The sequence below is a fragment of the Lissotriton helveticus genome, chromosome 1_2 (assembly GCF_964261635.1).
Source record: "Lissotriton helveticus chromosome 1_2, aLisHel1.1, whole genome shotgun sequence".
Taxonomy (NCBI): Eukaryota; Metazoa; Chordata; class Amphibia; order Caudata; family Salamandridae; genus Lissotriton; species Lissotriton helveticus.
In genome coordinates, this window is record NC_136058.1 from 447,045,828 (window position 1) to 448,044,976 (window position 999,149).

The 999,149-nt window shown below is 46.9% G+C and overlaps 3 protein-coding genes and 1 long non-coding RNA gene across 5 annotated transcripts; 1 reads left to right on the plus strand and 3 right to left on the minus strand.

Moving 5' to 3' along the window:
- Window positions 1–102,408: 102,408 nt before the first annotated feature.
- On the minus strand, window positions 102,409–132,896 carry LOC144807697 (uncharacterized). 2 transcript variants are annotated; one of them, XM_078673342.1, is made up of 2 exons: window positions 132,696–132,896; window positions 102,409–105,694 (listed from the first exon to the last, which is right to left on the minus strand). In XM_078673342.1, the coding sequence occupies exon 2, from the start codon at window positions 104,764–104,766 to the stop codon at window positions 104,068–104,070; it is 699 nt and encodes a 232-aa protein (XP_078529468.1). In that variant the 5' UTR covers window positions 104,767–105,694; window positions 132,696–132,896; the 3' UTR covers window positions 102,409–104,067. The 2 variants fall into 2 exon arrangements, with proteins under 2 accessions (XP_078529468.1, XP_078529467.1); XM_078673341.1 differs by having other exon boundaries at window positions 132,678–132,896.
- Window positions 132,897–133,092: 196 nt separating this feature from the next.
- Window positions 133,093–231,576, plus strand: LOC144807698 (uncharacterized). The gene is made up of 2 exons (XM_078673343.1): window positions 133,093–133,152; window positions 229,164–231,576. The coding sequence occupies exon 2, from the start codon at window positions 229,867–229,869 to the stop codon at window positions 230,614–230,616; it is 750 nt and encodes a 249-aa protein (XP_078529469.1). The 5' UTR covers window positions 133,093–133,152; window positions 229,164–229,866; the 3' UTR covers window positions 230,617–231,576.
- Window positions 231,577–491,365: 259,789 nt separating this feature from the next.
- Window positions 491,366–974,822, minus strand: LOC144805579 (uncharacterized). Its single transcript, XM_078672106.1, is given in 7 exon segments — window positions 491,366–493,531; window positions 597,595–598,400; window positions 789,430–790,675; window positions 805,913–806,103; window positions 838,191–838,820; window positions 966,665–967,630; window positions 973,202–974,822. Coding segments are annotated over 7 exon segments (6,318 nt in total). The 3' UTR covers window positions 491,366–492,673.
- Window positions 624,047–677,340, minus strand: LOC144807700 (uncharacterized). Its single transcript, XR_013606387.1, has 4 exons — window positions 677,228–677,340; window positions 675,763–675,832; window positions 658,903–659,081; window positions 624,047–624,639 (listed from the first exon to the last, which is right to left on the minus strand). It is a non-coding gene; the product is annotated as an uncharacterized LOC144807700 (long non-coding RNA).
- Window positions 974,823–999,149: the final 24,327 nt, after the last annotated feature.

The following is a 999,149-nucleotide window of genomic DNA, read 5'->3' on the forward strand; positions in this document are numbered from 1 at the left end:
GACGGTTGGAACCTAGGACCTCCTAGCTATCTCACTAGAGTTAAAATTGGTAACACGCACAAAAATACATTGATTCCTCCATTTGGTTCATTTGCACCGTTTGTTGATTGGGATTAAATCCCAGACCCATAGCTCTAAAGTTGGTTCAAGTATTGGTACCACTAAACAGCACATTACACCTATAACTCTTGAAGACTCACATTTAAGCATGGGCGTAAAATCCGTTCCGCTCGCGGATTTTGCGGATTTTCGGTAAATTCGCAATCCTCGAACTCTCGCGAACTTGCCGAAAATTCGTAAAATCCGTGCGAAGCGGATTTTTTGCTTGGTCGCACTTGCCAACTAGAATACTATACAATTTTGCGGGAGTAAATACTTGCGAACACATAGATGCGGCGGGCAGCGACAATCTCGCAATTGCGAGATTGCAAAATTTGCAATTTCGCACAAGAAATCCACCAGCAGGCAGCATAAACCTTGAAAATTATGATTTTTATCAGAATAACTCCTCAGGTTGACATTTGCCTGCACTTTATCTTTGCAAGGAGTCCATTTTGGGGGGTGGGGGTGGGAGGAAGGAAGTGCCCCACAGTCTCCAACTTCCTGTTCCTGTCCACCAGGCTCCTCCCAGTGCTTTCTTCATGTGCTGGTCACTTTGATTTGGATCTTGACCTGGAAGGATTACTTTTGTGGATGCTGCTGGATATTTGGATTTTTGCAAAACTGAAAGCACTCAGCAGGTGCAAAAGTTCAATCTTATCATTAGTAACCATTCCCTGTAGTGCTTCCTGAGGGGCCCCTTCAGAGTTCATTTGCCTACTTGCAACTATTCTATGACCCTGCTCTGACCCTCAGAGCAGGCTCAGAGAATAGCTACAAGTATACAACAAAGGTCCTGTTAAAAAAATTACACTGCAACAGAAAACAATTACAGACAAAACTGAAAGCACTCAGCAGGTGCAAAAGTTAAATCTTATCATTAGTAACCATTCCCTGTAGTGCTTCCTGAGGGGCCCCTTCAGAGTTCAGCAAATTACAGATAAGGAAGCAGGTGCCAGCTAGACTGGAAGTTTAAATTCAGTGACACATTAATCAACCCCAAATTAATTCATGTCAGTTGAAGCAGGGCAGGTGTGCTTGCTTTTTTTCACCCCCATAATCTACAGTGATAAACCAACCAGAGGGTGGCAGTGATGTACCAGAGGGTGGCATGGGTGTACCAGAGGGTGGCAGTGGTGAAACAGAGGGTGCTGTGAACCTGTGATGATGAACCAGATGTAGAAACAACATAGTCGCGGCCGTTGCGAGCCGACAAGTAAATTCGCAATTGCGAACTGGTACAGAACCCTCGCGAACTGGCAGAAATCCTTGCGAACACAAAAAAAAATTACAAATCCGCAAATTCGCGAGAGTTCACGGATTTTGCGGATTGCGAATCCGTAAATACGCAAGTTCGCGGATTGCCAATTCGCAAAATCCGCCCATGCTTACTCACATTCAAGTCATACTTAACTCTCATTTTTAGCTCACAACATACAATTCAACTTTTGCCAATTTCCACATAATGTTCGTTACATTTATTTTCCTGCCCTTCTTTAAGAACTCTCATTCCCTCCCCTACAAACGTATTTCGTTCATATTTTGATCAATATCTATTAATTACTTTACTCCACGCTTCATGTTTTTTTTCTCTGTGACTCTATTTCTCTTCGCTGGCCTCTTCTAGCATTTTCTTCTTGTTCATCTTGTTCTCCCCTTCCTGCTGAAGTGACAAGCAGAGCAGAATGGAATCCTTCACATAGACTCCTATATCACAGTACAATCCTCATCAACTCACCGTTGATGAGAGTACAGTAACCCTTTGCAGCATTATCATACAAGTAGCCTTGGGTGCTTGGGTCACTCATACAGTTGGAGGTTGTGCTGAAGTCTCACTCAAACCTGCCTAATTCTACCAAACTATGGGGAAGAACTAGAACGTCACATGTGACTTTGCGGAGACGTCTGCAGTGTGACAAGTAGTACCTGACTATTCTACACAGAGCAGAACCTCTTACATCCAGTGATCCTAAAGATTTCTGTACAGAGAGGAGAGGCCAATAAGAGTGACTGACAGTAGCCAACATCTGCTAAGACAGACACACTTAAAAAAGACACATTGTAGACGTCTCATTGAGGAAAATTGAATTTTGCCTTGTCATATGTGCCTACGTGTTCCCCATCCTATGTTATATGTGCATGATCGATATGCATATATCCCCCTATGATCGATTAAAGACGCAATTATAGTTGTGTCCAACTCTAGTATGCCAGTTTCCAGTTCTCGTGAAAGCAACGAGTATTAGGCCTATGTTGCCAACGTTTTACATTGTGCACGTTAATTCATTGAATTGTCCCCGTTTCTAGGCCTCAAAGGGCCTGAACACCAGATTCAAGCTCCAGTCTCCTGAACCCACTCCGAGGAGCGATGCAGCCCCCACCTGCATCCCTGACCCTTCACTTACTTCCTGCCGCGCAGCGCGGTGCCCGGCCTGGCTCTGCCTGCCTGTCTGCCAAGAATATGTTATGCCTCTAGTTATCAGTTCAGCTCTCCGTCTTCACATTCCTAAGCTAGCGAACCGCATAAACAGCTTCAGCTATAGTCTAGTCTTTCTGTCTCCATGCAAGAGAATTACTGTATTAATATTCATGGAAGATTCATAGCACACGCAATACATGTAGAATATATGCATGCACCAGCCTTAGTGTCAAGTAGCCTTTGCCCTGATAACTTTTAGATTCTATCAACATGTACTCCAAACACCAGATACCAGATATGCTATAGGTACATGTCGTCCTGACACCGCAGACTTTAGTCTCCTCTTCTAGTGCAGAATTCATAGCCCCAGCTCTCCCAGTTACACGTCATGGCCCGTTTGCGCGCACCACTAGGTTAAAGGTTCCAGCTACCGAGGTAGCCTCCTCTATGTATCCACCCATTTATGACACTTCTGTGACGTTCTCATCACATGTCTACGTGCACGCCCTGTGCACGCCTTCTTTTCATGCCCATGTGTTCTTATCTTACGCTTGTCACTTGTTACGCCTACTGTATGTAATGTAATAGTGATGTTTTACTATATATACCTTGTACTGTTAATGAGACGTTGCAGCTGCCTTCTATGCCATTCTATTTCAGGCTGTTCCGATCCTGTCCCTTCCCTTGTGCCTGATTAAAGCCTGTTAGACTCAGATTCCCCGGATCCTGCCTCTTATTTATTGAGCTATCTGTTATTATTAATGTATTCAAAAATAGTACCGGTAATTAATTATTTATTTACTACATAAATGGCGCCCGAATAGGGACGAGCCCCTTCCCCACGCGCCGGCGATGTAACGCAGGCCCCCTGACCCTTCTACAGCCGTGACGGAACCTCTACTGCGCACCGGCAGATATTTCTGCTCAAGTCTCCCTCAGGCCCACGGAGGAGACGGAGACTGCGGTCCGGCATTCAGACGAGGCGGTGAGGAATGCGGTTCGTCCCGACCAGAGCCCAAGCCGAGAGAGCAAGGTCCGAGGTATCCGGAGGCCCACCTGTTTCTGAAGTCCGAAGTTCGTAGTCCGACGTCGTAGCAGTCCAGTCCAGTCCGAGGCCTTCAAGTTTTGCTTCCCGGTGAGTACCGTTGCTGGGGGAGTATCTAGACGGGGTCATTAGTTTGTCTCCGGTCCGATGGGTTTGGGTACGCAGATCCAGTCCGACGTGTCCATCTAGGTGGGTACGGTATGACGTGTCTCTTTAGGAGACCGGTATGTTCTGTACTGTTTTAGCAGTGCATCCAGTAATTCTAGTAAGTCCGTTCTCGAGAAATTCAAGTGTTATGTTTTCAGCGTATCAGGTAGTATTCTGTTCGAACTGTTATTAATGTATTTCTATGTCGTGGTATGAGTGATTTGTTTGCCATTTCATTACTGTGATTATTGTGTATTGAGTCTAGTTCAAGTACAACTCAGACATGCCTCTGTTTTCGAAGTTACGTCAGATAAAAACCAGAAAAGGGTTACTCGAAGAAGCAGTTCCTGTCCCTCCTAGGGACAGTCCTGCACATTTCATGTATCACAAGCATGGCTTAGATGCCATATTATATCTAGACTTATGGGCGGATTACACGAAGGATCTTGAAGAGAAATATAGATGGCCTGTATCAGGTACATGGGATGCCGAGTGCATCATGCGAGTAGAAGAAGCATTATGGAAAAAGAAAGCCAGACAGTCCCAGAAAGATGCCATCGAGTTATGGCGCAAAGAATCTCATAGAAGAACCGAAAAAGAATTCAGAAAAACAGAATTAAGTAGGGAATCCTCAGAAAAAGCCCAAGAAAGGGAATTAATCGAAGAAGGTGAACGAGTTAGAACAGAACAGTCAGACAGACAGAGAAATGCCCTTATTAAAGGTATGTATCCTCTTCTTGCCGAGGGCTTGCCGAAGGCAACCCCGGAAGCACCCTGTAATTTACCGCCACCATTGGTCCCGATTAAGCTACGTCATAAACCGACCGCAGCTGAAATTTTTCTTTCGTCCTACTTGGACGACACAGTCCCAGCATATGCAAATCGTATTCCGCCCGCTCACCCTCAGCATCCTGTAAATAATGTAATTCCTGTTCCTCCAGCCACTGGTCCCGGGGACCAAGTTAATGTGCCAGTACCCCCGGACCAGCCCACATTAAATGTACCCGTTTTGCCAGTCACTTTACCAGCACGTACAGTATTAACGGACGATTCTAGTTCAGGAGCAGCGGGGGGAGGTGCTCCTATCACCCCGCCTCAAGTAAGACGACTGACGCCGCGAGAAGCAGCGTTACAGCGCACGCCAAAAGTGGCTACATACACAGACCTCAAGCGACTTCTTACTGACTGTATATATGATCCAGTTCCAGGCGAAGATCACATGGTATTATATTCAGTACGTTTAAGACGGGTTGCCAACTTTTTGGCCACCCTGCCCGACATGAAGGAACATCTAGACAGAATATATCATTTTGTCCGTACAGGGGAGAATCCAGGAAGTATTCACGAAGCTATGGCACACAGGAAAGCCGAGATTCAAAATATGATTTTACAGTTCTTGATTAACTGTTTAATAAGAGAACAAGATTATCCTGATAAAGACAAAGACGAGATGAAAGGCCTGACCAGGTGGAGTGACAATATAGCCGAGGGAAAACACAAGACACAAGGTTGTATAGACAGTATGTACAGGAAAATTCGTAAGGAAATTATAAGTATACACCAGAAGGAGGAAGCAAAAAGAGCAACCGAGAAAGAGAATGACTCTTCTAGTGAAGAGGTAGACAGCGAGAATCCCTCCAGAATAGCGTACGTAGGTAGAACTAGATTTTCCGACAGACATTCACGCCTAAATTACAAGAAAGTTTTTCCTCCTCCAGTACCAGAACAGTGTTCTCTTGAACAAGTATTCCAGGCCACCGATCAAATTCTAAAATCACGAATAGGTTATAGTGAACTTAGTACCATGCATGAACAAGAACTAGTCCGATCAGCAGTCCGATGGACTAGTGATTCTACCACGTTTCCAGATGAAATAGTGGCCCAAACGTTTCTGAAACTGCCCCCAGCCGAGCAGCGTCTGGTGGGTATGTATATGATCCAGCACCTCATTACACTGTATGAGGATCAGCATTCTGATCCAGGTCCTTCACATGATGTATTAAACGAGTTACTCCTAAACAGATGGAAAGGTCTAGGTACCAATTTAATTAGTGTCATATTAGAACAGCGCCACAAATACAGAACATTCCTGAATCCACATTTTGTTCCTGTTCCACCCCCAGAAAGAAAATCATTCTACATAGACAGACAGAATCCGTTGCGAGAAGTACATCCAGTTAAGGGAGAGGGGGGTGATCTAGAACGAGTATTTGTTTACACCCCTATCACGAAAATAGAACTTCTAGAAATGAAAAAGTTAATACCCTGTCACGATAAAGATCCAGCAGGGTTCCATCGTGCATTAAAGGACATGCTCCGTATGGGAGAATACACGTATCCTGATATCATTAAAATTTTAAAGGTCCTGTTGCCTGCGGGCACATATGAAAAACTCAAAGAAAAAGAATGGGAGGTGGGAGAGAATAAGATAGATTGGACCGCATTAGAGACTGAAGATAACACACGAGTTCCAGGTACCGGTCTTGGGGATAAAGCTAAAGCATTGCCCGAGTTATTAATCCAAGTTTTGCCAAGATTACTAGCTACGAAAAAGGAAGACTGGGATGCCATCTCAGCCTGTAAACAGAAACAAGACGAAGACACTAGTGATTTCTATTCTAGATTTGAGAAATGTTTCATTATTAATAGTGGTCTGAAAACAAGTAGTGAATCGTATCCACATCTTTTTGTTACCAAACTAGTTGAGAATTCTTTACCACAAGTTAAAAATCGAGTATTGAAAGTCGAAAGTACCTGGCAAGCTAATACTCCGTCACAAATGCTCCAGATGCTACAGTACCACCAGAACAGAATTAGGGAGGAGCAGGAACACGAAAGGAGACGTATGAAAGACACGAAAATGAAAGTACTAGTTGCACAGTCTGTTCCGCAAGACAGTCAGAAGAGGGGTCCGAATCAAACTAGTCATCCTGCAGCTCCCGTTAAAGGGACATGCAATTACTGTAAACAGCCAGGTCATTATATAAACGAATGTGCAGTTCTGAAACACAACATAGCTACTGGTAAAACGAAAGAGAGACCACTTCCGCCTAGACAAGAACAAGTTTCACAGACTTCCCAGCCACCGCAGAACGCACAACAGACAGTTACAGTACCGCAGCCTATAGCTGCAACAAAACACGTTACACAGCAGATGTACCAGTACGCACAGTCAGAGTATCCAGATTATCAGCCGTATTCATGAAACAGCCTAGAGAGGGAGGTTGGCTTGCCCCTCATCGAGATTCCTGTAGATCAAGAGGGTCCCTATGTACACAGTCAAGTATTAGGGAAAGACAGAAAATTTCTGATTGATACAGGGGCAAGTAGGACTACCATCAGTCATGACGAGGTTCCAGGGGCTCCACTCTCAGGCTCTAGAAATGTTTTCCTTGGATTTTCAGGAAAGCCTATTGTTAATGAAATATCGAAACCAGTTACCCTAGAAGTTGGTCCATTATCCCGAACTACAGACTTGTTACTCACGAAATCATGTCCAGAAAATTTACTAGGCATTAAGACCCTGAAAGAATTAGGAGCAGTTATATACTGTTCCCCAGAAGGGGTGCGGTTGTTTTTGCGAGATTTTAAAGGTCATTATGTATTACGTGATTTTGATCCAAGATTATTGAATGTACCACAGCATTTATGGGCGCAAGGTCCAACAGATGTAGGTTGTATGCACATTACACCCCATCGTGTCACTCTGAAGAAAGGTGTTGTATTACCACGAATCCGACAGTACAAATTGCCACCTGAGGCTGTAGCAGCCTTATCCAAAATTATTGACGAGCTCATTGCTCAAGGAGTAGTTGTAGAAACTGACTCCAATGTATGTAATTCTCCTATCATTCCGATTCTGAAACGTACTGACCCAAATGCACCTCCAGTTTATCGATTAGTGATTGACCTTCGAGAACTTAATAAATGTATCATACCCCAGTACCCAGTGGTTCCAGATATTTCTTCCCTATTGACTGCCATTGATTCTGAAGCTACGTTCTTTACTGTTATTGATGTCAAGAACGCATTCTTTAGTGTCCCCATTCATCCAGACAGCCAGTTTCTTTTCGGATTCTGTTTAAATGGAAGGAGCTATAAATTCACACGAGCTCCTCAAGGTTTCACAGAAAGCCCTAGCATTTACTGTCAAGCACTTAAAAGACAACTAGACAATATTCACATGCCAACTGACACTGCTCTGCTCCAGTATGTCGATGATCTATTGATCACAGCCCGTTCTGAACGTGACTGCGAATGTGCGTCACTTACAGTCTTGTATTTCCTGGCCGAGATGGGGCACAAGGTGTCCCCTTCTAAATTGCAATTCTGTGTCCAGCAAGTGGTCTACCTTGGACACTTACTGTCCAAGAGGGGTAGGCAGTTGACACCTGACCGTATCCAGTTAATAGCACATCTTCCACAGCCCAAGACTCAGAAGGAGGTACGAGCTTTTATCGGCCTCACTTCTTACTGCAGACAATGGATTCCTCAGTACGCATATCTAGCCAAGCCACTGATACAGTTAACGACACAGGAGGCAGCCGTATCGACTGTCCTCCCTTGGACCCAGGAACATACACTTGTTTTCAACGAGTTAAAGAAAGCTTTATGCCAAGCACCTGTTCTAGCAACTCCAAACTACAGTAAGCCTTTTACACTTTTTGTCACTGAACGTGATGGTACTGCATTATCTGTTCTCACACAAGATCAAGCAGGACAATACAAGCCCTGTGCTTATTTCTCTAGCACATTAGATCCAGTGGCCCAGGCTCTGCCTGCGTGCCTCAAGTCAGTTGCAGCCACAGCTCTAGCTATCAGACAAAGTGATTCCATAGTGTTAGGACACTCCCTGACAGTACAAGTTCCACACTCCGTGGAAGTTCTTTTAAACCGAACACAGACTCAGCACTTGACGGTTGCACGTTTAACAGGTTATGAACTGACACTGTTTCAGCCACACATAGAAATCAGACGCTGCAACATTTTAAATCCCGCTACACTGTTACCCTCAGTTACCTCAAATCCTGCCACACATGACTGTGTGGAAGTTGTTAACACCATGACAAAGCCAAGACAGGACTTGACAGACATTGCATTACCTGATCCCGACCTGACACTTTATGTGGATGGTTCATGTATGAGGACAAGTACAGGAGAACTAGTAGCCACGTATGCAGTAACTACTGACACTGAAGTTATAGAAACACATCGTATTGACACCCTGTCTGCTCAAGCAGCAGAGCTCGTCGCTCTGACTCAAGCCTGCATACGAGCTAAGAACCTGAAAGTAAATATATACACAGATTCACGTTATGCATTCGGAGTCGTACACGACTTTGGAGTGCTCTGGCAAGAAAGAGGTTTTATGACTTCTCATGGAACCAAGATTCAGCATGGCCCCCTCATTCAAGCTCTGTTAGATGCAATACATTTACCGACAGCTATCGCTATCATGAAGTGCAAGGCACATACGAAAGTCACTGACATCATTTCCCAGGGTAACGATCTAGCAGATCGAACAGCCAAGCTTACAGCTCAGACTCCAGACATTCCAGTTAACACGACACAGACAGACATTCCAGATCAGACGACTTGTATGACAGTTAAGGACCCTACACAAGACGTACTAGATATACAGTCACATGCTACTCCCGATGAAATCAAGAAATGGTCCGAATAAGGAGGGGTCCAGACAGATCAAGGATGGTTGACGAAGGGAAAAGCCACATGGTTTCTCCCCGACTCTATGGTTCAAGTCATTATTAACACCGCACATAGTCCAGCACACTTAGGAGAAAAAGCCATGTTAGACAGTATTCAGAACCTCTGGTTTAACAAGCATTTACGAGCAGCAGCCAAGCAGAAAGTGCGTACCTGCATGATCTGTTGTCAGTTCAATCCAGGTAAAGGTGTCCCGGTGGAACAAGGTGGATTCCATCCTCCTGACCACCCTTTTGAAGTCCTCCAGATGGATTATATTCAGATGGATCGATGTCGAGGTTTCAAGTATGTCCTCGTAGTTGTATGTGCTTTGTCCAGGTGGACAGAAGCATATCCAGTTCCAGATTACACTGCTGCGACCACTGCCAGGCAGTTGGTTCGTGAGTTTTTCCCCCGCTATGGATTACCTAGGGTCGTGTATTCAGATAACGGCCAGCCATTCTCATCCGAACTCATGAAACAAGTATCCCTTCTGTTGGGGTACCAGGGGAAGTTCCACTGTGTACGACATCCCGAAGCAGCCGGTCTCGTAGAGAGACATAATCAGACTCTGAAAATCCGCATTGCCAAAGTATGCGCAGAGAAAGGCGTAGATTAGATGGTAGCACTGCCAGTCGCCCTTTTTTATATGAGAATGGTCGCTCACTCCCGTTCAGGTCTGTCTCCTTATGAGGTAGTGTTCGGTCGTCCCCCAAACATGTGGGGTACGCCTAGACCACGTACAATTACTGATGTTGACAGTAATATGCTGACAGATTACCTGGCTTCCTTGATGTCTGCACTACTCTCCTGTCGTTCACAGGTTGCCGCTGCTTTTCCAGACAACACTCAAGTGAAACCGCATGAGGTCATACCAGGCGACCTCGTTTTGATTCGTAATTTTGATCGTTCAAGTCCGCTGGAGCCCCGCTGGAAAGAACCAAGACTCGTATTGATGACAACAAGGACGGCGATCAAGGTCGAGGGTCGCAAGGGGTGGTTGCACTCCAGTCATGTGAAGCGATTCCATGGACTTCGGCCAAAAACTTTTTTCAAGGACTGCCCCGTTCTCAAGGACTGCCCAGACACTGAATCTAAACTTCCCCTGTTAGAGAAAACTCCGCAGCAGGAGTATAAAGAAAAACTGAGGTCTAGTAAGTCAGCCAGTTTAATTGTCTAAGTCCCTCTCGGGTGAAACGGTTAGACAGGTTCCTGACATGTATGAGATAGACCCACACAGTGAGAGAGTTAGTCAAAACTCTAAGAGAATACGTTATTGTAAGAATCTTCGAAGTCGATGCATTATTACTCTATTATTTATGATATTTCTGAGTCTTATGGTTACCTGCATAAGTTATGCCTTACATTTATGTTTTCCTATTAATTCACATGTACATTTTTCTTCTAATGTTACAGTAGAGCACACCTTTAGTGACCTGCCTCCTCACAAGTTATCCTATCGTCTTGCCATGCGCAATAATACGTTTATTCGAATGTTACACTATTCACATCAGACCAGCAATGCCACTAATTGTTGGGTGTGTGGTCGACTCCCCCCTTTCCAGACACCGATGGGAGTTCTGCCACTCTTTCCCTATCCGTTTTCACACAATGGTTCGTGTGGAGCATGGTCCATGTTAATGTCATCCTCAAATGATATGTCCCTTCTGAATAGAACATGTTTCCCAGACAAGGAAGGTCTTTCCCATAGAACAGGGTTAGATCTAGAAAATGAAGTATATGATCTAGGTAATTATTCCTCGAATTTCATGGTTTTGAATGTTCAGTCCGAGACTACTCCAGATTTGCCTGCTATTTCAGTTCTACCCGTGAAAGGCGAATTATGTGTCAGAAAGAATGGTTCCGCACATGTAGGTCATAGTGATTGTACTACTGTGGTCGAGTATAGTGACAGTGGGAAATCTATTTTCAAAGCCTCACGTCATTCTTATTTTGTGTGTGGTCAGACCGCATATGTTCGTCTGCCCCTCGATTGGGATGGAACATGTTACATTGCCTTCCTACTGCCACCAGTTTTCCTAGCCCCATCCGATTATCACAGAAACACACATCTAGTACACGTTAGACATAGAAGGGAGACTGAGTCCCCAATTGTCGATCAGACTGAAACTGCCTTAGAACAGTATCAGGACTTCAATAAAGGTTTCTTTTTCTTCATAGGTCCTGTCCAGAATAGTAAGTTAATACGTAGGCTAACCAGAACCCTTGAAGCAGTAGTGAATGAGACTACTTCCGCTCTAGGTAACTTGACTGAAGAACAATCTGCTATGAGATTTGTTGTGCTCCAAAATCGTCTCGTCCTTGACGTCATACTGGCCGATAGGGGAGGAGCTTGTAGAGTCATCGGATCTAGTTGCTGCATTTTCATTCCTAATAACGCACCGTCTGTTTATTCAGCTATAACCAGACTTCATAAAATTGCCCATCAGTTACACCAGAATCCAGGCACCTGGACATGGTCCGGTTGGCTCTGGAGTATAATATCTGCCTGGGGATGGAAAGTATTGTCATTCCTGGGTATAGCAGTAATGATTATATTCAGTTGCTGTCTCTGTTTACAATGTGGCCCTGCGATTTGCGGCTTGTGTGCTACCTCTTGTATTCCAAGTCCTAAGTCCCGTTCCAAGAAAATTCGAGACGAGCAAATGATGCTATATGAACAGATAGATGGTATCATGAATATTGATGTTTCCTGATGGAAACGTAGGGCACAAGGAGGGAATGAGGAAAATTGAATTTTGCCTTGTCATATGTGCCTACGTGTTCCCCATCCTATGTTATATGTGCATGATCGATATGCATATATCCCCCTATGATCGATTAAAGACGCAATTATAGTTGTGTCCAACTCTAGTACGCCAGTTTCCAGTTCTCGTGAAAGCAACGAGTATTAGGCCTATGTTGCCAACGTTTTACATTGTGCATGTTAATTCATTGAATTGTCCCCGTTTCTAGGCCTCAAAGGGCCTGAACACCAGATTCAAGCTCCAGTCTCCTGAACCCACTCCGAGGAGCGATGCAGCCCCCACCTGCATCCCTGACCCTTCACTTACTTCCTGCCGCGCAGCGCGGTGCCCGGCCTGGCTCTGCCTGCCTGTCTGCCAAGAATATGTTATGCCTCTAGTTATCAGTTCAGCTCTCCGTCTTCACATTCCTAAGCTAGCGAACCGCATAAACAGCTTCAGCTATAGTCTAGTCTTTCTGTCTCCATGCAAGAGAATTACTGTATTAATATTCATGGAAGATTCATAGCACACGCAATACATGTAGAATATATGCATGCACCAGCCTTAGTGTCAAGTAGCCTTTGCCCTGATAACTTTTAGATTCTATCAACATGTACTCCAAACACCAGATACCAGAGATGCTATAGGTACATGTCGTCCTGACACCGCAGACTTTAGTCTCCTCTTCTAGTGCAGAAGTCATAGCCCCAGCTCTCCCAGTTACACGTCATGGCCCGTTTGCGCGCACCACTAGGTTAAAGGTTCCAGCTACCCAGGTAGCCTCCTCTATGTATCCACCCATTTATGACACTTCTGTGACGTTCTCATCACATGTCTACGTGCACGCCCTGTGCACGCCTTCTTTTCATGCCCATGTGTTCTTATCTTACGCTTGTCACTTGTTACGCCTACTGTATGTAATGTAATAGTGATGTTTTACTATATATACCTTGTACTGTTAATGAGACGTTGCAGCTGCCTTCTATGCCATTCTATTTCAGGCTGTTCCGATCCTGTCCCTTCCCTTGTGCCTGATTAAAGCCTGTTAGACTCAGATTCCCCGGATCCTGCCTCTTATTTATTGAGCTATCTGTTATTATTAATGTATTCAAAAATAGTACCGGTAATTAATTATTTATTTACCCTGTTCACATGAACACACATCCAACCTGCAGAGATAAATCAAAAACACAGACACGTACATTCCACTGCTTGGAAGGTCTCCTACCTGGGAGACCCAAGGTCAATGCACGCACACACACACAATCCCTGCAGCAGATAATGCTATAAGCAAAACTATTGCAATGACTGAGGTTTTACCTAGAGTGAGATATGAAAACAGGGGCAAAGGGGCAGCAGGGAAGGCTTGACGTTCAACTGCCAGGTGGACATGCTTCTGACACAGGGGTACAGGTGAACAAGTCAACAAACTAACAGCGAGAGCCGAGCAAAGAGTGTGGACAGATTTCTCATAGAGCGCTAAGATGCAGTGCAATGAGAACAGATATTTCACAGTGCAGTAAGATGCAGTGCAGTGGCACAAATTCCTCATAGTGCAGTAAAGTGCAGTGTGCATAGATCTGTCACAGTGCATTAAGATGCAGTAAAGCGTGCACAGATTCCTCACAGTGCAGTAAGATACAGTGCACAGATTCCTCAGAGTGCAGTAAGATGCAGTGCAGTGTGCACAGAGTTTTCACAGTGCAGTATAGGGCAGTGCATAGATTCCTCAGAGTGCAGTAAGGTGCACTGCAGCGTGTAGAGATTCCTCAAAATATAGTAAGACAAAGTGCAGTGACACAGATTTGTCATAGTGCAATAGGATGCAGTGCACAATGTGTAGATTTCTTATAGTGCAGTAAAATACAGTGCAGCAAGCACAGATTTCTCAGTAAAATGCAAAGCACCGTGCACAGATTTTAAAACAAATGATGACCACAAACACCCCCAGGGCTGACGGAAAGCCCCCCCAGAGGTCCCTGGATAGAAGAGCCCGGCTCCTGACAGAGATTTCCCCAGGATTATTCAGTCTATTTCTACAAACACAGCAGAAGGTGCTGACAATCTCCTACCTGAGCAGAGACCTGTGCAGACATTTCCAGGCTCTCTCCTCATCCTATGGCTGGGGTGGGGCAGGTGCAGATTTGGGGTCTGGGAGAGGTGGTGGGGGGGCTGTGAGGGTCTGAAGATGAAGATAACTGCACAGACAGACGGGGCGTCCTTCCTCCTATGCAGCAGACTGGACACAGAGGAAGAGGCAGGAAGTGATGTCAGCATCCGCTGCTGGTGCTGTCTCTGCCACCGCTGACCTGGAAGAGGAAACTCTTCCCTTTCATACAATGTGCTCAGTGGTTTCATCAGCAGGCGAGGAGCGCCCTCTGCTGGCCACTAACAGAACTTCCATTTTCAGTCTCCAGGAGTGAACACATTTCACAGGAACAAACATTTTGTGTCAGGAAAGGCCTGGGCTTTTAGATCTTACAGATATGGATGTTTTAAGACACACACAGTCCACATACAGGGTCTCACTCTCAGTTGCTGCTGTAGAAAAGTATTTACAGCTTCACTGTATATGAGCATCTTCAAACCACTGATGCAGAGGACTAAAGAGTATTTACAGGAAGCTGTCAACTGGAAGCGAGACTTTGTATTTTATTAAATATATGAGAATATGTGTTAGAGCTGCAATTAAACTGGACAACTTATTTCTTTTTTCATTTCATTTTTTTAAACACTATCGGGATTTTCAAATGCACAGCAGGGTATACAGCAACGTCAATAGAGAGAAATATCATGAAGTTTTATTCACCAGATCAAATTCAGTTTGGCATAAGGCATGCTTTAATGCGGAAATTAAAAGAACAGCCTGTTGGATTCATTACGGCAGTGCCAACACGTAAGTGTATTGTTTTGGTTGTGTTTGCTGGCTCTGCCTACAGCTCCGGACACACTTTTCATTGATGACTACACATGTGGCAGACGCTGGGCTCTGCAGGTGCACAAGGCCAGTGTTTTTCAGGCCAGCTAGAGTCACTCTTCTTTCATTTCACCACTGCACCTCCTTATCTCACTATCTAGACCTATGGCAGCAGGAGACAGCTCAGCGCCAGCCTCTGGTGCCTCTCCACCCCCATCCTGCAGGCTTGAGCAGAGCCCACTATGACTCTGCTGGGCTTTTCATGCTGTCACCTCAGGTAGGGTTGATCCCTTTCCACAAGATAAATACCAACCAGTAGTTGTTGTTTTAAGAGTCTGAAAGGCCTGGGTAGAACACCAAATAGAACTTTAAACAAAATCAAATATATAAATTCGCAACATCACTTTTCAGCCTTAGTTTTCTCTTAATTATTATTCAGGGTATCGTACTCCGTACTCCAGGTGCATCAGGGCACTCAATATGTCCTTGTGCTGTAAGGACACCGGTCTTAAGTCATTTTTCCCTCTCCTTACACACTTCACAATCCACACACAAGCCATGATCTTATCATCCATACATTGTCACCAAAAATCAGGCCATACCCGTTGTCATAGTTTGCCCGAAGTGCCCATCACAATAATATTTTTGCACCTCAAACCCTCAGGTGGGACAAACTTGTCATTTCTCCTTAGAACTTTTGTGTCAGAGTTAGTTCGTCCAGAATCTTAACAAATGGTCTCACAGAAGGAACAACCATGCTCTCGCTACGCTCGCCATGCACTACTATTTGATTAACACTCTTCAAGACTACGTCCCGATCCATGCACATAGCCCAAGGCATTAAGCGGGCCAGGTCCTGCTGGTGCTCACTAGGAGTTCTAAAAAGCAGGTACTGAGATGGGCTCCCCATTTTTGACCTTACCCCCAGGGTGAAAACAATATCTTAACTCTGCAGCAGTGCCACCCTGCACTGCCTTAGATGTAACTTCAAAGAGCCTCGTTTTAGTTCTTTCACAGTCTCATTTCAGAATGGAAGTATTTTCAATATTATATACAACAAAGCCATAGTTGTTGCTTATTTATCTTATACAAATAAGAACCAATGACAAAGCCAATAGCCCTAGTTTATGCTTAGCATCGGTTTTTAGCTCAGATGTTTTTAAGCCACGCCCTTAATTACATCGACCACACCCCTTTGAGAGACCCCCCAGTTTTCATCCCACTTAAGTCCCTGCGAACCCAATTCATCAGCACAGACCCAGCCACTGCTACATTCTTCCACATCGCACAATGAAACCAAAGCCCGCTCCTGATCCCAGGCAGACCACTGTGACTGTTTCCCCAGGACACCCCAAAGACATACAAGAAGGCAGTCAATATTGATATATGGGTAACGTTGTAACAATACTCCTGAAGTCTGGAAGCCAGTCTAGCTAGCCTAACTGAGCCATTACCAGTACCACCAGGACTCAAAACTTTCACCAAGGGTTTGTGATCAATGCGTATGCAAAAATGTAAACCTCATAAATAGTTTCTAAAATGCTCGACAGACCAGGCAGCTGCTAGGGCCTCGAACTCTATAACTGAATAGTTGCTTTCACGTTCCCACAATGAGGCAGAAGCCACAGTTTTTTTGCGTACCTGCCGGCACCTGGCATAATACTGCCCCAAACCATGAGCACTGTCATCCACCATTAGAAATGTTTTAAGATTAGTGTCAAATGGTGCAAGAATTCCCAGGTCACAAATATCTCTCCTTACAGGATCAAAAGCCCTTTGCTGAGCACTGCCCTAAACCAATGAACACCCCTTCCGCAATAACGTTCTAGATTCTTCAGTCTTGTTTGCAGAATTAGAAAAATAAATTGTATAGTATTTGATCAAGCCCATAAATGAACGAAACTGGTCTTTATCATGTCGAATTGGTGCAGACTTGATAGCTTTCAACAAGTAAATTTGAGGTTGGATGCCCTGCCCCGAAATCGTACGGCCAAGGTTTTCAATTTCCTCTACAAAGAACTTGCATTTCTCCTTCCTTAGTGTAAGACCAGTCCCCTGAGCCTACCTAAAATAGACCTTAAGATGTTGTTGTGTTCCTGAGGGACGCTCAAAAAACCAGAATGTTATCTTGGAAAAACTTTAGGTTTTTCAGACCCCTGAAAACCTCCACCATAATCCTTTGAAGCAAAAGACACAATTGATGGATGGAATGCAGGACAAATCAGAACATTCACCCCCAGTCAAGAGATCTCGGTTAAATCCATCATTCCTTTGCTCACCATGCCACCCCAGTTTAGGAATGGCCATATGCAAATCAGTTTTGACCCTGTGCCTGATGGTAACAGTCCAGCCCAAACTGCCAAGCCAGGTCCTCCCTGAACCGGAAACAAGCATCCTGGTACCGGTTTCTGGGTTTCACCCCTCATCAGCTAGGCTAGCTCTAATACAGTGGCACAGTGAGCCCAGGACCCACGTCTGGGCATACCCTGCACACTTAGGGCGAGACCGCAAAAGACACACAATTCCGCCGCTGCAGGTAGGAGCGGTGGGGCGGTGGTGCCAGCTGGGAGGATTTCGAGAGACGACCACCAGGGAAAATTAAATGAATAATTAATTTTCCCACGTGGTTGTCTCTCAAAATCCCCCCCAGTCGGCCCAACTGCCACACCGCTCCTACCTGCAGCGGCCGCGAGTGACATAATTGATCGACGGAATGGCGAACAAATCAGAACATTCACCCCCAGTCAAGAGATCTGGGTTAAATTCATCATTCCTTTGCTCACTCATCTACAGACCCCCCGGATCCCGGGCTCAGTTCAGCGACTCCATCGCCGACCTCGCCAGAACCCACGCACTCGCTTCCACGGACTACATCCTCCTCGGGGATCTGAACTTCCACCTCGAGAACAACAACGACGCCAACTCCGCCACCCTGATCGACAACCTCGCCAACCTCAGCCTCAAATAACTCGTCACCGTACCCACCCATGCCGTCGGCCACACACTGGACCCCGTCTTCTCCACAGGCACCCACATCACCTTCAACCACACCACCAAACTCCACTGGGCGGACCACCGCTGCATTCATTTCACCTTCAAGAAACCAACCACGCACCACCGCACCCAAAAGCTGCCTCGCCGGTGCTGGAGCAAAGTCATCGAAGACCGGCTGATCACCATCCTCGCCCAGAACCCACCCACTGACCCCACCAACCCAGACGCCGCAGCCCGCAACCTCAGACAGTAGATCGACGACTGTGCCAACACCCTCGCCCCACTCAAGAAACCCTCCAACAACCACGCCAGCAAGAGAGCCACCTGATTCACCGACGAGCTCCAGACTTTCAAACGCGCATGCCGGAAACTGGAGAAAATATGGCTCCACGAACGCACACCGGACAACCACACAGCCCAAAAGGTCGCCACCCGCAGACATCACCACCTCAACAGATTAGCCAAGAGATCCTCCTTCAAAGACCGCTTGAACAACAACGCACACAACAGCAAAGAGCTCTTCAGCATCGTAAAGGAACTCTCCAACCCCAGCGCCAACGCCAACAACATCCCGCCCTCACAAGAACTGTGCGACTCACTAGCCATCTTCTTCCACCGCAAGATCGCTGACATCCATGACAGCCTCAGCACCACAACCGCCCCGACTACGCCAGACTCCACCTCCCCTGCGAACACCACCAGCGCCATAAGCCTGACCTCCTGGTCCAACGTCAACGACGACGAGACACACAAGGTCATGAACTCCATCCACTCAGGATCTCCGTCAGACCCGTGCCCACACCACGTATTCAACAAAAGAGACACAGCCATCGCACCCCAACTACGGAAGGTCATCTACATCTCCTTTGAAACAGCGACATTCCCGGAAAGCTGGAAGCACGCCGAAATCAACGCCCTCCTCAAGAAGCCCAAGGCGGACCCCAAGGACCTCAAGAACTTCAGGCCCATCTCCCTGCTCCCGTTCCCGGCAAAGGTCACCGAGAAAATCGTCACCAGGCAATTGGCCCGCAACCTGGAAGACAACAACATCTTGGACCCGTCCCAGTCTGGAATCAGACGAAACCACAGCACTGCGACAGCCCTCATCGCCGCCACAGACAACATAAGGTGCCAACTAGACAACGGCGAATCATCAGCCCTCATCCTCCAGGACCTGTCAGCTGCCTTCGACACGGTCTGCCATCGCACTCTAAAGACACGCCTCCTAGAAGCCGGAATCCAAGAGAAGGCCCTTGACTAGACCACCTCCTTCCTCCCCAGCAGAACCCAGAGCGTCCGCCTCCAACCCTTCCGATCCGAAGCCACCGACATCATCCGCGGTGTCCCCCAGGGCCCATCCCTCAGCCCGACGCTGTTTAACATCTACATGGCCCCCCTCGCAGTAGTGGCCCGCCAGCACGACCTCAACACCATCTCCTACGCCGACGACACCCAGCTCATCCTCTCCCTCACCAAGGACCCACACACCGCCAAAACCAACCTCCACGAGGGAATAAAGGCCGTTGCCGACTGGATGAGGAGCAACTGTCTGAAGCTGAACTTCGACAAGATGAAGGTACTCATCCTCGGACCCACCTCCTCAGCCTGGGACGACTCCTGGTGGCCAACCACACTGGGAAAAGCACCAACACCCACCGACCATGCATGCAACCTAGGATTCATCCTCGACTCCTCCCTCTCCATGGCCAAGCAGGTCAGCGCTATCTCCTCCTCAGGCTACAACACCCTCCGCATGCTCCGCAGGATCTACAAGTGAATCCCGACCAAAACAAGAAGAACGGTGACACAGGCCCTCGTCAGCAGCAGACTGGACTACGGCAACGCACTCTACGCAGGAATCCCATTCAAACAACTACGATGACTACAACGCATCCAAAACACCTCCGCACGACTGATCGTCAACGTCCCCCACCACAGCCACATCACCCCCCACCTGAGAGACCTGCACTGGCTCCCTGTCGACAAAAGGATCACCTTGAAGCTCCTCACCCACGCACACAAAGCACTCCACAACGTTGGACCAGCTTACCTTAACAGCAGACTGTGCTTCCACACCCCCACCCGCCAGCTCTGCTCTGCTAGCCTCGCCCTCGCTGCTGTCCCCCGCATCCAACAAACTACCTCCGGCGGCAGATATTTCTCCTACCTCGCCGCCAAGACCTGGAACACCCTCCCTACCCACATACGGCAGACCCAAGACCTACTCGCCTTCAGAAGAATACTCAAGACCTGGCTCTTCGAACAGTAGCAGCACTCCCTCCCCTCAGCGCCTTGAAACCCTCACAGGTAAGTAGCACGCTCTACAAGTACTCTGATTGATTGATTGATTGACCATGCCACCCCAGTTTAGACCTGGCCATATGTAAATCAGTCTTGACCCTGTGCCTAATGGGAACAGTCCAGCCTGAACTGGCTAGTTAATTCCTCCCTGGACTGGAAACAAGTATCCTGGGACCAGTTTCGGGGTTTCCCCCTCATCAGCCAGGCTAACTTGAATCCAGTGACACAGTGAGCCCGGGTCCCACTTCTGGGGGCATACCCGGCACACTTAGGGCGAGAAAGCAAAATACCAAGCAAAACCCCTTGTGCTAGGGTTAAAAACAGCAAGGAGAAAAAGATGTATGACAGGAACCATTAGATCAAGTCGTCCTCAACTTAGATCGACATGTTTCAGCTTATGACCTTGAAAGTGTCATGGCTTTCTTCAGGATGGTGAGTGAGCTACTGCTGTAATAGTGAAATGAAATAGCAACAATGGTAAGTGTTTCGGTAAACTGTATTTGATACAAGACCAGTGATCCAGGGGTAGCAAGATGGTGGATTCACTGGCGGTACCTGTAGGGGAACAAAAAACAACATACTGAGCAATGTATGAGTAAGTACAACTCATAGTGAGTTGTATAATTACTCATACACTGCCTGGTATGTTCTCCTTACTGTTTTTAACCCTAGTATAAGGCAGCCAGAATAAAGGTATGTGGTAAATCTTGCAGCTATCTTCAATTCACCCTCATTAGCACTGGACCACTCACAACACTCTGCCAGCTCACATCAGGTCCTAATGAGAACCCCTCTGAAAACAAAACATCCCTGAGCTCCTCCCTCGCAGCGAGAGGGTTGTAGCCCGCACCATGACTAGGCTTCATTGTGTGAGGGGGATTCCCTATGATGAAGCCTCTGCTGGGTGAGGGAAACAGTCCTTTAAAGGGACGCCTTCTTCTTAGCCAGCCTCTCTTACCTTTTTCGATCAATAACAATATGCCGGTCAAACTGATGGACCAACCCTAAAATCGTTGGCCCACCTTCAGCCACATAAGCTTTTCCCACGACCTGTCGTGATTTGAACTCAATGGGAGATGAAAAGGCCTCTCCTTTCTCCAGGTACGATCTTCAATAAAGAGCTGGAGTCGATCCATCAGCTCCACCCATCTGTCCAGAATCTTGAATGATGCCTTTGCAGGGGCGGCTCCTCCACTAGGACGGAGGATGGTCGCCCCACTGCTTTCTTGCAGTGTGAGAAAGACAAAACATAAAATGATAATAACTTTTGGTTATTACCATTTTATGTTTCTTTCCACACTGCGAGGGGGGGCTGGTGAGTAGAGCTGCCCAGGCACGGCAGGAGTGGTTTGCCCACTCCTGAGTATGCATGACTGGTTTGTCATACGTAATCTGGGTTGCAGCCTACATGGAGAATATGCAATCCCCTACTGCCTCTGGTTGGGCGGCGTACCGGCCAATCACAACGCTCCACTGAAGCGTTGTGATTGGCTTAGGGGAGGGGAGGGAGGCTGCCTGCTTCCTGTTCCAGCCGGAGGCAGGAAAGTAGGAGCAGACCCAGCAGTGAAGATGCAAAACCCAGGCCGGCAGAAAGATAGGTTTTATTTTTCTTAAATTATTGAACCCCCCTCCCAACGCGACCCCCCTTCCCTTGTGACCCCTCGCCCGGCCGCCCATCCATGAGCCATCCTGGCCACAACTGTGCCTTTGGTTGAATCCTTCTGACATATTCTCCCAAGGCAGGGAGAACCATCAACACACAATCCCCATTCTCGTCTTCCCAACTGAAGTCATCGGTAACTGCAGCACAGGATTTGGCCGACTCTTTACAAATCCGGGCGTATTGACCTCTATGCCCACATCTTCTGCACTCTTTGTTTGAAGCTAAGCACCCCTTTGAGTCACTTGCATGATACGCACTGCAGCACCTGGAGCAACCCTTCGCTTTTGCCTCTCTCTGTGCTTGATTATTGTATTTGCTTGGTCTTTCCAACTGCAGCAACTTCTCCTTCTAAAGCCTCTTTCCTACTCATCTCTTTCACACAATCCCTCCAATTCTTCAACAACCTTGGCAATGGAGATGGCATCCTTCAAGGAAGGATTGTTTGCTGCCCACAGATGCTCTTGTGTTTTTTTACTCGGCCACTGGACAATAAGTTGGTCCCTGATCGTCGGTCATTTGGCCAAAATTAGATTTTATAGAATGTTTACATAAGTCTGATACACAGTCATCCAGCGATTTGCCTGCTTTTTGAGGGCTGCTATAAAACTCGTAACATTACATTACAATATTTTTCTTCTGGCAAGCCTTTTTTCAAGACATAGTTTTGCCTCCGTGAACACATCCTCGACAGGCTGATTGTCACTACCCAGCACCTAAGTTAAATATTTAAAAATATGATGAGCCTCCTTGCTAATGGTGTCTAATAACAATGCTTTATTCCATTCAGGAGTGAATTCCAGCCCATCCAGTTCAATAATGTAATTATTAAACAGGTCTATCCACTCCTCCCCTTGAATTGAAGGTTGACCTTGTTGTGCCACAAATGGGGGTGGAATCACAATTGAGGAACGTGCCATAATTAAATGCCAGGGGAGCTCTGAAAGGGTTAATGTCTTGCTGGGTCTTGCTTGCCGAGGTACTTTCTTCTACTGAAAACCACCCAGTCTACTCAGAAAGAGGATACAGTCTTTCCTCTAATGTGTCACATGAGCCATGACTCTCCGTCTTCAGAAACGCCCCAGCCACAGATCAGAACTGATGAATCCTCCTCCACAGTGTACACTGACCCAAAACGGTAGGGGACTGGATCCAACAGGCGCGTCGAGTAGAGAGTGTGCAGTCTTTACCAACACAAGACCAGTTGTGTAGTGTGTGTGCCCAGCCAGGCAGCTTAGCAGAGGCCTTGTGAGGCAACGTTACTCAGCAGCTACAGTGGGCAGACACCACAGGCGAGACAGTTTGATGCGGAGTAGTGTGGCTCACAGGTTAGAGGCGGAAGGCCTGAGAGCAGAAGTCAGCCCGGGACCAGGGTTCAATTCCCGACGCGGCAGGGTCGTGGACCTTGGTCAGCGGACTTGATAATTCTCGCTTCGGTGCTTACTCTAATCAGGGATTCCACTCAGCAACTCTGGGCATTAGCTTGCCTAATCTCCACAACGGCCCCACCAATTCCGGGGATGCCTGGCTCCACCCTGGGGACTCCCAGCAAGGGACCATCCCACAGGGAAAGCCAGGACGGGTTCCCCAGAGTTATACAGCGCCGGGACGCCCCGTTGCTGGGGCGGCTGTGCGCTTTACAAGTATACTACATTTACATTTACATGCGCCCATTACTCACAGCGCTCTCCGGTCACACTTCGGCCCCCAACCGCACATCTTGACAGATGCAGTCTTCACACATTGTAAGTCCAGCATTGTAGAGCGGTTGACATGGGAGTACAGCAGAGGCCTCGGTGCATGAGGCAATGTTACACTGCAAATACAGCAGGCAGACACAGGATGCGAAAAGTAAACATGCCCATTACTCACTTCGGCCACCTGACATTAATCTTGACTGGAAGCACTGACTTGAAACTCTTTTTCCAGTGATACCCATGCCTCAAAATTCCTTTAGGTGTGACACACACCCAGCGACTGCTGCTGGTCCCAGCACCGATTCCACTCACACCACAGTCTGGTGTCATTCACAACACATGGCTGGCGATTGTTGCCAAAATGTTGAAGTGACTGCACCACACTAGTTGTTAAGGTAGAACACCTTTAGTAACAGACACCAATAATGTAGGGTGATTTTTCCCTCCCCAGCCACAGAGCAACTTATTCGGGTGGAATCCCGCACCAAAAACATTTCGACATGACATTGCATCATGACATCATCAGGACCATGAACCGCGAATACTACACAACGCATGCGACACAGCCTGATAGTGGGCCTATCACCGAGTGTCCAAACAGTTCAGTGTGGAAAACTAGAATTCCAAATAAAAGCTGCGCCTTTCACCATGAGACCAGCTGCCTCAGGCTACAACGTAAAAAAAAGTTGTGCCTGTCACAAGTTGAAGTAATGTCTCAGCACTATACAAGCATTTCACATAGGTGTAGCTGTCACCGTCTATGCTGTTATGAAATATCACAGGTAACAATAAATAAGCGTATTTCCTTTTAGCCTCTTTACGATAGCTCCCTGCACTGTAAACAGACACCTGCATCTTGAGGTTTCTGTGCTAATTAGGCAAGCCTCTACCCCCAGAGTGTTATGGTTTGTATTGTATATTTCCACCCTGGAACTGTGATGCTGTTACCCCGCAACATGGATGATTCCACTTCTGGAATCTGGTGTGTGTGGAATCTGAGAAGCTCTGAAGCAGACAGTTGCCATCGGCCAGAGATCAGGGAGGTGCCAGGGGCCATTGCAACCTGCTGAATAAAGCTCTAATTAATGTTATCCTCTGAGTCCTGTCTTGCAAAACTGGCAACGAGGATAGGATCCTGTTGAAGAGGACACAGTGCAGAGGGAGAAGATATGTATTGTGATAATGTTTTTACTTGAAAGCTCAATATCGATGTTATAGGGTTTTCAGTCTAAAAGGGAGAACAACACAGGGTACACTACCCTTTAACGCACACCTAAGGTTAAACAACAGCAAAGGATACCTGACCCTTCAATGCACAACTCAGGTTAAACAACAGCACAGGGTACCTGACCCTTCAATGCACAACTCAGGTTAAACAACAGCACAGGGTACCTGACCATTCACCAGACACATCAGGTTAAACAACATTACAGAGTACACAACCCATCAATGCACATCTCAGGATAAACAACAGCACAGGATACACAAACCTTAAATGCACACCTCAGGTTAACCCCTTCACCACTGTAGTAATTCTCCCGCTGCGCTGGGGGGAGGAGGGGTGCACACAGTGCCCCAGTGCTCGTGACGAGCTCAGCTCGTCACGCAGCACGGTGGCGCTGTGCTCCTGACGAGCTGAGTTCATCACTGCCACGCCCGTTTCCTCAGAACGCTCAGCACAGCGGGGGAATTATCCCCCGCGTGTGAGCGCCGCGGCCGTTACGACAAGCTCAGCTCGCATGAGGTTAAACAACAGCACAGGATACACAACCCTTCCATGCACACCTCAGGTTAAAGAACAACAAAGTCAGAACCTATAAAAAATATGGGCACAGTAAGCAATCAGGTACATATGTGAAATCACAGCCAAGCCAACACATGCAGACTATTACCATGACGAGAATGTTTTCAAATATATGTAGGAACAGATCAAGAATGGAAAAAACTGTTACAAGCAAGCTGCTAAACTAGCACACCACATACTTAAATGCACGTTCAAAATTTGTATTGGCAAAATAGGAAAGGTTAAATATTGCACTGCTCACTCTTAAATTATTGCTATGCACAAATGCAGAAAGAAAGAGTTTGTGCAAATAACAAGGCATGCTAAGAAGATTGGAGAGAAATGATGAGGCATGCTAAGAAAATTTGGAGAGAAATGACACAGGTACACAAACCTAGTACCCGAGTGTTAGACCTGGGGTTACCAGTCCACATGGGGTAGCCTGGCTCAAGTGGTAAGGCCTAACTCCAAAGCTGCCTGTTGTACTTGCGTCACACTCACACCGTGACACCGCACCTTGTCTTAGATGCAAAAGTAGAAAAGCTTTTATATTCTCTTTTAAGGTTAGTTTCTAGTTGCATTCATTTACATGTCTCATTATTTTCCAATACTGTACTTGACTCTGTGATTCAACAATTTAGCACCACACTTGTAGTACTATTGAGACCTCTCAGCTTTAGTATACATTCCACACAAGAATTGTTAAATTACATTCCTTCCAATTTTGGCCTAATTCTGTACATCTGGTGAAGCGAATTGTTACTGTCCATTAGTATAACACCATAGCCAAATCCAATAGGTGGTAACCGTTGACTTACATTTGCGTAAGGACTCAACATCATTTCATTTTAATTACAGTCTTCCTCTTTTTCGGTTCACCTCCCTCTTATTTCCACAATTAAACAGGTGTTACCACTCTAGCAATGACTCGGTTATCCCCCCCCCCCCTTTTCAGGAATAGTAATGCTCTGAGATAGTTCACTTTCTCTCCTGACACCGTATAAGGCAATTTCCCAAGTTCTCCGTAGTCCATCATCCCACAAGGAGTGAGGAAGGGCTTTCCAGAGAGACGTCAGTAACCTCCTTCACCCCCACCCACCACCACGCTTACTTCTTGAGAGTTGATCCAGCTGTTGTGAGATGGTTACGGGGGTCACGGTTGTCACTCAGGGGAAATTATGGTTCAGTACGGGAAGAGCAAGGGGGGGAAAAAGAAGCCGGCTCTGCACCTCCGGCGAGACGCTCTGAACCCGAGCGTTTCCTTCCTCAAGCAATGTTCCGTTAATAACGGAGGACGGGGGATAAGACTTTCACTCAGGGAGAATTCCGTTCAGGGCGGCACAGTTCACAGAAGGCAGCTACAGCTTCGCTGCCGAACACCCGGCAATCGAGCACCTCCGCTCCTGCGTAGTTCACATACCACACGCCTCCCGCGGTCTGAACTCCTCCCCTCCTGGTCACGCCTGCTCCCGCCTCTTTCCTTCCGGGCTCCGCTCTCTCTCACTTTGGCCTGCCCCTTCCACAAGACCTCCGGACACCTGCTTGGTGACGGCCCGCTCCACTGAAACTAAGCCTGCCAGGGGCCCGTCACACTCCGCTTCTGTCGCTCCCTCACCAGGCTCAATTCAGGAGGCACTGCCGGACTCGTCACCTCAGCGCAGCGCTCCTTCAGTTCGAGCCCACTCAGACCCGCCGCCGCAGACCACACAGATGCAGGGCTACACTAAGGCAGCAAAGTCACGATAAGGGGACAGGTGTGGGAAGGGCAACTCCAAGCAATGTTTTCAATGCCCACGGCCAACTGGGGGTTGTGTCAGCCTCCCGGTTCCACTGCTTAGGAACTAATCAGGGAGAGGCTCCTTGTTCCTTTACTGGAGGCTGACCTAGCCGCCCTCACCTGGCAGTTTCACCTTAGTTCACGGCCAGCAGTCCTTACAGAGTTTGGACCCACTCCTCTGGTTTTCTGGTTCTGTCGTGTTGGTCAAGTTCCGCCGGGTCAGATCTACAGATGAGGAGGGGTGTCAAACAGCGGAGAGAGCATCCCCAGGGGACTGTCAAACCCCCCACAGTGCGCCCTCCTCCTCACACCACAGCCTGGACTCCAGCTGACTTCCTCTCACACCAAGATCCCTCTCCCCAGCTCTCTACCCAAAATGGCTGCACAACATTCCACTATATATAGCCTATCACCAGAGGGTCTAGAGTGGACCAGAAAGTTCTGGAACCTCTCATCTTACCCAAGGGCCCAAAGCCATGAGGTGAAAATTTGGCAGTTGGTAACCACCATTTTGTAAGGGATCTCTACACTACCATCTCCATTTTAAGAGAGCACCTGTGCCCCTTCACAGTGTAAAAATCGTGAGGCACCCAGAGCTCTAAGGACAGCACCAACAAAAATGTCTGGTGGACAAAAAGGGAAAAATAAAATGTAGGAGGCAGAAAGGGGAGAAAAAAAACCAAAAGATAGGAGGGACCCCCCCCAAAGGGCTGACAGGTCTAACACTGAGTATCCACCTGCTGGGAAGGAGAAGGCTATCAAACTACATAATAAATGCACAATCCTGGAGTACAAATTAATATATTCCAAGATCTCACAATGGAGCTGGGATTTTTGCTGTTCTCTGAACCGCACATTTTTGCGTTTTAAAATCAGCTGTGTCGGAACACCAGGATAAAGTAACTATCTGCACCTCTTCGAGCAACAATTCACTAGCCTGAGGGTATATTCAACAGCTTTTCCCAGTGAGTTAATGGAGGGTAAGTTATATAATTGGTGCAGATGACGTGCCCTACAAACCCAGACCAGACGATGCAGCAGCAGTAAACATTTTCATGAGTGCTTTTCCACCATTATGCATTATTGGTTAACTTTGTGGGCTGTGGCTGGGCACGTGCCACGGGCTTGGCTGTGCTCGTGACCCAGCTCGCACAAAACGCACATTCTGCATAACAGTTTTGAACCTCTTCTCAGGTCCTGTGATAGGATGTCTGTCTACCTCCCCAGACAAAGCAATGTTTTATTCCTTTACCCGACTCACGGGCAAAGTGTGTCTCTTAATGGTTCAATACAAGGCGCCCACATCTGGTGGGTGCCGTAGGAGGCCGTCTCCTGCATCCTGGGCCTAGAACCACATGCCCAGGAACGTGCTGCAGTACCCCAGAAGCCCTGGCAGGATGCCCTTCGCGCAGCCCTGCAACTGTTGACATGAGCTGCACTTGTTCACACGAGTGAGGAGTCGAGGCACTGAATGCACAGTACAGCTTTACCGACACATTTATCTTCAGCGATGCCAATAGGGCGGAATGACCATGCCGTGCAGTGAAGTTGCCACAAACTGGCGGTTCAAAGCCTTTAATTCGGCTGATCATTGAACTGAAGTATTGCGGGAAGGCAGGGGCCCATCTGTTTTCACTCAGCTGCGTGTTTATATTTGCATCGCGCTTTCACTTTAAGTGAAAGCGCCATGCAACACTAAACACGGGCTGAGTGAAAACAGATGGCCCCCGTAAAGATAAGAAATTGCTTTGCGACAGCAGCAAAGCAGACGACCCTGTCCGGATTGGCCGGACGAAAAGGTGAAAGGGCGTCAACAAAAATAACTAATTTCCAATGGCAGGCCACCATTTAGCACAAGCATTAAAAATGCAATAGGTCTTGCCTTTGATTAAGTTAAAGCTATTTGCTTTGCTAATGGTATTGTATAGCAAATCAAATGGCTTTAACTTAATACAAGGTGAGACCTATTGCATTTTAATACTGGTTTAAGAGGTGGTTTCATGTAGATTATAAAGAAGCATATAGGACTCTTCTTGAACTGGGTGATGAAGAGTTAATTATCTGTATGGGGCTTTTTTGAAGACTACTGTCCGAGCTCGTAACTCGATGAATACTGTATGATTGTATTTGAATAGTCCTGTAAAGTACTGTGTATTTTATTGAACTTTCTTTTTTAAATTCTCATATGTTTTGATGTATAATATTTTATCTTTTATGGATGTTTTTATTCGAATAAAGCTATGAAAAAGGAAATGACCAATTTAGGCAAGGAAAACAATGCTTTAGCCATGTGAAAGGGAATCGGGGCAGATTTTGCAAATGCTGAGTACATGGTTTCTCATATTGGGGTGAGCAGTTCAGCAAAGATTCTGCCTGAATTTCCAGAGCAAGAGTATTCCTGTGAAACAGCATAGGAAATGGGAAATGCTTGTAATCTGACCTTGTATGGTAAGAAATATATTTGGTCGTGGATTACAGCATAACAGAATGGATTTACATTCTGTGTCGAATAGCTATGAGACAGTCAGAAGCTTTGGATTGCAGATGCAATGCAATGTAACAACAGAAAAGCAGAGGCCTAGAACCAAGCCCAGAGGATTCCTAACTGACAGGTAGGAAACCTTGAGTGGAAAACACCACGAGTCTGAGATACATTAATCAGAGCGATAACAGAAAAATCAACTTGATGCTTAGAGAGTTGACTACAGTATTGAGTACTGAAATTATGGTACTATGCTCCACGGTATGCAAAGTGAGCGCGAGGTCAATACATTCATACACTAAAACACATCTCATAAAATGTTGAAGATTATGCCCTCGAAATTCCAATTAGCTAAACAACCTTAATGGATAATTTCATAGGTCTGCCGTTAGCACGTTTTGAATTTACTAAAATTATAAAAGACGGGCTAAAAACCACTACATATCTGTATGCTGTGCTGGGTGAAATTAATGTGTAAATGGCATGGCTGCAGACCTGCGGATGAAGAGGACTGGCTAAAGGATATAGCCAGTCCCCTTCATCCACAAGTTCGCTGTCATGCCATGCACATATTACTTCCTCCTAGCACAGAACAGGGCAGTGGGTCAGCCCACTTCACCCATTGGCTAACTTCCCTGAGTGAGGGCATCCTGCTCTTTCATAAAGTACATATCTGTCCACAAAGAAGTTCCCTTCATAACCAGGAGCTACTGTGACAATAACATACTTTTGGTTTTATCCAATCCTTTTTGACTCATTGGTAGGGGATCCCATAGCTCCCCCAACAATAACGTTTTACAAAAGCCATGGCAAAAAAAAAAAACATTGGGTAAGATAAAACGCCAAGAGCCAAAGTATGACCAATTGGTTTTGCTAAGGCTCGTTTAAAAATGTTCTCTACATTAAACCCATTCATTTAAAAATATGTTCGTCAATAAACAGGCAAGTCAAAAAATATGTACAACTGCTCAAAATGTCTTTGAATCAATGCTTCAAAAATGCAGGTTGTATTTTTCTATTGAATTTAAACAGGAGCCTTTATACTCCAAGTCTATTGAAAAATATTGTCTCAAAATTATGCATTTGTAACTGCAAAGGTGGCCACTTATGTTATTGAAAGTACTTTTATTAGCTGTCCACATCAAGCCTATAAAATTCAAATTAACCAGAACGTTTTCACAATATAAAAACGAAAAGGTACACCTAAAAGCGAATCACTAACGGGTCAAAATGTATGAGTCAACATAGACGAATTGAATTCAGAAACATCGCAGATCAAAACGAGGGCTGCTGTTTCTTGAAAAATATAGAGGAAAAGTAAAAACAAGTTAATTAACCCGGTTGGAAGCTTGAGGAGCTAAGATGCCAGCTTCAGAGTTTTTGTATTCAGCAGAAATGCACACACTAATGTACACAAGATCGGAATAGATGACAAATGTTCCCTTCACAGTTATCATATGACCGGATATCACGCGCGACATCATCCGCCGGTCTTGGCTTTTTAACCAAATACCACGTTGCTACATATGGTCCTTGTAGTTTCACTTTTAACATTGGGGACTATGGGCTCCAGAATGCATAGTGCTGAAACAAAAAATAAAACCAGCAAACGCAGCAGAAGAGAAGTAGCTGGTCCCATGAGAGCGGTTACAAGCTCCTGGTCAGGGCAGCATGGCTTTAACTGAAGAGACTGAAATAGCAGTGGGAGCAAGAGAGGGGGCATGCAGGAGGGAGGGAATTACAAGGAACACAATCTCGGTGTTTGAATGCACAACATCCCCGCCTTGTGTTGCTGCACGGCGCTCTTCGCTGCTGGCAAGCACACGGAAAAGCATCAGGGCTTGATATTTCCCTACATTATACAAAGAAAGCAAAACCTTATTAAGACAAGGTACATGGCTGACATTCAAAAAGGGGCTGATACTGAGGGTGCAGAGAGACACAGGAAGAGTGGCGGGAAGGGGGAACACGAAGATAGACAGGCATGGCGTATATCTGACGTTCAACCGGAGCAAGAATTGAGCGAGGCAGGAAGTGGTACTTTATTTTTATAAATAAAATAAGTGAACAGAGACACAGCAAAATGTAGGGAACAACTTGAGGTGGACGGAGTGCCAACACTTATTTTAGAGAGGGGGCCCTTAGCTTGAGTCAGAAAGAGGTTTAAATATGTCATCCCTAAAGGAAAATAAGACTTCAAGTCCTAGCATGCAGTTCATGAGATAATTGAATAGAGCTTTGGCAGCTGCTGGTAATCGCAGCACAGCTTGCAGCTGCTCGCACAGCGGCCGTTAATGGTGAGATATGTCCCGCAACTGGACCGGACCCCACTGGCGGCTAACTTTATCCTGCTCCGAGTCGTGCTGGCAATGGCAACACAGCTGCTCACACCACAGTAAATGAACCTAGGACCGGACTAACTCCACTAGCTGCTGAGTGAAATTATGAAAATGTCACAGCTGGCAATCTGAAACCTTGACAGCTATGTACTCAGGACAGTGCTGGCAATGGCGGTAAATGATCCCGCGGCGAGACCAGACTCCACTAGCGCTGGGAGCTGAGTGAAATTTAGAAAATGTCACAGCTGGCAATTTGAAACCTTGGCAGCTATGTAGTAAGAAGGCATCCGATGGCAGGGGAGCTGTGAGTTTTAGGTGAAAGGTTCGCTGGGTCGCGGCTCCCACGATGTCGGAACTGAGAGTATGGCAGACCGAGAAACTGTGATCCTGGCAAGGCTCTGAGGCAGCAGCGGCTGCCCTGGAGTAGAGAGGGGAGCTACGACCCCATGTGCCTAGACAGGGAAGTTGTGGAGCTATGAGACAGCGGCAGCTGCCCTAGAGTAGAGCTGTGAGCTCCGGCCTCTGGTGCATTTTGAGGACAAAGGAGGAAGAAGGCGTGGTGGCGTTTTGGGAAAAAGCGGATAAAAATGTTGAAAGGCGGGCGAGTCCCTTATTAGGCGAAGATACAATATTTATTCCGAGGCTCCTGGGATGCTGCGTTTCCGTCCATTGTCCTCCCCGTTCTCCGTGCTGATGCCTAATTTTCAAAACTTCGGTATTGCCAAGACCCCTACGACATGTTACTTCCGAGGAGTGAGCAAAGTCTTAGGAGACTAAGACGCGTTAGAGCTGTAAAAAGTTCCGTAAGGGTCGTTGAAAGAGGGGGCGCCCGAGCAGGAAGACAGAAGACCCCAATTAACGCAAATAAACTCTGAGAGCAGTAGCGCTCTCCCCCGTAAAACAATAAAAAGTGCCTTTATTGGTCCGGAAGTGTCTGGCCTGAGCCCGCTTCACCTTGCGGACGCATCCACGAGAAGAGCTGGGTGGGCGACGGGCTCTGCTCAGAGGTCTCGCCCTCATTGGCCAGCTTGCAGTCGGGTATTGCAGCAGCTCGGGGTCCTGGCTGCTGCCGAACAGGGCCCCCTGGTGCTGCAAGGGGTCGCAGCCGTAGAAGTTGCCGGGGTTCCCGTGGCAGGTGACGGCACCGGGCTTTGCTGGTGGGGGAGACAGAGAGCGACGATACCCCGTGGTAGAAGTCCTGGTTCTGACCGGGGTGCTGGAAGGAGCCCCCGGTGCCCGGCCTGTACACCACCGTGGGCCTACCCCGCAGCTCCTGCACGAAGCCACAGTCATTTATTTATTTATTTGTTTATATAGCGCTACAATCGACCCCCGAAGGGGTATCCCTGCGCTTAAGCGGACTAGAAGGAATGAGGTGGTGGTACTTAGCAGTTTAACAGATACCGAACAGAAAGGTTTTAAGCAATTTCCTGAATCTCAGATGCTCGGAGAACTGTCTGAGAGGAAGAGGGAGCTCGTTCTAGAGATGAGGGCCAAGGTAGGAGAGAGCTTTCCCTCCTAATCAAGCCCTTCTAATACCAGGCACTTCCAGGAGATGTTTGCCACTGGAGCGAAGAGATCACAAAGAAACATAGGGCAAAAACATCTCCGAAAGATAAGTAGGAGCAAGGTTCTGAAGTGCTTTGTGTATAATGGAACATGTTTTGAACTTGATCTGTTGTTGAATGGGGAGCCAATGGAGCTTGACAAGAAGAGGCTGGGAAGGGGCCCTGTAGGGAGCATTCAGTACCAGCCGTGCTGCTGTGTTTTGAACTACCTGTAGTCTGCTGAGTGAGCTTTCATTAGCAGAGATCAGCACACCATTACAGTAATCCAAACGGCTCAATACCAGAGCCTGGACTAGAGGTCTGTGGGTAGCATCAGGAAGCAGTGGGAAAACATGTTGAAGTAATCCAATTACATGAAAGCATGCACCAGCAGTGTGAATAACATGCTCCTTTAGGCTAAGGGCCTGATCCAGACGAATGCCCAGATTTTTACTATAAGCTTAGGAGCCGGATGGGAACCCAATTTGGATGGCCACCAGTCCTGAGTCCATAGTAGCGGAGCTTCCCCAAAGAGCATAACCTCCTTCTTTCCTACATTGCATTGTAGGAAGTTGTTTACCATCCATTGGGATACGGCCCTCATCCCATTTGAAAAGGCCAGCTGAACTGCAGCCATTAGTTTGTTAAATGGAAATAGGAGCTGCGTATCATCGGCATAAGATATGGGAATAAACCCATATGTCCGTAGGAGAGTGGCCAGAGGAGCAACATATATGTTAAATAATGTAGGGCTCAAACAAGAGCCCTAGGGTAATGACTTTAGCAGGGATGTGGTCAGTGGGTGATCCTGACTTTATCTGGTGGATCAGAGTTTCAACCTCAGCCACAGAAATAACTGGGATGTTGTTAAGAAAAGTAAGATTATCCGGTACGATGCTATCTAAGGCACAAGATTTTTGCTGCTCGTTACCTGCTGCCATGATTTTGCCATATATGAGCTCAATCTTCTGCGAAAAGTAACACGCAATGTCATCGCACAGCTGTTGAGATGGAGCCTCAAGACTTTCACACGCCTTTGAATTAATAAAAGACTGGAGGATTTTATACAACATCTTTGAGGAGTTCCCAGCCTGTGTTAGCTGCAATGCTATATACAATTTGCGAGCGCTTTTTATGTTTTTGTGATAGCTGGTCAGGATGGAATAATACTGGTTTTTATCCACCTCATTATGTGAGGTACGTCAGACCCTTTCCAGCTTCCTACATTTTTGTTTTTGAACTCGCAGATCCTCAGTGAACCAGGCTGCCTGTAGGCGATTGGGGTGGCTAATACAAGATTTCACAGGTGCGATGCGGTCGATTGCCTTTACAATTGCCGCAGTGTGTTTAAGTAGTGCCTCCTCAATATTGTCGGATTCTGTAAATAAAGGTTTCGTGAAAACAGTCTGGAAATTCTCAGCAGAGACTTTGTACCATTGTCTACGTAAATAGGCTGTGGCCGAGTGAGAACTTTTAGGGTCTGTGAGGTCCTACATATAAAATTCAACAACTGCGTGATCAGACAAATTGATTTGTTTGGGAGGTTCACATTTGATCTTAGGAGAGTTGGAGAAAATTATGTCCAGAGTATGGCCGGCTACATGAGTTAGCCCTTCGTTAAGCTGGGTTAGGCCAAGTAGGGATAAATCAGCCAGAAGTGTCTGACCATCTAAGTTGGTGTTACTTTCACTGTGGACATTAAAATCTCCTAACAATAAAGAGTTATTACTTGTGTTCATTTCCACCACTTGTAAAGAAAAATTAGCTATGGGTCCCGGAGGATGGTAGATTAATGCCCCTTTCCAGCTGGTATGTAAGGGAGCATCTATCCTAAAAATGAATACTTCCATAATGGCGTCACTGCGTTGGTCTAAGACAGAGATGTTAATACTGTCTTTATAGACAATAGCGATGCCACCCCCAGATTTGATAGGTCTATCCAGTCTGGTCATTTTGTATCCTTCTGGGATACCTAACGTAATGGCCAGCACCGAATGAGGTTTCAGCCAGGTTTCTGTAAAAAACCCTATCTCTGGCTGAGCTGAGGACACGAGGTACCATACCTCCATGGAGTGTTTAGGCAAAGAGCGAACGTTACATAGCAGGTTTTTCCATTCTCCCTGTAGGGTATTCTCAAGAGACTGTCATCTTTCCATTGGACATCACATTGGGTCTGTCAATGAAAAACTTCTTCCGAAGGAGAAAGGGCTCTCGGAGAAAACCCATCAGGCATTATTAGAGAAACAAGCGCTGTATAAGAACCTTAAAATAAAAATGTAAGTCAATTTTGTATTTGACAAATGCATATTTAAATCCCTCGTATGGGAGAATGCTTTCAAGTACTCAGCATTCTGTAGCATTTTTATAGATTTTTAACAAGAGGAGTGCCACGATGCACGCATATTTTTCGTTTTCCAAAATAAATCCGGTATTTATTGGGTAAAAACAACTGACTTAAGTTCCCAACACAGGAGTGAAGCCCAGATCTCAGTATTACTGGTAGCTGTTAGAAAGGCGAACCCGGGGGCAGCAGAAGGTGTCTGACTGACCACCCCTAGGTCTACCCCTCCTTCAGAGAAGGGACCGAGCGATGTTGAGGGGCCTTCGACGGGAGGGCCCTCTCTTAGAATCGTACAGCAGAGTAACCCCACCACTACAAAAGTACACCACACGTAGGTAGAGTTTTCAAGCTTTATCTGGCAATAAGTATGGTTTCAATATATACAGCAGCTCTTAAGATCTGGAAAGTCTCGTGACAAAGGGGTAAGGTAGCGGGACAGTCTTATAGCTGGTCGCTGGCAAGGAGACCCTGCGCACAGCTCTCAATCCTCGAGCTGGGGGGTTCCGGAAGGTTGGGCCGCGGCAGCGCCAGCAGGCTCCAAAGATGGTTCAGCGAGTGTGGACCGCGGCAGCGCCGGCAGGTTCCAAGATGGTTCAGCGAGTGTGGACCGCGGCAGCGCCAGCAGGTTCCAAGATGGTTCAGCGAGTGTGGACCGCGGCAGCGCCAGCAGGTTCCAAGATGGTTCAGCGAGTGTGGACCGCGGCAGCGCCAGCAGGTTCCAAGATGGTTCAGCGAGTGTGGACCGCGGCAGTGCCAGCAGGTTCCAGGTAGAACAGCAGGATGAGTTCGTCTCAGGGTCAGCCGCGACAGCGTCAGCCGGGCTTCTCGACTCCGGGATAAAACTCCCGTCCTACTCCGGGGCTGGCCCAGATATAGGTCTGGAGTCCTTTGATGTCCGGACCCTCTCGCCTGGAGGTCAGAGGGGCCGGGATGATGGTGTCCAGACACCCAGCAGGGGGGTGGAGCCGGCGCCCAGGGAGGCCGGAGGGCGATCGATACCAGGTGTCCGGGGACGGTTGGGGAGCCCTCGAAACCCCTCTCCTCTTGTCTCTGGTTGAGTGGCCACTCTACCACCCGGTGGTTCTTGGTGCCTTGATGGCGGGCTCGCTGGGGCTGTGGCCGCGGCTGGGCCGGGACCACGTGTCTGTGACGTGATTGCCCAAGATGGCGTCGGGCCTGGAATGTGGGTCCGTGGTGGGCACCGGACCGGTAATGCTGGGGCGGCCCGAGGGTGCCGTGTCAGTGGTTGTGGGCCGCCGGGTGGCGGATCTGGTGGTTTGTAGGTCGTGCAGAGGGGTGCCCAGGGCCGACCCGGGCTGGATGGAGGGCCGATGTCGTCCGGGGCCTGCCATACGGGAGGGGTAGGGCCACGCCACGAGGCCGGGTCCAACACACGTCCCCTCCAGCTGAAGGCAGGGGAGAGTCACCCATCTTCTTGGGGATTCTCCTCGCCGAGGCGGAAGAATCTGGAGAGGCCGTCAGCGTTGGCGTGGTCGTTGCCAGGGCGATGCTCCACGGTGAAGTTCATCCCCTGGAGAGAGATGGACCAACGTAGCAATTTCGGGTTCTCGTCCCGCATCTGCATCAACCACCGCAGGGGCCGATGGTCGGTCTGTACCCGGAAGTGGGTGCCGAAGAGGTAGGGCCGGAGTTTCTTGAGGGCCCACACGACGGCGAAGGCTTCCCTCTCGATGGTGCTCCATCGTTGTTCTCTGGCCAGCAGGCGCCGGCTGATGAAGGCCACCAGAAGGTCGATTCCGTCAGAGTTCACTTGGGAGAGGACGGCCCCAATGCCGTGTTCCGAGGCGTCAGTTTGGACGATGAACTCTCGGCTGTAGTCGGGGGCCTGGAGCACCGGGGCGGTGCACATGGCAGTCTTTAGTGTCTCAAAGGCTACTTGGCACTCGGGGGTCCAGTGCACCTTCGGGGGTAGTCTCTTGGAGGTTAGTTCTGTGAGGGGCCCCACAATGCTCCCATAGTCCTTTATGAACCGCCGATAGTATCCAGTGAGCCCCAGGAAGGCTCGGACGGCGGTCTGGGTGACGGGGGGCTCCCATGCCTGGATGGCGTTGATCTTGGGTTGTAGGGGAGCCACTTGGCCGCTCCCCACTTGGTGTCCCAGATAGGTCACGGACCCTTGACCGATCTGGCACTTGCTGGCTTTTATTGTTAGTCCCGCCTGTTGGAGGGCCGTCAGGACCTTCCAGAGGTGGGACAGGTGCTCATCCCACTGAAGGCTGTACATGGCAATGTCGTCCAGGTAGGCGGCACTGAACTCCTTCAGCCCCGCCAGCACCCTATTCACAAGTCTCTGAAAGGTGGCCGGGGCGTTTTTCATGCCGAAGGGCATCACTTTGAAATGGTAGTGGCCATCCGGGGTCGAGAAAGCGGATCGTTCTTGTGCTCCTGGCGTGAGGCCGATTTGCCAGTACCCGGCCGTGAGGTCGAAGGTGCTGAGGTACCTGGCGGCTCCCAGGCGGTCGATCAGTTAATCCGCTCGGGGAATGGGATGGGCGTCGGTCCTGGTGACGGCATTCAGTCCCCGGTAGTCGACACAGAACCGCAGCTCCGGGGGCACCCCGGGGGCGGCGGCCTTAGGGACCAGGACGACGGGACTGGCCCATGGACTGTCTGAGGGTTCGACTACCCCTAGGGCTAGCATTTTGGAAACTTCGGCTTGGCTGCAGGCCCGGACTCGGTCGGGGACTCTGTAGGCTCGAATTCAATGGACGAGGCGTTTTCATCATACCAGGGCTTCATCTCCTCTTGACTGGCTTTTAAGTTGGTTTCGGCCAGTTCCCGGAACTTCCGAGTCTGGTTGCGGAGAGTCAAGAGGTATCGGAAAACATCGGGCGGAGCATCGGAGGCGGCCAGCTCCCAGCCTTCTTTGACCAGGCTGAGGGGGCCTCGCAAAGGGTGTCCATATAATAGTTCAAAGGGGCTGAACCCCAGGGCTTTCTGGGGTACTTCCCGGTAGGTGAACAGGAGGCATGGCAGCAGAACGTCCCATTTGCGCCGGAGGGGTTCTTCTAGGCCCTTGATCATTCCTTTCAGGGTCCTATTAAATCGTTCCACTAGTCCATTCCCTTGGGGGTGATACGGGGTGGTGAACTTATATGCGACCCCGCACTGTTGCCATAGGGACCGCATATATTTTGATATAAAGTTTGTGCCCCGATCACTTACGACCTCTCGGGGGAAGCCGACTCTAGAGAAGATCCCCATGAGCGCTCGGCCCACTACGGGGGCTGTGATAGTCCGGAGGGGGATAGCTTCTGGGTAGCGGGTGGCATGGTCCACCAGGACGAGGATGAAGCGGTGCCCTTGAGATGTTGGAGGATCCAGGGGCCCCACGATGTCGATCCCTACTCGCTCGAAGGGAGTGGTCACCACGGGAAACGGTTGGAGTGGGGCTTTGATTTTCCCCCCACTCTTTCCACTGGCTTGGCAGGTCGGACAGGTTCGGCAGTGGTTGTACACATCGCTGCGCATCTTCGGCCAATAAAAGTGGGTCACCAGGCGGCTGTAGGTTTTGTCCTGCCCCAGGTGCCCAGCGAGGGGCACATCATGTGCCAGATTTAAGAGGAAGTCTCTGAAGTGGAGGGGGACAACTAGCACTCGGCCGGCCCCCAGCTCGGTGATTTTCTGTTCACTGTACAGGAGGTCCTGGTCCCAATAGATCCAGTGGGACCCCGAGGGGGCTCCTGTGGCTTGTGTGGCGGCTTGCTGTCGGAGTCCCTCAAGGGAAGGACAGGTCCTTTGTTCTCGACGGAACTGCTCGGGGGTGGGGCCCCCTTCTTGGCGCCACTGGGCTAGTTCGGGAAGGGGCCCGAGCTCGGGAAGTTCTTCATGGCTGGGGCCCTGCGGCCCCCGTTCGGGTTCGGCTGTGGCAGTGGCGGGTGGCGGAGGTGCCGGCCATTCAGGTTCTTCGGGCAGATTGTCTTCGGTTGGGACTGCGTCCCGGGTGGACATGGATCGGGTCGTTACGCAAACCCACTCAGGAAGGCCTAGCATCCCCAGATGCTCTCTTCGTTCGATCTGTGCCCAGGGGGAACTTTCCAGGTCGTTCCCTAGAAGGCAGTCTACTGGGGCATCGTCTCGGACGGTGACTTTCAGCATGCCGGACACTCCTCCCCACTCGAAGGGGATGCGGGCCATCTGGCACAGGCTCTCGGAATTGTCTGCTGACCGGACAGGGCACAGGACGTGTGGCAAGATTTGTTCTCGGGTCACCAGATGGCAGCGGACGGCGGTTATGCTGGCCCCCGTGTCACGGAGAGCCTCGGCCCGGCGTCCGTTGATGGTGACCCACTGGCGGTACTTCTGGGTGTTGATCGGAATCTGGTCTCGGGGGATCATGTCTTTGTCGCCCAGGGAGGCGAGGCACATGGCCGCGGACTCCCATTCTTCGGGTTCCATAGGGATCTCTTCTCCTTCATCTTGTTCTTCGCTCAGGGCGGCTGCAGTGATTTGTCGACCGGGGGGCCCGGTGGGGCCGGGCCGTTGGTTCATGGGGCAGAGAGGATCATTGGCATAGTGACCCAGCCGCTTGCATCTGTGGCACGTAACGTTGGGGCGGGGCCCGGGTCGGGCTGGAGGGGCCCCCCTTGGGCTGGAGGCTGGTGTAGAGGAGGCAGGCGAAGACCCCAGCGGAAGGTCTCGGCCTCGGCTGATGCCCGACCCGCCGCCTCGCGGCCGGTGGTTCCCCGGGGACCCTCGTCCATATTCTCCTGTGGGGTTCCGGTGGACACGGTTGCTCGCCCACCGATCGGCTTCGACCGCTAGCTTTCGCGGCTCGGTCAACTTGCTGTCGAGGAGGTGCTGTCGTAGTTCACTGAAGCAGTTGTCGGAGAGGTGCTCCCATAATATAAGGTCGACCAACTGCTGGTAGTTAGTGACCTGGCTGCCTTTGACCCACCCCTCGAAGGCTCTGCTAAAAAAGTTCACATATTCCACCCAAGTTGTACCGGGGATTTTTTTTACAGTCTCGGAACCTCTGCCGGTACATTTCGGGGGTGAGTCCGTAGCGGGTGAGTAGGGCCGTTTTCATGTGTTCATAGGAAGTCATTTCAGTGTCAGGGAGTTCTAGCAGGGCGTCTCTCCCTTCGTTGATGAACTTTCCCCACAGGCCGGCGCCCCAGTCCTTCAGGGGCACCCGATGGGCGGTCATGGCCACCTCGTAGGCTTTGAACCATTGCTGGATGTCGTCGTTCTTGTAGTATTCTTTGACTACATCTCTCGGTAGGTGAACCTTGGTGTCCACGGGAGGGGCCGAGGTCTTGGCCCCGGCTGCGCTGTCTTCGTTGAGCTTGGCTTTGATTTCGAGTTCTTTCAGGCCTCGTTCGTGTTCATAGGCTAATCGTTTTTCTTCGAGGTCACGTTGTCTCCGTTTTTCTTCTAGGTCCCCCTCCAGCCGTAGTTGCTCGAGGGCTATCTTTTTCTCCGCTAGCTGGAGTTCTCCGTCTAACCGGAGTCGTGCAAGCTCCAGTTCGTGTAGCCGGTTGCGCTCTCGTTCTCGAGCGTCTTCATATATGAGGTTCGCATTTAGGGTTGCGGTTCTTTCCCCCGTCGGAGGTGTGCTCGTTTCCGGTTGTCCATTCGGGCTATTCTCCTCTTGGGGTGGCCTGTCTCGGGTTTCCACCCAGGCTTGTAGGGCCGATTTGAAGTCCTCTTTTGTGTTCAGGCCAGTGGTAGCGATACCCATATCTTTACAGAATTGTTTTAGTTCTTTGTGGCTATATTCTTCCATCTTTTCTTTCTGGAATTCGGTAGGTGGATTTGTTCCTTGGGTCGTCATGGTCTCCGTGGGCTGTAGCGGGTAGATCCCTCTCTGTACGATTTTGCGTGGGCTCGGATCGCAGCGCCTGCCACCAATGTTAGAAAGGCGAACCCGGGGGCAGCAGAAGGTGTCTGACTGACCACCCCTAGGTCTATCCCTCCTTCAGAGAAGGGACCGAGCGATGTTGAGGGGCCTTCGACGGGAGGGCCCGCTCTTAGAATCGTACAGCAGAGTAACCCCACCACTACAAAAGTACACCACACGTAGGTAGAGTTTTCAAGCTTTATCTGGCAATAAGTATGGTTTCACTATATACAGCAGCTCTTAAGATCTGGAAAGTCTCGTGACAAAGGGGTAAGGTAGCGGGACAGTCTTATAGCTGGTCGCTGGCAAGGAGACCCTGCACACAGCTCTCAATCCTCGAGCTGGGGGGTTCCGGAAGGTTGGGCCGCGGCAGCGCCAGCAGGCTCCAAAGATGGTTCAGCGAGTGTGGACCGCGGCAGCGCCGGCAGGTTCCAAGATGGTTCAGCGAGTGTGGACCGCGGCAGCGCCAGCAGGTTCCAAGATGGTTCAGCGAGTGTGGACCGCGGCAGCGCCAGCAGGTTCCAAGATGGTTCAGCGAGTGTGGACCGCGGCAGCGCCAGCAGGTTCCAAGATGGTTCAGCGAGTGTGGACCGCGGCAGCGCCAGCAGGTTCCAAGATGGTTCAGCGAGTGTGGACCGCGGCAGCGCCAGCAGGTTCAAGGTAGAACAGCAGGATGAGTTCGTCTCAGGGTCAGCCACGACAGCGTCAGCCGGGCTTCTCGACTCCGGGATACAACTCCCGTCCTACTCCGGGGCTGGCCCAGATATAGGTCTGGAGTCCTTTGATGTCCGGACCCTCTCGCCTGGAGGTCAGAGGGGCCGGGATGATGGTGTCCAGACACCCAGCAGGGGGGTGGAGCCAGCGCCCAGGGAGGCCGGAGGGGGATCGATACCAGGCGTCCGGGGACGGTTGGGGAGCCCTCGAAACCCCTCTCCTCTTGTCTCTGGTTGAGTGGCCACTCTACCACCCGGAGGTTCTTGGTGCCTCGATGGCGGGCTCGCTGGGGCTGTGGCCGCGGCTGGGCCGGGACCACGTGTCTGTGACGTGATGGCCCAAGATGGCGTCGGGCCTGGAATGTGGGTCTGTGGTGGGCACCGGACCGGTAATGCTGGGGCGGCCCGAGGGTGCCGTGTCAGTGGTTGTGGGCCGCCGGGTGGCGGATCTGGTGGTTTGTAGGTCGTGCAGAGGGGTGCCCAGGGCCGACCCGGGCTGGATGGAGGGCCGATGTCGTCCGGGGCCTGCCATGCGGGAGGGGTAGGGCCACGCCACGAGGCCGGGTCCAACAGTAGCACTTCTCTCTTCATTCACACAGAAAGAGATGTAGTACCATCTCAAGCAAAGAACCGCCTCTCACTCTGAGAGAAGGCACACTGGAGAGAATATTCCTCTCTGATACCACCTGCGCTAGACTCCCTGCTGAAAGCAGTCATGCTATAGAGATTTGACCCCTCTATTGCCAAATAAACTATGCTCCTTGGTGACATCACAAATTATATTTATAGTTTAGGGAAGAAATCACATTTAACATCTCTTTCCATACAATCAGCAGTCACATACCATGAATTCAAATACATTTCTTGTTTTTATTACAGATCAAAAAACATAAATTTGTAAGTAATATGTAAAATCTAGTCATCATTGTGTACATTTCATTGCATCATGAATGTTCTTGCAGTATCATAATTTAGTTCATGTTAACATTAAAGTAAATGGAGTTTGATCCTGGTCACACGTCTGTAGTGTGGTTTTTGAAGGCTCTTGGATGTCCATACATGGGTGGTGTTTGGATGTTTGGTTATGTATTATTAATACAGAATTATAAAGTATTGGGTTTCAAATGTATTATGCTACCAATGGCCATGCAAACCACTTGTTCAGTTTACAACTTGTTGCTGTTAACATGAAGGTAAAGTGAGTTTGATCCTGGGGCAAACCCCTGTAGTGTGTTATGTATAGGATGGGTGTGCTGAAGAGCAGTCTTCTTGCTGTTCCTCACTGGCTGGGTGGTGGCGGTGATGATGATGATGATGGAAGGCAGCAGGATGAACTTCCCAGACTCAGCACTGTTAAAATGACCTTGTGGAAAGCATTCGTTTCTACTATCTTTGGCTACTGAAGCTGTATTCTTTCTTCTGATGTGCATATTATATCGGTGAACTCATTCCTCTAAGCAAGGCTGGACTATGAGAACACTGTGTATTTGGCGCTACAGCAACACAAAAGCACCTTACAGATGATTCAGAATGCTACGATCTATCTTATTTGTGGTCTGAGGACGTCCCAACTGCATCACAAAGTTTCACTGCTTGCTCACGAGGCAGCACATACATTTTATGTTTATTCATTCCCTGGCAGTTTATAAAACAAGAGTTTCTTTTTACTTGTAAAAACAAACCTGAATATCATTTGTGTCAAAATTCGGTATCTTTTGTGTTCCTTTACTTCTGAATCCAGATTTATTTCCCAGTGCCAAGGTTCAAGAAATGTAAAGTAGGGAGTCAATAGTTCTGGACTCTAAGAGCTGGAATTCTTTACTGCTCAAGATTCAATATTTACCTAACCATCAAGCTTTCAGAAACCTATTTAGAAGTAAACTTTTCAATAGCTCTTTCTCCGATCAATAATTCTGCCATCATGCACGGATTCTGTCCTTTCACCAGTTAGGAGTTGGTTGGGTGATTCTTTGTAAATAAGAAACGTCTAAAATATATTCATATACAATTAATCTGGCCGTGAATCATTTACATTGTCAGTGGTGAGCCAGCAAATTTCCCAAGGGTCCAGCTTGATATTGGACACCTCTGGGGAAGTGCCACTACGGTGGGTGCATTTACAGATGCATGTGAAGAGTGCAATGAGCATCATTTTTTCCCATGTCAGGGCTTCGGAGGTAAATGTTGTGCGCTGCAAGCATTAACTCTCAGTTACAGGTCACATTTTCCTACTTTGACACCAAAACCAGCTACAAATATTCTCCAGTCTGTGCTTGTTAAACTTATTCAAGTGTGTTGTGTTTATAGGTGTTATCACTAATCCCTGTATTTAACTGACAATCCTTTCCACAACTACTTCCAAATCCACTACAATGTTATGGTTTCTCCCCTGTATGCGTTTGCTGATGTCTTCGTAGAATTGATAATCGACTAAAGCTCTTCGCACATTCAGTGCACTTGAATGGCTTTTCCCCCGAGTGTGTTCGCTGATGATTTCTTAATGTGGAAGGGTGACTAAAACTACTTCCACATTCACTACAATGGAATGGTTTCTCCCCTGTGTGCGATTGCTGATGTATTTTGAGGTCTGATAACTGACTTAAGCTCTTGACACATTCATTGCAATGGTACGGGTTTTCTCCTGTGTGTGTTCGCTGATGAATCCTGAGAATTGAGGATTGACTAAAACTACTTCCACATTCAGTGCAATGGTACAGTTTTTCCCCCATGTGTGTTCGCTGGTGATCTTTTAGGAGTGCTAACTGACTAAAGCTCGTTGTTTTTCCGGTGTGTGTTTGCTGATGGCTCTTTAGTAGTGATGACAAAGCTCTTGCTGCTTGTGTATGATTTTTTTTCTTGGTTAGTGTCTCTGGGTTGGGTTTATATTTGTCTGCATCCCGTGACTGTGTTTCCTGAGGAGATAACATGGTTGATAAAGCCCTTGTGTTATTCTCACATTCCCTGTATGTGAGTGGTATTTTGGATGGTTGATTTCAGATTTCACAATGAAATACAAGACTCACCAACTACATATATTATAATTGTGGCAAGTAAAGCTTCTTTGTCAGTGGTTATGTCTTTAGATTGCAGAATGGTTTTGCATGTTTATGAGTGAAGATCAGTCTTCCTTCTGGTCGAAGCAAATTGGGACAGTCTGTTGTAGATCAGAGAGCCTCTCTTTCCTTTACCTTGTGCTTTTCTCTTTTTCCTGTGGTTTTGCCAGAAAGAGTTTACAATACACCTAGCGTGCTGTAATGGTGGTCTGCCATCATTACAGGAAGCAGAGCAATGCTGTATCTACCGAACACCGAACACATTATCAAAGCTCGTGGTGGAGGCCTGTTAATACAGGAAGTGGTTTGTCAGTGTTGTTGCCTTAATTTTCTAGAGGTCATTTCTTAGTCCTGTTGCGTGGAGGTGCACAGCTCAGACTCTTACATCCACTGAATTGCTCTGGACTGCCTCTTCCAGGATCTATCAGTTTATGTTCAGGTTCCTCAGTCTCTATGCAGATCTTTTCCTAAATATTGGAGCTCTTTTTTTCTAACCACTTTTTTTCAGATTTGCACGATTACTGTCATTATTCACAATCATTTGTGCATTCATGGCTGGTTTCCAATTGGATGTAAAGAGATTTAAAATCACTAAATGGAAATGTAAGAGAATGTGAATACACAATACTTTACTAGTTGTAAAAGACATCTCGTCATGACCATTTATGAAAGTTACCAAGACATATTTCACCATACACAGATTTTTAACTAAATGCTCTATTGAACATTTCACATTTTACTTAATTCATAAAAGGAGGTGATTTTGCGGTGTTCACACAGTAACTTAGAACAGAAAGAGCACACATGGAGTGCCCACTTGCTAAAGGTACAGCTTTACGAAGACGCACATGGCTAAGATTTCATTTAAACAAGAAGGGATTGTGTAACAAGAGATGGATCAGAATGTGCTGCTGTCACTTCAGTTTCAGGAATTGTATAACAGCAGTAACCCTTTCAAGACTACATGACAAAGAAAACTCTTCAGGAAGTATATAATAAATGTAATGCTTCAGGAAGTATATAATAAAGGTAATGCTCCAGGAGGTATATTATAACGGTAACGCTCTAGGAAGTAAATAATAAAGGTAACGCTCCTGGAAGTATATAATAAATTTAAGACTCCAGGAAGTATATAATAATGGTAACGCTCCATGAAGTATATAATAAAGGTAATGCTCTAGGACGTATATAATAAAGGTAAGGCTCCAGGATGTATATAATAAAGGTAACACTCCAGGAAGTATATAATAAATGTAACGCTCTAGGAAGTATATAATAAAAGTAATGTTTGTTATGCTTTAAACATTTATATCGCGCACGGAAACTCAAGAGTGTCCCGCCGCGGAGGTGAACCATACCAACGAGCAGCATATTTAGATGGGTTGGTTAAAAAGGAAGGTCTTCAGCTGTTTCTTAAATAGCATAGTGTCTTGGATGTTGCGCAACTCCAGAGGAAGGGAATTCCAGGCCACTGCAGCCTTAACGGAGAGGGAGCTACCCCCTAACCAAACCCTGCGAAAGCGGGGAACAGTGGTCAGGCGCAGTGGTAGAGCGAAGGTTTCTAGAAGGCGTGTAGAAGGAAAAGCGCCTCTGGAGGTAAACCAGGCCAAGATCATGCAAGGCTCTATGAGCCAGCGTAAGGGCCTTGAACTGAATACGGTGGACAACAGGCAGCCAATGCAAGTTGCGTAAATGCTGCTTCATGCTTGTGCGCCCAGGGATTTGCAACAGAACCCTGGCCGCCGCATTCTGAATTACTTGCAATTTCTTTGACTGGTATCCCGAGAGTCCAACGTATAAGCCATTGGCGTAGTCAATGCGGGACAAGATCAATGCCTGAGTGACCATTTCCTTGGCAGATCGAGGTAGCAAAGGGAAGAACTTCTTAAGAGATTTTAGGATACCAAAGCATACCCCTGCCAGTCACTTTATTTGAGTAGAAAAACGGAGATCTTCCTCAAACCAGATCCCCAGATTTTTAGCAGGATTGCCAGAAGACAACGGCTGGGGCTACTCAGGGGGCCACAAAGTCTCTTTAAAGAACGAAGGAAAAGGGCCGTAGAGGAGAACCTCCGATTTACCCTCATTATACTTCAGCTGTGCCCGGGCCAGCCAACCAAAGACCGCTGCGAGGCAGCGCTGGGCAGCTGAAGGAGATGTTTCACCTTCCTTCCAGGTAAAGAGGAGCGGAGTGTCATCCGCATATGCGATGACTTTTGCACCCAGCTCCTCTGCGAGGAAGATCAGGGGGGTAACGTAAACGTTAAAAAGCAGGGGGCTCAGAGTCGAGCCCTGAGGGACTCCGGTGGGCACTGTACGGGGGTGGAAGAGAAAGGGGGCATCCAGACCTGCTGTGTGCGATCTACTATGAAAGATTCAAGCCACTTCCAGGCCTGCCCAGACACGCAAATGTGGGAGAGCCTAGAGAGGAGTAGTTGGTGAGGGACCGCATCGAAGGCGGCAGAGAGGTCCAATAAAATCAGCGCCGCTCTGCCGCCCCCGTCCAAACACTCCCTTATGGCTTTTGATATTTCCACAGAGCAGTCTCGGTGCTATAGGAGGCTCTAAATCCGGATTGAACAGGATGAAGGGCACCTGATGACTCAACAAAAGTGGATAGCTGCCTCCTAGGAAGTATATAATAATGGTAACGCTCCAGGAAGTATATAATAAAGATAATGCTTCAGGAAGTATATAAGAAAGGTAACGCTTCAGGAAGTATATAACAAATGTAGCTCCATTCACACTCTTCTTGACAGTACTTTCCAGTTCACACTGGAGCAGCTTAAGTTCCAAATCCTGTCTTTACTTTTCTGTTTGTTAGGTTATCTTTGCCAGATTCCTAGGGATGGTTCAAGCATTTGTTGGAAGATTGCAGCATTTATTATAGAGATTCCATCACAACCAGTAATATACCTGTGATGTCTCTGCTGCCAATACGTGTCTGCTTTTTGTCTTTTTCTACCTTACTATGGTATCTGACTTAATGTCTTCCGTTTGATGCCAGTATGCTTCTCAGTCGGTGGATGGAGCGTTGGCAGAGTGGGACAAGATGTCCATTGCTTTCAGGTGAGTGCAGCATTTACACCATTGGGAATTTCTTAAAATCAGCTTTACCTTACTGTAGGAGAGTAGGGTCTGCTATCCTATGGTCACCCCAAATTTTTGCTTTTTGCTTCACTGGTTTTCGACTACTGAGGCTGTGGGCCTGCTGATCAGACCCCCAGCCTGCTGTTCTCTCACTAAATTAATGACACATGTGCTATAGGCACATACCAATTGGAAATGGACTCCTTGTCAGCCCCTGTAGAATGCACTATAGGTGCACAGGGCAAAGGGGCCACTAAGGCCTACCAGGGGCTGCAGCATATCTTTTGCCACCCCTGGCTGGTTCTTAAATTGACACAACTGGCTGATCACTCAGCTGGGGTAAGGTGGTGTACACACCCCTTGCTTAGATATAGTATACCTATGTCTAAACCTATATCTGGACACATGTAAACCTGTGAGCCACTCCTATAGTCAGGCCTCACCAATCCTGGAGGCTGGGTGCATGGTTTTATGTGAGATGGAGCTCTAGCATGAGCTGAGCCTGTCTGCAGACGTCGGGAACAAATCCCTAAGCTGTTTCAGGATAATGCCATACCATATACTATTAAGTGCCTTATAATCCTCGCGGTTATTTAGCAACTTTGGTTTGGCTTTATCAAAACATGTCGTGTAAGGTGTCATACGCTTTGGAATACCATCCCCTCGCCAGTTCTGGCGACGGGGATGGCATTCCACCCCTCTAGAGGGGTAAGACATGTTCCTTTACTAAATGCGGTTAATTTCTCCAAAGACCTTAAGATCCACAAAATGGATGCCTCTGCCACAGACAAATGTCTGGACCCCTGCAGTTGACCGAAACTCGACCAAATGGGTCCTGGACAAAGGGTTTCCTGTCACAGGAGGGTGTCACCGCCCTCCAGACAGGAGATAGTGTATTGTAGCAGGGAGGTTTGAAAGAAACCAGACACTGCTTGGGGCGCACAAGGCTGCCCCTTGCATAATCCGGCCAAACCGGTTCTGGGGCACTCCAGCCCTCGTGCCAGGGCGGCCTGGATCAAAGGAAGGGGGTGTATCCACCCACTTCCTGGGTCCCACCCATAGGAGGGGACCTAGCAGGTAATCACGCCCCCCAGATTCGAATAAGAGTGGGAGCAGTGCCAATGCACATCAGATTTCCTGGAAGAAACATTTGAAATGAAACTCTGGACCCTTGGACCTCCATCTCAACGTGGAAGCCCGAAGAATCTCCCTTGTGGTCAAGGAGTGACCACCCTGCAGCAGCAGGCACCATCCAGCCCTCGACGTCTACTTAGTTGCAGTTCCTGCCGTAACTCGAGCGACTGAGATCGACGAGATCAAGCTTGCCTGCCTTCCAACAGCCCGATCCACAGTCCCTGCAGAGCTGAGACCCGTGGAGGCGACCGGAAGCGTGGGGCACGCTATCTTGAATTGACCACGAGACGCTGACGGTGCAGCCCACGAGTGACCCTCGAAGCTGTGCACCGGGGTTTGAGAAGCCCCCACCCTGAGCTACTCCTGAGCCGAAGTTCAGCCCTCCACACTCGACAAGTGCTGCGTGGGGCCCTTTGGCACTATTTGGCTCAACGCGTTGGCCCGGTCACTTGCCAGCTGGCTAGTGATCCCTGTGCCGACGAACTACCTAAGAAGACTCGTGAATCTGGTTGCTCCAGATCCACACCAGCTCCCCTGAAAAGGAGCCCCGACTCTGACCTTCCTGGTCCGAGTGAGAAGCAATCTTCCGATCCTGCGTGGATTGCTCTTACCAAGGCTTGTTTGCTCCAAACTTGAAGCCGACTGCACCAACGGTGAGAGCCTGCGTGGGACAGATCGTGACCTGCTCCTGGACGTCGCAGATGCCCCAGAGCCCACGTGACAGCGGAGAGAAGCTCCTCGACGACCACCTGATTGCGCCCGACATTGCCTGGTTCCGTCCTGGTTCCACCCTGGTCACTGCTGAGTGACCCAGACTCTGTCCCCTCTGCTTTCAGGTACTCTACAACTTGAGTCCACCCTTGGACTCCACCGGACACTTCATCTTTAACCCGCCTGCAGCCCTTTCAGCTCCAAGCACCAAGAGCCTGCGTGTCAAAACCCGACGCCACTTCGACCCTGTGCACCCACTTCCTGTGGGTGAGGTAACTTTGCTCCGCCGGTGTTCCCACACTGGTGCACACCTCTAGGGTCTGTGTGTTAAGTTTTGTTCCTCTAGGTTCAGCGGAAGTGTCCTTAAACTTTAACTCTTTGACTTTTACGCACCATTGGTTAACATTGGTGCATGCGTGCGCTTTCCGCACATCTCCCGAATCCCGAGGGCCATTCCCGACTTCAGCATTGCTTGTCCTGACTGCTCCCAGCGATTCCCTAGGCCCTAGGCCTAACCACTGTTCGAGTGGCCTCTCTTATACCACTTGTTTAGTATATGGTTTGAGTGGCCACCCGCCCTCATCCATAATTGTGCAACTTGTATGTTTAAACAGTGCTTTTGATTTAACGCTTGTGCCCCTTTATTCATAAAGAATACTGGGGATTGTTTTTAGTAATAAACACATATATTTTTATAATATATACTTGTGTGGTGTCCTTTCATTTGGTATTACAGGATTGTATGTGGTAAAACAGCTCGCTTAACACGACCTCTTAAGTTAAGCCTTTAGGCTGCTTAGTCCATGCTACCCCTAGGATAGCTTGTCTAATAAGGTTGACTTACAACCAGACACCATAAGGGATTGTTTGGTCAGGTAGTAGGTGGTTCCAGAATTGGAAACATCCCCTACCAGGCCAACTTCCCACATTGGTGAGCAGCGGTGCGGATTTGAGCTTGCTGTTGTTTTACCATTGCAATCTTTATATCAAATTGAAAGATCACATCAAGTACCTCTAGGTACATATACAATCAAAAGCTTAGCATATTAAGTTCTACTGAACTTAGTAGTTGTAGGTTGAAGGGATTAGCACACCCTGACTACAACTAACTAGCAAGGTACAGTAGGAAAACACTTAGTGTAGGTAAGTGCACCACTTACACCTCACTAGTAACCATGTCTGACACAGGAAAAGCCTCAGGGTCTGCTCCTGTGACAGTTGACCCTACCCAGGCAACTTTTGGATATGACAAACTAACCCGCAGAGACTTGATTACCTTGTGCAAAGCAAGAGGGTTAAAAAGGGGCAGAAGCCCCACCTGCCTAATCCTGGTGGAAATCCTAGAACAGGATGACTTAGAGAAAGCAAAAGCAGCTTCCCTAGACACAGGAAATGGAGAGAACCCCCCTGTAGTTGATCCCCCTGAAGAGGAGGATGATGATGACTTGGATGAGGACTCAGATGTTGAGGACTTAGAAGTACAGGATCAGGGTAGCCAGGTTCCAGTTGGTAGGCTTAGCCAGGCCAACTTGGACCTACTGGGGAATGGAGAGGGCCAGCACCTCCCCAGAACCCAACATGTTATTCTCCCAGGCAACAGAAGAGTGAGATCTCCCTCAGGGGACTCTCATATTTCTAGTGCCTCCAGAGAATCACAGAGAGGCATGAATGCTTCTCAAAAGCTAGAACATAGGGCCAGAATGAGGGCTGTCAAACTCCAGATAGAGAGGGAGGAGGTAGCCTTGGCTCAAGCTAGACTTGCCTTGGCAAGAGAGCAGAAATTAAGTGGCTTAGATGTCACTGGTGGCAGCAATTTTCCAAGAGAAAAAGACAGGGCCTATGATAATAGAAACCTGACCAAAATTGTGCCCCCCTTTAAAGAAGGGGATGACATCCACAAATGGATGACTGCTCTTGAGAGAGCCTGCATGGTACAGCAGGTTCCTGAGAATCAGTGGGCTGCAATTTTGTGGTACTCCTTTTCAGAGAAAGGGAGAGACAGGCTCCTCACAGTTAGACCTGAGGATGCCAAAAACTACTCTGTTTTGAAGAGTGCTCTCATTGAAGGGTATGGCCTAACCACTGAGCAATACAGGTTGTTGTTCAGAGACACCCAGAAAGCACAGACTCAAGACTGGACTGATTTTGTGGAGTGTGCCACTAAGGCTTTGGAGGGTTGGTTGCAGGGAAGTAAAGTTTCAGACTATACAGGATTGTACAATCTTATGATGAGAGAACAGATCCTTAATAACTGCACAAACCAGCTGTTGCATCAATACCTTATTGACTCTGATCTGACCTCTCCCCAAGAATTGGGAAAGAAGGCAGACAAATGGGTCAGAACAAGGATTAAGCAGAAACCCCAGAACCAAGGTGGTGACCAGAAGAAAACAGACCAGAAGGGAGGTAATCAGAATCAGAAAGATAAAGAAAAAGACCAGAAGTCTTCAGGCCCCCAAACTAATAGTAAGGAGGGTGGTTCCCAAAATGGTAACATGAAGAAGAAGAACAAAGGTCCAAAGACACCTTGGTGTAATACCTGCAAATCAGTTTCACACTGGGGCAGTGAGTGCACTAAGGCAAATCCAGTTCCCACCACTACAGCTCCTAAAGCAACTGCAACCCCAAGTACAGTAAGCAGTGGTGGAACACAGTCCAAGGGTGTAGCTGGGTTGACCCTGGGTATTGAAGTAGGATCTGGCCTAGTCAGAGTCCCTACACAGGCAGTTCTCCTGTATGATGTGGACATTGAGTTGCCCACTGCAGTAAGCCCCACTAACCTGGGCAAATACAGGCAGACTCCCTTAATTAATGAGAAACTGGCTCAAGCATACAGGGACACATGTGCCAGTGTCACCATGGTGACACCTGACTTTGTGGGCCCTGGACAGATTGTACTAGGAGAGAGCTACCTAGTAACCAACGCCAGCAACTCCACTACCTCCCATAGTGTGGCAGTTGTGAACTTCTCCTGGGGAGGGGTTGATGGCCTAAAGAAAGTTGTGGTGAGTGCAGACCTACCAGTAGACTGTCTGTTAGGCAATGACCTTGAAAGCTCAGCATGGTCAGAAGTGGAGTACAGGACTCATGCAGAAATGCTAGGGATTTCAGAGCATGTCCTTGCCATGACAAGGGCTCAGGCTAAGAAGTGCCTTCCTGAACCAGTGGTGGATCTTGAGACAATAGACCAGCCACAACCCAAGAGAAGGAGCAAGAGAGGAAAGGCCCAGCCTTCCACCTTGCCCCAGGTTGAGGATCAAGTTTCAGAGGAAACTGATTCTGCAGTCCAAGAGGAGACTGTCTCTGAGGAGCTTGAACCTGACCAGGTTGAGTTTCTGGGGACAGGGGGACCCTCAAGGGCAGACCTGAGGCAGGCTCAATTAGATTGCCCTTCCCTTGAACCCCTCAGACAGCAGGCTGCTGCTGAGGCTGCTGGGGATGCCAAAGGTACCCAAACTGTGTATTGGGATGAGGGACTCCTTTACTCAGAGGCTAGAGACCCCAAGCCTGGCATGACCAGGAGGTTGGTCATACCTCTGCAGTTTAGGGGGTTCCTTCTTACCTTGGCCCATGATATTCCCCTTGCAGGACACTTAGGCCAGAACAAGACGTGGGACAGGCTTGTTCCACACTTTCACTGGCCTCACATGTCAGAGGATGTCAAGGAGTTTTGTCGCTCCTGTGTCACTTGCCAAGCCAGTGGTAAGTCAGGTGGCACAACAAAGGCCCCCCTAATACCACTACCGGTGGTGGGGGTCCCCTTTGAGAGAGTTGGAATTGATATTGTGGGTCCAATGGACCCCCAAACAGCATCTGGGAACAGATTCATACTGGTGGTAGTGGATCATGCCACCAGGTATCCAGAGGCTATTCCCCTAAGGACCACCACAGCACCTGTGGTGGCAAAAGCCCTCATTGCAGTTTTCTCAAGAGTGGGCTTTCCTAAGGAGGTACTATCAGATAGAGGGACGAATTTTATGTCCAGCTATCTGAAAGCAATGTGGAAGGAATGTGGAGTAAACTATAAGTTTACCACCCCATATCATCCACAATGCAATGGGCTTGTGGAGAGATTTAACAAGACCCTTAAAGGCATGATAAAAGGATTACCAGAGAAGCTCAGGCGGAAATGGGACATTCTTTTACCCTGCCTGCTCTTTGCTTACAGAGAGGTCCCACAGAAGGGGGTTGGCTACAGCCCTTTTGAACTTTTGTTTGGCCACCCTGTGAGAGGTCCATTGTGTTTGGTGAAGGAAGGATGGGAGTTACCTCTCAAAAAGCCCAAACTAGACATAGTGGACTATGTACTTGGTCTCCGCTCCAGGATGGCTGAGTACATGGAAAGAGCATCTAAAAACCTGGAGGCCAGCCAAGAATTACAGAAAGCTTGGCATGACCAAAAGGCTGTGCTGGTAGAGTTCCAACCAGGACAGAAGGTATGGGTACTGGAGCCAGTGGCTCCAGCAGCACTCCAAGACAAATGGAGTGGACCCTATCCTATTATTGAGAAGAAGGGGGAAGTCACCTACTTGGTAGACTTTGGAACACCCAGGAGCCCTCACAGGGTAATCCATGTGAATCGCTTGAAAGCATTTGTGGACAGGGAGGACATGAGCTTGCTCATGGCCACAGATGGGGAACAGGAGGAAGAGAGTGACCCTCTCCCAGACCTGCTTTCTCAGAACCCTGATGATGGTTCAGTTGATGGAGTAGCCTTGGCAGGCAGCCTCACTGACCAACAACAGAGGGACTGCAGACAAGTTTTGCAGGCTCACAGGCAAATGTTTTCACTCACACCCAGCCAGACTGACTGGTGTACCCATGTTGTGGACACTGGTGACAGTCTGCCTGTCAAGAATAAGATCTACAGGCAACCTGATCATGTCAGGGATTGCATCAAGGCTGAGGTGCAAAAGATGTTGGAGCTTGGAGTGATTGAGCCATCAGAGAGCCCATGGGCCAGCCCAGTAGTCCTGGTGCCAAAACCTCATACCCAAGATGGAAAGAGAGAAATGAGGTTTTGCGTGGATTACAGGGGTCTCAATGCTGTCACTAGGACAGATGCTCACCCCATTCCAAGAGCAGATGAGCTCATTGACAGATTGGCTTCTGCCAAGTTTCTGAGCACATTTGATCTGACAGCTGGCTACTGGCAAATCAGACTAGCTGAGGAGTCAAAAGCCAAAACAGCATTCTCTACCCCTAGTGGACATTATCAGTTTGTGGTAATGCCCTTTGGTTTGAAGAATGCACCTGCCACTTTCCAAAGGTTGGTGAACCAAGTCCTTACTGGGTTGGATGACTTTTGTGCAGCTTATCTAGATGATATTGCTGTCTTTAGCTCCACCTGGGAGGATCACCTGATCCACCTGAAGAAAGTTTTGGAGGCCCTGCAAAAGGCAGGCCTAACTATCAAGGCCACTAAGTGCCAGATAGGGCAGAGTAAGGTTGTATACCTGGGCCACCTAGTAGGTGGAGGCCAGGTTCAGCCACTGGAAAGCAAAATCCAGGCCATACAGGACTGGGCTCCTCCAGTTACCCAGACACAAGTCAGAGCCTTCTTGGGCCTGACTGGGTATTACAGAAAGTTTGTGAAAAACTATGGGTCTATAGTGACACCATTAAATGACTTGACATCCAAGAAGATGCCAAAAAAGGTTCAGTGGACAGTTAGCTGTCAGAAGGCATTTGAAGACCTGAAGAAGGCCATGTGCTCTGCACCTATCCTAAAGAGTCCTGACTACTCCAAACAGTTCATTGTTCAGACAGATGCTTCTGAGTTGGGGGTGGGAGCTGTGCTCTCACAACTTAATCAAGATGGTCAAGACCAGCCTATTGCTTTCATTAGCAGGAGGCTGACTCCCAGAGAGAAACGTTGGTCAGCCATTGAGAGGGAGGCCTTTGCTGTGGTTTGGGCATTAAAGAAGTTGAGGTCCTACTTGTTTGGAACTCACTTCCTGGTGCAGACAGACCATACGCCCCTCTTATGGCTTAATCAGATGAAGGGTGAAAATCCCAAACTGCTCAGGTGGTCCATTTCCCTACAGGGGATGGACTTTACAGTGGAGCACCGCCCAGGGACTGACCATGGTAATGCAGATGGTCTCTCCAGGTACTTCCACTTAGAACATGAAGACTTATCTGGTCAAGGTTAGTTTAATGTCCCTGCGTTTGGGGGGGGGTTGTGTAGGAGAGTAGGGTCTGCTATCCTATGGTCACCCCAAATTTTTGCTTTTTGCTTCACTGGTTTTCGACTACTGAGGCTGTGGGCCTGCTGATCAGACCCCCAGCCTGCTGTTCTCTCACTAAATTAATGACACATGTGCTATAGGCACATACCAATTGGAAATGGACTCCTTGTCAGCCCCTGTAGAATGCACTATAGGTGCACAGGGCAAAGGGGCCACTAAGGCCTACCAGGGGCTGCAGCATATCTTTTGCCACCCCTGGCTGGTTCTTAAATTGACACAACTGGCTGATCACTCAGCTGGGGTAAGGTGGTGTACACACCCCTTGCTTAGATATAGTATACCTATGTCTAAACCTATATCTGGACACATGTAAACCTGTGAGCCACTCCTATAGTCAGGCCTCACCAATCCTGGAGGCTGGGTGCATGGTTTTATGTGAGATGGAGCTCTAGCATGAGCTGAGCCTGTCTGCAGCCGTCGGGAACAAATCCCTAAGCTGTTTCAGGATAATGCCATACCATATACTATTAAGTGCCTTATAATCCTCGCGGTTATTTAGCAACTTTGGTTTGGCTTTATCAAAACATGTCGTGTAAGGTGTCATACGCTTTGGAATACCATCCCCTCGCCAGTTCTGGCGACGGGGATGGCATTCCACCCCTCTAGAGGGGTAAGACATGTTCCTTTACTAAATGCGGTTAATTTCTCCAAAGACCTTAAGATCCACAAAATGGATGCCTCTGCCACAGACAAATGTCTGGACCCCTGCAGTTGACCGAAACTCGACCAAATGGGTCCTGGACAAAGGGTTTCCTGTCACAGGAGGGTGTCACCGCCCTCCAGACAGGAGATAGTGTATTGTAGCAGGGAGGTTTGAAAGAAACCAGACACTGCTTGGGGCGCACAAGGCTGCCCCTTGCATAATCCGGCCAAACCGGTTCTGGGGCACTCCAGCCCTCGTGCCAGGGCGGCCTGGATCAAAGGAAGGGGGTGTATCCACCCACTTCCTGGGTCCCACCCATAGGAGGGGACCTAGCAGGTAATCACGCCCCCCAGATTCGAATAAGAGTGGGAGCAGTGCCAATGCACATCAGATTTCCTGGAAGAAACATTTGAAACGAAACTCTGGACCCTTGGACCTCCATCTCAACGTGGAAGCCCGAAGAATCTCCCTTGTGGTCAAGGAGTGACCACCCTGCAGCAGCAGGCACCATCCAGCCCTCGACGTCTACTTAGTTGCAGTTCCCGCCGGAACTCGAGCGACTGAGATCGACGAGATCAAGCTTGCCTGCCTTCCAACAGCCCGATCCACAGTCCCTGCAGAGCTGAGACCCGTGGAGGCGACCGGAAGCGTGGGGCACGCCATCTTGAATTGACCACGAGACGCTGACCGTGCAGCCCACGAGTGACCCTCGAAGCTGTGCACCGAGGTTTGAGAAGCCCCCACCCTGAGCTACTCCTGAGCCGAAGTTCAGCCCTCCACACTCGACGAGTGCTGCGTGGGGCCCTTTGGCACTATTTGGCTCAACGCGTTGGCCCGGTCACTTGCCAGCTGGCTAGTGATCCCTGTGCCGACGAACTACCTAAGAAGACTCGTGAATCTGGTTGCTCCAGATCCACACCAGCTCCCCTGAAAAGGAGCCCCGACTCTGACCTTCCTGGTCCGAGTGAGAAGCAATCTTCCGATCCTGCGTGGATTGCTCTTACCAAGGCTTGTTTGCTCCAAACTTGAAGCCGACTGCACCGACGGTGAGAGCCTGCGTGGGACAGATCGTGACCTGCTCCTGGACGTCGCAGATGCCCCAGAGCCCACGTGACAGCGGAGAGAAGCTCCTCGACGACCACCTGATTGCGCCCGACATTGCCTGGTTCCGTCCTGGTTCCACCCTGGTCACTGCTGAGTGACCCAGACTCTGTCCCCTCTGCTTTCAGGTACTCTACAACTTGAGTCCACCCTTGGACTCCACCGGACACTTCATCTTTAACCCGCCTGCAGCCCTTTCAGCTCCAAGCACCAAGAGCCTGCGTGTCAAAACCCGACGCCACTTCGACCCTGTGCACCCACTTCCTGTGGGTGAGGTAACTTTGCTCCGCCGGTGTTCCCACACTGGTGCACACCTCTAGGGTCTGTGTGTTAAGTTTTGTTCCTCTAGGTTCAGCGGAAGTGTCCTTAAACTTTAACTCTTTGACTTTTACGCACCATTGGTTAACATTGGTGCATGCGTGCGCTTTCCGCACATCTCCCGAATCCCGAGGGCCATTCCCGACTTCAGCATTGCTTGTCCTGACTGCTCCCAGCGATTCCCTAGGCCCTAGGCCTAACCACTGTTCGAGTGGCCTCTCTTATACCACTTGTTTAGTATATGGTTTGAGTGGCCACCCGCCCTCATCCATAATTGTGCAACTTGTATGTTTAAACAGTGCTTTTGATTTAACGCTTGTGCCCCTTTATTCATAAAGAATACTGGGGATTGTTTTTAGTAATAAACACATATATTTTTATAATATATACTTGTGTGGTGTCCTTTCATTTGGTATTACAGGATTGTATGTGGTAAAACAGCTCGCTTAACACGACCTCTTAAGTTAAGCCTTTAGGCTGCTTAGTCCATGCTACCCCTAGGATAGCTTGTCTAATAAGGTTGACTTACAACCAGACACCATAAGGGATTGTTTGGTCAGGTAGTAGGTGGTTCCAGAATTGGAAACATCCCCTACCAGGCCAACTTCTCACACTTACTCCCTGTTCATCACCTTCCATACTCCCTTATGTCTGTGTGATCGCTCAGCAGGGTTCATTGACCGCTAAAGCAGCGGAGTGACTCGATGAACTCAGCAGACATCAGGTAATGATCTGGTAGACAAACACCATGGTTAGCAGTAGAAGGATCAAAAGATTCTTTAGAGAAGCTCGCCCGGGACATAAACACGGAGGAAGTGCACAGGTAGATTCTTATGAGGTACAAACAGAGGAGGCGAACATGTAGGTACCTGCTCCATTTTGGGTCTGGGCTTGGAATTGGTGTGCACTGTATCTTAATCCTGCGGCTGATAAAGGCACTTGCTGCAAGGGTGTTACCACTTTGACCCTTTACAAGAGGGAAGCACATCCTTGGGAAGCATAACACCTGAAGGCTGCCTGCCCTGAGGGGAAGGGGAGGGTCCAGGTGTCCGTCAATATCATCAAGGGACATAAAAGGATCCCTCAAAACACAGCGGCAGAGAGCCAAAATCGTCAGCCCACATGGAGAAGAGCTGGGTCCTCCACTGTTTCCGGAACAGTATGTGATATAATAATAATAAAGGAATTTATAAAGCGTATGGTTACGCCATCTCGGCGTGTCCCCGCGCTGCAGTGAGAAAGGAGGAGGCAGCCTATCCTGCGTTACACGGCGGCTGAGGGATTAACTTGAGAACAGCTAGGTTTTAAGCGCCTTTCTGAACTTGACTTCAGAGGTCTCCATCCGGAGTTTTAACGGGAGTTTGTTCTAGTTCTGAGCTGCCAGGAATCGGAAGGATCTGCCTCCCATTCTGGCTTTCTTCACCTTCGTTACTTTTAACAAGCCAGTCCCACTTGATCTCAGGGACCTAACCGGCACATAGCTGGTGACAAGATACCTCAGATAAGAGGGACCAAATCCCTTGGTGATGTGATGGCAGGTACAGAGTGCCCTAAACAGTACTCTTTTCCTTACAGCCCTCATAGGCTGCATGAGAACTAGTCGTGCCGTGGTATTCTGCCCAACCTGCAGTCTGCCAAGACACTTATCAGTGGCACCGAGATAGAGTATGTTGCCATAGTCTAGGCGAGATGTTATAAGGGAGTGGAGAAGTGTGGCTCAATGGTTAGAGCGGCAGACCCTGATGCAGAGGTGTAGCCCGGGACCAGTGTTCAATTCCCCGCCTCGGCGGGTCTTGGGCTCAAAAATTCCACGGACCTGATAATTCTCGCCTCAGTGCCTATTCCAATCATGGAGTCCCACTCTGCAACTCAGGGCAATAGCTTGCTTAATCTCCACAACGGCCCCCACAACGCTAAGGATGCCTGGCCTCCACCTTGGGGGTGCCCAGGAGTGGACACCTCACAGGGAAAGCCAGGATGGGTTCCACAGCGGTATTCGTACAAGCGCCTTGGGACCCTTGCGGGTGAGTAGTGCGCTATACCAGTATCAATTTACATTTTTTAATTTACATTTACCAGCGTCTTTCTTGCCTCTGTCGGAAGGAGATCCATTTTTTTGCGTAGACTTTTTAGGACTCCAAAACATTTCCCCACTACGCGCCTATAGTGCACTTTATAGGAAAGAGTGGGGTCCAACCATACCCCGAGGTTTTTCGCCTGGGTACATGGTATAGGTGTCGGGCCCAAACTTGGAGGCCACTATGTCGAAGTCCAACCTGCCAGATCACCCCCTACCACAAGCACCTCAGCCTTATTGCCATTAAGTTTCAAGCAGTTCTTAGCCATCCAGGAGGCAAGCTCCTGCATGCATGCCCTGAAATTAGAGTCTGCCACATCCGGTGCCCGAGACAGGGAGATCGCCAGCTGGGTGTCGTCTGCATAAGAGACGATCCCCACACCAAAGCCCTGCGCTATTTCCGCCAACTGAGTTACGTACAGGTTAAACAGGTTAGGGCTCAGGGCAGAGCCCTGGGGCACGCCCTGCTCCAGTTTGAAATCCCTGGAGTAGTGCGCTCCCTGTCTAAACTGAAAACTACGTTCAACCAGGAAGGACTTCAGCCATTTCAGAGCCGGGCCTGAGACACCGCCCTTATTCAGGCACTGTAGTAAGGTGTAATAGGCTACAGTGTCGAAGGCGGCACTCAGGTCTAGCATAATCAGGGCCATAGTGTGTCCTGCATTGACCCCCTTCCTGATGGACTCTGTGGCAAGCAGAAATGCGGTCTCCGTGGATTGACATGCACGGAAGCCCGATTGAGACGGGTGTAGGAGACTAGAGTCTTCAATATGAGTCATAAACTGTCGGTTTACCACCTTCTCTGCTACCTCCACTAAATATGGCAAAAGCGAGATAGGTCTTAGATTTTCCAATGTGTCCTGGCTGATGTTTGGCTTCTTCTGGAGTGGTAGAACAATAGCTCTTTTCCAACTCCCTGGCATCGTGTGCGATTTAAACGAGACCTCCAAAACCTGCCTAATGTAAGGTTCAAGAGTCTCCATACTCTCGCCCAGCAATTTGGGAGAGGCGGGATCTCTCGGAGAGCCAGACTTAATGCTGAGACAGATTTTACTGAGTAGCTCCGGAGGAGGAATAGTAAAATTGCTCAGTATTTGATCTGCCTCAGCTTCACCCGCTATGGTGGCGAGTGGGCAGAGGCAGTGCCCTTGAACGGCTACGTACGGCGCCTCATTTTAACTGCACTGAGGAATCTAAAAGGATCGCTTAGCGCGTTTGGTGCAATTTGTGTGTGTCAGCTGCATTTTAATATTTTTAGCATTTGAAGCTTACTTGATTGGGTGGCTATCCACTCTGTCCTGAAGCCTATGCTCTATTTCCTCCTTCCCGCCCTGGTCCGACGCGGTGACTAGCACCGCTGCGCGGAGGGCGAGGAAGGGTAGAGACAGGCACTTCCGGTTGGCTGGGGGGCCGGTTAGCGGTCTAGTGCTCTTTACCTGCAGAGGCTTTCAGGGATAAAAGGCACTTTGAATTTGGTTTTCAGGGATAAAAGGCGGATGCTTAAACGGCCGCGCCAGCGGCACGCCAAAGGCAAGCCTGTCTGCGCCCATCGCGGGCAGACGGGGACCGAGGCCAGATCCCCTGGTCGGTTAGCAAGAGCAAGAATAAAATATAATGCGGTAGAACTGCGTGGACTGTGCCCGCCTGTAGCCAGGGTCTGCAGGCACAGTATGATGGTTACTAAAGACGGCGCCTGCAGACACTGTGCGTTCAGGTGGAACAGGGACCACATAAGGCAGTTAGAGAGTGTGGAATTCAGTGGTGGGCTACTGAACTGTAGATCCCTAAGCAAATACAGAATTGAAATCTTTGACCTGCTCTTGGATAGAAAGCTTGATCTCCTGTTTCTTAAGGAGACCTGGCTAGATGCTGACTCTGAGCCCAACATTCTTGAGGCACTTCCCCCAGGCTATACGGTAGCCAGAATTGATAGGGCGACAGGCAGAGGAGGGGGGATAGCGGTTATTTTTAAAACCTCCCTTGAATGCTCTCTTGCACCTATTATGATATGTGAGAGTGAGGCAGCCCTTTTTATGATAAAAATCAACCCCAACCTTACGGTGAAAGGGTTACTAGTCTACAGACCCCTGGTCCCCCTACATGTTTTCTGCCCAGCTTGGTTGAGGGTATTGCCCATCAATCTTTAAGATATGACAAGCTTTTAGTATTAGGCAACCTTAATCTTCATTTGGAGGATCCTATGAAAAAAGAGGCCTCTGAGCTATGCCAGGATCTTATGGCGCTTCACCTGAGTCTTAAATCAAATGCCCCTACACATCAGCATGGGCACTTACTTGATCCCGGGTTCGCCAGCTGGGAGAATGTAGAAGTTACCACTCCTATCCCTGTTCCATGGTCGGATCATTCTCTGGTTCCTTTTGTAGTGAGGGTACCAAAGACGGAAGTGCAGGAAAAAGTTACCTGCAAACATCTACGCAGGAAATGGAAACAGTTCGTGTGGGATGACTTTAAAAGGGCATTGATTCAAGGGGGGCCCCCTGGGGGCTCAGATAGTGAAACCGCCTGCCTAAATCAGGAAAGACGGATAGTTAGTGCTCTTAATAAGGTGTCCCCACTGCTCCCCAATAAACCGATGGGGAGGGCACATAAATCTGCACCCTGGTTTACCACAGCTTTGCATGTTGCAAGAGCCGAATGTAAACGCTTGGAGAGGCAGTGGAGAAAGGGATTCCCATGCCAAGATAAATCAAAGTATAAGGTGGAGCAGAAAACATACTACGGTCTTATTAGGCGGGCAAAAGCCACCTATTATCAGGCAAGAATTGGGACAGCAGAGAACTCCACTAAAGAGCTCTTTCAAGTCTATAAGGAGATTTCCTCCATTTCAGGCAGGGCTATGCCAATAGATGGCTCGGTGGAGTCTTGCAACCGGGTTACGAATTATTTCTCGGAAAAGGTGGAGAAAATCTACTCATCCTTTCCTGGGGCGGTAAGGAGAGGCTTGGAATTTTTGAATCTTTCTAAGGTTAAGAGGTATAGAATTCCATTGAGTCGGAGCTAAGACATGGAAGGAGAAACCTCCCGTCTGGCTCTGCTGTGACGAGGGATGTGGGACAGGTTTAGATTGGTGGAGCGTAGTGTTCTGGAAGGCATGGAGAATTGCATCCAGGCAGCTAGGCTGGGTACTCCTTGGATCTCTGTTTTTTAGGTTAAGTTTTAAACAGTTGTTGTGCATCCATTTGGTCAACACTGATAGACAGTTTTTAGGTTTTCAAAAGCCAGTCGACTCTGCCGACAGAGAATTAATTATCTGAGTGTCATCAGCATACAACACTATTGAGATATTCCAAAATATTTCACTACCTCCGTCAGAGGTCTGATGTGAATATTAAAAAGGGTAGGACTGAGCTCCGAACCCTCGAGGGATGCCAGAAGCCAGTCCTCTTTGTAATGAGGCGAAAGGGGAGGGTATAACTTTAAAAGACCACTCCTTTAAAAAGAAGGTAAACCAGGCCAGACCTTTGCCCTGTACCCCCAGGTCAGTGAGGCGAGTTCAATCAATCAATCAATCAGGACACTTGTAAAGCGCACTACATACTCTGAGGGTCTCAAGGCGCTGGGGGGGCGGGGGGTGAAGGCGCTGATACTGATCAAAGAGCCAGGTCTTGAGTAGGCTTCTGAAGGCCAGTAGGTCTTGGGTCTGCCGTAAGTTGGTGGGGAGGGTGTTGCAGGTCTTGGCAGTGAGGTGGGAGAAGGATCTGCCTCCGGCTGTTGTTCTTCGGAAGCGGGGGACAGCGGCGAGGGCGAGGTCAGCAGAGCTGAGCCTGCGGGTGGAGCTGTAGAAGCTGAGCCGTCTGTTGAGGTATGCTGGGCCGGTGTTGTGGAGGGCTTTGTGTGCATGGATGATGAGCATGAAGGTTATTCTCTTGTTGACGGGAAGCCAGTATAGGTCTCTCAGGTGGGGGTGATGTGGCTGCGGCGGGGGATGTCGAGGATCAGACGTGCCGAGGCGTTTTGGATGCGTTGCAGCCGTCTTAGGAGTTTGGCTGATGCTCCTGCATAGAGGGCGTTACCGTAGTCCAGCCTGCTGGTGACGAAGGCCTGGGTGACTGTTCTTCTTGTTTCAGTGGGGATCCATTTGAAGATCCTGCGTAGCATTTGGAGGGTGTTGAAGCAGGAGGAGGAGATGACCTGCTTAGTCATGGTGAGGGTGGAGTCGAGGACGACCCCCAGGTTGCGTGCGTGGTCTGTGGGAGTCGGCGCGGTTCCCAGTGCGGTCGGCCACCAGGAGTCGTCGCAGGCCGAAGTGTGGACCCAAGGGTGAGGACTTCCGTCTTGTCCGAGTTCAGCTTCAGTCGACTGATCCTCATCCAGTCGGCGACAGCCTTCATTCCTTCGTGGAGGTTGGTTTTGGCCATGTGAGGGTCTTTGGTGAGGGAGATGATCAGCTGGCTGTCGTCGGTGTAGGAGATGATGTTGAGGTCGTGTTGACGGGCGACGTGGGCGAGGGGTGCCATATAGATGTTGAACAGCGTCCGGCTGAGGGACGAGCCCTGGGGAACGCCGCAGATGATCTCGGTGGAATTGGAGTGGAAGGGGGGGAGGCGGACTCTCTGGGTTCTGCCGGTGAGGAAGGATGTGGTCCTGTCCAGGGCCTTCCTTTGGATTTCGGCATTGTGTAGGCGTGTGCATAGGGTGCGGTGGCAGACTGTGTCGAAGGCGGCTGATAGGTCCAGGAGGATGAGGGCTGCTGTTTCTTTGTTGTCTAGCAGGGTCCTGATGTCATCCGTGGCAGCAATGAGGGCGGTTTCGGTGCTGTGGTTGCTGCGGAAACCGGACTGGAATGGGTCCAGGATGTTGTTGTCTTCGAGGTAGCAGGTCAGCTGTTTGTTGACTATTTTCTCGGTGACCTTGGCCGGAAATGGGATCAGGGAGATGGGCCGGAAGTTCTTGAGGTCCTTGGGGTCTGTCTTTGGTTTCTTGAGTGATGCGTTGATCTCGCCGTGTTTCCAGCTTTCCGGAAAGGTAGCTGTCTCAAAGGAGATGTTGATGACCTTGCTGAGATGGGGTGCGATAGATGCGCTGGCTTTGTTGAAGATGTGGTGGGGGCATGGGTCTAGCGGTGAGCCGGAGTGGATGGTCTTTATGATATCGATGGTGTCCTTGTCGTTGACGCTTGTCCAGGAGAGTAGATGGTTGGTGCCTGTGGTAGTGGTGGGGGCTGTGGTCGTCGGGGCGGTCGTGGTGTTGAAGCCATCGTGGATGTCGGTGATCTTGCGGTGGAAGAAGGTAGCCAGAGAGTCTCATAGGTCTTGTGACGGCGGGATCTCCTTGGCGTTGGAGCTGGGGCTGGAGAGTTCCTTCACGATGTTGAAGAGCTACTTGCTATTGTGTGCGTTGTTGTCAAGACAGTCCTTGAATGAGGACCTCTTGGCGGCTCTAATGAGTTGGTGATGTTTCCTGATGGCGTTCTTGTGGGCGGTGTAGCTGTCTGGTGATCGTTCGCGGAGACAGTTCTTCTCCAGTTTTCGGCATGTTCTTTTGGAGGCATGGAGGTCTTTGGTGAACCAGGTGGCTTTCTTGCTGGTGTGGTTGTTGGACGGTGTCTTGCGGGGTGAGGGTGTTGGCACAGTCGTCGATCCATTGTCTGAGGTTGCGGGTGGCGGTGTCGGGGTCGGTGGTGTCGGCGGGTGGGTTCTGGGCGAGAGCGGTGGTTAGCTGGTCATCGGTGACTTTGCTCCAGCATCGTTGAGGCAGTAGTTGGGTACGGTGGTGGTTGGTGGGCTTCTTGAAGGTGAAGTGGATGCATTAGTGGTCGGTCCAGTGGGGTTCGGTGTTGCGGTTGAAGGAGACGTGGGGGCTTGCGGAGAAGATGGGGTCGAGCGTGTGGCCGGCGATGTGGGTGGGTGTTGTCATGAGCTGTCTGAGTCCGAGGTTGGCGAGGTTGTCGAGCAGGGTGGTGGAGTTGGTGTTGTTGTTGTTCTCGAGATGAAAGTTCATGTCTCCTAGGAGGATGTAGTCCATGGAGAAAAGGGCGTGCGTGCTGATGAAGTCTGTGATGGAGTCGCTGAACTGTGGTCGGAGTCCGAGGGTTCTATAGATGAGGGTTCCTCTGAGGGTGGTGTTGGGATCGGTGTGGATCTGGAAGTGCATGTGTTCGGCTGTGCTGAGGGTGTCGTCGGCGTTGGTCGATACTTTGAGGGAGTTCCTGTGGACGATGGCGAGTTAATATTATTGCATGTGAGACAGTGTCGAAGGCCACACTTAAATCTAGGAGCCTGGGATTTGCCAGTAAGCATGGGCGGATTTTGCGGATTGGCAATCCGCGAATTTGCGTATTTACGGATTCGCAATCCGCGAAGATCCGCGAACTCTAGCGGATTTGCGGATTTTTCCGTTTTTTGTGTTGGCGCGTGTTCGCGCCGATTTTGGGACAAGTTCGCAATTGCGAACTTACTTTTCGGCTTGCAACGGCCGCGACTATGTTGTTTCTACGTCTGGTTTATCATCACAGGTTCACAGCACCCTCTGTTTCACCACTGCCACCCTCTGGGACACCCATGCCACCCTCTAGTACATCCTCACTGGCACCTATTAGGTTTATTTATCACTGTAGATTATGGTGGTTGAAAAAAGCAAGCACACCTGCCCTTCTTCAACTGCCATCAATTAATTTGTGTTTCATTAATGTGTCAGTAATTTTGAAAGTTCCAGTCTGGCTGGCACCTGCTTCCTTCCTTATCTGTAATTTGCTTTTTGTTGCAGTGAAATTTTTTTTTCACAGGACCTTTATGGTGCTATTCTATGAGCCTGCTGTTTGGGTCATAGCAGGGTCATAGAATAGTTGCAAACTCTGGAGGGGCCCATCAGGAAGCACTACCTTGAATGTTACTAATGTTAAGTTTGAACTTTTGCACCTGCTCATTGCTTTCAGTTTAGCTAAAATCGTTTTTTCTGCAATTTCGCGCGTTTTTTGGGGCGCGAATCCGTGCGAGATCGATTTCGGAAGCCGCGAATATGTGCGAATACAAAATTGTTTTTGTTGCGACGTGTATGTTCGCGTGATCTTGCGCGTGTTCGCGAGGCGCTTCTAGCTATACGTTTGCCAAGTTACCCTATCGGTCGTACACGGGCGCGGCCATCTTGTTGGCGTGACGTAATTCCGTTTCCGCCCGCTATGTGTAATCTCGCAAAGTGTGCTGCTCGCTAGTACAATTTCGCGCGTACTCGAAAGGAAAATCTCGCGCGAACTTACCCACGCGGTCGTGAACGGGCGCGGCCATCTTGTTTCTCATTCATTGCTATGGTTCTGGGCATGCTTTCTCTATCCTCTCTCAATCTCTGCCATCCTTTGCTTGTTTGAAGTTTTTTTGATCTAATTTTACTTATTATCTAACCCTCTATTTTTCTAGCTCTATATTTTTGTGTTTTCTGCAGCTTTTAGTTACTTTTAAACTACTTTTTTAAACTCTTTTCTTTTCTTCTTCACTATTCTATTTCTTCTTTATCATTTAAGTTTATTTCTGCCCAGACCATGGTAAAGGGAGCCGGGAAGCACCCTGAGAAGGGGAAGGGTCCCGCACCCCGTGCCCGGCTCCCGTGCGGGCGTTTAAGGGGGGAGCAAGTGGTCCCGAGGGAGATCTTCAGCGCGGAGGAAGTGGCGGCACTGATCTTCCACGTCCAGCGCCGCCTCCCCAAGACGATCCTGGGAGGCGGCAAGATCGCGACCGGCTATGGCATCCGGGAGCGTCGCAAGCGGTGGGAGAAGGTGTGCCGGGCCATGTACAAGATCTCTGGGGTCCGGCGCACATATAACCAGGCCACCCACCGCTGGACCGATGTCATGGACCGGGAGCGGGACTTGCTGGACGCGCTCGGCGTAGAGGTCCCCGGGCTTGGTGAGTAGTAGTAGTAGTACATTTACTACTCTGTTTTATCCTGCTCTGTTATTTGCAAATCTTTGTTCTTTACCAAGAGCAATAATGCTGCCGATTAGATTGAGGTAAATTATATTTCAAAATCTTCTATGCATTTCAGGTGCACTGCTCTCCTTCTCAGTAGCCTTGCTTGCTACTATGCTTCTTTGTTTTGTATGTTGTGTTCAGAAGCATTTCATTGGCCTGAGAAATTATGTATGAGTGTACTGTAAAGAAAAGAACTGCGTAATGCTAGACAGTAAGGGTCATATTTTCAATTACCGGCGCATCCCTGCAAAGTAGCAGGGATGCGGCAGTAATTGTGTGCCATGCCACCACCACCCATTGGCCCAAAACGTCACAGAAGCCTTACGCATCTGTGCCGTAAAGGCAGCGCATTGCTGGAGTTGCGTGCCAACGATGGCGCAGCTCCAGCAATGCTCTGGGGTACCCTATCTCCCCAATGCTGCATCAAGCCGTACGTCGGCTTCAAGCGCGCAGGGTTTGAGTCATGCATCATTGTCCTAAAAGTGACTGATTGACATCTTGTAGATTTCCCTCAGCCACTTTTAGGATTCGTTCCTGCGCAGGTACGCCCTCCCTTGCGCCGGAACGCCCCCTGATGGCGCAGGGCTTTACAACGTGATGCATCGCCCATATGCCCATATGTGTTTTTTTTTTTAATATATACGCCGCACCAACACGATGGCGAGTCTTTTGTTCTGCCGCTGCGTCAGAAAAGGCACGCAACAATGGAGGAAAATCAGCCGCAACTTCCGCAAGGGACTTATAAATCAGCCCCAACAGACTGAAGTCCAGTCCTTCCTTTAGACAGTCACATGGCTATCAGAAGAAATAGTGGCGGTGGTGGCGGGTGGATTGATAGTTTGAGTATTCACTGATCTGCAAGCAGGATGGACTTTGTCTGTCACGTGTTGCGCACTGCTGCCTGCAGTGCCAGGCCTAGGCAAACCTCTTTAGTAGTCTGTTTATTGAGTTACATAGGAACTTTCTAAGTCAACGTTCCGCAAATCAGGCAATACGAATAACGTAGTATACCACATGAGATAGATCCCGTGGAATAGTTGTCTATCTATTTGCTATTTTTCCAAAATATGTTGTTATTGTTCTTTTGAAATGTTTGATTTGGTTGAAAAATCTCATCCATGTTTTCTGGTTTTTCTTTCTTTCATGTTGTACATCAGCTCCCCCCAAGGGCAAGAGGACACAGGAGGAGGGTGCTGAGGATGCAGGCCAGGATCGGGCAGGCGAGGGCTCCTTTGCTGGCCCCAGTAAGTTTACATTTTAATAAACAGTACCTATTTTTTCCTAGCGTTCCTCATTCGATTTTTTCTAAATCGTCTTTGATCTTCTTGTAGACTGGATATAAATTCTTATCCTGCCTCGAATATGACTCCCTGTGGTATTACTAGACTATTCTTATTAGTCTGTCTGTGTAGCTAACTAAGATTGGACATTTGGCAATTCCATTGGACTCCCATTATATTCAGCAATACCTCTATGCACTGTCTCCTTACTGACTAGATAGTGTGGCAGAGTCATTCAGCTCCCGAAGTCACCGATTATAGATCCCCAATGATCTCTAGATTATCGTACGCAGGACAAGAGAGTAGTACGGAGTCACAGCACAGTCAAGAAGTGTCAGAGGCACTCATGCTTGCAAAAATTCCAAAACCTTTAGCTCATCCACTCTAGTCTAGAGGAACAAAAACCACAGAGTCTATTTAAGTGTAAAAGCTTTATTAAAAGTAAACACATTTATTAAAATCTACTTTGTCATAAAACTATTTAACTGTAAACGGAAAAGTGGTTAGTGCTGACGATTAATTGGACACATTTCTTGTGGTCGAGCCGAACTCTCACCTAGTTTGAACTTGATCCTGGTCGTGTTCTTAGGACTCAGGAGTCAAGCTTCTGTCTGTTAGGAGAAAAAGTGGTGCGTGTTAAAAATCAAAAGCAAGCATTCATCAGTTGTTCATAAAAGTGCAGCAAGACAACAGCCTTCCCTGGAAAATGGGACATTTTTACTATGGAGTAGACAGTCACAAATTATTACATTGTATTCTGTTTTTTTAACATTTCTCCTAGACCAAATATTATATAGTAGTGAGTGGTGTATTCTAACATTCTTAAATGTACTTTGTAGGTGTAACATCTGGTGACGGGGCCAGCGCGGAGGTGGCTGTGTTGGACTTGGACTCGGAGGCCTCTGGGGAGGAGGCGGCGGTAGAAGAGCTGGTGGCCGTTCCTGTGGGGGATCAAACGGTGGTGGCGGAAACAGGTAAGCTATATATTCCTTACTTATTGAGATTGAAGACTGCATAGTGTGCTTTCTGCACGGGTGTATTACAATTACAAATCAACCAGGTAGTAGCCTCCTCGAAATGTACTTCGACTTAGCTGTGAAGTTTTTGGTGAGAAGAATCCCAATAAGTTCTTAGACGAACGTGATGGATGGGATGAACGAAAAGCGAAAGAAGGGTGTAAGTAAGTGGGACGCGAACTTGTATGATGGCTGGCAAAGAAGAACGATATGTGTTTGCTTGGACCCAGAGGTGGCTGGGAAGGAAAGAATATGGTATGGTGCATGGCTGGGTCAATGATGAAGCAAGGATGGGTGAAACAGAAACTGTATGTGTGCGTATACTTTGACTGAATGGATGCCTGGAGCATGGTATTCTCTGACTCTTACATAGCACATGTGTATCTAGAGAGAGTAGATGGTCGCCAGGTGAAGTAAGTGTTACCTTGAAGAGCATGTACCACTGCACCCGCACGTCCGTCCCAGTGCAGGGAAGGCAAGGAAAAGAAATTGTAAATGTGTCCAATACTACCATGAATAGTAGCAGTACTTTGTATTGCGTTTGCATTCACAGCATATATCTGGTTATTACGGTGGACACTCCGTACCTCTCTTAATAACTTTAGTTTACTTGTAGTACGTCATTCATGTGTGGGTGTATCACTGTTCACTCAATATTAAGCAAAGCACCTAAAGTCATCTCATCTGTCATTAAATACGTCCCATTTGAAGTGATAGATAATCAAATTAGTTAGCTTCTTCAGTTTCCTTTTCTAGTACTCATTTGCACTGTAGGGTGAAAGGTAAATTAATTAAGCAGTAGCCCTTGTAACAGAGTATTCTCAGTGCCACCCGTAATAGAAAAGTAATAGCTTCACCACCTGCATGTACTGGACCGGTACAGTAACGCAAGTCTGTCTCCATCATCATGGTGTGCAACTTTTTTTCTCGGGTGCAACTTCACTGTGCTGTGTCCATGTCATTCTGCCGGCTTGCATAAGATAACGTACCCATTTCCCTAAACAAGAGAGAAGAAGAAGAATAAGACTGGTGTACTGTCATAGTCGACTGTAATGGAAGTCCATAGTGGTCGTAGAATTAGTTCATTAAACTACCACTACTGTTAGAGCAAGGATGCAGAAGTGGGAGGTTACATAGATACTGTCCTCAATAGTTATGTACTGTGCTTTCAATTTGCTACTTGTACTCTGTGACCCAACTTTCGGCTCAATCACTTTGTGTTATTAATAAGGAGCATTGGTTACAGACTATGTCTTTCTTTCTTCATATAGTTGCTCCTTCCAAATCAACAACAAGGAGGGAGCAGGCTAGATTGGCCCGGCAACGGAGGCTGGAGGCCACAGTCGCCGAGTATCGGCGGCTGGTGGCCCTGGAGGAGGAGGAGGACACGCAGTCGAGCGGGGCAACATCTTCGACTGTGACCACTGCATCCTCCTCCGTGACTAAGCCAGCGGGACCGAGCCGGGCTAAGAAAGCCGACCGCCACCGCCAAGCAACCGAAATACCAGCTGCCCCCCACAGGAGCTGCAAGGAACGCCAACGCCGCCTACGAGTCCGCATGTCCAACCTGGAGCAGGAGGTCCTGAGGTATAAGAACTTGGTTAAGGGCCTCCGCTCCGAGCTTGCCACCCTCCGCAAGGAGTATGATGCCCATGCCGCATCATGCACCAGCACCAGCACCCTCCAGTAGTGGAGTGTCCCTTGCCCTTTTTTTATAGACTTTTGGGGGGTGGGATTTGGGAGTTGGGATCGTTTTGGGACCTTTCAGAGACAATCGTTGGGGTTAGGGTGGGTGAGGGAGATTATTTTGTTAGGGCTAAATAAATATATTTTTCAACTTTATCTGACCATACCTGTTTTTTACTGCTTTTCAGTCTGGTGGGTGGGGGGCGGGGGTGTAACAGTAACTTTGTTTTCCTGAACAGTCGTAGGACTTTAGTAGTACAACCGTCAATCTCTTGTCTACTCCGAAATAATACTCCATTATACTACCTCCCACCAAACGCTTATCTTACCTGTAATTTGTGTTAGAAATTAGGGCTAGGCCCAGGGCTGGCTCCAGGTGAAATGGGGATTAACGTTGTCAATCCTGGGCGGGTGACATTTCCTCATTGCGGTGGTACTAGTGGTGTGACACAGTGGCAGTTGCATGCCTATGGAAAAAAAGAAAACGAAACCTTGTTTGTCCTCCTTACTGTAGCATTACAACGGTTACGGTACGATCGAGAAAATAGCAGGTGACAGTACACTAGAACAGTGCCATAATGTAGCCTAACAAATGGTAAAGTATTTGCTTGCAAGTATAACTAGTACTTGCGTTGAATTTATTTGACATTGGCTACTACTACTAGAAGATATAGTACTGAAGCTGAGTAAGTCTAGAAGATATCCTCGTATTCCTTCACCAGCCTGTTGCTGCTATCACCTTATCCTCCCCAGCAAGTGTGTGGAATTATTGATGTCATTTTAGTCAGACATCAAGCAAAACAACACAGCCCGGGGGAAGAGGGTTAGGGTTTGTAAAATGGATGGGAATGGGGGTTTCTTTTTGGGTAGGTTTTGTTGAGAGAAGAAAAAAAAAGCAGAGCATGGACAAACAATAATTGAAGATACAGAGTTTACAGACAATCTTTGGTTACAAACTAAAGGTAAGCACATGCAGTCACACTCATAGAATAAAAGACAACAATTGATACTGTATCTGTATTGCGTATGTTGTTGGAGTTGTCCTGTTGAAATTGGTAAGTAAGTTGCATGCAGCAAACAATTCCTCTTATTGGCGGCACTCCTCCATTCCAGCTGACGCTTCGTCCATCAATGTGGTGGTGACCACTGACAGAAGAGACACCCTGTCCACTGCCTGCCTGGCGGATGTTGACTGAAACCCGGCCTGTAATTATTGAACGGAAAACAGGAAGTGCTATTACAATACCACTGATAAATAAATAAAAGGTATGTACGCTGTGTGGTTCAAAAAGTGACACTTTGATTTCCCTAATAGACAGTACAATATTTTTGAAATTGCGTGCTCTGTCTGAGTCACCTTTTTAAGGATCAATAAGTATGGCCAAAATATTATAGCGGATCTTTCCCCTCAAGGTGGGTGTACTACTGTGTTTTAGAACAAAATTTGACCTTCCCAGCAATGCTCCCACCAAGACCCTTACTAAAGCCAGTCGCAAAAATGTAGAAGAACCCAATCATATCTCCAAAAACGATGCCTAGCAGAAAAATGGTTACAAAACGTACTTTGAAAGTAACAGTAGGCCCAAATACAGACCGTGGATTGTATTCAAACCACTTGCCTGCAAGCAAAAGTATCCATAGCCAGCATCGCTCCAACAGTGCTCTACAACAACAGAACCGCGTTGCAATAGAACCCCCCTAAACACATGCAATCCTGCTGCTAGGGCTAACCCTAACGAACCCTAACTTACAAAAAGTGCCAAAACTGGTGTTTCCTTATGGATTTTGTCCAACAAACTTCTAGCCGGTATTAGACCTTCCCAGGAATGCCCCAGGCAAGACCCGCCAACCCACCCGCAAAAAAACACCCGACACAACACCACCAAACAGCGAAAAAGCTAAATCTCATACTTACAATGTCTCTCGGCCTTCGGTCCAAACGCGGCGCTGTGCAGCTAGGTCGTCATCATCATCAATCATCATAACTCCTGTTTTCCACCACGGATTTCCTGAAAAGCAAATGCAATCAAGATTAGACTGTCGCAGCAGTGCTTCGACAGAGACCCCGGCCGCAACCCACCCACGAACAGCAGGAAGCCCCCCAAAACGCTACATTGAGCAAGATGTCTGAAGAAATGGCAAAAAAAAGGCTTTTCCTTAAGGATTTTGTCCAAAACACTTCTATCCGGCATTAGACCTTCCCAGGAATGCCCCAGCCAAGACCCGCCAACCCACCCGCAAAAAAACACGCGACAACACCCCCAAACAGCGAAAAAGCTAAATCTCATACTTACAATATCTCTCGGCCTTCGGTCCAAAGTAACGCGCTGTGCAGCTAGGTCATCATCAATCATCATAACTCCTGTTTTCCACCACGGATTTCCTGAAAAGCAAATGCAATCAAGATTAGACTGTCGCAGCAGTGCTTCGACAGAGACCCCGGCCGCAACCCACCCACGAACAGCAGGAAGCCCCCCAAAACGCTACATTGAGCAAGATGTCTGAAGAAATGGCAAAAAAAAGGCTGTTCCTTATGGATTTTGTCCAAAACACTTCTATCCGGTATTAGACCTTCCCAGGAATGCCCCAGGCAAGACCCGCCGGCGCCAACCCACCCGCAAAAAAACACCCGACAACACCCCCAAACAGCGAAAAAGCTAAATCTCATACTTACAATATCTCTCGGCCTTCGTTCCAAATGCGGCGCTGTTCAGCTAGGTCATCATCATCAATCATCATAACTCCTGTTTTCCACCACGGATTTCCTGAAAAGCAAATGCAATCAAGATTAGACTGTCGCAGCAGTGCTTCGACAGACACCAAAAATTACACACAAACCCCCGGAACCCCGCCAAAGAGCACCTCAAAGGCAAGCAAGTCAGCAAAAACGGCAAGAAATTTCCACCTCATATTTGGTCCAAAACACTTTTGTCCATTATTAGAGCTTCACAGCAATGGGCCCAAAACCGTCAACTCACCCGCAAAGAAGTACAACACCCCCACAAGTGCTGAGTCTTTCTTCATTGTGCGTAATCCAGCACTCTGCTTGGAGGGAAATCGCAGTCTGGAGGAGGAGGATAGAGGAGCATGTTCTTCAGAACTTGTGAACCTGAGGAATGTAGACTGCGGCACCTTCAAATCAATAAGCAAACAAGTGAAGACAGTTCTGATGATGGTCTTGTTTTTGGGATTAGGTGATTAAAGTTTGAATTAAATTAACTGTGCAAAACAAAGAAAGAGAGACACAAAGCACACAGGAATAAAAGTGAATAAGGACGAAAAAGAAAGTTCTTGATTGATTGTCTCATTTTCAGGGCTCGGTGTCAGGGAATAAGAACAAGATTTCGTCATCATACTCTGCGAATTCAGGCTGGATGAGGTCAGTGGCACCGAACAGAGAAAAAATCCCCTCATCTACGTTGCTGTCCTCCTCGTCTTCATGCGGCGTGCTTTCTCGTACTTTGTAATCTGGTGGTATGAGGTGCTGATTCATCTTGATCATTGTCAGCCGCTCCACATTTTTGGGCGAGAGGCGGCTCCGTTTGGGAGTTACAATGCCACCAGCAGCACTGAAAACACGTTCAGAAGACACACTTGCGAGTGGGCAAGACAAATAGTTTATAGCCAGGTTGAAGAGCTGTGGCCACAATTGTTTTTTGCCATGCCAATACTGCAATGGCTCATCATTAAGGAAGACCTCTGTTGAGTCATTCAGATAGTCCTGCACCATCGACTCAAGGTCATCAACTGTTCCTCCACTTTGCTTACTTTTTGCTGTGCCTGTGACATTTTTTCGAGAACCATACCCCATCAAACTTAGCCAATCCTCCTCCCCAGCCACTGTTAGTGTTGTCATTGTGTGTGGTGCAGATGATCCAGTTGCCGGTGTCTTTAACGGCTGAGAGGTCACTTGTGCCCCAGCCACAGGTGCAGAAGTGGATTCTTGTGACTGCGGATGGCCTGCTGATGCTGATGCTGATGTACTGGCTTCTCCTTCAATAACCTGCCGTTCTTTTTCAAACCTCTTGGCTGACCAGGCTAACCAATGTTTGTACTTTTGAACATCTGCATCAGCGAAAGGAAAGAATGCGTTGTCTGCCAGCGCCTTTTTGTAGCGTGGATCCAGAATAGTAGCACAAATGTAATGCTGATCTGAGTTGATGTTTTGAAGACGATCATCACCACGTAGGCGATGTAATAATTTCTCAGACAAAATGAAATGTTTTTTTTTTTTTCATCTTTTTCAAACTCAGAAGAAACCGCCATCAGTTGGTGCTCCAGTATGCACAACAATGGGATAGCTTTTCCCAAATTACAGTCCTCCTGGCTGACTGCACGCGTGAAGAACTCAAAAGGACGAAGCATGTCTGTCAGGCTTTTAACTATGTCCCATTGCGCCTTACTCATCCGCAGGTCCTCCTTCTGAGATGTAGCCTCTGTCAAGAAATAGTGATCGAGTACCGTATACTGCTCATACAGACGCTCAAGCATGTAGAAGGTTGAGTTCCAACGTGTTGCCACCTCCTGGATGAGTGCTTTCACTGGCATTCCACGTTGAAGTAGCAGTCTCCGCAGATGCTTCCGGGCCTTAAAAGAATGGCTGAAATGGTTGCACATTTTGCGGCAGGTGGCCATTACCTCGAACGCTGGACTCTCTTTATCACTCAAGAATTTTTGAACTACCAGGTTGATACAGTGCGCCAAACACGGCACTCTAACATGGTCACCAAGGAACATGGCCTTAACTACATTGGCGCCATTATCCGTGGAAACATAACCAATCTTGCGTTTTAGGGGGGATAGCATTGTCAAGACCTTTTTGTCAAACTCTTCCAAAAGGTTTTCTGCTGTGTGACTTTTCTCCAAGCCAAACATGGCTAGTGTTGCATGTTTCCGAGCAGCTTTGAAAACTTGGTCCGGGTCAACACCTGCGTTTAGCTTTGCTATAACACCTGAAAAAGAGACCCAGTGTGCAGTGATGCACATGTAATCATCGCCTGGGCCACTGGTCCACATGTCTGTTGTCAGATGTATTGTGTGAACAGCACTCTTCTGCAAAGCTGCCCCAATCGCCTGCAGCACATCTTCATGTAGTGCTGGAACCGCAACTCTGGCAAAATAGAACCGGCTCGGAACCTTCCATTTAGGGCAGAGCGTTGCAACTAATTCAAGAAAACCTACCGCTTCTACAAAAGAAAAAGGTAGAAGGTCCACAGCTAGCATTTTAGCCAGCTTAGTGTTATACAGACGCGTCAGTGGGTGGTTGCGTTCATATGGCACGTCTGAAGTAAGCATTGTTCTAATGTTGCCCTGGACCAAGCATTTACGGGCTGATAATGACTTCGTTGACCCAATTTTGCTCGCTGGTGAACTTTTGTGCGTTGGTGTCTCACTCGCTCCAACACTCTTAGTGTGCCTCACATTGGGTGTGCTGCTGACAGGGGTACTGGGTGTAAGGGAAGTGTTTGACACGTCTTCTTCCTGCTCGTCAACATCAGATGAAACATCAACGTTTCCTTGATTTTGGCCTTTCTTGATCGCAGCTAGGTGCGCAAACCATTTGACAGCGTGCTTTCTCTCAAGATGACCACTCTGGCCGCCGGTACCATAGTTGGTACCTGACTTACCACGACTAACTGCAAGCTTACAAAGGGTACAAATGGCAAACTTTGGATTTTTGGGACAAACAGTAAAGAAGTCCCAAACTGGGGACTTGAAGTGTCTGTGGGACCTGGAGGAGGCGGCGATACTGGTGGTGGTGGTCATGAAGCTAATGCCAGATGAAGTGGAGGATCTGGATTGCCCAACTTTTGTACGTTTTCCACTTTCACCGCCACTAATTAAGGTCGAGGTTGACGCAGGTCTCTTCTTGCCAGAAAGAAATATGGAAGCGGGACGAGTTGGTGTACTACTTAACTCCAATGATTGTGGTGTTTCCACTGCCTCCTCATCGACAACATCATCATCATCATCATCACGCGCAGCAGCTCTTCGGGCTAGGGTCAAAATGTCTGTTTGCTGCATGCCCGCTGGGGCTGCAGTGACCTTTATGATGACTGGGTCGTCGTTGGCAGAGTCTTCATCAGCAGCAGTATCCGCCACTTCTTGTTGAGCCTCATCACACTCCATAAGTCTGAGACTTTGGACGAGCTTCCTTTTACGCTTAAGTACCTTTGTTGGATCATGGTGTGCCTCACTCTCAGACGGCTGTGGTGCTGGTTCCCAAGTTTGATCCGTATCATCAGAAGGAGGTGTGCTTGAAGAGGATGTAGACACCACCCTTGATCTCTTCCTTGCTAGGGTTGTGAAAGACAATGAAGGATCAGCAGGAGGAGTGGCTTCCTCAAATGATACCTCGCCTTGATTGTCGATTTCCTGATGTGCCCCTACTTCGGGAGGAACAACTATTGTGGGCACTTGTGACCCTCCATGCACCTCTGCTTGCGCATCTCCTTGCGCTGCCTCTCCTTCCACATGTACTTGGGCTTGTACTTGCACATGTGATTGTTGTTGCGGCTGTGGTTGTTCAACACTCGTCAGATGAGCTACAACAACCTGTGTTGATTGAGGGACATTGCTGCTGCTTTCTTGCGATGAGCCAACATCACTGGTCGATGGTGATTGAAGAACTATACTGGCTGCCTCTGCAGCACTCAAGGGCTTGGACTTAAGTTGGCGTGGTGGTGGTGGTGGCACTGAGCCCAATGGAGCGGGGGGGGTGCTGCCAGCTTGGTCCCCAGCAGATCCCGCTGCTGCTGCTGCAGGCATACTTTTTTTTTTACTCCCAAAAAAAGGGGCGGGCGGCACACCAGTCTCCTTGGTAACTTGCTTCTTCTGCTCCTTACTGGCACCTTTCTTGCTAGAGGAGCTACGGGTTACTTTTTTTGGGGCCATCCTCTTCAGAGCAGGTCAGCAGGCAGCAGTTGCACGAGTTGCAGAGGGTTCTGTGTCCAGACGTGACGTCGCGTGACGTTATGCTGCACACACCGCTGCAGGACTTCTTCCTGGCACTGGTGGTTCTCTTGAGTCTTCTTGTGCACCTAAAAGCAATGGAAGACAGAGGAACATCAGTTCAGTTATACACCCCAAAAATTCGACAAAACACAGAAAAATGAGCACAATCCCATGCCATCCTTGATGTTTACATTGAAGACACCCCACAGAAAGACTACGGACATGCAAGTATGCAACACTCACTACCCCTGGGCATAATGGATGAAAAGTAGGCAAAATAAGTGCAGGCCTCAGACACTGCCTCTCCTCAAAATGGCCCCTTACACCCCAGGCACATGTTGCCTGTACCAGCCAGCACTCAAGATGGCCACCACCACCACCCACATGGCCAGTCCACATCAACAGTACACCCCCAAAAAAAAGAAAAACAGCCAGAAATCACCACAATCCAACGCCATCCATGATGTTTACATTAAAGAGAGTGAGACCACACCACAGGCACACTCAGTCCATGCACCACCCACCACCCCTGGGCAAAAGGCCACACCAGCAGCCCCCCAAAAATGACAAAAAACAATAAAATAAGCCCAATCCCAGCCCATCCATGGCCTCAATTATGTTTAAATTCAAGAAGACACCCCACAGAAAGACTAGGCCCATGCAACACTCACCACCCCTGGGCAAAGGGCCCCACCAGCAGGCCCAAAAAAACGACAAAAAACAATAAAATCAGCACAATCCCAGCCCATCCATGGCCTCAATGGTGTTTAAATTCAAGAAGACACCCCTCAGAAACACTAGGCCCATGCAACACTCACTACCCCTGGGCATAATGGATGAAAAGTAGGCAAAATAAGTGCAGGCCTCAGACACTGCCTCTCCTCAAAATGGCCCCTTACACCCCAGGCACATGTTGCCTGTACCAGCCAGCACTCAAGATGGCCACCACCACCACCCACATGACCAGTCCACATCAACAGTACACTCCCAAAAAACAGAAAAACAGCCAGAAATCACCACAATCCAATGCCATCCATGATGTTTACATTAAAGAGAGTGAGACCACACCACAGGCACACTCAGTCCATGCACCACCACCCCTGGGCAAAAGGCCACACCAGCAGCCCCCCAAAAACGACAAAAAACAATAAAATAAGCACAATCCCAGCCCATCCATGGCCTCTATTATGTTTAAATTCAAGAAGACACCCCACAGAAAGACTAGGCCCATGCAACACTCACCACCCCTGGGCAAAGGGCCCCACCAGCAGGCCCAAAAAAAACGACAAAAAACAATAAAATCAGCACAATCCCAGCCCATCCATGGCCTCAATGGTGTTTAAATTCAAGAAGACACCCCTCAGAAACACTAGGCCCATGCAACACTCACTACCCCTGGGCATAATGGATGAAAAGTAGGCAAAATAAGTGCAGGCCTCAGACACTGCCTCTCCTCAAAATGGCCCCTTACACCCCAGGCACATGTTGCCTGTACCAGCCAGCACTCAAGATGGCCACCACCACCACCCACATGACCAGTCCACATCAACAGTACACCCCCAAAAAACAGAAAAACAGCCAGAAATCACCACAATCCAATGCCATCCATGATGTTTACATTAAAGAGAGTGAGACCACACCACAGGCACACTCAGTCCATGCACCACCACCCCTGGGCAAAAGGCCACACCAGCAGCCCCCCAAAAACGACAAAAAACAATAAAATAAGCACAATCCCAGCCCATCCATGGCCTCTATTATGTTTAAATTCAAGAAGACATCCCACAGAAAGACTAGGCCCATGCAACACTCACCACCCCTGGGCAAAGGGCCCCACCAGCAGGCCCAAAAAAACGACAAAAAACAATAAAATCAGCACAATCCCAGCCCATCCATGGCCTCAATGGTTTTTAAATTCAAGAAGACACCCCTCAGAAACACTAGGCCCATGCAACACTCACTACCCCTGGGCATAATGGATGAAAAGTAGGCAAAATAAGTGCAGGCCTCAGACACTGCCTCTCCTCAAAATGGCCCCTTACACCCCAGGCACATGTTGCCTGTACCAGCCAGCACTCAAGATGGCCACCACCACCACCCACATGACCAGTCCACATCAACAGTACACCCCCAAAAAACAGAAAAACAGCCAGAAATCACCACAATCCAATGCCATCCATGATGTTTACATTAAAGAGAGTGAGACCACACCACAGGCACACTCAGTCCATGCACCACCACCCCTGGGCAAAAGGCCACACCAGCAGCCCCCCAAAAACGACAAAAAACAATAAAATAAGCACAATCCCAGCCCATCCATGGCCTCTATTATGTTTAAATTCAAGAAGACACCCCACAGAAAGACTAGGCCCATGCAACACTCACCACCCCTGGGCAAAGGGCCCCACCAGCAGGCCCAAAAAAACGACAAAAAACAATAAAATCAGCACAATCCCAGCCCATCCATGGCCTCAATGGTGTTTAAATTCAAGAAGACACCCCTCAAAAACACACTAGGCCCATGCAACACTCACTACCCCTGGGCATAATGGATGAAAAGTAGGCAAAATAAGTGCAGGCCTCAGACACTGCCTCTCCTCAAAATGGCCCCTTACACCCCAAGCACATGTTGCCTGTAGCAGCCAGCACTCAAGATGGCCACCACCACCACCCACATGGCCAGTCCACATCAACAGTACACCCCCAAAAAACAGAAAAACAGCCAGAAATCACCACAATCCAATGCCATCCATGATGTTTACATTAAAGAGAGTGAGACCACACCACAGGCACACTCAGTCCATGCACCACCCACCACCCCTGGGCAAAAGGCCACACCAGCAGCCCCCCAAATACGACAAAAAACAATAAAATAAGCACAATCCCAGCCCATCCATGGCCTCAATTATGTTTAAATTTAAGAAGACACCCCACAGAAAGACTAGGCCCATGCAACACTCACCACCCCTGGGCAAAGGGCCCCACCAGCAGTCCCAAAAAAAAGACAAAAATCAGCACAATCCCAGCCCATCCATGGCCTAAATGGTGTTTAAATTCAACAAAACAGTTGTATCATGCACCCCTAACCACCCTGGTCCTACTGGATACTGTGGCTACCCACAATATAATTTATTTAATGTTCTGAAAAAGTTCCAAAATTTTACTTGCAGCAACTGTAATGCCCCAAACAAACTTACTTGTGAAAGTTGATTTCTAATCCAAAAGTGATCCAAAGACAGTCAAAAAGGCCTCAAATCCAAATATCCAGCAGCACCCACAAAAAGTAATCCTTCCAGCTCCAGATCCAAATGAAAGTGACCAGGAGATGGACAAAGCACTGGGAGGAGCCTGCTGGACAGGAACAGGAAGTTGGAGACTGTGGGGCACTTCCTTCCTCCCCCCCCCCAAAATGGACTCCTTGCAACAAAAAAAAAGGCCATGCAAATGTCAACCTGAGGAGTGATTCTGATAAAAATCATAATTTTCTGAAGGTTTATCCTGTTTGCTGGTGATTTTCTTGTGCGAAATTGCAAAATCTCTATTTCGCAAGTGCGAGATTGTTCCTTTCCGCCGCAACTACGTGTTCGCAATTGCGAACTCTCGCGAGGTGTGCTGTGCAAGGTGGCAAGCCACGAGTACGTATTCGCGGGCGACAAACTCCCGCGGGAACACGCAGCAAGATCTAAAATGGCGCGTCACTCGCAAAGAAAAACAACTCGGCAAACGCTAAAATGACGGAAAGTGAACGCCGTGCACCACGCCGCGCGCCGCAACCAAGCAAAAAATCCGCCGCGAGCGGATTCACGGATTTTCGACAAATTCGCGAGCGTTCGCGGATTGCGGATTTGCCGAAAATCCGAAAAATCCGCGAGCGGAGCGGATTTTACGCCCATGCTTATTTGCCAGCATCTGCAGTACTGCAAAGGGATTCTGTAACTGTTAAATGAGCAATTTCGTTGCTGTATGATCTAAATCCATTTTGAGAACAATCTAATATTTTATATTGTTCTAATATTTTGGTTAGGAGATTGTTTACATGTTTCTCCTCATCCTTGGACAGAAACGACAGAAGAGAAATGGGTTTATACCTTGGCGTGTCCCCATGATATTGATACTTCTTCAGTGCTCAGCAAGTTTGGCTAACTCTAGAAATATGAGTGTGACGCTCTCTTGAAAATTTTAAATATAATCAGGATTAAATGGGTCATCCGCAGATCCAGATTTCCGGATCCAGTCGGACGCCTGGGGATATTTTAAGGTAAGGAATCTAATATCAACCTTTTTCTTTCAGATGTTCCAGCTTACTACTCTTTAAGACATGTAGCTGCACAGAGATTTGGTTGCTCAGAAAAGGCAGGATAAACCACTGGTGTTAAAAAACATTTTTTACAGCTGGAAATTGAGAACATAATTCCAGGAGAACACTGCCTAGCCAAAACATCCAAAGGATTGCTGTCTGAAACACAAACTCATGGTCAGTTTTGCTGGCAGACCCATCGGCGAGAGATAAGGATTCTCAAGCCAGGGATTTAACTCAAGAAAGACTATGTTACCACATCATAACATTTGATATTTTGGTAAAGGAGGTCTACTTAACCTTATTCATTTTGTAATAGTCAAATTACTGTATGCTTCCCCACAGGTTTCTCATCAATAAAGGGGGTGTATACAATGGTGGATCTATGTGTGTTCACCATTCTGTAAGACTTACATGGAGGCGCTAGGTATATAAGATATTTGCCACAATAGTGACAGGGCCACAGCGTTTAATTGAGTGTGTCAGTTTGACTGAATTGTAACTTCCCATTGTGATCTGTAACATTTTAGTAACAATACATTATTAGTGAATCCTTATGCCCTTCTTTCTGCAGCTCCTGCGTCTCATAATGATTGCGACAAACAGATAGAATCCCAGGTAGAAGGTGGAAACTATGATGCCGCAAGTGTTTTACATAAGTCTTTATGCAGCGGAAGAAGGCTACACATAATCTGATTCAACAGCACAGCCTCAGAGGGTGGTACACTGCTTTTATACAACATTTGATGCAACAGCACAGCCTTGGAGAACGGCACACTGGTTTTACACAACACCTCATACAAATTACTGGGTGTAGTATGCCACTCAGAGAGGGGTTTCCCTTTTATGAATGGTGCCCCTGCATGATGAAGCATGACACCTCTGGTGTATGAGGGGAACCGTCCTGTTAGACCTGGCACCATTGGCGTGGGTCTCCTTCCATTTTTGCTGTTGCCTCATGCGTTTTTGCTGGTGTTAGATGCTTTGGGCACTGTGCCACTGCTCTCCACTGGCACAGTGCAAGTGCTCCCAATTGTAAATTGATCTACTAACCAGTGGTTCTATGTTTGGCTATTTGGTTTACTTGTCTAGTGCACTGAGTGTGCCCAGGCAGTAAATCCAAATGCTGCTGGTGGGTGTGCAGCACTGGTTGTGCCACCCACAGAAGCAGCCTTGAAAAATGTGTCTAAGATCTGCCATTGCAGAGCCTGCGTGCAGTCTGGTATTGTCATGCCGACTGGGCAAGTGCACCCACTTGCTAGTCCCTAAACCTACCCTTTTTTCATATCAGTCACCCCTATGGTAGGCCCAAGGGTGGGGTGCATTGTAAGTATAAGGTAGGACAAGCCCTGGTGTGTGTGGCATGTCCTAATAGTGAATTACAGCCATTTTCGTTTTCACTATTGCAAGGCTACCTGTTCTCCATAGGCCAGAATGGCCTGTTAGAATTGTTACATCTTATAATCCTAACAGGCTCAGAGAACATGGTAGAAATTCGAGTTTAGTATGTCTGAACTCAGAATAATAAAATACATCTTTTATTAAAGTTTAGTTTAATATTCTGTGTTTGCAAATACCACTTTTAGAAAGTAGGTATTTGCTTGTCTAACCATTCAAACCTGCCTCTGCTAGATTGTGTATTCCTTTGTCTGGTTTTTTGAGTGACAGGGCTGGGGGATTCCAAGAGACAGGCTAAGTCACCCAGTGGTGAATAGAGAGATCTGCATCTAGATGGGAGGGAGGAGTAGCTCCTGAAGCTTGAATAGGGCTGTGCTTGCCTTCCACAGTGCTGGCTCCACCCCCTGGGGAGCGTCTGATGTGCCTGACCTGCACTGTGAAAGGAAAGTAAAAGTCTGGTAAACAGAGTGCTTCAGTACTGGTTTGCACTGGGCAAAGGTCCCTCTCCCCTCAGAGAACAAAGGATTCTGGGGAATAAATATTGGGACCCTGATCCCATGAAATTAGATCACTTTGGACTACAAGAAGAAACCTTTACGGAGGAGAGGAACCTGAAGAAACTGAAGAGAGACTATTCCCGAGCTGAAGTGCTGCTTAGGGGATTGGCCTGCAGTGGTTGCCTTACTGCCAAAGGAAGGAGAAAGGAACTTTGTTTACTTTCCTTTCAACTTGTGAAGGATCTCCAAGGGCTTGGAAAAGAGCTTGCCTCCTGCTGAAGTCTCAGGGACAACAGACTTCAAACCCAGCTCCCCAGAGTTCTTTTGGAAGTGCCTGCTGCTGTTTTGGGCCTTCTGAGGAACTGCGTGTGCAAGGAGCTGGAAGCGTGACTCAATGAGAAGAACCGTGTCGCCATCACTGTGCCTGGCGTTGCAACTCCGAAGGAGGGTGTCGCCGCTGGAACTGTTGCACTGCACCGCATCGGAGAGAAGTGTGCCGCAACGAAGAGGAAGTGTGTCGCCGTCGCTGCTGCATCCGTCGCAACTCCGAAGGAGGGTGTCGCCGCTGTAGTTGTCGCACTGCACTGCATCAGGAGAAGAATCTCGCAACAAGGTCGGAGCGTGTCGCCAGCACTGTGCCTGCCGTCACAGTGCCTGCCGTCACAACTCCGAAGGAGGGTGTCGCTGCTGGAACTGTCGCACTGCACCGATCAAGAGCACCTCGCATCCCCAAGAAGCGCGCCGCCGTCGGAGCTGCTGTCGTCGCATCTTGGATGTCGCCGCTGTAGTTGTCGCATCGTGCGGAATCTTCACGCATCGTGGGAGAAGAGTGTTGCGCTGGAGCTGCTGCCATCGCATCACGGAACAAGGATGTTGCCACTGCAGTCCACGGATCGAACCGAGAACTTCTTGCATACCCGACAAGCGTGGAAGATCTTCACATCTTTATTTTTTTGTATCTGAACTTTGCCGCATTTCCCATAGCTGCGACATTGCTTTTCGTGGAAGCGCAATGCAACCTAAGGTACATTTATGAAAGTGTTGCATTTAAGAACTGAACTGAACTAAGCTTAAATCTCCCTTAAAGTAATCATAGTGTGTATTTTTGTCGTTTATGGTCTTGTGGTAACTCCATATAAAGTCTACTTATTTTTAATATAAACCCTGTGTGGTGTCCATTTGTAGAGTTGTCACTGGGTTACTGTATGTGGTCACAACTGCTTAACTTACAACGACTCTGAAATAAGCCTTGACTGCTCGCACCACGTTACCTAGAGGGAGAGAAGGTGTTATTTTAGGAGTGTATTCCCCTTACCCTGACTAGAGGAGAGGGTCCCTATTTGTCACAAGAACCTACCTGTGCCAACTAGAGATCCCCAAATCTAACACGTTCTTAAAAGGGAAATCCACCTCTTAGTGGCATAGTACACCCAGTAATTTGTATGACCTCCTGTTGATTTCGGACCCGTGGCCTTTTTTGTAATATGAATAATTAGTAGGGAGTTGCCCTCGCAGGTCCTGAAATCTCCTCTTGCCCCTTTGTGTGATTGCGTGTTTACACAACACCTGACACAATGTTGCAAACTTCCAACCAAGGTCTCTAAGGAAGAATCTCCACTTTCAACAGTTTTACAAATTAGGAGAAACTGTTCGAATAAGGCTCTTTAAAAAAACAACTGGAATCCTTGAAGGATAAATTGGTGGAAGAGGTTATCCCAGAAGGACTAAAGCAGACGAAGAAGAGACCAAGAATCATACAGTCAGCCTCCTGATCGCCAATGCATGAGTAAGAGAAGAACGCATGGCCGTGGTTCTCATGTGTAATCCCGTAGCAACTTGTATTAAACGGATTATAAAAATAAATTGGAGAATGTTTGAAGTTGTTAAGAAGAATCTATAGCAGTTCCCCTTTGTTTGAACTGAGGTCAGAACCTCAGGAACCTTCACAACAATGACCAACATACCTGGGGCCGTTGGTGAACGTACATCAGACCGTCTGCCCTACTTATGGTAGGCATTCTGACCTACTGGTTTCTCTTACAGGAACACTATGAAAAGACTGGCTGTCTCAAACAGAAAAATACTAGGAACAAATGACCCAGACTCCTTTGTAGAAATCTCTCAGTGTATCAAGTACATTATTTATTGGTTTTACTAAAAGCAAACTCTCACTTTAGGAGTAAAACAAAAAAGTCTTCTGGGCACCCATGTGAAACATGGCAGCCACTCAGCAAACTTTAGGTGCTTTTAGAGGAGCTTCTGTTGCTCCTCAGAAGTCACAGGGATAGCCAGGTTGGTGGAGGTCGCTAAATACGGTGGACGGTAGTCCAACAGGGTAGTGGAAGTTGTTACGCCTGCTCCTCCGGCAGACCGTGGACCACCTGTCAAATTATAAAGGTAAGGGACAGTCTTCAAATGTAACCCAAAATAGAAAAATCACTAAAGAAAAAACAGCCAAACCAACGGTCTACCCACCAGCCCTGTTTAGAGTTGGAGAGACTGTCATCTTTCCATTGGAGATCACATTGGGTCTGTCAATGAAAAACTTCTTCCGAAGCAGAAAGGGCTCTCAGAGAAAACTCATCAGGCATTATTAGATAAAGAACCTTAAAATAAAAATGTAAGTCAATTTTATACTTGACTAATGCTTATTTAAGTCCCTCGTATGGCAGAACGCTTTCAAGTACTCAGCATTCTGTGGGTGACACTAGTGGCCAAAGCCAAAACAGAATACCAAGCTGCCTGTGCTGATCTCCGCCGGTACAATTTTAGGACGTATGCAAACCGGATGCATAAAGAAAGGGATAAAACGGGCACACTACTGGCATGGTTAGCCAAACAGGACACAGAGGTGAAACCCATAACGGAAGTAATTGACCCCCCACGGTAAGCTAGTACGATCCTAGGACGAGATCCTCCTAGCGTTCCACCGCTACAATGCAGAGGTTTTAGTAGCACAGCTCCGACCAAACAGGCCATAATCGATCGTTTCCTTGACCCCTTGACGATCCCCAAAGTTACGAAGGCAGATAGGAAGGCACTAGATACTGAGATATAATCCACCAACATCACCCAAGCCCTGCATGCCCTAGCTCGCAACAAGGCACCAGGACTAGATGGGCTCCCCCTGGAGTATTACACAAGCAACTTCCCTCTAAGGGTCCCTCGACTAGTAGCAATGTTTGCGACCGCACTAGAACAGGGAGAGTTGCCGAGATCCCTCCGGGAATCTATAATCATGACCTTCCTAAAGCAAAATCGCGACCCAAAACAGATGGCCTCCTATCGCCCCATCACGCTCCTCTCCACCGACTGTAAACTCCTTGGGAAGATATTAGCGGACAGATACACACAAATTATACGACCCCTGGTCCACTCAGATCAATGTGGTTTCGTCCCGGGTAGAAACACGTCCCAGAATATACGCCAAATATTCCACGTCCAAGACCAGGTGAGAGACACACATCCCCGGTCAGCCTGTCTTATCCTAGACCTCGAGAAGGCCTTTGATACCCTCATTTGGCAGTACTTCTTCTCGGTCCTGCAACGAGCAGGACTCGGTCCCATCCTCTTAGCGTACACACAACTCTTATATACCAAACTCACCTCGCGTGTCCGCATAGGGCGGTAGATCTCGCTGGAGTTTGCAGTACAGAGAGGCACGAGGCAAGGCTGCTCACTATCGCCTCTACTCATTGCCCTCGCGGTCGGACCCCTAGCTATACGGTTGCGACAAGAAGGAAAACACTGGGGCATTCCCATAACATACACCATACATAGCGTCTCCATATATGCCGATGACCTTTTACTATTCATACAAGACATCACCGAAGATCTAACACCCATTTGGGTAACACTAACAGAATTCGCAGAAGCCTCCTGGCTAAAGATGAATTGGAACAAATCCACAGTGTACCCACTACATCCTAAACTACCCCCTCCCCCGGGACGTATGGTTAGGCAACCAGTAGGTCGCTTGTTCACGATGCTTTTTTACTGTTCGCAATCGCTGTTTGCGTGCTCGGGGAGAAATATCTCACGATCACGCATTTGAGAACGCCAACAAGCAAAAAGTTTCGCGAAGTCACAGAAAGCACAATTTTGGGCAATTTCGCGTTCTCCGCGAAACGCGAAATTACCCAAATTCCGCGAACGGAGCGGAGTTTACCGCCCAGGCCTAGTTCAGACCACTCCAACGCCTTATGGACGACTACGGTCTTCCCCCTGGCCAGTTCCTACTTTACCGCCAACTCCTCAAGAGTTTCCGACTGTAGCATGACCTCTCGACAGGAGAACCAAACACACACCCGGTCATCCACACAGTCTTACATATGGGAGTAGGCCGACACTTAACCACATTGCTCTATAAAGCCATACGAGAACTCACAAACAAACCCTTAGTGACCTTGCGAACCACTTGGGAGGAAGAAAGTGGACGCCCACTACATGAGAAAGAATGGGAGAGGGCTCTGGAATACCCCAAGAAGGTGTCTAGAACACACGCTTTAAAAATATACAATTCTACATCCTCCATAGAGGGTATCTGACGCCGGCACGCCTTCAAATATATTATCCAGACACACAGTTCCTTTGCCCTAGATGCCAATCACAGGATGCAGATTTTCCTCATATGTTCTGCAGTTGCCCCACAATTCGATCCTATTGGCAAAACATTCATGACTCCCTTAGAGACCTCACAGGACTTACATACTTGAACACCTGGGAAGCCAGCGCGCTAGGTATTTTCCAGAAACTGAAACAATACAAAGTGTATCTTCGATTTATTTCACTAGCCGTTTTACTAGCTAAGCAGAGTGTAACCATTCATTGGCGATCCCCCACAGGTCCCCCGCTCGCGGCATGGGTGTGAGCAATACACAAATGGGCTGCAGTGGGCCCTATTACTATACCGCTTCAAGCAATCATCACTCGGTGAGGATCCGGGTGGCCGCACACACACACACACCGACGGACCCACAATCACAAGTTCAGACCACAAATGCACACACCGGATCTCCCCCGATAGCACAATCATAATGCTGACTGTCAATAGCAACACACACCACGTCACACTGGACGGCCAGATGTTGGAACCAGACCGACTTCAATCTCCCCCACATCTCCAACAGCACACAGATGCATCGATTAGTGAGACACATAATGCCCTGACACCACATGTAGGAGAGTAGGGTCTGCAATCCTATGATCACCCAGATTTTTGCTTTTTGCTGCACTGGTTTACGACTTTCCCTGGCTGTGGGCCTGCTAATCAGACCCACAGCCTAGCTGTTCTCTCTATCCAAATTGTACTCAGGTACTGAATTGGCCCTGGGCCCTCTCCAAGTCCCTGTACCCAGGGCGGCTGAGGTGCACCCAGAAGTCTCCCAGGGGCTGAAGCATGTATTGTGCCACCCCTGGATTGACTAACTAAAACTGACACAACTGGCTGCACGACAGCTGGGGCAAGGTGGTGTACTCACCCTTTGCTTTAGATATAGTATACCTATATCTAACCCTAAAATGGACACACAGATCTCCTATCAGTCACTCCTATGGCAGGCCTTAACAATCCTGAAGGCAGAGTGCTTGGAATCGTGTGAGATGGTGCTCTGGCATGAGCTGAGCCTGTCTGCGGCTTTCGGTATCCATCCCTTAGCCGTTTCCATGATATCGCATACCATATACTCTTAAGGGCATTATAATCCTCGCGGTTATGTGCCAACTCTGGTATCGCTTTATCAAAACATGTCGAGTAAGGTGTCATACGAATTGGAATACTAACCCCTCGCCAATTCTGGCGACGGGGTTAGCATTCCACCCTTCTAGAGGGACACGACATGCATGTAACCTATAACCCGGTTAAAAGTCAGACAGAGCCTTAGCATCCACAAAATGGATGCTGCCACCGAGACACAAGTCTGCCCTCCTGCTGCTGGGAGTCCTCCCAGAGCAGGAGATAAGGACAAAGGGTTTCCTGCCAGGGGCGGTGCCAGCACCGTCCCAGACAGGGTTTTGTGTATTGTAGGTAGGCAGGGCTTTAGAGGAAGGTGACTGCACGTGGCACCCCGGTGCTCACTGTGCATAGGCTGGCTGGAACCAGACCCTGTGCTGGGGAAAAGCCCGCCAAGGAAGTGGGTGTAACCACCCCCCTCCTAGTCCCACCCATAGGGCAGGACTTAGTCGCGTGCCAGCCCCTTTTTACAGGATAAAGGTAGAGACTGGCCCCCTTCCAAATCAGATCATCTTGAAACTACTTTCCACGAAAGGAACTCAAGACTTCTTCCTAAGATTTCTCCCTTGTGACTAAGGAGTAGTCACCCTGCACCCGCAGGCACCATCTAAGAACACTGCGGTCTGCTGCAAGTCCTTCCTCCGGAATCCGACTGCCCAGCTCGACGAGAACCGGCTTCCCTGGCACCTCTGACCTCTACCTGCATCATCAGTCACGCTGAGATTCGTGGGTGTGACGAGACCTCGAGGGACCGGCCATCTTCAAGACTGCACGACTTCTTTCCAGCAAGCCCGCCGAGTGAATTCCTGGTGAGTGCTTTGGGGTCCGAGAAGCCCCCACCCTGAGCAGCTCCAGCACCGAAGAGCAGCCCCCCAGCATCTCCGCGATCTGCGTGGGGCCCTTCTGCTTTTTGCTGCTCACCGCGTTGTTTGGCTACTAGCCCGCTGGCTTGTGGCCTTCCTGACGACGCCCGACGACATTTCTGCTGCTGGTCTGGTTGCTCCAGACTGGCCCTTGCTCCCTTCCAGAAGAGGAGCCCCCCGGACCCTCCTGGTCCACTCAAGACGCCATTTTGAGTCCACCGCGTGGGCTTGAATTAGCCAAGGCTTGTTGCCCACTCCTGGGTAACTTCGACGCCGACGACTTCATCCTTCGTGGGACAGCTCGCACCTCCATCCTGGTCGCCGACAACGCCTCCTGGTCCGAGAGACTGCAGAGCCCAGCAGCGCCCACTCACCTGACTGCGGTGACTTCGCCCGGTGCCATCCTGGTGCCCACTTAATCACTGGCTAGTGATTCAAGAACTTGGTCCCCTCTGCTTTCAGGTTTTCTTCTTCCTTGATCCAGGCTTGGATCCATCGAACTTTTCTTCACTGGTCGCCTGCCAGCAACTTCTTCCTTCCAGGCTCCTGGTCCGGCAACGAGATCCCCGACGTCTTTTCAGACCTATGCAGCTGCAGCCCCTGGGCTAGGTAACTTCGGCACTCCGGTGTCCCAGCATAGCCTCACTATCCAAGGGTCAGGATCCACTGTCGTTTTCTCCCTACCAGGTCGGGTTCGCCCGTGAACACTAACTTTGTGAATTCTAGCTTCCATAGACTTTGTCCCGCATCCCGCGTGAGAGTGCACACTCTGCACCCGAGTCCCCTGGGCCTCCTAGTAGTAATCTAACGATTCCCTAGTCCAGTCCTAGCGATTCCAAAGCCTATTAGAACTGTTACTTACCTGCTAGTAATTCGCATTCCACTTTTAGCGTATATGGTTTTTCGTGCCCCTCGGGCATTTGTGTAACGTGCTAACTTAAAAGTATTTTCGTAAGAGTTTTGTTGTGTACTTAGCTCCCTGTCTCATAAAGAGCCAGGGTAGTCTTGTTATAAATAAATACACTGTTTATTTTCATAACAACTTGTGTGGTGTCCTTTCACTGGGTGTTCAAGGGGTAATGTGATGGTAAAACAGCTGGCTTAACACGCCCTCTAGAGTCTTAGCCTTAGACTGCTCGTATCCATGCTACTAGGATAGCTGGTCTATAAGGTTGACTTACAACCAATCATCAATAAGGGTTGTTTGGACTGATATATAGTGATCACTAGAATAGTGAGCACTGCACATCAGGCCAACTTCTCACATTGGTGAGCAGCGGTTGGGATTTGAGCTTGCTGTTGTTTTACCACACATATCCTAAGAATATCTTGTGAAAGATCACATAAGTACTAAAGGTACATATAACTTAGCTTAGAATACTCTTGAGTTCTACTGAACCAGCTGTTGTAGCTCCTAGGGCCTAGCACACCCTAAACTACAACTCTAGCAAGGGATCAGTAGGCAAACATATAGTGTAGGTAAGTGCACCACTTACACCTCACTAGAAAAGCATGTCGACTCAGGGGGACTCTACTGAGACTCCCCTGGTCAGTGTTGACCCTCCACAGGTCACTTCAAGATATGCAGCTCTCAGTTTCCATGAGATGAGACAGATCTGTGTCTCCAGAAAACTGAAGCAGGGGTCTAACCCCACCACTTCCTTTCTGATAGGTCTCTTAGAGACATATGATGCCAGAAAGCTTTCTCAGTTACATGAGAACATGCCAGCCTTAGAGGGAACCTCTGGGGATCCAGATCTCCACAACACTGATTCAGCAGTTGAGGAGGAGGATCAGGAGGTACTCTCTGGGGATGAGGTAGACAAGGGTCTTGAGGTAGTCAGAAGGCTAACTAGGACCAACTTAGACTTACTTGGGCTAGGATCTGGGGGCCCCCCAGTACTGACCCGAAGTGGGCCTACCCTTGGAGTTAGGAGAGATAGATCTCTTTCTAGGGACTCCAATAGATCTCTGCACTCTAATGCCTCTTCTCAGGGGAGAAGGAATCCTCCACAGAGGAGATTTACTTCCCCTCAGAGAAAGGAGCATGAAGCTAGGATGAGACAAGCTGAACTGAGGATTGAAAGGGAAGAAATTGCCCTGGCCAAAGAGAAGCTTGCCCTGGCAAGAGAGCAGCAGATGAGTGGGCTAGCTCCCACTGGTGGCAGCAATCTCCCAAGAGATAGAGAGAAGGGTTTAGATACTAAACACCTGACTAAAATAGTGCCCCCCTTTAAGCAAGGGGATGACATCCAGAAATGGATGGCTGCTCTGGAGAGGGCCTGCACTGTGCAGGGCATTCCCCAGAGTCAGTGGGCAGCTATACTGTGGCTCTCCTTTGATGGTAAAGGTAGAGATAAGCTCCTCACTACAAGAGTGGAGGATGCTAACAATTACCAGGTCCTGAAGAATACACTGGTTGATGGGTTTGGTTTAACCACTGAGCAGTACAGGTTGCACCCAGAAAACTCAGTCTCAGGACTGGTCTGATTTTGTGGATTGTGCCACTAAGGCTTTGGAGGGCTGGTTGCTGGGTAGCAAGGTTACAGATTACACAGGATTGTATAATCTAATGATGAGAGAACAAATTTTGAACAATTGTCAGAACCAGTTGCTGCACCAGCACCTTGTTGATTCAGATCTGACCTCTCCCCAAGAATTGGGAAAGAAGGCAGACAAATGGGTCAGGACAAGGATCAAGCAGAACCAGAACCAGAACCAGGGTGGTCAGAAGAAAGCAGACCAGAAGGGTAATGTTAAGAATGAGCAAAATGACCAGAAGTCTTCACCAGGTCCCCAACAAACCAAAGAGGGTGGGGGTCAGGCTTCCCAGAAGAAGAAGACTCAAGAAGGCCAGTCAAAAAGGTGGTGCCAGTACTGCAAAAGTAAATCTCACTGGTTTAGTGAGTGCACCAAAAGAGTAGGACAAACTCCTGCCACTACAGCTCCTAAAGCAACTGCACCCCCTAGTACAGTCAGTAGTGGTAGTGTCGCTCCCAAGGCATTAGTTGGGTTAACCTTGGGTACTGAGGGGTCTGACAACTTAGTTGGCACACTCACTCAGGCTGTCCTTGTCTGTACAGGGGATATGGATATGTCCCCTGAAATAAGTCCCAATACTTTGGGCAAATACAGGCAGACACCTTTGATTAATGGCAAAATGGCTCAGGCCTATAGGGACACTTGTGCCAGTGTCACCATGGTGACACCTAACTTTGTGGACCCTGGACAGATCATGCCAGGTACTGATTTCCTGGTGACCAATGCCAGCAATGTCACTACTAGTCATAGTGTGGCAATTGTAGCTTTCTCCTGGGGTGGAGTGAAGGGACAAAAGAAAGTTGTAGTCAGTTCAGACCTCCCAGTTGATTGTTTGTTGGGCAATGATTTGGAGTCATCACAATGGTCAGAAGTGGAGCAGAGGACTCACATGGAGATGTTAGGCTTGCCAGCACATGTGCTTGCTGTGACTAGGTCACAGGCCAGAAGATGCCCCACTGAACAGGTGCTGGATCCTGAAACTATGGACCAGACACCTCCCAAGAAGAAGAGCAGTAAGGGTAAGGCTTTGCCTTCCCCCTTGCCCCAGGTTGAGGATCAAGTCTCTGAGGAGGCTGATCTAGAAGAGCTGAGGGAAACTGAGCCTAAAGAGCTTGAACTTGATCAAGTTGAGTTTCTGGGCTCAGGGGGACCCTCCAGAGCAGACCTGGGGAAGGAACAGTTGAGCTGCCCTTCCCTTGAACCCCTCAGACAGCAGGCTGCTGCTGAGGCTGCAGGGAATGCCACAGGTGCCCACAGGGTATACTGGGAAGATGGACTCCTGTACTCTGAGTCAAGAGACCCCAAGCCTGGTGCAACCAGGAGGCTGGTCATCCCCTTGTCTCTGAGAGGTTTCCTTCTCACCTTGGCCCATGAGATTCCCCTTGCAGGTCATTTAGGTCAGACAAAGACTTGGGACAGGCTTGTCTCACACTTTCACTGGCCCCATATGAATGAGAATACCAAGGAGTTTTGTCGCTCATGTGTCACTTGCCAAGCCAGTGGTAAGTCAGGTGGCACAACAAAGGCCCCCCTCATACCACTACCTGTGGTGGGGGTTCCCTTTGAAAGAGTGGGGATTGACATTGTTGGTCCAATGGAACCCCAGACAGCATCAGGACACAAGTTTATACTGGTGGTGGTGGACCATGCCACCAGGTATCCTGAGGCTATTCCCCTTAGGACCACTACAGCCCCTGTAGTGGCAAGAGCCCTAGTTGGAGTGTTCTCCAGAGTGGGTTTCCCTAAGGAGGTCGTTTCTGACAGAGGTACAAACTTCATGTCAGGATATCTGACTGCCATGTGGAAAGAGTGTGGTGTGAACTACAAGTTCACCACACCCTATCATCCACAATGCAATGGGCTTGTTGAGAGATTCAACAGGACCCTGAAAGGGATGATTCATGGACTACCTGAACCTCTTAGGAGAAGATGGGATGTCCTGATCCCCTGCCTCTTGTTTGCTTACAGAGAGGTCCCACAGAAGGGGGTTGGCTACAGCCCTTTTGAGCTTCTGTATGGGCATCCTGTAAGAGGACCCCTGTGTTTGGTGAAGGAAGGATGGGAGAGACCTCTCAAAAAGCCTGCAACCAACATAGTGGACTATGTACTTGGTCTCCGCTCCAGGATGGCTGAGTATATGGAAAAGGCATCTAAAAACCTTGAGGCCAGCCAGGAACTTCAAAAAGCTTGGCATGACCAAAAGGCTGTACTGACTGTATACCAGCCAGGACAGAAGGTGTGGGTGCTGGAGCCAGTGGCCCCAGCAGCTCTGAAAGACAAATGGTCTGGGCCCCACACCATCATTGAGCAAAAGGGAGAGGTTACCTACTTGGTGGACCTTGGAACTCCCAGGAGCCCTCTCAGAGTGCTCCATGTTAACAGGCTCAAGGCATATGTTGACAGGAAGGACATGAGCTTGCTCATGGCCACAGATGAGGGACAGGAGGAAGAGAGTGACCCTCTCCCAGACCTGCTCACTCAGAATCCTGATGATGGGTCAGTTGATGGTGTTGTCTTTTGTGGCAGCCTCACTGAACATCAGCAACAGGATTGCAGGCAAGTTCTGCAATCCTTTCGACATATGTTCTCTCTGACACCCAGCTAAACTGATTGGTGTACCCATGATGTTGACACTGGAGACAGTCTGCCTGTTAAGAGTAAAATCTACAGGCAGCCTGATCATGTTAGAGACTGCATCAAAACTGAAGTGCAGAAAATGTTGGAGCTGGGAGTCATTGAGCCCTCAGATAGCCCTTGGGCTAGCCCAGTAGTTCTAGTGCCAAAGCCTCACACCCAGGGTGGTAAGAGAGAGATGAGGTTTTGCGTAGACTACAGAGGCCTCAATGCAGTCACTAAGACTGATGCCCACCCAATACCAAGAGCAGATGAGCTTATAGATAGATTGGCTTCTGCCAACTTCTTAAGCACATTTGATTTGACAGCTGGGTATTGGCAAATCAGGTTAGCTGAGGAAGCCAAACCCAAGACAGCATTTTCTACCCCTGGAGGGCATTATCAATTTGTGGTAATGCCCTTTGGACTGAAAAATGCACCTGCCACCTTCCAAAGGTTGGTGAATCAAGTCCTCACTGGGCTGGATGACTTCTGTGCAGCTTATCTTGACGATATTGCTGTCTTTAGCTCCACCTGGGAGGATCACCTGGTCCACCTGAGGAAAGTGTTAGAGGCCCTGCAAAAGGCAGGCCTCACTATCAAGGCCACAAAGTGCCAGATAGGGCAGTCACAGGTTGTATACCTGGGCCACCTTGTAGGTGGAGGCCAGGTTCAGCCACTGGAGAGTAAGATACAGGCCATCAAGGACTGGACTCCTCCAATCACCCAGACTCAGGTTCGAGCTTTCTTGGGCCTGACTGGGTACTATAGGAAGTTTGTCAGAAATTATGGGTCCATAGTGACCCCCCTTAATGACCTGACAAGCAAGAAGATGCCAAAGAAAGTTCAGTGGACAGCAAGCTGTCAGAAAGCATTCAATGACCTAAAGCAGGCCATGTGCACAGCACCTATCCTCAAGAGTCCAGATTACTCCAAGCCATTCATTGTCCAAACAGATGCTTCTGAGTTGGGTGTGGGAGCTGTTCTGTCTCAACTGAATTTTGATGGTAATGATCAGCCTATTGCTTTCATTAGTAGAAGGTTGACACCCAGAGAGAAAAATTGGTCAGCTATTGAGAGGGAGGCCTTTGCTGTGGTCTGGGCCCTAAAGAAGCTGAGGGCCTACTTGTTTGGCACTCACTTCACCATTCAGACAGACCATAAGCCCCTCTTGTGGCTAAATCAGATGAAGGGTGAAAACCCCAAACTGCTTAGGTGGTCCATTTCCCTACAGGGGATGGATTTTACAGTGGAGCATAGACCTGGGACTGATCACAGCAATGCTGATGGGCTCTCCAGGTATTTCCACTTAGAGCAAGAAGACTCACCTGGTCAAGGTTAGCTTATTGTCCCAAAGTTTGGGGGGGGGGGTCATGTAGGAGAGTAGGGTCTGCAATCCTATGATCACCCAGATTTTTGCTTTTTGCTGCACTGGTTTACGACTTTCCCTGGCTGTGGGCCTGCTAATCAGACCCACAGCCTAGCTGTTCTCTCTATCCAAATTGTACTCAGGTACTGAATTGGCCCTGGGCCCTCTCCAAGTCCCTGTACCCAGGGCGGCTGAGGTGCACCCAGAAGTCTCCCAGGGGCTGAAGCATGTATTGTGCCACCCCTGGATTGACTAACTAAAACTGACACAACTGGCTGCACGACAGCTGGGGCAAGGTGGTGTACTCACCCTTTGCTTTAGATATAGTATACCTATATCTAACCCTAAAATGGACACACAGATCTCCTATCAGTCACTCCTATGGCAGGCCTTAACAATCCTGAAGGCAGAGTGCTTGGAATCGTGTGAGATGGTGCTCTGGCATGAGCTGAGCCTGTCTGCGGCTTTCGGTATCCATCCCTTAGCCGTTTCCATGATATCGCATACCATATACTCTTAAGGGCATTATAATCCTCGCGGTTATGTGCCAACTCTGGTATCGCTTTATCAAAACATGTCGAGTAAGGTGTCATACGAATTGGAATACTAACCCCTCGCCAATTCTGGCGACGGGGTTAGCATTCCACCCTTCTAGAGGGACACGACATGCATGTAACCTATAACCCGGTTAAAAGTCAGACAGAGCCTTAGCATCCACAAAATGGATGCTGCCACCGAGACACAAGTCTGCCCTCCTGCTGCTGGGAGTCCTCCCAGAGCAGGAGATAAGGACAAAGGGTTTTCTGCCAGGGGCGGTGCCAGCACCGTCCCAGACAGGGTTTTGTGTATTGTAGGTAGGCAGGGCTTTAGAGGAAGGTGACTGCACGTGGCACCCCGGTGCTCACTGTGCATAGGCTGGCTGGAACCAGTTCCAGGGTCACTCCAGACCCTGTGCTGGGGAAAAGCCCGCCAAGGAAGTGGGTGTAACCACCCCCCTCCTAGTCCCACCCATAGGGCAGGACTTAGTCGCGTGCCAGCCCCTTTTTACAGGATAAAGGTAGAGACTGGCCCCCTTCCAAATCAGATCATCTTTGAATCCTGAAACTACTTTCCACGAAAGGAACTCAAGACTTCTTCCTAAGATTTCTCCCTTGTGACTAAGGAGTAGTCACCCTGCACCCGCAGGCACCATCTAAGAACACTGCGGTCTGCTGCAAGTCCTTCCTCCGGAATCCGACTGCCCAGCTCGACGAGAACCGGCTTCCTTGGCACCTCTGACCTCTACCTGCATCATCAGTCACGCTGAGATTCGTGGGTGTGACGAGACCTCGAGGGACCGGCCATCTTCACGACTGCACGACTTCTTTCCAGCAAGCCCGCCGAGTGAATTCCTGGTGAGTGCTTTGGGGTCCGAGAAGCCCCCACCCTGAGCAGCTCCAGCACCGAAGAGCAGCCCCCCAGCATCTCCGCGATCTGCGTGGGGCCCTTCTGCTTTTTGCTGCTCACCGCGTTGTTTGGCTACTAGCCCGCTGGCTTGTGGCCTTCCTGACGACGCCCGACGACATTTCTGCTGCTGGTCTGGTTGCTCCAGACTGGCCCTTGCTCCCTTCCAGAAGAGGAGCCCCCCGGACCCTCCTGGTCCACTCAAGACGCCATTTTGAGTCCACCGCGTGGGCTTGAATTAGCCAAGGCTTGTTGCCCACTCCTGGGTAACTTCGACGCCGACGACTTCATCCTTCGTGGGACAGCTCGCACCTCCATCCTGGTCGCCGACAACGCCTCCTGGTCCGAGAGACTGCAGAGCCCAGCAGCGCCCACTCACCTGACTGCGGTGACTTCGCCCGGTGCCATCCTGGTGCCCACTTAATCACTGGCTAGTGATTCAAGAACTTGGTCCCCTCTGCTTTCAGGTTTTCTTCTTCCTTGATCCAGGCTTGGATCCATCGAACTTTTCTTCACTGGTCGCCTGCCAGCAACTTCTTCCTTCCAGGCTCCTGGTCCGGCAACGAGATCCCCGACGTCTTTTCAGACCTATGCAGCTGCAGCCCCTGGGCTAGGTAACTTCGGCACTCCGGTGTCCCAGCATAGCCTCACTATCCAAGGGTCAGGATCCACTGTCGTTTTCTCCCTACCAGGTCGGGTTCGCCCGTGAACACTAACTTTGTGAATTCTAGCTTCCATAGACTTTGCCCCGCATCCCGCGTGAGAGTGCACACTCTGCACCCGAGTCCCCTGGGCCTCCTAGTAGTAATCTAACGATTCCCTAGTCCAGTCCTAGCGATTCCAAAGCCTATTAGAACTGTTACTTACCTGCTAGTAATTCGCATTCCACTTTTAGCGTATATGGTTTTTCGTGCCCCTCGGGCATTTGTGTAACGTGCTAACTTAAAAGTATTTTCGTAAGAGTTTTGTTGTGTGCTTAGCTCCCTGTCTCATAAAGAGCCAGGGTAGTCTTGTTATAAATAAATACACTGTTTATTTTCATAACAACTTGTGTGGTGTCCTTTCACTGGGTGTTCAAGGGGTAATGTGATGGTAAAACAGCTGGCTTAACACGCCCTCTAGAGTCTTAGCCTTAGACTGCTCGTATCCATGCTACTAGGATAGCTGGTCTATAAGGTTGACTTACAACCAATCATCAATAAGGGTTGTTTGGACTGATATATAGTGATCACTAGAATAGTGAGCACTGCACATCAGGCCAACTTCTCACATTACCACACCTGATGTCTGTACCCAGAAATTCCATGAATCATTCCCCAGTTTCTATATCCGTTTTCTACATGGCAACCACTTAGCCCAGATCCCAATGTTCACAAAATGTCTATCGAAAAAACTCATTTATAGATAGCGCTATACTATGATATAAGAGACGAAACATGCAGTCCAACTGAATGTATCCTTTCACTATTTGTCACTGTAAACTATAAATGCCAATAAAAATATGTTTTAAAAAAAAGTACTCAGCATTCTGTAGCATTTTTTTGGATTATTAACAACACACATATTTTTCGTTTTCCAAAATAAATCTGGTATTTATTGGGTAAAAACGACTGACTTATATTCCCAACACAGGAGTGAAGGCCAGATCTCAGTATTACAGGTAGCACTTCTCTCTTCATTAACGCAGATGTGGTACCATCGCAAGCAAAGAACCGCCTCCCACTCTGAGAGAAGGCACACTGGGGAGAATAGTCCCCTCTGATACCACCTGCGACAGACTCCCTGCTGAAAGCAGTCATGCTATCGAGATTTGACCCCTCTATTGCCAAATGAACTAGGCTCCTTGCAAATAATTTTTTTTATTACATATCAAAAAACATACATTTGTTAGTAATATGCCAAATCTAGTCATCATTGTGTACATTTCATAGCAACATGTCCTTGCTGTATCATAATTTAGTTCATGTTAACGTTAAAGTAAATTAAATTTGATCCTGGTACACACCTCTGTAGTGTGGTTTTTAAAGGCTCTTGGATGTCCATACATAGGTGGTGTTTGGATGTTTGGTTATGTATCATTAATACAGATTTATAAAGTATTGGGTTCCAAATGGATTATGCCACAAATGGCTGTACAAACCACTTCTTCCTAAATATAATTTGTTCAGGTTAGAACTTGTTGCTGTTAACGTGAAAGTAAAGTGAGTTTGACCCTGGAGCAAATCCCTGTAGTGTGTTATATATAAGGATGGGTGTGCTGAAGAGCAGTCTCGTTGCTGTTCCTCACTGGCTGTGTGGTGGTGGCGATGATGGTTGGCAGCAGGAAGAACTTCCCGGACTCAGCACTTTGTTAAAATGACCTTGGTGGAAGGCAGTATTATCTTTTGTGTTCCTTTATTTCTGAATCCAGATTTATTTTCCAGTGCCATGGTACAAGAAATGTAAAGCAGGGAGTCGATAGTTCTGGACTCTCGAGTACTGCTCAAGATTCAATTTTCACCTAACCCTCAAGCTTTCAGAGACCTCTTCAGAACTAAACTTTTCAACAGCTCTCTCTGATCAATAATTTTGCCATCATGCACGCATTCTGTCCTTTCACCAATTAGGAGCTGGTTGGGTGATTCTCTGTAAATAAGAAACATCTAAAATATATTCATATACAATTAATCTCACCGTGAATCATTTACATAGTCAGTGGTGAGCCAGCAAATTTCCCATGGGTCCAGCTTGATATTGGACACCTCAGGGGATGTGCCACTATAGTGGGTGCTTTTACATATGTATGTGATGATCGAAATGAGCATCATTTTTTCCCGTGCCAGGACATTGGAGATAAATGTTCTACACTGCAAGCATTAACTCTCAGAGTTACAGGTCACATTTTCCTACTTTGTCTTCTTGTGCCTTTGGACATTGTTCTCTAGCAGCTGTCATTAAAGCGGTTGTTGTACATAATGGCCGGACACCAAAACCAGCTACAAATATTCTCCAGGCTGTGCTTGTTAAACTTATTCAAGCGTGTTGTGTTTATAGGTTTAATCACTAATCCCTGTAGTTAGCTGAAAATCCTTTCCACAACTACTTCCAAATTCACTGCAATGGTATGGTTTCTCCCCTGTATGTTTTTGCTGATGTCCTCGTAGAATTGATAATCGACTAAAGCTCTTTGCACATTCAGTGCACTTGAATGACTTTTCCCCTAAACGTGTTTGCTGATGATTTCTTAATGTTGAGGGGTCACTAAAACTACTTCCACATTTAGTGCAGTGGTAGGGTTTTTCACCTGTGTGTGTTCGTTGATGTCTTTGTAGGTCTGATAATTGACTAAAGCACTTCACACACTCACTGTACTTGAATGGCTTTTATCCAGTGTGTATTCGCTGATGATTCCTTAATTTTGAAGATTCTTTAAAACTACTTCCACATTCGCTGCAATGGAATGGTTTCTCTCCTGTGTGCGATCGCTGATGTATTTTGAGATGTGATAAAAGACTGAAGTTCTTCACACATTAACTGGTTTCTCCACTGTGTGTGTTCGCTGATGTCTTTGTAGGTGTGATAACTGACTGAAGCTCTTCACACATTCAGTGCAATGGTATGGTTTTTCCCCAGTATGTGTTCGCTGATGTCTTTGTAGGTGTGATAAATCACTGAAGCTCTTGTCACATTCAGTGCAATGGTATGGTTTTTCCCCAGTATGTGTTCGCTGATGTAGTTGGAGGTATGATAACCGACAGAAGCTCTTCACACATTCAGTGCAATGGTTTGGTTTGTCCCCTGTGTGTGTTCGCTGATGTTTTTGGAGACACGATAACTGACTGAATCTCATCACACATTCACTGCATTGGAATGGCTTTTCTCCTGTGTGTGTTCGGTGATGAATCCTGAGAGATGAGGAATCACTAAAACTACTTCCACATTCATTGCATTGGTATGGTTTTTCCCCAGTGTGTGTTCGCAAATGTTTTTGTAGATTTGATAAGAGACTGAATTTCTTCAAACATTCACTGCAATTGTATGGTTTTTCCCCAGTGTGTGTTCGCAAATGTGTTTGTAGATTTGATAACTGACTGAATTTCTTCACACATTCATTGCAATGGTATGGTTTTTCCCCTGTGTGTGTTCGCTGATGAACTTGGAGTTGTGATAAATGACTGAAACTCTTTACACATTCAGTGCAATGGTATGGTTTTTCCCCCATGTGTGTCCGCTGATGGTCTTTTAGGAGTGCTAATTGACTAAAGTTCTTCACACATTCATTGCAATTGCATGTTGCTTCTCCTGTGTGTGTTTGCTGATGGCTCTTAGTAGTGATGACAAACTAAAGCTCCTACTGCTTGTGTATGATTTTTCTTTCTTGGTTAGTGTCTCTGGGTCGGGTTTATATTTGTCTGCATTCCATGACTTTGTTTCCTGAAGAGCTAACATGGTTGATAAATAACTGGTGTTATTCTCACATTCCCTGTATGTGTGTGGTATTTTGGATGCTTGATTTCAGATTTCACAACGAAATACGAGACTCACCAACTACATATATTATAATTGTGGCAAGTAAAGCTTCTTTGTATGTGGTCATGTCTTTAGATTGCGGGATGGTTTTGCATATTTACAAGTGAATATAGTCTTCCCTCAGGTCGATGCAAATTGTGACAGTCTTGTAGATCAGAGACCCTCTTTTTCCTTTACCCTTCAGTTGTCTGGCTCCACTCCATTGTCCTTTCTATTGTTCCTGTGGTTTAGCCAGAAATAGTTTACAATATACCTAGCGCACTGAACGGTGGTCTGCCATCATTACAGGAAACAGAGCAATGCTGTATCCTTTTCACATCGATTGAATGATCATAGCTTGGAGACTTGTTTATACAGGCAGTGGTTAGTTATTGTTGTTGCGTTCATTTTCTAGAGGTCATTTCTTAGTCCTGTTGCGTGCACAGCCCAGACTCTTAAATCCACTGAATTGCTCTGGACTGCTTCTTCCAGGATCTATCAGGTTATGTTCCGGTTTCTCAGTCTCTGAATGTGCAGCTCTTTACCCGAATATTGGAGCTCATTTTTTCCTGATGTTTTCTTTGCAGATTTACACGATTATTGTCATTATTCATAATCATTTGTGCATTCAAGGCTGGATCCTGTTGGATGTAAAGAGATTTATCACTAAATAGAAATGTAAGAGAAAGTAAATACACAATATTTAACTATTTGTAAAAGACATCTCTTCTTTACCATTTTTTAAAGTAACCAAGAGATATTTCACCATACACAGATATGTAACTAAATGTTCTATTGAACATGCCACATCTTAATTCAGAAAAGGAGGTGATAACTTAGTTAAGAAAGGGCACTCACGGAGCACCCATTCGCTAGAGGTATAGCTTTAGGAAGACGCACATAGTCAAGATTTCATTTAAACAAGAAGACATTGTGGAAAAAGAGATTGATCAGGATATGCTACAGTCACTTCAGTTTTACGAAGTGTATAAAAACGGTAACTCTTCAGGAAGTATATAACAAAGGAAACTCTTCAAGATGTATGTAATAAAGGTAACACTTCAGGAAGTATATAACAAATGCAACTCCATTCACCCTCTTCTTGACAATACTTTCCTGTTCACACTGGATCAACTGAAGTTCTAACTCCTGTCTTTACTTTGCTGTTTGTTAAGTTATCTTTGCCGCATTCCTAGGGATGGTTCAAGCATCTGTTGGAAGATTGCAGCATTTATAATAGAGATTTCATCACAGCCAATGATATACCTTGATATCCCTGCTGCCATGAAGTGTGTGCTTTTTGTCTTTTTCTACCTTACCATGGTATCTGACTTAATGTCTTACGTTTGCCTTAACTCATTTAAGAAGCTGTCAGACGGACGCGCGCTGCTCCCGGAAGACATACGACTATTTTCTCATCACTGAATATTTAGTGAAGGCTCCCTACACGTGACGCCAACCGGCTGGTGGCTATCAATCGAGCCCATAGATGAGACTTGTTAGAAATGGGATTTCTGGTTGGCTAGGACTTGAGCCTTATCTAGGAAGAAACTACCACTCTAGTCAGGGCAAGGGAGTTACACGTCAAAGATAATGCCTGTTCACCCCCTTGGTAGCTTGGAAAGAGCAGTCAGGCTTATCCCGGAGGCCATGTGTAAAGCATTTGCGCAACCCACACAGCAACAACATACTACGTACATCACAAAAGGATCTCCACACAAGGTTATATTAAAAATAACACGTTCTTCCTCCAGGAAAGAATTAAAAAATATAGCACTCACGGAGAGCAGGGAGCCATAGCTCCAAAAGCAAAAGTCCTCAGCAATCAAGGAGGCAATGCAGGGCCCAGGGAGGCAAGCCCTCATGGCAGTTCCTCCTGGGCAGCAGCAATATATTTTTCTTTTTAACACACTTTATTATCGACTGTAACAGGAGCAGGCGAAACATACAGATCAATGATAAACGTCGCCAGTCATTTTCACTTTTCCTCCCCAATCTCAGATCGGTCAATTGCAGCAAATTACAATCATTGTACCTGTACAGAACAACTCAACCATGGTCTGCATATACTGCATATCTTAGCTGCCCCCCACCAAATAAGTGCATTACTATTCAGTATATAATCCGATTGTCAGTACAATAACGTTGTAGTGTAGTTCCTATATTCCCAATAGGCTCTGTGCATTGGAATAACATAAACGATAGTTTAGACGTAGGACTGAGGTCGACTAGGTCTCTACTGAACATGTTAGACTTAATTATGAATGTCAGCTAGCTCAGAGGTCACTAGAAACTTTCTCGAATGAACAGGAAGGAGTTAACTTTCCTGATTAGACAAAAAGGATTCGTTTCTGACAACCGCATAAACATGACAACTTTGCTCCCCCCAGAATAGGAGTATGTCTCCAGAGTCGTGTGAAAACAATAGACAGCTATTTCACTCAGTCAATCGTGCATACTTAGTTTCACCAGGATTTCAGAGAAATAGAGAGAAGGGCGTTTTCAATAAAAGGTGTTATTTATTGAGCAGTCCTCTTTCTCAAGCAAGAGAAGTGAATTGCCACAATTGCAATACTTATCATGAAGTAAAGTGGGTACAGTAAAAGGAGTATTATGAAATAATACTGTAAAAGCATTTATATGGTTTCTGAGCCATATGATACTTAAAACTGATAAAATATATACATACATAAAATCATTGACTAAACGTACTCAACTGGTGCTTCTAAGATACGCCTACCCCAGTGTACCTAACCTAAGCCTAGTACGTGGGAAGGAGTAAGTGAGCTGCAGTTTAAGTTAAGTTAGTTTTTGCCAAGAATCTGAATCAAGAATTCTCTAAAGATCTAATCAGCTCCGTACCTTGGTTTATAGAATGAAGGAGGTCTTGTATCTCTTTCTCAGGACTCGATCTCCCAGCAACCCGCATGGGTGACTGGAAACACTGGAGCTGGAATTTATCGGCAGGAGAAAAGATAGCGTCTCTCTCAGTGCGTCAAGGGGAGGGTTGGCTTCCTTCGTCACTCACATCAGCTGGGCGTCGGGCAAGTAGATAGCCGCTCTGCTCCAAACCACCGTGTGTTTGCTTAAGGCAAACGTTGGTATATTTATACCTGAAAAGTGCCGAGTTTGACGTAAGGTTGGACATAAGACGTCATTAAGAACTTACAGTTCTTTCTGGACTCCAGGAGTTCTTGTTCAAATTAAAACAAAAGCAGGGGGAATTCCCGGGCTGCTGGAGGCTTGGTTTGTTTAAAGAACGCGTTGTACTTTCTAGGAGTCTATGGGAGAAGCCTTGCCGTATTTGGACTGCATTGGCTATTACTAAATATGGATGTGATTCTTATGCCTTTATAAGGATATGCTTTGTTATAACCACATAAGGGCATGAATCGGGAATATTTAAATAGGGTCCTAGATACATTCACAACACCCACTCCACGTATAATGTCCATCATTACTAAATACTAAGCAATACTAAACATATAACGATACATGTGTTTTCCAACCCACCCCAAAATACATAAATTGCATTTGAAATGGTATATACACGAAAATGAGTATTTATACTGTACGTTTTTCAAGCAGTGGTATCATTCAGATAATGCATACATAAATATTGGCTGAATGAATTGCGAAAATTACATTTATGAAATGGCTCTTAAAACAGAAAAGAAGGTCGAGACCATTTCATCACATATTTATACAATACTGTACATGTGCTAGAGGCTAAGTCAAAATATTGTCTCTAGAGTCTCTAAAAATAGAAGTTCTGTTCTCTAAGAATAGTTCTACTTTAAGCAGAGTACCATGTGCCAGAAAAAAGGTAAATATTTTGGAAATTTCGCTTTCAGGGGAAAAAATAGTTCCAATTATTTTCAGTAGTGTTGTTTATCAAAACCAGAAGGTAGAATTCAGAGTTCAGGGAACGCTGTGTGCTCTTTGTTTTAAAAGTTATTCTAGTTGTTAGGAGAGAACATCAAATCAGACAGGCTTGCGAAAAATTGGTCTACAACAGTAGGTAAAAGTTCGACCAAGTTCGAAAAAGCTGAAATAGTGCAAATGTGCGAAGCATTGCTATCATCAACGTCTGGATCAGCAATGTTCACGGAAGGTTGTACCTGTGTGGTGCTGCTTTAATCTCGTACTTCACCGCCACCTAATCGTAATGGTGAAGTCTCAACGAATGCAGTCATCAGAATAGGTAGCCGATGGGGACAACACGTTGCATGAGCCGCTACTGAACCAAGCAAATTATCGATATCCATGGGTACTGCTGATGGTAGTGTAAGACAGACGTCCAACACGCATTCTTTTCCGCATAGCAGACATCGAAGCACAGGTAAGATGTAATCTTGCCAGATTGGTCTGAATGAAAGAAACCAGGTAGTACTCAGATCTCTTAGCCGGGCAAAGCCGAGGACATTAGTGATCCGTTCTCGGTATCGTATAGCTAGGATCATTTCTTCCATTGTTGCTTGAGTTTTCTCTGTGGCTTGACTTGCCATATCGGAGCAGAAGGAACAAAAATAAAATTCCTGCTATGAGACCCAAAAGTAGAGGCAGTCCACCGAACACTGAATTCACAAATTCGGGAAAATGCCAAGAACTGTTTCAAAGGGTGCTAACAGTCCCGAAAAAATTGTCTTAAACACATGTGCGATGCCACTGGTATCAGACATGTTTAATATTTGGCTTAACCTTTCTACGAAATGCACGGGGCAATTTGTCGATAATAGGGAATGTATCTCTGCCGCTGTCCTTGCAACTTGCAGGTCATACGTCTCTTTGGACGTGGTTAAAGGCACAGTTGTTTGTAAAAGAATAGACTTCATTCTGCTTAAAGTATCAATTCGAATAGAAGAGATATTCAAAGAAGGGCATATTGCCGCCTCCATGTCTGGATTGCTGTTCGGATACAGTACTTGCATACAACAAGTGACCATGGAAGTAACGCTCACGAGATAGGCTTTTCCTGGCACCATGCCACAACAGCTGCAGTCACTTATTATAATGTAGCTGCTGTTAGAAAGTTGTCTGAAAAAAGGCTCTATCTGTGTTGCAGGAGTGCCGTGCAGGTGACATGAAAGGTTATTTGATGAACCTTCGCAGGCTCCATGCAAGTTAATACCTTGACACAGAAGTGTACCGCTTAGTGATTTTTTACAATTGTTACCACTAAGAAATACCTCTTTTTCCCTTCACTGTAACATTTATGTGTATAAGGTAAATTCCATGTTGACTTGATGTATCCTTTACCCAACCTTTCATACAGGCCTGTTGGTATATATTCTTGGCAATACTGAAACTGAAAAGTTGTTATCGGAATTGTAATTGTACCATGTATTATCCATTCAATGACAGGTCTCTGACATTGTCAATGGTAATCTCTCAAGTTGTTCAATGCTCAGAATCGTATAGTCTGCTCCTTTTTGTGCCAAACTGATTTGTTTATCAGTAAGGTTAAAGATAGAAAATAATAATGTTATGTTGATTAGACGCCATGGCACGTAGCCTGAACGCAGATTTTGTAACGTCCAGCCTAACTGTACAATAGAACTCAATTGGGACTGGCCATGTTGTAACATTAGCAAGTCATGCTCTATTATATCAATAGCAGAGGATACAATGCTGTCCAGTGAATAAATTCTGGAGGACAGAGTCGTTAACCCATTGTCCACTACAATAAGTGATTTTTCCAAATTTCTTGTATTTTTTCTGCAGTTTCAATTTGCGTCACTTTCCAAGCTTCTTTGTAAGCAGCGTATATACCGGCGTATATGAAACATTTTTGACGCTGTTTGCGAGGTCCCAGTATGAAATCTCGCAAGTCAGCACCTTCTTTAAGTAAAGTCAAGTGTTGCTTAATTTCTGCCAGTGTGGATTTCTGTAGCCATTCAAGACATAGCTTTCCTACACTGTATGTTGTAACTATCCCTGGATGTTGTCTCAGGGAGTATCTTGGGTCTGGCCTGGTCTGTTTGAACCCCTGTGTTCTGTTCAGGAATCTATCTTGACAGTTATTTGTGTCTGTGGGCCAGATCAACCATTTTTTCCAATAAGGATTTGTTCTGTTTTGTTGTAAAATATGGGATACGTCTATCTCCACATCTGTAGTGCTAGTACTATCTGGTATGGGCTTTGGAATAGACGGTTTGTTAAAGTCTTTTATCTTGGCTAGGCCGAGACAGTTTGTTTGTTGAATGGTGTCATTCAGGAATATTATCTGTTCTGGGATCATGCAGGCTCTGAATAGTGATTCTAAACCCTGTACCTGACAGTCTTTTGTACCCCAGATGTTTTTTGTTTCAATGTTGTTTTTCCAAAATTCAAAACCAAATGTAGACATTTTTTCATAACATTTTTCAGAATAAATCAATTTAGTATTTGTCAACATGTTTTTCAATCCTGTCTTATTTAACATTTTGAAATAAAACGTTTCTGGATCAGTTGTGTTAAACCCGGAGAAGTATGGGAATTTCTCATAAAATGTTTTTGAGCTGCCTTTTGGCGGTGTTGTACAATGTTCCCATTGATTATAAGTAAAAATATTTCTAGGATTAGCAGATTTATGCAAATAGTGATGACCATAATGATTATAGCAATACATTTCTTCATAGTTTGATGAACCCTGTAAATAATCATGTGTGTTCAATTTTGCTGACATTTCTAAATCTGACATCAGATTATTAATATTTTCAAAGTCCCAATCATCAGAGAAAGTACTTGGTTTTACAAAGTCACTGGATTATCATTCTAGTACCGAACAATAGTTCATATGGAGTGATACCTTTTAGAGAATTTCTTGGCAGATTGTTAAGACTACATTGAACACTTGTTAGATGTTTGACCCACCCATCACCCGAACCTAATACCCTCGCCGTTATAGATTGCTTTATGTCCCTTTTTTTCTCTCCACTACCGCATTTCCCTCGGGATGGAATGGACTAGAGTACTGCAATGCAATGCCCATGCTGGCCATGGCCTCCTTGTAAGCCCGAGAGCTAAACGCAGGACCCTGGTCAAGAGTGTAGCATGCCAATTGCGTATGTGCCGATAAAGACTCGCAAATCTCTTATAACAGTTCTGGCGTCAGCCGAGCGCTGGGGTATACATCTAAGTTAATCTTGTCTTAATATTTATGGGATCGCATTTCTCCGGCTGGATTTCTGCGTATAGATAGCCTGATGCTATCTAATAGAGGTGTCCTGGCAATTGCCTGGTCCGGTTCACAACTGCGATTTCTATTGCAGTTCTGACAATTCATTGCAAAGTTATAAATTTGCACGCTCATTCCCGGCCACCAGTATTGTGATTGTAATTCTATTAGATATTTCAAGATCTCTTGGTGCCTCAGACCCATTCCCATGGGTGCTTCTTGAATCAAGTAAGCCCTCCGGTTCGTGTTTGGAATTATTCTATCCCCCACTCCAGGGATTTGAGCAAAAGGAACAGAGTTCGCATCAATTATGTATTTATTTCCGAGTGGATAATTTAGAGGTAACGCCGCATAGTTGCCTTTCATTGAGGCTTTTACTGCTAGTAGCGTTTCACCGTCTATTTGTTTTCTAGTACGCTTCTTTGTGACTACGGAAGCCGGTTGAACCGCTGCCGCTGTGGCTCTGTGAGCCAATGAATTCCCTGCAACGTGAACGCCATCACGTTGATGACTCAGTGAATGTATCACGTGAGTCTTTTGTAGTTCTTTCTGTAAAAGAACTAATTGTTCCTAAAGCTTTTTATGCTTTATTGTGGCACCAGTCTCATCTTTGTAACCATGTTTGATCCATGTCTGCATGTCATTATTGTAAGATTGGACGCAGTAATGCGAATCACACACTATTAGTGTGGGGAATTCACGTTCGGCATTTTCAAGCGCCATCTTTAAAGATCTTATTTCAGCTCGCTGAGCTGTACAGTTTCTGAATGATTCAGTTTTGGTGATCATCGGTCTGAATTTACCAAAGCGCCAGCGACCTTTAACAATCGCGCATGCTGCATTGTAGGAAGCTTTTTATGCTTTATTGGGGCACCAGTCTCATCTTTGTAACCGTTTTTGATCCATGTCTGCATGTCATTATTGTAAGACTTGACACAATAATGCGAATCGCACACTATTAGTGTGGGGTACTTGCGATCCGCATTTTCAAGCGCCATCTTTAAAGATCTAATTTCAGCTCGCTGAGCTGTACATTTTCTCAGTGATTCAGTTTTGGTTATAATCGGTCTGAATTTACCTAAGCGCCAGCGACCTTTAACAATCGCACACGCTGCATTGTAACATTTTTTATCCACAACGTAGTGTCGTGCAAATCTGTCCGTGTAGATTACACAGGTGTACTGTTCTAGAGGCAGAATTTCGATTGGCAGAGGATATTCATATTCATATTCGTATTCCAGATTTTCTAGTTTTTTCATTTTCGGATCAAATGCATGTTTCTTCTGCAGCAATAGAATTTTCCATTGTATCCATTATGGATCTAATGCCACAGCATTCGGAATGCGTGGTCTTGTTACTGCCTCAAGAGCTGATACTGCTAATAATACAGATATGCTCTTGCCTTGGGCTAGGGCTCTTTCTTTTGCTACAGCAGTTTGAACCGCAGTTAGAATTTTTTCAGTAGAACTGAATTTCATTTCAGCTTGTGTGTACAAGTGCGATTTATAAGCTATTGTACCGTTTCTCCCTCATTAGAGGTCAGGTACGTGTATCCGCATCTTCCTGGGATGACTCGGATTACAAGGTTGCGTTCGTTTGCGCATGTTTGCAGTTTTGTTTTAGTGAGCATGTCTGTTTGTAATGATCTTAAAATTTCTGTGTGTTTCTGAGTCCAATTGATTTGTTTGAAATCAGGTTTTATTAATTCGTAGAGGGGTTTAACCCTCTCTGCATAATTTAGAATGTATGTTCTTCCGAAATTCAGGAAACCTAGTATTGATTGTAAGTTCTTCAGCGTTTTTGGTGCCTGGAGTACAGCACACTTCTCTAAGAAGTTGTCTGCTAGGCTTTTGCCTTCACTTGATAATTCATATCCTAAAAACAGGACAGTTAGGTGAGCAATTCGTGACTTTTTAAAGTTGAATTTATACCCTTCAGCTGCGAACCCAAGTATTATGGTGTTCACTCTTTTCAAGTGTGTCTCCAGGTCATCATCCGTGAGATAGATGTCATCGACATAAGATAATGCCTCATCATCATATATTTGTAGTAACTCTGTTACCCTTGCTGAGAATAATCCTGGGCTATTCTTGAATCCCTGTGGGAGTCGACAGAATTGTTTTTGTGACCCCATTGTTGAGAAAGCGGTCAAATACCTGCTTTCAGGTGCAATGTTTTGACAAAAGAATCCATTTGAGATATCTAATGTCGTTTTATATTTTTTGCGCACAATGTTATTTATTAGTGCTGCACTGTGTGAGTTTTGTACTGCAAATGTTTTGCAACAGGAGTTTAAGTGTCTGTAGTCCAAAACTAGACGATATGAATCGTCTGGCTTGGAGACATGAAACAAAGGATTGTTCATTTGTGAGGTGCATGTTTCAATCACCCCCTGATATTCAAGTTGATCTAAGATCTCCCTGACTTGCTTTTTAGCTTCTTGTTTAACTGGGTACTGCCTTTGTGCAGTAGGTTGACTTTTTAACTGGATTTTGTGGGGAGGAGAATCCTCATCCCATCCTACATGATTTTTATATAATGCAGGAGCTTGGGCCACTGCCCATTTTCTTGCAAATGTGTATTTTTTATGAATTGGAATATGATTTGAGAAGGCAGGCATAATCATTTCTTCGCCATGAGGGCACTCCCTGACAAACTCTGGTGGCCAGTCTTTTTCAGCTAACAGGATATCATAGCCTTTAGATAAGCGATCCCAAAAGAGACCCCTTATTTTCCTAGTTTTGTCCCCCTCTATACGTAATGTTATTTCATATAATTTATGGGGTTTGCTAACTCTGGTGTCTGCAGTTTCCACCTGAATGTATTCATTCGTGTCCACTGTCTCCAGAAGATTCATCAGGATCTTGCGAACTATGGTTACTTCTGCTGCATTGTCTGGGCCCACTCTCCGTTTTTAGGTCGAGCGACCTATCTCAATGCGCATGCGCATTGAGCGGGAGCGAGATATATAGGGGCTTAAATAAGCTTTACCTAGACTGGCGATTGACTGGCGATTTGATGCTGTGCCCGTGCGCTTTTAGGACAATGCGCAAGCGCATTGACCTAAAATGCGCGTGTACATCATCAAATCGCCAGTCAATCACCAGCAGCACTCCTCCCACACCTTTGAAGTGAAGCTTAGCTTCACTTCAAAGGCCCCGGCTGCTTCACACCCTCATGCCGCTCTCCCCGCTCCGCCCCCTCACCTGCCCGCCGTGTCGCATTTCTCCTCCCCCCTCCCCACAGCAATGCCCTCCGCCGGCCGTACTTTCACTTTGACGGCCGCAGGCCGTCTCTCGTGTTTCTCCTTGTCTTGTTATGGCAGCTGCTGTGTGGACTCGCAGCTGGCATGCCAAAACCAAACCGGTGTCTACCTATTTGCACCTCTTCCGTGCCCTGTGCCTGAACCTCTGGTCCACCAACACCATCTAGCTAACCCACACTGCAAACATTAGAACCCTCCTATCAACATCTCTCTCTCCTAGCCGTTGCTTCCTACGCAACACATGCTCCCTCTCTATTTCTGCCATACAAGTCTTGGAGCTCCATCATGACCTCCCACCAGAGCCCCTGTTCCTCACAGAAACCTGTTTAACCCCACTTCTGCTCCTGATATTACCACGGCCACCCAGCTCAGATACAAAATCGTTAGGCAAGACAGGCATGATTAAATTTACATGTGTATATGTACCATTGCAAATAGTATTACTGCCAGTGGAGCACGACATGATTAGTCAACGATCAACATTTCCGATTTTTAATAACCCCTCCTTACAAGTCTGGATTTCTGTGGCGATAGTAATTATTAAATCACTCGCACCAACATTTCCTCTGCTTTTCCTACCTTTCGTCGCCTCTCACAACTGCCCCTCCCCCGCCACAGAGCGTTTCACGGCCGTCACATTCACACGGCCGTGTCTCTTTCACGGCCGTCCTGCATTTTTGTTTTGGTAAATGCCACTTCTCCTAAAAGTAGCCACACTTCTTTTAAAGCTCCCCTTGCCCTGCTGAACGCCCCCACACTCCAGCAGCGCTCCGGTCCTGACCGGTTCCGTGAAGGCAGCAGGGCTTGAACCCGCACGACACTCGGGTCATGCAAACACGCAGCCCTTGTGGGCAGCAGCGCTATTGCGAGACAGACTAATCTACAGAGGCAAACCAACCAAGAAGGGAACTGTAGTGAGAAAACCAAGTTTCCAAATGCGTTTTAAGGGAGTCTGCTTCAGAATTGTGAGTGGGCTCTGCCTTTCATGCTTCTGAAGTAGATAAAGCAAGCAGCATGCATTAGACCCACACCTCCCTCATTTACTGATCTGATTGGTCCCTAACCAGGTTTCTTTCGCTTTCTAGCCACCCACTTCCAAAAGGGCGCTCAGGAATCGACAAAACGTATAGTGCTTCGTTGCTCTCCCAGAGTACGAAGCGCTATGCACGTGCACCAGTACCATGATTAACTATTGTCTTCAGTGGCACAATGTGAACAAAAAGATGTTAATATTTCACTTCTCTTCTTGAAATTTCGGCACAATAAAAAACACTGAACATAATCTTCACAAAAGTTATTTACAAAAGTTTAAGCTATTGCCATTACAAATTAAATAAATTAAGTATTAATTATTTTAAAAAATCAAAAACCATTGTTATTTGTAATATCAATACATCTAAGTCACGTAAATACAAAACATGTTGCATTACAAATGCTATAGGTGTCACATTTGCAAAAGTTATAACTATTGGCATTGTAAATGACAAAGCTATTAATTTAGGTATTTTAAAAAACAACGCATAAATAAAAAAATGTCATTTATAAGACCAATAGCTCAAACTTTCCTAATGCGAGACCTATTGCATTTCCAATGCTTGTTCAGTTGTGTCCTCAGAACCCTCAGCATGTTTTATTTTAATACTAGCTACCTTCTTCTTTGGAAATTGTAATTTTTTACTTTGATGAGCAGGTTCCTTGTCTTTGGACTTGACGTGCTCTTCCTTGTGTTCTCTACATGGACAGATTTGCACAACACAACGATGTGGATAAAAAATCCTACAATGCAGCGTGCGCGATTGTTAAAGGTTGCTGGCGCTTTGGTAAATTCAGACCGATGATCACCAAAACTGAATCACTCCGAAACTGTACAGCTCAGCGAGCTGAAGTAAGATCTTTAAAGGTGGCGCTTGAAAATGCCGAACGCGAATTCCCCACACTAATAGTGTGTGATTCGCATTACTGCGTCCAATCTTACAATAATGACATGCAGACATGGATCAAACACGGTTACAAAGATGAGACTGGTGCCACAATAAAGCATAAAAAGCTTTGGGAACAAGTAGTTCTTTTACAGAAAGAACTACAAAAGACTCACGTGATACATTCACTGAGTCATCAACGTGATGGCGTTCACATTGCAGGGAATTCATTGGCTCACAGAGCCACAGCGGCAGCGGTTCAACTGGCTTCCGTAGTCACAAAAAAGCGTACTAGAAAACAAATAGACGGTGAAACGCTACTAGCAGTAAAAGCCTCAATGAAAGGCAACTATGTGGCGTTACCTCTAAATTATCCACTCGGAAATAAATACATAATTGATGCAAACTCCGTTCCTTTTGCTCAAATCCCTGGAGTGGGGGATAGAGTAATTCCAAACGAACCAGAGGGCTTACTTGATTCCAGAAGCACACATGGGACAGCGTCTGAGGCACCAAGAGATCTTGACATCTGTAATAGAATTACAATCACAATACTGGTGGCCGGGGATGTGCGTGCAAATTTACAACTTTGCTACTAATTGTCAGAACTGCAATAGAGATTGCAGTGGGGAACCAGATGAGACACCAGCCCAGATACCCTTATTAGAAAGCATCAGGCTATCTATACGCAAAAATCCAGAAGGAAACAGGCGGTCCCATAATTATTAAGACGAGATTCACTTAAAATGTAGGACCCAGCGCTCGGCTGACGCCAATACTGTTATAAAAGATTTGCGAGTCTTTATCGGCACATACGCAGTTGGCGTGCTACATTCTGACCAGGGTCCTGCGTTTAGCTCTCGAGCTTACAAAGAGGCCATGACCAGCATGGGCATTGCATTGCGGTACTCTTCTTCCTTCCATCCTGAGGGAAATGCAGTAGTGGAAAGAAAAAACCGTGACATAAAGCAATCTATAACGGCGAGGGTATTAGGTTCGGGTGATGGGTGGGTCAAACATTTAACAAGTGTCCAACGTAGTCTTAACAATCTGCCAAGAAATTCTCTAAAAGGTATCACTCCATACGAACTATTGTTCGGCACTAGAATGAAAATCCAGGACTTACATTGTCAGACTTCAGTGGTGAAAGAAAAAGCCTTTGATATCAAAGATCGTTTGGCTGTTTTACAGGACTTAAATGAAACAAGCAGAAGTCTAAGTAACATAAAGTGAAAGTCAACAGCCACTGAAGAAAAACCACCTGTCCCAGCAAGACCTGTCTGGATTCCAAAGATTGGGGATCTAGTCAGAGAGAAGATCGCGGTGAAGAAGGAATTTGGCCTTCTTACAGAAAAGCAGTACCTGTCTTAGCTGCCAGCGGAACAAGATCAGTAGTACTACCGCCCCTTGCTGGTAAAAAGGAGAACAGAGTTGTATCAATCGACCTGTTAAAACCACAATCATGTGGCCAATAATAAGTAGTAGGCCCAGTGGACTCCCAAGAAGTAGCAGAAGACCAAACCTTGCTACAATCTAAGAGGTTCAAACTGAGAGACTAATCACTTTTGATAAACCTGCAGTAAATAAAAAAGGACTATGCAACAAAGCCATGGAACTTGTGCCTCTTGAAACCCAAATTGCAACAGTGTCACGGTTCGCGGCGATTGCCGCTTCCGGCCATCCCCGCAGATGCACACACAGAAATGCCGGAATACTCACTTCCGGGCGGAAGTTGAGTCCCGGTCTAGTCCTGGGCAGCGGACCTAGGAGCACAGAAGCACTTCCGGGGGAAGCGCTTAAACATCGCGTTTCCCGCCGGCTCAGTGCTTCGAATCCTTCCTGGACGCTCCTGTGACGCGGACTTGTTTGCCGGGGCTGAGACTCGTCTGTTACCTGCAGAGTCACACCGCTCTGGAGCGCTGTCTGTTTGTTTGTGCAAACCGCACTGGAGCGCTGTTTTGCTGTCACGTCTACGCTGCACAGGAGCGCTTTCTTGTTTTTCCTCCTGGGTTATCCAGGGCTGTACTTGTTTTGTTTTCATTAACCCTTGCCGCGTAGGAGCGCCTTGAAGGGGGTTAAAAGACCTATGCACAGGAGTGCTTGTTTTGGGTTTGTTTCATTAAGACTTCGGTTTCCCCACCGCGCAGGAGTGCTACATGGGGAAATAGCTCTGCTAACAGGAGTATTGTAAATAGCTTGTGTTACTTACCAGAGATGCCACATGTTGAATGACCACGTTCTATTCCCTGCTACACGCGCAGGAGCGCTTTGCTTTCCAGTTTTGACTTGGTTCATTTGCACCTGCGCAGGAGCGCTTTCTTTTGGTTTGAGCTTGGGTGTAACGCGCAGGAGCGCTTTCTTTTGGTTTGAGCTTGGGTACAACGCGCAGGAGCGCCTCACCTTGGCCATCCTTATCCAGAGCTGAACTTATCTGGGTACCACGATTCCGGATGCATTGGTGAGTTGCTAGAGGGATATTAGTTCTGTGTGTGCCTTTGTGGGGTGGTTCTTTTCTGATCTGGCTCCTTATCTGATCTGGTTCTTTTCTGGTTTCCAGCTGACACCGGGATACCCAGCCAGCTCCACGCTATCGTTTAGCCTCTACTCCCTGGCTCCCTCCCCTGCGTCCATCTCATCCCTGCTGGGTCTTACCTTCCACGAGGGTCAGGTGGGTACAGGGACGGGTGCTCTTGTCGTCTCTGCGGAATTGCGTCACAAGCAGAGGTGACGGCACCTGACAAACAGTTCGTCAAGAAACACCTGTCTACAATGATGTAGCTTCAGACTATACTAATGTGACAAAAGAAAATCCGGAAGCAATTCCAACAATTGACAGAACTGCATCTGGCTACTTCATCAATTTCGATGACCTTTCTGATGATCCAAGTGAACATGAAGAAACGCCAGCAACAAAAAGTTTTAAACAAAAAATGACTGAACTCTTTTTTATCAACTCAAAGAAACATATCTGATTTCACCATGGATTGAATTTTGGATTGTGCTAGGTGTACTTTTCCTTCTGCTTTGGCTCATCATGGTTTTATGTTTGGGTAGATTTATGGAAAATATAGTACAATGGACACAGCAAGTCAGAACATCAACTTGGTCCTAAAGCCTCACAAATACTCACACATCGAGAAAAGAGAACTGTCATCAGTGAATATCACAGCCAATCCAATACCCGGGGGCGGGGGGAAGGGGTAGCATGGGACAAAACGGATTATGAAATCTATGGCCAGATTGAGCTCCTGAAATATCCACATCAGTTCAAGGTTTAATTAAGTGACTTTGGAAAACCAAGTACTTTCTCTGATGATTGGGACTTTGAAAATATTAATAATATGATGTCAGATTTAGTAATATCAGCAAAATTCACAGAACAAGATTATTTGCAGGGTTCAGCAAAATATGAAGAAATGTACTGTTATAATCATTATGGTCATCACTATTTGCATAAATCTGGTAGTCCTAGAAATGTTTTTAATTATAACCAATGGGAACATTGTGCAACTCCGCCAAAAGGCAGCTCGAAAACATTTTATGAGAAATTCCCATACTTCTCAGGGTTTAACACAACTGATCCAGAAACGTTTTATTTTAAAATGTTAAATAAGACAGGAATGAAAACAATGTTGACAAATACTAAATTGATTTATTCTGAAACATTTTATGAAAAAATGGTTACATTTGGTTTTGAATTTTGGAAAAACAACATTGAAACAAAAACCATCTGGGGTACAAAAGAATGGCAGGTACAAGGTCTAGAAGCATTATTTAGAGCCTGCATGATCCCGGAACAAATAATATTCCTGAATGACACCATTCAGCAAACAACCTGTCTTGGTTTAGCCAAGATAAAAGACTTAAATAAACCGTCTATTCCAAAGCCCATACCTGATAGTAATAGCACTACAGATGAGGAGATAGACGTATCCCATATTTTACACCAAAACAGAACAAATCCTGTTTGGAAAAAATGGTTGATCTGGCCCACAGACACAAATAACTGTCAAGATAGATTCCTGAACAAAATACAGGGGTTCAAACAGACCAGGTCAGACCCAAGATATTCCCAGAGACAACATCCAGGGATAGTTACAACATACAGTGTAGGAAAACTATGCCTCGAGTGGCTAAAAAAATCCACACTGGCTGAAATTAAGCAACACTTGACTTTACTTGAAGGCAGTGCTGCCTTGAGAGATTTCATAATGGGACCTCGCAAACAGCGTCAAAAACGTTTAATATACGCCGGTATATACGCTGCTTACAACGAAGCTTGGAAAGTAACGCAAATTGAAACTGGAGAAAAAATACGAGAAATTGATCGTATTAATTTGGAAAAATCACTTTTTATAGTGGACAATGGGTTAACGACTCTGTCCTCCAGAATATATTCACTGGACAACATTGTATCCTCTGCTATTGATATAATAGAGCAGGACTTACTAATGTTACAACATGGTCAGTCCCAATTGCGTTCTACGTTACAAAATCTGCGTTCAGGCTACGTGCCATGGCGTTTAATCAACACAACGTCATTATTCTCTATCTTTAACCTTACTGATAAACAAATCTGATTAAAAAATGGCTGAAATCCAAGCTGGAACAAGACATTCCATAGAAAGGCATGGGACCTTTTGGCTTGTGGGAGCACACTATACATAACAATTGGCCTCTGTTTATTGTTGTATACCCTTGAATAACATGGAAAATCATTGGGTCTGCCCTTGTTTGGTCCCCAGTTCTCCCTTGAAGCTCATTTAGAAATCCTCTGCTTCAAATCCTGGGGAGATTTTGCAAAGGACTTTGCTCAGTGCACATCTGGACGTTGCATTCACGCCTCCACTGCAATCTGAAACCACTGAAAATACTGTACCATTAAATAGGCACACAGTAGAAGTGATTTTGGGGAGATGGTTATTAAACACCAGCAAGAAGAGTAAATCTTGTTTAAACCTTGAGTGGTCTCCTTCCTTTAATGAACAAGAATGGTTTCTTCTGCAATATGTACAGTTACGGTTTGCCTCCATTTTAGACCGGGAGATGGGGCATCTTTACTTACACTGCTTAATTAAAATGTTTAAACTTTATTAATCTATAGTTAAACTGGAATGACAGCTTACAGTACACAATGTGAACGTTCTGAAAATGTTTGACAGACATACTTTCCAGTCAATACCCATCTTTTTTTTCTCAGCGAGAAAAAGTAATGTTCAACACATTTTACGTACACTTGTAAGAACGCAGCAGTTAGAGCTTTTTCTCCAATTGTACAGAAGCTGTTAGTACAAATGATCATTGGTTAAGAGAGCTGGCAAGAACTGGGACGCCATATTGAACAAGCATTTGCAATGCAATCGGTCTTGCATTTACTGCGAGTTTAAGCTATTGGCATTGTTAATGACAATGCATTTTTTTTACCAAAACATAAATAAAACACATTGTTATTTACAATGCCGATAGCTTAAACCCGCGTAAGCGTAAATGCGACACCTATTGTATTGCAAATGCTTGTTCAATGCCAATAGCTTAAACTCGCGCAAGCGTAAATGCGAGACCTATTGCATTGCATATGCTTATTCAATATGGCGTCCCAGTTCTGGCCGGCTCTCTTAACCGATGCTCATTTGCACTAACAGCTTCCATACAATTGGAGAAAAAGCTCAAACCGCTGCGTTCTTATAAGTGTTCGTAAAATGTGCTGAACATTCTTTTTCCCTGAGAAAAAAAAAGATGGTTATTGACTGCAAAGTATGTCAGTCAAAAATATTCAGAACGTTCACATTGTGTACTGTAAGCTGTCATTCCAATTTAACTAGAGATTAATAAAGTTTAAACATTTTAATTAAACAGTGTAAGTAAAGATGCCCCATCTCCCGGTCTAAGATGGAGGCAAACGGTGACTGTACATATTACAGAAGAAACCATTCTCGTTCATTAAATGAAGGCGACCACTCAAGGTTTAAACAAGATCTACTCTTCTTGCTGGTGTTTAATAACCATCTCCCCAAAATCACTTCTACTGTGTGCCTATTTAATGATACAGTATTTTCAGTGGTTTCAGGTTGCAGGGGAGGCGTGAATGCAACGTTCAGATGTGCACTGAGCAAAGTCCTTTGCCAAATCTCCCCAGGATTTGAAGCAGAGGATTTCTGAACGAGCTTCCAAGGGAGAATTGAGGACAAAACAAAGGTGGACCCAATGATTTTCCATGTTATTCAAGGGTATAAAACAATAAACAGAGGCCAATTGTTTTGTATGGTGTGCTCCCACAAGCCAAAAGGTCCCATGCCCTTCTGTGGAATGTCTTCTTCCAGCTTAGATTTAAGCCATTTTTGAATCATACAGAGGCTACTTTTCGCCATTTGCACAAAAAGAGGCTTTTAGACGTTACATAGCCTCATTTGCACCTACCTCTTAACACCACACTGCCTCGATCTCATCCTTAGACACTAAGCCCCCACAACAACCAAAGCCTCTGTCTCTCTTATAACCACAGGCGATACCCACGCAAAATATCTCAAGGCCTACTAACACGTATCGCACAATTGAACACCGGCTCATCAGGATATGTAATTCACAAGGACCTTTTCAATCACAAGGAAATTCTTTATGACAAGGTTACCAAACAGAGAGAGATCCGCGTATGGAGGCACCGCACATGGACCTATGCTCTTGGAACATCAATGGGCTCCACAACAAAGCAGCAGATACTGATTTCCTACAATATGTCAAATCATTTGACATTATCCTCCTACAGGAAACATGGCTGGAAGAGCCTATTCATTTAGAGGGTTATACTTGTCACCATTCCCCAGCCGCAAGGTAAAGCAAGTTTGGTCGTCTGTCAGGAGGCCTAGTAACCTATCTCAAAATATCAACGATTGGTTATGCTCGGGCTCTCAGCACAACTTCCTTGGCCATAAACACAGTGGAGGTACTACTTAACTTCGGGGGCAAGAAAAAAGTGGTACAGCTGACTAACACCTACATCAACCCAAAAAACAAGGGAAAGGAGGGGAAAATCCTAACAGACCACTTATACAACGTCATGAACATCCGAACAGCCCCAAATTTAATTTTGTCTGGAGACTTCAATCAGTGCATTCTGGGGACTTCAGCAAATAACGATATTCAGGCACAGTCTTATCATTGGGATATCCCGAACCAATTATTTAGCAGTCAGTGCAAGGCTTCAAAGGCAGCAAAGGCACTACTGGAAGACCTAGAACACATGGGCCTGAGGGTCTTAAACGGAAGATTCATAAAGGATTCACCATCTGTGGCCTCATTCATCTCAGGCACTACTACCTCTCTTATTGATTACACGTTAGTCTCCCTCACGCTATTTCATCACGTTTTGGGCTATAACTTAGGAGACAAGGGTGAAAGCGACCATCGCCCTCAAGAGGTCAGTTTAGGAGCCTTCCCAGACGATATTCTTCTAAACGCTACTGGGCCGCAGGACAGTTACACCATCAACCTTAAACGTATTAAAACGTCAGTAGCAAATACTGCGGAGGTACTTCTAGCGGCAAAAACCCAACTGACCGCCGCCAACTATCCTTCCGGCAATATAGTAGCAGGCTGGGAACAATTTATGATGGAGTTTGGGAACAATTATTCGACAACTGTACGGCATTTTCCACAACCAGCACAGGGTGCTACAAGGAAGATCTCGGGCACCCATAAACTGGCTATGAAATCCCACAAAAAAGCGATTAATAAAGCTTTAAGATTGCTAAAGAAAAGTCCGGGGATGTAATGCTGCTAGCAGGGATTCGCAAGCACCGAGCGGATATCAAAAAACTGAAATGGGCAATCAAAAGGGCTAACGACGTCGACTTCTGGGCCAAACTCCATCATGCATCCATGGGCAACAACAGCGCCCAGTTCTGGGCGATTATAAACAAACTGCTAAATCCAAAAATCAGCGGCATAACATCACACATATCGAAATCTTCTTGGGAATTATTTCTTGATGAACATTTTAATTGCCAGGACAGGAAAACAAGGGGGCCTCTCAATTTTCTGGGTGACAGACAACCGCAAATTCGCTCACCAAGTGAAGACTTCATTCTATTATCCTCTGCGGCTCAAATCAGGAAACTAATCTCCAAAGGTAGAAAAGACGGCGCAGCCGGACCAAATGGTATTCCCCCGGCCCTCTTCAAACTTGAACCTGATTACTGGGCCGACAAATTGATCCCCCTCTATTCATTTGTCACCAACTCTGGGTGCCTTCCCGTTTCATGGAGGGGCTCGATCATCTCACCGATCTATAAGGCTGGGGACAGACTTCTTCCAAAAAACTACCGATTGATTGCACTCCTTGACGTTGAGGCCAAATACTTTGCAGGACTCCTATTGATCCATCTGCGAGAATGGGCTGCAAACCAAAGCTTAATACCATCCAGCCAAACGGGGTTCTGCAAAGATATGGGGACAACATCCAACTTGATTGCCATCTCGTTGCTCATTGACAAGGCAAGAGCGACCAAGCAGGCTCTCCACCTCTGCTTTGTGGACTTTAAAGCGGCCTTTGACAATGTCAACCGAGAAATCCTATGGCAAAAACTGGCCTCCTGGGGGATTCCCTTGCCTCTTCTAAACCTTTTGATTGAGTTGCATACAAACACATGGGTCCAGGTAAAGCTTGGGAACGGCTCGCACCTCTCTAGGCGCATTCCGACCACAAAGGGCCTAAAACAGGGGTGCGTGTTAGCTCCAACTCTTTTCAATCTTTTTACAGCCGACCTGCCACCCGCCTTAGATGCCTGCAATTCGCATGCTCCGCGGTTAGGAGGCAAAGGGCTGTCCAGCATCTCCTACGCTGACGACGTGGTTCTGGTCAGTCACACGAAAGTTGGCCTTCAAAACCTTATCAACACGCTTCATGGTTATGCCGTCGAAAACCAACTAGAAGTGAACATTAGTAAAACAAAAGTTCTTTCTATAACCAGAAGCAAAAAGTCGTATACTTGGACGCTTGGTTCAGATGCAATCTCAAACTGCTCTGAATATAAATATCTTGGGATCCAAGTCGATAAAGGTGGCCGCTACCAAAACCAATTAGAGGCCATCAAGAGGAAAGGCATGCTAATAGCCGTGACATTGAGATTGATTACAAATTTAGTCGCGCAAGCGGGTGTACTGCAGACGCATTTGCTGCTAGTTGTGTTATCTTGTGAAACTTTTAACCTGTGACATTTTAAAACTGTACAAATTGTTATTACCTGTTCTGGCGCGCTACTCCCCGGTCCACCGCAGCAATTTCATGCTGATTGCGTGGAGGGAGGTACAGCGCTCGTACTTCCGGTTTGTTCCGAGTTGGGCAGCCATGTTACCGATCATGACGGTCTAGTCTCCCCCCACCTCCCTGACTACAAAAGGGTTGGACACTCAGGCGCTCGACAGATTGATTACAAATTTAGTCGCGCAAGCGGGTGTACTGCAGACGCATTTGCTGCTAGTTGTGTTATCTTGTGAAACTTTTAACCTGTGACATTTTAAAACTGTACAAATTGTTATTACCTGTTCTGGCGCGCTACTCCCCGGTCCACCGCAGCAATTTCATGCTGATTGCGTGGAGGGAGGTACAGCGCTCGCACTTCCGGTTTGTTCCGAGTTGGGCAGCCATGTTACCGATCATGACGGTCTAGTCTCACCCCACCTCCTAATCTATTTAGGTTGTAGTTTTTACGCGCAGCGGTGACGCGCAGCGGTAGCGCCTTGAACGCGCCGAAGAGGCGCCAAAGAGAAGCCAGTCTGCGCCAGTCCGCGTCCAGACGCTTCTAGCTTCTGGCTCGGCATAATGGTAGGACATCATATTTGTTACAGCGCTTCCTTTTTGCATTCATTACGACCCATAGTTGACCCACTCTGTCTACATTCGGTCCTTCCTTACACTATAAACGCCGCCTGTAAATCATGTCACTGGTGTCCATCTTCTTTGACTCCAGCCATACATTGTTCCACACACAACAAGAATATGTTTCTCCTCAACTGCCGGTCCCTGCCCAAACACCATACGGAACTGGCGTTATTGATTGAGGAGCTTAACCCCGAGGCCCTCTTTCTAACCGAGACATGGCTCCAGTTACAAAATGACCCAGCATCAGTATGGGCCATTCCGTAGGGTTATACCATCAAACGACTGGATCGCCAGTCTGGTAGAGGTGGAGGACTGGCCATCATATATAGAGATATCTATACATGTCGTGTCACCTCCTCTACCACATTAGCCTGTGAGAGCCTATGCTTTGCCCTTGAACTTTCCCATACCTTCACTTACTCTGGTATTTTAGTTTATCGACCACCTGGTCCCCTTGGCGATTTCATCACTGACATGACGGATATAGCTGCTAACTTGGTGCTCACCGGAGCAAATCTTACCTTGCTGGGTGACCTAAATTTGCACCTAGACGATCCGTTGGATGGCGCCGCCAATAGCCTCCGCTCAAATCTTCAGGCGATTGGCTTGTCTCAAAAGGGGTTCCTTGCAACACATAATAAAGGACATCTTCTAGATCATGTTTATAGTAATCTAGACACCCTTTCTGCCGAAGTACCGATTCCACTACCCTGGACCGATCACTTTTTAATTCCCCTTACCTGGCCCATAGGTACTCCCCCTGCACCACAAACCCAGGACAAATACTGGGGTAGGAAATGGAGCTCTTTAGCGCCCCTTAAATGGGAACAAGTCCTCTCTGAACATCCACCCCAGAAAACGAGTAACTCCAATAGGGCAGCCCTTAACTTCGATAATTGGATTTCTGATACTCTCGACCAAGTCCTTCCGAAAGGCTCTCTGCAAGCAATAAAAAGATCCAAAGTTGCTCCTTGGTATTCCCCTGCTCTTAGAACTTTGAAACAAGGATGCCGCAAAGCGGAGAGAGCTTGGAGGAAGGATCGCTCTCAGTTGAAGGACTCAGAGTACAGAACTGCAATTAGGCACTATAAAAATGAAATAAAACTTGCCCAAGTAGAGTTCTATGGAACCAAAATCACTCGGGCAGCGAACGCTCATAGAGAAATTTTTTAAATCGCAAAATCTCTCATCTCTCCTCCCCCTGAGCTTCTGGCACCAGATGGTGCACAGGCCCGATGTGATAATCTCGCCACTTTTTTCTTTCAAAAGATTCAGACCATATACTCCCTATTCCCAACAGGTGGAACCGACACGGGTCTTACTCCCACGTCAGATCCTGATCTGCCCTTGTCCTGTTCTCTGGTTACCTTTCCTCTCTTGGATTTCGGTATACTGGATAAATTGGTCCATAAAGTCACTTCTGGATCTCCTAATGACCCGGCTCCTCCGCAGGCCTTAGTTAAAGTGATTGATACTATCCGTCCGTACATCTTAGATGTCCTTAACACCTCCATCACTTCTAACTCCGTTCCAGCCCCATGGAAGTGTGCGATGGTGAGGGCACTGTTGAAGAAACCGAACTTGGATCAGAACAACCTGTCCAACTTTCGTCCCATCTCGCTGCTCCCATGGATGAGTAAACTGGTGGAAAGACATGTCAATAAGGTCTTAGTGGATTATTTGGAGTCTAATAATCTACTACGTGTCTCCCAGACGGGGTTCCGCCCTCAGCATGGTACTGAAACTGCCCTTCTGGCAGTAACGGAGGCAGCTAGAGCCATAATGGACCAGGGAGGAAAAACAGCCATTATACTGCTCGATCTAAGTGCCGCGTTCGACACAGTTAACCATGCCACATTATTACATCGTTTGAAGAGCATGGGTGTGTCGGGCGCGGCCCTTGCTTGGCTGACCTCCTTCCTGGACGAGCGATTCTTTCGGGTGTTTGAGGGTGAGGTGGTATCATCTAAGCATCCGCTTAGCTGTGGTGTTCCTCAGGGTTCCTCCCTGAGCCCCACCCTTTTTAACATTTACATGCAGCCTCTGGAGGAGATAGTCCACCCGTTTGGCGTGCGGATTATCACATACGCAGATGATACCCAACTGGTGGTCTCCCTGGACCACTCGGAGGGTTCATCTAACATCTTGGGCCCCTGTCTAGAGGCTGTTGCTAAGTGGATGCAATCTTCCCACCTCAAACTCAATGGGGAGAAGACCGAGATCATGTTATTGGGCAATCCTTCTTTGACCAACTTAATTTCCATCTGGCCCTCGTGTCTCGGTGCCCCCCCTCCCCCTAAACCCCTGATAAAGAGCCTGGGAATCTGGCTCGACAAAGCACTGGATTTTTCAGCTCAAGCCAGTAAAACTGCCTCCACTTGCGTCGGGTTGATGAAAATGCTCCGCAAAGTGCTCCCTCTGCTCCCAATCCAGGCGAGGAGGGTCATGGTGCAGGCCCTTATACTTTCTCGCCTGGACTATGGAAATGTGTTATATCTGGGAGCCCCTGCAGCAGTGGTCAACAGGCTCCAAGTCACCCAAAACTGTGCCGCCCGACTGCTGTTCAACATCCCTCGCTGGCAATCAGCCAGGAAGGCTCTAAAAGAACTCCACTGGCTCCCTGTGGCTGCTCGAACGCAGTTTAAGGCCATGTGCATCTTGCACAAATCTTTCCATCGAACAGGCCCTGCTATTCTGCATTCTCTAGTGTTACCTTACACCCCCTCCAGAGCTCTCCGCTCTGGTTCACTGCATCTGGCAACCTCGTCCAAAATTAAAAAGGCCAGATGGGGCGGGAGTTCCTTTACCCACACAGCGGCAAGGCTTTGGAACTCTCTGCCTCTTACCTTGAGAGAAAACAGCAACCTACTGTCCTTCAGGAAGGCCTTGAAGACTCACTTGTTTACAAAAGCGTATTAAGTACCCGTTGGCCCGACACAGTAATCAGTCTAAAGCGCTGCGAGGCCTCCGGGTAGTTATGCGCTATAGAAGTGTAATTTTTCCTTTCATTGAAACAGCTAAAGACCAATCTGACTGGTGAGACTCTACTTCCACTATTACGAGTAGCCAAAACTAAAATAGAGTCATCAATCACGTATGGCAGCGAGGCTCTAAGAGGAATTGATGCTAAACTTCTGGACACAACCATTTCAAAGGCCTACAGACTTCTTTTTAATCTACCATCCTATACTTCGCAGGCCCAGATTCGGCTGGAATTCGGGCTGACGTGCCAAACGCTTGCTCGAAGAGCCTCATACATCAAGTGCTGGCACAAATTAAAGAATTCTCACGAAAACACCCTGAACCGACAGCTCTGGCAAGACATGCTTACAACACCACGAATGCCGGCGAAAAAATACCTAGAGGAGTCCTTGTCCATCACAGGACTGAAAGACCTTTGGGAGACCCCTGTATCACATGCGCAATTCAAGCGCATAGTGAACAGGAGTCTAAAGAGACAATCGCATGTGGAGGACAAAGCTTTGCTCTCTCATAGGCGTCATGCCTGGATGACCTTGTGCACATACAGATCACCGGGGCTCCAAGCATATTTTGGTCTGGGGTATGGCTGGAAAACAAAAGAGGCCTTTTTCAAACACAGGCTGGGGATTCTACCCGCCATTCCTCATCTACCACCATGGTTGAGGCAGAAACACGGGACCAAATGCCGGCTCTGCGGAACAGGAACTGAAGATTTGGAACATTTATTGTGCATTTGCCCGAGGCTGAATGAGGAAAGAGTAGCTCTGCTGAAAACAGCTTTCAACGAACTAGGAGTCCGCTCATGCAGACAAGCTGTCCTCGCTTGTTTTGATCCTGGCCTCCCGCCACTAAACGGGAAGCTAGTTAAATTTCTGAAACTAGCGGAACGGAAACAAATAACCCAGGCACTTGCCTAAGTGGAAACCCGGGACAGGACCAAGTGCCCTGAACATTTTTCCCTCCGGGGCATTACTGTTTTTTATCTTTACTATTCGATTAATTATGAATTTCTGTTTTAAGGTCTTTTAAACTTCTTATGAGATTGTTTTATTGCTCTTTTTGTAACGGTTTTTATTAACCTAAAACAATAAAGAATTACTTACTTACTGTCTCTCTTATAAGAATAGAGACCCCTGAAAATTACACTTCAGTCTCACGTACACCCAATATCCAGGTGCCTACGCCCTACCGGCTAGTACCGGTCCCCTTACAAATTCCAGAGTCTCAAAGTATCAGTCAGAACTGGGATACCTGGATATTCTGCAGCCTCAATCTCATGTACATGAATCAAAATTCCTGGACATTCCACTACATAGTTGGTGGACTCAGGACATTCCACTGGCTTATTCTCAACTGCTAGCAATCGAGCCCCCCCCTTCCATGGACGTTCCAGGCCCTAAATCCAACCTGTAAGAATTTGGGTAAATCCTGTGATGTTTACCTGTGGATAATCCCCTCTTAACACTTTAAAAAGGCCAATTCTTAGGCTTTTGGACGTCGAGGCTGGTTTGATAAGCACACAAGTTACAGGAATATTCGCTCCTGATGGCCTTACGCATGAAAGGGAAGACCAGTCGTCTGGGGCTTTGTTCTCCTTGGTGTTACATAATCAGAGCGTGCCATGTCGAATCCTGATGATGACACAACTAAGGAGACTTGGATGAGGTATTATTCCCTGGCTGTGGATAATGAAAAATAGTTTTGATCTGTACAGTAGTGCAGCTGCCATGCCAGTGCGTCCCCCAAGCCTGCAAAGCTAAGGTCTGATTCAGATATTGGTGATTGTATATGGTCCTCCGAAAAAAATGCCTTAACCATTTCGTTTTGGAGGATTACATTTTACTACAATTATCTCTACCAAAGCCCAGTACTGTAGCAAAACCGTTACCTAATTTTCTGGGTGCAAGCCTGTAACAAAATGTTGAGAGAGAAAGTGATCTCATCTCAGAGGAAATGCCCTTGCAACTCGAATCAGACTCGGCCTTCAGTATCAAAGCCTCACTCCCACCCCCCCACCTTCCCTTCGATGACAGAATAGAAAGAAATGTGACCCCTTTAAAAAGTGCTGGTATATACGTCTCATTCACATGACAATTAGACCATTTCTCATTTACATATTTCTTGAATTCATACTCATTGAACTATGATTTCTGACATTTTTGCCTGAACCGGTTTCCCAAAGTAACTTCCCAGGCTTGGATTTTGAGAGTACTGGCAATGCCTGGAGACTTGCTGAACACCTATGTAAAGCAAAAATCAAAATCCACAGGAGGATTTGGGAACGATTTTCAAAAGTATAGTTTTTTTTTTGCATAAATAAAAAATATTGAAAAGAAAACCGTATTGGCTCCACCTGCTTCTCTGGAGGCATCCTCCTGGGAGGGCAATCCCACAGCCATAACTATGCAAACACTTCACATACCTAGGAAATAGCACATACACAGGCTGCGTTAGAGGCCAACACCAGAGTCCCTGAAACCCGAGCAGACCAGGCCCTCCAGGGATGGCGACGGTGAACCACCGAAGCAAGTGCAGGTCCAAATCCGGGTTGTAAAGTATTCAAATTGGCAACTGGCGCTGGAATTCCTTTGTTCGCCTGGATTATTGTCAATTAAGTTCACTAACCCTAAACATGGCGCACACTCCACTGAGAACAGCAGTCGGCAGCGAGGCCTGGCACGCAAATATAACCCGAAACAGAGGCCTGGCACGCAAAACTAACCCTCAAACGTGCCACACACGCGCCCTAGAACAGCAATGCACAGCGAGAGCGAGGCCAGGCACGCAAAACGGATTTCCGGGCGGGAGAAAGGAGAGGCGTGACACGCACGAACTGCCTGGAAGGGACAGAGAAGCAAACAACAGAGCGGGCTGCGGACAGAGAGCTGGAGCCGGAGGTGAGAGGGATGGAGGGAGATACAGGGAGAGCTTGAGCCGGAGGTGAGAGGGATGGAGGGGGATACAGGGAGAGCTTGAGCCGGCTGTGAGAGGGACGGCGGGATAGGAATAGATCATGTAAAGAAGAGAAAGGTCAAGATTAGCCGAGCTGTGGGCGGCTGGTGAGACAAGGGAGGGAGCTGCTGGGAGGGGTGGTTGAAGTGCATGCATGCCAATGGACGCCTCAAATTGCATTTTCTACAATGGAAGCCCAGGTCAAACAGGATTACTTTAGAAGCCATCCCAGAGTTGTTGAATGATCATTCAACTACTCTAGAAGTCATTTTCATGTTGTCAGACGTCATCAAGCTCTTAAAGTCATCAGCAGAGTTTAGAAACTTGAGCCTGATGATTTGAAGATGACTTGAAAATGAGTATCTGATGACTTCACAAGATGTGATTAACCCTGATGATTTCAAGATCACTTGAAAATGATTATCCAATGACTTCACAAGATGTGACTGTTACTGATAATTTGAGGATGACTTGAAACTGAGTGATGGATTACTTCACAAGATGCATTGCTACTGGTGGTTTTAAGATTGTTTGAAAATGACTGTTGGATTACTTGACTAGCACCACAGTCTTCTAATTAAAAAGACTGGTTCTTAATAATTCTAGGATGATTTGTTTATTGCTTCAGGGACACGTCCAACATTTTAGTTTATTTCTTTCTTTTTAGATACATTCAACCCTTTGGAAGATTTCAGAATCTCCTTTTTACTACATAATGAACACCATTTACATACTACTGCATTTTAATTCTGCAATTACACCGATAGTGCATGCATAAGCGGAGACTTCAATGCTAGAAGGACTGGGTGCTATGCCAATAACTCTAACACAAACAAATGCGAGACCGATTGCATTTTCAGTATAGCGCTTCTCATCTCAATGCAGAGTGTTAGAGCACTTAACATAACTTACACATTATCCATGCAAAAGAAATCAAGTAATTGTACAAATCAACGTAATATACATATCAGAGCACTATTGCATAATTAAGTGGTACATTAATGCTCACAATATTGTATAAAATGCACACCATGTGTGTTATGATATCATGAATAGCAAACCTTAAGAAGGTAGCAACAAAATAGAGGTTCAACAATCCCACCCCCGAGAACAGTGGGTGAGTTAAAAAAAATGTATTAGTTGAGGATTCGGGGTTGGGGTTGTGCCAAAAAAGTGGCGGCAGAATTAAATGTACTCATGATACACCTGATAAATATATGTGTGTGATCTTAGTATCTGATATCACTTCCAGTGAGGTCACTTACTGTGATGCCATGTGGAATGTCACGCATTGTGGTGTCATGTGGCACTCGTCATTATGTCACTTGCATACTATACTGCCTAACTTGGTCAGTCCCCCCACTTCTTTTTATAGGACTTGTGCCCTTCATACACCATCGCTAGTGCACAGCGTTCACGTTTAACAGGTCCACATATGAGGTACTCATCTAGTTCTGGTCTTAGCTTTACATTTTGGACTCGTAGGCCCGATTTTATAGAGGCACAAACAGAGCTACAGATCTTGTGATGAAAACTGCTGGTCTCTGTGAGTTTCTCGCGAAATTTGAGAGCTCTGGAACTGGCTTTTCTACCTCTTTTATCAGAGAAGCCTTTAGAGGAGAGGCCAAACTCTGTAAGGGGAGGAAGTCATAGGGCTCCTTTAAGCAGTTCAGTCAAGTGTCATTTACATCACTGCATTTGGTCCGTTTTTAGCACTATATAATGTTTAGACGGCTCACTGTTTGTTTATGGCCATTGCATATGTTTCCTTATCCAAAGTTACATTTGTTTCATTTTTGTACAAATTGCAAACCTAAAAGCTTCTTTCATTAAAAAAAGCACGATAACGCTGTTGGTTCCTTTGACACTATATCGCTGTGAAATACAGATATAAATCACGAAAGGAAAGGCACATTTATTGTTGAAACGGAGACATTAGTGATTTGCTCAGAATGACTGGATGTTGAGGGAGACTCTAACTCGGTTTCCAAGCTGCGGAGCAGTTGCTGTAGCTGTTAGGCTACATCCTCTCTCTGTTGCTTAAAAAAATATAAAGTAGCTGTTGTCCGTTTGTAAATAAATGAAGTTAGAGTAAGTATAGGTGCAGTAACACGGTTAAACGAATAAAAATGCAGCACACGCTGCCATGCAACCAGATATTAAAGAAATACCTGTAAAATGTTGACACCGGTCTGCCGTTATAACCAAACATGAATTAATCTAAATGCAAGTAGTAATAAAACATAAAAAAGCTGACACATGGTGACAGAAAACAATAAAGATTTCTCATCCGATTACACTTTTGAAACACAGTCCGACCGGAGTTGGCAAGGTGAAAAGGGGCGGGGTGGGTTGGTGAAGAGCCACTTGCGTTGTTTCAAGCCTTTGGGCGTCCTCGCACCTTACATGACTTTAAAGCGCTCACAGATTTGCTGCAGGGATCTGTTAAGGAGATGCAGTTTGGAGCTTTACAGACAGAATTATAGGATGTTGTGCCTCCTGTGGAGACTCAGACACTGTCCCCCAGCTTCAAAGTCGCCGCTGTCTCCATCGTCTTTCTTTCCTTGCTTGCATTAATTACCCCAGCCCCTCCAGCCTCGGAGCAGCACTACAGGCTGCTTTGGGCTCTTTTTGGTAGGATCCAGGCCTACCATGCCGCAGCCGTCCCCGGCTGGACCGGAAGCGGAAGCAGAGCTGCACTAATCTGAGATGAGTGAGGAGTTTAAACGTGGTGCTGCACCGGAGTGTGGGCACAATGATCGGGCTGAGAAGGAAACAAGAAAAGTGCTTCATTTCTTTGGTATTTTTTTTCGGTGGGCTGAGGGTGCAGGTGAGACGTGGAAGTGAGGTGGGTGTGATTTCCCGCCTCTCCTCCACTTTGGAGTACTCTGCTGCGCCTTTGTTTAAAAGGCGGGAGCCCGCCATTCTTTAAGATGCGGCGCTGTAAGGTCTCGGGCAAAATAAATGTGCAAAATCCGTATGGCTGGGACGAAGGAATCTGTGTTTTTGACAGAAAAACCTTGCTGCATACTTAGATTATAGTTATATCCATAGTGGGTTCACTCGGCCGGCAGTTTCCCTTTAGCTTTTTAGCTGTACCAATGTAATGATGACCCGTGATTCCGTTCACGGTGATTGCCGCGGGAGGAGGGAGGGAGAGGGTGGACTGCGGGCCAGTCGAAGCCTGTCTGGCACCCGGCTGCTGGGAGTCCCAGACACCAGTCACGCTGCCTCACGTGCGTTCCTTTAGGTTCACTCGAGTACAGTAGCCTTGTACAGCATGCCCTTCAACTGTTAACAAGTCATAAGGAACCTGAATTAAGATTTAGGACCACGGTGCTGTGGACAATGTATGACTTTGTATGATTGCCAAAATTAGAATTGGAATTCTGCTTCAAATCGATAATCTGCGCATAGCATTTGCCTCCAGCTTGAGAGGGGTGTAGGATACTTTCGTAGCGCCAAGAGCGTACTCCGGTGACATACGCTATACATTGAGCGTTGGCATAATGTGTCCAACTGAGCACGAAATATGCAGCTCCGTAAAATATACAGCTAAAGCTGTGACCTGTTTCAAAAGGAGACAAATTCATTCAAGAATCCTTTTTTCCTTGAGTAAAGTTAACATACAATAGTGGAATTAGTCTCGACCCCGGTAAGTTAGCTCAGTAAGTTGTGTATTTACGGTGACTATTGGTGGTTATCTGGCAGGTCACTTATGTGAATCCGGGCAATATGGACTCCAATTTTCACCTTTCTTATGTTGATAACCAATATATCAGCAAACTGAACAACAGTAACACCGTCATTTAGCCGGGAAATCGTGTTTGATGTGAAGTACATCAGGTCTTCTCTTTGTGCAGCATTAACCAGGTCCAAAACTCAACGTGTGGTGCTGAGCTCTGATTTGCAGAACCCTCGTGGGGGTGAAGGTGCAGGTGGACTCTGTGATGGCTCCATTCATCATTTATACTTTTATTTCTGTAATTCCCCATAGTGCGAATTCAAAGTATACATTTTAATTCCTCCTGTTTAAGAGGGACGCCCTTTTTTCACCAAAAAGTTAATATTTTCCAGCTTTTTAAGGAAAGCTTTCTCCATCCTAAAATATCTTTCAATGAAAGGCAAACCAGTAAATAAGTAGAATTAGAAGCGACCGCAGGAGCCGATATCTACAGGTAAAGAATAACTAAAGAACTACAGCCCAAAAGTTCCCACAATCTGAGTGAGAAGGAAAAGTGGTAACCAGTTATGGTGAGGATGAATGTATGCACCAAACGCAATGACACCAAACCACCACTTAAAATCCCAAAACCGTTACGACTTCCTAAGACTATGAAAGTGCTACGGGGCCAGAAAAATGGTATAAGTACCCTATCTATTAGATGCTCACCACTTGATTCAATGCCTATTAGACGTCCCATTTGACTCATCTTTAGATTATTTGGTATTGGTTATTATTCCTGTATATGATTTTCACTTACTCCCCTTATATCACTGCTCCATCATATAGCCCACTCCGGTTTTATAAATGAGCTGTTATGTGGGCACTATTTGATTCAATGCCTATTATATTCTCCATGTTAGACTCATGTTTTAATTTGTTACCTTTCCCTCTAATTGTAAATCGCCTCCTAGGTGAGATTTATTCGTTTTGTAATTTGTAAGTATGGGGTCGGAATCCGTCTACTCGCTGCCCTTTTAACACAACACGCCTTCTTTCTTTCCGATTCAAATATTTTTTCTTTTGTTGCAAAGCAATATTTTCCAGCGTGTTAGATTTCTATCCATTTTCAACACCTACAAACACCCTATTCTTCCTCGTGCGTTTGACCTTGTAGATCCACTCTCCATTTCTGCTCTCTGTACTGCATTTACCCTGCGTCCACCTGTCCAAATCGGCACTCTATACATCCACTGTCTGCATCCTTCAACAGCCGCATACACTCGCTACAGCTACTCTCAGCCCTCCATGTACACCACTTGTTTTCTATACCTTGGATAGATGCTTTTCTTTGTAAAATTTGCTGTGCAAACTATACATCTGCTGTCCACCATGTTAACCATACCCCCACCCTCTACTCACATATATTCTTAATCTCTCCACTTGCGCTTTATTCTCTGAACATTCCGTTCACCACTGTATAAATATACTTTACATACTGCACATCTGCTCTCAATCCTCCATATTCTCTCAACATCAACTCTCCAAAATCCACATTCTCGTTCTACTGCTCTCTAACGTGCACATCTCTCCACCCCGGACATCTTGTCTATGCTCCCCATTTTCTCTAAATCCTCTATACAATCGCCACCCTATTCATCCTTTCTTTGCACATTTTCTCTCCTCCCTGCTCTGCTGCTTTCCACCCTCACCATCCTCTACAACTCTATCCACTCTGCATATTACCCCCACATGTGCTTCCACCAACCCCGCCCACATGCGCTCCCCTCACCCCCACATGCGCTCCCCTCACCCCCACACGCGCTCCCCTCACCCCCCACACGCGCTCCCCTCACCCCCCACACGCGCTCCCCTCAGCCCCCACACGCGCCCCCCTCAGCCCCCACACGCGCCCCCCTCAACCCCAACACGCACCCTCCTCACCCCCAACACGCACCCCCCTCACCCCCCACATGCACCCCCCTTCTTGCACCCCCCACATGCGCCCCCACTTGCACCCCCTCACCCCCCACATGTGCCCCCCTCACCCCTCCACATGCGCCCCCCACTTGCACCCCCTCAGACCCCACATGCGCCCCCCACATGCACCCCCTCACCCCCCACATGTGCCCCCCTCACCCGCCAATCCTCTCAACAACTCATCACTTGCCTGGCTCACTCTCACTGACTCGCTCTTTCTCTCACTGACTCGCTCTTTCTCTCACTGACTCGCTCTTTCACTCACTGACTCGCTCTTTCACTCACTGACTCGCTCTTTCACTCACTGACTCGCTCTTTCACTCACTGACTCGCTCTTTCACTCACTGACTCGCTCTTTCACTCACTGACTCGCTCTCTATCTGACTCGCTCTCTATCTGACTCGCTCTCTATCTGACTCGCTCTCTATCTGACTCGCTCTCTATCTGACTCGCTCTCTATCTGACTCGCTCTCTATCTGACTCGCTCTCTATCTGACTCGCTCTCTATCTGACTCGCTCTCTATCTGACTCGCTCTCTATCTGACTCGCTCTCTCTCCGACTCGCTCTCTCTCTCCGACTCTCGCTCTCTCTCTGACTCGCGCTCTCTCTCTGACTCGCGCTCTCTCTCTGACTCGCGCTCTCTCTCTGACTCGCGCTCTCTCTCTGACTCGCGCTCTCTCTCTGACTCGCGCTCTCTCTCTGACTCGCGCTCTCTCTGACTCTCTCTCTCTCTGACTCTCTCTCTCTCTGACTCGCGCTCTCTCTCTCTCTGACTCGCGCTCTCTCTCTCTCTGACTCGCGCTCTCTCTCTCTCTGACTCGCGCTCTCTCTCTCTCTGACTCGCGCTCTCTCTCTCTCTGACTCGCGCTCTCTCTCTCTCTGACTCGCGCTCTCTCTCTCTCTGACTCGCGCTCTCTCTCTCTGACTCGCGCTCTCTCTCTCTGACTCGCGCTCTCTCTCTGACTCGCGCTCTCTCTCTGACTCGCGCTCTCTCTCTGACTCGCGCTCTCTCTCTGACTCGCGCTCTCTCTCTGACTCGCGCTCTCTCTCTGACTCGCGCTCTCTCTCTGACTCGCGCTCTCTCTCTGACTGGCGCTCTCTCTCTGACTGGCGCTCTCTCTCTGACTGGCGCTCTCTCTCTGACTGGCGCTCTCTCTGACTGGCGCTCTCTCTCTCTCTGACTGGCGCTCTCTCTCTCTCTGACTGGCGCTCTCTCTCTCTCTGACTGGCGCTCTCTCTCTCTCTGACTGGCGCTCTCTCTCTCTCTGACTGGCGCTCTCTCTCTCTCTGACTGGCGCTCTCTCTCTCTCTGACTGGCGCTCTCTCTCTCTCTGACTGGCGCTCTCTCTCTCTCTGACTGGCGCTCTCTCTCTCTCTGACTGGCGCTCTCTCTCTCTCTGACTGGCGCTCTCTCTCTCTCTGACTGGCGCTCTCTCTCCTGCGCTCTCTCTCTCTGACTGGCGCTCTCTCTCTCTGACTGGCGCTCTCTCTCTCTCTGACGGGCGCTCTCTCTCTCTCTGACGGGCGCTCTCTCTCTCTCTGACGGGCGCTCTCTCTCTCTCTGACGGGCGCTCTCTCTCTCTCTGACGGGCGCTCTCTCTCTCTCTGACGGGCGCTCTCTCTCTCTCTGACGGGCGCTCTCTCTCTCTCTGACGGGCGCTCTCTCTCTCTCTGACTCTGACTCGCGCGCTCTATCTCTCTCTGACTCGCGCGCTCTATCTCTCTCTGACTCGCGCGCTCTATCTCTCTCTGACTCGCGCGCTCTATCTCTCTCTGACTCGCGCGCTCTATCTCTCTCTGACTCGCGCGCTCTATCTCTCTCTGACTCGCGCGCTCTATCTCTCTCTGACTCGCGCGCTCTATCTCTCTCTGACTCTGACTCGCGCGCTCTATCTCTCTCTGACTCTGACTCGCGCGCTCTATCTCTCTCTGACTCGCGCGCTCTATCTCTCTCTGACTCGCGCGCTCTATCTCTCTGACTCGCGCTCTCTCTGACTCGCGCTCTCTCTGACTCGCGCTCTCTCTGACTCGCGCTCTCTCTGACTCGCGCTCTCTCTGACTCGCGCTCTCTCTGACTCGCGCTCTCTCTGACTCGCGCTCTCTCTCTCTCTCTGACTCGCGCTCTCTCTCTCTCACACTCACTCACTGACTTACCTTCACTCTCCTGTTATTTATGCCCCCTCCATAAAGAAAAAACCCCACAACAAGCAACCATTGGGACAGGCAGATACAAGTTGCCAGTATTGAAAGGACAAAAAAAACTCCAGACGTTATTTTTGATACTTTTTTAATACGGTCGTTCAGTTGTACATAATGGTATTTTGGTCATATCTAAGGTAACAAAATGCTTCTGCCACTTCTTTATTATAACTTTTTAGCATGCAGCATAATCTGTACAGCACAGTTTGAAGACATTGGTAAAGTCAATATACTTGCGAAACACTTAAAAGTTTCCAAAGGCGAGACCTATTGGCTATGCCAATGCTTGATATTATTTAGTTGTGTAAACCAGATGCTTCATCCTTAGAACGTTTGTGGCATTTCCTATTCATGCCCCCAGTGCTTTTCTTTGCACTTTGTAGGCATTATGTGATTGATTTTTTTTTCTACTTAACCTATTTGATCATTATGATCATATTCTAAATAATGTAATAAACACTGGATGTTAAAAATAAAGTTAATACATAAGAACTATGCTATATTTTACTACTAAAAAAACAGCCACAATTGCAGTTAAAGGGACTTTATTTGAATGGTGCAGCAGGTGCAGTGGCACCGGTGCCAAAAGCTCCAGGGACTCTACTAAATTCAGAGTATCTCTAACATTTAAAACTAAATAGGCAGTCACAATTGCAGTTACCTTGCATGTGAAAGGGGTTTGATTTAAATAGTGCAGCAGGTGGAGTGGCACCGGAGCCAAAAGTTGTCATAACTCAACTAAACACCAAATATTGCTATATTTTATTACTAAACAGGCAGTCACACGTGCAGTTATCTAGCAAGCACTAGGGCCACGATTTCAATAGTGCAGCAGGTGCAATGTCATCAGGACCAAAAGCTCCAGGCACCCTACTAAACACCAAGTATTGCTATATGTTATTCCTAAACAGGCAGCCACAAGTGCAGTTAGCTTGCAGGCAACAGGGTAATCATTTCAATGGTGCAGCAGGTGCAGTGACACCGGGTTCCAAAGCTCTAGGAACCCCTCCAAACACCAAATATTGCAATATTTTACTACTAAACGGGCAGTTACAAGTGCAGCTACCTTACCGGCAATAGGGTCATGATTTAAATGGTGCAGCAGGTCCAGTGGCACCGGGCCTAAAAGTTGTCAGAACTCCTTTAACATCAAATATTGCTATGTTTAACTACTAAATAAGCAGTCACAAGTGATGTTACCTTTCAGGCATTAGGGGAATGATTTGAATGGTGCAGCAGGTTTAGTTGCACCGGGCCAAAAGTTGTCAGAACTTTATTAAACACATAGTATTGCTATTACATCAATTAATGCTGTTATTTCCCTCTTTCAAAAGTTTGCTATTGCTTACCAGCACTAAACCACTAGTAACAGCACAGTATTTTGCCTTTTTGTACATAAATGAGTCATAACACTTTAACAGTTTCTGTAACTTATATTGTACAACTACTCAGCAACCTACAACTCACAACAAAATACTAGCCTATTATTGATCACATAGGTGAAAAAAAACTACTGATTTCCTAACTTCTTGTGTATGGCAAAGGTTTACACATTACTCTTCCAGATATATTAACAATACGGTTCTGCAACACTTTACTCCACTCTCCTACACGACTCCACTTAATGCCACTCCACAGCAATCTAGTCTATGCAACACTTAACGCCACTCTGTTCTACACCACTCCATGACACACTGTCGCTAGAATCTATGCTACTTCATCACATTGCACTTTTCAACATGCAACTCTTCTTTACCCCACTAACTTTTAGCCGTACTGAACAGCCACGCTCGTGTACAATATGGCTAAAACATATTGGCAAAGACAATAGCTCTTGCAAAGGCCAGCCCATTTGGCTTTGCCAATGCTTTTTCATTTTAACCGATACTACAGACCATCGACAAAAGACATTGGCAAGTCACATGGTGAAAAAGGCAAAACCTATTGGCTTTGCCAATGCTTGTTTTTGTAACTTATTTACTCTGCTAACAAAGTAATAAAACCGTATTTCTTAACATCTTGTGAATGGAAACAAGTATTACTACTGGAGGTCATCCTAAAATAATACTTCTGCATATTGACACCGCCATGCAGTAATACAGCCAGAACCCATCCTACAGTAATACATACCCATTATTAATTAATCAACTAGTACGGCTCCAGTCGCGTTCTAAAGTTATCCTTGGATCATCCATGAGTAATGCAGCCTCATTCTGAAGTCATCACAAAATGATTCTGTAATAATACAGCCCCATCCTGAAATACTCAAAGGATCATCCTGGAGTAATCCAGCCTAATCTGAAATCATCATGGGATCATTCTGGAGTAGTACAAGGTCATCACATGTTTTCCACTGAAGTAATCTGGGACCCATCCTGGAGTAATCCACCCTAATCCTGTAATCAGCATGGGATCATCTGGCAGTAGTTCAAGCTCATCACATCTTTTCCACTGAAGTAATCAGCCCCTAATCCTGGAGTAGTTTCTCTGATGACTCTAGATAAAGTCATCCCATTTAAATTTTCAGCCCTGTGGGCAGACTTCAGGATGGCTTCGGATGACATCCCCAGTTAATTGCAGGAATCGCCTGGCTGAAGTCATCGAATGACTTCAGAATCACTCCAGGATGATCTTCCTTTTTGACTTGGGAGTCAATGGGGAATTTTTATTCTCTCGATTTTTATTTTAAATCTCCCACGTCCCTGTCCTAAAATGTTGGCATGTATGGAAGTGTGTGACGAGAGAAGTAGGGATGGAGGAGAGAATGGAGCCTGAAGGGGTTTGAGACACAGGCATTAAAATGCACAGTGAGAGAGGTGGTGCTTATCAGCACAAAGTGTCCGATAAAGACACGCACGTGCGCGCCCCTGCTCGTGCCCGAGCCAATACTCCACAAAGTATTTATTTTATGCGTTTTTATATAGCACGGACTTTACCCGAAGGTGTCAGAGCGCTTCACAAAAGGAACAGAACTGATACATGAGGAGAAGATTACAAGTCAGCATGTTACAAAAGCAAACGGTACGTTACATGAGGCAATAGGGACAATTGTGCAGGTATCAAGAGCAAACAAAATACAAGAGGTAGCAAATGGTACGTTACAAGAGGAAAAAAGTGACGTGTATGTTTCAAAAGCATACAAAGTACTAGTAGAGGTATAATACTGCAATAAATGGCCGATACTCAAAACCCAAGAACAAACGCTACGTTACATGAGGCAATGGTGGCACTTGTGCATGTATCAAAAGCAATCAAAATAAAATACAAGAGGTAGAAAACGATACATTGCACGAGGAAAAGTGACATGTGCATGTTACAAAAGAGAAGACAATACAGGTAGAAGTATAATACTGCAATAAATGGCAGGCACACAAACCACAAGAACACACTGAGAAGACACTTCTATAGTCATGTAGAACAGAATTTCCTATAATGGAAGGTCTTCCTTCAGATAATAGAGAGGGCGTGAATTACATTTGGAAGTGTCTTTGAAGGAGGACAGCTTTGGAGGTCAGATTTGAAGGCCTGGGAAGAGGTGGTAGTCCGGAGCTGAGGCGGAAGTGAGTTCCAGATTCTCACCGCGTTGCCAGAAAAGGATTGGGCCATCGACCTTTCCTTCTTGAAAGTGGGAGGTTCAAGCAATAGATTTTTCGCATTACGTGATGGTCTAGAGCCTCCAGAGAGTTTGTTTATTCACCAGGTAGTGAGGAGAGGAGGAATGCAAGGCTTTGTGGGTGATACAGGCAGTCTTGTAGATAGATCTTGCCTCAATGGAAAGCCAACAGAGGGTGGATAAAATGGGTGTGATGTGGTCGCTTCTTTTGGCCCCATATATGAAACCACCTGCTGAATGGAGAACAGATTTACGGGGGGACAGGTGGGATTTGAGGAGGCCAGTAAGAAGAGAGTTGCAGTAGTCCAGTCATGAGAGGACCAGCGATTGGACTAGGGTTTTAAGATCATGCTCCGGGAAGAAGCGACATATCCCCCAAAGAAGGCATAGTTGGTATCAAGCAGACTTTGCAATGGAATTTATGTGGGAGAGTATATCGAGTTTTGTGTCAAGTATAACACCAAGGGATTTTGCGCTGTCAACAATGATGAGTTTATTGTTAAGTAGATTCATCTGACCCATCCATGATTGAACCGGGGGAGGAGAAAGTGAGGAGGGGAGGAGGTGGAATTCAGTTTTAGAGGGATTCAGAATCAGTTGATGAGTTAACATCCAGTTTTGAATGGAGTCGAGAGTAGAGCTTAGGATGTAGAGGTCGTGAATGGAGGCAGCCTTGAGGTAGATTTGAGTGTCTTCCGCATAGAGATGATAGTGGATCCCGGATTTGCTTAGGAGATTTCCCAATGGTTCTAAATAGAGATTGAGCAATGTGGGTGCAAGTATAGAGCCTTGAGGAATACCTTGACCTACCGCCAAAGGAGATGAAAGACTATTCGCTATTTTGATCATTTGGGATCTATCAGAGAGGAAGGAAGCAAACCATTTAAGCACAGTGCCCTCCATGCCCATTCTCTGTTGAAGAGCGTTAAGGAAAGTGTTGTGATTGACAGTGTCAAAGGCTGCAGAAAGGTCAAAGAGAATAGGAAGACAAGACTCCCCAGAATCGAGTATCCTAAGCACGTCATCAATCACTTGCAGCAGGGCTGTTTCAGCGCTGCAGTTTTGAATGAAGCTGGACTGGAACATGTCAAGAATATCATTGTCCTTGATATGATGAGAGAGTTGTTTCGCTACACATCTTTATGTGATTTTTGCTAGAAAAGGTAGGTTAGTGATGGGGCGGAAGTTGAGGTCGTTCGCATTAGCAGTGGGTTTGTTAAGCAGAGGGGTGACCTACCCAGTTTTGAAGGAAACAGGAAGGGACCCTTGACAGAGGGAGAGGTTAACCAAAGTGGTCCAATAGGACAGAGAATGGGTATAGAAGTCAATGGCACTAGGGACGGGGTCAAGAGAATGGTTAGAGGGCCTTGTTTCGAGGATGCATTTGAGGAGGGCATCTTCGGAGATGGGGTCAAAGTTCTGCCAAATGGCAAGGATTTGCGCTCCTCTGGAGGGGTAGGATGACTGACCTGATCCACAAGTGATTTCACTTTTTCGTCAAAGAATATAGCGAATTCCGCTGCTTTCTTTGTAGAATCCAACTTGGAGGTTGGGGGTGAGCAGTTTGGATTCTTGATGAGATCGAATAGTTTTTTGGGTCTATTTTTGGGTGAGTCGAGGAGGGTTCTGAAGTGCGTCCCTTTTCCAAGGAAGATGTGCTTGTGGTACTCGGATCTTGCTGAACGAAGCGTGGCCAAATTATAGGTGGAGGGCGCTTGTCTCCATTGTTTCTCCAGGAATCTTAGGTACTTCCTTTCTTCATAGAGGGATTTGTTGAACCAAGGTGCTGAGGGAGTGGGCCTTTTCTTTTTGCTTTGGAGGGGAGCGACGTTATTGATTTCGACTGCAAGGACTGTGAGGCATTGAGTGGTGAGTTTGTTAACATCTAGGTTCGGGTCTAGCCTTGGAAGTGATAGCAAAGCTGATTCACAGAGGGTAGCAAGGTCAATATTTTTAGTGTCACGGAACCAGGAGGTAGCCCTTTTAGGTTGGCCGAGAGTTATAGAGTGTGATAGGTGAAGGGAGAATGGGATGAGGAGGTGGTCAGACGAGTCTACATGAATAGGGGTAGGGGTAGTAAGCATGCCTGTTTTTGAAATTACCCTAGTCCAGGATTGAGCCCTTAGAGAGTGTTGTTTCTGTGCAGTGTTGGATAAGATCGTTTGCAGAAAGGAAAGTGGCCAGCAAATTCGCAGAAGAGTCTTGAGACGAGCCCCAGTGGAGATTGAAGTCACCCACGAAGATCTGATTGTCACTTTGCGAGTATTGGTCGCTAATGAAGTCCGTGAGTTCCTCCATAAACGAGGGGCTGCTACAAGACGGGCGGTAAATGGCATGGAATCTGAGGGGTGAGCGGTGGTGCAATTGAAGTTCAAGGGATAGGCATTCAAAAGTGAGGAAGGAGCTGTTAGGAAAAGCCTTAAGTTGAAGGGATTTTCTGAAGATGACTGCAATACCTCCCCCAACGTTGTCAATTCTGTCATTTCTAAATAAAGAATAGCGTGTGGGTACTAGGAGATCAAACAAACTCCATCAACTGAGTGAGTTAGCCGTGGACCACAAACATTTCACTGTCTTGGGAGATTTTAATTTTCATCTCGAATCCCAAACTGACAAAGACACCGACCAGCTTATTAATGATCTGCTCTCTGTAGATCTTGAACAACTGATAACCGCTCCTACTCATAAGGCAGGACATACGCTTGATGGTATTTTTACCAACAATCCTTATATCATCAAGAACAACATTTTTCCTCTAACATGGTCAGATCACTTTGCCATTCTATTTGACATAAAAATTAAAACGATAGCTTCTAAAAATACCTCTCAGAACTCCTACCGAACCACTAGAGACTGGAAAAATTTAGATTACAACCAACTCATTCAGATTCTCACTGATGCCTTCATGGATATAGATAATGAAATCGACCCCAATAATGCAGCCACTAGATACACCTCCATTCTGGAAGGGGCATTTTCCATACTTGCTCCTTCCAGAACTTCCAAACATAACAGGAAGACCCCTTCAGCCCCATGGTTTACTGAAAATCTTAGACTTCTACGACAACATTGTCGCAACCTTGAGCGCCACTGGCGCAAACACTACAATTCCTCAGACAAAACAACATACAAAGCTGCACTTCATAACTACAAGCAGAGCATAGCAACAGAAAAAAACATCTATTACACCACCCAAATAGATCAAGCTAAATGCAGCATGAAGAAATTGTTTGAAGTCGTAAACCACCTTGCCGAACCACCCAACCCTCCTTTCGAAACATCCCAAACACTTTGTAACAATTTGGCTGACTTCTTTTCTGATAAGGTCACATCTATATTTAAGGATTTCACCCCAAATTCCAACAATACGGATTCTCCAAATACTCAGACAAACTCGGTCTCTACTGCTCTCACGGAATTCACTAGGATACATTCACAATACACCCACAAATTAATTCTGTCAATCAAATCTGGTTCCCCACTGGACCCCTGTCACCCCTCCATACTCAACACTATTCCAGAAATCATCACTCTACCTCTGACACACATCTGTAACATTATGTTTTCAACAGGTTCTTACCCCACTATTTGGAAAAATACGGTAATCAGACCACTTCTCAAAAAAACGTCTCTTGATCCTTCATTACCTTCCAGCTATCGTCCTATTGCATCCCTACCGCTCCCAGCTAAGATCTTTGAATCTGTCATGAATAAACAACTGTCTGACTACATTCAAAACAATGACCTCTTAAATGATACTCAGTTCGGTTTCCGACAAGGTCACGGGACAGAAACTGCCTTGATCAAGGCGGCAGATGAAATAAGGACCACGATGGATAATGACGGACAGGCTGTCCTGATTCTGTTGGACTTGTCGGAGGCTTTCGACACGGTCGATCATTCTACTCTGATCGGCCGTGTCGAGGCCATCGGTATTAAACACAAGGCCAGAGACCTTATTTCATCTTTTCTGGCCGACCGCAAACAGGCAGTTAAGTTAGGCACTTTCACTTCTCCTACTTTCAGCCTTCCTTGTGGAGTCCCTCAGGGTTCCTCGCTAAGTCCGACCCTTTTTAATATCTATGTTTCGGACTTAGCGAGGGTAATTAAAGCTTACAACATCAACCTAACAACATATGCCGACGATACCCAGTTGCTACTATCCATACATAGAAATGGACTCGAGGTTGCAGCAAACTTCAAGGACGGCATGAGGGCTATCAGCAGTTGGATGGCTTCCAACTGCTTAAAACTTAATTCATCTAAGACGGAGGTCATGCTTTTTGGAAGTATTCAGCCTCTGTGGTCCCCCTTATGGTGGCCGGAGGAAATGGGAACTCCACCTCAACGTGTCAGTAAAGTCAGAAACCTGGGAGTAATATTTGATGATAAACTCCTTTTTCATCATCACGTGAACGCGGTAGTATCATCATCATTTAACATCTTAAGGAAAATAAAGAAACTGCTCCCATATCTTCCCATGACTGCAGGAAAAACACTTATATCTACACTGGTGTTTTCACGCACTGACTATTGCAACGCCCTTTTCCTCAATGCACAAAAAAAGGTCATCTCCAAATTACAAATGGTACAAAATGCCTCTGCCAGAGTTCTACTGGGCATTCCAAAATCTAGCTCTGTCTCGTGTTACCTGGACCAATTGCACTGGCTTCCAGTCAGAAGTCGCACGAAGTTTAAAGCCCTCTGTATTGTCTATAAGGCAATAAATAACATGGGACCTAAATTCCTTAGAAGTTCCCTTAAGCCTCTGGCTACCCCCAGAACGCTTCGCTCCAACACGGCTCATCTGCTTCAGATACCCAGAACAGGGAAGGTTAACTGGGGAGATAGATGTTTCACCATAGCAGCTGCAAAGCTATGGAACTCTCTTCCTTTGAATATAAAATCCAGCCCATCCCGGATCATTTTCAGAAAACAGCTAAAGACATGGCTGTTCTCTCAACGTTACGATTAATCACCAATCTTCTAACTGTTATTTAGAGATCAACTACTGGTGGCAGCTCTTAGCCTTCAGCGCCGAGACACCCAAGGGTAATTGCAGCGCTTTAAAAAATGCATAAATAAATAAATAAATAAACATAGAGTAAGCGGTATCGTTGAACCAGGTCTCTGTGAGCAAGAGCATGTCAATATTGTGAAGTATGATGGTGTCGGAAATTTCAAGTTTGTGTTTTATTGCAGATCTGTAGTTGTGGAGTTGACAGCGCAGCTCTGTTGAGACTGTTTTGGTGACGGGGCACTTGGGCTATGAGGGGTGATATGGATATTGTACTTATACGAGGGTGCTCGGGAGGGCTTAGGTGGATGAGTGGTTCTGACAGAGGTGATGGTCGGAATAATGTAGATAGTAGGACTACTTGGAGACGAAAGTGGAAGAAGGGTGGCGTTTGAGGGCTCTTGTGAGTTAGCAGTGTTTGCAGGCGACAGGTTATGCTTGGCTAATATGGGGGCAAGGTGCATCTTGTGGGAAGGAGAGTGTTTTCCAAAGGAATTGAGGTGTACGGAAAAGTGGAAATCTTGGAGCTTAGAAGTGAAATGGTAGCTTCAAGTTGGGAGATGGAGGTGATGAGAGAGCCTAGCTTTTTTTCCAGAGAGAGTAGGGCAGAACACGGCATGTTGGGTGGCTCGATGGAAACAGGAGGGGGTGCAATTGGCAGTGGAAGGCAGTGGGAAGTCAGGGGACTGGAGGGGAGTTGGGGTATAGGGTTCAGAGGTGGGGAAAGGTGGTGGTTGAGAGCGGGCGTTGGTGCATCAGAGGTGAAAGGAGAGTTGCCTTTGTTGGTGTTGCAAGAAGGATAGGAATTAAGGACATCATTAGGTGAGGAGCGAGGCGGTGGGGTGGAGAGAGAGGGGAGGAATGTAGCGCCATGAAACCGCCGGTGACCGTGCGCTCAATAAATAACCACCGGTGACCGTGCGCTCAATAAATAATTTTAAATTCAAATTCAGAAATGTGTGGAGACATAGGATTGAAGGAGGTTTGGGAGGAAGCGAGCGGAGGGGGTTGGAGAGGTCCTGTATGCTAGGGGAGGTGGCTGTGAGGGAACGGGCATCTGGAGGAGTGAGGGGGGTTGGGAGATGGGGAAGTTGAAGAAAGTAAGTGGTTCTGCTAGGTCCGAGGGAGGGAAAGGGAAAGGATTACCAAGGGGGGAAAGGGAGTAGCACAGTATGGGGGAAAGAGAGAGATTCAATGGGTTTGTCGAGAGATCGGGGTACATAGCGAAGGCAGGAAGGGGAAGAGAAGAGGAGGGAATAGGGGAGACGTAAGGAAAGTTAACTAGTGGGGAAGGTTGGAGGTGAGGTGGACTAAAAGGGGGGTGGCAGGTAGGGAAAGGGGGGAGGAGATAAGGTTGGATGGTGCAGATTGGCCGAGGAGTGGATTAGCTAGAGGTCCGGCTGAGGTGATGAAAGGGCGGGGGTGAGGGGGCATGCTGTGAGAGGGGAAGAATGGGAGAGGAGGGCACAGGGGAGGGGGAGGGAAGAGGGTCGACCTGTGCCTCCTAAGGGTGCAGCCTATTGGAGTGTAGGGGGGTCAGGGGCGGAGAGAGGGAGTAATGGGTGGAGCTAGATGAAGAGTTAAGGGACAACTCGGTCACAGGGGAGGGGAGTAGGGAAGAGGTGGTCAAAGAAAGAGAGACGGGTGTCTTTGGCTTGGATCATGACTGTACTGTTGTTACAGAGTGAGATAGTGAGGGAGCTGTTGAAAGACGCAGAGGGGGAGATTTTCAGCTGTTTCCCTTGAGGGATAGAGGAGGGGGAGGTGATGTTAAGGGAGTTATGTAAGCTGGTGGACCAAGAGGGGATGTCATGAGTGAAGAAAATGAAATAGTTTTTGAGCCTCCCATAACGACCATTGTAAAATTGATTGACAAAAAGGGAATCAGGGAAACATTCCATGGTGTTATGCTTGAATCGTTTTGCTGCAGCTTTAGTCAGGTAAGGAGTATAAATGATTTTAAAGCAATTAATTCCAGACTTGAGTGGTGGCCATGTTGGGAAAATGAGGAGGAGGAGGGTGGTGGGGATAAGAGAGGGGTGTTATCAGGAAGGCGGTGGTGAGAAGTATAAGGACAGAAAGGGGGCACATATTCCAGACGTCGGGTGAAGATATCTGAACTAATGTGCAGTCTGGGAAGTGAGGCGATTAGGGACAGGTTGTTATTTCCTAGCAGGAGAAGATGGGGGAACAGATTCCAATAGTTGAGAAAGCTTTACTGCTTGGGAGTCTCTATGGTTCCGTTAGTATTATGATGGGCCCTTTACCTAGGTAATCACATAATATACATGGTGCCACCTGGCACTAGATCATATTTTCAAGGGAATTGTTTACACATGGCAGGGCCAACTGGACCACTGTCAAAACCATCACAGAGCGAACTTAGTAAGAGTAAAACAGATCATAAACGTACAGCCAGTAACCACTGGTAATCATTGTACCTAGCATCAGCCTGTAAAACAAGCATTAGAAATGCAATCGGGCTCGGATTTATTTGAGTTTGAGCTAATGGCATTGTAAATGCCAATGTATTGTTGCTATGTGTTATGGAGTGTGTTCATGTGGTGTGTACTGCCAGTGATCTCCTTGTGAGTGTGAGAATATTGCACCGTTACTGCCTGTGATGTCCTTCTTGTGAGTGTGAGAAGCTTGCACCTCTGCTGCCTGTGGTCTCCTTGTGAGTGTAAGAAGCTTGCACTGCTGCTGCCTGTGATGTCGTTCTTGTGAGTGTGGGAAGCTTGCACCGCTGCTGCTTGTGATGTCCTTCTTGTGAGAGGGAGAAGCTTGCACCTCAGCTGCCTGTGGTCTCCTTGTGAGTGTAAGAAGCTTGCACAGCTGCTGCCTGTGATGTCCTTCTTGTGAGTGTAAGAAGCTTGCACCGCTGCTGCCTGTGAGTATGAGAAGATTGCATTGTGCATCTCTGTGCTGTTCCTGTTCTTTGTAAGGGACTATTGCTCTTTTGCTGCTGCTGCCTTGGCACAGTACCTGCTGTGAGTGTGTAAGGGAAGCTTGCACCACTGCTGCTTGTGATGTCCTTCTTGCGAGTGTGAGAAGCTTGTACCTCTGCTGCCTGTGGTCTCCTTGTGAGTGTAAGAAGCTTGCACTGCTGCTGCCTGTGATGTCGTTCTTGTGAGTGTGAGAAGCTTGCACCGCTGCTGCTTGTGATGTCCTTGTGAGTGGGAGAAGCTTGCACCTCAGCTGCCTGTGGTCTCCTTGTGAGTGTAAGAAGCTTGCACAGCTGCTGCCTGTGATGTCCTTCTTGTGAGTGTGAGAAGCTTGCACCGCTGCTGCTTGTGATGTCCTTCTTGTGAGTGGGAAAAGCTTGCACCTCAGCTGCCTGTGGTCTCCTTGTGAGTGTAAGAAGCTTGCACAGCTGCTGCCTGTGATGTCCTACTCACTACTCTACTCTACTCACTACTCTACTCACTTCTCTACTCACTACTCACTACTCTACTCACCACTCTACTCACTACTCTACTCACTACTCTACTCACTACTCTACTCACTACTCTACTCACTACTCTACTCACTACTCTGCACTCACTACTCACTACTCTACTCACTACTCTACTCACTACTCTACTCACTACTCTACTCACTACTCTATTCACTACTCTACTCACTACTCTACTCCCTACTCTACTCACTCCTCTACTCACTACTCACTACTCTGCACTCACTACTCACTACTCTGCTCACTTCTCACTACTCTACTCACTACTCTACTCACTACTCTCCACTCACTACTCTACTCACTACTCACTACTCTACTCACTACTTTCTACTCACTACTCTACTCACTACTCACCTCACTACTCTACTCACTACTCTGCACTCACTACTTTACTCACTACTCTACTCTACTCACCTCACTACTCTACTCACTACTCACTACTCTACTCACTACTCTACTCACTACTCTACTCACTACTCTACTCACTACTCTACTCACTACTCACTACTCTGAACTCACTACTCACTACTCACCTCACTACTCTACTCACTACTCACTACTCTACTCACTACTCTGCACGCACTACTCTACTCACTACTCTACTCACTACTCACTACTCTACTCACTACTCTGCACTCACTACTCACTACTCTACTCACTACTCACTACTCTGCACTCACTACTCACTACTCTACTCACTACTCTACTCACTACTCTACTCACTACTCACTACTCTACTCACTACTCTACTCACTACTCACTACTCTGCACTCACTACTCACCACTCTACTCACTACTCTACTCACCACTCTACTCACCACTCTACTCACTACTCTACTCACTACTCTACTCACTACTCTACTCACTACTCTACTCACTACTCTGCACTCACTACTCACTACTCTACTCACTACTCTACTCACTACTCTACTCACTACTCTACTCACTACTCTACTCACTACTCTGCACTCACTACTCTACTCACTACTAACTACTCTACTCACTACTCTACTCACTACTAACTACTCTACTCACTACTCTACTCACTACTCACTACTCTCTACTCTCCACTCACTACTCTACTCACTACTTACTACTCTACTCACTACTCACTACTCTACTCACTACTCACTACTCTACTCACTACTCTGCACTCACTACTTTACTCACTACTCACTACTCTACTCACTACTCTACTCACTACTCACTACTCTACTAACTACTCTACTCACTACTCACTACTCTACTCACTACTCACTACTCTACTCACTACTCTACTCACTACTCTACTCACTACTCTACTCACTACTCTGCACCCACTACTCTACTCTACTCACTACTCTACTCACTACTCTACTCACTACTCTACTCACTACTCTACTCACTACTCTACTAACTACTCTACTCACTACTCACTACTCTACTCACTACTCACTACTCACTACTCTACTCACTACTCTACTCACTACTCTACTCACTACTCTGCACCCACTACTCTACTCTACTCACTACTCTACTCACTACTCTACTCACTACTATGCACCCACTACTCTACTCTACTCACTACTCTACTCACTACTCTACTCACTACTCTACTCACTACTCTACTCACTACTCTACTCACTACTCACTACTCTACTCACCACTCTGCACGCACTACTCTACTCACTACTCTACTCACTACTCTACTCACTACTCTACTCACTACTCTGCACTCACTACTCACTACTCTACTCACTACTCACTACTCTGCACTCACTACTCACTACTATACTCACTACTCTACTCACTACTCTACTCACTACTCACTACTCTACTCACTACTCTACTCACTACTCACTACTCTGCACTCACTACTCACCACTCTACTCACTACTCTACTCACTACTCTACTCACCACTCTACTCACTACTCTACTCACTACTCTACTCACTACTCTACTCACTACTCTACTCACTACTCTACTCACTACTCTACTCACTACTCTACTCACTACTCACTACTCTACTCACTACTCTGCACTCACTACTCTACTCACTACTAACTACTCTACTCACTACTCTACTCACTACTCACTACTCTACTCACTACTCTACTCACTACTCTACTCACTACTCTACTCACTACTCTACTCACTACTCTACTCACTACTCTACTCACTACTCTACTCACTACTCTACTCACTACTCTACTCACTACTCTACTCACTACTCTACTCACTACTCACCTCACTACTCTACTCACTACTCACTACTCTACTCACTACTCTACTCACTACTCTGCACGCACTACTCTACTCACTACTCTACTCACTACTCACTACTCTACTCACTACTCTGCACTCACTACTCACTACTCTACTCACTACTCACTACTCTGCACTCACTACTCACTACTCTACTCACTACTCTACTCACTACTCTACTCACTACTCACTACTCTACTCACTACTCTGCACTCACTACTCTACTCACTACTAACTACTCTACTCACTACTCTACTCACTACTAACTACTCTACTCACTACTCTACTCACTACTCACTACTCTCTACTCTCCACTCACTACTCTACTCACTACTTACTACTCTACTCACTACTCACTACTCTACTCACTACTCTACTCACTACTCTACTCACTACTCTACTCACTACTCACTACTCTACTAACTACTCTACTCACTACTCACTACTCTACTCACTACTCACTACTCTACTCACTACTCTACTCACTACTCACTACTCTACTCACTACTCTGCACCCACTACTCACTACTCTACTCACTACTCTACTCACTACTCTACTCACTACTCTACTCACTACTCACTACTCTACTCACTACTCTACTCACTACTCTGACTCACTACTCACTACTCACTACTCACTACTCACTACTCTACTCACTACTCTACTCACTACTCTACTCACTACTCTACTCACTACTCTACTCACTACTCTACTCACTACTCACTACTCACTACTCACTACTCACTACTCACTACTCTGCACTCACTACTCACTACTCTACTCACTACTCTACTCACTACTCTACTCACTACTCTACTCACTACTCTACTCACTACTCACTACTCTACTCTCTACTCACTACTCTACTCACTACTCTACACTCACTACTCTGCACTCACTACTCTACTGACTACTCTACTCACTACTCTACTCACTACTCACTACTCTACTCACTACTCCACTCACTACTCACCACTCTGCACTCACTACTCTACTCACTACTAACTACTCACTACTCTACTCACTACTCACTACTCTACTCACTACTCACTACTCTACTCACTACTCTGCACTCACTACTCATTACTCTACTCGCTACTCTACTCACTACTCACTACTCTACTCACTACTCTACACTCACTACTCACTACTCTACTCACTACTCTGCACTCACTACTCTGCACTCACTACTGTGCACTACTCTACTCACTACTCACTACTCTACTCACTACTCTACTCACTACTCACTACTCTGCTCACTACTCACTACTCTACTCACTACTCTACTCACTACTCTGCACTCACTACTCACTACTCTACTCACTACTCACTACTACTCACTACTCACTACTCTACTCACTTCTCTACTCACTACTCACTACTCTACTCACTACTCACTACTCTACTCACTACTCACTACTCTGCACTCACTACTCTACTCACTACTCACTACTCTACTCACTACTCTACACTCACTACTCTACACTCACTACTCTACACTCACTACTCTACTCACTACTCTGCACTCACTACTCTACTCACTACTCTACTCACTACACGCAGTACTGGTAGTACTGGTGGTGGTGGTGGTACTGGTAGTGGTAGTACTGTTGGTGGTGGTGGTACTGGTAGTACTGGTGTTGGTAGTACTGGTGTTGGTAGTACTGGTGGTGGTGGTACTGGTGGTGGTGGTAGTGGTACTGGTAGTACTGGTAGTGGTAGTACTGGTAGTGGTAGTACTGGTGGTGGTGGTACTGGTAGTACTAGTGGTGGTGGTGGTGGTGGTGGTAGTGACATGTTTGGCAAAGTACATAGTGGAATAATATTAATAGTACTATCATGTTTCAGTGTGTGGTAATTTGCAATGCAGTATATGCATCGGAGTCTGTTTATCAGAGCGTACCAACCCATGCCATTCACATAGACACTATAAGGTTTTCAAGCTGGTTCAGAAGAGGAGACGACTGGCCTTGTATCGTGTTGTTGCATGAGTGGATCATTCCAGATACGTTCTCCTTTATTTCCTTTTTATTAATAACATATTACGCGGCTGAGACATGAAAATCCACACACTGCCTGGTTTGACTTTGAAACCGTAGACGAAAAAGGCTGCCCTTTTTCAAAGGCCTTTCGTGTGCTGCGCCGGAAATCCTGCATTGATGCACAAACCCAAGTTTATACAGAGAACCAGAAACCACAGACAAAAATAGTGCAGCGCAAAAGGAAGGAAATGCCGGCCTTTGGAAATGAGAGTATTCAGGAAACACAAGAACTACAGTGTGGACGAGCACGTATGAGTCATCTTCTGTGAGCCTCGCCTCTCGTCATTTTACATTGAACGCGCTCACCGCTCAGACCATCTGGATTGCATTACATAGGCACTCTGACAGCTCCTAATTAAAATTAATGGTCTGCCGTGCGCGTAACCGCACAGAAAATGCCAAAAAAAGCCGCCTAACATTACATATACCCTATGGCATCAAGACTACTAAAAAAACAGCACCGCGACGACCAATCACTATTAAGATAATAAAATAGCGCACTGAAAATGCAGGAGCAAAGAAAAATGTATCCAGCATGAACGAAAAAGCCGCTACAATACGGCTCGCAGCTCCTCCCCACTTCTGACGAAGTGGTGACGTCGCCGAGCCCGTAAAAAAACCACATTAGGCGCCAAATGCATTGTATGCCCATAATCTTAGCAGTCTAATATTAGACCCTAATTTCCTAGGTATCACTAACATTAGGGGCATAAAGCACAGGGTGGAACATAATCTCACTAGCATAAACCATAATATGCAAGATAATCTCATAATCATAAAAAACACATTTAGAGGTAACTAGGACTGGGTGCATAGATCATACTACATGAAATACATTTCCTGGCACCACATAATCACTTTAGGGCCTGGCGCCCATCAAACCTCCCAGTCCCCTTGCCCAACTGGCCATCTCATATGGGCTCCGTGGATGGTCACTGTCAGTTGAACTTCGCTGGGGGGGAGGGGGATGCAAAGGAGACCGTAGGAGAGTAGTTACTCAGACACCGCGATGCGCTGGCTCCCCAGTGAGCCATTCCAACGGGGGAAACCTTCGGCAGGCCCACCAAGTTCTGTCCTCCAGGCCTCGTCATTAGGGTTCTGCGCACAGTTCCTCCTGCGCAGCTGTGTGAGTCCACGTGGGGGATGTGATGGGAAGATGGCCCCTTCTCTCTATCCAGGGCCCCCCTTTCTAATCCTAGGGGTCCCTCTCACCTCAGTCTGTCCTCTACTGGTGTCTATGCTGTCTGCAGGCCTCTGTGCACCCGCAACGCCCTCTGAAGAGGCTCCAGCGTTTTCAGAGGTCTTAGACGGTGCAGGTTTACTCGGGAGGGGGGCCAAGCAACCGCTCCCAGACCCCGACCGTGGCACTCAGTTCTCCGTGCCTGCTGCCAGGCACCAATGCAGCCAGGCCCCCACCAGCGGCTGCCGGTCCCGGCGCCGGGCGCCTGCCCCTCGGTCGGCGGAGCTCCGCTTCTTGGCACCCAGAGCCACTCGCAGGCCTCAGCACCCATGCAGCGCTTTCCTCAGGATCTTCGCAACTCCCAGGGTTTCAATGGTGGCGCTCTACTTAGGGGAGCCAAAAATTCAAGAGCAGAAAAGTGGTTACAAATGTATCTATACGATTTTGTTTAAAGCCCTATTTAGTATCATACCCGGGCCTTTCAGACTCTTAAAACAACAACTACTGGTCGGTATTTTTCTTGTGGGAAAGGGTCATCCCTACCTGAGGTGAGAGCATGAAAAGCACAGCGGAGCAGGGCTCGAGTCGGGGTACCACGAGGGTGGACGGCTTCCCCCCCACTTATTTTACCAGGAGCTCGATTACTGGAGCAAATGGAGCCACACATTCCCTCTTTGGCCTCTCTGGGGCGAGATCGGAGCTCATTCAGAACGCTGCTCACTCGCTGGCTTCTCTGATGCAATCGCATCTAAGGGGTGAGAGATGGGAGGCAATGAATCTGATGGTGTAAGCGACCTTTCGTGACGTCACTTCCTGTCGTGACGTCAGCATCCCCCCCCCCCCCGACTTCTTTTTTTAGGACTTGTCCCCTGAAGCAGAGTCATAGTGGGCTATGCTCAAGCCTGCAGGATGGGGGTGGAGAGGCACCAGAGGCTAGCGCTGAGCTGTCTCCTGCTGCCATAGGCCTGAAAAGTGAGATAAGGAGGCACAGTGGTGAAATGAAAGAAGAGTGACTTGAGCTGGCTTGAAAAACCCTGGCCTTGTGCACCTGCAGAGACCAACGTCTGCCACATGTCTAGTCATCAATGAAAAGTGTGGACGGGGATGTAGGCGGCCAGGCTCGGCTTGATTCAAGCAATATAAAGACAGGCACCTTTGTTTAACACGGCACGCTCTGCCCAGCACAGCACCTTTTTAATCGATCAAAGGGCAGTTTCGTGGAGCACGCCTCCTGGTGGTCCCAGGGCACTAGAAGTGCATGACTAATCCATTTTACTGCAGTGATGCACTCACCAGCACTAAAATGTGGTAGACTTACTTCCGATAGTGGGACTTGGAAGGGCTGTAACAAAACAACAAACACAGTCTTTGGTATCAAGGCTTGGCAGAGGCCGCTATTTCAATATTTTAAAAGGCACTTGTGATCTTAAACCAGAAGCTCAACACCAGCATATTTGGGCCTAAATTTATTTATTTAAAATTTTATATAGCGCACAGTTACCCTCGGGCATCCCGGCACTTGTCCAGACGGCAACAGTTAACCAACGGCCGGTTCAATGCCATCAAGCAGGAAACAAATGAGTTTTAAGGCGTTTACGAAACCGCAGAGTACAGGTCTCAGAGCGCAACTTCAAAGGGAGCGCGTTCCACAAAATGGCTGTGTTGACCGAAAATCTTCTCCCACCAGTACGGGCCCTTTTTACTCTGGGAATTTGGAGAAGGTGTTTCTGATCAGAGCGCAACGCTCTATTAGCTTTATAAGGTACCGCTAAGTTCCTCAGGATGGGAGGGCCCTTCTCCTGAAGAATTTTGTGAGCTGTGCAGAGAGCCTTAAATTTTACCCTTTCCCGCACCGGGAGCCAGTGCAGTGCCTTTAAGGCCGGTTTAGCTGACTGCATCCTAGGCACGCCCAAAAGCAGCCTTGCAGCAGCATTTTGGACCTGCTGGAGTTTATTAAACGTTGCTTATGGGGCACCCAGAAAAATAGCATTGCTATCATCTAGTCTAGATGTAATAAGCCCCTGAATAAGCAACTTCCTTGATGTTAAAGGAAGAAGAGGCAGGACTTTGCGAGCTGAACGGAGAAGGCCAAAACAGACTCCTGCCGTTTTTTTCGCCTGGGTCCTAAACGAAAGGTCTTGCTCTAACCAGACCCCTAAACTCTTAATCTCCTCTTTCGGACTCGGGAGCTCTCCCATACAGCTAGGCCAGCTAGTCAAAGGGAGTGAGGGGGTCTTGTTCCCTAACAACAAATTCAATGTTGTTAGAGGATTTAACCCCTTGCATGCTGGTGATGAACCCCAGCCGTCACGCTCCGCGGTGCTCGTGTGCGGATGACGGCTGGGGTTCGTCACGGCCCCGCCCTGTTCGTTTGTTTACCGCACAGCGGCGGAAACGGGCCAGCATCGAAGGGGTTATAACTGTATTAAATATAAGGAACAACCCAAAAACACAGGAAGATTAGGAAAAAAAGCTGTTCTTTTAATTTCCGCTTTGATATGTGACTTATGCCATACTTTATTTGGTCTGGTGAATAAAATTGCATGGGATCTTTACATTGCTATGTACCATGATGTGCATTTGAAAAACACGATAAAGGAAGAGTTTGAAAAAATAAAATTAAAAAACAAATAAGCCGTCCAGTTTAATTACACACCTAATACATATTTTCATATATTTAATGAAATATAAACCGTCACTTCCAGTTGAGCACCTTCTGTAAGTGCTCTATAGCCCTCAGTATCAGTGTTTTAGAGATGCTCATGTGAAGTTGCAAATACTTTTTTGCAGCAGCCATCAAGGGTGAGACCCTGTACGCGGCCTGTGTGTGTCTTAAAACATCTATATCTGTGACATCTAAAAATCCAGGCATTTCCCACCACAAAATGCTTGTTTGCATGTATTCACTCCTTGAGACTGGATGTGAAGGTTCTTCAAGTGGCCAGCAGAGTGCGCACCTCGTATGCTGAGTTTTTTTTTTTTTTATTTATTTATTTTTGACATTTCTAAAGCGCAACAAATACCCGTAGGCGTCTCGGCGCTAAAAATGCACTTACTTGTGAAGAGGAGAGCTAAAACAAATGATGGGGAGTCATTGGTCAAACAGCCAAGTTTTTAGAAGTTTACGGAAATGAAGAAGGGAAGGACTTTGCCTGATATTTTGGGGAAGAGTATTCCACAGTTTCGGGGCAGCTACTAAAAAGCGGCGATCGCCCCAGGACACTGTTTTAATCCATTGAGCACATTTATGAATGGATAAGGGTTTCCTGTTCCAGGTCAGCGGTGGCAGAGACTGCACCAGCAACGTATGCTGACATTACTTCCTGCTTCTCCATCTGTGTCCAGTCTGCTACAGAGGAGGAAGAAAGCCATGTCTGTCTGTGCAGTTATCTTCATCTTCAGACCCTCGTAGAGCCCCCCCTCCCTTCCCCCAGACTCCAAATCTGCACCTGCCCCATCCCAGCCCTAGGAGGATGAGAGAGCCTGGAAATGTCTGCACAGGCTTCTGACTGTTGGTAGATATAGATTGAATAATCCCGCCAGGAGCAGGGCTCTTCTATCCAGAGAACTGTGGAGGGATTTCCGTCCAGTCCTGGGGGTGTTTGTGGTGAACATTTGTGTTAAAGAAGGGATCTGTGCACGATGCACTGCATCTTAACGAACTGTGAGAAAGTGCACTCTGCACTGCATCTTACTGCACTGTGAGAAATCTGTGCGCTGCATCTTACTCCACTATTAGGAATCTGTGAACTCTGAACTGCATCTTAATGCACTGTGAGAAATCTGTGCACACTGCACTTCACTGCACTATGATGAATCTGAATCAATGCAATGCATCTATCTTTACTGAGGAATCCGTGCCACTGCACTGCATCTTACTGCACTGTAAAAAACCTGTTCACATTGCACTCCATCATAGTGCTGTATGAGAAATCTGTGAGCACTCTTTGCTCGGCTCTCGCTGTTAATTTGTTGACTTACCCACCTGTACCCCTGTGTCAAAGGCATGTCCCCCAGGCAGTTGAACGTCAAGGCTTCCCTGCTGCCCGTGCCCCTTTCCCCCTTTTTTCATATCTTAGTCTAGTTAAAACCTCAGTCATTGCAATAGTTTCCTGGGGCATAGGTTGGCTTATACCTTTTGTATCACACATACCAATCTTTATAAATTCTGTTGGAGATGGCCATTTCTAGGGTGCTTCCCTTCAACTTTCTTTTGCTTGTGTCCCTCCGGGTTTTCTGTTGATCTATGTACTAGCCTAAGGACTTTGATAGTTTTTAGGACTCGCCTGAGCCAGCATGCATGCGCTGCTCTGCGAGGCTTCTAGTAAGGACTTTAAACTCTGACCACACGCTCCTGCATGTTGTCGGAGTTTAAAGTCACATACTATTGGCCTTTGCGTGCGTCTTTCTAAAAAAGACGAAAGAACAAAAAATGTTCCCAAAACCTCATGTATAAATTGTATAGCTGTTTGACAGTAAGACCAATTAGAAATTAATTAAATCTGGTCGGGTACTTTTAATTATACCTTTCACTCCTGTTTTTTACTTTTTAAGAAACTTGTTTTTGAAGGCAAAAGAAGATACATTTGTACCAAAACATAACATAACATTAAAAAACTACAAAATCTTCATGACAAGACATAAATCAAGAGTACATCCACATAACACAACACATTATACATTAAAAAATTCAGTGCATCATTAATTTCAAATCAATTCACTTTTCAAGATAAACAAAGCAAAATACAATCACAAGAGGACAACAATATTTTAGTATGTCAACCAATGATATAATTCACTCTTGTGGGTGTGCCAATGTTATGTTTTGGTACAAATGTATCTTCTTTTGCCTTCAAAAACAAGTTTCTTAAAAAGTAAAAAAACAGGAGTGAAAGGTATAAATAAAAGTACCCGACCAGATTTAATTAATTTCTAATTGGTCTTACTGTCAAACAGCTATACAATTTATACATGAGGTTTTGGGGCAATTTTTTGTTCTTTCACTTGTATAACGGTCCAGCCCAACTTCAGTCCCGATTGGACCTTGTATGTCATTTCTAAGAAAGACAGCAAGCAACTGGCCAAAGGCGGGTGCATGCTCCGCCTTCTCTCTCCGCTGGCCTAGGGAACTCGGGAGTGAGCAGCAGCGCAGCCAGGTTCCAGCTGCATACCTCGCATTCCTTTCGCGTCCGTGCTTGTTTTTTTGTGTCTCCCATTTCCTACTGGAGTCCCAATTGCAAGGCACAGGAGTGTGGACTGATGGAAAAAAAATCGTCTCTGGAAGGAAGTGAAGTGCTGAAGTCATGCTCCGGTTTCAGAAATTCCAATCAAGCATGAGTAAAACTATTTTTTTTAAAACACGGAATAGCGCAGTGGCAACAGCTCCACAACATTAACCAGTTTCATTTTATTCGCTGTTTAGAGGCATTTATCTGTATAATATTCCTACTGGTGGAATGTAATTTTCCTCAAAGTTTACTCTGACAATGAATAGGTTGTTTGCGCAGCAATTCTGGCCAGCTAAGTGCGAGAAAGGCACATTATCAATTGAGATCCTAGCCCGAAAGAGTGTTTATCTAGAAGGATGGGTCTGCACATGCGATTCAATACAAAGCTATGCAGCACAGCATTGCAAGAGGCTGTAATTGGAGATCGTAAAACCTTTTGTATGGATTTTCTTTAAAGCAACTGCCTTCTTTACTCAAAAGATCTCTGTGTAGCTTGTCAGAAATAATAATATAGGCCGGATCATATTTACCACAGAAAACTTTAGCATACTGGGTGCAGAGAATGTACTGTATACATGCCCTTCATAGCTGGTAATCTAAGGCAGCAAATGTTTCTCTTCCTACTCCAGCAGGAGGACAAATGTGGGGTAGAGAGGACTTCCTCTTTACTGCCCCTTGGGCTCTTTGTGGTTTAGCAGCGAGAGAACAAAGACGGAACAGCAATCGCGCCATCTGGCGACCAACACAAAGTCAGACGCGAATGGACAAGCACCTTAGTCCCACAATCTGGAAAAAGCCAAATTTACAGGCATGGACAAGACCCGCATTTGAGAATTTGGATTTCAAAACGAGTATAGTCCTAGTTATGGTTCAACTTGGCTAGTCTTGGTTTACTCCACTACTGTGCAGGAATAAGATTTATCAACATCAACCGGGATAGTGTAACGGCCTGTGCACGGGCCCCATCTTGGTCTTCAGTCAATATAACATTTAGTGACAGCCGGGCGTTGCCTCCCACTAAAATAGGAACCCTTGGTAGCATCTTTCGTAATTCTGGGGGCTGAGAGGGGGTGACTCCCTGTGACTGCCAAGACCACTGTATTCTTTCAAAGTAGCGTGGCATATGTAATTAGGTCACTTAAAATTGAAACGTTAAAATCTGTGTTTAGAAGAGTGGCCACATACACTCCCTCTTTCTGTTATTGCATCCAGATTTACAGCACAACCACTGGCATTACACCTACAGAAAGCCGGAACTCTTGGTGGTCCACGACTGGTTCACTGGGGGCTGGTCTGACCCGGCCTATCCACTCGAGCTGAGTGAGCTGGGACTACCTAAAATTCAAGCTATGAAGTACGGGGCCCATTCAATCCCAACTACCTGATGTGACACGTTCTGTATTACTGGCCTGCGGGCCTCGCTGCGTCACACTGGCTGGACGCGTAGGTCGACCTTATGTACACCCCTCTGGCATGGGGCTAGGCTCTGGGAGGTTAGTGGGCTGCAAGGGTTTCAATCTTGGAACCTCATTGGCATTTCACAGCTAGGGGACGTTTGGGCTAAAGGCCATATGCTTTCCTTCCAGAAGCTTCAAACCCGCTATTCCTTATATACATCCCAATTTTATAAGTACCTGCAGCTGCGTCACCCCTACAAACGCACATCACGGATGACACAAGGCTCCCAGAGTATAGCCCTACCGAGGCACAGACAATGCTGGGGGACCTAGGCAAGGGGGCATCTCCCGTATATACCATTCCTCAGTCAACAATGCCCCCACCTCCCTGGATAAATTGAGGGACCAATGGGTAGAATGGGTAGGCCCCCTCGATGAGGTGGACTGGCGCGACGCCCTCATGGCGCCCGGAACTGCCATCGACTCGGCCAAACTTAAGCTGATCCAGCTTTATTACTTAAATGCTACTTACCTCACTCCCCTGCCCCTTCACCGAGCGGGCTTGTACCCGGACAAGTCATGTACGAGATGTAATCATGCCCTGGCTGATTTTTTCCATATGGTTTGGTCCTGTCCCAGCCTGGAGCGATTTTGGGGGGCCATTGAAGAGGAGCTCACATAGGTCTTGGGATGGGGGGGTCCCCCATGATTCGCGTCATTCACTACTGGGGATCACGGACGGGCTGGACGGGTCCAGAAATGATGAGATATTTTGTAATACAACTATGATTGTGGCCAAGAGTGACATAGCGGTGGCATGAAAAAGTCCTGACCCGCCTGACCTTGGGAGGTGGCGAAGGGGGGTGGTTTGGTGCGTACGTGGCGAGAGGGTGTTTGGATTGACTTGCCTCCTTACTTTTGCCTGTGTATGTCTTATGGGGTTTGAAATCGTGGGATGCTATCTTTTCAAGAATGTAATTGATCTATGGTCTTCTGTGCTTTTTCTGATTTGTTTTTTGTGTTGTAAAATAATACATCTGGTTATAAAAAAAACAAGCATTTGCAATGCAATAGGTCTCGCATTAGGAAAGTTTGAGCTATTGGTATTTTAAAGGACACATTTTTTATTTATGTGTTGGTTTTGACTTGTATTTGCACTTGACTCACAGTGATTGGTGTGCACTACAACCATATTGCAGACCATTACGTACCACATACTGCTTCTTTTTGGCGTATTTTTGATCTTACCGGTTTGAACTTGCTACTTCAACATGCCGGAATCAAGAGCATCATCTGTTGCATCCCAGGAAATTGCCTTTGAGGAGGATAGATTGGAATTGTAATCAATTTGCAAAAACCCAAAAGTCCAAATCAGAAGCCTCACTAGGAAGGACAAGCTACAAAAGGCGCTGAGGGCCTGGGTAGAAGCCAAACATTCCAGCAAGCAGTCTGGTGATCTCAGTGGAGAGGCGAAGGAGCCTATTCCTAGGGTGGATGTAATTTTGGGAGGGGGGAACCCTCCAGGCCAGGCAGCTGTGTCCTGTCCCCAGAAGAGATGGAGGACAGGCGGGAAGCAAGGAGAGTTGCAGTAGAACTGAAGAAGCTTAAGTTAGGCATGGAAGAGAAAAGGAGAGGTGTGGCTCACTGGTTAGAGGCAGCAGACCTGTAAGCAGAGAACGGCCCGGGACCAGGGTTCAATTCCCGACGCAGCAGGGTCGTAGACCAGGGTCAGCGGACTCGATAATTCTCGCCTCAATGCCTACTCTAACCAGGGAACACACTCGGTAACTCTGGGCATTAAGCTTGCCTCATCTCTACAACGGCCCCCAACAGACGCCGGGGATGCCTGGTTTCACCCTGGAGATACCCAGAAAAGGGACCATCTCACAGGGAAAACCAGGACGGGTTCCCCAGCGGTCTACAGCGCCAGGACACTCGGGTAGAGTAACAGTGCGCTTTACAAGAATCCCACATTTACATTTACAGGATTATGTTAGATCACGTGATCAGGATAAAGGCGCTGGATCAGTGGAGTAGAGCCAACTCAGATGGTAGCAGCAACCCGTCAAGACAGGCAGACAGAATTCTGCACATCCCTAAGAATGTAGACAAGTAAGTCAAGAAGGGGGATAACATACAAAGGTGGTTTCAGGGATCTGAGGCAGCAATCCACATGAATGGGGCCCCCTGAGGAGAATTGGGGAGCAGGATTGTGGCCTCTCTTCCCAGAAGAAGCAAGGGATACTTTAATAGCTTTGGGTAAGGGGTATTACCTCACCTATCCAGACATGAAGGACGCCCTTCTCACTAAGTATGGGCTTACTCCTGAAAAGTACAGGGATCAGATCAGGTCCAGTAAGAAGTCTGATTCCAACACTTGGTTGTAATGTGTGGATGTGTTTTGCTGGTCACTGGATGGCTGGGTGAAGGGCAGTAATGTGACAGATTTTTAGTGGATCTACAATTTGATTGGATGGGAGCACTAGTCTAGTCTGTGTTTTGTGCTAGCTCCTAGTTGATAGTAAGCTGACGGACCCCAGGAACCTTGCTATGGAGGCGGACCTCTGGGTGAGTACCAGGGTCCACAATAAAGCGTTTGGGGGAGACTCAGCCAAAGTTGGGCAGGGTCCCAAGCAGAAAAGTGGGGGGCACAAGGATAAATCACAGGAGTTCTCTAAAGGGTCCTAAACTAGCACCCAGGGTAAAAAGTCCCATCCCCCCTGGAGATAAGAAGCAAGGGGTCTCATCAGGAAAGCCTGCTGAGACAGGTCCACACAAGTGTTTCGCATGTGACCAGGTGGGCCACATGAAGGGGGACCCCAAGTGTTCAAATGGGGCTCAGCCATCCACTGGTGGACAGTCCAAGGTGTTGGCTAGTGTAGCGCTTGGGGAGAGGTACCCACAGGAGGGTGGGGACCCTGCAGAAATTACCCTTGTCTCACTAGGGGACAGTGAGATGGTCTCAGGACACCAGGTGCCCCCTAACACAAAGAAATACAGCACCTGGGTGACCATCAATGGGAAAAGGGTACAGGCTTTCGGAGATACAGGAGCCAGTGTGACATCAGTCCGGTGTCACCTCGTCTCTGAGAAGCAGGTGGTCCTAGGGGCATTCCACCAAGTAATTGCGGTGGACAATTCAGAGTGCCAGTGTCTGGTGGCGCAGGTTCCCTTCGAGTGTGGAGGGTTGTCAGGTGCCTTAAGGGTGGTTGTGAGCCCTTCCATGCCTGTAGATTGTTGGCTAGGTAACAACGAGGAGCAGTCCTTGTAGAAGGATGTTGAGCTCAGGTCTCACTTGGAGATGCTTGGGTTGCCAGAGTGGGCATGCATGTCCACTCGGTCAATGGCTGCCAGAGAGGGTGGTCAAGAGGACTTGGAGCCTGAAACAGCGGCCCAAGTCCCTGCCAAGAGGAAGGGCAAGGGGCGCGGGAAACGGACCCTGAAGTTCCCATGGACCGGGAGGAGGCGGACCTTGAAGGGGACGCCCCGGTGTCTACAGGGGAGCAAGTAGCTGAACTGGGAGACATCTCTGAGCTGACCCGCAGGCAGCAAGAAGGGGGTCCCACCAGGGAGGAATTCTGCCAGGAGCAGAAAGAGTACCCTTCTCTAGATGTTCTGCAGAGGCAGGCTGCAGACCAGGCAGCTGGTGATCAGTCCGGATCACATTGGATCTACTGGGAGAATGATCTCCTGTATAGTGAGCTTAAGGTTGCTGAGCCTGGGTTAGCATGTGTGCTGGTGGTACCCCAGCATTTTAGGACCTTCCTACTGGGTCTGGCTCATGAATTGTCTTTGGACGGACATTTGGGGCAGGACACGATCTTTGGTAGGCTTGTCACCCACTTATTTTGGCCCCAAATGTGTTGGCAGTCAGATGGACAATGAAGGTCTTGCCAAACTTGCCAGGCAAGCGGTATGAGTTGGAGGAAGGTCAAAGCTCCTCCCCAACCTTTTCCAGTTGTTGGGACACCCTTTGAGAGGGTAGGAATGGACATTGTGGGGCCACTGGATCCCAAGACAGCCATTGGCAACAGGTACATCCTGGTCTTGGTGGACCATGCCACCCGGTGACAATCCCTCTCAGGACAAGGACGGCGCCATTGGTGGGCCAGGCGTTAATGGGGATCTTTTCCCAAGTGGGGTTCCCCTGAGATGTGGTTTCTGACAAAGGGACCAACTTCAAATCCAAGTATATGACATCCCTGTGGAAGGAGTGTGGTGTAACCTACATGTTCACTACCCCTTACCACCCACAAGGTAACGGTCTGGTGGAGAGATTCAACCAGACCTTGAAGGGCATGATTAAGGGTCTAGCAGAACCCATGAGGCGTAAGTGGGACGTCTTCTTGCCGTGCCTTCTCTTTGCATACAGGGAGGTACCACAGAAGTCTCTTGGGTTCAGCCCTTTTGAGCTTCTGTATGGTCACACTGTGAGAGGACATCTGAGTTTGGTGAAGAAAGGCTGGGAGGCAGAAACCAAACTGCCTGCTTCTGAAAACTCACTCACTCAGGTGAACCTAGAAGCAAGCCAGGAAGAAATGTAGAAGTGTTATGACCAGAATGCCACTCTTATTGAATTTCATCCTGGACAAAAAGTGTGGCTCAGGGCCCCAGTGGAACCTTGTGCCTTACAAGACAAGTGAACTGGGCTGTTTGAGGTGGTGGAGCGCAAAAGTGATATCACCTACCTGGTGGATTTGTGGGCTCCAAGGAACCCTTTGAGGGTCCTCCACGTAAACCGCCTCAAGCCCTACTTCGAGAGGTCTGAAGTGAGCATGCTCTTGGCGACAGATGATTGGTGGAAGAGGAGTGCGAGCCTCTCCCTGACCTCCTATCTACCAAGGAAGGCGATGTGTCAGTGGAAGGTGTGATCCTATCCCCTACACTGACCATAGAGCAGCAAAGCAACTGTCACTAGTTGTTAGGACAGTTTGCCCCACTGTTCTTCCTGACCCCAGGTGTTAGTCACTGGTGTAAACATGACAAGATTTACATGTTGACTGAACAGTAGTGAGGAAGGGGTCTAGAGGGGAAACATGGCGGCCGGAAGCTGAACGGCAGCGGACGAGCTCCTCAGACGCGCATGTACTACTGGACTCCTCTATGGAATGCAGCAAGCGTCTTAGAGCATTGACCGCGAACTTCACCCTTTCATCTTTTGAGCGCCTCGCGGAGGCTAACAACAGGAACACTTACGTTTTGCTACTTTCATTTTTTTTTTTTTTCTCCTCTCCCTCTGTGTGGCATCCTTGTCCTTGAAGGCAGCCTTTTGGTGTGAATGGTGTTTGAGGCCTAGGGCCGCCGGACCTCTCACCGTTGCGGATTGCCGGTGCTGCGTGGGAGTGGAGGCGGCGCCGGATCCTCTGCCTACAGTTCCGGGCTCATAGTGGCAGAGTCAGCACAGGCGAGCACGCTAGGGCCGCAGGCAGTGGGCTGACTGGATGGAGCACATCTAGGACCCGAGGTGAGCCAGGAGACCGTTTTCTCTCAGACTTGGCCCCAAATAGAGGCAAGACTTTGGTGGCAATTCAGAGGGGGAGCTTGTCGGGCCTCTCAGTGCCTGTCCTGGAGTCGTGTGGCGAGGCCTGCGGGATCCGCGCTGCTCAAGAGAGTGCAGAAAAGGTTGCCCGGACTACTCAGCAGGCGGGTCTTCGAAGTTGTATGGAGAATATGAAGAACAGTCTCCTGCGTAGTGCCCCCTGCAGTGCCAGAGTTCAACAGAGCTCAAAACCAAGTGTGTGCGGGTATACTTTGCGTAATAGGACCGCGAAATTTGAAACTGGTATCAATTCCATCATTCATACTCATGCCTCACCTCCAGTTGCAGAGGTAAGGGCCACTGTTAGGCTGGGCAATAGGGAAGCTACCACGGAGAATATCTCTCCCGGTGGCGGAAGAGGGAAGGGCAGGGCTAAGAAAGTCCTATCGTCTAAAGTCAGAGTAAACCCCTCTGAAGACGTTTTACAAAGTTCTATCTACTCCTTCAGATAAGGGTCTAAATAAAATAGTCAGTATGTTATCTCTGAAAACACAGACTGTCCACCTGCAGAACCCTCCCCCGCCTCAAGAAACCATTTTGTCCTCTACTATGCTGTTGTTTCCTTCTGGGGTAATGGATGAAACGTGTTCATTGACTGAACAACAGGTGGCTATCCATCCCTCCTGATATCTCTAACAGATATTCGGCCCTAGTAAATCAAGGAAACCAAGATAATGGACCGGGTCCTTCTCAAGCTATGGCGATGGTCGACGTGGCGGCGACGCTACCATTTTCAGACTCTGATTTACCTGGTCCTCCAGACATATCAGACCTACATAAAAAGGAATCCTCTAACATTGTGGGGGCTGCATCATTAGCGGACATTTTGATGGCTGTGGTAAATAAATAAATAATACCCTATTTTTGACTAGACTTATAGCATAACAGATAGCTCAATAAATAAGAGTCAAGATTCGAGGTAGTAGGAGTTTCTGCAGGTTTATTACAGCATAAGGACAGGATCAGGACAACCTGCATAGGAATAGGACAATAAGGCCCAGCAGGACAACTGGGGCCCAGCAGGGGAAAAGAGGCCCGGCAGGGGAAAAGAGGCCCGGCAGCTGCCGGGGCTGGGTCTGGGATGAGCGCGCTAAAATTCAATAATAAAACACAGGCATATATACATAGCGCAAACACATAGCATTACATTGCAGTAGGCGTAACAGTGGGTGGAGTAGAAGGCGTGACGTGTAACAGTCGCGAGAGATAAGAGTAAAAAGAGGTGTAACTGGGAGTTTACTTAGACATGTGATGCGAACGTAACAGAATATGTCACGAATGGGCGGAAACATAGGAGGGGGCTACCTAAGGAGCCGGGACCTCTAACCTAATGGTGCGCGAAAACTGGCAATGACGTGTTACTAGGAGAAGCTGGGGGCTACGAACTCTGTGCTAGGAGCAGAGACTAGAGTCTGGAGGGTCGGAGCGACATGTACCTAAACCCTATTTGGTATCTGATGTTTAGGGAACATGTTGATATGAACTAGAAGTCATGAGGGGAAAGGCTAACTTGACTCTAAGACTGGACCATGCATTATTCTACATGTAGTGCGTGAAGAATATTAAATGACCATTAAATACAGTATTTCTCTAACGTGGAGCCGAGAAGGCTAGACAATGACGGAAACTATTGATGCAGTTCAGTAGCTTAGGAATGCAGAGGAGGAGGACTGAACTGATAGCAGGAACTATAACATACTTTTGGCAGACTCAGAGGCAGAGCCGGGCTGCACCGGGCACTGCGAGGCAGGAAGTAAGTGAAAGGTCGAGGATACAGGTGGGGGCTGTATCGCTCCTCAGCGAGGCTTTCAGGAGACAGGAGCTGAATCTGTGGTCCGGGCCCTTTTGAGGCCTAGAAACGGGGACTTTATAATGGAATAACGTGCACACTGAGAAACGTGGCAACATTACTTTACATGGGCCTGATATTCGTAGTATTCACGAGGACTGGAAAATAGCACACTAGAGGTGGACACAACTGTAATTGCGTCTTCAATCAGAAATGGGGAATAACATACGCATATTGGTCATGCATACATAACATATGATGGAAGGGGCGTAGGGACACAGAACATGGCAAAATTTACTTTTCCACATTCCCTCCTTGTCACTACGTTTCCATCAGGAAACATCAATATTCATGATACCGTCTATCATTTCATACAGTACCATTTGCTCGTCTCGAATTGTCTTGGAACGGGATTTAGAACGGGGCTTGGGACTAGGAATACAAGAGGTAGCACACATGCTGCAAATCGCAGGGCCACATTGTATACAGAGGCAGCAGCTAAATATGATCGCTACTGAAATACCTAGAAAGGATAGAACTTTCCATCCCCATGCGGAAATTACATTCCAGAACCAACCGGACCATGTCCAGGTGCCTGGATCTTGATGTAACAGGTGGGCAATTTTATGGAGTCTGGTTATAGCTGAATAAACAGACGGCGCGTTATTTGGAATGAAAATGCAACAACTGGATCCGAGAATTCTACAGGCCCCGCCCCTATCGGCCAGTATGACGTCAAGGACGAGACGATTCTGTAAAACGACAATTCTCATAAAGGATTGCTCTTCAGTTAAGTTACCTAGAGCAGAGGCAGTCTCATCTACTACTGCTTCAAGGGTTCTTGTTAACCTACGAATAAGCTTACTATTTACAACTGTACCTAAATAAGGGAAAACACCTTTATCTATATCAATGAATTGCTCTGCGGCGGTTTCAGTATAATCGACAATCGGGAGATTTCTCTTGTGTCTAGTGTGTACTAAGAAAGAATTCCTATGATAGTCAGGTGGGGCTAGAAAAACAGGTGGCAGTAGGAAGGCAATGTAACAGGTTCCCTCCCAATCGAGGGGCAGACGGACATATGCAGTTTGACCACAAACAAAATAAGAATGACGTGAAGCTATAAAAATAGATTTCCTACTGTCACTATACTGGATAACAGTAGTACATTCACTATGACCTATATGTACAGAACCATAACTACGGACACATAATTCGCCTTTGACTGGTAGTACTGAAATAGCGGGTGAGTCTGGAGTAGTGTCAGACTGAACATTCAGAACCATGAAATTCGACGAATAATTTCCTATATTATATACTTCATTTTCTAGATCTAAACCTGTTCTATGGGGGAAACCTTGCTTGTCTGGGAAACATGTACTGTTAAGAAAAGACATATCTGTTGAGGATGACGTTAACGTGGACCATGCTCCACACGAACCATTGTGTGAAAATGGATAAGGAAACAGTGGCAGAACTCCCTTCGGTGTCTGGAAAGGGGGGAGTCGACCACACACCCAACAATTAGTGGCATTGCTGGTCTGGTGTGAATAATGTAACATACGGATGAATGTGTTATTACGCATGGCGAGGCGGTATGAATATTCGTGAGGAGGCAGATCACTAAACGTGTGCTCTACTGTAGCATGAGCAGACATATTTACATGAGGAACTGGAAAACACAGATAGAAAGCATAACTGGTGCAGGAAATCATTATGCTGATGAATAATATGAAACTCAGAAAAACGATACATTGTAGTGAACTTCGACTGACTCTCTCACTATGGGGGTCTATTTTATACATGTCAGAAACAGTCTAACCGTTTCACCTAGGGGAGGACTTATACAATCAAACTGGCTGACTTATTAGACCTGAGCTTTAACTTATACTCCTGTTGCGGAGTTTTCTCTAACAAGGGAGGGGTTGTAACAAAGTCTGGTGCGGGACAGTCCTTTAAAACAATGTTCTGGCAATCCTTCGAATCCTGGGAAATGTTCTTGGCAATGTCTTTGAAGTCTGGCTTTGGTCCTTTGAAAAGTTTTACATGAGAAAGATGGACCCACCCCTTCCTGCCTTCTAACTTGACGGCAGTTCGGGTGGTCAAGAGGACCTGACGTGGCTCCTTCCAACGTGGTTCCAGCGGACTTGATCTGTCAAAATTTCTGATCATCACCAAGGATCCTGGAACGATTTCGTGCGGTGCCACCTCGGTATTGTCTGGAAATGCGGCGGCAACCTGTGAACGACATGAGTTGAGGGCAGACATCAAGGAAGCTAGGTAATCTGTCAGCATATTACATGAAACATCGGTAATACTTCGGGGTCTAGGAGTACCCCACATGTTAGGGGGGCGGCCGAAAACGACCTCATACGGGGACAGACCTGATCTGGAATGTGCGACCATACGCATGTAAAACAGAGCGACTGGCAAAGCTACTAACCAGTCCACACCCTTGTCTTTACAGATTTTTGCTATACGGATTTTCAGAGTCTGATTATGTCTTTCGACTAGTCCAGCTGCTTCTGGATGGCGTACACAATGGAACTTCCACTGGTACCCTAACAACAGGGAAACGTGTCTCATGAGTTCGGATGAGAATGGCTGACCGTTATCAGAATATACGACTCTAGGGAGTCCGTATCTAGGGAAGAATTCACGAACCAACTGCTTGGCAGTGGTCGCGGCTGTGTAATCTGGGACTGGATATGCTTCTGTCCACCTGGACAAAGCGCATACTACTACAAGGACATACTTGAAACCTCGACATCGCTCCATCTGAATATAATCCATCTGGAGGACCTCAAAAGGGTGGTCAGGGGGCTGGAAACCACCTTGTTCCACCGGGACACTTTTACCTGGATTAAACTGACAACATATCATACAGGTACGGACTTTCTGCTTGGCTGCAGCTCGTAAATGCTTGTTGAACCAAAGGTTCTGGATACTGTCTAACATAGCTTTTTCTCCTAAATGTGCTGGACTATGTGCGGTATTGATGATGACTTGAACCATAGAATCGGGGAGAAACCATGTGGCTCTACCCTTCGTTAACCATCCTTGATCTGTCTGGACCCCTCCTTGTACAGACCATTTCTTGATTTCCTCGGGAGTAGCATGTGACTGAATATCTATGACATCTTGTGTAGGGTCCTTAACTGTCATGCATGTAATCAGATCTGGAGTATGTGTCTGTGTCTGATTAACTGGAATGTCTGGTGTCTGTGCTGTAAGCTTGGCTGTGCGGTCTGCTAGATCATTACCTTGGGAAATAATGTCAGTAACTTTCGTATGTGCTTTGCACTTCATGATAGCAATAGATGTCGGTAAATGTATGGCATCTAACAGGGCTTGAATAAGGAGACCATGCTGAATCTTGGTTCCATGAGAAGTCATGAAACCTCTCTCCTGCCAGAGCACTCCGAAGTCGTGTACAACTCCGAATGCGTAACGTGAATCTGTGTAAACATTAACTTTCAGGTTCTTGGCGTGTATGCAGGCTTGTGTCAGAGCAACTAGCTCTGCTGCTTGAGCGGACAGGGTATCAATACGGTGTGTTTCAATAACTTCAGTGTCAGTAGTCACTGCATACGCGGCGACTAGTTCTCCTGTACTAGTTCTCATACATGAACCGTCCACATAAAGTGTCAGGTCAGGATCTGGTAACGGAATGTCTGTCAGATCTTGTCTTGGCTTTGTCGTAATGTTAACTACTTCCACACAATCATGTGTGTCTGGATTTGAACTAACTGATGGTAACAGTGTAGCAGGATTCAGGACGTTGCAGCGTCTAATTTCTATGTGTGGCTGGAACAGTGTCAATTCATAACCTGTTAAACGTGCAATTGTCAAGTGCTGAGTTTGTGTTCGGTTTAAAAGAACTTCTACTGAATGTGGAACTTGTACTGTCAGGGAATGTCCTAAAACTATGGAATCACTTTGTCTGATAGCTAGTGCTGTGGCTGCAACTGACTTGAGGCATGCAGGTAACGCCTGGGCGACTGGATCTAATGTGCTCGAAAAATAAGCACAGGGCTTGTATTGACCTGCTTGATCTTGTGTGAGAACAGATAATGCTGTACCTTCGCGTTCTGTAACGAAAAGTGTAAAAGGCTTACTGTAGTTCGGTGTAGCTAGAACTGGAGCTTGACATAGGGCTTTCTTTAACTCGTTGAAACTAAGTGTATGGTCAGATGTCCAAGGGAGGACAGTCGATACGGCTGCCTCCTGTGTCGTTAACTGTATCAGTGGCTTGGCTAGGAATGCATACTGGGGAATCCATTGTCTACAATAAGAAGTAAGGCCGATAAAAGCACGTACCTCCTTCTGGGTTCTGGGCTGGGGAAGACTCGCTATTAACTGGATACGGTCGGGTGTCAACTGCCTACCCCTCTTGGACAGCAAGTGTCCTAAGTATACCACTTGCTGGACACAGAATTGAAGCTTTGAAGGTGACACCTTGTGCCCCATCTCGGCTAGAAAATACAGAACTGTAAGTGATGCTCGCTCGCAAGCACGTTCAGAACGGGCTGTGATCAGTAGATCATCGACATACTGGAGCAGGGCAGTGTCAGTTGGCATGTGAATATTGTCTAGTTGTCTCTTGAGTGCTTGACTGTAAATACTAGGGCTTTCTGTGAAACCTTGAGGAGCGCGTGTAAACATATAGCTCCTTCCATTTAAACAAAATCCGAAAAGAAACTGGCTGTCTGGATGAATTGGAACACTAAAAAATGCATTCTTGAGGTCAATAACAGTGAAAAACATGGCTTCGGAATCAATGGCTGTTAACAGAGAAGAAATATCTGGAACAACTGGGTACTGAGGAATAATACATTTATTAAGCTCTCGTAAATCAATCACTAATCGATATACTGGGGGTGCATTCGGATCAGTACGTTTCATGACTGGAATGATCGGAGAATTGCATACATTGGAGTCAGTTTCTACAACTACTCCCTGAGCCATGAGCTCGTCAATAATTTTGGATAAGGCTGCTACAGCCTCAGGTGGCAATCTGTACTGCCTGATTCGGGGTAACACTACACCTGGCTTGAGAGTCACACGATAGGGTGTGATTTGCATGTAACCTACATCAGTTGGACCTTGCGCCCATAAATGCTGCGGAACATTAGACAATCTTGAATCAAAATCTCGTAATACATAGTGACCCTTAAAGTCACGTAGGAACAGACGTATTCCCTCTGGGGAACAGCAAATAACTGCACCTAATTCTTTCAGTGTCTTAATACCTAACAGATTTTCTGGACATGACTTAGTAAGTAACAGATCAGTAGTACGGGACAATGGACCTACTTCTAGAGTAACTGGCTTAGATATTTCATTAACTATGGGTTTTCCTGAAAATCCAAGGGAAACATTTCTTGAGCCTGAGAGCGGAGCCCCTGGAACTTCGGCATGACTAATTGTGGTCCTACTTGCCCCTGTATCGATCAAAAACTTTCTGTCTTTCCCTAATACTTGACTGTGAACATAGGGGCCTTCTTGGTCTACAGGTATCTCGATGAGAGGCAAGCCTACCTCCCTCTCTAGGCTGTTTCATGAATATGACTGGTACTCTGGATACTCGGACTGTGCATACTGGTACATCTGCGATGTAACGTGCTGTGTTGCAGCAATAGGCTGCGGTACTGTAACTGTCTGTTGTGCATTCTGTGGCTGAGGAATCTGTGAAACTTGTTCTTGTCTAAGCGGACGTGGTCTTTCTTTAGTCTTACCAGTAGCTATGTTGTGTTTCAGGACTGCACACTCGTTTATAAAATGACCTGGCTGTTTACAATAATTGCAGTTCCCTTTAACGGGAGCTGCAGGATGACTGGCTTGAATCGGACCCCTCTTCTGACTGTCTTGAGGAATAGATTGTGCAACTAGTACTTTCATTTTCGTGTCTTTCATACGTTTTCTTTCGTGTTCTTGCTCTTCTCTGATTCTATTCTGGTGATACTGGAGCATCTGGAGCATCTGGGACGGAGTATTTGCTTGCCAGGTGCTTTCGACTTTCAAAACTCGGTTTTTAATTTGTGGACTTGAATTCTCGACTAATTTGGTAACGAAAAGATGAGGGTATGACTCACTACTTGTCTTGAGACCACTATTAATACTGAAACATTTCTCGAATCTAGAATAAAAATCACTAATGTCTTCATCTTGTTTCTGTTTACAGGCTGAGATTGCATCCCAGTCTTCTTTTCTCGTGGTCAATAATCTGGGTAAAACTTGAATCAATAATTCTGGTAATTCTTTACATTTATCTCCAAGACCGGTACCTGGTACTCGTGCCTTGTCTTCAGCTTCTAGAGCTGTCCAATCGATCTTTTTCTCTCCCACCTCCCATTCTTTTTCTTTTAACTTTTCATACACCCCTGCGGGTAGCAGAACCTTTAACATTTTAATGATATCTGGGTAAGTGTATTCTCCCATACGGAGCATGTCTTTTAATTCTCTATGGAACCCTGCTGGATCTTTGTCATGACAGGGAATTAATTTCTTCATTTCTAGGAGTTCCATCTTTGAAATCGGAGTGTATACAAACACTCGTTGCATATCGCCACCCGCCCCTTGGACTGGGTGGACTTCTCGTAACGGATTCTGTCTGTCTATGTAAAACGGTTTACTTTCTGGGGGTGAGACATGAACAAAATGCGGGTTCAAAAACGTTCTATATTTGTGACGCTGTTCTAGAATGACAATAATTAAATCGGTACCTAGACCTCTCCATTTGTACTGGAGTAACTCGTTCAGGATATCGTGTAACGGGCCTGGATCAGAGTGTTGACCCTCATACAGAGTAATGAGGTGCTGGATCATATACATACCCACCAGTCGTTGCTCGGCTGGGGGCAGTTTCAGAAACATTTGTGCCACTATTTCGTCTGGAAAAGTGGTAGAATCAGTAATCCATCGGACTGCTGATCGGGCTAGTTCTTGTTCGTGCATGGTACTTAACTCGCTATAACCGACTCGTGATTTCAGAATGTGATCGGTAGCTTGAAATACTTGTTCTAGAGAACAAGGCTCTCGTTCTGGTGCTGGATGATGAAAAATAGACTTGGGTTCTAGGCGTAAATGGCGATCTGGAAATCTGGATTTTCCTACATACGCTATTCTGGCGGGATTCTCGTCTTCCTCTTCAGGATCAGAGATACTTTCTTTCTCGCTTACTTGTGCTGCTTTACGCTGTTCGTGTAACTTTAACGCTTGTGTGGCGGTGGGGTTTGAGGAGGACCTCCTCCTGCGGCCCCTAGACTAGAGTCGTCGACTGACATTCTTCGTGCTTGTAGGGTCGGTAATTGTAACGTGGGCTGAACTTGTATGACAGGCTGACCCGGGGGTACCGCAACAGGTACTCCGGTGTCTGGAGGAACGGGAAGTGCCTGATTTACAGGGACGGGCGGAGCGCGAACAGGATTTGCATATTCTGGAACTGTGTCGTCCAAATAGGACGAAATAAAAATATCAGCTGCGGTCGGTTTGTGACGTAGCTTGGTCGGAACTAATGATGGCGGGAAATTACTGGATGCCTCTGGGGTCGCTTTTTGCACACCTTCGGCAAGAAGAGGATACATACCCTTAATAAGGGCATGCCTCTGTCTGTCTAACTGTTCGGTTTTGACTTGTTCACCTATCTCGATTAATTCTCTTTCTTGGGCTCGTTCTTGGGATTCTCTACTTAACTCTGACTTTCTGACTTCCTTTTCCGTTCTTCTATGCGCTTCCTTACGCCATAACTCGATGGCATCTTTCTGTGACTGTCTGGCTTTCTTTTTCCATAATGCTTCTTCTACTCGCATGATACATTCGGCATCCCATGTACCCGATACGGGCCATCTATACTTTTCTTCTAACTGTTTGGTATACTCTACCCATAAATCTAGATACAAAATGGCGCTTATGCCATGTTTCTGATACATAAAGTGACCTGGACTGTCCCTAGGCGGAACAGGAACTGCTGCTTCCAGCAGACCCTTTCTAGTTCTTAACTGACGTAACTTGGAAAAGAGCGGCATTCTAAACTTGAATCGGAACACAATACAATACACGAAAAACAATAACAATTGGGAAAACAATTCAGGCATACCACGACATTGAAAATACATTAAACAATATCATAACATAACAGTTCGAACAGAATACTACCTGAAAATACTGAAAACAGAAACAGAACAGAATTCTCGAGAACGGAACAGACTAGAGTTACTGGATGCACTGCTATAACAGTACGGAACATACCGGTCCCATAAAGGAACACATCAAGACCCGTATCCACCTAGGTGAACACTTCGTTTGTGAGCTTGGGTACCACCAACCCACGGACCAGGAGTCAATTTAGACTGACCCTGTCTAGACACTACCCCAGCAATGGTACTCACCGGGCAGCACGGAACGGAAGGCCTCGGACGGGACTGGACTACGACGACGAACTTCGGACTTCGGACTTCAATTACGGGTGGACCTCCGGATACCTCGGACCTTGGACTCTCGGCTTGGGCTCTGGTCGGGACTCGCCGCGTTCCTCCACCGTCTCGTTCGGATGCTGGACCGCCTCCTCCGTCTCCTCCGTGGGCCTGAGGGATACTTGAGCAGAAATATCTGCCACTGCGCAGAAGAGTTCCGTCACGACTGCAGAGGGTCAGGGGGTCGGCGTGGCTTCACCGACGCGTGGGGAAAGGGCAAGTCCCTATTCGAGCGCCATTATGTGGTAAATAAATAAATAATACCCTATTTTTGACTAGACTTATAGCATAACAGATAGCTCAATAAATAAGAGTCAAGATTCGAGGTAGTAGGAGTTTCTGCAGGTTTATTACAGCATAAGGACAGGATCAGGACAACCTGCATAGGAATAGGACAATAAGGCCCAGCAGGACAACTGGGGCCCAGCAGGGGAAAAGAGGCCCGGCAGGGGAAAAGAGGCCCGGCAGCTGCCGGGGCTGGGTCTGGGATGAGCGCGCTAAAATTCAATAATAAAACACAGGCATATATACATAGCGCAAACACATAGCATTACATTGCAGTAGGCGTAACAGTGGGTGGAGTAGAAGGCGTGACGTGTAACAGTCGCGAGAGATAACAGTAAAAAGAGGTGTAACTGGGAGTTTACTTAGACATGTGATGCGAACGTAACAGAATATGTCACGAATGGGCGGAAACATAGGAGGGGGCTACCTAAGGAGCCGGGACCTCTAACCTAATGGTGCGCGAAAACTGGCAATGACGTGTTACTAGGAGAAGCTGGGGGCTACGAACTCTGTGCTAGGAGCAGAGACTAGAGTCTGGAGGGTCGGAGCGACATGTACCTAAACCCTATCTGGTATCTGATGTTTAGGGAACATGTTGATATGAACTAGAAGTCATGAGGGGAAAGGCTAACTTGACTCTAAGACTGGACCATGCATTATTCTACATGTAGTGCGTGAAGAATATTAAATGACCATTAAATACAGTATTTCTCTAACGTGGAGCCGAGAAGGCTAGACAATGACGGAAACTATTGATGCAGTTCAGTAGCTTAGGAATGCAGAGGAGGAGGACTGAACTGATAGCAGGAACTATAACATACTTTTGGCAGACTCAGAGGCAGAGCCGGGCTGCACCGGGCACTGCGAGGCAGGAAGTAAGTGAAAGGTCGAGGATACAGGTGGGGGCTGTATCGCTCCTCAGCGAGGCTTTCAGGAGACAGGAGCTGAATCTGTGGTCCGGGCCCTTTTGAGGCCTAGAAACGGGGACTTTATAATGGAATAACGTGCACACTGAGAAACGTGGCAACATTACTTTACATGGGCCTGATATTCGTAGTATTCACGAGGACTGGAAAATAGCACACTAGAGGTGGACACAACTGTAATTGCGTCTTCAATCAGAAATGGGGAATAACATACGCATATTGGTCATGCATACATAACATATGATGGAAGGGGCGTAGGGACACAGAACATGGCAAAATTTACTTTTCCACATGGCACTAAGGGAGGATATAGGGCATGGGTACTCACAAACTTTCTGTCGGGGGGCAAAATGACAGTGTAGTTTGTGGCCGTGGGCTGCACTGGTAAGGGTGGGGTCAGTGGGGGGCGGGGTCAGTGAGGGGGCAGGACTAGAATAAAAAAAACCCTGTTTAAAAAAATTAGACAATGCGATCTTAACAGGCATTGCATAGCTTCATACATACATTACCCCAATTCCACCACAGGGTTACTTTTGGCCGCTCCTTAACCCTGCAATGTCTTGCAAACGCAATGGCGGTGAGGCAAGGACCAAAAACTGCAGAAAGTCAAGAGGACTCCCAAGGGTTTACTTTTTATTCCAGAAGCAAATTCCATGACTGCTTAGGCCAGTCCCTCTCTCTCTGTCTCTCCCAGTCAGTCAGTCAGTCTCTCTCGCTCTCTCTCTGTCAGTCTCTCTCTCTCTCCTCTCTTCTCTCTTGCCCTCTCTCCCCCCTCCAATCTGTCGGAGCCTTCCTCTCCCTGCCAGTCTCTCGCTCTCTCTCTGCCAGTCTCTCTCTCTCTCTCTCTGCCAGTCTCTCTCTCTGTCAGTCAGTAAGTCTCACTCTTAGTCAATCAGTCTCTCTGTCAGTCATTCTCTCTCAGTCAGTCTCTCTCTCTCTGTTAGTCAGTCTCGCTAAGTCAGTCAGCTAGTCTCTGTCAGTTTCTCTCTATCAGTCAGTCTCTCTGTCAGTCTCTCTCTCTCTCTCTCTCTGTCAGTCTCTCTCTCTGTCAGTCTCTTCTAGTCAGTCAGTCACTCTCTCTGTCAGTCTCACGCTTAGTCAGTCAGTTTCTCAGTCCGTCAGTCTCTCTCTCTTTTAGTCTCTCTCTCTCTCTCTGCCAGTCTCTCTCCCTCAGTCATTCAGTCTCTTTGTCAGACAATCAGTCTCTCTGTCAGTCAGTCTCTCTCTGTCAGTCTCTCTAAGTCAGTCAGCTAGTCTGTTTGTCAGTCTCTCTCTCTGTCAGTTTCTCTCTGTCAGTTACTCTCTATCAGTCACTCTCTATGTCAGTCTCTCTCTGAGTCTTTCTCAGTCAGTCTCTCTCAATCAGTATCTCTCTCTGTCAGTCATTCTCTGTCAGTAAGTCTCTCTCTCCTAGTCCGTCAGTCTCTCTCTCTCTGTCAGTCTCTCTCTCTCTGTCAGTCTCTCTCCCTCTGTCAGTCTCTCTCCCTCTCTGTCAGTCAGTCTCCCTCTCCCTCTCTGTCAGTCAGTCTCCCTCTCTGTCAGTAAGTCTCCCTCTCTGTCAGTCAGTCTCTCTCTCTGTGTCAGTCAGTCTCTCTCTGTCAGTATCTCTCTCTCAGCCAGTCTCTCTCTGTCAGTCTCTCTCTCTGTCAGTCAGTCTCTCTGTCAGTCAGTCTCTCTCTCTCTGTCTGTCAGTCTCTCAGTCAGTCAGTCTCTCAGTCAGTCAGTCTCTCTCTGTCAGTCTCCCTCTCAGTCAGTCAGTCTCCCTCTCAGTCAGTCAGTCTCTCTGTCTCAGTCAGTCTCTCTATCAGTCAGTCTCTCTCTCTTAGTCAGTCGGTCTCTCTTAGTCTCTCATAGTCAGTCAGTCTTTCTTAGTCAGTCTCTCTCTCTGTCAGTCAGTCCCTCTCAGTCAGTCAGTCTCCCTCTCAGTCAGTCAGTCTCCCTCTCAGTCAGTCAGTCTCTCTGTCTATCAGTCAGTCTCTCTGTCTATCAGTCAGTCTCTCTATCAGTCAGTCTCTCTGTCTACCAGTCAGTCTCTCTGTCTATCAGTCAGTCTCTCTCTCTTAGTCAGTCAGTCTCTCTTAGTCAATCTCTCATAGTCAGTCTTTCTCAGTCAGTCTCTCTCTCTGTCAGTCTCTCTCTCTGTCAGTCTCTCTCTCTGTCAGTCTCTCTCTCTGTCAGTCTCTCTCTCTGTCAGTCTCTCTCTCTGTCAGTCAGTCTCTCTGTCAGTCAGTCTCTCTGTCAGTCAGTCTCAATGTCAGTCTCTCGCTCTGTCAGTCAGTCTCTCGCTCTGTCAGTCAGTCTCTCTCTGTCAGTCAGTCTCTCTCTGTCAGTCAGTCTCTCTCTGTCAGTCAGTCAGTCTCTCTGTCAGTCAGTCAGTCTCTCTGTCAGTCAGTCAGTCTCTCTGTCAGTCACTCTCTCTCTCTGTCAGCCACTCTCTCTCTCTGTCAGCCTCTCTCTCTCTCTCTCTGTCTGTCAGTCACTCTCTCTCTCTGTCAGTTACTCTCTATCAGTCACTCTCTATGTCAGTCTCTCTCTGAGTCTTTCTCAGTCAGTCTCCCTCAATCAGTATCTCTCTCTGTCAGTCATTCTCTGTCAGTAAGTCTCTCTCTCTCCTAGTCCGTCAGTCTCTCTCTCTCTCTCTGTCAGTCTGTCTCCCTCTCTGTCAGTCTCTCTCCCTCTCTGTCAGTCTCTCTTCCTCTGTGTCAGTCAGTCTCTCTCTGTCAGTCAGTCTCTCTCTGTCAGTCAGTCTCTCTCTGTCAGTATCTCTCTCAGTCAGTCTCTCTCTGTCAGCCTCTCTCTCTCTGTCAGCCACTCTCTCTCTCTCTGTCAGCCACTCTCTCTCTCTCTCTGTCAGCCACTCTCTCTCTCTTTCTGTCACTCTCTCTCTCTCTGTCACTCTCTCTCTGTCAGTCAGTCTCTCTCTGTCAGTCAGTCTCTCTCTGTCAGTCAGTCTCTCTCTGTCAGTATCTCTCTCAGTCAGTCTCTCTCTGTCAGCCTCTCTCTCTCTGTCAGTCAGTCTCTCTCTGTCAGTCAGTCTCTCAGTCAGTCTCTCTGTCTCAGTCAGTCTCTCTGTCTATCAGTCAGTCTCTCTCTCTTAGTCAGTCAGTCTTTCTTAGTCAGTCTCTCTCTCAGTCAGTCTCTCTCTCTCTGTCAGTCAGTCTCTCTGTCAGTCAGTCTCTCTGTCAGTCTCCCTCTCAGTCAGTCAGTCTCTCTGTCTATCAGTCAGTCTCTCTGTCTATCATTCAGTCTCTCTATCAGTCAGTCTCTCTGTCTATCAGTCAGTCTCTCTCTCTTAGTCAGTCAGTCTCTCTTAGTCAGTTTCTCATAGTCACTCTTTCTCAGTCAGTCTCTCTATCAGTCAGTCTCTCTCTCTGTCAGTCAGTCTCTCTGTCAGTCAGTCAGTCTCCCTCCGTCAGTCAGTCTCTCTCAGTCAGCCACTCTCTCTCTCTGTCAGCCACTCTCTCTGTCAGCCACTCTCTCTCTCTCTGTCAGCCACTCTCTCTCTCTCTGTCAGCCACTCTCTCTCTCTCTGTCAGCCACTCTCTCTCTCTCTGTCAGCCACTCTCTCTCTCTCTCTGTCAGCCACTCTCTCTCTCTTTCTGTCACTCTCTCTCTCTCTGTCACTCTCTCTCTGTCAGTCACTCTCTCTGTCAGTTAGTTTCTCTGTCAGTCTCTCTCTGCCAGTCAGTCTCTCAGTCAGTCAGTCTCTCTCAGTCAGTCAGTCTCTCTCAGTCAGTCATTATCTCTCCCTTTGTCAGTCTTTCTCCACTCTCTCTCTCTCTCTCCACTCCCTCTCTCTCCAACCTCTCTCTCTACTCTCTCTACTCTCGCTCTCTCCTTTTTCTCTCTCCACACTCTCCCTCCACTCTTCCTTCTCTCCAGTCTCTCCACTCTTTCTCTCTTCAGCTCTCTCTCTCTCCTCTCCTCTCTCTCTCTCCCTCCACTCTCTCTCTGTCCTCTCTCTCCACTCTGTCTCTCCACTCTGTCTCTCCACTCTGTCTCTCCACTCTGTCTCTCCACTCTGTCTCTCCACTCTGTCTCTCCACTCTGTCTCTCCACTCTGTCTCTCCACTCTCTCCCCACTGTATCTCTTTTTCCACTCTCTCTCTCTTCATCTCTCTCTCTCCTCTCCACTCTCTCTCTCCACTCTCTCTCTCCACTCTCTCTCCACTCTCTCCCCACTGTATCTCTTTTTCCACTCTCTCTCCACTCTCTCCCCACTGTATCTCTTTTTCCACTCTCTCTCTCTTCATCTTTCTCTCTCTCCTCCCCACGCTCTCTCCTCTCTCTCTCTCTTGCCACTCTCTCTCTCCACTCTCTCCCCACTGTATCTCTTTTGCACTCTCTCTCTTCATCTCTCTCTCTCCTCCCCACTCTCTCTCTCCACTCTCTCTCTCTCTCCACTCTCTCTCCCCTCTCTCTCCCCTCCTCTCTCTCGCCACTCTCTTCTCTCTGCTCTCTTCTCTCTCTCTATCACTCTGTTTCTCTCTCTTTCGCTCTCTCCTCTCTCTCTCTCTCTCTCTCTCTCTCTCTCTCTCCCTCTACTCTCTCTCTGTCCTCTCTCTCTCCATTCACTCTCTCTACTCTGTCTCTCTACTCTGTCTCTCCACTCTGTCTCTCCACTCTCTCCCCACTATATCTCTTTTTCCACTCTCTCTCTCTTCATCCCTCTCTCTCTCCTCCACACGCTCTCTCCACTCTCTCTCTCCACTCTCTCCCCACTGTATCTCTTTTTCCACTCTCTCTCTCTTCATCTCTCTCTCCTCCCCACGCTCTCCACTCCCTCCACTCTCTCTCTCCACTCTCTTCTCTCTGCTCTCTCTTCTCTCTCTCTCTATCACTCTGTTTCTCTCTTTCACTCTCTCTCTCTCTCTCTCTCTCTCTCTCTCTCTCCCTCTCTCCACTCTCTCTCCAATCTCTCTCCACTGTCACTCTCTCTCCACTCTCTCTCTCTCTCTCTCTCTCTCTCTCGCTAACTCTCTCCACTGTCTCTCCACGTGTTATCTCAAAAAATGGAAGAAGTGTCACAAAGAACCGATGCTTTGGAACTCGGAATTCCCAAAATAAAGGAAGCGTTGCATAGTTCTTCAGTGGAAATGGACAAACTAGCTCTCCAAACCATGCTAGGAAAAATTACTTAAAAATATAACATTTTCCTTAAGACCTGGAGGGAGGAGATATTAAAAATGTTGTGATTTCTCTTCTAAAAGACATAATTCTTAAAGACTCCCCGGAATTAGATCTGACTCAGGACATTCAGCGTGTCCATCGAGATCCATATAAGAGGAATCCTGCAAATTCAGAGCCAAGGAAAATCTTAGTGACCTTTTTAACATACTCCCTAAGGGAGAAAATCCTATCCCTCGCATTGAGAGCAGGCTTGGTCAAATGTAATTCCTTTTCCAGCCAATTCTCTTTCTCGATCAGGTCTGATGTATCCCACATTACCGCAACAAAACAGTGGGAGCTGGGTAAAAGAATGACAATCTTGAATTCATTGGTTGCTAAGGTACAATTAAGGTTCCCGGCATCGCTTCGGATTATGTGGAATAACCGCATGTATAACATGCGACAGATTGAGGAGGTAGTTACCCTCATTGACAAAATTAAGTGCGGCGGTGGGGTATAGGTTGGGTGGGTGGGTGAGTCCTAAGGTAGCAATCATCATAGAATCACCTGGCTGGCTTGTTTAGAGGGGTCTGGCTTATCATATGTATAATTGTCTTTTTTTTAAAGCTTCTAGGAAACATTGCCCACAGGGCATTCGCCCAGAGTAGTAGGGGGGTTTCCCAGGGTAGCAAGGGGGGGGTTCACAGGATATGGGATGGGTGGCAGGAGGGAGGGGGAGCACGGCTGGGGCTGCATCATGAGAAAATCAATAAAAATATCCTCAATCTCAAACCTGTTTTAGAATCGAAGCCATTCTTAAAATGTTTGAATGTTGCACTGTTATTCGGCAGAAATAGGCCGCCTCAATGAGTAGTAAAATTAAATGTATCTCTTGGAATATTAACGGGCTCAGACGTCCACGTAGGCAAGGGCTGGTTATGAAGTATCTTGAACAGTCCTCTGCTCAGGTTTGCCTCCTTCAAGAGATGCACCTGAGTCATTCGGAGTGTAGGACCATCTTTGGTAAATATTGTTGGATCGAGTCTTTTTGTTCCTCTGAGCAGGTCACACATAATAAGGGGGTTGCGATCATAATGAGATACGGGGCAAATGGCACTATTAAATCAGTCACCTCGGACCAATCTGGGAGATGGATTATAGCACAGACTGAAATAAGGGGGACCGAGTTAACTATAGTTTCATTCTATTCAACATAATTCACGATCCCGGGCTAGCAGACCTTTGGAGGGCTAAGATGGGAGCTAAAACTGGTTTTACTTTTTGTAGTAAAAAATATGGTCATTCTTCACGGATTGACTACATCTTAACTGATAGGTTGGGCTTAGAGAATGTCGGTGATATTTCTATTTTACCTTGTATTCTTTCTGACCATGCTCCTATTTCTTTTTCCTATGAAGGGGGTAGGCGAAGCCTTAGATCTAGATGGACGCTGAAAAGGGCAATTGCTTTCTAATGTCGAAATAATCAGGGCACTTAAAGCTGCTACAATAGATTATTTCACCCTTAATATTGGCTCAACATCCCCAGACTTTGTCTGGGACGCCTATAAAGCAAATCTACGCGGTCAGATTCATAGTCCGATCTGCTAAAAAAATCAGGAAGAGTCACTGGAATTTCAAAACCTAGAAAAAGAGATAGAAAAGTTGGAAAATGAGAGGCTCTATAGTCCCTAGATATCTATTAGTAGGTTGGTACAAGTCAATAAAGACCTTGACCGCCTCCGTCAAGAATATAGAGGCAAATTGGATCTAAAAGTAAAAGCCGAGTGGCTTTCGCTCAACATGCAACACTATGAATATGGCAAAAGGGCGGGGGCTCTTTTAGCCTGTAAGGCGCGGATAGGTCGAGCCAAGAACAATATAAGTGAATTAATTATCAATGAGAGCGGGGCGACCTCATGTAAACAGGTGGATATGCAAAGGTGTCTACTCTCTCTGTTTTATGACCTTTATAGGGAAGAGACGACCCCCTGTCCAGAGAGCATCCAAAAGTGGCTGAGGCTTAAAGAGCTTCCAGTTTTAACCAAGGGTAGCCGAGCTTCTTTGGATGCTCCCATTACAGAGAGTGAAATAAAAACACATATAAAAAAGATCAAGAACAACAAGGCTGCGGGGACTGGGGCTCTCCCAGGGGAGGTTTACAAAATCCTCCAGGATGAATTGGCTCCAAGGCTGTGTGATTTATTCAATTATGTATATAGCCCAGAAGGTAGAGTCCCGAACTCCTGGAAGGAGGCTACGATCATCCTTATCTTAAAGCCAGGAAAGGATCCTCTCAAAGCTGATTCCTATAGACCAATCTACCTGCTCAATGCTGATTTCAAGATCTTTATGAGTATTTTGACAGGGAGATTGTTCAAGTTAGTCCCACAGTTGATAAACACGGACCAAAAGGGTTTCATCCTGGGTAGGTTTATTCCTGAACAGACCCTACAGTTAATTGGGAGTATCGATTTGGCCGTTGCTAGATCAGAGCCCCTGGCCGTGGCGGCATTCGACGCGGCTAAGGCGTTCGACCATGTCAGCTGGGCTTTCTGGTGGGAAACCCTAAAGATAATGGGATTTGGCTCAATTTTTATACAGACGCTGATTAATTGCTACCAGGGAGCCTCATCTATGATTTTGTTAAATGGCATGTTAACATCAAGTTTCAATATAACGAGAGGAAAGAGGCAGGGCTGTCCCATCTCGCCCTTTCTTTTCGATCTATATATAGAGCCCCTTGCCCAAGCTATAAGACTCGATGAATCAATTGCCCCTTTCACTGTTCACCAATATAGCAGCAAGTTAGCCCTCTATGCGGACGACATGCTGTTGTATACTGATAATCCAGCCGAGGTTCTCCCTAGAGTGGAAGCCGTATTGGAGGAATTCGGTTCATATTCTGGATATCTTGCCAATTCCTCCAAGACCGAGATAATGTGTTGGCACGTCGATAATTGGTGTGGTAAAGTAAGCAAAGAATTCAGGTATCTTGGGAAAATTATAGTTAACAACATAGAGGATATCCCCAAATGAATTTAAAGAAGGTATCTAAAAAGATCGACCGTCTCTTTCTAAGATGGAAAAACCTGCCCCATACAATATACGCTAGGGTTAATTTGATAAAAATGGTAATCTTACCAAAACTGACCTACCTTTTCAGTGCTATTCCTCTTGACTTTCCATGTAGAAATGTAAGTATAATCCAAGGTAAAATAGGCAGTTTTATCTGGTCTAATAAAACCTCAAGGCTCACATGGAAGAAAGTAAGGCGTAAGCTTCTGAAAGGAGGTCTTGCACTCCCTGATATACTTCGGTATTGTTTTGCTTTACAGTTTAAAAACATTCGGGCACGACGGGGGGATCTAATTGGGTGAAGCTGTTAAACGAGATGGTTATCTTTGAGGGCGCAGGAGTGGGCTTCCTATATAAGTTCGGCAACTCGAAGTTCTTCAAAAAGGTTCACCTAAAAACTTTAAAATCAGCATTAAATGTAAGGTACAGGGTCAGGAAACAATGGGTGATTGGTTACTATTCTGATTTCGCCCCCATTTGGGATTTCCCTGGGCTACCCGCCTGTCTGGAAGATAGCCTCGCATTGCCTATCAAAAACGAAGGTATTCTGATCTGGTCCGATCTTTTATCTACAGATGGAATACTCCCCTGGGAGGTTTTAAGATCAAAAATAGGGAACTCTTTCTCAAGATTTAAATATTTACAATTGGCCTCCTGGTTTATAACAGAGAAAGATTCAATTGTCGGAAACTGGGAAATTGAGTTTCGATGTCAGAACACAAATCTCATAAAAAGGAGGTTGGGTTTTGGTATAGGAAGCTTCTGGATGCCGAGGATATAGACCTTCCCCTACAGCATGCAGCCTGGAACACGTCAGCCTTGGATGCTGCTGCTGTAGACATTTATGAATCCTCTCTCCAGACTCTATATAAGTCGGTCAAACTTGCCTCGTTAAAAAATAACTATTTTTTTGTTAACAGATTATACTACACCCCCAAGAAAATAGCTAAATTTGCCCCTCTCTCCTCTTCAAAATGCCCAAGATGCGATTTTTCCACGGCCGATGATATAAATATATTTTATGAATGTGTCATGTTAAAGGAGTTTTTTCAGAATGTGGAATGCACTCTTGGTGCTATTTTGAAACTTAAGATTAATTTGAATTTGTCAATAGTAATATTTGGCATTGATAACAACCTGATGAACTCATTGTCGGCAACACAAAGAGGCTTGCTTATGTATCTGATTCTTATTGCTAGGAGGGAGATTTGCAAGCTATGGAAGGATCCACGGCCCCCGCTGTACGAGAATGGGCTGAGGGCCTCCTTGGACTTGGGACATGTGAAAGATAATGGTTGTAATATCTGGTCACAGCTTTTAGTATGGGGCAGAGAAATGAGACTGATTCAATGCCCCTAAGTCCTAAGATTACACCAAGCTTCACACGAAGAAGCTGGCCTGGCTAGGCCTACAGCCAATGCAATTGCAGAAGCCATGGGCGCCCCGGTCAGAAAGATGGTTTCTAGCTTATATTTGCAGTCGCTATATGGTGAGATGAGGGCAAAAAAAAGATTTACAGGTTGACTGACCAGGTCAAGGCCAGCATTCTATTTCTATTTAAATCATTTATAGAGCGCGACAGCTGCCCCAGCCAAGAGGCGTCCCGGGGCTAACAGTAAAATAGGCAGCATCAGCACACGAAGCAGTCTACACAGTGGGAAAGAGAAAGGTTTTATCAACTTTCCTAAATTCAGACAATTTGTCAAGACCTCGAATATAGGGTGGCAAAGAGTTCCAAAGAATTGCTGCTCTGTTACGGAAGGAGCGGCCTTTGGCCCAGGTTCTCCTAACCCGAGTGACCACCAGCAGGTGTTGGCCCATGGACCGAAGCTGACGGGGAGGAACATAAAAAGAGAGCAAATCTGTCAGGATATTAGGGGAGGCCAGTTTCAAGACCTTGCAGGCTTTACAAACAGCCTTGAACTCAATTTGTTGAGCCACAGGCAGCCAATGCTGCGGCATTCTGTACTCTCTGTAACCTATGGATTTCAGCCTTGTTAGCCCCTAGGTACAGAGAGTTTGCACAATCAAGTCTGGATATAATCGAGGCTTGAATAATGATCTGTCTGGTCGGGGCATCAAAGAAACCTAAGATACGTTTCAGCCCGCGTAATAAACCAAAACAGGTGCCCGCCACCTTCTGAATCTGGAAACTAAGAGAGGAGCCCATCCAAACCCCTAAATTCTTTACCACCTGTTTAGGAGGAGGGGGGTGCCTAGATTCATAGGCCACCAGTATTCATTCCATAACCCATGATCCCTTCCCACCAGCAACACCTTCGACTTGCTGACATTCTGTTGGAGGCAGTTAGCTGTCATCCATTCAGCAACTACCGCAAGATCACCTTGAAACATAGCGGCATCGTACCTGGTGTTGCTCAAAAGGGCTACCACCAGCTGAGTGTCGTCGGCGTAGGAGACCACCGTCAGTCCTCTGCTCCTGGCAATTGCAGCCAGAGGTTGTACGTACAAATTAAAGAGCAGAGGGCTCAGAGATTAACCCTGTGGTACTCCGTGCTTGATGGGAAAGGTAGATGAGGAGAACGGGGGGGCAATCACCTGATAGGTTCTATCAGAGAGGATTGACGCTAGCCACTTCAATGCAAGGCCACCGATACCAGCCTCTTCCAGACGGTGCAGCAGGACGGCATGGGACACAGTATCGAACGCGGCACTGAGATCCAAAAGGATCAGTGCCGATGTCTGTCCTGCGTCCAAAGGTTTCCAAAGGTCTTCTGTCACCGCCAGAAGCGCGGACTCAGTGCCATTGCTGGGGCGAAAGCCGTTTTGCGAGGGACCTAGCATGTTGTTAATGGTCAGGTGCTCTGAAAGGATGGAGTTAATATATGCCTCCGCGATCTTAGCCGGCTAAGGGAGCAATGGAATTGGACTAAAGTTCTCAGGTTTTTTGGCATCCAAAGATGGTTTTTTGAGCAATGGTAACACACTGGCTTGTTTCCATGCTATGGGCAAAACAGCTGAACTGAACGATTTATTGATCACCTGACCAAGAAGAGGAGAGGTAGTTGGTAGAATTTTCCTGAATTGGGTCAGGTTCCAGTGAGTCAGTCGGTGAGCCTGACTTGATTTTAACACAGAGGGCAAGTAAGCGGTACTGTTGGATCTGAGGAAAAATCTCTAAGGTGGCCATCGTACCATTATTGATTGGCTCAAGGAAGTCTGTTTTGGCCGTAGGAAAGCTTTTGTAAATGTCTTCCACCTTTTTGAAAAGAACAAGGCAAGCTCCTCGCATTGCTAACTTGAAGTAATCAATGGACCAGCAACCCCCTTCTGATTTTTGAGTCCTGAGGCAATGGGGAAGATACTCTTCACGGGATTAGTGCTGTTACTAAATTCCTTGATGTAAAAAGCAGCGCTTTCAGTATGAATAGCTTTGTGGTAGATCCTTACTGCCTCCCGATAGCGATCTCTAAGCAAAGGATCAAAGTCTCTTCTTGCATTTTTTCCAAATTTTTCTTAGCAGCGCTAATTTTTCGTTGTACCATGGATTTGATATAGACATACTAGTGGGGGACCACTTAGCTGGGATCAGTTTATCTAACGGCAGATTAATCCAATCTGAAAAGGCAGGATTGGCCTCATCCGGGTCCGACAGAACGGAGGCCGAAAGATGGGCTAGGAATTTATCTCCGTTTAGCTTATGCCATGGGCGTTTAGAAGAGTGGATTTGTTCAATTTACTCAACGGTGCAATGCCCTGAATAGAGAAAAGGACCAAAAAGTGGTCAGACCAAGCCATCGGGACTAGCGGTTGGACTGTGAGAGACAAAATGTTAGTAAAAACAGGGTCCAACAAGTGACCAACCAAGTGTGTGGGGCCAGAGACACGCTGATCAAGCTGACAAGCCGCCAAATTGCGAGCCGGACTGAAGACGGCTGAAATGCCAGAAACCGGTCCTCGTAAGCTTGTTTCAGGTCCAGGGAAGGCATGGCTTGGCAGTTCGGGCTGGACTGTTCCCATGAGGCACAGGGTCAGACTGATTTGCATATGGCCATGTCTGAACTGGGGTGGCAGAGTGGGCTAAAGAACGGTGATGGATTAAACCCAGATCTGTTGACTGGGTGTGAGTGTTTGATTGGTTCAGATGCTCCGTCCATCACCACCCCCTTTTGTACCACCAAGCCGCCAAATCTGCCATAAAATTGGCCACATCTAGGTGGTTATCAAAATATAGATTAAGATCTCCCAGAACCGTAAAGTTAGAAGTATTAACCGCCAAAGTACAGACGGTTTCAACAAAGCTTTGGTTGGGCCTGGTGGCCGGTATACCAGTCATAGTGTAGTTAGAATTAAAAGTAGTTTTAAAACAAGCACATTCACAGCCCACAATGGGCTGTTTAGTGAAGGTGCAGGAGTAGCCGGTTTTGACAATAGCCACAATACCCCCACCTCTCGTGTCCCTATTCAGGGTATAAATAACATAACCCTCCGGCAGTGCCAGCCCTGGAATCGCCACCGAGTCTTCAGAGAGCAAAGTCTCAGTTAAAAATAAAATATCGGGAGATTCGGTTTCAAGAAGGTCATAGACATCAGAGCAATGTTTGACCAAAGAATGACAATTCAGATGGAAAATGTACAAACTTTTGCCTGGGGAAGGAGGACAATCTTGAGAGACTACAGGAGTGACAGATGAAAAACCACAGCATTTGCAGCTAAAGGAGCCCTCTAGACCCCCCAACCTGTGGACTAAGTACCTCCGGGACATCATCCTGATTGCTAGCATCTCATTCTGGGTATAAGTGTGATATGATTTCCCAAAATTGGCAGCATGTCTGGCGTCTGGCGACGGCCTGGCACAGACGGGCTTGCCTTTGGGGTGCCGCCGGCGCACGCGCTGCACGGTCGATGAAGCATGCTGATTAAATATGCCCCGGTAGCAGAAATGGGGAGACGGGGGCGGAGTCACGTCCCTCCACAGAAACAGTACACACTGCGGTGGACTGGGGACTGGCTAATTTGGTGCAAGGAGCAACACACAAGGTGCAGGTATTAAAAAAACAAGTGACACAGATATCACACTATTTAAGTTATGTAAAATATGATGAGCACAATACTGGCGCAGACTGGCAAGCGTACTGTTACCCAATTAAAGAGGAGGTCTCTAAGATGTTGGCGTTAGGGTTGATCGAGCCTTCCAACAGTCCTTGGGCCAGCCCAGTGGTCTTGGTCCCAAAGGCTGCTGCACCGGTGCCACTCTAGAACTGCGGTTTTGTGTGGACTGCTGTGGGCTCAGTGCTGTCACCAGGACTGACGCACACCTCATCCCCAGAGCTGATGAGCTCATTGATTGGTTGAGAGCTGTCCAGTTCCTCCGCACATTTGATTTAACGTCTGGGTACTGGCAAATTGCCTTAACCAGTGGGGCCAAGGAGAGGTCAGCATTTTCAACCCCAGAAGGACATTACCAGTTCCGGGTGATGCCCTTTGGTTTGAAGAATGCCCCTGCCACCTTTCAGAGGTTGGTGAACCAGGTGTTGGCTGGGCTGAAGGATTTCAGTGCCGCCTACCTGGAAGACATTGCAGTGTTCAGTTCCAGCCAGGAAGAACACTTGCAACACCTTGGTCAAGTGTTGAAGGCGCTACAGAGGACCGTAAGTGTCAGATCGGGCAGGGTTCGGTGGTGTACTTGGGACACCAGGTAGGAAGCGGCCAGGTGGCGCCCCTACAACCCAAGATTGACACCATTCTGGCTTGGGAGCCCCCAAGACCCAGACAGAGGTGAGGGCGTTCTTAGGACTCTCTGGGTACTACAGGAGGTTTGTTAAGAGGTATGGCACCATTGTTGCCCCCTTAACGGAGCTGACTTCCAGGAAGAGTCCAAGAAAGTGATCTGGACTGAGTCCTCCTAGAAGGCTTTTGATGCCCTGAAGGCCGCCATGTGCACGGCACCCGTGCTCAAGCCATCCGACTTCTCCAAGGAATTTGTTGTGCAGACTGACGCTCCAGAGGATGAAGTGGGAGCGGTCCTCTCACAACTGAATGAAGAGGGCCTAGACCAGCCTGTAGTCTTCCTTAGCCAGAAACTACTCCATAGAGAACAGAGGTGGAGTGCCATAGAAAGGGAAGCTTTCGCTGTGGTCTGGGCGCTGAAGACGCTGAGGCCATACCTTTTTGGGACTCACTTCCAGGTTCAGAGAGACCACTGGCCCCTCAGATGGTTGATGTAAATGAGGGGTGAGCTTCTGAGGTGGTCCATCTCCCTACAAGGAATATTCTTTTTGGTGGAACACCCTCCTGGCACAGGACACACCAATGCAGATGTTCTGTCCAGGTTCTTCCGCCTCAGTGAAGAGAAGTCCCAGGAGGGTGGGTAGTTCTTCCTAGTTCTCCCTACTTTCAGCTGGAGGGGACATGTGTTAGACTTGGCATCTTTTGGCGTGTTTCCCCTGAGTTTTTGCTTTCTGACCTCCAAGTTTTGACTCTGTTTTTGCTGGCTTAGCGTTTTTGCGCACTTTTTGCACTGCTGATCAGTGGTAAAGTGCAAGTGCTCCTGTGGTGAAGTGTGTTATGGATTGGATAGTTGATTTACTTGTCAGTCCTTAGTAAAGTGCACTGAGTGTGCCAGGGCCTGTGAAACAAATGCACTCATGGGCCTGCAGCACTGACTGTGCCACCCATGTGAGTAGCCCTGAAAAGGTACCATTGACCTGCCATTGCAGAGTCTGCGCGCAGTTTGTAACTGCCATGTCGATTTGGCCAGTGCACACACTGGCCGGTCCCTAAACTTCCCTTTTCTTACATGTCAGGCACCCCTAAGGTAGGCCCAAGGTACCCCTGTGAGCAGGGTACAGAGTATGTGAAAGGTAGGACATGCCCTGGTGTGTGTGGCGTGGCCTGTTAGTGAAATCCAGCCAATTTCATGTTTCACATTTGCAAGGCTACCTGTCCCCCCCCCCCCCCCCCCCCCAAATAGGACAGATGGGAAGTTTGTTTATAACTGACTGACTGACTGAAGATATTTGTAGAGCGCACTATTGCTGAGGCGTCTTGGCGCTGGATAATGTGGAACCAAGACAGCCTAACAAGATTAGATTTGTGTGAAGAGCCAAGTTTTTATACTTTTCCTAAAAAGCGTGCGGCAAGACTGGAGTCTCATTTTTACGGGGAGGGAGTTACTTAATTTAGCTGCTTGGAATGAAAAACGTTTTCCTCCCCATCTTACTCTTTTTATCCTCGGAAGAAGTACTAGTGCAGTGTCAGTGGATCTCAGGCAACGCAGTGGGACGTAACGGGGAAATAAAGATTGTAGGTCTGTCGCCCCTCCTCCGTACAGGGCTTTATGCACAAGGCAAACGGCTTTAAACTCCACCCGCCATCTTTATAAGATAACATCTTATAAACATAACTGGCCCAGGGAATTCGGTAGGAAAATAAAGTTTAGTATGCCTGAACTCAGAATATAAAGTGTATCTTTTACTGAAGGTGATTTTTACATTCTTGGTTTGAAAATACCACTTTTAGAAAGTGGGTATTTTCTTGCTCAGTCTTCCTGTGTGCCTATGCTGGAATGTGGATTGCCTGTCTGGGTATTAGATGACAGAAGACTGGGGTAGCAGGATTGGTTCCAGATAGTCTAGATGGGTCAGGAAAGGGCTGAATAGACCTGGGCTGCAATGAGGGAAGAGGGATGAGATTTCCTTGCACCTCCAAGGGCCTGGTCTGCCTCTGACAATATCTTCTAAACCTCCTGCCAGGAAATCACACCAGAAAATGCAGAACTGGTTCTGCCTGGGCACACTCTCTGCCTAAGAAATCAAAGGATTTTGGGATATAAATATTGGGGCCTAGAACCCTGAACTTTAGAACTCTTTTGGATCAAAAAGACTGCCAAGAAGAAGAGCCAGAGAAGCTGTGAAGATGAACTACCACTTTGTTGTGTGCTTTGCTGTGTTGGCCTGCAGTGGCTGCTTCTGTCTTGGGCGTGAAAGGACTGGACTGAACTTTCTGCAATCTACTTTGTGAGTCTCTCCAAGGGCTGGAGGTAGAGCCTCAGCCCTCTGCTCTGGGGACTGTGTGTTTTGTGCTGCAACTGAAGAAAAACAACTTGACGACGTCTAGGATGCCGCTGCCGACTCCGTGTCCTGAAGGCACTGCAGGGGGCAACACAGCAACGCCGCACTGCGACCCTGGTCTCACCGACGACACCTGCTCAGGCCGCCACCGAGCCGCTGCTCGCACCGCGACCTGTGGGCACAGCGCTCCGCTCCGCCTCGCTTCAACACCTTGGTATCCTGGACGACACCGCTCCACGCCAAAATTGATGCCACTGCTTGCACCGTGGTTCAAGGGCACCATTCGTAAAGTTACATGATGCACTGCAGCCTTGGCTTACCGATGCCGGCGCCATCGACTCCAGTTCGTCAGTAGACTACAGCGCTTCAACAATGACGACTCACCTGCTTGCACCATGACCTGCCAGCACCATGACGAGCACTGCCTTCATTGCGCACCTCGACACCGGTCTCACCAACGACCCCATCTGACTCTGCCACCGAGCCGCTGCTCGCCCCGCGACCTGAGGGCACCGCGCGCTGCACCGCGTACTGCAGCACATGATGCCTGCCTACGCCAGCGCTCCTGACTCCAACAGAGAGGAGATCTACCTGCAATGTGTGTGACCTCAAGGGCCCCGACAAATCCTAAACCGACCTCCGGAACCGGCGCCTGCAGACGCCGTTTTTTCGAAAGGTCAACGAGAGGTCAACGATGCCCAGCATTTCTAAAAGTTACTGTTTGCAGGTGTTCCTGACACTGTAGCTGTCCCGCGACGACGCGGTCAGCCAGAACTGTTTGGATTTGTATGCTCACACCGCCGTGAAAGCCCCGGATGAAGCTATTGGCATCAAGGAACTATTTTTAAAGCGTATTTTGATAACTGTAGATTTTTACTGTATTGTGTATTTTTATCGTTTTTGGTCTTGTCTTAAATATATAAAAGTACTAGCTTGCCCGTCGCGCGTTGCTGCGATCTCAGAAGAAAGGAAATTCAAGGAAACTCGTTATGATAACATTCACTTTACATTGTGTCATTTTTATTGAAACCTAGCTTACCCGTCGCACGTTGCTCCAATCTCAGAAGAAAGGAAATTCAAGGAAACTCGTTATGATAACATTCACTTTACATTGTGTCATTTTTATTGAAACCTAGCTTACCCGTCGCACGTTGCTGCAATCTCAGAAGAAAGGAAATTCAAGGAAACTCGTTATGATAACATTCAATTTACATTGTGTCATTTTTATTGAAACATATTCATTTTAATATGGAAAACGTTTCAAAGTGTCGTTTTAATTCTATTTATTCGAGTGCTTGAGGATATACGTTTTTTTGTTTTTTCGTCTGGTGCGTACATCAGTATTCGAAAGATTATGAGGGCCCTGGGGGGCCGATATTTTAAAAAAATTTACGCCAGAAACCTTAGCGGGAGTGTACTCAACTACTTCTCAAAGTTTCCTGGCGATCGGATGAATGGTGTTTTAATTCTATTTATTTATTTATTCGAGTGCTTGTGGATACGCGATATTTTGTTTTTCTTTCCGGTGCGTACATCAGTATTTGAAAGATTATGAAGTCCCTGGGGGACGATATTTAAACAATTTTTATGCTACTGTATTACTGTTGGTTATGAGCAAATACGTTACACACTGCCTCTAAGATAAGCCTGACTGCTTGTGTCAAGCTACCAAGGGGTTTTATTTTAGGAGTGTAACTCACTTATCCTGACTAGGAAGAAGGGTCCCTATTTGGAAAAGGTGCAATCCCTTACCAACTAGATACCCCTATTTCTAACAGTGTGCAGCTGACTTGTTTCTTCAGTTATTATTTGCTGAGGCAACATGTAATATTTCCTGTTGCAATCTTCCCGGTGTGTTTGAGGCTTGTTCCATGTCTGATGTTTCCATCACGGTAAGTGCTAGGGATGAACAGAGGACAACTGTGTTATGTTGATCTGATAAAGGGTCACTCTGGAACCGTAACAAGTGTTTTATGGTGATTTAGGTAGTGCAGGCAACAGTTGTTCTCTGGTGTGCTGGACTCCTAGGAGCTGGCCCTTTCTATAAATTAATCCAAATCTAACAATCCCCCTCCCTAATTGAGTTATCTACTACCCTGGCTGTTTGTGGCTGTGCCTTGAGCATGGATGGTGCCTGTTTCTGGCTTGTGGTGTGAGTGTTTCCCTTGGCATTGTGTGTCCTAATCGGGTGTATTCTCCCTATTTTCAGGGTAGCCTTCTTCATGCAGCCCCATATTAGTTGCAGGGTGCTGCACAGCAAGAGCAAGAGCAAGATTGTAACCACTGGTAAAGAGGCCTTGCTTAGACCTGCGATCCACTTTTGTAGCCAGGTATACAAACCTGTAAACCATTCCATGTTTGGGGCACCTTTTTTTTTTTTTTTACTCCTTATCCACTGTAGGTTGTATAGTGTTTTGGAAGGCGATTGACAGTGTGTCCTTGTCCAGGTCTTTCATGTGAATGAAGGTACAGTACACTGTACATATCTTGACGCATATGCCCCCTTCCATTGTGGTATTGAATCCTAGACATACCGGTGCCACATCACAATGAGGCAGATGGTACACATTTCTTCTTTGCATTTAGGCCAGTTTCAGTGGTGTTCATCATTTTGAGCAGTTCTCACCCGATGATCTGCAGCCACCAACCTGCCACTTTTCTAATATCCACGATCTGGTCCTGGATCACAAGCTCAGCGTCTTATTCCTCACCGAAACATGGCTCACTCCATCTACATATGGTGACCCTGTTTGGACTCCCCCTCTTTGATATCTCATTCAAAGATGCGATAGACCCTGTGGCAGAGAGTTTGGTTTCACAATCCTACACAGAACCTATATTAAGGGCATTCTGTTCCCTGGCCTTATTTAGGACTGTGAAAGCATGCCATTTGAATTGCATTTTAGCAAAACTATTACATTTGCATGCTTTCTGATTTATAGACCACCAGCCACCTCTAAACAGTACAGGGAATCTCTAATAGAGTGCCCTACCTTGCACTCAATTAATCAAATAAGTTTTATTAGCATTTGGCGAGAGCATAAAAGTACAAAGAAATATCACAATGCAAATTGATTGAAAAGCATTTAAAATCAGTAGTTATTTTCAAAATAAAAATATTTACAAGCATCCTCGCCACTAAAACTAACAACAATTCATTATGGATGTATAAACCTAATAAGAACACATTTTTATGACAAGCAATTCATTATCAGTAATTAAGCAATTAACGACAGGCTAATGAAAATGATCAAATATAACAACCCCCCTCTCTAATGAACTTTTCCTAGTCCGAATGACTGAGTATAACACATTTGCAGTCATAAAACAGATGAAAGGGGTTTCCAGGGAATTAAGGAAGGCCTGAAGCGTAAGAAAATAGACTCAGCGCTGTTAACATTGGGAGAATTCTTTTTTTCTTTCCATTTTATAAAAACAACATAAGAATAAAATATGAGACATCGTTTGAGTAGACACGCCATCACAAGGACATAGCAATAGATTATTTAGTGAATGTTCTGCGGAAGGAGTCCAACCTGATGGCATTTCGTAAACTCCTGAAAACTTATCTTTTTAACATACCTTTCTAACATCTGCTCCTTGCCCGCTTGATCTGTCCATAGCGCTGGGATGCCTCAGGGTAGCCATGCGCTATATAAGACTCATTTCATTTTATTAAAGCTGGATATCCTACCATCAGGGAAAAATTCAATCTCATCCTCGTTAAAAGACATCGATGCATGTCGTTAGAGACAAGGGAGAGCTATGAATCATATCCTCTGGGCACTCTAGGCAGTGTCTGGCCGAATATAACTGTGACTTTACTTTGATTACATTGCCATCTTTGTAACTCACATTTATTAACTAAAGCCTCTCTTAACTCAATTTTGGGGAAAGATACGCATTTAGAGGGTGTTGTGTACAGAAAAGCCAGGCCCAAATATGTGAAAGACTTCTTGACATATGCTAGCCAAGGAATACTAATGGCTCGTTGCAGGTTGATTATATCTTTATTACAGCTTGATTCAACATATCAAGTTTCCAGCCATAAGAGGCGCGGGCCATTTTGATCAAGTCAGTAATAAAAGGGAGGTCAAGTCCTTTGTGGGCAATCAGATTCGAGCAAGTCAGAGTAACTGAAAGCAACTTGTTAACATACTTATCCTCCACTTTCTGCAGAGCACCCACTTCAGCTGTGCCCCATATTTCTGCTCTGTAAGGCTCTATGGCTAAGGAGTTTGCCAAATAAACTTATACCATTTCCCTAATTTATTTTTTACCCAGTTTAGAGGCAAATTTCCACAGAGCAGCTATGCTTCTTTGCAATAAATAATTCTGTTTTCTACCATAGCAGACAAGTCAAGTTTTGAATCGAAGAAAAGGACTAGAACACAAGCATTTACAATGCAATAGGTTTTGCATTCATGCAAGTTTAAGGTATTGGCACTGTAAATGACAACGCCTTTTATTTGTTTTGAGTTATAAAACCTAAATAAAAGGCATTGTCATTTACAATACTAATAGCTTAAGCTCTAGCAAGACCTTTTGCATTGTAATAAAGGGCCTTTTCAACCGCTTGTTAGATTGTAAATATCGGAGGATGCGACCGGCCTGCGATGTCTTCAAAGTAGTGATAAATAGTGCAGTGAAGAAGATTTGTAAATGTTGTAAATTACACACACAAAGAGTGAAGTGAGAGTTACATATGGTCTGAGCTATAAACACTAACAAAGCGCTCCAACGCCTTTCGCTCTATGATTACACTGTCATGCCTCAGGGGGTGGGCTATTTCCTGACCTTTCCGTGATTTGAGTGTGCAGTGTGGTATTGCGTAATGTCATTGCTATCTTTGGCCTAATAAAAAACACTCCAGCTGGGCCCTGGCTTCACCTCCTGGTGCAGGGAAGGCTGTGCTTTATGGCAGGCATGGAGGGAGGGAGGGAAGGAATCTGCTACAGCTCCGCCCTCGTACAGAGCCCCTGCTATTACTAGTGAGCGAGAGGCACTGAAGTGGTGGTATTGGTACTGGTGGTGGTGTTGGTATTGGTGTTGGTGTTGTAGTAAATAAAACCGGCTTTTGAAAACAAACGGTCATGTGGCTTTAATACAGATGACGTGTAACACAAATTTGCTATTTTCAGCTTCCTGCACTGAATATGGAGGGTGGGGCATTTTTTTCAAGGTTAAGAAGCAGAACAAGTATATTGTTAGATTAATGGAACTTACTGGGAAAGGCACTGCCGACTCCATATTATTTGTGGTCAATAGCACATTCCTATCCAGAAGTTGAACCAAATGCAGAAGATTAGTAGTCTATGCTTATATATGGGCTCAGTGCATGTCCAGGCCCAGTGTTCAGTTTACATACAAACCAATCACGTTGAAAGTTACCAGATTTCCCAACTGAATACGAATTTAAATAAATAAAACAACATTTATTGCGCACGCTGCAAAGCCAAATGCAAAGTAGCGTGCTCAAAATAATTTGTGTTTATTTATATGTTTACTTACCTGTAATTGGCCGTAATCCGCGGTTTACTACCCCTCACCCTGTCCCTCCCCCGGCACATGTCAGCGCCCGGCAGCACTCCCACCACCAGCCGCTACTGATCAACAGGAAAGTATAACAGCATATTCCACAAGGCAAGCCATGGGTGTTTGCTAAGCATTTTTGTTTTTTTTTAAACAATTTTTATTATTTTCAGAGTAACAAACATACACGTTGACATTTAATACGACCACTGTAGTATGTATACTGAAATCCACAGGTACACGTTTACAAAATGTCAAGGTATGGTAGCAAGCATGATATACCACTATTCATTTTATGCAGGTCATTAGCCCCCCAAGACGTATCTTATTCTAGATCTTCTTCCTCGTCGGAGCTTGTAACGTCCTCCTCCGGCAACGGGTCACATATTTCTCCTCTATATACATTCCACGAAGTCCACACTTTGTTCCATTTGCGAGGACACGCCCTAGTGATATACACCGCCCGTTCTGTCAACAATAGTAAATCCATGTTTCTGCTCCACTGCGCCAAGGTGGGTAGTTCTGCTCCGCCCCACTTTTGCGCTATATCTCTCTTTGCTACCATTATAGCCAATGTACCCCATATTGGCCACATCTAGATAAATCATTCGGATCACAAATATTCAAAATACATTTGCGTGGCTCTCGTGTCAGGGAGACCTTAAGTGTTTGTGAAATAGTGCGCATCACCTGTCGCCAGTATTCAGTTATGAATGGGCAGTCCCATAGGGTATGAATTAGTGTACCCTTTGCTAAGCATTTTGATACACACTGTTATTCTTAAACAAGTATGAACATTTTGAGGAAACAGAAAACAAAAATCCAGCAGAAATGCAAGGTGCAGGAAGACTAACAAACTCTCACAAAATTAAATTAACAAAAAACACTATTTGTGAATTCCTTTAGTCTTCCGGAGTGGGTATGGTGCCAGAAAACTGTGGTTGTAATATTGTCGGATGTAAATATTGTGCCCTGTTGATCCAAATCCATTGCTACACTGGAGTAATAACATGAAATCTACCCCAATTGGACAATATTTTTGTAAACTATATTTAGGACAAAATGTTTGTCAGACATTATTTTTCATTACGATATTCAGACATAGAGCCCAGAGTGTGGTGTACGAACTTATAATGATATTATTTGCAGTTTTATATAAAATACCGCCAAGATTGAAAAGGATTAAGAGTGTTTGCTTCTTAAATACTCATTTTTCAAGAAGAAAGTTGTTTTTGAAAGTCTGTAGCCCACGTAAAATATCCAATTTCTAGAACAGATAGTTGCGGGTTCTCAAAAATATGCCTGATTACTTTTTTGGGGGAGTTTTAATATAGCTCGAACTAGACCTGAAGGTATCAGAGCCCTTTACATGAGCACCAGTTGCTTACAGACAGACACCTTAATTTTTGTTGTTTTTGTTATTCATGGGGAGATCAAGTGATTTACCCAGAATCACAGGATGTTGAGCATCCCTGCTGAGACTCGAAACCAGCTTTGAGCCTTCACTCTAAATGTATTTAAAGATGCCATCCAGTGTAGAGATAAAAAAAGGTTCACTTTGCCCAATTCTGCATCTTCATCAATAGGCCTTCCAGAATGTTCCTTTGTTCGAAGAAATCAGTTTGGGTGTGGATATCCAGTGTAACATAATTCACCGAATGGCCCATTTAATGCTTAACCACACCTTATAGATTTTTGTGTTTACAAGCACTTCATCAGCAGAGATCTGACAGAAACTAGAGTGCTGCAAGGCGGCACCGGGATACAGCATAACACTTCCTGCAAAAACCAAGTAACCGATATTACAAATTAGCAAAAGAATATTCACCAGGAGAAAACAGAATATAATACTGATTTATTGACTCGCGCACATTAGACTGAGCTTGGTTGGGACAGATTTTTAATCACAGCTGCTAGTACAGAATCACAAAACAATAATCACTTCAGATGAAGGAGCCATTTAATTAGACGTGGTGGAAACTGGAAGACAAATTATGCCACAATAGCATTATATGTAAAACAAAAAAAGTTTGTGAAAGGATAAAGCAACCACCCAATTTATATAGCATTGCTAGTCAGTCAGTCAGAAATACTTTATTTCGACTCTAAAAGAGCCATAAAAGTTTGTACACACAATTTCATTTTATAATAAAACAATATTTCAACACGATCAATAATTACAGTTTTAAAAACAATTAGTATTTGCTTCGAATTTTAAAAGCAATAAAAAGATAATTTAAAATACAGTGCATTAGCTCAACTGTACCTAGGCAAAATAAAAACTCTATTGCCATATTATGATTCGCAATCCCTGCAGCAAGTAATAATGGAAAAATTAACTGCTTCCTCTGAGGGAAATAAAATCTACAGAAAGGAATAAAGTGCATATTGCTTTGAAATGAGAAGTTATCACACGGACAAACTGGGAGTGAGGGAAACCACGAGCCTTGAATAGGGAAGGCAACTAAGAAGTGTATTATTTTTAGCCCCAGCCTTGTCAACAAAAATTTCCTTTTATTTAGATCGATTCGAAGGTACATGGCAGGTTCTCTTCGTGGTTGTGCATGACACTCTAACTGATTGGTCTCTCTACTTGTGAGACCAGCCTGGGTGTAGCTTTTGAGAAAGAGTGACTTTATAGTAGCAGAGGATACATTTTGTAATGTTTCGGGGTTTGTATAATGTTCTGGAACACCCATTTTGGAAAAACACTTATGACATACTTAAGCCAAGGTATGTCTAAACTATTGTCCAAATTCATGCAGTCTGTCAATATTGTTCTACAAAGGGCAGCCTCAGAGTTTTTCCTAATTTTTTGTCAGAGCAACAGTGGTTGTATCGCAAAATAGTCTTTCAGATAATTCAGACTTACTTCCTCGTGACCGAATAAAATAGAAACTTATTCTCTACTATTTGCAATGATTTACAATTTACATATCCCCAGCCCTAAAAGTTGCCACAGAAAGGCTTTTGCTCTTGTAGATACATAAATCTCCTTAGTTGGTTAGCCTCCTAGCCTTTTAGCAAATCTAAAGATTGCATCAATCGACTTTTGAAATTGCATAATCTAATATCTAAGGCATGTTTCCAATTAAAGTTAACATAGAATGGTATCCCTAAGTAGGTAAAGCAAGTAACTTTCTCAATTACTTCTCCCTCAATAAAAAAGTTCTGGTTTTAGCGTTTTTAGGTGCACATTTCATGACAAATGATTTAGTGCGATTCACTTTTAACCCCAGGTTGTTCATAAAAAACATTAAAGGAATCTAGCAGTATTTCTAGTGCATTTGCTTTCCTGGCTATCGGGACAGCATCGTCCGCATATAAGAGCATGGGAATTGGACCCTTATTACATCTTGGGATATCCTTTCCCACCTTACCCAGTTGATCTCCCAGCCCTTTAATATATAATAAAAAGAGAAATGGGGCCAAGACACACCCCTGCCTTATACCCATTTCAGAGGGATAGCCTTCCGTCAGATCTCCCTCACAGCTGTAACGGACTGTGGCTGTGGCGTGTTCATGAAGTCTAGTAAGCAACATAATAATTGGTTTGTCAATCCCCATTTCTGACATTATTGACCACAATTGACTACGATTAACTGTGTCAAAAGCACAGGTTAGGTCCATAAAAGCTAGGTGAACACAGCCCTTCTGTGCCTTAGTATACTTTTGAAAAATTAATAATGAATTAAGAGATTGTTCCACAGTTCCAAGCCCAGGTCGGAATCCAAACTGGTAAATTGAGAGTGCCCGACATTTCGATGCCCAGAGTTCCAATATCGCCAGAATTACCCTGCCAAATATTTTTACTGAGCTATCAAGAAGGGAGATTGGGCGATAGGAGCAGGGTTGCGTTTTATCACCTTTTTAAAAAAACCAGCACTATAATTCCCTCCTGCAAGGTCTTGAATAATGGGCCTACTATTACAGCTTTTAAGACATTTGTAATCAGTGGTGCCCAGAAATCTGGTAAGTGCTTGTATAGATCCACGGAGATTCTCTCTGGACCAGGAGCTTTCTCTGGGTGGCTTTGTTCTATGGCTAAAAGTACCTCACTCACCTCTATGGAGTTACTTAAGCCCTGGGCTAAACCCATATCAAAAGGAGTTTCCATTACGAAGGGTAAATTTACTGTCCTAGGCTGCGGGGAGAGCATTTTTGAGAAATGGGTAACCCACGCTTCAGCCGGAACTTTAGTATCAATTTTGTGCACCTTGGCGCCGGAAGTAGAAACTGAATTAACCACCTCCCAGAAATCACGAGAGTCTTTCCGAGCTGACGCAGCTTTTAAATCTTCCCAGGCCTTTTCCTTCAGGGACCGTTTCATATTCTCGATTACCTTCTTATAGTCTTTCCTTACTCTAGTTATTTCATCCTTGTTCCTCGGCTTCCTTTAAGTGCCACCCATAGCTCCTTATGGGCTTCAGAACTACTCTTATTGAACCATCTCGGGTTTACGGACATTTCCTATGGCATTTCGTTAATTTGTCTGCCATAAGGCCATTTATATTTGAGAAGGCAGATATAATGTCCACTGGGGGGGGGGGGCAGTATCTGAGAGAACTGTGACTATCTCCAGCTTATTGTTTGTCATAAGATCTTCCAGGAATGTAGACTTATCGATCTTTACCCATTTGATATTAATACCCTTGTTCCTATTATACACAACTTCACTCTTTGGTTTTCTTTATCCCGTATTTTTGCCAAAGGCAAATGTAGAGGTATGCAATTAATCAACTGGGAGGGATGAGGAATTATCGTGTCCGTTTCTTTCCCCAAAATATTCGATTAGTAATCAGCAAAATTGGACACTTGTTACACTGCTCGACTTTCGGTTCAGTGCAAATAAGGAAACCCTCAGAGAGGTCAATGTATACTTGCGAGTAGCGGTATATTAGCTTCATCCGCCCCACATTGACACTCATGCAGTTATCATCGGGTTTTTCCTCTTGGTGTGTACTGCTAGCCTCATCCAGAGGCACCTCAAGTCTCGAGTGCAGTGTCCAGAGACAAAAGGACTTTCCCAAAAGGATTGGATAAAAATGAAAAAGAGTGCCCAGAATTTTTTTTTATATTGGGCAAACTTACATTATTAAAAATTATGAATACTCATTGGTAGACCAAGTTACGGGACTATATGGTATTACTAAAATGATTTTGTCGACATGTTTCAGCTCTATTGGGCCAGGCGGTCTGTATAGCTTTCGTCAGGACTAACAAAGGGGTGGTACAAACAAACATATAAAAACTACTCTCACGAGTTGTGCGGTAATCCCAAAACTCAATGCATTGATTTGAGTATTGTATTCTTCTCAATCTAGGAAAGAATGTACACATAGAGCTATGTTTAACTGAGTGCGGTGAATCCTAGAGGGGGGGTAAGTGCAGTAACATGAATAGTGATAATGTTAACACTCGTGAAAGAATCATGAGAATTTTTTCATGAAAGTGAGCGTTTGTATTTCAGGAAATAAATTACTTAACACTGGAAAACGCTCGTGAACAATTGTAAGGATAAGTGGCTTGGGCTATAGATGCTTTTAAATTTTAGTGCAGGCGCTGGTAGATTTAGTGGCTTGATAGAGTATAACAATGGTTGTCACGAGTGCTCTCTCAGCCACGTATCGTATGTCATATTACATGATCATTCATACATAACAAGGTTGCCCTTTCGTTCGTTTTGTATATTTGCTATGAAAACCAATAGGTAATATTATGGCTTTCGTCAAGGTGGCGCCTTGTCTCATATTAATATTATTGTATCAAGAGGGTCGCTCTACGTCTAGGTATAATAGACGGCAAATGACGGGGTTAAGAAAACACAGAGCGGCTATTGCAGCATTGCAAAGTTCTTACCTGTCGTTATTACGACTTCTACTTCCTGCGGGGGTCCTTCAAACGCTACAGAGCTGGAGCGGAGACAGGGACCACGATCAGGACCGGATAGATTAGAAAGGCTTACCTAGAGAGGAGAAGTCGGGAAAATTGGAAACTCCGCCATTACCCGCATGGAGTCCTTCCTCCTGCCTTGTGCTGACTCTGCCCCCGGAGTACTGGGAGCCGGGTTGTAGTTTCTTTTTTAAAGGAAATAGGCACTTCACAGTAAATGTATTCCGAACGCGTCATGATGACTCAGCCAATGGTACGCTACTGAAGGGATTGTAATTGCCGTTTTTAAAGGCGGTTGCGCCTCTGGTTGTTTTAAAAGTCCAAATAATGGAATACAAATCCCCATAAGTAGAGGCATAGTCGATACCTGTTAGTGTAATTACCACATTGGATAGTAGAGTTCATTTATCCTAAAAAACAACATTATTGCTGGAATTTTTAGGTGACAAAGAGGGGGGTGTGGGATCTTGTTTCACTGGTAGAAATATTGGTTATTTTTACTTAGCAAAGTGATGCCAAGCCACATTGTCATTTAACCCAGTGTCAAAGGTGCGTAAACGGTCCACCCATCTTTGCTCCTTCTCATAAAGGATCTTTTCAGCATTACCGGATCTGTTGGTCAGCATTTCTATAACTGTCCATTGCATTTCTTCATGTGTGTGATTCCTTTCAGTGAAATGAGCGCACAGCTTAGTAGTATTCCTTTTCAATCTAATGTTGCTCCTGTGCTCTCCTATCCGGAGTTTAACTTTGCGACAGGTCATCCCGATGTATTTCTTTTGACACGGGCACTGGATCATGTAAATAACATGAGATGAATTACAGTTTGTAAACTGTTTCTGGGTCCATACAAAATCCTCTCCCAATTGCAGGCTTTTTGTAGCTGTTGTTGTTTTGCAGGCTACGCACGTTCCACACGGGAAGTGTCCTGAGAGCGGGGTCATGTTAACACTGTTGGTTATAGGTGTTGTAGCTACAGACCTGGGGCGTGTGTGTACCAGGGTGTCTTTTAGGTTCTTAGTCCTTCTGTTTGCGAATCTTGGTCTGGGCCAGTCGAACTTTCCAGTGTTAACTATATGCCAGTTCTTCTTAATTAGTTTTTGGACAGCATATGTAGCTGGGTTATAAGTGGTCACACACGTAGTTAGATCTTTCACTGGTTCTTTTGGGAATGTTTGCAAAAGGCACTCTCGTGGTTGGTTATCAGCCCTCTTCTTGCATTTTTTGATGACTTTCTCAGTGTAGTCTCTCAATTGCAATTTCTTACTCAATTCCGCTGCTTGTGTTTGATAATCACAATTTTTGCTGCAATTCCTCTTCAGTCGCAGGAATTGACTGAAAGGCAGATTGTCTCGTAGAGGTTTGGGGTGATGACTCTTGTGAGACAACAAACTGTTTTTCGCTGTTGGCTTCGTAAAGGTTTTGGTTTGTAGAGTGCTGTTGTCATTGAAAATTGTTAGGTCCAAAAAATCCAGGTGGCTATTGCTGGAAGTATATGTGAATTTCAGCCATGGGTCCAAGGAATTGAGCCATGTCATGAAACCTGGGAGGTCTTGTTGGGTGTTCCATATTAGGAAAATATCGTCAATGTATCTCTTCCAGTATATTATACTGGAAGAGAACGTGTTGTTTTCATTGAAAACCAACTCTGTTTCGAACTGGCTGACGTATAGTCCTGCCACCGAAGGCGCGAAGGCGCTGCCCATGGAGGTACCATGGCGTTGAAGGTACAGTTGGTCGTTGTACCTGAAGAAATTTTCTTTTAGTGCCAATTTGCAGCACTCCAGTACGAAGTGTCTGGGTGTATTGTACTGCCATGTTGCTGAGTATAGGACATCCTCTAGCATCTGTAGAGTGGAATCTTGGGGCAGGCTGGTAAAAAGGGATTCAACATCCAGGCCTACTAGAAGCATTGTGGCGGAGTTGAAGGGCATATTTTCAATTTGTATCAAGAGGTCCTTTGTGTCTTTCAGGTAGGAGCTTGTCTTCTGCACCAGGGGTTTTAAAAATTCGTCTGCGAATTTTGACAAAGGTTCTAACACAGATCCGATTCCGGACACTATCGGGCGTCCCGGAGGTGGTATTCTGTTCTTGTGGGTTTTTGAGAGTGAATAGAAGTAAGGAGTGACTGGCTCCCTAGCCATTAGAAATTCTGCCTCTTTTTTAGAGACCCATCCTTTGGTTTCAGCCTCATACACCATGATCGCTATGGTGTTCTGCAGTCTTTCGGTGGGGTCCAATAGGATTCTCTGATAGAATCTTGTGTCGGAGAGGAGAGCTAGGCATTGTTGGTGGTATCCTGCTTTTGAGAGGATTACTGTGCCTCCCCCCTTATCCGCAGGTTTTATCACAAGATCTTCATTTTTGCTGAGAGCTTCCATTGCTAGGCGTTCTGTCTTAGTTAGATTTTGGAAATCTTTAATACCTGTTGCATCCAGGTTATCTATACCTTTGAGAAGTGCCTGCTCGAAAGCTTGGAGTTCCGGCGGTATGCAGGAAGCAGGGGGATTGAAAGTAGATTTCTTGCGGAGAGTGGTGTCTCCCTCGGGTTGTTTCATGGTGGAGTTGGAGAAAAAAGCTTTGAGTTTCAAAGTTCTACAAAATTCAGCCAGTTCACTTTTGATTTTGAAAGTGTCTATTTTCGGAGTGGGAACAAACCCCAGTCCCTTGTTCAGGACTGATATCTGGTCATTTGTAAGTTCTACCTCCGATAGGTTCACAATTAGTGAGTGTTCTTGCTGGTTGATGGTTGCGCTGCTGCCATGCTCCGGGTTTGTACGTTCCTTTGCTGGTCTTGCCAGGTCAGAGACTTTCTTTTTCCTCGGGGCTGGGGGCGGCCTCTGGATAAAAAAGGCTGTTGTTCTTGTGGTGGTTGATTATGCTGTCCCGCCATTTGTTGGTCCATTAATTGGGGCATTTGTTGCATCCCTTGCATTCCTTGATGAAAAGGATCTACCCACCCTCCATAGTGTGGAACATACGGTTGGTAATACGGTATATTATAGGTTGGGTGGTAAGGACGTTGCCACCTATTGCCTCTTCTCGGCCGTTGGTGGCGGAAGTTGTTTCGACCTCTGGTCGGGTTATAATCATCTGAACTGTTGAAAGAGTTATTTGATGAGTTTTTCCCAGTGGATTCATTATCCGAGTTTGTTTCTGTAAAGACAAAATCCTCTTTTATATAGGGGTGCATCTTTTCCTGACTAAATTTCTTGATGTCTTTTGCCAGTTTCTGTAACTTGTTCTGCATCAGGAACTCTTGTGTTTCCTCCATTTCCTTGGTTATTTCGTCAAGTCTTTTTTTGTATACTTGTGGGTTAATACCCTTTTTCAGCTCATTTTCACAAGCTTCTATTTCTAGAAGTAAAGCTTCCGATAGGCGCCTTGCAGTTTTGATGATTAAAACTAAGTAGTCCAGGGTGCATTTCCATGAAATGGAAGACCAGTCCTTACGAAAGGCCAGGTCGTGGAGGAAAATGCGGGGTGCATTCCCGACCCATAGGCCTCTGGGCGCTATTTTGGACCTTAAGTACTCGGTCATAATGATGCCGTGGATCGCAGTTCTAATTTGGTTCCTCTTTTTTTCGGATAAGGTATCCCAATCATCCGTCTGGCTCAGGGCTTCGGTTAGGTCTGTGTTATTAATCAGTGGTTGCGCCGCTAGTAGTTCATCTATTTCACTTGCATCATAGCTCAGTCCCACGATTCCTTCCATGGTTGACATCTAGTGAAAAAAGCTTTTTAGGAGAGCTTTATTAAATCCCGCAGCTGTCCGCTGCTTATATAAGCAATTAATCAACTGGGAGGGATGAGGAATTATCGTGTCCGTTTCTTTCCCCAAAATATTCGATTAGTAATCAGCAAAATTGGACACTTGTTACACTGCTCGACTTTCGGAATCGGATCTGTGTTAGAACCTTTGTCAAAATTCGCAGACGAATTTTTAAAACCCCTGGTGCAGAAGACAAGCTCCTACCTGAAAGACACAAAGGACCTCTTGATACAAATTGAAAATATGCCCTTCAACTCCGCCACAATGCTTCTAGTAGGCCTGGATGTTGAATCCCTTTTTACCAGCCTGCCCCAAGATTCCACTCTACAGATGCTAGAGGATGTCCTATACTCAGCAACATGGCAGTACAATACACCCAGACACTTCGTACTGGAGTGCTGCAAATTGGCACTAAAAGAAAATTTCTTCAGGTACAACGACCAACTGTACCTTCAACGCCATGGTACCTCCATGGGCAGCGCCTTCGCGCCTTCGGTGGCAGGACTATACGTCAGCCAGTTCGAAACAGAGTTGGTTTTCAATGAAAACAACACGTTCTCTTCCAGTATAATATACTGGAAGAGATACATTGACGATATTTTCCTAATATGGAACACCCAACAAGACCTCCCAGGTTTCATGACATGGCTCAATTCCTTGGACCCATGGCTGAAATTCACATATACTTCCAGCAATAGCCACCTGGATTTTTTGGACCTAACAATTTTCAATGACAACAGCACTCTACAAACCAAAACCTTTACGAAGCCAACAGCGAAAAACAGTTTGTTGTCTCACAAGAGTCATCACCCCAAACCTCTACGAGACAATCTGCCTTTCAGTCAATTCCTGCGACTGAAGAGGAATTGCAGCAAAAATTGTGATTATCAAACACAAGCAGCGGAATTGAGTAAGAAATTGCAATTGAGAGACTACACTGAGAAAGTCATCAAAAAATGCAAGAAGAGGGCTGATAACCAACCACGAGAGTGCCTTTTGCAAACATTCCCAAAAGAACCAGTGAAAGATCTAACTACGTGTGTGACCACTTATAACCCAGCTACATATGCTGTCCAAAAACTAATTAAGAAGAACTGGCATATAGTTAACACTGGAAAGTTCGACTGGCCCAGACCAAGATTCGCAAACAGAAGGACTAAGAACCTAAAAGACACCCTGGTACACACACGCCCCAGGTCTGTAGCTACAACACCTATAACCAACAGTGTTAACATGACCCCGCTCTCAGGACACTTCCCGTGTGGAACGTGCGTAGCCTGCAAAACAACAACAGCTACAAAAAGCCTGCAATTGGGAGAGGATTTTGTATGGACCCAGAAACAGTTTACAAACTGTAATTCATCTCATGTTATTTACATGATCCAGTGCCCGTGTCAAAAGAGATACATCGGGATGACCTGTCGCAAAGTTAAACTCCGGATAGGAGAGCACAGGAGCAACATTAGATTGAAAAGGAATACTACTAAGCTGTGCGCTCATTTCACTGAAAGGAATCACACACATGAAGAAATGCAATGGACAGTTATAGAAATGCTGACCAACAGATCCGGTAATGCTGAAAAGATCCTTTATGAGAAGGAGCAAAGATGGGTGGACCGTTTACGCACCTTTGACACTGGGTTAAATGACAATGTGGCTTGGCATCACTTTGCTAAGTAAAAATAACCAATATTTCTACCAGTGAAACAAGATCCCACACCCCCCTCTTTGTCACCTAAAAATTCCAGCAATAATGTTGTTTTTTAGGATAAATGAACTCTACTATCCAATGTGGTAATTACACTAACAGGTATCGACTATGCCTCTACTTATGGGGATTTGTATTCCATTATTTGGACTTTTAAAACAACCAGAGGCGCAACCGCCTTTAAAAACGGCAATTACAATCCCTTCAGTAGCGTACCATTGGCTGAGTCATCATGACGCGTTCGGAATTCATTTACTGTGAAGTGCCTATTTCCTTTAAAAAAGAAACTACAACCCGGCTCCCAGTACTCCGGGGGCAGAGTCAGCACAAGGCAGGAGGAAGGACTCCATGCGGGTAATGGCGGAGTTTCCAATTTTCCCGACTTCTCCTCTCTAGGTAAGCCTTTCTAATCTATCCGGTCCTGATCGTGGTCCCTGTCTCCGCTCCAGCTCTGTAGCGTTTGAAGGACCCCCGCAGGAAGTAGAAGTCGTAATAACGACAGGTAAGAACTTTGCAATGCTGCAATAGCCGCTCTGTGTTTTCTTAACCCCGTCATTTGCCGTCTATTATACCTAGACGTAGAGCGACCCTCTTGATACAATAATATTAATATGAGACAAGGCGCCACCTTGACGAAAGCCATAATATTACCTATTGGTTTTCATAGCAAATATACAAAACGAACGAAAGGGCAACCTTGTTATGTATGAATGATCATGTAATATGACATACGATACGTGGCTGAGAGAGCACTCGTGACAACCATTGTTATACTCTATCAAGCCACTAAATCTACCAGCGCCTGCACTCAAATTTAAAAGCATCTATAGCCCAAGCCACTTATCCTTACAATTGTTCACGAGCGTTTTCCAGTGTTAAGTAATTTATTTCCTGAAATACAAACGCTCACTTTCATGAAAAAATTCTCATGATTCTTTCACGAGTGTTAACATTATCACTATTCATGTTACTGCACTTACCCCCCCTCTAGGATTCACTGCACTCAGTTAAACATAGCTCTATGTGTACATTCTTTCCTAGATTGAGAAGAATACAATACTCAAATCAATGCATTGAGTTTTGGGATTACCGCACAACTCGTGTGAGTAGTTTTTATATGTTTGTTTGTACCACCCCTTTGTTAGTCCTGACGAAAGCTCTACAGACCGCCTGGCCCAATAGAGCTGAAACATGTCGACAAAATCATTTTAGTAATACCATATAGTCCCGTAACTTGGTCTACCAATGAGTATTCATAATTTTTAATAATGTAAGTTTGCCCAATATTAAAAAAAATTCTGGGCACTCTTTTTCATTTTTATCCAATCCTTTTGGGAAAGTCCTTTTGTCTCTGGACACTGCACTCGAGACTTGAGGTGCCTCTGGATGAGGCTAGCAGTACACACCAAGAGGAAAAACCCGATGATAACTGCATGAGTGTCAATGTGGGGCGGATGAAGCTAATATACCGCTACTCGCAAGTATACATTGACCTCTCTGAGGGTTTCCTTATTTGCACTGAACCGAAAGTCGAGCAGTGTAACAAGTGTCCAAATGTAGAGGTATGACAATAGGATTGTGGTCACTCATGCAACTTGCCCTCACTACATAGCTCTTACAGAATTGCTCTAGATCTTTACAAAGTAAAATATGATCTAGAATTGAGGACCCACATATGTTGGAATCTAGGAAGAAGTAACCGCATTTACGTCTTGGGCATATTTCATATCTTTAGCTATAATAACTCTATTCAGTGAATCCCCATACGGCGTGTGTTTAAAATGGTTCACGGACTGCTCTCTCTCATCACATGGGCAGTCATATGGTGACTACTTTGTTTACAACAGATGGTGACTATAGTAATTAATTCATAGTATGGATCGATTTTACCTCACAAAGCAAAAGATTTTTTAGACAGCCCTCGGATTTGTGTATTGATCGTGTGTGTGTGTGTGTGTGTGTGCACAGAAGAGCAACTATATTGTGAAATGTTTTGAGAAGGGCATGTTTTTTCTGTGGTTTTACAGAAAACATTTACGCGCCCCCTGGCTGCTGACCTAGGACCCAGGTGTGGCTGGTTGATCTGCATAGGTCTGGGCAGGGGTGGGATGTGTGCACTGCGGACAGGAATGTGCAGCAGGGGCAGACAGACACCGTCTCATGCACATGATTTTCAGCCCAAGCCTAAGTCATATCTGCATGGCTTGCCCTCACGCCCCTGTCCACAGACTCACTGCCCCTCCTTCAGACTTATCTGGCTGTTCAGATCAAGGCATTACTTGTCTTTCATGACTGCTTTGAAATCCTCAGCAGGTACAGATGTCCTGAAAGACCTGCTGCTGGTGGTGCTGCTGTTGTTTTTGCAGCTATCTATCATGTTGACAGCCCTTCGGAACAGCACGGGAGAGAGGGAGGCCAGATTGCAAAGCGACCAGTTCTCCGGAATCCGCGAGCCCCGGGGTCCAGAGCTGTTGCAGTTATGGGTTGGAGCAATAGGAGGCAGCCATTACATTCAAGTTCCCAGCATGACCTGCACATGTGGAACGAGCAACACAATTGCTGGTTGCAGGACAACAATCTCCTTGCTGATTGGCAAAATAGCTTCAGAGGTGGGCGGAGATTAACAAGGTTGGTTGCAAGAGAGCTCTTGCCCATTGTTTTCCACAACCTTTATTGAAAACGGAAGCTTTATAATTAGGTTTTTATGTCTAACTTGGAAGCGTTTTAGTTAGGATGCATTTCGGAGAACTAACGTGTACACGCAGTGTAGATGGCATAAGTGTACCATTTGCAAATCTATGCTAGGAAGTAAGCTTATATTTTACATTTAACAAAATCAGTACTGGCGTGCATCGCGTTCCTTGAAGCCACATGGGCTGCTGGTCAGCTGTTGCATGGGAGTACGGGAGGCGGGACTTTCTGAGCCCAGCTCAGTGGCTGATCACTATGACCGGAACAGGCTTTTGCCGCTGATGATGACGTGGGTGGGGCTGGAGGAGGAGCAGATGCAGCTTTGAAGCTGCAAATAAATTTAATTGCAGCGCTTGGAAAATTGGCTACGCCATTGTCCCGGCTGGGTACGTCATCGTGCCTGCTGTAGGAAAAACTCATTACAGAAAATAGAGCACGCACCATGTAACAACTAAGAAAAGGTGGGGGAAGCCACGGCAGAATACAAATGGGGATATGCCCTTTCTAAGGAGGGACTAATAAGCCTCATAAAGAATCAGACACCAGCATTTAGGAAGGACAAAGACACAAGCCAATCAAAAATTAGATCAGGGGAGTGAGCAAAGCTTCTCTCTGTACCGTACTGAACTACCACAGATCTCCACTGAGCAGTGCCCTCATGCTGGCTCAGGCTCGACCTAATAACGGACTGTGCCCGTTCCAGAGAAAACCTATCTAGATGGAATGAAGTAGACTTTTTCCTTCCCAGTCCCGCTATCATGACGAAGGTTGTTGATTTGTTAACAAGCAGACCCAGTTCAGCCTTGAAAGTTGAATGAGACCCAATCAAGCGGTGTAGGGCCATGGGTGTCCTGGCCATCAAAACTGCATCATCTGCATAGAAGGGAGCAGGCAGCGATTGTCGCAGGGATTCTGCTACTACACAGAACTGTGCATAGAGACTTGGCACCTCGGTGAATTAGGCTGTGCCAAAACTCACCTTAGTACCCAAAATCCCCTACTAGACTAGCAATCAGTGTCTCATTGGTTCTTACAAACTCCCAATGTTTAGACAACCCAGAACATGGACTTGGAACACCTCAGGTAACGTGGAACACATGAACACTCTTTCGTTATACAATCATATCAATCCAGAACGAGGAGTAAATGAGGACGCGTGCACATTTGAAATGTTTATTTTCTAATGCAGTGTTCTCAAGCGCAGTATCTTAGCTAATACACGTAAACATATTATGAGAAACAAAGTAATCAGCATAGTTACTAGTCCATAGAATACAAAGGGTGAAAGCATGTTAAAATGCTAGATGGAAGAAGGCTAAAAGACACCTAATTCTCACCCTCCCTTGCTAGTATATTATATTATATCTAAGAAGGTCTCTTTGGGTTTTAGCAGGGCGGCCCCATACCTCTGATCCTAGTGGTAAGGGATCACATCATCTTCCACCAGTTCTCTGCATGCAAAGCATCATCAAGTGTGTGTTTAATGCTCTGTGTAGTGCAATATTAAACGCGCCTAAAGCCAGAATTTGGCCGCAGCTGCATATAGGTTATGTCTAGAACATGCGAAGATCAAACCTCACAACAACCACTGTGTTGAACTAACCTTGAAGGCCTCGGCACTCACTGTACAGACATAGCTTACCAAGCAAAGCTGGTACTAATAGCAAAACATATTATTCTCGTGTGAAGCAAAATATCCTACTAGGCTAAAAGCTCTAATAACAATATGTGCCGTGTGCAGAAGCAGCAGAAAGGTAAAATGGCGTTTAAACTCATAATAAGCTCATGCTAACTTAACACAGTGCGAAGGCAAAGCATATCAATATAACACCCTCCATTTGATCCGAGCATGGATAACACAAGAAAAAATAAGATGAGGGGCAAACTTTTTGAGTCCAAGAACGACAGTCAGCTCAAATTTGCGCATGTAAAAAAAGTAAAAACTTTCACTCACAAAAATCTCATAAGCAAGAAAGTGCATCCATTTTGATTGAAACAAAACAGCAAAAGAACGCGGCAGCCAGCGCCAGTAAAATGGGAAATCTACCAAACAGGCTGGAAAAGATCGAATGAAAGAAAGCAGGAAAGACCCCAAATATACTTTGAAACGATGTCACAAGGCCGCTGCTAACTACTTTGAAAAAGTGCGCCAGCCCAGTTGTGGAGGATGCATTAAAGATTGTGTGAATTAATTCACCAAAATGTAATGGCAAGTCCATATTTAACAAAGCATGCACCTCTGTGCGGGTGTTAGCTACGTGAAGGACAAATGTTTCACGAGCAGATGTGAGGGCAACTTCTTTTTGGGACAATAGAGCTCTTATGCGACTCATCTTATTGAACTCTGCTTTCAAGGTCGGAATCCTCGGCCAGATGGAAACATCCAGTTTCCCCATGCGTGGGTGGATACATCACATTTTTACAGCAAACCACACGCTCACTGACGGTAACGACATAAGCAATGCCTTTTATTAACCCACAGCAATCCTCATTGTTTAATAGTAAATAATTCTCATTTGCCAGTAATGTGAATGTGGGAACGATAGCGGGCACGGGGGTACCTTTCAAAACACAGGCTAAATTAGGCTCGTCTTGATTACAGGCGCCCTGTAATTGGATATGTCTACACATTAATGAGTGATCCGGTGTTTCAGTGCATTCTTCACCATTCAGATAAACCTCCTTGCCCTCCCTAAGGCATCTATATGTAAATGGAAGCGACCATGCTTCATGGAGATAAGAACTACCAAGAGGCTCGTATCTACCAATGGCAAAATACCTCATACAATTTTTAAAATCGAACAGAGGAAACGGTAGAGTTATTAATCCGTGGATAAGCCACGTTGCAGTAGTGGCCTCTGCCACAGAAAATGGTAAGGACTCTAATCGTTCAATGTGTAGCATGGAAAAAGAAGCATCCTTCATTGAAAGTAAATGTTGCTTATCAGTCAAATTAAACTGGGCAAATAGGGAAGAGGTATTCATGTAATGCCATGGCACTTTTTCCGGCCTTGAGCGTCTGCAGGGTCCAAGCAAATTGCATAAGAGAATGCAATTGATTTTGACCATGGTACAATACAGACACTTCATCTTGCACAATATCAACAACAGATGACACAATATTATCCAATGTGTAAATGCGGGAAGAAACCGTGTTAATGCTATTATCTACCACTGCTAACGCCTTTTCTAAATTAGCCTGATCTATAGCCCTACGGCGGGTAGCCGCCTCAATCTGGGATGTTTTCCAGAATTCGTTATAAACAGCATATATCCATCTTTTAGATCTACCTTTAGCCGGGCCTTTTATGAAATCATTCAGATCAACATCGTCAGTCAGTTTAGATAAATGCTGTTTAACTGACATCAAGGTGGAATGTTTGAGCCAATTCTGACACAATTTGCCTACAGAATAGGTAGTTACAGAATGGTCACTTTCAAAACAGGGATCCACCCTGACATGTGTAAAGCCATGGGCCAAACCCAGAAAACAATGTTGGTACGAGTCAGCACTTCTGTGCCAGAGCAACCAGCCATTGCGATCCAAACTGAATATGTTAAAAGAAGAATTTAGCAACAGAGTTTGCAACTCTCTGATCGAAAATTTTGTAGTATTACCCCAACCTGAATATTCTTCTAAATCAGGGAAAGAAGGAGCATTTTATTTTTTAGTGGTAGCCAATCCAAGGCATGTTGTCTGTGAAATTGTAGAATTCAAAAACAACATATGATTCGGGATGAGACATGCACGGTGCAAAGCCTCAGTGCCTTGCACTTGCCAACTTTTAGAACCCCAAACAGATTTAAGGTCAACTGTTTCCTTCCACAACTCGTACCCACCAACAGCTAGCTGGTCTAGAAAGGACTTCGAGTACAATAATTTAGTATCGGTAAGTCTAACTAAGTCTAACCTTGGATATGGACTTTTCGGTCATTTTAAAATAAAATGCTTTGGGATTGGACGGATTAAAACCAGTAAAATAAGTGTGCTTTTTCAAAAAGGCACTAGAACTGCCTTGTATAGGAGCTGGACAATGTTCCCATTGTGTGTAATTCACATTGCTCTTCCTGGTATTAGTTTTATGCAGGTAGTGATTGCCAAAATGTTGGTAAGAAAATAAATCATGGTAATTGGCAGATTCTAAATACAAATCTTCAGCATCAAAAGCAGCATAATATTTCAAATCAGAAAACAATGCTTCTACGGCCTGAACATCCCAATCATCAGAACGTATATTTTTTTTTAACTACATCCCCCATGTTAACTCTAAGCACATTAGGGACATTCATAACCTCAGTGGGGCCATGGATTTGAAATTTAACAACATTCCATACAATCCCATCCAGGACAGGCCAAGCTGTGATGTTAACAAAAGCCAAGTCTCTCTTCAATCTGTGTGCAGTATGCGAGGAGGAATGGGGTGTTCTCTCTTCGACATAGTGTCCATTGACGATACAAAAAAAAGAAAACACAAAACCAATTGACATGAAAAGGTGAATCGAAAAAAGCACTAGCCAAATATATGTCCAAGGGGGAATCAAAAAATGTTTTTTAAATAATCTTGCATAAACAGTAATCCGTGAAGGCTTTCTTGATGTGTGTGAAACAGTGTCAAATGAAAATCTGGATTCTGTGGCCAAGCGAGTTTGTAATTCAGGCATTGATAAGTCAGTTTGGTAAGTGTAGTCAGTTTCATCAAGTTGAGTACCAGGCAATGTACTCAATAAAAGACTAGAAATTGCAGGCATCTCGAGAGCAACATCAGGCACTGGATTAGAAGCCATGGCCAACACAGAATTTCTCACAATCGAAGGACATGAGACTGCCGGTGTCATACTAAGAAGAATCGGCCACTCTGTGTATCTTGACATTGTCAATGGAGATATACCTATTTTCCTTACGACCTGGAAGTGGTGGTAAAATGACTGTTCTTGTGCCCTTCACACCAAGCACTGGAACTGGAGCTCGATAAGAGGGACCAAATTATTTCTTGTTTTCGATCTTCTCCCGAACCAATTCTCTAACTTGGGGTAGCCAACCAACTACCGGGATCTGCAACGTATCATCCGAGGTGGAGGGCAAGTGTTCCTTTGCAGGACTGTCTCTCGTCTCTTGTAGAGTCTGTAAAACATTGCAATGTTCATCTACGTCAAAGGAGGCAGCAACAGCCGGCAAGTCTAGACCGTCAAGGTCCGGTACATACATCTTGATACCAAAGAGCATTTCGTATGGGGTCCCCTACCCAGAGACCTTCTAGGGAGGTTATTAAGTGCACGCTGCACGCCATTGAGGTGGGCCAGCCAGTTCATGACAGTGCCTATAACTCGTGCTGTCAAAGATTGCTTTAAGTCACTGTTCATTCGTTCCATAACACTATTACCCTCAGGTCTGTATGGAGACGAAAACTTGACTTGGACCCCCAACGAAGCCATGGCATCCTTATATGCCTTAGAGGCGAAAGCAGGACCCTGATCCGAATGGAAGGTATCACAGGCAAAAATTCCTACAAAGACACGCAAATCTCTTATGACAGTCCGTGAATCAGCACTGTGGTGAGGCCATACCCACACAAAGCGTGTGCATGAATCAACTACTACTAAGATAAACATATACGCAGTATCAGAAGAAAAAAGGACCGGAGTGATATAAATAAACACAACCAAGTGGTTTATTAGAAATGAACAATTGTCTGGGGCTGACGCGCAGCAGTTGAAGGCTTAATCTGCTGGCAAATGTCACATTGAAGGACATAATCACGCGTCTGTTTGTACAGTCCCCGCCACCAGAAACGCTGTTGTAACTGAGCCACAGTGGCTGAAAGGCCCGCATGCTCAGACGCAACCCCTTCGTGGGCCGCTGTGAGCAATGTGTGCCTGCGATCCGCGTTGGGAATCAATCTCTCTCCAACATCAGGTATTTTCACGTAAGGAGCCTTCTCGGGACTTAAGTGGTATGAATACTTCGAAGGGAACCCCTTAGGATATTTACCTCCCCTCTCAGTCGCAGCAACAGCTGCCAAGATATCATCATCAATCTTACTTTTGGAACGTGTAACTGCTGCAACCAAATATGTCGATACTGCTGATTTTGCTGCCTCATCGGCAAGCGAATTGCCCAAAGCGTGGACTCCCACGCGCTGATGACCAAGAGTATGAATTACAAACACGAGTGGCAACTGCTCCTTAAGCTCAGCCACTCTGACCCAGATCATTTTAGGTTTTATTGTGCTACCCTTGGAATCACGAAAATCATTCTGAATCCAAAAGAACAGGTTTTCATTGTAAGACTGGACACAGTAATACGAATCACTTACAGTAAGAGTCGACACACTAGGATCAGCGTACTCCAAAGCAAGCATCAGAGCACGAAACTCTGCCAATTGTGCGGTGCAGTCCCGTAGAGTCTGCGCGTGCACAACTCTGGACTTGAACTCATCATTCACTATGGCACCTACCACAATGGCGCAAGCGGAAACGTATGCGTGCTTAGACCCTTGCGCAACCTGCGCTGAACCGTCAGTGTATATGATGCAATGGAAATCCTCCAGAGGCCGCATAGCCAAATTTGCAGGATGAACGAATTCATATTGCAAAAACTCGTGCGACTGTAAGGAGGCATCAAAAATAAAGGTGACATCCGGAGATGTCAATGATGCTGCCCATTGTATCCACCGAGGGTGCAAAGCTTTAGAATTTGGTACACTAGCTTTCGTAACTGCCTCTAACGCAGGAAACGGGGTAACAACCAACATGCGTTATCCCTATGACAGAGCATGTTCTTTAAGAATCACCATGTGCACTGCTGTCAAAACTTTCTCCACAGTGGAAAATTGCATTTCAGCCGAAGTGTACAAGTGTGACTTGTAAGCAATAGGTACTGTGTCCCCTTCGTTAAAAGTCAGGTATGTGAAACCCACCGCCACAGGGATGATTTTTATCACCAGGTTGGTGTGGTTATCACGAGTCAGTAAGAATTTAGATTCCAGCAGATCAGCCTGCAAAGATTGCAGAATAGCTGAGTGTTCTGGCATCCAGCACGATTTGGTAAAAGTACGTTGTATCAAAGCATACAAAGGCTTGATACGCTGGGCACATTAAGGAATGTATGTTCGCCGGAAGTTCAAAAATCCCAGCAAAGACTGTACTTTTTTCAGAGTTGTTGGAGCGCGCAGTTGTGCGCATTCCTCCAAGAAGTGAGGAGCCAATCCTCGTCCTTCATTGTTGAGCTCGTAGCCCAGGAACAACACTGTGTACTCTGCAATGTGAGACTTTGCAAAGTTGAATTTGTAGCCGAAGTCTGCAAAGCTACAAATTATGCGGTCAACGCGACACAGATGCGCCCAAAGTTCGTCGTCTGTGAGATAAATGTCATCCACATACGAACACGCATCTGGGTCTACTCTCTCCAAGAGAGAGACTATGCGGGCAGCAAATACGCCTGGACTATTCTTATAGCCCATTGGTAAACGTTTGAACTGTTTTTATTCGCCGCCGCATGTAAAACTGGTCCATTGGGAACTTAGACCATCCAAATAGTGGGCATAAAAACCGTTGGATATGTCAAGCGTGGTTTTAAACCGCTTACGCACAAGACTATCCACTAAGGCAGAGCCGTGTGTATTCTGTACTGCACAGGTACGGCAATGCTAGTTTAAATGCCGGTAATCCAATACCAAACAATACGATCCGTCGGGCTTCGTCACAGTAAAAAGAGAGTTATTCATCGGTGACACACATGTTTCAATCACTCCCTGATATTCCAATTGTTCAAGGATTTCCGCAACGGAAACCTTCGCTTCGCGTCCAATGGGATATTGAGGTTGAGGCTGTGGCATAGTCCGTAAAGGAATCTCGTGGTGTGGGGAAAATGTATCCCAACCACAGTGTGTACTGTACAGAGCCGGCGCAAGGGCTTTAGCCCACTCTTCTGCAAAATTCAGCGCATGCTCCTTCGAGACAGTGTGCACGAAACTAGGAAGGGAGATGGTAGAGAAATAGACTGGTGCAGACAAACAGACAAAGTCAGACTCCTTTGCCACCCGCCAGAATCTTCACTTTCAATAACCTGAAAATCTGCCGGAAACTCCTGCATGCTCCAACCTCATCCCCCTCACCTATTCTTAGCAGAAGCAGCAGATTCTGAGCTGTGCCCTGCTGTTGCAGAGGAGCACGGCAGAGTCTGTAGAAGCGCAGGGATCCCTAGTCTCTCAGGGCGGGCACCTAAGCCTTCCGGGTGCCTTCACACTCAGGATAAATGAATACATTTTGTTCTGTGCTTTAGTCGCCCCTCTGTGAGCAATATCCGGTAGATGGAGCTCTGTGTTAATAAACACAGTCAGAGAGGTGGTTGTGTACAAACAAACAGCCACAATACCGTACATTTTGAACATTTTGAACTTGTCATTAAATACCTGCTTATAGAGTACCTCATTGGCTGATCATTCCATGGCACTACCAAAATTACATTTGGAAACATTTGCTCAACTCTAAAACACTCCCTACTATGGGTCATTTAACAACTTGGGGCTTTGGGGTTAGGTAACCTACTTAGGATGCTATGTAAAAGATTAAATACAAAAATTAATGCAATCAAACTAATCAACCAGCAGTGTGAAAACTAACACGCATTCTGGCATTTTGTATACATAATGTCGATTTTCTCATAGATGCGAGTAAAGTAATCTTAATGATATCTGCACACTTTTAACTAATAGCACCGGGCTAACTTTGACAACTAGGCAATGAATACATTTTCATGTACCCCCAAAACCCCCCTGCCCCAATCCCCTTGACAAACCTCATTGCCTCCAAGTGTTTGGGGGATAACCAAGACGCAGAAGAGTGAGTCAAATAGTCTAGAAAATGAAAGAGAAGCCGGGAAACGGATTCACATGCTCCGATCGCGTTGGTTAGTCTGTAAGCACTACTTTTATTAATGAGTTTCTCATTAGTAAAGCACCACGATGTACATGTGTGGCGACACTTCACCCATGAGGTACTTGCCAAGCATTTGTTGACACAATCCAATTGTGTCTTTTTCAATATATTTATTACGAAGTGCAGGACCTTTCGAAGGGATTTTGCACACTACATACATTCACTCTAAAAATAAAACGTGTAGGTAAAAAATAATTGGCATTCACAACGTCAATAGCTCTAACTCACAAATGCGAGACCTATTTGCATTGCAAATGCTTGTTAATATTTACATCAGACCTCTGGCAGAGGTAGTGAAATATTTTGGAATATCTCACTAGTGTTGTATGCTGATGACACTCAGCTAATTATTTCCCTGTCGGCAGAGTCGACTGGCTTTTGTGTCAAATCTAAAAACTGTATCAGCGTTGGCCAAATGTATGCATGACAACTATTTAAAACTTAATTAAACAAACAGAGCTCTAAGGAGCAACCAGCCTAGCTGCCTGGATGCAACTTTACATGCCCTCCAGAACGCTACGTTCCATCCAATCTAAACCTGGCCCGCATCCCTCGTCACATCCCTCGTCACAGGAGAGACAGAACGAAAGGTTTATCCTTCCATGTCTTAGCTCCAACCCAAATGAAATTCTATACCTCCTAACCTTAGAAAGATTCAATATCACTTACTGTTCCGGAAACAGTGGAGGACCCAGCTCTTCTCCATCTAGGCTGACGATTTCGCCTCTCTGGGGCTGTGTTTATTAGGATTCTTTCATGTCCCTTGCTGATATTTTCTGACACCCGGACCCTCACCTTCCCCCTCAGGGCAGGCAGCCTTCAGGTGTTGTGCTTTCTAAGGCTCGGCTCCCCTCTTGTAAAGGGTCAAAGTGGTAACACCCTTGCAGCAAGTGCCTTTATCAGCCACAGGATTAAGATACAGTGCACCCCAATTCCCAGCTCAGTAAAAGCCTGAAACAGACCCAAAATGGAGCATGTACCTACATGTTCGCCTCCCCTGTTTGTACCTCATAAGTAGCTACCTGTGCACTTCCTCCGTTTTTATGTCCCCGGCGAGCTTCTCTAAAGATGCTCTTGATCCTTCTACGCTATCATGGCGTTTGTCTATTTCTTCATTACCTGATGTCTGCTGTGTTCATTGTGTCACTCCCCTGCTTTAGCGGTCAATGAACCCTGCTGAGCGAGTATGCAGCCATAAGGGAGCTGAATGTAAGAAATATCCAGAGGTGTAAGTGCTGCACTCACCCTCAAGCAATGGACATCTTGTCTTATTCTTCCACTGGGTGTGAGTGTTTGATTGATGCAGATGCTCGATCCATCACCACCCCCTTTTTTACCACCCCCTTTTGTACCGCTTATTCTTCCAATGCTCCATCCACTGACCGAGAAGCATGCTGGCACCAAACGCAAGACATTTAGTTAGATACCCCGGTAAAGGCAGAAAAAGATAAGCAGACACGTACTGGCAGCAGAGATATCGCAGGTATACTATTAGTTGTGATGGAATCACTGTAATAAATGGTGCAATCTTCCAACAAGTGCTTTAACCATTCCTAGGAATGTGGCAAAAATAACTTAACAAACAGAAGTAAAGACAGGAGTTAGAACTTCAGCTCCTCCAGTGTAAACTGTGAAGTACTGTCAAGAAGAGTGTGAATGGAGCTACATTTGTTATATACTTCCTGAAGCATTACGTTTATTATAAAATTCCTGGAGCATTAGCTTTATTATATACTTCCTGAAGTGTTACATTTATTATAAACTTTATGTAGAGTTTTCTTTGTCATTTAGTCTTGAAAGGGTTACTGTTGTCATACACTTCCTGAAACTGAAGTGACAGCAGCACATCCTGATCCATCTCTTTTTACACAATACCTTCTTGTTTAAATGAAATCTTAGCCATGTGTGTCTTCGTAAAGCTGTACTTGCAAGTGGGCGCTCCATGTGTGCTCTTTCTGTACTAAGTTACTCTGTGAACACTGTAAAATCACCTCCTTTTCTGAATTAAGTAAGATTTACATGTTCAATAGAACATTTAGTTAAATATCTGTGTATGGGGAAATATCTCTTGGTAACTTTCATAAATGGTCTTTTACAACTAGTTAAATATTGTGTATTCACATACTCTTACATTTTCATTTAGTGATTTTAAATCTCTTTACCTCCAATAGGAAACCAGCCTTGAATGCACAAATGATCGTGAATAATGACAGTAATCGTGCAAATCTGAAAAAAGTGGTACAAAAAAATTAGCTCCATTATTCAGGAAAACATCTGCACAGTCCGAGACTGAGAAACCTGAACATAAACTGATAGATCCTCGAAGAGGCAGTCAAGAGCAATTCAGTGGATGTAAGAGTCTGAGCTGTGCACCTCCATGCAACAGGACTAAGAAATGACATCTAGAAAATTAAGGCAACAACACTGACAAACCACTTCCTGTATTAACAGGTCTCCACCACCAGCTTTGATAATGTGTTCGGTATGAGGTGGATACAGCATTGCTCTGCTTCCTGTGATGATGACAGACCACCATTGAGCACGCTAGGTGTATTGTATGCTCTTTCTGGCCAAACCACAGGAGCAAGAGAAAAGCCCAAGGGAGTAGAGCCAGACAACTAAGGGCAAAGGAAAGAGGGTCTCTGAGACTGTCCAAATTTGCTTCGACCAGAAGGAAGACTAATCTTCACTCATAAACATGCAAAACCATTCCTCAATCTAAAGACATAACCACCTATAAAGAAGCTTTACTTGCCACAGTTATAATATGTGTAGTTGGTGAGTCTTGTATTTCATTGTGAAATCTGAAATCAACCATCCAAAATACCACACACATACAAGGAATGTGAGAATAACACAAGTGCTTTATCAACCATGTTAGCTCCTCAGGAAACCCAGTCATGGGATGCAGATAATTATAAACCTGACCCAGAGACACTAACCAAGAAAGAGAAATCATACACAAGCAGCAAGAGCTTTAGTTTATCATCACTACTAAAGAGCCATCAGCACACACACACAGGAGAAGCAACATGCAATTGCAATGAATGTGTGAAGAACTTTAGTCAGTTAGCACTCCTAAAAGATCATCAGCGAACACACATGGGGGGAAAACCATACCATTGCACTGAATGTGTGAAGAGCTTCAGTCGCTTATTACTACTCCAAATACATCAGCGAACACACACAGGGGAAAAACCATACCATTGCACTGACTGTGTGAAGAGCTTCAGTCAGTTACCAAACCTCAAAAGACATCAGCGAACACACACAGGGGAAAAACCGTACCATTGCACTGAATGTGTGAAGAGCTTCAGTCTGTTAGCACACCTCCAAATACATCAGCGAACACACACTGGGGAAAAACCATACCATTGCAATGAATGTGGAAGTATTTTTTGTGATTCCTCAACTCTCAGGACTCATCTGCGAACACACACAGGAGAAAAACCATACCATTGCAGTGAATGTGTGAAGAGCTTCAGTCGGTTATCAACCCTCAAAATACATCTGCGAACACACACAGGGGAAAAACCATATCATTGCACTGAATGTGTGAAGAGCTTCAGTCAGTTTTCAAACTTCACAATACATCAGCTAACACACACAGAAGAAAAACCATAGCATTGCAGAGAATGTGTGAAGCGCTTTAGTGGGTCATCAGACATACAAAAACATATTCGAACACACACTGGGGAAAAACCATACCATTGCAATGAATGTGGAAGCAGTTTTAGTGATTCCTCAAATCTCAGAAATCATCAGCGAACACACATAGGGGAAACGCCATTACAGTGCCAGGAATATATGAAGAGCTTTAGTATGTTATCAATTCTGCGGAGACATCAGTGAACACACACTAGATCGTAGCATTCTGAATGACCTGTAAGGTGCTTTTATGTTGCTGGAGCTGCCAAATACACAGTGTTCTCATAGACCAGCCTTGCCCAGAGGAAGGAGTTCTTCGATATAATATGTACATCAGAAGAAAGGCTACATCTTCAGTAGCCAAAGATAGTAGAAACTAATGCTTTCCACCGAGTTCATTTTAACAAAGTGGAGTCCGGGAAGTTCTTCCTGCTGCCGACCATCATCATCATCATCACCACGACCACCACCCAACCACACTGCCAGTCAGGAACAGGAACGAGACTGCTCTTCAGCACACCCATCCTTATACACAACACACTACAGGGATTTGCTTCAGGGTCAAACTCACTTTCCTTACACGTTATCAGCCACAAGTTCAAAACTGAACAAATTATATTTAGGAACAAGTGGTTTGTATGGCCATCAGTGGCATAATACATTTGAAACCCAATACTTTATAAATTTGTATGAATGATACATAACCAAACATCCAAACACCACCCATGTATGGACATCCAAGAGCCTTTAAAAACCACACTACAGACGTGTGTACCAGGATCAAACTCAATTTACTTTAACATTAACATAAACTAAATTATGATACAGCAGAAACAATCATGAGGCTATGAAATGTACACAATGATGACTAGATTTTACATATTAATATGAAATGTATGTTTTTAGATATGTAATAAAACAACAAATGTATTTGAATTCATGGTATTTGACTGCTGATTGTATAGGAGATCTTAAATGTGATTTATTCCCTAAATTTTAAAGATAATTTGTGATGTCAGCAAGGAGCCTAGTTTATTTGGCAATAGAGCGGTCAAGTCTCAATAGTGTGACTGCTTTCAGCTGGGATTCTGGTGCAGGTGGAATCAGAGTGGACTTTTCTCGCCAGTGGGCCTTCTCTCAGAGTGAGAGGCGGTTCTTTGCTTGAGATGGTACTACCTCTCCTTCTGTGTTAATGAAGAGAGAAGTGCTACCTGTAATACTGAGATCTGGGCTTCACTCCTGTTTTGGTAACATAATTCAGTTCTACCCAATCCATACCTGATTTGTTTAGGAAAGCTAAAAACATGTCTGTATCCTGGCACTACTCTGGTTAATAATCCATGAAAATACCACAGAAGGTTGAGCACTTGAAAGCTGTGTGCAACACCAGGGATTGAAACATGAATTTGTCAAATACAAAAAGTACTTTTTTTTAAAGTTCTTATATAGCTCTGCTATATCTAATACTGTCTGATGGGTTTTCTTCGAGAGCCCTTTCTCCTTCGAAGAAGTTTTCCATCAACAGACCCCGTGGGAATTCCTATGAAAGGCTGACAATCTCTCCAACTATAAAGAGGACCGGTGGGAGGACCGTTGGTGTGGCTGGTATAATGTTTTGTTGCATTTTTGTTAGAGTGCCCTGTCCACCATATCCTGAATCCAGCCCGTCTTTCTTTAGTGATTTTTCTATTTTGGGTTACATTTGAAGACTGTTCCTTTCCTTTATAGTTTGACAGATGGTCCACGGTCTGCCAGAGGAGCAGGGGTAACAGCTTCCACTACCCCGTTGGACGACCGTGCACCATATTTAGCGATCTCCACCAATCTGGCTATCTCTGTGTCAGAGGAGCAACAGGAGCTCCTCCAAAAGCACCTAAAGTGTGCTAAGTGCCATATTTCACACTGGTGACCAACAGACATTTTTGTTTTACTCCTAAAGTGAGAGTTTGATTTTGCTTTTTGTAAAATCAATAATAATGTACTTGATACACTGAGAACTTTCTACAAGGAAGTCTGGGTCATTTTTTCCTAGTTTTTTTCTGTTTCAGACAGTTAGTCTTTACATAATGTTCCTGAAGAAAAGCAAGTAGGTCAGAATGCCTACCATAAGTAGGACGAATGGGCTGATGTACGTACACCTACTGCCCCAGCATTGTTATGAGGGTTCCTGAGGTTCTGACCTCAGTTCAAACAGAGGGGAATAGTGACAGATTCTTCTCACCAACTTCCAAAATTCTCCAATTTTTTTTAATAATCCATTCTTCCTTAGAAACCTTGGTTGGAAGTTTGCAACTTTGTGTCTGATGTTGTGTAAAACCAGTGTGCCTTTCTCCAAGTCTGTACAGTGCATCAAATGTTGTATAAAAGCAGTGTGCCACCCTCGGTGGCTGTGCTGTTGAATCAGATTATGCGTAGAAGTAGTGTGCAGCCTCCTTCTGCTGCATAAAGACGTATGTAAAACCATTGTGTCTCTATAAGCTTGCTGCCGACTGCGGTGTCATAGTGTCCACCTTCTATCTGGGATTCTATCTGTTTGCTGTTGACTGCAAGCGTCATAGTGTCCACCTTCTACCATGGATTCTCTCTGTTTGTCGCCATCATTATGAGACGCAGGAGCTGCATACAGAGGTGCTGGAGCATTCTCTAATAATGTGTTATTAAAATGTTACAGGTCACAATGACAAGTTAAATTAAATGCTATGGCTCTGTCGCTATTGTGGCAATTATCTTAAGCTACCTAGCGTCTTCATGTACATCTTGCAGAATAGTGAACACACGTAGATTGACCATTCTATGCACCTCACTTTGTTCATGGGAAACCTGTGGGGGAGCATCCCTTAATTTGACTATTAAAAAAGGAATAAGGATAAGTAAACCTCCTTTGTCGAATTATCAAATGTTATAATATAGTAACATAGTCTTTATTGGGTTAAAAGCCTGTCCTGAGAATCCCGATCTCTCTCTGATATGTCTATTAGCAAAAATGACCATGATTTTGTGTTTCAGACCGCAATCTTATGTATGTTTCAGCTAGGCAGTGTTCTCCTAGAATTCTGTTCTCAATCTCCAGCTGTACAAAACATTTTTAACAGCAGTGGATTATCCTGCCTTACCTGAGTGGCCAAGTCTCTGTGTAGCTAGATGTCTTAAAGAATAGGAAGCTTGAACATCTGTCTCAGAACGCTTAATCCTCAAATCCTTATTTACTATAGGAAACTTCATTGTCCTGTATCCTCTGCTCCTGTTTCCAGATGGGTTACGTGGTCCATGAAACAATCTAGAATTGATAGAACCTGTTTCATGGGGTCATTCCTCTAGGTCTGCCATGGCTTCCTAAGCGTTTGCAATAACAGAACATTCTGAGAGCTGCTAATTGCTTTCAGTTTCCACTTTCAAAACTTTCCATTGCAAACCAATTGTTCATGCTTCTTCTGTTAATAACCAGCTTTAAAATAGCACAATGATAGTCTCCAGTCTTGCAAAATCCAGGTGTTCCCAGTATCAATGATGGAAAGTCCTAATTTCATTAAATACACTTAGGGCCCGATGTAGGTAAATGTAATTTACCGACTCTAAAATACCGGATTTTACCAATTCGATATTTTAGAATCGGTAAATGCTATGTAGATAAAAAATCAGTATTTTTTACCGATTCGGTAAAATTCGGTATCTGTCAATCGGAATTTACCGAATCGATAAATACCGAATCAGAAAGCAAGTAAAACTGAAACTGAATCAGGCAGCCAATCAGGTGCTACCACCCTCCCCCTCCCTACCAGGAAGTGGCTACACAGGCAGCTGCAAGTAATTAGAAGGTTCTGGAGAGGCAGTTGGAGCTGAGCTGAGTGCAGGAGCCACAGAAAGAGTTTTGCACTTTTAAATTGTGAAAATTGCAAGCAGCAGTGAAAAGGAGCAGCCAGAGAGGAAGAGGAAACTAAAATTAAGCTCCATGGAGCTACAGATCCTTGTGGAGGAGGTGGTGAAGGAACACCAGATTTTATTTGGCAAGCTGTCCCTGACTGTGCCTGAATCTGCCAAGAGAAAGATTTGGCTGCACATTCAAACAAAGGTTAATGCTGTTGGAGTGACTCCAGGAGACATAGAGGACCTGAAGAAGAGGTGGTATGACCTCAGGAGCCTGACCAAGAAAAAAACTTTCTGAAATCCACAAACAGGCAAACAAAACTGGAGGAGGGAAGAACCGTGCACCCCCCCTGACTGACCTGGAGGAGCTGGTGGGGGTCCACCATTGAACCTGAGAGCGTCTGTGGACTGGGACATGGCAGCTAGGCGCAAGGAGAGGCAGCGTGCGCAGCAGCAAAATAAAGCTATTAACCGCCTGGCCACAGCCACTTCCCTGCTATGCAGAAGATGCATTAACATGCAGGATGGACTCACACACAACAGCAATGAGGTGTCTAGGGGCATTGATAGTTTGACAAGTGCTGTAGAGGTGCTGATTATTTCTCAGACAGCACAAACTGCTGCTCTGGATGCACAAGAAAGTGAGGAAAGCACCAGTAGAAGCAGCATGGCAAGCCCCCATGTCGTAGAGACACGGTGGAGCAGCAGGCGCCATGGTGAGCCATCAGCCCAAACGCACAGTGAAGAGAGCCAGCCACTTACGTCCGGCACTGGTAGGCGTGGGCGTAAATGACTTGTTCAGTTAATGGGGAAATGACCCAGGACTACCACTATTGCCTGGATGACGTTTGTGTTGCACATTTGTGCTTTTGACCACCTGCGTAGTGACAAACATTAAACTACTTTGGGTGCATACTCCACCTGTCTGTGTTTCTTTACTTACTTAAAAGTAGTTGCGTGTGATCTCCCGTCTGTGTCTGCCATCTGTTGGTGTTGCAACTCCAGCTGTGTTGGGTTCAGGTAGTGCTTGTTCGTCATCATGGTCCTCATAATCAGATAATTCCACCTCGGTGCCCTTCTTCATGACAAGGTTGTGCAACATTGCACAGGTTGCAATCATCTTGCAGCAGATGACTGTTGTATATTGGCGTGCCCCTCCATCTGCTTTTCCACAGCCCAAAGGTGCGCTCCACAATGTTCCTGGTAGATTTGTGTGCCCTGTTGTATCTCCTCTGGCTGGGGGTTGAAGGGTTGAGGTAGGGAGTAAGGATGAAAGACCGGACCCCATATGCACTATCCCCTATTTGTAAAAGGAAAAAACTTTACTCACATGCACACTTACACATACATCTGCAATATGTATCAAGGGAGTGTCACACAGTGTTTTACCTAGCAGGTATCCTTCGCCAAATTCCCCCGCTATCAGGCGTGTGTAAATCCCACTGTTTTGAAAGATGTATGAGTCATGGGTACTTCCAGGAAACTTGGCAACTATGTCCGTGATGATGTACTTTGCATCACAGATTACCTGTACATTTATGGTGTGGGTAGACTTTCTGTTCCTATAAATGTACTCTGTGGCAGCAGGTGGACATATTGGTATGTGGGTGCCATCAATACAGCCAATGACGTTGGGGAAATGTGCCATTTGATAAAACTCTGTCTTAGTCCTCAGCAGTTCTGCGTGCGTTACAGGGAAGTTGATGTAATAATGCATTATCTGCATCATAGTCTCTAAAGATTTCCCCAAAAAGCTCTGGGACAACCCACCTACCGCAGCAACCACACTCTGGTAACTCCCAGAGGCAAGCAGGTGTAGGCTACACAGCACCTGCATATGGGGTGGGATGGCGTGCGCCCTTGGGGTTGGGTGCTCCAAAATTGGGTGGAGGTCCCTGATCAGCTCCAAGATGGTGTCGGGGTATAAATACCGAATTTCAGGCAAATTCGGTATTTTAGAGTTTACGTACATCTCAATAGTCATTTTTACCATTTCTGATTTTCCGAATCGGTAAAATTACCGATTCGGTAAAATTACCGATTCGGTAAATTTATCGATTCGGTAATTTTTCCGATTCGGAAACATTTCCGATTCGGTAACTTTACCGATTCGGTAAATTTACCGATTCGGACGATTTTGGGGCCCCTACATCTCAATCACCAAATAACAGTCGGTAACGGACGAAATTCTGTATTTTCGGCCATTACCGACCGGTATTTGGTTACGTACATCTGGCCCTTAATTCTGACATCAACTCACCATGCCATTGATAGGAAATTGGTAAGGACTTAGGTTACAACTATAAAACAGCCTGAAGCGCTGCACCATTGTACAGTATAACACGAGCATAACTTAAAATACAAATATTGATGCTGCTAGTATAATATGCGAGAAAGTACAATTGAAGAACAATTTCACATATGCTAATGATGCAGCACAGTGGACTTAGGTCCACTTTGGGAAGCAGATCATATGTTCACAAGCACAAAGAATCGGCCCCAGTGTCTTCCACCCGCATCCATACAAGGTGCACGCAGCCAGTTCGGCATTATCCCTCAGCTGTAAATAATGTCTGAAAAGGGAAACAAAAAAGACAGACTGAAAGTCTAGTATAATGTGAAATGTTAATTTGTTTTCGCCAGTTGTGAAAGGAAACCAGGACAAGCTAGTTAAGTGCTTGAAGCCTTGCAGTAAAGATTGTAATCTCTTCGTTCCCAGCATCTGTGAGATGCAAATGAACAAACAGCGTGATGCTAAGGGCCTTAAAAACAAGGATATTGTGCTGCATAACTAAACACTTATAAGGTCCCAAAGGCGAGACCTATTGGCTATGCCAATGCTTGTTTTGTCTGTAGGCGAGACCTAAACATTTAGGATATTTGTGCATCCTGCCTCCTGCATATTCAGGCGGGGGCTCTTCAGTACCAAAGTAACCTATGCATCAGCCCCATCACAGAGCCTGTGGTCAGTTGTGTAGCGCATACGTCCCCATATTGCTCTATGTGTATGAATGTTGTACTGCTGTTTCTGAATTATGCTTTTGACGTCATTGTTCTTTCTTTCTGAGGCACTAAAACTAGTTCTACAAAACACTGTCAACCTTGTATTTTATAAACGGTTGTGGTGCAATTGTGACGTTGTTTTCAATGTTACCGCTGAACATACAATGCAGTATCGATACAACTGCGATCAGCTGCATCCCATGGTCAATTGGTTCATATGTGACCTGTGACGATTACATCAGTGTCTGATCCGAGGTGCCCGGAATTTCCACCTTTGTACCGCAGGTTCTATTAGATTGGAAATAGTTTAGACGTAGTACTTTATATGACTTATGCACAATACATACTATACTGTGTTCTTACCTCACGCTCTTCCTTCAACACCTGTGATTAGAAGTCTGCATGGAAGGCTGCAGCTGTCTTTAAGAGACTAGTTATTAAAAAGTCCTGTCATAATCTCCTCTGACTCTGTTTATCAACATGGGCCTTTAACTTCGAGGCGTGGACAATGTTTGAATAGTGTTTGTATAACTTGAAAATGTGCATTTGTGTTTTAAGAAGTTGTCATAAAAATACAAAGAAAGTAAACAGAGGCCTGTGCACGTAGAGTTTGAAGGGCAGCCTGTTCCATATCATTTCCGATTGTTTGCGGGATTCACTTAAAGAAACAGGATGTATGAGTGTATGAAATGTGTAGATTATGGTGATTGCTTCAATTGTCCCAGACTTTCTTCCGTGGATTGTCTGTCGTACAGACTGTGAAGCAAACGTGAATTAGACCGTTTAATGTTTTTTATCTCCACCTTCTTTTTCACACCCAATGTGCACACTTACATCAGCCATTTTTGGCATGAAGTGTAGGTGCTTAAATTGTGGAGGAAAAATCATGGAAAATATGTGAGAATAGCCACAAACTTTACTGAGTGCTTGCTATTGTCCAATGGCAATCGCATCCCACTCCATAAGGAAAATGCTTAAATGTAATGATGCAGAACATTTGGTCAATTTCATGGTTATGATACCTCATTGCCTGTAACTTTACTCAATAAGTACGTTTAGGAGTTGGGTAACGTGACACGAGCAGGAAGACTTATCCCGGAGGCAATGTAAGTTAAGTATTTGCGCACGCACCCACCAGCAACAACATCCCAGGCCCCCCACAAAAGGAACTCCACACAAGGTTAGATGTAAAAATAGCCTTTGTATTATACAAAACACATTAGATAAGAAACACACACTTTACACTGTGCCATAGGCACGTGCAGAATTTACAGGGGATTATGTACATGGGACAGGGCCACGTGGGCCACTGTCAGGAATAAGCACTTTTAGCACTAGCACTTGGTAGAATTAGCACTTTGTAGGAATAATGCTTAGCACATATAATAACTGTAGCACCAAAAGACAAATGTAGCACACAACCAGTAACCACTGGCAAAAGGTTAAGTACAACCTACGCAATCCTAAACACTTTAGGCAAATATCACGCAGGGAACCATGAACTCCCTAGTAGAAACTATACTAGGTAAAACAACCTCCTGAGCATAAACATATGTCTAGAGGTATCAGAACAGGGTGCGCAAAACATTCTACAAACTGTGCATTTCCTAGCACCCTAAGAAGCACATAAATCACATTTAGCACAGAAATCACATTAAAGTCCAGGTTGCGCCACTGCGCCAAAACCTAAACGTAGCAGCTGCCCACTACTTGCTGGGCAGCTGAGGACAAGAACAGGGCCTAAACGCTGCAGCTGGCACTAAGTGCTGCACAGCTGGTGAAGGCCAAAGTGAGGGTGAAGGAGTGCCACTCACTCCTGAGTCCAAAGTACATGTCCGTAGGAAGGAAAACCTAAACGGTGCAGCTGCCCACTACTTGCTCGGCAGCTGGGATCTCACAACTGCGACAGGGGCCCTCCCTAGCCCTTCAGAATAAAACTGCGCCAACTGTTGGAGCCCTCTGGCTCTAGAAATACATGTTGCGCATATGGTGGAGCCCTCTAGGCTCTGAAATCAGCTATGCCCCTTGGAGCACTCTGGCTCCTAAACTAATTATGCGCAATCCAGAAAAAGAACTGGCCCCCAACGGTGGAGCCCTCTGGCTCTATGACAACGGGGGCCCTCAGGGGCAAGAACACGGGCCCCTCTGGCTCTCGGGACCCACACTGGGGCTTTTGGGATCATTGGGGCCATCGTTGGAGCCACGCATGGCTCTGGGGGATGGGCCCCGGGGACCCCAAGGGGCCCTTGAAACTACCAAAGAGCCATTTGTGGAGCGGCCCTCTGCCATCTGGGGCTGCTCTGAAGAAAGGCACCACTCTGGCGCCTGGGGAGCACATGTGGCCTTCCACCCCCAGGGAGGGGGGAAGCGGAAGTGAGTCAATCCAGGCCCCGCCAACAGTCAGGCGGGCGCGGGCCTGACTTCCGGTTTTGCCGCGGCGGCAGCTTCTCGTGTCGGGGGCTATAATGAGGGGTAGGCTCCCTCGGTAGAAAAAATAAATAGCGGGGTGGGCACCCACGGTGATAACCACAAAAATAAGCGGGTGGCACCCGTGCTTAGTTAATTCTAAATACGGGCAAAACGCAGGGTGGGCAACAGCGAGGTACACAAGGGCAGGAGCACTTCCCCTAGAGGGAATACAATAGCGCTCTGCCTACAAATGCAGAATAAAGCGCTCGCCAGGCAATGGGGGGCACAGAGACCACCAGGCCCCCAAGGAATGACCCCCAGGAAAGAAAAGGGCCCAGCAACAGGCAGGACATCACAGGACAAGGCTTCCAGGGCCAGGAAGAAGGGTCCACAAGAAGTCCATCAGCAATCCAGGGGCTGGGCAGGGCCCAGGGAGGCAAGCCTTCCCCTGGGACCCAGCAGCAGCACACCCCTGGTAGATTCTAGTCAGGAAAACAATAACATTGAACATGAGGAAACAGCCTCGTTTTGTACACAAAATCCCTTTGTCTCTAGGGTGCAGGGTGGGGGAAAACCAGACGCAGCTGGTTCTGGAGCACTTTGTTTTGCTCAGCCCCTCTTCCCATTCACAGGACAGGCTAGGGTCATCAGTCACACCACAGGAGGCGGAGCCAGCATTGTGGAGGGCAACCCCAGCCCTATTCAGGTCCCAGGTGCAGCCCCTCCCTGCCATCAACATGCAGATCTCCCAATTCACCACCGGGGCAGACCCATCCTGACTCCTGGAGCCAGGCTCACCAGCCAGCTCCAGCCAATCACAAGCCAGAAAGTCAATTCACATTTACTGCATAGGCAGGCCAACTTCTAGAAGTGGCACTTCCACACTAGAACCATTAAAGCCGCACACATCATCGCGCAGCATTTAATCATACGAGTCCGCACATACCAAACTCAACCTTGCACTCCCCACGCATCAGGAATTACCATGGACACACATATCCCCCATGCATTCCTATGGGAGGGCAGGCCAATCTCACACACGCACTCAGAGAGCGCACGCACTTTACACTGCGCCCCAGTGCTAAAGTGCGCAAAGACCAGAAATCACTATAATGATGTGACATTAAAAGGCAAAAATTTCAGGGGTGAACCTTCCAGAAAGGCCAAATCCAACATGTTATGCTATGTTATGTAAAAGAATTTATAAAGCGCGCTTACACCCAACGGTTTCTTGGCGCTAGTCGGCAAAGAAGAGACAGAAACGATAAATGGATAAATGGGCAGAGGGGAGAAGGCCAAAGAGAAGCCTAATTGTGACCCTTGAGAAACAAGTGAGTCTTCAGGAGGGACCAGAACTGAGTATAGGACGAAGTAAGCCTAAATTCCAGCGGGAGCAAGTTCCAAAAGGAAGGAGCAAGGAACGAGAACCGAAGCCCACCATGTTTCTTGCGTTTGAAGGTGGGAGTTTTAAGCAGAGCAAGATGGGATGATCGGAGGTTACGGTAAGGGACATAGTGACAGAGGGAGGAAGAGATGAAGGCTGGGCCGAGGCCAGCCAGATCCTGTTTGACCAAGAAGAACCTCTGATCGACGAGAAGGACCAAAGAGCTGTGAGGAGGAGTACTGTCCCTGACCTGGGGGACTGGCCTGCAGTGGGTGCCTTGCTGAGAAAGGAGAGAAAAAGGACTGAAAGAGACTTTTGCTACTTGTGCTTCAAACAATCTCCAAGGACTTGTGGGTGATGTTGCCCCCTGAACGGAGTCCCAGGATTATTGGACTCCTCCTGCCTTCGCTGACAAATCTGCTGAACTTTGCCCTTCCGTATCACTGAAGCGCGATCCCCAATGTGCCTCGTCCCCTCCTTTGCCATGACGCTTATGCCTGGCCGCCCCGCACCATGTGAGCCCACTCTGCTTTGAGCCGTTCCTTGCACCATACCTCTGGGCAGTCCGCACTCTGCCTCACTCTTCCCCCCTTTTCGAGCCTCACTGCTCGCCTCGCCGCCCCCACCGCTGGAAGCTGAACGGAGTGCCTCATGAAGCCAATGAGGGCCCGTACGCACGAAGCGTACCAGCTGCCTCGCATCGCACTCGTGATTAAGGGTGGGCGTAGTTCGCGAAGTAGCGCTACGCGAAGCTTCGTGAAGTGCACTTCGCACTATGCGAACTTCACGTAGCACTACGCGAACTGTGTAGTAGCATGTTCCCACTGTGCAAGATGCATTTTCAATGATTGCACAGTGTAAACAAGCATCCGGCACTGTGCAATCATTGAAAACTGCATCTTGCACAGTGCGAGCTGTAGTTTTCTGCCGCTCGAGTAGATTTTTACTCGAGCGGCAGTTTTCTCAACGTCAACTGGTAGTTTCTCATCAAGAGCGGTCACGAGCATGCATGACCACTCGCAATGAGAAACCTGACCTTCCCGCATTGAGAGTCTCGCCGGGATGTCATTTTGCTTGCTCGCGGTCGTGAACAGGATGTTGAGGACCGCGAACAAGCAAAAAATGACCGCAGCACTACGCTACGCTGCGCTACGCATGTTCGCATTGTGCTACGTGCAGCTCGCGTAGTGCGAAGTTGCACAAACTTCGCGAACTACGCGAGCGTAGCGTAGTGCTTCGCCCAGGGTTACTTGTTATCACCGGGGCCGCGCCGCACTAAGAGAGCCTGGCCGTACACCTCGTACTGGCTGACTCGTGCTGCGCCTGCCCACATTGAATCAGCAGCTACGAACCGAAGGTACAGCTCGAACGCCGTGAACACCGGAGGCAACCCGCATCAACCGCCCCGCTCCTCAAGGCCCCCCTGCTCTACGCCTCGCACCGAGACGCCTACCAGAGCCAGAGCCAGGGTCCGCCACGCAGAGGAGCCACCAGTATCTTTGTGTTGCCTGCGTGGCCCGGACGCCGCATTCGAACTGGACTCCTCATCGCAGAAAAGGTACTGTCACTCAATGCGTACCACAGGGTGTATGCCACGGAGTCCGCAACGCTGGTTTAATACCTTTTTGACATTGTTTTTCAACGGTAAGAGTCGGACAAGAGTGCGCAACGCGCACAGGAGCCAAGAATTACGCATTTTTAACAGAATCCTCATTTTATTGCTAAATAGTATTGTGGCCTCATTTTACAAACGTTATTTGAGTCTTGTGCTAAGCCTTATATAAAGATACTTATTTTTTTATAGAAAACTAGACTGGTGTCCATTTGTGGTGTGTCATTGAATTACTGTATGTGGTCATAAATGCTTAACCCAAAACGCTCTGAAGTTTAGCCTTGTCTGCTCGCGCCACGCAACCTTGAGGGCGAGCATGGGTTATTTTAAAGAGTAAGTCCCTTGCCCAGACTAGAGGAGAGGGTCCCTGCTTATCACAAGTACTCACCTATGCCAACCAGAGACCTCCAAATCTAACATGCAGAATGTCAGGTGTGCACGTCACCTTGGGGTAAACGTACATAAAGATATTTAAGTTGTGCGTATCACCGTGGAGGACACGCCGACATGAGACCTTGGCCACCAAGAGGATATGGAGTGCTAGATAGACTGCCAAATGTCAAAAGAAACGTGGAAAAACTTGATGCGGCAGAGTAAGTGAGTGCCTCAACCGGAGGGAACATAGGCAAAAGAACAAGATGGCTGGAACAGTCTGGTGAGAAGAGAAAAAGTGGAGGCTTGGAACTATAGGCAAACTGCAGAAAAGTCAGAGGCAGCCGTGAAAAAGACAAAACCCTTGAAACACCAAGCGAGGAAAGCTTACTTGTTACAACAAAGGTTGCTGGTACCAATGCTTGTTCAACTCACCACAGCTTTCAAGAGGTGCCTCCTGGAGACGACAGACTGAGGCAAAGCAAACATGCAGGTGACCACCACAGCCCTAGAGAAAGGAACGGTGCTGAAAAGGCTAGTGCGCCGGCAGCCATCATGCTGTGACGCAGCTATGCTGAAAACTGGTGCGTCATTGGTGTGGAGAACGCCACAGGGCTCTTGACAGAAATACGATTTTGAGAGGCTGGTGTGCCGGCAGCCGTCCTGCTGTGACGCAGCTGAGCTGGAAAAGCTGGTGCGTCGCTGGAATGGAGAACCCCACAGCGCTCTTCACAGTAGTACGGTTCTGAGGGGCTGGTGTCCTACCAGACACTTCGACGGATGTTGATTCGCACGCTAGGATGTCCTGGAAAACAGCAGAAGTAGTACACTCCTGAGGAAACACTCTCCGGTCGGCCAACCAAATCGGACATTGGGATAGGAGGAACAGCGAAAACAGGGTCCTCAACAAAGGCTATCCGCGTGGAATGGTGACAGCGCCTCAGAGAAAACGGACACGCTTGAGGTACCCGCTAACGCCAACACAGCAGGGCTAGGAACGATCAGCAGAGCAGCTTCCTTCAGGCAACCCCACGGCCTTGAGGCAACAGTAGGCGCAGGCAACCCGGATGCTCAGTAAGGTATCACAGATAGGAGAATATCGGAGAATCCACCGGGATGAGAAAAAATCTCAAAGGGAGACGCTGAGACTTCTTCACAGCTTGAGAGAACCTTCTCTGAATTCAACCAAATAGAACTGAGGAATCAGCAAGTCTCTGGTATACCTTCAGTGAGACCTCCGCTCCATCAGAAAGGGAGAAAATTCTTCATAGCTTAAGAGAACGCTTCTCTGGAATCAATACATCAGAACTGAAGAATCATTGATGAATTATCAAGTTGAATCAGCAGGAAGGAGAGAGTAAAGAAAGGGGAGACGACAGGAATGGCCTCCTTCGCCAATTCGTCGGCGGTGTTGAAATTAAAGATGAGACTGAAGCAAGGTAAGTTCAAGCACCTTTATTCTGTCATCCACTCTCCGTAACTGACCACATGTCCAACATTCCAAAGAGAACTCTAGGGGAACGTTCCAAAAGGTAGGAGGAGGTGGGGAGAGGGGGAAGATACCAAAAGGGGCAGGGAGGAAAGAAACAACAGCGAGGAAGGAGCCAGGGATAAAAGGAGAGAGATTACAACAATTACATCATGCCTTCATTGTGACACCACAAACACCTTCGTTACAAGTTTGTACATTCGATTTTGTGCGGAAACTGGAGTTTCTGATCTAAGGGATGTTGCAAAAAAAGTAACATTACTTCACTCACTGGGCTTCTCATGGACACCTTTGGTCAGGTAAAACCTTGTGGAACTTGTCCATGGAAAACAGCTCTGTACTTGGGAAAAGCCTGACAAAATCAGGGCAGAAAGGTGGATATCAGCTATAATTCTCCAGTGTTTAGAGGAAAATGCCTCGCAGTGCAATATTCCACATCATAGAATGTTCAAAGCCTACAGTATCGTGGATTGAAGTTATGGAATTTCTGATGCGGTGTCAGCACAGATCATCATGGGATCAGCATCAAGGTGCAAGAGCACGGCTGTCACATGTCCATGCACATTATAGCATTAGCCAGTCAGCGAACCATCACACATTCACAAGGTTCTCCCAGTCAACTGCTCCACCCAAGAAGAGGATAGACAGGTCCGGACCGTTCAACTGATCACATGAAGGGGAAGGTAGAATGGGATGGTGCCTGGGGGATGGAATGATATATGGACTGTGTGTTACTGCTACATGGAACACACAAAGCCACCTCGTTAATATTAATGAGCTCTTTTCAGCTCCAGTATGTAAGTATATACCGAGAAAAGACCAGTGTATTCATATTTAATTACACATGTGTTCCCTTGATTATAATTGTTATAAAGTAGACCACACAGGTTGCTGATCAAACTTCTTCTTTATTCACGGCCTCCCAGCACCACCAGAATAACAGGACGTTTCAGTTCATTTTCTCCTCAAGATCAGTCTCATCCCTGTCAACATTCTAAAGCAGCCTCCAGGGTAGGGAACGTTCCAATGGGAAGGAAAGGGAGGGGTGTAGGAAGATACCAATTACTCTGTAACCTTAGGTATAGAATCATTCCTTAACATGTGTAGGGCTAGCTAATAGCCCCACCTTAGTAATAGTATTTTGGGAATCTACAATAAGCATATAAAAACATTGTGGATATAACACATGTAACAACCTGAAACATGTACATAAATACTTATGGATTATAACACATCTTCCTTCCTAATGAAACGCAATGTGATATTATAGTCTACAACATACATTAATACATTCTATAGTCCTTTGGCCAGTTAGGAACCTTGGTAACTCTCTTGGTGTGCACCACTTGGTCAGTGGTTTTCCGAAGGCTCCCCTGTGCAGGGGTTCCTGGGTCTTTACACCTTGCCAATCGGTCCATGCTCCAGTTCTGTCCATTCTCCAATGTTACTGTGTTGTTTTTAACTTCAACAATCTTTTTGGGCTTTAAGTATTTGGATTCAAAATTTCCAGGCATGTTCGGTCTCCTTACTATTACCCACTCTCCTACCGCCCAATTTTGTGCTTTGCATCCATGTCTATTATCGTACTGCTCTTTATATTTGGCTTGATGAGATTCTATTTTTCCTCTTGATTCTTCAACCGAATGAGAAGAACATTCTCCTCCTCCTATCCATGAAGGGAAGAATTTGGTACTTGGCTTCCTTCTTCTGAGGGAACAGAAAGGAGATATTCCAGTGACTGTGTTTGGAGTTGTGTGAAATGCCCATAATAGCTCTCTGATTGACTTTTCTACCGGAACATTATTGGCACATTATATTCACTCTCTCGATCATGCCATTTGCCCGCGGGCAGTATTGTGCTGTTTTAAGATGTTTAATCCTGAGCTTTTCTAAGAATTGTGACATTGCTGATGACGTGAGCTGTACTCAATTATCCGTGACCAGTTCGGAAGGAATAACTTCATTGGAGAATGTTTCGCTCAAGAACTCTATTAAGGATTCGGTAGTGATGTCGTTGACCATTTTAGTCACCACCCAGTGTGAATGGAAGTCAGTCAAAGTGAAAATGAAGCGTTTACTCATTCCTGGTCTGTTGATCGGGCCTATGATATCCATCGCCAGTTTGTCCCATGGTTTACTCGGGATCATCACCGGTGATAATGGGACCTTCTGAATATGTTTGGATTTGTCACTGTTGGCTTAAGCGCAGCAGTTCTTCACCTTGCTCTTCACCCTTGAATCCATGCCAGGAAACCAGAAATGTTCCCTGAGTCTGTTCTTCGTAAGGCTTCTCCCCAAATGTCCTTCATGGACTTGATCGATGAGTTTGTCTATTAAGATCTTTGGGGGTATTATTTTGTCCTTCCTCCAGAGCAATTCATTGTTAAGACTAATTTCATGTTTTACCTCCCAGAATTTGCTCAGTTCATCATCGACTTCTTTGCGACTCTCAGCCCATTCCTCCTTACTAATGGTGTCTGAATGTACTTGTATAATGGGGAATTCCTGAACCTCAAACTGCTCCACTTTATCCAAGGGTGCTCTAGATAGGAAGTCTGCTGCCTTATTATGGTCTCCAGCAACAAACTCCACCTTGAAGATGAAACTTTCTAACCCTAGTACCCATTTGGCTATCCTAGGTGTACAGCTGGGAGCCCCCTTAGAACTGAAAATGTACACCAAGGGTTTGTGATCCGTTCGAACAGTGAATTTGATGCCCCATAGGTAAAACTTGAAGTGTCTCACAGCCCAGAAACAGGCTAGTGGCTCCTTTTCTATTACGGAATAGTTTTTCTCTGCACTGGTCATGGTGCGAGTGGCGAAAGCCACTATTCTTTCTCTGCCTGCGATGACTTGAGGCAGGGTAGTACCTAACCCTTTGTTACTGGCGTATATAACCCAAATGGCATACGGAGGAACAAGAAGGAGCCTAAGGGAGTGGTGAAGGTAGTAAGTTCCCTTGACTCAGCGTGAAGTTCCACCTGGTGGTATGCGCTTGATAAGTCTAGAACACTAAAGCAACTTGCCTCCCCCATGGTGCTCAATGCTTCGTGAATGCGGGGAAGAGGGAATCTTTCCACTATGATGTTGTCATTTAGGTGTCTGAGGTCTATGCATAACCTTATACCGTTATTATCAGCCTTTTTAGCAATAACTACTGGAGAAACCCATGCACTGCAATCTACAGGCCTGATAACCCCCAGTTTTTCTAGTCTGTTCAGTTCCTCCCTTAAAGGTTTACCCATTAGGTGTGGTATGGGCCTAGTTTTATGGGTGATGGGTTTAGCATTAGGCTAGAGTATAACCTTGTGTTGGAAGTTTTTAAGGAGCCCCTATTCGGATGAAAATACTTCCGGGAAATCCTTAACCCACTTGTCACTGGAACTGGGTGAGTCCATGGAAAGCACCTGCTCAAGGCTGTTAGGATTCAGTATTATGCCCAGTTCTTTTTAGTGTTGCCACCCCAGAAGGTTGGAGCCTTCCTCAACAATGTAAACCTTACCTAGAATAGAACGTCTTTAAAGGTGATGTGGGAGTTCAACATACCCTTGACAGGAATAAGTCCTTTGGTGTAGCTACGTGGATTGATATCCGCCCCCAACAAATCCCTTTCATCACATATATTAATACTCTTAAAGTCTGATAAATTCATCAGTGTGAATGGTGAACAAGAGTCTGTGTACAATTTAACTAACTTTCCTTCAATTCTGATCTCACATTGGGGATACTCTATCTGATTGACCTCTTCATACTCTTTTATTTGGAAAACAATTTTGTTAATGGACTGTACTTTTTTCTCCTGTGGACTTGAAGGGGAAAAATACCTTGGATTAGGACTATGGAAAAGCCTAGATAAATGGCCCCTTTTAATAATAATAATAATAATAACACCTTTTGTATAGTGCCTGGTTACACTAGGCAACAGTGTGTCCCCACGCTTTTATTACATTTCTTGCACATAGCTGAAACAGCAGGACATGTAGGGTTATTGGCCAGATGATTATTGCTGCCACACCGGAAGCACTTGAGTTTATTAGCACCAGTAAACTTGGATTTGTCCGCCTTGGAGTGTTTCTCCCCTTTGATCTTCAATACTCCTTCCTCCTCTGGGGGTTCCTCAATCTCTGACACTAAATTGCTTTCCTCCCCGGGATGTTCCCCCTGATTGGGCTTGGGTCTTATTTCTTTCATGCATTTAACTGTGTGCTCTATAGACTTGGCTATTTCTATAGCTTCATTGAGGTCTGGTTGCTTTTGTAGTAACTTCTCTTGGATTCTTCTATTGCTAGTGCACCTGACTATCTGAACCCTTATGAGGGAATCATTAAGTTCCCCGAATTGGCAATGAATGCTTAGACCTCTCAACACTGCTACATAGCTAGCAATACTTTCATCTTTTCCCTGGACTCTGCAAAAATAAATTGTGGCGTTCAAGTACAATGTTAACCTTGTCCCCAAAATGTATCTCCAATTTAATTAATGATACCTCGTAAATATTAGTTGCCTCTTCCAATTCCAGTTCAGGTAATGTGTTGAATATCTTCCTGCCCGGGTTGCCTAGATTGTGGAGGACATGTTGTCTTCTAAAGGCACTGAATTTCTCCCCCCCTATAGCAATAAGATATGACTCAAACACTCTCACCCACTCTTTCCATGGCATGTTGGGTTCCCTGCACTCATTTAAAAAAAGGTGTGGGTTGTGACATATTAGATGCAGCCATAATGGTGATAACCAATGTTGCACAAAGTGTACCACAAAACACTTGCAAGATATTACTAGTACTGTAGCCTATTCACTTAACAAGAAGCAAAAAGACACCCCCTGTCAGGAAAGATGAATAACAAGGAGATAATACACCGTGCAGGAACAGTAGATGCCTAAGTATGGCCTTATAATATCATTACATTCTAGCTAAAGTACTATAAACAGCTTTACCCAAAGTGAATAACGTTAATTCACAGTAGTAATCCTCAAATCCTTGCAAGTTGGTAGTCTTATATAACAGTGCCCATAGAACCCACAAGCTGTGCCTGTCAGCGTGAAGAATAAAAATAGCTCAAATTAATTTACTCAGACAGGCTTAATTTTAAATGATCAGCTGTGCCTGTCAGCGTGATGGCGTTATGCAGCCCAAAATATGTACTAAGACAGGCTTATAACAGGCTTATGAACAGCTGTGCCTGTCAGCGAGTAGGACTTGATATCCCATAAAACCTTGTGCAGGTAGCTAAAATGGAAAGACTGGAAAAGCTGACGAAGCAATATGTGACCAAGCTACATATAAGCGTGTGTCCTCCACTGACTGCACCAGAGGTTACCGCCAGGCAGGCTATTTCAATAAAAATGCTGAGCCTGTCAGCGAGAAGGAGGAGATAGCAGGCAGGCTTATTTTCAATAAAAGGCTGAGCCTTTCAGCGAGAAGAGCGAGATAGCAAAACTCTTGAACACCCTCTGGCAGGCGATCGTATGGATGGGTGATCCTCGATGACCGTAGCGGTTAAAACTTAGAGCGCTAGCTGCCTGATGATATTAACAGAGCATGACTGTCAGAGCGCAGAGGGCTGGATAAAGGCGCACTGCCCTCTAGTGCCCAGGTCGCACTATCGCGCACGCTTCAACTGAGGAAAAGCAGCTGACGGAAACGCTCGAGTCTGACAGAGCGTAGGAATGTCCTAAATCATCGGTGCTCTACCCGGCATTCAACTAGAATGTGCCCAGCAGGCGCTCACCACACGAGTGTCCCTACACGCTCAGCTTGCACAAACACAAAAAGTTCAGACAGTGTTTATTTTGATGGATACACGAAGACTTCAGTCACGGCGTTTTTAATTGACTAACACAGCTGGCAAGCCTCCCTTCACGCTCCCTTCTCGCTCGGCTGCGTTTTCGATTTATTAATACCATACAGCAGGCTATTTCGTATGGACGTGTGAATACTTCAGTCGCTCTTGATTCCGAGTTAACCCCTTCGATGCTCATGACGGAACGGTTCCGTCATGAGCGTCGGTTGAGCTGTGCTCATGACGGAACCGTTCCGTCATGAGCCCATAGGCTCAATAGAACGCTCAGCACAGCGCGAAAATTCACGCAGCGCTGAAGCGGTTAATAATTGAAACATCAGCCTGCACTTACAGCTCGAGCTTCCCTTCACGCTCGGCTACCCACAAGGTTGATTTATTGATTATCACACAACCCGCGCTCTAAACCCGAGCCTACTTTACGCTCGGCTACACCTGGTGAATTAAAAACCTTTCATTGTCCAGGGCATAACTGCAAGGATGATTTTCACTGTCTAGAATAAACGCAAGACAGACTATTCCAAAGTGTAGTTTTACTTAGATAACTTTCACAAACGAGCGCTGCATAGCTGCTGGTGATGCTAAATATATTCTTGAAGGAGATGATAAGTCCGGGGTCTTGGATCATAAAAGTATCTTAACCTTGTGGGCCCCAAGGTTTAGCTGGTGGATAACAGAAGAGGGAAGGATGACCGCTCTGCTCCCTCATGCAGACCAGACGTCGCCATTATTATAAAGTAGACCACACAGGTTGCTGATCAAACTTCTTCTTTATTCACGGCCTCCCAGCGCCACCAGAATAACAGGACGTTTCAGTTCATTCTCTCCTCAAGATCAGTCTCATCCCCGTCAACATTCTAAAGCAGCCTCCAGGGTAGGGAACGTTCCAATGGGAAGGAAAGGGAGGGGTGTAGGAAGATACCAATTACTCTGTAACCTTAGGTATAGAATCATTCCTTAACCTGTGTAGGGCTAGCTAATAGCCCCACCTTAATAATAGTATTTTGGGAATCTACAATAAGCATATAAAAACATTGTGGATATAACACATGTAACAACCTGAAACATGTACATAAATACTAACAATAATAATCACATTTTAATTTAATTCATGAATCGCTTTTGTTACAAAGAGGCTATGAATACGGCTCATAGGAAATATAATATTCATTTATATCATATAGGTGAACTTATGCAGCAGAAGAGTATGGAGGGTATTAGGAGAGACCAAATGCTCAGGGGGATGACTGTGGACACATTTGACAGTAATAAAAGAAAACTAAGGTAGAAAAAGGGTAATGAGCCCCCTGAAAGATTGGCAAGGGGCGATTTAGGACCAAAAGCAACATTTAAAAAAAGAAAATGATGGAAAAGAAGTACTTTTATGAATGGAAAGATAAGTGAGGATTAGCCATCAAGAACGGGAGGTGTCGGAGAAAGAACGCTGAGTTCATAAAAAATGTAGCTTTAAGTTGTTCTAATATGTAGAAGGAACACATTCAAGATTTTTGAACAGATATTTTAGAGCAGTGGTCCTTAACCTTTTGGCTTCTGTGATTCACTGTGGGTCCGAAGCTGTAACACTATAGGCAGTGATCTGTAACTGTTCTCAGTGTGCCCCAAACTTTATGTATCAATGGGCAGCGTGTCGTGACAGGCTGCAGTGGGCCCAAGTTGTAAAATGTATAAATGGGCAGTGAGCTGTAACAGGTCTCAGTGGGTTCCAAGAGGTAACATAACATAACATGAGTATTTGTAAAGCGCACGTTCACCCAGAGGTATCTTGGCACTGAATAACAGATGTTTATAGTTACCCAACTCAATGGTACTCATTTTATCAACCTCAGATGGATGAAAGGCTGAGGGCCCCGCCAGGATTTGAACCTGTGATCATGAGGTCGAACACAGGACCCTGAAGTGGACGCATTAGTCCACTGAGCCACCAGACTCAGCATTCTGGTAACATGAATCAATGAGAAGCAGGCTGTAACAGGTCACAGGGGGTCCTGAGCTGTAACATGTATCAATGGGCAGCGAGCTGCAGCAGGCCGAAGTGGGTCCCAACATTTAATATGTGTCTGAGGGCAACGATCTGTAACGGGCCGGAGTGGGTCCCAAGATGTAACATGTATCTATCAATGGGCAGTGAGTTGTGGCAGGCCTCAGTGGGTCCGAAGCTTTAATATGAATCTAATGGGCAGCGAGCTGTAACAGGTTGCAGTAGGTCCCACGCTGTAATTGCCGTTATTAGGCCCCGAGCCCGTGACACGCTCAAAGGCCTTATTGGCCTCAAGCAGCTCTGGGCATCAATCAGCCCCAAGTAGTAACAGACATTAATGTGATTCCAGCTGTAATCAGCATCAATGGGCCTCAAGGTGTAACAGGTAACAACTGCCTTCATTCTACAATATGCATCAATGGTCCACAGGCTCTAACAGCCATTAATGGACCCCAAGCTCTAACAGGCATTAATGGATCCCAAGCTCTAACAGGCATTAATGGACCCCAAGCTAGAATAGGCATCAGTGGATCTCAAGATGAGCGTCACAGTAGACCATGTGCCTGGGTACCAGTTGCTTGGTAAAATTACTGATTCCAGCTGGTTATGGCACCCCTGCAACATGCAATGACGAGCTTGTGTTTCCAGAATGGAGAAAGATGACGTAGACACGAAATTACCAGGCACTTTACTGCAAATGGATATCTATAGTTCCAGAGAAATTTTTTCTCCCATTTATCACCTTAATTGACTACGTGGGTAATTTGATCCGTGGGGGAGGCATTGGGGTTGTGGGTGGGGGTGCAGCTCCACGGTTTACTGCCCAGGCCTCTTTTTACGTTTAAGGTACTTGCAGTGCCGAGAAGCTCCTCCCAGAGATTGTCATCTCTATGGACAGGTGCGGGGCTTTCAGCATTTTTTTGATCTTATGAAAGCGGAACCTTTCTTTCCGTGTCTTTCTGCCTCTCCCCTTTTGAGCACAGGATCTTTCCTAGCTACTTTTGCCCAGTTTCTTTTTCCTGTTTCCTGAACTCAGAGACACATGAAATGTGTTGCCAGGGTAATAATGCACCTTGACAGCTGGAGAAGGCACTACACGTGCCCTTCCAGCAGCCGCGTGTATCCTGCAGGCCTCCAGGCCTTCACTCCAGGGGCAACAGTCACTGAAAGTACCAGGAAAGAGGGAACGTTTCTCACACCAAAATCACCCACAATGCACCATTAAACTGTATATCATCATGGACGTCATTTAAGGGTCGAAGCTGCGAACCATGGCTTGTCCTTTGCTACCCCTAGCACTGCCTTTGTGACCCCTGGCCTCAGAGGTGGTAAATTCAGTGCCAGGAACACAGGGGCAGCTTGGGCTCAACTCTTTATTTTCTGTCAATTCTTTATCACACTAATGTGAAAGTATGAGTGTGTGAATGAAAGTGGGTATCAAAGGGTGTGTAATGTCACTTCCGCTACCCCAGGCATTTTGGTGAGTTGACGTCCATGTATATCCGTTGTTACTTCGTAGAAGTTTGTATTACGCCATTAAGTTATTTTATGTGTCTAGCTTAAGGTGTGCTTCTGTGGTGAATGACGTGTAGAGGGAAAGCCCTCCAGTTGTAGAAAAATACAAAAATGCCCGAGCAGCAAAGTTTTAGTAAACACCAATGCTGTAAGTATTTCAAACGTTACCCCTTTAGATATGCTTGATTCCGGTATCAACTAAATATAGTGCCTAGTTTATGTTAAAGCTCCTGCAACAGACGGTTTCTCATCAAACACTGGGTTGCTTCCTCACTTAACTATACATCAGCCTCACCAGCAGCGATATCAATGTATCACCTATTTCTGTTAAAAGTTTTAACCATTTGGGAGTCTTTAGAAATACACTGTAAACCTTATTGTGGACAGGTAATTTGTACTACCCACTCCCTCATGCAACAACCATGAGTTCTGGATTCGTGGTAGGTCTGAGATATGCGAGGATTGTCTGAAATGTGTGTTTCTTTCAAATAAATGTTTATATAGCACAACTATTGAACTGATGAGACACGCTGAAAGACTTCTAGGCACTCGAATATCAAAGTAGCGGCTGCTCCCATTGCAAAGTGGTGATGCGGGGGAGGGGGAATACAAACCAAAAACATAACGAAAGGCAGAATTAAAAATATATAAAATTGCAATTACCTGCTCCGACGGCTGCCCACGTGCTCCCGATCCTCTTCTTCCTGACGTCAGAAACGGCTGCCCACTGTGCAGGATCCCAGATGCCAATCCCAGGGCTTCTCTCATGCTGGGAATACTATTTCCTGGTTCTGCCCCCAGACAGGAACTGGGAGTCTGTGTTGGTTCTCCACCTGGCTGTACAGCACAGCTAAGGGTTGGAGAAAGGCTACCTGCGCATGCTGGTCTGGCCCACCCCTTCCCCCATCCTCCTGGGTTTGCAGCGTCACTATGGATGGCCCTATGCCCTATCATATCATCCGTGTGCATTTTGTAAAAACTAAAATCGAGAGCAAATAAAACAACTTGGGAATTGCACCAACAAACAAAATCAAGTAAGAAATAAAAGAATGGCAGAGTAATATGAGAAACAAAACAGCAGCGAATAAAGTGAGGAAAAGAAAAGACATGAGAAATCGATGTCGGAAAGAAATGACATAAGGAGCAGGGAAAATAACACGATGAAAGTAAAAATGCATGATAAAGAAATTAAAAAATGAAATAAAGACATTGTAAGGAATGGCGAAGAAACAAAAGAGAAAGTATGGACGAAGGAATGAGAAAAGATATTCTGGACAAGAGAAAGTCGGAGAATCAACTTTAGAAAGAAGAAAAGCAATGAGGAGCCTGGGAAGGCAACGAGATAAAAGAACAAAATTAAGACTAATAAAATAAGAAACACAAAGCCCACAGGAGAATTAAACATGGAAGGAATGAAAGAAAGTGTAAGGAGAATTAAGTGAGATGTAGATTTTAAAACTGAGAAAAGAAAAAAGCAGGAAGAAAGCAGCTAGGAACAAGACACAGAACAGGATAAAGACAGTGCACGCCCCTTTCATCCAAGACAGGTCAAATTAGCACAGGTTCATGGGTAAACTTGTGAGCAGTAGCACCACGCCAAGGTTTTGACCTTTGCTACTGAACATTCACACCAGTCACACCTTCATTCATACTACAGTGCTTCCCATCAGACCCACAGACATTCCGCACCCTGCTCCAGATAGGGGCGGTCCCAGAGTTCCTTGAGCTCAAGGCAAAATTCAATTTGCCTGAAGGAGAAATCCAGAAATTGCTATTAAAATGGCAGAGGCCTCAAGAAGCAGAAGTGCCGCGGCCATCCTGTGAGTCTGATGTTAGCTCAGTGGCCCCGGGTCCCCCATTCACACCTCTTTCCCACCATTCATAGCCCCGTCCACAGACTGCACTTACCCTGCAGCCATCCCAGACCATGCCTCTATACACAGCTGAGAGGTGAATGATGTCATAAAGCCCGCCAGGACCAAGGGTGTGATGTAGTAGATGACATCACAAGGGATTGTTGGGAAATGCTGATAACACTCAAGGAAGCAGGAGAGAAAAGACAGGAAGAAAGCATCCAGTAACAAGGCACAGAACAGGAAGAAAACAGTGCACACCCCTTTCATCCAAAACAGGTCAAATTAGCACAAGTTCATGGGTAAACTTGTGAGCAGTAGCACCACGCCAAGGTTTTGACCTTTGCTACTGGGCATTCACACCATTCACACCTTCATTCACACTACCTTGCTTCACATTAGACCCACAGACATTCCGCACCCAGCTCCAGATAGGGGCGGTGCCAGAGTTCCTGGAGCTCAAGGCAAAATTCAATTCACCTGCAAAGAGAACCCCAGGAATTGCTATTAAAAGCTGTTTACTGCAACGACAAGGAACCTCATAAGGCCTTACCACACCTTATGGAAGGCTCCGCCCCCACCTCAAAGTGCATCTCTCTGGCGGTCTGCGATGTGCTGTCTGTTTTCTCCCACTGAACGACCAAACAACACATGGCAGAGGCCTCGAGAAGCAGAACTGCCACGGCCATCCTGTGAGTCTGATGTTAGCTTGGTGACCCCAAGTCCCCCATTCACACCTTCATTCATACTACCGTGCTCCCCATTAGACTCACAGACATTCCGCACCCCGCTCCAGATAGGGGCGGTGCCAGAGTTCCTGGAGCGAAAGGCAAAATTCAATTAGCCTGCAAAGAGAACCCCAGGAATTGCTATTAAAAGTTGTTTACTGCAACTACACGGAACCTCATAAGGCCTTCCCACACCTTATGGAAAGCTCCGTCCCCCCCACCTCAAAGTGCATCTCTCTGGCGGTCTGCGAGGTGCTGCCGGTTTTCTCCCACTGAACAACCAAACAACACATGGCAGAGGCCTTGAGAAGCAGAACTGCCACGGCCATCCTGTGAGTCTGATGTTAGCTCGGTGCCCTCAAGTCCCCCATTCACACCTTCATTCATACTACCGTGCTTCCCATTAGACCCACAGACATTCCGCACCCAGATCCAGATAGGGGCGGTGCAAGAGTTCCTGGAGCTCAAGGCAAAATTCAATTCGCCTGCAAAGAGAACCCCAGGAATTGCTATTAAAAGCTGTTTACTGCAACGACAAGGAACCTCATAAGGCCTTACCACACCTTATGGAAGGCTCCGCCCCCACCTCAAAGTGCATCTCTCTGGCGGTCTGCGAGGTGCTGCCTGTTTTCTCCCACTGAACGACCAAACAACACATGGCAGAGGCCTCGAGAAACAGAACTGCCACGGCCATCCTGTGAGTCTGATGTTAGCTCGGTGCCCCCAAGTCCCCCATTCACACCTTCATTCATACTACCGTGCTTCCCATTAGACTCACAGACATTCCGCACCCCGCTCCAGATAGGGGCGGTGCCAGAGTTCCTGGAGCGAAAGGCAAAATTCAATTAGCCTGCAAAGAGAACCCCAGGAATTGCTATTAAAAGTTGTTTACTGCAACTACACGGAACCTCATAAGGCCTTCCCACACCTTATGGAAAGCTCCGTCCCCCCCACCTCAAAGTGCATCTCTCTGGCGGTCTGCGAGGTACTGCCGGTTTTCTCCCACTGAACAACCAAACAACACATGGCAGAGGCCTTGAGAAGCAGAACTGCCACGGCCATCCTGTGAGTCTGATGTTAGCTCGGTGCCCCCAAGTCCCCCATTCACACCTTCATTCATACTACCGTGCTTCCCATTAGACCCACAGACATTCCGCACCCAGATCCAGATAGGGGCGGTGCAAGAGTTCCTGGAGCTCAAGGCAAAATTCAATTCGCCTGCAAAGAGAACCCCAGGAATTGCTATTAAAAGCTGTTTACTGCAACGACAAGGAACCTCATAAGGCCTTACCACACCTTATGGAAGGCTCCGCCCCCACCTCAAAGTGCATCTCTCTGGCGGTCTGCGAGGTGCTGCCTGTTTTCTCCCACTGAACGACCAAACAACACATGGCAGAGGCCTCGAGAAGCAGAACTGCCACGGCCATCCTGTGAGTCTGATGTTAGCTCGGTGCCCCCAAGTCCCCCATTCACACCTTCATTCATACTACCGTGCTTCCCATTAGACTCACAGACATTCCGCACCCCGCTCCAGATAGGGGCGGTGCCAGAGTTCCTGGAGCGAAAGACAAAATTCAATTCGCCTGCAAAGAGAACCCCAGGAATTGCAATTAAAAGTTGTTTACTGCAACTACACGGAACCTCATAAGGCCTTCCCACACCTTATGGAAAGCTCCGTCCCTCCCACCTCAAAGTGCATCTCTCTGGTTGTCTGCGAGGTGCTGCCTGTTTTCTCCCACTGAACAACCAAACAACACATGGCAGAGGCCTCGAGAAGCAGAACTGCCACGGCCATCCTGTGAGTCTGATGTTAGCTCGGTGCCCCCAAGTCCCCCATTCACACCTCTTTCACACCATTCATAGCCCAGTCCGCAGACTGCACACACACTGCAGGCATCCCCGACTATGCCTCTATATATAGCAAAGAGGTGAATGATGTCATAAAGCCTGCCAGACCCAGGGGTGTGATGTAGTACATGATGTCACAAACCTGTCAGGGGTGTGGTGTAGGAGATGACATCACAACCGATTGATGTGAAAATCTGATAACACTCAAGGCTGCCTTTGGGGACCAGTGATACATTATGTTGGTAGATATAGGTCCATCTGTCACATAACATCACAGAAGCAGAAGATTGAGCGAAGGAAGTCAGTTACAATAATCTTATTATTAAGGTTTCCTGTTTTCTCTTTATTGCATACATGTTAACAGAATCTGTATAGACGCTGGTGAGATGGGCCTAGTGTACTGCACAGGAATGCACACTTGTCATTCTGTTTCTTCCTATATGCTCTGCCCATTTCACAGGTGTGATTCAGGTATTCAAATGGCAGGGTGGGATCTAAGGGTTAGAAGACACCTTACATCAGTCTTCTGCACTGACTAGCAGAGCCTGGCAGCGGTCTTATGGCTGGGCTCTGAGTCTTCGTCTGTGTTAGCCTGTCTGCTGGCCTGGCCTCCCATAGACTCCTTCTTGTGTAACTATACACGGCTTCAAGAGCATCGCACACACACGTGCATTCAATAGAAGGTAGTTCTGGATACCCTGGAGGGTCAAGGTGCACAAGGAATATGTAGTCTTGGGATGTACTGTTTTCTACTCCCAAAATCAAGATACCACACAAAGCTGCTGGCTGCTTCAACCTTAAAAAAAAATTATGTTTTGTGCAAGAGGCATTCCAAATGTAGAATTTGCATTCCATACATAGTTCCAACGTTCCAAATTAGAAGCGCTGTTCCAATCTACATTCTAAAGGAATTCTTTCAATTCCAAATTAGAACTCTCATTCCAAACTTAGAACATCCTTTACAAAATAGAACTGTCAATCTTAGAACTCAAATGTTATTTGAGCAGAAAGCCTTGACATTACATCATGCCTTCATTGTGACACCAAAAACACCTTCATTACAAGTTTGTAAATTCGATTTTGCGCAGAAACTGGAGTTTCTGATCTAAGGGGTGTTGCAAAAAGAGTAACAGTACTGCACTTTGTGGGTTTCTCATGGACACATTTGGTCAGGTAAAACTTTATGGAACTTGTCCATGGAAAACAGCTCTGTGCTTGGGAAAAACCCAACAAAATCTGGGCAGAAGGGTGGACATCAGCTATAATTCTCCCGTGCTGAGAGGAAAGTGCCTAGCATTGCAATATTCTGCATCGTAGAATGTTTAAACACTACAGTATCGTCGAACAACAAAGCACCATGACGACCAGCCATCTTCCTCTTTTATTCGCTGCCCACGGACAGTTAAGTACAACTTCTTCTGGTCTCTCATGACTTTCTGTTTTTTAAGATATTTAGGCTGATTTACTGCCTCTTTGGCATTGTTTTAATCTCTTTCAGCATGTGTGTAAGTAATGAATGAAATGTTTTTCCTATAGTCCCCATTTTCTTGTAAGTTACCAATTTATTCGTGAACCCTTACTTTGTAAAGCGTCTTGTCATTAATATATATATGCTAGGAAGGTGAGTATATCTCCTACCTCTCTCAAATACCCTTCCAATTTCGGTTGGGTCCCCCCTTTTCTTTCCTTTTTCCCAAACTTCTGTAATAACCGTTACTGAGGCTCCGCTCGCTCTCTGCCCCCAAACAGGCTCGATATCGGCGTTTCCGCCACCAAACACGCTCATTACCGCCCCTCACTGAGCCGATGTGCCTTCGACGGCACATCGGCTGATTCAGACCCGCTGCGCTATGCGGCCTGCTTCCGGGTCCCTCCCGTTACTCGGAGGTGACCCGCTCGGCCAAAATGGTTCACTTTGGCTCTTGCTGTGACCCGCAAAGCAAAAAATGTGATTGCAAGCACAGCGCGAGACCCGTCCTCGCGCTCTCCTTCAGCGCTTCAACTGCCTGTTTTCTCTGTCTCCGTTTGCCGACCCGACTGCCTTCCCTCGCTCCCCTGACCTTTGGGCCTTAAATCCCTAGTCTAGGTAGCGCTTTCAGCAGATCTAACGCCTTTACTTGATACTAGCTTGATATTAGCATAAAAAAAAAAAAAGGGGGAACACTTTATAACAGGTAGCGCTTATTTATTGTTTACTCTTCTGACATCCCTTGTTGCATTATGTCACAGGGAGACTCCTCTGTTAATGACCCCCCCATTACTCAAGCCTCCCTTATAGGTCTCTTTGAGAGCCATTTAAAATCTTCCCTTAATGAAGCTATCGAAGCTGCTCTTAAGAGGAAAAGGGACATTCCTACTGAACCAACGCTCTTTTCATCGGATGATGATGAGGTGGACCCGCTCCCCTCTAAGGGCGGTAAGGCTGTTAAGAAATCTAAACACATTGAACCTCAGAATCTTCCAGGGGGAACATCTGATAAAGTTTTATCTGTGGGTAGCCTTTGCGCTACAAGTGATGTGGGTGTCCCGAGCGGCACAAAAAGATCGAGCGGCCTTAATGGCGCAAAGAGCACAGGTGTCCCTTGCGGCACGCAGAGATTGGGTGTCCATCGCGGCACAATTGACCTCGTCAATGATGATGACGATTATTTATCCCCATTGGATTTGGAAGAGGAGGCTGATGAGTACGTATTTGATCCTCTAGAAAAGCTTGAGGACGACCTCCTTGACGAGGACCTGACTCTAACCTCTACTAATCTCAACACCATTAAAGACCCATCGGGGAATGAAATGTTTAATCCTTCCAAGATCACCCATCCTAGAGGTTCAGATTGGTGGCCTTTGGACCACGTCTCCCAATTTATTAAAACCTGGATTGGCAAACCTCTTGAAAAGGATTCGCGTAACCTTATGAAGTCTGAGTGTCCCAAACCCTTTTTGGATAACAAAGCAGGGTCAACCCCTAATCTTGATCCCGAACTTTTAACCTTTTTATTTAAAACTGGGAGAGATCCCCGCAAAGGCCTGGAACGCTGCCTTAAGCAGTGCCAGGATAAACTTTTGGATACCCTCGGCCCTTTGGCTAGGATCCTTGACATGGCTGAAGAGGCCTCCTTGAATGGCACTCCAGTTGACACTGAACTCCTTAGAGGCTGGAGCCAGCGTGCCATATGTCTTTTGGGTAACGCTAACGCTAACCTTACCTCGGAGAGAAGGATAGCGATCCTAATGCATATGAATCCCAAGTTAGGGGATTTGGCCAACAAAGATGTGCAAAGGGATCCCAATGGTCTTCTATTCGGAGAGTCCTTTATTAAGTCCCTTGGCAAATATGTATCCACCTTTGCAGCTTTTAACAAAGCACAGACAAATATGAGACGAATGTTTGGCGGACGATTTTTTGGAAGGGTCGGCAGGGGAGGATCGGCTGTCGGCCGTGGTTACAACAGATCCTACTACCAACAGAATCAGCGTGGCTACTCAAGGAACTACCGGGGATACGGTAACTTCTTTCCCCAAAGAGGCCGGAACTATCGTAACAGAGGTGGTACCGGTCGTGGAAGATTCCAGTCCCAAGGACAGGGACAAGGTAAGACTCCCTCTTCTTGGTTCTTCCCTTCCAAGGGTAGGGGGAAGACTCTCCCTTTTCAGTCACGTTTGGCCTTCCATAACAAACGATGCTTGGATTTTGGAGACGGTAAGGGGATTCAAGATAGATTTCATATCAATTCCCTTTCAGGCCAAACAACCCAGGGAGCTTTTCTCTAGACCAAGAACAGTCAGTTTTGGTAGATGCAGAAGTGAATCAAATGCTAGAGAAAGGTGCGATACGCATCGTCCAAAATTCTGGTCAGGGTTTTGTGAGTACAATCTTCTTGGTGAAGAAAAAAGAAAAGGGTTGTTGGCGTCCTGTAATAAACCTGAAGGAACTGAATTCTTTTCTGGTCTACCGCCATTTCAAAATGGAGGGTATTCACCTCCTGAGAGATCTCCTTCAAAGAGGAGATTGGCTCATAAAATTGGATCTCAAGGACGCTTACTTTACAATCCCTATGGATCCTTTCTCTCAGAAGTTCCTGAGGTTCGTTTGGAGGAATGTAACTTACCAGTTCCAATGTCTCCCCTTCGGCCTATCTTCCGCCCCTTGGTGCTTCACCAAGGTGCTCAGGCCTGTAGTCGCCTCTTTAAGAAGAAGAGGGGTTCGCCTTATTATCTATCTAGACGACATCTTACTGATGTCCCAGAGCAAAGAAGAACTCCTATCCCATATGGATTGGACAGTAAGTCTCTTGGAGAGTCTTGGCTTTATTATCAATATAGAAAAGTCTATTATGACGCCTTCTCAAAATCTGGAATTTTTAGGTTTTCAGGTGGACACAACCTTAACCCAGTTACAACTCCCCAAAAAGAAGCTAGCAAAAATAAAGAAGGAAGTTTCTTATGTCTTATCCAAGGACCAAGTGAGTTTGAGAGAATTAGCGAGAATAGTGGGTCTCTTATCTTCTTCCATCCAGGCTATTTCTCCAGGTCCCCTTCACTACAGGGCCTTACAGAGACTCAAAGCTTCAGGTCTGAGGAGGGGTCTTTGGTACTCAGACATAGTTCCCCTCTCCCAAGATGCTCGGGAGGATCTTATATGGTGGCGAAACAACTTAGACAGTTGGAATGGAAAGGCAATTTTCGGAAATTCACCGAGTTTTGTCTTGGAATCCGACGCGAGCAATCTTGGTTGGGGTGCCAGACTTGGAGAGGTGGAAACTGGGGGGAAATGGTCGAGAGAAGAACTAACCCTTCACATAAACTCTCTAGAGATGTTGGCGTGCTTGAATGCCCTGATGAGCTTCAAGTCTATCCTCCAAAACAATGTGGTCCTGGTCAAGCTAGACAATTTCTCAGCCGTTACTTATATCAACCGGCTAGGGGGAGCAAAGTCGAAATCCCTAGCGGATCTTGCGGAAAAGATCTGGTATTTCTGCTGGGATCACAAGATTTCTCTGAGAGCCGAGTTTATTCCGGGTCTCCTAAACACAAGGGCGGACTGGAATTCGAGATTCCTAAAGGACTCCAGCGACTGGAAACTGAACCCTTCAGTGTTCCAGAAAATCTCAATGCTGTGGGGTCCTTTCGAAGTAGACCTTTTTGCAAGCAGACTTACCTTTCAGGTAGATCGCTTCTTCAGTTGGAGGCCAGACCCCTTGGCCTTAGCAGTGGACGGCCTTCTCCAACCCTGGAAGTCCCTGCTGTCCTATGCCTTCCCTCCCTTTGCCCTAATCCAAAGAGTTCTTTTGAAAGTTCGAAGAGAGCTTTGCCAAACTGTTCTAATTACTCCCTTTTGGAGTTCTCAGATTTGGTTCCCGGGGGTGATGGAGTTAACAATAGACTTCCCTCGCCTTATCCCCGGGAGTTTAGATCTTCTTCGGGGTCCCGACGGAGAATTTCATCCTCTTCTCTTAGAAGACAAAATGGACCTTCTTGTCTGGAAGATTTCAGGGGTTCGGGAAGATACTCGGGCCTTTCAGGAGAGGCTAAAGATCTTCTGGATGAATCATGGGCTCCGGGAACGAGGAGAAGATATATTGGTTCCTGGAAAAAGTGGTGTAGTTGGTGCTTGGAACGGGATTTGGATCCCGTGGCTGCCCCTCCTGTAGAAGTGGCAAATTTCCTTGCAGATCTTTTTAGGTCTGGACTTTCTTACAGAACAGTTAACTGCTACAGATCTGCAATTTCTGCAGGTCACTCTCTATCAAATGATTTCTCTATTGGTACTGACCCTCTAGTTCGTAGAGTTATGAAAGGTATAAGACTCAAACGTCCTCCTAAGGCTAAGTATAATTCTTTATGGAATGTTAATCTTGTTTTTGATCTTTTTACCTCATGGCCTGATAACCTTTCTCTTTCCAGGAAACAGCTGTCTACTAAGTTAGCTACTCTCCTTTGTCTAATTTCTTTTAGACGTGTTTCTGATGTTAAGGCTTTAGAAATCTGTAATAAAATGTATTCTCCTGATGGTGTACTGTTTGAAATTTGGAAAAGAACTAAAACTATGTCTGAAAATATTTTTTATCCTTACTTTTTGGATTGTCCCAAACTCTGTGTTGTTAATTGTATCAAAGCTTATGAGCAAAAGATGAGTGTTCTAAGACCTTTAAATGAGAATCAGTTACTGATTTCATATGTTAAACCCTTTCGGGCAGTCTCTTCTGCTACAATTTCGAGATGGGTGAGAACTGTTATGCTTGAAGCTGGCATAGATCTATCCAAATTTGGTGCTCATTCTTCTCGAGGTGCTATGGCCAGCAAGGTTTTTTGGAGTGGTGGCTCTATTTCAGATATCCTCAAAGCAGCAGATTGGTCTAATGCCTCCACTTTTGTTAATTTTTATCTTAAACCTGTCGAACATGTGAGTAACGTTGCTTTACAGAGCTTTAAACGTGCATAATGTAGCCTCCGGTCTTGTAATGAAATGTCGATTCTCCAATTATCATGCTGAGAGAATCTTGATTTCATTAAAGACAACGGAGGCTGACATTATCCCCCCCACCACTCCCTGGTGGTTGATTTGTTTATTCTGTGTTTTTTAACATTTGCAGGATGTCACATCTTTAATCCTTGCCTGCTTTTTATGCCTCTATTTTTTGTGCGTTTTTTACCATTAATTTCTTTCTTCCTTTTCAGAATCTTCATAATTATAAAAGAATCTATGGAGCATGTTTTTTTTTTTTTTTGGAAGAAGTTGTTTTATTCCTTTGCAGCTCTAAGAGGAAGATGGCTGGTCGTCATGGTGCTTTGTTGTTGCTATGGAATGTTTCTTTATGATGTTTGTTACACTTTAAAGGGCTGCATGTCCTGGGAGCAATAAAAGGTTATTGCATAATGTCAGCCTCCGTTGTCTTTAATGAAATCAAGATTCTCTCAGCATGATAATTGGAGAATCGACATTCTCCCGTGCTGAGAGGAAAGTGCCTAGCATTGCAATATTCTGCATCGTAGAATGTTTAAACACTACAGTATCGTCGATTGAAGTTATGAAATTTCTGATGCGGTATCGGCACAGCACTGGTCATTATGAGATCAGCGACATGGTGCGAGAGCACCGCTGTCACATGAGTGTTCGTGCACATTATAGCATTAGCCAGTCAATGAACCAGCACACAATCACAATGTTCTCCCAGTCAACTGCTCCACCCAAGAAGAGGATGGACAGATCCAGGGCCATTAACTGATCCATAGGAGGGGCAAGGGAGAATGGGATGCTACCTGGGGGACAGAATGATATAGGGACTGTGGGTACCATCTCAAATATTAGCCCTCTTTTTCAAATTTCTTCACATGTATATACCATTTAAAGAAAACGATTTTACATGTTTCTTTTTTATGTTAATGCACTTTATTAATCTGGTATTTTAATTTAATTTTCAAAATAGTCACAATTCCCATGAGTAGGGGTTGTAGACAACAGGTTAAGAACTGTTGTTTCAGACTGAAGTATTTGAGAAAAGAACGTAAAGGAAATGAACGTTTGCTAATTATCAGAGTAGAAATTAGAGTTGTAGAAGGCTGGACCAGAAAACCAACACATGATGGAGGCGCAAGTTAGAGTAATCTTCGGGCAGACCCAATTCTCTTATTCATCACAGCAACCATCGCAGAGCGCTCTTCACTTGAGAAAAATTGCAACATTTCCCACAATTATCAGATTTTTTCCAAAGTGCAAGTAAGTTGGTTCAGGCTTTAGGTTTGGAGAATTGGCATTTATCAAAATGGAAATGTCATTTCTAGAGAAGGGGTATAACTGGCAAAGTAATGTGAACGTGGAGAAGTGTGGCTCAGGTGTTAGAGGCGGCAGACCCGGAAGCTGAGATCGGTCCTGGACCAGGGTTCAATTCCACGCCTCGGCGGGTCTTGGGCTAAAAATTCCACGGACTCGACAATTCTCGCCCCGGTGCCTCCTCGACTCACGGGTTCACACTCTGCGACTCTGGGCAACAGCTTGCTTAATCTCCACAACGGCCCCTCGCGGCGGGATGCCTGACTTTCACCTTGTGGATACCCTGCTATCTCACAGGGGAATATCAGGAAGGGTTCCCTAAGCAAGCGCCGGGAAACCCACTGCGGGTAGCTGTGCGCTATATAAGCTCAACTACATTTACATTTACAATGATAAAAGAGAAATCTGTCTCTGTAGAATGACTAGTCCTTTCCTAGCATTTTTTATTCATCCAGTGGTCTTGTTTTAGATAGTGCTTTATGATGCTGCACGCCTTTGTGCGGAGCGAAATATGGTATTACAGAAGGAGCCAGAGACACTTGTGTAGCCCCTTTAATATGAATTGTGCTGGTGCGTGTCTTCTGCTGGTGCAGTCACTAGCAGGTATCCCCTCATTTGAACTGCATGTGACCCATGAAATTGAAGGAACCTATTGCATGTACTCCAAGGGATATTACAAAGGTGGGAGCAAGGACAGATAAGCCATTGGTAGGTGCAGTGATAGGACAACACACATTAGGTGAGGTACAATCAGTTTGCCCCCCTGAGGCACAACTTTGGAAAGAGGTACAGAGTCGTCAAACACCCCAATTACCCTGTGCAGTAGGGTGTAATCTGAATCCCTGCTCCTCTATTTGTTGAAACCCTAAGGATTGTTAGACGAAAATCCATATGCCCATGATAGGTTCTCACAGAGGGCAATAATCCTGCTAATAAGAAGATTTGCAGGAGTATAGAATGGAAACTTACATGAAGGAACTCTGAGAAAAACTGTAGAAATCAACAAAAAATGGGGATCTTCCTGGGGGCGAAGACAAAAGCACAAAGACTGAAAAGATGCATAGGGGCAGGCAGGAGCAAAACCAGAGAGAACATGTTGAAAAAGGGCAACAATAAAGAAGAACAATCAATACAGTTACCAAATATTTTGAATAGAAACCAAACAATCAATGCAAAGAGAATAGGCCTGGCTTTCAAGTGGTTAATATTTTGATGATTGTAATCGTGGTTGGTAACGGTGATGTTGGTGGAGATGGTAACAGGAGAAGTAATGGTTGTGGGTGTAGTACAAATGATAGCGGCATTGGTGGTGGTAACAATTCACACCCGAGTCCTGAGACAACCACTAAAAGAAGCCTCCCAGGGGCCGTGGCGAAGACGGAAATGGAGTGTGACATGTTTTGTCTCTGCTCTGGATCCCCGTGGGCCTTTCATGCAGTATTGAAGCACCGGGACCTGCTTGTTTGTGCAGTTCCCCATGGGCATCTTCCTGGACACCTCCATAGGCGGGGCAGCTCTGTGGGCCAGACGAGAGGGGATCCCCCGTGGGTGATCGCGGATCCTGGAAGCTGGTGGGTTTATCAAGGTCTGCCATCTTGCGGGAGCGACTGGGCTGTGCGAGACACCTCAGGCCCTGCTGGGAGTGATTGCCTGATCATCAGGGCTCATCCGACATGGCTACGCCATGTGGGGGCTGGGCGGATACAGACCTGCATGGAATTGGGTGCCCCTGGTCTCTGTTTGATCCCGGGGGCGTGCCTGTGGGTGGCTTGGACCTGCAGCATAAAACCCAGTGGAAAGTGTGAGGCATCAATTGCTGACCACCCCAACAGTGAGTAGCTGTGCCGACACAGAGGGTGCTGGTAAATGCCAAAATCAAGGCCCTGACATAGGGTTACGCCTGCAAGCCCTGAGAGGAGAGAAGCAGTTGCTGCCCACCTGCATGTTGCAACAACATCGCCTTCTGGCCCGTGAAACTGTGACTGGCCTGTGGGCAACCCTGGGACCTGTAAACTTCTGAGGCCCCCCTCTTAATTCTTGTGGTCTGTGTCACGTTTTGCATTGGCCCCCTGTAGCAACTGGAAAGCATCTCACCTAGTACCAAGAATCAGCATCACCAGCCCCACCTGCACGGGACCACCCACGTTAGGGCCCCTGGAGGTCGCCTCTTCCAGCCTTGAACTGGTCCTCACCTGCCTCCGATGCTGGGAGGACTGCTGGTAACAAGACTCCTTCAGTGTGTGTAGAGTCGCACCTTGAGGTTGAGGAACCGCCACAATACCTGGACTGTTGCTTGAACTGCAATTCCCTCCGTCCTTCCACCCAAACCACCTTCAACACCCGCGTGCACCTGGGAGACACCTGGCGTCTGCTCTTGTGACCATTGAGAAACACTCTTGAAGGAGCAGGTTGTAGAAAATCACCTGAGTTTGCCCTTATAATAAGACATCCCTGACACCTCTAGTGGGATCTGTGCGCTTACACGCCGATCTTTGCTGGAGATGTTGGGGCCTGTTGGACCTCTGTTATTTGTTTTCTGTGTTTGTTTCCTGCTTTCTTTGGTTAAGTGCCCACTGCTGAGCCTATGTTCAGTTCTCTAATGGTCTGAATTATACACAACCACACTTCGGCACGTGATTCACTCCTTGATTCCCTGTCCCGCTCCCTCCGCCCACAGACACAATGCTCACGAGACCAGCATCTTGGTTATTTGACCCCTGGGATATGGCATTCCCTTGCCTGTGCCACCTTGCCCTACCCCTGTCAAGCCATAACAGGGGCCCACCTTCTGTTCTAGTGGCTGTTGGCACTAACCCCTGCCATGGGGACAGTCCCACACAATAAACTGCTCTCCCGAAACATTTGCGCCTTAAAGTCGCCTAACAAATGTAAGCAGGTTTGGCGATACCTCCAGAGACATGATCTGGACATCATCCTTCTCCAAGAGACACATCTCCTGAGGGAGGGCAATCACCAAATGTCACACCCAAAATATCTCCTTTGTTACTGGGCACATGCCCCTACTGAAACGCTGGGAGTGGTGAGTGGACACACTGTGCAAGGGGTGATTCAGCTCCACAACATTCAAGGGTGTCAAGGATAAGGAAGGACGCCTTTTAACCCCTTCCACGCTCATGACGAGCTGGGCTCGTCATGCAGTAGCCTCCTGCTACGCTGATGACGAGCCCAGCTCGTCATGAATAATGGTGTTTGTAAAGTTCCAGCACAGGAGAAAAATCCCCATAGCGTTCAAGGTGTTAAAGTTGAGTATCTTAAGGGGCACACGTCCTCTCACCCTGCCTAACATTTACTCCCCCAATCAAATGTTCGACATTTACAATTGGAGCATCCTTTGGGATCAACAAGCAGATGTGGTGGGTGATGGTATAGTGGAAGGAGACGTATCTTGGTCTGTAGCTTGGTCTGTAGCATGGCTTCATATCATGCCACCGTCACAAAGTCTGCTAAGCTGGAGCGTGACATAGCAGATCATGTGTTAGTAGACGCTTGGTGTTATATATATCCTGTCTTGCAAGATTACTCATTTTACTCCCATGTACAAGCCCCCTACTCCCCTATTGAGTCTTTCATACATACTCCTTACTCCGGGATCTCGATACCGCAACCATCTCATACATCTCAATCTCAGATTATGGTCAAGTGGAGCTGGTATGGACTAGTGGCTCGAGCTCCCATAGGTGACCGTCATAATGGAGCTTCCCCCGCATCTACTTACTGACCCGGTAGACACAGAAAAGATCCCAAAAGGGATTATAAAGTCCTTTGATCTCAATGCCCTCCTGGACACACTGCATCAGATGCTTTGGAGCACGTACAAGGCTCACATTAGGAGGGTTATTTTTTCTATTACCAAAGCCAGAGTGAGGGAGGCCGGACTGGTAGAAATGGACATATCAGTAGACGTTAAGGCCCTTGAGATGCTTGACCAAATCACCCTCACCAGACACATCAAAGGACAACTTGCAATCCTGTGGGGACAGTTGAGAGTGCATAGGACCAACAAAGCTGAACGCTCTCCACTGGCCTTAAAACAGAAGTATTATTAGGGGAAGAGCAAGGTTTGCTCATTTCTAGCCCGCAAACTATACCATCAACAAGCCAAGACCCATATTTCTAAAATCCAGACAGGGGATTCTCCCTGGGAAACCACTGAGAGGGCTAAGCAACAAGCATTTTATGACGATTCTACTACCAAGCCCTATGTAGACGAGATTACACCCCAGGGCACGATGAACGCTTACTTACATGACTGTGTCTGGGACCAATTAACCTTCTTCACGCTGACCTCCTGCACTCTCCAATTATACTCACGGAGCTTGACTGGGCCCTCCAGGAGATACCCAGGTGGGAAAGCGCCAGGCCTTGATGGGCTCCCCATTAACTTCTACAGAATATTCCTCCCTAACTTACCGGATTGGCTATTGACACTGTTCAACTCCTGTACCCATGACACACATCTTATGCCTACTAAGGCTGCTGTTGAAAACACCTTCATACTCAAGCCAGGGAAGGACCCCCAGCTGTATTCCACTTACCACCTAATGGACCTCCTGAACATAGATGCCAAGATCTTTACAAAGATCCTCGCCAATAGACTAGGGCAATACTTCCCTGCCCTCATCGATCCTAATCAGGTTGGTTTTTGTAGTAATCGGCAGGGAGTGGATATCATTCGACAGGTTGTGAAATCCTAGTGTCACAATAGCCTAGCCTGCCTTCTCTCGTCTGAAGGGGAGAAGGCCTTTGCAGGATGAGCTGGGCTTTCCTGCGTGCAGTCTGGGCAAGACTGGTCTGGAGCCAGGCATGAGCACCAACATCATGGCATCATATTTAACCCTGACAGCCTCCATCCTCATTAATGGACACAATACGAACTCCATTCATCTTTTGCAGGGCACCCACCCGGGGTGTCCACTATCATCCATACTCTTCGCTCTGGTAGTCGAGCCCTTAGCTATCACTATCTGGAAGTCGGAGCAGTGGGGGAGATACCCATTGGAGGGTAATCCTACAACATAAGTCTCTTCCAGGACGATCTTTTGCTGAAACTCACACAACCTGTACGTTCCTTGCCTGAGGTGGTCAGCTGCCTCTCTGCCTTTGAAGGTGTGTCGAGCTTTAAGGTCAACATGACCAACTCATACATCCTTAATCTCACTGTAACTCAGCAGGGCCTCCATGCGCTTCACATGCTCGCATTCACACAAAGAGGGACAGGGCTTGGTAGGTCCAGCATACAAGCCCCTAAGCACAGAAGTGGAGCAAGAGGTATGCAGTTCCTATGGAGAGTAGACTGGGAGGCCAGTAGTGGGACGGAGTGGGGCCGATGGGCGTGCCAGAAGGCTCCAGGTAGGGTAAGAAAGGAGGGAATTGGATACCTACTATGAGGAGCAAGGGCCCTCACACACCCCTAGAGGTGTCATGCTTCATCATAGCCAAGCACATCATTTGGCCGGCACTGCCATGCCCAATGGGCCCCGCAGGGGGACTCTTTGTTGGAGGTCTTCTTTGTTGTTAGCCCTGTGTCCCTAGAAGATGGGGGGGGCGGAGTGAATGGGCGATGAGTAGAATGGGAGTGAGAGTTTGTCTTAAAATAGCTATGTGTCCAAAAAATATTTTATTCGCTGGATACTGATGCAATGGTTAAAAACAACCCACTGTAGGAGTCGTGGCTGGTGAAGAGGATTAAACCTGCTACAGCTCGAGGTGATTACTGAATGGTGGAAGTGGTCAAATGGTCGACATATTTTGTGCCTGGGTTCTCCAGTAGGATGAGTGGAATTTCATCAGGACATCCTATCGCTCAAGGTGGCCGGAGAGCTTCAGTCACCTGTGGGCAATTACAATCTCATAGGCCTTGTTAAGGCTGGGCAGGAGGTTGTCCAACATATGAGTTCTCAATGTGGCAGTGCGCATAATCACTCTGGGTCTCTTGTACTAGCCAACAGGTTGTTGATCACTGCACGTGCTGCCAGATCAAGTTCAGGTAGATTCAATTCAGTCAGGAATTAGGAAACATCTACCTTGTGTTCAGACTATGGGGGAATGTAAAGGACATACCAATATACCGTGAAGGATTCATGGATGGCTGTCTGACTGTTGTGGATCTGTAGAAGGTGATACATAATCATCGACATCGGCTAGGTTGTTAAGCAACGGACGAGGCAGGACAGGAGTTACTCTGACTTATCTCTCTCTCTGTTCATTCCAGCTTGTCCTGTTGCAAAGTAAAAGCAACGCAGTTGCTCAGTTAGATGGATGTGGTGTGATTGGGCATCTGTCAGTGTGGGTAACATCCCAGCCTGCACCAGGACCGCAGTCTATTGCTGACCTAGTGGTGCCTCTGTCAGGAAAGCCCTGTGAATATTTGACCTAGCCACCACCCAAGCCCCAAGCACCTGCCACTCAGTACTGCTTTCAGTGCTTCTCACTCCAACAACCTAGAAGTGGTTGTGTCCCAGTTGTCAGTGAAATATATGGAGACTGAATCTCTCAGCAATGAGTAAATTCATGGGCCGACAGCAACGTAGGATGCAGTCACCATGTGTGGACTGGGGGGTGTTGCACCCTACCCCCAATGTGTATGTGTATTGGCTTATGTTCTGAGAATGTTGTTCACAGATATTCAGCATCTGGCTCCTCAGGTTGTAGTGTGAGCTGCTAGCAAATAATTCCATTTCGAATGTGCATATTGTGTACTGCGCAGTAGTAGGAGTACACATGGGCCAAAGGACGTAGGATCCTCCAGCAGTGTGGGAGGGACCAGTGCGCAGCCCATTGTTTAAGGCATGCTGCAAGCACTGGCGAGGATGCCCGAGTGGAGTTCATCTGTGGCTCTTGGACACAATTGACATTGCCGTCCGCAAGCCAGAGGATATGGATACACCTTGTGAGGATGAGGGATAGGTGCAGAATGAAGTCTGGTTTGTCCACATTCGTCACTGAAACACTGCCCCCTAACCTTGTAAAACATCAAGGAGACCCTCTACAAGGAAATATTGCCTTCAGGCTCCATGGCAGTGTCTAATGGGCTAAATGGGACTCCCGTATGGACCCACACAAGGGCTACCATTGCCAAACCAGAGTAGAGGATGCAAACATATTGGCAATGCAAACACTTTTGGAACTGGGTCTAATATTCCGGTGTCAGATGTGTCTCTTGTAACAGTGCAACGTTTTTTCCCTTCGCATTCAGAGAAAGCATCACTATGCATGTATCTCCCTTGGTGACCCCATACCTCTGGTATTAAAAGTCAAAATGCCTTGAGTACCCATGTGTATGTAGTGTACTGGGAAGTGTGGGGAGGCATTTCTGGAGTAGCCTGCCCCCAGGTGGACCACCAACACACATCTTGGAGATTTAACCTGGGGGGCTGTAGCCCTCTAATCAGTGGTACAAAAGGGGGTGGTGATGGACGGAGCATCTGAATCAATCAAACACTCACACCCAGTCAAAAGATCAGGGTTTAATCCATCACCGTTCTTTAGCCCACTCTGCCACCCCAGTTCAGATATGGCTATATGCAAATCAGTCTGACCCTGTGCCTCATGGGAACAGTCCAGCCCGAACTGCCAAGCCATGTCTTCCCTGGACCCGAAACAAGCTTCCGAGGACCGGTTTCTGGCATTCCAGCCGTCTTCAGCCCGGCTTGCTTGAATCCAGTGGCAAAGTGAGCAAGGGACTCACGTCTGAGCATACCGTGCCACACTTATGGCGGCCAAAAGCGGTACAAAAGGGGGTGGTGATGGACGGAGCATCTGAATAAATCAAACACTCACACCCAGTCAAAAGATCAGGCTTTAATCCATCACCGTTCTTTAGCCCACTCTGCCACCCCAGTTCAGACATGGCTATATGCAAATCAGTCTGACCCTGTGCCTCATGGGAACAGTCCAGACTAAACTGCCAAGCCATGCCTTCCCTGGACCGGAAACAAGCTTCCAAGGACCGGTTTTCTGGCATTCCAGCCGTCTTCAGCCCATCCTAGAGCGACGGAAGTGGGGGGTGGTCTGGCCGCCGCGTTCTGGATTAATTGCAGTTTATTGACCAGAAATCCAGGGTTGCCAAGAAAGAGCGCATTGGCATAATCCAGGCGGGATATGATAAGCGCCCGAGCCACCATTTCCTTGGCCGGCTGAGGGAGCAGAGGGAAAAATCTGCTTAAGGATTTAAGAGTTCCGAAGCAGACACCCGTTAGTCTCCTAATGTGTTCCGAAAACCTGAGATCCTCCCTAAACCAGATTCCCAGGTTCTTACCCAGGCCACCCTCGAAGAGTGGACGGGGGAAATCAGAGGACCACAAGGCTTCTGTAAAGAAAGGGGGAAATTTGCTGTATAATAAGATTTCTGATTTCCCCTCGTTACATTTTAGTTTTGCCTGTCCAAGTCATGTAAACACGGCAGCTAGGCATCTTTGTGCAATCTCCGTACATAGAACAGGGCCATTCCAGGTAAACAGAAGCTGGGTGTCGTCAGCGTAGGCCATAATTTTGGCGCCCAGCTCTTCGGCCAGGGAGATCAGTGGAGTCAAATAGATGCTAAAAAGCAGCAGGCTCAGGGTCGAACCCTGAGGGACTCCAGTCAAGACCTCCCTGGCCGAGGATGAGAAGGGAGGCATCTAGACCTGCTGGGAGCGGGTGTTCAGAAAAGATTCCAGTCAGGTCCACACTGCACCAGAGAGGCAGATGGCAGAAAGGCGGGAGAGAAGGAGCTGGTGAGGTACTGTGTCGAAGGCGGCAGAGAGGTCCAATAGAATCAGAGCCGCTCTACCGCCCCCATCCAGGCATTCCCTAATTGCCTCCGTCATCTCTGAAGCCTGACTGTGCCGGGTGCAGAGCCCCGGAGGTTTCCACAAAGGCATCCAGTTGGCGAAAAGCCACCTTCTCACAGACTTTGGCCAATGCTGGAAGTAGGGAAATGGGGCGGTAATTGGCAGGTGTCAAAGGGTCCGCTGTCGGTTTTCTTAAAAGCGGAAGAAGCTTAGCTTGTTTCCATTGTATTGGCACCCTCGCCGACTGAAGTGACCAGTTAACAATGGGCGTAACCTCTGTACATACAGCATCGGCCACCCCGGCCAGAACTCTGGCCGGGCATGGATCCGAGGGAGAGCCCGATTTAAGCGATTTGAGAATAGCGAGAATGTCTGACTTCTCCACCAAGGCAAACTAAGAACATAGTAGTTTGGGAGGGGTACAAATAGTGGGTGTTAGGAGAGGCTTCTGAGGAGTCACTGACGGGGCGAAGCGTTCTTGGATTAATTGGATTTTTATTAATGAAGAATGCTGACAGCTCCTCGCACCACCCCAGGGAAGCAGGGATGGACTTATGCTCTGCTCGGGGCGACATAAAGCTTTGAACAATAGTAAAAATCTCTTTACTGTTGTTATTAGCTTTCATTATTTTTCTAGCCGCATAGTACTCACTTTTGGCTTTTCTGACAGCTGAATAATAAATTCTCTGTGTGGAGCACAATTCGGATTTAGCCAATGGGCAGTAGGCAACCCTCCATTGGCGTTCCAACTTCTTACAGCCCAGTTTCAATACCTTCAACGCAAGGGAATACCAGGGCTGAGAGGGCAGCGATCTATGGACCGTGCTAGGCAAAGGTTTGCATGTGGATTCAACTGCCCGGCTAACCCAGGTGTTAAACTGGTCAATCGCGCCCTCCAGATCAACAGCAGGAGCTACCTGCGAGTGGTTAAGGGCCTCTATTAGACCAGGAATATTAATCTTGCTGGCTGCAGGACCCGGCGACAAAGATGGCCGCCGGGAAGAGTTTTCTAAGTCCCAAGAAAAAATTATCAAAGCATGATCAGACCAAGTCACCGGCAGACAATCTTTGACATGTAATTCAAAATTAGAACACACCAAATCAATCAGGCTTAGAGACCCACTGAGTCAACTGAGTCAGGCCCAGAAGATCCAGTAGAGCCGTTGAGTTGGGGCCTCCGGGGTATCTAAATGAATATTAAAATCACCTAGAAGGAGGAATTTGGGAAAGAGCAAAACCCGCACGGCCATGGACTCGCCCAGGGACTTTAGGAAGGCCCCAAGCTGACCGGGGGGGCGATAAAGCGTTAAATGAGGCGATAAGGTGAAGGAAAAATCAAGAGCCTCACCCTCTAGCACATCTGCAGAGGTTTCACATACAAAGGCCCAGGATTCCCTGAACACTACAGCAGTGCCACCCGCTCTCCCAGTCTTGCGATCCACCCGTGCTAAGCGGTAACCTCGTGGGACAGCGAGCTCAACAACCGGCTCGCATGACTCCCTGAGCCAAGTTTCCGTAATGAACAGAACATCAAGATTGTTGTCCACAATTAACTCAAAAATATTTACAGCGTGTTTGACCATCGACCGTGCATTAATGAGGGCTGCCAGCACAGCAGACTCCTTCTCAACTGTAGTGAACACCCTGGCATGGTTAATGTCAAAGTGAAAGCTACACCCAGGGCACCACCGGGCAGGGTCAAAGATGGTATCACAGCGTTTCTGACCTGCATGGGTGCCCGGATCCAAAGATAGTAGTACTGAAAGATTGTAGGTCCGTCGTCCCTCAACACCCAGATCGGAACGGGCACGGTCGAGGCGCGGACGGGCGCAGACGGGCTTGCCTTAGGCGCACCCGCTGCGCGCGTCCTGTCCAGCGTGGCTCTAAATAGGCACACCTGGCCACTAGAACGCTGACCTGGGCGGAAGAAGGCGCCCGGAAGTGAAGTTGAATGAGGTCTTCCCTCCACAACGATCGGCAAAGCCGTGGCGGACCGGGGAAGCCTCAGAACTAAGCAAGGTAGATGTGCAAAATGGCAAAAGTTAGCAGCAAATAGGAAATAATAGTAAAATATTATTTTAAAAACCCAACATCGTTTTTAAAAGAGCGTCAAAGCAGCAAATACATTCAGTGAAAGTTTCATGTGCACAGTTTGAGCAAAAGATTATAAAACAGCTGTAGGCATGATTCGGTAGTCTAGCCAGCAGTAAGAGACCGTTGAAATGAGTATCACAGCCTTTGACAAATACAAACTGTATGCCATCTTAGGTACAATGTTAGGTGTGTCATATCCCATTTCAGAATCATCATATACCTGAGACGACAACATTTAAAACTAGTGCCCAAATGTGAAATGCACTAGCAAGTTTTTTTTTTTTATTTTTTTTTTTTTTTATTGTGTAAGATGTTTATTGCACTTTTCACACATATAGGAAACATAATACATTTTCCACGCCTTCAACCAGAAGAGGCCGGTTAGATACATTCATGTCGTAGATATCATGTCACGCGTTGTACACAGCCCATCAGCCGACATCATTAAGACCGGCGGCGTTGCATGTAGAAGCATGTGTATTACATATCAGTGCCATTATCGCTTTTAAACACGTTGAGATTCTTACATTTTGTACTTATATCAACCAACAACTAAACCAAATACGAAACCCTCATATAACTCAGGTCACTGTGGCACAGCATTCTTCCCCCCCATTATAAATCGTTTATCCGTACACATCACCATTTGTTACTCCGTGATCTGTCTCGTTACTGTGACTCATTTTGCGCCGCTGCATGTGTTAGTAGATATTGCCTGAGATACACCCAATAGTCCCTAGGGCGTGAGCCAGCTGGCAATTCCTCCTCATAAGTGTTAAGTGTGTCACAGCAATACGTTAAATCTTCCAGCCAGTTTTTCATATGTGGTCTCAGTTTACTATTCCAATGTAGTGACACTCTCCGCTTTGCCATTAAGAGCGCTATCATACAAAATTTACGTCTCTGCGCTCTTAGGTGGGGTACAATACCCAACAAACAGACCTTGGCTTTACATTCAATTGATGCCCCCAGCATGTCATTCAAGGCTTGAGTCACTTGTTCCCAGAATCTCGCCACTGGGCGACAGTGCCACGCTAGATGCATGAAGTCTGCGTTCTCTTGCCTGCAGCGGACACAGTTAGAGTCATCCCTCAGTCCGTATCTGTGCAGCCTCATAGGCGTATAGTACATTTGATGGAGATATTTGTAGTGGATGATTCTCAGGTTTCCATTAGATGTTAGCATGCCGGTGAGCAGGCAAGTGGATTCCCATTCCTCCTCTGACAGCGTATCATCTAGCACTTCGCCCCATTTATCTCTCGCCTTAGCGGCGTTCCCTCCAATGTCTGCTTGCGCGCTTGTGTACAACTTAGATACCAAGTGTGAGGCCGTGTGTGTCGTGAGTATCAGCGTTAGTGGCGCCAGTGTACGTGGTTCCTCCGGGAACTCAGGAAAATGCTCTTTCACCGCCCTCTGCAGTCGATAGTAGGTAAACCTAAACAGCAGTGTGGGATTACTGATATAGTCTAGATCGCCTAATGTTTGAAAGCTCCCCTCTTTGTATAGGTCACCCAGCTTGTCAATACCCGCGTTTCTCAATATGTCCATTCCAACCTGTTCCTGCGTCACTGAAAGTGCAGGATGATGAGCTAGTGGGAGTGCAGGTGCATATAGTGGTAGACTGTTCGTTAACTTGCCCAGTAATCTCCACGCTTCCGTGGTGGTGTTAACCGGGTTAATGTCCCGGTCATGTAATTTTACCCGTTTATATGGTAGTATGCTTGTCAATGGAATCGGGTCTGTGTCTCCCGCTTCCACCGCCACATGTGTCAGAAAAGGTACTTCGTGGAACCAGTGATGTGCAAATTGTGCCTGAGCGCATAAGTAATATAGATATAGATCTGGGACCTTGAAACCTCCTTTAGCATACGGGAGTTGCAGTGTTTTTAGCTCCAACCTGGCTTGCTTTCCTGCCCATAACAAATTCAGCATTAATTTATTTATATTACGGAATACCTCCGCAGGAGGCTTGATCGGTATATTATTGAACAGGTAGAGAAACTTGGGTAAAAGCACCATCTTTACGATGGCAGCCCTGTCCGCCAGTGATAACGGCAGTTTATTCCATCTCTTGACCTTCTCTTCCAGAGTCGATATCACTCTACCGTAATTAGTGCGGATGACTAATTCTGGATCCCTGTGGAACCACACTCCCAGCTACCGCGTTGGTTCATTCTGACATTCTAGGGGATAGTCCAGTGTCGTCGGGCTTGTGCTATCCGTCAGTGCCAGAACAAGGGACTTGGCCCAGTTGATCTGCAGTCCAGAATGTTGGCCAAATTTTAAATATTCGCGCAGTAGTGGGTTAAGGTGTTGTTCAGGGTTTTTTACGTAAAGGACCATATCATCCGCATAGAGCGATATATGTATGGGGCGTGACGGCATCTGTATGGCCGAGTAGTGGTGATGTTGTCTAATTTTGCACGCTAAGGGTTCCAGAATGAGGGCAAAAAGCATCGGGGAGAGTGGACAACCCTGTCTGGTGCCCCGACATATTTTAATCGGGTCTGAAACATGTTTGTTTATCCGAATGCGTGCAGTTAGATTTGTGTAGAGCATCGTGATCCACCCAATGAAAATCGGCGGAAACCCCATGCGTGTTAGTACTGCGTGAAGGAAGGGCCAATCTATAACGAAAACACATTGACCTGAAGCCTAAGTGTATTCTGAGTCATAAAAAGTTTATTAGATGACAAAATATTGTACGGGCACTTTTTTGCACAAAAAGTCACTTTTTGGCACTTTTTTGAGAGAAATAAAATAGTTCGCAGATTTTTTTTAAATCGACGAATAAAGAAAAAAATGCTCTTGTTGGATGGCTTTGGACATAAGGCCGCATAAACAAAAGGAATTTTTCAAATATCTGTTTTTCTCACTTTTTTATTGCTGTTTGAAATTTCTGACTTGACTTTTTGCATCATTGGTGATGCATGTGTTTAACATTGAGCTTGGGAAAATTGAAAAAAAATAGACTTTGGGGATTGTTTACTAGGGCAAGTGATACATCAAATTAAGACTCATATTAAACTGAACCTCAAGCTGAAAAAAAAAAAATAGCATTTACGATCACTTTTTATAAGCGACTTTAACAATTGTTTTTTTAGCTATATTAAAAAACAAGGTAACGCCGTAAATTTTAGAAAAGGGATTTTTTCAAAGTAAAACATAGGTGTGACCTGCCTTCACATTAGGCTTCATAAACAAAAGAAAAAACATCTCTATGTGTTATATTCACTTTTTAATAACACATTTTCGTTTTAGGCACAAGCAAAAAGCAGCATTGGTGATGCATGTGTTTTTCAATGGGGTTTTTTAAAGTCTACCAAAATACGGTTTACCAATACATTTTCATTATTTTCTCTTTGGTATCTCATTATGCACATGTTAATAAACAGGTTCATGCATTATTAGCTAAATAGCATAAAAACACACTGAATTATTAACAATAATCTTTGAGATTTGGGTGACCAGATGGCCGGAAATCGAAAATCGCCTCGTATGGATTCAACTTCCATTTCGTGCACTTTCTATGTGGGCCACATGCATAAGAATTGGTACAATAATGCATACGAATCTTAGCTAGAATCTGCAATTGAAATTAAGTCTTTAACTTATATGCTTCAAGAATTATAGGGCACATTCTGCTATGTATAATATCCTATCCATTTCAATGGGACGACCAGATGGCCGCAAATTGAAAATCGCGTCGTATGGATTCATATTGCGTTGTATGTACCTTACGTGTAAGCCACATGCATTTAAAATGACACAATGTAGTAGGGTATGCTATAGAATGTGTTGCAGTTGGAAATCAAGCTCTATCTAGTATGGATCATGACTGATGACACAATATACGTGACTCATTTTGCAAAAAATGGAGGCAAATTTTATAAAACATGCGTTTAATCACTGAATGATTCTCACCACTTCTAAGCATGGCACAGGCATGACAATGACCACAGGGCAGTGGCATGATGGTAACTGTATGCTGCACTCAGAATTATGGATCCAGATTGTATGGAATTTTGGGCCACAACGTAAGGCATATTTTTTCACACATGTGACGTTATTGAAAAACATCATACATTCAACTTCACATTTTGTAGCCAAAAGCATAAAGTGTTCTTCAACACACATGAAAGTGAAAAATAAAAACTTTTCCTGAAGATTACACTTGATTTGTACCTTGTCCCTATAAGCCACACATATGAGAGTTACCACTATAAAGTGTAGATGTCTTAGCTACATACTGTGATTGAAATTAGGTCAGTACCTCATATGGTTCAAGATTTATAGTGCACCACATACTATGTAATATATCCTATCCATTTCAATGGGTGACCAGATGGCCGCAAATTAAAAATCGCCTCGTATGGATTCAAATTGCTTTGTATGCACCTTGTGTGTGAGCCACATGCATATAAAATGGCACACTGTAGTAGGCTATGTTATAGAATGTGTTGCAGTTGGAAATCAAGCTCTATCTAATATGGATCTTGACTGATGACATAACATACGTGACACATTTTGCAAAAGCTGGAGGATTTTTTTTAAAAATATGTGTTTAATCGCTGAAAGATTCACACCACTTTGAAGCTTTCCACATGCATGAAAATGAACACAGGACAGTGGCATCATGTTAGCTTAATGCTGCACTTCCAATTATGGATCCAGATTGTATGGTTTTTAGAAGTATGGGACAAAATGTAAGGCATACTTTTTCGTACATGCGACGGTATTGAAAAACGTCATACATTCAACCTCAAATTTTGACAAATTTACAATACGCCACACACATAATAATTCACATGGGTAAGATGCACATCACTAGGAACAAAGTGCTGTTTAAATTATGTCTCTATAATGTACAGACTATGAATTATAGCCAAAATTATAAAGTGTTCTACAACACACATGAAAGTGAAAAATAAAAACTTACCTGAAGGTTACACTTGATTTGTACCTTGTCCCTATAAGCCACAACCATGAGAGTTACCACTATGAATTGTAAATGTCTTAGCTACATACTGCAATTGAAATTAAGTCAGTACATCATATGCTTCAAGAAATAGAGTGCACTACATCCTCTGTAGTATATCCTATCCATTTCAAAGGGTGACCAGATGGCCGCAAATTAAAAATTGCCTCGTATGGATTCAAATTGCTTTGTATGACTGTTTTCAGGTCCCTGTAGCCACCAGGACCCCATAATATATCTCAGATGATATAACAAGAGTGGCTAGGGCTCATTTCCAGCCTCCAGGTACATGTCTGACTCCTATTTGTGACATTTCGAGGTGTTTGGGATCAAACTCATTTTTCCCAATATAGGCCATAGAGCTCAGAGTCACATCACATTGAGCTCAGAGTCACATCAAATTTCTAGTTCTGGACCTAAGGACCCCTTAGTATACCTCAGATGACATACCAGGAGTGTCTAAGACCCATTTCTGGCCTCCAGGGATGACTTTTTGAAGTTTTGGGGTTTAAGGGGGCATAGTCACTTCTTCCATCCAGGCTACGTTGCTCAAAATCGGGTACGATGTCAGGTTCTTCCCTTGGCTGGAAGCTGAAAAAAAAACTTCAGATAATAGCAAAGGTAGATAGATCAAATGAAAGCATCAGATCTGAGCTTTCTAACAAGTATATTTAGGTCATGGGTACTCACAAAGTGACTGTGATATCCATTCTGCGCTATTTTGAAAATTAGCAAATCTTGTCAAAAAAACTTTTTTTGACGATTTTTGCTAATTTTCGGTATCAACCCTCATGACTGTTTTCGGGTCCCTGTAGCCACCAGGACCCCATAATATATCTCAGATGATATAACAAGAGTGGCTAGGGCTCATTTCCAGCCTCCAGGTACATGTCTGACTCCTATTTGTGACATTTCGAGGTGTTTGGGGTCAAACTCATTTTTTCCATTATAGGCCATATAGCTCAGAGTCACATCACATTGAGCTCAGAGTCACATCAAATTTCTAGTTCTGGACCTAAGGACCCCTTAGTATACCTCAGATGACATACCAGGAGTGTCTAAGACCCATTTCTGGCCTCCAGGGATGACTTTTTGAAGTTTTGGGGTTTAAGGGGGCAAAGTCACTTCTTCCATTCAGCCGCAGGTGCTCAAAATCGGGTACAATGTCATGTTTTTCCCATGGCTGGAAGCTGAAAAAAAAACTTCAGATAATAGCAAAGGTAGATAGATCAAATGAAAGCATCAGATCTGAGCTTTCTAACAAGTATATTTAGGTCCTGGGTACTCACAAAGTGACTGTGATTTCCATTCTGAGCTATTTGGAAAATGAGCAAATCTTGTCAAAAAAACTTTTTTTGCCGATTTTTGCTAATTTTCGGTATCAACCCTCATGACTGTTTTCAAGTCCCTGTAGCCACCAGGACCCCATAATATATCTCATATTATATAACAAGAGTGGCTAGGGCTCATTTCCAGCCTCCAGGTACATGTCTGACTCCTGTTTGTGACATTTTGAGGTGTTTGGTGTCAAATTCATTTTTTTCCATTATAGCTCCTAGATATCAGAGTCACATCAGATTTCTAGTTCTGGACCCAAGAAGACCATAGTATACCTCAGATGACATACCAAGAGTGTCTAAGACCCATTTCTGGCCTCCAAGGGTGACTTTTTGAAGTTTTTGGGTTTAAGGGGGCAAAGTGACTTTTTCCACCCAGCCCAATGTTCTCAAAATCGGGCACATGAAAGCATCAGAGCTGACCTTTCTAACAAGTGTATTCATATCTTGTGCACTCAAACAGTGTCTCTGATATCCATTCTGAGCTATTTGGAAAATTAGCAAATCTTGTCAAAAAAAATTTTTGGACGATTTTTGCTAATTTTCAGTATCAACCCACCTGACTGTTTTTGGGTCCCTGTGGCCACCAGGACCCTATATTATTTCTCAGGTGATATAGCAAGAGTGTCTGGGGCTCATTTCCAGCCTCCAGGTACATGTCTGAGTACTATTTCAGACATTTTGAGGTGTTTGGTGTCAAATTCATTTTTTCCATTATAGGCCCTAGATATCAGAGTCACATCACATTTCTAGTTCTGGACCCAAGAACACCATAGTATACCTCAGATGACATACCAAGAGTGTCTAAGACCCATTTCTGGCCTCCAGGGGTGACTTTTTGAAGTTTTTGGGTTTAAGGGGGCAAAGTCACTTTTTCCACCCGAGGTCGTGGAACTCGGAATGGGGTAAAAGTTTGGCTTGAGTGCCCTCCCCATGGAGGTCAAAAATGTTATTGCATCAAAATCATTTAAAAACTGTATAGGTGTAATTGTAGTGCCCTGAATGCTATATGGCTGCATTTGCACAGTTCTAGGTATTTACAAAATGAATTTCTAACACTTTTGAAGTCTCCATGAAGTGAAAAATGACTAAGTCCAAAAACTTCACTGGTGCATCAAAGTGGTCAAAAAAGGTCAACATTGGGTTAAAATTAACAAAACATAGTGCTGCAGTGGTCCAATAGCAGGCTAAAGACATAATGAATGACACAGAATGAACAGTTTTACTAAACACTTTGAAAATTCGATTTTCAATTTCAGGGGGACAAGGTCATGGAAGTCATGGAACTCCGAGCTGGGTAAAAGTTCAGCTTAAGGGCCCTCCCCATGGAGGTCAAAAATTGTATTACATCAAAATCTTTTAAAAACTATATAGGTGTAATTGCAGTGTCCTGAATGCTATGTAACTGCATTTGCACTGTTCTGTGTGCCTCCAAAATGAATTTCTAACACTTTTGAAGTCTCCATGAAGTGAAAAATGACGAAGTACAAAGACATCATTGGTGCATGAAAGTGTTTAAAAACGGTCACAAATGCATAAAAATGAAAAAAACTAAGTGCTACACTGGCCCAATAGCAAGCTAAACACACAATGAATGACCCAGAATGAATATATTTACAAATTACTTGGAAAATGCTATTTTAAATTTCAGGGGGACGAGGTCACAGAAGTCATGGAACTCCGAGCGGGGTAAAAGTTCAAACTTTCCACCCCTCATCGAGGTCAACATTTTTAATTCATCAAAATCATTTAAAAACGATATAGGTGTGATTGGAGTGTCCTGGTTGCTATATAGGTGCATTTGCACTGTCCTGTGTGCCTCCAAAGTGACTTTCTAACACTTTTGAAGTCTCCATGAAGCAAAAAGTGACTAAGTCCAAAGACCATTTGGAGCATCAAAGTGTTCAAAAACGGTCAAAAATGCATAAAAACGAAAAAAAACAAGTGCTACAGTGGCTCAATAGCATGCTAAACACACAATGAATGACACAGAATGAATAGTTGTACACATTACTTTGAAAATGCAATTTTAAATTTCAGGGGGACAAGGTCACGAAAGTCATGGAACTCCGAGCGGGGTAAAAGTTCAACCTTTCCCCCCTTATGGAGGTCAAAATTTTAATACATCAAAATCATTTAAAAACTATATAGGTGTGATGGCAGTGTCTTGGATACATCCCACATGAATTTTAAACACATTAGGAGCATCTCTGATCAAAATAACCATAAAAATCCCAAAGCTGCATCAGTGCTTCAAAGTGCTCCAAAACGGTCAAAAATGGACGAAAATGAAAAATATTCTCCATATCTGAGTTTTTATAAAATTCCTTAGATAATGTATATCTTGAATTAGTTTTAAATCCTTTTATTAAAAAGTTTCTTTTCTATGCTGCACTGGTGCAACGCCTCAAGTCTGAGAAGCTGCACCAGTGCAGCCGAAGCAGCACTGGTGCAGCCGAAGCAGCACTGGTGCAACAAGAGTCAAGCCTCCCTGACCTGACCTTTGACCAATCCGAGAAAAAAAAAGGTGTTTTTTTCCCTGGGCCCCTCCCCCAAACGAAAACACATTGACCTGAAGCCTAAGTGTATTCTGAGTCATAAAAAGTTTATTAGATGAAAAAATATTGTACGGGCACTTTTTTGCACAAAAAGTCACTTTTTGGCACTTTTTTGAGAGAAATAAAATAGTTCGCAGATTTTTTTTAAATCGACCGAATAAAGAAAAAAATGCTCTTGTTGGATGGCTTTGGACATAAGGCCGCATAAACAAAAGGAATTTTTCAAATATCTGTTTTTCTCACTTTTTTATTGCTGTTTGAAATTTCTGACTTGACTTTTTGCATCATTGGTGATGCATGTGTTTAACATTGAGCTTGGGAAAATTGAAAAAAAATAGACTTTGGGGATTGTTTACTAGGGCAAGTGATACATCAAATTAAGACTCATATTAAACTGAACCTCAAGCTGAAAAAAAAACCAAAATAGCATTTACGATCACTTTTTATAAGCGACTTTAACAATTGTTTTTTTAGCTATATTAAAAAACAAGGTAACGCCGTAAATTTTAGAAAAGAGATTTTTTTAAAGTAAAACATAGGTGTGACCTGCCTTCACATTAGGCTTCATAAACAAAAGAAAAAACATCTCTATGTGTTATATTCACTTTTTAATAACACATTTTCGTTTTAGGCACAAGCAAAAAGCAGCATTGGTGATGCATGTGTTTTTCAATGGGGTTTTTTAAAGTCTACCAAAATACGGTTTACCAATACATTTTCATTATTTTCTCTTTGGTATCTCATTATGCACATGTTAATAAACAGGTTCATGCATTATTAGCTAAATAGCATAAAAACACACTGAATTATTAACAATAATCTTTGAGATTTGGGTGACCAGATGGCCGGAAATCGAAAATCGCCTCGTATGGATTCAACTTCCATTTCGTGCACTTTCTATGTGGGCCACATGCATAAGAATTGGTACAATAATGCATACGAATCTTAGCTAGCATCTGCAATTGAAATTAAGTCTTTAACTTATATGCTTCAAGAATTATAGGGCACATTCTGCTATGTATAATATCCTATCCATTTCAATGGGACGACCAGATGGCCGCAAATTGAAAATCGCGTCGTATGGATTCATATTGCGTTGTATGTACCTTACGTGTAAGCTACTTGCATTTAAAATGACACAATGTAGTAGGGTATGCTATAGAATGTGTTGCAGTTGGAAATCAAGCTCTATCTAGTATGGATCATGACTGATGACACAATATACGTGACTCATTTTGCAAAAAATGGAGGCAAATTTTATAAAACATGCGTTTAATCACTGAATGATTCTCACCACTTCTAAGCATGGCACAGGCATGACAATGACCACAGGGCAGTGGCATGATGGTAACTGTATGCTGCACTCAGAATTATGGATCCAGATTGTATGGTTTTAGAATTTTGGGCCACAACGTAAGGCATATTTTTTCACACATGTGACGTTATTGAAAAACATCATACATTCAACTTCACATTTTGTAGCCAAAAGCATAAAGTGTTCTTCAACACACATGAAAGTGAAAAATAAAAACTTTTCCTGAAGATTACACTTGATTTGTACCTTGTCCCTATAAGCCACACATATGAGAGTTACCACTATAAAGTGTAGATGTCTTAGCTACATACTGTGATTGAAATTAGGTCAGTACCTCATATGGTTCAAGATTTATAGTGCACCACATACTATGTAATATATCCTATCCATTTCAATGGGTGACCAGATGGCCGCAAATTAAAAATCGCCTCGTATGGATTCAAATTGCTTTGTATGCACCTTGTGTGTGAGCCACATGCATATAAAATGGCACACTGTAGTAGGCTATGTTATAGAATGTGTTGCAGTTGGAAATCAAGCTCTATCTAATATGGATCTTGACTGATGACATAACATACGTGACACATTTTGCAAAAGCTGGAGGATTTTTTTTAAAAATATGTGTTTAATCGCTGAAAGATTCACACCACTTTGAAGCTTTCCACATGCATGAAAATGAACACAGGACAGTGGCACCATGTTAGCTTAATGCTGCACTTCCAATTATGGATCCAGATTGTATGGTTTTTAGAAGTATGGGACAAAATGTAAGGCATACTTTTTCGTACATGCGACGGTATTGAAAAACGTCATACATTCAACCTCAAATTTTGACAACTTTACAATACGCCACACACATAATAATTCACATGGGTAAGATGCACATCACTAGGAACAAAGTGCTGTTTAAATTATGTCTCTATAATGTTTAGACTATGAATTATAGCCAAAATTATAAAGTGTTCTACAACACACATGAAAGTGAAAAATAAAAACTTACCTGAAGGTTACACTTGATTTGTACCTTGTCCCTATAAGCCACAACCATGAGAGTTACCACTATGAATTGTAAATGTCTTAGCTACATACTGCAATTGAAAATAAGTCAGTACATCATATGCTTCAAGAAATAGAGTGCACTACATCCTCTGTAGTATATCCTATCCATTTCAAAGGGTGACCAGATGGCCGCAAATTAAAAATTGCCTCGTATGGATTCAAATTGCTTTGTATGACTGTTTTCAGGTCCCTGTAGCCACCAGGACCCCATAATATATCTCAGATGATATAACAAGAGTGGCTAGGGCTCATTTCCAGCCTCCAGGTACATGTCTGACTCCTATTTGTGACATTTCGAGGTGTTTGGGATCAAACTCATTTTTCCCAATATAGGCCATAGAGCTCAGAGTCACATCACATTGAGCTCAGAGTCACATCAAATTTCTAGTTCTGGACCTAAGGACCCCTTAGTATACCTCAGATGACATACCAGGAGTGTCTAAGACCCATTTCTGGCCTCCAGGGATGACTTTTTGAAGTTTTGGGGTTTAAGGGGGCATAGTCACTTCTTCCATCCAGGCTACGTTGCTCAAAATCGGGTACGATGTAAGGTTCTTCCCTTGGCTGGAAGCTGAAAAAAAAACTTCAGATAATAGCAAAGGTAGATAGATCAAATGAAAGCATCAGATCTGAGCTTTCTAACAAGTATATTTAGGTCATGGGTACTCACAAAGTGACTGTGATATCCATTCTGAGCTATTTGGAAAATTAGCAAATCTTGTCAAAAAAACTTTTTTTGACGATTTTTGCTAATTTTCGGTATCAACCCTCATGACTGTTTTCGGGTCCCTGTAGCCACCAGGACCCCATAATATATCTCAGATGATATAACAAGAGTGGCTAGGGCTCATTTCCAGCCTCCAGGTACATGTCTGACTCCTATTTGTGACATTTCGAGGTGTTTGGGGTCAAACTAATTTTTTCCATTATAGGCCATATAGCTCAGAGTCACATCACATTGAGCTCAGAGTCACATCAAATGTCTAGTTCTGGACCTAAGGACCCCTTAGTATACCTCAGATGACATACCAGGAGTGTCTAAGACCCATTTCTGGCCTCCAGGGATGACTTTTTGAAGTTTTGGGGTTTAAGGGTGCAAAGTCACTTCTTCCATCCAGCCGCAGGTGCTCAAAATCGGGTACAATGTCAGGTTTTTCCCATGGCTGGAAGCTGAAAAAAAAACTTCTGATAATAGCAAAGGTAGATAGATCAAATGAAAGCATCAGATCTGAGCTTTCTAACAAGTATATTTAGGTCCTGGGTACTCACAAAGTGACTGTGATTTCCATTCTGAGCTATTTGGAAAATGAGCAAATCTTGTCAAAAAAACTTTTTTTGACGATTTTTGCTAATTTTCGGTATCAACCCTCATGACTGTTTTCAAGTCCCTGTAGCCACCAGGACCCCATAATATATCTCATATTATATAACAAGAGTGGCTAGGGCTCATTTCCAGCCTCCAGGTACATGTCTGACTCCTGTTTGTGACATTTTGAGGTGTTTGGTGTCAAATTCATTTTTTTCCATTATAGCTCCTAGATATCAGAGTCACATCAGATTTCTAGTTCTGGACCCAAGAAGACCATAGTATACCTCAGATGACATACCAAGAGTGTCTAAGACCCATTTCTGGCCTCCAGGGGTGACTTTTTGAAGTTTTTGGGTTTAAGGGGGCAAAGTGACTTTTTCCACCCAGCCCAATGTTCTCAAAATCGGGTACGATATCAGTTGTTTCCCTTGGCTGGTAGCGGAAGAAAAACTTTATATAATATCAAAGTTATATATATCACATGAAAGCATCAGAGCTGACCTTTCTAACAAGTGTATTCATATCTTGCGCACTCAAACAGTGTCTCTGATATCCATTCTGAGCTATTTGGAAAATTAGCAAATCTTGTCAAAAAAAATTTTTGGACGATTTTTGCTAATTTTCAGTATCAACCCACCTGACTGTTTTTGGGTCCCTGTGGCCACCAGGACCCTATATTATTTCTCAGGTGATATAGCAAGAGTGTCTAGGGCTCATTTCCAGCCTCCAGGTACATGTCTGAGTACTATTTCAGACATTTTGAGGTGTTTGGTGTCAAATTCATTTTTTCCATTATAGGCCCTAGATATCAGAGTCACATCACATTTCTAGTTCTGGACCCAAGAACACCATAGTATACCTCAGATGACATACCAAGAGTGTCTAAGACCCATTTCTGGCCTCCAGGGGTGACTTTTTGAAGTTTTTGGGTTTAAGGGGGCAAAGTCACTTTTTCCACCCGAGGTCGTGGAACTCGGAATGGGGTAAAAGTTTGGCTTGAGTGCCCTCCCCATGGAGGTCAAAAATGTTATTGCATCAAAATCATTTAAAAACTATATAGGTGTAATTGTAGTGCCCTGAATGCTATATGGCTGCATTTGCACCGTTCTAGGTATTTACAAAATGAATTTCTAACACTTTTGAAGTCTCCATGAAGTGAAAAATGACTAAGTCCAAAAACTTCACTGGTGCATCAAAGTGGTCAAAAAAGGTCAACATTGGGTTAAAATTAACAAAACATAGTGCTGCAGTGGTCCAATAGCAGGCTAAAGACATAATGAATGACACAGAATGAACAGTTTTACTAAACACTTTGAAAATTCGATTTTCAATTTCAGGGGGACAAGGTCATGGAAGTCATGGAACTCCGAGCTGGGTAAAAGTTCAGCTTAAGGGCCCTCCCCATGGAGGTCAAAAATTGTATTACATCAAAATCTTTTAAAAACTATATAGGTGTAATTGCAGTGTCCTGAATGCTATGTAACTGCATTTGCACTGTTCTGTGTGCCTCCAAAATGAATTTCTAACACTTTTGAAGTCTCCATGAAGTGAAAAATGACGAAGTACAAAGACATCATTGGTGCATGAAAGTGTTTAAAAACGGTCACAAATGCATAAAAATGAAAAAAACTAAGTGCTACACTGGCCCAATAGCAAGCTAAACACACAATGAATGACCCAGAATGAATATATTTACAAATTACTTGGAAAATGCTATTTTAAATTTCAGGGGGACGAGGTCACAGAAGTCATGGAACTCCGAGCGGGGTAAAAGTTCAAACTTTCCAGCCCTCATCGAGGTCAAAATTTTTAATTCATCAAAATCATTTAAAAACTATATAGGTGTGATTGGAGTGTCCTGGTTGCTATATAGGTGCATTTGCACTGTCCTGTGTGCCTCCAAAGTGACTTTCTAACACTTTTGAAGTCTCCATGAAGCAAAAAGTGACTAAGTCCAAAGACCATTTGGAGCATCAAAGTGTTCAAAAACGGTCAAAAATGCATAAAAACGAAAAAAACAAGTGCTACAGTGGCTCAATAGCATGCTAAACACACAATGAATGACACAGAATGAATAGTTGTACACATTACTTTGAAAATGCAATTTTAAATTTCAGGGGGACAAGGTCACGAAAGTCATGGAACTCCGAGCGGGGTAAAAGTTCAACCTTTCCCCCCTTATGGAGGTCAAAATTTTAATACATCAAAATCATTTAAAAACTATATAGGTGTGATGGCAGTGTCTTGGATACATCCCACATGAATTTTAAACACATTAGGAGCATCTCTGATCAAAATAACCATAAAAATCCCAAAGCTGCATCAGTGCTTCAAAGTGCTCCAAAACGGTCAAAAATGGACGAAAATGAAAAATATTCTCCATATCTGAGTTTTTATAACATTCCTTAGATAATGTATATCTTGAATTAGTTTTAAATCCTTTTATTAAAAAGTTTCTTTTCTATGCTGCACTGGTGCAACGCCTCAAGTCTGAGAAGCTGCACCAGTGCAGCCGAAGCAGCACTGGTGCAGCCGAAGCAGCACTGGTGCAACAAGAGTCAAGCCTCCCTGACCTGACCTTTGACCAATCCGAGAAAAAAAAAGGTGTTTTTTTCCCTGGGCCCCTCCCCCAAACGAAAACACATTGACCTGAAGCCTAAGTGTATTCTGAGTCATAAAAAGTTTATTAGATGAAAAAATATTGTACGGGCACTTTTTTGCACAAAAAGTCACTTTTTGGCACTTTTTTGAGAGAAATAAAATAGTTCGCAGATTTTTTTTAAATCGACCGAATTAAAAAAAAAATGCTCTTGTTGGATGGCTTTGGACATAAGGCCGCATAAACAAAAGGAATTTTTCAAATATCTGTTTTTCTCACTTTTTTATTGCTGTTTGAAAATTCTGACTTGACTTTTTGCATCATTGGTGATGCATGTGTTTAACATTGAGCTTGGGAAAATTGAAAAAAAATAGACTTTGGGGATTGTTTACTAGGGCAAGTGATACATCAAATTAAGACTCATATTAAACTGAACCTCAAGCTGAAAAAAAAACCAAAATAGCATTTACGATCACTTTTTATAAGCGACTTTAACAATTGTTTTTTTAGCTATATTAAAAAACAAGGTAACGCCGTAAATTTTAGAAAAGAGATTTTTTCAAAGTAAAACATAGGTGTGACCTGCCTTCACATTAGGCTTCATAAACAAAAGAAAAAACATCTCTATGTGTTATATTCACTTTTTAATAACACATTTTCGTTTTAGGCACAAGCAAAAAGCAGCATTGGTGATGCATGTGTTTTTCAATGGGGTTTTTTAAAGTCTACCAAAATACGGTTTACCAATACATTTTCATTATTTTCTCTTTGGTATCTCATTATGCACATGTTAATAAACAGGTTCATGCATTATTAGCTAAATAGCATAAAAACACACTGAATTATTAACAATAATCTTTGAGATTTGGGTGACCAGATGGCCGGAAATCGAAAATCGCCTCGTATGGATTCAACTTCCATTTCGTGCACTTTCTATGTGGGCCACATGCATAAGAATTGGTACAATAATGCATACGAATCTTAGCTAGAATCTGCAATTGAAATTAAGTCTTTAACTTATATGCTTCAAGAATTATAGGGCACATTCTGCTATGTATAATATCCTATCCATTTCAATGGGACGACCAGATGGCCGCAAATTGAAAATCGCGTCGTATGGATTCATATTGCGTTGTATGTACCTTACATGTAAGCCACATGCATTTAAAATGACACAATGTAGTAGGGTATGCTATAGAATGTGTTGCAGTTGGAAATCAAGCTCTATCTAGTATGGATCATGACTGATGACACAATATACGTGACTCATTTTGCAAAAAATGGAGGCAAATTTTATAAAACATGCGTTTAATCACTGAATGATTCTCACCACTTCTAAGCATGGCACAGGCATGACAATGACCACAGGGCAGTGGCATGATGGTAACTGTATGCTGCACTCAGAATTATGGATCCAGATTGTATGGTTTTAGAATTATGGGCCACAACGTAAGGCATATTTTTTCACACATGTGACGTTATTGAAAAACATCATACATTCAAATTCACATTTTGTAGCCAAAAGCATAAAGTGTTCTTCAACACACATGAAAGTGAAAAATAAAAACTTTTCCTGAAGATTACACTTGATTTGTACCTTGTCCCTATAAGCCACAAATATGAGAGTTACCACTATAAAGTGTAGATGTCTTAGCTACATACTGTGATTGAAATTAGGTCAGTACCTCATATGGTTCAAGATTTATAGTGCACCACATACTATGTAATATATCCTATCCATTTCAATGGGTGACCAGATGGCCGCAAATTAAAAATCGCCTCGTATGGATTCAAATTGCTTTGTATGCACCTTGTGTGTGAGCCACATGCATATAAAATGGCACACTGTAGTAGGCTATGTTATAGAATGTGTTGCAGTTGGAAATCAAGCTCTATCTAATATGGATCTTGACTGATGACATAACATACGTGACACATTTTGCAAAAGCTGGAGGTATTTTTTTTTAAATATGTGTTTAATCGCTGAAAGATTCACACCACTTTAAAGCTTTCCACATGCATGAAAATGAACACAGGACAGTGGCATCATGTTAGCTTAATGCTGCACTTCCAATTATGGATCCAGATTGTATGTTTTAGAAGTATGGGACAAAATGTAAGGCATACTTTTTCGTACATGCGACGGTATTGAAAAACGTCATACATTCAACCTCAAATTTTGACAACTTTACAATACGCCACACACATAATAATTCACATGGGTAAGATGCACATCACTAGGAACAAAGTGCTGTTTAAATTATGTCTCTATAATGTACAGACTATGAATTATAGCCAAAATTATAAAGTGTTCTACAACACACATGAAAGTGAAAAATAAAAACTTACCTGAAGGTTACACTTGATTTGTACCTTGTCCCTATAAGCCACAACCATGAGAGTTACCACTATGAATTGTAAATGTCTTAGCTACATACTGCAATTGAAATTAAGTCAGTACATCATATGCTTCAAGAAATAGAGTGCACTACATCCTCTGTAGTATATCCTATCCATTTCAAAGGGTGACCAGATGGCCGCAAATTAAAAATTGCCTCGTATGGATTCAAATTGCTTTGTATGACTGTTTTCAGGTCCCTGTAGCCACCAGGACCCCATAATATATCTCAGATGATATAACAAGAGTGGCTAGGGCTCATTTCCAGCCTCCAGGTACATGTCTGACTCCTATTTGTGACATTTTGAGGTGTTTGGGATCAAACTCATTTTTCCCAATATAGGCCATAGAGCTCAGAGTCACATCACATTGAGCTCAGAGTCACATCAAATGTCTAGTTCTGGACCTAAGGACCCCTTAGTATACCTCAGATGACATACCAGGAGTGTCTAAGACCCATTTCTGGCCTCCAGGGATGACTTTTTGAAGTTTTGGGGTTTAAGGGGGCATAGTCACTTCTTCCATCCAGGCTACGTTGCTCAAAATCGGGTACGATGTCAGGTTCTTCCCTTGGCTGGAAGCTGAAAAAAAACTTCAGATAATAGCAAAGGTAGATAGATCAAATGAAAGCATCAGATCTGAGATTTCTAACAAGTATATTTAGGTCATGGGTACTCACAAAGTGACTGTGATATCCATTCTGAGCTATTTGGAAAATTAGCAAATCTTGTCAAAAAAACTTTTTTTGACGATTTTTGCTAATTTTCGGTATCAACCCTCATGACTGTTTTCGGGTCCCTGTAGCCACCAGGACCCCATAATATATCTCAGATGATATAACAAGAGTGGCTAGGGCTCATTTCCAGCCTCCAGGTACATGTCTGACTCCTATTTGTGACATTTCGAGGTGTTTGGGGTCAAACTCATTTTTTCCATTATAGGCCATATAGCTCAGAGTCACATCACATTGAGCTCAGAGTCACATCAAATTTCTAATTCTGGACCTAAGGACCCCTTAGTATACCTCAGATGACATACCAGGAGTGTCTAAGACCCATTTCTGGCCTCCAGGGATGACTTTTTGAAGTTTTGGGGTTTAAGGGGGCAAAGTCACTTCTTCCATCCAGCCGCAGGTGCTCAAAATCGGGTACAATGTCAGGTTTTTCCCATGGCTGGAAGCTGAAAAAAAAACTTCAGATAATAGCAAAGGTAGATAGATCAAATGAAAGCATCATATCTGAGCTTTCTAACAAGTATATTTAGGTCTTGGGTACTCACAAAGTGACTGTGATATCCATTCTGAGCTATTTGGAAAATTAGCAAATCTTGTCAAAAAAACTTTTTTTGACGATTTTTGCTAATTTCCGGTATCAACCCTCATGACTGTTTTCAGGTCCCTGTAGCCACCAGGACCCCATAATATATCTCAGATTATATAACAAGAGTGGCTAGGGCTCATTTCCAGCCTCCAGGTACATGTCTGACTCCTATTTGTGACATTTTGAGGTGTTTGGTGTCAAATTCATTTTTTTCCATTATAGCTCCTAGATATCAGAGTCACATCAGATTCTAGTTCTGGACCCAAGAAGACCATAGTATACCTCAGATGACATACCAAGAGTGTCTAAGACCCATTTCTGGCCTCCAGGGGTGACTTTTTGAAGTTTTTGGGTTTAAGGGGGCAAAGTGACTTTTTCCACCCAGCCCAATGTTCTCAAAATCGGGTACGATATCAGGTGTTTCCCTTGGCTGGTAGCGGAAAAAAAACTTTATATAATATCAAAGTTATATATATCACATGAAAGCATCAGAGCTGACCTTTCTAACAAGTGTATTCATATCTTGCGCACTCAAACAGTGTCTCTGATATCCATTCTGAGCTATTTGGAAAATTAGCAAATCTTGTTAAAAAAAATTTTGGGACGATTTTTGCTAATTTTCAGTATCAACCCACCTGACTGTTTTTGGGTCCCTGTGGCCACCAGGACCCTATATTATTTCTCAGGTGATATAGCAAGAGTGTCTAGGGCTCATTTCCAGCCTCCAGGTACATGTCTGAGTACTATTTCAGACATTTTGAGGTGTTTGGTGTCAAATTCATTGTTTCCATTGTAGGCCCTAGATATCAGAGTCACATCACATTTCTAGTTCTGGACCCAAGAACACCATAGTATACCTCAGATGACATACCAAGAGTGTCTAAGACCCATTTCTGGCCTCCAGGGGTGACTTTTTGAAGTTTTTGGGTTTAAGGGGGCAAAGTCACTTTTTCCACCCGAGGTCGTGGAACTCGGAATGGGGTAAAAGTTTGGCTTGAGTGCCCTCCCCATGGAGGTCAAAAATGTTATTGCATCAAAATCATTTAAAAACTATATAGGTGTAATTGTAGTGCCCTGAATGCTATATGGCTGCATTTGCACCGTTCTAGGTATTTACAAAATGAATTTCTAACACTTTTGAAGTCTCCATGAAGTGAAAAATGACTAAGTCCAAAAACTTCACTGGTGCATCAAAGTGGTCAAAAAAGGTCAACATTGGGTTAAAATTAACAAAACATAGTGCTGCAGTGGTCCAATAGCAGGCTAAAGACATAATGAATGACACAGAATGAACAGTTTTACTAAACACTTTGAAAATTCGATTTTCAATTTCAGGGGGACAAGGTCATGGAAGTCATGGAACTCCGAGCTGGGTAAAAGTTCAGCTTAAGGGCCCTCCCCATGGAGGTCAAAAATTGTATTACATCAAAATCTTTTAAAAACTATATAGGTGTAATTGCAGTGTCCTGAATGCTATGTAACTGCATTTGCACTGTTCTGTGTGCCTCCAAAATGAATTTCTAACACTTTTGAAGTCTCCATGAAGTGAAAAATGACGAAGTACAAAGACATCATTGGTGCATGAAAGTGTTTAAAAACGGTCACAAATGCATAAAAATGAAAAAAACTAAGTGCTACACTGGCCCAATAGCAAGCTAAACACACAATGAATGACCCAGAATGAATATATTTACAAATTACTTGGAAAATGCTATTTTAAATTTCAGGGGGACGAGGTCACAGAAGTCATGGAACTCCGAGCGGGGTAAAAGTTCAAACTTTCCACCCCTCATCGAGGTCAAAATTTTTAATTCATCAAAATCATTTAAAAACTATATAGGTGTGATTGGAGTGTCCTGGTTGCTATATAGGTGCATTTGCACTGTCCTGTGTGCCTCCAAAGTGACTTTCTAACACTTTTGAAGTCTCCATGAAGCAAAAAGTGACTAAGTCCAAAGACCATTTGGAGCATCAAAGTGTTCAAAAACGGTCAAAAATGCATAAAAACGAAAAAAAACAAGTGCTACAGTGGCCCAATAGCATGCTAAACACACAATGAATGACACAGAATGAATAGTTGTACACATTACTTTGAAAATGCAATTTTAAATTTCAGGGGGACAAGGTCACGAAAGTCATGGAACTCCGAGCGGGGTAAAAGTTCAACCTTTCCCCCCTTATGGAGGTCAAAATTTTAATACATCAAAATCATTTAAAAACTATATAGGTGTGATGGCAGTGTCTTGGATACATCCCACATGAATTTTAAACACATTAGGAGCATCTCTGATCAAAATAACCATAAAAATCCCAAAGCTGCATCAGTGCTTCAAAGTGCTCCAAAACGGTCAAAAATGGACGAAAATGAAAAATATTCTCCATATCTGAGTTTTTATAACATTCCTTAGATAATGTATATCTTGAATTAGTTTTAAATCCTTTTATTAAAAAGTTTCTTTTCTATGCTGCACTGGTGCAACGCCTCAAGTCTGAGAAGCTGCACCAGTGCAGCCGAAGCAGCACTGGTGCAGCCGAAGCAGCACTGGTGCAACAAGAGTCAAGTCTAGGTAGCCTGACCTTTGACCAATCCGAGAAAAAAAAGGTGTTTTTTTCCCTGGGCCCCTCCCCCAAACGAAAACACATTGACCTGAAGCCTAAGTGTATTCTGAGTCATAAAAAGTTTATTAGATGAAAAAATATTGTACGGGCACTTTTTTGCACAAAAAGTCACTTTTTGGCACTTTTTTGAGAGAAATAAAATAGTTCGCAGATTTTTTTTAAATCGACCGAATAAAAAAAAAATGCTCTTGTTGGATGGCTTTGGACATAAGGCCGCATAAACAAAAGGAATTTTTCAAATATCTGTTTTTCTCACTTTTTTATTGCTGTTTGAAATTTCTGACTTGACTTTTTGCATCATTGGTGATGCATGTGTTTAACATTGAGCTTGGGAAAATTGAAAAAAAATAGACTTTGGGGATTGTTTACTAGGGCAAGTGATACATCAAATTAAGACTCATATTAAACTGAACCTCAAGCTGAAAATTGACACAACTGGCTGATCACTCAGCTGGGGTAAGGTGGTGTAACCACCCCTTACTTAGATATAGTATACCTATATCTAAACCTATATCTGGACACATATCAACCTGTGAGCCACTCCTATGGAAGGCCTCATCAATCCTGGAGGCAGAGTGCGTGGTTTTATGTGAGATGGAGCTCTAGCATGAGCTGAGCCTGTCTGCAGCTGTCGGGAACAACTCCCTAAGCTGTTTCAGGATAACGCCATACCATATACTCTTAAGTGCCTTATAATCCTCGCGGTTATATAGCAACTTTGGTTTGGCTTTATCAAAACATGTCGTGTAAGGTGTCATACGATTTGGAATACTATCCCCTCGCCAGTTCTGGCGATGGGGATAGCATTCCATCCCTCTAGAGGGGTAAGACATGTTACTTTACTTAAATGCGGTTAATTTCTAAAAGGACCTTAGATCCACAAAATGGATGCCTCTGCCACAGACAAGAGTCTGACCCCCTGCAGCTGACAGAAACTCAGCCAAATGGGGCCTGGACAAAGGGTTTCCTGTCGCAGGGAGGTGTTACACCCCCTCAGACAGGAGATAGTGGATTGTAGCAGGGAGGTTTGAAAGAAACCAGACACTGCTTTGGGCGCACAAGGCTGCCCCTTGCATAATCCGGCCAAACCGGTTCTGGGGCACTCCAGCCCTCGTGCCAGGGCGGCCTGGATCAAAGGAAAGGGGTGTATCAACCCCCTTCCTGGGTCCCACCCATAGGAGGGGACCTAGCAGGTAATCCAGCCCCCCAGTTTCGAATAAGAGTGGGAGCAGTGCCAAGACACTACAGATTATCCTGATGAAACATAAGAAACGAAACTCTGGACCCTTCGACATCCTACTCGACGTAGAAGCCCGAAGAATCTCCCTTCTGGTCAAGGAGTGACCACCCTGTGCAAACAGGCACCATCCAGCCATCGACGTCTGCTTTGTCGCAGTTCCCGCCAGAACTCGAGCGACAGAGATCGACGAGATCAAGCTTGCCTGCCCTCCAACAGCCCGATCCACAGTCCCTGCAGAGCTGAGAACCGTGGAGGCGACCGGAAGCGTGGGGCACGCCATCTTGGAAAGACCACGAGACGCTGACCGTGCAGCCCACGAGTGACCCTCGAAGCTGTGCACCGGGGTTTGAGAAGCCCCAACCCTGAGCCACACTTGCTCCGAAGTTCAGCCCTCCACACTCGACGAGTGCTGCGTGGGGCCCTTCTGCTTCTTTTGGCTCAACGCGTTGGCCCGGTCACTTGCCATCCGGCTAGTGGCCCCTGTGCCGACGAACTTTGAAATTCGACCTGCGAATCTGGTTGCTCCAGATCTGCACCAGTTCCCCTGAAAAGGAGCCCCCACTCTGACCCTCCTGGTTCGAGTGAGAAGCAATCTCCCGGTTCCGCGTGGATTGCTCTTGCCAAGTGTTGTTTGCTCCAAACTTGAAGCTGACAGCGCCGACGGTGAGAGCCCTCGTGGGACAGATAGTGACCCGCTCCTGGACGTCGCAGATGCCCCAGAGCCCACGTGACAGCAGAGAGAAGCTCCTCGACGACCACCTGATTGCGCCCGACATTGCCTGGTTCCGTCCTGGTTCCACCCTGGTCACTGCTGAGTGACCCAGACTCTGTCCCCTCTGCTTTCAGGTACTTTTCGACTTGAGTCCACCCTTGGACTCCACCGGACACTTCTCTTTCACCCCGCCTGCAGCCCTTTCAGCTTCAAGCACCAAGAGCCTGCGTGACGAAACCCGACTCAACTTCGACCCTGTGCACCCGCTTCCTGTGGGTGAGGTAACTTTGCTCCGCCGGTGTTCCCACACTGGTACACATCTCTAGGGTCTGTGTCTTAAGTTTTGTTCCTCTAGGTTCAGCGGAAGTGTCCTTAAACTTTAACTTTACAACTTTTACGCACCATTGGTTAACATTGGTGCATGCGTGCGCTTTCTGCACTGCACCCGAATCCCGCGGGCTTTTCCCGACTTCAGCACTGCTTGTCCTGACTGCTCCCAGCGATTCCCTAGGCCCTAGGCCTAACCACTGTTCGATTGGTATCTCTTATACCACTTGTTTAGTATATGGTCTGAGTGGCCCCTCGCCCTCATCCATATTTGTGCAACTTTGTATGTTTAAACGGTGCTTTTGATTTAACGCTTGTGCCCCTTTATTCATAAAGAATACTGGGGATTGTTTTTAGTAATAAACACATATATTTTTATAATATATACTTGTGTGGTGTCCTTTCATTTGATATTACAGGATTGTATGTGGTAAAACAGCTCGCTTAACACGACCTCTTAAGTTAAGCCTTTAGGCTGCTTAGTCCATGCTACCCCTAGGATAGCTTGTCTAATAAGGTTGACTTACAACCAAACACCATAAGGGATTGTTTGGTCTGATAACAGGTGGTTCCAGAATTGGAAACATCACATATCAGGCCAACTTCTCACATTGGTGAGCAGCGGTGCAGATTTGAGCTTGCTGTTGTTTTACCATTGCAATCTTTTATCAAATTGAAAGATCACATCAAGTACCTCTAGGTACATATAAATCAAAAGCTTAGCATATTAAGTTCTACTGAACGTAGTAGTTGTAGATTAAAGGGATTAGCACACCCTGACTACAACTCACTAGCAAGGTACAGTAGGAAAACACTTAGTGTAGGTAAGTGCACCACTTACACCACACTAGAGTCATGTCTGACACAGGAAAAGCCTCAGGGTCTGCTCCTGTGACAGTTGACCTTACCAAGGCAACTTCCAGCTATGACAAGTTAACCCGAAAGGACTTGATTGCCTTGTGCATCTCAAGAGGGTTAAAAAGGGGCAGAAGTCCCACCTGTCCTATCCTGATAGCCATTCTAGAACAGGATGACTTAGAGAAGGCGAATGAAGTTCCCTTAGAGTCAGGAGATGGAGTGAACCCCCCTGTAACTGATACCCCTCCAGAAGAAGAAGAAGAAGAGGAGGAAGAGGAGGAGGATGGTTCAGAAATAGATGGACCTGAAGATCAGGAGCTAGGGGTTAACCAAGGTAAAGTTGCCAGGCTTAGCCAGGCCAACTTCGACCTACTGGGAAATGGAGAGGGCCAGCACCTCCCCAGATCCTACCATGTCATTCTCCCAGGCAACAGAAGAGTGAGATCTCCCTCAGGGGACTCTCATCTTTCTAGTGCCTCAAGAGAATCTCAGAGAGGCATGACTGCCTCTCAAAAGCTAGAGCATAGGGCCAGAATGAGGGCTGTCAAACTCCAAATAGAGAGGGAGGAGGTAGCCTTGGCTCAAGCTAGACTTGCCTTGGCAAGAGAGCAAAAATTGTGTGGCTTAGATGCCACTGGTGGCAGCAATATTCCTAAAGAGAAACCCAGGTCCTATGATAGTAGAAACCTGACAAAGATTGTGCCCCCCTTCAAGGAAGGGGATGACATCCACAAGTGGATAACTGCTCTTGAGAGAGCCTGCATGGTACAGCAGGTTCCTGAGGAACAGTGGGCAGCAATAGTATGGTACTCCTTTTCAGAGAAAGGGAGAGATAAGCTGTAGGAAGGTGGCTACCTGACTATGGTTACCCCAGATTTTTTGCCTGTGTTTAGCTGGTTTTTTGACTTAGTTGACCTGGTTCCCTGCTAATCAGGGCCCCAGGCCATCTGCTCTCTCTGTAAAATGGATTCCATGTACCCTAGGTACATACCACAATTGGAAATGGACTCCTTGTCAGCCCCTGTATAATGCACTATAGGTGCCCAGGGCATAGGGGCCACCAAGGCCTACCAGGGGCTGCAGCATATCTTTTGCCACCCCTGGATGGTTCTTAAATTGACACAACTGGCTGATCACTCAGCTGGGGTAAGGTGGTGTAATCACCCCTTGCTTAGATATAGTATACCTATATCTAAACCTATATCTGGACACATATTAGCCTGTGAGCCACTCCTATGGAAGGCCTCATCAATCCTGGAGGCAGAGTGCGTGGTTTCATGTGAGATGGAGCTCTAGCATGAGCTGAGCCTGTCTGCAGCTGTCGGGAACAACTCCCTAAGCTGTTTCAGGATAACGCCATACCATATACTCTTAAGTGCCTTATAATCCTCGCGGTTATATAGCAACTCTGGTTTGGCTTTATCAAAACATGTCGTGTAAGGTGTCATACGATTTGGAATACTATCCCCTCGCCAGGTCTGGCGACGGGGATAGCATTCCACCCCTCTAGAGGGGTAAGACATGTTACTTTGCTTAAATGCGGTTAATTTCTAAAAGGACCTTAGATCCACAAAATGGATGCCTCTGCCACAGACAAGAGTCTGACCCCCTGAAGCTGACCGAAACTCAGCCAAATGGGGCCTGGACAAAGGGTTTCCTGTTGCAGGGAGGTGTTACACCCCCTCAGACAGGAGATAGTGGATTGTAGCAGGGAGGTTTGAAAGAAACCAGACACTGCATGGGGAGCACAAGGCTGCCCCTTGCATAATCCGGCCAAACCGGTTCTGGGGCACTCCAGCCCTTGTGCCAGGGCGGCCTGGATCAAAGGAAGGGGGTGTATCCACCCACTTCCTGGGTCCCACCCATAGGGGGGGACCTAGCAGGTAATCCAGCCCCCAAAATTAGTATAAGACTGGGAGCAGTGCCAATGCACTTTAGATCATCCTGAAATCACCTTTAAACTAAGAAGACGACTGGACTTCGACATTCTGATGAACAGAAGACTGAAGAGAATCTCCCTTGTGGCCTAGGAGGGGCCACCCTGTGAACACAGGCACCACCCAGCACCTCGACGTCTGCTTTGCCGCCGCCTCCCGCCGGAGCCCGAGGGCAGAGCCTGACAAGACGCAACTTCCCAGACTTCTCCCAGCCCGATCCACAGTCCCTGCAAAGAAGGGACCCGTGGACGCACCGAGAGACATGGGAGCGGACATCTTGAAAGACCCCCGAGACGCTGACTGCGCAGCACCCGAGGCACCCTCGACTCTGTGCTTTGATGTTTGAGAAGCCCCACAATCGAGCAGCATTTGCACCAAAGATCAGCCCTCCAGCATCTCCACGATCTGCGTGGGGCCCTTTTGCTTTGTGCCACTCAACTCGCCATCCCGGCCGCTTGTCACGTGATCAGCGGCCATCTTGGCGACGAAACCTACAATTTACACTGTGGGTCTGGTTGCTCCAGACCTGCCCTCGCTCCTGTAGAAAGGAGTACCCGCTCTGACCTTGCTGGTCCGAGTAATAAGCCTTTTTCACTTTCCCCGTGGCTTGCATTAGCCAAGGCTTGTTTGCTTCAATCGAGTTGCCGACACCGCCATCAGCTAGAGCCTTCGAGGGACAGTTCGTGATCGACTCCTGGACGTCCTTGACCTCTTCGTGTCCACGTGGCTGCAGAGAGAAGCAACACCTCATCACCTGTTTGCACCCAACTTTGCCTGGTTCCAATCTGGTTCCACGGTGGTCACTGGTCAGTGACTTTGAACACTGTCCCCTCTGCTTTCAGGTCTTCACCACTTCAGATCCACCCTTGGATCCACCGGACACTTCTCCTTCACATCGCCTGCAGCATCTTCAGCTTCAAGCGCCAAGAACCTGCGTGTCAAAACCCGACGCCACTTTGACCCTGTGCACCCGCTTCCTGTGGGTGAGGTAACTTTGCTCTGCCGGTGTTCCCACACTGGTACACATCTCTAGGGTCTGTGTCTTAAGTTTTGTTCCTCTAGGTTCAGCGGAAGTGTCCTTAAACTTTAACTTTACACTTATTACGCACCATTGGTTAACATTGGTGCATGCGTGCGCTTTCCGCACTGCTCCCGAATCCCGAGGGCCGTTCCCGACTTCAGCATTGCTTGTCCCGACTGCTCCCAGCGATTCCCTAGGTCCTAGGCCTAACCACTGCTCGAGTGGCATCTCTTATACCACTTGTTTAGTATATGGTTTGAGTGGCCCCCTGCCCTCATCCATAATTGTGCAACTTTGTATGTTTAAACAGTGCTTTTGATTTAACGCTTGTGCCCCTTTATTCATAAAGAATACTGGGGATTGTTTTTAGTAATAAATACATATATTTTTATAATATATACTTGTGTGGTGTCCTTTCATTTGATATTACAGGATTGTATGTGGTAAAACAGCTCGCTTAACACGACCTCTTAAGTTAAGCCTTTAGGCTGCTTAGTCCATGCTACCCCTACGATAGCTTGTCTAACAAGGTTGACTTACAACCTGACACCATAAGGGATTGTTTGGTCAGGTAGTAGGTGGTTCCAGAATTGGAAACATCCCCTACCAGGCCAACTTCTCACAAATACATTTTCATTATTTTCTCTTTGGTATCTCATTATGCACATGTTAATAAACAGGTTCATGCATTATTAGCTAAATAGCATAAAAACACACTGAATTATTAACAATAATCTTTGAGATTTGGGTGACCAGATGGCCGGAAATCGAAAATCGCCTCGTATGGATTCAACTTCCATTTCGTGCACTTTCTATGTGGGCCACATGCATAAGAATTGGTACAATAATGCATACAAATCTTAGCTAGAATCTGCAATTGAAATTAAGTCTTTAACTTATATGCTTCAAGAATTATAGGGCACATTCTGCTATGTATAATATCCTATCCATTTCAATGGGACGACCAGATGGCCGCAAAATGAAAATCGCGTTGTATGGATTCATATTGCGTTGTATGTACCTTACGTGTAAGCCACATGCATTTAAAATGACACAATGTAGTAGGGTATGCTATAGAATGTGTTGCAGTTGGAAATCAAGCTCTATCTAGTATGGATCATGACTGATGACACAATATACGTGACTCATTTTGCAAAAAATGGAGGCAAATTTTATAAAACATGCGTTTAATCACTGAATGATTCTCACCACTTCTAAGCATGGCACAGGCATGACAATGACCACAGGGCAGTGGCATGATGGTAACTGTATGCTGCACTCAGAATTATGGATCCAGATTGTATGGTTTTAGAATTTTGGGCCACAACGTAAGGCATATTTTTTCACACATGTGACGTTATTGAAAAACATCATACATTCAACTTCACATTTTGTAGCCAAAAGCATAAAGTGTTCTTCAACACACATGAAAGTGAAAAATAAAAACTTTTCCTGAAGATTACACTTGATTTGTACCTTGTCCCTATAAGCCACAAATATGAGAGTTACCACTATAAAGTGTAGATGTCTTAGCTACATACTGTGATTGAAATTAGGTCAGTACCTCATATGGTTCAAGATTTATAGTGCACCACATACTATGTAATATATCCTATCCATTTCAATGGGTGACCAGATGGCCGCAAATAAAAAATCGCCTCGTATGGATTCAAATTGCTTTGTATGCACCTTGTGTGTGAGCCACATGCATATAAAATGGCACACTGTAGTAGGCTATGTTATAGAATGTGTTGCAGTTGGAAATCAAGCTCTATCTAATATGGATCTTGACTGATGACATAACATACGTGACACATTTTGCAAAAGCTGGAGGATTTTTTTTAAAAATATGTGTTTAATCGCTGAAAGATTCACACCACTTTGAAGCTTTCCACATGCATGAAAATGAACACAGGACAGTGGCATCATGTTAGCTTAATGCTGCACTTCCAATTATGGATCCAGATTGTATGGTTTTAGAAGTATGGGACAAAATGTAAGGCATACTTTTTCGTACATGCGACGGTATTGAAAAACGTCATACATTCAACCTCAAATTTTGACAACTTTACAATACGCCACACACATAATAATTCACATGGGTAAGATGCACATCACTAGGAACAAAGTGCTGTTTAAATTATGTCTCTATAATGTACAGACTATGAATTATAGCCAAAATTATAAAGTGTTCTACAACACACATGAAAGTGAAAAATAAAAACTTACCTGAAGGTTACACTTGATTTGTACCTTGTCCCTATAAGCCACAACCATGAGAGTTACCACTATGAATTGTAAATGTCTTAGCTACATACTGCAATTGAAATTAAGTCAGTACATCATATGCTTCAAGAAATAGAGTGCACTACATCCTCTGTAGTATATCCTATCCATTTCAAAGGGTGACCAGATGGCCGCAAATTAAAAATTGCCTTGTATGGATTTAAATTGCTTTGTATGACTGTTTTCAGGTCCCTGTAGCCACCAGGACCCCATAATATATCTCAGATGATATAACAAGAGTGGCTAGGGCTCATTTCCAGCCTCCAGGTACATGTCTGACTCCTATTTGTGACATTTCGAGGTGTTTGGGATCAAACTCATTTTTCCCAATATAGGCCATAGAGCTCAGAGTCACATCACATTGAGCTCAGAGTCACATCAAATTTCTAGTTCTGGACCTAAGGACCCCTTAGTATACCTCAGATGACATACCAGGAGTGTCTAAGACCCATTTCTGGCCTCCAGGGATGACTTTTTGATGTTTTGGGGTTTAAGGGGGCATAGTCACTTCTTCCATCCAGGCTACGTTGCTCAAAATCGGGTACGATGTCAGGTTCTTCCCTTGGCTGGAAGCTGAAAAAAAAACTTCAGATAATAGCAAAGGTAGATAGATCAAATGAAAGCATCAGATCTGAGCTTTCTAACAAGTATATTTAGGTCATGGGTACTCACAAAGTGACTGTGATATCCATTCTGAGCTATTTGGAAAATTAGCAAATCTTGTCAAAAAAACTTTTTTTGACGATTTTTGCTAATTTTCGGAATCAACCCTCATGACTGTTTTCGGGTCCCTGTAGCCACCAGGACCCCATAATATATCTCAGATGATATAACAAGAGTGGCTAGGGCTCATTTCCAGCCTCCAGGTACATGTCTGACTCCTATTTGTGACATTTCGAGGTGTTTGGGGTCAAACTCATTTTTTCCATTATAGGCCATATAGCTCAGAGTCACATCACATTGAGCTCAGAGTCACATCAAATTTCTAGTTCTGGACCTAAGGACCCCTTAGTATACCTCAGATGACATACCAGGAGTGTCTAAGACCCATTTCTGGCCTCCAGGGATGACTTTTTGAAGTTTTGGGGTTTAAGGGGGCAAAGTCACTTCTTCCATCCAGCCGCAGGTGCTCAAAATCGGGTACAATGTCAGGTTTTTCCCATGGCTGGAAGCTGAAAAAAAACTTCAGATAATAGCAAAGGTAGATAGATCAAATGAAAGCATCAGATCTGAGCTTTCTAACAAGTATATTTAGGTCCTGGGTACTCACAAAGTGACTGTGATATCCATTCTGAGCTATTTGGAAAATTAGCAAATCTTGTCAAAAAAACTTTTTTTGACGATTTTTGCTATTTTTCGGTATCAACCCTCATGACTGTTTTCAGGTCCCTGTAGCCACCAGGACCCCATAATATATCTCAGATTATAAAACAAGAGTGGCTAGGGCTCATTTCCAGCCTCCAGGTACATGTCTGACTCCTATTTGTGACATTTTGAGGTGTTTGGTGTCAAATTCATTTTTTTCCATTATAGCTCCTAGATATCAGAGTCACATCAGATTTCTAGTTCTGGACCCAAGAAGACCATAGTATACCTCAGATGACATACCAAGAGTGTCTAAGACCCATTTCTGGCCTCCAGGGGTGACTTTTTGAAGTTTTTGGGTTTAAGGGGGCAAAGTGACTTTTTCCACCCAGCCCAATGTTCTCAAAATCGGGTACGATATCAGGTGTTTCCCTTGGCTGGTAGCGGAAAAAAAACTTTATATAATATCAAAGTTATATATATCACATGAAAACATCAGAGCTGACCTTTCTAACAAGTGTATTCATATCTTGCGCACTCAAACAGTGTCTCTGATATCCATTCTGAGCTATTTGGAAAATTAGCAAATCTTGTCAAAAAAAAATTTGGGACGATTTTTGCTAATTTTCAGTATCAACCCACCTGACTGTTTTTGGGTCCCTGTGGCCACCAGGACCCTATATTATTTCTTAGGTGATATAGCAAGAGTGTCTAGGGCTCATTTCCAGCCTCCAGGTACATGTCTGAGTACTATTTCAGACATTTTGAGGTGTTTGGTGTCAAATTCATTGTTTCCATTATAGGCCCTAGATATCAGAGTCACATCACATTTCTAGTTCTGGACCCAAGAACACCATAGTATACCTCAGATGACATACCAAGAGTGTCTAAGACCCATTTCTGGCCTCCAGGGGTGACTTTTTAAAGTTTTTGGGTTTAAGGGGGCAAAGTCACTTTTTCCACCTGAGGTCGTGGAACTCGGAATGGGGTAAAAGTTTGGCTTGAGTGCCCTCCCCATGGAGGTCAAAAATGTTATTGCATCAAAATCATTTAAAAACTATATAGGTGTAATTGTAGTGCCCTGAATGCTATATGGCTGCATTTGCACCGTTCTAGGTATTTACAAAATGAATTTCTAACACTTTTGAAGTCTCCATGAAGTGAAAAATGACTAAGTCCAAAAACTTCACTGGTGCATCAAAGTGGTCAAAAAAGGTCAACATTGGGTTAAAATTAACAAAACATAGTGCTGCAGTGGTCCAATAGCAGGCTAAAGACATAATGAATGACACAGAATGAACAGTTTTACTAAACACTTTGAAAATTCGATTTTCAATTTCAGGGGGACAAGGTCATGGAAGTCATGGAACTCCGAACTGGGTAAAAGTTCAGCTTAAGGGCCCTCCCCATGGAGGTCAAAAATGTTATTACATCAAAATCTTTTAAAAACTATATAGGTGTAATTGCAGTGTCCTGAATGCTATGTAACTGCATTTGCACTGTTCTGTGTGCCTCCAAAATGAATTTCTAACACTTTTGAAGTCTCCATGAAGTGAAAAATGACGAAGTACAAAGACATCATTGGTGCATGAAAGTGTTTAAAAACGGTCAAAAATGCATAAAATTGAAAAAAACAAAGTGCTACACTGGCCCAATAGCAAGCTAAACACACAGTGAATGACCCAGAATGAATATATTTACAAATTACTTGGAAAATGCTATTTTAAATTTCAGGGGGACGAGGTCACAGAAGTCATGGAACTCCGAGCGGGGTAAAAGTTCAAACTTTCCATCCCTCATGGAGGTCAAAATTTTTAATTCATCAAAATCATTTAAAAACTATATAGGTGTGATTGGAGTGTCCTGATTGCTATATAGGTGCATTTGCACTGTCCTGTGTGCCTCCAAAGTGACTTTCTAACACTTTTTAAGTCTCCATGAAGCAAAAAGTGACTAAGTCCAAAGACCATTTGGAGCATCAAAGTGTTAAAAAACGGTCAAAAATGCATAAAAACGAAAAAAAACAAGTGCTACAGTGGCCCAATAGCATGCTGAACACACAATGAATGACACAGAATGAATAGTTGTACACATTACTTTGAAAATGCAATTTTAAATTTCAGGGGGACAAGGTCACGAAAGTCATGGAACTCCGAGCGGGGTAAAAGTTCAACCTTTCCCCCCTTATGGAGGTCAAAATTTTAATACATCAAAATCATTTAAAAACTATATAGGTGTGATGGCAGTGTCTTGGATACATCCCACATGAATTTTAAACACATTAGGAGCATCTCTGATCAACATAACCATAAAAATCCCAAAGCTGCATCAGTGCTTCAAAGTGCTCCAAAACGGTCAAAAATGGACGAAAATGAAAAATATTCTCCATATCTGAGTTTTTATAACATTCCTTAGATAATGTATATCTTGAATTAGTTTTAAATCCTTTTATTAAAAAGTTTCTTTTCTATGCTGCACTGGTGCAACGCCTCAAGTCTGAGAAGCTGCACCAGTGCAGCCGAAGCAGCACTGGTGCAGCCGAAGCAGCACTGGTGCAACAAGAGTCAAGCTGTTGCCTGACCTTTGACCAATCCGAGAAAAAAAAAGGTGTTTTTTTCCCTGGGCCCCTCCCCCAAACGAAAACACATTGACCTGAAGCCTAAGTGTATTCTGAGTCATAAAAAGTTTATTAGATGAAAAAATATTGTACGGGCACTTTTTTGCACAAAAAGTCACTTTTTGGCACTTTTTTGAGAGAAATAAAATAGTTCGCAGATTTTTTTTAAATCGACCGAATTAAAAAAAAAATGCTCTTGTTGGATGGCTTTGGAATAAGGCGAATGGGAGGGAGGGGAGAGAGGGGGTACAGAAGAGAAGTGGGGGGGGCCGCAGGGGATCAGTGGCGGGGAGAGTGGGGGTAAAGAGCGGGAAAAATGGAGGCGAGGGGGCGAAGAAACCAAGAGAATAACGGGCATCAATACAGGCACAGAGAAAACACACAATACTCAGCTGCAGGGGCAGCGACGAGACACGTGGCAGCAGCGGTGAAGCCTGGCACACTCACGGGGAATCACGCAGTGCGTAGTGCGACCGGCCCTGAAGTCAGGCTCAGTCGAAGTCCAGCAAAGTCCAGGGTGTCCAGACGGTCGAAGTTCAGTGGTTTCTGGTTCAGAATCTTGTCCACTTCAAATATAGGGTCCTGCAGCCAGGTAAGCCCTTTGTTACCCACGTGAGAGGGTTGGACAGATTCAGAGGACCCTCCCAGGAGAGGGTCTGGACAGTGGGGAGGATACGCCCATGTCCTTGTCCAGTTTTGTGCCAGAGCCTGAGCCAACGACTCACAGAACTGGTTTGAACTGGACTAGGTACAGGGACACTAAATGTGCTTCTCGTGCAGACTTTCTGGCACTGAGGCAGTGCACCCACCCAGCCCCAATACAGTATCTATTGCAAATCAAAGTTGCCCAGGAGATACACGAACAACTGGGCCCAGAAATCTTTAGGGCGTGAAGACTCAGGCAGTTCCTCTGCATATATTTCAAGTTGTATTTTACAGTAGAGTAAGTCCCAGATCCACTTTTTCCGAGTAGCAGTAGTTTTAGACCCCCCAGCATTGTGCCACCACCCGTTTAGCAAGCAAGGTCGAGACAGCGACTAAACTATGGTTGCAGGGTTTGAGGTTCTTTACCCATCCCAGCAGGCAGACATCAGGAGTACACATCACGGATTCAGAGACAACATTAGTAAGCAGAGTTGTGACCTTGGTCCAGAATTGATAGATTCCTGTACAATGCCATGCAAGATGCAGAAACTCTGCATCCCCCTGCCCACACCGAACAAAGCAGGCATTCTCCCGCAGACCAAAGCGCTTCAATTGCAGCGCTGTATAGTATAACTGGTGCAAGTATTTAAAATAGATGATGCGGAGGTTGCAATTTGCAGTTAAGCGGCCTGTTCGGGCACAGCAGAACTTCCACATATCTGGTGAGAATGAAGTTCCTAGTATCGCCACCCATTTATTATTTGAAGGGGCCCTGCTCATGCAGAGGCGCCCTCTAATGTAGAACCCAGCACCCTGCCTTCAGGATTGATAAGGCCTGCAATAGGGGTGACTTATAGATATAGTAAACCTATATCTTTCATAAGTGGTGAAGCACCAGCTTACATAGGCTCCAATGTCAGACCTGGAGTTGCATTTTGCATGGACTCTCATGGGTGGCATAATACATGCTGCAGCCCGTGGGAGGCCTCTGGGGTACCTATGCACTGGGTACATGTGTACCATATACAAGGGACTGATAAGGGTACCCCAGTATCCAATCTGGAGTGTACCTAGTACGTGTTTTACAGTTTAGGAGGAAAAAGCAGATAGGCTGGGGTCCTGATTGGCAGGATCCCAGCCAGACTAGTCAAAAACAATGGATGCAATCAGCAAAAAGTGGGGGTAACCATAAGAAGCAGTTCCTACTTTCCTACAGTTAGTGATGAGTGGATTGGTTAGTTGTGTAGGATAGAGTTATGTACTCTTCACAGGTGATGGTAGAAATGTGTGGTAGCTGGGATAGAAGGGTATAAAGGTGTGCTTTAGTAGTGTGTGCTGAGAAATTGGATTGTGCATAGGGTTAGTTTGTAGTCCATGAGTGGAGTACATTTGGTGTGTGCATGTTACTCTGGTCGTGGATGGGGTTGGGTGTGTGCTGATGAATGGGGAAATGGGCAGCATTTCTGACCCTAGCCCCGACCAGCTTCAAACAGGCACTCACCCTTGGCCTCTCCGCCCTTAGCCCCGATGCACAGGTGAGACACCCTAAGCTTTTTTTTTTATATAGCCCAAACTAGACCCAAAGATATCAGGTATCAGAGTGCTTTACAGGAGCACCAGTTTCGTTGCACAAGGACACATTCCTTTTGTTAGGCAAGGGGAGATTAAGTGATTTTCCCAGAATCACAGGATGTTGTGCGTTGTTGTCGAGACTCAAACCTGGTTCTCCAGCTTCGAGGTCAACCGCACTAGCCGTAAGGCTACATCCTCTCCCGTAGCCTTTGCCTTGGCCTTTTATATCCCTAGTAGTCAGTTGACCCCTTCAGCCAATGGGAACCCTAGCCCTATCCAATCGCAATACTAATCCTGAACCTTAGGGCCAATAGGAGGCCAAGACCTTACAACCAATCATAGCCCTAGTCCAAGCACTCAATCAGGCTTAAAACCCTACGTCCAATAGAAAGCCTAACCCCAAACCCAGTCCCAACAACCCTGTTCCCTGTCAATCATACAGGAAACCCTAAACCCTATCTCCAATAGAAAACCTAACCCGAGACCTAGTCCCTACCCTACATTAAGCAACCAATCACACAGGAAACCCTGAGCCCTATTTCCAATAGAATGCCTAACATTAGCCCTAGTCGTAACCCTAGACTACACAACAATCGCACAGAACACTCTAAGCCCTACGTCCAATAAAAAGCCTAGCCCTAGGAACCAATCCAAAACCCTAAACCTATCCACCAATCAGATCACTAACCCTAAGCCCTAAACAAATGGAATCACTGATCCAGGAACCAATCAGAACCCTCAAATAACCAACCAATGAGAACACTAACCCTAAACCAATAGAAACACCAGATGCAACCACCAATCAATGCACCCAATAGTAGTCTATATAGGAATTCACCAAACACCCCAGCAAAACCACGGGCATCACCTCCTTCCACGACCTCTGCGACAAGCTTGAATCCTACTTCCATCTGAAAATCATGGGCCTCTACGACCACTTCAATGACCAGACACCTGACGCCGGAACCACCCCCTCCCCAGCAATGCCAGACTGCCTACCGTCTCCTCATGGACCCCAGTGACCACCGAAGACACCACTTCGACCATGAAGGGCATCCACTCAGGAGCCCCCACGAACCCCTGCCTGCCACACATCTACCACAGAGCCGCCATCGCCCCAGAACTACGACGCACCATCAACACCGCCTATAAGACCGGCACCTTCCCCAACAACTGGAAACAGTAGAAGTCAGACCCCTGCTCAAGAAGCCCTCTGTGGACCCCACTGACCTCAAGAACTACCGACCCATCTCCCTCCTCCCCTTTGCGGCCAAAGTCACTTAGAAGATCGTCAATGCCCAGCTAACAAAATTCATTGAAGGAAACTCCATCCTCGCCCCCTCCCAATCCATATTCTGCAGCAACCACAGCACCGAGCCCATTCTACTCGCCACCACAGATAACATCAGCATCCTCCTCGACCTACTTGATCTCTCTGCTGCATTTCACACCGTCTCCCACCGCACAATAACCACCAGACCCCACAAAACCGGCATACAGGGAACCGCCCTTGACTGGATCCGCTCCTTCCTCACTGCAGAACCGAAAGAATCAGACTGACACCCTTCCTCTCCAAACCTACGGAAATTAACTGTGGAATACCTCAAGGATTGTTGCTCAGCCCCACGCTCTTCAACATCTTCATGGCCCCCCTCACTGCTATCGTCAAACAGCATGGACTCAGCATAGTATCCTATGCCGACGACACCCAGCTCATCCTCTCCCTCACCGAGGACCCCTGCACCACCAGACTCCGTTTCCGGGAAGGAATGATGGACGTTGCATCCTCGATTAGCAGCAGCTGGCTGAAGCTCAACTGGGAGAAGACAGAGGTCCTCGTCCTTGGACCCTCCCCCTCCGCATGGGACAGTACCTGGTGGCCCGCCGCCCGCAGCAGCCCTCCAACCCACATGGACCACGCCCGAAACCTTGCCATTGTCCTCGACTCCTCCCTATCCATGACCCGACAGGTCAACGCCATCACCTCTAGCTGCTTCAACACCCCCTGCATCCTCCAAAAGACCTTCAAATGGATCCCTCCTGAAAAAAGGAAGATGGTCCCCCACACACTCATAACCAGCAGACTGGACAACGGAAACACCCTGTACGCCGGGATCAACAGGTCTCTGCTCCACAAACTCCAGACCATACAGAACACCGCAGCCAGACTCTTCCTCTGCATCCCTCGACACGAACACATCACCAAACACCTGCGTAACCGCCACCAGCTTACCGTTGAGAAGATAGTTACTTTCAAGAAACTCACCCATGCCTACAAATGCCTCCACAACACTGGCCCCCAATACCTCAACGAAAAGATCTCCTTCTATGTACCTAATAGAAACCTCCGATCTGCCGACCTCGCCGAAACCCCACGCAGAAGAAAAGCCAGAACAGGTGGAAGAGCCTTCTCATCGCGGCCAAGACCTGGAACAAGCTTCCAATCGACATCAGACGTTCCCCCTCCGTGAACATCTTCAGGAAGACACTCAAGACCTGGCTCTTTGACGGAAAAGAGCTGCTTCCCCCCTCAGCGCCTTGAGACCCTCATGGGTGAATAGCGCGCTTACAAGTCCCCTGATTGATTGATTAGATCTAAAAGACACCTACTTTCATATTCCAATTCATCCCGCTCATCGCAAATATCTCAGGTTTATGATAGCAGGCGAACATTACCATTACAAGGTACTTTCATTCGGTGTCACCGCGGCCTCCAGAGTGTTCACCAAATGTCTCGCAGTAGCAGCTGCTCATCTCAGAACACAATGTTTATATGTCTTCCCTTACCTGGACGACTGGCTTATCGAAGCGAGAACTTACCAAAACTGTATACTACTCACTCAGACAACAGTACACCTACTTCACCAGTTGGGTTTTACAATAAATGCACAAAAATCTCACCTGTGTCTGGCACAAGTACAATCTTATCTGGGAGCTTCCATCAACACTCTCAAAGCTCTAGCCACTCTAAATATAGCCAGGATTCACAATATCCAGGTCACACTATTACAATTTCAACCCAACCAATCATTACCAGCCAGAGTCTTCATGCTGCTGCTGGGAATGATGGCATCCTGTGTTGCAATCGTACCTCATGCAAGGCTTCACATGTGTCCTCTGCAGCAATGTCCAGCGAGTAAGTGCAATCAATCACAGGGTCTGTTAACCGATGTAGTGTTGGTAGACAGTCGCACCCATCGCTCTCTGCAGTGGTTGAACCCCCAAAACTTAGCAAAAGGGCAGCCTTCCATAGACCTGATTCCACAGACTATACTCACAACAGACGCATCATTAACAGGTTGGGGTGCCCATTTCAATATTACACAGTACAGGGCTGTGGTCGGACAAACACAAACGTCTTCACATAAACTACCTGGAACTTCTAGCAGTGTTCCTAGCACTCAAAGCTTTTCTCACCCAACTTGTAGGCAAGACTGTCTGAGTACGCACAGAGAACATCACAGCAATGTACTACCTACAGAAGCAGGGAGGGACTCCCTCTCTCCAGCTGTCATGCTGTCCACAAAGCATTTGGAATTGGGAGATTCACCAAAAAATCTATCTCCTAGCAGAACACCTCCCAGGGGTAGGCCATCAGATTGCAGCCCTGCTTAGCAGATACAGTCTGAGAAGCTAAGAAGTTCTTCTTCCCTACTTTCAAAAATGGGATTTTCCACAGATAGATCTGTTTGCAACAGTACACAACGCAAAATACCCAAACTTTACATCCAGGTTCCCACAACTAGCATCCAAAGGCAATGCCCTTTGGGTGATTTGGTCAGGTATATCTGCTTACGCTTTTCCGCCTCTCCTGCTAATTCCATTACTTGTTCGGAAACTCAGACAAACGTCCCTCACACTGATCTTAATAGCCCCCACATGGGCTCGGAACCTTGGTACACCACCCTGTTAGAACTCTCAGTGGTTCCACATCAAAAGCTACATCTCACACCTTGACTCCTCACTCAGATCCATGGGGAAGTCGGACATCCAATTCCCAGAGAACTCAACTTAGCGATTTAGCTCCTGAAGTCATAGAGTTTGGTTATTTACAACTACCACCAGACTATATGAATATTCTCAAGGTAGCTAGAAAGCCTACTACTAGAGCATGTTATGCAGCAAATGGAAACGTTTTGTTTCCTATTGTAACAACAACAATATCAATCATCTTGATGCGTTTGTGCAGAACATCATTTGTTATCTGTTGCATTTACAGCAATGAGGATTAACTTACACATCCATTTGTTTACACCTGGGAGTCATAGCTGCATACTTGCAAAATAGACAACCACTATCTCTGTTCAGAGCACCAGTGATTAAAGCCTTCATGGAAGGATTAAAAAGGGTTATACCGCCAAGTATTCCCCCTGCTCCAGAGTGGAACTTAAACATAGTCCTTCCATGGCTAATGGGCCCGCCTTTTGAACCAATGCACAAATTTCCGTTACAATTCCTGTCATGGAAAGTTGCTTTCCTCATAACGATAAACTCACTAAGGAGAGTTGATGAACTTCAAGCATTAACTATACAAGAGCCTTTCTTTCAACTTCACAAAGATTGAGTGGTTCTACGTACCAATCCTAAATTTCTCCTTAAAGTAGTTTCTGCTTAAGGGTAATTCATGTACGAATTCAAATTAAAATAATATAACATTAGCATTTTCATTATTAATTAAACTATCCTAATTCTTGTATAGAATTTATGTGCTGCAATGATAATAGAGCAAAAGACACACACTTGAATCCTCAGAAACTGGATTTATACATTAAGGTCAGGGAGGTCTCACGCCCGGCACAGTGCCAAAAAGAAATCTTCAGCACTGTGGTTCACCTTGGCCCTAAAGGAAGAACAGAGGAAAGTTAGGGCACTTGAACGGAAATGGCGTATGAACTATGAACAAATAGATCGACACAACTATAAAGCTGCACGCCGCCGATATCATGGACTGATAAAAAATGCAAATAAGCAATACTATACCGAGGCCATAGTCAATAGCAATAACCAACAGAAAGACATTTTTAAAATAGTTAATGCTTTTACCAATCCTAAATCCATGAATAAAGAGATTCCCCCCTCCCAGGACCTATGTACTAAAATAGCGGACTTCTTTGAAGGAAAAATCAAAGAACTCACAAAGGACTTTCTCCATCCATCGAGTTATAAAGACTCGGCATACATAGGTCCTACAACCACTACTGGCCAATTGTCTACTTTTTCCCTGGCCACTTTGGCTGACTCTCTGGCAGAAATTTTAAAGATCAAATCAGGTTCCCCATTTGATCCCTGCCCTCCATATGTTCTACACACCATGATAGATATTGTGAATCCCATTATAAATACCATCATTAACTCCTCACTTAACCTTGGCCTAGTGCCTGAGGAATGGAAGCTTGCAGCAGTGAAGCCCCTGCAGGAAAAACAACTTGCAGACCCAACCACCCTGACCAATCTACGTCCCATTTCTCTGCTCCCAACTCTCTGCAAACTAACTGAAAAATTTGTGAATAGGCAGCTTACCACATTTCTGGAAGCCAATAACATATGGCACCCTAATCAAGCAGGCTTCAGGTCCCAGCATTCAACTGAATCAGCCCTGATATTCACCTCAGAAACCTTAAGGGCTGCAATGGACCGGGGAAAAAAGGCGGTATTGATGCTCCTAGACCTGTCCGCGGCATTTGATACGGTCTCACATACCATCTTGATAGACCGATTAGCCGCGGCAGGGATAACCGGCAGAGCACTAGGTTGGCTAAAAAGCTTCCTCTCCGGAAGACGGCAAGTAGTCACCTTAGGCCGTTTTAAATCCGAAGAAAAACAGCTCACCTCGGGAGTGCCTCAGGGCTCGTGTCTGAGCCCGACACTCTTTAATGTCTATTTGGCTCCCCTGGTTGCACTTATATCATCTTATGACATTTCCACCATTTCATACGCTGATGATACGCAGCTCATCCTGGTGATGGAAGATGACACTGGAGAAGCTGAAAGGAAGCTTAAGACCTGCCTCAAAGCCACATTCCAATGGATGAGCGCTAACCATCTCAAATGCAACACAGGGAAGACAGAGATTCTGCCCTTTGGAAAGGAGAATCTAGTCAATCCCTCCCTATGGTGGCCAGAGGAGGTGGATGGTCCCCCTAACACCGTTACGTCTGCCCAGAATTTAGGGATCAAATTCGACTCGTCACTGACCTTTAAACATCAGGCAGTAGCGGTGGCCGGAACATGTTTCGGCCTCATCAAAACACTGAGGACATTTTTTGATTTCTTACCCTTTCAGGCACGGAAAATGGCTGCAGTAGCAATGGTAACATCTCGCCTTGACTACTGCAATAGTCTATATGCAGGGACAAATAAAACAATCTGTCAAAAATTACTTATGGTCCAACACGCCGCGGCAAGACTGGTGCTGGGCTGGAACAGAAGAACCTCAGCAACAGCAGCAATGGATATATTACATTGGCTGCCAATCCAGAAAAGGATCCTTTTTAAAGTTCTTCTAATAACCTTTAGGGCCTTTCATGGGAAAGGTCCAGGCTACATCCAAAAGATGTTTAAACGCTACTCCCTTCTGCGCAACCTCAGATCTCAAAAAGCTAACCTCCTGACAATTCCTGACTTCAGACTAAAAACTAGAGGAGGCAAAGCCCTGGCAGTACTAGGATCTAAGGCCTGGAACTCTCTTCCACCACCCCTTCGACAAATAGAAAAAGAAACAGACCTCAGAAAGGCCCTTAAAACCTGGATTTTCAATTTATCAAATACTATCTGTAAATCCCTGATCTGATACAGCACTCCCCTTTCCTAAACAGCGACCCACTGGACCGCCTTCTTTCTCAAGCGCTTAGATGCTCCTTGGAGTGCAAATTGCGCTTTACAAAAACCCTTTACATTTACATTTACATTTACTTGATGGACGGAATGCAGAACTTTTCAAAACATTCACCCCCAGTCAAGAGATCTGGGTAAATCCATCATTATTTTTCTCACCATGCCACCCCAGTTTAGACCTGGCCATATGCAAATCAGTCTTGACCCTGTGCCTCATGGGAACAGTCCAGCCCGAACTGCAATGATAATAGAAGCAGATAAAAGTAATCAGCAAAATAAGCACATTGCACAGAATAAATAGTTCCACCATCTTTCTAAAACAATGTACATATGCAAGAATATAAAAACTGTATATAGCATTTTCCTACAATGCTTTCTCGTGTGTGTGTCTGTGTGTCTGTCTCCCATTCCCTGTAGGGAAAGTATGTAGCTCCCCGTTCTAGAAGAGTCGGTCAAGAAGGAGCACACTGCATTGAATAATTTCTTGGTATGCACTTTTTATTAGTATTACAGGAAGTCACAATGATTGATTGTCTCTTTTGTATTCTTCTTTCCCACAGGGTCTTCCACTTCAGTCCCTTAGGTGAGCCTCGGCCACCGTCGTCCCTCGGACAGAAGGAAAAGACTCAGGTAAGTGTTTTTGCTTTATGGTTTAGTCAAGGGGGGATTGGAGGGATAAATAATAGCTATGCATAAATGTGAAGGGTGGGGGTAGAGGTTGGAGCAACCAAAAGAAAAAGAGTAGCCGATGATTTCTGCTCTTGTCTTTCTTTTCCATCTTATTTCCTTTTCCCTGGGTCCCTTTCACCCTTCAGCCTCCACTCCCGTCCCTCTCTGACTCAGCCCCTTTCCAAAAGCCCCATAGACCCCCACGCACCTGGAAGAGCCACGTCACTCCGGGCCGTGGTGTGGTGACTCCACGTCCTTCAGTGAGGTCTGGTAGTAGATCATGCCTCCAGGTATTCTGAGGCTATTCCTCTCAGGACTACCACTGCCCCTGCAGTGGCGAGGGCCCTCGTTTGCATCTTTACCAGAGTGGGCTTCCCTAAGGAGGTGGTGTCATACAGAGGTACCAACTTCATGTCTGGCTACTTGAAACACATGTCGAAGGAGTGTGGCGTGAATTACCGGTTCACTACCCTCTACCACCCACAATGTAATGGCTTTGTTTTGTTTTGTTTTTTTAGAACTTTATTTTAATTTTGTCAACATACAACCTGGCAGTCAGAGTATACAGAGACATATCATACCACTATGTTCTACGTAAGTAGGTTAATCAAGAAGCTGTCAATAATTACACATGCACTAATCTGCTTTCCGATTCTCCAGGTGATCAATAAGTGTCCCATTCCCCTAATTGGGAATGTACCATACAATTATCATGTGGAGACACCTCCCTGTTCATCCCCAGTGTCGTAGTGTTCTGCCTTATCAGTTTCAGAGCCAGAGTCTGTGTCTGTTGTCTCTCTGGAAGCAGGAGATAGGAGTTATCTGTATGAGCACGGCAAGTGTTGATTGTATCCTCAAATATGTCATCCTTTCTGCTAAGGCGCATATGTGTCTCCTCAGCTAGGGCCCAGTCGAGCGCATCTCTATGCCAGAGCGCAATCATTGGGGCATGCTGGGGCAGCCATATGATTACATTTTTACGTCATGCCAGTACCATAGGCGACTGACCAAATTTATAGGTTATCTTGCGCCCTTCTGGCATCTAAAGAGGCCTAATAAATAGCATTTGGGTGTCAGCTCAATACTTAGTTGTGTGGCATGCACCATTTCTTCGACAGCTTGTTGCAAGAAGGTGTGTATTGCATCGCAGGGCCATGGTTAATGTAAGAAATCAGCCCCCACAGTGTTGCAACGCAGGCATATATCTGGGCAAGACAAGACCATTCGATAAAGGTCTTGTGGCGTTAAGTAGGTTCTTCACAGAAAATTATAATGTATCATTTGAAAATGGGCATTACTAGAAACCATGCGTGTCAGTACACAGGCCCGCTGCCAGTCTTGATCTTCCTTTGGAATGTCAAAGTCTAAATTCCAGGCCTCTCGGGCCCGTGTGTAGTGTGTAGTGTCTACTGTACAGTTTAAAATGCAGCCCTTTGGGGGTGCGAGGGGTCGTGCCTCCTCCTCTTCCTTTCGGAGATGTTACAACCAATATCAGCAGTACCATCCCTATCCGGGCCAACCGCGTTACTCCTCCTCCCTGCAACAGCAGTCGTTTCGACAGCCGCAGGCTGCCTCTTACAAAGCGATACAAAAGGGGATGATGGACGGAGCGTTTGAGCAAATCAAACACTCACCCCCAGTCAACTGATCTGGGTTTAATCCATCACCATTCTTTAGCTCACTCAGCCACCCCAGTTCAGACATGGCCATATGCAAATCAGTCTGACCCTGGCCTCCTGGGAACAGTCCAGCCCGAACTGCCAAGCCATGTCTCCCCTGGACCGGAAACAAGCATCCTGGGACCGGTTTCGGATTCATAATCCTCATCAGCCAGGCATTCTTGAATCCAGTGGCCAAGTGAGCAAGGAACTCATGTCTGAGCATACCCTGCCACACTTAGGGCGAACAAAGCGATACAAAAGGGGATGATGGACGGAGCGTTTGAGCAAATCAAAAACTCACCCCCAGTCAACTGATCTGGGTTTAATCCATCACCATTCTTTAGCTCACTCAGCCACCCCAGTTCAGACATGGCCATATGCAAATCAGTCTGACCCTGTGCCTCCTGGGAACAGTCCAGCCCGAACTGCCAAGCCATGTCTTCCCTGGACCGGAAACAAGCATCCTGGGACCGGTTTCGGATTCATAATCCTCATCAGCCAGGCTATCTTGAATCCAGTGGCCAAGTGAGCAAGGGACTCACGTCTGAGCATACCCTGCCACACTTAGGGCGAACAAAGCGATACAAAAGGGGATGATGGAGGGAGCGTTTGAGCAAATCAAACACTCACCACCAGTCAACTGATCTGGGTTTAATCCATCACCATTCTTTAGCTCACTCAGCCACGCCAGTTCAGACATGGCCATATGCAAATCAGTCTGACCCTGTGTCTCCTGGGAACAGTCCAGCCCAAACTGCCAAGCCATGTCTTCCCTGGACCGGAAACAAGCATCCTGGGACCTGTTTCGGATTCATAATCCTTATCAGCCACGCTATCTTGAATCCAGTGGCCAAGTGAGCAAGGAACTCACGTCTGAGCATACCCTGCCACACTTAGGGCGAACAAAGCGATACAAAAGGGGATGATGGACGGAGCGTTTGAGCAAATCAAACACTCACCCCCAGTCAACTGATCTGGGTTTAATCCATCACCATTCTTTAGCTCACTCAGCCACCCCAGTTCAGACATGGCCATATGCAAATCAGTCTGACCCTGTGCCTCCTGGGAACAGTTCAGCCCGAACTGCCAAGCCATGTCTTCCCTGGACCGGAAACAAGCATCCTGGGACCGGTTTCGGATTCATAATCCTCATCAGCCAGGCTATCTTGAATCCAGTGGCCAAGTGAGCAAGGGACTCACGTCTGAGCATACCCTGCCACACTTAGGGCGAACAAAGCGATACAAAAGGGGATGATGGACGGAGCGTTTGAGCAAATCAAACACTCACCACCAGTCAACTGATCTGGGTTTAATCCATCACCATTCTTTAGCTCACTCAGCCACGCCAGTTCAGACATGGCCATATGCAAATCAGTCTGACCCTGTGTCTCCTGGGAACAGTCCAGCCCGAACTGCCAAGCCATGTCTTCCCTGGACCGGAAACAAGCATCTTGGGACCGGTTTCGGATTCATAATCCTCATCAGCCAGGCTATCTTGAATCCAGTGGCCAAGTGAGTAAGGGACTCACATCTGAGCATACCCTGCCACACTTAGGGCGAACAAAGCGATACAAAAGGGGATGATGGACGTAGCGTTTGAGCAAATCAAACACTCACCCCCAGTCAACTGATCTGGGTTTAATCCATCACCATTCTTTAGCTCACTCAGCCACCCCAGTTCAGACATGGCCATATGCAAATCAGTCTGACCCTGTGCCTCCTGGGAACAGTCCAGCCCGAACTGCCAAGCCATGTCTTCTTTTGTTCCCTCAAAAAGATTCTCAAGAAGCAAACTTTCCGGATGTTGTCTCTCCTAGAAGTGCTTCAATTACTGCCTCAAGGGGATTACAAGCCAACACTGGACCTTCAAGATGCCTATTTTTATGTCCCTATCCTACCCAGACACAGAAACTTCCTGCGCTTCAGAGAGGCTGACAGATTTCCAATTACAAGTCCTTCCATCTGACCTTCGCTCTGCACCCGAATGTTCACTAAAGGCATGGCACCGGTGGCAGCATATCTTGGTCAAGCTGATGTCCAAATATTTCGCTACCTCGATGACTGCCTTATAAAGGCACAGTTGTTCGCAGTCGCAAGCAGACACACTCAATCATGCCTGTCTCTGTGTCTTTCCATCACTCTGGAGAAGTCTCAGTCCACCCCCTCTCAAGTGAGGACCTTCTTGGGGGCCATCATAGACACACAGAAAACAAGGGCTTTTGTCACCGATGAAAGACAACAGCAGATTTCCAAACTGGTAACTCCTGTGCACATAAAAGTATGTTTCTGTTCGACAGTTCAAATCGCTTCTGGGGATGCTGTCTTCCGGTATTCCCCTAATTCCCAACTGTCGCCTCAAAATAGGACCCCGACTGGAGAACTCGACAACCAATTGCAACAAGTCTCAGGGTCCTTCGACGATGTCATCAACATCACATCTCAGATATGAAGAGCATTGGTATGGTGGACTCGCATACCAAACATTTCTGCAGTTTGTTTGTAGTGGATACTCCAAGTTTCATCCTCACGACAGATGCCTCCCTCGAATCCTGGGAAGGTCATCTTCAAGCCCTCACAGTCAAGGGGAAATGGGACACCCACCTATGAACTTGGCACATAAACCTTTTGGAGTTACTGGCGATATTCCCGGCTCTGAAGTCCTTTTGCACCCTGATTCAAGGAGCTTCAGTGTTGATCCGAATGGACAACACAACAACCTGACCCCAGGTTACCCCCCCACGCCGCACGGCTCCTCCGCTGTGACCGCGTCTCTGCCCCCGGCTCCGCAGGTTTGTCCCTGACCTTGGTGTCCCCCTGCTGCTACCTTCTCCTTCTTTCTGCTGCTTCCCTCACTTGTGACTTGTGAATTGTGCTTTTATTTCTGGACTTCTGCATTTTTCTGTATTTTTCGTAGTTGCTGTTGTATCCCTGTCCACTGTGTGTGCCCTCCCGCTCCCCGCTGCTGCTCCCTGGCGGCCCGCCCCTTTTCTTTTGTACCCCCTGCCCATTGCCCGCTCCCGCCTCCCAGCTGCTCCTCCTTCCCACGAGTGTGACCTGTGAAGAACCGGGCTTTATGGGCCTGGCGGCGCAGGGCACGCTTTAATCTCCGAGGTCACCTGTCTTGTTGCACAGAGACACGGAACACTCTGTTGTCGAAGGAAACCCAATTTATTAGCTGCAGCTAGGCACAGTTGTCCTAGAAGTACACCAAGTATGTTCTCAGGAGACTGCCACTTTACTCCGTGGCTCACAAGCTTTTATAGTAAAAATGCAGTTGTACAAACATATACGAAGTTACAGCCAGTCAGAAGAGTTTGAAAACAAAGTCTTGTGCAACCGGAATGTTCTCTGCTTACATGTTTGTGTGTTATTCGGCCCCTCAAGTTAATCAGTCTATAATAAAAAGGCATGTCTTGCATGCTTCAAAGGAAAGGTTGTAAAATAGGAAAACAAGAGGAGAGAATAGCGAAAGGCCGATAGATAAGATACGGCAAGAGAAGAATGCTAAAGGCTTAACAGATAGTTGGTACAAGGATTAGTTAGGCCGGGCGTTATCTGGGTTTGGTTTCGGACAAGGACGGAGGGGGTCTTGCGATACGTTGCAGTCAAAAGGGCAGAGACAATTCGTTCGTCGAGCGGCCTGTGTAAAGGCAACACAAAATGGCGGATGAATGTAAGATGGAGTCGAATTTAGAGAACCTCAGACCCTCCTTTTGCCATTACACAGGCAATACACAACGATTCACGTTAGTCTGAGTCGATGTCGATGATCATGAGGTCGTCAAGCTGTTGTTGCAACATCATCTTCATGTTCTCTGTCCTCTGTGACATAGGTTTGGGAACACACATAGTGGCACAAAGAACACAAATTGCGGTACCACATTGCAAACAAAGGCAGCATGTAAATGTAAATGTAAATGTACAGGAATTTATATAGCGCAAATCACCAAGCGGTTTCTAAGCGCTTGCTTAGGGAACCCGTCCTGGTATTCCCCTGTGAGATAACCCCGGCAGGGTATCCGCAAGGTGAAAGCCAGGCATCCCACCGCGAGGGGCCGTTGTGGAGATTAAGCAAGCTATTGCCCAGAGTCGCAGAGTGTGAACCCGTGAATCGAGTAGGCACCGGAGCGAGAATTGTCAAGTCCATGGACATTTTAGGACTCAAGACCCCGCCGAGCCGGGAATTGAACCCTGGTCCCGGGCTGACCTCTGCTTCCAGGTCTGCCTCCTCTAACCAGTGAGCCACACTTCTCCACTCAGCATGAAAAGATGATAGCCAAAACTATTCCAATGAAAGTCAATACCTTCCATTCCCATGGACAGGAGTCTCATAACTATCCCGTTAATGACCAGACCACTTCGTCCTGGTGAATGGATTTAGAGATTAGGTGTAATCTGGAGATAGCCTGGTATACTGTAGGGGCGTTGTCTGGTATGTAAATACAACAGCTAGACCCAATAAATTAGCATATTCTGCCTCTATCTGCAAGAATAACATCCAACACCATTCTGTTCTGTAAAGTTACGAGACGGTCCGCCTGAAGCTCAGCGGTGAGGTTACTCAATGCCCCCACCGTATTGTTTACTGTAGCCTCGACAACGCGAATAAGGTGTCTGATGTCTCTGCTATTGGCCATAGGGCCCCAAAATGGGAGGAGTCCTTTGATAAAGTCCCCTCCCTCTTGTCCTGCCGTGTCTCCTGAAGCGATAACCCCTCTCCCGTACCTAGTCTTATGATGTCCCGAAGGGGCTGTATATGTTGGAGGAAGGAGGAAAGCCACATAACACGATCCCGAAAAATTGGTTGGCAACCATGTGTAGGCTCTATCATGACAGACAAAATATGTACCTTGAGCTGGTATTAACAGAGGAGACGTCTGAGATGAAAAAGTATAAGTATGGGTACAAGTGCTCTTTCCTAATTGGGCTTTGGCATTCTGACCATTCCCTTGCAAACAGTAATGGCCTCGACGGGGTAGAGTCCAAACGGGCGGAGATCTTTTTCATCCAGCCCTATCTGTAAGGCTGTTTTTGTATCGGGTCAAGTTCCAACCATCATATGCTTGCTTCTCGTCAGGTGGGATCTTCCCACCTTCACCAGTATTCCTTGTCATGGCTACTATTCCCTTCATCAAGGGATCGTGAACAACATCAGTATTAACAGGGTATCGAGGTTGGTGCTCATGTGCGTTGGAAAACATGGCCAGAAACGCCCAGGAGGATCCTTCATAAGAAAACGGCAAGACTAAAAATGGCATCCCCTTATCCGTGCTGTGAGGCATGAGCCCACGAGCCCACAGACCCAACAATCGGTGGTGTTAGTGACCAGTTGATGCTGATGCAACAACTGTATGAATGAATTGTTAAAGTATTCCGTTCTCCTGGTCTGTTCATGTTCAGAGAGGGTATGTAGCTGGTGCGGGGAGACAGTAGTGTGAAAAGATATAGGGTGAGAGGTGGGTGTAGGTACAGGTATTGGCTGCAAAGTGTGAGTAACCCAACCCACACAAGCTAATAAAACACATAGAAAAATCTAAACACATAATACTATGCCACATCTACTAAACAATAATTTACAATATTTCTTTTTCATTTCTGCTCTTTTATCATTTTCCGAATCACCAGAATTCATCCTCTAAAGTGTTGCTCGTGGCAATCTTCCTATCTCACTTAGTTGTGGTTATTAGCCGTCCTATGACACTGAAGGTCCTGCAGGCCTATTGCCACTACTCAGATCATAAACCAAGTCTCCTACCACGACCCTGCAACTTAAATTGGATGATTCCAGTATCACACAGGAAAGGAGAGAAAAAAATATATATGCAATTCAAAATTTGAAATGTAAGTTCAGAAAATGAAAAGTTTTCAAATGTCTCTTGTCTTTCTAGGCCTTAGATTGTATTTGTTTTTGTTCGGCACAGTCTGGTCCTGAAAAAGTGTCTCTGGATCAGTTGTATCTATTCTGAGATGCGATGGTACAGCTTCTTGCAAAACATCATCGTCTTCCTTCTCAGTACGAGTCCATTCTAGGTGTGCATCGCCAAAAGGTACAAACCGGGGGACCCTTTCTCCTTCAAAATCACCTATACCTTCGCGGACCCACTTGTCAAAAGGCAAAGGCAAGGGTACCTTTTTGCAGTGCACACCATGAATCCAGTTCTTTTTCCCAACAACCTTCACAGCTGTATGTGTCGTCAGCAGGACCTGTCTTGATTCTTGTCTCGGTTCTGAGGTTATTCTCTGTTCTGACCAGTTGCGCCGTGCCGTGCCTAACCACGCCCCTCCAGACCAAGCGCAGAGAGCACAGAGGTTACGGATCGCCGACCGCCGAATCACCGGAGCACTGTGTGGTGGTGCGAGCAAGGAGCGCGGGGAATCGGCGCTGGAGACACAGTTTAGCCCGTGCTTAACGGACCCCGGACCCCGGCCACAGGCGGACAATCGGGATAACCGGCAACAGACCTCCTCCCCAGCCGCGGTTTGCTGTGAGGCCGGCGGGGAGGAGCTGAGTGTGACGAGGGGAGCGGGAGCAGGAGCCGTGCGGGAGCCGCTGCGAGCAGGGAGACTCGCCGAGTGCGTGGTGCCATTAAGAAGGCAACCTCTGTAAGAGATCCCAGCGGACCGAGAGCATCCAAGCAGCCCCTCCCGGGTAAATCGCGGACAACAAGCTGAATCAGCCGTATCCAAAAGGCAGTCCAAAAAGTCAGCCCATTGCGAAGCCTAGGAGCCGGAAGCAGGCAATAAAGGGAGTGGAATTTATGCTCCGGCCATCAAAAGAAACTATAAACAACATCAGAAAATATCCTTAGAGAATTATTCTCGGCAGAAATATAAGCGGGGCAAGGCAACAAGGCAGCAGGCGGAAGGCAACCGAGGCAGAACAGAGGTAAGTGAATAATTTCATTTTTTACTAAAAGTAAAAATTAAAATAATATTTAAGCATACCACCTTAGTATATCAGTTGCTGCTTAGAAATGGCACCCAAAAGAGGCCAAAAATTACCGGATAACCATGGAAGGAGTAAATCATTGGAAGGCTCAAAATCCCTCAATGAAAGCCTGGAAAGCCTTGCTTCTTCTAGGGAAAATAATAAAGGGGCACGAAAGAAAAAGAAAGTCAAAAGAGCGACGAAGACGGCCCAGAAGGGAAAAAAAGGTGGTAATCAAACAACCATCAAACAGAAAGAGAACACAGCAGCGCTAAAATCTATAAAGGATTTCGTAGGTAAACACTATAGAACTTTAAACCCAGCAATAGCGTCTGTCATAGATGAAGAAATAGCGGAAATTGGCGGAGAAATCGGGGAAAAATTAGGCTTGCCAGATGAAAACCAGAGTTGGTCAAACCAAGGAGATCCCCAGGAAGAAGCCAACCCTGATAACGAGGAAGGCGGTGTGATCCATAGATCCTTAAACCTGACACTACAGAGTCAAAATCACCAAATCTCGGCCCCTCGCCTATCATCTTCACCGAAAATGTTCTCTTTGATGTCAGTAGGGACTGACGGCCACAGGGGAAAAGATGACCAGAACCAGAGTATCATCTGGGGAGGAGCTCCGGACCAACTTCTACAACAGCAACTACGACAAAAATCCCCAATACGACAAGAGTGCTTAAGGACAAGTTATCCAGCAAACCCAAGCAGAAATATCACACAGGACTCGGTGCTCTCGGAAACCCCAACATCCTCCCTGATGGAGTTAATCTTGTTAATGCAGAGAGCGCTCCAAGGAATCTTGGAAGTAACCCTATCAAACAACGGAGTAATGAAGGCACAGAAACAACACTTAAAGAAAATAGAAGAAGAACTCGGAGAAATAAAGTGCCAATTGCCAAGTAGGGTAATGCCAACAGACACAGTCCTAACAAACAAGGAATGTGACAGGACAGTATCGGAAGAAGAAAGCTTGGTTTTACTCGAAAGGTTGCCCAAATCTGCAGATCAAGCAGCAAAGGAGGTAGTAGAACCCGTGAACAACGTGTACATATCAAGAAGACCCATGCTGATAAAAAGGCGAGGAGGGTATGTTACACTCGGGACTAGGAACAGGAAGGAAAAAAACAGGAAAACGAACCATGCCGGAACAAGAAAAGAGAAGGAATCAAGGAAAGGGAGGGTGGCTCCAGGATTAAATGCCTTAGCCCCAATAGTTATAACACAAAGACCGGTACAGGTGGCGGCAAAAACTCCAATGCCCCCTAAATCTGTGAGAGTACCAAAGAAAAAACAATCGCATAGGGAGGCAACAGAGATTCTCCCCTCCACCTGTATGACGAGTCAAAGCGTAAGGCTATTGGATGATCCGGCCACAGAACAAAGGTGTATAAGACCACAGATACATGAAGAACCCAATATAAGAATCAAAAGCCGGAGAGAAGGAAGAACACTCACCAGCCATCAGCAGAACGAATTAAACATGAACTCATACGAGAGAGATGACAACAAATGGGTATTCCTGGACCTGTTACTAGCAGGGAGGAAAGGAAAGTCTGGAAGAAACATTAACCCCCCGAATAGGGCACAGGTTCTGTCGGCATTTTCAAAATGCGCTAGTCTGAGGGGGATCGGCACTAAAGACCTGCAGCAGGTTGGTTTTGTAGAAAACAAGCAAGGAAAGGAAATAACAAAAATCACATTATACTCAGTCTTGGTAAAAAGGGCAATCCTGAATGCCACAAAGGAGATAACGCATCAAGGATTAAAGATTATCCCAGAGAGAGATATAAAAACTGTGAAAGATAATAACTTCTTAAAACAACATGCCGGGCTCCAGAAGAGACAAGTATTTCTATTTAAAGAAACAAAAAGTGATCGAAACTCTCTGAACATTATAATTGAAAACACAGGTAATGATTCCTCATGGGGGAACTGGTCGTCTAATAGTACCCACGCGGAGGAAAGTATCGAAAGGAATACAGTGGCTACAGATGAGGAAGGAGAGCTGAGTGACGTCGAATAGGATAAAGGGGGTCCGCATGACCTAGGTCTCTTGTCTTGGAACGTAAATGGGCTAGGAAATGAACAAAAATGGGAATACATAAAGGAATCCATAAACAAAGTAGACATTGCCTGCTTGCAGGAGACCTGGTTATGCGACGACACCCCAACCTTTGACGGTTATGCCCAGATACATCAGCCGGCCATAAAGAAAAACCGTGGGAGGCCCTCTGGGGGCCTCATGACCTTGGTATCAACAAGAGTAATGAGGGAAATAAATCTGCTGAACACAAAATGTAAATGGGTACAATCAAGCAGAATTGAACTCTTGACGGTGGATCTAAAATACAAAATGATGATTTTATTGAATGTATATATGCAGTGGGAAAATAGGGAGGAGTATGAAAGGGAAAGGAGGTTTTTTAAGGAGGATGTTGATAGTATTTTAGAAAAATACTCCGCAGATACAATAATGATATTGGGGGATTTCAACCATAAACTAAACCCAAGAAAAGCAGACCTTTATAATATGGAACAGCTAGAGGCATACGGTATAAACCCGGCAAGGTTCCCAGTAGGGGAAACCTCGAAACAAGACCAGGAATTAATACATATCTTAGGAGGCAGGGGTTTTCACTGTGTTAACGGAAGAATAGAATCAGATACACCAGCAGGAAAAACGTTTATTCAAGGGCAGCAGAACTGCCCAATTGACTAAATATTCCTGCAGGCCTGGAATTTTTACCAGATAAGATCCTTCAAGTTAATTCAAAAAGTGATGAGCGATCACAAACTCCTCCATATAGTAATAACGGGGGGTAGGAAACTACAGAGAGAAACAGTGATAAACCAGGCGGTCGAGTACCCCAAACGATTGACGACACGTCTAACTGAGGAATATCTGGAAAAAGTGAAGGCAACGCAAATAAAAATGGCACCTGCCAATTTTGAAAATAAAAAACTGGAATGGTTCATCTTAAAACTAGAAGAACTGGTTCAATGCCTCAAGATATACTTAAAAAGAGAAGATCCCAATAGGGTAAAACAAAGAAATTATGGTAAAGGCTTCTCAGTAGTATGTCAAAACAAGAAAAGGGAGATAAGAGCAACACAGAGGAAACAAAAAAAGACCTTTACACAAGAGAGACAGGATCACCTGGTAAAACTGAAAAAAGAATTCAAGCAAATGGTACTCTCTACTAAAAGGTTACATAAAGAAAAATGCTGGTTAGAACTTTTGGAAGCCATAGAGAATAAAAATCTAAGGAAATTCTGGCAACTAGTAAAGACAGCATCTGGCACCTCAGAGGGCGAATTAAACTGTGTGGTGAGTGAGGCAGCATGGGATACATACATAAGGGAATTGTACGGGGCAAGGACTCCCAGTCAGGAGATGGAGACTAAATCATGGCAAGTTATTTCTGAAGATCTTCTTGCCAAATTTAACGATGAACAAGTAGAGCTCACAATAAAAGAACTCAAGCTAACCCGGGCAGCAGGCCCAGACAATCTGCCTGCAATAATTCTGAAGACCGAGGTTACATGGTGGGCAAGTTTCCTGGCCAATATGTTTCAGGTAGTGCTAAAAGATGGCGCAATGCCTCCAACCTGGAAGGGGGCCATAATTAGGCCGATACATAAGAAAGGGAGCAAAGAGGAGCCAAGAAACTATCGGCTGATTAACCTCCTAGATATTGGAGAGAAAGTGTTCTCTAAAATTGTTTTAAAACAACTGAATACATGGGTAGAAGAGTGCCAAATAATCCCCACAGAACAGGGTGGATTCAGAGCAGGCCACTCGACAATAGACCACGGGTTTGCACTATGGGCGTTGGCGAGGAAGTCAACGGAACAGAACGGCAAACTATGCTGCTGTTTCGTTGACTTCAAAGCAGCCTTTGACTATGTAGATCGGGCCTGCCTATGGGAGACACTAAAGAGACTAAATATCCTGACAGATCTCTTGACCATAATAAAAGAACTACACAGGGAAAACTGGGGGCAAGTAATTAAAGATACGAGGGGCTCCCTAACTCCCAAAATACCCATAGCTAATGGGTTAAGACAGGGCTGCGTGCTGGCCCCCCAGCTTTTTTCTATCTACTTGTCAGATCTCCCGGCCTATTTAGAGGTGGAGGGCAGTGCCAGTCCAAAAATGGATGGAAACAAAATCCCATGCCTATTATATGCGGATGATCTGGTGATAGTAGATCAGACCGAGAGAGGCCTCCAAAGGAAGCTTAATGCTTTTAATACCTACTGTGCTGAAAAATTTTTGACCATCAACTTGGATAAAACAAAAACCCTATGTTTCGGGAAAAAGCTAAGCAGATTTAGCTGGTACTTAGGTGACCTTAAATTAGAGACAGTAAATGAGTACCGTTACTTGGGTATTTGGTTCGATAGGACACTAAATTGGAGCACCCATTTAGAAACGCAAAAAGCAAAGGCTCTCTCCTCCATTTGCGGACTTAAAAGGTTCAATAGGGAATATGGTGAGATGTCACACCGGCCAATGCTCAGAGCTTTTGAGGCAATGATCCCCCCCCAAGTTCTCTATGGCGCAGAGATCCTTTATTTGAGCGGTAAGGGATCCTGGGACGTCATAGAGGGAAACTGCATAAAAAGGCTCCTATCACTTCCCAAATCCGCTATGATTCAAGCCATCAGAACAGAAATAGGTACAAAGTCCTGGGCGATATTAACCCAGATGGCTGTGATCAGATTCTGGAAGAGATTAGAAGACCCTGAAACAAAAAAAGTGGCATACTGGTGTCGCAAAGAAATCCAGAAAAGCGAGCTAAAATGGGCGAAGTCCAGTAGGGATAAAGTGAAGGGAATCTGTAACACTCTTGAGCTCGATTGGGACCTGAGCTCATTGCAAATCACTAGTACCAAAGGTGAATTGAAGCAAAGAGGGAAAGAAGTCTCGAAAATGCTTGATAGAGGCTATTTAAGAAAGAAAAAATCAGTGGTACATATGCTAAATGCGTGGTCCCTTGAGAATTGGTTCCCCTACCTCGACAGATTACCCAATCGCGGATACAGGCAAGAGATCCTCAGAATTAGAATTGGGATCAACCCATGGTTGATAAACAGAGACCTGAATGCAAAAATGTTAGATAAGGAAGGTCACTGCAAGTGTTACTTGAGGACAAAGGGAGACCCGCTGCATATCTTGTTAGACTGTTTTACACTCCTAGACCTTAGGAAACTTCTGTTGCGTCCTGTCTTCATAAAATATGATGTAAAAACAAGATCACAGGCAGCCAGTCTCTTAACAGAAATCCCCTACATTGATATCGCAATTGCCCTCGGGAAATTTTTAAAGGTGTCTCTGACGGCACTGAGAGATACAGAATAACATGTAGTACTGTATGAGTTTTTAGCAGATTGTAATTGTACGGAGTAATAAGAATAGGAATAGGTTTTATTAGACAAATTAAGTTTTAAGATAACTGTAAATTTTACTGATTTTTTGTATTTTTGATAATGGTGTGTACGAACCTTGCATATGGACAAGTTTTAAAAATAATAAGTCATACTCCTTTCTGTGCTATTCTAATTGCATTGTTTAAAGACTACGGTCATAATAAACATATATCTTTGACTTTGAGTACATACACATAGAGATATATAGTGATTTATGAAAGTATAACAGGGGGGGTGATTTCATGTGTGCATTGTGTCTCCACTTACAGGGCATACGGGGTGGATGGCAAAGGAGAGAGAGAGAGAGGTCCTCACCTTCCGAAGACATCCCTATATATATGACCTGTCTTGGCGGTCCCCAGCGGGGCTCCAGATTCTTTTTTCTTTGGAAATTCTTCAGACACACCCAGTCCCCAGGTTGGATGGTGTGCCTGGGATCCGAAGAGGCCTGAGGCAAAAGCGTCTTGTACCTGCTGATGGGGAACACGCAATTTAGTGGTGTGGTCATGCAAATAATCAACCAACATTGGATACTCTATATCCGAGTACTTTTTGTGCCTAGGGACACCCCAGACATTAGCCGGGCGTCCGAACACAATTTCATATGGGCTAAGTCCCACACGAGAATGAACAGCTGTTCGGGTGGACAAGAGAGCCAAAGGTAAAGCATCGGCCCAGGCAAGACCCGTGCTGGCCTGTATCTTTGCAAGTTTAAGCTTGAGAGTGCCATTATAGCACTCTACCAAACCCGCTGACTGAGGGTGATTTGCCGCATGGAATTTCTGCTTAATACCAAGACCTGTACATACTTTCTGCATGATTTGGCCCACGAATTCACTTCCATTTTCACTCCAGACAATTCGAGGTAAACCAAACCTCGGGAAGTATTCATTCAGAAGGACCTTGGCTGTAGACAAAGCAGTATTATCCTTTAGGGGGTAGGCCTCTATCCATCTAGAAAAGGCACACACCACCACAAAGACATACTTTAGGTTATTGCATCTCTCCATATGAATGTAGTCTATCTGCAACACCTCAAAAGGATACGTTCGGGGAGCAAAATGGCCTGCTGGAGTTGGTGTCCCTCTTCCTGGGTTATGCATTAATCAAACAATGCAATGCTTAACTAGATTGTCTGCACATTTAGGGATTCCCGCATTCTGCCATACCGGAGCCAAAAGCTTGCATATTCCTTTCGCACTGATGTGGGCTGGACCATGCGCCATAGTTACTACTGGAAGTACATAGGCATCTGGTAGCAGCCAACGCTGATGTTCTGACAATTCTATCTAACACCCCGTCACATCTAACATTCCCGTACCATCTTTCCACTTACTTAATTCTTTCTCTGTAGCCTCTTCCTGAATCATTTTCACACTTTCTATTGTGTTCTCACACATTCCTCCTTGACTGACCCATCTGGCAGGTCCAGCAACATACATACGACTTGTCACATCTCTAGCTGTCTCTTTTGCTATCTGATCCGCGAAAGCATTTCCTTCACCTACGTCATCAGTGATCCTCTTATGTGCACTACATTTCACAATCGCGATCTGAGTGGGCAAGGCAAGTGATTCTAAGAGGTCATTTACTAGCTGGCCATGCTGTATTTTAGTACCGTGTGAGTTAAAGAATCCTCTTTCCTTCCAGAGGCGGCCAAAACTATGGGCCACTCCGAATGCGTATTGGCTACCGGTGAACACATTCACTCTTTTTCCTTTAGCCAATACACAAGCTCTAGTCAGAGCTATCAATTCAGCTGCTTGGGCTGAATTCTTCCTAATGCGTGCTGTATCTACAATTGTATGCAAGGTGGTAACAGCATAGGCTGCAGTCGTTTCACCATTGGTAAGCTTAAAACAAGAACCATCCACCCATAGGATCCCATCCGGGTCCAGCAGTGGCGTATCCTTCAAATCGATTCTACCTTTTGTCTCTTCCTCCGTACGAAGAAAACAATCATGTTGTTCTCAAATGCCTTTCTCTACTGGAATCGGCAACAGTGTAGCCGGATTCAGGGTGTTACATCGTTTGATGTGTACATGACTAGCCAGGAGCGTCAGCTCATACCCAGATAGGCGTGCGCTCGTAAGGTGCTGAGTTTTTGTCCTATTTAGGAGAGTATCCACTGCATGTGGTACCATGACAATAAGTGTAAGCACCAATCCAGCAGATTGGCGAATGGAAACTGATGCTGCTGCTGTAGCTCTCAGACAACTAGGTAATGCTTTAGCCACGGGATCTAACGAAGCCGAAAAATAAGCACATGGACGTTGCTTGTCCCCAAATTGTTGTGTCAAGACTGACAACGCGCAACCTTCTCTCTCATGTACATAAAGTGTGAAAGGTTTACTGTAATCCGGAGTACCCAACACAGGAGCAGAACATAAGGAAGTGCGCAAATCAGAAAAACTTTTCTGGCATTCCTCAGTCCAAGGGAGAGGTTGGGGTGTATCTTTAAGGGTAAGTGCTAACAAAGGTTTCGCTAATAAAGAAAAATTAGGAATCCACTGTCTGCAATAAGAGGTAATGCCCAAAAAGGCACGCACCTCTCTCTGTGTACATGGTACGGACATTTGCGCAATTGCTTGGATTTGTTCGGGGTCAATCGCCGTCCCTCCTTCGACAAGAGATGACCTAAATAGGTAACCTCTTGGCGACAATATTGTAATTTAGAGGGCGAAACCTTGTGATGAAAGTCAGACAAGTGACGTAACAGAGAAATAGTAACTTGTTTACAAATTTCTTCAGAATCAGCAGCAACCAATAGATCATCTACGTATTGAATAAGGGTGGCACCTGGAGGCAAAGTAAAAGCGTCAAGCTGAGTTTTCAAAGCCTGACTATAAATGGATGGACTTTCACAATAGCCTTAAGGTGCACGCTTGAATCGAAAGCTTCGGCCTCCTAAAGAGAAATCAAAAATATCCCTACTTTCCTCAGCAATGGGAATGCTAAAGAAAGCGTTCTTAAGGTCAATGACCGAAAACCAGGCAGCCGAAGCAGGTATCATCGTCAATAAAGCAGTGATATCTGGGACGACAGGAAACTGTGGTACAACAATCTTATTGACCTCCCGAAGATCGATCACAAAACGATAAACAGGTGGCTGGGAAGAGTCAGTACGTTTAAGAACAGGCAAGACAGGACTATTGCATACATTTCCCATAGTCTCTTCAACCACATCTTTCCCCACTAGATCATAAATAATAGCCAACAGTGCTCTCTCACCATCACTCGAAATCTTATACTGGGGAATGCGAGGTAGCTTAACATTAGACTTGAGGGTGACAGTGTAGGGTGGGATCTGCAAGAGACCAACATCATTGGAACCTGTAGCCCAAAGATCAGCGGGCAAGGAACATAATTCAGAAGGGAGTTGGTCTCTAGACAAATATGTCGGGGAGATCAATCTCTTACCTAAAGTAAGATGCACGCCAAAAGGGTAACAATGCAGTGTCACATACAGTCTTTTCAACAAGTCCAAACCCAACAGATTCTCACCACAACCAGTCGTCAAAATAAGTGTAGCCTCTAAGTCATAAGGACCTATCGAAATGGGCAAAGGACAAGAAACTGGGTTGTGAACTGGGGCGCCAGAAAATCCTACAGAAACATTTGTTAAGCCAGACAAAGGTGCCCCAGGGAATTTGGAGTGGATGATAGAACTCTTCGTTGCACCAGTGTCCAATAGAAATGGCTCTGACACACCAAGCGCAACGACTTCAACATAAGGCCCATTTTGGTCCACTGGAACTGAAATGACTCCCTCACTTTGTCTATGGCTGTCCTAGCTAGAATTAAAATACTGAGTCTCATCCTCCATACAATAATCGTCATTATAATAGTGTGCAGACTGAGTATTTTGCTGATCAAAACAATTCATGGAATTTTGGGGCGGAAAGGAACGTTGCTCCTGGGACATTGTACCTCGCCCCCTCCCCCTAGGGGTCGACTGAAAACCACCTCGGCCTCGTGGCCCAGGTGTACCACCAGCACGCTGCAATAAAACTGGGCAATTATTCTTAAAGTGACCTTCTTCTTTACAATTGGCACATTGATTAGGGCCCAGTGGAGGTCGTGGAACAAAGGGCTCAGGTTTCTGAAACACCTTCTGAAACTGGGGAGTTGGCTGAAACTGACGCTGAGCGGGGCGAGGGGGATAAGCCTGTTGCAAGAGTACTTTCATTTTTAAATCTTTAGCCTTTTTATCCAATTTATCCTTTTCCTCCTTATCCCTATTCTCGTAATATTGAGCAGTAGCCAATATCTGAGCTGAAGAAGAAACGGCCCACAAACTTTCAGAATCCTTTAATTTATTAGAGAGTTCGGGAAGTAAATTAAATACAAATTTATCCACAAATAGTCGCTGCCAAACTTCTGTGCTCATATCTTGACCACTGTGATCAAGAAACGTTTCCTCAAACCGAGTAAAGAAGTCGGAGACACTTTCTTCTGTTTACAGGCATCTATTAACACGCAGAGCGGGCATCATAGTTTGCATTAAGGTGATTATCCTACCAGGAAGTTCTGTAATTAGATTATCAGGTTTGGAACCACCCACTTGAAGTCTATCGGCGGCAACTATAGCAGGCCAATCTCCTCCTAATTACTGGATATGGTCCTCTTTCCGAATTCTAGCCCACAATGGTTGCGGAACAACATTTCCCTTCAGCATATCTATGTCGGCCAAATTCATAACACACGCATCAACAGTCTGAGACAGATCTTTGTAATAACCAGCAGGGTACTTACGGGGGTCAGGTAAGGACTGTTTAAGGGCCAGCCCCTCAGATCCCTTCCAAGGTACATGTACCCATACACGTTGAAAATGAGCGGGAATAGCAGGATTTCTTCCCGCAGGTGCAACCTCATCCCTAAAACTGGGGGAACCTCTCTCATAGGATAGTGTTTCAGTTTCCGTCTAACGGAAAGATCGGGTTCAGGTAAAGACAGAGAAGTGAGCATGGGCCTAAGGGCGACAAGTGTCTTTACAGCATTCTCAACTTCAGGACCCACAATTATTCCTTTATCGAAGTCAGCCTGAATATCTAGCAGATCCTGGGGAGCTAATCCCAATCCCGTATCCTCCCACTTTTGGCTAAGAATGACGCACATGGCATCAAAAACATGTCTTTGTGTAGGTGCATTCCACTGTGAAAAAGTGTCCATGATATCTTGTACACTATACTCGGGATCATTCATGATCCACTTACGAGCAAGAACATCTAACACATTTTGTTCGTCAGGACCCAGGAGTTGTCTACGGGCCTGCTTCCGAGGAGGAACAGGAGTCGTGCTCAATAACCCAATGAAAGGGGACAAGAAACCAGAAACGGTATCTACCATTCGTTTATAAAATGAGGGGGAGTTGGACATAACGACAGGGGACAAGGTATTAGGCGGAGCACAAGAGGGGGCAGAATAAGGGGTAACACGTATAAAGGGGGTCGAAGGCAAAGGAGCCAGTGGCAAAGGAGGTGGCAGGATAGGCATAACTTGAAGGGGCTGTGGTGGAGGTGCAGGGACTGGTTGAGGAACAACAGGTGGCTGAGCAACAGGTGGCGGAGCGGGTGGTATTAACAAGAGTGGATTAGCACCTTGTGCATAGGGCGGGGGAAATCTAAACAAATGGGACATTACAGGATCCTTTTCGGGGTCAATATCTTTGTCCGGAGGGGAAGTTGGCAACACCGGATAACACTTATCCACAGCCATACGATGTCGTCTATCTAAAACCTCAATCACATGATCAGTCTCATTGTCAGTAAACTGCTGGGCAGCCTGTATGACAGTCATGCCCTTTTCCTTTCTATCTCTCTTTGCCTGTTTAATTTCTTTTTGTTTGGCTTCCTTGCGCCAGAGGCAAAAAGAGTCAAACATAGACGGCCGGGCTTTTCTTTTAAACAATGTAGCTTCAAATTATCTAGGATGTCAGGTTCAAAACTACCATTTTGGGGCTACTGCAGAACACCATCGTTCCTAGTATAGCGGACCCACACTTCATTAAAGGTGATAGAGCCCACACCATGTTTAGAATAGAGCTCATAGGTGGGAGTTCTGGCCGGAGGAATGGGACAAGAGTCCTCCAGTTGGGAATTCCTATGACAATCACAACAGCACCAACGTCTGAACTTACTGAAACCAGGCATCGTTATTTCACTGGCCTCTTTTCAAAACATCAAGGGGTTAATCAAGCAACACAGCACAAACGTACTCACCCCTTGGCTTTGGTTATTGCAATAGTCGAATCAAAACCCAAAAACAAAAGAAGTGGGAGCTACCCACTAGTATTTAACCAAATGTCTCCTTACGCCAACAGAGGTCCGTTCTAACATCTCGAGATACCAGTTGTCACCAAGGGACCAAGACAGGGGGGCAGTCAGGGCAGCAGTTGCCAGCAGCCGTTGGAACGGAGAAGCTGCGCTTCAAAAGACCATCGGTCCACTTTCGACATACAGGGGTCGCTGATGTGGGGCGCCTCCTCCGGAATTTTCCTGCGGGGCTCCTCTCGATCCTCGGGCTCAACCACTACCTCTGAAGCCGCCCTAGTTGGGCGCCAATTGAAGAACCGGGCCTTATGGACCTGGCGGCGCAGGGCACGCCTTAATCTCCGAGTTTACCTGTCTTGTTGCACAGAGACACAGAACAATCTGTTGTCGTAGGAAACCGAATTTATTAGCTGCAGCTAGGCACAGTTGTCCTAGAAGTACACCAAGTATGTTCTCAGGAGACTGCCACTTTACTCCGTGGCTCACAAGATTTTATAGTAAAGATGCAGTTGTACAAACATATACCCAATGCAAAAAGTTACAGCCAGTCAGAAGAGTTAGAAAACAAAGTGTTGTGCAACCTCAATGTTCTCTGCTTACGTGTTTGTGGGTTATTCGGCCCCTCAAGTTAATCAGTCTGGAATGAAAAGACATGTCTTGTATGCTTCAAAGGAAAGGCTGTAAAATAGGAAAACAAGAGGAGAGAATAGCAAAAGGCCGATAGATAAGATACGGCAAGAGAAGAATGCTAAAGGCTTAACAGATAGTTGGTACAAGGATTAGTTTGGCCGGGCGTTGTGTGGGCTTGGTTTCCGACAAGGACGGAGGGGGTCTTGCGACACGTTGCAGTCAAAATGGCAGAGACAATTTGCTCGTCGAGCGGCCTGTGTAAAGGCAACACAAAATGGCGGATGAATGTAAGATGGAGTCGAATTTAGAGAACCTCACCTGACCCCAGGCCACCCCCCACACCGCACGGCTCCTCCGCTGTGACCGCGTCTCTGCCCCCGGCGCCGCAGGTTCGCCCTTGACCTCGGTGTCCCCCTGCTGCTACATTCTCCTTATTTATGCTGCTGCCCACACTTGTGACTTGTGCTTTTTTTTCTGGACTTCTGCATTTTTCGGTATTTTTCGTAGTTGCTGTTGTATCCCTGTCCTCTGTGTGTGCCCCCCCCGCTCCCCGCTTCCCGCCGCTGCTCCCTTGCGGCCTGCCCCTTTTTCTTTTTTACCCCCTTTTACCCCACTTCGTCTCATATGGAGGCCGCACGGCGGCCACGCAGCGGGCGCACCAAAGGCAAGCCCGTCTGCGCCCGTCCGCGCCTGGACCGCGCCCAGCACCAGGACCCCTGGCCCTCGACGATGCCTGCCCACCCGAGAGACTTACGGCACCGCAACCATCCACGCACTCAACGCCGGCCGGAACCCCGCCTGCTACCGAACCATCCCGAAACTCACCCACGAACCCTTCACCTGCCAAGCTTGCAAATTCACCTGCCTCCAAACCTGCACCGCACCCACCAAGTCAGCTACCAGCAACAATCACCTCGAGTGCATCCTTCTCAACACCCGCTCCGTCCACAGGCACGCCGGCGAACAATGGAACCTCCTGGACACAATATCACCAGACGTCGCCTTCCTCACAGAAAACTGGATGAACGCCTCCTCTGCCCCCGACATCGCCATAGCCATCCCGGATGGCTACAAGATCACCCGGAGGGACCGCGTCAATCAAACCGGAGGAGGCATCACCATCGTCCACAGAAACACCATCCAAATCACGACCAACTCTGACGACACCCTCACCGCCGCCGAGCACCTTCACTTCCAGATATACACCGACCCCAAGACCCACCTCAGGGGCACTCTCATCTACAGACCCCCGGGACCACGCACACAATTCAGCGAAGCCATCGCAGACTTTGTCAGCCCGCACGCCCTAACCTCCTCAGACTACATCTTCCTAGGGGACCTCAACTTCCACCTGGAGAACAACAATGACAGCAACACCGCCGCCCTACTGGACAACCTCGCCAACCTCGGACTCAAGCAACTGGTGAACAACCCCACCCACTACGCTGGCCACACGCTTGACCCCATCTTCTCCTCCAGCAAGCACATCTCCATCAGCCACTCCACCGGACTACACTGGACAGATTACAGCTGCGTCCACTTCAACTTCAGGAGAACCACGACCCACCACCACCCGCAACAGGTTCCCCGCAGGAGCTGGCGCAAGATCACCACCGACCAGCTCACCACCTCCCTCGGCCAGAACCCTCCCACCAACACGACGGACCCTAACGAAGCAGTCCGCAACCTCACACAGTGGCTCACCAACTGCGCCGATGACCTCGCACCACTGAAGAACCCTCCCAGCAGACCCGGCAGCAAGAAAGCCTCGTGGTTTACCAACGACCTTAAAAACTCCAAGAAAACCTGCCGCGCCCTCGAGAAAGCCTGGCGCCACGACCAGACAACAGAAAACATGACAGCCCTCAAGAACGCCACCGGCAATCATCACCAGCTGATCCGCACCACCAAAAGGACAACATTCAAAGAATGACTGGACAACAACACCCACAACAGCAAGGAACTCTTCAGCATCGTTAAAGAGCTCTCCAACCCCAGCACCTGCAACAACGACATCAAACCATCGCAAGACCTCTGCGACTCACTCGCCTCGTTCTTTCACCGTAAGATCGCCGACATACACAACAGCTTCAGCGCACAGACCACGCACCCTACCACCGAACCATTGACCCCCACCACCACCCTATGCACCTGGACCTCTGTCAGCACCGAAGACACCACCCGAACGATGAACACCATCCACTCCAGCTACCCAACCGACCCCTGGCCACACAACATCTTCAACACAGCCGACTCCATAATCTTACCCCAACTCCGGGACATCATCAACAGCTCCTCCGCATCCGCCACCTTACTGGAGAGCCGGAAACATGCCGAGCTCAGCGCCCTCCTGAAGAAACCCACCGCGGACCCCACGGACCTCAAGAACTTCCGCCCCATCTCGCTCCTCCCGTTTCCGGCCAAAGTCATCGAGAAGACAGTCAACAAACAACTCTCCGCCTTCCTCGAGACAAACGGATCCCTCGACCCCTCACAGTCCGGTTTCCCAGCAAACCACAGCACCGAGACCGCCCTCATCGCAGCTACCGACGACATCAGGTCCTTGCTCGACAACGGGGAAACAGCTGCCCTCATCCTCCTGGACCTCTCAGCATCCTTCGACACCGTGTGCCACCGCACCCTAATACAGCGCCTCAGCAACACCGGAATCCAAGGAAAGGCCTTGGAGTGGATCATCTCGTTACTCGCCGGAAGAACCCAGAGAGTCCGGCTCCCCCGTTCCGATCCGCGGCCACCAAAGTCATCTGCGGCGTACCGCAAGAATCCTCGCTCAGCCCCACCCTCTTCAACGTCTACATGAGCCCCCTCGCAGCCATTGCACGCCAACACAACCCAAACATCATCTCCAACGCTGACGACACCCTGCTGATCCTCTCCCTCACCAACGACCCCGCCACCGCCAGAGCCAGCCTCCAGGAAGGAATGAAAGACGTCGCGGAATGGATGAAGCTCAGCCATCTGAAACTGAACTCAGACAAGACGGAAGTCCTCATCCTGGGACCATCCCCCTCTGCCTGGGACGATTCCTGGTGGCCCCCTGCCCTGGGCACCGCCCCCAAGCCAACGGACCATGCTCGCAACCTAGGCTTCTTCTTGGACTCCTCCCTCACGATGACCAAGCAAGTCAACGCCGTCTCGTCATCCTGTTTCAACACCATGCGCATGCTTCGAAAAATCTTCCGGTGGATCCCCATCGAAACCAGGAAGACGGTCACCCAGGCCCTCGTCACCAGCCGACTGGACTACGGGAACACCCTCTACGCTGGAACCACAGCCAAACTCCAGAAAAGACTCCAGCGCATACAGAACGCCTCTGCACGACTCATCCTGGACATCCCCCGTCACAGCCACATCTCTCCCCATCTGAAAGACCTGCACTGGCTCCCCGTCAGCAAGAGGATCACGCTCAGACTCCTCACCCACGCACACAAGGCTCTCCACGACTTGGGCCCCAAATACCTCAAGAGCCGCCTCACATTCTACACACCCACCCGCCAGCTCCGATCCGCCAGCCTCGCCCTCGCCACCGTCCCACGCATTCGCAAAGCCACCGCCGGAGGAAGATCCTTCCCTTACCTGGCGGCCAAGACCTGGAACACCCTCCCCACCCACCTACGGCTGACCCAGGATCATCTCTCCTTCAGGAAACAACTCAAGACCTGGCTCTTCGACCAGTAGCGACCCCCCCCCTCCTCCCAGCGCCTTGAGACCCTTACGGGTGAGTAGCGCGCTTTACAAATCTGTTGATTGATTGATTGAACAAGCATGCATTATGTGACCAAACAAGGGGGCACGAGATACACTTTGCTATCCCTACAAGCTCAGCAAATTTGGGATTGGGCGATTCAACATCAGATCACAGCAGTCCATGTTCCGGGGGTGTCCAACCTTCTAGCGGACTCCCTGAGCAGGTCGGTCTCGTCAAACCACTAGTGGGAACTTCATCTGCCGCCGCTGGACCGCATCTTTCAGCTTTGGGGACACCCCAATCTGGATTTATTGGTGACCAACATGAACCGCAAATGCCCATTCTATGCAAGTTGGCTTCCCCACTCAGAATCGTGCAGAAATGCGTTTTTAATGAACTGGTCAAAAATATATGCTCATGCTTTTCCACTGATTCCTCTAGTCGCAAGGGTACTTTGGAAAATGCAGAAAGAACCCTGCGGCATTCTTCTCATAGCCCCCAGATGGCCTCGCCAGTTCTGGTTTACGGAGCTCCTCCTTCTGTCGGAGTGCAATCCAATTTGGCTGCGCCCAATTTCGAATCTTCTTACTATGAACCATGGCCTGATCTGCCATCCGAATCCAACTGGTGCCTGAGCACTATGAGTTTGCTAATTTGATTATTCCTCCGGACTGCAGGGAGGTCCTCACTAATGCTAGAGCACCCTCCACTATCAAAACCTACAAACTCAAGTGGAAACGGTTCTATCTTTGGTGTGAAGCTTCAAATTCTTCAGTTTAACTCTGAGAAGACAAAGATTCTACACTGTGCAGTAGAGAGAATCCCTCCTAAACTTCCGCTTGAGTTTTGGCCAACATCTCCTGCTACTCCATTGGCTCCCAGTAGCGTGGTACATAATCTGGGAGTCATGGTTGACAACAAATTGACATTAGAAAACTGACAACAAAACAGCTGGAAGTGGTTTTACTCTGATCAGAGCATTTCGGAAAATCCTTCCGATGTTCTCTTACAGAACAGAGCGATGATAGTTGGAGCACCCTCCTCAGTAAGCTGAACTATTGTAATGCCGTTACTAGAATCCCCGCAAAATCTGATTGAGAGATTGCAGAGAGTACAGACCACGGTGGCCAAACTGGTACTAGTGCAACCACGCCACTCCTCCACCTCCCGGGCACTCTCAGATTTACACTGGCTGCCAGTCTCGCAGAGGATACGATTTAAGGCACTAGGTATAGTATTTAAGGCTCTACATGGTCACTGTCCCAGATCTCTGCAGGAGAAACTGACATGGTATGTCCCTCCACGAGCGCTGCGCTCCTCATCGGCTAATCTGGTGAGGGTGCCCAGAGTTAGGAAAGTCAAATCAGGAGGTAGGGCCTTCGGTGCGGCAGCGACCTGCCTTTGGAATACTCTTCCATTCGATAAAAAGACAAATAGAAAACATCCTGCAGTTTAGAAAAAGGTTAAAAACCTGGCTCTACCCTCGAGTATGCTCCTTGGCATCCTGCTAACTCCTTCCCTGCAGGGGACACAGTCTCTCGGCCCTAAGCTAGTCGCCTGTATCACAGCGCCAGGTTACCCGTAGGGTGTCAGATGCGCTTTACAACTAATGATAAAATAAATAAATAAATAAATGTTCACCCTGTTCACTCTACGCCAGAGCAGCTTCTGCCTTTTTTCCTACAATTAGCAAAATCCGGCCTCTCTCACTCTACCCTGAAGGTTTTTCTGGCTGCAATTTCCAGATTCTGGCAGGATGGCGCCAATTCTCTTTATTCTTCAAGAATTATTCAACAATTTTTCAAAGGCTTACTTCAGATGTTCCCTCCAATTCGGCGCCCGCCTCCACCTTGGCATCTGAACATTGTGTTGGCACAACTCATGAAGTCCCCATTTGAGCCCATTCAAAGGGCTGATCTTAAATTCATCTCCTGGCAGACATCACTGCTTTTAGCTCTTACTTCGAGTCAGCGAGATACAAGCTTTTACTATCAAACCACCTTTTCTTCAATTCACCAAAGACGCTGTGGTGCTCCGCACTAATCAGGCCTTTATTCCTAAAGTTCCATCTGATTTCCACCTGAATGAGACGGTCTTCTGAAAGACTTTTTTCCCTAATCCACAGTCGCCAGCAGAAAAGACTTTACATTTTCTAGATGTTAAGAGCTGTTTGAAATTTTATTTGCAAAGAACAACCAGTATCCGTAAAACTGATCAGCTCTTCATAGCCTACGGCAGGATGCGTAAAGAACCTCCAGTTGCTAAACAGACTATTGCACGTCGGATATCTAGAGCAATTTCCTTTTGGAATCAGCAAGCAGGCAAGACACTTACTTCAAGCAACGATTAAAGCGCACTCTACTAGCGCAGTCTCCTCTTCTACCTCTCTCTTTGCTGGTGTGCCTCTTCATCAGATTTGCAGAACTGCGACCAAGCACTACTGTCTGGAAGCTGCCAACAATGCTGACACAGCTGTGGGGCAAGCGGTGCTACGTAATCTTTTTAAGTAAGGTGAGCCTCTGTTTCTTACCTCCTCCTGCACACATTGTATACATGTAAATATTTCTGCTTTTGCAGATGTGCCCATGTTTACTGCTGTACTGTAATATACGTATATGTATTCTCTCGTACTCTGTTTACGGTTTACTTATGGTTTACCATGCACAATTCTTGAATTACTGCTATCTACTCTGATTCATTCTCCAATACTGGAGAAAAAACATAAGTTACTTACCTGAAAACTGTGCTTCTCCAGTGTTAGTATCTTTCATAGATTCACATGCGTCCCACCCACCTCCCCTCAGAGGCTCCCCTCTTCCCCTTGGCTCTTATGCCACACATGTGCTCCAAAATCTGAGAGCCTGAGCCTCTGAGGAGAAGGTTCCAGAGGGTGCTGTCGCCTGATTGGCTGGAGTTTGGACCATATCTAATGACTTGGAAAAGTTATTAAAGTGACAAGTGTTTTCCTTTTAACTTCTATGTTACAATACTTCCTATTGCTCTTTTAGCTATGTTATTGCTTTATTGCTATTTATTCTATGTACCTTGGGACTCACACTTCGACGACGGGGAATGATTGAAGCATGAGACTCTATCAAAGATACCAATACTGGAGAACCACAGTTTTACAGGTAAGTAACTTATGTTCATCTCCCTGATCTTCCGGAGTGGAAAAAAGCAGGTAGATACCACCGTCCCAATCTGGGATTTCATAGACAGATCGCAGTCAATTGTGATGCCAAGGCTTTTAGTTGATCTAGATGGTAGGGGTGGGTTTCCCAACTGAGTCGGCCAAAAATTTGAGTTCCAGGGCCCACCAATTAGGATCATTTCAGTTTTGTCTGGGCTAAAATTGAGGTTGTTACTGTTCATCCAGCTACCAATATGTCACATGGTAGTTTGAAAGTTACTAACGGAGGCTGCAGGCTTGTCGATTTCCAAGATCAGTTGATGATCGTCAGCGTAGTTCAAAGTGCATACCTTTCTTTAGCCTAAGGTTTGAATTAGAGAATACAGGTACAGATTAAAAAGGAGCGTTGACGTTGAGGAGCCCTGCGGCACCCCACAAGTCAATTTGACTTTAGAGGTAGAGAATTGGGCAAAGCGTACAGCTTGAGTGCGATCCTCTTGGAAAGACGTAAGCCACTTAAGGGCCAGGCCCTGTATCCCTGCATTACTCACATTGTCCACCAAGAGGACGATGAAGACTCTGTAGAAGGTTAGTCTCATCCTCTTTCATTTATGGGGGGAGGTTGTCATGAATACACCTGCCTCTTTTGGACATAGTAAGCCCCCACTTTTTGCCTGGAAAATATTGTGGTTTTGACTGGAAGTGCACAGAGTCCCCTGCCAACCAGGCCCCCTGTGCGAGATCTCCTTCCCTAAACAGTACCCATAATTTCCACAATTGGCACCCCTTTAGCTCACATATAAGTTCCTAGTAAAAGGTACCCCTGGTATCAAGTGCCGTGTGGTTAAAGAGGGTCCCTAAGGGCTGCAGCACAAATTATGCCACCCTAAGGGACCCCTCACCAAGCACATGCACATTGCCACAGCAGCCTGAGTGTCTTGGTGCAGACAAAACTGAAGAGCTAACCTGTGTGCCATACCCATGAACACTGCTAGAGGGGTGTCTTACCCATATCTCAGGCAGTGAGTTAAAGTTCACAGATTTATATAGTGCGGCTCATCACCCGTGAGGGTTTCCAGACGCTGTCTATGGGCAAGGGGTGATAAAGTGATTTGCCCAGAATCACAGGATGTTGCACTGAAGCAGAGACTCGAACCCGGATCTCCAGTTCCCGAGTCAGCAGCTCTCGCTGCTGCACCACACCCTCTCCCACCTGTGAGGGCATATCTGCATGAAAGGCCCCTGATGCCCCTGCTATATCTTAGTCGATTCCTAGATATTGCAAGTGACCAGGGAAGTCATAGAAAGTACATAGGCTGGACACTCGTCATTATGAGTTCCCCAGCTCCATGATGGCTTCACTGAAATATGTGATGTTTGGCACCAAGCATCTCAACATAATAAACTTGCACACATTCCAGTGTCGATTTTATTAAACATTGCACACAGAGGGCCCCTTAGAGGGGTCCCCTGAAACCTACCTATCCTTAGTGTGGTCATTGACTGGCCCGAGCTAGCCTGCTACCACCAGACTGTGTTCTGACCTCAGGGAGAGTGCCTGCGCAGTCTGAGGCTGAGAACAATGCCTTTCCTGGGTGGAGGTGTTCACATCTCCCCCTGCACAGGAAGAGCCATCCGTGGTGGGGGGCTTCAGAGGTCTTGCCTCCTTTGTAATGCGACCCCAGCCTCTCCTGTTCGAAGGAGCGGGCCTCCGTCGCGTCCTCACCCCCTTTTTGGTGGCAGGACAGGCCGGAAAGCTTAGATAGAATAGGAGATGTGCCCCCCCCCCCCTCTGTCAACTCCAGCCCTCGGGTGCTGGAGGCTAGGTCAAGTACACTTTTCAGTGCCCACCATCTTGAAGATGGTGGGACTTATCCACTTAGGGCTAGGACTGTGTCCCCCTCTCACCGAAGGTGGGCATGTTGGAGGGCCTAGACACCCAGGCAAAGGGCCCAATGGACACTACCTGTCACTCTCTTGTAACGCCCTTAAATCTAGTTTTCAGGCAGCATCCCCAGTCCATGAACTTCAGTTCCTGACGACCTAAGAAGAGCTGGGCACTACCGATCTGCACCAGCAGAGAAGATTGCAGAGAACTACTGTATACAGGTGTTCCAGGTCCTTTTGTCTAAAGTAAATCCTGGATCCCCTACGGACCGCTGCCCACCACACGTCCTAAAAGAAGCCTTCACCGGCCTCCCGGGTCCAGCCCGCACTCTTCTGAATGAGGCCCTAGTCCAGGGTTGTGTCCCTAAGGCCTTTCAAGAGGCAATTGTGGCTCCCCTTCTGAAGAAATCAGGGGCAGACCCCAGATCCTGTTGAATTACCGCCCATTCTCCTTGCTGCCCTACTTGGCAAAGGTACTGGAGGCTCATGTGGTAATGTAATGTAATGCACACTTGTATAGCTCAGCTGTCACCCAAAGGGTATCCTGGAGCTTAAAGATTACCAACCAGCAGGGACAAAGCAGAATTGTCCAAGATCACTTTCTGGGGAAAAGTCTAGTTTTCAGTTCCTTCCTGAACCTAGACAGGGCATTCAGTTGCCTAAGTTCCAGGGGAAGATCATTCCACAGCCTGGCTGCTGTAAAGCTGAAAGATCTTCCACCCATTCGAACATTTTTTGCTCGGGGGACATAGACCAGATTCGCAGAGGAAGGGTGGAGGGATCTGGCGGGGGCATACCATACAAATTTCCTTTGTACGATTTTAGGCCCAGTTTTCTGTACGGCCCTGTGGACAATACAGAGTGCCTTAAAGTGTACTCTCTGTACAACAGGCAGCCAGTGGAGATCTTTTAAGGCCAAAGAGGCCGAGGCTCCACGTGGCCGGGTCAATGCCAATTTGGCCACCAAAGTCTGTATTCTTTATAATTTCTTTACCAAGGAGACTGGAGCACCCAGGAGGAATGCATTACAATAGTCTATTCTGCTCAGGACAATACTCCGTACCACTAAAGGTCTAGCAGAAGTCGGTGGTGAAGTGCCTGTCCAATATTATTGAACATTCAAACTATCTCGACTCACACCAAGCTGGGTTTCGGCCTGCCCACCCAACGGAGACCGTAATTCTGGCGTTATTGGACTCCCTGCAAGAGAGGATTGACAGGGGTACTCCTCAGGCCCTGGTGCTGTTGGTTCTCTCGGCCGCCTTTGACACGGTCGACCATCGTATCTTGGTGGATCGTGTCAAATAGGCTGGCATTCAGGCTTATCCCTTAGCTGGATTAGCTCCATTCTAGAGGATCGATCCCAAGCAGTCTAGAGCGAGAGTTCACCATGAGCTGACCTCTTATGGACTCCTCAACGTTACCTGCAGCCTCTGCAGGGAGACCCCCTAAACCGTGACCTGCTCTGGTATGCCTTTTCTGACACCAAAAGGCACCCTTGCAACCATCCTTCCTGGGCTTTGGTGAAAAGGACAAATGGTGTTGCTACGTCCCAGAGAATCAAAACTTATCATGACAGCTTTTTGTTTTCTTCGACCGGCCTCCTGGCCTAAGCCGGTAGATATTTTCCAATTTGGCCTGTCTTTGATGCTGTGTTGGCATCCTGCACCCGGGCGTCCCTGTACCGCTGGTGGTGTGATGTAGTCATGGTGCTGCCTTGGGCCATGTCCAGTGTTGGCCTCAACCCCCAGAGACTAGTTCCCCCCAAGCCGCTGTTACTTACCTGTAAGCAGCCTCTGTCCGATTGCCCCAGTCCCCCTTAGTTTGTATTGGGTTTCCAACCTTGAACTTGCACTTGCACCTAGGCGCCCCATTGCCGCTGGTGGTGCACTGTTGGTTCTGAACGGAACCTTGTCCAATACTAACCTTAACTTCCGAAGAATGGTCTTGTAAGGAGATGTTCCCTGTATGTATGTTGAATGTTTTCTTCACCCCATAGGTTAACATTGCAAAGTCTGGAAATTGCACTAATTGTCCACTTTTTATATTGAACAGAATTTCTATTGCAAAACGTATTTACTCTAGATGAAATTCTATGGTTCCACAAAATAAATGTAACCAAGTGTCATTTTATAAAATGGTCTCAAATTTATTCATGATTGTGTGTTATTTATTGCCCCTTTGTGTACAACACTGTGTGTGATGTATTGCCACTGTGTTTACAACAAATGCTTAACACTACCCTCGGATACGTCTAACTGCTCCCCCACACTACCACAAAAGAGCATTAGTGTTATCTACTTTAGCCTCTGTAAAACCTCTGGGGATCCACTGGACTCTCTGCACACTATACCTCTTTTTGGCATAGTATAGTGAGAGCCGACTCCCCACGCTCAAGTACTCACACTCAGACATAGACAGACAGACACACACACACTCTCTCTCCTACACACACATTCTCACACATACCCCCCTTACCTCACACAAGAAACATATGTTTAGCTGCTACATGACACCTTCAACTAGGACCATTAGTAAATAGGTTCATGCAGAATTCAGAAGATCCTACTAGTAAGGATATCTGTGCAGTCATCCCTGTGACAGGAAAGAAGAAATGGAAATGAATGAATAAAATGCTTTAGGAGGCTGAGCATTCCTAAACTAAGAAATGAAAGAAAGATAAGCCAGGAATAGAGAGAAACAGAAAAAGAAATAAGAAAGAGAAAAAAGAGTAAAATAAAGATAATAAAAACAAGGGAAATAGAAAGTACGAAAGAAAGAAATGAGGCTCCCATATATTATATTCAGTGGTGCTTGTAATATGGAGGCCAAGATATCCGTCACGTTTGTGTCTGAGTAACCAAGGCCAGCGAACTCTAAATCAGGCTCTTGACACTTTGCAATGTTGCTGCTGTTAACTGTGCACCATTACTTCCTCAGAAGTCACAGGCAGGAGACACCTGGTCGCCTGTAACATACTTTTTTATAATTACAAGGGTGTGAAAACACCACATAACACCGCATAAACAACAAAAGCAGATTAAACCTCAGGGTTCAAATAAGCCCCCACACACACACACCGTAAGATTAAACCACACAAGCCTCAGTAACAGGTAGATAATACAAAGACTGATGGACATAATGAAGCAGACCTAGAGATACATGCATAGCACAGAAAAGAAAAAGGTCTTGATTTAGAGTTTAATGAGCAGGGTACTCCTTCACAACCGTGGTGGAGTATCCTGTCCAACAAATGGATAGTCTGCCTGATCTAGTGCAAGTCATGTGGATTGTCATGTGTCCAGCCTTTCTTGGGTGGCGCCGGAATAAATACATCGGACGGCCATTCCTTTTTAGATCACACAGTCTGAAGTATTTTTCTTTTATTCAGGACCACCAGGAAATACCTGGCAGTCGTGATGAGAATTTCTTTTTAAATGAACCCCACTTCCTGGGGGAAAATTAATCAGGGAGAACGTTTCAAGGGTGTGAGGGTGATAAGTTATTGGTTTTTAAAAACAAACTCCAGCTTTGGAAGCTTGTTTTTGAAAAACACAAAAGTTGGTGAATAGTCGCCTGAAACATGGCAGCCGCTCACCACCCCTGCAGTGCCTTCAGAGGAGCCATCATGGCTGCTGCTCCTCTGAAGGGACAGAGAGCGCCACAGGGCCAGCAGAGATCTCTAACAAGTCGGGTGACCCTTTGGACTTTAAATCAAACCCATAGCCTTGACAAATGACAAATAGAGGAGTGGAGAAATTAGAGAGTTAATTAGAATGCTTCCTATATGTAATTACTTGTATGTGAATAAGTAAATGACAATGCGCTGCTGTGTTTCTTACCTTAACAATGCCTTTTTAAAAACAAATCTGCTATATAAGTCGCATTGGTTTATCTCTGCAATGTCAGCTTAACAAGTTACTGGTTATGTTAAATCATGTCATACTGGAAAAAGATAAAAAGCCAAAAAAGAATTGTTGTCTAGAAAACATAAAAGGACCAAACTTCAGCTTGACAAAGCAAGCGAGTTTCAGTCCCGCCTCTATGTTCAATCCAGTTCCGGGGCCACGGGATAGGCGAGGGCTACTGGATTGAGGTCACTTTCCTTTGATGTTACAAGACCTGTCCTAGTAAGGCTGTACAAACTGACCAAGTAAACCCTTATCTGAAAGAAACAGGTTAGTGTTAGATTCCTTTCCTTAGAATATCCCCAGGCGTAAGGCTGGATCTGGAAAGTTTTCCTCAGCAGTACCCCTGCATGTCGCTAGGCGTCGTCTGCGGCTCCGCGTCCGTCGTCGGCATCGTGATCACCAGGATGACGTCGTCGGAGTACTTAGACGCCGCTCTCGCACGCTGACGTCAGTTCTTCTTTTTTCCACGCCAGCATGCGCAGATCCGGGAAGAGCAGTACTCTAGTCATTTTTTGACTAACTTTTTGATCTGTTTTGATCACTTTTTTGAGTCGCCTTCGACTCGCAGTGCCGATAGGGATGCCTGGGTTTAAGCTTTGTGACACCTGTCACCGCCTGATGTCGGTGACCGACCCACACCGTCGGTGCCATTACTGCCTCGGGCCCGACCACGATGACAAGTCGTGCCCCGACTGCCGGGCCTTGACCTCGAATGCTAAACGGGAGCGGTCCTGTAAGCTGCTCGAGCTCCTGTAGTCGGCTCCACGCCGCTCGAGGTCCCGGTCGAGGAGGAAGTTGAGGGACTGGTTGCGGAGCCGCAGTCATCGCCGCTCGTTGAGTTACCACTACTCGTCGGGCTCCAAGTCCTCCGATAAGTCGAGGCATTCGAAAAAGAAGTCGAAGAGACGTCATCGCTCTTCCGACTCCCCCCGACGCTCACGTGACGCGGCCTGGGGTTCGGGCGACACCCCCCGCGTGGCTCCACCAGAGCCGTAGGCGCCGCATCCAGCTTCATACCCGCCGGTCCCTGGGCTGCATGCGTCGTCGGAGGAGATACGTACTTTCATTGTGGCCATAAGGACACACTCCTCTCCGTCGGACTCTGTCGAGGTGCCTTCGGGTCCCGCGGATCCAACTGGGGGACCTAGCGGGCAGGTTGCTCTGGTGCCCTCAGGTGCTTCGGCCCCGGTGCCGTCGTCGACTCCGGTCCCGACGCCGCAGGGCCCCGCAGGATCCAGGCCTGAATCCGCGTCGTCACCAGTTGACCTCATGACTCTTCCGCTGGTGCCGACCCCGAGGGTGTCGCTCCTGGTGCCGTCTTTGGACAACATCATCCACGGTTTCAGCCCCGGTCCGGGTGCGATGCCGGAGTGGCGCCGTCTCCGGCGCCGATGGGTGACCAATTCACCTACAACCCGGCTCCATAATTTTTGCCTGGTTTCCAGGACATGGATGATGGGGAGGACTGGGAGGGGTCTGAGGACCCTCTGGCACAGCAGTGCCAGTTAAGCCAGGACTGGGCAGATAAGCTAGGGGAGGCCAGTGGTCTAGACACTTCACCTGACACTGGATTCGTCTCTCCTCCATCCGTGGCCTCAGAAGAGGCTTCTACTTATAGCGTGGTATTGAACAGGGCAGCTAAGGCCTTGACTCATGAGCTCCCTATCGCGGCCGTGAGGACTAACCTCCTCAGAGAGGTGCTCAGACCGCAGGCAAGCTCCTCGGAGCCTCTGCTGCCGTTTAACGAAGCCCTCACCGATGTTCTGATGGGCACCTGGTCCAAGTCCTCTACAGGCCTCCCTGTGGATCGGAACGTGGTCCGATGCCACCGCCCGGCTCCGGGCGACCCCTGCTTTCTGTCCTCCGGATCGGGAATCCAAAAGGTACGATCAGTTTGGAAAGAAATTGTTCTCCTCTCTGAGTTTGGGGCTGCGGTCTGTCAACACCGCCTGCCTTTTGGGGCGTTGCACCCACTCTCTGTGGGATACGGTTGCGGACGTGCTGCCACAGTGTCCGGAGGAGGCCCGGACATGGCTCGCCCAAGCCCTGGCGGGTGGGCGGGATGCGGCACGGTAATCCATCAGGTGCGGACTTGACACCACGGACTCGCTGGGCAGGGCGACTTCCATGACGGTGGCGATTCGTCGCCACGCCTGGCTGAGGTCTGCCAATTTCTCGGGAGAGGTCCAGACCACGCTCATGGACATGCCCTTCGATGGCCATCGCATCTTTGGCGACAAAGCGGATAGTGCGCTAGAGCGTTTCAAGGACTCCAGGGCTACGGCCAAGTCCTTGGGCCTAGGCCAGCTCCAGCAAACTTCCGCTTTTCGTACCTTTTTTGGCCAAGGAAGGGGCGCAATACACATCCAGCCAGCCACAGGCCGCAGAACCAACCTCAACGCTTTCGTGGACGTGGTAACCGATGTGGCGGTGCAGGGGGACAATGGCAGGGTCAGTCCACATCCACTCTCGCAGCATCTGCCTCAAAGCCTTCCTAGTCTGGCATTTCAGGCCCATTCAACGCAAGTGGGGGGGCAGGGTTCGCCATCACCTCTTCCACTGGTGTACCATCACGTCGGACAGGTGGGTGCTGCAAATCGTCCGAAGGGGCTACTCTCTCTCCTTCGAGGCGACCCCTCCAGCCATGCCACCGCAGTGCCACCGCATGTCGCGGGATCACTTGCAACTTCTGCAAGAGGAAGTTATGGCCCTTTTGGCCAAAGGGGCTGTCAAGCTCATTCCTAGGCCAGAAGTAGGGTGTGGTTGTTATTCCCGCTACTTTCTGGTTCCCAAGAAGGACAAAGGAGGCCTACGCCCTATCTTGGACCTCCGGAACGTCAACAGCTTCCTCCGGAAGGAGAAGTTCAAGATGCTGACATTGGCTCAGGTCTTAGCTGCCCTAGACCCTGGAGACTGGATGGTGGCGTTGGAGTTGCAGGACGCTTATTTCCACATCCCCGTCCTGCCGGCCCACAGGCGCTACCTGCAGTTCACGGTAGGCCACGAGCACTTTTAGTTTACTGTGCTTTCCTTCGGCCTTACCAGCGCCCCTCGGGTGTTCACGAAAGTGATGGCGGTGGTCGCAGCTCATCTGCGCAGATCAGGGGTTCCAGTCTTCCCTATCTCGACGACTGGTTGTTGAAGGCGGGCTCACCCCAGACAGTCGTCTCTCACCTTCAGACTACGGCCGACATCCTGCACCTGCTGGGGTTCTCCATCAACATACCGAAGTCACACCTGTGCCCCTCTCAGAAGCTCCTCTACATCGGAGCGGTTCTGGACTCTGCGCAGTTTAGGGTTTTTCCCCCTGAACAGTGGGTTCGGGATATTCAGGCTCTGATTCCAATCTTTCAGCCTTTATCCCGGGTCTCGGTCAGGTTGACGCTACGACTCCTGGGGCTGATAGCCTCCTGCATCCTACTGGTGCATCACGCCAGGTGGCGGATGCGGGCTCTGCAGTGGGACCTGAAGTTTCAGTGGGCACAGCATCATGGCAACCTGTCTGACCACGTCCTGATCTCGGAGGATACTGCGAGACAGTTGCAGTGGTGGCTCACGGACCGCGATTGGGTCAGCGGCAGATCCCTCTCCCTTCTTCAACCAGAGCACGTAGTGGTGACGGATGCATCCCTCCTGGGATGGGCGGGCCACATGGGAGAGGAGGAGATCAGATGCCTCTGGTCTCCGGCGGAGTCCCGGCTCCATTCAACCTTCTGGAGTTGTGGGCGATCCGGCTTGCACTGAAGGCATTCCTTTCCTCTGTCCGGGGTAGTGTAGTGCAGGTGTTCACGGACAACACCACCGCCATGTGGTACTGAAACAAACAGGGCAGGGTGGGGTCGTGGACCCTTTGTCAGGAGGCTCTGCGCCTCTGGACATGGCTGGAACGCCAATGCATCACCCTGGTGCTTCAACACCTGGCAGGTTCCCTTAACGCCAGGGCGGACAAACTCAGCCATAAGTGCATGATGGATCACGAATGTCGTCTGAACTCGGACGTGGCGCAAGGTCTCTTTCGGCAGTTGGGAGAGCTTTGGTTAGATCTATTCGCCACCGAAGAGAACGCGCAATGTCATTCGTCCTGCATGTTGGAATTTCCAAGACGGCACTCGCTAGGAGACGCTTTTCGTCGTGAGTGGCGCTGCGGTCTGTTGTACGCCTTATCGCTTATACCACTTCTGCCCAGAGTGCTGAAGAAGATCAGGCGAGACAGAGCCCAAGTCATCCTTGTGGCTCCGGACTGGGAACGAAGATACTGGTATCCCGAGCTACTCAGCATGTCAGTCGATCCCCCGATTCGTCTGCCTCTTCAGGAGGACCTGTGGCTCAATGGTTAGAGCGGCAGACCCTGATGCAGAGCTCTGGCACGGGACCAGGGTTCAATTCCCGCCTTGGCGGGTCTTGGGCTCAATTTCCTCGGACCTGACAATTCTCGCCTCGGTGCCTATTCTAATCATGGGCCCCACGCTGCAACTCTGGGCAATAGCTTGCTTAACCTCCACACTGGCCCCAACAGCGCTAGGATGCCTGGCTTCACCCTGGGGGTGCCCAGGAGTGGACACTTCACAGGGAAAGCCAGGATGGGTTCCTCAGCGGTATGAGTAATAGCGCCAGGAAAGCGCTTGGTGACAGTGCGCTCTACAAATACCTTGACATTTCCTTACATTTACATTTACCTTCTGTCGCAGCAGCAGGGGACGGTCCTCCACCCGAACCTGTCCAGTCTCCACCTACATGCGTGGAGATTGAGCGGCGACAGTTGAGGCCATTTGACTTGATTCCTGAAGTCTGTAATGTGATTCTGTCAGCCAGGCGTCGCTCCACAAAATCAGTATAAGCCTGCAGGTGGAACAATTTTGTGGCTTGGTGCACAGCAAAGGCTGTGGATCTACTTTCTGCCCCCTTTCATAGATTCTCCTCTTCCTTCTTTCTCTTGCCCAACAGGGCTCTACTCTGGGCACTATCAAAGGCTATCTCTCGGCCTTTTCAGCCTTCTTGAGCCTTCCTGATCAGCCTTCTCGTTTTAAGTCCCCAGTTGTAAATAGGTTCTTGAACGGCATTACTCACATGTTCACTCCTGTTCCTTTCGTGATGGCTCAGTGGGACTTGACCCTTGTTCTAACCTATTTGATGTGCGCTCCTTTCGAGCCACTTCACAATTGCTCTCTTCATCTTCAGACTCTTAAGACTGCATTCCTGGTTGCCATCACCTCTGCCAGGAGAGTGAGTGAGCTCCAGGCTCTATCTTCTAAGCCTCCTTTCCTCTCTGTCCATCCGGACAAAGTTGTTTTGAGAACTCGTCCTTCTTTCCTGCCCAAGGGCGTTACAGCCTTTCATATCGGGCAGTCTACCAGCTTGCCCACCTTCTTTCCGCCTCCGCATCCCTCGAAAGAGGAAGAGAGGCTCCACCATCTGTTCCCAAAACGTGCTCTCTCGTTCTTTCTAGAACGCACACGCCAGTTCTGGGTGGACGACCAGCTCTTTGTTGGTTACGTGGGCGCTAAGAAGGGACGGGCGGTGCACAAGCGAACCATCTCATGGTGAGTCGTGTTGTGCATCAAGGTCAGTTACTCCTTGGCGAAAAAGGAGCCTCCTGTTGGGCTGAGGACCCATTCCACTCGGGCCACGGCGGCTACTACTGCCTTGGTCGGGGAGTACCCTTACAGGACATGTCAGGCAGCTACTTGGGCCTCACTGCACACGATTGCTAAGCACTACTGCCTTGACAGCCAAGTCCGGAGAGATGGCTTTTTCAGCCATTCTGTTCTCCGGGACTTTCTGGTGTGATATTGGTTCGCAGACTCACCACCGGGGTTGGTATTGCTGGGGTATCTATTCTAAGGTAAGGAATCTAACACTAACCTGTTTCTTTCAGATGCACAAGTTACTTACCTTTGGTAACGATATATCTGTAAGAAACAGTAGTTAGTGTTAGATTCCTTACCTTAGAATATGCCCAGGCGTCAAAAAAAGAAGAACATAAATACAGCATAAAAATTAATTCATACGAAGGGTTTTACGACAATTAAAAGCCAATTTAAGAAATTCGGAGAGTGATGCTACCATAAAAACAGTATCCATTTTTTGAAGCTCTAAAAACGCTAGGCGGCATCTATATACATTTAGATCTTTAAGGATTGGGATGATAAGGTTCCTACGATAGTGAATATAAAATTTACAAAAAAATAAAATATGAGTATCGGATTGCGGGGACACATCGTCACATGGACAAGGACACAAGTCTTTCAGCCAACAATTCATCTCCGGAAAGGATAGTAACCTAAAAACAATGTTAAGTCTAAACCGGGTTAAAAGGAAACGTTCATGATTGGACATGTATAAGGATAAATATGGCTGTAGTTTCACTCCGGTTATGATCGACTGGTGGGCGAGGACAGTCTTTTTTTTCACCTCCTCTAGTCGTCTTTGTTCCTTGAGGTGATCGATACATAAGTTCTTTAATCCACTTCTTGAAATGTGTACCATAGATAATGGGTCCTCAAAGTATTGAGTACAGCTTAGTTCTTCAAGGAAATCTCTAACATAACATATCGATTTAAAATTTTTAATATTATCAAGTGCTAGAACGTCCTTTAAAATAGCCCGGTTGACCACACAATCATCACTTGTCCATACCCTATGCCAAAGAAGAATTGGCTGGATCTTAATTGTGTCAGTAATATACACCAAACCTAATTCAGCGTGACATATAAAAGTTGCAGTGCTTTCTGGAATGGACAAAATGTGCCGTAAAAACTTATTTTCCACGGTTTGAATAGAACTGACATTTGAATAACCCCATAATCCAGAACCGTATGTAGCTACCGCTATACAGGTGGCATTATAGATGGTTAAGATTTCCCTTATAGGTTTTTTCCCCAGCTTTTTTAGGAAACACTGTAAAGCCATAACAGTTTTGGAAAACAACAGTGTTCTGGCATTGATAGCACTAGTCCACGAACCACTGGCATGGAACAAAATGCCCAAATACGGGAAAGTAGAGGTCTGTTCTAGTGGTTTAGAATTTATAAAAATAGGCTTCAAATGCCTACGTGTTCTTTTCCCGCAATACATAGAAAATGTCTTGGAGCAGTTAATTTTCAAGTCCAAGCTAAGCATAAAACTATTAAAAGATTCAACCAAGGTTTGAAGTGCCATTGGGGTGCGTGCCATTAGTACTGCGTCGTCCGCGTACAGTAGTGCAGGGACAGGTCTCCTTCCCACCATAGGCATATCCCTGCCCTCCTGTACGAGGCGATGCTCCAGGCCGTTTATGTAAATTAAAAATAAAAGGGCGCTAAAACGCACCCTTGGCGTACACCACGGCCTATCCCAAGATGTCTGCTACATTCACCTTCCTTACCGTACCGTACCGTTGCAGTGGCACCAGAATATAAATCTCTCAAAAAACATATAATAGCTTTATCTACCCCCAGTTCAGCCTTTATTTCCCACAACTTGTTGTGGGACACACAATCGAAAGCCGACGATAAGTCGACAAAAGTGAGGTATAGGCTTTGTTTTTTAACCCTTATATACTTCTGTTGCAAAATAAATAGATTTAGCCCTTGCTCTATAGTCCCTAAACCCCTCTGGAACCCATATTGAAAATCACTTAACACCCCATTTTCTTCTGCCCAGCCTTGCAGCTTAGCTAAAACTACTCTCCCAAGAATTTTTATGGAGGAATCTAATAAGGAAATCGGCCTATAACATGTGCAATTCTGCCTGTCTCCTTTTTTAAAAATCGGAACAATAATTGATGTAAACCAAGTAGGGATTAGGCCTTTCGCCAAGGCAACATTGGCCCCCATAGATCAGTATTAGCCTTATAAAGGTCAGCTGGTATGCCATCGTGCCCAGCCGCCTTACCCCCCTTAGTTGCCTTCAGACTAGCCAGGACTTTGGGGAGGGTCACGACCAATTCTTTTGATAAATTCATATTTTTCAGCATTGGATCTGGGCCTGTATCGGGTGCCAGTTCAACAGTCATGTAAAGGCTGGAAAAATGGGCCACTCATTCATCTTCTGTAATGGCAATTTCCATGCGTGCTTTATTATCGTAAAGGAGCGGAGTATTTATAACCCTCCAAAAAGCAGCCTGATCCTTCAATTGTGACGCCGAACAGAGTTCATCCCAGGCCTCCCTTTTTATCACAACCTTCCTGTCTTTCAGTACAGTATTGTAGGTCTTCCTTAGCTCTCTGATTAATGCTACATCCCGTGGTGTCTGATGAATCGCATGTTTAAGATTTGTTAAGGCATTAGTACACTTCTTATCAAACCATTTCTTATTAGTTTTTAAACAATGTTTACGTGTGATCCACAAAACCTCCTTAATTGTAGTAGCAATAATTTTAAAATGCGCTAAAATGTCATTACTCTCTGCATGTTCATCCAGGCAAATCAAAAAACTATTCATACACTTATTCACCACTTTGGACAAAAAATCGTCCGGGACCACTTTTCTCCATTTAAGAGTATATCCATTTTGGGCGCCTAACTGCACATCCTGTGCCATATACTTGGAGCTTGGTACATTTTGGGATGAGACAAATAAGTTTTCCATTTCTACTACCTGTGGGAAGTGATCACTCAGTGCCACGTACATTAAGCTAGAGGTGGTTAGTCTTCCTGCAGAGCTATTTGTACAAAAGCTAAAATCAATAATAGACGAAACCCCCCGTCCCACAAAAGTTGGAACAAATGGCGTGGGGAGGTGGGCTATCTCATTCGTAAACCCAAAGTCATAGTTAAAAATCATCTCATTGACTAGGTCTCCAAATAAGGTGTGTTCTAAATGCGTTAAATTAACATCCTGTTCCAACATCAGGCCACATATACCCTTTTGACCCTTTCTACACAATGAGCAGTTAAAATCACCCCCCCATAGTATCATTACTTCACCCCTTTTTTTATCAATTTCAGATTGTATATCTTCGCTAATCATGGCAAGTACTTCCTTTATCATGCTACTAGGTAGGTTATTATAGAAATTTAAAAAGACAATCCTTAGACCCTTCCTTGTATCTATCACTATTTTCTGATAGTAGCTGGGTCCAGGGAAAAAAGAAATCTATCATATACTAGCAGGTTAGATATATACGTTGTCAGTCCTCCCTTAGGCCTTCCATGTGAGCCACCCACTGCAGTGGTAAAATAGGTTTTGTAGCCATATAAGTGTATTGGTGTAATTGCCCAAGTTTCTTGTAGGGCTAAGATGGCTACGCCAGAAATTACGTCATCCCAGGAAGGATTGCAAATTTTTTGTTTAATGCCTGCCACATTCCAATAGACCACCTTACAGAAGTCTCTATTAGGTGTCACCTCTACGGCAACCCCTGCCATGGTGCCCGGCAACCCTTGTGTTATCATTGGCTCCACTCGAGTTTCGTGTGACACATCATGCCCTGATGAATTAAAGTCCACCTGGCTTACAAAAATAGATGACTTAGATACGTCTACAGCCTCTGGGAGTCAGTCCACCATTTCGAGGCAGTCAAAGCGATTGTGACATGGAATAGGTGGAGGAGGAAATTGCTGATGTCCAAACCAGCCTGGATCGTGCCTTTGCGGGAAGAAATGGGGAATCCTTTCACGACGTTTCACCACAGTCCATCATCTTCATTCATCCCTCCCCATTGAGTATTATGGTGATTCCTGTCATATCCTGGACCATTTCCGCCCCTAGTCCAGCTCCATCTGTTATCCGGATGTTCCCCATGGGAGTAGAAATAGGGTAATACCTTGGCCATGATGGACAAGCCATTGTTTCTTTCTCGGGGCCCTTGCTGTGATGTACTCCGCAGTGCGCGGATTTTCAAAAGTTATCACCACACTGTCACCCTGTGCCCATTTTCTGTTATACCCAATCCATGGTACCCTTTCTACCATTAAAATATTGCTTTTGATAGTTGGCGGGAGAGGGTAGTTGTCATTTAGCCAATGGATAGTCTTATTTACGAGTGCCCCATTGGTTTCCGTGGATTGTGCACCCAGTTCCGGTACCCCAGTTAAAACCACGACATATGGTGATGCACTTGGAGGTAAGTTTATACTTCTACGTACGTCGGTTTTAGCTGGTTGGCCTTTATCAGGTGGTTGGACAGGAGTTTGTGGCGCTGATACTTCCTTAACAGGTGGAGTTGAGTTTTTAGGTGCTGATTGAGTTTTTAATAGCTGTTTATTAGGGGGTTTCCCTTTTTCGGGATTAATTGTACTCGATGGGGTACTATTTGGAGCACTCTTTGCCAATGTGGGGCCAGAATTATTAGAAGTAGTTGCTATAGCTTGGCCTTGTGCGCGCTTAAGTGGGCTATCCGTTTGTCCTGATTCTCAAACTGCGTGTGAGTGTCTCTCTTTAGGTCTTGAATTTGTTTTTCAATCTCCTTGAGAAATTCTGTCAGAGGGGTTAATAGAGTTTTCATTAGGGTCTCTAGCATATATAACACTGTACTCTCTCTTCCCCTACTAGTATTAACACTTTCCTCCGTTGAGCTATCTCTAGTGCTATTGGTGATTAAATCAGCCATTGAGTCATCCAGGATAGTGTCATCTAAGATAGCTAGGGGCAATATGTTAGGGGGCAGGATGTCTTCTCCCTGTAAATCAGTATCAGTGGCATTAGGTATGTTACTTATATCTTTATTTAGTTCTTTATCTTGTCCTTTAATAGGTTTGTTTTTGTTAGCTCTTTTTTTAGGAATTGCCCCTTCCTTTATCCCCGGTAGCACTACATTTTTATCTTTGGGTGAGGCTGCTATATGTATCAAGACACTTGTTGAAGCCTGGGGAGATGGTAAAGTATGCACTCGGGAGTCTGAGTAAGGATAGGCAGTTGTGAGGCAGCTGTGCTAGTCACATCGATAGATAATGTACTACACTCTTGTGTATTAGGGCTCCGTACATTAGCAAAATGGCCCATAGAAGACCGTTTTGCGGCAGCCAAATCCTGCGATACCCTTCTTTCCATTAAAGAAATCCCCTCGTCTATCAGTGTATTTGTTCTTACAATAAAGTCATCTAACGTGCCTGTTAGTTTCTTCCCCCCCGCCGCTGCCCTACTTCTTGTTTCACGCATCTCCATACTATTTACAGTGAGTCTTTCGAAATGGACGTCTCTGTAGATGCGAGCACCTTTGTATGACAGAGAAACTCTGCTCAGTGAATACAATGAAGTCAGCAAAAACTCTATACACACTACCCGCCCACTGACGACTTATGGAAAAGCAAAGTTACAATTATGAGTACCTCAGCACTTTTAGTCCAGGGTTACAGGCCCAGTCCAGTCTCTTCTGGCCGATGAGGGCCGTAGAGGGCCCGCCTTTTGCCCGGGCTTCGCCCCGGGCGCTCCCGCGCGCTCCCGCGCGCTCCCGCGACGCGGTGAGTATTGTCAGTTATAAAGAGCACGCAAGGAGTAGGGGGCAGGGCTGAGCGGCGAACGAGGACCAGGTGTTGTAGGTCGCGCAGGTACTCCTGGTAGTTTGAGTCCCTGCGGCGTTCAAAGCAGCCCGCTCGCAGCCCTTCTCACCCCACAAGACACAGCGCCTTTCCCACGACGGTCTGCACCAGTTCTAGATGACGAAGCGGCACCCGCGCAGCGGGTGCGGCAAGCCGTATCCTCGTATCCTCAATCCACGCCACAGGGATTCATGAGCAGCAAGGCTCCTCCTCAGTAGTAACAGGACAGGTTTCCCAAGTAGAAGGGAACTCAGGGCAGTTTTCACTGTGCGAGGAGTAGGGGGCGGGGCTGAGCGGTGAACGTGGACCAGGTGTTGTAGGTCGCGCAGGGACTCCTGGTAGTTTGAGTCCCTGCGGCGTTCAAAGCAGCCCGCTCGCAGCCCTTCTCACCCCACAAGACACAGCGCCTTTCCCACGACGGTCTGCACCAGTTCTAGATGACGAAGCGGCACCCGCGCAGCTGGTGCGGCAAGCCGTATCCTCGTATCCTCAATCCACCGCCACAGGGATTCACGAGCAGCAAGGCTTCTCCTCAGTAGTAACAGGACAGGTTTCCCAAGTAGAAGGGAACTCAGGGCAGTTTTCACTGTGCGAGGAGTAGGGGGCGGGGCTGAGCGGCGAACGCGGACCAGGTGTTGTAGGTCGCGCAGGGACTCCTGGTAGTTTGAGTCCCTGCGGCGTTCAAAGCAGCCCGCTCGCAGCCCTTCTCACCCCACAAGACACAGCGCCTTTCCCACGACGGTCTGCACCAGTTCTAGATAACGAAGCGGCACCCGCGCAGCGGGTGCGGCAAGCCGTATCCTCGTATCCTCAATCCACCGCCACAGGGATTCATGAGCAGCAAGGCTCCTCCTCAGTAGTAACAGGACAGGTTTCCCAAGTAGAAGGGAACTCAGGGCAGTTTTCACTGTGCGAGGAGTAGGGGGCGGGGCTGAGCGGTGAACGTGGACCAGGTGTTGTAGGTCGCACAGGGACTCCTGGTAGTTTGAGTCCCTGCGGCGTTCAAAGCAGCCCGCTCGCAGCCCTTCTCTCCCCACAAGACACAGCGCCTTTCCCACGACGGTCTGCACCAGTTCTAGATGACGAAGCGGCACCCGCGCAGCTGGTGCGGCAAGCCGTATCCTCGTATCCTCAATCCACCGCCACAGGGATTCACGAGCAGCAAGGCTCCTCCTCAGTAGTAACAGGACGGGTTTCCCAAGTAGAAGGGAACTCAGGGCAGTTTTCACTGTGCGAGGAGTAGGGGGCGGGGCTGAGCGGTGAACGTGGACCAGGTGTTGTAGGTCGCACAGGGACTCCTGGTAGTTTGAGTCCCTGCGGCGTTCAAAGCAGCCCGCTCGCAGCCCTTCTCTCCCCACAAGACACAGCGCCTTTCCCACGACGGTCTGCACCAGTTCTAGATGACGAAGCGGCACCCGCGCAGCTGGTGCGGCAAGCCGTATCCTCGTATCCTCAATCCACCGCCACAGGGATTCACGAGCAGCAAGGCTCCTCCTCAGTAGTAACAGGACAGGTTTCCCAAGTAGAAGGGAACTCAGGGCAGTTTTCACTGTGCGAGGAGTAGGGGGCGGGGCTGAGCGGCGAACGCAGACCAGGTGTTATAGGTCGCGCAGGGACTCCTGGTAGTTTGAGTCCCTGCGGCATTCAAAGCAGCCCGCTCGCAGCCCTTCTCACCCCTCAAGACACAGCGCCTTTCTCACGACGGTCTGCACCAGTTCTAGATGACGAAGCGGCACCCGCGCAGCGGGTGCGGCAAGCCGTATCCTCGTATCCTCAATCCACTGCCACAGGGATTCACAAGCAGCAAGGCTCCTCCTCAGTAGTAACAGGACAGGTTTCCGAAAATGCGGTGCACATTAGTGAGAGTGCTAAGACCAAAAAGCCAAAGTCTGCAAATATGGAGTGAGTAACATAGCTTGGCTTGTCCTGATACTCCCTGGCCAAATCCCACTACATAAAACTAGATCGCAAAGATGGTACTTATTTAACTTCCACTACTTCATGGCGTGTCACATGGCCCGGTAGCTCTACTATCCCTCCCATATCTTTTACCATTTACAAGGGCAGCCCCTGCTAAGATACACCCTGTGTCCACCTGTTGACACTAATCAAGATCTGCTTCCCAATCCTCCAACCTGGGGGGTAGAACGGGGGGGCGGGGTTGGGGGGGAGGGTTGGCTGGCTCTCCAACCGCTGCAATATTACGCTTGCCAACCGCCGAAGCCAGGGCCAGTCGTATTCTGCGAATACTATGCCATGTCACCTCACTCGTGATATTCAGGAGGTGCCAATTGGCCCCCATGGGGATCGCTAGTCTCATGACCTGGGACATTATTCTCATGATCTCTACCCAGTAGCATTGAAATACCGGACAACTCCACACCACATTAAAAAAGCCCCCCCTCACATTCCATTACACAGAGAGGTGGCCGCCCACCCTATTCGGTGCAACAAAGTTCTGGAGTAGTAGGTCCTATGTAGGATCTGTAGTTAAGTTAGACCAAAATGAGTTCTAATTGCCACCTCCCTGGCACCCTGAATGGCCTCAACCCAATCGCCATCGCCAAGCGTGCCTAGATCCCTCTGCCACACAGCTCTCCGTGTCCCCAAGGCATCCAGATAACTGTAGATCAACTTCCTATAGATGGTTGAGATTGATTTTTCAGTCAGGGCATTAGTTAGCAGCTGGTCCTCCAGTGGGGTTGCATCAGGCAACTTCCCCCCTTCCCAGATGTGACTTTGCAGAACGTGATCCACCTGCAAACGTCAGAACCGTTTTTAGTCGCCTAATTCATACTTTTGTTGTAGGATCGTGAAGGGCACAAGCGCCTGTCCCCTCCACACATCGCCCGGCCTTCTAAGCTAATCAATCCCCATTTTGTAAAGCCCTTCAATCCTCCCACTGCACTTAAGAGATCACCATCTTACACTGGAGTAATTTCAGTCTGTTTACCTTCTCAGCCTAAACACTTGGTAGCCTCTCTCCACACCCTTACCACTGTTTGGCTACGAGTAGGTAGGGTGCCCTCAAGCTTTCTTCGATAGAGCACCGGGGTGGGGTAACCTCTCTTGCCATGGCCAATCTATCTACCCGGTAAGCAGGATCCTCACGGTCCGCAAAAACCCAGTTGTTTACTGCCACCAGCTGCGAGGCCCAGTAATACTTGCGAATGCTCCGAACTGCTGGTCCACCGTAATAAACTCCCTTCTGCAACGTACTCAGCGTGAAGTACCACCATCCCACAACAGGAGCCAAAGTTCTCAGTCTACCTTTTGAAAGAAAATGTCTGGTGGGATCTTAAAGGACGTTTTTTGCACGATGTACAGGAGACCCTGGAGGGTTATCACTTTAAATAGGGTGACCCGGCCCAGTAAGGAGAGCCAGAGCGCCTGCCAGTTTGGGGTATCCCTGCAACACCGGTCTAATTCGGGGAGTATGTTCCTGCCTGTGGCTCTCTTGTAATGAACACGCCCAAGTATGTTGCTTGAAATCCATTTTTATTTTGTAGGTAAAGAATAGAACACAGGTCCAGATATTCACAGTGTTAAACCCACAACCCTATTTAGGGCCGGCAGCCTACTGTAAGAGAGTCTCCAAGAGTATGGAGAAGCAGTAGCAAAGTAGCTTGAACACAGCATGTCGCCTACAACCCTTGTTGGGCCGGCCCGTGACACATTATGTATAGCAATATTGGTCTATTGTGGGAAGTCGCAGGACCCTTTAAAAACAACAACACTAAGAACACGGGCAAGAGGCTCATAAGAAGTGAGCAGTGATGAGTGGACAGAGAAGTGTCAGAAAGAGAAGAGGTAGTAGGAAAGACAGATTACGCCCAAAAAAGCCACAGGGTCCCTGCCTCCAACAGGAATATTAAGGACTTCTTCCAATTGATCTTATATCCTGAATAACGCTCGTACTTTGTGGGCAAAGCAGCAGCAGCAGCAGAGGGGGATACGCAAGGAGGAGAACCACGCTCCCCACAAGCCAGCGGGGCTGAGAGACACCCTTTGGAGACACGCCCTGCCCAGGTGGAAGCCAAATACCTCTCGTGTTTCCCGTGGAGCGGGAAACGCTCGTACTTTGTGGGCAAAACTTACCAGCAGCAGCAGCAGCAGAGGGGGATATGCAAGGAGGAGAACCACACTCCCCACAAGCCAGCGGGGCTGAGAGACGCCCTTAGGAGGCACGCCCTGCCCAGGTGGAAGCCAAATACCTATTGCGCTTCCCGCTCCGCGGGAAACGCTCGTACTTTGTGGGCAAAACATACCGGCAGCAGCAGAGGGGGATACTCAAGGAGGAGAACCATGCTCCCCACAAGCCAGCGGGGCTGAGAGACACCCTTTGGAAACACGCCCTGCCCATGTGGAAGCCAAATACCTCTCGCGTTTCCCATGGAGCGGGAAACGCTCGTACTTTGTGGGCAAAACTTACTGGCAGCAGCAGCAGCAGAGGGGGATACGCAAGGAGGAGAACCTCGCTCCCCACAAGCCAGCAGGGTTGAGAGACGCCCTTTGGAGGCACGCCCTGCCCAGGTGGAAGTCAAATACCTCTCGCGTTTCCCGCTCCGCGGGAAATGCCTGTACTTTGTGGGCAAAACTTACCGGCAGCAGCAGAGGGGAATACGCAAGGAGGAGAGCCACGCCCCCCACAACCCAGCGGGGCTGAGAGATGCCCTCTGGGGACACGCCCTGCCCAGGTGGAAGCCAAATACCTCTCGCATTTCCCACTCCGCGGAAAACGCTCGTACTTTGTGGGCAAAACTTACCGGCAGCAGCCGAGGGGGATACGCAAGGAGGAGAACCACACTCCCCACAAGCCAGCGGGGCTGAGAGCCGCCCTCTGGAGACACGCCCTGCCCAGGTGGAAGCCAAATACCTCTCGCGTTTCCCGCTCTGCGGGAAACTCTCATACTTTGTGGGCAAAACTTACTGGCAGCAGCAGCAGAGGGGGATACGCAAGGAGGAGAACCACGCTCCCCACAAGCCAGCGGGGCTGAGAGACGCCCTTTGGAGACACACCATGCACTGTATTTAATCAGACGCATAACCCGCTCCGCGGGACGAGCCGGGAGAAATCCGGGCCAAGGGCGGGCCCGTCTGTGCCCGTCCAAGCAGGAACAAGGACGGGCGGGGCCCTCCTCTTTGACTTCCCATGCAGAATTGCACAGCAAGGTCAGTCTGTTATATTTGTACCAATCAATCAATCAATCAAAGCATTTGTATAGCGCGCTACTCACCCGGAGGGTCTCAAGGCGCTTGGGGAGGGGGGGTCCGCTACTGCTCGAACAGCCAGGTCTTGAGCTGCTTCCTGAAGGCGAGGTGGTCCTGGGTCCGGTGGAGATGGGTCGGGAGGGAGTTCCAGGTCTTGGTGGCGAGGTAGGAGAAGGACCTTCCCCCTGTGGTGGCTCTTCGGATGCGGGGGACGGTGGCGAGGGCGTGGCCGGTCGATCGAAGCTGGCGTTTGGGAGCGTAGAAATTGAGGCGGCTGTTGAGGTATCCTGGGCCTTGGTTGTGCAGGGCTTTGTGTGCGTGGGTGAGGAGACGGAAGGTGATTCTCTTGTTGACCGGGAGCCAGTGCAGGTCTCTCAGGTGTCCGGAGATGTGGTTGCGACGGGGGATGTCCAGGATGAGTCTTGCTGAGGCGTTCTGGATCCGCTGGAGTCTCTTCTGGAGTTTGGCGGTGGTTCCGGCGTAGAGGGAGTTGCCGTAGTCCAGTCGGCTGGTGACAAGGGCCTGGGTGACCGTCTTCCTGGTCTCGGTGGGGATCCACCGGAAGATCTTGCGTAGCATGCGTAGGATGTTGAAGCACAACGAGGAGACGGCGTTGACTTGTCTGGTCATGGAGAGGGAGGAGTCCAGGATGAAGCCCAGGTTGCGTGCGTGGTCTGTTGGTTTGGGTGCGCTGCCTAGGGCGGGGGGCCACCAGGAGTCGTCCCAGGCGGAGGGTGAGGATCCCAGGATGAGGACTTCCGTCTTGTCCGAGTTCAGTTTCAGGCGGCTGTTCTTCATCCATTCGGCTACCTCTTTCATCCCTTCTTGTAGGTTGGCTCTGGCGGTGGCGGGGTCGTTGGTGAGGGAGAGGATCAGCTGGGTGTCGTCGGCGTAGGAGATGATGTTGAGGTTGTGCTGGCGTGCGATGGCTGCGAGGGGACTCATGTAGACGTTGAAGAGGGTTGGGCTGAGCGAGGAGCCTTGAGGAACGCCGCAGATGACTTCAGTGGCTTCTGATCTGAACGGGGGGAGGCGGACTCTCTGTGTCCTTCCGGAGAGGAAGGAGATGGTCCACTCCAGTGCCTTCTCCTGGATTCCGACGTTGCTGAGGCGCTGTACTAGGGTACGGTGGCAGACAGTGTCGAAGGCCGCGGAGAGGTCTAGGAGGATGAGGTCCGCTGTTTCTCCGTTGTCGAGCAGAACTCGGATGTCATCGGTGGCTGCGATCAGGGCGGTCTCGGTGCTGTGGTTGGCCCGGAAGCCAGACTGCGAGAGGTCGAGGGATCCGTTCGTCTCGAGGAAGGCGGCCAGCTGCTTGTTGACGGTCTTCTTGATGACTTTAGCGGGGAACGGGAGCAGCGAGATGGGTCGGTAGTTCTTGAGGTCGGAGGGGTCGGCTGATGGCTTCTTTAGTAGGGCGCTGAGTTCGGCGTGCTTCCAGTTCTCCGGGAAGGTGGCGGTGTTGAAGGAGGTGTTGATGATGTCCCGCAGGTGGGGTGCGATGACAGCGTCGGCCTTGTTGAAGACGTGGTGAGGGCAAGGGTCGGTCGGAGTGGATGGAGTTCATCGTGCGGACGGTGTCTTTGGTGCTGATCGGGGTCCAGGCGCGGAGGGTGGTGGTGGGGGGCGGTGGTTCGGTTGTGGCATGCGTCGGTTGAGTGCTGAAGCTGTTGTGTATGTCCGCGATCTTGTTGTGGAAGTAGGGAGTTGCAGAGGTCTTGCGAAGGGGTGATGTCGTTGTTTCCGGCGTTGGGGTTGGAGAGCTCTTTAACGATGTTGAAGAGTTCCTTGCTGTTGTGTGCGTTTTTGTCCAGTCGTTCCTTGAAAGCAGTTTTCTTGGTGGTGTGGATCAGTTGGTGGTGTTTTCGGGTGGCGAGCTTGAGGGCAGTCATGTTGTCCGGTGTTGGGTCTCTGCGCCAGGCTTTCTCAAGGGCTCTGCAGTTCTTCTTCGAGTTCTTGAGTTCATCGGTGAACCATGGGGCTTTCTTGCTGCCGGATCTGCTAGGCGGGGTCCTCAGAGGGGCGAGGTCGTCTGCGCAGTCGCTGATCCACTTCGTGAGGTTGGTGGCTGCTTGGCTGGGGCTCGTTGCGCTGGTGGGTGGGTTCTTGCTCAGGGAAGTTGTGAGCTGGTCGGCTGTGATCTTGTTCCAGCTTCTGCGTGCAACCTTTTGCTGTTGGTGGTGGATTGTGGTCCTTTTGAAGCTGAAGTGGACGCAGCTGTGGTCCGTCCAGTGGAGTCCGGTGGCGTGGCTGAAGGTGATGTCCTTGCTGGAGGAGAAGACGGGGTCGAGTGTGTGTCCGGCGTAGTGGGTGGGGGTGGTCACCAGTTGCTTGAGTCCGAGGTTGGCGAGGTTGTCCAGCAGGGTGGTGGTGTTGCGGTCGTTGTTGTTCTCCAGGTGGAAGTTGAGGTCCCCGAGGAGGATGTAGTCAGCGGAGAGGAGGGCGTGTGGGCTGACGACGTCGGCGATGTCCTCGCTGAATTGTGTGCGTGGTCCCGGGGGTCTGTAGACGAGGGTGCCTCTGAGGGTGGTCTTGGGGTTGATGTGGATCTGGAAGTGCAGGTGCTCGGCGGGTGCGAGGGTGTCGTCGGTGTTGGTCGTGATGCGTATGGAGTTCCTGTGGATGATGGCGATGCCTCCTCCTCTGTCTGGTTGACGCGGTCCCTCCGGATGATCTTGTAGCAGTCCGGGATGGCGATGGCGATGTCGGGCGCTGAGGAGGCGTTCATCCAGGGTTCCGTGAGAAAGGCGACGTCTGGGGCTGTGGTGTCGAGCAGGTTCCAGAGCTCGACGGCGTGTCTGTGGACTGAGCGGGTGTTGAGCAGGATGCACTTCAGGTGGCTGCTGCTGTTGTTCGTCGAGGTCTTGGGCACTGCTGGAGTGGTGCAGGTCCGGATGCAGGTGAACTTGCAGGAGTTGCAGCAGAAGGGTCCGTGGGTGCGTCTCGGGGTGGCTCGGTAGCAGCCAGGGAGTCTGCCAGCGTTGAGTGCGTAGAGGTCGGTGGTGGCATAGGTCCGGCGGGAGGGCTGGTGACTGCGGGAGACAGGGGTCCTGGCACTGGGCGCGGTCCAGGCGTGGACGGGCGTAGACGGGCTTACCTTTGGCGCACCTTCGGCGCTCATTCGGTGCTCCCGCTGCACGCGTCCGCTGCGCGGTCGCTGAGGGGGCGTCATAAGAAGGGAGCCGGGAGGGCGGGTCAGCTGGGAGGCGGGAGCGTGGGATCCAATCGGCTGGCGGGGGGGCGGGGCCGCAGGCAGGCAGCGGCAGGAAAGCGAGTGCGGGCTTGGCGGGCGGCCCTGCGGCGGCTGGGGCGCTCGCTGACGGCGCAGGCAGGCAGGCACAGCAGCAGAAGGCAGGAGGCAGGAGCAGGAGGTCCTGGGAGCGTAGGGGTGACCAGGCCGAGGCGCAGTGGTCACTACCGAGCCGGAGACGCGTTCCCCTTTAAGAAGGGAGCCGGAGGGCGGGTCAGCTGGGAGGCGGGAGCGTGGGATCCGATCAGCTGGCAGGGGGGCGGGGCCGCAGGCAGGCAGCGGCGGGAAAGCGAGTGCGGGCTTGGCGGGCGGCCCTGCGGCGGCTGGGGCGCTCGCTGATGGCGCAGGCAGGCAGGCACAGCAGCAGAAGGCAGGAGGCAGGAGCAGGAGGTCCTGGGAGCGTAGGGGTGACCAGGCCGAGGCGCAGTGGTCACTCCCGAGCCGGAGACGGGTTCCCCTTTAAGAAGGGAGCCGGTAGGGCGGGTCAGCTGGGAGGCGGGAGCGTGGGATCCAATCGGCTGGCGGGGGGGCGGGGCCGCAGGCAGGCAGCGGCGGGAAAGCGAGTGCGGGCTTGGCGGGCGGCCCTGCGGCGGCTGGGGCGCTCGCTGACGGCGCAGGCAGGCACAGCAGCAGAAGGCAGGAGGCAGGAGCAGGAGGTCCTGGGAGCGTAGGGGTGACCAGGCCGAGGCGCAGTGGTCACTGAGTAAATCGCACTGATATCGACTAATTTTGCTTGGGCAATAAAGCCTGGAGATACTGTATAACAACCAAACGTGATCATGGCTTCAAATGGTGCTGGGAAGGGGAGAAAGTCTACCACTGGAAGTGTTGTAGGGACAATTGACCAATTCCTAACCAGGGCAACGTCCATGTTGCAACGTGAAATTGAACTAACAGAGAGAAGGTTATCCACGGACCCAATTTTCAACAAACGGTCATCACTGGGGCAACTAGCCAAGGTACAATCCCCGATACCAGAATCTTTATCTATGACGCCACCACCTGCAATACACACTGTGGCTGATATTGCATTTGCTAGACCGACTGGAGAGGGCAATCAACTGACATAAGTAGTCATTGTGGCACCACCAACAAGAGACCCATCTATACTTTCTCAAAGCCCAGGAACTACTTGACCGGGACAGTCAATCCGGTTGGCTATGGAAACTAATCTAGGGGCTATTAACAAAGTGCCCGGCAAAGTAGTTAAAAGAAAACCTGGGGAAACTGCATTAATGAACAAGAAAATGAAAATGCAAAAACTGGTTGATATGGAAAATGAACCACCTGTTGTTGTACCTCATGGACCGCCGCCCTTAGTGGACGAGTCGCTGCCCATAGATGTCAATGAAGACATCTCACCTCAAGAGAGAGGGGGGACTTCTGAGCTAAAATGGAACAGATTTTTATAGCGTCCTGCCTCCCGATCCATGAAAGACTGGACTCTATTGAGAAAAGACTATCTCGCCTTGAATCACTATGTTTACCAAAACAGGGAGGGGAGGGCTTAGGGGTTGTGGAACCCGCTAGTAGCGGCATGGGACCTTCTGGTCTTATTAGGGTAGGCACCCGGAGTACAATTCCGGTGGTTACAAATGCAGAAAGGGCAACACCAGTTCAAATAGGTCCAACGGACGATAACCCAATTATTCAGCCTGTCCTAGTCGTACCTAATGACCCGGTAAATACGAAGAATGGGGGAGGATGGGGGGCTTGGGGGCTAGTAGCTCTGAACATAACCCTATACAGGCAACAAATATGGAACAAAGGACGAGATCACGGGGTGCGAATTGGCCCCTGCTGTCTCGTCTGGATTTGCCCCCAGAGTCAATACCCTATGTGGTGGTCCTTGCGGGAGTCCCCTCCCTGAGCCTGGGAAAGTTGGAGGACTATAGAGACCTCAAAAACAAATGCATCCACTGGTTGAACTACAACAAACCCCTTCCAAACGGGGATCTAACAAAATTCTATTCGCAAGACGAGTGGATTGGGTGGGGCCTCGAGGGAAAAACATATAAGGGGACTGTATTGTGATTAATTTCAGGAACAGTTGGACAGTCAAGCATATATGTAATTTGGAGACAGATGGCCAAGAAACGTTAATAAAATCACTTCCATTAACGTATTTCTACCCGGGTGCCCACAGTTATGCTCATTTAAGCTCAAAAAAGCCAATATCAGCTTTGACAAATTTGAGAATCTACGTCCCATCTCTCTCCTGCCTTACATGTCAAAGGTTGCGGAAAAGATTGCCAATCACCAGCTGATGAAGTACGTGGATGATGCCTTTTTGCTCCACGACTCTCAGTTTGGTTTCCGCCCTCGTCATTCGACGGAATCAGCTCTTCTAATGGCGGTGGAGGCCTTGCGTCAGGGCGCGGATGAAGGCCAAACTATGGCTTTAATCCTGCTAGACCTCAGCGCTGCATTTGACACTGTAGCACACTCCATTCTGCTACAGTGTCTGGAGGAAGGTGGAATCTCAGGTGCAGCGCTGGGGTGGATAGGATCTTTTCTATCTGACAGACGCTTTCAGGTCCATCTGGGCGACTGTTATTCTAGAGAGATCGGGTTGGGCCAGGGAGTGCCTCAGGGCTCGTCCCTGAGCCCCACCTTGTTTAATCTCTATGTTGCCCCTTTGGCGGGAATAGTTGAGAAATATGGTCTACGTGTTGTGTCCTATGCCGACGACACGCAGCTGGCCATCTCCCTCTCACGTACCCCTGATCTTGCGGCGGACAATTTCAGGAACTGCATGAAAGATCTAGCAGCCTGGATGTCCGCCAACTGTTTAAAGTTAAACGGTAGCAAGACCGAGGTACTGATTGTGGGTGGGACTCCGGATGCTTGGTCGTCGGCATGGTGGCCTTCTTGCTTGGGCGAGGCGCCAGTTCCATGCCGGGAGGCAAGGAATTTAGGGGTCTGGCTGGACACTGGTCTGACCTTTGACGCACATGTGGGCCGTGTGGCTGGGGTATGCTTCGGCGTTCTGAGGACCTTAAAAAAGGTGTTAGATCTTCTTCCTCTTGCGGCCCGCAGAGCGTTGGTGCATGCCCTGGTGACATCCCGTCTTGATTATGGCAACCTACTATACCTGGGTGCCCCAAGTAAGGTCACCAGGCGCCTCCAGGTGCTGCAGAATGCGGCAGCCCGTTTGGTGCTGAGGCTCCCCAGGAGATCCCCCTCCAAACCAGCGCTCCACGCACTTCACTGGCTCCCAGTTGCCAGTCGGGTGGAATTTAAATCTCTCTCCACATGCCATCGTATTTTGAATGGCAAGGCTCCTGCGTTGCTCAGGAGTCTGGTGACCGGGTATGAGCCCACACGCAACCTCCGCTCCTCCTGCACAGGACTCTTAACGGTACCAAGAGTAAGGAAAGCGCGTATGGGGGGTAGATCTTTTAGACATCTGGCGGCCAAGTACTGGAATGCTCTACCCTTAAGCCTGCGCTTGGAGCCATCGGAATTGATTTTTAGGAAAAGACTCAAGACCCTTTTGTTTAGCAGGTAGACGGTTGGGAGGGTGGGTGGATCTTCAGTTCTCACTTATCACAGCGCGGGACACGCCGGTGGGCGTACTTCCAGGCGCTTTATAAATGTCCAAAATGAAATGAAATGAAATTTAGCACACAAGAGGGGCGGGGGATACAGTGGGAGGGCAAGGAAACCCAGAGAGGCAATCCCCTGCTAGGAAATGTCAACTGGAATGGGTCCCAAAATAGCCCCTTGTTGCTTGATATGTTCCACCACCAGAATAGGTATAGTACTCTGGAATTGGTAGATTGACTGCCGAAGATTAAGAAGTCGTTATCTTCTGCAGTGGTAAACAAGAACTTACTGGAAGTCAAGGGCAATTTTGTTGAGTTGAAACGTTTAATCATCCTGGGAGGATCCATGGGTGAGGAAGGTATACTAGGGGCTAAAAAAGGTCAAACTAGGGGGAACTAAGCAGCTGGAAAGGTGGGTCCTAAAAACTACAGTGGCCGGGGGCAGGAGAACTTATGGAAAATGGAGGTGCGGGGGTAGGAGCGTTGGGGATCGGTGGGGTCAGCTGTGTAAATGAGGGGAGGGGAACTACACCGACGGTTGACCGTGTGCATAGACCATTTAACTGTGGCTTAAATATAAGCCCCACTCACAGGGTGTCAAATGGGAACATCAACATACTCTCCGGGAATGTGGCAGGACTAAAAAACAAATTAAAATCTGAAGATTGGGGCTTGTTCATGGACAAACACGACATCTGCCTAATGCAGTAGACGTGGGCCGTGGACACTTACCAGCGGAGTGGGTTTGCCACATTTAATATTCCCGCAACAAAAGGGGGCAGAGGAAGACCGTCAGGAGGGCTAAGTATCTGGGTAGGCACTCACTTGGGAGCTACAGCCAAGCAGCTGACAGTAAACTCCCCAGACATCCAATGGGTCTTGCTAACTTTGACAGGAAATAAGCACATAGCCATATTAAACATCTACTCTAGGCCTACCAAGAGTGGGCAAGAGTCCATGGTTATTGAACAATTGAGGGAATTCGCACTGACTCTTGATCCCGAGGTTTGTTTAATCATTGGGGGTGATTTCAATTGTCAGTTTGAACCCCTCAGCAACATAGGCCTGGATGACACTGATGAGGAGAATCAGCATTGGAATATTCCGGAAACCTTAATTCCACCAGTAAAGCTTGGACTCCGTTGGTGCTACAAATTACTTTCCTTACCCTGTCTTTATCTGTAAGGCCCTGTAATGGCCGACTGAAATCGGATAGACCCAGCCAGCCATTGATTACATCTTGATCGAATCTAGATCATGGGATAAGGTCCAGGATTTTAGGATCCACCAATGGATGGACAGCGACCACAACGCCCTAGTTATGTCTCTAAAGGCAGGGAGTTGGGGACTGTCCAATAACCAGACTGAGCCGAATCCTGCCCAACAGCCCCACCTTCTCCACAATAATAGACAGAGAGTAAAATGGCCCCACATAATGGGCTCTCCCAACAGGCAGTCGCAAATATATCTTCAGGTTTTTCCCCATCTTATCGATATGGCATAGGTAGGGTCAACAGGCCCTATAGACGGGAGGGATAATAGGCCTGTTGAAATCCACAACCAACTAGCCTCAATAAGGCTGGAGGTTTTTTTTCCCACTCCAGACCTATAGGGAAAACTCAGCTAAGACTCACCCATGGTACAATGCTGATTGTCGTAAGAAGAAAAAGGACCTGATTAAAGCAATTAAGGCCAAAGATAAACCCTGTATCAAGTTACTCCGAGTGCAGTACAAGCAAATTATAGAGAGGGTAAGAAAGTGCTGGGAGGCGGAAAAGTGGGAGGAACTGAGGTCAGTTTTACAGCTTAGAGACCTCAAATCCTTCTGGGCAATTGTTAGTAATGATGGGAGGGGAGGGAAGAATTCAGTAAGCCCTAACTTAGCCCCAGCAGTATGGGAAGACCATTTTGGAAGCCTCTATGCTCGGCCGAGCAATGCCGATCCTGTAACGGTGTCACAGAGCCTCCTCCACGAGTATCGACTGGGGGGGGGGGCCCAGGAGATATCGATACTAGAAGTGGAATCAGCAATTGCTAAGTTACTGCCTAACAAAGCCCCGGGGCTTGCCAAAATCCCCGGGGACTTGTATCGGTCAGAACCGAAAATATTGGCCCCCTATCTCTGTGTCCTGTTTAATACAATCTTAACAGGGATGGACCCGCCAGAGACCTGGCGGGGGGTAGAGATAGTCCCTATTTTTAAAAAAGGCTGCTGCGTCCAGGAGTGCTTTTCCGTCCAGGTGTGGTAAATAAATAATTAATTACCGGTACTATTTTTCAGGATACTCATACAAATAGATAGCTCAATAAATAAGAGTCAAGATACGAGGTAGCTAGAGTTGACAGGCTTTAATTAAGCATAAAGGACCGGAACAGGACAGCCTGTACGGGGATGGGATGGCAGCTGCCTGGGGCAGGGACAAAGGAGCGCACAACTTTTAATAACAGAACATCAATATATATAGTTAAACAAATACATGGCATTCAATACAGTAGGCGTAGCAGTAGGCGGAGTTTGTGGCAGTCGCGAAAGATAAGGGCAGAAATGATGTAACAAGAAGGCGTGTACAGGGCGTATACATAGACATGTGATGCAAACGTAACAGAATATGTCATAAACGGGGCGGAAACATGGAGGGGGCTACCTGAGCAGCTGGGACCTCTAACCTAGTGGTGCGCGCAAACTGACAATGACGTGTTACTAGGGAGAACTGGGGGCTATGACTTCTGCGCTAGAAGAGGAGACTAAAGTCTGGAGTGTCAGAGCGACATGTACCCGGGCATATCTAGTATCTAGTGTTTAGAGAACATGTTGATAGAAACTAAAAGTTATCAGGGCAAAGGCTAACAGACACTAAGACTGGGGCATGCATAATTCTACATGTAGTGCTTGTGCGAGGAATATTCTATGAATATTAATACAGTATTTCTCTTACATGGAGACATAAAGGCTAGACCATGACGGAAACTATTGATGCGATTCAGTAGCTTAGGAATGCAGAGAAGGAGGGCTGGACTGATAACTAGAATCATAACATACTCTTGGCGGACTGGAGGCAGAGCCAGGCCGAGCCGGGCACTGCGAGGCATGAAAGTAAGCTAAGGGTCAGGGATACAGGTGGGGGCTGTATCGCTCCTCGGAGAGGGTTCAGGAAACAGGAGCTGAATCTGAGTCCGGGCCCTTTGAGGCCTAGAAACGGGGACTTTTCAATGAATTAACGTGCACACTGTAAAACGTGGCAACGTAGCTTTACATAGGCCTAATATTCGTTGTATTCACGAAAACTGGTAACTGGCATACTAGAGATGGACACAACTGTAATTGCGTCTTTAATCGATCATAGGGGAATACATGCATATCGATCATGCACATATGGCATAACATGGGGTACACGTAGGCACATATAACATGGCAAAATTTACTTTTCCACATTCCCTCCTTGTGCCCTACGTTTCCATCAGGAAACATCAATATTCATGATACCATCTATCATTTCATACAGCATCATTTGCTTGTCTCGAATTGTCTTGGAACGGGACTTAGGACTAGGAATACAAGAGGTAGCACAAATGCCGCAAATCGCAGGGCCACATTGTATACAGAGGCAGCAACTGAATATGATCATTACTGCAATACCTAGAAATGACAATACTTTCCATCCCCAGGCAGATATAATACTCCAGAGCCAACCGGACCATGTCCAGGTGCCTGGATTCTGGTGTAACTGATGGGCAATTTTGTGAAGTCTGGTTATAGCTGAATAAACAGACGGCGCGTTATTAGGAATGAAAATGCAGCAACTAGATCCGATGACTCTACATGCTCCTCCTCTATCGGCCAGTATGACGTCAAGAACGAGACGATTCTGGAGCACGACAAATCTCATAGCAGATTGCTCTTCGGTTAAGTTACCTAGAGCAGAGGCAGTCTCATTCACTACTGCTTCAAGGGTTCTGGTTAATCTACGGATTGACTTGCTATTCTGGACAGGGCCTATAAAGAAAAAGAAACCTCTATTGAAATCTGTATACTGTTCTAGAGCAGTTTCAGTTTGATCGACAATTAGGGACTCAATCTCCCTTCTATGTCTGACGTGTACTAGATGTGTGTTTCTGTGATAATCATATGGGGCTAGAAAAACTGGTGGCAGTAGGAAGGCAATGTAACATGTTCCATCCCAGTCGAGGGGCAGACGAACATATGCGGTCTGACCACAAACAAAATAAGAATGACGTGAAGCTTTGAAAATAGATTTCCCACTGTCACTATACTCGACAGTAGTAGTACAATCACTATGTCCTACATGTACGGAACCATTATTCCTGACACATAATTCGCCTTTGACTGGTAGTACTGAAATAGCAGGTAAGTCTGGAGTAGTATCAGACTGAACATTCAGGACCATTAAATTCGAAGAATAATTACCTAAATTATAAACCTCATTTTCTAGATCTAACCCTGTTCTATGGGAGAGACCTTGCTTGTCTGGAAAACATGTTCTATTCAGGAGGGACACATCATTTGAGGATGACATTAACATGGACCATGCTCCACACGAACCATTATGTGAAAACGGATAAGGAAAGAGTGGCAGAACTCCCTTCGGTGTCTGGAAAGGGGGGAGTCGACCACACACCCAACAATTAGTAGCATTGCTGGTCTGGTGTGAATAGTGTAACATACGGATGAATGTATTGTTGCGCATAGCAAGACGATAGGATAACTCGTGAGGAGGCAGATCACTAAACGTGTGCTCTACTGTAGCATTAGAAAACTTATTTACGTGAGAAATTGGAAAACATAAATGCAATGCATAACTTGTACAGGTAACCATCAAACTTAGAAACAATAGAAAACTTAGAAAAACGATACATCGGATAGAGTTTTGACTAACTCTCTCACTATGGGGGTCTATCTCATACATGTCAGATACCTGTCTAACCGTTTCACCCGAGGGGGACTTAGACAATTAAACTGGCTGACTTATTTTACTAGACCGGAGCTTGGATTTATACTCCTGCTGCGGAGTTTTCTCTAACAGGGAGGGCTTGATTTCAAAGTCAGTAGCGGGACAGTCCTTGAGAATAGGGCAGTCTTTCGAAATGGAACAATCCTTTGAAAAAGTTTTAGTTCGTAATCCATGGAACTTCTTGATGTGGGACAGGTGGACCCACCCCTTACGGCCTTCCAACTTCACGGCCGTACGGGTGGTCAAGAGGACTAGTTGAGGTTGCTTCCAGCGGGGCTCCAGTGGACTTGAACGATCAAAGTTCCTTATCAAAACGAGATCCCCGGGGATGACCTCATGCGGTTTCACTTCAGTGTTGTCTGGAAATGCGGCGGCAACCTGTGAACGACAAGAGTGTAGGGCAGACATCAAGGAAGCTAGGTAATCTGTCAGCATATTACTTGAAACATCTGTAATACTGCGGGGTCTAGGTGTACCCCACATATTTGGGGGGCGGCCGAATACGACCTCATAAGGAGACATACCTGATCTGGAATGTGCGACCATTCGCATAAAGAATAAAGTGACTGGCAAAGCTACTAGCCAGTCTACACCTTTCTCTTTACATATCTTAGCAATACGGATTTTCAGGGTCTGATTATGTCTCTCTACGAGACCGGCTGCTTCAGGATGGCGCACACAATAGAACTTCCACTGGTACCCTAACAAAAGGGAAACATGCTTCATTAACTCTGATGAGAATGGCTGGCCGTTATCAGAATACACGACCCTAGGGAGTCCATAACGGGGGAAGAATTCACGAACCAACTGCCTGGCAGTGGTCGCTGCTGTGTAATCTGGAACTGGATATGCTTCTGTCCACCTAGACAAAGCGCATACAACTACGAGGATATACTTGAAACCTCGACATCGCTCCATCTGAATATAATCCATCTGGAGGACTTCAAAAGGGTGGTCAGGGGGCTGGAATCCACCTTGTTCCACCGGGACACTTTTACCTGGATTGAACTGACAACATATCATACAAGTACGGACTTTCTGCTTAGCTGCAGCTCGTAAGTGCTTGTTGAACCAAAGGTTCTGGATACTGTCTAACATAGCTTTCTCTCCTAGATGTGCTGGACTATGTGCGGTATTGATAATGACTTGAACCATAGAGTCGGGGAGAAACCATGTGGCTTTTCCCTTCGTCACCCATCCCTGATCTGTCTGGACCCCTCCTTGTTCGGACCATTTCTTGATTTCTTCGGGAGTGGCATGTAACTGTATGTCTATGACATCTTGTGTAGGGTCCTTAACTGGCATACATGTAGTCTGTTCTGGAGTGATTGTCTGTGTCTTGTTAACTGGAATGTCTGGAGTCTGAGCTGTAAGCTTGGCTGTTCGATCGGCTAGATCGTTACCTTGGGAAATGATGTCAGTAACTTTCGTATGTGCTTTGCACTTCATGATAGCGATAGCTGTCGGTAAATGTATTGCATCTAACAGAGCCTGAATGAGGAGACCATGCTGAATTTTGGTTCCATGAGAAGTCATGAAACCTCTCTCCTGCCAGAGCACTCCGAAGTCGTGTACAACTCCGAATGCATAGCGTGAATCTGTATATATGTTTACTTTCAGGTTCTTGGCACGTATGCAGGCTTGGGTCAGAGCAACTAGCTCTGCTGCTTGGGCAGACAGGGTGTCAATACGGTGTGTCTCAATAACTTCAGTGTCAGTAGTCACTGCATACGCGGCTACCAGTTCTCCTGTACTAGTTCTCATACATGAACCGTCCACATAAAGTGTCAGGTCGGGATTAGGTAATGCAATGTCTGTCAGGTCTTGTCTTGGCTTAGTCATAGTGTTAACTATTTCCACACAGTCATGTGTGGCAGGATTTGAAGTAACTGACGGTAACAGTGTAGCAGGATTTAGAACGTTGCAGCGTCTAATTTCTGTGTGTGGCTGGAACAATGTCAGTTCATAACCTGTTAAACGTGCAATTGTCAAGTGTTGAGTCTGTGTTCGGTTTAAAAGAACTTCCACGGAGTGTGGAACTTGTACTGTCAGGGAGTGTCCTAATACTATGGAATCACTTTGTCTGATTGCTAGAGCTGTGGCTGCAACTGACTTGAGGCACGCAGGCAGAGCCTGGGCTACTGGATCTAACGTGCTTGAAAAATAAGCACAAGGCTTGTATTGTCCGGCTTGATCTTGTGTGAGAACAGATAATGCAGTACCATTACGTTCTGTGACAAAAAGTGTAAAAGGCTTACTGTAGTTCGGTGTAGCTAGAACAGGTGCTTGGCATAAGGCTTTCTTTAACTCATTAAAACTAAGTGTATGTTCAGATGTCCAAGGGAGGACAGTCGATACGGCTGCCTCCTGTGTCGTTAACTGTATCAGTGGCTTTGCTAGAAATGCATACTGAGGAATCCATTGTCTGCAGTAAGAAGTGAGGCCAATAAAAGCACGTACCTCCTTCTGTGTCTTGGGCTGTGGAAGACTCGCTATTAACTGGATACGGTCTGGTGTCAACTGCCTACCCCACTTGGACAGTAAGTGGCCTAAGTAGATCACTTGCTGGACACAGAACTGAAGCTTCGAAGGGGACACCTTGTGCCCCATCTCGGCTAGGAAATACAGAACTGTAAGTGACGCTCGCTCGCAAGCACGCTCGGAACGGGCTGTAATCAGTAGATCATCGACATACTGGAGCAGGGCAGTGTCAGTTGGCATGTGAATATTGTCTAGTTGTCTCTTAAGTGCTTGACTGTAGATACTAGGGCTTTCTGTGAAACCTTGAGGAGCTCGTGTGAATTTATAGCTCCTTCCATTTAAACAAAAACCGAAAAGGTACTGGCTATCTGGATGGATCGGAACACTGAAAAATGCGTTCTTGAGGTCGATTACAGTAAAAAATGTAGCTTCAGAATCAATAGCTGTCAATAGGGATGAAATATCTGGGACTACTGGATACTGGGGTATGATACATTTATTAAGTTCTCGAAAGTCAATCACTAATCGATATACTGGGGGTGCATTTGGATCAGTACGTTTCATGACTGGAATGATAGGAGAATTACATACATTGGAGTCAGGTTCTACAACCACTCCTTGAGCAATGAGTTCGTCAATAATTTTGGATAAGGCTGCTACAGCCTCAGGTGGCAATCTGTACTGTCTGATTCGTGGCAGGACTATACCTTGCTTGAGAGTCACACGATGGGGTGTGATTTGCATAAAACCTACATCAGTTGGACCTTGCGCCCATAAATGCTGCGGTACATTGGACAATCTTGGATCAAAATCACGTAATACATAGTGACCTTTAAAATCCCTTAAAAACATACGTATTCCCTCTGGGGAACAGCAAATAACTGCACCTAATTCTTTCAATGTCTTAATACCTAACACATTTTCTGGACATGATTTCGTAAGTAATAAATCAGTAGTTCGGGACAATGGACCAACTTCTAGAGTAACTGGCTTTGATATCTCGTTTACAATAGGCTTTCCTGAAAATCCAAGGGAAACATTTCTAGAGCCTGAGAGCGGAGCCCCTGGAACCTCGTCATGACTGATAGTAGTCCTACTTGCCCCTGTATCAATCAAAAACTTTCTGTCTTTCCCCAATACTTGACTATGTACATAGGGACCCTCTTGATCTACAGGTATCTCGATGAGAGGCAAGCCTACCTCCCTCTCTAGGCTGTTTCATGAATACGGTTGATACTCTGGATACTCTGACTGGGCATCTGCTGTGTAACATGCTGTGTTGCAGCAATAGGCTGCGGTGCTGGAACTATCTGTTGTGCATTCTGTGGTGGCTGAGAAGTCTGTTGTTAGACCTGGCACCTTGGCGTGAGTTTCCCTTCCACTTTTTGCTGTTGTGCCTCAAAATGTTTTGCTGGTGTCTGCTACTCAGGGCACTGCGCCACGGCCAACCCGTGCCGCAGTGCAAGTGCTCCCTACTGTAAAGTGTACATATGATTGATGTCCATGATTGGTTCATTGGATTTACTGTTAGTCCCTAGTAAAGTGCACCAGGAGTGCCAGGGCTTGTGAATGCCAACACTGCTAGTGGGCCTGCAGCGCTGGTTGCGCCACCCACAGAAGCAGCCTTAAAATATGTCTAGGGTCTGCCATTGCAGAACCTGCGTGCAGTCTGGTACTGTCACCCTGGCTGGGCAAGTGCACCCACTTGCCAGCCCCTAAACCTTCCCTTAACTTCATATTAGTCACCCCTATGGTAGGCCTGAGGGCAGGGTGCATTGTAAGTGTAAGGTAGAACATGCCCTGATGTGTGTGGCATGTTCTAATAGTGAATTACTGCCAAATTCGTTTTTCACTATTGTAAGGCTACCAGTTCCCTTCTAGGCCAGTTGGGCTGCTGGAATTATTACACTCTATAATCCCAGCAGGCTCAGGGAACATGGTAGAAATTCATGTTTAGTATGCCTGAACTCAGAATAATAAAATACTTCTTTTAGGAAAGTTTATTTTAATATCCTGTGTTTGCAAATGCTACTTTTAGAAAGTTAGCATTTGCTTGCCTAACCATTTCAGCCCGCCTCTGCTTGGATGTGGATCTGACTGTCTGGTGTGTGTGAGTGACAGGGCTGGGAGTTGACAGGTAGTGATTAGCAGGAGGACCCCTTAATGGGTGGTGGGAGTTTCCCCTGAATGATGCATCAGGCTGTGCCCCTGCCACCACAATGCTGGCTCCGCCCTCCTGGGGAGCGACTGATGACTCAGCCTGCACCTGGCCCAGGAAGGACCGAAGCTTGTCAACAAAGTACTCAGGCCACTCCTGCCCTCTCAATGCCGGCTCCGCCCCCCTGGGGAGCGGCTGATGTGCCTGCCCTCACACTGAATGCAGAAGTCATAAGTACCCACAACAAGTACTCAGAGACTGGAGCAGTTATGCAGAGGCCCCCCTGGCTTGCTAGAACAAAAGAAACTGGGTATAAAAGTAGGAGCCCTGCTCCTTGTAAATTAGATCCTGTTTGTGCTACAAGAGAAACTCTGCCCGAAGAGAAGGACCTGGAAGGACTACAAGGAGGAGTGCTGACTCTGGCCTGTGTCTGGTGCCTTGCTGCCAAAGGAGAGGAAGAGAAAAAGACTACAAGAGACTTTTGCTTTATTTTGAACTTTGTGCCAAACTCTGCTGAAAGATCTCCAAGGGCTTGCTGCTGAACTTGCCCCCTGACCAGCGCTCCAGGAACAGTGAGCGCTAACCCCTGACCAAAGCATCTGCTGTGTGTGCTGCTTATCGCTGCAGCGCTGATTGAGGAGGACGAGGGCATCTACCCCCCTGCACACCGTGACCGTGAGTTCAGCCAGCCGCCCTAGCATCGTGAGGCCCAGCCGCCGCTGGCCCGAGCACCGCGACGGCGTCTGCCTTTCGCCCCACGAGAGCAAAGTAACGGAGGACCCGTCCGGTCCAAGCATCGAGGTCTACTGGGCTCCAGCGCCGTAGACTGCCCCGCAAAGACGGACTGCCGCCCTGCTGTCCTCCCCCGCTATCAGCGTCCTGTCCGACTGCCCCGCTGAAAGGGCATCACCGCGACCGGCACTTTGGCTGGGTACGTCCCGCACTTGGGGACCGTACTGCCACTGCGCCACACCCAGCCGCCGCCGTCAGGACTGAAGAGGAGACTGAGCGAAGGACCTGAGACCCCATCGAGCACCGCCGCCCCGGGTGACCCGTGACCTGCTGCCTCGAGCCGCAGCTCGCCTCGCCCGTCAAGGAAGCAACGCAACGTGGGACAGCTCCCCCCCCTGCAGCCGTCCTCTTCAAAGATCACCCCAAGAAGTTCAAGGTACTGTCTTTGGCCCGTCGCGGTGCGAGCGTCCTGCAACCCGAGCTCGCACCGCGCTGACTGATCTCCGGCACCCCGGGAGCCGCACAACTGCTGGCAGCGCGAGCCGCCCCTGAAGCAGAGGCTCGCTCTGCTCTTGGCCCCCGAGGCCCCGCCTGACGCTCCCGAAGGCCCGCGGCCCCCTCGTCCCGAGTGACGCTCTCTGAGGCCCGCGGCCCCCTCTTCCCGAGTCAGGCCCCGCCGGGTAGCTCATTTCTGGAGCTGAGGCAGCGGAAAGCGCCCTGAAGCGCTCAAAGACCCTTGAACCTTCGTAAAGCTGGGCAGAAGGCCCGAAAGAGTGCGTTTAAGAACTGTGACTATTGATAAAGATAACTGGAACCTGCATACAAGAAAGTAACTAAGACTGTATTTACAAGCCTGCTTGAAACTTATATAAAGATATATATATTTTTACAAATACAGCTTGGTGTCATTGTGTGGTGGGTTGGTGGTGATGGTGTAATATTGCAAATGTTTAACCCTACATGCCCCAGAGATTAGCCTAAGACTGCTTAAGCCACACTACCTAGAGGGTAAGCAGAGGTTGTCTTGAAGGTAACCCTCAGCCCTGACGAGGAAGAGAGAGGCCCTGCTTGTCGCCAGTGTTGCACTGCGCCAACCAGAGACTCCCCCTTCCTACATTGGTGGCAGCGGTGGGATTCGCGAATTTACATTTGCAGTGTTTTACCTTAGCTACTGACCATTGCATAAGTGATTACAGTCCAGTAACTTAGCCACAGACTTTTGGATTTTTAATTTTGCTAAAGAAGAAGATCCCTAGTGTTGCAAACATGCCTGGCACAAACAGCATTGATGGAGGAGAGTCCATAGCCTCTAGTGCGCAGGGGCTAGAATGGGACGCATCAAAGCTGGATGACTACACAAAGAAGCAGTTGAGTTATTTTTGCAGGAAACTCAAGGTTCCACACGCAGGATGCAGAAACAAACCTGAGTTCTACAAGGCCATGAGAGCCTGGCTTGAATCTAGGAAGACACCTGAGGATCAGGATGCACCTGTGGATCCTGTGAGTCTGGAAAAACCAGACAGCGTTCTTAGCTTTGGCAGAGGCCTGTCGCCAGAGGAGCTGGCAGACAGACAGGCAACCAGGGATCATGAGATAAAGATGGCAGAATTGAAGTTGAAGGGCCAAATGGAGCTTGAAAGCAAAAAAATGGCTCTGGAAGAAAGAAAACTCCAATTGGAGTATGATGTGAAAATGAGGGAGATGAGTCTAAAAGAGAAAACCTTGGATCATCCTCCCTCTGGTGGCAGCACAACGCCGGTGCAGGTAGAGTCAAGAGTGCACATCCCCAAAGATGTAGTTAAAGAGTTCTTTAAGGGGGATGACATAGGACAGTGGTTTAGGGCATATGAGGTAGCCATGCTTTCCCACCGGGTCCCTGAGAAGGATTGGGGAGCGGGGTTATGGGGAAGGTTCCTTAGCGAAGGGCGGGACACTCTGCTAGATTTGCCCTCTGAAGACCAGAGATCCTATCCCCATATGAAAGAAGCTTTAATGACCAGGTATGGGCTTACCCCTGAAATGTATAGGCAGAAGTTTAGGGGGTGTAATAAGCGGCCTGGGAATACGTATGTGGAGTTTGTGACTTTTTTTTGCAGAGCACTGGATGGTTGGGTGAAGGGTAACAAAGTGAATGATTTTCAAGGTCTCTTTGATTTAATTGCATGGGAGCACTTGTCTGATCAATGTTTTCCTGAGTTACGCCAGCACCTGATTGATAGCAAGTTGTCCAACCCGAGGAAACTTGCTGAGGAGGCGGACCGCTGGCTCAGCACCAGGGTCCACAAGGGTCCAGTGGGAGACTCCGCCAAGGGTGGGCAGGGTCCCCAGCAGAAGAGTGGGGGGGACAAGGGAAAACAGAAAGGGTTCCAAAAAGGCCCCCAAAGTAATCCCCAAGGGGACCAGCAGAAAGGTTCTCAGCCTCCCCCACCCCCTAAGCAGAATGGGGCCCCGACAGGTCGACCTGTTCCAAAGGGGCCCTTCAATTGTTACAAATGTGGTGACCCGGGGCACATAGCCAGTGACCCCAAGTGTCGCCTGTTTGGAAAACCAGCACCCACTGGTGCTCCGCCCCGACAAGTGACCAGTGTTCACTTAGGAGAAGAAGTGATGGTCCCGGGGGGTGGAGATCCTGTTCAGATGACCCTAGTCTCACTAGGAGACAGTGAGATGGTCCCTACAAGCTACCTGCCCTCTAACACTAAAAAATATGGGCAGGTGGTTACCATCAATGGTAAGAAAGCTGAGGCTCTTAGAGACACAGGAGCCAGTGTGACTGCAGTGAGGCACCACCTGGTGTCTCAAGAGCAGGTTGTACCCCATGCCTACTGTAGGGTTGTCAACGCTGACAATTCAGAGAGTCAGTGTCCGATGGCTCAAGTTCCCTTCGAGTGGGGGGGGTCTCTGGTACTCTGCAGGTCTGTGTGAGGAAAGCCATGCCTGTTGACTGTTTGCTAGGGAACGACTTGGAGGACTCCCCTTGGGAAAAGGTGGAGAAAACGACTCACCTGAAGATGGTGGGTCTACCTGACTCGCCGTGCGTGACCACCCGGTCAATGGCAGCCAGTAGGGGTGATCAAGAGGTCCTGGGGCCTGACGGAGAGGCCCAGGAACCGGCCTTAGGGAGAAGGCGCAGGGTGCGCGGGAAACCGGCCCCTGAAGTTCCCACGGTCCAGGAGGAAGCAGACCTTGAGGGGGATGCCCTGGAGCCTACTGGGGAACAGATTGCCGAACTGGGGGACCTGCCTGAGCTGACCCATTGGCAGCAAGAAGGAGGCCCCTCCAGGGAGGAATTCTGCAGGGAGCAGAAAGAATGCCCTTCTCTCGTGGGTATGCGGCAGCAGGCTGCAGACCAGGCCAATGGTGTTCAGGCCAAAACACATTATGTGTACTGGGAGAATGACCTCCTGTACTCAGAGCCTAAGGCTGCTGAACCTGGGTCAGCCCGTGTGCTGGTGGTACCCCAGAAGTTCAGAGCCTTCCTACTGGGACTGGCTCATGATGTGCCTTTAGCAGGACATTTGGGGATGGACAAGACCTATGACAGGCTTGTCACCCACTTCTACTGGCCCCAAATGCACAAGAGCTCAGATGCTCATTGTAGGACCTGTCCAACTTGCCAGGCAAGTGGGAAGAGCGGAGGGAAGAACAAGGCTCCCCTCCAACCCTTCCCTGTGGTCAGTACGCCATTCCAACGAGTGGGTATTGATATTGTTGGGCCTCTGGACCCCAAGACAGCCATGGGCAACAGGTTCATCCTGGTCTTGGTGGATCATGCCACCCGGTACCCTGAAGCCATCCCTCTGAGGACAGTGACGGCCCCCGTGGTGGGGCGTGCACTAATGGGAATTTTCTCCAGAGTGGGGTTCCCTCTAGAGGTGGTGAGCGACAGAGGGACCAACTTCATATCTAAGTATATGAAGTCCCTTTGGCAAGAGTGTGGTGTAACCTACAAGTTCACCACACCTTACCATCCACAAGGAAATGGGTTGGTTGAAAGATTCAACCGAACCCTGAAGGGCATGATCATGGGCCTGGAAGGTCCAATGAGGCGTAAGTGGGACGTCCTCTTACCATGCCTGCTCTTTGCATACCGCGAGGTGCCACAGAAGTCTCTAGGGTTCAGCCCCTTTGAGCTGCTGTATGGTCACCCCGTGAGAGGACCACTGAGTTTGGTAAAGGAAGGCTGGGAGCAATCTCCCAGGAAACCTCCCCAGAATGTATATAGCTACATGCTGGCCTTCAGAAACCAAACCAGGCGCTTCAGACAACTTGCTGAGGCAAATCTGGAAGCTAGCCAGGAGGAGATGAAGCGGTGGTACGACCAGAATGCCACTCTGGTAGAGCTTCAGCCTGGACAAGAGGTGTATGTCTTGGCCCCAGTGGAACCCTGTGCACTTCAGGATAAGTGGACAGGCCCATTTGAGGTTGTGGAGCGCAAGAGCTCAGTGACATACTTGGTGGACATGAAGACGCCCAGGAATCCTTTAAGGGTCTTACATGTCAACCGCCTCAAGCCCCACTTGAAAAGGTCCGAAGTGGGCATGCTGTTGGCCACTGATGATGGAATGGAAGAGGAGTCTGGGCCTCTTCCTGACCTCTTAGTGGCCTGTGAGAAGGATGGGTCAGTGGATGGAGTTAACCTCTCACCCACCCTGACCCCTGAGCAACAGGAAGACTGCCGCCAGTTGCTGGGGCAGTTTCCAGACCTGTTCTCCCTGGTTCCTAGTGTCACAGATTGGTGCGTCCATGATGTGGACACAGGAGACAGCTTACCTGTGAAGCATAAGGCCTACAGGGTAACTGACAGGGTCCGGGCCTGCATCAAGGAGGAGGTCTCCAAGATGCTTGCTCTTAGGGTGGTTGAGTCTTCCAGCAGTCCTTGGTCCAGCCCCGTGGTCTTGGTCCCAAAGGCTGCTGCGCCGGGAGCCACACCTGAACTCCGGTTCTGTGTGGACTACAGAGGACTCAATTCAGTCACCAAGACTGACGCGCACCCTATCCCCAGAGCTGATGAGCTCATTGATCGGCTAGGGGCTGCCCGGTTCCTCAGCACGTTTGATTTAACGTCTGGGTACTGGCAGATCGCCTTGACCGATGGGGCAAAGGAGAGGTCAGCATTCTCCACACCAGATGGGCATTTCCAGTTCCGGGTTATGCCATTTGGGATGAAGAATGCCCCTGCCACCTTTCAGAGGTTGGTCAACCAGGTGTTGGTTGGGCTGGATGAGTTCAGTGCCGCCTACCTGGATGACATCGCAGTGTTCAGTGGCACCTGGCCAGAACACCTGCGACACCTCTGGGAAGTGTTGATGGCGCTGCGCAAGGCAGGCCTCACAATCAAGGCAAGCAAGTGCCAGATTGGGCAGGGTTCAGTGGGGTACTTGGGACACCAAGTGGGGAGTGGCAAGGTGGCACCCTTGCAACCCAAAATTGAGACCATCCTGGCTTGGGAACCCCCCAAGACCCAGACTGCAGTGAGAGCCTTCCTGGGGCTCACTGGGTATTACAGGAGGTTTGTCAAGGGCTATGGCACTATTGTGACCCCCTTGACAGAACTGACTTCTAAGAAGCAGCCCAGGAATGTGATTTGGACTGACACCTGTCAGAAGGCTTTTGACACCCTGAAGACTGCCATGTGCACGGCGCCCGTGCTCCTGGCTCCTGATTTCTCCAAGGAATTCATAGTGCAAACAGACGCTTCAGAGCATGGTGTAGGGGCTGTTCTCTCACAGATGACTGAGGAGGGCTGGGACCAACCCGTAGCCTTCATCAGTAGGAGGTTACTTCCACGGGAAAGTAGGTGGAGTGCAATAGAGCGAGAAGCATTTGCTGTGGTCTGGGCGCTGAAGAAGCTAAGACCCTACTTGTTTGGGTCTCACTTCCGGGTTCAGACGGACCACAGGCCCCTCAGATGGTTGATGCAAATGAGGGGTGAGAACCCAAAACTGTTGAGGTGGTCCATCTCCCTACAGGGTATGGACTTCACGGTGGAACACCGCCCTGGCACAGATCACGCCAACGCTGATGGTCTGTCCAGATTTTTCCGCCTTAGTGATGAGGAACTCCCTGGGGAAGGGTAGTTCTCCCCACATTTCAGCTGGAGGGGACACGTGTTAGACCTGGCACCTTGGCGTGAGTTTCCCTTCCACTTTTTGCTGTTGTGCCTCAAAATGTTTTGCTGGTGTCTGCTACTCAGGGCACTGCGCCACGGCCAACCCGTGCCGCAGTGCAAGTGCTCCCTACTGTAAAGTGTACATATGATTGATGTCCATGATTGGTTCATTGGATTTACTGTTAGTCCCTAGTAAAGTGCACCAGGAGTGCCAGGGCTTGTGAATGCCAACACTGCTAGTGGGCCTGCAGCGCTGGTTGCGCCACCCACAGAAGCAGCCTTAAAATATGTCTAGGGTCTGCCATTGCAGAACCTGCGTGCAGTCTGGTACTGTCACCCTGGCTGGGCAAGTGCACCCACTTGCCAGCCCCTAAACCTTCCCTTAACTTCATATTAGTCACCCCTATGGTAGGCCTGAGGGCAGGGTGCATTGTAAGTGTAAGGTAGAACATGCCCTGATGTGTGTGGCATGTTCTAATAGTGAATTACTGCCAAATTCGTTTTTCACTATTGTAAGGCTACCAGTTCCCTTCTAGGCCAGTTGGGCTGCTGGAATTATTACACTCTATAATCCCAGCAGGCTCAGGGAACATGGTAGAAATTCATGTTTAGTATGCCTGAACTCAGAATAATAAAATACTTCTTTTAGGAAAGTTTATTTTAATATCCTGTGTTTGCAAATGCTACTTTTAGAAAGTTAGCATTTGCTTGCCTAACCATTTCAGCCCGCCTCTGCTTGGATGTGGATCTGACTGTCTGGTGTGTGTGAGTGACAGGGCTGGGAGTTGACAGGTAGTGATTAGCAGGAGGACCCCTTAATGGGTGGTGGGAGTTTCCCCTGAATGATGCATCAGGCTGTGCCCCTGCCACCACAATGCTGGCTCCGCCCTCCTGGGGAGCGACTGATGACTCAGCCTGCACCTGGCCCAGGAAGGACCGAAGCTTGTCAACAAAGTACTCAGGCCACTCCTGCCCTCTCAATGCCGGCTCCGCCCCCCTGGGGAGCGGCTGATGTGCCTGCCCTCACACTGAATGCAGAAGTCATAAGTACCCACAACAAGTACTCAGAGACTGGAGCAGTTATGCAGAGGCCCCCCTGGCTTGCTAGAACAAAAGAAACTGGGTATAAAAGTAGGAGCCCTGCTCCTTGTAAATTAGATCCTGTTTGTGCTACAAGAGAAACTCTGCCCGAAGAGAAGGACCTGGAAGGACTACAAGGAGGAGTGCTGACTCTGGCCTGTGTCTGGTGCCTTGCTGCCAAAGGAGAGGAAGAGAAAAAGACTACAAGAGACTTTTGCTTTATTTTGAACTTTGTGCCAAACTCTGCTGAAAGATCTCCAAGGGCTTGCTGCTGAACTTGCCCCCTGACCAGCGCTCCAGGAACAGTGAGCGCTAACCCCTGACCAAAGCATCTGCTGTGTGTGCTGCTTATCGCTGCAGCGCTGATTGAGGAGGACGAGGGCATCTACCCCCCTGCACACCGTGACCGTGAGTTCAGCCAGCCGCCCTAGCATCGTGAGGCCCAGCCGCCGCTGGCCCGAGCACCGCGACGGCGTCTGCCTTTCGCCCCACGAGAGCAAAGTAACGGAGGACCCGTCCGGTCCAAGCATCGAGGTCTACTGGGCTCCAGCGCCGTAGACTGCCCCGCAAAGACGGACTGCCGCCCTGCTGTCCTCCCCCGCTATCAGCGTCCTGTCCGACTGCCCCGCTGAAAGGGCATCACCGCGACCGGCACTTTGGCTGGGTACGTCCCGCACTTGGGGACCGTACTGCCACTGCGCCACACCCAGCCGCCGCCGTCAGGACTGAAGAGGAGACTGAGCGAAGGACCTGAGACCCCATCGAGCACCGCCGCCCCGGGTGACCCGTGACCTGCTGCCTCGAGCCACAGCTGGCCTCGCCCGTCAAGGAAGCAACGCGACGTGGGACAGCTCCCCCCCCTGCAGCCGTCCTCTTCAAAGATCACCCCAAGAAGTTCAAGGTACTGTCTTTGGCCCGTCGCGGTGCGAGCGTCCTGCAACCCGAGCTCGCACCGCGCTGACTGATCTCCGGCACCCCGGGAGCCGCACAACTGCTGGCAGCGCGAGCCGCCCCTGAAGCAGAGGCTCGCTCTGCTCTTGGCCCCCGAGGCCCCGCCTGACGCTCCCGAAGGCCCGCGGCCCCCTCGTCCCGAGTGACGCTCTCTGAGGCCCGCGGCCCCCTCTTCCCGAGTCAGGCCCCGCCGGGTAGCTCATTTCTGGAGCTGAGGCAGCGGAAAGCGCCCTGAAGCGCTCAAAGACCCTTGAACCTTCGTAAAGCTGGGCAGAAGGCCCGAAAGAGTGCGTTTAAGAACTGTGACTATTGATAAAGATAACTGGAACCTGCATACAAGAAAGTAACTAAGACTGTATTTACAAGCCTGCTTGAAACTTATATAAAGATATATATATTTTTACAAATACAGCTTGGTGTCATTGTGTGGTGGGTTGGTGGTGATGGTGTAATATTGCAAATGTTTAACCCTACATGCCCCAGAGATTAGCCTAAGACTGCTTAAGCCACACTACCTAGAGGGTAAGCAGAGGTTGTCTTGAAGGTAACCCTCAGCCCTGACGAGGAAGAGAGAGGCCCTGCTTGTCGCCAGTGTTGCACTGCGCCAACCAGAGACTCCCCCTTCCTACATCTGTGAAACTTGTTCTTGTCTAGGCGGACGTGGTCTTTCTTTAGTCTTACCAGTAGCTATGTTGTGTTTCAGAACTGCACACTCGTTTATAAAATGACCTGGCTGTTTACAATAATTGCATGTCCCTTTAACGGGAGCTGCAGGATGACTGACTTGATTCGGACCCCTCTTCTGACTGTCTTGTGGAACAGATTGTGCAACTAGTACTTTCATTTTCGTGTCTTTCATACGTCTCCTTTCGTGTTCTTGCTCTTCCCTGATTCTATTCTGGTGATACTGGAGCATCTGAAGCATCTGTGACGGGGTACTAGCTTGCCAAGTACTTTCGACTTTCAAAACTCGATTTTTAACTTGTGCGTTTGAATTCTCGACTAGTTTAGTAACAAAAAGATGAGGGTATGACTCGCTACCTGTCTTCAAACCACTGTTGATAATGAAACATTTCTCGAATCTAGAATAAAAATCACTAGTATCTTCATCCTGTTTCTGTTTGCATGCTGAAATTGCATCCCAATCTTCCTTTTTCGTGGCTAATAACCTTGGCAAAACTTGAATTAATAACTCGGGCAATTCTTTACATTTCTCCCCAAGACCGGTACCTGGTACTCGTATTTTATCTTCAGCTTCTAGAGCTGTCCAATCAATCTTTTTCTCTCCCACCTCCCATTCTTTTTCCTTGAGTTTCTCATATACCCCTGCGGGCAACAGGACCTTTAACATTTTAATAATATCTGGATACGTGTATTCTCCCATACGGAGCATGTCCTTTAATTCTCGATGGAACCCTGCTGGATCTTTGTCGTGACAGGGAATTAATTTCTTCATCTCTAAGAGTTCCATCTTTGTAACTGGGGTGTAAACAAATACTCGTTGCATCTCACCATCTTGTGTCCTAATTGGATGTACTTCTCGTAACGGATTCTGTCTATCTATGTAAAATGGTTTACTTTCTGGAGGTGAGACGTGAACAAAATGCGGATTAAAAAATGTTCTATATTTGTGGCGCTGTTCTAGAATGACACTAATTAAATCAGTACCTAAACCTTTCCATTTATACTGGAGTAACTCGTTCAGAACGTCATGTAACGGACCTGGATCAGAATGTTGTCCCTCATATAATATAATGAGGTACTGGATCATATACATACCCACCAGTCGCTGCTCGGCTGGGGGCAGTTTCAGAAACATTTGTGCCACTATTTCGTCTGGAAAAGTGGTGGAATCAGTAATCCATCGGACTGCTGATCGGGCTAATTCTTGTTCATGCATGGTACTAAGTTCACTATAACCGAGTCGTGATTTCAGAATGTGATCGATAGCTTGAAATACTTGTTCTAGAGAACCTTGTTCTGGTGCTGGAAGGTGAAAAACTTTCTTGTGTTCTAGACGTGAATGTCGGTCTGGAAATCTAGATTTACCTACATACGCTATTCTGGCGGTATTCTCGTCGTCTACCTCTTCAGTAGAAGAGTCGTTTTCCTTCTCGCTTACTTGTGCTGCTTTGCGTTTCTCGTGTAACCTTATTATTTCTTTACGTATTTTCTTGTACATACTCTCTATACTACTGAGGGTCTTGTGTCTACCCTCGGCTATATTATCACTCCACCTTGTCAGAACTTTCATTTCGGTCGGATCTTTAGTCGGATAATCTTGTTCCCTTACTAAACAATTAATTAGAAACTTTAATAGCATGAGCTGGGTCTCAGCTTTCCTTAGAGACATGATTTCACCAATACTTTCTGAATCGTCTCCTGTACGGATGAAACGATATATTCTGTCTAGATCTTCTTTCATATTCGGTAGGGTGTCCAAATACTCGGTCACCCGTCTTACGCGCAATGAATATATAACCATATTATCATCGCCTGGGACTGGATCATAACGGCATTCGGTAAGAGCTCGCCTGATTTCTGCAACGGACTGATATTTGGGCGTACGCTGTAACGCACGTTCATGTAACTCGACTAACGTTATACGTTTGTTTGGCGGCGGGGTACCAGGAGGACCTCCTCCCGCGGCCCCTAAACTGGAATCATCGACTGATACTCTTCGTGCTGGCAGAGTGACTGATGTAGCGGGAACTTGTACTATGGGCTGGACCGGGGGTACCGTAATAGGTGCTGTAACAGGTGCCCCGGTGGCTGGAAGAACAGGAATTACATTATTTACAGGAGCTGGCGGAACGGGATTCGCATATTCTGGGACTGTGTCGTCCAAATAGGACGAGAGGAAAATATCAGCTGCGGTCGGTTTGTGACGTAGCTTAATCGGAACTAATGGCGGCGGAAAATTACATGGTGCTTCCGGGGTTGCTTTTGGCAAGCCCTCAGCAAGAAGAGGATACATACCCTTAATGAGGGCATTTCTCTGTCGGTCTGACGGTTCGGTTTTAACTCGTTCACCTATTTCGATTAATTCCCTTTCTTGGGCTCTTTCTGAAGATTCTCTACTTAATTCTGACTTTCTGATTTCTTTTTCGGTTCTTTTATGAGATTCTTTGCGCCATAACTCGATGGCATCTTTCTGTGACTGTCTGGCTTTCTTTTTCCATAATGCTTCTTCTACTCGCATGATGCACTCGCCATCCCATGTACCTGATACGGGCCATCTATACTTTTCCTCTAATTCCTTGGTATACTCCACCCATAAGTCTAGATATAATATGGCACTTATGCCATGCTTATGATACATAAAATGACCTGGACTGTCCCTAGGCGGGACAGGAACTGCTTCTTCGAGCAGACCTTTTCTAGTTCTTAGCTGACGTAATTTTGAGAACAGAGGCATGACTAGACTGGAGTCTGAACACAATACAATACACAATGAACACAATAATAACTGCAATACGAATCATTCATACCACGACGTTGAAAACACATGAAATAACATTTTAGAATAACAGTTCGGACAAGATACTACCTGAAATACTGAGAACAAAATACATGAATTTCTCGAGAACAGAACTTACTAGAGCAGAAACTAGAATGACTGGATGCACTGCTAAAACAGTACTAAACTTACCGGTCCCATAAAGAGACACGTCAGGACCCGCATCCACCTAAGTGGACACTTCGTGTTGGATCTGCGTACCCAAACCCACGGACCAGAGACAAATTAATTGACCCTGTCTAGATACTACCCCAGCAATGGTACTCACCGGGCAGCAAGAACGGAAAGCCTCGGACTGGACTGGACTGCTACGACGACGGACGGACGAATTTCGGACTTCAGTTACTGGTGGGCCTCCGGATACCTCGGACCTTGGACTCTCGGCTTGGGCTCTGGTCGGGACTCGCCGCGTTCCTCCACCGCCTCGTCTGGATGCTGGACCGCAACCTCCGTCTCCTCCGTGGACCTGAGGGATACTTAAAGCAGAAATATCTGCCGCTGCGCAGGATGGTTCCGTCATGGCTGCAGAGGATCAGGGGGCTTGCGTGGCTTCTCCGGCGCGTGGGGAAAGGGCAAGTCCCTATTCGGGCGCCATTATGTGGTAAATAAATAATTAATTACCGGTACTATTTTTCAGGATACTCATACAAATAGATAGCTCAATAAATAAGAGTCAAGATACGAGGTAGCTAGAGTTGACAGGCTTTAATTAAGCATAAAGGACCGGAACAGGACAGCCTGTACGGGGATGGGATGGCAGCTGCCTGGGGCAGGGACAAAGGAGCGCACAACTTTTAATAACAGAACATCAATATATATAGTTAAACAAATACATGGCATTCAATACAGTAGGCGTAGCAGTAGGCGGAGTTTGTGGCAGTCGCGAAAGATAAGGGCAGAAATGATGTAACAAGAAGGCGTGTACAGGGCGTATACATAGACATGTGATGCAAACGTAACAGAATATGTCATAAACGGGGCGGAAACATGGAGGGGGCTACCTGAGCAGCTGGGACCTCTAACCTAGTGGTGCGCGCAAACTGACAATGACGTGTTACTAGGGAGAACTGGGGGCTATGACTTCTGCGCTAGAAGAGGAGACTAAAGTCTGGAGTGTCAGAGCGACATGTACCCGGGCATATCTAGTATCTAGTGTTTAGAGAACATGTTGATAGAAACTAAAAGTTATCAGGGCAAAGGCTAACAGACACTAAGACTGGGGCATGCATAATTCTACATGTAGTGCTTGTGCGAGGAATATTCTATGAATATTAATACAGTATTTCTCTTACATGGAGACATAAAGGCTAGACCATGACGGAAACTATTGATGCGATTCAGTAGCTTAGGAATGCAGAGAAGGAGGGCTGGACTGATAACTAGAATCATAACATACTCTTGGCAGACTGGAGGCAGAGCCAGGCCGAGCCGGGCACTGCGAGGCATGAAAGTAAGCTAAGGGTCAGGGATACAGGTGGGGGCTGTATCGCTCCTCGGAGAGGGTTCAGGAAACAGGAGCTGAATCTGAGTCCGGGCCCTTTGAGGCCTAGAAACGGGGACTTTTCAATGAATTAACGTGCACACTGTAAAACGTGGCAACGTAGCTTTACATAGGCCTAATATTCGTTGTATTCACGAAAACTGGTAACTGGCATACTAGAGATGGACACAACTGTAATTGCGTCTTTAATCGATCATAGGGGAATACATGCATATCGATCATGCACATATGGCATAACATGGGGAACACGTAGGCACATATAACATGGCAAAATTTACTTTTCCACAATTTACTTTGCCGATTTTGGGCCAACTTTGAGAAGCGCCGGGGTTGTGTGCTAGGACCCGCTGCGCCGTGATCTACCTGCTGGCTGCTAGTAAACCATCCCCAACGCCCAGCATAACCATCTGGACTTCATCCCCCAGAAGGCTTTGGGGCTGCCTGCACCTGTGACTGGGCTTGTCACCGCCCCAGCACACGTCTAATAATCCGCCCATTCCGCTACGCGGCAGCGTGCGGGAGCGTCCCGGAAGAAGCCCGGGACAAGGGCGGGACCGTTTTTGGCCGTTAGTGGCCGTGTGAGGCCGGGCTGGGCCACCCCCTTTGACTCTGCTCATTTGCGTTCTAGGTATTTCTTGTTATATTTGATTGGGCTCCTGCATGCTTGCTTCTAGCTAGCTAGTGTTTTAAACTGTATTATTCGCTTGCTGGTATCGTCTGTTGTCTATCAGAGCGTTCTTTGTTGTGGGCTATTTTGATAGGTAATGTTTGGCACTTGTTGATTGTACTCCATTTTTTCTTGCATCTTCCACGTTGGCTGTTATAGCAATAAAAAATGGTGAGGAATAACCCCGCAATGCCTGCCCCGCCCCCTAAGCAAAAGGAGGCTGCGAAACCCCAACTCCCTAGCCTGACAGCTATAGATCGCATGCTTCAGAAGACCATTGGGGTGGTGGCAAATGCCATAGAGAACACAGAGCGCCGTCTCTCGTTACCTGTTGGTTCTGTTCCCCCCCTGTACCCCTTGCTAATATGTCAACATTTTCTGTTAATCCCCAGGATTCGTTACTAGGACCTTCTTTTGTCGCTCTCCCTGGATGTAGTCATACCTCAACATCTCAGGATGTAGCCCCTACGGTGGGTAACTTATCCTCTGATATTTATCCTTTTGTTGCGAGGCTATCATTGACCCCTCCTATTTTCCAAGATGTGGCCATTGATGATTTCCCGTCTGAGGCAGTGGTCTCAAATGATAAAGGGTGCTGTAATACGCCAGCTGGCACTAATCCAGTCCCTGGCTCACAGTCAAGTGCGAATAGTGATGGGCCTTGTGTTACAACTAGAGGGCAACTAGCAAGGCGTAGGTCGAAATACGCCGCCAAGGCACACCCAACTGTGAGTAATAGCAAGGGATTAACAGGCGGGAGTAAATCTAAGAAGGTACCTGCAAACCCTGCACATCAAAGGGCAAGAATGCTAATGTCAAGGTACCTAATGTTGCACCCGACATCCCCAAGGATTCATGCCCATCTCTAGATGAGAGTTTCCGGGAATTAGTAGACAACCTTTTGGAAGAATCTCTTACCATCCCAGTGAGCAGTGGATCGGGTAGTGGTAATGACACCCAGCAAACAAATGCTAGCCCAAACATTGCGCGCCCTCTCAATGCCGATAAAGAAATCCCTTTTATTGCTCATATTGAGCAAATTTTGAAGTTCTTGATCTTACCGGTGATTGAGAGGTTAAAAGAATTAACAACAAGATTAGATCGCTTTGAACAGGGTACACTTGACAACTTTTTCTCTGTAAAGTCCCTAATTAAGCTACACTCCCAAAAAAATGTTGCAACAGGCGCACATAAGCAAAATCCTTCTGTAGCTCCTGCAGTAATGGGTAAACAGACACCTTCAAAACAATACTTTGCCTCAGGGACCCCAAGTGGAACTAACCCTCCTACGAGATCTGTCACAACGAGCAAAGCTCCATCTATAGTAGCTATTCCAAATAAGGCTAGCAATCTACCAGATCAATCTCTAACTAAAGGGGCTAAGAGGGTTCGCGATAGGGCACCCATAGAGGTCCTGAGTGATAATCATAATAATAGCAAAATAGATAAGCAGAGCAAAGATCCACTCTTAAAATCTGATCTAGCTCATAGCATGGATTTCAATCTTCCTTGTGTTAATTTGCCTCCAGCCTGTTTGCCTTATGTAGTTGTATTGGCAGGAGTCCATTGTCTGAAACCGGGCAAAATTGAATCATATGCCGAACTTAAGAAAAAAACCATCTTCTGGCTAACCAATAATAGGCCCCTCCCGAGGGAATTAGATGGACATATCCTTCCTGTTAGAAGAGTAAGATGGGTGGGAAAAAGGACCAAAGACATTAAAGGGGATTGTATTCTAGTCAATTTTAGTGACATACGAGTGGCTAGGCACATTTGCGATCAGCAAAATGTACATGGTGACATTGGAATCAGTACGCATGATTTGGGATATATTTTTATTTATTTATTTATTTTTTTATTACACAAACTCAGGTTACACGGCTTCAGGCCTACAACCCCACGGGCTGGCCGCGGCATAAACATAGTGGATAGCGCTCAAACACTTCATTACACAGCCCGACTGCCGACAACCCTGGGGTCCGGCGGAGCACTCCAATCTGCAAGGAAGTAGGATATCAAGCATACCCCCAGTGTGTTGCATGTGAGCCACTTATGCTATGTCTCGGTGATGTTACCTCCATGCCCCTACCCAAGCCCGTATCAGAGCACACCTCGTCAGAAGCTAAATGTGTGTAACCTCAACCTTAGGACCCCACTACAAGTTCATGTACCCTCAACTGAAGAAATCCCTCCCCCCTCCCTCCCTCTCCCTCCAGTTGTCTACGTGTGTTGCATCTCCAAACCTTAAGGTGTGCCCACCTATTCTTCCACCCCACCACTGCCGATTCACCCAAGCGCCCAAGAGGCAGAAATCTGCCTACCTGTCTATGGCCAAGCAGTAGTTACAGCTCGACCAGTTGCGTGGCCTGAATCCCTTGATGGAGTGACTACCCCTTTACTCTCCACACAGCCCATACCCTGTCAACCTCCCCTTCAATGGCTGGGCCAACGCTCTTGCCCCTGTCCGGTCAGATGTCATAGTCGGCCTGCGAGAGAGCCTGGGGGTCCAGACGCCTCCTGCACCGTCAACTCACCGTCTGAACCGTCAACGCTCGCATTCTGCTGACCACTCAGGTATGTCTGGTATAACGCCCAGAAATTCTTCGGGCGGCTCTTTGGGGGGAGCAACTCACTGTACGCTTCCGTCTGAGTGCTACAGTAAAGCATATCCCTCGCCCATCAGGACTTGGTGGGTAACGGACCTCTCATCCAGCACTGGGCCACTACTCTTCTAGCCATTAGCAGCCCCATGTCCGCAAGGCTGCGGATCGCGACTGGGAGCCTTCTCGAGTTGCCGATAAGAGCCAGGCCAGGGTCTGGGGGCAAGGCCACCTCCAGAATTTTGCTCAGGTCCGCAAAGATTTCACACCAGAATGCGTGCACACCCGGAGAAGACCATGCCAAGTGCATGAAGTCAGCGTCGGCCGCACAGCAGCGTTCACAGGACGCCTCAGGGCGTAAACCGTACCTGCACAGCCTCTCCGGAGTGTAATACACACTCTGCAGGAATTTGAAATGAATGAGACGATGTTTCCCGTTGAGGGAAATCCGTTTCGTGCTCTCACAGCAGTAGCGCCACGTTGCGTCATCGATCGTGAGCTCCAGATCTCACTGCCACGCTAGTCTAGCTTTCATGAGTTGGTGCCCACCATGGGACATTGCTATTTTGTAGAGGTTCGTAAGGAGCTTCTGAGGTTCCTTCCTTTTAATGACGTACGACAGTTCAGGGACGTCCGGGTGTTCCGCCATATCCGGGCCCAGTAGTTCCGCGAAAGCGCTACGAGTCCTATGATATTGAAAGCGTCGCAGAAGAGGTGGTTCGTTCCCATCTCCACGCACCTGTCCCCAAGTTTTGACTACCCCGTCTCGGAAGAGGTCTCCCGCTGTACTGAGCCCTAATTTCGCCATTTCGTTGGTGACCACCCTTTCCGCCATAGGTGGGAGCCATAGCATCCAGTCCAGCGGCATCTCCGGTGAGTACAACAAGGCACCGCCCTGTCGACCCAAGAGCGAGCGCCAGGCGTGATTAGTCGAGGTGATAGAGTCTAATATTCCTGTCTTGCGGCTCACAAATCGTCGCTGGGAGTGGTAACGGATGAGCAAAGAGACGCTCCATTCACACATGAGGGATCAGCTTGTCTCCGTGTATCCATGTATGGAGGTGCGATGCCTGCGCCACCCTGTAATACAGTTCCAGGTCCGGGGCTGCCAGGCCTCCCATGCTATACGGTAGGGTGAGCGTCGACCATTTGACTCTGGGCTGTTTCCCCGCCCATGCTAGAGTTATCATGAGGCTAGTCAGTTGCTGAAAGAAGGCCCTAGAGAGCACTATTGGCAGGGCGTTGAAGAGGAACAGAAACCTCAGCAGCACTACCATTTTCACGATAGCAAGGCTGCCCATGAGTGTGAGCGGCAATTTGTTCCAAATCGCTATGTCATCATCCAGCCTGCTAACCGCTCTGCCATAGTTCTGGGTAACAAGCAAATCCGGGTCCGCATGTATTTGTATCCCCAGGTACCTAATCGGGTCGTCCGTCCACTGCAAGGGGAACTCAGTATCCACCTGTGTGGTCACCGGGGTCAAGGGCAGCACCATCGATTTCGCCCAGTTGACTTTAAGCCCGGACAATGCTCCGAAGCGCACAACCTCCCTAAGGAGTGGGGGTAGCGATGTCGCTGGGTCGCGGGCATAGAGCAGCGTATCATCCGCGTACATGGACACCACTATTTTGTAAGTTGGGAAGCGTATGCCCTTGTGGCTGTGGTATTCTCTCAGCGCACAAGCCAGTGGCTCCGCGGCCAGTGCATAGAGCAGAGGGGATAGCGGGCACCCCTGCCTGGTACCCCTGCCGATGTACAGCGGCTTCGATATCGCATTGCCCACTCGTACTCTAGCTGAAGGCCCCTTGTAGAGTGCTCCCACCATTTGTAAGAAGGGGTCGCCAAGACCCATGCGTCGCATCACCCGTAAGAGAAAGGGCCACTCAACCGAGTCGAACGCCTTCTCCATATCTAGGAAAAGCGCTACCGCCGGGGTGTCTTGCTTTACATGTTGGATAGTGCCTAGCACCGTTCTGATGTTGTACGTTAGGTTTCTAGTGGGCATGAACCCCGCCTGCTCCGGGGCCACTAAGTCGGGGGCCAGCAGTGCCAATCGAGTAGCTAGAACTTTGGCATACAATTTAGTGTCCACGTTAAGGAGTGACAAGGGGCGGTATGATCCGCAGTCGTCGTGCGCCTTTCCCGGTTTCAGAATGGTGACGATCATGGCTTCTCGCATGGAGCTCGGCATGCTGCCTTGCTCACAGATGTCCCCCTAAAGCCTGTGGAGGTGCGGTAGCAATTGCTCCTGGAATGTTTTATAAAAGTCAACGGACAGACCGTCAATGCCCGGCGCACTACCTGAGCACATTGAAGCTAGGGCATCTTTGATTTCCAGCTGTATGGGACACAAGAGGAATTCTCTCTGACCATTCGAGAGGAATGGGAGCTTTATATGTTCCAGGTAGTCCAATATTTCAGCCGACATGTCCCCACTCCTGGAGGAGTAGAGCTCCGAGTAGTAGTCCCTAAAGACAGAGGCCATGTCCGCCTCATCAGTAACTCTGTCCCCGTCCGACTTTTTTAACTCTGAGATCATCTGTTTCCCTTGAGTATATTAGCCAATACCGACCCGGGCCTCTCTCCCTCCCCGTATGTACGGGCCGTTGCATATTTGCCCATATGCTGAATCTCTCTGTCAGCTTCCTCATGGTATTCTAGTAAGAGGCGCTTAAGTTCTTCCTCAACTGTAGCCTCCGGACTGGCACGGATCTGTTCCTCCAGGGACCGCAGTTGTTGTTCCAACGCCGCCAACCTACCCCTCGTCGCCTTCAGTACACTGGAGTGTTTGGACATTGCCATGAATGAATGAATGAAAAAGAAACTTGCTAAAGCGCACTGTGGCCAAGCGGCTTCCTGGCGCTGGGGGGGGAGTCGGATTCTACACAGCAGCCAGGGGAACTAACCGGGGAAGGCCTGGAGAAAGAGGAAAGTTTTTAAAGCTTTGCGGAAGGAGGAGTAAGTGGGGATAGAACGGATGGACAATGGAAGACTGTTCTAGAACTGGGGGGCCAAAACCGAAAAACGGGTGCCACCAATTCGGGCTTTACGGTAGCGGGGGACTTGAAGAAGGAGTAAAGATGACGAGCGAAGAGTGCGGGCCAGGGTGTGAGGAGTGATCAGAGAAGCAATAAAGAGAGGGGCAGAATGGGTGTAGGCCAGGAAGGCTAAGCAAGCTAATTTGAAAAAGGAACGAAAGTGAACCGGAAGCCAGTGAAGGGACTTGAGGACAGGCGTGATGTGAGAGAATTTGGGGAGGTGAAAGATGAGCCGGGCGGCCTGATTTTGGATGGCCTGTAACCGGCGTGTTTCAAAAGCAGGGATGCCAACATAGAGGCCGTTCCCGTAATCAAGACGGGAGGTGATGAGGGCCATGATGATGGATTTGAGGGCATTGGTGGAAAAGAACCGGGAGATTTTACGGATGAGGCGGAGGGATAGAAAACAGGATGAAATTACGGAGCTAACTTGAGTATGCATAGAAAGGTCATTGCTGACCTTAATGCCTAGAGTACGGACGGAGGAAACTGGAAGAGGGGGTTCCAAGAGAGAGGGGCCAATGGGTCAGGGACCAGGGATTAGAGGGACCACCTGTGAGGACAAGCTCCGTCTTGTCTGGATTCAACTTAAGGTGGTTCGTGATCATCCAGTCTGAAATAAAGACTAAAGTGGAACTAAAAAAAAGAGAAGAATCAGGAGTAGAGAGATCAAAGATGAGCAGGAGGTCGTCAGCGTTATTGTACACGGAGACCCCCAGCTCACGGAGGGAAAAAATAAGAGGGTAGATATACAGATTAAAGAGAAGAGGGGAAAGGGAGGAACCTTGGAGAACCCCGCACACAAGAGGGCGGGGGGAGCGGAGAATCCAGCGAGCTGAACTGCCTGGGACCTGCCCTGGAGAAAGGACGTCAGCCAAGAGAGTGCCACTCCCCTGATGCCGGCTGCGCTGACCCGGTCGAGAAGAATGGCATGGTCGACCGTGTCAAACGCAGCCGACAAATCGAGGAGCACCAACGCTTGGGGAAGATTGGAATCTGCCTTTCCCTTAAGCTCATCCAAGACAGCGGTGACAACGGTCTCTGTGGAGTGGCCCGGGCGGAAGCCCGCCTGGTGGGAAGCTAAGAGGCCATGCTCCTCAATATGTGAGGACAGGCAGGATGTGACATAGCTTTCCACGATCTTCCCCAAGTAGGGAAGAAGGGAAATGGGCCTAAAGTTGGAGGGGGAAGAGGGATCCAAACCAGGTTTTTTTATAATAGGGAGAACTGTTGCGGTTTTAAAAGAGGAAGGAACAGAGCCGAGAGCCAGAGATGAATTGAGCAATGTGAGAGGGGGTCCAGGGCAGTGAGTGAAGAGGGTTTGAAGAATCCGGGCCGGAGCGCAGTCAGCTGGAGAGCCGGACTTGACCTTAGCAAGCAAAAGGAGAAATTGTGCAGTAGAGATGGGGGGGAAGTGATCCAGCAAAGAAGGCGGCGGTGGGAGAGGGGAGATAGCCTGGGTTAGGGAAACTGCGGGGATGTTGGCTTTGAAAGTGGCGATCTTATCAATAAAAAAATTATTAAGTAAAAGACAAAAAGATTGAGATGGGGCAAAACTAATATTAGTGCGATCGGATGTGGCAAGCTGCTTGACAAGTGAAAAGATCTCTCGAGGTTTATTTACGGAACGGGCAACTTTTTCAGAAAAGTAATCTGTTTTAGCCAATACAATTGCTTTTTTATAGCTGTTGAGCAATAGTTTGTACTTAGTACGGAGTAGGGGACAGTAGTTGCGCCTCCAGTGACGCTCCGAACGCCTGAGGTTGAGTTTGAGCTCTTTAAGTTCATTAGTGAACCATCTGTGGGCCTCGTGGGGCCGGACTGATTTAACTTTCTTAAGGGGGGCGGCGAGGTCACAGGAGGAAGAAAGCCAGGCACGAACAGCGTCGGCTTGAGCTTCAAGAGGGAGATCCGTCATGTCAGGTACTGAGGAAGCCAAGGAAGAAGAGAGAAGAGGGAGATCCGTCTGATTCCAACAGCGGGCTGTCAGATTCTTGTAAAGAGGGGTTTTAGCAAAAGAAGGAAGAGGAATACTAAAAGAGATCAGAAAGTGATCCGACCAAATACATGGAAGGATAGAGGAAACAGAAACGGGGCGACGCAGTGACCAGATTTGGTCCAAAGTGTGACCCTTAACGTGAGTGGGGGAGAAAATGTGAGGAATGAAATTTAGTGACTGGAGAGTCGCAGAGAAGTCTTTGGAAGCTGGACTTTCTCTAGGATCGTCAGGCCAATAATTAAAGTCCCCAAGTAGGACAACTGACGAGTTGTTTACTGCCAAGGTAGCCAAGATGTCTTGTAGTAGGGGAACAAACTGAGGCATAGACAGAGGGGGCCGATAGACAAGGACGAAGGTGAGGGGATCATACCCCGTATATAGACTTTGAAGGCTTCCCATACTGTCTGGAAGTCTTCCGCAGAGCCTACGTTCTTCTCAAAGAACACGTCTATTGCCTCCGCTAATTCACCCCGATAAACCGGATCCAGAAGCGAATACGGCGGAAACCGCCACATGAAAGGGAGAATCCTGCGTGCCGGAGACTCTATGTGTAGTAGCACCGGAGAATGGTCCGACAGTGTGCGCGGTAGCACTGTACAGTGTTTGATAATTCGATTGGCGTCCGCAGTGGCAAACCAGTAATCGATCCTGGTGTGGATATCGTGGAACGCAGAGTAGTGGGTGAAACCATCACGTCCAGCGTTCCTGCTCCTCCACACATCTTCCATGCCTAACATCAGCAGTTTCGCGGTGAGTGACTGTGCAGCCGCTGAGGGTCTATGAGGAGGACCCGAGGACCTGTCCAAGTCCGGGTTAAGTGTCAAATTGAAGTCCCCCCCCCATAGTATGTGCGGATGAGCGTGCCCACCCACCTCGTTAGCTAGCGTATCATAAAATTCAGGGGAGTTGTGGTTAGGGCCGTAAGTTTTGACGACCACCAAGTCTAACCCCATACCCTTGCAGGACGCAATAACATACCTGCCCTCCGAGTAAGCCCTGAGTGTCTGTATTCAAATGTTTGTTTTCGGGTTAACCCATGTGATAACCCCCCCTTGCATGTGTAGTGAAACCCGCCACTGCTATGTGTCCTTCCAGACCTCTGGTACGTAGCATCCTACTCGAGTTGGGCAGGTGTGTCTCCTGTAGGAGCGCTATGTCGATGTTATGACGCCTGAGGTAGCTTAACACCTTTCTAAGTTTCCTGTAGTCATTCAGCCCCCTAACATTCCAAGTAAGGGCACTGAGCATGGAGGGTTGTGTTTTGGTCTGTGTACTATTCACTGCAGCCATCGAGGCGTGTCACCAGATGAGGTAGCACAATGCAGAATATATACACACGGCAGTTCAGAGCATGCACTCGCAGACATTTGAGAAGAAGTTTTCCCCATGTAGACAATCAAACAGTAACATTCCCCGTTTCCCAATCGTCCCCCTCCCACCTCCCACAGCAGACCAACCCCAACAACTCGGCCTAGCTTGATAGTTTCGACCCCCCACCTACCCTCCCTGCAACCCAAAGTGTCCCCAACAGGACGGATGTGTGCGATCAGCGCGAGGGCAGAGGTCGCCAATATAGCACAAAGTATGCATTCATGCCTCATTCCGTCTACCGGGAGCCTGAAAGCTCCGTCACCCCTGCTGAGTCTTTACGCCCGAGCTTCAAGGCCCAAGCCATCCCCCGCCACCCAGCCAGCCCCCCCCCACATATTCAATGTTGTACTTCCCCCCCCACCCCAGAGACCACACCAGGCATCAGTGCACAGCCCAAGTCCGCGTTCCAAACCATAGATCATACATAACAGCTCGGCTTTACTGGCAAACAACAGGTAGATAACTAGGATCGATCTCACCGAGGCTCAGCGTCGTCGCAGGTCCCGCAGACTTGTTGGGAACAGGTACAGTCCAGATCCCGGACTGCCAGAGGCTATACGCGGCAACGTTCCGATCGCCTTCGGGATGTCGACCCCGGGCAGCAGCCCAAGGCGGTGCAAGCCAGGCACACAGCAAAAGGCACTACTCCTGGTCCTCCAGCCCGCTGGTCTGTTCTCGCTCATTCTATTGGCTTCTTGGGCTATTCCGCCGCTCCTTTGTCCATGTTTTCAGCGCCTTCTGCAACTCCTTGGGATCAGTGAAAATATGGGAATGCCCCTGTCTGTTGATGCGCAGCTTCGCCGGGTACAGCATAGCATAGTCCAGCCCCAGGTCCCGGATCTGCTGTTTGTACGGGGCAAAATGGCGCCGCTCCTCCTGCACTCTTGCGGTGAAGTCAGGGTACAGCGATATGGACGACCCCTCGTATTGCAGCGACCCTTTCTCTCTGGCCAGTCTGAGGGCAGTGTCTCTAACCCTGTAGTTCAGGAGTTTAGCAATTATTGGCCTCGGCGGGGCACCCACGCGCGGCCGCGGGCCCAGCGATCGATGCGCCCTTTCCACTATGAACATGTTTGAAAAAACATTGTCTCCCAGTAACGTGGTAAGATATTTCTCCACAAACAGCTCCATTTTCCCCACTTGCGTCCTTTCTGGTACGCCCGTGATGCGTATGTTGGAGCGTCGGGAACGGGCCTCCAAATCTTCCATCTTGCCTTGAGGCCTCCAAATCTTCCATCTTGCCTTGAATAACCTGGAGGAGCTTCCCAATCTGTTTGCGGTCCTTATCCAGGTCCATTTGGGCTTCTTCCACTTCAGTCAGGCGTCTCTCGGACATGTCTATCCTCTCCGCATGCTTGTCTACTCTCTCAGACATTCGGTCCATGCGATAAGTGAGGGCGTCAATCTTCGTCCCTATCGCTGCCATGCTGTCCTGAAGGCCCTTCTCCATGGTGACCAACAGACCCTTGATGTCAGCATAGAACGTGCTTTCCGGGCCCCTGTCCTGCTGTGTAGGTGAAGGTGCTCGTGCCTCCGGTGTTTTCGATTTGCGCTGCTCAAACGCCAATTTCAGCTGCGTCTTGTCGCCCTTGCCCATGGTCGCAGCCTCAGCACTCACAAGTCGGGTCCCCAAGGCGGCCGGTTCAGTCACCACTGGCAGGCTCTTCAGATCACCACTCAGTTCTCCAACGCGCTGCAACTCGCCACCAGGTCTCAGCCGCAGATCCACGCGCCGGCCCACCGTCCAGGACCGGTCAGCAGGCGGGCAGGGGGCGGAGGGGGGGAACAACGGTGCACCTCAGGACCATGGAACGTGCCCCGCCACTGGGCAGGTGCCAGAGGCGAGTCGCAGTGGACGGGGCCAGTAAACGCCGTATCGTCAAGCCCCTGAAACGGCCCCTCCACACGACTGTCCTGGAGTGCCCTCTCAACGTCCAACTTCGGCGCTCCCCCGTGGCCTTCCTATCGGCAAGTGATCTCCAAATCGCTCTCCCAGGTCCACTCATATGCGCCCAGTGTATACAGCCAGAGCTATCGGGGCTCTCACACTCGGTGGCGCGAAACCGCAGGCCTCCAGATCCGGGGTCCAGGCGCTCAAGTACTTCTCTGTTGCGGCAGGCACCCTACGACAGTGAGGCCCACAGCTCTTCCTCCCGCCACGCTGTGTCCGCGCAGCACGCAACCGGGGTCCAGGATCAGCAGCCCCGCACTGTCAGCAGAGTCCCCCCCGCAGGTCCTGGCAAGATGGCGCCGCGTCACGATGGGTCGCCAACACCTCCATGGGCCGCGGCCGCACAGAGGACGCAGGCAGGAGTTTGAAGCCCTCGGCGTATCCCCCGTGGAACGGGGGGGGGGAGGGGTTGTCAGCGGCACTCACAATTCGTTGTTCCACTTCCGGTGTGGACTCACCGAGGTTCGGGTGGTCCAGTAGGCCGCACGTCGCGTGGCGCTCTCCGGGGCAGCAATCAGGCAAGGGCCCGGCTCCACGGCCCAGCCCGCCGCAGTTCTCGCCGTGTGCTTTCTCGGCCCTCGCCGCTCGGAAACGCGCCGCTGCTCCGCTGCAAGTACCGGGCGGCTCTGGGGGTCAGGCGACAGCCTCGCGGCTCTCGGCGCCCGGGCAAAACAGGATTATTGCAGGATTTTAGGAATGACGGTGCGGAGCTCTCACTTCAGGCGTCCGCCATGTTCGCCGGCAAGCTCCGCCCCCGAGTTGGGATATTTTTACTCAAGCCCACTAAGATGGCATCAGGGACAGAACATTGGAAGACAACTCTGGGGAGGGTACGCTGACTTTTTACAGAGATATTATCCATAACGAAAGTAATTTGGGGTACTGACATAGCGATGATTTGTTTTCGCGTTCTTTGCCCTTTATTCCTGATTATAGTAGGCACAGTGGTTGTAGGTTTCCAATCCTCTCCCCAGGGACTATCCAGTCAGCCCCGAATTTAATTTCACCAGAAATAACTTGCTGGGGTGGTGGGCTTCAGATAGGATCCCAAGCTGTGGCAACCAACTCCTGTAAACGGAAGGGAAAGGAATATGGGAACCATTCCATTATCAGATTTGGCCGCAAGGATATATCTGTTAGTCCCTTGGGCACCCCTATTCCCTCTGCAGATTTATCTGCCCAAGAGAGCGCCATTTCCCCATACAAGATCTCTTGCAATCTTCTATGGCAACTGACCCTGGTGGAGAGCATCCACCACTACATGCAGAACAACTTAACTGCCTCCAGGGTGTAGAGGTGGCTGATGGGCCGATGATAAAGGTTCTCAGCTGTAATATACCAGGAATCGCTAGGAAGTTAGATCTCCCTGATTGGAACACCTTGGTGGAGTCCCACACAATTTGTATCTTCCAAGAGACCTGGAGCATGGAACCTAACCACAAGGTTGGCTACACCACGTATTTTATACCCGCAGTTTTGCCATCCACAGGGAGGGGTCGGCCTTCGGGCGGACTACTCATCTGGGTGAGCATCTCCCTGGGATGTAGTATCACACAAAAGCAGTGCAGCTCGCCAGACATTCTTGGGATCTCAATAAGAGGCCCAGGCATGGGGAGGTTTCTTGATATATTTAATATATATGCCAGGGGCACTAAAGGCTGTTCTTTTTCCCCGACAGTAGCATTGCTAGAAAAATCTATTAGAGATTGTGGTAGTGGCACGCATGTATTGGTCGCGGGGGACCTTAACTGCACATTTGAGCCCCTTGCAGTAGAGGACATCCTAGATCTTACTGAGGACGACTCTAGGAGGGGCATACCAGCGTTAGCGATCAAACCAATAACAAAATGGACGCAGAGGGCGATCCAGCTCAATGCGCTGACGCTGGAATATGGTTTAAGAGCAGCAAATGGCAGAACCGCCTCAGATCCCTTAGGCGCCCACACATACAATAGCCCCAACCATACGTCAAGGATTGACTATATTCTCCTTGATTTAACACTTTGGAAATATATTCAGGATATGGTAGTAGTACCAACTGTAGACAGCGATCACAACTCGCTGTCTTTGAGCCTAAAGCACCTGTGGCCATGCCAAAGCGGCTTATTGCATCCAAGCAAAGTAAAGTCCACCTCAGAAGTTCTTCCATCTAACTGCGGAAGGCGCCTCAAGTCGTGCAAAGTTGCCTTAGATAAAGCAAAGGTCCAGGCTATAGGAATGATACTGGCAGCCTCACTAAGCGAGATGGAAGTGTCCCTTATGGAGCATCCAGACCCTTCCTGGGCTACGTTGGTATTCCAGGATACCACAAAGTCCATAGGAAATTTATTCTTGGTGCAAAAGGGCCCCAGAGGCCTAAGGCAAAGCAGGGCTGGTATACAACAGATTGTAGGCAGAAGAAGTTGGCATTAATTAAGGCTGTCAAGATGAAGGCACAACCTCTGATCCAGTACACCAGGAAAGAGTACTATTTAGCGGTAACTAACGCCAAAAGGGTGTGGGGGAACCTGTATTGGGAAACATTAAAAGAGGCTAGCGCAGGGCGGGATGCAGGCCGGTTCTGGAGCACTATAAGAACGAGGAATAGGCCTGACAGCGACCTTATTACCTGTAACATCACTGACCAGGTGTGGTTTGACCACTTTTCTAAGTTGTATTCTTGCCAGCCAGAAGCTCCTAGTGATTCCGCTCCATGCAGTTCTCAAGTAGTACCCGGAGAGTATAATCAATTTCCTTTTTCAGTCAAGGAGGTTGAATATGCAATTAGTTGCATTGTGCCCCAAAAAGCAGCTGGCCGTGATGGTATTCCCTGGGAACTTGCTTCGTTCTAACCTGCCGAAATGGGGGAAGCTTATTCATACTCTATTGACTGCTATTGACAAGGGTGCCGCCATTCCCGAGTCCTGGAAGGGGGCCGAGGTCGTCCCTATTTATAGAAAGGGCCAGAGGGACGACCCTTCCAACTACCTCCCAATAAGTTTATTAGACTCCACCCAGAGGTTGTGGGGAAGGTGGTGCTTGAAAGAATTCTGCAATGGGCTGAGGACAATGAGATTCTCTCCAACTATCAAGCGGGCTTCAGAGCTGGCACAGGCACTATAGAGCAGGCTTTTAGATTACTACTTATTTATTGGAAAGTGGTTGTTATAGGCAAAGGCAGCCTTTACCTTGCTTTTATTGATCTAAGGACTGCCTTCGACCTTGTGCCTAGAGGACGTTTATGGGGGGTGCTGTCAGACGTGGGGATTCCACCCAACATCTTGTCTATTCTAGTAAGGCTTCACGAAGGAAACTTCGCGCAAGTGAGGTGGGTACACAGGGGCAGAAATCTAATAGGATTCCGGTGGGGAGAGGGGTCCGCCAGGGATGTGCCCTTACCCCGACCCTTTTTTCACTGTATGTGAATGGGGTGGTTGAGCACTTGCTACTTAAACCATCAGATGCTCCATCCCTGGCGGGGGAGCTTATCCCTACCCAATTATTCGCCGATGATATGCTCCTAATATCTAAGACCCCAGTGGGCCTTCAAGGCCTCCTAGATAACTTTCAGGCTTTTTGCATCCAACGTGGCCTAGTAATAAATACTGACAAGACTAAGTTTCTGGTGTAGAACCCCCCGAAAAAAATTGGGCGCCCCCCTGTACTAAACCATGTATCCCTAGAGAGGGTCACCGTATTCGACTATTTAGGTATTCGTATATCGGATACTATGCAGTGGACCCCGCACCTTTGTAAAATGCTATTAAACCGCAGAGAGTCACGGGGCCCTCCTTAAAGAACAGCGCTCCTCTTCGACAAGACCGATAGCCCCTGTTATTGACATTTATAAGGCAAAGGGCGTTAGTTCTGCCCTGTATGGGGCAGAGCTTTGGGGCACTTCTAATATAGATCTACTGGTAATGTCCCTTATTTTATTTTTATTTAGTAGTTTGTAGAGCGCACAGCTACCTCCAACGGAGGTGTCCCGGCGCTAGATACCATACCCCAGAGGGTTCAGGGGATGCAAGTGGGAAGGATGAGTCAGATTAGGGAGAAGAGCCAGGTCTTGAGTTTTTTTCTAAATAAAGGTTCTGAAGTCAGGAATCTCAATTCCATGGGCAGGAGGTTCCATAGTCTAGAGGTGACTACTGTGAAAGCCCTTCCTCCCGTTCGTGCCAGGCGAAAATGGGGGCAATTCATAAGGCGTAGATGGTTGGATCTGAGGTTTCTTGGCGCCAATGAGAACTTCATTCTTCGTCTCAGGTAAGTAGGGCCCTGATCATTAAGCTCTCTGAAAGCTAGAATCAGAGACTTAAATTGGATGCGTAGTCTTACTGGGAGCCAATGAAGCTTGATTAGATGGGGTGAGATCGAATGACGATAAGGGATGTTATATATTAGCCTGGCCGCGGAGTTCTGAACCATTTGAAGTTGTTTAATAAGATATGATGGGGCTCCGACATAAAGGCTATTTGCGTAGTCCAAGTGAGAGGTGATAAGGGCATGGACTACTGTCTTACGTGAATCAGGTGGGAGAAATGGGAGGATTTTTTTTATCATTCGGAGTTTAGTGAAGCAGGATGTGGTGACTTTATTAATTTGAGTCTTGCAGGATAGAGCAGTGTCAAATTGGAAGCCCAAGTTACGAGCAGCTTCGACTGGTACCGGAGGAGGGTTTAACTCAGTCGGCCATTATAGACTGGGAGAGATGGGAAGTTTCTTGTTAAAAAAAGGACTTCAGTCTTGTCAGTTTTAAATTGTTGGATGACATCCAGGCGGCGATGTCCACCATGCAGAGTCTAAAGTTGTTAAATGACTTTTCGGAATGGTCTTTAAAGGAGAATACTAACTGAGTGTCGTCCGCGTAAAAATTTACTCTGACGCCCCAGGATTCTACCACTTTTGCCAGAGGTTTTAGATATACATTGAATAAAAGTGGACTGAGGGCCGAACCTTGTGGAACTCCCCAAATCAAAGGTTTCTTGGTAGAGATGAAGGAACCCAGCATCACCTGTTGAGATCTATCCGTGAGGAAAGATTTGACCCAAGCGAGGGGAGTTCCGCTCACTCCTACTTCTTGTAGGCGAGTGAGTAATACGTTGTGGAAGATGGTATCGAATGCAGCGGATAGGTCGAGGAGAACCAGCATGGCCTCCTCTCCCCTATCCGTGCACTCTCTGATCGATTCAGATACCTCAAGTAGGGCTGACTCAGTGCTAAAGTTTGGTCTAAATCCTGACTGAGTATCGTGGAGCAGAGAGTTTGACTCAAGGTAGTGAGATAGCTGCTCTTGTACCGCCTTCTCAAGCACTTTAGCTGGCTTGGGTAGAAGTGAGATAGGTCGATAGTTGGTGAGGCAGGAGGGGTTGACGCCTGATTTTTTTTTAATGGGAATTAGCATTGCTTGTTTCCACACGGACGGGACAGTGCCTGAAGATAAGGAGTAGTTCCAAATATCAAGTAGGGGGTTGATAACTAACGGGGCGATTGCATTCATGATCAGGGCCGGTGCAGGGTCAAGTGGAGAGCCTGATTTACATTTCAGGAATAAGTTCAATGCGTACTCCGTGGTGAGTGGTTTAAAATTAGTAAATGTGGTCTTGCAGGGCGTGATAGGGGCTACAGTAGTATCAATTCAGTTTTGACGAATGGTAGCTGTAATGTTTGCAATTTTGTTCGCAAAGAAATCAGATAGATCTTCGCTAAATGCTAGGGAGGGAGAGACTGATGTAGTTAAGGCAGTGGGGTTAGTGAATTCTTTTATTATGTTAAAAAGGGTTTTAGTGGAGTTTTTTGCATTGGTAATAGTTTTCGCAAAGTAGGCACTCATAGAGTTGCGTTTAAGTTTGTTAAAATCCTTGAGGGCCTGTCTATATACCAGCTTGGCAGAGGGGTCGTAGGTCCGTCGCCAAAGTCGCTCTAACTTTTTGCAACGGCTTCTATGTTCCCTTAATTCCGAGGTAAACCAGGGGGCTGATGGTTTTTGTCTACGGGAAGTAAGGTTCTCTAGCGGGGCAACCTTCTCGATGGCAGTCATAAGATCATTGTTAAATGTAAGGACTGCTACATTGAGATCGAAGGGGGGGGGTTTAGAGTGTTGTTATATGATTGCTCTAGGGTGTTACATGAAATTTTGTACCATTTTCTGCCTTGTGTTCTCATGGCTGATTCTTTTTTGACTGTTTGAGTTGTAAGTACCTCAAATGGGATCAGATAATGATCTGACCATGTCAGGGGTTTGGAAGGGAGTATTTTTAACTTCGGCCAGTTGGAGAAGATAAGGTCAAGGGTATGACCTGCTACGTGAGTAGGACCCTTAACTCCTTGAGTCAAATTTATATTCTGCATAGAGTTTAGGAAGGAAGTGGCGCGGTTACAGCTACTTGTATCAACATGGAGGTTGAAGTCTCCCAATACCGCAAAATGACAGGTCTGCGGTTACTGCCAGGAGTTCCGAGACGGCTGATTGGGGGGTATTAGGGGGATTGTAGGCCAGGATTCCTGAAAAGATGGCTGTGGTGGAGTCCGAGATAGAAAAGTATAATGCCTCAATGGGCTTTATATTAGTAATTTTCCTGGAAGTGATTTTCAAGTGGGTCTTTGATATTATGGCAATTCCTCCACCCGTTTTTGAGCCTTCACGGGTTATTCCTGTGAGGTAGTAGTTGGTAGGTAATGCGAGGGATATGTCTGGGTTGGAGGAATCTTTGATCCATGTCTCCGTAAGGAACAGCAAGTCCCAAGACATGGTAGATAGTAGCAGCCAGATGTCACTGGCGTGGCATGGTAGAGATCTGCAATTCAGCAATCCCATGGAGTAAATTTTCAAGGGAGGAGGCAGGCAATTTGTGGTATTGTGAGAGCAGTCTGGGTAGAGGGAGAAGGCAAAAGGACAGTTGTGACATTTGAATCTGGAGGGGCAGGACATAGAGAGGTTACATAGTGTAGGAGAGGTGCAAAGTGTCTTACCTAGGTCGATTAGTTGGGATCTGGACCAGGACAGTCTATGAGCGGGATGCAAACTGACATCATGGCTGGCCCTGGGCCCGGAGCTGGCGCGGACGGGCGCAGACGGGCTTGCCTTAGGCGCGCCTTCGGCGCGCAAACGGCGTGCCCGCTGCGCTCGTCCGCTGCGCGTCCTGAAGTTGCACATTTTTATATGTGCAGAGGGACGGTTAGGGAGGGCGTGGTCTCGCAAAGGGGCGTGGCCCGCGACCTCGCCAGTAATGGCGGCGGGGTGTTTGGCTTTCCTAAAAGTCCCGTGTCAGCGCTCAATCTGCTGCACGGTCAAAGAATGGAGCGTGGTGTGGCCCCTGAGTCTGGCAGCGAGGGAAAGATCAGGTCAGTTTAAATCAACACAATGTTTAAAAACAATAATTACAATTACAATAATTACAATTTAGCACACTCCCGGCTTTCCGCCTCAGGAGCAGTGGTATCCAACAGCGCTCGCGATTCAGCGCCGTTAAATAATGTGGGCGGGGGGCGTGGTCTCGCAAAGGGGCGTGGCCCGCGACCTCGCCAGTAATGGCGGCGGGGTGTTTGGCTTTCCTAAAAGTCCCGTGTCAGCGCTCAATCTGCTGCACGGTCAAAGAATGGAGCGTGGTGTGGCCCCTGAGTCTGGCAGTGAGGGAAAGATCAGGTCAGTTTAAATCAACACAATGTTTAAAAACAATAATTACAATTACAATAATTACAATTTAGCACACTCCCGGCTTTCCACCTCAGGAGCAGTGGTATCCAACAGCGCTCGCGATTCAGCGCCGTTAAATAATGTGGGTGGGGGGCGTGGTCTCGCAAAGGGGCGTGGCCCGCGACCTCGCCAGTAATGGCGGCGGGGTGTTTGGCTTTCCTAAAAGTCCCGTGTCAGCGCTCAATCTGCTGCACGGTCAAAGAATGGAGCATGGTGTGGCCCCTGAGTCTGGCAGCGAGGGAAAGATCAGGTCAGTTTAAATCAACACAATGTTTAAAAACAATAATTACAATTACAATAATTACAATTTAGCGCACTCCCGGCTTTCTGCCTCAGGAGCAGTGGTATCCAACAGCGCTCGCGATTCAGCGCCGTTAAATAATGTGGGCGGGGGGCGTGGTCTCGCAAAGGGGCGTGGCCCGCGACCTCGCCAGTAATGGCGGCGGGGTGTTTGGCTTTCCTAAAAGTCCCCCTTCCACAGAGCACCCCGCTGACTCCCTTATTGCTTGACCTAGGATGTCATCCCATAAGTGATCTTGCTAAACTTCGGCCATTACTTCTATGGGCCCGGCTGTGGCGAGTACCGGAACTGGCCAATTATGCGAAGGGGGTAGAGGAAGTTATGACAATGGTGGGATGGCATAAGATAAAATGGCTCAAAGATGTTACATTTTTACTTGGCAAGCTAGGCCTTACTGAAGCCTGGGATACTCGGTCTTCTCCCCCGAAAGCGACCCTTAAGATCCTTTATTGGAAATGGGTCGCTACCAGAACTTGTATTGACCCAACTCTTGGTAGGTTGACGGAAGAGTTCCTAAGGCATAAAGATGTACCATTTCGGGAACTATATCTAGATATTGTATGGAAATCTTATGACAGGGCATTATATTTTAGATTCAGGGTAGGGGCACTCCCAGTGCGCGCCCTAACTGCTCACTGGAAACCCCGTCTCAGACAACATCTCTTTGCCCTATTTGTCAAACTAGTATAGAAACTGTACTACATATCCTGTTTGCTTGCCCGGCTTATGCCCACCCAAGACGAAGGTGGCTCAAACCTATATGCCAAGCTATGGGAACTAGGCACTCCAATGAGGCACTCCGGATTTTAATGTCGGACACACGGCCACTATGTTTGTGGTCTTTCTAAGTTTTTAGCATGGACATGGTCCATTAGGGCTAAAAGGCTAACACCAAATGTTTAATCTGGTTTTAAAACATGGTTAAATTTAAAATCTGTAAACACAATTTTATTGTCTACGTTTTTACGAATTTAAACAATAATGAATTGCTAACAAATTGTTTTTATGTAAATGTGTTGTATATAATGTGTGCTTTTATGATATTTTTATTGAAATAAAGCCCTATGAACTGAGCTGAAAAAAGGTTGCCCTCTGCAACCCTCGAATTATAGGCCCATTAGCCTGATAGATATAGCACAGAAGGTATTCGGGAGAATAATTCTGGAAAGAATCCAGACATGGGAAGAGGACAACGAGATCCTGAGTACCTTACAGGCGGGCTTCAGAACAGGGACATCAACCAGTGACCAGATCTTCCGACTCCAGGTCCTCTATTGGAAATCAGTGAGTGTGGAGGGTGGCAGCCTCTACCTCATCTTTGTGGACCTGCGGGCCGCCTTTGATCTTGTCCCCAGGGAAAAATTGTGGAGATTTCTCCACGATCTTGGTATGCCACCCTATCTCCTGGGAGTTCTGATTAGGCTGCATTTAGGGAATTTTGCTCAGGTGAGATGTGGGAAAGCGGGAGAATTGTCAGCATGATTCCCAGTACAAAGGGGGGTGCGCCAGGGATGTGTCCTGGCCCCCACTCTCTTCTGTCTATATATTAATGGGCTTATAAAACATCTCACTGGCATTAAGGACACGGATGCCCCGAGATTAGCCACAGGTAGAGTGCCCGCACTAATGTTCACGGACGACACCCTACTGGTGTCCCGAACAGCCACAGGAATTCAACGCATCCTTGATGGCTTCGCAGAATTCTGTGTGTTAAGTGGTCTGTAGATCAATCTAGCTAAAACTAAATTCATGATTCTCAACCCTTCGAGGCAGATGCAACCAAACCCAGCCCTGAATGGGATACCCCTCGAGAGAGTAAAGACCTTTGAATATCTAGGCATTACCCTCGAGGAACACCTGGGATGAGATGTCCAGCTAGCCAAGTCTGCCTTGAAACTGACACAAACTGTGGGTGGACTAACCAAAATGTACAGAACATCTGCCGTTAAGCCTGCAGCCCCCATTGTAGAACTATACAGGGTACAAGGAAGAGCAGCCTCCTTATATGGGGCGGAACTTTGGGGCCACTACAGGCCGAAAAGCTTGGTACGGGTCGAACACTCATTTATGAGAAATGTGTTTGGCTTACCTGTTAGTACTCCCTTGGTCCCACTAAGGTTAGACCTAGGGCTACTCCCTGTGGAAGAGGAGGTGGCCCTGAGGCCACTCACTTATTGGAGAAGACTGTGGTCTGTCCCATAACTGGCCTCATATCGTGCAGAGTTGCAGGAGGTGTGGTTTGCATCCAAATCAAAGAAAATCCCATGGTTATCCCACATCAAGAACTTCTGCGCTAGGATTGGTGTTTCTGAGCTATGGGAATCTCCGGAGTTATCCTGCCCGGCTCTTACCATGGTCGACCTAGTAAATAGGTATAGGCAGCATAATCTGATGATTCTTTATGCTAGTACATTAGCCAGCAGACTGACAACTCAGTTCCTCATTATAAAAGCAGAGTACAGGAAGGAGGAATTCCTGGATATGATCTATCCAGCCCAAGCGAAAAAGTTGTATATGCAACTAAGAATGGGCAGTTTGCCACTCAGGTCATTCACTAGCAAATGGGATGTGAACAAAAGTAGTAAGTGCCCGGCTTGCGGACACCCACTTGAAAATGAAAGCCATGTATTCTTCTTTTGTCCGGCATATGGGCTTTCACGTAATCGCTGGGTGAAACCTATTTGTAGGAATTTGGGACTTCGCAACTGTGAAAATGCACTTAGAGTGCTGAAATATGACACCCACCCCCCTGTTGTATTCTCTGTTTCCCGTTTTTTAAATGGAATGTGGATAAAACGCAGAACCTTTTTAACGCCCTAATATGAGACTAAAAGGATTGCACATATGCTATGAACTCCTTTGATAACTAGTTGGATGGTTTAATTCTATTTTTAGCCATGAGTGTATTATTGTTGTAAATAGGTGTATATATATATATATATATGATCCACACAAAGTTCCCAAAGCAATGAGAGAGAACACTACAGTGCTCCACCATCCGGCAATTCGATGCAGCTTGCTTCCTGCTCCAACTTTTTAAGATATGCCAACGCGTTTCGCGGGCTTACACCGCTTCTCCCTGGGCTGCTGAAATCACACAAAAAGGCACGCATTACCTTCATTTCCATTCAATTTATTCATGCTTGGCCACATTAGGCGTGTGCTGTCAAGTCTTTTCTAGTAATGCATGATGGGACATTGAGTTCCCGAATGCGAGCAAAAACAAGTTCAATGTGCATTTCAATTTTTAAGCTTCATATTAACCTTTAGTAGGTGTCGGGGCATAGATGCAAGTTTCATTAGCATTTCGAGCACTGTGCTTCCATGATCTCGATAAGTTCGATTTCAAGGCCTCAGTCAGCTGGCTAAGGTGTATCTCCAACTGACGATGGTTCCTCTCTCCACGGCAGGGATGCCGTGTATTATGTTCCACACAAAGTTCCCAAAGCAATGAGAGAGAACACTACAGTGCTCCACCATCCAGCAATTCGATGCAGCTTGCTTCCTGCTCCAACTTTTTAAGATATGCCAACGCGTTTCGCGGTCTTACACCGCTTCTTCCTGGGCTGCTGAAATCACACAAAAAGGCACGCATTACCTTCATTTCCATTCAATTTACTCATGCTTGGCCACATTAGGCGTGTAATGTCAAGTCTCTTCTAGTAACGCATGATGGGACATTGAGTTCCCGAATGCGAGCAAAAACAAGTTCAATGTGCATTTCAATTTTTAAGCTTCATATTAACCTTTAGTAGGTGTCGGGGCATAGATGCAAGTTTCATTAGCATTTCGAGCACTGTGCTTCCATGATCTCGACAAGTTCGATTTCAAAGCCTCAGTCAGCTGGCTGAGGTGTATCTCCAACTGACGATGGTTCCTCTCTCCACGGCAGGGATGCCGTGTATTATGTTCCACACAAAGTTTCCAAAGCAATGAGAGAGAACACTACAGTGCTCCACCATCCGGCAATTCGATGCAGCTTGCTTCCTGCTCCAACTTTTTAAGATATGCCAACGCGTTTCGCGGTCTTACACCGCTTCTTCCTGGGCTGCTGACCATCGAGTTGCACCTCCACCAGCGAATGGTCTGAGATTCCCCCTGCTATGTGCGTAGCGGCTCTAAAATCAACTTTATGGACAGTCTGGGTGAAAGGATGGTGCAGGCATGCCAGACTACCATGTGCAATAGACAGGTGCGTCCGGTTCTGATACCCTCTTCCCCTCTAGGGGCATTTAGGAGTATCATGAATATAGTATAGGTGAAGTTCTGTCACTCCAGTCACCCCAATGCGTATATGCTCTGTCGTAAGCGTCTTACCTTTTCACAAGATGAGTCAGTCTTGTCGGGGTCTCTTTCCTGTTTCCTGGCATTTGAATGGCACGCCCGAACACTCGAGAGAGCAGTGACCCACCAGCAGGCTTTTGTGGAGTGCTTTTGTCCTGGATGCAGGGCTGCATTCAGTAGGGCACCCACTCTGTCTTTTCTTTGCCTTTGCCTGAAGATCAGCAGTCCCAAGGTAGCAGTCACACCTGGCCTGTCGGTAAGTGCATCCCCTTTGGAGGCCTGACTGTCAGCAATTGAGCCCACACTGTGGCCGGCTGGACCACAGGCGTAAGCTCAGACAGGTGTTCGACACTGGAGTAGTTGTAGTCCCTCATGGGCCTCTGACACAGAGTAGTCAGGAATTCCCCTGCTAAAAGCCCAACGCAGGCTTTCCAATAAGCCAGTAGATTCAGACCCTGTTGTGCTAGGAATTTAGCAAATGCAACCATGAACGGGCCGGTTGGCAGCACACAATTGTCCAACTGGGCCTCAACAATCACATTGTCGTAGAGTATTATTTTCTGCCTTGAACTGTTGGGAGAGTCTTAGGGGTGGGGGGTGTCCCTCAGACTAGCGGGTTACTCTGTCTCACTCTCACATTGCATTCATCCTATGCACACCAACACCCTAAACACGCACTTGATGTTAGTGCAAAGTCTGTGCACAGGCATAGAAATGGAGCATTACATAGGTGTGTCAGCAGGACGCCACTTCACTGACCATGATGCAAAGATCTCATCAGGCTATTGATCCTTACAGCAGGGTGCATTGCCACCACCGCTCTAGCTGTTAAACCCATGACAGCCTCTGCCTTAAATAAGGGCACAATTGGTGTGACCCTCCAGGTCACAGGACCGGTCCAAGACCTCTCATAGTCCCTTGTTAGAAGTTGCATAGTACTGAGATGGCAGAAAAATCTCTTGTAATTGTTTTTTTAAAACTTTGTGATATATTTACCCCAGTAACGTGCAGTCACAAGTTTGACGCCATGGACAGGGGAGTTGCCACGAGGAACAGATTCTTCTGCTTGCTTGTCAATCCACCTGCCATTCACTATTTCATAGTGTGTTTCTGCTTTTATTTACCACTAGGTTTAAGCAGGTGGTAGATAAATGCATGTGGTTGGTTGGAGGGCGATGGGTGAAGCAGGGGAGGGAAGGGTAAAGAAATGTCTGACAAAGGGAAGAATTGTGCGTTTGCCCCAGTTTGTAAAAAAACAGCATAAGTCTTAGCTGCTTCTGCTGCACCCACAGTCTTGTGCGTCTTTTCAGTCTAATTTTCCTGTCTGGAAAAAAATGGTGTCCTGTTTTTCTGCACCCGGTACATCCAGGTGCAGAAAAACCTAACAACTGATAATCAGGTGAAATAAAATGAGCACATGAAAGTACTCCTTAACTTAATTGCCCTTGATTCATACTCTGGACCATAGTCGAGGGATAGGTCTAGGATTAGTCCCCGCAGCACACAATAGATTTGCTTGAGGCAGAGGCCAAAACTCAAAAGTCAGGATACCAGATACAAGTAGGTGGTAACTCAGGGCAGGGGGAAACGCCTGATGTCCATGGAGGGAAAATTCCCGTCCCAGAAATCTACATTAAAAATTAATTAATAGTATCCTTTTTTAAATATCTGTTTGGTGCCAGTGAATATGACTTTAATTTCTGCCTTTGGGATTCTATGTTACAAGTCCATAGGGTACATATATCCTTTGTGAGCTTAATAAAATGTTGAAAATTCTACAAATCCTCACTCCTACATCCAAGTACTCTCAGGCTACAATTCTACACTCTGCTCTGTCTGAAAAACAGCTCAACATTTTCAAAATTCTGCAACTCTGCATTGATTTGGCTTGTAAATTATATTTTGGGAAATTTTCGTGTATTAACTATTTATTTTTAATACTATAGGTGATTGAAATTACTGACGAAGAAAGCAAGATTTAGCACCAGAAGTCAGTGCCATAAGAAGGATCATTTTGAAAAACTGAAGGACATCCAGCATTCTACGTTTAAACAATTTCCAAAATCTAGGTGTGGCGAGGAAGTGGGAGCTGAGGAAAGTACTATACTGTAAGTGAAGTCTCTAATTTAGCATTTCATTAACCCAGAGCAAAGCCATATCTGTGCACAGAATAACCTTCATCTAAAACATCATGTAATTCCAGAGAGGAAGCACACACTGCATAAAAAGAAAGTTATAACAAAAGGTTTCTTCTGCAGACCATCAAAGAAAAGACGCTGAGAGAAGATTCCGAAGCTGACACGTTAACAACCAAAATATTGGAGAATCACCTTTGTTCAACAACCGTTTTTAACCAGTTACACAAGTTTGAGACTATCTGACTCTGGGTAGAAAACCACCACCCACTCTGCTCACTCTTGCGAAAACCTTAAAAATTCACCATTTTATTGTGTTCATAACCATCTCAGATTGTGCATTTTTTATTGTGTACTGTTCTGTAATTCTATGTAAATCGCCTCAACAGTATCTGCTGTGAATGAGTGATATGTAAAACTGTTAAATATAAAAATGGATTAAATGAGCACAGTTGCGCTATAGGTAATGTAAATAAATCATCGTCTTCAGAACTACAAACCTTAACCTTACACCAAACAAAGAAAGGGTAAAAGGAACTGATGTTCTGCGACTGGTGATCCACATTAGTACTGTGCACGTTCTAACGCCCTCAGTTACTGCCATTACACCAGTGCAAAAAGGTACTTATCAGTTTAATTAATAAATATCAGACTAACACCTTATCACTGCATTGCTAAGAACCTATACAAATAGATTTGAGAAAATCTTCAGTCACAAAATAAGTTGCTGCCGGATAGGCTATAACCTAAAGACTATTATCTGCTAGAAATATTTCTACAGGTGTTACAGGGCTGCTTTCAGAAATATTTTGCTTAATTGAAGTGTTAAGAAGATTACACACAATGTCTTTTAGCGATAAATGCTGAACATTATCTAAACAAGCCTGACTCTAAAATCGGGTTCACTCTTACTGTGGCATATAAGCAAGAGAAAACTAAACGTAGAGATATTAACTCTAGGAATACACCTTATAAAAACACGGACTGTGAGAACAAATTCAGTGTTCAAAACCGCCTCAATCAAAGCAAAATAACCTAAGTTGGGGAAAAAAGTTACATGTGCCAAAAAAGATACAGCCATAAATCTTATCTCACAGAATTTGCACAATGCACACTGGGGGAAACCACTCTCAGTGCAAATTATGCCAAAAAAGTTTCAGGCGTAAATCTTATCTCACTGAGCATATGAGAATCCACACTGGGGAAAAACCTTATCAGTGCTCTGAATGCCAGAAAAGGTTTAGTGTCAAAGCGAGTCTATATCGACATGCATTAACCCACTCTGTGGAAAAACCTTACCAGTGCGCTGAATGCCCAAAAAGTTTCGGCCGTAAATCTTATCTCACTGAGCATTTGAGAATCCACTCTGGAGAAAAACCTTATCAGTGCCCTGAATGCCAGAAATGTCTCAGTGACCAAAACAGTCTCACTCTGCATATAAGAACCCACACTGGGGATAAACCTTATCAGTGCACGGATTGCCAGAAATGTTTCATTGAGAAAAAAAGTCTCACTCAGCATAGAAGAATCCACACTGGGGAAAAACCTTTTCAGTGCTCTGAATGCCAGGAAAGGTTTTGTAACAAACAAAGTCTTTCTCAACATTCAATAACCCATTCTGTGGAACAACCTTATCAGTGCTCTGAATGCCAGAAATGTTTCAGTTTAAAACGTAGTCTCACACGGCATACAAAGATCCACGCTGGGGTAAAACGTTATCAGTGCTCTGAATGCCACAAATGTTTCAGTGACAAAAACTGTCTCACTCGGCATACAAGAACGCACACTGGGGAAAAACCTTTTCAGTGCTCTGAATGCCAGGAAAGGTTTTGTAACAAACAAAGTCTTTCTCAACATTCAATAACCCATTCTGTGGACCATCCTTATCAGTGTTCTGAATGCCAGAAATGTTTCAGTATAAAAAGTAGTCTTGCACAGCACATAAGAATCCACACTGGGGAAAACCGTTATCAGTGCTCTCAATGCCAAAAATGTTTCAGTTTCAAACGTAGTCTCACACGGCATACAAAGATCCACGCTGGGGTAAAACGTTATCAGTGCTCTGAATGCCACAAATGTTTCAGTGACAAAAACGGTCTCACTCGGCATACAAGAACCCACACTGGGGAAAAACCTTTTCAGTGCTCTGAATGCCAGAAATGTTTCATTGACAAAAACAGTCTCACTCTTCATATAAGAACCCACACTGGGGAGAAACCTTTTCAGTGCTCTGAATGCCCAAAACATTTCAAATTTAAATCACTTCTAACTGCACATGTGAGATTCCACACTGGGGAAAAACCTTTTCAGTGCTCTGAATGCCCAAAACATTTCAAATTTAAATCACTTCTAACTGCACATGTGAGATTCCACACTGGTGAAAAACCTTTTCAGTGCTCTGAATGCCAGGAAAGGTTTTGTAACAAACAAAGTCTTTCTCAACATGCAATGACCCATTCTGTGGAACAACCTTATCAATGCTCTGAATGCCAGAAATGTTTCAGTCTAAAAAGTAGTCTCACACGGCATACAAAGATCCACACTGGGGAAAAACCTTATCAGTGCTCTGAATGCCAGAAATGTTTCATTGACAAAAGAAGTCTTTCTCAACATACAATAACCCACACTGGGGAAAAACCTTATCCATGCTCTGAATGTCAGAAATGTTTCAGAGACAAACTCAGTCTCACTCAGCATATAAGAACCCACACTGGGGAAAAACCTTATCAGTGCTCTGAATGTCAGAAATGTTTCATATACAAACTCAGTCTCACTCAGCATATAAGAACCCACACTGGGGAAAAACCTTATCAGTGTTCTGAATGCGACAAATGTTTCATTGAAAAAAGCCATCTCACTCAGCATATAAGAACCCACACTGGGGAAAAACCTTATCAGTGCTCTGAATGCCAAAAATGTTTCTGCCATAAAAACAGTCTCGATAATCACATAAGAACCCACACTGGGGAAAAACCTTATCGGTGCTCTGAATGCCACAAATGTTTCAGTGAAAAAATCCGTCTCACTCACCATATAAGAACCCACACTGGGGAAAAACCTTATAGGTGCTCTGAATGCCAGATATGTTTCAGTGTAAAAGGCAGACTCACTCAGCATATAAGAACCCACACTGGGCAAAAACCTTAACAGTGCTCCGAATACCAAATATTTTTCAGCCTTAAATGTAATCTCACTAAACATATGAGAATCCACACTGGGGAAGGAAATTATCAGTGCTCTAAATGTCAGAAAAGATTCAGAGGAAGAGATAATTTCAAGCGCCATAAGAAAACACACCAAAATATTTTAGTACTCTGAATGCCAGAAAAGCATCAATTTAAAACACAATCTCACTCTACATGAGCAGACGCACACAGGGAAAAAACATTACCAATGCTGTGAATACCAGAAATTCCTATTTGATAAGCACAGCCTCACTAACCATAAGCGATTCTCCATACTGATGAAAAACCTTATGAGTGTTCTGAATGCCAGAAAAGCTGCAGAGAAAAATGCTATCTCACCATGAGAAACTCCACAATGGAGATAATCCTTATGCCAAAAAAGCTTGTATCTGAAAGACAGAATCTGAAAGAAACTCGTTAGTGTTAGATTCCTTACCTTAGAATTACCCCCAGGCATCAGACTGGATCCGGAAAGTTTTTCGTCAGCAGTACCCCTGCACGTCAGTAGGCCTCGTCTGCGGCTCCGTGTCCGTAGTCGGCTAGCGCAGATCCGGGAAGAGCACGTATGTCATTTTTTTACTAACTTTTTGGACATTTTTGTCTACCTTTGTCGAGTCGACTACTGGTGCCAGTAGGCAGCCCTTCTGTCCCTAAAATTAATAATTATACAGTCTCCCTCGATAGACTTTTTCCGTGGCCCAATCCAATCCACGCGCCTTGCCAACAAAATTTCAGTAGATACCATAGGGGGAAGAGGCCTGTTGTAATTAAGGCAATGGATACATTTGTTCTTAAGCTCCATATACTCCTCCCTTCTACCCTGGCTCAATGGTGGGAGCCCCGCAAGAACCACCACATACGGTGTGGATTCCGGGGGAAGATCTATACGCGGTAACCCATTTGTTGATGGAACATAGAAATATTATTGTTCGCTTGGCGTTGTTGAATTATAGCCCTGCTCCCATCTTCTATCTCTGCCCTTCCACTCAACACAATGTGGTTAGTCACTGCAATATCATTAGATGAGATGAAGTAGGATTAGAACAGGGGCACTGATATCAGCTGCATTACTCGTAGGCAGAGGGGTAGAGGGAATTTCAGATTCATTAGTTTGCTTAGATAATCTCTTTTGTTTTTCTGTTATCCCTTTATCCCACTTCCCACCCCGTGCCTGAGCCGAAGCAAACGATAATTAGAGACTTGCAAGCCTGTTTTCTATCAAGTTAAGTCTGTCATAAATGGGGAGACATGTCTTTTTAAAAATTTGTTCAAGTTTGGTCCAAAAGTCCAATCCCAACTCAGCGGGGAACACAACACCAGGACTCAATATCGATGTGGGCTCTTCCGTGATGGGCTGTCATGTAGCAGGACTATGCGGAGTTGGTGGTATTGCACTTCCCCCTACTTTATCAGATTTCTGAATTTTAGCTTTTCTTTTGACACTTAATGTTGGAGGTCCAGAATGCACAGTGTGAAGATTAGGGGCATTTCTAGTATTTAGCATGGCGGCTTCACACACTGGGTTGCAAGGCAAGCCTCCAGCAATTTGCAATTGTTGGTTGCCCTCTCGCACGTCATTGCCTTCTGGCCTTGTAAGATCAATATTTTGTAAGGGGTTTGGCGAGATGCCTGGGCCAAACTACCCATTGATGCCCGTTAGTTGAAAGCAGGGTCAAGTGACAATCTTCTTTCTGTCAGCTCTATTTCGTGGGCCAGAACGGAAGATGCTCTCGCGAGAAACTGGTCCAGGGTACCCACTATTGACCCACCATCAGTTGATTTCCTGCCTCTCCCAGCCTTAGGAGTGGTCATTTCGGATGAGGTTTGAAACAACTACATCTTTGAGTGTATAAATGATAGCTAGTAATTAGATAATCTACAACAAATGGCAGGGTATAAATCATGCACCGACCTTGTAGTGGAGATATTAGGGGGGAACCCCGTCCCGTCCTCGGTCGTTCTTGTACGGGCTCAAACGGCCCCGCCCTTGGCCCGGGCTTTGCCCGGCGCGCGCGCGCGCACGAGTCCCGCGAAGCGGGGGCCTCGAGCCATAAAATAGCGCGGTGGGCGGGATTGCGCTTCAGCCCAGGTGAGTGCAGTTGAGGGGATTCGGGTGTCTGTAGTTCCACAAGCTTCCTTGTAGCAGAGAACACCCAGCAGCAACAAAGTCCGGCTGCGAGCGGCTCCCGCGAAGCAGGGGCCGCAAGCCGTAAAGTAGTTCGGTAGGTGGGATTGCGCTTCAGCCCAGGCGAGTGCAGTTAAGGGGATTCTGGTGTCTGTAGTTCCCCAAGCTTCCTTGTAGCTTAGAACACCCAGCAGCAACAAAGTCCGGCAGCGAGCGGCTCCTGCGAAGCGGGGGACGCGAGCCGTAAAGTAGCGCGATGGGCGGGATTGTGCTTCAGCCCAGGTGAGTGCAGCAAAGTGGATTCTGGTGTCTGTAGTTCACCAAGCTTCCTTGTAGCAGAGAACACCCAGCAGAAACAAAGTCCGGCTGCGAGCGGCTCCCACGAAGCGGGGGCCGCGAGCCATAAAGTAGCGCGGTGGGCGGGATTGCGCTTCAGCGCAGGTGAGTGCAGTTGAGGGGATTCGGGTGTCTGTAGTTCCCCAAGCTTCTTTGTAGCAGAGAACAAGCAGCAGCAACAAAGTCCGGCAGCGAGCAAGCATTTGTTGTACACACTCAGTCAGCAAAAGGTTTCACACACTCAAGGACTGAACTCCAGGCCAATTGCTTTATATCCACTGTTATAGTTGTTTTATTTTTAGAACCAACAGTTATAAAAATATACTTTTCTTGTTATGAGTACTCTCGTGTAATTACTTTGCAAAGGAGCAATTAAGGTTGTGCACACAATGGATACAGTATTGGAAGTAAGCAAAACAAACCTAAAACACACTATAGCATTGACTTCAATGTTTTTTCCACATATAAGTACAGTTGATTACTTTATAGATTACTTTGGTAGTTCCAGGACTAGATCCTAGATTCAGTCCTGGGGTCTAAGCTGAAATCAGATTAGCAAAAATGTTTAAGTTACTGTAGTGAATTTTCATGAATATAGAGATGTTTTAAAAGTTAACACTTAAAAACTTTTCAATGGAAATCTGACTATGTTATTCAATGGGAGAAAATTCAGGTTGCAGGTAAATTACGATTGCGTTACTTTTATAATCCAGCACTGGTCTCCTAGGGCCAGCACTGGGGTCTTGACTTAAAACAGGTAGGTAATTGCTTTTCAGTATTTCGTGTGATTTTTAAAGAATATTTCAAGTTTTCAAAAGTAGAAGTAGAAATTTCATAGAAAAGCAGACAATGGGTTCCTATGGAGAAAATACTGATTAATAGTAAACCCAGAAAAGATTACTTTTACGGTTCAGTACTGGGCTGAAAGGTACAGTACTGACTTCTCCCCTGGTCACAGTTGAGTACTTTGGAATTCGGACTTTGGCTGATTTTATGTGAATATTTTCAGTTTTCAAAACTTCACACTTGGTCAATGTTATCCAATGGCAGGTAAGTGAGCTACCGGTTCCCAGGTGAGTACTTGGTTGGTGAAGTTAAGGTTCTGGGCATAAACTCAGGGGTCCCCCAGGGTCAGGTAAGTACTGTTAGTTCAATCCCAGCAGTACAGGGGCGGCCGGGTGCAGAGGTAGGTAGGCCCAATGATATCCAATAAGGGAATGGGGGCCTTCGGTTAGTGGCTGCTGGCTAGCAGGCCACGCGGCTGTGGGAGCTGGGCTCCTGGTCACTTGCTCAGGGCAAGGGGGAAGTAGGCTAGGACAAAGGTGGCACAGCATGCGGCACTCGGGCAGCTGGGTACAGGGTGCTTTTAAGCCGTCGGCGCTCAATGTTATTCAATGGGAAAGGTCAAAGAGCAAAAAAGGCTGCAGGCTCGGGGACGGAGACTCTCCAGGGGCGACCAGCACTTCGAGAGGTAAGTTGGGGTCTTGGAGCCCAGGTAGGTACCCCAAAGGGGGGCACAGGGAGCCGGGTGCAGGGGTGTCTTTGGGTGTCGGAAAAGCTTACCCTCGGAGTGGCCCCTCATTCTGAGTCTGCAGGCGTCGTCTGGTTCGTCGAGGAGGGTCTTTGGGCACTGGACTTCAGGTCCCAGTCGCGGGGGGGATGTTCTCGTGGTCTTGGTTCGGTTGGGCACGGCCTGGGCTCGGCGGGTGCAGAGTGGGCTGGTCCGGAACTTCCTGGTTGGCACCAGGTTGGTTGATGCAGCAGAGCCTCTGCTGAAGGGAGTCCCAATCTTCAAGAGGGTCAAGGCAGGCAGGTCCTCTGGAAGTCCCAAGGTTGCTGTCCACAAGAGTCTCCAGGGTTAGGCAGGATCAGGTTCCAGGATTAACAGGCCGGTAGGACTGGGGCCAAGTCAGTTGTTGTTGTCCTGTTGTTAGCAGCTGCACGGCGGGTCTTCTTCTTCTTGATCTTCTTTCTTCTTTGGTTATCGGAATCTGAGGGAGGAATGTTCAGGGTGCCCCTAAATACTAAATTTAGGGGCGTTACAGGTAGGACAAGGACAGGGACCAATGCGTCCCTGTCCTGGGGTGAGTACACCCCGTAGCCTGCTCCTCTCCTGGGGGAGGGGGGCAGGAGCCTAGCTGGGATTGGGCAGGGCCCCCCATCTACAAGATGGCCGGAGCCCGGGGTTGGGCTTCACCTCGCCTCCTCCACCTGAGGGGTGGAGTTGGCAAGGCTGGCCCCCCCCCTACCTGACATAGTTTTTCCCGCCAGTCTTGTTATGTTATGTTATGTTAATCTTTATTTGTAGAGCGGACGTACACCAGGTTGGTTTCTTGACGCTGATCTAGAGGTGATAAACTGGGGTGTTAATAGTATGCCTGCTTGAATAACCACATTTCTGATAGATACATCTGCCAGTGGATTCCTCAACTTGTGAATATCCCTTGCGTCAGCAACATCCGGAAATACTTTTTGGAGCTTCGCGCTGACGTGGACGACGTCACCGAGGCGCGCCATCGCGCGAGACTCCGCTGACGTCACCGACACCATAATAGGCCCACACCGGCGTGATGACATCAGTTCCCTTTTTTCCGCGTCGTCGACGATAACGGTTTCTGGGAATCTCTGTAGGTGTCGTAACTTTGTTACTGTTTTCTCTGTTTCCTTGCTTCTTTGTCTCGCTGAAAGATGTCGACTAAGAAGACCAGGTTCAAGCCATGTGGGGAGTGAGCAAAAAGATGTCGATCACGGACCCGCACGATGACTGTATCTGGTGTCTCAGTTCGGACCACGATGTCGAAAGCTGTTCTTCGTGCAAGAAGATGAACCCGAAGGCACTCCGAGAGAGAGAAGCTAAACTTCTGGTGGCGAAGTTGAAAGGTAGAAATGAAAAGAAGACTTTGAGATCGCACTCGAGAAAGTCGAGGTCGAAGTCAAGGGCGCTGTCGAAGTCCAGGTCGAGATCCCATACGGCGTTGCCTTCGAGGTCTTCTTCCGATCATGCTTCGAAGTCAAGAAAGAAGTATAAGCAGCGGAGGCATGGATCTCGCCATCATTCCGGTAAGGAGTCGGACTCGAGGCCGAAGTCGCCTAAGAGGAGACATGGAGAGGATGTAGTGTCTCTGTTGCCCGAGGTCTTGGATCCAGAAGGTGAGGCTCCGATTTCGAATCCATGTCAGGCGCCGTCTCCGGCTCGAGAGGATGAGGAGGTTCCATTGGCAGAGGGCTCGATGACTCCGACCCAGCCACCTGTGGAAGAAGAGGCGAATCCGGTACCTCCAGAGGTTCAGCCAGCGGGTTCTTACCCACCCTTCCCAGCTACTGGACAAGACCCTACTGCATTTTTAAACGCTATGTATGGAGTCTATTCGAGAGCTTGGTACCCCTCTGGTGCGCCTTCGGGTCCCATGGGTCCTATGGCACATAATTTAGGAGTTCCCCATTCCTACGCTCCAGCTCCTTTCATGCCATTTATGCCGCCGTCTAATCCGCCTTGGCTTTTTTCGGCGCCGCCGAGGTAGTCAACGCTGATGCAGTCGTCGCCGGCTCCGATTCGACCTCGAGAGCAGCGCATTGTTCCTCCGGATTTGATCTCAACACCGATACCGGCTCCGTCGGAGTCGTTCCCGGATCCGACGGCGCGGCGTGTGAAGGAGAGATCCAGAAGGGATGCTCCGCGCCTTGTTGAGGAGCAAATGTATAGGGAAGCTGAGGCTGATATGGAAGAAGGTGAGCTTCAGGAGGACTATTTTGATGTTTTAAGAAAAGCAAGTGGGCTAGAGCTTTCTCCTGAATGGGAACTGCCATCTGTGTCTGACGCCTCTTCAAAAGAAAAAGTGCCATACCATGTGGTTATTAAGAAGGCTGCAGAACTTTTAAATTTAACCTTGCCTACAGTGGAATATAAATCCAATCTCTTGACTGAGGTCCTTCATTCTCCGAGTTCTGTTGTTGAACCGTTGCTCCCTTTTAATTATGCGTTAACTCAGCCTATATTGGAGGTTTGGGGCAAGCCTCTTACAGCTCCTGCAGTGCCAAAGGTGTTGCAAGGAGGCATAGAGTTGCACCTGGGGATCCTGAATTTTTATCCTCGCATCCTTTGCCTGAAAGTCTGGTTATTCAGGCAGCCTGTTCAAAAAAGACTGTGGGTGAATTTCCTCAGGTGCCTGGGGATAAGGAATCCAGGATCAGACTGCTAAGAAGGTTTTCTCTTCAGCAAGCATGGCATTGAAATCGACCAATGCCACTTGTCTTTTGGGGAGGTATATACATGCCCTGATGGACTCAGTACGCCAGTTGGCTCCTAAAATTCCTGAGGACAGTAGGAAGGATTTTAATGAGGTATTGGCCGATACGCAAGCGGCTGCACGCCAAGTGATTCAGAGTGGGCTTGACACTGCTGATTCAGTTGCTCGTCTTATGGGTACTTCTGTTGCCTCTAGAAGGGCTGCCTGGCTGAAGTCATCTGACTTTTCTGCGGATGTTCAGGCTGCGTTGTTGGATTTGCCCTTTGATGGTGTTAGGCTATTTGGTAAAAAGGCTGATGCGGCTTTGGAAAGATTTAAGGACTGTAGGGCTACTGCCAGATCTTTAGGGCTGCAGACCAGAGGTTCAATGACTAAAAGGTATAGAGGTTTTGGACGTGGTTCCTTTCGTCCCTACCGTCAAGTTCAACAGCAGCAGCAACAGCAAAATACGCTGTATAAGTCATACAGGGGCAGTCAAAGAGCTCGTCCTCGAGGGCGTCAAGCCTCCTCCTCCCCCTCTTCCTCTTCTAACCCCCCTCCAACCACAGCAAAGCAGCCCTAGATCTGCCATTCCGGATCATGCGGGTCCTGTGGGGGGTTGGCTTACCAATTTTCTACAAGATTGGGAATCAGTTACATCAGATCTTTGGGTTCTCAATCTTGTAGAAAATTGGTATGCTCTTCCTTTTCAGGAGTTTCCACCGAATTACCCTCCTTGCCAAGGTTTTTGCACGGAGGAACACCTGTTGCTCCTGCCGTAAGAAGTCCTGGCACTGTTAAGAAAGGGTGCGATGGAGGTGGTTCGGAGCAGGAAAGGGGTCAGGGATGCTACTCCCAGTATTTCCTGATTCCCAAGAAGTATGGCAGACTTCGTCCAATCCTGGATCTCAGGATCTTGAACCTTTACGTGAAGCAGGAAAAGTTCAAGATGCTCACCCTTGTGCAGGTTCTACAACGCTAAGGATGCCTGGCCTCCACCTTGGGGGTGCCCAGGAGTGGACACCTCACAGGGAAAGCCAGGATGGGTTCCACAGCGGTATTCGTACAAGCGCCTTGAGACCCTTGCGGGTGAGTAGTGCGCTATACAAGTATCAATTTACAAGGAGACTGGATGGTGTCAATAGATTTGCAGGATGCATATTTTCACATCCCTATCCTGCAGTCTCACAGGAAGTATCTCCGTTTTACGGGAAGTATCTCCGTTTTACGGTGGGATCTCAGCATTACCAGTTTATGGTCCATCCGTTTGGTCTTACTACTGCGCCTCGAGTCTTCACCAAGGTGATGGCTGTGGTGGCAGCACATCTCAGAAGGTCGGGGATTCCGGCATTCCCTTATCTGGATGACTGGCTGATCAAAGCAGAGTCGCCAGAGATAGTGCTCCATCATCTGCAAGAGACAACTCAATTGTTGCACAGATTGGGTTTTTCGATAAATGTACCCAAATCTCACCTGGTGCCCTCCCAGCGCAACCTGTTCATAGGTGCGGTACCGGACACAACTGTTTGTCATGCATTCCCTCCACCTCAAAGGATTCAGGAAATGATTCCTTTATTTTACAATGGAGCGGTTGTTCCAGTCCTGAAGGTCCTTCGTCTGCTCGGTCTGATGGCTTCTTGCATTCTGTAGGTCAACCATGCACGCTGGCACATGAGGACGCTCCAGTGGTGCCTCCGCAGGCAGTGGTATCAACATCAAGGGGATCTCAGGGAGTCTGTGAGGATCTCCAGAGAAGCTGCAGCGGATCTGTCTTGGTGAGGCGTGGAAGGCAATCTGTCACAAGGAAAGCCTTTTCAACTGCCTCCATCGGTGGCCACAGTAATAGCAGATGCATCCACTCTAGGGTGGGGTGCTCATCTGGGGGATCTGGAGGTCAAAGGTCTTTGGTCTCCGGAGGAAAGGTTGCTTCACATTAACCTTCTAGAGTTACGGGCAATACATCTAGCACTCAAGGCCTTCCTCCCTTCCCTTTGCGGTCGGTTCAAGTCCTGACGGACAACACCACCGCGATGTGGTATATCAACAAACAGGGAGGTGTGGGGTCGCAGTGTCTCTGCAGAGATACACTGCGTCTCTGGTCCTGGGTTAAGAACCATTAGATTTGTCTGATGGCAAATCACCTGGCCGGAGTACTGAACGTGCGTGCAGACAGTCTCAGTCGGCAGTTCTCGGCCGACCACGAGTGGAGGCTTCACCCACAGGTGGTTCGTTACATTTTTCGGATGTGGGGGACTCCTCAGGTGGACCTGTTCGCTACTCTCGAGAATGCTCACTGCCCATCATTCTGTAGTCTCCAGTTTCTAATACAGGAAGCCTTGGGGGACGCGTTTCAGTTGAGTTGGGACTCAAAACTACTTTACGCGTTTCCTCCCATACCCTTGATTCCTCGGGTTCTGAGGAAGATTCGCCAAGACCGGGCCCAAGTCATATTGGTCGCCCCGGATTGGCCAAGAAGGGTGTGGTACACAAATCTTCTCCGCCTCTCCTCTTGCTCGCCGCTCTGTCTCCCTCTCAGGGCAGATCTCCTCTCTCAGATGGAGGGGCAGGTTCTACACCCCCCCCTCCAGACCTTACACCTTCATGCCTGGAGATTGAATGGGGCAACCTAAATTCCTTTTCTCTCCCACCTAATGTAGTGGATGTCATCTTATCAGCCAGGCGTGACTCCACCAAGTCTATCTACTCTTATAGGTGGTCCAAATTTGTTTCCTGGTGTGAAGAGAGATCTATTGACCCCTTGAGGGCTCGTTTTGTCCAACATACTTCAGTTTGCTCTTTATTTGGCCCAGCAGGGCTTTGCTGTTTCAACTGTAAAAGTTTATTTATCGGCCTTGTCGGCATTCCTTTGTTTGCCGGACCAGCCGTCTTTATTTAAATCACCTATTGTGTTACGTTTTATAAAAGTTCTGACTAACAAATTCCCTCCTACTCCATTTATTGTGCCTCAATGGGAATTGAATCTTGTTTTGACCTATTTGATGGGTTCACCTTTTGAACCATTACACAGGTGTCCCATGAGGCTTCTGTCTTTTAAGACTGTTTTTCTTGTAGCAATCACCTCGGCAAGGAGGGTAAGTGAGCTTCAAGCTCTTAGTTCTAAGCCCCCATTCTTGACTATTCACGCTGAACGAATGGTACTCAGGACCAGGGCTGCTTTTCTGCCTAAGGTGGAAACTCCCTTCCATCTAGGACAGTCCATTACCCTTCCTACCTTCTATCCTCCCCCTCACCCTTCCAAGGAGGAGGAGAGACTACACCGTCTGGACCCTAAGAGGGCGGTGAGCTTTTATCTCGATAGGACTAAAGACTATCGTGTGGATGACCAGCTCTTTGTTGGTTTTGCTGGCTGCAAGAAAGGAAGGGCACGCTATCAAGATGGATTATCCTGTGCATTAAGATATGCTACACTCTTGCTGGTAAGGAACCTCCAGAAGGCATAAGAGCTCACTCTACTAGAGCAAAGTCATCAACATCTGCTTTGTCTAGAGGTGTACCTGTTGAGGACATTAGTAGGGCGGCAACTTGGACCTCCCTCCACACTTTTACGAAGCATTACTGCTTGGATGCTGAGGTGAGGAGGGACGCCCACTTTCCTCGCTCTGTCCTGCAGGATTTTCTGGTATAAGAGAGTGGACACCCTCCTCCAGGAGTGGGGACTGGTGTGGGACTCTATTCACAAGGTGAGGAATCCACTGGCAGATGTATCTATCAGAAGAACAAGTTACTTACCTTCGGTAACGCTTTTTCTGGTAGATACAGTTTCTGCCTGTGGATTCCTCACTGACCCACCCGCCTCCCCGTTGTCCACTCTTCTATACCTGAGTTACTGTAATGTAAATATTTTTTATTGTCCAAGGAAATGTTTTATTTCAATTGCTTTCCTGCATTGGCTTCACACTGTTTGTGTTATCTTGACATTTGTGTACTGTGTATTCTGTGTATATATCTACTGTCATCGCTCCGTCCGTGTGCCTCGAAAGCACGGAAAAAGGGCGGAACTGATGTCATCACGCCGGCGTGGGCCTATTATGGTGTCGGTGACGTCAGCGGAGTCACGCGCGATGCCGTGCCTGTGACGTCGTCCACGTCGGCGCGAAGCTACAAAAATAATTTCCGGATGTTGCTGACGCAAGGGGATATTCACAAGGTGAGGTATCCACAGGCAGATACTGTATCTACCAGAAAAAGTGTTACCGAAGGTAAGTAACTTGTTCTTTTAGTAGTTTCCGGAATCTCATGAGGTCTGTGCACGCTCTAGCTTCCAGAGTTAAGGAGTTCCACAATTTTGGGCCTAGTGTGGCGAATCTTGACCCTCCAGCGCGTTTTAGCCTGAAGGGGGGTATGGCCAGAAGGTGCAGATGGGCAGATCGCAGGTTTCGAGTGGGAATGTATCTGTTGATCAAATTATCGATGAATTTAGGATTTTTATTATTCAAGGATTTGAAAATGATACATCCCACTTTGAAGGCGCATCTCTGGGTTATAGGGAGCCAGTGTAGCTTCTTTAGCAGTGGGGTGGTGTGTTGGCTCCTATTTGCTTGAAGGACCAGCCTGGCCGCCTGATTTTGAACCATTTGAAGGCGGTTGATGAGGTAGGTCGGGATGCCGAAATAAAGGGAGTTGGCGTAGTCGATGTGGGATATTACCATCGCAAGGACTGCCTGAATCTATGCTTCCTGGCTAAGGAATCTACTATTTTTTCTTATTTTTCTTAGCTGGAAACAGCAAGTAGAGACCACAGCTCCAATTTGTTTGTTCATGGTAAGATCGCTGTTGATTATTACCCCCAGGGTTTTAGCAGAGGTAGAGGGGGTGGGGGATTGTCCCTGATCTTTAGGCCAAAAAAGGGGGCTCTAGGGGTTCGTTAGGCCACCTGTGAGGATGACTTCCGTTTTGTCCGGATTCAAGCTTAAGGTGATTGCTGTTCATCCAGTCACGGATGAACAGCATTGTTGTCTGGAATTCGTGGACAGTAGTGGGGGAGTTATTGATTGGGAAGATTAACTGAAAATCATCCGCGTAGTTAAAGGTTTGAATTTTTCCTTCCTTAAGTGCATGAATGAGTGGGAGAAGGTATAGATTGAATAAGTGGGGTGATAGGGAGGAGCCCTGGGGGACATTGCATGTATTTTTAATCTTGGAGGTTGTGAAGTTTCCGAGACGGACCGCTTGGTAGCGGTTGTATAGGAAGGAGCTTATCCATTTGAGGGCTAGTCCTTGGATTGCAGCCCATGACCCGATCGACAAGGTGTTGTGGTCAAACGCGGCGGAGAGATCCAGAAGCACAAGTGCTTGGGGGGATACTCCATCCGCTTTTGCTCGTAATTGGTCCAAGACTGATAATATAACTGTTTCTGTAGAGTGTGCAGGGCGGAACCCTGCTTGGTGAGTGTCCAGGTAGTCTGACTGCTCCAAAAAGGCCGACAAGTTTTTGGCTACATGAGCTTCAAGTAGTTTGGCCATGTAAGGGATCAAAGAGATGGGACGGTAATTTATGAGAGACCCGGGGTCTGCTCCTGGTTTTTTCAGGAGAGGGATGACTGACGCCTCTTCTAAAGTGTTGGGAACATTGTCTTGAGATAGTGAGAGGTTTAATAAGGCCATGGGTAGATCTGGGCAAGCCGTAAAGGCTTCCTTTAGGATCCTCGGGGGCAGCAATCTTCAGGGGAGCCAGATTTGACCTTCATCATAAGGTCCCTGAAAGCTTCTTGGTCAAAATCAAAGATTTCCATCGGTAAAGAAAACAGAGGCTCCATCAGTGGAAACATGACGATTAGCCCAACTTTAGGCATAGCACTCAACTCCAAAGTGGTGGATTTCCCTGCCTGCAAAGTACGTAATTTCTGAATATTCATTGCGAGCAAGCCCATGAACACCCCTATATGACAGGTGGCTTTATTTAAAATAATAACTGGTTCTTTAATATAGCACTTGATATCAAAGTTTTCCTTTTTTAAGATGGTGATGCTAATGTTAACCAACTTAAAAGTATTCAGTATATCAACCTCGTAAGGATGAAAATCTAAATTGACCTATTCAGCATTTAAACACATGACCTGCAGGTGACACAGATTCATTTTCATGGCTTTAAAGTCCACTTTCCCTCATGTGCTAATTAAACCTACTCCCAGACTGGCCTGTTAAAGGTGAAGTGTAACACAAATAGAGGGGCGGACCTGTTCACACTTTACTCTTCTAATAAACAGGCAGAATCAAAGCTTGTGCCTCGCCTATGCTGTCTATATACGTTACTAGGCGTCTGCTCAGGATCTGAAGTGAGGAGTGAATGTTACGACAAATTGTCACTTTGCTCAGGGAAGCACAATCTTACTGTCACTCCCAGTTCTTGTCAAAACGTTTTTGCACAAAGTATCAGAGAGAAGCTGACTGGGAAAATAAATGTGCACAGTTCACCAGGATTCCGGTCCATTTTGCTGCCAAAAAGGCCTGGATGGCCAGTAAGGAACGTCCGGCGAGTTAGCGGTAAAGAAAGGTTGTCTGGGGTTTACAAATGTGATTCAGCACCACCATCTGCTGGTCGTTTGTTTTTCCTCCGGTTCCTACTTCAAAATGCATCAGAGAGCTTTTTAACAGTCTGTCTATTGAGAAATGTGTTGATTCTTACGGGCACAAAGGCTAGGCTACGGAGCTATTCTCATACTAATCCTGTCCAATTAAAAGGTCTCGTCAGATAAGTGTTACTCAAAATAACGCGAATAGAGTGAGGACTCCATGAGACTCCCACAGATAGCGTAACTGCTTGACATTAAACCATCCTCCTCTGACTAAAAAAGAATCGAGCATTGGTAAAAATAATAAATCGGTCCTTGGAAAGCTGGTGCGATATTTATTTATTTTATATTTTGAAAGCATATTCCACTGAATAAAAAAGAAGAAAAGAAAACGCAGTGCCTGCTAAAGTGTCAGCCTTATGTTTGCAATAATAAAAAAATTTAAAACAAGCTCTTGGCATTGCTGAGGGGGGAGGAGAAATGTGAGACGCGGCCTGGCGGCCGTGAAAGTGAGAATACCACTGGCCGGCCGTGGGCAGTGAATAATTAGGGGAGGAGAAATGCCTGAGGCCGAGCGCACGCTGGGCGAAGCTTCAGATGCCTTTGATGTGGACGCGCTTTCTGTTTGACTGCTCCACAGGCACTGTACGAAATCCACCGATGGTTTAGCCCTGGTTTAGCCCCTATATCTCTCGCCAGCAATGCGCAAGCGCATTGGCAGGCGAGACCTAAAAAGGAGTTGTTATATACTAAACCTCCAGAAACGTTTTATTAACCAGTTATAAAGTCTTCTTTTTTTTAATAGAAATTATTTCCCATTGTTACTGGATCTGCATTGCTAAACACTTATAAGGTCCCAAAGGTGAGACCTATTGGCTATGCCAATGCTTGTTATTGATTGAGTACAATGAGCAGCAGCACTTTTGATTAGGTCCTGAAGAAAGCCGCAAACACTTCTTTGAAGGGTTAATAGGCTGAAACATGTTGACCTCCTATTAACACTAACAGTGCATATATTTTTCTACCACAGTGCCCTGTTTTTAATCGTGGCCCAAGGGAGTACAAATAATGGAAACCATATACCCTTTACCAAGTTTTAACTTTCATTCTGCTGCCTCCACTACCCTGAGCTCATTATTGTGGTATTTAGTATACCTTTCTCTATAACAAAACATGCCTCTCAGTGAGGGGGTTGTACCCCGTACCGTGACTAGGTATAACTGAGCGAGGAGCTTCCGAATGAGGAAGCATGCCAACTATGGTGGGTGAGGGAAATCTTCCTTTTAAAGGGATATTTCATTTTAGCTAGGTCTTAATTTGCAACAGTAATCCTCATAGACCCAAAGGTTTCTTGATTGTGGTAGAAATACATTTTTACCCCTTCATTGTACGTTTAAGCACATACCATTGCTTGAAATGTTGTGATCAATGTAGGAAAAATACTCTGTGCACTGAGAAAATTAGTTAAAATAACGGAAAGTTGATAATCGCAGTTAATACCTTCTCATACCTGGATTTATCTAGAAGAGAAGTCTGTTAATTCTAGCAGATTTTTGATACCACAAGGTATAAGAAATTACGGGATCTTTATCTGATATCTTTATCAGTAAATTATCTGAAATTATTTAACAAATGTTTGCAAGTATTATTTCTAAAGATAAAGGAAGGCCTATATTTGTCTTTTTAAAATGAACCCCAGTGCGTATGACTACAATAACCACCGCTCTCAAATCAATATTGTGCTTGGTTTAGTGAGAAAGCTAAGTGATCCAGGAGAAACTAGGACTGCGCGTCAGTATTTTTCATAGGAAGCTTTAAGTTAGAGTGAAAACATTTTTTAGAATGCCCCAAAAATTGTGATAAAGATATTTCAATATGTTTGACAAAAAAATAGGTACATTTCATGACAATATTGAAATGGGAAATAAAATAACACAAACAAATATTTACACCACATGACAAAAATATTAGAGACTAAATTTCAGCAATATAGGAAATACTGAGGTTCACGTATTAATAATCCATTTGGTAAAAGTGGTTGTTTGTGGAGTCAGCACACTACTGTGTCTGTGATTGCTTTTGAATAAAGGCATTTTTAATGCACCCCATTTTACTTTCAGATTCACAAATGTCCCCTTGGGTTACTACCTCCTGTTACTCTTTTTCAGCCCACATACGGTTTCAAAGCTTAATACATACCTTAAGGATGTAAACCATATTCAGAAAGGACACTATTAACATTCCCCTTCCAAATTATGGATTGTTAAATGGGCTTAGTACATTTCAAAAAGGGGTTTAGCATTTGCAAACTTTGTGAATTACTGAACCAGTGGATTTTTTAACAATAAAACCCTTGGTACATGAGGCAATTCTTCTCAATTCCCTCCAAATTAAGTTTGCTAATAATGTTAGTTGAATGATTACCTGTGCACATACCTATTTAGTGATAGTGTTGCTTCAGATCAAATAATAATCATCACACAAAACTCTTACACAATACTTAAAGACAGAATTTCTGACATCCAGCTTTAATGTTTTGTTAAGTATATTTGCAAATGTTGTTACTTAAACAGGAAAGCATGTAAAGCGGTCTCTGGACATAAATTAGATGTAATCATAATCTTTAGATACATTTTCTGAGTTTTAGGACCAAAGTGTGTCTTCTGGGTTTACTCTAAACCACTATAATAAACATATTCAATGCTTTTAGATTTGATCTGTTTGTACTGGTTTCTATTGCCGACAATAATCTAGATTTAGACCAAGGATCAATTCTATCCATGGCTTTTAAAATCTATTTATCATTGATCTCTTTTAGTGTTATCGCAAATAAAACTGTAATAGAACTGATCTGAGAGATGGACTTTCAAGTATTATGCCTAGTCAATTTATTGAACAAACTATGGAGTTAAAATCTGAATAGATTAGATCCACAAGCATTGCCTGACCACTGTATTTTACATCAATAGATTACTAATCAGCACATTTTCTCTAAGTACAATTCACTCATCTTCAGTATTTCGTGGAGCTCGTGCTGGGTCTATTTGAGTTCTTTTAAAATGACATTTTAATGTCCAAAAGTTAATGAACTCTAGTTTCAAGCCTGGTCAAACCTCAATGAATGATATACCTAAAGACGCCCTTCTGTTCCTACATTTTATTGTGCACCATGATTCAGAAATGGCATGTTTTTCCTTTCGGAGGTAACATTCTAAACATATTTATTGTTGTTGCCATCTGAAACATTATCACTAATTGGGAAGATAACAACAAGTGGTCCTGTGATGGTTGCTGGAATGGGAAGTGTTTAATCAAAAGGTGGATTGAATTCAAGTTTAGGTGACAATTTTACAAAAGTGTATGGGTGTTGTATATATTTAAAATTGCTGATCTCCAAAAAGGCCTAAATCAATAAATTGAATTGAAATTCAAGTTTATCATTTTAATCCTATTGTTGGAAAAGATGTGATTTTGAACCCCATGAGGCGGTTCCTTTCCAGAAAGCATTCAGGTTGTAATCATGAGTCAAATAATGCTGAGGAGGTTAAAATATTCAAATTGAATTCAAATTTCACATGAAATGTTCATTGTTCAATATATTTCTCTTAGTATTTTAGTGTGCAGACATTATTGCTTAAGGAAAATAATTAGTATTTATTTTTCTATATGTAGGAAGCATTACATTAATGAAACCACTGTATCCCACCTTCTTTGTTTCCTTTCCTGTTCTTAATGAATGTTTCTATTGTTGAACTTTAAAGATTGCCCGAAATTAGGAATTGTGCTCTACATAACTTTGCTGTGTTACAGTATGTTGATTTTTGTGTACTACTTTTGTCTCTTATGTGTATGACAACTGATGTTTTGTTTTGCTTTAATAATCAGCTTATGTTTATTAGGTTTTATTATTCAATAAAATGTTTCAAACACAACAAATGGTAGTTGATATGTATTTACAACTGCAGCATTTTTATAGTATCGGTCAGTTTCAAAGGAGCCACAAATATGGTCTGTGGGATGACGGAGGACCACATTGGCATCAGCAGGGAGAGGTTTGGGCAGGTGACTAGGGGTACATGTAAGGTTGGAAGTAGGGGGAACAAAGCATGTCCATTGTGTGGACTGTGACTCCTGGAGTTATTGTGAGGGATACCATGCTACCCTGTAAATGAATCCCCTAGTTTTTATTATCAACAAACTTTATTCAGTTTTATAAAAGAAAAACATCTTCCAAGTTACAGATTGACAAATATAATGTGTCCAAGTTAATCAGAACACAAGATATAAATTCATGAATTACAGCAGTAGTACTTGCGTCTTTGAGATCTCAATGAATGCCGTCATCAGAATCGGTAGCCGCTGGGGACCACACAGTGCATGGGCCGTTACTGGTTCAAGCAAAGTATCAACATCCGTTGGCATGACTGATGGGAGTGTGTTGTTCTATTGTAACATAGCTAGGATACACGAAGAATTACGGCTCAAGGATGACCCCCCCCCTTTAATGGAGTGTTCATTGTTTCAAAGCAAGTAGAATATAGGTTGTCCAGTGTAAAAGCAAAAGTTGAGAACAAAAGCAGTTCACTTGAAAATAAGAGGGAGGCAACTGTTGTGAAAGAGAAGAAGGAAATAAATAAAACAAATGACCAGAGCTTCAAAGGGCAGTGCTTCAGGTGTGGTATAACAGGCCATTTGGCTAACTGGGGAGAATGCCCAGAATGGAAGGCTGTGTCTGAGGGTTGTGGCAGGAAGGGGCATTTTGTTCCATGTTGAAGGTACCAGAAAAACGAGAAAAGGTATAAAAGCCCCAACGTATCTGAAATATGTGATGAAATAGTCTTGCAAATTAATGAGTCAGGTGAAGGTAGTCCCAAGGATATTGTAGATGCAATGTTTGATTCTTGCTCCAGACTAACCATTATTTCTGACCAGTATTCAGATACAAGTTCAGAGATAGAGCCCAGTTCAATAACATGGACATACAACCTGGTGGGTGTGGGGGCCAACACACCATGAAAGGCTACTGTTTGGGGAATATTCAGGACTGTGGAAAGAAAACCCTAAGCAAAGTGTACTTGTCTGAGAAAGGTGAAAACATTTTAGGATGGCCAGTCCAGAAAATCTTAGGTGTAGTTCTTGACCCTAATGCCTCACTACAAATCCAAGTTCAAGCGATCAAAGAAAACTGTTTTGTACACGTGTCCAGAAGTATTTAGCAGAAAATTAGGATGCCTCAAATCATACATCCACAAAAGTAAGTTAAAACCTAATGCAACCCCTGTTGTATCCAAGGTCTGTAGACTGCCAGTGAACATAAAATGATGTGGTTAAACCCGAATTGGAGAGATTATGTGAACAGAATGTCATTGAGCCAGTCGAAGCCACAGAGTGCTTAGCTCCCATTCTGACAGCAAGGTGAGATTGTGCGTACATTTAAGAGCACTGAACAAAGAAGTAGTGTTTGAAAGATTTCCTCTACCCACGATTTATGAAATGTTCACAGCCTTAATGGGAGCAAACTGTTTTCAACCCTCTATTTGGCATCACCCTATTACCAAATAAGGTTGCATCCTGAGTCACAACACCTCACTGCCTTAACCACACCCATGGGCGCTTACAGGTTCAAACGTATGCCTTTTGGGCTGGTATGTGCAGCATCAGTTTTCCAGAGAGCAATGCCATCAATGCTCAAAGACATTACAGAAGTATCTATTACGAGGAAGATGTATAAGTATGTGGGACAACCAAAACAGAACATAATGAGAGGACTGTGAAAATACTAGAGAAATTTGAAAGTTTTAGACTCACAGTAAAAGCACCCAAGTTGAAATTTGCATGTGAATAAATACCTCATGTGGGGCACAAGATCTCCAGGAATGGCACTTAACCAAAGGATGACCTGGTGAACTCTAGCAGAAACCTAGCCTTTCCAACCAACAAAGATGAACTACGGCCATTCCTTGGCATGGTAGAGTTTTACAATAAATTCCTAAGAAATTTCACAAACAGAACATTCCAAATGAGGTAGCTAATTAAATCAAATCACCTTGCCCAACAATTACCAAATCCACTCTGTCTCTCATGTTTACAGTGTTTCTTTATTATGAATTTCAGTGGCGTTTCTCAGGGTTTTTCCAAAACTATGTTTTTCCAGTCTTTACAAAAAATATTTTTATGTAGTGATTGCTATAAAGTACGTATTTGATTTAAAGGAAAAATAATGCAGGGTATGTAGAGACTTTCCATTGGCAGTGTATTCAATGGATCTATGTATGACTCTTAAGGATAGAAAGTCTGTGTATTGCACGGTTACTCACAGGCACATGTCATTACCTCTCACACGCACTCAGGGCCTGATTACGATCTTGGCAGATGGGCTACTCCATCACAAACAAGAAATTATATCCTATGGAATTGTAATTTGGAGGACTGGATATCTGTCACGTTTGTGACGGAGTAATCTTGTCTGCAAAGATAGTAATAAGGCCCTCAGTCTGGTTTATAGGACTGGTTATGGATTAATAAAGAAAGAGTGCTATATTCAAATGTTTTGATAAACAACTTCATGGACACAGTTAAGGGGCCACTCACCTACTCCTTACTATTATGACACTTCAGGAGTGGAACAACGTTGGCAGAGAACTGCACAGTACCATCTACAGGCATGCAGGGGTACTGCTGAAGACTTTCCAGATCTACTCTGATGCTAGGGAATATTCAAATGGTCAGAAACCTGCAGCTAAAAGTGTCAGAATTTCAACCTTTGAGGGTTCACTAATAGATTCTCAGAAATTTCAACCTTCAGGGGCGTGGCCAAGATGGCGGCAGAGTAGGAAGTGCTTTCCTGTCCCTCCGGCACCGCCTGACAATTAGCCTTGAATATCACCCTCCCTGGTGCCCATCCACGCCGGCCGTGGAGCGCTGCTGTACCTGTGTGCTGTCCAGAATCCAGCGGTGCCTCTATTTTCGGGCTGCAAGGTGGGGGGTTGCTGTTTTGGGCGGTCCGGCCATGACACTGCCTGCATCCATCGTGGCGGGGGAGTGGGGACCGGCTTACTGTGGTGCGACGCCCTGCCTGCTAAGTGTGGCCGCTCCCATATAGGTGTTGCTCTGCCCGTCGCCGTTCTCGTGCAACGGAGGAGGCGGATGGACGACACTGAGCCCAGCGGCATGGCAGCCATTGTACTGGGCTGCGGCCTGCCCACGAGTGCCGGGCCTGTGGAGGAGCTCGGACCGGGGCGGTGAGGAGCTGCTCGGGCAGCCGCGTTGCCGCGGATGCGGCCGTCGAGACCCCCGCTGGGCGGGTGTGCGCTCCCGGGCCGAGGTGGAGCACTGAGGTATTGCCTGGGCCAAGCTGGCTGCAGAGGAGCGAGGTGAGGAGTGGAGGGCGGCTGACCTGGGGCCCGGAACTCGGTCCGCGAGCTGGCGGATGGTGGGAGGCCCCCCCGGGTGGCATAGTCGGTGGGTCTCGTCTCCTGAATTGTGCGTGGAGTGCTTTGTGGCCCCCCGGTCTCTGCTGTTCTTCTGCCTGGAGGTGTGGCGGTCCTGCAGGGGGGCGTGGGTATCCCTCGGGTAGCAGCCTCATTGAATTGTGTGGTTGCGGACCTTGCTGGCTGGCTACGGCCCGCTGCTTTTGAAGTCCTTGAGGAGCCTTATATCGGCCCGTATATCGGCGGGCGGCACTTTGGCGGTCTGCTTCTCCCCCGCTATATTGGATGCTCCCTGGGGCCAGTGACTATGAGAGTGCTGCCTGCTTGAGGCCTTGTGCGCTTTGGGACATAGCAGGGCCTTACATCAGCCTGTATATCGGCGGGCGGCACCTTGGAGATCAGCTTTCCCCCGCTTTATTGGGAGCTCCCTGAGGCCTGTGATTGCGAGTGTGCGTCGCTGGTGTTGTGGGTATGACGGAGGGGGGAGAGTATGGGAAGGCCCTCGGAGTGGCCTGAGAGGAGGTCTGTGGCTGTGGAGGAGGAGAGTCCTGGCATATCCCTGCCTTGGTATTTGTAGTTGCCCGACTGTGCTGCAGCCTCTGTTGGGTGCGTGGGACCGGGGGTCGAACTGAGACCCAGAGTGAAGGGCTCCCCCACCTCGATCGACTGATTGCAGCAGCGAGGTGCTCATAGGTGCCTTGAGCGGAGTGTTGGAACTGACGGCTAGGAGGAGGGGTCGTGGACAGAGGGTGGACTGCGCTAGCCCTTGCGCTGAGGCGGCCTTGTGGGGTCGGTGGTCCTGGGGGCCTTCTGGTGCTGCTCCTCAGCGATGCTGCTGTGGTTAGTGGATTCCGGGACGGTGGGACGCGCACCATCGGCGTGAATACGTCGGTGCGCTGTTCCAGTAGGTTCTTGATGAAGGGGATGAGCAGGACATTCAGCTGAATCATGTCCATCACTTTGGCTTGCCGAGGGGTGCCAAGGCCCCACCACCAGACATCCTGGTGTGTGTGCATGACTTTCAGATTAAAGAACGAATTCTTCGCAAAGCTCGAGATCTTAATCCTGTGCAGTTTTGGGGCCCTCAACCTGCACTCTTTCAAGACCTGGCGGCCTATACTCTTGTCAAGCGTAGAAGCTTCAAGCCTATCACTGCTTATCTGCGGGAGCAGGTCATCACCTATTCGTGGGGACACCCATTTCAAATTATTTTTAAATGCAAGGGCAAACTTCTGCAGATCCGCTTGCTAGATGCAGCCTTCAAGGCGCTGGGACTGGAGCGGCCCCCACCTCGGGCCGAGTCCGCCGGATCACCTCCTCGGCAGTGCAGACGCTCCACCGAATGGCAGCGAGTTGGGAGATCGCCTCCGCCGGTGAAGCCCGAACTCTCTGCAAGCCTCTTGGAGAGGGAAGCAGCTGTTTCTTCTGTGGTGCTGGAGACTGATAACAGGGGGGTTCCTTGAGGGACGCAAGCATGGTGTTTAGTAGAGAGTGTGTAGTAGAGAGTGGTAGAGTGAGTAGTAGAGAGTGTGTAGTAGTGTGTAGTAGAGAGTGTGTAGTAGAGAGTGAGTAGTAGAGAGTGTGTAGTAGAGAGTGTGTAGTAGAGAGTGTAGAGTAGAGAGTGGTAGAGTGAGTAGTAGAGAGTGAGTAGGAGAGTAGTAGAGAGTGTGTAGTAGACAGTGAGTAGTAGAGAGTGTGTAGTAGCGAGTGTGTAGTAGAGAGTGGTAGAGTGAGTAGTAGAGAGTGAGTAGGAGAGTAGTAGAGAGTGTGTAGTAGAGAGTGAGTGTTAGAGTAGTAGAGAGTGTGTAGTAGAGAGTGGTAGAGTGTGTAGTAGAGAGTGAGTAGTAGAGAGTGAGTAGTAGAGAGTGTGTAGTAGAGAGTGGTAGAGTGAGTAGTAGAGAGTGAGTAGAGAGTATGTAGTAGAGAGTATGTAGTAGAGAGTGTGTAGTAGAGAGTGGTAGAGTGAGTAGTAGAGAGTGAGTAGGAGAGTAGTAGAGAGTGTGTAGTAGAGAGTGTGTAGTAGAGAGTGAGTAGTAGAGAGTGTGTAGTAGAGAGTGAGTAGTAGAGAGTGTGTAGTAGTAGAGAATGAGTAGTAGAGTAGTAGAGAGTGTGTAGTAGCAAGTGTGTAGTAGAGAGTGGTAGAGTGAGTAGTAGAGAGTGAGTAGGACAGTAGTAGAGAGTGTGTAGTAGCGAGTGTGTAGTAGAGAGTGGTAGAGTGAGTAGTAGAGAGTGAGTAGGAGAGAGTGTGTAGTAGAGTGAGTAGTAGAGAGGGTGTAGTAGAGAGTGAGTAGTAGAGTAGTAGAGTGAGTAGGAGAGAGTGAGTAGTAGAGAGTGTGTAGTAGAGAGTGAGTAGTAGAGAGTGAGTAGTAGAGAGGGTGTAGTAGAGAGTGTGTAGTAGAGAGTGGTAGAGTGAGTAGTAGAGAGTGAGTAGGAGAGTAGTAGAGAGTGTGTAGTGGAGAGTGTTTAGTAGAGAGTGGTAGAGTAAGTAGTAGAGAGTGAGTAGTAGAGTAGTAGAGAGTGTGTAGTAGAGAGTGTGTAGTAGAGAGTGAGTAGTAGAGAGTGAGTAGTAGAGTAGTAGAGAGTGTGTAGTAGAGAGTGAGTAGTAGAGAGTGTGTAGTAGAGTGAGTAGTAGAGAGTGTGTAGTAGAAAGTGAGTAGTAGAGTAGTAGAGAGTGTGTAGTAGAGAGTGTGTAGTAGAGAGTGAGTAGTAGAGAGTGTGTAGTAGAGAGTGAGTAGTAGAGTAGTAGAGTGGTAGAGACTGTGTAGTAGAGAGTGAGTAGGGAGGAGACACTTCACCTGCTGTGAAGGAGGTACACCTTAACCTCTGTTGCGGGATGACGTCACTTTCAAAGTGGCCACTGGAAAGAACGGAGGTGCTCTGCTAAAGTGCTATGACGGCTAGCACTGGCCACATAATGGCGCTTTGTTTTTATTAATGTTAGCCATCTCTAAAAACAATTAAGAAAGCCACACAGCTCGCACAGAGCTATTCGGCTCTGTTAATGTGTTTTTTTTAAAGATGTTGCACAGCAGAGCGGGCTGCTATGCAGCACGGCTTCAAGTAAACAAAGATAAAGCGATACGGCGTGGTCACCGCTGGCCGCGCAATAGCGCTTTGTTTTTATTTACTTTGAGCCATTTTGCACAGCAGCCAGCGCTGCTGTGCAACATCTTTAAAACATGGATAACACCAATATGTCTCAAATAGGCGAAACCGAGTGGCTTTGCCTTTGCCAGTACGTATTTCGATTTCTGTAGCACTTCACACCTCCGATGTGGCATCGACATGCATGAGCGGATGGATAGCACGCTTCACACCTCCGATGTGGCATCGCCATGCATGAGCGGATGGATAGCACGCGTCACACCTCCGATGTGGCATCGCCATGCATGAGCGGATGGATAGCACGCTTCACACCTCCGATGTGGCATCGCCATGCATGAGCGGATGGATAGCACGCTTGCCCGGCCTACTGGAATACGACCTTGTGGGCATTGAAGACCCTTAATGCTCTTGGTGAGCCAAGTGCCTGCTATATAAAACTGCAAATAAAAAAAAATAGTACTTCACAGATATTTTAAAAGCTCATTTCAAGGGTATTTTCAAGAAAGGACCCATTGATATTGAAGTGAGAAACCGTGCGCCTCTCTCTAACAAACAGTCACAATTCTACAAAAAATGCAAGTGAAATTTCCTTTTTTTCTGTCAATTACATTATCCCGTACCCCAATCCCACCCCCTTCCCAGCAGTGAAAGTAGAAGGCTAGCTACCTGCCAGTTCAGAATCCGTGTGACGAGCATGGCCACGCCCTCTCATGACACTGACAGCTGAATTTTGTAAGTGCTTCATCCAAGCCGGGCCCAATTATACTTTCTTGTTTCTGCCTTCCTCTATTGATGCTACAATATGTTTACAATTTGTAAAGCGTTTTAGCTACTGATCACAGCTACATCTAAGCCCCATAAAACTCATAAAAACACCAATAAAAAAACGAGGGGTCGGGGGGAGATTGGGCCAATAAAATGCCCCTACGCATTTGTCATGTTATGTAGAATATATGTATATCAAAGTAGTAAAAACGCCTCTTTTTTTGCCCATGACCCCCCCAAAAAAAGAGGACTGTGCTGTTTATCCATGAAAATAAGGTTGCGACGTGGCTCAATGTCAGCAACATGTGCAGATATGTGAACGGAAGACTACATGTCCCAGAATGCATCAGTTTAAAAACAAACGCCAATGATGGCTGCATGGTTCCACCAGGTACATGACAACTACAATGAGAAGACAGTGTGGCACTCAAACAAAGATCGGGTAGACATTTAAATGCAGAAATGAAAAAAAGTGGGTTGAAAAAAAACAGCTTTTCTTTTCAACATATATTTGCATTTAAAGTATAGAAAATGGATCTAATAGGCTAGGCATATCCCTATGGATGACCGACCAAAGGCTGCTACCCATCCACCATATGAAGGATGTGCACCTCGAGACCGGACCCCGCCCACAATGTGGCTCCTCCCTCTGACCCCTACCACAGCATCTCAGAGTGCAGCCTGGCAGCATGAAGGTTATGCAAACACCATGCAAATCTTACCTTACCTTCGTTTATACAGCCCACAATCACAGAGGGCTCTCAGCGCTGAGCGAACAATCACACCATGAAATGATGCCAAGGTTTCGATTTCTTTCAGAAACTAGATCCGCCTGAGTGACCGGTCCGCACTTAGACAGCGGCCACTGAGGAGGCCTGACACCTATTCTCGCCTAGCAGACTTTAAAAAAAATCTTTTTATTAAAAAAACAGGCTTCACAAACAATGGCATACTATAAAGCATCAGATAGTATGGGGGCGTACATAAGGCAAGGTCATACATAATACAGTTTTGAACGTTTCGATCTGCTTACCAATACAAAGATACAGACACATCATGAGCAAGTTTTGGAGACAGACTGGGTGTCCATTAATTCCCCCCATACATTCTCCATGCTGCCCATATTTTCTCCCACTTCTTGGGACACCCTCTACTTTTATAAATCACTTTCTCAGCCCTCTGGCACCAATCTAGGTCATTTTCCCAGTCTTCCACTGTTGGTACCACATTACTACCCCATAGCCTCGCTATATCCTCTTGGCCACCATGCTCGCTAACGCCATCCAGATCTTCTCCCACTTAGGCCATGTAATGTCAGACGTAACACCTAGGATATGCCATCGGGCCTCCAGTGGGACCTCAGAGCCAACCACTTCCGACATTATGCTCGCCAGTCTGGACCAATACGCCCAAATCCCTGTGCACTCCCACAAGATATGGAAGAACCACATCCCCTCAGACAGAACTCCGAGTCAATATATCCTATTCGGTATTGTGTCATGCGCGGGGTGTAGGAGCGGTGTAAGATACGCAGCTGGACAAGCCAAAAGCGGGCACGGATTGCCACTTCCCGGGGACTCTGTAGGGCCTCCCTCCAATCGTCTTCCTCCAACAACCCAACCTCGGACTCCCATTTTTCACGCAGAGGCCCCAGTGGATCACTGATGTTATTGATTAGCTTTTTATACGTAAGGGAGATGGCCTTCTCTATCATGGGATTGAGCAATAACCTATCTTCTAGCAGGGTAGTTGTTCCCCGTGGTGCAGATGATAGTATATGGCATGTCGGAGCTGCTGGTAATGTAGGAACTAACCCTTTCCCATTTGGCAGTGAACTCTAGCATGTCCCCTCTTTTCCAGATATCACCTAACACATCATTGCCAAAAAGGCTCCATTTGGCGAAGGCCCTTCAATTTGGCTACCTCAGGAAGATAATTCCCAGCCCATAGTGGGGTTTTTGCCGTTAGCTTCGCTTTCCACCCCAGCAGTTTAGTCGCCCATTTCCACATCTCCACAACTGCGGCAGTTTGAGGTGGCAAGGGCGGACCACGTCTACCTCTGCGGTAAAGAGCGGCCAAGTAGGTATCTCCCCCAAAGACCATGCGGTCCACCCTGTAAGCCAGCTCATCCAACAGCACGAACACCCACCCATTGATGTTGACTAATTGTGCCGCCCAGTAGTAGAGCCTAATGTCTTGAACAGCGAGCCCCCCTCTCGTATGCCCCCCGCTGGAGTTTCTTCAGTGCAATTCTAGGGCCCCCCTCCCCAAAGAAGTGTGCGCTGCTCCGACTCAATCGCCCGGAAGATCTTCTCCGGAACTGGAAAGGGAGCACTTTGCAAAACATAGAGCAAGCGAGAAGGGCCATCATTTTGAAGAGGACGGCACGTCCTATCAGGGAGATTGAGAGGATTCTCCAATGCTCAATGTCCCCTCTTAACCTCTCCAATTGCGCGTATATATTCAGATGCAGAAACTCCGCCTCCGAGTTCGTGATCCAAATACCTAGATAGCGGAAAGTCTCCTTCCACACCAGCCCTCGACAGTCCTCTGATAAGTTAGGCGTAGGTCCTGCCATCAGATGACCCAGGGACTTGTCCCAATTAATGCGGTAGCCGGAGTGCTCGCCAAACTTGCGCAGGATCTGCATGAGTCTGTGGATTGAGTCAGCCGGACTCTGTACGTAGAGTAGTACATCGTCAGCGTATAAGGATATACGCTCTTCCCAGCCACCCCCTAGGTCGATACCCCGCACCGCAGGATTCGTTCATACCCGTTCGTACCCAGGCCGCCAACGGCTCCAGTGCCAAGGCGAACAACACCGGGGAGAGCGGACAGCCCTGCCTCGTGCCCCGCCCCAATTGAAACTTCCTAGAGAGGGCTCCGTTGACACGAACCCTTGCAAGCGGGCAGGTGTACAGCAACCTCACCCATGCTCTAAAGTTATCACCAAATCCCAGTCTGGCCCAGACCGCATATATATATTGCCATTCAATACTTTCAAAGGCCATATAGGCATCCAGTGACAATAGGGCCGCTGGGACGTTCGTGCGGTCGTACACCGCTTGGAGCACCGCAAACAAGCGACATAAATTAATCCTAGTGTTTCTGTGCGGCATAAAGCCCGATTGATCCGGATGGATTAGGGATTGAATGACTGCCCCCAGTCTAGTGGCTAGGATTTTGCCTAGGACCTTGGTTTCGTAATTAAGGAGTGAGATGGGCCTGTAGGAACTGCATAACTCCTGTGGCCCGTCCTGTTTGACCTCATTAAGCATTTTTAGCATGTGGGGTGCTACCCTCCCCACCACACACCCGAATGCTTCAGCTGGAAACCCTTTGGGGCCCGGTGCTTTCCCTGCTTGCAAATCCCTCATAGCAGTCTCTACCTCCTCCACAGTAATGTCAGAATCTAGGGTATCCCTATGGTCAGGGTCCAGTGTGGGCAGTTGGATGTCCTGCAAGAATTCCTCACACTCCCTTTCCCGCCTCTCTATGTGCGTCTGATAAATAGCCTCGTAGTATTGCGCAAATGCCTCCGCTATGCCTATCCCTATATCTCGTGTAGCCCCGTCCAGTGTTCGTATCCCACACACCCAGTTCCGGTCCCTGTTTTGCTTCTCGAGCCAGGCTATCATTTTATTAGCTTTGTCCCCCAAATCATAGACGCGCCTCTGCGTGGCAATAGCGAGCAACTTCGCCTGGTCGGTCATTATGTCCCTCAGTTCCTTTTCCTAAAGTCGCAGCTGATGACATCTTCTGTTCCTGCTCTTGCTTCTCAGGCCTGGCACTATCTAAAGCATGAAACTCTGTTTCCAAACTATCAATTTGCGCATGTTCTACCCATCTCCACCTGCACAAAGTCCCTGGCGACGGTCTTATAGGCCTCCCAAAGAATACAGTGAGATCTAACGGAGCCCACATTATCCGCAAAACACTGTTCCACCCGCTCCCGGAATTTATCTTGAAACTCCTGGTCCTTAAACAAGTACACATCCAGCCTGGGGGGAGTAGACCAATCTCTCACGGGACCCCCTAACTGCATCTCTACCGGAGAGTGATCAGATATGCCTCGGGCCTTATGACAACTATTGTGGAAGCACTCACCAAGCAGACTTAGCTGGTACACACTATTCCATACAAAATAAATATACGTATATCTCTGTTTCCATACACACAATGTGTGTGCGTTCTAAAGGACTTGCTCTTTCTTCCTCTGGCACCAATCTAAGAGATCGTCAGAGCACTAAATCCTGCTTCCGACATAATAAGCACAACATGTACACAAATAATAACGCTAAACAGACTCTCCTCAAAGTGCTGGCTTAAAATTTAGATTTTCAGTTATGTACATAAGCAAAAAAGATTACACACAAAAACACAATCAGTAGTTCCTGGGGTGTGTTGAGCACAAGACTCATCAGACAGAGACTTTTCTTTTTTTGAGACGGCCCACTTGGACGGGCTCGTCTGACCTCCTTTTGGTGTAAAAGGTTCTTATCTTTATGGGGCCAACATGGCATATAAAGATAAGAAACCTTTTATGCCAAAAGGAAGTCAGACGAGCCCGTCCAAGTCGGCCGTCTCAAAAAGAGAAAAGTGTACGTCATAGAATGCTCTTTCCCAATGGCTGGCCACCGTTTAGCATAAACGTTGACACCAGCCAATGGGTATAATATTCCACATTTGTAAAGCGCGAACAATCACACGTAAGGGTCTCCAGACGCTCCGGCCGTTGGGAAGATTAAGCAAGCTATTGCCCAGAGTCACATGGTGCTGGGCTAACATGCCGCCGGTGCCGGGGATCGAACTGTGATCCCCAGATTCCAGCGTCAGTCGCCCTGGCCGCGGCGCCACACCTCTCCCGGGAAAGAGGTGCGGGGCTTAAAGCCTACTAGTGAAAGCTCGCCTAAGTCCTTAAATCTCGCCAGCGAGACTGCGCATGTGCAGCCTACGCCAGGCTGAGACCTAAAAAGGGGAAGAACCTCTTACCTGTTGATCCACCTATCACACGGGGTCAAGGATGCTACTCAGCTGTCCTAGCCAGTCAGAGGCTCCCAGGGGCCAAGATTCAACAAGGCAGAATCAAGTGACCACCTGGATGAGCTCTGGGCACCTTTCTAGGGTGGACCTGGACAGGGGGGTGGACAATTCCCTGTCTTTTGTGTAGTTTCACGCCAGAGCAGCATCCAAGGGCTCCTGAACTTTGCAAAATGGGTGTATGCGTCGAAGGCACAAAATGTGCCCTTCAGTGCACTCTGGTGGTGCTAGGAAGCTCTCGGGTGGTTTGCTTGCCGTGCAGTAAACCTGAGGTACTTAGGCAAGGGAAAAAGCAATCGATATAATAGAGCACTTAAGGCAATGAAGCAAACCACAATATAAAAACAAAGCATCAGACAAAGTCCCACTCTCCTACTAACGGTGTCAAGAAGGAAAAGTAAGGTGACTTAACTGATGGCGTAGCAGTGAAGAAAGAGGATGGACTATGTTTCATTGTGGGTTTTATAGACTGTCGGACTGTGAATGGATTGGACTATTGGTTACTATGGTTACTATGGTTACTCCCTAAGGTTCATGGGAGATGAAGTTTGTGAAGTTGTTGTTTTATTTTACCTTTGAACCTGCTATGTTAATAAAGGTGAAGAAAGATATGCATAATCCTCGTCTCTGGTCCTGACATAGAATTGGGGTCATTTTGGTCCGGCAAAGACACATTGAGTTGGTGTTTTGCAAGGTATAGGAGACTTTGCGTGTTTGTGCTTGCTGCAGGCAATGTTTGTGGTCCGGTGAGCAGTCCCCATTAGGGTAAAAGAGCTTCAACCCCCCCCTCAGGGAGGCTGTTTTAGCCAGGGATGCGGCAGCTTCCAAAGTCAATGGCTCTGGCCCTAATACCACATCCTCTCCCATCAGTTACGAGAGTGACAGGAGGATGCGCAATCATTAAGGCATGCTGGGGGTGCTGAAACACCACAATGGATACAGGTAATGTGTCTGGGATCAGACTTTTGGTTGCTATAGAAATTAGAGTCTACGTGATAATAAATGTCACGAAAATCTACAGTAAAAAAAATGGCCCATCAGTCCATAAAACAGCTCCCAGGCAGCCAACACCATGGCTCTCATACTGACCTATGGGACCAGTCCTGGCACAGTCATACTGTTCTATAGGCCGGTCCATCCCTGGACAGGGAGATGTGAACAGAGCAGCTGCTCAGGGTCAGAAACGCTTTAATTACTGTTTCCGGGCATGTGGACCAGAAACAATGCACAATATTGTAATAAGCTGGACCCAGAAGACGTTTCCATGACAACCCAGTCACCTCTCTTGGTGCAGCCAAGACTGCAATAAGATTAAACAAATACACGCCGGCTGCACTCAAGCCTCAATAAAAGCAAAATGCCTCAAGAAAAACTAAAAAGGTGTGATAAATGTACTTTAGTGCAGGAATGTGGTGAGATGCACTACAATGTGTTACACTAAACCCTGATGCGTGGCAATTGGCACAGCTGATACCTGAAAATGCCTCCTTCCTGGGTGGAACAGCTTTCACCTAGTTTAAATACTGAAAGGCAGACTCTCTGATCCCTAGAAGATAAGTGGAAGAAGCCATCAGCACCCACTCCCTATAAATACAATAGCCTAGGAAAAAGAAACACCAGTAACATAGTAACATTAAATACAGAAGCTGTTTCCATCAAGATTAAATAAAAGCTCCTAAAAGTGATTGAATTTAGCAAACTCCTCCTTTACTCAAGCATGTCCCTAAATTGCAGATTTGTAAAGTGCGACTCATCACCCCTAAGGGTATCCAGGCGCTGGGGGCCGTTGGGGAGATTAAGTGAGCTGTTGCCCAGAGTCACATGATGCTGAGCTGCGGCCAATGCTGGGGTTCGAGCAGTGAGACCCGTGCTCCGGAGTCAGCTGCTCTGGCCACTGCGCCACACCTGCCTCTAAAGAAGAAAACTACCACCTGATACTCAATGCTAAGGATGACTTGGGAAACTGACAGGTTTATTAAGTGTGATGGAAAGTTGGATACCTTCCTTACAACTTTGGCTGTCACTCGTTATATTTACATTTATAAATTAAGCTGTCACTCTTTACTTTCTCTTGCTCTTTTTCTTGTATGGGGAAAAATGTTTAAACATTTAATACAAAGATACATTTAAAAAGGTATGCTTTTGAGTCAGTGGAGGCTGGGCCTGGCCAGGACTCGCTGCTGGTGCTGACTCTGCCACAAATGACCCGGAGACTATAACACTCACAAGTAGAGGAGAACTCCGCAGCTTGTGCTGTCGTTGCCACCGCTGACCCGGATGTTATTACCTGCAAAGGCCAGGGAGAAGCTCAGTCTGTTGCTGGTGCTGAATATGCCCCCGGTGACCCGGAAGTGACTCCGTTATTGCTCTCACAGGCCAGGGAGAAGCTCGGCAGCACGTGCTGACCCGGAAGTGTAACTGTGCAGTTTCTTACAGAAGAGGAAGAGGAAGGAGAGAGGGTGAGACTGAGGAGGGGGGGAGAGAAGGGGGGAGGGGTGAAGAGGGAGGGGGGACCAGGGCAGAAGAGTGTGGAGGAGTGGGGCAGAGGAAGGGGGAGGAGGGGCCTGGGCAGAAGAGGGGGGAGGTGGTTGGCAGAGGAGGAGGAGGGGGGCAGAGGAGGAGGAGGGGGAGGGGGAGGAGGGGAGGGAGGAGTGGGAGGGGGACTGGGGCAGAAGAGGAGGGGGGCAGTGGAGGAGGTGGGCAGAGGAGGGGGGAGGGGAGCAGAGCAGGGGGGAAATGCAGAGGAACTCTTTATTTTTATTTATTTTTATTTATTTATGCATTTTTATATAGCGCGGACTTTACCCGAAGGTGTCAGAGCGCTTTACAATAGAAACAGAACTGATACATGAGAAAATTCCATGTGAACAAAATACAAAAACAAACGTTATAATAAATGAAGCAAAATTGACAATTGTGAGCCAGCAAAATACAAGAGGTAGATGACAATCGTGTGCCAACAAAATACAAGAGGTAGCAAACGGTGCATTACAAAAGTGACAATCGTGAGCCAACAAAATACAAGAGGTAGCAAACGGTGCATTACAAAAGTGACAATCGTGAGCCAACAAAATACAAGAGGTAGCAAACGGTGCATTACAGGAGGAAAAAGTGTCGTGTGCCGGTTACAAAAGCGTACAAAATAAACAAAAAGGTATAATACTGCAATATAAGGAGGACACTCAAGCACAAGAACAAACGTTACGTAGGAACTGGTGGCACTTGTGCAGGTATCGAAAACAACCAAATGTAAGAGGTAGAAAACAGTGTGTTACAAGAGAAAGTGACGGGTGCATGTTACACACGAGTACAAAACATGGGTAGAAGGATAATACTGCAAAAAATGGCGAACTCTCAGATCACAGGAACACACTGGGAAGACACTTCCATAGTCAAGTTAGTAGACTAACTAAATTGAAGGGTTTTCTTCAGATAATAGAGAGGGCAAGGATTACATTTGGAAGTGTCTTTGAAGGAGGAGAGCTTTGAGGTCAGATTTGAAGGCCTGGGAGGAGGTGGTGGTCCAGAGCTTAGGGGGAAGTGAGTTCCAGATTCTCACTGCGCCGCCGGAAAAGGATTGGGCCATCGATCTTTCCTTCTTGAAAGTGGGAGGTTCAAGCAGTAGATTTTCCGCATTTCGTGATGGTCTAGAGCCTCCAGAGAGTTTCAGCTTATTCGCCAGGTAGCGCGGGGAGGAGGAGTGCAAGGCTTTGTGGGTGATGCAGGCAGTCTTGTCGATAGCTCTAGCCTCGATGGGAAGCCAGCGGAGGGTGGATAGCATGGGAGTGATGTGGTCGCTTCTTTTGGCCCCAAAAACTAAACGAGCTGCTGAATGGAGAACAGACTTAAGGGGGGGACAGGTGGGATTTGGGGAGGCCAGTCAGAAGAGAATTGCAGTAGTCCAGTCTGGAGAGGACCAGCGATTGGACCAGGGTTTTAAGGTCATGCTCCGGGAAGAAGCGACGAATTCCCCAAAGAAGGCGCAGTTGGTATCGAGCAGACTTTGAAATGGAATTGATGTGGGAGATTAGATTGAGTTTTTTGTCGAGTATGACACCAAGGGATTTTGCGCGGTCGACAATGATGGGTTTATTGTTAAGTTGGTTCATCTGATCCATCCATGATTGAACCGGGGGAGGAGATAGTGAGGAGGAGAGGAGGAGGAATTCAGTTTTGGAGGGATTCAGAATCAGTTGATGAGTTGACATCCAGTTTTGAATGGAGTCGAGAGTGGAGCTTAGGATGGCGAGATCGTGAGTGGAGGCAACCTTGAGGTAGATTTGAGTGTCGTCTGCATAGCGATGATAGTAGATCCCGGATTTACGTAGGAGATTTACCAGTGGTTCTAAATAGAGATTGAACAAGTGGGTACAAGTATAGAGCCTTGAGGAACACCTTGAGCTACCGCCCCAGGAGATGAAAGACTGTTCGCTATTTTGATCATTTGGGATCTATCTGAGAGGAAGGAGGCAAACCATTTAAGCACAGTGCCCTCCAAGAATATTCTCTGTTGAAGAGTGTTGAGGAGGGTGTTGTGATTGACAGTGTCAAAGGCTGCAGAAAGGTCAAGGAGAATTAGAAGACAGGACGTGGTGGCCATCTTTTAGTTTCAAATGCTATCCACAGCCCATGTTGAATAAATATATACCCGATTCAGTAACCGACTTAAGCGCATTAGACCGGACAACCACTCTCCTTAATTCGGTGCATCACTCACCGCATGTGAAAAGTAATATCAACAATATGTCCATAATTCCATAAATATTGCCATACATATATAAACAGTAGACATATATCAAAGAATCGGACATCTTTACATTTGAGGCATTTCAGGCCTGATTCTGTGACAATGCAAATTACGTCCTTAATTTACAATTTTTTCTTCAATAACAACCTGAATGCCTTTGTGACGGATGTATGACATTACAACGCATGCTTTTACCACGCATGCCTTTACAACGCTGTTTTCACAACGCATGCCTTTACAACGCATAGTGCTTTGGGGCGCTGGATAGTGAATAGTTTAATTTACTATTCCAACTCCAGTCCCCGTGGATAGTAGGGAAGGTGTTGGATAGTAAATTAAACCTATTCCCTATCCTAGAGCGCCCCCCAGTGCAATGCGTTGTAATGGTTTGTGTTGTAAAAGTTGCGTCGTAAAGGTACTGTGTGGTAAAAGTTGCGTTGTAAAGGATGTTTCCCCTTTGTGACTAATCCATAGAAGATCCCTTCTATGTGTTGAGGCGGATGTATGACGTTACAACGCATACTTTTACAACGACTACCATTACAACGAATTTTTTACAACGCAAAAACTTTTACAACGCATACCATTACAACGCAGGATTTTACAACGCAAGTACCTTTACAACGCATACCATTACAACGTAAATATTGGTAAGTATATAATATTTTTTTAATATAAATTATTTTAAATTATTAAAATATAATTAAATTTTATTTAATTTTATTTAATTAATTTAATTTAAATATAATTTTAATTTATTTTTACAAATTAACCCTGTACCCCAAAAACCCAAAACTGACCCTGAACCCTAAAAATATTTCTTTTAATTTAAATTAATTTAAATTATTAAAATATAATTAATTTTTATTTAATTACATTTAAATAATTTAATTTAAATATAATTTTATTTTATGTTTACAAATTAACCCTGTACCCCAAAAACCCAAAACTGTCCCTGAACCCTAAAAATACCCCTTTACCCAAAAACCCAAAACTGACCCTGAACCCTAAAAATACCCCTTTACCCAAAAACCCAAAACTGACCCTGAACCCTAAAAATACCCCTTTACCCAAAAACCCAAAAATGACCCTGAACCCTAAAAATACCCCTTTACCCAAAAACTGAAAACTGACCCTGAACCCTAAAAATACCCCTTTACCCAAAAACTAAAAACTGACCCTGAACCCTAAAAATACCCTTTACCCAAAAACTAAAAACTGACCCTGAACCCTAAAAATACCCCTTTACCCAAAAACCAAAAAATGACCATGAACCCTAAAAATACCCCTGTACCCAAAAACTGAAAACTGACCCTAAACCCTAAAAATACCCCTTTACCCAAAAACTGAAAACTGACCCTGAACCCTAAAAATACCCCTTTACCCAAAAACTGAAAACTGACCCTAAACCCTAAAAATACCCCTTTACCCAAAAACTGAAAACTGACCCTAAACCCTAAAAATACCCCTTTACCCAAAAACTGAAAACTGACCCTAAACCCTAAAAATACCCCTTTACCTAAAAACTGAAAACTGACCCTGAACCCTAAAAATACCCCTTTACCGAAAAACTGAAAACTGACCCTAAACCCTAAAAATACCCCTTTACCCAAAAACCCAAACATATAATATTTTAAAAATAATTATATACTTACCAATACTTACGTTGTAATGGTATGCGTTGTAAAGGTACTTGCGTTGTAAAATCCTGCGTTGTAATGGTATGCGTTGTAAAAGTTTTTGCGTTGTAAAAATTTCGTTGTAATGGTAGTTCGTTGTAAAAGTTGCGTTGTAATGGTTGTTTCCCGTTGAGGCATGAAATTCATAACAGCTCCATTAGACATCCTGCTCCGTACTCATAACTATAGAAACCCCACATCTGGTCGTATTTCATATTATACATTCACATTTATAACATAAATGGTTCCAAATTATGTTATAAGGTATATTAATTAGGTCGTCATATGTTCCTGCTAGTATGATATGACCTTTATCAGTCTTGCTTGATGTTTTGCAGCATGGGTAGATATTGAGCGCTATATTAGACGCTTTATATTCTCTATCTACTGCTCATCACTAGCAACAGTATTAGCAAATACAGATATGTTGTGATACATAAATCTAACCCAATTCATGACAGTAATTCAAAAAGTTCTTTGTCTGTGTTTATTCCATGTTCTACTGCTCGTATGGAAATTATCCATTTACTTTCAATCTGTCGCAGTTTGGAAATCCTGTTACCACCTCTTTGGCCCAGCTGTGCCACATCTAACCCATGAAACCCTATATTTATGATCTCTTTGTTTGCATGTATGGTGTTAAAATGTACGGCAAAAGGGTATTGTGTGCTGTTAATGCAGATTGCTTTTATGTGTTCTTGTATTCTGTCTTTCAAGGGCCGTATAGTGCTGTCAATATAGATTTTATTACAAATGCATTTCATGCAATAAACTACATGTGTAGTATTGCAGTTAATGAAGTGATTAACTGTGTGTTATCGCACTATTATATTTGAATTTGGTAGTTTTATTCATGGCAAAATAGCACACACTGCACATTCCACATTTGTAAAATCCATTGGGGGCAGTAGGTAACCATTTACTTGTTCTCTTAGGTGGAAGATAACTCAGACATAGTTCTTGTCTAAGTGTTTTTCGCTTCCTAAAAGTAATTGAGGGTCTTCTCACGTAGACTTCCATCCTCTAATAACAGATGCCAGTGTTTGTTTCAGATTCTATATAAACCTGTACTGATCGAAGTATATGGTGTGATAAATCTGATTTTTTTAGAATCCATCACCTTTCACTGCATCTGTGTTTGAGAAGTGTGTTTCTGTCCTTCTTGTTGATCTTTGACCGAGCCGTGTCAATTACATATTTGCCATATCCCCTGGCCATAAATCTTTTTTCCACCTGTGCAAGTTCTTCATTGAGTCTGGTTTCGTCAATACAGTTTCTTTTCGTTCTCACCATTTCCCCCAAAGGAAATGAATGAATCTGTGAGATAGGATGTGAGCTCTCTGCATGTAATAAGGCATTATAAGCAGTTGGTTTTCTTTCTGGAACTGAATGTAGTTTACCTTTGACCACCACAATAGTGATGTCTAGAAAATCTATGCTAGAAGTACTTTGTTCCTTTGTAAAGCTTAAATTGAAAGGATTGTCATTCATATATGCAAAGAGCTGGTCTCATTCATCAATGGTGCCTGACCAGAACATAAGGATATCATCAGTGTATCTACCTAGATACAAGATGTTGTTCAGACGGTTTACTGGGCCTTTGCGCCATATGTGTGCTAGTTCAAAGTATCCCATATAAAGGATGGCCAGCGATGGGGGAAATGTTGCCCCCATGGCCACCCCTCTAATTTGGCGGAAACAAATACCACTGTGCAGAAAGATGTTATTGTTAAGAACCAGTTCTATCATTGCCAACACCATCAGACGTTTCTATAGGTCTTGTATCCAGAAAATGTCGCACTGCGTCTAGACCAATTTTGTCTGGAATACTTGTGTACAATGCACAAACGTCCAAGTGATGCCCAACAACCCAATCCACATTTCCAATTTTATTCAGGACTTCCCCAGTCGCCTGGATAAACAAAGGCAGGTTTTTATCCAGCGGTTGAAGCAACAGACCTATATATTCAGAGATTTTTTCAGTGGGAGACCCAACACCAGATATGATGGGTCTCCCCGTGTGGAAAAGTAAATTTTGCCATGTTATATGTGCCTACGTGTTCCCCATCTTATATTATAAGTGCATGATCAATATGCATATGTATTCCTCTATGATCGATTAAAGACGCAATTATAGTTGTGTCCAACTCTAGTATGCCAGTTTCCAGTTCTTGTGATAACAACGAGTATTAGGCCTATGTAAACCTATGTTGCCACGTTTTACAGTGTGCACGTTAACTCATTGAATTGTCCCTGTTTCTAGGCCTCAAAAGGGCCCGGACACCAGATTCAAGCTCATGTCTCCTGAACCCTCTCCGAGGAGCGATACAGCCCCCACCTGCATCCCTGACCCTTCGCTTACTTCCTGCCTCACAGTGCCCGGCCCGGCCCTGCCTGCCAGTCTGCCAAGAGTATGTTATGCTTCCAGTTATCAGTCCAGCCCTCCTTCTCTACATTCCTAAGCTACTGAATCGCATCAATAGTTTCAGTCATAGTCTAGCCTTCCTGTCTCCATGTAAGAGAAATACTGTATTAATATTCATAGAATATTCCTAGCACACGCAACACATGTAGAATTATGCACGCACCAGTCTTAGTGTCAAGTAGCCTTTGCCCTGATAACTTTTGGATTCTATCAACATGTTCTCCAAACACCAGATACCAGATATGCCTTAGGTACATGTCGCCCTGACTCCGCAGACTTTAGTCTCCTCTTCTAGCGCAGAAGTCATAGCCCCCAGTTCTCCCTAGTAACACGTCATTGTCCGTTTGCGCGCACCACTAGGTTAGAGGTCCCAGCTGCTCAGGTAGCCCCCTCCATGTTTCCGCCTCATTTATGACACTTCTGTTACGTTTACATCACATGTCTATGTACACGCCTTCTTGTTACATCATTTTGCCCTTATCTTTCGCGACTGCTACGAGTCACGCCTACTGCTACGCCTACTGTATTGAATGTAATGTAATTGTTTTAGTATATATACTGTATCATGTTACTTTTCGGGGTGCAGCTGCCGTCCCGTGCTTCCAGGCTGTTCTGTCCTTTTCCCTTATGCCTGATTAAAGCCTGAAGACTCAAGATACCTCGAATCCTGACTCTTATTTATTGAGCTATCTGTTTATATGAGTATCCTGAAAAATAGAACCGGTAATTAATTATTTATTTACCACACCCGGAGGAAAATCTCCACCCTTGTGTACTTTGGGTAAGCAATAGATGCATGGATAAGTAGGCTCATCATTGTAGAGATATTTAATCTCCAAATCCGAGATTAGGCACTGATCGTTCCAAAACTTTAGTTGACTATATATCAAATCTTTAGTTTCTTTCATGGGATTACCACTAAGTTGCATGTATGTCGTCACATCACTGAGCTGTCTGTCTATTAATGAGATATCAATAGACCCAAAAAACATTTTGATCTCATCAAGAGTCCTGACTGCTCTCCTCCTTCCTTCAAGCTGGAGGATTCTGCAAAGAGTGCAGCGGATTTCGCTATATTCTTCGACGAAAAAGTGAAATCACTTGTGGATCAGGTCGCTCATCCTACCCCTCCAGAGGAGTGCAAATCCTTAGCCATTTGGCAAAACTTTGACCCCATATCTGAAGATGCCCTTCTCAAGTGCATCCGCGAAACAAAGCCTTCCAACCATCATCTGGACCCCATCCCCAGTGACATTGCCATTGACTTTTATACCCATTCCCTCTCCTACTGGACCACTCTGGTCAACCTCTCCCTCTATCAAGGCTCCCTTCCTGTCTCCTTCAAAACTGGGCAGGTCACCCCGCTTCTTACCGCTTCTTAAAAAACCAACTGCTGATGCGTCTGACCTCAACAACTTCCGCCCCATCACTAACTTACCCTTTCTTGCGAAGATTACAGAAAGATGCGTAGCGAAACAACTCTCTTGTCATGTCAAGGACAATGATCGTCTTGACAATTTCCAGTCTGGCTTTATTCAAAACTGCAGCACTGAAACAGCCCTACTGCAAGTGGTTGATGACGCGCTGAGGATCCTCGACTCGGGGGGGTCCTGTCTTCTAATTCTCCTTGACCTTTCTGCAGCCTTTGACACTGTCAATCACAACACCCTTCTCAACATTCTTAAACAGAGAATGGGCATGGAGGGTACTGTGCTTAAATGGCTTGCCTCCTTCCTCTCTGATAGATCACAATTGATCAAAATAGCGAACAGTCTTTCATCTCCTGTGGCGGTAGGTCAAGGTGTTCCTCAAGGCTCTATACTTGCACCCACATTGTTCAACCTCTATTTAGAACCACTAGGAAATCTCCTAAGTAAATCTGGGATCTACTATCATCTCTATGCTGACGACACTCAAATCTACCTCAAGGTTGCCTCCACTCACGATCTCTCTATCCTAAGCTCTACTCTCGACTTCATTCATAACTGGATGTTTACTCATCAACTGATTCTGAATCCCTCCAAAACCGAATTCCTCCTCTTCTCCTCTTCAATCTCTCCTCACCCGGTGCAATCATGGATGGATCAGTTGAATCTACTGAACACTAAACCCATCATTGCCGACAGCGCAAAATCCATTTCTTTACTTTCATAGTACTGCTAATGATATAACTCTACGGGGGCGCGGCCAAGCAGCAGGGTCGACAGGACGTGACCTTTGGCTCCCGACTGGCCAGCCGCATAAATCCTGTTAAAATCCTTTCTGCAGAGCTTGAACCGAGCCCTTCGATCGGCCCGGGACCCTGCAGGCAGGGGGAACACGGGTAGTAAAGCGGAACTGGTTTGCGGCCTGGAAACAGCCATCGCAGTGTTGGGCCCGTGAGACTCCCGGGCCAGAACTACGCAAGGCCCGGGATGCGACCTCTGCTGCTCTGAGGGAGACACGGTGATGGTGACTGCTGCGAGCCCGGCGGACTAATCTGGGCACCTGGCTGCTGCACAGGAGGCGCCGGCTGTCATCGGGGGCCTCCCGCGGGGAGCCTGGAGATGGCGGTGGCGCCTCTGTGGCCTGGAGCAGGCTATCCCATCCTCGAGTGCTCCGGTGATTCCCTCCGGGGGTGCGGCGGCGGAGTGCAAGCGGTGGCGGCGCCCTAGCAAGAGGTGGGCAGCCCAGTGGTCGGGAGCCGGAGTGGTGCCTGCGCGAGGCCGGGAATGCGGCCTGCATCGGCGCGAGTGTGACCCGCCCCTTGGGCCTGTCGCATGCTTGGCAGACCGGCTTGGACATTTCATAATTGCCGGGGGAGCACCCGTAATCACCAGGGGCCTGTCGCATGGGCTGGGCCTCTGCCTTGCCTCTGGCCTCTACGCGTGGGAGGTGGCTTGCGCGGTGCCTGGTCTGGAGGAAGCCCGAACAATAGACAGACACCAGGGCCCATATGTATGAGAGGCTGGGGATGCGGTCTGCATGATTGGAGGAGAGGCACGTGATCCCGGGCTGGCACTCGCCGGTGGCAACTCCAGTGACTTTACTGGATGTGGAGGTGACACCTACTGCTGGCTCCTGATTTGATTTGAGGCACCGTGGACTGTGGTGTGGGACTGGGCGCACAGCGGAGGCGCGCCTGACAGTCAGGATCAGCGATACTGGCCCCGGAGGAGGGCTACGCCCGTGGTCCAGCGCTCCTGGTGGGACTGCCACGTGTGCCGGGGGAGGGCGGTGACCTATGGCGGAGGCCTCACAAAGACTGTGTTCTCCCTTATTCTGTGCTGCCCTAGACGGAGGGGAGCATAGGCGGCATATTGTGGTCGGACCGGGCTCTTCCTTTGAGGGACTCCTGCGGTGCCTCATCTGGCTTGCCGGCAAGCAGGAATAGTGTGTGAAGTGGACCTGAGACGCTGAACCTTGCGGTTCCCAGAGTAACCCCCAAGAGGACAGCAAGATGGGCAAGGACAGGCTGGCCCGCGCATCTCAACTCAACACCATTGCGCAATACACCACACAGCGCCTCCCCTCGCAGCGGATTACGCGTCAGATGGGTTTGGATGGGGAGAGTGAGGCTGCTGATGAGCCCTCCCAGGCGGAGCTCCCAGCAGGCGATACAGGGGTCCCACACCACCCTGGAGAAGCAGATTGTGAGAAGTTGGCCTGGTAGGGGATGTTTCCAATTCTGGAACCACCTACTACCTGACCAAACAATCCCTTATGGTGTCTGGTTGTAAGTCAACCTTATTAGACAAGCTATCCTAGGGGTAGCATGGACTAAGCAGCCTAAAGGCTTAACTTAAGAGGTCGTGTTAAGCAAGCTGTTTTACCACATACAATCCGGTAATACCAAATGAAAGGACACCACACAAGTATATATTATAAAAATATATGTGTTTATTACTAAAAACAATCCCCAGTATTCTTTATGAATAAAGGGGCACAAGCGTTAAATCAAAAGCACTGTTTAAACATACAAGTTGCACAATTATGGATGAGGGCGGGTGGCCACTCAAACCATATACTAAACAAGTGGTATAAGAGAGGCCACTCGAACAGTGGTTAGGCCTAGGGCCTAGGGAATCGCTGGGAGCAGTCAGGACAAGCAATGCTGAAGTCAGGAATGGCCCTCGGGATTCGGGAGATGTGCGGAAAGCGCACGCATGCACCAATGTTAACCAATGGTGCGTAAAAGTCATAGAGTTAAAGTTTAAGGACACTTCCGCTGAACCTAGAGGAACAAAACTTAACACACAGACCCTAGAGGTGTGCACCAGTGTGGGAACACCGGCGAAGCAAAGTTACCTCACCCACAGGAAGTGGGTGCACAGGGTCGAAGTGGCGTCGGGTTTTGACACGCAGGCTCTTGGTGCTTGAAGCTGAAAGGGCTGCAGGCAGGTTGAAGATGAAGTGTCCGGTGGAGTCCAAGGGTGGACTCAAGTTGTAGAGTACCTGAAAGCAGAGGGGACAGAGTCTGGGTCACTCAGCAGTGACCAGGGTGGAACCAGGACGGAACCAGGCAATGTCGGGCGCAATCAGGTGGTCGTCGAGGAGCTTCTCTCCGCTGTCACGTGGGCTCTGGGGCATCTGCGACATCCAGGAGCAGGTCACGATCTGTCCCACGCAGGCTCTCACCGTCGGTGCAGTCGGCTTCAAGTTTGGAGCAAACAAGCCTTGGCAAGAGCAATCCACGCGGGATCGGAAGATTGCTTCTCACTCGGACCAGGAAGGTCAGAGTCGGGGCTCCTTTTCAGGGGAGCTGGTGTGGATCTGGAGCAACCAGATTCACGAGTCTTCTTAGGTAGTTCGTTGCCACAGGGACCACTAGCCAGCTGGCAAGTGACCGGGCCAACGCGTTGAGCCAAATAGAGCCAAAGGGCCCCACGCAGCACTCGTCGAGTGTGGAGGGCTGAACTTCGGCTCAGGAGCAGCTCAGGGTGGGGGCTTCTCAAACCCCGGTGCACAGCTTCGAGGGTCACTCGTGGGCTGCACGGTCAGCGTCTCGTGGTCAATTCAAGATGGCGTGCCCCACGCTTCCGGTCGCCTCCACGGGTCTCAGCTCTGCAGGGACTGTGGATCGGGCTGTTGGAAGGCAGGCAAGCTTGATCTCGTCGATCTCAGTCGCTCGAGTTCCGGCGGGAACTGCAACTAAGTAGACGTCGAGGGCTGGATGGTGCCTGCTGCTGCAGGGTGGTCACTCCTTGACCACAAGGGAGATTCTTCGGGCTTCCACGTTGAGGTGGAGGTCCAAGGGTCCAGAGTTTCGTTTCAAATGTTTCTTCCAGGAAATCTGATGTGCATTGGCACTGCTCCCACTCTTATTCCAATCTGGGGGGCGTGATTACCTGCTAGGTCCCCTCCTATGGGTGGGACCCAGGAAGTGGGTGGATACACCCCCTTCCTTTGAACCAGGCCGCCCTGGCACGAGGGCTGGAGTGCCCCAGAACCGGTTTGGCCGGATTATGCAAGGGGCAGCCTTGTGCGCCCCAGGCAGTGTCTGGTTTCTTTCAAACCTCCCTGCTACAATCCACTATCTCCTGTCTGGAGGGTGGTGACACCCTCCTGTGACAGGAAACCCTTTGTCCAGGCCCCATCTGCTGAGTTTCGGTCAACTGCAGGGGTCCAGACATTTGTCTGTGGCAGAGGCATCCATTTTGTGGATCTTAAGGTCTTTGGAGAAATTAACCGCATTTAGTAAAGGAACATGTCTTACCCCTCTAGAGGGGTGGAATGCCATCCCCGTCGCCAGAACTGGCAAGGGGATGGTATTCCAAATCGTATGACACCTTACACGACATGTTTTGATAAAGCCAGACCAAAGTTGCTATATAACCGCGAGGATTATAAGGCACTTAAGAGTATATGGTATGGCATTATCCTGAAACAGCTTAGGGAGTTGTTCCCGACAGCTGCAGACAGGCTCAGCTCATGCTATAGCTCCATCTCACATAAAACCACGCACTCTGCCTCCAGGATTGATGAGGCCTTCCATAGGAGTGGCTCACAGGTTAATATGTGTCCAGAGATAGGTTTAGATATAGGTATACTACATCTAAGCAAGGGGTGATTACACCACCTTACCCCAGCTGAGTGATCAGCCAGTTGTGTCAATTTAAGAACCAGCCAGAGGTGGCAAAAGATATGCTGCAGCCCCTGGTAGGCCTTGGTGGCCCCTATGCCCTGGGCACCTATAGTGCATTATACAGGGGCTGACAAGGGGTCCATTTCCAATTGGGGTATGTACCTAGGGTACATGGAATCCATTTTACAGAGAGAGCAGATGGCCTGGGGCCCTGATTAGCAGGGAACCAGGTCAACTAAGTCAAAAAAACCAGCTAATCACAGGCAAAAAATCCGGGGTAACCATAGTCAGGTAGCCACCTTCCTACATAACCCCCCCCCCCAAACGAAAGGAGATAAGGCTATCCTTGGCCAGGTAAGCCTATATTGCCTGAGTGGCCATATAAGGAAGTACCTGCACTAGCATGGGTACCCCCTGTCTCATGGTCCACTAAGCAGTCCCTCACCCTTTGGGTATTAGAGGGTCTCCACCATAGGGAATTACTACCTTGGGTGTGTTTATGCAAAGTTAAAGGCTGGTTTGGATATGGAGTATTGAAGTGAGGCTCTACTAAGTTAGGGCTTGGCTTCCTCCAATTATCTTCCACCATGTGTGCCTTTCTTTCTTTAACTGAGTTGCACTGTGCTCTCAGGGTCAACCTCTGGCTACCTAAAGCTGGAGGCTGGGTCCCTCTGTTTGGCTTGCTGGAGGGACAGTTCAGGTTTGGGCCCTTTGGGTCCCAGGTTTGGCTGTGCCCAACAGAATCCATCTGTGGGAGGTCCCTAACTGTTTTTAAGGGGGCTCCCTCAGGAGTTTTTAAAGTTTTCACCTCACTAGGGCTACTAGTTTTGGTGCACCTAATCTGTTGATGGGGGTGCTTTATTTGACAGGGGTCCCTCTGGGTCTCACTGTCCTTCTTGTCCTCTGCAGCCCTGGGCTGGCTAAGGCAAGGGAGAGAGGGGCAGGTTACCTGCTCCAGACTGGGTCCCACCTGAGAAGGGTCCACCGCCATCAGAGGCTCTGTCAGGCCAGGCCTAACAACCTCTGGGGCAGTTCCTTCATCAGGGGTAAGATCAGTTCCCTGAGGAGGCTGATCCTGTCCTAAAGTCTGGTGAGGGGGAGATTTCTCTTCCTCCTCCATGCTCTCAGTTTGTGTGGAGTTATCCATCATTTCAGGCTTCACAACACACATATCAGTTTGAGTTTGGGCTGTGGCCATCACAGCCCCACCAACCTTTTCAGGAGGAGACTCAGTTTGGGTTTCTGCTGTTATCATAACAGCTTTGCTATTCTGTTCAGGAAGAGCTTTTGCTAAAGATGGGGCAGAGAGTTTCTCAGCCCTACCAACCTTTTCAGGAAGGACATCTTGAATTGGGGCTGTAGCCATGACAGCCCCACTAACCTTTCCATTGGAATTCACCATTCTAGAATGGGTTTCCTGTTCAACCTCAGCCCAGGCTGAGATTTCCAAATCATTACCAAGTAGGCAGTCTACAGGCAAGTTTGGTGACACTGCCACTCTCTTTGGGCCAATGACACCTCCCCAGCTGAGACTTACTACTGCCATGGGATGATTTGTTTGGATTCCATCAATGTTTGTAACCTGGTATGTGGCACCAGGTAAAAGTTGCTTAGAGGGGACTATGCCATCAGCCACCATGGTGATGCTAGCCCCTGTGTCTCTAAAAGCTTCAACTTTCAAACCATTGATGATGGGTTCTTGTCTATACTTGCTCAAAGTATTTGGGCAAGCAGAGAAGTTGGCAAACCCCATGCCAGTCTCATAAACAAGATCATTGGGTGATGGGGACCTGGATAGGCCAGGGTCCACCTGAGCTCCAACAGTAAACCCACCCAGATTCCTGGGTGTGCTTCCACTTCCTGGGGGAGTACTGCTGACAGTAACAGGAGGTGTTGAAGCTGGCTTTGGAGGTATATTTTCTTTATTGTTATTCTTGGGACAACAGTTGTCTGTTTTGTAATGCCCCACCTGTTTACAGGCATAACAATAAGGCTTTTTCTCAGTTGAAGAAGTGTCTTGGGACCCACCCCCATTCTTGGAGTTTTGGGGCCCTGGGGAAGTCTTTTCTTTATTTTTATCCCCACCCTTATCTTGAGGCTTGGTAGACTCCTTCTTCTGGTTACTGTCCTGATTCTTAGGCCTAATCCTGGTTCTGACCCACTTGTCTGCCTTCTTTCCCAATTCTTGGGGAGAGGTCAGATCAGAGTCCACCAGGTGCTGGTGTAAGAGCTGGTTCTGACAATTACTTAGGATCTGCTCCCTCATAATCAAATTATACAATCCTGTAAAGTCATGTACTTTGCTGCCATGTAGCCAACCCTCCAGAGCCTTAGTTGCACAATCAACAAAATCAGTCCAGTCCTGAGTCTGTGTCTTCTGGGTGTCTCTGAACTTCAACCTGTACTGTTCAGTGGTTAAGCCAAACCCATCTATCAGAACACTCTTCAGGACTTTGTAATTGTTTGCATCCTCATGTCTAACAGTGAGGAGCTTATCTCTCCCTTTCTCTGAAAAGGAGTACCATAAGATTGCTGCCCACTGTTCCTCAGGAACCTGCTGTACCATGCAGGCTCTCTCAAGAGCAGTTATCCACTTGTGGATGTCATCCCCTTCCTTGTAGGGGGGCACAATCTTTGTCAGGTTTCTACTATCATAGGACCTGGGTTTCTCTTTAGGAATATTGCTGCCACCAGTGGCATCTAAGCCACACAATTGTTGCTCTCTTGCCAAGGCAAGTTTAGCTTGAGCCAAGGCTACCTCCTCCCTCTCTATCTGGAGTTTGACAGCCCTCATTCTGGCCCTATGCTCTAGCTTTTGAGAAGCATTCATGCCTCTCTGTGATTCTCTGGAGGCACTAGAAACATGAGAGTCCCCTGAGGGAGATCTCACTGTTCTGTTGCCTGGGAGAATAACATGTTGGGTTTTGGGGAGGTGCTGGCCCTCTCCATTCCCCAGTAGGTCCAAGTTGGCCTGGCTAAGCCTGGCAACTGGAACCTGGCTACCCTGATCCTGAACTTCTAAGTCCTCAACATCTGAGTCCTCATCTAAGTCATCATCATCCTCCTCCTCCTGAGGGGGATCAGTTTCAGGGGGGTTCCCTCCACTTCCTGTGTCTAGGGAAGCTGCCTTTGCCTTGTCTAAGTCATCCTGTTCTAGGATTTCTACCAGGATTAGGCAGGTGGGGCTTCTGCCCCTTTTTAACCCTCTTGCTTTGCACAAGGCAATCAAGTCTCTGCGGGTTAGTTTGTCATATCCAAAAGTTGCCTGGGTAGGGTCAACTGTCACAGGAGTAGACCCTGAGGCTTTTCCTGTGTCAGACATGGTTACTAGTGAGGTGTAAGTGGTGCACTTACCTACACTAAGTGTTTTCCTACTGTACCTTGCTAGTTAGTTGTAGTCAGGGTGTGCTAATCCCTTCAACCTACAACTACTAAGTTCAGTAGAACTTAATATGCTAAGCTTTTGATTTATATGTACCTAGAGGTACTTGATGTGATCTTTCAATTTGATATAAAGATTGCAATGGTAAAACAACAGCAAGCTCAAATCCGCACCGCTGCTCACCAATGTGAGAAGTTGGCCTGGTAGGGGATGTTTCCAATTCTGGAACCACCTACTACCTGACCAAACAATCCCTTATGGTGTCTGGTTGTAAGTCAACCTTATTAGACAAGCTATCCTAGGGGTAGCATGGACTAAGCAGCCTAAAGGCTTAACTTAAGAGGTCGTGTTAAGCGAGCTGTTTTACCACATACAATCCGGTAATACCAAATGAAAGGACACCACACAAGTATATATTATAAAAATATATGTGTTTATTACTAAAAACAATCCCCAGTATTCTTTATGAATAAAGGGGCACAAGCGTTAAATCAAAAGCACTGTTTAAACATACAAGTTGCACAATTATGGATGAGGGCGGGTGGCCACTCAAACCATATACTAAACAAGTGGTATAAGAGAGGCCACTCGAACAGTGGTTAGGCCTAGGGCCTAGGGAATCGCTGGGAGCAGTCAGGACAAGCAATGCTGAAGTCGGGAATGGCCCTCGGGATTCGGGAGATGTGCGGAAAGCGCACGCATGCACCAATGTTAACCAATGGTGCGTAAAAGTCATAGAGTTAAAGTTTAAGGACACTTCCGCTGAACCTAGAGGAACAAAACTTAACACACAGACCCTAGAGGTGTGCACCAGTGTGGGAACACCGGCGGAGCAAAGTTACCTCACCCACAGGAAGTGGGTGCACAGGGTCGAAGTGGCGTCGGGTTTTGACACGCAGGCTCTTGGTGCTTGAAGCTGAAAGGGCTGCAGGCAGGTTGAAGATGAAGTGTCCGGTGGAGTCCAAGGGTGGACTCAAGTTGTAGAGTACCTGAAAGCAGAGGGGACAGAGTCTGGGTCACTCAGCAGTGACCAGGGTGGAACCAGGACGGAACCAGGCAATGTCAGGCGCAATCAGGTGGTCGTCGAGGAGCTTCTCTCCGCTGTCACGTGGGCTCTGGGGCATCTGCTACGTCCAGGAGCAGGTCACGATCTGTCCCACGCAGGCTCTCACCGTCGGTGCAGTCGGCTTCAAGTTTGGAGCAAACAAGCCTTTGCAAGAGCAATCCACGCGGGATCGGAAGATTGCTTCTCACTCGGACCAGGAAGGTCAGAGTCGGGGCTCCTTTTCAGGGGAGCTGGTGTGGATCTGGAGCAACCAGATTCACGAGTCTTCTTAGGTAGTTCGTCGCCACAGGGACCACTAGCCAGCTGGCAAGTGACCGGGCCAACGCGTTGAGCCAAATAGAGCCAAAGGGCCCCACGCAGCACTCGTCGAGTGTGGAGGGCTGAACTTCGGCTCAGGAGCAGCTCAGAGTAGGGGCTTCTCAAACCCCGGTGCACAGCTTCGAGGGTCACTCGTGGGCTGCACGGTCAGCATCTCGTGGTCAATTCAAGATGGCGTGCCCCACGCTTCCGGTCGCCTCCACGGGTCTCAGCTCTGCAGGGACTGTGGATCGGGCTGTTGGAAGGCAGGCAAGCTTGATCTCGTCGATCTCAGTCGCTCGAGTTCCGGCGGGAACTGCAACTAAGTAGACGTCGAGGGCTGGATGGTGCCTGCTGCTGCAGGGTGGTCACTCCTTGACCACAAGGGAGATTCTTCGGGCTTCCACGTTGAGGTGGAGGTCCAAGGGTCCAGAGTTTCGTTTCAAATGTTTCTTCCAGGAAATCTGATGTGCATTGGCACTGCTCCCACTCTTATTCCAATCTGGGGGGCGTGATTACCTGCTAGGTCCCCTCCTATGGGTGGGACCCAGGAAGTGGGTGGATACACCCCCTTCCTTTGAACCAGGCCGCCCTGGCACGAGGGCTGGAGTGCCCCAGAACCGGTTTGGCCGGATTATGCAAGGGGCAGCCTTGTGCGCCCCAGGCAGTGTCTGGTTTCTTTCAAACCTCCCTGCTACAATCCACTATCTCCTGTCTGGAGGGTGGTGACACCCTCCTGTGACAGGAAACCCTTTGTCCAGGCCCCATCTGCTGAGTTTCGGTCAACTGCAGGGGTCCAGACATTTGTCTGTGGCAGAGGCATCCATTTTGTGGATCTTAAGGTCTTTGGAGAAATTAACCGCATTTAGTAAAGGAACATGTCTTACCCCTCTAGAGGGGTGGAATGCCATCCCCGTCGCCAGAACTGGCGAGGGGATGGTATTCCAAATCGTATGACACCTTACACGACATGTTTTGATAAAGCCAGACCAAAGTTGCTATATAACCGCGAGGATTATAAGGCACTTAAGAGTATATGGTATGGCATTATCCTGAAACAGCTTAGGGAGTTGTTCCCGACAGCTGCAGACAGGCTCAGCTCATGCTAGAGCTCCATCTCACATGAAACCACGCACTCTGCCTCCAGGATTGATGAGGCCTTCCATAGGAGTGGCTCACAGGTTAATATGTGTCCAGATATAGGTTTAGATATAGGTATACTACATCTAAGCAAGGGGTGATTACACCACCTTACCCCAGCTGAGTGATCAGCCAGTTGTGTCAATTTAAGAACCAGCCAGGGGTGGCAAAAGATATGCTGCAGCCCCTGGTAGGCCTTGGTGGCCCCTATGCCCTGGGCACCTATAGTGCATTATACAGGGGCTGACAAGGGGTCCATTTCCAATTGGGGTATGTACCTAGGGTACATGGAATCCATTTTACAGAGAGAGCAGATGGCCTGGGGCCCTGATTAGCAGGGAACCAGGTCAACTAAGTCAAAAAACCAGCTAATCACAGGCAAAAAATCCGGGGTAACCATAGTCAGGTAGCCACCTTCCTACACAGATAGAGATGGTCTCCATCGATGTGAACCTGTTGCGGGCAGACCTGAGGAAAGTAGCTGATAAGGTTTCCACTGCGGAGGGGGATATCATCCAGCTGCAGGGTGAGGTAGCTTCCCTGAAGAAAACGGTTTTGCGGCTCACGACCACGACAGGGGAACTGGAGCGCAGAGCGGAGGAGGTAGAGGGGGGCACGCCGCAGCATAATCAGGGTCCTGGGTGTTCCAGAATGCTCTGAAGGGGGCAATGCGGAACGATTCCTGGAGAAATGGATACACACAAAACTCTGCCCCAGGGGCTTGTCTGAGGTCTTCGAGATAAAGCGAGCCCAGAGGGCGCTGGTCCCGATGCCACGGCTGGGCGCTCCCCCGAGGGCCCTTATTGCTAAAATCCTGAATTATCAGGATAGAGACTGTATACTGAAAGCGGCCAGAGAAACGGCAAACCTCACCTTTGAAAATGCTAATGTTTCTATCTACCCGGACTACACCCTCCAGGTACAGGAACAGAGGAAATCCTTCCTCGCTTTTAAGCAGAAACTCCGGGACCTCAACATGCAGTACAGGTTACTCTACCCTGCCTAGCTCAAGGTCCTATTCCAGGGAAAGGTGCATTTCTTTGATGCCCCAGAGGAGGTGTGGGAGTGGCTCGAGATTAGGGGAGATGCCCTCCAGCAGGGTGAACGCGAGGGAGCCCGAGGTGCTTGGGGGTGCAGGCCGCCGAGGAGGCACGGCAACAGGCACGGGAGTCGATCGGCAGACGCCACCCAAGGAGAGAGACAGCGAATCACGGTGGGGGATGATGGCGCCCTCCGTCTGGAGTCAACGGAGACTGCTTACCCCTCCGTTCTCTCTGTGGCAGCTCCTCAGGATGGGGAATTGGTGCTGGAAACCCTACAGCCAACTACAGACACTGTTCCTGAGACTGTCAGGGGCTCATTTACTGCCTACTCGGTCCCGCCTTGAGGATGGTATCCTTCCTTTATTTCCTTGCTCATACTGTTGTGGTGGGGGGGACAGCCTGCCACTTAAACACTGGGTATTGCTACCCTTGAGGGGTTCTGGCTAATCACTCCGGCATATGTAGCTAGCGGGGGGGATAATGCATAGAGAGGTGGGATGCTGTGGCCTGAGTCGGGGAGGGTTCGCTGCCAGTGCATTGACCCTGGGGCTCTAGGCACCTTCCCCATGGATTTCTGAGGCACCGAGATACACACTGTGGCGGCTTCTTTGGGATGGGGGCTGGCCTGGCGGGAGGGACTTAATGGCTCCTAAGACGCTTATTCAGTTGGCTCGAGACTCTGCATAAATGACTGGGGGCGGCTGGCATGAGTCGGGCGCTGAACCTGGGGAAGGGGGGTTGTCTTCTCCACCAGCTGGGTAGGTTGGCCTGGTTGGGCTCATGGGCTGGCTGTGCATATCCTGGCACCAGCACGGGAAGGGCATCTTTGCATGTTTTGTTGTTGTCAGTAAATTGCTCGTGGGTGGGGGGAAAGTTAGTGGGGGGGTTGTTGTTTTTATCCAGGCATTGTCTGTACTGCATTTTGGGCACGGGATGGCTGCGTGGGACGTGGACTACGGCATGATGGGTTATTTCGCCTTACATGGGGCATAAATTCCTGAGTTGGAATGTGAGAGGGCTGGGTACGTGCACCAAGAGATATAGGATTCTGTCCTCCCTTCGCAGGCATAAGGTTTCGATAGCGTGCCTCCAGGAAACTCACCTCACGGATGACGGGGCTCAAAAACTGGGGAGAAAATGGCGGGGACAGGTTTTCCACTCTTCCTTTTCTACATATGCCAGGGGGGGTCCTAGTGTGGGTAGCCCCGGAGTCCCGTTTGCTGTCCAGTTTGTGGAGGCTGACATCCATGGGAGGTACCTGCTCCTTAGAGCTAAGCTAGATGGCAGGGATGTCGCCATACTGAAATCCTACGGCCCGAATACTGATGACCCAGCCTTTTTTCAGTCCCTGCAGGAGGCGCTGGTCCCGGAACTGGAGGTACCGTTGCTATGGTTTGGGGACTTTAATTGCGTCCTTGACCGGTTCCTACCCTGTGCACGCACGAAGCCACGAATGACAGCGAAACTCCGGGAGGTCATGGGGAATATAGGAGCTCAAGATATCTGGTGCCAGAGGCACCCGACTCAAAAAGTATACACCTGCTTTTCCCCCACTCACAACACATATAGTCGTTTGGACAGGGTCTTAATTGCAAACCCAGAGACCACTTTGTCACCTGAGGTTACCCATCAGGCACAATTCCTTTCTGAACACTCCCATGTGGCATGTGAGGTGACTTGGGGGCCCCGGTGTGTCGGCCCTGGTGTGTCGTCCCTGGACCTGGAGGTTACCGACGGAATTCTTGAGGACTAGGTAGTTAAGCACCACATAGATACTGCTATTGCTAACTACGTGGACCTTAACTGGGGGGGGGGGAGATCTCTCACTGGCCACAAAATGGGACGCCCTAAAAGCCGTGGTGAGGGGGCGAGCATGAACCTAACCTATGGGATCCAGAAGCAGCTCCAACGAGAGGTAAAGGAGGCGAAAAGCCACCTCTTAGACCTGCAGACCTCTGAGACCCATGACACTATAATGAGCGCGGGGGAGCATGACGCCCGCACACGCATCCACGATAATCTGGTTAGGCTCGATAAATATACCCTCACACAATATAGGTAGCGTCTTCATAGGGAGGGGGATAAATCGGGTCAACTCTTGGCATGTATTCTTCGACGGGAGAGGGCCCCGGAGAGAATTGTGGCCCTGCACGGCCTATGGGGGGCTTCGTCCACTCAGAAGTGGGACTGCTGCGGGTCCTTTGGTCACATCGCCAGCGGGTGTTTGCTAAGGACCCCGTTGTTATTGAGACATCTTATCTCCCTCACCTTCGGGAATTGGCCATGCAGTCTCTCCCTAAGCTGGTTCAGGAGGACGTCAATGAAACTCTAACACTGGGTGAGGTGCACTTTGCGGCGCCTGCCGAAGGCCAAGTCCCCGGGGTGTGACGGATTCCCTCCTGAGTTTTATAAGGCCTTTGAGGGTACACTCCCCAAACTCCTACTGCAGGTTTATCTTGACGCGTTTGAGAGTGGGTCTCTTCCACCGAGCATGACGCTGGGGGAAATATACATGATCCTGAAGCCGGGGGGGATGCCCACGAGCCTTCCTCATATCGCCCGATCACGATGATCAATACGGATGTTAAAATCTTGTGTAAGCTTCTAGCCATGCGCTTAGCGCCGTACATGACTCACCTGGTCCATGAGAACCAGTGCGGTTTCATACCGGGACGTAATGCGGCTATGAATCTGCGGAGGCTGAATCACATTCTACACGAGGTGCAGGGTCGGGAAGAGCAGATGGCATCGGTATCCATTGACCTCACCAAAGAGTTCGACACGGTCGATTGGGGTTATCTTCTTGAGGTCCTCTGTACCATGGGGCTAGGCCCCAATTTCTGTTGCTGGATTTGCATCTTGTATACGGTCCCTCGCGCCAGGGTGAAACTGGGGGGCGCGCAATCCGAGATATGTTGGCTGGCACGGGGTACTCGTCAGGGCTGTCTTAGAGGTGTCGGGGCTACGGCTCAACTGCCATATGTCCCTGATCTTTCCAGTGGCGTGGTTGGATTTGGTGCCCCTGGGAGACCTACCAGACCTCGGGCTGCGCTAGAAACGTGAGGGACTCCGTTATCTTGGTATACGGGTGGCCCGATGGACGCGCAGGCGTTCGTCCAGAATGTCGATCGTATAATCTCGTCCTTACAGCAATCGGTGTCTTTCTGGAATTCTTTACCACTCTCGTTAATGGGAAGACTGGCCGTCGCCAAGATGGTGATGCTCCCTAGGACGTTGTATGTCCTTCAGAATTTACTGTGTCCGCTCCCACCACGAGTCTTCCGCACTCTCAATACGCTTCTCACGTCCCTGCTTTGGGCCTGCCGACACAGTAGAGGGGCTCTTCATACCATTGTTTGCAGCTACGAGGAGGGGGGCTTTGACGCCCCGCGCTTTGATCTATATTATTATGCGGCCCAGTTACAACATGCAATTATAAACAAACAGTGGTCCTATACCTATAGATTATAGTGTTAGATCAAATCCAGAATGAATCAATGTTCAAATCAAAAAGCAACAATAATCAGTCTGCTATCTGTAACTCAAAGACTATATTATCTTTGAAAAGAACCTTACACCACGGTTAAAGAAAATATATTCCTGTTTAATATTTCTCTGTATTTTTATCGTAGGCTTTTATGTCTTTTGTGACTTTTTCCAACTTAGTGCTTTGTGTGTATATTTCAAAGTCCTTGATTGTTTTTTCTAGCCTTTCTAGGGCTTCTTTGGCATTCACTAAGGCCTTGTCATCAATGATCTCTTTACGTAAATCTGCAATTTCCCTTGTTAGTCGCTCGACCTCTTCAACAGCAGTCTCTATGCCCAAAACCATCCAATGTCTGGAACACGTGTTGGACACAAAGCTGAAGTTCTCCTTAAATTTCGGACTTTCCAGGAAAATTGCAGGTTCGTTTTTTACTTGGAGACCAATGGGTATTACGTTCGCTCGTAGATATTTGGCCAATGTGTGGCCATGCAGTCTAGTTCTTATCAACTTTTTTTCTAGTCTCTCTAACTTTGAGATTTTTTCATTAAGAGACAAGTCACCAGAGACTGTACTGCCAGCTATGAGAGTCCCCCCTCCCTCTTCTTCTTAGAGTTTATTGATATAGTCTTCACTATATGTGAGGGTTTCTTTCTCAGACATAGACTTCAGCTTTGTAAATAAAGTTTTAAAAAAATGATATATCTCTACTACTGTCTAACGGTTGTTACAGCTCATATATTCTACACGAGAAAAACAACTGTTCAATAAATTCTTAATGAAACGCCCAGACTGTTTATTCTGTGTATCTCTGAGACAGACTAAGTGAACACGAGTGACTGAGCGAAAAGTAATATATTGTTTCCATGATTCAGAGGGATCAGGGTTGTCATGCTCTGAGGTTGCCAGAAACTATTCTCTCCCTGATAAGAGGAGACTCTAGCGGCACTGTGAGCTAGCTAATACAAATAAGGCTAAGATACCTGGTGGGGGTGTACAGAATCATATGAAAAAATGAGCCCAAAGTTTGGGTTCGTAGACCTGTCTCGTGTTGTGGCCGGATACAAAATAATATTTGGTGTGGCCAGAAAAAAGAAAAAATATCTTTTTTTGAGTCCCCTCACTCACCGGAGTTTCCTCACGGTGACATGCTTCATCATTGGGGCCATCCCAGTTCTCTACGAAAAGGGGCGTGCTGCGACTTGCGAATTACGTAGGAGCACTGTAATGTGAAGGACTATGTGTGGTGCAAAAAAAGGTGTTGTGGGATGGAGTGGGTGAGTAAGTGAATTTAAAAATACCGTGCTAGTGGGCCTCAATGTTTTATTCTGCTCCTAGGTTGGTATATTAAAAATGGGGTTATACTGTGGACCGACCAACTATGGAGGCGGGTTCAGTATATGGTCAACATGTTTCACGCTACCCCTAGCGTTTCTTCAGGACCTTACAGGGACCAGCCCTGTAATTTCCACTCCTAAAATCCTACATTTAGGTTGTGAATATTAATAAATGAGATCGTGCTGACCGCTGTTCAATATATAAACATGCAAGGTACAGACATTCATACGTGATAAATTTACTGACGTATGTTTATGTTCACTGGAGAACCTGTAAAATGAATAAGCACATTAAATAGACACCTTTCCCTTCTCTTTAGGAGATCGGGGACTATGTAAGTCCTTCATGCTGCACATTTCGATATATATACGTGTATATGCATGCTTTATATGGCGCAAGTTGCCCCATACTGGTGCGTGCAGGCTTTCAGGTCCAGCATATGGTGAAATAAAACACGTGCTTGTATATACATAGACACTGACATGAAAACTAGCTGTGACACAAACGTGAGACACACTACATTTAACACACAATAAAGGATTGAAGGATGCCGATAATTACATATCAGGGTGCTGAATAGCACTTCATGGTCTCTGGGAGGGGCGGTGTTGCTTCGGTGGAAGCAATGCTGTAAGGGTCATATTTTAAAAAACGGACCGTTATATGAGGGAGAGAATGCACACGATTAAAAATAGAAGAGCGGGAAGATATCTTCGCTCGTGACCTTTCTGGAGGCTCCGTCACTTACTTCCTATCTGGCATCACTGTACGGGATTACCTGGCTGCTTCCCTCTCGGACCGCATCTTAGAATGCGTTCCGTCGGGATCTCTTTTGTTAGTATTCATTTCCGGGTATGCCTAACAGAAGACTAGACCGTGTGGATGAGTCGGCCATGTTGGGAGGATGTGATTGCGCAAAATGCGGAAGTGTTTTATCCGTAGCGCTGGGTGCTTGGTTGGTCGATTCTCACATTAATAATACGAGGGTGCAAGGTCTCTATTGCCTAATTGAGCACAAATAGTGACGGTGAGAATTAATTAATTAAGATATTGTTGGGTTTTGGAAGGATAATATAAAAATAAAAATAAATGTAAAAAAAATGGTTGAAAACAAAAACATTTTTTTAAAGTCGAGTTCTTAATAGGTATGGCTGTTCGAGACATTTTGGAGTTAATTAAACATTAAGTTCGGTATGGTATGGACCATAGATGAATGCCAGAAAGGTTGGTATTTAAGGGGTTAGGATTAGTGTCTTGACAGTCATTTTAGGGGTTAAATGCACCCCACGGTATGTCATCGTTCAACCCATGAACATCTGTTTGGAGCTTGAACACCCAGCGTTGTTCGTTGTTTGTGTTCATGCAGAATTCTTTCTTGGTTTTCTTTGTCTTTGACACATTCCAAAATATGACCCTTACAGCATTGCTTCCATTGTGTTGGAATTTAAATGTATTGAATGTACAGTTTTCTCCTTTTTTGCAAAACTTTCAAAAGAAGAATGAATTTTTTTTACGAAATAGACAGGTATAAATAAAAATACTGGGTCAAACTCAATACGTTTGTGTTTCTCCTATGATCTGAAATAAGTTTTTGGAAATTAATTGGGTGTAGACGTATTCTTGTGTTTTCTAGTTTATTACTATCCAGTCTACCCCATACCCTATATGGACCTAACTCCTTTGTTTCACAAAGATAATCCAAAACCAGGCAGTACGACCCATCAGGTTTGGTAACAGTGAAATGAGGATTATTCATGGGTGACACACACGCTCAATGGTTAGAGCGGCAGACCCTGATGCAGAGGTCTAGCCTGGGCCAGGGTTCAATTCCCCGCCTCGGCGGGTCTTGGGCTCAAAATTCCACGGACCTGATCATTCTCGCCTCGGTGCCTATTCCAACCATGGAGTCCCACTCTGCAACTCTGGGAAATAGCTTGCTTAATCTCCACAACGGCCCCCACAACGCTAAGGATGCCTGGCCTCCACCTGGGGGGTGCCCAGGAGTGGACACCTCACAGGGAAAACCAGGATGGGTTCCACAGCGGTATTCGTACATGCGCCTTGAGACCCTTGCGGGTGAGTAGTGCGCTATACAAGTATCAATTTACATTTACATTTACACACATGCCTCAATCACACCTTGATATTCTAATTGTTCAAGGATTTCCGCAACGTGGGCTTTAGCCAATCGCCGCATGGGATAGCGGGGTGGTGGCTCTGGCATAAACTGCAATGGAATCTCGTGTCTGGGAGAAAGCTTATCCCACCCGACTTGAGTATGGTACAACGAAGGTGCAAGCACCAGAGCATACTCTTCTGCAAAGTTCTGCGGACTGCTCCTTGGGCACGGCGTGAGGAAAGCTGGGGAGGGTGACCTCCTCCCCTCTAGGAGCGGCCAAAATGAAAAGCGGGGGCCAGTCTGACTCAGCTAACAGAATGTCATATGTAGAGGTCAGATGTTCCCAAAAAATCCCTTTTATTACACGTTGGATATCACCTTCTATTAAAAGAACTATATCATATAGTCTGTCAGGGGGAGCCATCCTACTGTCAACAGTTTCCATTGTGATAAAAGTGTCAGTCGCTGTCGCCTTCAGATATGGACGCAGTACTTGCCGTACTATTGTAACCTCCGCTGCGCTGTCGAGCAGCGTTAATGCCCATGTCAGGATCCGAAGCTGTGTTCTCACTATCCGTGGCATACCTTACGGTTAACACAGCAACTTTCTTTTTCTGAAAATGAGGGCGTTAACATGGCAAGTCTTCCTGCTTGCCTTTACCATCAGACGGGCGGGGCTGCTCACGTCCTTGTGGGGCACCCCGACCCCTGCCGTGTTCTCCTCCACCAGCTTGCGTGCGATGTTTCCTGTGAAGAACGATGAGAAGATTGCTCAGGAACCTGAAATCTATCAGGAGACCTAATTCTTGCATGGTCGCACAAATCATAAGTGCGCTCAGTAGACGCTTCTATCGGTGACGCCGAATGTGACCTCTGTTTCTATTGCTGCTTCCTCTGATTTGTATTCTTCCAATTCTGTTTTGGAAAATTTGGATGGTCGTCTTTAATAGGCTTTGCTATCTGAGTCTGCGGTTGAGTTGCCGTTTTAGCAAAAGGCTTAACACCCAAACTATTGCGGCCAATGGTCTTATAAGCCTCCGCAATAATTCACGGTAACGCTCGGGGTTTGTCAATGTCTTGGACAAGGCGCAAAGCATTTGACACCTGAAAGTTAACCGCATCTCCCTTTACATTACAAATGATGAGATCAGCAATTACGTCAAACACTCCAATGAGCCTCATTCTCAACTCGACAGCTGCCTCCGCACTGTGCTCATCCGGAACATGCTTGATTACAGAGGGCAAGACATTCATAGACGGCGTGCAGAAACACTTCGCATATTCTGATGCAAATACTTTACCCCAAATCTCACAATCTGTTACCTCTGGCAATAAGTCTTTCTGCAAACTAATTGTGAGAATCCTGTGTTTTTCCACAGGAGCGGTATTAGGAAACACTGCTTCCAGTTGGTCAAATTTCTCAGCAAGCCAATAAGGCATATCGTACTTAGTTTGAGGGTGCTTGCCCATTACCGAATTAACCAAATTAACCATGACTGGACTAATCTACATCCCGGCCGGTCCAACTTGTTCCATTGCAAGAAACATGTTGGAATAAAGCCCTATGTACCCCGACAAAAGAGGTATAAATTTGACAAAAGTCGTCAATCGGGGCATTGAGATAACGTGGATATGGTGTGAACCCAGATAAGACTGGCCAAGTGGCCACAGCAATTGACAAGGGACCTAACCGAACCGGAGTTACGGTGTGGGGGAGGGTGCCATACAACCAAACACGATGCTGCCATGCCGAAATTGGAATCTCTTGTGTCCTATATGGAGTATAGTTCACAGGAATGGCAGTGTGAGTGTATGTATGGAACATATCCTCATCCGCATTTATTGCAGGAAACGTGACCCAAGAGAAGAAAAGTTCAAAGGGGAATGCCGAATCAGCACTCACCACAAAGATAACAGACATACCATTGTCTGGTACTCCAAACTCCGTCAGATGACGCCAGAGCGCTGTCCAACTATGCTGAGCTATGTCAATATCACCCATGAGGACATAGAAAAGAAAAACAATGTATATAAATTGTAGTAAAACAAAGGTTAGTAATTCAAAATGTGAACCTTTTCATAAATCTCATGCTTTAATTAACCTATAACACATTCGTATAGGTAGGTTCATCCGTCACGCCTGTTAACCGGGAAAGGTGTTGAGGGTATTGTGGACAGATACGAGCACTAATCAAGACTTTGAGCGCCAAGTTGCGGTAATTCTGCTCATGCACAGAACTATGCGCAGGAAACCAGGACCTCAGTGTATTGTGGTGTACTAAAAATCCACCTCGGTGCCCAGAACCCCTATCCGACTAGCAACAGTGTCTCATTCATTCTCCGTACTACAGCGAAGCTACCAATGAACAAGCGACTATGGGATCTCTCAGGAATAGTGGGAATCAAGAACACTCTTTTGTTTTTATTCTCATAAATGTCCACAACGTGAGCAATCAGAGACACTGTATAGTTTAAAATGTTTATTTCAACTACGTGCTCTAAGATGCAGTATCTTTGATAACATAAGTAAAAAGATGCATAAAATCAATACAATCAACATTGTTACAATTCCATACAATACAAAGGGAGAAATCATATTATAATGATAGTGGAACCAGATCTATAGCGCCTTGTGTACCACCCTCCCCTTGCTAGGAGCTAGGTATTATAATAATAAAAGATCTCTAGGTTAAAACCGGGAACCCCATACCTCCAAAGTCAGGTGAAGTGAATCACATCCCAGATCAGCACAGCTCTTTGTCGATTGAAAGGTTTTTCCCAAGTGCTAGACTCATGCATGCAGTGCAATATTCAAAGCACCTGAGTTTCAGAAATGAGCAGTTGTGTTTGTGTTGTGTCTAGAGCGTGGGCCGATCAACCTGCATCAACAGCATACATTGTTATTTTAGCCTTGAACACTTTGTGCAGACTTGAGGTCGCAGTGTGAGTCTAGAGATATGAAAAACAGACCGTTCTCACGTGAAGGAAAAGCAAGCAGTTTGTCTTTATAAAAACAGAGATGTAGTGTCATTTGCAAAAGCAGCAAAATGGAGTTTTCGCAACTAACTCATTTATGCTAATATAGCAATGTGTGCAGGCAGAATCATATTCATCCCTACACTTTTACAGGTAGCATGAACAGGAACACTTGGATGTTTTTCTTTGTAACTCTTCATCGCCAAATAAAAACCTCCTGTGTTTCTTTTCTTTTATTCCTCATTGTGCTAGTCTCCCAGTGGATTTCCTGTTATATCACGTTGTTTTTTCTATGTACCGAAGTGAACAATCACTGGGAACAGACACTTTTAATATTCTACACATCTTTGGTTTTCTTCATTTCTTCTAGTCGACTCTTCATTCATCTGGTATTTGAATATCCCACTTAATTATATACTTGTTCCTGTAATTCCTTCATCTCACAATAACTGCACTGTTCTGCTCTGGTCTATGTCCTCAGATGAGTCAATATTATTGTTAATGTTCTTAAGTTCTTTTTGAATTCACTGCATCTCTAGGATTATTTCTAAGTGAGTTAAATGAAGGTGTGTATTCGCTGAGACTATGTAGGATTAGAAATTGATAAACGCTTTTCACACTTTTAGTACACTTGTAAGGTTTACCCCAGGTGTGTTTGCAATTAACAAAATCACTTCTGACATTCATTGCAATGCTCTTTTTTACTCTGTGTATGTTAGTTGATGTTTAAAACTGAAAGAAAGTATTCACACATTCACTGCACCTGAAAGGATTTTTCTCTGTGAGCATTAATGGATGAATCCTTAATGCGAAAGATGACCTAAAGGTACTTCTACACTCACTACAGTTGTATGGTATTTACAGAGTGTGTGTAAGCGGATGTCTACATAGGCTTGATAATTGACTACATTTCTTCACACATTCACTGCGCTTGAATGGCTTTTCTTCTGCGTGTGTTCGCTGATGCTTGCTTAGGATTTAAAAGATTCTTTTCCGCTTTGTGAGCTCGCTGATGATTTCTTAATATTGAAGAGTAAGTAAAACTACTTTCACATTCACTGCAATGGTATGGTTTTTCCCCAGTGTGTATTCGCTGATGTCTCCGGAGGCTTGTTAACTGACTGAAGCTCTTCACACATTCACTGCACTGGTATGGTTTTTCCCCTGTGTGTATTCTCTGATGTGTGCAGAGATTTGTAATGTGACTTTACCTCTTCACACATTCACTGCACTGGTATGGTTTTTCCCCTGTGTGTGTTCTCTGATGTGTTTGGAGGTGTGATAACTGACTGAAGCTCTTCACACATTCACTGCACTGGTATGGTTTTTCCCCTGTGTGTATTCGCTGATGTGTGTGGAGCTGTGAAATCTGATTGAAGCTCTTCACACATTCACTGCAATGGTAGGATTTTTCCCCTGTGTGGATTCTCTGATGTGTGTGGAGGTTTGATATCTGACTAAAGCTCTTTACACATTCATTGCAATGGTATGGTTTTTCCCCTGTGTGTGTTCGCTGATGTGTTTGAAGTTCTTGTAACCGACTGAATCTCTTCACACAATCACTGCAATGGTAAGGTTTTTCCCATGTTTGTATTCGCTGATGCTCTTTTATGGTTTCTAATTGGCTAAAGTTCTTGACATATTCAGTGCAATTGCACGATTTTTCTCCTGACCGTGTTTCCTGAAGGGTCAGCATAGTTAATAAACCACTTGATTTATTTTGGACGCTTGATTTCCGATTTAACAATAATATACAAGAGTCACTAAATACCTGCCACATTCATAATATCAGTAAGACTTCCTTGTGGGTGATTGCATCTTTAGATTGGATAATGGCTTTGCCTGCTTGCGGGTAAAGCTCAATCTTCCTTCCAGTAGGTGCAAATTGGTACAATACTCTGTACTTTAGAGAGCAGATCTCCCCTTTCCTTTAGCCTTCAGTTGTTTGGCTCCACTTCATTGTGCTTTTCCCTGGTGCCTGTGGTTTGACTAGAAAGTGTTTGCAATACATCTAGAGCACTGAATGCTGGTCTGTTGCCAGTTTAGATAGCGAAGCACTGCTCTAGCCATATCATGATGGTGAAGCGACTCGTAATGTGTACAGCTACTCCAAAGAGTGTCCCGGGGCAAAGCACAGGTCAGAAAAGAAAGCAAATCTGTTTGTTTTCAACATGGACAAAAAGCCAAGTTTTCAACCTTTTTTAAACATTTTCGTGTTGCTAACAGCTCAAAGCTGAAGAGGGAGTTTGTTCCAAGCTATGGATCCCAAATAGACACGAGACCTTCCTCCAACTCTCATACCGGCCTCATGATCAAAGCTGGTGTTGGACACTTGTTTATACAGCAGGTGGTTTGTCAGTTTTGTTGCCTTAATTTTTTTGAGGTCATTTCTTCGTCTTGGGGTGTCGAGGTGCAGATCTCAGACTCGTACACTCACTGAATTGCCTTTGACTGCTTCTTCCTGGATCTGTCCTCTGATTGCACTGAAGTTTTTGGAGCATCTTATTTTTGATAATTTTTGCAGTTTTGATGTGTTATCTTCATTATTCATAATCAATCCATGCATTTAAGGCTTATTTTCTGTTGGATGTAAAGAAATGCAATATTACTAAATGCAAATGTAATAGAATGTGAATACACAATATTTAACCAGCTGTAGAAGACATCTCTTCTCTACCATATTTGAAATTTAGTAAGGAACATTTTACCATACATGGATATTTCATTAAAACTGCGGTTGAACATGTCACATTGTATTTACTTCTGAAAAGGTAGTGATTTACCATTATTCACAGAGTAACTTACTAAAGAAAGGGCAGGTACAGAGCACTCATGTGCTACAGGTACAGTTTTAGGCAGATATACATGGACAAGATTTAATTTAAACAGAACAGATTGTGGAAAAAGAGAGGAATCAGGAAGTGCTGCCGTTAATTCAGTTTCAGAAAGTATCTACCAAAGGTAGCTCTTCAGGAAGTGTATAATAAAGGTAACTCTTCAGGAAGTATTTAACCAAGGTAAGTCTTCAGGAAGTGTATTACAAAGGTAACTCTTTAGGGAGCGTATAACAAAGGTAACTCTTCAGGAAGTATACATGACAAAGGTAACTCTTTAGAAAGTATCTACCAAAGGTAACTCTTCAGGATGTGTATCACAAAGGTAACTCTTCAGGAAGTATACATGACAAAGGTAACTCTTTAGGAAGTATCTACCAAAGGTAACTCTTTAGGAAGTGTATAACAAAGGTAACTCTTCAGGAAGTATACATGACAAAGGTAGCTCTTTAGGAAGTATATATGACAACGGTAACTCCAGACACCTTCTTCCACGATGCTTTCATGTTCACACTGGATCAGCTCAAATGCCAACTCCCGCCTTTACCTTGCAGCTCATTAAGGGCCTTACTACGAGTGCGACGGCCCTCATGATCGCCGTACACACGGTGGCGGTCCATCTGCTACCATCCTGGCGGTCTGACCGCCGTATTATGAGTGTGGTGGTAGGACCGCCATGAGACCTCCACCCCGCCAGGATCAAGGATCCCGCTGTGGAGGCGGTCTGCAAACACCCTGAATATGTTGGCAGTGCCGATGCCGACATCACAGAGCATATTACAGTCTGCCTATCCACCGCCCACCATGAAAAGGATAAAGGACATGCAGGTAAGGGGGCCCTAACAGAGCCCTGGCCGATTCTGCTCCTGGGGTTGCATGCGTGGGACACATATTGTGCCACCCCATGGAATTACACCCTTGTTCCTGCACAGTGTGGCATGCATGACATGGTGCGGGAACGTGCTGCAGGCACTCTTAAGGTGGTGGTATGCTGTTTAGACTCTCAAATGAGCCTAATACAGCTGCCGCAAGACAGGTGCTGCACCGCCCACCCACCCTGGATTTAGGTCATAATCCGGCAGCAGGCTCACAATGGGCTTGGCAGTCTGCCTGGTAACTCCGCAGTGATAGTACGATTGGAAGACCGCCACACTCGTAATAAAGCCCTAAGTCACCTTCAACACATTTTACAGCCCCCCTGGCTCAATCATTTTTCAGCGTAATATATATCCATCTCCCTTGAACTATTGAGTGATTCTGCCCTGAAAGACAACTTAAAAAGTGAGTCTTTAGTTCTTCCTAAAGTAGGTAAAGTTATGATCCTGTTGTATTTCAATCAGCAGCTCCTTCCAGGGTTTTCTATAAAACAGAATTAGGGGCTGATTGCAAAGACCCGTCTTTATATTGCGCACACAGATATGGCAAACAAACATTAAATCATGTAATTTATTATTCAACAATATCAGTCATTTATTCCTTATAGAGAATCCATCACAACCAATTTTTAACTGAAATATCAAGCATCCAACAGATGTGTGCATATAAATAATTGCTTTTGTTTTTCAACATTTACAAGATATTTGACTTATTGTTATCTGTCTGAAGGCCAGGATGATACTTTGAAACTCAACAGGGCTTTGGTAGAGCGAAAGGGGATGTCGATTGTTCACAGGTGAAGTCACATTCCTCCATTCCCATCTTTCTTTTATCCAGGTATACCTCATTCCATGTCCTTCAGCTTCCCTACTCCCCTCGGTCTGTGTACTCACTCTTCAGGGTTCATTTTTAGCTGAGGCAGGAGACACACTTGTAGCATGCACACAGCAGATGCAGATAATGGCCTGATAGCAAAGACGCCAAGGGTGGCAGTACGGAGCTCACAAGCTTCATTTCAGAAGCTCACCTGGGAGGTACTAACTGAGGAGGTGCACAGGAAGGGGCCTATGAGCTATAAACAGAGGAAGTAAAGAGGTAGGTGCTTCAGTGCCTCTGGCACTATATCTGCTTCTAGGCCCTCTTCCTATAATGCTGGCTCCTGCTCCTTCTACAACACTTGCTGCAGACATGGGGCCTGATTCTTAGTTTATCGGACAGGTTATTGTAGAAAATAAATGGGGGGCACTACCAACCAGAATATAAGATCCTTAAGTATTTTGCCCGGCGGTGTCGCCTCTTGAACCCACAAAGAAGTTAAACTATTGAAGAGGCAGGCGCTGGAGTCTGGAAGGCAGGAAACAAGGTTTTTATTCTCTCCGGAGGAGAACACAACGAAACGGACAGAAGGTATCGTTCTGAGGTGCTCTAACTGCATCCCTGAGGCCTGGCCTCTTATACACACGTTTATCTGTTTATTGCATGTAACACATTCTCGTCGATACTTTGATGTACGGAAAGACATCCTCAGAATCCCCCCCTTCCCAGCCCGTTCCCACGCAAGGTTACAGTGGAAGTCCCCGCCCCGTTCACAACAGGTGATGATCATCGCGCAGCTGGATATTCCGCCGATTCACGGAGTGTGTGGGGTTCGATCGGATCTCGTGGGATGGGGGGGGGGCTTTGATCATCTCGGGGGTCCTTTGAGGAGGGAAGCTTTCTATTGTACGGGGAGGGGCAAGGGATTGGTATCGGCAGAGCTGGGTGTCGGCCTGGGAACGGGGAAGACAAACGGGCACACGGGGAAAGGGGTTTGTATCAAAGGGCCGGGGATCATAAATGGGAAGAAGGGAGGTGTTGCGCTGGGAACAAGACGAGGGCCTGGGGCAGAGCAGCGCCGAAGAGGGGTTTTTATGATTCGTGGCAGGTGCAGGCAGGGGGGGTTGTCAGCGAAGCTAGGAGGGAGAGAGAGGCGCGCTGGCTCTCGGCGAGAGCAGGGAAGCCATGGTGCCCAAAATGGCGGCTGTTTTACGCGCACAAAAGGCTTAAGGAGAGCAAGAGGGCGCCGATAATGTTGACGGTTTCAGCCCAACTTTCAACAGTCCCCCCTTTTCAACATATCTAGCCACCTTGCTTTACTCAATGTCAATTTTCATCAAATTCCTTACTTCGGTATCATACAATGCTCTCATATGTTCGCTTCCAATGTCCACAGTTTTGGGAAAAATACAACTCGCACATAAAGAACACATAGGTGGCAAACATTGAATTCCTAAGCATAGGCCACATATTACAACTACGGGAATCAGGATAATGGTGAGCAGTCTCCAGCCCCAGCTTTTGACGGTGTCCCAGAACCAACCACCAAGCGACCATTCTTCTTGCTCTTGGTGAACTTCCGAAGAGAGTCTGTGAAGATGTTCGATGGCTTTGTACACTGAGGGTGCGTTGTCCGGTATGTATGTACAACAGCTGGACCCAATAATGCGGCATGCTCCTCCACGGTCCGCCAGAACCACATCTAGAACGAGGCGGTTCTGAAGAGCCACCAAACGGACCGCTTGGAGCTCGGCAGTGTTGTTGGCAAAGATGCCCGCTGTGATGTTCATGGTTGTCTCGACTGCCTGAGTCAAATGTCGGATGGCACGGCTGTTTGCCATCGGGCCCCAGAGGGGGACGAGTCCTTTCATAGCATCGAGGAACTGCGCCCCTGTTGAGTCGGCTTGCTCGACGTCTTTGGCTCGTTTTTGCCTGTGGTGATTCGCTGGGGCCACATAAGTTGGAGGAAGGACGAAGGAGATGTAGCAAGTGCCCCCCCAGCCTTTGGGGAGCCAGGTGTAGGCCTTCGTGCCGCAGATGAAATACATGTTTGGGGATGACACAAAGGAAGGTGGATCCGTGGAATCCAGAGTGCTGGTAAAGCGGCAAGCGCTGCGACCCACCAGCTGTGTCCCAAGTCCTTCTACACACATGTGGCCTGTGACGTTGATGACCGACAGGGCCACAGTCAGAGTGGCAGCCGTTCGTTTCCGCAGATAGGAGAAGGTGGGTCTGGTTGGATTGTTGAACACCTGCATTTCGATTCGTTCTTTGGCCGGGATGTCCATTTGGATCGAGTCGCTGGGGGTCAGCGGGCAGAAGTGTGTCTTTGTCTTGTTTCGCCCGGCCCCATGAGAAGAATGTGCTGCAGTTCTGCTGGAGGTGGCATTGCCCGTATAGCTCTCTTGCAGGAGGATCAGCCAGGCAAGGCAGGAGCCGTGGACAGAGAAGGGTGAAGGGATGAATGGTATTGAATGTCCAGTGGCATGGGGTAGCAACCCACAGATCCAGCAGTTGGTGGTGTTGGTGGCAAGATTGTGCTGGTGAAGTAGCTGCACGAAAGAGTTGTTCCAAAACTCCTTTCGCCTCTCTCTTAGTTGAGGAGAGAGCGAAATTAGATGATGTTCCTTCATGGTGGTAGGCTGAGCAGTGGTTAGGAATGTTTCGTGAGCAGGTGCGTGTTCTTCCATAATCCAGAGCGTAGTCATGAGGAGAAAACAGAGGAGGATTACGATGAAGAGTGCAATTGTCTTTGAGCTATGGAGTCTGTCTATTCTCGGATTTCTGTAGTGGGTATTTCCTGCTGTCTCCGTCGGCTTCTTATTTGGCGCTTCCATCATCTTCTTATCTGGCGCTTCCATCATCTTCGTCTTCAAGGTGCTCGGTAGTGGGCAGGACCACAGACTTAGTTTTAGCTTCTCTCCAGGTAACCCTTGGTAGTTTGGGTCACCGTTCTGAGATCCTTTAACCTAGTCCGTGGCCTACTTAGCCGAAGCTCCCTCCTTTCGACGCAGGAAATACCCTTCTCGAGATGGCACAGTGGGGTCAGGATGTTTTGAAAGTTCAAGTGTCTCAGTATCAGGGTAGCAGTTCAACGATGGTCGGTCCTGGTTCAGGAGCTCTTCTTGGGTGTTGACGGTGTCTGTCGTGGCCAGGGCTGGAGAGACCTTTTTGCAGTGATGAGCGTGCAGCCAGTGTTTCTTCCCCTCCACTCGAAGTGCGGTCCGAGTGGTGATCAGCACTTGCCAGGGGCCCGTCCACCGGGGTTCCAAACTCTTTGATCGCTGAAAATTTCGGATCAGCACGAAGTCCCCGGCTGGATGGCGTGACCCGGACCCCTGGAAGCATCGGGGATGGCCTGCTGCACCTGCTGATGAAGGACAGACAAAGTTTCAGTCAATTTGTACAGATAATCAGACATTAGGACATCCGGAACGTCATGAATGGAAGTTGGTTTCGGGGCAGACCAGACGCTCATGGGTCGACCGAAGATAACTTCATAAGGGGTTAAGTGATGTCGGGTGGGGGTAGAGCGCATCGATAGCAATGCCAATGGGAGGGCGTCTGGCCATTTCAGGCCCGTCGTAGCCACTATTTTGGCCAGTTTAAGCTTTAGTGTGGCATTGTGTCGTTCGACAAGCCCAGCAGATTGAGGGTGGAAGACTGCGTGGAATTTCTGTTTGATACCCAGCCCATTTAGGATGAGCTGGATAACGTTGGCTACAAAGTGGGGGCCATTATCACTCCATAAAACACGACAGAGGCCATAACGGGGGAAAAACTCCTTTAACAGAACCTTTGCGGTGGCCATAGCGGTGTTGTCACGGGTTGGATATGCTTCCACCCACTTGCTAAATGCGCACACCACGACGAGTACATATTTCAGGCCTTGGCATCTGTCTAGCTGGATGTAGTCCATCTGCAGGACTTCAAATGGGTGGTTTGGGACCCCAAATCCCCCCCGGGGTACTACAGTTCCTTTCCCGGGGTTGTGTTGCAGGCATATTAAGCATTGTTGGACCAGGCGTTTGGCGGAATCTGGGATCTTGTCATTGTGCCAAACCCTGGAGACAAGTTCGATCATGGGGGCTGATCCTATGTGGGCAGGGGAGTGTGCCATGGTTAATATGGGAATCAAGTACGAATCAGGTAGCAACCATCTGTTCGTGTCTTTTGTCCGCCAGCAGCCTTCATCGTCTTTCAATCCCACCCGTGTCCATTCAGTCAATTCGTGTTGTGTGCTAGTCGTTTGTATGTCTCTAATTGTGTCCTTGGCGTCAGTCCAGTTTTCTGCTTGTGACCTGGTCACGTACATATGTGTTGTCGTTCTATTTTCAGCTGTCGTTCGGGCGGTGATGTCGGCTAGTGCATTTCCCTGTCCAATAATGTCTGTCACTTTCTTGTGTGCCTGGCATTTGATAACGGCAAGTTTGTTGGGGAGGAGGACAGCTTCGATTAAGGCGGAGACTAAATCCCCGTGCAAAATGGGTGTGCCGTGTGAGGTCAAGTATCCTCTCTCCCTCCAGAGGAGCCCAAAATGGTGAACCACCCCGAAGGCATACTGGCTGTCGGTGTAAATGTTCGCTGTGGTTCCTGTTGCCAGGATGCAGGCTCGCGTCAAAGCAATCAGTTCCGCTGCCTGGGCAGATCGCTGGGTGATGCGGGCTGTTTCTACTACAGTTCGAGCCGTGGTGACTGCATAGGCAGCGGAAGTGGTACCATCGGAGAGTTTGATGCAAGAACCGTCCACCCACAACTCCCCGTCGGGGTCAGGGAAAGCTGTGTCTCTGAGATCGACCCTACTCCTGGTCTGTTCGTCCGTAAGAGTCACGCAGTCATGTACGGGGTGCACATTGGGATCGTTCTCTGGCAAGGGTAACAGAGTTGCTGGGTTCAGTGTGGTGCATCTTTTCAGGGTGATATGGGGGGCAAGCAAGGTCAGTTCGTATCCAGTCAGTCGTGCACTCGTCAGATGTTGCGTCTTGGTTTGGTTCAGGAGGGTGTCGACTGCATGGGGTACCAGTACCGTGAGGGAATTCGAGAGTACAATCCCCTCACTCTGTCGGATAGAGACTGCAGCAGCAGCTACAGCTCGAAGGCAGGCAGGCAAGGCTCTGGCGACAGGGTCAAGAGTGGCAGAGAAGTAAGCGCACGGTCGTTGCTTAGGGCCGATGGCCTGGGTCAGGACAGATAAAGCGCACCCCTCCCTTTCGTGAGTGTAAAGGGAGAAGGGCTTTTTGTAATCAGGGGTACCCAGGACAGGGGCTGAGCAAAGGGCATCTCGCAGTTCTGTGAAGGAAGTTGGACACTCAGGAGTCCAAGGGAGTGGGAAAGGGACGTCTTTGTTTAGCAGAGAAAGCAGTGGTTTTACAACGAGGCTGAAGTTTGGTAACCATTGTCGGCAGAAGGAGGTGAGGCCTAATAGGGAGCGAACCTGCTTCTGGGTTTTAGGGACAGGGGTATCTAGAATGGTTTGGATTCGATCAGGGGTGAGTTTTCTTCCATCTTTGGACAAAAGGTGGCCTAGGTAAGTGACCTGGGGTAGGCAGAATTGCAACTTCTTCTTGGAGACCTTGTGGCCATTTTCCGCAAGGAAGTGCAAGAGTTGAATGGTGGCGGTAACCGCTAGAGGGGTGGTGTCGGCTGCCAAAAGGATGTCATCGACATATTGTACCAACACCACCCCGTCGGGTAACTGGACTTGGTCTAGTTGTCTTTTGAGGGCCTGGCTGTAGATGCTAGGGCTTTCCGTGTAGCCTTGAGGCGCTCGGCAGAACCTATATGAGCGGGCTTTTAGGGTAAAGCCGAAGAGATATCGGCTGTCTGGGTGGATGGGGATGGAGAAGAATGCGTTCTTGAGGTCGATGACGGAAAAGGTGGTGGCAGTGGATGGAATCAAGGTCAGGATGGTGGTGATGTCTGAGACCACAGGGTACTGGGGTACCACCACTTTGTTGATCTCTCGGAGGTCGATGATGAAACGGTATGCTTTCTCATCTCCCTCTCCCTGCTTCTTGATAATGGGCAAGATAGGGCTGTTGCAAACGTTGCTAACCACTTCCTCTACCACTCCTGCGTCTATCAGTGACTGGATAATCATTACCAATGCCTTCTCGCCCTCTGGCGATATCCAATATTGTGGGAGTTTTGGGAGTGTTGCGTCTGGTCGGACAGTAATGTGCACTGGGTCAATTAACATACGCCCTACGTCCGAATCCGCTTTGGCCCACAGATACGGAGGTAGAGTGTCAAGCAGGGACGCGTCAACGTCGGTGATGGAAAACATGTGTCGGGGGGAACAATGTCTAAGCAGAACGGGGTTGTCGTAAAGAAACACTCGAACTCCATCTTGAGAACACCTAATCGTCGCTCGGAAGTGTTTCAGTAAGTCAAGTCCCATAATGGCGTCAGGGCTATTGGAGGAAAGCAAGAACGTGGTGTCGGTGGTGTTGTTTTCTACGTCAAAGAGAATCGGGGCAGACAAAGGGTTGGTGGAGGGCGTTCCATCGAAACCTGTCGATGTTATGAGTGAGCCAGACAAGGGTGCCCTTGGAATCAGTCGTTTAGATAACGCACTACGTGTTGCGCCAGTGTCTACCAGAAATGGAGACTTGGTACCCAGGACCTTAGCAGTGACATAAGGGCCCTGCTGGTCAACATAGAGCTCGACTGGATCCCTCCCTCGCCCTTGGCTGTCCTATGCGAAGGTGTGAGTGTCGTCATAGTCAGATTGTTGATATTGGTTCTGCCTGGGTCGGTCGAACGTATTTGGTCTGCTTGATCTGTCATTAGTCGCGTCATTTGGGGGCCCTCGTTGTTGTCCCTTAGGTCTCGGTCCGTTTGCTACATCCCTGGGGTCTTTGTTTCTGATCATTTCCAGAAGAACTGGGCACTGGGATTTCCAATGGCCAGTCCCTTTGCAGAAAGCGCCCTGGTCTTCTCTAAGGTCTGTGCGTCCACTGTAGGAAGTCAGAGTGCGGTCCTGGGGAAATGTAGTCTTAGGGACGCTTGTCTGGTAGTTTCCCCGGTATTGGTCTCGTCCTATAGTCACCCCTTGCAGTTTGGCAATCATCACCCTCTCTTTTAAGTCCTTCTTCTTTTTCTCTGTCGCCCTATCGTTTTCATTTTTCTGATGCTCATAATATTGGGCCATTTGGAGAATCGCTGTAGGTTTGGAGGCTGCCCAACTACTCTCGCTGGCCTGTAGTTTCTGGGAGATTTCCGATGATAGGCCCTTAACATAATTCTGGACAAACAGATGGTGTCCGGTTGCAGTGGTCATGTCCTGGCCGCTGTAATCGGAGAACACCGTTTCAAACGGGGAGAAGTATTCCGATACATCCTCCTGGGGTTTTTGGCGACAGGCTGTTACTATCGACCAGTCCACTTTCTTTTCTGGGATTAGGGTTTTTAATTTCTCTACGATTTTATCTGGGAGGTCTAGATTGGATTTCAACGGCTTTTGTCCTGGTCCCCGTTGTTTGTCCAGGTCATCGAGTTGTGACCAGGTATGTCCAAACAGCTCAAGGTGGTCGACTTTCCGGATTTGCTTCCACACATCAGCTGGTAGACATAACCCGAAGAACAAGTCGATGTCAGCCAGGGTCATGATCGTTGAACCCAGGGCTGTACCCAATTCAGTATAGAAGGCAGTGGGGTTTTTACGTAGGTCGGGTAGAGATTTCCGAAATGTCAGTATCTCTTGCCGGTCCCATGGCTGGTAGACCCAGTTGTACACTACCCTTCCCTTCGCATCTTGGTTGTTTGCATCATCGTGAGTCCCTGTACCCCGAGGAGGAACCCAGTAAGGGGCAGCCTCACGTATCGGCATCATGGTGTTAGATTGCTCGGTTGGTGGTTCGGTCACTACGGTGGCTGCGGATTTAGCTCCCGGCTTTCGTTCAGTGAGGTGGCGGAAAACCTCAAGCGTACGCGTAAGGAGGTCCGACACATCACACTCGCCCTCATCCCCGATATCGACCTTCCGGTACAGAGTCCTTAGGCTCTCGGGACCTTTGTCTCGATATCGGTCCTCGTATGCATTCAAGACATGATAACACAGTCGTACGGTAAAATGTCGTCTGTGACTCCCTGTATACGAGCTGAACATATCTGTGATGTACTCTTCATCATCCTTCCTTTCTACCAGTGTCCTTGCTATTTTGTCGATCCCCGCTCGCTCATCTTTGTCTAGTCTGTTTGTTCTTGCAGGACCAGCCCCTCGAGTCTCATGGTCGTCTAACGTTGTTGTTGATGCGGGTTTTAATACAAGGGGTTCGGCTGGCACAGAGGCCATTGGGGCCGACGCTGTGGCGGTACCTTCGTTTGTACCTGGGGGTGGCGCGTGCTGCGCCAAGGGTTGAGAAGGGGCATATGGAGGGGGCATGTAGATGATAGGAGGACCTAGCAGCAGGTCCTCATTGGCTTGTCGTTTCGAGGGTAAATCAGGGTAGAGCATGGAGGGGGTTCTAACCGGACACTGGCTTGGCGTTTCCATTTCTAGTTTCTGTTTAGCTTTCTCTCTTTCCTTTATCTCCTTTTTTAGTTTCTGAGCAGCTAGGTGGGCTGCTTTTCGCAGCTCTTTTTCCAACCTACTCTCAGTTTTCTTTTTACGTTGTTCAGTTTCTTTTCGCCACATGCCGAAGCTGTCGAGCATAGTAGGTGTTGTCTTGTTTTTACCCAGGGCAGTTTCTAGCGTTTTTATTTTATCATCATCGAAGGATCCTATCAGGGGCCATTGACTTTCTTGACCCTTTTTTGTATATTTATGCCATAGTTTACTATAGGCTATAGCGGTCAATCCATGCTTCATGAACATGTCCTTATTAGGGGTGCCTTCCAGTGGGGCTGGATGGTCCATCTCTAATAGGCGGTCCGGGCTAAACAGGCTACTAATCAGTGGGGAGAAGACAGACATGACGGCTCGTAACGAGGGACTAAAAAGTCAGCACTGCCTATCTTATCACTAGGTGCAAAGACTGGACAGAATATTTCTATTCTACGTTGTTTGCAGGCAGTGAATACCTCATGGATCAAAATAACAAAAGACCAATAAATAACAATGGGGAGAATGAGTAGGTCCGCAAAGATCTGCGTTACCTACCCTTTTCACTATCTGCAAAAAGGGTGGTCTCTTCCCTGTTTGCAGACAGGGAATCTCCAGGAAACAATAGTTTTGCGAACAACAGTTCAGTTTCAAGTGATTATTGAGTGGGGGAGAAAAAAATAAGCACGGCTGCTACCCTACCTATTCTCCACTGCTTGCAAAGAGAGAGCCCGTTGTTTCTCCGTTTGCAGACAGTGAATCTCCAAATAAATAAAAAGAGCAATACTAGTATTTTTAAACAAACAAGCAATCAAGCAATTTTTTCGCAACTTGTCGTGGTAACACAACCTTACCCGGACCGCATGGACAGTTTCCTGTCTTCCGAATCCAGCGCCCGATCGTCCTCTCTTCTCCGTTATCCTCGCGGCACTCCTGATGGTTCCCAGTCAGGACCGTAGATCACTCGAGAGAGGTCTGTTCGGAACCAGTGAAGTTCGGATGATCGGCTGTCAGACGAGGGTCTATCGGACAGACGCGTTCCCGATCGTTGCAGTCGTTCACTTTGTCGTCAGGACCTCTCCCACTGGATCCATGGGTCGCTGATGGGCCCCACGCTTGGGACGCCAATTGTAGAAAATAAATGGGGGGCACTACCAACCAGAATATAAGATCCTTAAGTATTTTGCCCGGCGGTGTCGCCTCTTGAACCCACAAAGAAGTTAAACTATTGAAGAGGCAGGCGCTGGAGTCTGGAAGGCAGGAAACAAGGTTTTTATTCTCTCCGGAGGAGAACACAACGAAACGGACAGAAGGTATCGTTCTGAGGTGCTCTAACTGCATCCCTGAGGCCTGGCCTCTTATACACACGTTTATCTGTTTATTGCATGTAACACATTCTCGTCGATACTTTGATGTACGGAAAGACATCCTCAGAATCCCCCCCTTCCCAGCCCGTTCCCACGCAAGGTTACAGTGGAAGTCCCCGCCCCGTTCACAACAGGTGATGATCATCGCGCAGCTGGATATTCCGCCGATTCACGGAGTGTGTGGGGTTCGATCGGATCTCGTGGGATGGGGGGGGGCTTTGATCATCTCGGGGGTCCTTTGAGGAGGGAAGCTTTCTATTGTACGGGGAGGGGCAAGGGATTGGTATCGGCAGAGCTGGGTGTCGGCCTGGGAACGGGGAAGACAAACGGGCACACGGGGAAAGGGGTTTGTATCAAAGGGCCGGGGATCATAAATGGGAAGAAGGGAGGTGTTGCGCTGGGAACAAGACGAGGGCCTGGGGCAGAGCAGCGCCGAAGAGGGGTTTTTATGATTTGTGGCAGGTGCAGGCAGGGGGGGTTGTCAGCGAAGCTAGGAGGGAGAGAGAGGCGCGCTGGCTCTCGGCGAGAGCAGGGAAGCCATGGTGCCCAAAATGGCGGCTGTTTTACGCGCACAAAAGGCTTAAGGAGAGCAAGAGGGCGCCGATAATGTTGACGGTTTCAGCCCAACTTTCAACATATTGCTTCAAACATGACAGATCCCGTCTGCTTTATTACAATTGCCACATGATATAATGCACTTTTAATAGGGTGGACGGGACACCTGCCACATTTATGACAGAATAAACCATCCGCCTAAATAGAAATCGGGCCCTTGGCGGACATTGTGTCTTGTGTCTTCTCAGTGTTGGAAAGCATCCATTTTATTAATGGCACAGTATTATCTCACCACTGCTGTAGCTTGCAGTCATAAGGCCATTATGAATGGTCTAAGATGTGTGCCAGAATGCCTGTGAATAGTTTAGCAAGAATGTTTAGGAGGGAGATGGGTCTGTATGATGAGCAGGACTAGGGGGTTTCCAGGGCCTGTGAATAACCATCATTACTGTTTCTATCTTGGTGTCAGTGAGCTTGACTGTGTCCCCAGATGAGTTGTTTGCAGCTTATCTTATTTATGCACAAAGAGTTGTAGTTTTTAGGGCTAAGCAACTCTTTCAACAATGTTTGAAAACAAAACTAGTCAGGTGATCGCTGCCAGGTGTACATGTTTTGCATGTGTAGAATCACACACTAGTAAATGTAGCGCACGCATGCTTCGCCTCGTCAGTTTGTGAATGACCGCTAACTTGTGAATAAGTGAAAATTCACAGACCCCAATCTGACTCTTTCTGACACTTAGAGTTTCACTTCAACAAAATGCGGAGTAACTCTCCTTCCAGGGTAGGAAGAGAAATGGATCACCCTCTAATCGTGGTGGCGAGTAGCGCTATACGGTTCATAGCACCATTTATCCGGGCACAACTGGGAAAATGGCATGTGATGACAATGTGGCATGACCTTCCCACTACACGTACTTTTACACTTTTTTTGGGCTGTCTCTGCCCAGTTTATCAAGGCTCAGGGTTTAGTTTCAAGTCAAGAGATAGTGCAGGATTAGACTAATTATAATGTCATACATTCCAACAAATGCCTTTACCACGCAAGTCTTTACCACGTAACACCTTTACCACACAAGTCTTTACCATGCATATGCCTTGACCACACAAGTCTTTACCATGCATATGCCTTGACCACGCAAGTCTTTACCATGCATATGCCTTAACCACGCATAATGATTTATAACAATGGCCCTGCCATGAACCACCTCAAAATGACTTTATCCAAAGGACGATCAGCCGTACTCTCACTCCGTGTGCCACAAAGACGACAAACCATTGTCCAAGCGCTCACTACTGTTTTATTAATTCTATAAAGCAGCAAAACCCAACACAGGATGCCAATGCGTTTCGTCTCACGGCTTCAACCGAGCAACCCAGTGTACCACAACCACATCACCATATCTAATTAAGTTGGCCAAACTTTATGACAAGGCCTAGAACACAAGCAAAGGTAATGCGCTGGGCAGCTTCCCGTACTTAGCTGTGTTCACATTCAGTCCTGTAAAGCACTGCCATGCTCCCCGATGGAACTTCCCGCCACTGACGGGCTGATAATCATTCCCAACTCTAAAGCAGATGTATTTCACGAATAGAACAATATCCAACGAGCCTTCACTCTTTCATACAGCATCCCTCTCGCAAATAAAATTTGTTCTCCAGCAAGGCTAGGTTACAGCTGTAGCCAGTGTGTCAGGGGCTCTACTCCAAGAAAGAAATTCCCTCTTTGACCCATGTTAAACTGTGAAATACAGCAATAATTAGGAGTTCAGTGGGCCCTGGTGCCACTGCACCTGCTGCACAAATGGAAGCTACGCCTCTAGTTTGAAAGTAGGAATGGAGGAAAAGCAATCCGTGTTTGGGATAAATGTGATTGTGAATACATAGAAAATTGCGGGTGTGGTAATGTCATTTAATATGTTTTTTAATTTGTAAGGCAGGCTTGGGGTATACCTAATTAAAGGAGGCTTTCTATCTTCTACGGCAGTAAAGGGTGTACCTACACAGAAATACACATACAAAGGTTTGCACAGGTCCAAAAACACACACACAAAATATGAACACCCTGATAAGAGTGGGCGTAGTTGGCGGAGTACCACTACACCGAATTCTGTGGAATTGATCAAAAACTCAGTGAATTCTGCTCCGCAACTCCATTCCGTCTCACCACAATTAGGAAAACAGAATCCTCACATACCCTTGGGAAAATGACAAGTAACATTATCACATGCTAAAATGCATATAATCATCTCACAAAAGTGAAAATGAAGATACAGCAAGCAGTGCGAGAAGTGATGATTTTGGGGTCCTTCCTAACCTAGGGAGAGGACCAAGCAGAATCCTTGAACACAAACAGCACACGATGCTGACATGATTTGGTGGTGGTCCCATCCTCCTAGGACCACCCCAAGCCCAAGGAAAATACAAGGCCCTGCAAAGCATTATGGGACGAAATTTTAGAGTGCAGTGAATAGTATAGTATAAAATATCAAAGCTCTCCTCAGGGGGAGAGGCTCTCCGGCTCAGCTGATAGCTAATACAATAATATTCACTAAACTCTAGAATCTTGCCCCATAATGCCCCGCTTTCAGCAAGCAAGAGCATTTTTTTCTGTTCTCGCTTGCTAGAAGTGGAACACAGTTTGCTGTGGGTTGGCCGGAGCGGTATAGCTCCCGCCAAGCCACAACAAACAGCTCAATCAATCAATCAAGGACATTTATAGAGCGCACTACTCACCCAGAGGGTCTCAAGGCGCTAGGGGGGGGGGGTGCTGCTACTGCTCGAACAGCCAGGTCTTGAGCTTCTTCCTGAAGGAGAGGTGGTCCTGGGTCAGGCGGAGGTGGGTCGGAAGGGAGTTCCAGGTCTTGGCGGCCAGGTAGGAGAAGGACCTTCCTCCTGTTGTCGCTCTTCGGATGCGGGGGACGGCGGCGAGGGCGTGGTTGGTCGATCGGAGGTGGCGTTTGGGAGCGTAGAAGTTGAGGCGGCTGTTGAGGTGTGGTAAATAAATAAATTACCGGTACTATTTTTCTATGCATTAAATGAAAAGGATAGCTCAATAAATGAGAGGCAGAGTCCGTGGTATCCGAGTCATACGGGCTTTAATTAAGTGGCTCGAGCCAATGGACATCGGGTTCCATCACCTACTAAGGTTCAGGAAGGGACATTCTCAACATTTCATTAACATCATACAATATATATAGTAGAACTGTACAGTTGCGTTGAATACAGTAGGCGTAACAAGTGAAAAAGAGGAAGATAAGAACATATGGGAGTGAAAGAAGGCGCGCACAGGGCGTGCACGGAGGTGTGTGATGTAGACGTCACAGAAGTGTCATAGGTGGGTGGACACATGGAGGGGGTTTCATGGGCAGCTGGAACCTTTAACCTACTGGTGCGCGTAAAACGAGTCATGACGTGTAACTGGGGAGAGCTGGGGGGCGCTGACTCCTAGCACTAGTAGAGGAGACTGAAGTCTGGGATGTCAGAACGACCTGTACCTATAGCGTATCTGATATCTTGTGTTTAGAGTACATGTTGCTTGATTCTAAAAGTCATCAGGGCAAAGGCTGCTTGTCACTAAAGGCTAGTGCATGCATATATTTCTTCATGTATTGCATGGACTATGGATCTTCTATGGATACAAATACAGTAAATCACTTGCATGGAGACAGAAAGACTAGACTGTAGACGGATAGGTTTATGCTGTTCGTTAGCTAGGAATGTGAAGCCGGGGAGCTGAACAGATAACTGTAGGCATAACATATTCTTGGCAGGCAGGCCAGGCCTAGCCGGGCACCGCGTTGCTTGGCAGGAAGTAAGGGAAGGGTCAGGGATGCGGGCGGGGCTGCTTCTCTCGGAGTGGTTCAGGAGGCTTGAGGCCTGGATCTCGTGTCCGGGCCCTGTGGAGCCTTAGGAACGGGTGCATCTCGATGATTTAACGTGCACAATGTAAAGACGTTGGCAACATAGGCCTAAAAGCCTAATTCACGTTGCTTTCACGGAGGACTGGATAACTGACATACTAACGTTGGACGTAACTGTAAATGCGTCTTTATTATCGGCCATGGAGGGGAAATGCATAGAAATCATGCATATATATTACATGTTGGGGAACACGTAGGGACACATAGCAGGGCAAAATTCAATTTTCCTCAGAGGTATCCTGGGCCTTGGTTGAGTAGGGCTTTGTGTGCGTGGGTGAGGAGCCGGAAGGTGATTCTTTTGTTGATTGGGAGCCAGTGCAGGTCTCTCAGGTGTCTGGAGATGTGGCTTCGTCTGGGGACGTCGACGATGAGTCTCGCCGAGGCGTTCTGGATACGCTGGAGTCTCTTCTGGAGCTTGGCGGTGGTTCCGGCGTAGAGGGCGTTGCCGTAGTCCAGACGGCTGGTGACGAGTGCCTGGGTGACCGTACATTTAACAAAAAAGAGGTGGCAGTCCCTAGGGTTGCAGGGGGGTCTGTGTGGCCCCGACACATCAATTAAAATTAGAGCCCTGATCTACCTGATTGTTTTAATTGTGCCGAGGGAGACGCCCCAAAGATATGTAACCGGTCAATTGTATGCCTACTTTATTTATGCAGATGATATTGTATTAATGGACCTAACCCCTATTGGGTTGAACAGAAAGTTGATTTCCTTGCAGAACTATACAGTTGATCACTTTTTGAAAATAAATGTTTCAAAAAGTAAAATTTTAGTAATGAAAAGTAAGAAAAATAGAAAATGATGTAATTTCAATTGGCATATAGGTTATGAAAAATTGGAGGTTGTAGATTCATATCCTTATTTAGGGAAATTAATAGCGGGTAGCACAAAGAACAAACTCCATATTGAACACAGTACAGCTAAAGCAGTATCACACGCCAATGGTTTGCATATTTTTTATAATGCTATGGGTAGAAGGCATTTCTTACATGTATTAATGGTTTTTAAAGTAAAAATTCCATCAACGCTGCTTTATGCCATTGAATCCATCCCCATCAAAGATTGGAATTTTTTGGACAGAATTGAAGGTCAGATATTACGCAAATTATGTAATTTTAATACTTTAGTTCCATCGGCTGCTATTAGGCTGGAATTTGGCTTAATAAGCTCCTACATTCAAGGTTTAGCTAGGGTTTTACGTTGTGGATACCAGTTGAAAAATTCAGAGCGAGACTCATTAAGAGGGATCATGTGTCAAGAAGTTTTTGGTGTTCGGCAACTAATTATTAGTTTTATCATGATTTTTTATTTGCACAAAAAACCTTCTCTATACAAGAAGATTTAGTGAGTACTCTTCTTCCTTTAGAATTCAAATCTTTCTTAAAAACCTTTAGTGGTAAGATTAGTTTTAATAGAGACATTGGATTCTGTAATTCCAAAAAGAGACTTGAGTTAATTGTAAGGACAAACACACCAAAAACTCCCCAAAAAAATGTATATTGGAATTTACAGCATGGACCCCGAAGACTTCTCACACTATGTCGCATGAATCTTCTATCTCTAAACGATCTAACTGCACACTGGTCCCCAAATCTGAGTAATGGAAAAATATGTAACCTTTGCAATCTGAGTGTTCAGACCTTGGATCATGTTTTGTTTGCATGTCCCGCGTTGAACTCGAGCCGTCGCCATTGGCTACGACCAATGTTCTTAAAAAAAGGCGTCAAAAATGTAACTTCAGCACGCAATTTTCTATTTTGTCCAAAAAATTAAGCAGTGTGTTTAAAACGTTTTAATTATTTTAAGGAGTTTATGTGTATATTTTAATCCTGTTTTCTGCGGTTGTTCGCACAAGAGGGAGATACTGTGTTCTTTTTCCACCTTCCGTTACGCTGCTAGCTTAAAATCTGTGATAAAGTGAGATACTGGACTGCGTTCACACAAGTATTGCTGCTACTGTATTGTTTTCTGGTTAGGATAGGATATGTTTTATAAATTCTGTTTGCTGCTAAAATCAAATAGGCTGCTGAGGATGAATTCTACATTTTTATCTTGTATTTTAAATTGTTGATATTTATTGCCCCCTGTTCTCTTTAGTTCTTTCAGGATACATCTTGCCATTTTATTCCGTTTACTGTTTGAGGAATGAGTGCTGCTATATTTACATTTTCTTGTATTAACTTGTATGCATTTGATGTGGACCTCATTTGAGTTCCAAATCTTAATAAATATTTGAATTAAATTGAATAGAGCCCTGGAGAGGTGGTCCCAGGGTCTCTGGGAAGACCGCACAGGCCCCCCCTTCCAAATTGACAAAAGGCCCAGGGAGATGGCATTCCCCGGGGCCACAGGGGTTCTGTGTGGCCTACCGCATTATTTAAAATTAAAGCCCTGAGAAGGTGGCAGCCCCCAGGGTAGAGGAAGGGGGGTCCGCGCGACCCATGCTTTCTGTAAAGAGAAAGCCCCAGGGAGGTGACGGACACGGGGGCAGGTGGGGAGTCAAAGAGCACCCCCAATTATAATTAAATAAGCACCGGGGAGGTTGTTGTTCCTGGGCAGTGGGGGAGACTGTACAGGGCTCGACAAATCCACTCGCCCGCTCGCATTTGCGAGGGAGAATTGATTAGGATGAGCAATTTTGAGATACTACTCGCCCTTTCTGGCGAGTAGGAGGACAAACTAACTTTTGTCCTCTGTCTTTGAAAACGGAGCAAAAGTGACAAGATAACAAGATTTAAAGGCATTTTTATTGCTCACAAAGGAGATGAGCAATAAAGAAGCCTTTAAATCTTGTTATCTTGTCACTTTTGCTCTGTTTTCAGAGACGGATGTCAAGTAGGTTACAGTTAGGTCGAGGGGATTTTCCAAGGTACTAGACCTGCAGGACTAGTACAATTTTTTGGATTTTTCGAGCCCTGCTGTGCTAGCCTCCCCCACTTTCATTTTTAAAGAAGCCCCGGGAAGGTGATGGCCCCTGGGGCAATATTCAGCTTCATGGGGGGGACCTGTGTGCCCCTCCTGCTATTATTTTTAGAAATGCCCTCAGGACATGGCCCACCTGGGGCCAACACAGGAGACCACGCTTGGTTTAACAACAAAACATTCAGCAGGGTCCATGGATCATGCTGAAATTATTTTCTTTTAATGCTTTTTTGGCCATGCGAGGTCCTTGTGGGAGTCCCTCCCCCCCAAAAGACCCAGCGGGGTCAGGGTGTTTCTACCCGACCCTCTTTTCATTTTTTTAATGTTTTTTTTCTGTGACTTGATTCAAGCAGAGTCACAAGATGGCTTCCAACACTTCCCGGTTTGAAGTGTTGGTAGCCAATCAGATCACAGCACGAGATTGGGAGGGGTTGCGGGTCCTCCGTGTCCCAAGGTATTTCTTTAAATAACTCTGCAACTACTGTACAGATTTAAAGAAATCACAAAAAGGCACTTCCCTGAATCAACATCCATTTTCCTGCCAAATCTGTTAAGCAGGTCAGGGCTGTAGCCATGTCTAAATTTCTTATGGAAATTAACACGGGGAAAAAGCGTTTTGGGACCCCCCCCTTCTTTTTAAGCCCCCGCTTGACAGATCACCCCAAAAAAAGACAGCAGCTAAAGTGAGTTGCAAACTACTTTTAAAAAATACACGAGGATTCGTCAAATGACACCAAAGTTATTGGCAAATGAAAACATGCTCTTCCTATGTAAACTACATCCTAACTAGAACTGATGTAGCTGATATTTTATGATACCAAATGCCTTTTGCTTTAAGGCCTGTAGCTTTCTTTAATCTACTTAAAATTGACACCAGCAAGAATGTACAAAATGGTCACACGTACCATTTTCTGTGTCAGCCAGCTGCAACGTGCAAAGCAACGCAAGGCTTTCCGAGAAATACGCATGCCAGCTTCCAGCTAGCTATTGCAGAAACAGCACATTTCCTATCTGTGTCAACGTGACCTGACCGGTCACGTCCGTGCCATGCCCACGTATACCAGAAACATATATTTCACCTGTATGGAAATACCCCAAATCTGCTTTTGCCGATGACACGTGGGCACCAACACCAGATCGTAGACGTATTTCGGTCCTTAGAAGGTATCACACCAGGATTAGCCTTCACTGAATGGTCCAGCAGGACATAGTCTGATCTGTGTTACATATTTTGTGATGCTCATCCTCTAGGGCTTGTATCTATAAAATGTCTCTGCACTGTCATACCAATTGGGCACTCAGTAAGCTTTGCTGAGGTCTCCGTGCTGCACGTTTATTTTGCATTCTGATTGGGTTCCCAATAAATCTTGCAAACTTGTGTGCTGAGAGATAATTGTTTCTGTGTCATTTTATTATCCTTTATTATTTCAGCTTCAACAGAACTACCTATTGGCAACCGCCTGTAGGTGATATATACACACACATCGGATATAGATACTTGGCATTTTGTTGTAAAGGCATGCGGGGAAAAGGCATGCGTGGTAAATGGTGCATTGTAAATGCTATTTCCCTCTATGTCCAGTTTATCAAGGTCTAGGGTTTAGTATCACATCAAGCGATAGTGCAGGATTAGACTACTTAAGACCCCAATTGGTCTCATAGCGTCATGGTACTCAATGGGACATGAACCTAAACTGAGTCAATGCCGTCTACAGAGTCCACTTCAATGGGCCTTTGCTACCAGTGTCTTGAAAGCTTCCAGTAGCACTTACGCTTCTTTTAGTCCTGAGGCAGTTTTGGTATTTGGTTCACCACAGAACGAAAGGCCTGACTAGTCCAGTTGAAACTTTGTCACCTTTGTACATTGACAGGGGTTCTTTTCAGAGCATAAAATGTGGTGGACTCCCACATTCGATTTTGATGGCAATCCACCAAATGTTTACAAAGTGGGAGTTTGTTTCTGAAAAACACACTGGGAGTTTTTTCACGGGGAGTGTGGATCATTATTTTCGTTTCTGTCCAACGCTACCTGGCTTTACTGCCTGTCTGCATCCTTCTGTGTACCTGCTTCTACCTGGGGGTGAGGTGCCTGTTCTGCAGCACTACACACACCCCATGTACCACACACACATCTGTGTTGCAGAGTTTACTCCGCGTTCAACATTGCGCCGTTTGGGTTTCTTGTTATATATGCTTTCATTGTTTTAACTTTTACTGGTATTATGATCTTCTCTCCTGCACAACACTTCATTTAGCAAAGGAAATCCTAGGTGCAAGAAAGGGAGCACAAGAGTAAGCCCTCTCACAGGGGCAGGGGAAGTAAACAAAAGAAGACAAACATGTGCACCCAATACACTTGCTGCGTCCTCAGTAGGCACATAATATGGTGTTACTTTCACTATTAGATTAGTTTTGTACCAGTTTTTAACTGCACCATGTTCTTCCCTTTTAAGGCGCTGCCTCGCATCTAAGTCAGTCCTAAATCAGTTTTTTTTTAAACTGCATCGTTTTGCACATCTATACTACTATAATAAAGGAAGAACTTTCAGCCTTTGAGGCGGGTAAACTCGGGAACCACAGCGCCAATCCACACATCCGATACACCGTTGGAATCGTCAGGGTGTGTAGATGGTTATAGGCTATATAAATTTTAAAAAAACGTTATTTAAAAAATTTACAGTAAAAAAAAAAGTAGTCCCTCCGAAGTAGCGCCGGCCGCGACGTGCATGCTCACGTCAGGAGCGCGGGGAGGAGCGGCGTCCAGGAGCGCGATGAGGAGCGGCGGACAGGCCAGCGTCGGTGTGAGCAGGGGACAGGCTGGAGGAGCGGCGGTTGAGGTAAGGGAGCGGCGGACATGGCGTGGGGGAGGAGCGCTGACGTGAGGAGCATCGGACAGGCCAGCGGCGGTGCGAGCAGCGGACAGTCGGGAGGAGCGGCAGCTGAGGTAAGGGGACCCATGTCGGGGCAGAGGGGACCCATGTCGGGGCAGGGGGGATCGAGGCAGGCGGGGGACGGGCCGGGCGGGGGCCAGGCTGCTGGACAATGTCGGGGCGGGCGGGGGTCGGGGAAGCCTGTTGCTCCCGGACAACATCGGGACGGGCTGCTAGTATCTTATAAAAATGTTTGTTCTGCAAATGTACTGTGTACCAGCAGTAGAGGGCAGTAGGGCAGGATACCAATATGTAGCTTCAGCGGTAAACCGGAAGCTACGGGCAACGGCGTGGGGAAGGAGCTACAATCCTAACCACGCCACACTACAACAAGCAGCGACAAATGGAATGCTGTCCGTTCACAAGCTGGTAAATGGAAGCAGCTGACGTAAGCGCGCCGTGCCGGCAAACCATACGCGTGCATATGTCCTGTCCGGGCGCTTGTACATCTCCTGTACCCCTTCCAAAAAGAAATCGATGACAATAGATCTCGCCAAGTGAGCAGCAAATGCGCTGCATCGCTAGGCGAAACCTAAAAAGGACAGTACATGACCCACCCTAAATAAGGTGGGCAGTGTAATGCCCCTCCTTTGACGATCCCTACTCTATTGGCTGTCAGAGGAAGCTTGAAACCCTTAAGGTCTGCCATCCAGGCAGTTTATTCTTTTGTGTTTGCAAAGGAGTACCCAAACTCTAAATCAGGTCATAAAAGTCTAGGGGACTATGCTCTTGTTTGGGTAACACACAGTATTCCAGCCCTGGCACTGCACGGGCACAGCTCTTTTACCCTTCCAGGAAGAGCTTCAAATGAGTCAAGATGATAACCTTCAGGCCGGCCTGAACCTTCTAAATCCAACGGCCACTTTAGACACTGTTGAACAATTACTTCTCGTTTTGAATGTCCTTCGGTGGGAGGCACCAAGGGCAGCTCTACGATCGTTCTGCTTCTTCAGCGTGGGTGTTCCAACACTGTTGTTCGTCTGCTCGTCTGCTCAGCAACGTTGACAATAGTTTATGGAGGAACCCAATGGATGTGATATCTCACCCTTTCTCTTTAATCCGGATGTGGCACCACTGAGAGGTTAGTCCACTCCTTTGGTCTGAAAGTATTATCCTTTGCTGGTGACAAACAGCTGTTCCTTAGGATGGACAGGGATTCTGACAATTCCATCAGCTGTCTGAGGGTGTGCTTGACAGCCATTTACTTCCTGATGACTACTAAATGTATAAATATGATTAGAGATAAAAACGGAATTTTTTCTCATTGCTGGAGCACTCTCACCAGGAAAGCCAGAGCTTTGTCCTACACCAGCTGAGCCTGAATAGGTTAAAAACCTTGGAAGTACATTTGACAGCGATGTCTGATTTCTTCCGCAAATTTAAAAACGTTTGGTCTTCTTGAGTTTTACAACAGGATTACTGGAATGATTAAAAAAACTACTACCCACTCCTAACAGAGTTGAGGGGGTAAGAGCTTCTTTTTATCTCTTGGCTAGGCTACCCTCTTCAGCTTGTGGAAGGCTGCACGGGGAAGACAGCTGCACTTTCAGAATATGCTGGCAATGATAGAGTTAGGGTGCAGAACTATCATCATGTCCTATCACTGATTCCTTGATGAAAAACAGGTCAGCTTCAAACTCCTCTGTCTCATTCATCAGACGTCTTACAAAGTACAAAGGTGGTCCAACCTCCTGGCCTGACATGTTAGTGCCCGCACACTATTCCTACACGATTTCTAAGACCCATCGCATGGGTCCTAAATCATATTCCTCACTTCCAGAGGGCTGGATAGGGGTGGAAACCTTCAGTGGCCTGAGGCGTCACCTATTGTCCTCGCTTCCAGAGGGCTGGATGGGGATTGAGGACCTTCAGTGACCTGAGGCTTCACCTATTGTCCTCGCTTCCAGAGGGCTGGATGGGGATTGAGGACCTTCAGTGACCTGAGGCCTCACCTATTGTCCTCAATTCCAGAGGACTGGATGCAGGTGGAGGACCTTCAGTGACCTGAGGCCTCACCTATTGTCCTCGCTTCCAGAGGGCTGGGTGGGGATTGAGCACCTTCAGTGACCTGAGGCCTCACCTATTGCCTCGCTTCCAGAGGGCTGGATGGTGGTGGAGGGCTTTCAGTGAGTGCAGGTATCACAAACTGAATTAGTTCTTTTTGTCCCTCGATTCAACCCTTCCCTCAGTAAAGTCATAGTGGCTCCAGGAACAACTTGACAACATACTTATTCCACTGATGTGATGTTCTGTTAGCTTGTACTTTGTCTCCCTGTTTTAATTCTATCAGTCTATTCTTGGTCTCCCAGTGCCATGATCACTGTGTCAAACTTACGCTCTGCTGGTAACGTCTTACCAAAGCGCCAGGGCCCTGGATCAAGCTTCTTATTGCTTTGGTGACTGTGGCCAGCTGGGCTTGAAGGATCGTGTGGTTTGTGGGTCACTCACTGCTTTGAGGCCACCGCCAGCAAGGACTTCTGTCAGCGGTGCCCTGTGCAGATCTTCCTTCCAGGCTGAGACTTCTGTCAGCTGTGCCTTGTGCAGATCTTCCTTCCAGGCTGGGGCTTGTTTCCTCAATGATCAGTTCAAAGGTCGGGTGAGGTACAATGGCCTAGGTCAACTTCTTTATTGCAATTCTACTGGTCAAGCCACAGGCCACAAGCTGTGAGATGAAGGACAATCTGGATTTTCTAAGCTCCGTGGAAAATTGAGAGAGTTCTACCGCATCCACCTCATACTGCAAGACTACAAGAGCTGAAGGTAGAAATACAATTCCAAGGATGAATTCAACCACTCTTTCTGAACATCCCCTTGAAAATGGCAACTAGTGAACATACCCACTGCACCAGCACAGTGCAGAGAGCTTTTCAAGAACCTCGAGGTACATTGATTTTCTCTATCTGTTGTAACAGAAGATTTTGATACTTGGTATTATCAATGCTCTTTGGACAAGGTCATACATTTTGCAGTAAGAATCGAATTAATCCTGCCCAGACACACACCCTCAAGTCAATATTGCATGACGCTTGGTGGTCTTAGTCCTCAGCAAGTCCTCTGCAAATTGCTGAAACTTTCTTAGACCTCCTGGACAGCTGTGCCAACACACAGACCAACTGAACACCCTCCAGGAGCTACCAATCGATCTACCAGCACTTGGTAGCCCAATCCAGACTCCAATCTTTAAAACCATCTACCAGCATCCAGACTCAAATCTTTCAACGCTCTCTGTTACCATCTTTGGAACTGCCTGTCTCTGAGATTCGTGGAAGCTCCACGCTCAAAGTTAGTTCATAAAATCCCAATAGACTGGAAGACAAGACAAAATAATGACACACCGCACAGAACTGTATATTAATCAACCATTTTTTCATAACATGTACCATTGTCTTACTTCTGTTGCTTCAACATGGACGTTTTGTTGTCTGTTTATCACAACAGCTCCTTTATTTAAAACCTCACTTACCAGTTTGTTTTACATCATACCTACCAGGTTGTTACTATGTTGGACCCAAAAAAGTTTTCGCTTTTCGCCCCCCTAATTTAAGGATGTCTCCCCCATGGTAAAGGTTACTGTATAGGCCATGTGTGGTGTGAGACGCCATGTTAATGTGATAATATGATGCAATGGTGTGCACGTTTTTTACCCCCATTGTGTAAAATGTACCCTGATGAAATGTCACATTTAAGATGGATGCCAGGGCTGTGCGTTGTGCCACCTGACTGCAGTAGGTTAGCAGTCTGGTCGTTAGGTACCCAGCCATCCCTGCTTTTGGAGGGAAAGACTGGCACCTAGGGTGCTCTACTTTTCCCCATGAGCCAGTTTAAACCAGTTTGCCTGAGAATTCTAGAAGGTTCTGGCACTGTCTGGTAGGTGGGGTGAGGGGGTTATAAATAAGGGGGATGTGCCACCATGTGCAGAGACAGAGCAGGTACTGGAACGTGAGGGGACCTGCTGCCATGGGAGACCCCAACTTGTGCATTGTGTGCTGGACCCTGCACCCATCTATCAGCCCTCTACTGTCCACAGGGCTAGTGGAAGCCCCACTTCAGGAGTTCAGGCTGCTGTTCAGGAGGAGGGCCACGCTGCAGTGGAGGAATGTGTCAGCCTACCGCCCTGTTTTGATGAGTTCCCACTAACTGTTGACCTGGCCCACTAGTGCCTACTGCTCTGTCCCCCGGCCCCCTGAAGAAGGAGGGCCCTCCTAGGTCCCTGAAGTGCCGGGACCCTACGCCACGCAAGCGCTGCGCCCAGAAGTGCCAAGAAGGGAAGGAGCATCTTGGACCCCCCCCCAGGAGGAGAGGAGTGTTACCCAGGGGCTTGCTGCTGGGACTGTCCGCCCCCCCTTGCGCTACAATCCTAAAGCGTGCCTAGAAGAAGCATTGTGGGCCGAGAGAGTTGCTGCCTGTGGTGACCTGTCAAGCGCTATACTGCCTGGGACTGCAAGAAGTATTGAGCCTCCAAGCGCTGGGGCTGGAGTAGCTGTCTGCCCCCTAAACGCCACAATCCTAAGCTATGGGTGTTTGGAATCGCTATTATTTCCCAGAGTGCCGTGACAGGACTGCCTTGCTGCCCTTCTAAGCGCTGTTGCCGCCTTCATAGCGCTGTGCCCAAGTCGCGCTGTTAATCCCTACTCACCGCCGCAGCCCGCGGCCAGGAAGAACTGTGGCCTCAAAAGCGCCGTGGGTGCCTACCCCGCGTGTGGCGCAATCAACTACCCCTGCTTCATGAATAATTAATCAGCGGGTGCCTACCAGACACTGGCGCTAAAGCCGAACTCACCGCCGCGGCCCCTTGGGCCGTCTGAAGAAGCGCCGTGCCTGGGATCACGGCCGCGACCTCGGGGTCGCTGATCAAGGGAGTGCCGCTAGTGACTGGACCCTCGCGGTGGCCCCCAGAGCCAGGAGAGGGCCGCTGCGGCATTGAGAAAGCCGCACTTGCCCTTGCAGAAGCCGGGTCGGGCGGCATCATGTGGCTGGGGGCGCTGGTGACGTCACCAGCCGCGCCCCCCGGCCGCCAGACACAGATTGGCTGTTGATGGCGCGCCCCCTGGAAGTCGCACGCCGATTGGCTGAGAGGCAGGAAAGAAGCCGGAAAAGAAGCTGACCCTAAGCCCCGGGTCCCCGTGAGGGAGGGGGAACCCGGGTGAAGCCAGAAGTGAGCGGCGATGTTGCGGGGCTCCCGGAGTCTCGAGGGAGCCCCGTGGAGAGTGACCGGAGCAGGTGCCCACTCAGCCAGTCTGTGCCCCACAAGAGGAAACCGCCAGAATGGGCCAAAGTGCTGTCGGGGCCCCCCTGGTGGATGGAGAGCCCTGAGTGCTGCCGCGAGTCCAGTGCTGTGCTGCAGGGGCCTGAGGGAGGCCTTGTGGGCCCCGTGTGGCCCGCATAGATACCAGGAGCTGCCCCGGGGCCCTCATGCTCTGAGGAGAGCCCCGCAGAACCCTGCTAGGACATCAGGAGCCCGGTGAATGGGGGCTCCATTAGACTGTGGTGGGGGTGTGTGTCTGGGCACAGGGTCGGTGCCCTGCCCGGGGACCATCGTTATTCAGGGAGCCCCAGAAGAGGGACTCCCTCGCGCCACCCCCACGGGAGTACCTTTGCACCACTGCCCCGCTGGACAGAGGGTAGTGGCAACGATTGGGGCATTAATAATTTAAGGGCCACCCCATGTAGGACGCCTGACCTGTTAGTAAGCTGGCTATGTTGGAAATGCCTCAATGCTTTACGCCCCGGGATAGGGTTGTGCCTGCAGTAAAGAGTTTGCCTGATCCCATGCTGAAAGTGGAGGTCAGGCTATGAAGTCTATTTGCAGAAGGTCCTGCCTAAGGTTTTGATCCCTAGGGTTTCCCTGTTACCACTGATGCACCTAATGTGCTTTTCTTAAGGGTGAAGCCAGATGTTAAGTTGATGCCCCATGTTAAAGGTGATTCTGCCTTCCTAGGCCAGATGGTAGTATTGCGTGCCTGTTGTTCCCTAATACAAGTCAAGCTGGGTTTATTCCTAATGTTTTATTTTACTCTTACAGCCTACTGCTAAGGTGATGACAAGGATTAATGCCTGTGTTTGCCCTGCAATACTGACCCTATGTTTCATGCCAATTGATAACGTTCTTTTTATTTCAGCCTGGAAACTAATGGACTCACCCTTTTCTTGCTTTGCCCATTTTCCCCTTAAATAATCCCCCTGGTATCCATTGCCCTGGCACCTGTTGGCGCCCTATTGTGATTACTGTGCATTACTGAGTTTTACTTTTGCAGGTTGGACCTAATACAAAAGTTATTCTTTTTCCAACCAGAAGCTGTGTTGTGTCTCTTTTGTGGTGTGCCTGGTATGTCATCTGTGCGTACTGCGTGGATGCTTCACACAGGTCCTCAGGAGTTTGGCCTGCACGCTCTGCTCCATGCTAACCCCCGTAGAATTGGTAACCCCATTTCTAACATACTATTTCTGACCTAAAGAAATCTCTGGTAGACATGTTGTGCTGCCTGTTTCTACATAAATAGTTAATGGACTACTGCTGCAGGAACTGTGCAGTATCCTTGCAGTAATATACACTTTATTGGGAGCGGGTTGAGCACATCTGGCTCACCACTTTTTCCTCCTCCCCTCAGCTGTTCACCACTGGAGTCCCGCAGGGTTCCTCCCTTAGCCCGCTCCATTTTAAAATGTATGTTACGCCACTGATATATCTGGCAGAGGAGCTTGGGGCTAAGGTGATGGCCTATGCGGACGATACCCAGCTGCTGTTTACCTGGGACAAAACATCGGACTCCGTTTCAGCGACGCAACAGTGCCTAGTTTCCATCTTTAAATGGCTGGCCAATGCACAGCCTAAGTGCAACGAACAAAAATCTGAGATCTTGCTTCATGGCAAGTTTCCCGCTGACTTCCGCAAGCAACTGTGGCCACCTGACTCCCCGCATCCCTTCTCGTCGGGACAGCCCGCCAAAAATCTTGGAGTGTGGTTTAACGAGAGTCTTTCTTTTACAACTCACATCAAGAAACTGGCAGGATGTTGTTTCGGCCTCCTTAAGACTCTGAGGACTTTCTTTCCGCTTCTCCCTCTAGTGGCAAGAGAAACTGTTACATGTGCCCTGATTTTATCTCGCTTGGATTACGTCAATGCCCTCTATGCTGGCACCCCTGGCTACCTGCTTAAAAAGCTCCAGGTGGTCCAGAATGCGGCCGCCAGACTACTATTGGGCATTTCGGCGAGGAACAGTGTGGCTCTCCAATTACGTTCTCTTCACTGGCTTCCTGTCGCTGACAGGGTCAGGTTCAAATCTTTGGTTTTGGCCCACCGTGCTCTCCATGGCTTTCGCCCACTCTATCTTCAGAGGCGCTTCTCCTTCTACTTTCCGTAGCATGCGCTCTGATCTATGTCCCTGCGCCTGGCTCGGCTTCCATGCTTTAAACTTCAGAGGGTGGGCGGTAGCTCTTTTGTGGTGAAGTCTAGCGCTGCCTGGAAAGCCCTCCTCCTTGCTTTGCGGTCCATTCAGAACACAGCTGTGTTCAAAAGGAAACTTAAGACTCGCTTCTTTGTTTGTTAGCCTCTCCTTGTACCCCACTGGCATCACGCCGGGACACTCACGAGTAATCCGTGCGTGCTACAAGTGGATATAACATAACATAACATAACATAAAAGGTACTTTGTTAGAAAAGCTGCAACTACTAGAATAATAACATAACAAATGCAGAGCACACAGTGCAACAACACAGACCAGGCACTAGGAGAATCTGATGCAAACAATGCTATAATACAGGTCACACATTAGGAGAATCTGATGCAAACAAGGCAATAACACAGGCCAGGCACTGGGGAATGTGACACAAACAATGCAATAAAACAGGCCAGGCACTAGGAGAATGTGACGCAAACAATGCAATAATACAGGCTGTGTACTAGAAGAATCTGATGTGTACCATGCAATAACACAGGCCAGGCACTAGGGCAATGTGACACAAACAATGCAATAACACAGGCCAGGCACTAGGAGAATGTGACGCAAACAATGCAATAATACAGGCTGTATACTAGAAGAATCTGATGTGTACCATGCAATAACATAGGCCAGGCACTAGGGTAATGTGATGCAAACAATGCAATAAAACAGGCCAGGCACTAGGAGAATGTGACGCAAACAATGCAAGAATACAGGCTGTATACTAGAAGAATCTGATGTGTACCATGCAATAACATAGGCCAGGCACTAGGGGAATGTGATGCAAACAATGCAATAAATCAGGCCAGGCACTAGGAGAATGTGACGCAAACAATGCAATAATACAGGCTGTGTACTAGAAGAATCTGATGTGTACCATGCAATAACATAGGCCAGGCACTAGGGCAATGTGACACAAACAATGCAATAACACAGGCCAGGCACTAGGAGAATGTGACGCAAACAATGCAATAATACAGGCTGTATACTAGAAGAATCTGATGTGTGCCATGCAATAACATAGGCCAGGCACTAGGGGAATGTGATGCAAACAATGCAATAACAAGGGCCAGGCACTAGGAGAATATGACGAAAACAATGCAATAACAAGGGCCAGGCCCTAGGAGAATGTGACACAAACAAAGCAATAACACAGGCTGTGTACTAGAAGAATCTGATGTATACCATGCAATAACACAGGCCAGGCACTAGGGAAATCTGAAGCAAACAATGCAATAACAAGGGCCAGGCACTAGGAGAAAGTGATGCAAACAATGCAATAACACAGGCTGTGTACTAGAAGAATCTGATGTATACCATGCAATAACACAGGTCATGCACTAGGAGAATCTGATGCAAACAATGCAATAACACAGGCCAGGCATTAGGAGAATCTGATGCAAACAATGCAATAACACAGAACAGGCACTAGGAAAATCTGATGCAATCAAAGCAATAACACAGGCCAGGCACTAGGAGAATCTGATGCAAACAATGCAATAACAACTGCCAGGCACTAGGAGAATGTGACGCAAACAATGCAACAACACAGGCAAGGCACTAGGGGAATCTGATGCAAACAATGCATTAACACCGGCCAGGCACTAGGAGAATCTCATGCAAACAATGCAATAACACAGGCCAGGCACTAAGATAGTGTGACACAGACAATGCAATAACACAGGCCAGGCACTAGGGGAATGTGGAGCAAACTATGGAATAACACAGGCCAGGCACTAGAAGAATCTGATGCAAACTATTGAATAACACAGGCCAGGCACTAGGAGAATCTAATGGAAGCAAAGCAATAACACGGGCCATGTACTAGGAGAATCTGATGCAAAGAATGCAATGACACAGGCCAGGCACTAGAAGAATCTGATGCAAGCAATGCTGTTAGAACCCGGAGTCTCTTATTGGCAACAGTATGCACCTTTGTCAAGTAGGGACCCTTTATCTACCTCAGGGCAAGGGAGTTTACACACTGTAGATAACCCCTGCTCACCGCCTTGATAGCTTGGCACAAGCAGGCAGGCTTATCTCAGAGGCAATGTGTTAAGCATTTGTGAACACATACAGTAATATAGATGAACCACTGCAAACAATGCAATAACACAGGCCAGGCACGATGAGAATCTGATGCAAACAATGCAATAACACAGGCCAGGCTCGAGGGGAATCTGACGCAAACAATGCAATAACACAGGCCAGGCACTAGGAGAATTTGAGGTAAACAATGCAATAACACAAGCCAGGCACGAGAACAATCTGACGCAAACAATGCAATAACACAGGCCAGGCACTAGAGTAATCTGATGCAAACAATACAATAACACAGGCCAGGCGCTAGGAGAATCTGATGCAAACAATGCAATAACACAGGCCAGGCACGATGAGAATCTGATGCAAACAATGCAATAACACAGGCCAGGCACTAGGAGAATCGGATGCAAACAATGCAATAACACAGGCCAGGCACTAGGAGAATCTGACACAAACAATGCAATAACACAGGCCAGGTACTAGGAGAATCTGATGCAGACAATGCAATAACACAGGCCAGGAACTAGGAGAATCTGATGCAGGCAATGCAATAACACAGGCCAGGCACTAGGAGAATCTGACACAAACAATGCAATAACACTGGCGAGGTGAGGTTCCGTAAAAATTATTACGATGTTCTGGGCATTACCGAATGTGGACAATTTTGGTATCTACGAACCGTAAATGACGAGTTCGGCAAGTGTGCGAAATTTCGCTACGCTACCTGCCAGGGTTCGTCTATTATTACGCGTTCTTCATCTGAACCCTCGGGTTCCATTTTAGATACGGCATCCATTTTGTTTCTTGCCCTCACGTAGTCAGCGAGCAGATAACTGTTCGCCCCCTGACCCTCTAGTTCTCAAGCCTTGCGGAAGACACATATTCCTTTCATGCGTCTTTATGGCCGGAGGAATGACACAGCAAAGGCAAATGGCTCAGCTTGAGGGTAATCTGGTCGTGCCGGCTTATTGTGACAGCCTTGCAGGCGATGGATCCAACTCTTTGATCCTACGATCATGCTTCCGATATTACCCCCACACTCTTTTCTCTATACGTGTCTGACTTCCTTGCAGCTGCTCTTGTCTCTTCTTCTTTGTCATTTACAACTCTAAATAGGTATGCCTAATGGTGGGAAGATGTACTTTTACAGTTGGGAACCGGCATTGCTATTGTAATTATATTCCGGGATTCTGAACACATGAAAGCGACCTCTTTGAAGTTTACCGTGAGAACTGGATTGTAATCTTTTGACCACATGTCATACAATGGCAACATTCTGTATAAAAGAGAGCGACCTACAACCTCAATTTGAAGCAGACTCTCAGAACCTACACACTGTTGTACTTCTTGTGACTTTTGCCTCCCTGCAGTAATAAACGCTGATCTTTGACGCCGAAGGAAGTATCCCGTGTCTCTGTAATTTGTGCGCCGAAACAGGTATCCCATGAAGGTTATAGGTGTTGTTCCCTGGCACCGCTGGTACTGTTAAAAGTCCAGTCCTTCAGTTGGCGCCCAACGTGGGGCGACTTCAGCGGTACCGGTCCAAAGCCTGATGATCGTGAGGAACTTCGTGTGAAATCTCCGAGGGAAGGTGCACCCCGCTTCATCGATCCTGTTGTCGAAATAAGTGGCCCGAAGTTTTTCCCTGCGAAGATTCCCGCCTCCTGACGGCTGCGACGGACCGATGCCCTGACTGTCGACCTGTCTTCGACGCCCGGCGTAGACCTTACGTACAAGCGAGACGTGAGGTTTCGTGACAATTTTAAGTGATGTTTTCGACTCACACGAATATGGTCGAGTCTGGTATCTATGAACCGTAAATGACGAGTTTAGTAAGTGTGTGCAGTTTCGCTGTGCTAACTTAAACCGTTCGTTTGTTATGTGGGTTTTTCATCTGTACCCACGGGTTCCATTTTAGATACGGCATCCATTTTGTCTCTTGCCCTCAAGTAGCCAGCGAACGGACGATGTCCGCTTCGCGACCCTGGGACTCTCAGGATATTCATAGAAGACACATGTTCTTTGTGAATGTCTTTACGATGAGGGGGATGATACTGTAAGGCAGATGGCCCCGCTCGAGGCCCATCTTGCCGTCCGGTTTATTGTCTCAGCCGTGCATCTCATTAGGCACGTCCCTTTGATGCCTGTATCTCGTGTTTCCCGATACCTCCCCTTTTACACCCTTTTCAATCCCCCACTGTCTCCATCTCCCTCTGCACCTGTTTTAGTTCCTATTTCGATCTGTTTTACTGCCGATTGGAATTCACTAATGTTGGGAAGATGGGTTTTTACAGTTGGGAACCACCAAATGTTTCCGCACTTATGTTCCGGACCTTATGTGCATCAAAGTAACCAAAGCGACCCCTCTGAGGGATAATTATGGGAACCGGGTTGTAAACTTTGTGTATCATGATGTCCTATGGGTAAAATCTGTATAAAAGGAGCGATCCACAGAACCAATTTGAAGCAGTCTCCCCAAGTTGCACGTGTTGTACTTGTCGTGACTTCTGTGTTCCCTGCAGTAATAAACCTTGAATCTTTGACGCCGGAGGAAGTGTCCCGTGTCTCTGTAGTTTGTGCGCCGAAACAGGTATCCCATGAAGGTTATAGGTGTTGTTCCCTGGCACCGCTGGTACTGTTAAAAGTCCAGTCCTTCAGTTGGCGCCCAACGTGGGGCGACTTCAGCGGTACCGGTCCGGTTCGGTCCAAAGCCTGATGATCGTGAGGAACTTCGTGTGAAATCTCCGAGGGAAGGTGCACCCCGCTTCATCGATCCTGTTGTCGAAATAAGTGGCCCGAAGTTTTTTCCTGCGAAGATTCCTGCCTCCTGACGGCTGCGACGGACCGATGCCCTGACTGTCGACCTGTCTTCGACGCCCGGCGTAGACCTTATGTACAAGCGAGACGATTGACGGGCCTTCCTGGTGACGCCATTGAAGTCTTGAGTTAAGTATTTGTGGGTCGCTCCCAGTCCTTAGTGATTGTTTTAGCTTTTTGAAAGCTTTGGTGTTAGCCTTTAAGGCTTTGTTGTAATAGCTCACTGAGCTTTGTAATAGCCTCCTCAGGCTTTGTGGTAATAGCTCTCCGAGCTTTGTAATAGCCTTACGGCTTTGTTGTATTGCATGGTTCCATTGCATTTGTGGTTCTTAGTATTGGTTCTTAGTATTATTTGACAGTTGCAATTGCCAAAAACCGAGGGTTTTGACTTACACGAGGTTTTATTGCTTCGGTAATCCTTGAAGTTTGATACTAGGTTAGTGTGCACGATGCCTAGCCATAGTGGTTTGTTTCGTATTTTCAAATGTTGCGCAATGGATTCCCGGTTGGAGGACTCATGTCCGATACCTCCAGTTGGAACTCCGCTACATGATCTTTATAGTCGACATGGTGTGGGTCCTATAATCTATAATGATTATTGGATCCGCTACACAAAGAAAGACGGTGACCTTAGATGGCCACCACACGGAACTTTTGAACTTTCGATTTTAGATAATCTTGAGGCTAAATTATTTTTAAAGAAAGCTAGGCCAGCTATGTTTGATTCCTTTCGGATATGGCGTAAAGAGGCCAAACAGAAAGAAATCAAACAACTTAAAAAGGATAAAAAGCAGGAATTTATTCCAATAATACAAGCTGTAGAAGAATGTAGACAAGACAAAGAAGAAAAAGACCTGGAAATAGCTACTAGATTACATCATATGAGAATAGATAAATGTTACCCAGCTTTACCGAATAAATCAGAAAAAAAAGAAGAAGAGATGAGGGAGGATTCCTTGTTATCATATTTGATGAAATCACCACCTCCTTATGTACAGGGTGCTACTGCTCCTGTAGCTCCTCCTATAGCTCCTCCTGTTGTTCCTCTTGTTGCTCCAGCGGCTGCGGGCCAGCCCGCTGTTAACCCTACGTTTGTTCCACCACCTGTCCTCGTTCCTACTGTTCCTGTACCTGTACCTTCTCAGACTGTTGTTTCTGCTACTCCGACTACCTTATCTGTTCCTACTATGCCTTCTTTTACCTCTAATGTTGTTGCTCCTGTTTTTCTTTCCCCATCTGTTCGTAAGCGTGTTCCTAATTCTGTTGCTACCCTTTATTCACCTCTTTCTGGTCCGTTATTTCCGTCGGATTCATCTGATACTCCTCAGAGACGGAGTCAGATCCCTAGTGGTAGGGAGAAAGAGACGTTAGTAACCATGGCACGTAGGTGGATAAGACATCCTGCCAATTACACTCCACGTATAGTCTTTCAAACGTTTTCTCAGTTTAATGAGCCTACGCAGAGACTCGTATTTGAGGAGATGTGTAACTTTTTGAGAGAAGAATGGTACAATGATGAAGTAGAGAATGTACCGTCCGACATAATTGAACTTCAGAGTCACTTTTCGAACGGTATGATTGTAGGAGACGATGTACGACGTGCCGTGGAACGCTTATTAGCATTCAGACCCACAGCACATTCTCGAGTGTCATTAGATGATACCACTGAGAACTGGAAAGCGGTTCCTGGTCAGTATCCCATGAGAGAGGTTCCGCCACTTTGGGTGCCTGGTGATCCGCAGGCTAACCCTCCGGTGCTACCGCATTTCCGAAGAGTGTGGATACATCTTCCATGGAAACGATCGGAAGTTTTACAAGTAAAGCAATCCTTGCCCGATCCGCGTAAAAATCCGGCTGGTTATTATAAAGAGTTATCGCAACTGGTGGACGCTTCTGTTATGAACCTTGCCGACATCGATATGTTGTTTGGCAATGTTGTACCACAACCAGTTTGGGCCAAAATTCGTCAAGCCAATCACGCAGCTGAATTAGGGGGTGATTGGGCTGCACTGCTAGCAGCTGATACATTACAAGTTGGTGGGGCTAAACCTGACCAGTTGATCTTGGATTTACCTCAGAGAATCATTATGCTCATGAAAACTCTCATGCCAGCGATGAAGGTGAACTGGGATAAGTTATCAGCTTGTAAACAAAAGAAAGACGAGAGTGTCTCAGATTTCTTTACAAGGTTTGAGGAAGCGTTTATCGACCACAGCGGCCAGGACATGGGCGCTGAGGGAGGTCAGCGGTTATTCGTTGACAAATTTGTGTCGAATTTGTTGCCTGAGCTATGCAACAAATTAAAGAATTCAGAAAGTGCGTGGGCAGTTTCAACCCCTGCGCAAATATTAGCAACGGCCCAGTATTATGAGAATAGGGAAAAGGAAGAAAGTGATCGTGTAGAAAAGAAAACTAAGGAGCTCAAAACGAAGGTTTTGTTGCAGCAAGCATATCCTCCACGATCGAATCAAAATGATTCACAACAACAGTATCGACCCCGAGCACAGACTGATAGGATGCAGCAGCGTTCTGACAACTTTGATTATAGATCTACACTAGGATATAATCAGTGCGCATATTGTAGGAAAGAAGGACACCTAAAATTCGAGTGTCTTGCTTTAAAAGACCGTTTAAATGGTGTGTCAGCTCGAGGAAATCGTGGCGGTGGTCCGCAACAGGCACCACGTGGTAGAGGTCGTGGTTCATCCCACAATCAGAATGACCGCTATCAAAATCAATCGGATGCAAATAATTATTTCGACCAGAGAAATGCGGGATCAATCCGATCTGCACAGTATAATGTTGATGATTATTATGTGGACCACGAGACTGTTGTAAATGACCATTACTAGGACAGCCTACGACAAAGAGAGGGAGTAGTGTCAGTTCCGGTCGATCAGAGTGGGCCTTACGTTGCAGTGGCTACATCGGGTGTAGTTGAGCCTTTTCTGTTAGACACTGGTGCGACGAAAAGTTCCATCATGCATTCAAAACTCCCTGGCGCACCTTTGTCTGGCTTAACGAATGTTTCCGTTGGATTCTCTGGCGCCCCTGTTAGTAACCCGGTCTCTAACCCTTTGCCTCTTATGATTGGACCACGTAAGCTAACGGCTCCACTGATTCTATCTACAGGTTGTGGTGAAAATCTTTTGGGCCTGGATTTGTTGAAACGATTATATGCAACATTGTATTGTTCCCCCGAAGGAGTGGAGCTTACATTGGGAAGGAGAGTGATCTCTCCCATGTATTTATCGGTTGATAAATTCCCACCGGAATTGAATTCCCTCCCTGCGTCCTTATGGGCCACAGGTCCCAATGATGTGGGCCTGCTAGACATTCCACCCTATGTGATTCAATTGAAACAAAATGCGCGATTACCACGTTTACCTCAATATCGTATTTCTATCGAAGGCGAGCGGGCACTGTTAGAAATCATTCATGATCTCATTGGAAAAGGTGTTGTTGAAGAAACTCGTGGAAACGTGTGCAATAGTCCTGTATTGCCAATTTTGAAACAAACCGATCCAACTAAACCTCCTATGTATCGTTTTGTTATAGATTTGAGAGAGGTAAATAAAATAGTGGTTCCGCAATTTCCTGTGGTTCCCGACATTACAGCTTTACTAACAATGATTCCAGCATCTGCCTCCTGGTTCACAGTGATCGATCTGAAGAATGCTTTCTTTAGCATTCCGATTGCAGAGGAAAGCAGAGACCTGTTCGGATTCTCATTAGGAGGTCGCAGTTTTAGGCTAAAACGCGCTCCACAGGGTTACTGTGAGAGTCCATCAATCTACAGCCAAGCACTTAAAGGTCAGCTTGATGCCTTTGTATTGCCTAAAGGTGCAGCTTTGATTCAATACGTTGACGATCTTTTAGTGGCAGCTGATACAGAAGCTATTTGCAAAACGGCTACAGTATCATTATTGCACTATCTACATGACTTGCACCACAAGGTATCACCTTCAAAGCTACAGTATTGTTGCCAAGAAGTTACCTATTTAGGTCACTTATTGTCAAGAGAAGGGAGAAGGTTGACCCCAGAGAGAATTGCAGCGATTTCCCGAATGACTGTGCCAAAAACCCAAAGAGATGTTCGCGCCTTTTTAGGTATTACGTCCTACTGCAGACAATGGATTCCAAATTTTTCATTGTTGGCGAAACCATTGATAGCCCTCACATGCAAAGATGTTTCATCCCCAGTACCTTGGTCTGAGGAATGTCAGAAAAGTTTTTCTGAATTGCGTGATGCGTTGTGTTCGGCTCCTGTGTTGGGTACTCCTGACTACAGTAAGCCGTTTACACTATACGTTCACGAGAGGGACGGTTGCGCGTTGAGTGTCTTGACACAATCTTTTGGTGATAAGCAACGCCCATGTGCCTACTTTTCTTCGACTTTAGACCCAGTAGCAAGAGCCTTGCCAAGTTGCTTAAGGGCAACAGCGGCAGCTGCGGCGTCCATTCGACAGTCCGCAGGTCTAGTTATGGATAATATGCTCACGGTAATGGTCCCGCATGCAGTCGACACTCTATTGAACCGAACGAAAACTCAACATCTGACGAGCGCAAGATTGTCTGGGTATGAGCTGACGTTGCTGGCCAGTCATATACGGATAAAACGATGTAATGTGTTGAATCCAGCAACATTGCTGCCGATCGACACAGAATCAAGCAGTGAAGCAGTACATGACTGCTATCTCAGAACTGAAAAGGAAACCAAGGGTCGCATTGACCTAAAAGATACTCCATTGACAAATCCCGATGGTACTTTGTATGTGGATGGTTCTTGTTTCAAGTTGCCGAACGGTGATGTGACGACCGCGTATGCTGTAGTTACATTGAGAATGATTGTGGAGAGCGCAAGGTTGAGTCAAAATTCGGCTCAGGCTGCTGAGCTTGTTGCTTTGACGAGAGCGTGTGTGTTGTCTAAAGATAAACGGGTGAATGTGTTTACAGATAGCCAATATGCGTTTGGTGTGGCACATAGTTTTGGACGGTTATGGAGAGAGAGAGGTTTTCTTACATCACATGGTACGAAGATTCAGCATGGCCAGCTTGTGAATGATCTTTTGGATGCACTTACGTTGCCTAAGCAAGTGGCGATTGTTAAATGTAGTGCGCATCGTAAGGTGACAGATGATGTTGGTCGTGGTAATGCGTTTGCGGATGAGACTGCTAAAGAGACTGCTTGGAACACTAGCACTCGAATGTATGTGACGAGTTCGGTTAGGTGGCCTGCAGAATCAAGTATGTGTGAAAACACTATCGAGAGTGTGAAAGCAATTCAGAATGAGGCCACCGAAACTGAAAAGATGAAGTGGAAAGAAAGTACGGGAAAGTTGGATGCAAATGGTTGTTGGATTGACTTGTCGGAACAGAAAAGATGGATGTTGCCTGATGCGTATGTGCTGGCTATTGTGACTATGGCACACGGGTTAGCACATATTAGCGCGAAAGGTATCTGTAAATTGCTGTTTCCTGTGTGGAAGAATGATGGTATTACGAAATGTGCTGAACGCTTGGTTAAGAATTGTATGGTGTGTTTGATGCACAATCCTGGTAAGGGCACTCCCACTCCACCTGGCCATTTTGCCCCTCCTGCGTACCCTTTTGAAGTTATTCAGTTAGACTTCATCCATATGGAGCGATGCAATAACCTGAAATATGTTTTAGTTGTTGTTTGCGCATTCTCCCGATGGATTGAGGCCTACCCCCTTAAGGACAATACGGCCTTATCCACGGCAAAAATTTTACTCAAGGAATATTTTTCCCGTTACGGAATGCCTAGAATTGTGTGGTCAGACAATGGAAGTGAGTTTGTTGGGAGCGTGATGAAGAGCGTGTGTCGCGGATTAGGGATTGTACAGAAATTCCATAGTGCCAACCATCCTCAGTCAGCTGGTTTGGTTGAAGGGTACAATGGCACCCTTAAACTTAAGCTAGCAAAGATTCAGGCTACGACAGGTCTTTCATGGCCTGACGCTTTACCCTTAGCATTACTGTCAACAAGGGCAACTGTACACTCCCGAGTAGGGCTCAGTCCCTATGAAATAGTGTTCGGTCGTCCTGCCAATGTTTGGGGGGTCCCTAGACCAGGTGTTTTTTGTGATCTTGAATATCCAATGTTGATTGATTATCTTCATGACTTGACTGCTAAACTGAGGTTAATTCACCAACAGGTTCACGAAGCATTGCCAACACAGACGGAGGGTCCAGGCCACCAACTCCAGCCCGGAGATTGGGTGGTGACGCGCAACTTCTCACGCAAGAACAATTTGGACCCTAGATTCACTGGACCCTACCAAGTCCTCCTTGCCACGAGAACTGCAGTTCGTCTTGAGGGGAAGAAAAATTGGGTACATGCCACCCATACCAAAAAAGTCCCCATTCCGTTGCCAGCAGACTCGTGGGTGAGGAAAGGCATTGCATCATCTGAAACCGAAGGATTGCCGGCATTTGTACCTTTCAGTGACGCACAACCTGTCGGAGAATCCTCAGTGCAGCAAAAAGGCATTATTGAACACTTGTCATCAGAAAACTCAAGACCAGAACATTCAGCTGATCAACAGGGCGTTGTCCCTTCAACGGATCTTTTGTTTAATGAACAGACACGTCCTGGGAAAACCCGATACTTTTTAAGATCCAGCACTAAAGACTAATAAAAAACCCCGTTCTGTCCCTTGACAAGTGCATTATCCCGTTTTCCATGATCAGTTTTAAACACTCATACCATTGTAATTATTTTGTATATATTCATTGAGCTTCGTTCCTTACACTTTTTCCCACAGCTGAGAGACATTTGTTTTTTATACATATATATATATATATATTTGTGAAATAAAGGCCGTAGGGCCGCGCGTGTACTTCCTCCTGGTTAGTAGGTCTTGACGCTAGGTTAAAGACCGTCGATTCTTGGGAACTCCTAGGAATTGACTATTGCTACACAGAACGAAGTGCGTCAAGAAACGTTGCGGACGGTCATAGGGAATGGCATTCTCGAAGCTGATGGACATGGAAAGAGCTCAAGCAAGAAGATTCAAGCTGCAGCAACTCAGTCGTACCAAATGTTTCATATTCCAAATATTCGTACTGTTTATGACTATTTCTGCATTATTAGCGGGTGGAGTGTATTACACAATGACTTACTTCTTGCCTTCTACTATACCTACTGCTACCCCTAATCTTAAACTCATCTCCACTGTCTCTCCTCATTCTTTTCATATCCTACCTGAACACGAGCAGGCTAGACGTGCAGAATTCCGCAATAATTCCTTTATTCAGCTCCTTCATCAGCATCAGTTAGTGGTTAACACTACTAATTGTTGGGTGTGTGGGTTGATGCCACATACTACGGATAAGGGAATTCCATATCTGGTGTTACCGTATAGCTCCCAAGGGTCTGCTCGAGCATTTCAAACAATGTTTCGAAGCGCACTGGTTTCCACCCCATTCGAGAACCACGTTCCCCCTACTCTGGTCCTACTTCGTACCAAAAATCTTTATCGATAGCAATAGAGGATTTAGATAGCGATATCTATGATCCTTCGCTTATCCCTGAAGAAGAAGTACAAGCCTATAGGATTTTAAGTAGAGGCGAATATAGTGTGTTCACTAATGAAAAACAGCTTAAAAATTCACCTCCGATATGGGTTGTGCCCCACATTGGTAATTTTTGTCTAATAGGTCGTGGCCGTAGATCGAAAGCCCGACTTGGAGAGAGTGCTTGCACTGAAAATTACATTCTGCCAATGGTCTCCTCCCCTGTGTTCCTGGCTGCCAAGGGTACCTACTTTATTTGTCATGATCGTGCATATGCATGGTTGCCCTCTGACTTTATAGGCGCATGCTTTATTGCCAACTTGTTGCCTCCGACATTCACTGTAGATGCAGATTATCACAAGACTAGAGTTGTGAGAGGCGTAATTAGCGAAGAGGATACTGCCGGTCAAGAGGCAGGAGACTTTTTTAAGGGTTTCCTCCCGTTTTGGGGACCTATGGTTAATAGTAGAAACCTGAGACAATTGACTCGAGTGGTAGAATCGACAGCTAATATTACTGCCAGTGCCCTTGGTAATATCACCACAGAACTTCAGGCGGATAGACTTATGACGTTACAAAACCGTATGGTTTTAGATGTGATCTTGGCAGATCGAGGTGGGGTCTGTAAGGTGATCCATTCGGCCTGCTGTATTTTCATTCCTGATAACGCTCCGACTGTCTATCAAGCCATCTCGAAGTTGCATAAGATTTCCGAATCCATACACGTGGATGTAGGGGATTGGACGCTACTTGGATGGTTTTGGGGCCTGATGTCGACTTGGGGTTGGAAAATTCTGATGATCATTGGAGTCGTTGTGGTGTTCCTGTTCACGTGTTGCCTTTGTGTACAGTGTGGTCCTGCCTTATGTGGCCTCTGTGCTACAACGTGTATAAGACAGCCACCTGTTACCAAGGGGACTCGTTAGGACAGAGCTATGCTACAACAACATCTCGAGGGTCTGATGAATATCGAATATGATTCTGACTAGTGCTTGCCTACATGAGGGCAAAAGGAGCGTCTGAGGTTTCGTGACAATTTTAAGTGATGTTTTCGACTCACACGAATATGGTCGAGTCTGGTATCTATGAACCGTAAATGACGAGTTTAGTAAGTGTGTGCAGTTTCGCTGTGCTAACTTAAACCGTTCGTTTGTTATGTGGGTTTTTCATCTGTACCCACGGGTTCCATTTTAGATACGGCATCCATTTTGTCTCTTGCCCTCAAGTAGCCAGCGAACGGACGATGTCCGCTTCGCGACCCTGGGACTCTCAGGATATTCATAGAAGACACATGTTCTTTGTGAATGTCTTTACGATGAGGGGGATGATACTGTAAGGCAGATGGCCCCGCTCGAGGCCCATCTTGCCGTCCGGTTTATTGTCTCAGCCGTGCATCTCATTAGGCACGTCCCTTTGATGCCTGTATCTCGTGTTTCCCGATACCTCCCCTTTTACACCCTTTTCAATCCCCCACTGTCTCCATCTCCCTCTGCACCTGTTTTAGTTCCTATTTCGATCTGTTTTACTGCCGATTGGAATTCACTAATGTTGGGAAGATGGGTTTTTACAGTTGGGAACCACCAAATGTTTCCGCACTTATGTTCCGGACCTTATGTGCATCAAAGTAACCAAAGCGACCCCTCTGAGGGATAATTATGGGAACCGGGTTGTAAACTTTGTGTATCATGATGTCCTATGGGTAAAATCTGTATAAAAGGAGCGATCCACAGAACCAATTTGAAGCAGTCTCCCCAAGTTGCACGTGTTGTACTTGTCGTGACTTCTGTGTTCCCTGCAGTAATAAACCTTGAATCTTTGACGCCGGAGGAAGTGTCCCGTGTCTCTGTAGTTTGTGCGCCGAAACAGGTATCCCATGAAGGTTATAGGTGTTGTTCCCTGGCACCGCTGGTACTGTTAAAAGTCCAGTCCTTCAGACGACAGACGGGCCTTCCTGGTGACGCCATTGAAGTTCTGAGTTAAGTATTTTGTGGGTCGCTCCCAGTCCTTAGTGGTGGTTCTAGCTTCTTGAAAGCTTTGTTGTTAGCCTTTAAGGCTTTGTTGTAATAGCTCACCGAGCTTTGTAATAGCCTCCTCAGGCTTTGTGGTTAGCTCTCCGAGCTTTGTGATAGCCTTAAGGCTTTGTTGTATTGCATGGTTCCATTGCATTTGTGGTTCTTAGTATTGGTCCTTAGTATTATTTGACAGTTGCAATTGCCAAAAACCGAGGGTTTTTGACTTACACGAGGTTTAATTACTTCGGTAACCCTTGAAGTTTGATACTAGGTTAGTGTGCACGATGCCTAGCCATAGTGGTTTGTTTCGTATTTTCCAATGTTGCGCAATGGATTCCCGGTTGGAGGACTCGTGTCCGATACCTCCAGTTGGAACTCCGATACATGATCTTTATAGTCGACATGGGGTGGGTCCTATAATATATAATGATTACTGGGTCCGCTATACAAAGAAAGACGGTGACCTTAGGTGGCCACCACATGGAACTTTTGAACTTTCAATTTTAGATAATCTTGAGGCTAAATTATTTTTAAAGAAAGCTAGGCCAGCTATGTTTGATTCCTTTCGGATATGGCGTAAAGAGGCCAAGCAGAAAGAAATCAAACAACTTAAAAAGGATCAAAAGCAAGGGTTTGTTCCGATAATGCAAACTATACGAGAATGTAAACAGGAAAAAGAAGAAAAAGAAATGGAAATCTCTACTAGATTGCATCATATGAAAATAGATAAATGTTACCCGGTTTTACCGAATAATCTAGAAAAGAAAGAAGAAGATTTGAAGGAGGATTCCTTGTTGTCATATTTGATGAAATCACCACCTCCTTATGTACAGGGTGCTACTGCTCCTGTAGCTGCTCCTGTTATTCCTCCTGTAGTTCCCCTTGTTGCTCCAGCGGCTGCGGGCCAACCCGTTGTTAACCCTACGTTTGTTTCACCACCTGTCCTTGTTCCTACTGCTCCTGTACCTGTACCTTCGCAGACTGTTGTTTCTGCTACTCCGATTACCTTGTCCGTTCCTACTATGCCTTCCTTCACCCCAGTGTTGTTGCCCCTGTTTTTCTTTCTCCTTCTGTTCGTAAGCGTGTTCCTTACTCTGTTGCTACCCTTTATTCACCTCTTTCTGGTCCGTTATTTTCGTCTGATTCATCTGAAACTCCTCAGAGACGGAGTCAGATCCCTAGTGGTAGGGAGAAAGAGACATTAATAACCATGGCACATAGGTGGATAAGACATCCTGCCAACTACACTCCTCGTGTGGTCTTTGACACATTTTCTCAGTTTAATGAGCCTACGCAGAGATTCGTGTTTGAGGAGATGTGTAACTTTTTGAGGGAAGAATGGTATAATGATGATGTAGATAATGTACCGTCCGACATAATTGAACTTCAGAATCACTTTTTGAACGGTATGATTATAGGAGCCGATGTACGACGTGCCGTGGAACGCCTATTAGCGTTCAGATCCACAGCACATTCTCGGGTGTCCTCAGATGATACCACTGAGAATTGGAAAGCGGCTCCTGGTCAGTATCCTATGAGAGAGGTTCCGCCACTGTGGGTGCCTGGTGATCCTAATGCAAACCCTGTGGTTCTACCGCATTTTCGAAGGGTATGGATACATCTTCCATGGAAACGATCGGAAGTTTTGCAAGTGAAACAATCCTTACCCGATCCGCGTAAAAATCCGGCTGGTTGTTATAAAGAGTTATCACAACTGGTGGAAGCTTCTATTATGAACCTTGCCGACATCGACATGTTGTTTGGCAATGTTGTACCGCAACCAGTTTGGGCCAAAATTCGTCAAGCCAACCACGCAGTTGAATTAGGGGGTGATTGGGCTGCACTGCTAGCGGCTGATGCATTACAAGTTGGTGGGGCTAAGCCCGACCAGCTAATCTTAGACTTGCCGCAGAAAATAATTACGCTCATGAAAACTCTCATGCCAGCGATGAAGGTGAACTGGGATAAGTTATCAGATTGTAAGCAAAAGAAAGACGAGAGTGTCTCGGATTTCTTTACAAGGTTTGAGGAAGCGTTTGTCGACCACAGTGGTCAGGACATGGGCACCGAGGGAGGCCAGCGGTTATTTGTTGACAAATTTGTGTCGAATTTGTTGCCTGAATTAAGCAACAAATTGAAGAATTCAGAAAGTGCGTGGGCAGTGTCAACCCCTGCGCAAATACTAGCAACGGCCCAGTATTATGAGAATAGGGAAAAGGAAGAAAGTGATCGTGTAGAGAAGAAAACGAAGGAGCTAAAAACGAAGGTTTTGTTACAGCAAGCATACCCTCCACGATCAAACCAAACTGATTCACAACAGCAGTATCGACCACGAGCACAGCCCGATAGGACACAGCCGCGTTCTGACAACTTTGATTATAGATCTTCCCTTGGGTATAATCAGTGCGCATATTGTAAGAAAGAGGGACACCTAAAATATGATTGTCTTGCCTTACGGGACCGCCTAAATGGTGTGTCAGCACGAGGAAATCGTGGTAGTGGTCCCCAACAGGCATCACGAGGTAGAGGTCGTGGTTCATCCCACAATCAGAGTGATCGTTATCAAAATCAATCAGATGCAAATAATTGTTTTGACCAGCGAAATGCAGGGTCAGTTCGATCTGCACAGTATAATGTGGACGATTATTACGTAGAGCATGAGACTGTTGTAAATGACCATTACTAGGACAGCCAACGACAAAGAGAGGGAGTAGTGTCAGTTCCGGTCGATCAGAGTGGGCCTTACGTTGCAGTGGCTACATCGGGTGTAGTTGAGCCTTTTCTGTTAGACACTGGTGCGACGAAAAGTTCCATCATGCATTCAAAACTCCCTGGCGCACCTTTGTCTGGCTTAACGAACGTTTCCGTTGGATTCTCTGGCGCCCCTGTTAGTAACCCAGTCTCTAGTCCTTTGCCTCTTATGATTGGACCTCGTGAGCTAACGGCTCCACTGATTCTATCTACAGGTTGTGGTGAGAATCTTTTGGGCCTGGATTTGTTGAAACGACTATATGCAACATTGTATTGTTCCCCCGAAGGAGTGGAGCTTACGTTGGGACGGAGAGTGATCTCTCCCATGTATTTGTCGGTCGATAAATTCCCACCTGAATTGAGTTCCCTCCCTGCGTCCTTATGGGCCACAGGTCCCAATGATGTGGGCCTGTTAGACATTCCACCCTATGTGATTCAATTGAAACCAAATGCGCGATTACCGCGTTTACCTCAATATCGTATTTCTCTTGAGGGCGAACGAGCGCTGTTAGCAATCGTTCATGATCTCATTGGGAAAGGTGTTGTGGAAGAAACTCGTGGAAACGTGTGTAATAGCCCTGTATTGCCAATTCTGAAACGAACTGACCCAACTAAACCTCCTGTGTATCGTTTCGTAATAGATTTAAGAGAGGTGAACAAAATAGTGGTTCCACAATTTCCTGTGGTTCCCGACATTACAGTCTTACTAACAATGATTCCGGCATCTGCCTCCTGGTTCACGGTAATCGATCTAAAGAATGCTTTCTTTAGCATTCCGATTGCAGAGGAAAGCAGAGACCTATTCGGATTCTCATTAGGTGGTCGCAGTTTTAGGCTAAAACGCGCTCCACAGGGCTACTGTGAGAGTCCGTCGATCTACAGCCAAGCACTTAAAGGTCAGCTTGATGCCTTTGTTTTACCAGCGGGTGCAGTTTTGATTCAATACGTTGACGATCTTTTAGTGGCAGCTGATACAGAAGCTATTTGCAAAACGGCTACAGTATCATTATTGCATTATCTACATGACTTACATCACAAGGTATCGCCTTCAAAGCTACAGTATTGTTGTCAAGAAGTAACTTATTTAGGTCACTTATTGTCAAGAGAAGGGAGAAGGTTGACCCCAGAGAGAATTGCAGCAATTTCCCGAATGACTGTGCCAAAAACCCAGAGAGATGTTCGCGCCTTTTTAGGTATTACGTCCTATTGTAGACAATGGATTCCAAATTTTTCATTGTTGGCGAAACCATTGATAGCCCTTACATGCAAAGATGTTCCATCCCCATTGCCTTGGTCTGAAGAGTGTCGGAAAAGTTTTTCGGAATTGTGTGATGCGTTGTGTTCGGCTCCTGTGTTGGGTACTCCTGACTACAGCAAGCCGTTTACACTATATGTTCACGAGAGGGATGGTTGCGCGTTGAGTGTTCTGACACAACCTTTTGGCGGCAAACAACGCCCATGTGCCTATTTTTCTTCGACTTTAGACCCAGTAGCAAGAGCCTTGCCGAGTTGTTTAAGGTCTACAGCGGCAGCTACGGCGTCCATTCGACAGTCCGCAGGTTTAGTCATGAATAATATGCTCACGGAAATGGTTCCGCATGCAGTTGACACTCTATTGAATCGAACGAAAACTCAACATCTGACGAGCGCAAGATTGTCTGGATATGAGTTAACGTTGCTGGCCAGTCACATACGGATAAAACGATGTAATGTGTTGAATCCAGCAACATTGCTGCCGATCGACACAGAATCAAGTGGTGAAGCAGTACATGACTGCTATCTCAGAACTGAGGAGGAAACTAAGGGTCGTATTGACCTAAAAGATACTCCATTGACAGATCCCGATGGTACTTTGTATGTGGATGGTTCTTGTTTCAAGTTGCCGAACGGTGATGTGACGACTGCATATGCTGTAGTTACATTGAGAACGATTGTGGAAAGCGCAAGATTAAGTCAGAATTCGGCTCAGGCTGCCGAGTTAATCGCATTGACGAGAGCGTGTGTGTTGTCTAAAGATAAACGGGTGAATGTGTTTACAGATAGCCAGTATGCGTTTGGCGTGGCACATAGTTTTGGACGATTGTGGAGAGAGAGAGGATTCCTTACGTCGCATGGCACGAAGATTCAACATGGTCAGCTTGTAAATGATCTTTTAAATGCACTCACATTGCCTAAACAAGTGGCCATAGTCAAATGTAGCGCACATCAGAAAGTAACAGATGATGTGGGTCGTGGAAATGCGTTTGCGGATGAAACGGCTAAAGAGACGGCTAAAGATTTGACGAACAGAATGTATGTTACGAGCTCAGTGAGATGGCCAACAGAGACTGGTATGTGTGAAGACACATTTGAAAGTGTGAAAGGAATACAGAATGAAGCCACTGAGACAGAAAGGACTAAATGGAGAGAGAGCACGGGAAGATTGGATGAGAATGGATGTTGGGTTGATCTATCAGAGAAGCAGAGATGGATGTTACCGGATGCGTATGTGCTCGCTGTTGTTACAATGGCTCACGGTATGGCACACATCAACACGAAAGGCATATGCAAGTTGTTGTCTCATGTATGGAAGAATGATGGGATTACTAAGTGCTCCGAGAGAGTGGTTAAGAATTGTATGGTGTGTTTGATGCACAATCCTGGTAAGGGCACCCCCACTCCACCTGGCCATTTTGCCCCTCCTACGTACCCTTTCGAAGTTATCCAGTTGGACTTTATCCACATGGAGAGATATAATAATTTGAAGTATGTGTTGGTTGTGGTGTGTGCATTTTCTAGGTGGATTGAGGCCTACCCCCTTAAGGATAATACGGCTTTATCCACGGCAAAAATTTTGCTCAAAGAATATTTTCCCCGCTACGGAATGCCTCGGGTCGTATGGTCGGACAACGGAAGTGAGTTTGTTGGGAGTGTGATGAAGAGTGTGTGTCGCGGTTTAGGGATAGTACAAAAATTTCATAGTGCAAACCATCCACAATCAGCAGGCTTGGTGGAAGGATATAATGGCACTCTAAAACTGAAATTGGCTAAAATTCAGGCAACAACTGGTTTATCATGGCCCGACGCTTTGCCTCTGGCTCTCCTGTCGACCAGGGCAACTGTACACACTCGAGTAGGGCTCAGCCCATATGAGATTGTGTTCGGTCGTCCTGCTAATGTATGGGGAGTCCCAAGACCTAAGGAAGTTGACAGAATTGAATACCCTATGTTGATTGATTATCTCTATGATCTGACTGCTAAATTGAGTTTGATTCATCAACAGGTCTTTGAGTCTCTGCCATCACAAACAGAGGGTCCTGGTCATCGACTTCAACCAGGGGACTGGGTCCTCGTCAGAAACTACGGACGAAAACGAAACCTTGAACCAAGATTTGTGGGCCCGTTTCAGGTACAGCTGGCTACGAGAACGGCGGTTCGACTACACGGACGGCGGAACTGGGTACATGCTACCCACACAAAGAGAGTCCCGCTTCCTTTGCCATCGGACACCTGGATAAGAAGAGGTCTTTCTTCATCTGAGACCGACACTGCACCACGTTTCGTTCCATTCAGCGAAGCTCGGCTTGTATCTGACACCGTTGTTGACTCCCCTAAAAAAATTTCTTCCACGTCAACCTTGGAAAATTTGACTGCTGAACAATCGCCTGAACAATTGAACATTCCTTTGCCGTCCAATCCACTATTTGAAGATCAGACTCGCCCTGGAAGTAGCCGATATTTCCTTCGTCCACGAACAAGCCACAAATAAAAAGATTTTTTTCTAGGTTCTACATTGCTCTGAAAACAGTGGACATTATATATTGTGTATCTTTTTCTTTTTTCGTACAGCCAAGAACATTATCTAGCTAGAACCTACCATCCAGGTTGACCGTAAGGCCGTGCGGGTACTTCCTTCTGTTTAGCAGCTATCGACACAAGGTTGGTTTCTATTATCAATTTCTGGGAACTCCTGGGAATTGATAACCGCTACTCAGAACGAAGTGCGTCAAGAACGTCGCGGACGGTCGTTAGGGGATGGAATCATCATTGTCTGAGCTGTCGAAAAGAGAAGAAACGTTGGCGCAAAGATCTAGATTACAGAAAATATGTCATACAAAATGGTTTTTCTCACAAGTAATCATACTGTTTCTCACCATATCTTTGCTATTGGTAGGAGGAATATATTATGGGTCTCAGTTCTTATTGTCTTCTGCTACACCTACTCTTCCATCTCATGATCAATATGTCGTTTCTACTGTTTCTCCACATTCTTTTTATCCTCTGCCTCAACACGAACAAATCAGACGTGCGGAATTCAGAAACAATTCTTTTATACAACTCTTGCATCAGCATCAGTTAGTGGTTAACACTACCAACTGTTGGGTGTGTGGTTTAATGCCACATACCATGGATAAGGGTATTCCGTACTTAGTTCTGCCTTATAGTGTACAAGGGTCAGCTCGAGCATTACAAACTATGTTCCGTAGTGCACTAGATTCCTACCCCCATCGAGAACCACGCTCAGCAAACTCTGGTCCTGGCCCGTACCACAAGACTCTGGCGAGAGCTATTGCAGACTTAGATAGAGATATTTTTGACGCATCGCTCATCCCAGAGGAAGAGGTGCGAGCATATAAGGAACTAAGTGAAGCTGAGTACAGCTTATCAGTGGGTGAGAGGCAGCTTAAAAGCTCGCCACCGATATGGATTGTACCTCACCTTGGTAATCTCTGCTTGAAAGGTCTTGGTCGAAATCCGAGAGCTCAGTTTGGGGAGAGTGCTTGTACCGAGACGTATGTCTTACCGACGCTCTCCTCCCCTGTCTTCCTGCCTGCCAAGGGTACTTACTTTGTATGTTATGATCGAGCCTATACGTGGTTACCTCATGACTTCTCGGGTACCTGCTATATTGCGAATCTTTTGCCTCCGACTTTCACTGTGGCCTCTGATTATCACAGAAATAGAATTATAAGAGGTGTGATTAGCAAAGAAGATACTTCCGGACAAGAGGCGGGAGACTTCTTTAAGGGTTTCCTACCGTTCTGGGGACCGATGGTTAATAGCAGGAACCTTAGACAGTTAACTCGTGTAGTAGAATCAACTGCCAACATAACTGCAAATGCCCTTGGTAATTTGACAGCGGAGCTCCAGGCGGATAGACTAATGACGTTGCAGAACCGTATGGTTCTAGATATCGTTCTAGCAGATAGAGGTGGGGTTTGTAAAGTCATCCATTCGAGCTGCTGCGTATTCATACCTGATAACGCTCCAACGGTTTATCAAGCCATCTCTAAGTTGCACAAAATTTCGGAGTCCATACACGTGGACGAAGGAAATTGGACGCTTCTGGGATGGTTTTGGGGTCTGATATCAACTTGGGGTTGGAAGATTCTGATGATCATAGGGGTTGTTGTGACATTTCTGTTCTCATGTTGTCTTTGTGTGCAATGTGGTCCTGCCTTATGTGGCCTCTGTGCTACGACGTGTATAAGACAGCCCGTTGTCACCAAAGAGGCATTGAAGGATAGAATAATGTATCAACAACATCTGGATGATCTGATGAGTATCGAAATCGATTATGATTCCGACTAGTGCTTGCCTACATGAGGGCAAAAGGACCGTCTGAGGTTCCGTAAAAATTATTACGATGTTCTGGGCATTACCGAATGTGGACAATTTTGGTATCTACGAACCGTAAATGACGAGTTCGGCAAGTGTGCGAAATTTCGCTACGCTACCTGCCAGGGTTCGTCTATTATTACGCGTTCTTCATCTGAACCCTCGGGTTCCATTTTAGATACGGCATCCATTTTGTTTCTTGCCCTCACGTAGTCAGCGAGCAGATAACTGTTCGCCCCCTGACCCTCTAGTTCCCAAGCCTTGCGGAAGACACATATTCCTTTCATGCGTCTTTATGGCCGGAGGAATGACACAGCAAAGGCAAATGGCTCAGCTTGAGGGTAATCTGGTCGTGCCGGCTTATTGTGACAGCCTTGCAGGCGATGGATCCAACTCTTTGATCCTACGATCATGCTTCCGATATTACCCCCACACTCTTTTCTCTATACGTGTCTGACTTCCTTGCAGCTGCTCTTGTCTCTTCTTCTTTGTCATTTACAACTCTAAATAGGTATGCCTAATGGTGGGAAGATGTACTTTTACAGTTGGGAACCGGCATTGCTATTGTAATTATATTCCGGGATTCTGAACACATGAAAGCGACCTCTTTGAAGTTTACCGTGAGAACTGGATTGTAATCTTTTGACCACATGTCATACAATGGCAACATTCTGTATAAAAGAGAGCGACCTACAACCTCAATTTGAAGCAGACTCTCAGAACCTACACACTGTTGTACTTCTTGTGACTTTTGCCTCCCTGCAGTAATAAACGCTGATCTTTGACGCCGAAGGAAGTATCCCGTGTCTCTGTAATTTGTGCGCTGAAACAGGTATCCCATGAAGGTTATAGGTGTTGTTCCCTGGCACCGCTGGTACTGTTAAAAGTCCAGTCCTTCAGAGGCACAAGGAGAATCTGATGTAAACAATGCAATAACACTGGCCATGCACGATGAGAACATGACGCAAACAATGCAATAACACAGGCCAGGCACTAGGAGAATCTGATGCAAACAATGCAATAACACAGGCCAGGCACTAGGAGAATCTGACACAAACAATGCAATAACACAGGCCAGGTACTAGGAGAATCTGATGCAGACAATGCAATAACACAGGCCAGGAACTAGGAGAATCTGATGCAGACAATGCAATAACACTGGCGAGGCACAAGGAGAATCTGATGTAAACAATGCAATAACACTGGCCATGCACGATGAGAACATGATGCAAACAATGCAATAACACAGGCCAGGCACTAGGAGAATCTGACACAAACAATGCAATAACACAGGCCAGGTACTAGGAGAATCTGATGCAGACAATGCAATAACACAGGCCAGGAACTGGGAGAATCTGATGCAGACAATGCAATAACACAGGCCGGGCACTAGGAGAATCTGACTCAAACAATGCAATAACACTGGCGAGGCACAAGGAGAATCTGATGTAAACAATGCAATAACACTGGCCATGCACGATGAGAACATGACGCAAACAATGCAATAACACAGGCCAGGCTCTAGGAGAATCTGATGCAAACAATGCAATAACACAGGTCAGGCACAATGAGAATCTGATGCAAACAATGCAATAACACAGGCCAGGCATGAGGAAAATCTGATGTAAACAATGCAATAACACGGGCCAAGAACTAAGAGAATCTGATGTAAACAATGCAATAACACAGGCCAGGCACTAGGAGAATCTGATGTAAACAATGCAATAACACAGGCCAGGCACTAGGAGAATCTGATGCAAACAATGCAATATCACAGGTCAGGAACTAGGGCTGATGCAAACAATGCAATAACACAGGCCAGGCCTGCTGTAAAATAGATTTCCTCCTGTAGTCCTAACACTGCTTCGAGTGCAGTGCCCAGACTTCCTCTTCTGTAAACGCCCCTCGTGATGTAGTAAAGAACAAAGCAACGTGCACAGGTCATCGATTCTGAAAATACCACACTTAGGGGCCGCCCTTGAGCCGCACCATGAACGCAAGAGCAACGCAACTCTTAAGTTAGATTTATCAAGACACGCAAGGCCACCTTGCATGTCCATACGTGGCGTCCTTTGCACTCAGGGGCATATCAAAGAGTTGCGTCAGCCTTGAGCCGCACAATGAAGCGCAAGAGAGACGCAACTCTTAAGTTAGATTTATCAGGACACGCAAGCCCACCTTGCCTGGCCCTGTGTGGCATCCTATGCAGTGCAAATCGCTGCTTTGCGTTACTCTGCCCCAGTGACGGGTTCCATGCACGGAGCGAGGCCGTTCCCACGCACCGCCCCATAGATTTAGCCGCATTTCCAGATTTACGAACATTGGTAGACCTGGGAGTGCGTCAAAATGGTACGCATCCCCATGAATGGCGTAACGAGGATACATATCTTTATTTCTCCTTGCTGCTTCCTTTCTATGTGCGCTGGATTCTGCAGCACACATGGAAAGAGGGAAATGCCTCAGGGGATTGCTTTTGTGAAAGAAGGTACACCTTTCTGCACAAAAACAATCCTGTTTACAACGCACGCACGCTTGCACCATGGTGCAGGGGCGCCTGCTTTGGCGCTAGGTAGAACATTGTGCGCCAAAGCAGGGAAAGACAGGATTGCGCTGCGTGATTTTTTGAATAAATATGCCCCTAAGTGTAGTAAAAGGAAGTGCAGAATGGACAGTTTTTTCCCAGTGAAGAGTAAAGAGCGGTGCAGCGTGCCCAGATTTTCTCTTTTTTAAACGCCCTCGAACTGTTGTAAAAAGTGATTCCGTTTGCAGACCACAGATGGGCTCTAAACACCCTGCACAGAATAGTCAAAGGCAGAAGAGTCTGCATGGATTTCCTCTTTTATTTTAAACCCCCTCACAGTGTAATAAAAAGCAGTGCCGTGTGTGCACATTAGCTTTCCTGTCAACAGCCCTCACAGAGCAGGGAAAAGCAATGCAATGTACAGATTTTATCAGTTCACAGAGATTAGTAATGTAGCAGAGCACAAATTTCTCACAAGGTAGAAAAAAGCAGTGCTGTTTTCACAGACATCCTCTTCTGTCAATCTCCCACAAAGTGCAGTAAAAAGATGACCAATGTGTACGGATTCCTCATCGTGAGGTACGATGCTTGGCAGGGTTCACAGATTACTCATTATGCAGCACGATACAGGGTAGCGTGCACAAATTCCACAGAGAGCAGTAAGATAAAGTGCAGGGTGCAGATTTTTTACAGTCTTAAACACAACTGATGACCACAAAGACCACCAGGGCCAGAAGGAAAGCCCCCCCTCTCCCCGAGGTCCCCAGATAGATGAGACCAGCTGAGCCCCAGAGCCCCCGGATAGAAGAACCCAGCTCATCCTCAGGGGCCCCGGATAAAAGAGCCCAGCTCGGCCCCAAAGACCCTCGGAAAGAAGAGCCCAGCTCAGCCCCAGGGCCCCCGGATAGAAGAGCCCAACTCAGCCACAGGAGCCCCAGATAGAAGAGCCCAGCTCAGCCCCAGGGCCCCCGGATAGAAGAGCCCAGCTCAGCCACAGGAGCCCCAGATAGAAGAGGCCAGCTGAGCCCCAGGGGCCCCCGGATAGAAGAGCCCAGCTCAGCCCCAGGGGGCCCCCCGGATAGAAGAGCCCAATTCAGCCCCAAGGGTCCCGGATAGAAGAGCCCAACTCAGCCCCCCCGGGGGGCCCGGATAGAAGAGCCCAGCTCAGCCCCAGGGGCCCCAGATAGAAGAGCCCAGCTCACTCCAGCTCCGGGCAGTGACTTCTCATAGTTCGGTAAGATGCACTGCCCACAAACACCCTCAGGGCAGAAGGAAAGCCCCTCAGGGGCCCCCGGATAGAAGAGCCGAGCTCAGCCCCAGGGCCCCCGGATAGAAGAGCCGAGCTCATCCCCAGGGGCCCCTGGATAGAAGAGCCCGTCTCAGCCCCAGGGGCCCCTGGATAAAAGAACCCAGCTCAGCCCCAGGGGCCCCCGGATAGAAGAGCCTAGCTCAGCCCCAGGGGGCCCCCGGATAGAAGAGCCCAACTCAGCCCCAAGGGTCCCGGATAGAAGAGCCCAACTCAGCCTCCCCGGGGGGGGCGGATAGAAGAGCCCAGCTCAGCCCCAGGGGCCCCAGATAGAAGAGCCCAGCTCACTCCAGCTCCGGGCAGTGACTTTTCATAGTTCGGTAAAATGCACTGCCCACAAACACCCTCAGGGCAGAAGGAAAGCCCCTCAGGGGCCCCCGGATAGAAGAGCCGAGCTCAGCCCCAGGGCCCCCGGATAGAAGAGCCGAGCTCATCCCCAGGGGCCCCTGGATAGAAGAGCCCATCTCAGCCCCAGGGGCCCCTGGATAAAAGAACCCAGCTCAGCCCCAGGGGCCCCCGGATAGAAGAGCCCAGCTCAGCCCCAGGGGCCCCCGGATAAAAGAACCCAGCTCAGCCCTAGGGCCGGTAGGAAAAGCCCCAGAGGCCCCTGGATAGAAGAGCCCAGCTCAGACCCAGGGTCCCCGGATAGAAGAGCCAAGCTCAGCCCCAGGAGCCCCGGATAGAAGAGCCCAGCTCAGCCCCAGGGCCCCCGGATAGACAGTTCAGCCCCAGGGGCCCCAGATAGAAGAGCCCAGCTCAGCCCCAGGGGCCCCTTGATAGAAGAGCCCAGCTCAGCCCCAGGGGCCCCGGATAGTAGGGCCCAGCTCAGCCCCAGGGGCACCCGGATAGAAGAGCCCAGCTCAGCCCCAGGGGCCCCCGGATAGAAGAGCCCAGCTCAGCCCCAGGGCCCTCGGATAGAAGAGCCCAGCTCAGCACCAGGACCCCCAGATAGAAGAGCCCAGCTCAGCCCCAGGGGCCCCCGAATAGAAAAGCCCAGCTCAGCCCAGGGGCCCCGGATAGAAGAGCACATATCAGCCCGGCGCCTGCAGAGATTCCCCCCAGGATTATTCAGTCTATTTCTACAAACACAGCAGAAGGTGCTGACAATCTCCTACCTGAGCAGAGACCTGTGCAGACGTGTCCAGGCTCTCTCCTCCTCCTGGGAGGGCCCGGGGGCCAGTGGCAGATCTGGGGTCTGAGGAGGGGTCTGTGAGGGTCTGAAGATGAAGGTAACTGCTCACCAGACAGGGCTCCTTCCTCCTCGGCAGCAGGCTGAACACGAGGAGAGACAGGAAATTATGTCACCGCCACTGCTGGTGCTGTCTCTGCCGCCACTGACCTGGAAGAGGAAACTCTTTTCCCTTTCATCCAATGTGCAGTTCAGTGGGTTTCATCAGCAGGCGAGGATCGCCCTCTGGTGGCCACTGATGGAAGCGCTGCCTCAAGTCTCTAGGACTGAATTTGAAATGACATCCTGAATTTCATTAAATAGATGAACATGTGTATGCAACTCACTGCTAGAATAAATCTAGATAGCGTTTTTCTAATTTCCCTGATTCTGTGGGTAATTCTTTATATTTGTTAGGGTTGTGTATACTCAAACAGCATTTCAACGGTTTGCATCAAATTAATTTCATTTGTCTGCATTTTTTACCACCTCACTCCCTTCAAAGTTTCACTTATAAAATAAAGAAAGAAGTAGATTGCAGTCTCAATAACTTCATAAGACATAATAAATAAATATAATATAAATATAAGTATAATAAATAGCAAAGCACTGCACACAGATTTCCTCCTGTTACGGCCCCTCATGGAACAGGTAAAAGCAGTGCAGTGTTTACACAAACTCTCTGTAAAGGCACCTCATGTTGTAGTAAACAGCAGTGCAGTGTGTACAGAATTACTCTTCTATAAACACTCCTCATCCTGTTGTAAAGTAAATTTCCTGCTGTAGATGTAAGCACTGCTTCTAGTGCAGTTAGAAATTAGTGCAGGGCACAGATTTCTTCTTCTGTAAAAGCCCCTCGAAAGGTAGTAAATAACAACGCAATGCGTACAAATCATGAATTCTGAAAGACCATGCAATGGAACGCAAGTGAGATGCAACGCTTAAGTTATATTTATCAAGCCACGCCAGGCCACCTTGCATGGCCCTGCGCGGCACATGCAATGGAACGCAAGAGAGACGCAACTCTTAAGTTATATTTATCAAGCCACGCAAGGCCACCTTGCATGGCCCTGCGCGGCTCGATAAATCTAGAGTAACACCACGCAGCGTAAATCACGGCGCTGTGTTACTCTTCCCCAGAGAGGTGTTCCGTTCCAAGGGTAGGGCGTGGTTGTTCCCACACAACATCATGCACCCATGGATTTTGGCGCATTCCTACTTTTAGCAACACTGGTAGACTTGAGAATGCGTCAAAATGCTAAGTCTCCCCAGGTGAGGCATAGCAAAGAGAAGTATCTTTATTCCTCTTTGTTGCCTCCTCTTTCTATGTGTACTGGATACTGTGGCACACATAGCAAGATGCCTCAAGGGATTGTTTTTGTGCAGGAAGGTGCCCCTTCCTGCGCAAACACAATCCTGTTTAAGTCACGCATGCACGCTTGCGCCATGGTGCAGGGGTGCCTGCTTTGGCGCTAGGTAGAACATTATGCGCCAGCTCAGGGAAAGACAGGACTGCGCTGCAGAGTGTTAGATACAGCACATTCCTGCCCTTTCCCTATCACGCAGCGCAGCTAGGTGGCTTGCTAAAGAGGAGTGCAGTGTGCCCCTAAGTGTAGCAGAAGGACGTGCAGTATGGACAGATTTATCACACTGAAGAGTAAAGAGCGGTGCAGCGTGCTTAGATTTTCTCTTTTTTAATCGCCCCTCGGACTGTAGTAAAAAGTAATTCTATTTGCAGACCACAGATGGGCTCTAAACACCCTGCACAGAATAGTCAAAGGCAGAACAGTCTGCACAGATTTACTCTTTTATTTTAAATCCCCCTCACAGTGTAATAAAAAGCAGTGCAGTGTGTGCACATTAGCTTTCCTGTCAACAGCCCTCATAGGGCAGGGAAAAGCAATGCAATATACAGATTTTCTCGGTTCTCAGAGATTATTAGTAAGCTGAGCACAAATTTCTCACAAAGTAGCAAAAAGCAGTGACGTTTTCACAGATATCTTCAAAGTGCAGTAAAAATCAGAGCAATGTGCGCCAATTTCTCACAGTGCAGGGGGCACAGACTACTCATAGTGCAGTACAATGCATGGCCGCATGCACAGATCGCTCATAGTGCAAATAGCTGTGCAGCATGGACTGATTCCACACAGAGCAGTACGATGCAGGGCAGTGTGCACAGATTTCTCATAGTGGAGTATGATGCAGTGCCGTGTGACAGGTTTCTCATAGCGCAGTAAGATGCAGTGCAGTGTGCACAGATTTCTCATAGTGGAGAATGATGCAGTGCAGTGTGACAGGTTTCTCATAGTGGAGTAAGATGCAGTGCAGTGTGACAGGTTTCCCATAGAGCAATAAGATGCAGTGCAGTGTGACTGGTTTCTCATAATGCAGTAAGATGCAGTGCAGTGTGACAGGTTTCTCATAGTGCAGTAAGATGCAGTGCAGTGTGCACAGATTTCTCATAGTGCAGTAAGAGGAAGTGAACCATTAGCAGGTTTCTCAGAGTGTACTACGTTACACTGCAGTGTGAACAGATTTCTCATAGAGGAATAAGATGCAGAACAGTGTGAACAGATTTCAAAATAAATTTCAGAAGAGCCCAGCTCAGCCCCAGGGGCCCCGGATAGAAGAGCCCAGCCTAGCCCCAGGCCCCCCCGATAGAAGAGCCCAGCTCAGCCCCAGGGGCCTGGATAGAAGAGCCCAGCTCAGCCCCAGGCGCCCCGGATAGAAGAGCCCATCTCAGCCCCATCAGGATTCAAGCAAGCCGGGCCGACGAGGCTGAAATGCCAGAAACCGGTCCCCGGTAGCTTGTATCCTTTCTGGTGAAGAATTGGGTTGGTCGTTTGGTCTGCCCTGTTCCCATGATGCACTGGGCCAGGGACAGACTAATTTGCATATAGCCAGGTTCTGAGCTGGGATGGGGCAGTGAGCTAAATAACAGTGATGGATCAAGCCCTGATCTTTGGACTGGGTAAGAGTGGTCTGCTTAATTCAGACACTCTGTTCATCACCACCCCCTTTTCTGAATCGTTTTGGCCACTATAGGTGTGGCAGGGTATACTCAGACATGAGTCCCTTGCTCACTGCTCCATCATGATTCAAGCAAGCCGGGCCGACGAGGCTGAAATGCCAGAAACCGGTCCCCGGTAGCTTGTATCCTTTCTGGTGAAGAATTGGGTTGGTCGTTTGGTCTGCCCTGTTCCCATGATGCACTGGGCCAGGGACAGACTAATTTGCATATAGCCAGGTTCTGAGCTGGGATGGGGCAGTGAGCTAAATAACGGTGATGGATCAAGCCCTGATCTTTGGACTGGGTAAGAGTGGTCTGCTTAATTCAGACACTCTGTTCATCACCACCCCCTTTTCTGAATCGTTTTTGGCCACTATAGGTGTGGCAGGGTATACTCAGACATGAGTCCCTTGCTCACTGCTCCATCATGATTCAAGCAAGCCGGGCCGATGAGGCTGAAATGCCAGAAACCGGTCCCCGGTAGCTTGTATCCTTTCTGGTGAAGAATTGGCTTGGTAGTTTGGTCTGCCCTGTTCCCATGATGCACTGGGCCAGGGACAGACTAATTTGCATATAGCCAGGTTCTGAGCTGGGATGGGGCAGTGAGCTAAATAACGGTGATGGATCAAGCCCTGATCTTTGGACTGGGTAAGAGTGGTCTGCTTAATTCAGACACTCTGTTCATCACCACCCCCTTTTCTGAATCATCTCAGCCCCAGGCGCCCCGGATAGAAGAGCCCATCTCAGCCCCGGGGTCCCCTTATAAAAGACCCCAGCTCAGCCCCAGGGCCCCCAGATAGAAGAGCCCAGCTCAGCCCCAGGGGCCCCCGGATAGAAGAGCCCAGCTCAGCCCCAGAGGCTCCCGGATAGAAGAGCCCAGCTCAGCCCCCCAGGGGCCCCCGGGATAGAAGAGCCCAGCTCAGGCCCAGGGGCCCCGGATAGAAGAGCCCAGCTCAGCCCGGCTCCTGCAGAGATTCCCTCCAGGATTATTCAGTCTATTTCTTCAAACACAGCAGAAGGTGCTGACAATCTCCTACCAGAGCAGAAACCTGTGCAGAAGTGTCCAGGCTCTCTCCTCCTCCTGGGGCTGGGGGGCCGGGGGGGGCAGATCTGGGGTCTGTGAGGGTCTGAAGATGGAGGTAACTGCACAGTCAGACAGGGCTCCTTCCTCCTCTGCTGCAGGCTGAACACACACAAAGGGAGCCCAGAATGTATGTAATCACCGCTGCTGGTGCTGTCTCTGCCGCCGCTGACCCGGAAGAGGAAACCCTTCTCCCTTTCATCCAATGTGCAGCTCAGTGGGTTTCATCGGTAGGCGAGGAGCGCCCTCTGGTGGCCGCAGACGGAACCGCCTCCTCCAGTCTTTAAGAGTGAATTGGAAATTAAAGCCTGAATTTCATTAATTAATTATATGAAAATGTAAGAAACTGCTAGAATTAAACTGGACAATGTTTTCTATTTTTCCTGTTTCTGTGGGTAATTATTTTATATTTGGTAGGACTGTGTGTATTCAAACAACTTTCCGACTCTGCAGCTCTGTGTTTCATCAGCAGGCGAGGAGCATCCTCTGGTGGCCGCTGACGGAACCACCAACTCCAGTCTTTAAGAGTGAATTGGAAATGACAGCCTGAATTTCATTAAATACATGAAAATGTAAGAAAACTGCTAGAATTAAACTAGTCAACGTTTTTCTGTTTTTCTATTTTTCCTGTTTCTGTGGGTAATTCTTTATATTTGATAGGGCTGTGTGTATTCAAACAACTTTCCAACGATTTGCCCCAAATTAAGTTTTGCATTTCTCTGTATTTTTTACCCACTCACTCCCCCCAAAGTTTCACTTAAAAAACAAAGTAGATTGCAGTCTCAAAACATTCATGAGACAGAACAATCAGGTTTGACTCTCATATATTTCTCCCTCAGTGGATGGTACCATGGCAATGAGTGAACGGTGCCGGGTCTGAGCATGAGAGGGTATTCCAGCACTAACAAATGTCAGAGTTCTGCATACAGGCTCTTATTAGAGGTACCACTTGCCTTTTGGTCATGTTTTAAGATTTTGCAAAGGCCCGGATATTATTCTTCAATAAGACTTTGAATAAAATTGTTTGTATTCATTTTTAACATGGCTGTGTTGTCTTTATTTACTTTAACTCTGAGTCAGGACTCATTAAGGCAGCTCTAGAACACATTTTAAAGTGATTTCTGCTTATATTTGACATTATAAATTTGCACTGATTAGAGGAAAAATGCCAGCTTTAAGTAATCTTCCTACTTTTGTACTGGCCGGGACAAGAAAATACTGACCATGCCATTCCTATAAAAGACCGGCCAGGTGGTAACCCTCTCTCATAGCATAAGTCACTCCTCGTCCACGCACCATCAATGTGCGGTTGAAGGAGGACTTCGTAGCACCGTCAGGCAAGTTGCATTTGTTGCCTCTGCAGTGACATCAGATCCGACATGCACATACATCAGAGCCTATAAGTCTCACTCATCATGAGTGACACTCACACATTTAGAGGTTGTGCGGAAGTCTCACTCACACCTAGCTGAATCTTATCACTGGGAGACAGGAGAGGGGTCCTTGTACTCCATATGTGACTTTGCTCGCACTGCTACTTTGTGCAGAGTAGCCGCGTACAACTAAAGAGGGAGACACTATTCATTTCACAGAGTTCAGCAAACCCACTGTCCTACATTTTGATAACACTACATTTTCAATATTTCACCTTGCGGCTGCAAAGATTATACTTTCGGTGTAATGTTATTTTGGATGTCTGTATTCATGATTTGGATGTTACCTGTGTACTCATCATGCCTATAATTTCACTATTGTCTCTTCCTCTGACATTATCAAAGTCAAATGTTATGTTACATCACTTCCTGTGAGGTCATCAATAGGCTACTTTTTTTTGGCTCCTAAGAATCTCAAAACCTTGAGCTCGCTGAAGCACATACATGTGCGCTCATCTGGTGTAAGGGGGAGGAGCATGCTCTTCGCTCAGAGATGAAACTGCCTGGAAGCAGTGCAGGCGCTACCCTGACACGTTCCTGCCAAGGTATACTATCAGCATTCAGATCAGAGCAGTGCGGATCTCTGCAAAAACAAATGACATGTTTGTTTCAGTTTAATTGCACTTCATGTCAGTGTTGTTCAACTCTACAATGGTCACAAAGTGGTTCCCCGCTTGAGTTCCTACGAGTACCTTCAGTCTCTTACCTTTCACACTTTGCTGTTTCTGCTTGAAATTGTCCTTGGAAGAGCAGATTGTCTATTCAGAGAGGGAAGTCAAACTTATGTTTCCTAGTGAAAGGGGTTAAAGGCACTGTCTATGTTTCTGCTGATTCCTGGATTTGACTGAAGTGAGTTACACAGTCTGTGCCTGGGTGGGTTCACTAAGAGAAGCCCTCCAACATGTACACTGATGCTCTATGCCTTGGCTAAGATCTGGAGGATGGGACCTCTGCCCCACTGGGCTGTGTCTGGCACACAAGATGTTGCCTTTGAACCTCCTTCAGTTGACACTGACACATAAGGCGGATTCAAAGGGCGTCTGATGAAATATCTTCATCCCACAAACAACACTACATAAACCAAGGAGGCATCAAAGAATCTAGCACACCGAAGTCATTGGGGGTAGAAGTTGCTCCTGCTGCAGAGAGTCTTCACCACACCCAGGGGTTCAGGGGAAATAACACCCATGTGGCAACAGAGACCATTATGAAAGGACTGACTTCATGTTCAGCTTTTCTGCACAATACAAAGCCCCTGAAAGAGAAAAGAAAAGGGACTCTTCATTCAAAGTGCATCACTCCTTTTGCTTGCTGGTTTCAATTTTCACTTTTTGCCATTGAGTTTCAAAGTTCATTATTACATATGATTTGGGGAGACTGATACTTCTAAGATGGAAATATAGGGTGGGGGTGTTAGGAAGATGGATTTTAGTTTAGATTCTTCAGGATTTCATTTTGTTCATGGTGACAGGCACATGCTCCCGCCAGTTGTACAGGATCACTTTGATTCTAATGACTAATGAATTGTTGTCAGACTGTGAGATAGGATATAGTATAAAGTCATGGACTGATAATAGTTTGAATACTAAAAATAAGAAGGGCAGTTATGTCGTTTGTTGAACATCACACCCCTGATATCCTGTTACTTCAAGAGACTCATTTACTAGGTACAAAGGGGCATATTACCAAGCAATAGCAATAATTAACGCTATTGCTTGGTTAGCGGCTTAAAATATATTGCCGCATTATGACAATTTTTACCGCTGAGATACCTTGATATTATCAAGGTTTATCTCAAAAGCGGTAAAAATCATGCGAAATGCATGAATATCGCTGAAAAATCAGCGATATTCATGCATTACCGAGCTAATGCTCTTAGCCATGTTATCCACCTTCCATTGGATAACATGGCTAAGAACAGCTCAGGGCAGGTGTTAGCTTTTGGAGATATTCGCGCTTAGCGCGAATATTTCCAAAAGTAGGTAACAGGAGATAGCGATGTTAGCGACTGTTTCCAGTCGCTAACATCTTGGCACGCCCACTTTGCGTGTCATTAGCGATAAATATCGCTGACATGCAAAGCGGGACCCAAGATGATCGCTATCTCCAACTAGCTGTCGCTAACTGGTGTTAGCGACAGCTAGGTATTAGGGCGATAAAAATATCGCCGCTTTAGAGAGAAAAATTCCCGCTAAAGCGGCGATAACGCCCTTGGTAATATGCCCCAAAGTGTGTGTTCCTGGGCGGTACACATATCAGATGTCTATCATGCAGTATTTACTCAGTGGTCCACAAGGGGTCGCCATTCTCCATTCACCTCTGTAGGTCTTTCCCATTTTCAGTACAGACAGTTTATGTAGATGACATAGGTAAATATGTCATTCTCTCCAGTGGGCTTTCCGATCATTCACCGGTCCAACTAACCCTCGGACTTCAACAATGGGAGTTGAAGGGTATGTGGTGTTGGAATGCCTGGTGGCTGTTAGATGATACTCTTGTGAAACTGAGGTACCGGGTTTTTAGGAACCCGGTGGTGCCAGGGTAACAACACCCAGAGACCTCTTGGTTCTTCCTGTTTTGGACCACAGAAACACAGAGTCTTCTAGGTGATGTCAAGGATCGAGTTTTATTGGCTGCAACCAAGTAACAAGCGTCCTAGAAGTACAACAGCACGGTGTGTATATTCTCAGGAGACTGTTCGTTTTTACAGAACCAGCCTTCTCCTTTTATACAAAAATATTACCTTCGGGCAAGAATTCTTTAGTTTACAGTATGGCCATATACATATTTTCACAACAATAGAAAAGCAAAGTCATGATGGCCAGCCTACATTTTCGTGTGTCCAGTTTGTGATAGATTACCCAGCCAGGCCCAGAACTCCCATCAGATATCTATGAAACCCCAATAAAATCGGGCACCTCCTCCTTGTAAAACCAGCCATAAAGAAAAAACAGGGACAGGTGTGTGTATGATAAAGCGTGGTTTGTATGCGGTAAATGGTTTATGACATGTTGTGCCTTGATGCTAATCTCGCTCGGCCAGTGGGATGGGGACTGCCCGAACAGGTTTGGCTGGAGGCAGTGAAGGCAGCTCGCCCAGGTCAGAGAAGAGTCAGGAAAAGGTGGACGTGTCCTTTCAGCTCGAATTCGGCCTTAGTCAATTGACTATGTAAGGGCAATCACAAGATGGATGCCGCTCACAACATGGAACCTCGAGGGTTCAAGGCAGAAACTACTGTTTTAGGGTGATTGCATTGCTCGATCACGACGCAAATGCACAGGTACAATGTCCTAATAATTACCGGTCTGCCGATACCAAATTCGTCATGGTATGATGATATTTTGTGACACGAGTGTTGGGCCTCGGTACCATGTTAGAGCAGGGTCCAGATTTTTCAGAACCACAGACCCTCCTTTTGCCCTTATATAGGCAATAACTTATGCTAATCTGAGTCCAAATCTGTATTCATGAAGTCATGAAGATGCTGCTGTAGCATCATCCTGTTGCTCAGTTCGTCCCTGGGCACAGACTTCCTTACACATGAGGTAGCACAGAGGCCACATATTGCAGGAACGCACTGCACACACAGGCAGAACGAGAACAGAATGGCTAAGATTATTCCAATGAACATCAGAATTTTCCACCCCCAGGCAGATATCAGCTCCCAGAACCACCCCAGCAAGGACCAGTCGCATGAATGGACTCAGAGATCTTGTGCAGTTTGGAGATGGCCTGGTACACTGTCGGAGCATTGTCAGGGATGAAAATGCAGCAACTGGATTGGATCACTTTACATACCTCACCACGGTCTGCAAGTACGACGTCTAGGGCAGCTCTGTTTTGAAGAGTCATAAGGCGGTCTGACTGGAGCTCTGCAGTCAAGTTACTAAGGGCACCAGCCGTTTCAGTCACGGAGGATTCAACTACCCTCGTCAACTGGCGAATGTTCCTGCTGTTCACCATAGGCCCCCAAAATGGCAGAAAACCTTTTGCGAAATCTCCAAACTCCTGTTCCGCAGTGTCGTCTTTACTCACAACACCTCTAACTGTCCTTGTCCGGTGGTAATCTGCCTCGGCCGTGTAGGTGGGTGGCAGCAGAAACGAGATAAAACATGTGCCCGAGAAGTCAGGGGGCAACCATGTATATGCTCAGTCGTGGCAGACGAAGTAGGTACCCTCAGCTGCTAGAAATGAGGGAGAGGTCTGAGGCGAGAAAACGTATGTCTGAGTACAGACACTCTTCCCTAACTGAGCTCTAGGGTTTTTTCCATTTCCCTGCAGACACAGGCGACCTTGATGGGGTACTATCCAAATTGGGGAGGATTTCTTTGCTTTCTGGCTCTCAGCTAAGGAAATCCCATACTTAGTCATGTTCCATCGACTGTATGGTATAAGCTCATCTTTTGGAATCGTTCTAACCGTGTCGATATCCCTACTCATATTTCTGATTCCTGCCACTAATGCCTTGTTGCTTGAATTTCTTCCTGTGGGACACAGGGGGTACGGTTCTATGGCAAACAGGAATACGGTCTGGAAAGCCCACAGAGAACCATAATAACTAAATGGCAGGACAAAATACGGGATACCCTTATCTGTGGTGTGTGGCATAAGTCTGCATACCCAACAATTCGTGGTGTTTACTACAGACTGGTGCTGGTGTAGGAGCTGGACAAATGAGTTATTTACAAACTCTAATCTTCTGGCAGACTCTTGTTCAGGTAGGGGGTGAAAAGAATGCGGGGAAACAGTAGGAGGAGGTGTGGGCTGAGTGTCGTGTACAAATGTGACTCGAAAGGTGAACAGAGTATAGCCCACCAAAAACATCATTACGCTACACAACATTAAAATGCATATTACTAAAAATTGTTTTCTTGCCATCACAGTGCATATTGTTTTTTCAAAATTCGTAGATCTGGCAGGTCTCTCCATCTTTGGAAACTCCATTCTCTAAGTTGCTGCCCGCGGTGGGAGATTGATTCTGCTAAGGAGTGCTTCTGTTCAGTCCAGGGTAATTCCCTTAGACCAACCAGAACTGTCGACCTAACCGTCTCCAGCTGCACTCCAAAGACTGTGGCAACCACGACCCTAGCAGCAGAACCGGATGGCAGTTCGAAAATCAAAAAATGAGCAAGTTTCCTGGATGAGAGAGCTGCGCAATCAAAAATAGTTCTTAGGGGAAAAGGAAAACTTTATTAGTTCATTTTTTATTAGTTCGTTTTTCTTGGCCTCAGATTATACCGCTGTTTTCCTGGTATGGTGTGGTCTTCAAACAAGGTTTCAGGTTCTGTAGTGTCCAACTGCATTGATGGTGGCACAAGTCCTTGCAGAATATTATCACTCTCCTTTTCTGTAGCAGTTCCTTTCAAACGTGCATCACTGAAGGGTAAGAAGCAAGGCACAGTCTCGGTCTTGGAGTTGGCAATTCCCTCCTGGACCCACCGGTCATAGGGCAAAGGTAAAGGTACTCGTTTAACGTGCACGCCGTGCACCCAGCTTTTCTTGCCGTGCACACGGACTGCGGTGCGGGCTGCCAGCAGCACTTGGTGGGGTCCCGTCGAGCGAGGCTGTTCTTTCTTCGTTCGCTGGAAGTTTCGCACTAAAACCCATGTGCCGGGTTCAATAGCGTGGCCTGGATCATCAGGAGCTGGTGGTAGGGAACTGTGAACCTGTTGGTGCAAAATACGTAATTTAGTTGTCAATTCGTACAAATAGTCAGGCAGCACAGGATGCTCTACCTCACTAAGCTTCTTGGGTCTGGGCACTCCCCATATGTTGGCCGGACGGCCGAACACTATTTCATAGGGACTAAGTTTCACTCTAGAGTGCACAGTCATTCTGGTGGATAGGAGTGCTAAGGGTAGAGTGTCAGGCCATGTAAGGCCTGTGCTTGCTTGGATCTTGGCAAGCTTCAACTTCAGAGTGCCGTTATAGCATTCTACTAATCCAGCTGATTGGGGGTGATTTGCAGCGTGGAACTTCTGGTGTATACCTAGACTCTCACACACTCTCTTCATCACTCGTCCCACGAATTCACTCCCATTATCACTCCAGACCACTCGAGGCATTCCGAACCTGGGGAAGAATTCTTTGACCAGGACTTTGGCTGTGGATAAGGCAGTGTTGTCCTTAAGGGGATACGCTTCCACCCACCTGGAAAAGGCACAAACAACAACGAGTACGTATTTCAGGTTGTTGCACCTTTCCATGTGGATGAAATCTAGCTGCAAAACCTCGAACGGATACGTTGGAGGCGCAAAATGACCAGCTGGAGTTGGGGTTCCCCTACCAGGATTGTGCTTCAGACACACCATACAGTTCTTGGCCACATTCTCTGCACATTTTGGGATGCCACTATTCTGCCATACTGGAGCCAACAACTTACAAATCCCTTTCACACTGATGTGAGCCATTCCATGAGCCATTGTCACCACTGCAAGCACGTACGCATCGGGTAGCAGCCATTTCTGATGCTCTGACAATTCAACCCAACAACCATTCGCATCCAATTTGCCCTTGCTTTCTCTCCATTCATTCACCTCTTTCTCTGTGGCGTCGGATTGAATAGGCTTCAAACTCTCAATAGTGTCTTCACACATGCCAACATCACCTACCCATCTTGCAGGGCCTGCAACACACATTCGGCTCACCACATTCCTGGCTGTTTCTTTCGCGACTTCGTCAGCAAATGCATTGCCTTGACCAACATCATCAGTCACCCTCTTGTGAGCGCTACATTTTACAATCGCAACTTGTAAGGGCAAAGTCAGTGATTCAAGAAGCTCATTCACCAACTGACCATGCTGGATCTTGGCTCCATGCGAAGTCAGGAATCCACGTTCACGCCACAATCGTCCAAAACTGTGAGCCACGCCAAAGGCGTATTGGCTGTCTGTGTACACATTCACTTGTTTTCCTTTTGCCAACACACATGCTCTTGTCAGTGCAAATAACTCAGCTGCTTGCGCAGAATTGTGTGGGATACGTGCGGTTTCTACAATCGTGTGCAATGTTGTCACAGCATATGCTGCAGTCGTATCACTATTTGGCAACTTGAAGCATGAACCATCAACCCATAAAGCATCATTACATTCAGGAAGGGGAGTGTCCTGTAAGTCTACTCTCCCTTTTGTCTCTTCTTCTGTCCTAAAGCAGCAATCATGTTTTTCGACCTCATCTGTCTCTGCTGGACTGGGCAATAACGTCGCTGGGTTGAGTGTATCACACCTCTTTATGTGGATGTGACTCGCTAACAGTGTCAGCTCATAACTTGACAGACGAGCACTAGTTAAGTGCTGTGTCTTTGTTCTGTTTAGCAAAATGTCTACTGCATGTGGGACCATAACTATCAGTGCGTTATTCATTACTAACCCAGCAGACTGTCGAATACAGACAGCCGCTGCAGCAGTGGCCCTCAAGCAACTTGGCAATGCCTTAGCTACGGGATCTAGAGTTGCTGAAAAGTACGCGCATGGATGCTGCTTGTCCCCAAAACATTGTGTCAGGACTGATAATGCGCAACCTTCCTTTTCATGCACATATAATGTAAAAGGCTTACTGTAGTCGGGGTTACCCAACACAGGAGCCGAACACAATGCATCACGCAATTCGTGAAAACTTTTCTGACAATCTTCAGACCATGGAATGGGTTTCGGTGTATCCTTGCAAATTAATGCCACCAAAGGTTTGGCCAATAATGAGAAATTTGGTATCCATTGCATGCAATATGATATAATGCCCAAGAAAGCACGCACTTCTCTCTGTGTCCTTGGGACACCCAATTTTGCAATTGCCTGTATTCTCTCTGGGGTCAGCTTCCTTCCCTCCTTCAATAAGATGTGACCTAAGTAGGTCACTTCTTGTCGACAAAATTGCAATTTCGAAAGAGAGACTTTGTGCTTCATGTCACATAAATGGCGCAACAATGATAAAGTGGCTTGCTTGCAAATCTCAGTATCTGCAGCGAGTAGCAAATCGTCTACATATTGAATAAGTGTCGCACCATCAGGTAGAACAATTGTGTCAAGCTGTGATTTCAGAGCCTGACTGAATATAGATGGACTTTCACAGTAGCCCTGAGGAGCGCGTTTGAAGCGGAAGCTTCGGCCTCCTAAATTGAAGCCAAAAATATCTCTGCTCTCCTCGGCAATCGGGATACTGAAGAAGGCATTCTTCAAGTCAATCACCGAGAACCAAGTGGCTGAAGCTGGAACCATAGTCAATAAGGCAGTGATATCAGGAACAACGGGAAACTGTGGCACAACAATCTTGTTAACTTCTCTAAGATCAATCACAAATCTGTACATAGGTGGCTGAGACGGATCAGTACGCTTTAAAACTGGCAGAACAGGACTGTTACAAACGTTACCTGTTGTCTCTTCAATGACATCTTTCTCAATCAGATCATAAACGATTGCTAACAACGCCTTTTCACCTTCGCTAGAGATCTTGTATTGGGGAATACGTGGCAACCTAACATTGGCTTTCAATGTTATGGCATATGGCGCTATCTCCAAAAGACCCACATCATTAGAACCAGTAGCCCAAAGTATATCCGGAAGAGATGACAATTCTATTGGAACATTCTCCCTTGACAAATACATTGGAGAAACCACTTTCTTACCTAGGGTAAGTTGTACTCCCGAAGGAGAACAGTACAAAGTGGCATATAATCTCTTCAACAGATCCAATCCCAACAAATTTTCACCACAACCTGTTGTAAGAATGAGGGGTGCTTCCAATTCACATGGCCCAACAGAAAGGGGCATAGGACTAGAAATCGGGTTCCTAACCAGGGCGCCAGAAAAACCTACTGAAACGTTCATTTCGCCAGACAAAGGTGCGTCAGGAAGTTTTGAGTGCATAATAGAACTCTTTGTAGCACCAGTATCCAGCAGAAAAGGTTCTGACACACCTGATGTAATCACCTCAACATAAGGTCCATTCTGATCTACTGGAACCGAAACAACTCCCTCTCTTTGTCCATGGCTGTCCTAGCAATCACTACCCTCATTCTCGTTTTCTGCATAGTAGTCATCAGCATAATACTGAGCTGTCCTAGAGAACGAATTATTCTGTTGATCAAAGCTGTTCATAGATTTCTGAGGCAGAAAAGAAGGAGCATTCTGGGGGACATTTCCACGGCCCCTACCTCTAGGAGCCTGTTGAACACCTCTACCTCTTGCACCAGTAACACCATTCAATCGTCGCAATAAAGCCGGACAACTATTCTTGAAATGACCCTCTTCCTTGCAATATGCGTACTGATTCGGACCATACGGTAAATGCTGTTGAGAAGACTCATTTCTTTGCGAGTTTCTTGAATACTGCTGTGGTTGCTGATAATCGTGCTGATTATTATTACGAGGTGGATAAGCTTGCTGGAGAAGGACTTCAGTTTTCAAATCCTTAGTCTTTTTGTCTGCCTTCTCTAGCTCGTCCTTGCGCCAATTTTCGTAGTACTGGGCTGTAGCTAAAATCTGCGCTGACGTGGAAACAGCCCAAGCACTCTCTGAATCTTTCAATTTATTACACAGTTTAGGAAGCAAATTATGTACAAACTTGTCAACAAACAATCTTTGGCCACCCTCAGTAGCCATATCCTGACCACTATGATCGACGAAAGTCTCTTCAAACCTCGTGAAAAATTCAGACACATTCTCATCTTTCTTCTGCTTGCATGCAGACAACTTGTCCCAATTCACACGTAATTCAGGCATTAAAGTCTTCATATACGTGATAATTCTACCAGGGAGTTCTGCTACCAAAGGTTCGGGCTTGGAGCCACCAACTTGCCTAGCATCTGCAGTAGCAATATTAGCCCATGTATCACCCAACTCTTGATCATGATCTGCATGAAGAATCTTACCCCATAAAGGCTGTGGAACAACATTACCAAACAACATGTCTACATCGGCTAAATTCATTATACATGAACTGGCAGTCTGTGATAACTCTTTATAATACCCTGCAGGATTTTTGCGAGGATCAGGTAATGTCTGCTTGAGCGCTAAAACTTCAGATCTTTTCCAGGGGACATGTACCCATACACGCTGGAAATGTGGTGGAATTGCTGGATTCGCATTCGCATCGCCTTCCCTCCAAACTGGAGGAACCTCTCTCATGGGATACTGTCGCGCTTTCTTCCTACCTGGCATGTCCTACTCATACAGTGATCTAGAATTTCTTCCTTTACTCCTATAAGACAACAACATCTCTACTGCTCGTTCAACATCGGCACCTACAATCATGCCTTCTGCGAACTTGAATCGCATACGAAGTAATTCAGTCATGTCATATTCTGGATCATTTTCCCTCACATCTTCACGGAGATATAGGCACATTTGCTCAAATACATATCTCTGTGTAGACGCTTCCCACTGACTGAAAACGTCCATAACGGACTGAACATCATACTTTACAGTATCGGTTACCCATTTACGTGCCAACTCATTCAGCACTTCTCTTTCCTGATAGTCAGGCAGTCGACTTCGCAACTGTCTACGTTCTGTATTAGGGGTCGTTTTAGGCGACCCAAAGAAAGGTGAGAAAAGACCAGTGACAGTGTTTGTCACTCTCTGTCGAACAGAAGGAGAAGCTGGTGGAAGGGCAGAAATGCCAGAAACGACAGGCTGATGTAAAGTAGAAGTCGAGGCAGTAGCAGAAAGAGTATCAGGGTAAGCAATTGGAGCAGTAGGCGAAGTGGTAGAAAAAGCAGATGGATTATGTAGCAAAGGCGGCGGCCCTTGAGAGGGCTGCGCCGGAGAAGTAGAAACCAGCTGAAGAGGAGCTGGTGCTTGTATAAGAACTGGAGTTCGTGTGCCGGGGCGCGGTATAACAAAGCGTTGCGGGGGTGCAGTAGCACTCTGTGCATAGGGAGGTGGAAAACTCAATAAGTGGGACATTAGAGGATCGCTATCAAGTTTCTCCGTTGATCCTTGTCCTTTACGTGGCAACACTGGGTAGCATTTGTCTACTGCTAACTTCTTGCTCCTGAGCATTTGTTCACTCTCTTGCTCTTCCTCATTATCCCTGTATGCAACGGCAGCTTGTACTATTGACATACCTCTTTTATTTTTCTTTGCTAATTTCATTTCTTTCTGTTTGGCTTCCTTGCGCCATAGGCGAAAAGAGTCAAACATCGCCGGCCGGGCTTTCTTCTTGAACAGTTTGACCTCGAGATTATCTAAGATTTCTGTGTCAAAGCTACCGTATTGGGGCCATTTTAAAACACCATCTTTTCTGGTGTATTTTATCCACACTTCATTATATGTGATGGGGCCTATTCCGTGCTTTATATAGAGCTCATATGTTGGAGTTCCAATCGGAGGAACCGGACACGAATCCTCAAATCGGGAGTCCTTACTACAACCAAGACAAAACAAGTTTCCAAGTCTGCTAAAACCAGGCATCTTCGCCCACTAGTCTAGCTTCAAACTTCAAAGGATTATCGAATACGATATTCTCGTGAATACACGAGTCCCTCGGTTTTGGCACTTGCAAGTTCCAAATCAAAGTGTATCTCAAGGATACCAAAACTAAGAACAAAACTAAGTTCTGGGAGACGCTCCACTTATACTTAACTGAAGTATTGATGATCGATGACGTCACTAGAAGACTCGTCTATCGTTTCGCTCTACCAAGTATCGATGGGTCCAAAACAGGGCGATAGTCAGGGCAGCAGTCCTTTGTAGCCGTCGGGACGCGGGGAACCTCGCAGCAAAGACCTTCGGAACCACGTCGACATACAGGGTTCGCTGAAGTGGCTGGTCGTCCTCTGGAATTTTCACACGAAGCTCCTCACGAACATCTGGCTTGGACCGACACCGCTTGATACCGCCCCACGTTGGGTGCCAAACTGAGGTACCGGGTTTTTAGGAACCCGGTGGTGCCAGGGGAACAACACCCAGAGACCTCTTGGTTCTTCCTGTTTTGGACCACAGAAACACAGAGTTTTCTAGGTGATGTCAAGGATCGAGTTTTATTGGCTGCAACCAAGTAACAAGCGTCCTAGAAGTACAACAGCACGGTGGGTATATTCTCAGGACACTGTTCGTTTTTACAGAACCAGCCTTCTCCTTTTATACAAAAATATTACCTTCGGGCAAGAATTCTTTAGTTTACAGTATGGTCATATACATATTTTCACAACAATAGAAAAGCAAAGTCATGATGGCCAGCCTACATTTTCGTGTGTCCAGTTTGTGATAGATTACCCAGCCAGGCCCAGAACTCCCATCAGATATCGATGAAACCCCAATAAAATCAGGCACCTCCTCCTTGTAAAACCAGCCATAAAGAAAAAACAGGGACAGGTGTGTGTATGATAAAGCGTGGTTTGTATGCGGTAAATGGTTTATGACATGTTGTGCCTTGATGCTAATCTCGCTCGGCCAGTGGGATGGGGACTGCCCGAACAGGTTTGGCTGGAGGCAGTGAAGGCAGCTCGCCCAGGTCAGAGAAGAGTCAGGAAAAGGTGGACGTGTCCTTTCAGCTCGAATTCGGCCTTAGTCAATTGACTATGTAAGGGCAATCACAAGATGGATGCCGCTCACAACATGGAACCTCGAGGGTTCAAGGCAGAAACTACTGTTTTAGGGTGATTGCATTGCTCGATCGCGACGCAAATGCACAGGTACAATGTCCTAATAATTACCGGTCTGCCGATACCAAATTCGTCATGGTATGATGATATTTTGTGACACGAGTGTTGGGCCTCGGTACCATGTTATAGCAGGGTCCAGATTTTTCAGAACCACAAAACATCTGCAGGATAAGATCATAGACTATTTTGACATTATTGCATGTTCTGTACCCGCAGCAGTTACAGTTTGGCAAGCATTCAAGGTAGTGACTGAAATACCATTGCTCAGATTAGGCGTAACCTGAAAATTGGAAGAGAGAGTGTTATATCTAACAGCCTTGGCATGGGTTTCCCATGCATTTGTTGCCTCTGCCTCCTGTGTTTTACTGTGTGTTGGATTTTGTTTTTGCTTGTCTAGATGCTTTGGGTAACTGCTGTTCAGTGCCCAAGTGCAAGTGTTCCCTCTGTAAATTATTATCCTGGATTAGTGTTTCCATATTTGGTTTACTGTGAAGTTCCTAGTACAGTGCACTGTGTGTGCCCAGGGTCTGTAAACCAAATGCTGCTAGTGGGCTTGCAAACATAAACAAAAGGGGTATTATGTTCCAAGGACTCCTCATTGGAAGTGTTGACGTGACCACATTTCAGCCTTTTCTTCTTTGGCCTCCTCCGGAGAAGGGTAATAAGACATTAATCATTTTTAAGCGACCGGAACAAAAGGCTTATGGCGCCGCGGCTGACACTGGCGGAAGCGGCAAACGATATAGCAGTTTGTGTTAAGTGAGGAGATTATACCCCTTGCTACGCAGAGAAGAAGACTAGGACACCGGTTCCGATTAAGATAGACGGCGCCCACCTAAGATAGAGCGTGGATGGTTTTCCACTACACGGAGAGAGAGGTATTTGTGCCTCGATTGTTGAGATGCCATTGTGGTGCCATAAGCCTTTTGTTACGGTCACTTAAAAATTATTAATGTCTTATTACCCTTGTCCTGAGGAGGCCAAAGAAGAAAAGGCTGAAACGTGGTCATGCCGACACTTCCAAGGAGGAGTCCTTGGAACTACAGTTTTCCTTGGAATTGTGTAGTGACACACTAGAGCTAGGAAAACAAGTCCCTAGGCCTTAGGTGTTGGCCTTAGGTGTTTCACCCGGACTACCTCTGAGTGGTTTGCCCAGAATTTATGGGTGGCTTGTGGGCTTGCAGCACTGATTGTGCCATCCACACATGCAGCCTTGCAAAAGTGCCTCAGGCCTGCCATTGCAGTGCCTGTGTGCAGTCTAGTACTGCTGTGTCGCCCCCACAAGTGCACCCACTTGCCAGGCCCCAACCTTCCCTTTTCCTATATGTGAGTCACCCCTAAGGTAGGCCCAAGGTACCCATGTGGGCAAGGTGCATTGTATGTGAAAGGTAGGACATGCCCTGATGTATGTGGCATGTCCTGATAGTGAAATACTGCCAATTTTGATGTTCACTATTGAAAGGCCCTCTGTCCCATAGGATACAATAGGGAATTTACTTTAAAATCGTATAAGTATAACTGCCCATTGGAACACGATAAGTAAATAGAGTTTGGTATGCTACTACCACTCCCCTGTATCTTACAGTGATGTAGGTAGTCTCTGGTAACCACTGAACATGACAACCCTGATTCCTCAGGGATCATGGAACACAATACAGTACTTTTTGCTCAGACACACATGCTTGCTTACTCTCAGAAAATACACAGAATGGCGAATAGGACGTTTCAATAAGTATTTATTGATCCAGCGTCAGCCTTGTGTAAAACATATTTGCTGCGACAATCATGAGACAGAAGTATATGAAACAGATTGCTAGTATGAATATAGTAAATAGTGGATGCATTTCTACCATAGTGCTAATAAAATGAACATTAGCAGTTCAGATAAAACTGTAGCACTTGCATGTGGAGAAGTGTGGCTCACTGGTTAGAGGAGGCAGACCTGGAAGCAGAGGTCAGCCTGGGACCAGGGTTCAATTCCCGGCTCGGCGGGGTCTTGAGTCCTAAAATGTCCATGGACTCGACAATTCTCGCTCCGGTGCCTACTCGATTCACGGGTTTACACTCTGCGACTCTGGGCAATAGCTTGCTTAATCTCCACAACGGCCCCTCGCGGCGGGATGCCTGGCTTTCACCTTGCGGATACCCTGCCGGGGTTATCTCACAGGGGAATACCAGGACGGGTTCCCTAAGCAAGCGCTTAGAAACCGCTTGGTGATTTGCGCTATATAAATTCCTGTACATTTACATTTACATTGACATATTCCTAAAATGCACGCCCTAATTAATTTGCCTAAATGTACCTAGCCTATATCTTTCTCGTGTAGCATGCATATGCGTATATGTGTGTATGTAGCCAAGAAACCAAGAACCAGCCCCCTCACCTGATGGCTGGGAATGAAGAACCCGTCTCTGCTTCGAGGATGAAGCTAGACTGAGTTGGGGGGGTTTTAAACTTTAATACTGGCTGGTGCAGATGATTCACTTTTCAGACCCAACATTTTAGCTATTTGATACTGGAGTAAGGACTGAGCACAATCATAAGAACCAAAATCCAGAGAAAAGAACCACAGGTGCACGGCTCTGAGAGTCTAGCTGCAGTCGCTTTCTGGGCAACTCTTTAGGAAGGTTTGTTCTGGAGCAAGTTCTGTTTGGTTACGAAGGAGTTCTATTAACAAGATGGAGTAAGTGTAGAGAGATGCTCAGTGGTGTCTCTTCTACAATGGCGGAGTGTCGCCCCACTGCCAGGCTCAGAGCCAGCAAATGAAATGTAAAACAATGTTTTAGCATTGTTTTATTTTTCATTTGCTGCCTCTGAGCCAGTGCTATAGGGAGGGGCGGGACCAGGCATGGGAGGGGGTAGAGTGTGGAAACTAAAAGAGATCGCTGTTAGCATGAGCTGAAGCCATTTTGTTTGTGGCATCCATTTTAGTTAGCCATGTGCTTCCCTGTCTTCTCTGTTGCCTGCTTCTCTATTACGCCTGAGTCATCTTCTATAGTTAACTCTTTCAGCACTGAGCCTGAGCACTGCTCAGGGTCAGAAAGGCCTGTAGCTGCTAGAATGCAGCTGTTGCAGACTTAACTGTCCAGCTATTTTTACTGATATCAGCAAATTGTGTAGCTCCTCCCACTCTGTTGACTAAGCGATTCTCATGTATCCTTATATGTAAGAAGTTATTTTTGTGTACACTTGTACTGCCCCTTTTTGTACCTCCATGCTTACACTGCAGCTATTACAGTATAAAAGCGCCATGGTTTCTGTACTCCATGTGCTGCCTCATACAATGCCTGAGGGTTATGGATCAATGTAGTTCCACTCATAAGGTTTATAAAACTATTTGTGTGATATTACAGCTTCCGTGCCAATCTCGTTTGTCAGTCTAAAGGAGAAGTGTGCAAAGAAGGGCAAACCCCTGCACCGGTGGGCCTCAGAAAAGGCTAACCCCCACAAATTGGCACCCGCCACGTGGGGCTCATCGGCGACTCGGATGCCCGAAGGAGTGTTCTTGACGAAAGGTTTGGAATATCGCTAAGGATGTACACTGCATGATGAGACCCTTGTCTTAGCAGGTTGAAGTGCTCTTCTGATTTTCCCGATTTGACCCTCTAGGTGGTGCCAGTCCCCAACTGAGTTCCCTTTGGCGTTCTTCTTACAGTGACCATTTGGTTGATTTAGAGCTTGGCAGTTGGAGGCTGGAGACTTTTGTTTGGTAAGGTCTTTAGATGCAACACTTCTTGATTTGTTTGGCCAAGTTTCTGGTTTGGTTTGGGTTAATATATAAATTGCAATTTATATAGGCAGGCAATGTGGAGATTTTTCTCTAATTTTTGAATTCTTGAACGGTACAATTTGCGTTACGTATTTCTTCGTTATAATATTATATATACTATAATATTTTTGGCATGCCTGTTTCGAGCATGCTCCGAAGGATGTGTTGCTTTCTTGGAGGTACCAATATGGATTCAGAATGAAATCAGCCGGCTCCCCCTGAGGGAACACTATATAGGCATATATACATTAAAGATGGTATTTCTTCCATAATGTATAGTGCACTATGGAATAAATATACTAGGAAGGATCCTGATTTATGATGGCCAATAAATGGGTCATTCGATATTAGAAAAATTCTGTATGTGGAACAGTGTGTCTTTAAGCACAAAAGTAGACAAGATATGTTTGACTGTGTACGAATGTGGGAGAAAGAAGCGCATGAGAGAGTGAAGAGAGAACGAGCACCAGCAGACAAAGAACCACGCAGACATATTTATGCAAAAGTGATAGAGATGAAAAATAAAGAAATTTAGGAAATAAAGGAGAAAGAGGATACGGAGCGCCGTCTACAGGTAAATGGCCACTACCCAGTCCGGCCCCCTCTTTATCCTCTACTTAATCAACCTCAGGATGATTCAATTCTATTAGATCGATCTCCGACACCATATACTTTTCCCTCTGCCCCGCGAATGAGTCTGATGATGACAAATCTTCCCCAGGTCAGAAAGGGAAGGAATTAGACCCTAACGACACACTCGTTCAATTTTGCCCGCTGACCGTGCAGCCGCTCTTAGATCTGCTCGTAAAGCAGCTCGTGGTGACGCTTCTGTCCGGACATTATAGCAGATATTCAGCAATTGCCGGAGTCAGAGCAGTTATATTTCACAGAGTCATTTACTGGAGAAGTAATTGGGCGTTTTATGAAAAATTCCGACGAATTAGAGTCTGCTTGTTAGATTTGGGGGTCTCTAGTTGGCACAGGTAGGTACTTGTGACAAATAGGGACCCTTGCCTCTAGTCAGGGTAAGGGGATACACTGCTAAAATAACCCCGGCTCACCCCCTTGGTAGCTTGGCACAAGCAGACAGGCTGATCTCAGAAGCAGGATGTAAAGCATTTGTGAACAGATACAGTAATCCAGTGACAACACTACAGATGGGCACCACACTAGGTTTTATATACAAAAATAAGTATTCTTTATAAAGATTTGACACCAGACCATAAACGACAAAAACCCACAATACTGTACTTAAAAATTGTAGTTTTAGCTTAGTTCAGTTCAGTTCTTAAGATGCAACACTTTGCGTCAATGTACCTTACGATGCGTTGCACTTCCACAACAAGCAATGTTGCAGCGATGGAAATGCGGCAAAGTTCCGGTGCAAAGAAATAAAGACGTGAAGATCTTAAAGATGCGGTATGCTTCTCCGATGATGCGCGAAATCTCGATTCGATGCTTCTGCTGCAGCCGCGACACCCTTGTTCAGCGATGCGACGGCAACAGCCTCGGCTGCGACACTCTTCTCAGACATTGTGAGAGTCTTCCGCACAATGCGACAACTATTTATTTATTTTTATTTATTTAGGGTTTTGTAAAGCGCGTAGTAACCCGTAAGCATCCCAGCGCTAAGATCAAGACAGCCAGGAGGGTGACATGATGGGGAGGGAAGAAAGTGGAAATCAGGGGAACAGGTGAGTTTTCAGAAGTTTCCTGAATCGGAAGTAATCTGGTTCCATCCTTAGATTACGGGGGAGGGCATTCCACAGGCGGGCCGCGTTGACAGAAAAACGCCGACCGCCAGTGCGAGCTCTCTTCACTCTGAAAATAGTGATAAGGTGTTCATAGTCAGATCGAAGAGATCTTGTGGCTTTGTAGGGCCTGATGAATTTTTTGAGGATTGGGGGGCCTTTATCCCGCAGGAGTTTATGGGACAGACAGAGGGCCTTAAATTTGTCGCGTTCCCTCACTGGGGGCCAGTGAAGAAGCTTCAGTGCTGGTTTAGCCGAGGATCTTGCCGGAGTGTTGGTGAGAATCCGAGCCGCGGCGCTCTGGATCCTTTGCAGTTTGTTGAGGGTTGTTTCGGGAGCACCCAGATAGATGGCATTGCTATAGTCCATATGAATGCTGTGGGGAGCGCAAAAATCACGCTCCACTCCCAGACGCACTGCATTAGTGGATAACTTATCCAACCAAACTTTCTCCATTTAAACCCTATTTCCAATTGTCCAGTGTAATCCGCTATATAGTCCACAGTATACTTTTCTTTTTTACTCATCCACATATATGACGTGGTGTATCAGGAATGCTTCTCATATTCACGTGTGCCCATCCAGACTTCATACGTAAATACGATCCAAATACACAGGATATTTCAGAGCAGCATATCTTTATTAGAGAACCCAATGCATTTCGGGCATATTTCCAGCCCTTCGTCAGGGGTAACTGCTCATTCTGTAATCATCTCACCGCTCGGCGTGTGCCTTAGGCTGTTGTTAATCTCGTGTCACACAGAACTTAGTTGGGTGGTGGTTGGGGTCGAATAAGTGCAGTTCTCCTCAATGAAACTGGGGTCAACAGGGGGTAGGGATTCGAGAATTTTCTGGATTTTCTCGTCGAAGAATTTGGCCAGTTTGAGACATTTCTCTTCCGAGGTGTTAGGGTCTGGAAGTTTCTCTGGTCGCGGATCTGGGTCTTTGAGCAGTTCTTTTAAAATGATGAAGGTTTCCCTAGCAGAGCAGGTGGAGTTTTTTATCCTTTCATCAAAATATGCGCTTTTGGTACTGTGTAGGGCGATTTTGTAGTTTTTTACGGAGGTGCGGAAGGCGGCTTTTTTACCTATGGATTTATCCTTCCTCCAAGAGCGCTCTGTTCTTTTGCATTCCTTTCGTAAGAGGTTAAGATCGGGAGTGTACCAGGGAGCCGGGTTCACTCTTTTGACTCATTTTAGGGTGGTAGTTTTGGGGAGGAGATCGTCAAGTGATTGCAAAAGCCAGGAGTTGAACTGGGTGACTGCAGTAACTGGGTCAGAGGCCAAGGGAGGAGAAGTGACCCTGAGAGTGGCAGCCCATTTTTCTGGTGAAAGTTTGTGCCAGCGTCGGTCAGTGACCCGGGTTTTGGCCGGTAGGGTCGGTGGGACAACGAGATGCCAGTAAATGGGTATAAGGAAATGGTCTGTCCAGGGTAGGGGAAGGGGGGTGTGGGTTTTGAGGTCGGAGATGTTGGTGAAGATAGGGTCCAAAAGGTGTCCCTTGTCATGGGTGGGCTCTGAGTTCACTAGTCGGATGCCAAAAGACGTGAGGTCCAGCAGAAGTTCGGAAGCCGTTATGTCCCTGGGGTCTAGTAGATGGAGGTTCAAGTCTCCCAGGATTAGGAAATTGGAAGAGGTGGTTGCCATCTGGGAGATTATATCGACGAGGGCGCTTGAGAATTTGGCTGGGGCTCCAGGCGGGCGGTATATCAGTAAACCGGAAAGGGAGGATACAGGGGATATCTGTAAAGCAAAGTGGCAGCTTTCACAGTCGTCGATCTTACCATCATTGGTTCTGCACGAGAATCGCTCTCTGTAGATGATTGCCAGACCACCTCCTCTGCCGAGGGGTCTATTCTGTGAGTGGATTTGGTAGCCAGGTGGTAGAGCATTGACAATGTCAGAATCAGAGCAGGGGGTGAGCCACGTTTCCGTGAGGAACAGAATATCGATGGCTTGATCGTGTATTAGGAGGTTGATTTCGTGAGAATGTTTTGGGAGGGACCTACAGTTAAGGAGGCCGAGCTGTAGGCCACAGCATTCTACGACGGCAGGGGCTGGATAGCAGAGGTCACAGTTAATGAATGGTTTTTCTCCTGGATAGATATAGTTACGTTTGGAGTTTTTCGGGGGGTTAAGTGCAAGGAGCCTGTCTCTGGTGTAGGTGGTTCGATCCGCTGGAGAGTGGGGCATAGTGGCTGGGCCTAGCGCCGTCTGGGCCCAGACGGGCTTGCCTTAGGCGCGCCTTCAGCGCGCAGACGGCGCGCCTTCAGCGCGCAGACGGCGCGCCCGCTGTGCCCGTCCGCTGCGCGTACGTGGGAAGCACATGTTCTTATAGGGGTATTTAGGGGCGTGGCCTCGCGCAGATGGGCGTGGCCTGAGGTCAGGCTCGCTGATGGCGGCAGAAAGAAGCCTGTCCCGGGCAGCGTTTTAGCTCGGCTGCGCGGGGGTCAGGGATGCCAACAGAAACCTCCTGAATCGAGGTAGGAGTGTGCAGAGTTAAAAATACAAGGTATCACACAATTTTTAAAATTTTCTAAAATTTCTGCTTTAGCGCGTTAAACTAAGCTCCCGGCTGTGCCTCAGGAGTGTCTAGATCTGGGCGAGCTCGTAGTCAGCTCTGTTTAAGTAGTCACGGGGGGCGTGGTCTCGCGCAGATGGGCGTGGCCTGAGGTCAGGCTCGCTGATGGCGGCAGAAAGAAGCCTGTCCTGGGCAGCGTTTTAGCTCGGCTGCGCAGGGGTCAGGGATGTCAACAGAAACCTCCTGAATCGAGGTAGGAGTGTGCAGAATTAAAAATACAAGGTATCACACAATTTTTAAAATTTTCTAAAATTTCTGCTTTAGCGCGTTAAACTAGGCTCCCGGCTGTGCCTCAGGAGTGTCTAGACAACTACAGCTGCGACATCCAAGATGTGACGGCAGCAGCTCTGACGGCGGCACGCTTCTCCAGGTGATGCGAGGCACTTTCCTCAATGTGGTGCAATACGACAGCTACTGCACCAACACTCACGATGCGATGGCAGCAGCAGCGATGGCGACACGCTTCTTCCTCATTGCGAGACACTTCTCTCAATGTGGTGCAATACGACAGCTACAGCGCCGACATTCACAATACGACGGCAGCAGCAGCGACCGCGACACACTTCCTCTTCGTTGCGAGACGCTTCTCTCGATGCGGTGCAAAACGACAGCTACAGCGCCGACATCCAAGATGTGACGGAAGCAGCAGCGAATGTGACACACTACTTCCTCGTTGAATCGTGCTTCCAGCTCCTTGCGACATGCAGTCCCTCAGAAGGCCCCAAAACAGCAGTAGGCACTTCCAAAGAACTCTGGGGAGCTGGGGGTTGAAGTCTGTTGTCCCTGAGACTTCAGCAGGAGGCAAGCTCTTTTCCAAGCCCTTGAAGATCCTTCACAAGTTGAAAATGAAGCACATAAAGTTCTTTCTCCTTTCTTTGGCAATCAGGCAACCACGGCAGCCAATCCCCCAAGCAGCACTTCAGCTTAGGGATAGTCTCTCCTCAGTTTCTTCAGGTTCCTCTCCTCAGCAAAGGTTTCTTCTTGTAATTTAAAAGAGATCTTATTTCTTGGGATCAGGGTCCCAATATTTATACCCCAAAACCCTATGTCCTCTGAGGCAGAGGGGCCTGTCCAAACCAGTTCTGGAGCACTCTGTATACATGACTCCTTCTTTCCTTTCACAGTGCAGGGCAGAAACATCAGACTCCCCACATGACGTGGAGCCCGCATTGTGGAGGGAAAGCACAGCCTTGGACCACTTTGTTGACAGGATTCCTTTTCTTCTTCACTGTGCAGGGCAGAGACTTCAGCTGCACCCCAGGAGGTGGAGCCGGCATTGTGGAAGGCAGGCACAGCCCTATACAAGGTTCAGGTGCAACTGCTCCTTCCCATCTGGATGCAAATCTCTCTATTCACCACTGGGCTGACTCATTCTGTCTCCTGGAATCCCCAGCCCTGTCACTCCCAAACTCCAGACAAGGAATACACAACCTAGCAGAGGCAGGTTTGGAAGGTTAGACAAGAAAATACCTACTTTCTAAAAGTGGTATTTTCAAACACAGAATGTTTAAATCAACTTCACTAAAATATGCATTTTATCATTCTGAGTTCAGGCATACTAAACTTGAATTTCTTCCATGTTCTCTGAGTCAGTTAGGATTATAAGATGTAATAATCTAACTGCTCAGTCTGGCCTACGGAGAACAGGTAGCCTTGCAATAGTGCAAAAAAACGAAAATGGCTGTAATTCACTATTAGGACATGCCACACACACCAGGGCTTATCCTACCTTATACTTAAAATGCACCCTGCCCTTGTGCCTAACATAGGGGTGTCTGATATGAAGAAAATGGAAGGTTTAGCGACTGGCAAGTGGGTGCACTTGCCCAGTCAGCATTACAGTACCAGTCTGCACGCAGGCTCTGCAATGGCAGATCTTACCACTGTACTAGGGTCTGACAGGTAAACCAAACCAGCCAATCATGGAAACACTGATTAATACGTTCATTTACAATAGGAAGCACTTGCACTGTGGCACTGGACAGCAATGGCACAGTGCCCAAAGCATCTAACAACAGCAAAAATGGAAGGGAGACCCACGCCAATGTTGCCAGGTCTAACACTGCTGATATAAAACGTGATCAGAAACAATTGAGTGACGGTCTTTTTCTCCCTTCCCAGGTGGGCGATTTAATTAGCCACGTGGTTAAACTATGAACTGATGCATTCCGTTTCCGAGCGGAGAAAAAGGCAGCCGCTACGCCTGAACAAACAACCCAGACCCCTGTGTCGCAGGAGGCAGACCCAGGGACAGATAAGGATAATGTGGTTCATGGGAAACCAATGCATGAAGCTGCGCCTTTATATGTCCCCCCTAGGGGTGCGGGAACGGATGATAGTAAAGAATCAGCTGATGCGGAGGTATATTTTGTTTACAATTGGGTTCATACTACTAGAAGTAGAGCGGATGTCATGGCTCTTAAAGCTGCTTTGCCTGATCTGCCGAAAAATCCGGCTGCTTTTTATAAAGATGTTGAAGGAGCTATTAGTTCTTGTACTATGACTTTGCCTGATATTGACATGTTTTTTAGGCTTATCTTACCTCGATATGTGGAGATCTATCCGCAGAATAGACAATCATACCGCTTTTGGAGATATTTGGAAGGAAATAGAGAGAAAAATGCAGAAAGAGAGCCTGCGCAGATCCCGTAACTAGAGATATTAGACCTTCCAAAGGCTATCATAACTAAATTGGAAACCCTATACCTCCGGATAGAAGAGCCAAGCTCAGTCCCAGGGGCACCAGAGAGAAGAGCCCAGCTCAGCCCCCGGATAGAAGAGCCCAGCTCAGGCCCAGGGGCACCAGAGAGAAGAGCCCAGCTCAGCCCCCGGATAGAAGAGCCCAGCTCAGGCCCAGGGGCACCAGAGAGAAGAGCCCAGCTCAGCCCCAGGATAGAAGAGCCCAGCTCAGCCCCGGGGGCCCCCGGATAGAAGAGCCCAGCTCAGCCCTCAGCCCCAGGGCCCCCGGATAGAAGAGCCCAGCTCAGCCCTAGGGGCCCAGGATAGAAGAGCCCAGCTCAGCCCCAGGGGCCCTGGATAGAAGAGCTCATCTCAGCCCCAGGGGGCCTGGATAGAAGAGCCCAGCTCAGCCCCAGGGGCCCTTGGATAGAAGAGCCCAGCTCATCCCCAGGGGCCCCTGGATAGAAGTGCCAAGCCCAGCCCCAGGGGCCCCAGATAGAAGAGCCCAGCTCAGCCCCAGGGGACCCGTATAGAAGAGGCCAGATCAGCCCCAGGGACCCCCGGATAGAAGAGCCCAACTCAGTGTAGGAGAGTAGGGTCTGCTATCCTATGGTCACCCCAAATTTTTGCTTTTTGCTTCACTGGTTTTCGACTACTGAGGCTGTGGGCCTGCTGATCAGACCCCCAGCCTGCTGTTCTCTCACTAAATTAATGACACATGTGCTATAGGCACATACCAATTGGAAATGGACTCCTTGTCAGCCCCTGTAGAATGCACTATAGGTGCACAGGGCACAGGAGCCACTAAGGCCTACCAGGGGCTGCAGCATATCTTTTGCCACCCCTGGCTGGTTCTTAAATTGACACAACTGGCTGATCACTCAGCTGGGGTAAGGTGGTGTACACACCCCTTGCTTAGATATAGTATACCTATGTCTAAACCTATATCTGGACACATGTAAACCTGTGAGCCACTCCTATAGACAGGCCTCACCAATCCTGGAGGCTGGGTGCATGGTTTTTATGTGAGATGGAGCTCTAGCATGAGCTGAGCCTGTCTGCAGCCGTCGGGAACAAATCCCTAAGCTGTTTCAGGATAATGCCATACCATATACTATTAAGTGCCTTATAATCCTCGCGGTTATTTAGCAACTCTGGTTTGGCTTTATCAAAACATGTCGTGTAAGGTGTCATACGCTTTGGAATACCATCCCCTCGCCAGTTCTGGCGACGGGGATGGCATTCCACCCCTCTAGAGGGGTAAGACATGTTACTTCACTTTAATGCGGTTGATTTCTCCAAAGGCCTTAAGATCCACAAAATGGATGCCTCTGCCACAGACAAATGTCTGGACCCCTGGAGCTGACCGAAACCCAGTCAAGGGGGTCCTAGACAAAGGGTTTCCTGTCACAGGAGGGTGTCACCGCCCTCCAGACAGGAGATAGTGTATTGTAGCAGGGAGGTTTGAAAGAAACCAGACACTGCCTGGGGCGCACAAGGCTGCCCCTTGCATAATCCGGCCAAACCGGTTCTGGGGCACTCCAGCCCTCGTGCCAGGGCGGCCTGGATCAAAGGAAGGGGGTGTATCCACCCACTTCCTGGGTCCCACCCATAGGAGGGGACCTAGCAGGTAATCACGCCCACCAGATTCGAATAAGAGTGGGAGCAGTGCCAATGCACATCAGATTTCCTGGAAGAAACATTTGAAACGATATTCTGGACCCTTCGCCCTCCATCTCAACGTGGAAGCCCGAAGAATCTCCCTTGTGGTCAAGGAGTGACCACCCTGCAGCAGCAGGCACCATCCAGCCCTCGACGTCTACTTAGTTGCAGTTCCCGCCGGAACTCGAGCGACTGAGATCGACGAGATCAAGCCTGCCCAGCTTCTAACAGCTCGATCCACAGTCCCTGCAAAGCTGAGACCCGTGGAGGCGACCGGAAGCGTGGGGCACGCCATCTTGAAGTGACCACGAGACGCTGACCGTGCAGCCCACGAGTGACCCTCGAAGCTGTACACCGGGGTTTGAGAAGCCCCCACCCTGAGCTACTCCTGAGCCGAAGTTCAGCCCTCCACACTCGACGAGTGCTGCGTGGGGCCCTTTGGCACGATTTGGCTCAACGCGTTGGCCCGGTCACTTGCCAGCTGGCTTGTGGTCCCTGTGCCGACGAACTACCTAAGAAGACTCGTGAATCTGGTTGCTCCAGATCCACACCAGCTCCCCTGAAAAGGAGCCCCGACTCTGACCTTCCTGGTCCGAGTGAGAAGCAATCTTCCGATCCTGCGTGGATTGCTCTTACCAAGGCTTGTTTGCTCCAAACTTGAAGCCGACTGCACCGACGGTGAGAGCCTGCGTGGGACAGATCGTGACCTGCTCCTGGACGTCGCAGATGCCCCAGAGCCCACGTGACAGCGGAGAGAAGCTCCTCGACGACCACCTGATTGCGCCCGACATTGCCTGGTTCCATCCTGGTTCCACCCTGGTCACTGCTGAGTGACCCAGACTCTGTCCCCTCTGCTTTCAGGTACTCTACAACTTGAGTCCACCCTTGGACTCCACCGGACACTTCATCTTTAACCCGCCTGCAGCCCTTTCAGCTCCAAGCACCAAGAGCCTGCGTGTCAAAACCCGACGCCACTTCGACCCTGTGCACCCACTTCCTGTGGGTGAGGTAACTTTGCTCCGCCGGTGTTCCCACACTGGTGCACACCTCTAGGGTCTGTGTGTTAAGTTTTGTTCCTCTAGGTTCAGCGGAAGTGTCCTTAAACTTTAACTCTTTGACTTTTACGCACCATTGGTTAACATTGGTGCATGCGTGCGCTTTCCGCACATCTCCCGAATCCCGAGGGCCATTCCCGACTTCAGCATTGCTTGTCCTGACTGCTCCCAGCGATTCCCTAGGCCCTAGGCCTAACCACTGTTCGAGTGGCCTTTCTTATACCACTTGTTTAGTATATGGTTTGAGTGGCCACCCGCCCTCATCCATAATTGTGCAACTTGTATGTTTAAACAGTGCTTTTTGATTTAACGCTTGTGCCCCTTTATTCATAAAGAATACTGGGGATTGTTTTTAGTAATAAACACATATATTTTTATAATATATACTTGTGTGGTGTCCTTTCATTTGGTATTACAGGATTGTATGTGGTAAAACAGCTCGCTTAACACGACCTCTTAAGTTAAGCCTTTAGGCTGCTTAGTCCATGCTACCCCTAGGATAGCTTGTCTAATAAGGTTGACTTACAACCAGACACCATAAGGGGATTGTTTGGTCAGGTAGTAGGTGGTTCCAGAATTGGAAACATCCCCTACCAGGCCAACTTCTCACATTGGTGGCAGCGGTGCGGATTTGAGCTTGCTGTTGTTTTACCATTGCAATCTTTATATCAAATTGAAAGATCACATCAAGTACCTCTAGGTACATATAAAATCAAAAGCTTAGCATATTAAGTTCTACTGAACTTAGTAGTTGTAGGTTGAAGGGAGTAGCACACCCCTGACTACAACTCACTAGCAAGGTCCAGTAGGAAAACACTTAGTGTAGGTAAGTGCACCACTTACACCTCACTAGTAACCATGTCTGACACAGGAAAGGCCTCAGGGTCTAGTCCTGTGACAGTTGACCCTACCCAGGCAACTTTTGGATATGACAAACTAACCCGCAGAGACTTGATTGCCTTGTGCAAAGCAAGAGGGTTAAAAAGGGGCAGAAGCCCCACCTGCCTAATCCTGGTAGAAATCCTAGAACAGGATGACTTAGAGAAGGCAAAAGCAGCTTCCCTAGATACAGGAACTGGAGGGAACCCCCCTGCAGTTGATCCCCTTGAAGAGGAGGATGATGATGACTTGGATGAGGACTCAGATGTTGAGGACTTAGGAGTACAGGATCAGGGTAGCCAGGTTCCAGTTGGTAGGCTTAGCCAGGCCAACTTGGACCTACTGGGGAATGGAGAGGGCCAGCACCTCCCCAGAACCCAACATATGATTCCCCCAGGCAACAGAAGAGTGAGATCTCCCTCAGGGGACTCTCATCTTTCTAGTGCCTCCAGAGAATCAGAGAGAGGCATGAGTGCTTCTCAGAAAGCTGAGCATAGGGCTAGAATGAGGGCTGTCAGACTCCAGATAGAGAGAGAGGAGGTAGCCCTGAGTCAAGCTAAGCTTACCTTAGCTCAAGCTAAACTTGCCTTGGCAAGAGAGCAGAAATTAAGTGGCTTAGATGTCACTGGTGGCAGCAATTTTCCAAGAGAAAAAGACAGGGCCTATGATAATAGAAACCTGACCAAAATTGTGCCCCCCTTTAAAGAAGGGGATGACATCCACAAATGGATGACTGCTCTTGAGAGAGCCTGCATGGTACAGCAGGTTCCTGAGAATCAGTGGGCTGCAATTTTGTGGTACTCCTTTTCTGAGAAAGGGAGGGACAGGCTCCTCACAGTTAGACCTGAGGATGCCAAAAACTACTCTGTTTTGAAGAGTGCTCTCATTGAAGGGTATGGCCTAACCACTGAGCAATACAGGTTGTTGTTAAGAGACACCCAGAAAGCACAGACTGAAGACTGGACTGATTTTGTGGAGTGTGCCACTAAGGCTTTGGAGGGTTGGTTACAGGGAAGTAAAGTTTCAGACTATACAGGATTGTACAATCTTATGATGAGAGAACAGATCCTTAATAACTGTACAAACCAGCTGTTGCATCAATACCTTATTGACTCTGATCTGACCTCTCCCCAAGAATTGGGAAAGAAGGCAGACAAATGGGTCAGAACAAGGATTAAGCAGAAACCCCAGAACCAAGGTGGTGACCAGAAGAAAACAGACCAGAGGGGTGGTAATCAGAATCAGAAAGATAAAGAAAAAGACCAGAAGTCTTCAGGCCCCCAAACTAATAGTAAGGAGGGTGGTTCCCAAACTGGTAACAAGAAGAAGAAGAACAAAGGTCCAAAGACACCTTGGTGCAATACCTGCAAATCAGTTTCACACTGGGGCAGTGAGTGCACCAAGGCAAATCCAGTTCCCACCACTACAGCTCCTAAAGCAACTGCAACCCCAAGTACAGTAAGCAGTGGTGGAACACAGTCCAAGGGTGTAGCTGGGTTGACCCTGGGTATTGAAGTAGGATCTGGCCTAGTCAGAGTCCCTACACAGGCAGTTCTCCTGTATGATGTGGACATTGAGTTGCCCACTGCAGTAAGCCCCACTAACCTGGGCAAATACAGGCAGACTCCCTTAATAAATGAGAAACTGGCTCAAGCTTACAGGGACACATGTGCTAGTGTCACCATGGTGACCCCTGGCTTTGTGGACCCTGGACAGATTGTACTAGGAGAGAGCTACCTAGTAACCAATGCAAGCAACTCCACTACCTCCCATAGTGTGGCAGTTGTGAACTTCTCCTGGGGAGGGGTTGATGGCCTAAAGAAAGTTGTGGTGAGTGCAGACCTACCAGTAGACTGTCTGTTAGGCAATGACCTTGAAAGCTCAGCATGGTCAGAAGTGGAGTACAGGACTCATGCAGAAATGCTAGGGATTTCAGAGCATGTCCTTGCCATGACAAGGGCTCAGGCTAAGAAGTGCCTTCCTGAACCAGTGGTGGATCTTGAGACAATAGACCAGCCACAGCCCAAGAGAAGGAGCAAGAGAGGAAAGGCCTCGCCTTCCACCTTGCCCCAGGTTGAGGATCAGGTTTCAGAGGAAACTGATTCTGCAGTCCAAGAGGAGACTGTCTCTGAGGAGCTTGAACCTGACCAGGTTGAGTTTCTGGGGACAGGGGGACCCTCAAGGGCAGACCTGAGGCAGGCTCAATTAGATTGCCCTTCCCTTGAACCCCTCAGACAGCAGGCTGCTGCTGAGGCTGCTGGGGATGCCCAAGGTACCCATACTGTGTATTGGGATGAGGGACTCCTTTACTCAGAGGCTAGAGCCCCCAAGCCTGGCATGACCAGGAGGTTGGTGATACCTCTGCAGTTTAGGGGATTCCTCCTTACCTTGGCCCATGATATTCCCCTTGCAGGACACTTAGGCCAGAACAAGACGTGGGACAGGCTTGTTCCACACTTTCACTGGCCTCACATGTCAGAGGATGTCAAGGAGTTTTGTCGCTCCTGTGTCACTTGCCAAGCCAGTGGTAAGTCAGGTGGCACAACAAAGGCCCCCCTAATACCACTACCTGTGGTGGGGGTCCCCTTTGAGAGAGTTGGAATTGATATTGTGGGTCCAATGGACCCCCAAACAGCATCTGGGAACAGATTCATACTGGTGGTAGTGGATCATGCCACCAGGTACCCAGAGGCTATTCCCCTAAGGACCACCACAGCACCTGTGGTGGCAAAAGCCCTCATTGCAGTTTTCTCAAGAGTGGGCTTTCCTAAGGAGGTACTATCAGATAGAGGGACAAATTTTATGTCCAGCTATCTAAAAGCAATGTGGAAGGAATGTGGAGTAAACTATAAGTTTACCACCCCATATCATCCACAATGCAATGGGCTTGTGGAGAGATTTAACAAGACCCTTAAAGGCATGATAAAAGGATTACCAGAGAAGCTCAGGCGGAAATGGGACATTCTTTTACCCTGCCTGCTCTTTGCTTACAGAGAGGTCCCACAGAAGGGGGTTGGCTACAGCCCTTTTGAACTTTTGTTTGGCCACCCTGTGAGAGGTCCATTGTGTTTGGTGAAGGAAGGATGGGAGTTACCTCTCAAAAAGCCCAAACTAGACATAGTGGACTATGTACTTGGTCTCCGCTCCAGGATGGCTGAGTACATGGAAAGAGCATCCAAAAACCTGGAGGCCAGCCAAGAATTGCAGAAAGCTTGGCATGACCAAAAGGCTGTACTGGTAGAGTTCCAACCAGGACAGAAGGTATGGGTACTGGAGCCAGTGGCTCCAGCAGCACTCCAAGACAAATGGAGTGGACCCTATCCTATTATTGAGAAGAAAGGGGAAGTCACCTACTTGGTAGACTTTGGAACACCCAGGAGCCCTCACAGGGTAATCCATGTGAATCGCTTGAAAGCATTTGTGGACAGGGAGGACATGAGCTTGCTCATGGCCACAGATGGGGAACAGGAGGAAGAGAGTGACCCTCTCCCAGACCTGCTTTCTCAGAACCCTGATGATGGTTCAGTTGATGGAGTAGCCTTGGCAGGCAGCCTCACTGACCAGCAACAGAGGGACTGCAGACAAGTTTTGCAGGCTCACAGGCAAATGTTTTCACTCACACCCAGCCAAACTGACTGGTGTACCCATGTTGTGGACACTGGTGACAGTCTGCCTGTCAAGAATAAGATCTACAGGCAACCTGATCATGTCAGGGATTGCATCAAGGCTGAGGTGCAAAAGATGTTGGAGCTTGGAGTGATTGAGCCATCAGAGAGCCCATGGGCCAGCCCAGTAGTCCTGGTGCCAAAACCTCATACCCAAGATGGTAAGAGAGAAATGAGGTTTTGCGTGGATTACAGGGGTCTCAATGCTGTCACTAGGACAGATGCTCACCCCATTCCAAGAGCAGATGAGCTCATTGACAGATTGGCTTCTGCCAAGTTTCTGAGCACATTTGATCTGACAGCTGGCTACTGGCAAATCAGACTAGCTGAGGAGTCAAAGGCCAAGACAGCATTCTCTACCCCTAGTGGGCATTATCAGTTTGTGGTAATGCCCTTTGGTTTGAAGAATGCACCTGCCACTTTCCAAAGGTTGGTGAACCAAGTCCTTACTGGGTTGGATGACTTTTGTGCAGCTTATCTGGATGATATTGCTGTCTTTAGCTCCACCTGGGAGGATCACCTGATCCACCTGAAGAAAGTTTTGGAGGCCCTGCAAAAGGCAGGCCTAACTATCAAGGCCACAAAGTGCCAGATAGGGCAGAGTAAGGTTGTATACCTGGGCCACCTAGTAGGTGGAGGCCAGGTTCAGCCACTGGAAAGCAAAATCCAGGCCATACAGGACTGGGCTCCTCCAGTTACCCAGACACAAGTCAGAGCCTTCTTGGGCCTGACTGGGTATTACAGAAAGTTTGTGAAAAACTATGGGTCTATAGTGACACCATTAAATGACTTGACATCCAAGAAGATGCCAAAAAAGGTTCAGTGGACAGTTAGCTGTCAGAAGGCATTTGAAGACCTGAAGAAGGCCATGTGCTCTGCACCTATCCTAAAGAGTCCTGACTACTCCAAACAGTTCATTGTTCAGACAGATGCTTCTGAGTTGGGGGTGGGAGCTGTACTCTCACAACTTAATCAAGATGGTCAAGACCAGCCAATTGCTTTCATTAGCAGGAGGCTAACCCCAAGAGAAAAACGTTGGTCAGCCATTGAGAGGGAGGCCTTTGCTGTGGTTTGGGCATTAAAGAAGTTGAGGTCCTACTTGTTTGGAACTCACTTCCTGGTGCAAACAGACCATAAGCCCCTCTTATGGCTTAATCAGATGAAGGGTGAAAATCCCAAACTGCTCAGGTGGTCCATTTCCCTACAGGGGATGGACTTTACAGTGGAGCACCGCCCAGGGACTGACCATGGTAATGCAGATGGTCTCTCCAGGTACTTCCACTTAGAACATGAAGACTTATCTGGTCAAGGTTAGTTTAATGTCCCTGCGTTTGGGGGGGGGGTTGTGTAGGAGAGTAGGGTCTGCTATCCTATGGTCACCCCAAATTTTTGCTTTTTGCTTCACTGGTTTTCGACTACTGAGGCTGTGGGCCTGCTGATCAGACCCCCAGCCTGCTGTTCTCTCACTAAATTAATGACACATGTGCTATAGGCACATACCAATTGGAAATGGACTCCTTGTCAGCCCCTGTAGAATGCACTATAGGTGCACAGGGCACAGGAGCCACTAAGGCCTACCAGGGGCTGCAGCATATCTTTTGCCACCCCTGGCTGGTTCTTAAATTGACACAACTGGCTGATCACTCAGCTGGGGTAAGGTGGTGTACACACCCCTTGCTTAGATATAGTATACCTATGTCTAAACCTATATCTGGACACATGTAAACCTGTGAGCCACTCCTATAGACAGGCCTCACCAATCCTGGAGGCTGGGTGCATGGTTTTTATGTGAGATGGAGCTCTAGCATGAGCTGAGCCTGTCTGCAGCCGTCGGGAACAAATCCCTAAGCTGTTTCAGGATAATGCCATACCATATACTATTAAGTGCCTTATAATCCTCGCGGTTATTTAGCAACTCTGGTTTGGCTTTATCAAAACATGTCGTGTAAGGTGTCATACGCTTTGGAATACCATCCCCTCGCCAGTTCTGGCGACGGGGATGGCATTCCACCCCTCTAGAGGGGTAAGACATGTTACTTCACTTTAATGCGGTTGATTTCTCCAAAGGCCTTAAGATCCACAAAACGGATGCCTCTGCCACAGACAAATGTCTGGACCCCTGGAGCTGACCGAAACCCAGTCAAGGGGGTCCTGGACAAAGGGTTTCCTGTCACAGGAGGGTGTCACCGCCCTCCAGACAGGAGATAGTGTATTGTAGCAGGGAGGTTTGAAAGAAACCAGACACTGCCTGGGGCGCACAAGGCTGCCCCTTGCATAATCCGGCCAAACCGGTTCTGGGGCACTCCAGCCCTCGTGCCAGGGCGGCCTGGATCAAAAGAAGGGGGTGTATCCACCCACTTCCTGGGTCCCACCCATAGGAGGGGACCTAGCAGGTAATCACGCCCACCAGATTCGAATAAGAGTGGGAGCAGTGCCAATGCACATCAGATTTCCTGGAAGAAACATTTGAAACGATATTCTGGACCCTTCGCCCTCCATCTCAACGTGGAAGCCCGAAGAATCTCCCTTGTGGTCAAGGAGTGACCACCCTGCAGCAGCAGGCACCATCCAGCCCTCGACGTCTACTTAGTTGCAGTTCCCGCCGGAACTCGAGCGACTGAGATCGACGAGATCAAGCCTGCCCAGCTTCTAACAGCCCGATCCACAGTCCCTGCAAAGCTGAGACCCGTGGAGGCGACCGGAAGCGTGGGGCACGCCATCTTGAAGTGACCACGAGACGCTGACCGTGCAGCCCACGAGTGACCCTCGAAGCTGTACACCGGGGTTTGAGAAGCCCCCACCCTGAGCTACTCCTGAGCCGAAGTTCAGCCCTCCACACTCGACGAGTGCTGCGTGGGGCCCTTTGGCACAATTTGGCTCAACGCGTTGGCCCGGTCACTTGCCAGCTGGCTTGTGGTCCCTGTGCCGACGAACTACCTAAGAAGACTCGTGAATCTGGTTGCTCCAGATCCACACCAGCTCCCCTGAAAAGGAGCCCCGACTCTGACCTTCCTGGTCCGAGTGAGAAGCAATCTTCCGATCCTGCGTGGATTGCTCTTACCAAGGCTTGTTTGCTCCAAACTTGAAGCCGACTGCACCGACGGTGAGAGCCTGCGTGGGACAGATCGTGACCTGCTCCTGGACGTCGCAGATGCCCCAGAGCCCACGTGACAGCGGAGAGAAGCTCCTCGACGACCACCTGATTGCGCCCGACATTGCCTGGTTCCATCCTGGTTCCACCCTGGTCACTGCTGAGTGACCCAGACTCTGTCCCCTCTGCTTTCAGGTACTCTACAACTTGAGTCCACCCTTGGACTCCACCGGACACTTCATCTTTAACCCGCCGGCAGCCCTTTCAGCTCCAAGCACCAAGAGCCTGCGTGTCAAAACCCGACGCCACTTCGACCCTGTGCACCCACTTCCTGTGGGTGAGGTAACTTTGCTCCGCCGGTGTTCCCACACTGGTGCACACCTCTAGGGTCTGTGTGTTAAGTTTTGTTCCTCTAGGTTCAGCGGAAGTGTCCTTAAACTTTAACTCTTTGACTTTTACGCACCATTGGTTAACATTGGTGCATGCGTGCGCTTTCCGCACATCTCCCGAATCCCGAGGGCCATTCCCGACTTCAGCATTGCTTGTCCTGACTGCTCCCAGCGATTCCCTAGGCCCTAGGCCTAACCACTGTTCGAGTGGCCTTTCTTATACCACTTGTTTAGTATATGGTTTGAGTGGCCACCCGCCCTCATCCATAATTGTGCAACTTGTATGTTTAAACAGTGCTTTTTGATTTAACGCTTGTGCCCCTTTATTCATAAAGAATACTGGGGATTGTTTTTAGTAATAAACACATATATTTTTATAATATATACTTGTGTGGTGTCCTTTCATTTGGTATTACAGGATTGTATGTGGTAAAACAGCTCGCTTAACACGACCTCTTAAGTTAAGCCTTTAGGCTGCTTAGTCCATGCTACCCCTAGGATAGCTTGTCTAATAAGGTTGACTTACAACCAGACACCATAAGGGGATTGTTTGGTCAGGTAGTAGGTGGTTCCAGAATTGGAAACATCCCCTACCAGGCCAACTTCTCACACTCAGCCCCGGAGTCCCCCGGATAGAAGAGCCCGGCTCAGCCCCAGGGGCCCCTGGATAGAAGAGCCCAGCTCAGCCCCAGGCGGCCCCGGATACAAGAGCTCAGCTCATCTCCAGGGGCCCCCGGATAGAAGAGCCCAGCTCAGCCTCAGGGCCCCAGGATAGAAGAGCCCAGATCAGCACCAGGGCCCCGGATAGAAGAGGCCAGCTCAGCCCTTGGGGCCCCGGATAGAAGAGCCCAGCTCAGCCCTAGGGGCCCAGGATAGATGAGCCCAGCTCCGTGCGTCTCCTGCAGAGATTCCCTCCAGGATTATTCAGTATATTTCTACAAACACAGCAGAAGGTGCTGACAATCTCCTACCTGAGCAGACACCTGTGCAGACATGTCCAGACTCTCTCCTCCTCCTGAGGCTGGGGGGGCAGATCTGGGGTCAGAGGGGAGGGGCAGATCTGGGGTCTGTGGGGGTCTGAAGATGGAGGTAACTGCTCTCCAGACAGGGCTCCTTCCTCCTCTGGAGCAGGCTGCAAACACCAGGAGAGGCCGGAATTGATGTCACCGCAGCTGCTGGTGCTGTCTCTGCCGCCGCTGACCCGGAAGAGGAAACCCTTCTCCCTTTCATCCAATGTGCAGCTCAGTGGGTTTCATCAGCAGGCGAGCCGCGCCCTCCGGTGGCCGCTGACGGAACCAGCGCCTCCAGTCTTTAAGAGTGAATTGGAAATGACAGCCTGAATTTCATTAAATAGATGAAAATGTAAGAAAACTGCTAGAATTAAACTAGTCAACGTTTTTCTGTTTTTCTATTTTTCCTGTTTCTGTGGGTAATTCTTTATATTTGATAGGGCTGTGTGTATTCAAACAACTTTCCAACGATTTGCCCCAAATTAAGTTTTGCATTTCTCTGCATTTTTTACCCACTCACTCCCCCCAAAATTTCACTTATAAAACAAAATAAAGTAAATTGCAGTCTCAATACATTCATGAGACAGAACAATCGGGTTTGACTCTCACAGATTTCTCCCTCAGTGGATGGTGTCATGGCAATGAGTGAACGGTGCCGGGTCTGAGGATGAGAGGGTATTCCATCACTAACTAATGTCAGACTCCTTCATACAGGCTCTTGTTAGAGTTACCACCTGCCTTTTGGTCATGTTTTGAGATTTTGCAAAGGCCCGGATATTATTCTTCAATAAGACTTTGAATACAAGTGTTTGATTCATTTTTAACATGGCTTTGTTGTCTTTATTTACTTTAACTCTCAGTCAGGATTCATTAAGGCAGCTCTAGATCACATTTTAAAGTGATTTCTGCTTATATTTGATATTATAAGTTTGCACTGATTAGAGGAAAAATGCCAGCTTTAAGTAATCTTCCTACTTTTGTACTGGCCGGGACAAGAAAATACTGACCATGCCATTCCTATAAAAGACAGGTCAGGTGGTAACCCTCCCTCCTAGCTTGAGTCACTCCTCGTCCACACACCATCAATGTGCGGTTGAAGGAAGGCTTCGTAGCACCGTCAGGCCAATTGCACTTGTTGCCTCTGCAGTGACATCAGATGCGACATGCACACATCAGAGCCTTCAAGTCTCACTCATCATGAGTGACACTCACACATTTAGAGGTCTGTGCTGAAGTTTCACTCACACCTAGCTGAATCTTATCACTGGGAGACGGGAGAGGGTCCTAGTACTCCATATGTGACTTTGCTCGCACTTCTACTGTGTGCAGAGTAGCCGCTTACAACAAATTACACCTGTGTTAATTTCCATAGTTGGTGCACAAATCCGTTTTCCCAGTTGTGAATTTTTCGGGCTCGATGGCGTGTTCTGTCCTGGTGTTTCTGTATTCGGTTTACTTCCGCTGCATGGGTGCTCGATAAACGGCCTTTTATGGAAATTAACACGGGTGTAATTTGATGTCCTACAGACAAAGCATACAGCCCTGAGGAAGACTGCCCATGAAAAACACTTCTGGTCCTAACACAAGGCAGTCGAAACGCGTTGGTAACAACATAGAGGCCTGGAGGACTTTTATGCATTCTGGATTCCCATTTGGGAACAAAGAGCCATAGAGACTAAAATCCTCTAAGCATAATTTGGAGAAGTACAATCCCAGACCCTATATAGGACTATACAAATAGATGAGATTGAGGGGCAGAGAAGTGCAACCCCCGTCAGACATCTCCAAAAGTATCAGTAGGACAGGGTGGAGAAGATTATCACCCACTGATCTATTCAGCAACTAACTAAATGCAAATGAGTCTGTTTAATGTTTGATTCCAATGTATATATGTTGTACAGTTATTCAAACACATAATCGTGAATGTTTTTTGTCTTATATGTCATGTATGATTTGTAACTAGGAGAGTTGAATTGACAAACATTCAGAAACGAAGGTGAATACCATTATGTATAAAAATGTGTAAAATAATTCTAAAATTAATTGTTTGATAGCCCAAAGTCAATAAAAGGGACTGTTGTGGCAAAAAGAAATGTTCATCCATGGTGTCAGAGGTAATATTGTTGTGAGAAAAGTATTATAGATTCCAGCCTCTGAGGTCCTTAACTGAATCAACCCCTTCCATGACATATCAAGATTACCTATACCTTCAGGCAGTGTTGTCTGGCATGGCACCCAAGTAGAGTGCTATGCCAACCTTGTTGTTTACGCTCTCACAGGGGCATGCAAGCTGCAAGGGCAGTGGCATGGTCCCACTGAGGAGGGTACGAGGGGACCCTCTTCAGCTCCCAGGCCCTGGGTACGCAGGGTACCATTTACTAGTGACTTACAGGGGGCAGACATAGCAATTGTGGATATGTTTTGGGAAAAAGCACTGGCACGGGAGACCCTGTGCACTACAATTGAAACCACATCAAAACCCGGTAGCAAAAAACAGGGATAACCATGTCAAAGGAGGCTCTTTCTCACAGATGCTCTTGGTGTTACAAATGGGCGTGAAGGATAGGACCTCTGCTCCACTGTGCTGGGTCAAGATATTTCCTTTGACATGTTTTCAGCTGACACATCCGGGGGATTGAAAGGGCGTCTGATGAAATATCTTCATCCCGCAAAGTACACTACGAAAACCGATGAGGCATCAAAGAATCTAGCACACCATAAGTCATTGGGGGTAGAAGTTGCTCCTGCTGTAGACCGTCTTCACCATACCCGGGGATTCAGGGGAAATAACACGCATGTGGCAACAGAGACCATTGGGAAAGGACTGACTTCATGTTCAGCTTTTCTGCACAATACAAAGCCCCTGAAAGAGAAAAGAAAGGGGACTCTTCATTCAAAGTGCATCAATCCTTTTGCTTGCTTGTTTCTATTTTCACTTTTTGCCATTGAGTTTCACATGTGATTATTACATATGATTTGGGGTGACTGATGCTTCTAGCGTGGAAATATAGGGTGGGGGTGTTAGGGGTGTGGATTTTAGTTTAGATTCTTCAGGGTTTCATTTTGTTCGGGTTACCAGGCACATGCTCCCCCGAGTTGTACAGGATCACTTTGATTCTAATGACTAACAAATTGTTGTCAGACTGTGAGATGGGATATAGTATAAAGTCATGAACTGATAATAGTTTGAATACTAAAATTAAGAGGGGGGCGTTATGTTGTTTGTTGAACATCACACCCCTGATATCCTGTTACTTCAAGAGACTCATTTACTAGGAACAAAGTGTGTGTTCCTGGGTAGGATGTATACACCATGTCAATCATCCAGGATTTACTCAGTGGTCCACGGGGGTCGCCATTCTCCATTTGCCTCTGTAGGTCCTTCCCATTTCAGTACAGATAGTTCACGTAGACGACAAAGGTAAACATGTCATTCTCTCCAGTGGGTTCTCCGATCATTCACCGGTCCGATACACCTCCTGACATTGACAATGGGAGTTGAAGGGTAAATGGTGTTTGAATGTTAGATGATACTCTTGTGAAACATCTGCGGAATAAGATAATAGATTATTTTTTCATTATTGCGGGTTCAGTCTCCTCAGCAGTTACAGCTTGGGAAGCATTCAAGGTAGTGTCTAGAGGAAATACCATGGCTCAGGTTAGGGGTAAGCTCGAAAATTGGAGGAGGGAGAATACTGACCTAGAAGACCAAATTATTCAGGTAGAAAAGAGGGAGGTGAATGCAAACATTATATTATGTTATGTTAATAACACTTTTATAGCGCACAGCTGCCCCAGCCAAAGGCCGTCCCGGCACTTCTGAAAGAGTACCCAAACACAACACAGCCGTGCAAGAACAGGGACGCAGAGATCTAGAACCTAAGGACTATGAGGGAACAAATACCTTTTGATAGCCCTCCTAAATTTCAGCAACTAATCAATTTCACGAATGTCAGACGGAAGAGAGTACCACAGTTTTGCAGCCAGGACCTGGAAGGAGCGACCTCCTGCTCTACATAGTCTAAACCTTGGAACCACGACCAGGTTTTGGTCCAAAGATCTCAGGGGGCGCGAGGGCACATAAGGCCTCAAGAGATTATCAAGAATCTGGGGAGAGGCCAACTTGAGGATCTTGAAGGACAGGCACAGGGTCTTAAAATAGATCCTTTGTGCCATAGGAAGCCAGTGTAGAGAGCGGATGGTACTCTCAGCAGAGCAGAACCTTGGTAACCCCACCAGGGCTCTAGCTGCAGCATTCTGGATACGTTGCATCCGGGCGATTTCAGCCTGTTGGCCCCCAGCAATAATGAGCTGGCATAGTCAAGCCTAGATAGTATGGATGCTTGTATAATCAACTGCCTAGTAGAAGCATCAAAGAACCTCAGAATAGGTCTCAGCCCTCGTAGGATGCCAAAACAGGTGGCCGCTACTTTTTTAGTGTGGCCGCAAAAACTGAGGGCAGGATCTAACCAAACCCCCTGGTTCTTTACCTCTGAGACTGGAATAGGAGTTACACCCAGCTCAGGGGGCCACCACATGTCGCCCCAAAGATCCGTTCGCTTACCCACTATCAGGACCTCCGTTTTTTTAGCATTAAGCTGGAGACAGTTGGAATTCATCCAGCTAGCTACTGCCAAGAGTCCATCCCGAAATCTGGGGGCATCAAGGTCGGAGTCCCCACTCAAGGCGACCGCCAGCTGCGTGTCGTCAGCATAGGAGACCATAGTCATACCCCACTGCTTGACGACAGCAGCCAGCGGCCTCATATAGAGATTGAATAATGTGGGGCTCAGCGATGAACCCTGCGGCACACCCAGCTCCAGGGGATAGAATTTGGATGCAAACGGCGGGGTGGCAACCTTGAAGGACCTGTCAGCAAGGAAGGAATGGTACCACTCGAGTGCGGTACCCTCAACACCTGCCTCTCGAAGGTGTTGGAGTAGGATTCTGTGCGAGACCGTGTCAAACGCGGCACTAAGGTCGAGTAAAACCAGTGCCGCAGTCTGACCAGAGTCGAGCACGGAACGAAGATGTTCCGTCATTGAGAGCAGGGCCGTTTCCGTGCTGTGACCAGCGCGGAACCCATTCTGGGAAGGATCCAGTATGCACGCCCTCGCCAGATGTTCGGACAACACCACATTCACGTGGGCCTCCACAATTTTGGCGGCCCAGGGGAGGAGAGAGATTGGGCGATAGCTCTCAAATTTACGAGGGTCTAAAGTCACCTTCTTGAGAATAGGTGTCACCACAGCCTGTTTCCACTTTACAGGGACATCACCCGAGGCGAGAGAGGGATTGATGAGATGACACACTGGAGGGAGACAAACAGCGGCAGACTCTCTGAATTCAGCAGGCCTCAGGGGATCATCTGGCGAGCCTGATTTGATTTTACAGGCCAGCTTGTGGAAAGTCTCCATCGACAGACTAGGCAGTGAAGCTAAAGTTACTCCAGTAGCAAATGTAAGACTAGGAGGCTCCACTACCTGCTTGAAGATGGGGAAAGCACGATAAATAGCTTGGACCTTTTCCATAAAAAAAGCAGCCAGATTTTCACAGTGATCCACAGAGCAGATTTCTGCCACAGTGGCTTTTTTAGCCGTCAGGTCCTTAAGGACTTTAAAAATTAGCTTAGAAGGATTGAGACTATTTCCAAATTCCTGGGAGTAGTAGGCTGAACGAGCTCTACACACCGCTCTGTGATAAGATTTAATTTTAGAGAAATACACACATTTTTTATCAGCCTCGTAGGATTTCCGCCAGTCCCTTTCTGCCTGTTTGCAAGCTTTTTTTAGCAGCGCCAGGGAACTGTCGTACCATGGGCTGGGTTCTCTGGAACGACATTTAGTCCAGGCAGCAGGTATCAGAACATCTAAGGCGCGAGAAACACAATCACAAAATGCGTCATACCCAGATTCAACATTAAGATAAGCGCCCAGTGGGTTGACCTCCAGGAGATGATGAAAGTCTTCCAATTTGAGTTTCTTCCAGTGACGTTTGAACACTTCTCTATCCAGGGGCTTAAATGGATGCTCTTTAGTCGCAAGAAAAATTTTCAGTAAAAAATGATCAGTCCAAGCTACTGGGCTGGGCCTGACTACCTTGGCCCTGGATAAATTCGTGAAGAATGGGTCAAGAGTATGGCCCGTGATTGGGGGAGGTGACCAGTTGTTTAAGCTGAAGGGCCTCCAAATCAGCCAAGATACTACCGATAGCGGGCATACGGCCGCAATCGAAGTGAAGATTGAGATCACCAAGAATGCAAAAATTTGCGCAGCCCAATGCCAAAGAACTGACACAATCCGGGAGTGCCTTTCTAAAGGCCGTGTCAAAGCCAGGAGGGCGATAGATTAAAAGACCCGACAAAGTGAACTGATGGCTAATAGAAATTCTGAAAAAAGCACTTTCACACCCTGCGAGATCCACCACCCTCCAATCACAAGGGTAGCAGGACTTTACGGCTACAGCAATGCCACCACCCCTAGATGCTCGATTGTGTGTAAAAATGGAATAATCAGGGGGGAGTGCAAGAATGACGACTGCCGTGTCGGCATCTTGGAGCCATGTTTCTGTCATGAAAAAAACATCTGGCAACGCGTCGCTTATGAGATCATGAAGTTCTGCATAGTGTTTTGGGAGGGATCTGATATTGAGACTCCAAACAGTAATGTCATGGGAGACAGAGGGTCTACTACGAGGGGGCTTAACCGAAGAGGACTCCGGCAGGGCGAGAATCGGGGAGGAGGCAGCAAGAGACCAGGCCCCACAGGCGCAAATATAGGGGCCGCAAAGGGGACTAACAAGCCCAAGTTTACAGCATGGGGAGACCGCTTAAAACCTAACAACTCATCCCGAGAGTATACAAGTACCGGCGGCATTACCTGCAGAGGATATCGCCAAAAGAGTACCGCCACGCCATGCCTCGCACCGACTTGGCGATGACGGGCGCAGACGGGCAGGACTCTGGCTTGATTCAGGCGCGATGAGGGCGCTCCCGCTGCGTGATACCGCTGCGCGCCGAGAACTGGTTTAAAAAGGGAGCACGCGTGACTGCAAACCACTAGACCGCTCCGAGTGGCGCCCAGAAGCGTCCCAACCACTCCCAAGATGGCAGCCGATTCCCCTGGTATCGGATCCCCCAGAACCGGACCCGTTAAAGCAGCGGTGAGTCGACAATTAAGGTGCAAGTATAAGGGAATAATGCACAGTATTAAAAACAAGGGAAATTAAAGTAAATTCAACATAGATATAAAAACGGGTAGTTTAAAAGCGCAGCGCACCTACAACACAGCGCTTGCAGATGCGAGTCAAATGCAAGTCCTCAGAATGCTCTGAAGAGCAATGGTACCTTGTCCAGGCTGACCCCCTCGAAGAACCGCCTTAAGAAGGGAGAGCGCGTGACTGCGAACCACTAGAGTGGCGCCCAGAGGCGTCCCAACCACTCCCAAGATGGCGGCCGATTCCCCTGGTATCGGAACCCCCAGAACCGGACCCGCTAAAGCAGCGGTGAGTCGACAATTAAGGTGCAAGTATAAGGGAATAATGCACAGTATTAAAAACAAGGGAAATTAAAGTAAATTCAACAAAGATATAAAAATGGGTAGTTAGCTCAACTCCTTTAAAATCCGAGAACCACACTAAAGCAGAAGATTCATATTACTGGATGGACAAGTTAGTTATATTCACAAAGTATGAAGTCGGTGACCAGGCTGGGAATTTTTGTACTGGCTTCCAAACAAAGGCCATATGTCAAGAATTGTCCCTTCGATTTTATCCGCTGAGGGTCAAGTACAGATATTACAGAGACATTCACCCATTACTACGAAATATTATATTTTTGTGTACATCCCTCTCCTGCTAAACTTCAAAATCCCACCATAAAATATCTTTCAGTGTGGGCACTGTCAAGGGAGGGCCCAGGTCCCAAGGGGTGTACTATTAAATTCTTCAAGAAATGTGCATTTCTGGTTATTCTGCATTTAAAGTTGATGTTTCAAGGGGCCTTTGTGAATTGCACGCTTTCTGACTTCTTGTGAGGGGCGGTTATTTCAGTTACTCTGAAGCCGCATAAGTCCCCACAACTCGGTGCCTTCTATAATTCAATTTCAGTAATTAATAATATCGAAACTAAAGCCTGTACAAACGTAATAGCCTTGAGATTACATAATGTCGTCCGAACACTACTGCATGATGATCAAAATGGCTTTATGCCTAATAAGAGCGCTCATAATTGTCTCCGGCACCTCCACATTATACCCTCACATGTGCATGATTTCCACAGCCCAACTGCCCTACTTTTGCTATAGGTATAGAAGACTTTTGACATGCTACATTGGCCTTTTATGCTAATTGTACTATAAAATGGATTTTGGGCCTCGTTTCATTTGTTTTTGAGAGCAGATCGACCTCAGAGATGCTCGGGAACCCACCTCCTGTGTTGCAGAAATCTGCGGAGTCCTCAGGAGCTCGGGTGATGCAAACTGGTCAGATGCTTTTAGGTGCCTGCTGATGCAGGGGAGTAACTCCTTTACTCCAAGGGAGATTATTCTATCGTCCAGCGAAGCGTAGACCATTGAAGTACTTGGTTTCTGCTTGCAGAGTTTAGTCCTCTTAAAATCCAAAGTCCTGTAGTCAGGTTTCCCACTTTATACCCAGGGAAGGCATTGGGCTAACTCTAGGGACGCTCCTAGGGGAGGGTTAGGACAAAGGGGAGGCTACACCCATGTTTTTTGTCCAGTTTCCCACCAGAGCAGGAGCCAATGGCTGCTGCAACCGGTTTAAGCTGGACTATGCATGGGAACACCAAATGTGCTCCCAGTGCAGACTTTCTGGCACTCTAAAAGTGCATCCACCCAGCCCCAATACACTAAGGCCTGTCTTGGAGGTGGTCACAGGAAACTATTGTCAGGCTTGGCTCAGCAGCAGGAGGGCAGACTTGTGTCTGTGCCTGGCATCATCAATTTTGTGATGCCCAGGTCGAAAAAGCTGGTACCGGGTGTACCGGTGTTTCACATAAGTCCCTCTAGAGTGTGGAATCATACCTCCCCCGCAGGAGGTATGATTCCAAGGTGTTTGACACCAAACACAACATGTTTCTAAGCAGCCGTTTTAAAGTACGCTGCGTAGCGCATCCTCCGCTCCTCATCAGCGAAGCTGGTAAGAGTGTCTAGATTTAAAAGAGCTAAATCAGGAGGAAGGGCCTTTAGTATTGCAGCTGCACTGGCCTGGAATAAACTCCCAACTGAACTCAGGCAGATGGAGAACTTGCTGCAGCTCAGGAAGAAGTTGAAGACATGGCTCTATCCTATCAAAAGTAGTAAGTACGTTCTGTGAATACCAAAAGTAGTAAGTTTAGGATATTGTCTTAAGTTAGTTCTGTGAAGCAAGCCCACAGGATTGAAGCGCTTTTCTCTCTTAAAAGAGTTGGATCGATCTAACAGATGTGGTTAGGACACATGTGTGGTCCATAATCAGCAAGAAAGGTAATTTAGCAATTCACCTTTAACTGGTCCTTAAAAACTCCCAGAATTAAGTTAGTTCTGTGAATCGGGCCCCGTGTCACTCTTCTGTCAGAAATGTGAGTCCCTAAATAGGGTGACAACCTGATTAAGTAATATATGAAAGATCTAGACCTATATATTCTTCCATCTGCAAGTTCAGCTTGCCCTGAGACTGTTGCCTCCCTGAAATCCTGAAATCAGCTTTGCTGTTTGTTAACCACATTTTGAACAAACTGCTGAACGCCTCACGGAAGTCTGCTGTTTGTTCTGAAGGGGTGAAACAGTCCCTCCTGGTACCACTGTTAACAAAACTAATGCTGACCCCAAAACTCTTAGCAAATTCAGACCACTTTCAATTCTTCCCACAGTAGCCAAAATGCTGGAAAAGATGGCTAATAGACAGCTTTCCCTTTTTCTGGAATCAAACTCCCTTTTCCATGATACGCAGTGTACAGGTTACAGTACAGAGTTGGCCTTACTGGAGATCTCTGAATTTATCAAGTCTAATCTGGTTCAGGGTGTATCGGCTACGGTTGTAGAATTGGATTTGTTATCAGCGTTTGACACGTTCTCGCATTCTATCCTGCGGCAAAGGCTGTTGAAGATTAGAACTCAAGGGAAAGCTCTGTCTTGGCTTAAATCATATCTTGGGGACAGATCTAAGGCTGTTTTCGTTGCTCCTTTTACTTCGGGTCCAAAGACCCTTAAATATGGATTCCCTCAGGGCTGTCCCTCACTCTTTTCAATGTGTATTTGGGGCCCTGGGTAACTTTGTCGAAGCCTGGGGCTTGAAAGTGATTTCCTGTGCTTATGACGCTAAGCAACTTGCCACTCATTTTCCCCTTACTAGTTGTTTACCCCAAAAGAATATGTTTTAACACACAAATTGTTTTTATTGTTATGTCAATTCTCCAAATGTAGAATTTTTTAAGCTTGTCTTGAAATGTGATTCTTTGCTCAATTATCAATAAAATACTGAATTTTACTTTACTGTTGTAGCTTAATTTCCTTGTTTAATATCAACATTTGATCTATGTTCTCTATGATTGCCTAGATTGTTATTTCTCACATATTGTTTATCCCTGGTCTAGGAATCTGATTCTTTTTGAATACAGGGGGTCCTTGTTACATATACACTAACCTCATTTACATTATCATGAGGTAATTCCAAAACAAGCACTCGAGCAAAGGGATCCACAGCATGTATTGCAAGTACTTGCAGGACCAAGCATCCGAATTTTTAGAAAAATTTGTGAACATTTCTAATTCTCTCTTGCACAGATTACAGTAACCATTTTGAATCATGATTGAAACTAATCCTTTGCTATTTCTGAGAAATGTCCTTTTCTGAGTTGCATCGCTCCAGGGTTGAGTTTTGCTTCATTAATCAATCAATCAATCAGGACACTAGTAAAGCGCACTACATACCCGTGAGGGTCTCAAGGCGCTGGGGGGGTGGGAGGGTGGGGGGAGGGGGGGAGTTGTTACTGATCGAAGAGCCAGGTCTAGAGTAGTCTTCTGAAGGCCAGTTGGTCTCGGGTCTGCCGGAGGTTGGTGGGGAGGGTGTTCCAGGTCTTGGCTGCAAGGTGGGAGAAGGATCTGCCTCCGGCTGTCGTTCTTCGGATGCGGGGGACAGCGGCGAGGTCGGCAGAACGGAGCTTGTGGGTGGGGGTGTAGAAGCTGAGTCGTCTGTTGAGGTGCACTGGTCCGGCACCGTGGAGGGCTTCATGTGCATGGATGAGGAGCTGTTCTTATTAGCGCATACTTTTCCCACCAGGTAGAGGCCTTCTCCCACTTGTCCAGTGGCAGGGACGGGCAGAAAGACCTTGAATAGCAGATAATGTGTGCCCGGTCTCAGAATAAAAACTTACTCCTTGTATTTCACTGTTTAGCTACATCTGCTTGGAAAATTCCATGATGGGCGGGCCTTCATTGGTTCTGAAATGTACATAATCTATCTTTATGCTGGATGATGTCAGTCCTTCTGCAGCACTCCTAGCGACTGGGCAGACCGGGCTCTGCTCTGAGTGTTCTTTGGATAAACAGTTATTGGTTTGTATTCTCTACCGTGTGACCGACTCTTCATTTTGTGTGGTAGGCTGAGAGGTGGTCATTAGTGACCCGGGTGATCCTAAACGGGTAACTTCCTTCACCCCTCTGCGCTGCTTGATTACACTCCTTGGATTCCCCACTCCCTCCGCGCTGCTCGATGCTGCTCCTAGGATTCCATGCTCCCTCTGCGCTGCTCGATGCTGCTCCTAGGATTCCATGCTTCCTCTGCGCTGCTCGATGCCTTTCTTGGATTCGTTGGTGGTTCATGGGAAATGTAGTTAAGGCTGTTTTTTATTAAGATGTTCTTTGAATGCTGATGAATTAATAAAGTGATGAAAGATATGCATAATCATCGCCACTTTGTCCTTAATAGACTCTAAACTTTCCTTTTCGTTACCTAGAAATTGTTTACCTTACTTCAGTATCCTCAGTAGAAAGTGCTTCCAGTTTTCCACTTCAATTCCATCAAGATGAATTTCAGCTGTGCCACACTTTTGGAATAATTTCAGAAAGTTAGTACTCTAGTTGCTCATTAGAACACTGTGGTACAGCTGCTGATCGCCAGGGAGTTAACTGGCAGTCTGCTGCTGGCGTTGAAAGTACATGTTTCAGTCTGCATGCCAAAACGCTTTAATGAAATAGAAGAAGATATTTGAGAACTCATTTAAAAGGTTTTCTAATTTTGCTTTCTACAGCACTAACCATAATGTCTATGACAAAATGAACTGCCTCTTTTTGTTCCTTTTTAAATGAAATGTTTTTAGGTTCATCAGTTTGATTCAATCAAGATGGCTTCAGGTGTGCTAAAGTTTTGTCATAAGAAACACTGTTAGCGCTCTAGTCGTTCTTTAGAACACTCTGGGAGGCTGCAGTAGAACACTGTATATCAGCTGACATTCGCTGCTCCTGCTGGAAGTACACGATTTACTGAAAATGTCAGACTTTATTCTCACATGGCTGAGAAAGACAGTGTGGATTTACAGGAAACATGCTCTCATTTTAGCTCTTGGAGCACCTCCCATAACCCCTCTGAGAAAATCATGAGAAAACTGTTTTCTCTTAAACATGATTCATGAAATATCATTAGCGGGTCAGCATTTTTCACAGGGTAAAATCAGCTTAGAAAACCTTAGAACAGACAACAAATGATTTATATTGTAACAGTTAGCATCCTTTAATTTCACAGGGTAAAATCACCTTAAAACAGACAATTCCTAACATTAGTGTGGTACCATCCACAAATCATTCATGTTGTAACTGTTGCCATCTTTTCATTTCAATTGGCTCCATGTCCAAGAGTCCTGTAACGGCTGCCACGGCCTGTTGTCCATGTTGTGGCCAGCCTGTAAAGGGGGGGTTCCTTTCGGGTGTGCCCACTCTGCTCCATAACATATTTCTTAGGTTGAGCATCAGTGCATGCGCTGTCTGCAAGACCTGCTGTAATCATTACAAGGAGTGTGATCCCACCTGGCTGCTTGCCATTGGTTACTCCTCCATCACTCTTCTTTGTTGGCTTCTGATTGGTTGGCACTCCTGTAACATCACTTGCGGTTTTCTCTCGGGAGCACCGGCCAACTACAGTTTTGTCACGCTGTAGTTGTATATATGCTCCTCTGGGGACTACTGCTTTTATATGCATGTATGTATGTATGTATTTATTGCTTGTTAAGCGCGGCTGCCACCCAAAGGGTATCCTGGCGCTGAGACCACATCAATCCTACAGGTAGACCACAATTGCATTGCTCTGGGAAACAGGAAGGTCTTGAGATCCTTTTTAAAAGAGGTGAGAGCTTGTCTACTCCTGAGCGTCAGCGGGAGGGTGTTCCAAAGTGTGGCGGCTGTGCAGCTAAAAGCACGGCCACCCATCCTCACTCTGTTAATCCTAGGGACCGTCACTAGGAACGCGGAGGAGGATCTCAGAAGTCTGGCAGCATGATACCAGGAAAAAAGATTTTGGAGCGGTATCGGTCCCTGTCCATGCAGAGCCTTAAAGACAAGGCACAAAGCCCTAAAGGCAATTCTCTGTTGGACGGGTAACCAATGAAGATTGGCCAATGCAGGAGAAGAAGAAGCAGAGCGAGGGCGGGATAGAGCCAGTTTGGCCGCCATGTTTTGGATCCTCTGCAGCTTTAGGATCAAAATTTTAGGGGCTCCCAGAAGTAGTGCATTGCAGTAGTCTAATCGACTAAGAATAGAGCTGCGCACTACCTCTGCCCTGGCCTCTATGGGGAGGAGCGGTAAGATCTTACGTAGGGTGCGAAGTAGGCCCATACATGTCGCCGTGGTCCTGTTCACAGAGGCACCAAGCTGCAGGTTAGGTTCAAACAGAACTCCTAGATTACGGGCCGATTCGGCGGCCTCTACCGTACCTAAGGTGGATGTAGGCCAGAAATCGTCCGGAAGCGGGCGAGGGGTACGATCTAGGGAGCAGTGGAGAACCTCCGTTTTAGATCCATTAAATTGAAGCGAGTTAACTCGCAACCACTCGGCTGTTGCCGACATACAGCAGTGGAAAGTGTCCCTCGATACTGCTTTAGTGCCCTCAAGTGAGAAAATCAATTGAGTGTCATCGGCATAGTTGATGACGGATATGCCGAATGACTTTATCAGGTCTAACAGGGGTCGAAGATAAAGATTGAAAAGGATCGGACTGATCGCTGACCCCTGGGGGACACCCTGATTCACTTGTCGTATGGCAGATCGAAAAGGTGGTAACGCCACTGCCTGCTGTCTGTTACTGAGATATGATGTTAAGCATCTCAAAGCCAAGCCGGTTACTCCTGTGCTCTGAAGACGGCTCAATAGTACTGCATGGTCCACCGTGTCGAACGCGGCCGACATGTCAAGCAGCACAAGAAATGCTGACTTGCCCATGTCGACACGCGCTCGTAGATCGTCCAACACGGTGACCAATGCAGCCTCAGTGCCGTGAGCCGGCCTGAAGCCGAATTGTGATGTATCCAGGCAGGAGTTATTTTCCAGAAAGCTGGATAGTACTCTCGTGACCCATTTCTCTACAACTTTTATTATAAATGGTAGAAGCGAAATGGGCCTGTAGTTGGCCGGGCTTGAAGGGTCCAAAGAAACCTTCTTCAGCAATGGTTTCACTATCGCCAACTTCCAGCTATCTGGGACTACTGCTGTGCTCAATGACTGGCAACAGATGGTGTGGAGCGGAGGAAACAGCTCATCTTGGAAAGTCTTCCAGATCTTATGTGGCATAGGATCAAGCGGTGATCCTGAAGACACACCGTTAGCCAAAAGACAGAACTCTTCCAAGGAAGGACTAGGAAAACGAGACAGCTGAGGGAGACCCTCCCGATTATAGTCCTTCTTAGAACCCGCAGGAAGGAGGGGTTCTGCAAGGGAAGTCAAGGAAGATGTGGGCTGATCAGAAGACTGCAGACCGGTCAAAATTGTCCTGATCTTCTCCTCAACGCAGATGCCAGAGAATCGCACAGCTCCTGAGAGACGGGGATGGCTGGTACAGTACAGGATGGATTGGCTAGATTATCGACCAATTTGAACAAGGCCTGCGACTTGTTAGAGGCCTTGTCCAGCGTGTCTGCCAGAAATTGGGCTTTGGCCTTCTTTAACTGAACCTTGTATTCCTGCCAGGCCACTTTATATGCGACCTTGTCTGATTCTTTGTATTCTCTCCTCCAGAGTCGTTCCGCCTGTTTACAGCGAAGTTTATGCTGTCCAAGGTCATCAGTGAACCAAGCGTTAGTTCCTCTAGGTCTGTCCCTCACCTTCCTTAGTGGAACCAGCTCATCCAGGGATGTCGAAATCTGCTGGCAAAGGACCGAGTAGCTCTTGTCCACACTATCCTTCACCATAGATGGTCTGGGCAGCAAAGTAGGTCTAATCGGTTGCTTCAGAAGACGAGACCATTGCCTACTGATCTTGGTAACACCCGAGTAACCTGTCCTTAACGAACCGGGCAAGGAGATAGCCATTAAGACCAGTGCATGGTCAGTTCAGCATTGATCCACGACCTCTCCAACTATAACTAGATCCTTATCGGCAAATACAAGATCTAAAGTATGCCCTTTAACATGAGTAGGTGACGTAACCAGCTGTGCAAGTTGTATATTGCTACATGCTTGGCAAAGTTCTCTATATGCCAGATCTTGAGGGCCAGAAGGCCTGAGGTTAAAGTCACCTAACACTAAAAATCTAGTGTGAGAGTTCGAAAGGTCGTAAATCAGATCACTCAATGGCTAAAGGGCCGTGGTGGTTGAAGAGGGCGGTCTGTAACATAAAAGACCTTTTACTAGAGTGCCGCCCTGGGCCATGATGGAAAAGCCCATGAGCTCAAACCCCAGAACTTCTTTTACCGCCAGCTGTGTAAGAGAAATTGAGTCTTTAAAAATATAGCCTATTCCACCCCCCTCTGCCAGATGCTCGAGGAGCATGTTTTATGAGGTAGCCTGGAGGACAGGCCCATCCAAGTTCTACCCCGCAGTCTACCTTTGTCCAGGTCTCCGTTATATCCACACCCGTATTACTTTTCTCCACACCGGAACCGCGCGTCATGTTTCGCAGGGCGCCCGTTTCTACTTCTCCATTCAAGGCAGTCATTCCCGTTCCTAATCTCATCAAATAGTAACTTGATGTTTCAGCAATAAATAACAGTGTCATATAAGCCAAACAAAGCCATTTTGCACCAGAAAACAGTTTGTTTGGGTGCTGCCTATATAGCGATAATAAAGCATTTTTGAAAATGTGTATATTTGTTTTGTACTATTCTTAGTCACCACCTCTTCACAGAGCATAGAGGTTGGTGGTGCCAGTGTAGGATGGGAGAGGTGAGCAGGAGCCTGCTGCCAGTACTGAAGCATTCACGGCACAGGGATGTACAACGCAGACCGAGACAAAGGAAGCGCAAAGCCAGCATTCTGTCATTTTCAGCTCCCCCTCTGCCCCCTTCCTTGCATGTGTGCAGAACACCAAAATCCAACGGCCTTGCACTTCAGGCACAGTAACACACAAGCAATGTACCACTAGTAATCTGTAAATGCGCCTTCTTGCATACAGTTGCCTATTCAGTGCCACACATAACCACGAAAAGTCATTCATGCCCAGGCCTCTCTCATACAAATCATCATGTGTGTCCTTTTACACTCCTATCACCATAGCAGCTAAAATTGTGGCCACAAAACAACACAAAAGAAACAGCGGAGGTGGTTGCAACTGCAATCGCATCCTGAATAACAACTGACAGGGCCGGCTTTAGGCATGTGCAAGCTGTGCACCTGCACAGGGCCCCCAAACCCCAGGGGCCGCCACGCCAATATATATCCTTAATATAATAATCCTCTAAGGATGGATACATATTTGCCTGGCCGCCCCTATGGCAGGGATTTGGCGACCTCCGGCTCTGTTCCACTTCCAAACACCCTGAACCCCTTCCTGAGCTCCGGGGGGCTCTGTCCCACCCCGACCCCCTCTTCCAGGGCCCCCTACCTATGCTCTCTGCCCAGGGCCACCATGAGCCTAGATCCGCCCCTGCAACTGACTTCTCATCACCACCGTAGTGGCCGTGGTGCATGGGATTTCTGCACACAAATCCCATCAAAAACCATGGTGACTAACCGTCCCTACTTTTCAAAGACTCTCCATAAGAATGACTCTATACGAAGTCATTTGTCTGTAATTTTCATTATTTTGGGTGACAACCAATGAAGCGGTGTCTTTCACCCTCTAATGGTTGCCCAGACTTTTTGTGGAGAGCTACTATGATTGGCTTGAAAGCCATCAGCCAATCCTAGTGCTCGCTGCTCCACTGCAGGACTTATATGGGCCAATGAAAACAGCTTTGGTTACCCAGTCTTGGGTTGCTTTAGCTCCCGCAAATCACGCTTTCAGTGTTATTCTAAATTATTTACAGTGTCTTGCACTTTTGAAACTGCAACTCCGTTTGCAACTGGTCACCAAGTCAGCCATGGGCTTCATTACTCCCTTAAATCAACTTCTCCAAGGTAAGTGGAATAATTATGCTTTTCATGTTTTGAAGTTTTACATTTGCGTTTAGTTTCAGTAGAATGAAATTTATCTACGGTCACAATGTTTTCACTCTTTCTCTCTGTCTCCACATGTGTACTCGTTCCTTCGCTCTTTCCATCTTTCTCTTTCCCTATATCTCTCTGCTGGTTCCCATTCCCAGTGCACTAGGTCTCGCATTTACGAGAGTTTGTGTTATTGGCATTGTACATGATAATCCCTTTTAGTTACGTTTGTTTCTTAAAAGATAAATAACAGGCATTGTCATTTACAATGCTTATAGCTTAAACTCTTGCAGATGCAAAACCTATTGCATTGAAAATGCTTGTTTAATTAATTTATTATATCCCTGAGCATGATAAAGGCTGCCAAAACGAATTGTTCAGGTTGAAACCAACCAATCAGGATTGACTACTTCCTCTTAATTTGGTTAATCAGAGCACATCTGGACACCAACTGCCTAAATATACAATTATTTTTGACGCTTCATTTCTCAAAAACTACTGATCGGATTTACACAAAATAACTAAAACGCTAAATCTGCGGGCCAAGATCTAGCTTCAGGCCAAAGTTAGTGCAATGCTGTTCAGCAGTTTTTACTACAGCACTGTTTAAAGAAGTCTATGGAAAATACAAGGGGGAGACCCCTGCTTTTCTCGGCCCCCGCCTGATGAATCACCTCAAAACTTTCCAGGAAGGAGCTGAAATGAGAGGCCTGCTTGTTTTTTATAATGCCCCCGGGAGGGCCAGATCCTGGGGGATAATAAGCTTCAGAATTAAGAGAGAGGGCGCACACATGGCCCCACTTCCCCAGACCAGTTATGGCCCTGGAGACCACCACTCCCCAGCCATCCAAACTTCAGGGGAGGGGGCATGTGGCCCCTCTCCTGGGCTGATTTCAGCCCCGGGGACCACAACACCCACGGGGCCTAGCTATCCAAACCAGAGCGGAGGGGACAGATGCCCCCATCCTGGGCCAATTTCAGACCGGGGAACCCCATTACCTGGGGCCCAGCCGTAATTGTAATGAGGGGAGCAATGCAGCCCACCTCCCCGGGCCGATTTCAGATCTAAAAGGGGGGCATCCCAGGCACAAAGCAAAAATCATGAAGGAAGGGGAAATGCTTCCCCCTACCCAGGTCAATTTCAGCCCCAGGGATCCCATCCTGGGGTTAGGCTGTAAAAGCAAATCGGAATGTAGCAACATGTAGTCCTCCCAGGGCCATTAATAAGCCAGGGGACCCCATACTCCATTGCTGGCTTGGCTATGCCCTGGGGTGCCCACACCCAGAGCATAGCAGTTTCCCTGCCCGCACTTGTCCTGACATGGAAACCGGTGTTTGCTCTTGCTTCGTGGGAGCAATTTTAAAGCTCCTGCAAAAGCGAGAACAAACACTATGTCTGCGCCCAGCAGGCAGGAGCATTAAAAAAATGCACCTGGCTGCTGGGAGCAAACTTTACAATTGCTTCCCTACCTGCTGTGAAGTAGGCAGAGAAACAGATGAAAAATTGCTCTTGCATGCAGGGAGCAGCATTTTTAGCTTCTCCCTGCGAGCGGGAGCAATGTTGGTTCATGCCGGAGGCATGGAGTATCTGGTGCAGTGCCCTAAAGTAACTATAACTCGCACCCTGGCCATGCACTGCTAATTACCCCACATATTACATCATTCATGATAACTTCTATGCCATTATTGATGATATAATTTGCAGTGAAATTATTGATAAGAAAACTGCATGGTGGGCGCGCAAGTTATAGTTACCCGAGGGCACGAGTTATTATTTCTTGAGATAACTCTAACCGTTACTGCTGAATTTCTATGGTTTTGTGTATAAATTGTGAACCGAACTATACCGTCCCTGTAACCTTTTTTTTTTTAGCTAATTTCTCAGGTTTTTTTAATTCTATTTCCTAACTAGAACGTCCCTGTAAACGTTGTTTTTTTTTCAGTGTATAAATATATAAATATATATATATAATATTTATAGTTAAGCACCCATAGAACTATGGAATTACTAGCCCCTAGACAAACTCATAACATTCTCTTTTACAGGTAACTTGGCAAAGGTGTAAGAAGATCTTACTCAGTAATCACAGTGAAGTAGCTCTATAGATAGCCTTTGCTAGGACTTTATCACTGTACGAACAAACAGGGGCTCAGAAAAAGAGCCTCTCATACTATGAGAAAAAGTATAAAACGATGAGTTAGTCCGAGACCTAGGAGGAGCAACATTCTGGATTATGACCTTTGCAGGAGCGTTTCAACAAAAAACAAAAAATCAAATAACCATTACTTTATAACTGCTGACCCTTCACCCTTACTTGGTGCTCATAGATTTATGAGAAGCTCTTTGTACTGAGCTCCTCCATTCCACTATAGTTCCTATCAATAATGTTGCCGTCATGCATTGATTCTGTCCTATAACCAGTTAGAATTTGGTTGAAAGTGTCTCTGTAAATAAGAAACTCATAACATATATTTATACAATTAATCTAACCATGAATTACTTACATAGCCAGCGTTGAGTCAAGATCTAGCTAGATGATAAACACCTTTGTTATATACAATTCATCTAACCCCGACTCATTTCCACAGCCAGTGGTGAGCCAAGATCAAGCTCAATTATAAGCACCTTTGTTGCATACAATCCATCTAATAGTGAATCCGTTACATAATCAACGGTTGATGAGTCAATATCCAGCTCGATGATAAACACTTCTGTTATATACATTTCAACTCACCGTGACTTATATACATACCCAGCGGTGATCCAAGATCCAGCTCGAAGATAAACACCTTTGTTATATACAATTCATCTGACCGTGACTCATTTACACAGCCAGTGGTGACCAATATCCCGCTCAATGAGAGAAGGAAGCAGCCTGAGTAGGAATCTTCTGTTAATTTGTTTTTAGCATTATATGTTTCAGATGTGACATTTGTTTTAACCTAGCACTGCCTTTCATCTAAACTGCCTCTTACCTGATTACGTTTCGCGCATTGTTTGGACTGCTCTCCGGACCACCGCAATCGGATTTCCGATTGATTGAGTGGAGAGAGCACGCCCATAGTCTTTCATACCTGCGGGGCGCCACTCTAACGGTTAGCGCTCTAGTGGACAGTCCTCCCAGGTATAAAATCACTGCATTTCCTGCCACGTGCAGCGGGCGTGTCACTGGCCAACCGAAGTCGCACCTAAGGCAAGCCCGTCTGCGCCCGTCTGCGCCTGGACGCTGCCGGCTGCCAGGGGATGCTGCCCGTTATTCCACAGGGACCTCAGGCTCCCAGGCTGGTGTACCCTAAGGAGAGGTTGATGGAATATGGGGTTGCCTCAGCTTGTGCAGGGGGGAGAATTAACCTGCAAGTAGTAGATGCTGGCACCTTAGAGAAGTGCCCCGATTGTGGATGGACATAGGGGGAAGTCATGCATACTCCCCTTAGTCCACTATTATGTTCCATCCCCAGTCCTACTGGAAGGGTGCAGGACACTGGAAAGTGAGAGACAGACCGGGATGGGCCTAGCATTACCATTTAAGGGGTTTATCTGAATGCGCGTTCTATCCCAAAACATGTGGTGGAAATTTGGGACCTATTGGACGAGACCTGGCCAGACATCTGCCTTTTCACGGAAACCTGGCTGAATAATGAAGCAACGCCAGCTTTGGCAATGGCTTTTCCAGAAGATTATGCTGTGGTCCGGCTGGTAAGAGCAAGAAAACGGGGTGGAGGTTTGGCCATTCCCACTCGCCCTCCTAATCATATAGACTCTTGATACACTATCTTCCCCCAATATCGAGCTATTGGTCTTCAGAGTGCATCCCCGCCAAGAGATTGAGTAGGGGGAGCTCTAGCATATCACCCCCCAGGAGGTATCAAGAAGGAGTTTTGTTCAGCACTGCTAGAACCTCTGGCCCCTTATACGTTACAGACCAACAGGTTTCTATTGGTAGGGGACTTCAATCATCCTCTGGAGGTTCTCTCCAATACAGAATCTGTCTGTCTGGTAGCAGTGATGGAAACTCTTGAACTGTCCCCTAGAGTCACTAGCCCTACACATGTGGCTGGACATGTGTTGTACATGATTTTCACCAGCATCCCTGAGTTAGTTGCCGAATCCCCCCTAAAGTTGGGCTGGACTGATCACTTGGCACTACATTTTTCTTGGGCGTTGAAAAAACTGCCCGGCCCCCCACACACTCACAAGGAGTTGCGTAGATCCTGGAAAAAGGTAACTTCCGCTGCGTTTAGTCGGGTCCATATCCATCCCAGACTGCCTTAGAAAGGTTCGAGGCTTCTATAACGGATGGTCTCGACTCTATTGCACCTTTAAAGAGGGTAAATATTCAGGCAAGGGCAGCTCCTGCCCCCTGGTATTGAGATAGTCTTAAGAGAGTAAAGGCTTTATGCAGGGTGATAGAAAGAAAATAGAGGAAATCCAAATTGGAGCATGAGGAATTGCGCTATCGAGTGGCTCATAGAGCCTATCTCAACAGCTGTAACATAGCTAGGCGATCCTACCTAGGCTCCCGCATTATGGAAGCTAGGAATTCCTCTCCGGAGCTCTTTTCTATCCTAAAGGAATTCACAAACCCGAGGTCTAACAACCGACTCCCGCCATCCACCCAAGAATTATGTGAGGATCTAGGGAGCTACTTTACTAAAAAAATGAACGTGATCTATCGCGCCTTTGGGTCTGAAGAGGTAGCTCTTGAAAATGTCCCTGTGCCTGAAAACCACTGTCCTTCGAGCCTAGAATCTTTTCCCAACATCTCAGGGGAACAAGTAAGCCTGTTATTAACGCAGGTGAAATCCGGTTCCCCGCTAGACCCGGTGACGCCTACTGTTATGTCTGAACTAACCCCAGTCTTATCTTATGTGCTTGCTCAAGTTTGTAACATCTCAAAAGGGACAGCAACGGTGCCACAAAATTGGAAATTTGCTCGTATTAAACCTTTGCTTAAAAAGGCATTAGCGGACCCTACGGATTTACAGAATTTTAGACCGATTTCCTTGCTTCCCTGTTGTTGAAAAATTATGGAGACACTAGTCAACCGGCACCTTCCCTGCTACTTGGAACAGAATAACTCACTGGACATATCCCAGTCGGGCGTCCGTGCTTCTTATAGCACGGAGGCCGCTTTGTTGGAGGTTACTGACACTTTAAGAATGTCTCTGGACAAGGATATCCCTGTGATGTTAGTGCTGCTTGATCTGTCGGCGGCCTTTGCCACCATCTCTCATCGCATCCTGTTGTACAGGCTTCGAGAGATTGGTGTCAGAGGCATGGCCCTTAAATGGATTCAGAACTATCTGTTTGATAGAACACAGAGTGTCCAGTTGGACTCTTTTGTGTCAAAAACCACTTTGGTAGATAAAGGAGTCCCACAAGACTCAATATTGAGCCCTACCTTGTTCAAAATATATGTGTCCCCCTTAGCTGCCATCATTAGGAATTTTGCTTTTGAAACTATATCCTATGCAGACGACACACAGGTGATAGTCCCCTTTGAGGCTAACCCTTCAGTAACCAAACTTAAATTTATAAACTGCAAGCTGGATGAAGAAGAATTTCCTCCAACTCAACTCCTCGAAAACAGAGATCTTACTGTTTGGCAAGGCGGAGCAGATATGGACCCCAGATTGGTGGCCAGCAGAATGAGGAGAATCCCCTTCCCCTAGAGGATGGGCTAAGAACCTGGGTATCAAAATTGACAACAAATTATCCATGGAAGAGCAGGTGAAGACCGTGTCAGGCATGTGTTTTGGTACCATGAGGATGCTCAGAAAAATCTTTCAGTGGATCCCGCTAAATGCCAGAAAGACTCTTATCCAGTCACTCCTAGTTAGTCGACTGGACTATGGCAACTCTTTATTTGTGGGAGTAAGAGAGGACTTGGCGGCCAAACTTCAAGTGGTTCAAAATACGGCAGCCCGTCTTGCCCTCAATAAGTCTGCTCGAACCCCCTCTTTACCTCTCTTTCACCAACTGCATTGGCTCCCCATTAGAAAACGAGCCATCTTTAAGCTGTTGTGTATGGTTTTCAAGGCCCTCCAGGGTATGGGGCCATTATATCTGACAAAAAAATTGATTGTTATCAACCCGTACGACAGCTTCGATCCAGCAACCGCAACTTGCTCTGTACTCGGAGAATTCGGAAGACCAAAATGAGTGGGCTAGCCTTTTCTTATCTGGCACCCAGTTATTGGAACTCTCTCCCTGAAGAGCTCTGTGCCTGTTCCAGTTTCTTTCAATTTAAGAAATTGCTTAAAACCTGGCTTTTCTAATCTGGTTCCCACTGTCAATAGATTGTTCTCTTCTCATGCGCCGAAAGATCCCCCTGGGGATGATTCACTGCACCCAATAAATGACCAAAATATAATAAATAAACAAAATAAATTATAAACACCTCTGTTGTATACAATCCATCTAACCATGAACCAGTTACAGTCAGCGGTGAGTTAAGGTCCAGCTTGATAATAAACACCTCTGTTGTATACAATCCATCTAACCATGAATCACTTACAGTCAGCGGTGAGTTAAGGTCCAGCTTGATGATAAACACCTCTGTTGTATACAATCCATCTAATCGTGCATAAGCTACATAGTCAGCGGTGCGTAAAGATCAAGCTTGATGATAAACACCTCTGGAAAAGGGCCACTTTGATGGGTGCATTTACAGACGCAACGATGGACAATGGAGTCACTTCTTCCACATCAGGGCTTGGGTGGTAAATGCAGTGCACTGCAAGCATTAACCCTGAGAGTCACAGCTCTCATTCTTCTCCTTTCATTCTTTCATGTCAGGGCTTGGGTGGTGAATGCAGGGCACTGCAAGCATTAACCCTGAGAGTCACAGCTCACATTCTTCTCCTTTCATTCTTCCATGTCAGGGCTTGGGTGGTGAATGCAGTGCACTGCAAGCATTAACCCTGAGAGTCACAGCTCACATTCTTCTCCTTTCATTCTTCCATGTCAGGGCCTGGGTGGTAAATGCAGTGCACTGCAAGCATTAACCCTGAGAGTCACAGCTCACATTCTTCTCCTTTCATTCTTCCATGTCAGGGCCTGGGTGGTAAATGCAGTGCACTGCAAGCATTAACCCTGAGAGTCACAGCTCACATTCTTCTCCTTTCATTCTTTCATGTCAGGGCTTGGGTGGTAAATGCAGTGCATTGCAAGCATTAACCCTGAGAGTCACAGCTCACATTCTTCTCCTTTCATTCTTCCACATCAGGGATTGGGTGGTAAATGCAGTGCACTGCAAGCATTAACACAGAGAGTCACAGCTCACATTCTTCTCCTTTCATTCTTCCATGTCAGGGCTTGGGTGGTAAATGCAGTGCACTGCAAGCATTAACCCTGAGAGTCACAGCTCTCATTCTGATCCTTTCATTCTTTCATGTCAGGGCCTGGGTGGTAAATGCAGTGCACTGCAAGCATTAACACAGAGAGTCGGAGCTCACATTCTTCTCCTTTCATTCTTCCATGTCAGGGCCTGGGTGGTAAATGCAGTGCACTGCAAGCATTAACCCTGAGAGTCACAGCTCTCATTCTGATCCTTTCACTTGTTCCGCGTCAGGGCCTGGGTGGTAAATGCAGTGCACCGTGTCAGCTCTCATTTTTCTCCTTTCATTCTTCCATGTCAGGGCTTGGGTGGTAAATGCAGGGCACTGCAAGCATTAACACAGAGAGTCACAGCTCTCATTCTTCTCCTTTCATTCTTTCATGTCAGGGCCTGGGTGGTAAATGCAGTGCACTGCAAGCATTAACCCTGAGAGTCACAGCTCTCATTCTGATCCTTTCACTTGTTCCGCGTCAGGGCCTGGGTGGTAAATGCAGTGCACTGCAAGCATTAACACAGAGAGTCGCAGCTCACATTCTTCTCCTTTCATTCTTCCATGTCAGGGCTTGGGTGGTAAATGCAGTGCACTGCAAGCATTAACCCTGAGAGTCACAGCTCACATTCTTCTCCTTTCATTCTTCCATGTCAGGGCTTGGGTGGTGAATGCAGTGCACTGCAAGCATTAACACGGAGAATCGCAGCTCTCATTCTGATCCTTTCATTCTTCCATGTCAGGGCCTGGGTTGTAAATGCAGTGCACTGCAAGCATTAACCCTGAGAGTCACAGCTCACATTCTTCTCCTTTCATTCTTTCATGTCAGGGCCTGGGTGGTAAATGCAGTGCACTGCAAGCATTAACCCTGAGAGTCACAGCTCTCATTCTTCTCCTTTCATTCTTTCATGTCAGGGCTTGGGTGGTAAATGCAGTGCACTTCAAGCATTAACCCTGGGAGTCGCAGCTCTCATTCTTCTCCTTTCATTCTTTCATGTCAGGGCTTGGGTGGTAAATGCAGTGCACTTCAAGCATTAACCCTGAGAGTCACAGCTCACATTCTTCTCCTTTCATTCTTCCATGTCAGGGCCTGGGTGGTAAATGCAGTGCATTGCAAGAATTAACCCTGAGAGTCACAGCTCACATTCTTCTCCTTTCATTCTTCCATGTCAGGGCCTGGGTGGTAAATGCAGTGCACTTCAAGCATTAACCCTGAGAGTCACAGCTCACATTCTTCTCCTTTCATTCTTTCATGTCAGGGCCTGGGTGGTAAATGCAGTGCACTGCAAGCATTAACCCTGAGAGTCGCAGCTCACATTCTGATCCTTTCATTCTTCCATGTCAGGGCCTGGGTGGTAAATGCAGTGCACTGCAAGCATTAACCCTGAGAGTCACAGCTCACATTATTCCCCTTTCATTCTTTCATGTCAGGGCTTGGGTGGTAAATGCAGTGCACTGCAAGCATTAACCCTGAGAGTCGCAGCTCACATTCTGATCCTTTCATTCTTTCATGTCAGGGCCTGGGTGGTAAATGCAGTGCACTGCAAGCATTAACACAGAGAGTCACAGCTCTCATTATTCCCCTTTCATTCTTTCATGTCAGGGCTTGGGTGGTAAATGCAGTGCACTGCAAGCATTAACACAGAGAGTCACAGCTCTCATTCTTCTCCTTTCATTCTTTCATGTCAGGGCTTGGGTGGTAAATGCAGTGCACTGCAAGCATTAACCATGAGAGTCACAGCTCACATTATTCTCCTTTCATTCTTTCATGTCAGGGCCTGGGTGGTAAATGCAGTGCACTGCAAGCATTAACCCTGAGAGTCTCAGCTCTCATTCTTCTCCTTTCATCCTTCCATGTCAGGGCCTGGGTGGTAAATGCAGTGCACTGTAAGCATTAACCCTGAGAGTCTCAGCTCTCATTCTTCTCCTTTCATCCTTCCATGTCAGGGCTTGGGTGGTAAATGCAGTGCATTGCAAGCATTAACCCCGAGAGTCACAGCTCTCATTCTTCTCCTTTCATTCTTCCATGTCAGCGCCTGGGTGGTAAATGCAGTGCACTGCAAGCATTAACCCTGAGAGTCACAGCTCACATTCTTCTCCTTTCATTCTTCCATGTCAGCGCCTGGGTGGTAAATGCAGTGCACTGTAAGCATTAACACAGAGAGTCACAGCTCTCATTCTTCTCCTTTCATTCTTCCACGTCAGGGCTTGGGTGGTGAATGCCAGGCACTGCAAGCATTAACCCTGAGAGTCACAGCTCTCATTCTTCTCCTTTCATTCTTTCATGTCAGGGCCTGGGTGGTAAATGCAGTGCACTGCAAGCATTAACCCTGAGAGTCACAGCTCACATTCTTCTCCTTTCATTCTTCCATGTCAGCGCCTGGGTGGTAAATGCAGTGCACTGCAAGCATTAACCCTGAGAGTCACAGCTCACATTCTTCTCCTTTCATTCTTCCATGTCAGGGCCTGGGTGGTAAATGCAGTGCACTGCAAGCATTAACACAGAGAGTCGCAGCTCTCATTCTTCTCCTTTCATTCTTTCATGTCAGGGCCTGGGTGGTAAATGCAGTGCACTGCAAGCATTAACCCTGAGAGTCACAGCTCACATTCTTCTCCTTTCATTCTTCCATGTCAGCGCCTGGGTGGTAAATGCAGTGCACTGCAAGCATTAACACGGAGAGTCGCAGCTCTCATTCTGATCCTTTCACTTGTTCCGCGTCAGGGCTTGGGTGTTAAATGTTGTGTACTGCAAGCAATATATCCGAGTGACAGTTCACATTCTTCTCCTTTCACTTTGCTTTTGGAAACTGTTCTCTGACCGCTGTCACTGAATCATTACTGTTGTAGAAAACAACCAAACACCACAATCAGCTGTGACTATTCACCAGTGTGTGCTTGTTAAATTAGTTCTTCTTGCAGGGAGTCAGTCTAAGTGTGTTGAGTTCATAGGTTTTATCACTAATCCCTAAAGTTAGCTGAAAATACCCTTCTTAGTCCAAGCATTGTTTCTAGAGCTGCTTTTGTTGCGGGGATTCTGCTCATGCGCAGAACTATGCGCAGGAAACCAGGACCTCAGTGTATTGTGGTGTACCAAAAACCCACCTCAGTGCCCAGAAGCCCTATCCGACTAGCAACAGTGCCTCATTCATTCTCGGTACTACAGCAAAGCTACCAATGATTAGACAACCCAGAACAAGAGACTTTGGGACCTCTCAGGAATAGTGGGCATTAAGAACACTCTTTTGTTTTTATTCTCATAAATGTCCACAACGTGAGTAATCAGAGACACGGTATAGTTTAAAATGCTTATTTCAACTACGTGCTCTAAGATGCAGTATCTTTACGGACATAAGTAAAAAGATGCATAAAATCAATACAATCAGCATTGTTACAATTCCATAAAATTCAAAGGGAGAAATCCTATTATAATGATAGTGGAACCAGGTCTATAGCGCCTTGTGTACCACCATCCCTTGGCTAGGAGCTATGTATTATAATAATAGAAGACCTCTAGGTTAAAACGGGGAACCCCATACCTCCAAAGTCAGGTGAAGTGAATCACATCCCAGATCAGCACAGCTCTTTGTCGAATCCAAGGTTTTTTCCAAGTGCTAGTCTCATGCATGCAGTGCAATATTAAAAGCACCTGAGTTTCAGAAAGGAGCAGCTGTGTTCGTGTTGTGTTTAGAGCGTTGGCCGATCAACCTGCATCAACAGCACACATTGTTATTTTAACCTTGAACACTTTGTGCAGATTTGAGGCCGCAGTGTGAGTCTAGAGATGTGAAAAACAGATCATTCTCATGTGAAGGAAAAGCAAGCAGTTTGTCTTTATAAAAACAGAGACATGTAGTGTTATGTGCAAAAGCAGCAAAATGGTGTTTGAGCAACTAACTCACTTATGCTAACATAGCAATGTGTGCAGGCAGAACCGTATCCTCAATACACCCTCCCTTGATCGGGTCAATGCACGAAAAGAAACATAAGAAGAATGCAGAGTTCAAATTCATCCGAGACAGAAATAAGTTCATTCTTCTCAAAAAATGGGTCACGAGGAAATGAAAGGGGCAAAAAGAAAAGAATGTCTATTAAAAAAGAAACAAAAATACAAGTGAGAAAAAAAAAAACATCACGGGGAGAAGCAAAAAACTTGAGTGATGCATTGCATGCTGGATCGTTGCCAATCGAATCCATCAGCGTGTATGCACAGTATGTCGCAACAGCCTCCAAAAGGAAGTCAATGGTTAGTGAGGCTGTGCCTATCAAATAGGAATTTCTGGAATTCACCGCATTGGTAATGTTTTTCCCCTGGATGCGTCTGCTCATTCAGAGTGAGATGAAGTTTAAAGTTGATGCTTTTCTGGCATTTGGAGCACTGAATTATTTTGATGGTGTGTTGTCTTATGGCGCTTGTAACCATCTCTACCTCTGAATCTTTTCTGACAATTAGAGCACTGATAATTTTTTTTCTCCAGTGTGGATTCTGACATGTTCAGTGAGATGAGATTTATGGCTGAAACATTTTTGACATTCGGAGCACTGATAAGGTTTTTCCCCAGTGTGGGTTCTTATATGCTGAGTGAGACTGCTTTTGTCACTGAAACATTTCTGGCATTCAGAGCACTGATAAGGTTTTTCCCCAGTGTGGGTTCTTATATGCTGAGTGAGATTGCCTTTTACACTAAAACATTTGTGGCACTCCGAGCACTGATAAGGTTTTTCTCCAGTGTGGGTTCTTATATGCTGAGTGAGACTGAATTTGTTTATGAAACATTTCTGACATTCAGAGCATGGATAAGGTTGTTCCCCTGTGTGGGTTATTGTATGTTGAGAAAGACTTCTTCTGTCTCTGAAACTTTTCTGGCATTCAGAGCACTGAAAAGGTTTTTCCTCAGTGTGGGTTTTTATATGCACCGTGAGAAGGCGTTTTTCACTGAAACATTTCTGGCATTCAGAGCACTGATAAGGTTTTTCCCCAGTGTGGGTTCTTGTATGCCGAATGAGCCAGCTTTTTTCACTGTAACATTTGTGGCATTCAATGCACTGATAAAGTTTTTCCCCATCGTGGATCTTTCTATGCCGTGTGAGACTACTTTTTATACTGAAACATTTCTGACATTCAGAGCACTGATAAGGTTGTTCCACAGAATGGGTTATTGCATGTCGAGAAAGACTTTGTTTGTTATAAAACCTTTCCTGGAAATCAGAGCGCTGATAAGGTTTTTCCCCAGTGTGGAATCTCAAATGTGCAGTTAGAAGTGATTTAAGTTTGAAATGTTTTGGGCATTTAGAGCACTGATAAGGGTTTTCCCCAGTGTGGATTCTTATATGTTCAGTGAGTCTGATTTTGAAACTGAAACATTTCTGGCATTCAGAGCACTGAAAAGGTTTATACCCAGTGTGGATTCTTGTATGCCGAGCGAGCCTGTCTTTGCCAATGAAACATTTCTGACATTCAGAGCACTGAAAAGATTTTTCCCCAGTGTGGGTTCTTATATGTTCAGTGAGTCTGATTTTGTAACTGAAACATTTCGGGCATTCAGAGCACTGAAAAGGTTTATACCCAGTGTGGGTTCTTGTATGTCGATTGAGACAGCTTTGGTCACTGAAACATTTCTGGCATTCAGAGCACTGGTAAGGTTTTTCCCCAGTGTGGGTCATTGTATGTAGAGTGAGTCCTCTTTTGTCACTGAAACATTTCTGGCATTCAGCGCACTGATAAGGTTTTTCCACAGAGTGGGTTAATGCATGTCGAGCTAGGCTCGGTCTGTTACAAAACCTTTTCTGGCATTCAGAGCACTGATAAGGTTTTTCCCCAGAGTGGATTCTCATATGATCAGTGTAATAAGATTTACGGCTGAAACTTTTTGGACATTCAGCGCACTGGTAAGGTTTTTCCACAGAGTGGGTTAATGCGTGTCGAGATAGGCTCGGTTTGTTACAAAACCTTTTCTGGCATTCAGAGCACTGATAAGGTTTTTCCCCAGTGTGGCTTCTCATATGCTCAGTGAGATAAGATTTACGGCTGAAACTTTTTTGGCATTCAGAGCACTGAGAGAGGTTTTTCCCAGAGTGCATTCTGTCAAATTCTGTGAGATGAGATGAATAGCTGTATCTTTTTAGGCACAGGTAACTTTTTTCCCCAACATCGGTTAATTTGCCCGCCCAGATTGAGGCGGGCTTGAACACTGAATTTGTTCTCACAGTCCGTGTTTTTGTAAGGTGTATTCCTAGAGTTAATATCTCTACATTTAGTTTTCTCTTGCTTATATGCCATGGTAAGAGTGAATCCGATTTTAGAGTCGGGCTTGTTTAGATAATGTTCAGCATTTATCTCTAAAATAAATTGTGTGTAATCTTCTTAACGCTTGAATAGAGCAAACTATGTCAGGAAACAGCCCTGTAACACCTGTCGAAATGTTTCTAGCAGATAATAGTCTTTAGGTTATAGCCTATCCGGCAATAACTTATTTTGTGACTGAAGTTTTTCTCAAATCTATTTGTGTAGGTTCTTAGTAATGCAGTGATAAGGTGTTAGTCTGATATTTAATGATTAAACTGATAAGTACCTTTTTGAACTGACGTAATGGCAGTAACTGAGGGTGTTCGAACGTGCACAGTACTATTGTGAATCACCAGTCGCAGAACATCAGTTCCTTTTACCCTTTCTGTTTGATGTAAGGTTAAGGTTTGTACTTCTGAAGACGAGGATTTATTTAATTACCTATAGCACAACGGTGCTCATTTAATCCATTTTTATTTTTAACAGTTTTACATATCACGCATGCACAGCAGAATGTTGACGCGATTTACATAGAATTACAGAACAGTACAGAATAAAAAGGAAACAATCTGAGATGGTCATGAACACAATAAAGTGGTGAATTTTTAAGGTTTTCGCAAGAGTGAGCAGAGTGGGTCTTTGTATTCTATCCAGAGGCAGATAGTCTCAGACTTGCGTAATTGGTTAAAAACGGTTGTTGAACAAAGGTGATTTTCCAATCTTTTGGTTGTTAAAATGTCAGCTTCGGAGTCTTCTCCCAGCAAATTTTCTTTGATGGTTTGCAGAAGAAACCTTTTGTTATAGCGTTCTTTTATGCAATGTGTGCTTCCTCTTTGGAATTACATGATGTTTTAGATGAACGTTATTCTGTGCACAGATATGGCTTTGCTCTGGGTTAATGAAATGCTAAATTAGAGACTTCACTTACAGGTATAGTACTTTCCTCAGCTCCAACTTCCTCGCCACACCTAGACTTTGGAAATTGTTTAAACGTAGAATGCTGGATGTCCTTCAGTTTTTCAAAATAATCCTTCTTATGGCACTGACATTCAGTTGCCTAGTGCAAATCTTGCTTTCTTCGTCAGTAATTTCAATCACCTATAGTATTAAAATTAAATAGTTAAAACATGTAGGTTTCCAAAAATATAATTTACAAGCCAAATCAATGCAGAATTTTGAAAATGTTGAGCTGTTTTTCAGACAGAGCAGAGTGTGGAATGGTAGCCTGAGAGTACGTGAATGTAGGAGTGAGGATTTGTAGAATTTTCAACATTTTATTAAGCTCACAAAGGATACATGCACCCTATGGACTTGTGACATAAAATCCAAAAGGCAGAAATTAAAGTCATATGCACTGGCACCAAACAGATATTTAAAAAAGGATACAATTAATTAATTTGTAATGTAGATTTCTGGGATGGGTATTTCCCCTCCATGGACAAAAGGCATTTTTCCCCTGCCCTGAGTTGCCACCTACTTGTACGTGGTATCCTGACTTTGGAGTTCTGGTCTCTGCCTCACGCAAATCTATTGTGTATTGCGAGGACTATGCCTAGACCAATCCCTCAACTATGGTTCAGAGTATGAATCGAGGGCAAAGAAATTAAGGCGTACTTTCATGTGTTCATTTTATTCCACCTGATTATCAGTTGTTAGGTTTTTCTGCACCTGGATGTACCGGGTGCAGAAAAACAGGACACAATTTTTTTCCAGATAGGAAAATTAGACTGAAAAGACGCACAAGACTCTGGGTGCAGCAAAAACAGCGAAGACTTATGCTGTTTTGTACTACCTGGGGGAAACACACAATTTTCCCTCTGTTAGAAATTTCGTTCCCCTTCCCTCCCCTGCTTAAAACTAGTGCTAAATAAAAGCAGAAATACACTATGAAATAGTGAATGGCATGTCCTGCGGGGCCTGCGCTCATTAACAGCCGCAACCGACGCGGCAAGGGGCACTTGCTGACTGCTGGCCACGCAGGAACGGCTTGAGGAGTCTACAAGACGACCGGGTGGGAAGCTGCTTCTCCCCTCCCCCCACCCCTGAGATACACTGGTGCACACTTTGGCCCTCAACTGCTGCGCGAAAGGCCCGGAGCTATAGACTGTGCCTTATCCACTTGAACCACCGGACACACGACGGTCGCGACCCAACGGATCATCTGCCCCCCGGTGCTTCCTCAGAAGGACACGACCTGAGCCCCTGGCACTACCTGTGCACGCCGCCTGCCCCATGTCTGGAGGGGTTATGACACGCACCGGAACGGGGAGCACATCGGTGAAGGGGAAAACGCCGAAGACCTCGTCCAAGATGGACGCCGACCACGTGGCGTCGAAACTGGATTCGGTCCTGGCAGCTATGGAAAGAATGGAGGAGTCCCTCCAACAGACGCGCACCTCCTTAGAAACGAGGAAAGACAGTGTGGCAATAGACCTGACGCACCTCAGAGCTGACCACAAGAAACTGCAGGAACGCACCACAACGCTGGAAGGCACGGTGGCAACGATGGAACCGACGGTGACCCAGTCTGACAGGCACATACAGAATCTCCTCAACCGGGTGGAATTCTTGGAAGAACGCGCAGAGGATGCTGAAGGGCGGGCGAGAAGGAACAACATCCGCCTGGTGGGCATCCCGGAGAAATGGGAGGGGATGGACCCTACACTGAGAGTGGAGGACTGGCTACGTGACCTGCTGCCGGAAGGCACACTATCGCCCCACTTCGTGGTGGAACGTGCTCACCGAGTACCCACGAAACCCCTCTCAGCTGGCTCGAACCCTAGACCTATCATCCTACGAGTCCTGAACTACAGAGACCGCGATGCGATTTTGAGGGAAGCCAGGAAGCTGGGGGAGATCCGAATTGACAACACTACGGTAATGTTCTTTCCGGACTATACAGTGCAAGTGCAAAGACAGAGACACTCTTTCTTAGAGGTGAAGAGAAGATTGCGACAAGCTGGCCTTCAATACTCGCTGCTCTTCCCTGCCAAACTACGGGTGGTGGCGAAAGATAGGACGCACTTCTTTGTGAACCCTGATGAAGTTGAGGCCTGGCTTGACGAGAACATGCCTGACGTGCCTAGACGAGCGCACGGGACTGCCACCATGGAACGCACACGAGGGGCTCGGAGACGCCGCCGACGCAGAGCTCCCACTCCTCCCGGAGCTCGAGGAACACCGGCTCACTCCCCATCTGCGCACGAGAAGATGCAAGGACAACAGGATGCTCTCCGCAGCGTGGCGGAAATCAGCAGCTCTCCGGCTCCATCCCCTGCCCCGATCGCTAACCCGACGCCCCTCCAGAGCGACGATGAAGCGATCTATGGTTTACCAGACTCCCAACGTACGGACGACCTGCCGGACGTCACCCCACAAACTGCCAACCTGTTTGGCTGAGCTGGCCGGGGCGGTTTCCCGCCTTTGTGCACTGGAGCGACCAGGACTACACGAGTGCTCCACGGACCCCCTTCGCAAGCGAGGGCCTGCACGACTGCGAGCTGCTGAACCCTGCTCTCCTTGAGACCCCGAACTTCGGCCAGGTACTGTGACCACCGCACACGCGCGATCACACTGCACACTGCTGCGTAGGGGTCGCCTTTTCTGTGATACTGCACGCGCCGGCTGGCGCTCCCCGAGCCATCCGGGGAAAGAGATCTGCTCCTGGAGACATAGCCCCCACCACTTGCCACTTGAGAGTACTGCCGGCTTCGCCCTGAGAGACAAGATCCGGGCAACTGCCAGACAGCGATGGCCTCCCTACTCTACCCGGGAGGGCTGCTACGCTCCCATTGAACTACACTGCAATTGCAATTGTTATACAATACGTCACAAGATAACCCCTAAAACTGTATAGTTTACGAGCTCATTTGAGAGTTTGGACGGCGACATGTTGTGCAGCCGACCTTTTGGCATTTCAGGTAATGTTGCCATGCTGAGGCTTTATGTTCCCCCCCTTTTCCCTACCCTTCTACACCACTGGAGTTCGTCACACTCCATACTGAGACCCTGGAGCGGACTAGTGCTGGGGACGAGACTTTGGGCCTGGCGGGAGGCGCTGCTTGGGAGTTTCACGAGCAGGGGAGCTGGAGGAGCTTACACATTGAAGCGCTATGTCTGAGGTACGGATATGCACCTGGAACATCAGGGGAATGCACACACCAGCTAGGCGCTACCAGATCTACTCCTACCTAAAAAGACACAAGATAGGCATTGCACTCCTTCAGGAAACACACTTGAATAAGACAGAGGTACTGGCACTGCATCGCAAGTGGCGCGGACAACTCTATGCTACCACCTACTCCTCATATGCACGCGGCGCACTGATATGGGTCCGCCCTGGGATCCCCTGGACAGTCACAGACACTGCACTAGACCAGGAGGGCAGGTTTGTTGTAGTGCAAGGAAGACTGTATGGCCAACAGATAGTGCTGGCATCGCTGTATGCCCCGAATACTGATCAGGGAGACTTCCTGATGCACCTCTCCGCGACGATGGCGTCCTGGCACGCGGTCCCGTGGCTACTGGGGGGAGATTACAACTGCGCATTAGACATAACACTGGACCGCTCATTCCCGCCCCCCATAGGCGCTCCAACGCGTGGTGCCACGAAGGCACTGCTGGAATGGGCTGACCGGTGGGATCTCCATGACGTTTGGAGATCGCGCAACCCTGGGACGCGGGTCTACTCATACTACTCAGGCGCCCATGAATTACATGTCCGCCTGGACAGATTTATGGCGACTACTGCACTACTGCCCCTAGTGACTGACACATTATACATGGGCCGCACGCATTCAGACCATAACCCACACTTTTTATCCATAGCTTGGGACCGCCCGCGCCCACCCATTCCCACCTGGCGACAACAACCAGCGCTCCTGCTTGATGCGGCTTTCCGCGAATCCCTCCTTACACACACCTCCTAGTACTTTGAGGACAACGCGGGCACGGCTTCCTCCCCCCAGGTGGAATGGGACGCCTTCAAGGTAGTGGTCCGTGGACACTGCCTGAGGACACAGGGTCACATGGGGCGACAACTAGAAAGTGAACTGACCCGGAAAGAATCCGACCTACTGGATGGGGAAGGGGAGGCAGTTGACGGTAGCGCTGATTCACTGCAGGGGGCGTGCGCAGAACATGCAAGCCTACTGGAGCGGCTCCGGGACATTAACTACGCAGCGCACTCGGCGAGGACACATCACTTAAGTGATAGACCTGGCAAGTTACTGGCCTGGCTGATTTCACAGGAATCCCGCTCATCCCCAGTGGCGGCGATACACGCGGAAGGGAGGGGCCTATTGTACTCGCAACATCAGATTCACGATGCATTCACTCACCACTACGAAGCATTATATCGCTCCCGACTGCTGCGCACACGCTCGGACATTGCTGATTATCTCTCCCTTCTGCTCATGCCACACCTGACTACCACACAACAGGACGAACTAGGAGCTTAGCTTGACCCTGACGAGATCCGCGAAGCAATTTTTCACCTATCTAACGGCAAATCCCCTGGCCCGGACGGGCTTCCGGCCGAATTTTATAAGGCAGGCGCGGATATACTCATTCCGCGGCTTCTGAGCGAGTACGCCGCAGCAGCGGAAGATGCGCTCTTACCCGCATCGTTGAATGAAGCAACCCTGATCTCCATCCCGAAGCCTGACAAGGACTGCACGCAGATGGGCTCTTAACGTCCCCTGGCGCTGCTAAACACGGACTATAAGATACTGGCCTCCACACTAGCCCGGAGACTGGCCCCCTATGTGCCCCGCCTGGTGCACCAGGACCAAAACGGTTTTGTTCCGACATGCCACACCTCCCACAATATCCGCCGCCTATTCCGTATACAGGAATACGCCACCCATCAGTGGCCCAGAGCAGGATGCCTGGTACTAGACCTTGAAAAGGCCTTTGACTCGGTCGAGTGGCCCTACCTGGGAGCGGTTATGGAAAAGTACCAACTGGGAGGAGGCTACGAAGCCATGGTGGGCCTGCTGTACGACAAACCGACGGTCCGAGTTCGCACGGGCGCGCTGCTCTCGGACACTATTCGGGTTCGGAGAGGCACCAGACAGGGCTGCCCCCTGTCGCCTCTATTGTTCTCCTTGGCCATGGAACCCCTGGCCACAATCCTCAGGACTCAGGGGCCTGAATGGGGGATCCCGCTAATAGATGGCCTCCACGCAGTGTCACTATATGCAGACGACCTGCTGCTGTACGTCAGAGACATAACTAACATCCCTGACTCCCTGGCTGACGTCTTCCGAACCTTCGAAGAAATGTCTGGACTGCGAGTTAATTGGTCCAAATCGGGGGCTTTTTCCTTTAGTCCAGACACGCCCGAATGCGACGTGCGTCTGGGCGGAGGTAGATTGCAATGGCATCCCACTACATTCCAATACCTGGGATCCGAATATATCGGAATCCGACGGATATCCTAGAGGGGAATCTCCTGCGGGCCATCGCCTCGATTCGGGCACAGATCAAGTTCTGGAACACCCTACCTCTAAACGTCCCGAGCCGCATAGCACTTACTAAAATGATAGTGCTGCCCAGACTGCTGTACTATTTTGCCAATCTGCCCACATACGTACCAAATAAAATATTCCGTGACCTGGACACTCTGCTACGCAGTCTCATCTGGAACACGGGCCGGCCCCGCGTAGCGCTGACCAAGCTCTATATGCCAACTGAGCAGGGGGGCCTAGCAGTCCCTCACATGGAGCTATACTACCTCGCGGCACAGATGCAGTGGGTGACGGGGTGGCTCAGCGGCAAACACCTCGAAGATACTGCTTCGGACACTGCTGCCTGGACGCAAACACAAATCTGCACGCTGTTCCACCCGATAACCCGGACTCCCTGCCCCTTACAACTACACCTGGCGGTGGCGCGCAGATGCTTCCTGCGTTGTTTACGGCTCACCCGGGCGACGACGCCATACGCTCTGATACTACCTATTCTGGGTACTCCAGGGCCAGTGGATGCACTAACTGTGACTCGACTAACTAGCTGGACACAGGCGGGTGTGGACACTCTGGGAGATCTCTACACTGACCGAACGCTACTCACCTTTGCGGACCTGGCCGCTAGCACGGAAATCCCAGCTGGCCAGTTCCTACTGCATGCGTCCCTCTTACGCACACTCACCCAGTCTTGGGGCGACATGACGGACGAACTGCCGATGCACAGCGTTATGCAGTATCTCCACGTCATGGGAGATGGCTCACATGTCATACATTGGTTAGCGCAGGCCCTACTAATGCACTCGCAACCGTCTACATTGCCGCTACGGGACAAATGGGCGATGGATAGAGGACAAGCATGGACTGACAAAGAATGGGCGATGATCTTAGCCGGACCGACATACATCCCACACAACCCCCGTTTTAGAATAATTCAATTCTACATCTTGCACCGAGCTTATCTGACACCCGACAAGATAAACAGGTACTTCACAACCACTGATGCCGCTTGTCCGCGCTGCTCTCTGAACGGAGCGGACCTCTTGCATATGTTGTCGCATTGCCCCAATGTAAACATGTACTGGACTGAAGTTATAACGCTGCTCACACGCAGCACTGGCGAGCAGGTACCGCACACGTGGGAAGCGTGCATCTTGGGGCTATACAAACGCACTAAACTTACCAAAGTGCAGACGCGCTTCTGGGACATGGGGCTCATAACGGCCAAACGTCTGCTTACCAAGCATTGGAAGGCAGCGACCCCCCCTCACGCACAGCACTGGCGCGCCTCCTTTACCAACTGGGCGCGAGCGGAAGGCACGGTGCTTCTCCGCGAGGAAACAGCGGGATTGCGTAAGTTCCCTATTGCTCAGCTCTGGGAAGACTTCCTCAAGGCGTTCCGACGCACCTGCCAGGAGCAGGGGGTTACCTGAGACACACTCGTACCGATGCATTACAACACCTCTTAACACCGGAAGCTGACATGGCCCTGCCCCCCTCTACCCCGCTCACCCGCCTCTCTGGACTTTGAGATATACACTAACGACTATAGGCACTTACTATACTACGCACTGCACCGGACGCCCACACAGCGCCACACACCAGCCACAGCCTTTGCCTCGACTGACCTGCGCACTTCACGTGGCGAGAAGCCCTGCTAGGCCCTGCCCCACAACCGCCACCGCATATGAGGTCCTGTGACGAAACCCTCCCCTACTGTGGTTCCCAAAATCCGGACCCTGTGGTTTTCCCGATATCGAGGTCCAATACCCGTGTCACGAAACCTCAACGTACCGAGACGATTTTAGTGTCTACGAACCGATAATGATTAGGACATCATTCCTATGTATTTGCGTTACAATCGAGGGTTGCCAACACCCCTAAATCACAGTTTCCGTCCCATCCCTTAAACTCCATTTTGTGAACGGCATCCATCTTGCATCTTGCCCTCATGATAAGTCAATTAAAGGTCGAGCTTGATCCAAATAGACACGTCCACCTTTCGTGACTTTCCCCTGACCTGTCCCAACTGACTCCACTGTCTTCGGCCAAACCTGTTTAGGCGGTTCCTCGCCCAGTGGCCGAATACGATAGCATCTACGCATAACATTCCACGAACCATTCACTACATACAGCCCATGTTTCCTTCAAACACGCACCTGTCCCCGTATCTTGTTTATGGCCCTTTTTATGGCTGGGTTGTACCTTCCTTTATTGGTGGTTCATCGATATCTGATGGGAGTTCCCGGTCCAACTGGGTAATCTATCAGCAAACTGGACATCTAAAATATGGGCTTGCTTACATGACTTCGCTCTTTGTATTGTTGTAGAAATATGTGTGTTGCCATACCATAAACTCAAGAATTCTTGCTTGAAGCCATATATTTGATATATAAGGAGACGGCTGGTTCTGTAAAAACGAACAGTCTCCCAAGAACCTACTGTCTGTGTGGTGTACTTCTGGGACACGTGTTACTTGGTAGCTACCAATAAAACTTGATCTTTGACTGCGACTAGAAGACTACGTGTTTCTGTGGTCCGGAACAAGGGAACTCAGAGGTCTTCGGGTGTTATCCCCTGACACCAGCGGGTTCCTAAAAACCCGTTACCTCAGTTGGCGCCCAACGTGGGGCGATATCAAGCGGTGACGGTCCAAGCCAGATGTTCGTGAGGAGCTTCGTGTGAAAATTCCGGAGGACGGCCAGCCACTTCAGCGACCCCTGTATGTCGACGTGGTTCCGAAGGTCTTTGCTGCGAGGTTCCCCGCGTCCCGACGGCTACGAAGGACTGCTGTCCTGACTATCGCCTTGTTTTGGACCCAGTGATCCTTGGTAGAGCGAAACGATAGACGAGTCTTCTAGCGACGTCATCGATCTTCAAATACTTCAGTTAAGTATAAGTGGAGCGTCTCCTAGTCCTTAGTTTGTTCTTAGTTTTTGGTATCCTTGAGATACGACTTGATTTGGAACTTGCAAGCCCCAAAGCCGAAGGACTCGTGTATTCACGAGAAATATCGTAACAGATAATCCTTTGAAGTTTGAAGCTAGACTAGTGAGCGAAGATGCCTGGTTTTAGCAAACTTGGAAACTTGTTTTGTCTTGGTTGTAGTAAGGACTCCCGATTGGAGGATTCCTGTCCGGTCCCTCCAATTGGAACTCCAACGTATGAGCTCTATGTAAAGCACGGCGTAGGTCCTATAACATATAACGAGGTATGGATAAAATACACCCGCAAGGATGGTGTTTTAAAATGGCCCCAATATGGTAGTTTCGACCAAGAAATATTAGATAACTTAGAGGTCAAATTGTTCAAGAAGAAAGCCCGGCCGGCGATGTTTGACTCTTTCCGCTTATGGCGCAAGGAAGCCAAACAGAAAGAAATAAGATTAGCCAAAAAGAATAAAAGAGGTATGTCAATGGTGCAAGCTGCCTTGGCATACAGAGATAACGAGGAAGAGCAGGAGAGCGAACAGATGCTTAGGAGCAAGAAACTAGCGATAGATAAATGTTACCCGATGTTGCCAAAATAAGGGACAAGGTCAAAAGGAAGGATCCGAGAAGGATCCATTAATGTCCCACCTATTAAATTCTCCGCCACCCTATGCACAAAATGCCACAGCACCTCCGCAACCGTTCGTTGCACCTTTGGTAGCTGTAATACAGGCTCCTTTACCGCACTCACCGGCTACTCTTCAGCTGGCTCCTGTTTCTTTGGCACAGCCTCCTCAAGGCTCACAGATCACATCTATTTCTCCTACCGTTCCTTCTAAAATTTCGCCTACCGCACCTTCTAGTCTCTCTGATACTCGTTCTACGAACATTTCTGTTTCTGCTTTGCGTGACTCTGTTCTACTACCAGCTATTCCTCCACTTTCACCTTCCGTCTGGCATAAAATGGCCAGCATTGTTACTAACTTTCCTTCACCACTTTTTCGGTCGCCTAAAACGACCCCTAACACGGAACGAAGACAATTACGAAGCCAAATGCCTGATTACCAGGAAAGGGAAACATTGAATAAGTTAGCACGAAATTGGGCTATGGATACAGCGAGATATGATGTAGAGTCTGTCATGAACGTTTTCCGTCAATGGGATGAACCAACGCAAAGATACGTCTTTGAGCAGATGTGTGTTTTCCTGTGTGAGGATTTGGAAGATAATGGTCAGAAGAGCAACCTGCAGGAGTTGTGTAGGTTACGATTTAAATTTGGGGAGGGTATGATAGTTGGTCCCGACGTTGAAAGAGCAGTAGAGATATTATTATCACATCGAAGTACAGGTGGTAATTCTGGGTCATCCTCTGACAGTGGTACGTATAGTAGGAAAAGAGCGAGACAGTACCCTATGAGAGAGGTTCCTCCGGTTTGGAGGGAAGGTGATGCAAACGCAGTTCCACCGGTTCTGCCTCATTTCCAGCGTGTATGGGTACATGTCCCCTGGAAAAGATCAGAAGTTCTAGCACTCAAGCAGACACTACCCGATCCCCGTAAAAACCCGACTGGGTATTATAAGGAGTTGTCCCAAACTGCAAGCTCATGTATAATGAATTTAGCGGATATAGACATGTTGTTCGGGAACATTGTTCCACATCCTTTATGGAGTAAGATACGTCATACGGATCATGACCAAGAATTAGGTGACTCATGGGCAAACATTGCGACTACAGATGCTAGACAAGTCGGTGGTTTCAAGCCTGAGCCGTTAATAGCTGAACTTCCTGGTAGAATTATTGCATACATGAAGACAATTATGCCTGAAGTACGTGTAAACTGGGACAAGCTATCCGCGTGCAAGCAGAAGAAAGACGAGCATGTGTCTGACTTCTTTACGAGATTTGAGGAAACATTCACTGACCATAGTGGTCAGGATATGGCTACCGAGGGTGGCCAAAGACTGTTTGTAGACAAGTTTGTACACAATTTGCTTCCTGAATTGTGTGCTAAACTAAAAGACTCAGAAAGTGCTTGGGCTGTCTCTACGTCAGCGCAGATTCTAACAACAGCCCAGTACTATGAAAATAGGCGTAAAGACGAATTAGACAAGGCAGACAAAAAGACGAAAGATTTGAAAACTAAAGTTCTTCTCCAACAGGCCTATCAGCCTCGTATAGCTAGCCAGCCTAATTATCAACAGAATCAGCAGTACTCTAGAGACGCGCGAGGAAACGAGCTTTCCCATCAGCGTCCTACGTATGGCCCGAATCAGTGTGCGTATTGCAAAGAAGAGGGTCATTTTAGGGGTAATTGTCCGGCTCTTGCACGACGTTTAAACGGTGCACAAGGTGTAAGGGGAAGAGGTGTTCAGCATGCCTCTAGAGGTAGAGGCCGTGGAAATTTCACTCAGAATATAACTTCTTTTCCACCTCAGAAATCCATGAATAGCTTTGATCAACAGGGTAATTCATCGTCCAAGTCAGCTCAGTACTATGCTGACGACTATTACACCGAACACGACAATGAGGGTAACGATCGCTAGGACAGCCACGGACAAAGAGAGGGAGTTGTTTCAGTTCCAGTAGATCAGGATGGACCTTATGTCGAGGTAATTACCTCAGGAGTGTCAGAGCCATTTCTGCTGGATACTGGTGCTACAAAAAGTTCTATTATGCACTCAAAACTTCCTGGCGCACCTTTGTCTGGCGAAATGAATGTCTCAGTAGGCTTCTCTGGCGCCCCTGTTAGAAACCCGATCTCTAGTCCAGTTTCCCTTTTTGTTGGCCCCTGTGAATTAGAAGCACCCCTCATTCACCTTTCGCCAGCACACATGCTCTAGTAAGCGCTATTAACTCTGCAGCTTGTGCAGAACTGTGGGGAATGCGTGCAGTCTCTACAATGGTGTGTAACGTCGTTACGGCATATGCTGTAGTCGTATCACCATTCGGCAACTTGAAACATGAACCATCAACCCATAGAGTATCATTGCATTCGGGAAGGGGAGTGTCCTGTAAGTCTACTCTCCCTTTTGTCTCTTCCTCTGTCCTGAAACAGCAGTCATGCTTGTCAATCTTGTCTGTCTCTGTCGGGATGGGTAATAACGTAGCGGGATTGAGTGTATCATTTGAAAATCAGGTGAAAATTTGTTAGGATTGGATTTGCTAAAGAGGTTGTACGCGACTTTGTACTGTTCTCCCTCGGGAGTACAGCTTACTTTAGGAAGAAAAGTCATTTCTCCAATGTACTTGTCAAAAGAAGGTATCCCAACCGAATTGTCATCACTTCCAGATATACTATGGGCTAATGGTTCCAACGATGTAGGTCGTTTAGAGATAGCACCGTATGTCATAACTTTGAAAGCAAACGTCAGATTGCCACGTATTCCCCAATACAAAATTTCTAACGACTGCGAACAGGCATTGTTAACGATCGTTTATGATTTAATCGATAAAGATGTTATCGAGGAAACAACAGGAAACATTTGTAACAGTCCAGTTTTACCGGTCTTGAAACGTACTGATCCTTCACAGCCCCCTGTGTATAGGTTTGTGATTGACCTCCGAGAAGTAAATAAGGTAGTTATACCGCAGTTTCCAGTCGTCCCCGACATTACTGCTTTATTGACAATGGTTCCAGCTTCAGCAGCTTGGTTCTCGGTGATTGACCTGAAGAACGCTTTCTTCAGCATCCCGATCGCCGAAGAGAGTAGAGACCTTTTCGGCTTCTATTTAGGAGGACGAAGCTTCCGCTTCAAATGCGCTCCTCAAGGCTACTGCGAAAGTCCATCAATATTCAGTCAGGCTCTGAAAACACAACTAGACACAATTGTACTGCCAGATGGGTCAACATTGATTCAGTACGTAGACGATCTACTGATCGCTGCAGACACTGAAGAGATTTGCAAGGAAGCTACGTTGTCGCTATTACGTCACCTATGTGACATGAAGCACAAAGTCTCCCTTTCAAAACTGCAATTTTGTCGACAAGAAGTAACCTACCTAGGTCACATCTTATCGAAGGAGGGAAGGAGACTGACACCAGAAAGAATACAGGCAATCACAGAACTAAGTGCCCCAAGGACACAGAGAGGTGTCCGAGCTTTTTTGGGCATTACATCGTACTGTAGACAATGGATACCGAATTTCTCACTACTAGCCAAACCCTTACTGTCACTACTCCGCAAAGACACGCCTAAACCTATGCCTTGGTCTGAAGATTGTCAGACGAGTTTCCGCGAGTTGCGCGATGCATTGTGTTCGGCTCCTGTGTTGGGAAACCCCAACTACAGTAAGCCTTTTACATTGTATGTCCACGAAAAAGAAGGTTGTGCATTATCAGTCTTAATGCAACTCTTTGGGGACAAACAGCGCCCATGCGCGTATTTTTCTGCAACTCTGGATCCAGTGGCTAAGGCACTGCCAAGTTGTCTAAGAGCAACAGCCGCAGCAGCTGTCTGCATTCGACAGTCTGCTGGATTAGTCATGAATAACACTCTGATCGTTATGGTTCCGCATGCAGTAGACATTTTACTAAATAGGACAAAGACACAACACCTTACTAGAGCTCGACTATCCAGTTACGAACTTACCCTGCTAGCAAGTCACATCCATATAAAGAGGTGTGATACACTCAATCCCGCTACGTTATTACCCATCCCGACAGAGACAGACAAGATTGACAAGCATGACTGCTGTTTCAGGACAGAGGAAGAGACAAAAGGGAGAGTAGACTTACAGGACACTCCCCTTCCCGAATGCAATGATACTCTATGGGTTGATGGTTCATGTTTCAAGTTGCCGAATGGTGATACGACTACAGCATATGCCGTAACGACGTTACACACCATTGTAGAGACTGCACGCATTCCCCACAGTTCTGCACAAGCTGCAGAGTTGATAGCGCTTACTAGAGCATGTGTGCTGGCGAAAGGAAAGCGAGTGAATGTGTACACTGACAGCCAATATGCCTTTGGCGTGGCTCACAGTTTTGGGAGATTATGGAGTGAACGTGGGTTCCTTACGTCCCATGGTGCAAAGATACAACATGGCCAGCTAGTCAATGAGCTCCTTGAGTCACTCACCTTGCCCCTACAAGTCGCCATTATAAAATGTAGTGCACACAGAAAGATTCAGGATGATGTTGGCCGCGGAAATGCATTTGCAGATGAGGTTGCGAAAGGAACTGCAAGGAACACAATGAGTCGGATGTATGTCATGGGTCCCGCTAGATGGATTGCTGATGTAGGAATGTGTGAGGACACCATTGAAAGCGTAAAATCAATACAAGCCGAGGCCACTGAGAACGAGATGAATGAATGGAGAGAAAGCACAGGTAGATTGGATGCGAATGGTTGTTGGGTCGAACTATCGGAACACCAGCGATGGTTACTACCTAATGCATACGTACTTGCTGTGGTAACGATGGCTCACGGAATGGCACACATCAATTCGAGAGGAATATGTAAACTATTGGCCCCAGTATGGCAGAATAGCAATATCCCAAAGTACGCAGAAAACGTGGTCAGAAAGTGTATGGTATGTTTGAAGTACAATCCCGGTAGGGGAACGCCAACTCCAGCTGGTCATTTTGCGCCTCCAACGTACCCGTTCGAGGTTTTGCAGCTAGATTTCATCCACATGGAGAGGTGCAACAACCTGAAATACGTTCTCGTTGTTGTTTGCGCCTTTTCAAGGTGGGTGGAAGCGTACCCCCTTAAGGACAACACCGCCTTATCGACTGCCAAAGCCCTTGTCAAAGAGTTCTTCCCTAGGTTCGGTATGCCTAGAATTGTCTGGAGTGATAACGGAAGTGAGTTCGTAGGATGCGTGATGAAGAGAGTGTGTGAGTGTCTAGGCATACACCAAAAATTCCACTCTGCAAATCACCCCCAATCAGCTGGATTAGTAGAGTGCTACAATGGCACTCTAAAACTCAAACTAGCCAAAATCCAAGCCAGTACAGGTCTTATGCCTTGCCTCTAGCACTTTTGTCAACCAGGACGACTGTCCACTCCAGGTTAGGACTTAGCCCCCATGAAATCGTGTTTGGCCGCCCAGCCAACGTCTGGGGCGTGCCAAGACCCAAGAAACTGAGCGAGATAGAGCACCCCGTACTGCTTGACTATTTGTGCGAATTGACAACTAAATTCCGTGTTTTACACCAACAGGTTCACAGTTCTTCTCCACCAGCCTCTGACGATCCAGGTCACCTCATCGAACCCGGTTCGTGGGTTTTGTTGCGGAATTTTCAGCGCACCAACAACGGACAACCGAGGTGGACCGGACCGCACCTAGTACTACTTTCAACAAGATCTGCTGTTCGGGTTGAAGGCAAGAAAAACTGGGTACATGGGACCCACTGCAAACGGGTCCCTCTACCCCTTCCATACGACCGGTGGGTCAACAAAGGACTTGCTGACTCTGAGACAGAATCCGTACCTCGCTTCATCCCTTTCAGCGATGCCCGTTTGAAAGAAACTAGTACCGAAAAGGAGAGTGATCATATTTTGCAAGGACTTGTGTCACCATCTATGCAATTGGACACTACTGAACCTGAAACGCTGTTTGAAGATCACACCGTACCTGGGAAACGACGATACGACCTGCGGTCTAAACAAAAGAACTAATAAAAGTGTGATCTAATGTAATTTTCTTTTCCCCCTAAGAACTATTTTTGAATTTTCAGCTCTCTCGTCCCAAGGGAACTAGCTCATTTTTGATTTTTCGAACCGCCATCCGGTTCTGCTGCTAGGGTCGCGGTTGAAGTCTGGGGAGTGCAACTGGGAAGTTCTAGGTCCACGGTTCTGATTTGTCCACGGGAGTTACCCCGGACTGAGCAGAGCGCGCTCCCTGGGAGAATCAATCAACCACCGCGGGCAGCAACTAAAGGATGGAGTTTCCAAGGGTAGAGAGACCTGTCAGACTCACGAACTTTGAAAAACAGTTATGCACGATACTGTCCAGAAGAAGATTCCTGATATTATGTGTTTTAATGTTATGTAGCACACTTGTGTTTTTTACTAGTTATATGCTATTCGTTTTTAAAGTTACCTTTTCGAATGACACCCAGACACCACCTCCTCCCACTATTTCTCCACACTACTTTCACCCTTTACCTGAACACGAGTCTGCCCGAAGACTCGAATTTGTAAACAACTCTTTCATCCAGCTTCTACACCAACACCAGTCCATAATGAACACGTCAAACTGTTGGATATGCGGACTTATGCCACACACAACCGATAAGGGGATCCCATACTTCATTTTGCCCTTTAGCTACTATGGTTCTCTGTGGGCTTTCCAGACCATGTTCTTATTCGCCCTAGAACCATACCCGACCCGTTCCGCTGCGAGCGATTCCAGTAACAAGGCGCTAATCGCAGGGATAAGGAACATGAGTAGGGATATCGACACCTATCTGACAATGCCCAAAGATGAACTGAGTCCCTACTCCCGTTGGAACGAGACCAAACATGGGGTTTACCTGGTCAAGAGCCAGGCAGCAAAGAAATCTCGCCCAGTTTGGATAGTTCCCCACCGAGGTCACTTATGCTTACAGGGTATTGGTAGGAACCCCACAGCACAGTTAGGAAAGAGCATTTGCACGGAAACATATGTATTTGCTTCCCGAACTTCCCCGATACTCTTGGCAGCTAAAGGCACGTATTTCGTTTGCCACGACCAAGCCTACACGTGGTTGCCCCCTGATTTCTCAGGTACATGTTTTATTTCATTTCTGCTGCCTCCTACCTACACGGCCCGAGCAGATTACCACCGGACAAGGACAGCTAGAGGTGTCGTGAGTAAAGACGACACCGCGGGTCAGGAATTCGCTGACTTCGCAAAGGGTTTTCTGCCATTTTGGGGGCCTATGGTGAACAGCAGGAATATTCGCCAGTTAGCGAGGGTAGTTGAATCCGCCGTGACTACAACGGCCGGAGCACTTGGCAATTTGACAACAGAGCTTCAGTCGGATCGACTTATGACCCTTCAGAACCGAATTGCCTTAGACATTATACTCGCCGATCGTGGTGGTGTGTGTAGAGTCATCCAATCCAGTTGCTGCATTTTCATCCCTGATAACGCACCAACAGTATACCAGGCCATCTCCAAACTACACGAAATATCTGGTTCCCTTCACGTTGAGAAAGGGGATTGGTCCCTGCTGGGGTGGTTCTGGGAACTGATCACTGCCTGGGGATGGAAAACTTTGATTTTCATTGGGATGATCTTGGCACTTCTGTTCATGTTTTGCTTGTGTATACAGTGTGCTCCTGCACTATGTGGCCTCTGTGCTACCTCGTGTGTACGGAAGCCTGTGTCACAGGACGAGCTGAGTAACAGAATGATGCTCCAGCAACATCTCCACGAATTTCTTCATACCGATTTGGACTCAGATTAGCATGAGTTATTGCCTTATATGAGGGCAAAAGGAGGGTCTGTGGTTCCCAAAATCCGGACCCTGTGGTTTTCCCGATATCGAGGTCCAATACCCGTGTCACGAAACCTCAACGTACTGAGACGATTTTAATGTCTACGAACCGATAATGATTAGGACATCATTCCTATGTATTTGCGTTACAATCGAGGGTTGCCAACACCCCTAAATCACAGTTTCCGTCCCATCCCTTAAACTCCATTTTGTGAACGGCATCCATCTTGCATCTTGCCCTCATGATAAGTCAATTAAAGGTCGAGCTTGATCCAAATAGACACGTCCACCTTTCGTGACTTTCCCCTGACCTGTCCCAACTGACTCCACTGTCTTCGGCCAAACCTGTTTAGGCGGCTCCTCGCCCAGTGGCCGAATACGATAGCATCTACGCATAACATTCCACGAACCATTCACTACATACAGCCCATGTTTCCTTCAAACACGCACCTGTCCCCGTATCTTGTTTATGGCCCTTTTTAGGGCTGGGTTGTACCTTCCTTTATTGGTGGTTCATCGATATCTGATGGGAGTTCCCGGTCCAACTGGGTAATCTATCAGCAAACTGGACATCTAAAATATGGGCTTGCTTACATGACTTCGCTCTTTGTATTGTTGTAGAAATATGTGTGTTGCCATACCATAAACTCAAGAATTCTTGCTTGAAGCCATATATTTGATATATAAGGAGACGGCTGGTTCTGTAAAAACGGTCTCCCAAGAACCTACTCTCTGTGTGGTGTACTTCTGGGACACGTGTTACTTGGTAGCTACCAATAAAACTTGATCTTTGACTGCGACTAGAAGACTACGTGTTTCTGTGGTCCGGAACAAGGGAACTCAGAGGTCTTCGGGTGTTATCCCCTGACACCAGCGGGTTCCTAAAAACCCGTTACCTCACTACCCCTTCCTTACTGGCCCTGCCCCCCAGATTTTCCCTGCCAAGATGTAGGCATAGGGAATGGTTTGTTAACTGGTCGTGTTCCCTGACCGGACCCGTTTCTTCACACAAAGGAAGACGTTAGATGCAGCATGTCACTAACAAGAAGCGATACCTTATTGATCTTGAGCTACACATACCATGCGGAGCCACGGTGACACTTACACATTGAGAGAGATACGACTCTGCACACACCCTCACCCATGTTAACAAGAGACCCGCTGCACAGCCTATCAGATATCGCTGCGTCTCTTGCGACCTCCCAATACCAACGCTGGGAGACCACGCAGACACCATACTACCAGACACTTGAGGCCTGCCTGAAACGGCTGCAGACTCACCCTGCCGCACATAACCACCTACCACTATGCCTCAGTGAGCTATACTACTGTACACCTAGTCGTTTCATAGTCAGCATTACGGTCACGGATCTGGTAAACCATCTGTTGCAGATCCCCCCCCGCTATTGGTTGCCTACGACTGACTATTCGGCTATTTGCGGGGAATTGGGGGATTGCTATCATGGCACTAATGCTGGGTGATCGCTGCAAGGCAATCTCTACAACGTAAGACAAAAATACAAGATCTAATGCTAAAATACCTGCACATCGGATGGCTGCATATACACCCACATGAGAATCGCCGCCGGACCCCCGGGTTGTCGGCTAAATGGCTGTGTCATCTAGCCATAGGTTTACCCGATTGTTTTCTGCCCGGCTGGCCCCTGAGAGCCGCTGAATGTAACATGTAAGATATTTACCATCTATGCAATAAAGGTCTTCAAAAAAAACAAAAAAAACAATGCTCTCGGAGAAACTGCAATTCAAGTTCAAGCTAATGTAGAGTTTGAATGCTGAGCAATGGAAGCAACAAGGTATCAATGTGTTGCCGCTTTTTATCAATAAATTATCTAAAGGGAAAAAAAAAAAGAAATAGTGAATGGCCTGTGGTTTGACAGGCAGAAGAATCTGTTCCACGTGGCAACTCCCCAGTCAATGGGGTCAAACTTGTGACTGCACGTTACTGGGGTAAATCTACCACAAAGTAAAAAAAAAACAATTACATGATATTTTTCTGCCACATCAGTACTATGCAACTTCTAACAAGGGACTATGAGAGGTCTTGGACCGGTCCTGTGACCTGTTACCAGATAGAGCGGTGGTGGCAATGCACCCTGTTGTAAGGATCAATAGCATGAGGTGATCTTTGCATCATGGTCAGTGGAGTGGCGTCCTGCTGACACACCCATGTAATGCTCCATTTCTATGCCTGTGCACAGACTTTGCGCTAACATCAAGTGTGTGTTTAGGGTGTTGGTGTGCGTAGCATAAATGCAATGTGAGAGTGCGACAGAGTAAACCACATTTCCTGCCTGCCAGTTGTGTATGCAAGTGGGACCATATATCCCTCTTTTATACCCTAGTTTAAAGTCCTCTGTTACCAAGGAATAATGTGCTCTACAAAGTACTCAGGTGCCTGCTGTGCCACCAGGGATGGTGTCAGCCTGACAGTTTATCTAAGTTGAAGGGACATCACCTGCAGGCTGTATTACTTAATGGAGAAGCTGTGTACCTGTCCTGAAGAGCCTAGAAGTCTGCCTAGAAGCCTGCCTGCCTGGTAAGAAAGGGAAGGGAGTTTGACTATCCAGCAGGAGGACAAGGCTGCCCTGGAAGAAGCAAGGTCCGACACATATCCGGTATCTGTAGGGCGGGCCGGAAAGCCATCCAGCAGGACCAGCTAGTCTGAGGGACCCCCCCACCCAGACTCTCCCAACAGTTCAAGGCAGAAAATAAAACTCTACGACAACGTGATTGTTGAGGCCCAGTTGGACGATTGTGTGCTGCCAACCAGCCCGTTCAAGGTTGCATTTGCCAAATTCCTAACACAACAGGGTCTGAATCTACTGGCTTCCTGGAGAGCCTGTGTTGGGCTTTTAGCCGCTGAATTTCTGACTACTCTGTGTCAGAGGCCCATGAGGGACAACAACTACTCTAGTGTCGAACACCCTGTTCGAGCTTATGCTTGTGGTCCAGCCGGCCACAGTGTGGGCTCAATTGCTGACGGTCGGGCCTCCAGAGGGGCTGCACTTACCGACAGGCCTGGTGTGACTGCTACCTTGGGACTGCTGATCTTCAGGCAACTGCAAAGAAAAGACAGAGTGGGTGCCCTATTGAATGCAGCCCTACATCCAGGACAAAAGCCTGCTGGTGGGTCACTGCTCTCTCGAGTCTTCGGGCGTGCTATTCAAGTGCTGGGAAACAGGAAAGAGACCCAGACAAGACTGACTCATCCTGAGAAAGGATAAGACTATTACGACAGAGCACACACCCATTGGGGTGACTGGAGTGACAGAACTGGCCCTATACTATATTCATGATACTCCTAAATGCCCCTAGAGGGGAAGAGGGTATCAGAACCGGACGCACCTGTCTGCAGCACATGGTAGTCTGGCATGCCTGCACTATCTTTTCACCCAGACTGTCCATAAAGATGATTTTAGAGCCGCTACGCACATAGCAGGGGGAATCAAAGACCATTCGCTGGTGGTGGTGCAACTCGATGCTCTGGTTGTGGACTTCATCCTACCCTCAAGGGTTGATCCGTGATATTTAAAAGACAAGATGTCCAAAGCTCGTATGAGATGGAGCAGAATTCTATTTTTAGGAGAACGGCCAGCCTGTTGAATCAGCTTGTGTGCTATAGGGTGAATTCAAGGCAGTGATTTGAGGCCAGACACAAGCCTTGGTTGGGGGAATGCCAAAGGAATGTAAATGGAAGTGCGAGGATCAGGACAGGGAATGTGCTTTCCTGGAGGCTTGCTTGGCAAGTGGGGAATCAGTTTCTCTCCCGTTACACCATCAACTGAAGCAGCACACATTAAGAGCACTAATGGAAAATAGCGTGAACTCAAAGCCAATAAGTTGCTTGCATGGCTAGAGAGACGAGACAAAGGACGGAACTGGATCCTTGAGGTTAATGACAACAAGGGGATGGAAATATTGGGAGAGACTTCCTGAAAGACCTGACCCTGCCGATGCTAACGAATGAGGACCGAGACGCACTAGACCAAGACCTGTCAGTAGACTAAATAAATAAGACAATAAGAACCTTGCAAACAGGGCAAGCGACGGGGCCTGATGAGCTCCCGTTAGAATGATATAAAATCATGATGGATAAAATCAGGGAGTACCTCCAGAGTATGTTTCAGACTGCCTGAAAATAAGGATGTCTCCCGGAGGACCAAAGAACGTCTGAGGTGGCGGTCATCCCAAAAAGGACGAACCAGCAACTGAGTGTGGGTCTTATAGACTTATCTCCCCGCTTAATATTGAGACTAAGGTACTTGCGAACGCCCTGGGGATCTGCCTGCGGACAGAAATTGCAACAGTGGTTCATCCTGATCGATCGGGCTTTATGCCACATCAGGGAACGCGCTTAAATCTCCGACACCTTAATGGAGTACCACATGCAATAGGGGATTCCTTTGCTGAACCAGTGGCGCTGCTTTTAAGCTCTTGTATGTGGCTCCTCTAGCGAGCATGCGCATCAATAATATAGTCTACCGAGTCTTTGCCGTCCGACAGGGATGTTTCTTGTCTCCTATGCTCTTCACACATGTTTGGTTTCACCAGGACCTCTCATATGGGGTATTCCTGTTGATCAGGATATAATATCAACTGGAAGAAGTCCTTAATATTCCTGTTGGTGGCAGGGGTCCTGCGGCTGCACTCTAGGTGCACAGTTAGGGTGGCACTACATGGCTTTAAATATTTGGTTGTGTTCATTACAAAAGAGCACAGGCAGGAACATACTCCCGAAATTAGACCGTCTTCGCTGGGATGCCCCACACTTGCGGGCGCTCCCACTCTCCTTACTGGGCCGGGTGGCCCTATTTAAAGTGATGACCCTCCAGGGTCTCCTGTACATTGTGCAAAAAAACGTCCTTTAAGATCCCACCAGACATTTTTTTTTCAAAAGGTAGTCTGAGAACTTCGGCTCCTGTTGTGGGATGGCGGCACGTCACGCTGAGTAAGGTGCAGAGGGGAGTTTATTAAGGTGGACTGGCGGTCCGGAGTATTCACAAGTATTACTGGACCTCGCAGCTGGTGGCAGTCAACAACTGGGTTTTTGCAGACCATGAGGAACCTGCTTACTGGGTAGATAGATTGGCCATGGGCAAGAGAGGTTACCCCACCCCGGAGCTGTATCGAAGAAAGTATGAGTGCACCCTGCCTACTCATACCCAAACATTGGTAAAGGTGTGGAAAGAGGCTACCAAGTGTTTAGGCTGAGAAGGTAAGCTGACTGAAATTACTCCACTGTAAGATGGTGATCTAGTAAGTGCAGCGGGAGGATTGCAGGGCTTCACAAAATGGGGATTGATTAGCTTAGAGTGGCCGGGCGATGTGTGGAGGGGACAGGCGCTTGTGTCCTTCACGATCCTACAACAAAAGTATAAATTAGGTGACTAAAAACGCTTCTGACATTTGCAGGTGGCCACGCTCAGCAAAGTCACATCCAAGAAGGGGGGGAGTTGTCTGATGCATCCCCACTGGAGGACCAGCTATTAATTGATCTCCTGACCGAAAAAGCAATCTCAACCATCTATAGGAAGTTGATCTACAATTCTCTGGATCCCTTGGGGACACGGAGAGCTGTGTGGGAGAGGGATCTAGGCACGCTTGGCGATGGCGATTGTGTTGAGGCCATTCAGGGTGTCAGGGAGTTGGCAATTAGAAGTCATTTTTGTCTAATTTAACTGCAGATACTGATACTGCCAAATCAATGACCCTGTTTACATTAAAGAGCAGCTTGAACTCAGAGCTCAACAACAGACTTGATTGAATAAATGACCTGCACACTGCTTATCTTGCCAAGACACAGGTACTTTGTAAATCTCTTTTTATTGAACAAGTGCTCAATCGATGGTGTTGACAACGAAAATACGGTGCACATTAGTGAGAGTGATTAGACCAAAAACACAAAGTCTGCAAATATAGAGTGAGTAACATAGCTTGGCTTGGCCTGAAACTCCCTGGCCAAATCCCACTACATAAAACTCGATTGCCCTTTATCGAAGGCAGGTAGTCCTCCCACGGTTATGGAGGTCGCTGGGCTGCAAGACGACTTGCCTTTTGGTTCTGGATCATCTAAGGATGCAGACAGGCCAGTAGGACTGGGACCAAGACAATAGTTCTCTACAGATCATCACCAGCAGAGAAGGCTGCAGTGCCCTTAGGTCGCCAAGAACTGAAATTCAGGGTCTGGGGATGCCACCTAAAATCTTGATTTAAGGGTGTTACAAGGGAGTGACAGGTAGAGGCTAATGGGCCCCTTTCCTGGGGTGTCTACACCCTCTATCATGCCCACCTCCTGTGGGAAGGGGACATAGTCCTAGCCCTGATTGGATAAGTCCCATCATCTTCAAGACGGTGGGCACTACAAAGTGTACTTCACCTCGCCTCCAGCACCTGACGGATGGAGTTAACAGAGGGGGCACACCTCCTGTTGTATCTAAGGTTTCCACCTGTCCTTGCACCTAAAAGGGGGTGAGGACAGGACGATCGCTTGCTCCCTCTAAGAGGAGAGGCTGGGGTCGCATTACAAAGGCAGCAAGGCCTTTGAAAATCCTTGCCACAGATGGCTCTTCCTGACCAGGGGAGGAGTGAACACCTCCTCCCAGGAAAGGCATCGTTATCGACCTCGAAGTACACAGGCACTCTCCCCATGAGGACAGAACACACTCTGGTGGTAGCAGGCTGGCTCAGGCCAGTCGGTGACCACAATAAGGATTGGTAGATTTTAGGGGACCTCTCTAGGGGGTACTCTGTGTGCAATTTTTTATAAATCGGACACTGCAATCATCGCAGGTGTATTTCCTAGGACAGCGAAAACTCTACAGCAGGTCTTGCTCATAGTCCTTATACTGCGACTGCCACTACTGAACATTAATCTTGAATTGTTAAACCAGGGCCAGGATGTGGACAGGAGCCAATGAACAGGAGGGCAACTCACCAGATAATAGAAGTATTCTGTCTTCACACTCACTCAGAGAGAACAATGCCATCCCATGTATTGCATGACAAAGAGGCCACAACCCTCAGTGAAACACTCACCTCTCAGATGGGATTCGTTAATAAAATGAACAAAACGGGTCCCTGGGGACCCCGCAGATACACCGTTCCTACCAGTACTATAAATGCCTGGGGTCCCGCAGGTAAACCTAACAGTGCTACAAAGGCTTAGGGGCCCTACAGGTAAACCTTTCCTAACCCAGTGCTACAAATGCTATGTGCTCACTGCAGCAGGACTGGGCGCTTCAGGGCAGCAATTAAGTTGCTTGGCATTCATCTACCCTTAGCTAAGCCACGTGATAAAGGCAGTAGATCAGGATGATTCTCCTCGATCAGGAATAGCTCTGACTATCGAAAAGATGAAGATCCTTGTATAACACAAACGCAGACTTGCGGTTCGGCTCTACCAGGACATGTAGTAAACTATTCATTTATGTTTATGTAGGATTAGATTGCATTGCAGGTTAATTCTTATGTCACTATTTTCCGCACACAACATACAACATAGATTCCTCACGAGCGCCGCCTGACGAAGGGAGAACCCCCAAAATGAATTGGGCAGACTGAATTTGAATTTACTTGAGGAACAGTGGATTTTTAAACTGATTCTCTGAGAATAAATATGCTTAAACTGGAATACAGGTGGATTTGCTTCCAAGGGAAGGAGACATTGATGCACTTTTGTGGGTACAAGCTGTGGAGCAGGAGACACAGACCTGATCTAGTCTGGGCTATATAAACAACTGTAGCCAAATACATCTACCTTCTGGCACGCGATGAGTGGATTACATAAATACTAGAATAATGAATGAAAAACACACGCATGCATAGACAAGGTTTGCTATGTAACCTCTGGACTCCTGTAAACTTAAACAAACACCAGTAAATCAGACACTAGGGACATCACCTGAAGCTCCTAAGTTTATCCTTTTGTTGGTATCTTGTTTTTGGATGGTGGGTTTTTAGGATAAGCTATTTTTAGGTGTGTCTTCTTTTATTCCAGGATGGGGATTAGTTTTAGCATTGTCAGCTTTATACTCTGCATACCAAGGCAGTACATAAAATGCAGCCTGCATACCACAATCCATGGCTGTATCCCATAAAACATCCTTACCTTTTAACAAAAAGGACCCAAGACCTTCTGGACTTTATTCAGTTAACCAGACGCATCTCCCAGTCGATTGACATTAGTTATAGGATCAGCGTTAAGAAACAATTGGTGAAATGCCTCACAGTAGCCAACAATCTAGCACCTAAAAAAAGAGCGCAATAAATGTGTCTGGTCTCTGTCGCAAGGGTTGGTAGTTAAATGCCACTCTAGATATTTACATAGTGACTTTTCCGGGCTCAGCTCTGTAGGATACCAAAGGGCGTGAGTCCTGTGTTTATTATTAGAATACGTTCTAAAAGGAGCAATGTTATCAAAGGCAGAATTTAAAGCCGTACACTAGTCCGCCAAGGCGTGCTTTATGTCTTGTTCCTTTGAGGTTACAGAGAAATCCAATTTTTCAGCGATAGGAGTAATGCGCGGCCATTGACAAGAGACTCTTTTGCTCAGGTCTTGTTTCTCAGGCAACCCAGCTTTAGGTATTTGAAAAAAGAGTAATGAGTGGTCAGTCCACGTCAAGGCATGGGCTTCACAAGTCAGTGCAGTAGAGGTGCTGAAGATTAATGAGTGGTCAGTCCACGTCAAGGCATGGGCTTCACAAGTCAGTGCAGTAGAGGTGGTGAAGATTGATGAGTGGTCAGTCCACGTCAAGGCATGGGCTTCACAAGTTAGTGCAGTAGAGGTGGTGGAGAGTAATGAGTGGTCAGTCCACGTCAAAGGCATGGGCTTCACAAGTCAGTGCAGTAGAGGTGGTGAAGATTAATGAGTGGTCAGTCCACGTCAAAGGCATGGGCTTCACAAGTTAGTGCAGTAGAGGAGGTGAAGATTAATGAGTGGTCAGTCCACGTCAAGGCATGGGCCTCACAAGTCAGTGCAGTAGAGGAGGTGAAGATTAATGAGTGGTCAGCCCACGTCAAAGGCATGGGCTTCACAAGTTAGTGCAGTAGAGGTGGAGAAGATTAAGTCCAAGATTATGGCCCGCCGAGTGAGTAGGGTCCGTAATCTTTTGTTGCAGTCCTCAAGTCTTTAAGTCTGATAATAGTTTTGCTACTTCCATATCTAAAAAATCTTCTCCACGATAATTATAATCCCCAAGCAGAAGAAATGTTTGTGATGACTACACATAAGTCGCTAAATAAAATAGTCAGGTTCCAAACAACTAGTCTGCTAATTTGCCCCTACAGCTCTGGATGTGGGGCTTGAAAGACTTACTCTGCTCAATCGGGGAAGTCCTGCTGCAGATCGGGATGTCAAAAAGATACAGCACAGTCTATAAAAAAACCAAAGATGGTATATACAATAAAATCAGAAGCAGCCAAGTTTTTGTCTTTAAAAGTATTAAGAAGTACTAATGCTCTATTTTCACTTGCCTGCAAGGTCCGCTGTGTATTCCTAATATATTTCTCTGAGAGAAAGCACGAGTGACTGAGCGAAAGGGCTATAGATTTGTTACCACAATTCCTAGAGGGAGACGGGGAAGTCATGTTTGGTGGCTGCCAAAACCATTTTCTACCTTTCTAGGTTAGGGATGCTTATAGTTTTGTTGCTTGCTGTTGCATTATTTTTCTGCTTTACTGAGGGTGTTATACTCCTTTTTTTCCTGCACTTGTACTTTGAGGAGCTGTTCCTGCCCGGGTGGCCATTTTGTTCGGCTACACTCTCCCTCCGGGAAGCGCTCTAGTCGATGCAGGCGTCCTGCCTAACCCCTACTCAATGGCCCCAGATCGGACGCGTGCAGCTCGCTTAATTTTCCCAATGGCCCCCAGCGCCGGGATGCCTCCAGGTAGCAGTGCGCTTTACAAATCGTGGATTTACAAGTTACTATTTATTTTACGCAATGTTTCTTACTGAAACATGGCTGCACATGAGCTCTGGCCCTGATGTAGCTGCAGCTTTACTGTTTAACTATGCTATAGTCAGGAAAGACAGGGACTCCAAGACAGGTGGTGGCATTGCTATAATTTATAAAAAGTCCTACATGTGCAAATTTGAAGACCTGCCATTTACGAGCTGTGAGGCAGCTTTATTTAAGCTTGCCCTGACCCCTAAGTTCACCTTCTCAGGCATACTAGTTTATCGTCCCCCTGGGCCATCCGGTCCATGGGCTTCATCCTTTCCTGACCTAATAACCCCTTTTCTCTTAAATGCCACCAACTTCTCCATCTTGGGCGACCTTAACTTACGCTTGGTTGACTCTGCATGTACTAATAGCGCTACTTTTATCTGGCAGCATTAAATATTGCACTTTGCAACTCCGATCCCGTTCATGTGGCCGGCCACCTACTCGACCCTATTTTCTCCAGTTTATCCAACATTCAAAGCCCACCAGCTCTTCCCTTATGTTGGTCTGATCACTTTGCGATCGGTTTGCGTTTCGAGATCTCAGTGAACTCACCTGTAGCCGCACCTAGCATCAGGAAACCAACTATGAACTGGGGAAAACTGGACATTGAAGCTCTCAATAAGATTCTGTCTTCCAATGCTCCTATCACAAAACAAATGTCTGTCACTCTTTCGGGTGGCGTCCAAAAGTGGCTTTTACATGCCATTGATACCTGTCTCCCACCCTCTATTAAGAAGGTGAACAACCACAGCCCCCTGCCCCTTGGTTCACTGAGAATTTAAAAACAGTGAAAGCCAAATGCAAAGCTTTGGAAGGACGCTGAAGGATGAACTATGCGCCTGACAACAAACTTGCATATAAAAGGGAAAAAAGAGAATACCACACTCTCTGTAAGTCAGCTCGTGCTGAATATGTCTCCTCGACCATCTCTAGTGCGCTGAATTGTTCCAAGACATTATTTAAAATGGTCAAAGAACTTTCTGGATCTGAAACTCAATCTACTCCCCCTTCCCTGAATGGTTTACAATGTGAAGACGTGGAGAAATTCTTCCTCCATAAAGTGGAGAAAATATACTCTGAAATGAAGGGCATAAAACCAGGTACCCCCCATCAGCAAGCACCTACATCCCCTCAAGCAGCCAGAACTATCTCTCACAGTGACAACAGAATCGCTGAATCCACGAATAAACTGGAAATGTGGGCTCCATTAGATATGAACTCCCTTATACGACTCATAGCCAGGATTAAATCTGGCTCACCCTGTGACCCTCTTCCGATCTCGGTGCACCAGCAGCTTGAGTCGCTTTCACTCACAATAATCATGGAACTCTTGAATGCCTCCTTACAGGAGGTAATGGTTCCACCTGAGTGGAAACCCGCAATGGTGCTTCCTCTTCTGAAGAAGGCTAACTACCGGCCTCTTTCATTGCTCCCTGCAAAAAGAACAATGGATGGACAGAATGCAGAACAATGTCATATATTCACCCCATTACAGCGATCTGGCCTTAAATCCATCGTTTTATTCCTCACTATCCCATTCCAGTTTGGACCCAGCCGTATGGAAATCAGTCTTGAACCTAAACAAAATGGGAAAAGTCGAGCCCGAACTGCCAGGACAGGTCCTCCCTGGAATGGAAACAAGCATCCTAGGACCGGGTTCCAGCTTTCAGCCCCCATCAGCCAGAATAGCTTGACTCCAGTGGCATGGAGAGCACGGGACCAACGTCTCGGTATACCTGGCACACTCGGGGTGACAAATGCAAAAAGAACAATTGATGGACAGAATGCACAACAATGTCATACATTCACCCCAGTACAGCCATCTGGGCCTAAATCCATAGTTTTTTTGCTCACCATGCCATTCCAGTTTGGACCCAGCCATATGTAAATTTGTCTGACCCTGCAACCAATGGGAACAGTCCAGCCCGAACTGCCAGGCCGGTCCTCCCTGTACTGGAAACAAGCATCCATCAGCCAGGATAGCTTGACTCCAGTGGCATGGAGAGCAAGGGACCAATGTTTGGGCATACCCGTCCCACTTGGGGTGACAAATGCAAAAAGAACAATTGATGGACAGAATGCATAACAATGTCTTACATTCACCCCAGTACAGCGATCTGTGCCTAAATCCATCGGTTTTTTTGCTCACCATCCCATTCCAGTTTAGATCCAGCCATATGCAAATCAGTCTTGACCCTGCACACAATGGGAACAGTCCCGTTCTGAATTCCGTCCATCAATTGTGTGTCTTTTGCTTTCTCGCCCTAAGTGCGCCGGGTATGCCCAGAAGCGGTTCCAGGCTCACTGTGCCACTGGAATCAAGCTATCCCGGCTGATGGGGGTTGAAAGCCCAAAACCGGTCCTAGGATGCTTGTTTCTGGTCCAGGGAGGACATGACTTGGCCTCCCATGAGGCACAGGGTCAAGACTGATTTGCATATGGCCAGGTCTAAACTGGGGTGGCATGGTGGGCAAAAGAATGATGGATTTAACCCAGAACTCTTGACTGGGGGGTGAATGTTTTGATTTGTTCTGCATTCCGTCCATCAATTGTGTGTCTTTTGCTTTCTCGCCCTAAGTGCGCTGGTAGTATGCCTATGCCTAGACATGGGTCCCAGGCTCAATGTGGCAGTGGAATCAAGCTATCCTGGCTGATGGGGGTTGAAAGTCCAAAACCGGTCCTAGGATGCTTGTTTCCGGTCCAGGGAGGACCTGGCTTGGCAGTTCAGACTGGACTGTTCCCATGAGGCACAGGGTCAAGACTGATTTGCATATGGCCAGGTCTAAACTGGGGTGGCATGGTGAGCAAAAGAATGATGGATTTAACCCAGATCTCTTGACTGGGGGTGAACGTTTTGATTTGTTCTGCATTCCGTCCATCAATTGTGTGTCTTTGTTTTTTATTTCATTGCTCCTGGCCTTCTTGAAAATCCCAGAAAGACACATTAATTCACAGCTATCTCAGTTTGTCGAGTCACAACATTTTGTACACTCATCTCAGTCGGGCTATAGAGCCAGCTTTTCAACTGAAACTACCCTTCTTGGAGTTACGGAAAGGCTGCAACATCGTTTAGATTCTGGAGACACGATGGCCCTCATATTACTTGATTTGAGAGCAGCTTTCGGCACGGTGTCTGACACCGTGTTAGTGAAAGCCTTACGATCTTTGGGTGTTACCAGGCCGGCACTCAACTGGCTTATCTCTTTTCTCACCGACTGAACGTTCCAGGTCTTCGCCCCAACGGACAGTTCTGTTACTCATTCCTCTCCCTGCGGGGAACCCTATGGCTCCATTCTTAGCCCTTTGTTATTTAACATGAGTGTCAGACCTCTGGCTGACATTGCAGAGGAGGCGGGCTGACCCTGTTCTCCTATGCTGACGACACCCAGATAGTCTTCTCTCTCTGTATGGAGAGGGTGTCTGAGACATCTGCTCTCCAGATGGGGTTGAGTAAAATTGCATACTGGATGCAGGCCAATTTTCTCAAACTCAGTGGAGAGAAAACTAAGGTCCTGATTCTGGGGAAGAATAAAGAACTTTGGGGTCCCTAAAACTAGCCTACTGAAAAACTTCTTTTTACATAATTATATTTTCATTTTATATAATGAAAACGTAGCAGAAATAATAGCTGTACTTCACTTGATAACTTATCCCCGATTCTCCTGCACTTAGAAGCATGATCACAGTGCACGCACTCTTCAGCAATCACCATCACTAGGAAGAGATCGGCTCAACCAATCAGCACGTGCTCTTCAGTCATCACTGTGAATAGGTCAGCTCAACCAATCAGCACGTGCTCTTCAGTCATCACTGTGAAGAGATCGGCTCAACCAATCAGCACGTGCTCTTCAGTCATCACTGTGAAGAGATCGGCTCAACCAATCAGCACGTGCTCTTCAGCCATCACTGTGAAGAGATCGGCTCAACCAATCAGCATGCTTAGAATGCTGCCACTAATACTGTCATTTGTCTGCATTATAGGCCCTGTGAGAGTGAGAAGTATGGACATCGACCGGAAAGTAAGAGTGTGCCTATCTGGGTGTGGTATGATGAGGGAGAAAGGACATAAACTTGTTTTTAACATGCTGTCTGGCATTAACAGTTGTTAATTGTCTGTCCCCTTGTTGCATTCCCTCGCCTTTGGCTCTTTCACTTAACAGCAGTTAACATCCTTTGCAGGGCGTTAATCTTGTTTGTTAATGCCCTCAGAAGCAGGCGATAAGGCTTAAGGGATAAACTGTGATAAAAGCAAATCGAAAGTCCTCCCAAGAGGCTTGATACTATAGTCAGTTCTTTTCAGCCGTAAGGCACACTCATTCACACATTCAATGTACACTTATGTCACTCATGCCTTCAGTCATTCCAAGGGGCCCTCGAAGGTAAGCTTTGTATCGCTTCTACATGGTACAGGAAGGTATGCCAATAATTTCTTGGGTATTTAAAAGAGACAAAGTTTCAGAGGGTTAGGTGATTCTGGTCACACCTACACACCCATATCTAGGTGCTTCCAGGCGCTACAGCAGGGTCCAGTTATTTTATGTAGCCCTTAATACTGGCCTTCAGACAACAGTTCTCTGCATTCAGACAAATAAAGAAGCTAACACACAGGGAATAAACACCAAGGACGTCCAAAAATATATAAAAGCCTGCCCAGTGTGCGCACGACAAAAGTCCTCCCATTCATCCCCTAAAGGTCTTCTACAACCATTGCCCATACCTCTGCTTCCCTGGCATACTATCAGTTTGGACTTCATCACAGATTTGCCTAAATCCCACAACTTCACTGCAATTTTAGTAGTTGTGGATCTTTTGTCTAAAATGGGGCACTTTATTCCCTTACAAAAACTACCAACAGCTACAGAATTTAGTGAAGTGTTCTGAAACCATATTGGAAAACTACATGGCCTTCCCAGTAAAATAATTTCCGACAGGGGCACTCAATTTGTTTCAAAATTCTGCAGTCAGTTGTGCACACATTTAGGAATTGAAATAACATTATCCTCCGCTTTTCACCCACAGACTGACGGCCAGACAGAAAAAGTTAATCAATACCTTGAACAAAGTCTACGGTGCCTAACCTCCATTATATCGGCTCATTGGGATGAGGTCCTACCATTGGCAGAGTTTTCATACAACAATAGCTATCATGCAGCTTTAGGCTGTTCCCCTTTCTTTTTTATAACTGGCTTACATCCACGATCTATTCCTGCCATCCTTCCAGATTTATGCCTGCTGTGACCAAAAGATTAACAAAATTGCGGGAATTTCAAGAACAAGCCAAGCGTAGTTTAGCCAACAATAAACAAAAAGGTCAAATTATCAGTCGATAAACACAAAACACCAGCATCACCCTATAAAGTAGGGGATCTCGTCTGGTTATCAACCAGAAATATCCAGATTGAAGGCCCCAAGAAACTAAAACCTAGGTTCATTGGCCCCTTTCCCATAAATAACATTTTGAATCCAGTTTCAATGAGATTAACTTTGCCCTCGGAATATGCCAATCACCCAGTTTTTCGTGTATCTTTGCTCAAACCACATGATCCGGTGTAGTGACTGAGGTATTGGTGCTTTTTTGGCTCAGTTATGACCGTTGCCCACCACCATCTCAATATATGCTGCTGTCAATCGAACATGTATGGTGTTTTGTCCATTCCCGACCTTTATTTCACCTAGTTGGTAGGGCTTGCCTATAGACTTTGACAGCTTTATGTCCCCTTATATGCTGCTTTTTGCTCTTTTTCGGGCCTAAAGGCCTATGCTCGAGCGATGCTATGTTCTTTTCTGACACCATCCTGCTAAGCCTCTTTAGGTGAAAGGCAATGTTTTAGTTTCAATGTGTTGTTCGCTAGTAGTGAACCAGCAAGCACCGGTTCTTGTCAGAGAAATGTACTCTCTTCGCGCTGGAGCCATAACAAAAGCTTGGCCAGCTGCTGTTGTGTGCCAGGTACGGAAAGGTACATGAATATCATGAGAACGGTAGGCGAGTTCTTCTAGAAGCTTCGAGAAAGAGCTACATTCTATATTAGTGAAAGCGGGTCCAAGTGAGGGTGAGAGGATTGTCTGGTGGTTTTGGCGGTCTGGTGAAGCATCACGGTGCAGACGTGCAGTCGTGTTTGTGGAACAGAGTCCTGACCCAACCGAAGAGGGAAAGAGAGACGGACCTGTCTTCAGATTGCAGATGTCTAATAATATGGTGAGGTGTTCCATGTATGACTCATTTTAGCTAATTATTCCTTTATTTTCAGGTTCTATATGTGTGTATGTATATTAATAAGTCATTTCTTTCTATGTCCTTTCATCATTGTGTAATAAAAGACCCCAATTTGCATTAATTCCATTTGTTTGTTGTCACTAAGAGAGAGTGTGGGTTCTTCTTAACCAGGTGCTGTAGTATAGAAGGAGGGGTGATTCCCTTCTTACAGGTAACTGATGATGGGATGGTGTGCTGCTCATGATTAGGGATGACTACATGGGAGAATATATAATTTGTCCTTATTCTCTGTGGAGGAGGGTCGGGCCCCTTTTTTACCAAGTGCTTACAGAGGGATGTGCTAGTTCCCCTCTAATGAGTACTTGTAGATACGGAAGGGAAATCGGCTCCTAAGCAGGAATACCTAAATTGCTGGTAGACCAACCCAACATAGCGTAAGAGGTATGTACTGATTTTCACCGGAAGGTGTTGCTGATTCGCACCAGGGTGCGTTGCTCGCATAAGTGCGCGTTGAACGTCGGAAGACGTTGCTGACTTGATTTGATATTTGATTCGTCGGAAGACGTTGCTGATTTGATATTGATTCGTCGGAGGACGTTGCTGATTTGATATTGATTCGTCGGAAGACGTTACTGATTTGATATCGATTCACACCAGGGTGCGTTGCTCGCGTAAGTGCGCGTAGATCGTTGGAAGACGTTGCTGATCTGATTTGATATTTGATTCTGATTTGTCAGATGCCGTTGCTATACATACCCTCTGAGCTTTGATCTATAGTATCTTTAGTTATTTATGTTACTCCTTTCTCAGATAGGTAGTCTGAATGTGGTGTTTTGTTGTTAGGCATTCTGGGAAGGGACTGTGATGAGTAATTACTTTATAGCTAACTAGCTGAAACACCAGAAAAGTAGGAAAATATCAGTCATTACATCAGTCCACATGAAAAGACAACCCACCTCCACCTGTTGTAGTTGGAGACAATATTGCATATGAAGAAAATCGCATTATAGATGCAAAACGTAAACATGGTCGATTACAGTATTTAATTAACTGGAAGGGTTATGATGCGTCAGAAAGATCCTGGAAACAGGAACACATGTACATACTACAACATTGGTCAGATCTTTCCATGCCTTGCATCCGGAAAAACCCTGTCACATACGAAGACCTTTGGGGGGGCAGGAGGCATTTCCTGCATGTGTAAACGTTCTTGGCATGTACACGTGAATTACTTGGGAAAGATCTAAGGCCCAAATCACCTTCACATGCACACGTGAGAAAACCTGAGACCCAAAGCAATTTAAACCCCACCCACTTGGTTCCCGATGCTTCGCTTCGTGCCTAAACACTCACCTGACTCCGGACCTTGGTGGCAGATCATCCGAAGCTCTTTAGCGCTCCACCCTGCTTCCTTCCCTGTCTTCACTCAGTGTCTTCGGCTGTGTTCTTGCTCCCCGGAGCACATTTCAGACATTCCTTCCTGTTTCTGAATTTCCGGCTCCAGATCCTCTCCCGGCACTGTTTCCGATTTCCTGCAAAAGAGAAAAGAAAAGAGAATCAACAAAGGGTTGCCAAGCTACACCTCGCTCTGAATGGTAAAGCGTTAGCATGCTTGAACACATACCAGTAAGAATTTAAACTTTATGAAAACTGTGGCACACCTCTTGACCTTCTATAAATCAAGAGAACGTTTTGAAACTCTTCCTGAAACAATCCAAGGACTTTAAGGACATTGAGTAAGTGAAGAATGTTAAAGTAAAACAGACATTTGTGTAAATACCTTGAGTCTGATTAGAAGACTGAAAGGAAACAGAGAGCTCGATTGTTGTTATTATTTATATATATTTAATGTGAAATTACGGAGCAAATATTGTAAAGGAAATCAGTAACTCTTGAGATAATTTGAGCAATCACAGATTATTAGTGCACCTGTAGTGTTTTTTTTGTTTATTCTTTCTTTTAGTTTCAAGAATCCTTTTGAGAAAAGGTCAAGGGTAATTCAGGTATACCTAATTAATAGTTCCAAAGCAGATGTTTGACCTAAAAAAGTGATTTAGGATGTTCAGATTAATCGGGTACATTTATCAGATTATACACGAGCTGAAAACTGAAGCCCAGTAACACTTTGCCTTTCTCGAGAGACATTCTACACGACTGAATTGTCAAGTCGGTCTACAAGAATCCAGAGTGTCTTCTCTTTTCTCTCATCCCTATTCCCCCCCTCCCCCAGGGTTCGATCAGGGCGGCAAGTGAATCCTATCCTTGCCTCACTGGTGGAGTTCAGAGGGAGTTTGGTAATAGCAGCATCAAGGAAGGAACAAACCGGAGTACAGGTGGGTGAATTTGTGACACCCTGGGCCCTGTGGACCACCACCTCCCTGGGGCTTTGTACTCGTTCGGAGGGGGGCCGCGCAGCCCCCATTCTAGAGCCCATGATGGCCTGGGGACCATCACCCCCTCGGGCCAGCTGCAATGTCTCCCGCCATGCCATAGCAAACTCTGCTTTGCTTCTTGGAAGCAGCAGGAAACCTGCTCTCGCTTCCAAGAAGCAAAGCAGAATTGCTTTTGGGCAAGGGGAGCTGAATGTTAGGAGCTCCCCTTGCCCAGAAGCAATTCTGGCTCCCGCAGGAGGCGAGGAGCCGGCAGGGACCGTGGTGGGATTGGGGCTCCCCCTTAATTGAGGGTCGGCCCTCAGGAATGGGGTCCCTGGGGCCAGAAATGGCACGGGAGGGGGGCAACAAAGCCCCCTCCCCTTTAGTTTATTGATTTTTTTTATGGAAGGGCAGCCCTGGGGGATGTGGTCCCCGGGGCTAGAGGTGGCCCAGGGGAGTGAGGCCACGCTGCCCCCCTCTTGGCAAATTTTTTTAACACAAGGCCAGGTCCTGGGGTATTGCATCCCCGGGGTCAGAAGTGACCCAGGGGCATGGGGACTCCCTCCCTAAAACATAAAATAATAAAACAAGGCCAGGCCCTAGGGGATGGGGTCCCCAGGGCCAATAGTGACCCAGGGAAGCGGGGCCACACGGCCCCCTTCCTGTTTTTTTTAAATGCTCAGGCCCTGGGAGATGGAATCCCCGGGGCCCAAAAAATGTTAAGAGAAGGCGGGCCACACAGCCCCCTCCTAACAAACGAAAAAGAAAACCGAAGCTGGAGCTCGCTGGAGGCCCGCCCCCTCCATGCATCACTTGAAAACACGCCTTCTGGCGCGTTTTGGGTTGGGGGATGAAGTCTCCTCGCATCTTACGGGTCCTTAGGGGCCAACTAGCCCACCAGGTACCTCCAGCAAGCAGCACACAGTGGGATTGCTGAGAGGTTGTCCGAGGCCACTCCCTTTTTTACACCACTTTGCAAACGCGCCTTGTGGCGCATTGCTGATGGGGCAATGAGGTCCTGTTGTGCCCTGAGGCCCTCAGGACTAAAGTGAACTTCATCCCCTGAGCAGCAGTGCACCAGGAATCGAGTTTGCAGAATGGCGTAAAAAGGTGGTGTGGCCTTTGAACACTCTCAGCAAATCCAGCTGTATGGGGCTTACTGGAGCTAACATGAGGGCTAGTTGGCCCCGAGGGACAGGGCACTGTCGAATTCAAACTCACAACATGTGATCATTGGCAGTGGTCTGCATTTTCTGAGACTCTGGCTTTACTGCCTCACTGATGAGTGATCCTATCCACTTTCCGTTACTCACTGACTCCAATGTGCTCCTCAGCCCTTACCTCTACGCTCAAAGATATCAATTTATAATAGGATCTTCCAGTTAAGCCATAGGCTAGTTAGTCAATTCTCTCTCTCTCAATCTTTGCATTCTCCATTTGTAGCTGCTCCGACTGCCTACTCCTTGGAGTGCAGCAAGTTGGCAATCAAAGTCTTGTATAGATCATGATTACTGGACTATTTATACTTCACAGATGTGCATGCAATTACTCCGTGGCATACTTTTTCCCTAAAACAGCAGTCTACAGACAGTATTTCCTTGTGAGAACTAGTTGGCACTGAAAGTTGATGTACCATTCTATTGTGAGTTAACTTCAAAACTGTTTATCCTGAATTTTTATAATGGATCAATATTGCAGATTTTTCTTTATTCCCACAACCTACAAATGGTGTCATTGTTTTGATTTTCATTAGAAAATCCCCGTGCAAAAGATATTGTTACCTGCGCCTGGTTATAGTATTTATGAGAAAAAAATCTTTAACATCACAAATTCCTTCTCTTCTGCCTTCCTTCTCAGTCCACTTTACTTTCTCTCTTTACATGTCTCTCACAAATGTGTTCCCTCTTCTATCCTTTTCAGCCTCTCATTCCCTCACTAAAGTGGACCTTCATGGTCTTTATCTCTTACTTTCTCTTTCTAGCTTCTCACTTTCTTTCTCCCGTATTGGCTTACTATTTTCTTTTAACTCTCTTCATCTTTTTCAAAGCCTTTTTTTCTTTCAATGTTGTTTTTTTCTCACTCTTTTTCTTCTTGCTTTTACTTTTTATGTCTCACTGTCTGTTGTATTTTCGCTCTCTTGATTTTGTTCTCTTCTAGCTCTGCTGCTCTTTTTCTCCCTCTGTTCTTCTCTCATCCTCATCGTTGTCTCCTTTTATCTCTCTCTTTATTTTTGCCTTATTTACTCTTCTTCTCAACCATTGTCTGCATCACCCTCTTTCTTTCTTCTTTTTCACTCTGTTCTCTGATACCTTTGGGTTTCCTCTTGCTCTCCATTCTCATCTTTCTCACTCTCCACCCTTCTTGCAGAGTGTGCACCTTTAAGCACTCTGAATAAGGGTGACATCATATCTGACAATCTCTGGCTGATATCCATCATCTCACAAATTCTAAATGCTAACCTTTGACTTTTTCACTCTATTCTATAATTCCCTTCATTTTGCAGTCACTTTCATGTTAATTTGTTGCTCTTTTGCTCTGGTTCTTACCCTATTTCATTCTCTCATGCTATTTCTCACTTAGTTTTCACATTCTCTTAGTCTATCTTTCGGTCTCTTTTGCTATTTTGGTCACACATAAGACTACCAGATTTTGAAAAAAACAAATAAACTGTACATTTCAAAAACTAAAAGAAGGACGACTATTTTACATCAACTGAGGGGTACGGGATAACAGTGCTTATCAACATCGAAATGCCAAGGAAGTAAATAAAATGCTATTTTAAAGACCGTTTCAAACCTACTAATTAAATTGCTTTCTGATAACAGAAACTAGCCAGTCCTCCTTTGGAATACATAAAAATGTGCCTCTTTCAGCTAGCTCTCTATGAAAACAGGGACACAAGACACATTTATGGAAATTTGAAAAAACTGGGGTTGTCCTGGTAAATCCGGGGCACCTGGTCACCCTAATCTCACACACACACACACTTCATAACCTTTGTTTCTCCTTTGCTGTTTATCGTTCTGTTTTTCTACAACATTCACTCTTTTTTATATCCCCATTTTCTCTCTTGCTTTGGTTTCTTATATATATTCTCTGCATATCAGGTTTCAGAGAGGCCCTTCCGGATCGCAGAGTTGAAAGGGTCTTATCTGATGTATGGTTCATACGAGGGGTGCCGTCCAGCAGATGGAGTCACATCAGGGCACATGACTGTACACAGCCCAGTGCAACCAACTCCCAGGGCACCGAAGTGCAAAATACTCCTAGGACAGAGCACATGGGCACATCTATTGTGGCACAAGGTCTGAAGAAGGGGTAAGAGCTGGGGCTGTGGCCAAGCCGGAGACCAAGATGGTCGCTCGGCTTTGAAGCTCCGCCGGCAGTCGTTGCAACAACGTGATTTCCTGCTATCCAGCGAGGCTAACGGGCAGGGTAAAGACGCCTAAATGCAGCGGAAGGGATCCTGATAAAAAGTCTCCCTGCGCCATGAGAAAACCACCGCAACGGCAGAAATCGGCGACTCCAGGCGGATGGAAGATTTTCAAGATGGCGGCTTCGACGATATGAGGAGACTCCGGGTGCCGCGGCGGAGGGACTGAACCAGCAGCTCGGGTGCTGTGAGTCACTGGGCCGTGGGCCAGAGCTTTGAGCGGCAACATTCTGGGCAAAGCGATGCTCAGTACTGGCGGGAGGTCCGTTTGACCTCCGGCGGTCCGAGCGAGGCACTCTTATGTCTGCGCTGATCGCGGGGGCGCACAGGGACGGAGCCTGTGATCGCTTCTCCGTCGACACCTGGTACAGCATTTCCAAAGCCCCCTTGGGGATCTCCCCCCCCCCCCCGCATATGCACTCGCTCGGCTGCGGCCCACGCTGTTCTCGCCAACACTTCCCCCGCAAGGCTCCATTGTTGTAACGCTGCCTGGCATGGCTGTGCTGCTCCCGGAGCGAAAAACAGAATCCAAACCTCAGCAGTGTCTCCGCCCCAGCCACCAATATATGCTGCAGCAAACTTGAAACATTAACTGCCCACCGCACATTGCCTTGTCTCTTAACAACCTGGTCCGTGGAAGTACTGTGCCTGGACCAGTCACCGAAATAACGTGCGCATTTTGGGGGTTCCCGAATCGACAGCCGCTGGTCGCATGGACACCTTGGTAGAAACAATACTGATAGACTTGCTTGGTAGAGAAGTCTTCACTATGGGCTTTGTGATAGGAGGCGCTCATAGATCACTAGGTCCAAGGCCCAATCCTGGATGGCCACCCAGATCCATCATTGCCCGTGTCATGAACTTTAGGGATCGAGACACGGCCCTGCGCCTGGCACGAGAACCGGGTGAAACGGTATGGCAGGGCTCCAAGCTGTCCCTATACCCAGACTTTACAATCATGGTGTAGGAGGCCAGGCGGAAATACACTGCAGTTAAGGCAACACTCAGAAATCTAGGACTGAAATATGGTATGCTCTATCCAGCTCGGTTACGTGTTGAGATCAATGGGAGAGCCCGTGTCTTTGACAATCCTACGGAGGTGCAGGTGTTCTGTCACACTTACAAACTTAACATCAAACGCCCAGCTGAGGACAACAGACTTTCCCCTCCGCAGAGTGGTTCAGACGACAGCATGGAACTATTCTCGGGATCTGGGCACAGCTGAACTGTTAATATGGCCTTCCTTTACATGGAGACTTTATTAAGTTGGGATTTCATTCAATCACTTTATAGTATAATTTTTTATTGCCACGTAGCCGTAGGGGCGTTGCCACCACCCCTAATGGTGTTCACCTTACAATTGTTGTGTGAATTTAGTAAGTACAATTATTGTTGTTTTTCAGCGATGCAGAGGAACTATTGGTACTGCACTGTTTTTGGATAGTAATGGTTTTGCCTCTCTGGTTCTGGTTGGGTGGGGAGGCTGGGTGGGGGTGGGCTGGGACATTGTTTAGCTACACTTGAGACGTTCTTAGGCACACATTTGGATGTAAGTGGCAAGTACGCACGGTTGATTTTCATTAAGCACTCATTTTTACCACTGCCATGGCCAGTTAGGGTATAATTCTGGCCCCTCGGAGGTGGTTTTGGCGACATGGAATGTCCCCGGCCTGAACAACAAAAGGCAGATAGCACAGTATTTACTACATCACAGGGTAGATGTAGCTTTCTTACAGGAAACTCATCTGCCTCCTAGTGATCAGGCCCACTTTGCCGCAAATTGGAGAACACAGATATTTTGCGAACTTCAGCAACTTTGCAAGGGGCACTGCCTTTCTTATACATAAACGACTCCACTTCCATTTGCATTCTGTAATACGTGACAGTGAAGGCAGGCATATCTTTGTCCTGGGCACATTAATGGGTCACAGGGTGGCATTGGTCTGTGTGTATGGCCCCAATAGCGACTCCCCGGACTTTTATTATACCCTACTCTCTAAATTGGCGCAGCTAGGCCCGGTTCCCATTTTACTGGGGAGTGATTTTAATATAGTCCAGGTCCAGTCACTTGACACCACTTCGAGAGCACCAGATCCTGAATTTGCGATCAATTCTCCTCAATTGACATAGGTTGTACGCAAAACCCGCATAGCACTGACTATACTCACTACACTGGCAGTCATACCACATGGACGAGGCTCGACTATTGGCTGGCATCCCCAGAACTTATCAGCTGGTGTCATGTGATCCGGACGCTTCCTCGCACATATTCTGATCACTCCCCGGTATTATTAACATTGAAGGTCCCGCGATTCCCCAGCCGCGCATTAGATGAAGTTTTTAAACAGGAATAACGAGAAGCGATAGAGGACTACTTCGTCATTAACACTGGTTCAGTAGACACTGTGGCAATGTTATGGGAGGGTTTTAAAGCATACATGAGGGGCATGTGTATATCCAAAAATGTTGGTGTAGTGCGGGATTTGTGCAGTAAGTTAGCCCGCCTGGAAAAGGACCTAGGGCCGTTAGACTCTGAACAACGCCAGGCAAAAGGTCCCGAAATAGACAAGCGATGTTTGTCCCTGCTCACAGAATTCAAAGATACCGCTGAGAGGGAGATCCTTTTAATGGGGAAATACTGCAATGCCAGGAAATACGGCGAAGGCGAGTGACCGGGACGAGTCCTAGCACAGATGATTAGACCTCCCTATTGTAAGGCATACATCTCCGAGTTGAGAACTTCATCAGGACAGCAGATCACTGACCCACTGGATATCCAGGGGGAATTTATGTCCTATTTTAAAACATTAAACACCACTAGATTGGGTCAAGACAGGGCGCAGCAGAAGAGTTATTTGTCCGAGGTCGCTTTAATTTATCTCGAGAAGTTTATGCAGGACTTTCTCGCTTAGCCTATCTCTGAGGAGAGCATTGATAAGGCATCTCTGCCCTGAAGAGTTCCTCGGTCCTGGGGCTCGACGGTTTCACGGCGGATTTTTATAAGGCCTATAAAGATTGATTGATTCCCCATCTCCTTAAATTATATGCAGAAGCCCTGGAGAGGCAGATATTACCTCCCACCCTGCGTGAGGCAGTCATCATTCTTCTCCCCTAACCTGGCAAGGACCCCCTGCTATGTGGTTCCTATCGACCGTTATCCATCTTAAACCTAGACTACAAAATAATGGCAAAGGCTCTGGCATGTCGCCTGTCTCTCTTCATAGAATCTATCATTTTCCCGGCCCAGTCTGGTTTCATACCCCATCGCTCGACAGCCTTCAATCTACGCACATTATTTAACACTCTGCATAGAATTAACCCGGAAATCCCTGCTGAGGCAATCCTATTTGAGGCATTTGTCTCCCTTGCATGGCCTTTTATTTTATCCATCATGGAGCGCATGGGTATGCCGTTTGGTTTCATTGCCACGACTGCCCTGCTATACAGTCAACGGCAGGCCCGACTCCAACTAAATGGTACATTGACGGCTCCCTTCTCACTTTCACGCGGAATGAGATAAGGCTGCCCGTTGTCGCCTCTGTTGTTCATTTTAGCCACGGACCCACTAATACGGCACTTCCAAGAGAAACACCTTCATAGGTGTTTACAGTTCACCACCGTCCGATTGTTAGTATCATTGTATGCAGATGACACGATTTTATATGTACGCAACCCCAGACTAATTTGGATACCCTTATCCGGGAAATTCTGCGCTTTGGCAGACATTCCGGACTGGAAATCAATTGGAACAAATCTGTAATTTTTCCACTCACTGCCAGCACAGACAAGTGGGACTTGGAATTCCCCCTGGAATGGAATACTGACTCGGTTAAATACCTCGCCATACATATACACTTAGAAGCAGAGCAGATCATCCGCCGCAGTTACGGACAGCTGTTTCCAAATTAGAGACTCAAACAGAGAAATGGCTAAAGCTCCCACTATCCATGGCTGGACGAGTTTCCGTCATTAAGATGGTTGTGCTTCCTAAATTTGTATATCTATTTCAAAACATCCCGATCCCTCTCATGAATAAATTCTTTTTGACCCTTTGATCACACTTAATAAGATTAGTATGGGGTGGCGGAAACGCCAGGGTAAACTAGCGGGTTTTGACACTCCCCTGCGATAGAGGTGGGTTTGGGGTCCCTGATTTACAACTGTACTATTTAGCTGCACAGTGCAGTTTTGCACAGACATGGTACCACCCTGATGCCAGAATTCCATACCTCCGGCCAGAGTCTGACTTAGTCCTCCCAGACATTTTAGCGGCGATATTACCGAAGGGTTTCCCCAAAGATATCTAACGCGCATCGACCACTAGTTGGGCATGGGAGAAATTGCGTTGCATAACACACACACCATTGCTTTATTCTTCTGATCTCCCACTCCCGAACCCTAAATGGATACCTATAACTAGCAAAAAGCTCATACAGAAGACATGCTCTAAATTTGACATTGCTAAGATATTTCCAGATGGACATATTTTTGATCCCGATGATGAGTCCTTGTTCCCTGGTGCCACATTCATGGACAGATACGTCCTTCTACGAATCTGTTCTGCCCTGCGAGCTATTTTACCAGACTACCCTCTGGAACCTTCTTCCTTCCCCCCCACTCATGACAGTGATAAGCAGCGAGAGAGGGGTACATCTAATATCCCAACTCTATAAGGCATACGCTGTTGGACTTCCAGATCGATTGATGCTTTCCATGCAAGGAGATAGGCGGCAGGGGCTCGTGCTGAAGTTCGTGCGAGCAGTGGGATTCCGGTGCGAATGGGCTCATTTCCACTAATGAAGAGTTCAAAAGCTTGATTTAGGAGCCCACCGAACCACAGCAAGGGTCTAGGGCCTGAGAATCACCTTTTGGGAGTACGCATTGCCTGGGAGACCGACTTGGGTAATCCGATCACAGACGAACAGTGGGCTGCCTGCTGTGCAGATATTAAAAATGTCTCCCTTAATAGCCGACACAAACTAATACACTTTAAGTTTCTTCGTAGGATATACATTACCCCCTCCAGACTCCACAGGATAGACCCTGCCAGACTGCACCATTGTGCAAGATGCAATGCTCCAAATGCAGACTTCGCCCACCTCGCCTGGACCTGTCCACGCAAACACTGGGTAGGAATACATAAGATAGTGAGTGGCTTGGTTAAAGTACCGATGACCCCCTTGCCCGAGATTGCCCCGTTGGGATTTGTAAAGCATTTCCCACCGGCAATTCGCAGGTTTGTTGCCATCAGCTTACTACTGGCCAAAAGGGAGGCATCCATTCATTGGGGTGGCAGAACAGCACCCTCGGTAAAGGGATGGCTGAAGAGCATGGCGTCATGTTCCACAAACAGCGACCTATATACAATAACGGTCCCCCCCACCTGCAGGCCCAAAGATATCTGGGGAACTTTTGGAACATACCTAGAGGTGTCCCAACAGGGGTGGTTTAGACTGTCCCGAGATACATGTCAATAATCAACTTCACCGGATGCTAAACTCCTTTTTTGATGTCGGTACAGTTGATGTATTCCCATGCCATGATTGTAAACACTGCTTATGTGAATCAGAGTCAAGAACGATTGTAACAGAAAATATGTTAGCAGCCGAGGGACTTGCTTTATGTAACATGTGATCACTCTGCGGCATTGATTGAGCCCTTGACAGTGTGTACTATGTCTACCTTTACTTGCCAAAGGATTATACTCGACCTAGTGTACTTCTTTACTCATACCTAAATGCAAAATAAAGTTTTTAAAAAACTAGGGGTAAGAGCTCACTGAAGCCTACCCTACGCCCACACAGGAGCAGCAATCATTAGTGAAGCAGGTGCAAGGAAGCTCACCAAGGTGCAATTTCTGTAATCAGATGTAGGATAGATATATAGCCAATCACCGCTGCATGCAAGACCGTCTGTCTATCAGATCGGGTAGATGGCTTTGCATACCCGACGAGACTACATGCTAGGACTTATCAAAGGCAATAATCCTTTCATGATTTTATCTGACTGGATGCGATGGTGATTACCAGCTTATTGATATTGCATCTCTTAATAAGAATAAGCGACTTGGTGTTCTTCAATAAAACTATTTCAATATGGATCGAAGGAATTAAATCAATCATGAATGATATGGTGATTGCCTATATATCTATACTACATCTGATTACAGAAATAGCACCTTGGTGAGCTTCTATAAAAGACCCTGATGAAGTCCATGTTGGACGAAACACGTTGGCTGGGCTGATGCATTTGAGTACAAATAAAGAATACATTGAAAAAAAGAAATCTCAAGACTCTGCGCTGTATTTTCTGATTTGGTGGAACTTATAATATTTTGTATAGTTTGCAAAGGAAATGAGGTTTAATACATGCTTGAGCATAATTGATTTAGGAATCTAGTAATAACTGTATGCTCCTTTTCAGAATGTGACAATCCTAGTCAGTATAAGGCACAAGCAAACCCCGTATTTAAACTGTGGTCAACCCCCTGGTAGCTTGGCACAGAGCAGTCAGGCTTAATTTAGAGGCAATGTGTAAATATTTGTGCAACACTTCAAACAGTAAAACAGCGTAAACAGCACACAAAATCAACACCAGGTTAGAAAAATAGAGCTCAATTTAATCAACAAATCGAAACCCAAAGACAAAAATCCAATCAGTATAACCGGAGGTATGAATTTTTAAAGTATAAACTTCTATACAGCACCTAAAAACATAAAGCGTCAACCGAGGCAATCTGGTCATGCTGGACCAGGTTAAAGTAAAAAGTTCAAGCTAATCACGATGGAGCGCAAATTAGATAGAGCCCCAGATTAGTTCAGCTGAAGGTTTTACCCTCTCAAGTTTTGAGCCAAGAGCCCCGTTCGCTTTGGAGAGGGTCGCAGGGAGTAAGGAGAGAGTTGATGGCGGTGGTGGACATGGCACAAAGAGCAGGCCAGGTGTCGCAGAAGGTCGGCCTGGAGCTTTACGTTGTTGGTCTTCCAGATCGATTGATGCTTTCCGTGCAAGGGGATAGGCGGCAGGGGCTTGTGCTGAAGTTCCGTGCGAGCAGTGGGATTCCGGTGCGAATGGGCTCATTTCCACTCATGAAGAGTTCAAAAGCTTGATTTAGGAGCCCACCGAACCACAGCAAGGGTCTAGGGCCTGAGAGGCACCATTTGGGAGCAAGGAACGCGCTGAAGACTGGTCCAGGCACTTCCACAAAATGAATGGGAGGTCAGGAACAGCACCAGCCCTCACTGCACAAGCTTCTGTTGATTGTAAATACAAGAGCATGGCTTTAACCTGTTTATTGCGGTGGCAATTCCGCTGCGATGTGGGCGTTCGAATGCGCGTCCGGGGCCATGCAGGCCAACGGACGTGCGCAGCACTACTGAGGTAGTGCTTGCGACGGCTGTTGGCCAACGCACGCACGCAAGGGTTAAAAAAAATATTTGCTGCAAACCCCAGATCAGCCAAATTAAAAGATGCTCATGTGGACACACTTGTGTCAAAAACTTATTTTATAGATGCGGTCAGCAAGTGGGTAAAGTCTGTGGTTGCGGTGGCTCAGGAGAAAGGTAAGAATGTGCAACTTGAGATTCGCGGACTACGGCGGCATTCAGAATCATGCCTGAAGCCTCCAAAAGCAGCCCGCCGGAGCCTGAGGAATTGCCAGTTCTGAGTTGCAAGCTGCAACAGTCTTTAGTCTACAGACCTGAGGACATGTGACTGGGAGCCCCAAGGACACGACAAGCCTCCAACAGCCTGGTCGCAGGGCATTGGATTTATTTAGGCATTTTTTATAGCGCATACTTTACCCAGCGGAGTCAGAGCGCTTTACAATAGAGCGAAGTATATAGGATTAGATATTATGGTAACATATTTACAGAGTATAAATCCACCAAAAATTACACGATACAAACTAAAGTTGGAGCGATTAGGGTTCCAAAAAAACACATTCCAGAGTTGAAGCGTAAGGACAAACTAGTCTCCAGTGAGGAACACGAAACAGTCAATGCCTCCAGGCTGTGTAGGTGTATTGTTTTGACCCCGCCCCCCAGCCACTGACCACGCCCACGTGCCCCGCCCCCAACGCACAGACCCCCGCCCCCACTGCCACAGGCCCGGCCCCCACACACACCACACCCACATTCACTGCCCCCGCCCGAGTAGGAGCATTCACACCCACAGGCCCCGCCCCCACATTCACTGACCCCGCCCCCGGCAGAGGAGGAGCATCCACACCCACAGGCCCCGCCCCCAAAGGCCCCACCTTGACACCCACAGGCCCCGCCCCCTCTCAGGAATCATACGTTAATGCTCTTCCACCACTGCCTCGAGTCCTTGTCTCCCCTTACCTCTCTAGTGGTTTCGAGGGGGCAGTGTCGGCCTGGTGGAGGGGACATACCGAGGGCCCCACGTGACAACAAAGCGCGCGCTGGACAAGGGCCGCCCTGATCTGTAGCTGCGCATGCGCAGGACACTCAGTTTGTCACAAGTGCGCATGCGCAGGATGTCTGCTTGTTGTGGCCGCGCATGCGCTGAGAATAGCGGAGCCCATGAAACATAAAGAGTGTGTAATTGAGCAGCCCGCAGGGAAGCACGGCCTGGAGAGTCCAACCGAGAGGGGAAGCAACTGGGAACGTCCACACTGTCTTCCATTCAGAAAAACTGAAAACCCCAGGACTTAACTAAGAGCGCAGGTTAAAGAGGTCTCGATGGGTTAACAACTGTGCATGCGCTGGTGACAGACACTGCGTCCCGCAGCGGAGCACGAGCTAAGAAGGGCCTTGGATTAACAACTGCGCATGCGCTGAGGACAGACACCTTCAAGAGGGCCTTGTATTAACAGCTGCGCATGCGCTGAGGACAGACACTGCTCCCGGGCCTTGGATTACCATGAGCTCCTCACTGCCATGCCAGGGACACTGCAGCAGCAGCTCCAAGCAGCAGGGAGAGGGAGCACAGAGGGGTGAGACTCTGAGACACACATGCAAACAATCAATCAATAAAATCTGTATTCGATCTCTTAAATACAGATCATAAAAGCACAATTTAAATCAGTGATCAACAACCAGCCCCAGTTCATAACAAGTTAAAATCCTAGAGCAAGTAGAATTATCTAAAAAGAACATCAGATGATTTTTACAGGACATTTTATCCCATAAAGTGCATCATGTGCCTCATAGACCGAATCCAGTTAGTTTACATCAAATTACTCATTTCTGCATATAATTATTAGTTAAAACCAACCTCGCGGCTTTCTACTTTTCATACAGGCCCACAAAAAGGTGGCTACCACAGACAAAGGGATCAGGCAGAGATTTAAAGAAGTAACGTGCCACCTGGCATTGTTTAAAATTGTGGCGCTTTAAAATCGAAAGGATAAAGTCTTCTCTTCCTGTCTTATAAAACACACAGAACAAGACTAGGTGCAGGTCACATTGGGGGGAATGGTTGTGGGTGGGCACCGGCCTCCAGCAACAAAGCGCTCCCAGCGCTAGAGGTAAAATAAAGCGCTCCCAGCGCTATAACCAGAAAATAAAGCGCGTCCAGGCGCAAATAACGCGCTTCCAAGCGCTAGGAGGCAATTCCAGCGCTCCCAGCGCTAGAGGACAGCACAAGTCCAGAGAAAGTCCTTGGAATGCAGCAAGATAGGGGGGCAAGGCTGGGCCAGGGCCCAGCTCACTGGGCCCTCCAGGCAGGAAGGCAGTCCCAAGTGGCGGTTCCTCCTGGCGCCAGCAGCCGCAGCAGCCCCCCTCAGTAAGATCAGGAAAGAACAACTTGCAAGGGGACACAGACCCTTTTTATACTAATAAATCCTTTGTCTGTGTGCAGGGTGGGGGAAGAACCAGTCGCAGCTGGTCTGGGAGCACCCTTGATGTGCTCAGCCCCTCACTCTATTCACTAGGCAGGCTAGGGCCGTTAGACGCACCACAGGGGGCGGAGCCAGCATTGTGTGGGGAAAGCCCAGCCCTATTCAGGACCCAGGTGCACTCCTCCCCAGCCATCAGCACGCTAATCTCCACACTCACCACCGGGCAGACCCATCATGACTCATGGAGCCTGGCATCCCAGTCAGCTCCAGCCAATCACACGCCAGCACCTTTACAGCACACACACAGCCATGTCTAGAAGTGGCACTTCCACACTAGACACATACACGCCGCATACATCATTTCCAGCATTCAATCACACGAGTCCGCACATACCAGACTCGAGCCTGTACACCCCACACATCAGGAACTACCAGGGACACATACATTCCCCATGCATTCCTATGGGAGGGCAGGCCAACCTTACTCCACGCACTCAGAGTGCGCACGCACTTTCCACTGGGACACAGTGAAAGTGCGCAGAACACAAAAATCACCATCACTAGGTCACCATTAAAAGCAAAAAGTTTAGGGGTGAACCTGCTAGAAGGGCCAAGTCCAACACTAACCATGAAGAAAATGCTAACCACCGAAGGGAAAGAATGGGACATGTTGTTGCTACTCGCCCTCTTTGTTATTTGAAGCCAGGTTCAGAGAAGCTCGGTTGTTCTCCCTTTGAACTTCTTTACGGGAGACAGCCATAAACCTTGCTAGAAATGACAAGAGAAGCGTGGGAACAAGCGAAACAAGAAGAGACACAACACCATCTAGAATACACCCAAAGCCTAAGAAACCGCATACAGAAATTGCGAGATTTTGCTCACAAAAACCTAGAAAAAGCTCAAAGAAGCCAGCAGATTTCTTACAATAAAGGAAAGAGGTGACAACAGTTACAGGTCCATGACTGGGTGCTCCTATTCCTACCTTCCTCTATACGCCAAAAACGGGAAGAATGGAAGGGACCATATGACGATGCTGAAAGGGTAGGCCTCACTACTTACCGGTTACGCCTTTCCTCAACCAAAACCCAGATATACCACATAAATCTACTAAAGAAATGGTTGGGACCCCTCCCCAAAGACACCCATTACGTTTTGCCTGACTCAAAACCCATTCCTTCAACATTGAATAAATTGCCCATAAACGAACATCTAACAGAGGAACAAAAAGTGTCTCTTCAGACCCTCTTAGAGTCCTTCTCCTCCATCTTTTACGACCTCCTGGGAAAATCAACAATACTCGAGCATGCCATTGTTACCCCACCAAATAAAGTAATAAAACAAAACCCCTACAGAATACCAGGCGTTAGGCGGGACGCAGTTCCTGACGAAATAGAGAGCATGTTACAACTAGGAGTCATAAAACCTTCCAGCAGTAACTGGTCTCCCCCATTGTCATAGTTCTGAAACCTGATGGTTCCATCCGTTTTTGAATAAACGTCCGAGCAGTCAATACCATCTCGAAATTTCACTCATATCCGTTGATGAATCGAGAAATTAGGCTTAGCCCAATATATAACCACATTCGATCTTACAAAAGACTATTAGCAGGCACCACTGTAACAGGAAGACCAAGAAAAATCGCCTTTAGCACCTCTAATGGGCTATACGAGTTTACTGCACTGCCTTTTGGGTTACACAGAGCACCAGCGACGTTCCAAAGACTTATGAACAAAGTTTGCTCCCAACATCAAGAGTACTCCTTAGCCTTCATAGACGATATCATAATATTTAGCCCTAACTTGGAACTACATCTCGTCCATTGTGGGAAGATATTCCAAGCACTTAGAACTGCAGGGCTCCACGTGAACTCCAAAAAGACCAGGATAAACTTCACCAAAGTCAAATATTTGGGCTATTTATTGGGAGATGGGGCTATCGCTCTGCAACAAGAGAAATTGAGAGCATCTTAGACACCCCCTTCCCTCCCACCAAAAAAGGCATTAGATCCTTTTTGGGCTTACAAGGCTACTACCGCCGGTTTAAACCCAATTATTCTGAAATAGCAGCACCACTAACCGACCTACTGAAGAAAGAGAAAAGGAACTAAGACTTGGTAAATCCTCCCCAAGCCGCCAGAAAGGCATTCCACGAGCTCAAGTGAGCCATAACCTAAGGCGGAGAAACCAGCAGGGAAGACCGGAAAAACGGAGAACACCGAACAGCCTTCCGAGAGAGAGAACTGGAGCCTTGGGGAGGTCACAGCTTGTTGGCGAGGAGGGAAAGTCGAAACAGAAGGAGACCAGACCTCACTGAAGGACGTGGAGTTACCACGCCATGGCCCCGGAGTGACGTGGCTCTTACAGGTGAGTGGGCGTCTATGGGGCTTTTGGAAAGGGGCTGAGTCAGAGAGGGACCGGAGGGGAGGCTGAGGGGTGAAAGGGACCCAGGGAAAAGGAAATAAGTGAGATGGAATAGGAAGACAAGAGCAGAAATCATTGGCTACTCTTCTTGTTTTGGTTGCTCCAACACCCTCCCTTCACATTTATGCATAGCTATTATTTATCCCTCACATCCTCCTTTGATTAAGTCATAAAGCAAAAAACACTTACCTGAGTCTTTTTTTTCTGTCCGAGAGACGACGGCGGTCGAGGCTCACCTAAGGGACTGAAGAGGAAGACCCTGTGGGAAAGAAGAATACAAAAGAGACAATCAATCACTGTGATTTCCTGTAATACTAATAAAAAGTGCATACCAAGAAATTATTCAACGCAGTGTGCTCCTTCTTGACCGACTCTTCTAGAACGGGGAGCTACATACTCTCCCTCCAGGGAATGGGAGATAGACACACAGAGACCAACAGACACACACAGACAGACACACAGACAGACACACACACACAGAGACCAACAGACACAGACAGACAGACACACACAGACACACACAGAGATCAACAGACACACACAGACACACACACACAGACACACACAGACACGCACACACAGACACACAGAGACCAACAGACACACACACACAGACACACACAGACAGACACACACAGACACACACACACAGACACACGGAGACACGCACACACACAGACACACACAGACAGACACACACAGACAGACACACACAGACACACACAGACAGACACACACAGACAGACACACACAGACACACACAGACAGACACACACAGACACACACACACAGACACACACAGACACACGGAGACTCGCACACACACAGACACACACAGACACACACAGACAGACACACACAGACACACAGAGACCAACAGACACAGACAGACACAGACACACAGAGACCAAGAGACACAGACAGACACACACAGACACACACACACACACACAGAGACCAACAGACACAGACAGACACAGACAGACGCACAGACACACACACACACAGAGACCAACAGACACAGACAGACACACACAGACACACAGAGACCAACAGACAGACAGACACAGACAGACACACACAGACACACAGAGATCAACAGACACACACAGACACACACACACACACACAGACACAGACAGACACGCAGACAGACACACAGACACAGACACACACACACAGACACACACAGACAGACAGACACACACACAGACACACACAGACACACACAGACACACACAGACAGACACACACAGACAGACACACACAGACACACACAGACACACACACACACAGACACAGAGACACAGACACACAGACAGACACACACAGACAGACACACACAGACACACACAGACACACACACACACAGACACAGAGACACAGACACACAGACAGACACACACAGACACACACACGGGAAAGCAAAGTAGGAAAACGCTACATACAGTTGTTCTATGCTGGCATATGTACATTGTTTTATAAAGATGGTGGAACTGTTGCTTTGAATGCACTTTCTTTTCTTAAGTCACACATGTATGACGCAGCTCAGAGTCTGGAGAGCCCTGCAGCCCCTGCCCTGAATGCTGCCTCTCAGTGTCCTGAAGATGCCCCCGCGCTCGAGAGTCACCCTGGGGTCAGAGGCCTCCCTCACCTCTGCTGGAGCCTCGCTGGGGCTGCAGGGTCTGGGGAGAGGGGGCACTGGGGGCCCGGCTGCCTGTGAGGAGTGTGACGGGTCCGGTGTGTTATTCCCCACCGAGTGACGCGGAGCTCAACAAAATAAAACAATGCGTCTCACTGCTGCGCACGCGCAGGACCGCGCGTCACAGCTGCGCATGTGCGGAGCGAAGACACTACGTTATATCGCCGAGTTAGGACCGTGCACGGGGTACGGACTGTGAAGTGCCCTGCACAGAGAACGCTCAGCCGCACTGCGCATGCGCAGAGGAAAGACATTCCCCCCAGAGGAGCGGACCGAGGAGCTTTGCATTTACATACCTCTCACCCTGTGCTGTGGCGCGAGGCCCCTCGTGCTCTGCGGCGGGAGGCAGTTATATCTCATACATTGTGTCTCCGCGCGGACACTGGAATTCTTGTGCTTCTTTGAGTCCCACCTGTGCTGGCTCTGAGCTGTCGCCCTTTACTGCGCTCCGTGCTGTGAACTAAAGGAAATCTTTCTTGCACCGACTTCTGGAGTTGGATTGTAGTAACATCGGTGTCTGTCCTCCGCGCATGCGCAGTTGTTCATTCAAGGCCCTCTTTAACCCTCGCTCCGCAGCGGGAGGCAGCGTCTGTCCTCCGCGCATGCGCACCCAATCCAAGGCCTCTTTAGCCCGCACTGTAGGAAGCGGTGTCTTGTCCTTGGCGCATGCGCAGTTGTTTATCCACAGGCCCTCTTGAAACCCGACCCACAACAGAGAGCACAGCACCCACATGAAACCCCAGGTGAGGTCATTTATTTAATGCATTCTTATAAAGCGCGGACTTTACCCGAAGGTGTCAGAGCACCGTACAATAGAACCAATAGAACCAGTGAGGTTACATGAGGGAACTGTTACAGGATGCAACAAATAAAAACAGCAGCCATAGAATCAAAACAACGCAGGCAAAAGGCACACAAGCTCAAGCACAGCAAGCACAGACTGTACAAGAACGTAGACATTGGGAGGACTCTGGTTGGGAAGACTTGCGAGCCGCAGCAAGGGCAGGAGATCAATGGTTGCAAACGGCAATAAGTCGAGCAAGCCAGCCCAGGACTACCATCTAGATCCTAAAACATGGTTCAGACACTTTGCACATTTATATGCATGTTCGGGTTCCCCTTCAAGCGAGAACGTATGCATAATTAAAGAGCTGACAATGTCCAAGGAGTGTGAACCACTATATTTTAGTATCTTAGATACTAAGCAGGCTATAGCCGCCATTAAGCCGTCCAAAGCGCCAGGCCCAGATAACATCCCAGGAGACCTCTTTAGACATGACCCAGAGGTATGGGCACCGTATATCAACTTACTGTGCAATGCAATTAGCAGAGGGCAGCCTATCCCTATATCATGGAAGGGCGCGGAGATTGTCCCTATATACAAAAAGGGCAGTAGGGACGATCCCGCTAATTATAGACCTATCAGCTTGATAGATATTACCCAAAAGGTCTATTCAAAGCAGATACTGGACAGGCTAAACAACTGGCTAGTTGACAACAACATATTATCCCCATGCCAGGCAGGGTTCAGAAAAAGAATCAGCACCATAGATCAGGTGTTTAGGCTGCTAACCATTGCCTGGAAGTATAATAAACTAAGATCCAGCAATTTGTATATGGCCTTTATTGACCTAAAGGCCGCTTTCGATTCAATTCCAAGAGATCTGCTGTGGATAAATCTGCTAAATCAAGGGGTTCCAAAAAACTTACTGGTGCAACTCATAAAATTACATGAAGATAATTTTGCAAAAGTGCGCTGGGGTATGGGCGGGGAGTTGACAGAGGAGATACCGGTGAGGAGAGGGTCCGCCAGGGCTGTGTCCTGGCGCCTACCCTGTTTCTCCTCTATGTTAATGATATGGTGGATTTCCTATTGGATACAAGCCACGATTCCCCAAAGTTAGGTGGCTCTCATGTATGTGCTCTGACATTTGCGGATTATACCATCCTCCTCTCACAGACCCCAATGGGACTGCAAAATCTTCTGAAGAAGTTGGTGGTGTACTGTAAACAAAAAGGATTGGAAATAAACCCATCAAAAACAAAATACATGTCCATCAGGCTGCACAAAAGTTTTAAGAAAAAGATGATGCTGAATGACGTAGCGATAGAGAGGGTTCACACTTTTGTTTACTTAGGGGTGACCCTAGATTCTAAGCTCTCATGGTGCCCGCATGTCAGAAAATCTGGGACCATTTTAATGCAAAATTCAGTGCCCATCTTGAAAAAGCTCCATGCAACTAGTACCAAGTCCATCACCCCAGCATTGGAGGTATATGAATCTAGGGCCCAAACCGCTTCTCTCTATGGCTCGGAGCTGTGGAGCGGAGAGCAAATCTCCACCTTAACCCTGGGAGAAAACAGGGTTTTAAGAGTGATGGTCCCCCTCCCCCAAAATACACCGGTGATCCCCTACATGTACGATCTGGGGTTAAAACGCATCGAGCATAGGGCTGTGTGGATGACTTTGTCATATTGGTTTAGGTTATGGGCCACTGATGAACTCCATATCTACAGGCAGGCACTAAGTGAAATTATCGCATTAGATACCCATGTTACTTTCCCATGGCTGGCTAATATACGTAGATGGCTTTTGACCTTGGGGTTTAGTGAGTTCTGGCACCACCCAGAAAGGTTGACCGCAGAATCAAAAAGGGAACTCAGAAGGGTCTATTTGAACTTCACTGTGCACAAAGTTTTACAAAATTGTGGAGTTGGCTCACTCACAAACAATATTCTGATGGTTAAACCAACACCCCGCTTTGAGGCATTTTTAGACCAAATCGAACCCCAATTGGTGAAAATATTGTACTTGAAATTCAGGTACGGGACCCTCCGTGTTAAGTCCTTTACAACCAAATGGGAAAATTGCCGAAATGGGGGGAAAGATAGTGAGTGTAAAATGTGCCAGCTGGGAATGCAGGAAAATATCGCACATGTTTTGTTATTCTGCCCCACTTACCTGAGAGCTAGACAAAAATGGATTGTGCCGTTGGGCAGGAATATGGGTGTCAGGAGATGTAATGATATGTTACGCATTTTAAAAACAGATAACACCCAGCTTACTGTATTTGGAGTTTCTAGATTTTTATTGGCTATCAACTATATAAGAATGAAGAAGGGTTTGAAATTTTATCTAGGATTCTGCAATAGAGGATAAAAGAACATTAATTGAGTATTGCAGGACTGAATCGCCGAAACGTTTTATTGTATATAGTATTTCATATTTTACAATGTATTTTATTTGTAGTAGTTCTTATTATTTCCTTTTTTAATTGTTACTGTGATAAACATATAAGGGGCACAAGTACCTTTGGGAATACAACTATGATACATATGCACTGTACTTTACTATTGTAATTGTCTATTGCACCGAGAACCTAATGGCCATGTTATTTGCACTGATTCTACTAACTGCACCTTATCTTGGAATTGCGTATTTGCACAAATTTAATGATACCCAAAAATCTGCAATTTACTTTCTCAAGGATTATGGCATTGGACGGAAATGATGTATCTATAAATATTGCATTGTTTTTCTTTTATGATTCCACAAATCGAATAAAGATGTTTTGAATGAAATAGATAGCAATATCCAATCCATAATGTAGCAAAATACAGTAAACCTAGGTAAAGTGCATATTGTGAATACTACAATATAAATGACTTCATAGATCGCACATAGATTTCCGTGCACCTGTAGCTACTCTCAAAAAGGTGCCAATGCTCAAGATCAATTCAACATTGTCCAATTTAAATTTGCAGTCAAGAGCGTCTGTTAAATTAATAGGTGACAATTTTTTAAAATACAGAATTAGCAACCATAGTGCATATTTCATATAGTATCTACTAAAGAATAAAAAGTGTAAAAGTGTTTGACCGCTGTGACCATCACATGGACATGGCAGGGAGTCTCGTTTTGCTTTATAGCTATAGGGAAAACAAAGCAAATATCTTACTGTCCCAGCTCTTAACGGAATAGGAGGCCTCTCTCCCATTAGGACATGGGTGGTGCAATATAACTTGGAAGACAATGCTCAGGGTACGCAATGGATATACATTTTGCAACAGTTTGTTTATTCAATTCCCTTTCTAGTCTTTCCGCGCTATGAAGTGCATACAATGCTGTCTTTAAAACTTTTTTGTCCATTGTTCCATCTGTGTTCGAATTGGCAAACAGTCTACCAATGTTAACGCTTTCCAGACTCTTGACTATCCCAGGAAGCCATGGAATATCCATCCCTTTCTCACAGCGAAGACTAATATCTATTATGTCCCTTGTGAGAGAAGCCTCGGGATTCTTAATTATGGACAGCTAAAATAGTGCGGAGCAGGCCCTTATGATGTCTTCAATGTATCCTAATTTCAGTTCGTCTTGACATATGTACAGAGGGGTGGAGATTGGAGCGCCAAGAGTTTTCTACAAAATCTATTTTCCTCTGATTAGACGCAAGACCATTTGGCAACACTCCATACCTCTGCCTCATAGGTAGCTATTGGTACACTCTGGATCTTAAAAATCTTTAAAAAGGCTGAAATTGTTCTCGATCTTTTAGGGCGGAGGAGACTGAGGATTGATTTAAAATCCCTCAAGAACTTACTTTTACAATATGCCAAGTGTTCACACCAGGTGCTGTTCGCAGCGAAGACCATTCCCAGATAAGGTAAAGTAGCAGTGCAAGTTAATTTTTGGTCACCCACAGAGATAAAATTTAAAGGACATTTCCTTGGCCCACAAGGCATTATAAAAGATTTCTTAAAATTTGTGCAAAAATCTAAGCCGGACATAAAATCTGTGAAACCTCGAACTAAAGTGCGTAGTGCATTTGGTGTGCGACCAATTAAAACCGCATCATCTGTGTATAAAAGCACTGGGAGAGGTTTGCCTTGAATTCTGGGAATATCATTAGTTAGTGTGATCAGTGATTTATCTAAATTGTTTATATATATGATAAATAGAAAAGGGGCCAGAACACACCCCTGTGTGACCACTCTGTCTACACTGATGTAAGTGAAAACTTCTCCCCCACCCCCAATCCTGGCCCGCGCTTTCAGGTCCCTATGGAGATAGGCCAAAAAATGAACAAGGGCCTCATCCAGTCCATATTCTAAAAGGATGGACCATAGACGGGACCTATTGACAAAATCAAAAGCTGAGGACAGGTCCATAAAAGCTAAGTAAAGTGGCGAGTGCTGTGCAATAGTGTACTTCCCTATGATCAAATTAAGATTAGGACTTTGCTCGTTTGTGCCAACTTTACCCCTGAAGCCTAGTTGGCATTGTTCTAAAATCTGATTGTCCTCTGTCCAGGTTAAAATGTTTGTATATAAAACTCTGCTAAAATTTTAAGGGTGTTTACTATGAGGGAGCTCGGTCTACAGCAACAAGGTTGTGTGCAATCGCCCTTTTTAAAAAAAATAGGAACGATCGTGCTAGTACACCATGTCTTAGGCAGTGGGGCATTGGTTAGAATATTAAAAATATTTAACAACAGTGGGGCCAACAAATCTGGTTTATATTTAATAAGATCGATGGGCAACCCATCAGGGCCTGGAGTTGTATTGCCCGCACTCTGACGTATAGCTTCCTCAACCTCGTTTATTGATAATGAGACACCAGGTGGCACCCTTTTCATAAAAGGGTCGGATTTAAAAGCAGGCTCTTGGTAAATAGTGGAAAAGTGACTTTCCCAGGTAGCGCCCATTATGTTGCAGCTGATGGGAGTTAACGGTTGTCCCATTGATCTTAACTCTTTAATGGTAGTCCAAAATATATTACCATTATTTAAGCTGGCAGCATTAATGAGCGCATCCCAGTACTCATCTAATAACTGTTCCTTCCTATTAGTAATAGCCTGCTTATATGTCAACCTTAAGGACTTGACCAAATCATTACACCTAGGGCTTTGAGATAGGGCCTTGCGGAGCTTCCTGTTGGCAATTGAGCACTCCTGATTGAACCATCTAGGTTCGCGCAGTACTGTAGAAATGGGTTTAGACAGCAAGGATTTAATGCGTCCACTGAGGTCGGTAAAGGCGCTGATAGCCACTGGGTGTGCAACAGGCCCTCTAAACAGATGTTAATAAGATTTGTGTTTCCCCTAACCATAGAACTGAATCGGTCTGCATTATTAATGCCTCGCCATACCAGTTTGCGGTTATCTGTGGATGGTGATAGATCTCCAGCACCACATTCTGTCTGAGGCGTTGGAACTGGAGACATCCGTAACGTTACTTGTATTGGGTTATGGTCCCTAAAGATTGTGGCCATAATTTCGGCTTTAAGCAAGCTTGCTTCTAAAGCGGGGGAGATAAAAAAAACATTATCAATTGTAGATGAGCAGCCCCTCCCTCTGAATGTCGGTTCAGGGGGGGCATTATCTTTTGTAGTTGCATCAATTTCCATAACTTTAATTAAGTTAAGGGTGTTCAAATGGTCCATTAGCTCTCTACCCAATGCATGTTTGTCTGCTGCTATGTGAATATTCGCTTGACCATGAGTAAGATAGCTTAGCATTAAAATCGCCCCCAGACAGATTCCTACTGACTTGAAAGAGTCTTTGGAGTTTCCAATAGATGCAATAAAATTAAACACATTTATAAAATGCATATTTGGAACAGAATGAAAATCATTGTTATAAAAATTAATTATGCAAAAGGAAATTCCCCTATTAAATAATATGCCTTTAAACATTATTGTTATCTGTATGTACAGTTTTTATGCATCCCCTGTATTATCTCCCTCATCTCCCCCACTATTTAACTTTTCAGCGTCTGCAAGTCGCCTCGTAATGCACCGAATGGCTGATTTGTGTCTAGAGGAGAGCCTCCCTTCTCCACTGCCGGTCATCGGGAGCTTGGTCAGTATCTCTTTTAGATTCTGATCCTTATTGCTTCTCGCTGATTACATGGCTGCTATATCTCTTACCACATCACCAGACCGGCCTGCCTTGTTGTGGGGGTCCCATCCCCAGTGGGTGGCAGTCACCAGGTTGTCCTCCCGCTGAGCTCCACTATGCTGTTGCTTGATGGTGAGGGCCCGAGGTGTCACTCCTTTCAGTCTCGTCCGTGCCTTGCTGCCTTCGACCGTCTGCTATTGCCCTGCTGAGCATCTGCTGCTTGTTCTCAATACTCTAAGCACTTTGCGCCCGAACCTGCCGTGAATCCCCCTGTAGGCTAGCAGCCTTATCTGAGCCTGGAGCACTAGATGCCTCCTTGGACCACTGCGTCTAATTCCTGCACTATGTACTTGCAGGCCATGGTCTCCGGTTTCCTCTGACTTGTCAGTCAGCTCCAGAGTGACTAATCCATGCCCGGGCCCCTCATCCATTGGCACCTTGTGATTCTTACAGCGTTACAGTTCATATCTCATTCCCCTTAATGGATTTTGTCATTTTAGTGTCATTTTGTTCAATACATTTTACTTAAATTTTTCTATTTCGGTTGGGGTTTTTTATTGTTTTGCATTTTGACTTTTACTTTTTTGGTTTCTGCATAAATATTTTACATATTACCTTAAGTTAAGCCTGCCTGTTCGGTGCTTAGGTACCAGGGGGTTGATCCTAGGTTAATTGAATGGCTTTGAAAGTTCACTCTGACAACGGTTGTGATTGTTCCTCATCTACGGCAAATAATAATTCAGTTTCTTACAGAAACTATCTAAAATTATCTGCAAAACAGGCAGTTGATAACCTACCAGGCTTGAAGCAGCCTGTGGACAAACTGGAATATGGGAATAGTATTGTGTGGCAATAGAACCTCTAAAAATATTCAGCTTGCAGATGAACCAAGAATCACGCTTGAATGTCACCCCTTTTAAAACAAGGTAGTCAGGAAAGTGTGAAGAATATATTGCAGCTCTTTGTATTTTGACAGCCCCAAGCAAATTTGAGACCAGAGTGGATGTATGTAGCAGAGACGAGTCTGTTCACCCAATGTGAGTGGTGAGATCCGCATTGCTGGTCTGCCTGAAGTTATGATGTAGCTGACAGTAGCATGTCTGCTAAAAGCGATGGTGTGACTGGTGGAACAATAAAGCCAAATAAGAGAAAGTTATCTTCCGACACCGCAGTCTTCGTGACTGAGACCAGTAACACTGAAGACTCTGAGACTCACAGCAGTGTCTTGTCTTTTCAGAGCGTTATCGCTGCAGATGGAGTGAAGTCCAGAAGTAAGCACATTACTAAGGTACCAACAAAGTTTAATATTGTTCATTTGTATTAACTGTTTCTCTTTTGCAGCATTTGGAAATGCATTTTCTAGTTTTGTTGCTTTTTGGTTAGTTTTTTATTGTAGGCTATTATCTTCGGTTTAAAGGGAAAGATGTTGTAGTGTGTTACCGTAATGCTGCAGTTTGCATTTCATTACCATCATTTTCCTATCCTGGAGAATATCCAGGGTGTAGGAGGTTTGCTGTTCCAGAGTTCTTTCTTCAGCTTCTGGGCAGTTGTCACTCTTTGGCGATCTGTGGTCCTGTTACTCTTCTCTTCTTGTAGCAGCTCCTATCAGAGCTTCATCCTCCCGCCAACGATAATAAGATGCCAGGCATCACCCAGCACACAACACAGCCTGTGTTGGGCTAAGCCCATCTGCTCGGTGTAGTTAGAGCGAGGATAAAGTTCTCCGGACCCATCAGGCTGTGAATGTAACCTAAGGGCTTAAGATGAAGTGTAGAGCTTACCTCCTTCCTGAGTGGCTCCAGTCTGCTGTGTGGAGACCCGATAGCTGGCAGCACCCTGGAGTATGTATGTAAAAATCAGATTATGTTGGAAGTAACCTGCAATATAGTGGCAGGCAGCACCCTGCCAACAAGTAGGATTTCTCATAGTATTCTATTTCCTGGCACATTAATGGTGCTAATCTTTTAACTGGCAGAAGAACAACACTGACCATACATTTTTCTGGGTTTGTCTTTAAAATGACGTACACATTCGGAATGGCATTTCGTTCTGCTGGAATAATAACACAAGTTATCTTGCACTCTATGTTGTTGCATGGATTTTTTGGCTGCAATGCATTCCATGTTTCATTCAAACGTACTTTCTACAGGGCACATACATGATTTGCTGCTGTAAAGAAATAATGCTCCTGTGTACTGTGGCAGACTCCGAAATATTGAAACACTTCATGATTTCTCTTTCAGCATTTCATAGTAAAACCTTTCAATTTTTGACTCAATCATTTGGCAGAAACATAACTTAGTACCATTAAAATAGTTGTGATGGGAACATTCATGTGGGGTTAGGACTGGCTCGACCAGAGTGCTTGCTGACTTGGAGGAGTATGGAGTTGACCACATTGCCTGGTCCAGTGTGGAACCAAGCCAGCGAGGCTTTGCTGGAGGCTCATTTGCCCTGATAGCTGGTCAACAGTTTGAGGAGGAGGAGGTGAAGAGCTGGCTAAGTGTGCCATGAGGCTGGCAGTTCAGTACATCCCTGAGAAGTGAGCTTTGAGTTGATGTAGTGTTGCTCTTATACCACGCGCAATTCACCCTCTCCAAAGCCTCAGGAATTCCTGGGTGTGAAGGGCGGCTGATTCTGATTGGGTGCTTGATAGTTTTCCAGAAACTCATGTTCTTGATTGTTCATGTTTGTCAGTAGTTAATGAAACACGCTATCTCTTCAGTTGAAACAAGCTGCAATAAAAGTTTGTTTCTCGTTGCAAAAAAATATGAATGGCTGACGAGCCTCTGTCTGTCAAAGAATGGAAGGGCTGGGGAACTGTCATTCATCTCACTGCTAATCAGTGCAGTGTCATGCTTCACCCTCACTCAGGCCTCTGATTTTAACCAACATCGCTTAGAACACTGAGACTTTAGAGACCATCCTTTTAATGAGAAAAACAAAACTACAAGTCCCATAAGCAATATTGGCGGAAGGTGTCACGCATGACCTGGGACAACATCCAATTCAGCGCATCCAGTTCCATTTTTTAAGTATTTGAGACAATATTGAATTTATAACCTTTGTTTTTTATGGTCATGAGTCACCAGAATACTAAAAATGTGTCTTTTATTTTCAGGGTCAATTAAGTAATGGTCACCAGCTTGGAAGCTCTGTTAATTCTTCAGTATTTGTTACTGATCTCCACATGTGGCTGGTTTCGGTCTGCTCCCTGCATCGTTCCCGATAACTCGCACAGGTAAGGAGCTTTTAGCAGCAACATGATAACCCCATATTCGTCTGTAAGAAGTGCGCTCCGAGGCAGGTATCCGATCATTTTTGTGAAACAAGCAAGCGCCAATATCTGCTATGTACATTTGTTAAAATAAAACAGTCAAATCACAGTATACTGTTCCGGAGGTTCGTCCCAGAGACATTATCTGTAACTGAACTCAGACTCCCTAGGAAGCATGTGCTTTTAAGACAAGTTGCGTTCACTCACCTGAAGGTGACATGCTTCATCATTGGGCTATACTCCTCACCAGGCCGGCGCTACAATGCCTGGTGGGCACCACCAGAAGGCACTTTGTCGCAGATCTTTTAATAAGTACTCCGGATGAGCATAGTAGGACAGAGGATGTTGTGTCATAAGATGTGAGATTGGTGAAAGCCTGAATATAAGATCAACTATCGACTAGTTGCCGCAATATAGTTAATGTGATCATACTAGTCCATGTTGAGATTAAAAACAGTGGCAGAGAAATTGAGGAACTAATGGCCCCTATCACTGTGTGAAAGTGTCGATCACCTATGGACCTGCTGGTAAGCTGGTGTCTATACTTCAGGTCAACTTTTTTCATGCCTTGTGTAGTCATGGAGCAATCTGTTGGCATTTCATCAGGACCAAATATGGGAAAATGGGTAAATGTGACCTAATCTTCTCCACAGCGTGAGGAGCTCTGTAACTCAAAGTCCTGCACCTTGCATAGGTGATAAGGTGCCTATTGACATCTTACTGCCACAGGTGAGCGCTGTCTAACAGAGTGCACTAGATACGGTAACCCTCCTAAAATTCAGGACATACTGACTTATCCAATAACGAGGACGGACGCCGCATCAGAGGGCAACTGGTTTGAAAAGCACATGCTTCCTAGGGTGCCTGCGTTCAGTTAGAGATAATGTTTGTGGGACTGAACCTCCAGAACAGTATACTGAGAGTTGATTTATATGAAGAATGTGTATACTGGACTGTCATTTTCCCCAGCATCTCTAGTGCTATGTAAAATAAAACGCAACACACCGTGAGGCCAACAAATCTATCATACATTTAATGCAAAAATAGCAAAAGGCCAAGCAAACTAACAAGTGATAATTGTCTTTGCAATGGACGAGAACATCCACCCTAAAGCAAGTTGGAGTATATAATGCTAATGCTACAACAATGTATTTTTATACACTTTTCTCCTAATACAAGTCAATGAAACATGAACACATGATAGAAACAGTTACTGAAACAACACTAATGAGTAGGAGGCAGGATCGTCTCTCGAGAGGAATGTGAGGAGTCCATGAGGTGCAGATCAAAGATACACAGACAAGCTGCAGAATTCACTGGTTCTGGAAATAACACTTCTGTTTGTCAATATTCAATTTACTACAAGATGCAGGAAAGTGCAGATTGACATCACTAAATAAAATGGTTCTGAGCCCTAATAGAATCATGTAACTTTGCAGGCATATTAAGGCGAACACTCACATCAAATTAATATAAGAATATTGTAATTTGGTAATGTAATATATCAATGCACGTTGTGACAGTGATGTGTATGATGTGTAAACAATTACCGGTATTAAAGAAACCAGTATATCCAGTTATGCTTCCTCAATTCCTTCTTCCTAGAGGCCACCACTGCTGCTATCCAGCTGCATTCAGCAGTGCCTCCTGTGACCTGGAATCCTGTATTTAATCAATAGCAAATGTTGTCGATGCTTCTAGCCAACCCCGGTAACTGGTGCCACTCGCACCCCACCATCCTTGGGACTGTTATTCTTTTAGCTAGCTCCAGTCAGTAGTGGCCCCTTGGACCTGTATGTAAGCCTACCAGCCAGCTCCTGTTAGTACTGGCCCCTGGGACCTGTTATCATTCTAGCCAACTTGAGTCTTTAGTAGCACCTTGGGACTAGTGATCATACTAACCAGCTTCAGTCAGTATTGGCTCCCTGAGACCTATTATCCTGCTAAGTAACTCCAGTCAGTAGTGAGCCCTGTACCTTAAATCCTGCAAATATTCATAACCAGAGGTCAACTCTACTGCCAACCAGTTCCAGTCAATATTGACATGTATTGTTACCCTGCTTGTAATGAATACCAGAGGCTAGCGTTGTTGCTAACCAGCTCCAATCACCAGTGGCCCGTCACATATTATCCTCAATAGGATCAATGCCCAAGGCCTGTGTAGCTGCTAACCTCCTCTAGTCAGTAGTGACCTCCCTGTTATTCTGCATATAATCAGCAAGGCTTCGGTTTTAAAAACACTCACCCCACGTCCTTATGGTATATTAGCAATGTAATTTATTTACATCATACGGTAGGTACCGCACTATATCACACGATCCCAAAAACAAAGAAAATCAAAATTTGTCTAACCGTTCAGCACTCCACCTTGTAAAAAATGACCAAATCACACCAAGCACTATAGCCTGCACATCACATGGCACACTCAGCCACAACATGACCAGATACCACGGCAGGGATTTGGGGCCATTAATCCTATGTTTGAGGCATGTGTGCTGTAGATGCACATGCTTTGCATACTCCTGCCATCTTGTGTTGGGTCCGGATGTTTGCAAGTTGTTTTTCTTTGAAGAAGTCTTTCCAGTCACGAGGTAAGGTGACTCCTCCTTTCGATGATAGTGCACATGGGCATTGACTCCATTGTTAGATTGTTTTTTTTACCCCAAATGGGTTCGGATGTGTATTGCTGCGCTCCAAAACCGCTCTTTGGGTTTCCCGCAGTCCACTCTACCCTCAACGGTATTGTTTCAGTATCCGTTTCCCTGTTCTCCGCGTTTCAAATAGATCAACAAACTCTCCATGTTCGATAGAAAACCTCATGGGCAACCGTCGGGCCTTTCTGCGTAGGGCCAGCCATCTGCAAATGGAACGGACTCCATTCCATTTCTGTCCTGGGTGCCGCGCCAAGTACCCTCGCAAACCATACATCAAGTTTGTAAATTGTGCCTCTCTCCAGCGCACAAGGAGAAAGACTGCGACGCTTGTAAGTCGTTTCGGTCCAAGAGGACTCTACCCGATCATCAGGCTCGATGGCGAGAGAGTCAGCGTCAGAGCATTCAACACACTCTGGATATCTTCTGGGAAGAATCTGACCAAGACGAGATAGAAGCGTCTGCCGTAGAAGAGGATGCCCATCTCTATGCCAGTATGATACAAAAGAGGGTGGTGATGGACGGAACATCTGAACTAATCAAACACTCACACCCAGTCAACAGATCTGGGTTTAATCCATCACCGTTCTTTAGCCCACTCTGCCACCCCAGTTCAGACATGGCCATATGCAAATCAGTCTGACCCTGTGCCTCATGGGAACAGTCCAGCCCGAACTGCCAAGCCATGCCTTCCCTGGACCGGAAACAAGCTTCCGAGGACCGGTTTCTGGCATTCCAGCCGTCTTCAGCCCGGCTTGCTTGAATCCAGTGGCAAAGTGAGCAAGGGACTCACGTCTGAGCATACCCTGCCAACTTATGGCGAACAAAATGGTACAAAAGGGGGTGGTGATGGACGGAGTGTGAGAAGTTGGCCTGATATGCAGTGCTCACTATTCTAGTGATCACTATGTATCAGTCCAAACAACCCTTATTGATGAATGGTTGTAAGTCAACCTTATAGACCAGCTATCCTAGTAGCATGGATACGAGCAGTCTAAGGCTAAGACTCTAGAGGGCGTGTTAAGCCAGCTGTTTTACCATCACATTACCCCTTGAACACCAAGTGAAAGGACACCACACAAGTTGTTATGAAAATAAACGTGTATTTATTTCTAACAAGACTACCCTGGCTCTTTATGAGACAGGGAGCTAAGCACACAACAAAACTCTTATAAAAATACTTAAAGTCGCACAATTTACACAAATGCCCAAGGGGCACGAAAAACCATATACTATACAAGTGGAATGCGAACTTACTAGCAGGTAAGTAATACTGTTCTAGACTGTAGAAACGCTAGGCCTACAATGCTGAACCCTTGGATTAGAAGCAGGAGGCCTAGGGACGCCGGGTGCAGAGTGGGAACTCTCACGCGTAATGCGGGAACAAGTCTAGGAATGCTAGCAGTTACAAAGTTACTGTTCTCGGGCGAACCCGACTAGGTGGGTCGAAAACGGGAGTGGATCCGAACACTTGGAGTGTTGGACTATGCTGGAGCACCGGGGTACTCAGTTTACCTAGCCCAGGGGCTGCGGCTGCATAGGGTTCAAGTTGCGTCGGAAACCCACGTTGACGAACCAGGAGCCTGAAGAAAGAAGTTGCTGGCAGGCGGCCAGTGAAGAAAGTTTGTGGAGATCCAAGCCTGGATCAGGGAAGAAGAAGACCTGTAGGCAGAGGGGACCAAGTTCTGAATCACTAGCTAGTGATTTAGTGGGCACCAGAGTGGCACCGGGCGAAGTCACCTCGACCAGGTGAGTGGGCGCTGCGGGGCTCTGCAGTCTCTCGGACCAGGAGGTGTTGTCGGCGACCAGGATGGAGGTGCGAGCTGTCCCACGAAGATACTTGCTGTCGACGTTGCTGGACCCAGGATTGGGGCAACAAGCCTTGGCAAGTTCAAGCCCACGCGGTGGACCTAAAATGGAGTCTGGAGTGGACCAGGAGGGTCCGGCGTGCTCCTCTGTTGGAAGGGATTAAGGGCCAGTCTGGAGCAACCAGACCAGCGGTGTTTGTCGTTGTGAAGCGTCGTAAAGGGGCCACTAGCCAACGGGCAAGTGACCGGGACAACGCGGTGAGCAGCAAAGAGCAGAAGGGCCCCACGCAGATCTCGTGGATGCAAGGGGGCTGTACTTCGGTGCTGGAGCTGCTCAGGGTCGGGGCTTCTCTTACCCCAAAGCACTCAGTCGAGGGTCACTCGGTGGTCGTGCTGGACAAGCGTCGTGCAGTTCTGAAGATGGCCGGTCCCTCGAGGTCTCGTCACACCCACGGATCACAGCTGGGCTGATGATGTAGGTTTAGGTCAGAGGTGCCAGGGAAGCTGGTTCTCGTCGTGCTGAATAAGTCTTGATCCAAAGGAGAGACTGGCAACAAACCGCGAAGCTTGGTTGGTGCCTGCTGTTGCAGGGTGACTACTCCTTAGTCACAAGGGAGAAATCTTGGGAAGAGTCTTGAGTTCTTCTTGTAGAAGGTCGGTTCAGGATTCAAAGATTGATCTAATTTGGAAGGGGGCCTGCTCCTGCCTTTATCCTGCAAAAGGGGGCTGGCACGCGACTAAGTCCTGCCCTATGGGTGGGACTAGGAAGGGGGGTGGTTACACCCCTCTCCCATGCCGGGCTTTCCCCAGCTCAGGGGCTGGTGTGCCCTTGGAACTGGTTCTAGCCGGCATATGCACAGTGAGCACCGGGGTGCCACTTGCAGTCACCTTCCTCTGTAGCCCTGCCTACCTGGGATACACAAAATCCTGTCTGGGACGGTGCTGGCACCGCCCCTGGCAGGAAACCCTTTGTCCTTGCCTCCCGCGCTGGGAGGACTCCCAGCAGCAGGAGGGCAGACTTGTGTCTCGGTGGCAGCATCCATCTTGTGGAGCTGAGGCTATGTCTGACTTTAACCGGGGTTACAGGTTACATACATGTCGTGTCCCTCTAGAAGGGTGGAATGCTAACCCCGTCGCCAGAATTGGCGAGGGGTTAGTATTCCAATTCGTATGACACCTTACTCGACATGTTTTGATAAAGCGATACCAGAGTTGGCATTTAACCGCGAGGATTATAATGCACTTAAGAGTATATGGTATGCGATATCATGGAAACGGCTAAGGGATAGATCCCGAAAGCCGCAGACAGGCTCAGCTCATGCCAGAGAACTATCTCACACGATTCCAAGCACTCTGCCTTCAGGATTGTCAAGGCCTGCCATAGGAGTGACTGATAGGAGATCTGTGTGCCCATTTAGGTTTAGATATAGGAATACTATATCTAAAGCAAAGGGTGATTACACCACCTTGCCCCAGCTGTCGTGCAGCCAGTTGTGTCAGATTTGGATGGCCAGCCAGGGGTGGCATAATACATGCTGCAGCCCCTGGTAGGCCCTGGGTACACCTATGCCCTGGGTACCTAAGGTACACTGTACAGGGACTGATAAGGTGACTCAGTATCCAATTAGATATGTACCTAAGGTACATGGAATCCATTTTACAGAGAGAGCAGTAGGCCTGGGGCCCTGAATAGCAGGGTCCCAGGTCAACTAAGTCAGAAAACCAGCAAAACACCAGGCAAAAAGTTGGGGGTAACCATAGTCAGGGATCTACCCTCCTACATAACCCCCCCCCCCCAAACGAAAGGAGATAAGGCTATCCTTGACCAGGTAAGCCTTTATTGCCTAAGTGGCCATATAAGGAAGTACCAGCACTGGCATGGTTACCCCCTATCTCATGGTCCACTAAGCAATCCCTCACCCTAAGGGCATCTGAGGGTCTCCACCATAGGGAATCTCTACCTGTGGTGTGTTTTGGCAAAGTAAAAGGCTGGTGCTGGGATGGAGTACTGAAGTGAGACTCCACTAATGTTGGGCTCAACTTCCTCCAATCACCATCTACCATGTGTGCCTTTCTTTCCAGGACTGAGTTGCTGTGAGCTCTCAGGGTCAACCTCTGGCTACCTAAAGCTGGAGGCTGGGTCCCTCTGTTTGGCTTACTGGAGGGACAGGTCAGGTCTGGGGCCCTCAGGTCCCAAGTTTGGCTGTGCCCAACAGTGTCCATCTGTGGGAGGTCCCTAACTAAACTGACCTCTACAGCCCTGGGTTGACTGAGGCAGGGTAGAGAGGGGCAGGTTACCTGCTCCAGACTGGGTCCCACCTTGGAAGGGTCCACTGACATCAGGGTTTCTGCCAGGCTAGGCCTGACTACCTCTGGGGCAGTTTCTTCACAAGGGGTCAGATCAGTTCCCTGAGGGGGCTGATCCTTTCCTAAAGTCTGGTGGGAGGGAGATTTCTCTTCCTCCTCAATGCTCTCTGTTTGAGTGGAGTGATCCATAGTTTCAGGCTTCACAACACTATTATCTGTCTGAATTTGAGCTGTGGCCATCACAACTCTCCCAACCTTTTCAGGAGGGGGCTCAGTTTGGGTATGGGCTGTTACCATCACAGCCTTGACAACCTGTTCTGGGAAGGAAGTTGTCTGAGATTGGGCTGTGACTGGCACAGCCCTCCTGACCTGTTCAGGGAGGATATCTTGGACTGGGGCTGTGGCTATCACTGCCCCACTAACCTTACCATGGAGGTTTACCATTTTAGAATGGGTTTCTTGCTCTACTTCAGCCCAGGCTGAGAGCTCTAAATCATTCCCCAGTAGGCAATCTACAGGCAAGTTTGGTGACACTGCCACTCCCTTGTGGCCAGTGACACCTCCCCAGCTGAGATTAACCACTGCCATGGGATGATCTCTCTGTACTCCATCAATATTGGTCACCTGGTATGTGGCACCAGGTAAAAGTTGCCTTGAGGGGACTAGACTCTCAGTCACCATGGTGATGCTAGCCCCTGTATCTCTATAGGCCTCAACCTTTATACCATTGATGAGGGGCTCCTGTCTGTACTTGCTCAAAGTGTGGGGACAAGTAGTGAAGTTGGCAAACCCCATGCCAGTCTCACAGACAAGAGTATCTGAGTTAGGGGACCTGGTTATGCCAGAGTCCCCAGGAACTCCCAAAGTAAATGCACCCAAATTCTTGGGGGCATTCCCACCACCTGGGGGATTACTACTAGTAGTAACAGGAGGTTTGGGAATGTTACTTGGGGGTATGTTCTCCTTATTGTTGTTCTTTGGGCAACTGCTGTCAGTTTTCAAATGACCCACCTGTTTACAGGGGTAACAATAAGGTTTCTTCTGATTATTAGAAGGAGTCTGGGACCCACCCCCCTCAGAGGATTTTTGGGGCCCTGATGTGGTTTGATCTGGATATTTATTCCCACCCTTCTCTTGAGGCTTGGTTGATTCCTTTTTCTGGTCACCACCTTGGTTCTTGGGCCTAATCCTGGTTCTGACCCATTTGTCTGCCCTCTTACCCAATTCTTGTGGAGAGGTCAGATCAGAGTCTACCAGGTGCTGGTGTAATAACTGGTTCTGACAATTATTTAAGACTTGCTCTCTCATAATAAGATTATACAATCCTGTGAAGTCAGTAACCTTGCTACCCAGTAGCCAGCCTTCCAAAGCCTTAGTGGCACAATCAACAAAGTCAGACCAGTCCTGAGACTGAGTTTTCTGGGTGTCTCTGAACAGCAACCTGTACTGCTCAGTGGTTAAGCCAAACCCATCAACCAGTGCATTTTTCAGGACCTGGTAATTGTTAGCATCCTCAACTCTAGTAGTGAGGAGCTTATCTCTACCTTTGCCATCAAAGGAGAGCCACAATATAGCTGCCCGCTGACTCTGGGGGATGCACTGGACAGTGCAAGCCCTCTCCAAAGCAGCCATCCATTTCTGGATGTCATCCCCTTGTTTAAAGGGGGGCACTATTTTTGTCAGGTGTTTAGTATCTAAACCCTTCTCTTTATCTCTTGGGAGATTGCTGCCACCAGTGGGAACTATCCCACTCATCTGCTGCTCTCTAGCAAAGGCAAGCTTTTCTTTGGCTAGGGCAAGTTCTTCCCTTTCAATCCTCAGAGCAGCCTGTTTCATCCTAGCTTCATGCTCTCTTCTCTGAGGGGAAGTAAATCTCCACTGGGGAGAAACCCTTCTCCTCTGGGAAGAGGCATTAGAGTGCAGAGATCTATTGGAGTCCCTAGAAGTAGATCTATCTCTCCTAACTCCAATGTTAGGCCTGATCAGGGTCAGTACTGGGGGTCCCCCAGCTCCTCTCCCAAGCAGGTCTACATTGGCCCTAGTTAGTCTGCTGACTACTTCAGGCCTGTTGTCTGCCTCATCCCCAGAGAGTTCCTCTTGATCCTCTTCCTCAACTGCATCTGCAGTGTTGAGGCGGTCTGGATCTGAGAAGCTTTCCTAGCATCATACGTCTCTAAGAGACCTATCAGAAAGGGAATGGTGGGGTTAGACCCCTGTTTCAGTTTCCTGGAGGTACACACTTGTCTCATCTCCTGGAAACTGAGAGCTGCATATCTTGAGATGACCTGTGGAGGGTCAATAACCACAAGGGGGGTCTCTGAAGACTCTCCCTGGGTAGACATGCTTTTCTAGTGAGGTGTAAGTGGTGCACTTACCTACACTATTTGTTTGCCTACTGATCCCTTGCTAGAGTTGTTGCATAGGGTGTGCTAAGCCCTATGGAACTACAACAGCTGGTTCAGTAGAACTCAGAGTATTCTAAGCTAAGTTATATGTACCTTGGTACTTATGTGATCTTTCAAATGATATTCTTAGGATACGTGTGGTAAAACAACAGCAAGCTCAAATCCCACCGCTGCCACCAATGTGAGAAGTTGGCCTGATATGCAGTGCTCACTATTCTAGTGATCACTATGTATCAGTCCAAACAACCCTTATTGATGAATGGTTGTAAGTCAACCTTATAGACCAGCTATCCTAGTAGCATGGATACGAGCAGTCTAAGGCTAAGACTCTAGAGGGCGTGTTAAGCCAGCTGTTTTACCATCACATTACCTCTTGAACACCAAGTGAAAGGACACCACACAAGTTGTTATGAAAATAAACGTGTATTTATTTCTAACAAGACTACCCTGGCTCTTTATGAGACAGGGAGCTAAGCACACAACAAAACTCTTATAAAAATACTTAAAGTCGCACAATTTACACAAATGCCCAAGGGGCACGAAAAACCATATACTATACAAGTGGAATGCGAACTTACTAGCAGGTAAGTAATACTTTTCTAGACTGTAGAAACGCTAGGCCTACAATGCTGAACCCTTGGATTAGAAGCAGGAGGCCTAGGGACGCCGGGTGCAGAGTGGGAACTCTCACGCGTAATGCGGGAACAAGTCTAGGAATGCTAGCAGTTACAAAGTTACTGTTCTCGGGCGAACCCGACTAGGTGGGTCGAAAACGGGAGTGGATCCGAACACTTGGAGTGTTGGACTATGCTGGAGCACCGGGGTACTCAGTTTACCTAGCCCAGGGGCTGCGGCTGCATAGGGTTCACGTTGCGTCGGAAACCCACGTTGACGAACCAGGAGCCTGAAGAAAGAAGTTGCTGGCAGGCGGCCAGTGAAGAAAGTTCGTGGAGATCCAAGCCTGGATCAGGGAAGAAGAAGACCTGTAAGCAGAGGGGACCAAGTTCTGAATCACTAGCTAGTGATTTAGTGGGCACCAGAGTGGCACCGGGCGAAGTCACCTCGACCAGGTGAGTGGGCGCTGCGGGGCTCTGCAGTCTCTCGGACCAGGAGGTGTTGTCGGCGACCAGGATGGAGGTGCGAGCTGTCCCACGAAGATACTTGCTGTCGACGTCGCTGGACCCAGGATTGGGGCAACAAGCCTTGGCAAGTTCAAGCCCACGCGGTGGACCTAAAATGGAGTCTGGAGTGGACCAGGAGGGTCCGGGGTGCTCCTCTGTTGGAAGGGAGCAAGGGCCAGTCTGGAGCAACCAGACCAGCGGTGTTTGTCATTGTGAAGCGTCGTAAAAGGGCCACTAGCCAACGGGCAAGTGACCGGGACAACGCGGTGAGCAGCAAAGAGCAGAAGGGCCCCACGCAGATCTCGTGGATGCAAGGGGGCTGTACTTCGGTGCTGGAGCTGCTCAGGGTCGGGGCTTCTCTTACCCCAAAGCACTCAGTCGAGGGTCACTCGGTGGTCGTGCTGGACAAGCGTCGTGCAGTTCTGAAGATGGCCGGTCCCTCGAGGTCTCGTCACACCCACGGATCACAGCTGGGCTGATGATGTAGGTTGAGGTCAGAGGTGCCAGGGAAGCTGGTTCTCGTCGTGCTGAAGCAGTCTTGATCCGAAGGAGAGACTGGCAACAAACCGCGAAGCTTGGTTGGTGCCTGCTGCTGCAGGGTGACTACTCCTTAGTCACAAGGGAGAAATCTTGGGAAGAGTCTTGAGTTCTTCTTGTAGAAGGTCGGTTCAGGATTCAAAGATTGATCTAATTTGGAAGGGGGCCTGCTCCTGCCTTTATCCTGCAAAAGGGGGCTGGCACGCGACTAAGTCCTGCCCTATGGGTGGGACTAGGAAGGGGGGTGGTTACACCCCTCTCCCATGCCGGGCTTTCCCCAGCTCAGGGGCTGGTGTGCCCCTGGAACTGGTTCTAGCCGGCATATGCACAGTGAGCACCGGGGTGCCACTTGCAGTCACCTTCCTCTGTAGCCCTGCCTACCTGGGATACACAAATCCTGTCTGGGACGGTGCTGGCACCGCCCCTGGCAGAAAACCCTTTGTCCTTGCCTCCCGCGCTGGGAGGACTCCCAGCAGCAGGAGGGCAGACTTGTGTCTCGGTGGCAGCATCCATCTTGTGGAGCTGAGGGTATGTCTGACTTTAACCGGGGTTACAGGTTACATACATGTCGTGTCCCTCTAGAAGGGTGGAATGCTAACCCCGTCGCCAGAATTGGCGAGGGGTTAGTATTCCAATTCGTATGACACCTTACTCGACATGTTTTGATAAAGCGATACCAGAGTTGGCATTTAACCGCGAGGATTATAATGCACTTAAGAGTATATGGTATGCGATATCATGGAAACGGCTAAGGGATAGATCCCGAAAGCCGCAGACAGGCTCAGCTCATGCCAGAGAACTATCTCACACGATTCCAAGCACTCTGCCTTCAGGATTGTCAAGGCCTGCCATAGGAGTGACTGATAGGAGATCTGTGTGCCCATTTAGGTTTAGATATAGGAATACTATATCTAAAGCAAAGGGTGATTACACCACCTTGCCCCAGCTGTCGTGCAGCCAGTTGTGTCAGATTTGGATGGCCAGCCAGGGGTGGCATAATACATGCTGCAGCCCCTGGTAGGCCCTGGGTACACCTATGCCCTGGGTACCTAAGGTACACTGTACAGGGACTGATAAGGTGACTCAGTATCCAATTAGATATGTACCTAAGGTACATGGAATCCATTTTACAGAGAGAGCAGTAGGCCTGGGGCCCTGAATAGCAGGGTCCCAGGTCAACTAAGTCAGAAAACCAGCAAAACACCAGGCAAAAAGTTAGGGGTAACCATAGTCAGGGATCTACCCTCCTACACGGAGCATCTGAACCAATCAAACACTCACACCGGTCAACGGATCTGGGTTTAATCCATCACCGTTCTTTAGCCCACTCTGCCACCCCAGTTCAGACATGGCCATATGCAAATCAGTTTGACCCTGTGCCTCATGGGAACAGTCCAGCCCGAACTGCCAAGCCATGCCTTCCCTGGACCGGAAACAAGCTTCTGAGGACCGGTTTCTGGCATTACAGCCGTCTTCAGCCCGGCTAGCTTGAATCCAGTGGCAAAGTGAGAAAGGAACTCACGTCTGAGCATACCCTGCCAACTTATGGCAAACAAAATGGTACAAAAGGGGGTGGTGATGGACGGAGCATCTGAACCAATCAAACACTCACACCCAGTCAACAGATCTGAGTTTAATCCATCACCGTTCTTTAGCCCACTCTGCCACCCCAGTTCAGACATGGCCATATGCAAATCAGTCTGACCCTGTGATCAGTACCTCTACCTTTTCCCTTCAGAAACTCTTCAGAATATCTTCACTGCTTTGTCTACTACAAAAAGGTCACTCATCAGACACTGTGAGTCTTGTGGGAAATTCTGGCTTCATTCCGAAGACCCCCACAAAAACTGTATCTACTGCCTCCACCCTGAACATCCGGTGAGAGATTGTAAAATCTGCAGGACTTTTCCTCAAAAGACTTTAAGAGACAGAGAGGGAGGTCAACTTCTGTGGTTACAGAAACTCAAGACTAAGGATATCGGATGTTGAGAGTGATTCCTCTCTCAGGACTGTCATCTCTAAGAAGAGGGCTTGTGAGGCAGAGATGGTATCTGCTAAGGCTAAGGTGCTCAAGAAAGACCACACCTCTACTCATGAAGGCAAGACTTCTTCCTCAAAAAGGGCTCCTGTTCCTTCTAAGTGACTACTTATGCCCTCTACGCCTCCGAAATCTAAGTCTCAGACGTCTAAGTTTTCCCTGATTTTAAAAGCCCTCAGACTTGCACTATAAAACGGATTACTCACCGCTTCTTTGGCGGGCCCTGTCCCTTCGTCTTCATTTCGGCGGACATCTTGGGGAAAAAGTAGGACGCCTGGCGGCGCCATCTTTGTTGTCGGGCTAGTTGCTCAAAGGACGCTTGACCTGCACTTAAGGCGGTCATGCTAACGCGCAGCGGGTATGCGCAGCGAGGACGCCGGACTCCTGCCGGAGTTACGCCTGAGTTCAGCCCGTCTGCGCCCTTCAGCGTCCCGGAGGCTGACGGGGTGGCGGTAGGGGCTAGTACTAGAATGAGGTATTCGGCGGCGGAGCTACTTTCTTATAGGAAAGGTAAGGGCGCGTGCTGTGTAGTCTGTCCTGGGTGATATAGAGGCAAAAGACGGTGTCAGGGTTGTGGTTGGTTACCAGGCAACTGTTCGGTGGGGGGGGCTGCCAACCCTAAGGCTACTGTTAAGCATCTGTGCCTTTTACTTAACACTCGCTCTATGAGTAGACATGCTCTGGACATCTACGAGCTTTTATGCGCAGAAAAACCGGTGTGTTTAATGCTTACTGAAACCTGGCTGGGGGAGGCCTCTAATCCGGATATTGCGACCGCCATTCCACCTGACTATGTGATCTTTAGGCAGGATAGATTGATGGGGAGGGGTGGTGGGGTGGCGATTGTGGTCAGGAGATCTGTTTCCTGTTTGGTCGTCCCTATGGAAGCCATTTTAGGTTGTGAATCCCTGGCTTTTTCAATAGCCTTATCCCCCCATCAATCCTTTACTGGGCTGCTGGTTTATAGACCACCTGGACAATTGGGGTCCTTTCACGATGGATGCAGACACTTGCATCGGCACTCTACCTGAAGGCTGAACATTGTATAGTGCTGGGGGATTTTAACATTCATATGGACGTGGGGGCGGATGGAGACACGATTAAAATCAATGATGTCACCTCCCCCCTGGGCCTTATTCCCTATTTGGCAGTTCCGACTCATAATAAGGGCCACATCCTTGATCAGGTGTTTTCCACCATCCCACTTGATATGGCCAGTCCCATCCCTGTCCTTTGGTCGGACCACTTTTTGATTAGGTTCCATATTTTTGGTATTAATAAATCATCGTATTTATCGGCTACTCATCCTAGGCAGTCCTGTCGAGCATATCACCGTGTGACCCCGGAAAGTCTGGCTCAGGCTCTCTTGGCTCATCCCTGTCCTCTGTCAGGAGATCTTGAGATGGATCTCGACTTGCTGCAAGGGTGGTTAGTGGAGCGATTAGATGAATTAGCTCCTGATACGGCTCCCCGGAAAACTTCTAGATGGACCTCGGCCCCTTGGTTTACGGAGGCTCTGGCTTTGTCACGACGCAACTGTAAGGTAGTAGAACGGCTCTGGCGACAGCAGTATGATGTTGGGGCCAAGGCAAACTATAGGTCGGCCATTAAGGCCTATCATGCTGACATTCTGTCTGAAAAGAAGAAGTTTTTCTCGGCAAGAATTGAGACTGCCTCGAGTTCTTGCAGGGAAATTTTCAGTATTGTTAAGGAGTTTATGACTCCTAAGGCAATTGCGTCGCATCATGAGATGTCTGAGTCATGGGTGATCTCGTTAGCTGGTTTTTTTACCACCAAGATCAAACAGATCCAAGACTCTTTCTCTTCATTGGGCCCGAGGGTTGTTACCAGTCCGGGGATCAGTTGAATTTGTCAGCTGGATCCGGCCCCACTCTTTCGGAGTTTCCATCTCTCTCTTGCTCTGCATCTGAGGATCTCCTGATCAAGCCTAAATCGGGTTCACCTTTAGACCCGCGCCCTGCCAAATTTTTGGCTGGGGTGGCAGAGGTTATGAATCCGCTGATTAATCCCATTCTTAATCTATCCTTGATTAGGGGTGTGGTTCCCGCGGTCTGGAAACAGGTGATGGTTGTTCCATTACTCAAAAAGCCGGGTCTGGATCCTGACCTGCATGCCAATTATAGGCCGATTTCCCTCCTGCCTGCTCTGGCAAAGGTTGTGGAGAAGCACGTGCACATGGTGCTCTCCACTTTCCTTGAAACCCATAGTTTGCTGCATTCCACCTATTCGGGCTTTCGGACAAACCTAAGCATCGAGACGGCACTCTTGGAGGTCAATGAGGCTATCAAGGAAGTGCTGGATGCAGGAGGAAGGGCCATGTTGGTAATGCTAGACCTGTCGGCGGCCTTCGACATCGTCCCTCATGAGGGTCTCCTTTGTAGACTCTATGAGATCGGTCTGAGAGGGACGGTGTTGAGCTGGTTTCGATCTTACTTGGCTGGTCGCCGGCAGTTGGTCTGGGCTCCGCCGTACTCAGCCGAAGTGCCGCCTCTGGAGGTCGGAGTCCCGCAGGGCTCGGTATTGAGCCCGACTCTTTTTAATATCTTTATGACCCCTCTGGCGGTGCTGGCTGAGTCTTTTGGGGCTCAGATCGTGTCATATGCCGATGACACCCAGCTCCTTTTCACTTGTGGAAAGGGGGCTGAGTTTGACGGCGAGGGCATTCGGGGGTGTCTTGGAGCTGTTTTCGAATGGTTTCAGCGAAACGGCCTCAAATGCAACCCAGATAAATCTGAGGTGCTCTTCTTCGGGTGTCAGTCTGACCCGAGCTGGCAGGAGTGGTGGCCGGTGAACATGTTCCCTCCCGTGTCATCTTCTCTGATCGCCAAGAACCTGGGGGTCAAGATTGACAACGGCTTCACACTTAAGTCCCAGATCCTTGGATTGGCCGGTACCTGTTATGGCCTCCTCAAGATGCTGCGCAAGTTCCTTCCCCTCCTCCCGCTGGCGCATAGGAAGATCACGGTCCAGGCCCTTATTGGTTCGAGACTGGACTACACAAATGTCCTATATCTGGGTTTGCCTGAATATCTTCTTCAAAGGCTACAGGTAATCCAGAACTCGGCGGCTCGTGCCATTTTTGGCTTGCATCGCCGAGCGAGAGCTTCGGACCTTTTGATCTCCTTGCACTGGCTGCCTATTCGGAAGCGGATTGCTTTCAAAGCACTTACGCTGGCGCATAAGGCAATCCATGGTGTTGGAGCGGAATACATCCAGAAACGGCTTGTGCTCTACAAACCGGCTAGAGCTTTAAGATCGGAATCTCTTTGCCTTGCCGTTGTCCCTGCCATTAAAAAAGCAAGTGTAGGGGGGGCGTTCCTTTAAACGCCTGGCGCCTCAGCTCTGGAACACTCTTCCTTTGTCGCTTCGTAGTACTTCTAATCTGTTGACCTTCCGAAAGGATTTGAAGACGTGGCTTTATGGCCAGTAATCTGCTTGCTTTTTTTCTTCTTTGTGCCTGTCCTTTGCAGTCTGTTGTGGGTAAGAAAGCGCCGGGACACTCTTCGGAGTAGCCGAGCGCTATAAAAGACACCCATAACATTAACATTAACACTAAGTCTCTTCCTGAGACAAATTTGCCTAAAAAATGGGTTCCTCGTCGACGATGCTTTCCGTTGCCACTGCTACAACGACGACTTCCACCTTCTCTTCTCCTCAACCTACAATGATTATGTTGTCAGTGTCCTCTCCGTGTAGTGTAGCTCCTATCTTCCCAATAGGCTCTGCGCATTGGAATAGTACCTACAGCAGTAAAGGCCTAGGCCAGACGTTAACTAGGTCTACTACTGTCGATACTAGACTTAATTTTTGGGTTTGCCAGCTAAGCTCAGAGTTCGCTAGAAACTTTCTCGAATGTTCAGGAAAGAATTACCTCCCCTGATTAGACAAGAAGGGATTTAGTTTCTGACAACCATAGAACATGACAACTTTGCTCTCCCCTAATCAAGAGTCAATCTCAAGAGTCGTGTGAGCACAAGGCAATTATTTTACTCAGTCAGTACGTGCATTCTTAGTCTCATCAGAATGTAGAGAAAAGGAAGAGACGGGCGTGTTCAATAAAAAGGTGTTATTTATTGATCAGTCTCTTTTCTCGTACAAGAGAAATGGATCGATATTATTGCAATACTTATAGTTAAGTAAAGTGCATACATTAAAAGCAATAGTATGAAATAATACTGTAAAAACATTGATATGGTTTCTGAGCCATATGATGTTTAAAATGATTAAAATATATTTACATACACATATACATTTGACTAAACGTACTCAACTGGTGTTTCTAGATACGCCTACCCCGTGTACCTGACCTAAGTCTAATACGTGGGCGGGAATAGAAAGTTACAGTTTAAGTTAAGTTTGTTTTTGCCAAGTGAATAACTAAAGAATTCTCTGTGAGGGGTTATTCAGTTCTGTACCTGGAATTTAGGATGAATGAGGAATGGTATCTCTTTCTCTGCTCTCGATATTCCAGGCTGCCTGCGAGGGCTGCCCAGAAGCGCCGGTGCTGGGTCTCTCGGCTTGAGATAGCAGCGCGTCTCTCAGCGCGTCAGGAAGGCGGGGCTGCTGCCAGCGGGGTCTGCTTCTGCTCTCGGCTTCGGCAAGTATGGCTGCTCCGTCTTGTCACCACGCGTGTGTTTGCATAGGGCAAGGTCGGCAATATTTATACCTTAAAGGTGCCGGGATTGACGTAAGGATGGACATAGGTACGTCAATAAAGATGTCATACGACTTGCTCGTTAGCACATTCTTTTGCAAAAGTTCTCTGTGAAATCAAAACAATGGCCGCACGCATTGTCCAGGTTGTCATAGGTTTGATTTGTTATGAGAACGTCGTATGCCTTATCAGGGGCTGGAGGAATGTCGCTTGTCTAATTAGATCTCAAGCGTTATGACCTAATCAGATAACACGTTCCTGTGCCGTAGTGTGACTGCGTCAGATAACGGTATCTGCATCATGGGGGATTTCTTGCCTCATGGGCTGACTGTTAGTTAACTAGCTAGTTAGTTTAACCAGAATAGGGTCAGGAATAGGGGGATCGATTCAGAACCTATAGAAATACACGACACCCACTCCACGCTAACTATGGTCATATCTACTAATCTATGCATAGTATAACATAGTACAACATACTATAGAGTATAGTGTATACCTTACCACCCCAAAATACATAAATGCATTTTGAAATTTTCAAATATACTGAAAAATTGCAGTCATATATATTGTATGCACTTAAGCTATGAATTAAATGCAAAAGTAAACACGCATTTTATGCATTATTGCTTGTTGGTATATGAGAAATACACATGAAATGGCTCTTAATATGGCTATACAGAAAGAAAAGTCGAAACCATTTCATCACATAAAATATTTTGTGAACATACCAGCGGGCAGCTAAAGTCTATATAAAGTATCTAAAAATAGAAATCTTAGTTCTCTAAGAATAGTTTCTTACTTTAAGCAGAAGATCAGTGTCCTGGGAAAAAATATATAGAAAAATATTTTAAGGGGCTTGCTGAAAAAAGTTGCTGTCCGTGAACTGGATTGTAATTGTTCATGTGACTTTATTTTTAAAGTTGAAGGCCGAATTCAGGGAACGCCGTGTGCGAGTTTACTCAAAAGTCTCTATTTCTGTTCCGGAGAGAACATCATATCATTCAGGCTTTCGAAAAAACTGTCAACAGCTTCATGGGAAAGTTCCACTAAGTCGGAAATAGGGGTAACCATGCATTCATGCGCATTATTGTCTGCATTGACATTCTGATTTGCATTGCTGACAGAAGGTCGTACCTGTTCGATGCTGCTTTCATCTTGAACTTCACTACCCTTCAATCGTAGTGGTGAAGATTCCAGGAATGCCGTCATCAGAATTGGCAGCCTTTGAGGGCAGCACAAAGCGTGAACCTTGGTAGGAACCAGCAGTGTATCTGCATCCACCGGCGCATCCGATTGTAGCGTCAGACAGGTGTCTAACACGCATTCTTCTCCGCATAGCAGACACCTTAGTACAGGTAAAACACACCTTTGCCACATTGGTCGAAATGATAGAAACCAAGTCATGTTTAGGTCTCTAAGCCGGGAGAGTCCCAGGATTTTTGATATCCGGTCCCGGTATCCAATGGCTAGGATCGTATCTTCCATTGTCGCAAGAGTTTGATCTGTGACATGGGTTGCCATAACGAAAAATAAGGACTAGGAATAGGATTCCTGCAATTAGTCCCAGGATCAGGGGAAGTCCGCCAAAAATCGAATGGACGAAATCTGGAAAAATACCCAGTATGGCTTTGAATGGTGTTAATGCCATCGAAAATACTGTCTTAAATACCTTTGAGACCCCAGTGGTATCAGAAATATTTAAGATTTCGCTCAGGATTTCCGCGAAATGTACGGGGGAATTGGTTGATAATAATGTATGTATCTCTGCAGTCGTCCTTGCGACTTGTAGATCATACGTTTCTTTAGATGACGTGAGCCTTGTAGGCGTCTGAAGAAGCACTGTTTTCATTCTGCTTAAAGTATCTATTCGAATAGAAGTAATTTTCAAACTGGGCCATGCCCTTGCCTCCCTGTCTGGAAAGGAGCTGGGGAACAAAGAACGTCCACAGCACTTGACCTTCGCCGTCGTAGTGACGAGATAAGGAGTCCCGGGCATAAGACTACAACATCTGCGGTCTACAATAAGAATGTAACTCCCATTATAGAGTCTTTGAAAGAATGGTTCTATTTCAGTTGCAGGTGCGCCTTGCTGGTGACATGAAAGGTTGTATGAATTCCCTTCACAGGCTCCGTGCAAACTAATACCGTTACACAGAAGCGTGCCGCTTAGTGACATAGCACAATTGTTGCCACTAAGAAACACTTTCTGTCCTTTATTACTGACACATGCATGTGAATAGGGCAGGTTCCATGTTGTTTTAAGGTACCCCTTTCCCAATTTCTCGTACATGCCAGCCTGTATATATTTTTGGCAGTATTGAAACCTGAAGGTTGAGATTGGAATATTTATTATTCCGTGGATTATCCATTCACTGACAGGTCGTTCTGACATTGTCATTGGTAATCTTTCTAGTTTTTCAATGCTCAAGATTGTATAATCAGCACCCTTTTGCGCCATACCGATTTGTCTATCAGTAAGGTTAAAGATTTGGAATAGTGACGTTGTGTTGATTAAACGCCAAGGCACATAGCCTGAACGCAGATTTTGTAACGTCCAGCCAAGCTGTACAATAGAACGCAATTGTGACTGACCATGTTGTAATAACAGTAAGTCTTGCGATAATATATCGATTGCTGAAGACACAATGCTGTCCAATGAAAAAATTCTGGAGGACAGAGTCATTAACCCATTGTCCACTACAGAAAGTGATTTTTCCAAATTAATACGATCAATTTCACGTATTCTCTCTGCTGTTTCAATTTGAGTAACCTTCCAGGCCTCATTGTATGCTGCATATACAGAGGCTGCTATGAAACGCTTATGACGCTGTTTGCGTGGTCCCAGTATGAAATCACGCAAGTCAGCACCATCAGTAAGTAAAGTTAGGTGTTGCTTAATTTCAGGCAGTGTGGAAGTTTGTAGCCATTGAAGGCATAATTTGCCCACACTGTAGGTTGTTATTATCCCTGGGTGATGTCTTTGGGGATATCTAGGGTCTGGCCTGGTCATTTTGAAACCCTGTGTTTTATTCAGGAATCTATCTTGACAGTGATTTGTATCTGTGGGCCAGATTAACCATTGTTTCCAATCAGGATGTGTTCTGTTTTGGTTTAATATATGGTTTACGTCTATTTCTTCATCTGTATCAGAGCTATTGCTAAACATTGTTGGCTTTGGAATAGACAGGTTATTTAAATCTTTGATTTTGGCTAAGCCAAGACAGGTGGTTTGTTGAACAGTGTAATTTAAAAAATATCATTTGTTCTGGGATCATGCAGGCTCTAAACAAAGCTTCTATACCCTGTACTTGCCATTCTTTTGTACCCCAAACACTTTTCAAATCAACATTTTTGTCCCAATAATCAAATCCAAAAGTATTCATTTGTTCAAAGAACGAATCTGAATATATCAATTTTGTGTTGGTTATCATGGTTTTGGTCCCTGTCTTGTTTGACAATTTATAATAAAATGTTTCAGCATTAGTTATGTTAAAACCTTGAAAGTATGAATATTTGTCATAAACGGTTCTTGAACTCCCTTTTGGAGGTGTTGCACAATGTTCCCATTGATTATAATTTAAAACATTTCTAGGTTGTGCAGATTTATGCAAGAAATGGTTACCATAATGGTTATAGCAGTACATACTATCATAATTTGTAGAACCTTGCAAATAATCATGTTTTGTAAATTTAGCAGACATTACTAAGTCAGACATCATATTGTTTATACTTTCAAAGTCCCAATCATCAGCAAATGAGTTTGGTTTTACAAAGTCACTCAAGGAGATCTTAATTTGGTGTGGATATTTCAGGATCTCGACCGGACCATAAATTTCATAGTCAGTGTTGTCCCAGGCTACCCCACCAGGTATCGGATTGGCTGTGAAGTTGGCTGAAGAAAGTTCTGAAGAAAGTTCTCTTTTCTCGACGTGTGAAGATGTGTGTGGTTTGAGGACCAAGTTGATGTTCTGACTTGCTGTGTCCATTTTAGCATATTTTCCCTCAATGAAGCGTCCCAAAGTAAATACCATGATGAGCCAAAGTATGAGGATAAATGCACCAAAACCCACCCAAAATTCAATCCATGGAGAAATCAGATATGTTTCTTTTAGTTGTTTCAAAAGTTCCTTTGCTTTGTCTTTAAAGGATTTTGATGATGGCTGTGTCTTTGATTCACTGAAGCCGTCAGAGGAATCATCGAAGTTGATGAAGTAACCGGATGCAGTTCTGTCAATTGTTCCAATTGGTTCAGGATTTTTGTTTTTTGCATTGTCACTTGGTACTTCAGTATAGACTGGTGTGTCTCTGCTAAATGTCTTTATTTGGGTTTTCAGAGGTCTTAGTTCTATTGCATTGTTGCATAGTCCTTGTTGTTCTTCTGTAGGCGTTTCGAATGTGATGAGCCTCTTTGATAGGACCTCTGTACTGGTAGCAAACCTTGGTGTTCTGCTACTTATTGGGAGTCCACTTGGCCTACTGTTTGTTATCGGCCACATGTTGTGGTTTTACCAGGTCGATGGATACAACTCGGTTCTCCTTTTTTCCAGCAAGTGGCGGTAGTACAACTGATCTTGTCCCGTTGACAGACAAGACAGGAACTGCTTTTCTGTAAGAAGGCCCAAATTCCTTCTTTACCGCGATCTTCTCCCTGACTAGATCCCCGACTTTTGGAATCCAGACAGGTCTTGCTGGGACAGGTGGTGATTCTTCAGTGGTTGTTGGCTGTTGTTTCAACTGTATGTTGCTCAGGTCTTTTCTTGTTTTGTTTAAGTCCTGCAAAATAGCCAAACGGTCTTTGACATCAAAGGTTTTTTCTATTACCACTGAAGTCTGACTATCAAGGTCAGAGATCAACATCCTAGTTCCGAATAATAATTCGTACGGACTGAATCCCTTCAGAGAATTTCTTGGCAAGTTATTTAGACTACGTTGGACACTTATTAGATGTTTGACCCACCCAGCTCCCGAACCTAATACCTTTGCCGTTATAGATTGCTTTATGTCACGGTTTTTTCTTTCAACAATTCCGTTCCCCTCAGGGTGAAATGGACAAGAGTACCGCAATTGCACGCCCATGCTGACCATGGCCTCCTTATAAGCCCGAGAGCTAAAAGCAGGACCATTGTCCGAATGCAGAATGCCAATTGTGTATGTGCCGATAAAGACCCGCAAATCTTTTATAACAGTTCTGGCGTCAGCCGTTCGCTGGGGCCACATCCATATGAATCTCGTGCATGAGTCCACTGCGACCAAGATATATTTATAGTTACCATCCCTTTGTAAGGGACCGCAGTGGTCTAGATAAACACAGGCTAATGGTTTATCCGAGATTAGAAGGGGCGTCTGTGCTGGACGTCTCACAGTTGATACTTTCATTTTTTGACATATTTCACATGCTAGAACATAGTTCCTTGTTTGTCTTCTCATTTGTGGCCACCAGTATCTCTGTTTTAATAATGATACTGTGGCTGAGACGCCAGCATGGGTAGAAGCAAGCCCTTCGTGTGCCGCTATTATTAGTCCTAATCTGTGTTCCATGTTTGGAATTGCCCTATCCCCCACTCCAGGGATTTGAGCAAAAGGAACATTGTTTTCATCAGTTATGTATGAGTATTTTATTGGAAAGCCTTTAGGGAGTGGTTCTATCGAATCCTTTTCTGAAGCGCTGACAGCTTGTAATATTTCGCTGTCTATTTTTGTTTTTGACCGGGTGACGGCCGCTACGGAAGCCGTTTGCACAGCTGCCTTCGCGGCCTCATCAGCCAATGAATTCCCTGCAACGTGAACGCCATCACGTTGATGACTCAGTGTATGTATCACGTGAGTCTTTGGTAGTTCTTTTTGTAAAAGAGCTACCTGTTCCCATAGCATTTTATGCTTGATTGTGCCACCTTTCGCATCCTTGAAACCGTTTTGAAGCCAGATCTGCAAGTATTCATTGTAAGATTGAACGCAATAATACGAATCGCACACTATGAGTGTGGGGAATTCTCGATCGGTATTTTCAAGCGCCATCTTGAATGCTAGTAGTTCAGCTCGCTGAGCTGTGCAATCTCCTAGAGATTGTGTTTTAGTTAGGGTTGGTTTAAATTTCCCTTCGTGCCAACGACCTTTAACAATCGCGCACGCAGCACTGTAAGCTTGTTTACCCCCTACTGCGGGTTGTGCTGATCCGTCTGTATATATTATACAGCCGTATTGGTCTAGAGGCAGAATTTCGGTTGGCAGAGGACATTCAAATTCATATTGTAGAAATTCTTGTGTTTTTAAGTAAGGATCAAATTCGTACACCACGTCTGTTGCAGCAAGAGAGTTAGCCCATTGTATCCATCTCGGATGGAGTGCTTTAGCATTTGGAATGCTCGCTTTTGTTACAGCCTCTAGGGCTGGTATCGGTGTCACGATTATTATTCGTTTACCTTGTGCCAGGGCTCGTTCTTTTGCTATAGCTGTCTGTGTTGCTGTAAGAATTTTTTCCGTTGGGCTAAATTTCATTTCAGCCTTAGTGTACAAGTGTGATTTGAATGCAATTGGTACCTTTTCTCCCTCATTAGAGGTCAGGTATGTGAATCCGCATCTCCCTGGGATGACTCGGATCACAAGGTTGCGTGTATTATCACGGGTTTCTAATTTTGTTTTAATTAGCATGTCTGTTTGTAAGGATCTCAAAATTTCTGTGTGTGTTTGAGTCCAACTGGATCTTTTAAAGTCTGGTTTAATTAGATCATAAAGGGGTTTGACCCTTTCTGCGTAATTTGCAATGTATGTTCTTCCGAAATTTAGGAAGCCTAGAATTGACTGTAGGTTTTTTAGTGTTTTTAGGAGCTTGGATTACGGCACATTTCTCTAGGAAATTGTCTGCCAGGCTTTTGCCTTCACTTGATAACTCATATCCTAAGAATAGGACTGTCAGATGGGCAATTCTGGACTTTTTAAAGTTGAATTTGTAACCCTCTGCAGCGAACCCAAGTATTATGGTGTTCACTCTTTTCAAGTGAGTCTCCAAGTCATCATCTGTTAAGTAAATGTCATCGACATAAGATAATGCTTCATCATCATATAGTTGTAGTAATTCTGTTACTCTCGCTGAGAATACCCCCGGGCTGTTCTTGTACCCCTGGGCTAACCGACAGAATTGTTTTTGAGTGCCATTTACTGAGAAAGCTGTTAAATATCTGCTCTCTGGTGCTATGTTTTGACAAAAGAATCCGTTGGAGATGTCCAAGGTTGTTTTGTATTTTTTGCGCACTATGTTATTCATTAGTGCAGCACTGTGTGAGTTTTGCACTGCAAAAGTTTTGCAACATGTGTTAAGGTGTCGGTAATCCAAAACTAGACGGTATGAATTGTCTGGTTTGGAGACCGGAAACAAAGGATTGTTCATTTGTGAGGTGCAAGTTCCAATCACCCCCTGGTATTCTAGCTGATCTAGTATTTCATTTACTTGTTTTTTAGCTTCTTGCTTAATTGGGTACTGCCTTTGTGCAGTTGGTTGTGATTTTAACTGGATTTTGTGAGGAGGAGAATCCTCATCCCATCCTACATCATTTTTATATAAAGCAGGTGCTAAGGCCACTGCCCACTTTCTAGCAAGTGTATATTTTTTATGAATCGGTATTTTATTCGAGAAGGCAGGCATAATTACTTCTTCGCCATGAGGGCACTCCCTGGCAAACTCTGGTGGCCAGTCTTTTTCAGCTAGAAGGATGTCATAACCCTTGGAGAGGTTATCCCAAAATAGTCCCCTTATTTTCCTAGTCTTATCTCCCTCTATACGTAATGTTATCTCGTATATCTTGTGGGGCTTGCTAACTCTGGTATCTGCAGTTTCCACTTGAAGGTATTCATTCGTGTCCACTGTCTCCAGATGATTCATAAGGACTTTGCGAGCTATGCTCACCTCTGCTGCGCTGTCTAGCATTGTCTGAGCCCACTCTCCGTTTTTCAGTTGTGTCCTCAGTATTCTCGGCATTGTTAACTACCTTGATACTGGCTACCTTCTTTTTTGGAAATTGTAATTTCTTTTTCAGTTGAGCAGGTTCCTTGTCTTTGGACTTGGCTTGCTCTTCTGATCGTCCTCTTCTTTCCGATTTCTGCGAGGAATTCTGAAAAGATTGAGAGGGACGTGTATCAATGTCTTGATATCTATCAGGTTTTTTAATATTATCCCTATTTCTAAGGTTATATCTATTCCCAGAGGGGTCACTCTGCGGTGACCTCTGTCTTTGGTTTGGAGATTTCTCTCTTCGCCTTGGAGACCTTCCTCTGGACTGGAATTTCTTTTCTTTAGGATTGGATTGTTTATTTCCATCCCAGTTCTTTTTTGGTGAATTATTATTATTAAAAAATATTTTTTCTGGACTTGTAGTCAGTTGCGGTTTTACTGGTATTCCACCTAGACTATCTCTGCCTAGTTCTTCATAAGATTTTTCTATGATTCTGGCAATTTCAGCTGGTTGGTCTGCTATATCTGTCTCTTTTAACCTCTGGCGGATCGCCACGTTTGCTGCTTCACCTTTTATGTTGGCTAATAATACAGCCGAGACCTGCTTGAAGTCTTTCAGTAATTTCATACCAAGAGTTAAAGCAGGTTCTGGACCGTATTCATCTTGAATTTGTTTTAGCACATCTGGTATTACCGAAATGGATGGAACACCGTGCGTTTTTGTGTAGATGGAAGCAAAGACTGTACCCCAAGTGTCACAGTCCTCAATGTGTGGTGCGATTCCCATTGGGAGACATATAGTCAGAATCCTGTGTTTTTCTAATGGGGTGGTGTCAGGAAACACCGCCTCTATTTGGGTTATTTTCTGTGCCAACCAGAATGGTATTTGTTCCCGTTTAGCTGGAACTTTACCTAGGCAGGATTGGATGTTCTGTGGTGTAATTTTATTTGTGTTCCCCTGGTGAGGGGTCAGCTGTGGAAGTTTAATCGCTGGCTGAATTGTTGAAGTCCGCATTACATACTGAACTAATTGTCTGTGAATTTTTAGTAGTTGTTTTAGCTGTATTAACAGCTCTGCTGCAGGCATTCTTTCGATGTCTGGATGTGGTGTGTATCCGGCTAGGACCGGCCACGTTGCTCCTGGTCTTCCTAAAGGACCGAGCCTTGTAATGTGATTGTTATGTTTTAGGGCGCCATCAAATAAGAGCAAATGCTCTTGGAATTTGAGTGGTACTTCCACCTCCTTGAAAGGAGTGTACTCATTAGGAGGTTCCTCTACTTTGTAATAGTGGAAGTACTTTGTTACAGCATTTGCTGCTGGAAAATTTATCCATGAATAGTATACCTCTGTCTGCCGATATTCGTGTGCCTCAATTACGAATATGACTGTGCCACCTCTAGGTGTCAGTCCATTTTCTATAAGTTTTAAGGTTATAGATCTCCTTTTGGCGACCTGGATGAGTATTATATCCGGGTCTGCATCGAGTGCTGTAGTGTCAGCTGCTGCTATTTCAGCTGCTAATCTAGTAGCCTCTCTTTCTTCATCGCTGTCCATTTTACTGACAGAATGGTATTATGTTTATTTGCAGATCAGGTTTCTTTATGGAAACAGAGATTAGATGCACAATATTCTGGAACTGTTTTATCCTTCAACGTTGACTAGACCAAAAACCATACATAGGAGTTCCCTCCTGCGAGGTTTTGGAGGATATAATAACCTTTCACCCACTCCAGACGTCTTTGGAGTATTTGGGAAAAGGGGTCTGAGTGAGAAAGCACGACTGAGTTACTCTAAATGTCTTACGTTAGTTTTATCGCCCTTTCCAAACGCGTTGGGCGCCATGTAGTGTAGCTCCTATCTTCCCAATAGGCTCTGCGCATTGGAATAGTACCTACAGCAGTAAAGGCCTAGGCCAGACGTTAACTAGGTCTACTACTGTCGATACTAGACTTAATTTTTGGGTTTGCCAGCTAAGCTCAGAGTTCGCTAGAAACTTTCTCGAATGTTCAGGAAAGAATTACCTCCCCTGATTAGACAAGAAGGGATTTAGTTTCTGACAACCATAGAACATGACAACTTTGCTCTCCCCTAATCAAGAGTCAATCTCAAGAGTCGTGTGAGCACAAGGCAATTATTTTACTCAGTCAGTACGTGCATTCTTAGTCTCATCAGAATGTAGAGAAAAGGAAGAGACGGGCGTGTTCAATAAAAAGGTGTTATTTATTGATCAGTCTCTTTTCTCGTACAAGAGAAATGGATCGATATTATTGCAATACTTATAGTTAAGTAAAGTGCATACATTAAAAGCAATAGTATGAAATAATACTGTAAAAACATTGATATGGTTTCTGAGCCATATGATGTTTAAAATGATTAAAATATATTTACATACACATATACATTTGACTAAACGTACTCAACTGGTGTTTCTAGATACGCCTACCCCGTGTACCTGACCTAAGTCTAATACGTGGGCGGGAATAGAAAGTTACAGTTTAAGTTAAGTTTGTTTTTGCCAAGTGAATAACTAAAGAATTCTCTGTGAGGGGTTATTCAGTTCTGTACCTGGAATTTAGGATGAATGAGGAATGGTATCTCTTTCTCTGCTCTCGATATTCCAGGCTGCCTGCGAGGGCTGCCCAGAAGCGCCGGTGCTGGGTCTCTCGGCTTGAGATAGCAGCGCGTCTCTCAGCGCGTCAGGAAGGCGGGGCTGCTGCCAGCGGGGTCTGCTTCTGCTCTCGGCTTCGGCAAGTATGGCTGCTCCGTCTTGTCACCACGCGTGTGTTTGCATAGGGCAAGGTCGGCAATATTTATACCTTAAAGGTGCCGGGATTGACGTAAGGATGGACATAGGTACGTCAATAAAGATGTCATACGACTTGCTCGTTAGCACATTCTTTTGCAAAAGTTCTCTGTGAAATCAAAACAATGGCCGCACGGATTGTCCAGGTTGTCATAGGTTTGATTTGTTATGAGAACGTCGTATGCCTTATCAGGGGCTGGAGGAATGTCGCTTGTCTAATTAGATCTCAAGCGTTATGACCTAATCAGATAACACGTTCCTGTGCCGTAGTGTGACTGCGTCAGATAACGGTATCTGCATCATGGGGGATTTCTTGCCTCATGGGCTGACTGTTAGTTAACTAGCTAGTTAGTTTAACCAGAATAGGGTCAGGAATAGGGGGATCGATTCAGAACCTATAGAAATACACGACATCCGTCGACGTTTGTCATGGTGTCGGTGAAACCTCGCTCGTCTGCCACCTCCCTCACTTCGTCATTGACAAAAAAGAGGTCTGTCTCTGGTCAGTCGTTGACGGATGCCTTCTCGCCGACGAGACGGTCGATGGCGCTCAAGGCTCCACCTGCTTCGTCGACGGTTGCCTCGTCGACGGTTGCCTCATCGACAGCACAGAAGCTTTTCCTTACGGAACTTCAACCCCTCTCTTCGTCGTCGACCACTGAGTCGGTGGCGGCATCCTTGGTTCCAGCTTCAGCTTTGATGTCTCTAGTCCCCTTGAAATCTTCAGCAACACTTTTGCCACCTTCAGGAACGTCGGATGTTTCCTTTCTTCAACGTAGGAACTCTTCTTTGGATCTATTGCCGATTCAACCATCTCCAAATCTTTCTGTGGAGCTTTTTGACTATGGGGCTAATGAGGAGGTTTCGGAAGAGGATGACCAGTTCCGTGCTGCTTGTACTCCTTCTGAGCTTCTCATCAAATGACAAGATATTGATGATGACCAAGGATATGATTATTACCCTGAGCCTAATACTCAACCACCACTTGTGATCCAACTGTGCAGATGCCCATGTCTCTCATCTCTAATTTGCAACATGTGCTTGATGACTACTACCTCCGATTTCCTCCCTCGGAGTCGGCCTTATCTGTTCCACAGATGCCTCTTCCTCTGGCTTCATCGATCATCAGGCCGCCCCCTCCGGTGGCATCGATGTCTCATCTCCCTGAGGACGCACACACAACTGACGATGACAGCGAAGAAGGGGAGTGGGTGATACAACCCTCCTTACTGAGTGGGACAATTATTAAATTCAGACTGCGTCATCTACTGACAAAACTGAAGAGCCGACCTGGCACACATCCCTGTGTGACATTCCCATGAACACTGCTCTAGGGATGTCTTACACATATATTGCGGCTCATCACCCGTGATGGTTTCTAGATGCTGTCTATGGTCACGGGGTGATAAAGTGATTTGCCCAGAATCACAGAATGTTGCACTGAAGCTGAGACTCAAACCCGTATCCCCAGTTCCCAAGTCAGGGGAGAGTGCCTGCGCACTCTGTGGCTGAGAACAATGCCTTTCCTGGGTGGAGGTGTTCAGTTCTCCCCTGGACAGGAAGAGCCATTCATGGTGGGGAGCTTCAAAGGTCTTGCCCCCTATGTAATGCGACCCCAGCCTCTCCTGTTCGAAGGAGCGGGCCTCCGTCGCGTCCTCACCCCCTTTTTGGCGGCAGGACAGGTGGGAAACCTTTGATAGAATAGGAGATGTGCCCCCCCACTGTCAACTCCAGCCCTCGGGTGCTGGAGGCTAGATCAAGTACACTTTTCAGTGCCCACCATCTTGAAGATGGTGGGACTTGTTCAGGTATGGCTAGGACTGTGTCCTCCTCTCACAGAAGGTGGGCATGTTAGAGGACCTAGAAACCCAGGCAAAGGGCCCATTGGGCACTACCTGTCACTTTCTTGTATCGCCCTTAAATCAAGTTTTTAGGTGGCATCCCCAGTCCCTGAACTTCAGTTCCTGACCACCTAGTTCCCCCAAGCCGCTGTTACCTACCTGTAAGCAGCCTCTGTCCGATTGCCACAGTCCCCCTTAATTTGTATTGGGTTTCCAACCTTGAACTTGCACCTGCACCCGGGCGCCCACGTGCCGCTGGTGGTGCACTGTTGGTTCTGAAGTGAACCTTGTCCAATACAGACCTTAACTTATTAAGAATGGTCTTGTAAGTAGATGTTGGCTATGCGTTTGTTGAATGTTTTCTTCACCCCATAGGTTAACATTGTAAAGTCTGAAAATTTTACTAATTGTCCACTTTTTATATTGACCAGAATTTCTATAGAAAAGGAATATGCTACTTACCAGTATGCATCTGTTCTTGGCATAGAGAGCTGCAGAGTGGGACATTTATGAATAGATCGCCATCTGGTGTTGGGCTCGGATGATTGCACTTGTTTTTCTCCTGGAGAAGTCTTTTGTAGTCACGAGACTGATGACTCCTCCCCTGGGTGCTAGTGCGCATGGGCATTGGCTCCATCCTCAGATTGTTTTGCCATAGTAGGGTTAGATGGAGTAGTATGATAGAATACAGAAAGAGATGCCCATGTAAGTGTATCTAAATAAGATAGTGTTGGAACAGACACAGGTTTCCGGGTAGGCAGGGAGGGCATGTACCACTCTGCAGCCCTCTATGCCAAGAACAGATGCATACTGGTAAGTAGGGATCACTGAAAGAATATCGACGGAGAGAATATCGACCTTCAAAAATATCGTTGAGAAAATATCGACAGTCAAAATATCGAGTTTCTACCTACAAACAGGTAAGTACAAAAATATCGAGTTTAAAATATCGTTACAAAAATATAGTTGTAAAAAAATATCGTATTTACTAGAAACAGTGTTAAATTAAATTAATATTAATAATTAATTACTAAAATATACTTAAAATTACTTAAATTAACTTATGATAAATAAATAATTAATGAAAGTTAAATAAAAAAAAATTATTTCATATTTATTAAACATATATATATAGTAATAAAATATAATAAAATAATACCCAAAAACTGAAAACTGACCCTGAACCCTAAAAATACCCCTTTACCCAAAAACTGAAAACTGACCCTGAACCCTAAAAATACCCCTTTACCCAAAAACTGAAAACTGACCCTAAACCCTAAAAATACCCCTTTACCCAAAAACTGAAAACTGACCCTGAACCCTAAAAATACCCCTTTACCCAAAAACTGAAAACTGACCCTGAACCCTAAAAATACCCCTTTACCCAAAAACTGAAAACTGACCCTGAACCCTAAAAATACCCCTTTACCCAAAAACCCAAAACTGACCCTGAACCCTAAAAATACCCCTTTACCCAAAAACCCAAAACTGACCCTGAACCCTAAAAATAAAAATCGATATTACTTCACTTACCTTAAAAACGATATTACTTCACTTACCTTAAAAACGATATTTTGGCTGTCTATATTCTGTCCAGTCGATATTTTCTCCAAACGATATTTTCAACTCGATATTCTGTCCAAACGATATTTTGGAGTCGATATTATGTCTGTGTACCGGTAAGTAGCATATTCCGTTCGAGGCATATGGGCTGCAGATGGTAGATTTATGAATAGATTATACAGCAGTTACCTCCCTAGCGGTGGTCACCAGTGTCTGTTGCAACAGTTTGAAATAAAGCTTTTAGTACAGCCTGGCCCACTCTTGCTTGTTGTGTTTCCTGCACATCAACACAGTAGTGTTTTGTGAAGGTATGCGGTGTAGACCAAGTTGCTGCTTTGCATATGTCATCTAGGGGAATGTTTCCTAAGAATGTCATAGATGCCCCTAGTTTACGTGTAGAATGAGCTCTAGGAGGAACAGTTAATGTTCTCTTTGCTTTTATGTAACATATTTGTATACATTTTACAATCCACCTGGCAATGCCTGCTTTAGAGATCGGCTTGCCCTTATGTGTTGGGGAAAAAGCTACAAATAGTTGTTTGGTTTTCCTGAAAGTTTGTGTTCTTTCTATGTAATACAATATTGCCCTTTTGACATCTAATGTATGTAGGGCCCTCTCTGCCACCGTCTGTGGTTTTGGAAAAAAGACTGGTAGTTCCACTGGTTGATTGATGTGGAATGCTGAAATTACTTTAGGCAAGAATTTGGGGTTTGTTCTAAGAACCACTTTATTTTGGTGTAACTGTAGGAATGGTTCTTGTATTGTCAATGCCTGTAATTCACTCACTCTCCTGAGGGAGGTAATGGCTATAAGGAAGGCTACTTTCCATGTAAGGAATTGTATTTCACACATATGCATAGGTTCAAAGGGTGGTCCCATTAGTCTGGTGAGTACTATGTTGAGATTCCAGACTGGGGAAGGTGGCAGTCTTGGTGGAATGACTCTTTTGTGGCCTTCCATTAAGGCTTTAATTGCTGGCACTCTAAACAGGGATAGATGTTGCCTGTTTTGCAGGTACGCTGCTATAGCTGCAAGATGTACTCTAATGGAGGTGTAAGCAAGGTTACATTGCTGTAAGTGTAGTAAGTAGCAAATAATATTTTTTGTGGATGCGTCCAGAGGGTTGATGTTGTTACTGTTACAGTATACAGCAAACCTTTTCCACTTTGCTGCATAGCATGCTCTGGTGGTGGGACGTCTTGCTTGCTTAATGATTTCCATACAGTTTGGAGGTAAATCTAAGTATCCAAATTCTAAGACCTCAGGAGCCAGATCGCTAGGTTCAGTTGTTTGGGATCTGGGTGCATTATTTCTCCATGGTTCTGTGTAAGGTGCATGGGTAAGATTCTTAATTTTTGATGTGGCACCTGTGAGAGTTGCAGGAGCGTGGTGAACCACGGCTGTCGTGCCCAGGTGGGTGCTACTAGTATCATGGTGATTAAATGTTGTTGCAGTTTTCGAACCACTAATGGAATTAGTGGGAGAGGGGGAAAAGTGTTTGCAAATTTGTTGGACCAATTTATCCATAATGCATTGCCCTGCGACAGGTGGTGTGGGTACCTGGATGCGAAGCTTTGGCATTTTGCGTTCTGATGAGTGGCAAAGAGATCTATCTCTGGTTGTCCCCATCTTTGGAAGAATGGCTGCAGTATTTGATCATGCAGTTCCCATTTGTGTATTTGTTCTGACTCCCTGCTTAAGATATCTGCTATCTGATTTTGAACTCCTGGTAGGTGTTCGACTAACAGATAGATGTTTTGAGGAATGGCCCATCTCCAAATTTCCTGCGCTGGTCTGGATAGTTGGAGAGAGTGTGTCCCCCCCTGTTTTTGAATATAATACATTGCTGTCATGTTGTCTGTTCTGATCAGGACTGCTTTGTTGAGAATCTGCATTTGAAAAGCTTTTAATACTAGTAACACTGCTAGTAGTTCTAGATGGTTGATGTGCAGTCTTTTTTCCTGTGCACTCCATCTTCCCTGTACTGTATATTTCTCCATATGTGCTCCCCATCCGGTGAGCGATGCATCCGCGGTTAGTACCACTTATGGAATTGGTTCTAGGAACGACCGCCCCTTGGAAATGTTTGTTGTGTTCCACCACTTCAGAGAGCGATGTGTGCGGTCGTCTACCAACACCAGATCTGTAATCTGACCTTGAGCCTGATTCCACTGTGTTGCTGGACATTCTTGAAGCGGACGCATCTGTAGTCTGGCATATGGTATTAGCAGTATGCAGGATGACATCATTCCTAATAGCTGCATGAACACTCGAGCTGTTAGTGAGTGTTGTGGTTGAAATCTTTGAATCAATGTGAGCATTGTTTGAATCCTGACTGGATTGGGGTATACTCTTGCTTTTTCTGTGTCTATAGTAGCCGCTAGATATTGTTGAACCTTGTTTGGTTGCAGGTGGGATTTTGTGTAGTTCACCGTAAACCCTAGCTGGTGCAGCAACTGAATTGTCTTCTGTGTGTTTTGAAGACATTCTTGTTGTGACTTGGCCTTTATTAACCAGTCGTCCAAGTAAGGGAAGACATGTATTTGCTGTCTCCTTAGGTGTGCTGCAACCACTGCTAGGCATTTTGTGAACACCCTTGGCGCTGTTGTAACCCCAAAAGGAAGGACTTTGAACTGATAATGTTGTCCTTCTACCACAAACCTGAGGTATTTCCTGTGGGCTTTGTGAATCGGGATATGAAAGTCTTTTAGATCCAGTGTAGAAAGAAAGTCCCCTTTCTTCAGTAAAGGAAGTACTTGTTGGAGCGTGACCATGTGGAAATGTTCCGAATTTATGTATGCATTGAGAGGTCTGAGGTCTAGTATTGGCCTTAGGGACCCGTCTTTTTGGGGAATCAGAAAGTATAGAGAGTATACTCCTGTTCCCTGTTGATGTTGTGGAACCTTCTCTATGGCATGCTTTTGTAGTAGTGATAGTACCTCCTGTTTTAACAATGTTAGATGATCTTGACTCATTGGACGCTGTTTGGGGGGATGTTTGGTGGGGTAGCTGTCAGTTCTAGGCAATAACCATGTTGGATAATTTGTCTCACCCACCTGTCTGATGTGATGTTTTCCCAGACAGGTAGGAACTGTGATAGACGTCCCCCGACCGGTGTTACATGGTCTGAGGGGAGCTTTATGAAGTCACCGTTTTGGGGTTGGAGAGTTGCGGTTGTTGTTATTTCCGCGACCTCTACCCTTGTTGTTGTTACCTCTCTAACTGCCTCTAGAATTACCTCTGGGTGATGTTGGTGTAAAAGAGGTTGATTGCTGGCTTGTGCCTGTATTCTTTGATCCGCCTCTATAGGTGGACCTACGAAAGGAACCCCTTTGAGCTGGCTGTTGCAATGCGCCCATTGATTTAGCCGTTTCTGTGTCTTTTTTCATCTTTTCTAAGGCCTCATCTGTCCCTGAGCCGAAAAGTGTTTTCCCATCAAAAGGCTGGTTCAATAAGGAGGTTTTACCTCTTGTTTGAATCCTGAGACTCTGAGCCATGCATGTCTTCTTAACATGATACTGGTGTTTATGGATCTTGCTGCAGTGTCTGCTGCGACTAAGGCGCACTTAATGGAAGTGTTAGTTATTATCTTCCCTTCTTGTATGAGCTGATCTGCCCTTTTTTGATGTTCCTTAGGGAGATGTGTAATGAGTTTTTCTAACTCATCATAATGAGCTCTATCATAACGTGCAAGTAGCGTTTGCGTATTAGCTATGCGCCAGCTGTTTGCTGCTTGGGATGCTACTCTTTTGCCAGAGGCATCTATTGACTTGGGCTCCCTGTCAGGAGGAGGAGCTTCTCCCGTAGTTAATGAATTTGCTCTCTTACGAGCGTTTGTGACTACTAGCGAGTCCAGGGGTATTTGTCCCTTAATAAATATTGGGTCCTTTGGGGCTGCCTTATATTTTTTTATCAATTCTTGGGTTTAATACCCTAGCCCTCACTGGGTCTTTAAATATGTCTGATGTGTGATTAAGGAGACCCTTAAGCATTGATAGGGTCCCTGAGGTTCTTTGTGCAGCAGGTAGTGTTTCTAAAAGGAAATCCTTTATCTGAGGTTCTGCATGTAAGTCTACCTTGTGGTATTTTGCTGCCCTATTAATTAACTGTGCAAAACCTGTATTATCATCAGGTGGTGAAGGTTTTGAGGGATACAGTTCAGGGTCATTATCATTATCTGACCCTGCATTATAATCTTCCCATGTGTCTGTATCTTCTGGGATAGTGTCGTTATCATCCCTAGGAAGTTCCCCCTCCCCTGTGTCACTTTCTACATCTGTTTGAGGTGTTGATGGGCGTGGTGTAGAAGGTGGAGGAATAGCTGGCAGAGTGTGTGGAAGAGGAGAAGAGGGTGTGTCTCTAGGTTGTGGAGAAAGGGGAGGAGTTGTATTTGTCCCCATTGTTCTCTTCTTAGGAGGAGGAGCGTTGTCGTCCAACTGTTCATTCTTCCTCTTTTTAGGTAGTTTTGTCACCACCTTGCCAGTTTGTGGACCAATAAACAAAGTCTTTTGTTTTGGATCTGTCTGATGCTCCTGTGTCGGTACCGAGGTTTTTGGTTCCGAAAGGTGCTTTTGCTTTTGACTGTCAGTGTTATATGTTTTCGGCATCGAGAGTTTGTTCGAATCCGATTTTTTCGGTGTCGAGGAAGTCTTCGACGTCGAAGCTTGTTTCAGTTTCGACATGGAATATTTCGTCCGCGAGCTTTCCTTGTTATGGAGCTTCTGTGTCGATATCGATGCCGACCGTTTCTCGGATCCAACATGATGGGAGGCCGAGTGTTTCGGTTTCGTTGCCGAGCCTAAAGGCGGGGCGTCGGAAACTTTTTTCGGTTGTCTGACCGGGCTCGAACGCGGGGTCGACACCAAACGGGGTCGTTTTTTTGGTAAAGGGACGTCGTCACTCACGGTTTGATGAACGTCAATTTCTTCGACGTCAGACTCGTCCGCTTCCGACCCCGACTCGTCCTCATCTTCTTCTTCCTCTTCTGCGTGTTGGGCCTCGAACAACTCCGGGATTGCATCTGACTGCATTCTCGACGCCTCGTGTCTTCGGGCTCGACGGTTTCTAATCGTCGACTTGGAGGAGAATGCCGCGCAGGCTTCACAGTCCCTGGATTCGTGTTCAGGTGATAAACAGAGGTTGCACACCTCGTGTAGGTCCTTGAATGGAGTCCTTGCCATGGACTCCGGGCTGGAGTACGTCAAGATAGGCCTCCCGGTCTGGTCGACGTAGAAGTTGGACATTTTTGTTGTTGACGTCGAAGCGTGTCGAAATGGAAATGAACTCTTGCTCGATAACAATACCGTCCAATTGGAAAGGGAATACGCGCCGAAATATAACTCTTTTCTCGATCCGGAGCGCTTCGATCCTCATCCGAACCCGATGGCGGAAAAAAACAATCTGAGGATGGAGCCGATGCCCATGCGCACTAGCACCCAGGGGAGGAGTCATCAGTCTCGTGACTACAAAAGACTTCTCCAGGAGAAAAACAAGTGCAATCATCCGAGCTCAACACCAGATGGCGATCTATTCATAAATGTACCATCTGCAGCCCATATGCCTCGAACACTTATTTACTCTAGATGAAATTCTGTGGTTCCGCAAAATAAATCTAACCAAGTGTCATTTTATAAATTGGTCTCAGATTTATTCATTGATTGTGTGTCATGTATTACCACTATGTGTACAACAGTGTGTGTCACTTATTGCCACTATGTGTACAACAAATGCTTAAAACTACCCTCGTATACGTCTAACTGCTCCCCCACACTACCACAAAAGAGCATTAGTATTATCTCATTTAGCCTCTGTATAATCTCTGGGGATCCACTGGACTCTCTGCACACTATACCTCTTTTTGGTATAGTATAGTGAGAGCCGACTCCCACGCTCAAGTACTCACACACACTCAGACATAGATAGACAGACACAGACACACACACACTCTCTCTCTCTCTGACACACATTCTCACACATACCCACCCTACCTCACATCAGAAACATATATTTAACTTCTTAATGACACCTTCAACTAGGACCATTAGTAAATAGGTCCATGCAGAATTCAAAAGATCCTACTTGTAAGGATATCTGTGCAGTCATCCCCATGACAGGAAAGAAGAAATGCAAATGAATGAATGAATAAAATGCTTTAGGAAGCTAAGCCTTCTAAAATTAAGAAATGAATGAAAGATAAGCCAGGAATAGAGAGAAACAGAAAAAGAAATGAGACAAAAAAAAGTGAAATAAAGATAATAAAAACAAGGGATATAGAAAGTGCGAAAGAAATGAGGCTCCCACATATTATATTCAGTGGTGCTTGTAATACGGCGGCCAGGATATCCGTCACGTTTGTGTCTGAGTAACCCGGCCAGCGAACTCTAAATCAGGCTCTTGACACTTTGCAATGTTGCTGCTGTTAACTGTGCACCATTACTTCCTCAGAAGTCACAGGCAAGAGACACCTGGTCGCCTGTAACATAATTTTGTATAATTACAAGGGGCACCAAATAACACCGCATAAACAACAAGTGCAGATTAAACCGCCGAGTTCAAATAAACCTACACACACACAGACCGTAAGATTAAACCTGTGCTAAACACTCAAGCCTCAATAACAGGTAGATAATACAAAGACTGAGGGACATAATGAAGCAGACCTAGAGATACATGCATAGCACAGACAAGATAAAGGTCTTGATTTAGAGTTTGGTGAGCAGGGCACTCCTTCACAAGCGTGGTCAATCAATCAGACCCGGTCCCGAGGGCTGAATAGGTGTACCTGCAGGAGACGGGCGTCGTGGGCGATGTGCCAAATGCGCCGTCCCCTCCCTCCCGCGGTCTATGGGGTGGATTTTCATCCCTGGTGAAGTGCTTTTTATTTTTTGTCTCTAAACTTTAGAGACAGGAGGTGTGTGCGTCCTACCTTCGGGTGGTGAAGCCCGCCCCCCTTGTTTTTTGCACTTCACAGACTTTTTAACTTTCAAGTCCTCTGGTTGGGTGGGCCTTAGAGTGCCCATACCGCCGAGGTTTACACTCTAGGTCCTGACGAATGCCAGGTTAATTATACCACACCGGCTGAAACATGTTCATGTTGACCATTCACGTTGTCACTTAATGTTAGTGGGAGTAGACCATTCAATTAGTTGGCCCTACTCACCATCACATTTTTTAACTTTGTCCTTGATGATCTTTGATTAAATTAATTTTTTGATACATACAAGGCAATTTTAAGTCACCACTTCACACTATTCACGTAATTTTTCACATAGCCCTCCCACCCTCACAAGACCAGCTCCGCAGTAATTCTGGCGTCGCAGCACACCGGGGTGACATTCGGTCACACCCGGTGGGGCCCGATGATGAAGCAAGTCACCGACCAGGTCGGTGAGTGAGGGCTTTCCTAACAAACTAAATGGGCTTTGTTGGTTCCTTGTGCTCTGTGCTTTTTTCCACCTCAAACAGAACAGGAACACTCTTTTGTTGTTGATGTCCAATCAATCAATCAATCAAGAAATTTGTATAGCGTGCTACTCACCCGGAGGTCCGCTACTGCTCGAACAGCCAGGTCTTGAGTTGCTTCCTGAAGGAGAGGTGGTCTTGGATAAGACGGAGGTGGATGGGGAGGGAGTTCCAGGTCTTGGCTGCCAGGTAGGAGAAGGATCTTCCTCCCATGGTGGCTCTTCGGATGCGTGGAACGGCGGCGAGGGCGTGGCTGGTCGATCGAAGTTGGCGGGTGGGAGTGTAGAAGGTCAGGCGGTTGTTGAGGTACCTGGGGCCCAGGTCGTGGAGGGCTTTGTATGCGTGGGTTAAGAGGAGGCGGAACGTGATTCTTTTGCTGACGGAGAGCCAGTGCAGGTCTTTCAGGTGTCCGGAGATGTGGCTGTGGCGGGGGATGTCCAGGATGAGTCATGCGGAGGCGTTCTGGATGCGTTGGAGTGTTTTCTGCAGTTTGGCTGTGGTTCCGGTGTAGAGGGTGTTTCCGTAGTCCAGTCGGCTGGTGACAAGTGCCTGGGTGACCGCCTTCCTGGTTTCGGTGGGGATCCAACGGAAGATCTTTCGGAGCATGCGTAGGATGTTGAAACATGAAGACGAGACGGCGTTGACTTGTCTGGTCATCGACAGGGAGGAGTCCAGGATGAAGCCTAGGTTGCGTGCGTGGTCCGTTGGTTTGGGTGCGCTGCCTAGAGTCGGGGGCCACCAGGAGTTGTCCCAGGCAGATGGTGATTGTAGGAAGGTGGCTACCTGACTATGGTTACCCCGGATTTTTTGCCTGTGTTTAGCTGGTTTTTTGACTTAGTTGACCTGGTTCCCTGCTAATCAGGGCCCCAGGCCATCTGCTCTCTCTGTAAAATGGATTCCATGTACCCTAGGTACATACCACAATTGGAAATGGACCCCTTGTCAGCCCCTGTATAATCCACTAGAGGTGCCCAGGGCATAGGGGCCACCAAGGCCTACCAGGGGCTGCAGCATATCTTTTGCCACCCCTGGCTGGTTCTTAAATTGACACAACTGGCTGATCACTCAGCTGGGGTAAGGTGGTGTAATCACCCCTTGCTTAGATATAGTATACCTATATCTAAACCTATATCTGAACACATGTAAACCTGTGAGCCACTCCTATAGAAGGCCTCATCAATCCTGGGGGCAGAGTGCGTGGTTTTATGTGAGATGGAGCTCTAGCATGAGCTGAGCCTGTCTGCAGCTGTCGGGAACAACTCCCTAAGCTGTTTCAGGATAATGCCATACCATATACTCTTAAGTGCCTTATAATCCTCGCGGTTAAATAGCAACTTTGGTTTGGCTTTATCAAAACATGTCGTGTAAGGTGTCATACGATTTGGAATACTATCCCCTCGCCAGTTCTGGCGACGGGGATAGCATTCCACCCCTCTAGAGGGGTAAGACATGTTGCTTTACCTAAATGCGGTTAATTTCTCCAAAGACCTTAGATCCACAAAATGGATGCCTCTGCCACAGACAAATGTCTGGACCCCTGCAGTTGACCGAAACTCGACCAAATGGGTCCTGGACAAAGGGTTTCCTGTCACAGGAGGATGTCACCGCCCCCCAAACAGGAGATAGTGGATTGTAGCAGGGAGGTTTGAAAGAAACCAGACACTGCTTGGGGCGCACAAGGCTACCCCTTGCATAATCCGGCCAAACCGGTTCTGGGGCACTCCAGCCCTCGTGCCAGGGCGGCCTGGATCAAAGGAAGGGGGTGTATCCACCCACTTCCTGGGTCCCACCCATAGGGGGGGACCTAGCAGGTAATCACGCCCCCCAGATTCGAATAAGAGTGGGAGCAGTGCCAATGCACATCAGATTTCCTGGAAGAAACATTTGAAACGAAATTCTGGACCCTTCGCCCTCCATCTCAACGTGGAAGCCCGAAGAATCTCCCTTGTGGTCAAGGAGTGACCACCCTGCAGCAGCAGGCACCATCCAGCCCTCGACGTCTACTTAGTTGCAGTTCCCGCCGGAACTCGAGCGACTGAGATCGACGAGATCAAGCCTGCCTGCCTTCCAACAGCCCGATCCACAGTCCCTGCAAAGCTGAGACCCGTGGAGGCGACCGGAAGCGTGGGGCACGCCATCTTGAATTGACCACGAGACGCTGACCGTGCAGCCCACGAGTGACCCTCGAAGCTGTGCACCGGGGTTTGAGAAGCCCCCACCCTGAGCTACTCCTGAGCCGAAGTTCAGCCCTCCACACTCGACGAGTGCTGCGTGGGGCCCTTCTGCTCCATTTGGCTCAACGGGTTGGCCCGGTCACTTGCCAGCTGGCTAGTGGTCCCTGTGCCGACGAAACTACGAAGAAGACTCGTGAATCTGGTTGCTCCAGATCCACACCAGCTCCCCTGAAAAGGAGCCCCGACTCTGACCTTCCTGGTCCGAGTGAGAAGCAATCTTCCGATCCCGCGTGGATTGCTCTTGCCAAGTGTTGTTTGCTCCAAACTTGAAGCCGACTGCACCGACGGTGAGAGCCTGCGTGGGACAGATCGTGACCTGCTCCTGGACGTCGCAGATGCCCCAGAGCCCACGTGACAGCGGAGAGAAGCTCCTCGACGTCCACCTGATTGCGCCCGACATTGCCTGGTTCCGTCCTGGTTCCACCCTGGTCACTGCTGAGTGACCCAGACTCTGTCCCCTCTGCTTTCAGGTACCCTTCGACTTGAGTCCACCCTTGGACTCCACCGGACACTTCATCTTTAACCCGCCTGCAGCCCTTTCAGCTTCAAGCACCAAGAGCCTGCGTGTCAAAACCCGACGCATCTTCGACCCTGTGCACCCACTTCCTGTGGGTGAGGTAACTTTGCTCCGCCGGTGTTCCCACACTGGTGCACACCTCTAGGGTCTGTGTGTTAAGTTTTGTTCCTCTAGGTTCAGCGGAAGTGTCCTTAAACTTTAACTTTACAACTTTTACGCACCATTGGTTAACATTGGTGCATGCGTGCGCTTTCCGCACATCTCCCGAATCCCGAGGGCCATTCCCGACTTCAGCATTGCTTGTCCTGACTGCTCCCAGCAATTCCCTAGGCCCTAGGCCTAACCACTGCTCGAGTGGCATCTCTTATACCACTTGTTTAGTATATGGTTTGAGTGGCCCCCTGCCCTCATCCATAATTGTGCAACTTTGTATGTTTAAACAGTGCTTTTGATTTAACGCTTGTGCCCCTTTATTCATAAAGAATACTGGGGATTGTTTTTAGTAATAAATACATATATTTTTATAATATATACTGGTGTGGTGTCCTTTCATTTGATATTACAGGATTGTATGTGGTAAAACAGCTCGCTTAACACGACCTCTTAAGTTAAGCCTTTAGGCTGCTTAGTCCATGCTACCCCTAGGATAGCTTGTCTAATAAGGTTGACTTACAACCAGACACCATAAGGGATTGTTTGGTCTGATAATAGGTGGTTCCAGAATTGGAAACATCACCTATCAGGCCAACTTCTCACATTGGTGAGCAGCGGTGCGGATTTGAGCTTGCTGTTGTTTTACCATTGCAATCTTTGTATCAAATTGAAAGATCACATCAAGTACCTCTAGGTACATATAAATCAAAAGCTTAGCATATTAAGTTCTACTGAACTTAGTAGTTGTAGATTAAAGGGATTAGCACACCCTGACTACAACTCACTAGCAAGGTACAGTAGGAAAACACTTAGTGTAGGTAAGTGCACCACTTACACCTCACTAGTAGTCATGTCTGACACAGGAAAAGCCTCAGGGTCTACTCCTGTGACAGTTGACCTTACCCAGGCAACTTTCAGCTACGACAAACTAACCCGAAAGGACTTGGTTGCCTTGTGCAAATCAAGAGGGTTAAAAAGGGGCAGAAGCCCCACCTGCCAAATCCTGGTAGCCATCCTAGAGCAGGATGACTTAGAAAGGGCAAAGGAAGCTTCCCTAGAAACAGGAAATGGAGAGAACCCCCCTGTAACTGACCCCCCTCAGGAGGAAGATGAGGAAGAAGAAGAGGAGGAGGAGGACTCAGAAGTTGAGGACTTAGAAGATCAGGATCAGAGGGGTAGCCAGGTCCAAGTTGCCAGGCTTAACCAGGCCAACTTAGACCTACTGGGGAATGGAGAGGGCCAGCACCTCCCCAGATCCCATCATGTTATTCTCCCAGGCAACAGAAGAGTGAGATCTCCCTCAGGGGACTCTCATATTTCTAGTGCCTCCAGAGAATCACAGAGAGGCATGACTGCTTCTCAAAAGCTAGAGCATAGGGCCAGGATGAGGGCTGTCAAACTCCAAATAGAGAGGGAGGAGGTAGCCTTGGCTCAAGCTAAACTTAGCATGGCCCAAGCTAAACTTGCCTTGGCAAGAGAGCAAAAATTGTGTGGCTTAGATGCCACTGGTGGCAGCAATATTCCTAAAGAGAAAACCAGGTCCTATGATAGTAGAAACCTGACAAAGATTGTGCCCCCCTACAAGGAAGGGGATGACATCCACAAATGGATAACTGCTCTTGAGAGAGCCTGCATGGTACAGCAGGTTCCTGAGGAACAGTGGGCAGCAATCTTATGGTACTCCTTTTCAGAGAAAGGGAGAGATAAGCTCCTCACTGTTAGACATGAGGATGCAAACAATTACAAAGTCCTGAAGAGTGTTCTGATAGATGGGTTTGGCTTAACCACTGAACAGTACAGGTTGAAGTTCAGAGACACCCAGAAGACACAGACTCAGGACTGGACTGATTTTGTTGATTGTGCAACTAAGGCTCTGGAGGGTTGGCTACATGGCAGCAAAGTACAGGACTTTACAGGATTGTATAATTTGATTATGAGGGAGCAGATCCTAAGTAATTGTCAGAACCAGCTCCTACACCAGCACCTGGTGGACTCTGATCTGACCTCTCCCCAAGAATTGGGAAAGAAGGCAGACAAATGGGTCAGAACCAGTATTAGGCCTAAGAATCAGGACAGTAACCAGAAGAAGGAGTCTACCAAGCCTCAAGATAAGGGTGGGGATAAAAATAAAGAAAAGACTTCCCCAGGGCCCCAAAACTCCAAGGATGGGGGTGGGTCCCAAGACACTTCTTCAACTGAGAAAAAGCCTTATTGTTATGCCTGTAAACAGGTTGGGCATTACAAAACAGACAACTGTTGTCCCAAGAATAACAATAAAGAAAATATACCTCCAAAGCCAGCTCCAACACCTCCTGTTACTGTCAGCAGTAACCCCCCAGGAAGTGGGAGCACACCCAGGAATCTGGGTGGGTTTACTTTTGGAGCCCAGGAGGACCCTGGCCTATCCAGGTCCCCCTCCCCAAATGATCTTGTTTATGAGACTGGCAGGGGGTTTGCCAACTTCTCTGATTGCCCAAATACTTTGAGCAAGTATAGACAAGAACCCATCATCAATGGTTTGAAAATTGAAGCTTTTAGAGACACAGGGGCTAGCATCACCATGGTGGCTGACTGTATAGTCCCCTCTAAACAACTTTTACCTGGTGCCACATACCAGGTGACAAACATTGATGGCCTCAAAACAAATCATCCCATGGCAGTAGTAAGTCTCAGCTGGGGAGGTGTCATTGGCCCAAAGAGAGTGGCAGTGTCATCAAACTTGCCTGTGGACTGTCTACTTGGAAATGATTTGGAAATCTCAGCCTGGGCTGAGGTTGAACAGGAAATCCATTCTAGAATGGTAAATTCCAATGGAAAGGTTAGTGGGGCTGTAATGGCTACAGCCCGAATTCAAGATGTCCTTCCTGAAAAGGTTGGTAGGGCTGAGAAACTCTCTGCCCCATCTTTAGCAAAAGCTCTTCCTGAACAGAATAGCAAAGCTGTTATGATAACAGCAGAAACCCAAACTGAGTCTCCTCCTGAAAAGGTTGGTGGGGCTGTGATGGCCACAGCCCAAACTCAAACTGATATGTGTGTTGTGAAACCTGAAATGATGGATAACTCCACACAAACTGAGAGCATGGAGGAGGAAGAGAAATCTCCCCCTCACCAGACTTTAGGACAGGATCAGCCTCCTCAGGGAACTGATCTTACCCCTGATGAAGGAACTGCCCCAGAGGTGGTTGGGCCTAGCCTGACAGAACCTCTGATGTCAGTGGACCCTTCTCAGGTGGGACCCAGTCTGGAGCAGGTAACCTGCCCCTCTCTACCTTGCCTTAGCCAGCCCAGGGCTGCAGAGGACAAGAAGGACAGTGAGACCCAGAGGGCCCCCTGTCAAATAAAGCACCCCCATCAAAAGATTAGGTGCACCAAAACTAGTAGCCCTAGTAAGGTGAAAACTTTAAAAACTCCTGAGGGAGCCCCCTTAAAAACAGTTAGGGACCTCCCACAGATGGATTCTGTTGGGCACAGCCAAACCTGGGCCCCAAGGGGCCCAAACCTGAACTGTCCCTCCAGCAAGCCAAACAGAGGGACCCAGCCTCCAGCTTTAGGTAGCCAGAGGTTGACCCTGAGAGCACAGTGCAACTCAGTTAAAGAGAGAAAGGCACACATGGTGGAAGATAATTGGAGGAAGCTAAGCCCTAAATTAGTAGAGCCTCACTTCAATACTCCATATCCAAACCAGCCTTTAACGTTGCATAAACACACCCAAGGTAGTGATTCCCTATGGTGGAGACCCTCTAATACCCCAAGGGTGAGGGACTGCTTAGTGGACCATGAGACAGGGGGTACCCATGCTAGTGCAGGTACTTCCTTATATGGCCACTCAGGCAATATAGGCTTACCTGGCCAAGGATAGCCTTATCTCCTTTCGTTTGGGGGGGGGTTATGTAGGAAGGTGGCTACCTGACTATGGTTACCCCGGATTTTTTGCCTGTGTTTAGCTGGTTTTTTGACTTAGTTGACCTGGTTCCCTGCTAATCAGGGCCCCAGGCCATCTGCTCTCTCTGTAAAATGGATTCCATGTACCCTAGGTACATACCACAATTGGAAATGGACCCCTTGTCAGCCCCTGTATAATGCACTATAGGTGCCCAGGGCATAGGGGCCACCAAGGCCTACCAGGGGCTGCAGCATATCTTTTGCCACCCCTGGCTGGTTCTTAAATTGACACAACTGGCTGATCACTCAGCTGGGGTAAGGTGGTGTAATCACCCCTTGCTTAGATATAGTATACCTATATCTAAACCTATATCTGAACACATGTAAACCTGTGAGCCACTCCTATAGAAGGCCTCATCAATCCTGGGGGCAGAGTGCGTGGTTTTATGTGAGATGGAGCTCTAGCATGAGCTGAGCCTGTCTGCAGCTGTCGGGAACAACTCCCTAAGCTGTTTCAGGATAATGCCATACCATATGCTCTTAAGTGCCTTATAATCCTCGCGGTTAAATAGCAACTTTGGTTTGGCTTTATCAAAACATGTCGTGTAAGGTGTTATACGATTTGGAATACTATCCCCTCGCCAGTTCTGGCGACGGGGATAGCATTCCACCCCTCTAGAGGGGTAAGACATGTTGCTTTACCTAAATGCGGTTAATTTCTCCAAAGACCTTAGATCCACAAAATGGATGCCTCTGCCACAGACAAATGTCTGGACCCCTGCAGTTGACCGAAACTCGACCAAATGGGTCCTGGACAAAGGGTTTCCTGTCACAGGAGGGTGTCACCGCCCCCCAGACAGGAGATAGTGGATTGTAGCAGGGAGGTTTGATAGAAACCAGACACTGCTTGGGGCGCACAAGGCTGCCCCTTGCATAATCCGGCCAAACCGGTTCTGGGGCACTCCAGCCCTCGTGCCAGGGCGGCCTGGATCAAAGGAAGGGGGTGTATCCACCCACTTCCTGGGTCCCACCCATAGGGGGGGACCTAGCAGGTAATCACGCCCCCCAGATTCGAATAAGAGTGGGAGCAGTGCCAATGCACATCAGATTTCCTGGAAGAAACATTTGAAACGAAATTCTGGACCCTTCGCCCTCCATCTCAACGTGGAATCCCGAAGAATCTCCCTTGTGGTCAAGGAGTGACCACCCTGCAGCAGCAGGCACCATCCAGCCCTCGACGTCTACTTAGTTGCAGTTCCCACCGGAACTCGAGCGACTGAGATCGACGAGATCAAGCCTGCCTGCCTTCCAACAGCCCGATCCACAGTCCCTGCAAAGCTGAGACCCGTGGAGGCGACCGGAAGCGTGGGGCACGCCATCTTGAATTGACCACGAGACGCTGACCGTGCAGCCCACGAGTGACCCTCGAAGCTGTGCACCGGGGTTTGAGAAGCCCCCACCCTGAGCTACTCCTGAGCCGAAGTTCAGCCCTCCACACTCGACGAGTGCTGCGTGGGGCCCTTCTGCTCCATTTGGCTCAACGCGTTGGCCCGGTCACTTGCCAGCTGGCTAGTGGTCCCTGTGCCGACGAAACTACGAAGAAGACTCGTGAATCTGGTTGCTCCAGATCCACACCAGCTCCCCTGAAAAGGAGCCCCGACTCTGACCTTCCTGGTCCGAGTGAGAAGCAATCTTCCGATCCCGCGTGGATTGCTCTTGCCAAGTGTTGTTTGCTCCAAACTTGATGCCGACTGCACCGACGGTGAGAGCCTGCGTGGGACAGATCGTGACCTGCTCCTGGACGTCGCAGATGCCCCAGAGCCCACGTGACAGCGGAGAGAAGCTCCTCGACGTCCACCTGATTGCGCCCGACATTGCCTGGTTCCGTCCTGGTTCCACCCTGGTCACTGCTGAGTGACCCAGACTCTGTCCCCTCTGCTTTCAGGTACCCTTCGACTTGAGTCCACCCTTGGACTCCACCGGACACTTCATCTTTAACCCGCCTGCAGCCCTTTCAGCTTCAAGCACCAAGAGCCTGCGTGTCAAAACCCGACGCATCTTCGACCCTGTGCACCCACTTCCTGTGGGTGAGGTAACTTTGCTCCGCCGGTGTTCCCACACTGGTGCACACCTCTAGGGTCTGTGTGTTAAGTTTTGTTCCTCTAGGTTCAGCGGAAGTGTCCTTAAACTTTAACTTTACAACTTTTACGCACCATTGGTTAACATTGGTGCATGCGTGCGCTTTCCGCACATCTCCCGAATCCCGAGGGCCATTCCCGACTTCAGCATTGCTTGTCCTGACTGCTCCCAGCGATTCCCTAGGCCCTAGGCCTAACCACTGCTCGAGTGGCATCTCTTATACCACTTGTTTAGTATATGGTTTGAGTGGCCCCCTGCCCTCATCCATAATTGTGCAACTTTGTATGTTTAAACAGTGCTTTTGATTTAACGCTTGTGCCCCTTTATTCATAAAGAATACTGGGGATTGTTTTTAGTAATAAATACATATATTTTTATAATATATACTTGTGTGGTGTCCTTTCATTTGATATTACAGGATTGTATGTGGTAAAACAGCTCGCTTAACACGACCTCTTAAGTTAAGCCTTTAGGCTGCTTAGTCCATGCTACCCCTAGGATAGCTTGTCTAATAAGGTTGACTTACAACCAGACACCATAAGGGATTGTTTGGTCTGATAATAGGTGGTTCCAGAATTGGAAACATCACCTATCAGGCCAACTTCTCACAGTGATGGTCCAAGGATGAGGACTTCCGTCTTGTCTGAGTTCAGTTTCAAACGGCTATTCTTCATCCACTCGGCTACTTCTTTCATTCCTTCGTGCAGGTTGTTTCTGGCGGTGGCGGGGTCGTTGGTGAGGGAGCGGATCAGCTGGGTGTCGTCGGCGTAGGATATGATGTTGAGGTTGTGTTGGTGTGCGATCACTGCGAGCGGGCTCATGTACACGTTGAAGAGGGTGGGGCTGAGTGATGATCCTTGTGGTACGCCGCAGATGACTTCGGTGGCCTCTGATCTGAACGGGGGGAGGCGGACTCTCTGGGTCCTTCCGGCGAGGAACGAAATGATCCACTCCAGTGCCTTCTCTTGGATTCCGACGCTGCTGAGGCGTTGTACTAGGGTGCGGTGGCAGACAGTATCGAACACTGCGGAGAGGTCCAGGAGGATGAGGGCCGCTGTTTCCCCCTTGTCGAGCAGGGTTCGGATGTCGTCGGTGGCTGCGATGAGGGCGGTCTCGGTGCTGTCATTGGCTCGGAAGCCGGACTGTGAGTGGTCAAGGGATCCGTTCATCTCGAGGAAGGCGGCCAGCTGTCTGTTGACGGTCTTCTCGATGACTTTGGCAGGAAACGGAAGGAGTGAGATGGGGCGGTAGTTCTTGAGGTCGGTGGGGTCTGCTGATGGTTTCTTCAGGAGGGCGCTGAGTTTGGTGTGTTTCCAGCTCTCCGGGAAGGTGGCGGTGTTGAAGGAGCAGTTGATGATGACCCGGAGTTGAGGCGCGATGACTGAGGCGGCCTTGTTGAAGACGTGGTTGGGGCATGGGTCGGTCAGTGATCAGGAGTGGATGGTGTTCATTGTGCGGATGGTGTCTTCAGTGCTGGCCGGGGTCCAGTCGCGGAGGGTGGTGGTGGGGAGCGTCAGTTCTGTGGTGGGGTACGCGGTCTGTTCGCCGAAGCTGTTGTGTATGTCTGCGATCTTGCTGTGGAAGAACGTGGCGAGTGAGTCGCAGAGGTCTTGTGAGGGAGTGATGTCGTTGTTTCCGGCGCTGGGGTTGGAAAGCTCTTTGACGATGCTGAAGAGCTCCTTGCTGTTGTGTGCGTTGTTGTCTATTCGTTCCTTAAATGCTGTCTTCTTGGTGGTGTGGATCAGCTGGTGGTGTTTGCGGGTGGCGTGCCTGAGGGCGGTCATGTTGTCTGTGGTCGGGTTCTTTCGCCAGGCATTCTCGAGGGTACGGCAGTTCTTCTTGGAGTTCTAGAGGTCCTCGTTGAACCACAGGGCTTTCTTGCTTCCGGGCCTGCTGGGATGGGTTTTCAGGGGTGCGAGGTCATCGGCGCAGTTGGTGATCCACTGTGCGAGGTTGAGGGCTGCTTGGTTGGGGTCCGTTGATGTGGCGGGAGGGTTCTGATTCAGTGATGTGGTGAGCTGGTCGGTGGTGATCTTGCTCCAGTTCCTGCGGGGGGCCTGTTGCGGGATGTGGTGGGTAGTGGTCTTTCTGAAGCTGAAGTGGATGCAGCTGTGGTCTGTCCAGTGGAGTCCGGTGGAATGGCTGATGGAGATTTGCTTGCTGGAGGAGAAGATTGGGTCAAGCGTGTGTCCGGCGTAGTGGGTGGGGGTGTTTACCAGTTGCTTGAGTCCGAGGTTGGCGAGGTAGTCCAGAAGGGTGGTGGTGTTGTTGTCGTTGTTGTTCTCCAGGTGGAAGTTGAGGTCCCCTAGGAGGATGTAGTCAGCGGAGGGGAGGGCGTGTGGGCTGATGAAGTCTGCGATGTCTTCGCTGAATTGTGTTCGGGGTCCTGGGGGTCTGTAGATGAGGGCTCCTCTGAGTGTAGTCTTGGGGTCGGTGTGTATCTGGAAGTGGAGATGTTCGGCGGCTGTGTGGGTGTCTTCGAAGTTGGTCGTGATGCGGATGGTGTTCTTGTGGACGATGGCGATGCCTCCTCCAGTCTGGTTGGCGCGGTCTCTCCGGGTGATCTTGTATCCGTCCGGGATGGCTATGGCGATGTCGGGTGCTGAGGAGGCGTTCATCCAGGTCTCCGTGAGGAAGGCGACGTCCGGAGATGTGGTGTCGAGCAGGTTCCATAGTTCCACGGCGTGTCTGTGGATGGATCGGGTGTTGAGCAGGATGCACTTCAGGTGGTTGCTGTTGGTGCTTGGCTTGGCAGGTGCGGGTAGATTGCAGGTGGGTTGCAGGTCTGGATGCAGGCGAACCTGCAGGAGTGGCAGGTGAAGGGTCCGTGGGTGCATCCTGGGATGGCTTGGTGGCAGCCGGGGAGGCGTCCGGTGTTGAGTGCGAGGGTGGTGGCGTCATACGTCCGGTGGGTGGGATGGCATCTGCGATGGCCAGGGCGTCTGGCGCTGGGCGCGGTCCAGGCGCGGACGGGCTTGCCTTTGGCGCGCCTTCAACGCACCATTGGCGCGCCCGCTTCGCGTGAACGCTGCGCGCACGCACGGACTCTGCCATAAGTGGAGAGTGGAGGGGGCGGAGCGAGGGAGGAGCAGCTGGGAGGCGGGAGCGGGGTGGCGAGTGGGGAGGGGAGCGGTGATGCTGGAGGGAGCGGTGGTGGGGCCGCGGGGGAGCAGCGGCAGGGAGCGGGGTGGGTCGGCGGTGGAGGCACAGGAGCGAGCAGGGGCACAGCAGAGGACAGATACGGCACAATAAAATCAGGGGCGCAGAGGACAGGCAAAACAGATACGGCACAATAATATCAGGGTATCCTGTCCAACTAACGATGGTCTGCCAGTAAATAGATCGAACGGCCCTTCCTTTCTAGATCAGGCTGTCTGATGTTTTTTTCTCTTATTCAGGACCACCAGGGAATACCTGGCAGTCATGATGAGAATTTGTTTTTAAATGAATCCCACTTCCTGGGAGTAAATTAATCAAGGAGAAAGTTCCAGGGGTGTGAGGGTCATTAGTTTATTGCTTTTTAAAAACAAACTCCAGCTTTGGAAGCTTGTTCTTGAAAATAACAAAAGTTGGTGAATGGCCGCCTGAAACATCCCCAAGGGATCCAGAGAATTGTAGATCAACTTCCTATAGATGGTTGAGATTTTTTTTTCGGTCAGGGGATTAGTTAACAGCTGGTCCCCCAGTGGGGATGCATCAGGCAACTTCCCCCCTTCCCAAATGTGACCTTGCAGAGCGTGACCCACCTGCAAATGTCAGAACCGTTTTTAGTCACCTAATTCATACTTTTGTTGTAGGATCGTGAAGGGCACAAGCGCCTGTCCCCTCCACACATCGCCCGGCTGCTCTAAGCTAATCAATCCCCATTTTGTGAAGCCCTGCAATCCTCCCACTGCACTTAAGAGATCACCACCATACAGTGGAATAATTTCAGTCAGCTTACCTTCTCAGCCTAAACACTTGGTAGCCTCTCTCCACACCCTTACCGCTGTTTGGGTATGAGTAGGTAGGGCGCACTCATACTTTTTTCGATACAGCACCAGGGTGGGGTAACCTCTCTTGCCCATGGTCAATCTATCTACCCGGTAAGCTGGATCCTCACGGTCCACAAAAACCCAGTTGTTGACTGCCATCAGCTGCGTGGCCCAGTAGTACTTGTGAATGCTCCGGACTGCCGGTCCACCTTAATAAATTCCCCTCTGCACCTTACTCAGCACGAAGTGCCACCATCCCACAACAGTAGCCAAAGTTCTCAGTCTACCTTTTAAAAATAAAATGTCTGGTGGGATCTTAAAGGACGTTTTTTTCACGATGTACAGGAGACCCTGGAGGGTCATCACTTTAAATAGGACCACCCGGCCCAGTAAGAAAAGTGGGAGCACCCACAAGTGTGGGGCATCCCAGCAAAGCCGGTCTAATTTCAGGAGTATGTTCCTGCCTGTGGCTCTCTTGTAATGAACACGCCCAAATATTTAAAGCCATGTAGTGCCACTCGAACTGTGCACCTAGAGTCCAGCCGCAGGGTCCCTGCCACCAGCAGGAATATTAAGGACTTCTTCCAGTTGATCTTATATCCTTAATAATCTCCAAATATGTGAAAGATTTGTAGGATTAGTTCACTCGAGAAGGCTGATTACGTATCCTACACCAAAACATCAGCGTAGAGGGAGATTCTCTCATCCCACTCTTGATCAACTGGAATACCCTATATGAGAGGTCCTGGCGAACCTAAGCATGTGTGAAGAGCATAGGAGACAAGAAACATCCCTGTCGGACAGCAAAGACTCGGAGACTGTGTTATTGACGTGCATGCGCGCTAGAGGGTCCACATACAAGAGCTTGAAAGCAGCGCCACTGGTTCAGCAAAGGAATCCCCTGTTGCATGTGGTACTCCATTAAGGTGTCGGAGATTTAAGCGCGTTCCCTCGTGTGGCATAAAGCTACTGTCAGCAGGCATATCGCTAGGGCCTATGCAAGGACCTTAGTCTCAAAATTAAGCAGGGAGGTAGGTATATGAGACCCAAACTCAGTTACTGGTTTGTCCTTTTTTGGGACGACTACCACCTCAGACGTTCTTTGGTCCTCTGGGAGACACCCTTATTTTCAGGCAGTCTTAAACCTCTTCTGGAGGTACTCCCTGATTTTATCCATCATGCTTTTATATAATTTTAAGGGAAGCTCATTAGGCCCTGTTGCTTGGCCTGTTTGCAAGGTTCTTATTGTCTTATTTATTTAGTCTACTGTCAGGTCTCGGTCTAGTGCGTCTCGGTCCTCATTCGTTAGCATTGGCAGGGTCTGGTCTTTCAGGAAGTCTCTCCCTTTATTTCCGTCCCCTTTGTTGTAAGTGTCCTCAAGGATCACTGGCTTGAATTCATCCTATAGCACGCAAGCTGATTCAACAGGCCGCCCGTTCTCCTTAAAATAGAAGTCTGCTCCATCTCTCATACGAGCTTTGAACGTCTTGTCTTTTAAATATCACGGATCAACCCTTGGGGGTAGCATGAAGTCCACAACCGGACTATCGAGTTGCACCTCCACCAGCCAATGGTCTGTGATTCCCACTGCTATGTGCGTAGCGGCTCTGAAATCATCTTTATGGACAGTCTGGGTGAAAAGATAGTGCAGGCATGCCAGACTACCATGTGCTGCAGACAGGTGCGTCCGGTTCTGATACCCTCTTGTCCTCTGGGGCATTTAGGAGTATCATGAATATAGTATAGGTGCAGTTCTGTCGCTCCAGTCACCCCGATGCTTGTATGCTCTGTCGTAAGCATCTTACCCTTTCACAGGATGAGTCAGTCTTGTCTGGGTCTCTTTCCTGTTTCCCGACACTTGAATGGCACGCCCGAAGACTCGAGAGGGCAGTGACCCACCAGCAGGCTTTTGTGGAGTGCTTTTGACTGGATGTAGGGCTGCATTCAGTAGGGCACCCACTCTGTCTTTTTATTGCAGTTGCCTGAAGATCAGCAGTCCCAAGGTAGCAGTCACACCTGGCCTGTCTGTAAGTGCAGCCCCTCTGGAGGCCCGACCATCAGCAATTGAGCCCACACTGTGGCCAGCTGGACCACAGGCGTAAGCTCAGACAGGGTGTTCGACATTGGAGTAGTTGTAGTCCCTCATGGGCCTCTGACACAGAGTAGTCAGAAACTCAGCAGCTAAAAGCCCAACACAGGCTCTCCAGGAAGTCAGTAGATTCAGACTCTGTTGTGTTAGGAATTTGGCAAATGCAACCTTGAATGGGCCTGTTGGCAGCACACAATCGTCCTACTGGGCCTCAACAATCATGTTGTCGTTAAGTTTTATTTTCTGCCTTGAACTGTTGGGAGAGTCTTGGCATCCCTCAGACTAGCTGGTCCTGCTGGATGGCTTTCCGGCCCGCCCTACAGAGAACGAGGATGTGTCGGACCTTGCTTCTTCCAGGACAGACTTGTCTTCCTGCTGGATAGTCAAACTCCCTTCCCTTTCTTACCAGACAGGCAGGCTTCTAGGCTCCTCAGTACAGGTACATAGCTTCTCCATTAAGTAATACAACCTGCCGGTGATGTCCCTTCAACTTAGATAGACTGTCAGGCTGACACCATCCCTGGTGGCACAGCAGGCACCTGAGTACTTTGTAGAGCACATTATTCCTTGGTAACAGAGGACTTTGAACTAGGGTATAAAAGAGGGATAGATGGTCCCACTTGTATATACAACTGACAGGCAGGAGATGCAGTTTACTCTGTCGCACTCTCACATTGCATTTATGCTACGCACACCCAACACCCTAAACATGCACTTGATGTTAGCGCAAAGTCTGGGCACAGGAATAGAAATGGAGCATAACATGGGTGTGTCAGTAGAAAGCCACTCCACTGACCATGATGCAAAGATATCATAAGGCTATTGATCCTTACAACAGGGTGCATTGCCACCACCGCTCTAGCTGGTAAACCCATGACAGTCCTCTGCCTTAAATAAGGGCACACTTGGTGTGACCCTCTAGGTCACAGGCCCGGTCCAATATCTCTCATAGTCCATTGTTAGAAGTTGCACAGTACTGGGGTGGCAGAAAAATCTCATGTAATTGTTTTATGGTAGATTTATCCCAGTAACGTGCAGTTACAGGTTTGACGCCATGTACTGGGGAGTTGCCACGAGGAACAGATTCTTCTGCCTGTCAAACCACATGCCATTTACTATTTCATAGTGTTTTTCTGCTTTTATTTACCACTTGTTTTTAGCAGGTGGTAGATATATGCATGTGGTTGGTTGGGGGGGAGATGGGCCAAGCAGAGGAGGGAAGGGGAAAGATATTTCTAACAAAGGGAAGAATTGTGTGTTTCCCCCAGTTAGTAAAAAAAACAGCATAAGTCTTGGCGGCTTCTGCTGCACCCAGAGTCTTGTGGGTCTTTTCAGTCTAATTTTTCTGTCTGGAAAAAAACTGTGTCCTGTTTTTCTGCACCTGGTAAATCCAGGTGCAGAAAAGCCTAACGACTGATAATCAGGTGGACTAAAATGAACACATGAAAGTACTCCCTAATTTCATTGCCCTTGATTCCTACTCTGGACCATAGTTGAGGGATAGGTCTAGGCATAGTCCTCGCAACACACAATAGATTTGCTTGAGGCAGAGGCCAAAACTCAAAAGTCAGGTTACCAGATACAAGTAGGTGGTAACTCAGGGCAGGGGGCAACGCCTGTTGTCCGTGAAGGGGAAATTCCCATCCTAGAAATCTACATTAAATATTAATTAATAGTATTCTATTTTATCCCAGAGTCGTGGAAAGGGGCAGTGGTAGTCCCCATATACAAACAGGGAAGTAGAGACATTCCAGGGAATTATAGGCCAATAAGCCTGATTGATTCTACGCAAAAAGTAGCTGGGAAAGTCATTCTGGGGAGAATCCTCCAATGGGTGGACGAGAATCAAGTCCTATCAGACTTCCAAGCTGGCTTTTGCTCAGGAACAGGAACAATCGAGCAGGTCCTTAGGCTAACATTACTTTACTGGAAGGTGGTGGAACTGGGCAAGGGCAGTCTCTATTTGGCCTTCATTGACTTGAAGACTGCCTTTGATCTAGTTCCCAGGGAAGAACTTTGGAGGGTCCTTCACCGTTTGGGCCTGCCCCCGTATATTCTGTTTCTTCTTATGAAACTTCACACGAACAATTTCGCCCAGGTTCGCTGGGGGAGGAACGGTGAAACAACAGATAGGATCCCTGTCTGTAGGGGTGTCAGACAGGGTTGCGTGTTAGCTCCCACACTTTTTTCCCTGTATGTAAATGGTGTGGTGGAGCATCTGCTACAGGAACCTGCGGATGCACCCTGTCTGGGGGGTGTGCAGATCCCAACATTATTGTTCGCGGATGACACTCTGCTAATTTCAAAGACCCCCCAGGGGCTCCAGAAGTTGTTGACCCGTTTTCAGGACTTTTGCGTAACCAGAGGGCTGGTGATAAACGTAGAAAAAACGAAATATCTGATACTACCAAGGAAATTAGGTTGCCCTCCCACCTTGAATTCAGTCCCTCTGGAGAAAGTGACCGAATTTGATTATTTGGGTTTACGCCTAAATGAGAAAATGAGCTGGCCTTCTCACATCGACAAGATGGTCCTTTGTCACAAAAGGGTAGGGGGTGCCTTACTTAAGGAATATCATGCATCCCCCAGATGTTCAGTGGCGCCTGCAATCGAGATCTACAAGGCAAGGGGGGTTACTTCTGCCTTGTACGGCGCAGAACTATGGGGTCACTGCAACTTGGATTCCCTATCCAAGGCTGAAAATAAGTTCCTGAAGGACCTACTAGCTCTCCCCCTAAGCACCCCAACAGTCCCAGTGTTCTTGGACTTGGGCTGTAAAAGCATCAAAGACCAGGCCCGTCTACGCCCATTGCTCCTATGGTCCCGTATTTGGAGGGTCCCGGAACTAAAATCCTATGCCAATGGCCTATCAGAGATATTGAACATGGGGGGCTGGAATAGGATCAAGTGGCTGAGGGACACTAAAACTCTTCTGGGGGAACTGGGCCTAGGAGATTGTTGGACTTTAAGATCTGCTCCTTCTAAGGCAGTCCTCAAAAAACTATATTGGGACTGGGTCTCTCGCCAACTAATTGGGAACCCACATCATTGCAATTCGACGGCAGCGTTCCTTGAAATAAAGGATGTGGCATCATATGAACCCTACATGGACCTAATTACCATGCCAATGGACAGGGCCCTTTACTTCAAGTTTAGAGTTGGCACCCTGCCGCTAAGAACAACTGTAACGAAGTGGAAGTCTTGTGCCCATTTATCCCCCTTTTGAGTTTGTTGTCTAACCAGGCCTGAGACGGTGGCACATATACTCTTTGAGTGCCCAGACTATATTCACCCAAGGAGATACTGGTTGAAACCCCTCTTCAAACGTCTGGGAACACGAAAGCATTCGGTGGCTCTCCGAATTTTATTGACTGATACCTCATCTCTTATAGTCTGTGGTGTTTCCAAATTTTTAAAGCGTTTTTGGTTGATTCGTTGCAATAGATTGTCTATATCGATTTAATTCCTTTTTAGCTAATTTATTTTAGGGAATTCCCTAATCTTATCTTTTTTAATTGTATGACATACCTGTACTTCTTTTGCTAAATGTTGTTTTAATGTATGTTATGCTTGTAAGATATCTTTGCATATAGAATAAAGCTTGCAACCAATATTTTAAATATATTTTTGGTGCCAGTCCATATGACTTTAATGTCTGCTTTTGGGATTCTATGTTACAAGTCCATCGGGTACATTTATCCTTTCTGAGCTTAATAAAATGTTGGAAATTCTACAAATCCTCACTCCTAGATCCAAGTACTCTCAGGCTACCATTCTACACTCTGCTCTGTCTGAAGAACAGCTCAACACTTTCAAAATTCTGCAATTCTGCTTTGATATGGCTTGTAAATTATTTTTGGGGATATTTACATGTATTAACTATTTAATTTTAATACTATAGGTGATTGAAATTACAGACGAAGAAAGCAAGATTTAGCACCAGCCAACTGAATGTTAGTGCTATAAGAAGGATCATTTTGAAAAACTGAAGGACATCCAGCATTCTAAGTTTAAACAATTTCCAAAATCTAGGTGTGGCGAGGAAGTGGGAGCTGAGGAAAGTACTATACCTGTAAGTGAAGTCTCTAATGTTGCATTTCATTAACCCAGAGCAAAGTCATATCTGTCCACACAGCATCCGAAATAGTGCCAGAAAGACCAATCACAACATCCTCATCTGAAATATTATCAGAAAGACAAATTGCCTCAGCATGACAGAATAACGTTCATCTAAAGCACGCATGATCTAAAGCATGTAATTCCAGAGAGGAAGCACACACTGCATAAAAGACAGATATAACAAAAGTTTTCTTCTGCAAACCATCAAAGAAAAGACATTGAAAGAAGACTCCGAAGCTGACACGCTAACAACCAAAAGATTGGAAAATCACCTTTGTTCAACAACCGTTTTTAACCAGTTACGCAAGTTTGAGACTATCAGCCTCGGGATATAACACCTCGACCCACTCTGCTCACTCTGGCGAAAACGTTAAAAATTCACCACTTTATTGTGTTGTTCATGACCATCTCAGATTGTTTCCTTTTTATTGTGTACTGTTCTGTAATTCTATGTAAATCGCCTCAGTGATATTTAAAACTGTTAAATATCAAAATGGATTAAATGAGCACCGTTGCGCTAGCTAATGTAAATAAATCCTTGTCTTCAGAACTACAATCCTTAACCTTACACCAAACACAGAACGGGTAAAAAGAACTGTTGTTCTGCGACTGATGAGCCACAATATTACTGTGCATGTTCTAATGTTCTCAGTTACTGCCATTACGCCAGTGCAAAAAGGTACTTCTCAGTTTAATCATTGAATATCAGACTAACACCTTATCACTGCATTGCTAAGAACCTATACAAATATATTTGAGAAAAACTTCAGTCACAAAATAAGTTGCTGCCGGAGAGGCTATAACCAAAAGACTATTATCTGCTACAAACATTTCGACCAGTGTTACAGGGCTGCATCCAGACATATTTTGCTCAATTCAAGTGTTAAGAAGATTACACACAATATCTTTTAGAGATAAATGCTGAACATTATCTAAACAAGCCCAACTCTAAAATAGGGTTCACTCTTACCGTGGCATATAAGCAAGAGAAAACTAAATGTAGAGATATTAACTCTAGGAATACACCTTTTAAAAACACGGGCTGTGAGAACAATTTCAGTGTTCAAACTCGCCTCAATCAAAGCAAAATAACCCAAGTTGGAGAAAAAGTTACCTGTGCCAAAAAAGATTCAGCCATAAATCTCATCTCACTGAATTTGAGAGAATGCACACTGGGAAAATCCTCTCTCGGTGCTCTGAATGCCAAAAATGTTTCAGCGGTAAATCTTATCTCACTGCGCATATGAGAATCCACACTGGGGAAAAACCTTATCAGTGCTCTGAATGCCAGAAAAGGTTTACTTTCAAAACGCAACTTTACCAACATGCATTAACCCACTCTGTGGAAAACCCTTATCAGTGCTCTGAATGCCAAAAAAGTTTCAGCAGAAAATCTTATCTCACTGAACATATAAGAATCCACACTGGGGAAAACCCTTATCAGTGCTCTGAATGCCAAAAAAGTTTCAGCAGAAAATCTTATCTCACTGAACATATAAGAATCCATACTGGGGAAAACCCTTATCAGTGCTCTGAATGCCAAAAAAGTTTCAGCAGTAAATCTTATCTCACTGAACATATCAGAATCCACACTGGGGAAAAACCTTATCAGTGCTCTGAATGCCCAAAACATTTCAACCGTAAATCACTTCTAACTGCACATGTGAGATTCCACACTGAGGAAAAGCCTTATCAGTGCTCTGAAAGCCAGGAAAGGTTTTGTAACCAACAAAGTCTTTCTCAACATTCAATAACCCATTCTGTCGAACATCCTTATCAGTGCTCTGAATGCCAAAAAAGTTTCAGCTGTAAATCTTATCTCACTGAACATTTGAGAATCCACACTGGGGACAAACCTTACCAGTGCTCTGAATGCCAGAAAAGGTTTTATAACAAACAAAGTCTTTCTCGACACGTATTAACCCACTCTGTGGAAAAACCTTACCAGTGCTCTGAATGCCAGAAATATTTCATTGAAAAAAGAGACCTTACTGTACATACAAGGACCCACACTGGGGAAAAACCTTATCAGTGCTCTGAATGCCTGAAAAGGTTTTGTAAAAAACAAAGTCTTTCTCTACATGTATTAACCCACACTGGGGAAAAACCTTACCAGTGTTCTGAATGTCAGAAATATTTCAGTAAAAAAATAGGACTTATTATACATACAAGGACCCACACTGGGGAAAAACCTCATCAGTGCACGGATTGCCAGAGAGGTTTCATTACCCAAACCGAGCTCACTCGGCATAGAAGAACCCACACTGGAGAGAAACCCTATCAGTGCCCGGAATGCCAGAAATGTTTCATTGACAAAAACGGTCTCACTCATCATATAAGAACCCACACTGGCGAGAAACCTTTTCAGTGCTCTGAATGCCAGAAATGTTTCAGTGTAAAAATCAGACTCACTCAACATACAAGAATCCACACTGGGGAAAAACCATATCAGTGCTCTGAATGCCAGAAAAAGTTTTGTAACAAACAAAGTCTTTCTAATCATGCAGTGACCCATTCTGTGGAACAACCTTATCAGTGCTCTGAATGCCAGAAATGTTTCAATGAAAAACGCAATCTCACGGTGCATATAAGAACCCACACTGGGGAAAAACCTTATCAGTGCTCTGAATGCCAGAAATGTTTCAGTAAAAAAAATAATCTCACACGGCACATAAGAATCCACACTGGGGAAAAACCTTATCAGTGCTCTGAATTCCAGAAAAGGGTTTGTAACCAACAAAGTCTTTCTCAACATTCAATAACCCATTCTGTGGAACATCCTTATCAGTGCTCTGAATGCCAGAAATGTTTCAATGAAAAACGCAATCTCACGGTGCATATAAGATCCCACACTGGGGAAAAACCTTATCAGTGCTCTGAATGCCAGAAATGTTTCAGTAAAAAAAGTAGTCTCACACGGCACATAAGAATCCACACTGGGGAAAAACCTTATCAGTGCATTGAATGCCACAAATGTTTCAGTGAAAAAATCAATCTCACTCACCATATAAGAACCCACACTGGGGAAAAACCTTATCAGTGCTCTGAATGCCAGAAATGTTTCAGTGAAAAAAGACATCTCACACTGCATATAAAAACCCACACTGGGGAAAAACCTTAGGAGTGCTCTGAATGCCCAACACATTTCAACCGTAAATCACTTCTAACTGCACATGTGAGATTCCACACTGGGGAAAAACCTTATCAGTGCTCTGAATGCCAGAAATGTTTCAGTGACAAAAGAAGTCCTTCTCGACATACAATAACCCTCACTGGGGAAAAACCTTATCCATGCTCTGAATGTCAGAAATGTTTCAAAAACATTCAAAAAACATGTGGATGTCATCTGCCAGCAATTCTTGACATCTCGGGCATTTTGGTGCGGTGAGGGGGCGAATTTCCCGATTTTATAAGGAGTGTAGTAAAGCCTATAGACCACGAAAAAATGGTTCTTTTTCAGACAGGCAGGCTTTATATGTTTGTATAGTGTCTTCAAAGATGGTTCAAGCATGCCCTCTGCCTGTGGTGCCATGGAGGAATTGTTCCATACCCCCTCTGCCGAAGCTATCCCAGTGTCTTCACCCTTTAGTAGATGTTGATACCATACCGAGATTTCTTTTATAATGGGTGTGAAGGATTGACTTAACCTTTCTATTTCCTCATTACTTTTTATCTCCTCACGTTCCGCTGTATGCCAAGACACCAATTGAAGATATCTAAATCTTGATAAATCTGTCCCTACCTTTGCACTCAAGTACTCCCATGGTTATATCCCTTCCTCATCCATTAACTCTTTCCATTTCGTAATCCCAGCCCTTTTTATAGGTACTGCCAAGGCATCGTTCAAGCAGTCCGGGGTACCAGGTGAATCCCAAACTGGAGCTGAGTCTGGATAGTACCCAATCCCACTGCTTACCCTTACCCTGTACCATGTCTCTAGGGCGTTTTTTAGTATCTTCAAACGAACCCGCTTGAAGAATCTAGGAGATCAAAATTTATACATAAAGGCATCGCTTCCCCCTTCTGCTCTCACCATCTCTCCCAGCAATCTGCCCCAGGATGAGTCGTCTGGCTTAGTAAGTAGCATGCGTAGGCTCTTAAACTGGAATGCCACTACATATAGACTAATATCGGGGAGAGCTAACCCACCTTTTAATAACCTTCGTCTGAGTTTCTTCCAGGTCAGGCGCACCCTTTTGTCCCCCCACACAAAACTACCTATTTTGCTCTGTATCTTATTTATGTCTTTCTTAGGGAATGTTAGCGGTATTGTGGAAAACAGGTAGGAGAGCTTGGGGAGAATGACCATTTTCACTAGATTCACTTTCCCATAGATTGACAATGGGAGGTTCTTCCATCTGCTAAACAAACAGTCCATTTCCCTAGTTGTTCTGTCCAGATTTAACTTAGGAATCCGATCCAATTCCCCCACAATATATATTCCCAGATATCTAAACTCCGACTCTCAGTGCCATACCATTGATCTACGTTCCAACACATGACGTCAGTCTTGGATTTGTTCACCTTGTATCCTGATAATGCCCCAAACTCTGCTGTCAGTTCCTCGATCCGAGGAATAGTTGTACCTGGATCACCCGTATATAAAATCAAATTGTCCGCGTACAGGGCCAGCTTAGAGCTATACTGACCTGACTGAAATGTGAGATTCCACAGTGGGGAAAAAACCTTATCAGTGCTCTGAATGCCAGAAATGTTTCAGTGAAAAAAGAATACTCACTACACATACAAGGACCCACACTGGGGGAAAAACCTTATCCATGCTCTGCATGCCACACATGTTTCAGTGAAAAAATCATTCTCACTCACCATATAAGAACCCACATTGGGGAAAAACCTTATCAGTGCTCTGAATGCCAAAAATGTTTCAGCCGTAAATCTGATCTCACTGCACATTTGAGAATCCACACTGGGGGAAAAACATCAGTGTTCTAATTGTCAGAAAAGATTCAGAGGTAGTGATGGTTACATGCACCATAAGAAAACACACCATCAAAAATACTTCAGTGCTCCAAGTGCCAGAAAAGCATCCATTTTAAATGCAATCTCAACTACATGAGCAGACGCACACAGGAAAAAGACATTACCTATGCTGTGAATGCCAGGAATTCCTATTTTGATAGGCACAGTCTCACTAACCATAATCCACTCCATACTGATGAAAACCTTATGAGTGCTCTGAATGACAGAAAAGCTGCAGAGAAAAACGCTATCTCACCATGAGAAACTCCACACTGAAGAAAATCCTTATGCCTTAAAAGCTTGAATCTGAAAGACAGAGTTATGATTCATGAGAGATCCCACTCTGGGGAAAAACCTTATGAGTGCTCGAAATGCAAGCAAAGTTTTGGTCACAAATTACATCTCACTTGTCGTGAGCAACGGGAGAAAAAAGCCTTATGTGTTCTGAATGTCAGATAAGGTTTAATCACAAATACAATGTCACTTCACATGAGAGAATTCACACTGGACTAAAGCCTTATACAGGAGGGGAAAGCCAGAAACGTTATACTCAGAAAGGACATCTCACTAAACATGAGAAATGCACCCGCACCAGGTAAGAAGTAACGCATATATTGAGTTGCAGAAAAGCTTCTAACAACCTGACTTTACATGAGAGAGCACATATTGTAGTTGCAATAGGATTAATTAGGAAATTCTTGCAGGATAACTTAGGCTGCCCGCATGCAACCTCCAAAGAAATTTTAGGCCTTGAAAATGTTTTAATTGCAACAAAATCCACAATTTGAGTATCTAAAAGTTACAAAACTATCAAGCTCTTTACTTGACACAGAGAAGTGTTAGTACTTGCAAACATCAACTAATTAACAAAAAATTCATAATATTAATGTCTTAAATTTTCTCCACCCAAAAGGTTTCTACTCACACTTGTTTCTTAACATATGACTGAAATCTAGATTTTCATGCTAAGATTAGGCCTAGGCGGTGTTCCTCAATAAAGAACTCGGCAAAGTGTCAAAAAACTCAACCGCTCAACGCGGAGTTCTGCGAGCAGCAGAGTGCTTTAGGGTCAATTTGAACCGCTTTTTCGGCGAGTAGATCCCAAAATGATTAGTGGTGAATTAGTGTAGGGAAATATAAAATGGATTTGAGAGCTGGACATGTTGGTCTGTTAGTTGGGTTGAAAAAGAGACTCGAGGGATAGAAGAGGGAAGGTTTTGCATTTATATAGCGCTTGCTACCACTGATGAAGTGTTGAAGCGCTTTTCAGCGAGTAGCATGCTACTCCAGAACCCAAAAAGATGAATAGATAGATCAATTATTGTGGGTAGGTTGTTTTATTATATAAATACAACTGTACGAAAATTTATAAAATTCTCTTGTAAAGTTGTATCCAAGTGGCAAGTATAGTCTCTGATAATAATGTATACAAAGTTGGCCTGCCATCAAGACTGATGCCCCGTAATATTGATGCAAAGTCAATTGTGCTGAAGTATTTTAGACTCTTGTTGAATTGTAACATCCACCTTGTAGTGTTGTAGACGAATCTAGGACCCTAGTGTAATTTTTCCTGATTCATGCCCTTATATAGGTATAACTTATTATATCCTTATATAGGCATAAGAATCTTAACCATATATAGACATAGCCAATGCAGTCCAAATACGGCATGGCTACTTCCACAAGTTCCTAGAATCCACAACGAATTCTTGGAGAAACTAAACTTCAGCAGTCTGGGACTTCCCCCTGCTTAAGTATTGATTTGTCCAAGAACTCATGGAGTTTTCAAAGAACTGCGAGTTCTTAGTGAGGTTATTATGTCCAATCTTACGTCAAACTCGGCACCTTCCAGGTATAAATATACCCACATCTGCCCTAGCAAACACACGGTGGTTTGGAGCAGATCGACTAACTACTTGCCCGATGCCCTGCTGTAGCGAGTGCCGAAGGAAGCCGACCCTCCAGCTGATGCACTGAGAAAGATGCTGTCTTTTCTTTTGCCGAGAAATCCAGCTCCAGTGTTTCCCAGCTACCCTTGCGGGTTACTGGGAGATCGAGTCCTGAGAGAGAGATACAAGACCTCCTTCATTCTAAAACCAAGGTATGGAGCTCCTTAGACCCTTAGAGAAATCTTGGATAGATTCTTGGCAAAAAATACTGAACTTAAGCTACACCTCACTTACTTCTTCCCTCGTACTAGACTTAGGTTAGGTACACCGGGGTAGGAGTATTTTAAAAGCACCAGTTGAGTACTTTTAGTCGTTATTTATCATTGCATGCATTTTATCAGTTTTATGTATCTTATGGCTTAGAAACCGTATCATGCTTTTACAGTATTAGTTCATAATACTCTTTTGCCATTGTAGCAATTCACTTCTCTTGCATGAGAAAGAAGACTGCTCAATAAATAACCTTTTTTATTGAAAACACCTGTCTCTCTATTTCTCTGCAAATCCTGGTGAAACGAAGCATGCACAATTGACTGAGTGAAATAGCAATCTATTGTTTCCGCGACTCTAGAGATATATTTCTTATTCTTGGGTAACAAAGCTGTCATGTTTATGCGGTTATCAGAAACTAATCCCTTCTTGTGAAGTCGAGAAAGTTTCTAGTGACCTCTGAGCTAGCTGGCATTCACAATTAAGTCTAACATATTCAATAGAGACCTAGTCGACTTCAGTCCTACGTCTAAACTATTGTGTATGTTATTCCAATGCGCAGAGCCTATTGGGAATATAGGAACTACACTACAGTAGGTACTGTTGTTTGTATCATGTCCACATTGTAGGCAGACACAAACGCCAAAATTGTGCACTATTTATATTAAGCATAATGTAGGTGAACAGATTACAGTAACCAATGTACAAGCTGTAGTAGGTGCTTAGAAGTAGAGTGACATAGAGGGCAATAAACACTCCACTAACTCTGTCACTCGCTTAGTACAGACGAATGCCAAAGGCTTCGTACATGATGAAGCATCAGAGTGCACCCTCTTTCTTTGTCCCATGGGCATTTTGGCTTTTGTACTACAGAAGAGGCTGCAGACATTTACAAAGCCCTTTATGTAGTGTGGATCACGTAGGAGAGATTCTCAGCGGGCATGCTTTCCTTTGTATTGGGCATGGCCACATTCAAATGTGGGAAAACCTTTTGTCTTGCGACTGCACTGTATTATTGACACGGGTGAAAGGGCAAACAAGCAGTTAGGAGGCGCACTGATTGTATACCACCACCTGACAGGATGGTGACAGACCCCACCCACCTGCAGGGGAAACGTGCCACCTCGTTTAATAGCTGCCAGACGCTTTACTTTGTAAGCAGACTGGTGGTTTACAACTGTACCTACGTTGGGGCACCACATGCTTTTTCCAGCATAATCTGGTGTACTCCCCCTGTGTGACATGACCGCACCCACTGAAGACTGCACCGATGTGTAGTCTGGGACAGTGCACCTTCCCTGTAATTCTGAACTGGGCCTTTAAATATGGTACTATTTTGTGTGCCTATTTAATTCAGGTATACAAAGAATGTGGTACTACTTGTATACTAAGGTACATAATGAGATTACGTAGATTACACCTCTGTGTGCCTAATGCTGCCATTTGCATTTCAAGACCAGTGATTAATGTGGCTTTATGAAGTTCAACGCCATTGGGTGTTCCCGACCTGTCTTATACTTGCATATGGAAAAGATGTGCCATTTGGAACCTAAAGATAGATAAACATATTCATAGGTCACGATTTAAGTCTGCATCTAAAATAAAACTGAAAATTAGGAGAGGTGATAAGTGAGATGTTAAAAGACAGCCGCTTATCGAGTTGCATTTGTAAGTAGGCCTCCCTATATTATGAGATCTATTCCTGCTTCAGTCCTTAATTGCAATGAATACTTTAATACCCAGGCATGAAGTCATTGTCGAGCTGTTTAAATATCCACCTGTCTCCCCAACTCTTCCCCAATGCATCCTTAACCAGTGGCCTAGCCAGTGTGCCCCAGGCCCTAAGGCAAGAAAGGAAATGTGACACCTGCCCTCTGTTTGGACTGTGGAAAACAGCAATAATCATTGTTCTGTGGGCCCCTCAGGCCTCTGTTTGAACTGTGACAAACAGCAGTTATCAGGGTTCAGTGGGCCTTTAAGGCGTCTGGGACCTGGTGCCACTGCACCTGCTGCACCAATAGGAAGCTAAGCCCCTGCCCTTAACAGCTTCTATTCTAGCCCCACTGGTGAACTGAACCAGCCAAGTACTGATCTGGCCATATCTGCAGGCATGCAGCCGCCTCTTCGACTGAAGAGATTTAAGTCGCATGAAAGCAGCATGCGGGAAATAACTATTTTCTGAGGCAGTCAACACCTTGTCTGTTCCAACCTGAATCCATTTAAAACCAGGGACGAAAAAACGGTTCATCGTCATCTCTTGCTTATCAAAAGGGTAAAACAAATTCATCTAACATTATAGTGTACCACATAAAAAAAATGGTTATTCTGTGTACAAATTAAAACTAGCATGCATAAAGAAAGGGGAGCCTTTGGCCAAAATAGCCATTTTCCCTACCCATACTTCTAACACATCTTTTACAAAAAAATGTTAACTACATTGGCATCCGGAAATAGTCATTAGCGCCTACTCATAAGCAAATGACATTTAGAATTCTCTTTCACTTCAAGCTTTCAAAAGTAAATTGATATAAAAGCAGTATTGAATTTTTTGACATTGTGTACTCTTACCAAAATTTAGAGCATCAATTTTATATGACACGCCATAGAAAAAAGGAGTTCTTTATATATACTAAACCCCCAGAAACATTTGATTAACCAGTTATAAAGTCACGTCTAGCTTAGTTAGTTTATAGTCTTCTTTTTTAAGAGAAATTATTTCACATTGTTACTGGATCTGCATGGCTAAACACTTATAAGGTCCCTTCTAGCACATCTTTTACAAAAAAATGTTAACTACATTGTCATCCGGAAATAGTCATTAGCGCCTACTCATAAGCAAATGACATTTAGAATTCTCTTTCACTTCAAGTTTTCAAAAGTAAATTGATATAAAAGCAGTATTGAATTTTTTGACATTGTGTACTCTTACCAAAATTTAGAGCATCAATTTTATATGACACGCCATAGAAAAAAGGAGTTCTTTATATATACTAAACCTCCAGAAACATTTGATTAACCAGTTATAAAGTCACGTCTAGCTTAGTTAGTTTATAGTCTTCTTTTTTAAGAGAAATTATTTCACATTGTTACTGGATCTGCATGGCTAAACACTTATAAGGTCCCAAAGGCGAGACCTATTGGCTATGCCAATGCTTGTTATTGATTGAGTACAATGAGCAGCAGCACTTTTGATTAGGTCCCGAAGAAAGCCGCAAACACCTCTTTGGAGGGTTAATAGGCTGAAACATGTTGACCTCTTATTAACTTTCACTCTGCTGCCCCCACTACCCTGAGCTCATTTTTGTGGTATTTCGTATACCATTCTCTATAACAAAACATGCCTGAACTCCTCCCTCTCAGTGAGGGGGCTGTACCCTGTACTGTAACTAGGTATAACGGTGGGAAGATGTTCTGAATGAGGAAGCATGCCAACTATGGTGGGTGAGGGAAATCTTCCCTTTAAAGGGATATTTCATCTTAGCTAGGTCTTCATTTGCAACAGTAATCCTCATAGACCCAAGGGTTTCTTGATTGTGGTAGAAATACATTTTTACCCCTTCATTGTACGTTTAAGCACAGACCATTGCTTGAAATGTTGTGATCAATGTAGGAAAAATACTCTGTGCACTGAGAAAATGTGTTAAAATAATGGAAAGTTGATAATTGCATTTAATTTCTTCTCATACCTGGATTTATCTAGAAGAGAAGTCTGTTAATTCAAGCAGATTTTTAATACCACATAAGTATGTGAATACGGTATAAGAAATTAGGGGATCTTTATCTGATATCTTTATCAGTAAATTATCTGAAATTATTGCACATATACTTTTGCAAGTATTATTTCTAAAGATAAAGGAAATTCTATATTTGTCTTTTCTAAACTTACTCCAGTGCGTATGACTACAATAACCACCTCTCTCAAATCAATATTGTGCTTGGTTTAGTGAGAAAGCTAAATGATCTAGGAGAAACCAAGACTGCGCGTCAGTATTTTTCTTAGGAAGCTTTAAGTTAGAGAGTGAAAACACTTTTTAGAATGCCCCAAAAATTGTGTCAAAGATATTTCAATATGTTTGACAAAAAGAATAGGTACATTTCATGACAATATGGAAATGGGAAATAAAATAATAGAAGCAAATATTTACACCACATGACAAAAATATTAGAGACTACATTTCAACAATATATAGGAAATACTGAGGTTCATGTATTAATAATCCATTTGGTAAAACTGGTTGCTTGTAGAGTCAGCACACTACTGGGTCTGTGATGGCTTTTAAATAAAGGCATTTTTAATGCACCCCACTTTACTTTCAGATTCACAAATGTCCCCTTGGGTTACTACCTCCTGTTACTGTTTTTCAGCCCACGTATGGTTTCAAAGCTTAATACATACCTTAAGGATGTATTACGTATTTAAAAGGGACACTATTAACATTCCCCTTCCAAATTCTTAATTGTTAAATGGGCTTAGTACAAAAAGCGGTTTAGCATTTGCAAACTCTGTGAATTACCGAACCAGTGGATTTTTGAACAATAAAACTCTTGGTACATGAGTCAATTGTTCTCAATTCCCTCCAAATTAAGTTTGCTAATAATGTTAGTTGAATGATAACCGGTGCACGTACCTATTTAGTGTTAGTGTTGCTTCAGATCAAATAAAAACCATCACACATAACTCTTACACAATACTTAAAGACAGAATTTCTGACATCCAGCTTTAATGTTTTGTTAAATATATTTGCAAATGTTGTCACTTAAACAGGAAAGCATCTAAACCGGTCTCTGGACATAAAATAGGTTGTAATCATAATCTTTCGATACATTTTCTGAGTTCCAGGAACAATGTGTGTTATCTGTGTTTACTCTAAACCACTATAATAAACATTTTCAATGCTTTTAGATTTGATCTGTTTGTACTGGTTTCCATTGCAGACAATAATCTAGATTTAGAACAAGAATCTATTCCACCCATGGCTTTTAAAACCTATTTGTCATTGATCTCTTTTAGTGTTATCGCAAATAAAACTGTAATACAACTGATCTGAGAGATGGACCTTCAAAGTCAATTTATTGAACAAACTATGGAGATAAAATCTGAATAGATTAGATCCACAAGCATTGCCTGACCACTGTATTTTACATCAATAGATTACTAATCAGCACATGTTGTCTAAGTACAATTCACTCATCTTCAATTTTACACGGAGCTCATGCTGTGTGAATTCTTTTAAAATATGACATTTAAATGTCCAAAAGTTTAGGAATTCTAGTTTCAAGCCTGGTCAAACCTTAATGAATGCTATACCTAAAGATGCCCTTCTGTTCCTACATTTTATTGTGCACCATGATTCAGAAATGGCATGTTTTTGATTTCATAGGTAAAATTCTAAACATATTTATTGTTGTTGCCATCTGAAACATGATCACTAATTGGGAAGATAACAACAAGTGGTCCTGTGATGCTTGCTGGAATGGGAAGTCTTTAATCAAAAGGTGGATTGAATTCAAGTTTAGGTGACAATTTTACAAAAGTGTATGGATTTTGTATATATTTAAAATTGTTGATCTCTAAAAAGGGTTAAATCAAAAAATCGAATTGAAATTCAAGTTTATCATTTTAATCCTATTGTTAGAAAAGATGTAATTTTGAACCCCATGAGGTGGGTCCTTTCCAGAAAGCATTCAGGTTGTAATCATGAGTCAAATAATGCTGAGAAGGTTAAAATATTCAAATTGAATTCTAATTACACATGAAATGTTCATTGTTCAATATATCTCTCTTAGTATTTTAATGTGAGGACTTTATTGCTTAAGGAAAATAATTAGTATTTGTTTGTCTATATGTAGCAAGCATTACATTAATGAAACCACTGTATCCCACCCTCTTTCTTTCCCTTCCTGTTCTTTATGAACGTTTCTATTGTTGAACTTTAAAGACTGCCCGAAATTAAGAATTGTGCTGTTCCTAACTTTGCTAAGTTACAGTTTGTTGATTTTTATGTACAACTTTCGTCTCATATGTGTATGGCAACTGATGTTCTGTTTTGCTTTAATAATCAGCTTATGTTTATTAGATTTTATTATTCAATAAAATGTTTCAAACACAACAAATGGTAGTTGATATGTGTTTACAACTGCAGCATTTTTATTGTATGGGCACTTTCAAAGGGGACAAAAATATTGTCTGCGGGTTGACAGAGTACCACATTGGCATCAGCAGGCAGAGTTTTGGGCAGGTGATTGGGAGTATATGTAAGGTTGGAGTAGGGGGAACAACGCATGTACATTGTGTGGACTGTGACTCCTGGAGTTATTGTGAGGGATACCATGCTACCCTGTAAATGAATCCCCTAGTGATTATTATCAACAAACTTTATTCGGTTTTATGAAAGATAACCATAAAAGTCATACATAAAATGATAAAACATCTCCCAAGTTACAGATTGACAAATATCATATGTCCAAGTTAATCAAAACACAAGATAAAAATTAATGAATTACAGTACAGAAGTTAATCGCAGCTTGACCTGAGTCTAACAGCGAACCGTAAAAAGTAAAGCGTTTGCAAAACAGTGTCATTAGAGAGGAGTTGTAAAAAGATAAGAGCTGATCTCATCCTCCTAAAACCCACTTTTTTTTTTTTTAAACAGATTTTATTTGTCACAGGTCACATATATCGCATAGCCCCGTAACCCGGAGACTGCAGCACACATTAATGAATTTACAATAAAGTAGACTTTTATCCCAACAAACAACCCCCCACCCCACCTCCCCCGATTGCGTATATGCCGTCCCAACTAAATAATTACATGACCAATATAGCACACTGAGTCTGTCCAAGCTAAAACCCACTTTTTTGAGAATGGGAATAATAAATAACTTTCTAGGAACAGCACAAAAACTACAAAACATTATACAGTGAATCATGTCCTGAGGAGACTCACCGTTGCAGCCACAGGGCATGAGGCACTGGCCTCTGTGGAAGCCGCGAGGGAGTGCCATGAGGTAATGGAAGAGGTTGAGCCGAAACCGGGTCAATAGAAAATGATCATAGATGCTTTTAAGCCCTAGAAGATAAGGTTCAGTGGTTGGTGCAGTTTTTAACACGATGTACTTAACATACACTAGGCTTATTCAGCTCATTTCCCTCTCTATCACAGTGGCTCATTCTTAAAAAACACTCTTTGACCAGAGAAAGGTCCCTCTTACATCTGCGCTCAGGGTTAGCGAATAGTTCCTACCTACCCTGGAGAGTCCAACTCTTATATACTGGAGCCATCGGATGCGTGAGACACGATCAAGTGAAAGGTATTCCTGTAGGATGTCTTTGCTAAGTGTATTTTCTTGCTTAGCCCAAATATTAAGCCGCAAAGCCAGGGGACGGAAAGTCAGTAAGTCTGAGAGGAAAGGCTTCCCCAACTCTTCGTGCACAACATAAAACGTATGTATATTTGTCTTCATATATCTTCAGAAGAGCCCCTATTGACTTCCTTCCCACTCTGCTGGCAAAGTTAAAAACTGCTGCAAAAGCTTTCACAAGATCCCCTTTCTTCCAAGTAAGCAAAGGGCACCAACTCAACGAATAGTCAAACCCAACTCCCAAATAGGAGAAAACATTGGTCTTCGGTATTAATGAAACTCAGAGTTTAAAAGTGAACTGCTTAGCTTTACGAGGTCCCACCTGCATAATGAATGACTTGGCATGATGAAACAAAAGGTCCAAGTCCTCCATAAAAAGGGCAAAAGAATTCAGAAGAAGTCGTAGGACCCTAGCTGTCCTCGCCAAGAGGACTGCGTCATCCGCGTATAGAAGGACTGGTAGGCTACGCTTGCCTACCTGGGGACAATCAGCATTTGTGGCCAAAAGGGCCTTGGCTAAGGAATTAATATATAGGTTAAAAAGAAAGGGTGCTAAAATGCACCCCTGATGCACCCCTCTCTTGATGTCAAGCTGAATGGACACTTTCAGGTCCTTTGAATAGCGGACAACCGCGGTTGAATCACGGTGAAGATCCCTCAGAAATAAAATGATGTTACTGTCAATGCCAATGGAGGACATCAACTGCCACAGCTTGGACCTATTGACCCTGTGGAATAATGAGGACAGGTCCATGAAGGCTAGGTATATAGGGCTGGAACGAGCCACAGTGTATTTGTTCAGAACCATGTACAGGTGTAAACACTGTTCCACAGTGGAACGACCTGGGCGAAAGCCGTTTTGGATATCGGATAAAAAGTTATTTTCATCAACCCAAGATACAAGTGTGTCAAGTACCATGTGGCCCACCACCTTCACCACAGAGAAATGAGCCTAAAACAATAGGTACTGTACCGATCTCCCTTTTTAAATGCCGGGACTTTATAAAGCCCAAGAATCTGAGCGGCCAACCTGGACTGCAGCATTGATAACAGTTGTGAGGACAGGCCCCCAGGTTTCCATGTGGGCGATGTAGAGATCTGGCGGGATTCCATCTGGCACGTGGGCCTTGTTTTTAGACAGACCCAGAATACCGCCTCTCACCTCTTTCATGGTGAAAATAAGTTCTGACTTGCCTTCCACCCTTTCCTGCCCCTCAATTGGAGGGGTATCCGACTGGAAGATACCATCGATATTATGTTCCCAATCATCCTCTGTGACATGGGCATCTATTAATTCTAGTAATTAGCATTATTTCCAGATAGAAATGGGCTGTTAATAATGCCCCAGAACTTTGAGCTATTACGCAGTGTACTAGCCTCCACTAAATCGATCCAGGCCTCCTCCTTCAGGGCAGGCTTGCGAGTTGCTAGAGCAGCCTTATATGCTCTTCTTAGTCCTTTGACCGCCACCCGTTCTTGGTGCTTAACACCCAAGGCCAGTCTCAGGTTCCTGGAAGCGTGGGAGCACGTGAGTCAATCCATCGTGGACCTGGTTGCTTATGGCCCCCACCCGGGGCTTGTAATAACTTCCTTGTGACAGTAGACATGGATCCAAATGCACCCATGATTTCCGGAGCACTTGCCTCATCATCAAGACAGGTGGCAAACTCACTGCGAGACTCAGTTAAAAGGGACTAATGGAGTAGCTCTGGGACAATACACCCCCACGTTACGCTCCTACCTGCTTCCACCGCCTTAAGGGGGACACCAGCCCCCCCACGCCCACCTTGGTGGGTCCGAGTGTTCGGGTCCAGCCTGTTAAGACACAAATGGGGTTGTGGACACTACATTCACTCGCCTGCACAGAAAAATCGGTAACCAGTGAGTAAAAGGGGGTATATACAAAGGTGAAATCAATAACGATCTCACACCCTCTCCCAATAAAGGTGGGAGTAATGTCTTTTTTCCCTGGAGGCAGCTTATTCATTACAGATGTTAGATCAAATTCAAGCAAGATGGAGTCAATCTCAATACCCTGGGGAGTATGTTCCGTGTGTAAGACTGCTTGTCGTGCACAGCCCATAGCTTCCACTCCTCCTTGCCTGATATCCCCACACATGAGTGCTAAAATCCCCTGTTAGAAAAATGTAATGATAACTCTGACCTTTCAAGATGCTATGCTGAAGTACAGACCCCAGCAGAGTTATATAGCCCTCATCCGGGTGTGTAACTCCAGCGTTGTAAAAGTTTACCAGAAGTAGCTTGCTCTTTCCACTGGACAACAACATCACATGTGAATTGGGAGAGACGTTTAGTGATGTAGCGGAGATGACAAGCACAGCTAGAGAAACAAAGGTGATAAGCCCCCCATTAGCTCTTCCTGACCTGGACGGGTTAGCGGGAATGAAGAGGGTTTTATAGCCATCCAGGTGATAATTATTGTCTACAGCCCAAGTTTCCTGGAGGCATATCACATCAAAACTCTTAACAAGGGCCAACCATTCGGTGTTCTCAATCTCGCTCTCCAGCCCCGCGATATTCCAAGAAAGAAATTTACACCGTCCATTCACACTCGATGCCTGTTCTGGGGGCGATACATTACCCTGGGATGCGGGTGCCACAGGGTCTGAGGGACCCACACATCGTCAATCGCAATCTTCCAATGAGCTCAGAGGAGTAAACCTATTTGCTGTGCTTATTTATTTATTTATTTATTTATTTTAAGAATGTATAAAGCGCAACTGTCACCATTGTAGGCATCCTGGCGCTGACAGAAACCAGAGGGGAGCGAAAAACAGGTACCGGGGGAGAAGGCTAGCCAGGGAAAAGCCAGGTTTTCACCTTTTTTCTAAACTGCAAGAGTTCATTAATGGACCTAATCTTGATGGGGAGAGTATTCCATAGTCTGGCGGCAGCCACCTCGAAGGATCTACCTCCGGCTCTGACCTTCCTAAATCTGGGAACAACTACCAGTTTAGCGTCAGATGAACGAAGTTGTCTGGTAGGGGCATACCAAACGAACTTAGATTTTAGAGGGGCTGGACCGCAACCGTGGAGGGCCCTAAAAACTATACAGAGGGCCTTAAATTGAATCCTCTGTCTAAGAGGGAGCCAGTGTAGTTTTTCCAGGGCAGATGGTCCATGAGATCTTCTCGGCAACACCAAGGCCAGTTTAGCAGCTGCAGATTGGACCCTTTGGAGCCTGTCCAGCAGAAACTCAGGGGACCCAAGCAGGAGGGCATTGCAATAGTCCAACCTGCGAGCATGGGTGGATAAAAGGGGCAGAACCTTCCTTAGTGAGCGAAGGATGTCAAGGCAGCAAGCCGATGTTTTTTGCACATGGGTCTCCATGCTGAGTCTATGGTTCAACATGACCCCTAGGTTGCGGACAGAGTCCGCAGGCCGTACGTTGGAGCCTGTTTCCGGGGGCCAGAAATTGTTAGGGAATGGTCGAGGGATCCTCGTTCCAGCGCTAAAGAGCACCTCGGTTTTCCCGACATTAAACTGAAGTGAATTAGCCTTGAGCCACCTTGACGTGTTCCGTAAACAATTGTGTAAAACCTCCACAGAGATAGAATCCTCTCCTTCCAAGGAGAGGATAATCTGCGTGTCATCGGCATAATTAACAATTCTAAGGCCGAAGCCTTTGATAAGTGAAATTAGCGGCCGAGGTATACATTAAAAAGTATTGGGCTGATAGCAGAGCCCTGAGGAACTCCGTGCAGTACCGGGGGAAAAAGATGATTGAAAAGGAGGCATAGAAACTGCCTGCTGCCTATCCTGCAGAAAAGAGTGAAACCATCGCAGTGCCGTATCTCTTACTCCTGCCTCAAACAGCCGCCTCAGTAAGATCTTGTGATTCACCGTGTCAACGGCGGCAGACATATCGAGCAGGATCAGAAACGATGCCTGTCTTCTGTCTGCTCGCCTTTGAAGTTCGTCCATCGCGGTGATGAGGGCTGTTTCGGTTTCATGAGCAGGCCGAAAGCCGAATTGGTCCTCGTCAAGTAGTAGATGATGTTCCAGGTGGGTGGAGAGAGTGTTACTGACCACCCGCTCAACTATCTTGGCAGGGAACGGCAGCAGTGAGATGGGCCGATAGTTTTTGGAGCAATCAGGGTCCAGGGAGGGTTTTTTTTAGCAAGGGGGAGACTAACGCCCGTTTCCAGGGAGCTGGGACGGTGCCAGTCACCAGGGATTGATTACAGATTAGATGGAGTGGGGGGAAAAGCTCATCTTCAAATTCCTTCCAAATTTTGGGAGGCATCGGGTCCAGAGGAGACCCGGAAACAATCCCTCTAGCTACCTTGGAAAAGTTATCAAATGTAAGCGGCAGGAACCTGACCAGTGAATTTTCAGGAGCCAGAGCCGAATCAGGTAGTGGGTCTACCGGAGGGGCAGGTCCAAGGTCAAGAGGGGTGTCAATATCAAGAGGGGTGTCCAAGTCTTTAAGGATCAGTTCTATTTTCTCTTTAAAGAATGTGGCAAGATTGTCACAGAGGTCTTGGGACGGGACAATCGCATTCTTGCAAGACTCCGGGTTGGTGACGCTATTTAGGATGTTGAAAATACTCCTAGAGTTATTGGCGGTGTTACAGATCAGAGAGGAGTAGTAGTCAGCTTTAGATTTTTTAATGAGATTTTTATAAGCAAGGATCTTAGTTTTCCACATTTCTTTGGAAAATTCATTGTAGTCGCGTCTCCACCTTCTCTCTGCTTGTTTACATCCCATTTTTAAAGTTTTTAGATCATCGTTGTACCATGGGGCAGAGTCTTTACCCCTAAAGGTCCGAGTTTTTAAAGGAGCAAGGGCGTCGACAACCAATGAAATGCTGGTGTAAAAAGAGTTGTAGTTTTCATCAGCGCTTTTGTTCACCTCGAAGATTGAGTCCAGATGGAACATTTCACCAGAAGGGTGTGATCGTGAGAGAGCCTTCCAGTCTCTGCACTTAATTTCCCTAGTCGGGACAGGGGCCTTGTAGGGGCCCAACTTCTTAAGAAGAAAGAATTTAACTAAAGAGTGATCTGTCCAGTCCATTACCACCAGATCTGGTACCGCAAAGACCAGCTTTTGGCCTTAGAGACCAATTGGGAGAGACCAAAGCTATCACAGGCTAGAAGAAGGTTCCCGAGAGCTGAATCAAGTGTGCCATTACGCCAAAGATTGAAATCACCGAGTATAAGTAGCTTTTGGTGAGATAGAGCAATGTTGGTCAGGGTGGTGATTAGCGCTTGTTGCTGTAGAAGGCTAAACGTCCCTGGGGGGCGATAGCAAACTAGCCCTGTGACAGTTGTCCCAGAGTGGGTCTGGATTGAAAGCCCCAACATCTCAGTGCCCAAAGTCGGGTCTAAGGTAAGGACCTTAATGCTGCAAGAAGCTCTGAAAATCACTCCCACACCCCCGCCCTTTCCAGTAGGCCTAGGGGAATGGAGAAATTTAAAACCCGGATGGGCAAGCAGAGCCAGGGTCGACCAGGCAGTCTGGTCGAGTCCAAGTTTCTGTCATAAACAGAATGTCTAATTCGTGAGATTCCACTAAAAGTTGGATCTCCGTGCAGTGTTTAGGCAGGGACCTAACGTTTAGTAGCCCGCAATTCAGAAAGTCGTCACATAGTACATCAGCTCGGGGATGTGACGTAGGTGCTAGGGAAAGTATTCCTTTATCTGCATGTTGCTTACCCAATTGGATGAGCTGCTCTCTAGAGTAAGGTGGCCCGAGAGGGAGTTGCTCCTGATCTAAAAGATCAAAACCGGCAGCGTGGGTGGCCCATGGCGCTACCTTGGCGCGGACGAGCGCAGACGAGCTTGCCTTAAGCGCGCCTTTGGCGCGCAATCGTCGCGCCCGCTGCGCTCGTCCGCTGCGCTTCCGATAGATGCACATATTTTATGGTAGAGGAAGAGGTGTTGGGAGGGGCGTGGCCAGAGCGAGTGGGCGTGTCTGCTGGGTCGGGTAATAGCGGCAAAATACACAACAAACACTCACCCGCTGCAGCGATAATTCGGCTGTGCGAGGGTGCTTTGAAATTGCAGCGTTCTGTGCCCAAGAGCAGGTAAATAAAAAAACACAGTATCACAGTATTTTTAAAAGGGTTAAAATATCGCTATCAACTCTCCCGGCTTTCCGCCTCAGGAGGAATTCTGTAGTGGTAGCGCTAGTTGTCAGCGCAGGTTTAAATAGCCCGGCGCAGGGGGCGTGGCCAGCGTGAGTGGGCGTGTCTGCTGGGCCGGGGAATGGCGGCAAAATACACAACAAACACTCACCCGCTGCAGCGATAATTCGGCTTTGCGAGGGTGCTTTGAAATTGCAGCGTTCTGTGCCCAAGAGCAGGTAAATAAAAAAACACAGTATCACAGTATTTTTAAAAGGGTTAAAATATCGCTATCAACTCTCCCGGCTTTCCGCCTCAGGAGGAATTCTGTAGTGGTAGCGCTAGTTGTCAGCGCAGGTTTAAATAGCCCGGTGCAGGGGGCGTGGCCAGCGCGAGTGGGCGTGTCTGCTGGGTCGGGGAATGGCGGCAAAATACACAACAAACACTCACCCGCTGAAGCGATAATTCGGCTTTGCGAGGGTGCTTTGAAATTGCAGCGTTCTGTGCCCAAGAGCAGGTAAATAAAAAAACACAGTATCACAGTATTTTTAAAAGGGTTAAAATATCGCTATCAACTCTCCCGGCTTTCAGGATGAATTCTGGAGTGCTTACTCCTATCATCCCCTCTGCACAACCCCTATGGCCCACCTCTTGTAGCCGCTCGCGCTGGGACCGTAGTTGGTAATAATTGGGTCTGTAGAAGTATCCCGGCGGGAGTGTCGAGATTGCTGAGTTCCAACACCTGTAGTTAGACTGGGCAACCGTGCTTAAGATTCGGTTTACCATGACTGGATTGTTAAAATTGATGATAATACAGTCCCCCAGCCAGAATTTCTTGGCGCTACCAACCCACTGTGTCCGGCGCACCATGAGGATTTGGTTTTCCACCCTAAGCCCAGGGGCAATGTTGGAATTGAGCCAGTGCACCACCTTATTGTTCAGCTGGTAAAAGTCTTCCTTGGTCCCGGGGTTGAGGCATGGTACTCACACCACAACAAGCATAGTGGACTCTGGTAGGAGATGAACAGAGCCCAAACTAGGACAATAGTTATTCTAGTCCCCGGGGGGCATGGCTTCCAGCCCTTCCCACCTATCATTGGAACTGTACAATCCGCCCACTTTGAAACCCTGAGATTGCAGAGACTGAAAAGATACTGAGGTCTGGGTGACCCCTGCCCCCTCCAGTTGGCTGGACGGTCTTTAGGGTCAGTCCTGGGCATAATAGGTGTCGTTGTATCTACTACCATGTGACTAAGCTGCTTCGTGATAGACACTGCTCTGTCTCCTGCCCCCGTGCCACTACCACTGGGCCTGGAAATGGTGGTCGAGATCATAGACCTTGTAGGAGAGATACTTGTGGAGAGAAGGGCATGGTCCCCATGCAAGGAGGGGATTAGTGCAGACAGGTTGCTTTCCAGTGCAGAAAGTTGTAGTAGGATGGGGTCCAATTTAGTTCCAAGTGCTGACAGCAAGGCTGCTTTGAGCATGTCTAACGAAATAGCATCCAGGTTAGGCACTACTGGGTGGACTGCTGAATGTTCTTTCTGAGTTTACAAGGGCCCCCAACCAAAGGGCGCTTCCTCTTAGCGCCTCCTGGGCCCAACCCATTGCCAGGGGTGATGTCAGTGGCTGACCTAAAAATTGGTGACTGGGCACCGACTCACGTGACAACAACTGGTGTAAGGGGGTCGATACCCCCAGCCTGGTCTTGAGGCATATCTTGAGGTATGTCCACCAAGCCTACTTGAGGGGACTGAGGCTGAGTATGGGAACCGGCATATGGAGCAACAGAAGAAACCACCAGGGAAGGGTGGGAAGGTGAGCGAGATAATCATCTAATAGCCAGTTCAATCTCCTTGTCCAGAACCCCAGCCGCATGCTGCAAAAAAGCATCCTATCTATGACTTTTATGTTTTCTTTCTTTTATAAAACCGGATACATTTTGTTGAATCCCCTAATGTTTAGAAGAAACATAGATTAGACAGTACTGGATCTTAAAGTAAGTCTTTTCTGCCTGCTATTGCTTCATTTGGGGAGCCAAGTTTACACAGGCAGTAACTTGATTGGTATGAAATACAATCTTACCCATCACTATCTCCTTATTTCTTTAGTCTCTTATCTGTAAACACTTTGAGTGTTTGGAAACAGGCTCTGTTAAAGTACAGTGCTTTAAAAAATCCTTGTGAACCCCCCAACAAGGTGTTTAGTTCACAGAGTTGGACAGCCACAAACCTCGCTCATTTGTTCCTGGCTTGACCTCTTTGCCAAAATATTGTGGTTCAGAACTCTCTATTAAAGGTCTGGGCAGCTCGCACTCAGTGACATTTCCTTGATAAGAACAGTCCCGGTCTCACCATCACAGACAGTGATATCCATGTTGTGTAACAAACAAGATGGAATCTATTGTGACAAATTGTGTTCTCAAGATCTATCTCTTCATTTTTGACAGTTACAGGAATAACTTAAATTAAACTAAACATTTGAGATAGGTTTGTGATAGAAAAACAGGAATGTAACCTTGGGTAGTCTGAGATGCATACTTTGTGTCATCCCACTTGTACCATACAGCAAGCCGCAGCTAAAAAGCCACCCAACTGATTGGCCATCTTTGAACACTGTAAAAACGTGCATGTACACGCTGTGGCTGCCAGCTGCATCCCGCTTATGCTGTTGGTCTTCTCTGCCGTGTTTTGTTAACCAGAAGCGCAGAGAGAAGCCACAATGATTTATTTGTTCTTCAGAAATCGAACGTGGAGTTTTGAAACTTCTAATATATTAATCTTTTACTTATACTTTAAGCTATTTGACTCTAAGTTTCCTGACTGATAGTAACAAAATGTAAATTTTAGCAAGAACAAGTGGATACTGTCCTTATAGAATCCCTTTGAGATCGTAAAGAAGTGCCACACTCAGCGCAACTTCCGGCAAATTCTGCCATGCACTAAAAAACTAGGAAGATTGCATCAAAGATGTCATTATGAACTTTGGCACTATATCTTGTATAGCGATCCTAATTGAATTCATTTCCGAAACAAAGATTCAATGAAGCCGGCATAGAGGGGACTGCTCTAGACTGGATTGTGTCCTACCTTCGAAAAAGAACTAATGTCATCCATACCCCACTTTTCTCGTCCAAACCATACGCCACAAAAGCAGGGGTCCCTCAAGGCTCTTATCATCTCGCCCATGCTTTGCAACATCTACAGGAAGTCATTACCGGTACTGATCATTCAATTTCACCTCACGTGCTATAACTATGCTGACGACACAAATACTTCAACTGGAGCACCCCAAAGACATTGGAAAATCCCCAATTTTCGGTTGTCTCAGAGCTGTGGATCAGTGGATGACTTGGAGCCATTATGACCCACCTGCTGCCTGGCCTGATGAACTGGGATCACCGCCTAAAGTATCGAAGGAAGTTAGAAACACTGGAATGACCATGGACTCCAAGCTATCAAAGAATGCCCAAGTGGACAAACTAGCAAGATCAAGCTTTGTCACTATAACAACACAACAATGAATTTTCCCTCATTTGAGATTTCCACACAAGGTCCAAGCTACGATCTCCCTTGTTCTGTCCAAACTCGATTACTCCAATAGCCACTACCACGGATCACATTTAAAGACCATGAAAAGACTACAACGGATTCAGAACTTGGCTGCTAGACTACTCTTGCATATCAAACCGGGAGACCACATCTCACCTGCCTTCAAAGCCCTGCATTGGTAACCGGTTGCCAGAAGATCCACGTTCAAGCTGCTTTGTATCACCCACAAAGCACTACATGGAATGGGACCGCTCTTCATCAGAAATAAAATCACCAAACACATTCAACAAAGGAACCTCCACTCTAAAGGGGCATCTTGCCTCAAAATCTGAAGATAATAGAAAAAAACATGGGTGGCACATCCTTCTCTGTTCAAGCAGCCAAACTATGGAACTCTTTACCCCCCCAACATAAGATCCACTGACAACCACCTCATCTTCAGAAACAGGGATGTGGAATTCCTATAGCCCGACACCCGGGACATATTTTTTGGGGTCAAGGGCAACACGTTTTAATGTGCATTTTGTCCTTGGGACAAGCAGGCCCAACCCCCTGCTGCGCAAACCCTTTGGCTGCCAGTTTGCAGTACCACATTAAGGCTCAGGGAAGGGCACTGCCTGCAGTTAAGTTAATATTTGTGTGCATATGTTAATGCTGTTCAAACGTGTATTTATGGTTCATTAATTGAGAGACTTTATTATTAGGCTGAGCGCTCTCAGTAAATGTAAGTTCTGACTGCACTACTGACAGTGGTTCCAGTATAAAAATGTGGACACACGGTTTCAAAGTTTCGCAATATGAGGCTATGCATAATGCTCCCAGAATGCTCTCCGAATAGATGCAAATATTTGCAGAAGCTTGAAAGCAAGATTAATGATTCTTTGCTTTCAATATAAAATGTTCCCAAAAAATGAAAGTAGGAAAAAAATGTTTTTGCTAAACTACTTTTCAGCAGCATTTTGTAAAATGTGTTAATGCATGCTAGTATTTCCCCAAAATATTCATATTACAAAATCAGTGTAATCAGTTTCAATAAGACTTTGGGAAACAAAAATAAACAAGCATTGGCAAAGCAAGTAGGTCTGAAATGGTAGTCAGCTTTTTAGTTTTGGAAATGCGCGACTTGTTTTGGCATGGTTTTTGTAAAACCTTATTCATGTGAGAGCTGCCGGATCCTCACCAATATAACAAACATTGGCAAAAGCAAAAATTGTTTTTAGTCTCAAAAAAAGCACACACTGCCACATTAGTTACTGGCACTGAACAAAAGTACTTTGTGTGCCGATATGCTCCTTGTGAAAGAGCAGAATGCTGTCACTTACTGTTAAACCAGCTGATACGGAGAGAGAATTTTAATAAACACAAATGGTCATGGGTAACACCAGACCAAATTAGGGGTCCAATTATTAAAGAAAGTCTCAAAAGTGCAGCCTTGGTATATGTCCTTGCATTAAGGGCAGCTATATGGCTACGTGAATTCATAAGAATTTACAGCAGTAGGGTAAGAAATAGTACTCCTAGAAAATATTTGTGAACTGCATTTTAGCATGAGCAAATATGCATGTGTAGATTTGCTCATGCGAGTGTTTGCAAGTTTATTTTCCCTCCAACCACTTTTTTCCCCAAACTCTGGAAGAAGGTTTACATCTGCCATTGTCAGAAGTAAATTTCCAACATTTCTCAGTATTGGAAAAGATTAGAGAAGAGTTGTTAAAAACCCAAAAAACATGCAAGTTAGTAAGTTTGTACAGACTCAAAATGACATTCCAACCCTGGAACTACTGTTTACCACTACCTTCAGTCCCAGTATGTAGATCTACGGAAACGTAGCAACATAAAGGGATTGCTAGTATTCAAACACTACTATGGTATGAGCCCTGGCATAATCAGAGAGGCTGTAGAAGAGCTCTTATATAATGAGATTGCTGCCATAATTTGTCGCCGCACAACATGGCACCAAAGGGACAAGTGGATTTTGTTACAGGACAAGTAGATTTATGAAGCAACCTGCCCCATGGACAAGTAGATATTTTAATAAATTCCACACCCCTGAGAAAACTACTCAAGAATTGGCTCGTCCCCACAAAAGCACCATACACAAACAGAAATTTACAGCATATCTCACTGTAAATAAACATTTATTTCACCATAGATATGTACCTATCTTTGTGTATTGCTTTGTATAAACATGTACAATAATTATGTTAATAAAAAAATGTAAAAATCATCTTTGGTCTACATGTACTTGCTTCCATTGTGCATCTATGTCCCTTCCATGTTCTTGGATCTGTGTGTTATTTACTTTTCTCCTGAAAAGCATATCCAATGCACTACCCTATTTCTCATCATGTTCCTCTATCAATATCCTTAATCTACATATACTTACCTCCTTTATGCATCTATATACTTTCAATGTACTTATGGATCTATACATTTATCACTTTCTTCTAATTTAGCATTTCCGATGCACTACCCTATTTCTCAGCCTATACCTCTCTCAATATATCTTCTAGCCCAACTATCTGTCTCATCTCGACTACTATTTCCAATGCGCTACCCTATCTCTCACACTATACTGCTATCAATTTATCCTCTACATCCACTCTCTCATTTATACCAGAACCCATACCACTAAAATGATCCCCAAAATAACCCTTTCCTGACTCTCTCCTACTCTACCCCTCCCTGCATCATCTGACATCTTTTATTATACCGATCCCCAAAGCAAACCTTTTTAAACTCTTCCCTCTTACTCTTCCCCTCCAAAAACCTTTTACTCATCCAAAAGCCACCTCCTACTGCTATGACCTAAAAAAAGAAATCCTTGACTATCCCACCACTATCCTTTTCAATCAAAATATCAGACTAACATGTTCACTTCTCAAATTCCATATTCCACTATACTAATTCACCACTAATCCTTTATGGGTTCCAGAGTAGCGTGCTTCTTGCCAATGAAACGTTTCCACACCCCATCAGGGTTAGAAGCGCTATATAAATGCAAACCTTTTTCCCTTTTCTACCCCTCCTCAACACTTCTCAATCCAAATAACTGACTAACATATCCACCACTCAAATTAATTTCCTGTTTTACCATACTAATTCAACACTAATCCTTATGGGTTCCAGAGTAGCGTCCTACTCACCAAAAAAGCGCTTCAAAACCCCATCAGGGTTAGCAAGCGCTATATAACTACAAACCTCTTTCCCTCTTCCATCCCGCTGCCAACCCTTCTCTATCCAAATAAATGACTGACATATCCACCACTCAAATTAATTTCATGTTTCACCATACTAATTCAATGCTAATCCTTATGGGTTCCAGAGTAGCGTCCTACTCACCAAAAAAGCGCTTCAAAACCCCATCAGGGTTAGCAAGCGCTATATAACTACAAACCTCTTTCCCTCTTCTATCCCGCTGCCTACCCTTCTCTATCCAAATAAATGACTGACATATCCACCACTCAAATTAATTTCATGTTTCACCATACTAATTCAATGCTAATCCTTATGGGTTCCGGAGAAGTGTGCTACTCGCTAAAAAAGCACTTTAAAACCCCATTAGGGGTAGCAAGCGCTATATAAATTCAAACCTCTTTCCCTCTTCTATCCCCCCACCTACCCTCCTCTATCCAAATAACTGAATAATGTTTGCACCACTCAAATTACTCCATATTTCACTATACTAATTTTCAACACTAATCCTTTATGGGTTCCAGAATAGCGTGCTACTCGCCAGAAAAGCGCTTCAACACCCATCAGGGGTAACAGGCGCTATATAAATGCAAACCTTTCTTCCCCTTCTATCCCTCCACTATCCTTCTCACTCTGTTGCAGGGATTCTGCTCAGACACAGAACTGTGCACAGAGACCCAGGACCTCAGTGAAGTGTGGTGGACCAAAAAACTCACCTCAGTACCTAGAACCCCTACCAGACTAGCATCAGTGTCACATTAGCTCTTCGTCCTACAGCAAAGTAACCAATGATTAGACAACCCAGAACATGCGACTTAGGTTACTCTCAGGAATGGTGGGAATCAAGAACACTCTTTTGTTTGTTATTCTCACACCAGTCCACAACACGGGTAAAAAAGAGACACTGTAAAGTTTAAAATGTTTATTTTAACAACGTGCTTTAAGATGTAGTATTTTTGCGAGCATAATCAGGGATATGATTAAAAATAATACAAGCAGCATTGTTACAATTCCATAAAACACAAAAGGGGAAATCATATTATAATGATGGTGGGAACAGGTCCTATAGTGCCTTGTATGCCACACCCCCTAGTGTGGAACTATGTTTTATAAAATAGAGAAGGTCTCTTAGGCTTGTTTGGTGGACCACATACCTCCAAGTGTTTCAAATCATATATGCAGTGTTCACGTTTTTATTTTCACTCACCGGCCTTGCCGTGATTGCACGCCCCACTTCCCAGCAGCCTACCACTTCCTTTCAGACTTTTTCAAGCAGACAAGGGTCCTGCTGACCCTGAACCCAGTACCCCTGCACTCAGACATACACACTGCTCAAAGAACCACACACACACACGAAAGCATAGCATGTATCCCAAACAAACCACTTCTGCACAGACAGAGCGCGCACAAGCACACAGTACTTCCTTTTACTATTCTCGCACAGAACACAGGTTTAGACACTCAGAGATGACGTACAGCTCTTTCTCTCTTAGACACACAAAGCACAAAGGCACTTTCGCTCAACCCCTCAAGTACGCTATATGCGCACACTTACCTTCCCTCTCCCAGCACTCTGCATCGTATCTGCTCACATAAGATAGAGGACAAAAGCCCCCCTGCTCCTGCTCCTCGCAGGGCACAGATGTAGGAAACAGTGCTTCTGCTCTTCTTTGGCACACGCAGCAGAGGTAAAAATAAGCCCAGGATCACACGTTTTTATTTTCACTCACCGACCTTGCCATGATTGCACGCCCTATTTCCCAGCAGCCTACCACTTCCTTTCAGACTTTTTCAGGCAGACAAGGGACCTGATTTTGATGGTTACCCCGAAGTTTTTTTTCTATACTAGCCAGAATGGTAAAATACTTGTCGGGAAGCAACCCTACCTTGATGGATGGATAGTATTTATCTCACCCGTTCAAATCTGATACCCAGGAGCCCAGCAGCTTTGACCTGCTGAAATCTATACTGGAGGGGGTTGGGGCTAGGGGAGGGTAGTTCGGTAATTACAGGGTTTGTTGAAATCTGACCCACTTGTAAATACAAACCCCGTACAGCCTAAACCGAGTTTGAAAATCCTGAAGATTTGGCTTACTGAGCGCCTGGGGAGTGGAGGCGGCTCCGTGGTCTCTGCGTCGGAAAGAGAACAAGACCGCACGTTCAGCTTCTCCTTCCTCTGCGTACGTCGCTGTACTGTACTGTGTCACTGAATGCAAGCATTCGCCCTAATATGCCAATGACGTCACGTCATCGGCGCGGCACACACGCACACATGGGAGGTGACACAGTACTGTGTCACGACACACACTTTGGAAAGCTCTGCCCTAACAGATCGTCAAAAAAAGAATAAAGAAGCAGAATTAAGGTTACGTCATCCCTCCTAAGCGGTCCTATTGGATTTCTATACCTTACAAAACATTCTCACCTCAGAACCCATCCTTCGCAGTCACGATTTTACAAAACCTTTTATTCCCAAAATGGAAGCTTTGGGAGTTGGCTTAGGTACGACACTGTCCCAAAAAGATAAAAGAGGAGAGGAAAAACCCATCCTATATATGGCTGCATGCTATTTCACCAAGAGAAGGACGATGCTACAGTGGAGAAAGAAGCCTTAGCTAATAAATGGACTTCGATACTACTTGGAAGGACAAGAAATTGCCCTATATACATACCATGCTCCTCTTGAATGGATGGCTCATAACAAGGGTTGAAACCCTCGCATACTAAGATGGTTCCTGGTCCTTCAGCCTTTTCATTTTAAAACACAACACCGTAAGAGAAGGGGGAGAACAAGAGAAAGACACCAGCATGGAGGAGAGACAGGAGCGAGACCAGCAAAACAAAGAGATCTCAGAAAAGAAGCCTCGAGTCAGCGCCACACTGGAGGAGAAGAATCGGCAGGACCGCAGCAAGGCAGAAGAGATCCACTATGTGTGGTTCGCCACCGATTGGTAGACGTTGCCAGAGATACTGCTGCTGCCCGCAGCAGCTCAGGAGAGCTCTGAGCAAGGTGGGGCGCATCATTGTGGGTAGGGGGAGTACCTGCATGAAGGGGAAAGGAGAAAAACTGGAGGCCCATGCATGTGTCTTAGAAAGTGCCAATATACAAGTAGGGGGAGGATAATATGAAATTCTCCCTTAAGTTGGGCACAGGAACTGAGAGATCCAAAGCTTCCATTTCTTTTCTCTTTATTTCCTTCCCACCTTCTTCTTTTGCACTTATCTGTGAACTTCTTAATAACCTTGGGCCCTCCCTCTGGTCCATCATGACACTCCTACCAGAGAGAAAAGAGACACCAAGTCTTTAGAATCCTTCATCGTGGGTGACCTGGTGACGGGAGAAAATAGTAATAGAATAGAGTAGCTTACACCTCGCATTGTCCCTATTTATTTTGGAGGTGACTGCCAGTGGTACCATCCCTCAAGAAACCTGTGGAGAGAAAAAAGAAAGCATTACCATGCCTGTCAAGAGCAAGAAGCCGCAGTCCTCACTCCATACCCTTTGGAAGTGTGTTTATCTATATTATTGATTTATAAAACCGCAACAATATCCTAACACCCAAAAAAAAGGCAAAATTCACCAAAGAACCAAGTGATCGAAGCCATATTTCCCTCACACAATGCCTTTGGGAAAATTGCTGGTTGACAACATTTTAAAAGACAGGTAGTCAGTCAAGTCAACCAAAAATGTTTTTCTCCTAATGGACGAATAATGCTACAAGCAGATAAAAAATGAACCACAATGAAGGGATAGAAGGGAATGCAAAGGACCGATGGTATTGGTTGGGAATGGTATCTCATTCCTGCCATGATGTAATTTAATTTGCATTCTGGGAAAACTTGTTCTTGAGTGCGTTGCAGCTCTCATGCCCTGCATCTGTTGTAATAATATTGTTTCACCTAACACATGGATTAAAAATCTATCTAAATGCCCTATTATAAGTTCAGCCTTCATGAATAGCAATAACAATATATTTAAGGTGATGATCGGTTCAGTTCTAAGATGCCACATAATGAAGTAGATACACATAAGACACACAGGTATATGGTTCATCTAGTGCAGTATTTTGCAGCTCCACCTGAATCAGCAAAAAATAGACAATTACCCCTAAAACACAAGGTGTCTTATGACAAAGTATAAAGAAGATTTTAGAACCCCGCCACTAGCGATACAATTAAACTGGCTGCTTAACGTGTTTAGCATTTAGATTTTTTTTATCATATAACGCATTGGCAATTCGATAAGACATTCGTAAGCCTTACTAATATACTAAAAACGTGCTGGCAAAATCTTAATGCATGCTATAAGGGGTTTATACTCATTGTCATAGGCTTGTTGGATAACTCAAACACGAATAATATATATATATGTAATGAGCGGCAGTAAGCATAACTTCATCTAACTACCTAAGAGACATGGGATGTTCTATATAAATAAAGCATCATGACACCATTATTCCTCTCCTGGGCGATAGAATCCATGATAACAATTCTGTTAAACCAAGACTTCTGACATGTAAATAACAATAAGTGACAGAGGAATGGTGTCTGCAAAAGGAATATATGTATGTATTTCATGCACGTGGTATATGGAATTAACGACAATGATACGACTGTATTCCTACAGAAAGATGGTTCTGCATATGTACCTCGATAAGTTAGGCACATAAATTTGATGAATCCATTTATTTATTTACAGGTTTTCCCCTGACGAAGGGACGCTCAGTCCAGAAATGCATTGGGCTCAACTCATAAACTCTCAATTGCTGCAGAAAATGTATGATTGCAAATATAATTATTAATTGAGAAATGTTTCAATAGAAAAACACACTGTTGGTTTCACACAAACCATGCAATGATGAATACATTGCTATAAGTTAAATGAAAAAGCAAACTGTTTAATGAGTTACTAATCAATGGATAACTAGAAAACTTAGTCAGTATTTAGCTACATTGCAGTGCACGTTTGAGTTCAGGTCGCCCGAGCGGGGCCTGACCACTTTCATGTTACAGTACATGCCAGGCAGGCATAAGCAAGCGTAGCATGCCATAAAGTTTAAAGCTTATTTAAATATTTAGGTTTAGATGCATAAACAGGAGTGCACATTTCCACCCTCTCATTGTTAACTATTATAAGTTCAGCCTTCATGAATAGCAATAACAATATATTTAAGTTGATAATCGGTTCTTTTTCACAGATGCCAACTCCGAATAAGCATTGCTTAGGAACTGGAACTAAAACGTGGAAAACTTAAAAATGGCGGGGAAAAAAGGGACATGTTAGCCCAATTGTAAGAATATGGACACCATGATTCTTCTGCCAGCCTTCACTTAAGCGGAAAAGAGGGTGTCTTGGGTTTCATAGCAGCCATCTCTCCTCTTACTTTGCCAGCTTGATGTAACCTTGTTTATGGGAATCTTGGTCCCTCAGAGTTGAGATGGCCATTGTTTATAAACAGATACAACATTGGACCCCACCAGATAGGCCACTCCCCCTCCGCACAGCACCACCTGTGTGTCCCTGCCCCAGCTGCCACTGCTGAGGAAGTTCGAGGCCCTCTTCCACCCGCAGGCTACCACCTGCGCCTCATTCCTGGTGGCCAGTGGTAGGCGGTGGGTTTGTTCTTATTGTTTTATTGTATTGCCTGTATTTTAGTGTTATGTCTGTGACTGCTGTTGTTCTGTCTTCCCCCGCTGCCTGTTTGTGGTCCGTGCCAGTTTTCCTCCCTCTGTACCCCTCGCTGCCTCCGTGTCTCTGCCCGGTTTTTCCTTCTGTACTCCTCGCTGCCCCCGTGTCTCTCAGCCCGGTTTTCTCTTCTGTACCCCTCGCTGCCCCTGTGCCTCTCAGCCCGGTTTCCCCTTCTGTTCCTCTCGCTGCCCCCGTGCCTCTCTGCCCGGTTTTGCCTTCTGTTTCTCAGCTGCCCCTGTATTCTTGTGCCCTTTTTGCCTTTTGTGCCACTCGTTTTTTCCCTGTATTTCTGTGCCCTCTTGCCTTCTGTGACACTCATTTTTTTCCCTGTATTTCTGTGCCCTCTTGCCTTCTGTGACACTTGTTTTCCCTCTTTTTTTGTGCCCTTTTTGCCTTCTGTTCCCTTCATCACCCCTCACTGCCCCTGCTGTTGCATCCCCTGTGGCCCTGCCCCCATGACTGTCCACTCGCTACCCCCGCCTCCTGCCTCCCAGCTGCTCCTCCCTCCAACCTCCCCATATATGCCAGCCGCTGTGAGGCTGTGTAGCGGACGCGCGCAGCGGGTGCGCCTAAGGCAAGTCCGTCTGTGCCTGGACCGCGCCCAGTGCCAGAACTCCTGGCCCCCGCACATGCCACGACAACTGCCGCCACTGTGATGCCAGCACTCTGCACGCTCTCAACTCCAGATGGACCAATACCTGCTTCAAGGCCGCCCCAAAACGCACACACAGTCCCTTCACCTGCCGGAACTGCAGCTACATCAGCATCAGAGCTGACGAACCACCCGCCAAGAAAGACCTCGACCACCTCTGATGCATACTACTGAACATCCGCTCCACACGCAAACACGCCGTCGAGCTCTGAGACCTGCTCAACACAACATCCCTGGACGTCGCCTTCCTGACAGAGACCTGGTTGAACTACTTCTCCGCACCCGACATCGCCATAGCCATCCCAGACGGCTACAAGATCACCCGCAGAGACGGCACCAACGGAGTCGGAGGAGGAATTGATATCATCCACAAGAACAGCATCAGGGTCTCGACTAGCACCAACGACGCACTCAGCACTGCCGAACACATGCACTTCCAGATCCACAGAGACCCTAACTCCACCCTCAGATACACCCTCGTCTACCGACCCCTCGGACCCCGTCCCTAGTTCAGCGACTCCATCTCTGACTTCATCAGCACGCACGCCCTGACCTCCACGACTACATCCTCCTCGGAGACCTGAACTTTCACCTTGAGAACAACAACGACAACAACTCCACAACCCTGATCGATAACCTCACCAACCTCGGACTGAAGCAACTCGTCAAAATGGCCACCCACTCCGCCGGCTACACGCTCGACCCCGTCTTCTCCTCAAGCCCACACGTCTCCGTCAGCCACACCACCGAACTTCTCTGGAGCAAAATCTATGAACACCAACTACATGCAAACCTCGTTCTCAGCCCACCCACCGAAACCTCCAACACCCACGACTGCGCCAACACTCTCGCCCTGCTGAAGACACCCCCATGCAGAGACACTAGCAAGAGGGCCAGCTGGTTCACCCCAGAACTCCTTGCCTCCAAGCAAGCCTGCCCGAAACTAGAGAAGGAATGGCAAAGTGAACAAACTCCGGACAGCCACGCAGCACACAAGGACGCAATTCGCAACCACCACCACCTCATCAGGGCGGCCAAGAGGACCTCCTTCAAAGACCTCCTCGACAACAATGCACACAATAGCAAGGAGCTCTTTAACATCGTGAAGGAACTCTCCAACCCCAGCTCCAACACCAATAACATCCCACCGTCGCAAGCCCTGTGCACCTCCCTCGCCACCTTCTTCCATCGTAAGATAGCAGACACCACGACAGCTTCAACACCCAGACAGCCCCAACAGACAAGTACACAACAGACCCTCTACTCACCATCGACCACGACGCCCGACTAGCATGGGCCAGCGTGAGTGTCGATGACACCATCAAGACCATGAGCACAATCCACTCCAGCTCTCTGTCAGACCCATTCCTGCACCACGTCTTCAACAAAGCAATCAGCTCCATCGCACCCTACATGCACAACATCATCAATCTCTCCCTCGAGACTGTGACCTTCCCAGACAGCTGGAAACACGTAGAGATCAACGCCCTACTCAAAAAACCTAAAGCAGACCCAAGAGACCTCAGGAACTTCCGGCCCATCTCTCTGCTCCCCTTCCCGGCCAAGGTCATCGAGAAAATCTTAAACAGACAGCTAACCTGATACCTCGCAGAAAACACAATCCTGGACCCTTCCCACTCAGCGTTCCGCAGCAACCACAGCACCAAGACTGTCCTCATCGCCGCCACTGATGACATCAGGACCCTGCTGGAGAGACCGCAGCACTCATCCTCCTAGACCTCTCCGCCACCTTCGACACCCTCTGCCACCGCACTATACGTGCACGCCTCCACACCGCAAGGCTCTGGAATGGACCACCTCCTTCCTCTCCGGCAGAACCCAGAGCGTCCGGCTCCCCCCATTCCGTGCCAAAGCCTTCGAGATCATCTGTGGCGTACCCCAGGGATCCTCCCTCAGCCCGACACTGTTCAACATTTACATTGCCCCACTCGCACAAGTCGCCCGACAGCACGACCTCAACATAATCTCCTATACCGACGACACTCAACTGATCCTCTCCCTCACCAAGGACCTCATCACCGCCAAAGCCAACCTCCACGAAGATGTGAAGGCCGTCACCGACTGGATGAAGATCAGCCGTCTGAAGCTGAATGCTGACAAGACGGAGGTCCTCATCCTCGGCTTCAACCCTTCAGCCTGGGACGACTCCTGGTGGCCGATGGCACTGGGGGCAGCCCGACACCCACCGACCACACACGCAACCTGGGAATCATCCTCGACTCAATGTTCTCAATGACTAAGCAAGTTAACGCCGTCTCCTCCTCCCGCTTCGACACCCTCCGCATGCTTCGCAAGATCTACAGATGGATCCCGACAGATACAAGAAAGACAGTCACCCAGGCCCTCGTCAGCAGCAGACTCGACTACGGAAACGCCCTCTACGCGGGAGCCCTGACCAAGCTCATCAAACGACTACAACATATCCAAAACACCTCGGCACAACGGATCTTTGACGTACCACAACACGGCCACATCACCCCCACTTGAGAAACCTGCACTGGCTCCCCGTCAACAAGAGGATATCCTAAAGGTTAGTTATGGGAGTAAGATATTGGGCCACATTGGGGTAGGGGCAGTGGAAAGTGCTGAAAACTCTTTCCTGCGACTGCCCTTTCTGTCCCACAAAGCACCCTGTTTTATGTCGTGCAGAGTTTAGGATGCCTTTCCTCTCAGATTTACTGGCTTTCCGTCCCCTGGAATTGTGGCTTAATATTTGGGCTAAGCAAGAAAATACACTTAGCAAAGACGTCCTATGGGAATGCCTTTCACTTGACCATGTTTTAAGCATCTGATGGCTCCAGTATATAAGAGTTGGACTCCAGGGTAGGTAGGAACTATTCATAAACCCTAAGCGTATTTCTAAGAGGGACCTTTCTCTGGTCAAAGAGTGTTTTTTTAAGAATAAACCGCTGTGAAAAAGAGGGAAATGAGCTGTATAAGCCTAGTGTGTGAAAATACATTGTGTTAAAAACTGCACCAACCACCAAACCTTATCTTCTAGGGCTTAAAAGCATCCATGATCATTTTCTATTGACCCGGTTTCAGTTCAACCTCTTCTATTACCTCTTGGCACACCCTTGCGGCTCCCACAGAGGCCTGTGCCTCATGCCCTGCGGCTGCAACAGTGAGTCTCCTCAGGACCTGATGCACTTTATTTTCTGTCGTTTTTATGCTGTCCCTAGAAAGTTATTTATTATTCCCATTCTCAAAAAAGCAGGTTTTAGGAGGGTGAGACCAGCTCTTATCTTTTTACAACTCCTCTCTAATGACACTGTTTTTCTTACGCTTAACTTTTTACGGGTCACTGTTAGACGCAGGTCAAGCTCTGATTAACTTCTGTACTGTAATTCATGAATTTGTATCTTGTGTTTTGATTAACTTGGACATATTATATTTGTCAATCTGTAACTTGGAAGATGTTTTATCATTTTATGTATGACTTTTATGGTTTTCTTTTATAAAACTGAATAAAGTTTGTTGATAATAATCACTAGGGGATTCATTTACAGGGTAGCATGGTATACCTCACAATAACTCCAGGAGTCACAGTAGACACAATGTACATTGCTTGTTCCCCTTAATATCAACCTTACATGTACCGCCAATCACCTGCCCAAACCTCTCCCTGCTGATGCCAATGTGGTGCTCCGTCATCCCACAGACCATCTTTGAAAGTACCCATACAATAAAAATGCTGCAGTTGTAAATACATATCAACTACCATTTGTTGTGTTTGAAACATTTTCTTGAATATTAAAACCTAATAAACATAAGCTGATTATTAAAGCAAAACAAAACATCAGTTGCATACACATAAGAGACAAAAGTTGTACATAAAAATCAACAGACTGTAACACAACAAAGTTATGTAGAGCACAATTCTTAATTTCGGGCAATCTTTAAAGTTCAACGATAGAAACGTGCATGAAGAACAGGAAAGAAAAGAAAGAAGGTGGGATACAGTGGTTTCATTAATGTAATGCTTCCTACATATAGAAAACCAAATACTAATTATTTTCCTTAAGCAATAAAGTCCTCACATTAAAATACTAAGAGAAATATATTGAACAATGAACATTTCATGTGAAATTTGAATTCAATTTGAATATTTTAACCTCCTCAGCATTATTTGCCTCATGATTACAACCTGAATGCTTCCTGGAAAGGAACCGCCTCATGGGGTTCAAAATCACATCTTTTCCAACAATAGGATTCAAATGATGAACTTGAATTTCAATTCAATTTATTGACTTAGGCCTTTTTTGGAGATCAACAATTTTAAATATATACAAAATCCACACACTTTTGTAAAATGTAAATGTCATATTTTAAAAGAGTTCAAACAGACCCAGCACGAGCTCAACGAAAAATAGAAGATAAGTGAATTGTACTTAGAGAAAATGTGCTGATAAGTAATCTATTGATGTAAAATACAGTGGTCAGGCAAAGCTTGAGGATCTAATCTATTCAGATTTTAACTCCATAGTTTACTACATCAGAATACTTGAAGATCCATCTCTCAGATCAGTTCTATTACAGTTTTAGTTGCGATAACACTAATAGAGATCATTGATAAAAAGATTTTAAAAGCCATGGGTGGAATTGATCCTTGGTCTAAATCTGGAGTATTGTCTGCAATAGAAACCAGTACAAACAGATTAAATCTAAAAGGATTGAATATGTTTATTATAGTGGTTTAGAGTAAACCCAGAAGACACTCATTGTTCCTGAAACTCAGAAAATTTATCTAAAAATTATGATTACATCCTATTTTATGTCCATAGACTGCTTTAGCTGCTTTCCTGTTTAAATGACAACATTTGCAAATATATTTAACAAAACATTAAAGCTGGATGTCAGAAATTCTGTCTTTAAGTATTGTGTAAGAGTTATGCGTAATGGTTTTTATTTGATCTGAAGCAACACTAACACTAAATAGGTACGTGCACAGGTTATCATTAAACTAACATTATTAGCAAACTAGGGAATTGAGAAACATGGCCTCATGTACCAAGGGTTTTATTGTTCACAAATCCACTGGTTCAGTATTTCACAGAGTTTGCAAATGTTAAACCCCTTTTTAAAATGTACTAAGCCAATTTAACAATTCGGATTTCGAAAGTGGAATGTTAGTGTCCCTTCTGAATATTTAATACATATTTAATACATCCTTAAGGTATGTATCAAGCTTTGAAACCATATGTGGGCTGAAAAACAGTAACAGGATGTAGTAACCCAAGGGGACATTTGTGAATCTGAAAGTAAAATGGGCTGCCTTTATTTAAAAGCAATCACAGACACAGTAGTGTGCTGATTCTACAAGCAACCACTTTTACCAAATGGATTATTAGAACATGAAACTCAGTATTTCCTATATTGCTGAAATTTAGTCTCTAATATTTTTGTCATGTGGTGTAAATATTTGTTCCTGTTATTTCCCATTTCAATATTGTCATGAAATGTACCTATTCTGTTTGTTTCTGGCTTTCCCCTCCTGTATTAGGCTTTAGTACAGTGTGAATTCTCTCATGTGAAGTGACATTGTATCTGACATTCAGAACACTCATACTGCTTTTTTTCCCCCATGTTAGTTTGCTCATGACAAGTAATTTGTAACCAAAACTTTGCTTGCATTTCGAGCACTCATAAGGTTTTTCCCCAGAGTGGGATCTCTCATGAAGCATAACACTGTCTTTCAGATTCAACTTTTTATGGCATAAGGATTTGCTCTAGTGTGGAGTTTCTCATGGTGAGATAGCGTTTTTCTCAGCAGTTTTTCTGGCATAGAACACTCATGAGGTTTTTCATCAGTATGGAGTCGCTTATTGTGAGAAAGTGCCATCTTTCTTGCATTGGTATGCCCCCACTTTTTGCTGAATTGCTGATGTGCTTTGACTGAGTGTGCCCTGGGCTCCTGCCAATCAGGTGTCCCGGGCCTGTGTTCCTTCCCTAAAACTGTATTGAAGCTGAAACACAATTGGCATCTCTGGTCACATGTCAGCCCCTGGTAAATGGTACCCTAGGCATTGTGACCAGAGAAGACCCCTAAGGGCTGCAGCACTTCTTGTGCCACCCTTAGGGGCCCTGCACCCTGACACCCACACACTGCCTTTGCAGACTGAGTGGCCTGGTGCAGAACTAACCAAAGAGTCGACATGGTACACATTCCTGTGTGCCATGCCCACACACCCACTGCCCTGGCATACATCAGTCACCCCTCTAGCGGGGTGCCCTCTGCCAGTAGTGTGGGCACAGATGCAGGAGTCCTGTGCCCCCTACAGTGCCCAGGTCCACTCCTGGGACCTGTAAGTGCAGTGCTGCCATTAAGAGTATATGATGCTGGGAGGGTGTCATTACGAACTCCACAGCACCATAATGGCTACAATGAAGACTGTTTTAGTTTAGTTTAGTTTATTTGTTTAGCACAGTTAATTAAAACCATTGCTGTGAAATATCCATATTAGCACAATTATCACATCAAGAAACAAAACCAAAGAAATACACTGTCATTTTACAAAAAATCTATACATTTAAAAACAATTTTAAAACTACTAGTGTTAAGTTACTATTGAAGTCCAAAAAGTGAAAAGATTAGAACAAGAGGTGCTAGACAAGGGGACGAAAAAAGTCAGTAATACGTTTTTGGGGGTGGAGGGGGGGCAGGAAGCATAGGAGCCGAGGAAGGTGAAAAGAAGTTTGCCAAGAGTCTCACAAACTTTCCAACCCTGGCAAGCGCTTGAATATCTGTGGAGGTAAAACACAGAGCCGTCGCCTCCCAGCATGACCTAGTGCCCCATTTTAAAAATAAAGGTTTTAATAAATGCCTTCTGGGGCCATCCATAGCGGGGCAACAACACAGTAGGTGCGGCCATGATTCTTTGTGGTATGAGCACAGTCTGCAGGGCCCCCCCCTCCTTTGAAGGAGCCCATCTGTAGGACGCCGTAGAGCACAGGCCTAGAAGGCGCATAGACAATATGTTCTTCGGTGCCACTGCGTTCAGGTTTTCCAGTAGATAGAATTGCGGTACCCCAGGCTGGTATGAGACATTCAAGGGAAGCAAGACAGTTGGTGTGTTTAAAGCCTGAAGGTCCATCCGATGGGAAATTAGTTTTGCCTGCTTATTTATGACTTTTTTCCACACTGAGTATGGAATTGTGTCTGAGATTAGCAGGGAGCTGTCAATCTCTAATGATTTAATGGCCTTTGTCGTTTGACGGTTCCATGGGTTTCCAGGGCTGGTAAAGATCTCTTTTAGGCAGAATTTTAGGGTGGTATCTGCTGCTTTTGATGACCTTATAAAATATTTCAATGTATCTGCCTCGCAGTAGATGGACTGCCTTTGTAGTCCCAGCTCCAAGCGTAGTCTTGTTCTCTGAATGAATTTCGTGAGATGAAAGATTTTTTTGTAAATGGAAACTTGGGCATGGTCAAGGCAGACACAGCATGCACCGGGAAAGGCCTGATGTCCATAGTTCAAGGCGGGGAGTAGTGTGGCTTTGATCACTTTCAAGATAGGTTCTGCAGAGGGGCTGCTCAGAGACTGATTCAAACGAGTCAGGGAGTATGTTATTGCAGAAGTGGAGAAGTGTGGCTCACTGGTTAGAAGCGGCATACCCTGAAGCAGAGGCCGGCCCGGGACCAGGGTTCAATTCCCGACGCGGCAGGGTCTTGGGTCAATATCCGCGGACTCGATAATTCTCACTTAGGTGCCTACGCTAACCATGGGTCCCACTCTGCAACTCTGGGCAATAGCTTGCTTAATCTCCACAACGGCCCTAGCAACGCCTGAGATGCCTGGCTTCACCTTGGGGTGCCCTCTCACAGGGAAAGCCAGGACGGGTTCCCCAGCGGTATACAGCGCCAGGACGCCACGTAACGAGGTAACAGTGTGCTTTACAAGTATACATACATTACATTACATTACATGCTCTTTTTTTCATGGCAGCTAAATGAGCTGTTGATCTTGAGGTCTCGCAGAACCATACTCCTAAGTAATTGTATTTTGCTGTTGAGTTGATCGTTGCCGGCCCAATGTGCCACCTTAAACTTCTCTTGTTCTTACAACGGCCGAATATCATCACCTTGGTCTTTTCTTGGTTGATTTTTAGCACGTTTGCCGTATTATATGTATGAAGCTTACTTAATGCTCGTTGGAGCCCCGTTTTTGTCTGGTCCATTATGACAATATCGCCAGCATACTGGAAAATATGCAGATCCCGTTTTGCAGGACCCAGCTTTGGCGGGAGTAAATTGCTTTTCTTCACATATGTTCCCAGATCGGCAGTATAGAGATTGAAGAAAAGCGGGACGAGAACACAGCCCTGCTTCAAACCGTCTCCAATGGCAATTTTTCTGGAGACTGTCTTGGGGCCAGTTTTAATTCGCACCCAGGGGTTCTTGTGCAGGGAGATAAGGGCTCCTAGCAGGTTGTGTGGAATCCCGATTTGTCCAGTTTCCTCCATAGAATGTCGCGAGCCACTTTATCGAAGGCTGCGCTGTAGTCAATAAAGCAGCAATATAGTGGAAGATGATTTTTTTGTGCCGCCTGCTGACTCAGGAAAGCCAAAATTGTGATGTTGTCTATGGTGGATGCTGAGGAGCGAAACCCTGTTTGAAAGTAAGGTAGAATATTGTTTTCGGCTACCCAGTCTTCTAAGAGCTTGAGAAGACACCGGGCATATGCCTTCGCCTCAAAATCTAGTAAGGCAATAAGTCGGTAGTTTGCTGGGAGCATAGGGTTTTCTTTCTTAAAAATGGGGCATAAAATCGAGCCGAGCAAAGAGACTGGTAGCTGACCGGTCATAAACACGTTGTTAAATAATGAGGCAAGAAGTTTGGCCCACTCTGCCAAGGCACATTTAAAAACCCCTGCTGGAAGGTCATTACGCCCGGGGGCCCCGTCGTTTTTCATTGCCTTCAGAAATTTGGAGACTTGGGCTGCAGAGGTCAGCTCATGGGGTTCAGTCAGCGTTGGATCGACATTATCTCTTAAATCGGTCGCCACGAAGTCCGACGTGTCTCTGCCGTATAGTTGAATTACATGCTGGGCCCAGACTTCTTCACAGACTGCGTTCCCTCTGTTGTGATTCGACGAGCGGAGCTTGTTCATATTCCAGAACTGGGATAGGTTCTTGCCCTGTAACAGTGCGAATATTTTTATCCACTCTTTTTGTTCTTTTAATCTCTTCGCAGCCCATACTGATTTTCTGAAGGATTTGCGCAGTAATGCCATATTGTAGGCCGAGCGCGCTGTGCCATTCAATTTGTGCAGACGCACAGCCCTCCTGAGGGCTTTTCTTTTGGTGGTTAGCTCTGGGTCATTGATCCGCTTCGGGCATAGCTCGTAAGACTTTTGTTGGGCCTCAGTTCCCGTTAAGAGAATTTGCAATTTTCTAATTGCGCTGTCCCACCGAAGATGTAAGTCCGTTGAAGAGCTAGGCCTAAAATTTGGAGTCTCTCCTGTAAGCCAAGTGCTCACCTTGGTAGAACCTGATGAATCTCATTTGATTTTCCTGACTAAAGTGTGGAATTCAGCTTGCATTGTGTGCCCCGCAGCTGTTATTTCTGCGGCGGCTGGCACTAACAATTCAATTGTTACCGTTAAGGGGTTGTGGTCACTCTCGTGACTGTAAGGGACTTCCATCCTAGTTATTTTGTTTCCTAAAAATGGTGAGAGGAAAATATAGTCAATTGTAGAGATGTTTTTGAAGGTTGGAGGAAGACTGACAAGTTTGATATCAAACTTCTCAGCACATTAAACCCACACTTCTAAGTGTGGAGTTTAGGAACTTTAAAATATTCACCTAAAATCAGCCGAACAACGAATTTCAATTTACTCACCTGTTTTCAGGAGGGACCTCAGTGCTGCACTTGCAACCATCTCTACCTCTGAATCTTTTCTGACATTTAAAGCACTAATCGTTTTTTTCCCCAGTGTGGATTCTCACATGTTCGGTGAGATTAGATTTACGGCTGAAATACTTTTGGCATTCGGAGCACTGATAAGGCTTTTCCCCAGTGTGGATTCTTATGTGCTGAGTGAGAATGCTTTTTTCACTGAAACATTTCTGGCATTCAAAGCACTGATAAGGTTTTTCCCCAGTGTGGGTTCTTATATGCTGAGTGAGACGGCTTTTTTCACTGAAACATTTGTCGCATTCAATGCACTGATAACGTTTTACCCCAGTGTGGGTCCTTGTATGTTTAGTGAGTCTTCTTTTGTCACTGAAACATTTCTGGCATTCAGAGCACTGATAAGGTTTTTCCCCAGTGTGGAATCTCAAATGTGCAGTTAGAAGTGATTTAAGTCTGAAATCTTTTGGGCATTCAGAGCACTGATAAGGTTTTTCCCCAGTGTGGGTTCTTATATGCTGAGTGAGACTGAGTTTGTTTCTGAAACATTTCTGACATTCAGAGCATGGATAAGGTTTTTCCCCAGTGTGGGTTATTGTATGTTGAGAAAGACTTCTTTTGTCTCTGAAATTTTTCTGGCATTCAGAGCACTGATAAGGTTTTTCCCCAGTGTGGGTTCTTGTATGCCGATTGAGACAGCTTTTTTCACTGAAACATTTGTGGCATTCAGTGCACTGATAACGTTTTTCCCCAGCGTGGATCTTTGTATGCCGTGTGAGACTACTTTTTACACTGAAACATATCTGGCATTCAGAGCACTGATAAGGTTGTTCCACAGAATGGGTTATTGCATGTCGAGAAAGACTTTGTGTGTTATAAAACCTTTCCTGGCATTTAGAGCACTGATAAGGTTTTTCTCCAGTGTGGAATCTCAAATGTGCAGTTAGAAGTGATTTAAGTTTGAAATGTTTTGGGCATTCAGAGCACTGATAAGGGTTTTCCCCAGAGTGAATTCTTGTATGTTCAGTGAGTCTGATTTTGTAACTGAAACATTTCTGGCATTCAGAGCACTGAAAAGGTTTATCCCCAGTGTGGGTTCTTCTATGCCGAGTGAGACTGTTTTTGTCAATGAAACATTTCTGGCAATCCGTACACTGATAAGGTTTTTCCCCAGTGTGGGTTTTCATATGCAGCATGAGATGGCTTTTTTCACTGAAACATTTCTGACATTCAGAGCACTGATAAGGTTTTTCCCCAGTGTGGGTTCTTGTATGCCGATTGAGACAGCTTTTTTCACTGAAACATTTATGGCATTCAGTGCACTGATAACGTTTTTCCCCAGCGTGGATCTTTGTATGCCGTGTGAGACTACTTTTTACACTGAAACATATCTGGCATTCAGAGCACTGATAAGGTTTTTCCCCAGTGTGGGTTCTTGTATGCCGTGCGAGAGTGCTTTGATCACTGAAACATTTCTGGCATTCAGAGCACTGATAAGGTTTTTCCACAGCGTGGGTTATTACATGTCGAGAAAGACTTTGTTTGTTACAAAAACTTTCCTGGCATTCAGAGCACTGATAAGGTTTTTCCCCAGAGTGGACTCTCATATGTTCAGTGAAATAAGATTTACGGCAGAAACTTTTTGGGCATTCAGAGCACAGGTAAGGTTTTTCCACAGAGTGGGTTAATGCATGTCGATATAAACTCGGTTTGATACTAAACCTTTTCTGGCATTCAGAGCACTCATAAGGTTTTTCCCCAGTGTGGATCCTCATATGCTCAGTGAGATAAGATTTACGGCTGAAACTTTTTTGGCATACAAAGCACTGAGAGAGTTTTTTCCCAGGGTGCATTCTGTCAAATTCTGTGAGATGAGATTTATGCCTGTATCTTTTTTGGCACAGGTATCTTTATTCCCCAACTTCGGTTATTTTGCCTTGATTGAGGCGGGCTTGAACACTGAATTTGTTCTCACAGCCCGTGTTTTTATAAGGTGTATTCCTAGAGTTAATATCTCTATGTTTAGTTTTCTCTTGCTTATATGCCACGGTAAAAGTTAACCCGATTTTACAGTCGGGCTTGTTTAGATAATGTTCAGCATTTATCTCTAAATGAAATTGTGTGTAATCTTCTCAACACTTAAATTGAGCAAGAAATGTGGGGAAGCAGCCCTATAACACCTGTTGAAATGTTTCTAGCAGATAATAGTCTTTAGGTTATAGTCTCTCCGGCAGCAACTTATTTTGTGACTGAAGTTTTTCTCAAATCTATTTGTATAGGTTCTTAGAAATGAAGTGATAAGGTGTTAGTCTGATATTTAATGATTAAACTGATAAGCACCTTTTTGCACTGACATAATGGCAGTAACTGAGGGTGTTAGAACGTGCACAGTACTTTTTTGGATCACCAGTCACAGAACATCATTTCCTTTTACCCTTTCTATGTTTGGTGTAAGGTTAAGGTTTGTAGTTATGAAGACGAGGTTTTATTTACATCAGATATAGCACAATGGTGCTCATTTAATCCATTTTTATATTTAACAGTTTAACATATCATCCTGCACAACAGATAATGTTGAGGCAATTTACATAGAATTACAGAACAGTACACAATAAAAAGGAAACAATCTGAGATGGTCATAGACACAATAAAGTGGTGAATTTTTAAGGTTTTTGCAAGAGTGAGCAGAGTGGGTCGTGGTGTTCTATCCAGAGGCAGATAGTCTCAAACTTGCGTAACTGGTTAAAAACGGTTGTCGAACAAAGGTGATTTTCAGCTTCGGAGTCTTCTTTCAGTGTCTTTTCTTTGATGGTATGCAGAAGAAACCTTTTCTTATAACTTTCTTTTATGCAGTGTGTGCTTCCTCTCTGGAATTACATGATGCTTTAGATGAACGTTATTCTGTGCACAGATATGACTTTGCTCTGGGTTAATGAAATGCAAAATGAGAGACTTGGCTTACAGGTATAGTACTTTCCTCACCTCCCACTTCCTCACCACACCTAGATTTTGGGAATTGTTTAAACGTAGAATGCTGGATGTCCTTCAGTTTTTCAAAATAACCCTTCTTATGGCATTGACATTCAGTTGCCCGGTGCTAAATCCTGCTTTCTTTGTCCGTAATTTCAATCACCTATAGTATTAAAATTAAATAGTTAATACATGTAAATTTCCAAAAATAATATTTACAAGCCAAATCAATGCAGAATTTTGAAAATGTTGAGCTGTTTTTCAGACAGAGCAGAGTGTAGAATGGTAGCCTGAAAGTACGTGGATGTAGGAGTGAGGATTTGTAGAATTTTCAACATTTTATTAAGTTCACAAAGGATACATGTACCCTATGGACTTGTAGCATAGAATCCAAAAGGCAGAAATTAAAGTCATATGGACTGGTACCAAACAGATATTTAAAAAAGAATACTATTAATTCATTTTTAATGTAGATTTCTGGTACGGGAATTTCCCCTCCACGGACAACAGTCATTTTTCCCTGTCCTGAGTTACCACCTACTTGTATCTGGTAGCCTGACTTTTGAGTTTTTGCGTGCGGCAGAGGCCAATCTATTGTGTGCTGCGAGGACTATGCCTAGACCATTCCCTCAACTACGGTCCAGAGTATGAATCAAGGGATAGGAAATTAAGGCGTACTTTCATGTGTTCACTTTATTCCACCTGATTATCAGTTGTTAGGTTTTTCTGCTCCTGGATTTACTGGGTGCAGAAAAACAGGACACCATTGTTTTCCAGACAGGAAAATTAGACTGAAAAGACGCACAAGACTCTGGGTGCAGCAGAAGCAGCCAAGACGTATGCTGTTTTTTTTACTAACTGGGGGAAACACACAATTCTTCCCTCTGTTAGAAAATGCTTTCCTCTTCCCTCCCTTGCTTCACCATTCTCCCCCCAACCAACCACATGCATATATATACCACCTGCTTAAAACACTTTGTTAATAAAAGCAGAAAAACACTATGAAATAGTGAATGGCATGTGGTTTGACAGGCAGAAGAATCTGTTCCTCGTGGCAACTACCCAGTTCATAGCATCAAACTTGTGACTGCACGTTACTGGGGTAAATCTACGACAAAGTAAAAAAAAATACGTGTAATTTTTCTGCCACCCCAGTACTGTGCAACTTCTAACAAGTGACTATGAGAGATCTTGGACCGGTCCTGTGACCTGGAGGGTCACACTAAGTGTGCCCTCATTTATGGCAGAGGACTGTCATGGGTTTAACAGCTAGAGCGGTGGTGGCAATGCACCCTGTTGTAAGGATCAATAGCCTGATGAGATCTTTGCATCATGGTCAGTGGAGTGGCTTTCTACTGACACACCCATGTAATGCTCCATTTCTATACCTGTGCCCAGACGTTTCGTTAACATCAAGTGCGTGTTTAAGGTGTTGGTGTGCGTAACATAAATGTAATGTGCGAGTGCGATAGAGTAAACTGCATCTCCTGCCTGCCAGTTGTGTATACAAGTGCGACCATCTATCCCTCTTTTATATCCTCATTCAAAGTCCTCTGTAACCAAGGAATAATGTGCTCTACAAAGTACTCAGGTGCCTGCTGTGCTACCAGGGATGGTGTCAGCCTGACAGTCTATCTAAGTTGAAGGGACATCACCTGCAGGCTGAATTACTTAATGGAGAAGCTGTGTACCTGTCCTAAAGAGCCTAGAAGTCTGCCTAGAAGCCTGCCTGTCTGGTAAGAAAGGGAAGGGAGGACAAGGCTGTCCTGGAAGAAGCAAGGTCCGACACATCCCCGGTATCTGTAGGGCGGGCCGGAAAGCCATCCAGCAGGGCCAGCTAATCTGAGGGACAACCCCCCTGCCCTCCCCCACCAAGACTCTCCCAACAGTTCAAGGCAGAAAATAAAACTCTACGACAACATGATTGTTGAGGGCCAGTTGGACATTTGTGTGCTGCCAACCGGCCATTCATGGTTGCATTAGCCAAATTCCTAACACAACGGGGTCTGAATTTACTGACTTCCAGGAGAGCCTGTGTTGGGCTTTTAGCTGCTGAATTTCTGACTACTCTGTGTCAAAGGCCCATGAGGGACAACAACTACTCCAGTGTCGAACACGCCGGCCACAGTGTGGGCTCAATTGCTGATAGTTGGGCCTCCAGAGGGGGCTGCACTTACCAACAGGCCAGGTGTGACTGCTACCTTGGGACTGCTGATCTTCATGCAACTGCAAAGAAAAGACAGAGTGGGTGCCCTACTAAATGCAGTACTACATCCAGGACAAAAGCTTGCTGGTGGGTCACTGCTCTCTCGAGTCCATTCAAGTGTCAGGAAACAGGAAAGAGACCCAGACATGATTGACTCATCCTGTGAAAGGGTAAGACGCTTACGACAGAGCATACACGCATTGGGGTGACTGGAGTGCCAGAACTGCACCTATACTATATTCATGATACTCCTAAATGCCCCTAGAGGGGAAGAGGATATCAGAACCGGATGCACCTGTCTGCCGCACATGGTAGTCTGGCATGTCTGGTAGTCTGACTATCTTTTCACCCAGACTGTCCATAAAGATGATTTTAGCGCCGCTACACACATAGCAGGGTCGATCTCAGACTATTCTCTGGTGGAGTTGCAACTCGATGGTCCGGTTGTGGCCTTCATGCTACCCCCAAGGGTTGATCCGTGATATTTAAAAGACAAGACGTTCAAAGCTCATATGAGAGATGGAGCAGACTTCTATTTTAAGGACAAAAGGCGGCCTGTTGAATCAGCTTGCGTGCTACAGGATGAATTCAAGGCAGTGATTCGAGGCCAGACACAAGCCTTCATTGGGGGAATGCAGAAGGAACGTAAATTGAATGGCGAGGCTCAGGACAGGGAATGTGCTTGGCATGTGGGGAATCAGTTTCTACCCCATTACACCGTCTACTGAAGCAGCACACATTACGCACTAATGAAAAATAGCGTGCACTCATACGCTGGCTACCCAGCATTGTCTCTATGATGTCGGTGATAAAGCCAATGAGTTGCTTGCATGGTTAGAGAGACAAGACAAAGGACGGTACTGGATCCTTGAGGACACTGACAACAAGGGGACGGAAATACTTCCTGAAAGACCTGACCTCGCCAATGCCAACGAATGAGGACCGAGACGCACTAGACCAAGAACAGACAGTAGACTAAATAAATAAGACAATAAGAACCTTGCAAACAGGGCAAGAGACGGGGCCTAATGAGCTCCCCTTAGAATTATATAAATTCCTGATGGATAAAATCAGGGAATGCCTTTGGAGGAGGTTTAAGACTGCCTGAAAATAAGGGTGTCTCCCAGAGGACCAAAGAACGTCTGAGGTGGTGGTCATCCCAAAAAAGGACGAACCAGCAACTGAGTGGGGGTCTTATAGACCTATCTCCCTGCCTAATTTTGAGACTAAGGTCCTTGCATAGGCCCTGGCGATCTGCCTGCAGACAGTAATTGCATCAGCACGACTCATCCTGGACATCCCCCGTCGCAGCCACATCTCCGGACACCTGAGAGACCTGCACTGGCTCCCGGTCAACAAGAGAATCACCTCGCGTCTCCTCACCCACGCACACAAAGCCCTACACGACCAAGGCCCCGGATACCTCAACAGCCGCCTCAACTTCTACGCTCCCACACGCCAGCTTCGATCGGCCGGCCACGCCCTCGCCGCCGTCCCCCGCGTCCGAAGAGCCACCAGAGTTGGAAGGTCCTTCTCCTACCTGGCCGCCAAGACTTGGAACTCCCTCCCGACCTACCTCCGCCTGACCCAGGACCACCTCGCCTTCAGGAAGCAGCTCAAGACCTGGCTGTTCGAGCAGTAGCGACCCCCCCCCCCTAGCGCCTTGAGACCCTCCGGGTGAGTAGTGCGCTATATAAATGCTGTGATTGATTGATTGATCCTGATCAATCAGGCTTTATGCCACACCAGGGAACGCGCTTAAATCTCCGACACCTTAATGGAGTATCGCATGCAACAGGGGATTCCTTTGCTGAACCAGTGGCGCTGCTGTCATGCTCTTGTATGTAGCCCCTCTAGCGCGCATGCGCGTCAATAATACAGTCTCCTGAGTCTTTGCCCTCCGACAGGCATGCTCCTTGTCTCCTATGCTCTTCACACATGCATGGGTTCGCCAGGACCTCTCATATGAGGTATTCCAGTTGATCAGGAGTAGGATGAGAGAATCTCCCTCTACGCTGACCTTTTGCTATATGACACGTAACAAGTCTTCTTGAGTAAACAAATTCTACAAATTTTTCACATATTTGGAGATCATTCAGGAGATCAATTGAAAGAAGTCCTTAATATGCCTGCTGGCGCCAGGGACCCTGTGGCTGCACTCTAGGTGCACAGTTAGGGTGGCACTACATGGCTTCAAATATTTGGGCATGTTTATTAGAAGAGCGCCACAGGCAGGAACGTAGTCCCAAAATTAGACCGGCTTCGGTGGGATGCCCCACACTTGCGGGCGCTCCCGCTTTCCTTACTGGGCCGGGTGGCCCTAATTAAAGTGATGACCCTCCAAGGCCTCCTGCACATCATGTAAAAAACTTCCTTTAAGATCCCACCAGACATTTTTTTTCAAAAGGTAGTCTGAGAACTTCGGCTCCTGTTGTGGGATGGCGGCGCTTCACGCTGAGTAAGTTGCAGAGGGGAGTTTATTAGGGTGGACTGGTGGTCCGGAGCATTCTTAAGTATTACTGGGCCACGCAGCTGGTTGCAGTCAACAACTGGGTTTATTGCGGACTGTGAGGATCCTGCTTACTGGGTAGATAGATTGGCCATGGGCAAGAGAGGTTACCCCACCCTGGTGCTGTATCGAAGAAAGTATGAGTGCACCCTACCTACTCACACCCAAACATTGGTAAAGGTGTGGAGAGAGGCTACCAAGTATTTAGGCTGAGAAGGTACGCTGACTGAAATGACTCCACTGTATGATGGTGATCTCTTAAGTGCAGTGGGAGGATGGCAGGGCTTCACAAAATGGGGATTGATTAGCTTAGAACAGCCCGGCGATGTGTGGAGGGGACAGGCGCTTGTGTCCTTCACGACCCTACAACAAAAGTATAAATTAGGTGAATAAAAACGGTTCTGACATTTCGGATGAGTCACGCTCTGCAAGGTCACATCTGTGTAGGGGAGCAGTTGCTTGATGCATCCCCACTGGAGGAACAGCTGATAACTAATCCCCCGACTGAAAAAGCAATCTCAACCATCTTTAAGAAGTTGATCTACAATTCTCTGGATGCCTTGGGGACACGGAGAGCTGTGCGGGAGAGGGATCTAGGCACGCTTGGCGATGGTGATTGGGTTACGGCCATTCAGGGTGCCAGGGAGGTGGCAATTAGAATTTATTTTTGTCTAATTTAACTACAGATACTGATACTGCCAAATCAATGACCCTGTTTACATTAAAGGGAAGCTTGAACTCAGAGCTCAACAACAGACTCGATTGAATAAATGACCTTCACACTGCTTATCTTGCCAAGACACAGGTACTTTGTAAAACTCTTTTTATTGAACTAGTGCTCAATCGATAGTGTTGGCACCGAAAATACGGGGCACATTAGTGAAAGTGATTAGACCAAAAACAAAACGTCTGCAAATATAGAGTGAGTAACATAGCTTGGCTTGTCTTGACACTCCCTGGCCAAATCCCACTACATAAAACTAGATTGCCCTTTATCGAAGGCAGGTAGTCCTCCCAAGGTTCTGGAGGTCGCTGGGCTGCAAGACAACTTGCCTTTTGGTTCAGGATCATCCAAGGATGCAGACAGGCCAGTAGGACTGGGACCAAGTCCATAGTTCTCTACAGAGCCTCACCCGCAGAGAAGGCCGCAGTGCCCGGCTCTTCTTAGGTCGCCAAGAACTGAAATTCAGGGTCTGGGGATGCCACCTAAAATCTTGATTTAAGGGTGTTACAAGGGAGTGACAGGTAGAGGCTAATGGGCCGCTTTCCTGGGGTGTCTAAACCCTCTATCATGCCCACCTCCTGTAGGAAGGAGACGTAGTCCTAGCCCTGGTTGGATAGGTCCCATCATCTTCAAGATGGTGGGCACTGAAAACTGTACTTCACCTCGCCTCCAGCACCTGAGGGGTGGAGTTGACAGAGGGGGCGGGGGCACACCTCCTATTCTATCTAAGTTTTCCCACCTGTCCTCATGCCTAAAAGGGGATGAGGACCGGAAAAGCGTTTGCTCGCTCTAACAGGAGAGGCTGGCGTCGCATTACAAAGGTGGCAAGGCCTTTGAAAATCCCTGCCACAGATGGCTCTGCCTGACCAGGGGGAGGTGTGAACACCTCCACCCAGGAAAGGCATTGTTATCAACCTCAAAGTGCACAGGCACTCTACCCATGAGGTCAGGACACTGTCTGGTGGTAGCAGGCTGATTCAGGCCAGTCGGTGACCACACTAAGGATTGATAGATCCTTGGGGACCCCTCTAAGGGGCACCCTCTGTGTGCAATTTTTAATAAATCGGACACTGCAATCGGCACAGGTTTATTATGCTGAGATGTTTGGCATCAAATATCCCATATTTCATTGAAACCTTCATGGAGCTGTGGAACTCGTAATGAAAAGTGTGCAGCCAATGTACTTACTATAGAGCTTCCCTGGTCACTTGCAATATCCCGGAATCGACAAGGATATTGCTGGGGCATATCTGCTCATGCAGATATGCACTCACAGGAGATAACCCTAAAGCAGCGTTCACTATAAGGCCTGGTAGAGGGGCGTCTTACCTATATCTCAGACAGTCCCTATGGGCATCGCATACAGGGATGTGTGGCATGTCGACTCTTCAGTTTTGTCTGCACCAAGACACACAGCTGCAGAGGCAGTATGTATGTATGTGTGTATGTATATATGTGCTTGGTGAGGAGTCCCTTAGGATGGCATAATTTGTGCTGCAGCCTTTAGAGACCCTCTTCAACAACAAGGCCCTTGGTACCAGAGGTATCTTTTACAAGGGACTTATAAGTGAGCTAATGGGGTGACAATCGTGGAAACGACTGGTACACTTTAGGGAAGGAGATCTGGCTCAGGGGACCTGGTTGGCAGGGACCCTGTGCACTTCCAGTAAATACTATATCATTTTGCAGGTAAACAGTGAATGCTAACCATGTCCAAAACAGGCCCTTTCCTACATTGAGACATTTTTCCTAGGACAGCGAAACCTCTACAGCAGGTCTTGCTCACAGTCCTTTTACTGTGACTGCCACTACTGAACATTAATCTTGAATTGTTAAAGCAGGGCCAGGATCTGGACAGGAGCCAATGAACAGGAGGGCAACTCACCAGATAATAGAAGTCTTCTGTCTTCACACTCACTTAAAGAGAACAGTGCCATCCCATGTATTGCATGACAAAGAGGCAACAACCCTCAGTGAAACACTCACCTCTCAGATGTGATTCGTTAATAAGAATCAAATAGACATAACGCGTCCCTGGGGACCCCACAGATACACCGTTCCTACCAGTACCATAAACGCTTGGGGTCCCACAGGGAAACCTAACAGTGCTACAAAGGCTTAGGGGCCCTACAGGTAAACCTTTCCTAACCCAGTGCTACAAATGCTATGTCCTCAGTGCAGCAAGACTGGGCACTCTAGGGCAGCAATTAAGTTGCTTGGCATTTATCTACCCTTAGCTAAGCCACGTGATAAAGGCAGTAGATCAGGATGATTCTCCTCGATCAGAAGTAGCTCTCACTATCGAAAAGGTGGAGACCCTGGTAGAACACAAACGCAGACTTGCGGTTAGGCTCTACCAGGACAAGTAGTAAACTATTAATTTATGTATCTGTAGGATTAGATTGCATTGCAAGTTAATTCTTATGTCACTATTTTCCGCACACAACATACAACATAGACTCCTCACGTGCGCCCCCTGATGAAGGGAGAACCCCCAAAATGAATTGGGCAGACTGAATTTGAATTTACTTGGGGAACAGTGGATTTTGAAAGCGATTCTATGAGAATAAATATGCTTAAACTGGAATACAGGTGGATTTGCTTCCAAGGGAAGGAGACATTGATGTACTTTTACGGGTACAAGCTGTGGAGCAGGAGACACAGACCTGATCTAGTCTGGCGCTTTATATAAACAACTGTAGCCAAATACATCTCCCTTCTGGCACGCGATGAGTGGATTTCATAAATATTACAATAATTAATGAAAAATACACGGAATGCATAGACAAGGTTTGCTATGTAACCTCTGGACTCCTGTAAACGTAAACAAACACCAGTAATCAGACACTAGGGACATAACCGGAAGCTCCTAAGATTCTCCTTTTGTTTGGTATCTTGTTTTTGGGAGGTGGGTTTTTAGGATAAGCTATTTTTGGGTGCGTCTGGGGGTGGGGTGTGTCAGGTAGCCCCTGTGGTAGACGATGGGATAGAGGATAAGGAGTGCCATGCCATCCCTTTATATATTTCTCCCCTCTTATATTCACAGTCCTCTTTTACCAGTTGTCAGCTTTGCTGTCATTAAGAAGTGGAGAGAGGGGAATCGGCAGGTGGCCCCTTTAAGCCGGAGCTGAGGACGGACATCAGAGGATACACACTTGAAGAAGGCGGCGGCGGAGAGTGCGTCAGGTTGGTCAGTAGTTGGTCTAGCTACACGCGGCATGGGAACGCGAGGCGTAAAAACCAGCGGGGAAGACCGGAAAGACAGAGAAGGACTAACAGCCTTACGAGAAAGAGAACCGGAGCCCAGGGGAGGTCACAGCTTGTCGGCGAGCAGAACACCCGAACCTGGAGGAGGAGGGAAAGCCGAAGCAGATGACCAGACCTCACTGAAGGACGCGGAGTCACCACGCCATGGAGGGACGTGGCTCTTCCAGGTGCGTTGGCGTCTACTGGGTTTTTGGAACGGGGCTGAGTAAGAGAGGGATGGGAGGGGAGGCTGAGGGTTGAAAGCGACCCAGGGAAAAGGAAATAAGTGAGACGGAAAAGAAAGACAAGAGCAGAAATCATCGGCTACTCTTTTTCTTTTGGTTGCTCCAACCTCTACACCCTCCCTTCACATTTATGCATAGCTATTATTTATCCCCCACATCCTCCCTTGACTAAACCATAAAGCAAAAACACTTACCTGAGTCTTTCCCTTCTGTCCGAGGGACGACGGCGGTCGAGGCTCACCTAAGGGACTGAAGTGGAAGACCCTGTCGGAAAGAAGAATATAACAGAGACAATCAATCATTGTGATTTCCTGTAATACTAATAAAAAGTGCATAACAAGAAATTATTCAATGCAGTGAGCTCCTTCTTGACCGACTCTTCTACAATCGGGAGATACATACTTTCCCTACAGGGAATGGGAGACAGAAACACAGAGTCCAACAGACACACACAGACACACACACACACACAGGAAAGCATAGTAGGAAAACACTATATACAGTTTTTATATGCTTGCATATGTACATTGTATTAGAAAGATGGTGGAACTATTTATACTGTTCAATGTGCTTATTTTGCTAATTACTTTTATCTGCTTATATTATCATTGCAGTTTGGGCTGGACTGTTCCCATGAGGCACAGGGTCAAGACTGATTTGCATATGGCCATGTCTGAACTGGGGTGGCATGGTGAGCAAAATAATGATGGATTTACCCAGATCTCTTGACTGGGGCTGAATGTTTTGATAAGTTCTGCATTCCGTCCATCAAGTGTGTGTCTTTTGCTCTATTATCATTGCAGCACATAAATTCTATACAAGAATTACGATGGTTCAATTAATAATGAAAATGCTAATGTTATATTATTTTAATTTGAATTCATACATGAATTACCCCTAAGCAGAAACTACTTTAAGGAGAAATTTAGGATTGGTACGTAGAACCACTCAATCTTTGTGAAGTTGAAAGAAAGGCTCTTGTATAGTTAATGCCTGAAGTTCATCAACTCTCCTTAGTGAGTTTATCGTTATGGGGAAAGCAACTTTCCATGATAGGAATTGTAACGGACATTTGTGCATTGGTTCAAAAGGCGGGCCCATTAGCCTTGTAAGGATTATGTTTAAGTTCCACTCTGGAGCAGGGGGAATACTTGGCGGTATAACCCTTTTTAATCCTTCCATGAAGGCTTTAATCACTGGTGCTCTGAACAGAGATAGGAGTGTCTATTTTGCAAGTATGCAGCTACGACTCCCAGGTGTAAACAAATGGATGTGTAAGTTAATCCACTTTGCTGTAAATGCAACCGATAACAAATTATGTTCTGCACAAAAGCATCAAGATGATTGATATTGTTGTTGTTACAATAGGCAACAAAACATTTCCTTTTGCCTCATAACATGTTCTAGTAGTAGGCTTTCTAGCTTCCCTGAGAATATATTCATACAGTCTGGTTGTAGTTGTAAATAACCAACCTCTATGACTTCAGGAGCCAAATCGCTAGGTTGAGTTCTCTGGGAATTGGATTTCTGATTTCTCCATAGCTCTGAGTGAGGAGACAAGGTGTGAGATGTAGCTTTTGATGTGGAACCACTGAGAGTTCTAAGGATGAGAGTACCAAGGTTGACGAGAACATGTGGAGGCAAATAAGATCAGTGAGGGACATTTGTCTGAGCTTCCGAACTAGTAATGGAATTAGCAGGAGAGGCGGAAAAGCGTAAGCATATATCCCTGACCAAATCGTCCATAGGCATTGCCTTCGGATGCTGGGTGTGGGAACCTGGATGCAGAGTTTGGGCATTTTGCGTTGTGCACTGTGGCAAACAGATCTGTCTGTGGAAAACCTCAGTTTTGAACGTAGGGAAGAAGAACTTGGGGATGAAGTTCCCACTCGTGTACTTGCTACCTGTGTCTGCTGAGCAGGTCTGCAATCTGATGGTCTACTCCTGGGAGGTGTTCTGCTAGGAGATAGATTTTCTGGCGAATCGCCCAATCCCAAATGCTTTGTGCAAGGTGTGACAGCTGGAGAGAGTGAGTCCCTCCCTGTTTCTGTAGGTAGTACATTGCTGTCATGTTGTCCGTGCGAACTAAGACAGTCTTGCCTACAAGTGTGGTGAGAAATTCGGAGTGCTAGGAACACTGCTAGAAGTTCCAGGTAGCTGATGTGGAGACGTTTGTGTTTGTCCGACCGCAGCCCCTGAACTTTGTAATGTTGAAGATGGGCACCCCAACCGGTTACTGTGGAATCGGGTCTATGAAAGGCTGCCCTTTTGCTAAGTTTTGAGAGTTCCACCACTGCAGCGAGCGATGGTTGCCGCTGTCTACCAACACTAGGTCGGGGTCGCAAATTGCGAGGCTCATTAATATTAATGAGCCTCTCGCAAATTGCGAGCCCATTGGGAATGCCAGCCCTACCAGGGATGCTGGCCTGCTGGGCTCAGCAGACCACCATGCATTTTTTTCTTTCTTTTTTTTTTTAAATGCAGCCCGTTTTTCTTAAAGGAAAGCGGGATGCATTTAAAAAAAAAATGAAACGTTTTCGTTTCATTCTTTAAGGGCAGGCAGTGGTCCCTGGGACCACTGCCAGCCCTTAAAAAATATTTTTAGACATAGTCACAAAGTGGAAGGGCTACCCTGGGGACCCCATCGAAATTGCGACTGCATTACCACCCTCTTGAAGAGGGTGGTAATTTGCAAGTGTTTTGCGACCGCAATTGTGGTCACAAAACATTCACACATAGCATTGCGGATGCAATTAGGAAGGCAATGCCCCTTCCTAATTGCGCCTCGCAATTTCTAAATAGCGAGTCGCAAATAAACTGTGACTCGCTATTTTGGAATTGTACATGGCCAACAGTGATTTTGCATGTGCAAACGGGTTCGCACACCCGTTTGCACATGCAAAATCACATCGTACATCTGGCCCCCTGTGATTGATTCCACTGACTCGCTAGACATTGTTGCAGCGGACACATGTGAAGCCTTGCATGAGGTACGATTGCAACGCAGGATGCCAATATTCCCAGCAGATGCATGAAGACTTTGGCTGGTAATGATTGGTTGAGTTGAAATTGTAATATTGTGGCCTGGATATTGTGAATCCTGGCTATATTGGGAGCGGCGAGAGCATTGAGAGTGTTGATGGAAGCTCCCAGATAAGATTGCACTTGTGCCGGACACAGGTGAGATTTTGTGCAATTATTGTAAAACCCAACTGGTGAAGTAGATGTACTGTTGTCTGATTGTGTAGTGTCCTTGGTAAGGATAACCTAGGTGTCGTGGGCGTAGGATACTATACTGAGTCCGTGCTGTTTGACGATGGTGACGAGGAGGGCCATGTAGATGTTGAAGAGCGTGTGGCAGAGCGGCGATCCTTGTGGTACTCCGCAGTTGATTTCTGTGGGTTTGGAGAGGAAGGTGGCAGTCTGATTCTTTGGGTTCTGCCGGTGAGGAAGGAGCGGATCCAGTCAAGGACGGTTCCCTGTAGGCCGGCGTCGTGGAGTCTGCTGGTGAGAGTGCAGTGGGAGACGGTGTTGAATGTCGCAGAGAGTTCGTGTAGGATCAGAGCTGCAGTGTGCCCTTGGTTGAGGAGGGTGTGGATCTTTGTTATGGCATCGAGTAGAGCGGTCTCTGTGCTGTGGTTGCTGCGGAATCCGGATTGGGAGAGGTCGAGATGGAGTTTTCTTCGATGAATTTTGTTAGCTGGGCATGGACGATCTTCTCTGTGACTTTGGTCACGAAGGGGAGGAGGGAGTAGGGTCGGTAGTTCTTGAGGTCGGTGGGGGCCCTGAGGTCTTCTTGAGCAGGGGTCTGTCCTTGGAATTGATTCCTCTATATCCTCCTCTGTAGAAACCTCTAGAGGAAAAGGATTGGATTTTACCTTTGTAAGAGGAAGCATTTGAGTCTGAGGATGTTGTTTTGAACCCTGCTATGTAAAACGAGCGGTGAAAGGAGCCTCTATTGGATGGAGACTGGAGTACTCCAATGGTTTTTGCTACTTCAGTGTCCTTTTTCTTCATTTCTAAGGATTGTTCAACTGCAGGACCAAACAGGTGTTCTTAGTCAAAGGGAGTGTTCAAAATTGACTATTGAACCTCAGGAAACCCTGAGACCCTAAGCCATGCACGCCTTCTGAGGAGAATGCTGGAATTGATCTCCCGAGCTGAGATCCTAAGCCATGCACACCTTCTGAGGAGAATGCAGGTAGTGATCTCCCGAGCTGCGGTGTCTGCTGCGTCTAAAGCACACCTTATTGAGGAGTTAGAAATTAGTTTCCCCTCTTCAACTAACTGCTGTGCCTTAGTTTTGTGTTCGTCTGGGAGATATTGGAGCAGTTACTCCATCTCATCCCAGTGTGCCCTGTTGTACCTAGCTAGTAGGCCCTGTGTGTTTGCGATGCGTCAATGGTTAGCGGCTTGAACAGCTACTCGTTTCCCCGAAGCATCTGTAAGTTTGGATTCTTTATCTGGGAGAGGTGCATCCCCACAGGTTTGCGAGTTAGCTCTTTTGCGAGCGTTGTAGAGAGTCAAGAGGTAATTGTCCCTTAATAAACACAGGATCTGATGGTGAGGGTTTTATTATTTATCTACCCTTGGAGTTAAAATACATTCTCTGACAGGGTCTTTAAAGATATCATCTGCATGCCTCATCATGCCTTCAAGCATAGGGAGTGTTTGACTTGACCTGTGCGTAGACTCAAGTGTTTCAAATAGAAAGTCCTCCTCTAATGTCTCTTTATGTGATGATACCCCATGATACTCTGCTGCTCTGGCAATGAGCTGTTCATAAGCCATATTATCATCTGGTGGTGATGGCTTTGCTGGGTAACGGTCTGGCTCATTGTCTACTGGAGGGTCACTGGTGTAATCATTCCATGGGTCTTCAGGCAAATGAGTATCATCATCACCTTGTCCACATCTGGATCTGGATGTGGAGATCCCTGAGGTATTATGTGTAAGAGCTCTTCAATTATTAACTGTGGAGAAGAAGGTGGCGACGGGGAGGGTTGTGGGGCAGGATTAACATGGTTAGTAGCCATGTCCTTCTTCTTTAAGGGAATCCTATCAGAAGTGTCCTCTCCAGGATGCTTGTGTTTCGCTGGATTTATGTCCAGTATCAGGATTAATTAAAATGTTCTTTTGTTTGGGATCCAATTTTGCCTTAAGAACGTCTAAAATTGGTTCTGGAGGCTCGAGAACATTGTCCTCGGATTTCGGCTAGTCTTTAGAATGTTTCGGCTCAGAAAGGAGATTGGGTTTCGAAGCGGAGGGTTTTGGCTCCGAAGCATGATTGTGTTTCGCGGCGGAAGGTTTCGGCTCCAAACCAGATTTGTCCTTGGAGCCTGATGATTTCGGATCCGAAGGTCATTTCTTCTGACTCGATCCGGAGCGGGAAGGCTTGGCGGTTTGTTTTGGTGCCGAGGGACGTGGCGTTGGAAACATTGTCTCGTGCCGACTTTGGCAAGAAGGCAGAGGTGGTGCTGTAGCCTTATAAGTTTTAGAAGAGGATTTAGGGGTCTTCAGTACTCACGGCACCATGTCCCGAAGGCACATCTTAGGACTCCAGATAGACTTGGAATCGAACTCTGGAATCGAGAGGGCCTCTTCTTCAACAGAGGACGCTTCTATCTCTTCTAGGTCAGATTCTTCTGCAAAGATATCCAGAGTGTTTTGAATGCTTTGGCTCTGCCTCTCTAGTCATCGAGCCTGATGATCGGGTAGAGTCCTATTGGACCGAAACAAGTTACAAGCGTCGCAGTCTTCCTCCTTGTGCTCCGGAGAGACACATAAGTTACAAACTTGATGTAGGTCAGTGCGAGGGTACTTTGCGTGGTACCAAGGAATGAAATGGAATGGAGTCTGTTCCATTTGTAGAAGGCTGGCCCTACGTAGCCCAACGGTTGCCCACAAGGTTTTCTATCAATAATGGAGAGTTTGTCGATCAATCTGAAATGCGGAGAACAAAGAAATGCATACTGAAACAATACTGTTGCGGGTAGAGTGTATTGCTGCGCACCGAGGGGAACCCGAGGAACGGTTTCGGAGCGCAGCAATACACATCCGAACCCGTTGGGGGTAAAAAACAATCTAACAATGGAGTCAATGCCCATGTGCACTATCACCGAAAGGAGGAGTCACCTTACGTCGTGACTGGAAAGACTTCTTCAAAGAAAAACAACTTGCAAACATCCGGACCCAACACAAGATGGCAGGAGTATGAAAAGCATGTGCATCTACAGCACACATGCCTCGAACAGAGAATTAATGGTCCCAAATCCCTGCCGTGGTATCTTGTCATGTTGTGGCTGAGTGTGCTATGTGATGTGGCAGGCTATAGTGCTTGGTGTGATTTAGTCATTTTTGACACGGTGGAGTGCTAAATGGTTAGGCAATTTTTGATTTTCTTTGTTTTTGTGATCGTGTGATATAGTGCGATACCTACCGTATGATGTAAGTAAATAAATTACATTGCTATTATACGGTAAGGATGTGGGGGTGAGTGTATTTAGGGCCGAAGCCTTGCTGATTATATGCAGAATAACAAGTCTGGGAGGTCACTACTGACTAGGGCAGGTTAGCCGCTGCACAGGCCTTGGGCATTGATCCTATTGAGGATAATATGTGACGGGCACTGGGGACTGGAGCTGGCTAGCAACAACGCTAGCCTCTGGTATTCATTACAGGCAGGGTAACAATACATGTCAATGTTGACTGGAACTGGTTGGCAGTAGAGTTAACCTCTGGTTTTGAATATTTGCAGGATTTAAGGTACAGGGGTCACTACTGACTGGAGTTACTTAGCAGGATAATAAGTCTCAGGGAGTCAATACTGACTGAAGCTGGTTAGTATGATCACTAGTCCCAAGGTGCTACTAATGACTCAAGTTGGCTAGAATGATAACAGGTCCCAGGGGCCAGTACTAACAGGAGCTGGCTAGTAGGCTTACATACAGGTCCAAGGGGACACTACTGACTGGAGCTGGCTAAAAGAATAACAGGCCCAAGGGTGGTGGGGTGCGAGTGGCACCAGTGACCAGAGTTGGCTAGAAGCATTGACAACCTTTGGTATTGATTAAGTGCAGGATTATAGGTCACAGGTGGCACTGCTGAATACAGCTGGCTAGCAGCAGTGGTTTGCCTCTGGGAAGAAGGAACTAAGAAAGCATAACTGGATATACTGGTTTCTTTAATACCGGTAATTGTTTACACATCCTACACATCACTGTCACAACATGCATTGATATATTACACTACCAAATTACAATATTCTTATATTCATTTGATGTGAGTGTTCGCCTTAATATGCCTGCAAAGTTACATGATTCTTTTAGGGCCCAGAACCATTTTATTTAGTGACGTCCATCTGCACACTTTCCTGCATCTTGTAGTAAATTGAATATTGACAAACAGAAGTTTTATTTCCAGAAACAGTGAATTCTGCAGCTTGTCTGTGTATCTTTGATCTGCACCTCACAGACTCATCACATTCTTCTGGAAAGAAGATCCTGCCTCCTACTCATTAGTGTCGTTTCAGTAACTGCTTCTATCACGTGTTCATGTTTCATTGACTTGTATTAGGAGAAAAGTGTATAAAAATACATTGTGTAGCATTAGCATTATATATTCCAACTTGCTTTAGGGTGGATGCTCTCGTCCATTGCAAAGACAATTGTCACTTGTTAGTTTGCTTGGCCTTTTGCTATTTTTGCATTAAATGTATGATAGATTTGTTGGCCTCCTGGTGTGCTGCGTTTTATTTTACATAGCACAAGAGATGCTGAGGAAAATGACAGTCCAGTATACACATTCTTCATATAAATCAACTCACAGTATACTCTGGAGGTTCAGTCCTACAGACATTATCTCTAACTGAACACAGGCACCCTCGGAAGCATGTGCTTTTCAAACCAGTTGCCCTCTGATGTGGCGTCCGTCCTCGTTATTGGATAAGTCAGTATGTCCTGAATTTTAGGAGGGTTACCGTATCTAGTGCACCCTGTTAGACAGCGCTCACCTGTGGTAGTAAGATGTTTATAGGCACCTTATCACCTATGCACGGCGCAGGGCTTTGATTTACAGAGCTCCTCACGCTGTGGAGAAGATTAGGTCACATTTACCCATTTTCCCATATTTGGTCCTGATGAAATGCCAACAGATTGCTCCATGACTACACAAGGCATGAAAAACGTTGACCTGAAGTATAGACCCCAGCTTACCAGCAGGTCCATAGGTGATCAACACTTTCACACAGTGATAGGGGCCATTAGTTCCTCAATTTCTCTGCCACTGTTTTGAATCTCAACATGGACCAGGATGATCACATTAACTATATTGTGGCAACTGGTAGATAGTTGATCTTATATTCAGACTTTCACCAATCTCACATCTTATGACACAACATCCTCGGTCCTACTATGCTCATCCGGCGTCCTACAAAGTGCCCTCTTGTGGTGCCCGCCAGGCATTGTAGCGCCGGCCTGGTGAGGAGTATTGCCCAATGATGAAGCATGTCACCTTTAGGTGAGTGAAGGCAACTTGTCTTAAAAGCACATGCTTCCTAGGGTGTCTGCGTTCAGTTACAGATAATGACTCTGGGACTGAACCTCCGGAACAGTATACTGTGATTTGATTGTTTTATTTTAACAAATGTACATAGCAGATATTGGTCCTTCCTTGTTTCACAAAAATGATCGGATACCTGCCTCGGAGCGCACTTCTTACAGACGAGTATGGGGTTATCATGTTGCTGCTACAAGCTCCTTACCTGTGCGAGTTATCGGGAACGATGCAGGGGCAGACCCAAACCAGCCACATGTGGAGATCAATGACAAACACTGAAGAATTAACACAGCTTCCAAGCTGGTGACCATTACTTAATTGACCCTGAAAATAAAAGACACATTTTTAGTATTCTGGTGACTCATGACCATAAAAAACAAAGGTTATAAATTCAATAATGTGTCAAATACTTAAAAAATGGAACTGGATGTGCTGAATCGGATGTTGTCCCAGGTCAAGCGTGACACCCTCCAACACTATTGCTTATGGGACTTGTAGTTTTTTTTTTCTCATTAAAAGGATGGGTTCTAAAGTCCCTGTGTTCTAAGCGCTGTTGGTTAAAATCAGAGGCCTTAGTGAGGGTGAAGCATGACACTGCTCTGCTTAGCAGTGAGATTACTGACAGTTCCCCAGCCCTTCCATTCTTTGACCGTCAGAGGCTCGTCGGCCGTTCATATTTTTTTGCAGCGACTAAGAAACTTTTATTGCAGCTTGTGCCAACTGAAGAGATAAAACGCCTGGGCATGTTTCATTAACTACTGATAAGCATGAATAATAAAGAACATGAGTTTCTAGAAAACTATCAAGCACCCAATCAGAATCAGCCACCCTTCACACCCAGCAAATCCTACTCTATGGCAGGGTGATGCCTGCTACTATATTACAGGTTACTTCCGACAAAATCTGATTTATACATTCATACTCCAGGGTGCTGCCAGCTATCGCGTCTGCACACAGCAGTCTGGAGCCACTCAGGAAGGAGGTAAGCTCTTCACTTCATCTTAAGCCCTTAGGTTACATTCACAGCCTGATGGGTCCGGAGAACGTTATCCTCGCTCTAACTTCGCCGAGCAGATAGACGTAGCCCATCACAGGCTGTGTTGTGTGCTGGGTGATGCCTGGCATCTTATTATCATTGGCGGATGGATGAAGCTCTGATAGGAGCTACTAAAAGAAGAAGAGCAGAGAGACAGGACCACAGATCGCCACAGAGCGACAACTGCCCAGAAGCTGAAGAAAGAACTCTGGAACAGCAAACCTCCTGCACTCTGGAGATTCTCCAGGGTAAGCAAATGATGGTAATGAAATGCAAACTGCAGCATTAAGGTCACACACTACAACATCATTCCCTTTAAACAAAAGGTAACAGCCTACAAGAAAAAACGAAACAAAAAGCAACAAAACTAGAAAATGCATTTCCAAATGCTGCAAAAGAGAAACAGTTAATACAATTGAAAAATATTAAACTTTGTTGGTACCTTAGTAATGTGCTTACTTCTGGGCTTCACTCCATCTGCAGCAATAGCGCCCTTATAGGAGAAATTACTGCTGTGAGTCTCAGAGTCTTCAGCATTACTGGTCTCAGTCACGAAGACTGTGGTGTCGGAAGATAACGTTCTCTTATTTGGCTTTACAATTCAACCAGTCACGCCATCGCTTTTAGCAGACATGCTACTGTCGACAGCATCATAACTTCAGGCAGACCAGCAATGCGGATCTCACCACTCACACTGGGTGAATATTCAACAAGCACGGTTTCGGCTTACCAAGCAGAACAAAAGAATCGGGTCTCATAACCATACCCAGAGCCACAGCTAGCTCTGCCGCCACTTGAGCACACCCAAACACCTCAGCACTTAAGCACCAGTCCCAGGGGAGACCATCTATGAAGTCCTTGTTAACTTGCACCACTTCTGGGTCAACACAAGCAGCATCATGGACAGTGTCTAACACCGCTACCACAAACATTCATGAACATCCAAATCCTCTTCACCCAAACTACTCAAAAGTGGCTTTCTAGATAAGCAGCCAGCCCTGTAGTGTCTGTCTCTGTGTACAAATGTGATGCCAAAGTTGTAATTTTAAAAACAGCCTTAGCAGCCTTACTGGGGCCTTACTGACACCATTAAGGGTTCAAAGCAAAGGGCTGCGGTCTGTGTACTTTAAAAGATGCATGCCCCCAGACCTCTTCTGGACAATAAAGACTGGCGAAACCATTCAGAGGAATTGGTGACATCATAAATCATGTAAAAGGGCAGTAAGCTCACTCCGTACCCTCAGAAAAACAGAGCGCACTCTATGAATGAGAGGTACAGCCTGAGCTTTAAGTTTGATACAATGCTCAACCCATTCACTGCACCCACTCGGTTAACAATAGGAGAATGTAGTAAAGTATTCTTAATGTCATTGGCATCAAAATCTACATTCGATACAGGCATGTCACTCAACACCGCTGGATTATCAGGACCCGGCCTTATAGCGAAACCCAACTTAGTCTGATTCTGCCATTCCATCCCTTACCTTCCATTGATAGATACATACATTTTTGAGGGAATCTTTCTACCCAATCATTCCAGCAGACTAACAAAGTAATCCAGTATATATCAATATCCTGCTCACCTAAGGCTTTAGGATTTATATTGGAGCTGGTCAGCTGTTTCTCACATCTCTACTTTTTTCAAAGGCTACATCACACAAAATCTTGATGGGTAGTCCTGAATCCGCCATTCCATTTAACAACACCGTACCAGCATGAACCATACACAAGGGACAGATTACCTGTCGCATGAAGGTGGAACGAACTATGGAATCAATTGCTAAAACTAAGTTATTCCCTCTGGAGACGTTCTTCCTCATTAACATCAATTGTGCCGACTTTTACAGTAGTGCATACACTCATACTGCATGAAAATGCCCCAACACTGCAACACTGTCCTTGATCCGGGCATTTCCCATTACTTCCCACGTGTGCCTCAAACCCACACCTGTAACAACTGCCATAATGAGCTTTCTCAGCCCAATTCCTTTTTGTTCGGTCTCTGGAGTTCACAGAACAACCCAGAGCAGTCCCAAGAATGCGACTCACTGGTGATGCGCCCTCCTCAGAGGTCAGTTTCTTAGATGAAAGCGTGGAGCGCCCTATGCTTTTAGGAATGTTCCCCTCTCGGGGAGAGTTGGGTTCCTGCAGCTCAGTAATCTATCCTGCAACTTCTTAGAGAAACAGTTAAACACAAACTTGTCTCTGCTACATACATCCACTCTGTTCTCAAATTTGCTTGGGGCTGTCAAAATGCAAAGAGCTGCAATATATTTGTTTTAAAAAGTTGTGACGTTCAAGCGTGATGCTTGGTTCATCTCTAAACTGAATTTTGTAGAGGTTCTGTTCCCGCACGATACTCTTCCCATATTCCAAGTGCTACAACCCTGGTAGGTAATCAACTGCCTATTTGCAGATAATTTCTAAAAACTCTCTGCTAGTTTCTGCAAGAAATTGAATTATTTGTGGCGAAAGAGGAAAAATCACAACCCCTGTCAGAGTGAATTCCCAACGCCATTAAAAGTAACCTGGAGTCAACCCCCTGGTACCTAAGGCACGGAACAGGCAGACTTAACTTAGGACAATATGTAAAATATGTATGCAGAAACCAAAACAGTAAAAGTCAAAATGCAAAACAATAAAAACAAAAAAAACGAAATAGAAAAATAATGTAAAATGTAATGAACAAAATAAGACTAAAATGGCAAAACACAATAAGCGGATTCTGAGAAATGAAATGTAACGCCTCAAGTAGCGATAGTGCCAAGAATCACAAGGTGCCAATGATACTCTGTGGTTCTGAAAATTCTGAATTCATATAATCGTTCTGAACTCGACAATTAAAACTTCATCGAAGTTTTACGAATTTGGTATCAAAAGACCGAGAATGACGAGCACAACATGTACATGTATTTTCAGCACATTTGGGTGACGATTTCACCTCGAAATCGTTATTTGCGTTCTGAACCCTTGGCTTCCATCTATGTGTTGCCCTTTACATAGGCCTTAATCCAGCTGAATTCGATTCCACAAGGCACATACTCCTTAATTGACTTTTCTTTGACCTATAGAAGTTAGAACCATTGCCCCAAGCCAAACTCGTTAGGTCAGTCCCCTCCCAGTGGCCGAACAAGATATCATCAGGGCTCAACAAGCCATAAAACCATTCCAGCGCGCACACCTGCCGTATCTCGCTCACATCTTTCTCTGCTCCTTTGCTTCACTTACTTTATGATGGGGAGGTGCCCGTTTTTATTGGGGGTCCAGCGATATCTGATGAAATGTTGGGCCTTGCGAATGATTTGTTATGGGCAGCACGACGTGAAATATGTACATGTCATCATGACTCTGCTTTTCTTTTGTAACCAAAACCTGTAAATGATACATTACAAATTCGAAGAATGTTCGCCTAAAGCCGAATATTCTGTATAAAGAGAGAAGCCTGACTTTGTAAATTGAAGCAGTCTCCTGAGAATATACTTCCGTGTGTTGTACTTCTAGGACACTTGTTACCTTGGTTTCAGCCAATAAAATCGATCTTTGACTTCACTTAGAAAACTCTGAGTTTCTGTAGGTCTGAATCAGGAAGCACTCGAGGTCTCCGGGTGTGTCCCCTGGCACCGCTGGGTTATCGGTTCTTTACCGGTTCTTAAGAAAACCCAGTACCTCAGTTGGCGCTCAACGTTTGGGGCGATTCCAGTGGTACCAGTCAGCCAGAGGTTCGTGAGGAGCTTCGTGTGAAAATTCCGGAGGACGGCTAACCACTTCAACGACCCCTGCATGTCGACGTGGTCCGAAGGTCTTTGCTGCGAGGTTCCCCGCTTCCCAACGGCTACAAGGACTGCTGCCTTGGCTATCGCCCTGATTTGGACCCTTGAAGTTTGGTATAGCGAAACACTAAGACGAGTCTTCTGGTGACGTCAACGATATTTCAGTTAAGTATAAGTGGAGCGTCTCCCAGTCCTTAGTGGTCTTGGTTTTTGGTATCCTTTGGGATAGTTTTTGTTGGTACTTGCAAGCACCAAAACCGAGGGACTTGTGTATTCACAAGAACTATCGTAATCGATAATCCTTCGAAGTTTGGAACTGGACTAGAGAGCGAAGAGGCCTAGTCTTAGACTTGGGAATTTGTTTTGTCTTGGTGGGAATAATAGGGACTCCCGATTGGAGGACTCATGTCCGGTTCCTCCAGTTGGAACTCCAACTTACGAGTTATATGTGAAATATGGGGTAGGCCCCATCACATACAATGAAGTGTGGATAAAGTACACCAGAAAAGATGGTGTTTTAAAATGGCCCCAATATGGTAGCTTTGATACCGAAATCTTAGATAACCTTGAAGTTAAACTGTTCAAAAAGAAAGCCCGGACGGCAATGTTTGACTCTTTCCGCCTATGGCGTAAGGAGGCCAAACAGAAAGAAATTAAATTAGCTAAGAAAAATAAGAGAGAAGAGAAACTTTCAGTAATGCAAGCAGCTATGCAGTATAAAGACAATGAAGAAGAGCAGATGAGTGAACAGTTGCATAGGCAACGGAAAATGGTAATAGACAAATGTTATCCAGTCTTGCCGACTTCTAAGCAAGATGCAGCAAAAGAACGTGAAAAAGATCCATTAATGTCGCATTTATTAAGTTCGCCTCCCCCCTATGCACAAAATGCTACGGCACCGCCGCAACCTTTAGTTGCGCAACCTATAATTGCATTGCCTCCTATTTCTCCACCGCACACACCAGCTACTCTTCAGCTGGCTTTTGCTCCTCTGATGCAGCCTCCCCAAGGCTCACCAACCTCTTCTGTTTCACCTGTACTCTCTATTTCTCCTAATGCTCCCTCTACGATTTTGCCTAGCGCTCCTTCTATTTCTCCGGATGTATCCTCTACTATTGTCTCTGCCCCTGCCATGTCTCACCCTGTTTTTCCACCCGTTCTTCCTTCAGTTTCACCTTCCATTCGGCAGAAAATGGCTAGCACTGTCACTAACCTTTTTTTGCCTCTTTTCGGGTCGCCTACTACGACCCCTAACAGAGAACGCAGACAGTTGCGAAGTCGACTGCCTGACTATCAAGAGAGAGACTCATTGAATCGTTTAGCACGTAAATGGGTGATGGACACTGGGAGATACGATATAGATTCTGTCATGGAGGTTTTCCATCAATGGGAAGCACCGACACAGAGATATGTTTTTGAACAAATGTGTGTTTTCCTTTGTGAAGATTTGGAAGACAATGATTTAGAATGCATCCCGCAGGAATTGTGTCATGTGCGGTTTAAGTTCGGAGAGGGTATGATTGTAGGTCCTGATGTCAAGAAAGCGATTGAAATATTGTTATCCTATCGGTGTAAGGGGAATAGTTCTGGGTCACAATCTGAGCCTAGTGCATCTAGTAGGAAAAAGGCGCGACAATACCCTATGAGAGAAGTTCCCCCACAATGGAGAGAGGGCGACACCACTGTCGACCCCTCTATTCTGCCACATTTCCAGCGTGTTTGGGTACATGTCCCATGGAAGCGAGCAGAAGTTTTAGCACTCAAACAGACATTACCTGATCCGCGTAAAAATCATGCAGGGTATTATAAGGAGTTGTCACAAACTGCTGGTTCATGTATCATGAATCTAGCCGATATCGATATGTTATTTGGGAATGTTGTTCCACAGCCTTTATGGAGTAAAATTCGCCATACAGATCACGATCAAGAATTAGGTGACTCATGGGCTAATATTGCTACCGCAGATGCTCGACAGGTTGGTGGTGCCAAGCCCGAGCCTTTAATAGCAGAACTCCCCGGTAAAATAGTGGATTACATGAAAACGATAATGCCTGCAATACGTGTAAATTGGGACAAGTTGTCTGCATGCAAGCAGAAGAAAGAAGAAAATGTCTCAGATTTATTCACCAGGTTTGAAGAAACATTTGTCTATCACAGTGGTCAGGATATGACCACCGAAGGTGGTCAGAGATTGTTCGTCGATAAATTCGTGCACAATCTACTTCCAGAATTGTGTAAAAAGTTAAAGGATTCAGAAAGTTCTTGGGCAGTTTCGTCTTCAGCGCAGATATTAGCTACAGCACAGTACTATGAAAATAGGGACAAAGACGAGAAAGACAGAGCAGAAAAGAAAACTAAGGAGTTGAAAACAAAGGTTTTGTTACAACAAGCATATCCGCCACGTGGTGGTGGTAATCAGAATAATAATGGTCAGAATAACTATCAGAATAACTTTCAGCACCCTCAACAGTATCAGAGGGACTCGCAAAGAGTCGAGTATACTCAGCCACGTGTCGCTGTAGGCCCCAATCAGTGTTTATATTGCAAGGCAGAAGGTCATTTTAAGAATAATTGTCCAATTCTGTTACAGCGTGCAAATAGTTCAAACACCAGAGGTCGAGGTGTTCAGCAAGCCTTTAGAGGTAGAGGACGTGGAAACGTCCCCCAAAACGCACGTCCACTTCCACCCCAAAATTCAATGAACAGGTTCGATCAGCAGAACAACACATCTGACAGAACAGCTCAATACTATGTTGATGATTACTATACAGAAAGTGAAAATTGGTAAAACTTATGATTGCTAGGACAGCCATAGACAAAGAGAGGGAGTGGTTTCAGTTCCAGTAGATCAGAGTGGACCATACGTTGAGGTAATTACATCAGGTGTGTCGGAACCTTTTCTTTTGGATACTGGTGCAATGAAGAGTTCTATTATGCACTCCAAACTCCCTGGCGCACCTTTGTCTGGCGAAACGAATGTATCAGTAGGTTTTTCTGGCGCCCCAGTTAGAAATCCAATTTCTGACCCTTTGTCTCTTTCTGTTGGTCCTTGCGAATTCGAAGCACCCCTTATCTTGACAACTGGTTGTGGTGAAAACTTGCTAGGATTGGATTTGGTAAAAAGATCGTATGCGACTTTATACTGTTCTCCGTCAGGAGTACAACTTACTTTAGGTAAAAAAGTGGTTTCTCCCATGTACCTGTCAAGAGATAAACTTCCAGCAGAACTGTCGTTTCTTCCAGATATCCTTTGGGCCACTGGTCCTAATGATGTGGATCTTCTAGAGATCCCACCATATGTTGTAACATTGAAAACCAATGTGAAAATGCCACGAATTCCCCAATACCGAATTTCTAGTGAAGGTGAAAAAGCGTTGCTAGCGATCGTTTATGAATTGATTGAAAAGGATGTGATTGAAGAAACACGAGGCAACGTTTGCAATAGTCCTGTTCTGCCTGTTTTAAAACGAACTGACCCTTCTCAGCCACCTGTGTACAGATTCGTAATTGATCTTAGAGAGGTCAATAAAATAGTTGTGCCACAATTCCCAGTTGTCCCCGACATTACCACATTATTGACTATGATTCCAGCTTCTGCTTCTTGGTTTTCGGTGATTGATCTGAAGAATGCTTTCTTCAGCATCCCAATTGCTGAGGAGAGCAGGGATATTTTTTCCTTCAGTTTAGGAGGTCGCAGCTTCCGCTTTAAACGCGCTCCTCAGGGCTACTGTGAAAGTCCGTCAATATATAGTCAAGCTCTAAAAACACAGCTTGATACGATTGTTTTGCCTAAAGGTGCGACTCTTGTACAGTATGTGTATGATTTGCTCATTGCTGCGGATACTGAGAAAATTTGTAAGAAAGCAACAACGTCATTGTTACTCCATCTGTGTGATTTGCATCATAAGGTGTCACTTTCCAAGCTGCAATATTGCCGACAAGAAGTGACCTACTTAGGTCACCTCTTATCGAAGGAGGGAAGGAAACTGACCCCAGAAAGAATTCAGGCAATAGCGAAATTGAGTGTGCCAAGAACACAGAGAGAAGTGCGTGCTTTCTTGGGCATTACATCGTACTGTAGACAGTGGATCCCAAATTGTTTGTTATTAGCCAAACCTTTGGTGGCATTAACATGTAAAGGCACACCCAATCCCATTCCTTGGTCTGAAGAGTGTCAGAAAAGTTTTCTCGAATTACGCACAGCATTGTGTTCGGCTCCTGTGTTGGGTACCCCCGACTACAGTAAGCCTTTCACATTGTATGTCCACGAGAAAGAGGGCTGTGCATTGTCAGTGTTGACTCAGTTGTTTGGAGGTAGGCAGCGTCCATGTGCCTATTTTTCGGCGACTTTAGATCTGGTAGCTAAAGCATTGCCAAGTTGTTTAAGAGCCACAGCAGCAGCAGCTGTCTCTATTCGACAGTCTGCTGGTCTAGTAATGAATAATACACTGGTCGTGATGGTCCCACATGCAGTAGACACGTTGTTAAATAGAACCAAGACACAGCACTTAACTAGTGCTCGATTGTCCAGTTACGAATTGACACTGTTAGCGAGTCATGTGCACATAAAAAGGTGCAGTACCTTAAACCTAGCTACATTGTTGCCAATTGCAGTTGAATCAGATGTTTCAGAACAGCACGATTGTTTTCTCAGAACAGAGGAGGAGACGAAAGGGAGAATAGATTTATTCGATACTCCTCTTGCTGAATGTGATGGTACATTATGGGTGGATGGTTCATGCTTCAAGCTCCCGAATGGTGACACGACTGCAGCATATGCTGTCACGACTTTGCATACAATTGTGGAGGCTGCACGTGTCCCACATAATTCAGCTCAAGCAGCAGAATTAATTGCACTCACGAGAGCATGTGTGTTGTCTAAAGGAATGAAAGTGACTGTCTATACCGACAGCCAGTATGCATTTGGAGTGGCTCACAGTTTTGCACGATTGTGGAGAGAACGTGGATTCCTGACTTCGCATGGAGCTAAGATTCAGCATGGTCAGTTGGTGAATGAGCTTCTTGAATCACTGACCTTGCCTCTGCAAATGGCGATTGTGAAGTGTAGTGCTCACAAGAAGGTGACTGATGATGTTGGTCGCGGAAATGCATTTGCTGATGAAATCGCGAAGGAAACGGCAAAGAATGTGATGAGCCGAATGTATGTTGCAGGCCCTGCAAGATGGACTGGTGATGTGGGAATGTGTGAAGACACGATAGAGAGTGTGAAGTCCATTCAAGCTGAGGCCACAGAGAAAGAGTTGAGTACGTGGAGAGAAAGTACGGGTAGAATGGATGCAAATGGTTGCTGGATTGAACTATCAGAGCATCAGAGATGGTTGTTACCCGATGCATATGTGCTTGCAGTGGTTACAATGGCTCATGGAATGGCTCATATCAGCGTGAAAGGGATTTGCGAATTGTTGGCCCCAGTATGGAAGAATTCAGGGATTCCCAAGCGTGCAGAGAATGTTGTCAAGAATTGCATGATATGTCTGAAGCACAATCCTGGTAGGTGAACCCCAACTCCAGCTGGTCATTTTGCGCCTCCTACGTATCCGTTCGAGGTTTTGCAGCTAGATTTCATCCACATGGAGAGGTGCAACAATTTAAAATACGTACTCCTTGTTGTTTGTGCTTTCCCAAGATGGGTAGAAGCCTATCCCCTAAAAGACAATACTGCCTTGTCCACAGCAAAAGCCCTTGTGAAAGAGTACTTCCCCAGGTTCGGAATGCCTAGAATGGTCTGGTCTGACAATGGAAGTGAATTTGTGGGTCATGTGATGAAAAGAGTGTGTGAAGGGCTAGGTATCCGGCAGAAGGTTCACGATGCAAATCACCCCCAATCAGCTGGATTAGTAGAATGCTACAATGGCACTTTAAAACTTAAACTGGCCAAAATCCAAGGGAGCACAGGTCTTAAATGGCCTGATGCTCTACCCTTAGCACTCCTGTCCACCAGAATGACTGTGCATTCACGAGTGAAACTCAGCCCCTACGAGATCGTTTTTGGCCGGCCAGCCAATATATGGGGAGTGCCTAGACCCACCAAATTTAGTGAGCTTGAACACCCTGTTTTGCTTGATTATTTGTATGAATTGACGGCTAAATTGCGTGTTTTGCATCAACAGGTCCACAACACCCTGCCTCCGGTCTCTGAGACTCCAGGTCACGCCATTGACCCAGGTTCCTGGATCCTTGTCAGGAATTTCCAAAGAACAAAGAACGACCAGCCCAGGTGGACCGGGCCTCATCTCGTCCTTCTTTCTACAAGATCAGCCGTTCGGGTGGAGGGGAAGGCCAACTGGGTCCACGGGACCCATTGTAAAAAAGTCCCTTTCCCTCTGCCTTATGACAAGTGGGTCCCGAAGGGTGTCACTGACCCAGAACCTGATACCGTGTCACATGCCGTCCCTTTTAATGATTTGCACATAAAAAGAACTGACTCTGAACCAGAAAATGAGAACATTTCGCACAAGGCTGTGCCACCATCCAAGCTATTGAACACTGCAGAGCCTGACCTTTTGTTTCCGGATCAGACAGTACCTGGGAAACAACGATATCATTTGAGACCGAGAAAAACGAACTAATAAAACAATTTCTTTTGCAATTTGAGACCAAAACCTATGGACTAATAAATACATTTTTCCCCTCCAAAGTACTATTTTTGGAAAGCGCAGCTCTCCCATCTAGGAAACTTGCTTATTTTTGTTTTTCGAACCGCCATCCGGGTTCCGCTGCTAGGGCCGCGGTTGATTAAAGTCTTTGGGGTGCAGCTGACGATGTTAGATCGGTAGTTCTGGTTGGTCCAAGGGAGTTGCCCTAGACTGACAGAAGCATCCCTTAGCAGAGGCAACCTCCCACCGCGGGCAGCACTTTAGAGAGGATGGAGTTTCCCGATGTGGAGAGACCTGCCAAACGAACGAACTTAAAGCACAAACTTTGCAACGTGATGACAAAGAGAAGTTTTATAATATTGTGCATTTTTATGCTGTTTAATATAATGGTCTTTTTAATAAGTTATGTTTTATTCTCTTTTCGTGTAACATTTGCACCTACTGCATCGCCCATACCTCCTCCCACTGTTTCCTCTCATTCTTTTCACCCCCTTCCTGACCATGAATCCAATAGAAGGTTAGAGTTCATTAATAACTCCTTTGTTCAGCTTTTACACCAACACCAACTGGTAATGAACACAACTAACTGTTGGGTTTGTGGCCTTATGCCTCACACTACGGATAAAGGTATCCCATATCTAGTTCTGCCTTTCAGTCGTAATGGCTCTGTGTGGGCATACAGAACGATGTTCATATATGCACGAGAAATCCAACCCCTACGTTCTGTAAAAGACAACCTCAAGACTAGCGCCCTAGTAAAAGGTATAGTTGACATGATCAAGGAAGTAATTTCTTATGAAGATACTTCGGATGATGAGATGCTTGCATATATAGGTTGGAACGTGACCGGATATGGAGCTACTCTGAGTGAAAAACCGCAAGCTAAGAGGTCTTCCCCGATCTGGATTGTACCCCATCAGGGTAATCTTTGTCTGCAAGGTAATGGCACGAATCCCAGGGCTCAGTTAGGGAAGAGTATCTGTACTGAAACGTATGTTTTTGGATCCCAGACTTCCCCTGCGTTTTTGGCCGCTAAGGGTACTTATTTCATCTGCCATGATAGAGCCTATACATGGTTGCCCCCTGACTTTTCGGGCTCATGTTTTGTTTCATTCCTGTTGCCTCCCACCTACACAGCAGCGGCGGACTACCACCGGACAAGGATAGTTAGAGGTGTTTTGAGTGAAGAAGACACTGCAGGTCAAGAATTTGGGGACTTTGCAAAGGGTTTTCTGCTGTTCTGGGGATCCATGGCTAACAGTAGGAACATAAGGCAATTAACAAGGGTAGTTGAGTCCACCGTGACCGAAACTGCTGGTGCCCTTAGTAACTTGACTGCTGAGCTCCAGTCGGATGGACTTATGACCCTTCAGAACAGGGTCGCTTTAGATGTCATACTTGCAGACCGAGGTGGGGTATGCAGATTGATCCAATCTAGCTGCTGCATTTTCATCCCGGATAACGCTCCAACCGGGTACCAGGCCATCTCCAAACTACATAAGTTTTCCGAATCTATTCATGTGGATAAAGGAGATTGGTCGTTAATGGGATGGTTCTGGGAACTGATATCTGCCTGGGGATGGAAAATTCTAATGGTCATTGGGATGGTCTTAGCCATTCTTTTCCTGTTCTGTCTGTGCATACAGTGTGCTCCTGCAATATGTGGCCTCTGTGTTACATCATGTGTAAGGAAGCCTGTGTCAAGAGATGAACTAAGTACTAGAATGATGTTACAGCAACATCTCAATGACTTTAGGAATATAAATCTGGACTCAGACTAACATGAGGATAGATTAATTTCCTATGTAAGGGCAAAAGGAGGGTTTGTAGTACTGAAAATCCGAACTCGTGTAACCATTCTGGACTCGAGAATAAAACTTCGTCGTATCATGACGAATTTGGTGTCAAAAGACCGAGAATGACGAGTACATTATGTTCAAGCATTTTCGTCGCGTTCGTGCAATGATTTCACCTCGAAATCATCACTTGTACCTCGAACCCTTGGCTTCCATTTTGTATTTGGCAGCCATTTTGTGTGTTGCCCTTTACATAGGCCTTAATCCAGCTGAATTCGATTCCACAAGGACACGTGCACCTGATGGAGCGAGATAGAAAACAAAATTTTGTTTAAACTCGCAAAGTCATATTTCCATAACATGAATAAAATTATTAATGATTTGTGATATGTCGTGCTAATACAACTTAGATTAAACTTTACACGTGGGGGGACTAACATGTGTGCTCATAAACGTGCATATTTGTTGCATCTTTTTGTTCGTGCAAAATAATAAAATAATTTATTGTTTTCGTTTTTGTCATTACTAACTGCTGCAAACTTAAAATAAGCATGTGCTTGTTTTGCTTTTCCTTGTCTGTGTGATGTCATTTCTACTATTCTAGGTGCATATGGGTCTCATAGATAAACGGAGACTGGTAAATATAAACGCTGCTTTATTTGTTTGCAATGGCTAGGTAACATTTTGATTAATCGGGTGGGTTAATTAATTAGTAAACCATGGGGTGGATACAGAATCTACATTATTTCTTACATTAATACTTTTCTTGTGTTTGTTTTATACTAGAAAACATAAGTTGCCTGCTATTGGGCCTAGCTAATTGAGCCGCACAAAAAAAAAAAAAAAGAGCTGATCCATAATTCTGCAGAAAGTCACGAGACGCCCATTCTGAATTAAAACGTTTATTGAAGCTGTATTCACAAAGCAAAAAAAACTGATGAGCTGACATCATTCTGTCGGACATGGCCAAGGTCGAAAGTGAACTTTTTGTCAGTCCTTAACTTGGCATCCGCGGAAGTTGCACTGAAAGGCTATGGAAGCTGCGAAGATGACTTAATACAAAGTTGCAATCGCAGGAAGCCTCTGGCTTCACGTGGAAGAGACAATGGTCTTTGTAAGACATGATTTTGTGGAACTTTTTAAGAAACGGGTGACATGTCACTTGTCACTCTCAGCCAATGGGACGTCGAGTAATTCTGAAAACTTTCCTTTGCCTGTTTAGTTAGCGTAGAAAGGTATAAAAAGTCATGCCCTTAGGGTTGGGCTGGCTGCTGCTTTCTGACTTTCCGATGAGGGTGATGTGCTGCTGGACTTTGCGTGGAGCACGTAAGAATCCTCAAAGATCTTTACTTTAATTTCTGTCTATTTAGCTCAGTTAGGGAAATAGGTTTTAGAAATGCTAAACTTTATATAATTTCTTTAAAATTGATTCAATTGCTTAAATTGTATTTTTCTCATATTTCTTACCATCATACTTGCTATATTGCAAATAAATTTCATTTATAAAACTTTCAACTTATATACCATAATTTAGAAAATAAAATCTTACTTTTGACAAACAAGCTGGTCTTGGTTATTCAGAAGTATAGGTTACCTTTAGCTAGATCACGTCGCCTATGGTGGTCGTTTAAATGGTTGGGTTTTATTCTAATGACAATATTCTTTCTGCAAATGTATAAAAATGTATATAGGGTGTAGATAATGTGTATATAGATTTATTCTGACCACCTGATTCAGTAGGCCCAAAAATATATCAGGTTCATAAATGGGTCCATATTCAGTATAGAATTTTGTTTATAGGTTATGAAGTTGGGTAGCGTAGTTTATGATATATTTTCTATAGCCCGCTGGATCAATTCTCTGGTAGCAGAAATTGATGGTTGCTAAGGGGTAACCAAGGTAATATGTTGGTTGCTAAGGATTACGTCATGGTATGGAAATAGGATTGATGTTTTAACACATGTTAAGTTCGTTTTTCGTGCCTATCTGTAAACTATACCGGTATAGATTGTGTGGCGAGAAATTAGTCACGCAAGCCATCTGTTCAGTTTGTAGTGATATCGCCGAGTATCACAAGAGGTATCGCCGTGTACCATAGTGTTGTCGCCGAGCAGCACAGTTTTAGGGCTAGGTCTGAATCTTGTATAGTAAGGATTTTCTAAGAAATCAAAACAGCATGAGAATAGGGACAAAGCGCCTTCCATAAAACTCACTGTGATGAGAGTATTAGTTATATCCGAGCTTGAGTGAAGGGTAAATTTAGCGTCGGTACATGATTATCTATAAACAGGTTAGAGTCCTGTACGGGTACATGTTTCATATCTATAAACAGGTGAGAGCCCTGTACGGATAACGTCGTTATTTTGCTAACGGTGCATGAATTCTATAAACAGGTGAGAGTCCTGTACGGATTTCATGTGTGTTTGAATTTAGGGAATTTTCCGTGTAAAAGTGCGAGTTTGAATTGTATTTTATGTTCAAGTGGAACTCTTAGAACTTTCACTTCGCGGTGGGTTCAGAGCAAAGCGAGTTCATAATTATACGTGTTAGAAGGGTGGGGTAAGGTTACTCTACTGACAATTGAATATTATCCTTAGTGTGAATAGCGCCGTCTATTCCGAAGTGTGGATACTTGAATGTATGTAAACTATCCTAATTAGTGAAACGAACAGATGTTGTCTTTATAAGTCATTGTTAAGAATTAATTTACACTGAAAAGTGTTCTTAAAATGGCGCTGTGAAAAGATTTTGTGAAGGAGGGGTAAGCGCCAAGAGTGAGAAGCGAGAAACCGCAGCTGCTGTGTACGTCACAGAGCCGCGCTGGGATTGGGTGACCTACGTCACAAACTGTATTCTGATTGGCTCTTGAGTCTCTGACGGCCTGTGAGCAGATTGGTCGTTGGGAAAATCTCCAAATTTATTGGTTGAGCAGGAAACTGACGTAGCTCAACTGCCATTGGTTTGTTGGTGTGTTTTGCGCACGGATTGGTTGTTTTGCGGAACATCCCGGAAATATTTTACGAACGATTTTGTGAATTAAATTTAACTTTTAAAAATGAGTTATCATTTTAAACATGTTGAGAAAAAGACAACATTATTTCAGAAATTTAAGAATTTATTTTCACCTGACAAGAAAATCGAAACGCGAGGTGGTAAACTACTTCATAAGTATAAAACACCTGCAGCGTACATGGAAGGTGAATACGGATATCATACTGTCTTATGGTTCGACAGTTGGAAACGCTATACTAAAAACGACGGTGTTTTGGCTTGGCCTGATGATGGTTCATTTAATGTAAGGGTTTTAAGAAATTTACGAGAGAAAATGAATGCTCTTGTTCCAAAACCGAGACCAACTCAATTTGAAGCTTTAGTTGAATGGGAAGACGAGATGTATCAGTTACAAAGAGAAGCTAGTGGAATTAAAAGACCTTCTAAAAATCCATCATGGAAAAGAGAAACTCATGAAGATAGATTGCGAATGTGGAGACAGGGAAACATGAGTGAAGGATTATATTTAATTCATGAAATGGTAATGGGTTCTCCTACAGGAAAATCTATGGAAAGTGAATCTGAGGATGCAATTATGGAAGAAATATATACAACTGCTAGAAATAAACAGCCTAATCAGCCTTTGAGACCTCCTAGATCATGGTCTACTCCGGTGGTTTCTACTGAAACTTCACCGAGTGCACCTCCAATTAGTGAAGCTCCTAAACTTTATCCAAATAATTGTGAAATCACTGAAACTCCTAGAAGACCAGAATTCGAGAATGCTCGAAATGAGGGTAGACATTTTTCAATGACTCCAAGAGCAAGGGAACCTCCAAAAGATTATGCAAGAGAGACAAGAAATGTTGAGGATGTTGATTATAATGAATATTTAAGGTCTGAAGAAGAATTAATTAAAAGAATGACAAAAGGCATGGAAGCTGTCACAGTTCCAGTAACAATAGGTCCTGTTCAGACTGTATTTGATCAAAGAAATACAAACAAAACTGGATTAACTATTCCTTTAAATACAGAAATTCAAAAGCCTGCTGAAAAATTTTATTCAGACTTGACTGAATTAAACACTTCTAGATCGAGAATGCCTGATTTAACGTTTAATGAGGATTTATCTCCAAAAACACCAATGGGTGCTATGTCAGATGTAGGAAGTCCTGAAGTTAAGGTAACCACACCAAAACTTGATGTGGCCAAATTAAAAGCGAATATAGAAGAATTAATAATTGGAACAATTGGCCCAGATAGTTTAAATTACTATCGAGATGATGAACTACTATTCATTTGCAAAAGTATTCAGTGGAAAACGAAAAATAAATATGATCAATTAGAGGATCTAGCAGCAGAACTTGAAATCGATGTGAGTAAACAAAAGAATTTTGCAAAACATTACAGATTAGATTTTTCAGAAAGTGACATTGAAAGTTTGAACTCAATGGGAAGAATAGTTCATATTAAAGATTTGATTGTCTATATCAAAAAGCTAGGAGAACTGAACAAATGGAGAGTGAAATGGACCAAAAGGAAGGAAGATGAGAGATTGGAAAAATTGTCAAAACAATTTCCAATGAGAGAAGTTGCAGGTGGAGGATATGTTCATGTCCCATGGTCAAGACAAGACATTCTGTTAATCACAAATGACTTTCCTAAATTAAGAGAGAAACCTGTTGAGTGGTACAGGCAAGTCGATAGATTTATCAAAGTGTCAAAAGTTCTGTGGATTGATTTGGATGGATTTTTTGACATTGTTGTTCCATCTGATCTTTGGACAGAATGCAAAGTATCTATTAGTTGGCCAAAAGCAGAACCTGAGCGAATTAAAGAAACAGGTGCCCCAAATCCACTTGTAATGGATTTCTATGAGAAAGTAATTGTTTGGATGAAAAACAAAATTCCACCCAAAGAAGTCGATTGGGTTAAAATAGAAAGAACAGAACAGGAAACAAAAGAATCAGTTCATTCTTTTTATGAAAGACTATTGTTAATCTTTAAACAATACAGTGGTTATGAAAAATTAGATGAAAAAGACATGAGTCATTTTATCTATAGATTTGTTTATGGACTAAAACCTGAAATTGGAGAAATGATCAGAACTAGTATTGTCGGATGGCAAGCACTATCTATAGATGATATTCTGAGAAAAGCAAAATATTGTAGCGATGAATTAGAAGTAAAACAGAAGAAGCTGAAGGAGAAAGCCATGTGGGCTCAGGTAAAGATGGCTGAGCAACAGATTGCCAGCATGGGAAATAAGAACACTAATTTTGTTCAAACTGGAAATACAAACCAGATACAAGGAAAGTTTAAAGGTAATAATTTCCCAAAGAAATTTAGCCCAAAGATAGAAGAGCTGAAACAAAGATTACCTTGTTTTAATTGTGGCGAAATTGGACATTGGAGGGACGAGTGTCCTCATCCTCCTAAAAACTTAAAGAATCCCTTATTGAATCCACAGATGCAGAATGGTGTTAACCTGCAGCAACAGCTACAGATGCAACAGGGGTTAAATGAATTTAATATTCAACGACAGTTACAACAACAGCAACAACAACAGGTGAATAATCGTCAAGACCAATTGCCACAACCACCTTTTCCGAATTGTGGGGGAGTTCAAAAATATAATCCAAACGTGGGATTTCAGGGATGTGAACAGGTAATAAAACCACAAAAACAGCAAAAGCAGCAAAGGGTTCAAATGCAAAATGCTTCACAACAATTTTTATTAACAGAAAGCCAAGACAGTGATTCTGATGATTATTGCTGACGGTGCCCGAGAGAGGAGGAAGAGTGTGTTGTTGGAGCCACTCTTGAGGTTGACCAGTCTGGTCCTTATGTAAACGGGAAAGTTAATGATGTAGACATCACTTTTCTAGTGGACACTGGTGCTACCCGTTCTACTGTTAGATCAGTGGAAATTGAAAACCTACCTCTCTCTGGGGATACCATCCAAGTTGTCGGAGTAAGTAATCAACAAATTAAAACAGACTTAACTGATCCAGTACCAGTTGAAATTGGAAATTACAGAGACAAACACAGATTTGTGGTTTGTAATAGTAGCCCAGTAAATCTATTAGGTAGAGACATCCTATGTAAGATGAATTGCAGAATATATTGTTCTCCTGAAGGAGTTGAGTTACAAACAATGGAGGAAGATGGTTTGTATAGAATGACAATGATGATGATGGAAGCAGAAGAAACAAAATTGTTTCCTGCATTTGAAGAAAAGGATTTACCTGAAGAGCTAAAGGAAACAGTGAAATCTGAAATATGGGATTTTACTGGGAATGAGATGGGTCTGATGAAAAACGTAGATCCTGTTAAAATTGCATTGAAGCAGGGAATAGAATTTCCAAACACTCCACAGTATAAAATGAAGACAGAGACAATTGAAGGTATTACACCTGTAATTGAAAAATTAATCAAGCAAGGTGTATTAGAGGAAATGAAGAGTAGCTCTTGTAATTCACCAATTATGGGAGTTAAAAAGTCTAACGGAACATTTAGGATCGTACAAGATTTGAGAAAGGTTAATCAAATTGTCATTCCATGTTGTCCTGTGGTTCCAAATCCAGCAGTAATTCTATTTCAGATTCCATATGATGCTGAATGGTACACAGTCATTGACCTTTGCAATGCATTCTTTACTGTTCCCTTACACCCAGACAGTTATGAAATCTTTGCTTTCAGATTCCAAGGTAAGACCCTTGGATGGACAAGAATCCCTCAGGGCTATACAGAAAGTCCTTCAATCTTTAATGAATTGTTAAAAAGATCATTAGAAGATTTAGACTTACCAGGTAGGTCTACGCTGGTGCAGTATATTGATGATTTGTTAATAGCTGCAAAGACAAGAGAAAATTGTGTAACAGACACAATAATTCTGTTAAATCGCCTTGCAGAAGAAGGACATAAAGTGTCCCCAGCAAAACTACAGTTTTGCAAACAAGAAGTAAAATATCTTGGTCACAGAATTGCAAAAGGAAAAAGACAAGTAACAATAGAGAGAATAAAAATGATTCAAGCAATGTTACCGCCAAGAACACAAAGACAGGTCAGAATGTTCCTGGGAATGGTAGGTTACTGTCGACAATGGATAAGTGGATTTTCAGTAATTGCAAAACCACTACAAAGACTGACCAAATCAGATGTAAAAGATCCAATTATTCTCAATGATGCTGAGATGGAATCTTTTGAGAACCTGAAAAAGAGCTTATGCCAAGCTCCTGCTTTAGGTATGCCAAATTATGAGAAAGATTTTGAACTGTATTGCAGTGAGAGAGAAGGATGTGCATTATCTGTGTTAATTCAGAGACATGGAAATTTAAAGAAACCTATTGCATACTTCTCTGCAGTTCTTGATCCAATTGCAAAAGCATTACCAGGTTGTTTGAAAGCAGTTGCAGCTACAAGTATCAGCCTTGAACAAAGTGAAGGAATCATTATGGGATTTCCTGTGAAAGTTTTTGTGCCTCATTCAGTTGAAATATTACTGACAAAAGGTAAGACTCAACATTTAACAAGTAGCAGATTGACAAAGTATGAGAAAATCATACTGGGAGCAGATAATGTTTCGATTTCAAGATGTTTGAATCTGAATCCTTCTACATTACTGCCTGATTCTGAAATTGTTGATGATATTGAAACTGAACATGAATGTTTAGATGTCATGGAATTCTGCACTAAACCCAGAAAAGACATCAAAGACAGACCTTTGCCTGAATCGGATTTTGTCTACTTTGTAGATGGCTCATGCTTAAGATCCGAAGGTGGTGTCTTGAAAGCTTCATACTCAATTTGTACAGTCGAAGATGTTGAAGAAGCATCATGTCTTGAAGGAGTTCGTTCAGCACAAGTGGCTGAATTGATTGCTTTAATTCGTGCATGTGAAATATCAAAAGATATAAGAGTTACCATCATTACTGATAGTCAGTATGGATACGGAGTTGTGCATGATTATGGACAACTCTGGTCACAGAGAGGATACATGACATCAACAGGATCACCAATTAAAAATGCAGTTTTCATTAGAAGATTAATAGAAGCAATACAATTGCCAAAAGAAATTGCTATAGTTAAGTGTGCAGCGCACACTAGAGGAACTGATTATATTTCCAAAGGAAATGCCTTCGCAGACGAAACAGCAAAGTACTGCGCAAGAAAAAATTATTCTTACAATCGGAATAGAAGTACAGAAACTGATTCAAATTCATTAATGCTAACAACTATTGTAGAAACATGGAATGAGATTAGAGATTTACAAAACGAAGCAGAAGATGAAGAAAAAGACCTATGGTTAAGATCAGATTGTAGACCACGTGATGAAGATGGAGTGTGGGTTTACAAAGATGGCAGAGTAGTTTTACCAAATTGTTTGATTTCTGACATGGCCAGATTATATCATGGTCCTGCACATTTAGGAAGAGATTCTATGGTCAGACTTTTTAGAGAAACATGGTTCAATACCAAATTTAGAACCATTGCAGAATCTTTTTGTCAAAGGTGTTTATCATGCCAACAAATGAATCCAAACAGAAAGTCAGTGGTGGGGACAGGAATAATTGGTCGAGAGGGTGGTCCCTTTACCAGGTTACAAATAGATTTCATTGAAATGCCCTTACACAACTGTTTGAAATATGTACTTGTAATTGTATGCTTATTCTCAAGATGGGTAGAGGCTTTCCCTACACGACATTGTGATTCAATTACAGTGGCAAAACTAATGCTCAGAGAAATCATCCCAAGGTACGGTTTTCCAGTCACTATTGAGAGTGATGGAGGAAGCCATTTTGATAACAAACTGTTGAAATTAATTTGTGAAGCTATGAGCATTGAGCAGAAAAAACACTGTGCATACAGACCAGAGGCATCAGGTGTAGTTGAACAAATAAATGGAACTATCAAAAACAGAATTGGAAAAATGTGTCTAGAAACAGGAGTTAAGTGGACTGATGCTCTTCCACTTGTTTTGATGTCATTAAGAAGTACACCAGATAAAAAGACAGGTTTGAGTCCTCATGAAATTTTAATGGGAAGAGTTATGAGGCAAGCTTTTGTACCTGTAGGTAAATTGTTGAGCATAAATGACAGTGCGATTTTGGATTACTGTAAAAGGTTATCTGATATGGTAACTTCTGTGTCTAATCAGGTGGGAACTGAAGCTCAATCAAATGACAAAGTTTTGACACATGATCTGAGACCTGGAGACTGGGTCAGAACGAAAGTACATCGGAGGAGGAATTGTCTATCTCCTAGATGGCAGAAACCTAGGCAGGTAATCTTAATCACTACTAATGCTGTGAAGTGCAGAGGATTGAAGCGCTGGATTCATCCAAGTCATACTATTCCAATACCAACTCCTGAGAATTCTGATGTTGAAAGTGATACCACAGATGACTCTGATTCTGAAGCAGAAGACAGAACAGAAGGTGAAGTAATTCCAGATTCTGAAGATCGACAAGAAAGTCGACATCTGGAAACTGTGCCAGTGAATGGAAATCTGACAAGAAAAGACTTAGAAATAATTGAAATAGATTCTGAAGGTGAAGAGAATTTGTTAAAAGGAAAGATAACTGAGGATTCAGTTGTCTATATTGAAGACAAAGAAGCTGAACCAAAAGAAGTTTCAGACCAGGAGAGTATCGAAAGGCAGAGAACAAGCTCTGAAGTAAGGAACAAAAATCCAAATTCTGGGAAGCTAGAGGTAATTGAAGAAGAAGAGGAGAACGAATTACCGAGTACCAGTGATGGAAGACAAAGTGAAGTTCCTGAAGGAGTGAAATTGCCGAATAGAGAAGTTCCTGAGTCAATTGAAATTTCAGACTACGAAACTGAAGAAAGTGACGTGGAAGGTGAAAGTGAAAACGGAAAGAAAAGGACTTGGAAGTCAGAATCGAATAGTTCTGAACCAAAGAAGAAGTACGTGAGAAAAGCAGACTACTGGCCTGGTGGAAGATTGAGAGTCAGATTGATTAAAAAGCCAATAGAACAAGTTGAAGAAATCAGTAGTCAAAAGAGTCCAGGAAAAGAAATTGGAGTTGGAAGAAAGATTGAAGTAATATCGAGAAAAGGGAAGAGAATAATTAGACCAAACCAGAAATACAAGTCTCCTGAGTGGACTTACTTAGTAATTCCACCTGTTATTGACATATATGATAGTAGTGAAGAAGAAAACGAAATCCAAGAAATTAGTGACAATGATTGAAGTACAGAATTATTAAATTGGCAAAAGGCTGAAGAAATCCTGTTAGTTGACAAAAGGTCGAAGAAAAACTGTTTAGTTAAAGGAAACTTATGTATGACATAAGGTCGAAAAAATCTTGTTTAGGGTTATAAAAGAAAAATATATTTTAAAAGGGGGGTGTATATAAATTTTAAAATTTATTTTTATTTTTGAGGCTAAAACTAACCTAAAAATGCCTTACGTTAAGGAGAGCACTTCAAAATGTTCTGTTTTTAAAAGATGCTGTAAGATGACTCTGGTGTGTCTGCTCATTTTAGTTCTGCTCTGGTTGGTGCTAGCTGTGATTATACCTTTAGAAATGAATAGAGAATTACACAAAGTTAACATAACAAGCAAAGCTCTGGTTAGCCAAACTAAACATAGTGCATCTGCAAAAGTAATCGATCATCAGCCTAACATTCATCAAGATAAATCAATAGGTGATTTTTCAAGCAATACATTCACAAAGCTTTTGAGTGAATATGTAAAGGTAATGGATGCAAAGGACTGTTACGTCTGTGTTAAGTTACCTGCTTCTGTTTCTGAGGGAGTAACATATAATATGCTTCCTCTCACTTATGCTGTTACATGTAGTGTATTAACTAGTTTATTTTATCAAACTGGTCGTTTAGAATATTACTATTCAAATTATGATGAAATTTTTGCTAATATTAAGATTGATAATGCTTTAAATAAGCATAAGAAAGCAAAACAATTGAGAGAATATTTCCTTGTTACTAACGAACTCACTTATGAGTATGCTTATAAGAATAATCTAACATGTAAATTAAGTGCTGAAGGAAAGAAATTTTTGAATATGGTTGAGGAGAGAAGAGCAATTTATAAGAGAAATGAATTAGTCAAGCAGACTAAGTCATCCTTCTGGCAAAAAGAAGATGAGAAATTAAATGGCAAAATGCTTGAAAATATTGCAATTCACATAGACAAACCAGTTAGTGGAAAACTTTGCATTAGAAGAGATAATACACTTTTTGATAATTATTTTGTAGGTGCAAGCAACTGTGAAGATACTTATCAGATTATGGGAGGTTGGGGATTTAAAGGTGGAAAAGATCCTATCTTCCCTGGAATTTATTTTGTTTGTGGTGACAAAGCTTACTATAACCTTCCTGACCATTGGTATGGAACTTGTTATGTGGGAATTGTTTTTCCTAAAGTGTTTCATGTTGACAGAGATTCAGAAGGATTGTTTAAAATTCATAATTATGTAAATAGAGCTAAAAGAGAAACTTTTACTGAAGTTCTGGGAGATATTTTTCAAGCTGTAATACCTTTTGTTGGTATAACCCTAAATGCAGGGAGAATCAGAAAATTGTCCACTATAGTTGATAGATTATCAACTGACACTGCTGATGGGTTTCAATTAGTGAATGTTGAAGTTATTGCAATTAGATCCATGGTAATTCAAGATCGTCTTGCTTTAGACATACTCCTAGCGAAAGAGGGAGGAGTCTGTGGCATTTTACATGTCCAACACTGCTGTACATATATACCGGATGAAAGTAAGAATATTGAAATGTATATTAAGAATATTACACAAATGCATTCAGAAATAATTCCTTTAGAAGAAGAAGATTTTACAGGGAAACTTTCAAAAAGGTTTCAAGCAATTAAAAACTGGTTTCATAATATCGGAAGTTCAATTCTTGGCAAGATTCTGGCACCTTTGATTATAATAGTATTCATTTTTATTTTGACTAAAGTAGGTTGTTTGTTACATAAAAGAAAGAAACATATGAAGGAAAAGAAGAGAATCTATAAACTCAGAAAAGAAGAGGAAAGGGAGATCGAGTTGCAGGAGTTACATAGAGAGCGTCATGTTAATTGCAAAGATTATGCTGAAACAGACTTTTAGGTTTACTAATACAAATGAATTTGAATCGATTTCTTAAAAAAAAAATTTTATTTACCAAAATTTTGAGTGCTGGTGTGGTGATTTGTTAATCACCAGATGAGGGAGTTGATGGAGCGAGATAGAAAACAAAATTTTGTTTAAACTCGCAAAGTCATATTTCCATAACATGAATAAAATTATTAATGATTTGTGATATGTCGTGCTAATACAACTTAGATTAAACTTTACACGTGGGGGGACTAACATGTGTGCTCATAAACGTGCATATTTGTTGCATCTTTTTGTTCGTGCAAAATAATAAAATAATTTATTGTTTTCGTTTTTGTCATTACTAACTGCTGCAAACTTAAAATAAGCATGTGCTTGTTTTGCTTTTCCTTGTCTGTGTGATGTCATTTCTACTATTCTAGGTGCATATGGGTCTCATAGATAAACGGAGACTGGTAAATATAAACGCTGCTTTATTTGTTTGCAATGGCTAGGTAACATTTTGATTAATCGGGTGGGTTAAGTAATTAGTAAACCATGGGGTGGATACAGAATCTACATTATTTCTTACATTAATACTTTTCTTGTGTTTGTTTTATACTAGAAAACATAAGTTGCCTGCTATTGGGCCTAGCTAATTGAGCCGCACAAAAAAAAAAAAAAGAGCTGATCCATAATTCTGCAGAAAGTCACGAGACGCCCATTCTGAATTAAAACGTTTATTGAAGCTGTATTCACAAAGCAAAAAAAACTGATGAGCTGACATCATTCTGTCGGACATGGCCAAGGTCGAAAGTGAACTTTTTGTCAGTCCTTAACTTGGCATCCGCGGAAGTTGCACTGAAAGGCTATGGAAGCTGCGAAGATGACTTAATACAAAGTTGCAATCGCAGGAAGCCTCTGGCTTCACGTGGAAGAGACAATGGTCTTTGTAAGACATGATTTTGTGGAACTTTTTAAGAAACGGGTGACATGTCACTTGTCACTCTCAGCCAATGGGACGTCGAGTAATTCTGAAAACTTTCCTTTGCCTGTTTAGTTAGCGTAGAAAGGTATAAAAAGTCATGCCCTTAGGGTTGGGCTGGCTGCTGCTTTCTGACTTTCCGATGAGGGTGATGTGCTGCTGGACTTTGCGTGGAGCACGTAAGAATCCTCAAAGATCTTTACTTTAATTTCTGTCTATTTAGCTCAGTTAGGGAAATAGGTTTTAGAAATGCTAAACTTTATATAATTTCTTTAAAATTGATTCAATTGCTTAAATTGTATTTTTCTCATATTTCTTACCATCATACTTGCTATATTGCAAATAAATTTCATTTATAAAACTTTCAACTTATATACCATAATTTAGAAAATAAAATCTTACTTTTGACAAACAAGCTGGTCTTGGTTATTCAGAAGTATAGGTTACCTTTAGCTAGATCACGTCGCCTATGGTGGTCGTTTAAATGGTTGGGTTTTATTCTAATGACAATATTCTTTCTGCAAATGTATAAAAATGTATATAGGGTGTAGATAATGTGTATATAGATTTATTCTGACCACCTGATTCAGTAGGCCCAAAAATATATCAGGTTCATAAATGGGTCCATATTCAGTATAGAATTTTGTTTATAGGTTATGAAGTTGGGTAGCGTAGTTTATGATATATTTTCTATAGCCCGCTGGATCACACCTTAATCGACTTTCCTATGACCTGTACAAGTTGGAACCATTGCCCCAGGCCAAACTCGTTAGGTCAGTTCCCCTCCCAGTGGCCGAACAAGATAGCATCAAGGCTCAACAAGCCATAAAACCATTTCAGCGCGCACACCTGCCGGATCTCCCTCACATCTGTCTCCACTCCTTTTCTTCATTTTCTTTATGATGGGGAGGTGCCCGTTTTTATTGGGGGTCCAGCGATATCTGATGAAATGTTGGGCCTTGCCGAGTGATTTGTTGCGGGCAGCACAACGTGAAATATGTACATGTCATCATGACTCTTTTTTCCTTTTGTAACCAATAACTGTAAATGACATACTACAAATTCAAAGAATGTTTGCCTGAAGCTGAATATTCTGTATAAGAAGAAAAGCCTGACTTTGTAAATTCGAGCAGTCTCCAGAGAATATACTTCCCGTGTGTTGTACTTCTAGGACACTTGTTACCTTGGTTGCAGCCAATAAAATCGATCTTTGACTTCACCTAGAAGACTCTGAGTTTTTGTGGTCTGGATCAGGAAGAACCCGAGGTCTCTGGGTGTACCCTGACACCGCTGGGTTACCGGTGTCTGTGCCGGTTCTTAAGAAAACCCAGTACCTCACCAGGAACAGGGTGCAAGCCACACACTGACTTCAAATCTATAACAGGGTGCAGGTCACATGCTCACTTAACACCAGGAACAAGATGCAGGCCACACACAAACTTAAAACCAGGTAGAGGGTGCTGGCCACACACTTACTTAAAACCAGGAACAGGGTCCTGGCTACATACCCACTTAAAACCAGGAACAGGGTGCTGGCTACATACCCACTTAAAACCAGGAACAGGGTGCTGGCTACCTACTCCCTTAAAACCAGGAACAGGGTGCTGGCTACATACTCACTTAAAACCAGGAACAGGGTGCTGGCTACATACTCCCTTAAAACCAGGAACAGGGTGCTGGCTACATACTCACTTAAAACCAGGAACAGGGTGCTGGCTACATACTCCCTTAAAACCAGGAACAGGGTGCTGGCTACATACTCACTTAAAACCAGGAACAGGGTGCTGGCTACATACTCCCTTAAAACCAGGAACAGGGTGCTGGCTACATACTCCCTTAAAACCAGGAACAGGGTGCTCTGCCTAATACTCCATGCGCCCTACGCAAGTTGAGTCTCAATAACAGTGATCAGACGGTTGGCCAGGAGCTTATTCAGAATCTTTTGTTCTGCTTTTAAAAGGGAAACCGGTCTGTACGTCCCACATTCAGTTTTAGGAATCCCTTCCTTATGGATAGTTATTATGGTGGCCGTCCTCTGGTCTATTGGTAGGAACCCCTTGTTTCTGGAGTCTTCAAACATGGACCAGAGTTATGGGGCCAGTGTGTCCGGTCGCAGTTTATATAGTTCGATCGGAAGTCCATTAAGACCAGAGGCCTTCCCTGAGTTAAGGGACCTGATTGCTTTCGCTATTTCACCGTTGGATATGTCGCTATCCAGAAAGTTACAGTCGTCCACTGGGAGCTTGGGCAGCGTTATGTCAGTTAACACTTGATGGGAGTCCTCTATGGAATAGGGAGAAACTGAGGAATAGACAATGCCAAAATGGTCCTCAAATTTGTCAACAATACCTTGTGGATCTGTGAGGGGGCTGCCCCCCTCCATATGAAGTTCAGCCACCAGCCGGCTTGCCCACTCTTTTTTGTCCAGCCACTCTAGTAGTTTCCCCGCTTTGTCTTCCACGTCATATAACCGTCTCAGCGTGGCTCTCCCCAAGGTTTTGGCCTGCTCAGTCGCCAACGCCCTATACTCCTGCTGTTGGAGCTTGAGATAATGGAGTTTGTCTGGTGTAGCCTCTGATTCCAGGTCAGTTTTTAATTGGTGAATCTCCGCCTCAATGGCAACTATCTCTCTCTGGTGGTCTTTCTTCTTTCCAGAGATTAAAGATAAGGCCTGACCCCGAATCACCGTCTTGAAGACCTCCCGTAACGTCTGCGGGATGTACACTGATCCCTCATTGTTAAAATAACTATCTATCGCTGCTAGAAGTTCCTTACAAATTTTGAAATTCCGGAAATACCATGGGTTGATGGGGGCCCCCGTCCCACCTGTTTATAGTTAAGGACTATGTGAAGTCAAACTAGCGAATGGTCAGAAATACCCCTGGCCAGGTGTTAAATCTCTTGGATGTGCGCCACCTGAGATGCGGGAATTAAAAAAGAATCTATGCGCAAGAGGCTCCCGTGTGCCCTGGAGTGGAAGGTGTGCTGCACTGTGTTTGGGTGATAGGTCCGCCAGCCATCCACCAGCCCCATGGTCTCAAGGAATTCAGGAAGCAAACACGCTGTGGGGCCCACCCCTCGGGGGGGATGAGGATCAAGCTCGTCCGATACTTCAGAATTTAAGTCCCCTCCTAGTATCAACAGGCCCTCCGGAATAGCCAGCAAGATTGTCCCCACGTCTCTGAAGGTGGTGGCTTGTAAGCCTGGCGGTACATAAATCGACATAAGTGTGATGGGGTGTCCCTCCCATGTACCCGAGACCCCAATGTACCTACCACGGTCGTCTGTCCAGGTTGCCTGTACCACCAGTGGAAAGGATTTTTTCATCATAATACCCACTCCTCGTGAGCTAGAGGTGAATCCTGCATGAGCCAACATGGTGTAACCCCCTCTGTGTAATGCTCTGCATGCATTTCCAATGAGATGTGTTTCTTGAAGCAATATAAAATCAAGGGCCTAGTAATTACTTTTTGAAGATAATTTAGGAGTAGGTTGAAGGTAGTTAGGTACTGTTTGGGGTATGTACTCTGTGTTTTTTGGTTGTTGTTGCGTGCAAAACTAGGTAGATTGTTTTATTTGAGGTATGGTTAGTGCATTGTAAGTTTAGAGTTATGGTTTGTTTGGGAGTGTTACTTATATGTAGAGTAGTAGCTGTAAGTATGTTTTTGTTTGTTTTATACTATTTTTAATGTATGCTTGTGTGGGACGGATTTGTGTTATTTATTTTTCAGATACTTCAGATTTTGTGATGGTTCTAAGTATTCTATTCCTTTAGTGTTTGGGTAGAGCCTTGTTTTAGTTAGTTTTGTTAATTTGGGACATAGTTGTGTTACAGATTACTCTCGTCTTAACTGTTGGTAGCTTTGTTCTTTTTGGATCAATTCTCGTAATTTATGTAGGGTGGGTTGTGTTCTTCCCATTGTGGCTTGGAAGGCATTATGCCACCCGTCCAGGGTTTTATTAGTTTTTGCTTCCTATTTTAGTGTACTGTCATACACATTCCACCATAGAATGTGGTATTTTGGTTGCCTTCTATGTTTAAATCTGTGGGTATCCTATCCACCCAGGTATCCTCAAATACTCTAGTAGGAGACTTAGTTTTTGTTCATTTGTTTTCAATTAATAAATTGTAGTGTTCAGCAACTGCTGTTATTGGGACGTATTCTAGTGCATTCCGTTTTTTTATTTCATATGCAAAGTTGGTGTGAGCTGCATATTCTACGCAAAGGGCCAGATTACAATGTCGTTTGGGGGCAGGTGGGGTGTGAGTAGTAGATTTTTTAGTTCTAGCAATTAATCTTTTTAAAGTTGAGATGGAGGGTAGTTGTCCACTTACATGTTCAGGACTGCGGGGTAGGATGTCCTTTAGTATTTCTGTTGTAGGTTTCTGAGAGCTAGTACTAGCTTCTGTAAGAGTTTCTAAGACATCTCTTACTTCTATCTCTGCTATTTGAGGGGGGTGGTTATGCTCTTTGACATTTATTAAAGTAGTTTAATTTGTTGTTGCCCTCCCATAAAATGCATTGGAATAGTGTTTGGTGCATTTCCAATTAAACTTGTCGGTGTCGGCTGTTAGTTTCTCTTGGGTGTAGACATATCCCATAGAGCATAGTAAATGTTTCCCTTTCTGCGATGGTAGGAATTTTGCACCCTCAGTCATTTTATTCTTTGAACTGTCATGAGAAATGTATTTAGAAAATGTTAAATATGTTATACATGCTTTTATTGTATTAAAAATAGTACAAGTTTAAAATATACTTACATGTTTGGTTTTGCGGAAATTGTTGATTTTTGTGATGTTTTCTGTTGGTCTCTGGATGCATTGCTTGCTATTTTATGTTGAAGAAAAATGTATTTTTAATTTACTTGTTTAACAGTATTGTTTGTATTTTGGGGAGTGGGTAGTTCGGGGGGTTTTGGGTTGGGACTTTTAATTATTGGGTTAGTATTTTTAAAATGTATGCTTACTTTGCTTGGAGGAGTTTCTTGGATGTTTGTAGTTAGTTGGATGTAGTTTTGATATTCTGTAGATGAGAAATAATTTATAATAGCATTAGGTTATTTGTTTTGGTTTAGTTTAGTATTCTTTTGTTACATTTTAGAATCATTTTCATATTTTCATTACCTTGTGAAGTTCAATTAGAAGTCTTTGATGTGGCAGTGTGATGTTGTAGAAGAAATCCGGCAGAGATTTTGCTTCTTCTGGTATTTTGCTGGTGTAACACAAATTTACGTTGTTTTTTCATTGATTTATATAGTGTTCTTCTATTTGTACTGTAATTTTAATTGGTTTATTTGTTTTGTAGTTGTTTTGCATTGATTTTTTTAGCTTGAAAACATCTTTATTCGATTCATAGAATCTTAAAAGAAAATTCACATAAAATACATTATAACAATCTCATACAGTAATACTAGAACATTCTTACATTTCCACAACCTGAATGAGTTAATCCAGAGTTTTACAACCATAATTATACAAATTTTAGAAGTCTTTACTATAATGCAAAACACAAGGGATATTTAAAAGCTAAAATGACAATATAAAAAGAGCGTACTAAGGTGCTTTGAAGACTAGCTACAATTTCGGGATGTAAAAAACTTGACCCTTCACCCTTAAGATTAAAACAGTTAAATAAATAATTAAGAATCTAGATTTCATCAAGTCCTTCATTATAAAGTGCAAGGTGCAAATGCAAATAGCATCCAACAGATTAAACCAACAGTACAGGATTATATTCTAAAGTTCTGTGATATAGGTAGATAGTTAAAACTTGAGTCCTTTGTTCATTCTCATAAAATTAATAGCCAACAGGAATCTACTAATACCAAAAACAATGAGTTGGGTATTATCAGACTTTAGGATACGTAGCATATCTTTATATTTTCTAATGCCCAGATTTCTCCCCAACGGCTTTATCCACTTTTTCCTAGCATTGGAATAGGTTGGGCAGAAAAAAGGACACGCGCTACGTCCTCTGGAACATCAGGTTCCAGGTTTTACACTTGCCATCTCCTCCACTCTTGTGGTCCTTATCCCATTTTAACATGAATGTTCCAACTCGGAGAATACCCTACCTGAATTTCAGGTAAAGTATTTTCGCAAGTGGCGGTTCTATCTGGTCTAAAAATGGTTCAAAGCAGGGGGTTGGTTTAAACATTAAAAATAAATTCAGATGTTAATGAGCCATGACCCCAGTTCAAATTGACTTTACATTGGACAAATTCCCAGTACACATTTTTTAATTCCCTTTTGGAATCCGTGGTCATTTCACCAGGATTGCTCCAAAATTTCCTTAAACCCAGGTCCAGAAGCCATTTGCGAACATTAACCAACCAGGGGAAGCTGACATGGGTGTCCAGTGCAAGTAGTTCTCTCAAAGCCTGCCTATAGGTGAAGAGTTCCTCAGTGACCCATAGCTGTATCCAGTATGATAACGTCATCCAAACCGCCCTGTGTTCAATACGTTTTAGCCCCAAATCATAGGTGTAAGGAATTAGTGGAGTATTTTGGGGGAGGGGCACCATCGCTCTAAGTGCCCTATTTTCTCCCACTGTAAGTGTAGAGAGTTGCTCTCCACCCCACAGTTCGGAGCCATACAAGGCGGCAGTTTGTGCTCTGGATTTATAGATCTCCAGTGCAGGTGTAGTAGCCTTTATTCCAGTGCCGTGAAGTTTTTTTTAAATTGGTGCTGCGTATGGTGTTAAAATGGTCCTGGACATTTTTATGTGCGGGTGCCATGAGAGAGTAGAATCTATGGTGACCCCCAGATAAACAAATGTATTAACTCTCTGTAAATTAACACCATTGAGCATAATATTACCCTTAAAGCTTTTGTGTGGCCTAATAGCCATATATTTTGTTTTTACAGGGTTTATTTCCAAGCCTTTTAATTTGCAGTAGACATCAAGTTCATTCAGCAGGTTTTGCAATCCCTTGGGGGTCTGGGAGAGAAAGATGGTGTCATCTGCAAATGTCAGGGCACATATATGGGTACCACCCAGTTTTGGTGAGTCATGCTTTGCCTTTTGTAAAAGTTCGACCATGTCGTTGACATAAAGAAGGAACAACGTGGGTGCCAGGATGCACCCCTGGCGTACCTCCCTCCAGACCGGTATTTCCTCCGTGAGCTCCCCACCTTGTCCCCAACGCACTCTGGTGAAATTTTCTTCATGGAGTCTAATAAGCTGCACCAGTATGTTTCTTGGGACCCCTTGTTTCAATAGATTTACCCAGAACTGGTCTCTGGGGATTGAGTCGAAAGCAGCCTTTAAATCGATAAAGGCCACGTTCAAATTACCTTGCCTTAATTTAGTGTATTTCCAGGCTATAGTTTGTAACCTAAATACCTGGTCGATGGTACTGTTTTTTTTCCTGAAACCTGCCTGGCAAGATGACAAAATACTGTTCTCGACTATCCATTAATTTAGCTTTTCCAGTAACTGTTTAGAATAGATCTTTTGGGTAATATCTATTAGACTGATGGGTCTATAGTTAGCGGGATCGTCTCTATTGCCTTTCTTATATATTGGGACGATCTCCGTGCCCTTCCATGGCAAGGGAATAGGCTGCCCCTTATTGATTGACTTAGATAGTAGGTTAAGATATGGACCCCATACATCCGGGGCATGTTTGAATAGATCCCCAGGGATTTTATCTGGTCCCGGCGCTTTAGACTGTTTGATGGAAGCTATAGCTTGTTCTGTATCTGAACTACTAAAATGTAGGGGTTCATGATGACTAGACTCCATCAAGTCTTTAATGGTGCCCTGGTGCTCGCTTACTGGAGACCCTGAACATGCATACAGTTGTGCAAAGTGGCTATACCAGGTTTGGGGCTCTAGGTTATGGTCCTGGACCGGTTTACTAATATTATTGACGTTGGCAACTATCCTCCAAAATAGGGCTTGATCACCTGTTTTTACCGCAGATAGCATGTCTTCCCAACTGGAATCCTCCCAATTTCTGCGTGCAGTTTTTAATACCTGGTTATAGGTTTTCCTTTCTAGTCAAACCTTTCCCAGCTCTTTCTGCCTTAATGCTTTAATCAGGTTCTGCTTCGCTTTCCTACAGTCATCATTAAACTACGGATTAGACAGGGATATACTAGTGCTTTTTATACATTTTCTACTTATTTAAATAGGGTTTAATGTTTTCAGTTAGTAATGAGTGGATTTGGGTGAACAGTATGGGGTTCGAATCTTGGCTTAAAAGGAAAGAAGAAAGTAGATCATAAAAAATATTATAAATAGAGGTGAGGGGTTCAAGTTTTCCTAGTATAATAGGCCATTTAACTGCCCTTTTATTATTGGACATTATTGGTTGCGGATCCTCTTGGTCTAACATGGGCAAGGTCTCAAAATGTTCCTCCTTGAGTTCTAGGCAAAGTGGGAAGTGATCGCTCTCCCTCCTAGGCTCTACCCTAAAGTCAATCACAAACGGCCAATGTACAGCACTGATCATGATATAATCAATGCAGGAGGCCGATTGTCCCCTTGAGAACATATTTGACCGCTTAAAATCAGAGGGGCATCTTCCGTTGTAAGACCGTAATCCTTTTTCTATTGTTAGGTCCAGGATCTGTAATGCGGATCCAGTACACCCCGCCGATTTTTCGGTTCTGAGTAGAGGGATTCCCCATGCCAAGTCTTCCTCATCGAGGACGGTTTCCATACCATTTAATGGCTCATAACAACAATTGAAGTCATCACCAATTATAATCAGGCTATCAGATGGTATTACATCTAAGATTTCTTCTAATTGTTTAATTAGCGGTGATTCTTTAGAGCGATCTCTCGGTCTTTTATATATATATTAAATAAGGAGATCCTCAATTTGTTAGGGAATTTTAGACTTAGGCCCTGAATATCCTTAGAACCAGTGGGCACGGTTTGGATTACTGCATTTACATGTTTTTTTGCCCAAATTAGCAATCCACCCGAGGGTCTTCCTCTTTTGGGAATTTCAGCTTCAACGATAAAAGTCCTATAGCCCTCCTTATTGAGTGGTTCCAATGCCCAAGTCTCTTGAAAGAGACAAATATCATTATTATCTACATAGTCCTGCCAGTCTGGTCCTGGAGTTTCCTGGTAAGCCCCGCTATATTCCAAGATAACATTTTCATTGGATTTAATTCGGAAGCGCTACTCTTAAAAATACTATCCCCTTGGTGCTTAGTTTTATTCGGTCCTGCTTTTGTAATCACAGTAGACCCTACTGAAGCAGTTCTCCCTTGATCATGGGGTATCAAAGGGGGGCTTATGACTTTGCTTGGGCTTTTTTCATCCTCTATGGACTCAGCTATTTTGTTAATCTTATTATTCCCTTGGGGGCATCCGTAATCAAGGTTATAATTTCCTCTGAGCAGGCGTTAGAACTTAGAGCTAGGTCCCCAGAATAACCTTGGTATGGGCTGACACCTAAGTTCCACCATAGCTGTTCTATGGGGCAGTCAATCATTGTCATCCGACGTGCTCAGCACATCAAATCTGTTAGTTAATGTAATTGGGCTGTTTCTAAATCCTATATCGCTCCCGTGTTGTTTTCCTTCCTTGCCCCCATGGAACATATTTGGTTGATAAAAGTATCCTAGTTTTAAAACTTTAACACCCTCAATGTAGTTCCTGAGTGTGCCTGCCAGGTCTAAAATATGGCCCACTAGTTTCGGGGACCTAAAACTTAAGACAGCACAATCGCCCACCAAGTCTTTTTGATATTGGCCGACCCATGTAACCCTTCTCACCATTTTAAACTCTCTGAATAAATGGTCTCCAAGCCCTGTTTTGCCATTCAAGAAATGAAGTGCTTTGTTTTTAAGTGAGGACCAGTGTTCCTCATCTTGGTTCGTAAGCTTGGGGACATTTGCTAGAATGATAGTATAGGGACTCGCCTCTGGTGGAAGGTGGAGAGATATTCCCGAGGGCATGCTTTTTCCCACACCCTGCAAACTCCCTGCCGGGCCCTGGGGCCCAATCCTATCTCTAGGGTCAGGATGTAATAGAGGGCTGCGGTGTATTACTGTTTCCGACGGCATTTGTAGTAGGCCTCTTGAGCCCCCGGGTGGTGGTCTGGATTGAACGGTCCGGTCTATACCAGGTTGTTCTTGAATTGGTGCTTCCCTTATGGGGTTATTGCGTTCTTTGCATAGGTGCTTTTCTAGTGTGCTCAACCGGGTATCTATTACCTCCAGTTTCTCTAGTACCGGGCTAATCAGAGCTAACAACCTTTCCTCCAACAATTTGACAAAATCAAGTTTGTCGCTAGATGTACTGTAACCCAATGCTAATGCTGGGTGTTTATCACCACCCGTGGCCCCCTTATTAACATCAGTATCCGTGATTGTTTCCATTGACACCCCTGACCCATGGGCAGGGTTTTTATTCCTGGCCTGTTTAGAGATCTGGTGGCTTGTCTTGGGTGCACCCCAAGCTTTCCTTTTTATATATTGTTCTTTCCCTCTAATGGGTTGTGGAACCCTTGACTGTGGCGTGCGCGCGGATGGGGGAGAAGTCAAAGGAGTTGGACAAGATGTTACAGCCATCAAAGGGGATTGTGAGGGACTCTGTTGCAAGGTGGTTATTGCACAAGGTGTTAAAGAACTCGCTTGCTCCATTACAGATGAAGCTTGCACAGGAGCAGAAAATACAAACGGATGAGAGCCTCCTCTCAGTGAGCTCGATCTTGTGTATTAACACGGATTCGGCCCGTGTGAGAAAGGCATCCAGGGTCCCTATTTCCCTGCCCCAGGGCCCCCTATGCGTGTATTTTTACTCATTGTGTGAGTACCCTAGTATAAAAGAGATGGGTTGAACCACGTGAGATACCTACAAGCTGGACTACTGAGCTGGGAGCTATAATGTGCCTTCTAACACAATAAAAGTTAGTGATAAACAACCCACTTGTCTTCCCCCAATATCCAAATAAAACAAGTATTACAGTCTTACTTGTATTTCATATTATCCACTGTCCAAAGGTAAATGTCAATAGGCTGGCCCAGCCCGGCCTCTGCCGGCAGCTGACGGGCGCCGTCGGGCCCGTCCTTGGACCGGGCTTCCCCCGGGCTGCGCCCCGGAGCGCTCATCTGTATTCGAGCGCCTCCTGGTGCTGATGACTGACACGGTGATCCGCGACACTGAGGGCTTCTGGGGGCTGTAGTCCCCGACTTCAGTCCCGGCGTGGTGAGCGAAAATGGGGCGCTCCAACAGCGGCTCCCCCCGGGGTCAGCGTCCCGTTTCGAGGCAGGCAGCAAAGAACAAATGACCTTTCAAATTGTTTTGTAGATTAAGAAGTATGTCAGTCACACACCAGATTTTCTTATACAGAATCTCTGTACTGTGCACCTAGAAAGATGTTTCAGGGACAGAAGGTCTATATCCAGTCAGCAAGCAGGAATGCTAAGATGTTACTAGTTTTCTGTGATGAGTGCGCCAAAGCAGAGAAGTACTTTTGAGGCAAATTTCCCTCATCAGACAGTTTACAAGAGCACTTCTTTCAATCTATAGATTGTCAGCAAGACAGTGGATGGCTGCATAGTGACTGAGGGTGGTCCTCAAAAAGGGTGCAACAAAATACTCCTAGGTCTCAAAAACAAAAGTACGATAATGAGGAGAGCTTCAAATTGTTCATAAATGCACAAAAAATAACCAGAGATTTCCAGCACAGGATTTATACGAGAGGGGGTTATGTTTGCCTTTTCTTTACACAAGTCAAAGGAGCAAAGAGGAAGCGGGAGTCAAAAATTCCCCTAAGATCCCCTAAGATCCAACTTGAATCATTGCTCTCAGAGCGAGCACAAAGGAGTCCAATCCCATAACAGGAGTAAGAAGACAAGGGGAAAATGGACTTGAATCTTCACGCACCGCGCAGGAAGCAGGAATGAAAAACCAAAGGAGCCGGAAACACCAGCCAAAGGAAAAGTTATTAACGCGTCCTTGGCAGTTGTTTCCTTTTTTGGTAAACAATAATTAATGTAAAGTTATGTTTTGTTCAATATTATGTGTATATTTAGTTATATGTCACTATTGTTTTTTGTAAAGTTATAATATAGTAAATATATAAATTATGATTTTTTAGTTAATTGTTTTGTAAAAATTATTTATTTGATGATGTTAGTTTTGTGGAGTATTTTGCAGGCATGTTTAATTTTAATGTTGATATTATTTTTAGTTATTTAGTTATATTTATCTTGTGTGCTTTTGTACTATTGTTTATATTATTGTTATTTATCGTTTTTGAGGTGTTGATATGTGTGTTTACGATAATAATGTGGTCTATATTTGTGGTTCCAATATTTTTGTTGTTTTGTATGTTTATTTAATGGTTTTGAAATTATTTTTTACGATAGTTCTGCTTTCAAAATTAGATTTATCATTTTTTTCACTGACGATATTTTATTAACTGAATATATGGTGTTGATATTTTTGTGGCCGATATTAGTGTGTCGATAATTTTGTTGATCGATATTATTAGTGTTGATATGGTGTCAATGATCCGGTAATGACTTGTTTTCAGGTCTTTGGCATTCTAGAGGTCTTGCTTATCCATTATATTTCCTTTAATGTGTCTTATGTTTTGTTCATGTCTTTCTTTACTTTCATGTGCCTTTGTTATATTTGCTTTGCAGCATATTCTGTAGGAACACAACATGTTAAAAAGCATTGGGACTACAGTTAGAGAACGTACGCCTGTACGTGCATGGCAGCCATGTTCAGAGGGCCTCTAGTATATAGATGAGCCCTGCCCTGAAACGCACATTCAGCATTCCTTCCCCCGATGAACGGTTGCAGTTGTGGTCATGTTCCATCTTTGGTGCTTGTTGTGTGTGTGTCCCTGGGGTGTGCTTTTGCCCTCTGCTGCACCGGAGAATTGCGGATCGGGACGGGGCAGGCACCTATTTACTTTGAAAGCTGAGATTCCAGTGAATGGCCCGTCTGGTGCGAGATTGGTCCAGAGCCGGCGCTAGGCAAGTGCAGTGTAGGCAGCTGCCCAGGGCCTCGCATTCAGCCCACCAGCATGGGCCTCCCACCAGTTTAGCACACCATCAGTCCTCTGGTACTCCCGCTGATTCAATTGAAAGAAAGGCCTCTCTTTGTAATTGGGCCCATAAGAGGGAGTGGAGGGGTGGGAGGGGGCCCTCCCTGAACCTCTTAGGGATGGTGTCACAGTTGCAAGGAGACACATTTTGCAGGTTTGTTCTGCATTAGGCCTACTGCCCAGCAGCCCATTCAGAGACACGGCGGGACGCCCATTGTCAGCTCTTTGGCACCCCACAGGTTTAACTCTCAGCCCCTAAGCAATTCTCACACTTTCACCCTGAAATGGGCTATAAAAGAGGTGCTTGGAGGTGGCTGAGAGGAGGAGCTGGGGCCCAGGAGAAGTCTGAACAAAGCAGCTTCTGGAGCCCTGAATATATCATGTATCCAAACTAGAGGGGCCTCGCACCTTCCCTTTCATCCCAGGGTCCAAAAAATTCTAGAACAGACCCTGGATTTGTCAATTTGGTAAGAGCGCATGGGGCAAAAGGCACTCTTGTCTGAGCAAATCTGTACATAACAGGCCTCGCCTATTGTGATTTATTGAACATTAGACTGAGCTGAAAGTCTATGGTAGTGTCAACGGACACAGAAAAGCTGCATTGATCCAACGGCCTAATCAACAACTGAACAGAATGTCTATCAAGGTCAGCTCAAGATATCCACAGAGAGAGACCTGCTAGGTTAATTACTGTGCTAATTACTATTAGAAGTGTAGTGTTTAGTCTCTTGTATGTGAGCACACTGTTCATTAGCTTTTGTACTGTTGGAGTGAAAAACATTCCCCGTCATCATAATAATCCCAGACTACTCAGGAGTCCCTAAGGACAGGTCAGGTAACTGTTTATCGCAGAGAGTATAAGAGACTTTAAGGAAAGGGCTAGAGCAGGAGAATGAATCACAAAGCAGTTGTTTTTTCCTTTTCAGGTCTCACTCCCCGCAGTTTCTTCCCCAACACCCTTTCCCTCCCCTGGCCACCCCAATAATCTGTGCCATAATGGCATTCAGACTTGGGGGTGCCTGGAGGTGGAACATTCTGATAGCGAGCAAACCCTGAGGAATCGTAGTACGACAAGTAGTTTGATGTCTGCAGTTCAGTCAATTGTGTAAATGTACTTACCCTTCTTAAGCATGTTCCTATTTTCTGTCATCTTTTAACTTGTACTTTGTGAGCTGCTAGGATGAGCTAGTGGGTTACTGCACCTTCTGCAAATAAATTGGCTTGGTTTACTAAACTGAGTAGCACTGAGTCTGGTTATAGCAGCAGCTGTATATTACAGCGCTACGAAGCCACACAACAAGAGCGCTGTTTAACCCCATTGCTGTGGCGGCAATTCCGCCGCAGCGCTAAGGTGACCGCGTGCCGCTCCCATGCTCGTGACGGAACCGCTCCGTCACGTGCCTCGGGTGGGCTGTGCTTGTTCCGTCACGGCCCCGCCCGCTCAATAGAACGCGCCGTGCAGGCGCGTAATCAGCACCACGCAGGCGCACCGAGCGGGCCGTGACGGAACCGCTCTGTCACCAGCACAGCCCACGTCAGGCTCGTGACAGAGCGGTTCCGTCACGAGCATGGGAGGGGTTAAAAGGCAATTATTATCAAGTTTATTATTTAATTTTCTCTTTCAAATAAAAAAAACAGCATCTACAGAGATAAGTTAATCGCAGCCTCTAAAGCCAAGTTGTTGGTTACATTGTTTCGTGGTTTGCTGCATATTGTCGCCAAATGCTTTTATTACAACTGTATTGAAAAATCCATTAGATTACAACTTTCAAAGATGCTATAATAATTACTATGATTGTTTCAACAGTAGTGTTGTTCTAGTGCCTTGTTCTGATCACTACTATCACTGTCATGAGATCACTATTATTAGCAGTAGTGCCAGTGCTGCCATTGTTATTATTGTTGGTATCAATGACTGCAGCTTGTTTTATCAGCACCATTATGGTTAGCGACCGCTCGAGCCTGCTCCAGGAGAGGTCGCCCCCACTTCCGCTGCTCCTGCCCGCTGTTGCCAGTACTCTGCCCTGCTGACTGCTGCGCACTTCCTGCTACCACCTCCGTTTTGCGCCGCGGTTTGCCTTCTGCTGCGTGCCTGGTCTCCCCTTGTCCTTCGCCTGCTGTATTTTTCACTTGTTCCCCTCTTATTTTACACCTGTTTCCCCTTGTATTTTGACTTGTCTCCCCTCGTATTTTTCACTTGCCACCACTTGTATTTTCCACTTGTCTCCCCTCGTATTTTTCACTTGTTCCACTTGTATTCTCCACTTGTTTCCCACTTTGCCTTCTGTACCCCTCTCCCCCCCTCCCGCTGCCCTCCCCCACCTGTGTTCTCCCTCCAACCGCCGGACGACCCAGCCGCCGCTGAGCCGCCCTCGGTCCTCCTTCCCGCCACTGCCCTCCGGCGTCTCCGCCCCCCTCCTGCCCATTGGCCGCCCAGCTCCCGACACCCAGCTGACCCGCCCTCCCGGCTCCTCACTTAAGGGGACCGTCCACAGGGGTAAGGAGCGACCGCTCGAGCCTGCTCCAGGCGAGGTCGCCCCCACTTCCGCTGCTCCTGCCCGCTGTTGCCAGTACTCTGCCCTGCTGACTGCTGCGCACTTCCTGCTACCACCTCCGTTTTGCGCCGCGGTTTGCCTTCTGCTGCGTGCCTGGTCTCCCCTTGTCCTTCGCCTGCTGTATTTTTCACTTGTTTCCCCTCTTATTTTACACCTGTTTACCCTTGTATTTTGACTTGTCTCCCCTCGTATTTTTCACTTGCCACCACTTGTAGTTTCCACTTGTCTCCCCTTGTATTTTTCACTTGTCCACTTGTATTCTCCACTTGTTTCCCCCTTTGCCTTCAGTACCCCTCTCCTCCCCCTCCTGCTGCGTCCCCCACCCGTGTTCTGCCTCCAACCGCCGGACGACCAAGCCGCCGCTGAGCCGCCCTCGGTCCTCCTTCCCGCCAGTGCCCTCCGGCGTCTCCGCCCCCCTCCTGCCCATTGGCCGCCCCGCTCCCGACATCCAGCTGACCCGCCCTCCCGGCTCCTCACTTAAGGGGACCGTCCACAGGGGTAAGGAGCGACCGCTCGAGCCTGCTCCAGGCGAGGTCGCCCCCACTTCCGCTGCTCCTGCCCGCTGTTGCCAGTACTCTGCCCTGCTGACTGCTGCGCACTTCCTGCTACCACCTCCGTTTTGCGCCGCGGTTTGCCTTCTGCTGCGTGCCTGGTCTCCCCTTGTCCTTCGCCTGCTGTATTTTTCACTTGTTTCCCCTCTTATTTTACACCTGTTTCCCCTTGTATTTTGACTTGTCTCCCCTCGTATTTTTCACTTGCCACCACTTGTATTTTCCACTTGTCTCCCCTCGTATTTTTCACTTGTTCCACTTGTATTCTCCACTTGTTTCCCCCTTTGCCTTCTGTACCCCTCTCCCCCCCTCCTGCTGCCCTCCCCCACCTGTGTTCTCCCTCCAACCGCTGGACGACCCAGCCGCCGCTGAGCCGCCCTCGGTCCTCCTTCCCGCCACTGCCCTCCGGCGTCTCCGCCCCCCTCCTGCCCATTGACCGCCCCGCTCCCGACACCCAGCTGACCCGCCCTCCCGGCTCCTCACTTATGACGCCCCCAGAGCGACCGCGCAGCGGGAGCACCGATTGAGCGCGAAGGTGCGCCAAAGGTAAGCCCGTCTGCGCCCGTCCGCGCCTGTACCGCGCCCAGCGCCAGAACCCCTGTCTCCCGCAGTCACCAGCCCTCCCACCGGACCTACGCCGCCACCGACCTCTACGCACTCAACGCCGGCAGACTCCCGGGCTGCTACCGAGCCACCCCGAGACGCACCCACGGACCCTTCTGCTGCAACACCTGCAAGTTCACCTGCATCCGGACCTGTGCCACTCCAGCAGTGCCCAAGACCTCGACGAGCAACAGCAGCAGCCACCTGAAGTGCATCCTGCTCAACACCCGCTCAGTCCACAGACACGCCGTCGAGCTCTGGAACCTCCTCGACACCACATCTCCAGACGTCGCCTTCCTCACGGAAACCTGGATGAACGCCTCCTCAGCGCCCGACATCGCCATCGCCATCCCGGACGGCCTCAAGATCATCCGGAGGGACCGCGTCAACCAGACAGGAGGAGGCATCGCCATCATCCACAGGAACTCCATCCGCATCACGACCAACACCGACGACACCCTCGCACCCGCCGAGCACCTGCACTTCCAGATCCACATCAACCCCAAGAACACCCTCAGAGGCACCCTCGTCTACAGACCCCCGGGACCACGCACACAATTCAGCGAGGACATCGCCGACTTCGTCAGCCCGCATGCCCTCCCCTCCGCTGACTACATCCTCCTCGGGGACCTCAACTTCCACCTGGAGAACAACAATGACCGCAACACCACCACCCTGCTGGACATCCTCGCCAACCTCGGACTCAAGCAACTGGTGACCACCCCCACCCACTACGCCGGCCACACGCTCGACCCCGTCTTCTCCTCCAGCAAGGACATCGCCTTCAGCCACGCCACCGGACTCCACTGGACGGACCACAGCTGCGTCCACTTCAGCTTCAAAAGGACCACGATCCTCCACCAACAGCAACAGGTTGCACGCAGAAGCTGGAACAAGATCACAGCCGACCAGCTCGCAACTTCCCGGAACAAGAACCCACCCACCAGCACAACGAACCCCAGCCAAGCGGCCACCAACCTCACGAAGTGGATCAGCGACTGCGCAGACGACCTCGCCCCTCTGAGGACCCCGACTAGCAGACCCGGCTGCAAGAAAGCCCCATGGTTCACCGACGAACTCAAGAACTCGAAGAAGAACTGCAGAGCCCTTGAGAAAGCCTGGCGCAGAGACCCAACACCAGACAACATGACTGCCCTCAAGCTCGCCACCCGAAAACACCACCAACTGATCCACACCACCAAGAAAACTGCATTCAAGGAACGACTGGACAACAACGCACACAACAGCAAGGAACTCTTCAACATCGTTAAAGAGCTCTCCAACCCCAACGCCGGAAACAACAACATCACCCCTTCGCAAGACCTCTGCAACTCCTTCGCCTCCTACTTCCACAACAAGATCGCGGACATCCACAACAGCTTCAGCACTCAACCGACGCATGCCACGACCGAACCACCGCCCCCCACCACCACCCTCCGCGCCTGGACACCGATCAGCACCGAAGACACCGTCCGCACGATGAACTCCATCCACTCCGGATCTCCGACCGACCCTTGCCCTCACCACGTCTTCAACAAGGCCGACGCTGTCATCGCACCCCACCTGCGGGACATCATCAACACCTTCTTCAACACCGCCACCTTCCCGGAGAGCTGGAAGCACGCCGAACTCAGCGCCCTACTAAAGAAGCCATCAGCGGACCCCACCGAACTCAAAAACTACCGACCCATCTCGCTGCTCCCGTTCCCCGCTAAAGTCATCGAGAAGACCGCCAACAAGCAGCTGGCTGCCTTCCTCGAGACGAACGGATCCCTCGACCTCTCGCAGTCTGGCTTCCGGGCCAACCACAGCACCGAGACCGCCCTGATCGCAGCTACCGATGACATCCGAGCCCTGCTCGACAACGGAGAAACAGCGGCCCTCATCCTCCTAGATCTCTCCGCGGCTTTCGACACTGTCTGCCACCGTACCCTAGTACAGCGCCTCAGCAACGTCGGAATCCAGGAGAAAGCACTGGAGTGGATCACCTCCTTCCTCGCCGGAAGGACACAGAGAGTCCGCCTCCCCCCGTTCAGATCAGAAGCCACTGAAGTCATCTGCGGCGTTCCTCAAGGCTCCTCGCTCAGCCCAACTCTCTTCAACGTCTACATGAGTCCCCTCGCAGCCATCGCACGCCAGCACAACCTCAACATCATCTCCTACGCCGATGACACTCAGCTGATCCTCTCCCTCACCAACGACCCCGCCACAGCCAGAGCCAACCTACACGAAGGGATGAAAGAGGTAGCCGAATGGATGAAGAACAGCCGCCTGAAACTGAACTCGGACAAGACGGAAGTCCTCATCCTGGGATCCTCACCCTCCGCCTGGGACGACTCCTGGAGGCCCCCTGGGCAGCGCACCCAAACCAACAGACCACGCACGCAACCTGGGCTTCATCCTGGACTCCTCCCTCTCCATGACCAGACAAGTCAACGCCGTCTCCTCGTCGTGCTTCAACATCCTACGCATGCTACGTAAGATCTTCCGATGGACCCCACCGAGACCAGGAAGACGGTCACCCAGGCCCTCGTCACCAGCCGACTGGACTACGGCAACTCCCTCTACGCCGGAACCACCGCCAAACCCTAGAAGAGACTCCAGCGGATCCAGAACGCCTCAGCAAGACTCATCCTGGACATCCCCCGTCGCAACCACATCTCCGGACACCTGAGAGACCTGCACTGGCTCCCGGTCAACAAGAGAATCACCTTCCGTCTCCTCACCCACGCACACAAAGCCCTGCACAACCAAGGCCCAGGATACCTCAACAGCCGCCTCAATTTCTATGCTCCCAATCGACAGCTTCGGTCGACCGGCCACGCCCTCGCCGCCATCCCCCGCATCCGAAGAGCCACCACAGGGGGAAGGTCCTTCTCCTACCTCGCCGCCAAGACCTGGAACTCCCTCCCGACCCACCTCCACCTGACCCAGGACCACCTCGCCTTCAGGAAGCAGCTCAAGACCTGGCTGTTCGAGCAGTAGCCAACCCCCCCTCCCCAAGCGCCTTGAGACCCTCCGGGTGAGTAGCGCGCTATACAAATGCTTTGATTGATTGATTGATTAGCGTTCCCCAAAACGCCCGTCCCTTTTTGCTGGTGTTTTTTATGTATTTATTTGAGGTTTTATAGAGCGCGAACATGACTCGTTAGGGTATCAGAGCGCCTTACAGGGAATGCACGTTACGTACAGGTTAGGCACAGGCAAACACAAGGATGGGTTTAGGGAATTGACTACATAAGGACAAAGCCAGAGTTATATACAATAATCAGTACAGTATCATAATCAGCAGAGCGACATGTCAGCGATCAAAAGAGAAAAACAGCAATTGTAAGAGGGGAGATATGATAGCGACAGGCAGAGAGAGCCAACAGAACATTTGACGGAGTGAGAATTGGTACAAGCAGTACAGGAAATTATGCACAGAACCAAGGGCCATGACAAAAGGCAGCATGCATGACAAAGGAGAGTTATTGGAGGAATCTGTTAATTAGGAAGGTTTTAGCTTTCTTTTTGAAGATTGACAGAGAAGGTATTCTTCTGATGGAGGATCCAGATTCTTGGTGCAGCCCCAGAGAACACTCAGTTATATGTTTTTTTACTTGCGTAAGCGGGGAGGCTGGAACACACGGTTTCTAGCAGACCGGAAGTTTCTGACTCCCCCAGATACCACAATTTTCTGGGTGAGATATGCCGGGTAGTTTGTGTACAAGGCTTTTTGTGTACATGCCAGCGTGAGCTGGATTCTAGCTTCAAGAGGAAGCCAGTTCAAAGCCTTCAGATGTGGTGAAATGTGTTCAAATTTTTTAGAGCCCGATAAGAGTCTGGCTGCTGCGTTGAGGCAAGCTTTTAGAGGTGCCTTGGAAGTCTTTGGTAGGCCAGATAGGGTAGAGCAGCTCTATTAAATTCTGGGGATGACTAACGCCTGAACTGCGGTTTTTAGGTCTGCAGTTTCAAGGAAGGGGTTTAGTTAATCAAGTAGCTCAGGTGGAACCTGGCCGTTTTGGCCATCGAGTTGATGTGTCCGTCCAATTTCACTTCTGCACGCCCTCTCAAAGATTCTCGAGAGACATATAAATGGGCATCTATTGAAGTTTATTGAAACCAATGGGCTGCTGCATCCTTCCCAGTCCGGCTTTAGGACTGGCCACTCCACTGAGTCCATCCTCCTAGGGGTTACAGAAATGCTTCGACATTGATGCATGCAAAACTATGGTCTTGGTATTGCTTGACCTGAGCGCGGCCTTCGATACGTTCTTTCATACCGTACTCTTGAAGGCCCTCCAATCCTCTGATGTCACTGGGGCGGCTCTGAACTGGCTTAGTTCTTTTCTTTCTGACTGCACCTTTCAGGTCTTTTCATCCACCTCCAAATCCAAGCCTCACTCTTCACCTTATAGGGTCCCCAAGGTTCTATTCTCAGCCCCCTGTTGTTCAACATTTACGTCAGACCCCTGGCAGTTCTGGTTGAAGAATCTGGGCTGTCGTTTTTTTCAAATGCTGACGATACCCAGATCATCTTCTCTCTCTCAGCCGAAAAAACCTCTGAGCCGTCTGCACTCAGATCAGGCCTTAGCAAAGTTGTGGCTTGGATGAACGCTAACTTTTTTAAACTCAATGGCGACAAAACTGAGGTCCTGATCCTGGGCAAAGTTCGAGGTCTCTGGGGTCCTCAACATTGGCCGCCAGAAATGGGCACATTTCCTCAACCCTCTATCCGAGTACGCAACCTCTGCTTCACTATCGATGACACTCTCTCTGTGCGGCAACAAGCCACCAAGGTTGCTGCCACTTGCTTCACCATTTTAAAATGGTTGAGGAAGATTGTGTGGATGCTCCCACTTGATGCCCAGCATACCGTAATCCAAGCCCTTGTAATATCTAGGCTGGATTATGGGAATATTCTTTACTTGGGAGCCAACAAAGAGGTAACACGCAAATTGCAACGAGTACAAAACTCGGCTGCTAGACTGCTCTGCCGCGCACCAAAAACTGCCCCGACGTCCGTTCTGCTGGTAGACTTCCACTGGCTTCCAATGGAGAAACGGGCCAAGTTCAAGGCTCTGACCTATATGTTTTGTGTTCAGCATGCGAAGTCTCCACGTTACTTACAACATCTAGCAAGTCCCTATGTCCCTTCCCGCACCCTCCGGTCTTCCACCCAAGAGAAATTTCAAGTTCCTAAAGTTAGACTTGCTCGAATGGGAGGCCACTCATTTGCCTACCTGGGCCCCACCTTATGGAATGCCCTGCCACTGCCTCTCCGCTTGCAATCAAACCTTCTCCTATTCCGTAGATCTCTCAAAACACTGCTTTTTGGTCTTTAGGTCTCTCTAACTTCTGCACAGGGAAACCCTTGTGGGTAGTTGTGCGCTAATATATAAATTTAAATAAATAAATAAAATGCATATTCAGGCTGCTGTCCAAGGTTATACCGAGAGATTTAGCAGAATCCTCTACGGTCGGTGTGCAGTTAAGTGCTGTGATCGAGTTAATCCATTTCAGGATGTCATTGGAGTTTTTAGGGGGGGAGATGAGAAGGAACTCCGTTTTTTGGGCATTCAGTTTGAGCTGGTTGTTGGCGAGCCATTGAACAGTCAGTTTCAGAGGGTCATTCAGATAGGTAATCTCCTCTAGGGAAGAGATTTTGATGTAAATCTGAGTATCATCAGCGTACAGGTGGAAGGAGGCGTTGCCTGTCCGAAGAATTTCAGCTAAGGGTTCAAGGTAGAGATTGAAGAGGGTAGGAGACAGAGTAGAGCATTGAGGGACACCGATAGATATTGGGGAAGGCGCAGATAGGTTACTGTTGACTAAGAATCTCTGGGTGCAGTTCTGTAGGAAGGAATCAAACCATTTGATGACGGTACCTCCTAGACCCATTCTGTGTTCGAGGCGTTCAAGAAATTTATCATGGTTGACTGTGTCAAATGGCGAGGAAAGCTCCAGAAGGATCAGGAGACAGGTAGTGCCTTGGTCAAGGGCTTGGAGAGCATCATTTACGATATGAAGAATAGTGGTTTCAGTGCTATGCCCAGTCCTAAACCCTGATTGGAATTCATCAAGCAAGTTGAAATTAGTGATATGTTGGCTTAGTTGTAGCTGCACACATTTCTCCAGGACTCTTGCAAGAAGCAGAATATTGGAAATTGGTCTGAAACTGTCTGGAATTGTCGGATTCAGAGTGGCTTTTTTTAGGATGGGGATGAGTTGCCCGGTTTTCAGGCAGTCAGGTATTGACCCTTGAAGAAGGGAAGCGTTGATAATTGTAGTCCAAATGGGAACAATGAGTAGGGAGGTCACTGCCAAGCAGTTGGTGTGGAGAGGGTCGTTAAAGTGGGTATTCGGTTTTAAGGAGATCAGAATTTTCGACATGGAATGGTCATCTCATAGATCGAAGTTAGACCAGTGAACTTTGTTCTTGGGTATTACCGGGGAGGGGGGGAGAGAGGAGAGATGGGTCCGAGTAGGAGGATGATGGACATTTGAGGTGGCATTAAGTGTGTTACCTAGAGAGTGAATTTTGGTTGTAAAGATGGAGGAGAACTCATCACAGGTGATTAGGGATTTTGTAGTTTCTTTGGATGGCTTAGCTTGTTTTTTGATTGAAGTTTGTCTACATCAAAGAGTTTGCGGGGTCTGTTCCTGGCGATTTCCAGTTCTGATCTGCAGAACTCTTTTTTGGATCTGAGGATGTGCTTGTTGTAAGTATTTTTGGCCAGATGGAGAAGTTTAAGTTGGGGGGCTGAGGGGTGCTGTCTCCAATTTATTTCTGTAAGTCGGAGAGCTCTCCTTTTGCTATTGAGGGGTCCGCTGAACCTGGAGCTTTTGCCTTTGATTTGAGCTTTAGCAGGGCCAGATCATCCAAAATGTTGGACATAGTCGAGTTGTAGTGTTCTGTGAGGTCGTTGACCTTAGATAGATTTGAGGGGGGTGTAGGTAATTCTTGCAGCAGCAGTCAGCTTCTCTAGGTGAAGGCTCTTAGTGTCTCTGAGCAAGCGTTTCGGTTTCACCGGTTGTCCAGGTTTTTATATAAGGTAGTTAGGTATTTGGAAGGTAATGGTCTGACCAGTCCCATGGATCTATTGTGTTCAGCCTGACCGCCGATGCCTTAGCGATGATCCAATCCAATGTGGCGCGTTTTGAGTGGGTAGGAATGGTGCAGGCCTGGGTGAGTGATTGGTCATCGAGGAAGACTTTGACGGCGTTGACCTGGGAGTTATTGGGCTCATTCTAGTGCAGATTAAAAGCAGTAATAATTTCCATGAGCAGGTCCATGAAGGTGTTGTTCTTGCCTGGGGGTTGGTAGAAGATGTGCAAATTGCATAACTGAGTAGTGTTGTTACAAATGGGGAGGTTCCGGGACTGTTGAGGGGAAGGTTAGGTGAGCAAAGGGTAAGGTGATTGTTAGTTACTAAGCAAGATGGTGAGGAGCAAGGATAGGAAGCGGGGGCAGTGGCGTTGAGTTATTGATGAATGCTAGAGGTCGGGGGAGTGGAGGGAAGTTCTCTAACAGCGCTAGGAGAGATACTGTCTCTGGATTTGACCTGATTGGGGAACCCATTGGAAGCACATAGGGAAGATTCCTGCCAACTCGACTTATGGGAGGGAAAGAGGGGGTGGAAGGGGGAGTGGCAGCAGCATTAGTAGGTCTAGATGAAGGTCCTTACCCTTGGAATTGGAGTTGAGTGAGCTGGCACTGCGACTGGAGTCGGGGAGCAACGGCAGGCCCAGGGGGTGCGTGGAGGAGAGAAGCAGTGGCGGTTTTACCATTAGGGTGGTGAGGCGTTGCACCACCAAATATTATTGGTACCATTTCAACTTTCAAACTTTTTAAAAAAAGAACATATTTTAAAAGTTTGAGAGTTGAAAATATTGCCAAATTCATAAATTATTTATTTATTTATTTTGCTTGCGCGAGTCCCATGGCTGAGGCGCGCACTGTCAGGAATGAGTGATTGCGGTTGTGGGATGACAGCAGTGCGCATGTTGGGTTTGACCGCCTGCCGGGAACCCAACATGCGCAGCAATGCTTTTCTGCCAGAAACATATTGTGACAGGGGGCTGGTCCGAAATCGCCGTCCCTAGTAGTCATAAATTGAGCGGCTATTTTGCCTGCTCACACATGCCAATCCAGGCGCTCTCTACGGTCTGTATTGGCTGCCGCTGCTCGTGTAGAGCGTGGTTTAGTTACACAGCCAGTTGGCACTGCGGGGCGGGAGGGCGTAACAACAGACGGCCAATAACTCTAATGGCTTAGTGTTAAGCCATGCACTGACTGGTCGTTCTGCAATTTCTTCTGTTAATGCTGGGCAAAAAAGAAGTCACCCCTGACCCTAGTCTAGTCTGCCCTGGGCACGCAGGAGTAGTCTAGTCTAGACGAGACGGGAGAGAGGAGAGACTCAGACAGGCTAACTGTGAGGCACGTCCCGGGTCCGGGACACGACAAGAGTCATAATCATCAACAGCAACTCGATCGCCAGATCTCAGCCTTTGGTACAGATAGTAGTGTACTACTACTCACTCAGTCAGTGCTCCGGTCCCCATTTTTATTGCGTAAGTAAGTTAGCACTTTGTGGCAGTTCATAATTTCAACAGGTGCTAGGAGGGCCTCGATCCGATCGCTTATTAGTATGCTGCTTTTAAATACACGCGCTCCCAGAGTGAGAAAAGCTGAGCAAATTGGGCAAGCCAATAAGTCATATAGAAGGTGCTGGCAGTTAATGTGCAGAGAAAATGCGGGCTAATTACGTCGGTCTTTAGATAACGGCTGTTATGATTAACCCCGTCAGGAGTCATTCCCCTTACGATGCACGGTGTGTTCTTGACCGTGTACAAACATGGAGCATTGCAGTATCATTAACGAGTATAGAACAGCTCTGTACTGGGTGGGCAGTGTGGGCATTAATCAGCACAGCAGTTTTAGTAAAGGGGGTATTAAAACAGAAGCATTAACTGCGAAGCGGCCTCTTCAAAGCAGGTGCCTCAAGTGAAATGAGGCCTCAGCTTCGGTAATCCCTAGTGTTTATTGGACTTAAGTTCCTCCCATTCTGCCCATCTTTCAGAAAATCGAGAAACTTTCTCTCAAGGTGAGTCCGCCTCTGAATGGCTAGATAGGTGGCATGTGGTGTTGGTTGATATAATAAAATCACACCTGAAATACGAGACCTGTATTCGAATACTCCTTTGAACATTCAACACACTGTGTGATCTTAGGCAACCCTCTTGATGTTACTGTACTTGTGCCTTCATTGCAAAACATATTGATATGATTCTTTAAAACCAAATAACACAACATGGAAAACTGCTTGCAGGAGTGGTTGTGACTTTTGTTCACTCTGGCTCTCACTCATAGGCAATAGCGTGTTATCGCCTTACAGACGTCTGTTCTGGCTGCAAGTCAGACTTGAAAAGCTGCTACATTCGTAGACGGCCCCGCGGGACTCAAACTGCTGACCCAACCAGTAATGTTATGCTTAAGGAATGGCCGATCCACACTTATCCCATGAGCCAGTGTGCGCCAGTCAAGAATCACCTTCCATCGATCTCTAACAGGTCTTGGAGGGCACGGAGAGAAGATGGCAGACTGGTAAAAACACTTAGAGGATGTGGGCCCGATTCACAGAATGAACTTAAGACTCAATCCTAAACTTACTACTATTTTGATATTCACAGAATGCACTTACTACTTTTGGAATTCACAGAATGCACTTACTACTTTTGGTATTCACAGAAGTTAGGATTTTGTCTAAAGTCTGTCTTAAGTCTGTCTTAAGTCTGTCTTAAGTTTGTCTTAAGACAAACTTAAGACAAAATCCTAACTTCTGTGAATACCAAAAGTAGTAAATTCATTCTGTGAATGCCAAAAGTAGTAAGTGCATTCTGTGAATACCAAAATAGTAGTAAGTTTAGGATTGAGTCTTAAGTGCATTCTGTGAATCGGCCCAATTTTTCGTTCTATTAGAAATGTTCTTTTATTTACTACAAGCCTGACCCAACGTATCATAAAACAGACCTAGGCGAATGAAGCACAATTTAGCCTCGCAGACTGCGAGGCTAAACACGAAGTATGACCGAGGCTGTGGCCTCATTTCACTCAAGGCACCTGCTTTGAAGAGGCCGCTTTACGAGCCTGGGTGCTGTCTGTGTGGGAGTCTCCAAGCCTCGCATGACAAACATGCATTCTTACCTGTTTTAGTCTCTCCCACCACAGCTGCGATGCAGTTTACAGGCTAGTTGTACAGCTCTCGTCTAATTTCACTGCCAACACTCTTAAGCCTGACAGGCTGTCCTTTAGTTCTAGGTCTGATTTTAAACTTGAAGATTCCCAGCTTTTTCACTCACTTTTGAAGCTGTGAGACTGTTGGCCCTGACCTTGTCATACTCCATTTTATTTGTAGAGGGACTCATTTTACGCCCTACCACTTTCAAAAGTCACCAGCCGCCACTGGAGAGAAGTACTTGTTTCTTGAGGATGGAGAAGAAGTCAGCGGATTTGTTGTGATCCATGTCTGGTGCTTGGATCTTGACAATGCCGTTTTTGTAAAAGGTAATGGTAAGGTCGGCTTTAGGGTTTTGGGAAGGCACGATCATGAGTTTGCCACCATAAGGAAATTTCCTGAAATTGTGGACGCTAAGTAGGTTAAACATGGTGGTGCGCCATAGTGCTGTTTTCCTAGTATAGAAGATAAGGTCATTGGTGATGATGCCCCTGTCGGAGTTGAAGTACAGGTCTGAGATCAGAGTCTCAGGGTGTCTTCACAGGAGGGAATGTTTGAAGGATTTTGCAATGGACTTGGGAAGGTTGGGAGGGTAAGTGATGGTGAAAGAGTTGCATCCTGTTGCAATCAGCCATCATGGGAGGATGGGCAGGTAGGCTGCCAGGGAGATCCAAGCATGGCCGATTTAAAGGGCAATACCTAATCGGGGAGCGGGCAGTACAGGGAAAAGATCAGAGTGCAGGAATGCCAAAAGGCAGCAACCCAGGAGAGGCTGAAGTTAGGTTCACAGGGAGGGGCTGATAGGCGTTCCTGAGATTGAGGGGATGGGTGGCTGATGGGGCCTGCGGACAACTTAGGAGGGAAGAGGAAGGCACTACAGACATAACCCGAGGCGCGGTGGCAGGCGGTAGGGAGCAGGTCACAATCCAGCTAGGGGCATCAGGAGGATGTAGCGTATCAAGACCAAGTAGCCTATGGTCAAGCGGACACAGCAATGTCCCTTGGGGTGTAGGTGCAGACCATTAGTTATACTCTTGTGTGGACATTGCTGCTTGTTGGCAACCACTAGTCGATTACCCCTTTCTATGGGGCGTGCGTTGAGTCCCTGTCGATTTTCTCTGGTGGCCTCTATCTACTTATTGCCTTGGTCCCTTGTCTCCATCTAAGGGTCAGGCGAGAATTCCCCATAGGGCACCTCTCTTCCTCGGATTTTTGCACTCCCAGCTATGCTTCACTGTGCCAGTTGATTATCGTCGCACTCCATCGCAGGGTGCTAGTTTTCATATCAGCAGTCTTCAAGGTAGTAATCTCCCCCGTCTTGCAGATCTCCTTCCTTGGGTCGCCATCTTAGGGTCAGGCAAAACTGCAATCGTATCTTAGCTCTTAGGGGCTGTTCTGTGTGGTCTCTCTACCTTCTCAATGGCCTCAATTGGTCGATCTTCTCTGGTGGCCTTCACCTACTTATTGCCTTGGTCCCTGGTCTCCATCTTAGGGTCAGGCGAGAATTCCCCCATATCGCACCTCTTTTTTTCATTGCTTTTTTGCACTCCCCGCTATGCTTCACTGTGCCAGTTGATTATTGTTGCACTCCATCACTGGGCACTATCTGTAATATCAGCAGTCCCTATGTTAGAGTGTTCTCCCCCGTCATGCATATCTCCTCCCTTGGGTCACCATCTTAGGGTCAGGCAAAACTGCAATCTTGTCTGAGCTCTCTGGGGCCGGGTCGTGTGGTCTATCTACCCTCTCAATTGGCCCTCAGACCTCTAAGTCAAGCTTATGTAAGGGCTAGCCTCATTCCCCACTCAATTCAATTCAATTCAAAAGACCTTTATTCGAATTTCATAAAATTCATAAAAGCACATACAATAAAAACAGTCCCAATCTCCATACAAATCTATTTACAGTCATCATGAATTTTAAAATTAGTTACAGCTCTCATAAATCAAATTTTCTGGGGTTTTCCATGATTTTACGTACACGAGTTATCAGTCTCAGGAATGTGCTAGTGCGAAAAATCAATTCGCCTGTATCCAAAGAAAGCAACATTAAATAAGACTCCCCCAAAGAGAGGGGTCTTCGTTTTCTAAAATATGGTGATAAAAACCATCTAATATACTTTAAATAAAATGTACAGAAGAATAGGAAATGCAAATCATTCTGTGTGCTTATCCCATCACACGGGCATTGTTTGTAGTGTGATGTCTGAAGATAACCCAGAGGGAAGCCCAATACAAATTTCACAGAACCCGCCCTTAGGCGGAAAAACAACAATCTTTCCCAGTTAGTCATGGGGAGAACGAGATAGGATGGAAGTGGTTGCCTGTTCAATTCATTCCCCATATAGGTCACAACTGAGTTATTCCTTTCCCATCCTTTCCTAATTATATAGTGCATATAATGCATATTTTACCTCATTTTTAGGTTTTGCCTCGCCAAAAAGATGCGCTCTGCGCATCTTTTTCGCGCAGGCGAAAACCTGATGAGAATTGTAGTGTGCTTTGGGTCGGCCCTCCTCATTCATTGGCTGGCTCCGTAAATGGAGCCTTGCCATTGGACGAGGGACCTGTCCGTCAATGCCGGACCAGACACGGGGGCGTTCCCGACATTCTTTGGCTTTTGCCGACGTCACGCGACGCCGGGAACGCCCCCGAGTCTGTTCCGGCATTGCCGGCACCTCCCTTGCTCCCCCTCCCGCTTGTTTCCTGGTGTGGGAAATTAAACAAAGGTTTCTTTCTTCATATTGAAGCATCAGTGTGTTCCTGCAGATACTGACCTCGGTGGAAATGACAATGTTCCTTTAAGACGGCCTCCCACCATGAGGCAGCCTCGGCAGCGGCGAGGTGCGCCCTGTCTGCCTTGATGTCACGACAGGCAGAGGCCACCCCTTCGGAGCTCGCGGAGGCGGGCGTGCTGTTTCAGGAAGTGACTCGCTTTCACTTCGCTCGCAGCGGCTCTTCGAGACTTCAGGAAAAGAAAGTTGGGCAGAGCTGCAAGCTGGTCCGGCTGCTTCCGAAGGCAGGACCATGGGGTAAGCTCACGCGCTTGGCGTGCCTCTTTCAGCCCTGCTGTTCCACATGGGCCCGTCTCTAATAGAGCATCGTGTCTCAAGTAGGCAAAGGCTTGCATTATACGTTCTTTGTCAGACCTAAGAACATTCGTAACCTAAGACCACTCGCTCTTGTTCCCAGTAGGTTGGAAGGGCTTTCCAAGTGCAGGCGGCTCTCTGTCTGTCCCAAGGACAGAGGGCAGTGACCTGGCTCGTTGCTGCCCTATGTCCCGGGTTAAGTGCTGTTTGCTTGTTGGGAGCTGGCTTCCTCTCTCCAGATGTTTCTCTTGCTGCTGCGTCGAGAGCGCTGTACAAGTGCAGACTAGCACACATCTACAGTTCAAGCTTTCACAGGGGCAGCAGCAGGGTTTCTTGTAAGACAGCACCAGCAGTAACTTGTACACGGGATAGTACAACAGACTTATCTTCTGACACCCTACAGGGAAAAACCATATGTAGTATTTACACCCTGCAGCGGCAGTGTTAGTAACACACATTGCTTACGATGGACAGGCAGGCACTTCTATAATTTGAGAGTACCAGCACTTTTCAGAAGAGGTGATGCACGTATATTACTAGTATAACGGCACTTTTTTGGTAGCATACGGGTGTTCTAGGATAGAGAGGGCCGGCAGTTTTACATTTTAATTTCAGTGATTGTGTGTTCACGTAGGCGAATAGGAGGCTCGCGTTTTCGGGGCTGTGTGGCGAATTTTAATGGTTGTAGCTTGTAATGAGCCAATTGTGAGTTCCAAAAAATTCAAGTGCCCCAAATTTGGTACCACATAGGGTATTCCGGACACCTCTGTGAAGCCATGCAGCAAGTACACCTTTGTTTTAGCAAAAATACTTGGAATGCATGAGCGCAGGCGTCCATATTGAATTCCTGCAGATTATTCCACCCCTCTACTTGTGCAGCCAAGGCAGTACCGGTTAGGACCAGTTGTGACTTTGGTTTACTGGGAACCGCATTGACCCCACCATGTTCTACCAGGCTCACCAGGTTCTGACAGCCACTCAGTGGCGATGTGCCTTTTTCTAAAACCATCTTTCTAGACCATTTTCGACGCTGCAGGCAATACAAACTTTGGTTAACGACTCTGGAGGCCATTCCCAGATGTTGGCGAAAAAACAGCTGATTGAAAGTGAGACCTGCTTTGTCTAACGTGATGTGTCTGTGTTATAAAGAGCAGAGCTGTGAGGCGGCACCAGACAATGTCCAACCACTGGAACAAAGGAAAAGGACTGTGCATTTGTAGATGGGGTTTTCTTCATTGCCTACCATACACATTTCTCATGCCTCATTTCCCCACCTACTTCCTGCGAGCATAATGCAGTGGTAGTCCCTAAGACAGGTAGCCAACCCTGTATATGAAGGTATTAAAGAGATTTGTTGGCTTTTATATGGGTCAGTACAATCAGTGTTGTCACAATATGCCGCAAAAACCCAAGCAGACGTCATCAAACAGCAATATTTTAGAATGTCTATTTGTGGTGATTGTCACTGATGCAGGAGAAGGTAAACAAAACTGTTTACTTTCTTCCCTTCACTGCACGTCCCCTTTGAAGGCCCCGTATGCTTGTCAAACTATATATGTGTGTATATTTTTTATTGTGGGGAAGGTGCAGCGTATCATTTAAAGACCGGTATAGATGCAGCTGGCAACGTCACACGCAGGGCGACAGAGTGTACAGCATCCTAGTGTTGCTCACCTGCTAGGATGGTAGCTGAACACATGGGGCCACCGTAGGTGGAGACGGTTGGTTTACCCCTCTGTTTCTATTGCCCTGGCCTTCAGGAGGAGAGGAGAGTAAGGCAAGAGGTTTCATAAGGGGTTGTCTCCCAGGGCCGGGCCTCCTTGGCGATTGGCATTAAGGCAGTGGATATTGATTGGACAGTTGCATCCAAAGTGTGTTGGGGTTGTTTTTTGGAGGTGAGCTAAGGCAAAGACGGGGTGCCACGGCTCTGCCAGGGGCAGGAGCCATGCATGCTTCCGGTCCACTGGTTAATGATACCATGATGGTGGAAGCTTCAGAGTGGAGCTTCAGAGTGGAGCTTCAGAGTGGAGCTTCAGAGTGGAGCTTCAGAGTGGAGCTTCAGAGTGGAGCTTCAGAGTGCAGAGTGGAGCTTCAGAGTGCATATTCAGAGTGGAGCTTCAGAGTGCAGAGTGGAGCTTCAGAGTGCAGAGTGGAGCTTCAGAGTGCAGATTCAGAGTGCAGAGTGGAGCTTCAGAGTGGAGCTTCAGAGTGGAGCTTCAGAGTGGAGCTTCAGAGTGGAGCTTCAGAGTGGAGCTTCAGAGTGGAGCTTCAGAGTGCAGCTTCAGAGTGCAGAGTGGAGCTTCAGAGTGCAGCTTCAGAGTGCAGAGTGGAGCTTCAGAGTGCAGAGTGGAGCTTCAGAGTGCAGAGTGGAGCTTCAGAGTGGAGCTTCAGAGTGGAGCTTCAGAGTGGAGCTTCAGAGTGGAGCTTCAGAGTGGAGCTTCAGAGTGTCAAGAGCAATGCCAATAGCTCGAACTTTAACAAAGGCAAAACCATTGCATTGTAAATGCTTGTTATCTTTAGGCTCTATTTTGGAGGGGTCAGAAAAAAGATCTCCCCTGCCCACAGCCCGCAGAGTCTTTAAAACTCCCGCAAGCCATGGGATTGCTAAGCCCTTTTCACATTTGAGACAGTCCTTTATAATATCCTGTGTTATGGCAGCCGAGTTACTCCTCCAGATCCTAAACCAGAATAAAGCCGGTCTAGTCCTAATAAAATCACATGTATATGGGATATTTAGTTCCTTGTGGCAAATAAACTCGGAGGATGAGATTGGGGCACCCAAGGTTTTTCTGCAGAATCGGTTTTCCTCTCGTTGGATGCTAGGATTATTTCCCAAACCCCAAACCTCTGCCCTGTAGGTAACTACTGGTATGCACTGTAACTTAAAAAAATTTAAAATAGCTTTGGTGGCACCTATTTTCTTTGGGCGTGGCAAGCTCAAGATGGAATTGATGGCTTTTGAGAACTTGCCCGTGGCGTGGGCCAAATGCCTACTCCATGAGCCGTTTGCTGCAAAAACCAACCCAAGATACGGGAATGTGCTCACAGATTCTAATTTATCTGTCCCCACATGTATGGTGTTAAGCTTCCGTTTCCCTGGGCCACATTGCATAATAAAAGATTTTTTTAAATTCACATGCAGATCTAAAGCCTCCATATATTGAACACAAGTTTTAACAAGTAAACGGAGGGCATTAGGTGTGCGGCCCACAAGGACCGCATCATCTGCGTATAAAAGAACCGGTAATGGTTGCCCCTGAATTATTGGCACATCTGGGGTCACCTGTTTTAAAGATTTAGCTAACCCATTGATATAAATAATAAAAAAGCAGGGGTGCTAAAACGCACCCCTGTCTAACCCCTCTTCCTACTTTAATAGCCCCAGAAACTTCTCCACCCATCCCAATCCTAACTTGCACTTTAAGGTCAGTTTGGAGATAGGCCAAAAAATTAACAAGAGCCTCATCTAGTCCATGGTCCAAAAGAATGGACCAGAGTTTAGATCTATTGACTAGATCGAAAGCAGATGAAAGGTCCGTTAATGCAAGATAAATAGGGGACGATCGAGCAATGTTATACTTATCAATTACCAGCTTCAAATTTAAACATTGCTCCACCGTACCCACCCTGCTCCTAAACCCCATCTGACAGGGGTCCAATAATTCGCAATCTTCTGTCCACTCCAACACCCTATTATAAAGGACTCGCCCCAGAATTTTTATGGTATTGTCCAGGAGCGAAATTGGTCTATAATTGACCGGGTCTGACCTATCGCCCTTTTTAAAAAATGGGACTATTGTACTAGTGGACCAGGTATTGGGCATAGGCACTGAGGGCAAGCTATTAAAAACATTAAGTAAGATCGGTGCCCATAAGTCCGGGCTGAACTTGATAACATCTATTGGGAGTTCATCAGGACCAGGAGCCTTATTACCAAGGCTCTGTCTGATGGCTACTTCTACCTCGTGGAGACCAATCTGTAGACAACACAGTTGCCCATGAACGAAACTTATTGTTTCCTCAATTGGTGTGGCGTATATGTTAGAGAAGTGGGCCTCCCAGGCACTGCTGGTTATGGTGCAACTGGTTAAAATGAATTGTTTGCCCATATCTCGCATTTTCCAGATGGCCGACCAGAAGGGGCCACTGCTCTTTTGGTTTGCACTTCCGACCAGTGACTCCCACTGCTCCGTCAGTAATGCAGCTTTCCGCTCAGCAATTTTAGATTTGTAGTTTTTCCTAGCTGCATTTACCTCTACTCTACATCTAGGTTTATTGGATAATACCCTACGCAATGCCCGATTTGCTAGTGAACAAGCGGAATCGAACCACCTTGGGTCTTTCTCTTTCTTTGGCGACGGTACTGATAGGCAGGTTTTTATAACAGAACACAATTTGCCAAAGTCCGCAATTATCCTAAAACAATTGCCATCAGGAGATAAGCAAGAGTTAATCAGATGGGAATGTTCCTTTTTCACGGTTTCTAGTATGACCCCGTTGTCTACTCCCCTCCATTTCAGTCGCAGGCCATCTCCCGTAGGGGTAATATCTCTTGCACCATTTAATTTAGCATATACAGGGCTTGGCCCTAAGAGTAGTGTAACTATGAGAGGATTATGGTCTCCAAATGATGTTTCCAACACTGTTGACTTTGTTATACGATCTATTAAGTGAGGGGACATAAAAATAAAATTAATGGTTGAAAAACAATCTCTGCCTCTGAATGTAGGGGCATGCTGAGTGCTAGAAATGTGACCTACTTCCAGGGCATTACTAAGGATATGCTCAGTTAACAAATTATCCAGTTCTAAACCCCTTCGCTCCGCTTGGTCGAATTGAGTTTTTCCCTCAGACTGATGATTCTTTATAATTTTCGCATTCAAATCCCCCCCAATGAGGATCCCTATCTCCTCATTCATGTCTAAATTTTGTTCCAAATTGAATAAAATCTTAGAGAGCCCTATGAAATTCTTATTTGGGACAGAGTTAAAATCGTTATTATAAAAATGTATTAAATAAATCCGGGTATGTCTTTTGAATTCAAGAACCTGTACATTCGGGTTCTCAGTTGATAAATCTTTAATAGTGCCACCAGCCGATATTTTAATCCCAATGAATAGTCCACCCACTGCGCGACCGAAGTCAGGCTTGGGTGCTGTCACACTAAAGCAGTGGTAGCCCTCTATATATGGGTTACCTGTAGCCCATGTCTCCTGAAACATGATAATGTCTTTGCCATCCAATAACCCTACCCATTGCGGATCAGACAATCTTGGTTCTAACCCAGCAACATTCCAGCTAAGGATTGTCAGATCAGACTTACTGGTAGGAGGACTAACTGGCTTACTCCTAGCGTCTTTGTCTATAACTAACTCCACTTTTGTCGTTATTGGGTTTACATTCTCTTGTGTTACTGTAAATGAGGGAGCATGATCATGCACTGATTTAACTTTAGAAGATGCTGGGTATTCCCCTTTTCCGCTTGCCACCTGTGATTTAGTATTACCCCTATCATTTCCCAGTCAATCGTGATCTTCCAGGTTTGAAAAAGCTTGTTCAAACCGCTTGTACGTTGGGATATTATACATATACCTCGTCTCATTCCGGGGCATATTTTGGTTTAACCTTAAATTGGGCCTATCTCTTAGGTTGTGCTGGGGGGATAGGAAAACATGAGTGAAGCAATGGATACGTTGGAGATGTGGCCTGATGACGCATTGAAAGGTTATTCCTGCAATTGAAATTTGGATCCATTAGGTGCCTATAAAAGTAACCTAAGGGGAGCAGAGTTGTGTTAAACTCCCAGGATGATGGCAATGGGGCATTGGCAAGCGTATTCTGGGCCCATTGGGGGGATCTAAAGTTTATGATTATACAGTCCCCATCAAACTTTTTTCTTAACGTGCCCACCCATCCCACTCTTTGTGTTAAAATGATTTGATCCGATTCTTCCATTGGAAAGTTACAATTTACAGATAGCCAGTGAAGGGTTCTGTTTTTAAGGCTTACAGGGTTTTCCTCTTGGTCCTTCCTCAATTTGGGAACATTAACTAGGACCACAACATAGGCCCCGCATTCTGGGGGTAGGCTAATGCGGGCCGGGACCTGTCTCACGTTAGTTACTGGGGTTTGGTCCTCCTTGTCTGCTGGACGGTTCTGGGTTTCCTTATTAGCTTGTTTAGCAGGTAACCTTTTGCTTTTGTCAGTGGCTGGATTTATGCCTTCTGAACTAATTACCTTTGTCGCATTGGATTTGGGTGCCTGTTTTGCTGGGGGTTGAGTACTTACTAAATTTTGACTTGTACTAGGGATTGGGGAACGAACTTTATTATCTACGGGCATCTGTCTTTGTGTTGGCTACATTGTTTTTGGCCTTAGTTCCAGTAGTTGTCCCTGTATTAGTTTTACTTATTGGACTAAGCCTTGTACCGGATGTATGACGTTACAACGCATGCTTTTACCACGCATGCTGTTACAACGCAGTTTTTACAACGCAAACCTTTACAACGCATAGCGCTTTGGGGTGCTGGATAGTGAATAGTTTAATTTACTATTCCAACTCCAGTCCCCGTGGACACTAGGGAAGGTGTTGGATAGTAAATTAAATCTATTCCCTATCCTAGAGCGCCCCCCAGTGCAATGTGTTGTAAAAGTTTCGTTGTAAAGGATGTTTCCCCTTGTACCCAGTTTTGCTACATGTTCGTCTATCGCTCTCAGTAAGCATGAGCGCAAAATCCGCTCCGATCGCGGATTTTGCGGATTTTCGGTAAATCCGCGATCCGCGAACTCTCGCGAATTTACCGAGAATCCGCAATCCGCGATCGGAGCGGATTTTGCGGTCAAAAGTTCAAGCCTAACATAATTTACGATGGCGCCGGCAAGCTGCCAGCGCCATCCTCAAATGGTTACTTAATTAGCTTCGACAGGAAGCTCTAACAGATAAGATAAAGCAGGGGCTCGAGCGCCTGCTTTATTTTATCAGTTGGAGCTTCCTGTTGAAGCTAATTAAGTAACTTTTGCAGGATGGCGCTGGCAGCTTGCCGGCGCCATCGTAAATTATTTACATGGTGTGTCTTCTTGAATAAATATGTGCCCTAGTTGAAGCTTAAATTCAGTGACTCATTCATTAGCCCAAAAATAATCGTGAGCGTTGTGGAGGCTGGGCAGGTGTGCCTTGTTCCCAAATATACCATGGGAAATCCGCTGTGATGCTGGCCAGAGGCATTTGCATCTTTGGCTTTCACGTGCGCAATCCCCCTGCTGTTCCTGTGACCAGGGGCTTCTGTCTCTTAATCTGCTGCTCTGATCGGTCTCTGACCTTTTGTATACACACAAGGGGCATGTGCGCTCGCATGGAAGCCCCGTCCGTTTGGCCCCGCCCACACACTCGAGGTGTGCACCCGCCCGTCTTCCCGCCATTTACCCACTATGATGGACATTTCACTCAAGGGACCCCTGCGCGCTTCGGCGCGATTGCATAGTAGTAACACACACTTGGTCGCTGGAACTAGTTGAAGCGCAAATGCAGTGACTCATTCATCAGCCCAAAAAAAATCGTGAGCGATGGGAGGCTGGGCAGATGTGCCTTCTTCCCAAATATACCATCGGAAATCCGCTGTGATGCTGGCCAGAGGCATTTGCATCTTTGGCTTTCACGTGCGCAATCCCCGTGCTGTTCCTGTGACCAGGGGCTTCTGTCTCTTAATCTGCTGCTCTGATCGGTCTCTGACCTTTTGTATACACACAAGGGGCATGTGCGCTCGCATGGAAGCCCCGTCCGTTTGGCCCCGCCCACACACTCGAGGAAGCCCCGCCCCCAAATCCGCCGATCCGCAAAATCCGCGGATTTTGCGGATCCACGATCCGTGAATCCGCAAATTCGTGAATCGTGGATCCGCAAAATCCGCCCATGCTTAGCTCTCAGCCTCTTTTCAATGGTTGAGATTTGTAAACTAATAGGCCCTAATAGAGTAGAAAACAGGGTCTCCATCCTCCCCCAAAAACCTACATTCCCCGACACTAGACTGGCCTCTAAAGTTTGGGTATCTATATCATTAGACTGTCCCTCCCCCTTGTCCCCTCTATGCCCTGCAGGGCCAAGGACCCCCCTCTGTGGCTTACACCCACCTTTGCCCCTTTGTTTGTTTGTCACTGGTTGAATATCTCTATGTTTCAATCTACTCTTAGCCTTTTGCCCCCTGGTTCGTACTGGTATACGGACACTGTTTTCCTTATCCGAGTTTGCCATGTCAATGCTCGGGCACGCTTCTATGCCCTCTAATTGTACCGAGTCATCTACTAAAAGTGGAAGAGAGGCTTGACTCGCGTTGGTGTTTGACATCGGCAAGGTAGGGGTTGATGAGAGCCTGCTTCCTGTGTGAAGATGTGCTGATTGCACCAAAGCCTGAATTAAACAGTTCTCCTTTGGTTCAACTCCAGGAAGCCCTGTATATGATGCGGCAAGCAGAGAATCAGATGAAGTATCTTAATGCATAAGTGGGAGCAAGCTTGGTGGGAGCGAAAGGCGTCTTTCAGTGTTCTCTATGGCTGTTGCCACAACACCGATGGTCTTCTGTAACATTTTGTCCATTGCCGTAAGGCTTGGTAATGGGGTGGTGGTAGTGATTGTAGATGTTTTGTGCTTGTTATTTGGCCCGGGTGCAACCGGTATTCTTTTCCCCATAATATATGTTGTTCAGATACACCCACAGGGAAGGTATACAGTAAATGGCTCCCTGCAGGCAACAGATCGCAAATTACCACAAGAATATAGGTACACGTCCAGATAATATCACTGACCTGGTAAGCTGATGACTCTATAATATGTAATATGTCCTGCCAAAGGGGGTGGCCCAGCCCAGCCTCGGCCTGCTTCGGACTGCTACAGACTGCCCGCCCTTTGCCCGGGCTTAGCCTGGTGCACGCCCATGCGCGTCCCGCGGGGCGGGAGGCATTCCTTCCTCCTCAAGCGCCTCCGGGCGCGTTGATGGCGTCGATGTTCCTGCGCCGGTCCCCCAGGGCAGCTGGGAGATGTAGTCCTGCAGCGGGTGGGACCGGCGTATGCTGTGGCTGGAAAGGACGCTGGTGGGACTCTGGCCGTTTCCCTCACGGCGTGGCTGCTGCCCAAAAGCTGTGTGCCCCCCATGGTATCAATTTAGAGAGAGGACAGCTAGGCTGTGGTCCTCATTAGCAGGGCCACAGTCAGAGTAAAGTCGAAAAACGAGTGAAACTCAGCAAAAAGTGGGGGTAACCTTAGGAAGCAGATCCTACTCTCCTACAAGTGGTATCCCACAAAAATATATTGGTTTCATTGCATTGTGCCTCGTGTTTAAGCCTCACCCAAATATTTTTATGTGACAAGGGGAAGAGTTCGGGATACACCCCATCCTTGGAAAATCCCCTGCAGCCACTGACTGGGCAAAGGCCCTTAAAGATTCACATTTTAGAGACGTTTACTTTGTGCTTTATCACGAAGTGTCCGGAAAGACCGAGGCTGGCTGGATGTTTTAAGATGTTTCTCCACCGAGCCTTTCCTTTGGGTGAATGGTTTATTCCGGGGCTCCTCTCTGACGGTGTTGAAGCTGCACAAAACCAAGCCCCTGGCAATGCAGACGAGAGCAGATACAAAAAGAAACCATTCATGCAGCTGAAACCAGTCCAGGTGGGTCCTTTAACTTGCGTCAAAAGAAACCATTCATGCAGCTGAAACCAGTCCCAGGGGGGCCCTTTAACTTGCGTCAAAAGAAACCATTCATGCAGCTAAAACCGGTCCCAGGTGGGCCCTTTAACTTGCATTTCATGCGTCGAGTCCGTCAGAAGGGAGCTCAGCACGAGGCCCCCTTATGAAACATGCCTCCTTTTCAGGGCAGCATGCTGCACCTTGGGCAGATTTACAAGCCCCTTGCGCCTCTTTTGCGCCGCCGTTGCGTCACTTTTGTGACGCAGCGGTGGCGCAAGGGGTTTGTAAATCTGTCCCCTGTGTCTCTGGCACGTACACCCAATAGAGGCGCTTTGCTTTGATTGGTTCTCATTACTCAAGCAATGAGAGGACAACATATGTTTATATTTTGGGAAGCAGATTTACAAGCCCCTGCTGCGGGGTATTTACAACGTGACGCATCTGGGAGATGCGTCACGTTGTAAAGCACTGCGCCAGAAGGAGGCGTTCCGGTGCGGGGGGGGCATTCCGGCGTAGGAACGGCTCCTAAAAGTGGCTGAGTGAAATCTACAAGATTTCACTCAGTCACTTTTAGGCCAATGCTGCGTCAAAACCCTGAGCCTGCTTGAAGCAGGCGTAAGGATTGATGCAGCATTGTGGAGATAGAGCCCCCAGAGCATTGCTGGAGCTGCGCCGCGCTTGCGACGCAACTTCAGCAATGTGCCGCATTTCCGCAGGGGACGCGTCACGCATCTTCCCATCCGTGCGCCATTCCTGAGGATGCACCAGAAGTCGTAAATCTGCCCCTGTATATTTCATATTTCGTTCCTCCGTCCCAGAGGTCGAAAGGCGTCTCTGTTTATTGAACGTCGCTGAGGGATATTCTCTTTGGTGAAGAGTGAAATGAGATAAGTGGCTCGGCCTTTGGCTCATTCTGAATGTTTGCATTGAATGAATGAATACACTAAAGGTTGCACACTCTTAGATTCTGCTTGTAGCTAATGAAGAATAATCCTTGCACACTCGTGATGCGCGTGTGCCCGTGGATTCGATGTGACCAGCGCACACTTACCAGTCAACAATCTCTAAAACAGACAGAGATACAAAGCCTCCTGCTCTCCCTGCCTCCATGGGAAATGTATTTTTGTTTCATTTTCTGCTTGAGATGGTTCTCGAGCGGGAGCTTGTTTTGAGTTCCACCAAATCTAAAGTCTATTTGGTTCGTTTTCCTCGCTTGAAGCTGTCTCTTCTGATCTGATTCCCTTCCACAGATAAATGCCTCTTTTCACTCGGATCCAATGGCCGCAGTTTGAGGGGGGGGTCTTCTTTCCTTATTTCGAGTCCAGCGCGGCCCCGGGGCCTCTTTTGTGGCTCCAGAGCCCCCACCTCGCTCCATCAGTGGGAATGAATGGGGGGGGCACAGTCCACTCAGAGGCCGACAATACACAGGCCTCACACTCCTGTGCCCGGCGTGCTGCACCTGCTGCACAGTCACAGACACGCCTTGTCTGGGCGCCTCAAACCAGCCGCCCCTGAACCCTGGAAGGTCTTTCTATTTTTGTGCCCGGTGCGCTGCACTTGCTGCACAGTCACAGGCACGCTTCGCCTGCGCCCCTCAAACCAGCCGCCCCTGAACCCTGGGAGGGTCTTTCTATTTCTGTGCCCGGTGCGCTACACCTGCTGCACAGTCACAAACATGCCTCGACTGCGCCCCTCAAACCAGCCGCCCCTGAACCCTGGGAGGGTCTTCTTTCTATTTCTGTGTCCGGTGCGCTGCACCTGCTGCACAGTCACAGACATGCCTCGACAGCGCCCCTTAAACCAGCCGCCCCTGAACCCTGGGAGGTCTTTCTATTTCTGTGTCCGGTGTGCTGCACCTGCTGCACAGTCACAGACACGCCTCTACTGCGCCCCTCAAACCAGCCGCCACTGAACCCTGGGAGGTCTTTCTATTTCTGTGCCCGGTGCGCTGCACTTGCTGCACAGTCACAGGCACGCTTCGCCTGCGCCCCTCAAACCAGCCGCCCCTGAACCCTGGGAGGGTCTTTCTATTTCTGTGCCCGGTGCGCTACACCTGCTGCACAGTCACAAACATGCCTCGACTGCGCCCCTCAAACCAGCCGCCCCTGAACCCTGGGAGGGTCTTCTTTCTATTTCTGTGTCCGGTGCGCTGCACCTGCTGCACAGTCACAGACATGCCTCGACAGCGCCCCTTAAACCAGCCGCCCCTGAACCCTGGGAGGTCTTTCTATTTCTGTGTCCGGTGTGCTGCACCTGCTGCACAGTCACAGACACGCCTCTACTGCGCCCCTCAAACCAGCCGCCACTGAACCCTGGGAGGTCTTTCTATTTCTGTGCCCGGTGCGCTGCACCTGCTGCACAGTCACAGGCACGCCTCGCCTGGCGCCCCTCACACCAGCCTCCCCTGAACCCTGGGAGGTCTTTCTATTTCTGTGCCCGGTGCGCTGCACCTGCTGCACAGTCACAGACACGCCTCGCCTGGCGCCCCTCACACCAGCCGCCCCTGAACCCTGGGAGGTCTTTCTATTTCTGTGTCTGGTGCGCTGCACCTGCTGCACAGTCACAGACACGCCTCGCCTGCGCGCCCCTCACACCAGCCGCCACTGAACCCTGGGAGGGTCTTTCTATTTCTGTGCCCGGTGCGTTGCACCTGCTGCACCCCTCACACCAGCCGCCCCTGAACCCTGGGAGGTCTTTCTATTTCTGTGTCCGGTGCGCTGCACATGCTGCACAGTCACAGACACGCCTCGACTGCGCCCCTCAAACCAGCCGCCACTGAACCCTGGAAGGGTCTTTTTATTTCTGTGCCCGGTGCGCTGCACCTGCTGCACAGTCACAGACACGCCTCGACTGCGCGCCCCTCAAACAAGCCGCCCCTGAACCCTGAGAGGGTCTTTCTATTTCTGTGCCCGGTGCGCTGCACCTGCTGCACAGTCACAGACACACCTTGACTGCGCCCCTCAAACCAGCCGCCCCTGAACCCTGGGAGGGTCTTTCTATTTCTGTGCCCGGTGTGCTGCACCTGCTGCACAGTCACAGACACGCCTCGACTGCGCGCCCCTCAAACCAGCCGCCCCTGAACCCTGGGGGGTCTTTCTATTTCTGTGCCCGGTGTGCTGCACCTGCTGCACAGTCACACACACGCCTCGCCTGCGCGCCCCTCAAACCAGCCGCCCCTGAACCCTGGGAGGGTCTTTCTATTTCTGTGCCCGGTGTGCTGCACCTGCTGCACAGTCACAGACATGCCTCGACTGCGCGCCCCTCAAACCAGCCGCCCCTGAACCCTGGGGGGTCTTTCTATTTCTGTGCCCGGTGTGCTGCACCTGCTGCACAGTCACACACACGCCTCGCCTGCGCGCCCCTCAAACCAGCCGCCACTGAACCCTGGGAGGTCTTTCTATTTCTGTGCCCGGTGCGCTGCACTTGCTGCACAGTCACAGGCACGCTTCGCCTGCGCCCCTCAAACAAGCCGCCCCTGAACCCTGAGAGGGTCTTTCTATTTCTGTGCCCGGTGCGCTGCACCTGCTGCACAGTCACAGACACACCTTGACTGCGCCCCTCAAACCAGCCGCCCCTGAACCCTGGGAGGGTCTTTCTATTTCTGTGCCCGGTGTGCTGCACCTGCTGCACAGTCACAGACACGCCTCGACTGCGCGCCCCTCAAACCAGCCGCCCCTGAACCCTGGGGGGGTCTTTCTATTTCTGTGCCCGGTGTGCTGCACCTGCTGCACAGTCACACACACGCCTCGCCTGCGCGCCCCTCAAACCAGCCGCCCCTGAACCCTGGGAGGGTTTTTTTTTATTTCTGTGCCCGGTGCGCTGCACCTGCTCCACAGTCACAGACACGCCTCGACTGCGCCCCTCAAACCAGCCGCCACTGAACCCTGGGAGGTCTTTCTATTACGGTGCCCGGTGCGCTGCACCTGCTGCACAGTCACAGACACGCCTCAACTGCGCCCCTCAAACCAGCCGCCCCTGAACCCTGGGAGGGTCTTTCTATTTCTGTGCCCGGTGCGCTGCACCTGCTGCACAGTCACAGACACGCCTCGACTGGGCGCCCCTCATACCAGCCGCCCCTGAACCCTGGGAGGTCTTTCTATTTCTGTGTCCGGTGCGCTGCACATGCTGCACAGTCACAGACACGCCTCGACTGCGCCCCTCAAACCAGCCGCCACTGAACCCTGGAAGGGTCTTTTTATTTCTGTGCCCGGTGCGCTGCACCTGCTGCACAGTCACAGACACGCCTCGACTGCGCGCCCCTCAAACAAGCCGCCCCTGAACCCTGAGAGGGTCTTTCTATTTCTGTGCCCGGTGCGCTGCACCTGCTGCACAGTCACAGACACACCTTGACTGCGCCCCTCAAACCAGCCGCCCCTGAACCCTGGGAGGGTCTTTCTATTTCTGTGCCCGGTGTGCTGCACCTGCTGCACAGTCACAGACACGCCTCGACTGCGCGCCCCTCAAACCAGCCGCCCCTGAACCCTGGGGGGTCTTTCTATTTCTGTGCCCGGTGTGCTGCACCTGCTGCACAGTCACACACACGCCTCGCCTGCGCGCCCCTCAAACCAGCCGCCCCTGAACCCTGGGAGGGTCTTTCTATTTCTGTGCCCGGTGTGCTGCACCTGCTGCACAGTCACAGACACGCCTCGACTGCGCGCCCCTCAAACCAGCCGCCCCTGAACCCTGGGGGGGTCTTTCTATTTCTGTGCCCGGTGTGCTGCACCTGCTGCACAGTCACACACACGCCTCGCCTGCGCGCCCCTCAAACCAGCCGCCACTGAACCCTGGGAGGTCTTTCTATTTCTGTGCCCGGTGCGCTGCACTTGCTGCACAGTCACAGGCACGCTTCGCCTGCGCCCCTCAAACAAGCCGCCCCTGAACCCTGAGAGGGTCTTTCTATTTCTGTGCCCGGTGCGCTGCACCTGCTGCACAGTCACAGACACACCTTGACTGCGCCCCTCAAACCAGCCGCCCCTGAACCCTGGAAGGGTCTTTCTATTTCTGTGCCCGGTGTGCTGCACCTGCTGCACAGTCACAGACACGCCTCGACTGCGCGCCCCTCAAACCAGCCGCCCCTGAACCCTGGGGGGGTCTTTCTATTTCTGTGCCCGGTGTGCTGCACCTGCTGCACAGTCACACACACGCCTCGCCTGAGCGCCCCTCAAACCAGCCGCCCCTGAACCCTGGGGGGGTCTTTCTATTTCTGTGCCCGGTGCGCTGCACCTGCTCCACAGTCACAGACACGCCTCGACTGCGCCCCTCAAACCAGCCGCCACTGAACCCTGGGAGGTCTTTCTATTACGGTGCCCGGTGCGCTGCACCTGCTGCACAGTCACAGACACGCCTCAACTGCGCCCCTCAAACCAGCCGCCCCTGAACCCTGGGAGGGTCTTTCTATTTCTGTGCCCGGTGCGCTGCACCTGCTGCACAGTCACAGACACGCCTCGACTGCGCGCCCCTCAAACCAGCCGCCCCTGAACCCTGGGGGGTCTTTCTATTTCTGTGCCCGGTGTGCTGCACCTGCTGCACAGTCACACACACGCCTCGCCTGCGCGCCCCTCAAACCAGCCGCCACTGAACCCTGGGAGGTCTTTCTATTTCTGTGCCCGGTGCGCTGCACTTGCTTCACAGTCACAGGCACGCTTCGCCTGCGCCCCTCAAACAAGCCGCCCCTGAACCCTGAGAGGGTCTTTCTATTTCTGTGCCCGGTGCGCTGCACCTGCTGCACAGTCACAGACACACCTTGACTGCGCCCCTCAAACCAGCCGCCCCTGAACCCTGGAAGGGTCTTTCTATTTCTGTGCCCGGTGTGCTGCACCTGCTGCACAGTCACAGACACGCCTCGACTGCGCGCCCCTCAAACCAGCCGCCCCTGAACCCTGGGGGGGTCTTTCTATTTCTGTGCCCGGTGTGCTGCACCTGCTGCACAGTCACACACACGCCTCGCCTGCGCGCCCCTCAAACCAGCCGCCCCTGAACCCTGGGGGGGTCTTTCTATTTCTGTGCCCGGTGCGCTGCACCTGCTCCACAGTCACAGACACGCCTCGACTGCGCCCCTCAAACCAGCTGCCACTGAACCCTGGGAGGTCTTTCTATTACGGTGCCCGGTGCGCTGCACCTGCTGCACAGTCACAGACACGCCTCAACTGCGCCCCTCAAACCAGCCGCCCCTGAACCCTGGGAGGGTCTTTCTATTTCTGTGCCCGGTGCGCTGCACCTGCTGCACAGTCACAGACACGCCTCGACTGCGCGCCCCTCAAACCAGCCGCCCCTGAACCCTGGGGGGTCTTTCTATTTCTGTGCCCGGTGTGCTGCACCTGCTGCACAGTCACACACACGCCTCGCCTGCGCGCCCCTCAAACCAGCCGCCCCTGAACCCTGGGAGGGTCTTTCTATTTCTGTGCCCGGTGTGCTGCACCTGCTGCACAGTCACACACACGCCTCGCCTGCGCGCCCCTCAAACCAGCCGCCCCTGAACCCTGGGAGGGTCTTTCTATTTCTGTGCCCGGTGTGCTGCACCTGCTGCACAGTCACACACACGCCTCGCCTGCGCGCCCCTCAAACCAGCCGCCCCTGAACCCTGGGGGGTCTTTCTATTTCTGTGCCCGGTGCGCTGCACCTGCTGCACAGTCACACACACGCCTCGCCTGCGCGCCCCTCAAACCAGCCGCCCCTGAACCCTGGGAGGGTCTTTCTATTTCTGTGCCCGGTGTGCTGCACCTGCTGCACAGTCACACACACGCCTCGCCTGCGCGCCCCTCAAACCAGCCGCCCCTGAACCCTGGGAGGGTCTTTCTATTTCTGTGCCCGGTGTGCTGCACCTGCTGCACAGTCACACACACGCCTCGCCTGCGCGCCCCTCAAACCAGCCGCCCCTGAACCCTGGGGGGTCTTTCTATTTCTGTGCCCGGTGCGCTGCACCTGCTGCACAGTCACACACACGCCTCGCCTGCGCCCCTCAAACCAGCCGCCCCTGAACCCTGGAAGGGTCTTTCTATTTCTGTGCCCGGTGTGCTGCACCTGCTGCACAGTCACACACACGCCTCGCCTGCGCGCCCCTCAAACCAGCCGCCCCTGAACCCTGGGAGGGTCTTTCTATTTCTGTGCCCGGTGTGCTGCACCTGCTGCACAGTCACACACACGCCTCGCCTGCGCGCCCCTCAAACCAGCCGCCCCTGAACCCTGGGGGGTCTTTCTATTTCTGTGCCCGGTGCGCTGCACCTGCTGCACAGTCACACACACGCCTCGCCTGCGCGCCCCTCAAACCAGCCGCCCCTGAACCCTGGGAGGGTCTTTCTATTTCTGTGCCCGGTGTGCTGCACCTGCTGCACAGTCACACACACGCCTCGCCTGCGCGCCCCTCAAACCAGCCGCCCCTGAACCCTGGGAGGGTCTTTCTATTTCTGTGCCCGGTGTGCTGCACCTGCTGCACAGTCACACACACGCCTCGCCTGCGCGCCCCTCAAACCAGCCGCCCCTGAACCCTGGGGGGTCTTTCTATTTCTGTGCCCGGTGCGCTGCACCTGCTGCACAGTCACACACACGCCTCGCCTGCGCCCCTCAAACCAGCCGCCCCTGAACCCTGGGAGGGTCTTTCTATTTCTGTGCCCGGTGTGCTGCACCTGCTGCACAGTCACACACACGCCTCGCCTGCGCGCCCCTCAAACCAGCCGCCCCTGAACCCTGGGGGGTCTTTCTATTTTTGTGCCCGGTGCGCTGCACCTGCTGCACAGTCACAGACACGCCTCAACTGCGCCCCTCAAACCAGCCGCCCCTGAACCCTGGGAGGGTCTTTCTATTTCTGTGCCCGGTGCGCTGCACCTGCTGCACAGTCACAGACACGCCTCGACTGCGCGCCCCTCAAACCAGCCGCCCCTGAACCCTGGGGGGTCTTTCTATTTCTGTGCCCGGTGTGCTGCACCTGCTGCACAGTCACACACACGCCTCGCCTGCGCGCCCCTCAAACCAGCCGCCCCTGAACCCTGGGAGGGTCTTTCTATTTCTGTGCCCGGTGTGCTGCACCTGCTGCACAGTCACACACACGCCTCGCCTGCGCGCCCCTCAAACCAGCCGCCCCTGAACCCTGGGAGGGTCTTTCTATTTCTGTGCCCGGTGTGCTGCACCTGCTGCACAGTCACACACACGCCTCGCCTGCGCGCCCCTCAAACCAGCCGCCCCTGAACCCTGGGGGGTCTTTCTATTTCTGTGCCCGGTGCGCTGCACCTGCTGCACAGTCACACACACGCCTCGCCTGCGCGCCCCTCAAACCAGCCGCCCCTGAACCCTGGGAGGGTCTTTCTATTTCTGTGCCCGGTGTGCTGCACCTGCTGCACAGTCACACACACGCCTCGCCTGCGCGCCCCTCAAACCAGCCGCCCCTGAACCCTGGGGGGTCTTTCTATTTCTGTGCCCGGTGCGCTGCACCTGCTGCACAGTCACACACACGCCTCGCCTGCGCGCCCCTCAAACCAGCCGCCCCTGAACCCTGGGAGGGTCTTTCTATTTCTGTGCCCGGTGTGCTGCACCTGCTGCACAGTCACACACACGCCTCGACTGCGCGCCCCTCAAACCAGCCGCCCCTGAACCCTGGGAGGGTCTTTCTATTTCTGTGCCCGGTGCGCTGCACCTGCTGCACAGTCACACACACGCCTCGCCTGCGCCCCTCAAACCAGCCGCCCCTGAACCCTGGGAGGGTCTTTCTATTTCTGTGCCCGGTGTGCTGCACCTGCTGCACAGTCACACACACGCCTCGCCTGCGCGCCCCTCAAACCAGCCGCCCCTGAACCCTGGGAGGGTCTTTCTATTTCTGTGCCCGGTGTGCTGCACCTGCTGCACAGTCACACACACGCCTCGACTGCGCGCCCCTCAAACCAGCCGCCCCTGAACCCTGGGAGGGTCTTTCTATTTCTGTGCCCGGTGCGCTGCACCTGCTGCACAGTCACACACACGCCTCGCCTGCGCCCCTCAAACCAGCCGCCCCTGAACCCTGGGAGGGTCTTTCTATTTCTGTGCCCGGTGTGCTGCACCTGCTGCACAGTCACACACACGCCTCGCCTGCGCGCCCCTCAAACCAGCCGCCCCTGAACCCTGGGAGGGTCTTTCTATTTCTGTGCCCGGTGCGCTGCACCTGCTGCACAGTCACACACACGCCTCGCCTGCGCCCCTCAAACCAGCCGCCCCTGAACCCTGGGAGGGTCTTTCTATTTCTGTGCCCGGTGTGCTGCACCTGCTGCACAGTCACACACACGCCTCGCCTGCGCGCCCCTCAAACCAGCCGCCCCTGAACCCTGGGAGGGTCTTTCTATTTCTGTGCCCGGTGTGCTGCACCTGCTGCACAGTCACACACACGCCTCGACTGCGCGCCCCTCAAACCAGCCGCCCCTGAACCCTGGGGGGTCTTTCTATTTCTGTGCCCGGTGCGCTGCACCTGCTGCACAGTCACAGACACGCCTCGACTGCGCGCCCCTCAAACCAGCCGCCCCTGAACCCTGGGAGGGTCTTTCTATTTCTGAGCCCGGTGGGATGCACCTGCTGCACAGTCACAGACACACCTCGCCTGCGCGCCCCTCAAAGCAGCCGCCCCTGAACCGTGGGAGGTCAGTCTATTTCTGTGCCCGGTGCGCTGCACCTGCTGCACAGTCACACACACGCCTCGACTGCGCGCCCCTCAAACCAGCCGCCCCTGAACCCTGGGAGGGTCTTTCTATTTCTGTGCCCGGTGCGCTGCACCTGCTGCACAGTCACACACACGCCTCGCCTGCGCCCCTCAAACCAGCCGCCCCTGAACCCTGGGAGGGTCTTTCTATTTCTGTGCCCGGTGTGCTGCACCTGCTGCACAGTCACACACACGCCTCGCCTGCGCGCCCCTCAAACCAGCCGCCCCTGAACCCTGGGAGGTCTTTCTATTTCTGTGCCCGGTGTGCTGCACCTGCTGCACAGTCACACACACGCCTCGCCTGCGCCCCTCAAACCAGCCGCCCCTGAACCCTGGGAGGGTCTTTCTATTTCTGTGCGTTCTAGGAATAAATGCCCCTCGGATGGATCGGTTGCCAAGGAACAGCCCTAAGGAAGGGGGAGCCGAGCGTTGAGGGCACGGAGGGGCCTGTCCAGAGGAGGGGCAGCGTTGAAGCCCCCGTCTCCCATCAGCCCCCTCGGCAGAAAGAACCAGGGTGAGAGCGGACCCTGCCCCCCCCAGCGGCGCCTCAGACCCCCCCCCCCCTGGATGTGTCCAGACTTCCATGATAAGGTAAGACTCCCCCCCCCCCTCCGCCTCCAGACCAGACATGGCCCATGTTTCTGCAGCTGTCCCTTGTCGGAGGGGGGGAGGGGGGGTGGGGTGGCACCGGGGGGGGGGGGGGGGGGGGGGGGGGAGGGGGCTCCCTGCGAGAAGCCTCGAGCCCCTTGATGCTAGCGCCTCGCACTCCTCCTCGGAGCGCTAGAGCAGCCCCTGCCCCGCCAGCGGCGCCTCAGACCCCCCTGGATGTGTCCAGACTTTCACGATGAGGTAAGAGCCCCCCCCCCCTTTCTGCCTCCAGACCAGACTTGGGTCCTGTTTCTGCAGCTGTCCCTTGCAGGAGGGGGGGAGGGGGCACCGGGGGCTCCCTGCGAGAAGCCTCAAGCCCCTTGATGCAGCGCCTCGCACTCCTCCTCGGAGCGCTAGAGCAGCCCCCCCCGCCATTGTCACTCTGTCTGGGGCTGATGATTGCCACAGACAGAGTGACAATGGGGCGTCTGGAGTGTCACCGCATGCGGCGGCCTCCTCCTGCCTCGGTCCAGGGCCGCGCATTCTGTTAGATGGAAGGAATGTGCAAACAAGCACAGGCTGCTGCAGAATCCACTTCATTCAAAGAAGCTGGTGAAACAAGTTGAGAAGAAGGGGCCCGGGCCAGAGTTCTTTCAGGCTCATCATTTCAGCAAAGTGCAGTTTCAATATCATATTGAACAAAGCCATGATTGCTGCATTTTTATTTTATGCATCTAACAACCACTGACAAAGCCAATAGTTCTGGCTTGTTGTAGGTGTAACGTTACTTGTGTTATACATCTGGAAACAATGACAGAAGAGGCAAAATACCAGTCCGGTGGCACACCATGCTAAAGCTAAACACAGAGTTTTAGCTTCGTTGTTTTAAGCCACCCGCCCTTAATTACATCAAACACCCCCTTTTGAGAGACCCCCCTTTTGAGAGACGCCCCCTTTTTTTCATCCCGCTTAAAGCCCTGGAAACAACACCATATCACAGTCGCCTCAAGTCCTAGCACTGCATCATGCGTGACTCATGCCTTCCACTTTTTCAGATTGCCTATGTCACTTCCCTATGGAATCTTCCACCGGTCCTAGGCCACTTTAGATGTGGGAATTGCAAGGCGTGCGACACAACGATCCAAACCAAGGAATTTGTACACCATCAGCACAAAATACCATTGAAGTTCCACAGCAATTGCAACACATCCAACGTAATCTACGCCATTGTCTGTCCGTGTGGACTAATATACATAGGCCAAACACAACAAAGGGCCAAAGTACGGATTCTTCAGCACATGAGCAGAATAAGGTGTGATGTCCAGGGGGCACCTCTAGTTGATCACTTCAAGTCCGCAACCCACTCCCCTGACAGTATGAAATGGGTGGTATTGGAGAAGGCAGTACTGGGACCTCGGGGTGGCAATATTACTAACATTTTAAATATCCGCGAAATTAAATGGATGTTTCATTTTGACTCGATAGAAAATGGGCTGAATGAGTTTGACAGTTCATTTTCACAGTTAGCAACCATGCCATGATAGGGAGTCACTGAATACGTTATAATCCTGTCTTATGATGCAAACAATTGCCATTGGCCTATACCCTCGTGTGAGAGGTACGCCTTCCAACAACATGCATTTTCTATGTTTAACAGCACACCAATGGCCGCTATGATCAGGATGTTTTCTAGGATACTACCAGAGCCCTGTCTGGTCAGTATGAATAAGTCTAATGTATTCTCAGTGGGACTTTACCCTCTTGTTGAGAGGTACTCCCCCAGGTACTAACAATGTATAAACAGAAATGCTTCTGCCTAACGTTATGAACCCACTGGCGCTACTGATCATGATATGATGTACTCTAATTCAAGTTTGGTATTAACACAAATGTGTCAGCAATCCAGCCGCCTCCTTCAGATAGACCCGATGGTACACAAAACACTTGCCGTGTTTTGCCTTCAATCACCATGGCAACCTCGATACGATCCTCCGTGGAGTGGCCACATTTTGATATCGTATTAAGCCATAAGTTAAATTAATGGCTAAATATCTGGTCATGGCCCCTTAATACTTAACAATGATTATCCTATATAGCCTGCTTTTTAACCTCGTACATCAAGATATATGTTAACCAAGTAATTTGCCATTGTAAGTCTGTCTTCGCGCTCCATTCACAGCGCGCCGATCACATGCTCCGTTTCCATGGTTACTTCACTAACCAGGAAATCTGCCCCGTCTCGCTAGACGCCAGCGCATTGAATGCTCCGATCCAGTCGGCAATAGGTAAGCCCCAGCTGACTCCTCGTCAAGCGCTTTCTCTATGCACTCGAAGCTCTAAATGCCACTTGTAGGCACAATGGCTCATTGTTATATATTTTTCACAGGTCAACCACCGTATTGAGGTTGAGCCTACACACCACGCCATTACTGAACTAATCGAACTACTTCGGTAAGTCCTTATGACACATTAATTACGTATGGACATTTTGATTTCATACAAGTCCCTAAGCTCGTTTTTTAACCGGTTTTATAGATATTGACTGATAAAGAGGGGACGCATCAAACATCGCTGATCCGATTGGGACGACGCCGGTAAGCGGACGTCTCCCATTAATTTGTCTTTAACAGTAATTGACCGGTTGCAGTGTATCCACTATCCTAATACCAATACACTGTTATTTTTCAGAAAATTGACTGTGCCGCCGCCCCGCGGCTGGCCTCGCCCTCCAATTCTCCTTTATTTATCTCTATCAAAGCATGGATTGATTAACAATAGGTGAGACCTATTCAAATTTATTATGATTCCCTTGTAGTGCTCTATGCACACCTAACCAATTCTAAATCACGTTCTATTGTCTTTTAAACCTTAGTTCTGATAATCCATTCCGAGGACTAAAGCAGTGATAAGACAGAGTGCCAAGTACAACGGTACGCTCTTCAATGTGTGCTATAGCAATTTAATCCAAATGTTGTTCTTCGTGTAATTGGATATATTCCGCCATCTTATTATAATGATCTTCTATATATACGTATTTACTAGGTTGCCTGCCCGTTTCCCTGTCCTGAAGAAGACCCCACGGCAAGGGCTCAACTAACCCTGCGCTATTCAGAGGGTCGAAACGTCGACAACGTTCTTTTAGTCAACTCCTTACCTACATTTTGACATTAATTGCATCATCGGAGTATGACATTTGTATATATCGGCACAGTGAATCATTCTATGTGTAATATAATGAAAACACAACTGTAACTTTTTGATATTTTCTTGTTTTTATTGTCACAATACCTTCATCACACCATCCTCACAATTTCACTTCCTCCCTCCCCTTTGGGCACCGTTCGACCTACTCTATGCATTGAAAATGATTAATATATTTGGTACATTGCTCCTCATTGTGAATTAAAACAATGTTGGATTCATTTATTGTTGTCTAATCTTCCTTAAAGTTTATAATTATAATTGCTCTCACACTGAGACCCCTTCCTTTCAGTGCCTATGTGCAGGGGCATAGTGAACCCTCCGCCACCCCACCCCTTGCTTTAGGAACTACAGCAAGGGTGACATTTTTGATGGGTCTCTTCTGTCTGGAACTCTGCAGGCGAAGGCTCAGCTCATAATTAATATGAAAAGGTTGGCGAGTGAGTAAGTGAAGGGATGGATGGATGGATGGATTGGTGAATGGATGATTGAAAAGGTGAATAGATGGATAATGGGCCAAAGGATGGATGGATGAGTGAAAGGGTGGATGCTCGGTGAGTGAATGGGTGGATGGATGAGTGAAACGATGGATGAGTGATAGGGGCAATGGATGGATTCACGAGTGGATGAGTAGATGGATACGTGGGTGGATGGATGGAAGGAAAGATGGCTAAGTGAAAGGGTCGATGGAGAGAGAAAGGGAGGATGAATTGATGACTGAAAAGGTGAATGGGTGAAAGGATGAGTGACTGGATGGATGAGTAAGTGAAAGGATACCTGGATGGGTGAAAAGGTAAAGGTGAAAAGGTAAATGGCTGGATGGAAGAGTGAATGGATTAGTGTACGGATGGATAGGGTGAAAAGGTGGAGGGATGGATGAGTGAAATGATGGCTGAAAGGATACACAATGGATAGGTTTGCAAATGGATGAATATGATTGGATATAAATGGGATTACTGTCCTGGGGTAGAGGAGTACAGAGGAGGTGAGGCCTGTCCAGCGGTGCAGATGAGGAGAGGCCTGTCTAGGGGGCAGAGGAGGTGAGGCCTGTCCAGCGGTGCAGAGGAGGTGAGGCCTGTCCAGGGGTGCAGAGGAGGTGAGGCCTGTCCAGGGGTGCAGAGGAGGAGAGTCCTGTCCAGGGGTGCAGAGGAGGAGAGTCCTGTCCAGGGGTGCAGAGGATGTGAGACCTGTCCAGGGGGTGCAGAGGAGGTGAGGCCTGTCATGGGGTGCAGAGGAGGAGAGTCCTGTCCAGGGGTGCAGAGGAGGAGAGTCCTGTCCAGGGGTGCAGAGGAGGAGAGGCCTGTCCTGGGGTGCAGGGGAGGTGAGGCCTTTCCAGGGGTGCAGGGGAGGTGAGGCCTGTCCAGGGGTGCAGAGGAGGAGAGGTCTGTCCAGGGGTCAGAGGAGGTGAGGCCTGTTCAGGGGCGCAGAGGAGGTGAGGTCTGTCCTGGGGTCAGAGGAGGTGATGCCTGTTCAGGGGTGCAGAGGAGGTGAGGCCTGTCCAGGGGTACAGAGGAGATGAGGCCTGTCCAGGGGTGCAGAGGAGGAGAGGCCTGTCCAGGGGTGCAGAGGAGGTGAAGCTTGTCGAGGGGTGCAGAGAAGGTGAGGCCTGTCCAGGGGTCAGAGGAGGTGAGGCCTGTCCAGAGGTGCAGAGGAGGAGAGGCCTGTCCAGGGAGTGCAGAGGAGGTAAGGCCTGTCCAGGGGTGCAGAGGAGGTGAGGCCTGTCCAGAGGTGCAGAGGTGGCGAGGCCTGTCCAGGGGTGCAGAGGAGGAGAGGCCTGTCCAGGGGTGCAGAGGAGGTGAGGCCTGTCCAGGGGTGCAGAGGAGGAGAGGCCTGTCCAGGGGAGCGGAGGAGGTGAGGCCTGCCCAGGGGTGCAGAGGAGGTGAGACCTGTCCAGGGGGCAGAGGAGGAGAGGCCTGTCCAGGTGTGCATAGGAGGAGAGGCTTTCCAGGGGACAAAGGAGGAGAGGCCTGTCCAGGGGTGCAAAGGAGGAGAGGCCTGTCCAGAGGAGGCAGAGGAGGTGAGGCCTGTCCAGAGGGGGGAGAGGAGGTGAGGCCTGTACAGGGGTGCAGAGGAAGAGAGGCCTGTCCAGAGGGGGGCAGAGGAGGTGAGGCCTGTCCAGAGGGGGCAGAGAAGGTGAGGCCTGTCCAGGGGTGCAGAGGAGGATAGGCCTGTCCAGGGTTGCAGAGGAGGTGAGGCCTCTCCGGGGGCACAGAGGAGGTGAGGCCTGTCCAGAGGGGACAGAGGAGGTGAGGCCTGTCCAGGGGTGCAGAGGAGGAGAGGACTATCCAGGGGTGCAGAGGAGGTGAGGCCTGTCCAGGGGTGCAGAGGAGATGAGGCCTGTCCAGGGGCGCAGAGGAGGCAAGGCCTGTCCAGAGGGGGCAGAGGAGGAGAGGCCTGTCCAGTGGTGCAGAGGAGGTGAGGCCTGTCCAGGGGTACAGAGGAGGAGAGGCCTGTCCAGGGGTGCAGAGGAGGAGAGGCCTGTCTAGGGGTGCAGAGGAGGTGTGGCCTGTCCAGGGGTGCAGAGGAGGAGAGGCCTGTCCAGGGGTGCAGAGGAGGTGAGGCCTGTCCAGAGGTGCAGAGGAGGAGAGGCCTGTCCAGGGGTGCAGAAGAGGAGATGCCTGTCCAGGGGTGCAGAGGAGGTGAGGCCTGTCCAGGGGTGCAGAGGAGGAGAGGCCTGTCCAGGGGTGCAGAGGAGGAGAGGCCTGTCCAGAGGTGCAGAGGAGGTGTGGCCTGTCCAGGGGTGCAGAGGAGGAGAGGCCTGTCCAGGGGTGCAGAGGAGGCGAGGCCTGTCCAGAGGTGCAGAGGAGGAGAGGCCTGTCCAGGGGTGCAGAAGAGGAGATGCCTGTCCAGGGTGCAGAGGAGGGGGCCTGTCCAGGGGTGCAGAGGTTAGGCCTGTCCGGTTCAGGGGAGAGTAGAGGAGGTGAGGCCTGTCCAGGGGTGCAGAGGTGAGGCCTGTCCAGGGTGCAGAGGAGGAAAGGCCTGTCCAGTGGTGCAGAGGATGTGAGGCCTGTCCAGGGGTGCAGGGGAGGAGAGGCCTGTCCAAGGGTGCAGAGGAGGTGAGGCCTGTCCAGGGGTACAGAGGAGGAGAGGCCTGTCCAAGGGTGCAGAGAAGGTGAGGCCTGTCCAGGGGTGCAGAAGAGGTGAGGCTGTCCAGGGGTGCAGGGGAGGAGAGGCCTGTCCAAGGGTGCAGAGGAGGTGGGGCCTGTCCAGGGGTGCAGAGGAAGAGAGGCCTGTCCAGGGGGTGCAGAGGAGGAGAGGCCTGTCCAGGGGTGCAGAAGAGGTGAGGCCTGTCCAGGGGGCAGAGGAGGAGAGGCCTGTCCAGGGGTGCAGAGGAAAAGAAGCCTGTCCAGGGGTGCAGGGGAGGTGAGGCCTGTCCAGGGGGGTGCAGAGGAGGAGAGGCCTGTCCAGGGGTGAAGAAGAGGTGAGGCCTGTCCAGGGGGCAGAGGAGGAGAAGCCTGTCCAGGGGTGCAGAGGAGAAGAGGCATCTCCAGGGATGTAGAGAAGGTGAGGCCTGTCCTGGGGTAGAGGAGTACAGAGGAGGTGAGGCCTGTCCAGCGGTGCAGATGAGGAGAGGCCTGTCTAGGGGGCAGAGGAGGTGAGGCCTGTCCAGCGGTGCAGAGGAGGTGAGGCCTGTCCAGGGGTGCAGAGGAGGGGAGTCCTGTCCAGGGGTGCAGAGGAGGAGAGTCCTGTCCAGGGGTGCAGAGGAGGAGAGTCCTGTCCAGGGGTGCAGAGGAGGAGAGGCCTGTCCTGGGGTGCAGAGGAGGTGAGGCCTGTCCAGGGGGGCAGAGGAGGAGAGGCCTGTCCAGGGGTCCAGAGGAGGAGAGGCCTGTCCTGGGGTGCAGAGGAGGTGAGGCCTGTCCAAGGGAAAGTAGAGGAGGTGAGGCCTGTCCAGGGGTGCAGAGGTTAGGCCTGTCCGGTCCAGGGGAGAGTAGAGGAGGTGAGGCCTGTCCTGGGGTGCAGAGGAGGTGAGGCCTGTCCAGGGGTGCAGAGGAGAAGAGGCATGTCCAGGGATGTTGAGGAGGAGAGGCCTGTCTAGGGGGCAGAGGAGGTGAGGCCTGTCCAGCGGTGCAGAGAAGGTGAGGCCTGTCCAGGGGTGCAGAGGAGGGGAGTCATGTCACGGGGTGCAGAGGAGGAGAGTCCTGTCCAGGGGTGCAGAGGAGGAGAGTCCTGTCCAGGGGTGCAGAGGAGGAGAGGCATGTCCAGGGATGTAGAGGAGGAGAGGCAGGTCTAGGGGGCAGAGGAGGTGAGGCCTGTCCAGCGGTGCAGAGGAGGTGAGGCCTGTCCAGGGGTGCAGAGGAGGAGAGTCCTGTCCAGGGGTGCAGAGAAGGAGAGTCCTGTCCAGGGATGCAGAGGAGGAGAGTGCTGTCCAGGGGTGCAGAGGAGGAGAGGCCTGTCCTGGGGTGCAGAGGAGGTGAGGCCTGTCTAGGGGGGCAGAGGAGGAGAGGCCTGTCCAGAGGTGCAGAGGAGGAGAGTCCTGTCCAGGGGTGCAGAGGAGGAGAGTCCTGTCCAGGGGTGCAGAGGAGGAGAGGCCTGTCCTGGGGTGCAGAGGAGGTGAGGCCTGTCCAGGGGGGCAGAGGAGGAGAGGCCTGTCCAGAGGTGCAGAGGAGGTGAGGCCATTCCAGGGGTGCAGAGAAGGGCAGGCCTGTCCTCGGGTGCAGAGGAAGAGAGGCCTATCCAGGCGGTGAGGAGAAGGAGAGGCCTGTCCAGGGGTGCTGAGAAGGAGAGGCCTGTCCAGGGGGTGTGGAGGAGGCGAGGCCTGTCCAGGGGTGCAGAGAAGGAGAGGCCTGTCCAGGAGGTGCAACGGAGGTGAGGCCTGTCCAGGGGGTGCCGAGGAGGTGAGGCCTGTCCAGGGATGCAGAGGAGGTGAGGCCTGTCCAGGGGTGCAGAGGTGAGGCCTGTCCGGTCCAGGGGAGAGTAGAGGAGGTGAGGCCTGTCCAGGGGTGCAGAGGTGAGGCCTGTCCAGGGTGCAGAGGAGGAGAAGCCTGTCCAGGGGTGCAGAGGAGAAGAGGCATGTCCAGGGATGTAGAGGAGGAGAGGCCTGTCTAGGGGGCAGAGGAGGTGAGGCCTGTCCAGCGGTGCAGAGGAGGTGAGGCCTGTCCAGGGGTGCAGAGGAGGAGAGTCCTGTCCAGGGGTGCAGAGGAGGAGAGTCCTGTCCAGGGGTGCAGAGGAGAAGAGGCATGTCCAGGGATGTAGAGGAGGAGAGGCCTGTCTAGGGGGCAGAGGAGGTGAGGCCTGTCCAGCGGTGCAGAGGAGGTGAGGCCTGTCCAGGGGTGCAGAGGAGGAGAGTCCTGTCCAGGGGTGCAGAGGAGGAGAGTCCTGTCCAGGGGTGCAGAGGAGGAGAGTGCTGTCCAGGGGTGCAGAGGAGGAGAGGCCTGTCCTGGGGTGCAGAGGAGGTGAGGCCTGTCCAGGGGGGCAGAGGAGGAGAGGCCTGTCCAGAGGTGCAGAGGAGGTGAGGCCATTCCAGGGGTGCAGAGAAGGGCAGGCCTGTCCTGGGGTGCAGAGGAAGAGAGGCCTATCCAGGCGGTGAGGAGAAGGAGAGGCCTGTCCAGGGGTGCTGAGAAGGAGAGGCCTGTCCAGGGGGTGTGGAGGAGGCGAGGCCTGTCCAGGGGTGCAGAGAAGGAGAGGCCTTTCCAGGAGGTGCAGAGGAGGTGAGGCCTGTCCAGAGGGGTGCTGAGGAGGTGAGGCCTGTCCAGGGATGCAGAGGAGGTGAGGCCTGTCCAGGGTGCAGAGGAGGTGAGGCCTGTCCAGGGATGCAGAGGAGGTGAGGCCGGTCATGGGGTTCAGAGGAGGAGAGGCCTGTCTAGGGGTGCAGAGGAGGTGAGGCCTGTCCAGGGGTGCAGAGGAGGTGACGCCTGTCCAGGGGTGCAGAGGAGGAGAGGCCTGTCCAGAGGAGGGGCAGAAGAGGTGAGGCCTGTCCAGGGATGCAGAGGAGGTGAGGCTGGTCCAGGGGTGCAGAGGAGGAGAGGCCTGTCCAGGGGTGCAGAGGAGGAGAGGCCTGTCCAGGGGTGCAGAGGAGGTGTGGCCTGTCCAGGGGTGCAGAGGAAGTGAAGCCTGTCCAGGGCTGCAGAGGAGAAGAGGCCTCTCCAGGTGTGGAAGGGGGCAGAGGAGGTGAGGCCTGTCCAGGGGGTGCCGAGGAGGTGAGGCCTGTCCAGGGATGCAGAGGAGGTGAGGCCTGTCCAGGGGTGCAGAGGAGGTGAGGCCTGTCCAGGGATGCAGAGGAGGTGAGGCCGGTCCAGGGGTGCAGAGGAGAGGCCTGTCCAGGGGTGCAGAGGAGGTGAGGCCTGTCCGGGGATGCAGAGGAGGAGAGGCCTGTCTAGGGGTGCAGAGGAAGAGAGGCCTGTCTAGGGGTGCAGAGGAGGAGAGGCCTGTCCAGAGGAGGGGCAGAGGAGGAGAGGCCTGTCCTGGGGGGGTGCAGAGGATGAGAGGCCTGTCCAGGGGGGCAGAGGAGGAGAGGCCTGTCCAGGGGTGCAGAGGAGGTGAGGCCTGTCCAGGGGTGCAGAGGAGGAGAGGCCTGTCCAGGGGTGCAGAGGAGGAGAGGCCTGTCCAGGGGTGCAGAGGAGGTGAGGCCTGTCCAGGGGTGCAGAGGAGGTGACGCCTGTCCAGGGGTGCAGAGGAGGAGAGGCCTGTCTAGGGGGCAGAGGAGGTGAGGCCTGTCCAGCGGTGCAGAGGAGGTGAGGCCTGTCCAGGTGTGCAGAGGAGGAGAGTCCTGTTCAGGGGTGCAGAGGAGGAGAGTCCTGTCCAGGGGTGCGGAGGAGAAGAGGCATGTCCAGGGATGTAGAGGAGGTGAGGCCTGTCCTGGGGTAGAGGAGTACAGAGGAGGTGAGGCCTGTCCAGCGGTGCAGATGAGGAGAGGCCTGTCTAGGGGGCAGAGGAGGTGAGGCCTGTCCAGCGGTGCAGAGGAGGTGAGGCCTGTCCAGGGGTGCAGAGGAGGGGAGTCCTGTCCAGGGGTGCAGAGGAGGTGAGGCCTGTCCAGGGGTGCAGAGGAGGAGAGTCCTGTCCAGGGGTGCAGAGGAGTAGAGTCCTGTCCAGGGGTGCAGAGGAGGAGAGTGCTGTCCAGGGGTGCAGAGGAGGAGAGGCCTGTCCTGGGGTGCAGAGGAGGTGAGGCCTGTCCAGGGGGGCAGAGGAGGAAAGGCCTGTCCAGAGGTGCAGAGGAGGTGAGGCCATTCCAGGGGTGCAGAGAAGGGCAGGCCTGTCCTGGGGTGCAGAGGAAGAGAGGCCTATCCAGGCGGTGAGGAGAAGGAGAGGCCTGTCCAAGGGTGCTGAGAAGGAGAGGCCTGTCCAGGGGGTGTGGAGGAGGCGAGGCCTGTCCAGGGGTGCAGAGAAGGAGAGGCCTGTCCAGGGATGCAGAGGAGGTGAGGCCGGTCATGGGGTTCAGAGGAGGAGAGGCCTGTCCAGGGGTGCAGAGGAGGGGAGTCCTGTCCAGGGGTGCAGAGGAGGTGAGGCCTGTCCAGGGGTGCAGAGGAGGAGAGTCCTGTCCAGGGGTGCAGAGGAGTAGAGTCCTGTCCAGGGGTGCAGAGGAGGAGAGTGCTGTCCAGGGGTGCAGAGGAGGAGAGGCCTGTCCTGGGGTGCAGAGGAGGTGAGGCCTGTCCAGGGGGGCAGAGGAGGAAAGGCCTGTCCAGAGGTGCAGAGGAGGTGAGGCCATTCCAGGAGTGCAGAGAAGGGCAGGCCTGTCCTGGGGTGCAGAGGAAGAGAGGCCTATCCAGGCGGTGAGGAGAAGGAGAGGCCTGTCCAAGGGTGCTGAGAAGGAGAGGCCTGTCCAGGGGGTGTGGAGGAGGCGAGGCCTGTCCAGGGGAGCAGAGGAGGTGAGGCCTGTCCAGGGATGCAGAGGAGGTGAGGCCGGTCATGGGGTTCAGAGGAGGAGAGGCCTGTCTAGGGGTGCAGAGGAGGTGAGGCCTGTACAGGGAACAAAGGAGGTGAGGCCTGTCCAGGGGGTGCCGAGGAGGTGAGGCCTGTCCAGGGATGCAGAGGAGGTGAGGCCTGTCCAGGGGTGCAGAGGAGGTGAGGCCTGTCCAGGGATGCAGAGGAGGTGAGGCCGGTCCAGGGGTGCAGAGGAGGAGAGGCCTGTCTAGGGGTGCAGAGGAGGTGAGGCCTGTCCAGGGGTGCAGAGGAGGTGACGCCTGTCCAGGGGTGCAGAGGAGGAGAGGCCTGTCCAGAGGAGGGGCAGAAGAGGTGAGGCCTGTCCAGGGATGCAGAGGAGGTGAGGCTGGTCCAGGGGTGCAGAGGAGGAGAGGCCTGTCCAGAGGTGCAGAGGAGGTGTGGCCTGTCCAGGGGTGCAGAGGAAGTGAAGCCTGTCCAGGGCTGCAGAGGAGAAGAGGCCTGTCCAGGGGGGCAGAGGAGGTGAGGCCTGTCCAGGGGGTGCCGAGGAGGTGAGGCCTGTCCAGGGATGCAGAGGAGGTGAGGCCTGTCCAGGGGTGCAGAGGAGGTGAGGCCTGTCCAGGGATGCAGAGGAGGTGAGGCCGGTCCAGGGGTGCAGAGGAGGAGAGGCCTGTCTAGGGGTGCAGAGGAGGTGAGGCCTGTCCAGGGGTGCAGAGGAGGTGAGGCCTGTCCAGAGGTGCAGAGGAGGTGAGGCCTCTCCGGGGGTGCAGAGGAGGTGACGCCTGTCCAGGGGTGCAGAGGAGGAGAGGCCTGTCCAGAGGAGGGGCAGAAGAGGTGAGGCCTGTCCAGGGATGCAGAGGAGGTGAGGCCGGTCCAGGGGTGCAGAGGAGGAGAGGCCTGTCCAGGGGTACAGAGGAGTTGTGGCCTGTCCAGGGGTGCAGAGGAGGTGAAGCCTGCCCAGGGCTGCAGAGGAGAAGAGGCCTCTCCAGGTGTGGAAGGGGGCAGAGGAGTAGAGGCCTGTCCTGGGGTGCAGGGGAGGTGAGGCCTTTCCAGGGGTGCAGGGGAGGTGAGGCCTGTCCAGGGGTGCAGAAGAGGAGAGGCCTGTCCAGGGGTGCAGAGGAGGTGAGGCCTGTCCTTTTAGGGTGGGGTTGCAAAGGAGGTGAAAATCACCTGTTCGACAAGCTCCCAAATGCTGAAAGTTATCAATCTTAGCTTCATCTAGGAAAGACCTGAATCTAGTCCTGATTCTATCAAGAATGGATTTCTGCATCTCTTTATACAAAGGCATATCTAAATATCTCCTTCATACAAACACAGCAGCTGGGCTTAAAAAATCAACGTTGATCGCCAACAGTGAATTGCTCACCTCGTCAAGGGTTTTGCAAATGTTTTTTATACATCATTTGCTAGATGTATTGAGCATATTTATAAGTGCCTTCCCAGTAATATTTTCATGTAAGAAGGTTGAGACCTGTTTTTTTAGTCGTGGAGCAAAAGCTGCTTGTTGCAGGGGACTACCGTCCCCACAACCAGTCCATGACACGACTAACTACAGTAGTCAGTTTCCAGTAACATGTCCCTGAATACCTACTAGCTCTTCCTTCTATGTTTGTGTTCTGAGCCCCTCCTCCTCCCCTCGGACCCACCAAGGATGTTTGGTCTGTGTGTCAAAACGCTTTCGTGTACTGGATTCATGTGAGGTGCAGAGCCCATTTCAGGTGTCTCCCTTGTATCTACGTAGCCTCTAAAGTTGTGTGCTGTTCCATAACGTTAGTGACAATCTGCATTCTCTCCTCTCACTGCATGCCCCGCCGCTGCTTTTTAGAGTCACTCCTTGTATTGAAATTCTTTGTAAAGCCGATGACCCTTGTAGGGAAGATTATAATCTCTCCGACACCCTTTGGTACGTAATATCCCATACCTGCCCCCCCCAAAAAAAACTGACTCTGCATGATTTACTATATGGTAAATACTTCCTTGAAATATTGCTCATTCTGCCCATGCTTCAGTCCTTATGAAACTAGTATATGCCCTCCCACCCTCTTGACCTCAAAGTTCCCTGGATCCTGCCAGCTATTACATGCTCATCTGTCAAGAGAACTTGCCGACAGAATAGAATTTCTCCTGCTGGTGGACACTGAACACTTTCTGTTAGTAACTCCACTGGGTGCAGTCCCATTGGTGCCTGGCCTGTGTTATTGCATTGTTTGCATCAGATTCTCCTTGTTCCTGGCCTGTGTTATTGAATTATTTGCATCAATCCTAGTGCCTAGCCTGTGTTATTGCAGTTTGCATTAGATTCTCCTAGTGTCTGCCCCGTGGCATTGTATTGTTTGCTTCAGATTCTGGTAGTGCCTGGCCTTTGGTATTGTATTGTTTGCATCAGATTCTCCTAGTGCCTAGCCGGTGGTATTGTATTGTTTGCATCAGATTCTCCTAGTGCCTGGACTGTGTTATTGCATTGTTTGCAATAGATTCTCCTAATGCCTCGCACGTGGTATCCCATTGTTTGCGAAAGATTCTCCTAGGGCCTGGCCTGTGTTATTGCATTGTTTGCATCAGATTCTGCTAGTGCCCGGCCTGTGTTATTGCATTGTTTGCGTCACATTTTCCTAGTGCCTGGCCTGTGTAATTGCATTGTTTGCATAAACCATAGTGCCTGGCCTGTGTTATTGCATTGTTTGCATCAATCCTAGTGCCTGGCCAGTGTTATTGCATTGTGTGCATCAGATTCTGCTAGTGCCCGGCCTGTGTTATTGCATTGTTTGCGTCACATTTTCCTAGTGCCTGGCCTGTGTAATTGCATTGTTTGCATAAACCATAGTGCCTGGCCTGTTTTATTGCATTGTTTGCATCAATCCTAGTGCCTGGCCAGTGTTATTGCATTGTTTGCATTAGATTCTCCTAGTGCCTGGTCTGTGTTATTGCATTGTTTGTGTCACGTTTTCCTAGCGCCAGGCCTGTGTTATTGCATTGTTTGCATCAATCCTAGTGCCTGGCCTGTGTTATTGCATTGTTTGCATTAACCCTAGTGCCTGGCCTGTGTTATTGCATTGTTTGCGTCACGTTTTCCTAGTGCCTGGCCTGTTTTATTGCATTGTTTGCATCACATTTTCCTAGTGCCTGGCATGTGTTATTGCATTGTTTGCATCAACCTTAGTGCCTGGCCTCTGTTATTGTATTGTTTGCATCAGATTCTCCTGGTGTCCGGGCTGTGTTATTGCATTGTTTGCATCGACCCTAGTGCCTGGCCTGTGGTATTGCATTGTTTGCATCAGATTCTCCTAGTTCCTGGCCTGTGTTATTGCATTGTTTGCATCAACACTATACCTGGCCTCTGGTATTGCATTGTTTCCACCAACCCTAGTGCCTAGCCTGTGTTATTGCATTGTTTGCATCAACCCTAGTGCCTAGCCTGTGTTATTGCATTGTTTGCATCACATTTTCCTAGCGCCTGGCCTGTGTTATTGCATTGTTTGCATTAACACTAGTACCTGACCTGTGTTATTGCATTGTTTGCATTAACACTAGTACCTGACCTGTGTTATTGCATTGTTTGATCAATCCTAGTGCCTGGCCTGTGTTATTGCATTGTTTGCATCAATCCTAGTGCCTGGCCTGTGTTATTGCATTGTTTGCATTAGATTGTCCTCGTGCCTGGCCTCTGACTGCAAGGACACTGCACTCTCCCTGCAGTAGCAAGCTACTTCCTATTTATGTAGCAACAGACAGCGCAAAATGTCTGCATTAGATTGTCCTAGTGCCTGGCCTGTGTTATTGCATTGTTTGCGTCACGTTTTCCTAGTGCCTGGCCTGTGGTATTACATTGTTTGCATAAACCATAGTGCCTGGCCTGTGTTATTGCATTGTTTGCATCAATCCTAGTGCCTGGCCAGTGTTATTGCATTGTGTGCATCAGATTCTGCTAGTGCCCGGCCTGTGTTATTGCATTGTTTGCGTCACATTTTCCTAGTGCCTGGCCTGTGGTATTACATTGTTTGCATAAACCATAGTGCCTGGCCTGTGTTATTGCATTGTTTGCATCAATCCTAGTGCCTGGCCAGTGTTATTGCATTGTGTGCATCAGATTCTGCTAGTGCCCGGCCTGTGTTATTGCATTGTTTGCGTCACATTTTCCTAGTGCCTGGCCTGTGTAATTGCATTGTTTGCATAAACCATAGTGCCTGGCCTGTTTTATTGCATTGTTTGCATCAATCCTAGTGCCTATCCAGTGTTATTGCATTGTTTGCATTAGATTCTCCTAGTGCCTGGTCTGTGTTATTGCATTGTTTGTGTCACGTTTTCCTAGCGCCAGGCCTGTGTTATTGCATTGTTTGCATCAATCCTAGTGCCTGGCCTGTGTTATTGCATTGTTTGCATTAACCCTAGTGCCTGGCCTGTGTTATTGCATTGTTTGCGTCACGTTTTCCTAGTGCCTGGCCTGTTTTATTGCATTGTTTGCATCACATTTTCCTAGTGTCTGGCATGTGTTATTGCATTGTTTGCATCAACCTTAGTGCCTGGCCTCTGTTATTGTATTGTTTGCATCAGATTCTCCTGGTGTCCGGGCTGTGTTATTGCATTGTTTGCATCAACCCTAGTGCCTGGCCTGTGGTATTGCATTGTTTGCATCAGATTCTCCTAGTGCCTGGCCTGTGTATTGCATTGTTTGCATCAACACTATACCTGGCCTCTGGTATTGCATTGTTTCCACCAACCCTAGTGCCTAGCCTGTGTTATTGCATTGTTTTCATCAACCCTAGTGCCTAGCCTGTGTTATTGCATTGTTTGCATCACATTTTCCTAGCGCCTGGCCTGTGTTATTGCATTGTTTGCATTAACACTAGTACCTGACCTGTGTTATTGCATTGTTTGCATTAACACTAGTACCTGACCTGTGTTATTGCATTGTTTGCTTCAGATTCTCCTCGTGCTTGACCTGTGTTCAAGTTCAAGTTCAAAAGACCTTTATTCGAATTTCTTAAAATTCATAAAAGTACCGATCAAAGTAACAACACACAATAATAATATATATACATACAAATGATAAATATAACATATGACATTAAATTCCATACAGTGACAATACAATATACATCAATTCATTAAACTACGTTTCCATTGTGACACAGATAAAAAACTAGTTACTATATTCAGGGATTTTCCATCGTTTTGCGTGCTTGTATAGCCAATCTTAAAAAAGAAGTCGTACGGAAAGTTAATTCATCACTGTCCAGAGCAATTAGCATACTATATGAATCTTTGAGTGACAGTGGTCTGAATTTTTTGAAATACGGAGTTAAAAACCATTTAATAAATTTAAGATAAAATTTACAGAAAAATAGAAAGTGCAAATCATCCTGTACTTGTGCTTGACCTGTGTTATTGCATTGTTTGCATCACATTTTCCTAGTGCCTGGCATGTGTTATTGCATTGTTTGCATCACCATTAGTGCCTGGCCTCTGTTATTGTATTGTTTGCATCAGATTCTCCTGGTGTCCGGGCTGTGTTATTGCATTGTTTGCATCAACCCTAGTGCCTGGCCTGTGGTATTGCATTGTTTGCATCAGATTCTCCTAGTGCCTGGCCTGTGTTATTGCATTGTTTGCATCAACACTATACCTGGCCTCTGGTATTGCATTGTTTCCACCAACCCTAGTGCCTAGCCTGTGTTATTGCATTGTTTGCATCAACCCTAGTGCCTAGCCTGTGTTATTGCATTGTTTGCATTACATTTTCCTAGCGCCTGGCCTGTGTTATTGCATTGTTTGCATTAACACTAGTACCTGACCTGTGTTATTGCATTGTTTGCATTAACACTAGTACCTGACCTGTGTTATTGCATTGTTTGATCAATCCTAGTGCCTGGCCTGTGTTGCTGCATTGTTTACATCAGATTCTCCTCGTGCTTGGCCTGTGTTATTGCATTGTTTGCACCAGATTGTCCTCGTGCCTGGCCTCTGACTGCAAGGACACTGCACTCTCCCTGCAGTAGCAAGCTACTTCCTATTTATGTAGCAACAGACAGCGCAAAATGTCTGCCAGAGATGTTGTAAGGTCAGAAACAGTACATAGGTAAGTAGGTATGATGCAAAACAAACTGTTGAGTAAGATTTTCAACGAAGAAGCTGCTATGATAGACGGCAAAACATCCATGTGGAAACATCAGCAGTAGGACAATGGTACATGGAACGATAATAGTAGATTTATTTACACTTCTGTGCAGTGAGTGTCACTTATTGTTCTTTTCTTCCACTCTCATGAGATGGTTTTACAAGGCAACTCTGAGCTCACTGAGTGTGGTTCAATGAATCCCAGAGACGGGCCGTTCCAAAGACGGTAACAGAGAAGGTTGAAAGATCTAAGTCTTGATCCTGGCAGATGGACTGGTGATCCCTGAGGGAGTGTTGTTGGTCTGTGTGTTTCCACGGCTGTCCAGGGGGGTGTAAGAAAATGTCAGCAATTTGTGGAGGGCCTTCTTTTGGGTGAGAACCACCCAGGTTCATGCAGTGCAGACTTGAGGGTTTGTGTCTGCGCAGGATGAGTTACATTCTGATAGTAAAATGGAAGACCTTGTCCAAAGGCGATAGATGTTACCAAGGTTTAACATCTTCAGTCACGACAGATAGAGAAAGTCCATGTACCTCGAGGAGCTTGAAAAGCTTTCTGCACTCTGCTGGTGCAGGCTGAATGTTTATTCTCTAGTTGGCATTTGCCAGGGGATGTTCAGATACAGTGGTTGAATTAAACCTTGGAGCAGCACTTGTAGCATTGACAGAAACCCACCCTGGAAGGAAGATCTGCACAAGGCGCAGCTGTCAGACGTCCTGCCTGGAAGGGAGATGAAATTAAATTAAATGAAAGTTAGATTTGTAGAGCCCTCTGCCACCCAAAGGTGTCTAGGCACTGGATACTCAGATTAAGAGGAAGGAAACAAGCCAAAAGATAGAATGAACTGGAAGCTTCAGTCAAGAAGAGCGTCTGGTTGGAAAGGTTGGTTTTTAATGATTTACGGAACAAGAGTAGGTCTGACATTTTTGTTTAGATCAGGAGGCATAGAATTCCACAGCCTAGCTGTGCAGGCTACAAAGCTTCTGTCTCCCCAAGGAGCCCTTCTGACCTTAGGTATAATGAGATTGGATTAATAAGATATGGGCAGTGATCTTTCAGTGGCGTTAAACTGAGGAGGCAGCTTCTAGGCTTCTTACCAGTATTGACATTTTTTAACATAGGTTGAATTTACAGGTACACTTTTTTTTTACTCCCTGGGGCATGGGTGGGAAATTTGATACTAAACTAGGATTGCGGTCAATGCTGGGAGAGTTTTACACTTGGGCAGGGGGGATAGTAGATTCTGAGGTTGCTGTCTCGTAGCATTCCTAAAACAAGATCTCAATCCTATCTATTGATTCATGGCAGATAGCACCATTGCCCCTCTTTTTTGAACGGGGAGCTCCCTGAGCTTTATCTTGCCCTTTACTTTTCCCCATGATTCTATATGCCCTTAAGGGGGCAATAGATTGGACAGATGCTTCTTCTGAACTCCCACCCTACCCTACCCAGTTACTGACAACAAATCACTGTATCCAACCAAAATGGACAAACCCCTCCCTCTCCCAATTCCCTTGTGAATCCACTAGATACAATTGATCCAGTCTGTCCAAAAGAGCAATGGTATAGGAACAGTACTAGTATGAGGAACAACATTTCCACAGTGAGTACCCCGTAAATCCAACAGTACCTTTAAAATGCAGAGTTCAATAGCATGGCAGCCAGTCAATCAGGCAGTCCACGTCGACCACTCGCGGCAGAACCATGGGATGTGGCCCTGCCTCTTCCTGGTTCTGAAGGGTGCAGATTGGCCTGGGCATCGCCTGGGCATGCCGGCCTGTGACCTGCACTGCTGGAGCCCTGTGATGAATTTGAGCGCCTCCTGGCGGTAAACGAATCTGTCATCGTCCGCGGGCCGCAGGGCACGTTAGGGGATGGAGTCCCCTTGGCGCAGGCAGGCGGAGAAGGACAGAGACCAGCTCTTATTGGTCAAGTTAGCGGGGTCCAAAGGAGGTCTCACAAACGCATCAGTGGTGACAGCAGGGGAATGTTCAAAGGTAAGGGGCAGAGATAAGGTGAAGGTGTTAGTATCATGTATTTCAGAGGCCTCTGCTTTAGGGGTGTGAAGACGGCTCAGACTATTATGACGACAACTGTTGTTGAATCATATGAAAAGGGTAATGGTAAATGAATGCTGTTGGGTAATCTGATGAAGATGAATGGGGAGGAGGGGAAAGGAGTGGAGCAATACAAGTATTTGGGAGAGGGGGGATACAGAACAAGGTACCTGTGGGATGCCTAAAGGGCTAGGAAGAGCTTGTGTATGGGAGAGATTGAGGAGTGAGGAAAATGTCATCAAGTAATTCTAGGCTGTGTTCAGATGCTTGAATGAGGATAATCCCATTACTATAATGAGCGATGGTTGCCTCTGCTTTGCAAACAATAGAGGGAGTTATCGAGAGACTGAGACCGTGGGGGGCTTTAGTGGATGCAGTGATCCGGAGCAGAGAGCAAAGGGCTTTCCTTCATTGTGCTGTTCTTGTAGTGTAAAAGATAATGGGCCAGATGCATCAAGCATTTTTTCCCTTCACAAACGGCCGATTCACAGAATCAGCCATTTGCAAACGCAAAAAAATGCTCTTCTCATGCAGCAAACACCATTTTGCAATTGGGTAACCTGTTACCGACTCGCAAAATGGGTTTATGATTCCCTATTAGGAAGGGCGTGTTTAGGACATCCCTTCCTAATACCAAACAGCATCCGTATGCATGAATGTTCTGCGACCGAAATGCGGTCGCAAAACATTCACAAAACATTTGCATTCTACCACCTACTTCAAAGGAGTGGTAACCAATTTGCAAATAGGAAGGGGTCCCCAAGGGACCACTTCCCCTTCGAGAATGTCTGTAAATGCATTTTCTAAGAACAGGCAGTGATCCCATGGACCACTGCCTGCTCTTAGAAAATAAAAGGAAACGTTTTCATTTTCTCTTTTGTAAAGCATCCTGTTTCCCTTTAAGGAAACTGGGCTGCTTTACAAAAAAAGATTGCTTTATTTAAAAGCAATCACGCACATGGTGGTTTGTTGACCCCAGCAGGCCACCATTCCTGTGATTTTTGCGATTCATAGGGGGTCGTTTGCAATCCCCTAGGTATCGCAAAAAGTGTTACACTCCCATGCAAGCCGATTTGCGATTTTTGAATTGCGAATCGCAAGGATTCGCAATTAGGAAATCGCAAATTGGTTTGTTGATGCATCTGGCCCTCGTAACTTATGGTAGCTCCTTTAGTCGTGCAAACATAGGGCTGGAAATAAGGGTTTCTAGTTGAAATTTGAGAAGCCTGTGTTTGAAGTTCGTGAAATTGCGTTTAGATAGTTTAGATAGTTTAGGGGGGTATATGATAGTGTAGGAATTACAACCATCTGGAGCCAGTTGGTGTCTAGTGATCTAGTGATCTATGAGCTAAGGGCTCCAAATATCCAGAGTGGAAAGAGGAGAGGGACCGGGGTGGAGAATGCTCATGTGGGGGGAAGCTGAGGGGGAGAGAGGGGAAAGGGGTATGGTCAGATGAAGTAAGGAAGAGATGGGGCAAATCATGGGGTAACTGGAGGAAAGTTCCATGCCTCCATTCTACAATGGCAGCCTATTAAACAACAGCATCATGACAGAAGATGTCCAGAGAGAAGAAGGTACTTTTTCTGTTCTGGGCTTCCCAGCATTATATGCATGTGATTACTAGGTGGATATCAGCAAATCCTGAAGGAAAGGACCAGATGCGATTACAAAAGAAGGGAAGTTGAAATACATTAGGTCAAACTAGATTATGCAATTAGGAAGATAGAATCCAAATTAGAGGGATAGGAGAGATGGGATGAACAGTGGCCTAGATACACTTGGAAATTCGATAGACCAAACCAGTTGGAAATTAGCAGAATTAGTAAAAAGCATCATTCTAAGATGGCCGCCAGCGTGGAAACACTTTGAAGCTATAGAACATGATAGTCCTTCTTTCATGTCCATAAGAAGGACATGCTAAATCCTAGGTCAATATCTAGATTCCTAGAGTCTTAGAGGCACCACTATTTTAGATTGGGCAGGGACCTTATATGGGGAGAGGGTCGATACATGATGCAGGGCCTACAATGCCCAGATAGAGTCCCAAGGGTCCCAAACAGAGTCAGCGCACAAAAGGCCCACTTAATCAGGCTTTGAGACAACAGCGAAGATAATCCTCTTGAAAAAAGAGTTAGTAGTGAATGAAACCAGGCACCTACGTGGACAATAAGATTTGATGTATGACACAGCATTCTGATGTCCACTTTGCTGTCTTGAGTCTTCCTGATCCATCTCTTACTCCAACTGTTGTTCTTATTTTAACAAAACCTTGACCATATACATCTACCTAAACCTGTAACTATGATATGAGTGCTATGCGAGCACCCTTTTTTTGCTAAGTTGCTCTATGAAAACCTTTGCTGAAATAAATATGATGTGGCATATTCAAAGGAACTTTTATGAAAATATCTCTGTATGGTTAAATATGTCTTCATAAGTTTCAACAATAGTAATAAATGAGATCCTTTTACAATCAATAAAAAATTGTATATGTACATTCCAGTATTTTCCATTTAAGTAATTTAAATCTCTTTACATCCAACAGAAAACAATCCTTGATTGTACAACATGTTTGAGAATAATGAAGCTTATACTGTAAATCTGCAAGAGCAAAGTCAGAAACATTGCATTCCAGTATTCAGGAAAACATAAATGCCGTCAGAGACAGCCGAAACCTGAACATAAACTGACAGATCTTAAAAGTACCGTCAAGGGCAATTTGTGGTTCTACGGGTCTCAGCTGTGCACCTCTGTGCCTCAAGAAGAAAAAAAACACTTCTTGTATTAAAATGTCCAATACCAGCTTTGATCATGGATTGGTTACAGCAGTGCTCTGATTCCTAAAGTGATATCAGACCACCTTTCAGTGCTAGAGGTGTATTGTGAACTCTTTCAGGCCATTTCACAGCAACCAGCAAAAAGCACAATGGAGTGAAGCCAGACAACTGAAAAATAAAATAAATGGTGGTTCTTTGCTATAAAATACAGAGTATTGTCCCAGGATGCACCGACCAGAAGGATGATGGATCTTTACCCGCAAGCTTGCAGAATCATTATACAGTATAATGACACAATCGCCCACAAAGAAGCCTTACACACGTTATGAATGTGGTAAGTATTTGGTGACCTTTGCACTTTATTGTTTAGTTGGAAAGAAAATAAGCAAAATACCACACACATACAGGTTGTGTGAGAATAACACAAGTGCTTTATCGGTTATGTTGGCCCTTCAGAAAGCACAGTCAAGAGATGTAGAAAAATACATAACCGACTCAGAGACACTAACTAAGAAAGAAAAAAGATACACTTGCAGTGAAAGTGGACGTAGTTTTACGGAATCATCTAAACTCAGGAGTCATCAGCGAACACACATTGTCGAAAAGCCATTCAAGTGCAGTGAATGTGGGAAGAGCTTTATAAATTTACTAAGCCTTAAACTGCATCAGCGAACACACACAGGGGAAAAGCCATTCAAGTGCAGTGAATGTGGGAAGAGCTTTATAAATTTACCAAGCCTTAAACTGAATCATAGAACACACACAGGGGAAAAGCCATACAAATGCAATGAATGTGTGAAGAGCTTTAGTCAATCTGCACACCTAAAACGGCATAAGGGAACACACACAGGGGAAATGCCATTCAAGTGCAGTGAATGTGGGAAGAGCTTTATATGTTTATCAGAACTAAAACTCCATCGAGAACACACACTGGGGAAAAACCATACCATTGCAGTGAATGTCTGAAGAGCTTTAGTCAATTATCACACCTAAAAAAGCATCAGAGAACACACACAGGGGAAAAAACATATCATTGCAGTGAATGTGGAAGTAGTTTTAGTGACTTATCAACATTAAAGGTACATCAACAACAACACACTGGAGAAAAACCATACCACTACAGTGAATGTGGAAATAGTTTTAGTTTCTCTTCAGGATTAATGTATCATCAACAAACACACATAGGGGAAAAACCATTCAAGTGCAGCGATTGTGGGAAGAGCTTTATAAATGTATCAGCCCTAAAACTCCATGAGACAACACACATGGGAGAAAAACCATATAATTGCAGTGAATGTCTGAAAAGCTTTAGTAAATTATCAGGCCTAGAAAAGCATCAGCGAACACACACAGGGGAAAAACGATATAATTGCAGTGAATGTGGAAGTAGTTTTAGGAATTTGTCAACATTAAGGAATCATCAGCGAACACACACTGGTGAGAAACCATACCATTGCAGTGAGTGTGTGAAGAGCTTTAGTCGATTAACAGACTTAAAATACCATCAGAGAAATCACACAGTGGAAAAACCATACCATTGCAGTGAATGTGGAATTAGTTTTAGTGAATCTTCAACATTAAGGATTCATCAGCGAACACACACTGGAGAAAAACCATACCAATACAGTGTATGTGGAAGTAGTTTTACTGAATCTTCATCATTGAGAACTCATCAGCGAAGACACACTGGAGAAAAACCATTCAAATGCAGTGAATGTGGAAGTAGTTTTAGTTACTCTTCATCATTAATGTATCATCAACGAACACACACAGGGGAAAAACCATTCAAGTGCAACGATTGTGGGAAGAGCTTTATATATTTATCACATCTAAAACTCCATCAAAGAATACACACAGGTGAAAGACCATATCATTGCAGTGAATGTGTGAAGAGCTTTTGTCGATTATCAAGCCTAAAACACAATGAGAGAAAACACACAGGGTAAAAGTCATTCAAGTGCAATGAATGTGGGAAGAGCTTTATATATTTATCAAGCCTAAAACTGCATCAGCGAACACAAACAGGGGAAAAAATCATTCCAGTGCAGTAAATGTGGGAAGAGATTTGGTCACTTTTTAAACCTACATGAACATCAGCAAGCACACACAGGGGAAAAGTCATTCCAGTGTAATGACTGTGTGAAGAGCTTCAGTCAATCTCCAAACCTACAAAGACATCAGCGAACACACCACTATCACTGAACACACATAGAAATAAACATAGAGCTGAGTGAATTTGGTAATAATTTAAGAACATCAACAATACTACTGACCTATCTGTGGGAATACACTGAAGGACAAAATTACAGTTATTTTGAGATGAAGGAATTATACAAAATTATAAAATTACAATAATGCAGGATATTCAAATACCAGCTGCTAAAAAGCAGAGGATAGAAGACTGAACTAGTAGTAAAGAAGAAAAACATATATATTTGAAAAAATATAAAATTGTCTATTCACTGCTTTTGTTTATTTCCCTACATCTAGGAAAAACGTTAAATATCAGGAAACTCTTTGGGAGACTAGCACAAAGTGGACTAAAAGTAAAGAAACATTGTTGGTTTTTATTCTGTGAGAGAGTTATAACAAAAGAAATCCAAGCACACCTGGCCATGCTACCTGTTAAATCAACTCAATGAACAATGCTTGGACTAACAAGGGTATTTTCAGCTAATTTTAGTGATTAGTAAAAAAACATTTAAACCCAACACACTCAAAACAATTTAACTAGCACAAAAGAACAAGTTACTTACCTTTGGTAACGCTTTTTCTGGTAGATACAGTATCTGCCTGTGGATTCCTCACCTTGTGAATATCCCCCTTGCGTCAGCAACATTCGGAAATTTTTTTGGTAGCTTCGCGCCGACGTGGATGTCATAGAGGCACGGCATCGCTCGCGACTCCGCTGACGTCACCAACGCCATAATAGGCCCACGCCGGCGTGATGACATCAGTTCCACCCTTTTTTCCGTGCCTTCGAGGCACACGGACGGACCAATGACAGTAGATATATACACAGTATACACAGTACACAAATGACAAGGTAACACACACAGTGTGAAGTAAATGCAATAAAACATTTGAAATAAAACATTTCCTTTAACAATAAAACAAATACATTACAGTGACTCAGGTATAGAAGAATGGACAACGGGGAGGCGGGTGGGTCAGTGAGGAATCCACAGGCAGATACTGTATCTACCAGAAAAAGCATTACCGAAGGTAAGTAACTTGTTCTTCTGATAGATACATCTGCCAGTGGATTCCTCACCTTGTGAATAGAGTCCCACAGCAGTCCCCACTCCCGGAGGAGGGTGTCCACTCTTCTACACCAGAAAATCCTGGAGGACAGAGCGCGCAAAGTGACCGTCCCTCCTCACCTCGGCATCCAAGCAGTAATGCTTCGCGAAAGTGTGGAGGGAGGACCAAGTTGCAGCCCTACAAATATCCTCAACAGGAACACCCCTGGATAAAGCAGATGTTGATGACTTTGCTCTAGTAGAGTGAGCTCTTAAACCCTCTGGAGGGTCCTTACCAGCCAAGGAGTAACAGATCTTGATGGACAAGATAATCCATCTGGAAAGTGTGCGCTTGTGCACCGCTCTTTCCTTCTTGCAGCCAGCAAATCCAACGAAGAGCTGGTCGTCCACTCGATAGTCTCTTGTTCTATCAAGATAAAAGCTCACCGCCCTCTTAGGGTCCAGACGGTGTAGTCTCTCCTCCTCCTTGGAAGGATGAGGGGGAGGATAAAAGGTAGGAAGGGTAATAGACTGTCCTAGATGGAAGGGAGTTACCACCTTAGGTAGAAAAGCAGCCCTGGTCCTAAGAACCATTCGTTCAGCATGAATGGTCAAGAATGGGGGCTTGGAACTAAGAGCTTGAAGCTCACTTACCCTCCTTGCCGAGGTGATCGCAACCAGGAAGACCGTCTTAAAAGACAAAAGCCTCATGGGACACTTGTGTAAGGGTTCGAAGGGAGAACCCTTCAAGTAGGTTAAGACAAGATTTAAGTCAACCCATCAAGTAGGTTAAGACACGATTTAAGTCCCATTGAGGTACAATAAAGGGAGTAGGAGGGAACTTATTAGTGAGGCCCTTCAGAAACCTCACAACCACAGGAGACTTGAAAAGAGACGGCTGATCCGGCAAACAGAGAAATGCCGACAATGCCGAAAGATAACCCTTGACTGTGGCGACAGCAAATCCTTGCTGTGCCAAAGAAAGAGCAAACTGTAAAATATCAGACAAATGAGCCTTCAAAGGGTCAATAGACTTCTCCCCACACCAAGAGACAAATTTAGACCATCTGTATGAATAAATGGATTTAGTGGAGTCACGCTTAGCCGAAAGAATGACATCCACCACATCGTGTGGGAGAGAACAGGAATTCAGGTTGCCCCGTTCAATCTCCAGGCATGAAGGTGTAATGTCTGGAGGTGGGGGTGTAGAACCTGCCCCTCCATCTGGGAGAGGAGATCTACCCTGAATGGGAGACGGAGCGGCGGGCGAAAGGAGAGGTGGAGAATATCTGTGTACCATACCCTTCTTGGCCAATCAGGGGCGATCAGAATAACTTGGGCCCGGTCTTGGCGAATCTTCCTCAGAACCTGAGGAATCAAGGGTATGGGAGGAAACGTGTAAAGGAGTTGACTTCCCCAACTCAACTGAAACGCGTACCCCAAGGCTCCCTGCATCGGATACTGGAGACTGCAGAATGACGGGCAGTGAGCATTCTCGTGAGTGGTGAACATGTCCACCTGAGGAGTCCCCCACGTCCGAAAGACGTGACAAACCACCTCTGGGTTACGGCTCCACTCGTGGTCGGCAGAGAACTGCCGACTGAGACTGTCCGCACGCACGTTCAGAACTCCGTCCAGATGATTTGCCATCAGACAAATCTGATGGTCCTGAACCTAGGACCAGAGGCGCAGTGCCTCTCTGCAGAGACACTGCGACCCCACTCCTCCCTGCTTGTTGATATACCACATCGTGGTCGTGTTGTCCATCAGGACTTGAACTGACTGACCGCGAAGGGAAGGGAGGAAGGCCTTGAGTGCTAAACGAATCGCCCGTGATTCTAGAAGGTTGATGTGAATCAACCTTTCCTCTGTAGACCAAAGACCTTTGACCTCCAGATCCCCCAGATGAGCACCCCACCATAGAGTGGATGCATCCGTAATCACTGTGGCCACCGGAGGAGACAGATGAAAAGGCTTTCCCTGAGACAGATTGCCTTCCACGCTCCACCAAGATAGATCCACCGCAGTTTCTCTGGAGATCCTCACAGACTCCCTGAGATCTCTGTTGTGTTGATACCACTGCCCACTGGAGCGCCCTCATGTGCCAGCGTGCATGGTTGACCAACAGAATGCATGAAGCCATCAGACCGAGCAGGCGAAGGACCTTCAGGACTGGAACGACCGTTCCATTGTAAAATAAAGGAATCATTTCCTGTATGTCCCGAATCCTTTCAGGTAGAGGGAACGCACGACATACAGTTGTGTCCAGTACAGCACCTATGAACAGGTTGCGCTGGGAGGGCACCAGGTGAGACTTGGGTACATTTATTGAAAAACCCAACCAGTACAACAATTGAGTTGTCTCTTGCAGATGCTGGAGCACTTTCTCTGATGACTCTGCTTTGATCAGCCAGTCGTCCAAATAGGGGAATACTGGAATCCCCGATCTTCTGAGATGTGCTGCCACCACTGCCATCACCTTGGTGAAGACTCGAGGCGCAGTAGTAATTCCAAAAGGAAGGACCGCAAACTGATAATGTTGCGATCCCACCATAAAACGGAGATACTTCCTGTGCGACTTCAGGATTGGGATGTGAAAATACGCTTCCTGCAAGTCGAGCGACACCATCCAGTCTTCTTCCAGCAGCGCTTGAAGAACCTGCGCCAGGGTGAGCATCTTGAACTTCTCTTGTTTCAGATAAAGATTCAATATCCTGAGATCCAGGATTGGACGAAGCCTGCCATCTTTCTTGGGAATCAGGAAATACCTGGAGTAGCATCCCTGACCCCTTTCCTGCTCTGGAACCACCTCTATCGCACCCTTTCTTAATAGCGTCTGTACTTCCTCCTGCAGAAGTAAAAGGTGTTCCTCCGTGCAAAAACCTAGACAAGGAGGGTAATTGGGAGGGAATTCCCGAAAGGGAAGAGCATCCCCATTTTCTACAAGATTGAGAACCCAAAGATCTGATGTAACCGATTCACAATCCCATAGAAAGTAGGTAAGCCGGCCCCCCACCGGACCCGCATGATCCTGAATGGCGGATCTAGGGCTGCTTTTCTGAGGCTGGGGGGTTGGAGGAGGAGGAGGAGGAAGAGGCTTGACGAAATCGAGGTTGAGCTCTTTGTTTACCCCTATATGTTCTGTACAAGGGATTCTGCTGCTGCTGTTGCTGCTGCTGCTGACCTTGCCGATAGGTACGAAAGGAAGAGCGTCCAAAAACTCTGTATCTCTTGGTGGAAGAACCCCTGGTCTGAAGACCTAAAGATTTGGCAGTAGCCCTACTGCCCTTAAATCTTTCTAGGGCTGTATCAGCTTTTTTCTCAAAGTGTCCAACACCATCAAATGGCAGATCCAACAAAGCAGCTTGAACATCTGCCGAAAAGTCTGAAGATTTCAGCCAAGCTGACCTTCTTGGGGCAACCGCAGTACCTATGATACGTGTCACCGAATCCGCAGTGTCTAGCCCACTTTGTATCACCTGGCGAGCCGCTGCCTGTGTATCCTTCAACACCTCCTCAAAATCCTTCCTGTTGTCAGCAGGGATCTTAGGAGCCAGAATATGCAGTGTATCCATGAGAGCATGCACATATCTCCCCATAAGGCAAGTGGCATTGGTTGATTTTAACGCCATACTCGCTGAAGAAAAGGTCTTTTTTGCAACCTGATCTTGTTTCTTGGTATCCTTATCCCCAGGCACTTGAGGAAATGCACCCACAGTCTTTTTGGAACAGGCTGCCTGGATTACTAAACTCTCAGGTGAAGGATGAAAAACAGGGTCTTCAGGAGCAACCCTGTACCTTCTTGCCACACTCTTGGAAACTGCTGGTGCTGTAAGAGGCTTTTTCCAAACTTCCATGATAGGCTCCGTTAAGGCATCATTAAAGGGGAGCAACGGTTCTACCACGGAACTGGGTGAATGCAGAACCTCAGTCAGTAGATTCTACTGTGGGTAGAGTCAAATTCAAAAGTTCTGCTGCCTTCCTCATAACCATGTGATAAGGCTGAGCGTCTTTTGAAGGGGGATCAGACACAGAAGGTAACTCCCACTCGGGAGAAAACTCCAGGCCACTAGCCTCAGCCAGATCCTCGAAACAGTCATCCTCAAGCTCACCTTCTTCCATTTCAGCTTGAGCCTCTGTATATCTCTGCTCCTCAATGAGGCGCTGAGCCTCCCTCCTGGACCTTTCCTTTACAAGCCACGTCGTCGGATCCACCAACGACTCTGACGGAGCCGGAGCCGGCGTCGGTATCGAATCCGATGGCACAAAGGGTTGGTCTCGAGGTCGATTCGGAGGAGTCGATGTCGGAATCGGCGTTGACGACCTCGGCGGAGCCGGGTACTGCCACGGCGGCGTCGGAGCTGGCATGAACGGCATAAATGGAGCCGGAGCATGGGAGTGAGGAACTCCTAGATTGAAGGCTAGTGGACCCACGAGACCCGAAGGTGCACCAACTGGGGGTACCAAGCCCTTGAAAAAAAACGCTGACGGGTCTTGGCCTGGGGCTGGAAAAGGTGGCTGAAGGCTGGTCTTGAGGTGGTTCCGGATTCGACTCTTCCATAGGCGCAGAATCCTCACCCACAGGAACTTTTTCCTCATCCACTCGGGCCGGGGACGGAGCCGGAGATGGAGCCAGAGACGGAGCTGGCGACTGAGCCTGCGACTCCGAAGGCGAAGCCTCACCTTCAGGATCCAAGACCTCCTCCGGAGGAATCACCTTTGAACGTACCTTCTTGGGTGACTTCGACCTCAAGTCCGAATCCCTACCGGAGTGACGTCGGGACTCATGTCTTCTTTTCTTATGCTTCTTCCTCAACTTCGAAGCATGATCGAAGTCGACTCCACTCGAGACCTTGACCTCGATCTCGACCTCGCCCTTCTCGAACGAGACCTCGAAGACTTTCCTTGTCAACTTTCAGCTCCGCCACCAGAAGTTCGGCCTCTCTCTCACGCAGAGCCTTCGGGTACATCTTCCGACATGAAGAACATCCATCGATATCATGGTCCGAACTCAGACACCAGATGCAATCTTCGTGTGGGTCCGTGATTGACATCATTTACCCACATTCTCTGCAAGGCTTGAAACCGGTCTTCTTTGTCGACATCGTGAAAGACACAAAGAAGCATAAAAGTGATGAAAATAGCAACAAAGTTACTAAATAGCTACAGAGATTCCCCGAAACCGTTAGCGTCGACGACGTGGAAAAAATGGAACTGATGTCATCACGCCGGCATGGGCCTATCATGGCGTCGGTGACGTCGGCGGAGTTGCGAGCGATGCCGTGCCTCTATGACGTCCACGTCCACGTCGGCGCGAAGCTACAAAAAAAAATTCTGAATGTTGCTGACGCAAGGGGGATATTCACAAGGTGAGGAATCCACTGGCTGATGTATCTATCAGAATGAACATTCTTCAGAGTTTTGGTCATTTAGTGCATCATTAATGGTTCTCTGACAGCGGCCAGAGAACAGTTTAGAAGAGCAGAAGTGAAAGCAGGAGAATGTGAGCTGCAGCTCTCTGGGTTAACCCGTGCAGTGAATGACATTTACCTCAGAAGCAGGAGAATGTGAGCTGCAGCTCTCCGGGTTAACCCTTGCAGTGCTGACATTTACCTCTGAAGCAGGAGAATGTGAGCTGCAGCTCTCTGGGTTAACCCTCGCAGTGCTGGCATTTACCTCTGAAGCAGGAGACTGTGAGCTCCAGCTCTCTGGGTTAACCCTTGCAGTGCATGACATTTACCTCTGAAGCAGGAGAATGTGAGCTGCAGCTCTCCGGGTTAACCCTTGCAGTGCTGACATTTACCTCTGAAGCAGGAGAATGTGAGCTGCAGCTCTCTAGGTTAACCCTCGCAGTGCTGACATTTACCTCTGAAGCAGGAGAATGTGAGCTGCAGCTCTCTGGGTTAACCCTCGCAGTGCTGACATTTACCTCTGAAGCAGGAGAATGTGAGCTGCAGCTCTCCGGGTTAACCCTCGCAGTGCATGACATTTCCCTCTAAAGCAGTAGAATGTGAGCGGCAGCTCTTCGGGTTAACCCTCGCAGTGCATGACATTTCCCTCTAAAGCAGTAGAATGTGAGCGGCAGCTCTCCGGGTTAACCCTCGCAGTGCATGACATTTACCTCTGAAGCAGGAGAATGTGAGCTGCAGCTCTCTGGGTTAACCCTCGCAGTGCATGACATTTACCTCTGAAGCAGGAGAATGTGAGCTGCAGCTCTCTGGGTTAACCCTCGCAGTGCGTGACATTTACCTCTGAAGCAGGAGAATGTGAGCTGCAGCTCTCTGGGTTAACCCTCGCAGTGCATGACATTTACCTCTGAAGCAGGAGAATGTGAGCTGCAGCTCTCTGGGTTAACCCTCGCAGTGCATGACATTTACCTCTGAAGCAGGAGAATGTGAGCTGCAGCTCTCTGGGTTAACCCTCGCAGTGCATGACATTTACCTCTGAAGCCGGAGAATGTGAGCTGCAGCTCTCTGGGTTAACCCTCGCAGTGCATGACATTTACCTATGAAGCAGGAGAATGTGAGCTGCAGCTCTCCGGGTTAACCCTCGCAGTGCATGACATTTACCTCTGAAGCCGGAGAATGTGAGCTGCAGCTCTCTGGGTTAACCCTCGCAGTGCATGACATTTACCTATGAAGCAGGAGAATGTGAGCTGCCGCTCTCTGGGTTAACCCTCGCAGTGCATGACATTTACCTCTGAAGCAGGAGAATGTGAGCTGCCGCTCTCTGGGTTAACCCTCGCAGTGCTGACATTTACCTCTGAAGCAGGAGAATGTGAGCTGCAGCTGTCTGGGTTAACCCTTGCAGTGCATGACATTTACCTCTGAACCAGGAGAATGTGAGCTGCAGCTCTCTGGGTTAACCCTCGCAGTGCATGACATTTACCTCTGAAGCAGGAGAGTGTGAGCTGCAGCTCTCTGGGTTAACCCTCGCAGTGCATGACATTTCCCTCTAAAGCAGTAGAATGTGAGCGGCAGCTCTCCGGGTTAACCCTCGCAGTGCATGACATTTCCCTCTAAAGCAGTAGAATGTGAGCGGCAGCTCTCCGGGTTAACCCTCGCAGTGCATGACATTTCCCTCTAAAGCAGTAGAATGTGAGCGGCAGCTCTCCGGGTTAACCCTCGCAGTGCATGACATTTCCCTCTAAAGCAGTAGAATGTGAGCGGCAGCTCTTCGGGTTAACCCTCGCAGTGCATGACATTTCCCTCTAAAGCAGTAGAATGTGAGCGGCAGCTCTCCGGGTTAACCCTCGCAGTGCTGACATTTACCTCTGAAGCAGGAGAATGTGAGCTGCAGCTCTCCAGGTTAACCCTCGCAGTGCATGACATTTACCTCTGAAGCAGGAGAATGTGAGCTGCAGCTCTCTGGGTTAACCCTCACAGTGCATGACACTTACCTCTGAAGCAGGAGAATGTGAGCTGCAGCTCTCCGGGTTAACCCTCGCAGTGCATGACATTTCCCTCTAAAGCAGGAGAATGTGAGCTGCAGCTCTCCGGGTTAACCCTCGCAGTGCATGACATTTACCTCTGAAGCAGGAGAGTGTGAGCTGCAGCTCTCTGGGTTAACCCTCGCAGTGCATGACATTTACCTCTGAAGCAGGAGAATGTGAGCTGCAGCTCTCCAGGTTAACCCTCGCAGTGCTGACATTTACCTATGAAGCAGGAGAATGTGAGCTCCAGCTCTCTGGGTTAACCCTCGCAGTGCTGACATTTACCTATGAAGCAGGAGAATGTGAGCTGCAGCTCTCTGGTTAACCCTCGCAGTGCATGACATTTACCTCTGAAGCAGGAGAATGTGAGCTCCAGCTCTCCGGGTTAACCCTCGCAGTGCTGACATTTACCTATGAAGCAGGAGAATGTGAGCTGCAGCTCTCTGGTTAACCCTCGCAGTGCATGACATTTACCTCTGAAGCAGGAGAATGTGAGCTGCAGCTCTCTGGGTTAACCCTCGCAGTGCATGACATTTACCTCTGAAGCAGGAGAATGTGAGCTCCAGCTCTCCGGGTTAACCCTCGCAGTGCTGACATTTACCTATGAAGCAGGAGAATGTGAGCTGCAGCTCTCCGGGTTAACCCTCGCAGTGCTGACATTTACCTATGAAGCAGGAGAATGTGAGCTCCAGCTCTCTGGGTTAACCCTCGCAGTGCTGACATTTACCTATGAAGCAGGAGAATGTGAGCTGCAGCTCTCTGGTTAACCCTCGCAGTGCATGACATTTACCTCTGAAGCAGGAGAATGTGAGCTGCAGCTCTCCGGGTTAACCCTTGCAGTGCTGACATTTTTCTCTGAAGCTCTGATGTAGAACAAATGATGATCATTTCCATCATCATTCAATCAAATCCGAGGCGACAGAGAAGTTGAAACATTTAAGGCCAGGTTTAGAACTCGGCGGACGGGTTACTCCATCACAACGATGACAGATATTCCATCCGCCGAAATATGAATTCCATTATATCCAATTGGATTAATATTTCAGCGGACAGGATATTCATCACCGTTGCGATGGAGTAACACGTCTGCCGAGATCTAAATCAGTCCCTTGGTTATTAACAGGTTTCGGAAAGCTTGACGGTCGAGTAAACATTGAATCTTGAACAGCAAATTATTCCAGCGCTTAAAAAATAGAATTCAGAACTCTGCTTTACAGTTCTGGACCCTTGGCCTGAAAAAATAAATCTGTGTTTAGAAGAGAAGAAACATGAATGAAATTCATTATTCACTGAAATTATATTCTGGCTTTGTGTTTACAAGCAAAAAGGATCCCTCATTTTATATAAGCTTCAGTTGTGTGATAGTCAGGCCAAGTACTTATTTATTTATTTTATTTAAAGAGTTTTGTATAGCGCGCCCCATGGGTAACAGAGCGCTTTACATATCTTGAGGTAGTAAGGAGACACATCTTGTACAGAAGAGTTAAACAAAGAGATATAGCATATATACGTGTCCAAACCTCAAAATATTGAGAAACAAAACAACAAAAAAATACAGTAAACACAATATATACAGTGTCTGAGATTATCTTAGTGAAATAAGACTATCTCTATAATGCTATTCCCTGATTGCAGGGAGATTTTTTAAGTGTTCTTTCCGATGTGTTCTATATTCTTTACAATCTAATACCAGGATTAGTATAGTACCGGTCTAGGCAATCTTCCAAAATAATAGTAGATTTATACATCGGGTTAACAAAGTATGGTTTGTGACATGAGGTAGATTTGGTTTTAGTATTTAAGTTCACTTGTCCTGTATCTTGCCCTGTAATTTCCATCTTCTCCATGCATGGAGTATATCCCTCGATTACGACCTACTCCGCTGTTGTGCTTTTTTCACTTCTTATGAGTAAGTGTCTTGGACTTAACTCTGCCGCTGTGTTAAAGAGGATCCAACTAGAGCTATGGGAGGAATTTGCTCATTAGAAATATTTTTCGTTTCCGTCTTAAATGTTGCTCTGTTTGTTAGCTTTCTAATGTTTGGCGGAAGAGAGTTCCAGATTCTAGGGGCTGCTCCAGAGAACGTTCTATCATAAGTTCTCTTCTTCCTGAAAATGGGCCGTCTCAGTACCAGCTCCTTGGCACTCCTAGCAGGTCTATTTCCTCCAGATAATACTATTTTCTGGGCAAGATATCTTGGAGTGTTGTAGTAAAGTGCTTTGTGAGTGATACATGCCATTTTCAGCTGAATTCTGGCTTCATACAGTAGCCAGTTTAATGCTTTTAGGTGTGAAGAGATATGGTTGAACTTCCTTGAGCCGGTTATAAGTCTTGCCGCTGCGTTGAGGCATGCTTTTAGCGGTGCTGTGGAGATTTGTGATATGCCTGCTAATGTAGTGCACCCATATTCAATCCTCGAGATGACCAATGATTGGACTGCCAGCTTGAGATCTGCTTTTGAAATGAAGGGTTTCACCTTTCTAATGTAGTTCAGGTGAAAACAGGCACTTTTTGCCATTGCCTTGATATGTTCTTTCATATCCAGGTTCTCATCAAGTGTTATTCCTAGTGATTTAGCTGAGTCGACTAAGGTTGGGGTGCAGTTAAGCGCCGTGATCATTCTAACCCATTCCTTAACTTCTGTGTGTGTCACTGTGTCACTCCAGAAGATTGCAGAATCAATATTGAAGGTCACAGAGCTGCAGCTATGTGATAGCCCGGCCGATCACATAACTTGACTTCAGAAGAGAGCAGGATCAATAATGCCTCCCGTCCTATATGGCATGGTGGGTGTTCACTGAGAACCAACTTTTCAACCTAGGCTCAGGGCACTGGGATGCTCCAACTAATTTAATAGGTAGTTTGATTGATCAACAAGACAACTGTCCCCAGTTTTCACTGAAATTCACAGAATAAGTAGGCCATCGATTTCTGTGATGCCTAGTTGCTGACACTAAGGTGACAGATAAATGGATAACAGAGCAGCAAGTTGCCAAGAGTTATGGGCTGAGCAACATTTTCAATATATTAGGGCCCATTAAATAAAAATATTTTCTTTAAAAGCTAGTGTGAGAATCTCTGGATATGTAATAAGTTTTCTCCTAACCACAGATGATCCAGACGTTCTGTAGTAATTAGCCAAACGTATGAAACAAACTGTAACTAGAGAGTTTTAGCTCAAAATGTGACTTCATTAGCTTAAGAATTCCTTTCATCCGTAGGTTGGAGGATGCTGCTGGTAACCTCTTTCCACGGGTTTGATTTAACAAGCGGTGTGATTAACTATGACATCTTTTTTGTCATTCTATGTATCTTTGAATGTTTAATCAAACGTGTAATCAGTTTTAGATGTAGGGTGTATCTTATCCTTTTGATCCATCAGTTCTTTGTTTCCTACCAGTGTTTATGAATTGATTAGTTGATGTTAAAATGCATTTCAGTTGTTTACTTGTTCTTCTGTACTATTGCTGTATCAATTTCGTGAAATATTAATTAATTCCTAAATAAATCTGGATTGATTCATTCACTCACATTCTGTCAGCTCTTATGTGATATTTTTTTTAGGATCTGAGAATGCTTGAAATGTATGTCTCGGGCAGGGGGCCTCAAACTGAGAGCGGGCCCTACCAGGGGGGCCTGAGATGATCCCAGGTGGGGCGCCAGGCTCTGGTCAAAAGAAGCATTAAGCTGATAACGGTGCTTTGTTTTAAGCTGAAAATAATGAGCGTCAGTAAGCTCTCCAATGGGCCATCACTAACATGTTTTGTCGTTTATATCCCACATTCATGATTTCTGAGATAAATCTTGATTGATTCTTTCACTCACATTCTGTCTGCTCTTCTGTGGTTTGTTATTTATGAAGAGAGAATGCTTTATGTATGTCTAGAATCTTCCTCATCGGGGAGGTGTGAGGGACCCGATGTGACACTGTTAGTCAAAGCTTCAAGGGGAGGTCACACAGACTCAAAGCCAGAGGATTTCAATGTTGAACCTGTTTATCACCACTTAATCATCCCCACTGATCATAATAAGTGACTGGATCAGGCCCCCTCCTCCATTTCCAGTTGGGTATATTCAGCACAGATTTGTAAATTAAGATTTGTGATGTGAAACATGAATGTAATGGAAACATGCAAGCATTACAAAGAAACGTTGAGGGTGGTTTTCCTTTTTTATCCAACTCTCAGCCTAGACCAAAGCTTCAGTCATTGCAATAGTTTGTTGTGGGGTATGTTGGCTTATGGCACTGTCTGCAGAAGAGATTGTGTTTCTGTTGCCCAGTTGTGAGTGTGTGTGCACCTGCCAGGTAGGGGACCTGTGAAACAGCGGAACATAAATGTCTGTGTGTTCTTAAAGTGCCTCAGCAGGAGGTTTTGTGTATGCAGGTTGGATATGTGTGCATGTGAAGAGGGTAGGGTTGCCTTTGCAGGGTGTGTGTGCCTGTATGAGGTGTCTTCAGTGTTTCCATATCTTTGCAGGTTGCCTGACTTTGCAGATGTTTGCAGGGCTTTCATCCTCTCTTCTTGGCCTCTCCTCTTTGAACAAGAAGATGAGCGAGTGGACAAAGTAGAAGAGTCCAGGCAAGAGAAATAAGAAAGGTACAGAGAGAAAAACGCAAAGGGTGGAGTAAAGTAAATAATGTATATCAGCTAAAATACCAAATAAATAAATCTGTCGGCAAGGGAACCAGAGCTCGAAAAGAAGGGCAGGAAAAGGAAAATAATTAATTTTATTTATAAATTGCAAAAAGCTGAATTGTATGTTAAAAATATGATCAGGTGCCATGTGAATGTGACTCTTCAAGAATTGGAGGGGTAGTTTACTGTTTAATAGTACCAATAGTTGAACCAAGTAGAGCTATGGGATTGGGTTTTAATCCCATGTAGTTTGCTGCAGGTCAGCAATTTCAACTCTAGTGACATTGTTAAAGGTCCTTAAAGCACTAAATGAAGAGATTGATTGTAATTTATTGATCCCAGGTTCCAACTATCTTCCTGTATAAATGGGATAATGTACATACTGCACGGATCTGTGTTACCTTTGTATCACTAGAACCAGTCCTAATAAATTCCTAATAAAAATAAATCGAAAAGTACTCCTAAATTAGGCCAATTTTACACCTAAGACAACCTCCAGCTGTTCCACCTCTAGACATGTTTTTGCTTTTAAAAAGGCCTATGAATGTGTCGGCTATGGTCCATCTAAGATTCAGGTAGTAAGTAGGACAAGTGGATTTCTATGGAGGGCCAGTAGATTGCTCGAGGATTCTGCATTTTGGACATGCAGAGTTTTAATAGAACTTCATGCACCTGGAAGGGGCATTACAGATCTATACGGTGCACTGATTACCACTCACAGTAAGGGGCATTATAGATCTATACGGTGCACTGATTACCACTCACAGTAAGGGGCATTATAGATCTGTACGGTGCACTGATTACCAGTCACAGTAAGGGGCATTGCAGATCTGTACGGTGCCCTGATTCCCACCTACAGTAAGGGGCATTACAGATCTGTAGGGTGCACTGATTACCACTCATAGTAAGGGGCATTACAGATCTGTACGGTGCACTGATTACCACTCACAGTAAGGGGCATTACAGATCTGTATGTTGCACTGATTACCACACACAGTAAGGGGCATTACAGATCTGTATGGTGCACTGATTACCACTCAAAGTAAGGGTTATTACAGATCTGTACCGTTCACCGATTACTACTCAAAGTAAGGGTTATTACAGATCTGTACGGTGCACTGATTACCACTCATAGTAAGGGGCATTGCAGATCTGTAAAGTGCACTGATTACCACTCAAAGTAAGGGTTATTACAGATCTGTACGGTGCACTGATTACCACTCATAGTAAGGGGCATTACAGATCTGTACGGTGCACTGATTACCACTCATAGTAAGGGGCATTACAGATCTGTACGGTGCACTGATTACCACTTATAGTAAGGGGCATTGCAGATATGTACAGTGCACTGATTACCACTCCCAGTAAGGGGCATTGCATATCTGTACAGTGCACTGATTACCACTCACAGTAAGGGGCATTGAATATCTGTACAGTGCACTGATTACCACTCACAGTAAGAGGCATTATAGATCTGTACGGTACACTGATTTCCACTCACAGCAAGGGACATTACAGATCTGTATGGTGCACTGATTACCACTCACAATAAGGGGCATTACAGATCTGTACGGTGCACTGATTACCACTCACAGTAAGGGGTGTTACAGCTCTGTACGGTGCACTGATTACCACTCACAGTAAGGTTTATTACAGATCTGTATGGTGCACTGATTACCACTCACAATAAGGGGCATTACAGATCTGTATGTTGCACTGATTACCACTCACAGTAAGGAGCATTACAGATCTGTATGGTGCACTGATTACCACTCACGGTAAGGGGTATTACAGATCTGTACGGTGCACTGATTACCACTCAAAGTAAGGGTTATTACAGATCTGTACCGTTCACCGATTACCACTCACAGTAAGGGTCATTACAGATCTGTACGGTGCACTGATTATCACTAATAGTAAAGGGCCTTACAGATCTGTATGGTGCACTGATTACCACTCACAGTGAGAGGTATTACAGATCTGTACTGTGCACTGATTAGCACTCACAGTAAGGGGCATCACAGATCTGTACGGTGCACTGATTACCGCTCAAAGTAAGGGGCATTACAGATCTGTACGGTGCACTGATTACCACTCACAGTAAGGGGAATTACAGATCTGTACATGCACTGATTACCACTCACAGTAAGGGGTATTACAGATCTATACGGTGCACTGATTACCACTCACAGTAACGGGCATTATAGATCTGTATGGTGCACTGATTACCACTCACAGTAGGAGGCATTACAGATCTGTACGGTGCCCTGATTCCCACTCACAGTAAGGGGTGTTACAGATATGTACGGTGCACTGATTACCACTCACAGTAAGGTTTATTACAGATCTGTATGGTGCACTGATTACCGCTCACAGTAAGGGCCATTACAGATCTGTATGTTGCACTGATTACCACTCACAGTAAGGGGCATTACAGACCTGTATGTTGCACTGATTACCACTCACAGTAAGGGGCATTACAGACCTGTATGTTGCACTGATTACCACTCACAGTAAGGGGCATTACAAACCTGTACGGTGCACTGATTACCACTCACAGTAAGGGGCATTGCAGATCTGTACAGTGCACTGATTACCACTCATAGTAAGTGTAGGAAGGTGGATATCTGACTATGGTTACCCCCAAACTTTTTGCCTGGTGTTTAGCTGGTTTTTGACATAGTTGGCCTGGGATCCTGCTATTCAGGGCCCCAGGCTAATTGCTCTCTCCTTAAAATGGACTCCATGTACCTTAGGTGCATACACAATTGGAACTTGTTGGACCCGGCCTCGTGGCGTGGTCCCACTCCTCCCGCATGGCGGGCCCTGGACTACCTCGACCCCTGTCCTCTGGCCGAGGGCGGCACCATCCACCCTACACAAGAGCGGGCAACTGCCGGCTCTCCCCCTTTGGAACTCGGCCACCCCTCCTCGACACCCTCGGTTGGTCCGAAACCTATCCTGGACCACCACCTCAAACCCAGACTCCATCTTGGACCCTCCACGACCAGGCCCCGTGGCCTCAGCCCGACCCCGGCCGCAGACCCCGCGAAGCCCCGACATCGAGGCACCACGATCCGACCAGGTGGTAAAGAGGCCACTTGACGGATCAATGGGGGGACGAGTTTCGATGGTCCTCCAACTGTCCCCCGGCGCCTGGTTTCGATCGCCTCCAGCCTCCCTGGGCGCAGGCTCCACCCCCCTGCTATGTGTCTGGACACTCTCATCCCGGCCCCTCCGACCCCCAGGTGCGAGGGTCCGACCATCAAAGGACGCCAGACCTATATCTGGGGCAGCTCTGGAGCAGGTCGGCAGTTGTATCCTGGAGTCGAGAGACACCGAGACAAACTCATCTGCGTGGAACCCGTAACCACCTTTGGAGCCCTGCTGGTGCTGCCGCGGCTCATCTTCGCCGGAACTATCCTTGGAGCCCTGCTGGCGCTGCCGCGGTCCATCTTCGTTGAAACCATCTCTGGAGCCCTGATGGCGCTGCAGCGGCCCATCTTCGTTGAAACCATCTCTGGAGCCCTGCTGGCGCTGCCGCGGCCCATCTTCGTTGAAACCATCTCTGGAGCCCTGCTGGCGCTGCCGCGGCCCATCTTCATTGAAACCATCTCTGGAGCCCTGCTGGCGCTGCCGCGGCCCATCTTCGTTGAAACCATCTCTGGAGCCCTGCTGGCGTTGCCGCGGCCCAACTCTGAGGAACCCCCCAGCTCGAGGATTGAGAGCTGAGCGTAGGGTTTCCCCGTACCAGGCTGGTACCAAGACTGTCCCGCTACCCCCTTCCCTCCGAGACTAAACCTGAAAGGATCCCTGGATACGGTTACACCTGTATCGCTACGATAACCTGCCTTAAAGTATTGATAAAAGCGTTGAGAATCTATCTTTGTGTGGTGTCCATCTGTAGGGGGGTGATTGCTCATCTGTACGATCCTTGGGGAGGAACCTCGCCAGGAGGCCTCTCGACTTTGCTCGGCCAACCCTAAGATACCCCTTTCCAACATTGGTGGCAGGCGGTGGGATCCGAGCCGACGCAGATTGTACAGAGAGTAACTCGCCCCACTACGAACAGAAACACACGACGACCATGACTACTAAGGAAACCGGACCGACCTCAGAGTTCCAGATGGAACGATTAGAAGTCTATAGCCACAAAGAATTGAAGCAATTCTGCAAAGACTTGGGTATCGCTACCACAGGACTAAGCACCAAAGCCAATCTCAAGCAGGCCCTGCAGACCTGGGTGGAGACAGGAGCGACGCCACCCCAGAATGAAGGCATCACAATCCCCGATCTGCACCCAGAGAACATTGCAACCCCAGCGGAGGAGAGAAACACGGGCCTCTCCCACGAGGATGCCTGAGAATGAGAAAGGAGCCGGCTCCATGAATTGGAACTGGCTAGACTCCGCTTAGATGGAGAACTACAACGGGCCGAAAAAAAGATAGCCCTTGAGCAACTACGGCTACAGGGAGACCTGGAAGAGAAAAGAAGGCAGAAAGAGTTAGAGGAGAAGAAGCTCGCGTACGAGCACAAGCGCGGTTTAAAAGAACTGGAGATTAAGGGGAAAAACGGGGACACCGGCGTCTCCGGGAGCCGGAGCCCCCCTCCTCCTACAGACACAAAAGTCCACATCCCCAAAGATGTCGTCCGAGAGTACTATAAAAGCGACGACATCCAGCAATGGTTTAAGGCCTACCAGGTAGCCATGACCTCACACCGAGTACCACAAAAAGACTGGGGTGCCGGGTTATGGGGGAGGTTCGTCAATGAGGGGAGAGACGCCCTGCTACAGCTCCCCGACGCCGAGATGACCTCGTACGAACACATGAAAGCCGCCCTCCTCACTCGCTATGGGCTCACCCCCGAGATGTACCGGCAGCGATTCCGAGACTGCAAAAGGATCCCCGGTACCACCTGGGTGGAATATGTGAACTTCTTTAGTAGAGCCTTAGAGGGGTGGATCAAAGGCAGCCAAGTCACCACCTACGAGCAGCTGTTCGACCTCATTGTATGGGAACACCTCTCCAACAACTGTTTCGTCGAACTCAGGCAGCATCTCCTCGACAGCAAGCTGACCGAGCCACGTAAACTCGCCATCGAAGCCGATCGATGGGAGAGCACCCGGGTCCCCCGGAACTGGATGGGAGACCAAGGCCTAGCTCACCAGCGATCCCACCATCAGCGAGGAGGAGGAGGAGGCCAGGGCAGGGGCAGGGACACCGCCACGGTGCCCCCCATCAACACGTCCCCTCCCCTGGCCGGAAGAGGAGCCCCCCAGCACGGCCGGGGCCCCGCTCGAACCTTATCTGCCACAAATGTCAGAGACCCGGTCATTACGCCAATGACCCCAACTGTCCCAGAAACCAGCCATCCAACCCCACAGGTCCGCAAAACCGCCAGATCGCCGCCGCCTCCCTGGGGGAGGAGCAGGGCGAAGAAGCCGACTATGACCAAGACCAGACCGAGTGGGAGCCCGCAGCCATGTCCCTGGTATGTCTGGGCGAAAGAGACATGGTCCCCCGGGCCCCCATCCCGGCCAACACTCAGAAGTACAGCCAGTGGGTCACCATTAATGGACACCGGGCCGAAGCCCTCCGCGACACAGGAGCCAGCGTGACGGCCGTCCGTTGCCACCTGGTGACCCCGGATCAAATCTTGCCCAATGTACTGTGCCCAGTACGGTCCGCGGATAATTCCGAGAGCCTGTGCCAGATGGCCCGCGTCCCCTTTGAGTGGGGGGGGGAGTGTCCGGCATGCTAAAAGTGACTGTCCGAGACGATGCCCCCATAGACTGCCTCCTCGGGAACGACCTCGAGAGCTCCCCCTGGGCTGACGTCGAGCGGAGAGAGCATCTGGGGATGCTAGGCCTCCCTGAGTGGGTCTGTGCGACAACCCGATCCATGGCCGCCCGAGCCATCACCTCAACCGAAGAACCAGAATGGCCCGAGCCTCCACCGCCTGTCGTCTCCGAAGACACCGACCCTGAACCCGGTCCACCGGGGCCCAACTGTGAAAAAAGTGCCCCACTCAGCGACCTCCCGGAACTGGCCCAGTGGCGCCAAGAAGGTGGCCCCACTCGAGAACAGTTCCGCCAAGAGCAAAAAACGTGTCCCTCCCTCGAGGGGAGCCGACAGCAAGCAGCAGCCCAGAGCACAGTGGATGCCTCGGGGGCCCACTGGGTCTATTGGGACAATGAGCTCCTCTACAGAGAGCACAAGATTGCCGAGCTAGGGGCCAGTCGGGTATTGGTGGTCCCCCTCCGATTCAGAGACTTCCTCCTGAACCTGGCACACGATGTGCCCCTCGCCGGACACCTGGGGCAGGACAAGACATACAGCCGCCTGGTGACCAACTTCTACTGGCCCAAGATGAGGAATGATGTGATCAATCACTGCCGGACTTGCCCCACCTGCCAAGCCAGCGGGAAGAGCGGCGGAAAACTAAAAGTCCCCCTGCAACCTTTTCCAGTCGTCAACACTCCCTTCGAGCGGGTGGGGATCGACATCGTGGGGCCCCAGGAGCCCCGGACCTCCCAAGGTTACCGTTTCATCCTCGTCCTGGTGGACCATGCCACCCGCTATCCCGAAGCTATCCCTCTCCGGACCGTGTCGGCTCCTGTGGAAGGCCAGACCCTGATGGGGATCTTCTCCCGGGTGGGCTTCCCCCGAGAAGTCGTCAGTGATCGGGGTACGAACTTCATTTCCCGCTACATGAAGTCCCTGTGGCAGCAATGCGGGGTCACGTACAAGTTTTCGACCCCCTATCACTCCCAAGGGAACGGACTGGTGGAACGCTTCAATCGCACCCTCAAGGGGATGATCATGGGCCTGGAAGAGCCCTTACGGCGCCAATGGGACGTGTTGCTGCCCTGCCTCCTCTTCCCCTATCGAGAGGTCCCCCAGAAGTCCCTGGAATTCAGCCCCTTTGAACTATTGTACGGGCACCCAGTCCGGGGTCCCCTAAGCTTGGTCAAAGAAGGTTGGGAGGTGACCGCCCAAGATGCTCCCCCCGACGTATACCGGTACCTCCTGACCCTCCGGAACCAGACTCGGCGGTTCCGGGAACTTGCCAAGGCCAACCTCGAAGGCAGTCAAGAAGACATGAAGCGTTGGTATGATCAAAACGCCTCTTCTATTGAGTTCGAGCCGGGACAACAGGTCTGGGTCATGTCCCCGGTCGAACCGTGTGCCCTCCAGGACAAGTGGACCGGGCCCTTCAAGGTGGTGGAGCGCAAGAGCCCCATCACTTACCTAGTGGACATGGAGTCCCCGAGGAACCCCCTCCGGGTCCTCCACGCCAACCGACTCAAGCCCCACTTTGTCCGATCAGAACTTAGCCTCCTAATGGCTACCGACAGTGGGGCTGAAGATGACTCAGAGCCCCTACCAGACCTCCTGAACGCCCTCGAAAAGGACGGCTCCGTGAAGGGAGTCAACCTCTCCTCCACCCTGACCCCAGAACAACGCCGAGATTGCCAAAAGCTATTGGGACAATTTGCCGATTTATTTTCTCTTACCCCCGGGGTCACCCCGTGGTGTGTCCACGATGTCGACACCGGGGATAGCCCACCTGTGCGACACTGGGCCTACCGAGTTCCCGATCGAGTGCGAGCCTGCATTCAGTCAGAAGTGTCCAAAATGCTGTCTCTGGGGGTGGTCGAGCCCGCCGACAGTCCATGGGCCAGTCCTGTTGTCCTGGTCCCCAAGGCCGCTGCCCCTTGGCGCCGCCCCCGAACTCAGGTTTTGTGTGGACAGACGCTCACCCCATCCCTCGGGCTGATGAACTGATCGACCGCCTGGGGGTGGCCCGTTACCTGAGTACCTTCGACCTGACCGCGGGCTACTGGCAGATCGGACTCACACCAGGCGCCCAGGAGCGATCCGCTTTCTCCACCCCCGATGGCCACTACCACTTCAGGGTGATGCCCTTTGGAATGAAAAACGCCCCGCCACGTTCCAGAGACTGGTGAATAGGGTGCTGGCGGGGCTCGAGGAGTTCAGCGCCGCCTACCTGGACGATATCGCGGTGTACAGCCTCCACTGGGCTGAGCACCTCCAACACCTCCGGGAAGTCTTGGCCGCCCTCCGCCGGGCCGGATTAACCCTAAAAGCCAGCAAATGCCAGATCGGCCAAGGTTCCGTGACCTACCTGGGACACCAAGTGGGAAGCGGCCAGGTCGCCCCCCTCCAACCCAAGATTGACGCCATCATGGCCTGGGAGCCCCCGATCACCCAGACAGAGGTCCGAGCCTTCCTGGGGCTCACTGGATATTACCGGCGCTTCATAAAAGACTATGGCAGCATTGTGGGCCCCCTCACGGAACTCACTTTCAAAAGACAACCCCAGAAGGTGCACTGGACACCCGAGTGTCAGGCCGCCTTTGAGACCCTAAAGACAGCGATGTGCACCGCCCCCGTGCTCAGGGCCCCCGATTACAGCCGGGAGTTCATAGTTCAGACGGATGCCTCTGATCACGGTGTCGGGGCGGTTCTCTCACAAGTCAACACCGAGGGGATTGATTAGCCGGTGGCCTTCATTAGCCGACGTCTGCTGGCCCGCGAACAGCGCTGGAGCACCATTGAGCGGGAGGCCTTCGCCGTGGTGTGGGCCCTCAAGAAACTCCGGCCCTATCTCTTCGGCACCCACTTCCGGGTACAAACTGACCACCGACCTCTGCGGTGGCTGATGCAGATGCGAGGGGAGAACCCGAATTTGCTGCGTTGGTCCATCTCCCTACAAGGGATGGACTTCACTGTGGAGCATCGCCCAGGCAATGACCACGCCAACGCAGACGGCCTGTCCCGCTTCTTCCGCCTCGGCGAGGAGAATACCCAAGAAGATGGGTGACTCTCCCTGCCTTCAGCTGGGGGGGACGTGTGTTGGACCCGGCCTCGTGGCGTGGTCCCACTCCTCCCGCATGGGGGGCCCTGGACTACCTCGACCCCTGTCCTCCGGCCGAGGGCGACACCATCCACCCTACACAAGAGCCTCCCCTCCGGGCAACCGCCGGCTCTCCCCCTTTGGAACTCGGCTACCCCTCCTCGACACCCTCGGTTGGTCCGAACCCTATCCCGGACCACCACCTCAAACCCAGACTCCATCCTGGACCCTCCACGACCAGGCCCCGTGGCCTCGGCCCAACCCCGGCCGCAGACCCCGCGAAGCCCCGACATCGAGGCACCACGATCCGACCAGGTGGTAAAGAGGCCACTTGACGGATCAATGGGGGGACGAGTTTCGATGGTCCTCCAACCGTCCCCCGACGCCTGGTTTCGATCGCCTCCGGCCTCCCTGGGCGCTGGCTCCACCCCCCTCCTGGGTGTCTGGACACTCTCATCCCGGCCCCTCCGACCCCCAGGTGCGAGGGTCCGACCATCAAAGGACGCCAGACCTATATCTGGGGCAGCTCTGGAGCTGATCGGCAGTTGTATCATGGAGTCGAGAGACACCGAGATGAACTCATCTGCGTGGAACCCGTAACCACCTTTGGAGCCCTGCTGGCGCTGCCGTGGCTCATCTTCGCCGGAACTATCCTTGAAGCCCTGCTGGCGCTGCCGTGGCCCATCTTTGTTGAAACCATCTCTGGAGCCCTGCTGGCGCTGCCGCGGCCCATCTTTGTTGAAACCATCTCTGGAGCCTTGCTGGCGCTGCCGCGGCCCATCTTCGTTGAAACCATCTCTGGAGCCCTGCTGGCGTTGCCGCGGCCCAACTCTGAGGAACCCCCCAGCTCGAGGATTGAGAGCTGAGCATAGGGTATCCCCGTACCAGGCTGGTACCAAGACTGTCCCACTATCCCCTTCCCTCCGAGACTAAACCTGAAAGGATCCCTGGATCCGGTTACACCTGTATCGCTACGATAACCTGCCTTAAAGTCTTGATAAAAGCGTTGAGAATCTATCTTTGTGTGGTGTCCATCTGTAGGGGGGTGATTGCTCATCTGTACGATCCTTGGGGAGGAACCTCGCCAGGAGGCCTCTCGACTTCGCTCGGCCAACCCTAAGATACGCCTTTCCAACAGAACTGGTTCACCTTATAGGCCCCTGTAACAGTGTACCATAGGTACCCAGGGCATAGGTGTATCCAAGGCCTACCAGGGGCTGCAGCATGTATTTTGCCACCCCTGGCCTGGCCTCCATATTTGACACAACTGGCTAATCACTCAGCTGGGGTAAGTTGGTGTAATCACGTCTTACTTAGATATAGTATCCCTATATCTAACCTTAACTGGACACATGTTAACCTATAAGCCATTCCTATGGAAGGCCCCTGCAATCCTGGGGGCAGAGTAGTGGTTTCATGTGAGATGGTGCTCTAGCATGAGCTGAGCCTGTCTGCAGCTGTCGGGAACAACTCCCTTAGCTGTTCCGCGATATTGCCATACCATATACTCTTAAGTGCATTATAATCCTCGCGGTTATATGCTAACTTTGGTTTGGCTTTATCAAAACATGTTGAGTAAGGTGTGATACGATTTGGAATACTTTCCCCTCGACAGTTCTGTCGACGGGGATAGCATTCCACCCTTCTAGAGGGACACGACATGTGCGTAGCCTTAACCCCGGTTAAAGTTAACCAGAGCCTCAGCATCACAAAATGGATGCTGCCACCACAGACACAAGTCTGACCTCCTGCTGCTGGGAGTCCTTCCAGCGAGGGAGGCTTGGACAAAGGGTTTCCTGCCTTGGGAGGTGCGAGCACCACCCCAGACAGGATTTTGTGTATTGGGTAGGACAGGGCTGAATAGATTGAGACATGCCCGGGGCACACAAGGTGTCCCAGTGCATAAGCCAGTCCAAACCGGTCCTGGGACTTTCCAGACCCATGGCTGGTGAGGAGCTGGACAAAGGAAAGGGGGTGTAACCGCCCCCCTTCCTGGTCCCACCCAGAGGAGGGACCTAGCAGGTGATCCACCCCTCAGATTGGGAATAAGAGTGGGAGCAGTGCCATAGCACCTCAGATCATCCTGAATCAACTTGAAACTAAGAAGACAACTGGACTTCGACATTCTGCTGCATGGAAGACTGAAGAGTATCTCCCTTGTGGCCTAGGAGTGGCCACCCTGTGAACACAGGTACCAACCAGCAACTCGACATCTGCTTTGCCACCGCCTCCCGCCGGAGCCCGAGCTCAGAGCCTGACAAGACCCAGACTCCCAGATTTCTCACAGCCCGATCCACAGTCCCTACAAAGAAGGGACCCGTGGAGGCACCGAGAGACGTGGGACTGGACCTTTTAGAAGACACCCGAAAAGCTGACTGCGCAGCATCAGAGGCACCCTCGACATTGTGCTTTGGGGATTGAGAACCCCCACCAACGAGCAGCCCTTGCACCGAAGATCAGCCCCCCAGCATCTCCACGATCTGCGTGGGGCCCTTTTGCATTGTGCTACTCGACGGGCCATCCCGGCCATTAGCCACGTGGTCAGCGGCCATCTTGGCGATGAAACCAACAAACTACACTGCGGGTCTGGTTGCTCCAGACTTGCCCTCGCTCCTGTAAAAAGGAGCACCCGCTCTGACCTTGCTGGTCCGAGTGATAAGCCTCTTTCGATTCCTGCATAGCTTGCATTAGCCAAGGCCTGTTTGCTCCAATCAAGTTGCCGACACCGCCGACAGCGAGAAGCCTGCATGGGACAGCTCGTGATTGACTCCTGGACATCCTCGACCCCTGGTGTCCATGTGGCTGCAGAGAAAAGCTACACCTCAACGCCTGTTTGCACCCGACATCGCCTGGTTCCAATCTGGTTCCACGGTAGTGTTCTGCTCGATTTTCCCGGCCCTCTTTGGAGGAAAGGTGATTGATGGTGACTTCAGTCTCTTATCATTCCAGTGCAAGGGTTAGAGTAGTGGATAGAGCCTATTTACAAGGCACTTTGATATGATTCTGTATTCTCCTCCCTAGATTAGGGCCTATACATATAGGCTAGGGGATAGATTCGCTAGTATTAGGGATAATTCGTCCTTTAGTTAGGGTATTAGTATACTTTCCATGGAGTTATGCTGAATTCGGGCCTGGTAGGCCTCAAACGGGAGAGACTCCATCTTTCTTTCTGCCCCGGCAGCTTGGGATGCTTCTAGGTCAAGTGTAATGTTTTAGTTACGAGGTGTTGTTCGCTTGGAGAGAACCGGTTCAGGCCGGCCCTTGTCGAAGGATTGTATTTTTCTTCATACCAAAGACACAACATCAGGCCGGCCAGCTGGGAACGTGTCCTTGGTACGGGGAGGTACAAGAATTTGGTGGGCGGCAGGTTACTGGCTGGAATTTTCCATGAAGAAACACGCTTCTATATTAGTGAAAGCCCGAGATAGTTGTGCAGTCAGTTTGTAGTCGGCATCTAGCCGTTAGTATAAAACCTATTACTTATTCCAGGGAAGACAGATGCCATTCCAAAGGCAGAGGAGACTCGAGAAACAGACACTCTCCTAGCAGAACAGCCAGGGAAGGAGAGTAGCTGATGAGAGGAAGGTCCCAGGGACTTGGAGATGGGTGAAGGGAACAGCGCAGAGCGGTGCAGCCGTGTATCCGTGATTGCGGAGGGGTGACTTCAAGACTAACCAAGGCCCAGACGAGAAGGGAACCTAGATGACTGCTGATTGTGGACTTCATATTAATAAGGTGATGTCGACCCTTTCTTATTAGAGTGTACGACCTAATCTTTACTTTTCTTTGCAGGCTATGTGTTGTAGTATGGTGTTATATGTTTGTTTGCAATGATGGGAAATAAAGTACCCCAGTTCTTAGTGAACCGACATGTGCCGTGTGTTCTTGTATGAGAGGGTAACCTATTCTTCTAGTCAGATGCTGCTATGTGAACAGACGCTAACCCTGATCAGGTAAGTGGTAACTGAATAAGGGAGAGAGGAGCCCCTTGAATTAACGACCATACTGCATATTATCTAAATTAGCAACCGTTGTGTGATCGGGAATACTATGGTTCTATACCCCTGATGAATAGTGAGATCGACCCCTTTGTATAATGGTAATCATAGGATAAGCTGCCGTCTGGGTAGGTTGTCTGGGTTCGTATGGGACCGCGAGATCGCCGATTCTAACGCTGCCGTCTGGGTAGGTTGTCTGGGTTCGTATGGGACCGCCGATTCTAACGCTGCCGTCTGGGTAGGTTGTCTGGGTTCGTATGGGACCGCGAGATCGCCGAGTCTAATGCTGCCGTCTGGGTAGGTTGTCTGGGTTCGTATGGGACCGCGAGACCGCCGATTCTAACGCTGCCATCTGGGTAGGTTGTCTGGGTTCGTATGGGACCGCGAGACCGCCGATTCTAACGCTGCCGTCTGGGTAGGTTGTCTGGGTTCGGATGGGACCGCGAGACCGCCGATTCTAACGCTGCCGTCTGGGTAGGTTGTCTGGGTTCGTATGGGACCGCGAGACCGCCGATTCTAACGCTGCCGTCTGGGTAGGTTGTCTGGGTTCGTATGGGACCGCGACACCGCCGATTCTAATGCTGCCGTCTGGGTAGGTTGTCTGGGTTCGTATGGGACCGCGAGATCGCCGATTACAGGGGGTACATGGTATGTATCTTAGGAATTTCCTGTCCTTAGGGGGTAGATACCTGTTGTGAATAGGTCCTAGGGAGAGACAGAGAGTAACGTTCTGGCTGGGTAAGTGAGGCTCTGATGAGCCGGTTCCATCTGATCTGAAAACCCAAGCAGAACAGGTAGTCACTGGCTAGTGACTTTGAACATTGTCCCCTCTGCTTTCAGGTCTTCACGACATCAGATCCACCCTTGGTTCCACCGGAACTCTTCACATTGAGCCGCCTGCAGCATCTTTAGCTCCAAGCACCATCGACCAGCGTGACGAAACCCGACACTACTTCGACCCTATGCACCCGCGTCCTGTGGGTAAGGTAACTCAGCAACGCTGGTGTTCCCACATTGGTACACACCTCTAGGGCCTGTGTCTTAAGTTTTAGCTTTCTAGGTCACTTGGAAGGTTCCTAACTAACTAACTTTATAACTTTTACGCACCATAGACATTGCATTGGTGAGTGCGTGCACTTTAAACACTGCACCCGAGTCCCGCGGGCCTTTCCCGACTTAGTCACTGCTAGTCCCGATCAGCTCAAGCGATTCCCAAGGCCCTAGGCCTGTTTCCTTTCCGATTGGTATCTCTTATACCACTTTCTTAGTATATGGTTTAGGTGGCCCCTAGGGCTCATCCATATTGTGCAACTTTTGTGTATTTTAAACTGTGTCTTGTTTAACGCTTGTGCTTCTGTGCTCATAAAGAGTTCAGGGGATATTTGTAGTTAATAAATATATATATATTTTCAATATATATCTGTGTGGTGTCCTTTCATTTGGTATTCAAGGGGGTTGTGTATGGTAATACAGCTGGCTTCACATGCCTTTCAGAGTTTAGCCTAAGACTGCTTTGTCCACGTTACCACTAGGATAACTGGTCTATAAGGTTGACTTACAACCGATCATCATAAGGGTTGCTTGGCATGATACAAGGTGATCACTAGAACTAGTGAGCATCATATATCAGGCCAACTTCTCACATTGGTGAGCAGCGGATTGGGATCTGAGCTTGCTGTTGTTTTACCATTACAATCTTTGAGATTATCATTTGAAAGGTCATACAGGTACCTGATAGGTACATATAAAACAAGACTAGATATACTTAAGTTCTACTGAACTTAGTTGTTGTACAGGATAGGGAGTAGCACACCCTGACTACAACTACTAGATAGGTTTAGTAGGTAAACACCAGTGTAGGTAGATTGCAACACATCCACCACACTAGAGCAATGTCTGGGGCAGAGGGTTCCGCTGGGAATGTCTCTGTTGAGAGTGACCCTCCAAAGGCACCATCCGGATTTGCTATATTTTCCTTTAAGGAACTAAGACAGCTTTGTGTCTTAAGAGGTCTGAAGACAGGGCCATCCCCTACTACAGACCACCTTAGAGAGCTCTTCGACCAGTCTGAGGCTAAAGACCTCTAAAGCAGACCCCACAGGGCCTGCTGATGGAGGCTCTCCCACTGAAGATGATACTACTGATGCCCCTGTCCCCATAGTCCAGGTAGATGAGGGTGACCAAGTCACTGGAGCTCCTCAGGTAGATGAGGAGGAGGAAGAAGAAGAGGAGACAGAAGGGGGAGCAGTGATTCTGATGATGGCAGAAATAGTCAGGTGCTAGTCAGCAGGCTTAACCAGGCCAGACATGTGTTTTTTAACGGAGACATGGCTTAAACCCCACTCTACTCCAGCTATCACGCTTGGTATACCGGATGGCTATAAAATAGCAAGATTAGATAGACCCTTAAAAACCGCTGGGGGTATAGCCATTGTATTTAAGGACAGTATTTTAGTCTCTGTCCTTGATCAAATCTGTAATATGGATTTTGAAATGCTGATTTTTAGGTTCGGCTCATCGGCCAAATACTGTAGGAAAGGTGCTTTGGTCTATCGCCCCCCAGGCCCTATAAAGAACATATCCAAACAGTTATTGGAAGCACTGGTTCCCTATGTATGTTCAGATAAAGATTTTTTGTTGGTTGGAGACTTCAACATCCACAGTGAAGAAACCAACAATAGTGAGGTACAATCCTTTCTGGCCGATTTATCCCTAATGGGACTAAAACAGTGTAATTCTGGCCCAACTCACCAAGCAGGACATACTTTAGATATGATTATATCTAATTTTTCTGGAATCGAATGTCAGCCTCCCTTGCCATGCCTTTGGACAGATCATTTTTTGCTTGAATTTTCTATGCCCCAGAGGGCTGTTTGTTCCATTCCTACGGTGCAAATTCCTCCTAAACGGAGGCAATGCATAAAATTTCCAACACAAACTTTCAAAGGGAATATTGTCCTCCTTTTATTCAGCCCACAGATGATATAAACTCTGCTCTCACACAGTGGAATTCAGCCATTAAAACCACAGTACACCTAATTGCCCCGCTAAAAACTTTTAAACAACGTTTAGCAAGGAAACAAGAGGTCTGGTTCTCGGAAGAACTACGTAACCTCAAACAGAGGGCTCGAAAGATAGAAAAAACATGGAGGAAGTCCCATCTGGATGATGATAAAGTCGATTATCAAAAGGCTTTGAGTATATATCACAAAGCTATAAGATCTGCACGCAAGAACTATGTCACTACCCAGTTGGATACAGCTGGTAATGACTCCAAAGTTCTATACCAGATTGTTAATACCTTCTTAAAACCTTCAGCATGTGAGAGCATAGACATGGCGTCCCAACATCTGTGTGACAGTATATCACACTTCTTCACTGAAAAAATTGATGCCATTTATGATAAAATAAAGGCACACACCCCTGTTAGGACTGATCCAGAAAATATAACCTTGGTGCCTATTACGCCTACCAATTTGTATTCATTTATGGATTTCCCTGAAATTACCTTACAAGAGGTTCTGAAGTTGTCCATGGATATCAAAAGTGGGAGTCCGGCAGATCTTCCCCAGCTAGGCTCATGGGGCCTCTGGGGGCAACCCTCGGTTCTGATATCCAGAAACTTGTAAATCTTTCACTTAACACTGCTAAAGTCCCTCAGGAATGGAAAATGGCCTTGGTCAGACCTATTCGGAAAAACACATCACTTCCCTGGACTAATATGTCCAATCTGAGACCAATTTCCTTGTTACCTTTTTTGGGGAAAATTATTGAGAAACATACCAACAAACATCTCTCAACTTACCTGGAACATTCTAACAGCCTCGATCCATCACAGTCAGGTTTCAGGCCAAAATACAGTACTGAAACGGCCTTGCTGTCGATAACAGACGATCTACGTATGTACCAGGACAATGGTTTTTCAGTTGTCCTGGTGCTACTTGATTTATCGGCAGCGTTCGATACCATATCTCATAACATCTTGATCGAACGCCTGGCTGTGAGTGGAATCGGTGGTAGGGCACTGGACTGGATCAAAAGCTTCCTCTCGAATCGCACCCAACGTGTCATCATGGGTGACTTTAGATCTGAAGAGGTTAAAATCACCAAGGGGGTTCCACAAGGATCGTGCTTAAGTCCGACCCTATTCAACACCTATGTGGCCCCCTTGGCAGAAATAACTAGAGCTTTTGGTTTTAGCCCAGTGTCATACGCTGATGATACGCAGCTACTTTTCCCTTTTAAACATCTCACCCCTGAGATCATAAATCTTTCTCTGATGGGATGAAGACAGTAGCGCGATGGATGTCCCGCAATTTTCTACAATGTAATGTCGCAAAAACAGAGGTGATGCTCTTTCGGAAAGCCAAAATTCAATGGTCTCCTGATTGGTGGCCTCTAGACCTAGGCCCAGTCCCTGAACCCAAATCTACAATTAAGAATTTGGGAGTACGGCTGGAACCTGAGCTGACCATGAAACAGAATGTTAATGTAACAGTGGGATCTTGTTTCCACGTGATAGGTCTCCTCTGTAGGATATTTCCTTTTCTGCCTGACTCTTATAGAAGAACCTTAGTCCAGGCTTTGGTGATCATCCGTCTAGATTACTGCAACGGTCTTTTAGCAGGAGCTAATGAAGAGGTTCTTGACCGTTTGCAGGTAATACAGAACACGGCGGCCAGATTGGTGCTAAATGCACCCCCCAGATCCCCATCTAAGCCTTTATTACACAAACTCCATTGGCTGCCCATACGTCTACGAGTCAAGTTTAAGACTTGCTGTATCATTCATAAAAGTCTCCACAATTTAGGACCTGAATATCTGTCTACTAAATTTGCTCCATATAACCCCATGCGTACCCTTAGATCCAGCCAACAGCTGTTGTTAAAAGTACCTAAAATTAATAAGGCCAGACTCGGTGGCAGGGCCTTGTCGATAGTGGGTCCTACATACTGGAACATGCTCCCTTTACCATTAAGGCAATGTTCTGATCATCTGCATTTCAGGAAAAACTTGAAAACGTTCCTGTTTAGCCTAATTAGCTAATTTAGTTTTTGTTTTCTAGAATCACAGTTTTAATTTAACTGCTATTGCTATTGCTCCATCAGATTATACGTCAGAAGCGCGGAGATACTCCCCCGGGAGTCGATTCATAGCGCTATACAAACCTGCAATAAAATAAAAATAAATAAAATAAACCAGGCTAACCTAAGTGTATTTGGGACTGAAGCAAGGATGACCTTGCCCAGGCACCCAGGTAGACTTAACCAGGAGTATAGGAGGAGAAGGAATCACTCAGGTGACTCCAATACCTCCCAGGCTTCTAGAGGTTCTCATGGTCACTCCAGAAGGGAGATGACTAGCCCTCAGAGAAGGCAACATGAGGCCAAAATGAGAGAGGCTGAACTTAGGATCTAGAGACAAGAATTAGAAGTTGCCCTGGCCCAAGAGAAACTTGCTAGAGCAAGACAGCCTAGAGAGAGTGGGGTAATAGAACCCACTGGCGGCAGCATTATCCACAAGGATAAAGACAGGTCTTTTGATACAAGAAACCTGAGTAAGATTGTGCCCCCCTACAAAGCTGGGGATGATATCCACAAGTGGATGACTGCACTTGAGAGTGTCGCAGGGTTTTTGTTCTCACACAGAACTGTGCACAGAGGATTGGAACCTCGGCGAATTAGGGTGACCCAAAACTCACCTTAGTACCCAACTTACCCCTTACCGAGCTAGCTACAGTGTCTCATTGGTCTTATCAAACTCCCAATGTTTAGACAAACCAGAACATGAACTTACAGTACCTCAGGATACGTGGAACTCATGAACACTCTTTCGTTATATTATCATTACAAACCAGAACATGGAGTAAAGAAGAACACATGTGCATTTGAAATGTTTATTTACTAATGCCGTCTTCTCAGGCGCAGTATCTTAGATAATACAAGTATACATATTATCAGTAGCAAAATTACCAGCATAGTTACTAATACATAAAAAGCGAATGGTGACAGCATGTTAACATGCTGTAATGAATAAGAGTTAACAACACTTATATCTCACCCTCCCTAACACACATATTATATTATTTGCTAAGAAGGTCTCTTTGGGTCGAATTAGGGCGGGCCCATACCTTAGTGTCCTAGCATGACGGAATCACATCAGCATACACCAGCTCTCTCTTCATGTGTACCGCATCAAGTGTGTTTTATGTGCCTCATGCAAAGCAATATCAATCCCGCCTGAAGCCAGAGTTGGCAAAAGCTGCACTTGTGTTATGACTATGAAGGCGTGGAGATCAGACCTAATAACAATTCCATATTGTGTTGTTCCTGAAACTTCAGCACTCTTCGTGCAGACATAGTTTATTAAGCAAAGCTGATATCAGAGCAATAACATATTATTCTCACATAAACCACAGCAAACTACTAGGTTGAAAGCTAAGTCAACAATTAAGTGTCGTGTGCAGAAGTTGCAAAAATGGAAAATGGCATTTAAACCTCAAATGTGCCTATGCTAACTTAACACGATATAAGGATATTCAGGAGCTACATGACAAGAGAGCCTGCAAAGTACAGCAGATCCCTCAGGAGCAGTGGGCAGCAATCTTGTGGCTCTCCTTTGAAGGTAGAGGCCGAGACAGACTCCTCACAGTTAGTGATGGGGATTCTAGAAACTACCTGGTCCTGAAGAGTGCTCTGATTGATGGGTTAGGCTTAACCACTGAACAGTACAGGTTAATGTTCAGAGATACCCAGAAGACACAGACTCAGGACTGGTCTGAATTTGTTGAGTGTGCCACTAAGGCTCTGGAGGGATGGTTGCTGGGAAGCAAGGTTACAGACTATGAAGGATTGTATAATTTGCTGATGAGAGAACAAATTTTAAATAATTGTCAGAACCAGCAGTTGCATCAACATTTGGTTGACTCAGATTTGACCTCTCCCCAAGAATTGGGAAAGAGGGCAGATAAATGGGTTAGAACCAGAGTTAAGCAAAAGAACCAGAACCAGAACCAGGGTGGTGACCAGAAGAAAACAGACCAGAAGGGTGGGGAGCAGAGAACTAAAGACCAGAAGTCTTCAACAGGGACCCAAACTAATGCAGAAGGTGGGTCCCAAACTTCTAAGAAGAAGAAGAAAGAAGGTCAAAGAAAACCCTGGTGTAGTACTTGTACAAACACCTCTCACTGGACAAGTGAGTGTAAAAAGGGTGGAGCCCCCAGCACTGCAGCCCCTAAGGCACCTGCACCCACTAGTACAGCTAGCAGTGCTGGTCCACAAACCAAGGGGGTAGTGGGTATCACCTTGGGAACTGAAGGAGATTCTGACCTAGTCAGAACCCTTACACAGGCTGTTCTGATTTGTGAGGGGGACATAGATTTGGCCCCTGCCATAAGTTCCAGTAATCTGGGCAAATACAGACAGACACCTTTGATTAATAACAAAGTGGCTCAAGCTTACAGGGACACATGTGCCAGTGTCACTATGGTGACACCTAACTTTGTGGACCCTGGACAATACATGCCAGGTGATAATTACCTGGTGACCAATGCCAGCAATGTCACCACTACCCATAGTGTGGCAATTGTTAACTTTTGCTGGGGAGGGGTAACTGGCCTAAAAAGAGTTGTGGTTAGTGCTGATCTCCCAGTTGAATGTTTGTTGGGCAATGACCTGGAGAGCTCTCTATGGTCAGAAGTTGAGTACAGGACTCATGCAGAGATGTTAGGGATATCATCACATGTCCTTGCTGTGACCAGGTCACAGGCCAAAAAGTGCCTCTCTGAACCCCAGGTCTTGGATCCTGGAACAATGGACCAAGCACCTTCCAAGAAGAAGAACAGGAGGGTTAAGGCTGTGCCTTCCCAACTGCCTACAAGTGAGGATCAAGCTTCACAGGAAGCTGGTCTTGAGACCCCTGAAGGAACTGTCTCTGAAGAACTTGAACCTGACCAGGTTGAGGTTCTGGGGACAGGGGGACCTTCTAGGGCAGACTTGGGGCAGGCTCAGTTAACCTGTCCTTCTCTTGAACCCCTCAGACAGCAGGCTGCTGCTGAGGCTGCTGGGAATGCTCAAGGTGCCCATAAAGTTTATTGGGATGATGGACTCCTTTATACAGAGGGTAGAGACCCCAAGCCTGGTGCAACCAGGAGGTTGGTTATACCTCTGCAATTTAGGGGTTTCCTTCTCACCTTGGCCCATGATATTCCTTTAGCAGGACACCTAGGCCAGAATAAGACTTGGGACAGGCTTGTCCCTCACTTTCACTGGCCTCACATGTCTGAAGACACCAAGGAGTTTTGTCACTCCTGTGAAACCTGCCAAGCCAGTGGTAAAGCAGGTAGCACCACAAAGGCCCCCCTGATACCACTACCTGTGGTGGTGGTTCCCTTTGAAAGAGTGGGGATTGATATTGTAGGTCCAATGGATCCCCCTACAGCATCTGGGCACAGATTCATACTGATGGTGGTGGACCATGCCACCAGGTACCCAGAGGCAATTCCACTTAGGACCACAACAGCTCCTGTTGTGGCCAGGGCCTTACTTGGAGTTTTCTCCAGAGTGGGGTTTCCTAAGGAGGTATTATCTGACAGAGGTGCCAACTTCATGTCAGGATATTTGACAGCTATGTGGAAGGAATGTGGTGTCAACTACAAGTTCACCACTCCTTATCGTCCACAATGTAATGGGCTTGTTGAAAGGTTTAACAAGACCCTAAAGGGTATGATCAAAGGATTACCTGAAAAGCTCAGGCGCAGATGGGACATCCTTCTACCCTGCCTTTTGTTTGCTTACAGAGAGGTCCCTCAAAAGGGGGTTGGCTTCAGCCCCTTTGAATTGTTGTTTGGGCACCCTGTAAGAGGACCCCTATATCTAGTGAAGGAAGGATGGGAGTTACCGCTCAAAAAGCCTAAACAGGACATAGTGGACCATGCACTTGGTCTCCGCTCCAGGATGGCTGAGTACATGGAAAAGGCATCCAAAAACCTTGAGGCCAGTCAAGAATTACAGAAGGCTTGGCATGACCAAAAGGCTGTTTTGGTTGAGTTTTCAGCCAGGACAGAAGGTATGGGTGTTGGAGCCAGTGGCCCCAGCAGCACTCCAAGACAAATGTCTGGACCCCATACAATTCTGGAGAAGAAGGGAGAAGTTACCTACTTGGTGGACCTAGGAACTCCCAGGAGCCCCCACAGGGTGCTCCATGTCAACAGACTAAAGGCATATGTCAACAGGGAAGACATGGGCTTGCTCATGGCTACAGATGAGGGACAGGAGGAAGAGAGTGACCCTCTCCCAGACCTGCTCACTCAGAACCCTGAGGATGGCTCAGTTGATGGTGTGGCCTTAGATGGCAGCCTCACTGAACATCAGCAAAATGACTGTAGACAAGTTCTGCAGGCATACAGGCATATGTTCTCATTGACACCCAGTCAGACTAACTGGTGTACCCATGTGGTGGACACTGGTGACAGTCTTCCTGTAAAGAGAAAGATTTACAGGCAACCTGATCATGTCAGGGACTGTATAAAGACTGAGGTGCAAAAGATGCTGGAATTAGGTGTCATTGAGCCTTCAGAGATCCCCTGGGCTAGCCCAAACCTCACACCAAATATGGCAAGAGAGAGATGAGGTTCTGTGGGGATTCCAGAGGACTCAATGCTGTCACCAGGACAGATGCACACCCTATTCCAAGGGCAGATGAGCTCATTGACAAGTTGGCTTCTGCCAAATATTTGAGCACATTTGACTTGACAGCTGGCTACTGGCAAATCAGGTTAGCTGAGGAGTCTAAAGCCAAAACTGCATTCTCTACCCCTAGTGGGCATTATCAATTTGTGGTAATGCCCTTTGGTTTGAAAAATGCACCTGCCACCTTCCAAAGGTTGGTGAATCAAGTCCTTACTGGGTTGGATGACTTTTGCGCAGCATATCTGGATGATATTGCTTTCTTTAGCTCCACCTGGGAGGATCACCTGGTCCACCTGAAGGAAGTGCTTGAGGCTCTGCAAAAGGCAGGCCTCACTATCAAGGCAACAAAGTGCCAGATAGGGCAGAGCAAGGTTGTATACCTGGACCACCTTGTAGGTGGAGGTCAAGTTCAACCCCTGGAGAGTAAGATCCAGATCATCAAGGACTGGTCCCCTCCAACCACCCAGACTCAGGTCAGAGCTTTCTTGGGCCTGACTGGGTACTACAGGAAGTTTGTTAAGAACTATGGGTCCATTGTGACTCCTCTTAATGACCTGACATCCAAGAAGATGCCCAGAAAGGTTCAGTGGACAGTAAACTGTCAAAAGGCATTTGATGACCTGAAGAAGGCCATGTGCTCTGCACCTATCCTGAAGAGTCCTGACTACTCAAGAGAGTTCATTGTCCAAACAGATGCTTCTGAGTTGGGAGTGGGAGCAGTGCTTTCACAGCTTAATGTAGATGGCCAGGACCAGCCCATTGCTTTTATTAGCAGAAGGCTGACCCCCAGAGAAAAACATTGGTCAGTTATTGAGAGGGAGGCCTTTGCTGTGGTGTGGGCCCTGAAGAAGTTGAGACCATACTTGTTTGGCACTCACTTCAAGATTCAGACCGACCATAAGCCCCTCTTATGGCTTAATCAGATGAAGGGTGAAAACCCCAAACTACTCAGGTGGTCCATTTCCCTACAGGGGATGGACTTTACAGTGGAGCACCGCCCAGGGACTGACCATGGCAACGCAGATGGTCTCTCCAGGTACTTCCACTTAGAACATGAAGACACAACTGGTCAAGGTTAGTCTAATGTCCCTGCGTTTGGGGGGGGGGTTGTGTAGGAGAGTAGGGTCTGCTATCCTATGGTCACCCCAAATTTTTGCTTTTTGCTTCACTGGTTTATGACTTAATGTGGCTGTGGGCCTGCTAATCAGACCCACAGCCTGCTGTTCTCTCTCTAAATTACTGCCAATGCACTCTAAGTGCATTACGAATTGGAACTGGTTCACCTTGTTGGCCCCTGTAACAGTGTACCCTAGGTACCCAGGGCATAGGTGCATCCAAGGCCTACCAGGGGCTGCAGCCTGTATTGTGCCAACCCTGGCTCCATATTTGACACAACTGGCTGATCACTCAGCTGGGGTAAGTTGGTGTAATCACCTCTTACTTAGATATAGTATCCCTATATCTAACCTTAAACTGAACACATATGTTGCTATCAGCCACTCCTATGGAAGGCCTCATCAATCCTGGAGGCAGAGTGCTTGGAAATATGTGAGATGGTGCTCTAGCATGAGCTGAGCCTGTCTGCAGCTGTCGGGAACCACTCCCTTAGCTGTTCCGTGATATTGCCATACCATATACTCTTAAGTGCATTATAATCCTCGCGGTTATATGCTATCTTTGGTTTGGCTTTATCAAAACATGTCGAGTAAGGTGTCATACGATTTGGAATACTATCCCCTCGACAGTTCTGTCGACGGGGATAGCATTCCACCCTTCTAGAGGGACACGACATGTGTGTAGCCTTAACCCCGGTTAAAGTTAACCAGAGCCTAAGCATCACAAAATGGATGCTGCCACCACAGACACAAGTCTGACCTCCTGCTGCTGGGAGTCCTTCCAGCGAGGAAGGCTTGGACAAAGGGTTTCCTGCCTTGGGAGGTGCGAGCACCACCCCAGACAGGGTTTTGTGTATTGTGTAGGACAGGGCTGAATAGATTGAGACATGCCCGGGGAACACAAGGTGTCCCCGTGCATAATCCAGTCCAAACCGGTCCTGGGACTTTCCAGACCCAGGCCTGGCGAGGAGCTGGACAAAGGAAAGGGGGTGTAACCGCCCCCCTTCCTGGTCCCACCCAGAGGAGGTACCTAGTAGGTGATCCACCTCTCAGATTGGGAATAAGAGTGGGAGCAGTGCCATTGCACAGCAGATCATCCTGAATCAACTTGAAACTAAGAAGACGACTGGACTTCGACATTCTGCTGCACAGAAGACTGAAGAGAATCTCCCTTGTGGCCTAGGAGTGGCCACCCTGTGAATACAGGTACCAACCAGCGACTCAACGTCTTCTTTGCCGCCGCCTCCCACTGGAGCCCGAGCCCAGAGCCTGACAAGACCCAGACTCCCAGACTTTACACAGCCCGATCCACAGTCCCTGCAAAGAAGGGACCCGTGGAGGCACCGAGAGACGTGGGACCGGACATCTTGGAAGACACCCGAAGAGCAGACTGCGCAGCATCAGAGGCATCCTCGATGTTGTGCTTTGGGGACTGAGAACCCCCACCACCGAGCAGCCCTTGCACCAAAGATCAGCCCCCCAGCATCTCCACGATCTGCGTGGGGCCCTTTTGCATTGTGCCACTTGATGTGCCATCCCGGCCACTAACCACGTGGTCAGCGGCCATCTTGGCGACGCAACCGACAAACTACACTGCGGGTCTCGTTGCTCCAGACTTGCCCTCGCTCCTGTAAAAAGGAGCACCCGCTCTGACCTTGCTGGTCCAAGTAAGAAGCCTTTTTCAACTCCTGCGTGGCTTGCATTAGCCAAGGCCTGTTTGCTCCGATCAAGTTGCCGACACTGCCAACAGCAAGAGGCCTGCGTGTGACAGCTCGTGACTGACTCCTGGACGTCCTAGACCCCCGGTGTCCACGTGGCTGCAGAGAGAAGATACACCTCAACGCCTGTTTGCACCCGACATCGCCTGGTTCCAATCTGGTTCCATGGTAGTCACTGGCTAGTGACTTTGAACATTGTCCCCTCTGCTCTCAGGTCTTCACATCTTCAGATCCACCCTTGGATCCACCGGAACTCTTCACATCGAGCCGCCTGCAGCATCTCCAGCTCCAAGCACCATCGACCAGCGTGACGAAACCCGACACTACTTCGACACTGTGCACCCGCTTCCTGTGGGTGAGGTAAATCAGCAACGCCGGTGTTCCTACACTGGTACACACCTCTAGGGCCTGTGTCTCAAGTTTCAGCTTTCTAGGTCACTCTGAAGATTCCGAACTAACTAACTTTGTACTTTTTACGCACCATAGACTTTGTATTGGTGAGTGCGTGCACTTTAAACACAGCACCCGAGTCCCGCTGGCCTTTCCCGACTTAGTCACTGCTAGTCCCGATCAGCTCCAGCGATTCCCAAGGCCCTAGGCCTGTTTCCTTTCAGATTGGTATCTCTTATACCACTTTCTTAGTATATGGTTTAGGTGGCCCCTAGGGCTCATCCATATTGTGCAACTTTTGTGTATTTTAAACTGTCTTGTGTTTAACGCTTGTGCTTCTGTGCTCATAAAGAGTCCAGGGGATATTTGTAGTTAATAAATCTATATATATTTTCAATATATATCTGTGTGGTGTCCTTTCATTTGGTATTCAAGGGGGTTGTGTATGGTAATACAGCTGGCTTCACATGCCTTTCAGAGTTTAGCCTAAGACTGCTTTGTCCACGTTACCACTAGGATAACTGGTCTATAAGGTTGACTTACAACCGATCATCATAAGGGTTGCTTGGCATGATACAAGGTGATCACTAGAACTAGTGAGCATCATATATCAGGCCAACTTCTCACAACACCCCCTTTCCTTTGTCCAGCTCCTCGCCAGGCCTGGGTCTGGAAAGTCCCAGGACCGGTATGGACTGGCTTATGCACAGGGACACCTTGTGTGCCCCGGGCATGTCTCAATCTATTCAGCCCTGTCCTACCCAATACACAAAATCCTGTCTGGGGTGGTGCTCGCACCTCCCAAGGCAGAAAACCCTTTGTCCAAGCCTCCCTCGCTGGAAGGACTCCCAGCAGCAGGAGGTCAGAATTGTGTCTGTGGTGGCAGCATCCATTTTGTGATGCTGAGGCTCTGGTTAACTTTAACCGGGGTTAAGGCTACGCACATGTCGTGTCCCTCTAGAAGGGTGGAATGCTATCCCCGTCGACAAAACTGTCGAGGGGATAGTTTTCCAAATCGTATGACACCTTACTCGACATGTTTTGATAAATCCAAACCAAAGTTAGCAAATAACCGCGAGGATTATAATGCACTTAAGAGTATATGGTATGGCAATATCCCGCAACAGCTAAGAGAGTGGTTCCCGACAGCTGCAGACAGGCTCAGCTCATGCTAGAGCACCATCTCACATATTTCCAAGCACTCTGCCTCCAGGATTGATGAGGCCTTCCATAGGAGTGGCTGATAGGAACATATGTGTCCAGTTTAGGTTAGGTATAGATATACTACACCTAAGCAAGAGGTGATTACACCAACTTGCCCCAGCTGAGTGATCAGCCAGTTGTGTCAAATATGGAGGCCCGGCCAGGGGTGGCACAATACATGCTGCAGCCCCTGGTAGGCCTTGGAAACACCTATGCCCGGGGTACCTAGGGTACACTGTTACAGGGGCCAATAAGGTGAACCAGTTCCAATTGTGTATGCACCTAAGGTACATGGAGTCCATTTTAAGGAGAGAGCAATTAGCCTGGGGCCCTGAATAGCAGGATCCCAGGCCAACTATGTCAAAAACCAGCTAAACACCAGGCCAAAAGTTTGGGGGTAACCATAGTCAGGTATCCACCTTCCTACATAACCCCCCCCAAACGAAAGGAGATAAGCCTATCCTTGTCCAGGTAAGCCTATATTGCCTAAGTGGCCATATAAGGAAGTACCAGCTCTAGCTTGGTTACCCCCTGTGTCATGGTTCACTAAACAATCCCTCACCCTAAGGGTATCTGAGGGTCTCCACCATAGGGAATGTCTACCTGTGGTGTGTCTTTGCAAAGTCAAAGGCTGGTGTTGAGATGGAGTACTGAAGTGAGACTCCTCTGTAGGACTCAGCTTCCTCCAATCACTCTCCACCATGTGTGCCTTTCTTTCTTTGACTGAGTTGCACTGTGCTCTCAGGGTCAACCTCTGGCTACCTAAAGCTGGAAGCTGTGTCCCTCTTGTTGGCTTACTGGAGGGACAGTTCAGGTTTGGGCCCTTAGGGTCCCAGGTTTGGCTGTGCCCAACAGAATCTATCTGTGGGAGGTCCCTAACTACTTTTAAGGGGGCTCCCTTGGGAGTTTTTAAAGTGTTCACCTCACTAGGGCTACTAGTTTCGGTGCCCCTAATCTGTTGATGGGGGTGCTTTATTTGACAGGGGGCCCTTTGGGGCTCACTGTCCTTCTTGTCCTCTGCAGCCCTGGGCTGACTAAGGCAAGGTAGAGAGGGGCAGGTTACCTGCTCCAGACTGGGTCCCACCTGAGAAGGGTCCACTGCCATCAGAGGCTCTGTCAGGCCAGGCCTAACAACCTCTGGGACAGTTCCTTCATCAGGGGTAAGATCAGTTCCCTGAGGAGGCTGATCCTTTCCTAATGTCTGGTGAGGGGGAGATTTCTCTTCCTCCTCCATGCTCTCAGTTTGGGTGGAGTGATCCATCATTTCAGGCTTCACTACCCATGTATCAGTTTGAGTTTGGGCTGTGGCCATCACAGCCCCACCAACCTTTTCAGGAGGAGACTCAGTTTGGGTATGAGCTGTTATCATAACAGCTCTGCTAATCTTTTCAGGAGGTAAGTTAGCTAAAGATGGGGCTGAGGTTTGCTCAGCCCTCCCAACCTTTTCAGGAAGGACATCTTGGATTGGGGCTGTAGCCATTACAGCCCCACTAACCTTTCCATGGAGATTTACCATTTTAGAATGGGTTTGTTGTTCAACCTCAGCCCAGGCTGAGATTTCCAAATCATTATCAAGTAGGCAATCTACAGGCAAGTTTGCTGACACTGCCACTCTCTTTGGGCCAATGACACCTCCCCAGCTAAGATTGACTACTGCCATGTGATGTTTGGTTTCTATTCCATCAATGTTTGTCACCTGATATGTGGCATCAGGTAAAAGTTGCCTTGAGGGGACTAGACATTCAGCCACCATGGTGATGCTAGCCCCTGTGTCTCTGAAGGCCTCAACTTTCAAGCCATTGATGAGGGGCTCCTGTCTATACTTGCTCAAAGTGTTTGGGCAAGCAGTGAAATTGGCAAACCCCATGCCAGTCTTATAGACAAGAGTATCTGAGGTAGGGGACCTGGTTAGGCCAGAATCCACCTGAGCTCCAAAAGTAAATCCACCCAAATTCTTGGGGGTGCTCCCACCACCTGGGGACCACTGCTAACAGTGACAGGAGGTGTTGGAGCTTTACTTGGAGGTATATTCTCCTTATTACCATTCTTTGGACAACAGCTGTCTGATTTATAATGTCCAACCTGTTTACAGGCATGGCAGTAAGGCTTTTTCTCTGTAGAGGAAGTGTTCTGGGGCCCACCCTTTCCATTGGAGTTTTGGGGCCCTGGGGAAGTCTTCTCTTTGGATTTATCCCCACCTTTCTCTTGAGGCTTGCTAGTCTCTTTCTTTTGGTCACCACCCTGGTTCTTAGGCCTGATCCTGGTTCTGACCCATTTGTCTGCCCTCTTACCCAATTCTTGTGGAGAGGTCAGATCAGAGTCAACCAGGTGCTGATGTAGAAGCTGATTTTGACAATTATTTAAGATTTGCTCTCTCATCATCAAATTATACAATCCTGTATAGTCTGTAACCTTACTTCCCAGCAACCAGCCCTCCAGAGCCTTAGTGGCACATTCAACAAATTCAGACCAGTCCTGAGTCTGTGTCTTCTGGGTCTCTCTGGACATTAACCTGTACTGTTCAGTGGTTAAGCCTAACCCATCAATCAGAGCACTCTTCAGGACCAGGTAGTTTCTAGAATCCTCATCACTAACTGTGAGGAGTCTGTCTCGGCCTCTACCTTCAAAGGAGAGCCACACGATTGCTGCCCACTGCTCCTGAGGGATCTGCTGTACCTTGCAGGCTCTCTCAAGTGCAGTAATCCATTTGTGGATATCATCCCCAGCTTTGTAGGGGGGGCACAATCTTACTCAGGTTTCTGGTATCAAAAGACCTGTCTTTATACTTTTGGATAATGCTGCCCCCAGTGGGTTCTATTACCCCACTCTCTCTAGGCTGTCTTGCTCTAGCAAGTTTCTCTTGGGACAGGGCAACTTCTAATTCTTGTCTCTGGATCCTAAGCTCAGCCTCTCTCATTTTGTCCTCATGTTCCCTTCTCTGAGGGCTAGTCATCTCCCTCCTGGAGGGACCATGAGAACCTCTAGAAGCCTGGGAGGTATTGGAGTCACCTGAGTGATTCCTCCTCCTCCTATGCTCCTTGTTAATTCCACCTGGGTGCCTGGGCAAAGTCATCCTTGCTTCAGTCCCAAACATATTTAAGTTAGTCTGGTTAAGCCTGCTGACTAGTACCTGACTATTTCTGCCATCATCAGAATCACTGCTCCCCCTTCTGTCTCCTCTTCTTCTTCCTCCTCCTCATCTACCTGAGGAGCTCCAGTGACTTGGTCATCCTCATCTACCTGGATTATGGGGACAGGGGTCTCAGTACTGTCATCTTTAGTGGGAGAGCCTCCTTCAGCAGGCCCTGTGGGGTCTGCTTTAGAGGTCTTTAGCCTCAGACTGGTCTAAGGGCTCTCTAAGGTGGTCTGTAGTAGGGGATGGCCCTGTCTTCAGACCTCTTAAGACACAAAGCTGTCTTAGTTCCTTAAAGGAAAATATAGCAAATTTGGATGGTGCCTTTGGAGGGTCACTCTCAACAGAGACATTCCAAGTGGAACCCTCTGCTCCAGACATTGCTCTAGTGTGGGTGGATATGTTGCAATCTACCTACACTGGTGTTTACCTACTAAACCTATCTAGTAGTTGTAGTCAGGGTGTGCTACTCCCTATCCTCTACAACAACTAAGTTCAGTAGAACTTAAGTATACTAGTTTTGTTTTATATGTACCTAGCAGGTACCTGTATGATCTTTCAAATGATAATCTCAAAGATTGTAATGGTAAAACAACAGCAAGCTCAAATCCCAATCCGCTGCTCACCAATGTGAGAAGTTGGCCTGGTATATAATGCTCACTAATTCTAGTGATCACCTTGTACCATGCCAAGCAACCCTTATGATGATTGGTTGTAAGTCAACCTTATAGACCAGCTATCCTAGTGGTTAGCGTGGACAAAGCAGTCTTAGGCTAAACTCTGAAAGGCATGTGAAGCAACGTGTTTTACCATATACAACCCCCTTGAATACCAAATGAAAGGACACCACACAGATATATATTGAAAATATATATAGATTTATTAACTACAAATATCCCCTGGACTCTTTATGAGCACAGAAGCACAAGCGTTAAACACAAGACAGTTTAAAATACACAAAAGTTGCACAATATGGATGAGCCCTAGGGGCCACCTAAACCATATACTAAGAAAGTGGTATAAGAGATACCAATCGAAAAGGAAATAGGCCTAGGGCCTTGGGAATCGCTGGAGCTGATCGGGACTAGCAGTGACTAAGTCGGGAAAGGCCCGCGGGACTTGGGTGCAGTGTTTAAAGTGCACGCATTCACCAATGCAATGTCTATGGTGCGTAAAAGTTATAAAGTTAGTTAGAAAGGAACCTTCCGAGTGGCCTAGAGGAGTGAAACTTAAGACACAGACACTAGAGGTGTGTACCAGTGTGGGAACACCGGCGTTGCTGAGTTACCTCACCCACAGGACGCGGGTGCATAGGGTCGAAGTAGTGTCGGGTTTCGTCAAGCTGGTCGATGGTGCTTGGAGCTGAAGATGCTGCAGGCAGCTCGATGTGAAGAGTTCCGGTGGATCCAAAGGTGGATCTGAAGTTGTGAAGACCTGAAAGCAGAGGGGACAATGTTCAAAGTCACTAGCCAGTGACTACCGTGGAACCAGGATGGAACCAGGTGATGTTGGGTACAAACAGGTATTGAGGTGTAGCTTCTCTCTGCAGCCACGTGGACATGAAGAGGTCGAGGACGTCCAGGAGTCAATCACGAGCTGTCCCACGCAGGCTTCTCGCTGTTGGCGGTGTCGGCAACTTGATTGGAGCAAACAGGCCTTGGCTAATGCAAGCCATGCAGGAATAGAAAAAGGCTTATCACTCGGACCAGCAAGGTCAGAGCGGGTGCTCCTTTTTACAGGAGCGAGGGCAAGTCTGGAGCAACTAGACCCGCAGTGTAGTTCGTAGATTTCGTCGCCAAGATGGCCGCTGACCACGTGGCTAGTGGCCGGGATGGCGCGTCGAGTGGCACAATGCAAAAGGGCCCCACGCAGATCGTGGAGATGCTGGGGGACTGATCTTCAATGCAAGGGCTGCTCGGTGGTAGGGGTTCTCAGTCCCCAAAGCACAACATCAAGGATGCCTCGGATGCTGCGCAGTCAGCTTTTCGGGGGTCTTCCAAGAGGTCTGGTTCCACGTCTCTCGGTGCCTCCAGGGGTCCCTTCTTTGCAGGGACTGTGGATCGGGCTTTGAGAAGTCTGGAAGTCTGGGTCTTGTCAGGCTCTGGGCTCAGGCTCCAGCGGGAGGCGGCGGCAAAGCAGATGTCGAGTTGCTGGTTGGTACCTGTGTTCACAGGGTGGCCACTCCTAGGCCACAAGGGAGATACTCTTCAGTCTTCTGAGCAGCAGAATGTCGAAGTCCAGTCGTCTTCTTAGTTGCAAGTTGATTTCAGGATGATCCGAGGTGCTATGGCACTGCTCCCACTCTTATTCCCAATCTGAGGGGTGGATCGCCTGCTAGGTCCCTCCTCTGGGTGGGACCAGGAAGGGGGGCGGTTACACCCCCTTTCCTTTGTCCAGCTCCTCGCCAGGCCTGGGTCTGGAAAGTCCCAGGACCGGTTTGGACTGGCTTATGCACGAGGACACCTTGTGTGCCCCGGGCATGTCTCAATCTATTCAGCCCTGTCCTACCCAATACACAAAATCCTGTCTGGGGTGGTGCTCGCACCTCCCAAGGCAGGAAACCCTTTGTCCAAGCCCTCCTCGCTGGAAGGACTCCCAGCAGCAGGAGGTCAGACATGTGTCTGTGGTGGCAGCATCCATTTTGTGATGCTGAGGCTCTGGTTAACTTTAACCAGGGTTAAGGCTAGGTACATGTCGTGTCCCTCTAGAAGGGTGGAATGCTATCCCCGTCAACAGAACTGTCGAGGGGATAGTATTCCAAATCGTATGACACCTTACTCGACATGTTTTGATAAAGCCAAACCAAAGTTAGCAAATAACCGCGAGGATTATAATGCACTTAAGAGTATATGGTATGGCAATATCCCGGAACAGCTAAGGGAGTTGTTCCCGACAGCTGCAGACAGGCTCAGCTCATGCTAGAGCACCATCTCACATGAAACCATGCACTCTGCCCCCAGGATTGCAGGGGCCTTCCATAGGAATGGCTTATAGGTTAACATGTGTCCAGTTAAGGTTAGATATAGGGATACTATATCTAAGCAAGAGGTGATTACACCAACTTACCCCAGCTGAGTGATCAGCCAGTTGTGTCAAAATATGGAGGCCAGGCCAGAGGTGGCACAATACATGCTGCAGCCCCTGGTAGGCATTGGCTACACCTATGCCCTGGGTACCTATGGTACACTGTTACAGGGGCCTATAAGGTGAATCAGTTCCAATTGTGTATGCACCTAAGGTACATGGAGTCCATTTTAAGGAGAGAGCAATTAGCCTGGGGCCCTGAATAGCAGGATCCCAGGCAAACTATGTCAAAAACCAGCTAAACACCAGGCAAAAAGTTTGGGGGTAACCATAGTCAGATATCCACCTTCCTACAATAATGAGGAAAGTGTCTGACCCTCCAGCCTCCAAATATTCGAGGCACATTCAGAAGGGGGCCAACAGGACCCAGTCTCAGCTAACCCCGGGGGAGGGGCGACCTCGGGCCTCACTCGGCCCCAGGGGGTTACCTTGTGTTCTTCGGCCCTCCGGGGCCCTTGCGAAGTGTCCGCTTGGGGGAAAAGGAGCTTCGGCCCTGTGCACCACGGGGGCAGTTCTGGAGCCCCGGTGCTGGGGCGAAGCTGGACCAGCGTTTGGGGCGGCAAGTGGAGGGGGCTCTCAGGCTCAGCGGCCCCCTCCGTAGTGAAGTGCAGCTCTCTTCGGCCGCCGGGCCGTGTCAGCGGGACCCGCGGTGACGGCCAATGAGGGAGCAGTGTGGGCCGGAAGCTTGTTTCCTTCCCAGTGTAAGAATTGGCTTTTGTAGTCTGGTCTGCAGTGTTCCCATGATGCACTGGGCCAGGGACAGACTAATTTGCATACAGCCAGGTTCTGAAACTGGGATGGGGCAGTGAGCTAAATAACGGTGATGGATCAAGCCCTGATCTTTGGACTGGGTAAGAGTGGTCTGCTTAATTCAGACACTCTGTTCATCACCACCCCCTTTTCTGTATCGTTTTTGGCCACTATAGGTGTGGCAGGGTATACTCAGACATGAGTCCCTTGCTCACTGCTCCATCAGGATTCAAGCAAGCCGGGCCGACGACGCCTGAAATGGCAGAAACCGGTCCCCGGAAGCTTGTTTCCTTCCCAGTGTAAGAATTGGCTTTTGTAGTCTGGTCTGCCCTGTTCCCATGATGCACTGGGCCAGGGACAGACTAATTTGCATACAGCCAGGTTCTGAAACTGGGATGGGGCAGTGAGCTAAATAACGGTGTTGGATCAAGCCCTGATCTTTGGACTGGGTAAGAGTGGTCTGCTTAATTCAGACACTCTGTTCATCACCACCCCCTTTTCTGTATCGTTTTTGGTCACTATAGGTGTGGCAGGGTATACTCAGACATGAGTCCCTTGCTCACTGCTCCATCAGGATTCAAGCAAGCCGGGCCGACGACGCCTGAAATGGCAGAAACCGGTCCCCGGAAGCTTGTTTCCTTCCCAGTGTAAGAATTGGCTTTTGTAGTCTGGTCTGCCCTGTTCCCATGATGCACTGGGCCAGGGACAGACTAATTTGCATACAGCCAGGTTCTGAAACTGGGATGGGGCAGTGAGCTAAATAACGGTGATGGATCAAGCCCTGATCTTTGGACTGGGTAAGAGTGGTCTGCTTAATTAAGACACTCTGTTCATCACCACCCCCTTTTCTGTATCGCAGGACCAATCGCGGCACAGGGAGAAGGGGGCGCGGCCAATGACGAGGCCGAACGCCCTCGTCACGTGATGGAGGCAGCGACTTGGCTTCAGGCCTAACGAGGCCTGACTGGACTACGCGGCGGCCTTCCTCAGGCTCCGGGGGCCACCGCGGGACCTCCTCTTAGTCGGGTGGGGCTCGGCCACACTGCGGCGGCCCTCTTCTGGTACCGGGGGCCACCGAGGGGTATCACAGGGCTACCGTGGGCTGCGGCGGTGATTTGGTGCGCTGAGCGACAGCGCCTGAGGGGCAGTCTCGGCTGGGCAGAAGGAGGGGGCCACTGGCGCCTTCAGGCCCGGCGCGACAGCGGCAGACAGCGACAGGCTATCACAGCGCTCGGGGACAGCAGGTGAGCGCTTGGGGGCAAATGCAGCGCCTCGCTGACAAGATGATTCCTGAGGGGGAGAAGCGCTTTAGAATACCAGTGCCTCACAGGGGGCTTCAGCGCTAGAGTCTCGAGGGCACAGTTAGCTCAAGGCAGGCAGGATGGGAGCAAATTGTAGCGCTTGGGCCACAGTTCAGTCAGGGGGAGACAGGTAGGCCCAGTTGTAGGCAGGGGATGCGCAGGGCAGCACAGTCCAGTACCTGGTCCCAGGAAGCAGGTTTCTTGGCGCTTGGATGGTTCTGCGCCCTTAGTTGGTTGTTTCTTGAAGTGGAAGGGGGGGGGGGTGATGAGTTGAAGGCTTGAAGAATTTCTCCTCAGTCACTGCAGATGGGCCCTGGGGTGCCCTACCACTGGGCCAGATCAGGGGGCTAGCTTTGGACACCTCACCCAGCTTAAGAGGCAGCACCTTAATCATGTCACTCCCAGTAGCATAGGTTCCTCACTAGGCCCTCCCGCCTGAAACTCCAGCATTGGTGTGGTCAGCTCCGGGCCGATGTTCCACCCTAAAGTCCATCCCCTGTAGGGAAATGGACCACCTTAGCAACTTTGGGTTTTCGCCTCTCATCTGCATGAGCCAGCGAAGGGGACGGTGGTCGGTTTGAACCAGGAAGTGAGAGCCAAAAAGGTATGGCCTCAACTTCTTCAAAGCCCAGACCACAGCGAAGGCTTCTCGCTCGATGGTACTCCATCGCCGTTCCCGAGGGAGGAGTCTCCTGGAGATGAAGGCCACAGGTTCGTCTTGGCCATCATCATTGAGTTGCGATAGCACGGCACCTACGCCATGCTCTGAGGCATCTGTCTGCACGATGAATTCTTTTTGGAAGTCCGGAGTGGCCAGCACCGGAGCGGTACACATCGCGCGCTTCAGTGTTTCAAATTCCTCCTGGCAAGCAGCCGTCCAGATGACCTGTCGGGCTGCTTTTTGGACGTCAACTCGGTCAAGGGGGCCACGATGGTGTCATATCCCTTGACGAATCTGCGGTAATAGCCAGTGAGGCCGAGGAAAGCTCGGACCTCAGTCTGAGTTTTGGGCGGCTCCCAGGCCATGATGGTCTCAATTTTGGCCTGGAGGGGATTGCACCTTACCTCCGCCCACCAAGTGTCCCAGGTACACGACAGAGCCCTGTCCAATCTGGCACTTGCTAGCTTTGATAGTCAAGCCGGCACGTTGTAACGCCCGCAGCACCTCCTGGAGATGTTGCAGATGGTCCTCCCAGGTGCTACTGAAGACAGCTATGTCATCCAGGTAAGCTGCTGAGAAGGACTCCAGGCCAGATAATACCTGGTTCACCAACCGCTGGAAAGTGGCCGGAGCATTCTTGAGCCCGAAGGGCATCACTCGAAATTGGAAGTGACCCTCGGGGGTGGAGAACGCTGTCTTCTCCTTCGCTCCATCGGCCATGGCAATCTGCCAGTACCCCGATGTCAAGTCGATGGTGCTGAGGTACTTGGCTGCTCCCAGCCGGTCAATCAGCTCGTCTGCCCGTGGTATCGGGTGAGCATCTGTCTTGGTGACAGAATTCAACCCCCGATAATCCACACAGAACTGAAGTTCTGGTGTGGTGCCCGGTGGAGCTGCTTTCGGCACCAACACAACCGGACTAGCCCACGGGCTGCTGGAGGGTTCGATCACACCCAGCTCCAGCATCTTGATCACCTCACCCTGGATGCTGTTCCTCACTTTCTCGGACAGCCGGTAAGACTTGTTTTTCACTGGCGGACTGTCCCCTGTGTCCACATCATGGGTACACAGATGTGTGATTCCAGGCGTGAGGGAGAACAATGAGGCTTGCTGCGCCAATACCTGGCGGCAGTCCCTCTTTTGTTCTGGGGTCAAGGATAGGGAGAGGACAACTCCCTCCACTGAACCATCCTTCTCCTGAGCCGCTAGAAGGTCAGGAAGAGGCTCACTTTTCTCCTCCTCGCTCCCATCCGTCACCATGAGGAGAGCAAGCTCTGATCGCTCATGATGAGGCTTCAGGCGGTTGACGTGGAGCACCCGGTGTGGTTGTCGTGGGGTCTTCAAGTCCACGACGTAGGTGGTCTGGCCTCGACGCTCCACAATCTCGTACGGACCAGTCCACCGGTCCTGGAGGGCACTAAGCGCCCCAGGCTCCATGACCCACACCTTCTGTCCAGCGTCCAACTCCACCGTCCGAGCGTATTGGTCATACCACTCCTTCATGACGGCTTGGCTAGTCTCCAGATTGTCTGAGGCTTCCTTCCACAGCTTGGCCATCTGGCTGCGGAATGCCAGCATGTAGCTGACAACATCACGGGGAAGTTTCTTCGAAGTCTTCTCCCAACCCTCCTTGACCAGGCTGAGGGGTCCCCTAACGGGATGGCCATAGAGCAATTCAAAGGGGCTGAACCCGACTCCCTTCTGGGGTACCTCGTGGTACGAGAACAGCAAGCAAGGGAGGAGGATGCCCCATTTCCACCTCAGGTCTTCTGGCAGACTCCGGATCATCCCCTTCAAGGTCTTGTTGAAGCGCTCTACGAGCCCGTTAGTCTGGGGGTGGTAAGGAGTGGAGAACCGATAGGTCACTCCGCATTCCTTCCACATGGCCTGCATGTAGGCCGACATGAAATTTGTGCCCCTGTCCGACACCACGACCTTGGGGAATCCCACTCGGGTAAATATCCCCATCAGGGCCCGCGCCACAACAGGTGCAGTAACGGTCCTCAGAGGGATGGCCTCCGGGTACCGAGTGGCGTGGTCCATTAACACCAGATTGAACCAATGTCCCGCAGAGGTCGGAGGGTCCAACGGCCCAACGATGTCAATACCGACCCGCTTAAAAGGGGTCCCGACCACTGGGAGTGGTTCCAATGGGGCCTTCAATTTGGTCTCAGTCTTGCCACTGGCCTGGCAAGTCTTGCAGGTCTTGCAATAGGTGTCAGAGGCAACTCTCATCCTAGGCCAATAAAAATGTGGGACTAGCCTCGCAAAGGTCTTGACCTGGCCCAGGTGTCCGGCTAGAGGTATCTCATGCGCCAGTTCCATCAAAAAGGCCCGTGAACACTGGGGGACCACTAAGGCCCTCGAGGACCCATGCACCGGAACCCTTGGTTCACTGTACAGGAGGCCATCCTCCCAATACACGTGATAGTTGCCGGTCTCCTTGTTCATCGCTTGGGCTTCGGCCTGTCGCCGCATGCCTTCAAGCGTGGGGCACTCCTTCTGCGCCCAACAGAATTCCTCCAGGGTAGGACCTCCTTCCACATGCCTCTCGGCAAGGGTCGGCAAGTCCCCCACGGGAACGACATCCACCTCCACGGACTCCGGGGTTACCTCCGCGGGCTCCTCATCCATCACACGGGGTGTGTCCTCCACAACACTCTCCTCTGGACCGACAGTGGATTGGGCCATTGTTTCAGGCTACAACCCGGGTTGAGCTTCTTGCCGAGCAGCTGTGGTGACTACGCAAGTCCACCCTGGTAATCCCAGCATCTCAGTGTCGGCCTTAAACTTCACTTCCTTCCAGGCGGTATGTTCGAGGTCATTACCGAGCAGACAGTCCACAGGTAAGGCAGGGCTGATCGCAACTCTCAACGGGCCTGACACTCCTCCCCATTCAAAGGGAACTTGAGCCACGGGATAGTAGCTCATTCTGCCGTCAGCCAACACGGCCGGATGATACACATCAGGAACAACCTGCTCAGGGGACACCAGCCGCCTCACTACAGTGGTCATACTGGCTCCTGTGTCCCTCAGAGCGTCCACCTCCTCCCCATTGACCTTCACCCTCTGCTGGTCCTTAGCAGTATTCGATGGTAAGGGCGTCACCGTGACCATCTCTCTATCCCCAAGTGAAACCAGGGTCAGGCCTGTCCACTCCCCTTCCCTATCTAGGGGCAGCTCCAACCCAAGCGCTACGCTAGCCACCCCGGGACTCTTGCCACCAGTGGGGGCTGGGGGTCGTTTGCGACACTGGGGATCTCCCTTGTAGTGTCCGACCTCTCCGCACTCATAGCACCGGGCCACTTTTGGCTGCTGACTCTTGTCAGGGTAAGTGGGTTTTGGGGAACGGTTCTGAGGTGGGGTACCTACTCCTTTCCCAAACTGTCTAGTTTGTGGGCCTCGTGAGAACTCCGTTCTTTTATCTCCACCCTCTTTCTTCTGAGGGGCGCCCTGACCGCCTTTCGGGCCATCTCCCCCGGGGCCCTTGTGTGACACCCGGGTGCTGACCCAAATATCCGCCTCCTCCGCGAGCTCACGGAAATCAGTAAGCTTGGGGTCCACCAAATGCTGGCGCAACTCCGGAAAACACTTATCCAAGAGGTGCTCTCTCAAAAAAAGGTTATACAGACCCTCAAAATCACGCACCTCGCTGCCACGCACCCAACCATCCAGAGCCTTTCGGGCATATTCAAAAACATCCACCCAATTCTGCGTGGACAGCTTATGGCTGCCACGAAACCTCTGGCGATACCTTTCAGGGGTGAGGCCAAAATGTTTGATAAGTGCCTCCTTCATGGGGGAATACCTAAACTGGTCTGCCTTCTCCAATTACAGGAGTGAGTCCCTGACATCAGGAGGTATAAACCGGTACAAATCACCTCCCCAGTGTTTCTCAGGCACCCCATGGGCAGTCAAGGCCACTTCATACGCCTCCAAACACCTGGCAATGTCATCCCCCTTGGTGTAGCTCGCTATCACCTCCTTGGGTAACCAGAATCTGGGCTCCTGATGAGCTCCTGGTATGCTGCCACCATTAGGACTTCCTGGCGCACTCAACTGCAATGCTTGCAGCTCCATTTCCTTGAGCTGCAGCTCGTGCGCCAGCTTCCTTTCCTCCAATGCTAATTTCTCTCTCTCCAAAGCAAACTGCTTATCTTCCTTTTCTCTCTCTAAAGCCAGATTCTTATCTTCCCTTTCTCTCTCCCTCTCGTGCTCTAACTTGGCAAGCTCCCACTTCAATCGTCTCTCCTCCCTCCTGTCCTCGTACTACTGCTGTGACACACTCTCCCTAGATACACTGCTTCCTGACCCGGAACGTCTTCCTGGCAATATATTGTCTGACATGTCAATGTTGAGCAGGCCTGGGTCTTCCTGAGTGTCCGCCTCCCCGTGTGTGACCTGTTCCCCATCCTCTTCTTCCTCTGGGTGGGCCCTTACCCATGCCCTCAAGGCGGTACGGAGCTCTTCTTTAACAGCTCTCGTCCCCACAGGCACCACCATCCCCTGACAAAACTCCCTTAACAACACTACAGTGTACCTATCAAGGTCAGCCAGCTGGAACTCCATTCTGTCAGGTGAGGACCTAGATAACCTGGAAGAAAAATTCTAAGATGTGGGCAACAATGCTGGTTCAACACACTTTGCTGCAGGCTAGACAGTGGTGGGCATTTGGGTTTGCTTGAAGCACAACAGGTGTCCAATTAATTGCAGTACACTCTGTCCCACTGGAGGGTGTTAGGTAGCTACAGGTCCTCCTGGATCCCACCGCTCGCCAACAATGTAAGAACTGGGACCACCAGTTCTCCGGGGGGTAGCATGGCTCGAGCAGGAAGGCAGCCAGGGGCTTGCGTGTAAAGCAGCCAGTTAACACACACATCCAATGAAACACACAGTGGCGCAATAATGGAGACCACACCAGTAGTTGTATTTGAAAGAAATCAAGATCTTTTATATTGGCTTTCAAATAGAGCGATGCATTAGTAATTCATTAGTATTTCAGATAAGCATTTCATTAAGACATTTCATGAATCACGTTCAGATTGCATTTCCTGTAAATGGGTGAACATTTCATTAAGCATTTCAGTAAGACTTTTCATTAAAATAATAACCAGCTCATCTAAGCAATGAAACATTAACTAACCCCGCCTGTCGCATCAGACTCTTTGGCAGGCAAAGGGGTAATTGTATAAACCTGGAGGATCCTACAAGAAGCGACTATAGTATTGCGTTTAAGTAACACATCAAACCTCTCATGGACGCTTTTCCTAGAAAGTAATAAAACATTCCAGCAAGTACTTATCAGTCTAACAAGGAACTTCAAAGAACACAGCCTTTAGTCATCAACCACAAGCCTTTCTTCTTGTGAATACAGATCGGTTTGCGACCCAGATCAGATCATCAGAATATTATGGAAGTCCACCTCTGCAAGAAAATTCAGTACAGTGAAATGACTCTCCCTCTCATTAACAGGCTGGTAAATATGGTACACTTTAAACATATCAGGCTTGTAAATACGGTACACTTTGAACATATCAGGCTTGTAAATATGGTGCACTACGATATAATGAGGAAAGTGTCTGACCCTCCAGCCTCCAAATATTCGAGGCACATTCAGAAGGGGGCCAACAGGACCCAGTCTCAGCTAACCCCGGGGGAGGCCCTCCTCCCCAGGGGGTTACCTTGTGTTCTTCGGCCCTACGGGGCCCTTGCAAAGTGTCCGCTTGGGGGGAAAGGAGCTCCGGCCCTGTGCGCCGCGGGGGCAGTTCTGGAGCCCTGGCGCCGGGGCGAAGCTGGACCAGCGTTTGGGGCGCCAAGCAGAGGGGGCTCTCAGGCTCAGCGGCCCCCTCCGTAGTGAAGTGCAGCTCTCTTTGGCCGCCGAGCCGTGCCAGCGGGGCCCGCGGTGACGGCCAATGAGGGAGCAGTGTGGGCCGGGCCGCGGGACCAATCGCGGCACAGGGAGATGGGGGCGCGGCCAATGACGAGGCCGAACGCCCTCATCACGTGATGGAGGCAGTGACTTGGCTTCAGGCCTAACGAGGCCTGACTGGACTACGCGGCGGCCATCCTCAGGCTCCGGGGCCGCCGCGGGACCTCCCCTTAGTCGGGTGGGGCCCGGCCACACTGCGGCGGCCCTCTTCTGGTACCGGGGGCCACCAAGGGGTATCACATCGCTTCCGTGGGCTGCGGCGGTGATTTGGTGCGCTGAGCAACAGCGCCTGAGGGGCAGTCTCGGCTGGGCAGAAGGAGGGGGCCACTGGCGCCTCCAGGCCCGGCGGGACAGCGACAGACAGCAACAGGCTATCGCAGCGCTCGGGGACAGCAGGTGAGCGCTTGGGGGTAAATGCAGCGCCTCGCTGACAAGATGATTCCTGAGGGGGAGAAGCGCTTTAGAATACCAGTGCCTCACAGGGGGCTTCAGCGCCAGAGTCTCGAGGGCAGTTAGCTCAAGGCAGGCAGGATGGGAGCAAATTGTAGCGCTTGGCCCACAGTTCAGTCAGGGGGAGACAGGTAGGCCCAGTTGTAGGCAGGGGATGCGCAGGGCAGCACAGTCCAGTACCTGGTCCCAGGAAGCAGGTTTCTTGGCGCTTGGATGGTTCTGCGCCCTTAGTTGCTTGTTTCTTGAAGTGGAAGGGGGGGGGGTGATGAGTTGAAGGCTTGAAGAATTTCTCCTCAGTCACTGCAGATGGGCCCTGGGGTTCCCTACCACTGGGCCAGATCAGGGGGCTAGCTTTGGACACCTCACCCAGCTTAAGAGGCAGCACCTTAATCCTGTCACTGCCAGTAGCATAGGTTCCTCACTAGGCCCTCCCGCCTAAAACTCCTGCGTGGGTTCCCCAGGTCAGTGATGCCCCAACTGACTAGAAAAAGTTCCCTCCCTTGCTTATATATGCCCAGGTCAGGTGACCACTCTCTAAGGCGGGAACAGTCAGGTCCGCCTTTTTTCTGGAAGGTTCCAGGAGCTTCCCCACTCTAACTATGGACAGGGGCTGGGTGGCTGGTGTTGCAACATTGTATGGGGACCCAGCCTGCTCCTGGCAACTAGGGTGCTACACTAAAAAGACCTCGCTGCAGTAGCAGGGGCCAGTGCCAGCCATGTTGGAAGTAGAGAGCACCTGCACCCTAACACAGATTAGCTATGAAAAGGTGCCCGAAGACCTAAGGGCCAACAAAAAGAAGGTGGGAAAAATGAGGCAAGGGCAAAAAAATCACGGGGAAAGACCACCCTAAGGCTGACAGGTCTAACAGATCTGATGTCATCTGCGGCTTTGATCAGCGCAGTCTCCGTACCGTGGAATCGGCGGAACCCAAATTGAGTATCATCGAGTAAATGGTGTTCCTCTATGAAAGCAGATAGTTGTAAATTCATTGCTTTTTCGGCCACTTTGGCCAGGAATGGAAGGCTTGAAATTGGCCGGTAGTTTTTCAATTCATCCTTATCAAGGTGAGGCTTCTTTAGTAATGGTTTGAGGAGAGTTTTTTTAGGGCGTCTGGATAAATACCTGATCTGAACATGGTGTTGCAGATTAGAGTAATGGCAGGTATAAGCACATCGATAATAGGTGGAAGAATTTTAAAAGGACAAGGATCAAGTGCAGAGCCTGTTTTGATCGTGGTGATGATTTCCGCAGTTTGAGCGTTGGTGATATCTGTAAAATGAGTAAACTTGGGTGCAGAGTAAGTCGAGGTATGGGTAATAGAGGGGGTATTAGTATTATTTGAGAAAGCCGAGAAGATGTCATTGACCTTCGTGAAAAAGAAGGTAGCCAGGGCATCGCAAAGAGATTGAGAGGGAGGTGGGTTCAGATCAGGGAAGTAACCAGCTAGCTGCTTGGTGGTATCGTAAAGTTCCTTAGAGGAGTTTTTTGCTAGCTCTATCCATTCACTAAAGTACTTTTTCTTAGCCTCACTGATCATGGTTTTATATTTGACCAACGTCTCCTTGTAGCTAATTCTGTTGTCTTCGCTATAGGCCTTTCGCCAATGCCTCTCCTTGTTCCTGCAGAGTTGTTTCTGGGTTCTTAGTTCTTCAGTGAACCAAGGTGCCGAGGGGGCGAGTCTGTTTCTGGTCGCCTGTTTAGTGGGAACCAGTGAATTAGCAGCAGTACCCAGCCAGTCGTGGAATTGCTTGGTGGCAATGTTGGGGTCTGCGGAAAAAATGGGGTTGGAATTACCAAGTAGCGTTTTCAGGCTAGGACTATCTATGTCATTCCAAGCTTTAAACGGTTGACGGGAATTGGCGAATACTTTAGCGGTGAGTGTTTCCTGGATGATGATGGAGCCTAAGATGGCGTAATGATCTGACCAAGTGAAAGGGAGGATTTGATTTATGTGGATATCCTCCAGATTGGAGAAGATGCCATCCAGTGTATGGCCACCGTCATGCGTAGGAGAGTTAACCAGAAGGGGAAGACCAAATGTCTTCATATCCGAGATAAGAGATAAAGTATCCCTATCCTCTAGTTTGTCTAGGTGAAAATTAAAATCACCCAAAACTGTAAAAGAGTCTTCCAGAGCCAGGGATTCCAGGATAGAACTCAAATCCATGATAAAGTCTGATCGTGGTCGTGATCCAGGTGGTCTGTATACGAGGATCCCTTTGAAGTTGTTGGAAGGGGATAGCATGATTGCGAATTGCAAAGCTTCGCAGGAGATTGACGGGGTGGCAGTAATTCTCACATTAAGTGAGTCACGGGCGATAATCGCTACTCCGCCCCCTTTTTTATGCTGTCTATCGTGTCTATAGATTGTGAAACCTCTTGGGACTGCAATCACTAGGTCTGGGTCGGATGAATTGTCCATCCAAGTTTCGGTCATGAATAATATACCTAAATTCCTATCCTCTATCAAGTCTGCTATATCCTGTCGGTGTTTACCGAGCGAGCGTACATTAGAAAGTGCTATTGATATGCTGGTATGTGTATTTTTGTTAGCACTGGAGGGTGATTTAATGGCGAGGGGGATAGAAACCATACAATGAGGACAGAACTGTGTGAAAAGACCGGGAAGGGATATTGGGTCAAGCTTTCGACAATCGCAGTGATTGTGAGGACGCATCTCGAGCAGCTTAATATTAGAGTAGTGTAGACAAGTCGCTGGGTTAAGGGGACCAGGGGTGGTGGCCCTGGGCCCGGTCCAGGCGCGGACGGGCGCAGACGGGCTGGCCTTTGGCGCGCCGCCGGCGCGCCCGCTGCGCCCGCCCGCTGCGCGGATGGGGAGGGTTAATGTTTTTGTACATGTAAGGGGCGGGTTTAGAGGAGGGTGGGAGGCGTCCAACAACTGGACCGCAACCCTTCCTCCCAGCAAGATGTCTGAAATGGGTGCAGTTATGGTGGCAGCGCCTTAAATCGGCTGCGCCGTGCACAACAAAGGAATTGGCGGCTTCGGAGCGAGGCTAGTCTCGCGCCGAAGTGCAAAGAGGTAGCGTTGAAAATAGAGCTGTTAAAATATATACAGATTTTAAAATACACGTACTTCGTATTTCAAGAGCGTGCAGAAAGGCAGTGAACAGAAAAGAGCTGAGAGCCCCCGGCTTCCGCCTCAGGGGAGAATATGGCAAATATCACAGCTATAGTATGTGACGCCCCTTAAATATACTGGGAGGGCGGGAGGCATCCAACAACTGGACCGCAACCCTTCCTCCCAGCAAGATGGTGTCTGAAATGGGTGCAGTTACGGTGGCAGCACCTTAAATCGGCTGCGCCGTGCACAACAAAGGAATTGGCGGCTTCGGAGTGACGCTAGTCTCGCGCCGAAGTGCAAAGAGGTAGCGTTTAAAATAGAGCTGTTAAAATATATACAGATTTTAAAATACACGTACTTCGTATTTCAAGAGCGTGCAGTAAGGCAGTGAACAGAAAAGAGCTGAGAGCCCCCGGCTTCCGCCTCAGGGGAGAATATGGAATATATCACAGCTATAGTATGTGACGCCCCTTAAATATATTGGGAGGGCGGGAGGCGTCCAACAACTGGACCGCAACCCTTCCTCCCAGCAAGATGGTGTCTGAAATGGGTGCAGTTACGGTGGCAGTGCCTTAAATCGGCTGCGCCGTGCACAACAAAGGAATTGTCGGCTTCGGAGCGACACTAGTCTCGCGCCGAAGTGCAAAGAGGTAGCGTTAAAAATAGAGCTGTTAAAATATATACAGATTTTAAAATACACGTACTTCGTATTTCAAGAGCGTGCAGTAAGGCAGTAAATAGAAAAGAGCTGAGAGCCCCCGGCTTCCGCCTCAGGGGAGAATATGGCAAATATCACAGCTATAGTATGTGACGCCCCTTAAATATACTGGGAGGGCGGGAGGCGTCCAACAACTGGACCGCAACCCTTCCTCCCAGCAAGATGGTGTCTGAAATGGGTGCAGTTACGGTGGCAGCCCCTTAAATCGGCTGCGCCGTGCACAACAAAGGAATTGGCGGCTTCGGAGCGACGCTAGTCTCGTGCCGAAGTGTAAAGAGGTAGCGTTTAAAATAGAGCTGTTAAAATATATACAGATTTTAAAAAACACGTACTTCGTATTTCAAGAGCGTGCAGTAAGGCAGTGAACAGAAAAGAGCTGAGAGCCCCCGGCTTCCGCCTCAGGGGAGAATATGGCAAATATCACAGCTATAGTATGTGACGCCCCTTAAATATACTGGGAGGGCGGGAGGCGTCCAACAACTGGAACGCAACCCTTCCTCCCAGCAAGATGGTGTCTGAAATGGGTGCAGTTACGGTGGCAGCGCCTTAAATCGGCTGCGCTGTGCACAACAAAGGAATTGGCGGCTTCGGAGCGACGCTGGTATCGCGACGCCGGACGCGACCCCTGTTTCTTTTGCTGCTTCCCCTGATTTTTATTCTTCCAATTCTGTTTTGGAAAATTTGGATGGTTGTCTTTAGTAGACTTTGCTATCTGAGTCTGCGGTTGAGTTGCCGTTTTAGCAAAAGGCTTAACACCCAAACTATTGCGGCCAATGGTCTTATAAGCCTCCGCAATAATTCATGGTAACGCTCGGGGTTTGTCGACGTCTTGGACAAGGCGCAAAGCATTCGACACCTGAAAGTTAACCGCATCTCCCTTTACATTAAAAAAGATGAGATCAGCAACTACGTCAAACACTCCAACGAGCCTCATTCTCAACTCGACAGCCGCCTCCGCACTGTGCTCATCCGGAACATGCTTGATCACAGAGGGCAAGACATTCATAGACAGCGCGCAGAAATACTTCGCATATTCTGCTGCAAATACTTTACCCCAAATCTCACAATCTGTTAACTCTGGCAATAAGTCTTTCTGCAAATTAATTGTGAGAATCCTGTGTTTTTCCACAGGAGTGGTATTAGGAAACACTGCTTCCAGTTGGTCAAATTTCTCAGCAAGACAATAAAGCATATTGTACTTAGTTTGAGGGTGCTTGCCCATTACCGAATTAACCGAATTAACCATGAATGGACTAATCTACATCCCGGCCGGTCCAACTTGTTCCGCTGCAAGAAACATATTGAACCAAAGCCCTATGTACCCCAACAAAAGAGGTATAAAGTTGACACAAGTCGTTAATCGGGGCATTGAGATAACGTGGATATGGTGTGAACCCGGCTAAGACTGGCCAAGTTGCCCCAGGAATTGACAAGCGACCTAACCGAACCGGAGTTACGGTGTGGGGGAGGGTGCCATACAACCAAACACGATGCTGCCATGGCGAAACTGGAATCTCTTGTGTCCTATATGGAGTATAGTTCACAGGAATCGCAGTGTGAGTGTATGTATGAAATGTATCCTCATCTGCATTTATTGCAGGAAACGTGACCCAAGAGTAGAAAAGCTCAAAGGAGAACGCCGAATATGCACTCACCACAAAGATAACAGACATACCATCGTCTGGTACTCCAAACTGCGTCAGATGACGCCGGAGCGCTGTCCAACTATGCTGAGCTATGTCAATATCACCCATGAGGACATAGAGAAGAAAAACAATTTATATAAATTGCAGTACAACAAAGGGTAGTATTCAAAATGTGAACCTTTTCATAAATCTCATGCTTGAATTAACCTATAACACATTCATATAGGTAGGTTAATCCGTCACGCATGTTAACAGGAAAAGGTGTTGAGGGTATTGTGGACAGATACGAGCACTAATCAAGACTTTGGGCGCCATGTTGCGGGAATTCTGCTCATGCACAGAACTATGCGCAGGAAACCAGGACCTCAGTGTATTGTGGTGTACCAAAAATCCACCTCAGTGCCCAGAACCCCTATCCGACTAGCAACAGTGTCTCATTCATTCTCCGTACTACAGCGAAGCTACCAATGAACAAGCGACTTTGGGACCTCTCAGGAATAGTGGGAATCAAGAACACTCTTTTGTTTTTATTCTCATAAATGTCCACAACGTGAGCAATCAGAGACACGGTATAGTTTAAAATGTTTATTTCAACTACGTGCTCTAAGATGCAGTATATTTGCTAACATAAGTAAAAAGATGCATCAAATCAATACAATCAACATTGTTACAGTTCCATAAAATACAGAGGGAGAAATCATATTATAACGATAGTGGAACCAGGTCTATAGCGCCTTGTGTACCACCCTCCCCTTGCTAGGTGCTAGGTATTATAATAATAGAAGATCTCTAGGTTAAAACCGGGAACCCCATACCTCCAAAGTCAGGTGAAGTGAATCGCATCCCAGATCAGCAGAGCTCTTTGTTGATTGAAAGGTTTTTCCCAAGTGCTAGACTCATGCATGCAGTGCAATATTAAAAGCACCTGAGTTTCAGAAATGAGCAGCTGTGTTCGTGTTGTGTTTAGAGCGTTGGCCGATCAACCTGCATCAACAGCATACATTGTTATTTTAACCTTGAACACTTAGTGCAGACTTGAGGTCGCAGTGTGAGTCTGGAGATGTGAAAAACAGATCGTTCTCATGTGAAGGAAAAGCAAGCAGTTTGTCTTCATAAAAACAGAGATGTAGTGTTGTGTGCAAAAGCAGCAAAATGGCGTTTTCGCAACTAACTCACTTATGCTAATATAGCAATGTGTGCAGGCAGAATCATATTCATCCCTACACTTTTACAGGTAGCATGAACAGGAACACTTGGATGTTTTTCTTTGCAACTCTTCATCGCCAAATAAAAACCACCAGTGCTTCTTTTCTTTTATTTCATATTGTGCTAGTCTCCCAGTAGATTTCCTGTTATATCACGTTTTTTTTTCTATGTGTACCGAAGTGAACAATCACTGGGAACAGACACTTTTATTATTCTACAAATCTTTGGTTTTCTTCTTTTCTTCTAGTCGAGTCTTCATTCATCAGGTATTTGAATAACACACATAATTATATATTTGTTCCTGTAATTCCTTCATCTCACAATAACTGCACTGTTCTGCTCCTGTATATGTCTTCAGATGAGTCAATATTAGTGTTAATGTTCGTAAGTTCTTTCTGAATTCACTGCATCTCTAGGATTATTTCTAAGTGAGTTAAATGAAGGTGTGTGTTCGCTGAGGCTATGTAGGATCAGAAATTGGCAAAAGCTCGTCACACTTTTAGTGCAATTGTAAGGTTTAGCCCAGGTGTGTTTGCAATTGACAAAATCACTTCTGACATTCATTGCAATGCCCATTTTTACTCTGTGTGTGTTAGTTGATGTATCCATAGCTTTAATAACTGACAGAAGATATTCACACATTCACTGCACCTGAAAGGATTTTTCTCTGTGTGCATTAACTGATGAATCCTTAATGCGAAAGATTTCCTAAAGGTACTTCTACACTCACTACAGTTGTACGGTATTTACAGAGTGTGTGCAAGCTGATGTCTACATAGGCTTGATAATTGACTACATTTCTTCACACATTCATTGCACTTGAAGGCTTTTCTTCTGCGTTTGCTCGCTGATGCCTGTTTAGGATTGATAATGGACTTCAGCTTTTCAAGCATTCGTGGCATTTAAAAGATTTGTTTGCCCTTTGTGAGCTCGCTGATGATTTCTTAATGCTGAAGAGTAAGTAAAACTACTGCCACATTCACTGCAATGGTATGGTTTTTCCCCTGTGTGTATTCTCTGATGTCTGCGGAGGTTTGAAATGTGACTGAAGCTCTTTACACATTCAGTGCAATGGTATGGTTTTTCCTCTGTGTGTATTTTCTGATGTACGTGTAGCTGTGAAATCTGATTGAAGTTCTTTGCACATTCACTGCAATGGTAGGGTTTTTCCCCTGTGTGTATTCTCTGATGTCTGCGGAGGTTTGAAATGTGACTGAAGCTCTTTACACATTCAGTGCAATGGTATGGTTTTTCCCCTGTGTGTGTTCGCTGATGTGTTTGGAGTTCTGCTAACGTACTGAAACTCTTGGCACATTCACTGCACTGGTATGGTTTTTCCCCTGCGTGTATTCTCTGATGTGTGCGGAGGTTTGCAATTTGATTGAAGCTCTTTACACATTCAGTGCAATGGTATGGTTTTTCCACTGTGTGTGTTCGCTGATGTGTTTGGAGGTCTGCTAACGTACTGAAACTCTTGGTACATTCACTGCAATGGTATGGTTTTTCCCCTGTGTGTATTTTCTGATGTACGTGTAGCTGTGAAATCTGATTGAAGTTCTTTGCACATTCCTTGCAATGGAATGGTTTTTCCCCTGTGTGTATTCTCTGATGTCTGTGGAGGTTTGAAATGTGATTGAAGCTCTTTGCACATTCCTTGCAATGGTATGGTTTTTCCCCTGTGTGTGTTCGCTGATGTGTTTGGAGTTCTGCTAACGTACTGAAACTCTTCACACATTCACTGCAATGGTATGGTTTTTCCCCTGTGTGTATTTTCTGATGTACGTGTAGCTGTGAAATCTGATTGAAGTTCTTTGCACATTCCTTGCAATGGAATGGTTTTTCCCCTGTGTGTATTCTCTGATGTCTGTGGAGGTTTGAAATGTGATTGAAGCTCTTTGCACATTCCTTGCAATGGTATGGTTTTTCCCCTGTGTGTGTTCGCTGATGTGTTTGGAGTTCTGCTAACGTACTGAAACTCTTGGCACATTCACTGCAATGGTATGGTTTTTCCCCTCTGTGTATTCTCTGATGTGTGTGGAGGTTTGCAATTTGACTGAAGCTCTTTACACATTCCTTGCAATGGTATGGTTTTTCCCCTGTGTGTGTTTGCTGATGTATTAGGAGTTTGTGTGACCGACAGAAGCTCTTCACACATTCACTACAACGGTAGGGTTTTTCCCCTGTGTGTATTCTATGATGTCTATGGAGGCTTGATAATTGACTGAAACTCTTTATACATTCCTTGCAATGGTATGGTTTTTCCCCTGTGTGTATTCGCTGATGTATTTGGAGGTGTGATAACTGACTGAAGCTCTTTACACATTCATTGCAAAGGTATTGTTTTTCCCCTGTGTGTATTCGCTGATGTCTTTGGAGGTGTGATAACTGACTGAAGCTCTTCACACATTCAGTACAATGGTATGGTTTTTCCCCTGTGTGTATTCTCTGATGTCTATGGAAGTCTGTTAACCGACTGAAGCTCTTTACACATTCAGTACAGTGGTATGGTTTTTCCCCTGTTTGTATTCGCTGATGCTCTTTTATGGTTTCTAATTGGCTAAAGTTCTTGACATATTCAGTGGAATTGCACGATTTTTCTCTTGACCGTGTTTCCTGAAGGGTCAGCATAGTTAATAAACTACTTGCGTTATTTTCACATTCCCTGTATGCGTGTTATATTTTGGACGCTTGATTTCCGATTTAACAATAAAATACAAGACTCACTAAATACCTGCCACATTCATAATATCAGTAAGGCTTCCTTGTGGGTGATTGCATCTTTAGATTGGATAATGGCTTCGCATGCTTGCGGGTAAAGCTTAATCTTTGTTCCGGTAGGTGCAAATTGGGACAATACTCTGTACTTTAGAGAGCAGAACTCTCCTTTCCTTCAGCCTTCAGTTGTTAGGCTCCACTTCGTTGTGCTTTTCCCTGGTGCCTGCGGTTTGGCTAGGAAGAGTTTGCAATACACCTAGAGCACTGAATGGTGGTCTGTTGCCAGTTTAAATAGAGAAGCACTGCTCTAGCCACATCATGATGATGAAGCGACTTGCAATGTTTACAGCTACTCCAAAGAGTGTCCCGGGGCAAAGCACAGGTCAGAAAAGAAAGTAAATCAGTTTGTTTCAAACATGGACAAAAAGCCAAGTTTTCAACCTTTTTTAAACATTATCATATTGCTAACAGCTCAACGCTGAAATGGGATTTTGTTCCAAGCTATGGATCCCAAATAGACACAAGACCTTCCTCCAACTCTCATACCGGCCTCATGATCAAAGCTGGTGTTGGACGCTTGTTTATACAGCAGGTGATTTGTCAGTTTTGTTGCCTTAATTTTGTAGAGGTCATTTCTTCGTCTTGGGGTGTCGAGGTGCAGAGCTCAGACTCGTACACTCACTGAATTGCCTTTGACTGCTTCTTCCTGGATCTGTCCTCTGCCTCTGATTGCACTGATGTTTTTGGAGCTCCTTATTTTTGATAATTTTTTCAGGTTTGATGTGTTATCTTCATTATTCATAATCAATCCGTGCCTTTAAGTCCTATTTTCTATCGGATGCAAAGAAATGCAATATTACTAAATGCAAATGTAAAGAATGTGAATACACAATATTTAACTAGCTGGATAAGACATCTCTTCTCTACCATATTTAAAATTTAGTAAGGAACATTTTACCATACATGGATATTTCAATAAAACTGTGTTTGAACATGTCACATTGTATTTACTTCTGAAAAGGCAGTGATTTACCATTATTGACAGAGTAACTTACTAAAGAAAGGGCAGCCACAGAGAACTCGTGCTACAGGTAGAGTTTTACGTAGATATACATGGACAAGATTTCATTTAAACAGAACAGATTGTGGAAAAAGAGAGGAATCAGGAAGCGCTGCTGTTAATTTAGTTTCAGGAAGTAGCTACCAAAGGTAGCTCTTCAGGAAGTGTATAACAAAGGTAACTCTTCAGTAAGTATTTAACCAAGGTAACTTGGAAGTGTATAACAAAGGTAACTCTTTAGGAAGTATCTAACAAAGGTAACTCTTTAGGAAGTATACATGACAAAGGTAACTCTTTAGGAAGTATATATGACAACGGTAACTCCAGACACCGTCTTCCACAATGCTTTCATGTTCACACTGGATCAGCTCAAATGCCAACTCCCGCCTTTACCTTGCAGCTCATTAAGGGCCTTACTACGAGTGCGACGGCCCTCATGATCGCCGAACTCACGGTGGCGGTCCAACTGCCACCATCCTGGTGGTCTGACCGCCTTATTATGAGTGTGGTGGTGGGACCCCCACGAGGCCGCCACCCCGCAAGGATCAAGGATCCCGCTGTGGCGGCGGTCTGCAAACACCCTGAATATGTTGACAGTGCCGATGCCGACATCGCCGAGCATATTACGGTCTGCATATCCACCGCCCTTTTCCCTGGCGGGACCCCACCATGAAAAGGATAAAGGACATGCAGGTAAGGGGGCCCTCACAGGGCCCTGGTCGATTCTGCTCCTGGGGTTGCATGCGGGGGGCACATGTTGCGCCACCCCATGGAATTGCACCCTTGTTCCTGCACAGTGTGGCATGCATGACATGGCGCAGGAACGTGCTGCAGGCACTCTTAAGGTGGTTATATGCTGTTTAGGCTCTCTAATGAGCCTAATACAGCCGCCGCGAGACCGCTGCTGCACCGCCCACCCACCCTGGATTTAGGCCATAATCCGGTGGCGGGCTCTCAATGGGCGTGGCAGTCTGCCTGGTACCTCCGCTGTGGTAGTCCCATTGGAAGACCGCCACACTCGTAATAAGGCCCTAAGTCACCTTCAACATATTTTACAGCCCTCCTGGCTCAAACATTTCTGGATCCTTCTAACCTGGAAGACTGGAGCATTATCCCGAGTTGAGGTGGATTTTCTATCAGTGTAATATATATCCATCTCCCTTGAACTATTGACTGATTCTGCCCTGAAAGACAACTTAAAAAATGAGTCTTTAGTTCTTCCTAAAGTAGGTAAAGTTAAGATCCTGTTGTATTTCAATCAGCAGATCCTTCCAGGGTTTTCTGTAAAACAGAATGAAGGGTTAATTCTAATGGCCCGTCTTTATATTGCGCACACAGATAAAGCAAAGAAATATTAAATCATGTCATTTATTATTCAACGATATCATTCATTTATTCCTTATAGAGAATCCATCACAACTAATAATTTAACTGAAATATCCCCCAATCCAACAGATGTGTGCATATTAATAATTGCTTTCCATGTTCCTGTTTTCCATGATATTTGACTTATGGTGGTCTTTTTGAAGGCCAGGATGCTACTTTGTGACTCAACAGGGCTTTGGTAGAGCGGGAGGAGGTGTCTGATGTCCACAGGTGAAGTCACATTCCTCCATTCCCATATTTCTTTTATCCAGGTATACCTCATTCCATGTCCTTCACCTCCCTACTCCCCTCGGTCTGTGTACTCACTCTACACACTTGAAGCATGCACACAGCAGACGTCAGATAATACTCATAGCCTGATAGTGCAGAGGCCATGGTTGGTAGTATGGTGATCACAAGCTTCGTTTCAGAAGGTTATATGGGAGGTCCAAACAGAGGAGGAGCTCAGGTAGGTGCTAATGAGGTATAAACAGAGGAGATGCACAGGTAGGTACTTATGAGGTACAAACAGAGGAGGTGCACAGGTAGGTGCTAATGAGGTATAAACAGAGGAGGCGCACAGGTAGATGCTTATGAGGTACAAACAGAGGAGGTGCACAGGTTGTGCTTATGAGGTATAAAGAGAGGAGGTGCACTGGCAGGTGCTCTTAAGGTATAAACAGAGGAGGTGCATAGGTAGGTGCCTATGAGGTATAAACAGAGGAGGTGCATAGGTAGGGGCTTATGATGTACAGAAGACGCACACAGGTAGGTGGGTGTACCCCTCTGCGTCTGCTTCCATCTGTACTAGGCGGTGTATTGGTGTCCACTGGATCCTATTCCTACAGCCTCACGTGGACACTTGCTGCGTGGATGTCACAACATTGACCCTTTAGTTCAGGGGAGCAGAGCCTCAGGAAACACAACACCTGGAGGCCGTCTGCCTCGAGGGAGAGATCCAGGTGAGGGTTCCTTGTTTAGGACTAACTGCTGTCAGCTCATTGACACCTTTAGGCATTGTGAGAAAGTGAGGATATGCAAACTTAGCTCTCTTTGTGTTGTTGCATTTATTACAATCATTTCAGTTGCCGTTATTATTATTGTTAATGTATAACTATTATTGCATACACTAGGTCTCACAAGAATAATCAAAGCACTAAGTGGTTATCTACTCCTGGATACCACTGAAGGCTTCCAGGAGCACACAACAAACCATGCTCTGTGACATGCCCCGGTGTGAGCAACACTCTTGGATAAACTGTAACAAAAGCAATGCAAGCACTGTATAAATGCTAGCGCGGTACAGTATCTTGCAGGCACTGAAGGATGCATGGCTCAGCAGTCTGTCAGCAAAAACCCTAAAGAGGCATGCATGACTCAGCAATTAGAGCACAAATATATCTGAAGAATGCATGGCTCAGCAGTCTGTCAGAAAAAAACCCTAAAGAGGCATGCATGACTCAGCAATCAGAGAACAAATAAATTTAAAGAATGCATGGCTCAGCAGTCCGTCTGCAAAAACCCTAAAGAGGCATGCATGACTCAGCAATCAGAGCACAAATAAATTTGAAGAATGCATGGCTCAGTAGTCCGTCTGCAAAAACCCTAAAGAGGCATGCATGACTCAGCAATCAGAGCACAAATAATTCTGAAGAATGCATGGCTCAGCAGGGTCCACTATCAGACTGTTGTGACGCATGCAGGCAGCAGGATTCTTGCATGAAGTTATGCTGTTCTATAACTCACTCTTTAACTTGTTATCATCCATGCTCCTGGTTACTTGTTCAGGGTCTAATGTAGTATAGGCCTCTAATCTTGTTTTGCCTGAAGAGCCAATGTCTCTCATTTAATATCTCTGTTCTGCCCATAGACGGTACTGCCGTCGCACATCCTAAGTTCTTACATTCGGGGAGGGAGGTAGGGAGGGGATGTGGGGGACAAGGGTGAGAAGGGGGAGAGGGGTGGGGAGGGATTGAAAATGGGTTTGTATACTACACTGGTTGTTTCCTTCTGCTTTGTTTTCTGTTTCTTTTACGTTGCGAAAGATAACGCTTTTATAGTATCACACAGGTCATGCGTTTACCAATGCCCACATACTAGAGATAAACCACGAACCCTTCGAATTGTAGTCTCATACTGCGCAACAACTGGTATACAGAGGGCGTCTCTCTCTGCGACCACAACTCTTTAGATGGTTAAAACCAATTTCTCAGCTGAAAATCTCAATGTAGTCTCATTGAATGTCAAGGGTCTCAACTACCCAGTGAAAAGACGGAAGGTTTTTGAATACCTATCTAAATCAAAAGGGGATATCCTCCTGCTCCAAGAGATTAAGCTCTCAGAGGAGGGCATAAACTTTATTAACCTCAACTGGATCTCCCACACACTCTGCTCCTCGACAAACCACAAGAAGGGAGGAGTGATCACCATAATCTCAAAAAAATCGAACCTATCTGTTACCTCACACACACACGACACAGATGCAAGACTATTAATTACCCGCCTGTTAATGGACGAAGATCCCATTTATGTAGTAAACATATACGGTCCTAACTCTGATGCCCCAGACTTTTGGGAATCAGTCTCCCTAGCCATAGAGAACATCCCACAAGATGAACTCCTAATTGTAGGCGGCAATTTCAATCTCCCAATGGACCCTTTATTAGATCGACAATCAAAATGCATGTTCCAACCTTCTCGCTCCCACAACTCACTCACTCGCCTGTGCACCAAATTCCTACTAAAGGATTCTTGGCGCCTCCAACATCCTGATGGGAGGGACTATACCTTCTACTCAGCCCCACATAATTCATACTCCAGAATTGACTATATTTTAATCTCTAGCCCTTTCACTCACCTCATCGAGGAAATAGACATCGCTTCAAAGCTGATCTCTGACCACTCCTGCATTAGCGCCAAACTTGCGTGCTCCCATTCGATTTTACCCCCAAAACACTGGTGATTTAATGAGGAAATTCTATCGGACCCTGAAAGCAAACAACAAATAGAAAACGCCATAAAGGAATACATCTCACTGAATGATTCCCCTGATATGAACACCTCCACAGTCTGGGACGCCCTGAAAGCCACAATTAGAGGGGTGATTATTGGCATTAGAGCAAGGACCAATAATAAACTTAATGTAGATCTAGACAAGCTTGAAAAAGACATCAAGTTCCTAGAAACCACCCACTCGACTGACCTTGATAACAAACTGGTTTTAGAGCAACTGATCAATAAGAAGTACGAATATAACACTATTGCAAGCAGACGAGCTGGTGTTTGGGTTAATAAGTTCAAAGCCATGAAACTATGCGAAGGGAATAGAGCTGGAAAACTTCTGGCGTCCTACCTGAAACACAGACAAAAATTACTCACTATTTCATCAATCAAAGACTCCGCTAACAATACACACACCAAACAAGAAAAAATTGTAGACACCTTTAAGACCTTTTATGAAGACCTCTACAAGAACAAGATGTCATTCGACCCGGTCGCTTGCACTAATTACCTAGATGCCCTGAACCTCCCCAAACTCTCTGATGAAGATAGTTCTACAATAGGGTCCCCCATCAAAGACACGGAAATCCTGGCTTCTATTAAATCACTTAAAAGCAACAAAGCCCCCGGTCCGGATGGGTTTTCTGCAAGCTTCTACAAAGCATTTGTTGTCGCTCTCCCCCATGTTCTTAAAACTTTTTAACTCGATTGCCTCCTCTGGCAGTGCTTCGGAATCAATGGGCGAAGCCACTATAATTGTTATCCCGAAGGAGGGTAAAGGCACCCTTCTAACTAAAAACTTTCAGCCCATTTCGCTTATAATTCTGGACTGCAAAATGTATGCGAAAATTCTAGCGAGTAGACTTAATGCCATTCTCCCTAAATTAATCAGTAACTCCCAGGTGGGATTTTTAAAACATTGTATGTCCAATGACAACACAAAACTATTATGCCATATCCTTTAGAAAGCCAAAATAATACCCACCTCAATTTTGGCCATAACCCTTGACGCTGAAAAAGCGTTCGATAGAGTATCTTGGTCCTTCTTACATCACTGCATGAAAGCCTTTCATTTAGGCTTTAATTTAGGGAATTCCTACATCAATATGGTAATGGCCCTTTATTCTTCACCGTCTGTTAGAATCGCTATCAATGGCTCCCTTTTGGACTCATTTCGTTTACAACAGGGCACCAGGCAAGGCTGCCCCCTCTCTCCAGCCCTGTTTCTCCTGGCCCTTGAACCGCTCATATCAGGCATAAAACAAAATAAAGAAATAGCGGGAGTGAGCTTCGGGGACACACAGGTGAAACTAGCTGCATACGCTGACGACATTCTAGTGGCGACAGAGAATCCAGAGACCTCCATCAAATCTCTCATTACTACCATAGAAGGATACTCGCTACACTCTGGGTACAAATTGAACCGTGACAAGTCAGAGGTTAAGCCCCTAAACGTTTATGGTACCAGAGAAATGCTGGGTGCCTCAGGCCTCACATGGAAAACTGGTTTTATTAAATACCTGGGAATCGAATTCGGCATCTCCCTTCTCAAAACACTTCATCACAATGAATCCATCACTCTAGACAAAATTAAATCACAACTGGATGGCTGGTCCCCCCATTTTATAACTTGATGAGGAAGGGTCGAAGCCATTAAAATGATGATCTCCCCTTTAGTTAATTATCTCATTACAATGCTCCCTCTCACCTTGTCCCAGTACTTCCATCACAAATTAGATACTCTACTTTCTAAATTCCTATGGAAAGGGAAAAAGGCTAGAATTAGCATAAAAAAGCTATGCATCGACAAACCCTTGGGTGGGGTCAATCTAGCGGATTTTAAACTATACCAGATTGCCTTCCTTACCAAACAAGGCTCTTACTGGCTCGCGCCACCAGCTGAAAACATTCCTGGATGGCTAAACGTTGAAAAAGCCCTTTTCAAAAATCTTGCTCCAGCGTCCATTCTTACTGCTAAAATGAATACGGCCGGTTGCTCAATATCCATTTTTAAAAATACAAGACTTGACCTCCTAAAAATGTATAAACTCCTGACTAACCACATAAGGTGCTCTGACTGGGAGTCGCTATGGCACAGTCACTTAATAATGTACAAAGGGAAACCACTACACAATTAGATCTGGATTAATAAAGATATATTTTTCCCACACCAACTGTTTAGTAATTCTTACCCATTCTCTTTTAATGAACTCCAAACCAAATATGATCTAGAAGCAATAGAATTTTACAACTTTTGGAATATTAAAACAGCAAACTCCAAAGCAAAACTGTCCAAAAAGCCGCCCTCCCTCCCAAGCTGCCTTCAATAGGCTGGGCCACCAGGTCTCCAGGCTTTACAAAATCCTACGGCCACAGCATTCCAATCTCAATAAAGACCTTCGGCAGTTCTGGGAATCATACTCTTCTGTACCAATTTCAGAAGTGGAGTGGTCCAAAACCTGGGAATCAACCATGAGACACAAAATAAGCCCTACACTCTCCCAGACGAAGTTTTGGCTTCTCCACAAAGCTTTTTGGACAACGGCGCGTCTCTTTTCACACAATATTAGAGACAATGCCACATGCTGGAACTGCAACGAGAAAGATGGTGACCTTGAACACCTTTTACTAAGCTGTGTCTGTGTTACAGCCTTCTGGGACAAAGTCTTTGCATTCATTGCAAAAGTTTTCTCCTTCTCCCCCACCAAAGAGTTTTCTACCTTAGTGCTGGGCTTTACCAGAGCTGATTCGCTCTCAGATGATGACAGGGCCTTAATTGACCTTTTGTTCACCGTTGCTGTGAAGATAATTCTGAACAACTGGAAGGAGACGCGTAAAGCCTCCTTTAAATGTTGGCTAAACTGGATCACCAAGCTGAGAGGTGCTAATAATATCTCTCTCCAAAATACCCCATGGCACCCTCCTCATAGACAAATATGGATTTCCCTTGACAATTATTTTAGCGTACATAAACCCCCATGATTTTTCACCACACTTCCCAACCTTCATGCCCATATGACCGCATATACTTACCACCAAGCCTACTCTGTAACGTACTTGTCTGCTTCAGGTAATCTTTCCCAGGGAACGCTGAAGTCTGTATTACCAGTGTCCATCACCCTTGTGTAGATACTATATATGATGTTTATGACTGTTACTATGCTGCTTCCATTTATTGCTTTATTTTTGTCTTAGTCTTAATTTACTCTGATTTTCTGTGATTGTCACTCCCAATACAGATATTTTTCCATTCATTTACTTATTGTCCCTTATGTTTTTTTACTGTATGTTTTTGTTTTGGAAACTACCAATAAACATTTGTGAAATAAAAAAAACAAAAAACAAATATACTCTATGTAGGAAGAATAAGAGGCGATTTCTGTGCGTGCGTGCACAAACTTATGCTATGCAAATGTCGTGCACAGCTCTTCTGTGTGCACACAACTGCGCTGTAGAGGATACAAACACAGCAAGCATAGCTTAACAGTCTGGTGCACAACTGCGCTGTATTGGATCCATACAAGATGTGTGTGGGGGGTGTGGTCTGGTGTGTGTGTGTGTGTGTGACTGGCACACGGGTTGAAAGCAGGATAGCGCAAGTGTGCACAATTGTACTGTGTTGTAGTGTGCACAACTACATTGTACAGCAAACCAGGTAGGAGTTAACAGTGTGCAGAACTGCACCATACAGGAAGCATGAAAGGCGTAACTGTTTATACTCCGCAGCACAGCAGTCTATATAAAGCATATATGGTACTAAAGTGTGTGTACAATTGTACTGTGTAAAAAAGAAAGCATGGCTCAGATGTATGCAAACATTATTTTCACACTAAGCATTTAAGGCCTAACACTATCAAATCAAATAATAGAATATTTATTAAGCGCACATATCACTCGAAAGTCTCATGGCGCTGGTGGATAACTCTGAGAAGAACTTGATTTGGTGCAGTTAGATGTCAAACAGCAATGTATTTAAATTCCTTCGAAAACAGTTATGATCACTTGTGGTGCGTAGATATAAGAACAGTTTGTTCCAAAGAGACGGAGCAAGTAACGAGAAAGATTTCCCTCCACATGTGGTGGTACGGATTCTGGGAGATGAGAGGAGTGCTTGGTTGCTGGATCTCAAAGTTCTAACAGGTTGATACCAGCTTAACTTTTTGGTCCACAAATCTGGACCTTTTACGTACATATTCATATGCGTCATGCAAAGAATCTTAAAGCGTATACGTTTTCTTACAGGCAGCCAGTGTAAACGCTTCAAACTGGGTGTCGATGGAGATCTTGGTGGAAGATTAAGTACCAGCCTTGCTGCTGTGTTCTGCAGAACCTGCATCCTTGAGAGAAGGTTTTCATTGGTAGAAGATAGCAGGGCATTCCCATAGTCAATACGACTAATAATTAGTCCCTGGACTAGTGGTTTTCTTGCCTCCGTCGGAATCCACTTGAAACTTTGCGCAGGCTACGCATGAGCCAACTCTCTTATTAACATGGTCTTTCATTGACAGTGTGTTGTCCATTTGAAAGCCCAGATTTTGTTGGAGTAAGACAAAGGCCAAGGCTTGAGGGCCACCAATCAGGTGACCAATGCTCATAAGCCTTGCCATAGAGCATTATCTCGGTTTTTCCTCCATTCTACTGCAAGCGGTTGGTGCACATCCACTTATCAATATGAGACATGCAATCTTTGAAACAGGACTTGGTTTCCAATGGGTCTGGACCAAGAGTGACCAGGATCTGAGTGTCGTCAGCATACAACACAACATCAAAGCCATGGGATCTAATCTCTTTGGCCAGAGGGGTCACATAAAGGTTAAAGAGTGTGGGTCCCAAGATAGAGCCCTGTGGTACTCCCATCCTGACGGATCTACTACAGGAGCTGGTATTTCCTACCTGTGCTATCGTAGTTCGATCGGTTAGATAGTTTTTGAGCCACTGTAAAGCCTTTCCCCTGACACCAATCTCCCAAAGCTGATGATCAAGAATGCTGTGGGAGATGGTGTTGAACGCTGCAGATAAGTCTAGCAGAACGAGGATAGATGACTGGCCATTTTCTAGTGCCAGCCTGATATTATCAGATACCTCCAGCAAAGCTATTTTGGTACTGTGGCCTTCCCTAAAGCCAGCTTTTGACGGGTCAAGCAATCCATGCTTTCAAGATGGACAACGAGCTGTTTATTAACCAGTGATTCAAGCATCTTACTGAAATAAGGGAGCAACGATATAGGACGATAGTTGGAAAGAAGTTTTGGATCTGCAGTAGATTTTTAAAATATATTCCTGACTCTGGCAGTTTTAAATATTTTGGGTCAAATTCTGATACAGACAATGATTTGTTGAATAGATTGGTGAGGGCTGGAGCTACAGTTGGAAAAAGGTCGGTGGCAAAGGGTCTGCAGGCGAACCAGATTTAACTTTTATGAAACCTTTAGTCACTTCTTCAGAGCTACACTGGGTGAATTCTTCCAAAATATGAGAGGGATCAAAGGCAGCTACTGAAACATTTCCTGTGTCATTGCTAATATCTTGTGCAGGGAAGGAATTATGAATAGCCATGATCTTATCATCAAATAATTGAAAGAGAGTCTATCCAGTCATGAGAGGTAGAAATAAATCCCTCGGGTGACCTAGTGCGCTCCCAAATGGACATTTTAAATGCTTTCCAAGAATACTACACTGTGATTTATTTCACCCCAACACATCTTAGACAGGATAAGCCACTTTCCAGACCCGTTGCCGATCCCACACATCACAGAAGCAGACAAAACCACACTGGATGCCAAAATATCAGCAGCAGACGTCTCCTGCGCGATCCTCTTGAATACTACAGTACCTTCTCCATCCTATTGGTCCCTTGTCTGACGCAAACGTTTGCGGATGCACTTGAGAGGAGGGAGCTGCTAAACTCTCTTTGCGAATCTGTCATAGTGACGTTTCTCAAACCACACCAAGACCCACAACAATTGTCTTCCTACCGCCCCATCACACTCCTCTCTGCCGACTGTAAAATATTGGGGAAAATTCTGACAGATAGATATGAACAAATTCTATGACCCCTGGTCCATCTGGATCAGTGGGGGTTCGTCCCCGGCAGGAACACGTCCCAAAACATAAGGCGGATGTTTCATGTCCAGAATCAGGTGGGAGACATGTACCCTCACGCGGCCTGTATAATTCTCGATCTTGAAAAGGCCTTTGATACTCTCACGTGGCCTTACCTCTTTGCCATCCTGCGACAGGCAGGAAAAGGTCCAACTCTTCTGCAGTACACGCGGCTCCTTTACACCAACCTCACATCTCGTGTCAGACTAGGCTGATACGTCTCGTCCCCATTCCGGGTGGAGAGAGGTACTAGGCAGGGCTGTCCCCTGTCACCCCTGATCTTCGCCCTGGCAGTGGAGCCACTGGCGATACGTTTGCATCGGGAGAGGCCCACATGGGGCATTCCCATAGCGGACACAGTCCACTGCGTTTCCCTATACGCGGACATCCTCCTCATGTACATCTGAGATATAACTGCGGACCTTTCACCCATATGGACAGCCTTGACGGAGTTCGCGGAGGCATCTGAACTCAAGGTAAACACAATTTACCCATTGCACCCGTCCGTTGAGCCACGGGAGATACGAATGGGTGCGCAGTCTGCCCTGGAGCATGAGCACTCCCCGTTATCTCGGTGTCCGTCTGTACCACTCCCCCACTGACATTTATGAGGGTAATTACTGTAAAGTGTTAGCCGGCATCAGATCGTCGGTGGGCTTCTGGAGGAGCCTCCCGATGGCCCAGATCGGTCGAGTAGCCATAGCCAAGGTGATCATTCTTCCCCGGCTATTATACTATTTCACGAATTTACCAGTTATTCCACCCAGGACTTTCATTCGTGAACTAGATGCGCTCCTCCGCACACTTATATGGGGGGCTAGCGGACACCGGATAGCTCTCACCAAACTGCAGTTACCCACCACGCAGGGGGGTCTGGGCGCCCCAGCTTTCGAGTCGTATTTCCTGGCGGCACAACTCCAGTGGCTGTCGTACTGGACGGCGGGTAGGCATACCGGGGAAACATACACAGTGCAAGGCCCAGTCCCCATTCCCGAACTTCGTCGTCTGCTGTTTCTGGGTACCAAACCTCGACGGACGTATCCACTGCAAGTGTCCTTGGCCCACTGGTATATGCAAAGAATTCATCGAATAACGGCGGGGACCCCATGTTACTCCCCTCAGCTGCCACTAGTCGGCTGGCCCAAACGGGAAACTTATTTTACACTCACCACGCTCCGTGCATGGACGGAATGCGAGATAACCGAGGCAGAAGCGTTATTCACGGGAGGGCAGCTTTGTCCCTACGAACAGCTCATGGAGGAATATGACCTCCCCCCCGGGACAGTTTTTAACACACTGATAGCTCATAGACAATTATCGCCCACACTGTGATCTTACAGCTGGTGAGCCGTCAACACGCCCGGTCATCCACACCATCCTATATATGGGTATCGGCCGACACTGGTTACTTGGCTGTATAAGTCCATGAGAGAACTCGCTAACAGACCACTTCATAATCTTCGAGCAACCTGGGAAGACGAATTTGGGCGACAGCTACACGACAGGGAATGGGTAGAGCACTGGAATTCCCCAAGAAAGTGTCAAGAAATGCACACTTTAAAAACATACAGTTCTATATCTTGCATAGAGCATATCAAACACCAGTGTGCCTAAAGTGGTTCTACCCAGACACTCAGTTCCTCTGTCCCAGATGTCACTCATCAGACGCGCAATTCCAACATATGTTTTGGAGCTACCCCACTCTACGACAGTACTGGTCTATAATTCTGGACACAATCAAAGCACTCACAGGACTTACAGCGTTACACACGTGGGAAGCAGTCACTCTCGGAGTATTCCTAAGGCCGAAAACACACAAAGTGCAAGTCCGCTTCGCGGCTCTATCCTTGCTCCTAGCCAAAAGGAACATCGCCATGAACTGGCAAGCCACATCGGGCCCCCCCGATGGAGGCATGGGTAGGAGCGGTGCAGAAATGGGCAAAGGCAGAGGAGGAAACCCTGAGGGAGGAGGAAGCAAAGGGACTGCGAAAACACCCCATATCATTGGAGTGGGCCATGCTATCCCACCAGTTTAAACAATCACATACGCGCACGTATCCCAACACCTCTCAACATGACCTACGGTCCCGGCAGTGCAGACCTCGCAATAGAGTACGTATACCGCTACCCCCACGCCCCAAACAATCATGTGTTATATGGGCACATCGCTGCGCGTTGCACTCTCTACTGCACCTAGTGACTTCGTCCATCTGATAGCCCCTACAAACAATACAAGACCACAGTAACAGATTGTAGCTGACACGACCCGGACATCCTCCACGATCCTCATTCCCTGACCTCCCCCCCCGCAATGCATCCCCAGTTTATCCCTCCCAGTTCCCTTCGAAATCGCATTACAGTAAAGACAAGTGGACTACAACCCCTGGTGTCCCTGCCGTATGCAGGTGGCATGTCCGCTGGTTGAACAACAACATCACTGTTGCCAAATTATGCATATCATAATGTAATGTGAGTTTATTGAAAAAATGTTAATAAAAAATATTTTAAAAAAAAATAAAAATCCAGTTCTGAGAGGTAGAAAGTTGTGACCGAACAGGCGGGGTTGAGAATTCCTTCAAAATTTGATAGAGCTCTTTGTTTGAATTTGCTGCCTTCTCGATACGGCTAAGGAGAAGTAATTTTCTTGTTTGTCTTATGTTTTCCATATACTTATGGTGAACATCTTTATATAATTTATGATCTATTGGGTCTTTAGTTTTCCTCCATTTTCGCTCTGCAGTCCTGCAAGAGAGCTTCACTAGCTTTAATTGTTCAGTGAACCAAGGAGCGGCTCTGGCTTTAATTGTAACTCTGGTGAGAGGAACAATTTTGTCCAAAGCATTGGTTATTGTTCTATAAGGGAGATCGCACATTGATCAATGTTATCAATTGTGCTGGGTAGAGCTGACCTGAAGGTAGTAGTAAAAAGACTTCCCTGCAGGGGACCGCATTGATAGTAGGATCTAGAATAACAAATTTTAATAGAAAATGACCCACCCACAATAATGGTAGTGGAGACTCAACCTTAAACATTGTAGAGTTTGTTAACAATAGGTCAAGCGTATGACCCGCAATATGCGTAGGCCCAATTACCAATTGAACTAGTTCCAAGGTGCTGAAACTTGTGATAAACTGATCCGTGTCAGGGTCATGTAATAGTTCTGCATGACAGTTAAAATCACCGACCAGAAGGAAAGAGTTGGAGGCTAATACATGTGGAGCAATAAACTCCAATAACTTATATGGAAAGTCATATATGGGGCCTGGAGGTCTGTACACTAATGCTCCTCCCCATGTTCCTCCCAACAGAACATTCATTTTAAAGATACATAATTCCATTTTGTTTGTGCTTATGGACTCCATAGAGGTGATGTTCACTTCAGGAGTTGTGGCTATGAGTAGGCCACCTCCTTTATTCTTTTCACTGTCCACTGTTGTTATGTTATATACTGCACAACTGCACCTTAAAAGAAGCATGCAAGGCAAGAGAGAGTGTTTCACAGTTGGCTAAAGGGTGCATTGAGGACACAGCTCAGTAGTGTGCACAACTGCACAGTATCATAAGCATGCCTGGTTAAGAAAAGTGCAAAACTCACCAGTGTATGAAGCACGAAAGGAGCAGCAGAGGGCGGGTGCGCATGTGCAATTGTACCGTTGAGAAATTATTCATGGCTCATCTGTGTGGGCACAAATGAAATGAAGATGAAGCATGCGTGGTTCCGCAGTGTGCACAACTACCCAGTATACAAAGCATGTTTGGCTCAGCAGTGATTGCCTCATTACCGTGCGTAGAAGTATGCAAGGTCAGCCATGAGCGTCTGACTGGAAGCATGCAATGCTCAGCAGGGTTGTCACAATAGTGGTGTATAGGGACTGTTAGATCTGGGGGTCTCTAATTGGCAGAGGTAAGGACCTTAGACCAAGTAGGGACCCTTGCTTCTAGTCAGGGTGAAGGAATACACACAGTAGATAACCTCCGCTCTCCCTCTAGGTAGCTTGGCGCGAGCAGGCAGGCTTATCCCCTAGGCAATGTGTATAATAATTGCACTCAACACAACAATAATCCCCAATCCACCACAAACTGAGACCACACAGGTAAGTATATTTTATAAAAATATATAATTTTATCTAGTTTCAGCAGCAAGAATTATCAACATACGTTAGTTACTTCTTCAGGTAAATGTTGCACATAATCTTAGTGGTTGCACTTGTAAATAGGAAGTTCTTATTTAAGAAACAGTCTCAAGTCTGTAGAACGTGTTGGTGGTTGTAAATACGGTCAAATTGACTCTAGGATCGATTTGGCGCTAATGCCCTTCACCGCTCCTCTCAGGCTGTCTTACCCGCTCTGATCGGCGAGTTTCCGGTCTCCCCTGCGCTCTCAGCGCTTCCGGTCACCTTCCCCGTGCTCTCCGTTATGCCCCCACAACAGTCGGGGGTCCTTGGTGACGAGTTCGCCACACGCAGGGCAGGCAGCAGACACGCGAAGTCCCGGGGGCTGGCAGGAAGACTTCCCCGGCAGCAGCGCCTCTTCTCGAGGGGCACAGGCGCTCGACCAATCCGTGCGCGGCTCTCGGGACGAGCCTCCGATGACGCCGCACGCCTCTCCGGTCCTCAGCCAATAGGAGCGCGGCTCCTTCGTGTAGTCCCTGGCGGTCCTCCAATGGCAGCGCGTCCCTTCTCGGGCGAGCCTCCCTGAGCGAGCCAATCCCAGCACGGCCGCTCCGGTGCTGCTCACGGGTCCCGGGCCGCTGGCAGTGTATTTCCTTAGCGGTTTTGAGTCCCGGGTCACGGCGGTGATGCGTGGATCTGGCGATTCGGGGCACAGCAGTCCCCCCCACAGGCACACGATGTAGAGAGGCCGCCCTCAACGTTTTCAGCTTACGCAACCAGCAGCTCACGGGGGAAGCAAAGCAGTCCCACGGCCAGCGTCGGTTGTGTGTCGATAAACACACCGATTCCCTCCCACGGCTGGCGGATGGTTTGCAGAGCGCAGGCTGGAAATGAAGACGATCTCAGAGCGTCTAAGAGTCTCTTTAGGATCCGTTTAACCCTGGGTTCCAGGAACAGGAGGCCAGCTCTTCTCAGGCCCTTGGAGATTCAGGTTGACGACACAGCACACAGCAAAGTCTGTTTGGGTTCAAGCAGGCAGGGTCACAGCACACAGCAAAGTCCCTTTCTTCTCCTCTCCTTCAGTTGGATAGCAGGATAGGTCAGCCCTTAGAGCACACAGCAAGGCAATCTTCCATCAGCTCCTTCAGCAGTCCTTCTGGCAGAGGTTCCTCTTGATTGTAGAATCTGATTTTCTGTTGTCAGGGGTCCTTCTCTTATACCCCAAAAAGTCTTTGAAGTCCTTTGAAGTCTTTGTGCAAGTGGGCCCTGAGCCCGGTCCAAACCAGTTCTGGGTTTTGCTGGGGCTCTGGGGGTTTCCTGGCTTCCTTCTTCCTCTCAGTATCAGGGACAGAGGTGATAGTCGCCCAGCGGGAGGTGGAGCCAGCATTGTGGTCAGGCAGGCACAGCCCTTCACTATCAGGTGCTATCTCCTCCCACTTCCCTGGCAGCAGATGCTGCCTTTCATCCACGGGCTGGCTCAGCTAACACCCTGGGGGCTCTGCAGACCCTGTCATCCTCAACCCAGATAGTCAATCCACAAACAGTCCCAGGCACACAGAAAGGTTAGACAAGAGAACAGCCACTTTCTAAAAGTACTATTCTCAAACACAGAATTTAAAAACAACCTTTCCTAAAAGATGTGTTATTAAATCCTGACCAGGTGCCGCGAGCGTGAGGGGTAGGTGTTCCGCCGTCCCAGCGCCTTATACAAGGTTCCAGTAACCTATTAGCGCTGGCCTCACGGGAGTATGCTGTGAGGCCCTATGCAATTCCCCTAGGGTCGCCTAAATAGAGCAGGACCCCGTGGCCCTCTTTTCCTCCGACTGTGAGAGGTTGTATTTACTGTCTAAATATTGAATGAGTATTTAGTTCACATGTGTTTTCCTGTGTAGCACTGTATTTAGGTCCTGACGAATCGCCTTCCGGCGAGAAACATGTTGACCACGCCAGGGGGTTGAGTTAGAGTTCTATACATTGTTACGGTCTCTAGCTCCCCTCTCTCACCCCTTTTAACCAGGGAACCAGCCACGTTAATAAAATTCAGTGTGGACTGTTTTACCCTTTTTATTATCACTCACATTTTCACTGACTACACTCCCTTTTCTCCTCACTCACACCCACCATCGGCAAGGAACTAAAGAACCCGCTAAAAGAGTACCTGTAGGTACTCCGGCAGACATTGCAGCGCCGGTCTGTCGAGGGGCAGTGAGTCGATGATGACACTGGATACCCTCCAGTAAGGGTGTGTTTCACACCTAATACTCTGGGTGTATGAGGCTCTCCAAGTTCCGACTAGGGAACCCTTCCAGTCACAGTATAGACTATACCATCCCTTATCTCCACACATTCACACCATCACTGGGGAACTTTGTACTCTGCTGCTAGCTCATTAAATTCTGAGTTCAGGGATATCAAGCACTTATGTCCCATCTTGTTCCTATGGGAAGATAGGCTGGGATCCAATGGGACCAGCCTCCCCCATGTTACTCTATGGAGCAAGATAACCTTGCAGCAGTGAGCACACAAAATGGCTGCTGCTCACTACCAGAGCATGTTACTTGCACTAGTACATGCTCTACCTTACCCATGCACTGCACCCTGCCCAGGGGAGTACCTTGAGCCTTCCATAGGGCTGACTGATGTGCACAGACAGGGAAGGGTTAGGCCCAGCCAGTGGGGACACAGGCCAGGCTGACATGGCAGTCCATTGACTGCACACAGGCCCTGCGCTGGCAGGCCTGAGACACCATTTTAGGGCTACTTATGTGGGTGGTGCAATCTGCGCTGCAGGCCCACTAGTAGCATCTGTCATCACCAGCCCTGGCACACCCAGTGCACTTTACTAGGGACTTCATGGTGATACAAATATGCCAATCAGGTATACCCAATCAATATGACGATTTACAGAGGGAGCACTTACACTCTGGCACTGATCAGCAGTGGTAGAGTGTCCAAAGCATCTAAACCAGCAAAAACGAAATCCAGCACAGCATCAAAAATACATGAGTCAAAGGCAAAAAGATGGGGGAAAAACTACGCCAAGAGTGTCAGGTCTAACAGGGACGCATAGCTTGCCACGGCGCTAAATTGCACTCAAGGAACCATGTATTGCTCAGCAGTGTGTACTACAGCAAAGTACAGTGAGCATGCAAGCTACTGCAGTGTGCACAAGGGTTACAGTATATGAAACGAGCTTGACATTTTTTAACAAACAATCAAACAAATATTGAGAGAATACACGGTTTAGTAATACATGCATAATTAAGTAGCTACTGCTGGTTATAGCAGAAATGTCACAGCCAACTGTGTGTGACTACCCAGATCCTAGATGCCTAGAAAACATGTACTGCTCAGTATATTATTTTGTTGCTGTGTGTGTCAGCAAAAAGATTAGGTGTGGGATGCTAACCTCTGTGTTTGAGGGATGAGCATGCACCGCTATGTGGCCCACGTCGTCAGTTTGGTTGCTAGGAAGCGTACACTGCGCTGTCAGTTCGCTGACCCTGTCCATGCAGGGATTTACTTTGCACTCGGACAGTGGATCTAACAGAGCAGAGATGTCACTGTAAACCCTAAAAGCAGCAAGCCCCTTTCACCTCGGTTCACATGCACCATAAACAAGTACTTCCCAATAAACACATGGTTATTGAGAGTGCCAACCCCAGTGCCCTATTGGTGCTCTGCCATAAGCACATGCAGACCCGGATGCAAAGTGCAACAATTACCTGGGGGCTCCCATGCAGCTCAGCATGTAGAGGGGGCCTAGGGGCTGAAGCGAGGCTGTCGGCTGACCATGGAGGAGAGAGCTGCAAGGTGCTGCCGCGAGACGGTCATGCTGCTGAATCTTTTTCTTTTTAATTACTTGAAAACTAATCAATGGATTGTCACAAAATTACAAAAAGATCTTTCTGGACCAAGGTCTAGCTTGCCGCCAAATTTGGTGTAATTCTGTTTAGCGGTCCGGGCTGTAGTCATGTCTAAAACCCTATGGGAAATTGCATGGGGAAAACGCATTTGTGACCACCCTTTTTCTGACATCTACTGACGAATGACCCCAAAGCTTTCCAGACAGTAGCTATATTGAATGGTAGCTTTAAAACTTTTGTAGACTCTCCAAATGGACCCAAAGTTATTAGCAAAACAAAAAAAGATCCTAACTATAACTACCTACTGGTGACAGCTAGTGTTATATATATATATATATATATATATATATATATATATATATATATATATATATATTCATTCCTCACAATTGTTCCCGTCGCAGAGGGAACACTTCCAGTTGGTGCCCGCGTTCGAGACCGGGAACGTGTCTCCAATGAATTCGGAAACAAGAAACCACGCGGCACACTTCTTGGCAGCCATTATTTACGTTTATTTCAGGTCTAGCGCAAAACTCCTACGCGTTTCGAACAAACGTTCTTGATCACGGCAGTGTTCTACATTAGTCCCTTTTCAATTTCCACATTTTATACTCTCACTCATTACGTTTGCAGAGCAATGAATTATGGGCCATGTAGTTGTTATCAATCTTATATATACTTTACATTTGTCATTTTTATTATTGTTAAGGGTAGTAGTGGGGTTGGTTATCATGAAGTGATGCACTTATACACGTATACTCTTTAGTAGAATATTTGGTACGTGTTTCACGGAAGGACATAAAGAATTTCCGTGAATAATTAGCATCCCAGTGCCTTTCACTGAATGATATCGCCTTTGTTCCTTGGGCTGAGTGCCCTTTACCCCGCTTATTACCTTTCTGTCACTTTTAATAGGCCATTGTATCATATTCTACATTGTGCTGCAATCCTTACAAGAAATTCTGCCCAAACCAAACTATACACATCACATTGTTATGAAAGTTTCTCTTTTTTCATTTCTAAAGATGAACATGCATCTCCTCATCAGCATTCAGTCCCAAAGGATGTTTTGTTTTAAATTTAATTATCAGTTTAAACTCCAGTCTTCTTAATTTGATTAGTCTATCTCTCCCTCGTTCTTGTTTCGGGACCGTAGCCAGGCCTAAGTATCTTATGTCTTGCCACGTCTTTCCAGCATGAGTTCTGATACGTTTCGCCATGGCATATGCATTGTCAAGATTTTGAATTGCCCGGATATGTTCTAGTATCCTCTTTTTTAATGGACACTTTGTACTGCCTATGTATTCTTTCCCACAGTAACATTTCAACATGTAGACTACAAATGTTGTTTCACAGGTTATTTTGGTGTTGATAAAGTCTTTACCTGAGGGATCTTTCAGAGTTGTTGTGTTTTGTCCAATCTTGCATGCTTTGCATGTCATGCATTTTGTAAATCCGTTGCTTCTTTTTTGAAGCCAGTCTACAGTTTTTTTCGTTGAGAAGTGACTTCGCACCAAATGGTCCGAGAGATTCGGCGCTCTTCGATATGAGATTAGCGGCCCGGTTCCAATTTTGGTTCCTATGTCTGGGTCTTTCATAAGTACATGCCAATATTTTGATAATATTTTCTGAACTTTGTAACTTTGTTTTGTGTAAGTTGCAATCATTCGTGGTATGTCTTCTTTTCCATGTTCAGTCTGCATGTGCTTTTCATTACTCGTTGTTCCGTTGTCTTGATTTTCCTTAGTCAGTGTTTCTATTCTTGATTTCAATCTTGCTTTTTGTTCCCCCTGAATGATGTCAATGTGTTTGTATCCACGTTCTATAAAGCGATCTTTTGTGTCTCTGAATTTTCTTTCCATTTCCTCATTCGTCGAGCAATTTCTTCTCATACGGAGAAATTCTCCGTACGGTATGCTCTTTATCAGTTTCTGGGGGTGAAAACTTGATCCATGGAGGATGCTGTTTGTAGCAGTCTGTTTTCTATGTGTGGTCGTTTCTATTTTGTTATTTTGTATAAAGACCTTTATGTCCAAAAACTCGATTTCTTTGGGACTGATGTTATATGTGAATTTTAATCCCTCTTCATTGTTGTTGAGGATGTTAAAAAAGGTCTCAAATTCTGTTGATGTTCCTTTCCATAGAAGAAATAAATCGTCTATGAAGCGCACCCATAGCGCTACTTTGGCATGTGTTGGTCGTTTTCTTCTCTCCAAGCTATGTTCCTCTCCCACCACCCCATCATGAGATTCGCATAGCTTGGAGAGAAGGAAACTCCCATAGCAGTTCCACACTTTTGCTGGTACATTTTTTGGTTAAAGAGAAATACATTATTGTACAAACACATCCTGGTCATGTCAATTACCATTTTTGAATTCTCTCTTTCTGTGATTGTCCTCTGTTTTAAGAATAATTCTATGGCTCCGATTCCCTTTTCATGGCTTATGAAAGTGTAGAGAGACACCACATCTATTGTTACTAAAAGATAAGATGGATGCCAATCTGTGTTCATTAATAGTTTCAAGAAATCCCCTGTGTCCTTTATATAGGATGTTAATGTTGGCACTATGGGAGCAATAAAATAGTCTACATAATTTGCAATGTTTTCATATAATTTCACAACTTGAGATTATAGGCCTTCCGGGAGGTCTATTAAGTGTTTTGTGCACTTTTGGTAAAAAGTACATAGTCGGTGTGACAGGATTTTCCACCATAAGATATTTCTTTTCATTCTCCGAAATTAAACCTTTGTGTAACCAACAGTTCAGTTGTTTTTCAAGCTCTGTTATAAGTTCTGGAATGGGATTTTTTGTTAATGGTTCATAATTCTTTTTTTCATTTAGTTGGCGAAGGGCTTCATCGATGTAATGCTGTTTATCCATTATAATCTCACAGTACTCAGGAAAACAAAACGCAAAACAAGACGAGGGAACCGACAAAGGAGGGCGATACAATCTGAGATCCAGACCAGGGAAAAGCTAATCACAAAGCAAAAAGGAACATCAAACACTGAGCCAATTGAAAGTCTTCATATATTTGTCAGTTGTAATTTCCATTTGGTCCAAGATTTGGGTTTCTGATATTTGGGATCCTGTCACTTCATTTGCAAGTTCATAGGCGATGCGTATATGCGGCACGTCTTCCATATTGCATATATCACATCCTGATGTGGTGGCTTGATTTTGGCGGCGCATAAAGGAAGCGTCACCCCGGCAGAGCGGGTGACGCGGCGATACTGACCAGTGCAGCACCAGAGGCCGAGAGTGCCTAACGAGGAGCCCAAAGAGGGAGTGCTGACCTCCATAACCCTACCTGCCTGCTGCCTGTTGCGTCCCCCTCCCGCCGCAGCGTTGGAGCAAGAACCGCGGCCGCCGAGCGGAGGGGGACTCTAAAACTACACTCTCCAGCAGGCCTAGCGGTGCCAGCCGCCTTGTCATCGCGCCAGGCGGCGCATAAAGGAAGTGTCACCCCCGCGTCGCGGGAGCGCCCGGGGCGAAGCCCGGGCAAAGGGCGGGCCCTCTGTGGCCCTCAGGGGCCTGAAGTGGCCGGGTCGGGCCACCCCCCTAAGCACGATTGTCAGGACTCGCAAGCCACATCCATCATAAACTACAAACGGAGAACGGGGCACCAATCACTGCTTAAGGATGACCAAAACACTAAAAACACCGATGGCAACAAGATCAACTAGCAGACTTAAAACTGTAAGTACACCTCTACCCACTATAACCGCAATAGATAAAATTCTGCAAAAAACGATAAATGTTGTGGCGGATGCTATTCAGGACACAGAGAGGCGTCTCTATTTGACACCAAATTTATGCTTCCCAGACTTGTCCACGCACACTACTAATGATACCCAAAACATGGACGACACTGCCTCATCGTAGGAGTCTCTACTGATGCAATCATTCTCGGAATTACCAAGGTCACACGTTAAAGAAAATACATCTAAATCTCTGCCCACTGAGTCAACAGCGAATAATTTGGACAATAGTCTCATGATTTTAACTAATCGTGTAAACAATAATCAACAGGAAAATGCTACATCCTCAGTTTTGGTTGCCCACCCAGAGGAGAGTGTTCTATTGGCCACTGACTTAACAGAACCTCAAACCCTTAAACAACTTAATCCTCCTAAGGGCACTCGAAAAAAGCGTAGAAGCAAACTTCCTATGAGGAAAACCCACCTCTTTTCAGGCAAACCCAAACGCTCTATTAAAGACATGTGGCAGAAAACAAGCCTGGGGAAACCCACTGAACCAACACGTGGGGGGCCCTCATTAACTTCCCCGACAGGATCATGACGCATATGGAAACACCAAGAACAATACAGGTAGTTCCCTGGTCAACGAGGAAACAGGCCATATAGACAATAAGCGTAGCACGAACATACCATCTATGAGTGAGATTGAAACTTTGATTAAATCACTCCTACAACCTATTAGCCAACAAATTGCTAATATTGAAAAGGCCTTGAGTAAGTTTGAGAGGGCTCAAAACGATATATCATCTAGTATTCTTAGATTACTCAAAATACCCAATACACCAACCACCTTTGTTCCAGCCACTACACCTCTCAATGTAAAAAACTCAAAAACTGTAAAAAAAACAAGTGATTCATCAAAGAACACAGGTAAACAAAAAAAAATCACAGCATCAGAGTCCCCCCACATCTGATTCGACGTCAATCCCACAAATAGCTCATCTTACTGACACGATTACAGTGATACCTAC

What these genes read in the sequence shown, in the direction of transcription:
- LOC144807698 (XM_078673343.1), top strand. Translation starts at nt 229,867, where the DNA reads ATGTTAGCTCCTCAGGAAACCCAGTCATGGGATGCAGATAATTATAAA.
- LOC144807697 (XM_078673342.1), bottom strand. Translation starts at nt 104,766, where the DNA reads ATGGGGGAAAAACCATACCATTGCACTGAATGTGTAAAGAGTTTCAGT.